Source organism: Aotus nancymaae, unplaced genomic scaffold (assembly GCF_030222135.1).
Source record: "Aotus nancymaae isolate 86718 unplaced genomic scaffold, 86718_ANA_hifiasm-v0.15.2.pri h1tg000010l, whole genome shotgun sequence".
NCBI classification, from domain to species: Eukaryota; Metazoa; Chordata; class Mammalia; order Primates; family Aotidae; genus Aotus; species Aotus nancymaae.
This window is the reverse complement of record NW_026988421.1, coordinates 26,764,561-27,793,304: the sequence shown is the minus strand read 5'-3', so window position 1 is coordinate 27,793,304 and position 1,028,744 is coordinate 26,764,561. Positions and strand designations below refer to the sequence as shown.

Genomic DNA, 1,028,744 nt, shown 5'->3' with positions numbered 1-1,028,744 from the left:
GCTGGGATTACAGGCACTCACCACCATGCCTGGCTAATTTTTGTATTTCTGGTAAAGATGGGGTTTCATAACGTTGGCCATGCTGGTCCTTTTTTTTTTTTTTTTTAATAAGACAGGGTTTCAACATGTTGGCCAGGCTGGTCTTGAACTCCTAACCTCAGGTGATCCACCCGCCTCGGCCTCCCAAAGTGCTGAGTTTACAGGTGTGAGCCATCACGCCCAGCCGGCCAGGCTAGTCTTAATCTCCTGAACTCAGATGATCCACCCACCTTGGCCTCCCAAAGTGCTGGGATTACAGGCCAGCCACCCTCATGCCTATAATCCCAGCACTTTGGGATGCCAAGGTGGGCAGATCCCTTGAGCTCAGGAGTTTGAGACCAGTCTGGGTAACATGGTAAAACCCCATCTGTACAAAAAAAAAAAAAATACAAAACTTAGCTGGGTGTGGTGCTGTGCACCTATGGTCCCAGCTACCTGGGAGGCTGAGGTAGGAGGACAGCTTGAGCCCAGGAGGTAGAGGCTGCAGTGAGCTGAGATCACACCACTACACTCCAGCCTGGGCAACAGAGCCAGACCCTATCTCAAAAAAAAAAAAGGATCTAACTATGTTTCCCAGGCTGGGCTCAAGTGATCCTACTGCCTTGGCCTCCCAAAATGCTGGGATTGTAGGTGTGAGCCACTGCGCCCAGCCAAAACATGGCATTTAAAAGAAAGCAAGCACTCTGAGAGATCTTTTTTGTTGATATGATAGACATGGGGGGGTGTGCTTGGCCTTGAAATTTAACACACATCATAAAGTTTTGAGTTGCACACTTTGTGCCCAGCGCTGTGCCAGAGACTCAGGATAATATCAAAGAGATACAAGATGAGGCCTCTGCCCTCTAGAACTTACAGCTGGAAGGACAAAACATACCTGTGTGAAATAGTTAATTAGCAATGTAAGTGAAGTTGAGATGAAGTGAGTGGCTCTCAGGGAATAGTGGGAGGTAGTCTGAGGCCTTGAATGCCAGGCAAGAGGTCTCAGAGCTGAGTTTAGGTAGTGAGGAAACCACCAGTTTGTCAGAATGTGCCATTGTGGGCCAATGACTCTTTCCCAAGACAAGGAGAGTGCCTTTGTTCATTTTACCATCTGCTTAAGACTGACCTCTTAGGTGTAAGTCCTTTTTTAAAAAAATTTATTTATTTATTTTTATTTTTTGAGATGGAATCTCACTCTGTCGCCCAGGCTGGAATGTAGTGGCGCAATCTTTGCTCACTGCAACCTCCACCTCCCGGGTTCAAGTGATTCTGCCTCAGCCTCCTGAGTAGCTGGGATTACAGGTACCTGCCACCACCTCCAGCTAATTTTTGTGTTTTTAGTAGAGACAGGGTTTCACCATGTTGGCCAGGCTTGAACTCCTGGCCTTAAGATATCCACCTGCCTCAGCCTCCCAAAGTGCAGGGATTACAGGCGTGAGCCACTGCACCCGGCCAGGTGTAAGTCCTTGCTTGAAGAACAGCTTGCTACCTCTGCCCAGGGAGGAGGACAGCCCTACCCAGCAAGACTGCAGGTAGGCAAAGCGAGGTAGTGCACATCCTAGGAACCCTCCCGGAAGGGGTTCCTGCCTCTAAGTGGAGTGCCCACTGGTGGGTCGGCACCCCGGGGGTGCTGGCAAGTGAGTGTTGTCCTCCTAGGCCCTGGCTTGCCGGGCAGTCAGCCCTGTTGTTTCCAAGAGGCCAGTTTTAGCCAGACGTGCCCCCACCCGTCTTTGACCCTCGGGCAGAGGACATTCTGGCCCCTCGGTGACACTAGGGGAGTGGTTGCTGACTCGTTCTTTCTAAACTGTTGGTTTCCTTTAGGCAACCCCAGTAGGGTCATACTAGCATCTAGAGACAGTTTTTTTTGTTTTGTTTTGTTTTTTGAGACAGAGTCTTGCTCTTAGTGCCCAGGCTGGAGTGCACTGGAGCGATTGTGGCTCACCGCAACCTCCACCTCCTGGTTTCAAGTGACTCTCCTGCCTCAGCTTCCTGAGTATCTGGGATTACAGGCATGAGCCACTACACCCAGCCAACAGTTCTGTTCTAAAACCACGGAAGAGAACTCTGGGAGTACATCATTCTTGCCTTCTTTAAACTAATGTCTGAGTGGCACAAAAAATGGTGTAACTCTGAGGGGATGGTTGCCAGAGGCTGTGCATGTGCCCTGGTTGCCCAGGTCTAGAGGGGACCCCCGTGCCATTGGACCCCAGGCTGCTGGGTCACTGAGTTCCTCATTTCTGTAATGAAGTATGGCGTTGCTTGTCTCTATTGCCCCATATGACCAAGTGCAGGTGGTGACAGTACCAGCGGCCAGAAGTGCAAACCAGGGTACTTTTGGTGAACAAGAATTTCAAGAAACTCCACATTCTTCAGTTTCCTGTTTTCAGCCAAAGGCAAAAACGAGGGTTTGACTCAGAAAAGGAGGGGGAAGTGGGTTTGGTTGGTAGCTTCTTGCTGAACCTGCTGAGAGAGGATTTGGGTTCTGGCCTGGGGGCAAGCGTAGCCTCACTGAAGAGCTGAGCCTTTATTGAGCACCTACAAGATGCCAGGGCATGAGAATGCAAAGATGCCTTAGGCCTGGCTGCTCCTCCTTTTTTTTTTTTTTTTTTTTTTTTTTTGAGACAGAGTCTCGCTCTGTCGCCCAGGCTGGAGTCAGTGGTGCAATCACAGCTCACTAAAACCTCCACCCACCAGGTTCAAGTGATTCTCCTGTCTTAGCCTCCCGAATAGCTGGGATTACAGATGTGCACCGCCATGCTCAGGTAATTTTTTTATTTTGGATAGAGACAGGTTTTACCATGTTGGCCAGGCTGGTCTCGAACTCCTGATCTCAAGTGATCTGCCTATATCAGCCTCCCAAAGTGCTGGGATTACAGGTGTGAGCCACCACACTGGGCCCTGGCTCCTCTTTAGAGGAGCTAATGGTGTTCTAGAGAGGAAGGAAGGCACATCAGCAATTTTAGTACCACGTGGAAAGTGCCACAAAGCATGTGTGCACAGAGGAGAGTTCAGCCCAACTAGGGGATCAAGGCAGGCTTCCTGGAGGAGATTCCTCTAAATTGAGCTTGTCAGATGAAGAAGGCTGCAAGGGAATTCTAAGCAAATGTTTTTTCTGCAGACTATTGAGTGCCTACTATGTGCCTGGTGCTGAAAAGCACAAAACAGCATGGGCGGCCTAGAATAGGAGACTATGTGTGGCATGTAGAAAGCTGCAAGCGATTTATCATTGCATTCTGGGAAGTAGCAAGAGATCAAGTTGGAGAGAGGAGCAAGTCATATATTTTAATTTTTTTTTGAGATGGAGTCTCGCTCTGTCGCCCAGGCTGGAGTGCAGTGGTGCAATCTTGGCTTACTGTAACCTCTGCCTCCTGTGTTCAAGTGATTCTCCTGCCTCAGCCTCCTGAGTAGCTGGGATTACAGGCGCCCACCACCACGCCCGGCTAATTTTTGTATTTATAGTAGAGATGGAGTTTTGCCATGTTGCCCAGGCTGGTCTCGAACTCCTGAGCTCAAATGATCCTTCCGCCTCAGCCTCCCAAAGTGCTGGGATTACAGGTGTGAGCCACTGCACCTAGTGAAATATTTTAATTTAATTTGCCTTTATTGCTTCGTTGGTTGACTGCTTCCACTATGTCAGTCTTGTGTGAGCATCTTAGCTACATTAAAAAAAAAATAGCCTCAAAACAGGTCTCTGAGGTATACAGGCTGCAATTATTCCTGCTTTCTTGATGGGATTGAGGCATCCAGAAGACTTAATGTTCCAAGATCACTTAGCTAATAAGTGGGAGAGCCAGGATTTAAAGCCAGGTCTGTTGGCTCCAAGGCCAGGGTAATAACCAGAAAGCTGGACAGTGAAGAGCTGTAATGTAGGTGATCACGTCACATGAAGAACTTGTGGCTTCTCTCTCTCTTCTTTTGGCCCAGGCTGGAGTGCAGTGGCACAATTGCAGCTCACTGCAGTCTCTCTTTCCCACGCTCAGTGATCCTCCCCCTTCATCCTCCCCAAGCAGCTGAGACTACAGGTGCACACCACCATGCCCGGCTAATTTTTGTATTTTTTGTAGAGACAGGATTTTGCCATGTTGCCTAGCCTGCTCTTGAACTCCTGGGCTCAAACGATCCACCTGCCTTGGCCTCCCCAAGTGGTGGGATTATAGACATGAGCCTTGTAATTTCTTTTCAAAAGTGAGAGAAAACTAGAGAACGATGTATTGAGCTAACAGTAAATGGTGAAAGATGAAACAGACACCATTTCCTCAGGAGCTGCCCAATCTCCTCTTGCTCCAGGGGGCAGACCGCCCACACCCAGCAAGGCTTCACCTCCAAGAGCCCCTCGGTGCTAAAATGGCGTCACCCCTGGGACAGGTGATGCTGCCTGCCACCAGTATCCCGACCAATGTCAACTTCCAGGGAGGGTATAACCCCTTGGAAACACTGTAAAATTCTCAGGAGTTACAGTTTGGGTCTTGTCTCTTTTCCTGGAAAGTGTTTTTGCTCTTCCTCCAAGGGGTTGAAAGTAGAGCTTTCTGTGTCTGTGAGGAGAGAAGAGGATTTTTGTTTGACCTGAAATTTCTCCTCACTCTGTTATAAGCCTGTTCCTCACCATAGCTTCAGATTCCCTTCATTTCATATTTTCTCACCAAGAAGTCTCAAGAAACCCAATCCCGGCCGGGCGCGGTGGCTCATACCTGTAATTCCAGAACTTTTGGAGGCCGAGGCGGGCAGATCAAGAGGTCAAATGATCAAGACCATCCTGGCCACATGGTGAAACCCCATCTCTGCTAAAAGTACAAAAATTAGCTGGGCATGGTGGCTAGCACCTGGGAGGCTGAGGCAGGAGAATCGCCCGAACCCAGGAGGTGGGGGTTGCAGTGAGCGGAGATTGCACCACTGCACTCCAGCCTTTCGACAGAGTGAGACTCTCTCAACAACAACAACAACAAAAAGAAACCCAATCTCGTGGAAAATGTCAGAATGCCTCCTGTGCTAGAGCCATGATGAGTCTGTGTCTGGGTTCTCCACCCGCTGCCAGCCCTTTCCCTGCAGGGATGGAGCAGGCAGGCAGCAGGCCAGGGGCTGTAAGTGGGCCCTTCGGGGACAGAGTGGGCAGGGTGGGTTCCCCAGGGTTCCATCCTGCAGAGGGACTCATCTGCACACATCCACTCCCCCTCCTGACCAAACTGGTGGCTTTTGGGGTGGTTTGTATAAAACTGAGAAAGACTCATTTCGTGGGTTTGGATATAGACAACGATGAGAAACCCAGTATTTATCAAGGCACTAAACGTATTTCATAGGTTCACATTTCATTCTCACGGTAACGCTATGACACAAACACCTGAGTTCCCCACCCCCCGCCCCCACCATATTACAGATGGGAAAACTGAGGCCACATAAGGTACCCATGGCCACTCAGGTTGCAAATGACAACACCAGGAGGGTTTGTCTCCACAACGTGACTCAGTCATTTGTATTCCCGTGTGTGGGACTCTCCTGCCCACACAGCCCTTTCTGATTCTCATCCTCACCTGAGCCTCAGAAGATGGGCAGCACAGGTGCTAAGTTCCCCTACGTCATCCATGGGGAAACTGAAGTTCAGGAAGTTAGCGATGGGCCTAAGAGCCAGGGCCAGGAAATAGGAGCTGGGGGTGAGCATCTGGGTGGTCTGGGTCCTCCTCATCCATTGTGCTTCCCACCCCACTGCATGGCCTCTGTGACTGGATCCTTACCCTCCAGAGAGGGGCGCTAACATCTGTGAGTGTGACTGCAGAGAGCGCTGCGTATTTGCTTCAGGTTTTGTGGCCATGAGAGGCTGATGGAACATTCACTCACTCTCACCCTCCCACACCAGGGAAGGACTTCCCTCCCCAGCAGCAGGGAGACTCAGGGGAACTGCTTTCTCCCTTCCTTCCTTCCTTCCTTCCTCCTTCCTTCCTTCCCTCCTTCCCTCCCTCCCTCCCTCCCTCCTATCCTCTCTTTCTCTCCTTCCTTCCTTCCTTCCTCAAGGTCTTGCTCTGTCAACCAGGCTGGAGTGCAGTGGCATGCTCACTACCAGCCTCAACCTCCTGGGTTCAGTGTGATCCTCCCACTTCAGCCTCCCAAGTAACTGGGACCAGCTGGGACCACAGGCACATGCCACCATACCTGGCTAATTTCTTGTATTGTTTTTGTAGCCATGGGGTTTCACCATGTTGCCCAGCTGGATTGGAACTCCTGAGCTCAAGAGATCTGCCCACCTTGACTTCCCAAAGTGCTGGAATTACAAAGCACTGGTGTGAGCCACCGCCCCCAGCCCAGGAACTGCTTTTCATTTTATTTGTTTGTTTGAGATGGAGTAGTCTCGTTCTGTTGCCCAGGCTGGAGTGCAGTGGCATGATCTCGGCTCACTGCAACCTCCACCTCCCGGGTTCTAGCAATTCTCCTGCCTCAACCTCCCAAGTAGCTGGAACTACAGGCGCACGCCACCACACCCAGCTAATTTTTGCATTTTTTAATAGAGATGGGGTTTCACCAAGTTGGCCAAGCTGGTCTAGAACTCCTGACCTCAAGTGATCTGCCCTCCTTGGCTTCCCAAAGTGCTGGGATTACAGATGTGAGCCACTGCCCAGCCAGGAACTGCTTTAAGACAAGAATGGCCCATTTCTGGGAGGATTGGCTCTTAATAGCTCACTAGAATGGATTATTACATTTTCAGGAATTTTATGAGCTGTTTATATGAAACAGCCAATTTAAAAAACTTAAGTAAACCTACAATTGGGTTATATTAAAAACAAAGGTAATAAATACTCAAAACTGATTATTTCCTAGTTATTTTACTACATGTTACTGTTATCTGTGCCTTTGAGGTTATTTACATGTACGTATCAGTATAGTAGAAATACTGCATAATGGCGTTTACGATGTAACAGAAAGAACACATAACGCTACTGTGTGTCTCTTCCCAACCCTGTATTTACTGGCATCACATTAGTAGCTTACCATTGGTCATGGTGGGAGTATTTACACCACAGTAATCAGCAAACACTACAAATCAAGGCTATTCCACACACCCCCACCCCTCCCAGACCTGCTGGTCAAACATTTATTTATCATCACACCACCAGTTAAGGACAGTCTGAGGCTCAAATGGTGACTGTGGAGTCTTGGCAAAGACTTCCAGTTCTGTCAAAGATCTGGGCTTTCTTCTGCATAACGAGATAGAATTTATTTACTTATCACTGGGCCAATTAACCAAGTGATTTAGAGCATTTGATTCAGTCCTCTTGAGATAGGAGGTAGGGTTCAGACATGGAACCAAATTAAGGACTAGCTAAAACGCGGGGTGGGCGAGGCGGCAGAAGCAGCTTTCCATAAGACATGCCTGCTAGGGTGCCATGTCAGTTTACTATTGCTGTGGCAAAACCCAGGAGTTACCATCCCTTTTCATGGCAATGACCTGATGACCTGGAAGTTATCACCCTCATCCTAGAAATCTCTGCATAATCCACCCGTTAATTTGCATATAATTAAAAGTGGATATCCATATGAGTGCAGCCCCGCCTCTGTGTTGCTGTTCTGGGCACAGTGCCCACGGGTAGCCCTGCTCTGCAAGGAGCAGACCCTTTGCTGCTGCCGTGCACTGCTGATTGCTGGCCACCACCGCCAGCTTGCCCTGGAATTCTTCCCTGGGTGAAGCCAAGAACCTTCCTGGGCTAAGCCCCAATGTTGGGGCTTGCCTGTCCTTCATCACTCTTGTGTGTCTAACCTTCTACTTGTCAGGTGCTGATATGCAGGATAAAGAACATGAGAAGGCTGTCTTGAATTCCAGAGGTACAGAGGTGGACAGTGTCCCTGGGTACTCCCACCCAGGCAGATGCTCAGATGCCAAGGTTCAATTTAGGTTCAGTACCAAGGAACAGAAGCTGAGTGCTGAAGAGGGATGCTCATGGTGGATTCATGAGTCATAAGAAATATGTCTGAGCCTCAAGGTGGTGAGTTTAGATCAGTGGTGAAAAGGCCTTCCAAACAGGGGAGAGCACAGTTTGGGCAGGAGTCAAAGTTCATAGTCATTTTCTGAAAGGTCACTCAGCTTTTCTGAAAGGTACTCTCCCGGTCAAACATACCAAGAGTCCTTCTGCGTGACCACAGGGGACAGATGGGAAAGCATGGCTGGCTCCTCACCATGCACCATTGAAATCTCGGGTTCTGGTCGCAGCCCTGCTGCTGAGTAGCTGTGTGATCTGGGGCAAGTCATACCCTACCTCTACCCCATGATGGCCCTCAATTTCCTTATCTTCAGAATGAAGGTTTAGACAGGACACAGTGGCTCACATCTGTAATCCCAGAATTTTGGGAGGCCAAGGCAGAAGGATCACTAGGGACCATGAGTTTGAGACTAGCCTGGGCAACATAGCTAGATCCCCATCTCTTCAAAAAACTTAAAAATTAGCGGGAGTGGTGGCGCACACCTGTAGTCCCAGCTACTCAGGAGGCTGAGGCAGGAAGATCTCTTGAGTCCAGGAGTTCCAGGCTGCAGTGAGCCATGATCGCACCACTGCACTCCAGCTTGGGGAACAGAGTGAGACCCTGTCTCAAAAAAATGAAGTTCATTGGAGAGTTTCCGGGCAGCTGTGGCTGACCCCATCCCCCATCACAAGCAGCCTGGGAGAGATGCTGACAGCACAGCGAGCTCAAGGGAAAAGGTGAACTGGAGGTGGTCCCCTTCCCTCTCCTGGTTCCTCTGCCCCCATCAGCTAGGGGATGGATTCAAGTCAAGCTATCCTCAGCTCAAAGCAGAGGGGAACAAGATTGGCTGGAGGAAAGTTAAGTATTTCAAATTTGCTCAGAATTTGAAAGGCTTTTTTTTTTTTTGAGATCCAGGCTGGAGTGCAGTGGCACAATCTCAGCTCACTGCAACCTCCACCTCCTGGGTTCAAGTGATTCTCCCACCTCAGCCTCCCGAGTAGCTGGAACTACAGGTGTGTGCCACCATGCCCAGCTAATTTTTGTATTTTTGGTAGAGACAGAGTTTCACCACATTGGCCAGGCTGGTCTCAAACTCCAGAGCTCAAGTGATCTGCCCACTTTGGCCTCCCATAGTGTTGGGATTACAGGTGTGAGCCACAGCACTTGGCCTAAAAGGCATTTTGTAGACTAATGGTGAACAGATAAGCATTTAGCAGAAGGCCTGTGTCCTCTGTAGAAGCAGTAGGTGAGTTTAACTGGGATGGAAAACATCCGTTCTCTAACTACTGAACCAGAACGTTGAATGGCAGAAAAATGAAAGACTAATCCTTCTTTTTTTCTTCTTTTTAGAGATGGGCTCTTGCTCCAGGCTAAAGTGCAGTGGTGCGATCTCAGATCACTGCAGCCTCGGCCTCCAGGGCTCCAGCAATCCTCCCACCTCAGCCCCCTGAGTAGCTGAGACTACAGTTGTGCCACCATGCCTGGCTAATTTTTTTTTTTTTTAATTTTTGTAGAAACAGGGTCTCACTCTGTTGCCCAGGCTGTTCTCAAACTCCTGGGCTTAAGGGATCCTCCTGCTTAGGCCCCCTCAAAGTGCTAGAATTCCAGGCATGAGCCACCATACCTGGCCTCCTGCAGGCTCTTTAGCAAAGTCCCAGGGTAACTGGCAGATGAAGGCCAAGACCAAGTTAGGGAATAGTAGGGAATGGTCCATTGCTCCTGATTAACAAAGCTTTTTTTTTTTTTTTGAAACGGAGTCTTGCTCTGTTGCTCAGGCTGGAGTGCAGTAGTGTGATCTCGGCTCACCACAACCTCCACCTTCCAGGTTCAAGTGATTCTGCTGCCTCAGGCTCCTAAGTAGCTGGAATTACAGGTGTGCGCCACCATGCCCAGCTAATTTTTGTATTTTTAGTAGAGATGGGTTTTCACCATGTTGGTCAGGCTGGTCTCGAACTCCTGACCTTCTGATCTGCCCGCCTTGGCCTCCTAAAGTGCTGGGATTACAGGTGTGAGCCACCGTGTCCAGCCAACAAAGCTCTTTTTAAGGAAGAGGGTAGTGCTGTAATTGAAAACCTTGTCTCACTCCCTAAAAGAAATCAGGGGACTCCCTTGATTTCTTTTCTCTGAGACTTGGCTAGGCAGGGTGTCAGCCATGCTCTGCTGAGGTCCTTCCAGAGCCTTCTGTCTAGTCAGAGGGGAAGGACTGGGTTGTTGATGATCTGACCTTTATCTGGCTGGCACCAGGCAGCTGGGGATGGGGCCTCTCTCTAGGCTAAAAGACAAGGGTCGGTTTCTTCCGGGATATCTCAGGACATTCATTTGCAAACTGCCCAATGACCAAGGTTTAAATATACTGGTTTCAAAATCTAAAGGAGTCAGGGCTCCATTTTCTAGTGAGGAAGCTTTTATAGACTTCCTGGGGTTTTTGAGGGGGGGAAAGGAGGCAGAAACCAAGCGCTGCTACAGAAGATGGCTGTAGAAGCCCTTACCTGGCAGTGTTTACCCCAGGGAAGGATGAGGAAAGGGGACACACAGTCTTGGTCTTTGCAGACCGAGACAGAGGGGTGGCAATGGCAGGTCCAGTCTGTGGGTCACGTACACTCCCCCAAGGTCAAACCTGTGAGGTAACATGCAGTGAAGCCTGTTTGGATCAAAACAAACTACACTTTGGCCCAGCTTTCAAAATATAAACTCAGGCCAGGCTCCGTGGCTCACACCCGTAATCCCAGCACTTTGGGAGGCCAAGGCAGGATCACTTGAGGGGTTCAAGACCAGCCTGGCCAACATGGTGAAACTCCATCTCTACTAAAAATGCAAAAATTAGCCGGGCATGGTGGCAGGCACCTGTAATCCCAGCTACTCAGGAGGCTGAGGTAGCAGAATCGCTTGAACCCAGGAGGTGGTTGTTGTACTGAGCTGAGATCCTGCCACTGCAGTCCAACTTGGGCGATAGAGTGAGAGTCTGTCTCCAAAACAAAAACAAAAATCAAAAAACAAACAACAAAAAAAACACACCTGAGGAGTTCGAGACCAGCCTGACCAACATTACAAAACCTCATCTCTACTAAAAATACAAATTAGCCAGGCTTGGTGGTGCACACCTGCAATCCCAGCTACTGAGCTGAGGCAGGAGAATCACTTGAATCTGGGAGGCAGAGATTGCAGTGAGCCAAGATCGCACCATTGCACCCCAGCCTGGGCAACAAGAGCGAAACTCCGTCTCAAAAAAAAAAAAAGCAAAACAACCACCAAGATTGTTCCACATACATACTCAAAACCCTCCAGTGACTTCCTGTCATAATTAGAATACGAAGCTAACCTCCCTCCTGTCCTCCTGTAATCCCAGCTACAGTGGGAACTGACCAACCACTGTGATCTCATCAGGGCCCACTCTCCCCTTCATTGGCCATGCTGACCTCTTCCACCTGGAGGCCTTTCACCTGCTTCTCTCTCGGCATGGGTCAAGAAAAGCCCGGCTGAGGCTGACCCTTTTCAAAGCAGCCACCAGCTGCCTCTACCATTTTCTCATCACATCACACAAATTGTGACTGACTTCAAAGCATTTATGAGTCTCTGAACTTCTTATTCACTTGTTAGCCCTCACTAGAATATAAGCTTCAGAGACCACGGAGCTCGAGTGTCCTGAGACAGTGAATGGCACATAGTAGGTGCTCAATAAAATCTGTGTTGAAAGAATGAGTGAGCAAATGAACATACTCAGGGACCTTATGAAAAAAGCTGTTTATGCACATCACTGACATTGCCACAGGCTGGAAAAGAAGGCAGAGTGGTCTGGGAGCGGGGAAGGACAGCGGAGAAGCTGGAGGGGGGGGTTGCACCTCTAAATCTGTGTTGTGGGACCACAGGGTGGACAGGGGCTGTGAGTTACAGCTTTTAGGTGGTACCCTCAGCCTGGGCTTCCCTCCAGGCTTGGCGCACCTTGATCTTCACTTTGAAAGAGTCGATCATAAAGACCACCTTGGGGTTGCCTTCCAGGGAGGGCATTTGCCCATCATCTGGCACCTCCAGGTCGAACCTCTGCAGCATCCAGGCCATGATGAGGAAGAGCTCCTGGCGGGCCAGGATCTCACCTATACAGGAGCGAGGTCCTGCTCCGAAGGGCAAGTAGCTTAATGTTGGTGAGATGAGCTGGGTCCCCGCTTGATTCAAGAAACGCTCTGCAGGCAAGGAGTGGCATCAGCCAGGGGCTAGGGCAGGAGCAAGTGGAGGCACTGTTCTGCCCTGGCTGAGGGGGAGACATGGCCCTGCCTGCCCAGGGAACCCCGATCTGAGGATGTAGCCTTATTGTGGGGGAACCCCAGCCTGAGGAGAGATACAGCCCTGCTCTCAGGTTACCCTTAAGGACACAGAGGAAATGAAATATTCAGGAAGGATGGAAAAGAGGTGGAATTAACCTATGAAAATACCACCATCCAAGGGGAGAAGCGAGAGACTTAATGGCAGACAGAGGCCTAGAGGGCTGCTTGGAGGGTTGGACGAAGAGTGTGGGAAACCCAGCTGTGAAGAGTTTGGGTAAGTCTATGGCAGGATGAGGGTGTCGACAGGTCCATGGAGTTGGAGCTGAGTTTTCTAGCAGCAAGCGTGGCAGAGGTGAAGGGGTGCTGGAGTGGCGGAGCAGAGTCCAGGCTGGCTGTGTGGCCCAGGGCACAGGACAGGACAGGGACTCACCAGGCATGAACTTATCCGGCTGGTGCCACTCTTCACTGTGATGCAGCGCCCACAGATTGATGACAACATGGGTGCCCTTGTCCACAGCAAACTCACCGATGCTGCTCCAGGGAGGAAGGGGAAAAGCAGCTCTGTGAGACGTTGATCAGTATTTGCAGAGGTCTGTTTTTGCAGACTTTGACTTAGCAACAGATGAATGAAATACACTGTTACATACTAGAATACAGCTTAAGAGTTGGGCTAGGGGGTCATTAGCTGCTTTCAGAGGGCGATTGCAGCTAACTGACGACTACTCTTTTTTATTCCTCGCATTTATTCAGTATAGATTTAATAACTATACTTATTAAATTTTATAGGTTTTAAGTCAATATGCATGTGCATAATTAACATGACTAAAAGAGTGGCTTTACGAATGAATGATAACAGGTCTTGGTTCTGGGGCCTAGAATAAACACCATTAACGGGTAATTCTTCTTTGACTTCTTCTTGAGAGGACTATTTAGCACAAAGTTTACATGCGTAAACAGAGACAAAGGAATGCGGGGTAAACAGACTTAACTGGGGAAGCTTGTATTATTTTAATCTTGACTTTATGACTTATTTTTCTAACGTAAGAACAGGCTGCTTTCAGCCTGTTCTATAAGTGAATAAAAACTTTTCGGTCTTCTAAAAGGGTTGAGACTATAATCTATAACTTCCCTAATCTTTCCCTTAATATTTTGCCAGCCACCCTGAGTGAATCTTAACACCTGGAACTTCGTCCTCCCTTCCCTGCTCAGCCTCACGCCCCCTCATTCCTCTACCGTGGGGGAAGCGCCCTTTACGCCGTCCTTCCCACTCAGTCGCCTTTTCCTCAGCTTCTGCCAGATCAGATCTAAATCCAGCCTTTCCCTCCTGAAGGCGCTTATGTCTGAACCCTTGTGTCTGTGGACCTTGGTGTCTGGCATGCATGGAGGTGTGCGTTGCCGCTGCGGCGCATGCTATGTGTGTGCTGCAGCTGGTTGGACTTGGTCGGAGCATGGAGCTCCCAGTCTTTCATCCCAGACCACATGTCTCCGAGGGCAGCAGGAAGCTTCTCCCGGAAGTCAGGCAGATCTGTGGATGAGTCAATGTCTGTCTGTGGGTGGTGGAGACATGGAGCCATAGGGCCGGGGGCAGGATGATTTTTTTTTTTTTTTTTGAGATGGAGTCTTGCTCTGTTGTCCAGGCTGGAGTGCAGTGGCACAATCTCGGCTCACTGCAAACTCCACCTCCCGGGTTCAAGCGATTCTCCTGCCTCAGCCTCTCAAGTAGCTGGGATTACAGGCACGTGCCACCACCACCATGCCTGGCTAATTTTTCATATTTTTAGTAGAGACTGTGTTAGCCAGGATGGTCTCGACCTCTTGACCTCATGATCCGCCCACCTTGGCCTCCCAAAGTGCTGGGATTACAGGCGTGAGCCACCATGCCTGACCTGGTAGGATGATTTTTAGTAGTCAATGGTTGACTGACGTTAGGTTGGCCAGCAGGCCGGGGCGAGGGGGAGCCAGGTGGGCTGGCAAGCAGTGTTAGATGCACCATGGGGCTAGAGGTTGCTGGGAAGGCAGGCGCACCTGGAGTCAACATTGGCCTTGTGGGGGATGAGCATAGGGGCCACGGGCCTGATGCGAAGCACCTCTCGGATGGTGGCCTCCAGCAGGAGCAGACAGTTACGGTCACTGATAGTTGGTGTGCGGCTGAAACCCACATTCTGGTCAATCTCCTCGTAGAGCTTCTTCTTCACCTGAAGACCAGAGTAGGTTGGAGGTGACCAGTTGTGTGTAAGCCCAGGAGAAGCATGGGCTTATAGAGGAATCCAACTGTGACATCCAGAAGAGCTCGTCCAGTCCCTTTCCAATAGCGGCTCTGAGGCCCAGGCCCGGCTTCCAGAAGATGGGGCAGTCAAAGCCAACCACAGCTTGGGTAAGGGGCAGGGCACGCCTAGTCTTCCTGCATAGAAAGCCTGAGGAATTGCCTCTCCCTCTCTCTGGAGCCCAGAGGTTGGGCTGGCAGGGGTCTAGGATTGATTAGGGGGATGCACACCTGAGGATAGTGCAGCAGGAAGGCCACGATCCACTTGATCACAGAGGTGGTGGTCTCCACGCCGGCCCCAAAGATGTCCCCTATGGTGGTGAGAATGTGGTTTTCTGAAAGCATCTCTGCATCTTGATCTGGGCTGGCATTGCCATTAACCGCGTTCATCTGCGCTTGCATCAGTACGTCCAGCATGCTGGTGATAGAGTCGCTGTGGAATTTCTCCTGGGTTGGGTGAGGTTGGGAGACAGTAATAAGGAAGGAGCCTCATCGGTGACACTCCTGCCATACTTCTGTCCCCGACTAGAGATAACAAAAGGCTCCTTCCACTTGGAAGTGGAGCGGGTCTGGGCAGGACCTACAAGCTTGTGGAGGTAGGAGGCAGCCCTGGGCCTTCTTTATATTTGGTGGAGAAGGTAGGTCTCTTCTAGGATCCTCTTCAATCCCTCACTTTTCCATCCCAACTCCTTAAGTCAGTTTTTTTTTTTTTTTTTTTGAGGAGTCTTGCTGCAATGCCCAGGCTGGAGTACAATGGCTCGATCCCGGCTCACTGCAACCTCTGCTTCCTAGGTTCAAGCGATTCTCCTACCCCAGCCCCCCAAGTAGCTGGGACTACAGGTGCCTGTCACCACATCCGACTAGTTTTTGTTTTGAGACGGAGTTTCACTCTTGTTGTTCAGGCTGGAGTGCAATGGTGCAATCTCGGCTCACCACAACCTCTGCCTCCCAGATTCAAGTGATTCTCATGCCTCAGCCTCCCGAGTAGCTGGGATTACAGGCATGCACCACCATGCCCGGCTAATTTTGTATTTTTAGTAGAGATGGGGTTTCTCCATGTTGGTCAGTCTGGTCTCAAACTCCTGACCTCAGGTGATCCACCCGCCTCCCCCTCCCAAAGTGCTGGGATTGCAGGTGTGAGCCACTTCACCCAGCCTAGTTTTTGTATTTTTAGTAGAGATGGAGTTTCACAATATTGCCCAGGCTGGTCTCAAACTACTGACCTCAAATGGTCCACCCGCCTTAGCCTCCCAAAGTGCTGGGATTACAGGCATGAGCCACCGTGCCTGGCCCTTAAGTCAGTTTTTATTGTACATCTACTATGTGCCAGGTTGTCTGCTAGGTTTTGAAGTGCCTACGTGTGTAGAATGGACCCCACCCTGCTTTCATGATTACTTTCAGCCTAACTCATATTCTCATCTGCTCTATCACCTACCTTGTAATTTCCAATTATTTTATTCAGCAGATCATTTCGTATCTTAACACAGGTCTTTAATTTTTCCAGGGTTTTGTTGGGGAAAACCTGGGAAGTAAAAAGAAATGTTAAATCCACCCCTCTTCCATTTTGCTTTTCCAGCTGGCAGGGTCTCTCCTGGAGGCAGATCTTAGCTTTGTGTCTCTGGAAGTTCTACTCCACCCCTGACCTTCAGCCAGAATGGAAGGGAAGATGGGGACACAGAATGGGTTCGGTTCATCATGACAGTTAAGACAATTTTTTTTTTAAAGTCAGAGTCTCACTTTATTGCCCAGGCTGGAGTGCAATGGTGCGATCTCAGCTCACTGCAACCTCTGCCTCCTGGGTTCAAGTGATTCTCCTGCCTCAGCCTCCTGAGTAGCTGGAATTACAGGCATGCACCACCATGCCTGGTTAATTTTGTATTTTTAGTAGAGACGGGGTTTCTCCATGCTGTCCAGGCTGGTCTCGAACTCCTGACCTCATGATCCACCTGCCTCACCTTCCCAAAGTGCTGGGATTACAGATGTGAGCCACTGTGCCTGGCCAACATTTTTTTTTTTTTTTAGATGGTCTCTTGCTCTGTTGCCCAGGCTGGAGTGCAGTGGAACAATCTTGCCTCACTGCAACCTCCACCTCCTGGGTTCAAGTGATTCTCCTGCCTCAGCCTCCCAAGTAGCTGGGACTACAGGCATATACCATGCCTGGCTAATCATTTGTATTTTTAGTAGAGATGGGGTTTCATTGTGTTAGCCAGGATGGTCTCGATCTCCTGACCGCATAATCAGCTCACCTAGTCCTCCCAAAGTGCTGGGATTACAAGCATGATCCACCGTGCCCGGCCTTTTATGAAGACAATTATAAACAAGGAAGGGGGGCATAGTCTCCACCTCTCCTTCCCCATTCAATCAAACATCAGCCGCTGACACTGCTGTGTGCCCAGCCCTTAGTGAGATAGATGTGAGCTTGAAGGTTCGGACAAACTCCTTAACCCTGATAAGCCTGTTTCTCATCTGCACGATGGAGGTAATAAAATCTACCACCAAAGGGAATTCAGTGATGAATGCTTATAGAATGCCTCATAATGGCACGTGGTCATCAGAAAAGAAATAAGGGCCATTATCTGAAGTATTAATGTGCATAATTAAAAGGCTAAATCTATCTCTGAAGAGAAATGGCAAAGGTTTTAAGAGGTAGAGGAGGTAGAGGTCACTGTGGCTGAGGCAGTCGGGAAAAAGATGGGTCACTGCGGCTGGAGGGAGCAGTTAAAGGAAGGAAGACTGGCAACACTGTCACGGTCTACTGGAACCTGAATGAGGGGTGTGGCGTCATGCTCACCTTCAACCAAGGGAACATGTCTACCAGGCTCTCCTTGCCCAGGGCGTCTACAATGCCTCCGTTGTAAGTCTCTACGATCTTCAACTCAGGGGCCCCATACTTGAAGGAGAAATTGAAGCAGATCAAGGAGATTACATTGGTTACCGCCGTGAAGACAGGAAAGGAGATGTCTATGCTCTGTCCATCGTGGGTGGCCAGCACATCACACAACATACTGATTTCCTGACAAACTGAAAGGAGAGAGGGGCATGAGGGTGAGAAATGGATCAGCACCCTCACCTCCTCTCTACTGGTTCCCTCTTAACAGGAGCAGGGGACAGACAGCAGATGGCCACTAGATGGCAGCAGTAGCCAAGAAAAGGCTGCATTGAGCTCTAGCGGTAACCCTCACCCCTCCTCAACCCTCTTTTCCCTCCCCAACCCTCCTCTCCCTCCAGCAGCTCCGGTGGCATCCAGCCCCAGCCCCAGGGGCCAGCCTGGCACTCACTGATCTTCTCCAGTTTCTGATCGCCTTCCTTGAACAGGGAAAAGGTGGCCATCGCAAGCTTTCGATGCAGCTGCCAGTGTGCGCTGTAGTCAGCGAAGGCGATGCCCTTGCCCTTGTTGGACAGGATGTCTATGGTTGCCTTTGGAGAGCAGGTAAGGCTGTAGGAATCATGCACCATCCACCCCACCCTGAGCCTTGCACCTTCTGTCCCTGCTTTCCCTCCTGGGGGAGAAGGCATGTGCATCGCATGCTGTCCACCACGTGGGCACAGCCCCATGGCACTCCACCATGACTGTGAGGTCTTGGCAGGACAGACCCTAAGGCCTCCTATTCCCAATTCCACCAGAAAGACAGTATATAGAGGAGAAAGAAAGAACCCTGGATTAGAATGCAGCAGTCCTGGGGCTCTGTTTGCTGATAGGGTGCCCTCTAGGCTTCTTCTTTTTATTTTTTTAGATGGAGTCCCACTCTGTTGCCCAGGCTGGAATGCAGTGGCACAATCTTGCCTCACTGCAACCTCTGCCTCCTGGGTTCAAGGAATTCTCCTGCCTCAGCTTCCTGAGTAGCTGGAATTAGAGGGGTGTGCCATCATGCCCAGCTAATTTTTGTATTTTTAGTAGACAGGGGGTTTCACCATGTCGACCAGGCTGGTCTTGAACTCCTGACCTCATGGTCCACCCGCCTCAAACTCCCAAAGTGCTGGGATTACAGGCATGAGCTACTGTGCCTGGCTTCTGGGCTTCTTTTTGCTTATCAGTTTCTGACCAGAGGAAGGCAGCTATGGATGAGATACTCTCTAAACTATGCCTGTCCAGAGGGTAGGGAGCAGGTGGGCTTATAGAGGCTGAGATCTCCACTTTTCCCTGAGCCCTTTAGGGAATGCTAAAGGCACAGCTCACCTCACTTGGGTTTACCCTTCCGTTGCAAGCCTGCATTCCCAACCACAAGCCCAGATCTGCAGAATGCAGATGTTTTGTTTACCCAGTCTGGACTTGGGCCAAGCTGTCTCCTCCTAGAGGCACCCCCAAAAGCGTAAGAGTCCAAAGCCTCCCTTTTCCATCTCCTGACTCTGAAACTCCACTCGACTAGCCTCCTCCACCTTCTCTGCCCTGGGGAGGAAACCAGCAGAGGTAGGAGCCAGGTAGTTGGCCAGCAGACCTGGCCGATTGGCCCAAGGCAAAACAAACCAACCCTTGGCTTGATCAAAGCTGAGAGGCTGAGGATGCTGCTGGGGTGTTCAGGGGAGTTCTCAGCAGCAGTGTTTCTGGATGATCAGTAGCCCTCCAGGCCTGGGAGCACAACAGCAAGCTCAGCAGGAGGCTCATCAGTATCCCCGAAATGTCATTGTAGATCACTGCCCCCTGTGAGCCAGAGCAGCTGGAAATGGCACCAGGAAAACAGCAATCCCAGTTTGCAACAGCCAGGCTACTTGTTCCCAGCAGCTTCCCACGGAGGACAGTAATCACTGCCCCCCGTTTTCCAAGAAGAGGAACACGACTCCTGGCTGTATGAGGAGCACTTACTGTGCTGGGCGCTAGGCTAAGTGCTGTACATGCACCTTCTCAGTCCATTAGAGAAGTCTAGGCCCAGAGAGATGAGCGGAGTGAGGGCTCCTTGACTCCTGGGACTACTGCGGTCCTCCCACCCTGCCTCCTGGGCAGCCTGGTAAAGGAGGCCTTCCCTTAATTCTTCCTGCCTCACTTAGAGCCCGGGTGGGGGTCTGAAGGTTCACTCCCCTCACATCGCCTCACTGGTCTGTTTTGGGAAGAATTACAGTTGGAACTGGAAGCCCCATTCTAGGCATGGTGTGAAGACCTGAATAACTCTGGGGGTGGGGAAGGGGACAGGGAGGAGACGGGCATCACTTACCACTTGAGGCCGACCAGAGAAGTCCTTGCCCTTCTTCATAAGTACCTCCTTGGCCAGCTGATGGTTGCCGACAATCACTGTAGTGTTCCTGCCCATACGAAGGGAATAGATAGGTCCATATTTTTTCTGCAGCTTGAATAAGTTCTGATGCATATGGCCACGTCTGGGGAGGAATGGCAGGCTGCCCACCACGGGCAGACACAGGAGGCTCTTGGGGTACTTGGCACCAGGGGACCTTCTCTTGGGCCAAAAGAAATAGGTAAGGGTGAACAGCAAGAGAGTCACAAGCTCCCACATGGTGGCTGGGTGCCGGCAGGCAAGAGGGACAGCGGTGGAGTGGGAGAGCTCCGGCAACTCTAGGACACAAAGGGGCTTTTAAAGGGCTACACTGATCTTCACCTTGACTTTGTGTTATCTCTTGCCTTGTGAAAGATTCTCCTGGAGCCCAGCCAGGCCTGAGCTCACTTCCAGAAGGGAGATTGGCGGTGGGAGTGAAGGCCTCCTCAAGGGCTGGCTCAACTCCAGGGCAAACCTCTGGAGGAGGAGCTAGGTAAGGGAGGTCAGTTGATCCCCTCTGAGGAGCTCTCCATGCTTGAATGACCCCAGAGTGCAAATGTCATCTGGGCTCAGGAATCAAGGCTTGGAACTTTCCATGTTGCAAAATCAAAATCACTGGACAGAAGACAGTCGGGAGGGTTACAAGTAGCAAGGACTGTCAAAGGTCTTTTATCTTACCATTTAAGAGCTGAAGAAAGTGAGGTCTTCAAAAGTCAGGCATGGGGCTGGGCACGGTGGCTCATGCCTCTGATCCTAGCACTTTGAGAGGCCGAGGCGGGTGGATCACTTGAGCTCAGGAGTTCAAGACCAGCCTGGCCAACATGGTGAAACCTTGTCTCTACTGAAAACACAAAAAATTAGCCAGGCATGGTGGTACATGCCTTTAATCCCAGCTTCTTGGGAAGCTGAGGCAGGAGAATCGCTTGAACCCGGGAGGCGGAGGTTGCAGGGAGCCAGTATCGCACCACTGCACTCCAGCCTGGGCAACAGAGCCAGACCCCGTTTCAACAAAAAAAGTCAGGCAGTGACTTCTGAGGACCCAGGTCAAGCCCGCTGCTGCTGCCCTCACCTGAGGGGAGCGAGAAGAGGCTGCGCCCGCGGAGGAACACAGAGTCTCGGAGTTGCCATGGGAGAGGAGCATCTTCTTCCTGGCAGCAGCCGCCACCAGACGCCAGCCCACCCGTTTCCCCATCCCACGCAACCTGCTTCTGCAACGCGATATGATAGAAGGGACTATATCTTCCTTGAATTTCGTGTTGAAGACAGTAAAGATGTTAATGTCAGTTTTGAGAAATCCAAACTTGCATTCAGTTGTCTTGGAGGAAATGATAATTTTTTTTAAGTAGAATCTTTTTTATTCAGAAAAAGAAAAACCCCCACACCAGAAAAGTTTTCCAACCACACACAGGAGGGGCATGGGTAGGGGGAGGTGACGTCCATCCAGCCCTGGCCCTCCAGCCCATGTGGTTTTGGCAGCAATAAAGGGTGTGGGGTAATGGCCCCCAAAATATGAATGGTGTATGTGTGTATGGGAAGGAAAGGGGTGCTAAGCTGTGGGGAGCAGTGGGGAAGGGACAAATGAGGTCAGTATTGGGAACGCTGGAGGTAGGAGGCCGTTTCATAACATTTCTTGTTGATCAAACCGCTTTAGACACTTTCTTTGCCAATCAGCAGGACTAGCGTCCTGACAATCATGGTGACAGTGATATTGAAGTTGGAGGCTCCACTGGTGCTCTTGGTATGAAGATCCATGCTCAGTTCCCCATCCTGCAGCAGTGGGTCCAGGATCACAGAACATTTCTGGCCCCCAAGTGTCAGCCCATTCACGAACAAACTTGACCAGTCTTTGCCAATCAGGACACCAACCTCAGCTGGCCTGATGTTGGTGAAGGTTTTCCCGGGGACGGCAGTCCAGATGGAGGGCGAGTCTTTGTGGTCCACGGCAGCCGTGTCCTGACAGGTCCCTTCCACCACCAGGTTGTCGATGTGGGTGTTCCACCCTGCCGTGGGCTGCTGGCACCGCTGCCACTTCCTGGAAGTGTTCATTTTAAGCATTTTGATCTTTTTCACCGTATTGAGCCAAATGATATCAAAAGTAAACGAACGGACAGATGGATTTTAGTTGCTTACAAAAAGGAAAATCTGGCCAGTCATGGCCAACGTTAACAAAAGAAAGGGCAAATCTTAACTGGCTTAGTGTGGACTTCAGTCATTGGAAAGATTGGGAAGATTATTCAGATGAAGCCATGTCTGATTTTGATCGTTTCTCTGAGAACAACATGGTGGTGAAGAGGATGTAGATTTATCAGATGGAGCAGATGATCATTCACAGGAGAGTGATGATGAAAAAATGCCAGATCTAGAGTAAGGAATATTGTCATTACCTGGATTTTGAGAAAGAAAAATAACTTCTCTGCAAGATTTTCTAATTGAGAGAATTCCTGGGTTGATAGCTCTAAAGATGGATGGAGCCTTTGCCTACTTAAACTTATTTTTCAACCTGTTTGGTTTTCAAAAGGCCTCACTGAGGGTTGATGTGCACCATTGTATGGGGCAATTTTGAGCCAGCTAAGGCAATAATCTTATGCATGAACATTTCCCAACTTCCATGAAACTTTTGAGGTTCTAGGCAATTGATGCAGCAGTTGTGATAAATACAAACATCTCACCTAAGTCTCCTTTTCTTCATAACATAGATACTGACATGTTAGGAAGCTCTCAGCTTGGGGGAAGAGAACTAAACGTTGGATTATAGAATATGGATTCAAAAGTGGCTGAAACTAATTGGCTGACACCTTACTGGTAACCTGCTATTCCTTTTGTGTTATTCCTCAAGATTGTTCTACTAAAGCTTATTTTTCAAAAGATTTACGTCTCCGACTGGGCACAGTGGCTCACGCCTGTAATCCCAGCACTTTGGGAGGCCAATGCAGGCAGATCATATAAGGCCAGGAGTTCGAGACCAGCCTGGCCACCCTGGCAAAACCCATCTCTACTAAAAATACATAAATTAGCCGGGCATAGTGGTGTGTGTCTGTAATCCCAGCTACTCAAGAGGCTGAGGCAGGAGAATTGTTTGAACCTGGGAGGTGGAGGTTCCAGTGAGCCAAGATCAAACCACTGCACTCCAGCCTGGGTGACAGAGTAAGACTCTGTCTCAAAAAAAAAAAAAAGAATTTGATATTACCAGATGAAATCACAGTCCCAAGGTAGTGGACATTCTTTTTTTTTTTTTTTTTTTTTGAGACAGAGTCTCGCTCTCTTGCCGGGCTCCAGGCTGGAGTGCAGTGATGCAATCTCGGCTCACTGCAACCTCTGCCTCCCAGGTTCAAGCAATTCTCCTGCCTCAGCCTCCCAAGTAGCTGGGGACTACAGACACGCGCCACCACGCCCAGCTCATTTTTGTATTTTTTAGTAGAGACGGGGTTTCACCATGTTGGCCAGGATGGTCTCGATCTCCTGACATCGTGATCCATCCACTTCGGCCTCCCAAAGTGCTGGGATTATAGGCGTGAGCCACCACTCCCGGCTGGTAGTGGACATTCTTGGTGTCAATTGTTAATCATTATAGAAGAGATGGGCCAACCAGGAGTTGTTAGTTGAGGCTCACAGAGTGGGAGATGGCATCTGTCCCCCTCTCCAGGAATTGTCTGTCAGCAGGTTCAGTGAGGACTGGAGTGAGGACTGCTGGAATTAGGCAGGAAGGCAGCAGGTACGGGACCTCAAGATGAAGAAGAGCCAGCCAGGCCTTATAAGCCAAACTGCCTGGTTGCCCATTACTCAGAATTTTCAAATGTTGTTCATATTTTTAAGGCCATTTTGCAGCCAGAGGTATGGGCTGGGGTATTCAAGCCCAGGAGAAGCCTTTCTGAAAGAAAGGGTAGGAGCTATTGAGAGGTAGGCCTTGAAGCAGAGCTAGGATTGATGCAGGACAGGAGGAAAGGCAAGCCTCTAGACTAGGGCTTAGCCCAGGAGGGTTCTTGGCTTCACCCAGGAAAGAATTCCAGAGTAAGCTGGTGGTGGCAGCGCACAGAGCAGCAGAGGTGCTGCTCCTCGTGGAGCAGGGCTACTGATGGACGATGTCCCCAAAGTCACAGTCCCCAAATATGAGGTAGAGCTGCACTCATATTTACACCCACTTTTAATTACATGCAAATTAAGGGGTGGTTTGTGTAGAAATTTCTAGGATGAGGGTAGTAATTTTCAGGCCATCAGGTTGTTGCCATGGAAAAGGGTATTAATATCTGGGTGTTGCCATGGCAATGGTAAACTGACATAGCACACTTGTGTGTGTCTTATGGAAAGCTGCTTCTCTGCTTCTGTGTCAGAACTGTTTTTTTTGTTGTTGTTTTGTTTTGTTTATTTGAGATGGAGCCTTGCTCTGTCATCCAGGCTGAAGGGCATTGGCGTAATCTTGGCTCGCTGCAACCTCTGCCTTCCAGGTTCAAGCTATTCTCATGCCTTAGCCTCCCAAGTAGCTGGGACTACAGGCACCCACCACCACACTCGGCTAATTTCTGTAATTTAGTAGAGACAGGGTTTCGCCATGTTGCCCAGGGTGGTCTTGAACTCCTGAGCTCAGGCAATCTGCCTGCATTGGCCTCCCAAAGTGTTAGGATTCCAGTTGCGAACCGCTGTGCCCGGCCTGCCCCTGACCTGTTTTGATTGGTCCTCAGTTTGGTCCACTGTCTGAGCCCTGCCTCCACAGTAGAGTTCACCTTCCTGAGTCCAGTCCCACCTCCCACCTCAGAACGTTAGGTGGAGATATGAAGGAGTAGGGAGAGAAGGGTGTTGGTGGAAGGGAGAGAAGCAGAGGCTGGAAGGAGCATGGCATGAGGGGAATGGTCATGCCCTTAGCTGAAGACACAAAGAGGTGTGTTGTGGGGAACCCTGAGAAAGATCCGAGGGGTACACTGAATCAGGCTCTGGAGCCCTGGAGTGGAAGGGTATAGGGAGGCTGTAGGAGCCATTGAGAGCACTGCAGCAGGGAACAGCAAGGTGACAGTGGTGTTTTAGGAGGGCGAAGCTGGTGCTGGTGCATGGGGTAGGCTGGATGAGGAGATCATGTGTAAAGCCTGAGAGCTGGACTGACAAGTGGAGAGGCCTGAGTCCAAGAGCCAGGCAGGGGCCTCGGTGGGGTCAACCAGCTGGTAGGGAAATATGAATGGCTACTTTCTTATTTTCTTTTCTTTGAGACGAGTCTCGCTCTGTCACCCAGGCTGGAGTACAGTGGTGTGATCTTGGCTTACTGCAGCCTCCGCCTCCTGGGTTCAAGTGATTCTCCTGCCTCAGCCTCCCGAGTAGATGGGATTACAGGTGCCTGCCACTGCCTGGCTAATTTTTATATTTTTAGTGCAGATGGGGTTTCATCATCTTGGCCAGGTTGGTCTCAAGCTCCTGACCTAAGGCAATCCACCCACCTCGGCCTCCCAAAGTGCTGGGATTGCAGGTGTAAGCCACCACGCTCAGCCTCTTTTGACAATGTTTTTCTATGTTGCCCAGGCAGGATTCAAACTCCTGAACGATTGATTTTCAGAAGTGAAGGGGCAGATCCTGATTAATTGGTTTGCAAAAGGGGGTTCACTAGGTGAGTCATCATAAATTGAACAATTTGTTTCTTTTATTTATTTCTATTTTTTTAGACAGGGTCTGGCTCTGTCACTTAGCCTGAGTACAGTGGTGCAATTACAGCTCATTGTAGCCTCGACCTCCTGGGTTCAGTTGATCCTCCCACCTCAGCCTCCCGAGTAGCTGGGACTACAGGTGCTCACCTTCATGCTCAGCTAAGTTTTGAATTTTTCGTAGAGGTGGGGTTTCACCATGATGCCCAGGCTGGTCTTGAATTCCTGAGCTCAAGTGATCCTTTCACCTCAGCCTCCCAAAGTGCTGGGATTACAGGTATGAGCCACTGCACCCGCCTGAACAGATTTCAAACGAGTTCTGGTGATATATTAGTTTTCTATTACCACATTACCATGAATACTACCACAAACTTCGTGGCTTAAAACAACACACATGTATTATCTTACAGTCTTGGTGGGTTAGGAACCTAAGTACAGCTTCTCTGGGCCATCTACTTAGTGTCCCACATGCTGCAGTCAAGGTATGGGCCAGCGTTGGGTTTCATCTGGAGGCTGTACTGGGGAAGAATTTGCTTCCTATGTGCCTGGTTGTTAGCAGGATTCAGTTCCTTTTGATTGCTGGATTGAGAGTTTCTCTTTCTTTCTTTTTTTTTTTTTTTTTTTTTTTTAAGACGGGGGTTTCACCATGTTGGTCAGGCTGGTCTTGAACTCCCGACCTCAGGTGATCCGCCCACCTCGGCCTCCAAAGTGCTTGGATTACAGGCGTGAGCCACCACGCCCGGCCGAGAGCTTCTCTCTTTTTTTTTTTTTTGCTGGCTGTGAGCTGGAGGTCCAGAGGTAGGTGACTAGATGGTGCTTACAGTTCCTTGTCACATGGAGTTCTCCAACATAGCCACTCACTTACTCACAGCCATCAAGAGAGAGAGCCTCTAGCAAGATAAGGGGAATGGTGAGGCAACATTATGTAATCTTATTCTCATGTGCTTCCCATTGCCTGTGTATATACTATTGATTGGAAGCAAATCAAAGATCATGACCACGTGCAAGAGAAGAGGATCACACAAGAGCAAGAACACCAGGAGCTGGGGCTCACGGAGGTTACCTGTCAGTGGCAAGTCTGTCCACCACAGGGAGCTACTTGTTACCACGGCTATGGAACATTCCATCTTTTCCTAAGTTTGTGGACGTGGAGCAACTGGAGTGGCCTACGCTGCTATTGGAAATGTGAAATGTTAAATCAGTTTGGAAAACGGTTTGCCAGTTTCTTGAAAACTGAAACGCTTACCATATGATCCAACTGTTCTACTACTAGATATTTACCCAAGAGAAATGAAAACAACCCACACAAAGACTTGTGTACAAATGTTCATAGCAGCTTTATTCATAATGGTCCAAAAGTAGAGGCCAGGTGTGATGGGCTCACGCCTGTAATCCCAGCACGTTGGGAGGCCAAGGCAGCAGGACCACTTGACCCCAGGTAACATAGGGAGACCCTGTCTTTACAGAAAAAAGTTGTAAAAATTAGCCAGTCATGGTGGCATGAGCCTGTAGTTCTAGCTCTTCTGGAGGCTGAGGTGGGAAGGTTGCTTGAGCCCAGGGGGTTGACCTGTGATCATGCCATGCACTCCAGCTTGGATGACAGAGTGACCCTGTCTCAACAGCAGCAACAACAAAACCAAAACCAAAAACAACACGACAAAAACCCAAAAGTGGAAACAAGCCAAGCGTCCATCAACAAGAGAGTGAATAAACACAGAACTGAGCATGCGGTGGAATATTTCTCAGCAGTAACAATGCACAGACTAATCATATGCACAATGACATAGATAACTGTCAAATCATCATGCAGCAAGAAAGAAGCCAGACAAAAAAGGATCCCCCCCCAAAATCCTGTATGATGCCATTTATTTGCCATTCTAGAAATGCAGATTAACCCATAGTTCCCCAAAGCAGTTCATTTGTCACCTGGGGTGAGACATAGAGGGAGAGATGGACTTTAAAGGGCACTTGGAAACTTCTGAGGGTGATAAAAATGTTTTGCATCTTTTTTTTTTTTTAATTGAGACAAAGGGCTGGGCACAGTGGCTCACACCTGTAATCCCAGCACTTTGAAAGGCTGAGGTGGGTGGATCACTTGAGGTCAAGTGCTTGAAACCAACCGTCCAACATAGTGAGACTCCATCTCTACTGAAAATCCAAAATTATTCTTCCTGAAATTCCTAGTCTTTCGTGGTAAAGAAGAAAAAAAAATCCAAAATTAGCCAGGTGTGGTGGCACACACTTGTAGTCAGAGGCAGAGGTTACAGTGAGTCAAGATTGTGCCACTGCACTCCAGCCTGGGCAACAGAGCAAGACTCTGTATCAAAAATAAATAAATAGCCGGGCACAGTGGCTTATGCCTGTAATCTCAGCACTTTGGGAGGCCGAGGTGGGTGGATCACAAGGTCAGGAGTTCGAGACCAGCCTGGCCAATATGGTCAAACCCATCTCTACTAAAAATATAACAACAACAAAAAATTAGCCGGGCATGGTGGTGGGCGCCTCTAGTCCCAGCTACTCAGGCGACTGAGGCAGGAGAATTGCTTGAACCTGGGAGGTGGAGGTTGCAGTGAGCCGAGATTGCACCACTGCACTCCAGCCTGGGTGATAGAGGAAGATCCATCTCTAAATAAATAAATAAATAAATAAGGTCTGGTGCAGTGGCTCACATCTGTAATCCCAGCACTTTGGGAGGCTGAGGCAGGTGGATCACCTGAGGTTGGGAATTTGCGACCAGTCTAACCAACTGGAGGAAACCCCGTCTCTACTAAAAATACAAAATTAGCCAGGGTGCTGGCACATGCCTGTAATCCCAGGTACTCGGTAGGCTGAGGCAGAAGAATCGCTTGAACTGGGGAGGCGGAGGTTGCGGTGAGCTGAGATCATGCCATTGCACTCCAGCGTGGATGATAGAACAAGACTCCATCTCAAAAAATAAAATAAAATAAAATAAATAAAATCCGACAAGTTGTTGCTATGTTGCTCAGGCTGCTGATACTGCATTCCTGGCCTCAAGCTATCCTTCTGCCCCAGCCTCCCAACGTGCTGGGACTACAGGCATGAGCCACTGTACCCATCTTGTTCTGTTTTGCTCTGTCTCCAGGCTGGAGTGCAGTGGCACGATCTTGGCTCACGGCAACCTCTGCCTCCTGGGTTCAATTGATTCTCCTGCCTCAGCCTCCCAAGTAGCTGGGACTACAGGTGCGCATCACCACACCTGGCTAAGTTTTGTATTTTTAGTAGAGAAGAGGTTTCACCATGTTCCACGTTAGGCAGGCTGGTCTCAAATTCCTGACCTCAAATGATCCATTAGCCTCAGCCTCCCAAAGTGATGAGATTACAAGCATGAGCCACTGCACCTGGCCTGATCTGTATCTTAATAGTGGTGGTGGTTCACAGGTGTATACATCTGTCACACTCATCAAACTATACATTTTAAAGAACGTAGTTATTGTACAGGCTGGGCGTGGTGGCTCACGCCTGTAATGCCAGCACTTTGGAAGGCCAAGGTGGGTGTATCAGCTGAATTCGCGACCAGCCTGGCCAACATGGTGAAAACCCATCTCTACTAAAAACACAAAAATTAGCCAGGCGTGGTGGTGGGTGCCTGTAATCCTAGCTACTCGGGAGGCTGAGGCAGTGGAATCGGTTGCTTGAACCCGGGAGGCAGCAGTTGCAGTGAGTCGAGATGGCGCCATTGTACTCCAGCCTGGGTGACAGAGTGAGACTCTGTCTCAAAAAAAAAAAAAGAATGTAGTTATTGTACATAAATTATAACATAAATTCATACACATAAACTCCATAAAGTTTATTAAGGACAAAAAGTCAACAGTAAATGAGATTCAGTAGAGACATACGAATCTAGACACTTGGAAGAGGAAGTAATGTTGATACTGAATACAGGTAATTTTGAACAAAATTTTCAATGTAATAACATTATCATCTCTTCTGTTAATTAACTAAAAAAGAAATGGAGCTACTTGAAATATTTTACATATCAATTCACTTACAAGGTGGTTACCATCAGTTTGGTGTTAATAAAGAGGTTATTTATCAATAAAAATTACTGGTGATGCTGAGCATTTTTCACATTTATCAGCCAGCTGATTTTTTTTTTTAATTGCTTGTTTGTGCCTTTTGCCAATTTTTCTATTAGGTTGTTCTTCCTTCTTTGTTAAAAGGCATGTCTGCCTCATCAGCCTGGAAGCTCCATGGAGACAAGCACTGTATCTCATTTCTTTTTCTATCCCCAGCCTAGTACCATGTCTGGTATTTATTTCATGAAATGTTTGTTAAAATTGAATGGAATGAGGTCAGGTGCAGTGGCTCACACCTGTAATCCCAGCATTTTGGGAGCCCAAGGCCGGTGGATCATTTGAGGTCGGGAATTCGAGACCAGCCTGGCCAACATGGTGAAACCCCATCTCTACTAAAAATACAAAAATTAGCCAGGCCTGGTGGTGGGCACCTGTAGTGCTAGTTATTCTGGAGGCTGAGGCAGGAGAATCACTTGAACTTGGAAGGCGGAGGTTGCAGTGAGCCGAGATGGAGCCACTGTACTCCAGCCTTGGCAACAGAGCAAGGCTGTCTCAAAAAATAATAATAAGAAAATAAAATAAAATGAGACAAGTTATTGCTATGTCACCCAGGCTGCTAATATTGAACTCCCGGCCTCAAGCAATCCTTCTGCCTCGGCCTCTCAAAATGCTGGAACTATAGGCGTGAGCCACCGTGCCCAGCCCCTGTTTCAATTAAAGAAAAAAAAAAAAAAAAAAAAAAAAAAAAGGCCTAGGCAACAGAGCAAGACTCTAAGAAAAAAAAAAAAAAGAATGGAATGATACTCTCATAAACCCCTGGAAACATTATTACTTCTGTTTAACAGATGAGGAATGTAAGACACAGAGGTTGAGTAATTTGCAGCCACACACTGCTAAATGGTAACATTGGGACTGTAGTCCAAGCCTTCTGATTCTTTCTATTAATTTTTTTTTTTAAGAGACGGGGTCTTACTACGTTGCCCAGGCTGGTCTGGAATTCCCAGGCTTAAGTGATCCTCCTTGCCTGGGTCTCCCAAAGTGCTGGGATTACAGGCGTGAGCCACCATGCCCTGCGGCAGGCTTTCTGATTCTAAACCATAGATTCAGTGAAATTGCTCTCCATCCCCTCCGGAGATGTTTGCCTGGACCCAGTTTTCCTCAGGATGTCAATGAATAGTTCATAAGAATTTAGTGAGCAAAGATCAATCTCCATCAGGCGCATGCGTCCCTTAATTTTCCCACGGACGAGGAGAGACACCTCCTCTTTTCCTTCCGCTTTGCTTGTGTTTTGGCCCCGGCGACTCGCCATCGCCGTGCGGAGGCGTTCGCTAGTTGCAGTGATGGCGACTGGAACGCCAGATTCTCAAGCGCGGTTCGGTCAGTCCGTGAAGGGGCTTCTCACAGAGAAGGTGACCACCTGTGGTACTGACGTAATCGCGCTCACCAAGCAGGTGCTGAAGGGCTCCCGGAGCTCTGAGGTGAGCTGGGAGTGGACTCTCCCGGCCTGATAGTCCGGGTAGTCGCAAGGTCTCGGTGCTGTGGGAAGGGTGTCATGTTGCATCCTGGGAGTTGTAGGCCATGAAGTACTTGCTAAGTGTAGGTCTTCTTCGCGGAGGCGTGTGTTCCATTACGGGGTGTATAGTCTCTTTGGTTAGAGATTGTGCGTGAGGGTGGGGGGAAGAAATGATGCCATGGGAATCTGTGCTTTTATACAGAGAGAGCTGCTGCACGGCCCACGAGCTAATGTTCCCAACCGGTTCCTCATTTGTTTCTCCTAGTTATCTGCAGTGAAGATTGGTTCCTTTCAGCCAATTCCGCATGGTTTGTCCCCAGCATCTCGGATTCCTTTCACACATTTGTGCATCACCTGTCTATGGATTTATTCTTTCTTGATTTGGCCAGAATGGCCACTTCTTGGTTTTCTGTTTCATAGATTAGCTTTCTCCTTTCCCCTGTTTTCTCCCTTCCATCCTCTGGCTGGTTCCATGAATGGAATTATTCGATGGCTTTTCTTAACCAGAAAGCTTTGTATATGTGCACCCTGTCTCTCTCCAAAAACAGACCTATCCATTGAACTCCTGGATATTCACCCAGAGAAATGAAAGTATATGCCCACACAAATATTTACACATCCTCGTAGCACATTTATTTTTGATAGCACCAAACTGGAAACAACCCCAATGCCCATTGACTGGTGAATAGATAAATGCAATAGTCAATGACGTAGCCGTTCCACTCCTAGATATTTACTCAAGAGAAATGAAAACATAGGTTCATCAATTTGTTAGATAAAGCAACTACCTACATAACGTATCATCTAAGACTGCCAGTTTGGGTTTCTTTCAACTCTAACATCTTGAATATCTGTAAAGCAATCTGAGCACAGCATCGTTTTACATTTCTGTAGTGGCTCACACCTGTAGTCCCAGCACTTTGGGAGGCTGAGGTGGGTGGATAATATGAAGTCAGGAGTTTGAGACCAGTCTGCCAATGTGGCAAAACCCTGTCTCTGCTAAAAATACAAAAATTAGCTGGGCATAGTGGTGTGTGCCTGTAGTCTTTGCTACTTGGGAGGCCGAGATAGGAGAAACGCTTGAACCCAGGAGGCAGAGGTTGCAGTGAGCTGAGGTTGTGCCACTGCACTCTAGCCTGGGTGGTGGAGCAAGATTCTGTCTCAAAAACAAACAAACAACTCAACACAAGTACTCATTGTTAGTGAGTGTTTCCTATTTTCAACTTAGTTTTATAGCAACTGTTTCTGTTTTTTAACTCATATTTCATCAGTTTCCATGTTATTTTATTAAGTTACATAGTTGTAGTAGCAAGCTTAGTATGTCCACAAGTCTTTGGATTGTATGCGAATGTTCATAGCAGCTTTACTTCTATTAGTTTGGAGCAGTAGACTTCTCGATACAGAATTGGCTTCAATGCATTGTCTAGCTTTTATTGATGGTGGCTACAAGAAACAACTGTATGAAGAAGGTGTTTGCATTTATCATAACACTATTGTTGAAATCGCCAACCTGATAATCCCAAATATGCTTTGTTTGAGGTCCCACATGTTACGCTCTTTTTAGGATTCAGTATCAAAGGAAAGTTTATGTTGAAAGATTATGTTGCCTTTTACCAAATAATAAGAATTATGCAACTCGTTGTGTTTCACTTTTTGCCTTGGTTGCACAGAAGTTCCTATGTCAGTTTTCGTTGTAGACATAGTTCCTTCTCTTTTTCTTTTCTTTTCTTTTTTTTTTGAGACGGAGTTTCGCTCCTGTTACCCAGGCTGGAGTGCAATGGCGCAATCTCGGCTCACTGCAACCTCCGCCTCCTGAGTTCAGGCAATACTCCTGCCCCAGCCTCCTGAGTAGCTGGGATTACAGGCACATGCCACTGTGCCCAGCTAATTTTTTGTATTTTTAGTAGAGATGGGGTTTCACCATGTTGACCAGGATGGTCTCGATCTCTTGACCTCGTGATCCACTCGCCTCGGCCTCCCAAAGTGCTGGGATTACAGGCGTGAGCCACCGCGCCCGGCTCTCTTTTTCATGATTTTAAATTCTGTTTCTGTTTTTCAAAATATATATGTGTATATGTGTACATACACATAGTTTGGTATAAATTGTCTTGAATCTGTGAGGAGGGAATGGTATAAATATATAGATTTTGGTTAGGTGCCGTGGCTCATGGCTGTAATCCCAGCACTTTGGGAGGCTGAGGTGGGTGGATATCTTGAGGTCCGGTGTTCAAGACCAGCCTGGTCAACATGGTGAAACTGTCTCTACTAAAAATATGAACATTAGCCAGGCATGGTGGTATGCGCCTGTAATCCCAGTTACTTGGGAGGCTGAGGCAGGAGAATTACTTGAACCCAGGAGGCGGAGGTTGCAGTGAGCCAAGATTGTGCCACTGCACTCCAGCTTGGGTGACAGAGAACAAGACCCTGTCTCAAAAAAAAAAAAAAAAAAAAAAAGTGTGTGTGTGTGGGGGGGGTGGCTAGATGGTGTTTATAGTTGACCACCTATAAATATTGAACCTATTCATCATCATAATAAACATTACATTTATTTAGCATTTTATATGTGCTGACACTGCTGTCTTTTTTGCCGTTTAATTCATGAAGGCTTTAGAATGACTAATAAAGGGAGTACTTTTCTTACATAGAGGATACAGAGAGGAATTTAGCTTGTTCACACCTAGCAGGGAAGGAGAACTAGGATTCGAACCTAGGCATACTGGTTCTCGGCTTGGATACTACCTCTTATGTGGTCCTAGCTGGATTAAAAGGCCAAAAAGCCAGTGTGCCACCAACGACCTCCCTGATTGCCTTGCTGCTTCCCATTCCTCTTCCTTGCATACTTTTCACCTGGGCTGCTTCTGAGTAAATTTAGATTGGATGCTCAGTAAGTGGTGTGGATTGAATTAAGCTGAAATCAATCCAGCTCTCTGGGACAGGGTTGACATATCATTTCTCACTTCTCTAGACTTTGTCTTGTCTTTTCTCTTATTCATTATTTTTATAGACATGGTCTTTTTATTGGATCTCCTACATGGCACTTATCGCATACCATACCATCTTTTTCTATAGTTGCTTATGTAATTTTGCTCTTTACTAGACTCAGGTTATTGGAGTATCTTACTGATTTTCAATTCCTCTTAGCCTGTAAAGCATTGCTTCTTGAGCAGTCTCCACACAGCTATTTTGTTTAAGAATTTTCATGTGTAAAACATTCATTCCACAGTATTCATTTAACAAATAGTAGGTGTCTGGTATGTGCCAGGAACAGTTTTCTAGGTACAAGGGATAAACAAAAGTAAATCCCTCTACTTAGGACATTTATATTTTAGTGAAGAGACAGGCAATAAACAAATGAAACAGAAAAAAATCAGGTGGTGGTAAATCCTATGAAGAAAAAAATAATCTGGGAATAGAGAGTGATGAAAGGGTTAATCTTTTTTGTTTGTTTGTTTTGAGATAGAGAAGTCTCTTTCCGGCTCTTCAGTTCTGTTGCCTCAGGCTAGAGTGCAGTAGTGTGATCTGGCTCACTGGAACCTCCACCTCCTGGATTCAGAGTTCAACTGATTCTCATGTCTCAGCCTCCCAAGTAGCTGGGATTATAGGTGCTTGCCACCATGCCCAGCTAAGTTTTGTGTGTTTAGTAGAGATGGGGTTTCATCATCTTGGCCAGGCTGGTCTCCAACTCCTGACCTCAAGTGATCCTCGTGCCTTGGCCCCCCAAAGTGCTGGGATTACAAATGTGAGCCACTGTGCCCAGCCAGAAGGGTTAATCTTAAATAGATGATCAGGGAAGGGCTCTGTGGGGAGAGAGGTTATGAGGAGAAACACACCATTTCCCCACAGCACAATGAGTGGTTATGACCAATAGGCTCTTGCATGCCTGTGCTTCTGCTCCTCCATTTGTGTTGTGTGCCTAGTGAGGGTCCATTGTGTTTTTTTCTCAACGTAATGTGTGAATGTGTGTGTGGGCTGAGCGCAGTGGCTCATGCCTGTAAGCTTAACACTTTGGGACGCCGAGGCAAGATTGCTTAAGCCCAGGAGTTGGAGACCAGCCTGGGCCACATAGGAATATCCTGTCTTTAAAGAAAGAAAAAAAAAAGAATGAAAAAAATGTTAAAGTGTATGTCTGGCACTTATGCTTACAGTTGCAACTACATAATTTAATGAAATAATATGAAAAAGATGATATATGAGTACCAAAAAAGAGGGTAGCTATTACTATGAAAACGAAGGTGAAAATCGGAAACACTTGCTGAAGATGAGTAGCTAAGACAAATTGTTCTTGAGTTAATTATGAACAAGTTAACGGTAAAAGCCTGGGAGAAAAATTTGTAGAACTCTAAAAAGATTCCGTAGTGAAGGTTGTTTTACAGATGTATTCAAGATGTTCTTCCTTTTTTTTTTTTTTGAAATAGAGTATCGCTCTGTTGCCCAGGCTGGAGTGCAGTGACACAATCTTGGCTCACTGCAACCTCGGCCTCCCAGGTTCAAGCGATTCTCCTGTCTCAGCCTCCTGAGTAGCTGGGACTACAGGCATCTGCCACCACATCTGGCTAATTTTTGTATTTTTAGTAGAGATGGGGTTTCACCATATTGGCCAAGCTGGTCTCGAACTCCAGACCTTGTGATCCTCCCACCTCAGCCTCCCAAAGTGCTAGGATTACAGGCATGAGCCACCGCGCCCAACCAATGTTCTTCCATTTTAAAGAAAGCAAAGCTAGAAATCCCAGATGGTGTGTTATGTGTCTGGTTGGCTTATGTAGGAAAGTGATGCCAATTGCCAATGAATATGTCAAGGAAAGGCCTTGGCTTTACACGACAACAGCCCCTGCATCAAGGCAACCACAACTCCCATTGAGACTGTTTTCTAAATGTCTCACAAATCCTGTTTGTATCTTTTTTTCTCCGCTGCTTCTATGTTTCAGGCCATCCTTGTTGCTTGCTTGGAGTCCTGCCGTGTCCTCCTGACCAATCTCTCTGCCGCATTCCCCACTCTAGTCCACCTGCTTACCGCATTTCTAAAACAGAAAAATAGATCATGCCATTTTCCTCTAAAATTATACACACAAGATGAATTCTAAACCCTAACTTTTTTTTTTCTCATGCAAACTGACTAAACCCTAACTTTTAAGTCTCAGATTAGAAGTCTCTTCTTTTAGGAACCCTTCCTGAACACCTACTCCTGTAATCAGTTAGCTACTCCTGCCCCACTCTGTGCTCCCAGAGCCGCCAGTGCTTCCCCATCAGCACTTACCATAAGGTGATTTAAGTGCCTGTGTTTCCTTTGTACCCCCTCCAGATTGTCAGCTCTATTATCACACTTAACTAGAGTATGGGCATATGTTAAACACTCAATAAATATTTGTTGAATAAATAAGTGAATGAAGTAGATTCTGTTAGAACCACCCCTTTTTATTTCCTGCCATTGGTTTGTAAGTCACCATCTCCCATCTATAGGAGTTTGAAGTTCTCCCTTAAAAGTAGCCATAGGAGGAACAGACACTTCATAATTGTTGGTGGGAATGCAAAGTGGTACAGCCTTAAAGGAGAGGAATTTGGCAATATGTAGCAAAATTCAAACCCCACAATCACAATCACAGTCCTGTGAGTCTATCCCAAACATATGCTGGCAAAAAGATGCAAAGTTATGGATATTTGTAACAGTAAAAGCTGTGACATAAGATACAAGATATGAGAATTTTTTGGATCACTACTTACTTTGGGAAAAGACTGGGAACAGCTCCCAAATCCCTCAGCACCCCCAGCAGAGAACTGATTGAATAGTCTTTTTTTTTTTTTTTTTCCCAGACTGAGTCTCACTCCACCCAGGCTGGAGTGCAATGGTGTGATCTTGGCTCACTGTAACTTCTACCTCCTGGGTTTAGGTGATTCTTCTGCCTCAGCCTCCCAAGTAGCTGGGACTACAGGTGCATGCCACCATGCCCGGCTAATTTTATTTTTATTTTTAGTAGAGACGGGGTTTCACCATCTTGGCCAAGCTGGTCTCAAATTCCTGACCTCATGATCTACCCGCCTTGGCCTCCCAAAGTGCTGGGATTACAGGCATGAGCCACCGCACGCAGCCTGATTGAATAATCTTATAGTCACCTGTAGAATGTGGTACTCTACAGTTGTAAAAGAGCAGTGGGTTCAATAAGAGATAGCAGTTGAATAGGAGATTCAATATGTATTGCTGGAGATAACCCTCAGGGATCTATTGCAGTGAAAATAGCAAGGTGTAGGCTGGGCGCTGTGGCTCATGCTTGTAATCCCAGCACTTTGGGAAGCCGAGGCGGGCAAATCACTTGAGTCCAGGAGATTAAGACCAGCTTGGGCAACATGTGAAACCTTGTCTCTACAAAAAATTATCTGGGCATGGTGGTGTGCACCTGTAGTCCCAGCTACTCTGGAGGCTGAGGTGGAAGGATCACCTGAGCCCGGGAGGTTGAGGCTTCAGTGAGCAGCGATGGTGCCACTGCACTTCAGCCTGGGTGATAAAGTGAGACAATATCTCAAAAAAAAAATATATATATATATATTATATATATATATATATATAGCGAGAGAGAGGGAGAGAGGGAGAGAGAGTATGTGCAAGGTGTGAACATGTACACATAGTATGTTACATTTTAAGTAGGAAGGTTGTATGGGGGAAAATAAATACATGTGTCCTTTGTTTAAAAAGGAACATTGGAAAGAAAACCCCAAAACTAATAAAAATAGTTATGTATGGGGCCCTGCATGGTGGCTCATGCCTATAGTCCCAGCACTTTGGGAGGCTGAGGCAGGTGGATCACCTGAGGTCGGGAGTTTGAGACCAGCCTGGACAACACCGTGAAACCTCGTCTCTACTGAAAATACAAACATTAGCTGGGCGTGGTGGTGTGTACCTATAATCCCAACTACTCTGGAGGCCGAGGCAGGAGAATCGCTTGAATCCAGGATGTGGAGGTTGCAGTGAGCCAAGATCACTTCACCGCACTCTAGCCTGGGTGACAGAGTGAGACCCTGTCTCAAAAAAATAAAAATAAAAAAATAGCTATGCATGTTGGGGAGAGAACAGGGAAAGAAAGGGATAGAGATGGAAAGTCCTGTTTTATTGTCTTGACTTTAGAAGCCCAGAAAGGTTTACTAACTTTAAAACTTAAAAATAAATAAAGTTGCCCTGGGTTGGGGAAGGAATCTGGCAACCCTAGTTACTCTGAAGTCACACCACCCTTTTCACCAGAGTCTCCCTGACCCAAGAGAACAGGGAAGGACTGGTAGGAGACACATAACAGTAGCTCCTTTTACTTGGTGGGATTTAGGTATGCCAGGAGCAGGGTGCGGTATTAGGCCAGAAATTTCTGCTGGTTTCTGCTTGCCTCTCAGTGCTAATGCAGTCAGCTCTGTCTTGACTGCAGGTTCAAGCGGTTCTCCTGCCTTAGCCTCCCAAGTAGCTGGGAATACAGGCGCGTGCCACCACGCCTGGCTAATTTTTGTATTTTTAGTAGAGGGGTTTTGCCATATTGGCCAGGCTGATCTTGAACTGACCTCAGGTGATCCACCCGCCATGGCCTCCGAAAGGGCTGGGATTACAGGCATGTGCCACCGCGCCTGGCCGTCTCCTTTCTCTTCTTTTTCCCAGCCCTGTCTGGCCATCTTTTATGGAGTAGTTTCCCATTTTAAGCCCTGAGCTTCTTCTCATGTCTTCCTCTGCACCCGCGACTGTTTCTCTTATTATTTTTCTTTCTTTTTTTTTGAGACAGGGTCTTGCTCTGTTGCCCAAGCTGCAGCGCAGTGGTGTGATCTTGGCTCACTGCAACATTCGCCTCCTAGGTTTAAGCAATTCTCCCACTTCAGCCTCCCAAGTAGCTGGGATTACAAGCACGCGCCACCACGCCCGGCTAACTTATATTTTTTTGGTAGAGATGGGGTTTCACCATGTTGCCCAGGCTGGTCTCGAACTCCTGACTTCAAGTGATCTGCCCACCTAGTATTCCCAAGGTGCTGGGATTACAGGCGTGAACCACTGCACCTGGCCTTCCCTTATTCCGTTTCTAAACAGCTATATTCCTCTGTCCTTTTCAGCCGCTTTCTAACTCTTGCTCCTTTATAACTCTCAAACCACCCCAAATCTCAAATCTGTCTTTAAAGATCAGGAGTCATGTTCTCTCACTGGACTTGTAGAGCCAAAGTTTTTCGCAGACTTCTCTTAGCACTTAATGAATACACTGTGCCAACAGCTCAGCAGTTAGGAAGCACTTGATTTCTCAGGCCTTTGGAACAGATGTCGAGTCCATGCCAGAACTGCCATAGTGCCAGTGAAATGAATTTTCAGCATGAACAAATAGAAAATTATTCTCCATTATATTTTTTGTGTTTGTGGTTGTATAGGGTGGAAGAGTGGAAGAATGGGAGAGGAGAGAGGGTTGTGGTGTAACAGCTGCAGAGAGAAGATTATAGGAAGTTTGGGAATTTTGATTATTACCATTTTATTTTTGTCTTCCAGCTGCTAGGTCAGGCAGCTCGAAACATGGTACTACAGGAAGATGCCATCTTGCACTCAGAAGATGTAAGAAACAGCTTTTTTTAAAAAAATGATTTGGGTTTTATGTGTATAGTTTGTAGGGCCACAGGGAAGTGGAATGTTCTATTTCTCTCTCTCTTTTTATGCAGAGTTTAAGGAAGATGGCAATCATAACAACACATCTTCAATACCAGTGAGTATGCCCCCTCCAGCAACTATTCGCTGCAAAATCATTGTCCCCAGTCTACTTTCATGGCCTTTGTGCTTTGGCGCTTTCCTATGGAGGCCGGAGTGGGAGTAAAGGCGGGGGTGGCCAAGGATGACTTTTCTCCATGGCAAAGATGCCTGAGACTACAGAAGAAGTGGGGATAAGGGATGAGAATCAGGAGCAGAGTCCACCTTTTATGAACCTCCACATGTTAAATTGAGGGCTCCTCACAGAGAGACTATAAACCCCCTAAAGGCAGGGCCCATGCCAGGACCATGCTAGCACTGTACTTGGCACCAATGAGGCAGTTCGTCAGTATTTGATGACTGACTGTACCCAAGGTCTCTCCTGGGAAGTCGGCTCCTCTACGAGGAAATCAAGTGTAACGTACCTGCATCTTACATAGTATGTAGCTAACTGTGGCACTTGCTACATATAAATCATGTAGGGAATTTTGAAATACAAGAGACCCCCTTCTCCATTAGAATTTGTTTTTCATCTTATTTCATGTTGTTTTACATTTTATGTACTTGATATTATATTTATGTACCTATTAGAAATATATGGTTAGGGTTGGGCGCGATGACTAACACCTGTAATCCCAGCACTTTGGGAGGCCAAGGAGGGCAGATCACCTGAGGTCAGGAGTTCAAGACCAGCCTAGCCAACATGGCAAAACCCCATGTCTACTAAAAATACAAAAAATTAACTGGGTGTGGTGACGGGCGCCTGTAATCCCTGCTACTCAGGAGGCTGAGGCATGAGAATTGCTTGAACTCAGGAGGTAGAGGTTGCAGTGAGTGGAGTGAAACTCCTTCTCCAAAAAAAAAAAAAAAAAAAAAAAAGAGGCTGAGCATGGTGGCTTATGCCTGTAATCCCAGCACTTTGGGAGACCAAGGTGGCCAGATCACCTGAGGTCAGGAATTTGAGACCAGCCTGGCCAACATGGTGAAACCCCGTCTCTACTAAAAATACAAGAATTAGCCGGGCATGGTGGGACACACCTGTAATCTCAGCTACTGCGGAGGCTGAGGCAGGAGAATTGCTTGAATCCAGGAGATGGAAGTTTCAGTGAGCCGAGATTGGTCACTACTGCCCCCCAGCCTGGCCGACAGAGCGAGACTCTGTCTCGAAAGAAAGAAAGAAAGAGAAAAAGAGAAAGAGGAATTTCACTCTTTGATATTTAAATAGCTAATGTTTGTCATAGTCATTCTTTGGGTATCTACATATTAGGTATGTGACCATTTGATTCCATATATGCAGACTAATTTTAAGCCATGCATGTAGTTTGTTGGACCACATTTCTCACTCTGAGAGAGTGTTACTATCTGTCTAGGTTTAGAATCCATCTTTTCAGCAGCTCTGCACTTAGATAGGGATCCCTGTTCAATAGCACAATCTTAGGATAGGATGGACAGAAATACGGAATGTGACATAAGCTGAAATTTCTTCTGCCTGTACTGCATGTATCTGGTCATAAATGAAACTTCTACTAGTTCACTAGATTTTCTTATGTCTATTTTCCTCTTTCCTTTTCTGATTTAGGCAAGAAGCTATTCAGAAGAAGTAAGTAACCCCAAAGGTAGAGGAGTAAGGAACCAACTGAAGCAGGCTGGGGGAAACTAGACTGCTGGGTCCAGGATCAATACAAAACTCTGGTTGACATATGCCCTTAAATTGAAATACTCTCTGGCATACTCACTTGGGATTTAAAGAATACAGCATATTTCAAAGGCATGCAGTAACTCAACTCACTGCTATTAATAGTAAAGCTTTCTAAAAGTTACAGGGTATAGAGACCAACCTTAAGGAACAGAAAACCTTTTACATTGGTAATATTCATTAAGCAGAGTAAATGTGCAAAAGCCATTAAACAGCCTTGTTTTTCAAAATGGATTAAATTTGTCCCTTGCAATATTGTTTACATTACTAATTGGTTTTGCAAACCTGCAAACCTTTCTTCAGACTTTAGACACTTCTGGGACCCAACTGGACCAATATAAATTTTGATTTACATGCAGCAATATTTATGCATTAAAGTACAGATAGCTTGTATAGGACAGGTGTAGTGGCTGGCTCATACCTGTAATCCTAGGACTCTGGAAGGCTGAGGCTGAAGGATTGCTTGAGCCCTGAGTTCAAGATTGCCTTATGCAGCATAGCGAGACCCTGTCTGTAATGAAAAAAACTTTTTTAAAAATAGTTTTTACAAAGATGTCTTTATTGCTCATTCCAATTAAAACCTGTCTGTATTCTAATTCCTAGTGTTGAACAGTCATCAGATCTACAGGACCAGTTGAATCATCTGTTGAAATAGAATGACCTGTAAGAGTGCTGTAGCACTCCTTTGCCTAATGCCGAGGAGTAAACACCTTCACAACCGTTGTGCTCTGGGTTTGGTTTTCTATTTTCTTCTCCAAAGTTAAGTTAGAAAAGTTTTGTGTTGATGTACGGTTTCTCCTAAAAAGAAGCAACGTAGTTGAATTTTGGAAGCACTTCTTGAATTAGACTAACCCATGCTCTTATTGAATTTTTTCAGCTGCTTTGTTTAGTTTGATATTAAAGCAAAATTAAAACAGTTTTCCCATAGAACTTTTAATATGTCAAAAGCTATATTGTCAGGCCAGGCACAGTGGCTCACGCCTCTAATCCCAGCGCTTTGGGAGGCCGAGGCGAGCAGATCACAAGGTCAGGAGTTCAAGATCAGCCTGACCATTATGGTGAAACTCCGTCTCAACTAAAAAAAAAAAAAAAAAAGGCTATATTGTCTACATTGCAGTACTTAAGGAAATATTGAGTAATGTTTTAAATTCAGAAATAGAGCTTCTATTATAAACATGAGAATGATTTTCTTGTTCATTAAGGATATATCTTAATTTCATGGTCATATAATGGTGATAAGTAATACCTGATTGTTTCCTTTTCTGTTCTAGTAACTCAGAGGAGATACGTGTTTTATTTGTGATAGCAAATTCCTAAATGAACATTAGGCAAATGGTATCATTGTCAGGCCAGCTGCCGCCTCTTGCCTTGACCTGCATTCCTAGGATTTCTTTGTTGCTGTAATTCTTGATTAAGTGACCTTGGCTTTCATTTTGTAATTTTTCTAATCATCAGCACATTCACTTGTATGACGTTACTGCCAAATATGAAGGTAGTTGAATTATTGTGAGTGATTGCAGCATAGGGTTGTGCCATGGTGAAGACTTTGATGTTTATCTGTGTTCATTGGATCTATCTTTTAAATGACATTACCATGAATCTGTTGTCAAACTTGAATATCTTTGTTTGAATTTAAAATGAGACTGTATATTGTTCTAGTTAGGTCTTCATTTACTGAGGGATTGAGAGAAATCTGACATCAGAAAATATTGTTTTCACTGCAAGAACAAAGAGGAAGTAACAGTGAATCCAATGTAGTTCATATTGTTATTGTCCAATCATCAAGTTGACTAAGCATATCAGATTACATTTAGTTCTCCTACATATGGATATTAACTTAAGGTTAAAAAGCTAGATATGAAGGATCTGAAAAGGCATTAATTTATGTATTAATTCTATGACCATGTATTAATAATTACAGTATTGTTAAACACAGATTGACTCAATTTACCTTTGAAAAGAAAGACCACTCATTTAGTAAACAAAGCTAAGTCCAGTCATTACAAGAAGCAAAGAAGTACTTAAGTTGAAAAAAAATTAAAATGAAGGGATGGTCTAAGTTTTCTTCATGCTGGAACAAACATTAAAGAAGCAGTGATTGCTTACATTGTATGTGATAAAATATTAATACCTTTCACAATCAAACTTTTAATAGTAAATATAAGATAAAATTTACATTAAATAATGAAAACATATTTGTACTGAATTTAATCAACTTTAGAGAACATCATAACAAAATACAAGAAAGAAAAGTAGCCAGAAATGTGAGAACAGGTGGAAATGTATACATAATCTGATGGTTTGTTTTTAATAGAAATAAACACCATACATAGAATTAAATGGTGATCAACAACATGGAAAAAATACTTCACTAAGTAACATCTACATTGCAGAGGATGTGCTGGAAGATAATATTTTAAAAATAACCAATGTTCAAATGCCATGCAAGAAAATGAATGTGATAATACCAAAGCAGTACTATAAGAAAATAATCATGCTTTAAATCTCTGTATCAGGGAAAGGGTGGAAATATTTTTGTTTTTTTAAAGGGATATATAGTTAGAATTTAGAAAGAAATCGAAATGGAAATAATAAAACTAAGCATGAATGACACAAATTAGAAAAAAAAATTAAGTAGTTCTTATAGATTAAATTGGTAAAGTGTCGCCATAAAAGTACAAATTAGTAAATTCATAATTGAATAGGCAATATTTAAAATCAATTAGATTTGAAAAAGAGTTCTCAGTTTGCTGCTAAAAGTTTGACTGATATATGCCCAGCTCCTTATAAAGATATAAAATTACAAAACTGACACTTAAAGGAGAATATTCCAGATTGGTTATGAGAAATAACCCACAAATTAAGAATAACCAGTAAAAATAGCATTTGCTTGTGAAAGCTTTCGTGAGACTTTTCTAAACTGTCGAAGAACATATACTCCCAAAATATAGAAAATGATCATAAGACACTAACTCATTTAATGAAGTAAACAGGATTTTCATTTTAAAAAATAAAATGATGTGAGAAAGATGATATAAGATAATATAGTTGATTTTTTATGAATATAGATGCAAAAATCTGAATAAAATCTCAGAAAACTGAAAAGAGAAATACTTTAAATAATTGCTCATGTAACTCCAGAATTATAGTTACAAAACACATTACACGAATAAGAAATAATAAAATCTTTTATCACTATAATATATACCAAAAAGGCATTTCAAATACACTTTCTATTTCAAAGAAACTAAACAATAATAATAAAGAATTTTTTTAAAGGATATGTTTTAGAACTCAACATAATATTTGATGAAGCAGAGTCATATGACCCCAGAATATTAGAGCTGTATGGGGCCTTAAAAGTTATTTAATTCTGGCCCCATCTTTTATAGATGAGAAAACACAGCCAGGAAGATGAAATGACTTACCCAAGGTCACTGAGCTTTATGGTACGTCTATTTGACTACTAGTCTAGTTGTCTATTACCTGTTAGTTTCCTTATGCATAGAAACAAGGGTGCCACCTGTCATTTCTAGTCTTTAACATAATACTGAAGAGCTCTTAGAAAAGGATCTTAGAAGTAACTGAATCCCATCCGTTTACCTCTGCTTCTGCATCTCAGGTTAGCCGTCATCCAGCCATTCATCTGGCTTCTGCTTCCAATATTTGGGGAACCCTTTACTTAGGGGTGCTGATTCTTTTGGAAATTTCTACTTCTTGAAAGATGGTTCTGTGTAGTGAACCAAAATCTGCCTTTCTGGACCATCCTGGAATTGTCACGCCAGTAGCTTCCAAGATAGAATGTGTGACAGTGTGCACAGCCTCCACTGAAGGATAGGGAGGAAAATTTCTATGTGTGTTAATTTTTTATCTTACAAAAAAAAAATTAGCTTTTGCTAATATTTAAAATACGGCTTGATATGAGAGTCCTAATTTGTTCTACCTGGTATACAGATATATAGCATTCCTGTCGTTCAGCAGGGGTGATAGTAAAACATAAAAACCCACAAAACTTGTGGTGAGCCACTGACCAATCAGAATGATTGATGGTCACAGTCTGTTCCAAAATTAGCTGGCACACCAGACACCATGAAGGAAAAGTGCGAATAACTCAATTTAAGTTGACAGTGGTTTGTTTTATTGCAGTTTATCTGTGTGTGGTTAGGTAGATTTAAAGATTGTCAGCCAGGCGTGGTGGCTCATGCTTGTAATCCCAGCACTTTGGGAGGCTGAGGCGGGCGAATCCTGAGGTCAGGAGTTGGAGACCAGCCTGGCCAGCGTGGTGAAACCCCATCTCTACAAAAAAATACAAAAACAATTAGGCAGGCATGGTGGTGCATGTCTGTAATCCCAGCTACTCAGAAGGCGGAGGCAGGAGAATTGCTTGAACCCAGGAGGCAGAGGTTGCAGTGAGCCGAGATCATGCCATTGCACTCCAGCCTGGGCAACAAGAGTGAAACTCCGTCTCAAAAAAAAAAAAAAAAAAGGATTGTCAAATGAGTCTTGTAGGTAAATCATACATTGAAGATAACAAAACGAGCACAAGAAAAAAATGATAGAGCCCTTTCCTTGACTTCTCACTAATCTGCCCTTTTAAGATGATACCATTTTAGCTATTAGAAGGTAACTGCCTTTCTAAAGGAACTCATTTTATGAAGAGAATATTTTGAAAACTAATATTTAGGAGCATTTGCACCATTCTATGATTGCCCAAAAACTAAGTGATACTTATAAAAACTCTAAATTTTATATACACATAATAGTTGGAAATATTCCAACCTGTAAAAATATTTCAACAAGGCTGGGCGTGGTGGCTCACGCCTGTAATCCCAGCACTTTGGGAGGCCAGGGCGGGCGGATCACGAGGTCAGGAGTTCCAGACCAGCCTGACCAACATGGTGAAACCCTGTCTCTTAAAAAAAAAAAATTTCAACAAGCATTGTTTTCATAGGTTTAATTTGTTAAAAATATAAAAGGCACCACCTTTCTGTTAATTTGTAACCACTAATTGACATCAGGGAAAATGAAAATTTACTAGCTGGATATCAACCAGATTGTTGTATTATTGGCAGTTGGGATTCAAAAATGAATAAAGGAGTCCACTTCTTCCATTTAGATATTCTTTCACTCGGATCTCCCTGTCTCCTTACTGTCCTAATGAATAGAAATGATTCTTACAAGCTGGGCATGGTGGATCGCACCTGTAGTCCCAGCTACTGGGGAGGCTGAGGCAGGAGGATGGCTTGAGGCCAGAGTTCAAGGATCCAGAGGTGATTGCTCAGTGATGCTAAGCCTGGGCCACAGAGTGAGACCTTGTTTCTAATTTTTTTTTTTTTTAATTTAAAGTAAAAAGAGAAATGCTTCTTATAACCACAAAAGGAAGTAAGATACACACATATAAGTAAAAATAAATAATTAAAAAATACTTTCCGCAGCACATATATTACAATTGGAATGATACAGAGAACATTTGCATGGTTCCTGCACAAGGATGACATGCAAATTCATGAAGCATTCCATATTAAAAACAAACAAACTTCCAGGCCTGGCGTGGTGGCTCATTCCTGTAATCCAAACACTTTGGGAGGCCGAGGTGGGTGGATCACTTGAGCCCAGGAGTTGGAGACCAGCCTGTGCAGCATGGTGAAATCTTTTTTCTACAGAAAGATACAAAAATTAGCCAAGTGCGGTGGTGCATGCCTGTAATCCAACGTACCTGGAAGGCTGAGCGGGGAGGATTACTTGAGCTGGGAGTTTAAGTCTGGGTGACAGAGACAGACCGTCTCAAAAAAAATTAAAAATAAAAAAATTTCTGGAAGATGAAGTGACAATACCTAGAAAATACATGTGAATTGACCAAAATTTACTGTAGGTAAAAATGAATTTAGCAAAGTTGCTTTCCTAAATACAACCCAAAATAGAGCTACATGCTATAATGGTTCCATCTACGTGACATTCTAGAAAAGACAGAACTATAGGGAGGGAAAACATCTGTGGTTGCGCAGGAGCTGAGAGTGGGAGGAGGGAATTTACTACAAAGAGGCACGAAGAAACTTGTGTGGGCAGGGCTATTTTGGTTTCTATTATGGTGATGTGTATACGTTTGTCAGAATTCACAGAATGGCACACTGAAGAAAGATGGGGCCGGGTGCGGTGGCTCACGCCTGTAATCTCAGCACTTCGGGAGGCAGAGGCGGGTGGATCACGAGGTCAGGAGATTGAGATTATCCTGGCCAACGTGGTGAAACCCGGACCAGGTTTCACCTGGTCCAGCATGATGGAACGTGCCTGTGATCTCAGGCTGTAATTGGCAGGCCGAGGCAGGAGAATGACTTATACCCAGAAGGCGGAGTAATGCCGTGATAGCTCGCAGCATTGCACTCCAGCCTAGCGACAGAGAGAGACTCCGTCTCAAAAAAAAAAAAAAAAAAAAAAAAAAAAAAGGAAAGATGAATTTTACGGAATGTGAATTATATCTCAATAAATGTGACTTTAAAAAACAGATCTGGAGGCAAGGCGCAGTGGTTCGCGCCTGTATCCCAGCACTTTGGGAGGTGGAGGCGGGTGGATCACCTGAGGTCGGGAGTTTGAGACCAGCCTGACCAACATGGCCAAACCCCGTCTCTACAAAAAATACAAAAATCCAAAAAAAAAAAAAAAAAAAAAAAAAAAAAAAGCCGGGTGTGGCAGTGCAAGCCTGTAATCCCAGCTACTCGGGAGGCTGAGGCAGGAGAATCGCTTGAACCCGGCTGGCGGAGGTTGCGGTGAGCCGAGATCGCGTCTTTGCACTCCAGCCTGGGCAACAAGAGTGAAGAGTGAAACTCTGTCTCAAAAAAACAAAAAACAAACAAAACCAGATCGAGAAAAGGTGATTCCATTCCCAAAAAGGGGGAAGGGTTCATTTAAGTCAGAGTACGAGATTTATCCCTGAAAATCACAGTGGAGGGGTCAAGCGGGGCGCTGGAGCGGGCCAGGCGGGTGGGAGCTGCCAGCCTGGGCGGGGCCTGGGCACTGGAGCTGGCTGCAGGAACCCGCCTTCTGGAGTCCCAGGCTGAGGAGACAGTAAGTGCAGGTCCCGCCCTGGCCCCACTGCAGGACCCCCTACAGGCCCCCAGCCCCTTCCCTGGGCCCCCGGCCAGGCGGGAGCTCGAGCGCGAGCGCTTCCCCAGAGGTGCTTCTCGAGACCTTGGTCCTCCCCGCACCCCTCGACCCGCTGCCTGCCCCTTGCTGGCCCCCTCTCACATGCCTGTCCCTCAGCACCCTCTTCCTTTCAACTACCGTTCCCTCTCCCGACAGTGGCTGCCCCTCGCGGGGACACTGAGATCCAGAAGGACGTGCAGGTGAGAGCTGTAAGGCCTGAGTTGTCCCAAGTGGAGCCTAGGCTGATGGAAGTCCGACCTGGCCCGCGCCCTGTCCCCCGGGACCCCTGGAGTCGGGACAGGGCAGGTTCTAGGCTTCTACTTTTGCAGGGAGCTGAGGTCCACCAAGTGGAGGTGGAGGCGGTGACGGAGCCCTCGCGCTGCAGTCACAGCTCTTCTCCCTCCCTGCTCCTGACTCCGCTGTCGACGCTGGGTCAGACCTACTACGGGCAGGTGCTGAAGAAATCAGCAGACCTCCAGACCAATGCCTGTGTCACCACAGCCAGGCTGGTCCCCAAGCACATCCGGGAAGCCTTGCAAAATGTACACGAAGTAGCCCTAAGGTAGAGTGCCCCTCGCTGTCCCCAGGAAGACCCCAAACTGCAGTTTGCCCAAAAGATAATGATGCAGGTCACTAGGGAATTAACCCGTAGCCACCAACCCATCCAGCTTGTCTTGTCTATTGTAAAAATCCTAAATCTCAGCACCCATCATCTTACTGCTCTAAGAACCTCCGATGAATCTGGGCGCGCTAGTGAGCCTGTAGTCCCAGGTCCTTGTGAGGAGGCAGAGGATCACGTGAGCCCAGAAGTTCCAGGCTGGAGTGTGCGATCCAGGATGTGAATAGCCACTGCACTCCATACCTACAGAACAGAAACCTTACATTTCTCCCTCAATAACTGGGCCTGAATTAGAAGCTCAGCTAATGCCTAAATGTATTTATTGAACACATTATTTTATTTTATTTATTTATTTTTTGAGATGAAGTCTCACTCTGTTGCTTAGGCTGTAGTGCAGTGGCGCTATCTCAGCTCACTGCAACCTCTGCCTCCTAGGTTCAAGCGATTCTCCTGCCTCAGCCTCCTGAGTAGCTGGGATTACAGGCACCTGCTACCACGCCTGGCTGATTTTTTTGTTTGTTTTTAGTAGAGACAGGGTTTCACCATATTGGCCAGGCTGGTCTCGAACTCCTTGCCTCAAGTGATCTGCCTGCCTCCACCTCCCAAAGTGCTCGGATTACAGGCATGAGCTACCACGCTCAGCCTGAAAACATTATTTTAGATGGCTTATGAAGTCTTAGTGCCTAGCACATGCTCAATAATAAAAGCAGATATAGTCCCAGCCTTCATGGATGTCAGTTTAGTGGAGACTAAACATCAAAACAGAAGTATGAGTGAGTGGAAGGAAGAAAGGAAGGAAGGAAAAGAGGGAGGGAGGAAGGAAGGAAGAAGGGAAGTATGTATAAGATTTAGTGGTTTCATGTCTTCTAGTCTCCAGGGAAAAAAATATGTGTTTTCCATTTCCCAGGTATTATGGCTGTGGTCTGGTGATCCCCGAGCATTTAGAAAACTGCTGGATTTTGGATCTGGGTAGTGGAAGTGGCAGAGATTGCTATGTACTTAGCCAGCTGGTTGGTGAAAAGGGACATGTGACTGGAATAGACATGACTAAAGGCCAGGTGAGGCAATGACTTGGAAGACAAGGAGGAAAAGATTCTCGAAAGCATTCTTTGAGAAATGAAGTTGTTTTCTTCATGGCTCTTCAAGAATAATTTAAGAAAGCCTCTAGTTAGCAATGCTCATTTGTGCCACTGTGCTTCCTGTCTTGGAAGCTGATAACTTAGACTATTAGAGGCTCTTCTGGGCAAACACAAGAGTCGGAGGTTTGCTCTGATATGAATATCCTGAGGACAGAGTGGACTTTGATCTTTCCCTTCTTGCTGCCATCTATCCCGAAAGATTTTGTTATTGAATGAGGAGTTTATTCAAGCAAAACTGCACGGGCAGCAGGGACTTCGTATCCCAGGCTATAGTATAGCCTACATATCCACAGGAATCTTGTATATTTATCCAAAATAATCTAGGAGAAGTATGTAATAGGAAAATTTTTAGGAAAAAGTATTTTTTTCAAAATGTTGTCAAAACTATATTTTTCTTCCTTTAGGTGGAAGTGGCTGAAGAATATCTTGACTATCACATGGAAAAATATGGCTTCCAGTCATCTAATGTGACTTTTATTCATGGCTACATTGAGAAGTTGGGACAGGCTGGAAACAAGAATGAGAGCTATGATATTGTTGTGTAGGTCTATATTCTTACTGTTATGAATATAGCCCATTTTTAAATTTTTAATTAAAAAATTTTTTTTGAGATGGACTCTTGCTCTGTTGCCCAGGCTGGAGTGCAGTGGCCCAGTCTCAGCTCACTGTAACCTCTGCCTCCCAGGTTCAAGTGATTCTCGTGCCTCAGCCTCCCAAGTTGCTGGGATTACAGGCATGTGCTACCACACCCAGGCAATATTTTAAATCTTTTTTCTTTTTCTTTTTTTTTTTTAGTAGAGATAAGATTTCACCATGTTGGCTAGGATGGTCTCAGACTCCTGACCTCAGGTGATCCACCAACTTCGGCCTCCTAAAGTGCGGGGATTACAGGTGTGAACCACCACACCCAGCCCTCATTTCCTTTTGAACACACAGATGTCACTACTACTATTTGCTGAATTGACTTTCATTTAGAGTGTTAGACTAAGCTCATGGCTTACTAATGGGTGAGAGCTGGTTTGAGCTGCTGGAGCCCACCAAACACAATAGACCAAGAGAGAACTTACTTGAAACTTAACCACAAACTAATGAACCCAAAAGACCAGCAGGACCACTAAGTTTGCTCCTACAATACATGGTGCCCTGTTACCTTTCATAATACTTCCATGGCAAATGATAAGAATTCTGTTTCCTTTTTTCCCTCAAGTTGTTATTGTCAAATTGTGCCCAAGTGACAGCTCTACAAAAGCTGCCTTTGAGGAATGCAGCCCGTTTACATGGGGCATCAGAAATGCCTTCTGCAGTAGGCATCTGGTCCGAGTCTTCATCTTGTTACATGGTGAACATCAGGACAGAAACAAATAAGAATCATGTCTGATATTTTTTTCTGCACATTCAGACTTGCTAATAATTTATTGAGATTTTAAACACTCTGTCTGTGATCTTGGGGAAAAGGTTAGTTGACGGCATCAGGAAGAGAGGAGGGAGGCAGGGAGAATGGGGTAGCTTTGAACAGAACGGTGGGAGCCACCTTTAGAGTCTAAAAGGACTTGCAGATTTTTGAGTATTGTGAAGATTTGCTCGACATTTCATTTGTTCTCTTTTAGATCAAACTGTGTTATTAACCTTGTGCCTGATAAACAACAAGTGCTGCAGGAGGCATGTCGGGTGCTGAAGGTGAGGAGAGTGAGATCAGTTACCTTTGAACATCAGTGAGAGCTGATGGGTTCAGTCTTGTTTGTTTCCCCCATGAACTGAAGGCTCAAACTCTCTTAATTTATCCATTAAATGAAAAAGGGATGGCAAAAGGGGGAAGGGACAGGAATACCCTGGATATGGATTACTTTCCCTCTCAGGTTGCAAGAGGTAGTAAATCCGAAGTGACAATTGTCACTGCATGTGTTAAGGTATTTGCTTTCTTGACTGTCTCTCTTCCTGTTTGCCGCTATACGTGATCCTAGAATAGCATCTGTGGAGCTGTAGGAACCTTTGCACTAACTACTAATGATTGCTTTGAATAAACTCTCTTCTAGCATGTACAGTGTTTCTCAGGGCTTCTTATTTCTTATCTGTCATGATTTCAGATCTTTGGGAAGTTACAGAAGATGGAACTCTTACATTAACTACTTTCTTTCTTTCTTTGAAACTGGGTCTTGCTCCGTCACCAAGGCTGGAGTGCAGTGGCATGATCTTGGTTCACCACAACCTCTGCCTCTCACAATTCTTCTGCCTCAGCCTCCTGAGTAGCTGGGATTACAGGCACGCACGACTACCTGGCTAATTTTTGTATTTTTAGTAGAGATGGGGTTTCACCATGTTGGTCAGGCTGTTCTCAAACTCCTGACTTTGTGATCTACCCGCCTTGGCCTCCCAAAGTGCTGGGATTACAGACATGAGCCATCACACCCAGCCCTACATTAACTACTTTCTAAAAGGAAAGCTTGCAGGAGCTCCACAGCCTTCACTGTATCATGAGATGTGTATCTTCATGATAGAAGATGAAAGATTCTGCTGGGCACAGTAGCTCACGCCTGTAATTCCAGCACTGTGGGAAGCCAAGGTGGGCGGATCACCTGAGGTCAGGAGTTTGAGCCTGGCCAACATGGTGAAACCGTCTCTACTAAAACTACAAAAATTAGCTGAGTGTGGTGGTGTGCACCTATAATCCCAGCTCCTCTGGAGGCTGTGGTAGGAGAATCACTTGAACCCAGGAGGCAGAGGTTGCAGTGAGCCGAGATCTCACCACTGCACTCCAGTCTGGGAGACAGAGCGAGATTCCATCCTAAAAAAAAAAAAAAGCCGGGCGTGGTGGCTCAAGCTTGTAATCCCAGCACTTTGGGAGGCTGAGGCGGGTGGATCACGAGGTCAAGAGATCGAGACCATCCTGGTCAACATGGTGAAACCCCGTCTTTACTAAAAATACAAAAAAATTAGCTGGGCATGGTGGCGCGTGCCTGTAATCCCAACTACTCAGGAGGCTGAGGCAGGAGAATTGCCTGAACCCAGGAGGTGGAGGTTGCGGTGAGCCGAGATCGCGCCATTGCACTCCAGCCTGGGTAATAAGAGCGAAACTCCGTCTCAAAAAAAAAAAAAAAAGATTCTAGCTGGGTGGGTGGTACATGCCTGTACTCCCAGCTACTTGGATGGAGTTTGTGTCCAGCCTGGGCAATATAGTGAGACGCCTATCTCTAAAAAAATTTTTTTAATTAAAAATATGTTTTTGAGATATTTGGTTTACAAAGCTGTCATAGAACTCAAATACAAATACCTATGTAGAAATGATTTAATGATTTAGTGATGTCTTTGTTAGTATGCCATTTTACAGACCAGTTCACTATCTCCACCAAAAAGGTACTTATAAAAGGTAGAGGCTGGGTTCGGTGGCTCAGGTCTATAATCCCAGCACTTTGGGAATCTGAGGCGGATGGATCATGAGCTCAGGAGGTCGAGACCATCCTGGCCAACATGATGAAACCCCATCTCTAATAAAAATACAAAAAAGAAAATTAGCCTGGTGAGGGGGTAAGCACCTGTAATCCCAGCTACTGGGGAGGCTGAGGCAGGAGAATCACTTGAACCAGGGAGTCAGAGGTTGCAGTGAGCCAAGATTGTGCCGCTGAACTCCAGCCTGGTGACAGAGTGAGACTCTGTCTCAAAAAAAAAAATTTTAAAAAAGGTAGAAACACTATTGTAGAATCTAGATCTCCAGGTTTCCAAATTTTTGAAATTAGCTAAATAAAATGTTAAGTTCCTGATCACTCATTTGCTTTACATTTTAAGGACAATATTTTAAAGATAAAATGTGTTGTTATAAAAGTAAGTAACATTACAAAAAGTTATATTTTTTAATAGCAATGGGGCGTTGCTGTCACCCAGGCTGCAGTGCCGTGTCCCTATAATAGCTCACTGCAACCTCCAACTCCTGGGCTCAAACGATCCTCTTGAGTAGCTAGGATTCCAGGTACATGCCACCATGCCCAGCTAATTTTTTTTTTTGAGAGAGGGTCTCACTCTGTCACCCAGGCTGGGGTGCAATGGCACAATCTTGGCTCACTGCAACCTGTGCCTCCCAGGTTCAAGCGATTCTCCTGCCTCAGCCTCCTGAGTAGCTGGGATTACAAGCGCTTGCCACCTCACCCAGCTAATTTTTTTTTGTATTTTTAGTAGAGACGGGGTTTCATCATGTTGGTCAGGCTGGTCTCGAACTCCTGACCTTGTGATCTGCCAGCTTCGGCCTCCCAAAGTGCTGGGATTACAGGCATGAGCTACTGTGCCTGGCCTGCCCAGCTAATTTTTAAATTTCTGTATTGGAGAGATGGTCTTGCTCTGTTACCAAGGCTAGTCTGAAACTGCTAACCTCCAGCAATCCTCCCACTTCAGTCTCCTGAGTCACTGGGATGAGAGGCATGAGCCATCATACCTGACAAAGTTATATTATTCTTAAGAGATAAAAGTTTATGAATACTGATTATATCTTCTGTTAGTTCTCCAGTGACCTGGGGCTGCTTTTGGTTCAGATTGGCTAAAAATTTAAGTAACCTGAATATCTTTATTTAGGAGACAGACACTCTTAGAATGTGATTTTGTTACCTGTTGGATAAGCCACTGGGAGGAAAAAAATCTTGGCACTTGACTATTGGTTATAACTGAAGAGGCAGCTGTTATTTGTTCACAAAGGGTCAGCTTAAACATTGCTATTGATTTTTAGATTTGACTTTGTTCCCTTATTCCTTTCTTTGTTATCTGGGATCAATGTAATCATTAATCTTATTTGGACTAATGTGGGTCTGTTTCAGTATGGTGGGGAGTTATATTTCAGTGACGTCTATGTGAGCCTTGAACTGCCAGAAGAAATCAGGACACACAAAGTTTTATGGGGTAGGTGATTTTGTTTTGATTAGTTTTAAGGCAGATGGTTGCTTGTGCAGAGCTCCTTTCTGCTAATAGCCAGGATGAGGCTATGTGATATGAGACCACGTGAGATTAGGCCTCATACGAGGCCAAGGTTCCATTCCTCCTCTGCCATTCAAAAGTGATAGGGCTTTGGATAGTTTAATTCATCTCTTTGAGTTATTGTTTTCCAAACTGTAAAATGTAAATAATAATACAATCTGCCTTATAGGGCTGTTATGAAGATTAAATGGGATAAAGAATGGGAAAAATACTTTGAAAACTCTAGTGCAGAATTGAGGACAGTTGTTCCAGAGCTGATGCCCTCTAAGTCCCTTTTTGTTCTCACCATTATTGTGTTGTTTATTCCTTTATTATCATTTTAATAGTCTCTGGAAGTTGAGGTAAATGCATGCTTTTCATCAGTCTGACTATGAAATCAAAAGTTCTCATTCTTTTTTTTTTTTTTGAGACAGTCTCACTCTATCACCAGGCTGGAGTGCAATGGCATGATCCCCGATCACTGCAACTTCCATTTTCCGGTTTCAAGCAATTCTCCTGCCTCAGCCTCCTGAGTATTTGGGACTACAGGCATGCACCACCACGCCCAGTTAAATGTTTTTGTATTTTTAGTAGAGATGGGATTTCACCATGGTGGCCAGGATGGACTTGATCTCTTGACCTTGTGATCCGCCTGCCTCAGCCTCCCAAAGTGCTGGGATTACAGGCGTGAGCCACCGTGCCTGGCCAAAAGTTCTTATTCTTAAAATAATATTAACTTTATTCTTATGTAATAATAAATAGATACTGTTAGTAAGTTGGAAAGTGCAAAAAAAAAAAAAGAGAAAAAATTACTAAGTTGGACACAGTGGTACATACCTGTAATCCCAGATATTTGGGAGGCTGAGGCAGGAGGATTGCTTGAGTCTAGAAGTTTGGGTACAGCCTGGGCTTCATAGTAAAGCCCTGTCTCTTAAAAAGAATTACTTATCATCATATAACCCAGTGATAACCTCTTTAACATTTTAGGAAATATTCATGTAGTTTGGTTTATTTTTGTGCATGTGTATAATAAAATTGGGGGCATGCCATATATAGAATGTAGTTTCTAATTTTGTGTCTTTGGCCTAAATTTTTAAAAAAATTTTTTAAAACTTTGTATTATACAATTGTATTGTACAGCTATACCGTACTGTAATCATTTTGCCACTGGTAATCATTTAGGTGGTTTCTTTTTTTTTTTTTTTTTTGTCATTGTTTGCTTGGTTTTTGTTTTTTAGGTGAGTGTCTGGGTGGTGCTTTGTACTGGAAGGAACTTGCTATCCTTGCTCAAAAAATTGGGTTCTGCCCTCCATGTTTGGTCACTGCCAATCTCATTTCAATTCAAAACAAGGAACTGGAAAGAGTTATCGGTAAGCTGTGACAGACAGCAGGGACTATTATAACTACAACTTGAATGATTGAAATTTGGTGATTAGTAAGTGGCTTCTGATACTTGAGGGATACTTTGTGTTATCTGGAAATAGCTATCTTGTCTCCTGTATAATGGTAACCCCCCCAATTTTGATATTTAATAAAGCACGTTGAAGTCATTCAGTAAGTAGAGTGAAGTGCCCAGAAGGATAACTGATGAGATGCAAAGAAGAAAGTCATCTTTATAACTTGTTTGCTCGTTGTCTGCTGAGGGAGTGCTGGAGTTGAATCGTGGATAAATTCTGTTTTTAGGTGACTGTCGTTTTGTTTCTGCAACATTTCGCCTCTTCAAATGCTCTAAGACAGGACCAACCAGGAGATGCCAAGTTATTTACAATGGAGGAATTACAGGACACGAAAAAGAACTCATGTTTGATGCAAATTTTACATTTAAGGTAAATAAAACAATTTCCATGACTTCCGGCATTCTTTCTGCTCTTGCCCTTGCTCCAGCTGTCTCTTCTTAACTTTGCAGTGCTTCCCACTTTTCGGTGTTGGTTTGTTTGTGTGTGTGTTTAAATGTATGTGTGTGTTTCAAGTGGAGTGAAAAGGCATTTTTTCCTCAATACTTATTTATTTATTGGCAGGGTCTCGCTCTGTTGCCCAGGCTAGAGTGCAATGGCACAATTATGGCTCACTGCAGTCTTGACCTTCTGGGCTCAAGTGATCCTCCCACCTCAGGCTCATGAGTAGCTGGGACTATAGGCATGCCACCACACTTGGCTAATTTTTATACTTTTTGTAGAGACAGGATTTCGCCGTGTTGTCCAGACTGGTCTGCCCACCTTGGACTCCCAGAGTGCTGGAATTACAGGCATGAACCACCGTGCCTAGCCCTTAATATTTATTGTAAAAATGTTTTTGAATACAGAAAAGTTAACAATAGTTCAATGAATACCACATACGCATTACCTATGTTTCAGCAGTTGAGAACATTTTTCCATATTTGCTTTGTGTGTTTATGTATATAGATATATTTATTTGCTGAGTCATTGAAAATAAGTTGCAGATATTATGCCATTTTCCCCTTAAATATTTCATCATGCATCCCGTAGGAATGTAATATTCTCCTGCACAATCACAATACCATTACACACTGAAGAAAACTTTTTTCTTCTTCTTTTTCTTTTTTTTCTTAGAGACGGGGTTTCACCATGTTGGCCAGGCTGGTCTTGAACTCCTGACCTCAAGTGATCCACCCTCCTCGGCCTCCCAAAGTGCTAGGATTACAGCTGTGAGCCACCACGCCCAGCCTGAAGAAAACTTTTTACAAGAAGCCTCATTCAGACATTGGATTAATAGAGCTATAGAGCTATAGAGCAATACTATGGAAAAGAGTAGGAGTATATATAATAGTATTTCAATTGTTTAATTGTGTCAAGGAATTAAGAAATTTTTGAATGTTTGATGATGGTACTAATTGGCATTTTTACTGTTCTGTGCATAGTAAGATTTGTTTTCTCAAAATAGAAAAATTCAGGCTTTGGAATCAGATACCTGGGTTCAAATTCTGGCTCTATTATGTATTACTTGGGTAAACTTGAACAAGTCACCAAAATTCGTTGGGTTGCAGTTTGTTCTACTATAAAAGTAGGGATAATAATACTTACTTTGCAGAATTTCAATAAGGATTAGCAAGAATGTAGCAAAACACAGGGTCTTGCTATGTTGAGCATACTGGGATACAGTGGCTATTCACAGGTGTAAGCATAGCCCACTATAGTCTTGAACTCCTAGCCTCACAAGATCCTTCCACTTCAGCCTTCCAAGTCTGAGATTACACCTGGCCAAGCATCTTCAAATTTCTTTTCTTTTTTTTTTTTTTTTTGAGATAGAGTCTCACTCTGTTACCCAGGCCAGAGTGCAGTGGCATGATCTCGGCTCACTGCAACCTCCACCGCCTGGGTTCAAACCGATTCTCCTGCCTCAGCCTCCCGAGTAGCTGGGGTTACAGAAGCATGCCCCCACACCCAACTGATTTTTGTATTTTTAGTAGAGATGGGGTTTCACAATGTTGGCCAGGCTGGTCGTGAACTCCTGACCTCAGGTGATCCACCTTCCTCGGCCTCTCAAAGTGCTGGGATTACAGGCATGAGCCATGGCACCTGGCCGCATCTTCAAATTTCTTTTCTTTTCTTTTCTCTCTCTCTCTTTTTTTTTTTTTTTTTGAGACGGAGTTTCGCTCTTGTTACCCAGGCTGGAGTGCAATGGCGCGATCTCGGCTCACCGCAACCTCCGCCTCCTGGGTTCAGGCAATTCTCCTGCCTCAGCCTCCTGAGTAGCTGGGATTACAGGCACGCGCCACCATGCCCAGCTAATTTTTTGTATTAGTAGAGACGGGGTTTCACCATGTTGACCAGGATGGTCTCGATCTCTTGAACTCGTGATCCACCCGCCTCGGCCTCCCAAAGTGCTGGGATTACAGGCTTGAGCCACCGTGCCCGGCCTCTTTTCTTTTTTTTTGAGACAGCATCTCCCTCTGTTGCCCAGGCTGGAGTACAGTGGCACAATCTCGGCTCACTGCAACCTCTGCTTCTTGGGTTCAAGCAATTCTCCTGCCTCAGCCTCCCAAGTAGCTGGGACTACAGACAGATGCTACACGCCCGGCTAATTTTTGTATTGTTAGTAGAGATGGGGTTTCACCATATTGGCCAGGTTGGTCTCGAACTCCTCACCTCAAGTGGTCTGCCCACCTCAGCCTCCCAAAGTGCTAGGATTATAGGCATCAGCCACCGTGCAAGGCCAAACATTTTTTAAATTAATGCATAATAGATGTGCATATTTTCAGGGTACATCTGATAATTTAATAGTTTTGTATAATTTGTACAGATCAATTAATGTAAATGGTATATCCATCACCTTGACTATTTGTCTTTATTCTAGGAACCCATTCGAATTATTCTCTTCTAGCTATTTTGAAATATACAATAGATTATTTTAAACTATAGTCACCCTACTGATCTGTTGAACACTGGGTCTTATTTCTTCTTATTAAACTGTATGTTTGTACTAATTAATCAACCTTTCTTCATCCTCCCCCCTCTGCCTGGCCTCTGGTAACCACCAGTCTACTCTCTATGATCATGAGATCCACTTTTTTAGCTCCCACATATCAGTGAGAACATGCAATATTCTCGTCTTTTTGTGCTTGGCTTACTTCTCTTAACATAATGACCTGCAGTTTCATGCATGTTGCTGCAAGTAACAGGATTTCCTTCTTTTTCATGTCTGAGTAGTGTTCGTGTATATATACACTGCATTTGCTTTATCCATCTGTTTGAGTCTTCTCTTTTTTTCTTAGTCTAGCTAAAGATTTGTCTATTTTGTCTTTTCAAAAAACTAACTTTTCATTTTGTTGATTTTCTGTATTTTTTGTCTCAATTTCATTTATTTCTGTTGTGATGTTTATTATTCTTTCCTTCTACTAATTTTGAGTTTGATTTTTTTCATGTTTTTATAGTTCCCTCATGGGCATCACTAGGTTGTTTATTTGAAGTCTGTCTGTCCTCCCTCCCTTCCTTTCCTTCTTCTTCTTTCTCAGGGTCTCACTCTGTCACCTGGACTGGAGTATAGTGGTGCAATCATGGCTTACAGCAGCTTTGACCTCCTGGGCTCAGGCAATCCTCCTACCTCAGCCTCCTAACTAGCTGGAACTACAGGCTACGATGCCTGGCTAAGTTTTGTATTTTCTGTAGAGATGGGCTTTCACCATGTTGCCCAGGCTGGTCTTGAACTTCTGGGGTCAACCAATCCACCTGCCTTGGCCTCCCAAGGTGCTGGAATTCCAGGCATGGGCCACCACACCTGGCCTTATTTGCAATCTTTCTACTTTTTCGATGTGGGCATTTATTGCTATAAACTTTCCTCTTAGTACTGCTTCTGCTGTATCCCATAGATTTTTGCATGTTGTATTTCCATTTTCGTTTGTTTCAAGAAATTTTAAATTTTTCTCTTATTCATGGACCCATTGGTTATTTGGGAGCATGTTGTTTAATTTCCATGTGTTTGTGAATTTGCCAACATTCTTGTTATTGATTTTCAGTTTTATTCCATTGTGGTAAGAAAGATACTTGTTATGATTTCTACTTTTTGAAATGTGTTAAGACTTGTTTTGTGGCCTAAGATATAGTCTATGCTGGAGAATGTTCCATGTGCTATTGAGCAGAATGTCTATTCTGCAGCTGTTGGGTAAAATGTTCTGTAAATGTCAGCTAGGCCTATTTGATCTAGTATGTTTGATCTAGTTTAATGTTTCTTTATTATTTTTTGTATGAATGCTCCATCTTACTGAGAGTAGTAGGTATGGTGTTAAAGACCCCTACTATTATTGCATTACAGTATATCTCTTCTAGATCTATTAAGGTTTGCTTTATATATTTTGGAGCTCCAATGTTGGGTGCACAGATACTTATATCCTGTTGCTGAATTGACCCCTTTATCATTATAGAGTGACCTTCTTTGTCTTTTTTGACAGCCTTGATTCATAGTCTATTTTATCTTATATAAGTACAGCTACTCCTGTTCTTTTCTGGTTTCCAATTGCATGGAATGTCTTTTTTCCACCCCTTCACTTTCAGTATTTTTGTAAGTAAAGTAGGTTTCTTGTAGGCAGCATATAATTGGGTCCCATTTTTTTTTTATCCATTCAGGCACTCTGTTCCTTTTTTTTTTTTTTTTTTTTTGGTAGGGGGTGCTTTACAAGTTTTATTTAAGAACTTATACAAAATATTATGGATAAATACATTTTAATCCTCACCTTCCTCCTCTTCTTCATCCAGGCTAATTTGGAAGTAACATCACTCGTAACTCTTTTTGCTGTTAGCAACTACACACAACCAATCCATAGATTATTCTTCAAATATTTTTTGGTGAGGTATGTCAGATACCTTTTGGAAAAAGGTACCTCAGAAGTCACAGTGTTCTTGCTCTTGCTCCTTTCGATGGTTATAATCCTCCACCAAGATTCCCAGCTTTTCCATTCACTTTGATCCTCTCTTGCCACTGCTCAAAATTGGCAGCACTTATAATTACATCCTCTAGAAGGTAGGCATAATCAAGAATGAACTTCAGAGCCTGCTTCTTTGTTTGCCCTCTTTGCCACAAGCTTTTCACAGCACTCTATGCCTCCTTTTTTTTTTTTTTTTTTTTTTTGAGACAGTCTCACTCTGTTACCAGACACCAGGCTGAAGTGCAGTGGCGTGATCTCGGCTCACTGCAACCTCTGCCTCCCGGGTTTAAGCAATTCTCCTGCCTCAGCCTCCCAAGTAGTTGGAACTACAGGCATGCACCACCATCCCCAGCTAATTTTTTGTATTTTTTATTTTATTTTTTATTTTTATTTTTTATTTTGAGACAGAGTCTCCCTCTCTCGCCAGGCACCAGGCTGGAGTGCAGTGGCGCGATCTCAGCTCACTGCAACCTCTGCCTCCCGGATTTAAGCAATTCTCCTGCCTCAGCCTCCCAAGTAGTTGGGACTACAGGCACACGCCACCATGCCCAGCTAATTTTTGTATTTTTTTAGTAGAGACGGAGTTTCACCATGTTGGCCTGGATGGTCTCGATCTCTTGACCTCATGATCTGCCCGTCTCAGCTTCCCAAAGTGCTGGGATTACAGGCGTGAGCCACCACGCCCGGCCTACTCTATGCCTCTTAATTGGAGAATTGAGTTCATTGACATTCAGTGTTATTATTGATACATAAAGACTTTACTTTTTTTAAATTGATGCATAATCAATGTACATATTTTATGGGGTTCATATGATAATTTAATACATTCATATAATTTGTAAAGATCAAAGTAGTATAATTGGGATACATATCACCTTAAATGTTTGTCTTTTCTTTATATTAGAAATATTAAAATTATCCTCTTCTAGCTATTTTGAAATATTCAATATATTATTGTAAACTATAGTAACTTTACTGATATTTCAAACACTAGGTCTTCTTTCTTTCATCAGACCCTATATTTGTAAGCATTAATCAACTTCTCTTTATCTCCCTCAACCTGTACCCTTTCTGGCCTTTGGTAACCACCAATGTACTCTATATCTTAATGAGATCCACTTTTTTAGCTTCCACGTGTCAGTGAGAACATATGATATTTGTCTTTCTGTGTTTGCCTTATTTCTCTTAACATAATGACCTGCAGTTCCATGCAGTTGCTGCAAATGACAGGGTTTCCTTCAAAGTTTGATTAGTATTCCATTGTGTATATATGCCACATTTTATTTTTATTTTACTTTAAGTTCTGGGGTATATGTGCAGATCTTGCAGGATTATTACATAGGCATATACATGTCATGGTGATTTGCTGCCTCCATCCCCCCATCACCCACATTAGGTATTTCTCCTAATGCTATCCCTCCCAACTTCCCCACCCACTGCTATCCCTCCCCTAGCCCCCCACCCCCCAACAGACCCCAGTGTGTGATGTTCCCCTCCCTGTGTCCATGTGTTCTCATTGTTCAACACCCACTTGAGTAAGAACATGCAGTGTTTGGTTTTCTGTTCTTGTGTCAGTTTGCTGAGAATGATGGTTTCCGGATTCATCCATGTTCATGCAAAGGACATGAACTCATCCTTTTTTATGGCTGCATAGTATTCCATGATGTATATGTGCCACGTTTTCTTTAACCAGTCTATCCTTGATGGGCATTTGGGTTGGTTCCAAGTCTTTGTTATTGCAAACACTGCCACAATGAACATATGTGTACATGTGTCTTTATAATAGAACGATTTATAATCCTTTGGGTATACCCAGTAATGGGATTGCTGGGACAAATGGTATTTCTATTTCTAGATCCTTGAGGAATCTCCACACTGTCTTCCACAATGGTTGAACTAATTTACACTCCCACCAACAGTGTGAAAGTGTTCCTGTTTCTCCACATCCTCTCCAGCATCTGTTGTCTCCAGATTTTTTAATGATCACCATTCTAACTGGTGTGAGATGGTATCTCAATGTGGTTTTGATTTGCATTTCTCTAATGACCAGTGATGATCATATGTTTGTTGGCCACATAAATGTCTTCTTTTGAAAAGTGTCTGTTCATATCCTTCACCCACTTTTTGATGGGGTTGTTTGTCTTTTTCTTGTATATTTGTTTTAGTTATTTGTAGATTCTGAATATTAGCCCTTTGTCAGATGGGTAGCTTGCAAAAATTTTTTCCCATTCCATTGGTTTGCTGGTTCACTCTAATGATTGTTTCTTTTGCTGTGCAGAAGCTCTTAAGTTTAATTAGATCCCATTTGTCTATTTTGGCTTTTGTTGCCATTGCTTTTGGTGATTTAGTCATGAAGTCCTTGCCTATGCCTATGTCCTGAGTGGTATTGCCTAGGTTTTCTTCTAGGGTTTTTATGGTGTTAGGTCTTATGTTTAAATCTTTAATCCATCTGGAGTTAATTTTTGTATAACCTGTAAGGAAGGGGTCCAGTTTCAGCTTTCTGCACATGGCTAGCCAGTTTTCCCAACACCATTTATTAAAGAGGGAATTCTTTCCCCATTGCTTGTATTTGTCAGGTTTGTCAAAGATCAGATAGTTGTAGGTATGTGGCATTACTTCCAAGGCCTCTGTTCTGTTCCATTGGTCTATATCTCTGTTTTGGTACCAGCACCATGCTGTTTTGATTACTGTAGCCTTGTAGTATAGTTTGAAGTCAGGTAGCGTGATGCCTCCAGCTTTGTTTTTTTTGCTTAGGATTTTCGTGGCTATGTGGGCTCTTTTTTGGTTCCATATGAAGTTTAAGGTGGTTTTTTCCAGTTCTGTGAAGAAGGTCAATGGTAGCTTGATGGGGATAGCATTGTATCTATAAATTAATTCAGGCAGTATGGCCATTTTCATGATATTGATTCTTCCTAACCCTGAGCATGGAATGTTTTTCCATCTGTGTCCTCTCTTATTTCCTTGAGCAGTTGTTTGTAGTTTTCCTTGAAGAGCTCCTTCACGTCCTTTGTTAATTGTATTCCTAGATATTTTATTCTCTTTGTAGCAATTGTGAATGGGAGTTTGCTCATGATTTGGCTCTCTGTTTGTGTTTGTTACTGGTGTATAGGAATGCTTGTGATTTTTGCACATTGATTTTGTATCCTAAGACTATATGCCACATTTTCTTCATCCATTTATCCATTGATGGAAGCTTGGGTTGATTCATATCTTGGTTATTGTGATTAATGCTGCAGTCAACATGGTGAGTGCAGATATTTCCTTGACACACTGATTTCATTTTTTTTTTTTTTTTTGAGGCGGAGTTTCGCTCATTACCCAGGCTGGAGTGCAATGGTGCGATCACGGCTCACCGCAACCTCCGCCTCCTGGGTTCAGGCAATTCTCCTGCCTCAGCCTCCTGAGTAGCTGGGATTATAGGCACGCGCCACCATGCCCAGCTAATTTTTTGTATTAGTAGAGACGGGGTTTCACCATGTTGACCAGGATGGTCTCGATCTCTTGACCTCGTGATCCACCCGCCTCGGCCTCCCAAAGTGCTGGGATTACAGGCTTGAGCCACCACGCCCGACCCTCATTTTCTTTAGATATATACCCAGTAGTGGGATTGCTGGGTCATATGGTAGTTCTATTTTTAATTTTTTGAGGAATCTCCATACTGTTTTCCTTAATGGTGTACTAATTTAAATTCCCACCAACAGTGTATAAAAATTACTACTGGTGAGGATGTAGAGAATAGGGTACTTCTGGGCATTTTTCTTCTATTGAGACTAAAGTTGCAACTCTTAGCATATGTTTTTTTATACTACCCTTTAGGAAGGTGAAATTGTTGAAGTGGATGAAGAAACGGCAGCCATCTTGAAGAATTCACGATTTGCTCAAGATTTTCTGATCAGACCAATTGGAGAGAAGTTGTCAACATATGGAGGCTGTTCTGCTTTAGAGATAAAGGTTTGTTTGGCTTTCACTACCTCAGAGAACTATTTTATTTTATTTTATTTGTTTTTGAGACAGAGTCTCTCTCTGTCACCCAGGCTGCAGTGCAGTGGTGTGATCTCGGCTCACTGCAACCTCCGCCTCCTGGGTTCAAGCAAGTCTCCCTGCCTCAGCCTCCCAAGTAGCTGGGATTACAGGTGTGGGCAACCACCCCCAGCTAATTTTTGTGTTTTTTAGTAGAGACAGGGTTTTGCCATGTTGGCCAGGCTGGCCTTGAACTCCTGACCTCAGGTGATCTGCCCGCCTCAGTCTCTCAAAGTGCCAGGATTACAGGCAAGAGCCACCATACCTGGCCAGTATGCATGCTATCTTGAGGCACACTTCTCTTACTGGTTAAATGTTGTTAGAAGATTATATACCAGTTAGGGCTGGGCACAGTGGCTCATGCCTGTAATCCCAGCACTTTGGGAGGCCGAGGCAGGTGGATCACAAGGTCAGGTGTACAAGACCAGCCTGGCCAACATGGTGAAACCCTGTCCAAAAAAAAAAAGAGGCAAAATGGTGGCATTTAACTGGTATATAATTTTTTTTTTTTTTTTTTTTTTTTTGAGACAGAGTCTCACTCTGTCACCTCGGCTGGAGTGCAGTGGTGTGATCTCAGCTCACTGCAATGTCCACCTCCTGGGTTCAAGTGATTCTCCTGCCTCAGTCTCCTAAGTAGCTGGAATAGAGACGCCTGCCATCACACCTGGCCAATTTATTGTACTTTTGTTAGAGATGGGGTTTCACTATGTTGGCCAGGCTGGTCTCGAACGCCTGACCTCATGATCCACCTGCCTCGGCTTCCTAAAGTGCTGATTACAGGTGTGAGCCACCACCCCCCAGGCCATTTTACCTCTTAATGCACATGCTTGAGCCCACTTGCCCAACTCTTGAGATCTTATCAGGAAGCTGCTGATCACCAGTTTCAGGTGTTTCTGTTTACTGAGAGACTTCCTTTCCCTGGTGCTGGCTGAGACCAACTGTGATTTTAGAGAGACAGTTAACAACCACCTGATCATCACCTAATGGTCGTCTGACATTACTGGTGGGGTCTGCCGGGGGAGCCTTCTCCTGCCCTGCTCACGCCTGACTAGCTATTATACCTACTTTAACAAATTCTCCAAAATTCAGGAAGCTTTTGTGAATATTCTGATTTTATGATAACATAGTTATTTGCATAATTTAGTAAGAGTCTTTTCTTTCGAAACAGGATAATTGGAGACACTGGTTATTTTGCCAAGGCTTTGACTGGAATAATATTTTTAGGTAAAGTTCTAGCAAAGCCAACTTGAAAAGAGCCTACATGGCCAATCACATTTTTGCTGGATTTTATGTGAATGATCAGGCAAAGTATAATTTGTCTTTAGTATGAAAGGAGGGGCTGGGCGCAGTAGTTCACATCCATAATCCCAGCACTTTGGGAGGCTGAGACAGGTGGGTTGCTTGAGCTCAGAAGTTTAAGACCAGCCTGGGCAACATGGTGAAACCCTGTCTCCACCAAAAATACAAAAGAAATTAGCTGGGCATGATGGCGCATGCCGGTAGTCTCAGCTACTCAGGAGGCTGAGATGGGAGGACTGCTTGAGCCTAGGGAGGTGGAGGGCAGTGAGCCAAGATTTCGCCACTGCACTCCAGCCTGGGCAATGGAGTGAGACTCTGTCAAAAAAAAAAAAAAAAAAAAAAGGCTAGAGGGAGAAATGTTTTCAAAGGAAAAATATATAACACCTGTTACTAGATTTCCAGCCTAGACTTTTGTTTTTTGAGTGTATATTGAATCATTAATTATTTCTTGGCTACAATAACCCTCTAAAAATAAACCAGGTTATAATTTTTCTTCATATTTTTAGTTTGTGTCCTAATGGAATAGGTTCCTTTCTCTGCTCTGACACACGAATACTCTTTTGACTGTCATATTATTAATGTTATTTATATCTCTTTGTTTTACTTCCAAAGAAACCAGAATTATGGTATTCCAAGGCTAGAGAATTCCTCATTTGGAATACCACTGGTCCTGATCTGCTTTTCACTGCAAATTCCCTGATGCTAAAATTATATAAGCACCCTTCTCTGGGGCCCAGGAACCTATCATAGAAGAGGTAAGTGTTTGAGATTGTAACGGCCAGTTTTGAGAGAATTAGTTCAGACCTTCCAAATCAAAAATGGGTACATTGATGCCTAAACAGCTGGCAAAATAAGGGACTCTGCCTCCTGGGTTATTACATGTGTGGCACCTTTTCATCCATCCAAACCATAAAGAATTTCCTGCTTCCTGAAGACTAAAAAGAAAATTATTACTGAGAGGATATAAAGGTACCTCATGTTAAAGTCTTCTAGGTATAATACTCCGAATTATGAGATTTATGGAAATAGACATATATTTTTTAAAATTTTTTAGAATAAATTACTGAAAGACCACAAAAAACATTGTAGCACAACAGAAGTCTCTAAATTCCTTAGCTTAAAAGGTTTTAACAATGCTTATGTTTTGTATAGCTAATTGCTGTAAGTCTGTAACTAAAACCAAGATTACAGTAGCTCAATGCATAGAAGTTAAAGATAAGTCAATTTTTAACCTCACCTTTGGCTTTTTGTTTGTTGGCTTTTTTTTTTTGAGACAAAGTCTCACTCTGTCACCCAGGGTGGACTGCAATGGCATGGTCTTGGCTCACTGCAACCTCTGCCTCCTGGGTTTAAGCAGTTCTCCTGCCTCAGCCTCCCAAGTAGCTGGGACTACAGGTGCATGCCACCATACCCGGTTAATTTTTGTATTTTTAGTAGAGACGGGGTTTCACTATGTTAGTCAGGCTGGTCTTGAACTCCTGCCCTCAGGTGATCTGCCCGCCTCAGCCTCCTAAAGTGCTGGGATTCCAGGTGTAAGCCACAGCGCCTGGCTACTCTGGCTATTTTTTTAAAAAAAGGCGTTAAATGAGTTTGCTTTTACAGAAGACCATTTTCTTTCAGCATAGCTGTCCTTGTTCTCCCTCCCAGTGTGCGTGCAGTGCATGTACGGGAGGTTCTTGACCTCAGATATAAATTGTAAAATTCCACATATTTGACCTGGTTTATCCCAACATAAGATCTCCTTTCTGTTTTAATTTATTTCAGCCTGCAGATGTGCCAATGTCTTTGGGTCAGTTTCAAGTGTTTGAAATGGGAATAAAGAACACCGAAGCAAGATTTTAATAAATGAAACAGCTGTGTGACCTAGGAATATAACCTTGTGCTCTTAAGGGAGGATATTCTTATCTTTCTTCTTTTTTTTTTTTTCAAACGGAAGACCTTTATGATAAACACTGGAGTACAGAGAGTACACGTAGGTGGCAGGAAGGGTATCATATATACTTAACATTTGAGACCTCTTCTGCTTTTTCTTTTTTTCATCATCTTTTTAATCCTGATAAGCAAAGTGTATTTTGCTATTAAAAGAATAACACTGTTAAAACCCTGCAGCATCTGGCTGGGCGCAGTGGCTCATACCTGTAATCCCAGCACTTTGGGAGACAGAAGCAGGTGGATCACTTGAGTTCAGGAGTTCAAGAGCAGCCTGTCCAACATGGTGAAACCCCCCTCTACTAAAACTACAAAAAATTAGCCAGGTGTGGTGGTTGGTGCCTGTAATTCCAGCTTTTCGGGAGGCTGAGGCAGGAGAATCGCTTGAACCTGGAGGTGGAGGTTGCAGTGAGCCAAGATCATGCCACTGCCCTCCAGCCTGGGCAACAAAGGGAGACTCCCTCTCAAAAACAAAAAACAACAAAACACTGCAGCATCTGAAATGATGCAGACAGGATTAGGGCTATGGACTGTCTTGTTTAATAGTAATAGTAGTAAGAGCATTAACAACCATAGCAATAATATAGAGGAATTAACTTTTATTGAATAGTTTTTGTTTGTTTGGTTTTTGAAATGGAGTCTTGCTCTGTCGCCCAGGCTGGAGTATAGTGGTGCAATCTCGGCTCACTGCAACCTCCACCTCCCAGGTTCAAGCGATTCTCCTGCATCAGCCTCCCGAGTAGCTGGGCCTACAGCTGTGTGCCACCACACCCGGCTAATTTTTTGTATTTTTTAGTAGAGACGGGGTTTCACCATGTTAGCCAGAATGGTCTCAAACTCCAGATCTCATGATCCGCCTGCCTCGGCCTCCCAAAGTGCTGGGATTACAGGTGTGAGCCACTGCGCCTGGCAAATAATATTGAATAGTTAATATGCTTAAGGCACTGTATCATTTAGTCCTCACGATAACCCTTATTACCTTCATTTGACAGATGGAGAGACTCAGGCTCTGAAAGATTCATTTACAAATCCAAAGTCATACAGCTAGAAAGTGGTGAATTTGAACCCACATCTGATTCTGAAGCTGACACTCTAAACCAGTGTGCTGCTCTGTCTCTCCATAGTTATACTTTTCATAGAGTCATAGGATGTTGGTGCAGGAAAGGATGCTTATCTGGGTACCCCACCTTTCATTTCCTTAAAGTCTTGAGATCTTTTTGAACTAGAAGAATGTGTTTGGAAGTGATATTGATATCATCACTTCTTATTGGTAGATAGAACATTGAGTGGGAAGAAGAAGGGTATGGAAAATCATTTTTCTGGGTGAAAAAGAGGAGGGGCAAACTCTTTCTTTTTCTTTTTTCTTTTTTGAGACAGTCTCGCTCTGTCACCACGCTGGAGTGCAGTGGTGTGATCTTGGCTCACTGCAACCTCTGCCTCCTGGGTTTAAATGATTCTCCTGCTTCAGCCTCCTAAGTAGCTGGGACTACAGGTGTGTGCCACCACGCCCAGCTAATTTTTGTATTTTTAGTAGAGACGGGGTTTCACCATGCTGGCCAGGATGGTCTCAATCTCTTGACCTCGTGATCCACCCCCCTCAGCCTCCCAAGGTGCTGGGATTATAGGCGTGATTTATTTATTTATTTATTTAGACAGAGTTTTACTTCATTGTTCAGGCTGGAGTGCAATGGTGCAATCTTCACTCACTGCAACCTTCACCTCCTGGGATCAAGCGATTCTCTTGTCTCAGCCTCCCAAGTAGCTCGGATCAGAGGTGTGTGCCACCACGCCCAGTTAATTTTTGTATTTTTGCTAGAGATGGGGTTTCACCATGTTGGCCAGGCTGGTCTTGAACTCCTGACCTCAAGTGATCCACTTCCCTTGGCCTCCCAGAGTGCTGGGATTACAAGCATGAGCCACTGTGGGAGGCCAGGGTGAACTCTTTCTGCTTGAAAGTGGAAATGCAATTGATATGAAGGCTGAGCTGTAGCAACCAGCAGAGCTGGCCTTCGTCCAGGCTTGGAGATCCCCTGCCAGACGCTCATCTCACCAGATGCAGGCAGACCTTTTCATTTTAGAAAGGTAAGCACTGAGGGACAGAGAGACCAAGGCCACCAGGAAGTCAGTCACTTCAGTAAAGGGAATGGTCCAATTGTCAGTTTCATGAATGTAGTCTGTGCCTGCCTTGTACACCCCTCTATTTGCAGTGACCAGCAATAAGTAGTAGGACTGTAAACTTACGTTTAATGAATTCATTACCAATATTTAAAGTGGCATGTTCATGCTTTTTTTTTTTTTTTTTTGAGATGGAGTCTTGTTCTGTCCCCTAAGCTGGAGTGCAGTAGTATGATCCCAGCTCACTGCAACCTCCACCTCCTAAGTTCAAGCGATCCTCCTGCCTCAGCCTCCCAAGTAGCTGAGACTACAGGCATGCACCACCATGCCTGGCTACTTTTTTGTATTTTTAGTAAAGATGGGGTTTTGCCATATTGCTCAGGCTGGTTTCAAACTCTTGGCCTCAGGTGATCCACCTGTCTCCACCTCCCCAAATGCCAGGATTACAGGTGTGAGCCACTGTGCCTGCCCCTAAGCTCTTGATTTTCTATCTTTGTGCCTGGCTTTTCTCTGGCCCCACTGATGCTATTGTTAGAGGTATCTCATTTGGAGATGAAAGGAGGGAAAATAAATACAGCAGTCTTACCTTTTAAAAACTCCACGTATTCTCCTCTGAGATCTGTGTGGCCATTGTTGGCAATTTCATCTGAGTATCAGCAATTGACAAATGACAGCCCTACTTCTGGGACTCACTTTCCTGTTTGGTATAAATGTTTCTGGAGATCAGAATAAAGTAAGAGAATAAGTTTTAGCATTTCAGTATCTCTGTTCCAAAGAGGTTTAAAAGGCATATGCAAATGATAATCCCACAAAACAAAATCAACTGAGCAAAAATCAATGCTTGGCCCAATAGGGGTCGTCTTTAAAAAGCTTTAAGTGAAGTTTACCTTGAAAGTTGTAATAATTTCATTAGAAGCTTCAGGAAGTAAGTGGCTTTATGGCAGAATGACTGATGTTACTCTCAGGACCCCATGGATTGTAAAATTTTATCTCTGTTCTATGTAAATTAACCTAAATCAAACAGAAACATTAGTGTTTGGGTACATCAAAACACCTTTAACTTGTCCTTTCATTTTGGTTTGCCTTTTGACAGGTTGTAATCACAGATCCATTTAAGCTTGCAGAAGAGTCTGACAGTATGAAGTCCAGATGTGTCCCTGATGCTGCTGGAGGCTGCTGTGGCACAAAGAAAAGCTGCTAAATCTACAGCCAACCAGGGGACCACGGTAGTGATTCGCATGTTTTTTAACCTGCTTTTCCCCATGGCAGAGATCATAAGAAACAATTAATGGGGCTGGGTGCAGTGGCTCATGCCTATAATCCTAGCACTTTGGGAGGCCAAGGCAGGCAGATCACCTGAGGTCAGGAGTTTGAGACCAGCCTAGCCAACATGGTCGAATCCCATCTCTACTAAAAATACAAAAAAATTAGCTGGGGATAGTGGCACACATCTGTAGTCCCAACTACTTGGGAGGCTGAGGCAGGAGAATCGCTTGAACCCAGGTAGTTGAGGCTGCAGTGAGTCAATATCACACCATTATACTCCAACCTGGTTGACAGAGCAAGACTGTCTCAAAAGAAAAGAAAAAAGAAAAAACAACAACAAATGGTAGAGAACCACCACATTCCAAATCAATTAAAACGAATTATTTTTAGGAGGTATTGATTAAAGGTTCACAGCAAATCATATGAAGACTAGTTAAGCAGACTTTTTTCTATTTCCTAATTCAAAGTTCTGGTGCCACGTAGTGGTCAAAAATGGAACAGAGAAGCTGTTTTAAGGCTTGTTCACGAAGCAGGAAAGGCATCAGGAGAATAACAGCTGGCAGAGGGTCTCAGGAAAAGCATCTTCCTTTTGATCTTTTGCATAGCACCTTTTGAACTTTTCACTATGTTTACTTATTAAACAAAGCTCCTACTGCAATCATACTAATCATGCCAAAAGGTTGCCAAATCATGTTTGGGAGGAGAACTGTTGAGGTAGTTTTCAAACAAATGCTTTTTTTTTTTTTGATATGGAGTCTCGCTGTGTCGCCCAGGCTAGAGTGCAGTGGCACGATCTTGGCTCACTGCAACCTCTGCCTCCCAGGTTCAAGCGATTCTCCTGCCTCAGCCTCCCGAGTAGCTGGGACTATAGGCACGTGCCACCATGCTGGGCTAGTTTTTTGTATTTTAGTAGAGATGGCTTTTCACCGTGTTCGCCAGGATGGTCTCGATCTCCTGACCTCATGATCCGCCCGCTCCAGCCTCCCAAAGTGCTGGGATTACAGGTGTGAACCACCGAACCTAAACAAATACTGTTCTTTTTCTTTTTTTGTAATTGAATTAAGAACATAAATGTATCATAGACATCTTTGAACCCAGTGTCTCAAGAAAACAAATGAATCATAAATATCTTTGAATCACAAATATCTCACCCTAATGACTGATGACATAGTGATTATCTATTGTAAATTATCCCAAATGGATGAGGAATAGAGTTTGTTTTTTAAAAAGAGAGCTAAGAGATGTAAAAATGACCAGGTATGGTGGTCTCAGGTGGTCCCAGACCTGTAGTCCCAGCTACTAGAGAGGCTGAGGTAAGAGGATCGCTTGAGTCCAGGAGTTCCAGGCTGCAGTGAGCTATAATCACCCCACTGCACTCCAGCTGGGTGACAGAGCAAGACCCTGTCTCTAAAAAATAATAAATAAATACGCTGGGCATGATGGCTTATGCCTATAATCCCAGCACTTTGGGAGGCCAAGGTGGGTGGATCACTTGAGGTCAGGAGTTCCAGACCAGCCTGGCCAACATGGTGAGACCCCATCTCTACTAAAAATTCAAAATGTAGCTGGGTATGATGGCGTGTGCATGTAATCCCAGCTACTTGGGAGGCTGAGGCATGAGAATTGCTTGAACCTGGGAGGCAGAGGTTGCAGTGAGCCAAGATTGTGCCACTGCACTCCAGGCTGGGCAACAGAGTGAGACTCTGTCACAGAAAGAGCAAAAGAGGGAGGGAGGAAGGGGAAAGAAAGAAAGAGAAGGAAGGAGAAAGGAAAGGAGGAAAGAGTAAAAATGGTAGGTTTTCTTTTTCTTTATAAGGTGTCCTGGTTAAACTTTTAGCAAAGTGATAGATTTAGTTTTTCCATAGTTAAATAATAATATTAAGAACAGTAAAGAAAGGTTCAAGGATGGTAAATAACTTGAATTCCATCTGTACTTGAAGACTTTATTGGAGGACACAGAAAGTTATAAATCATGGTCCTTATCATCAGGAGCTGGATAATTTAGTTTTTAAATAACAAGCTTCAGCATGGGCGTGGTGGCTCACGCCTGTAATCCCAGCACTTTGGGAGGCCAAGGCAGGCAGATTACTTGAGCTCAGGAGTTCAAGATCAGTCTGACCAATATGGTGAAAACTCATCTCTACTAAAAATACAAAAATTATCCAGGCGTGGTGATGGGCAACTTTAATCCCAGCTACTTGGGAGGCTGAGGCACAAGAATTGCTTGAACCTGGGGGGTGGAGGTTGCAGTGACCAGAGATCGCGCCACTGCACTCCAGGCTGGGCGATGGAGGGAGACTCCATCTCAAAAAAATAATAAAAAAAGAATAAATAAATAGCCTTCAGCCAATCAGCCAATCAAGGGTTTTGATAAGATATCAACCAGTTGCCTTGGACTCAGTACAAAAAGAACCAGGGGCATGGCATTGTCCATGGGATTTTGGACTAGGAGTTTGAGAATTTTAAGGCATGTAAAACATTGGAATGGATTCCATAGGATAGACTTCTGTTTTAAGAAATTTGTTTAAAATGGAGAAATTCTTAGATTTCTGAGTAGGTTCAGCTATAGAGCCTAACTTACTATTATAGACAGAGGAAAGAACTAGGTAGTTATTTTTTAAGCCCTATTCATCTCCGTGACCTTGATTTTAAACATGCTTGCTTGGTTCTAGAGTTCCATATCTACCTAGTCGTGACCTACTTTAATGTGAAAATGGTACATTATAGCATTACATGGTACATTACACAGCACTGTACAGCATTACATGTACATTAAATGGTACAGTTACAGTGGTACAGCTGAGATAAGCATACTTTGCTCTTCATAAGCACAAGATGGCCCTGCTCAAGGGGAACTGATTGAAAGGTGTTCTGTTGGCTGGGCGTGGTGGCTCATGCCTGTAATCCCAGCACTTTGGGAGGCCGAGGCAAGTAGATCACTTGAGGCAAGGAGTTTAAGACCGGCCTGGCCAACATGGCAGAACCCTGTCTCTAGTAAAAATGTAAAAATTAGCCAGGTGTGGTGGCCAAGGCCTATAATCTCAGCTACTTGGGTGGCTGAGGCACAAGAATCGCTTGAACCCAGGAAGTGGAGTGAGCCAAGATCACAACACTACACTCCAATCTGGGTGGCAGAGCAAGACTCTGTCTCAGAAAAAAGAAGGGGGGGTTGTTTATTTGGTTTATTAGGCTTTTCTGCATTTAGGAGAGGGTATTAACTTTTTACTTGTCATTCGAACTCTCAGTTCCCCAAAAAGATGTTGAGTAATGAGATTGGGCTGGGCAACTTAGCAAGACCCTATCTCTAAAAAACAAAATTTTTATTTATTCATTTTTTAAAGACGGAATCTTGCTCTGTCACCCAGCCTGGAGTACAGTGGCATGATCTCGGCTCACTGCAACCTCCACCTCCCAGGTTCAAGTGATTCTCCTGCCTCAGCCTCCTGAGTAGCTGAGATTACAGGCACGCACCACCATACTTGGGTAATTTTTGTATTTTTAATGGAGATGGGGCTTCACCATGTTGGCCAGGGTGGTCTCAAACTCCTGACCTCATGATCCACCTACCTTGGCCTCCCAAAGTTCTGGGATTACAGATGTGAGTCACTGTGCCCAGCCTAAAAAATAAAAATTAAAAAAAAAAAAGAATTATGGAAGCCTGCAGAAGCTTTTCAGCTTACCAACTCAGGGAGGCCCAGCAGTAGCCTCAACAGGCCCCCCACCCCCACATCCAGCCATGCATAGCTTAAAAATAGGGCTTAAAAAATAACTTTGTGCCAAGACAGCCCCAGAGCCTGCTCCTCCTATTGATTCCCAGCCTTTACTTGGATGGCTCCAAGGAAGCAGCTGAGGTAGTCACTCATTCTGCCATGTTAAGATGGAAATTATATTAAATGAGTCTGGCAAGGCATGGGAAGCTGTCTATCCTTGGTTTCATTCATTCACTAAATAGTTATTATCTCCTGTGTACCAGGCACTGTCCTAGACACTGGTTGCTAAAATGGAATATGATGAATCCCATGGGCCAAGGGGACAGACATTGCTGAGTGTGTTTTCTTAGCTTTGTTGGTACCTGTCCTGACTTCTGTGATTTGCCAAATTTCTTCAACCAGGCACCACAATTTGGGTCCAAACAAAGGCTCTTTTGTAGACCCTGCCCCAAGAGTCAGTAGAGGGAGATTGCACTAGGTTAAACATGAACTCTTTTTGAGGTCATAGTGAGCTATGATCATGCTACTGCACTCCAGCCTGAGTGACCTTTTCTCTCAAAAAAAAAAATTATTTTGCAAATATGAAGCTGGAATTATACAATAATTCCAAAATAATACAAAATAACCTACGATGAGCTTTACTGCTTCATTCTAGTTCAGCTGCTGACCTTGCAATTCCTGAAAGCATAACTCCCACTGAGGTTAATGGGAGTGTTAGGTGAATGTAAATTTTGGACTTAATTTCCTCCTGCTGCGTGAGCCTTGCTTGTCTTGGACACAGAACCGCAACAGTTCCCTTCCCCAGTGGGAACATGGTGGCCCCACCTTCCATGTAGCAGGGCCATGCTGCAATGCAGTGCTCCAGGTGAGGGGAAGATCAGGTTAGAACCAAAATGTTCTGCCCTAATACTACTTCATTGCCTCATATAGTAACACGATGCCTCATAATACATTGTCCAGAAGCCAGAGAAAGTAAAAATGTAGACTGGCCAGTCAATGATGTTCTAGACACACTGTAGGCCAGACTTGGGTCTGGTAACTTTTTCTTTTTTTTAGAAATGGGGTCTTGCTAGCTTGTCCAGGCTGGACTCAAACTTCTGGGCTCAAGTGATCTTCCCACCTCAGCCTCCCAGGTAGCTGGGGCTGCGGCTGCATGCCAGTGAGCTTATTACTAACTTTTAAACTAGGCCGAAAACCACTAACCTTTTTCTCATTGGTGGAGTGAAACTGATGCAGGACACAGCAAGCAGATATTCTTTCAGATCTGCCTTTTGCTGAACTAGTTATTTGGCCATAGGAACGTCATTTCTCCACTTTGGGATTCACTTTTCCCATCTGTCAAATGAAGGCATTGAACTTGGAAGACTCTCAAGTTCCCTTCCAGATGTAGAAACAGATTTATGGGTCCAGATTCTATAGAGGTCATAATCAGTTGCCTACATTTATAAATCAGAAAATTCTGTATAAAATGTGAATTTGGGCTGGGCATGGTGGCTCATGCCTGTAATCCCAGCACTTTGGGAGGCCGAGGTGGGCAGATCACCTGAGGTCAGGAGTTCGAAACCAGCCTGGCCAACGTGGTGAAATCCCGTCTCTACTAAAAATACAAAAATTAGCCAGGTGTGATGGCGCATACCTGTAGTCTCAGTTACTTTGGAGGCTAAGGCAGGAGAATCACTTGAACGCGGGAGGCATAGGTTGCAGTGAGCTGAGATCGTGCCACTGCATTCCAGCCTGGGTGACACAGCAAGACTCCATCTCAAAAAAAAAAAAAATGTATATATATGTATATATATGTAGAGAGAGGGGTGGAATGGAGTCTTGGAGTTATATTTTTGTATATATATATATAAATATATATATATATATAAAATACATATTTGGGGCTTCTTGAAAAATTGAAAATGCTGGCAACAGCAGCCCTACACATCTGCATAGTTGTGATGGCCATAGCTGAGTAATGGGTTCCCCTTCAGACATGCCGTGCCTGTTTAGACAGTTTGCCACCATCCCCACCTCAAGTCAACTTCACTTACCCCTGTAGGCCTTTGAGTTTATGGTCCTTTTCAAGGGATTAGCATTAGTACAGTTTCATTAATGTTACAAGTGAGGTTTTTTTTCCATCATAGCTCAGATGATGGAAGTCAGTGGCCTAATCTATGACACTAACATATATTTAATTCATTACAAGGAGTAGCCAAGAGGGGCACATGGAGCTCTGCAGGGATGCTCACAGGAGGACACCAGAGACTGCCAGAGCTGCTTATGGTAATGTGACCTACAACTCAGAGCCTAATTGTGTCAGGTGAAGTGGCCTGGACAGTTTACTCTCTGTTCTCAGAGTTAACAAGCTCCCATCACATAACTTGCTTTGTGAATATTAAATGAGCCTTCTCTGGAAAGCAAATGTCAGGTTGCCAGGGAGGAAAGGTTTGCACAGCAAGTGCAGAATGATTTGTGTGGCTTCTAGGCTTTGTAGTTAATCTTTTATTAACTGTCTTTATTTTCTTTTTAAAATTAACCTTATTATTCCTTTCAACTGCATCTAACTAAGGAAGTGCTGCAAGGAGGTATTTTTATTTTTGCTTTTAAATAATGTAGCAGGAGCTCAGGAAGCCAGTGCAGCCCTTTAAAGATGGTGACTTTTCATGGTTAGGAGGAGGATTCATTGCTTTGTGTGGGATAAAAACCAGCCAAATATCCCACATTGTTTCTTCATTAAACTCCTTTATGCCTCCCTCACAATGCTGATTTTTCTAATTTTACAGAAACCTGAGGCTGAGTATATTCAAATGGTTTAAATAATGGGATCACTTTTTTTTTTTTTTTTTTTGAGACACGGTCTTGCTCTGTCACCAAGCCTGGAGTGCAGTGGCGTGATCTGGGTTCACTGCCACCTCTGCCTCTTGGGCTCAAGTGATCCTCCCACTTCAGCCTTCAGAATAGCAAAGATTACAGGCATGCACCACCATCACAGAGCTAATTTTTGTATTTTTTGTAGAGATGTGGTCTTCCTATGTTGTCCAGGCTGGTCTTGAACTCCTGGGCTCAAGCGATCCACCTGCCTCGGCCTCCCAAAGTGCAGGAATTACAGGCACGAGCCACCATACCTGCCAGGATCACATTCTAATAAATGTTAGAACAAAGGCCAGAATTTGTTCTATACCATTGTATTAATGATTTGCCCTTGCTTCCTTTTAGAGAATTCCTAAATTTAAAAATATAGCAACTAAAAAGGAAAATAATTACTATAAAAGTAAGGATAGTGGCCAGGAGTGGTGGCTCACACCTATAAACCCAGCACTTTGGGAGACTGAGGCAGGCAGATCACTTGAGGTTAGGAGTTCGAGACCAGCCTGGCCAACATCGTGAAACCCCATTTCTACTTAAAATACAAAAATTAGCTGGGCGTGGTGGTGCACCTATAATTCCAGCTACTCAGGAGATTGAGGTGGGAGAATTGCTTGAACCTGGGAGGTAGAGGTTGCAGTGAGCTATCTCATCACTGCCCTCCAGCCTGGGCAACAGAGCAAGAATCTGTCTCAAAAATTTAAAATTAAAAAAACGTAAGGATAGTGGATACATCTGGAGTAGAGAGAGGGGGTGTAGTCTAGTGGTCTAGAAGGGATATATAGGGGTTTTCTTGACTAGCGGGTGGTCACTTTTGCCATTATAATTATCAAGTGAACATAGTCTTTGCTTGGGGCTGTCCCAGTTTAAGCCTTAAACCAGGTTAAAAAAATTTTTTTTTGATATGGAGTCTTGCTCTGTCACTGAGGCTGGAGTACAGTGGCGTGATCTTAGCTCACTGCAACCTCTGCCTCCTGGATTCCAGCGATTCTCCTGCCTCTGCCTCCCAAGTAGCTGGGATTACAGGTGCCTGCCACCATGGCCAGCTAATTTATATATATATATATATATATATATATATATATATATATTTGAGACGGAGTTTCGCTCTTGTTACCCAGGCTGGAGTGCAATGGCGCGATCTCGGCTCACCGCAACCTCCGCCTCCTGGGTTCAGGCAATTCTCCTGCCTCAGCCTCCTGAGTAGCTGAGATTACAGGCACGTGCCACCATGCCCAGCTAATTTTTTTGTATTTTTAGTAGAGACGGGGTTTCACCATGTTGACCAGGATGGTCTCGATCTCTTGACCTCGTGATCCACCCGCCTCGGCCTCCCAAAGTGCTGGGATTACAGGCGTGAGCCACCGCGCCCGGCCTAATTTTTATATTTTTAGTAGAGACAGGGTTTCGCCACGTTGGCCAGACTGGTCTTGAACTCCTGATCTCAGGTGATCCACCTGCCTTGGCCTCCCAAAGTGTTGGGATTATAGGCGTGAGCCACCGTGACCAGCCAGGTTAAATATTAATAGTAGCCTTTTTCATTTTCAAAGGAGTTCTGTTTTAGATGATATATGATCAGCAACTGTACATTTATGTCTTATGCACTTTTATGTATTTATTATATGTCAAAAATATTTTTAAGTTAAAAAAAAACATTGTCAGGAAGTCTGACCTATGATCAGGAGTCCAGTCCAAACTGGGAAACCATGCATTTGCTTTAAGAGTCAAGATTACTACAGAGTCCACAGCAGCGGTATCGCCAATCCAGGTGTGGACTTCCTGAACAGAGGCTGTGATGCCCCACCTCTGTTTTCTTCTGGCTCCTGTGACATGAGATAGTTATCTTTGCTTCTTTGTCCTATATATGGCTGGAGAAGTGGCATATCTCTTGGTTCTAATTGTGAAGGTCAATCCAAGATAATATATTAGAAAGTGTGTTGTAAACAGTTTAGGGTTTTTCTACTTTGAGTGGCAGGAGTTCCCTAAATTCCTCAATGGGCAGGACCTCAGTATCATTGCAGTGGTACCTGTCAGGTTAATCTTCCTGTAATACAGTCTTTCTACTTAAAACTTTCTATAACTCCTGGATATCTACAGAATGAAATCTAAACTCCTAAACTTGGCATTGGCATTCAACACACCACAAACTGACACCCAACTAACTTCCCACATTATTCCTGCTGTTCCTGTTCATTGGCTATTGAACCACGTTCAACCACGTGGTGTTCCAAAAATGCTGTTCCCTTTCCAACCTCACCTCATACTTTTCTCCCCAGTAGAATGCCTTCTTCTTCTTTCTTATCTATTTTTTTGAGATGACGTCTTGCTCTGTTGCCCAGGATGGAGTGCAGTGGCACGATCTTGGCTCACTGCAACCTGCTACCTCCTGGGATCAAGCGATTCTGCTGCCTCAGCCTCCTGAGTAGCTGGGATTACAGGCACCCGCCACTATGCCTGGTTAATTTTTGCATTTTTAGTAGAGATGGAGTTTCACCATGTTGGCCAGGCTGGTCTTGAACTCCTGACCTCGAGTGATCCACCCCCTTGGCCTCTAAAGGTGCTGGGATTGCAGGCGTGACCCACTGTGCCTGGTTTTTTTCTTATTTTTCAATCCCTTTGGTGGGGATGGAATGTCTGTGTCCCACCAAAATTCCTAAGTTGAAGCTCACAAGGTGACTATATTTGAAGATGGAACCTCTAAGGAAATACTTAAGGTTAAAGTAGGTCATCAGGGTGGGGCCCTGATCCAATCACCTAGTGTCCTTACAAGAAGAGACACCAGAGGGCTGGCTCTCTCTCCGTTCACACACAAGAAAGTCCATGTGAGGACAAAGTGGCTGTCTGCAAACCAGGAAGAGGCTTCCCTGGAAACTCACCCTGCTGGACCTTGATCTGGAACTTTTAGCCTCCAAAACAGTGAAAAAATAAATTTCCATTGTATAAGCTAACCCGTCTATTATGGTTTTTTAATTTTAATTTCATTTTTTATTTTTTAGAGACAGAATCTTGCTCTGTCACCCAGGCTGGAGTGCAGTGGCACAATCTCAACTCACTGCAACCTCCACCTCCTGGTTCTAGCAATTCTCCTGCTTCAGCCTCCCAAGTAGCTGGGACTACAGGCACATGCCACCATGCCCAGCTAATTTTTTGTATTTTAGTAGAGATGGGTTTTCAGAGTGTTGCACAGGCTGGTCTTGAACTCCTGAGCTCAGGCAATCCACCTGCCTTGGCCTCCCAACATGTTGGGATTACAGGCGTGAGCCACCATGCCCGGCCCTGTTATGGTTACTACTGTCAACTTGATTGAAGGATGCAAAGTATTGTTCTTGAGTGTGTCTGTGAGGGTGTTGCCAAAGGAGATTAACATTTGAGTCAATGGGCTGGGGAAGGCAGACCCACCCTTAATGTGGTAGGCACAATCTAATCAGTTGCCAGGGAATATAAAGCAGGCAGAAAAATGTAAAAAGATGAAACTGGCCTAGCCTCCCAGCCTACATCTTTCTCCCGTGCTGGATGCTTCCTACCCTCCAACACTGGACTCCAAGTTCTTCATTTTGGAGACTCGGACTGGCTCTCCTTGCTCCTCAATTTTGCAGACAGCCTATTGTGGGATCTTGTGATCACGTAAGTTAATATATTTAAAGTTCTGTCCCTCTAGGGAACCCTGACTGATACACCATCTATGGTATTTTATTATGGCAACCCGAGCACACTAAGACACACTTTTTAGAATAGCTCTGACACTGCATATATCTAAAACCTCTATTCCTCAAAGTTCCTCAATTCTTCCACTTTATTTGTACTTCTTTTTAAGACATTTGATGTTCAATCTTGTATTACGTAGTTATTCATGCAAACATTTGCTAACTTCCCTGCTAGTAAGTTTTTGGGGTAAATTGTAGCTCTGTAATGCCTAGTACCTGGTTTGGAAGTTATTAAATATACAATATATTAGTTGATAAATTATTTATTTATTTATTTATTTATTTATTTATTTAAGATGGAGTCTCACTCTTTCGCCCAGGCTAGAGTGCAGTGATGCAATCTCAGCTCACTGCAACCTCCACCCTCTGGGTTCAAGCAATTCTACTGCCTCAGCCTCCTGAGTAGCTGGGATCACAAGTGCCTACCATGGCACCCAGCTAATTTTTGTATTTTTAGTAGAGATGAGGTTTCACCATCTTGGCCAGGCTGGTCTTGAACTCCTGACCTCATGATCCACCTGCCTCAGCCTCCCAAAGTGTCAGGATTACAGGCGTGAGCCACTGTGCCCAGTCTAGTTGATAAATTTATAAATAAAAGAGGGGAAAAATAAATGAGGTGAGAAAACAAAACTTTTAATTTAAAATTTAAAGAGGACACAGAGAATTGGGGCCATGTATTAACAAATGAAAACAAATAAGTTAAATCTTCAGTTTACTCATATTTAAAATAAATAGGTTCCTGCCAGTGTGTTAAAAAATAAATAGGTATCTCAGAGGAACTAGAAATAGGAGCAGTTTTGTTTTTCCCACTCACATGTTGTTTTGTCTTTGCATGGACGGATTTGACTTATTGGAGTAGAATTTTAGCCCAGCTTCAGAGGATGTGGAGAAAAGACCATGGGAATGAACTCAGCTGGTATGGGAAAGCTGATATTTTATGACTAGAGTCATAAATGAAAGCGCTGGTGTCAGAGCCATGCAGGTCTGAGTCTTAAGGGAGGGCTCAGAATTGGACATTCAGGACCTTTTGCTTTCCTGGCATCTTATTCCTAGTTACCATCCTCCTGTAAGAGTCTTCTTTATTTCCCACCTGTTTCTCATTCCCCAAATGTAGTTTTAAATTAGTTTTTAAAATAGATAATATTCATATGGTTCAACATTTTAAAACTATGGAAGTGAACCATTTCCCTAAAAGCATGCCCTGGGTTGAGTGTTTTAGTTACAACGATAAGGATAACCAAGCTCAAAGCCTTGCTTACACCCCTGTCCATAGCTGAGCTGGAAGCTGAAAGAACAGGCATAAAGAACATTCTAGAAGATTCTAGAAAATCCCACAATGTCTGGGGTTGGCAGTGAGAGAGCAGGGGTGCTGGAGAAGGGCAAACAGTGGACTTTTTAGCAGCAGAACTGTCCTCTGAATACCCTAGAAGGTCAAGGGGGTAGTGGAGAAAGGGAGGGGGGTGACAGCTCAGAGCACAGAAGACCTCCCATGTGGGCACCTGACAGCCCCGATTCCCAGGAACAGCAGCACTCAAGGAGTGTGGGCCCTTCCCCAAGGACACTTTTCCTACAACTCCATCAAAAAGCCACACTTTTCTCTCCTTCTACCTAGTAACAATGTTCAGAAAATATTTAGAAAAAGGAGGAAAATGGGAAAGCCTTAAATAAGAGGTCTGAAAAGTCCTCTTGCGATGGTAAATGGTGTTGCAGATTTTATTTTACTTTTTTTCCTCTCAACTGTTGTGAAAAAATCTCAGCTAAAAGGGTTCTATGTATTTGAGCAAGTGGCTAGTGCTGCTTTGGAGAAATCCCTCTCAGGATGAACAGCTTTGTTACAGATTTGACTCTGTAGAAAGTATGGTTAACTCCAGCATTTTCCTAGTTCTTGTTTTTCCTCAGATCTTGTGGGTTGTTTGTTTCAGACAAAGTCTCACTGTCACCCAGGCTGCAGTGCAGTGGCGTGAACTTGTCTCCACCTCCGTGGTTCAAATGATTCTCCTGCCTCAGCCTCCCGAGTGGATGGGATTACAGGCGCCCACCACCACATCTGGCTAATTTTTGTATTTTTAGTAAAGATGGGGTTTCACTATGTTGGCCAGACTGGTCTCAAACTCCTGACCTTAGGTGATCTACCTGCCTCAGCCTCCTAAAGTGCTGGGATTACAGGTATGAACCATCACTGGTATGAACCCAGCCTGTTTTTTTTCGGGGGGCATAGGGTCTTGCTCTGTCACCCAGGCTGGAGTGCAGTGGTGTGATCATGGCTCACTGCAGCCTTGACCTCCTGGGCTCAAAGGATCCTCCCACTTCAGCCTCCTGAGTAGTTGGGACTACAGGAGCATGCCACCATGCCCAGTGAATTTTAAAATTTTTTTTGGTAGACTATGCTGCTGGGGCTGGTCTTGAACTTCTGGGCTCAAGTGATCCTCTGGGCTGAAGTGATCCTCCTGCCTCCCAAAGTAGTGGGATTACAGGCATGAGCCACCATGCCCGGCCAAGAGCTTGTGTTTTAGTGTGATTAAAATGTTGTTGCAGCCTGGTGCATTAGCTTGTGCCTATAGCCTCAGCTACTCGGGAAGCTGAGAAAGGAATATCGCTTGAATTTGAGCCCAGGAGTTTGAGGCTGCAGGGAGCTATGATTGCACCACTGCACTCCAGCCTGGGCAGCAGAGTGAGACCCTGTTCCCAAAAAAGAAAAAAGAAGGCCGCACATGGTGGCTCACACCTGTGGTCCCAGCACTTTGGGAGGCCAAGGCGGGCGGATCACGAGGTCAGGAGATCGAGACCATCCTGGCCAGCATGGTGAAACCCCATCTCTACTAAAAATACAAAAAATTAGTTGGGCATGGTGGCGTGTGCCTGTAGTCCCAGCTACTTGGGAGGCTGAGGCAGAGGTGGAGGTTGCAGTGAGCCAAGATTGCACCACTGCACTCCAGCCTGGATGACAGAGCAAGATTATATCTCAAAAAAAAAGATACCATTGAAGCAATAAATATGAATACTTTTTATAAGCAGGCAATTTTTGGAAAAAAAAAAAAGCTCTATAAAATCAGCTTTATGTTGAACAACCAAATGTGTAGAATGCCATTTACTGTTTTACTTGCCATCTTTAAGAAAGTCAAACTCATCAAACTTTAAAAGACTTTTAGGTTTGGATGCAATGCCTTCCAAATCCCTGAACCTGCAGACTTGGGAACGTACCTTTGCAGATGAGAAAACTGAAGTCACCCTTCCGCTTTAGTATCTAGTGAAGGACTCTGGAAAGAGGAGGTTAGTTAGGGAAGGTACTTGGTTCTGGCTTTATCTAAATGACTTGCCCAAGGTCAGACAGTCAGAACTTAAATAGGATTGGGCATCAGCAGCAACCATTTAGCAATCTTGGGCCTTTTGTCCCCCTTTATGGAGGTGAAATATCATAATGCAAGAGTCTCATTTTCGTTTTTCTTCCAGATATCAGAAGAGATCCCTTGAGGCAGGTGTTGATCTTGCCCTCCATTCAAACAGATGGACAGGCCAGGAAGCCCCCAGAAGTCACCATAAGACTGCTCTTTAGCAGGTCCTCACTAAAGAGAGGGTTAACTCCTGAAGCCAAAAAGCCTCCAAACTTGAAGACAGATCCCTCTTGCTAATGAGCAATTAGTTGGCTTAGGCATCTAGACGGCTCTGTGTGTCTTGGGTATACATGAAGAATATAACTCCGCACCAACCACTCAGGATCATTCAGCAACGCTTTATGTGAATTTGAGGTTTTTTTTTAATATTGTAAATTGTCTGTATGTCCTTTCTGATCTTTTTTCTTTGAAGTCCTGAATTTCTAATTTGCTTCTAAATTGCTGAATGTCACATTTTCCAGATTGTTCTAGCTTTCTCTGAAATGCACAGGAAATGTCTGTAGGGTTGGCAAGCTCCTCCTCCCCCTACTTCACTGCTATTCCAAACGTGTACTTTCAGCATTTGAGAGCCTGTCTTCTCTCTTAGTTCCCTTAAAAACATTTGTATTTCCACTTTTTATGAAGTTAAAATGGTTTCATTTCAATCCGCTGACTTAGAAGGATCATGTCTACCCTTAACCTTTGTCAAATACCCTTAAAAATCATTTTTTCCTTTGAAACTTCCATAATGCCACTCTTATAAATGCATGCCAAGCCTGTCGGTTGTTTTCTTCCTCTGAACTTACTTTTCAAATATAGTAGTATAAGACTTGGGGTAGGGGAAACAGCATCAGAAACGGAGGGCTGGAAACTAGATTCAGGAAATTGTTTAAAATAATCAGAATAAATACTTTCATTTATTTAACAGTCTACATATATTGTTTTGAATATCTATCATTGGCCAGCTGTGGTGGCTCATACATGTAATCCCCGCACTTTGGGAGGCCAAGGCAGAAGGATCTCTTAAGGCAAGAAGTTTGAGACCAGCCTGGGAACATGGCAAAACCCTGTCTCTACTAAAAATTTTAAAAAATTAGGCAGATGTAGTGGTATGTGCTGGTGGTCCCAGCTACTTGGGAAGCTGAGGTGGAAGGTTTGCTTGAGCCCAGGAAGTGGAGACTGCAGTGAGCCATGACTGTGCCACTGCACTCCAGCCTGGATGACAGAGCGAGACCCTGGTTTAAAAAAAAAAAAAAGAATAAAGAATATCTAGGGCTGGGCACAGTGGCTCATGCCTGTAATCCCAGCACTTTGGGAGGCCCACACCTGAGGTCAGGAGTTTGAGACCAGCCTGGCCAACATACAGTGAAACTCCGACTCTACTAAAAATACAAAAATTAGCTGGGCATGGTGGTGCCTGCCTGTAGTCCCAGCTACTTGGGAAGCTGAGGCAGGAGAATCCCTTGAACCCGGGAGTCAGAGGTTGCAGTGAGCCGAGATCGTGCCACTGCACTCCAGCCTGGGTGACAGAGTGAGACTCCATCTCTCAAAAAAATATATGTGTATGTAGGCCAGGTGCGGTGGCTCACACCTGTAATCCTAGCACTTTGGGAGGCCGAGGTGGGTGGATCATGAGGTCAGGAGATCAAGTCCATCCTGGCTAATGTGGTGAAACCCTGTCTCTACTAAAAATACCAAAAATTAGCCAGGTGTGGTGGCACCCACCTGTAGTCCCAGCTACTCAGGAGGCTAAGGCAGGAGTATTGTTTGAACCAGGAAGGCGGAGATTGCACTGAGCCAAGATCGTGCCACTGTACTCCAGCATGGGTGACAGAGCGAGACCCCAACCAAAAAAAAAAAAAAAATTAAAAAAATATACACACACACATATATCTATGTATCTATATCTTATATACATAGGTACTATTATTCTAGGCCCTTGTGATACAGCAGTGAACAGACACACTTTCTGCCCTCAGAGAGCTTAAGTTCTAGTGGAAGGAGACAGGTAGCAAACCAAATCAATAATTTACATAGTGCATTAGAAAGTGATCTTTGCTTTCAAGAAAAATAAAGCAGATGCGGCATAGAGGGAGTGTTTTCCACAATTTAAAATCTGATGGCTTTTGAGCAAAGCACTGAAGGAGGCGAACAACCAGGCTATGCTGACATCTGGGGAAAGAGAGTCCCAGGCCAGGAAACAAACAGCGAGTGCAAAGGCTCGTAGGGGAAAATCCCCAGAGTGATGGAGAAACAGCTTGGAGAAAAATTCGTTTGGTTTATTATCTGTCTCCTCCCACTAGGAGAGCAGCAGGTGATGAGGTCCAAGAAGTAACGGGAAGTAGCAGACCTCCGAGCCTTGTAGGATGTTGTAGGTACTTTGGCTTTTACTATGATGAGATGGGAAGCCAGTGGAGGCGTTTTAACCAAGGGAGCAACAGAATCTTACGGACAAGATCACTGGCTGCTGGGTTGAGAAGGGAAAAGAGCAGGTGTAGAAGAGGAAAGATCAGTTAGGAGGGCACTGCAATCATTTCATTCCAGAAATTACTCATACCAGAAACTAATCAGAGAAGTTTGATGCATTTACAAAAGGGGGAGAAAATGTGCTTGTAGAATACAAAAGAGGTAGAGAAACACTAAACATTTTGAATGTTTTAAGTTTCAAGGAAAAGACCGATTTGGCAGCTACGCTGCTATCTCGTCACCTCCAGGTGACGCTGGGAGTACTGGGGAGCTAGGTTTCCAGAACTTTTTGCTCTTGAGTGACCTATGATCCTAGCAGAGTTTGGTCAGTGTGATTAAGAATGAGCCTCTGTGTGTCTAGGATGTTTGCCCCCTCCCATTTCCTAAACTTGCCTGGGTGCCTGTTGGGAATACAGATTCGGGGCCCTTCCCATTCTGTAAATATGGGAAAGGGTCTAGGAAATGTATACTTTTAGCAAGAATATGTAGGGGTTCTATGACTAGGAAATTTGGGGAACTGTCCCTCTGACCGGCCCATCCGTAACTCCTGCACACTTTTTGGGGTATGTCCCTGACGGGGAAAGCGTTGCAGGGCGATCGTGCGGCCCGCAGGTGGCGCCACGTGACCGCAAACCGCAGAGGGCGCGCGTCCTCTAGAAGAGGCGCGAGGACTGCTGGTCCGCCCCTGTGCAGGGCCACCAACGCCGCTTACCCCTGCGGAGCGCAGCGCAGGTGGAGTTGGGGAGTGCGGCCGGTGCCCCGGCTTTTTAGGCTGTCTAGTTGGCTTCTCGGGCTCCCGGGGCAGCAGGGCGCCGAGGCTTTCTGCCTAGGAATTGAGAACTGGAGAGCTAGCAAGCTGATGCGGCGGCAACTTGCCACTTCGCGCCTCAAGGCTTTGGTCTAAACCCAGCCGGTCCAGGCGCCGGGATCTACTACAGAGCCTCCTGTGGAGCACCGGCCCTGCGGACAGCTCCTTCCTATTGGCAGCGGGACGGAGGCCCCGCCCCTTTTCCTACAGCGCTCATCTTTGACTGGCTCTCGAGTCCCAGCTTGCCACGCCCCCTCCCCTCGCACATACACAAGAGTCACGCGCCTTTCAGTTGGAAACTTGGCGTGCAGCTGGGGACGGTGGCTCTCATCGCCCCACCCACTTGCCTTGCCATTGGTCCGCGGAGCGGCACACGGCCACGCCCCCATTCCAGCCCCCTGGCGGGGAGGGCGGGCGCCCGTTCGTGATTGGCTGGTCGGTCTGCCTCTCGCGGGAGCAGTCGGCGCTCCTCTCCCTCCCTCTGTCCCCTCCTGCTAGCCTTGGGGTTCCTCAGCTGGCCGAGGTCGAGTCATTGTCAGTCAGGGAGGCGAACTGCTGAGCACTGGCCGCGGACGCTCCATTGCAGTCTCGCTCAGGGGCTGGTGCCTGCGCTCGCGCCGCCGGGTGGAAAAGATGAAGCCGCAGCTGGAGCAGCCACCCTATGATTGGCTGTGGCGCTTGTGAACCCAAAGTAAAGATGGCGGGCGGGCAGGCAGCCGCCGCACTGCCCACTTGGAAGATGGCGGCTCGCCGCAGCCTCAGCGGCCGCGGCCGGGGGGTTCTGCAAGCAGCGGCGGGGCGGCTGCTGCCGCTGCTCCTGCTGACCTGCTGCTGCGGCGCGGGCGGCTGCACAGCGGCGGGCGAGAACGAGGAGACGGTGATCATCGGGCTGCGGCTGGAGGACACGAACGACGTGTCGTTCATGGAAGGGGGGGCGCTGCGGGTGAGCGAACGGACCCGGGTCAAGCTGCGGGTGTACGGGCAGAATATCAACAACGAGACGTGGTCCCGCATCGCCTTCACCGAGCAGGAGCGGCGGCCCCACAGCCCGGGCGAGCGCGGACTGGGTGGTCCCGCGCCGCCGGAGCCGGACAGCGGCCCCCAGCGCTGCGGCATCCGCACCTCAGACATCATCATCTTGCCCCACATCATCCTCAACCGCCGCACCTCGGGCATCATCGAGATTGAGATCAAACCGCTACGCAAGATGGAGAAAAGCAAGTCTTATTACCTGTGCACGTCGCTCTCCACGCCTGCCCTGGGCGCCGGCGGCTCGGGGTCCGCGGGTGGCGCCGTCGGGGGCAAGGGCGGCTCGGGGGTGGCTGGGCTCCCGCCGCCCCCGTGGGCCGAGACCACCTGGATTTACCACGATGGCGAGGACACCAAGATGATCGTAGGCGAGGAGAAGAAGTTCCTGCTGCCCTTCTGGCTGCAGGTGATCTTCATTTCACTGCTGCTGTGCCTGTCGGGCATGTTCAGCGGCCTCAACCTGGGGCTTATGGCCCTGGACCCGATGGAGCTGCGCATCGTGCAGAACTGCGGCACGGAGAAGGAGAAGAATTACGCCAAGCGCATCGAGCCGGTGCGCAGGCAGGGCAACTACCTGCTGTGCTCACTGCTGCTGGGCAACGTGCTGGTCAACACCACGCTCACCATCCTACTTGACGACATCGCCGGCTCGGGCCTCGTGGCCGTGGTAGTCTCCACCATCGGCATCGTCATCTTCGGGGAGATTGTGCCTCAGGCCATCTGCTCCCGTCACGGCCTGGCTGTAGGGGCCAACACCATCTTCCTCACCAAGTTTTTCATGATGATGACCTTTCCCGCTTCCTACCCGGTCAGCAAGCTGCTGGACTGCGTCCTGGGCCAGGAGATAGGCACCGTCTATAACCGGGAAAAACTGCTGGAGATGCTCCGGGTCACCGACCCCTACAACGACCTCGTTAAGGAGGAGCTAAACATCATCCAAGGGGCGCTGGAGCTCCGCACCAAGACGGTGGAGGACGTGATGACCCCGCTCCGGGACTGCTTCATGATCACCGGCGAAGCCATCCTGGACTTCAACACCATGTCTGAGATCATGGAGAGCGGCTACACTCGCATTCCAGTGTTTGAGGGGGAGCGCTCCAACATCGTGGACCTGCTGTTTGTCAAAGATTTGGCCTTCGTGGATCCGGATGACTGTACTCCCTTGAAAACCATCACCAAATTTTATAACCATCCCTTGCACTTTGTTTTCAATGACACCAAGTTGGACGCTATGCTGGAAGAATTTAAGAAAGGTGGGAAATTTTGGTATCTTTCATTGGCTTGCTCTTTCTCTCTCCATCCTCCTCCCTTCTTGAGTCCCCTATCCTCAGACCAACCCCCCAAGGCGAGTTGACCGGGATTTCTCCTCTCTCTTAATTGCAAAGTTGAAAGGGTGGCGTGGATTTGGGGCTGGATTGAACTAGTAAGTGCTACTAGGTTCTTTAAAAGCACAAGACAGCCATCACTTACTTTTTCCCATTATGGCTGTGTAATTTCATTGCATGACACTTGTGTGTGTGTGTGTGTGTGTGTGTGTGTGTGTGTGTCCTTTGTGTGGGCCTCTGATCTTGAGGGGTCTGCTGCCTTTGTTGTCTGGGTTCTTAGTGGGTAGGTGAAGGTAGGGGCTGGCTGATGCCATGCCGTTTAGTTGACTTTAGTCACAGGCATTTGGAAAACATTTAAATAGCTTTTGTAAACCCACTGCAGTCCTTTTCCTCCTCCTCAAACGTCCACACTGGCCTTTCAAAGATTGGAAGTACATTTTCTATAGCTTCTGTTCCTTCTTGCCTGGCGACTTGTGGGGGAGATTGAGGTCTGCCTTTGAGGGTAAGGGGTGGGTGGGGTGAACTAAGTACCACCAAAAAATTTACCTGTTTTGGATGTGACTTCTCTTAGCTATTAAAGAGTTGTTTTTGTTGTTGTCTTTAAACTAAAGTTAGTTATTAATATGTAACTTTGAAAGACTAGAGGTGAGTTAGCCTTTTATGAGGCTGTATCTCCTGTAGCCTTCTTCACTATTTTACATTTATCTGACAACAGTTAACAGTTGCTCAGACCAAGTGTGATTTTGGCAGAAAGCTTGAACCTTTGACAGCAGAATGATTCCCTTTATTAGGGCTTATTTATTTCTTGACTCTTTCAGTTTAAAGTATTCTTTTTTTAACCTTGATCACCGATACATTAAATTGAGGTATGTCTCTAAGTCAACTCTCACTGTTCCAAGGTGCTTATACAGCACATCATTTCTTGCATTGTGGTATTTGTTTGTTTTACCATATAATAAACAGGTAAATAGCAACTCATACTATTATTATTGAAGTTCTGGATGTTTCCAGTCAATAGTGTTATTTGAAAACCAAGGGTTGCTGAGTTTTTGAATTATGATGTTAGTGCATGTGCTGGTATTGAACTGTGTATGTAAGCTTTCATGACCTGATAGTCCTCAAAACTAAGTTTTCCTTCTTCAAATAGAATTTTGATCACTGGTAGTTGTCTCTCCTCTGAAGAAGGTGGTATGTACCTGGTGACAGCTCACTGGATATGATGATCTGAACATACTTAAATAGCGTATGGTTGTCCTAATTCCATTTTTCTGGTTGAATGATGTCCTCTCTAGAACAGGATCACATTGTAGTAATTTTTATATAAAGGGATAGAGTAGAATGTGCTTTGAAGATTGGTATATTTGCATTTAAAAGCAGAAGGAGGTTCTTCTGGTTTCTTAAATAGTAAAAAGAAAATATCCAGTATCTCTTGGTGACATAGATTATTCTTGGGGTTTCATTCTTTCACAGCTAAGTTGTTAATTAGAGCATCTAACTTCTTTCATTTTGCAGTAATATCTGTAATACAGAAAGATACATTGGAATGTTTGGAAATGCCCCAAAAAGTCTTTCTATTGCTAAATTTCCCAATATTGATACAGATGATCTAGTACATGATATTTTTTATTACTCAGAATTTTGCACATTTACTGATGGATTGATGACACTAGTTTGTACTTCTTGCTGAAGTCTTTTCTTCACTTCTGTACCTTTTTACCTTGAGAATTTAGTTTTTTACATCACAGCTCCTTAATCCTGCCCCTACTCAAAATTTCAAAATTCATATTATTTTGAAATCTGTGTTTGATTGAACTTGAACAACTTTTCTATGATGGATTTATTTTCATGAGGAGCTCTTTTTCCTTCTAAATTACTTAGTATTTTTTTGAAATGTATTCTTTAAATGATGGAATTACTAATATTTTCCCATGAATTCTAGAAAAATAATAATGCACAAGATTTTATTTTTGTCTTTAACAAGAATGATGTATTTGGTAAGAAGATAGTCCAAGTTGGCTGGGTGAGGTAACTCACGCCTGTGATCCTAGCACTTAGGGAGGCTAAGGTGGGTGGATCACAAGGTCAGGAGATCGAGACCATCCCAACATGGTGAAACCTCTTCTCTACTAAAAATACAAAAAAATTAACTGAGTGTGGTGGCGTGCACCTGTAATCCCAGTTACTCAGGAGGCTGAGGCAAGAGAATAGCTTGAACCCGGTGGAGATTGCAGTGAGCGGAGATGATGCCACTGTACTTCAGCCTGGCAACAGAGTGAGAATCCGTCTCCAAAAAAAAAAAAAAAGAAGATAGTCCAAGTTAAAGGCATATATTCAAGCTAGTGGCATATTCGGAAGAGCAGACAAAGATAGTTGGTTGCAAATGGGAAATTTAAGCCATGATCTTAAAAGGACAGAATGAGTATTTGTTACTTCAACTATGGGAATAATTGAGTTTTTCACCTTCCCTTTCCTGGATTTTTTTTTTTTTTTTTTTTTTTGATGAGTTTGGTTACTTTAACCTTACTGTTAGTTGTATTGGTTCTTTTTTTATGGCTTTCAACTGATGTGTCGTTTTCTAAATCAATTATGACATAATCTTAACAATCAACCCTTTATTGTTTTACTCTACTGAATAATGGTGTATTGGATGGTTTGAAGACTTTTTCTTCCTCTACCTCTCTCCTAAATTCCCTATTTACAAAACAAAAACAGAAACAAAACATACACCTCAGCAATGCCAACTGTAACTCCACAAACTGGTTAGATCATAAATCCAGATCTCATTGAAAATTATTCTTTTTGCCAGGCATGGTGGCTTATGCCTGTAATCCCAGCATTTTGGGAGGCCAGGGTGGGCGGATGGCTTGAGCCCAAATAGAAGGTTCTGTAATGTGGGAAGAAAAGCCACCTTTATATTACTATATGTGAAGTCTTCTTTCATATTTTTTTTTTTCTTTTTCCCAAGAGACAAGGTCTCACTATGTTGCCCAGACTTTTTTTCTCTGGCTACCAGGAAACTCTTGGCTTTATTTGAGGTTGTAAGATAGTAATTATGCTACTTTTACAGTTTGATCATGATGATGGTGATGATTATTACTTACCTATGTATTCTGTGCCAGGCGCAGGGGCTAGGGCTTTATATGAATCACCTTGTTTAAATTTCACAATAGCTGAATGAAGTATTATCTCCGTTTTACAAATGAGGAAATTGACTCTTGGGTGAAACAATTTGTTCAAGGTCACTCGGTAATTTGTGCCTTGGGGTTTTAACTTAGGTCTTTGTGATACCAGGACCTGCTCTCTTAACCTCTCTATTATGCTGCTCTCCTTGATCCTGGTTTGATATTTCTATTTTACTGAGTGTGAGGTTTAGCCTTTTGTCTCAACACTGCCTCAGAGCCTATCGGGAAATAGAAAAAAAATGTGTTTAAACATATATGGCTTTAACCCAATGCTTCTGTGGTATTGTTCATAACAACTGGTGTCCCCTTTTTTGCCGTTAAAACAAATAAGTTTTCTGGCCTATGTGATCCTAAATCTAAAGAATTGTGTTGACAGTGTTTGCATGTCAAGCATCAGGATTCATTCTGGAAATGTTTTATACTAACACTGTGTTGCACTAGTGTGCTTCTTCCATGGGCTGCTCTACAACTGTTTTTCCCATAGCTAAATTATGTAATAATGTTTCACTGTTGGTTTCTTATCTGTTTCTGTTGCAAGGGTCACAGAGTAATTGGTCAAACTCAGTTTTATTGTGTTTTAATCTTGGTTTTTATTTATATATTTGAATCTATCTGTATAACTGGTCGCTAATGAGCATCCTTTGCACAACTCTGCTTTCTGTATTCCATATTCTGTATTCCATGCAAGGAGCCTTTCTCTTTTGTGTGTGTGTGTTAGTTTTGTAGTTACTTTCAAGTCTAAATAAGAGAATGAATTCAGTAAATACCACTAGAGGATTATGAGAATTTTAGAAAAACTAGAGCAATGTAGTGTAGGGGGAAGGAAAAGCAAAATGAAAGGCTGCCACCTTTGTGTGTGGAAAGCTTGTTAGAGGCTCTCCATTCACCTGACAAAACTGTCCTCACAAAAGATTGGGCCACCAGGTTGTCTCTGCTGAGGTGCATTTGAAGAATTAGTAACCAGTTACTGTTTCCTTTTTTTTCTTTTAGCTTTGTAACAGTTGCATTCCAGTATTGCAGAGCATGCTATTTACAGCTGGAAGGGACTCAGCCAGCCTCTTTTCTAGCTTTTTCTTAGTTGGGAACAGGTGGGATCACCAGATAATGTTGTTCTTCAGAGAAAGAATGCACTGTGCAGTTTTCACCTAAGATATTAGGTAATTTCTTTCTATAACTCAGCAAGTCTCTCTCCATATTAATATGCTGAGCACTTAAATACATTTTTTTCTCACCAAATTAAGTGTTCTATTTGCCTTGAGTCTAGGAATTTTTTAAAAATTTTATCAATATTTGTTAGGGTCTTGCTATGTTGCCCAGGCTGGTCTTGAACTCTTGGCCTCAAGCAATCCTGCCATCTCAGCCTCCCAAGTTGCTGGGATTACAGGTGCACCACCATGCCTGGCCAGAAGATGTTTTTACTTGTGTTTAAATATGTCACAGGGAGTGGATATATTTGTTTTCATGATCTTATACATTTATTTTTGTGCAGTATCATACATTAAATGATTGTAATTTTGTGTGTTTTCAGAACACTATTATGAAATACCCAGATAGTATAGAATCAGAGCTGGAAGGCAGGCAGCTTGAGGATTATCTTGTCCAGTGTTTGCCAGATTTACCTGATGATAAATAAGATTTACTTGGATCACTTAATAAGAATAAGGTCTTCGGCCTCACCCAGAGACCTCCTGAATTGGGAGAGGGCTTTGGAATCCATGTCGTTTACAGTTTCCCTGGGGTACTTCTTATGGTTAGGTGAGTTTAGGGAAAACTGGTCTAGTCAGCCTCTTGATTAAGGAAAGTAAACCTTGGGAAAGAGAAAAAACAAAGTAAGTGGTATTTAGGGCCATCTACCTAGCTAGTAGCAGCAACTGAACTAGAACCCATGTCCCTGACTTCTAGATTAGAGTTTTTTCTGCTCCAGCAGGCTGGTCTTCTGGTCCCAACTTGTTCAGAGATGAAGGTAGCAGCGTCACTGAAAAAGCAAATAGTGTTACCATTGGTTTTTATTTGTCTTGTGATTTTGCTGTCAATATTTTAGATGACCTGGATTTAAGCAATTTTTGACAAGCATTTTATTATATAGAAAATAAGTCCAAGTGTGTGAACTCAGTTTTATTTAATTTTATGTTTCATTTTTATCTTAGTTTAACTGAGTTTTTACTTTATTGTGGTTCGACTAAGAGGGTATTTTAGGAAATGAGCATTGATACCTAGATTATTTGAAGCCTCAGGTAATTAAATAAAAGATATTCCATTTGATCTAGTTTAGTTTGGATATCTCTTAATGATTTACTTTTTCATTGATTTTTTTTTTTTTGAGATGAAGTCTCACTCTTGCCCAGGCTGGAGTGCAGTGGCGTGATCTCGGCTTACTGCAACCTCCACCTCTCAGGTTCAAGCAATTCCCTGCCTCATCTTCCTCAGTAGCTGGGATTACAGGTGCCCGGCTAATTTTTGTATTTTTGTAGAGGCGGGGTTTCACCATTTTGGCCAGGCTGGTCTTGAACTCCTGACTTTGTGATCTATCCTCCTTGGCCTCCCAAAGTGTTGGGATTACCGGCATGAGCCACTGCGCCCAGCTGATAGTTTCTTCTATGAGAGTAATGATGATTGGATTTGGTTAGGACTATGGGGGTGAAACTTCCTTGACTCTTTTCATTTCTGTTCATAGTACATACAGATCTGTAAAATTTCCATGGAAATGTTCATCAAAGCATTTGAAATCTATGTACTATGCATCTATGTACCTTCTGTGCCACACCCCTCCCAAGTTTTAAAAAATGTAAGCTAAATTCTTACAGAGAATCATGCTGTGTTTTAGAAGTTATTATGTTACTGGGATCATTGAAGTCTGAGCATAAACATTTAGGTGAGGAGAGACCATAGTTAAATACCAGCTCTGACTGAATAGGAGCTGGATGGAGCAGGAAAAGACCTTGTTTGCGTTTTCTCTTGTTTTTTTTTTTCTGACCACGTTTTGGTTTTTATGGGATTACACACTGCCTTTCCTGCCTCACAAAAGGGCCTCTGAATTATTTAAGTTCTGAAGCATTCTTAACTATTGTGAGGGACTGGTTATTTTTAATTATTAGCAATTCTAAACACAATTTAAAATATCATTAACCAGGAAAACCCACAAAACAGACTGAACTGTTTTGTGGGTTTTCCTGCTTTTACTTATTTATTTTTGAAACAGGGTCTTGGTCTGTCACCCAGGCTGGAATGCAGTGGTGCTAGCTTAGCTCACTGCAGCCTCAACCTCCCAGGTTCAAGTGATCCTTCTATCTCAGCCTCCAGAGTAGCTGGGACCACAGGCATGAGCCACCACACCTGGCTATTTTTGTATTTTTAGTAGAGATGAGGTCATGCCATGTTGCCCAGGCTGATCTCGACTCCTGGGCTCAAGTGATCTACCTGCCTTTGCCTTCCAAAGTGTTGGGATTACAAGCATGAGTCACCATGCCTGACCCCTGCTTTCATTTTAAATATAAAATTTTATGTTTACAGGCGTGAGCCACCACACCTGGCCTTATATAAACTTTTAAGAGTGAACCTGTGGAGTGTAATTAGATGCATAGTTACTTATAAAGTAGCATATATTTTTCAAATGAGCCCTTTTCTCTAAATATATATATATGTATGTATATGTTATTGATAGTACACTTCCAATTCAGTAAGATTTGCTTGACATATAAAGAGTACTATTAAACTCAAACACATGGAAGTGGATCACTAGCACTGAATACAGTTTTTTTAAAGTATTGTCTTTTCATCTTTTTTTTTTTCTCAGAACACACAAACGAGAAACCCCAAATCATACCAACACTGAAGAGACAATAAGAAGCATTATTTCTTTCTACATCTCAGATATTGGCAACTCTAGGATGACTATGTAGGATAAAAAGAGGTAGCAATTGGCCAGGCATGGTGGCTCACGCCTGTAATCCCAGCATTTTGGGAGACCCAGGCAGGCGGATCACTTGAGGTCAGGAGTTCCAGACCAGCCTGGCCAACGTGGTAAAACCCCATCTTTACTAAAAATATGGAAAAATGAACTGTGTATGGTGGTGGCCACTTGTAATCTCAGCTACTTGGGAGGCTGAGTCAGGAGAATCACTCGAACTTGAGTGGCGACGGTTGTAGTGAGCCGAGATAATGCCACTGCACTCCAGTCTGGGCAATGGAGTGAGACTCTGTCTCAAAAAGAAGTAGGGGTGGTGGCAGGCTTCAGAAAGAGGAACTAGATGTTTGTAGTCTAGCTTAGCTGTCATCGGATAATGGGGATGCCAAACCCTCTCCCTGTGTTATATTAGTGCTATGATTGAACATAAACCCTGTTGTAATGACTGTGAGATCTTCATATCATCATATTTAGCCCTCCCTTGCTGTCATTCTGAGGTGGGAGTGCTTCTTTTTTGAATTCATATGCTATGGGGAGGATAGCATCTGTTAATGCAAAGGTTAAGAAAAATGCGCTCTTCCTTGATCTGTTTTGGACAAGTAACTTATCCTCTTTAAGCATAAGTCTTTTTCATAGTAAAATGGGGATATTTTCTAACTCACATGGTACTTAGTAAGAATTATTATGCTAATAAATGTAAAAATGTTTCTAACAGTACCTGGCACTTTGTGTTTAGTTAACCAGTATTTTTATTATAACAATTCTTTCTATAGGCTCTTGGTTGTTACCTTAGTCTGTTTGTGCTGCTATAACAAAATACCACGGATGGGGTAACTTAAAAATAATAGAAATTGGCGGGGCGTGGTGGCTCACGCCTATAATCCCTGTACTTTTTGGTAGGTTGAGGGGGGTTGATCACCTGGGGTCAGGAGTTTGAGACCAGCCTGGCCAACATGATGAAACCCCGTTTCTACTAAACAAACAAACAAACAAACAAACAAAACTAGCTGGGTATGGTGGTAGGTGCCTGTAATCCCAGCTACTCAGGAGGCTGATGCAGGAGAATTGCTTGAACCGGGGAGGTGGAGGTTGCAGTGAGCTGGGATTGTGCCACTGCACTCCAGCCTGGGCAACAAGAGTGAAACTCTGTCTCAAAAAAAAATATGTATTAGAAATTTATTTCTAAGTTCTAGAGTCTGGGAAGTCCAAGATCAAGACATTGGCACTGGTGTCTGATGAGAGCCTTCATGTGGCATCTTCACATAGCAGAGAAATGGAAAGTGAAAAGGGGCCTAAGCTAGTTCCCTCCAGCACTTTTAGGAGCCACTGGTTTAGAGCCCTCATTACTTTCCCCAAAGGCCCTATCTCTTCACCACTATGGGGATTAAGTTTCAACATGAATTTTTGAGAGGACACATTCAACCCATAACAATTGTTCTTGATCTTTCTCTTGACTAGAGCTTGATAGTCAAGGGAGACATTTTGGCATTTGTCCTTATAGTTATTGGTATTGAAATCTCAAAAGTGGCTAAGCTGGCTGGGCATGGCGGCTCATGCCTGTAATCCCAGCACTTTAGGAGGCCTAGGTGAGCGGATCACTTGAGGTCAGGAGTTCAAGACCATCATGGCCAACGCAGTAAAACCCTGTCTCCACTAAAAATACAAAAATTAGCTGAGTGTGGTGGCATGTGCCTATAGTCCCAGCTATGGGCTGAGGTGGGAGAATTGCTTGAACCCTAGGGGTGGAGTTTGCAGTGAGCTGAGGTCGTGCCACTGTACTCTAGCCTCCAGCCTGGGTGACAGCAAGACTCCGTCTCAAAAAAGAAAAAAAAAAGTGACTAGGCTGAGTGTAGTGGCTCATGTCTATAATCCCAGCACTTTAGGAAGCCTTTAAGAAAGCTGGGGCAGGAGGATCACCTGAATCTAGGAGTTTGAGGCTGCAATGAGCTGTGATTGCATTACTGTATTCTAGCCTGGGTGACAAAGCAAGACCATGTCTCTTAAAAAAAAAAAAAAAGTGGCTAATTATTATAGGTTTCTTCTTTTCCTTTTTATTGTGATTGAATCCTAAGCTTTGTTATTTTCCTAGCATTTGACAAAGTGACTACATGCATATATATTTTTAAGGAAAACAGAACAATTTATTACAGGTTTTACTTTCCTTACAGTAAGAATACTGAGTTTAAAATAATTATTCATTTCTCTTTAATCATAAGCAACTGAAAAAGACAACAAGTCTTTTGACTTGAGTTGTTTATCAACTCATCAGTTGATGGACATTTAGACAGTTTCTACTTTTTATTATGATTGGCCATGATGAATAATGCTGCTATGAATGTTAGTGTGCATTTTAAAAGCAAATGCTCATGGATTTTGGAAGCCCTTGAATAACCAAAGGCTTTTAAGACTAAAGGAAAACCAAAAAAGAAAATATTTTGATATTGATTGCATAAAAAGCATGAAAAATGGTAATGTCTGATATAGCAAGTTTGTATTGCTTATGGCAGTATAAATTTTTTTTTTTTTGAGATGGAGTCTCACTCTGTGGCCAGGCTGGAGTGCAGTGGCATGATCTTTGCAATCCCTGCCTCTTGGATTCAAGCCATTCTCCTGCCTCAGCCTCATGAGTAGCTGATATTACAGGTGCACGCCACCACACCCAGTTATTTTTTTTTCTTTTTTTTTTGAGATGGAGTCTCACTTTGTTATGCAGGCTGTAGTGCAGTGGCATGGTCTCGGCTCACTGCAACCTCTGCCTCCCAGGTTTAAGCAGTTCTCTGCCTCAGCCTCCCGATTAGCTGGGATTACAGGCACATGCCACCACACCCAGCTAATTTTTTGTATTTTTAGTAGAGATGGGGGTTTCACCATCTTGGCCAGGCTGATTTTAAACTCCTGACCTAGTGATCCACCCGCCTTGGCCTCCCAAAGTGCTGGGATTACAGGCATGAGCCACCTCTCCTGGCCGCTAATTTTTGTAATTTTAGTAGAGGCAGAGTTTCACCATGTTGGCCAGGATGGTCTCGATTTCCTGACCTCGTGATCTGCTTGCCTGGGCCTCCCAAAGTGCTGGGATTATAGGCATGAGCCACTGCTCCCAGCCAGCAGTGTAAATTTAGAATAATTTTGGAGGGCAACTAGGTGTCATAAAAATGATTTAGTAATTTTTTTCCCCTAGAAATATTAATTCAGGTATCCAAGAGAAGAAAAAAAAGTATAAAAAGCTATGTTAGCTTTTTATATTGTATGTGTATCGCAACATTATGTATAAACAGTGAAAAACTGGAAATAAATATCTAGCACTTCAAGGCAAGGCTTAGAGGAGAAAGAGTTAAGAAAAATTATAAATGTGAACTATTTCCAACCATTCAGTGATAATCTTGAAGGCCGTGTAGCAATAATGGGAAAACTTACACTGATTATTTGCATGGAATATAGACATGCAAAAATATGTCCATGTGTATACACTTGAAGGTAATGTGGTAAAAGTGAAAATAGCTGATGTATTAGGGTGGGGTGATCATAGCCAGTCTTTGTGAAAATCTCCTTGTTAACTTTGTACATGATATACCTGGAAAAAATTCAAATCTGCTAAGAACATTATGAATCCTGATCTTGTGAAAACTAACCATTGCTCGTATTAAGGAATTCATTCCATTTCTCTTGAGGAACATTTTACTGCTGAAACAATTGGTTCTTTTTTAAATTTTTTAAAATGGAGACATAATTCCCATACCGTAAAACTTACCCCTTTAAAGTGTATGATTTGATGCTTTTGGTATATTCACAAGGTTGTGCAATCATTACTATTGTCTACTTCCAGAGCATTTTTATCACCCCAAAAGAAACTCCATACCTGTTTGCAGTCACTTCTCATTTCCTGCTCCCGCTAGTCCCTGGCAACCACTAATTTACTGTCTGTATGGATTCGCTTATTCTGGACATTTCATATAGCATGGAAATGAAATGTGGCCTTTTGTGGCTGGCTTCTTTCGTTTAACATATGTTTTCAAGGTTCACATGTTGTAGCATGTATCAGTATTTCATTCCTTTTTATGGCCAAAATATTCAGTTTTATGGATATACCACATGTTATTTATCCACTCCTCAGTAGATGGACATTTCGATTGTTTCCATTTTTTTGGCTATTAATAATACTTCTATGAACATTGTTGTGCATGTCACATTCTTGAACAAATCCCAACCTAACCTGAAGGTAAGTCAGTGGTTTTATAGAATAGGACTGTGATTTAGTTTGGGCATGTTATTGGAGTGAGTTCTGAGCAACTTAGAAGTGTGTGAATCACAACTACCTTCCTTCCATTGGTCTGTACCGGGCTTCTGCCTCAGTGTCCCTGCTTGGTATGTCTTGATGAAGGATGCTTTAAATAATGAGGAATAGTAAAGGCACAGAAAACCAACCTGTTATAAAGCAAGCTGGCCATAGAGCTGGAGCAGGATCTCAGAAGCCCTTCTGTTAGGCCAGGTGTTCATCTTTTAGTTGTTAGATCGTGGACATGTATTTCTAATTCTCTTGGGTATATACATGGGAATAGAATTGCTGGATCATATGGTAACTCTATTGTTGACTTTTTGAGAAACTGCCAAACTATTTTTCAAAGTGGCTGCACCATTTGACATTCCCACCAACAATGTATAAGGGTTCTAATTTCTCCAGCATCCTCACCAGCACTTGTTATTGTTGAAGATAGCCATCCTAGTGAGTGAAGTGGTATCTCATTGTGGTTTTGATTTGCATTTCCTTAATGGCTTAATGAAGTTGGGCATCTCTTCATGTGCTTATTGAGCATTTCTATATCTTCTTTGGAGATATGTCAATGCAGTTCTTTTGCCCTTTTTAAACTTGGATTATTTGTCTTTTTATTGTTGAATTGTAAGAGTTCTTTTTATATTCTGGATACTAGTCACTTGTCAGATATATGATTTGCAAATATTTTTCTCCCATCCTATGTGTTGTCTTTTTACTTTCTTGGTAGTGACATTTCAAGCAGAAAAGGTTTTAATTTTGATGAAGTTCAATTTGCCTTTTGTTCCTTTTTTTTTTTTCCTCTTTTTTTGAGCAATAGAGTTTTGCTATGTGCCCAGGCTGGTCTTGAATTCCTGGCCTCAAGCGGTCATCCAGCATTGGCCTTCCAAAGTGCTGGGGTTACAGGTGTGAGCCACTGCAACCAGACCTGATTTTTTTCTTTTGTTGCTTATGCTTTTGGTGTCATAACTAAGAAACCATTGCCTAATCCAAGGTCACAAAGATTTATGCCTATGTTTTCTTCTAAGAGTTTTATAGTTTTAGCTCTTTCATTTAGGTCATTAATCCATTTTGAGTTTTTGTATATGATGTGAGGTATGGGTCCAACTTTTTTGTTTTGCACGTGGATATTCAGTTGTCCCAGTACTGTCTGTTGAAAATACTATTCTTTCTCCATTGAATTGTCTTGACCCACTTGCCAAAAATCAATTGGTGGCCAGGCATGGTGGCTCACACCTGTAATCCTGGCACTTTGGGAGGCTGAGGTAGGTGGATCACTTGAGGTCGGGAGTATAAGACCAGCTTGGCCAACATGATGAAACCCCATCTCTACTAAAAATAAAAAAATTAGCCAGCGTGGTGGCACACACCTATAGTCCCAGCTACTCAGGAGGTTGAGACAGGAGAATCACTTTAGCCCAAGAGGTCAAGGTTGGAGTGAGCTGCGGTCACACCACTGCACTCTAGTCTGGGTGACTAGACAGAGTGAGACTCTGTCTCCAAAAAAAAAAAAAAAAAATTGATTTAGAATTGTTCTAAGATCTCCCTTAAACACACAAAAGAAACAACAACAAAAAAAATTGACCGTACATTTGAGGGTTTACTTCTGAACCTTAGGTTCTGTTCCGCTGATCTTTAATCTTATGTCAGTACTACACTGTTTTGATTATTGCAGCTTTGTAGTAAGATTTGAAATTAGGAAGTTTGAATCCTCCAACTTCATTCTTTGTCATGATTGTTATGGCTGTCGGGATTCTTTGCATTGACATGTGAATTTTTCATGGATCAGCTTGCCCATTTCTGCAAAAAAAAGGCAGTTGGAATTTTTTTTTTTTTAAGACGGGGTTTCACCATGTTGGTCAGGCTGGTCTTGAACTCCCAACCTCAGGTGATCTGCCTGCCTTGGCCTCCAAAGTGCTTGGATTACAGGTGTGAGCCACCATGCCCGGCTCGGCAGTTGGAATTTTGATAGGGTCATTGCATCTGTAGATCAATTTGGGAATATTGCAATGTTAACAGTATGAAGTCTTCCATCCATGAACAGGGATGTCATCTCGTTTATTTAGGTCCTCTTTAATTTCCTTCAGCAATGTTTTGTAGTTTTCAGTGTGCTTGTAATCCTTTTATTATCTTTATTCCTAAGTATATTGTTTATTTTTTGATACCATTGTAAATGGAATTGTTTTATTAATGTTATTTTCAGATTGTTCATTGCTAGTATATAGATACACAAGTGATTTTTTTTTGTTGCTCTTGTATCCTGAAACCTTGTGGAATTTGTTAGGTGACAAATGGTTCTTAAAATAGAAAATGCCTTTAGAAAACATGAGTTTGTTGAGGTTATCTTACATTTACTTGTTTCACTTGCTTATAGTGGATTTTATTTTTTCTTTAAAAAGTAGGGATTTTTACTTGCCACTTGTATATGTAGAGATTGGAATACCCACAATTGATTATTGACAGTTATTTAGGAAATTTGATAGGAAAGAGTAAATTTTTTTTTTTGAGACAGTGTCTCATTAGCCTATAAATACATATTAATATCTGACACAAAATCAAGGATTAGTCCAGGAAGAAATGGATATGGAATTGGAAAGAAACACATCATCAGGCACTTCTCTGTTTTTATTTGTTTGTATTTGAGACAGGGTCTCCCTCCATTGCCCAGGCTGGAGTGCAGTGGTACAATCATAACTCATTGCAGCCTCAAACTCCTGGGTTCAAGCAATCTTTCCACCTCAGCTTCCCAAGTAGCTAGGACTATAGCTTCCTGCCACTGCGCCCAGCTTATTTTAAGTTATTTTTTTTGGAGAGACAGAGTCTGGCTATGTTGCCCAGACTGATCTTGAACTCCTGGCCTTAAGCAATCCTACTGCCTCAGCCTCCCAAAGCACCAGAATCATGGATGAGCCACCATGCCTGCCATAAAAGAGTAAAATTTCTATCTCATAGTAGATAAAGGAAAAGAAGAAATCAGTTGTAAAAAGTGTCAGTCAAGGCAAAAAATATGGCTCTCTAGAGTTTGGGAGTTTAAAAGCGAATCTACTTCTTTTCTGTTTCTTTCTTTTTCTTTTCTTTTTTTTTTTTAAGACGGAATCTTGCTCTGTTACCCAGGCTGGAATGCAGTGGTTCAATCTCTGCTCACTGCAACCTCTGCTTCCTGGGTTCAAGTGATTCTTCTGCCTCAGCCTCCCAAGTAGCTAGGACTACAGGTGCGTGCCACCATGCCCAGCTAATTTCTGTATTTTTAGTAGAGGCAGGGTTTCACCATGTTGGCCAGGCTGGTCTTGAACCTCTGATCTCAAATGATCCACCTGCCGTGGCCTCCCAAAGTGCTGGGATTATAGGCGTGAGCCACCTCGCCCAGCCTGAGCCACCATGCCTGACAGAATCTATTTCTTTCTGCTATTTACAGTGGCTTTGTATCAGTCTAGGCACTTGGGATTGGAGATGAGCACAGAAAGACTGGCTAATACCTAAATAGTTTTATAAACCAGGTGTTGTGGCACACACTATAGTCCTGGCTACTTGGGAGGCTGAGGTGGGAGGATCACTTGTGCCTGGGAGTTCAAGGCTGCAGTGAGCTATGATTGTGTTATTGCATACCAGTCAGGTGACAGAGTAAGACTCCTGCCTCTAAAAATAAAAAGTTTTAAAAATGATTTTTAAAAAATGCTTTAAAAAGTTTAAAAATGATTTTGGGCTGGGTGCGGTGGTTCACGCCTGTAGCACTTTGGGAGGCTGAGGCCGGAGGATCACTTGAGACGGGAGGATCACCTGACGTCAGGAGTTCGAGACCAGTTTGACCAAGATGGTGAAACCCTGTCTCTACTAAAAATAGAAAAATTAGCTGGGCGTGGTGGTGGGCACTTGTAATTCCAGCTACTTGGGAGGCTGAGGCAGGAGAATCACTTGAACCTGGGAGGTAGAGGTTGCAGTGAGCCAATATCACGCTATTGCACTCCAGCCTGGGTGACAGAGCGAGATTCCGTCTCAAGAAAAAAAAAAAAAGATTTTGGACTAGGCATGATGGCCTGTAATCTCAGCACTTTGGGAGGTGGGAGGATTGCTTGAGCCCAGGAGTTCATGACCAGCCTGGACACATAGGAAGACCCTGTCTCTACAAAAAATAAAAAGAAAATTACCTTGGTGTGGTGGTGCATAACTGTGGTCTCAGCTATTTGGGGGGCTGAGGTGGAAAGACCACTTGAGCTGGGAGGTGGAGGCTACAGTGAGTGGTGATCACACTCCTGCACTCCAGTCTGAGTGACACAGGAGACCTCATCTCAAAAAAAAAAGAAAAAGCTTTTGTAGTGCCTCTCTTCTCCACATCAGTTTATCAAGGGTTTTCTTTTATTTTATTTTCAAAGACTAGAAGAAACCCTGACTTTCAGTTACTCTGTATTTCATATGCTGTGAGCAGCATGGTTCTTTAAAAAAAAAAAAAAAATTTTTTTTTTTGAGACAGGGTCTTCCTTTATCACCCAGGCTGGAATGTAATGGTGCAATCAGAGCTCACTGCATCCCTGGTAGTCCTGCAGCCCCGGTTGACTACCGGGGCTGAAGTGATCCTCCCATCTCAGTCTGCCAAGTAGCTATGACCACAGGCACATACCATGGCACCTGGCTATTTTTTTTTTTTTTTTTTTAAGAAGACAAGCTCTCACTATGTTGCCCAGGCTGGTCTTGAACTCCTGGCCTCAAGTAGTCCTTCCACCTTGGCCTCCTAAAGTGTTGGGATTATGATATGAAACACCACACCTAGCCTAGCACTATAATCATTGAAGTTTTTGGGTTCCAGGTAACCAGAAGAGACAAAATGAAAGTCTGTGTGTATGTGTATGTGTGTGTGTGTCTGTGTGTGTGTTTGTGTGTATGTGTTTTCTTTTTGGTGCCGTGGGGGTGGGGGGCTGGTAATCTGAGAGGGAGAATGTTTTCCCATGCTAGCAAAGACAGACTGAGGGCATCATCTGATCTTTATGGGAGTGTGCAAAGCCTCAGTTTTTCCATTTGTCCATCTGCAATCATAGAAACAATGTGCTGACTCAACTCAGAGCCTCAGCAGAGTGGCATTTGGGTTTAGGCAGTCCTGAAAGTCATGCAAGAGATGGAAATATTTGAGCAGGTCTTAAGAGGTAAAATTAAAACTAAAAACAACTAGAACAAGATAGCAGCTCTCTTATCTCTTTCAAAATGATTTCCTTTAGTCACTAGTGTACCTCCTTGATGTAAGGTTTGGCAGGAATAATTTCATCTCTGTTGAGTTGATAACTGAGCAGAGAAAAAACCCTGCCTTTTAGTCACTGCATTTCATCCTGCCATCACCAGTCTGATCCTTGAGGGTTTTGGGGTTCCAGGTAAACAGAGGAGACAAAATGAAACTCTTTTCTGTTTTTTTTGGTGCAGTGGGAATGGGGGAGATTGGGTGTGGAGAGGGGTGAGATTCTGCCAGAAACAAGTCAGTTGGCTAAAATACTCTTTTAATGATATTGTGTGGACCATCTTCTGCTTAGGTTTGCTTTTTTACATTTTCATTGGCTTGTTTATATGTACATACAGTGACCTGCAACAACTAGAAGAACATTTATCAAAATGTTAACTAACAGTGACTATCTTTTGATATGGTGGGTTTAGGGGAGGAAGTATGCTTTTCTGTGTTGCTCCAAGGTTTTCTTTTTAAAGCATGTATTTTGTAATGTTTGGAGGAAACCAAATCCATCAAAATATTATTAAAGTACAAGTTTTATAACCTGAACCACTCATTGAGGTATGGAATTGAAATTCAGTGTATTAAGATAAAACTCATAGGTTTTTTTCCTTGGGGAATGTGGAATATGTTATCTTTTTTCTTAACCACTGTGTTGGATGAGTGTTTTTTTTTTCTAATAAAATGAGGTTTCACCATGTTAGTCAGGATGATCTCCTGACCTTGTGATCTACCTGCCTTGGCCTCCCAAAGCACTGGGATTACAGGCATGAGCCACCACACCTGGCCCCTCTAATATTTTATCTTTAATGCAGCTGTGCTGTCATTTGTGTCATTTTTTTCCTCCTCATTGGGATCCTTACTGTTTGGGGTGAAAGATGACTAGTATTTTAAAGCCCATAATGTGTGTGAGTGCATACTTGACAGCTTAGTAAGATTCATTTTGTGTGAGAAGTAAGAGAATTTAGGTTTTTGGATTGCATTTGTTTTCAAAACATGTTAATAGGTGACAAAATCCATTTTGTTTAGATTTGTATGTAGTCTGCCTGGAATGCAACCTTCTGATATTTACATGATAGCCCTGATTAAAATAAAAGTTTGGTGAAAGCCAGCAGGGTGGTGTGTGCCCCATGGTCCCAGCTATTCTGGAAGCTGGGGTGGAAAGATAGCAAGTTCAAGCCCAACCTGGGCAAAATATTGAGACTGCATCTCCAAAAAAAAAAAATTTGTTAAGTAGTTGAGTTCCAACTAGATCTGTATTTTTAACATAAAGCTATAATCCCAAGATACCTCTTATCTGGGGACAAGATAAGAGATAATGGTTCTGGAAACTGGTACTTCCTTTTGTCTAAATAAATTATCACTGTAAATCTAGTCTTGATTGTTAAAAGGAGACAAAAGATAAAAGGAGTGTTCTGGAATCATCCCTTCTTGAAGCTCAGTTAATAGTTTCCAGGCTCTAAGCCTACAAAATGTGTATCTTACACATTTTGTTAAAATAAAAAGACCTTTTAGCTTTGATCAGGATCAAATGTTTAGTTTGTTTATACTCCTAAAATGTACATATTCTCAGACAGATAAATAAACAGATGTGATTTTCTCTTTTTCTGGATACATGCAGAAACCTTTTTTTTTGAGATGGTGTTTCGCTCTTGCTGTCCAGGCTGGAGTACAATGGTGTGATCTCTGCTCACTGCAACCTCCGCGCCCTAGGTTCGAGCGATTCTCCTGTCTCAGCCTCCCAAGTAGCTGGGATTATAGGCATGTGCCACCACACTCAGCTAATTTTGTATTTTTTAGTAGAGACAGGATTTCACCATGTTGGTCAGGCTGGTCTTGAACTCCTGATCTCAGGTGATCCACCCACCTCAGCCTCCCAAAGTGCTGGAATTACTTTGCAGTGAGCCACCGCACCTGGCCTTTTTTTTTGTAGTGACAGGCTCTCCCTATGTTGCCCAGACTGGTCTCGAACTATTGGGCTCAAGTGATCCTCCCACCTTGGCTTCCCAAAGTGTTGGGATTATAGGTGTGAGCTACTGCACTCAGCCCCAGAAACTTTTTATTTAACTATAGGATAAGTAAGCTATCATTTAGGTGTCTTTACTATAAAGTCTGTGTTAAAATGACGTAAAATAATGACAATGGGTGGGGCACAGTGACTCATGCCTATAATCCCAGCACTCTGGAAGGCCCAGGTAGGAGGATTGCTTAAGCCCAGGAGTTTTTGAGACCAGCCTGGGCAACATGGTGAGACCTCATCTCTATAAAAAAAAAATTTTAAATTAGGCTAGGCGAAGTAGCTCCTACCTGTAATCCCAGCACTCTGGGAGGCCAAGGGAGGTGGATTGTTTGAGGTCAGGAGTTCGAGACCAGCCTGGCCAACATGGTGAAACCCTGTCACTTCTAAAAAAAAAAAAAAAAAAAAAAAAACTAGCCAGGCATTGTGTCGGGACCCCTGCCATCCCAGCTACTCAAGAGGCTGAAGCAGGGGAATTGCTTGAATCCAGGAGGTGGAGAGTGCACCACTGCACTTCAGCCTGAGTGACAGCAAGACTTCCTCTCAAAAAATAAAAATGAAAAAATTAGCTGAGCATGGTGGCACACGCCTGTCATGCCAACTACTCAGGACGCTGAAGCAGGGGGATTGCTTGAGCCTGGGAGGTAGAGGCTGTGGTTGGATGGGATCACGCCCCTGCACTCTAGCCTGGGTGACAGAGTGAGATCCTGTCTCAAAGAAAAAAAAAAGACAATACTTCTACTCTTTTAGCTAACTTTCTAAGAAAATTAAGCATTTTAGGAAGAGAAATTGATGTTGATGTTGACTTACAGATGACATTGCTCTTAAATAGTCCTCTGTATATTAGACAAATAAATTTATTTTTATTGAGTTCCTTGATATTAAAAATATATCAGCGTTTTGACCTGATTACTCTACATCGAAGCTTGTCAGTTGACACAGAGCTTCCAGCCAGCATTTTATTGCCTTCCTCTGAATATGAATGGACAGTGATAGATCTCTGAATAGTTGAAGAGAGCCTCTAATACGAGTTATGGAGACCAAAATAAACAAGCAGACAAAGGCCCTTAGTTGATTTAAGCCGATTTATCTCACATTACCTAAATATCCAAAAAGTCAGCAGTTACTACTTTATCTGTGACCTACCAAAGCCACTTACCGAACCAGGTATTAGCAAATTCAAAGACTTGCCTTTTTCAGACATGGTGTAGGTAGGATCTTTCCTGTATTCATTCAATCCACCTAGTTGTTTGAAGATCCCAGCCAGGTTGAAGGTTGTAAATATTTCCTTAAGGCTTACTTAGCTTCACTGCAGGATCAGAGGCTAATTTCTGGCAGAGTTCTGTGTCTTAGGGGATCATTTGTAGTCTGTTTTTCCTTTCTCTTTTTACTGCAAGATTTCTTCAAGAATAGCTGGTTACTTCCTTTTCCTTGTCATCTTTAATCCTCTACAATCTTTCTTCAAACAGTTAACAGCCAATGACTTCCTTTATTGCCACATCCACATCTTGGTTGTCACCTTTCCTCTCTTGCTTGGCCCCTTTACTGTTTTTAGCTGTGGATGAGGACCACTCTTCTCTCCAGGTTGGCTCCTGGAATCGAGATTGTCTGTAGCACAGTCTTGATTCTCCTGCTGTTTCTCTGACTGCTTCCTTTTTCTTTTTAGGTTCCAGATTTTCCCTTCCATTTCTAACTGAGCATTCTCCTAGATTTTGTCCTTATGTCTCTTTCCATAGTCTTTTTCCATCTTGAGAAAACTTTCTTTGATTCATCTTTAACCCATAAGCATGTGTTTAGCATCACAACAAAGAACTGTGGGAGACCAAAGAGGAATTAGATAGATTTCCTGCTCTCAGCTAACTTGAAGTACATATGAATTTATACTTTTTCCCCCTCTGTATCTTTTTTTTTTTTTTTTTGAGATGGATTCTAATTCTGTCACCCAGTCTGGATGCAGTGGCATGATCTCGGCTCACTGAAACCTCTGCCTCCTGGGTTCAAGCAATTCTTCTGCCTCAGCCTTCAGAGTAGCTGGAATTACAGGCACACACCACCATGTGCAGCTCATTTTTGTATTTTTGTAGAGACAGGGTTTCACCATGTTGTCCAGGCTGGTCTTGAACTCCTGACCTCAGGTGATCTGCCTGCCTCAGCCTCCCAAAGTGCTTGGATTACAGGCATGAGCCACCGTGCCCAGCCTTTTTTTAAAAAAAAATTTTTTTTAAATTTTTAGTTGTTATGGGGTTTCACCATGTTGGCCAGGCTGATCTTGAACTCCTGACCTCAAGTGATCCGCCTACCTTGACCTTCCAAAGTGTTGGGATTACAGGCATGAGCCACCACTCCTGGCCTCCCCTCTGTGTATTGTTATCAAACATAATTGATCTATTTTGAAAATGCGGCTTTTACTTTTTGTTTTCTCTCCATTTCCACTACTACAGTGCCAGCCCTTAGCCCCTCTTATTTATGCTTATTGTGTTTTGGGTGCCCCAGAAATACATTTTATTTTATTTTATTTTAATTTTGAGATGGAGTCTTGCTCTGTCATGAAGGCTGGAGTGCAGTGGTGCCATCTTAGCTCACTGCAACCTCCGCCTTCTGAGTTCAATTGATTCTCCTGCCTCAGCCTCCCAAGTAGCTGGGATTACAAGTGCCTGCCACCATGCCCAGCTAATTTTTTATTTTTACTAGAGACAGGGTATTACCATGTTCTCCAGGCTGGTCACAAACTCCTGACCTCAAGTGATCCACCTGCCTCGGCCTCCCAAAGTGTTGAATTGCAGGTGTGAGCCATTGTGCCCAGCCTAGAAATAGATTTTAAATGAATGAATGAATCAGTCTATTTTGATTATCATAATGCTTCTAAGATGGCTTTCTTTATTTTGTCTGTCTTATTAAGCATACCTCTGCCAGGCTGATCTTCCTTAAACATAGCTTTCATCTTACCAGTTTGTTAAAAACCTCCTATAATTACAATAATATGATACTGTCTTTTTTTTAATTTTATATAAAAATTATAATACAGAGTAGAGATGGGGGTCCTAATATATTGCCCAGGCTGGTCTTGAACAACTGGGCTCAAGCGATCCACCCACCTTGGCCTCCCAAAGTGCTGGGATTACAGGCATGAGCCACTGTGCCCAGTTGGTACTGTCTTTTAACAAATCAAAATAGCCAGGATAGAAAAAAATGATCATGTACAATTGGCAAGGCCCCATGAGATGTGGCCCCTTTTGCTGCATCTCTTACTCCTCCAACTTGCTTTGCCTCAGCCGCAGTGGCCTCTGGCTGTTTCCTGAGCCCCACAGGTACTCTAGGCATGCCCCCACCTTGGGGCCTGTGTTGTTGCTGTTCCTTCTCCCTGGAATGTCCTTTCCCCAGATAGCTTTGCAGCTTGTTCCCTCCTTCCTTCAGATCTGTACTCAGATATCCCCACTTCAGCCAGGCTGTCCATGGCAGTCCTTATGATTCCAGCCCCTCTCCTGCAACTCCTCTTATCTGCCTTCCCTTTTTTTTTTTCTTTTTCTTTTCTTTCTTTTTTTTTCTTAGCCCTCTACTGTACTATATCTTATTCATCTTTTTTCTTTTCTTTCATCTGCCTCTCCTACTAGAATGTAAGCTCCATGAGGGCAGGGACTTGCCTGTCTTGTTCACTGCTGCGTTCCCAGGGCCCACAGCAGGGCCTGGCCCATAGGTACTCAATAGATATTGTTGAATGATTGAAGTGAATATCATTGAGAGTGTGGTGTGAGACCAGTACTCTTTTATGCTACTGATGGTAATGTTAATTTGTATAATCTTCCTAGGAAATAATTTGGCTGTGTAAGAACCTGATACTTTTTGTATATCCTTTCACCTAGTAGCTTCACTTCCAGAATGTGATCTCAGAAGCTAATCAGAAATACACGTAAAACTTAAAACACAGAGGTGCTCATTTAAATTTTTATTTTTAAACATTTTGGTAAAATATAAAAATTACTATTTTAACCATCTTAAGTGTATGGTTCAGTAGTGTTAAGTACATTCACATGGTGTGCCACCATTCCAGAACTCTTTTCATCTTGCAAAACTGAAACTCTATACTCATTAAACGAAACTTCCCATTCCCCAATTCCCCAGCCTGTGGCAACCAGCATTGTACTTTCTGTCTCTATGATTGTGACTACTCCAGGTACCTCATATAAATGGAATTATAAGGTATTTGCCTTTTTGTGACTGACTTATTTTACTTTTTGTAATGTTCTCAAGGTTCATCCATGTGGTAGCATGTGTCAGAAATTCCTTCTTTCTTAAGGCTGAGTTATATTTTGTGTGTGTATGAACATAATTCTGTTTATCCATTAATCTGTTGATGGACATTTGAGTTGCTTCCTCCTTTTGACTATTGTGAATAATGCTGCTATGAACATGGGTGTAGAAACATCTGTTCGAGTCCCTGCTTTGAGTTTTTGGATATATACCCAGAAGTAGAATTGCTAGGTCATATAGTAATTCTATTCTTAATTTTTTGAGAAACTGTTTTTTTTTTTTTTTTTTTGAGACGGAGTTTCACTGTTGTTGACTAGGCTGGAGTGCAATGGAATGATCTCGGCTCACTGCAACCTCTGCCTCCTGGGCTCAAGTGATTCTCCTGCCTCAGCCTCCCAAGTAGCTGGAATTACAGGCATGCACCGCCACGCCTGGCTAATTTTGCATTTTTAGTAGAGACAGGGTTTCTACATGTTGCCCAAGCTGTTCTTGAACTCCTGACCTCAGGTGATTTGCCCACCTCGGCCTCCCAAAGTGCTGGGATTACAGGTGTGAGCCACTGTACCTAGCAAATATATTTTTTTAAATAGCAAAAAATTATAACAGTCTAAAAGTCCAGCATTGAAGAATGGTTAAGCAAGTCTAGGTATATGCATATGATGCAGCCAGTAGAGTTACATTTATAAAGTTTTTAATAACATGGGGGAGATTATTATTTTAAGTGAAAAGAGTGACATGGTCTCAATTGTGTTTTTAAAAATGCATTGCAGGCCAGGCGCGGTGGCTCAAGCCTGTAATCCCAGCACTTCGGGAAGCTGAGGTGGGTGGATCACATGAAGTCAGGAGTTCAAGACCAGCCTGACCAACATGGTGAAACCAAATCTCTACTAAAAATACAAAAATTAGCTAGGCATGGTGGCATGCTCCTGTAATTCCAGCTACTTGGGAGGCTGAGGCAGGAGAACTGCTTAAACCCGGGAGGTGGAGGTTGCAGTGAGCCGAGATTGTGCCACTGCACTCCAGATTGGGTGACAAAGCAAGACTCAGCCTCAAAAAAAAAACCAAACAAGCAAACAAACAAAAAAAAAGAAAACTTCATTGCTGGGCATGGTGACATCCACCTGTAGTCCCAGCTTCTTGGGAGGCTGAGGCAGGAGGGTGGCTTAATCCCAGGAGTTTAAGGCTGCATTATGGTCTCACCTGTGAATAGCCACTGCACTCCAGCCTCGGCAACATGGGAAAACCCCATTTCTGAAACAAAAAACAAACAAACATGAAAACCCTGCATGCAAAACTGGTGGGAGATACACTGAAATGTTAATAAAAATGAGATGGTATTTATATGCATCTAATACTTTTCTGTACTTTCTAAATTGAACAGGCATTACTTTTATTATTTAGGAAAAGAACACAAAAAAAGTCAAGAGTATTCATTACCAACTACTAATGTATAGAATCCAGAGCCTTCCAGAGTTCGTAGAGTTCTTTATACTCTGGCTCTAACCCTTGTTTTATTTTCTGTCTAAAATGGCTAATCACATAACAGCATGTCATATATGTGTATAATATATGTATATTCATATGTCTGTATGTCTATGTGTTGTATATATATGTGTTTATGTCTGTACACACTGTAGTTAACACACCTCTGCTCTTGTTCTCATCCTAAAGAATACTTAGTTCTGCCCTTCTAAAATTCTGCTCAGCCTTTAATACCTAGTTGTAATTCCTTTTTTTTTTCTTGAAAGCTCTGAACTCTCATACCGCTTATACATAAAGGATCCTTAAGTATACATATATGTAAGATCAGCAGAAAATTGACCTACAATTAAAACCTCACATTTCTTAATTCTCTTTAATCTTTAAGTTGCTACTTTCATAACTTTTTTTTTTTTTTTTTTTTTGAGACAGAGTCTCACTCTGTCACCCAGGCTAGAGTGCAGTGGTGCAGTACAATCTTGGCTCACTGCAACCTCCACCTCCCTGGTTCAAGCAATTTTCCTGCCTCAGCCTCCTGTGGCTGGGATTGTAGACGCTCACCACGATGCCTGGCTAATTTTTTTTTTTTGAGACAGAGGGCTGGAGTGCAGTGGTGTGATCTCAGCTCACTGCAGCCTCTGCCTTCCTGCAACCTCTGCCTCCCGGGTTCAAGCGATTCTCCTGCCTCAGCCTTCCGAGTAGCTGGGACTACAGATGTGTGACACTGCTTTTTGTATTTTTAGTAGAGATGGAATTTTACTGTGTTAGCCAGGATGGTCTCCATCTCCTGACCTCGTGATTCGCCTGCCTCGGCCTCCCAAAGTGCTGGGATTACAGGTATGAGCCACCGTGCCTGGCCTACTTTCTAATAGTACCTGCCTGGAAAATTCCCTGACTTTTCTCTGCTTGTCTAATTCTCATTTATCCTTCTCCCCTGCAACTTTTTAGTTTGAAAAATATTCCAGCACAGAAAAGTTTAAATATTACAATGAATTCCCTTATACCCTTCCCCTACGTTCGCCAGTTGTTAATATATTGCCGTATTTGTATCTTTTCATGGGCGCATGTGTGTGTGTGTGTGTGTGTGTGTAGACATCTTTTCTTCCTGGACCATTGGTCATTTGAAAGTAGGTTGCAGACATCATGATACTTCACTCCTAAAAACTTCACTGTGTATTCTTAAATATAAGGATGTTCTCCCAAATAAGCATACTACCATGAGATCACATTCATGAAACTTAATGTCAATACAAACATATCTAATATTCAATTCACATTCATTCAATTGGCATGTCTCTGATGTCCTTTTATCCAGAATAGCTCCTTTGCCTTTTTTTCTTTCATGACATTGACATTTTTGGAGTCAAGGCTAGTTGTAGAATGTTCTACAGTCTGGATTTGTCTTTTTTTCTCATAATTAGAAGCAGGGTTAAAAAAAATATATCTATATCTATCTATATTGTTTTTTGGCAAGAATATCACATAGTAAAGTACCTTCTTCCCTTAATAATTAATAAGTAATCTATGAGGTGATATTTTTAGATTGTGTACATATCCTGTATCCCCCACAAACTGTCACCCAAGGGTTTTGGCATCTCATTCCTCTCTTTAAAAGGATGACTCAGTAAAGCCGCCTTTGTCCATCCTTGTCTATAGTAATCTGTTTCTTTTCCCATTCAAGCATCAAAATAGGTATTTGAATAAGAAGGGAAAGTAGTGAATGTAGTTCAAAGCATCTTATTTTCCAGAGGAGCATTTAGTGTTTTGCCCAAGAGCAACTGTGTAGTTGGTAACAACTCTTTTAGGACTAGAACCTGGGTTTCCTGATTCTTATCTAGTGCTATTTCCAGCTGCCTCTTAGTGACCCCTAACCAATAAGACAAAACAAATTCAGTGTTACTTCAAATAGAGTATAACTTTTTTGCAAGTAGACAGCAAGCATATATTATATTTTCTTTTGTGTACATTCCTTTATTCATTTATTCAAAAGAGGAGGTCAACCTCCTCCCCTGCTCCCCCAGGCCCCACAATGTCCTTTACCCTCCAGCCACACTGAAACGGGAGCCCCAGGTTCTCTCCCCTCCCTGCCTGCTTCTGTGCTCCCCTTTGGCTTGTTCCATTCTTCCTTCCCTTGTTGTTTTCCCCTAAGCATGACATGAGTTTAGCTAGTTCCAAAGACGAGGCCTTTACCTACCTGCAGGCTATGTTAGGTGCCCTCTTCTGTGTGATTATAGGACCCTATGTATCCATGTGGATCTTTTCTTTTTTTTTCCCTTTGGGTAATTGTTGTTTACAACTTCTCACAGGATGGTGAGCTCATTGAGGTCAGGAATTTTGTTTAGTTTGCCTTGGGCCTGCCACTTGGAGGTGCTCAATCAGTGTTTGCTTTACCTGTAAAGCCACTTGAACTCTGTGGTCATTGACTGCTTTATCATAAAGTCAGGGTTGAGACTCAGACCTCCATGTCTCTCCAGTTTTGACAGCTTCCATAAATATTTGATCGATTATGTACAAGGCAGTGTAGAGAATGCAAAGCCATTTTACATGTTGTGCAAGTCCTTGAAGAACACTGGGGAAAAGTCCTGTCTGTAGTTGTAAAAAGACAGAATGAGTTCATTGGTGCTGCAGGGAGTATTACAAAGTGCTTTAGCGATGGGAGGATGAAGGTGTTCTTAGGGCAGTCTCAAAGGAGGCCAGAGGCTGGGGGAGGGTCAGAACATTTTAGTTGCAGGGTCCAATACTGGGAAAGGCGCAGAGGCAGAAAGGTTGTGTTTGGGAGAATTGTGAGCAGTTGATTTGACTGGCTCTTACATTTGATGTACATATTGATTATTCTTGTGATATATTGGTTGTTGTCCTAAGTATTTTCCATTTTGCTTTTAGGATTACCTAAAAGCATTTAGTGATAGTAATTGAACATGTGTATTGACAGAAAAGTCTCTCAAGTGGGCAATTTCTACCATGGAGGACTTTTTTAAAGCACTTGTGGTAGCTGTTGTTCTAACCAAAGTAATTGTTTTTTTAAAGATCCATTCTCCCTTGCTTGTGCAACTCCTTTGAGCCCAAATTCTTCACTCCCAGATTAAACAGGGTAAGTTTCAGGGGAAGTACATTAATAATTGAACACCCATGAGGCATTACTGCTTCCATTCTGCACTTTTAGTGTTTTTTGTAGCCTGAAAGAGTTACTCACTATTTTGATTTGCAACCAGGATAGAACTTGAAGCACTATTGAGAAAGGATTGGAGATCGTGTCATGGTACTTATTTTCCAGATATTTACTTTTTAAATAAGGTGAAAAACTCTGCAACATGCTAATATGAAGTACCAACTTGGAAAAACAATACTGTGTTCTGAGAAAGAACAAAACACATACCATACTTAATATTGTTAGCATCCATATTTTTCCCTTTCAAATACAATCCTGCATTTATCTGAGTAGTTCTTTGCCAAATGCCAGAACTTTTTACTCACAGTAAATGTTGGTGAGATAGGAGGTGTGAACCATTGAAGAACTGATTTTTTTTTTTTCACATAAATACTGACTTACTCTGAACTAGTTTATAGTTATTAACCCCACTGCCATGAATTCTCCAGTCATATGTTTGGTAATCCCTTCCCTGGCATACATTTTAATCATTTTCTTACTGCTTCATTGGTACTATAATCCTTTTATAGTTCCCTGGGTTTTAAAATAACCCTATAAAGGGTTCAGTTTTATATTTAATAGTCATGTTTCACAGTGTTCTAAAGCTGTGAATAAGTTCAGCAAGTAGAAGGTTCTAATTTGAAACGCCTTTGTTTCTATTTTAGAAAAATGTGTGTCTTCTAGTATTTTTCATTGTGATGGTTTTAAATATTGGCTAGGATTTTTAAAATATTTGGAAATACTTATAGAGTGAAGAAAAATGAAGGAAAAAGCCACTGACAGCCGGGCGCAGTGGCTCACACCTGCAATTCCAACACTTTGGGAGGCTGAGGCAGGTGGCTCACTTGAGGTCAGTAGTTTGAGATCAGTCTGGCCAACATGGTGAAACTCTGTCTCTACTAAAAATATAAAAATTAGCCAGGCATGGTGGTGCATGCTTGTAATCCCAGCTGCTCGGGAGGCTGAGGCAGGAGAATTGCTTGAAAATTAGTTAATGCCCCGAGAATATTGGCAGGTGGGACGGGAGGGAAGAAAGTGGCTTTTGGGTGACTTGAGATCTGACAGCTAAGTAGGAGTCAACTAGGGGAAATTTGGGCGTGGAAAAGAGACTTACAGGGAGACATGATAAAGTGGGAGGTAACATCGTACACTCAGGGAGCTGAAAGATGACTAGTGAGGTTGGAACACAAATAAGCTGTGTGTGTGCATGTTGAGGGGAGAAGTCAGCAGAAGCAAGCAGGGATTCCAGTGGGCAGCCCTTGCAGGCCACACCAAGGGTTCCAGCATTTCTTCTAACAGTAACAACATGTCCTTGAAATATTGTGGGTACATGAACATGACATTATTAGAGTTGCGTTTTCAAAAGGTCTTCTGGGTGGAAAATCTTTTGACGAGGAGGGATAAAAGATGTGGAAAGATACTGGAGGCCTTTGCAGAAGTCTGGTAAGAAATGATGACAGCTGGGTGGTTGGGATGGGGAGAGGGTGATTGATTTGTAGGTGCCAAAAAGGACAAGGCATTACCAAACCCCCTTTCAGTGATACTGAGAGAGAGGCAAAGTATAGATATTATCTTCAAAACTGAGGCCCAAAAAGTCAAAGATCATGCAGTTAGTAAGCTGAAGTAGACCTGGCACTGGAAGCTGCCTGACCTCACATCCGCTGCTCTCTTTTATGGCATGCTGCCTTGCTAGGAGCAAAACCTTCCATTTGGAGAACTTAGGTATTCTCTGACTGACACAGCACCAACTACAATGTCCAGCTCTTGTGCATTAAAGCTAAATTTAGGCAGCAACTCATGTCTGACAGTGAGTATTGCTTTGTCAGGTTCACTAGATACCATTTATTGATTTAAATTTTTTTTTTTTTTTGAGATGGAGTCTTGCTCTGTTGCCCAGGCTTGAATGCAGTGGTGTGATCTTGATTCACTGCAACCTCTGCCTCCTGGGTTCAAGCAAATCTTCTGCCTCAGCCTCCCGAGTAGCTGGGATTACAGGCGTGCATCACCATGCCCAGCTAATTTTTGTATTTTTAGTAGAGATGGGGTTTCACCATGTGGGCCAAGCTGGTCTCAAATTCCTGACCTTAAGTGATCTGCCTGCATCAGCCTCCCAAAGTGCTGGGATTATGGGCATGAGCCACTGTGCCTGGTTGAAAGTTTTTCTTTGAAGCCTGAGTCATTCTGTGGGCTTTGAGCATTGTTTGCATGCTTTTAAGGATAACTTGCCAAACTGAATCCACCTTTATTTTGCTATGTGTTTCATGGTTATCTAAAATTTTTAGAAACTTTTTTTTTTGGAGATAAGGTCTCACTTTGTTGCCCAGGTTGGGGTACAGTAGTGTGATTCTTGCTCACAACAACATTGACCTCCTGGCCTCAAGCAATCCTCCCACCTCAGCCTCTTAGGTAGCTGGCACTACAGGTGTGTGCCACCATGCCTGGCTAATTTTTAAAAATTTATTGGGAGAGTCAGAGTCTTGTTATAATGCCCAGGCTGGTCTTGAACTTGTGGGCTCAAACAATTCTCTTGCCTTCTTGGCCTCCCAAAGTGCTGGGATTACAGGCGTGAACCACCACACTGGCCAGAAACTGATTTTAATAATCTTTAAAAAATGTTAAATGATGACATAGTGAGACCCTGTCTCTACCAAAAAAAAAAAAAAGAAAAGAAAAAGAAAAGTTGAATGAGTACCCTTTCACATAAGCCTGTTTAAATTCATTAGTTGGGGCACTGGAGCACATTGGAGCTTGTTCTCCTGAGGAACTCCAGTGTTAAGGGCAACCTAGTATTCCACCGTGTCTGGTAGAAGCTCTATAGGCTGTGTTATATAGGTCTCTTAAATATATAAATGCAACTGTAACTAAAAAGTGGTTCTGCTTCAGTACTTGAATAGAAGTCCTTGATGGTTCCGGGGTGGAAACATACAGGATGTGCTAATAGGGTTGGTAAGAGCTCTGTATATTGATAATGTCATTGTGAAGTCAGTTGGTATATTTATTACAGGGAAACTTGGAATTATTTCCTACTGATGAGTGTAAAGGAGAAAATGTAATTTGGCATTTGTTGAACTACTTAACCATTGTCTTGAGCCAGTTTTACTGAGCTTTAAAATGTCAGTATTGTACCCCTTATATTATGGAACTTTATGGACATGACTTAAGATTTCTCAGTGAAGAACTAGGGGAAATAAAATTCTAAAATATAAAAAATGCTGGTTTCAGTTTTTATTTAGATTGTTATTTAAAACTTATAATCTAGCACAGTGGAGGAGTTTTCAGGCAATAATAATTGTAGCTCTATTTATTTATTTTTAAAGATGAGATCTCATTCTGTCATCCAGGCTGGAGTGCAGTGGCGTGATCTCAGCTCACTACAACCTCCACCTTCCGGGCTCAAGTGATCCTCCCACCTCAGCCTGCCGAGTAGCTGGGACCACAGGCATGCGCCACCATGCCTGGCTAATTTTTTGTATTTTTGGCAGAGACGGGGTTTTGTCATGTTGTCCAGGCTTGTCTCTAACTCCTGAGCTCAGGCGATCCACCTGCCTTGACCTCCAAAAGTGTCAGGATTACAGGCATGAGCCACTGTGCCCAGCCTAATTGTAGCTCTATTTATTATTGACTATATGCCAAGTACTGTGCCATTTAATTTTACCTGACAACAGTCCAATGAAGCCCAATGAGTAAATTATTAGTTCCAATTTATAAGTCAGGAAACTAAAGCTCAGAAAGGCCAAATCACTTGCTCAAGGTTACTTGGTGAGTAAGGGGTAGAGTAAGAATTGAACCCCAGCTGGGCACAGTGGCTCACACCTGTAATCCTCAGCACTTTGGGAGGCTGAGGCGGGTGGATCACCTGAGGTCAGGGGTTTGAGACCAGCCTAGCCAACATAGTGAAACCCTGTCTCTACTAAAAATACAAAAAATTAGTTGGGTGTGGTGGTGGGCACCTGTAATCCCAGCTACTAGGGAGGCTGAGGCAGGAGAATTGCTTGAACCTTGGAGGCGGAGGTTGCAGTGAGCAAAGATCATGCCATTGCACTCCAGCTTGGGCAACAAGAATAAAACTCCGTCTCGGAAAAAAAAAAAAAAGAATTGAACCCAAACTGCTCAAAGACACCAAACCACTGTGCTATTCTGTATGCAACATTACATTTTTCTTTTTCTTTTCTTTTTTGAGACAGGGTTTCCCTCTGTCATCAGGCTGGAGTGCAGTGGTGTGATTATAACTCACTTTAGCCTTGACCTCCTGGGCTCAGGCAATCCTCTTGCCTCAGCTTTCTGAGTCGCTGATACCACAGGAACACACCACCATGCCTGGCTAATTCTTTGTATTTTTGGGGGTCTCAATATGTGGCTCAGGCTGTCTTGAACTTCTGGACTCAAGTGATTCTCCCCGCTTGGCCTCCCAAAGTGCTGGGATTACATGTGTGAGCCAACATGCCTGGTCTATGTTTTTCAGTAGTCATATTTAATAAACTTGTTTTTTGTAAAGGTATGAATCAATTAATAAATATAAGATGGTGAGGGACCTGATATAGTTTAACCTTTCATGTTTCCTTTTACATCTCTTCAGAAGCATTTGTTGAGCCCATTGTGTGCAGTGCCCAATGCTGCTAGGCTTTTGTGGACGATGCAAAGATGACCACATCTTGGCCCCCTGTGTGATCCAGGAGTTTACAGCAATGCAATACAGGTCCAGGAATTTACAATCCAGGAATTTTCAAGGAGAAAGACATTACCAATAATTACTGGATAAGCTGGTTCTTCTGAATAGACAAAAGGACATTGTTAAGAACCACTTGCTGGGTGGAGGTGAGGATTTCAAGAAGTCAGCTTTTGAGGAGGACTTTAAAAGATGGTAAGATTGGCCAAGTGCGGTGGCTCACACCTGTAATCCTAGCACTTTGGGAGGCCAAGACAGGTGGATCACTTGAGGTCAGGAGTTCAAAACCAGCCTGGCCAACATGGTAAAACCCCGTCTGTACTAAAAGTACCAAAACATTAGCCAGGCCTGGTGGCAGGTGCCTGTAATTCCAGCTACTCAGGAGGCTGAGACAGGAGAATCACTTGTACCTGAGAGGCGGAGGTTGCAGTGAGCCAGGATTGTGGCTCTGCACTCAGCCTGGGCGACAGAGCAAGATTTCAAAAAAAATAAAAATAAAAAAGATGGTAAGATTTCGCTGGTAGAGATACGAATAGGAGAGGCCATTTCTCCTTGAGGGACAGGAGAACAAAGGTGAAGACAAGAGAACAGTGGGAGATGGGGCTGGAAAGGTTAAATAGTCTAGAAGGGAAAGATTTTGAGTGGTAGGATAAGTGATTTGAACTCTATGCACTAGGAAATTATATTTTCATTAACATTTATCAAGAAACTATTAAGCTGAGTTACTGTTTTTAATGTTAGGAAATCAAACAATTGTTTTTATAGTTGTCTGGCTTTTCTTTTTACCAAAGACAGCTCCTTTTTTTTTTGTTTTGTTTTTGTTTTTGTTTTTTTTGAGACCGAGTCTTGCTCTGTCACCCAGCTGGAGTGCAATGGCGCCATCTTGGCTCACTGCAACCTCCGCTGCCCAGTGGCGTGATCTCGGCTCACTGCAACCTCCACCACCCAGGTTCAAATGATTCCCTTGCCTCAGTCTCCCAAGTAGCTGGGACTACAGGTGCGCGCCACCATGCCTGGCTAATTTGCTTTGTATTTTAGTAGAGATGGGGTTTCACTATGTTGGCTAGGATGGTCTCAATCTCCTGACCTTGTGATCCACCCACCTTAGCTTCCCAAAGTGCTGGGATTACAGGTGTGAGCTACCACTCCCGGCTGACAGCTCCTTTCATAGCCTTCATGTCAGGACTCCTTCCATGTCCAAGGTCCTGACTTTTGTCCTTGGAATTAAGCCCTAACAGGAGAAAACCATCTTTTTAAGACATTGACTAATATCTCTGCTTAATTTTGATGCAGTTTAAGGCCATCTAGTAATTAATCTGCCACTTTGAGCTGTGTTAGGCGGGTAGACTGCTTACTTGTTTGCTTCTCTGGAATAAATCCCTGAAATGATCACACTCTAGAATACAGTACTAAAGAGCAGTTGCTCTGGGAGAGAAAGGTGGAAGTGCTAAGTTGTGGGATATTTCATAAGTTCTGCTTTTCCTTTTTTCTAACTATGTTGAATAAGTTAGGATTCTTCTCTACACTTAGTTTCAAAAGGCAATATTGTGCAGAAAGCAAGTGGAGTCAAGTGAATGTGATTTGAAGTTGGGTAGTTTTTGGTATGTCTTCATCTTAAAACTATCCTCTTTTCCAATATAAACTACTGAGTCTGAATTGACTTGTTCTGAACTCAAGCAACTTGTATTTGTTTGTTGTTGTTGTTGTTTTTTTTTTTTTTTTTTTTTTTTTTTTTTTAGATGAAGCCTCACTCTGTCACTCAGGCTGGAGTGCAGTGGTGCGATCTTGGCTTACTGCAACCTCCGCCTCCCAGGTTCAAGTGATTCTCCTGCCTCAGCCTCCCTAGTAGCTAGGATTACAGGTGTGTGCCACTACGCCCAGCTAATTTTTGAATTTTTAATAGAGACAGGGTTTCACTGTATTGGCCAGGCTGGTCTCAAACTCCTGACTTCAGGTAATCCACCCGCCTAGGCCCCCCAAAGTGCTGGGATCACAGGTATGAGCCACCATGCCTGGCCTTGTATTCGTTTTTAATCAGCTTGGACCTTGTGCTTTGGTTTGTGATAGCTATTTCAGTTTGGTGCTTTAAAAAATCCTCTTTTAGATAATAGCCAGAAGTTAGTGGGTGCTTTCGGATTGTGAGGCAGGATAGTTATCCAGGTTTTGGCAGTTTTGAGTGAGATCATTTTATTTTATTTATTATTCTTATTTTTTAAGACAGGGTCTCGCTCTATTGCCCAGGCTGGAGTTCAGTGGCACGGTCATGGCTCACTCACTGCAGCCTCAACCTCCTGGGCCCAGGTAGTCCTCCTGCCTCAGCCTCCCAAGTAGCTAGGACAACCACGCCCATCTAATTTTTGTAATTTTTATAGAGATGGGGTTTTACCATGTTGCCTAGACTGGTCTCGAACTCCTGGGCTCAAGTGATCACCAACCCCCTCCCCGCCCCCACCCTTAGCCTCTCAAAGTGCTGAATACAGTCATGAGCCACTGTGCCTGGCTCATTTTATTTATTATATGCCACATTTACCCATATAACTATACATGAAAAGTGAACCATATACTTCTGTTCAGGAGGGATTCGCAGGCTTTTTGTAGAAGAGTAAATGGTGTTTGCTTGTAACTCAGGAAGCTACAGTCTGTATCTGTGCTATATCTGGGATATTTGCTGTAGTTTACACTCTCAGTCTGGTTATTATTGAAGGCAGTGCAAATGTCCCATTCTCAGTAAAAATGTGAGTCTTGGTATCAGACATCTGACTTTGAATTCTGACTCCTTTGCTTAATAGCTGTATAACACCGGGGAAGTTACTTTAGCTTATCTGTAAGCCTCAGCTTCCTCATCTTTTTTGTTGTTGTTCTCTTTAGAGACAGGGTCTCGCTCTTTCACCCAGGCTGGAGTGCAGTGATGTGAATGTGGCTGACTGCAGCCTTGAACTTCTGAGCTCAAGCAATTCTTCTGCTTTGGCTTCCCTGTGTGCAAGGATTGTAGGCATGAGCCACTGAGCCTGGCCAGCTTCTTTATCTTTTTTTTTTTTTTTTGAGACAGAGTTTAACTCTTGTAGCCCAGGCTGGAGTGCAGTGGTACGATCTCGGCTCACTGCAACCTCTGCCTGCCGGCTTCAAGTGATTCTCCTGCCTCAGACTCCTAAGTAGCTGGGATTACAGGTGCCTGCCGCCACGCCTGACTAATGTTTTATATTTTTAGTAGAGACGGAGTTTCACCATGTTAGGCAGGTTGGTCTTGAACTCCTGACCTCAGGTAATCTGTCGGCCTCAGCCTCCCAAAGTGCTGGGATTACAGGCATGAGCCACCACACCCGGCCTCATCTTTAAAATGAGAATAGTAATAATATCTCCTAGGGTTGTGAGAGGGCTAAATGAAATAATCCATATGAAGAGCTCAGCACAGTGCCTGACACATGCTATGTGCCCAGGAAAAGTAGCTTTTGAAAAACACTGATCTTCTATTTGTACTTTATTTTAAAACTTGGTGGATGCTTTGAATATAGAGAATATCATTACTACTTTTTCGGTTGTAATGTGCATATTATTGTGCACTGGTACGTACTGTGCAGATCATGACTGACAGGTGTTTTAAAGGGCAATACATGAAATCTTTTGTTGTTGCCATTACATTAATGTTATTGCAATAAAATAACAAATTTTTAACTGTTAAAAGAATGCCATTTGTTTTTCTTCATCTGTGTTTTCACCACAAAGAGATAAAAGTACTGTTGACATTTTGACATATCTTTTTTCCTTTGGTGAATATTTATTTTTTTAAAATTTATTTTTAACATAATTGAGATTACACAGGGTTGTAATTTTTGTTATGCTTTAAATTCAACAGAATTTTATTATTTTACTGTGTTTTTTGATACAAGGCCTCACTTTGTTGCCCAGGCTGGAGTACAGTAGATGTACAGTGGCATGTGATCATAGCTTATGGTGGCCTTGACCTCCTAGGCTCAAGCTATCTTCCTGACTCAACCTCCCAAGACTATAGGCATGTGCCACCACACCTGGCTTTTTTTTTTTTTGGAGATAGGGTCTTGCTCTGTCACCCAGGTAGAGTACAGTGGCGCGGTCTTGGCTCACTATAACCTCCGCCTCCTGGATTCAAGCAATTCTCTTTCTTTCTTTCTTTCTTTTTTTGAGACAGAGTTTTGCTCTCATTGCCCAGGCTGGAGTGCAATGGTGCGATCTCGGCTCACTGCAACCTCTGGTTTCTCTTGCCTCAGCCTTCTGAGTAGCTGGGATTACAGGCATGCACCACCACACCTAGCTAATTTTTGTATTGTTAGTAGAGATGGGGTTTCATCATATTGGCCAGGCTGGTCTTAAACTCCTGACCTTAAGTGATCCACCTGCCTCAGCCTCCCAAAGTGCTGAGATCACAGGTATGAGCCACCATGCCCTGTCCTCTGCTGATTTTTTTAAACATATTTTTTGTAGAGACAAGATCTTGCCGTGTTGCCCAGGCTGGACTTGAACTTTTGGGCTCAAGTGATCCTCCTGCTTTGGCCTCCCAAAGTTCTGTGATTACAGGTGTGAACCACTGTGCCTGGTTCAACAGAATTTTAAATAAGGCTGCACAGAAACATCCCATCAGATGGATCAGATGGATCTTACCTCTGTGTTGTCGTTCTCCATCAAATAACATAACCTAAACCAAATAACACCATGCTCTGGTAGTGTATCATTGAGTAATTTGATTCTGCTGTCTTAACTGATGCTTAAACCTTCATCATGAGCCAAGAGATAGCTCCCATTTATAAGATGAAGCTGAGAATATGAAAAGAAAGAGGATTTACTTATGCTCAACAATTTATTTTTGGCAATACTGTGGCTCCTCTAGTAACTCACTTGAAGCACATGTCATATAGAAATAAATGTTTACCTTTTCACAAAGATAGAAATTAATGAAATGTTTTTCTTCCTGTAAAATTGGAAATTTTACATTATTTTATTTACACAAAATGTGCTTTCAGATTTTTCCAAAATTTCTTCAGTGAGCATTTATCCTATAATCAGAAAGAAGTGAATAAACGGTGTAAAATAATGATTTTAAATAAATGACCCTAGTAATTCACTACAAATGGCTGGAGTTTTGTTGTATGGATCACAACATGTTGTATTTAATGGAAAAACTATTACTAGGAGTCATTCCTTTTTAAAAATGACACATTTTATGTAGGTACAAAAACAGTGTACTAGATTTAATACAGTGTGACTAGCTTAGCATTTTAATTGTAAAATTTCAAAATTAGGTTAAATCACAAGACACTCTTGAAAATATTACTCTGTTTTTGCAGTAGTTAATCTGAGAATAGCCAAATGGATTTTATCATGGTGTAGGATAAGTTCACTTAGAACCAGCTGAAAATTTTTACAAAGTTTTAAGAAAGGAGGCCAAGTACGGTGGCTCACACTTGTAATCCCAGCACTTTGAGAGGCTGAAGCAGGAGGATCACATGAGCCCAGGAGTTTGAGACCAGCCTGGGCAACAAAGTGATACTCCCATCTCTTAAAAACATTAAAATAAATCTAAAAAAATAATAAATAAGAAAGTTTGTCTAAAGATGCTAATGAAAAACAGACTTCTGACATGAAATAAGGCACTTAAATTTTTTAAAGTGATGAAAAATTCCACCTTAGTAATAAGAGAAGTGCAAATTAAAACAGCAAGATACCAACTTTTGTGTAACTAATTAGCAAAAAAAAATTTTTAATGGTAAAATTCAGTGTTGAAATGAGGACACATGGACACAGGGAGGGAAGCAACACACACTGGGGCCTGTCGGGGGAGGGGCTGGGAGTAGGGAGAGCATCAGGATAAATAGCTAATGCATGTAAGGCTTAATACCTAGGAGATGGGTTGATCTGTGCAGCAAACCACCATGGCATGTGTTTACCTGTGTAACAAACCTGCACATCCTGCATATGTATCCTGGAACTTTAAATTAAATTTTAAAAAAATGATTAAAGAAACTTTCAGTGTTGACCTGAGTATGAGGAGGTGGGTGCTGTCACTGCGAGTGGGACTTGACACACTCTTTCTGGTAAATGCTTTTGTTTGGGATTCTTGTAATTACTCTATTAGTAGTCAGTCATTTTTCCTGAGGGCATGGTCTAACTCAGGCACAGAGACATTTATCAAAGTGTTATTCATATTAGAAAAGTATCAGAAACAATTCAAATGTTCAACAAAAGGAAAATAGTTAAGTCAATTTCAACATATCCAAATTATGAAATATTATATAGCTATTAAATAATGCTTTCAAAGCATAATTAACAACTTGGGAGAATTCTCCCAATATGATGTACACTGTGTGTGTGTGTGTGTGTGTGTGTGTATAGTAGTATAACAATTTTACCATCAATAGCTTTGCATAGAATAATTTTTAAAAGACTAGAGAGAAACAAAATGTGCTTTCAGATTTTTCTGAAATTTCTTCAGTGAGCATTTATCCTGTAATCAGAAGTGAATAAACGTTAGTGTAAAATAATGATTTTAAACAAATGACCCTAGTAGTTCAATTCAAATGGCTGAGGTTTTATTGTATGGATCACATACATATTGTACTTAATGGAAAACCTATTACTAGTTTTCATTAAGGAGCCATTCATTTTTAAAAACGACACATTTTATGTAGGTACATTTTCACATTTAGATGGGCAAAATGAAGTCCTGAGGGCTTGCGTCTGAAATCATATGGCCGACCAGTTTAAGCGAACTCTAAACTTCTCTGATGAGAACTTTGGCACAATTTCATCAATTCTAGGAAAACACTTCTGCAGTACTTAATAAATGATATGAGTAAGGAAAATGGGAAGAGGACTAAGTAAGTAGTTCCAAAAAGAGAAACCTTTTAAAAATGGAAAAAAGACGAACCTTCCTGTCCTTGAATTCTTCCCCTTCACCACCCCCTCCTTTCCTTGGCCTAACTGGAACGCACAGTCACATTAAGTGATGCCTTGCCCTTTGACTGACTCTCTCAGTGAAAGTTCACATAGCCATCTAGTGGAAAGAAGACTCTTTAAGAATGACTTTCCTCCAGACACCCAATATCATGTTTGTTCAGTTGGCTTGTCCAAACAATTTTTCTGTGTTTTCACCAGAGTAGTATCAACTTAGCATGAAGATTAAAGCTGTTCTCCATCTGCTTTATCTGCCGTTCTTAATTAGAACCTGATGACAGAAATCAACTTTGATTCAAGGCTGATTGTTCCCGGAGAATCTCATTATTATTGTAAAAAGTTTTCCTTTTTCGTTCTTTTTTTTATTAACCACGTTGATTCTGAGTATCTATATGGCAGCAGTGTAGGGTAAAAAGACAATAATTTTCTTCATTTAATCATGTATTCAGCATCTGCTCTGCTAGATGCTGTGGGGCGTATTGAAGTTGTATAAAGTCTGGTAGAGAAGATAAAGCATGCACAGAAATAGTTTTTAATACAAATTTGAGGTAATAAGTACTCAAAGGTACAGGAACAAAATATGTGGAAATTCAGAGGAGCAGTATTTCTGGTTAAGAAATTGTGTGTTTTGAGTTTTCTTTTAGAAATTAAACGTGCATTGTTCTGGTGGACTGAACATGCTTACATGCTTTATTTTACTTTATGAGAAATTAAGAGGCAAATGTTTGTATATCAGTCCTTTAGGCAAGTAATGGACTTCAGAGTGCCTTAATGGTTTTCAAAAAAGTCTATAAATATTTATTAAGCCTACACTGAAGGAGTCTGCAGTGTACCAACTGTAATGAAATGTAATTTTATACGTAACATAAAATAATTACTTGTAGAAATAGTTAATTAGTCCAATTAAATGTTATTGTTATTTTTTTCTTTGAGATGGAGTCTTGCTGGGTCGCCCAGGCTGGAGTGCATTGGCACCATCTTGACTCACTGCAGCCTCCACCTCCCAGATTCAAGTGATTCTCCTGTCTTAGGCTCCTGAGTAGCTGGGACTACAGGTGTGTGCCACCACATCTAGCTAATGTTTGTATTTTTAGTGGAGACAAGGTTTCACTATGTTGGCCAGGCTGATCTTAAACTCCTGATATCAAGTGATCCACTTGCTTCAGCCTCCCAAAGTGCTAGGATTATAGGAGTGAGCCACTGCGCCCGGCTAGATATTCTTAATGGAGAAATTAGGAGCCTAGTCTTGGTGTCAGGTGTCTTGTATTTAACCAGTTAGCAAAGCTAGTTACATGGACCACCTGCTCAGCCTTAGCAGTGCTGTGATACAGCAGGAAAAACATAAACTTGGGTTCTGCTACTTGCTAGCTTTGGGACTTGGTAAGTTTTACTTTGTCTTTCTATTCCTCGGTCTTCTCATCTTTAAAACATCTCCTAGGATTCTTGTTAGGATTAAATGAAATGCTGTATGTTGCTATGATTTGAATGGATCCCCTCAAAATTCAGATATTGAAACTTAATGGCTAACTTGATAGTATTAAGGGGGGGGTTGCCTTTAAGAGGAAATTAAGGCTGTGAGGGCTCCTCCCTCCTGAAAGCGATTGAAGCCCTCATAAAAGAGGCTTCACTCAGCACTCGGTCCTCCTGCTCTCTGCCATGTGAAGACGCCGCATTTCTCTCCTCCAGAGGATGTAAGGTGCCATCTTGGAGGCAAAGACCATGCTCCTCACCAGACACCCAGCCTGCCTATGCCTTGATCTTAGACTTCCCAGCCTCCAGAACTGTGAGAAATAAATTTCTGTTCTTTACAAATTACCCATTCTGTGGTATTCTGCTATAGCAGCACAAACTGACCAAGACATATATGAAGCACCTGACACAGCTCTCTATATATAATGCTTCTTCCCTGCCATGTCTTGACTTGTTTGAAGGATCAGCAGTTAACAATGAAGTTTAAAATGATCTCAGTATTCTTTCTTTTATCTCTTGAGGGTGAACGTTTTGAATTGGGGTGGCTTATATTAACTTCCTAAAATCACAGCTGTTTCATATAGATGAAGGATTATTTGAAAATCTGAGTCAGAAGATGAGAAGCAGGAAATCAGATTTTCCCTGGCTGTAGCTGTGTGCCTCCTTCTAGATCAGACTATCTCAATAGTTAATACTTGCTGTTTTACTCAAAATTGAGCTCACTAAAATCTCAGTGATTTCTTTGTTGAAGATTATCAGTAGATGGCTTTTAATTCCCTGGTGTGTCTGCTTTACTGTTTTCATGCTTGTTTTTCTAAAGTCTCGAGTCAGCGTCTTTATCCTTATCAGCGTTTGGCCTTTGTCTACTCTATCTCTGTAAATCATTTGTACGAGGGTTAAATTCCATCTGACGCAAATTGTGATTTTAAAAATAAATTGCATTGTCCTACCATCTCTGAAAATAAAAGCAGATAATTTTCATAAGTCACTTATTTAAGAAGTAGCACAAACTAAATGCCAACCACTCGAAGTTGTAAACTTGCTAGACATTTTTAAGCTTCAAGGTCTTTGTTTTCTGTTTCAGGTAAAAATGGTCAGGACTAAACACTTCTTCAGAAATTAAAAAAAAAAGTGTTTATCACAATCTGAGTCTTCATCTTAACTGGGATTTTTACCAGAAAGCGTTTCTTTCTCATTTTGGAATTTTATGCTGGTTGAAATTTGGCTTTAGTTGAAGTATAAGGAGGCATATTTCCTTGTGTCTGATTAAGTTCAATGTCTTTTCCTCTTGCAGATTTTATATTCAGTTGTCAAAAATTTGCTTATGCTCAGCATTGAAATATGGTTTGTGATTTCTGTACTTGTCTGATTAAACTGGAAAAATCTGAAATAAACTAGAACTGTTTTCTGAAATTGGAAGGGATTTAGATAATGGTTCGATGGAAGAGGAGTGGAAGATGGGGTAGTATGAATTTTAAGTTAGATTTTTGCCACTGTTCATGCTAATGTAAAAGACCTTGTTTAGATGGCGCCTATTCCTTGTAGATTTTTGTAGCTCAGTATTACAAATATCTATTTAGAGCCTGCTATATGTAGGGTGTAATATAAAATAGATTAATAACAAGATTCTTTCCTCAAGGAATTTGTCGGAGAATTAGGAGGTGGGAATAAAGGAGATGAAGATATATGTGCTGAGTGCAAAGCTCAGGGAAAATTGAAAAGATGCAGTCTCCTTGGAAGTGAGGTGGGATGGGAAGTAGGGCAGGATATAGATGGAGAAAAGTTTCTAGGAGGAGGTACTTAATTAAGGCTCAGAATCATGGAAGTGCTGGGAAGAATGCAGAGAGCTATGAGCAATCTGGTAGGTCCACGGGTCTACCTGGGGTCTGGTATGATCCAGCTCACTGCAGCCTAGAATTCCTGGGCTCATGGGATCCTCCCACATCAGCCTCTCCAGTGTCTGGGATTACGGGTGCACGCCAACATACTTGGTTAAGTTTTTTTAAACATTTCTTTTAGAGACTGGGTTCTTGCTTTTAGAGACGGGGTTCTTGCTATGTTGCCCAGGCTGGTCTTGAATTCCTGGCCTCTAGCAGTCCTCCCACCTCAACCTCCTGAGTAGCTGGGATTATAGGTGGGAGCCACTGTGCCTGGCCTCCTCCTCCTAAAACAATTTTATTGAGGTATAATTTACATACCATAAAACCCACCCATGGAAGCATACAATCCAGTGATTTTAAAAGTAAATTTATAGAGTTGGGCAGTTGCCACCTCAATCCAGTTTTAGAACAGTGCTTTGTCCCTAGAAGTTTCCTTTCTTCTGATTTACAGTCAATCCCTGCTTTCCTCTCCAGCCCCTGGCAAACACTGATCTGCTTTCTGTCTCTATAGATTTGCCTTTTCTAGAAATTTCCTATGAAAGGAATCATAGGTAGTCTTTTTTGTCTGGCTCCTTACACTTAGCAAAATGTTTCTGAGGCTCAGCCATGTTGTAACATTTATCAGTTGTTTGTTCTTTTATACTGACTAATTGTATTTGATTGCATGGATATACCATATTCTGTTAACCATTTGCTAGTTGATGGGCATTTGTATTGCTTCCAGGTTTAGGCTATTATGAATAATGCTTCAAGTCTGGGCACTGGGGCTCACACCTGTAATCCAGGCACTTTGGGAGGCCGAGGCATGCGGATCACCTGAGGTCAGAAATTTCAGACCAGCCTGGCCAAAATGGTGAAACTTTATCTCTACTAAAAATACAAAATTAGCCGCCCCCCCTGCCTCTACTAAAAATACAAAATTAGCTGGGCATGGTGGCAGGTGCCTGTAATCCCAGCTACTCAGGAGGCTGAGGCAGGAGAATAGCTTGAACCTGGGAGGTGGAGGTTGCAGTGACCTGAGATCATACTGCAGCCTGGATAACACAATGAGACTGTCTCAAAAAATAATAATAATGCTCCTGTGGACACTTGCATTGTCTTTGTGTGGACATGCTTTCATTTCTCTTGTGGAGATACTTAAGAGTGAAATTTCTGGATCATATAGTCAACTTTCAAGAAGCTGCCAAACTGTTCTCCAAAGTAGCTGTATGTACCATTTTACAACCAGCAGTGTCTGAGCGTTTTGGTTTTTCCACTTTTTTTTTTTTTTGAGACGGAGTCTTACTCTGTGGCCCAGGCTGGAGTGCAGTGGCACAATCTCAGCTCGCTGCAACCTCTGCCTCCCAGATTCAAGCAGTTCTGCTGCCTCAGCCTCCTAAGTAGCTGGGACTACAGGAACCCTCCACCACACCTGGCTAATTTTTGTATTTTTAGTAGATAAAGGGTTTCACCATATTGGCCGGGCTGGTCTCGAACTCCCTAACCTTGTGATCCACTCACCTTGGCCTCCCAGAGTGCTGGGATTACAGGCGTGAGCCACCCCACCCGGCTGTTTTTCCACATCTTTGTCAACACTTAGTATGTGAGTTATAACTCTGCTAGTGAGAGTGTAGTGCTTTTTGTTTTTATTTTTCTTTGAGACAGGGTCTTGCTCTGTTGCTCAGGCTGATCGGTGGTGTGATTATAGCTCATTGCAGCCTTGACCTCTGGGGCTCAAGTGATCCTTCTGCCTCATTGCACTGAGTAGCTGGGACTACATACAGGTGCATACCACCATGCCAAGCTAATTTTTTTGTAGAGATACCATCTGACTATATTGCCCAGGCTGGTCTCGAACTCCTGGGCTCAAGCAATTTTCTTGCCTTGGCTTCCCAAAGTGCTGAGATTACAGGCATGAGCCACTGTGCCCAGCCAGTAGTGCTGTCCTTTTTTTTTTTTTTTCTTTGAGACAGGGTCTCTCACTCTGTCACTCAGGCTGAAGTGCAGTGAAACAATCTCAGCTCACTGCAGTCTCTGCCTCCTGGGCGCAAGTGATCCTCCCATGTAAACTTCCCGAGTAGCTGGGACTATAGGCATGTGCCACCACACCTGGCTAATTTTATTTTTTGTAGATACAGGGATTTGCCATGTTGTCCAGGCTGGTTTTGAACTCCTGGGCTCAAGTGATCTGCCCACCTCGGCTTCCTAAAGTGCTGGGACTACAGGCGTGAGCCACTGCACTGGGCCCATTACTGCTAGCTTCATTGTAGTTTTGCTTTGTATTTCTCCAGTGACTGGCAATCTTAATATTGTAAATTATCTCAGCTATTTCAGAGAACACTCCTCACAATAGTGGCAATTGGGGTTGTGGTTCACTAACTGTGTGTGTGTGTGTGTGTGTGTGTGTTTAAGCTCTAAAGAAGGCCGGGTGTGGTGTCTCACACCTGTAATTCCAGCACTTTGGGAGGCCGAGGTGGGCGGATCACCTGAGGTCGGGAGTTTGAGATCAGCCTGACCAACATGGAGAAACCCCATCTCTTTAAAAAAAAAAAAAAAAAAAAAAAAAAAGGTTCTAAAGAATTTTTGTATGTGAGGAATCAGACAATATTTTATCAGAGACTTTGTTTACTTATTTTTACTCTTTTTGAGATTTGTAAAATTTTCTCTGATTCAAACTTCTGCCTGTGGCCTGCCACCTGCTTTTGTATGCCCCAGGAGTAAAGAATTTTTTATTTTTAAATGGTTGAAAGTAAAAGAATACTATTTTAGCCAGGTGTGATAGTGCACATGTATAGTCCCAGCTACTTGGGAGGCTGAGGTGGAAGGACTGCTTGAGCCCAGGAGTTCGAGGCTGCAGTAGCCATGGTTGTGCCACTGCACTCCAGTCTGGGCAACAGAGTGAGCAGGGTGAGCTGTCTTGAAAAAAATAATAACTTGTGATATGTTTATTACATGACATTCAAATTTCAGTGTCATAAATTTTTATTGGAATACAGCCATACCTGTTCATTTATGTTACCTATATCTGCTTTTGTGCTATAAGGGCAAGAGTAGAGTAGTTTCAGTAGAGACTGTATGGCCTGAATAATCTAAAATATTTACTACCTGGCCCTTTACAGAAAGTTTGCCCATGCTGGCTTTTAACCGTTCCAGATGGTGTCTATTCTCAGAAAGAATTTTGCTATTGACTCATCCTTTTGGTTCAGTTATTTTTTTAGAGATAGGGTCTCACATTGTTGCCCAGGCTGAAGTAGAGTGGCTGTTCACAGACACAATACCAGTACTGATCAGCATGGGAATTTTGACCTGCTCTGTTTCCTACCTGGGCCAGTTCACCCCGCTCCTTAGGCATTGGTTCTCCAGTTCGTTGTTAACTGAGAAACCCAAGTTCATTTGTAGAGTGTCACCCTGGAAGGGAAGAGACTTATCGAAAGATTCCAGTTTTGTAATGTGTTCTTTCCTGGCTTGGTGACTCTAGTTAAAGAGTTAAGAGTTAGTCTCTGGGGCTTGGCATGGTGGCTCATGCCTATAATCCCAAGACTTCGGGAGGCCGGGGTAGGATGATTTGAGCCCAGGAGTTTGAGACCAGCCTGGACAAGATGGTGAGACCCTGTATCTGCAAAAAAAAATTTTTTAATTAGCTGGACCTGGTGGCACTTGCCTCTAGTCCTGGCTACTCAGTAGGCTGAGATGGGAGGATCCCTGGAGCCTAGGAGTTCAAGGCTGCAGTGAGCTATGATTGTGCCACTTACACTCCAGCCTGGGTGACAGAGTGAGACTCCATCTCCCCTCCCCCCTCCCTCCCTTCCTTCCTTTCTTTTTTTCTGCAAACACTATGGTGACTTAGAGACCTTATCTCTTTAAAAAAAAAAAAAAAGTCTCTGGAACCTTTTAAGAAAGTCTCCCAGGAAACAAAGCGGAAAGAACGGGGCTTTCGCAGATGAAGGTATCATGTTAACTATTTGTGTTTGGAAAGTGATGCTGTGTAATGTAGATCATTATAATAATTTTTTTCTTTACTGCTCATGATAAAATTTAAGGTAATAGAGAGGTATAGAAAGTAAGAGTCCAGTCTCCACATCACCCATCTCCTCTTTCTACTCTTACTTGTCATCATTATTAGGAATTTAGTCTATTTCCTTTTAGACCTTTTTCTGTGCAGATATAAACATAGCCAGTTGGTTTTTGTGGCTGTTTTTTCAGAAATGAAATTACACTGTACATATTGTTTTAAAATGAAGGTTTTTCAGAACTTGGCTCAGTGTATGGTGGCTGTGCATACCTGTAGATGCATGACTCTACCATATCTACTTACCATAATCTACTTAACTGTTGATGAAGTTTAAGGTTTTTGCTTATATAAATACTGTTCATGTGTTTCAGTTAGCCTTACTAACACTAGTTATAGTCATCTTTAACTTTTTTTTTTTTTTTTTTTTACCTATTTGGTAAGTGAAAAATGGCTCATTGTCATAACTTGCACTTCCTCAGTGAGACTGAACATGTTCCTTATGTTAGCCATTTGTACTTCTATGAATTAGATATTACTTATTTTTCTTTGGGTTGTTTGTGTCTTTTAATTGGTTTGAGATCTTTATATATTATAAACATTAACTCTTAATTTGCAAATATTTCTCACAGTTGATCATTTCTTATTTATGACAGAGTTTTTCCTTACAGAAGTTTTATTTTTGTATGTTGTCAGATCTGTCATTTATAGCTCTTGAATTTGGAGGTATGCTTGCAATGTGTTGCTATGGTTTAATAGTCTAAGTGTAATGATCTTAATTCAGTGATTCCTAATAGTGCATCAGAATAGTTTAGGGGAATTTTTTCAATACGTAGGCTACGGTTTCCAACTAAGATATTCTTTCTTGGTGAAGTGTGGGGTCCAAACTTGTGGGGTTTGGTTTGTTTTGTTTTAGAGAGAAAGGAAGAAGCTCCCTGATTCTGATGTGAAACCCTAGTTAAAAAAAAATCACCGTATATAAAACAGATTTCATTGACTCCAATTGAGTTGTGATTTTTTTTCTTTGAGAATATGAAGGGAGTGGTGCTGCTTGGTTCCTTTTACCTGTTTTCATTGAGTTCCTATGACTCACTTGGAAAATTGATAAGGAGAGAATTCATGCAGCTGGTAAGGAGAGAAAGTGCTGTACATTGTACCCTTTGCTGTGCTTTGTAACCGTACAATCAGATTTCTTTATCTTGACCATTGTGTTAAACCGCAAGCTATTTATATTTCATTGGTTGAAAGATGCATTTTTTCACATCTTAACATCCATGAAATTGGGATAGCAGCATGACATAGTTTATTTGGCAACGTTTTAAATTTTGTAGTAGTATATGAAGTAATGGTTCATCTTAGTCAACTTGGAGAATTTGGATAATTTTTTATCTTTCGTTTTTGTATCTAAAGTACATCAGTACTCTTTTTTTCCTATATTGGCCTTCATGTTCCTGAGTGGTCTCTTCTCTGCTAGTGTTTCTTTCTTTCTACTTAAGTTTTATATACTGCTGCTGGATTGATCTTCCCAGACCATGATTCTGATTAAATTACTGCTTTATGCAGTAACTTTTTTTTTTTTTTTTTTTTTTTTTTTAAGCTAAGGTCTCACTTTGTTGCCCAGGCTGGAATGCAGTGTTGCAATCATGACTCACCGCAGCCTCAACCTCCCAGGCTCAAGTGATCTCCTACCTCTCAGCCTCCAGAGTAGCTGGGACTACTACAGGCACATGCCACCATACTCAGCTAATGTGTGTGTGTGTTTGCGGGGCGGGGGGGTTTCTTTAGAGACAGGGTCTTAGTATGTTGTCCAGGTTGGTGTTGAACTCCTGGGCTCAAGAGATCCACCCACCTTGGCTTTCCAGAGTACTGGGATTACAGGCATGAGCCACTGTGCCTGGCCTTATGCAGTAATTTTTAATAACAACTGTAACAGAAAGTTCAAACATTTTAGCATTTCATTTTCGACCCTTTGAATGAAATGTTAGTTTGCCTCTTCAGCCTTCTTTTATTCTTCTTCACAGACTCCAATTTTGCCTCAATAAGCAAACAGTATCTTTTCATATATTTGCCCCCGCTTTTTTAAACATCATCGTCTATTTACTTAGTGAATCCTTACCTGGGATTGCGCCCTACTCTCTCCCCAGACCTCTGACTGTTTGAAACTCACCTGTCCTTTGTACTCACCTTCTCTGTCATTCATCCATCTCTTTCATGCAATTGCTGCTGATAAGACAGAGGTGAAAGATAACTATTGAAAAAGAACTGGGAAGTTTTTTTGGAACTCTGGGGTTTTAAGAAAGACATTGAAGTCCTTGGGAACTAGGTAATAGTTTCCTCTCCTTTTCCTATTGCTGATTGTGGCTTTGGCTATGTATTTGAAATACTCTTTTTCACTTGAGATGGAGGGGTTTGAGGGGATGTGTAGGGTGTAACATGTGGCCCCACAGGTAGATCACCTGATCAGTCTTTTATCCTAAACGTAGGAGAGGGAAAAGCACAAAAAACACACACGCACAACAGATCTAAGATGGGGCATGTACATGTCCAAATTTCAACTCAGTCGTATTTTTGTCAAACTAAGATGATGGACTGGCTGTAAGATGAACTTTGACTAGATGAACGTCAGATCCTATTTTGACTGTAAAACTAGTTGTGGCTGGGCTTGGTGGCTCACACCTGTAATCCGGGCACTTTGGGAGGCCTAGGCAGGCGGATCATCTGAGGTCGGGAGTTAGAGACCAGCCTGACCAACATGGAGAAACCCCGTCTCTACTAAAAATACAAAATTAGCCGGGCGTTGTGGTGCATGCCTGTAATCCCTGCAACTAGGGAGGCTGAGGCAAGAGAATCGCTTGAACCCGGGAGGCAGAGGTCATGGTGAGCCGAGATTACACCATTGCACTCCAGCCTGGGCAACAAGAGCAAAACTCCATCTTAAAAAACAAACAAACAAAAAAAAGCAACTAGTTGCATAAATCAGCACAGGATGATGTTGAGGGGTTTGTGGCTTAGGAGTAGCACTTAGGGGCATCTGCCAAGAGCCAAATGTGAGTCCTTAGTGGATATGTCAACAACAAAAATAAAATCTTGGATGCATTATTGAAAGAAAAAAATACCTAGAATTGGGAATGAGAATTCTATTTATTTTTTTGAGACAGGGTCTTGCTCTGTAGCCCGGGCTGGAATGCAGTAGAACTATCATAGCTCATGCAGCCTTGACCTCCTAGGCTCAAGTGATCCTCTCACTTTAGCCCTGCCAGAAGCCGGGACTATGGGCATGCACACCATGCCTGTCTAATTTTAAAACTTTTTTCATACAGGCAGATTCTCACCATCTTGCCCAGGCTGGTCTTGAATTCCTGGGCTCAAGCAGTCCTCCCGTGCCTCCCAAAGTGCTGGGATTATAGGTATGAGCCAGCACGCCCATAAATCCTATTTTATTCTGTACTAGGGTGGACACAACTATCAAGTCTTGGTTAATTCTGGGACACAGATTCTGAAATTAGAAGCCATGTACAAGGCTGGGCACGGTGCCTCACACCTGTAATCCTAGCACTTTGGGAGGCCCAGGTGGGTAGATTACGAGGTCAGGAGTTAAAGACCAACCAGGCCAGCATGGTGAAACCCTGTCTCTACTAAAAATATAAAAATTAGCTGGGCATGGTAGCAGGAGCCTGTAATTCCAGCTACTCAGGAGGCTGAGGCAGGAGAACTGTTTGAACCCTGGAGGCAGAGGTTGCAGTGAGCCGAGATTGCATCATTGCACTCCAGCTTGGGCTTCGGTGCGAGACTCCATCTCGAAAAAAAAAAAAAAAAAAGCCATATACAGAAAAACGTTTGAAGAAAGATTTGCTTTGGAGACATGAGAACTTGGGGCATGGGAAGCCCACAATTAGCCATCCAGGATATGTAAAGGAAGAGGATTCATACCTTGTGGTTCTAGGGAATAGAACTAAGGCCAGTGGATGGAAGACATAGGTAGAAAGATGTGGCTCAATTTGAAGACTAATTGACAGAGCTGTTTAATGAGGGAGTAGAAGATGGTAAACTTATTGCTAGAGGTTGAACAGTCACTTGACAGCTGTTTTTTAGAGAATATAAAAATGTTGAATCAGTAACAAGTGTTCGCTTTTCCTCATTATAAATGGAAAAGGCAAGAAACACCCAAAATTTAAATTGGCACTCAAATTGTACTGTCATGACATGATATCAAATTTATTTTGCAACGGACAGTAATCACTTAGCATTAGCCAGCAGATGTACTTCAGCCTTAGCATTGAATTGAGCAGAGTGTGGTGACAATGAACTGGATGGTGAACTTGCTCAAGCAGGTTTACCTGAGTGGACTCTGTGGGGTGCATTTAGGGAAAAAAGAAAACCAGCCTTTTCTCATCAGTGACACAATGGTTAGAATCTGTAAATATATATATACACAAAGAGAGGGCAGGAGGAACTTTATACCAAGGTCGTCTTCATAAGCCCGAATTAACAAATTCCCAAGTATGTCAAAACTTGTGTGTGTGCTGGCAGGACCTGTGAAGCACTCCTCTGGAACACAGTCTGCAAACTACAGCACTAAGTGATTGATCTCTAAGACCTTCTTCCAATTGTAAAATTCTCTGGTAAATGACCTTGTAATATGTGTTCAGCAGTAGTTTAGGGTTATGGAGTAACAGAAACATAGCCAGTTAAAACTATGAGAAAACTTAGGTGTATTATAATTGGCCCCTCTGGAATTTGGCCACAGCTTTGAGGATCATAATTACAACGAAGTCAGCAGTTTGAAATATGTTTTCACCATAGGGGAGAAGAGAATCTCCTTGTGGTGAACATCTCCAGTGGCACTTGGGGTCGCTTTCAGTCTTAAGTGAAATTCTACTTCCTTGTCTTAAAAGAACCTCACTGGGTCCTTTGAATTTAGAAACCTTGATGATTTGAAAGAGATATTTGGAAGAGAGTGATTAATGAAAATAATACTGGTGTGTATAAAGTCATTGAGCAGCTGAAGGCCTTAGAAGCTGAGAAGATCTGAAAGCAATGTGAGCCTAAAATAGACGAAAACATGCATACTTGTGTGGCTAATTTTCTTTCAAATTTACAAAATCTTTGGAGGCAGAGTAGAATTTAGAAGAGAAAGCAAAGTGAATAACATGTTATGATTAATGAAAGAATTTAGTAGAGTAGTACAGAATTGAAGCCCTAGGCAGATTTCTGAATTATCCTTTGCTTCTGGGTTCCCTGAACCCTCAGAGCTGGATTAGGTGCCCACCCTGGTCCTATGTCACATGCCTGTTACAGCATCTGCTTCACTGCTTTTTTTTTTTTTTTTGAGATGGATTCTCATTCTGTCACCCAGGCTGGACTGCAGGGGTGTGATCACGACTTACTGCAGCCTCTGGCTCCCGGGTTCAAGCAATTCTCCTGCCTCAGCCTCCTGAGTAGCTGAAATTACAGGTGTGTGCCACCACACCCAGCTAGGTTTTTTTTGTGTTTTTTTTTTTTTTTTTTTTTGTATTTTTAGTGGAGATGGGGTTTCACCATGTTGACCAGGCTGGTCTTGAACTCCTGAGTTCAAGTGATCCACCCGCCTTGGCCTCCCAAAGTGCTGAGATTACAGGCATGAACCACCACACCTGCCCTTGTTCCACTGCTTTCTAATTGGTTGTTTTCAAACCCTCTACTGTAAGCTTCAGGAAGACAAGGACCGCGTTTGTGTCTTTGGACTCTCAGGTTTGGATGTACCTTAAGGGTTTAATAAATGTTTGTTGAATGAATAAACAGGAACCCCTTCACCTTTCTTTCATTATGCTACTTCCTCGTTTTGGCACTTCTGAATTGTTGCTGGTAACATCTTGCAACTTGGCTATTAACACTTTACCTTTATGTACTGATAATTGGTCAAGTTGGGTATTGGGTACAGGGAGTCTCCATTGTATTCTTTCCATAATAAGAAGGTTTTTAAACGAAGTCGTTATCATCTGTAAAACTGATTTTCTAAAGAGCTGTTCCCATCTGACTGCAGAGTGGAAAGCATGCTATGGCTAAATTGTGACAAGCTCTTATTATTTACTCTCTAATGGATGTTTGTATGGTTGCGTATCCCTTGTATGTATGTTTGGGAACAAGCATTTTGGATTTTCTTAAGATTTTGGTATATTTGCATTATGTTTAATGGTTGAGCATCTCAAATCCAAAAATCCAAAATCTGAAATGCTCCAGTGGATGTTTCCTTTGAGTATCATGTTTGTGCTCAAAAAGTTTTGGATTTGGGAGTATTTCAGATTTCGGATTTGGGATACTCAACTGGGAATCATTTGTTTCTCAAACTGTAGTTCCCTGATGATTTGAAGACTTACTCTAAGGATCCTTTAGTTTTCTTGTGAAAAAATGTTTGAAAATTGTGTTTATTGTCTGGGTGCAGTGGCTCACTCCTGTAATCCTAGCACTTTGGAGGTTGAGGCGGGTGGATCACCTGAGGTCAGGAGTTTGAGACCAGCCTGGCCAACGTAACGAAACCCAATCTTTACTAAAAATGTAAAAATTAGCCAGGTATGGTGGCACACACCTGTAGTCCTAGCTACTTGGTGGGGCTGAGGAAGGAGAATCACTTGAACCCGGAAGGCGGAGGTTGCAGTGAGCCGAGATCGCGCCACTGCACTCCACAGTATTTGCTTTTACCAACAATTCCCAAATTTATTTTTCAGCTCAGACTTTTCTGAACTCCAGATTTATATATCCAGCTATATGTTCAATAGCTCTACTTAGAGCCATCTCAAACATAAGATATTCAAAACTGGACATATCAATATTTTTCTTTTTTTTTCTTCTCCCCACTCTCTCCAAATCTATACTTACTGCCATCATCCTTATTTTAATTAATGGCAGTTCTGTTTTTTCAGTTGTCAGGTAAAATCTTAATGTTATCCTTTATGACTTTGATTCTCTTAACCTTAGGTGTAATCTGTTAGGAAATCTTACTGACTCTAGCTTCAGAATATTTCCAGAATGTGGCCACTCCATACCATCTCTACCTCTACCACCCGAGCCCCTGTCATTTTATAGCGGATTATAGCTGTACCATTAGCCTCCTCACTGTCTCCTTGCTGTTTTATCTTTGCCTCCTTATAATTATTTTCCACACAGCAGTCAGAGTGATCTTTCAAAAAAAAAAAATTCACTGATGTTTATAAACACACAGAAAAATGTACGTTATGAGTTTTCAGTGAATTTTTGCAAACTGGTTATACCTGTGTGTGACCAGCGCCCAGAGCAAGAAACGGAATGTGACCAGCAATTCCTCATGCTGCCTTCCAGTCCCAGTCCCAAGGGTAATCACTGCCTAGACTTGTAGAACATAGGTCAGTTTTGTCATTTTTGTACTTTATCTATAATAAATGGAATCATACAATATGTACTGTTTTGAGACTGGCTCTTATGCAGCCTTATATGTGTGAATTATCCATGATGTTACATGAAATTGTAAATGGTTTCTTCTCATTGCGGCATGCTATTCCCTTTTGTTACTATACTGCAATTTACCCATTCTTCCATTCTGCTGATGGGCATTCAGGTAGCTCCCGGCCTCAGGCTATTTTGAATCATGTTGCTTGAACATTGTATTATGAGTCTTTGGCAAATACGTGTATGTATTTATGTTGGGTATATGCCTAGGAGTAAGATCTCTAGTTCATGAGGTATGTGTGGGTTCAGCCTTAGTATGTATTACCAAATAATTTTCCAAAGTGGTCGTACCCCAGAAAGTGATCTTTTAAAATGTTTGTTAACTTCTATTACTCATTGTTTGAAAGCCTTTCAGTGGTTTATCGACTCACTCGGAATAGCTGAAATTATTAAAATGGCGTATCACTAGCCTTCCTACTTCTCTTTCAAGATGCCGAGTGCATGTATCTTCGGGCCTTTGTGCTAGCTGCCCCCTCTCCCTCATTTGTTGTACCACCTGGCTACATTGCCTGCTTAAATTTGGATGTCTGCTCACAGGTCACTAACATATGTAAAACAGTCCATTCTGTTCATCTCTGACCCTTGATTTTACATTATTTTTCCCCTTAGTACTTACTACTGAGCATATCTATGTTTAATATGGATAACATCTGTCTCCCTGGCCACCCACCAGGGACTTTGTTTTTTGTTAATCGTTGTATCTATTGTCATCAAAAACAGTAGACATTAGTAGTTGCCCAATAAATAGTTGAATGAGTAAATGAATACATAAAACAAATAGTTGTAATAGACATAAGGGATGAAAATAGAAATTTGGAGAGAATGGAAATAGGACAAATGAGGTTAAAAATGGATAAAAATTAATTTTAATTTTATTTAATACATAGCTGAAAAAGACACAGGGCTTAAAATAGCAACTGCTTATCACATTCTAATTCCTACTCTCCAAAGTTAACTGTTTTCTAATCTTCCATCTTTTTCTTACACCATTAAACTTGATAATTCTAAACTTTTAGTTAAATTGCTATTTATTTTATTTTAGTTTTAGGTTTTTTTTTTTCCCATAGCTCACTGTAGCCTCGACTTCCTGGGCTCAGATGATACTTCAACCTCTGCCTCCTGAGTAGCTGGACTACAGGCATGTACCACTACACTTGGCTAATTTTTGTATTTTTTGTAGAGACAGGGTTTCGTCATGTTACCCAGGCTAGTCTCAAACTCCTGGGCTCAACTAATCTGCCTACCTTGGCCTCCAAAGTGCTGGGATTAGAGGTGTGAGCTGCCATGCCCAACCCAGTTTTAGATCTTCTTTGTTGGCTCTTACACTGAAAGATAAGGACTTTCCTTTTCTGTATTTCCCCTCTCCCCACACCACACATTCATATTTATTTTCCCCTGTCCTATTGCTATAATTATCAAATTTAAAGATGTGCTTTAGATGTCACTTCCTTAGGGAAATGTTCCCTGACTTTTCTTCTTAAACTAATGTGTTCAACGTTTACATTATTATGACTATGTAAAGATTGTTCATATGGCCGGGCATGGTGGCTTATGCTTGTAATCCCAGCACTTTGGGAAGCCAAAGCGGGCGGATCACAAGGTCAGGAGTTTGAGACCAGCCTGACCAACATGGTGAAGCCTCATCTTTACTGAAAATACAAAAATTAGCCAAGTGTGGTGGTTCATGCCTGTAGTCCCAGCTACTCGGGAGGCTGAGGCAGAAGAATCACTTGAACCCGGGAGGCAGAGGTTGCAGTGAGCTGAGATCGTCCCCCTGCACTCCACCTTGTGCAACAGAGCAAGACTCCATCTCCAAAAAAAAAAAAAAAAATTGTTTATATGAAGCAAGCAACATATTGCAATCACATGCTTTTTTTTTTTCCTTCCCCTGGAATTCTTCATAAATCTTTTTTTCTTTACATACTTTTCTTCACATCACCAGCTTATCCAGATACGCTTTGCTGGAATTCTAAAGTAAATACATCAGGTTATGCACGAGTTCTTTAGGTGGTTTTGGGAGCATTTCTCCTAGAACTGACAACCTGTGCTAGCTTTGTGCTGCTGTTGCCCTGAATCTTAACTTCGAAAATTACCATCGCCAGGTGTGGTGGCTCACACCTGTAATCCCAGCACTTTGGGAGGCTGAAGCAGGTGGATCATTTGAGTCCAGGACTTTGAGACCAGCCTGGGCAACATGGCATAATCCTAGCTGTATAAAAAAATTTAAAAATTAGGTGTGGTGGTGCATGCCTGTGGTCCTAGCTACTTGAGAGGCTGAGATGGGAGGATCACCTGAGTCCAGGAGATTGACGCTGCAGTGAGCTGTGATCATGCCAGTGTAGTCCAGCCTGGATGACAGAGCAAGACCCAGTCTCAAAGAAAACCCCAAAAACAAATGAAAAAATTCCCTTCATCTTTTTTCCTATATTAAATTTTTTACCTCTGGATCCCCACATCAGGATCTTTGTTGGTTTATTCACTTATCTTGGGAGAACATATCCTCCAGTAGTTCCTGGAGAAAAGTGATCCTCCCACTTCAGCCTCCCAAGTAGCTGGGACCGCAGGTACATACCACCACTCCTGGCTAACTTTTGTATTGTTTTTTAGAGGCAGGGTTCACCATGTTGCCTAGGCTGGTTTTGAACTCCTGGGCTTAAGCGATCCACCTGCCTTGGTCTCCCAGAGTGCTGGGAATTCAGGGATACACCACCACACCTGGCAGGGATAGTAAATTTTTTTTTTTTTGTCTTGTATATCCATTATCTATTGCCATAATAATGCTATGTAACGGATCACTGAGAGACCTCAGTTGTACATAATAGTAAGTGTTTATTGGCCACACATCTGGGATAGTTGGCTGGGAGGCTCTGCTGATCTTGAGGGTTGGGCAGCTATTGGCAGATCTAGGATGGCCTTGGTTGGAATGACTAGGGTGATTACCTCCTCTTCATTCGTTTCATCTTTCTTGGAGGACCAGTGGTCTAGCCAAGGTGTGCTTTTCTCCTGGTAACAGTGTAGGGCAAACGGAAATGCATAAGTGCTTTTCTTACATTTGAAATATATCCACTACATGTTTAGAAACATCTGTTTTGGAACTATAGCCAAGTTATTTGGTGACTAGAAAAATTATCTGTGCAAATGTGCAGAGAAAAAATTTAAGATATTTACTATCCTTCAGATAACTGTTTAGATGTCACTTTCTCAGGGAGGTGTTCTTTGCCTTTTTATATTAGGTAAGATTGCCCTTTAAATCTCCCTATTAGCACTTGGTTATTCTTTCATAATATTGATCACACTGGCTGTATTATTTGGTTCATACTGGTCTGTCACCCTAGACCTTAACCTCCATTGAAGACAGCAACTCAATCCAGCATAGGGTTAGCTGGTGCCTGCAGTAGTGAGTACATAATAACTTTGTCAGATAAATGAATGAAATGATTAGATCTTAGGAATAGAAAGTATTTTTAGGGTTCTTTTTATTGGCTCTTTGTATGTGAAGTGTGTTCCTTCTTCAAGGATTTGGCAGAGAAGAGAGGAAAAACATAGACCATTACTAATTTGCAGGCGAGAGAAGCTGGCCCGCTCTGGGCTATTTGCTGGGCTTAGCTGCATTCCCCTGTGTAATCAAGACTGTAAAGCTTTGATGGGTACTTAGTTCTTTGTGGCTTTAGGGCTTTCAGATATAAGTAATTGTTTTCAGGAGTATATTAATTTGACTCTGGAACTTGTAAGCAACTGGAAACCAGACTGTTCTTACTTGTATATGTGAATGTCTGTTGTTGAGTTCTGAATTGGATGACAGTACTGATTGTTGTTTCAAAGGAGTGGTTGGAGAACACGTTTTCTTAAATGGATAGAGTTGCAATACAGTTTTGTGACTGGTACTGCATTCAGTAAACTTACATTGCAGTCTAAATCTTGGAATGTATGGAAAATTAAACTAAGTTATAAAAAGCTGACAAATGAACACAACTGAATATTAAAAACTATTCCTTAAACATGAGCTTACTTCATCCACTCTATGGTGTTTAGTTCTACTTAATAATTCCAGCCTTTTCATAATTTGAAAAGAGACCCATATTTTGTAGCCTGTTGTTCAACTTTGATACTGATTTTAATTGTTAGGACAGGAAATTGTGATGGAACTAGAAATTTCCTCCCAGGATTGAAAAAAGCCCTTGCTCAGGTGTGATCTAAATATTAAATTTCTTATTAATGACAAGTTTTTTGTTTTGCTTTTTTGATAATTTAATTAAGGAGTAAAATATATACTATGTATTACATAACTATGGAATTTTAGGTCTTAAATGGACCATATCAACTTAGCCTAGCTGTCTTAAAAATTTTTTTTTAGACAAGCCTATTTCCTAGGCTGGAGGGCAGTGGTGTGATCATGGCTTACTGCAGCCTTGACCACCCAGCCTCAAGTGATCCTGCCACCTCAGCCTCCCAAGTAGATGGGATCATAGGTGCACACCACCATGCTCGGCTAATTTTTTAAAATTTGGGGTAGAGATGGGGTCTTTCTGTGTTGCTCAGGCTGGTCTGGAACTCTTGGACTCAAGTGCTACTCCTGCCTTGGCCTCCCAAAGTGCTGGGATTACAGGCATGAACCACCTGGCCTAGTTCATTTCATTTGACATAGCACTTAGATTGTTAATTTTTTTTTTTTTCTGGACACAGAATCTTGCTCTGTCGCTGGAGTGCTGTGGCTCGATCTCGGCTCACTGCAACTTCCGCCTCCCAGATTCAAGCAGTCCTCCTGTCTCAGCCTCCCAAGTAACTGGGATTAAAGGTGCTGGTCACCACACCTGGCTAATATTTATATTTTTAGTAGAGATGAGGTTTCACCATATTGGTCAGACTGCTCTTGAACTCCTGACCTCAGGTGATCCACGTGCCTCAGCCTCCTGAAGTGCTGGGATTACAGGCATGAGCCACTGTGACCAGCCAGATTGTAAATTTTAGGAGGCTACTCTTGGTTGGCAGTAGTAGAAATGAATGCATGTAGTTATGGATGAAGATCATGTGGATAAAGACTGAAGCCTAGAGAGGTTAAAACTTCTGTGATTGGCTGGACGTGGTGACGCTTACAATCCTAGCACTTTGGGAGGCGGAGGCGGGGGTGGATCACGAGGTCAGGAGTTTGAGACCAGACTGACCAACATGGTGAAACCCCATTTCTACTAAAAATACAAAAAAAAAATTAGCTGGTTGTGGTGGTGTACACATGTAATCCCAGCTACTCAGGAGGCTGAGGCAGGAGAACCGTTTGAACCCGGGAGGCAGAGGTTGCAGTGAGCTGAGATCACGCCATTGCACTCCAGCCTGGGTGACAGAGCCAGACTTAGTCTCAAAAAAGAAAAAACTTACGTGATCATCCAAGACAATAAATAAAGCTATTTGAGAATGTTCTGTATTGTCCCCAGATGGATGTGTGGAATTATTTTACTAGGGATGAGGATTCAGCAGAAGCTGGATAAACAATTATAGGGTTTTTATGTGAGTGTTGACACGTAGAATAGCCAAAGTTAAATTGGCCAATTAAAGCTGGAATAAGATGACTTTAGGAAGTATTATATATTAATAGAATGAGAGAAATAGTAATAGAAATAATTTCTTTTATCATAGTTCCCAGTAGACATTAAATCGGGAAATTTTAATTTTTAAGTGATGTCTCCAGGTCTTTATGTGTACAGGGTTCTTGCAGGAAAGATTTTTGATGTTAATAGCAATTTTAAAGAAATATGTGTAAAAGGCTTAGGTAGTACTTGCTGTACAACTAGATATTTGACAATTTAAGCCTAGGTTATAACTAAAATATAGTTGTGTGATGATCTTGTCCTTTTATCTTTTTTTTTTCTTTCAATGGAGTCTTACTCTGTTACTCAGGCTAGAGTACAGTGGTGCGATCTTGGCTCACTACAACCTCTGCCTCCTGGGTTCAAATGATTCTCCTGCCTCAGCCTCCTGAGTAGCTGGGACTATAGGCACCTACCACTACGCCTGGCTGATTTTTGTATTTTTAGTAAAGGTGGGGTTTCACCATGTTGGCCAGGATGGTCTCGAACTCCTGACCTCAAATGATCCACTTCAGCCTCTCAAAGTGCTGGTATTATAGGTGTGACCACTGTGCCTGGCTTTTACTCTTATTTTGAACTTCAGTCTGTTAAGGACAGAAAAAGACTGAATTTTGCTAATATTTTCTAACATGAAAAGGAAATAAGGAAGGGAAAGTCTTTTTTTTTTTTTTTTTTAAACTTTCTGCAGGAGTTGGGCAAAATTCCTGCTTTGTGTAGGAAACCCTGGCAGACCTTGAGAATTCTAAATTGCTGCAGACTGTTTTATCTTTTTTTCCCCAGAACAATTTGAATAGCTGATTTCTTGCTGTCTGAAACATGTTTTTCCCCTTCTCACCCTCGTTTCATGTAATTAGCAGTCCTCCTCTGCATACTCCTATTTTGCCTGATATAGCCAAAATTCTTTAAACATTGATAGTGACAGGCAGCCACATGCCTAGGCAGATAGGGATAGGTCCACAGTGAAACCACACTTTGAAACCAAAAATCAGCCTGAAGGCTAAAAGACTGCACTGCTGGTCCTGGATGAAACCTGTTGCCCAGAGTGTGAATTTCTGTAACTGTTTGCCTTCCCTTTCCTGATTCTTTCTCAATAATGCCTTTTAACCAATTGAATGTTGCCTTTCCCAATACTACCCACAACCTGTCCCTCCCCTATTCTGAGCCCATAAAAGCCCCACATTGGGGCTCAGCCACACTGAGGGGACTTTCCTGCCTTTGGGTTGGAGGACCACCCTTTTGTCCCCTCTCTACAGAAAGCTGTTTCATCACTCAGTAAAACTCCCCGCCTTGCTCACTGTTTGATTGTCAACATATTATCATTCTTCTTGGATGCTGGACAAGAGCTCAGGACCCACTGAGTTGCAAGTACCCAGAAAGGCTGTCATACTGGCCTTTTGCTCTTGTTAGCAGAAGGCAGCTGCCCCATGCAATAGGACCAGGGGCCAACTGAGCTAACACACTGCTGTCCATCGGGCTGTAGACGGTGGAACTAAAGGCACACTAATTAGCACATGAACACCCACTCTGCGGTTTCAGGGTCACGGGCACCCTTGCCTGGGCACTACCATGTTCCCCTTGAGGTGACAGGCCTGGTCTGGCCATCTGGCCATGGGCCCTGCACAGAGGTTGCTCTTGTGTCGGCCCTGGAGTGTCCCGCACTTGCTCACTCACATGCTCCCTCCCCAAGGGGCTGCGACTGAGTAGAAGGGGTGCCCTGCTGTGAATCCAGCAAAGGGGCTGAGAGAATTCCTGTGTCAACATCGTTAAGAACTCTCAAAGCTTCTTTACATACCAAGCTCTTCCTCATCAAAGCTAGATACAGGAAGTTTTTATGGTCCACTCATTACAAGGGAGTGGCTCTAAACTAGCCAGCAGATCCAGTCTCACTATGTTCTCCTTCAGGGTCTTCCTTGGCTTTTTACTGGGTACTCTTAGTTGTGTTCTTTCTAGCCATCAACTCTCCCAACTGCATGGCCAAACACTTGAGTACAGGGAAGTTCCTAGGGGCTAGATAAGCACTTTATGCCTTATTCTACAGCAGAATGTTTCTGTTTTGTTTACATGACCAGCTCAGATTGATAGAATAACTGTCTTTTAGCAACAGTGTAATCAGTTAATGACCGCTGATAAAGAGTAGTAAAAGGATTGGGAGAGGGGGGCCTTCTAAACTCAGAGTGAACAGGCCCTGGCAACTGAGGAGCGATCTCCCAAATGGTTGACATGTTCAGACTTTGGAGTATTATCCATCAGCTTGAGACCCACACATTTTTAAAATATCTGGTGTTATCTGTTTACCTATTAGGTTGGTGCAAAAGTGATTGCAGTTTTTGCATTTATATAATTATATATCCTATCTAATAAATTGCACCGTACCCCAGACAACGTCTGTGCTTGCCCTGATGTACCTGTCATGTTCAGTATCTGTTTTGATATATAGGGCATGGACTAGCTCCGATGTTCACTTGCCCTATTGTACTTAAAGTCATCATGCCACTGAATTTCAAGGTTACAAAGATGATGCATCTGATTTCGACTTTAGTGTGGGAGATGATGGACCATTTGTAAAGCCTCAGAAGACAAACTGGAATCAATGTGGAAGTTATAAGAAAGTAGTTTCAGCTTAATAGAAGTAGAATTTCCAAAAAGTAGAGCCATTTGAAAATGTTCTGTATCTTCCAGATGTTTAGCAGAAGCTGGATAAGCAATCATAGGGATTTTGTGTGGGTGTTGACGTGTGAGTAGGGTGGGCTAGGTGATTTGCTAATAATAGTGAGATCTTTTGATTCAAACATAAATTTTGGTAGTTGCAGATGAACACAGAAGAAACAAGCACAGATTTCTGCTGTGGGTCAGTGAGTAAGATGACATTGCCACGGGAGGGTGTCCCTAGAACAGCAGAAAACTGAATATGAAAACTCATATTTAAAAGATGGAAGCAGGAAGTAAACTGCTGAAAGAGAATGTTCAAAGGAAGAAAACCAGAGGGTTTAGAGTACAAAGACTGAGGGTGGAGTGTTTGAAGGAAGAAGAAGAAATTAGAGAACCACAAAGAAAATTATATTTATTTTTATTTTTTGAGATAAGAGTCTCGCTCTGTTGCTAAGCTGGAGTGCAGTGGTACAATCTCAGCTCACTGCAACCTCCGCCTCCTGGGTTCCAGTGATTCTCTTGCCTTCAACTTCCCAAGTAGCTGGGACTACAGGCGTGTGCCACCATATCCAGCTAATTTTGTATTTTTAGCAGAGATGGGGTCTTATCATGTTGGCCAGGATGGTCTTGATCTCTTGACCTCATGATCTGCCTGCCTCGGCCTCCCAAAGTGCTGGTATTACAGGCATGAGCCACCATGCCTGGCTGAAAATTATATATTCTAAAGCGGTAGTCCTCAAGGTAAACTGCATGCAGCCATGTCCTGGGATGCAGCAGGACTTGTGCACACACACACACATATATATGTGTATGACTGAATATGCATATATATTCTTTGATGCATATATATGACTGAATATGCATATACTTAAATTTGCTTTTATATGCATTTCATGTATATATTTAGTAATATATATAATTAATAAGTAAATATAAATTAGGGGAGGTATGCTCAACGTTTTCATAGACTACGTAGTCAAAAATGGTTTGCAACCTCTGCTCCAACAAAAATAAGATACCCTACATCATCTTTGGTTCACGATTGTCACTCAACAATTGTGTGAAATGTGGGGCAGGTATTATCACTATTTTCCTTTGGAAACTAAGGTTCCAAAGAGAATGAGATAAGAGCCAAAGGTCAAAGTCTACTGTCTGTCTTCTCTCTGAGGCCTTAGTGTGAAGACCTGAACTCTGTCAGCAGATAATTCTGGAGACCTGTTAACCCACTGTATGCACCACGCTACTTAATTGATTTAGAAATAGTAAAAAGGTGTTGGACATAGATAGGGCCCCAAGACCTTTACTGTAGTCAGAGGTGTTAATATGTTTTGGACTGAAACCTGTGAATGCTCACAGGTGCAAATGAAAGTGACTGGCACACATACTATGAAAGTGCTTTTGTGTGACTGCAAAGAAATCCTATAGGTCTGTGATTCGTAAAGTTTTGTTTACATGTCACTTAAGAATCTTATACAAAGTACAGACCTTTTCCCCAGAAATATGCACACACACACGTACTTTGGCATACAATTTAAGGGAATGTCTAGTTCTGCAGCCGCCCTAGAGCGTCCAGGGAACTCAGCTCATCATTTGCTAACTTTACCAAATGATGGGTTAAAATTCTCTTCCTTGGTAAAATTCTACCCACCCCCTACCTTTTGGGCACTTAATTATAACTAAAAATAGGATTGAGAAAAGCAGCCATTCCATCCACAATTAGAGAAGATTCTTGAGTCCAGCATCAAAATCATTATGGTGCTTTGATCAATGAGTTTGTGTTCCACAGACGTGAGGCTTAATGACTTAGGTGACTGACTTTCTCCTCAGTTGCTCTAGCAGTCCCCTGTGAATGAGCCCTTTCAAAGGGAATGATTTTGACTTATAAAAACTTAAGCAGATTAGGGGCCTTGAGTATAGGATTTAGAATAAGAAGTACCCAGTAGTAACCCTGGTTGTCTAACTACATAGACTTATATGATTCGAACGGTTTTTTTGTTACTCTTCTGGTTTCCTTAAACACTAGACTGATCCAATTACAATTCTAAATATTGAGTTCTATGCAAACAGGAATAAGTTGAACAGTTCACCTTCACTGAGTAACATATGTCTATATAGATAAGCAAACTACTGCTGCTAAAACCCTGGCAAAATGTCAGGATGGGCAGGGGAAACTTTCACTATCTTTTCAGCGATCCGAACACTTCCCGAGGAATCGGGCAACATTTTTGAGCCTTAGCTAGTCAAGGTTAAATTACTCACTGTTCATTCAGTGAGTAACTTTTGTCTAAAGACTTATCGGGGGTCTTATTTATTTCATTCTTCTTGTTTTTTGGAGGTTACATCAGCAGATAAAGTTTTATTTTTATTTAGACTTTCCTTGTATTTTAGGGAAGTTATTGCTTTCTGTGTTCTTAATTAAAATGAGTTAAGAAATGGTACATTTAAAGATAGTTTGGGGCCAGTCACGGTGACTCATGCCTATAATTCCAGTACTTTGGGAGGGCAAGGTGGGCGCATCACCTGAGGTCAGGAGTTTGAGATAAGCTTGGCCAACATGGAGAAACCCCATCTCTACTAAAAATACAAAAATTAGCCAGGCGTGGTGGCACATGCCTATAGTCCCAGCTACTTGGGAGGCTGAGGCAGGAGAATCGTTGAACCTGGGAGGCAGAGGTTGCAGTGAGCTGAAATGGAACCACTGCACTTGAGCCTGGGTGACAGAGTGAAACTTCATCTCAAAAAAATATAGTTTGGGGGTCTTAACGCCTACACTCCTTTATTTAACTATAAGGCTTCTGGTTCTTTAAAGATGATTAGTGATTATACAAAAGGTATAAAAATTACAACAGCTTCTTGCCTTTCATATCCATTAAACTTTATTTTTTTTTTTGAGATGGAGTTTGGCTCTGTCACCAGGCTATAGTGCAGTAGTGCAATCTCATCTCACTGTACCCTCTGCCTCCCGGGTTCAAGTGAGTCTCGTGCCTCAGACTCCCAAGTAGCTGGGATTACAGGTGCGCACCACCATACCTGGCTTATGTTTTGTATTTTTAGTAGAGACAGGGTTTCACCATATTGGCCAGGCTGATCTTGAACTCCTGACCTCTGGTGATCCATCCACCTCAGCCTCCCAAAGGGCTGGTATTACAGGTGTGAGCCATCATGCCTGGCCTAAGGCACCGCACCTGGCCTTCAACTTTCAAGTAGATGGGACACACTGGCTACTTGTGTGCTCCCAGATGTATAGAATTATGCTACTAGGGATGGGGATGCAACAGAAGCTGGATAAGTGTGATTATAGGGGTTTTTCATGGGTATACAAGTGTGGAATAGCTAAAGTTAAATTGACCAGTTTAAGAAAACTGAAGAGCAAGATGGCTTTAGAAAGTAGTGTAGACAAATAGAATCAGAAACATTATTGTAGTTCCCAATAGGCATTAAGTGGGAGAATTCTAACTTTTAAGCTCTAGCAATGGCTGTAAGTCATTATGTGTAGAAGGTTCTTGGAACTAAAAGGGAAAGGGGTGGGCATAGAATAAGCCTTATCCCTAACCAGAACACTCATTTATCACTGACCATCTATACTGAGAGTTTTGTAACAGAGTGAAGCAATCTTTAATATAGTTTTGATATTCTTTCCATCTACTCCGTTTTGCTCTTTGAGGTGTGTGGGGAGAGTGTATCTGTCCCTTCCTTAATGTACAGTGCCTTGAATGGTTGAGGGTGTAGAACTTTAAAGATCTTTGTGTAAATTTACCTTCCGATTTCTTTTACCCCCGTTCCTCAGTCTACGTGGAGAACTTTCATTGTAATTGGAGGGTAGGAATAGAGTTATCTGTCTATACAAATGAGACCCAATTCTTAATTTTCCATTGGGCTGTAGGAAATTTTATTTTATTTTGAAACAGAGCCTTGCTCTGTCGCCCAGGCTGGAGTCCAGTGGAACAATCGTGGCTCACTGCAACCTCCGCCTCCAGTTTCAAGCAATTCTGCCTCAGCCTCCTGAGTAGCTGGAATTACAGGTGCGCACCACCGTGCCAGGCTAGTATTTTGTATTTTTAGTAGACAGGGTTTCACCATGTTGGCCAGGCTGGTCTCAAACTCCTGACCTCAAGTGATCCACCCGCCTTGGCCTCCCAAAGTGCTGGGATTACAGGTGTGAGCTACTGCACCCTGCCAGAAATTTTAAATTTTGTAATTGTGTACCCCTTTCTCTTGATCCTCCTCATAAAATTCTTCCAACTTCAAAAGGGATGGAAATAATTAATGGAAGAAAATAAGACATTGATTAAAATGGATATTTATTTTTAGTAATGTTTCTCTTGGATTACTTTCTTGCCTCATTTTAAGATTGTAATATCTTATCTCAGGATTTGAACTGTTCCATCTGCTTTCCTCCATGACACTGCTCTCCTGCTTTTTCATATTTGCTTAACTCTCAGAATTTTGATTCTTTTATTTCTTAAATTCCATAGTCCACAGTAAAGCTATACTAATTTGGAATATCTGAAGGAGTAGAGGGAAGGCCACACAGAACTAGCATAAGATCTTAAATACAGAGAATTTTTCAAGGAATGTTGTATTACCATTTGTACTTACACATTAAAGACTGGAACCACAATATATTATCTAGTATTGGTCCTTAAGGAATTTGCAATTGCCTGCATCTTGGTTTTGCCTGTACATAGATGCTTCTAAGTGTTTGAGGCTTCTTTGAAAGAGTTCTTAATAGTTTAACCAGTAACACTTAAGGTCTTGTTTATACTCTTATTTAGTAAACATTTTATTTTTTTCCTCCACAGATAGGGTAAAGGAAATTTAGCACAGCTGTATGAACTATTATGTTAATTTTTAAGAGCAAATACAGCTTTTCTCTCTATAAATACATTTACATGACTTGTAGCTACTATACATACAAATTGGTATGTACATGCTGATGTATTACAATCCCTGAGCAAGCTACATATTTGTGGACAATTTGACCAAATAATATTTTGAGTATAAACTTAAACTAAGCTTTCTGAGTGTAGGAATCACATACTTTCACATTCTACTTGATTCCAAAGTAAACATATTTGCCAGAGACTTTGCCCAGGTACACACGTTACTGGGAGCAGCCTTTTACTGGGAGCAAGCTCCAGTTCCTTTCATTTCTTTCCTTTTCCTTTTCTTAACAGTCTTGCTCTGTTGCCCAGGCTGGAGTGCAGTGCCGCCATCTCGGCTCACTGCAACCTCTGCCTCTTGGGTTCATTAGGTTCTCCTGCCTCAGCCTTCCGAATAGCTGGGACAACAGGCACCCACCCCCACGCCTGACTTATTTTTGTATTTTTAGTTAGTAGAGACGGGGTTTCACAATGTTGGCCAGGCTGGTCTCGAGCTCCTGACCTTAAGGTGATCTGCCTGCCTCGGCCTCTCAAAGTACTGGGATTACAGATGTGAGCCACCATGCCTGGCCTCTAGTTCCTTTCTGTTTGGTTTCTAAGTGAGTGAGAAAGGAGTGTGTGACAAAGGGGACTGGGTGACAGGGAGGTTGATCTTTGTGCAGTCTACCTACTTGTGAATGGGAATGTGATTCCATGCCTACCTGGGTCCCACAGCAGTTCACAGCAGGGGCTTTGGAGTCAGCCCTGGATTTGAACCTCAGCTCTGATTTTCCAGCTGTGGGATCTGTCTTGGGCAAATCAAGTTAATCTCTTCAAACTTTAATTTCCTCATCTAGAAAATGAAGGTCATAATTGCAGCTTCACTAGGGTGTCTGTGATCCAGGAGGGATTTTTGATAGTGGTAAACAGGAGATTCCTGGCCTACTAATGTGTAGGTCAGTTTATCATCTACCTAACACAATCAGTTTTTCCAAAAGTCTTTTCGATCAAGAGTATATACATATCTGTATTTTCTCACTGGATTGCAGGTTCTTGGTCCTTGTCTTACTTGTTTTTGTAACTGGCTTATAGAACTTGATACTGAGTACATGTTAATTGAATGACTAGATGATGCATGGTCTCCTCTGAGCCTACCATAGTATTTGGATTTACCATCATTATGTTTACTTATGTGCATTGAGAAACTTAAGTGATAAAAGGTTTGCTATAAGTATGAGGTCTTATATATTTCCCATGGCCAGAATGGATTATTGATCTAGTTTGGCTTGACATACTCCCTAACTTAGGATTGCCGTTAGACTTCCCAAAGCTGAATTTTTGTGGGAAGAAGGTTAAGACTTGTGTTACTACTTAGGTAAGTTTTCGTTAGTTGTACGCTAGCAGGGGGGTAATTTATCTGATTTCATCTTTTAATTAGTCAAAAGTTTTAGATTGCTGCAACTTCTGTATAACTTTTTCCAAAGAGAATTCTATTATCTGGTAATTTTGGATTTTTTTTTTTTGTCTATTGCTTTTTGCTTATAGTAGATTATTTCCCCCTATTGTTTGTGATTGTGGCTTGTGAGTAGATTTTTTGTTGTTTTTCTCTCCCAAGAAGAGCTTTAACTGTGGAATCTTGTATGGTTTTGGTTGAAGATGTATTCTTTGTTGTTAATTTCCTGACTTAAATGTTTCGGGACCACTAAGGTAGTAAAAATTTAAGCTTCAAACCTATGTAAGGTGTAGGTCTGTCATTAAAAATTTTGAGGGTATACTTCTCCCTCCCTCCTTCCCAGAGCCTCAGCAGAGGCAGGTAAATGTCCTTAGCAGCTCACCTGTCTTCATGGGCAGATTCTTTGTGGTCCACCCTTTTCCTAAAGGAGCATCCCTTTGGAGGTTCTGGCTTTATGTCAAGATCTTAACTCCTACTTCCTACTTTTGATATGAGTTGTGAAGCTGCAGACACGTAATTTACTCTAGTTAGTTTAAGCAGGAGAGGTTTACCATAAAGCATTAAACACCGACAAAGTCGCTGAAGGGCTGAAGAAATAGATTCCAGGTTTGCTCATTCAATCAAATATTTATTGAGCATCTACCATGTGTTAAGTACTACTTTTAGATTCTTGGGGAACACATTAGTGAACAAAACAGACAAAGCTCACTGTCCTTGAGGAACTTACATTCTAGAAGGGTTTTGTCTTTAGGAACAATTCTCAAAGCCACACGCTAAACTGGCCAACAAAAGAGCTGCCGGTTGGGGTTTTAAAAACCAACCCAGACTGGGCGTGGTGGCCCACGCCTGTAATCCAAGCACTTTGGAGGCCAAGGTGGGCGGATCACCTGAGGTCGGGAGTTCAAGACCAGCCTGACCAACATGGTGAAACCCCATCTTAAAACAACAACAACAAAAAAAAAACCCAGAACCATATGACCACTGCCATGGTTAGGAAGCCACAATGATCAGGAAGCCTCCACTAAAGCTGTCGGCTCCAGAATCATGTTCATCTGTTTTGATCCACACTAAATACCCATGCCCTGCCTCTGATACCCATAACACTAGTTACTAGACACTGTGCACTCAACTAATGGTGATGCAGAAAAATCAAATGTCTTGGCCTATGCCCATTTGCAAAGTAGCAGAACCAGGTCTTCAGTTTTCTTTCCAAGTCGATGTTAGTGCATGTGATTGATGGAACCTAATCACATCAGGAGCCGTAGCTGGAAGAGGCTCTTCAGCCTCCATGATAAAGAGCAGACAACCCTACGAGGAAAGGAGAATGTTTAATGCCAACCGACCAAATGTTCCTTTCTTATTCATGCTTGGTTTTCAATACCCTGTCCCCTATATGGATCTTTATCTTGCCATCCCAGCTCAGGAAAGGTGCAGTTCACATTCATCTGGTTTTTAGTTCTGGCTCCTACAGTTTTTCCCTTCATCTTTTTTTTTTTTTAATTTTAATTTTAATTTATTTTTTTAGACAGAGTCTTGCCCTGTTGCCTAGGCTGGAGTGCAGTGGCGTGATCATGGCTCACTGCAACCTCCACCTCCTGGGTTCGAGCCATTCTCTTGCCTCAGCCTCCCGAGCAGCTGGGACTACAGGCATGTGCCACTATGCCCAGCTAGTTTTTTTATTTTTAGTGGAGATGGAGTTTTGCCATGTTGGCCAGGCTGGTTTCGAACTCCTCACCTCAAGTGATCCACCTGCCTCGGCCTCCCAAAGTGCTGAGATTATTGGCGTGAGCCACCATACCTGGCCTTTCTCTTTCTTGCTAACTCAGCTTTGCATTTAAAATAATTGTTCTATTTTATGTAGAATTTTTTGAGGAAAGCTTTCTGGTTATGTAAATATAACAGAATTAGATGCCCCTAGCTTACAAGTACTAATTTAATAAACCATGTTAGCTTATTAAAAATGTGTTACATCTTGTTGGGGATGGAGGTTGGGGAAAGATGGTAAGCACTGCATTGATTTAAAGTTTTTAGAGCCCAATTCACTATATGAATCTCTTTAGGACAGCATAATTGAATAATGGCATATTGAAGAAGGAATGTAATTGGTGTTTTTATTAAGATGCAATAAAATTGACTTTATTTGGTATACTGGAATTTTTTTTTTCTTTTGAGACAGAACCTTACTCTGTTGCCTAGACTGGAATACAGTGGCCTGGTAACACTCACTGCAGCCTCAACCTCCTGGATTCAAGTGATCCTTCTGCTTCAGCCTCCTGAGTAGCTGGGACTACAGGCATGTACCACCATGCCCGGCTAATTTTTTTTTAATTTTTGGTGGAGAGAAGGGGTTGTTGGTCTGTTTTGCCTAGGCTAGTCTTAAACTCCTACACTCAAGCAATGTGTCTTGGCTTCCCAAAGTGCCAGGATTACAGGCATGAGCCACTGTGCTTGGCCACTATGAATTTTAACATAGGTGTAGGTTTGGTTAATCGTTATCATAGTCAGTACATAGAGGAGGTCTCTGACCCTGAGAAACTTCCTCATGCTCTCCCTTTGTTGTCACATGCTGCCATCACCAATTATTTCTTCTAGTTGTTTTGTTAATAGGGATTTTCATAAGACAATCGTGTTATGGACAGGGGTGGTTTTATTTTTCTCCTTTCCAATCTGTAAGCCTTTTGTTTCTTACTGAACTGATCAAGAGTTTTCAGTATGAGTGAATAGGAGTGAGCATCCTTGCCTGATTCTCAGTCTTAGAGGGAAAGCATTTAGTCTTGTCACCACTAAGTTTCATGTTGTAAGTTTGTTTTGGAGATGATCTTTATGAAATTGAGCAAGTTTTCTTATATTCAGTTTGCTGAGAGGTTTTACCAGGAATGTTTTGGATTTTGCCAAATGTTTTTTCTGCATCTATGATAGAACCATGTGGTTTTTCTTCAAATTATTAGTATGGTAGCTACATGATTTTCAAATATTGAATAAGCCCTACATTCCCAGGATAAATCCCTCTTGGTCAACATATGTTAATATTTTTATGTGTTACTGGATTTGATTTGCTAGTATTTTGTTGAAGAATTCTGCATGTATGTTTATGGAGCACTGGTCTACAGGTCTCTTGTTAGTAGTAGTTTTCGTCTGGCTGTGGAGTCTGGTTAATGATGGTCTCGTAAGTTGGGAAGTATATTTTCCTCGTCTGTTTTCTGTAAAGATTGTATATAATTGGTTCTTTTTTAAACATTTGGTGGAATTCCCCAGTGAAACCTTCTGAGTCTGGAGATTTTTTTTTTTCCCCTCAGAAGGCTTTCCCTTTTAACTACAATTTAGTTTCATTACTAGTTAAAGGAGTATTTATGTTATCTACTTTATTTTGGGTGAGTTTTGATAGTTTGGATTTTTTTTTTTTTTTTTAAGATGGAGTCTCACTCTGTCACCCAGGCTGGAGTGCAATGGTGCGATCTCAGCTCGCTGCAACCTCCACTTCCCCGGTTCAAGCAATTCTTCCTGCCTCAGCCTCTTGAATAGCTGGGATTACAGATTACCTTTCTTTCCTTGTATAGCATTTATTTTCTGATGGCCTTTCTTCCACGAGATACTTGCCTTTGTTATATCCTCAATTATTTTTGAATTCTCCATTGTATAATGTATTCTCTTGTTCTATTTCCTCCCATCTCCAACCTCCTCCTAGAGCTCATTGTTGGTCCAAACTGAACTGACTGCTTTCTAGACCTTTTCGTAGCTGACATCTTATGACTTCCCATTATTGCTTTCCTAGATTGTTTCCTGGATCCCTTATCCCCTCCTTTCTAGACATGCTCCCTGATTTTGATGAAACATATCTGTAAGGACCGACCTCTTTTAAAGAGGGTGTGGAGAAAGGACACTTTCTGAGTCCTTTTATTTTGCTCTACATTTGATGAGAGTTGGGATGAGAATGGAATTCTAGGTTGAGGAGAAGTTTCCCTGAGAATTTTGATGGATTGCTTCATTGTCTGCAAGCATCCAGTCTTAATGATCAGGAGGCCAGTTTTGTCCTCATTCTTGCTCCACTGCAGGTGACTGATTGCTCTGGAAGCTTTTCAGAATCTTGGTATTTTGAAAGATTGGAATGACATGTGTTGAAATAGGTCTTTTACAATTTGCTGTTTTGGCCATTGGTAGGCCATTTTAGTTTGAAGATGCATGTTCTTTCCAAATACTATTTTGATAGTTTTTCTCCTGTTTTCTTTCTAGATATTGAATATATATAAAAGTTTGTTTCAAATTCTGATGAATAACTTAAAAATAACGGGAAAGCAGATCTGAGGTCTAGATTCTTGGTTTTAATATTTATGTAGCATTTGTCTAAAATGTAAAAGTCACCTGCTGTAGACCAACTATATTTAAGTTTGTAAAATATTTGTAAAATATTTATAAAGTGTAATTTATATAAAAAGCAGTTAAGAAGAAGCCCAAATAGTATAAAGTTACTATTATAGGGTCCTATATGAAGTTGTCCTTCAATTAAGAACAAAAATTAATGTACGAGATAAAGCTACGATATAAGCAAGAAAGATACATTTTAATTTTGTTGGCAGTCCCATTAGATTTCTAATATGATTTTATAGCTCATGTCCTCTCCCTTTACAAATGGCTTTGTATCATAATGTGTAGCAACTCTAAACATTGCAAGAGTAAAAGAATAAAGTGACCTTTTCATGGTTTAGAACAAACACCTTGAGGATAAAAGTCATGTTTCACATGACTTGTACTAAACTGGATACGTGCCATATTTATAGCTTTATGTCAGTGTTCAAATGTTTTTTTTTTTTTTTCTGTTTCTTGATGGCTTTAAGTTATATAGAGTTAATAAAATCTCTTCTGATGACACATCAAATTTTACCCACTAACGAACGTAGAGGCTCTTGTAAAATTTTCGTGGGCATTCATTTTCTGGCTTGTAAAAGCAGGATTAGTCCCTTAGTTAGACTGAAGCCACACTAGTGTTTTTCTTACTCATAATGCAAATAACTACTTCAAGCAATGGGGGTGAGTGTTCAGCGAATGTATACTTGTATTTGCAGAGAAGTTTTACCTGCATCTAGAGCAGGGAAGCCCCTCTGGATTTTATTTAGTAGGTGACAAAGGAAATTAGAATGGCCTGGCTAAGGACATCAATATGCATAATTGACAGGCTATTCAATACTGTTAAAGATAAGTACTTTCCATTCTTTAACTCTCAAATGCAGCTCAAATGTATTCTAGATTGTATTATTTTGTGACTACTATTTTGTTACAGATCTTACTTGTATACATACTGATCTAAGGAACTTGAAAAACACAGGCTTGTCTCTGAGCAAGGTCTTTAAAATTACCAATGTGATTATAATGAATAAATAACATACAGCCCTTCGAAGGATAAGGTAAACACCCAGATTGGAAAGGCAGATGTACAACTTTATCTAGTCACAGATGACATGCTCTTCTATATAGAAAATGCTGAGGGCTCCACTACAAAAGCATTAGATTTAGGCTGGTGTGGTGGCTCATTCCCCTAATCCCAGCTCTTTGGGAGGCAAAGGCAGGCAGATCACTTGACGAGGAGTTTGAGACCAGCCTGGCCAACATGGTGAAACCCTGCCTCTACTAAATGACAAGCAATAAAAAGAAACCTATTAGAATTAATAAATGAGTTCAGCAGGGTTGCAGGGTACAAGAGCAATGTTAAAAAAAATCACTTACATTTTCTTTCTTTCTTTCTTTCCTTCTGTTCCTTCTGTTCATTCCTTTCTTTGTCTCATCTGTTGCCCTGGCTGGAGTGCAGTGGCACAATCTCGGCTCACTGGAACCTCTGTGTCCTAGTTTCAAGTGATTCTCATGCCTTAGCCTCCCCAGGTAGCTGGGATTACAGGTGAAAAAATCACTTATATTTCTATACACTTGAATCTGACAATGAAATTAAGAAAACAATTTTATTTGCAATAAAATACTTAGGAATAATTTAGTTTAAAATTGCAAAACTTAGCCAGGCGCGGTGGCTCATGCCTGTAATCCCAGCACTTTGGGAGGCTGAGGTGGCTGGATCACCTGAGGTCAGGAGTTTGAGACCAACCTGGTCAACATAGTGAAACCCCATCTCTACTAAAAATAAAAAAAAAATTAGCTGGGTGTGGTGGCAGGGGCCTGTAATCCCAGCTACTAGGGAGGCTGAAGCAGGAGAATCACTTGAACCCAGGAGGTGGAGGTTGCAGTGAGGCGAGATCACGCTGTTGCACTCCAGCCTGGGCAACAAGAGCAAAAACTCTGTCTCAGAAAAAGAAAAAAAAATTGCAAAACATGTGTTCTACAAACTACAAAACATGAAAAGAAATTAGACTCTAATGGAAAGCTGTGTTCGTGGATTCAAGGATTCATGAATTAGAGGATTCTTTTTAAAATGGCAATATTTATCAGATTGATCTACATATTTAATACAATCCCTATCAAAATCCAGTCTGCCTTCCCGCCCCCGCCCCCACCGCCAGAAGTTGGCGTATTGATCCCAAAATTCATGTGGAAACACAAGAGACACAGGATAGCTAATACAATCTTGAAAAAACTTTCAAAATTTACTATTTTTTTAATTAATTAATTTTTATTATTTATTTATAAGACTGGTTTCATCATCTTGGTCAGGCTGGTCTTGAACTCTCGACCTCAGGTGATCTGCCCACCTTGGCCTCCAAAGTGCTTGGATTACAGGCGTGAGCCACCACACCTGGCTAAAAAATTTACTATTGGCCAACAGGCACATGAAAAGATTCTCATCACTAATCACTAGAGAAATGCAAATTAAAACTTTCATAAGATGTTACCTCAGACCCATTCAGATGACTACTATCAAAAAAACAGAACATAACAAGTGTTAGCAAAGATATGAGGGACACTGGAACCCTTGTGCACTGTTAGTGGTAATTTAAAATGGAGTAGCTAGGTTGGGCATGGTGGCTCATGCCTGTAATCCCAGCACTTTGGGAGGCCAAGGCAGATGGATCATCTGAGGTCAGGAGTTTGAGACTGGCCAACGTGGTGAAACTCTGTCTCTACTAAAAATAAAAAATTAGCCGGGCGTGGTGGTGGGCGCCTATAATCCTAGCTACTCAAGAGGATGAGGCAGGAGAATTGCTTGAACCTGGGAGGTAGAGGATGTAGTGAGCCAAGATCATGCCGCACTCCAGCCCAGGCTACAAGAGCGAAACTTCGTCTCAAAAAAAATAAATAAAATGGAATAGCTGCTATAGAAACCTGTATAGTGTCTCCTCAAAAAGTTAAAAATAGAATTAACATATGATCCAGCAGTTCCAAGTCTGAGTATACACCAAAAATATAGCAGGGTCTTAAAGATTATACTTGTACATCCCTTTGTTATTTTTTATTCTTGTTATTTTTTGAGACAGTCTTGCTCTGTCACCCAAGCTGAAGTACAGTGTCGTGATCTCGGCTCACTGTAACCTCTGCCTCCTGGGTTCAATTGATTCTCATGCCTCAGCCTCCTGAGTAGGTGGGATTATACGGATGAGCCACCATGCCTGGCTAATTTTTGTAGTTTTAGTAGAGACAGGGTTTCACCATGTTGGCCGGGCTGGTCTCCAACTCCTGACCTCAGATGATCCGCCTGCCTCAGCCTTCCAAAGTGCTGAGATTACAGGCATGAGCCACCATGCCCAGCCCTCTTTCTAGTACTTTATAAATTAACTTTTAAATTATATACAGAAAAGTACACAAAAAGTTGTGAGTATACAGCTTGATGGGTTCTCCCATCCATGGAAAACTATGCATGGCAAATGTGGTGGCTCATGCCTATAATCCTAGCACTTTGGGTGGCCGAGGCAGGCAGATCTCTTGAGGTCAGGAGTTTGAGACCAGCCTAGCTAACATGGTGAAACCCTGTCTCTACTAAAAATATAAAAATTAGCTGAAATCACTTAAACCCGGGAGGCAGAGGTGGCATTGAGCCAAGATCGTGCCACTGTGCTCCAGCCTGGGCACCAGAGCAAACCTCCACCTTTCAAAAAAAAAAAAAAAAAAAGCACTATTCTTTCTTAGTTACAGTATCCCCCAAGGTAACCACTGTCCTGACATGAACATCAGTTAGTTTTTCCTGTTTTCATACTTTATATAAATGAAAACATACAAACCACATCAAAAGAATACATCTTGTATTTATATTGTGAAATACAATATTGTATTTGTGAATCATATTGTGGACTGTGCATTTTCATTACTGAGTAATACTCCATTGTGTGGTTTTGTTTTTTTTTTTTTTTTTTTTTTTTTGAGACAGTGGTGCAATCTTGGCTCGCTGAAACCTCTTGCCCCCTCCCCCGACCCCCTCTGTGCCCCTGACCCTCCACCCTTCAAGCGATTCTCCTGGTTTAGCCTCCCAAGTAGCTGGGATTACAGGCACTTGCCACCATCCTTGGCTAATTTTTTTTGTATTTTTAGTAGAGATGGGGTTTCACCATGTTGGCCAGGCTGGTTTCAAACTCCTGACCTCAGGTGATCCACCTGCCTTGGCCTCCCAGAGTGCTGGGATTACAGACGTGAGCCACCATGCCCAGCCCATTGTGTGATTATATCACAATTTATTTTTTCTGTTGTTGAGCATTTAGGTAGTTTTCTGGTTTTAGCCATTTTGAATAGTGTTGCTATAAATATTCTCAATCATGTCTTTTGGTGGACATCTGTGTTCATTTTTGATAGGTGCGTACCAGGAAGTGGAATCGCTGGATCATAGGGCAGGGCTTCTCAAACTGTACTGTGCACATCAGTTGCCTGGGGGTCTTGTTAAAATGCAGATTCTACTTTAGTAGTTCGAGGGTAGAGTCTTAGAGTCTGTATTTGTCAGGAGCCAGTTGGTCTGGCTGTAGACCACACTTTGAGTATAGCAAGGCCTTAGGATATGCTTGTGTTAGGTTTTAGAAAAGAATGCCAAACAGTTTTCCAAACTTACTGTGTCTGTTTACATCTCCAGCAGCAGTGCATGAGATTCCTTTGTTTAGGTGTATGTTAGTCTGTTTCTCTCAAACTATATATCTTCTTCAAGATTGTCTCAGCTTTTCTTTGGGCCTTCATGTTTTCACATAAATTTTATAATTGGCATCAATCAGTTTCCACATATAACCTGCTGGAGTTTTGATTTGGATTGTATGGAGTCTGTAGATCAACTTGAGAAAGAACTGGCATTATTGAGTGGTCTTTAATTGCTTTCTTTTTCTTTTTCTTTCTTTCTTTTTTTTTTTTTTAAGAGGGAGGCTCACTCTGTTGCCCATGCTGGAGTGCAGTGGCACGATCTTGGCTCACTGCAACCTCCAACTCCTGGGTTCAAGCGATTCTCCTTCCTCAGCCTCCTGAGTAGCTGGGGTTATAGGTATGCACCACCACAGCCAGCTAATTTTGTTGTATTTTTAGTGGAGATGGGTTTTTGCCCTGTTGGCCAGGCTGGTCTTGAACTCCTGATCACAGGGGATCCATCCGCCTTGGCCTTCCTAAGTGCTAGGATTACAAGCGTGAGCTACTGTGCCCGGCTTAATTTCTTTCAATAATACTTCTAGTTTTCTGTGTAGAGATTTTATTTTGCTAGTTTGTTCTTAAGTATTTGATTTGTTAATACTATTGTCAATGATTTCATTCTAAAATTTCTATGTAATGATTGTTGGCTGCTGGTATATAGAAATACAGTTGGCCGGATGCAGTGGCTCACACCTGTAATCCTAGCACTTTGAGAGGCCAAGATGGTTGGATCACCTGAGGTCAGGAGTTTGAGACCAGCCTGGCCAACATGGTGAAAACCCGTCTCTACTAATAATGCAGAAAATAGCCAGGCATGGTGGTGCATGCCTGTAATCACAGCTACACAGAAGGCTGAGGCGGGAGAATCTCTTGAACCTGGGAGGCGGAAGTTACAGTGAGCTGAGATTGTGCCACTGCACTCCAGCCAGTGCAACGAGAGCAAAACTTCATCCCCGCCCCCCCAAAATAGTTGATTTTCGTATGTTAACTTTTAATCTAATTGGTAAATACCAATCAAATTGGTAAATTAACTTACCAGTTTTCATTGTTTATATTACTTTATTTTTTTTTTGAAACAGGGTCTCACTCGGTCACCCAGGCTGGAGTGCAGTGGCATGGTTATAGCTCACTGCAGCCTTGATCTCCTAGGCTCAAGGAGTCCTCTCGCCTCAGCCTCCCAACTAAGTGGGACCACAGGCATTTATCACCATGCCCAGCTAATTTTTGTATGTTTTGTAGAGACAGGGTTTTACCATGTTGCCCAGGCTGGTCTGAAACTCCTGGGCTCAAGCTCATTGTATATATAGATTCTTTTGGAATGTATTTGTGAATGTAATCATGTCATATGCAAATCATGACAGTTTAATGTATTTCCTTTCCAAGATTATTTCTTTCTCTTGCTGGAATGTACCGTTTGGGACCTTTAGTTGAATAGTTGTGATAGTGATATCCTTGTCTTGTTTCCCATTGGAGGGGGAAAGCTTTCAGTATTTCACCATTAAGTATGATGTTTGCTTTAGATTTAGTTTTAGTTTGTTTGTTTTGAGACAGAGTCTGGGCTCTGTTACCTGGGTTCCTGCTTCAGCCTCCCAAGTAGATGGGATTATAGGCACCCGCTGCCACGCCCAGCTAATTTTTGTATTAGTAGAGACTGGATTTCACCATGTTGGTCAGGCTGGTCTTGAATCCTGACCTCAAGTGATCTACCCACCTCAGCCTCTCAAAGTGTTGGGATTACAGGCGTGAGTCACAGTAACCGGCCTGCTTTAGATTTTGTATAACTAACTCCCCTTCATCAGATTAAAAAAGGCCTTGTATTTCCAAATTTGCTAAAAGGTGGTTTCGGTTTTTTGCCTTTAAAGTCATGGCCAGATACTGAATTTTGTCAAATGCTGATTCTTCTTTTACTAAGGGTCTCACTCTGTCATCCAGGCTGGAGTGCAGTGGTGCGATCTTGGCTCACTGCAGCCTTGACCCCTCTGGCTCAAGCAATCCTCCCGCCTCAGCCTCCCCAGTAGCTGTTACTACAGGTGTGCACCACTACACCCAGATAATATATATATATTTTTGTAGTGATGGGGTCTCACTGTGTTGCCCAGGCTGGTCTGAAATTGCTGGCCTCAAGCAATTCTCAGCCTCAGCCTGCTGAAGCACTGGTATTACAGGTGTGAGCCTCTGCGCCTGGTCCATTTATATGATTTTAATTTTTGAAGCCTTAAGGTCTGATAACTCAATAAATTGCTTTTTACTAAAATAATCACATTTTTGCTCTATGTCTCTGAAATTGCTCCTAAATTCCACTGAGTAATGTGTTCTGGATCTCTTCAGTCACATATTTATGATTTCTTGTGTTAGAAGATTGCTGGAGGATTGTTTTTTTAAATCAGTTTCCATGTTTGATTCGAGAGAGAAACCTTATTTATCTTAGCTTCAAATTATTTTGGCGGGGGGGCACCTCACTGTCACTCAGGATCAACTGTGTAATTTGTAGGACCCAGGGCAAGATGAAAATGTGAAATACTCTCCTCAAAAATTAAGAATTTCAAAACAGCGGCAGAGCTTTATACCAAGTGCAGGCCCTTCCAAACATGAGGCTTGTGTGACAGCATGTGTCGTATACTTAAGAAGCCACTCTTGCTGTCACCACTGTGTATAGACTAGCTTTGGATTAGAAATACTCTGTAAGAAATTAAATGAGTTTCAAATGCTCATACTGTACTTTTGGCGGGGGTGGTGGCTTAAACCTGTAATCCTGGCCGGGCGCGGTGGCTCACACCTATAATCCCAGCACTTTGGGAGGCCGAGGCGGGCAGATCACGAGGTCAAGAGATCGAGACCATCCTGGTCAACATGGTGAAACCCCGTCTCTACTAAAAATACAAAAAAAAATTAGCTGGGTGTGGTGGCGCAGCCTGTAGTCCCAGCTACTCAGGAGGCTGAGGTAGGAGAATTGCTTGAACCCAGGAGGCGGAGGTTGCGGTGAGCCGAGATCGCGCCATTGCACTCCAGCCTGGGTAATAGCGAAACTCCATCTCAAAAAAAAAAAAACCCTGTAATCCCAGCACTTTGGGAGGTCAAGGTGGGAGAATCACTTGAGGTTAGGAATTCGAGACCAGCCTGGCCAACATGGCAAAACCCCATCTGCCAGGCATGGTGGCACACACCTGTAGTCCCAGCTACTAGGGAAACTGAAGCAGGAGAATCACTTGAACTGGGAGGCAGAGGTTGTTGTCAATCAAGATCATACCACTGCACTCCACCCTGAGCGACAGAGCGAGACCCTGTCTCAAAACAAACAAAAAAACTCAAATGCTCATACTGTACTTTTACAAATATGGACTCCAAAATGCACATTCCCAAGCATTTGAAAACCAGGTTTTTTGAGTTCCCATTTATAATTGTAATACGGTTTATAATATTGCTAAATGCCTGTCAGTTTAGACAACCTAATATACTCAACTGTGGGACATCTTGAGAGTTCTTAAAATTAAACTTATGAAATTCTGCTCACAGAGAATAATTTTTATGTTGATTTATGACATTTGAATTGACTAAAAAATTGGGATTGAACCAGAAAAATTTTGCTCAATAACTAGATTTTAGGCTGGGTACGATGGCTCACACCTTTAATCACAGCACTTTGAGAAGCCAAGATTGGAGGAGTATTGCTTGATCCTGGGAGTTTGAGAGCAGCCTGGGCAACACAGTGAGACACTTGTCTACGAAATTTTTAAAAATTAGCTGGGCATGGTGGTGTGTGCCTATAGTCCCAGCTCCTTAGGAGGCTGAGGCAGGAGGATCCCTTGAACCCAGGCATTGAGCCATGATCATACCACTGCATTCCAGCCTGGGCAACTGAGTAAAACCCTGTCTCAAAAAAAAAAAAAAAGTATATTGGGAGACTGGAGAACAAGAGATGGGAGATGTTGACAATGATCTGTAGTGAATTGAAGTCTGTAGACAGTGTCTAAATGAGATGAGATATATCAAGAAAAAGTAGTAGTCAAGAGCTGTTGACCATCTGGAAGATTACCATGTTTATTGCTGTTCCTCGTAAGATATTTATATTATCAATACAGCACACCTGTATCAGACTAGATTTGTGGCTGTCACATGCAAATTCAGGAAATTTAAGACTTTTTTTTGGTAGTTAGTAGAGACAAGAATTGTGAAAAACCCATTGAACTTCCCTAACAAAGATTATTTTATTAAAATATCATAAAATGTCAAATAATGGTAGAAACATTTAGAGAGATGGAAATAATTACAAAAGATTGCTAAAAAGAAGTTGGAACAAGTTAGGGGATGTTTAATTATGTATACATATTACTTTGATTTGGAACAATTTAAAACATTTCAGTAACATAATATAAAACATAATATCGAAAAATGTTTGGCTGGGCGCAGTGGCTTACACCTGTAATCCCAGCACTTTGGGAAGCCAAGGTGAGCAGGTCATGAGGTCAGGAGTTTGAGACCATGCTGGCCACATAGTGAAACCCTGTCTCTATTAATATACAAGAAAAAAAAAAAAAGGTGGAGGGGATTGGGGAGGGCTGACATTAGGAGAAATACCTAATGTAGATGACGGGGGTCAGGGGATGGATGCAGCAAACCACCATGGCAAGTGTATACCTATGTAACAAACCTGCGTGTTCTGCACGTGTACCCCAGAACTTTAAGTATAAAAAAAAAAAAAAGAAGCCAGGTATGGTGGCACGTGCCTGTAGTCCCAGCTACTCAGGAGGCTGAGGCAGGAGGATCCCTTGAACCTGGGAGATAGAGGTTGCAGTGAGCCAAGACTCAGCCACTGCACTCCAGCCTGGCGACAGAGCGAGACTCCATCTCAAAAAAAAAAAAAAGGAAAAAAAGAAATGTTAATATATATTCAGGAGGAAAATGCATATTGCAAAATAGTATATATAATGTGATCATCTTTTTTTTCTTTTTTTTTTTTCCCCCCAGAGACAGGGTTTTATTCTGTAGCCCAGGCTGGAGTGCAGTGGTGTAATCATGGCACACTGAAGCCTCGACCTCCTGGGCTCAAGTGATCCTCCCACCTCAGCCTCCCAGGTAGCTGGAACTACAGGCGTGTTCCACCATGCCCGGCTAATTTTTTGTAGAGACAAGAGTTTCACCATGTTGCTGGGGCTGATCTTGAACTTGTGAACACAAGCGATCCACCTTCCTTGGCTTCTCAAAGTGCTGGGATTACAGACATGAGTCACTGCACCTGGCCTCATTTTTGTTTCTAAAAAGATAACATGAAATGAAAAATTTCGGAAAGATAAACACTGAAATGTTAAAGAGTAGTGGGATTTAACATGATTTTTTTTTTTTTTTTTTTTTTTTTTTTTGAGACGGAGTTTCGCTCTTGTTACCCAGGCTGGAGTGCAATGGCGCGATCTCGGCTCACCGCAACCTCCGCCTCCTGGGTTCAGGCAATTCTCCTGCCTCAGCCTCCTGAGTAGCTGGGATTACAGGCACGCGCCACCGTGCCCAGCTAATTTTTTGTATTAGTAGAGACGGGGTTTCACCATGTTGACCAGGATGGTCTCGATCTCTTGACCTCGTGATCCACCCGCCTCGGCCTCCCAAAGTGCTGGGATTACAGGCGTGAGCCACCGCGCCCGGCCGATTTAACATGATTTTTATTTTATTTTTTATTTTTGGAGACAGAGTTTTGCTCTTGTTACCCAGGCTGGAGTGCAATGGCACGATCTCAGCTCACCGCAACCTCCGCCTCCTGGGTTCAGGCAATTCTCCTGCCTCAGCCTCCTGAGTAGCTGGGATTACAGGCATGCGCCACTATGCCCAGCTAATTTTTTGTATTTTTAGTAGAGACACGGTTTCACCATGTTGACCAGGATGGTCTCGATCTCTTGACCTCGTGATCCACCCGCCTCGGCCTCCCAAAGTGCTAAGATTACAGGCGTAAGCCACCACGCCCGGCCCCGATTTTTATTTTCTTTTTTTGAGACAGAGTCTCCCTCTGTTGCTCAGGCTGGAGTACACTGGTGCGATCTTGGTTCACTGCAATCTCCACCTCCTGGGTTCAAGCTATTCTCCTTCCTCAGTGTCCTGAGTAGCTGGGATTACAGGTGTGCACCACCATGCCCAGCTAATTTCTGTATTTTTCATAGAGACAGAGTTTTGCCATGTTGGCCAGCCTGGTCTTGAACTCCTCACCGCAGGTGATCCACCTGGCCTCCCAGAGTGCTGGGATTACAGGTGTAAGCCACCACACCCAGCCATGATTTTCATATTCTTATGTTTTATATTATTCTTTTCTTTTTTCAAAGCAATGACCCTATATTACTTTATTATAATCAGAGGAAAAAAATTTCATTTTGAAAAAAAATAGTAATTGTGACATAACTTAAAACAGGGACCGTATATCTTTTTTTTTTTGAGATGGAGTCTCACTCTTGTTGCCCAGGCTGGAGTGCAGTGGTGTGATCTCTGCTCACTGCAACCTCTGCCTCTCAGATTCAAGCCATTCTTCTGCCTCAGCCTCCTGAGTAGCTAGGATTACAGGCATGCGCCACCACTCCCAGAATCATTTTTTATTTTTAGTAGAGACGGGGTTTCTCCATGTTGATCAGGCTGGTCTGGAACTCCTAACCTCAGGTGATCTGCCAGTCTCTGCCTCCCAGAGTGCTGGGATTACAGGCATGAGCCATCGCGCCCAGCCTATATATCTTTTTATTTCAGACATCCACAATGCTTGGCATGTGGAAGATGTCTAGTAAATATCTGCACATACTGAGGAAAGGTGTGTGGTCATTGGCAAAGTAAAATAAGCTATTTAAGAAACAATATATTATAAAAAGTTCTTCAAGAATTAAAAGCTTAGGAAGTATGAAGTATGATTGTCAGGTAGAGATAAGTGAGAAAAGAAAATGCAAAAAGCAACTGGTAATGTTTATTATTTAGTTTTCTTTTGCATAGGTGTGTGTGTGTGTGTGTGTGTGTGTGTGTGTATGTGTGTGTGTATGTGTATGTGTATATATTTTTTGAGATGAAATTTCACTCTTGTTGCCCAGGCTGAAGTGCAATGGCACAATATCGGCTCACTGCAACCTCTATCTCCTGGGTTCAAGTGATTCTCCTGCCTCAGCCTCCTGAGTAGTTGGGACTGCAGGTACATGCCACCATGCCTGGCTAATTTTGCATTTTTAGTAGAGATGGGGTTTCACTAGGTTGGTTAGGCTGGTCTCAAACTCCTAACTTCAGATAATCCACCCGCCTCAGCCTCCCAAAGTGCTGGAATTACAGGTGTGAGCCACTGAGTCTGGCCAAATTTTAAAAAAATCTATGCAGTAAATCTAGTGTATATATACAGTTTTTAAAGCACAAAAAGGTATATAGTGAAAATTCTACCCCTTGCTATCAGATCAGCACTCTCTCTTCAGAGGCAATCATTGTTATTCTTGTATATCCTTCCAGAAATACAGGATTTTAACAGTACAAGAAAGAAGTTCATTGTTTATACATTTTATGCTTGTGTAAGGTTCCCTGTATGATAAATTCCTAGAAGTAGAATTGCTGAATCATTGCAAATATCTGCATTTGCAATTTTTGTAGATGTGGCCAATTTGCCCTCCAATCAAGTTATATTAATTAACACCCCCACCACCAATGTAGGAGAGATTTTGTGTAATTTCCTAGGTATCATTGATTAAGAATTTCTTATTGCCAGGCCAGGCATAGTGGCTCACACCTGTAATCCCAGCACTTTCGGAGGCCAAGGCAGGTGGATCACCTGAGGTCAGGAGTTCAAGACCAGCCTGGCCTACATGGTGAAACCCTGACTCTACTAAAAATACGAAAAAATTAGCTGGGCATGGTGGTGGGGCCTGTAATCCCAGCTACTTGGGAGACTAAGGCAGGAGAATTGCTTGAACCTGGGAAGTGGAGGTTGCAGTGAGCCAAGATTGCACCACTGCATTTCAGCTTGGGCAACAGAGCAAGACTGTCTCAACAACAACAACAAAAATCTTATTGCCTATGTGAGTGATCTAATCCTTGACAAATGAGATTCATTGTGGACAAGGATAAGGTATACATATTTTTGTCAGAGGAATAAGAGCTACAGTTTGTTGTAAACCATATTCTAAAAACAATGTTTCAGTATATAGTTTCGTGGATAAATTCTTCTCTACAACAACAGTCTATACCACACTGGCTGGAGTTACAGTGAAATATGGTTAAGTACTGAACCCTTTTTTGAAATCTATCAGATCCAAAGATACTGAACATTCTTCAGTACTATCAAATCTTTGGAGAGAAAGTTTACCATGGCTTTTTTTCCTTTTCTTAGCTTTTTTTGTTTCAAATTTTAATCAAAGCTTGTATATAAGATTATTTTATTCCTGCATCTTCTCAATTGTTTCTTCCTTGTATTTGCTCTTTTCCTTTCCTACTTGGCTAGATTTGGCTTTCCTTTCAAGGATCTCTTTGTGGTCTTTGTCCAGTTTTAGCCTAGTGATAACCACCTTGCTGAGGTGAATGCATACGTAGACAGTTGTGCCATTAGCCTTTTGCTGCTGCACCCGTTCAATGTAGATAATGTATTTCCTCCTGTAAACCTGGACTACTTTGCCAATTTGCTGACCTTTACAGAGTCCTCATACAACCTGAACTTTATCATCCTTTCGGATGGGCATGGATTGCATATTTGTATTTCTGTATCAGCTCTTTGGAAAGAGGGGAAGACCTAATCTTCCTGCGAATATGGGAAGGTGCGTTGAAATGCCTTCTGCGATTCTTGTTTTGGTTGGAAGTCACAAAGGGACTGAATTTCATTTTGGCTGCTCCCGCTTTGGTGATGGCTGCAAAAGGGAAGGGAACTGCATGCTGCTTCCGGTTCTGTATGTTTACTTCCTTTTCCTAATTTTCTTCAAACATAAAAAGAAGTACAATATGAAGTAAGTGAGGCTTTTTAGGCAGATTTTTCATTCCTTAGCTGAGAGTAGAAGAGTGTTCTGTGAAAGACCTTATAAAATTGAATAGGTAACATAGCAAAATAAGCTACAGTGTGGATCTTGGAATCAAACAGTTCTGTGTGCCTCTTAGCTTGTATAATCTTTGATCTTTAATATTTTATGAAATGAGGGTAATAGTTCAGAGTGCCCTATTCTACAAAAGGAAACTGTTTTTGGCATCCAGTCACCTTCAAAGGAAAGATAAAAACTCAGGGAATGTTCCTGTTTAAGTCTCAGTTTTGTGATTTATAAAATGGGATTAATAGCCTCTTCCTCACAAGTTCTTGGAATAATTTAGACATACAAACACATTGGCATGCAGAGCACCCTCAATAGTGGTGAATTATTTTTACTGCTACTACAGTCATTTGATGTCTGTTGAAGGAATTCTAGCCTGCATGGGCTTACTGTGCACTGGAAGGAAGGGTAAATCTGCTACTTGGTGGGTTAGATGTAGCATTTTGCTTTGAAAGGTCATTAGTAAAAGACAGGTGCTGGGTACACTCAGTGAGGTGTGACTGACTGCAGGACACCAAGAAGAATTGGGTTTGAAGTAACAGCTCCTTTATTCAAGCTGAAAACAGTGTGACGCAAGCAGTGCTTTCTAAATGGCTGTGAATGGAACAACCTATTAGGGAAAGTTTCCGTCTGGAGTACTGGTAATTAACTCAAATGAGAGTTAACTTCTGGAAAATTGCAAGAGCAATGGAAAATAAAAAGGGTGCCTGTACTGAATGAGTTAAGGTTGTATCATACTTTAGTTCAGAAACAAGTTTTGGTGACTGGAAAAAGTTAAATTAATTCTAGGTCAACTGTGTTAGATTAAATTTCTTGGGGGGGGCATCTCAAGTTCTACATTAAATCTGTGTAATTCTAGATCTAGGGTCAAGATTTAGATGAACTATTATCTAATCCCAATAAAATTCCCTTAAGACAATTAGGACCTGAGAAATTCCTACAGTAAATAAGAACCATTCCAAATTGTTTATTGGGCCAAGCCCAGGCTTGTCCTAGCCTGTACGTCTTTTTATATCTTGTGTTTACCCAATTTTTGACCACAATCTCTTACCAGCTGTAGAGGGGATGGAATTCTGCAGACCCTACCCAAACTGTGTCTTCCTGTTGATTTGCATTGATAGAACTGTGTCTAATACTTATGGAGTAATTTGGGTTGATTGATTTATAACACTTTTCACAAATATTAGAAACTCACGTATGTCATAATTCCATACCCAGGACCATCTCTATCCCAAATAGCACCTTTGTGTGAATTAACAGAAAGGCGGATGGCTGGGTGCGGTGGCCCACGCCTGTAATCCTAGCACTTTGGGAGGCCAAAGCTGGCAGATTGCTTGAGGTTGAGAGTTTGAGACCAGCCTGGCCAACATGGTGAAACTCCATCTCTACTAAAGATACAAAAATTAACCAGGTGTAGTGGTGTACATCTGTAATCTCAGCAACTCAGGAGGCTGAAGCAGGAGCATTGCTTGAACCCAGGAGGTGGAAGTTGCAGTGAGCTGTGATTGTGCCACTGCACTCCAGCCTGGGCAACAGAGCAAGACTCCATCTCAAAAAAAAAAAAAAAAAAAATCCCAGAAAGGTGCCCTTGTAGGTAGATGAATTTACAAAAGTTCAAAGTTCAGCTTACCCTTTGCCTGGCTGGATTTTAATCTCTACTTGCCCTCTTATAGCTTTTAAGATTTCTCCTCTTTTAAGTACCATTAAGACTCATGAGTCTTAACTGAATTGTCAGATTGCCATTTGACCCTTTAAACTGGCTCCTTTGTAGACTTCCTTAGAGAAACAAGATCTTCTAGTCCCATCTTGATTTTTTTTCCCCCTGCTTCCCTGAAAACTAGAAGCAGCTATTCTCCATGGAGCCAGTTACTTTTGTGGTAGAATAGAGTTAGATACATTAGTGATTTCATTGCATATCAAATTGTTCCATTGGGTTTCTGATACTGTTCTCTAGTGACAAAGCTCTAAAAGATCTCTTTTTAATGGGTTATGGTGTTTCCAGTTTAATTTTAATAAGTCCTTTAAAATTAATGAAAAGATTTTCCATTTATCCCCCACTTATTTTTGAGCCGCAAACTTGTTTCCTGTGTTATTTGCAACACTTATTTGCCAATTTTGATAAACGCTGCCTTGCCAAATGGTGTGATTAAATTACAGTATCATCTAAACTTTCTATGATGTAACTGAATGTGTACCCAATTCGATCCTGGTCTCGCAGCCAGGCTTCGTTTGTAATGATTCGATGCCTGCTTGATAATCCTTCTATAATCATGTGGTCAATAGGGAAGACAGGTGAATGGAGGCCAGTTCTTCACATTGGCTCACTCTTGCCCGCAGCCTCCTTTCCCAGGTATTATTCCGCAGACGATACGCCGGCTCCTGCTGCTTCCCTGCCCTGTTGTTTGTTTCTTGCTTTTGTTTCCTCCATCCAACAACCGCATCTCACTGTAACATAGGGCTTTTTTTTTTTTTTTTTTTTTTTGGTTGTTGGGGGGGTTACTTATAGTACTTTGTCATATAGTTTTGTTTCCCTTTTTTACTTTTTTTTTTAAAGAAGGTTTAAAAAAGGCGAATCAGGCTGGCTGTGGTGGCTCACGCCTGTAATCACAGCATTTTGGGAGGCCGAGATGGGCGGATCACAAGGTCAGGAGTTCGAGACCAGCCTGGCCAATGTGGTGAAACCCAGTATCTACAAAAAAAAAAAAAAAAAAAAAATTAGCCAGGTGTGGTGGCAGGCGCCTGTAATCCCAGCTATTCAGGAGGCTAAGGCAGGAGAATCGCTTGAACCTGGGAGGCAGAGGTTGCAATGAGCTGAGATTGCACCACTGCACTCCAGCCTGGGTGACAGAGTGAGACTCTGTCTCAGAAAAGAAAAAAGAAAAAAAGTGAATCAAACACATTTCTTTTTCAGGTTGTCTTGAAGCCTGATATTAAGTTGCCTCAGTGGGGTGGGTATTTGTGCAGCCCAACAATACCTGGAACGTTTTATTCTATTCCTTTAGCTTGGCAGTATGCACGTGGATGTTTTTCTTTTACACTGTTTGTCATGTCTGAAATCTTTTGTAATAAAACATTTTAATGTTCTTGTCTGATAACTTCTGGAGGAGTGGCGAAAGATGGATTCTTAACAGCATAAAGACATATGACGGAGGATGTCACTAGGTGCCTACTATGTGTCAGACAGCATTCTAGGCATGGAGGAGACAGCAGTGAATCGGGTCATGTCCCTGCCTTTGTGGATTCAGTATCTAAGTAGGGAGCAGACTAAGTAAATAAATATGAACCAATACATCAGATGCTGGCAGGTGGTATGTGTGGCAGAGGAAGGACATAGCGACTAGGCAGGTGAACTGTTTTAGATGGTGGTGAGCAAAGGCCTCGTGAGGAGGTGACACTTGAGCAGAGACCTGAATGAAGTGGGGGATAAGGAGCTTGAACATTTGGGTAAGAGCTGTCCAGAAGTGGGGATGGGAAGAGCAAAGACTCTTCTTGGATAGGACTGTGTTTGACAAAACAGCAAGAAGCACCTAGAGAAAGGCAAGCCAGGCTGGGGATGGTGGCTCACACCTGCAATCTCAGCACTTTGGGAGGCTGAGGCAGGTGGATCACCTGAAGTCAGGAGTTCAAGACCAACTTGGCCAACGTGGTGAAACCCCATTTCTACTAAAAATACAGATTAGCTGGTGATGAGGTGATGAACACCTTTAATCCCAGCTACTCGAGAGGCTGAGGCAGGAGAATCACTTGAACCCAGGAGGCGGAGGTTACAGTGAACCAAGTTTATGCCATTGCTCTCCAGCCTTGGCGACAAAGCAATAAGCTGTCTCAAAAAAAAAAAAGGCAAGCCACCAGGCTGAGAGTGGTGGGCTATGGTGCCATAAAGATCATCAGGTTGTGCTCTAGGTGTGATGGGAAGGTTTGGGGGAGTTTTCGGCAGGGGAGTGACATAATCTTAGTTACCCTTTAGGAAAGATCACTGGCTATTCTGCAAAGGACTTATTTTGTAGAGCAAGGGTGAGACAGAGATCAGTTAGTAAGCTGTTGTAATTCAAGAGAGAAAGAATAGTGACTTGGACCAAGATGGTGGAGGTGGGGGGTGGTGAGAAAAAAATTAAATTCTGGATAGAAAAAGAAAAGAGGTAAGAATGGGACCTACGTTTTTGGCTTGAAAGACTGGGTGGATGTTAATGAATCCTTTCCCTCCCTAAAGGAGGAACAGAGTTAGAGAAAGAATGGTAGACAGCCCAGTGCAGATAGTAAGTAGGCAATTTGATATATAAATCCAGAATTCAGAGAAATGATCTGGAGGGAGACATAAAAGATCACCAGCAGATAGATGATAATGAAAACTTTGAGACTAAATGAGATCGTTATTCAAATGAAGACGTGTAGACAGAAGAGAAGAGATCCAAAAGTGGAAATTCAAGAGTGCTCTGATTTTTAGAGGTCAGGAATGAGGAACTAACAAAGGGGATTGAGGTGGAATCTTCACTAAGGAGAAAAACCAGGAAAATGTCGTGGATGCAAAGTAAATATCCTTTTAAGAAAGGAGTAAACAGGCCAGGTACAGTGGCTCACACCTATAATCCCAGCACTTTGGGAGGGCGAGGCAGGAAGATCACTTGAGCCCAGGAGTTAGAGACCAGCCTGGGCAACATGGCGAGATCCCATCACTACTAAAAATACAAAAACTTATTCAGGCATGCTGTGTGCATCTGTAGTCCCAGTTACTTGGGAGGCTGAGGTGAGAGGATCATCTGAACCTGGGAGATAGAGACTGCAGTAAGCCATGATAGCACCACTGAACTCCAGCCTGGGTGACACAGTGAGACCCTGTCTCAAAAAACAAAAAAAGGAGTAATGTTGAAGAAGATGAGGGCTAAGAATCATTGTATCTAGAAAAATAATAGGTCATGGAGATCACAAGAGTGGTTCCATTGGACAGAACTAATTTGGAGTATGTGGAGAAGAAATGAAAGTTGAGCAATTAGGGACAGTGAATAGACAAGACAGTTCTTCTAAGGCTTTTGCTGTAAAGAAAAGTAAAGAAGTAGAGCGACAGCAGAAACAAGATAGGGGATGTGGAGAAGTTTTTCATTTTTAAAGATGGGAGGTTTTTCAGTCTCTAGGTGTGCTGATGCAGATTATCCGGGAGAGAGAGCCTGTGGTGATGGAGGCATCTCACCATGTAGCACTCTGTGGCCTCCTCCGAATCAGGCAGTTAAGGGAAGGAATAGTTTTACAAGAGCAAATTTCAAATATATGATAGAATGAATCATTGGAAACAATTGAAATATCTAACCCAGAGGAATTAAATATACTGTTGTACAGCCATAATTATTAGATATGCATAAATTGAACTATTTAGTCACCAAAAATTGTAATAAGGTTCTATATTGATATGAAAAGACTTTAAAGACTTAAGTGAAAGGTAATTTTGTGAAAAAATATGTAAGACACAGATGGTTTTGGAAAAAAATGTCTGAAAGGTAGCATTATGAATGAATTTTCAGTTTCTCCATTAGATTCTAATTGTTTTCCAAATTACTCCCCCATGGATTGTCTACAATGAACACGTATTACTCATGTGTTTTTAAAAAAGTTATAGGGGACCGGGCATGGTGGCTCACGCCTTTAATCCCAGCACTTTGGGAGGCCAAGGCACATGGATCACGAGGTCAGGAGATCAAAACCATCCTGGCCAATGTGGTGAAACCCTGTCTCTACTAAAAATACAAAAAAATTAGCTGGGCATGGTGATGCATGCCTGTAGTCCCAGCTACTCGGGCGGCTGAGGCAGGAGAATTGCTTGAACCCAGGAGACCGAGATTGCAGTGAGCCGAGATCGCACCATTGCACTACAGCCTGGGTGACAGTAGGAGACTCCGTCTCAAAAATAAATAAATAAAAAGTTATTAGTATGTCAGTTCAACTCTTTCATGGCAATTATAAAATATTTCTATATTTCTGCTTTCTTAACCATTTTATTTCAGGTTTTCAATCTTTTTTTTTTTTTAACATCCCCCCCTACCCCATTTTCAATCTTTTAATTTTTGCTCTCCCTCACCCAGGCTGGAGTGCAGTAGCTCAAGCTCAGCTCACTGTAACCTCTGCCTCCCGGGTTCAATCAATTCTCCTGCCTCAGCCTCCCAAGTAGCTGGGCGCCCGCCACCACACCTGGCTAACTTTTGTATTTTTAGTAGAGACAGGGTTTCACCATGTTGGCCAGGCCGGTCTCGAATTCCTGACCTCAGATGATCCACCTGCCTCAGCGGATCCCAAAGTGCTGGGATTACGAGCGTGAGCTCTTTTGAATTCTTGTTTTGAGCATTGGGTTATATTAATGAATCCATTCAACAAATATTTAATCAGTATCTTCCATGGGTTGAGAACTGTTTTCAGCTTTGAGAATACGACAATAAACAAAATGGATAAGAATCCCTGCTCTGGTAGAACTTCCCTTCTAGTACGATATAAAACAATAAACAAGAGAAAAATATAAAATTTGTACTCCTTCTTAGGTAGTGAGTTGGATTTAAGCCAGGTTGTGGTATAGCCAAGCAAATAAGATGAGGTGAGAGGGGGAAGGAAGTTGAGGGTCTGATTAGAATTATTGACAGCAGAATAAATGAAAGCTAGATTTCGGGAAGGGGCAAAGGGCATGAGGGTGTGGGAACAGTGGATTGAAAGCAAGGCAAAGGCTTGTTGGAATTGGGTACTAGCAGGAGTGTCTGTAAAGATAGGAGGTGGTGGCTGGAGAGGGATATTTGGAAGTGGGATAATGGATAGGTTGCAGTAATTGTGATTGACAAGGTCAATGGAGTGATCATGGAAGAGAGTGACTAAGTTAAGATTGAAAATATAAAACATGAGAAGAGAGACCTTTGCTTCTGGCTATAGTGGAGTAACAGGGCCCAGATTTTATGCTCTTTCCTTAAACAACAAGGAAACTATGCAGAATATCCTGAAACTGGTTTTCAGACACTAGACAACAGGCAACGCAGGAGAGAAGGCAGCGCTTGGGAGAAGAGTGAGCCCCGTGATTGTCCCAGCTGACTGCCTAGGGGTTGCAGGGCAAGGAGGGACAGCCTAAATGGAGCCCCACAGCCTCCCTGACAGAGCAGAGAATGGAAGAAGACCAAAGAGACTAGAATTCCCAGAACCTTGGAATAGTGCACTGCACACCTCCCAGAGAACTGTGGCAGGTTCCTGAGTCTTCAGCAGAGTCCCGTCGAAAGTGTGTGTGTGAGGAGACCACCAGGACTGCTGAAAAATAAGGGATGGCCTTGGAGTCCCTAGCTTCTTGTGGTGAATCGATGAAATTAGCCCTGATGTTGCCAAGACAGACAATAATGGGGAGGCTGTGAGTATGGAGGGACAGGGGGAGGAGTGGTCCTCCCAGAAATGGCAGAGTTCTGGTGCTCCCACTCAGTTTTTGACATTGAGACCTGTAGGGGATAGTCTTACTCCAGCAGTTCCCTCTTGACTTGACTCCTGCTGTAGGAAGCATAGAGTTCTGCGGACAGTTGGACTTCACTGTTAATCATCCAGATTAAAGGATCACATTGTCAGTATTCTCCTTTTTCTATGGCCTCTCTTTCCCCCAGAAGAATACAACTCTAATTTATGGTTTCAAAACAGGATACATGGAACAAAATGTTTTCTAGCAAATTCTTGAGAAAATACTGGTTCCTTTAGATAAGAATTACTTCTGCCATGTGTGGGTGAATATATATGTATATATGGGTGTATGTATATGTAGTAATCTCAGCCAAAGATAGTTGCCTGTGGTAACTTTTCATCCCTGGTAAAGAAGGTTTTGGAGGCCAGGCGCGGTGGCTCACACCTGTAATCCCAGCACTTTGGGAGGCCGAGGCAGGTGGATCACGAGGTCAAGAGATCGAGACCATCCTGGTCAACAAGGTGAAACTCCGTCTCTACTAAAAATAAAAAAATTAGCTGGGCATGGTGGCGCGCGCCTGTAGTCTCAGCTACTCAGGAGGCTGAGGCAGGAGAATTGCTTGAACCCAGGAGGCAGGGGTTGCAGTGAGCTGAGATCGCGCTGTTGTACTCCAGCCTGGGTAACAAGAGCGAAACTCCGTCTCAAAAAAAAAAGAAAAAAAAAAGGTTTTGAAGGCTAAGTTAGAATTCTTTAAGATCAGAGAGAGAGTTCTGTTTATCTTTGGTGAATGTGTTTAAGTGATACGTGGCATTCTTAGTCAGTGAAAGCCTCATAGGAATTTCATCATGGGACTGAAGCAGCCACGATTCTGACTTCTTATCTAAACAGACCTGTGAAACTGCAGCTTCTACCACGTCAGTTGGACATGTTGATTTGGAACTTTTCTTAGGGTTTGTAGTTGTTGAGATGATCTTTTACATTTTGGATCAGGTTAGGAAATGATAGTAATAGGAGGTTCTTAGTAAATTAGTCATTATTTTATATGCCAAGCATTGTGCTATTTTATATATAATTTATTTAATCTTCAAAGCAGCACTTTGAGGAAGATACTGTCATACTTTTTTTTCCTGTGTTTAGACTCTTTCTTCTTCATTCCCCATTGTCAGCTGGTGACCTTATAGATGAAGTATCCCCCTGCTGTGGTCTGGACCAAGTGATGTGTTGGAACTGGATCCTATACTGGCTTAAGAAACTGATTGTGCTTATCTCTTTTCAACTGGTTAGTGACACTGTGTTAATAACTTGGAATCAGCCATGGTAGGAATACTTACACCAAGGAAATTGGCAAATGCTACAAATCAGTTTTTTCCAGAGAGCTGGCTGTTAAACATTTAGCAGCATGCCACCATCTGGATCCTCCCCGTCTTACCCTTAGTTGTTTCATGTGTTAGTCCATTTGCATTGCTATAAAGGAATATCTGAGACTAGGTAATTTATTAAGAAAGAAGGTGTTATTTTGGCTTATGGTTCTCCAGGCTGTACAGGAAGCATGGCGCTGGCATCTGCTCCTGGTGAGAGTTTCAGGAAGCTTACAATCATGGTGAAAAGCAAAGAGGGAGCAGACATATCAGACGGTGAGAGGTAGAGCAAGAGAAAGGAGGAGGAGATCCAGACTCTTTTATTTATTTTTCTTTTTGACATAGGGTCTTACTGTGGTTGCCCAGGCTGGAGTGCAGTGGCATGATTTCAGTTAACTGCAGCCTTGACCTCCCGGGCTCAGGTGATTCTCCCACCTCAGCCTCTTGAGTAGCTGGGATTACAGGCACACGCTACCACACTCAGCGAATTTTTTGTATTTTTTAGTAGAGACGGAGTTTTGCCATGTTGCCCAGGCTGGTCTTGAACTCCTGGACTCGAGCAATTCGCCTGCCTTGGCCTCAGAGTGCTGGGATTACAGTCATGAGCCACCATGCCCAGCCATGCCCAGCCGAGGTCCCAGACTTTTTTGTTTGTTTTTGAGACAGAGTCTTGCTCTGTTGCCCAAGCTGAAGTACAGTGGTACGATCTTGGCTCACTGCAACCTCTGCCTCCTGGGTTCCAGCAATTCTTCTGCCTCAGCCTCCCGAGTAGCTGGGACTATAGGCGAATGCCACCACACCCAGCTAATTTCTGTATTTTTAGTAGAGACGGGGTTTCACCATGTTAGCCAGGATGGTCTCCATCTCTTGACCTCGTGATCTGCCCTCCTCGACCTCCCAAAGTGTTGGGATTACAGGCATGAACCACCACGCCTGGCCCAGACTCTTTTAAATTACCAGATCTTGGGTAAACTGAGCAAGAACTTGCCCAACACTGGGCCAGGAATGGTGGCCCATGTCTGTAATCCCAGCACTTTGGGTAGCTGAGGCAGGCGGATCACCTGAGGTCAGGAGTTCGAGACCAGCCTAACCAATATGGTGAAACCCCATCTCTACTAAAAATAGAGGGCATGATGGTGAGTGCCTGTAACCCCAGCTACTCAGGAGGCTGAGGCAGGAGAATCACTTGAACCTGGCAGGCGGAGGTTGCAGTGAGCCAAGAGTGTGCCATTGCACTCCAGCCTGGGTGACTAGTGAAACTCTGTCCCCTCACCCACAAAAAACTCAAACTCACCCAACACCAAGTGAATAGCACTAAGTCATTCATGAGGGATCCACCCCCATGATCCAGTACCTCCCACTAGGCCCCATCTTCAACACTGGGGATCACATTTCAACATGAGATTTGGAGGGGACACATATCCAATCCATATGACTTCGTTAAACAACAAAGCCAGCAAAAGGATGGAATCATTAAAAATTATACATATATACCCTAAACATTATTTCAAAATAAATTTGCAATCATTTGGCAAACTTAAGTTTTGATTATAAAAATGTGCAAAAATGTAAAAAAATGACACTAGTATAATTAATATACATATGTCTTCCAGATTTGATAATTTTTAATGTTTTTTGAGTCATTTCAAAGAAAGTTACAAACATTATACTTTATCCTGAGCTGTTTTCATACTTCTTCCACATAATCCTAAATCCATCATCACTCTTAAGAAAATTACTGTACCCTAAGATCATTGACTATTCTCCCAGTATTCACATTTTCCCAATTGTCCCACAAATGTCATTTATAGTTGGTTTTCTTCTAACAAGGGTGCAGTCAAGATTTTTGCATTGCATTGTGATATTATGCTTTTTTTGTCTCTTTAAAGCTAGAATAATTTCACCTCTCAGCTTTTTGACAGTTTTTTCATGACATTGACTGTTTTTTTTAATTTTAATAAGTTTAAAGTATATGCAAAAGTAGAGAAAATAGGCAATAAACCACAATATATCCATTACCAGTTCAATAAATATTAGTTTTGTTTTCATTTATCTTTTTTCTTTGCAAAAACATTTCAAAACAGATTCAAGACATGTTGTTTCATGCCCCATGATTCTAAGCAATGAAGACATTTTGTGATGTAACTAAATACAGTGCTGTAATAATACCAAGCAAAATTAATAATGATACTGGCTTTTTTCTTTTTCTTTTTGAGACGGAGTCTCACTCTGTCACCCAGGCTGGAGTGCAGTGGAGCAATCTCGGATCACTGTAACCTCCACCTCCTGGGCTTACTTAAGTGATTCTCCTGCCTCAGTCTCCTGAGTAGTTGGGGCTACAGGTGTGTGCCACCACACCTGGCTAATTTTTTGTATTTTTAGTAGAGATGGGGTTTCACCATGTTAGCCAGGATGGTCTTGATATCCTGACCTCGCGATCTGCCCGCCTTGGCCTCCCAGAGTGCTGGGATTACAGGCATGAGCCTACACGCCCAGCTGATATTGGCTTCTTAAAGAAACCAAGCTAATTGTTTTGTAGAGTGCCCTACATGTAGGGCTTGTATGATTATTTTGTCATGGTGTCATTTAACTCATTTCACTATCCCATGTATTTTCTGTACACTTGAAGCTAGATCCAAATTCTTGACTAAATTAAACACTTTTGTCAAGAATATAAAGAATGAAATGTATTTTAGTGTGCAGTACTTTAGGTGGCACATAAGGTCTGATTATCCACTGTTAATGATTTTAAATTTGATTAAAATCAAATTAAGGTGGCAACTGTAGTTGTCTCTGTTCTAAAGATAAGCTTTCTTTGGGATTAGTAGTGATCTGTGAAGTGATACTTTGGCACCACACAAATATTATCTTCTCCATCCACCTCTTCCCCTGATGGTTTTAGCATCTATTAATGTTCTTTGCCTGAATCAATTTCAACAGGCATTGGAAGATGGTATTACCATTCTTCTGAAGTAGAACCGAGGCGTTTTCTTTGAGTTGGGCTCACTGGTGTTTCATACAATCATGTATGAATCACATCCATAATATATCTTCTCTAAGTTCCCCAAATCTTCTCTAAATCTGAGTTTTCATTTAAAGGTGAAAAAGCAATGCAAAGCATTTTCAAAGCAATACAAGTACAGAATCTTTCTGGATTTTTTTTTTCTCTTACCCACTTCTAATTCAATAGCAGGGATTTTTTTGTTTAACAACCTGCTTTTACTGATTCTTTCCGAAGGATTCATCATAATGTTTTCTGTGGTTTGAATTTGACTCACAAACTTCATGTGGCAAAAACTTAATCTCTAGTGCAAGCATTGGGAGATGGGGTCTAATAAGAGGTGATTGAGTCATCAGGTTCCTCGTGAATGGATTGGTGTCATTATGGAGTTAGGTTAGTTGTTGTGAGAATGGGCTTGTTATAGAGTCAAGTTCAGTCCCCTCTTGTTCTCTTGCCCTTCTGCCATGGGATGACACAGCGTGAAGGCCCTTGCCAGACGTGGGCCCCTCAGTCTTCCACTTCTCAGCCTCCAAACTGTAAGAAATCTGTTCTTCATAAATTAACCAGTCTCAGATATTGTGATGTAGCAGCACAAAATTGACTAAGAGTCCATAGAAACAACTTTTCTATTCTTTTAAGTTTTTATAATACTTCAGTTACACAATTGTGGCATCAAGTACAAGTGTCATAAATAGTTTTGGAGGCTGGGAGTGGTAGCTCATGCCTGTAATCCCAGCACTTTGGGAGGCCAAGGCAGGTAGATCGCTTGAGTTCAGGAATTTGAGACCAGCCTGGGCAACGTGGCGAAACTGTGTCTCTACAAAAAATACAAAAATGTAGCTTGGCATGGTTGCACACACCTATAGTCTCAGCTACTCAAGAGGCTGAGGTGAGAGAATTGCTTAAGCCCGGGAGGTCCAGATTGCAGTGAGCCATGATTGTGCCACTGCACTCTAGCCTGAGAGAGTGAAACCTTGTCTCAAAAAATAAAAAAGGTTTGGAAACAGAAATAATCAATTCTTAGTGAAAATTCTGCTTAATCTAGGGGAGTTTAGAATGCAGGGTACTAGGTAGCAGTCTATTAGCCAAAAGCATTCGGTGTGCTGTGGGCCTCAGTCAGTATGTTTTACAGGGAGAATGGAGTGTGTTCATTAGTCAGCACATTGTTACATGGAGGTCAGTTAAGAGAGAGTCTACCATGTGACTTTCCTTGCCTGTCTTCCTTGGTTGACTTCCAGTTCCTTGACAGTAAGGAAATCAGTCTTGTATCTGTTTGTGTTTAATCCCTGGTGCATGGTACAATGCTTAGCATATAGTGAGTGCTCAATAAAACCATTTGTTGAATGAATTTATGACCAGCTATATTGACCTCAAGTGAATTCTAATCAGAAACATAGAAATCTTTGCAATATCTTTGAAAATGTCAAGGTTGGTATGGTCATTGCACATAATTTATTCTTTGATTGGCTTTTCCCCTTCTCATTCCCTCAGTCTTTGAGTCTTTCTCTGCTCTGTGCCAACTTCATTCAATTTATTGTGTATTGCAAGCTACCTGTGTTTATTATCATTCCAGTTTCCTGACAAAGACGCAAAAAGAATATGTAACAGTTTGGCTGCAATGGCCCTCTGCACAAAGAGAGATGAGATTCCTAGGAAAATACAAAGTAGTTCCTTAGTTCTCTATTCTAGAGCTTAACCAATCCCAGGAACTGAAGTCTTCTGTTTCTTCACAGAGGAAACATGACAAAGGCAGTGGCTGTACAAGCTTCCTTCATGGGCCGCCCTCCCCACTGCCTCATCCAGTAAGCGGGAGCAACTACTTCTAGAGGTGAGAGGGGAGGGAGGACAATCTCCATAACGCATTTGATCCACCCAGCTGCAAAATTTTGGTCTTGGGAAACAGAGTGAACAATTTGTAGAGTTGCTATATTGAAGAACTTTAAAGCAAAATAAGCATACATAGGATTGGATGCTCAGGTGATACAAATGATGGTCTTTGATAGAAGCCTGCAATCTGTGTTTTGAAAGAAGCTACTTGTAGCTGAATAATTCCAGTGATCCCAAGATCCTGTTTCTATAGATATTAAAAGGTACTATGCATGTACCTTTGAGATGATTTTTAGCTTCCAGACCCATGAAAAAGTTCATCAGTAATATTATCATTTATTGAGCACTTACTGTGTGCCAGGCACTATTTAAATTCTACTTTTTTCATTTGATTTTCAATTTTTGTTGCAAACGTAGGGTATATCTCCATTTACAGATGGTCAAAGTGAGAGGCCACGAGAAGGTAAATGACTTGCTCTGTCGCACAGGTAGTATGTAGCAGAGTCAAAGCATCCGCATCCATACTTGTCTAATTTTAGAGTTTAAGGTCTTAATCACTGATAGTAGGCCTAGGGTCCTGTCACATATTTGAGCTTTTAAAATCTGTGCCTTTTTTGATGAGGGGTCAGTGACCAAGGACAGCCTAGATCTTCTGAACATTGTATCAGGAACTGAGGTGATGTTCCATGAGGCAGTTGTAATGCTACTCACAGAAAGCTTTAGACAGGTTGTTATTTTTACCAAAGAGCGCGGAGCGCGTCCCTCAAAAGAATGGTCTGTTTCTAAAGTTCTTTACGTAAGCAAATGAATGTGGAGTTCTTTTGGCCATTCATTCACTCATGTATTCATCTAGTCATTCAGTAAACACTTACCTTTTTTTACTTGACAACTCATCATATTTGAATATCAAAGTCTTGGATTTGAGGCTAAATTCATGTTTTGTATTTGAGAAGATAGTGAAAATTCTTGAAGACATTCTCAAGCACAACAGGAAGGAGCACAGGGTTTGATTTCTACTTGTTTTTCAAGTGGGCTTCATCTGAGGACAAACTCTATTGTAACTTTTCTAGAATTTGGTGCCAATAGGAGTTAAAATAATAAAATCAGTACAATTAAATAGGAAATGAGTGTCTTTTATGTACAAGGCCTTAGATTAGGTAACAACAATTGGTCATTCTTCTGGGAAATGGTTGCTAAAATTATAATCAACTGGCAGTCACTGATTGGCCTTGTTTACTGCACTGTGTCCCAGGAAAAAAAGATAAGCTCCTCTTACGATAAGATCTTGGAGAGATAATACCATTTCCCCATAATCTTCACCCCCCACCATTTTCTTTTTTCTTCTTTTTTTGAGACAGTCTTACTCTGTCACCCAGACTAGAGTGCAGTGGTGCGATATTGGCTCACTGCAACTAAGGTTCAAGCGACTGTCGCATCTCAGCCTCCTGAGTAGCTGGGATTACAGGTGCCTGCCACCATATCCGGCTCATTTTTGTATTTTTAGTAGAGACGGGGTTTCACCATGTTGGCCAGGCTGGCTTCGAACTCCTGACCTCAAGTTATCCACCCACCTCAGCTTCCCAAAGTGCTGGGGTTACAGACCTGAGCCACTGTGCCTGGCCCTCCTCCTACTTTTTTAAGATTAATTTGAGCTATTTAGTTAACATTTATTAAAAGTATTGGCCGGGCATGGTGGCTCACATCTGTAATCTCAGCACTTTGGGAGGCTGAGGTTGGCAGATCACCTGAGGTCAGGAGTTCAAGACCAGCCTGGCCAACATAGCAAAACCTCATCTCTACTTAAAAAACATACAAAAATTAGCCAGGCATGGTGGTGGGTACCTGTAATCCCAACTACTCGGGAGGCTGAGGCAGGGAGAATTGCTTGAACCCAGGAGGCGGAGGTTGCAATGAGCTGACATGGCACCACTGCACTCCAGCCTGGGTGACAGAGTGAGACTCCATCTGGAAAAAAAAGTATTTATATACTAGATGTGCTAGTTTCTGAGGCTTTAGATATGAAACAGAACTTTTCCCTTCAAGAATCTCACAGAGGATTAAAAAAATCTCAGGAGAGAGACAGTTATAATACAGGATAATAAGTGCCCTAATGGAGCTAGTGAAGGATTTATGGGAACAGAGACAGGCACCAAATCCAGTTGGCCTTGGTGAGGTTAGGAAGACTTCCAAGATGAGATGATGCTTAAATTGAATCTTTGAGGGAGAATAAGAGCAAATGAGCCAAAAAGGGAGGGCAGTGTTTATGGCAAAGGGAACAGCGAAATAGCATATCTAGTTTGGGGAATCAGAAAATGTATGTTCTGGCACAGAATGAGCAAAGCTATGGGAGATGTGGCTAGAGAAGGCTCCCATCATGTTGGGCTTTGAAGGCCATCCCGAAGAGCTTAAATGTTCCTAAATGCAATGGGAAGTTATGGAAGAATTCTAAGCAGGGGAGTAACACGTTCAGATTGGTCTTTAATAAGATTACTATGGCATCAGTGAGGTGGCCTTGAGGAGAGTACATTAAAGTTAAATAATGTTAGAAGTAATGAGGATCTGGAATTTAGGTGAACTGGTGATGGGGATGGAGACTATGAAATAATAATTGGTTGGCCGTGGTGGCTAATGCCTGAAATGCTAGTACTTTGGGAGGCCAAGGCAGGTGGATCACTTGAAGTCAGGAGTTCTAGACCAGCCTGGCCAACACAGTGAAACCCCATCTGTACTAAAAATACAAAAATTAGCCAGGCATGGTAGGCCACGCCTGTAGTCCCAGCTACTCTGGAGGCTGAGGTGGGAGAATCGCTTGAGTCCTGGAGGTGGAGGATGCATGAGCTGAGATCATGCCACTGCATTCTAGCCTGAGCAATAAAGTGAAGCTCCCTCTTAAAAAAAAAAAGAAAGAAAGAAAGAAATAGGCCAGGCGTGGTGGCTCACGCCTGTAATCCCAGCAACTTGGGAGGCCGAGGCAGGTAGATCACAAGATCAGGAGATCAAGACCATCCTGGCCAACGTGGTGAAACCCTATCTCTACTAAAATACAAAAAACTAGCGGGGCATGGTGGTGCATGCCTGTAGTCCCAGCTGCTTGGGAGGCTGAGACAGGGGAACTGCTTGAACCCGGGAGGCGGAGGTTGCAGTGAGCCAAGATCGTGCCACTCCACTCCAGCCTGGCGATAGAGCAAGACTCCGTCTAAAAAAGAAAAAAAAAAAAAAGAAAATAATCGATATTTAGGAGGCAGTCTTAAATTTAGAACCTAACACAATATTGGGTACCAATGTGTCATAGCAGGGTGAAACCAGAGGGAAAGGTGGCATCTAAGTTGACTCCCACAGTTTCACATTTGACCTTTACAGATGTCATTAGTACGAAGATTAGAAGTGGGGAAACAGGTTTTGTGAAAAAGATGATGGGTTTCGTTTTGGACTTGTTGAACTTAAGATGCTTATTGGACAAGAGGAGGACCAGATGGGCAGATGGGATATTTTTAGGTCTGAGGTTTAGATGAGACTAGGATGGTGGAGTATGTCGATTTTAGGGTTTTCAGCCTGTGCTTTATGCCTCCCTTTGTTGTAGTTACTTGATTAGTACATCGTGAAAAGCCATATTACCATAAACCTAATGAAGCTAAAGCTGAAGTGCCTCTCACATGGATGGGTTGCTTCCAAGGCCCTGGGAAGACACCTAGCAAGTGTTTTACATGTTTGTGTTTTTGTAAATTTTGAAAAATTAGAAAGTTTACAGAGGGTCAAAACGACTCTTTCCACATTGAGTTACTCTCTTACTCTTGGGTGTGGCAATGTTGGAGTGGTCCCAAGCATTTCTGAGATTCAACTCAGGGAGTTAAGCTGAGGATATACACTTCGTTTGGATATACTGGGATGTATCTGTGTGGTTCCAGTCACTTGATGTATAGTTATTGGTGGCCATCCTACTGTGGGAATGCTAATCCAGTGATGTGGATATCATTCAAAGGTACAAGACCAGCATTATAGTGAGATACGAGTGTGTTCTAACACATCTGGCACTGGAATCTGCAAGTAGAAGAGCATGAAATGTGTGAAACCAAAAAGTGGCTAGCAGAAAAACTTTCCACTCATCTGATGTCTTAGCCTGAACACCAGCCTGGTAGAAAGACTTGCATGCAGGAAAGTTTATATGGAGTGTAGTCTCAGGAAGCAGGAGTTCAGGACAAGCAAAGTGAAATGAGAAGGAGGGAAAGAAAATTCAAGAATCTGATAGTACCTTGGCTACAGGCAACAGGCGTTCAATCCCATTAGGACCTTTCTAAGAATCTATGGAATGGAATGCTCTCAAAACTATCTGTTTAAAAGTACAAAATGGAGGAGTATTTTATCCCACTGATTTCTCCCTCTTTCTGGTTTGCATATGCGTAACTGCAGAGTAAGTTTCAAGAGAAATCCTAAGGCAGGAAGTGAAATATTGAGCATTAGCAATGAGGCAGTATCTGCTTACAATGATGCACGGGCGTGAAGCCACTGCAAGCCTGCATGAACTAGCCGCTGCAGCAATGGAGGGAGTGAGCAATTGGGGCCTAGAGGGTTGGAATTGGCCTTTTAGAGGTGTTCAACACTGACAGGGGACCCTATTCTCCTTGATCCCTAGTTGAAATAAACATTTTCTCTTGTTAGAAATATGTACAATAGGGGCCTGGTGCGATGGCTCATGCCTGAACTCCCAGCACTCTGGGAGGCTGAGGTGGGCAGATCACCTGAGGTCAGGAGTTCGAGACCAGCCTGGCCAACATGGTGAAACACAGTCTCTACTAAAAAATACAAAAAATAGCCAGGTGCAATGGTGCACATCTGTAGTATCTGTAATCCCAGCTACTTAGGAGACTGAGGCAGGAGAATTGCTTGAACCCTGGATGTGGAGGCTGGGGGACAGAGTGAGACTCTGTCTCAAAAGAAAAAAAAAAAATTACCTTGTAGAATGAAAACTTGTAACAGTACTACAGATTTCAGACAGAATGCCACCGTTAACATTTGTTTCTAGAGTTTCCTGTATAGTTATGATTAATGCAAGTAATTACAATGAATACAAATGGGATCATACTATATATAATATTCCACAGGGTTTTGCTTTAGAGTAACTTTTCATTACAATTTATGTAGCTCTAAATTTGTTTTTTTTAAATAGCTGCATAGCATTCTATTTTGGATAGAATCCTCCTACATTCATGCTAGCTACGTAGCATTCTAGTGTGGATGTAGTAGAATTTACTTAACAAGGCTTCTCTCATGGATGTTTAGGTGGTGACGTTTTTCTTATAGAAATATAAAAACTTAGCTGAGTGTGCTGGCTCATGTCTGTAATCCCAACACTTTAGGAGGCTGAAGTGGATGGATTGTTTGAGCCCAAGAGTTTGAGAGTGCTGGGGCAACATGGTGAAACTCCGTCTCTACAAAAGATAGCCAGATATGGTGACACGTGCCTGTAATCCCAGCTACTTGTGAGACTGAGGCAGGAGAATCTCTTGAACCTGGGAGGTGGAGGTTATAGTAAGCCATGATTGTGCCACTGTACTCTAGCCTGAGTGACAGAGTGAGACCCTGTCCAAAAAAAGAAAAATAGAAAAACTAATTTTTGTCTTCTACACTTTTTTTTTTTGAGACAGAGTCTTGCTCTCTCACCCAGGCTGGAGTACAGTGGTGCAATCCTGGCTCACTGCCTCCTGAGTAGCTGAGATTACAGATGCATGTCACTATGCCCGGTTGATTTTTGTATTTTTGGTAGAGATGAGGTCTCACCATGTTGGTCAGGCTGGTCTCAAACTCCTTCCTCACCTCGTGATCCACCCACCTTAGCCTCCGAAAGTGCTGGGATTATAGACCTGAGCCACCATACCCGGCTGTCTAATACACATTTTTAAGAGCTATTAGGGGAAGGTAGATAATGGGAATGGTGAGTAGGAATTGTGAAGGACTCTATAATAGAGAACATTCAGTTTTAAAAATTGTTTGTGCTGGGCATGGTGGCTTACCCCTATAATCCCAGCACTTTGGGAGGCTGAGGTGGGTGGATCACTAGGTCAGGAGATCAAGACCATCCTGGCTAACACTGTGAAACCCTGTCTCTGCTAAAAATACAAAATATTAGCCAGGTGTGGTGGCAGGCGCCTGTAGTCCTAGCTACTCTAGAGGCTGAGGCGGGAGAATCGCTTGAACCCAGGAGGCAGAGGTTGAAGTGAGATGATTTTGTGCCGGTGCACTCCAGACTTGGTAACAGAGCGAGACTTCGTCACAAAAAAATAAATAAATAAACAAAAAGTTGTTTGCATCTTTTTTCTCCTCTGTAATGAAGATGAAGTGCTTGAAGTTTCTGGGGACAGGAAACAAAAGAGTAGAATGCTAGGATTTTAGGACAGTGAGGAAGACCTTTAAATATTTTTACTATTTCATTTTTTTTAAGTTTATCATAAACACAAAATTTGCAGAAGATAATTAATACATTGGATAAGAATTTATCTAGATTAATTTTCCTTCTATTTCTAATATCCAGTGATTTTTTTTTGGGGGGGGGAGAGGATAATTTTGATAGCTTTTTTCCTTTATATCACATATTTATTAATTATGTAATATATATGTTTACTATTAACTGTATAATAATATATAATAGCAATTCTATCTCTTTCCAAATTGAGGTCATCAGGAAGGACTTCCTAAAAAGAGGAGACTTGAGTGAGAAAAGGGGTTAAGCATCTTTCTTGTTTAAAAAAAACCAGAAAACGTTAGTTTCCCCATCAAGCAGGTTTAAAAACCGACCTCATTCCTTTCCTTAAAATGCCTGTGACTGCAGTAAATGTGTACGGTGTGGTTTGATCTACAGTGTTATTTAGCACATTGTCTGGGCTTAGGTAACTTTTGTTCCGTGACTATGAAAACAGGACCACATTTTTATGTATCACTTTTGTATAATTACTGATCTTGTTTACTTGTGTTGTAGAAATCAGGCAAGAAATTAGTTGATATCAAGAAGTTTGGACCACAAAACAAAGTTCTAAATGATTATTGGTCTAAAAACTAAAACCTAATAATGGAACAGAAAAATAAATCATAAAACCAAAGCATTAATATTTGGTCTTAGCAGCAGAAGTATAGATCTCTTTTAAAAATCTCCTACTATTGACTGGGCATGGTGGCTCATGTCTATAATCCCAGCGCTTTGAGAGGCTAAGGTAGAAAGATCACTTGAGTCCAGGAATTCGAGACCAGACTGGGCAACATAGTGGGACCCTGTCTCAAAAAATAAAAAAAACTACTATTATTGGATATATTGGACTACTACTAAACGGAGTACTAAGTAGTCTAGTCAGTCCTCATTTATCATTCTTATAAAGGCTACAGGCCTAAAGGAAAGACAGAAATAGTCTCATTGGTTCTAAAATAAACGCCTTCGTTCTATAGAAGAACTACCTGTCTCTTGGGGAACATGAGAAGGTTCCCATCATCTCAGCCTGAAAGCCATCTTTTGTCTTAGCCATGTTTTCCATTGCCGATCGTTTACTAGGAAAACATTCCAGTGAGTGTACAGTGAGTGTTACAGACCACCAAAAAAGATGAAGTGGAGATGCCCGGCGTGCCTCACTATTTATAAGAAAATATTTCTCCAAAAGATGGGAAAATCCAAGTCTTTAAATACTCAGAGAAATAATGGAAAAAACTCTTCAGTCTCTGTTCTGTTGGTTCATGAGATTTTCTCACAAATCATTTGGATGAGCCATTAAGTAAGTCACATAATGACTGGAATTTTCTATTAATTGCCTCACTTTGGGTTTCTGGCTAAAGTATCTGGCAGCAAGACTGAAGAACAAGTGAAAGAGAAAAGAAGTGGGTGGTGGTGGGAATGTGAGCCCATCCATTGTTTATTGATAGGACCATGCACTTGGATGGATAGAAGTAAATGACTTAGCTTCTTGTCTTTTAAACAGTTGAGGTTATTTTTTTGTTTCAAAGGGTTGCTTTACTTGCTTTGTCTGCTATGTCACTAGGAAGTTCATGGAGCGGATTCTCTGACATAGTGCACACGTATTAGTTTGTCTTCCTATATAAATTAGTCATTCGTTGTATTGGGTTTGGGAAATGATAATTTAGTTTAATCCTAGGTGTCTTTTGGTATCTGTTTTCTATTAATCTCTTTGTAATATGGATCCGGAGTCTATCAGTCAGGGTCCAACCAAAGAAACACAACCAATAGGGGACACTCACATACTCACACACACAGTCTTTCATCAAGGGATTTATTATAAGGACATGGCTTATAATACTCACAATACTCCCAAGTATTGTGGAGGCTGTCCCTAAATTGATAGGACAGGTCATTAGGAAGAGAAGATAACAAGCAGGCTGGAACCCCACAGGCACAGTCTGAAGTTGTTTTCTATGGGAGGAATTTCTTCTTTACTTCAGAAAGTCTTTGCCCTGCTTTTAAGGCTTTCCAACTGATTAAGTCACGTCTACTAAGAGTAACCTCCGTGACTTAAAGTCGACCCCTAAAGTCCCATTAGGGACTTCATTTGCATCTGCAAAATCCCTTCACAACAGCACCCAGATTAGTGTTTAATTGAATTACCAGGGACTGTTAAATCTATCTACATATTAGTAGAAGACAAAGAGGAACTGCCTGGAAAATCATCCTGCCACAGATATGTCTCTGGAGGCATTTATTTTATTTTTATTTTTTTTGAGACGGAGTTTCACTCTTGTTACCCAGGCTGAAGTGCAATGGTGCTATCTGGGCTCACCGCAACCTCCACCTCCTGGGTTCAGGCAATTCTCCTGCCTCAGCCTCCTGAGTAGCTGGGATTACAGGCACACACCACCATGCCCAGCTAATTTTTTGTATTTTTAGTAGAGATGGGGTTTCACCATGTTGACCAGGATGGTCTCGATCTCTTGACCTCGTGATCCACCAGCCTCCACCTCCCAAAGTGCTGGGATTACAGGCGTGAGCCACCGCGCCCGGCCCCTTTGCAGGTATTTATTAAATCAAGGCTAGGGTCTCTGCTACTCTCTAAAAAACGTTTCTCTCTTAGTTATATAACTACCTGCTGTATACTTCACCCAGGGAAGCATGGTTGGCTAATCTTAGGATTAGACCAACTCTTGGGTTTTTAAACATTGCATGTAAAACAAGTTTTTGTTGATGAAAAATGTTTTTCTATTGATAGCCATTTTGTGAGCTTTTTAAATATTTGTTTAAACTTAAACACTAAAGCATAAGGTCCACTGTCAATAGAAAACTAAGCTCTTATTTTACCGAGGAAACTATTAAAATGATTAGCTTGGAGTTATGGCTATGAAAGGGCAATAGGGAGGTCATTGTGGAGGTAGATGTGTCCTGTGCCATGGCCTGTCAATGCTCATATCCTGGTTGTGACACTGTGCTGTAGTTTTGCAAGATGTTACCATCGGGGGAACCGGGTAATAGTACATGGGATCTTGGGCAAAATCCACAGGATCTTTCTCTTGTTTCTTATAACTGCATGTGAATATATAATCATTTCAAAATTAAAATGCTTCATTTTGTAATAGCAAAGGACTTTTCAAATAATTTCTAATTGATCTTTTAAATCATATTTTCTTAAAGAAGTAGACATTTAGGCCAGGCGCAGTGGCTCACGCCTGTAATCCTAGCACTTTGGGAGGCTGAGGCGGGAGGATCACGAGATCAGGAGATCGAGACCATCCTGGCCAACATGGTGAAACCCCATCTCTACTAAAATACAAAAAAACTAGCCGGGCATGGTGGTGCGTGCTTGTAGTCCCAGCTACTCAGGAGGCTGAGGCAAGGGAATCGCTTGAAGCCGGGAGACGGAGGTTGCAGTGAGCCAAGATTGTGCCATTGCACTCCAGCAAAAAAGTAGACATTTATATATATTTAGCCCTGTGCTGAGAATTATATATACTTATTATATGGTATTAGGTAATAAGTATATATATCTTATTTTAATATAATATATAATACATTTTTATAGAGGGGGGCCTCACTATGTTACCCAGGCCAAACTTGAACTCATAGGCTAAAGTGATCCTCTACCCTCAGCCTCCCAAATAGCTGGGACTACAGAGGCACACCACCATGTCTGGCTTCTCAGTATGTATTTGAGTGGAAGAAAGCATACGATGGGAAAATTGATGGTAACAGTTAAATATAGTGTTTAATATAAAAAGGTTTGTAAAAATCAGGTTCAAATTATTAGATGAAATATTGTACATAGTGTAAGAAGATGGAGTCTTCTCTCTGTAATAATGACTAAGATAGATAGCATAGCCTCAAAGGTAATGCCAGACATAAACATAAAGTATAAGTCCAAAGAAAACCTCTAGAAATATGGACAAGGCAGTTTTAGGGCAAATATAAAATATCTTTTTGGCTCAGAAAGTTGTATCTATTGAAAATAAAATACGTTCAAAATGTTGAGATAAATGTGATTTATAGATTCACTCACTTGGTAAATATCTGGGTCTGCATGCCTACAGTGTGTCAGGCAGGTATCTACAGCTTTTTTTTTCTTTTGTTATAACAGACCTTGGTTCTCTTGCCCAGGCTGGAGTGCAGTGGTGCAATCTCGGCTCACTACAACCTCCACCTCCTGGGTTCAAGTGATTCTACTGCCTCAGCCCTCCGAGTAGCTGAGATTACAGGCGTGTGCCACCATACCTGGCTGATTTTTGTATTTTTAGTAGAGACAGGCTTTCACCATGTTGGCCAGGCTGGTCTCAAAATCCTGACCTTAAGTGATCCGCCCACCTTGGCCTAGTGCTGGGATTACAGGCGTTGAGTCACCGCGCCCGGCCTACAGTTTTGTGAATTTCAGGAACTTTCCTAACATGTAAATGTTGATGTCCTTGAGGGTGTTCATACCTTTCCTAAATCTCCATTGATAAAACTGTAAAATCTGAGAACCACCTGGATTAGTTTTTTTCCAGTGTATAATATTCCTGGTCTTACTGCATGGAGATTTTTAAGGAGAAGTGAAATTTAACCAGTCAGTTTTAAAATAACACTCCTGGCTGCTGCATGAACTGTGCCCAAGACTGTTCAGCCACTAATGGAGGGGACTTGTCCACTTTGCTTCTGCTTGTTTTAAAAAATGTCTTTTAGAGGCTGATCACCTCAGAGTGGTACCCCCCTACTGTCAGGCAGCAGCAACACTGTCCCCTGACAGCTGCTGTCATTTACACTAGTAGATAAATTCAGGGTTCTGTCCAGGAGAGGGCCCTGTAGCAAATAAGCCTCTATCCTCACCAAAAACTGTTAGATTTTTTTAAAGAAACCATGATTCCATATTCCACCAATCAGCCTTACTGGCAGACACATTAGTTCAGGCCTAACCAGGAGTGAGGATATTCATGGCTGGACTGAAGGAGCTGTCCTGCTAGCAAGGTCTGGGCCAGCCACTTATGGGTCAGACTTTGGAATTTTTGGAAGTAGTAAAAGGAGGCTTTTGTCTCCCAGAATAGCAACAGTTATCATTTAAAACCAGTGGCTTCTATATACAGCAAGTGCTTCTATATATATATATATACTCATGTATTGTTTATATAGGACTATTTTAAGATCTGTGTCACATTTTTCTAGTGTATTTTATGGTGGGAAAATTCAACTGGAAAAAATGCACTTAGCTCTGGTGGGGATGGTAAGGTAAAATAAGTACTTTAAAAAAAGACACACCAAGTTTGTTTTTATTTTTATTTTAGCTTTCAACAGTACAGAAATAGCTAGGTGATAGTTTCCTAAATAAAATTGTATTGCTTTTCCTTAAGCAGGTTCGATTATAGCTCATGTTCTAATACTAGATTTTTTTTTTCTTGAGATGGATTCTCGCTCTGTCAACCAGACTGGAGTGCATGGCACGATCTTGGCTCATTGGAGCCTCTACCTCACAAGTTCAAGCGATTCTTCTGCCTCAGCCTCCCAAGTAGCTGGGACTACAGGAGTGCACCACCATGCCCTGCTAATTTTTGTATTTTTAGTGGAGATGGAGTTTTGCCCTGTTGGCCTGGTTGGTCTCGAACTCCTGACCTCAGGTGATCTGCCCGTCTCAGCCTCCCAAAGTGCTGGGATTACAGGTGTGAGCCACTGCACCCGGCCTCTAGTACTAGATTGATTGCCATAGTAGTCAGAAGACTTGGAAGGCACATATTAGTATTCATCCATGTATTCATTACGAAAATTTGTGAGAGAATGGCTTTACGTGTTTGTGTTATGTGGCTTGTAATTCAGGGTTTATTTTTCTTTGGGTTTTGCCACTTTTGAATTGAGAGGGAAATGTATAGGGAAAGCACCTATCTAAAATACTATTAAAAGTAATGTGGGTAGAGAGCCCCAGGCACTCCCAGAGCCCAGGTATGGTACAGCTGTGGCAGGGCAGCCCCGGTGGGTTGTGTTAGGGCAGTGAGTGAGGGCCTGGGATGCTGTGAGGGCCGACCCCTTCCCACCTGCTGTTTATAGAGGGTGGCATCAAGCTGGGTGCTCTGGGAGAAAGGTGAGAAACAAGGAGCTTCCAGTCTAGCATGGAAAACATCACAAACTTAGTATAAGAAAGAGATGCGGCCAGACGCGGTGGCTCACGCCTGTAATCCCAGCACTCTGGGAGGTCAAGGAGAGTCAATTACCTGAGGTCAGGAGTTTAAGACCACCCTGGCCAACATAGTGAAACACTGTTATCTACTAAAAATACAAAAATTAGCTAGGTGTGATGGTGCACGCCTGTAATCTCAGCTACTTGGGAGCCTGAGGCAGAAGAATCACTTGAACCTAGAAGGCAGAGGTTGCAGCCTGGTTAACAGAAGTAAGACTCCATCTAAAAAAAAAAAAAAAAAAAAGCCTTAAGAGAAACTCAGATGATGCTATAGGAGCTAAAAATTATGAAAGATAATTTCTACCTTTGGGAATAGAGCAGGCTTCCCGGTATGGGTGACATTATATGTGGACTTAAACGTTAAGAGCCACATTACAAAGGATTAAAAGGGCTCAAGCAGAGGAAGCGGAGTGCAGGGCCATGGAGGACCTGACTGGAAAAAGTCAAGTTGTGTGACTGGGTGGACAAAGCTTAAGAAGGGGAGAGTGGAAGTTGCAGCATGGTGATGCCTTTGAACCCTGCTCTAGGAACATTTTCTCCTTAATTCAGTTGCTGATAGGAAGTGAGCTCTGTGCGTGATGGAATGCTGTAGTTATGTTACAGTGAATAAATCTTCCTTTGTGAATGCAGGAGTAGAGAACAGGCTGGAGCATTAGCCGTTTTGCTAGACTTGGCAGGGGCTGAGGACTAACACAAAGGTGGATCCGGAGTTGATCCGGAGCTGATGGTCTAACCTTGAAGAACCCCTTTGTGGCACACTGAGCTACGGGTGTGCAGGTAACAAGCTGTGGGGTGAGGAGGCCTGGAGCTGACTCACTTCATTTCAGATATTTGAAGGCTGCTGTCAGTCTCATTCCTGCCCAGGTGTCTCTTCCAGCTAAACATCTCTGGCTTCTGTGATTGTTCCTCCTGTGACTAGTTTGTATATGGTATAGCATGTCTCCTCATTTTGCCTCTTGTAAAATACAAGACCCAGACCTGAACCAAGATTCCAGATATATCTAAATACAGAAGGAGAACTGCTTCCCTTATTCTGAAGTTGTGCTGCCACTCAGTTATCACAACATGCTCTGTTGCTGGATCAGCGTGTGATCTGTCTATCCTTCAGGGACCTGCTGTCAATAAAGGGAGGGGGCAGGAAAGGGAACCCTACAGAAGGGGCCACATGGAGGATGTTCCCATTGGAACCTGAAGTCTGCTGAACCTACTTAGCCCCTCCTCTTACCGATCCATTACCTATTCCCTGTCCCTCTTTCCAACCCCATCTCCTGCCTCACCACCCCTGTAGCCATTGTCAACACCCTGACTCCCACTTCCTGGTGGTAGTATTCCAGGTGTACACAAATGTCAAGTTTCACTGAACCGTGCATCTTAAGCAGCTGCCTATGTGTGTGTATGTATTCATTCATTCATTCATTCACTGAAAAGGAGGAAAAAGGAGAGAAAAGATACAGATGATTTCAGAGTTAAAGCCTAGTTGATTGGAAATCTGATGGTGGCATGTTCAGATCTAGGGACTTAAAGAGGGAGATGTTATTTTGGAGAGGACAAACTGTCCTAATGACAGGCCTTTTCTCTTTGATAAAAGCTATTTGGCATAAGCAGGCCAGTTTGGGCTTCCCTGTTAGAAGCCAGAAGGGCTCGCGTGGAAAGCACAATGGCCAGAGACTCTGGGGTCTTCAGCATGTCACTTACACTGTGGCCCTTCCTCCACCATAGTCTTTATCGACAGCATCTTCTGTCGTCAGAATCACCTTTCATGACCTTTTGGCTGCATTTGATATTTTTCACTGCTCTCTGCTCTTTGAAACAGTTTTTATTTTTTGTTTTTTAATTTGGCTTCCAAAATACCCATTTCCTTTATTCTCCCCTCCCCTTCCTGCTGGCCCTTCTTTCTCAGTCTCTCTTTGGTTCTATCTCAGCCTCCTTACCCAAGAAATGGGGGCATCCCACACTCAGTACTGGCCCTTCCCTCCATCCACAGCCTAGGTTATCTCGGTGGGTTTCTGGCTCTGCTACCATCTGTACTCACCCAGTTTTTATCTGTAGCTTACATGTCTCTCTCTCTTTCTCTCTTAAATTCTGGACTTATGTGTCTATCTATTTGACATTTCTACTAGGATGTCAAACTTACCCTGTCCAAAACTGAGCTGCATTCTGCCTTCTAGACTGATGCCACACACCGTCCTCCACCGGGATCAGCAGCTCCATTCCTCTCATTGCTCAAACTATAAAGTGGTAGAGTCAGCCCGACTCCTCTCACTCTCCTCCGCCCGCATCCGCTCCATAAGCAAATCCTGCTGGCTCTTTCTAAAACACAGTCTATCCAGAATGCAAGTATTTCTTGTTACCCACACCGTTGCCACCAGGCCCAAGCCACCGTTCACGCTCGCTTGGCTCACTGGTAACTTCCTAGTGGGTTTCCCCGCCTCAGCCCTGCCTCAGAGCCATTCTCCTCTCACCTGCTGCCAGGCCTTTCTCAACACTGCAGCCAGAGGGACTTTTAAAACAATGCAGATACGTCACTCTTCTGCCAGAGCCTTCCAGTGACCTGCTGTCTCAGAGTGAGAGCTAAAGCCTTTCCAATGGTTACATGGCCCACGCCCCACCCCATACAGCTCACCGTTGCCCTCACCCTCCTGCTCACTCGCTTCTAGCCCTTGGTGGCCTCCTGGCTCCCCACCCGCCACGGCACATCAAGCCCCTCCCTTTTCAGGGCCTCCCAACTGTTCTCTTACCTGAAAACACCCTGCCTCAGGTTGGCTTCCTGTGCTTCAGCTTTACTCAAGGGTCGCCTATTCAGGCTGCCTTTCCTGGGCCATCCTGTGTTAAATGTCATCCTGCCCTTACTGGTTTGTTCTCCACAGTACATTTAACACAGCCCGACGTGCCTTTTCACTTCAGGGTCTGTTCTTCTGTAAGTTTCCCCAGAGTCTGCTTCCCTAGTGCCCATCTCTCCTGCACGGATGCCTCTTGAGAGTCAGTGCTGTGTTTTGGTCTTTGTGGTATGTGCCTGGCACGTAGTAGGCGGTCAGCAGATATTTATGGAACAAACAAATGAATTTGTGCAACTGTAGTTCATTGTTCATTCATAGCCCGGATTTTATTTTATGTTCATAGACACTCTCTCACTTAATCAGTTTGTTCACTTTTTGTAAATCTGACTCAATCCAATTGTAATGATATTTAAAGTGTGTTGACTTCCTTGACTACCAATATGCAAATTGGCTTCCTCTGGAGATCTTAAGTATAGCCATTAAAATATGTCATTTTTTGTGACATGGGACCTAAATTCTGACTTGGAGAGCTTTTGCCTCGTGTTGCTAGTTCTATAGAACTCCCTCTTTGGAATTTTAATTCCCGTTTATTGAATTATTATAGTTTTATGCCAGTAGATCAGAAATTTAAAAACAAAAGCATATCAGGTGCTTCATTTGCCTTCTCCTTGGTTTAGTAAGGAGGCCACAGCATCCCACAACTTCAGGGAAACATGAAGCATTGCATTCTGTGCTAACAGTGCCCCCGGAGCTGTGCAACACAGATGTCATGGCGAATGTAAGACGTTTGGCTTGAGTTTCTCATGACTGGGTCTCTCTTTTCTTCCTGCTGTTTGAGTGGCATTTTAGGACCCCACAGGCTCGGTTGGCCTTATGCCTCCATTATTGGGTCTTCTTGACTACTATATGTCACTTTTTATTAGTACAACTCTATCAAGTTGTTCCTAACTCTGTTCTGCTATATCCACTCCGTCGACTTTCTTCCTTAGTTATTTCAGTTAGTCTGCCTAGTTCCATTTCACTTCATTGACATCAATGTTGTCTGAAAGCAAACAAGTCCATATTTCATCCAGCTGTTATAGGTGTCTTGTCGGCTTAATCATAATAGAAACAGTTAACTACCATCAAAATACAAACGGTATCTATCATTAAAAATTTGAGCCTAGAAGTGTGATAAGGTTAAAAAATGCAAATGTGGTAATCCACTACCATTCTGGGCTGGTTTACCAATTCAGAGAGAATATGCAAATAATAAACTTTAATTTGTGGAGTGGTGGAAGGAGGCAGAAGTAGAAATTTGATCCCAATTCTACCTTGTATAGATTATTTCAGTTGCTTAGTCAATCTCCCCGTGCAGACATGGTTTTTGTAATTTCACCTGTGCCAGTGGCCTGCCCTGAGCACATAGTGGTTATAGAAAGATGGACAATCGAGACTGTTACTTGTTAATAACTTGCTTATGATTCTGAATTTGAGGAGAGATGTATTTATAAAGCCCTGGACTCTGAAAACAGGCTTGTTGAGATTCCCTTAGGACCAGAAGAGGAGAAGGGCTAGGAATTTAAATATCAGGACAGTTCAAACTGCCTTGTGTACAGCAAGATCTCTTCCAGATTACCAGAAAGGGCCCTCTCCAAGCCTTGATCATGACAACAATTTATGCTTTATTTTATCTAATACACTTTATGAAGTTTATTTAGTCTGTGCATATTTAAAAGTCAGTGTTTTTTTGTCTGTAATTAAATAGTTTGCTGACAGCTATATTTTCACTTTTCTCATTGGACGTTAAGAATTATCAGTTTATCTTTTTTTGTTTTTGGTTTATTCCTCTATTTGTTTTCTCAGAGCTGCTCTTCTGCTTTCAATCTTGACTTAATTTTTCCAATGCTCAAGTTAAGAAAGGTCCTATTTGAGCTCAGTTTTGAAAATTTATGTATTGAAAAGTTATTTATTTGGGAGGCCCATGTGGATCACTTGAGGCCAAGAGTTCCAGACCAGACTGAGCAATATAGCAAGACATTGTCTCAACAAAAAATTTAAAAATTAGTTGGGCATGGTGGTGTGTGTCTGTAGTCCTAGCTACTCAGGAGGCTGAGGTGGGAGGATCACTTGAGACCAGGAGTTCAAGGCTGCAGTGAGCTGTGATCATGCCACTGCACTCCAGCCAGTGAGTGAGACCCTGTCCAAAAAAAAAAAAAAGTTGTTTACATTTTCCTTTTGATTGATGCCTTGACAAGAACTAAAGTTCCTGCAGTGAATGGTTAAGTGGAAAGGTGCATAGAATCACTGTTATCCAAAAGCCTGAGTAAAGGAGAGGGAAGTGTCGTTGTTTTTCCTTTGTGCTGTGCACAGGGAAGAAGTTTCAGAAAACAGGACTTCTCACCAGGAATTCCAAAGCTAAAAGAATGTGGCCCTGGGGCAAATGCAGAAGTTTCAGCCTTGAAACAAGTGAACTTGGAGGAAAACTTAATTTTCAGTCTAAGAAGCCTAATTCACAGAAATAATTTCTCCTAGAGTAAGGCCAATTCCAGCCAAATCTGTTGGTGCTATTGAGCTGGTATTTCAAGTATGTCCATCTGCATTTAAACGAGTTGCTCCAAGACAATCTGATTATACGGTAGTTACTTTGGTGAGAATAGCGCCTCAGTGGAATGGAAACTTCATTTTGAGTCTAATATTAGACCTTGCTTTGGAAAATTCCTTTTAAATGATCACAAGCTGGGAATAGCAAAAGAATTTAACTTTCGACAGACAGCATTCACCAAGAATTTTTAACTGCTTATGTTGGGTCCTTGGGAAAGCAGATGTGAGAAACCTACCAGACCAAGTGGACAAGATGAGAATTGACTTGACCTGATGCAGTGTTTATATCCATTGCTGATAAGTTTCCTTCCTCGTCTCCTCTGCCCAAAATATTTTCATTCTTTGAACGTGAGCATGCTAGGGTTGAAAATTGTAGGACGCCTAATTGTCTAACAATCTAAACTTCTAGGCTTGTAGACACAGCTGCCTAGAAGGGGCTCTGAGGCAGAGCAGAAGCTGACTTAGACTGCCAAGTTAATAAAGGGCCAACAGATCCACAGGGCCAAAATCAGTGTCTGCATAAGTGCTGGGAACTTGATCAGATGCTGCCCTCAGAGAAGAATGTGGTTGGTTGTGTCTGGGTGAACTCACCCAACTTAGTATTAACTAAACCTTATTTAAAGCTCTTACACACACACCCCCACCAAGAAAACACTCTTATTAAACATAAATTATACAGAAATTAGCTGATTATGAAGTTCCCAGATTATGCCTACTTTGGCTTCATTTATGGATATGTTTTAGGTACTCTGAACACTTTGGATTGGGAAAACCAACATTGTTTGAGACATGCTCTTACTTTTTTTTTTTGAGATGGAGTCTTGCTCTCACCCAGGCTGGAGTGCAATGGGACGATCTTGGCTCACTGCGACCTCCATCTCCCAGATTCAAGCGATTCTCCTGCCTTAGCCTCCTGAGTAGCTGGGATTACAGGCACCCGCCACCATGCCCAGCTAATTTTTGTATTTTTTAGTAGAGACGGGGTTTTACCATGTTGACCAGGTTGGTCTGGAACTCCTGACCTCGTGATCCACCCACCTTGGCCTCCCAAAGTGCTGGGATTACAGGCGTGAGTCTTCACGCCCAGCTGCTCTTAATATTTTAAAAGATCTTTCTGAGATTGAAATGCATCTTTTTTATTTTTTATAGAGATGAGTTTTCACTATGTTGCCCAGGCTGGCCCCAAATGCCTGGCCTTAAGCAATCCTCCTGCCATGGCCTCCCCAAATGCTGGGATTACAGACATGAGCTGCTGAGCCCTGCCTAAGGTGCATCTTCTAAGCACTATGTACATTTAATAATATTGTGGGGTTTTTTCCCTCTAAGCTGGTAATAAGTTGATGGTGCCTTAGAATTTAGGAAAAAACATTAATTTAAAAAACGAGCATTACCACTTAGTGATTACCCAGTGGATTCCAGGCAGTGTCTTTGCTGGGTACCAGCATTATCTCTGATCTTCACAACAACCTGTGCAGTAGCAATTATGAGGCTGACTTTAGAGATGAGACTGAAGCTCAGAAAAGTTACATTGTTTGCTCATGGTCTTCTGCTAGTAATAGCTAATGAGTGGCCTGCTGGCGTTCAAATCCAGAACTGTTCGACCTAGGAGTTCATGTTCTTTGCTTGCCATCCTGGTCTCAAGTGATCCATCCCCAAAAGCACCAGACCTTAACCTATGTATGCCTAGTGTTCCAGGATTGGAACGCTAAGCTTGTGGAAGTTATTTCTATTCTACTGCTCAAAGTCATTACTAAGGTCTGATTTTTCACACACAAAAAACTTGCAAACTTTGGCATAAATGGGTTAAACTTTTTTTTGGTCTTAGGATCCCTTGAAACTCTTAAAAATGATTGAGGATCCTTGAACTTTTATTTATATGGGTTATATCTTTTGATATTTACTGTATTTGAATTAAAACTGAGACATTCAAAACAGTTGACTTAAAGGACAATAATCCATTACATGCTAATATAGTGTTTTTAATGAAAATAATTATTTTCTAAAACAAAAATGGTAGAAGAGTGCCATTGTTTTACTTTTTGCATGTCTATCTAATGAAGCCAAATGGAAGGCAGCTCGTTCTGTCTTTTGCATTCAGGCTGTGCAGTATATTGTGTTAGTTGAAGTATATCAGGAGAATCTGGCCTCACACAGGCATGTATTTGGAAAAGCTAGGAGTATTTTAATAGCTTTTTTGGACAGTGATGGGTATTCTTCTCTGATACTACATCAAAACTCCATAAGTAGTAATTTCTTAAAGGGTAGTTACAATGTAGAATCTGAAACTGTACCAGCGGACTTTTTTCGACTCCATTACATTAACATCGTTTCGTCTGAAATCTTTAGAGAATAATACTGAATAAAATATGCAGGTACTCCTACTTCCAAATAATATATGTAGCTAACTCTCCTACTCCAGGACGTAGAGCTTAACTCCCACCCTTGTATGGGTGGACTAGACTTAGTGAATTGCTTTCAAAGAATAGAATTAAGGAAAGGGGAAAAATTAGTAACTTTCCAGTGGAGAAACCTGGGAAACACAACCTTAACCAAGTGATAAAGAAGGTGAACATCAGCAGTGATGTCATATAACCCCTGACGTGATGTAACTAGCCAACCTATAACCCAGTCTAATCATGGGCAAAACATCAGACAAGCCCAAAAAATCAGAGGACATTCTGCAGGATACCTGACCAGTACCCTTCAATATTGTCAATGTCATAAAAAGCAAAGACCAAAAAACTGTCACAGACCAGAGAAGACTAAAGAGGCATGACAACTAAAAGTGGTATGGTGCTCTGAACCAGATAACAAAACAAAGAGGACATCAATAGAAAGTCTGGAGTGTAATGATAATGTACCAATGTCAGTTTCTTAGTTTTGACAAATATATCATGGTAGTGTAAGATGTTAACAATGGGGGAAACTGGGTGACGGATATATAGGAACTCTCTGTACTCTCTTTGCAACTTTTCTGTAAATCTAAAATTATTCCAAAGGAGAATTTTTTAAAATCCATTGTGCTGTCTTGTACTCCGAATGGATTGTGTACCCATGCATGATTTTGTAATATCATTGCCATAGTCACTTGGAAAATAATTGGTTCACTGAGTTATATGGATTTTCAAAATGTTGACCGATTGCGACATTCAATATTTTCAAAAATCATTTAATATTGCCAGCAGTCTCATCAGAAAAGTCTTTGACTGTTGAGAGCTGTTACACTTGTGGGGGCTACAAGTCTCCCAAAATTTTAATTAACTTTTTTTTTTGTTTGTTTGAGATGGAGTCTGTCACCCAGGCTAGAGTGCAGTGGCATGATCTTGGCTCATTGCAACCTCCACTTCCCAGATTCAAGCAATTCTTCAGCCTCAGCCTCCTGAGTAGCTGGGACTAAAGGCACATGCCTCCATGTCCAGCTAAATTTTGTATTTTTAGTGGCGATGGGGTTTCACCATATTGGTCAGGCTGGTCTCGAACTCCTGATCTCGTGATCCACCCGCCTCGGCTTCCCAAAGTGCTGAGATTACAGGCATGAGCCACTGCGCCTGGCCTTAATTTTTTCTTTCTTTTTTTTTTTTTCTTTGAGACAGTCTCACTCGTTGCCCAGGCTGGAGTGCAATGGTGTGATCTTGGCTCCTGGGTTCAAGTGATTCTCCTGCCTCAGCCTCCTGAGTAGTTGGGATTATAGGTATGCACCATTATGCCCAGCTAACTTTTTTTTGTATTTTTAGTAGAGACGGGGTTTCACCATTTTGGCCAGGTTGGTCTTGAACTCCTGACCTCAAGTGATGGACCCACCTCGGCCTTCCAAAGTGCTGGGATTACAGATGTGAATCACTGTGCCAGGTCTTTTTCTTCTTCTTTTTGAGAGGAAGGCTTGCTCTGTGGCCCAGGCTGGAGTGCAGTGGTACAATCTCGGTTCACTGCAGTCTCCGCCTCCCAGGTTCAAGTGATTCTCCCACCTCAGCCTCCTGAGTAGCTAGGCTTATAGGCACATGCCACCACAAAATCCAGCTAATTTTTGTATTTTTAGTGGAGATGGGGTTTTGCCATGTCAGCCAGGCTGGTCAAGAACTCCTGACCTTAGGTAATCTGCCCACCTCAGCCTTTCAAAGTGCTGGGGTTATAGGCGTGAGCCACCACACCCAGCCAGTAGAAAATTATAATCTTCTATTGAAAGCTCAAATTTTATCATTGGTAGTACACACTGCCTATTGTTTTTCTTGATGTGACACGTTCATTTTTTGAGAAAATGCCTGACAAATACCCAAGTCTACATAACCATAGGTTGTCTAGTAGTCATTCTTTCAAGTAAAAACAACATTCAACAAAAAAGGGGCCAGTCCAGCTTGCAAGTCAATCACAAAAGTGCCTTTCCTCAGCACAGCTGCCATACTTCAGAATTTAACAGAAATGTTTCATGGCAATTCCCAGGCTACTGTCATATAGACTATCAAAAAACATAGACTCAGGTCAGGATTTAATGAAATTAATATTGACTGCTTCGGCAAGAACTTTTTTTTTTTTTTTTTGAGAGAGTGTCTTGCTCTGTTACCTAGGCTGGAGTGCAGCCGCTCCATCGTAGGTCACTGCAGCCTTGAACTCCTGGATCCTCCCACCTCAGCCTCCCAGGAAGCTGGGACTATAAGCATGTACCACCATTCCTAGCTAATTTTTCTGTTTTTAGTAGAGACAGGGTCTCACTGTGTTGCCTAGGCTGGTCTTGAATCCCTAGGCTCAAGCAGTCCTCCCACCTGGGCCTCCCAAAGCTCCGAGATTACAGGAGTGAGCCATGGCTCTCAGCCAAGTACATTCTTAAGAGAAGCTGACTTCCTTCCCTTTACTGCACATGTGTTGTGACAGAGAACAGTGATCACTAAGTGCAGCTTCCTCCCACTACCTCCATCTGTGCTAAGGTGCCTTTGCACTATTGGTTCAAATATCCACACAGTGAAAATGGTCAATAGCATCTTAGTATCCTTATGAAAATAGTTGAACCTCACAGACCACCTGTAAGGGTCTTGGGAATCCCTAGGGGACCACTGACCACACTTTAGAACCACTCTCTTAAAGTAGCAGTTGCTGAAAGGTTACGCAGCAAGAGACATTACCATTAGGAAGCAGAGAACAGTGGTGCAGTGCAATGTTTGTCGAGGGTGATGCTGTTCTGGCATAACTTTCTGGCTTTTATTTTTTTATTTATTTATTTTTTTTTTTTTGAGACAGAGTTTCGCTCGTTACCCAGGCTGGAGTGCAATGGCGCGATCACGGCTCACCGCAACCTCCGCCTCCTGGGTTCAGGCAATTCTCCTTCCTCAGCCTCCTGAGTAGCTGGGATTACAGGCACGCGCCACCGTGCCCAGCTAATTTTTTGTATTAGTAGAGACGGGGTTTCACCATGTTGACCAGAACGGTCTCGATCTCTTGACCTCGTGATCCACCCGTCTCGGCCTCCCAAAGTGCTGGGATTACAGGCTTGAGCCACCGCGCCCGGCCTCTGGCTTTTAATAGCTCATGAAGTTCTTCCATTTATTTGTGATATCTCAGTACCATTTTAAAATGCAGAAACAGATGTGGTAATTCTGCATCTGTGTTTGCTGGTGTTTTTACCATATAACATATAATATGTCATTCAGGAAATTCAGAAAGTCACTTCCTAAACTTTTTCTTTTCTCTAAAGGTAAATCTCACCTGGCTATCGTGCAGCGGGTAAACAATGAGGGAGAAGGGGATCCGTTTTATGAAGTTCTGGGAATTGTCACCTTAGAAGATGTGATTGAAGAAATCATCAAATCTGAGATTCTAGATGAAACAGATTTATACAGTAAGTAGCATTGTCTGAGTGTATTTCCTGAAACCTTTGTTTTTTTTTTTTTAATTGTGTTGTGAGTCATCTGACATTTCTCCAGTTCTGCCTCTGTTTATAATGATACACTATGTGTGTAGGCCATGCACAACCTGTCGGTGTATTCCAGTCTCGTGATCGGAAGGAGCAGACTGTGCAATGCGGTGCATTCTTCTGAAAAGGCAGCTGGCTTCTAACCACTGATGAGGGCATTACTTGCCTTAAACAGAAAACTGCTGTTGGTTTTAAATTTTATTTCATATATGTTTAGAAAAATAGTTCTCTACTGAAATTTCATTTTATACAACTAGGTAAATTGTTTTCAGATAAACTTGTGTTTGTACTTTTCATAATTCAAGTACTCTATAAAGTGAATGGAAGGCCAGGCACAGTGGCTCACACCGGTAATCCCAGCACTTTGGAAGGCTGAGGTGGGCAAATCACCTGAGGTCAGGAGTTCAAGACCAGCCTGGCCAACATGGTGAAAACTTGTCTCTACTAAAAATGCAAAATTAGCTGGGTGTAGTGGTTTGTGTCTGTAATTCCAGCAACTCAGGAGGCTGAGGCAGTAGAATCACTTGAACCTGGGAGACAGAGGTTACAGTGAGCCAAAATTGCGCCACTGCACTCCAGCCTTGGCACCAGAGTGAGACTCTGTTTCAAAAAAAAAAAAAACCAGTGAGTGGGATTTGTTAAACTGATGGATGACAATACTTTCTTGTTTCAGAACCCCTGGGTAAGGGGTGGAAGTGAGATTTGTAAGTTTAGTTTGCTGGGGCAGCAGGTTTGGGGTGTGGGAAGCAGGATAGGGCAGGGTACACAGTAAGGATGTGTCTTTCCTGTCTCTGCTTCTCTGCCTTCTCTTTTGGGGAAAGTGAGAGTGGGGAGTGGCTTGGATCAAGGCAGGGGGAGGTGAGTATGGATACCGTATTTGCCCAGGTGTAGACTTGATACTGAGCTGAGTGTTGAGCTAAATCCTGTCTCATTAAAGTATAAAACATGATTGCGGGACTGGGAAGCTTAAATCTTCCTTGGCTGCACCCTTAGCAATGCTCAAGGGTTCCATAAAGCCAGAGATGACCCAGGCCTGAGATGTTTGGGGGGATCCCAGGGGTGGGATAGAGAAAGAGCATCTGAGCCCTGTGTAACCTGCCTGGCATTAAAGCATGACTTGGTGGAAGGGAAGTGGACTGTCCCAGCTTCCCAACAAGCTGGTCATTCGGGACAAAGTCTGCCTTGCTCAAAGCAGGGGTGGTTTTATTCAGTCCCGCTAGAGGGAAACATCCCTCATTTTAAAAATGAGAAAGTCACTGGGCGTGGTGACTCACGCCTGTAATCTCAGCACTTTGGGAGGCCGAGATGGGTGGATCACATGAGGTCAAGAGTTGGAGACCAGCCTGACCAACATGGTGAAACACCATCTCTACAAAAATACAAAAATCAGCTGGGCATGATGGCATGCACCTGTAATCCCAGCTACTCAGGAGGCTGAGGCAGGAGAATTGCTTGAACCCAGGAGGTAGAGGTTGCAGTGAGCTAGGATCGTGCCACTGCACTGAAGCCTGGGCAACAGAATGAGAACCTCTCTCTCAAAAAAAAAAAAAAAAGGTAAATAAATCTGAGAAAGTCTTCCCCGAACCCACAAAAGAAAAAAAATTACATTTAATTAATGACTGTCTTCTGAAAGTGTATCCTGTTTCACCCTCACATCTGAATAGCATTCTTAAAAAAACACCCTTTCCCAAGTATGTTTTGTTCTTTCCTCACTTGGAGGGTCGTCAGAGGTCTCATAGTAGAAAATACTATTTGTGTCTTTATGTTCATCCTTCCTCACAAGTGACTATTTGAAAACTGAGTGTGGGCCAGGCGTGGTGGCTCACGCCTGTAATCCCAGAACTTTGGGAGCCCAAGGTGGATGGATCAGGAGTTTGAGACCAGCCTGATCAACATGGAGAAAACCCCATCTCTACTAAAATTACAAAATTAACCAGGCATGGTGGCACATTCCTGTCATCCCAGCTACTCAGGAGGCTGAGTCAGGAGACTCGTTTGAACCCAGGAGGCGGAGGTTGAGGTGAGCAGAGATCATGCCATTGCACTCCAGCCTGGGTAACAAGAGCGAAACTCTGTCTCCAAAAAAAAAAAAACTGAAGTGCAAACGTAGGAGCTCCTAAATGGCAAATCGCCTTTCTAATAATAAGTACTACCCCTGGGGAAACATACAGAAACACACTCTGTGTTTTTTTTTTTTTAGATGGAGTTTCGTTCTTATTGCCATGCTTGAATGCAATGGCGCGATCTCTGCTCACCTCAACCTCCGCCTCCTGGGTTCAGGCAATTCTCCTGCCTCAGCCTCCTGAGTAGCTGGGATTACAGGCACGTGCCACCATGCCCAGCTAATTTTTTGTATTTTTAGTAGAGACGGGGTTTCACCATATTGACCAGGATGGTCTCGATCTCTTGACCTCGTGATCCACCCACCTTGGCCTCCCAAAGTGCTGGGATTACAGGCGTGAGCCACCGCGCCCGGCGCACTTCAGTTTTATACAAATATTAGTTTAACTTCTTTTAACCCTTGATAGGACTGATTTCTTACGTAAGTATTGCCTAATATGACTTACTGGCTCAAGATGCTGGACTTGTGATTTCAGGTATATTCTGTTTTTTTGTTTTTTTTTTTTGAGACTGAGTCTCACTCTGTTGCCCAGGCTGGAGTGCAGTGGCTCGAACTCAGCTCACTGCAACCTCCACCTCCCAGGTTCAAGTGATTTTCCTGCCTCAGCCTCCCAAGTAGCGAGGATTACAAGCACCCAGCACTGTGCCCAGCTAATTTTTGTATTTTTAGTAGAGACAGGGTTTTACCATATTGACCTGATCTTGAACTCCTGACCTCAAGTGATCTATCTGCCTTGGCCTCCCAAAGTGCCAGGATTACAGGTGTGAGCCACTGTGGCCAGCCAATTTCAGGTATATTATTAAATCTAGATAGAGATTTTGAGTGACAGTTGTTGCCATTAGAAAATTATTTTTAAATTCTATATTGATTTTGCTGTCTGGGTCTCAAAAAAGTTGAGATAGATGAAAAGTGGAAGTTGCGATTGCCTTCTTGGGAAAAGCCTAGTAATTGATCTGTTTTGCTCTATGCAAGAAACAATAATGCAGTGACTCAGTTCTTGGGAAGGAGCAAGCGATTGGGGTCTTGTCTTTAAGCTAGTTTTTTTCTTGATCATTAGTTTGTCCTGAAAAATACTTGAAAGATGGTTTTGCAGGAGGTATCTTCCAGGTCAGGAGCTGGCAGACCACAGCCCGTGATTGCCTGCCCTCTTATTTTGTGTGACCTGCAAGCTAAGAATGTCTTTTCACATCTTAAAATGGTTGAAAAGTGGCCAAACAAGGTGGTTTATTTCTGCAATCCCAGCACTTTGGTAGGCAGAGGCGGGAGGATTGCTTGAGCCTAGGAGTTCCAATACTAGCCTGGGCAACATAGTGAGACCCTGTCTCTACAAAAAATTTAAAAGTTAGCTGGGCGTGGTGGCATGTACCTGCAGTCCCAGCTACTTAGGAGGCAGAGGTGAGAGGAACGCTTGAGCCTTGGAGTTGAGGCTGCAGCGAGCTGCGATTGTGCTGCTGCACTCCAGCCTGGGCAGTAGACGAAGAGCCTATCTCAAAAAAGAAAAAAGAAGAACAATTTCTTTGTGACATGCAAAAATTATATGCACTTGCAGTGTTCATAAAGAAAGTTTGATTTGAAAATAGCCATGGTCCTTCATTTTTCTAAACAGCAATGTGGAGACCGTGGAGACCCGAAGAACCTAAAATACTGACTCTCTGGCCCTTTTCAGATGAAGTTTGCTGACCCCTGTCCAGATCCCATTCGTATCTGCTTGACCATGAGGATCTCATGGTCTGGAGTAGCAGTGAAGCAAACAGATATTATTAAAACACTGCTCTGCAAAAGCATTCTTGTTTCTTAAGGGGATTTTGTTTGTGTGTTGTCTTTTGGCGGAGGCAAGGGGCCTCTTATAGGCAGGGGCACACCTCCCTGTGTGTACGTAGTGATGGTCCTTTGCTGGAGTATGCTGACATTGAGCAGCAGTAGACTGTGCACCCCAGCTGCGCACCCCGTTGTTGTGTGCGTCTGTGGGTCCTGTGAGAGGTTTTTTCTGCTTTTGCCTGATGCTGTGCTCACAAGGGCCCTCTATAGACCTTTCTCTAAAGCACGTTCACTCATCAGGCTGCCTGCAGTCACTCACTGCGGACTGCGCAGTGCCCAGGCTGCCGTGCTGATGTGATGAGGATCTGGCTCTCCCTCTCTCCTTTGCTGTGGCATCTGTACATAGAGCACCTGCATCTGGAAATATAGTCCAGCCTTTCCAATATATTTTGGCTTTTTAATTTGAAAGGGGCCCTGATCTCATGGTACACATTTTCTTATTTTTTTTCTCCCTTTTCATTCCTCTCTTAGCCGATAACAGAACGAAAAAGAAAGTGGCTCACCGGGAACGAAAGCAAGATTTTTCTGCCTTTAAGCAGACAGACAGCGAGATGAAGGTTAAAATATCACCACAGCTCCTCCTGGCCATGCACCGTTTCCTAGCAACAGGCAAGTGCAGCTTATCACAGTTTGCGATCTCTACCAACCCTGAAGCGTGTTTCTCACCCACCACTGACTGGGGTGGGCTGGGGGTGGACGCTGGGAAATGGGGTGATAAGTAATGCCACTTTTGTGTTTTGTTTTTTGTTTTTTTGTTTTTTTGTTTTGTTTTGTTTTGTTTCTTTTTAAATTCTCTCCTCTCCTGTGTTCAGTGTCGGCATGAACCCTCTGAGACATTTACCAGGGGTGGACCAGTAACTTAAAATTGGTCTGAAAGGTAAGGATGAATGTTAGTGCCACACTGCATGTGTACAGTAGGTCAGGCCATCTCCTTCCAGCTAGGTCTGTGGGAGAGCCAGCTGGCGGAGCAGGCTGATGGTGCCAGCCTGGCACTAGTTTGTTTGATGGACAGTTGAGTCCAATCTCTTTTCAGCTTGTCCTGGAAGCACAGTTGGACATCAATGGTAACATAGGGGCTGTGATTTGCAAAGAAGAAAACTAGGTTTTCACAATTAAATCTTTATCTTTTACGGTTTGAATAAAATCAGAAATTCTGAGAACTTTGATATGGATTTCTTGATGGCCTCCTCAGATTGGATTAACTTGAGCCCATTCCAGGAGGCAAGTGTTCATGTTATTTAAACCACCAACCCAGCCGGCACTGACTGCTCCAGAGAGGTCAAGGTTGAATGGACTTGAGAGACTGATCAACCCTTCTCCCATCCCCAAATGCTCTGCAGGGTTGAGCTCTGGTGGCCGGGGGAAGTGTGAGAAAGTCTGAAAGCACCCAGTGGCTTTAGAAGACATCAGTGTCCCTGCTAGGCAGCCAGTGCCTTTCATCTGCACACAGTAAACTTAAACCATGTTTAAAAGAAGGCTAACCGCAACCACGTGACGGAATGCTGTGTAACTTAAGGTCGCGTTCTTGGACACATGGAAATGCTCACAATGTAATATTCATCACATCAGAAAATTCTCGTAACTTAACCCAAAGTGGGGAAAAACAGGATCTAAAACTGTGTACTTTAAGATTAGAGTTGTGTTTTTTGTGTGTACACACATGTATACAGGAGCACACATACCTAGGCATGGCACTGGAAAGACATGCTCACTAAATTGCTCAGATGGTAATCTGAGTGGTTGGCTTACAGATAATTTTTATTTTCTCCTTTCTTTTTCTGTATTCTAAAGTTTCTGTAATGTACTATCTTATTACAAAAAAGTCACAGTAGGGAACTTACAGCTTTCATAAATAATTAGAAAATAAAAGACAATGTCTTTCACTTCTTACTGTTTTTCTAATTTTCATAATACTGTTCCTCATCATTTAAGAACTACAAATTAAAACTAAACATCTAGGCTGGGCATGGTGGCTCATACCTGTAGTCCCAGTTCTCTGGGAGGCCAAGGCATGCTGATTGCTTGAGACTAGGAGTTCAAGACCAGTCTAGCCAACATGATGAAACCCCGTCTTAACTAAAAATACAAAAATTAGCCAGATATAGTGGTGGATACCTGTAATCCCAGTTACCCTGGAGGCTGAGGCAGAAGAATCGCTTGAACCCGTGAGGCGGTTGTTGCAGTGAACCAAGATCATGCCACTGCTCTCCAGCCTGGGGAACAGAGTAAGATTCTGTCTCAAAAAAAAAAAAAGTCTAAAACTAAATTTCCTACTCTGCTTCTGCGATATCATGGAGCCCAGTTGCAGGATAGCGCCCTTCAATCGGTAATTTCTGTTTTTGTTACTTAAAATAAAATGCTATCTTTGTAAATACTTTTGAATATTACTTTTTTTAAAAATTAGCATGTTGATGTGTGCACATGCCCTGCTCTTATTCCCAGTCTCAACCCTCTTTGTTCCCCACATTCCTCGGGGTAGTTGAGTGGGAGAGGGAGACGTGGGGCACCTGTGTGTGTGCGCTGGCACTAACTGCACCCGATGTTCCTGACCTTGGCTTCTTCCTTTGGCTGTGGGTCGACAGTCAGACTGTTATGGCTTGTTGAGGGGCATCCCCGCACTCAAAGAGCCCGCTTGCGGTTGATTTTCATTTCTGTCAGTCAAATTAGGGTACTTTGATGAGGACTGAAGTCAATGATGGGTTGAAAGGAAAGAAGTAACAGGAACAAATGTGAGAATTCAGCACTTTCTAATTTCTCCCAGGTAATCTGTCCCCAGTGGATCACCAAACGGAAGCCTCGTCCATCCATATGCTATCACTTCGATTCCAAGTATTCTTATCTAAACACCTTAATTACTATTAATAGTATAATTTTTTCCCTCCGTTTGAAATGTAATATCAAGTTGTGTTTATATCTATAGAAGTAGAAGCATTTAGCCCATCCCAGATGTCAGAGAAGATCCTTCTAAGGCTGCTAAAGCACCCCAATGTCATCCAGGAACTGAAGTATGATGAGAAGAACAAGAAAGCCCCCGAGTACTACCTCTACCAGCGCAACAAGCCTGTAGACTACTTCGTTCTCATTCTGCAGGTCAGAAGAATTACTCAATAGTGCTTTGCTCTCACTGAGTACCCATCTTTTGGTTTGGTGTAAGTGAATGGGTGTCACCGTGTACATACTGAACCTTTTCTATATAAGGGGTAGGCTTAGACATGGGAGAATTGCATCTTCCTGTATTCATATCTGTACAGTAATTCTAATATAAAGCAATGCCAATAGTTACTTTAATGTTCAATACTAAAAGGTACTTAGTAGGCTGGGTGCAGTGGATCATGCCTGTAATCCCAGCACTTTGAAAAGCCAAGGTGGGAGGATTGCTTGAGGCCAGGAGTTCACACCAGCCTGGGCAACGTGGCAAGACCTCATCTCTACAAAAAAGTTAAAAATTAGCTGGATGTGGTGGCATGCACCTGTGGTCCCAGCTACTTGGGAGGCTGAGACAGAAGGATTGCTTGAGCCCAGGAGGTTGCCATATTCGTACCACTGCACTCCAGCCTGGGTGACAGAGCAAAACCCTGTCTCAAAAAAAAAAAAAAAGTTTGGGGGGATGTACTTAGTGATTGCTGAGTCAGATGAAAATGGTGAATTCAATTGTTAGTGTTTTTTGAAGAGTTTGGGAAAGTTTACCTGTACATGCCCCTATCTCTGGGTTTTTGAAATTTCAGTGTCACAGGTTCTTTGGTCCTCTTAATTTTCCTTTTTTCCATTCTTCAGTAGGACTTAAGCTTATACAGCTTCTTAGAGATATCTTAGCATCTCTTCCGTTAACACCATTAACATAATCCGTTTGTTACTGTCTTTATTCCTGGTTACTAACCAAACTGTTCTATAGAGGAAATGATAGGATAATTACAGCCTCTTACAGCAGGGTAACTGATTCCTTCTCACTATAACATAATTCAGTAGATGAGGTGGGAAGGTCAATTCATTCTGAACTTCCTTTGAGTGGCTTTGGTGCTTGGGTTGACAGGAGGCCTTGTTTTATCACAGTCTCACTTAATAGAGGTCTATCCTTGGCATGGAGGCCAAGGTGGATAAAATTATCATTTTATTGACTTCTTATACCTCTTTATTGAAGAATTGCTTTAACCAGAAATCTGAGTTTATTTCAGTACAGAAATATTATATTGAAATAATATTCTTGTAGTTTGACATTTACACATTTGATCAGATGTGATCAAATGTGTAGATTCAAACTCGGAAAAGTGTTGTGTTCATGTATGACCCCATGTATGGGCAGCATTGTGGTGTCTGGAAGCGGGAGTGAGGGGTAGGAAAATGCCAAGGGTTAGTGATTACCTGTCACTTTCTTACAGTGCTTCTTAGAAACTTCTGTTTGCATATTTACTAATTTAGTATCCTGATTCATCTCTACGTTTAGTTTTCCTCCATTGTTTTTTTTTTTTTCCTCTCTGGAGATATATATGCTTGAAACTCTGAGGGCACTGTTGGGAATTTAGTTTACTGTAGTGAGGGAATAAAACATGTTTCTCATAAGAGTGAGATGTGAGTATTCCTTAAGCCTGAAGAAACTCTGGATTACACTAAAGACTGTTACAGGAGGATTTAGAAGACTGACATTGTGAATTTCAGTGGTAATATTCAAAACTGTGGTTTTCAGTTGTCTACTTTTGTATGGTTAGGGCTTATGAAGTTGTGATTCAGAACTGCTTTATTGCTATATAAGAAAGCCATGGATCTAAAAATATTAGGGAAAAGGGACTTCATAATCTCTGCCCATTTACAAGTAAATCTTTTAAGATATTTTTGACAAGACATGTATGTATATTTACCTGTATTTGTATACCAATTTGTATTAAATATTTATATAAATGTGATGAGATTTTTGAACTGTTAGGCTGAAAATGCCATGGGGGTTTTGTAAGTAGTGTATGTGTTTGATGAACAGATGTGTGGTGAAAAACATGATCTTGCAGACTTAGCCAGTTACCTAAGGTACCCAGAGAAGAACAAAATGAAATGCTCTCACAGCCTCTGTCAATCTGGCATAGCTACCATCATTACAAAGCATATTCTACCTATTATGTCACTAAGCCAGCATTGGAAGATCATACCACCTTAGGGAGCATGTTCCACTGTGGGGTTGTTTTTATTTTGCTGTTTTTTGTTTGTTTGTTTTTCAGATGGAGTCTCACTCTGTTGCCCAGGCTGGAGTGCAGTGGCATGATCTCGTCTCATTGCAACCTCCACTTCCCAAGTTTAAGTGATTCTCTTGCCTCAGGCTCCCAAGTAGCTGGCATTACAGGCGCGCTCCACCACACCTGGCTAATTTTTGTAATTTTAGTCAAGATGGGGTTTCACGTTGTTAACCAGGGTGGTCTTGAACTGCTGACCTCAAGTGATCCACCTGCCTCAGCTTCCCAAAGCACTGGGATTACAGGTGTGAGCCACTATGCCCAGCATCTACTGCATTTCAAGGGCACTAAATGAGAAGGAAGCAGTGATATCTGCCTTCTCTTCCTGGCCTCGGTGTCAGTGAGGTGCTCTCCTTGCACTTGAGGGAAAAAACCCTTTGAATAATTGATGATAGGAATAAAATTGTAAATAGAAACACATCATTTTTTACTTTAAGCCCTAGATAAGATAAAATCTATTCAATGAAAATTACCTAAGTAAACAAGAGTATTTTGTAAGCTACCATGTACATACCTCCCACCACATACGCATAAAAAAGCCAAAACTTCAAGTTTTATCTGAAAAAGTAGATCTTTACACTAAAATGCATTTCCAAATCAATAAAGACAGTTATAAAAGCACAGTAAATCATGGAAAAAACTTTATTGGCTCTGCAGGCTTTAAATAACTTAACAAAATACATATAAAGTAGAAATAGGAGCGTAATTTTGGTAGAAGTGTTTTTCCACTATCATAAAAGATCAGGCATACTAAAAAAAAAAGTTATAGTTTTAAACTGAATAACTTGTAAAATAGAATTAACAAATTTGGAGAAAATTAAACATAATCAAGAGAAGTACACTTTTAAAAAAGCTTACATGGGCTGGGCGTGGTGGCTCATGCCTGTAATCCCAGCACTTTGGGAGGCCAAGGTGGGAGGATTGCTTGAGGCCAGAAGTTTGAGGTCAGCCTAGACTACAGAGCAAGAATCCCTTCTCTACAAAAAAATGTTTTAAAAATTAGTCGGGCTTGGTGGCCTGTGCTTACAGTCCCAGCTGTTCAGGAGAGACAGAGGCAGGACTGCTTAAACCCAGGAGTTCGAGGCTGCAGTGACCTATGATTGTGCTACTGTACTCCATCCTGGGCAACAGAATGAGAATGTCTCAATGAAAAAATCTATGTGACTCATAAAAATTGAGTACTTATGTTACAGTGTACATGCTAGTAAGTACAAAAAGATAGAAATTTCATAAAACTATCTGAATCTATCATCATGAAATAAAATTAGAAATAAAAAATACATAAAAGTTCTAGGCGTGGTGGCTCATAGCTATAATCCCAGAACTTTGAGAGGTGGAGGCAGGTGAATCACTTGAGTCCAGGAGTTCAAGACCATCCTAGGCAACACAGTGAAACCCTGTCTTTACAGAAATGCAAACATTAACCAGGAGTGGTGGCAGCTACTTGGGAGGCTGAGGTGGGAGAATCACTTGAGCCTGGGAGGCAGAGAGGTTGCAGTGAGCAGAGATCCTGCCACTGCACTCCAGCCTGAGTGACAGAGACTCGCTCTATATTCAAAAAAATTAGATAAATTTTTAAATAGAAAAGGCCATATATTTTAAAAAACTAAGCCATGTTAAAATTGTGATAAATTCTCTTATGTAGGTTTATATATTCAAGACACAGAACACAGTGTATAATATGCTCTCATTTTTTTGTAAAAGAAATAAACATGCATCTACATGAAATTCTTCAGAGAGTTACCCGAGAAACTGGTAACAGTGAGTCTAAGATGGCAACATGGAAGGCTGGAAAGAGAGTGGAAGGAAGACTGGCCTGTTCCTTGTGTAGTTTAAATTTCTCACCATGTGCATGTGCTGTTTAAATAAGTAATTTAAAAATAGAATTAACGGCAAAATAAAAATCCTAAATAGCAACTGAGTTAGAGAAAAACATATAGAATATAATAAAATATACATAGTATTACAGTAAGAGTCGATTATTAAATAATGTAAATACCATATAGACAAAAGTTTTAAGAAATCTTATTCCTCTAAGTATTGAAATAAGAAAAAAATTACTTTACGTAGAAAAAGAACAAAGCAACAGACTGAAAAACAACAAATTAGTAAAGATTGTTATATAAACTGGCTGGGCGTGGTGGCTTGTGCCTGTAATCCCAGCACTTTGGGAGGCTGAGGCCAGCAGATCACTTGAGGTCAGGAGTTTGAGACCAGCCTGGCCAACATGGCGAAACCCTGTCTCTACTAAAAATGCAAAAATTAGCCGGGCGTGTTGGTATACATCTGTGGTCCCAGCTACTTGGGAAGCTGAGGCTCAAGAATTGCTTGAACCCTGAAGGCAGAGGTTGCAATGAGCCGAGATTGTGCCACTGTGCTCCAGCCTGGCCAATGGAGTGAGACTCCGTCCCCAAAAAAACAAAACAAAAATAAATTGAAAATTGAAAATGCCTTATAACCCACAAATACAGTCAAGATTTGGTTATTTGAAAAGATGAACAAAGTTAGTGTTCTATTGGCATAATTGATATAAAAGAAAAAAAAAGTTTTCTCCTCCCCCATAAAAGCAGCTAGAATAAAAAGGATTTGCTAGAAAAAATATTCAGACTTCACAAAACTCATAATTTTATGTCATACAAATAGAACAAGATGGCATGATAGTCAATTGCATTCTTTAAGGCATATGAGCTTAATCCTAAAATCTGATATTATAGGTCAATCTCACTTGTCAATATTGATGTAGATTTTCTAAATAAAACCGGTAGCAGAGAGCAAGACATAGCCAAGGTTATTCACTGTGACTGTGACTCAATTGAGTTTATTTTAGGAATGCAGTGCTAGTTCAATATAAGAACAACAAAACCAAAATATGTCATGTTAATTGGGAAAGCAGTAAAAAAAATTCTGATATTTGTATCAACAGATGTCAGAAAGACAGTTGACAAAGTTAAGCATAGAGAAAATAGATACCCTGTCCCCTCAAATTTTTAACTATGAATGGTGGGAAAAAAAAGAAAAAGTACAATAAATAAATCATATCATAAACTAGCAGCCTCCCATCTAAATAAAATACTGTTTTACAAAGCTATCTATGCAAATATATTTACAGCAAATCCATTATAAAATAGTAGAAGCAGTGTACGTCTGGCTAATCAAAGTGAGGTGATAATATGAAGGGTCGCTATGTAATAAGGGAAGAAGTGGAAAGAACGTGCAAAAATGTCAAAAAAAAAACAGTATGTTCACAGTAATTATAACTGTTATGAACCATTTTCCTAATAAAAATAGAGTAATATGTCTGAGCACGGAGGCTAATGCCTGTAATCTGAGGACTTTGGGAGGCTGAAGCAGGCGGATCACTTGAGGTCAGAAGTTCGAGACCAGCCCGGCCAATGTGGTGAAACGCTGTCTCTACTAAAAATACAAGAAAAAAATCAGCCGGGCGTGGTCGTGCATGCCTGTAGTCCCAGCTACTTGGAATGCTGAAGCAGAAGGATCGCTTGAACCCAGGAGGTGGAGGTTGCAGTGAGCTGAGATCATGCCACTGCACTCCAGCCTGGGCGACAGAGTGAAACTTCATCTCAAAAAAAAAAAAAAAAGCAATAGATCATTGTATAATTTATACAGTTGGTGAGGACTTGGTCCTTTAGGAAGTAAAATGCCTAAATGATCTAATAAAAAATAGTATGATTGCTCTTCCACAGCACATAACCAGCTTATAATTTAGGAAACATAAAGAATAACTAAGAAATATATGAAAAAGTAAGGAAAACAAAAGGAATACCTGTTTTATTTGCCTTAAAGGAATACTTTTTTTCCCGCTTCTGGAGTTAAGTTTTTTTCGTTGGTTTCATGCCCCAAATTAATGTTCCTCCCTCACTCTTCCTCATTCTCTCTGCCTCCCAGTTCATCCACGCTTTTTTTTTTTTTTTCCCGAGACGGAGTGTAGCTCTGTTGCCAGGCTGGAGTACAGTGGCGTGATCTCAGCTCACTACAACCTTCAGCTCCCCACCTGGTTCTAGCGATTCTCCTGCCTCAGCCTCCTGAGTAGCTGGGATTACAGGCATGCACCATCATGCCCGGCTAATTTTTGTATTTTTAGTAGAGACGGGGTTTCACCATGTTGGCCATGATGGTCTCGATCTCCTGCCTTTGTGATCCAAAGTGTTGGGATTACAGGTGTGAGCCACCACACCCAGCCCATCCACACTCTTTTTTATAGTCTCTGACATGGATTCAAAAGGGACTTTTCCCTATAAATGGGGATTGTCTCCTTGTGGAGATGGCAGGTGGCATCTTCAAATTTCTGCAGCCCTTAACAATACTTAGTATGCTTCCACCTGATATTAGAAGGAGAACTTAAGCTCTCAATAGCAGCCTCCTCATGGGTTTTGAGTTGCATGGTCTGTGTACCCCAGTGTCATAATGGATCCTTAATTTTGAGGCAAGTACAGATAACACACCCATTTTACTTGGACATCCAGCATTGAACCTTTTGTTACACTAAAGTATATGTCCATGTAAAATTGGCTAGGTGTAAGCTCCTTTTGCTTAGAACTCTCGTATATAACTATAAACCAAAACAAACTATCAAGTGAATCCATTCTCAACGTGTAGATATTTGACTGATCCGGAAGCACCCCTGTCCCAGGGCTGTGGAGGCTGCTGCAATGCAAGCTCCCTTGCATTCAGCACAGCTGGGCCTCTGTGTGTCCAAGATGACTGCGCCCTCTAGCCCTTTGACAAATTTGAGCTACTTTGAATGTTTCTATAGTGTGTTATGCTACTGTTTGGCCTCCACTGGGTGTGACTGAATTACTTTCCTGTTAAATCCCACTGTGTTCCCTACTCATTAGCTCAGTGCTTGTCACACTTCAATGTGCAGAGGATTCACCCATGGATCTTGCTGGAATGCAGATCCTGCTTTAGTAGGTCTGGGATGGAGTCTGAGATGCTGCGTTATCAGTAAGCTCTCAGTTGACAGTAGCAAGGCTTAGCTGTGGTGCTCCAAGTGGTACCATGTGATGCCAGAGTGGCTAAGGCAGGTGCTGCCACTGACATCTGGTGGTAGTACTTGATTGGAAAATGATCAACCAGATGGTCCAAAATGTGTCTAAATTAATTTTGACTATCAACATTTTGAAAAGTAAATTTGGCAACCTTGCCGAGTTTGGCCACTCCATTGCACACTCCAGACTGAAAGCATTGCTAGAGAGTGTCGGGGCATAGGTCTCCCCAGGCTTTGAGTGGGCATCTTTGGGTGCCACCACTCACTCTTGGTGAATACAACCTGGTCTTTGTGCCCCTGGCATCTCATCATCATCTCCTTTTAGGCCCCCCTCCCCCGCCGAGTACTTTGTGATGGCGATTGAAAAAACAAAACTTGGGCCGGTCGTGGTGGCTCACGCCTATGATCCCAGCACTTTGGGGGCCGAGGCGGGTGGATCACAAGGTCAAGAGATCGAGACCATCCTGGTCAACATGGAGAAACCCCGTCTCTACTGAAAATACAGAAAATTAGCTGGGCATGGTGGCGCGTGCCTGTAATCCCAGCTACTCAGGAGGCTGAGGCAGGAGAATTGCCTGAACCCAGGAGGCGGAGGTTGCGGTGAGCCGAGATCGCGCCATTGCACTCCAGCCTGGGTAACAAGAGCGAAACTCCGTCTCAAAAAACAAAACAAAACAAAACAAAAAAACTCGACAGTGAGCAGGAGACCAGGTTCAGTATGTGGCGCATGGGGAAGTCCTGCCTTGGAGCTGCATGCACTGATCCTCGGGCTGGCGCTGTTTGCACCAGTATGTTTGTGCCCATGCTACCTAGGGGAGCTTAGGATTCCCCTTTGAAGCTGGGCATGGCACAGGCTGTTGAGTGGTTTGTGGACACTTAGAAACTTTGAGAAGAGGTTATCTGATACCTTTGTCCAAAGAAGGGCAGGATACTGTGATAGATGCTTTACTCAGGAAGCCAACTTCACTGGTCCAATGAGGCCTTCTTCCAAATTCGTCAGTTTATAAGCATGAAGCCCTACTTCCCTCTGGGAATTCGTGGAATTTGTCATGTCCTGTCCTGGTTTTTTTGGTGATATGCTCCACTAAACTTAAAAATATTTCAAAAGTAAAATCAATATGGAGCCTCCTTATATGGAAAAAGTTATCTGAAAAGACACCTAATGAATTTCCAGCTAGGTAAGCCATCTCCCCTGGACCCTGATTTGTATACTGGTAGGGTTATTTGAAAATGAATCGTTTTTGAAACCACTAACGCATAAATGAACAAAAGATATGTTTACCGGATATTTTTAAAACTTGCCTGCCAGAAAAGCTTAAATCCTATAGAGAGGGATGTAGAGGGTGGGCAGATCCTATAGAGACAGATGTAGGGGGGTGGACAGGTTTTAAAACTCTTGGAATGTAGAGTCATAGAATGCTATTATAGAACTGAAAGAACTGCAGGTACCCTTAAATCTTTTGCAATTTTATATGAAGTAAAATTATTCTAATGTGATGATTCTTCCTAAGTGCTAAGATATTTTAACAAATTTTTTGCCAGTTTGAGGCAAAATGAGAAAGACAGTTGCAATGAGCTTTTCATAAAGCGAGGTGTATTCAGTTTGAAGATCTGATATTCTGAAGTTATATTTTCTAAATTTGAGGGGATAAATGTCTGGTTGTTTATGAAATGATGCTAACAGTAGATAGCTGATTTTTGTTTTTGTTTTTTGAGATAGTATCTCAGTATTTCGCCCAGGCTGGTCTTGAGCTCCTGGCCTCAAGCAGTCCTCCTGCCTCAGCCTCCCCAGTAATTGGGATTACAGATGCGAGCCACTGCACCTGGCAATAGTTGTGTTTTTATTATTTTTGAGACGGAGTCTTGCTCTTTTGCCAGGCTGGAGTGCAGTGGCATGATCTTGGCTGACTGCAGCCTCCGCCTCCCAGGTTCAAGGGGTTCTCCTGCCTTAGCCTCCCAAGTAGCTGGGACTATAGTTGTGTGCCACCATGCCCAGCTAATTTTTGTATTTTTAGTAGTGACGAGGTTTCACCATGTTGGCCAGGATGGTCTCGATTTCGTAACCTTGTGATCCGCCCACCTCAGCCTCCCAAAATGCTGAGATTACAGGCGTTTTAAATAAATACATTTACTTTGCCCAGGCATGGTGGCTCATGCCTGTAATCCCAACACTTTAGGAGACTGAGGAGAGAGGATCAGCCAGGAGTTCAAGACCAGTCTGGGAAACATAGTGAGACCTCATCTTTACAGAAAAAAAATTAAAAAGAAAAATTAGCTGGGCGTGGTCGTGCATGCCTGTAGTGCCAGCTACTCAGGAGGCTGAGTGACAAGTGTTGCTGGAGCTTGGGGTTCAAGGCTGTAGGATTCTCACCACAGGTGTGGTGAGCCATGATCGTACCACTGCACTCCAGCCTGGGTGACAGAGCAAGACCTTGTCTCAAAAAAATAAATTTTAAAACTATGAAATAAAAATTTGCCACCCCCATATCTTTCCCTGTGTCTGTCTCTGTAGAGGTGTGTCTTACTGGCCATTAGGATGGAAATATCTAGGAATCGCTGAGCTAGCATATCCACCCCGCAGCAGTTGATCTCGACTAGATGGAGTCCAGAGGGAAGATGGCGGCTCCTCTCCTGCCTGGGATCCTGTCTTAAAGGGCAGAGGAAGCATCAGCTGGAATGGCTGTGGTCTGGAGTTTTGAGTCTTTCTGCAGCTGCCCTTGCTTAATCAGCCAACTCGGCTATACTGCCTTTGAGGGAGTCCCTTGAGAGGCCAGAGCACACATTTTCTAGGGCTGGGGCTGTTGTTCACTGACAGGGCCTTAAAGCAATGATTCCCAAAGTTTGTGGCTTGCTAGAATCACCTGGAGAGCTTCTTAAATAAAATCCTGATGCCCAGGTTCACCTATATTGTTAAATGAGATTGCCCGAGGGCGGGAGCCAAAGTCACTAATTTGGGAATCTCTGCTTTGAGTGTGCAAGACAGAGCTTCATGCGTCGGAGTGGAGCTACCACACACTTCCAAGAGATAGATGGTGTGAACCTGTGGATTAAATAGAGGGGGAAAAAGCCACACGGTTTTCTGTTTTACAGTCTTGTTTTGGTAGTCCCTGCTCTACTGGGCCTGACAGGCATGAGCCCCCACTCCCAACCCAGAGGTTGCGGTGAGCCAAGATCGTGCCATTGCACTCCAGCCTGGGCAACAAGTGCGAAACTCCATCTACAAAAAAAAGTGACCTAACACCTCTCTGCAGGGACATAACACGAAAGGCCCTGTAACTTGTACAACAAACGCTTCACATAACTGGGGGTCCCTAGAAACAGAAGTCATCGTGAGGCTCCATTGCATTTGACCCTTCCTCCTGATTTCCTGCATGGAGGGTCAGGTGTCCTGCAGCCACTCTTAAGCTTACAAACTACAAAGCAGACATTTGCAGCCAGCACCTAAGTGTCAGTTCAGGAAGAGATGGACACGGAATTGGGGAGACACGTACCACAGCCACTCTTCTGTTGCGGTCTCTGAACCTTGTTCCTCTCCCCCCCTTCTGAAGGGACACTACAGGGATTTTCCCTAGCATCTAGAGTCCTGAATCCTGAACAATCTTCCCGTGGCCCCACAGATGGGGATGCCCTGCTGCCCGACCCTCTCCTGCTGGGGCCACTGTCTCCCCACTGATTCCTCTGTGGGGTGGGAAGGTCTCCTGAAGCCCCCAGCAGCCTGTGGTCAGTGATGCTGCTCCCAGGTGACCTTGAGCACATGAGGCCCTGACCATCCTTGCCCCTGGAATTCTCCTTTCCCCTGGTCTTCGGCCGTGGTGCTGCTGTCTGCTGTGGTCCTGTTAGGGTTTCCATTTTCCCTCCTTACAGTCTCAGGCTGCGCTTTGGTCTTTTTCCTGTCTCAGGTCCCGTCTCCAGCCCTGACCTCTCTCCCACTCTTGGTGTCCCCATTCCTCAGCCCCTCCCAATGGGCCTCCTCTGGTTCCTATGCTCCTCTTTCCCTGATGGCTTCTCCAAATGCTGGTGCTTTATACATAGCTTCTGTACCACACTCCCTCCCAGGCGTCTGGCCGCCACCCTCACAGAAGCAGACTCTGTTCCACTGCCCAGGACCCCACCCTTCAGCCCATCGCCCAGGACCTGCTCACCCAGCTGCCTTCCAGACCTGCCCTAAGTCCTCCCTGCAAAACCAGAGCCTGGCAGGCCACTGCCACTGCCCTGGGCCTCCTTTGCGCTGTCCCTTTCTCTTGGTCATATGCCACTTTTCCTTCCTGTATGTGATTTGTCTTTAAACGAGAACAAGTAAATGTTGGGAGCTTCTATTCCCAACGTCGTCTTCCTCATGCTGAGCTCCTGTGTGCCACACAGGCCATTGCTACTCATGTGCTCAGCTGTCCCTGCTGCACATTCATCTGGGACTCCACAGTGTTACCTGTAGGGCCCTGCCTGCGTGGGGAGGGTTTTTAGCACCTGCCCATTTGCAGGCCGATTTTATATTATGGGTAGAGTTGTAAGTTCATACGGCAAGATAATTGGCTAGGAACTGGTGAACCACTATTTCTGTTAAGCAGAGGAAAACCTGAAAGAGACGCGGTCGTTCATCTTCTCAAGAAATGAGAGTTTTTGTAATTGGAAACTTAATATAAAATAATAGTTTGCATCAGCATGTGGCATAGTGCAGCATCTTTTTTGTTTGAAACAGGGTCTCATTCTGTGGCCCAGGCTGGAGTACAGCCCGCCCAGCATCTTCTTGGTGCTGGTCCTACTGATGGAGCGAGACCACCATCTTTCCATTGCTGGCAGGCTCCTGAAGATTCCAGGAACTACAGATGTTGGGAAGATACTAAGTGGACTTACAGAAAGTAAACATCACAGGCCACACACAGTGGTTCACGCCTTTAATCCCTTTGGGAGCACTTTGGGAGGCCGAGACAGTGAGACACGAGGATTATCGTGCTGGAGGCATGAGCACGGCTCACTGCCTCCCAGGTTCAAGTGATCTTCCTGAGTAGCTGAGACTACAAGGTGCACACCACCACGCCTAGCTAATTTTTGTATTTTTTGTAGAGATGGGGTCTTGCTGTGCTGTCCTGGCTGGTCTTGAACTCCCGGGCTCAAACAATCTGCCTGCCCTGGTCTCCCAAAGTGCCGAGATTATAGATAGGCGTGAGCCACTGCTCCCAGGCTTGTAGCATCCCAATGAAGAGCTTGTTCTTTACTAAATCGTGCTGATCCCCACTCCCCTGATTTGTAGGAGGGGAATGATTGTGTCTGCTGCATCAAATTGTGAGCATTAAATGAATTTGTAAAACACTGGTGTTAGCACAGTTCCTTTCAATACATGGCATCTTAATTTTTGTTCACCATTGTAAAGGATGGCTCACACAGTTACAGTAATGGGAACGAGCATTTCTGACCATTGGCCTGAGAATCTAGAAGTGAAACTGACATATGAGAACATTTCAGTCGCCCAGAAAACAGTGAGCACCTACCATGCAGGGATTTTATAGTGGTCCCTAGGGTTCCGGGGACAAATAAGACACTGTATCCCAAAAGAACTGATCAAGGTAAAGGAGAAGTTGTAGATAAGTTAGCGAAAGTGAAGGAAAGGGAAAATCTTGGGGAGGAGAGGGGAATTTTATTTTAATGGAAGGAGACTTTCTTCAAAGTGCTTTTCCAAGACAGTGAGGAGAAAAATCCCATGGGACTGAAATGTCTCCAGGAGTCTAGACAGCAAGTTACCAGCCTGCTCACTGGTCAGGACACCGTGCTCGTGAGACGAGAGTGGCTTCTACCCAGGTTATTCCTCTCTGTTCCACGGCCGCAAACCATGTCAGCCCTTGACCGTGGTTCCGCCCTGTTTCCGCCCCGGCCCTGGCTCCTCGGACAGGCTAGGCAGCCGTCGCCCAGCATCTTCTTGGTGCTGGTCCCACTGATGGAGCGAGACCACCATCTTTCCATTGCTGGCGGGCTCCTGAAGAATTCAGGAACTACACATGTTGGGAAGGTACTAAGTGGACTCACAGAAAGTAAACATCACAGCCCACGCACAGTGGTTCACACCTCTAATCCCTGTGAGAGGCCGAGACAGTGAGACAGGAGCTCAAGAGTTTGGAACCAGCCTAGGTAACATAACGAGATTGTAGCTCTACAAAGAAAATTTTATCGTAAGTTTTTAATGCAAAATTATTTTAAAAATATCACATTTATACTGTCACCTCTGCATAACCAGCCAAATCCAGTTTTCATATTTAAAGCAAATGAACCCCCTCCTCTCAATGGGAAAGATGAGCTGAAGCTTCACTTCCTTGATAGGGCTGGGAAAGGAAATCAGACAAAAATCTAAGGAAGGACCAAATATTGTACAGAGTGTGCAGATAGGCTCATGCAACTGAACTGAAAATACCTGCCTTTTCTCTCCGCAGGGGAAAGTGGAAGTTGAAGCTGGGAAAGAAGGTATGAAGTTTGAAGCGAGCGCCTTCTCATACTACGGCGTGATGGCCCTGACGGCCTCTCCAGGTGCGTTTGGTCCCCAGCCACGTAGGGCAGGGCTGCCTGTTAGGAAGTAAGGCTCCCTCTTGTCATCTTTCTCTCTGAATCTGCCAGCTGGCCTCATTCATTTCCTTTTTGAATTTTTTGTTGAAGTACATCATATAGGCAGAAAATCCACACAATCCTATGTGTACACCTCCACGAATTCTCACAAGCTGAACACGTTTTAAGTTGTACCCAGACTAAGAGACAGGACATCACCAGCCGCGCAGAACCCCCATCACGCTCCCTTTGAGTCACTGGTTCCCAGAGTAACTGCTGTCATGACTTCTTAGCTTAGTTTTGCCTGCTTTTGAACTTTGCATAAATGGAGACACGGTATATGTTACACAGGCTGGCTGCTTTCTCTCAGTGTCGGGCTTGTCACGTCACCTCTGTTGCTGTGTGTGATCATACGCTTTCCTCTTGCCATGTCTAGTATGTCACTGTGTGAATGCACAGCAACACACATGTGCTTTCATTGCTGGTAGACATTGGGGTAGTTTCCTGTCTGAGGTTACTATGAATATGTGGCTTTGAACATTCTTGAACATGTCTTTGGGTGAATGTGTGTGCCCGTTTCTGCTGGGTGTGCACCTGAGAGTGGCATTGCAGGTCGGAGGGTGTGTGCCTCTGGATTCAGCTCTGATGTACCTACTTACCCCCAGCCTGTGGTGTGTGAGTTCCAGTTGCTCTATCCAGCATTTGGCATTATTGAATCTTTTAAATGTTAGCAGTTTGGGAGGTCTTAATTTGCATGTTCCTGAGGACCAATGAGGTTGTTGCTATATACTGATTGTGGCCGGCTCTTCTTGTCTGGAGAGCTGGCCAGTTGAGTCAGCCATAAGGGTGGGTGGCCATGGGGGATTAACCAAATTCTCTGAGCACAAGATTCCAAGATGCCAGCCAGCCAGATGTGCTCTCAGATGTGAACACAGATAGATGCCTGTGTGGCTTGCTGGCCTCTGGGGATGGCGCTGCTTAGCGGAACACAAACCCTTGCTATTGATACCTTATGCAGGCCGAACAGGTCAGGCAGTTCGACAGAGGTTCTGGAGTGCCACCTTGTGGCAAAAATACCAAATGATATGCCGTGCTAGGAAACTTCATTTACAAACCTCAAACCTAATAATAGCCCATTTTAAAAGAATTCCTGAAAACCAGGCTTCAAAGGGGAGGAGATACCTCTAGACAAGACTGTTTTTGTGACATTGGTCTTCATCAACAATTCTACCAGTAGTAGTCTGAGGAACCCAAAGACGTTACAGTTAGAAAGTCACTGAGACGTCAAGATTTCCTCTGTCCCAAAAGTACCTTCTCACTATCCTGGTATAGGTGTTTGAGTTCTGGGGGCATGGTGTCCCCATTGTCAACTGCTCACCAACACCCGTTGTGAACATGGGCCTGTCTGACCCTACTTCATTAGTAGGTTTCTGTTGTGAACTTAAAGGTGACCATCGTTTTCACTGCTTAGTGAGAGACAGGGTAGCTCTTACCTAGGCATGAGAAGACCTCGGTTATAGCTTCAGCTCAAACACAGGCAGGTCGTGTGATATTGAGCGAGGCCCTTTGTCTCCTCCTTGTTAAGAGGATATAATGATACCGGCTCATGTGATTATTAGACTAGGATGCAGTGATCCTTGCACAGTGCCTCGCCCCCTTAAAGCACGAGAGGAAATGTGGGCATAGCAGAAAGGTGCTGTGACTGTGATGCATTTTGGCAGCCAACCTCAAATTAGCCCCAGGTGAGCAGAACCAGATTTATAAGATGACTCTGAAAAGGAACTAGAGGTGGCCAGGCGCAGTGGCTCATGCCTGTAATCCCAGCACTTGGGGAGTCTGAGATGGGTGGATCACAAGGTCAGGAGTTTGAGACCAGCCTGACCAACATGGTGAAACCCCATCTCTACTAAAAATACAAAAAATTAGCTGGGCATGGTGGCACACACCTGTAATCTCAGCTACTTGGGAGGCTGAGGCAGGAGAATTGCAGGAACCCGGGAGACAGAGGTTGCAGTAAGCTGAAATTGCACCACTGTACTCCAGCCTGGGTGACAAGAGTGAGACTCCATCTCAGAATAAAAGAAAAAAAAAAAGAAACTAGAAGAATGGGTTGTACATTTCTACCAGTTACTGGTTCCTGGAACACAAATGTCAGCCCAGTTCCTATTGAACTGTAATGGAAGCACAAGTCTCATTCAGAAGACATGGTGAGCAGCCTCCCGAGTCTGGAGCTGCTAAAAAAGAAGGGGAGTTCGAGTCCAGGCTGGCCAACATGGTGAAACTCCGTCTGTACAAAAATACAAAAATTAGCTGGGCATGGTGGCACATGCTTGTAGTCCCAGCTGATTTGGAGGCTAAGGCAAGAGATTGCTTGAACCTGGGAGGCAGAGGTTGCGGTGACCCCAAAGCACACCACTGTACTCCAGCACAGGCCACAGAGCGAGACTCCGTCTCAAAGTTTTAAAAAGTGGGGGAATTTCATTAATGGCATCTTATCTATTCCAAAACCTAGTATTTTACTTAACTTTACAACTAAGATTTGGGGTTTTGTATATTCATTGAGAGTCACAGTTAGTACAGGCATCTCAAGATGAAGTTTCTGTTTATTGATGTTCGCTGTCTGGGGAAAACCTACAATAATCAGTCCTTAAGACCTGCCTGCCCCTGAGGTGTGATTCCTGCTCAACATTACATGTTCTGAGACTTTTCGATCTGATGGGGGCTGCAGCCCCCGAGTAAGTAGTGATGAGGATGACTCTGGTCTGCATTCCCAGGAAATCTGTGTATGGTTCTTTACTTACTTTCCTCTTTTTTGAGATTTGAAAGCATTCCTAAGCAATTCAGAGCTTCAGGTCAAAATTATACTGAGCTGAATTGCCACAGATGGGGAGCTGTAAGCTGTGCAGTGAGCGAGTATTGGGGTGCAGGCACCAGCGGTTTGGGCCAGGCTTTTAAGGCAGTTGACTACTTGAGCTCCCCTTTTTGCCACTACTTGTGACTTAAACCCTTAAGAGTAGCACGATTCAAGCTATAAACCCCAATTGGTTATTAGTGGCTTAAGAGATTCCTTGGTTAGTAACAGGCTCATGGGTAGGATTTCGCCTGATCTTGGCCTCTGTGTGTTCCTCTTCCTGGAAAGCAGTGTGTGTTCTGTTTTGTTTCTAGAGTACTATACTGACTTATGCATTTCTGCAACTGAATGCTCATATTGTATTGGTAGAGTGAGTATCCCCTCCTGTCCCTTGATTATAGAGATCTCTTTTCTTGCCTTTTGATGCGATCTCACCCTGTTTTTCTCCATTTTTCAGTTCCTTTGTCCCTGTCTCGTACCTTTGTTGTCAGCAGAACAGAGTTGTTAGCAGCAGGTTCTCCAGGTAATTCTGCATGCTTCCTTTCCGTAATTCTCCCGGTTGCCTCCCCTGCCCCCCATCACGCCTGGCTGGCTAGGTCTGCTTCCTTTACCTGGACAAGCTGTTTTCATTGTCCCTTGGAATGCTAAAGCTCTAAGGTTCCATAACTTTATAGTGAGCTCTCCAGGAAAACATAAGCCACAGCAGGTGGAGAGTCCAGAACACTGCACAGTCACTGTGTACAGGAGACATGTGCCAGGAAACATGGAAGGGAGACGGTTCTCACACAGGTTGTTAGCGCTCCCTGCTCTTCCTACCCACACGGCTGACCTTGAATTTTCAGGTCAGCAGTAGGGGGCGCTGTTCTTGGTTCTTACTCTGACCTCAGCAAGTTATGGTGTGTGGAGTTTGCAGAGGCCCTCAAACCATGAGGCCACTTTTATAGAGCACATTTGCCAAAGTTCTGAGAACTGAACTCCTCTTAATATGCAGGAAAAATCCCCATCCACACAGGCGCACAGCATTCCTGTCTCCTGGCTTCTCGTTCCCACGTCCCTATGAGCGGAGCGCGAGCACTTCTGCTCCCCATCAGGCAGGTGGCCCGCTTCTCCCGCCGCCTGACTTTGTTTTGGAGTGAACACTGGGCACATTCCTACCCCGCTGCTGCTGACTGCCCTGCAGGAGAGGGCGGCCAGGCCTAGCTAACTCGTCCAGCCACTAGCAAGAAGGGAAAAGGCTTAATCCGTCTTTAATTAAAATTGCTGGGATTTCCTAGTTGGTAACACAACTTTCCTATATTTATCTTGGGAGTTTTTTCCATAATTACTGTCATAAAACTTTGGCACATAAATTTGGCCACAAAACCTGACCTGAACTGGGGGTCAGCCACTACGGTCTTCACTCTGCTTGGTGTGAGTCCTCGTCCGTCACAGCACAAGTCAATGTGTTTGTGGACTAGGGCTGCCCCAGAATTGACAGGTGGTGTCTGTAATGTGGATGTACGGACTGTATCACCTTCCAAATTTCAAACACCTCTGGCCCCCCAGGGCTTCAGATGAAGAATGTGGACCTTTATTATTATTATTATTATTATTATTATTATTATTTTTTTTTTTTTTTTTTGATGTAAGATGGCATTTGAGGCTCTGAGCAGTGAGCTGAAGCTCATGCCCTATGAGCTGTGGAAGGGGTCCTGGAAGGCAAGGCCTGCTCCTCCAGGGTATGGCCATGGGGCCAGGCAGCAGGCTCCTGGCAGAGGAGAGAGTCCACTCACACCAACAGAGGGCAGTGGGGTGAGAGGAAGCGGACTGAGTCACCCTAAAATCCTCCTGAGGAGAGAACAGGAGACTCAGAAGTACTGCAGGAAGCCTCAGACAGGCAGAAGTCTGATCTGTAGCAAAGTACCTTGAAATGTTTTTATGGCCTTCAAGTGTTAACACATAGACACTGTTTCAAAGGTGTCTGTAGAAATGGTGATAAGATTGGTGGCTGAAGCCCAGGGATGCAGTGGGATCCTTTGTTTCAAAAAACTGACTAATCTGTCACCTTGGGTGAAGTCATTGCACGTCCAAAGGCTGGGTCAGGGGTGGGCGCATGGTAGCACGGTCAGGGAGGAAGCTGACAAGAAAGAATAGAAAATGCTAACTAGGACCAGTGTGGTGGCTCACACCTGTAATCCTAGCACTTTGGGAGGCCGAGGCCAGTGGATCACCTGAGGTTGGGATTTTGAGACCAGCCGGACCAACATGGAGAAACCCCATCTCTACTAAAAAAATAGAAAATTAGTCAGGCATGGTGGCACATGCCAGTAATTCCAGCTACTAGGGAGGCTGAGGCTGAAGAATCGCTTGAACCCAGGAGGCGGAGATTGCAATGAGCTGAGATTGTGCCATTGCACTCCAGCCTGGGCAATGAGCGAAACTCCATCTCCAAAAAATAGCTAACTAGGTTAACTTATGGGGTACCTACTCATGTCAGGCAACCACTTTGTATGTTATCTTATTTTTAACCCTTGTCAGACCTTACAAGATTGGTACCAGGGCCAGGCACGGTGTCTCACGCCTGTAATCTCAGCACTTCGGGTGGCTGAGGTGGGTGGATCGCCTGAGGTCAGGAGTTCAAGACCAGCCTGGTCAACACAGCAAAACCCTATGTCTACTAAAAATACAAAAACTAGCTAAGTGTCGTGGTGCATGCCTATAATCCCAGCTACTTGGGAGGTTGAGACAGGAGCATTGCTTGAACCTGGGAGGCAGAGGTTGCAGTGAGGCGAGATTGCACAGCTGCACTCCAGCCTGGGTGACGAAAGCGAGACTCTGTCTCAAAAAAAAAAAAAAAAAAAAAAATGGGTACCAGGTAATCATCATCCACATTTTACAGATAAGGAATCTGAACCTTAGCAAAAGTGGGTCACCTATTTAAAGTTCCATTCTGCTAAATATAAAAGTCTGTTAAATTGTTAATTTGCCTTGCTCTCTTAGAAGTGGAAACAAGGGGAACTGCCACTCTGAATTTAATTTGTCTAACAATGGAAAATTAGTTCATGACTTCACAATTGGAGGGAGAGTTAAGATGTAAAAATTTTAGGAGAAAATGGCCGGGCACAGTGGCTCATGTCCGTAATCCCAGCACTTTGGGAGGCTGAGGCAACCTGAGCTCAGCAGTTCAAGACCAGCCTGGGCAACACGGCAAAAACCCATTTCTACCAAAAATACAAAAATTAGCCAGGTGTGATGGCACACACCTGTAGTCCCAGCTACTAAGGAGGCTGAGGCAGGTGGATCCCCTGAGCCCAGGAGGTTGAGGCTACGGTGAGCCAGGATCGAGTTACTGCATTCCAGTCTCAAGTGAGATCCTATCTCAAAAAGAAAAAAAAAATTAGGAGTAAGTGAACTTGTCACCGAAGATTCTTGGAATACTTATGTTTTGTTCTGGGTGTCCTGTTTTAAGACAGTGATGGGGTGAGATGAAGAACAGCTACAGGATTTATCCCAGAGAAGAGACTTAAGGGGACCATCACTCTCTTCACCTAGCTAAGGGCTGTTTTGAATAGCAGAGGAAGAAAAGGTACTCAGTAGAGCTCCACACAGAGGAAGTGAGGCTGTCATTTGAAGTTAGGGGAGGCACGTTTTGATGGGTATGATGATAAACTTTCCTGATAGCTGAAGGGCAGGTGCAGCCAAAAGCCAGCTCCTCTGGGGGACATCTGTCAGGGTCACATTGCAAAGAGGAGCCAAGCCTCAGATGGGAGAATTGGTCCCCTCCAATCCTGTGATACGATGCGATTCAAGACCTGGCCAGGGTAGGCACGCAGTTCCTATCTGTGCAATAGAGTTGGTTAGAAAAGCAAAAAGTGAAAGAAGCCTTGGTGAGGGGGCGTTTTTTATGACATTTATATGAACTCCCCAGAAGAGCAACAACACCGAGACTGGCATCCTTCCACTTTGTTTTAATGAAAGGATGCTACGAAACCTGTCTGGAGACTCCATAGCGCCCAAGATAACTTACTCAGACTCTACAGAGCTTTGGTGTCTTCCAGCATTCTTGAATTCCTGAGCCATCCTCGGGCTACCCGATGGGGGGTTTTACTGGGGTCAGAGACAAGGATAATAGGTTTGGCTGGAGGGTATGGTATGAGAAGACAAATATTTTGATCCCTTTACAACACATACTGAATTATGAATATTCTGAAGAGTCCCTTGTTTTTACTTCTGGCAAAATGATGAAGTGCAGTCCTCTTGTGGCCTGTGTTTGATATCAGGCAGCCTCTGCATATCAGACCTTGGCCTGCCCTCGTCTGAGCATCTCACAGCACCTGGGAATGCTCCTCACGCAGGCACACAGTGCAGGGTCTTTGCTGTTAGAGACTTGGGAGGATTGTGTCTGTCACATACACAGGCCCTGGCAGCTGAGATGGATATAGCCTGCTGGTACAGGGAAGCCAGTGAGTCCGCTGTGCATAGGAGACCCTCTGCGGCGCACTGTGTGGCTGAGACGTCTGGAAGAAGTTGGTTGGGCTTGTGTGGCATTGAGTCTTTTTTATTTTAGAAAATAAAGAGCTGTTTTTATTGGCTGTGTCTACTTAAATGGTTGGATTTTTCCCTCCTTTTTCAGGTGAAAATAAGTCCCCTCCTCGCCCATGTGGCTTGAATCACTCAGACTCTCTCAGTCGAAGCGACCGGATTGACGCTGTCACACCAACACTGGGGAGCAGCAATAACCAGCTCAATTCCTCGCTCCTCCAAGTCTACATCCCCGATTACTCGGTGCGAGCGCTCTCGGATCTGCAGTTCGTTAAGGTGAGAGATGTGAGTGCTGCGTGGCCGGGCCTGACAGTTAAATGTCAACTTCCCTGGAAAATTGTCTGTTTTGCTCCCGACACTCCTCGGAGCTCTCCCTTTGTCACTTTGTGGGTGCCCTGCCTTCCATTCTCAACTACAAACCCTGTTTTCCTCTGTTGTGCCCAAGCCTCAGGTTGAGAAAGACGTTGATCATCTTGGTTCTATCCAGTGAGCTGCCAAATCAAATATGGCTCTTTCAGGGAATGGGAGCTGGAGATCCTGGAAAAAAGAACAGCCCCTTTTCAAAGAGCTCTCCTGGGCGCGTGGCTCCGGTGGCTCCCTGCCTGGCCCTGGGAAGGCTGAGGTCAGGAGACTCCAGAGGATTGCAGGGAAGGCTCCACTTCTGTCTTCTGCTCGCTGTCAGGGTGCTCCTCTTGGTCTGAAATAAAGATGACTTTTGGAGAACAAGTCAGCTTTAGCTGGGGGAAAACAGTCTCCATTTTCTAGTCTCTAAAATTTTGAGATGATATTTGGAATTGGGTTCCATCAGTAAGAACTGACTTGTTCACCAAAGTCAATGTGAACTTTAAAAAGTGGCTCACTGCGCTCAAGTGTGATTTTCTCCTAGAGAGGCTGCCGTGGGCCTGTCAGGATTTAACGTGTGGTCTGATGTGGAGATAAAAGAACCTAAATAAGCATTATTTTGGTTTGTTTTCTGTGCGTCTTCTGGCCCCAGATCTCAAGACAGCAATACCAAAATGCCTTGATGGCATCCCGGATGGACAAAACCCCTCAGTCTTCAGATAGTGAAAACACTAAAATCGAATTGACTCTTACGGAGCTGCATGACGGGTTGCCAGACGAGACAGCCAACCTACTCAACGAACAGAACTGTGTGACACACAGTAAGGCCAACCACAGCCTGCACAGCGAAGGCGCCATCTAGGCTGCGCCGGCCTGCACCGCCCACTCCCGAGGGCCCAGCCCCGTCTGCCCATGACTTCCACTGGTGTGAGCTTGTCCGCCATGCTGCATCCCGCAACATCCTGAGACCAAAGACCTGGTGCCCTTCCCAGGAGCTGCGGAGGAGGACGGAGAGGGGAGGAATGGAAACAAGAGCGTGGAGTTGGCAGCCAGGGCATGGCATTCAAGATTTTGGAGATGAACTGATTCCGCCCAAATAGAATCATGTTTATTTTTTCAGCGCTCCCTTTTATCATTATTCATGCTCCTCTGCCCTCGATTTGCATGAAGTTGAAAATTGTTGCAATTTATTTTTTCAAGAGATCATGTTTTTAAAAAGTGTCTTCTGCAGAGTTTTAAGTTGTTCTGTCTGAACTCTGCTGCGATCCCATGATGTGACCCTCGTAGGCTGGACTTGCCCCTCCAATGGCCTTCCTTGGCCCTCCCAGGGAGAGGCACCCTTCCTCTGTGCCCCAGTGGGTACCACTGTTGAACTCGCTGGCTCAATGAAGAAGACTGTGTTACTGCAGAACCTGCCAAGTCTGTCATCACTGTGGGGCGTAGCCTGCCTCAGAGGGACCGCAGTCACCTCTCTGAGCTCAGTGGGGTTTTGAGAATTTAATGTTTAACTGCACCCCTTTCCCTCAGGAAGATTTAACATTTGCTTGGGAATGTGATTTTGCTCCCACCCTAAGGAATTTTTATCACCAAAATGAATGTTAATGAATTTAAAACCCATGGTGTATCATTGGCAAGAGGCAAGCTGACTTCACCCTGTCATTCCAGCCTGGGGTCTCCCGGCCAGCCCTCCCCTTACCCAGCACCCGAGCCCACAGAGTGTCGTCACCTACCAACCTGGTCCTTGCTCTTGTTAACCCAAGATGCTGCTACACAGATGCCAAATGGAAATCTTCCACAGGGCTTTTCAGTAAACATGTGATGTGGAGTGCAAGCTCCTCCCCGTCCCACTAGGACACACGTTATCAGAAAAGGAGTCGGACCTTCCAGCTGTACTCTGTACCGTGTGCCGAGAAGGCATTTTGAGACCCATGTTTTCAAAGGAGGGAACTTTGGGGATTGCCAGCCCCTGCTCCCAGGGAGTCAGCTGTCCCTCTTCCCCTGTCCCTGAGCCCATGGGGCCCAGCAGTGGCTGTGTCCCCTGCCTGAGGGCCTCTGTGCCTCCCGCCTCAGATGTGGCCGACGCCAGAGAGGCTGCCGCCTGTACAGCCAGGGTCAGTTTGGCCCCAAACAGGGATTCAGAAACCAAATGTGTGTTGTGGCCATTTTATGTGTGTCTCCGTCTTACTTTTAATACCAAATTCATGATGTAGTGAAGTGATGTCAGGAGGTATTTGAGTGACTGAATCCTGAACTAGAGCTTCTCTGTGTTCTGTTAGCCCGAGGGATGTGTGCGTGTTGTTGGCTATTCATACACTGAGATGAAACCATACTTGCCAGTGTTCACATAGGATTATCAGTGCCCACCTCATCCATCACTAGGAAAGGGGACAGCGTTTTCTGTTTGGGCTCACTGCGCGAAGCAAGGCCTTGGCTAAGCAGCAGTTTTCTCCCTCCTCCAGGTAGGAAGTCCATCCAGCCCAGCTGGGCTCTGTGCGGGGCAGGGGTGTGGCTGAGGAGCAGGTGGGTCTGTGCGGGGCAGGGGTGTGGCTGAGGGGCAGATGGCAGCAGGCGGGCTCTGTGCGGGGCAGGGGTGTGGCTGAGGGGCAGATGGCAGCAGGTGGGCTCTGTGCGGGGCAGGGGTGTGGCTGAGGAGCAGGCGGGCTCTGTGCGGGGCAGGGGTGTGGCTGAGGAGCATATGGCAGGCTGGCCGCCCGGTGAGCAGTTTGTGCCTCGGTGTCGTGCATGCTCAGCTCAGTATTTCCTCTGCGATGTCAGTCCTGGAGGGTCTTTCTCAGAAGGTGCCATGTCCACAGTGGGGGAAGTACTAGTTTCACTTGATGTAGAGGGTCATGGGGACCCCCGAGGGTGCTGAGTGGCCTGCTACTGGCACCCAACCTAAGCACACCACCAGTGTGGAGTATATAAAGATGAGCGGTCCTTGCAACACAGTGAAGCCTGGCCCCGGGCTGGGGGAAGGTGTCTATCCCCTGCTTTGGGCCTGCGCAGTGCTGGCTTTCCCTGAGCTGCGGGGAGCTGGGCCCCCGGCCTAGTCCAGCTTCTGTGGCCTCAGGAGCTCCGCCCTATCGACCTATCCAGGCTCGTGTCTGCTTCTCCACACACAGTTGTCTCAGGGATGCCTTGCTACTGGAAGGAGCCTCTGGAACCAGAGCTAGTGTGTTGGTGTTTTGAGAGCTCTGCCATTCCTTTATAAATCCTAAACAACTGAGTCTGGGGAGAGGAGGGGGGATGCCAGCGGCTGCCTCTGGGACTTCAGGGAGAAGCAGACTTCTTACTACTGTCTTACCTGCTCAGTGTGATGGCTTCTTGCAAATTATTCTCTTATAAAGAGCTTGGCAGGAGTGGCTCATCAGTGGGGCTCCCAAAGGATGACATTTTAGCCTGCCAAGTTTGTATTCATTTTCTGTTACTCTTTACCTTCTATTCTTCACACTGTTTTATAACAATAGGGAATCTAAAATAATTCCTGCCAGGTCCCTGAGAGAATGAAAGCCAACAACAGCTCCTTTAGGGAGAACTTAGACCCTTCAGACAGCACCCATGTCTGAGCGGCCAGATTCCTCTTCCAGGCCCCGCTTTCCCTCGGGAAACTGACCCCTCGGACAGTTGGAGGAAACACTGGGCTGTTGCTTCTTCGGGCAGCAGGAGAATGACTTTGGCTTGGAAGGCCTCTGCCATTCATCTCTACAGAGCCCGTGGGGTCCAGCAGAGAAAGACCATCCGATAGCTGCAGTCTCGATGTCCAGTGGCTGCTCTGTAGCTCCCTCTGCTGGACTGTCCTCCCACAGCTGCGACCTTTTCAAGTGTGGAAGGGTGTGGGTCGAGTGGACCAAATGCAGGCCTCTGAGTTCTGGATACTGATGGAGGCCTTGCCCTCCTATACAGGGCTTCTGTGGGTGGGACAGGGCCTCCCCGCCCCTGAGCAGCCACTGGCACCCCATGGCTCCATTGGAGCTAAATTCCTAGCATCCAGGTAGTCCTGGGACATTCGCCTTCGCTCTGTAAATGAGGAGGCCTTTTCTCTGCTGTCTTGGAGGTTCCTTCCCTTCACTGCTTTGACCTGTATTCATCAGGAAAATTCAAAATCATACATTTAAACTCTTAGGAAAACAAAATCTTACAACTGACAGATATCGGGGTGCTAATCAATTAACTTAAATCTTGGTTCTTACATAATTTGAACTTGAAAGGATACCACACTGAACTCTTTCTTTCCTCCCTCCTCACCTCACTCCCTGCAGGGAGCTCAATGCCCATGTGGAAGCGGTTGGCATCCCCGAGTGGGAGGGAGTGGGGCATCGTACCATCTTCTAATGTGACTTCAAGGGACAGTGCAAATGTTGAATGCAGAGCTTCACTCTAATATGGAACAGTAACTGTGAGTATATTACCCGTGCTGTCCTCAGCACTGTACACTAAAGGGCCAGCTTTTCCACGTCTAGGAAAATAATGGTAGATACAAATAGATACACGTTTTCCCTAGGAAATGGAGCAATAGGAATTGGAGCTAAGCAGGGACCATGAACTTCTGCCCTGAAATCCTCTTTCCAGGTTGAGGAACAGACCTGTGTAGGCCCTGGCTGATCAAGCCTGTGTCCTGGCTGGTGAAAACACAACCACCTCTGTCACCATCTGAAGGCCAGCAGGGATCCGTAGCCATCCCCACCTTGCCTAGGCCCAGGAAGGTGAGGTCTCCCGGGCAACCAGGTTGCCCCCATTGTTCCCCAGGGGTGACCCTAGGCAGATGACTCACCTGGGTGGCCCAGGAAGGCTCTTACCTTATTCTCTGGGACTCCAAGCAAGAGCAGGCCAGGGAGGGCTGGCTTTGCACACTACATTGCATGATCCAGGCCCCCTGGTGGCATGGGAAAAACTCCCCTCTGCTGTTGAGCCCAGGTAGGGGCTTTTCTTTGCAAAGGGTTGAGGAGATAAACAAGACTGAGCTGGCAGGTTAAGGTCCAGGAGGCCTCTGAGGTACCATTGCTTATTGCCTGAGGAAACTGGCTCTTGTCCTGGGCCATGTAGTTCCATTCTGGGCTCCAGGCTAGTGGTGCTTCTGTCTGTCAAGGGTATCTGGGTGAATTGTATGTTAACCTGGAATTGGTAGGGCTATAGGAGGTTGAATAGCAAAGTGATTTAGGGATTCAGAAAGTTTTCTGATATAATTTTATCAATGAGCAACTTCTCAGTGGATTTTTATACCTCAGGGCCGTTTGCAAATCTTTAGCTTTTCATATTTCTTAGGTGTTCAAGTTGGTTAATAGGAGAGAGACGTTCGCAGACTTCTAAGTTGAGGGTCATTTGCCTCCATTTGAGGGGTGAGTGGTGCACCAAGGCTGAGCTTGCTGCCGTTACTCAGCAAGGCTGTGACAGGTGAGCCTTCCTCCTCTAGCACTTGCAAGCTTTCCGTCTCAATCACGGTTTGCTTGTTTCCCTTTTGCTACCTTCTTTCCTATCTGAAGATTCATATTCCACAGTCCCTGGTCAACCCTAAGGACGCGAAGAGGAGATGGCAGTGCACAGCAGCTGCAGAGCAGGGAGCAGCTTTCCTCCCACCATCCTAGGCTGGGGGCCTTCTTTGCTTCTCAGACCACTGTGGTTGGCCCAGCTCAAGGAAGCTTTCTGTCTGTATGCTACAGCCACAGCCATCATCTCTACTAGAATTGTTTTAAATATCTTTTGATGGGAAATACCAGGTTGAACTTGAAGCAACATGGAAACAAAGGTTCTAGCTGCAAGAGAGTAAAGTTCTAGGTGTTTGTTTGCCAAGGTTTATATGTACACAGATCTAACACATACTGTAAGAAGAACTTGAGTACACAAGGTTTTCAGGTTTTCATACCCATTGGGACCATGAACAGATGAGAATGACTGGGAGTATTGTCTTGCCTTGCTTGGAAGCATACCTTCTGGCATGTGCCCACATCTGATCCACATGGATTCACTTTTAGGATGCAGTTCTTTGGGGGACAGATTCCTCTGCAGATTCACCCTGAAGAGAACTATCCAGTGGACCTGGTGGGGCTTGGGTGCCTGCCCTTTTTATTGGAGGCTCAGGCTTCCAGAGCAGAGCAAAGTTGGAAAGAATGAGGTCTTAGGATTCTTATTTCCCAGAGATCCCCAGCCTAGCTTCTGATTCATTACTTCCCAAGTCTGAAGTCTACCGTGAAGGTGAAGTTATCCATTTTTTCTTGTTTCTGGAGTCCTTTAAACCCACAAGCGTATATGCTTTATTTTATATTATTTATTATGTACATATGCCTGGTAGTACTTCATCTGTGACTAGGACAAAATCTATCTTGAAGCTTCCTCATCCATGGATCCTAGGGTTCTGCTATCCCTTAAAGCAGGTGAAAGGGTAGTGTTTTTTGTTTTTATAAAGAGGTTGCTGCTTTTATGTTGGCCCTAGCATCCCCAGCCCCTTTAGTTGGGCCCACCTGTATTCTTGAGGACCAGTGTTTTGGATGAGGATAGAGGCAGGTCTCCTACCTTGTGGCAAGGCCTCTCAGATACCTCCATGAGATAGTTCTGAGGTGGTTCTTGGTGACAGGCTCTCTTCCCTATGTAGGGCAGAGTCTAGCTGTGAGTCTGCAGCCTCCTTCCTCTCAAAGCAGGTCAGTTGCCTGGCCCGACAAGGATAATGGTTTCTTCTGCTTTTCTTGGACTGCGGAATCTATCTTTCTGGATAATAGAAGCTGCCTGCCCATCTGGGCTCTTAGTATGCCTTTTCTTGGTTTTAAGGCCCAGTGCCAACATTGCCTTGGCCCTCAAGACCCTGCTTTGTGTCTGACTTTCATCCTTCTCAGCCTTTATTCACTGTATCATAGTGTACAGTTCATGCATTTGAGCAGTGAAGTTTTCTGAACACAGTTCAGAGCTGTGTACATAAACCTAAATAAGCACAAATGACATGTATAGGATTAATGAGCTGATTGTCATAATGAATGCATTTTATAATTCAAATGATGTAGATGTACAATCTCTCCTATTTATTTTGTACCAATTTATTTGTAAATTTTGTGATTGTTTTACAAGGTTTTTGTTATTTCTATTCTATTTAGATAAAAGATATTCTGTTCACCCTTCTAGCAGACGTGTGTTCCCTCTTCCCTTTCATCTATGCAACACCAACCATGCCATTGTGTTCAGCCTGGCTGAACCAACTGCCCTGCCCACTTGCCTGGCTTTGCTGGTAGAAAAGCTGGGACTGGACCTCAGCAAGGCAATATAGAAGAGCATATTCTTTGGACAGTGTGAAGTCTTAAAAGAAGTGAGTACTAGTTCTGTGCCTCCAAGTCACAGCCTGGTACAGCCAGTCCTAGGGGGAAGGTGGTCTCCTTTGCAAGGGCTGTAATCTGTCCTCCATCAGTTACTCTCTACATAAGAACATTCAGAGTATCCAGTCGAATTGCCCCATACATTGGCTGCTCAGTCACTAATAACACACAGTGCAGCTGGGCTAAGCCAGTGGTGTTTCCTAGGTAAGACCAAACGCCTCATTCAGGCCTCTCAATTGGCTCTGGAAGATGAGGATGGCTTTATATTTCCTCCTTTGCTATGCTAAGCCTGGGAGGAAGGTCAGAGCATGCACGGATAGGTCACTCTCAAGTTAAAAACATCCGGCCTGAGTGTGGCAAGGCAGGTGCAGGTGCTCTTTGGGGTTCAGTGGACATCCTGCAGTCTCCAGTTAATTGGTGTGGATGATACACGTTCTCTTCCATCACCACTTTGTCTTCTGTTCCTTCTTACTCTCCTCACTCACGTGACTAGTCCCTGAAGAACTTAGGGTGGAGCTTCAGGGACCCTCTGTGATCCATTCCTAAGCCACATCTTTTTGGAAACTCTTTTCTCTCCATTCTTAGTCTCCATTGTACATTCCAAAAAGAATCGTGCTCTGAGAATTTAGCCTCTTGACTGGTCCATTTATAGTCACTACTGAATTTATTTAACCATGGCATTTGCAGTCTGTTTTACTTACACTTGTCCTGTGGATAGAGACATTTCAGGGAAGAGCTGCTGACAAGTTGGCTTTGAGACACTGCCTGACTTAACTACCACTCCCACCTCCCCAGTCATCACCCGACCTCCTGAAAGTAGAATAAGGTGTATCTATAGTCCAGTGAAATGCCATCTTGGGAGCCTGCTTTCCTTAGAAGCGGGGCAGAAGTGGCAGCAGAGCTGGGGAAAGAAATCACTGTAGCACATTCACTCCCAGCCTGCTGCCTTGGCTAGTTTTTTTCCTGTTTTACTCACTTGGTCTCGATGAGCCCTTAGCTCAAATCAGGAAATGCTCCAAGGAAAATGGAGGCAATTTTTCCTGCTGTCAAGATTAGATTTGCCTAAACTTCCCCACCCGCTGCATCCTCGGAGTGCAGACACATCTCATTTCTAAGCTTTATCCTGATGCACTCCGGGGTTTCTATTTCACAAAAATTGTGCTCCTTAGAGACGTTTTTCGACTCGGCACTTCTGAGGAAACAAATACTGATCAGAGGGTCTTGTAGACAAAGTGGTAAAAACTGACTTTCTTATAGCCTGGAGTTGATTTCTGGAAACTTATTTTATACTTTTTGAAGATAATTTAATAAAGACATGATTCCTTATTACAGCCAAAAAGTTAAATTCTATTAGATGGCTAATAAACTTTTGCTTTCTTTGCATGGTAGTTGCGTCATTTTCCCTCCAAGGGCCTCACATCTGTGCTCTTATTTGCAAGCAGTCCCAGGACAAAGGGATGGTTCTAGGGCTCTTTTCTCTCACTTTCTGCTGGCAGCCTTCTCCCCTAGTAGATGACTGTGAGGACTGAGGATGCACGTTTCTAGGAGGGGAATTAGTTGCCAGACTTCTCTGAAGTGCTTTTCCTGTCAGGGTATTAGTGACTGCAGCATTCAAACAGTAGGCCAACACATGACAGGAATTTTTAGATTGGGCCAGCTTTCCTACCACAATTCTCCTAAGTCACTGACTTGAGGTCAGTGGGTTCAAAAAATTCTTTGTTTCAAAATACACCCTCAAATCAAAGATTACCTCTGGTGAGAACACTCTCTTAAAGACTGGACACTGAATAAACATTTTTCAGTGTGGGGAAGGTTTGCTTGGCAAATCTTCTTTCCAAGTATCTCAAGAACTTGTGAGACGTGGAAGGACTATTGCTGTCTTTCCTGGGAAAAATGTGTGCTCAGCTGCTTGGGCTCCAGTTTGTGTGGGAAGGTTTATCTCAGTCCAGACTCTTCAGGCCTGGTTTATACCCCTGGCCAGACATGGCTTTGGGAAGAGCTCCATGGGAGACCAGAGCATTTAGAGACATATTTATACCTAGTTATTTTGTGTGAAGAAATAAAGGGAGCAGATGCAAAATTCATCATTTTGTTTTAAATTGGAAAACGGATTCCTCAGCCTTATGGTAAACAGAGTCGGCAAGTTTGAGATGTAATGTTCTGTGTTCAGTGGGGACTACTGTTTTGTGTTACAGCTCTACAGAGAAACTTTACTGTATATATTTTATTTTTGAGATCACCTACCTTTGTTGGAATCAGTCAGACTGTGTGGTCTTGAAATGAAGACACTGTGTCTGAGGACAGGGAAAAATGGTTAAGAAATCCAGGTTAAAGAACAGTAAAGCTTTTTACTCATTTTATAAACGAATGTGCTGCTGCCTGTTTAAAGGACTTGCTTTCTGCTGTCTAGATACCTAGCAGTGCGAGAACAGTGTGGCGTGCTGTGTTCCTATCGGGAGGTGTGTGCCGGGCAGTGTGGGTTTCTGCTTTCTGGCTGCCTGTGCCTGTGGTCATCCCTGCTCCTTAGCAGCAGTGCATGTTTTTCTTCCGTCATCCTCAAGGTTGCTCTGGTAGAGATTTCATTCTCAGGGCCTCCCAAAAGTTATGTATCATTTCAAATCGTTCTATTTGGGGAAAACCTTTAAGAAAAGCTGGATTCCCTGGTCACCAATAAAGATCATTATGAGAAACAAAAGTATTTGAGCCCTAAACTACGAAGCCAAGTGAGGAATTGGAGTGTTAACTGTATGGCAATAGCTAGATCATAGTTACCATTTTTCCCACCATCAAAGAGATTAAATAGTTTCCATAACATGGAATTTGGATAAGGTTCCTACCCTAATACAGACTTAAATATGCAGTTGTTTGTCTCAGGCTATTTGTGGTGAATAAGCAGAGTATTTATTTAAAAATGACCAGGCAGCCCTGGAAAAATTGCTGGGCTTTAAAGTTGTTGACAAAGTATTTCTTAAATAAATATGTCTGATTTAGAAATATCTAAACATGGACAACAAAATTTTTAAATCTGACATGCAATTGCATGTGGCTTTTATAAGTGGTTCCTTAAAAACAATGCTAATGTGACTTAAGGATTTGTAGTTCTATTAAAAACCACTTCTAAAAGTTTCTTAGGGTAGCTTGAAAAGTTTGCCTTATTATTTTAGGTCTCAGCAGAGCTATGCTTATGGCAAGAGAAAATATCTTAGGTCTAAATAGAACACTGAACTTTCTTGGCTGTGACCAACTTTTCTGAAGTATACCATGAGCTTTCACTGACCATCTTTGCAGAGATGATGTACTGAGCAATTCCTCTCCCCAAGGAAACCCAGCAGGGCCTGGGTCTGCTGTACCTCTGACCAGCTGCTGTAAGGTTGGGAGCTCCATCTAGCACCCAAGAAGGGGCTGCCTGGTGTTCTACAATGCCTGTAAATAGTGTTTTCAAAATGCCTAGGAAAAAATTCTGTAAAGAGATGGCAGACTGGTCGTCTCATGGTGTAAAACCCCTCAGAATTTTTTTTCAAAGGAAAAGTACACCTTTTAAGTTCAACTTCCTTAACTACTGGCAACAGAGAGAAGTTCCTAATTTATGTTTTAAAAAGCCCAATTATGGTTGCTCTTCCTACCCATGGACCATTGACTTCCCAGTACACTCTTAACAAGAATAATATACAGAGAGGCAACATTTTGCTCTGGGTTTTGTGGAATCCTAGAGCTCTTTAATAATACATTTTGGTGGTCCTACGGAGAGGAGTTGTGACTAGCAGTGGAGTTCTAATTCCAGCTGGTTGTGTGCTTTTCACTTTCCTATCTTTGGACCCAGAGAATCATTTGCCATGGAATCATCTGGCTAGTAAGAGACACTTATATGGATGTAATACAAAAAGTGGTAAATCAAAGCCATCATGTGGTCCCTAAAAGGAACAATATGTAAATGTACTTACTATAATAAGGTAGCTCTGTAGATGTAATATATTCATAAAGTATTTGGGTTTAAGAAAACTTAGGACTATTTTAAACTGGGACATCTCCATCTTGAATGATAATAATAATTAGTAATTGGGATGACCACACAGTCTCCTAACATGGGCAACAGTCTAATTGCTATTCCAATTGCATTTCTGACCTGATTCTTTTAAAGGGGCATATATTCCCAATAGATACCATTTAGAATGTATGTTTCTTGGATGACTTATTCTAAAGCCATATATATCCAAAGTAGTGAGGCAGTATATCCTTGACTAAGTAATCGGGCTATGTTCCCTGCTTATAAAATGAATTTTTTTTTTTAAAGCCTCACTTCACAGTCCTGTTCCAAAAAACTTTCTGGGGAAAAAACTGTGAGGCCTATGAAATACCATGAATATAATCATGTTACAATATATCAGTTCTTGAATATTTCTTTTTAACCAAAAAAGAGATCTGGGAACGTTTTCACATTCCTTGAAAATACGTATTTCCTTTAAGAGAATGTCAAACTGATGTTACTACACCAAATCTAAACCCACTTGAAGACCAATAGCTGTTACAGTTGTGCTACAGAATAGGTCAAAGTCAGCATTAGAAATATTACACTTTATTGAATTCTGGAGCAGCTAATCATCTACCCTCCCCTGTTGACCAATGACAAGAACGGAAGAAAATATATGATGGCTAAACTAAGAGTCTATAAATACACTGTTTAAGATGTTGGAACAACAACTTTCACTGTACTGGTGAAACAGTTTTAATACCCTAACATATACAGTAATGATTCATTCTTGTTTAAAACAAGAAGTGATTTCGACTTGGGATTTTTTTTCTTGAGGGGTTTCACTCTTGTTGCCCAGGCTGGAGTGCAATGGAGTGATCTTGGCTGACCGCAAACTCCACTTCCCGGGTTCAAGCAATTCTCCTGCCTCAGCCTCCCAAGTGGCTGGGATTACAGGCATGAGCCACCATGGCCAGCTAATTATTTTGTATTTTTAGTAGAGACGGGATTCCTCCATGTTGGTCAGGGTGGTGTCGAACCCCCGACCTCAGGTGATCCGCCAACTCGGCCTCCCAAAGTGTTGGAATTACAGGTGTGAGCCACCGTGCCTGACCTCGACTTGGGATTCTGAGTGAATTTATTCACACTGATTGATTGATTGTGCTCTCTGCTTTAGTAAGGTTCTGGCTTACACAGCCCTCTTCCCATCCTCTAATGTTCAACTTTAATATACAGCAGTCAACTCTAGAGGATAAAAAAATCTGGAATTGGGTAGCATGAGCCATAGCTATATAGCCCACACTAATGAATGTTCTACTGTAGTATAAGAAGGAAGTTCCTCCCTTTGTTCCTTTGTCCTCTTACAGCTAAATTCTTTCTATAGATTTATCACAGATAAGGAAAAGGTTGTTTTTAGATAGATAACAAATAATAAGCATTTGTGCTAATACAAACAAACAAACAAAAAAGTATAGTAAGAATACTGTCTTTTCCCTCAAAATAGAATCCTGCCCTAAAGCAAGTAGAGAATATATCTGTGCAAAGCCACTGATAGAGAGGCAGCCTTGCCAGAGTCACTGAGGATGATTTAACGGCTTATAAAAGGAAACTTGACCTTAACAGAGACTACCGTTGATCATGGAAATAATATATTTCTCCACCGATATACAATACCATGTAATGCACTGAAAAAGTTGGATCTTGGAGTTATAGCACAATTTGTAACATTACAGCATTTCAGATCACCTCTTCCCACTCTTTGTTCTACTCTGAGACCCTTCACCACCCCTTGTGTATCCAGATACACTATGACATACTGATGATTTAAAAAAAGTGTCACAAGCCACAATGGAGCCAGCATGCAGTTCAGCCTGGTTTTGCCCTTATTTTCTTCTAATACAGACTCCATTATTACAATTTTGGACTATCTGCAGAGAGTACAGATACACAAAACCAAAAGAAGCATCTCTCTATGATAACAATAGAATCTTCAGAAACTTTTCAGATGTACCTTTCATGTAGCCCCCCTCCCTCCCCCTCAGTAGAACCCTAACAGGGACATGATTTGTTCCTGTGAGTCCTGCCAGGACTTGTTTAATGGGTGCTCGGCATTTTGGTTTTCCTCCTTATTCTTCCTCTTCCTCATCATCATCTTCATCATGGCAGTGTGTAATTTCCTGGGGAGCCAGTGGGAAGAGGTTGGGAGGTTTAATCTCGCTAATTGACCGTGTCAACTGATGCCGCTTGTAGTCAGTGTCTTTGAAATCCACTGATGTGCGGTTCCGGGTGGCAAGAGGAGACTCCATCTCATTGATATCTACATGTGTGTGCTCCACCGTTGATTCATGAGGCATCTAGATAGAACAAAGCCAGAGGCTCAGAAAGCAGGCAGAGCAAAGTAGCTTCTTCCCAAATCCTAACCCCTCTCCTCTGTTAGGTGGCCATGCAGTTACACCAATAATGGACCACAGGACAAGTCAATTTAGACTTATCTTCACAGAACTACTTTTAGCTGCCTGTCTTCCTCTCTCCCTGCCCCTCAAAATCGTGCCCATGTTGTCTACTGCAGCCTGAAATTGGAAAAGATAGTTTATTTTCTATTTCACAGCAAAAACAAAATAGTCCCGAAACAGATCAGAATATAGGAATATAAAAACCACATTTTCTTTAAGACAGGGTCTCACTCTGTCACCCAGGCTGGCGTGCAGTAGAGCAAATCACAGCTCACTGCAGCCCTGACTTTCTGGGCTCAATCAATCCTCCCATGTCAGCCTCCAAAGTGCTGGGGTTACAGGCATGAGCCACCATGCCTGGCCCACATAAAACTTTTTAATAGAGTAGACTTCAGAGAGTAAAGTTATACCCTGTAACTTCCAATTTTGGTTCTACTTTCTCAAAGACCCCTTCTTAGGCAACCATACAACCTGCCCATGGGCTCTGTACATCAGAAAGAAATGTTCAAACTATCTCTTGTGCCATCTCACACAGCTGGTTCCTGATCCTGGGCTTAGAGTACATCTTGGCTATCAACTGTAACTTTAACTCACCAAGACATGGGCAGCCCTGAAGAGGTAGCTGAATGGGTAATACAGCAGGTTGATGAAAGACGCTGCATAGAGGTCAGCGTAACGCATCACTTGACTGGCAAAAAGGGTCTGCCGAGAGCCACTGCGAAACAGGCTTCCCATCATCCCATAGCACATGTCCATGTCATGAGTTACTTTCTAAAACAAAGAACAAGATTGATTCTCAGCTCATTCAACAAATATTTATTAAGCAGTAGTAGTTGAGTGCCAGTCTCTATAAAAATCAGAAATGTGAAAAAATCCTTTTTAAACTTTGTTTCCCAAGTTTCCTCCCAAATCTCATTTGGATACCTTAATACGTCTCTGGATGGAACTAATGTCTGGACGCTCATTGCTACTGCTGTCAAGGTGCCTAAAGATAAAAGAAAAACTCAGTGAACATCTCTGAGAAAGTTTTTTTTTTTTTAAAGTAACACTGTTATTCAGAGTGACAGTGGAGCAATCTCAGCTCCCTGCAACCTCAGCTACCCAAGTCAGCTGGGATTACAGGCATGCACCACCACACTCAGCTAATTTTTGTATTTCTGCTAGAGATAGGGTTTTGCCATGTTGGCTAGGCTGGTCTCAAACTCCTGGCCTGAAGAGATCTGCCTGTGTTGGCCTTCCAAAGTGCTGGGATTACAAGCATGAGCCACTGTGCCCAGCCTGGAAAGACCTTTTTTTTTTTGAGATGGAGTTTTGCTCCCATTGCTGAGGCTGGAGGGCAATGGCTCAATCTCGGCTCACTGCAACCTCCGTCTCCCAGGTTCAAGCAATTTTCCTGCCTCAGCCTCCCAGCACACCCAGCCTGGAAAGAACATTTCTTATATCTAAGTGATTCCTGAAGAAGTTTTTAGGAAAGAAATTTTTAGAAAACTTACTTGTAGAGTTCAGCCAAAAAAATATCCAAGCTCTGAAGCTCTTCGAAAAGTGCTAGTTAAGGTTTGGAAGGAAAAGGAAGATATTTTAAATAAATAAGCACCCAGTTCTCAACTGCTGCTAAAACTAAAAGGTTACAGATGTCACTGAAAAGTATAACCTGGGACTAACATGCTATAGTTGAGTATATAGTGACCTACTCCTTCCCTTCATCAAGATAACTCATTGATACGGGCTTGGAGTCTGACAATAGATGAACACCATCATTTTCTCTTTAATTGCCTTTCCTCCTGCTTAAACACAATGACTACAACTTTCCCTTCCAGCCCAGAATTTATACTGTCTCAGGTATAGTCAGCTAAGCAAGTGTTAACAGTCCCATTTTTAGATAAAAGATTGAGAATTAGGTGACTTGTCCTGAGTCACAGGTCCAGGGTCAAATCAACCAGATTTCTAAAACTTCACAGGCGGTAAGTTGAAAATGTGAATGAAAATGTGAATCCCACTGATAGTACTGACAATAATAACAGCAACAGTCAGCATCTATAGCATGCTTCCTGTGTGTTGCAGCCTATCTCAACCTGGGTTCCTCAGAATTAAGCCCCCCTCCATCTATTGTATATAACACATTTTCTTCTATCTACCTTCTTTAGGAGAATGAGAAAAGTCTTACTAAATTTTCTGTATTCAGCTCCGTTAGGTAAAATAACGATGATTTTCTGTGTTTCAGATGAGGAGCCTTGGTTGAGAGAGGCTGTCACGTCTATCTTCTTTATATACATATTACCTAAGTTTTTCATCAGCTTTAGGAGATAGGTATTATCCCCATTTTTACATTTGAGGAAACTAAGGCACACGGTGTCTCAATAACTTGCCTAAGGGCATGCATATTTCAAGTTAAGGAGCCAGGGCTCCTACCCCAGGCAGGTTGAGTTTCCAGAGTCACCTTCACCACACTGCAGGTAATGTGCACCAAGGCTGGCTGGAGAACTTGTATATCAAACAATGCTTTAAGACTATATCTGTAACTCAATTCAGCATAGTATATATACTGCATATACACAGTGTAGCTTAGTTCAGGAATACAATATGGCCTCATTCTCTATATCTCAGAACAGTAAATAAAAAATACCAGAGGTGATTAACATTCAGAGCCATCACTGCCCCAGAATCACAGATACAGGCTGTTAGCAGAGAGACTGGGACTACTAGGCATGGTTGGGCAAATATGGGTCCATGGAGGAAAAGCTGAGTTCCAGTTCACAACTCAGTGTGACTGTAACACAACTCAAGACACCAACATTCTATACTTGACTTCAAAGAGATTCAAGAAGGTTAAACAAGATAACCTCTCATGTTTATTCAAATTCTGGAGTTCTGTAAAATATCTAAATATTCTATGGGAAGGAGATATCCAAATATCGAGGCCCACCTTTTGACCACCTCTGAATTTCTGAATACAAAGGAATGGTTTATCAAAGATGTCATTTCAATATACACTGCATCAAAGGTTTATGAAATGGCTTACAGCTCTTGTCGGTCCAGACATGCAGCTCCTGCGCAAGTTCAGGAATCACCAAAAAAGTTCGCCACCCTTGTCGTTTCTTGGATTTTAAAATGTCCCCAAAAATGTGATCTCCAATATACAAAATGTCTTTTCCCTTGGCTCCCAACAGATCACAGATTGTATCAGAAGAACCTGAAACAACAGAGTGAACAATGAGAAAACTGTCTCTATATTAAAATCAGCATTCCAAGTATTATAACCATTAAATTCTATGATTCATTTTATTCTTATAGTTATGTCAGGAACAGATTAGAAAAAAATAAAGACTCACCATTCTCTTTTTACTGCCTTCAAAGACAAGGCCTTCAGCTCCACTGTGCTGATCAGAGCTCTTGATCAGCAAATCCAAGAGCAACAAAACTATATCCTCATATTAGTGAAAATAACCTTCAAAAGAGCCACTGCCACTTTCATCACAAATCTGCCATTAAGCTGGTTTTATTCAACTGTTTGTAACTACAACATACTATATACCTATGCCCATGGAGCTCCTTGAAAAACCCTTGAGAACATATTGAGAAGTACCCCCAAGTGATTCCAGGCACTGAAAAAAGCCTCCAATAGGATTAAAAAAAAAAAAAAAAAGATCATTTTAGTGAAAATCAGATTCATTAGGCTATACTAACAACTGCTTAAACCTAGACTCCTATTGCATTAAGAGGTGACTAAACAGTAAACTTCAGTAGATGACATCTTAGAATACTAAAGAGTACACATGGCACTTTGCTGAGAGATCACCAAAGCTTTCACAGTGAGAGGTCTGAGCAAAGACTTACATTAAATAAACGGAAGTCTGTGACTAACCTCCTGAGTAGACGATACCATGCTGTAGGGGGCCTGTGTAGGTACCAATTTTCAGCTTGCCAGTTTTCTGTGTGAAGAATATGGACTTTGTAATACTTTATCATCCTATCACAATCCTCCCCCTCACCCCACAACCCCCCCATTCTACCCCCACCGCCAGTGCTACCTGGCCAGACAGCCAAGTGAATGGCACTTACTCTTTTCAATTAGTGGGTTGGTTTGGCTGCTTCAGTTAAGACCAAAATTCTTAATTTCAAAGGAGAAACATGGCTAATAGAAAAAAAAAATTCCTATTTCCTTACAGAGAGTAAGAGTGGGGAAAGGAGAAACATTAAGGACAGTGTGCTAGCAGACAGATCATCCTCCTGACTTACGGTATCCACCTGACGCAGTACTGTGCCTTCTCCAAAAAAGAGTGGTTTCCGTGCATCCACCAAGATCAGGTCAAAGTAAGATTGCCATGGTCGATGGGAGCTACCAGGCTGGTGAAGGAGAAACAGCAAAAGCTGAAACATCACTCCTTACCTTAAGGCTTACTATTTAATCTCACTCAGATGCAAGGAATATAAAAATAAGTATAGACAGAAGATCCCACTATTTTATTTTTTAAAAAGGTATTATGTCTAATTATAAGCCATATCCTTTGGGAAGCACACAAGGTATAAATACTAAATGACTGTAATAATATTCTATACATTTTAAATCATTTCATCTAGTGAATTACAATAACTTATCTTATAGCACTTTAATATATGAAAGTGTACTCACTCTGAAACTTGCTAAAAGGAGCTTAAAAGACATAGGGAGAGATGCAAATCAATACCCAAGGGACAGATTAAGAGAGAGGTAGATCTGCATCAGAGCTATGTATACAAACTAACATGAAACTGTTACTAGGAAATTTTACTGGTTACCTTGTCAGAATGATAGCTCTAGGTACACACTGGCTTTTGGCTCACAGTGTAAGCTAATCACAATACTAATGAGCGAATTATGCCCATTAAAATCATGACTATCCTGAAATGAAACCCTGGCATTAACCCTTTAAGACCAACCCAAAGGGTACTGCACACTGTGATTTCAGGTATTCTCAAAACAGGGATTTGCTGGTGTTTATTCACAAAAGTCTAGGACTAAAATTCTAAGTTGCAAGAAGTATTCCTTAAACCTAAGTGCAGCCGCACTGCATGAATGAAGACTTGTCTGCTAAACATCAAGGTTAAGTGCCTTCTTGGCAAAAACTTAGCAACAACTAATGTAAAATGTAGAAGTTGCAAGAATATACACACATTTTCTTTTTCTGTTAATCCAATATCTTCCACAACCTGAAAATTCCTTTCATTGCCACACAAACTTATCAATTCTGCATAGAACTTCTTGGGCTTAAAATTGTTCTGATCCCATCCAACTAAATAGCACACGAATATCCCTTTATTTCTGTCTACTAAGTATTCAAGTTGTAGACTCTAAATTAGCAATTTGATTTTAAATTCTACTAGCTCCTAGATTACTTCTTATGTTAATAAAGATTAGACAATAGGCTTAAAAAGAGGAACTCTTCTGGGTGGGTTCTGAACAATTCCTTCCCCCTCAATATTCCAGAATGATTAAATGCATTCATTAGTTTCAAAGCAATGGTCTATTGAGTCACATATAGTACCTTGGGGCCATGTGGGAAATCAAACAGGTAAGTCATAATTTTCTGGAAAAAAAAAATTAGCGTAAGGTCCATATACTACTTTTGCAAAAGGCATATAACCTAAAGAAATTACGAGCTTTCCATAAAACATGTATTTTTCAACATAGGATTCACCACATTTTTGATTCCTCTAAACTTTATGAAATCATGGCAGTAGAAGCCAGAAATTAATGCTTTACCATACCAAAAAGAAAAGCTTCTGACATTTTCAGGGAGGATACATACTTCCTCTGGAAGATGTTTTTGAACACACATTTGGAGGTAAGGAGCATATGAGGTAGGGGTATAGAGAAAACTAATGACTCACACAGAAATAACGTATTACCTTGGCTTCGCTACTATCATCCCTAGCAACTAAGTCTACAAACCAATGGTTTATATAAAACTGTTTACTACATATCACTAGGTGTCTAAATCAAGTTTATATGTACAGCGAATTGAGGGAAATGGGACTTCTTGCTACTACTGTAAACTTCTAAGTGTCTCAGCAAAAGTAAGGTGAAACTAAGGAGTTAGATCAGTTTTTCCACATGCTTTAATCACGGGGAAAAACTGTTATTAAGAGGTAGTAGATTTTGATGACTAAGAGCCAAAACATCTTTGCACCATCTATTGCTGCAGGTTTTCCAGCAGCAGGGAAGTCACAGGCACACATCAGTAAAGGGTGCGACTGCTCAAGCTCATAGAAATGATGCTCCAAAGAGATAAAAGCCATTTTAATCTTTACAAATTTTTAAATAACCCCAAGATTAAAATTTTCAAGTAGCCAATTTATAATCAGTGAAAATAGTTAAATTTTTAGAAAAATTTGATAACCACTCTTATTCTGTATATTTTTGCCTATTTACTCTGCTTTGAAAATGAGATGGCAAGAAACTACTTTCACTGGATGAACTTCTATCCTCCTCATTGTCTTTGCAGTTCTTTAGGCCAAAATAATTTCTCTGCATAAATACACAAACATAAACATTAAGCACTTACATCTGTATATTTATAGTCACTGTTGGTAGCAAGAAATACTTTCCCTACTTCCTTCATCCGGCTCAGAAGCAAAGGCAGTTTTCCCTAAAATGTAATTGGATAATGAGTGAAACACAAAAACATTCTTATTTTTGAACTTTGGTTGTCATATACTGGATTTCTGTCCACCACAACAGGAATAGGGGAGGCTTTTAAGGGTTAGTTGTATTCAGAATTTTGCATTTAAAAGCCCACATTATCACTATAAATAAAGTATTAACATATGTAGTATATACAGTATATATAACAGATTTACTTGTAAAATGATATGCATATTTATAGGGGTTATATGGCTGCTAACATATCTCTACCTTCCTCATATGTCTGCCTCAGGAAAGAGTTGAAATTACCTTGAGATTTCTTCAAGTCTGTGAGGTGTGTTAGAGGTAGGGAGAGGCTGATTTAAACATCATCAGCAAATGTTCTACATAGAGATTATTAGATATGGCTTCAGTGTGTATACTATGGTTTTATAAAACACCTTGCAAAATGAAATGACATGTGCAGATGCTACCTAGAAATACCCACACCCATGGCACTTAAATAAGGAAATTCTAACTCCTCAGGTGCCTGGAAAGAAAAATATGTTTTCTTTCTGTCATAGCAAATAGATTCCTTCACTCAAATTCTCCTGGACCCTCCCCATTCAGTGTTCTTTCTTGAAACAATAAGGGAGGGAGGTGAAAATAGGAGGCACAAAAACTGAAAACAAGAAATCTTTACCACAGTACTTTGAGAAAATACTGTATTCTGCTACTTTTACTCTGTAGGAAAAGAAAGAAGTATGTCATCTTGGGGCACTATGTGTCTTTAATTTTTATTCTAAAACAGTTTTAGACTTATAGAAAAGTTGTGAAAATAGTAGAGTTCCCATATATTCTTCCAGTTTCCCTTAATATTAACATCTTACATAACCACAGTACAATTATCAAAAGTATGAAATTAACATTTGTACAATACTATTAACCACAGATTTTAAAAAAAATTTATCAGGTTTCCCACTACTGCCTTTTAACGTATTTTAAAGCTTTCCTCATTACTCTCTGTTGACAGGTTAAAGGATTTTAAATAACAGTAATATATATGCGCATTTTTGAGATGATCTAGTGCAGTAGTTAAGATTTGGGTGTGACTTAGCTTTACTACTTACTGTGTGACCTTTGACAAGTTATTTAATCCCTCTATTTCTCAGACTTTTTTCTCTATAAAACAGAGGTAACAATAATACCTAACTCAGGGTTATACAGCAGATTAAATGGCATAATGCATGTAATCACAGCATGGTGATGTGCATACAGTACACCTCTAGCTGCTATTACTGTAATTGAAGCTAAACAAACAAATGAAATACTGAGTCTTCTTGCCTATCAACAAACAGGAAAAACTCTACATAGACCTGTGCTCTAGCTGAAAATTCTTGGTGATTATACTATGCCAAGACAAAGAAATACCTTCCTTTGTCCATTTCATTATAAATCAGCTTGTTAATTATTTCCCTAACAGGTAAAATGAGCTATTGTGCAGATCTATTTTCCCCTGTATTACTTACATCTTTGACTACATACTTCTCAAGATTTTCAACTGTCTTTTCCTTAAGGGAGCCCTAGGGGAAGAAAACAAAGGAATTAACAAAATCAGTTTTTAACATGTAATTTATACAAAAAATTGTGTTTACTAATCAACCCAAATCTTTTTTTTTTTTTTTTGACACCAGGACACCCTATTGCCCATGCTAGAGTACAGTGGCGCGAGCACAACCCACTGTAGCCTCAACCTCCCCAGGCTCAGGTCATGCTCCCACTGCAGCCTCCCAACTAGCTGGGACCACAGGTGCACATCAACATGCCTGGCTAATTTTTTGAACTTTTTGTAGAGACAGATCTTGAGCTCAAGCAATCCACCTGCCTCAGCCTCACAAACTGCTGGGATTACAGGGATGAGCCACAGCCTCAAATGCATTTCTTAAGGATTTACCAAAATGGTAAAGTGGAAAAACTAGAAAAGGCCAGGAAAAAGTAGCAGGTATCGTTTGCTGCAACCTTGCCTGTAAAATTTGTCTTCAAAATATAAAACAGTTTCTATTTTAAGTTTGAAATTAAAAGGCATTTCATATTTTATTCAATACAGTTTATAATAAATGTAAATTTAATATTAATTAATGTTATTAGGTGGGAGGTATCTGGACCAAAAAATGGACCACTGCCATCCACAAAGGATATGTTAAGTATAATGAAGTATAATAAAACCTCTTCTAAGTTTGAGAAATGCAAACTAAAATAAAATCCAGAAGCCAAACACCATCACTGGGGAATGATCAACATTACCTCAGAGACCAAAGACAAGAACAAATGTATTCTAGAGAGCTATCACTAGGGGGCAAATCCATTTTTTCTTTTTTTAAACAAAGGAAATATTCCGCTCCTTTTGGAAAGTTAATGCCAGGCCATAAAATACATGCCAGAAAGCAAGCAGGTGAAGCAGCAGTTTCTTGGTACCTTGTAATGAACCCAGTCAACAGCATCTCTTACATCCTGGAACATACTCCGGTAGGACATGAAGAGGTCCCCATCTTTAAATCCTGTTTCACAACTACAGAAAGATAAAAAGAACATGACAGGGGATCCAAAACAGGGTAAATAAAATATATATCAAAAAACTCCCAGGGGACCCAAGGTTTCCATATCACATGGGTAAAGGCTGTGGCTAATTAGGAAATAATTACTCCCTAATGAAAGTCCATTCTCACCACCAGAAATAGCTATAGTGTTCAGTGGAATACAACAATTGTGAACAAATACAAAGTGATAGAAAAATATACTGGATGGAGGCTAAAAGGGCAAAATTCTAAAAATTCAGATTTTGTTTTTTATTTATCACTTTTTAGAAACAGGTTGAAGAAACATTTAAAACTTAAAATTGGTCATTTAGGTTCTTTCCACCGTGAGTTTTCTGATACTGTCCCTAAGTACAAAAGTACTGTCCATTTTTTATTTAGCTCAGCGACTCAGCTTTCCACCAAATTTAGTGAGTGTCTTGAAGTGGATAAAGCCCAAAGAGGGTATGAAGTTAGCCAACTCTGGCATATACGGCTAAACTTTCAGTATTGGCTATATAATTCTCTCTAAAGGGAGAGGATAACTTGTTTAAGACTTACGCAAAATTTTACCTCTGGTAAGATACACAGTATTTATTCCTAATCAAATCTTGCCGGGCCTGGGAATCAAATTACCATCCCTGAATGGCTCCTGGGTAGCTGCTGTGAAATGAGTTGGGGGGTTTTAGTGTAATTCTGCTCGGACAGATAATCATCACACAAACCTCCCACTCAGTTGTCACAATTAGCACCTCTGCTGGCCGTCTTCATTCCCAGGAGAAGCCAATCAGAAGTGGTGGCTGCAGCACACTGGCAAGGAGAGGGGCCGTGTGGGAGGTGAGAGCCTGCATGGAGCTGCTGGTGCTGTCCCATCTCTCAGGCTGGCAATGTGGCATCTCTCACTAGCACTAAATTCACTTTAGAAAAGCAGAAAAGACCTACAATGGCCAGTTCTCTAAAACCCTGTACATTAATTTTAAAAATCAATTGGAAAAAAAAATTATAATATATACATACCTGGTATATCTGGGGCAATTAGTAAAAAAATCTACTAGGCAGGCCAACAGGTAGGTCTCTGAAAAATGAAGAACAGATATTCATAAGCTATAATGAAATAATTCAAATGTATTTCATTATCTCCCTTGAACAGAGACTAATGGTCACAGAAGGGAAAGCATCAGTATAAATAAGCATAGAATGAATCTACCTGGTAGGTTGAATAGTGTGTTCAGAATGTAAAATCTTTCAGTATCATCTCGCTGGATAAATTTATTTGGATACTGTTCTCTAGTTTCTGGTCTGAAAGAAAAATTTAAAAATTAACTAATTTTTAAGATAACATTATAATGACTGGGAAATAGCATTATTAAAAGATTCATTCAATTATTTTGATGGCTATATGCAAGATAGGATTCCAAACATTAAGCATGGCCAGCTATGAAGATGAATGAATGAGTTCAGGTTCCAGCTCTTTATTTTTTTAAATTTTAAGTTTTTTAAAGACAGAGTCTTGCTATTTTGCCCAGACTGGACTCAAACTCCTGGGCTGAAGCAGTACTTCCCACCTCAGCCTCCCAAATTGCTGGGACTACAGGTGTGATGTTCAGCTTAGGATCCATCTCTTAAAAGAGTTGTCAGTGTGGTGGGGAGGTGGCTCACATACACATATAATTATAAGGTAAAAAAATCACAACTACTACAAGAGAGGTGCAAAAAGCTATAAGAAAACCAAAGAAGGGAACAACACTGAACTTAAGGGGTAGAAGCAAATGTGAGGACTAAGGAGAGGAAAATCTAGGAAAGATTCATGCACATGCTGGCATATGAGCTGCACCTTAAAGGCTAGATGGACCAGTTGTGAAACTAGTCTAATTTGGGTAGTGAAAGGGAAGCAGAGAAAAATTAAGCTAGAAAGATGGGTTAAGGCAGATTAAAAGCTACTGTCCTACACCATTTCGGGGTAAGAGGGCCCTACTGACAGTTTTAAAGCAGAGGGATAATCCCACGGGAGCTGAGTTGTAAAACAAAATTAAATTAGTGGCTGTCTTAGGATAAACTGGAGAAAGACAATGTGATGCACTGCAACAATGGCCACAAAGTCTTCCTGTCTCTTTGTGATGCAATTTTGTGGCTCCCACAATTAGAACACAGTCTATTTCTCTATCCTTGCATATAGGCTTGTATAGCAGCAAGTGGGATCCAAACAGAAACCTAGAAAAGCATTTCTGTACTGGGGCTTACTCTCCCTTGCAGCACTTGAAACCCCAAGACTACTATGTGCATGAAGAATGAGACAGTCTGCTGGAAGACAGAAGGCTACACATAGAAATGAAGCACTCGGCCAACAGCCTGCCAATGCCAGAATGTGTATAAGGCCATTCTAGATCAGCCGCCAGTTAACCAACAGCTAACCACAGACATGTGAAAAAGCCTAGAGACATCAGCTGTGCAACCCCAGAATCTCCAGTTGACTCTCAGAATTTTCTTTTTTCTTTCTTTCTTGAGACAGTCTTACTCTGTTGCCCAGGCTGGAGTGCAGTGGCGCGATCTCAGCTCACTGCAATCTCCATCTCCCGGGTTCAAGCGATTCTCCTGCCTCAGCCTCCTAAGTAGCTGGGATTACAGGCATGCACTACCATGCCCAGCTACTTTTTTTTTGTATTTTATTAGAGATGGAGTTTCACCATGTTGGCCAGGATAGTCTCAAACTCCTGACCTCAAATGATCCACCTGCCTTGGCCTCTGAAAGTACTGGGATTACAGGTGTGTGCCACCACATCCAGACACTCTCAGAATTTTGAGTTAAATAAAATGGTCACGGTTTTAAGCCACTAAATTGTTGTTGTTTTTTTAAATTTTTGTGAGTACAGAGTAAGTGTATATATATGTATAGGATATATCAGATGTTAAGGCACTAAATTATTTATTTATTTATTTGACACAGTCTTGCTTTGTCACCCAGGCTGGAGTGCAGTGGCACGATCTCGGCTCACTGCAACCTCTGCTTCTCAGGTTCAAGCAATTCTCCTGCCTCAGCCTCCTGAGTAGCTGGGATTACAGGCACGCACCACCATACCCAGGTAATTTTTGTATTTTTAGTAGAGATGGGGTTTCACCATGTTGGTCAAGGCTGGTCTCCAACTCCTGACATAGTGATTGATCCGCCCACCTCAGCCTCGCAAAGTGCTGGGATTACAGGCAGGAGCCACTGCGCCCAGCCTTTATTTTTAATTTACATACACACACACACACACACACATATATATATATATACACACACACACACACACACACACACACACACACACTTTGAGACAGCATCTCACTCTCATCACTTGACTTACTGCAGCCTCGACAGCCTGGGCTCAAAGCAATCCTTCCACCTCAGCTTCCTGAGTAGCTGTGACTACAGGTGCACGCCACAGTGCCTGGCTAATTTTTAAAAATTTTTTGTAGAAATGGGGTTTCGCCATGTTGCTAAATCTGGTCTCAAACTCCCGGGCTCAAGTAATCTGCCTACCTCGGCCTCCCAAACTGCTGGGATTACAGGAGTCAGTGCCCGACCTATTTTTTTAGCAAAAGCTAATTTGATACAGAGACAAAGTACTGGGATCAGTTAGGTGTTACTACGGTAGTCCAAATGAGAGCAGCAGGACCTGTTCTAGAGTAGTGACCCAGGAAATTAAAGGGAAGAATATATTTAAGAGAGATTACCAAGGTAAAATAAAACCCAGCAAACTGAGCAGATTTGGCAGGGGGGACATTAAGAGTCATAGATGATGTTCATGCTATGGTTTCTCTGAGAGGTGGTTGGTACTATGAACAGAAATATGAAAACTAGGTAAGAAGTGATGTCAGAGTAGTTCTATTTTGGCTATACTAAGCTTGAAGTAAACAGATTTTTATCAGGCAACTAGAAACAAAGGTCAAGAACTTAAAACAGAGATTCAGACTTGAGAGATAACTGAGATCATCTATGTACAAATACTAGATGGAATCATGAAAAGTATGAGGAGATGAAGTCACTTAATGTGCAAGGAAGGAAGAGAAGAGACAGAACAGAACCATGAAGAAAATTCAGGATTTAAAAGAAAAAAAGCCAGTGAAACAGAATTTGTTAAAAATCCAGAAACACTTCTAAAAGAAAACATTTCAGAGAAACTAAAAGGGAAAAATACTGAAATATAAAAATACACAATTATGACAGTGAATACATGGAGATTAACAATCTAAATAAAGGAAATCAAATTTAAAGTTCACACTCAGAGTAACCTGGATAAATTCCTGCTTGGGTTTGTTAACTACAAATGGCATAAACTCCAGTGAGACATATAAAATCACATTAGCTCCCTGTCTTAAGTCACTCTTCTGAAATGAGAGTTCCCAATAATGAATAACTTTGTAGAGTACCTCATTATCTAGCTTTCCAAGATTTTCTTTAATGAAAAGTAAGGTGGAAGGTAACAATAAAAATATACTTTCTTCAGTCAAGTTTAATAAGCTGACGCTATCTCCTTAGATATAATATACTTGCCTATTCCCTCCATCAGTAAAGAAAAATTCCTTTACATAAATATGGCTAACAGTTATTTATTAGGCAGTTAGAACCCAAATTGATTTATAAATATAGTTAGCAATTACATTGTAAACTCAGTGTCAAATCACACTAGTATATATTTAAAATAAAAATCAACATGGGGGAGGTAATGTATCATAAAAGAAGAAATGCTACACTTGGACTGGGAAGAAAACAGTTATCACACAGATTACTAACTTTCTGTGACCCACAGAATAAAGATTTGTTAAATAATAAGGTCCTAACTCATTAGCAAAGCCTGATGGAGTCCTTCTTTTCCAGCCTTGTCTACCACTGTAATAGCTTTGATAACTATTTCTTCCTTTTCCTCTATCTTCAGTCTCTTTTCATGGGCATTTTAATTTTATTAATTTATTTTTATTTTTTTGAGACAGGGTCTTGCTCTGTTGCCCAGGCTGTAGTACAGTGGTGTGAACATAGCTCACTGCAGCCTCAACCTCCTGGGCTCAAGCAATCCTCCTGCCTCAATCTCCCATGTACCTGGGACCACAGGCATGCACCACCATGCCCAGCTAATTTTTGATATTTGTAGAGATGGGGTTTCACTTTACTGCTGGTCTCGAACTCTTAGGCTCAAGCAGTCTTCTTGCCTTGCCCTCCCAAAGTGCTGAGATTATAGGCATGAGCCACTGTGCTAGGCCAGCTTTTCTTTTTAACTCTAAATACTCAACAGTGCTAAGTGCTGTTTGGATAATTCTGCATTTACTCATAAATGACTTATTTTTGAAACACTATTAAATGCATTAGGGAAAGGAGCTATGTAGAAATTTTACTGGCTTATTTAGGGTAAGAGAGGAAGTCTGTGGATCTTGAGTTAGTAAATGTGATCATAGTACTAATTTATCAAACTGCTTCTCTTTTCTTCTCTGCCTACCCCTCCCTCATAATGCAAAAATTCCTTTTTAGACATAATAGAACCCTGGTTCATCTTGAGATTCTGAATTATGATGACAATATCAGTGTATAAAATAGCTTAAGTTACTAGTACAACCTATGATCACTTCATATTCTAAATCCTGTTTCCTGATATTCACAGATCTGAACAAACCCCTCATGAAAGAAACAGTGAAGGAAAGGTAGATGTAACAATGGCCTGCCCAGATGTGTCAAGATGGGTGTTTACTTCACACTGTTCTTACTATGTATACATGGAGATCTCTGAGCCTGTGTATTGTCAGTAATGCCAACTGAAGAGTCTTATATCAAATGCTTCATTTCTAAGGGGCATCTTGTGACCTCAAATCCAAAGGAAGCTCTGGTACAATTTCAGCCGGTTTATGTGCTTCTTATCACAAAAAAAGACACTATATTTTTAAACATTTCAATATAGCCTCATGTTTTTCCTATTCTTCCATCAAGAATGAATAGTAAATGGAAAAGTTACATGAGAGACTGACACACATCCTATTCTGTTTAGGAGCTGCTGTTCTGACCCTAATACAATGTCAGTAGTAAATAAGGTAGCATAACCGTAGAGAAAATGTTTAACAGTAAAGCTACAGTTACAGAAGTTGTCAAAACTTCTGTAACATACATAAAAAAGTAGATACTAAATTTCATCTGCTGTTTACTAGGGTGAAAAGTTCAAATTAGTGACACTAGTGGAAATATTTTTATTTTGAAAATAAAGCTTATGCTTATCTTTTTATTTTTATTATTTTTGAGACAGAGTTTCGCTCTTGTTGCCCAGGCTGGAGTGCAATGGTGCAATCTCAGCTTACCACAACCTCCGCTTCCCAGGTTCAAGTGATTCTCCTGCCTCAGCCTCCTAAGTAGCTGGGATTACAGGCATACGCCATCACGCCCAGCTAATTTTGTATTTTTTTAGAGACGAGGTTTCTCCATGTTGGCCAGGCTGGTCTCAAACTCCTGACCTTAGGTGATCCACCCACCTCGGCCTCCCAAAGTGCTGGGATTACAGGCGTCAGCCACCACGCCCAGCCTCCTTGTTTTAAATATTATTACCACATATTCATTTTAACCTTATGTTTAAAATGTTTTTAATGACACAATCAAATGTCTGGAGATGTTCATTAGAATCTAAAAAATAATATATTAGCTATTAAAAATCTCTTAATCATTTAAATTGTTGTAGTTTAAAAATTTTCAAAGCATTTTTATATACATACCTCTTCTGAACAGCTACCTGAGAACTGTATTAGAAAGAAGAAAATAAAAATCTTAGAATTTCAAAGAAGTCAAAACTACTAAAGTTCTTCTGGGTAAATTTCAAGATTAGGTTTTTTGTTATTTTTTTATTTTTATGTTTTTGAGATGGAGTCTCGCTCTGTCTCCCAAACTGGAGTGCAGTGGCGTCATCTCTGCTCACTACAACCTCTGCCTCCCAGGTTCAAGCAATTCTCCTGCCTCATCCTCCCAAGTAGCTGGGACTACAGGCGTGAACCACCATGCCCAGCTAATTTTTGTATTTTTAGTAGAGACAGGGTTTCACCATATTGGCCAGGCTGGCCTCAAACTCCTGACCTTGTGATCCGCCCGCCTCAGCCTCCCAAAGTGCTGGGATTACAGGCATGAGCCACCATGCCCGGCCAAGATTAGTTTTATTGTATGCTGTATAATTGGAAGGCACTTAATTTAAACAAAATGTAATTGCTAACTATATGTCAGTTTGGGTTCTGACTGCCTAATAAATGTTAACTAATCTTATGTAAGGGAATTTGCTCTTTATGATGAAAAGGAATAGGGAAATATATCTGGGGAGACGATGTCATCTTCATACTGTTTGACTACAACATTAGAAAGAGGCTAAAGGTTCTTTGTACTCACCCCCTTATAAAGTTAAATCCATGTGCACAGACCAAGAGGTTTCCATAGGCATCGACTTTCAAAAGATTTCCATATAGTGTGTCAAAGACAAGTCCCCTATGTGAAAATGAAGAACATTGTTGATAATGCAAAGTAATACAGGCAATAATTTTATGTAGTACTATTTAATCATCATGAACCAACCTCATCTAATTCAAACTTTGTAGCAACCCAAATATGTCCTAAAACGATACAATTTCAGGGGCTAAAATGAGTAAAATCTTAAAAACTAATTCTAAAGCAACTAAAAAATACTGACTCTGTCCAGACAGATATCTTAATTGTTTTCTCTAAGAAATAAGAGCTTAATCAAACATATAAACAAAATTCCTCTTCCTACAGCTGATACCACTCTAAAACATAGGCTTTTTTCTTGGACAACTGAGAAGGCTTATATTTTCCTCCATTAGATGTTGTATGTGGGACACATACAACAGCATCTCAGATAAACATCATTTTCTTAATCCTAAATATTCCTTAGCAAATCCAGAAATGCAAAGTGCCAAGCTTCTATCATGTTAAGTGTATTAGAGAAACATGTACCTGTTTGCCAACCACCCCAAATAGGAACACCTGTGATTACTGCCCATCAGTTTTAGTAATCCCCCTTTTTACCCATAAGTGGGTCTTCCTCAGTTGCAATAAACTGAGCTTATTTCAGGAACACCCAGATATGGTGTATAAACTGAGTTTAATTCAGGAACACAAAGATATGGTGTATATGAAAAGTTCATAGTAATTTTAGAATCAACACCAACCAACCAAAAAAACAACAAAGAATTATTCAATGTGTTTCTGGGGTTTGTTGTTGTTGTTGTTTAAGGATGAATTTGGAATGTCTAATTTGGGGGGTAAGGAAAGTAGTCTTAATCCAAAAATATCTTGAAAAATTACCTGGTAGGGAATGTAGAATCATAAGCAAAGCTGAGCAACTCCTGGGGATAGCCAATAGAAACTAATCTCTCCACAGTAAGCTCAAAACCAAGGGACTCATACTCCGGGGACTTGTACACTGCACAAAGAGGAGGTTTTCATTAGTTAGCAGAAAGAACAGCCAATTAAAACAGAATGCAAATGAATGAATTTCTGCTCTTTCCCAATTCTTCCTCCCTTCTAATTCGAGAACTCAATTGTTAGTCTGTGGAAACAGGTCAGATTACATAGCAGGAGCCTAACAACAAGCTGAATTATGAAACCATTCAGTATAGTTCCTTCATTCTCAGGAAACCTATTCCAAACTTTTTCCTTTATTCTTTCATTTCCACAATTAAAAAAAAAATGAATATGCATAGCTATGATATTAATTGTGAGAATAAAAGTACACAGAAAACTAGGTAAGGGAGGTCTATATATGTTGAAGGCTTCGCTGTTGTGCATAATTGGTACAGAAATCCTTCAAAATGAACTTTTAAAATAATCTATTTTTGGAATTCCTTTCTGGCTTGGTAGTTGCTTTACACGCCTCCTCCAATCAATATGATTAACTGTTTTCTGTATCAGATCTAACAACATATGCCATCAAAACTATATTTTCCAAGCTATTACTGTAAACCAACCATAAAAAGACATGTTTGCGACAATTAGGGAAATCTATGAACTGGGAATTAGACACTGAAGAACTGGTCGGGCATTGTGGCTCATGCCTGTAATCCCAGCACTTTGGGAAGCTGAGGTGGGCAGATCACTTGAGGTGAGGAGTTCAAGACCAGCCTGGCCAACATGGTGAAACACCGTCTCTATTAAAATACAAAAAATTAGCTGGGAGTGGTGGCATGCGCCAGTTTTCCTAGCTACCCAGGAGGCTGAGGTGGGAGAATCATTTGAACTCGAGGCACGGAGGTTGCAGTAAGCTGAGATCACACCAGTGCACTCCAGCCTGGGCAACAGAGCGAGACTCTGTCTCAAAAAAAAAAAAAAGAAAAGAACGAAAGATATTGAAGAATTATCATTCATTTTATTAGAAGTATGGCAGGATGGGTATATGCAAGTGTGTATAAAACAAAATCTCTCCTTATCCACCAAAGGAGCACTGAGTTTGTTACAGGTCAAAGAACAGGGATTTCAGGCAATGGTGGGCGCGGGGGGAGGGGGGTGGTTCTCTCTATTACCGTATATATCTGAAATTTTCTATAACGAAGAAACTTTTTAGAGTTATTACTGAAATTCAAGCATAAAGAAAATATTGCTCCTTTAAATAAGTTTCTTCCAAATGAAATATTTAGGTAAGACTACATCAGTCTCTATAAGTGAGTAAGCCATATTAAAAATAACTAAAAAGATCTGCCAGCTTGCTAAATAGCAAATGAGGCAAAAATATCCATCCTATTCTTGTAATCTCATAATAACAACTATTTTTATATTATGATAGTTCTTCCATCTACTATTAACATCTTTAGCTTATGGCTCAAACAGATTTCTCACTGCAGTTAGTATACCTATCCAAGTTGGTGCTAATATTTTAATGAGTGCAATTCAATTTTCCCTTTCCAAAAACAATCCTGTAGAATGGTTCTGGAAATACAGAACAGTAATACTAGTCGCCTCCTAAGAAGGGAACAGAGTGGCCTTTAAGAGACAGGGAAGGAGACTGTCATGTATCTCCTGTAACCTTGAAAACTTATATCATGTATATCTATTTTTTAAATTGCAAGCTGTGCTTTCAAAATCCTTTAATAAATATTTGTCAGATTTTAAAACCAGAAGCCTAAAATTTTTAAGGTCTTTTAGGAGAGACTTGAGTCTCATCTCATCAGAACAATGCCAAAAAAGCCATCTTTATTTCTTTTGTTGTTGCAAGGGTATTAATAATTTAATGCTAATGCTAACCCTTGCTAACATTTTGTTTTTTTTTTTCCTGAGTTGGAGTCTCGCTCTGTTGCGGGGGCTGGAGTGCAGTGGCCATGATCTTAACTCACTGCAACCTCTGCCTACCAGATCCAAGCGATTCTCACGACTCAGCCTCCCAAGTAGCTGGGATTACAGGTGCCCGCCACCACACCCAGCTAATTTTTGTATTTTTAGTTGAGATGGGGGTTTCACCATGTTGGCCAGGCTGGTCTCAAACTCCTTACCTTAAGTGATCTGACCACTTCAGCCTCCCAAACTGCTGGGGATTACAGGCTGAGCCACCACACCCAGCCATGGCTAACATTTTCAAAACTGGCTATATTACCTTCTTCCCCTTAACTCCTGCTTCATCCTCTCCCCTTCCCCTAAAAAAAAACTTGTTCAAGACTTAAGTGTGGAATTCCTAAATCTATATGATGTACACTGTGGTTTAAAAAATAAAGTGCTATATACACTAATAAAGAGCTGGTGTACCATAAAACCATAAGGCATGGCACCTACTGTTATAAATTTGAGTTATGTTAAAAGTATAACCACTCTCACCTTACCCTCCTCAATGACCCATGTTCCTACTCCAGTTGCAAGTAAATCTCATTTTAATACAATCTCCATAAAACAAAAATTATTTCTCAATCCTAACCAAGGCACCATTTATTTCAAACAGTATTTAATGAAATAAGATTCCAGTATAGCTAAGTAATTTGGGTAATCTACTGACATTTATTCTTACAGGATTTGCTCCATATAAAATGTTTTCAACTGTTAATTTTTCAGAAGGACAATTTGCTGGATATGCCTTAAAGTGGGAGACAAAAAACAAATCTTAATTACTCCTACCCACATTCACCCCTAAATCAGCAATTTTCTCCAGTTAGAGAATCAGGTAACTACAGAGCAATGGAGTAACTAGTGAGTAAAACCTATGTCTATGAGACAATCTGGATTTGAAGTTCAAATCAATTTATTCAGAATTTTCAGTGAAAAACAATACAGGGAAGAGAAAGTCTCAAATCCCCATTTTGACAGCACAAATCCTAGAATAGCAGAAAATAAAAACACTACACTTGCTACATTATACTTTTTCGCAGGGCAGAATTTCCCAAGTGTTCAACTGAAGTGACTAGTTTCTAGAAATTCCACCTACAGAAATACTTCCTTTTTCTCATGAGCTCAGAGTACTTCTTAAAATATGATGTAGCTTCCTCATTTACCAACATGAAGTTCTGTAGCAAGTACAAATATCAGCTGAAGCCAAAATTTAGGTCTGAGTCTCATCCAAAAGCTCTTTGTAAGGCTGGGTGTGGTGGCTCACACCTTTAATCCCAGCACTTTGGTAGTCCTAGGTGGATCACTTGAGGTCATGAGTTTGAGACCACCCTGGCCAATATGGCGAAACCCCATCTCTACTAAAAATTACAATAATTAGCCAGGCATGGTGGCTCATGCCTGTAGTCTCAGCTAACTGGGAGGCTGAGGCAGGAGAAATGCTTGAACCCGGGAGGCGGAGATTACAGTGATCCAAGATTGCACCACTGGTTGACAGATCCAGGGTGACAGAAAGAGACTCCATCTCAAAAAACAAACAAAAGCTCTTTGTGGCACGGTATATATACTACCACTGCAAAAAAAAAATTTCTAGATTACATAAGCCATCAGAACTTAAGCTTGGGTGTTGAAACATACACCTCTCCCTCCAATTTTTTTCAACTAGTCCAAAATAAACTTCTCTACTCACAAGTGGGAATGGGTTTAGTAAAGACAGTCCAAGTTCTACCCTGACAACACTATTTCATCAAGCTCTATATTAATCAGTAAGACCTACAAGCTACTGACATTTTCTCATAAGCTTTCTGGATAATCATTTCAGCAACACTAACTCCCAGGTCATTAAATTATCTGCTACACAGTGCAACCACGGTTAGAGAAGCAGAACTGCAGCTGCACAGAGCATGAACATAGATGTTTTATTCTAAGTGTCCCTCAGGAATGTATTTGTTGTGACCTGGTGGCAAAAATTCCTAAATCTTACTAAGTACCACCATTCCTTTAAAAATGAAAACAAAATATAAAAAGTAAAATTCCTTTTTTAATCAACCAGGCCCTTCAAAGCCAGCCTCAGATATTTATGGAAAACCATATATATCACCTCAGACTTAGAGCTTTATGCCTCTCCACAGCTGCAAAGGCTCTAATTTCAATTTCTCTCCCACAACTGTGGCAAGTAAATGATGCACAGCTTCAAGCTCAACTCTCACAAATGACTTTCTGTGGTTCCAAAACCCAGGCAATAGTTTCACATTATCTGCTTATTTCTTCTCCCAGAAGGTACTCTGGCCTACCCCAAGTTACTCAATATCCAAAGACAAAGAAGAAGCTATTTTAAGGGCTAGAGTCCAAAAAAGAGGACTGCTTCAGCCACTAGGACAGCACACAGTGTTCTCAGGTTACATAATTAGACTATAAAGAAAACAACCAAAGATTTGAAAGTTCAAGTTACTGAGAGCATTTAAAGATATTCTTAGGCCTGGTGCAGTGGCTCATGCCTGTAATCCCAGCACTTTGGGAGGCTGAGGTGGGCGGATCACTAGGTCAAGAGATCAAGACCATCCTGGCCAACATGGTGAAACTCTATCTCTACTAAAAATACAAAAATTAGCTGGGCGTGGTGGCACGCACCTGTGGTCCCAGCTACTTGGAGGCTGAGGCAGAAGAATCACTCGAACCCAGGAGGTGGAAGCTGCAGTGAGCCGAGATTGCGCCACTGCACTCCAGCCTGGCAACAGAACAAGACTCCGTCTCAAAAAAAAAAAAAAAGAAAGAAAAGAAAAGAAAAAAGATATTCTTTACTCCATAATCTGCAGGGAAAAAACAGTTCTTCAAAAAATAACTATGTTTTCGGGATGAAAGTTGTGGGCTCTGTTTTGAGTAGATGCTGTTCATACAAGACAGAATATATGTTAAAGGACAAAGTCCCTTTGGAATGAGCAGAAAACTTTCTGCAGGAAGTTTGGAACTCTCATGCACTTTTTACCATTGCCACCAAGACACACTATGTAGTAATTTATAGATTTAGAAAAATAAAGGGCAAACCTCTACAGAGGTTCCAGCCTAGCAGAATGCTGCTGCCAAAATGAGAACTCACATGAGGCAGATGCAGATGCAGTGTGTGTCACTCCAGTCTTGAAGGAGTTACACTGGCTCTCCTGTTAAAAAACAAAACAAAGCAACAGAAGAAAACAAAAACAAAAACAAAAGCTGGTTTTAAAACTGTTGTGATGGGCTGGAACAGAGAGACACCATTTGGAAATTGGTATTTACAGGAGTTACTACTGCCCTCCAAATTAGAAGCCTCTGACCATTACTAAAATTAGCCTAATTGGCCATAACAGAACAAGGGTATTGAAGTTAAGTCTAAGTATTATTGTGTATTATTTACTTTTCTGGCACCCTGAGTCTGGAATACAAGCCAAGTCTGATCCTAAAATGTTAAGTCGAAAGACAAACAGAAATAAGTCTTAGTTTATTTTCTTTAGCACATTTCAAGCTAACATGATAGAAACTGAATGCAGCTGGCAAACTGTTTAAAATTGAACTATGAGTAGTGAAATAGACTGAATAAGGATACAAAAACAAGCAGAGCAGCTTCATCTTGCTTCCAAGTACCCATTTTAGCTAAGTCTACCTATACCTAACTACTAGATTAGTCATTATCAAGATTCTAGTTATCATTATCAAGATGACTAGAATCAACTGCACGCTACCAAAAATCTAACCAGATACCTAAATTTGGAAGGGAGGGAAATTTTTAAATTTTGATTCTGTCAGTGGAAATCTACCCTTTGTAAGCCAGTATAGTACTCCACAAAGGTTTTTTTGTTTTGTTTTGAGACGAAGTTTCACTCTTGTTGCCCAGGCTGGAGTGCAGTGGTGCGATCTTGGCTCACCGCAACCCCCACCTCCCAGGTTCAAGTGATTCTCCTGCCTCAGCCTCCCAAGTAGCTGGGATTACAGGCACGCACCACCAAGCCCGGCTAATTTTGTATTTTTAGTAGAGACGGGATTTCTCCATATTTGTCAGGCTGGTCTTGAACTCCCAACCTCAGGTGATCTGCCCACCTTGGCCTCCCAAAGAGCTGGGACTACAGGCATGAGCCACCACGCCCAACAGTACTCTATAAAGTTAAAAGAAACTACCTAGTTTAGTAAAATAACTGGGTTGAAGATACATAATCCATTAAATATACTGACACTTTAAAGACATGCATTATGTTTAACTTTATAGGGAGTCATTTTCCCTAGAGGTATTTAGGTTTTTGAAGACATGTCACTGGGTTCCTCCAATTCTTGGATTTTTGGGGTACTCAATCAAAGAGCAGAAATGACCAGATGTAATGTCTAAAAGCATTACAGCACTACAACAGTCACGATGAAAACCAAAAATGCAATCCAACCACCCAAGAATAATTATTTGTTTTTATGTTATAAGTATGATCAACATTGACATGCTCATCTATTTATTTGTAGGCTATGCAATGTTGGTTCTCTAGCCCTCTGACTAGAAAAGGTGATAGTGCACATTTTTCACTAAGAAAATTTTAAATAGGATCTTTCCAATTCTCATATAAACAAATGCCAGAGGAGGACTTTTTTCCATTTTCCAAAACTATATGAAAATCCTAAAACATTAAATAGAGCCGGGCAAAAAATTCTATCTCTAACCTAAGAGATCACAAATGACCTAAAAAAGATATTTTCATATCTTTCTAAATTTTCAAAGCAAATTTCATAAAATGATCTCAATTTTAATTTACTTAAAAGAAAAAAGCTAAATATCATGGCAATACTTTTAGTAATATAAAGTAAAACACACTCCCAAATGACAAGATGTATAAATTAGTAAAATAAGTGGAGTTTGAGACTGCCAATTTCAGCTGACCGCAAGCAAATGCAAAATTAAATGGTAATTATTTGTTTAAAAAATATTAAGAATATTGGAATATTTTTAAATGAAAAAATTACCTAATTCAAAAAATATTCCATCTGACAATCTGTATACTTATAAAGATCTTATATTTTCAGTACTGTTTTCAATTTAAGACAGAAAAACTGAAAATTATTGAGATAACTTTTAAAAATCATCTTTAACCAAAGGAGCTGCTTGTAATACAAAAACAGAAGTAGCTAATATATATATATATTTTTTTTTCAAAAAATAAAAACAGATCACAGCACTCAAATGTCTGTACTAAAGTTAGAGAAATTTAACAAACATTTGGATACCTACTATGTACCAGGTTCTAGAAGCTGAGAATAAAAAACAAAATAATGTACGATCCTGGGCCTTGAAGGAGCTCATAGTTCATGGTATACTACAGGGATATACATTTAGATATTTATTATAAGTTTTAGGAGATCAATAACACAGTGTGACCAGGAAAGTATAGAGGGACAAAATGGGGGTCAATCAATCCAGCCCAGGAAGTCTTCTTAAAAACTATGCATGACTGGCCAGGCACAGTGGCTCACGCCTGTAATCCCAGCACTTTGGAAGGCCGAGGCGGGCAGATCACGAGGTCAGGAGATTGAGACCATCCTGGTCAACATGGTGAAACGCCATCTCTACTAAAAACACAAAAAAATTAGCTGGACGTGGTGGCACGCACCTGTAGTCCCAGCTACTCAGGAGGCTGAGGCAGGGGAATTGCTTGAACTCAGGCGACAGAGGATGCCATGAGCCAAGATCGTGCCACTGCACTACAGCCTGGGCGACGGAGCAAAACTCCCTCTCAAAAAAGAAAAAAAACTATGCATGATTTATGTACAATTTATTCATATGTATACAGATAACTCATATTTATAACCAATTTCTCAAGGTACCATAAAGTTTACCTGACAACTCTCTGAAATTCAGATTCAGCTAATACGTTACAAACATCTATGTCAAGATTAGGCAAGTGAATTAATGTGTGAAGTGGGATATATGAGGGTGTACAATTTGTCTAGAGGAAGCAGTAGCTACTCAAGTATAGTTGACTTCCCTTTGGGATTGGGAGCCAAATGTTGCCAATTGTGTGATAACAGCCAACCTAGACTTTTACCTGTAATCTCTCAATTTTATAATACTGACCCAATTAAACAGACAGAAACTCTTTCAGCCAAACTATGGTCTGTGGTCTGAGTTGGGTTCATGGGACAACAGTGTGAACCTCTAGCCTATACTTTAGGTCATATACTTCCACATACATTATCTATTCCATTTAATTGAAATGTTTCACTATCTTCTTCAAAGAGTCTTAAGGAAATAAACAGAATTTAGATATTTAATGAGTTGGAAATCTATATGGAAATAAATTCATTCTTTAATAACAAAGTATTCTGAATAATGTTGTCAGTCTATTCATCCCAAGGAAAAACTGAGGAAGTGAATTAAAAATAGAAAATAAAAAACCTCTATGTGGTCACTTGATGTGGACCCCTACAATCGTCTGATTTTTTCACTTGATTATCAAAACCTAACATAGGTTCCCAATGACAGAATCACAATGTCTTCATGATCTGCTCAGGTAACCAACTACAGTATTAGTGTCTTATTCATAATGTTTAATCTAAATCTTTGCTACACAACTTGATTCCATTATCATTTATGCTTTCCTCACTGGCCAATATCCGCATGATAAAACATCCAAAGAATGTGTAAGCAGAAAAGAGATAATGAATCAAAGGTAGCTATTATGTTAGAACTATGTTGAAAACAAGTTTAGTCATGTTGAAAATAGCCTTTGGCCGGGCACAGTGGCTCACGCCTGTAACCCCAGCACTTTAGGAGGCTGAGGCAGGCTTTGGATCTCCTGGGCTCAGGAGTTCGAGACCAGCCTGGGCAACACCGTGAAACCCCATCTCTACTAAAACACAAAAAATCAGCTGGGCATGGTGGTGCATGTCAGTAGTTCCGGCCAGGAGAATTGCTTGAACCTGGGAGGCTGAGGTTGCAGTGAGTCGAGATTGTGCCACTGCACTCCAGCCTGGGTGACAGAGCAAGACTCTGTCTCCAAAGAAAAAAAAAAGAAAGAGGAAAAAAGAAAATACCCTGGATCCTGGGAGCGAAAAATTCATCTTAGTAACTTTACTGATGCAACTAATATTATCACATGACATTTATTCACACACACAAAATCTGGCTTACATTTGAATGTTTTTATAATTGTCAATGGAAAGTAAAGATCATAAACACTGGTAATTGATTCTTTATATCATTTACCATGTAATGGAGATGAAATGGGTTTTATTAAGCAATCTTTTAAATTTCCTAATCTAGAAACAAACCACGTATTATCACAATCAGAGCGATTAATTTAATATTAGTGAAAAGTGTAAATGGGATACAGATTTGACAACAAGGGAATCAAAGCTTGGAAACTAAGTGTAGACTCATATTAAAAAGTTCATAAAAAGTAATATAATATACACCTAAAATATGCCATATATTTTATATGTAATATATGTCTAAAAATAATAGTATTGAGGGTGTTTATCTCAATGAATACAAAGGACTTTCATCTACAAGTAAGATAATGCATTGGAGTATTATCTCTTTTATTTCCTAACATGGAGGGACCACCTCAAAAGCAATGCCTGACTGTACAAATAGTACTTCATTTCCTGAGGAAGGTAGTATAAAAAATTCTGAAGTTGGAAAAAAAAAAAGAATAGCAGCTAAAATAACAAGGACTATAATATCTCAAATGAAAATGAAAAGACTAAAGGACCTTACTATTTAAATGCTCTTTAAAAAAAAAAACACTTTACTGGTATTTTTTTAGTTTCTGCCACCTGATTTTTAAATTTAATATTATTAAGGATATTTTTACTCATACACATGGAAGTAGAGAAAATATGAAATGAGCTGCTTTAAACATATCACATAGCTTTAACAACTTTTGTTACTTTGGATTCTTGTTTCATCTGTCTTCCTTAATTTATTCTCACCCAACTTAATAAATTTTATCAAATCAGAAAGTTTTAAATTGATCTTTCATAAACTATTTTAAATGGCTGAAGTGTACACAGTATTATATATCATACAGAATTATTTTATTAACTAGCTAGTTGTTTCTTTAATTACTGCTTAAATTTCCTCCCTGTTTAGAGATTGATGCAATACTCAAAGTCTTTTATCAGCAATTATTAGAAGAAGAGCCTTCCAAATTAAGGGCTGCTTCAGATTTTTTATTATTTATTTTTTTGAGACAGGGTCTTGCTCTGCCATCCTGGCTGGAGTACCCTAGCATGATCATAGCTCACTGTAACCTCAAACTACTGGGCTCAAGCAATGCTCTTGCCCCAGCCTACCCAGTAGCTGAGGCTTACCAGCATCCACCACAACACATGGCTAATTTTTCTTTTAAGACGTGGGTCAGGCAAGGTGGCTCACACCTGTAATCCCAACACTTTGGGAGGCCGAGGCGGGTGGATTACCTGAAGTCAGGAGTTTGAGACCAGCCTGACCAACATGGTGAAACTCTGTCTCTACTAAAAATAACAGAATTAGCTGGGCAGGGTGGCAGGTGCCTGTAGTCCCAGCTACTCAGGAGGCTGAGGCAGGAGAATCACTTGAACCCAGGAGGCAGAGGCTACAGTGAGCTGATATCACGCCACTGCACTCCAGCCTGGGTGACAGAGTGACACTCCATCTCAAAATAAATAAATAAAAATGTGGTCTTCTTACCATATTGCCCAGGCTGGTCTAGAACTCCTGGCCTCAAGTGATCCTCTTGTCTTGGCCTCCCAAAGCATTGCAATTACAGGCATGAAACACAATGCCCAGCCCAGGAATATTTTAACTATACTATGTTGTCAATATTATAGTCTTAATAAGAAAACCAGTTCTACCAGCATACCAACAGCACTGATCTTTTGGTAAGACAGTACTGCTTATTATTTTCAGGTATTAATATTCTTAACAAATCAGAGCAACAGAGAGGTGACATATTGGGCCAAAGAAAATAAAACAGTGTAACCACTAAAAAAAATGTTAAATAAGGGATGACACCAAAAGTAGCTTAGTTTAAATAAGAGCTTAGTTCAGTTAAAGAAACAAACTACAAATGACAAGTATTTTTACCTAACAATCAATGGATTTGCTCCAAAATAAGTTGTCTCTAAAAGATGACTATCTCAAAATAACAGAAACAAAAATGGAATTCTGAAATGAAAATACACTGTATTATGAGATATGACTAATAAAATAATGTCTGTTAAAAACAAACATAATAGAACTTACACATCAAAATGAGCCTTCGCCCATTCGAAACAATCACTCCCAGGCTAAGCATGACGGCTCACACCTACAATCTCAGCACTTTGGAGTCTGGGGCAGGAGGACTGCTTAAGCCCAGTAGTTCAAGATCCAACTGGGCAACATAGCAAGGCCCTGTCTCTACAAAAATTTAAAAATTAGCCAGCCATGGTGGCATACACCCATAGTCCTTGCTATTCAGGAGTTTGAAGTAAGAGGATCACTTGAGCCCAGTAGTTCAAGGTTATAGTAAGCTACAATTGCACCACTGTACTGAAGCCTGGGTGACAGAGCAAGACCCTGTCTCAAAACAACAACAAACACTTCCAGAGGCACTATGTATTTATTCTAGTACTGCAACCACTACTCAAAACATTGAAAATTCTTATTTTAAAATTACCCTTAGAGTCTACAGCACATTATTCCAGATATCCTCCCTGGTGGCACATGTTTGTTCCTCAACAGGTGATGAATTTAATTGGAGGTGAGGGTTATTTGGAGCAACTAATGAATAAATGGGGAAATCGAGCTGGGTTTAAAAAAAAAAGTATGAGTATGTAAAACAATAAAGCAGGTTTTCTTTTGAGTTTGTAAGCTGGCTCTGAAAACAATTCCAAAAGAATTCCTAAACTGTCTAAGAAAGCAATATTGGAGTAATTTTTCCTTAATAACGTGACTATATGAAGGATAGTATCTATTTGGAAGCATATTTTCTTGTGTGCTTTCTTTTATTTAAAAAAAATTAGTCTTTTGACCCATTTTATATGTGTTTAATTTTGCAAGTCACCTCAAATCCCCTTTGGGAAAAAAGTAAAGGATAAATCCTACATAAGAGTAGTCTTTATAGTCAATTGTTTATTGCTTCATAGTTAAAACTATAAATAATGAACCTACCAGCTATGCAAATCCATTCACCATAGGCCTTGTCAAGTTGTTTATTCTAATCAGAACATTGATAATACAATTCAATTAATCTAGCATGAAATTATCACATTTCTTTTCTTTTCTTTTTTTTAATTTTTTTTGAGATAGGTCTCACTCTGTAGCCCAGGCTGGAGTGCAGTGGCACAATCTGGGCTCACTGCAACCTCCACTTCCCAGGTTCAAGCAATTCGCCCACATCAGCCTCCAGAGTAGCTGGGATTACAAATGTGCAACACCATGCTCAACTAATTATTGCATTTTTTGTAGAGATGGGGTTTCCATCATGTTGCTCAGGCTGGTCCTGGACTCCCAGGTGCAAGCAATCTACCTGCCTTGGCGTCCCAAAGTGCTGGCATTAATTACAGCCCTGAGCCACTGTGCCCAGACAAAATCATCACATTTCATCTTCAAAAATCTTGAGGGGTTGAGTTCTCATGATACATTCTGATTAGATTTTTACTTTGTTTAGTTTTATGAATGTTTTATTTATTTATTTTATTTTTATTTATTTACTTATTCTTGAGATGGAATCTCGCTCTGTTACCCAGGCTGGAGTGCAATGGCGCAATCTTGGCTCACTGCAACTTCTTCCTCCCAGGTTCAACCACTTCTTCTGTCTCAGCCTCCCGAGTAGCTGGGACTACAGGCGCATCCCACTACGCCTGGCTGATTTTTGTATTTTTAGTAGAGACGGGGTTTCACCATGTTGGCCAGGATGGTCTCAATCTCTTGACCTCGTGATCGGACTGCCTCGGCCTCCCAAAGTGCTGGGATTACAGGCGTGAGCCACTGCACCTGGCCCTAATTTATTCTTATTAATAATTTTATTAACCATAATATCTTTTTTTTTTTTTGAAAGAGATCATCTCTTTTTGGAGAGGGATTTTTTTTTTCTTTTTATCTGTTACCCTAGTTTCTCTGTTTACATACTCAGCTTATTCTCTTATTCTACCTTGTTTGTGGGAAAGGGCAAGAGTCCAAAAACTCTTAAGAAAAAAGATCACTAAGGGAGATCATAAATGCATTTTTAAGTCAAACTATACCTATTTTTATGTTCTTTAATCTTCAGTTGTGTGCTTTTGATCCATTCACAAACTGATAAATCTCTCAAGAGTAAGTCAGAGGAGATATATATATATTGATAGCTTTCACTGACTTGGAAGTGCTCATTCCCTCACACAAATATCTCTTGCACATAATCTGTTTGGAGGCCAGTGGGGTAAGGTAATGTGCAACTTCTACATTTTCCAAGTTGTGAGGAGGACACCCTGAGTATTATTTCATGACCTAGGACGATGAGAATTTCTTTGTTTTTTTTGATAAAGATTACCTTTCTTGGTTTGTACCAAAGACTTTTCAACAAATATATTCCTTTCAGAGACCTCTCATCACAGTAAGAACTTCAAATAGATGCAACCAGTTTCTATACTATCCATAGTAAGTTCAACTGAGCTAATCTCCATCTTAATTCATCACTATTACAAAGAGTTTCATCTTGCTAAAGCAAACACAGACCTTTACGTTGTCACTGGTTTCATTAAACAGAAAAAAAGCATGGCCATTTGCAACTGCTCATGCCTATAATCCCAGCACTTTGGGAGGCTAAGGCTGGTGGACTGCCCGAGTCCAGGAGTTAGAGACCAGCCTGGGCAACATGGTGAAACTCCATTTCTACAAAAAATAAAAAATTAGCCAGGCATGATGGCGCAACCAGATACTTGGGAGGCTGAGATGGGAAGATCACTTGAGCCTGGGAGGTGGAGGTTGCAGTGAGCTGAGATGACACCACTGCACTCCAGCCTAGGTGACAAAGTGAGATCTTGTCTCAAAAAAGAAAAAAGAAGAAAAAGTTAATTCAAAATGTATCAAAGACCTAAATGTAAGAGTTAAAACTATAAAACTCTTAGAAGAAAACATGGCAGAAAATCTTCCTTATATTGGATTTGGCAATGAAAGAAAACAACAGATAAACTGGACTTCAAAATTAAAAACTTTTGTGCCTCAAAAGGCATGATCAAGAGAGGGAAAAGGAAACTCACAGAATGAGAGCCAATATTTGCAAATCATGTATCTGGTGAAGGATTAATATCCAGAATGTATAAAGATTAATATGCAGAATATACAACTCCACAGTGATTTTAAAAACCTAATTTTAGGGCTGGGCATAGTGACTCACACCTGTAATCCCAGCACTTTGGGAGGCCAAGGTAGATGGATCATGAGATCAGGAGATCAAGACCACCCTGGCTAAACACAGTGAAACCCTGTCTCTACTAAAAAATACAAAAAATTAGCCAGGCATGGTGGCACGCGCCTGATGTCCCAGCTACTTGGGAGACTGAGGCAGAAGAATCACTTGAACCGAGATCACTCAGTGAGCCGAGATCACGCCACTGCACTCCAGCCTAGGCAACAGAGCAAGACTCCATCTCAAAACAAATGAACAAACAAACAAAACCCTAATTTTTAAAAACTGACATTTCTCCAAAGAAGTTATATAAATGACTAAGTAAGCATATGAAATGATGCTTAACATTACCAGCCATTAGAGAATCATTAAATCAAAACCATAATAAGATACCACTTCACGGCCAGGCACCGTGGCTCACACCTGTAATCTCAGCACTTTGGGAGGTCGAGGTGGGCGGGTCATGAGGTCAAGAGATCAAGACCATCCTGGCCAACATGGTGAAACCCTGTCTCTACTAAAAATATAAAAATTAGCCGGGCATGGTGGCACACCCCTGTAGGCCCAGCTACTCAGGAGGCTGAGGCAGGAGAACTGCTTGAACCTGGGAGGCAGAGGTTGCAGTGAGCCAAGATTTGTGCCAGTGCACTCCAGCCTGGCAACAGAGCAAGACTGTCTCAAAAAAAAAAAAAAAAATTTAAATAAATAAGATATCACTTCACACCCAGTAGGATGAGTATTATCAAACAACAACAACAAACCTGCAAATAAGTATTGCAAGATGTGAAGAAACTGAAATTCTCATTCATGTATTGCTGGTAGAGATGTAAGATGTTACAGCCACTGTGGAAAACAGTTTGGCAGTTCTTCAAAAAGCTAAACATAGATTTACATTATGATCCAGCAATTCCATTCCTGGGTATATACCCAAAATAACTGAAAGCAGGTAGCAGGAACTCCAACAGATACTTAAATACCAATGTTCACAGCAGCCTAGCCACAGTAGCCAAAAGGTGGAAACAATCCCTATGTCCCTCAGCAGATAAACAGATAAACAAAATGTGGTATATACCTACAACAGAATATTATTCAGTCTCAAAAGGAATACATGCTATAACATGGACAGACTTGAAAAATATTATGCTAAAAGAAGCCAGACGCAAAACCAACATTGTATAATTTCACTTTTATGAAATATCTAGAAAAGACAAATTTATAGAGACAGAAAATAGATTAGCAGTTACTAGTGACTGAGGGGCAGAGGGAATGGGGAGTTATTGCTTAATGGGTATGGAGTTTCTGTTTGGGATGATGAAAAAGTTCTGGAAATGAATAGTGGTGAGTATTATGCAACATTGTGAATGTGCTTAATGCCACTGAACTGTACACTTAAAAATGGTTTAAAATGGTAATTTTATGTTTTACCATAATTTTTCTTAAATGCTGGACTAGTTTGATATGTCTGTAGTGACAATACACCAATACTGCATAATATTTCTTATTTTAAATTGTTGTTCTCACACCTTTAAGCACCTCCAATGCCAGTAAGTTTGGTGAGGATATACAATTGCTGATAGAAACATGATGAGTGCCCTGGACTCTAGTCCAAGTAAACACACTATCCAAAAAATGTTCACTTAAATGTCAAGTGAGTTGAGTCCATTCCAGTAACAATAAAACAAGATCAGAGTGCATCTACTATGTCCGAGAGGACAGGGATCAAAGGTCCTGAGATGCCTCTGCTAGTAGCAAGATAATGCTCTGATTTACTGACATCGCAAGCTAGTTTCTCTTAATTTCTTTCCTGGTACTCTTAACAGCTTTATTCAGTCACCTTTCCCCTCACTTTAGGTTTGTTAATGCAAAGTGCTTAGGTTGCAGACAACTTATTTCATCCTCAGAGGCTAATGATATGGACTAGAAAAGAGAGGAGGCCACAAAAATTCGAGAGAGGGACCTAAAATATATTTCCACCCCCACTCCCCAGAGATTTTTTAATTGAGAAAAAAATGCACCATTTCAGAATTCTCGGCTGGGCGCAGTGGCTCATGCCTGTAATCCCAGCACTTTGGGAGGCCAAGGCGGGCAGATCATGTGAGGTCAGGAGTTCAAGATCAGCCTGGACCAGCCTGGCTAACCCCATCTCTATTAAAAATACAAAAATTAGCCAGGCATGGTGGCAGGTGCCCATAATCCCAGCTACTTGGGAGACTGAGGCATGAGAATCGCTTGAATCTGGGAGGTGGAGGTTGTAGTGGCCAAGATTACACCACTGCACTCCAGCCTCGGTGATAGAGGAAGACTGTCTCAAAAAAAAAAAAAAAAAATTCTAACATTCTAATAGAGCACTTTATATAATAGGTCCTGACTCTTAATGAAGCTTTAGGATTATTTCCAAAAATCAACCAAAAGAAAAACTATGTTGAACTATCTGTATTCTAAAGATGAAGATTATAATTCAATTGCAAAAGAAAGATGCAGTTTTGCCCTAGGCAGGGTTTTTGTTTGGGGGGAAAAATGAAGGATGCTCTTTTTTGTTTATAGGCTTTTGTCTCTTATTGATATCTCACCTAGAGGTTTCTGGATAATTTCTGTTCTTCTGAAAGCGGGGAGCAGCATGAGAAATGGAAACTGATCTGGGTTTAAATTCCAGCTATGAGTTTTAACAAATCAACTGCTAATTATTGACAGGGTTTAGAACATTTGAACCCAAAATATGGTACGTTGGCATTTGAGAAAATAGCCGAACCAGGAAAGTCACTCTCACTTCCCCACTTCTTCCCTGAAGCAAGTCATAAAATCAAGGAAGAGTCTTTCTTATCTTTCCCTAAAGCAGGTCATACTACTCTCATTTGAGAGTTGTCCTCCTTATACCAGGAGGAAAGAAACATCCTTACCTCTGAAGACCCAGGAACACAGCAAAGAATCTGAATGAACAGAGCTAAGTTCCTTCCAGTTTATTACCATTAGATCATACCCCTTTTTGTCCAATCATACTTCTCTACAACTATCCACTTCTTTTTCAATCCTGTCATAGAAAATACACAGGTTTACTCATTTCTTTAGGTCTTCATTTCCTTATGAAGGCTCCTGTGTCCCATAAAACTTACATTAAATAAGTTTATATGCTTTTCTCTCACTAATCTGTCTTTTGTTATAGGGACCACAACCATGAACTTAAGATGGGAAAGAAAGATATTTCTTTTCCCCTACACTATATATTCATTTTATCTGTTGACTTAGCAGCTTTTTTTTTTTTTTTTGACTTTTTGCTAGTTTGAGACAGGGTCTTGCTCTATACCCCAGGCTAGAGGCATAATCACAGCTCACCGAAACCTCAAACTCCTTGGCTAACACCATCCTCCTCCCTCTGCTTCCTGAGTAGCTGGGACTAGAGGCATGCACTACCACACACTGCTAATCTTTTTTTTTTCTAAGTTCCAGGGTACATGTGTTGGATGTGCAAGTTTGTTACATAGGTAAACCTGTGCCATGGTGGTTTGCTGCACCACACCCTGCTAATCTTTATTTTTTTGTCGAGATGAGGTCTCACTAGGCTGCACAGATGGATCTCCAACTCCTGGGCTCAAGGGATCCTACCGCCAGCCTCCCAAAGTACTGGGATTACCCCTGTAAGCAACCATATCTGGCCTTATTTTTATACAATGTTGCCAATAATCCCTACCTCAGTGGGCTGTGGTGAGGACTAAAAGGTACATTGTACATAAAGCAGATTTTCTAGTAAATGCTTAATAAATGTTCATTCTTATCCTCCTGAAAATTTCTCAGAGAAATGCAAAGGAGTGAACACTAGCCATGGTATTTACTGATTCTGTAATGATAACAGAAATAAGGAGCTTATTGCTAGATATACTGAAATGGCTCAGAACCCAAAGTGCTAGAGCTGGAAAAAAACTGGAATGTACCTGCTTCTGGATCTCTGAGCACAAAATTCACAAGAGATCCAAAAAACCCAAGGCTTCATAATTTGGGGGAAAAAAAATCAGGGCAGGCAAGGTGACTCACACCTGTAATCCCAGCACTTTGGGAGGCTGAGGTGGGGAGATCACAAGGTCAAGAGTTCAAGATCAGCCTGGTCAACATGGTAAAACCCCATCTCTACTAAGAATATTAAAATTAGCTGGGCATGGTGGCATGTGCCTGTAATCCCAGCTACTCGGGAGGCTGAGGCAGGAGAATTGCTTGAACCTAGGAGGCGAAGGTTGCAGTGAGCTGAGATCATGCTACTGCACACCAGCCTGGGAAACTGAGCAAGACTCCACCTCGGGGCGGGGGAAAAAAATCAAGATGATTTCCCAAATGAGCCAAGTTAGAAATACTACATTTTCATAATCCTAAATGAAGAGTCACTCTGTATTTGTGAAGGACTTAAATCAATATTAACAACTCATTCCCCACTCCCTACCAGTATGCTGCTCTCATCTTCCTTGGGGTTCAGACTTCTGGAAATTTAATAATTCTAATGTATAATTTTTGTGTTAACTCCATGGGATTTACCACATTTAGTCTTTCATGCAACTGCAAAAGTTAACTACTTCTTTCTACCTAAGAATTCTTATTGTTCCAAAAAGGCAAGTAACTCTCTTTGCACCTATTAGAAGCATATTAATGACAACTGCCATAAATAAATAAATAAATATATATATTTACATATATATGTATATATATTTGTATATATGTATATATATTTACAATATATACATATATATATTTTTTTTCCTTTTGAGATGGAGTTTCGCTAGTTACCCAGGCTGGAGTGCAATGGCACGATCTCGGCTCACCGCAACCTCCGCCTCCTGGGTTCAGGAAATTCTCTTGCCTCAGCCTCCTGAGTAGCTGGGATTACAGGCATGCGCCACCATGCCCAGCTAATTTTTTGTGTTAGTAGAGACGGGGTTTCACCATGTTGACCAGGATGGTCTCGATCTCTTGACCTCGTGATCCACCCGCCTCGGCCTCCCAAAGTGCTGGGATTACAGGCTTGAGCCATCGCGCCCAGCAATAAATATTTTTTTAATTTAAAGAAAGACATGTTGTCCAAAATCTTTCCTTCAGCATATTCGAAATATGCTTTGTTGCCAAAATACCTTGTCATTAAAAGCTGCTCAGAAAAGAACTTTAACTTTCTATTAAGTTCATGATCATTTGCAATACTTAAACACACACATAAGAGCATTAAACATTCTACTGCCATCTACCAAGCATGCCAGGTCTTTCCATAATATATAGAAGTGTAAATAAGGTCAATATTGGTATTTTTCTTATTCTTCAGATATTTTTCCCTTTCAGCTCAAGTTCATTTTATTAATGCCTTGGTATCACCAGTCAGACAAAGAGAGCTACTTTCACTGCACTAGTCATTTTATGTACTCTATTTCATTTAAACCTTACACCAAAAGTTTATCCCTACCACACCCTCCACCTTTTAAAAAGTTAAATGGAGAAACTGAGACACAGGTTAAGTAACATGCTGGTGATCAAAAGCTAGTACAAGGCAGAGCTGGGATCCAACCCAAGACTATCACACTCTGAGGTTTCTTCCTCCAACCACATAACCTCTACAGTAAGGATAAAAATAAGAGTAGGCCTAAAGTTGGAGTGTATGAGATTTATATGTAATATATAATTTAACAATATAATTAAATTTAATATAATTAATATAAATATTTAATATAATTTAACAGAAAGGGGATTATTCTGCTTTTAAAAAAATCCCTTCTTTTTTTCCATGAGGCATTTTATTTGTAAATATGTATTACATCTCTAGAAAATGAATCCCAGGATTTTCCCTACTGTGCGTTTTCATCTTGCTTCTTCATGGTCTATGATGTCAGCTAAGATCCTAAGTACAACAAAACCAAAATGGCGGCATGGAAGCAGATTATTCTGCCATTTTTCTAGATCTCTGTGTTGCACATCAAATCTGGGGCTGATCTCTCCACACTTGTTTAGTCTGCCTGTGAGGTTCAGAACAACTTTCCCAGCACTGTGATCATCAATCATTTCAAATTTGCCAGTGTAACCATGCTTCATCATCACAGTAAAAAAACAGTTAATGACTTTGGAGCACAGCCTAATGAGAACCTGGTGTTTGCCTCTCTTTTCAGCATTGCTGATGCTCTTGAGGGCATCAGCCAGGATATTCATGTGCACCACTGTGGTGGTGTGGAAAGATGACCGAAAGAAAAAAAAAATCACTTCTTACACTCAGATTACTCTCACTTAACAACTGCTGGCTAGCATCTGCTTCTTGAAGAAACACATTTTGCAGATTAGCAGTCTGTCAGATGCTGATCTGTAACCATGAGGAGGTAATGTTAAGGACTTTATGTCACTCATTTACTTGGAAAAGAATTTATCATTTGAAACTTCCGAACTAGATTTCTGGGTTTAATATTATAAAACTAAGTAACAATACTAATATTTCTGGGTCTTAATATTATAAAACTAAGTAACAATACTATGGAAACCACTAGTCTGTTTGTGCCTATTTGCCATTTGAAAATAAAAAACAAGCACTGAACAGCCTGAAAATACCAATTCTGTTTTCTATTTTCACTCTATTGTCCACTGTTGGTAACAACAAATTTAGCAAAATAACATTTTAGCAGTCATCTATGCAAATAAAACCAAAGAAACAAAATTCAGAACTAGTATAGATTAGTCCTTCATTTTGTGGAAAGGGCACAGTCTGATTAAAACAACTTACCTGCTCTCTCCCAAGTCCAAAGACCTAATCTTAGATTGGCTTTCAAGATCTTTTTCAGCTTGTTTTGTCCTGGGGTTAGCTGACCCATCTGTGTGCATCACAGAACCATAAAAAGGCTAAAAAGACTGTGTGCTCAGATAAGGACCACAAATGAAAAATCTGGGGTATACAAAGTACATACATGAGGGCAACTTAATAAAATACGAAACTAGAGCAGCACCCAATGGGTCTAATTAAGGGAGAAAGAGGCCTCAAAAAAAGAGAAAAGAAAAACACGTATCTGCAGAGGAAGTCAAAATGCAAAGGACCAGATCCTGATATATATCACGGGCAAAGAATGCTGCTAAAGTAATTTGGGGTGAAAGAGGAATTGTAAATAGGCTTGACAGGTACTTTTTATAGAAAATGTAGTCCACTCTTGACCAGTGGTAAAGTTAATACATATGTTTCGGTATTATCTAGAGTCTAAACATGACTTTCATATATAAACTTATCTGTACTTGGTAGACAAACTACAGTTGACTTAACAATGCAGGTTTGTGCGCAGAACCACTTACATGAGGATTTTTTATTTTTATTTTTTTGAGAGACAAGGTCTTGATGTGTCCAGCAAGGTGTGAGTGTAGTGGCATGATCATAGCTCATTGAAACCTCAAACTCCTGGGCTCAAGTGATCCTCCCACCTCAGTCTCCCAAGTAGCTAGAACTATAGACACACACCATCGTGTCTGGCTAATTTCTGAAAAGTTTTTGTAGAGACAGGGTCTCATTAGATTCCTCAGGCTGGTCTCAAACTCCTGGCTTCAAGCAATCCTCCTGCCTCGGCCTCCCAAAATGGTGGGATTACAGACATGAGCCACCATGCCCCGCCGTTCAGATGTTTTACAATGAAAGTGTACCTACCTCTCCTGCCTCCTTTCCTACATCCTCCACCCCTTTTGCCTATGCTACTCCTGAGACAGCAAAACCAATGCCTTCTCTTCTCCTTCCTCCTCAACCTACTCAACATGAAGATAATAATGAGGATGAAGACCTTTATGATAATCCACTTCCACTTAATAAATAGTAAATTTATTTTCTCATCCTTATGATTTTCTTAATAATAATTTTTGTGGTTTTGTAAAAATATAGTATATAATACATACAATATAAAAAATATGTGTCAACTGACTTTATGTTATCAATAAGGCTTTGGTCAACAATAAGCTATTAGTAGTTAAATTTCAGGAGAGTTAAGGGTTTTCAATTGCATGGGAGTCAGTGCCTCTAACTCATTATTCTAGGGGTTAGCCTTGAATAATATGCTTGTAGTTAAAGCATAATTAATGCACATAATCTCATTAGAGAAATAAAGTGTTAATCTACAGTAATACAAATGTAAGGAGCTAAATACAAATACTGGCATTCTATGGGCAATAGATTCAGGATTAATAGTGATTTAGATTCAAGACAATCAGGCAAAATTAGTTTTGTCAATAAACAAGTTTTTTTGGCATATTTTGTTTCTTTTCTATATACGAATGTTAGTCTTACATAGAAATCTTGCAAATAAACCAATACATAGCTGGCATCAATTACAGGGATAATTAGTGATAAAGGAATCTTCTCTGAAAAATGTCTGTGGTATTAGGCTGGCATTTAGATGAGATGGAGTTAATGAAGCTCCCATAAGAATGGATTATGTTACTGAACACTGTGTGACACACTTCACTGGAGGAATAAATTATTATCAAACTGTAAGCAAAATAAGAAACATTTTAATACAAGAAAGGCCATCAATTACAGGGATAATTAGTGATAAAGGAATCTTCTCTGAAAAATGTTTGTGGTATTAGGCTGGCATTTAGATGAGATGAAGTTAATGAAGCTCCCATCAGAATGGATTATGTTACTGAACACTGTGTGACATACTTCACTGGAAGAATAAATGATTATCAAACTGTAAGCAAAATAAGAAACATTTTAATACAAGAAAGGCCATCAATTTCTCTTTTAACAAACTACTCTCAACAAATTCCCAACAACCAATTCTCCCCAGTAATACCTTTACCAAAGGTTTATAAAATTAACTTTTGAAAAATTACAAGTTTAGAATTATTATATATACAGCTTAACATTCCTACAGTCCACCATATGTATTTTTGCTTTAGTTACCCTCTTCCTCATTCATCAGTGACATCAAAGTTTTAAATAATTATTTACCACTAATTCTATCAACTCCAGCATTTAACATTAAAAACAGGATTCTCAAAACATCAAGATTATCCAAAGTAAATTTTCTTATCTATTAATAGGAACCATTAAAAAGCTTACAAATTTAATGGTTTCATTAAAAGAAGGGCTTCTGTGGCCATTTTCAGGAAGACCAAAAACAGTTTCCTTATGAAAACAGCTCAATTTCCCAAGATTAAATCCTATCCCCATCCTATTTTCCTATTTCCCATATTTGAAAACAAGAAAAAAGAACTTTGAGGAAACCCTAGGTAGCTGTTTCCTCAAAACAAATTTAGGCAAATTTACAGTGTGTTAAGAATCACAAGTCAATAACCACCTCTCAATGAACATACTATTCCAAAACATGACTTTGAGATGTGTCATGTTTGACATGTGATGTCCTATGCAGACACTTTAGAAGCATCAATACTAGGATCACTGTATTCTATGAATTTCACTACATTCTAATTCTGAAAACTAGTAACCCATCTATGCTGTAAGGTAACTATATATCACTCAAAATACTGTTTGCCAGAATAGCCAATTCACAGATTATGCTAGATAGATAGTTTCATAGCTCATTCTATGGTCTCAATATTTGTGTCCTCTAAAATTCTTATGCTGAAATCTAATCAACAATGTGATGGTATTAGGAAGTGAGGCCTCTGGGAAGTGATTGATAACCTCTTTTATAAATGCAGAGCACTTGTGAATGGGATTAGTGCCCTTATAAAAGAGCCTAAAAGAGACCCCTTACCACTTCTACCATGTGAGGACACAGCTAGAAGGTGCTTTCTATGAACCACAAAGCAGACAAACCCACATTGTGAAACATTCTACAAAATACCTAGCCAGTACTCTTTAAAAATTTCAAAGCAAGGCCAGGTACAGTGGCTCACATCTATATTCCCAGCACTTGGGATGCTAAGACAGGTGTATCACTTGAGCCCAGGAGTTCCAGACCAGTCTGAGTGACATGGTGAAACCCTGTCACTACTAAAAATAAAAAAGTTAGTTGGGCATGGTGGCTTGCACCTGTATCTCCAGCTACCTGGGAGGCTGAGGTGGGAGGATCACCTGAGCCTGAGAGGTTAAGACTGCAGTGAACCATGACTGCACCACTGCACTCCAGCCTGGGCAACAGAGTAAAACACTGTCTCAAAAGAAAATATATGTATATATATAATTATTTATTTTTTTTTTTGAGATGGAGTTTTGCTCTTGTTGCCCAGGCTGGAATGTAATGGTGCGATCTTGGCTCACTGCAATCTCCGCCTCCCAGGTTCAAGCGATTCTCCTGCCTCAGCCTCCTGAGTAGCTGGGATTACAGGAATGTGCCACCACGCCCGGAGACGGGGTTTCCCCATGTTAGTCAGGCTGGTCTCGAACTCCTGACCTCAGGTGTTCCGCCCACCTTGGCCTCCCAAAGTGCTGGGATTACAGGCATGGGCCACCGTGCCTGGCCGAAAAAAAATTATTAAAAAAAAGTGTCAGCTGGCTGTAGTGGCTCATGCCTGTAATCCCAACACTTTGGGAGGCCAAGGTGGGTGGATCACCAGAGGTCAGGAATTTGAGACCAGCTTGACCAACATGGTGAAACCCCGTCTCTACTAAATACAAAAAATTAGCCAGGAGTGGTGGGATATGCCTGTAATCCCAGCTATTTGGGAGGCTGAGGCAGGAGAACTGTGCACCTGGGAGGTGGAGGTTGCAGTGAGCCAAGATTGCCCCATTGTACCCAGCCTGGGCAACAGTGAAACTCTGTCTCAAAAAAAAAAAAAAAGTGTCAAAGTAATAAAAGATAAGACTTAGGAACAATCACAGATTAGAAGAGACTAAGGAGAGAAGACAACTAAATGCAATATGCGACTCTGGACTGGATCCTGGAATAAAAAGATAACATTAGTGGAAAAACTGATAAAAGTCCAATAAAGTCTGCAGTTCAACTAATAATACCGTACTAGTGTTAATTTCTTGGTTTTTATAATTGTACTATGGTCAAGTAAGATGTTACCACAGAGGAGAGGAAAGGAGAAATTCTAAATTATTTTTGTAGCTCTTCTGTTGGTCTAAAATAATTTTAAAATAAAAAATTTTTTTATGTCAAGAGTTTAAGAAAGAATGAACTGAGGCCGGCACGGTGGCTGACACCTGTAATCTCAGCACTTTGGGAGGCTGAGGCGGGCAGATCACGAGGTGAAAAGATCGAGACCATCCTGGCCAACATGGCGAAACTCCGTCTCTACTAAAAATACAAAAATTAGCTGGGTGTGGTGGCGCACGCCTGTAGTCCAAGCTACTCAGGAAAGGCTGAGGCAGAATTGCTTGAACCTGGGAGGCAGAGGTTGCAGTGAGCCGAGCTTGTGCCACTGCACTCCAGTCTGGCACATGGCGACAGAGCGAGACTGTGTCACAAAAAAAAAAAAAAAAAAAAAAAAAAGAATGAACTGCTTACTGGTAGACACAACAATGTGAAATAATTACAAAAACATGCTGAGCGAAATAACCCAGACACAAAGGAGTACATACTATAGATACGGTTTGTCTACGTCCCCACCCAAATCTCATCTTGAATTCCCACATATTGTGGGAGGGACCCAGTGTGGGAAGTAACTGCATGGGGGCGGGAGGGGGAAACACGTTTTTCCTGTGCTGTTCTTGTGATAGTAAGTCTCATGAGATCTGATGGTGTTAAAATGAAGTTTCCCTGTACAAGCTCTCTTCTCTTGTCTGCTGCCATGTGAGACATGCCTTTCATCTTCCACCATGATTGTGGGGCCACCCCAGCCATGTGGAAATGTAAGTCCATTAAATTTTGGGGGGTGGGGAGGCGACAGTTTCACTTTTTTTGCCCAGGCTGGAGTGCAGTGGCACACTCTCAGCTCACTACAACCTCCACCTCCCGGGTTCAACTGATTCTCCTGCCTCAGCCTCCAGAGTAGCTGGGATTACAGGCGTGCACCACCACACCCAGCTGATTTTGTATTTTTAGTAGAGAAGGGGCTTCACCATGTTGGCCAGGCTGGTCTGGTCTCAAACTCCTGACCTGAGGTGATCCACCCACCTCGGCCTCCCAAAGTGCTGGGATTACAGGTGTGAGCCACCGTGCCTGGCCTAATCTTCTTTCTTTTTGTAAATTGCCCAGTCTCAGGTATATCTTTATCAGCAGCATGAAAACAAATACAGTAAATTGGTACCAGTAGAGTGGGGCATTGCTGAAAAAATACCCGAAAATGTGGAAGCAATTTTGTAACTGAGTAACAGGAAGAGGTTAGAACAGTTTGCAGGGCTCAAAAGAAGACAGGAAAATGTGGGAAAGTTTAGAATTTCCTAGAGACTTGTTGAATGGCTTTGACAAAAATGCTGATAGCGATATGGGCAATAAGTTCCAGTCTGAGGTGGTCTCAGATGGAAATGAGGAGCTTGGTGGGAACTGGAGCAAAAGTGATTCTTGTTATGTTTAAGAAAAGAAACTAGTGGCATTTTGCCCCTACCCTAGAGATTTGTAGAACTTTGAACTTGAGAGAGATGATTTAGGATATATGGTGGAAGAAATTTCTAAGCAGCAAAGCATTCAAGAGGTGACTTGTGTGCCATTAAAATCATTCAGTTTTAGACGGGAAGCAGACAGAGCATAAAAATTTTGAAAGGAAGATGGCCGATTAGGAGCAGCTCAGGATTGCAGCTCCCAGTGAAAGCGCAGAGTGTGAGTGGATGCCACATTTCCAGACAGACTTTTATTGCCCACAGACCAGGAGATTCCCAGGCGGAGGAGCCCCACGGGTCACCAGCACGGCTGTTTTGGTCGGTGCAGCTCTTTTGGCCGGCAAGACTGTTTTGGCCAGTCCCGCCAGTCTCTGCACAAAATACACAGGTCCGGGCGCTGTTTTAGTTGGTGATTGGAGCTCCTGGGAGACACAGTCACCCATTCAACTGATAAAAAAGGGGACTGAAACAGGGAGCCAGGCCAGGAGATTCCTGGGCAAAAAAAGCACCACGAATCTCAGCACGGCTGTTTCAGCCGGCACAGTGGGTCGCCACATGGGAAATCACCAAGATCCCGGCGCCTTTTCAACAGGCGACTGGAACACCTGGGAGGCAGAGTCATCCATTCAACTGAAAAAAAAAAGTGGGGGGGCTGTCTGAGGCAGGGAGCCAGGTGATCAAGCTCGGCTGGTCCCATCCTGACAAAAAAACAGCAATCTGAAACGCTCTGGATTGAGAGTTTCACAGCAAGCACAGCTGAACCCGGAACGGTCCAGCTCTGTGGGGGAGGGGCACCCGCCATTACTGAGGCAGTCCACCACTACAGAGGTAGTCTGCCATTGCTGAGGCAGCCGCCATTACAGAAAGAGTCCACCATTACAGAGGTGGGCTGCCACTGCAGAGGCAGTTCTAACTATACCCCTATAAATAGGACTACAGGGAAGTTCACATGGCAGCTGGGCAGAGCCCACAGCTACTTAGCAAAGCCTCTGCAGGCAGACTGTAACTAGGCTGCCTCCTCGCTGGGCAGGGCAGCCCCAAAAAAAGGCAGCAGCACAACAGAAACTCATAAATAAAGCCCTAACTCCCCAGGTCAGAACACCTGGGGTAAAAAAAAAAAAAAAAAGGCGTTTATGAGTTCTGCTGCAGCAGATTTAAACACACCTGCCCAGCAGCTCTGAATGAACAACAGAGCTCACAGCTCAGCACTTGAGCTCCTATAAAGGACAGACTGTCTCCTCAAGCAGCTCCCTGACCCCCATATATCCAAAGAGTCACCTCATAAAGGAGAGCTCAGACTGACACCTCGTGGTTATTCTTCTGGGACAAAGATAGCAGAAGAAGAAGCTGGCAGCAACCCTTACTGTTCTGCAGCTGCTGCAGGTAATCCCCAGGCAAGCAGGGCCTGGAGTGGACCTCAGCAGTACTACAGCAGAGGGGGCTGAATGTTAGAAGGAAAACTAAGAAACAGAAATAAATAACTTCATCATCAACAAACTGGACATCCACTCAGAGACCCAATCTGAAAGTCAACAACTGCAAAGACAATAGGTGGATAAATCCACAAAGATGGGAAGAAACCAGTGCAAAAAGGATGAAAACACATGAAACCAGAATGCCTATCCTCCTACAAGGGATCACAACTCCTCACCAGCAAGGGAACAAGACTGGATGGAGAATGAGTGTGATGAATTGACAGAAACAGGCTTCAGAAGGTGGGTAATAAGAAACTTCTGTGAGCTAAAAAAACATGTTCTAACCCAATGCAAAGAAACTAAGAACCTTGAAAAAAGATTTGATGAAATGGTAACAAGAATAAACAACTTAGAGAGGAATATAAGTCAATTGATGGAGCTGAAAAACACAACACAAGAACTTCGTGAAGCATACACAAGTTTCAACAGTTGAATTGACCAAGTAGAAGAAAGGATATCAGAGGTCAAAGATCAACTCAATGAAATATAACGAGAAGGCAAGGTTAGAGAAAAAAGGGTAAAAAGGAATGAACAAAGTCTCCAAGAAATATGGGACTACGTGAAAAGACCTAATCTACATTTGATAGGTGTACCTGAATGTGACGGAGAGAATGAATCCAAGCTGGAAAATACTCTTCAGGATATTATCCAGGAAAACTTCCCCAACCTAGCAAGGCAGGCCAATATTCAAGTCCAGGAAATACAGAGACAACCACAAAGATATTCCTCAAGAAGAGCAACCCTAAGGCACATAATCGTCAGATTCACCAGGGTTGAAATGAAGGAGAAAATGCTAAGGGCAGCCAGAGAGAAAGGTCGGGTTACCCACAAAGGGAAGCCCATCAGACTCACAGCAGATCTCTCAGAAGAAACCCTACAAGCCTGAAGAGAGTGGGGGCCAATATTCAACATCCCTAAAGAAAAGAACTTTCAACCCAGAATTTCATATCCAGCCAAACTAAGCTTCATAAGTGAAGGAGAAGTAAAATCCTTTACAAACAATCAAGTACTCAAGAGATTTCATCACCACCAGGCCTGCTTTACAAGAGCTCCTGAAAGAAGCACTAAACATAGAAAGGAACAACCAGCACCAGCCACTCCAAAAACATACCAAATGGTAAAGAGCATTGACACAATGAAGAAACTGCATCAACTAATGGGCAAAACAGCCGGCTAGCATCAAAATGGCAGGATCAAATTCACACATAACAATATTAACCCTAAATGTAAATGGGCTAAATGCCCCAATCAAAAGGCACAGACTGGCAAATTAGATAAAAAGCCAAAACCCATCGGTGTGCTGTATCCAGGAAACCCATCTCACATGCAAGGATACACAAAGACTCAAAATAAACGGATGGAGGATGATTTACCAAGGAAATGGAAAGCAAAAAAAAGCAGGAGTTGCAATTCTCGTCTCTGATAAAATAGACTTTAAATCAACAAAGATCAAAAGAGACAAAGAAGGAAATTGCATAATGGTAAAAGGATCAATGCAACAAGAAGAGCTAACAATCCTAAATATATATGCACTCAATACAGGAGCACCCAGATACATAAAGCAAGTTCTTAACGACTTACAAAGAGACTTAGACTCCCACACAATAACAGTGGTAGACTTTAACACCCCATTGTCAATATTAGACAGATCAACGAGACAGAAAATTTACAAGGATATCCAGGACCTGAACTCAGACCTGGACCAAGCAAACCTAATAGACATTTACAGAACTCTCCACCCCAAATCCACAGAATATACATTCTTCTCAGCACTCCATCGCACCTACTCTAAAATTGATGACATAATTGGAAGTAAATCACTCCTTGGGAAATGCAAAAGAATGAAAATCTTAACAAACAGTCTCTGAGACCACAGTGCAATCAAGTTAGAACTCAGAAACTAACTCAGAACCACACAGCTTCATGGAAACTGAACAACTGGCTCTTGAATGTTGACTGGATAAACAACGAAATGAAGGCAGAAATAAAGATGTTCTTCAAAACCAACGAGAACGAAGACACAACATACCAGAATCTCTGGGACACATTTAAAGCAGTGTCTAGAGGAAAATATATAGCAATAAATGCCCACATGAGAAGCAAGGAAAGATCTAAAATTGACACCCTATCATCAAAACTGAAAGAGCTAGAGGAGTAAGATCAAAAAAAAACCTCAAAACCTAGCAGAAGACAAGAAATAACTAAGATCAGAGCAGAACTGAAGGAGACAGAGATGCAAAAAACCCTTCAAAAAATCAATAAATCCAGGAGCTGGTTTTTCGAAAAGGTCAACAAAATAGACAGACCACTAGCCAGATTAATAAAAAAGAAAAGAGAGAAGAATCAAATAGATGCAATAAAAAATGATAAAGGGGATATCACCACAAATTCCACAGAAATACAAACCATCATCAGAGATTATTACAAACAACTCTATGCACATAAACTAGTAAACCTGGAAGAAATGGATAAATTCCTGGACACTTGCATCCTCCCAAGCCTAAACCAGGAAGAAGTCGAAAACCTGAATAGACGAATAACAAGGGCAGAAGTTGAGGCAGCAATTAAGAGCCTACCACCCAAAAAAAGCCCAGGTCCAGGTGTGTTCACAGCCGAATTCTACCAGACATACAAAGAGGAGTTGGTACCATTGCTTCTGAAACTATTCCAAACAATCCGAAAAGAGGGAATCCTTCCCAAATCATTTTATGAGACCAACATCATCCTGATACCAAAACCCAGCAAAGACTCAGCAAGAAAAGAAAACTTCAGGCCAATATCCATGATGAACATAGATGGAAAAAATCTTCAATAAAATACTGGCAAACTGATTGCAACAGCACATCAAAAAGCTTATTCACCATGATCAAGTAGGCTTCATCCTGGGGATGCAAGGCTGGTTCAATATATGCAAGTCTATAAACGTAATTCACCATATAAACAGAACCAAAGACAAAAACCACATGATTATCAGTTGATGCAGAGAAGGCCTTTGACAATATTCAACAGTCCTTTATGCTAAAAACCCTCAATAAACTAGGTATTGATGGAACGTATCTCAAAATAATAAAAGCTATTTATGACAGACCAACAGCCAATATCATACTGAATGGGCAAAAACTGGAAGCATTCCCTTTGAAATGTGGCACTAGACAAGGATGCCCTCTCTCACCACTCCTATTTAATATAGTATTGGAAGTTCTAGCCAGAGCAATCAGGCAAGAAAAAGAAATAAAGGGTACTGAAATAGGAAAGGAGGAAGTCAAATTGCCTCTATTTGCAGATGACATGATTGTATATTTACAAGACCCCATCGTCTCAGCCCAAAATCTCCTGAAACTGATAAGCAACTTCAGCAAAGTCTCAGGATACAAAATCAATGTGCAAAAATCACAAGCATTCCTATACACCAATAACAGACTTAAAGAGAGTCAAATCAAGAACGAACTGCCATTCACAATTGCTACAAAGAGAATAAAATACCTAGGAATACAACTAACAAGGAACGTAAAGGACCTCTTCAAGGAGAACTACAAACCACTGCTCAACGAAATAAAAGAGGACACAAACAGATGGAGAAACAGTCCATGCTCATGGTTAGGAAGAATCAATATCATGAAAATGGCCATACTGCACAAAGTAATTTACAGATTCAACGCTATCCCCATCAAGCTACCAATGACCTTCTTCAAAGAACTGGAAAAAACCACCTTAAACTTCATATGGAACCAAAAGAGAGCCCGCATAGCCAAGTCAATTCTAAGCAAAAAGAACAAAGTGGAGGCATCACACTACCGGACTTCAAACTATACTACAAGGCTACAGTAATCAAAACAGCATGGTACTGGTACCAAAACAGAGATATAGACCAATGGAACAGAACAGAGGCCTCGGAGGCAACACCACACATCTACAACCATCTGATCTTTGACAAACCTGACAAAAACAAGCAATGGTGAAAGGATTCCCTGTTTAATAAATGGTGCTGGGAAAACTGGCTAGCCATGTGCAGAAAGCAGAAACTGGACCCCTTCCTGACACCTTACACTAAAATTAACTCAAGATGGATTAAAGACTTAAACATAAGACCTAACACCATAAAAACCCTAGAAGAAAATCTAGGCAAAACCATTCAGGACACAGGTGTAGGCAAGGACTTCATGACCAAAACATCAAAAGCATTGGCAACAAAAGCCAAAATAGATAAATGGGACCTAATCAAACTCCACAGCTTCTGCACGGCAAAAGAAACAGTCATTAGAGTGAATCGGCAACCAATAGAATGGGAAAAAATTTTTGTAATCTACCCATTTCACAAAGGGCTGATATCCAGAATCTACAAAGAACTAAAACAGATTTACAAGAAAAAAACAAACAAGCCCATTCAAAAGTGGGCGAAGGATACGAACAGACACTTTACAAAAGAAGACATACATTTGGCCAACAAACATATGAAAAAATGCTCATCATCACTGGTCATTAGAGAAATGCAAATCAAAATTACACTGAGGGGCCGGGCGCGGTGGCTCAAGCCTGTAATCCCAGCACTTTGGGAGGCCGAGGCGGGTGGATCACGAGGTCAAGAGATCGAGACCATCCTGGTCAACATGGTGAAACCCCATCTCTACTAATACAAAAAATTAGCTGGGCACGGTGGCGCGTGCCTGTAATCCCAGCTACTCAGGAGGCTGAGGCAGGAGAATTACCTGAACCCAGGAGGCGGAGGTTGTGGTGAGCCGAGATCGCGCCATTGCACTCCAGCCTGGGTATCAAGAGCGAAACTCCGTCTCAAAAAAAAAAAAAAAAAACTACACTGAGATAACCATCTCATGCCAGTTAGAATGGCGATCATTAAAAAATCTGGCAACAACAGATGCTGGAGAGGATGTGGATAAATAGGAACACTTTTACACTGTTGGTGGGAGTGTAAATTAGTTCAACCATGTGGAAGACAGTGTGGCAATTCCTCAAGGACTAGAAATAGAAATTCCATTTGACCCAGCAATCCCATTACTGGGTATATATCCAAAGGATTATAAATCGTTCTATCGTAATGACACATGCACACGAATGTTCACTGTAGCACTGTTTACAATAGCAAAGACCTGGAACCAATCCAAATGCCCATCAATGATAGACTAGACAGGGAAAATGTGGCACATATACACCATGGAATACTATGCAGCCATAAAAAATGATGAGTTTGTGTCCTTTGTAGGGACATGGATTAACCTGGAAACCAACATTCTCAGCAAACTGACACAAGAACAGAAAATCAAACACCGCATGTTCTTGATCATAGATGGGTATTGAACTATGAGAATAGTTGGACACACGGAGGGGAGCATCACACACTGGGGTCTGTCAGGGGGGAAATACAGGAGGGACAGCAGGGGGTGGGGAGTTGGGGAGAGAGAGCATGGGGAGAAATGCCAGATATAGGTGATGAGGAGGAAGGCAGCAAATCACACTGCCATGTGTGTACCTATGCAACAGTCTTACATGTTATTCACATGTACCCCAAAACCTAAAATGCAATAAAAAAAAAATTCTGAAAATTTGCAGCCTGACAAAGCAATAGAAAAGAAAAACCCATTTTCTGAGGAGAAATTCAAGCTGGCTGCAGAAGTAAGGAGGAGCCTAATATTAATCACCAAGACAATGGGGAAAATGTCTCCAGGGCATGTCAGAGGTCTTCATGGCAGCCCTCCCACCACAGGCCCAGAGGCCTCGGAGGAATAAGTGGTTTCACCAGCCAAGCCCAGGGTCGCCATGCTCTATGCAGCCTAGGGACTTAGTCCCCTGAGTCCCAGCTGCCCCAGCCATAGCTGAAAGGGGCAACACAGTTTGGGTTGTGGCTTCAGAGGTACAAGCCTCAAGCCTTGGCACCTTCCATGTGGTGTTGAGCCTGCGAGTGCACAGAAGTCAAGAATTGGGGTTTGGGAACCTCCACCTAGATTTCAGAGGACATATGGAAACGCCTGGATCTACAGGCAGAAGTTTGCTGCAGGGGCGGGGCTCTCATGGAAAACCTCCTCCAGAGGGTCACTCTCCTCCAGACCCCAGAACGGTAGATCCACTGACAGCTTGCACTGTGCACCTGGAAAAGCTGCAGACGCTCAACATCAACCCGTGAAAGCAGCTGGGAGGGAGGCTGTACCCTGCAAAGCCACAGAGGTGGAGCTGCCCAAGACCATGGAAGCCTACCTCTTTTATCAATGTGACCTGGATATGAGACACAGGGTCAAAAGAGATCATTTTGGAGCTTTAAGATTTGGCTGCCCCACTGGATTTCAGACTTGCATGGGGCCTGTAGCCCCTCTGTTTTGGCCAATTTCTCCCACTTGAAATTGCTATATTTACTCAATGCCTGTAACCCCATTGTATCTAGAAAGTAAGTAACTTCCTTTTGATTTTAAAGGCTCATAGGCAGAAGGGACTTGCCTTGTCTCAGATGAGATAATGAACTCTGAACTTCTGAGTTAATGCTGAAATGAGTTAAGACTTTGGGGTACTGTTGGGAAGGCACAATTGGTTTTGAAATGTGAGGACAAGAGATTTGGTAGGGGCTAGAGGCAGAATGCTATGGTTTGGCTGTGTCCGCACCAAAATCTCATCTTGAATTCACACATGTTTTGGGAAGGACCCAGTGGGAGGTAACTGAATCATGCGGGTAGGTCTTTCCCATGTTCTTATAATAGTGAATAAGTCTGACGAGATCTGATGGTTTTTAAAGGGGAATTTCCCTGCACAAGCTCTCTTCTCTTGTCTACTGCTGCCATGTGAGACATGCTTTTCACATTCTGCCATGATTGTAGGGCCTCCTTGGCCACTTGGAACTATAAATCCATTAAACCTCTTTCTGGTTGGGCGCAGTGGCACACACTTGTAATCCCAGCACTTTGGGAAGCCAAGGTGGGCAGATCACCCAAGGTCAGGAGTTTGAGACCAGTCTGGCCAACATAGAGAAACTCTGTCTCTACCAAAAATGCAAAAATTAGCTGGGCACGGTGGCAGATGCCTGTGATCCCAGCTACTCAGGAGGCTGAGGCAGGAGTATTGCTTGAACCCAGGAGGTGGAGGTTGCAGTGAGCCAAGATCGCGCCATCGCACTCCAGCCTGGATGACAGAGCAAGACTCCATCTCAAACAAACAAAAAAAAACTCTTGTAAATTTCCCAGTCTCAAGTATGTCTTTATCAGCAGCGTGAAAACAGACTAAAAAACTATCTGTTTCTATTTATATGAAAATCTCAATAAACTTTCATTATCCAAAATGATAATTTAAACATTACATACCTATACATACATGCATGCTTAGGTTTGAATCTTGGTTCAGCTGCATCGTAACTAAATGTCCTTGGACAAAGTATATAATGTCGCAGTGTTATATGTAAAATGGAGATGATAGCAGTAAGTGATTCATAGGGTTTCTGTAAATATTAGGTAACAGATGTGAATGACAGAATCCAAGTATTAAATGAGATAATCTATGTAAAGCAATTGGAACAAGGCCTGGCATATAATAATTATTTAATAAATATTAACAGTTACTGTTAAATATACACAAAGTATATTTGTGTCTAGACTAGGAGAAAGCATTAAAATACGAAGTGGCATTGCAAAACACAAGAGTAAAAAGAAGAAATCTGCCAGGTGCAGTGGCTCAGGCCTGTAATCCCAGCACCTTAGGAGGCCAAGGTGGGTGGATCACAAGGTCAAGAGATTGAGACCATCCTGGCCAACATGGTGAAACCCCATCTCTACTAAAAATACAAAAATTAGCTGGGCGTGATGGCTCTCACCTGTAGTCCCAGCTACTCAGGAGGCTGAAGCAGGAGAAATGCTTGAACCCAAGAGGCAGAGGTTCCATGAGCCAAGATCACGCCACTGCACTACAGCCTAGTGACAGAGAAAGACTCTGTCTCAAAAGAACAAAACCAAAAGGAAGAAGAAAAAGAAATCATAAGGTACATTAAAGTTTAGAGACAGATTCAGTTAATTTTTTTTTTTGTGTGTGTGTGAGACAGTCGCACTCTGTTGCCCAGGCTGGAGTGCAGTGGCAGCAGGATCTCAGCTCACTGCAACCTCTGCCTCCCGGGTTCAAGCAATTCTCCCACCTCAGCCTCCTAAGCAGCTGAGACTACAGGCACACACCACCACCACGCCCAACTAATTTTTGTATTTTTTGGTAGAGATGGGGTTTCACTCTGTTGGGCAAGCTTGTCTCGAACTCCTGACCTCAAGTAATCCGCCTGCCTCAGCCTCCCAAAGTGCTGGGATTATAAGCATGAGCCACTGCACCCGGCTGATTCAGTGACTTTTTCAATACACAAAATAGTTTATTTTTTCATTATTCTATGGGAAAATGTATTACCTCAGTTTTCAGTAACAAAATGTGCCAGGCACATTGTAGATTCTCAATAAATACTCACTGAATTGAACTATTTCAATGTAATGAGATTGTCTTAATAACCAAGGGAAAAATGTTTGTCACTTTTTGACCCCATTAACTTCTATTTCTCCTTTAGACAGTCTCAGCGGCCACATTATCTCACCATTCCTTTCCCTAGAGAGTTAGAATTATTATTATTATTATTTTTTTAATTGAGATGGCGTCTCACTCTGTCACCCAGGCTGGAGCGCAGTGGCGCAATCTCAGCTCACTGCAACCTCCGCCTCCCAGGTTCAAGCGATTCTCCTGCCTCAGTCTCCTGAGTAGCTGGGACTACAGGCATGTGCCACCAGGCCCAGCTAATTTTTTATATCTTTAGTAGAGATGGGGTTTCGCCGTGTTAGCCGGGATGGTCTTGATTGCCTGACCTCGTGGTCCGCCCACCTCAGCCTCCCAAAGTGCTGGGATTACAGGCCTGAGCCACCACACCTGGCTGAAGGCTAGAATTCTTAAAAGAAGAGACTGTAGGATTTTCTCCCCATTTGAACATATCTACATTGAGAAAGTATAGTGCTCTCCACTACTTTCTAACAAGTGCTCCTAAAAGTGTCTGTGACAAATTAGGAAAATATTAAATGCTGCAAAAATAAACATAAGGCAATAGAAAAACAAATAAATGACTAAGAGTATGGAGAAGAAAAAAATTCAAATCAAGAACTGTGTATTTTTAATGTAGTACTTGTTTGGTAAAAAAAATCATGGCCATATCTATGTGGCAAATACTCCCATATTTTCATTTTTGAACACATATCATTCATTTAATTTGTAGCCTAAATTGAATGTCAAACTGCGATTTGTCTAATTTGAGGTGGAAACTGGTTTCCTAATACTGTTTTATAAATAGTTCCTGAAGAAGTCTCTTTATACATTTTAAGGTTTTTGTGTAAATAGAAAATTTTTTTTTTTTTTTGAGACGGAGTTTCGCTCTTGTTACCCAGGCTGGAGTGCAATGGCGCGATCTCGGCTCACCGCAACCTCCGCCTCCTGGGTTCAGGCAATTCTCCTGCCTCAGCCTCCTAAGTAGCTGGGATTACAGGCACGCGCCACCATGCCCAGCTAATTTTTTGTATTTTTAGTAGAGACGGGGTTTCACCATGTTGACCAGGACAGTCTCGATCTCTTGACCTCGTGATCCACCCACCTCGGCCTCCCAAAGTGCTGGGATTACAGGCGTGAGCCACCGCGCCTGGCCAATAGAAAATTTTTTAGAGATAATTTCTGAAAGATTCTGTCTGAAACTAGAGCCATTAGCTCTAGTTCACACACATGCTTGTGAAACTATACAAGCACATATGTGCAAGCACATATGCTCAACTTGACCTCTCAACCCTACTACTTCTTAAATATTTTCACCAGATTGAAAATATTTTACTAAGTTCTGAAAAGATGTTATAACTACTGATTAATACATTGACTCTTTCAAATATATCTTAGAGGAGGAAGGGAAAAATAGCACAGTGCTGGTTTTAAGGACTATGGGATAATGAATAAAGCTAATGGCTCTAGTTTTTTGTTTGTTTGGTTTTAAAAGCCATATAATGTATTTAATAAAAAAGGATGTGGAAACTTAAACACAAAGTTTACATAAATAAGAGACCATGAGATGGTATCCAATGTCCCACATCCTCATAAAGACAAAACATGCTGATGAAAACATCTATACAGACTATAAGATTCTACAAGTTAAAGAAGTTCATCTTTTCCATATTTGTCATGTAGTTTCAATGACTTCTTGCCCAGTCCTCCATATAATTGCAATTGACCATTGGGAAGACTGGCTAAATTCCTGCATATATGCTAGGTGCCGTAAAGCAACCCTAGTACATCTCTGAGTTTTTCATTTGTGTTTTTTTAAGTTCTGGGATACATGTGCAGAACATGCAGGTTACATAGGTATACATGTACCATGGTGGTTTGCTGCACCTATCAACCCGTCATCTAGGTTTTAAGCCGCACATGCATTAGGCATTTGTCCTAATGATCTCTTTCCCTTTGCTCCCCACCCCACAACAGGCCCCAATGTGTGATGTTCCCCTTCCTATGTTCATGTGTTCTCATTGTTCAACTCCCACTTATGAGTAAGAATATGTGGTGTTCAGTTTTCTGTTCCTGTGTTAGTTTGCTGAGAATGATGGCTTCCAGCTTCATCCATATCCCTGTCAAGGACATGAACTCATTTTTTTTTTACAACCACGGCTCTCGTTTTTAAAAAGCCTTATACGTATTATGTGTGCAATCATTCCAATGGAAAATAAACACCTTTCACATCTGTGTTAAGAACAGCATATTGGCTGGACATGGTGGTCATTGCACTCTAGCCTGGATGACAAAAGTGAAATTCTGTCTCAAAAAAAAAAAAAAAAGAATAACATATTAAAATTTTTAACTGATAAAAGTTCATCTGTGGCAGAGTAAGAGATACAAAATCTCATAGCTAAAGAATGGTTAAGAGTAAAAGTCAAAAATGCCCAAATATACATATCAATGTATGATTTTACCATATAATTTCTTACCAGGGTCTCTAAAATAGTAAAATTTACTACTTGTTCTATGTGTAAAAACTCATGAGCCATATCTCAAGGATATCTGATAATTTCAATATTCACAACTCTTAGTGGAAGCAGCCTGACAATGAAAGCTTCTGGCAGCCAAATACATGATTAAGTCAGCAAATGTTTATTGAACTGCCTACTGCAAATCCACTGTGTTATACCCAAAGCAGCAGTTCTTAAGCAATCAGAAATTGCTACTCACCAGCAAGGGTGTAATCCATATCAAAACCAAAACACTTTATCTTTTCCATGGCTAAGCTTCGATTCACAAACACCCTATAGAAAAGAATAAAAAATAATATCTCAATTAACACTGAAAAATAAATTCTCAAGTTTAATAAAGTTATTTGGCTATTGTTCTAGATTTTCTCATTTTTCCAACCAATTGTTTAAACTTTTTAAATTATATACTAAGATGTATAATACAACATGCTGTCTGATATACTTATCTTGATACACATATACACAGTGAAATGATTAATACAGTCAAACAAATTAACATACCCATTATCCCATATAGTTACCTTTCTTTCTTTGTGGTACAAGTACTTAAAATCTACTGTCTTGGCAAATTACCAGCATATAATACAGTATTATTAAATATAGTCCTCATGCTATACATTAGATCTCTTTTTTTTTTTTTTTTTGAGATGGAGTTTCGCTCTTGTTACCCAGGCTGGAGTGCAATGGCGTGATCTCGGCTCACCGCAACGTCCACCTCCTGGGTTCAAGCAATTCTCCTGCCTCAGCCTCCTGAGTAGCTGGGATTACAGGCATGCGCCACCATGCCCAGCTAATTTTTTGTATTTTTAGTAGAGACGGGGTTTCACCATGTTGATCAGGATGGTCTCGATACATTAGATCTCTTAGACTTACTCATCCAACATAACTGCAACTTCATACCCTTTGATCTACATCTTTCCATCCTTCCCCAACACTGTTTTGTTTTAGTTTTTTGAGACAGAGTCACTCTGTCACCCAGGCTAGAGTGCAGTGGTGCAATCACAACTCACTGCAGCCTCAGCCTTCTAGACTCAGGAGATCCTCTCACCTCAGCACCCCCGGTAGCAGGAACTATAGGCACATGTCACGAAGCCTGGCTAATTTTTTATTTTTGGTAGAGACAGAGTCTCACCTATATTGCTCAGGCTGGTCTTGAACTCCTGCTCTCAAGCAATCCTCCTACCACAGTCTCTCAAAGTCCTGGGATTACAGGCATGAGCCACCATGCCTGGCCTCCAATCACTGTTTTGCTCTTTGTTTGTATGGTTTCGTTTTTTGATTGCTTTTTAGATTCCACATGTGAACTCATGCAGTATTTTTTTGTGTGTCTGGCTTTTTTCACTTAGCATAATGTCTTCTAGGTTCATCCATGGTGTTGCAAATGGTAGAATCTCCTTTTTTAAGGCTAAATATTCCACTGTGTGTATATATACACCACAATTTCTTTATCCATTCATTCAGCCCATAGAGAGATATTTTGTTTTTTTTCCATCTCCTGGCTATTGTAAATAATGTTGCAATGAACATGGGAGTGCAGATCTCTTTACAAAGTAGTGATTTTATTTCCCGTAGACATACAACCAGAAGAATTGCTGGGTCATATGGCAGGTCTATTTTCAATTTCTTTAGGAAGCTCTACAGCACTTTCCACAGTGGCAGCATCAATATGCATTGCCATCAATAGTTTAAAAGGGGACCGGGCGTGGTGGCTCACACCTGTAATCCCAGCACTTTGGGAGGCCAAGGCGGGTGGATCACGAGGTCAAGAGATCAAGACCATCCTGGTCAACATGGTGAAACCCCGTCTCTACTAAAAATACAAAAAATTAGCTGGGCATGGTGGCGCGTGCCTGTAACCCCAGCTACTCAGGAAGCTGAGGCAGGAGAATTGCCTGAAACCAGGAGGCAGAGGTTGCGGTGAGCCGAGATCACGCCATTGCACTCCAGCCTGGGTAACAAGAGCGAAACTCCATCTCAAAAAAAAAAAAAAAAATAGTGTAAAAGGATTCCCTTTTCACTGCATCCTTGCCAACATTTATTTCCTATCTTTTTGATAAAAGGCATTCTAATAGGTATGAAATATCTCATTATGGTTTTGATTTGTACTTCCCTGATGATTAATGATGCTAAGCACCTTTCCAAATACCTGTTAGCCATTTGCATGTCTGCTTTGGAGAAATGTCTATTCAGGATCTTTGCCCATTTTTAGGTTATTTCTTTTTTTGCTATTGTTTGAGGTCCTTATGTGTTTTAGATATTAATCCCTTATCAGATACATGGTTCACAAACAGTTTCTCCAAATCCATAGGCTACCTTTTTTTTTTTTTTTTTCCTGAGATGGAGTCTCACTCTGTCGCCCAGGTTAGAGTGCAGTGGTGCAATCTCGGCTTACTGCAGCCTCCACCTCCCAGGTTCAAGCAATTCTCCTGCCTCAGCCTCCTGAGTAGCTGGGACTATAGGCACGTTCCGCCACACCCGACTAATTTTTGTATTTTTAGTAGAGATGGGGTTTCACCATGTTGGCCAGGATGGTCTTAATCTCTTGACCTTGTGATCCACCTGCCTCAGCCTCCCAAAGTGCCAGGATTACAGGCGTGAGCCACCACACCTGGCCTGCCTTTTTGTTTTATTGTTTCCTTTGCTGTGAAGAAGGTTTTTAGTTTGAGATAGTCCTACTTGTTTTTGCTTTTGTTGCCAGGTGCTTTTGGTGTCCTATCCAAAAAAAATCACTGGCAAGACCAATGTCATGAAGCTTTTCCTTTGTTCTCTTTTAGATCTTCTTTTTTTTTTTCTTTCTGAGACCAAGTCTTGCCCTGTTGCTCAACCTAGAGTGCAGTAGAGCAATCTCAGCTCACTGCAACCTCCACCTCATGGATTCAGGCGATTCTCCTGCCTTAGCCTCCTGAGGAGCTGGGATTATAGGTGCCTGCCACCATGTCCGGCTAATTTTTGTATTTTTAGTAGAGACGGGGTTTCACCATTTTGGCCAGGCTGGTCTCAAACTCCTGCTGGTGATCCACCTGCCTTGGCCTCCCAAAGTGCTGGGATTACAGGCGTGAGCCACCGTGCCCAGCCTCTTTTAGATCCTCTCATTTAAATATCAGTATTAAAATCCCTATTAATAATTATTCAAGGCCAGGCACAGTGGTTCACACTTGTAGCATTTTGGGAGGCCGAGGCAGGCAGATGGCTTGAACTCAAGAGTTCAAGACCAGCCTGGGTAACATGGGGAGACCCCCAACTCTACAAAAAATACAAAGATCAGCCGGGTATGATGGTGGTGTGTACCTGTGGTCACAGCTACTTGAGAGGCTGAGGTAGGAGGACTGCTTGTGTCTGGGAGATCAAAGCTGTAGTGAGCCGAGATCACACCACTGCACTCCAGCCAAGGTGGGAAAGTGAGACCTTGTTCCCCAAAAATGTAACAAATAAATTAAAAATTAAAAAATATTATTCAAGTCTTTCTTATACATACAGTAAATAAAATCAAATATTATACAAAAATATACAGATTTGTGTATCATGTCCTGGCATTAAAAATGCCATGCATTCAATATTTCAGGGAAGAGGCTCTCCTTTTCAAAGTTTGACCCCATAAAATAAGATTACTTTTGGGATTTTATAAGTTATTAACTTATTAATTTGTAATTTATTTAATAAACAAGAGTCATTTAAAGCCCATCAAAGACATAAATATAGATTCATTAAATAAATTGCTACTGTCTGTTATACCAGATACTTCGATTGAACAAAAGACTACCAGCCATCATTAAACTTATATTGTAATTTACTCTCTTTATCCCTGAGGAACTCGGCCTACTAGGAGAGAGACTTATAAGTGAGTAATTTCAGCAATTCAGTAAGTACTATAAAATAACATGGAGGAGAGTGTACCAGTTGTTTAGAGAGGTCAGGAAGAAATGTTTGAACTGAATCTTAATCAATCAGTCATTTTCCATTAGGAAAATGCAAAATAACCAAGCAAGGAAAAGGTTTACAGTAAACTACAAATCATTTATTGTGGCTGAAGTTGAGAAGCTTTCTTTGGTTTTGCTTCTGTTTTCACAGAAAGAGATTTTCTAAGGGGCAAGGATGGGGGAAGGAGCAATAAAAGCTATCAAAGGTTAGCAGGGGTCAAAATCACGATGATTTTGTATGCCACATTAGAGAATTTGGACTTTATGCTGCATTTAAGACCGAAATATCAGAATTTAAGTAAATGAAATAAGCAGAAAGATCACTATGGAGACATAGGAAAAACACATATAATAATATGGTAGATCATCACCATAATGGTCTTTCGAGGTAAGGTTTAAACATCTTTAAAAATAAGTACTGGGTGTAGTGGCTTACGCCTGTAATCCCAGTACTCTGGGAGGCCGAGGCGGGCAGAGCGCTTGAGCACAGGAGTTCAAGACCAGCCTAGGCAATATGGCAAAATCCCGTCTCTACAAAAAATACAAAAAAAAGCTGGGTGTGGTGGCACGTGCCTGTAAGTCCCAGCTACTTGGGAGGCTGAAGTGGGATCTCGTGAGCCTGAGAGGTTGCGATGAGCCAAGATTGTACCACTGCACTCCAGCCTGGGTGACAGAGTGAGTACCTGTCTCAAAAAGAAAAAGAAAAGGAAAGACTAGAAAAGAGAAAGAAAATAAGGTTATCCTTTCCACCTGATCCTCAGCTTGGTCGCGAAAGTTAAAACTGCATGGCTTCTCCTCTTATTACCAAACCTTTTATTTGCCTTCATTTCATAAGTAACTGTAAGAAGTTAAAAAGATATAGATCAGTGGATCCCAAAACTACAGTGTACATCAAAATCACAATCACCTAAATAACTCGTTAATATCAGATCTTTTATTGATATTTACCTCACCATTTTAAAATGTCTAATTTATATATGTTTCTTAATCATTTTCAAGACAGGTTCTTACTCTGTTGCCCAGGCTGGAGTGCAGTGGTATGATAATGGCTCACTTGTCATCTCAACCTCCCAGGCTCACGTTATCCTCCTACCTCAGCCTCAGCATCCCAAGTAGCTGGGACCACAGGTACACACCACCATACTCAGCTATTTTTCTTTTTATTTTTTTTTTCTTTGTAGAGACAGCCTTGGAGTCTTTTTTTAAATGGAGTTTGGGACCAGGAGTGGTGGCTCATGCCTGTAATCCCAGCACTTTGGGAGGCCAAGATGGGAGGACTGCTTGAGCCCAGGAGTCTAAGACCAGCCTGGGCAATATGGTGAGACCTTATCTCTACAAGAAATAAAAAATTAGCCAGGCATAGCCGCACATGCCTGTAGTTCAGCTACTCAGGAGCTTGAGGCAGGAAGATCACTTGAGCCCAGGAGGTCAAGGCTGCAGTGAACTGAAATCGTGCCACTGCACTCTAGCTTGGGCAACAGAGCAAGACCCTATCTCAAACAAACAAACAAAAACATCTTCCAACCTCCAATCCCCAAACATATCACCTTCTAATATTTCATCAAATATCACCCTGCTATGACTGATAAAAGCATCTACTTTGTTTTCCCAGTTACATAAATCTTTTTGAAAGTATAACAGGGATAAAAGACAAAACAATGGTTGTAACTTGAGAAACTAAATGTTACTACTGAAGACTTTTCAAACAGATTCTTAATTCAGGCTAGGGAGCCAACTGGATCAAATCCTTGATCAGGCCCTAACAGCTGACATGCCTAAAATATTCTATGGGAATACATGCAGGAATGGATCGAAGAAGATTGTTTTCCCTTGTGATACAATCCAGGAGAGAAATATATAGAACTACATAATAAAAGAAATGGCTTTGACTCTCATAGAAGAAAAATGCTAGCTGGCTTCAGGCACAGCTAACATCACAGGAAAAAAGAGATTTTCCTGCTAATGTCACTCAATCAGTGCTTAAGATGGAAAGAAACTATCAACAATCCCGAGCCAAGTACCAGCTTCTTTGTTAGAAAAGTGATTAAGTTTGTACTGTCATGAAAATCTATCACATATGTATATTTTTAAGGATATAAAGATTATAATGTACCTTTACTATCTATGTAAACTCTAGGAATAACAATATCAGGAATATGAAAATCTGGTTTTGCCAAAATTAATCACTGCTAAATTAGCCATCGAATTGCACTTCTCTCCTCTTTAACCTAATCACATTAACTATTCAATCAACACATTCATTGTCTACTACAAAGCAAATACCATTTTCTGACATATGTCATAGAAGCTGTTCTTTAGGAAGCAGAAAGAGCTAAGACAGACTTTATAAGAGTCTAATATTAGGAAATAAGATGTTTTCCTAATAAGTTCTACCAAATGTCCTTTATCTTTTCATTTTCATTCAAAGTAAATACTCATAACTACAAAAGCAATTCCTGAACTTAAAATCACTCCTGTCTCCCCCAATTCATTTCTATTATATTTATAAAAATGAAAAGCCTTATATATAGTCTCATCTTTCCTTTTCTTTCCCTAATTTAGGCTAGAAAACATGAGGGGAGGGGCAATATGGAATTAAATCTAATTTGTTGTATGAATATCTAAAGTGCATAAGCAAAGCTATAATGGTAAAATAGAATAGCTGTATTATAGAGAACTGCAATAAGCCAAATATAGTTATTTGGCTATATAGTCCATGGTTTACAAAAATAATAAACACCCAAATGCTTAAAGTATGCACTGACTTCAGCATAGAGGCAGACTTAAACATGAAATACCATGTCTCCAGGATATAGTCTTCAAGAGAAACTAATCTCTTGGCCTCAAACTAATGACTATTCTTCACTGGGGTTACAGCAAAACAAAGTGTTAGGTACTATATCAACTAAAAGGTACTGTATCAATTACAAGGCTGGCCCACTGCCCCATCGCACATTTCAAAACAAAAAGATTCATCTGCTTGAGGAATCCAAAAATTTCTGTTGGTCTCAGGACCTTAACTGTACCTTTGCCAATGCCAGTTTACGGTGTCACATTTCTAAATTATTAACAAGTGGAACATACTCCACCCGGTGTTCAAGAGCTTCAACATATCTGCGAAATTAATTTCCCAAAGTTTGCTTTTAAAAAAGCACAAACTTGCCACCCCAGAAAGCATGACTAAACTAAGCATCCAGTCTTAAAGCACAATTAACCAGCAATTCCAACATACTAAGTCATTTGTAAGTTGCAGATTTGAGCACTAACAAGAAAAACAATTTCTAGGTGACAGGAACACTAAAAAACCAAGCACAGATTTCGATAATAAAGACAAACATAACAGCTTTGAATATCATATCCCACAGCAGTTAAGACATGAAACCTGAATAAACTCTATCCAAGTAAATATAAATATTAACCATAAGAAATAAAGTCATTAATATAATGTGCTTTAGGAATAGGGATCTAATATTCTCACACTTGAGTAACATGAACATGCAATTTATTAAATTTTAATTTTGTAAATAGCAATCTTTGAGATTTAACTTGTAATTCAAAGCAGCATTACCTCATCTGTCACTGGTTGCCGTTTTGAAAAGTGTGAAACTATCTGAGTCAACTAGTTCTTGAAGTCACATAACAAAATTCTTCGTAAAGTCCCTAGTATAGTTTTTTTGTGACTTAACTTCAAGAAGCTTAGTCTGTAACAGGCCTTTCAAAATCATGTATCTTCCGAGACAGTGCTGGAGAAAACACCTCTGTGTCTAATTTAACTTGTCATTGGATATCACTGTTGCTCCACACAAATCCATTTGGAATAGAATTTCTTTGGCAATGGTGAACTTTATCTGTAACTCCTCCCATTGCCTAGGAGTCACAATTTCCTGGCCAAGTGCCCAATGACAGTTACTGCAACAACAAATGAGACTAAGGATTCAAGTATAAAATCTTCTTGGGCATCTGGTTTCCTTATGGGTTTGCATAATTACACATTCAAAATTTGCTACAATCAAGAAAAGAAAAAGTTACAAGTGCTTTTTGAGAGGACAAATTGAAATTATAAACTAAAAAGTATGTGTCTGTATATATGTATATTTTTACTTAATACAAAATGCTATAATGTGGATTTTTTGTTGAAAACCCTATCTCCAAACTAGTTCCTACTTCTGCTACTGGCACTCCCATTTTCCCATTCAAGCTTAAAATCTAGTTATTATCTTTTGATTCTTTCTTCGTCTTCTTCAAATCCACATCCAATCATCTCATGTGCCTTCATTTAAATTACCAAATGTCTCTGGAATCCAATCTTCCATTCAATTCACAGAGCTAACAACATGTCCAGGTCCTCATTAGTCCAGCAATCATCTCCCAATTGCTCTGCCCTCACACTAATGCCAAATTAATTGCTTTAAAGTAGTGCTACTAAAAGTGTGGTCCACAGACCAAGGCTAGCTTATGAACATTTGCTACTAACTCATGATATGACACATACAGAAATTTTAAGTCTTAAGAAACTTTTATAGTAATTTGACAGAGAAATTTTGTTTGTTGAATGTAGTAATAAAAAGGTAGGCTTACATTTTGTGTCTTCATTTTTCTTGTAATTCATTTTTATTTTCTAAACATGTCCATTTGAAACGGACTGGAAAAAAGTTGTTTATATACTGGTCCTCCCCTCACAGATCATTTGAGAAGCACTGTCCTAAAGCCTAGATCCAATCACATCACTCTCTTAAGAACCTTTAGTCATCGCTCACTACTCACCCAGTTAATAAATTGCAAATTCTTGGATCTTCAAGTTCAAAACCTTTCACCATTTTGTCAAAATCAGTTTGATATTATGTTGTGCCACATCATGCACCTTTAGCTCTAGTAATCAAAGCCAGCTACTTGCTATTTCCTAAATATGCCCTAAGGCTTTGTTTATATTGTTTTCCCTATACTTAAAAGGACCACTCAGTTACCTCTAATTATTCAAGACCCTGGATCTCAAGTAATTTTGTCAAGGAACTATTAATATTCTGGTTGTGCCACAGTACTATGTGACAGTAATGTCTCTGGGTCTATTACTTTTGCATCAACAACTAAAATTCTATAAAGCTGTGACCCAAGTGAGAGGTTTAAATATTCAAAATTCTCTATTTTGACACTTACTATATATTGTCTCATACATAAAATATGGTAGTTCTCTTATTCTTTACTTTATTATAAACTTTGAGACCAGGATTTATAATCTTCTCAATACCTAACATAGGGCGTTGTAATAGCAGACACAATATTTAACTGAACTAAAAATTAAGCTTAAACTAGAAATTTAATAGGAGTTTGTGGTTGCCAGAGGCTGTGGGGAGGAGGGAACCGAGGAGTTTCTGCTAATGGGTACAGGGTTTCTTGTGGGAGTAATGAAATGTTCTAAAATTAGATAGTGGTATTTGTTGCACAACTCTGCGAATATACTAAAACCACCAAATTGTATGCTTAAAAAAGGTGAATTGAATGGTATGTGAATTGCATCTCAATAAAGCTGTTATTACAAAAGAGTAATAGGAAGATCTCATCTTCCATTATGTCTCCATCCTTCATAAAAAGTATGTTTAATGATATAAAATATATTATAGGTAATAACTTTATGAAATGGATTCTTAAAAATTCAAAGTTCAAATATCATGGACATACATACACAACAAGAAATTTTGGGTTAGATTCTAAAAACAACAGACATCTAGTAGTATTAACTTTCTTTCATAAAATCAACCAATAACTTCTTACTAATTTGTTTTAACATTTTCTCTGAGAAACATCAAGAGGGATACATTTTGTTTACCAGATTGTGTCAAGAGAACAGCAGCCTGTGCATTAAAAATCTGAACAGTGCTTCGCTTCAGCAGCACAGACACTAAAAATCTGAACAAATGAGTTATGACTTATAAAATAAAACATGAATTAATTATAATACTCATTTTATTCACTCATGTACTCAATATTCAAAAGTTCCAAAGAAAAGTCAGTATGGAGAAATATATACAACAAAATTTAAGATGATTAATATTTAAAATGCCATCAATTGTAAAACGTACCCATATTATATACTAGTAAGAAAAGAGGAAAAATGGCCAGGTGTGGTGGCTCATGCCTGTAATCACAGCACTTTGCGATCACGAGGTCAAATGATTGAGACCATCCTGGCCAAAATGGTGAAACCCCATCTCTACTAAAAATACAAAAATTAGCTAGGCATGGTAGTGCACACCTTGGGAGGCTGAGGCAGGAGAATCACTTGAACCTGTGAGGCGAATTTCTGAGATCTCGCCACTACACTCCAGCCTGGAGACAGAGCAAGACTCTGTCTCAAAAAAAAGCGGGGAGGGGAGGGGGAATGCCAAGTCAGAGCCTAGTAGGAGATTCCACATAAAGCTAGGATATCAAAAGGGCTATACTCATAATACGAGGATATAGGAGAAATATATCTGGCAACATAGAAGGCTGCACAAAGAAATCTGTACATCTCAGCCTTAACTGTACATCTCTTTTCTATTTTGCACAGAGTCCAGGGTGGGAGAAAATCTCCCCCTGAGAATTTGAATAAGTCAGTCTTGTAGCTGTAGGTTGTGCTCTCAATTTATGCTACCAGGATGGCTGATATTTTCCCCAGGTTGCCAAAAGAAATGAAAGCAAATCCTCTCTGAAAGAACTCAACTTTAATTCTAGGTGGTGCACTGCTAGACAAAGCCCAGCTGCAGGGATGTTTAAATGTAAAAGAAAGTCTATCTTAAAAACGATAAAACAATAGGAGTACTAATGATAATGTAGACTCTCTTTCCACCAAAGATTTTAAAGCACACTTTAAGGAGATTCATCAAAAATATTTAAGGAAAAGACATTAAAATTCCCTTCACCTTCATTCTCAAATGAAGAAATTGTGATAATGGGAGAAGGATGGTGGAGAGGGCTGACCGCCAAATCAGAAAAATACACAAGTTATGGGAAAAACCAGGACAATACCAGTACTTCTGAAAATATATTTACTATTCTAAAACCTCAATCTAATTAAGTATAGGTTTTTCTAATCCCTTTTTTCCTATTTGCCTCTAAATTGGTTTTCACTTTTTCTGTACAATTTTTGAAAGACCAGTATATAAGAGGATCATTCATAAAATGTAGCAAAATTTCAGGGTTAAACTCTGTGAGATAGAAATTGAAAAGAAAATATGATTATCCATGTTAGCGTAAGGCCAAATTAACAAGGGTACTGTGCCTATATTGGAATAAAGGTCAAAACCCAGAATTTAAAATAAAAATAATAAATTTCATTTTGGCCTTTTAACTAAAAAAAACCCAGCAACTCTAGTAATTAAAAAAAAAAAAGGGCACTCTAACAACTCTAAAGGACAAATTCAATCATTACACTGCAAGAACAGTATATTTTTCCCTGCACTACACATCCTAGGAGCACCCACATTTTCTCAAAGATATCCCTTTGAAAATGAATAATCAACAACCACTTTATTTAGAAAATTTTAAATCAGCAGGTTGAGGAGCTTCTCCGGTCTCATTCCTCCGCCAACTTTATCAAGGTATCATTTACTTAAATTAAACATTCACCCACTTCAAATGATAAATTTGGTCTGTTCTGATAACTGTATACACTCATGCAACACTACTGCAATCAAGATGTAGAATATTTTCTTCAATCCAAAAAATTCCTTCATGTCCTTTTGCAATACCCTCCCCAGCCCCTGGCCTTGAGCTACCCCTAATCTGTACTTTCTGTCACTACGGTTTTCATATAAATGAAATCAAACATTATTTTGTCATGTGCCTGACTTCTTTTACTTAGTATAATACTTCTGAGATTCATCCATGTTGTTGCATATATGGAAACTAGTTCTTTTATTCCTGAGTATTTCATTGTATGGATATACCACAATTTGTTTATCCATTCAGTTAATGGGCATTTGGGTTGTTTCCAACTTTCGACTGTTATAAATAATGCCGCTACAAACAGTCATATACAAATTTATGTGGGCATCTTTTAATTTTTCCTGGGTAAATATCTAAAAGTGGAATTATTAGGTCATATGTTAAGCAGATGTTTAACTTAAAAAGACATTGCCAAAACTCTTTTCTATTTTGCACTCTTATTAGGAATCCATAAGTGTTACCATTGCTCCACACTGTCAAGTGTTTTTAATTGTAGCCATTTTAGTGTGTGTGCAGTGGTATCTCATTGTAGTTTTAATCTGTATTTCCCTAATCACCAATATCTTTTCAAATCCACTTTTGTAAAGCATCAATTCAAATCTTTTGCCCGTTTTTAAACTGGGTTGTCTTATCATTTAGTTACAAGAGTGCTTCATATATTTTGGATCCAAGTTCTTTATCGGATATAAATATATTCAGAATATCTTCTCCCAGTCTGTGGCTTGCCTTTAAATATTCTTAATGATGTCTTTCAAGAAGCAGAGATTTGGTTTTTTAAATCTTGATGAAGCCCAACTTACCAATTTTGTCTAATAATTTTTATTCAGTTTATCTAAGAAATCTGTACCTCATTTGGGATCACAAAGATTATATTTAGATCTATGATCCATTTTATGTTATTTTAATGTATGGTTTGAGGTAAAGGTCAAGGTTCATTTTTTACCTACATAAATATTCAGTTGTTCCAGTATACCTGTTAAAAACACCTCTCACCACTGAATTAGCTTAACTTCTTTGCTGAAAATCAACTGATTTTATATGTGTGGGTCTATGAACTCTCCCTTTTGGTTCCATGATCTATATCCCTATCTTTTTTTTTTTTTTTTTTTTTTTGAGACGGAGTCTCGCTCTGTCGCCAGGCTGGAGTGCAGTGGCTTGACCTCGGCTCACTGCAACCTCCACCTCCCGGGTTCAAGCAATTCTCCTGCCTCAGCCTCCCAAGTAGTTGGGACTACAGGCGCACACCGCCACGCCTGGCTAATTTTTGTATTTTTAGTAGAGACGGGGTTTCACCATGTTGGCCAGGATGGGCTCGATCTCTTAACCTCGTGATCCGCCCGCCTCGGCCTCCCAAAGTGCTGGGATTACAGGCGTGAGCCACCGCGCCCGGCCTATATCCCTATCTTAATGCTAATATCACACTGTCTTAATTATCATAGGTTTGCATAAAGCTCAAGTATAATTTTTGGTGATTTAACTCTATTACCAATCTGTGCCTATTACTATTAGGAAAATATTTCAGATATCAAATAACAGATGGTACTAAATGTCAATATCACACTTACTGAAACAGTGAATATAAGAATTCTTTTCTGCATTAGTTTGCTAGAAAAAAAAAGATTAAAAAAAATTCTTTTCATCCCAAAGCACAAAATGTATCCATTTATTTCTAAAGATAGCACAGAGAATAAAAGTTAATTGATTTCATTTGTATACTTCACATACTTCAAATGCACTTATTTTTCAGACAGTATAGACATTACCCCAGAGACTCCTAGAGATAAATCTAAAAGAATATCTCTGTCCTTATAGTGTCCCAGAGGGGTAATATAGGTCCCTCCAACTTTCTCTAACCAAGTCTAACATATACTTTACCATAGGGTAAAAATTAGTACTGACAACTTCCCAAGAACTTTAATCACATCTAGAAATATAATTCATTTTAAATCTACAAACTATAATAGCTTTATAAACAACCTTGAGTACAAGATTGACAAATATACCAGCACCTGTGATAGTCCTTATCATAAAAATGGTTTAACAACTACCTATCTATAGCCAGTGATAGAAGGAAAGAAAATGTACCAGCCTAAAAAGGCAGTCCTTCCATAATTTTCACACTTAAAAGAAACCTCAAATTTCTAGTGATGTCATAAAAGATCTAAAAATAATACAGAATTACTTATACCCCTGGTTGTTCTCATTATTCAATAATGAAGTTTAAAAATAGCAGTAAACTGGGCCAATTTTATTTTGCTCATAATCAATACATGATTAGATTAAAATGATTTTAAATGTGAGATTCTGGAACCACTTCAAATTTTCTTACAGATGAAAAAAAACTAGAAAAAGAATTAACAGATTCCAGAAAAAGAAAAACTAAACTTTTACTGTATTTTTAAAGATTTTTTTTGAGAGATTTATGTCCTATTTTATCAAAAGAAACATCTCTTTAAAATTAATCAGGTCTAGTTACGCCTGAAGGCTAGAAATGAAATAACCAACAGTATGCAGTTATTAACTTATCACTTATTACAGTGGTCACAAAAAAAGAATCAGTAATAATTTAGACTCTGAGACATAAGAGAAACTAATATAAAAACAATAAAAACCTAACACAGAACTATCTTATATTGCAAAGCAAATTAGAATAGGGAATTCTACTCTAAATTATTTTTGGCCTACACTGTTCAGAAACAAACAAAATCATAAGCTGCTTTTCACTAAATATTTCACACAATTTTCTAAAGGTACTATTTATTTTAAAACGCCTTTGAATTTTTAAGCTTCCCTTAATTCTTTGGTAAACCTCCACTGTTTGCTTCCAATCTTAACAAATACATTTTGCAGAAAAACCAAATGAATTTACCACAGAGTAAACAAAGTACTTATATCTTACAAAATTCCTTTTAAGATTACCCATACTCAATTCTGTCTTTCAAAACAACAATAGCAACTTTACAGTAGATTATACATGAAGCACTGTAAGATTTGGGCTGAATTTCTTTCAATCTCTACCTCTACCTCCATTCTTGGACTGGTAGCACTGCTTATTAATCTTTTAATTAACTCAGATGACACCTCTTCACTAAGAAAAATGAACAAAAAGAATAATAAACTCACCCTTCCTTAGACATTCTCAAAGATCTACTTCCTCTGGATGAGAATACAGGATCAACAAACAAGCTTCACTGATCTCTTGAGAACTGTGGCTCATTTGTTAAAGCACAGAGAACTCAGGCCCTGAGAGGCCCAACAAATTTGGGCACAATGCCCAACCCTAACTAGGCAATATCTCAGTGACCAATATCCTCAGCTTTAAATACTTGAAAACTTAAGAACAATTTCGAGACTAGGAAAAATAACTAATGGCCCAAACTGTTTAAGTAAGGTTGGCCAGTTAAGGAAGGAGACAGTCCAAATGGCAAGTTCCCATAAGAGACAGGAATCGTTACTGGCAAACACAGAAAAAGCAAATTTACCCCCTAATGAGGCCCTCCAACAGTACGCAAACAATGTGAGTTTCACAGAATCAGGCAGCCCTGGTCGGTCAAAATCATTTTTAGTTTACTCTGTGGGCAAGAAATACAGGATAAATAATTTTATGTTTTAATTATTAGTTTAGTTATTTCCTCTCTCAGAAAATGAACAATGTGAATTACAAGAGAAGGAAGTATGTGCCAATCATATTACAGGAGGAACCTAAAGTATTTCCACAGTGAGGTATTTTTTTTTCCTGATTTCATTAACTGCTTTTAAAGAAAACATCTGTGTTCACAAATACTTCACTTAATCGCCTGAAAATTTCAGCTCATGTGAAAATATATTTACAGATCTCTGGTATATGGGGGATAAATCCAGAACATTCTAAAAACATCTCAGAGCAAATTGAGCTTTGAAAAAAATTTTTCTAACATTCCTGCCTCCTGACCAATACAATGCATGGGGATTATGCAACAGGGGAAGAAATAAATAAGTCAGCTAAAGTCTAAGAACGTTGAGATGGCAAATAAATCCTCCTAGTGGTGATTCAAATTAAAAATAAAATACATATACCTTAAAGAACTACTACTTGAATTAAGGCTTAAAATTTTAAAAAGCTTTATCCTTTTAAATATTACCTAAATATCTTACCATAAAGGTTTCTATTAGTTATTAAAATGTTTAAGTGTTACTAAGTAATTAAAAGCACTACTAAATACTATAAATTCAAAATAAAATTTAGGGATAAAAAAGACTTTAAGGCAGAAAAAAATAAAAAAAAAACCACAAAATTGATTTCAGTTGATTTAGAAAAGCAGTATGGTGTAATAGAAAGAGAATGGGTACTAGAAGAACTAGGCTTAAATTTCAGCTCCTCCACTTTCTAGCTTTGAAAACTTGAATAAGTTACGTAACCTAAGCCTGAGCTTTTTTTTGAAACGAAGTCTCGCTCTGTCACCCAGGCTGGAGTGCAGTGGCACGATCTCGGCTCAGTGCAACCTCCGCCTCTCAGGTTCAAGCAATTCCCTGCCTCAGCCTCCCGAGTACTGGGATTACAGGGGCCCGCCACCACGTCTGGCTAATTTTTTTGTATTTTTAGTAGAGACAAATGTTCACCATCTTGGCCAGGCTGATTTTGAACTCCTAACCTCGTGATCTACCCACCTTGGCCTCCCAAAGTGCTGGAATTACAGGTATGAGCCACCACACCCAGCCAAGCCTGAGCTTTTTAATCTATAAAAGGGAAGATAACACCTAGTAGGGATGTTGTCTGTCATATGTAAACACTCCAAGAACTATTACTGCAGACAGGGTAATAGGAAAAGCAACTGGATTATCAGGCATTGCCTCATTAATATATCTCTTGGGAAATACTTTTTTAAAAAATCTAAATCTCAAGTTTTACACAAATACGAAGGATTTCCATTGACTATCCTCAAAGCAAATTCCGTAAATACAAGAATACAAACTGAATATGGAAAAATGATCTAATCCTTAAGGGTGCCAACTTCCCATGGATTCCCTAGATTTTCAGCTTGTGGTATCACAGCTTAGTGTGGTGGAAATAAATGTAATTACTATTTTAAGACTTCACTACTGGCAAAGAGAAAGGAAAACAAAAACTCTCACTTGAACCAAGGGTACACACTTACAGGAGCTTCCTGTGCAAAAGGTAAGGCATTGTCTAAAGGTGATTAACTCTTTCAAACTCCATACATATATTCAACAAATATTTACTGAATGTCTCTGTGCCAGGTACCAGCAATACAAAGATAAACTTGGCAGTCCTTGATTTTAAGAAGCTCAAAGTCTAGTGAGGTCTATTCAAAAGCAGTTATAAAGTAGTATGCTAATACTAGTATCAGAGATATGCACAACAGAGAGGGACATATATATCCCTTTTGGCTGAGTCTTATTGAAAGATAGGGGCCGGGCGCAGTGGCTCACGCCTGTAATCCCAGAACTTTGGGAGGCCGAGGCGGTGGATCACGAGGTCAGGAGATTGAGACCATCCTCACCAACATGGTAAAACCTCATCTCTACTAAAAATACAAAAATTAGTCAGGCATGGTGGTGCATGCCTGTAATCCCAGATACTCGGGAGGCTGAGGCAGGAGAATTGTTTGAACCAGAGAAGCTGAGATCTCACCACTGCACTCCAGCCTGGCAATAAAAAAAAAAAAAGGGTGAGATAGTTTCCTAAAGTTGACACTGTGCTAAGCTCTTTTATTGCCTCATCTAATCTTTGCAATAACTCTTGGAGGTAGAAGTTATTCCAGTTTCAAAGATGAAAAATTAAAATTTACAAAAATTAAATGCTGTGATTCTAAAGAAATAGAACAATCCAAAATGCTAACCCTAGGACCAAGCTCTTAATCACCAGGTTAATTGCATTAGCAGCAGGCTAAGAGGAAAAGAAGGGGTCTCCAACAGAAGAGGAACCATGAACACAAAGCAAAATGACATAAACATCATAATATGTGAATAAAAACAAAGCAATGAGCCTGGGACATCAAGGCTGCAGTGAGCCATGATCCCCCCCACTTCACTCCAGCCTGGGTGACAGAGCAAGACCCAGTCTCAATAAATAAATAAATAAATAAAACAGTTGAGTTGACAGAACACAGAATCTAAGGAAGGGAATTGCTCAACACAAAAGTGGGAAGAAAAAGATCAGGCTTAGAGAGGCTTACGGGGGTTAGATTTTATCCTGTTGCATGCTCGATGTGGTAACACTAAAAGTTCTAAGCAGGATTATAACATGATTTAAAAAATGAATTTGGCCAGGTGCTATTGTTCACACCTGTAGTCCCAGTGCCTCAGGAGGCTGAACAGGGAAGATTATTTGAGGCCAAGAGTTTGAGACCAGCATCGGCAACATACAAGATCCTCTCTCTATTAAAAAAAAAAAAAATTGTTTTTTTTGAGATGCACTCTCACTCTGTCTCCAGGCTGGAGTGCAGTGGCGTGATCTCAGCTCACTGTACCCTCCACCTCCCCGGTTCAAGCAATTCTCTTGCTTCAGCCTCCCAAGTAGCTGGGAGGATAGGTGCCCACCACTGCACCTAGCTAATTTTTGTATTTTTAGTAGAGACAGGGTTTCACCTTGTTGGCCAGGATGGTCTCTATCTCTTCACCTTGAAATCCACCTGCCTTGGCGTCTCAAAGTGCTGGGATTACAGGCATGAGCCACTGTGCCCAGTCAAAAACATTTTTTAATTAGCCAGGGATGGTGGCATGCACCTGTAGTCCCAGCTGCTTGGGAGGCTGAGGTGTGAGGATTACTTGAGCCCAAAGTGACCATAGTGAGTTATGATCATGTCACTATACTCCACCCTTAGCAACAGAGTGAGACTCCGTCTCTTGAAAAAAAAAATACAATCAAAGTCCTCAGCAAAAATAAAAATAAAAAAATAAAAAATTTGAGAAGGACAAGGCTGAAGGCAGGGAGACCTACAGGGGGATACTGCCGTAATCTAGGACAGTGATATCAAGGGCCTGGACTAAGGCAATACTACCACAAATAAAAAGGCCAGAATCTAGAATTAGATTCATTTTAAGGTATGCATGTGTGCTTAAATAAGATATTAAAATTTGGGCATAATGACTATATTATTCCTCACTTAATGGATCTATGGTAGTCATATTCAGAAATACTTCCTGGGAGGCCGAGGCGGATGGATCACGAGGTCAAGAGATTGAGACCATCCTGGTCAACATGGTGAAACCCCGTCTCTACTAAAAATACAAAAAATTAGCTGGGCATGGTGGCGCATGCCTGTAATCCCAGCTACTCAGGAGGCTGAGACAGGAGAATTGCCTGAACCCAGGAAGCGGAGGTTACGGTGAGTCGAGATCGCGCCATTGCACTCCAGCCTGGGTAACAAGAGCGAAACTCCGTCTCAAAAAAAAAACTTCGTAATAGATATGGTAACAATTAAAGTTCTCTTTTAAAAAGCTTTCAAAAGGAGGTGCTTGGAAATAGGAATATGTCAGTTCTTACAACTCTTACACCAAAGTTAACTAAGATTTAAATGTTTAACATATAACTGGAAACTGCAGAAAGTGACACAGCAGATTTGAAAAAAACATTCCAAAATGAAATGCTCAAACAAAAAAAAATTAGTAAATCAAAATTTTTGAATGTGATTAATAGATTTCACAACAGATAAGACCCAACGGAAAAGAGAATTAGTGAACTATAAGTCAGGAAAAACTTTCCAGAATGTGACATGGAGGAAAAAAAAGGATGGAAAATACAAAAGGATAAGACAAGAAAGGACACCACTCCTAATCTACCATATGCTTATTAGAATTCAGAAGGAAAGGAGAAATGGGGCAGGAACAATATATGAAAATATAATGACAGAAAATTTTACAAAACTGATTAAATTCAAGCACAAAATCAAGAGGTCCAATGAATCCCAAACAGGAAAAATAAAAAAGAAATGGAAAGTTCATTACCTACCAACTTTGGGAGGCATACAGGTGGGAGTGACACTTCTGATATGCCTTTTGCATAATTTTGACTTTTAAATGTTTATTACTCTTATATATAATATTATATATAATAATGCTAAAATAAGAAAAAAATAATGCTACAACATAGGATGTATTATTATTATGAAATAATGTTACATTATATTAAATTATTTTAAAAATTAAATTAATAAGAATGAAAAAGAAAAAACACTTAACTGAAAGCAAACACATGATCCTAATTATACTGCATACAAATACCCTAACCACACTGTAGAGAAAAAAAGCAAGAAAGAACTAACCCAAGTAACTAAAAAACACAATATTTGACTATAAGCCTTTAGTCTTTGGCAGGGTAAGGTAAGAAAGTAGAAGAATGGCAAACAAATCCTGAACTCTTTTTAGCTTTGTTTGTTATGGTATGAGTTAATCAACTGAAGCAATTTTAGATTAAGCAAGTGAAGTATGCTGATGATGTCAGGAGCCAGAGCTTTCACTGTGGAACAAGGGATATACAAAAATGGAATGGGAGTGAACAAGAAGGAACTTTAGTTGGATGGACTAGAGTTAGATGTAATGCTGTGAACTCATGATTTCTACAATACATTTAAAAATGTATACCCAGTGAAAATATGCTACACAAATAAAAGTAAAGACATCTTTAGAACATGCCACTCAACATCAGTAGAATACACATTCTTGTGAAAAGCATATAGATTATTGAAGATAGACCACAGAGTAGCCCATAAACCAAGCCAGAGTAAATTTAAAAGGACTAAAATCATGTTCTACAACCACAATGAAATGAAAGTACAAATCAATGACAAAAGAAAATCTGGGGCCGGGCACAGTGGCTCACACCTGTAATCCCAGCACTTGGGGAGGCCAAGGCGGGCAGATCACGAGATCATGAGTTCGAGACAAGCCTGCCTAACACGGTGAAACCCCGTCTCTACTAAAAATACAAAAATTAGCCAGGCGTGGTGGCAGGCGCCTGTAATCCCAGCTACTTGGGAGGCTGAGGCAGGAGAATCATTTGAACCAGGAGGTGAAGGTTGCAGTAAGCCGAGATCATGCCTTTGTACTCCAGCCTGGGTGACAGAGTGAGACTCCATCTCCAAAAAAAAAATGTGTTTTTATGCTATCTGTATATATCTTTCTTTGGTAGTGATGTTATATTAAATCTTTTAACCATTTTTTAACTGGATTATTTTCATATTGTTAAACTTTAAAAGTTCTTTTTATAGTCTAGATCTAAGTGCTTTATCAAATTTTTTTCAGTCTTATAGCTGCTTTATATACAATAACTAAAAACTTAAAAAAACTGAAATGTGCACTGGGTGCAGTGGCTCAAGCCTGTAATCCCAGCACTCTGTGAGGCCAAGGCAGGCAGATCACTTGAGGTCAGGAGTTCAAGACTAGCTTGGCCAACATAGTAAAACCTTGTCTCTACTAAAAATACAAAAAAATTAGCTGGGTATGGTGGCACGTGCCTGTAATCCCAGCTACTCAGGAGCCTGAGACACAAGAATCGCTTGAACCTGGGAGGTTGTAGTGAGCTGAGATTGCACCACTGTACTCCAGCCTGAGTGACAGAGTGACACTGTCTTAAAAAACTTTTTTAATCAAAAAAATAATTAAAAACTCACATTAGCCAGGCATGGTGGCTCTTGCTTAAATCCCAGCACTTTGGGAGTCCAAGACAGCAGAAATGTTTGAAGCCAGGGGTTCCAGACCAGCCTGGGCATCATAGTGAGACCCTATCTCTACAAAAAATTAAAAAAAAAAAAATAGCTACGTGTGGTGGTGTGCTCCTGTAGTTCTAGCTACTTGGAAGACTGAATTGGGAGGATCACTACAGCCCACGAGAAGACTGAGGCTGTAGTGACCTGTGATTGTGCGACTGTACTCCATCCTGGGCAACAGAGTGAGACCAGGTCCCTAAAAAACAATATTTTTAGTATTAAAAAGAACCTAAATGTCCACCAATAGAAAATGAATGATGGAATAAACTGCAGTATACTGATAAAATAGAATGACACACAGGAACTAAAAAGAACAAATTACAGCCGAGCGTGGTGGCTCATGCCTGTAATCCCAGCACTTTACACTTTAGGAGGTTGAGGCGGGCGATCACCCAAAGTTGGGACCAACCTGACAAACATGGAGAAACCTCGTCTCTACTAAAAATACAAAATTAGCCAGACATGGTGATGCATGCCTGTAATCCCAGCTACTCAGGAGGCTGAGGCAGGAGAATTGCTTGAACCTGGAAGGTGGAGGTTACAGTGAGCCAAGATCACGCCACTGCACTCCAGCCAGGACAACAAAAGCGAAACTCCGTCTCAAAAAAAAGAACAAATTACTGATACAAAAACATGAATGAATCTCGCTCTTAGAAATTACAATTAATAACAGAAGCTATACCCTTTAATGAGAAATATATATACTATTTAAAATGTAAATATAAATAATACTTCCTCAACCTAAGTTTCTTCTTATACTATTTCAATAAATCTTAGATCTGCTTTCCTTCTTTCTCTTCCATGCCACCAATACCACCATTTTTCTTCTTAATTTTACTGTCAGATATGCTGTTTTTGGAAGAAGTACAGAGGGAATGGTAGTAAAGGGAGCATGCTTTAGGATTCAATACATTATTTTGATCAATAAAGTTTAGAGACTCTGTACACCATAAAGTGGTATCACTGCACATTGTAAAGGAATTCATGTGTCGTAAGAAAAGGTGTCACTGTGAGAAATTTTATTTTGTTTTTGTTTGTTTTTTAAGAGACAGAGTCAGGCCAGGAGCAGTGGCTCACGCCTCTAATCCTAGCACTTTGGGAGGCCAAGGAAGGCGGATTGCCTGAGCTCAGGAGTTCGAGACCAGCCTGGGCAACACAGTGAAACCCTGTCTCTACTAAAATGCAAAAGAAATTAGCCAGGCATGGCAGCGCGCACCTGTAGTCCCAGCTATTTGGGAGGCTGAGGCAGGATAACTGCTTGAACCCAAGAGGCAGAGGTTGCAGTGAAATGAGATCATGCCACTGCACTCCAGCCTGGGTGACAGAGCGAGACTCCATCTCTTAAAAAAAAAAAAGAGAGACGGGGGGGGGTCTCGATCTATTTCCCAAGCTAGAGTGTGGTAGCATGGTACACAGCTAATTGTAACCTCAAACTCCTGGGCTCAAGAAATCCAACTGCCTCAGCCAGGTGCAGTGGCTCATGCCTGCAATCCCAGCACTTTGGGAGGCTGAGGCAGGGTGGATCACCTGAGGTCAGGAGTTCAAGACCAGCCTGGCCAAAATGGTGAAATCCCATCTCTACTAAGATTACAAAATTAGCCGGGCATGGTGGTACATGCCTGTAATCCCAGCCACTTGGGAGGCTGAGGCAGGAGAATCACTTGAACTTGGAAGGCGGAGGTTACAGTGAGCCGAGATCGTACCATTGCACTCCAGCCGAGAAAAAAAGAAAAAAGAAATCCACTGCCTCAGCATCCCCAGTGGCTGCGATTACAGGTATGTACTACCACTTGTGGCTTTTTATTATTTTTTTTTTTGTAGAAACAAGGTCTTACTATGTTGCCGAGGTGGTCAATCTCAAACTCTTGGCCTGAAGTGATCCTCCCACCTCAGCCTTCCAAGAGAATTTTTTTTTTTTTGAGACGAAGTTTCACTCTTGTTGCCCAGGCTGGAGTACAATGGCGTGATCTCAGCTCACCACAACCTCCACCTCCCAGGTTCAAGCGATTCTCCTGCCTCAGCTTCTCAAATAGCTGGGATTATAGGCATGTGCTACCACATCTGGCTAATTTTGTATTTTTAGTAGAGACAGGGTTTCTCTGTGTTGGTCAGGCTGGTCTCAAACTCCTGAACTCAAGTGATCCACATGCCTTGGCCTCCCAAAGTGCTGGGATTATAGGCATGAGCCACGGTGCCCTGCCTACCCAAGAGAATTTTAAGTTAAACTTTTAAATTTGGAGTAATTATAGATTCACATGCAGTTGAGTAAGAAATGATACAGAGATTCCATGAACCCTTCCCCCAGTGTCCTCCAACCTTGTGTATATAGCACAATATCACAACAAAGAAATTGACATTGATATAATTCACAACTTATAGACTTCATCAGTTTTACATGCACTCTGTATATGTGTAGATTAACATATCTATCACTAGAGCTGAGATACAAAACAGTTCCCTCATCAGGTATTCCTTGTGCTGCCCTTTTATAGGTACACCCACCTTCTCCCTCCACTCACACCAATCTCTATCCCCTAGCAACCATTAATTTGTTCTCAATCTCAATAATTGTCATTTCAAGAATGTTACAGAAATGGAACCACACAGAGTGTAACCTGTTCAGATTGGCTTTACTAACTCAGCATAATTTTCTTGAGATATATCAAAGCTGTTGCATGTATCAACAGTTCACTTTTTACTGCTGAATAGAATTCCATACAAATAATTTTGGGAGGAAAATAAATAAGCTGAAAAAAATCTTACCCATTCCTGAATTCTTACTTGTCATTGGTTAAGAATATGAAACACGAATAAAAGCATTAGAATGATTTTTAAAACCCCACAGTTTTTTTTGCTTTTTTCTTTAGTTTCTAGAGACAGGGTTTTGCTGTGTCACCAGGCTAGAGTGCAGTGGCACAAACAAAACTCACTGCAACCTCACACTCCTGAGTTCACGTGATCTTCCTGCCCCAGCCTGCCGAGTAGCTACGACAACAGGCGCACAGCAACATGGCGGGCTAATTTTTTTACTTTTTGTAGAGACAGGGTCTCCTTATGTTCCCTAAACTGGTCTGAAATTCCTGGCCTCAAGCCATCTTCCCATCTTGGTCTTCCAAAGTGCTAGTATTATAAGTGTAAGCTACACACTCAGCCACAGTTTTGATGCTCTACCTCACTCTTCTTATTCTGACAAGATATATTACACACACACACACATACACACACACACATTTTGAGACAAAGTCTCACTCTGTTGCCCACGGTCTTCTGGGTTCAAGTGATTCTCCTGCCTCAGCCTCCCGAGTAGCTGGGATTACAGGCACCCGTCACCATGCCCAGCTAATTTTTGTATTCTCAGTAGAGACGGGGTTTCACCATGTTGGCCAGGTTGGTCTCGAACTCCTGACCTCAGACGATCTGCCCGCCTCGGCCTCCCAAAATGCTAGGCTTACAGGCGTGAAACACCGTGCCTGGCCCCATATGTATATTACTTAAGGAACATGGCTCTTCAGCATTTCAGAGGACCTATATTTTCCTCATAATTTTCAATTTACAAAGTGGCTACTGAAATTTTAACAATTATCCACTTACGGATAGACGGAATTTTTTTTTTTTTGAGATGGAGTCTTGCTCTGTTGCCAGGCTGGAGTGCAGAGGCACGATCTCGGCTCACTGCAACCTCCACCTCCAGGGTTCAAGCGATTCTCCTGCCTCAGCCTCCCAAGCAGCTGAGACTACAGGTGTGCGCCACCACACCCAACTAAATTTTTTTATATTTTTAGTAGAGATGGGGTTTTACCATGTTGGCCAGGATGGTCTTGATCTCCTGACCTCGTGATCCACCCACCTCAGCCTCCCAAAGTGCTGGGATTACAGGTATGAGCCACCGCACCCAGACCAAGTATTTGAACCAATACTAAAATGACAGTTTACTCAGTTTGATTAATGACAAAATAAAAAGCTGAATCACATTCATATGATATCCATAGGTGATTAAAAGAGAAAGAAATTAAAATTGATCAACTTGGTAGTCTGTATCTGCATATAACCTGATGCCTGCTTTTAGTATGAGTTGTAAGAAAAAAAAATCATAAAGAGTTCCCTTTTTTTGTTTTTGTCTTTGAGACAGTTTCGCTCTGTTGCCCAGGCTGGAGTGCAGTGGAGCAATCACAGCTCACTGCAGCCTTGACCTCTAAGGTTCAAGCAATCCTCCCACCTTAGACTCCCGAGTAAACAGGACTAGAGGCACACACCAACATGCCCAGCTAATTTTTGTATTTTTGATAGAGATGGGGTTTTGCCATACTGCCCAGGCTGGTCTTGAACTTCTGTGCTGATCTGCCCGCCTGGGTCTCCCAAAGTGCTAGGATTACAGGCGTTAAACCACTGTGCCTGGCCCATCATAAACATTTCTAGATCCAAGCCATAAGTACTACAAAATTACATATATACAAATTCCTTTTCACCCCTTAAATATGTGTAAGAAATTTACCTTGGGCCAGGGGCGCGGTGGCTCAAGCCTGTAATCCCAGCACTTTGGGAGGACAAGGAGGGTGGATCACGAGGTCAAGAGATCGAGACCATCCTGGTCAACATGGTGAAACCCCGTCTCTACTAAAAATACAAAAAATTAGCTGGGCATGGTGGTGCGTGCCTGAAATCCCAGCTACTCAGGAGGCTGAGGCAGGAGAATTGCCTGAACCCAGGAGGCAGAGGTTGCAGTGAGCCGAGATTGTGCCATTGCACTGCAGCCTGGGTAACAAGAGCGAAACTCCATCTCAAAAAAAAAAAAAAAAAAAAAGAAAGAAAGAAATTTACCTTGATTTTAGAAGAAACTATTATTCAGCAGATTTAAATAAAGACTGATAAGGCTTTGGAAGCCTAAACGGCAACTAAAAAAAAAACTTCACATAGATAATTTAAGATAAATACGCAAAAGTCTTTAAAGAATTTTAAAGAGAGGACCGGGCACAGTGGCTCATGCCTGTAATCCCAGCACTTTGGGAGGCCGAGGCGGACGGATCACCTGAGTTTGGGAGTTTGAGACCAGCCTAACCAATATGGTGAAATTTAAAAAAAAAAAAATTTGTTTTAAAGAATTTTAAAGAGAAAATCATACCAAGCTCTTCTAAAATAATTTAAGATTAATATATAAAAGTCTTTAAAGAATTTTAAAGAGAAAATCATTCCAAGATCTTCTAAAATAACGTCAAAGACTGGTTAACAAATATTCACAAGCCTAATAACTTACCAAATTTCAGTTCAATATGATAAAACCACTGCTAAATCAATAAGCTGTGTTCATAAAGAAAAAAGCCAATTCATTGTCCTACAGAAATTCTGTTGTATTGTAATCATCAGAACTTTACAAACATAAAACTAAATACCTGGCTTCTGTATCCTGGGCACAGTCAACGTAGACAGCAGATGAAAAACCTAATTGTTCCATTCTTAGATTGGTAAATATAAATTCTGATCTGTAGTGGTCACTGAAAGACTACAGTATTAAACAAAAACTATTTAAGAGATAATTTTCCAAGCTGCCTCTTTCAGGTCACTATGACATCTGAGCAGCTCAGCTTGTCTTCTAACCATACAGCAAAACACATTCCACTGAAAGGTTTGGCCTGATGACTATCCTCAGCCCAGGAAACTAAACCACCATAAGGAAATGAAGGAGGAACAACAGTCATACATTCTGAAGGCCAGTTTCTTAATAATGACACACGACAATCATCTCTAAAATTCAGAAGACTGATATTAAGCAAGAGAAAAGCTGGAAGTTAGATATTTATTTACTTAACTAAGAATATTTAGCTTCTTCTAAAGCATCACATACAATGTACCTTTGTGATAATGATCAGTATAGCCTACCTTAACCAATGACAAATAACCAATTAAAATAAATGTCTTTAATGAAAAGCCCTGGAAACAGAATATACTACAAATTGACCTACCTAGAAAACTAAAATAAATTTCTTCTAAATGGTTTCTATTTAAAATTTTTAATTAATGAAAGCAAATACTGTCAGGAGATGTTAAGTTTGATGACTATATCATGATGAGTACAGATAATAATAATCTATTGTATACCTCAAAATTGCAAAGGGAGATTTTAAATGTTCTCATCACAAAAAAAATGATAAATCTTAAGAAGTAATGCATGTTAATTGGCCTGACTTACCCATTCCATATCATATTGTACACCATAAATATATATAATTTTGTCAATGTTTAAAGAGAGAGAGAGAGAGATATAATGTTTTTATTGTTCTAAAAGCACATACATATATACATAATTTTAAACACTGGGCATGGTGGCTCACACCTGTAATCCCAGCACTTTGGAAAGCCAAGGCAGGAGGATCACTTTAGAACAAGAGTTTGAGTCAGCCTGGGCAACATAGCAAGACCCTGTCTCTACAAAAAAAAATACAAAAATTAGCCAGGTGTGGTGGTACAGGCCTGCAGTCCCAGCTCTTCAGGAGGCTGAAGCAGGAGGATCACTTGACCCTAGGTGTTTAAGGCTATAGTGAACCATGATCACATCACTGCACTCCAGCCCAGGTGACAGAGGAAGACTCTGTCTCAGTAATAATTCTTATAATAATAATATTTTTTTTTTTGAGACAGAGTTTCACTCTTGTTATCCAGGCTGGAGTGCAATGGCATGATCTCAGCTTACCGCAACCTCCGCCTCCTGGGTTCAAGCAATTCTCCTACCTCAGCCTCCCAAGTAGCTGGGACTACAGGCATGCGCCACCATGCCCAGCTAATTTTTGTATTTTTAGTAGAGACAGGGTTTCACCATGTTGACCAGGATGGTCTTGATCTCTTGACCTCGTGATCCACCCACCTCTACCTCCCAAAGAGCTGGGATTATAGGCGTGAGCCACCGTGCCCGGCCTATTATAATAATTTTAAAGCAAATACTTGCAAGAGTCCAAGAACCCAAATTTTCTACATTAAAAATTTTTTTCAGGCTGGGAGTGATGGCTCACATCTGTAATCCCAGCACTTTTAGAGGCCGAGGCAGAAGGATTGCCTGCAGTCAGGAGTTCAAAACTAGCCTGGCAACAGAGTGAGATCCCATCTCTAGAAAAAATTTTTAAAAATTACCAAGCACTGTGGTACACACCTGTAGTCCCAGCTACTGGGGAGACTGTGACAGGAGGATTGCTTAAGCCCAGGAGTTTGAGGTTACCATGAGCTATGATCACACCACTGCACTCCAGCCTGGGCAACAGAATGAGACCTTGCCTCTTTAAATAAATAAACATAGGGCCGGGCACGGTGGCTCACACCTGTAATCCCAGCACTTTGGGAGGCTGAGGCGGGTGGATCACAAGGTCAAGAGATCGAGACCATCCTGGTCAACATGGTGAAACCCCATCTCTACTGAAAATACAAAAAATTAGCTGGGCATGGTGGCGCGTGCCTGTAATCCCAGCTACTCAGGAGGCTGAGGCAGGAGAATTGCCCGAACCTGGGAGGCGGAGGTTGCGGTGAGCTGAGATCGCGCCATTGCACTCCAGCCTGGGTAACAAGAGCGAAACTCCGTCTCAAAAAATAAATAAATAAATAGATAAATAAACATAGATAAAAAAATTTTTTTTCAATGACCTAAAACTTCAAGCCCTTGAAAATATTTTTTCTACTGTTTCCAGTGCATACACCTTACTATATGAAAGAATGTGCCAGGCACAGTGGCTCACGCCTATAATCCCAGCACTTTGGAAGGCCAAGGCAGGCAGATCACTTGAGGTCAGGAGTTCACGACCAGCCTGACCAACAATATGAAACTGCATCGCTACTAAAAATACAAAAATAAGCTGGGCATGGTGGTGGGCACCTATAATCCCAGCCACTTGGGAAGCTGAGGCAGGAGAATTGCTTGAGCCCAGGAGGCAGAGGTTGCAGCCGAGATCATGCCATTGCACTCCAGCCTGGGTGACAAGAGCAAAAACTCTGTCTCAAAAAAAAAAGAAAGAATGTAGGGCACAGAAACCATCTAAAATCTTCCAGTAAATACCATTCTAAGAGTCAGGAGTACATTCAGGTTATGATACACACACACACATACTTACACACTTTTTTTTTTTTCTAAGACGGTATCGTTCTGTCACCCAGGCTGGTCATGGCATGATCTCGGCTCACTACAGCGGCTGCCTCTCAGGCTCAAGTAATCATCCCACCTCAGCCTCCCAGGTAGCTGAGACCACAGATTGTAAGCCACCACACCCAGCTAATTTTTGTGGTTTTTTTGTAGAGATGGGGTTTCGCCATGTTGCCCAGGCTGGTCTCAAACTCCTAAGCTCAAGCAATCCACCTCCCTCAGTCTCCCAAAGTATTTGGATTACAGGCGTGAGCCACCATGCCCAGCCTATTATATATATAAAATACAATTTGGATGTTTACTAAATGATGTTTACTAGCCCTGATTTCCACTGCTAAAAACGTTACATCCTAACCTAATGTTAACAAATATAGCATAAATACTAAGCAAATAATTGAAGAGAAAGTATAGAACAATTCCATATAACAATCTTTTACAAATGTACGTTATATTACATAGACACACATAAAACGTTCTGTTTTATATTTTAACATGCCATATCTAGCAACATATCTCACACACAAAATAGAATCATTAATACCCACTTGACAGGAACCTTTAATGTTTTCATTTTTTCAGAGTCTAAGAAATAACAGCATCCTAACACCTAGAAATGCCACACAGTGACCTACCATGAGGCAAATATCACCAGCCTACTTAAAAAAACAACTACTGTTATAATAATGAACTTCTGATACACTCAATAACAAGTAACTATGTTTTTCAAAATATTAGTATTTATTGAAACAACAAAATGTTACCTAATTCTGACTTTCCTAGTGTACGAGGCAAAGATGGTTCTACTAGGGCCCAGATTTTTCTACCCCATAAATTCACTTTAGGTGTAAATTTCTAATTTCTGCTTAAAAATAAATAATTACTAAATACATTATCTATTTCCGAGTATCTAGCTACTTAAGATTTAGATAGAAGCAAATGTTTAATTGAATCTATAAAAATAGTAAGTAAGCCGGGCGTGGTGGCTCACGCCTGTAATCCCAGCACTTTGGGAGGCCGAGGCAGGTGGATCACGAGGTCAAGAGATCGAGACCATCCTGGTCAACATGGTGAAACCCCGTCTCTACTAAAAAAAAAATACAAAAAATTAGCTGGGCATGGTGGCGTGTGCCTGTAATCCCAGCTACTCAGGAGGCTGAGGCAGGAGAATTGCCTGAACCCAGGAGGCGGAGGTTGCGGTGAGCCAAGATCACGCCATTGCACTCCAGCCTGGGTAACAAGAGCGAAACTCCATCTCAAAAAAAAAATATATATATATATAGTAAGTAAAAAGAAAATACAATTTAGTTTGGGCTCAGCTCATGGCTGTAATCCCAGCACTTTGGGAGGCCAAGGCAGGTGGATCACTTGAGGCCAGGAGTTCAAGACCAGCCTGAGCAACATGGTGAAACCCCGTCACTACTAAAAATAAAAAAGTTAGCTGGGCATGGTGGTGTGCAACTGCAATCCTAGCTACTTAGGAGGCTGAGGCAGGAGAATCACTTAAACCTGGGAGGTAAAGGTTGCAGTGAGCCGAGATTGCCCCATTGTACTCCAGCCTGGGCAACAAGAGCAAATACTCTGTCTCAAAAAAGAAAAAAATAAATAAATACAATTTTAACTTTTAAAAAAATTTTATTTAAAAAAATCTGGGAACCGCACACAGTGGTTCATACCTGCAATCCCAGCACTTTGGGAGGCCGAGGCAGATGGATCACTTGAGACCAGGAGTTTAAGACCAGCCTGGCCAACATGGCGAAACTCCATCTCTACTAAAAGTACAAAAATTAGCTGGGTGTGGTGGCCATGTCTGTAATCCCAGCTACTCGGGAGGCTGAGGCATGAGAACTGCTTAAACCTGGGAGGCAGAGGTTGCAGTGAGCTGAGATTGCACTACTACGCTCCAGTCTGGTGACAGAGTGAGATTCTGTTTCAAAAAATATTAGTTGGGTACAGTGGCCCATGCCTGTACTCCCAGCTGCTCAGAAAGCTGAGGCAGAAGAATTGCTTGAACCCAGGAGGCAGAGGTTACAGTGAGCCGAGATCGAGCTATTGCACTCCAGACTTGACAACAAAACGAGACTCTGTCTCAAAAAAAAATTTGTAGAGATGAGGTCTCATCATATTTCCCAGGCTGGTCTTGAACTCCTGGGCTCAAGCAAACCTACTGCTTTGGTCTCCCAAAGTGCTGGGACTGCAGATGTGAGCCACTGTGCCTGGCCTACACTTTAAAAGAAAAAGTGATTAGAGAAAATATTACAGGCTAAAATCAAAAAAAGGAAACTCTGCTAATACCCAGAGTTACCTACATTCAATTTAACACACAGTAGCCTACAGACACAATTTTAAAATTCTGTTTAAAAATTATAGTCAGTTTGTGGTAAATACCAATTAAGAATTTCAAGCTGAGCACAGTGGCTCACCCCTGCAATCCCAGCACTTTGGGAGGCTGAGGTGGGCAGATCACCTGAGGTTAAGAGTTCGAGACCAGCCTGACCAATATGGAGAAATCCCATCTCTACTAAAAATACAAAATTAGCCAGGCGTGGTGGCACATGCTCAGCCTCCTGCTATTACAGCCTCCTGTAATGCCAGCTATTCAGGAGGCTGGGCAGGAGAATCACCTGAATCCGGGAGGCAGAGGTTGCAATGAGCCGAGATCACGCCATTGCATTCCAGCATGGGCAAGAAGAGCGAAACTCTGTCTCAAAAAAAAAAAAAATTCATTCTTGGGCCAGGTGCAGTGGCTCATACCTATAATCCTAGCACTCTGGGATGCCAGGGCAGGTGAATTACCTGAGGTCAGCCTGGCTAACATGGTAAAACTCTGTCTCTACTAAAAATACAAAAATTAGCCGGACATGATGGCAGGCGCCTGTAATTGCAGCTATTTGGGAGACTGAGGCAGGAGAATCACTTGAACCCAGGAGGTGGAGGTTGCAGTGAGCCGAGACTGCACCACCGGACTCTAGCCTAGGCAACAGAGCCAAACTCCATCTCAAAAAAAACAAAAACAAAATTTCATTCTTGGCATGGTATGGTGGTTCAACCCTATAATCCCAGCACTTTGGGAGGCTGAGGTGGGGAGATCACTTGAGGCCAGGAGTTCAAGACCAGCCTAGCCAACACAGCAAAACCCTGTCTCTACCAAAACTACAAAAATTAGTGAAGCATGGTGGCCATGTCTGTAATCCCAGCTACTGGGGAGGTTGAGGCATGAGAACTGCTTGAACCCAGGAGGCGGAGGTTGCAGTGAGCCAAGATTGCACCACTGCACTTCAGCCTGGGCGACAGAGTGAGACTCTGCCTCAAAAAAGAAAACAAAAGAATGCAAAAATTAGCTGGGTGCAGTGGCCTACACCTGTAGTCTCAGCCACCTGGGAGGCTGAGAGACAAGAATCGCTTGAGGCGAAGGTTGCAGTTAGCCGAGATAACGCCACTCAACAGAGCAAGACTCTGCCCAGCACCCCGACAAAAAAAGAAAAAAAAATTCTTATTAACTTAGGTGCAATTTTCTAGCAGCCAAAAACATTTTTCTCTTAAAAAGACTTTTATTAGTAGATATATGAAGCAGTATGTTGTACTAGTAGTGAAAAGTCTTTAAAAAAAAAAAAAAAGGAAAGTCTTGACTTAGAACTAGATTTGAACCATGAACTAGCCATATGACCTGGGGTACTTAACCTCTCTGTACATTAATTTCATCATCTGTAAAATAAAGTATCCACTTCATAGAGCTGTTTTGAGGATTAAATAGACAAAATACTTACCGATGATAGGCTTCTCGACGATACTTTTTCAGGGCATGCTTATCCATGTTAGCAGGCATATCTGCTGCATTCTGTAACCGATCACTCCAGGAGGTTGACATTTTATTTCAACTGTATTTTGTATTCTAGAAAAGAAAAGCAGTAATTTAGTAACTTAATATTGGCATCTGTATACTGACATCTGATTTTTTTAAATATCAGATAAATTCCAGCTTGCAAACTGCCTAATAACTGCTTATTAAAACATACTGAATACAGTAAATATGCTGAAAATTATACTGACACTTCTCAACAATGTAAAGTTACATAAATAATTTCAGAGCCTGGCGCAGTGACTCACACCTGTAATCCTAGCACTTTGGGGGGCCATGGCGGGTGGATCACCTGCGGTCAGGAGTTTAAGACAAGCCTGGCCAACACAGTGAAATCCCGTCTCTACTAAAAATACAAAAAATTAGTGGGGCGTGGTGGCAGGTGCCTGTAATCCCAGTTACTAGGGAGGCTGAGGCAGGATAGTCACTTGAACTCGGGAGGCGGAAGTTGCAGTGAGCCAAGGTTGCGCCATTGTACTCCAGACTGGGCAACAAGAGCAAAACTCTGTCTCAAAAAAAAAAAAGAAAAAAGAAAGAGAAAGAATTTCATATTAATTTCCATCAGGAAAGATAATATATACTTTCAAATAATTAAACATGACTGCCAGTAATTACTAACTCCAATCCTAGATTCTAGAAAAGGCACTAAAACCACAGCACAGCACCGTTTGTGAATACGTATAATTTTAAGTTGATGTATGTTTTTAAAACGTGTGTAGCATGCAAATTTTAAATTCTGATCAACAGATTCTGGTATGCAAAGAAGCAGCAACAGGTACAACTATTGGGTTGGCGTGGGGTACGGCTTGTTTCCTCATCCCCATGAGATGCCAGCCCCACCCCTCTCCCTGCCCAGCCAACTTCACTGTACTACCCCTAAAGTGCTAACCTGGGTTGGCTACTGGCTGCCCCCCAGCAGACCCCCATCATGGGCAGCCAGAACTCCAAGGCTGCTCGGGAAGTGCCAGGGCTGCAACAGGTACTTCCTGTGCAAAGGCCAACGGACAGGACAATGGCCATGTGAAAAGCAATGGAGATTTATCTCCCACAAGTGAAGGAGAGTTACCCTCCATGAACAGAACACATGAGACAGCCAGGGCCACAGGCAATGCCATCCTGCCAGCATCCCCTATCCAGGGTACAGAGGCAAAGGGATGGTCTCCACTAAGAAGTTCTGTCTCAAGAAGTCTTTCAAATTCAGCAGCCTGCCCTTCCACAAAAATTGGAAGGAGGATGCAACAATTCTTCTGCCTGTCAGCCACAGAGGAAGAGCAGGAGCAACGTGCCTGCAGTAACAAGGGCACTGCCCAGGAAGGGAAGAAACAAGTCTTCTCAGGGTGGCAACAGCCACCCCTGAGAGCCAGGAGCCCCAGGCCAAGGGGGCAGAGGGTAATGCGGCCTCAGAAGAGGCCCCAGGCTACAGAGCCATCCACTCCCTTGGGGCAGAGAGTGGACCTATACCAGGTAATTCTGAGCAGAATGAGTAGCTAGGTGGGGGCAGGTGGGTGATCTCTAAGCTGCCTTCCTGTGCCCAAAAAGGAAGGGGCTATTGCCTCCTGCCAGCCACATTTCATTTCCCCCCTCCCTCCTATTTTGATCAACATATTAAGTTCAGTCAATGGTGTCACAAATACAAGCAATAAATATTTGATTTCTATTTATTTCATGTTTTTATATTTTTCTGTAATTATTTTTCAGGTGGCGATAGAGACTATGAACAAAAAGAAGGAATAAACTAAAACATTTCATCTAGGCTGGGTGCGGTGGCTCACACCTGTAATCCCAGCACTTTGGGAGGTTGAAGCAGGTGGATCACCTGGGTCAGGATTTTGAGGCCAGCCTGGCCAAGATAGCAAAACCCTGTCTCTACTAAAAATACAAAAATTAGCTGGGCATGCTGGCACATGCCTGTAATCCCCAGCTACTAGCAGGGCTGAGGCAGGAGGGTCACGTGAACCTGTGAGGCAGAGGTCGCAGTGAGCCGAGATCATTGTGCCACTGCACTACAGCCTGGGCAACAGAGGGAGACTCTGTACAAAAAAAAAAGTTCATCTAATTAGGATAAACATCTAAAATGAGGTGGGCAGCTTAAGTATCTTTAACTACTTGACATTAGACTATTATTAGATTTCACTTCTGTTTTTGAAGTTTTCATCGGTAAGTAGTTTCAAATAAGAATGAAAAATATCCTAAGAGTTAAGAAGTGTATTAACATTTTATAAAAATAGCATTATGGCGACGCCCGGTGGCTCAAGCCTGTAATCCCGGCACTTTAGGAGGCCGAGGTGAGCAGATCACGAGGTCAGGAGATCAAGACCATCCTAGCCAACATGGCGAAACCCCATCTCCACTAAAAAATACAAAAAATTAGCCAGGCATGGTGGCGAACACCTGTAGACCCAGCTACTTGGCAAGGGGATCGCTTGAATCCAGGAAGTGGAGGCTGCAGTGGGCTGAGATCATGCCACTGCATTCCAGCCTGGCAACAGAGCCAGACTCCATCTCAAAAAATAAACAAAAAACAAACAAACAAAAAAACCAGCATTATTTGTGAAATCATTTGGAGTCTAGGTTACTTCCCATCTTGAAAATGCTAACATCATATATGACATATGACATGAAGTCAATATATACCTCCCGTCCTCTCTCCCTTCTTCTGAAACAGGGTCTCACTATTGCCCCCCAGGCTGGAGGGCAGTGACATCATCATAGCTCACTGTAACCCTGAACTCCCGGGCTCAAGTGATCCTTCCACCTCAGACTCCAGAACAGCTAAAACTACAGGTACTCACCACAATATCCAGCTAATTTCTTTTAAATTTGTGTACAGATAGGGTCTCACTATGTTGTCCGGGTTAAGTCTTTTTTATATCAACCATCTCTGTGGCTTTTAAAAAAATAATTTATTCAGGCCAGGCATGGTAGCTCACGCCTGTAATCCAAGCACTTTGGAGGCCAAGGCAGGCAGATCACCTGAGGTCGGGAGTTCAAGACCAGCCTGACCAACATGGTGAAACTGCATCTCGTTAAAATAAATAAATAAATAAATTTATTCAGGTGAAATTTCCATAATATTGACCGCTTTAAAGTGAACAAGTCAGTGGCATTTAATACATTCATAATGTTGTGCAACCACCAACTCCTTCTGGTGTCAAAACACTTCCATGACTCTGAAGTAAAACCCCTTATCCATTAAGCAGTTTCCACTATGCCTCCACTCAGCCCCTGGCAACAACCAATCTGGACGCTGTCTCTGGATTTAACTATTCTGAATATTTCATATAAATGGAATCATACAATATGTGACCTTTTGTGTCTGCCTCCTTTCACTAAGCATAATGGTTAAGGCTCATCCATGTAGTATCATGTATCACATTTCGTTCCTTCTAATGACTGAATAATAATGCATTGTGCAGGAACTGGCTCTCCTTTTGCAGAAAAAATGAACTTAATCCACACCTCTCATCATACAAAAAATTTAAGATGGATCATAGATCTAAATGTAAAATCTAAAACTATAAAACTTGTACACAGACCAGGTGCAGCGGTTCATGCCTATAATCTCAGCACTTTGGGAGGCTGAAGTGGGTGGATCGCTTGAACTCAGGAGTTTGAAGCCTGGGCAACATGGCAAAATCCCATCTCTACAAAAAATACAAAAATTAGTCATGATAACCCATGCCTGTAGTTCCAGCTACTTGGGAGACTGAGGCAGGAGTATCTCTTGAGCCCAGCGGAGGTTGCAGTGAGGCAGAGGTTGCAGTCAGCCGAGATTCTGCCACTGCACTCAAGCCTGGGTGACAGAAGATGACTCTGTCTCCAAAAAAAAAAAAAAAAAAAAAACCACTTGTGGACACAAGAGAAAATCTTTTTGAGTTCTGGGTTAGTCAAAATTTCCTAGATCTGACATCAAAAGCACAACTGATAAAAAAAATTGATAAATTACATTTATCAAAATTTTAAACTTCTTCTCTTCAAAGACACTAATAAGAAAATGAAGACGGGACGGGCGCAGTGGCTCACACATGTAATCCCAACACTTTAGGAGGCCAAGGAAGGCAAATCATGAGGTCAAGAGATCAAGACCATCCTGGCCAACATGGTGACACCCCGTCTCTACTAAAAATTCAAAAATTAGCTGGGTGTGATGGCATGTGCCTGTAATCCCAGCTACTCGGGAGGCTGAGGCAGGAGAATTGCTTGAACCCAGGAAGAGGAGGTTACAGTGAGCCGAGATGGTGCCACTGCACTCCAGCCTGGTGACAGAGCAAGACTCTGTCTCAAGAAAAAAAAAAAGAAAATGAAGACAAGCTACAACAAAAGAAACAATTATCAGCCTTGTGTTTTAGTGTAGGAGTCAAACAAATATATCCTATCAGGTAGTGATAAGTGGTATAAGTAAGCAAGAATATAAAGAATGACAATGGTCATAGTGTCAGAGGCATCTGAACCAGAGCAACTCCATCTTGAGTAGGGGCTAGGTAAAATAAGGCTGAGACCCATTGTGTTACACTCCAGATGGTCAGGGATTCTAAATCACAAGATGAGATACGAGGTCAGCGCAAGACACAGGTCATAAAGACCTTGCTGATAAAATATCTTACAATAAAGAAGCCGGCCAAAACCAAGATGCTGATAAGAGTGACCTCTGGTTGTCCTCACTACTATACTCCTACCAGCACAACCTTTTACCAATGCCAAGATAACATCAGGAAGTTACCTTATATGATCTAAAAAGGGGAGGCATGAATAATCCACCCTGGTTTAGCATATAATCAAGACATAACTATAAAAATGGACAAGCAGTGGCCAGGTGCAGTGGCTCATGCCTGTAATCCCAGCACTTTGAAAGGCCGAGGTGGGCAGATCACCTGAGGTCAGGAATTCAAGACCAGCCTGACCAACATGGTGAAACCCCATCTCTACTAAATACAAAATACAAAAAATTAACCAGGTGTGGTGGTATGCACCTGTAATCCCAGCTACTTGGGTGGCTGAGGCAGGAGAATCGCTTTAACCCAGGAGTCGGAGGTTGCAGTGAACCGAGATCGCGCCATTGCACTCCAGCCTGGGCAACAAGAGCGAAGCTCTGTCTCAAAAACAAACAAAAAAAAGACAAGTAGCAGCCCTTGGGACTGTTCTGTCTATGGAGTGGTCATTCTTTTATTCTTCTACTTTCTTAATATACTTGCTTTCACTTTATGGACTTGCCCCGAATTCTTTTTTACATCAGATCTAAGAACCCTCTCTTGGGGTCCGGATCGGGATCCCTTTCCAGTAACAATACTGTAGGTAGGAAAACCATGGAAAGCCTCTGTGAGGAGGTAATATGTGTTCAGAGACCCGAGTAAAGTGAGGGAGTGATATACAAAATAAAGCAAATAACAACTGCACACAGTGGCTCACATCTATACTCCCAGCTACTTGGGAGGCCGAGTTAGGAGGATCCCTTGAGCCCACGAGTTTGAGGCTGCAACGAGCTATAATCACACCACTGAACTTCAGCCTGGGTGACAGAGTGAGACACAATCTCTAAACAAAACAATAAAACAAACAATAAATCAACCTACCACAGGGTTGGCATATACAAGACATATTAATCTGTTTTACGTATTACAGTTTATATGCACATGCAAAAGATTTAGAATATTTTATTCTCTTAGGAGGTTAAAATATTGTCTCTCCAACCCTATTTGTGTACTTAACTTGTTCTAAGTCCCTCTTCATGGCTAACAGAGGACTTAAAAAACTAAAGCAAAATTCTATTTACATATTGTTTCCATTAGAATGTGTTCGCTCTCTCTCCTATTGGGAGGAAAAAGACAAGCTATGGTTTGGGACAAAATATCTGCAAACATATTTGACAAAAGGACTTGTATCCAGAATATATAAAGAGCTCTCAAAATGCAGTAGTAAGATAAATAATCCAATTAAAATACAGGCAAAAGATATGCACAGACATTTCATCAAAGAATATATACAAAGGGCATATAAGTACATGAAGGGATGTTCAACATCATTTGTCACTAGGGAAATGCAAATTAAAAACACAGTAAGATACCATTATATGCATATTTGAATATTTAAAATTAAAAAGACAGACAATATCAAATGTTGTTGAAAATGTAGAGCAGCCTGAATTCTACTACACTGCTGAAAAGAAAATAAAAATGGCACAAGCATGCTGGAAAAGTTTGCCATTTCTTTAAAACTTAGACATTTATCTATCATATGTCCCAGCCTTTTTAATTTTAAGTAATCGTCCAAGAAGCCAAGGCACAGTGGCTCACGCCTGTAATCTCAATACTTTGGGAGGCCAAGATGGCAGGACTGCTTAAACCCAGGAGTTCAAGAGCAGCCTGGGCAACATGGCAAAAAGTGGTCTTTACAAAAATTGAAAAATTAGCTGGGAATGGTGACACAAGCCTGTGGTTCCAGCTACTTAGGAGGCTGATATGGAGGATCACCTGGGCCCAAGAGGTTAAGGCTACAATGAGCCAAGATCATTTCGTGCCATTGCACTCCAGCCTGGGCAACAGAGATCCTGTCTCAAAAAAAAAAAAAAAAAAAAAACGAAAACTTACACACAAATGTTCATAGCAGCTTTGTAATGGCCAGAAAACTCATACACATACGTTAAAAGCACCTTTGTAACGGCCAGAAACTACAAACAACCCAAATGTTATCAACAAGTGAATGGATAAAAAAATTATGGTACATCTGTACAATGTAATACTACTATGCAATATAAAGAAATAAAGTATTTATATGCAAAACATTAAAAAATTTATAATAATTACACTGAGTGAAAGGAGACAAAAGGAGTACATACTGTATGATTCCACATATACAAAATCCTAGAAAACGCAGACTACTACGACAGAAAGCAGATCAGTGGTTCCCTGGGGTAGGGAGGTCAAGTAGAGAGAGAGAGGAGATATTATTACAAAGGAGCCCAGGAAAACTTTTGAGGAGAAGGGTTGATACGCTCAGTATCGTCCATTATGGTGAGGGTTTCATGGGGCATGTGTGAGTGTGTGTGTGTATGTGTATGTGTGTATATCTAACATATACATGTTAAATATATATAAAATATATATAACATATACATATATACGTGTTAAATACATATAACATATATATTTAACATATATATGACATACATATATTTAACACATATATATGTTAAAACTTATTATAGGCCAGGTGCAGTGGCTCACGCCTGTAATCCCAGCACTTTGGGAGACCTGAGGTCGGGAGCTCGAGACCAGCCAGACCAACGTGGAGAAACCCCATCTCTACTAAAAATACAAAATTAGCTGGTCGTGGTGGCGCATGCCTGTAATCCCAGCTACTCAGGAGGCTGAGGCAGGAGAATCGCTTAAACGCCGGGGACAGAGGTTGTGGTGAGCTGAGATCGCGCCATTACATTCCAGTCTGGGCAACAAAAGCGAAACTCTGTCTCAAAAAAAAAATTATATACTCTGTGCAACTTATGGTATACCAATTATGCCTCAATAAAACTGTTTTTCAGCCAGTGGCAGTGGCTTACACTTGTAATCCCAGAACTTTGGGAGGCCAAGGTGAGTGGATCACTTGATATCAGGAGATCACACCACTGTACTCCAGCCTAGGCAGCAGAGCAAGACTCTGTCTCAAAAAAAAATTTTTTTCACAGGCAAAACATGCAGTTCCCTTCACCACTACCATCACCCTCCCCCAAAGAAAGGAAAACAGCTGCTCCAACAGCTCTAGGCAACTGCTGAAAACAGGAAGCAAAGAGCAACTGAAACTGTAGGGTAACCCTGGTTAGCAGTCTGCCCTGAATATTCTTTCCCTCAAAATGATGTGCCAATAAAATGCTGATAGCCACATGTAATAAGACCACTATCTTTAAATTACAATGAAAGCAAATGTTATCCCTCTCATAATTACCCTCCCATTACTTAACATAATGTTAAGAAAAGTTCAAGAACTACGATGTAGTATAGTAATATTCTTCATGCCCAAATTGATAAAAGTATATAAATAGCAGTCAGGGCCAGGCGTGGTGGCTCACGCCTGTAATCTCATTATTTTGGGAGGCTGAGGCGGGCGGACTGATCAGAGGTCAAAAGATCCAGACCATCCTGGCCAACATGGTGAAACTCCACCTCTACTAAATATACAAAAATTTGCTGGGTGTCGTGGCGCATGCCTATAGTCCCAGCTACTTGGGAGGCTGAGGCTGGAGAATAGTGGAAGTTTCAGTGAGCCCAGATCACTGTACTCCAGCCTGGTGACAGAGCAAGTCCCCATCTCAAAAGAAAAAAAAATAGCAGTTGGCACTTATTTTCATGACAATTCCACATTAAGACAAAATGCCATGCTGCCAGAGTTATATGCTAGTAAATGCCCTTTAAAAAGTCATTTTAGTCTGGGTGCAATGGCTCATGCCTGTAATCTCAGCACTTTGGGAGTCAGAGGCAGGCAGATCACCTGAGGTCAGGAGTTCAAGACCAGCCTGGCCAACATGGTGAAATCCCATCTCTACTAAAAATACAAAAATTAGCCGGATGTGGTGGCAAGCCCCTGTAATCCCAGCTACTCGGGAGGCTGAGACAGGAGAATCGCTTGAACCCAGGAAGTGGAGGTTGCAGTGAGCCAAGATCGAACCACTGCACTCTAGCCTGGGCTACAGAGCAAGACTCCATCTCAAAATAATATACTTGGAATTTATAAGTTTTATAATCAACCATTCATTTTCATGCTAAGAACACTGCCCTAAAACTTAAATGGAAAGAATAATTTTGAATAATTTCTTCAAATTTTCTCACCAGCCTGAAGCTTATTTTGGTCTCTAAATACGACAACTTTTATTACATGTTACATATATTAAAGTAGTTTACAAAAAAAGAAAAGTTAAAGCTATATCCTCAATTTGTATACTTCATATTGTACTAAATAACCACATTTTATACCGTCTTTGATAACCCTGTTCCTTGAGAGATGAACAAGTAAAATCAATAAAGTATAGTAGTTAGCCACTGGTTTTATCATTATATTGTGGTGAAGGGTCCTCTCTGTAACACAGCCAGCCACAAATCAACTTATTTACAAATACATCCCCTTAAAAACACAGAGAGTCAGATTCAAGCTTAATTTATCCACCAGTACTGCTGAAAAACTAAACCCTCATATTTGTAGTTAACAGTGTCACCTATAACTCAAAGAACAGCACTGTAAAATAAACTATAGCTTTTTAAAGTATTTTTGTAACCTTTACTCATTCTCATCACAAAATACATGGAAGGATATATATATGTATATATATGTGTGTATGTATATATATATATGTGTGTGTATATATATATACACACACACACACATATATATACATATATATATAAAATACTTTAAGAGGGGGTGGGAGGAGGGTGAAGGATTAGAAATTACCTAATGAGTACAACGTACAGTATTCAAGTGATGGTTACACTAAAAAGTCAGACCACCACTATGCTATATATCCAAAACTATACCCCCTAAATCTAAAAAAATTAAAAAATAAAATGGTTTAAGATGAAGAAATGCCTATTTTTCCAAAAAAGACTTCTTAAAACTGTTGCATTTAAATTATGTTAAATGTTTCATTATCTCTCATCATCTTTTAGATAGTTCATGATAAATAAATTTTTTTTGTTTTTTTTTGAAACAGAGTTTCACTCTTGTTACCCAGGCTGGAGTGCAATGGCACAATCTCGGCTCACTACAACCTCCACCTCAAAGATTCAAGCGATTCTCCTGCCTCAGCCTCCCAAGTAACTAGGACTATAGGTGTGTGCCATCACACCCAGCTAATTTTGGATTTTTAGTAAAGACAAGGGTTCACCATGTTGGTCAGGCTGGTCTTGAACCCCTGACCTCAAGTGATCCACCTGCCTCCCAAAGTGCTGCGATTACAGGCGTGAGCCACTGTGCCTGGCCTCTAAACAAGTTTTTTTTTTTATTTTTCACTTAATTATTTTCATTCAGAGGTCTTTAAGTCATTCATCCCAAATTTTACTACACGTTCCTGTCAAAGGCCAACACTCATAGTTCACGCACCAAAATCATTCAGATGGTTAACAAACTCCAACTAATAAAATTGCACTTACCTACCCACATACATCACTCACTGTCCTCTTACCCTGTTTTACTTTTGTTTTTTGCACATAACACTTACATTTGACAGTTTGCATTCTGTCAATCTCTCCAAAATATAAGCTCCATAAGTGAGAGGAGTATTTTACTTGCTGCTCTACCCCCAGCATCTTGCACAGTAGACTTAACCAACAGAAATAAATAAACTATCAAACCCCTACACATGGGGCTCTTTGCTTTCCAGAAGCCTATTTTTGTGGAAGCCTGAAAATGTAAGAATAACTGCACAAGTCTCTTTTAACGCTCTAAATGAACCTTTGCGAAATCTTACTCTTGGTTCACAAATGCGTAAGATTCTTGGCTTGATTAACATAATATTTTGCTAACATTTCAACATCAGGCCTTGGAACAAAAGGTTCCTTGTTCTCTGAAGGAAAAATAATAAAGCTGAGAAGAGATCTTGTCCACTGAGAAATGCAGTACCTGTTGCCTTGACAATTTGTTTTTCTCCTTCAAGCAGCTACGTGCTCTTATCTGTAGTCTGAAATTGTAACTAGAAACTACAAATTTATTTCATCTGTTCCTAAAGTTTTGAAAATATACAAAAAAGACTGGAATTTTGCTATGTTCTCATCAACATTCTATTGCTACTACCCTGCCATATCATACAGAATGCTATATATTTGTTTTACATCAATAAATTAAGGTTGCTTCTAACGGAATGTTTTGAATACCAGACCTTCAACAATAGCAGTTATTGACACAAAGGAACAAGAGAACATGTAAGGAAAACATTTCAAAAGATTGAGCTATTTCTTCAAAACGTTGCCATAATTAACTGAGGTCTTCAAAAGCATAAAGGTATAAATGAAGCTGTACAATTCTTACATTCAGATGATATATAATACTTTGCACCTTTAGTAATGATTCCTGAATATTCCTTTAACAAACAAACAAAAAAAAAATAGCAGGGCAAGGCAGAGTAGCTCATGCCTATAATCTCACCACTCTCGGAGGCCAAGGCAGGCAGATCCATTGAGCTTAGAAGTTCGAGACTAGCCTAGGCAACATGGCAAAACCCCCATCTCTACAAACACATGCAAAAATTACACAGGCACAGTGATGGGTGCCTGTACACCCAGCTACTTGGGAGGCTGAGGTGGGAAGATCGCTTGAGCCAGGAAGACAGAGGTTGAGTGAGCCAAGATCATACCACTGCATTCCAGCCTGGGAAACAGACAAAAACCCTGTCTCAAAAAAAAAAAAAAAAAAAGGGCAGGTAAAAAACTGCTTTATTTCAAAAAGAACCCATTAGCTTACCAATAAACTCCTGCTCACCATTCAACTTGGTTTAGCTCTTGATTTTCCTCTTACAAAGTAATTTAAAAAGATAAAATTGGAAAGGCAGAAATAATCACCACAGTATTTCTACCTTGCAATATATAAATTCATGCTTAAGGTTTAGTCCACCTATTTGATTAAAATTCAGAGATATGCATGAGTTCACTGCCTTAATAATGTTAACGTAATAGCTGACATTTATTGAGTGCTTACTATTTTTCATCTATGATTCTAAGCAGTATAGCACATATTTTAACTCACTAACTTTTCACAACAACCCTGTATGTTAGGTACTATTATCCTCATTTTACGAAGAAGTAGACAGGAAAGAGAAGTTAGATAATTTGAAGTCATAGAATTATACTGTGGCTAAGAGTACAGATTCTGGAGCCACACTGCCTGGGTTCAAACTCTGGCTCTAAGCTGGGCGCAGTGGCTCACACCTATAATCCCAGCACTTTGAGAGGCCAAGATGGGTGGATCACGAGGTCAGGAGTTCAAGACCAGCCTGGCCAAGATGGTGAAACCCTGTCTTTACTAAAAAAAAAAAAAAAAAAAAATTAGCTGGATATGATGGTGGTCAGTGTAATCCCAGCTACTCGGAGGCTGAGGCAGAGAATTCCTTGAACCTGGGAGGCGGAGGTTGCAGTGAGCCAAGATTGCACCACTGCAGTATAGCCTGGGCGACAGAGTGAGACTAGGTCTCAAAAAAAAAAAAAAAAACCTGCCTGTACCACCAACTAGCTCTATGACTAAGTAAATTATAAGCACTATAGTTTCTTCTACTGCAAAATAGGCAGAGCTGGAACAAGAATGTAAGGTGCTAAGAACAGTGGCTGAGACATGGAAATTGGTCAATAAACTGTTTATAATGCTTGAGTGCAAGATGTCTGAATACTTGAGGCCTCAGCACAGTACAGTACTTTATGTTTGAAGGAACATGTAACAGGTTTCTACTTTTGGAGTCAAAACATCAGAGTATATATTATATGTCAGAGGCTGTAGCAATTACACACATTTATGGTGTCAATTAAAGTATCCTAAATCTAAGGACAGCTATAGCCAATTACACACATTTATGGTGTCAATTAAAGTATCCTAAATCTAAGGACAGCTATAGCCAATTACACACATTTATGGTGTCAATTAAAGTATCCTAAATCTAAGGATAGCTATAGCTATAGGTTTGTTTCTCTTCTTCCTGGAAGCTCTTAGACCTACAGAGAATTATTTCAAGATCTATTTCACCAAACCTACTTCAAAAGTAAATAAGTAATTCAAGGCATAATTCAAGGATTAAAAAATGGCATTTACTGACTTCAGATTTGTAAAAGATTCTAATGTCAGGCTGGGGGCGGTGGTTCATGCCTGTGATTCCAGCACTTTGGGAGGCCAAGGTGGACAGATCACCTGAGGTCAGGAATTCAAGACCAGCCTGGTCAACACGGCAAAACCCCGTTTCTACTAAAATACAAAAATTAGCCAGGCACAGTGGCACACACCTGTAATCCCAGCTACTAGGGAGGCTGAGGCAAGAGTATCGCTTGAACCCAGGAGGCAGAGGTTGCAGTGAGCTGAGATCACGCCACTGCACTCCTGCCTGGGCAACAGAGAGACTTCATCTTAAAAAAAAAAAAAAAAGGTTCTGATGTATACTCTCCAAGCCACAGCTTGGTCTTATTTACACAGCATGATACAGGTTAAGTGCTTATTAAAATAACTTAAAAATTCTTATAATTTTGATACAGAATGTTCGAGCTATGTCAGTCTACATACCATTATTCTAGCTGGTTTACTTAGCAGCTCTGAAACAAACTAGATAGAGATACACAAATGTCTCACTAGATTCTAATATGATTGCTTTAAAAAGTGCACAAAATGTTTTTCAAGGATAAATAGTCAAATACATGTACTACTCATCTTTAAAGGCAAATGAGACAAAATAGTGTGGAAAAGCAGAAATCTGTAAAATATTTATACTAAAATGAATCAAAAATGTCATTTTCTACAATATTCTGACCCAAAATTAGAGCATAACAAAAGCATGTCCTGTCCTTAAGAATTTAGAGGATAGCCGGGCAAGGGGGCTCACGCCTGTAATCCCAGCACTTTGGGAGGCCGAGAAGGAAGGATCACGAGGTCAGGAGTTTAAGACCAGCCTGGCCAACATGGTGAAACCCCATCTCTACTAAAAAAATACAAAAATTAGCTGGGCATGGTGGTGCATGCCTGTAATCCCAGCTACTCCAGAGGCTGAGGCAGAATTGCCTGAACTGGAACTCAAGAGGTGGAGGTTGCAGTGAGCTAAGATTGCACCACTGCACTCCAGCCTGGGCTACAAAGCAAGACTTCGTCTCAAAAAAAAAAAAAAAAAGAATTTAGAGGATAAGTTTATGGCAAACACAATGGTAGAAAAAGAATGTGTAACACAAACACTAAATGATCATATTAAAGATAAACTAAGCAGAAAAAATAAACACTGTCAATAAATCTAAATGTGAAAAAGCACAACCATTCAACTTACAGAATATAGAGATGAACAGCCTTATAGATTAAAGGTAGAGAAGGTTTTCTTGCATAAAAGACAAAAAATGCAAATCACAAAGAAAAAGATGGACAAATTTGACCATATTAAAATTTAAAGCTTACCCCTACCAAATACATTTAATCTGAATTGAATCTAAACATGAGGAAATGATCAGATAAAGCCATATTGAAGGACACTCTGCAATACCACTGGCCTGGACTCTTTGAATATATCCATATTAAGAAAACAAACAGGCCAGGCATGGTGGCTCACAACTATAATCCCAGCACTCTGGGATGCAGAGGCAGGAGGATCACAAGGTCAAGAGATGGTGACCATCCTGGAAATATGGTGAAACCCTGTCTCTACTAAAACTACAAAAATTAGCTGGGTGTGATGGTGCGCACCTGTAGTCTCAGCTACTCAGAAGGCTGAAGCAGAATTCCTTGAACCCGAGAGGCGGAGGTTGCGGTGAGCCAAGATCATGCCACTGCACTCCAGCCTGGGTGACAGAGCAAGACTCTGTCTCAAAAAAAAAAAAAAAAAAGAAAGAAAGAAAGAAAAGGAGGGAAGGAAAGAGAGAGAATGAAAACAAAAAGCTGGGAAGTTGTTGTAGATTAAAAGTAAACAAAGGAACATGACAACTAAATGCAATTCATGATCCTTGACTAGATCCTGGACCAGGAGTAGGGGTGGGGAATAGCTATAAAGGTCATTACTGAGACAACTAAGAAAATTTTAATATAAACTGAACATTATGGAATAATGCTGAAACCATGTTACATGTGATAACTGTACTATAGTTTTGTAGGACATCCTTGTTCTTAGAATACTGAAGTAGCACTTTTGAGAGATGAAGTGTCATGATGTCTGCAACTTTTGAATGGTTCTAGAAAAAATGTATATATAAAAGATAAAGTAATATGGCAAAATGTTAACAATTAAATCCAGATGAAAGATAACATAGTAATCATTGAACTATTATTGCACCTTTCTATAGAACCTTAAATTTTTCAAATAAAAAAGTTGAAATAAAAATGCAAAACTGGCTGGGTGTGGTGACTTATGTCTATAAATCCCAGCACTTTGGGAGGCCAAGGTGGGAGGATCACTTGAGTCCAGGAGTTTAAGACCAGCCTGGGCAAGAAAGACCCCATCTCTTAATTTAAAAAAAAAAAAAACAGGTAAAGCTGTTGGACAAAAAGTAATGAGAAAGCACACATTGCAGAAATATATGCAATATAAAATAACAATTAGTATAAACAGCTACAAACTAATGATACAAAAGCAAACAAGCCAATAGAAAAATGATGTCTATCAATACGAAATTTACAGAAAAGGAAACCTAAATGTACAAATAAATTGATGCAAAGAAGCTCAACCTCACTAATAACCAGGGAAGGACAAATTAAACCCAGCAGAGTGGCAAAAATGTAAAAGTCTGACAATATCGAATGTTTGCATGGATATGGCAAAATGGAAGCTCTCCCAACCTGCTAATGGGTATTTGTATTTAGTATTCTGGAAAGTAATTTGCCCTTATCTAATAAGGTTAAAGATGCTCAGCTGGGCGCGGTGGCTCATGCCTGTAATCCCAGCACTTTGGGAGGCTGAGGTGAGTGGATCATCTGAGGTTGGGAGTTTGAGACCAGCCTGACCAACATGGAGAAACCCCGTCTCTACTAAAAATACAAAAATAGCCAGGTGTGGTGGCCCATGACTATAATCCCAGCTACTTGGGAGGCTGAGGCAGGAGAATCACTTCAACCCTGGGGGACAGAGGTTGCAGTGAGCTGAGATCGCAACACTGTACTCTCCAGCCAGGGAAACAAGAGCAAAACACCATTTCAAAAAAAAAAAAAAAAAAAGGCGGGGCATGGTGGCTCACATCTGTAATCCCAGCAGTTTGGGAGGCTAAGGCTGGTGGATCACAAGGTCAAGAGATCGAGATCATCCTGGCCAACATGGAAACCCCGTCTCTACTAAAAAAAAAATACAAAAATTAGCTGGGCGTGGTGGTGAGCGCCTGTAGTCCCAGCTACTTGGGAGGCTGAGGCAGGAGCATTGCTTGAACCCAGGAGGCAGAGACTGCAGTGAGCCGAGCTTACACCACTGCACTCCTGCCTGGTGCCTGGTGACAGAGCAAGACTCTGTCTCAAAAAAAAAAAAAAGATGCTCTCTTTGGATCTACTACTAAGAAAAAAAAAAAAATGCTCATACCCTACAACCTAAGAATTTCCTAGCCTTAGAATTCTCTCTCAGAAGTAAACAACACCTCCATGAATGCCTATTACAGTGTGGCTAATAACAGCAAAGAGTCAGAAATAACTAAATATCCATAAACAAACCACAGTTTATTCATATAATGGAATATAGCAACCAAAATGAATAAACATTAACATGGATATATATCAAAAGCAATGTTGAACAAAAAAGCATGTTACAGAATCATGTTTATTGAACAAAGGTTTGTGTGCACTTTAATGGATACCTAAAGATTAATAAAAGTACAAAAATGTAACGGGAATAATAATTAATTGACAGTGGGAGGAGAGAAGGGAGGGAAAGACAAGGCAATAGGATCAGCAAGGATTCAAATCAGCTTTAACTTTATCTGCAATGTTTTATAAAGAAAAGCCAGGCTGAGTGAAGTGGCTCACGCTTGTAATCCCAGCACTTTGGGAGGCCAAGGCGGGTGGATCACAAGGTCAAGAGATTGAGACCATCTTGGCCAACATGGTGAAACCCCAAATACAAAAATTAGCTGGGCGTGGTGGCAAGTGCTTGTAGTCCCAGCTACTCGGGAGGCTGAGGCAGGAGAATTGCTTGAACCCAGGAGGCAGAGGTTGCAGTGAACCGAGATGGCACCACTGCACTCCAGCCTGGAAAAAAAAAAAAGAAAAGTCAGCCAGGTGCGGTGGCTCACGCCTACAATCCCAGCACTTTGGGAGGCCAAGGTGGGCAGATCACCTGAGGTCAGCAGTTTGAGACCAGCCTGACCAACATGGTGAAACTCTGCCTCTACTAAAAATATAAAAATTAGCAGGGTGTGGTGGTGCACGCCTGTAATCCCAGCTATTCAGGAGGCTAAGGCAGGAGAATTGCTTGAACCCAGGTTTCAGTGAGCCGAGATCATGCCACTGCACTCCAGCATGGGCAACAAAGTGAGACTCTGTCTCAAAAAAATGAAGAAAAAAAAAAAGAAACTCCATTAAACCAAGGAGCCTATAAAAATGTATGTTCCACTGGGCATCTGTAATGAAAACATGCTGATACTCAACAAGCTTACTGGTTTTTTTTTTTAAGTCATTAAATTTCAGGCAGCAGATTTCAGTCTTCTCTTTCCAAACAGATATTACAAGCAGGCTCTTTGATCTCACACTTTTTTTTTTTTTTTTGAGATGGAGTCTCACCCTGTCACCCAGGCTGGAGTGCAGTAGCACGATCTTGGCTCACTGCAACCTCCACCTTCTGGGTTCAAGCAATTCTCCTGTCTCAGCCTCCCAAGTAGCTGGGATTACAAGTGCCTGCCACCATGTCCAGCTATTTTTTTTTTTTTTTAATTTTTAGTAGAGACAGTTTCACCATGTTGGCCAGGCTGGGTGTGAACTCCTGACCCCAAGTGATCTGCCCACCTCAGCCTCCCAAAATGCTAGGATTACAGGCGTGAGCCACCGCACCCAGCCAGCCCATCTCACACTCTTGATAATGTTTCCCCATCAAGACAGACACACAGAAGGTAAGGACAAATAGTTCATCATTGTCCAAGTCAATTTAATCTTTCTGATTCTGTATTCCTCCTGAAAAGGGAGTAGTTCTGCTACCCTGTTGGCAATTTTGCTATTTTTATTGATCTGCTGACAAAGTTGTTTTCTACAAACACTGCAAACTTTGGCAACCAATCATTATAGAATGCAATCAAACTTCAATAGTAAACATCATAAAATTCTTACTGGGTCAATTGGCAAAGACCTTAACACTCCACGACAATTTGCTACCAACTTCCTTAAAGTAAGTAACTTTTGCCAGGCGTGGTGACTCATACCTGCAATCATAGTACTTTGGGAGGCTGAGGCAGGTGGATCACCAGGTCAGGAGATCAAGACCATCCTGGCCAACATGGTGAAACCCCCATCTCTATTAAAAAAATGAATAAATAATTTAAAAAAATTTTTAAAAACAAATAACTTCTGCAGTTCTAAACCTACAAAAAAAAAAAAAAAGAAAGAAAGAAAGAAAGAAAAACCAATTACTTACTGAAAAAAAAGAGGAGTACCTTACTTCATTCACTCTGCTTTAATTGCAAAGAATCCATGTAGCATACGTGTAAACTGCTTACCACAATCTCCTTCCAGCTTTACCTCAGACTATTACTCTACCAAACCCTTTCAGTGAGAACAGTCTATTAATCATACCCTCAATACATCGAATTATCTTTTCCCTACTTTGAAGTGTCACCTTCTGTTTTTCCTGATTCCCATCAAGCTGCACTAATATTCCTTCACTCTGAACAAAAAAATCTAACATTTATAGAGAACTAAATGTGTGCCAGTATCACTTCAACTGAATTATTCTATTTAATCCACATAACCCTGTAAAATTTGTTCTATTTTTCCCTTCTCAAGGTGAGAGAAACTGGGTGAGCCTGTCTAAGGTTAACTGAGTTCCCCAAGGTTGCATGATGTAGCAAGCCAGACTACAAAATCCAGGCCCTTAAATAAATGCAATGTCTCCTGGCTGAAAGTATGACTGCCTTTACTGCTCATATATCACTCAACGCATGCCTTGTGATAGTTTAACATTTTGTGTTAGATGTCTAAAGCTCAAAATATTACATTTATTCCACAAAAATTTACAAAGTGCCTGTGTGCCAGGCATTGTTAACTACTGGGGCACATTACAGAGCATCTACAAATGAAGAGTAGATGAATTCTCTAGATACATGGACATCCCAGAAATTTAGATAAGTGAAAAATCTCCAATAATACGTACACAACAACTGTAACTAGATAAAAACCCATGTCTATGTAAGTATTTTAAAAGAGCATAGTCACAACATGATAAAAGTTGTGGGTTTTGTTTTGGGGGTTGTTTTTGTTGTTTACTATTTCATTGAATTAAACTTTTGGTAAGATAATTAAGCAATAAAAATACTTTTTTAAAAAAACGAGTTTTATGTATTCCTCTTTCCCCATAAAACAGCAGAAATAGCCTAGAGACAGATTAATGAGCACCTCTCTGCCTAACATTCTACTGTAAGCTGGCTTTCCTTAGGAAGATATGATGTCTTCTGGTTAAGGCTAGCAGATACTAAAAGGGAATACTATCTATATAAATCTTACAATTACAAACTTCGGAAACTTGTAGCTGATTATAAATTTTCATACAATGGCATCAAACCTTAGAACTGAAAACAATCTTGCAGAACATCTTTTTCAGCCCCGTTTATTTTACAGTTGTTGGTTAATAAATCCTAAAACCTTAATTCTGGGTCAATGAGAGTGATGCAGCTACCTAGACTGCTGAAATGTAGTGGTTTATACTGCAATGAAAATGTACTTCAGAAATAAAGTCTGTGTATGCTAGTATCAACCCTGCATGTGGAGTTTTTAATTACTAACCAGATATGTTATCTTGAACTTAACCATTTTTGTTACTTTTTCACTCTCAGTTCACATCTTTCCTTTTTTCTTTTTTTCACTTTTCAAACTTAACACTTTTAGGCCTGTATGCCTTCATCTGGATAAATTCTAACCGTTGTTGAAAAGCGACGTGGTAAATATTTTTAAAACCTAAAGCCTTCTGTACGCAATAACATTACGTTTTCATGATAAATGACACAGTTTCAATACTCTCCTTTTCACATTCCAGTCAGCTGTTTGCATCCGTTGCTTTAAGAGGGAAAATGAACAGTCTACAGACACTGGGAACCAAGTTCAGCTCAATCCTGAAGAACCCATCCGCCCCCGGACGCGCGCGCGCACACACCCCCCTGTAATGGTTGACTAGTCATTTCGGGGCACTACTCCCGTCAGACATCAAGGCCCTAAAGCTGAAAGCCCAAGAAAACGTCGATTCTGACAGCAGTGTCTACCTACTGCTTTTAGAAGCTGTAGTCTGCCGGAGTCAAACCCCCAAAACGTTCTTACAACGTTCAGGCCTCAGATCGGCATCTCGCCCTCTCCGGTTTCAGGGACCCCGAAAAAAGGAAAGGACTAGGCCGCCACTGAACGGCTGAGCCCCCTGACCAGAGCTGTCTGGACGTTTTTTGTGGCGACTTGCAATTCGCTGTGACCTTTCCAGGAAGTGCTGCACACGGGCGTGTGGCAAGCGAGCTGGCCGTTTCTCGTGGTTCTGCTAAAACGCTGTCAACCTGGCGCCCCACCACAGAGGCCCGCCAGCTTCTCGGGGGGCGACCGAGGGAGCGCAGGGGGCGGGAAGGCCATTACAAGGGGCGAAAGGACGGCCTTAGGGGTGGCCGGGGACAGCCAGGAATGGGCTGGAGAACGAGAGCAGGACTGAGGAAAGGGGTACTACCCGCGTGAGGAAAGGGGGGTACCAGGCGGAAACCGGCGAACGGCCGCGCTCACAGGCTGAGGCGGGGTCTCAGAGAGCCGGCGGCTGGGAAACAATGGCGCGAGCGTGACGTGGGCCGGAGGCGTCGCCGCGGCGCGGAGGAAGGGGCTGCCATGGGGCGGGGACCGCACCCAGGGAGTGAGGAGGCGTGCGGTGTCCGCGGGCGCGCGGGCAGAGTCTCGGCCTAAGGAGAGGGGACTGGGGGCCACGGTGCCTGGGGGCCGGGGACGGAGGCAGGCGGCGGCCGCTGCCCTGAGGTCACGCGCTTGGCCGCGCACCTCCTCACCTCGCTCCCCGCTCGCCAGCTCCTTCCCCACCCGCCCGTGGGTCCCGCCGCACTCACCGGCCCGAACGCACAGCAACAATCCCAGCGCGCAACTGCCGCAACCGCTCCAGCGCACGCCCTCCCCGCCCCCGCCGCCCGGCGCCGCCCTGTGCCGCCCCCTGCGCGCGCCTGGCCAGGGACGGGCGCGCTGTTCCTTCCCCCAGTTCCGCCGCAGAGCTCGGAGACGCCGACGCTCCCTGACCGCGCTGCGTCTGTCCCTCCCGCGGGTCTGGAGATCTTCAAACAACGGAACACCGGCTTTCACCTTGTGGCGGTGACGCACATTGACAACCCTTCCATCTCCGTTAGGGCTCCTCCCTTGGCATTCTGTCTGCGCCCCTCAGCCGGGCTCCGGGCTACCCTCTCCACAGCATCTCATTCCGACGAGGCTTTCCCTTGGGAGGAGAGGGCATCCTTTTTCCCGTCACAGAATGTTCTAGTCTAATGGACCTCAAAGTCCCTCATGGGTCTACACCCCCATGGCACCCTCGAATCCCCTTGATGGCTAGAAGCACCAGCTTTGAAGTTTTTCAGGAGTTCGAGTTCCAGTACCACCACTTACTGTAACCTCAGGGAAGGTACTTGACCTCCTATACCCTGTGCCCACATCTATAACACCAGGATAGGAAACAACAGTGCCCACATCAAACGGTGTTGACAGGATGAAATCACACAATGTAGGTGAGGCCCTCAGCAGGGTCTGAGTACACAGTAAGCACTCAACAAGTGTTCACCCCACCACCAGCAACTCAGCAGGAAGACTCCTCAAAAGCAGCCCACTATTTCCAGAGCACCGAATTCCTTCGTCCAGGCCACTCTTACCAGTGAGAAAATGTGTCTAAACTTCCACTCTTAGGGCCCAAATTCAATGCCTTGGAGCCGCAGAGAACAAACATCTAATCTCTCTTGGACCTTTGACTTTCCAGGTATTTTACTTCTACCGCCTCTGCCCAAGGTCTTCTCATTCCACATCAGTGTCTCTCATTCCTTCCATTGTTCCTCCTCTGCCCTGGTTATAAGGGTCTTTACCCCTCTCAGGCAAATGGTTGATTTCACTGTGATTTCTTTAGAATATGTCACCCAAGCCTGAACCAAATGTTTGTGGTATCATCAAAGCAAAGCGGGACTATAGCTTCCTTCTTTGGGGAACCTATTGCTTTGCACTCCTGCAATAAAGTTCTTGGCATCCATACTGTTGACTCATATTGGGCTTGCAGTCAACCAAAACCTCCACGTCTTTTTAATAAGTGCTCCACTGGAGCATTTCTACCCCTTCTTAGCTTTTTAGTCAACTTCGCTTCAGGTCAGCTGAGGATAGGCCTTGGGCCTCTCACCTGGATTTCTCAGGATATATGGAAAAGAGAAATAGGGTTTGGAAGCTGGTATAACACAATCTTTAAACCAAGTACATCTGAAAAAAGGCCAGGGTGGTGGGGCCTGGTGGCTCAGCACTTTGGGAAGCTGAGGTGGGTGAATCATTTGAGGTCAGGAGTTCAAGACCAGCCTGACCAACATGGTGAAACCCCATCTCTACTAAAAATACAAAAATTAGCTGGGTATGGTGGTGCATGCCTGTACCACCCAGCTACTTGGGAGGCTGAGGCAGGAGAATTGCTTGAACCCAGGAGGCGGAGGTTGCAGTGAGCCAAGATCATGTCACTGCACTCCAGCTTGGGCAAAAGAGGGAGACTCCATCTCAAAAAAAGCAAAGAAAAGAAAAACGGCCAGGGTTTTTGTCTAAAGACCATGGTACTGAGAGAAAAACAAATATACTGACACACACAAATGAATGTGATCACAACTGTGAAAAAAAAATTGCACACAAAAAACTAGAGAGAAATAAGTAATTGGTTATGTTGTTTTCTCTCAGTGATAAGACGGGGTGGTTTCTTTGTACTGTTGTATTAATTTCTTACAGTGTTTGTATTACTTTTATAATCAATAACTTTGTTTTGAAAAATAAATCAGAAAAAAGAACTTAAAAAATCAAGAGAGATGCAATAACTTGAAAAAAACTGAAAACAAAGTTAAAAGATAAACAACAGTATAAAGTGAAAACTATTTGCAACATAGAAAAGACAAAGATTTGTCCAACAAATCAAAAAGAAAAAGGATGAATATATAATGTCAGCACTTTGAGAGACCGAGGCAGGCAGATCACAAGGTCAGGAGTTCGAGACTAGCCTGACCAATATGGTGAAACCCCATCTCTACTAAAAATACAAAAACTAGCTGGGCATGGTAGTGCATGCCTGTAATTCCAGCTACTCAGGAGACTGAGGCAGGAGAATCGCTTGAACCTGGGAGGCAGAGTATGCAGTGAGCCAAGACTGGGCCACTGCACTCTAGCCTGGGCAACAGAGCAAAACTCCATCTCGAAAAGAAAAAGAAAAAGGATGAATAATCCATTAGAAATATGGGCATTCTTCCAGTAGATAATAGCTATAAATAATAATAGAAAATAATAATAAAGAAAAATGGGGGCCGGGCGCGGTGGCTCACGCCTGTAATCCCAGCACTTTGGGAGGCCGAGGCAGGTGGATCACGAGGTCAAGAGATCGAGACCATCCCGGTCAACATGGTGAAACCCCATCTCTACTAAAAATACAAAAAATTAGCTGGGCACAGTGGCACGTGCCTGTAATCCCAGCTACTCAGGAGGCTGAGGCAGGAGAGTTGCCTGAACCCAGGAGGCGGAGGTTGCGGTGAGCCGAGATTGTGCCATTGCACTCCAGCCTGAGTAACAAGAGTGAAACTCCGTCTCAAAAAATAAAAATAAAAATAAAAAAGAAAAATGGGCAAAAATATAAGTAAGCAGTTCACAGAAAAGGAAATACAAACTGCCAATAAACATACAAAAAGATGCCCAAACTTACTAGTAATCAGATAAATGGAAATAAAACTGAGACTGGTATCAATTTTCAAGCTTCATAATATCAAAGAATGTAAACTGGCCCAGCCACTTTAGAGGGCAACTGGACAACATCTGTGAAGTCTGTCTCACCACTGCCACTCCTAGTTACCACCCATGACTCCATGTGTATATGGAGATATGTGCAAGGATAATCACTGAGGTCTGCCAGGGGCAGTGGCTCACTGTAATCCCAGCACTTTGGGAGGCCGAGGAGGTCAGATTGCTTTGAGCTCACAAGTTCAAGACCAGCCTGGACAACACGGAGAAACCCTGTCTCTACAAAAAAAAAAAAAAAAAAAAAATTAGCCAGGCTTGGTGATGCATGCCTGTAATCCCAGCTACATGACAGAATTGCTTGAGGCACAAGAATTGCGTGAACCCAGGAGACAGAGGTTGCGGTGAGCCGAGATCACACCACTGCACTCCAGCCTGGGTGATGGAATGAAACTCTGTCTTAAAAAAAAAACAAGAAAGGAAAATTTAGAATCACCTAAATGCCCACCAACAGGGAAATAGCTAACTAAAATGTAGAATGCTTATATAATAAAATTCTATAGATAATTTAAATGAAGCATGGGCTACATAGTGAGACTTCATTTCTACAAAAAGTTTTTAAAAGTCAGCCAGCCGGGCGTGGTGGCTCACACCTGTAATCCTAGCACTTTGGGAGGCCGAGGTGGGTGGATCACCTGAGGTCAGGAGTTGAAGACCGGCCTAGCCAACATGGTGAAATCCCATCTTAAAATAAAACAAATAATAAAAAAGTCAGCCGGGCATGGTGGCTCCACCATGTAGTTGCAGCTGCTACTCAGGAGGCTGAGGTGGGAGGATCACTTGAGCCTGGGAGGTCAAGGTTGCAGTGAGCTGTGATCGTGCCACTGCACTCAAGCCTGGGTGACAGAGCAAGACCCTGTCTCAAAAAATAAGAATAATAAATAAATGAAGTGACCTTGATCTGCATGTATCAACATGGGTATATCTCAAAGTCGTATTTTGAATGAAAATAGCAAGTTGCAGAATTATATATGTCTAGATAAATAGATAGTATTGATATTTTAAAAATTTTTCACTGATCCAAAACTTCAGTTAATCATGAAAAAATATCAAATAAACCCAAATTGAGGGAATATTCTACAAAATACTTGACCTGTAATCTAAAGTGTCAAGGTCATGAAAGTCAAGGAAAGACAGAAACTGTCAGAAACTGTCCTATTCACAGATAGGACACTAAAGAGATCTGACAACTAAATGCAGTGTGGTATCCCGGAACACAAAAAGGACACTAGTGAAAAAACTGGTGAAACTGGAATAAGGTCTGTAGTTTCGTTATTAGTATTGTACCAATGTTAATTTCTTAGTTTTGAAACAGGGTTATGTATTAAGAGAAGCTGGGTGAAGGGTATGTTGAAACTTTCTATACTATCTTTGTAACTCTTCTGTAAATCTAAAATTATTTCAAAATAAAAAGCTAAAACAGAACATACATAAATAATACCATTATTCCCTATTATCATACATTAGGTTTATGAAAGATTTTTAAAACAGATCTATAAAGCTACATGCCCAAAATATATCAGATGTTGTCTCTAAGATAGCAATAAAGGACCATTAATCCATCGAGAGAATGTTTGAAGGGAGTATTGGCTTTAGTTTTAATGGTTTGAAAGATAATTGTAATCATGTATTGCTTTTGTAACAAAAACTTAATTCTTTTAAATGCAAAAGGATAGAACAATTTGGCCTCATGACTTTCAAGGGTAAGACAACCCAGGCCAAGTTAAACAACCTTCTAACAGAGGGCTGGGAGCCTGAGGAAACATAAAGAGCTTGCCTGAGGTCTCTAACCTGACATTAGCTGAGGAGCCTGGGTACTGCTTGGCAAAAGAGGCCACCCCACTGTGGCCTTGGATGGCCTCTCATCAACTTCCTGCCCAGGCACCCACGTGGCTGTCCTATCCAATCTGATCTACACTCTTTTCCCCGGAATACCAGAAACTCTGAGTCACCCAGAATGTAAGCAGCATTCATCACTTATCAGTTTTTCTGCTTCTTGGTAGAAGCTTTCCTCAAAACTATTCATTGAGTGCCTACTATGTGCCTAACACTTGACAGATACAGTCATGAGTTTCTGTCCTCATGGAGACTACTGACTACTTGGAAGATGAACTCTAAATAAACAAAAAAAAATCACTTTACTAAAATTTTGTTAAGTGCTATGCAAGAAAAGTAAAAGATGCCATGAGGCAGAACAAAATAGAGTCTAGAGTTGGGATGGGGTGAGGGTCAACAAACAGTTCCCTTGAAATGACATCTCGGCTGAGACCTGAAGAATGAGTAGGATTCAGGTGAAACAGTGAGAGGAGGGCCTGGTGCAATCGCTTACACCTGTGGTCCCAGCACTTTGGGAGGCTGAGACGGGAGGATCGCTTGAGCCTAGGAGTTTAAGACCAGCCTGGACAACATAGCAAGACTCCATCTCTACCAAAAAAAAAAAATGTTTTTAAATTAGCCAGGCATGGTAGCACACACCTATAGTCCTAGCTACTTTGGAGGCTGAGGCAGGAGGATCACTTGAGCCCAGGAGTTTGAGGTTTCAGTGAGCTATGATCGGGCCACTGCAGTCCTGCCTGAGTGACAGAGCAACACCCTGAAAGAAGAAAGGAAGGAAAAGAAAGAAGGGAGAGAGGGAGGGAGGGAAGGAAGTAAGGAAGGAAAAGAAAGGAGGGAGGGAGAAAGGGAGGACTTGTTTGGAGGAGTGAAACAGAGAGCAGCTGATATTAGCCTTGTGCATCTGAGGAATAATCAGAAGCCTAAAGAGAAAGGGAGAAAATGGCAAAAATAGGCTGGCGCAGCGGCTCACGCCTGTAATCCCAGCACTTTGGGAGGCCGAAGCAGGCAGATCAGGAAGTCAGGAGTTCAAGACCAGCCTGATCAAAATGGAGAAACCTTGTCTCTATTAAAAATACAAAAATTAGCCAGGTATGGTGGCACATGCCTGTAATGCCAGCTACTCAGGTGACTGAGACAGGAGAATTGCTTGAACCCAGGAGGTGGAGGTTGCAGTGAGCTGAGATCGTGCCATTGCACTCCAGCATGGGCAACAAGAATGAAACTCCTTTAAAAAAAATAGTCCTGCCGGGCGCGGTGGCTCACGCCTATAATCCCAGCACTTTGGAAGGCCGAGGCGGGTGAATCACGAGGTCAAGAGATCGAGACCTTCCTGGTCAACAAGGTGAAACCCCGTCTCTACTAAAAATACAAACATTAGCTGGGCATGGTGGCGTGCACCTGTAGTCCCAGCTACTCGGGAGGCTGAGGCAGGAGAATTGCTTGAACCGAGGCGGAGGTTGCAGTGTGAGCCGAGATCGCGCCATTGCACTCCAGCCTGGGTAACAAGAGGGAAACTCCGGTCTCAAAAAAAAAGGTCCTGCCAGGCGCGGTGGTTCACGCCTGTAATCCCAGCACTTTGGGAGGCCGAGGCGGGCGGATCACGAGGTCAGAAGTTCAAAATCAGACTGGCCAACAAGTTGAAAACCCATCTCTACTAAAATATACAAAAAATTAGCTGGGCTATGAGCCACCGTGCCCGACTACTTGGGAGGCCGAGAGGGTGGAACTGCTTGACTGCGACCCAGGAGGCAGAGTTTGCAGTGAGCCGAGATCTCGTCACTGCACTCCAGCCTGGGCTACGCAGCGAGAGTCCATCTCAAAAAAAAAAAAAAGGTGGGGAAGGCAGGAGCAATAAAACAAACAAACAAAAGTCCTGGAGGGAGGCAAGGTCAGACCTGTCAAGGTACTGCAGACCACATTAGTGAATGAGAGCTCCAACCTTAAATGCAATGAAGAGTAACTGAAGGGCGTCAAGCAGAGTGGCAGGGATCAGATTCGCAGTTTAAATGTAACCAACAACTAACTGCCTCACATAGTCATGAAAATTAATTCGTTTGAATCAAGCAAAAATCTCTCAACTGCCTGTTGGAAACTTCCACTGGGTGTTTCTCATGCGAGAGAAGACAAGATCTGCAACCTTTACCCCAATCATTTTATTTGTTGAACATCTACCAGATGGCAGACACTGGAGATTCAAATTGATCCCCAACCCACACCTTGTTCCAGAGTTTGCTGAACATCTGTTAAGGAAATCAGACACTTGGGTAAAAAATGAAGGCGGGTCCTTGTAAGCCTCATGCCAGATTAGTGACCCCAAAGATCTTCAGAGTTTCAGGAGAGATGGATTCTCGAGGATATAGGAGAGTCAAAATCAAATACATATACTTCATACCCATGGATATAATTTTTTAATGGAAAATAACAAGTGTTGGGAGGGAAGGATATGGAGAAATTTGAACACTCGTGCATTGTTGGTCATTCCTCAAAAAAATTAAACAAATGACCCAGCAATTCTGCTGCTAGGTAGATACCCAAAATAATTAAAAATAGGGATTCAAAAAGATACTCGTACACAAATATTCATATCAGCATCTTCACAATAGCCAAAGTGTCCATCAACACATGAATGGATAAACAAGACATGATATATACATACAATGCAATATTATTCGGCCATGAAGAGGAATGAAGTTGGGTAGGATGCAACGCTCACACCTGTAATCCTAGCACTTTGGGAAGCTGAGACAGGTGGATCACGAGGTCAGGAGTTCCAGATCAGCCTGGCCAACATGGTGAAACCCTGTCTCTACTAAAAATACAAAAACTACCCAGGCGTGGTGGCGTGTGCCTGTAATCCCAGCTACTTGGAGGCTGAGGCAGGAGAATCTCTTGAAACCAGAAGGTGCAGGTTGCCGTGAGCCAAGATTTCGTCACTGCACTCCACTCCAGCCTGGGTGAAAGAGTGAAACTCAATCTCAAAAAAAAAAAGAGAGAGAGAGAGGAACGAAGTTTTGGCTGGGCATAGCAACTCATGCCTGTAATCACAGCACTTTGGGAGGCTGAGCCAGGCGGATCACTTGAGGCCAGGAGTTTGAGACAAGCCTGGCCAATATGGCAAAACCCATCTCTACTAAAAATACAAAAATTAGCTGGGCACACACTGTAATCCCAGCTACTAGGGAGGCTGAGGCACAAGAATAGATTAAACTCAGGAGGCAGAGGTGGCAGTGAGTTGACATCACGCCACTACACTCCTACCTGGGTGTCAAAGCAAGACTCTGTCTCAAAAATACATACATACATACATAGAATGATCTCAGAAATAAATAAAGGAATGAAGTTTTGATACGTGCTACAACTTGGATGAACGTTGAAAACATTATGCAGCCAGGCGTGGTGGCTCACACCTATAATCCCAGCATTTTGGGAGGCAGAGGCAGGTGGATCACTTGAGGTCAGAAGTTTGTGACGAGCCTGGCCAATATGGTGAAACCTCATCTCTACTAAAAATACAAAATTAGCTAGGCCTGGAGGTGTATGCTTACAAGCTGGGATTACAATCCCAGCTATTTGGGAGGCTGAGGTGGAAGGACTACTTGAAGCCGGGAGTCAGAGGTTGCAGTGAGCCGAGATTGCACCTCTGCACTCCTGGGGGACAGAGAGAGACTCCATCTCAAAAAAGAAAAAAAGAAACCGTTATGCTAAGAGAAATAAGTCAGACATAAATGGACAAATATTATATGATTCCACTTATATGGAATAGCTAAAATAAACAAATTCATAGAGGCAGAAAGCAGATTAGCAGTCACCAGGGATTCAGGGAAGAAAGGAATGGAGAATTATTGCTTAATGGTTATAGAGTTTCTGTTCGGAGTGATGAAAACATTTTGGACATAGACAGTGGTCAGGGTTGCACCACATCGTGAATGTAATTAACATCACTGAACAGTATACTTAAAAATGGTTAAAACGGCCTATTTTATGTTATATATATTTTACCACAGTAAAAAAAAAAAATTTAACTTTCCAAAAAAGGAATCAAATACACAAATAGCACCGTTTACTCCATGTTCACCTGACTTCGTCCAAATTTCCATTTTTCAGTTCATAGAACACCCCAGTTTCCTTGTCCCTGCATGTACTGTTTCTCTGCCTGAAAGGCTCTTTTTGGCCAGGTGCGGTGTCACATGCCTGTAATCCCAGCACTTTGGGAGGCCGAGGTGGGTGGATTGCGAGGTCAGAAGTTCAAGACTAGCCTGGCCAACATGGTGAAACCCTGTCTCTATTCTTTTTTTATAAAAAATAAAATAAAAAATAAAAAGAAAGGCTCTTTTCACCTTCCTGACTCATAATCATCCTGAAGGTCTTAACTCAAATGTTTCTCAGAGGCCTCCCTAATCCCCCACCCAATCTACCTGAAATCCTCTCCTGTCATTTTCTTTCATGCTGCCCTGTACCTTCCCTTCCCTTCTCTACCTTACCACAGTTGCAATTAAAGAAATATTTGTGTGATATGTTTTTAATATCTGCCTTCGCAGTATCACCTGTAAGCTCCAAGATGGCAGGGACAGTCTGTCTTGTTCACTGGGAGGGAGACAGCCCTTAGCCCAGGTTCTGACACATTGGGGATTTCCTATATATTTTTTAATAAATTAATTAGTAACTAAATGACTGTGTGATGGGATTGTGGGCAGAATTTATTTTAATGCCTTTTACGGTGCGGCAAATTGGATTAAATAATTTAAATAAAAGAAGAAAGCAAACCAGGTCTCTCATTCTTTCTTTCTTTCTTTCTTTCTTCTTTGAGATGGAGTCTCACTCTCTCCCAGGCTGGAGTGCAGTGGTGCCATCTCAGCAGCTCACTGCAACCTCTGCCTCCTGGGTTCAAGTGATTCTCCTGCCTCAGCCTCCCAAGTAGCTAGGACCACAGGCACACACTACCACACCAGGCGAATTTTTGTATTTTTAGTAGAGATGGGGTTTCACTATGTTGGCCAGATTGGTCTCAAACTCCTGACATCAAGTAATCCACCCGCCCCAGCCTCTCAAAGTACTGGGATTATAGCTATGAGCCACCGCACTCAGCCAGCTCTCTACCCTGTGAAGCTGCAGCCTTCTCTTATAGCAGGAACCTGAGCAAATCATTACTACAATTTGTTTCCAGGTAGATCTAAAATATCACCAAGGCCGGGCGCGGTGGCTCACGCCTGTAATCCCAGCACTTTGGGAGGCCGAGGCAGGTGGATCACGAGGTCAAGAGATCGAGACCATCCTGGTCAACATGGTGAAACCCCGTCTCTACTAAAAATACAAAAAATTAGCTGGGCATGGTGGCGCGTGCCTGTAATCCCAGCTACGCAGGAGGCTGAGGCAGGAGAGTTGCCTGAACCCAGGAGGCGGAGGTTGCGGTGAGCCGAGATCGCGCCATTGCACTCCAGCCTGGGTAACAAGAGCGAAACTCCATCTCAAAAAATAAAAAATAAAAAAATAAAATAAAATATCACCAACCATTCCAACCTTAGCCTCTAAATATCCATCTAAATAAGTGATAAGTTGCTGCACTTAAAATCAAACACCTCTTCCCTGTGCAACCAGAACCCATATCCCTTCTCCAGAGCAGTTCAGCCCAACTGAGCATTTCACACATTTGAGGTTAGCAGTACATATTAAAACTAAAGCCTCAGTCTGGGCATGGTGGCTCACACCTGTAATCCAGCACTTTGGGAGGCTGAGGTGGGTGGATCACTTAAGGTCAGGAGTTCAAGACCAGCCTGGCCAACATGGTGAAGCCCCAACTCTACTAAAAATACAAAAATTTGCCTGGTGTGGTAGCATGCACCTGTTGTCCCAGCTACTCAAGAGGCTGAGGCAGGAGAATCACTTCAACCCAGAGACAGAGGTTGCAGTAAGCTGAGATCATGAGATCATGCCATTGCACTCTAGCCTGGGCAACAGAGCAAGTGAGACTCCGTCTCAAAAAAAAAAAAGAACTAAAGCCTCAGGTGAACTTGTGTCAGAGTGAGAAAGCGCATTTACTTGTCTATTTGAAAAGCTAATTCTTTTGGTATGTACAAGTGAGTTTCTACTATTTGTCAGTGAGAACATTTCCTAATTGATTTAATTTTCTCATCTTGGTAGTCCACATCTACCTCAGTAAACACTTTTCTATGCTAACAAGAAGCTAAACAAACATAATTATTTTTGAGATAAGAAATGCAAATAAAAGCTGATTTAATGAGTTTGTTTTCTGGATGTGGACACTTGTGGAAACTGAAAAACGTGACGACTCAGAAGACACAGTTTGCTCACAACAGCTTTTACATAAACACATTTTAGCCCACATACAGTCGATTTTCTCAGCCCATAAGCCATAGTCTTCTCTCTGTTTTTACTTTTTTACATCTTACATATAAATTGCATGAACCAGAAAGTGCAAGGCAAACTGGTGACCACAGATGTTAGGAAACTTTTATTCACAAGTAACAGGAAACCCGGTTAAAATGACTTAAATGATAAGGAAGTTCAGAGGTATGGTACGCTCTGGCGTAAATATTCAGTAATCAACATCGCCATTTTTTTTTCCTTTTTTTTTATTTTAAAGACGGGGTTTCACCATATTGGTCAGACTGGTCTTGAACTCCCGACCTCAGGTGATCCACCCACCTTGGCCTCCAAAGTGCTGGGATTACAGGCGTGAGCCACCACGCCCGGCCAACATTGCCATTAAGGACCAAGTTTCGGCAGGGTGCGGTGGCTCACGCCTGTAATCCCAGCACTTTGGGAGGCCGAGGCAGGCTGATCACGAGGTCAAGAGATGGAGACCATCCTGGCCAACATAGTGAAACCCCATCTCTACTAAAAATACAAAAATTAGCTGGGCATGGTAGCACATGACTGTGGTCCCAGCTACTCAGGAGGCTGAGGCAGAAGAATCACTTAAACCCAGGAGGCAGAGGTTGCAGTGAGCCAAGATGGCGCCACTGCACTCCAGCCTGGTGACAGAGCAAGACTCCATCTCAAAAAAAAAAAAAAAAAAAAGGACCAAGTTTTAGCCAGGAGCGGTGGCTCATGCCTGTAATCTCAACACTTTGGGAGGCTGAGGTGGGCAGATGGCTGGAGCTCAGGAGTTTGAGACCAGCCTGGGCAACATGGTGAAACTCTGTTTCTACAAAAAATTTTAAAAACTAGGTGGGCATAGTCACGTGAGCCTGTAGTCCCAGCTACTCAGGAGGCTAAAATGGAAGGATCACTTGAGACTGGGAGATGGAGGCTGCAGTGAGAGGAGAACATGCCCAATGTATTCCAGCCTGGGTGGCAGAATGACACCGTCTCAAAAAAAAAAAAAAAAAGACCAAGTTTTGTCCCTCTGCCCTGTAGTCCTGCAAGTTTGCTTCATCTTACAATGTGTAGGATGGCTCCTAGTCTCTTCCCTCATGTCAACAAAGCAGACAACGCTCCTCCACAACTACTCTTTTTTTCAACCTAATTGGAATGAATTAGGACACACACAGATCCCTCAGACTAAAAAGTCATTGCCAAGGAAGGATCATACACCAACAAATTAGATATTGTCCCTAGGGCTGGGGGTGGAGAGGATATCTGAGCAAAACTGGTTTTCATGGGGGGAACGGGTAGAGAGTGGATACTAAGTAGACAGTCAAGAGTATCCACTACAACTAGCAAAACTGAATATGCCCAGGCCTCGGGTTACAAGTGGTACTAAAGAAATAGAAAAACAGGCCGGGCGCGGTGGCTCATGCCTGTAATCCCAGCAATTTGGGAGGCTGAGGCGGGTGGATCACGAGGTCAAGAGATCGAGACCATCCTGGTCAACATGGTGAAACCCCGTCTCTACTAAAAATACAAAAAATTAGCTGGGCACGGTGGTGCGTGCCTGTAATCGCAGCTACTCAGGTGGCTAAGGCAGGAGAATTGCCTGAACCCGGGAGGCGGAGGTTGCGGTGAGCCGAGATCGCGCCATTGCACTCCAGCCTGGGTAATAAGAGCGAAACTCCGTCTCAAAAAAAAAAAAAAAAAAGAAATAGAAAAACAACACATTGGATGTCACACATTCACTAATCTACTGGTTCTTAAACTGTTTTTTTTTTTTTTTGAGACAGGGTCTGGCTCTGTTGCCCAGGCTGGAGTGCAGTGGCGCAATCTCGACTCACTGCAACTTGTGCCTCCTGGGCTCAAGCCATCCTCCCTTCTCAGCCTCCCAAGTAGCTGGGACTACAGGCATACACCACCACAGTCAGCTAATTTTGGTATTTTTTTGTAGAGTTGGGGTTTTGCTATGTTGGCCAGCATGGTGTTTAACTCCTAACTGCTAAGCTCAAGTGATCTGCCCACCTTGGCCTCCCCAAGTGCTGGATTACAGGCATGAGCCACTGCACTAGGCCTAATCTACTGGTTCTTAACCCCCATGAGGGTTAACTCACCATTAGCGACTGGCTCATGACAGCAGTGATTCTCAGAAACATCAGGAAGCCTATATTCTTGGTGGTGGTCTTTATGTCCTGAGTCTCTCCTTGCAAGCGAAAGAATGGTTTGTCTCAGTGGTATCAAGAACCTAGGCCTGCACCTTAGCCATCCTCTCTAGTCCTGGTTCATGCTGTCCCCTTCTTAGATCCCACCCTAGTCCTTCACAGTGACCTTGAGCTGAATTTCCCAATTTGGGAAATCTACCTTGGGAGTCTCAGAGTATATTTTGGTATGACAGCTCTATGAGATATTAATAGATGTTACTTAGGAAAAAAGTTCCAGGCCGGGCACTGTGGCTCATACCTGTAAACCCAGCCCTTTGAGAGGCCAAGGCAGGAGTATTGCTTGAGCCCAGAAGTTCAAGACCAGCTTGGGCAACATAGGTAGACCACATATCCACACACAAAAAAAATGTTTTAAAGTTAGCTGGCTGTGATGGCTACCCAGCTACCCAGGAGGCTGAAAGTGAGAGGATCACTTGAGCCCAGGAGGTCAAGGCTACAGTGAGCCATGATTAAGCCACTGCACTCCTGCCTGGGTGACAGAGTGAGACCCTGTCTCAATTAAAAAAGAAAGAAAGAAATAAAAAAGTTCTATTCTTGCTGAAATCTTGAAAGACCTATTTAGCGGCCGGGCATGGTGGCTCACACCTGTGATCCCAGGACTTTGGGAGGCCGAGGCAGGTGGATCATGAGGTCAGGAATTCAAGACCAGCCTGACTAAAATGGTGAAACCCCATCTCCACTGAAAATACAAAAATTAGTTGGGTGTGGTGGTATGTGTCTGTAATCCCAGCTACTGGGGAGGCTGAGGCAGGAGGATCTCTTGAACCTGGGCGGCAGAGGTTGCGGTGAGCCGAAATCGCGCCACTGTGCTCCAACCTGGGTGACAGAGCAAGACTCCATCTCAAAAAAAAAAAGAAAGAAAGAAAGATCTATTTAGCACTCAAAAAACTTGGGCATTTGTCATTACAAATTCCTAGTTCAGCACATTCACTGTGTCTTTTAAAGACTGTAAGGCCTCTGTAAGCAAGAAAATGGCTCTGGTGAGACGGGTTTTTTTTTTTTTTTGAGACGGAGTTTCGCTCTTGATACCCAGGCTGGAGTGCAATGGCGCGATCTCGGCTTACCGCAACCTCCGCCTCCTGGGTTCAGGCAATTCTCCTGCCTCAGCCTCCTGAGTAGCTGGGATTACAGGCACGCGCCACCGTGCCCAGCTAATTTTTTGTATTAGTAGAGACGGGGTTTCACCATGTTGACCAGGATGGTCTCGATCTCTTGACCTCGTGATCCACCCGCCTCGGCCTCCCAAAGTGCTGGGATTACAGGCTTGAGCCACCGCGCCCGGCCCTAAGACGGGTTTATATAGGGATTTGTAATAGGGATGTACTGTATTTTTTAATCAGTGGTTCTCAAATTTCATCAGGCATGGTCGCCTGGGGAGCTTTCTAAAAGGCAGATTCCATACCCTATCTCAATCTTACCCATTGTGAATCTCTGGCCTTGTGTCCTAGGAATTCAAAATTTAAACAAACTCCTAAGTAATTCTGATGCAAGTAGTCCCTGTATTGTCTGAAAATGTTAACTATCTCCCTCATCCCTGCTTGTGACAGCAATCAATGTTGCCATGGTAGCAGCCAATCCGAGCCATCCCCTGCTGCCTGCTGCCCAGGCAACATTGACTTCATGGGTCTCTTCCTTGTTTGCTAGCCTAAAGGGCCACTTGGAAAAATAATCTTCTGAGTACTACAGAAACTATACAATTGACCCAAAGAAACTAACTCACTGTTGCAGGATCAGGGATTACAAATCCCTCTGTCACCTCACCTTCAGTGTATCAGCCTCTTCATCACCTTTTGTGGCTCCAATTCAGATGTCAGATGCTAGGCATCAATGTCTGTATTTCCCTGGCATGAATAGGGTGCAGTCCCTGAAGCTCAGTTTTCCAAGCCCACCATGATTAAGGGTCCTCCCTTACGTGACACCTACAGCACTCCTGTTGTAACAAGCGTCATCTTGGGTTCAGTGTAAATAAATCTCTCATTTGAGTGGCAAGTAGTCGAGTTTACTTTCACCAAACCCAAAACAGTTCATTTCAATTAATTCTTTGGTGAGATCTAGCCATCCATGCTTATAAGAAAAAGGATAGGTAAAGTACTAGGATCTACACCTAACCTTAGCAGTTATGGTAAGCAGAATAATGGCCTAATCCCCAGAACCTGTGATTATGTTACAGTTACATAGCAAAAGAGAATTAAGTTTGCAGATGGAATTAACTATGCTAATTAGATGATCTTAAATAGGAAGAGGAGTCTGAATTTTCCAGATGGGTCCAGGGATCCTTAAATGGGGAAGTGGGAAGGGGAGAGTCAGGGTTCAAGTGATGCACGTGAGAAAGATCTGACCTGCCATTGCAAGCTAGGAAGATGAGAGAAGACTGCAAGCCAAGGAATGCAGGAGGCCTCTAGAGGCTGGAAGACACAAGAAAACCGATTCCTCCCCAGAGTCTCTGGAAGGAACGCAGCCCTGCTGACACCCTGACTTCAGCTCATTGAAGCCCGCTTCAGACTTCTAACTTCCAGAATTGTAAAATAATACATTTGTATTATTTTAAGCCACTAAATCTATGATAATTTGTTACAGCAGCAGTAGGAAACTAATACACAGAGGATTAGGACAAAAGGCTAGAAAGAGACACAGAGCAGAGAGTCAAACAAATGTAGGCCTCCCTGTTCAGTGCATTACTACTCTCTCTGTAGTGGTGGTCCAGAAAAAAGCCCTTCGTTAATTCTATTAGTTTTCCAGGAGACTTGCCTTTCAACCATATAACCTAGTTCAGGAAACCTGCAGATTAAAAAAAAAAAAAGACTTAGATTATATCTTGATAAGCCAAATTCATGTACTGTTTTTGTTTCTTCGATATTGCCATTTTCTCTTTTCCTTAAAATGAAGAATAATATTGTTAATGAAAACAACTAAACTCAGGCCAGGGGTGGTAGCTCATGCCTGTAATCCCAGTACTTTGGGTGGCTGAGGCAGGTGGATCACTAGAGGTCAGGAGTTCAATATCATCCTGACCAATATGGTGAAACCCTGTCTCTACTAAAAATACAAAAATTAGCTGAGCATGGCGGTGCACACCTGTAATCCCAGCTACTCGGGAGTGCCATTGGACTCCAGACTGGGCAACAGAGAGAGACTCTGTTTCAAAGAAAAAATAAATAAATAAACTCTGTAAAATTTTTGAAGAGATTTATTCTGAGTCAAATGTGAGGACCATGACACACAGCCTCAGTGAAGCAGGAGCGGCCACGAGAAACAGACCTCTCGGACACTGAACTAGGAAGGAAGGGGTGATTTATTTCAGTCGGGAGCAAGGCGACATGGCTGTCTAACAGCCAAGCTTCCCTAACAGAGAAGCTCTGCTTTTATGTAGGCTTACAACTCTAGATATTACACATGAAACGGTCTTGGGTTTACAGTTTTAGAAATTACATGTGAAAGGGTCTTGGTCACATGTAATTTGAGTAGGAGTAGGAGTGGGGTATGGTTTTGATCTTGTTTAAGTAAAAACAATGCCTTCAGGAAAGATTCCCCCATACTATGCCTGCTATCTATAGGAAGGCGATTAAGGAGGCACCAGTCATCCAGCCTTTTCTTCTACTGAAATGCAGTGTGGAAGTCAAGGGGGAGGTGATCCTAGATGCTTGGGTCTCTTTGCTCATCAGGAGGTCCTGAGAGCATGTGTCCCAGGTGGGGTTATAGCTTGATTTTATGTATTTTAGGGGATCAGAAGTTACAGGTAGACATCAGTCAATACATTTAGATATACATTGGTCCAAAAAGGCAGGACAATTCAAAGTGAGGTGGGGTTGGGGGGGTTCCAGGTCATAGGTGGAGTCAAAGATTTTCCGACTGGCAAATTGCTTGAAAGAGTTAAGTTATTATTTAAAAGACCAGAATCAATAGAAAGAAGTGTCTGGGTTAAAATAAGCGGTTGTGGAAACCAAGGTTCTTATTTATTTATTTATTTATTTTGAGATGGAGTTTCGCTCTTGTTACCCAGGCTGGAGTGCAATGGCGCAATCTCAGCTCACCGCAACCTCCGCCTCCTGGGTTCAGGCAATTCTCCTGCCTCAGTCTCCTGAGTAGCTGGGATTACAGGCATGCGCCACCATGCCCAGCTAATTTTTTGTATTAGTAGAGACGGGGTTTCACCATGTTGACCAGGATGGTCTCGATCTCTTGACCTCGTGATCCACCCGCCTCGGCCTCCCAAAGTGCTGGGATTACAGGCTTGAGCCGCCGCGCCCGGCCCCAAGGTTCTTATTACATAGAAGAAGCCTCCAGGTAGCAGGCTTCAGAGAGACTAGAAGGTAAATGTCACTTATCTGACCTAAAAAGGTACCAGACTCTTAAATTCTCCTGGATCAGGAAAAGATTTGGAAAGGGAAAGGGATTCTCTATAGAATGTATATATTTTCCCCTAAAAGAGACAATTTTGCAGGGCCATTTCAAAATATGTCAAAGAAATATGTTTTGGGGTAAAATAATTTCTTTCGGGGTCTGCTATCTGTTATGCAGTGCTATACTAGAGCCAGGTTGGAATTTGGTATCTTAATGCTACAGAGTCTGTTTGGTCACTAATGATCTCGTTTTAATGTTAATGCTGGTCAATTGTGCCTGAATTCCAAAGTGAAGACAGTATAATGAGGCATGTTCAAACCCCTACTTCACATCATGGTCTGAACTAGCTTTTTAGGTCTACTTTAGAATCCCCTTGGCCAGGAGAAGGGATCCATTCAGTTGGCTGGGGCTTAGAATTTTATTTTTGGTTTACATATTTTAGAGGGACAGAAGTAACAGCCAGACATCAATCAATATATGTACAGTATACACTGGTTTGGTCTGGAAAGGCAGGACAACTTGAAACAAGAGCTCCCAGGTCATAGGCAGATCCAAAGATTTCCTAACTGGCAATTGGTTGAAAGAATTAAAAGTTATTGACCAGGCATGGTGGCTCACACCTGTAATCCTAACACTTAGGGAGGCCAAAGTGGGCAGATCACTTGAGGTCAGGAGTTTGATCACTTGAGGTCAGGAGTTTACCATGTGACCAGTCTGGCCACATGGTAAAATCCTGTCTCTACTAAAAATATAAAAATTTGCTGGGCATGGTGGCATAGGACTGTAATCCCAGCTACTTGGAAGGCTGAGGCAGGAGAATCGCTTGAACCGAGGAGGCAGAGGTTGCAGTGAGCCAAGATTATGCCATTGACCTCCAGCCTGAGCAACAGAGCAAGACTCTGTCTCAAAAAAACAAAAATAAAAAGTTGTTATCTAAAGACCTGGAATCAATAGAAAGAGACCAAGGTTCTTATTATGTAGATGAAGTCTCCTAGGTGGCTGCCTTAGAGGCAGTAGATGGCAAATGCTCCCTATTTAGACTTTTAAAAGGTGCTAGATTCTCAGCTAATCTCTCCTGGATCAGGAAAAAACCTGGAAAGGAAAGGAGATTCTGTACAGAATGTAGATTTTCTCCACTTGAGACAACTCTGCAGGGCCTTTTCAAAATATGTCAAATAAATATATTTTGGGGTAAAATAATTTCTTTCAGGGCCTGCTGTCTGTCATGTGATGCTATACTAGAGTCTGATTAGAATATGGCATCTTATTGCTACAAAGAGTCTGTCTTGTCATTCTTAAGATCTCTGTTTTAACGTTAATGCTGGTTAGTTGTGCCTGAATTCCAGGGGAAGGAGAGTATAATGAGGCATGTCTGAGCCTCCCCTTCCCATCAAGGCCTGAACTAGTTTTTCAGGTTTACTTTGGAATCCCCATGGCCAAGAGGAGGGGCCCACTCAGTCAGGTGAGAAGCTTAGAATTTTATTTTTGGTTTAGAATACACACACACACACACACACACACACAGAAAAATGTTACAAAACATCAGCCTGGTGTGGTGGTACAGGCCTACAGTCCCAACTACTTGGGAAGCTGAGCTGGGAGGATCCCTTGAGGCCCAGGAGGTTAAGATTGCAGTGAGCCGTGATCACACCACTGCATTTCCAACCTGGGCAACAGAGTGAGACTCTGTCAAACAGAAAGAAAAGAAAGAGAGAAAGAGAGAGAGAGAAAGAAAAAGAGAAAGAGGCCGGGCGCGGTGGCTCACGCCTGTAATGCCAGCACTTTGGGAGGCTGAGGCGGGTGGATCACGAGGTCAAGAGATCGAGACCATACTGGTCAACATGGTGAAACCCCGTCTCTACTAAAAATACAAAAAATTAGCTGGGCATAGTGGCGCGTGCCTGTAATCCCAGCTACTCAGGAGGCTGAGGCAGGAGAATTGCCTGAACCCAGGAGGTGGAGGTTGCTGTGAGCTGAGATCGCGCCATTGCACTCCAGCCTGGGTAACAAGAGCGAAACTCCATCTCAAAAAAAAAAAAAAAAAAAAGAGAAAGAAAGAAAGGGAAGGAAAGAGAAAGAAAGGAAAAAGAAAAATACATACATTATTTTCACAAAATAAATACATCTATGTTACCATCACCCAAATTAAGATATTTTTAAAAATCTGGCTAGATGTCATGGCTTATTCCTGTAATATCAGTACTTTGGGAGGCTGAGTGGAGAGGGTTGTTTGAACCCAGGAGTTCTCGACCAGCCTGGGCCACAGAGTGAGACCTTGTCTCTACAAAAAACATTTTTTTTTTTTAAGACAGGGTTTCACCATGTTGGTCAGGCTGGTCTTGAACTCCCGACCTCAGGTGATCCGCCTGCCTTGGCCTCCGAAGTGCTTGGACTACAGGCATGAGCCCACCATGCCCAGGCCAAAAAACAATTTTTTTTAAAACTTAGCCGGCTATGGTGGCTCATGCCTGTAGTCCCAGCTGCTCTGGAGGCTGAAGTAGGAGGATGGCTTGAGTCTGGGAGGTCGAGGCTGCAGTGAGTCAAAATTTGGCCACTGTTCTCCAGCCTGAACTACAGAGCAAGACCCTGCCTCAAAAAATAAACAAACCAAAATAAAATACAATCAGAAGCTTCAAAACCTACCACATGACCCTTCCGAGACAATGTTTCGCCTCTTACTACTAATCATTCAGACTAGTAATGAATAATCACTAGTCTGATTTCCAGTTCCAAAGATGTGGGTTTTTTGCCTGTTTTTGGACTTTATACAAATAGACTCATACAATATGCATACCTTTGTCTGGCTTATTTCATCATTCTTTTTATTTATTTATTTATTTATTTATTTATTTATTTATTTATTTATTTTTAAGGAGTTTCACTCTTGTTACCCAGGCTGGAGTGCAACGGCAGGATCTCAGCTCACTGCAACCTCCGCCTCCCAGGTTCTGTCTGGCTTCTTTCGCTTAACATTATATTTGTAAGATATGTAGCAATCATATATTTTCATTTATCTGTATTATTCCATTGTATGAATATAATATAATTCATTCATTTAAAAAAAAAAAAAACTATGGCTGGGCACAGTGGCTCATGCCTGTAATCCCAGCATTTTGGGAGGCCAGGGCAGGTGTATCACCTGAGATCAGGAATTGAAGACCAGCCCGGCCAACATAGGGAAATCCCATCTCTACTAAATATTCAAAAAATTAGCCAGGCCTGGTGGTGGATGCCTGTAATCCTAGCTACTCAGGAGGCTGAGGCAGGAGAATTACTTAACCTGGGAGGCAGAGGTTACAGTGAGTTGAGACCATGACATTGCACTCCAGCCTGGGCAACAAGAACAAAACTCCATCTCAAAAAAAAAAATTAGGTGGCCATGGTGGCATGTACCTGTAAAAGAGTTAATTAAACCTCTTTTCTTCAGAAATTACTCAGTCTCAGGTAGTTCTTAACAGCATTGTGAGAGAGGATTAATACAGCTACACACTTTTAAACAACCAGCTCTCATGAGAACAGCACTAAAGGTAGAAATCCACTCCCCTACTCCAATCACCTCCCACCAAGCCCTACCTCCAATACCGGGATTACAATTTGACGTGAGATTTGGGCAAAGACACAGATCCAAACCATATCATTTTGCCACTGGCCCCACTCAAATCTCATGTTCTCACATTTCAAAATACAATTATGCATTTCCAACAGGCTCCCAAAGTCTTAAGTCATTCCAGCATTAACTCAAAAGTCCACAGTCCCAAAAAAAAAGAGGAATGTTGCATGAAAAAGTTTATTATGTGGCCAGGTGCAGTGGCTCACGCCTGTAATCCCAACACTTTGGGAGGTAGAGGCAGGCGGATCACAAGGTCAAGAGATCCAGACCATCCTGGCCAACATGGTGAAACCTCATCTCTACTAAAAATACAAAAAAAATTAGCGGGGCGTGGTGGCACGTGCCTGTGGTCCCAGCTACTGAGATGGAAGAATTGCTTGAACCCAGGAGGCAGAGGTTGCAGTGAGCCGAGATTGCACCACTGTACTCCAGCCTGGTGACAGAGCAAGACTCCATCTCAAAAAAAAAAAAAAAAAAAAAAAGCTTATTACGCTGGATGCGATGGCTTTGGCTCGTGCCTGTAAACCCAGCACTCTGAGAGGCTGAGACAGGCAGATCACTTGAGGTCAGGAGTTCGAGACCAGCCTGGCCAACATGGTGAAACCCCGTCTCTACTAAAAATATAAAAATTAGCCGAGTGTGGTGGCACACACCTATAATCCCAGCTACTGAGGCGGCTGAGGCAGGAAAACTGCTGGAACCCGGGATGCAGAGGTTACAGTGAGCCAAGATCATGCCACAGCACTCCAGCCTGGATGACAGAGTGAGACTCAAGGAAGAGTCGGTCAATGTGTCAAACTTCATTGTTGTCTTGCTTTGATAAACTGGCCCAGCCACCCCAACCTTCACCAACCACCCCAATCTTCACCAACCACCAGTCTGATAAGTCAGCAGCCATCAACATGGAGCAAGACCCTCCACCAGCAAAATGATTAAAGGTTCAGATGATCATTAGCACTATTTAGCAACAAAGTTTGTTTTTTTTTTAGAGTCTCACCAGGCTAGAGTGCAGTGGCACAACCTCGGCTCACTGCAACCTCTGCCTTCTGGGTTCAAGTGATTCTTCTGACTCAGTCTCCTGAGTAGCTGGGACTACTGGCACATGCCACCACGCCCGGCTAATTTTTGTATTTTTAGTAGAGACAGGGTTTTGCCATGTTGGCCAGGATGGTCTTGATCTTGACCTCGTGATCCGCCAGCCTTGGCCTCCCAAAGTGCCAGGATTACAGGCGTGAGCCACCATGCCCGGCCACAACAAAGTATTTTTAAATAAAGGTATACTTTTAAAAGATATAATACTATTGCACACTTAAACTATCACACACTTAATAGACTATAGTACAACACAGCTTTAATATGGACTGAGAAAAATTACGACTCATTTTATTGCTTTATTATGATTGTCTGGAATAGAATCCGTGATATCTCTGAGGTATACCTGTAATTGCAAACCTCAAAACAAAGTTAGCACACCCAGGGTTTCCCAGATGTGTTTGAACATAAAATTGTTTTTTCTATTACACATCCTATAAGACTAATATTTTCCCTAAGAAAAGCTGGCCTGGAGCAATGGTCTTCAAACTGTTCCTCAAGGCTCTAGGGTCCCAGATAGTGGCTCAGTGTTACATGAGGGATGAGAATAAGGCCAACTGGATCCCTAGTTCTCCTTCCATACACCTCCACTTTAATCTGTTTTATGAAGGCGTTCCCCCAAGGATGTATGTGTATGTACATATGGACATATACATATATGTATCACATATGTTACTTATTTTCTATGTATACTATTAGCTGAAAATAGGTCTATATTGAAAAAAAGGGTTTGGTTGCTTTTAGAACTGTTTTTGGAAACTACCAGCCTAGGCTCTAGAGGACCTCTCAGGTTCCAAGCTACAAGGGCTTGCTAACCTTACCCAAAGTTCATTGCTTTTGCTGCTGATGTCTTTCCAGACGGTCAAAGGGCTGTCCACCTGTTCTGATTTTCCAAGTGGTGGTGTGGAAGGGGCTCAGAAAGGGATCACTGACAGTAGCTCAACACAGATCAGGCAGCTTAGTCCCCAGGCACTTTCCGTCTATGGAATCACAGGCTGAAAATAGACCATTACATGCTACAAAAGTCTTAAATTGCTTCTAACCAGGCAATGTAGTGAAGGGATTAAGAGCATGGATTCCACAGCCAAACTCCCTGGCTTCAATTCTTGGCTTTGCTGCTAACTAGCTGTGACCTTGGGCAAGTTTCTTAGTTTCCTCATTTTTAAAATGGAAGTGAAGATAATAATGTTTGCTAAATAAAACCAATGTGTCTGGGTGCGGTGGATCACACATGTAATCCCAGCACTTTGGGAGGCTGAGGCAGGCGGATCACTTGAGGTCAGGGGTTTGAGACTAGCCTCGCCAACATGGCGAAAACTCATCTCTACTAAAAATATAAAAGTTAGCCAGGAGTGGTTGCAGGCACCTGTAATCCCAGCTGTTCAGGAGGCTGAGACAGGATAATCAAACCTGAAAGCCAAGAGGCTACAGTGAGTTGAGATCGGGCCACTGCACTCCAGCCAGGGCAACAGAGTGGGATTCCGTCTCAAAAACAAACAAAAACCAGTGTGACAATGGCTTTCTTTCTATGTGAACTTATGAGTGGCAAGGCCCAGCTCTGGGCATTTTGATTTTTTTAGTGTGGAATATTCTATCACTGCTATCAATGCGAGGCCTCCCACAACCCTGAAGATCCTGGAGTCATAGGGCCTTACTCTTGGTCCTCCAAAATGGGGAACTGATTAGCAGAATTGAGATTCCTTGAATCAGTAACATTTCAAAAGCAATTTTGAAAATTTACATAGGATGATCATCTGTTAACTGTGCCATTCAGCACATCAAAATAAACTGCCATCTACTGTCAGCACTAATTCATGAAAAGTAATTATATTATTATTTTGAGATGGAGTCTCATTCTGTTGCCTGGGCCAGAGTGCAGTGGCACAATCTCAGCTCACTGCAACCTCCACCTCCTGGGTTCAAGTGATTCTCCTGCCTCAGCCTCCCAAGTACCTGGGATTATAGGTGCCTGCCACCACGCCCAGCTAATTTTTAGTTTGTTTATTTGAGACAGAGTCTTACTCTGTCGCCCAGGCTGGAGTGTAGTTGAGCAATCTTGGCTCACTGCAACCTCCGCCTCCCAGGTTCAAGTGATTCTCCTGCCCAAGCCTCCTAAGAAGCTGGGATTATAGGCACGTGCCACCATGCCCAGCTAACTTTTTTATTTTTAGTAGAGACGGGGTTTCATCATGTTGGTCAGGCTGGTCTTGAACTGCTGACCTCGTGATCCACCGCACCCAGCTGAAAGGTAATTTAACACCAAAAAAGCAGGAAGAACATAATCTCAGAATAAGATAGAACTTTATTTTTTTATTTTTTATTTTTACTTATTTATTTACTGTTGCCTGAGGGCCACAGCAGCAGGTGGCAGGGTGCCACACCTGAGTGGGGACAACCAGATTGTTCTCGTTCTCCAATTGCCAACCTCAGTGGTGCAACAGGAGACGGATATGGGAAGGCTATGATGGCACAGGCCCTGTGATGTCTTGGCAGGATTGGGGAAGGGAAGCAAAGCAAGGTGATGGGCGGCGGACCGTAGCAAAAACAAAACGCTTCATGAATTTGCGTGTCATCCTTGCTCGGGGGCCATGCTAATCTTCTCTGTATCGTTCCAATTTTAGTACATGTGCTGCTGACGCAAGCACAGGACTTTAATCACATTTAGCTTAGTTAAAAAATCATTTCTGAGTTTGTTTGTTTGTTTGTTTCTATTTCATCTTGAGCGAGTGGCCAAGGGCCAACTCCTATCTGTGACCCAGTAGTTGGCCAACACTACTGGGCCCTTCTGAGAATTCCTATACACACTGGGCATTATAACTAAACGCCTCCCTGAATGACCAGCTTGAAGCCTCAAAGCTGGTCTGAGCATGACACTTTGCAAAAGTAAAGGTTTTGCTAATGATCCCAGAGAGTGCCTCTGTGCTCAGAGGTGGCTGACCATAGGGAATCAGGAAGAGATTTTGTTTGTTTGTTTGTTTTTGAGACAGAGTTTTGCTCTTGTTGCCCAGGCTGGAGTGCAATGGCACGATCTCAGCTCACAGCAACCTCCACCTCCTGGGTTCAAGTGATTCTCCTGCCTCAGAGTAGGTAGGATTATAGGCATGCACCACCATGCCCAGCTAATTTTGTATTTTTAGTAGAGATGGGGTTTCTCTATGTTGGTCAGGCTGGTCTCAAACTCCCAACCTCAGGTAATCCGCCCCCCTCAGCCTCCCAAAGTGCTGGGATTACAGGTGTGAGCCATTGTGCCCGGCCAGGAAGAGGTATTTTAGTTGTTCCCTGTAGCACTTAATGGGGCCACTTAGAATGTTGACTCCAAGTCCAAGAAGCCGAGAAAGGCTCTGAGCTACCTGGGTGTGAAGAGTTTTTCTGCCCTGTACAGAGAGTCAGGACATAGGGACTCTATGCTGACCCTTCTGTTAACACAGAGTGACTTTTGGTAAGAACCTCAACCATTCAGACTAGGTTTGCTTATCTATAAAGTAGAGGTGGTAATATCTACTCTGTATTTTTCAAGATTATGCAGAGACTCAAGTAATGGCTATGAATGTGGTTTTAAAGAACAGTACAGTGAGTGATAAGGGAATGAGTATTTGTAACTCTCAGCCCCTACTCCCTTCTAGTCAGGGCCCCAGGTGCCCCCACCACGAATATACCAAAGGGCCAGGCACATTGGCTTACGCCTGTAATCCCAGCACTTTGAGAGGCCAACGTGGGAGGATCACTTGAGGCCAGGATTTCCAAACTGCCTGGGCAATAAGTGAGACCCCCATTGCTACAAACGTTAAAAAGAAAAAAGAAAAAAGATTAGCCAGGCACGGTAGCACACACATGTAGGTCTAGCTGCTCAGGAGGCTGAAGTAGGAATTCAAGGTTTCAATGAGCTATGATTGTACCACTGTATTCCAGCCTGGGTGACAGAGCAGGACTCTGTCTCTTAAAAAAAAAAATCATGCTGGTCAAGCCTGGAAAAAATAAATAAATAAAAATAAAAAGGATTATACCAAGTACCAAGGACTCTTTCCTCCTCCCTTTCCTTTATCCATAGTACAGCACTCCAGGGTATCTAGACTCCCAGGCCTTGGGTGAGGGCTGTAGAGTAGGGAAGAACCATTGTTTTCTCTTTCTCAGAGCACATGGTCCCCAAGCTTCTCCTGAATAAAGTGAGCTGCTAAATTTAAACACTCAGGAATCCAGAAATACTCTTGGAATTCCAGCTTGGTGAGCTTGTTCAATAATGCTTCCTGTTAAACTAACAAAGAGTGATAGCAGAAGAATGCCTGGAGACACTCCATTGACCTGGGTCCAGGGAATTCTGCAGCTCAACTTTCTAGTATGTTAGATTAGAAAGTAACTTTAGATTGGTGTTTCTCAATTCTGGCTGAACATTAGAATCACCAGGGGATCCTCTGCAAAATGCCCATGCCCAACTTGTACCTCACACCAAGTAAGTCAGAATTTTTAGGGGAGGGACCCAGATTTTTTTTTTTTTTTTGAGATGGAGTCTTGCTCTGTCACCAGGCTGGAAAGCAGTGGCATTGGGCTCACTACAACCTCCATATCCAGAATTCAAGCAATTCTCCTGCCTTAGCCTCCCGAGTAGCTGGGATTACAGGCACATACTACCACATCCGACTAATTTTTGTTTTAGTAGAGATGGGGTTTCACCACGTTGGCCAGGATGGTCTCGAACTCCTGACCTCGTGATCCACCCGCGTCAGTCTCCCAAAGTGCTGGGATTACAGGTGTGAGCCACCATGCCCTGCTGATATTAGCATTTTTAAAGCTCCCCAGATGATTACAAGGTGTAGCCTACTTTAGGAACCAAGACTCTAGGTGATCCAGGCAGAAGGAAAAACAACCCTCAGGAACTTAAGATTTTTGTCTAAAGTCATACAGCTGCTTAGAGTTTGAGATCTCAGTTCAACAAGCTGATGGGAACAATGGTTAATTTTCGCTGAGCATTTTACTCTGACGCAGAACAAGCACTAAGCACTTTGCAGACACAATCTTAATTAATCTTCACAATGATCCAACGAGAAAACTGAGGTCCAGAGAGTTTGACTACTTTGCTGAAGGTCAAAACAACTAAATAGTGGCAGAGATCCAGTTCAACTGTTCAACCATGGTTGGAGCAGCAGACAAGATAGGGATAGGAACCCTGCCCTTAAGGAATGTAGAATCTAGTGGGAGGGACAGGAAGCGGGTGAGCCAACAATCTGATAAGGGTTACCATAAAATTAAACAAAGGTTGTCAAGGAAGCCACTTGTGGAATAGTCAAAGCCTCCCAGCGGAGGAAGCTTTAAAGGATGAGTGGAAGTTCAGTGAAAAGCAAGGAAAGGAGGAAGTGGGCCTAGCAGGTGGAAAGGTGACATTGGAGAGCCAGGTGAATGCTTGCAGCTGTGCAGCAATTCAGAGTGACAACGGATTACCTTGTTAGTGAGAGATGAGACTGAGGAAGTATGAAAACCAGATCATTAAGGCTAAGGAGTTTAAAAGAAAGAAGCTTTCAAGAATTACAGAGAACAGTGAAAGGATCAGCTATATACGAGTGTGTATTTAAAAGATTATTGAAGGTTGGGCACAGTGGTTCATGCCTACTGTGCCCAGCACTTTGGAAGGTTGAGACAGGCAGATTGTTTGAGCTTGGGATTCAAAAAAAAAGGATGAAATCCCATCCCTACAAAAAGTACTAAAATTAGCTGGGTGTGGTGGCACACACCTGTAGTCCTAGCTACTAGGGAGGCTCACCTGAGCCTGGGGAGGTGGCGGCTGCACTGAGCCATGATTGTGCCACTGCACTCCAGCTGGGGTGACAGAATGGAAAAAAAAAAAAAGACCAGGCACAGTGGCTCACGCCTATAATTCCAGCACTTTGGGAGGCCGAGGCGGGTGGATCACAAGATCAGGTGTTCGAGACCAGCCTGACCAACATGGTGAAACCCTGTCTCTACTAAAAATACAAAAATTAGCCGGGCATGGTGGCACACGCCTGTAATCCCAGCTACTCAGAATGCTGAGGCAGGAGAATCACTTGAACCTGAGAGGTGGAGGCTGCAGTGAGTTGAGATCTCGCTACTGCACTCTAGCCTGGGCGACTGAGTGAGACTCTGTCTCAAAAACAAAAATTGATTACTGGAGGATATTACACCAAAAACATAGGTAACAAAAGAAAAAAAAAACAGGCAAACTGGGCTACATAAAAACTTAAGGACTTTTGGACATCAAAATATACTATACTATCAACAGAATAGGCTGGGCACAGTGGCTCACGCCTGTAATCCCAGCACTTTGGGAGGCCAAGGGGGCAGATCACCTGAGGTCAGGAGTTTGAGACCAGCCTGACCAACATGGTGAAACCCCGTCTCTACTAAAAATACAAAAATTAGCCAGGTGCAGTGGCTCACACCTATAATCCCAGCACTTTGGGAGGCTAGGGCAGGTGAATCACCTGAGGTCAGGAGTTCTAGACCAGCTTGGCCAACATGGTGAAACCCCATCTCTACTAAAAATACAAAAATTAGCCAGGCATGGTGGCGTGTGCCTGTAGTCCCAGCTACTTGGAGGTTGAGGCAGCAGAATGGCTTGAACATGGGAGGCAGAGGTTACAATGAGCTGAGATCGTGCCACTGCACTCTGGTCTCAGTGACAGAGCGAGACTCCATCTCAAAAAAAAAAAAAAAATGGCCAAAGTCCTTAAATTAGATATACAAGTGTCCAATAAGCACGAGAAATGATGTTCAGCATCAATAATCATTAGGGAAATGCAAATCAAAACCACAAGATACAGTGTCACCTCACACCCGGTATGATGGCTATTTTAAAAAGAAACAACAACAACAAAAAAGAGAAAATAACACGTGTTGGTAAGGATGGAGAGAAACTGGACCCCTGTGTAGTGCTGGTGGGAATGTAAAGCAGTGCAAACCACTGTGTATGATGGCTCCTCAAAAAATTAAAAGGAAAATTGCCATATGATTCAGCAATTCCACTTCTGGGCACACCCCAAAAAGAAAACAGGGTCTTGGCCAGGAGTGGTGGCTCATGTCTGTAATTCCAGCACTTTGGGAGGCCGAGGCGGGTGGATCACCTGAGGTCAGGAGTTCGAGACCAGCCTGGCCAACATAGTGAAACCCCATCTCTACTAAAAATACAAAAAACAAAAAATTAGCCGGGCCTGGTGGCGCATGCCTGTAGTACCAGCTACTTACTCAGGAGGCTGAGACAGAGACTCACTCGTACCTCTCAGGTCCAAGTGATTGCGCCACTGCACTCCAGCCTGGGTAACAGAGCAAGACTATCTCAAAAAAGAAAGGAAGGAAGGAAGAAAGAGAGAAAGAAAGAAAACAGGGTCTTGAAGAGACACATGTACTCTTATGTTCCTAACAGCATTATTCATGACACTTAAAAGGTAGAAGCAACTCCAGTGTCCACCAGCAGATGAATGGATAAACAAAATGTGACATATATGCATACACCCAAACCACTGGCTTATTCAGGCTTAAAAAGGAAGGATATTCTAACATATGCTATAATAGAGAAGAATCTTGTAGACATTATGCTAAGTGAAATAAGCCAGGCTGGTCCAAGTGCAGTGGTGTTTACAACTAATTGATCACAACCAGTTACAGATTTCTTGCCGGGCGCGGTGGCGCGTGCCTGTAGTCCCAGCTACTCGGGAGGCTGAGGTGGGAGGATCGCTTGAGCCCAGGAGTTCTGGGCTGCAGTGCGCTATGCCGATCGGGTGTCCGCACTAAGTTCGGCATCAATATGGTGACCTCCCGGGAGCGGGGGACCACCAGGTTGCCTAAGGAGGGGTGAACCGGCCCAGGTCGGAAACGGAGCAGGTCAAAACTCCCGTGCTGATCAGTAGTGGGATCGCGCCTGTGAATAGCCACTGCACTCCAGCCTGGGCAACATAGCGAGACCCCGTCTCTAAATTAAAAAAAAAATTAATAAAAAAAAAAAAAAAAGAAATAAGCCAGTCACAAAAGGATGCATCCTGTATAGTTCTGCTTACATGAGGTACCTAGACCAGTCATATGTATGGCGATAGAAAGCAAATGACTGGCCTGGGTGCAGTTGCTTATGCCTGACATCCCAGCACTTTGGGAGGCCAAGGCAGGCAGATTCACCTGAGGTCAGGAATTTGAGACTAGCCTGGCCAACATGGTGAAACCCCGTCTTTACTAAAAATTCAAAAAAATTAGCTGGGAGTGCTGGCAGGTACCTGTAATTCCAGCTACTTAGGAAGCTGAGGCAGGAGAATTGTTTGAACCAGGAAGGCGAAGGTTGCAGTGAGCTGAGATTGTGCCATTGCACTCCAGCCTGGGCAACAAGAACAAAACTCCATCTCAAAAAAAAGAAATAAAGAAAGCAGATGACAGCAGTTGCCAGGGGCTGGGGAAGGAGAAATGGAGACTTTCTGAAGCTCTCAGAGCTTCAGTTTGGGAAGATGAAACGGCTGTGTAGACAGATGGCGATGATGGTTGCCCAACAATGTGAACTGAACTGTATACTTTAAAATGATTAAATGGTAAATTTTGTTATGTCTATCTTACTGCAATAAAAAAAAAAACCAAAACGGTCAGCTGGGCATGGTGGCTCACACCTGCAATCCCAGCACTTTGAGAGACTGAGGCGGGAGGATCACTTGAGTCCAGGAATTAGAGACCAGCCTGGGCAACACAGCAAAACCCCATCTCTACAAAAAAGAAAAAAACATGAAACAATCATTGGAAAAAAATAATTGGCCAGAGTGTTAATAGATTTAGAGGGTAAAAGGCTCAATAGAGACACACCAGTTAGAGAGCTAACATCCTGGAGAGGCAGAGACCTGATAAGAGCCTGTATTGTTAGACACCAGCAGGAGAGCTGCAGCTGTAGTTTTTTGTTTGTTTGTTTTTGAGATGGAGTTATGCTCTTATTCCCCAGGGTGGAGTGCAATAACACGATCTCAGTTCACTGTAGCTTCAGCCTCCTGGCTTCAAGCAATTCTCCTGCCTCAACCTCTCAAGTAGCTGGGATTACAGGCTCCCGCCACCATGCCCCCCTAATTTTTTGTATTTTGTTTAGCAGAGATGGGGTTTCACCATGTTGGCCAGGCTGGTCTTGAGCTCCTGGCCTCAAGTGATCCACCTGCCTCGGCCTCCCAAAGTGCTGGGATTACAGGCATGAGCCACCGCGCACAGACACGAGTAGTTTTCAGTTGCTATTTTGCTTTCACTTTGTGTGGCATTTGACACTATTAACTACTCCTTTCTTGTGGACTCTTTGTCATTCTTCCTTGGTTTGCAAATCACTCTGTTAATTTTTTTTTTTTTTTTTTTTTTTTTGAGACGGAGTCTTGCTCTGTTGCCGGGGCTGGAGTGCACTGGCACCCTCAGCTCACTGCCACCTCCACCTCCCAGGTTCAAGCAATTCTCCTGCCTCAGCCTCCCGAGTAGCTGGAATTACATGTGTGTACCACCACTTCCGGCTAATATTTTGTATTTTTAGTAGAGATGGGGTTTCACCATGTTGGCCAGGGTGATCTGGAACTCCTGGCCTCAAGTGATCCGCCCACGTTGGCCTCCCAAAGTGCTAGGATTACAGGCACGAGCCACCGCGCCCAGCCATGGGCCCACTCTTTTGATAAGCTCTGCTGTGAAGTGAACTTGCAAGACTGGCTTATAGCTAGAGAGAGGTACCTTTCTGAGGTGAGAGAAGCTTGACTGTGTTCATGTGTGGTAGGAAAAGCCAGAAAGGAGAGAGTGAGGACAGAGGGAAGTGTGCTGCTGCTGATGGAGCCAAGTGCTGAGGGATTGGAAGGATGGAGTCCAGAACCCATGGGGGCAGCAGGCCTCAGACAGCAGGAGGAGCACCTCCCTGTGGACAAGAATGAGGAGAGGAGGCATTCATGGGCTGGGGTTTAGGACAGAGATGCAGGGAGCTGGAAGTAGGGGAAGGGAGTAAACTGGTGGCAAGGAAGTTCCGGCCAGAGACCAGTTTGTTCGCATTTCTGAGCTGGACAATCATGACAAGGTCAGGGCGTGCCTGACTGAGGTGGCAGTTCACTAGAGTTAGAAGGTCAAGAATTCCGAAACAGATAATCCTTGGGAACAGGTCTAGGGTGGAGAAAAAGTCTAGTAGGATCTATCCTCAGAGAGATCAAGAGGAAGCTGTTTCTTGGCCTCCCACACAAACACATGTTGGGATTTTTAAAAATATTTCTTAGGCCTAACTCATAACTTACCTAACTACCTTTGTCACAATGTAAACCCGTAGCTTCCTCAAGAAAATATCAAACATTTAAAACAAGTTAGACTGAAACCATGAAGCAGGAGTCTGAATGATAAATATGGCTTTGTCCACTACATAATGGGTTTAATGTACTTTTCCTTCTTTTTTTTTTTTTTTGAGACAGGGTCTTACTCTGTTGCTCAGGCTGGAGTGCAGTGGCAAGATCACAGCTAACCGCAACCTTGACCTCCTGGGTTCCAGCAATCCTCCCACCTCAGCCTCCTGAGTAGCCAGGACTACAGGCATGTGCCACCATCCCCATATAATTTTTTTTTTGTAGGGATGAGGTCTCACTATGTTGCCCAGGTTGGTCTCATACTTCTGGGCTCAAACCATCCTGTCTTGTCTCCCAAAGTGCTGAGATTATAGGCTTGAGCCACCATGCCCAGCCTTAATCTACTTTTCTGATTTAGACTATGATCTGGTCTTCATTCATTCATTCATTCATTCAGCAAACATGCATTAACATCAAATGCCCTCTTCTGCCAGGTATTTTGCTAGGCTCTGGGGATTCAAAAACACCCACGGTCGTTAGGGAGTTCACAAACAAGTGAAGGAGCCAAATAATCAGCTCTGACGTGGTAAGAAGATACTACAGAAGAGGTGGGTGGAAAGTGCAATGTATCATGTGAACACAGAGAAAGGAACCTGAATTTGGGGAAAGCAGCACAGAGGAGCTGATGTGTGAGAGGAAACTTAGAGGAGGAGCAGAGTGCACCAGGCTGCAAAATGCAGGAAGTGAGAAAGGTGTGACTACACAGATACAGTCAGGAAACTCAACAATCTGGTTTGGCAGAGCAGTAGTTCTTAAACTGTATTCTATACAAAAATCAGCCCCAGTATTGTTAAAATGCAGGTTCTGAGGTACCAGCAACATCTGGCTCAGTAGTTCTGGAGCACAGGAATCTGCATTTTCCATTCAGTAGGTCTGGAACCCAGGAATCATGTCTTCAATGATTCTGAAGAAGATGGTCCACAGACTACACTGAGAAACCCTGGGCTAGAATACAAGCTGCATGGCAGGAGAAAGGAGAGGGGGCTGGGATGAAGCAGAAATTTTTTTTTTTTTTTTTTTTTTGAAACAGAGTCTTGCTCTGTCGCCCAGGCTGGAGTGCAGTGGCACAATCTCAGTTCACTGCAACCTCTGCCTCCCCGTTCCAGTGATTCTCCCGCCTCAGCCTCCCAAGTAGCTGGGACTATAGGTGCGTGACACCACACCCGGCTAAGTTTTGTATTTTTAGTAGAGACGGGGTTTCACCGTGTTGGCCAAGCTGGTCTCGAACTCCTGGCCTCAAGTGATCTACCCTCCTTGGCCTCCCAAAGTGCTGGGATTACAGGTTTAAGCCACTGCACCCGGCCTGAAGCAGAAATTTTGGTCAGAACCACATTGTGCTAAGGAATTGGGAGCTGAGTTTATAGGCAGTGAGGCATCCTTCAGGAATGCCCTGATGAAATGCATTGAAAAGCCCAGTCTGGAGGCAGTATCAATGACAGTCTGGAGAAAACCAGGTCGCTGCATATAGGCAAGGCAATGAAGGGTCTCTGTAAGGGAAGTGATTCAGAGACCCAACCACAACAAGGACCCTGATGCTATTACCCACTCATGAGCTGGGGGCTGCAGGACATCCCCCAGCTCCTAGGAGACAAGTACCCCCTGAGCAGACAAATAGCCTGCACTTTTTAACAGCCAAAGGGGCTCACATGGTGCTCCTGGGCCTGTGCGGCATCCAGGCAGGGGACACTGCCTGGCATTCTAAAGGGCTGTGCTGAGTCATCTTTCACAGGAACCAGCTTCTCAAGTGCCTGGGATCCTGCCTCACAGGCTGTTACTGACTTTCCCTTGGCTTCCAGGTCGAGGAAGAAGAAAGAATAAATATTAACCAAAGGTACAGCTGCGGCAGTATGTCCAGGGCCCCTCCCCTTTCTTCTCTCCCCGTTCCCCCTGCCCTAGAGGCTACAATAAACTGCTGATCTCCTGGTTTCATGATCCTCTTGGCTGTTCCTGCAGAAAAAGGACAGAGGTGAGCACCTCTCAGAGCAGCCCTGAGGCTGGAGAGGACTTGATGGTAGCCTGCTGTTTTTCTGGAAGGGACCCTAGAGCTGGCTAAGGTGAACTCCCATCACTGCCTGGGCCTGACTTCCAGGGAGGGGCTCTCACCACCCCAGACTGTTTCTCAGGGTAACTTCCCAGCTGATTGGCACAAAGGGGTGACTCTGCATAACACTACTCCCTTTCTTGGGTTTTGGCTTCCTCTGTAAGATGAGGAAGTTGGACTCCAAGAGCCTCACCTTTTCCTATCATTCCATGAGCTCAGCTGATTGGGGATGGACATTCTCTGCTGGGTACTGCTTTCCTCCAACACCCCCAACCTCATGAGGGCCAGGAGGTATTTCAGGTACCCTCCGGATATATTCATCTATTTATTTATTGTTTTCTTTTTTTTTTTTGAGACAGAGTCTCACTCTGTCACCCAGGCTGGAGTGCAGTGGTACCATCTCAGCTCATTGCAACCTCTGCCTCCCAGGTTCAAGCAATTCTCCTGCCTCAGACTCCCAAGTAGCTGGGATTACAGGCGCCTACTACCGCGCCCGGCTAATTTTTGTATTTTTAGTTGAGACGAGGTTTCACCATGTTGGCCAGGCTGGTCTCGAACTCCTGACCTCAGGTGATCCGCCTGCCTTGGCCTCCCAAAGTGCTGAAATTACAGGCATGAGCCACCGCTCCTGTCCTGTTTACTTATTGTTTTCTGAGCACCCTACTGGGAGCAAATAATAAGAACAGCCAACATGTTTTAGTCCGTACAATGCGTCAGGTACTGTTAAGCATTTCACATTTATACATTATCTTATTTGCTCATCACAACAACCCTGTGAAGTAAATATTATTATTTCATAAATGAAATAATTGAGGCTCAGAGAGATTAAGTAACTTACCCACGAACATTCAGCCAGTAAAACAGCTGAGACCCCATCAGCTCTAGGTCAGTAAACTCCAAAGCCCATGGTCTTTCCATTCTATCACACTCCGCAGTACCGGTTAACCAAGGGTCAGTGAAGTGCATATCACAGCCTGTACCAGGGTTGTTGAGAGAGGGGGTTGGGGATGGGGCCTGGGGAGAGGAAGGGGAGTAAAGACAGACCCAGTGATGAATTTATTTATTAAATGAGAGTAAAAATGGTACCTACTTCAATTGATGATGGTGAGAATTAAGGAAATAATAAATTCATAAGTGCTTTTTTTTTTTTTTGAGACAGAGTCTTGTTCTGTCGCTAAGCGCCAGGCTAAAGTGCAGTGGCGTGATCTCGGCTCACTGCAACCTCTGCCTCCTGGGTTCAAGCAATTCTCCTGCCTCAGCCTCCCAAGTAACTGGGACTACAGGCACGTACCACCATGCCCAGCTAATTTTTGTATTTTAGTAGAGACGAGGTTTCACCATGTTGGCCAGGATGGTCTCCATCTCTTGACCTTGTGATCCACCCGCCTTGGCCTCCGAAAGTTCTGGGATTACAGGCGTGAGTCACCGCATCCGGCCCATAAGTGCTTTTAAAGGCAGCTACTGATATATAACAGTAATTATATTTATTAATAAATGCTATATAGTTAACCATTTATGTCGTAGTTTTTTTGTTGTTGTTTTTTTTTTTTTGAAATGGAGTCTCGTTCTGTCACCCAGGCCTGGAGTGCAGTGGCACAATCTCAGCTCACTGCAACCTCTGCCTCCCAAGTTCAGGTGATTCTCCTACCTCAGCCTCCTGAGTAGCTGGGATCATAGGCTCACACCACCATGCCCGGCTAATTTTTGTATTTTCTTTTTTTTTTAGTAGAGACAGGGTTTCACCGTGCTAGCCAGGCTGGTCTCAAACTCTTGACCTCATGATCCACCCGTCTCTGCCTCCCAAAGTGCTGGGATTACAGGCATGAGCCACTGTGCCCGGCCTAGTAGTTGTCATTTTTAAAGCTGTGTTAACATATACATAACATAAAATTTGCCATCTTAGGCTGGGTGCGATGGCTCATGCCTGTAATCCCAGCACTTCAGGAAGCTGAGGCAGGTGGATTGTTTGAGCTCAGGAGTTTTGAGACCAGTCTGGGCAACATGGCAAAATCCCCTCTCTCCAAAAAATTAGCTGGGTGTGGTGGCACACACCTGTGATCTGAGCTACTTGGGGGGCTGAGGTAGGAAGATCTCTTGAGCCCAAGAGGTTGAGGCTGCAGTGAGCTGAGATTGCACCACTGCACTCCAGTCTAGGGGACACGGTAAGACCCTGCCTAAAACAAAAACAAAAACATTGCCACTTTAACCACTTGTAAGTATACAGTTCGGCGGTATTAAATGTATTCATATTGTTGTGCGACCATTACCACCATCCATCTCCAGAACTTTTTCATCTTCTCAAACTGAAACTCTGCCACTGGTTCTTAAAAATTATTAATATAAGCTTTTATTGTTATGCTAAATATTTTTATGCTTCTATCTCCTTAACAAAGTGCAGTAAGTGGTAGTAGAGGGCACGAGGTAGAGATTATGATCCTTGGTTCAAATTCAGATTCCTGCACAGTCTAAATGAACTTGAATAATTCACTTAAATCCTCAACATCGGTTCCTCCAGGTAGATGAGACCAATACATAAAGACCACACAGGGTTGTAGTTAGTATTAGATCAGATCACTGAGGTTAAAGTACTTTGAAAACTCCATGAAAAGTGCTCCACAAACATTAGATTGGTGGACACTTTCATGCTCCCAGATCAGCTCTTGGCACAAATTAGGAACTGAATGAACTCTGATGCGCCAAGCTGTTGTGCCATACTGCACCCTGGTGGTAGTCATGAAACGAGCAGAGTCTCTGCTTCTTCGGGTGTTCCTGGGGTTGGTTGGGTAAGATCAGAACTGGCAGGGAACGAGAGGAAAACCCAAAGTACCCCGCCCAGAGGGGACTTATCCTTAGTCCCCGGCCCAGACCCTCGACAACGGAAGAGCCAGTCTCCTCTCTGTGCTCTCTTTTCTTTTACCACGTTTGCTCGTGCTGTTCTACCTTCCAACTGGCTCCAGCAATTCTCCTGCCTTAGCCTCCTGAGTAGCTGGGACCACAGGCATGTGCCATCACACTGGAAAATATTTTATTTTGTAAAGATGGGGTCCTACGACGTTGCCGAGGCTGGTCTCGAATGCCTGGGCTCAAGTGATCCTCCCGCATTGGCTTGCCAAAGTGCTGGGATTACAGGCAGGAGCCTCCATGTCTGGCCAAATTGTGGTTCTTTGATAGCATTTCCTGGTTTAAAAAAAGGTGTTCCAGCCAGGCATGGTGGCTCACTCCTGTAATCCCAGCACTTTGGGAGGCTGAGGTGGATGGATCATTAGGTCAGAGGTTCAAGACCAGCCTCACCAACATGGGGAAACCCCATCTCTACTAAAAATACAAAAATTAGCTGGGGGTGGGTGCATGCCTGTAATCCCAGCTACTCGGGAAGCTGAGCAGGAGAATCACTTGAACTGGGGAGGTGGAGGTTGAGGTGAGCTGAGACCATGCCACTGCACTCCAACCTGGGCAACAGAGACTCCATCTTAAAACAAAACAAAAATTAGGCCGGGCGCAGTGGCTCACGCCTGTAATCCCAGCACTTTGGGAGGCCGAGACGGGTGGATCACGAGGTCAAGAGATCGAGACCATCCTGGTCAACATGGTGAAACCCCGTCTCTACTAATACAAAAAAAAATTAGCTGGGCACGGTGGCGCGTGCCTGTAATCCCAGCTACTCAGGAGGCTGAGGCAGGAGAATTGCCTGAACCCAGGAGGCGGAGATTGCGGTGAGCCGAGATCGCGCCATTGCGCTCCAGCCTGGGTATCAAGAGCGAAACTCCGTCTCAAAAAAAAAAAAAACAAACAAACAAACAAAAAAAAAACACAAAAATTAGCTGAGTGTGATGGCACATACCTGTAATCCCAGCTACTCACGAGGATGAGGCAGGAGAATCACTTGAACCCAAGAGGTGGAGGTTGCAGTGAGCTGAGATCGTACCACTGCACTCCAGCCTGGGCTACAGAGCGAGACTCTGTCTCAAAAAAAAAAAAAAAAAAGTGTTCCCTACAGTCTCCAGAGAATTAGTTGAAGTGATTGATGGGCTCCTTAAAGGCTATACACTCTTCATGGCCTGGAATCTGCCAGATAACAGTGCTGGGTACTTTCAAATACATGTCATAAACTAATCCTCAGGATAATCCTAAGGCAACTCTGCTGCAAATGAGATATTATCCTAATTTACAGTTGACAAAAACAGCCTCGGAAAGTTTGCATGACCTGCTCAAGATCATATAGCTAGTAAGTGTACAGTACAGGTTTGAACCCACATGACTGATTACAAAGCCACAGAGTAGATTTCATCTCCCATGTCAACTCCTATCCATTGGTAACATCTGCCTGAAACAGTGAATTGAGAAAGAATTCCTGGGTTTCAAATTCTTAATTATTGAATTAAGCGGATAAAGTGCCACGTTTAATTAGTTGTGGCTGCCATGAGTGAGGAATGGTGAGTGGTGATGTACAAGCCTGATATCTGCCATCCTCCCATTACTCCATTCCAGATGGGTCTACGGGAAGCTATTCAACTTGATTCTGAACATGGTTTTAAGAAAGAATGATCCAGCCTGGGCAACAATGTGAAATCCTGTCTTTACAAACAATACAAAAATTTCCCAGGTGTGGTGGTGCATCCCTGTGGTCCCAGCTACTTGGGAGGCTGAGGTGGGAGGATCACTTGTGTCTGGAAGGTCGAGGCTGCAGTGAGCTGAGATCACACCACTGCACTCCAGCCTGGATGACAGAGTGAGACCTCGTCTCACAACAAAAACAACAACAAAAACAAACAAACAAACAAAAGGAATGATATGTTGAGTAGGCATGAGCTCTGATGTAAGACTGACCTGTATTAAAATCCAGCTCCATTTGTTTTTAGAACTTTGAGCAGTTACTTGGCTTGTTGAAGCCTTAGATTCCATTTGTGTTAAATGTGCATAATAATCTCTGGGTTGTTATGAGGGTTTAATGGGATAAATTCTGTAAACGCACTGGCATGGTGCCTGGCATAGAGTAAGTATTCAACTGGTGTTACTCCCCTGCCCCTCCCCGCTAACACAGAGCCCAATCCTCCCAGGCTTTCGGGTGGAGGGTATTATTCTTCCTAGGAAATAATCATCGTATGTCAAAACTATAACAAAAATAAAGTTTTAACATAATGAGACATCTGACATCATGTGCTTCCCAATGTGATACACAAGAAAGGACACAATATTGTCTACCTAACATTCCTGCCAAAAATGATTCACTTTAAACACGAGGAAAGATGACCGGGAGCGGTGGCTCACACCTGTAATCCCAGCACTTCAAGAGACCGAGGCAGGCAGATCACCTGAGGAGTTTGAAACCAGCCTGGCCGATATGGTGAAACCTCATTTCTACTAAAAATACAAAAATTAGCCAAGAGTGGTGGCGCCCGCCTGTAGTCCCAGCTACTTGGGAGGCTGAGGCAAGAGAATTGCTTGAACCTGGGAGGCAGAGGTTGCAGTGAGTCAAGATCGCACCACGGCACTCCAGCCTGGGTGACAGAGTGAGACTTGGATGGATGGATGGATGGATGGATAGATAGATAGATAGATAGATAGAAGATAGATAGATGGATAAGGAAAGAGTTAGACAAAACAATTAGCCTGGAAGCTTCAAAACTAGAAATGGGTGACAGAGATCATTTTGTTGGGGTTAATGTAAAAATTACCCCCAAAGACTGGAGAACTGTTCTAGATTGAAGGAGATAGAAGAGACCTATCAACCAAATGCAATGTATGATCCAAACACAAAAAGCAAAAACAAAAACAAAAATAAAGAAAAAACAGCTACAAGGAATAATTGAGGGAATTTGAATATGGGCATATGTTACATATAGCATTGTATTGATGCTAAAATTCCCAAGGATGATAATGATGCTGCAGCTATGCAGAACACCCGTGTTTTTAGGAGATACTTGCTCAAGTATTTAGTAGTAAAGAGTCATAATGTCTACAACTAACTCAAATGGTCAGGAAAGGTATACGTATGTATGTGTATCTTTTTTTTTTTTGAGACGGAGTCTCACTCTGTCACCCAGGCTGGAGTACAGTGGCACAATCTCTGCTCACTGCAACCTCCACCTCTCAGATTCAAGCGATTCTCTTGCCTCAGCCTCCCGAGTAGCTGGGATTACAGGCAACCACCACCATGCCCAGCTAATTTTTGTACTTTTAGTAGAGACAGGGTTTCACCATATTGGCCAGGCTGGTCTCGAGCTCCTGACCTTGTGATCCACCTGTCTCTGCCTCCCAAAGTGCTGGAATTACAGGCGTGAGACACTGCACCTGGCATGCATGTGTATCTTATAGAGAGTTAAAGCAAATGTGGCCAAGATCATGCCATTGCACTCCAGCCTGGGCAACAAGAGCAGAACTCCATCTCAAAAAAATAAAAATTAGTGGGAAAACCCTCAAATGTGTAGCTATTGAAGAATGACTAAATTATGTCAACTTGATAGAATATAATGCAGTTATTAAAAGTGAAAATTATGCACAATGTTTTTAATACTTTAGGATTGTATAACAACATGAAAAATAATAAAATCAAAGTTAAAATTCATTTTAAAAGAACGGAAAATTGCAGCAAAATAACTGGGAGAAAAAAATTTACCTCTGTTCTTTTGACAAGGCTGAATGGAAACTTAAGACTTAGTTCTTTAATTATAAAAGCTCTAATTCTGAGTGATTGAAAGGGTAGCTATAATCTCCCAATATTTTGATTTGAACCCAGTTGGCATGGCGTAGGGTTGGGGGAGGGCATTGTTCTTACTGAAGAAAAAGGAAAAGAAAAGCCTTTGAATTAGCCCCTGACACTGCCTGCATGTCCAGGAAATGCTTTAAAACCACCAAATCATTAATCCCAAGCTTTTAGATCAGGAATAAGCCATTTTAATTAATTTCTTTTTTTTTATTTTTATTTTTTGAGATGGAGTCTCGCTCTGTAGCCCAGGTTGAGTGGAGTGGCTTGATTTCAGCTCACTGCAACCTCCGCCTCCCAGGTCCTGGTTCAAGCAATTCTCCTGCCTCAGCCTCCCGAGGAGCTGGGATTACAGGAACGCACCACCGTACCCAGCTAATTTTTGTATTTTTAGTAGAGATGGAGTTGCACCATGTTGGCCACACTGGTCTTGAACTCCTGACCTCGTGATCCACCTGCCTCATCCTCCCAAAGTGCTGGGATTACAGGCGTGAGCTACCACACTTGGCTTCTAATTAATTTCTTAAAAATAAATTTATTTTTGGAGACAGGTCTCACTCTGTTGCCCAGGCTGGAGTGCAGTGACACGATCACAGCTCACTACAGCCTCTACCTCCAGGGCTCAAGTGATTCTCCCACCTCAGCCTCCAAAGTAGCTGGTTCTACAGGTGCATGCCACCAGGCCCAGGTAATTTTTGTGTTTGTTTTATTGTGTGGAGACGGAGTTTTGCCATGCTGCTTAGGCTAAAAATAAATTTATTTGAGTAATAGAAACTATGATCACTAAACGCTCATTACAGAACACTGAGCATTTATGAGTCCACTTCTGGGCTCTGAGAAGAGCAATGAGGAAGGAAAGGGTAGGAAGAAAATTGAATCAAATGATGAGAAAATCTCATATCCACGGTGGGTGGGAAAGGAGCATTCTGCTGTTCAACATAAAGATAGTACACATAGCAGCGGGGGCATATGGGGCAGTGGTTACCGAGCTGATGCTCTCTGAAGGACCAGGGCCCTTCTATCATGTTAGGATTCGTTTTCCTCCATGCTGGTTCTGATCCAAAAAAAAAAAAAAAGGGCCGGGCGCGGTGGCTCAAGCCTGTAATCCCAGACTTTGGGAGGCCGAGGCGGGTGGATCACGAGGTCAAGAGATCGAGACTATCCTGGTCAACATGGTGAAACCCCGTCTCTACTAAAAATACAAAAAATTAGCTGGGCACGGTGGCGTGTGCTTGTAATCCCAGCTACTCAGAAGGCTGAGGCAGGAGAGAATTGCCTGAACCCAGGAGGTGGAGGTTGCGGTGAGCCAAGATCGCGCCATTGCACTCCAGCCTGGGTAACAAGAGCGAAACTCTGTCTCAAAAAAAAAAAAAAAAAAAAAAGCAAAAGAAATTATGACAGAACATAGGATGCAGTGACCTTTCAGAAGCTCAGTCTTTAATTCATGGAGCCAGCGTGACCTGAAACAACCTGCATCACCAACCCTGGGGCACAAATCAGGTCACATCTCTTCACTGTTCTTTTCTTTTCTCTCTCTCTTTTTTGAGATGGGATCTCTTTTTATCACAGGCATCTGGAGCAGGAGGGACCCTGCAGCAGGGGAAGGAGCATGTCCAGCTTGCAAACAGGGTTTTCATCAGCCACACATGTGGCAGTGACAGCAGCAGTTCTACCAGATTCTCTGATGAGTGGAAATGCGTCTTCAATTCTCTGTCCTTGAAGCACTTGGAAACAAAGCTGGCCCCTTTGGATGGAGTAAACACCAGGGATGTTAGACAACTCAAGGGGAGGAGAAAGAGATATTGGACTTTCTGCTAACCTGGCACCTGGGTGGTCAAGCTGGTTTTATTTTGAAAACCAGCTTGAGCGCAGGAGGTCAAGGCTACAGTGAGCTGTGATCATGCCACTGCACTCCAGCCTCTGTCACCCATGCTGGAGTACAATGGCACAATCACAGTTCACTGCAGCCTCAAACTCTTGGGCTCAAGTGATCTTCCCACTTCAGCCTCCCAAGTAGCTAGAACTACAGGCATGTGCCACCACGGCCATCTAATTTTCTGTAGAAACAAGGTCTCAGTGTGTTAGCCCAGGCTGGTTTTGAACTCCTGGGCTCAAGTGATCTGCCCACTTCTGCCTCCCAATATGCTGGGATTATAGGCATGAGGCCTTTAATTTCTTTCAGTGAAATTTTATAGTTTTCAATTTATAGGTTCTTTCTACAGCTGCGTGCGTATGTATGTATGTATGTATGTATGTATGTATGTATGTATGTATTCTGAGATGGAGTCTCGCTCTGTCGCCCAGGCTAGAGTACAATGGTGGCTGGAGTGCAATGGCGTGATCTCGGCTCACTGCAACCTCCGCCTGCCAGGTTCAAGCAATTCTCCTACCGCAGACTCCTCAGGACCTGGGATTACAGGTGCCACACCCAGCTAATTTTTGTATTTTTAGTAGAGACCGAGTTTCACCATGTTGGTCAGGCTGGTCTCGAACTCCTGACCTCGTGATCCACCTGCCTCCACCTCCCAAGGTGCTAGAATTACAGGAGTAAGCAACCGTGCCTGGTCTTACAACTATTTATTTTCAAATAATTTTAGATTTACAGAAGAGTTGCCAAGAGAGTACGTGTACCTTCTCCTAGTGTTAAGTTCTCCTGGAACTTTTGTTCCAGGATTCAATCCAGAATACCACATTGTATTTAGTTACCATGTCTCCTCTGTCTCCTTCTGACTGTGACAGTCTCTGGGTCCTTCTTTGTCTTTCATTATCTTCATACTTTTCAAGAGTATTCGTGGGAGCTCAACAATGAGAACACATGGACACATAGAGGAGAAAGGGAAAGAGCATACATGGGGGCCTTTAAGAGGGTAGAGGGTGGGAGGAGGGAAAGGATGAGGAAAAATAACTAATGGGTACTAGGCTTAATACCTGGGGGATGAAATTATCAGTACACAAACTCCATGACACAAGTTTATCTTTATAACCTGCACTTGTACCCCTGAACTTAAATAAAGGTTTCAAAAATTGGGCCAAGAGCAGTGGCTCATGCCTGTAATCCCACTACTTTGGAAGACCAAGGGGGCAGATCACTTGAGGCCAGGAGTTCAAGACCAGCTTGGCCAACACGGTAAAAACCTGTCTCTACTAAAAATATAAAAATTAGCCAGACATGGTGATATGTGCCTATAATCCCAGCTACTAGGAAGGCTGAATCAATTGAACCTAGGAGACAGAGGTTGCAGTGAGCTGAGATCGTGCCACTGTACTCCAGCCTCGGCAACAGAGTGAGATACTGTCTCAAAAGAAAAAAAAAGTTTAGAAATTAAAAAAATTACAAAATAAATAAATAGGGTAGGGCATGGTGGTTCACGCCTGTAATCCCAGCCTTTGGGAGGCAGAGGCATGTGGATCACGAGGTCAGGAGTTCGAGAACAGCCTGGCCAATATGGTGAAACCCCGTCTCTATTAAAAATACAAAAATTAGTTGGGTGTGGTGGTGCACGTCTGTAGTCCCAGCTACCTGAGAGGCTGAGGCAGAAAAATTGTTTGAACTTGGAAGGCGGAGGTTGCAATGAGCTGAGATTGTTCCATTGCACTCCAGCCTGGATGACAGAGTGAGACTCTGTCTCAAAAAATAAATAAAATAATTAATTAATTAATTAAAATCTGGTTGCCTGATTAAACAAAAAAAGTTGGCCGGACGCAGTGGCTCGCGCCTGTAATCCCAACACTTTGGGAGGCCCAACACTTTGCGGGCAGATCACCTAAGGTCAGGAGTTCAAGACCAGCCTGGCCAAAATGGTGAAACACCGTCTCTACTAAAAATACAAAAATTAGCCAGGCGTGGTGGTGGGCACCTATAATCCCAGCTACTCGGGAGGCTGAAGCAGGAGAATGGCTTGAATCCAGGAGGCAGGGGTTGCAGTAAGCCTAGATAATGCCATTGCACTCCAGCCTGGGCAACAAGAGCGAAACTCCATCTCAAAAAAAAGGTTAAGTATTTTGTAGAATAGTCTTCAATTTTAGTTTATCTGACATTTTCTCATGATTAAATTAAAGTTATGCATATTGGGAAGAATACCTATATATATATATATATATATATATATTTTTTTTTTTTTTTTTTTGAGACAGATTCTTGTTCTGTCACCCAGGCTGGAGTGCAGTGGCGCAACCTCAGCTCATTGCAAACTTTGCCTCCTGGGTTCAAGAGACTCTCCTGCCTCAGCTTCCCAAGTAGCCAGCTACAGGCATGCACCATGATGTCTGGCTAATTTTTGTACTTTTGGTAAAGATGGGGTTTTGCCACATGCCAAGCTGGGTCTTGAATTCCCGCCTCAAGTTATCTGCCCGCTTCAGCCTCCTGAAGGGCTGGAATTACAGGCATGAGCCACCATGCCCAGCCTTTTTACTATATTTTTTGTTTTTGTTTTTTTGAGACCAAGTCTCACTCTGTTGCCCAGGCTGAAGTGCAATGGTGCAGTCTTGGCTCACTGCAACCTCTGCCTCCTGGGTTCAAGCGATTCTTCTGCCTCAGCCTCCCGAGTAGATGGGATTACAGATGGCTGCCACCACGCTGGGCCAACTTTTATATTTTTAGTAGAGATGAGGTTTCACCATGTTGTCCAGGCTGGTCTCAAACTCCTGACCTTGTGATCTGCCCGCCTTGGCCTCCCAAAGTGCTGGGATTACAGGCGTGAGCCACTGCACCTGGCCTTTACTATATTTTTGAGTTAATTTCTTAGTCATTGTCCTGGGAATTACAATTAACATCTTATTTAAAAACAATTTAGTTTAAATAAATGCCAACTTAATTTCATTATTATATAAAAAATTTGCTCCTATGTGGCTTTGGTTCCCTCTCCCCTTCTTTGTGCTATTACTGTCACACAAAATACATCTTAATACATTGTGTGCACATCAATGTAGGTTTATAATTATTCAATTATGTACTTATCTTTTAAATAGGATAGAAAAAAATTAAACAAAATTAAACAAAAATACATTTATGCTGCCTTTTTTTTTTAATTTTTAAATTTTTTTAAAGATGGGGTTTCACCTCGATGGCCAGGCTGGTCTTGAACTCCTGACCTCAGGTGATCCACCCACCTCGGCCTCCCAAAGTGCTAGGATTACAGGTGTGAGCCACAGCGCCCGGCCTATGCTGCCTTTTATATTTACCTATGGAGTTACCCTTAATGATTTACTTTATTTCTTCAGGTAGATTCAAATTACCATCTACTGTCATTTCAGTCTGAAGTACCTCCTCTAGGATTTCCTTTTTTTTTTTTTTTTGAGACAGAGTCTGGCTCTGTTGCCCAGGCTGTTGTGCAATGGCACAGTCTCAGCTCACTGTAACCTCTGCCTCTCAGGTTCAAGCAATTCTCATGCCTCAGCCTCCTGAGTAGCTGGGATTACAGGAACGCGCCATGACACCTGGCTAATATTTGTATTTTTGATAGAGATGGGGTTTCACCACGTTGGCCAGGCTGGTGTCGAAATCCTGACCTCAGGTGATCCACCCGCCTTGGCCTCCCAAAGTGCTGGGATTACAGGCATGAGCCAATGTGCCCAGCCTAGGATTTCTTATAGGTCAGGTTCACTAGTGATGAAACCTTTCAGTCTTCGTTTATCTAAGAATGACTTAATTTCTTTTTTTCCCTCCTTCCTTTTTGAAGAATAGTTATGTTAGATAGAGAAATCTGGGGTGATAGGGGGTGTCTTTTTCTTTCAGCACTCTTAATATATTTCATCCCATTGCCTTTTTGGTTTCTGATGAGAAATCAGTTGTTAATCTTATTGAGAATCCATTGTACATGATGAGTCCTTCCTCCCTCCTCCCTCCCTCCTTCCCTTTCTTCCCCCTTCCCTCATTCCCTCCTTCTCTTCTCTTCTTCCTCTTTCTCTCTCTCTTTCTCTCTCTCTCTCTCTCTTTGTTTTTTGTGAGACAGGGTCTCACCCCGTCACCCAGGCTGGAGTGAAGTGGTGCAGTCATGGCTCACTATAGCCTGACCTCCCGGGCTAGATCAGTTCTCCCACCTCAGCCTTTCGGGTAGGCATGCACCACCATGCCCAGCTAATTTTTACATTTTTTTGTAGAGACAGGGTCTCACCAGGTCTTGAACTGGTCTTGAATTCCTGGGCTGGTCTTGAACTCCTGGGCTCAAGCAATCTACCTGCCTCAGCCTCTCAAAGTGCTGGAATTACAGGCATGAATCATCACGCCCAGCCTACTTTTTTTTTTTTTAAGAGGCAAGCTCCCACTCTGCTACCCAGGCTTCAGTGTAATGGTGATCATGCCTTGATGCAGCCTCGAACTTGGGCTCCATCAATTCTTCTGCCTTAGCCTCCTAAGTATCTAGGACTACAGGCACATGCCACTGAGCCTGTTTTTTTGTTTTTTTTTTTTTCTTAGAGACAGGGTCTCGCTATGTATCTCAGGCTGATCTTGAACTCCTGGCCCCTCAGGTGATCCTCCTGCCTCAGCCTCCCTAACTGCTGCTGGGATTACAGGCCACCATGTCCAGCCTCTTTCTTTTTTAAAATTTGAGATGGGGTCTCACAATATTGCCCAAGCTAAACTCGAACTCCTGGGCCCAGACTATCCTCCCACCTCAGCCACTTAAGTAGCGGGGACTACAGGCATGCATACCACACCTAGCTTGTGATGAGTCACCACTGTCTTACTCTTTTCAAGATTCTCTTTCCTGCCTTTGGCTTTAACAATTTGACTACAACGTGTCCTGGTGTGAATCTCTTTGAGTTTATTCTACTTGGACTTTATTAAGCTTTTCCAACGTATAGATCAATGTTTTTGTTTTTTGTTTTTGTTTTTGAGACAGAGTCTCGCTGTGTTGCCAGACGCCAGGCTGGAGTGCAGTGGCACGATCTCGGCTCACTGCAACCTCCACCTCCCAGGTTCAAGCAATTCTCCTGCCTCAGCCTCCCAAGTAGCTGGGACTACAGGCGCACGCCACCACACCCAGCTAATTTTTTTACTTTTTAGTAGAGATGGGGTTTCACCATGGTCTCAATCTCTTAACCTCGTGATCTGCCCGCCTCGGCCTCACAAAGTGCTGGGATTACAGACGTGAGCCATCGCGCCCGGCCAGATCAATGTTTTAAATTAAATTTCAAAGTTTTCAAGTTTTCAGCCATTATTTCTTCAAATATTCTTTCCGCTCCTTTTTGTCTCTCTTTCTGGAACTGCAGAAGGTCTCTTATGTTCTCTTCATATATCTTCATTCTTTTGTTTTTCTATTCCTCAGACTTGATGATCTTAATTGATTTATTTTTAAATTCATTGATATTTTCTTCTGTCTGCTCAAATCTGCTGGTGAACATTTCTGGTAAATTTTTCATTTCAGTTATTATAATTTTCAAATCCAAGATTTCTATTTGGCTATTCTTACCTTTTTTTTTTTTTTTTTGAGATGGAGTCTAGCTCTGTCGCCCAGGCTGGCACACAATCTCGCAATTTCAGCTGACTGCAACCTCTGCCTCCCAGGTTCAAGCGATTCTCCAGCCTCAGCCTCCCAAATAGCTGTGATTACAGGCACCCACCACCATGCCTGGCTAATTTTTGTATTTTTAGTAGAGACAGGAATGTTGGTTAGGCTGGTCTCAAACTCCTGACCTCAAGTGATCCACCAGCCTCAGCCTCCCAAAGTGCTGGGATTACAGGCATGAGTCACGCACGGTACCCAGCCTGCTCTTGCTCTTATCATTTCTATCTTTTTTTTTTAAAGATGGAGTCTTACTCTGTTGCCCAGGCCGGAGTGCAGTGACACAATCTCAGCTCACTACCACTGCAATCTCCACCTCCTGGGTTCAACCAATTCTCCTGTCTCAGCCACCCAAGTAGCTGGAATTACAGGCACACCCCACAATGCCCAGCTAATTTTTTTATTTGTAGTAGAGACAGAGTTTTGCCATGTTGGCCAGCCTGGTTTCAAACTCCTGACCTCAGGTGATCTGCCTGCCTTGGCCTCCCAAAGTGCTGGGATTACAGGTGTGAGTCACCACGCCTGGCCTGCTCTTAACATTTCTGTCTTTTTATTGCTATTCTCTAGTGGTAAGACATCATTCTCATAGTTTCCATTAGTTCTTTGGACATGGCTTACTTTAATTCTCCAAACATATTTTAAATGTATTAAGATTTAGTCTTTGTCTAGTAAGTTCAGCATCTGGGCTTTCTCTGAGAAAGTTTTTTTCATTTGTTTGTTTTTTTGAGACAGGGTCTCACTCTGTCACCAAGGCTGGAGTGTAGTCCTGTGATCTTGGCTCACTGCAACCTCCACCTCCCGAGTTTAAACAATTTTCCTGCCTCAGACTGCTTCAGATTCCCTAGTAGCTGGGATTACAGGCACCTACCACCCCACCTGGCTAATTTTTGTATTTTTAGTAGAGACAGGGTTTCATCATGTTGGCCAGGCTAGTCACAAACTCATGACCTCAAGTGATCTGCCCACCTCAGCCTCCCAAAGTGCTGGGATTACAGGCATGAGCCACTGTGCCTGAACACTCAGAATAGTTTCTATTGATTGCTTTCTTCCCCCGTTTATGGGCCATACCTTCATCTTTATTTGCATGCCTTGTAATTTTTGTTGAAAACTGGACATTTTTATGATAATGTGGCAACTCTGGAAATCAGATTCTCCTCCCTCCCTGGAGTCTGTTGTTGCTGTTTGTTGTAGTTTTTGTTGTTTGCTTAGTGACTTTTCTTTTTCTTTTCTTTTTTCTTTTTTTTTTTGAGATAAGAGTCTTGCTCTGTCACCCAGGCTGGAGTGCAGTGGCGCAATCTCGGCTCACTGCAACCTCCGCCTCCTCGGTTCAAGCTATTCTCCTGCTTCGACCTCCCAAGTAGCTCGAAATACAGGCACCTGCCACCATGCCTGGCTAATTTTTTTCTGTGCTTTTAGTAGAAGCGGGTTTTACCACATTGGCCAGGCTGGTCTTGAACTTCTGATCTCAGGTGATCCACCCTCCTCAGCCTCCCAAAGTGCTGGGATTACAGGTGTGAGCCACCATGCTGGCCTGCTTAGTGACTTTTCTGAACTAATTAGTAATGTCAGTATTCTTTGTTGTGTGTGGCCACTGAAATACCTGTTCTGTTAGATAAGTGCTCAGCTAGTGATTGAATACAGATTTTGTTAAATGCTTTGAACCACAAAAATCTGCCAGTCTTTGCACCTGGGCTATATGCGTTCAAGGGCATGCCTTTAACTTAGCCAAGCAGTTTAAGCTTTGCCTTAGCCTTCACTTCATGCTTGTAAAGAGCCTGAAGATCAGCCAGAAAACTTAGGGCCTTCTCAGAGGTTTCCTGAACATGTGCACAGGCCTTTGCATGCATGTGGCTTTCTGGTTTCCCAGGGATATGTCAGTTTTTCAAAGTCCTTTATCTTCAAAGCATCTCAATATTCAGCCTTCTCTCCCATGCTTTAAATTAGTCTAACTGTTTGCTCCAACTGTTATCCATTGTCCCAGGCAGCAACAACCAAAACATTTGCCTGTAAATATCTTGAACAGACGCTCCTTCGGTAGCCACCCTCACCACTGGAGAGTTCCAAGTTAGACAAGATGGAGGTAAGCCCTTGAGAAGTCTTTCAGGGAGCCACCACGAAGGTCAAAACAAACAAAAACAGTTCTTTGTGAATTAGGTCCATTGTCTTCCCGCCAGTACTGGTACCTATACTGGGACTGTAGCTATTTTCTCCAAGTTCATGGCCAACCTGGAGATGGGACCAGGGTAAGTTAAAACACTACAACGCTTGCTATTCTTACTAAGATTCAGCTGTCTTTTACATGAAAACATTCCACTGGCTGCTGCAGGCCTTTTGGTTAGTGTCCAGAGTCTTAAAAAGTTTATTCTAACAGTTTGTGTGTGTGTGTGTGTGTGTGTGTGTGTGTGTTTTTTTTTGAGATGGAGTTTCGCTCTTGTTACCCAGGCTGGAGTGCAATGGCACAATCTCGGCTCACCGCAACCTCCGCCTCCTGGGTTCAGGCAATTCTCCTGCCTCAGCCTCCTGAGTAGCTGGGATTACAGGCACACACCACCGTGCCCAGCTAATTTTTTTGTATTTTTAGTAGAGACGGGGTTTCACCATGTTGACCAGGATGGTCTCGATCTCTTGACCTCGTGATCCACCCGCCTCGGCCTCCCAAAGTGCTGAGATTACAGGCGTGAGCCACCGCGCCCGGCCTTGTGTGTGTGTTTTAATCTTTAGATGGAGTCTCCCTCTGTCGCCCAGGCTGGAGTACAGTGGTGAGATCTCAGCTCACTGCAACCTCTGCCTCCCAGGTTCAAGTGATTCTCCAGCCTCAGCCTCCCAGTAGCTGGGACCACAGGCACCCACAACCAAGCCTGGCTAATTTTTGCATTTATAGTAGAGATAGGGATTCACCATGTTGGCCAGGATGGTCTCAATCTCCTGACCTCGTGATCTGCCCACCTCAACCTCCCGAAGTGCTGGGATTACAGGTGTGAGCCATCGGGCCCGGCTGATTCTAACAGTTTTAACCAACCTTTTGGTTGCATTTACGGAGGGATAAACTTTTGGAGTTTCTTACTCTGCCATTTTTCACTGATAACACTTCAGTATTACTTATTACTGGTAATGTTAACTTTGATCACATGGTTAAGGTGGTATCTGCCAGGTTTCTCCACTGCAAAGTTACTATTTTTTCTTTTTCATATACTATTCTAGAGGTCAGCAAACCATGGCCGGAGGCCCAAATCCAGCCCATTGCCTGTTTTTATAAACAAAGTTTTATTGGTGTACAGCCACACTCATTCATTCACATATTTTTTATGGCTGCTTTCATGCTACAACAGTAGGCGTGAGTTGTTGCAACAGGGACTATATGGCTTAAATAGCCTCATATATTTCCTATTTGGGTCTCTGCTAACCCCTGCATGACTTGTTAGAAGTGTACCACTAAATCAGCCCACACTTAAGGGAAGGCAAATCAAGGTTTCTATTGTGGAGGGAGGGGTATCAAAGCATCTGGGGACATATGTTAAAAACAAGATAATTAATGCAGATTTGGAGGTTGATACTTAGATGCTATGCAAATATCCTGGTTCTCCTTAGAGTTTTGCCCACTAATATTAGCTTTATCAGTGGACTTTATCTGCAGCGATTATTACCGTGGTGTTCTAATGATGATTTTGTTTCCTTCATTCCTTTTTTTTTTTGAGACAAAGTCTCACTCTGTCACCCAGGCTGGAGTGTAGTGGCACGATCTCAGCTCACCGCAACCTCCACTTCCTGGGTTCAAGTGATTCTCCTGCTTCAGTCTCTCAAGTAGGTGGGATTACAGGTGTCACAATGACACCCAGCTAATTTTTTTTTTTTTTTTTTTGAGATGGAGTTTTGCTCTTGTTGCCCAGGCTGGAGTGCAATGGTGCAATTCCGGCTCACCGGCAACGTCCGCCTCCCAGGTTCAAGCAATTCTCCTGCCTCACCCTCCCAAGTAGTTGGGACCACAGGCATGTGCCACCACAGCCAACTAATTTTTGTATTTTTAGTAGAGACAGGCTTTTACCATGTTGACCAGGACGGTCTCAATCTCTTGACCTTGTGATCCATCTGCCTCGGCCTCCCAAAGTGCTGGGATTACAGCCGTAAGCCACCGCGCCCGGCCAATTTTTTTTTTTTTAAGACAGAGTCTCACTCTGTCCCCCAGGTTGGACTGCAGTGGCACCATCTTGGCTCACTGCAACCTCCACCTTCCAGGTTTAAGCAATTCTCCTGCCTCAGCCTCCTGAGTAGCTGGGATTACAGGCACCCACCATCATGCTCAGCTAATATTTGTATTTTTAGTAGAGACGGGGTTTCACCATGTTGGCCAGATGGGTCTTCAACTCCTGACCTCAGGTGATCCACCTCCAGGGAATGTTTTTGTATTTTTAGTAGAGACAGGGTTTCGCCATGTTGACCAGGCTGAGGTTAGTCTTGAACTCCTGACCTCAAGTGATCCACCTGTCTCAGCCTCCCAAAGTGTTAGGATTACATGTGTGAGCCACCACGCTCAGCTTCCTTCATTCTTTTAACATGTCTTAATTGGAATTCTTCTGTAAGGGAGATTTGTTCCTTCTTTACAATTTATTTATTCAATCTTATATAGGTATGGGGCTAATAGATATTTATTTTATTGTTTGACTCATAATCTACTATCATAATTTATTTTGTCACTCAAATTGTTCTACCTTTGGTCATTGGAGGCCTTTCAGGCTGGCTCCTGTGTCCTTTTGACATGCCCAATTCTACTTACTTGCTTGTTATATATTTATTTTTGAACACTTTCCTTCTAGTACTACAAGATACTCTAGACTCATCTATTATTATCCCAGAATCAGCCCCCTTGGGCTTTATTATTTTTATTTATTTATTTAGAGACAGAGTCTCACTCTATATCCCAGGCTGGAGTGCAGTGGCGCAGTCTTGGCTCACTGCAACCTCCACCTCCCAGGTTCAGAAAATTCTCCAGCCTCAGTGTCCTGAGCAGCTGGAACTATAGGCATGCATCACGAGACCCAGATAATTTTTGTATTTTTAGTAGAGATGGGGTTTTACCATGTTGGCCAGTCTGGTCTTGAACTCTTGACCTCAAGTGATCTGCTGGCCTTGGCCTCCCAAAGTGCTGGGATTACAGGTGGGAGCCACCGCGCCCTGCCTATAATTTTAAAGAAGATTTTAAATAGCATTATAAACTGGTAAAAGAAACCCATAGTTCAGGAGTTGAGGTACTTTCTCTTGGTGGAGAGACAACTGGAGCAATGGAGAACACAGCACAAGGTCTTGAGTTAGAAACATAATTTACGACCTTGGGCAAGTCCCTTGACCTCTCTCTCTTTTTTACTTTTATCCACAGAATAAAAATACCAGTGGTCACCTCACAAGATTCTCGTGAAAATGCTGTTTGTACTAGGAAGCAGGATATAAATGCTAGATTCGTTGGTAATGTACATCTTTTACTCTCATTTTCTTTTTCATTTTCTTTTCTTCTCATTTTCCTTCTTTTTTTAGAGTCCTACCTTTTTCCTCCTCTGTCTGTGTTTTGGGCCTACCAGGGGCCCCCTGTGGCACTACAGGCAAAGCCAGTGAGGTCCAAGTCATAGCACTTCTTATAAACAAGGGTTGCACCAGCACCAGCCAACATAACCAAATTCCTTTCTCTGTTGTCCCCAGAAAGCCACTTTAAGGACTCCCTTGCTGTTCTAAGCAGACTGCTTCTTGCACACATTTCCTCCCACCACCCCCTGAAGGGCAGGGGCTGTGCTTCACATATTACGTGTTTGTAACCCCCTCACCTCCCTTACTGCACAATGCTTTCCAAATAGTCTTTGGAAGTCAACCTTGGAAGCAGACTTTAACACACACATATTCTGTATTTTAATACACATTCTACACGTTGCCAGTAGGTATTTGATAATGGTTTGGCTCTGTCCCTACTCAAATCTCATCCTGAATTCCCACGTGTTATGGGAGGAACCTGGTGGGAGGTGATTAAATCATGGGGGTGGGTCTTTCCTGTGCTGTTCTCATAATACTGAATAAATCTCACAAGATCTGATGGGTTTTTTTTTTTTAAGAGATGGGGTCTTGCTATGTTGTCCAGGCTGGAGTGCAGTGGCTATTCACAGGCACAATCCCACTACTGATCAGCACAGGAGTTTTGACCTGCTCCATTTCTGACCTGGGCCGGTTCACCCCTCCTTAGGCAACCTGGTGGTCCCCCACTCCCAGGAGGTCACCAAATTGATGCCGAACTTAGTATGAACACCTGATCGGCATAGTGCACTACAGCCCAGAACTCCTGGGCTCAAGCGATCCTCCTACCTCAGCCTCCCAAGTAGCTGGAACTACAGGCATGCACCACTGGCCTGATGGTTTTAAAAATGGGAGCTTCCCTGCACAAGCTCTCTTTTCTTGTCTGCTGCCATGTGAGACACGCCTTTCACCTTTTGCCATGATTGTGAGGGCTCCCCAGCCACAAGGAACTGCAAGTCCAATAAACCTCTTTCTTTTGTAAATTCTCCAGTCTCAGGTATGTCTTTTTTTTTTTTTTTTGAGATGGAGTCTCACTCTGTTGCTCGGGCTGAAGTACAGTGGGGTAATCTCAGCATCTCAGCTTACCACAACCTCCACCTCCCAGGTTCAAATGATTCTCCTGCTTCAGCTTCCCGAGTAGCTGGGACTACAGGTGTGCACCAACATGCCCAGCTAATTTTAGTATTTTTAGTAGAGACAGGGTTTCACTATGTTGGCCAGGCTGGTCTCGAACTCCTGACCTTGTGATCTGCCCACCTCAGCCTCCCAAAGTGTTGGGATTACAGGCATGAGCCACTGCGCCCAGCCTCGGGTATGTCTTTATCAGCAGCGTGAAAATGGACTAATATAGTAAATTGGTACCGAGAGTCGGGTGCTGCTGAAAAGATACCCAAAAATGTGGAAGTGACTTTGGAACTGAGTAATAGATAGAGACTGGAACAACTTGGAGAGCTCAGAAGAAGACAGGAAAATGTGGGAAAGTTTGGAACTCCCTAGAGACTTGTTGAATGGCTTTGACCAAGAGACTGATAATGATATGGACAATCAAATCCAGGCTGAGGTGGTCTCAGATGGAGATGAGGAAGTTAATGGGAACTAGAGCAAAGGTGACTCTTGTTACATTTCAGCAAAGAGACTGGTGGCATTTTACCCCGTCCTGGAGATTTTTGGAACTTTGAACTTGAGAGAGATGATTTAGGGTTTCTGGCAGAAGAAATTTCTAAGCATTCAAGAGGTGACTTGGGTGTTATTAAAAGCATTCAGTTTTAAAAGGGAAACAGAGCATAAAAGTTTGGAAAATCTGCAGTTTGATGATGCAATAGAAAAGAAAACTCCATTTTCTGAGGAGCAATTCAAGCCAGCTGCAAAAATTTGCATAAGTAATGAGGTACCTAATGTTAACCCCCAACAATGAGGAAAATGTCTCCAGGGCATGTCAGAGGTCCCCATAGCAGCTCTTCCCATCATAGGCCCGAAGGTTTAGGAGAAAAAAATGGTTTAGTGGACCAGGCCCAGGGTCCCCCTGCTGTGTGCAGTTTAGGGACTTGGTGCCCTGCATCTCACCTGCTGTAGCTGTGACTAAAAGGTACAGCTCAGTTTGTTGCTTCAGAGGGTGGAAACCCCAAGCCTTGGCAGCTTCCACATGGTGTTGAGCCTGCAGGTGCACAGAAGTCAAGAATTGAGGTTTGAGAATCTCTACCTAGATTTCAGAAGATGTAGGGAAATGCCTGAATGCCCAGGCAGAAGTTTGCTGCAGGGGCAGGGCTCTTATGAAGAACTTCTGCTACGGGAGTGCAGAAGGGAAATGTGTGGTCCGAGCCCCTACACAGAGTCCCTACTGGGGCACCGCCTAGCGAAGCTGTGAGAAGAGGGCCATCATCCTCCAGACCCCAGAATAGTAAATCCACTGACAGCTTGCACTTTGCACCTAGAAAAATCACAGACACTCAATACCAGCCCGTGAAAGTGGCAAGGAATCACAGGGGTATATCCTGCAAAGCCACAGAGGCAGAGCTGCCAAAGGCCATGGGAGCCTACCTCTTGCATCAGTGTGACCTGGATGTGAGTCATGGAGTCAAAGAAAATCATTCTGGAGCTTTAGGATATGACTGCCCCACTGCATTTCAAACTTGCATGGGGCCTGTAGCCCCTTTGTTTTGGCCAATTTCTCCAGTTTTGTACAACAGTGCCTGTACCCCCATTGTATGTAGGAAGTAACTAACTTGCTTTTGATTTTACAAGCTTATAGGCAGAAGGGACTTGCCTTGTCTCAGATGAAACTTCGGATTGTGGACTTTTGAGTTAATGCTGAAATGAGTTAAGACTTTGGGGGACTGTCGGAAAGGCACAATTGGTTCTGAAATGTGAGGACATGAGATTTGGGAGGGGCCAGGGGCGGAATGATATGGTTTGGCTATGTCCCCACCCAGATCTCATCTCGAATTCCCACTTGTTATACGAGGAACCTGGTGGGAGGTGATTGAATCATGGGGGTGGGTCTTTACTGTGCTGTTCTCATAACACTGAATAAGTCTCATGAGATCTGATGGTTTTAAAAATGGAAGTTTCCCTGTACAAGTTCTCTTCTCTTGTCTCATGCCATGTAAGATATGCCTTTTACCTTCCACAATGACTGTGAGGCCTCCTCAGCCATGTGGTGCTTTAAGCCTAATAAACCTTTCTTTTCTTTTTTTTTGAGACAGAGTCTCACTCTGTCACCTAGGCTGGAGTGCAGTGGCACGATCTCGGCTCACTGCAATCTCTGCCTCCCAGGTTCAAGCGATTTTCCTGCCTCAGCCTCCTGAGTAGCTGGGATTACAGGCACGTGTCACCGTGCCCAGCTAATTTTTGTATTTTTAGTAGAGACGGGGTTTCAACATTTTAGCCAGGCTGGTCTCGAACTCCTGACCTTGTGATCCACCTGCCTCGGCCTCCCAAAGTGCTGAGATTACAGGCATGAGCCACCACACCCAGCCTCTTCTTTTTTTTTTTTTTTGAGACAGAGTCTCATGCTCTGTCACCAGGCTGGAGTGCAGTGGTGCGATCTCTGCTCACTGCAACCTCCACTCCTGGTTCAAGTGACTCTCCTGCCTCAGCTTCCCAAGTAGCTGGGACTACAGGCACACACCACCATGCCCAGCTTTTTTTTTTTTTTTTTTTTTTTTTGTATTTTAATAGAGATAGGGTTTCAACTGTGTTGGCCAGGATGGTCTTGATCTCCTGACCTCGTGATCCACCCGCCTCGGCCTCCCAAAGTGCTGGGATTACAGGTGTGAGCCATGGCACCCGGCCAATAAACCTCTTTCTTTTGTAAATTGCCCAGTCTCCAGTATATCTTTATCTGTAGCATGAAAATGGACTAATACACTGTTCTACTGGCAGCGTTCATCATTGCAATTCATTTAGTAGTTTCTATCATTTTACTAGAGATTCATTCCTAGGTTGGAGATATTTGACTTTTCACTTCAATAGGCAGTAACTCTGGGAGGCTATTAACTGAATCAAATGTGATATTGGGCCTCAAGAAGCCTACAGTACAGTGGATGAGAGAGAACTCTGCACAAATAACCAAACACAAATTATTAAGGACCTCAAAGGCATGACATCGCACAGACTTTATTTATTTATGAGACAGGGTCTTGCTCTGTCACCCAGGCTGTAGTACAGTGACAAGATTATGGCTCACTGTAGCCTGGACCTCTTGAGCTTAAGGGATCTTCCTGCCTCAGCCTCCCAAGTAGCTGGGACTACAGGTGTGAGCCGCCATGCCTGGCTAATTTTTTTTTTTTGGTAGAGACAGGGTTCCTCCCTATTGCCCATACTGGTCTCATATGCCTGGGCTTAAGCAATCCACCCACCTCGGCCTCCTAAAGTGCTGGGATTATAGGTGTGATCCACCATGCCCAGCCCACATGGGCTTTTTTCAGCAGGCAGTGGGTAGCCAGTGAAGGCTTTTGAGTAAGAAGGGAACATGATCTATATAAGGAAGTGGAAAGACAGATGCATGAGCCTGGAGACATGGAAGCCAATTAGGAGGCTCAAGTGAGAAAGTATATACCTCAGTGGCAGTAAGAATGGAAAGAAGTGAACAGAAACTCCACCCAGGAAAAGCCAGCAGGACATGGTAAATTAGGAATCATGAAGGTAACCTTTGAGATTATCTGGGGCAATTCTCTTCTGTTTCAGAAGAGGCAGATGAGGACTGAAGACACTGTTACTCACCCAAGGTCACACTGCTGGTTACTGACTGTACTGATTAGACACAGGCTATACTCTAACAGTCAAACAACAAGGTCTCTAGCGCCTAACCTGTAGAGATTTATTTCCTACTCACAAAAGATCTGGAGGCTCCCTGGGGTAGGACTGTTTCAGACGATGACTCAGGGATCCAGTCTACTTCCACCTTGAGGGTTCTGTCAACCAAACTCGTGCCTTCCAAGAAGAGAAACTGTGGAGAACAGGCCGGGCACAGTGGCTTATGCCTGTAATTCAAGTACTTTGGGAGGCCAAGGTGGTGGATCACGAGGTTAGGAGATCAAGACCATCCTGGCTAACATGGTGAAACCCATCTCTTAAAAAAAAAAAGAGAGAGAGAGAGAGAGAGAGAAACTGTGGAGAACATGTATCACCTCCTCTCATAGACTGTTGGCCAAAATTAGTTACATGCTCCGATCTAACTACAAGGGAAGCTGTAAAACCTTGTGGAGGGAGAGGACAGGAGATGTTTGTGTGATGTGTGATCTGTGATGAGCATCACATTCTTTGTCATAGTCACAGAACTAGGAATGACCTGATTCCCACAATCCAGTCCTTTTACCAACAGCTTATTGGAAGGTGGGATCCATCTTATGGGTTTGCTAGCACCTCAGTGTGCCCTGTGTTCTGAAGATCTTCCTGTTACTGTAGATTTGGCACAGAAATTGAAAACAGATTTTCAGTGTTAAAGAAACAACCCCATTCACTGGCTGGGCATGGTGGCTCACACTGGTAATCCCAGAACTTTGGGAGGCTGAGGTGTGTGAATCATCTGAGGTCAGGAGTTTGAGACCAGCCTGGCCAACATGGTGAAACCCCGTTTCTACCAAAAATACAAAAATTAGCCAGGAATGGTGGTACACACCTATAATCCCAGTTTCTTGGGAGGCCGAGTTAGGCAGGAAAATCACTTGAACCCAGGAGGTGAAGGTTGCAGTGAGTCAAGATCATGTACTTTAGCCTGGGTGACAGAGCAAGACTCTGTCTCAAGAAAAGAAAAGAATAGAATAGAATTCCATTCAGAAACCACAAATAGGCAGCTTGACATAAGCTAAGCATATTTCAACCAATTCCAAACTCCATCTTACCATATAGCAATGATTGTATAACCTAAAAATATGACCAAAAATACCTGCATAGTATACATCAACTCAGCCAAATATACCTCTGCTCTGGGATTTGTAAAGTCACAGAAGTAAATCCATAGGGTTAAAGTACAATAAACAGCCTGATGAGAGAGTACCAGAGAGCTCATGCAGAGGGATGATGTCAATGCCTCTCTATGCATCCACCTGCCATGTGCCCAACTTCCTCCTAAGAGAGGCAGGTCTTTACCATTAGGAGGCACGTTCAATAGCATGTGACTTGTCACCCTGGCTATAACTGATCAGAGCTGGGGAAGATGCTCATCTCAAGGGCAGATAATTTCTAGGTAGGCAGGTGGCTTAGAGCCAGAGATTTTTGGAAAGTTTGTCAACTGGCAGTGGGAGCAGGAGATGAAAGCCACAAAGGCAGAAAATCCACAGGGTATGAAGTAGTTCAGTGGTGGTGCCAGACTACAAGGAGAATATCGCTACGTAGAGTATCACTATGTTGACATAATGGCTAAGTATCAGAAAACAACAACTTCCTGCCACTAAGAAATCAATGAGAAATCTTGGTCCCCAGGGCTGTGCTGATCAGATTCCAAACTATATTTAAGTTCTAATAACCCAGCCATATGGCTATTCCTAAACTTCAGCATGTGGCTAGATTTATGTCTTCCTGAATTCTGTTAAGGCTGCTTACAATAACACTTCATTCCTTCTGGTGGCCTGAGTGAATCTCTGTCCTCTGCAACCACAAGATTATATCAGGTCATAAAAAGAGATCAAGTTCTGGCCAGGCATGGTAGCTCAAGCCTGTAATCCCAGCACTTTGTGAGGCCAAGGTGGGTGGCTCACCTGAGGTCAGGAGTTCAAGGCCATCCTGGCCAACATGGCGAAACTCCATTTCTACTAAAAATATAAAATTTAACCAGGCATGGTGGTGTACACCTGTAATCCTAGCTACTCAGGAGGCTTAGAGATTAGAATCACTTGAACTTGGGAGGTGGAGGTTTCAGTGAGCCAAGATTGTGCCACTGCACTCCAGCTTGGGTGACAGAGTGAGACCCTGTCTCAAAAAAAAAAAAAAAAAAAAAAAGAAAGAAAGAAAGAAAGAAAAAAGAGATGAAGTTCTAACACACGATATAACATAGATAAATCTTGATGTTATAGTAAGTGAAATAAGCCAGACACAAAAGGACAAATATTATATGATTCCTCTTCTGTGAGGTACATAGAATGGTCAAATTCATAGAAACAGAAAATAAAGCAGGGGTTGCCAAAGACAAGGATGGGGGAATGTGGAGTTACTGCTTAATGAGTACAGAGTTTTGTTTGGGATGGTGAAAAGGTTTTAGAAATAATGGAGATGGCTGTACAACATTGTGAATGTAATGCCACTGAATTATACACTTAAAATGATTAAACCAGTAAACTTCATGTTATATGCATTTTATCACACACAAAAAGACCCAATCAGGGATAAAGTGTGATGAAAGGAAAACCAGCTTAGAGTCAGAGGAACTTGGTTCAAGACCCAGCTCTGCCATTTTCTAGCTATGTCACTTTGGGCAAGTTCCCTATCTCTCAGAGTCTCAGTTCATTCATTTGGAAAATGGGAATAATAAAATCCTAAGCTGGTCATGAAGAACAAAGAAGATAAAAATGCATCAAATCATTGCATAAATTATCTTTTGGAAATTAGTTGGCTGGGCATGGTGGCTCACACATGTAATCACAGCCCTTTGGGAGGCCGAAGTGGGTGGATGGCTTGAGGTTAGGAGTTTTAGACCAGCTTGGGTGACATAATAAAACCTCATCTCTACAAAAAAAGAAAAAAAAAAAAATTAGCTGGTCATGGTGGCATGTGCCTATAGTCCCAGCTACTTGAGAGGCTGAGGCAGAAGCATCGCTTTAGCCCAGGAGGTTGAGGCTGCAGTAAGCCAAGTTTGTGCCACTGCACTCCAGCCTGGTTGACAAAGTGAGACCCTGGCAAGAAAGAAAGAGAGAGAGAGAAATGAGTCTAGTGACTCTTTCTTTGTTTGGAAGAGGAGACAGTGGGAGGCCTCTGTATTCTCATTTTAGGAAAGTGTAAGGCATGTCTTTGACTGTGTGTTCAGGGCACATTGGTGTGAACTGTGTGGAGCTCACCAAGACCGACTTCAGAGCCCCCAAATGTCTCTGAATGCTCCTCTTCCATTCCATTCTGCCACTCCCTCTCCTGCCCTTTCAGCCCCCAATACTCTGGGCTCTCTCTTCTATTTCTCATAGAGAACAGCCTTTACGAGGGATTATTTTCTTATTAAACTAGAGTTCCTTTGTTCCCCCTCCAAGACAATATCTGTATTTAGGCCTTATCTGTCCAAGGAGGGAAAGGCTTGGTCCATACAAGTCTGAGGATTTTTCCAAGCATTAGCAGATGTGAGTGCAGGAAATCCTGAGTGAAGGCGCCCTCCAGGTCCTTTGTATTTACCCCTAGCCAGCAGTCAATAATCCTGGACTATTTGCCAACTAGGATCCTTTCTCTGGGAAACAGCAAAAGGTAGGAGGAGGTAAGCCAAATGGTTTCTCGGATTTGTTTCCATTCTCACGTTCAGTGAAGTCTGTAAAGCAAGCACCATTACTAGGACGGTCGGGGAGCTGTCCATGGTTGTGAAGTATAACTGAACCAGCAAGTCCCTGTTTCTTCTAATTCTGGGGTTCTGGAAACTTGGGTCAGCCTAGCCTCAGACTAAGAAGTAAGTGAATAAAGAGAACATTCTGGGAAGATGAAAGAAAGAGAGGGAGAGAGAAAAAGAGAGAGAAAGAAAGAGAACACAGAAATAGGCTTAAGCACTGAGAGACTGCTAAAGCCAAAACGTAGAAACCCCAAATTCCCTAAGCAAAAATATAAAAGGGGAACAAACGCTGCACATCAAACAATGAAATGCAAAACTGTGCAAACACAAATTTGTGAGCACAACTACAACCACATAGATTGAACTGTGACTATCAACTGATCCACCCAAAGGACTTATACTTGTGTTTTTTTGGTTTGATTGTGGGTTTTTTGTTTTGTTTTGAGACGGAGTCTTGCTTTGTCACCAGGCTAAAATGCAGTGATGCTGCGATCTTGGCGCACTCCATCCTACACCACCCGGGTTCAAGCGATTCTCCTGCCTCAGACTCCCAACAAGCTGGGAATACAGGCATGTGCCGCCATGCCCAGCTAAATTTTGTATTTTTAGTAGAAACAGGATTTCACCGTGTTGGCCAAGCTGGTCTCGATCCCCTGACCTTGTGACCCACCTGCCTTAGCCTCCCAAAGTGCTAGGATTACAGGCATGAGCCACCGCACCTGGCCAATTTTTTGTTTTTATCTTCTATATACGTAGAAACAGTTGAAGTTTTACAATGAAGAACAAACCAGAGTATGATTTAGTTTGATGTCATGTTCTTTCATGTTTGTTAAAAAACATTCTCCTTTCTTCTAGAAAGTTTGGGGCATGATTCTCCCCACTTTCCTTAATGATATGCTCATGCAATATCTTTTCATAGAAGCTAAAGAAATCCAGCTGAAAAAATAGCCTAAAATCAAACAGAGAAAGGGGGGGGGTTTTCCCTCTGAGTACTTAGTATATATGGTCTGTAATCAAGTGCATACTGTCTGGTAGTACTTAAGTTAAAATCTTAAGGTAGTCAAACCTCTTCAATTGATTGTAAGCTTTTTGGGAGTGTGATTATGTCTCATGTCTTCTCCCACATAGACACAGAAAGCACCAAGCATGCAGCTGGATACACAGCAGGTGTGTGTGTGTGATTATGGCAAATTAGAGATGAAGGCTGGATTTCACTCAGGAAATGTATTTTTCCTTTTTTTTTTTTTCTTTTTCTCAGAGTCTTACTCTGCCACCCAGATTGGAGTACAGTGGCGCAATCTTGGCTCACCGCAACCTCTGCTTCCTGGGCTCAATCAATTGTCTAGCCCCAGCCTCCTGAGTACCTGGGACTACAGGCACACCCCACCATGCCCGGCTAATTTTGTAGAGATGGGTTTTGCCATATTGCTCATGCTGGTCTCAAACTCCTGAGCTCAAAGCAATCTACCCACCTTGGCCTCCCAAAGTGTTGAGATTACAGGCATAAGCCATCATGCCCAGCATTTTTTTCTTTCTTTTTGTAAAAAAATCATATGCATTTGTGGTAAATAAGACAAAGAAAAAAAATGAGACTGGTGTTTTTATCAGAGAAAAACTAAAATTATGGCACATCTTTACAAGTAAATGCTATACTGAACTGTAAAAAGAAGTAAATAGATGTAAATAACTAATGTGGGAAAATGTGTATGATTTATGAAGTGAAAAAAGAAAGTTGTAGCACCTTACAAACTACATGTAATTCCATATTTATTTTAAAATTAATCTGAGAAAAGTGAAACCATTTGTCACTTCTAGCTATATTCATCTCTAGGATCCCAGCAGCTGGCATCTAGCCAGGGTTTGGTAAATGTGTGTGAAATGACTATGGCAATACCAAAGACTCAGAGTAGCACTTAAAATACTCCCAACAGAGTGTGAATTCTGACCTTTTTCTGTTACTTCAAAATAAGCAGGATTTTCCTATTGGTGGGCAAGAAGGAAAGGGGAGTGGTATTTACAATTAGCCCAAGATACGAGAATGTTAGACTGAAGGCCACTAGTTCAAGCCCAGATTTGGGTGATACTTTCCTATTTGCCTTCTCTCTCTCTCTCTCTCTCTCTCTCTCTCTCTCTCTCTATATATATATATATATATATATATATATATATATAATCTATGTATCTATTAATCAATTTTTCTAACTTCTTGGCCAGGAGCGGTGGCTCATGCCTGTAATCCCAGCACTTTGGGAGGCCAAGACAGGTGATCACCTGAGGTCAGGAGTTCGAGATCAGCCTGGCCAAAATGGCAAAACCCCGTATCTATTAAAAATACAAAAATTAGGCCAGGTGTGGTGGCTCATACCTGTAATTCCAGTACTTTGGGAGGCTGAGGTGGGTGGATCATGAGGTGAGGAGATGGAGACCATCCTGGCCGACATGGTGAAACCCCGTCTCTACTAAAATACAAAAAAATTAGCAGGGTGCGGTGAATAGCACCTGTAGTCCTAGCTACTCAGAAGGCTGAGGAAGGGGAATCACTTGAACCTGGGCAGTGGAGGATGCCATAAGCCGAGATCATGCCACTGCACTACAGCCTGGGTGACAGAGCAAGACTCTGTCTCATTAAAAAAAAAAAAAAAAAAAAAAAAAATTAGCTGGGCATGGTGGTGGGTGCCTGTAATCCCAGCTACTTGGAAAGCTGAGGCAGGAGAATTGCCTGAACCTGGGAGGCAGAGGTTGCAGTGAGTTGAGACCACACCATTGCACTCCAGCCTGGGACACAAGAGTGAAACTCTGTCTCAACAAAAGAAAAATACAAAATAAAAATTTTTCTGGCTTGGTGGTACATACCTGTAGTCCCAGCTGCTCAGGAGGCTGAGGCAGGTGAATTGCTTGAACTTGGGAGGCAGAGGCTGCAGTGAGCCAAGTTCATGCCACTGCACTCCAGCTTGGGCAACAGAGCAAGACTCTGACTCAAAAAAAAATTGTTTTCCTGACTTTTTATTTTGAAAATTTTAAATGTAGAAAAGTTGCAGGGCTAATACAATAAACATCTGTACATTTTTCGCCTAAATTCACCAAAGGTCAACTTTTTGACGCATTTGTTTTACCTCCCCATTCTGTGTCCCTTTGTGTGTGTAGATGGCATTTTGGCCAAACCATCTAAGAGTAAGTTACATAAATTATGATACTGCAACCCTAAAACTTCAGTATGTATCTCCTAAGAACATTTGCCTATTTTTATATATGTCTTACTTTGAAATAGTTTAAGATACAAAAAAATTGCAAAAATAGTATGGAAAGTTCCCATGTGCCACTTACCCAGCTCCCCCCATGATCACATCTTATGTAACCATAGTACATTATCAAAACCAGGAAAATGACATTAATACAACACCTTCATTCAGCTACAGACCTTATTTGGATTTCATTAGGTTTCTCTCTTCTCTCTCCCACCCTCTAAATTTTTATCATGTGTACAGATTTGAGTAGCAGAAATGTTCCATTACCCCAAAAATTCCCTCCTCTTAGCCCCTTTGTAGTCACATCCTCCCACACCCCTACAACCCTAATTCCTGTCAACCATTGATCTTTTCTCCAGCACTAATTTATTCACTTCAAGAATGTTTTATAAATGGAATCAGGTAATATGCATTTTTGAGATTAGCTTTTACTCAGCAAAATGCCCTTAGGATTCACCCAAGTTGTTTCTTTTTCTTTTTTTTTTTGAGACAGAGTTTCACTCTTGTTACCCAGGCTGGAATGCAATGGCATAACCTCAGCTAACCGCAACCTCTGCCTCCTGGGTTCAAGCAATTCTCCTGCCTCAGCCTCCCGAGTAGCTGGGACTACAGGCACGCACCACCATGCCCAGCTAATTTTTGTATTTTTAGTAGAGACGGGGATTCACCATGTTGGCCAGGATGGTCTCGAACTCTTGACCTCGTGATCCACCTGCCTCGGCCTCCCAAAGTGCTGGGATTATAGGCGTGAGCCACCGCACCTGGCCACCGAAGTTGTTTCATGTGTCAATGGGTCACTCTTTCTAATGGTGAACAGTATTCCACTGTATGAATGTATCTTGGTTTGTTTATCCATTCACCTGCTGAAAGACATTTGGGTTGCCTCCTATTTTACTATATCATACAGAAAGCTGCTATGAACATTCATGTACTCATTTTTGTGTGAGCATAGGTTTTCCTTTTTCTAGGCTAAATACTCAGAAGTGAGATTGCTGAGTCACATGGTAAATGTATATTAATTAATTAAATTAAGTTAATTTATTTATTTTGGAGGCAGAGTCTCAGTCTGCCACCTAGGCTGCAGTGCAGTGGATCCCAGCTAACTGCAACCTCCACCTCCTGGGTTCATGTGATTCTCCCACCTTAGCCTCCCAAGCAGTTGGGATTACAGGTGCACACCACCACACTCAGCTAATTTTTTGTATCTTTATTAGAGATGGAGTCTCACCATGTTGCCCAGGCTGGTCTTGAACTCCTGAGCTCATGCTATCTGCCCACCTTGGCCTCCTAAAATCCTAAGATTACAGTAATGGCTTGAGCCACAGTGCCCGACCAAATGTATATTAACTTTATAAGAAATTACTAAAGTGTTTTTCCAGAGTAGGTGTACCGTTTTACATCTCCACCAGCTTTTCTGGTGGGAATAAATGAAAGATCCAGCTGTTCTACATCCTTGTAAGCACTTGGTATTGTCAGTGTTTTGTGTTTAAGCCACTCTAGTAGGTATGTAGTGTCACATAATTGTGCTTTGAATTTGATTCCCTGATGGCTAGGTATGTTGAACATATTTTCATGTGCTTATTTGCCATCTGTATACTCCCTTTGGTAAAATGCCTATTCAAGTCATTTGCCCATTTTCTAATTGGAATGTTCTAATTGAAATGCTATGTTAAGTTCTCACAAATTCTGGATACATATTCTGGATATATTTGTTGTAATTTGTTGTAATTTGTAAATATTTTGGCTTGTCTTTTCATCATTGTTTTTTTTAGAGGAGTCTCACTCTGTTGCCTAGGCTGGAATACAATGGGGCGATCTCAGCTCACTGCAACCTCTGTCTGCCTCAAGCAATTCTCCTGCCTCCACCTCCCGAGAAGCTGGGACTACAGGTGTTCACCATCATGCCCGGCTAATTTTTTGTATTTTTAGTAGAGACAGGGTTTCACCATGCTGGCCAGGCTGGTCTCAAACTACTGACCTTATGATCCTCCCACCTGGGCCTCCCAAAGTGCTAGGACTACAGGCGTGAGCCACTGCGCCTGGCCTTTATCTTCTTAACAGGATCTTTTACAGAGCAAAAGATTTTAATTTTGATGAAGTTAAAAGTTTTTTTTTTTCTTTTATGAATCTCATGCTTGGTGTCATGCCAAAGACTTTTCCCAAGTGGTTGTAACAGAAAGCATTTTCAACCCCTTTTTTCACCTCACATGTGTTATTTGCAGGTGCAATCATAGTGCACTACAGTCTCAAACTCCTGGGCTCAAGAGATCCTCCTGCCTCAGTAGCTGGGCCTATAGGTGTGCACTACTGCACACAGCTCCCATTTCAATTCAGACAATCACACAAATAATTACAGTAGAAGACTGTAGTCATTATGAGCCATGTGAGTGCTGCAAAGGCTATGGGTAGGACAGTTCAAGAGAGGGATGGGTCGCCTTCCATTGGAGATACCAGGGAATGCTTTGTGGAGGGGAAGCATTGGAGCCTTAAGGATCTCAATAGTTGAAGTAAGGCCAGGGAGGAAATTCCAGGAAGAAGGAACTGTGTAAGCAGAGGAACAGGGCTGGGACAAGGTCAAGATCAAGAAGCAAGGGTGGAGGGAAGAGAAGAGGAAGATAATAAGATCACTTTCAGATCTATGGTATTTGAAGACCAGCAAGCATTCACGTGGAGATAGCCAACAGGTAGTCAGGTATGTGAATTTGGAGGTGGAAATTAGAAATAGGGGTTTGGGATTCATTGGCGTAGGTCAGGCCCTTAGTTGTATGCCCCACAGCAAGTTGTACTTTCCTTAAGAGCACTTCTCACGACTGTCATTAACAATTAATGGTGTAATTAGTTGCTTAATCTCTCTCTCCTAGTAGAATGCCAGTCCCATGGAGGCAGAGTCCACATCTGCCTTATTCCTATGGAGAAGGCACCTACTCTAGGGCCTTGGATATAAACATTCAGTAACTATTTGGTGAATGAATTAATTAAAGAAGTTGATACTTCTAACAGCTACCATTTACTGAACATGCACACAGCAGGTAATGTGATGCTTGCTTTGTATATATAATCTCATTTAAACCTCACACTCATTTCATGAGAGGTAGGTCTGGGGATCTCAATCCCCTAGATTCAGTGGGTTGTGGGTAAAGCCTGGGAATCTGAATTTAAGTCCTCAGGTAATTCTAATGATCAGCCAGGTTTGCAGAGCACTCTGGTGGATTGTTTTATGGAAATTTCACAGACAATTTCAAGAAATTAAGGCTCGGCAAATAATAGTAACGTGTTTGAGGTCATTTGGCTAGGAAAAACCATGATGCGAAACTAGATCTCTCAGGGAGAAAACTTTATAAGCCTCCCTGCTTCTGGGAGATCCAGTATCTTAAAAAGAGAGTTTGTTATTATTTTTTGATACAGGGTCTCACTCTGTCACTCAGGCTAGAGCACAGTGGTGCAATCTCAGCTCACTGCAACCTCCACCTCATGGGCTCAGGTGATCCTCCTACCTCAGCCTTCTGAGTAGCTGAGACCACAGGCATGTGCCACCACACCCAGCTAAGTTTTGTATTTTTGGTAGAGACAGGGTTTTGCTATGTTGCCCAGGCTGGTCTCAAACCCCTGGGTTCAAGCAATCCTCCCACCTGAGCCTCCCAAAGTGCTAAGATTACAGGCATGAGTCATGGTGCCTGGCCTAAATAAAGTGTCTACAAAGAAAGAGCAGAAGGCCAAGAACTGAGTCATTAAAACCACGAAGAGTGGTCAGCACTGCCAAATGCCACAGAAAGACTGGAGAATGTGGCATTAGGGAGAACTAGGAATGGCTGACAATGTGTCTGTGGTGTCCAAGTGTGCCATTAGAGGAAGATGAATTTACAGCCCTGGCACACACAGGGAACTCCCTCAGGAGGCCTAGCCAGCTGGAAGAAGTTATGGATTGAGGCTCAGCCAAGATCACTCGTTCACAAGACAGCTTTGTGCTAAAATTATTAAAGCCAAACATCTGGGCCTGTGAGGTGGGATACCAAGAGAGGGGAGGCGTAAGTCCCACAGGAGAATACCAGTTTGGAATCTCAGGTAAGCTGTTGAGAAAATGCAAAATGCAGCTTTGCCACGGCAACTGCCACTTTGTTGGAATATTTAGGCCTTTTGCCTCACTTTCTTCTGCTCTATGTGTGTTTTGCCTTTGGGGTACCGATTCCACTGGAGAATGGGAAGGGAAAGAAAGGCAAACTCCAACCAGGACATTTTGCTGCTGTCTTTCAGTAGTATTAGCCAGGAGATCTGTGCAAGGATGTGCTGGACACTTTCCTACAATCCCCTCCCTAAACCCAGCTGGTGGATGTGAAACCATTCCTTTCATTTGAAAGAGAATGATGATGACCATAACTCTTTATATCTATACAGCTTACAAAGCACCTTCACATGCATCAGCTCAAGCTTTCGTGACTCTTGGGAGGTAGGTGTTGTTATCCCCACATGCTTAGTAAATGGCAGAAGCCATAATTCAAACCCATTGCCTCTGACTCTGAGTCCAATGTTCTTTCAATTAAAAATCAATAACAAATCAGCAGCACATGATTTGTTGCTGGCCAAAACTCTACTGAAGCCCACTTAGTCCTATTCTGGCTCCATGAAAAAAAAATTTTTTTTTTGAGATGGAGTCTTGCTCTTGCTGCCCAGGCTAGAGTGTCATGGCACAATCTCGGCTCACTGCAACCTCCACCTCCGGAGTTCAAGCAATTCTCCTGTCTCAGCCTCCAGAGTAGCTGGGATTACAGGCATGCGCCACCACACCTGGCTAATTTTATATTTTTAGTAGAGACAGGGTTTCTCCATATTGATCATGCTGGTCTCAAACTCCTGACCTCAGGTGATCTCTCCACCTCGGCCTCCCAAAGTGTTGGGATTACAGGCTTGAGCCATCACGCCTGGCCGTGCTACATAGAAATTAATGTGACTTCAAGAGTCTCACTGCAGGCCAGGTGCAGTGGCTGACGTCTGTAATTCCTGCACTTTGGGAAGCCAAGGCAGGTGGATCACCTGAGGTCAGGAGTTCAAGACCACCCTGGCCAACATGATGAAACCTGTCTCTAGTAAAAATACAAAAGATTAGCCAGGCATGGTGGCGGGCACCTGTAATCCCAGCTATGCAGGAGGCTGAAGCAGAAGAATAGCTTGAACCCAGGAGGCAGAGGTTGTGGTGAGCCGAGATCATGCCACTGCCCTCCAGCCTGGGCAAGAAGAGCAAAACTCCATCGTTATTGTTGTGTGTTTGTTTTTTGTTTGTTTGTTTTGAGATGGAGTCTCGCTCTGTTGCCCAGGCTGGAGTAGAGTGGAACAATCTCGGCGCACTACAACCTCCGCCTCCGAGGTTCAAGCAATTCTCCCGCGTCAGCCTCCTGAGGAGGTGGGATTACAGGTGTGTGCCACCACTCTGGGCTAATTTTTGTATTTTTAATAGAGATGGGGTTTCACTATGTTGGTCAGGCTGACCTCAAGTAATCTGCCCATCTCGGCCTCCCAAAATGCTGGGATTACAGGCATGAGACACTGTGCCCAGCTCTGCCTCAAAAAAAAAAAAGGCTCACTGCAGGATTACATAGTAAAGAGAGAATGTATGTTTGTCTTTGCTTGCTGGTGACCTTGTGCACACCGGCACCTCAGTGTCTCATCTATAAGATGGAGGTGAGGGCCACCTTGAAGCACATTCAGAGGAGGTAAACCTATGCAAAAGTGCCAGCACAAGTACTGGCAGACAATCACTATTCAGCAGTGTTAGTAATCTTTTATTGTTCACCTGACCAGGTCTTTCTGAGTGCAAAGACCTCAGAATTGAGTCCCTCTACCTCAAGGCTTTGGTCTGTGATGAGGAACCAGAGGGACAGGCTGTGACAGGGCCTGACCATCTTCCATGACATTAAGCACAAAGCCAAGAGATATGCTCCAAAGTCCCATAAGATCCCTTTTCACCCTTCCTTTGATGGCCTGTCCCAAGCATATTTCCCTTTCCCCATGAAGTAAACTTATCCTAGGACTACATCCTTGAAGATTCCAAGATCAAAAAAAGGCCCTTAGTCTGGAATTCTGGAATATAGCTAAAAACGTCTTCCTACTCCCTCTCCAAAGCCATATCCACATCCTGAGTGACATTAGAAGTTTGAAAGTGGGTACATACTACAGACCTCACACTGACCTCTCCTAGCCTTCATCTTTTCAGATCCCATTCTTTGATTCCCACCCCCCTTCCCACCAACCCTACCATGTGCTAGAAGAGGCCAGCTCAGTCACCAGCACTCTCCCCCACTCTGGAAGTTTAATCTTTTTGCAGGGATCTCTTTTCTCCAAAAAGAGATCTCCAGAGGAAGTGGCTCTCCAAAGCCAGATGACGACCTGCCCTGCTGGATTTACACAGACTGAAATCTCAAATGCCCACATGATCAGAGAGGTAAAGTAAACGAATTAAGAAAGTGGGGGTAATTCAGTGGAGAATGGCAGGCACTGTAGTAAACAGGAAAGCACACTTCTTACACAAAGGCAAGGGCAACTCACCTCTGCCCACTGTGGGCATCCCACCTCTTCCCGTTTTCAGAAGAAGCCAGAAATCCAATTTCTTTTTAGGTGAAACCTCCTGGTTTGAAAACGCTCCTTTTGAAATGTTTTAAAATATAATGCTCTAAACACAAAAGTCTGCAGCCCCCTTTCCACCAGCCTGTGGTCCTGGCCTGCGCCATGCTTTAGTGCCCTATCGATAGCCCCAGCAACTCCCAGCGCCTCCTGCTTCTCCAAGTCTGGCCTCTTTTCCTTTCTCTACCTCTGCTTCTCCCCACTCTCCGCAGCTCGAGGTCACTTTCTTTACCGATCTCCCCTCTCTTCTGGGGGAGAGGCGCTTTCCAAGCATCTACCCGCCCGGAGCCTCCCAGGAGCTGCAGAGGGCTAGCTGGAGAGAGGCTCTCTGACCTTTCTCCTTGGGGACCCTGAGCCACCTGAGGGAGGAGCAAGGCCTCGCCCAGGGGGTTCCCACTGTAACTGGGAAAACACGGCCTCGCCCTCAGAACCCAAGATGAGGGTGGGTGTAGGGGACACCTCCCAGAAACCCCTAACCTCCCAGTGGGTTAAAGAAGAAAGAGGAGAGAGGGTCAAGGGATGCGACAGAGCTGTGTGGTTTCCGGATGGGAAACCTCAGTCGTTTAGGGCACCCCTCCGCTTGAGTCACTTCAAAAGCAGTGGATTCTTGGGGAGAGGCGCTGCGGACAGGAGCGACTCCAACGCAGATGGCCCTGACCCCGCGCCCCAGATCGTCGAGCGCGCAGCTGCAGTAGTCACTGCGCCTCCCCGCCCCCGCTCCTGGATGCCCGCCCTTCCCTCCCCGGGCCAGGCTCCGAGCAGGAGCTCCGCCCCCAACGCATCGCCCCAGCCCCCCGCGCCTTAAAAGCCAGCGCGCACCGCCCCGCCGCGCCCTGCCTGCCGCACCTCTCCTTTCTTCTGTATCTCCAGCCGAAGCCGCACGCCCGGCCCGGATCCCGACACCATGAGCTTCGGCTCGGAGCACTACCTGTGCTCCTCCTCCTCCTACCGCAAGGTGTTCGGGGACGGCTCCCGCTTGTCCGCGCGCCTCTCCGGGGCCGGCGGCGCGGGCGGCTTCCGCTCGCAGTCCCTGTCCCGCAGCAATGTGGCCTCCTCGACCGCCTGCTCCTCGGCCTCGTCGCTCGGCCTCGGCCTGGCCTATCGCCGGCCGCCGGCATCCGACGGGCTGGACCTGAGCCAGGCGGCGGCGCGCACCAACGAGTACAAGATCATCCGCACCAACGAGAAGGAGCAGCTGCAGGGACTCAACGACCGCTTCGCGGTGTTTATCGAGAAGGTGCATCAGCTGGAGACGCAGAACCGCGCGCTGGAGGCCGAGTTGGCCGCGCTGCGGCAGCGCCACGCCGAGCCGTCGCGCGTCGGCGAGCTCTTCCAACGCGAGCTGCGCGACCTGCGCGCGCAGCTGGAGGAGGCGAGCTCGGCGCGCGCGCAGGCCCTGCTGGAGCGCGACGGCCTGGCCGAGGAGGTGCAGCGGCTGCGGGCGCGCTGCGAGGAGGAGAGCCGCGGTCGCGAAGGTGCCGAGCGCGCCCTGAAGGCGCAGCAGCGCGACGTGGACGGCGCCACGCTGGCCCGCCTGGACCTGGAGAAGAAGGTGGAGTCGCTGCTGGACGAGCTGGCCTTCGTGCGCCAGGTGCACGACGAGGAGGTAGCCGAGCTGCTGGCCACGCTGCAGGCATCGTCGCAGGCCGCGGCCGAGGTGGACGTGGCTGTGGCTAAACCAGACCTGAGCTCTGCGCTGAGGGAGATCCGCGCCCAGTATGAGTCCCTGGCTGCCAAGAACCTGCAGTCCGCGGAGGAATGGTACAAGTCCAAGTTCGCCAACCTGAACGAGCAGGCGGCGCGCAGCACCGAGGCCATCCGAGCCAGCCGCGAGGAGATCCACGAGTACCGGCGCCAGCTGCAGGCGCGCACCATCGAGATCGAGGGCCTGCGCGGGGCCAACGAGTCCTTGGAGAGGCAGATCCTGGAACTGGAGGAGCGGCACAATGCCGAGGTGGCTGGCTACCAGGTAAGGGCTGGGGCTGGGCGTGGGAAGGCGTGCCCTCCCCTCTCCCGCGCGTTCCCGCTTCCTCTGGTAAAACTGGGCCCTAGGACTTAAGAAGAGGGCAAAAGAGAGAAGAGCCCCGGCTGGAGGCGCTGGTAAACAAAAAGCCCTGGAGTCTCTACTGTTAACTTTAGGGAACGCCCCTCATTTATGTTCCTGCCTCAGCCCTTCAAACAAAGAAGCCCTTAAACTTCTTTGAGGTTCGAAAACCTAACTATGCCTGTCTGTCAGCAAGCGGGCATACACACACCGGCGGTCCGGAGAACACTGCCCCACCCAAAGTAGGACTGACCTAAACGGGGCAGGTTACGTGGGCGGTGCTGTCTTGGCTATCTGGCTTGTTTGGTTGACTTTGAAAGGCTTTCTGTGCATTCTGGAAGGTATTCATGGAGTATGGTACGCTTCAGGGTTGAAGGAAGAATGCCGTCCTGAACTGGGAAGGGTCCTATCCCATTTTTTTGACTTTCGCGCTGCAAAAAGTAGATTGGAAGCGAACAAGCTGAGCAATGCTTGAGCTGTTAGCAACCGCCCTGCTCTACCCTAACACACACACACACACTCTTGAGCTAGTAGCAACCGCCTTGCTCTACATACACACACACACACACACACACGAGCTAGTAGCAGCCGCCCTGCTCTAACACACACACACACACACGATTCATTTTTTAAAGAAAGCGTTCGCTAGTTGGCAAAACGTGAAATGTCGGGGCGCTGTCCACGGTGCTGATCTCGAGTTCTTCCCATCTCGGAAATGATGTCTCTCCCGTCTCGTGTCCCAGTTATGAATCTCTAGACAGTTAAACTGCTTTGATTTTTTTTTTTTTTCCTGCAACACCAACATATCAGTCTTGGCTACCTGCAATCAAAGGTCACCTCGTAGATATCAATTTTGGCTTTCATAGATGGCTTAGCACTAAACAAAAACCACTTAATTTGCTCAGCAGCTGTGAGGTCCCACTTGAAAATTCCTGTTTTATTAATATTTTTTTCATCGTAAGTGTATGTGATAAGTCACAGAGATGGTTTTCCTTTGTTCTAGTGTATGTATTTTTTTTTTTCCATCTTTCTCTGTCCTCTAAGCTCCTGTGAAGGTATTGATTGGCTATTTCTTACCAACAAAGGCCACTGCATCTTGAATTTTACTATATAAGACATTCTGGGATTATGACCATAAAGGGCACAGAGGTAGGAGACAGGGTAAATGGAAAGTGTAGAAAAGAATTAAAATACTATGGTTCAGTTTCAAGGTGAACGCTCCTTTGAATAGAATGACAATTCAGAAACTTGCAGTAATTCTAGCTAGGATTAAAGCTTATATTTGGTGAAATTAATAGGGCTTGGGAACATTGGTAAAATAGAAGCAAGAAAGGAATGAAATCTCAAAAGTACCATTTTAATCAGAAGCTAAAGAATTCTTATTGATGTTCAGGTATTTGCTATTTTTTACAAATAACTTCCTTTGATGAAGGACGAAAGCCTGCTTGGACTGTTTAGGTTAGTTTGGTATTGCAGTATCATTCAAATAAGTACTTCCATTTCTGCTTCAAAATCTGGAACTTGAACTTTTCACTATGTACCCTTGCCCCTGGATGGCCTGAATTAATCACATTTGGCTAATTGAGACTTCATTTTTTTCTTCCAGAAGCTTCCAGGGATGAGCTAGGTGGTCTTCTGGAGTGCTAGCCCAGTATTTGTTTTTTTCTTTTTCTTTTCTTTTTTTTTTTTTTTTTTGTTTGAGACAGAGTCGTGCTCCATCGCCCAGGCTGGAGTGCAGTGGTGCAATCTAGGCTCACTGCAACCTCTGTCTCCTGGGTTCAAGTGATTCTCCTGCCTCAGCCTCCTGAGTAGCTGGGATTACAGGCATGTGCCACCACACCCAGCTAATTTTGTATTTTTAGTAGAGACGAGGTTTCTCCATCTTGGTCAGGCTGGTCTCGAACTCCTGATCTCAGGTGATCCTCCCTCCTTGGCTTCCCAAAGTGCTGGGATTACAGGTGTGAGCCACCGTGCCCAGCCTAGCCCAGTATTTCCACACAAAAAAAGGATAACTTACTTAGAGCTGCCAGCTGAATTGGGCTTTTCCATGTCCTCTGTTTGTTTGTTATAGCCCATACATTCTAAGAGGTAGTGACAGTTTGGCTTGGCTTGTTTGCAGTAAAAGGCTTTCATCTTTAGACAATAGTAGGGTCATCCAGACGTGGTCTACAGGAAACAAACAAAAAACAGCAAAGAAACTGCAGCTCTGCGGTGCTGCCCCTATCAGCTTGAGCCTTTAGAGCCACAGAGGACCTGCTGATGGGAGTGGAAGAGGAGGTCAGACAACAGAGTGCTGTTCCCTACTCCTTGAGGCCTAAGGCTGAAGTGGGGCTCAGCCTTACCTGCGGATCCTAAAGGCCTGATGCCACAAGGGTGTCTCTGACTGTTCTGACAATCTAAGCAGTGCTGACCGAAAAAAACTTCCCTTTCTACAGTGAGATTTAGCCATTGTTTTCTTGCCTTCTCACCCTGTCCTCATCTTTCACTGCACTAATGGGAGGATGTTCTCTTTCTTCTGCTAGAGATTAGCGATAGGGCCATTTTCCTTTTCAAGCTTGGCACCCTCTATGAAACAGGAAGGTCCCATTAAAGTTCCGTCTTCTCTGTCCCAGAGAGCTGATAGCCTATTTGAGGAGAGAAAGCTTCTTACACTTTTGAAAGGGCAAAAAAATGATTCAAGGTGACACAATAAGTATACAATAGTGTATGAGAGAGTCAATCAGGTGAGAGAAGAGCTGCATAAAAAGCTGAAGGGGTTTCCATTTCTGACACTGGGCAATTCCAGTGCCTACATAGCCACTTCAGCACCATTGGAGTCCCAGTTCTATTAAAGATGTCCAGAGACATTTCTTGGAGGGTACCTGGGGTCTCAGGCCTCTACTGTGGTCAGTCTTGAAAAGTTGAAGCTTTCCTTGAAAGACCTTGCTGAATGATCAAGATCACTGCAGGTTAATGCTCTCCAGGGAGAAAAGCCAAGTCTGCTGTTTTCTCTCCATTATGAGATTGGAGTACAGCCTAATTAAATAGCAGGAAGGGGCTGGCCCCCTGGAGATTGGAGGTGGCAGTGGCTGCACATAAATCCATAGCTTGATAGATCCATTTCTGAAATTAGGTGCATTCGGTCTTTTGTAAGCTCTTCCACCTGGTTTTTGTTTCATTGTTTTGTTTGCCCCTCCTTATCTTACTGTATTACTGTCACCTGGGCCACCATGATAGTATCTTTATAGAAATAAATTTAAACTCATGGATCCTAAACCCAGTGACACTCAGGTCAATCGGGGGCTTAAAAAAATAATCAGGCCCACTCCCAAAGATATGGATTCAGCAGTTCACAGGTAAATATGCATTTTTTTATTATTATTGTTTATTTATTTATTATTTTTTTAAAGACGGGGTTTTACCATGTTGGTCAGGCTGGTCTTGAACTCCCGACCTCAGGTGATCTGCCCACCTTGGCCTCCAAAGTGCTTGGATTATAGGCGTGAGCCACCACACCCGGCCAGGAATATGCATTTTTCAATAAAAGTGCTGCATCCTGTTGGTCTTCAGACTAATTTTGGAGTACACTGATCTAAACCACTTCTTCCAGTAAAGTAGTTTACAGAGATACGTATAATGCAGGGCTTTTGAGTGTGGTAGAGGAAAGAAAAAGATGAGGACAAAGGAAAGATAGGTGTGAGAATAAAGCACGCATGGTGAACCACAAATAAAAATCCTCTGTCCCCACCCAAGTTGATTATGCAGAGCAGTAATTCCAGATAGCCTCTTTCAATCAGACTATGGGGCACTCACTACTGCCCCCCTGACCGAGGGCCCCCCAAACGTGCTGAAATCCACAGCTCTATCTTTCTTCTTCAGCACTGCAAATGCTAGTGTGGCCAGTTTTTTTCTCTTACTCCACCCGGCATCCTTCCAGCCCTGGGCACGATGCTCAGCATTTGTCTTAGCTCCTCCAGGAGAGACCCCAGCTGGAGCTGGGCGTGCCGCTCTCTCGTTCCCTCAGGCTAAGCTGGCAGCAGCTGCGTGGTTGGGGGAGGGGACGGACTGCGGCGCTCTGCTCAGATCTCGAGCTGGAGGCCATCTTTGGCAGGGCTTTTGAAGGGCAATGCAAGACACAGCCTGATGTGGGGAGGAGAGCGCAAACAAAGAAACCGGACATTGAAGAGCAATCAATGGTCAGCACACAGCACAGTTGCTTCTGAAAGGAGCAAAGTCGTGCTTTTGTCTACAGTGATCTGTAAAATAGATATGTGAAATCTGTAACATAGAAGTTCAAGGAACTCTTGTCTAGAACTGAGCTCCACAACCACCTCTTTCTTATTCAAAAAAACAGCTATGAAACAAAAGTAATGTTTTAAGCAAGGACCTAATTAACCTGCCGATGAGACATATTATCTATCTCTAAGCCACATATTAGGAACTTGGCCTCTCTAATGCTCCCAGCCTATTCATAACATGATTTTAAAATGCTTTTTTATTTGATTTCAAGCCTGCAGCAAGATAGAGAATGGGGACCACTGGAGTCAGGCATTGTTAAGAATGAGTAGCAGCAGATCCGTTCATCTTTCAGAACAAAGAAAACCAATAAGCAGCAACGCTGATTCCAACATCCCTCAAGTCACTTTAGAAAGGCTTTTTATTCAAAATTGTTATGAAAAAATCTGGTGCTTTAAGGTATATGCCTCCAACTATCCAATATTAAAGTGTTATGATACATTAGTTTTCTTAGTTATCTAAGGGGTTGGTAATAGTGAAGGCTTGTGATAAATTTGTCCATATCATCAAAAGGATAGAGGGCTGCGTGGTGTGATATTAACAGTAAAAATCACTAACATTTATTGCGTTCTTCCTATTTGCCATGCTGTTTTAATGCTACTATCTAATTTAACAGATAATGGACTCATCATATACTAATGTATACGTGAGATATATTAAATTGGAATCCTAATTTGAGGATCTCAGAACACCTTAGAAAAAGAATAAACATTATAACTTTCTGTATGCAGAAATAGAAGATAGGAAGAAACTAAAATGTAGAAAACTGGCTGAGGTCCAATGGATGTTAGTGGCAGGGCAAAAACTACAACCCAAAGTCCCTAATGAAATCCTCCTCTTATCTTCATATAGCATTCCTCCTCCTTCTTTGCATAATCATATTTTCTTCTTTCTCCTTTTTCTCTCACCCTAGACTCTTTTCTCTCTTACCACACTAATATTGATTATCTTTCCCCTAATGTGTCAGTAGCAGAGTTGATTATAACCTCAAATAGGAACTGTCAGGTAAAATTTCTCAGTAAAAATTTCTTTAAGCCCTCATGATCTCTTAACACACTTTGAAATATATGCATCACTGTCCAGTATAATACGTATTTTTCCTACTGACTGTCATTCCTTGTTCTGTACCCATCAGTCAATTGAGACTCTTCTTTGCAGTATTCCTGTCAATATTTATAGAACAGGTAGGTGGCATGAATTTTAATTCCGCAAATTCTCTTGATTTGGAAGTTTGCACCCCCTGATGTCTCAGCCCTGCCTTTCACCATTGCTTCATCATTCTCACAGGGGAGTTGCACGGGCCTGTCAGCACTTACTTTCTTGAGGTTTCTGATATGTTTATCTGCATCACTGTTTCTTAAAAATAACCCCCAATCATTCATTGTGTCCTTTCTTTCTTTTTTTTTTTTTTTTTTTTTAAGACAAGCTCTCGCTCTGTCACCCAGGCTGGAGCACAGTGGTGCCATCATGGCTTACTGCAACCTCCGCCTTCCCAGATCAAGCAATTCTCTCAGCTCAGCCTCAAGTGATTCGCCCGCCTCAGCCACCCAAAATGCTGGGGTTACAGGTGTGAGCCACCACGCCATGCCCTGGAGACGTTTTCTCATTACCACAACTGGGAGAGGGAAGTATGTGCTTCTGCCATCTAGCCAGGGATGCTACTAAACATCCTTTATTTCACAAGACAGCTCCCAGTAACAAGTAATTATCCAGCCCAAAACATCAATACTGCCAAAGTTGTAAAACTCTGTTATAGAGGAAAGCAACAGAGAATAAATTAGAATAAACTAACAAATTGCCAGGGCTAGATGCAGTGGCTCATGCCTGTAATCCCAGCATTTCCAGAGACTGAGGCAGGTGGATCATGAGGTCAGGAATTCAAGACCAGCCTGGCCAACACGGTGAAACCTGTCTCTACTAAAAATACAAAAATTAGCCAGGCATAGTGGTGCCTGTAATCCCAGCTACTCAGGAGGCTGAAGCAGGAGAATTGCTTGAACCCAGGAGGAGGATGTTGCAGTGAGCTGAGATTGTGCCACTGCACTCCAGCCTGGGTAATAGAGCAAGAAGCTGTCTCAAAAAAAAAAAAACCTAATACATGAAGAAGATAATTTTATATAATGATAAGAGCTAAGAGCAGGGTGGCTGCATTCAACTGAATCCTTTTTTTCTAATTTGTCCTCCTATTGGGGGTATCTTTTTCTGATTTGCACAAGGTTCCTGCATGGGCTAGCAGCTGCTTGGGCTTCAGGTAAAATAAAGTACTGGGTTGGTGGAGGGAGGATACTTAAATTGAATGCAAAGGAAGACCTTTTTTTTCTTTTTTTGAGACGAGTTTCACTCTTGTTGCCCAGGTTGGAGTACTGTGGTGCAATCTCGGCTCACTGCAACCTCTGCCTCCTGTGTTCAAATTATTCTCCTACCTCAGCCTCCCGAGTACCTGGGATTATAGGCATGCACCACCACACCTGCTTAATTTTTTCTAATTATAGTAGAGACAGGGTTTCTCCATGTTGGTGAGGCTGGTCTCGAACTCCCTACATCGAGTGATCCACCTGCGTTGGCCTCTCAAAGTGCTAAGATTATAGGCATGAGCCACTGCACTTGTCAGGAGAGGACATTTGAACTGAATTTTTTTTTTTTTGAAATGGAGTTTTGCTCTTGTTGCTCAACCTGGAGTGCAATGGTAGCGATCTTGGCTCACTGCAACCTCCGGCTCCCAGGTTCAAGTGATTCTCTTGCTTCAGCCTCCCAAGTAACTGGAATTATAGGTGCACGCCACTGCACCCAGCTAATTTTTGTATTTTTATTAGAGACGGGGTTTCACCATGTTGGCAGTCTTGAACTCCTGACCTCAGGTGATCCACCTGCCTCAGCCTCCCTAAGTGGTAGAATTACAGCCATGAGCCATCGCGCCTGGCCTGAACTGAATCTTGTATGACAAGGAGTCAGCCATGTAAAGACTAGCATTTTAGGTAGAGGAAATAACAAGCCTAAAGGGCCTGGGACAGCAATGAACTTGATATAGTTAAGGAGCAAAAGAAAAGGCCAGGCTGGGCACAGTGGCTCACATATGTAATCTAAGGACTTTAGGAGGTAAAAGCAGGAGTATTATCTCTCTCTGTTTTTTTTTTTTAGAGATGGGGTTTCACCATGTTGGTCAGGATGGTCTCGATCTCTTGACCTTGTGATCCGCCCACCTTAGCCTCCCAAAGTGCTGGGATTACAGGTGTGAGCCACTGACCAGCCGGTAGGAGTGTCTCTTGAGGCCAGGAGTTTGAGACCAGCCTGGACAACACAATGAGACCTCATCTCTACAAAAAAAAATTTTTTTTTTTAAATTTGTTAGGCATGGTGGTGCACAGCTGTTAGTCCCAGCTGCTTGGGAGGCTGAGGCAGGAAGGTTGCTGGAGCCCAGGAGTTTCGAGGCTGCAGTGAACTATGATCACACCACTGTACTCCTACCTAGGCAACAGAGCAAAACCTTGTCTCAAAAAAATAAAATCCTTCTGGCTGCTCAAGGACTATAAATACAAAATGATTTCTCTTCCATACCTTAGTTTAAAAAAAAAATTCTGTGGAATATTTCTGCTTTCTCCTTACCTATAATGTAAAACATTCTCAGTAAAGTGACTGATTAGGAGGCTTCCAGGAAATCATCAAAAGGAATGGAGGCAAATCTTGCTGTCCTCTCTGTGCTTTCCACAGTAGGAATTTTCTGAATCTAAGCTCCTAACCTGAGGCTTTGGGTTTTGGAAAGGACATGCCACAACAGAGTTATTTAGCAGCAACACAACAAGCAAGGGAGGGATGCTAAGTAAGTGTAAAAAATAAATCATCTCCATGTTCAGTTGAGAACTATTTGCCATGTCGCTCTCCTGAAAAGGGCAGGTGTTCACTTGCCCTCTGGGTAAAAGTTCCCAGTTCTCACCATGAGTCCAAATCTCCTGGGGGCCTTTATGAAAAAAATGCAAACGCTGGGACCCCACCCCAGAATCAGTGAATCTGGATCTGGGCTCAGGGACAGGCCTGAATATAAGCAAGTTATTCATTAGGTGGGTTTAATGTGTAGTCAGGGTTGAGAATCCTTGCCTTCTGGAAATCTCAAGGAATTTCAGCTGGTTTGGCCTAACTGTTTTGGATATGTTGTTTTTCAGGATAGCATTGGGCAGCTAGAGAATGATCTGAGGAACACCAAGAGTGAGATGGCACGCCACCTTCGGGAATACCAGGACTTGCTCAATGTCAAAATGGCTCTTGACATTGAGATAGCAGCTTACAGGTACTGCAAAGAGCCCGCTCACCCAAGTAAATCCAGTCACCCGGGAGCAGTGCTACCCAGATAAGTGGGTCTAGTCTCTCTGGTTTCTGACTGGTGAGGGAGGGAGGAAGGGCATCACTGGCTCCTTTCAAGTGAACTGACCTCTCTGTCCCTCTACTTAGATATAAGCCAGCTCCACCTTACAAGTCCCGGAGTATTCTGTGTACCTCTGCAAGGATTTAAGGGGATAATGTGAGGACACAGAGGTTAAAATAAAAACCCATGAGACTTGTAACTTTAAAAATAGGGTTTGGGGCCAGGTGCAGTGCTCATTCCTGTAATCCCAGCACTTTGGGAGGCCAAGGCAGGTGGATCACTTGAGATCAGGAGTTGAGGACCAGCCTGGCCAACATGGTGAAACCCCGTCTCTACTAAAAATACAAAAATTAGCCAGGCGTGGTGGCGCACACCTGTAGTCCCAGCTACTTGGAAGGCTGAGGCAGGAGAATTGCTTGAACCTGGGAGGTGGAGGTTGCAGTGAGCTGCGATCATGCCACTGCACTCCAGCCTGGGAGACAGTGAGACTCCGTCTCAAAAAAAAAAAAAGCATGATAAAAACTATTAAGAATTATAAAAAACATGGTTTGGGGGCCACTCTTTTATAGGACTGTTTAGGTCACACTGAGAAAAATCTGGTATCTGAAATAGTGTCATTCACTGGCTTTTGTTATTGCTAGTTCTATTCCCTTTGTACCCTTACATACTGAAAAAGTACAAATCTCAAATCCAGGTTGAATTAGGCAATTCCTACCACCTTTGAGGACATCTCACCTCCTTATCCCTATTGCAGCTAAGGTGTTAATTAGGAAAATTACTTCTCCCTAGAGCTTTGTTGCTAATTGCCAAAAATGGGTGTGATGTGGCCAAGGGGAGTTGTAGGTTTTCCTTCTGGAATATATTTGTGAATAGGATAGGTTTCCCTTTGACAATGATTTAAACATAGCTGGTGCCAAAGGGGTGTATGTGTGTGTACACCCATGCACACGCTCCAACTCTTTGAGCTTTGAAATTAAATATGTATTAGTTTCAATCTCATGAAGAAACTCCAAAGTCCTTTGGAATCTCAATCAAATGAATCGGGACTAGAGGGTTGAGTTCTTGGGGGATGGGAAGTTACAAGTTGACTTCCTAAGAGTTTTTCTCTGTTGAATTTACAGGAAACTGCTGGAAGGCGAAGAGACACGTTTTAGCACCAGTGGGTTAAGCATTTCAGGGCTCAATCCACTTCCCAATCCAAGTTACCTGCTCCCATCTAGAATCCTCAGTTCTACAACCTCCAAAGTCTCATCCACTGGGCTATCACTTAAGAAAGAAGAAGAGGAGGAGGAGGCATCTAAGGTAGCCTCTAAGAAAACCTCCCAGATAGGGGAAAGTTTTGAAGAAATATTAGAGGAGACAGTAATATCTACTAAGAAAACCGAGAAATCAAATATAGAAGAAACCACCATTTCGAGCCAAAAAATATAATTCCATTGCTTTGAAAGAGTTAATGCTTAAGAGGGAATGATATGCATTATTTGACTTGATAAACAGCCTGTTCCTGAAACATAACACCTGCCACACCACTATGAAATGTCTTCAAGGCTTCAGTCTCATATTTAGTATTGAATAATTACATTCTCTAATAAGAAAACCACCCCTTAGATTGAAGTAAACTGCAGTCCTGGAGCAATCACAGATGAGTTATCTAAGAATACAGCTTTCTGACCTTCAGCTCACGCTTCACAGTGATTGATGATTCAGGTGCAGAGGAAGTACAAACTAAGGTGCTAAATCTGTGATCATCATCATTTGCTGTGAACTGAAATTATTCACACTACCCAGCCATTATCCAGCTAAATAATCTTACTCTAGATACCTAAAACATAAGATCACTGCCAAAGATAAACTAATGGTCCACACCCAATTCCACTCTGATAGAACTGTTTCACAAATAATAGGTGTTTGTTTAATGGACACTTTCCATCTCCCTCAATTCCATATATCCTTTTCTTCCATGCAGGAAAAAAAATAGTCTATGTAGTATTCTTCCCTTTTAAACACATTTTGGTTCTTCTCAAAAGAACTTACCCCTGTTAGCTCTCTTTGCTCAGTGGGTAAAATTAGATGCATGTTGACCATGTCTATGATTCGTGTAATGACTCATCCCTGCCCATTTCATATTCTTTCAATCCTGTAGGTTAAAAAAATGGCAGTGATGAATTTTAAGGGTTTCCCCCAACAAATAAAATAATGAAAAGAATCCCTAGACTTTAGGCTTTCAGCTTCCACAAATCCATTTAATTAGGAGAAAAAAAACTATTAAGGATGTAGCTTTTCACCTTTGCTCTAGAAGCTCAGTAAATACTTATTCCAAACTGCGATTAAGCTGAACTTAGATTTAGTAGTATAAGCTAGAAGTGAGTGTTTCTATGAGTGGAAAAAGCCAAGGTGTCATTTATGTGTCAGTTCATTTGTGGTGATATAGAATTAGCTTTTTCATGCCCTTACCCTTAGAATCCACTCATTCCCTTTCCCACTAGTCTAGGTCCTAAAGAGGCCTTGCTTTCACTCTCTTATGCCTTTTACGAGTACTAAGTATAGGATATTTTGTCACCAGAACACAATGCTATTGCCCCAAAGTAAAAGAAACCACTTCTGGTCAATCAACACCACCAGCAAATACAAAAAAGAAATCTTTCTCTTTTCTAAAAGACTTCCCCAACATTTACCCCATGGCTGCACAGTTGGTGGGGTCCTGCCGGAGAGGAAGAGACACTCAGACCAGAGGAGGGGTGTGCATGCGCCTACTCGCTTGCTAGAAGTAGATTCTGGACAGTCAGCTCTTCATCTGCCCAACTGTGTAGCATCTGCGTTGTCCAGTGTTTCACTTGTGCCAAGGCTGATGCAGGATTTGTTCTCTGTCCAGCAGTCACTTCTGCCAGAGCTGAAGAGTTGCCCTGTCTCTCTTCCGCGTCTCCTTAAAGAGCTCTGGTGATAAGGACATGATGCTTTTACTGAACTTTCTTATCCTAGCACATGCTTCAATAGTTCAAGGAACTTGAAAGATACTTTTCTCTTCCTTAACTTTACCCCATCCCTATCTTTACTCCTCACACTTACTGTAAGACATTAGTAAAATAAGAAATTAAAAGTCACACAAATCCCACCAACGTAATTCATGTTCTGTGGTTTCTACCCTTTTACTGAGAGAAGCACTGTTTGGGTTCAGAGTCAGTCTGGCTCTGACTGATTTGTGTCTGCTCTTTTTAGTGACCCTTAATTGCCATGAACTCATTTATAAAAGAAAGACATGGCCAAGTGTGGTGACTCACGCATGGAATCCCAGCATTTTGGGAGGCCAAGGTGGGCAGATGGCCTGAGCCCAGGAATTCAAGACTAGCCTGGGCAACACACGGATACCTCATCTCTCAAAAACATATAAAAATTAGCCAACTGTGGTGGCGTGCACCTGTAGTCCCAGCTACTCAGGACTGTAGTCTCACTTCAGTCCGGGAGGGGAATCACACCACTGCACTCCAGTCTGGGCGACAGAGTGAGACCCTGTCTCAACAAAATGAGTCCAAGAGATTGAGGGAAAGCCTGCCTGCAGTGTGTGCTAATGATATCCCGTATGACTTTCAGATTCATTCATCAATGTCATCCCCTGCATCCTGAGACATTAATAGCTAGACTTGCCAGGTGTGGTGGGTCATGCCTGTAATCCCAGCACTTTAGGAGGCCAAAGTGGGCAGATCACCTGAGGTCAGGAGTTTGAAACTAGCCTGGCCAACATGGCAAAACCCTGTCTCTACTAAAAATACAAAAATTAGCCAGGCGCGGTGGTGGGTGCCTGTAATCCCAGCTACTTGGGAGGCTGAGTCAGGAGAATCACTTGAATCTGGCAGGTGGATGTTGCAGGGAGCTGGGATTGCACTGTTGCACTCCAGCCTGGGTGACAGAGTGAGACTCCATCTCGAAAAAAAAAATTCAGTACCTGTTTTCTATGTGTCAGACGCTATATGAGGTAGTAAACATAGAATTATATAAACCTCACAACTACTCGTTAGGTATAGTATTTGTATACCTATTTTACAAATGAAGATGTAGAACCTGAGAATAACAAGGTTAAGACCCTGGTCTGGGCCGGGCGCAGTGACTCATGCCTGTTATGGCCGAGGTGGGTGGATCACGAGGTTAGGAGTTCGAGACCAGCCTGACCAATACGGTGAAATCCCATCTCTACTAAAAATACAAAAATTAGCTGTGCATGGTGGTGAGCACTTGTAATCCCAGCTACTCAGGAGGCTGAGGCAGGAGAATAGCTTGAACCCAGGAGGCAGAGGTTGCAGTGAGCCCAGATCGCATCATTGCACTTCAACCTGGGCGACAGAGCAAGACTCCATCTCAAAAAAAAAAAAAAAGACCCTGGTCTGATATCACACAGTAAGTGGCAGAACTGAGATTTGGACCCTGGTCTTCTGTCCGACTCTACAACCCTTGCTTTTCTTCTCTATGTTTTTTTGTTTGTTTTTATGAGATGGCGTCTCACCTGCTGTTCAGGCTGGAATGCAGTGGCATGATCTCACCTCACTACAACCTCTGCCTCCAGGTTCAAATGATTCTCCTGCCTCAGCCTCTGGTGTAGCTGGGATTACAGGTGCCCGCCACCACGTTCAGCTAATATTTTTATTTTCAGTATACATGGGGTTTCATCACATTGGCCAAGCTGGTCTCGAACTCCTGACCTCAAATGATCCACCTGCCGTGGCCTCTCAAAGTCCGGGGATTACAGGTGGGAGCCACCACACCTGGCCCTTATGTTTTCTCTCTGCATAAAAGAAAGTCTCCTTGCTGAAGGGAGTAGAAATCTTTCTTTTTATCTTCTGTTTCACCCCCTTCTCACTATGTTTTACTTAGTTTCTCTGTCCAAGAAACCTTTTGCAACACCAATTCCTGCAGGCAAGCTGCTACACTAGCAGACTTCCTCAGCCGACTGCCTTCCTCCATTGCCAGGCGGTAGCTCAAAACTGGAATCAGCCCAGCCAACCACAAACCACCTCTGCTTCTGCCAAAAATTATATAGAATTGGGTACTAGTTTTCCATTAAAAAAAAAAAAAAAAGGAGGTGGGGAGGCCTTTCTTATAATTTAGCAAAGGAATTCTGTAGCTTCCCATCAAGGGGCCAGGAAGTGAGGACATATTACAGAAGGGACAATTCTACAAGAGGTGATCAATCCAGGACACTGAGAATTCATTCTACTGCACTGGCTAACGAGGCAAAAGCTGAGCAAGTGTCTGGAAGCTACAGCCCAAAGTTTAGCTCCAGGGTTAATGTAAGTCACAAATAATTGTGGGGATAAACTTCTGGAACTTACCTGTGAACTCGAGCAGAGGACCAAGTGCCACCATAAATGGCTCTAGGGACAAATGTGAAATAGCATTTTTTTTTTTCCTGGTTCACATCCTCTCATGAGGTTGCATGAAATAGCTTTTAAAATGTATTTAAGGCCAACCACGGTGGCTCATATCTATAATTCTAGCACTTTGGGAGGTGGAGGCAGGTGGATCACCTGAGGTCAAGAGTTAGGGATCAGCCTGGCCAACATGTTGAAACCCCATCTTTACTAAAAGTACAAAAATTAGCCTGGAGTGGTGGCACGCACCCGTAATCCCAGCTACTTGGGAGGCTGAGGCAGGAGAATCACTTGAATGGGGGGATGGGGAGTTGGAGGCGGTTGTGGTGAGCCAAGATGGTGCTACTTCACTCCAACTTGGGCAAAAGAGCAAAACTACGTCTCAAAACAAAACAAAACAAAAAAGTATTTACAAACTGGGGCCAGGTATGGTGGATCACATCTGTAATCCCAGCACTTTGAGAGTCAGAGGTGGGTGGATCACATGACTCCAGGAGTTCAAGACCAGCCTGGGCAACATGGTGAACCCTGTCTCTACAAAAAATACAAGAATTACCTGGGCATGGTGGTGTGCACCTGTAGTTCCAGCTATTTGGGAGGCTGAGGTGGGAGGATTGCTTGAGCCCAGGAGGTTGAGGCTGCAGTGAGCCGAGGATGGCCACTGCACTCCAGCCTAGGTGACAGAGTAAGACCCTGTCTCAAAAAACAAAAACAAAACAAAATACAAATCTACTGCAACAGAAAGCAAATTGAAAGTTGCCAAGGCTTGGCTGGGCACGGTGGCTCACACCTGTAATCCCAGCCCTTTGGGAGGGCTAGGCGGGTGGATCACCTGAGGTTGGGAGTTCGAGCCCAGCCTGACCAATGTAGTGAAACCCCATCTCTGCTAAAAATACAAAATTAGCCAAGCGTGGTGGCAGGCACCTGTAATACCAGCTATTTGGGAGGCTGAGATGGGAGAATTGCTTGAACCTGGGAGGCAGAGGTTGTAGTGAGCTGAGATGGTGTTTTTTGCACTCCAGCCTGAGTAACAAGAGCAAAACTCCATCTCAAAAAAAAAAAAAAAAAATTGCCAGGGCTGGAGAGAGGGGTCAGTGGGGCATGACTATTCAATGGATACGGGGTTTTATTTTGGTGAAAATGTTTTGTAACTAGATAGAGGTGATGGCGGCACAACATTGTGAATCATTCACTTTAAAATGATTGATTCTATGTTATATAAATTTCACTTCAAATTTAAAAACACACTAGTAAGAAATTTATGGAATTATCAGAAAAATATAATCATGAACATCTCACACAATTTCTGCCCCGGCTGAGACCACTGTGTACAGCCACCCTGGGTCAATCCCAGTTAGAAGTAATCCCATTAGGAAAACAAACCAGATCTAATAAGAGTATTGATTTTGGCCAGGCACAGTGGCTCCTCCTGTAATCTCAGTACTTTGGGAGGCCAAGGCAGATGGATCACCTGAGGTCAGGAGTGTGAGACCAGCCTGGTCAACATGGTGAAACCATGTCTGTTGGTGAACAATGTCTGTTGGTGAAACCCTGTCTCTACTAAAAATACAAAACAATTAGCCAGGCATGGTGGTGGGCTCCTGTAATCCCAGCTATATCAGAGGCTGAGGTAGGAGAATCACTTGAACCTGGAGGCAGAGGTTGCAGTGAGCTGAGATCACACCATTGCACTCCAGCCTGGGTAATAACAGCAAAACTCTGTCTCAAAAAAAAAAAAAAAGAGTATTGATTTTAAAACAGAGCCCAGCGAAAAAGTCAGAAATCTCTCTGGACATAAATGGGTTTAAAAACACACACACACACACACACACACACACACACACACACACACACACATTCAGAGCTGGAAATGTTGCTTACTTATAACTGCCAACACTGACTTTCAACTAATATTATTTTTATTACTATATCATCAATCAGATGTCTCTAAGTTCCTGAAAAACATCTAAATTGTAAGAATACATTTATTTTTCTTAGAACAAAATAAGTTTATGTACCTAAAAGGTTTTCTTTTGTGGTTTTTTTTTTTTTTTTTTTTTTTGACAGAGTCTTGCTCTGTTGCCCAGGCTGGAGTGCAGTGGCACAATCTCGGCTCACTACAACCTCGGCCTCCTGGTTTCAAGTGATTCTCATGCCTCAGCCTCTGGAGTAGCTGAGAGTACAAGTATGTGCCACCACGCCCGGCTAATATTTGTATTTTTAGTAAAGACGGGGTTTTGCCATATTGGCCAGGCTGGTCTCGAACTCCTGGCCTTAAGTGATCTGCCTGCCTTGGCCTCCCGAAGTGCTGGGATTACAGGCATGAGCAACCCCACCCGGCCTGTACCTGAAAGTTAGCACAGTAATTTAAATGGAAATAACAGAAAGTGGGTTTCATGGGTGTTTAAAGCAGCACTCATATGTGACATTTTATTTTTATTTATAGAACACACAATACTGGCTTTGCAACATTTTCAAACTTAAGGTACAGGTTACATTGATGTCATCAAGCATTTTGCAATTTTCAAATATCTCACATGCCATTTTCAAAGAGGTAGGTGCTCCTGAATCTAGCCAAATAAAGGACTGTTTTGATTATATTACCATGCCCCGTTGCATATCCTTAAAAGATGAAGAGAGTGATTACTACACAGATCAAAGGGCTTCTCTCCTTTATTGATCTCCTAGAAGATGGTTTGATTTCCCCCATGTTTTATGCTGATATTTCACAAGCTTACTAGGTGGGGACGGAGACCAGCTAAGATTTATAAACCCTTTCTTACATTCCCTTTAAAACAACACACACACACACACACACACACACACACACACACAGAGCAGGATTATGATAAAATGGAGTGAGTCACACTGCAGATATTTAAAGACTTATTTTTCTTCAGGGTCTCAGGGATTCTGAACAAAACAAAACAAAGGAAGCTCAAGCTACGAAGAAAAATGAAGACAGATCTTAGAGGGGTCTCTAGGCTCGCTTCCTCACTGATTAATCCCTGTGGATCACCACATGGCTATTCTCTCTGATAATGAGGCAAATGGTCGCTGTTCTGAGTCTGAGATGTTTCATTCTAGCTCTATCACACACTCCTAAGGTTTTAGAATGCTCAGCAGAGTGTAACCAAGATCATATATATAAAACTAGAGTTTTGGAATATAACGAGTGGCAGCTTTTAGTCAATTACTGATTATTGCACATGACAAAAATTGCATCTTTTCTTAAAAGTGCTTATTAAAACAAATGTAACTCACAGGTTCATTTGCTATGCTACATGTATGAATAAGTGAGAGGTGTAATGTCAATCTTCCATGGTTTCCTGGCATAAGAATTCATACATGACATATAAAATTCCTAATATCCTTTAGGGCTAAATAATTCTTTATCTTAAACTAAGACTTTAGCTTAACAACAGGAACTCTTTCTGGCGACTGAAACTGTCTGTCTGTGGAATAATCTAGTCATAACGCAGAAGCAGAAGAGCTAAGATTGGAATTAGGATGAAAGCAGAATGCAGGTTCAACTTCCTAGCCTGAGATGTTAATCGCCAAGATGTATACTCATCCCTCTCCTGCTTATTGATAGAAGCAGGTAAAGTGATAAATATGTAAGAAAGAAGAAAGGAAAAAATAGATGGCTCAACAGCAATCTTGTAATATTAATAGACCCCCTTATTCATCAGAAAGGAACTAACTCGGCAAAGTAATCTGAGAAGTGACTATGTAAGGATCATATTTGAACTTGATAATAGATTGTGCCAGGTACTGTTCTCAGTGCTTTATATATTCACTTGATTCTCATGACAACCCCTTGAGTTAGGTACCACATTGTTCCCCCATTTTTTTTTTGAGACGGAGTCTCACTATGTTGCCCAGGCTGGAGTGCAATGGCACAATCTTGGCTCACTGCAACTTTCGTCTCCTAGGTTCAAGCAATTCTTCTGCCTCGGCCTCCTGAGTAGCTGGGATTACAGATGCATGCTACCATGCTTGGCTCATTTTTTATATTTGTAGTACAGACAGGTTTTCACCATGTTGGTCAGGTTGATCTCAAACTCCTGACCTTGTGATCTGCCTGCCTCGGCCTCCCAAAGTGCTGGGATTACAGATTTGAGCCACTGAGCCTGGCCTCTCCATTGTTCCCTTTTATAGAGAAGGAAAACTAAAGTTTACAGAAGTTAAATAATATGTCCAAGATCACACAATTTGCAAGCAGCAAAGCCAGGATTTTATGTTTTTGTGGGTTTTTTTTTTTGAGATGGAGTTTTGCTCTGTTGCTAGGCTGGAGTGTAGTGGCACAGTCTCGGCTCACTGCAGTCTCCACCTCCTGGATTCAAGCAATTCTCCCTCAGCCTCCTGAGTAGCTGGGATTACAGGTGTGTGCCACCACACCCAACTAATTTTTGTATTTTTAGTAGAGATGGGGTTTTACTATGTTGGCCTAGATCTCCTGACCTCATGATTCGCCTGCCTTGGCCTCCCAAAGTGCTGAGATTACAGGTGTGAGCCACCGTGCCTGGCCTTTTTTTTTTTTTTTTTTTTTTGAGATAGTCTCACTCTGTCACCCAGGGAGTTGCAGCAGCACAATCTTGGCTCACTGCAACCTCTGCCTCCTAGGTTCAAGTGATTCTCCTGCTTCAGACTCCTGAGGAGCTAGAACTACAGGCACTTGCCACCACGCCCAGCTAATTTTTGTATTTTTAGTAGAGATGGGGTTTCACCATGTTGGCCAGGCTGGTCTCGAACTCCTGACCTCAGGTGATCTGCCTGCCTTGGCCTCCCAAAGTGCTGGGATTACAGGCGTGAGCCACTGCGCCTGGCCTAAAGCGGGGATTTTAAGCTATGCAGTCTGGCTCCGTGATATATGTCTTTAATGACTATGCAATGCTGCCTTTATGTCTTTTTTTTTTTTTATCAGAGACAGGGTCTCATTCTGCTACCCAGGCTGGAGTGCAATGGTGCAATTATAGCTCATTGCAGCCTTGAACTCCTGGGCTCAAGTGATCCTCCGAAGTAGCTGGGATTATAGGCACGAGGAACCGTACCCACCTCCCTGCCTTTATTTCTATTTGGGAAAAAAAAATGTTCCTGGCAGCCTTTGTCTTCATCTTTTAATTTTAATTTAATTTAATTTAATTTTTAAAGATGGGGTTTCACCATGATGGCCAGGCTGGTCTGGAACTCCTGACCTCAGTTGATCCACCCACCTTGGCCTCCCAAAGTGCTAGGATTACAGGCGTGAACCACTGCGCCTGGCATTTCATCTTTTAATTTAAAATATTATTCCACTAGTTTTTCTCTTAGGGAAAATGTTTCTTGAGAAACATTAGAAGAAAAACATTGTTTCTCCTTTCAATGAAAATGGTGTCACAAGAAGAAGCTCTGTAAAACCACAGACACCAGCAGCACCAAATCAAAATGCAGTATTGATTAACCCATAATACCCATTCTGTGTAAGTAACTACTTGGCAGGCTTTTGGGAGATCAATATGTCATTTCATTTGTGAGAGGACTATTAATCTCTACAGGCAATAAAATTTAGATTTCACTAGTCCAGTTTTGAAGAGAAGCCAATCAAACTCATGTACACAACAACATAATGAAAAAGAATAAAAAATGAGGACCTCCTCTTAAGATATGGTCTACTAGAGAAAACAAAGATGAACATTCAGAATCAGCATGTGCTTGAATCTTCTCTGTTATCAGGGGTTTCCAAGAAAACAAAATACAGCATAGTAGTTGCAATCATGAGAGGTTTATTTATTTATTTTTTATTTTTTTTATTTTGAGGCAGAGTTTCACTCTGGCGCCCAGACTGGAGCGCAGTAGCGCAACCTTGCCTCACTGTAACCTCTGCCTCCTGGGTTCAAGCAATTCTCCTGCCTCAGCCTCCCAAATAATAGCTGGGATTACAGGCACGTGCCACCATGCCCAACTAACTTTTGTTTTTAGTAGAGATGCGGTTTCACCATGTTGGCCAGGTTGGTCTCAAAGTCCTGACCTTGTGATCTGCCCACCTCGGCCACCTAAAGTGTTGGGATTACAGGCGTGAGCCACTGCACCCAGCTGAGTTTTAAAGAAAAGAAAAACAGAATAAAAATTGTAACAATTAGTCACACATACATCTGATGAGCAATTACGACCTGGTGAAACTATAAGAACACTTATCTAGGAGTGGATAACAGGGTATGCACTTCAGGCAAGCTGAATTGAACAAATAAATCGGTCCAAGGTGTTACTTTCAGGAATCCTAAACCAAGTCTCTGCAGGAGAGGGGAAAGAGTATGTCACGGTCTGTGTTAGCTTGGAGTTCAAAGGAAGAACTGTTGGAAACTAGGTAAGAATGCATCTGACTCAAGCAGGAGAGAAAGGCAGTGCAGAGGAAGGAGAGTGAAGCCCAAGGTCAGCAGAAATGGCTGGGGTCTGTATTAGAGAGAAAACGTGATGGCATTTAAGGGAGGAACGAGAAACCTGCTAAGCACTCATACTGCCAGATTAAAATTACCACCAATGGCCAGGTGCAATGGCTCATGCTTGTAATCCCAGCATTTTGGAAAGCCAAGGAAAGCGGATCACCTGAGGTCAGGAGTTTGAGACCAGACTGGCCAACATAGTGACACCCCATCTCTACTAAAAATACAAAACTTAGCTGGGCGTGGTGGCAAGCACCTGTAGTCCCAGCTACTCGGGAGGCTGAGGCAGGAGAATTGCTTGAACCCGAGAGGCAGAGGCTGCAGTCAGCTGAGATCATGCCACTGCACTCCAGCCTGGGTGACAGAGTGATACTCTGTCTCAAAAACAAACAAAAAACTACTGGCCCGGTGTGGTGGCTCACGCTTGTAATCCCAGCACTTTGGGAGGCCGAGGCTGGCAGATCACAAGGTCAGGAGTTCGAGACCAGCCTGGCCAAGATGGTGAAACCTTGTCTCTATTAAAAATACAAAAATTAGCCGGGCGCAGTGGCACGAGCCTGTAATCCTAGCTACTCAGGAGGCTGAGGTGGGAGAATCGCTTGAACCTGAGAGGTGAAGGTTGCAGTGAGCCAAGATCATACCATTGCACTCCAGCCTGGGCAACAGAGTGAGACTTTGTCTCAAAAACAAACAAACAAACAAACAAACAAAAACACCATGAACTATTCCTCTGGCATCTTTGCTTAATATTACCTCAGTTAGGCAAAACAAAGGGACCCGGAATTGTCCCAGTCAAACAAATCTTTCTTTAGCCATTGAAGTTAGCCTCTAGAGTCTGTACTTCATATGCTCTACGGTAAACTTTTGGGCAGATTCGGGTATTTAGTTTTGTTCCTGTTTCTGTTTCTGTTCCTAGTAAAAACTCCTTTTGAAAAAGCTTTCAGCCAGGCATGGTGGCTCATGCCTGTAATCCCAGCACTTTTTGAGGTTAAGGCAGGCAGATCACTTGAGGTCAGGAGTTCAAAACTAGCCTGGCCAACATGGTGAAACCCCATCTTTACTAAAAACACAAAAAATTAGCAGGGCGTGGTGGCTCATGCTTGTAATTCCAGCTACCCGGCAGGTTGTGGCAGGAGAATCACTTGTAATCCCAGCTACCTGGGTGGCTGAGGCAGGAGAATCACTTGAACCCGGAAGACGGAGGTCTCCCTTTAAAAAAAAAATATATATATATATATTTTACATAAAATAAAAAGCTTTCATCTCAGCTAAATTAAATGCATGCTGCTGGTGGTGACAACAAGACTAACACATGTATCTGGGCCTTCTGCACCTTCTGCAGAGATAAAGTGAGAACAGGTAAGTCGGGCAATCTGACATGGTGGTTCATGACTGTAACCCCAGCACTTTGGGAGGCTGAGGTGGGCAGATCACTTGAGCCCAGGAGTTCAAGACCAGCCTGGATAACGGAGAAACCCCATCTCCGCTAAAAATACAAAAATTAGCCAGGCGTGGTAGCATGCACCTGTTGTCCCAGCTACTCAGGATGCTGAGGTGGGAGGATTGCTTGGCCCCAGGAGACAGAGCCTGAAGTGAGTCGAGATCATGCCATGGTACTCCAGCCTGGGAAACAGAGGGAGACCTTATCTAAAAAAAAAAAAAAAAGCTGGGAGCAGTGGTCGCAGTGGCTCACGCCTGTAAACCCAACACTTTGGGAGGCCAAAGCAGGCAGATCACGAGGTCAAAGTTCGACACCAGCCTGGGCAACTTGGTAAAACCTCGTCTCTACTAAAAATACAAAAATTAGCTGGGCGTGGCGGCGGGCACCTGTAATTCCAACTACTTGGGAGGCTGAGGCAGGATAATCGTTTGAACACAGGAAGTGGAGGTTTCAGTGAGCCGAGATTGTGCCACTGCACTCCAGCTTAGGTGACAGGTTGAGACTCCATCTAAAAAAAAGAAAAAAAAAAACAACCACAGGGCTTTTTTTTTTTTTTTTAAGAGACAAGAGTCTCACTTTGTTACCCGGCTGGAGTGCAGTGCAGTGGGGTGATTGTAACTCACCGGACCTTCTGGGCTTAATCTTCTTCCCTCATCCTCCCAAGTAGCTGGGATCAGAGGAGCACACAACAACTAGCTAATTTTTAATTTTTTTTTCTTTTGAGACAGGGTCTGCCTCTGTCACCCAGGCTATGTGCAGTGGTGCAGTCTCGGCTGACTGCAACTTCTGCCTCCTGGGCTCAAGTGATCCTCCCAACTCAGCCTCTCGTGTATTTGGGACTACAGACTTGTGCCCAGATACTTGAAAAAATTACCATGCCCAGGTAATTTTTGCATTTTTTATAGAGTCAGGGGTTCACCATGTTGCCCAGGCTGGTCTCAAACTGCTGGACTCAGGCGATCCTCCCATATTTGCCTCCTGAAATGCTGGAATTACAGACGTGAGCCATGGTGCCCAGCATCTGGCTTATTTTTGCTTGTGTTTTTTCCCTCATTTAAGTTTGTAACCTTCTGGTTATTTGAAGACAGCTACAATGTATTGCCTTTCCACCAACTGTATTTTCGCTTCTCCAAGTTAACCAGAGGCACTTGTTTAGCCCTTATTCTTTTTTTTTTTGAGACGGAGTTTTTTGCTCTTGTTACCTAGGCTGGAGTGCAATGGCGCGATCTCGGCTCACCGCAACCTCCGCCTCCTGGCTTCAAGCAATTCTCCTGCTTCAGCCTCCCGAGTAGCTGGAACTACAGGCGCGCGCCACCATGCCCAGCTAATTTTTGTATTTTTAGTAGAGACGGGGTTTCACCTTGTTGACCAGGATGGTCTCAATCTCTTGACCTCGTGATCCACCCACCTCGGCCTCCCAAAGTGCTGGGATTATAGGCGTGAGCCACTGCGCCCAGCCTAATTTTTGTATTTTTTAGTAGAGACAGGGTTTCACCTTGTTGACCAGGATGGTCTCGATCTCTTGACCTCGTGACCCACCTGCCTTGGCCTCCCAAAGTGCTGGGATTATAGGTGTGAGCCACCGCGCCCGGCCCTTAACAAATTGAGGCTTTTTTTTTTTTTTAAGAGACAGTGTTTCACCATGTTGGCCAGGCTGGGCTTGAACTCCTGACCTCATGATACAACCGCCTTGGCCTCCCAAAGTGCTGGGATTACAGACATGAGCCACCGCTCCCGGCTATTTTTTTTTTTTTTGAGACAGCGTCTCTGTTTGCCCAAGCTGGAGTGTGGTGGCATGATCTCGACTCAATGCAACCTCTGCCTCCTGGGTTCAAGCGATTCTCCTGCCTCAGCCTCCCAAGTAGCTGGGACTACAGGTGCCCGCCACCACACCTGGCTAATTTTTGTATTTTTAGTAGAGACGGGGTTTCACCATATTGGTCAGGCTGGTCTTGAACTCCTGACCTCAGGTGATCCACCTGCCTCAGCCTCCTAAAACGCTGGGATTACAGGCGTGAGCCACCGCGCCCGCCCCCAGCCCTTACTCTTGTTTAGCTTCTGGGTCTGTCCCCATCACCATCCTCTATTCTACTGTCTTCTACTGGAAAGCCTTCTATCAGTATCTTTGAAGTATGCTACCTAGAACAGGACAGAGATGCATTAGAAATTAGAACTATTTCCCCCGCCTTTTTTTTTTTCCTCTTTCCCCCCCGCCTTTTTTTCCTTTTAATTCCTGGCAGGGCGTGGTGGCTTACACCTGTAATCCCAGCACTTTGGGAGGCTGAGGTGGGCAGATCACTTAAGGCCCAGAGTTTGTCTCAAAAAAAAAAAATACAAAAATTAGGGGCCGGGCGCGGTGGCTCACGCCTGTAACCCCAGCACTCTGGGAGGCCGAGGCGGGTGCATCATGAGGTCAAGAGATCGAGATCATCCTGGTCAACATGGTGAAACCCCGTCTCTACTAAAAATACAAAAAATTAGCTGGGCATGGTGGCGCGTGCCTGTAATCCCAGCTACTCAGGAGGCTGAGGCAGGAGAATTGTCTGAACCCAGGAGGCGGAGGTTGCGGTGAGTCAAGATCGTGCCATTGCACTCCAGCCTGGGTAATGAGCGAAACTCCGTCTCCAAAAAAAAAAAAAAAAAAAAAAAAAAAGCTGGGCATGGTGGCGTGAGCCTGTAGTCCCAGCTACTTGCAAGGCTGAGGCAGGAGAATCGGTTGACTCTGGGAGGCAGAGGTTGCAGTGAGCTGAGATTGCGTCACTGCACTCCAGCCTAGGCAACAGAGCAAGACTCTGTCTCAAAAACAACAAATAACTTTTAACTCCTTGATGTGAAACTGTGTTTCTGTTACTGTAGCCCATGAACACATTGGTTTTGGGAATAGCTACAGATTTATACAGCAATCACTTGGCATTCTTACTTAATTTACAGGCCAAGCAGATTTAACCAGGTATCTACTTAGTTCTTTGCAATTTTTGGAGGTCAAGTCCAGGAAGGTGGAAAAAAGAAAAGGTAGGCTGGGCGCTGTGGCTCACGCCTGTAATCTCAGCACATCGAGAGGCTGAGGTGGGCAGATCACTTGAGGTCAGGAGTTTGAGATCAGCATGGCCAACATGGTGAAACGCTGTCTCTAATAAAAATACAAAAATTAGCTGGGGTTGGTGGTGCATGCTTGTAATCCCAGCTACTTGGGCGGCTGAGGCAGGAGAAACACTTGAACCTGGGAGGCAGAGGCTGCAGTGAGCTGAGACTGTGCCACTGCACTCCGACCTGGGTGACAGTAAGACTCCGTCTCAAAAAAAAAGAAAAAAGAAAAGGGAGAGCTTTTTGTGACTCACAGTACTTACCAATAACTGCTTTTCATTAGATTTTTAGAGATGTTGTAACCCATAGGCTGTGAGTTCCTTGAAGATAGATCACTCCTCTTTGAATCTTGTTTACACGTCTAACAAGTGATACTCTTGACTTGCTCATTATAGAAGTGTTTATCAAATAATTACATTTAATATTCTACTTTTAAGGAGATAAGTATTTTCCCATGTTACAGTCACGAATGGGTTGGTTACTTGAGGAAAACGGGGGGAAAGTAAATGCTTACTCCAAGTCTACATTTGAGTCTCTGTAGGGATAATCTCTTCCCTGAAATGGTAAAATCTGTAATGTGGCCAGCCACAGTGGCTCACACCTGTAATCCCAGCACTTTGGGAGACCAAGGCGGGAGGGTCACTTGAGGCCAGGAGTTTGAGACCAGCCTGGCCAACATGGCGAAACCCGTCTCTGCTAAAAAATACAAAAATTAGGCCAGGTGCAGTGGTTCACGCTTGTAATACCAGTGCTTTGGGAGGCTGAGGCAGGCAGACCACGAGATCAGGAGTTCGAGACCAGCCTGACCATCATGCTGAAACCCCGTCTGTACTAAAAATACAAAAATTAGCCGGGCATGGGTGTCACACGCCTATAATCTCAGCTACTCAGGAGGCTGAGGCAGGAGAATCACTTGAACCCAGGAGGCAGAGATTGCAGTGAGCTGAGATCATGCCACTGTACTCCAGCCTGGGTGACAAATTGAGACTGTCTCAAAAAAAAAAAAAAAAAAAAAAAAAAGAGATCAGGAGTTTGAGACCAGCCTGACCAACATGGTGAAACCCCATCTCTACTAAAAATAAAAAATTAGCCAGGCATGGGTGGTACATACCTGTAATCCCAGCTACTCAGGAGGCTGAGGCAGGAGAATTGCTTGAACTCGGGAGGCAGAGGTAACAGTGAGATCGTGCCATTGCACTACAGCCTGGGCAACAGAGCAAGGTTCCATCTCAAAAAAAAAAAAAAAAAAAAAAAAATTTAGCTGGGTGTGGTGGCACACGCCTATAATCCCAGCTACTAGGGAGGCTGAGGCACGAGAATTGCTTGAATCTGGGAGGCAGAGGTAACAGTGAGGTGAGATCGCATCACTGCACTCCAGCCTGGGTGATAGCCTTGAGACTCTGTCTCCAAAAAAAGAAAATCTATAATACTTGAAAACAACCAAATCTGGGTTCTAAAGATAATAATCTTTAAACATTAACATCTCTTCAACTCTTGGTCAGCTCTCTTGTTACAAATGGCACATTCTAAGCGGCTACTAAAGATCAGACTATTTTTTGAGACAGGGTCTTGCTGGAGTGCAATAGCAGGATCATAGCTCACAGCCTTGACCTCCTAGGCTCAATCGATTCTCCTGAGTAGATGGGACTACAGGCATGCACCACTATGCCCAGGTAATTTTTGTTTTTTGTATTTATTTTTTCCATAGAGATGGGATCTCGCTATGTTGCCTAGGCTGATCTCAAACTCCCGAGCTCATGATCCATCCACCGCGGGCTCCCAAAGTGCTGGGATTACAGGCGTGAGCCACTGTATTCAGCTCATTTTAAGTTTTTTTTGAGATGGAGTCTCACTCACTCTGTCACCCAGGCTGGAGTGCAGTGGCACGATCTCGGCTCACTGCAACCTCCGTCTCCTGGGCCCAAGCGATTCTCCTGCCTCAGCCTCCTAAGTAGCTGGGAATACAGGCACGTGCCACCATGTCTGTATTTTTGTAATTTTAGTAGGGATGGGGTTTTGCCACATTGGCCAGGCTGGTCTCGAACTCCTGACCTCAATTGATCTGCCCTTCTAGCCTCCCAAAGTGCTGAGTACAGGCATGAGCCACGATGCCTGACCTGGTTTTTTTTTTTTTGAGATGGAGTCTTGCTCTGTCTCCCAGGCTGGAATGCAACGGTGCAATCTTGGCTCACTGCAACATCTGCCTCCCAGGTTCAAGCAATTCTCCTGCCTCAGCTTCCCAAGTAGCTGGGATTACAGGTGCCTGCCACCATGCCCAGCTAATTTTTGTATTTTTAGTAGAGATGGGGCTTAACCATGTTTGCCAGGCTGGTCTCGAACTCCTGACCTGAGGTGATCCACCCACCTCAGCCTCCCAAAGTGCTGGGATTACAGGCATGAGCCACTGCACCCAGCTCTGGCTTGGTTATTAAAAAAAAAAAAAAAAAAAAAAAAAAAATCCACAGTAAACATTAACATTTCCAAATAGGTTAAAATAAACTTTTATTAAATGTTAGAAGAAATTTATATACAATTCACAAATTCTTTACAAAGAATTGCCAATCCTTCTCCAATTCTGTAGTAGTCTCTACACAGATTTGGAAATTCTGCTGTGGTTTATAAAATATTTCTTTTAGAAAGCATCACAATGCTAATTTCAGGCAAAATCATGCTTAAAACTGAAGTCTTTGCATGGAGGTGAGCTCAAACACCCTTATTCTTTATTCCAGTGACAAAATAATGAGAAAATAAACATTAAACTGACTTAATAAGAAAACAATCAATAAGTAATTCTGTAAACTTCTCAAATTCTCCTAAAATTTTTTATTACTTTCAGAAGCAATACTATTGCAAGGTATCAAGAACCACACTATGTACCCAAACAAAATGAATGTCAGAAATAAAAATATTGTCACAAAGAAGCATCCCTTGTTGGAAGATATATTAAAGAAGTCTTATTACACTGAAAGCTTATGGCACAGACCATAAACTCAGAGTCTCTTCACAGAGAATAACAATTCATCCATTTTGAAGTGAATAACATCTTCTTTGTAGTGTTGCTGGTATTAAAAAGATACAAGTTCAAAATATGCTGGCCACACACAAAAGTGGCCAATAGTTCTGGTCTTTGTCTGAGAGTACACCCTGCAGTTTAACAAAGACTGGCTTTGAATCTTCTATTCAAAAGCACACTTCTTTTCCAAAAGGATGACTGCCCAACTGATGCCATTCCAGGGAGCAGACATCCCAACTACCAACTTGAAATGGCTGAACAAAGAAAACTAACCAATTACCTCAAAGATGGGAAGCAAAAATCAATACAAAGTATTTAAAATCACAAGGAATTTTAAAATTCAAATTTTGAAAAATTTCCCCTGAGTTTTGGCTGCTTTTTATATACAGTCTCTAGTAACAGATGCATTCCATCGTTCCAAGTTGTACTTATAAATGCTATCGTTCTTGGTGCTAAAAATAGGTAAGTTATGTCTCAAACAGCAAAGTGGTAGCAATTATATTTCATTAAAATCTTTGGTGAGATACAGACCTATAGAAGCCTCCTTTGTTTCCCTCATAATATGCCTAGAGTCTTCAAGTTATCTTCAGAGGAGAAACCACAAGACCATAATGAAGGACAAGTAGACCATCCTGAAAAGGGGAGAAAAAAACAATTTTGCAGTTCTTTCAAATCAGTAATCCAAATGATTAAGTCAAAGCTGGCTTATTATTTTTTTTATAATCTAACACTAAGGTGAAATTACTTAATTTAAAGAAAATAAGTGGACTACAGAGTTTCTTATTCACCAAACACTCCTTGTGAATGTGCCTTTATTTTTTGAGACAGTGTCTCACTCTGTCGCCTGGGCTGGAGTGTAGGGGCGCAATGCTGGCTCACTGCAACCTCTGCCTCCTGGGATCAAGCAATTCTCCTGCCTCAGCCTCCCGAGTAGCTGTGATTACAGGCGCATACCACCACACCCAGCTAATTTTTTTATTTTTATTTTTGAGAAGGAATCTCACTCTCACCCAGGCTGGAGTACAATGGCATGGTCTCAGCTCTCTGCAACCTCTGCCTCCCAGGTTCTAGCGATTCTCCTGCCTCAGCCTCCCAAGTAGCTGGGACTACAGGTGTGCACCACCACACCCAGCTAATTTTTGTATTTTTAGTAGAGACAGGGTTTCACTATGTTGGCCAGGCTGGTCTTGAACTCCTGACCTCATGATCCACCCGCCTCAGCATCCCAAAGTGCTGGGATTACAGGCATAAGCCACTATGCCCGGCAATCTTTGTATTTCTACTAGAGAGAGGATTTTGCCATGTTGGCCAGGCTGGTCTCGAACTCCTAACCTCAGGTGATCTTCCTGCCTTGGCCTCCCAAAGTGCTGGGATTACAGGCGTGAGCCATCGCACCCACCTGTAGCCCCATTCTTTTGGCCAATGTCTCCCTTTTGAAATGGGAGTTATTTGCCCAATATCTTGTATCTTGGAAGTAACTAACTTGTATCTTGGAAGTAACTAATTTGTTTTTGATTTTACAGGCTCATAGGCAGTAGGGAGTAGCCTTGTCTCAGATGAGACTTCAGAATTTTCAGTTAATGCTGGAAATAAGTTAAGACTTTGGGGAACTATTGGGAAATCATGATTGTATTTTGAAATGTAAGGACATGAGATTGGGGGAGGCAGGGGTGTATTGATATGGTTTGGATCTGTGTCCCAAACAAACCTCATATTGAAATGTAATCCCCAGTGTTGGAGGTGGGGCCTGGTGGGAGGTGATTGCATCACGGGATTGGATTTCTCATGAATGGTTCAGCACCACTTCCCTTGGTACCGTCCTCACAAAAGAAAATAACGTCTCGTACGATCTGGTTGTTTAAAAGTGTATAACACTTCCCCCCTCATTCTCTCTTGCTCCTAGTTCCTGTCACGTCTTTGCCTTCTGCCATGATTGGAAACTAAGCCACTATGATTCCTGTACAGCCTGCAGAACTGTGAGACAATTTATAAATTACCCAGTCTCAGGTATTTCTTTAGAGCAATGTGAGAATGGACTAATACAGTATGCGAATTACATCTTAATAAAATTGTTATTTTAAAAAACAAAGGTCAGGCATGATGGTTCACACCTGTAATCCTAGCACTTTGGGAGGCTAAGGTGGGCAGATTGCTTGATCTCAGGAGTTCAAAACCAGTCTGAACAACATGGCAAAACCCCATCTCTACAAAAAATTTAAAAATTAGCCAGATGTGGTGGTACACGTCTATAGTCCCAGCTACTTGGGAGGCTAAGGTGGGAAGACCTATTGAGCCCCCCAGGTTGAGGCTACAGTGAGCCATGATTCTGCCACTGCATTCTACCCTGGGCAACAGAGTGAGATCTTGTCTTTTTTTTTTTTTTTTTTGAGACAAAATTTCACTCGTTTGCCCAGGCTGGAGTGCAATGGCACGATCTTGGCTCACTGTAAACTCTGACTCCTGGGTTCAAGCAATTCTCTGCCTCAGCCTCCCAAGTAGCTGAGATTACAGGTGCCTGCCAGCATGCCCAGCTGATTTTTTGTATTTTTAGTAAAGACAGGATTTGACCATGTTGGCCAGGCTGGTCTAAAACTCCTGACCTCAGGTGATCTGTTCACCTTGGCCTCCCAAAGTGCTGGGATTACAGGCATGAGCCACCACGCCCAGCCTGACTTTGTCTTAAAAAAAAAAAAAGAAAGAAAAGAAAAAAACTAATCTCTGGTGAAAAAAATCTGAACAATGGTTGCCTTGGTGGTAGGGAGAAGAATTAACTGAGAAGGAGTTGAAAGAACTCTCCAGGAGTGACAGAAATGTTCTGTATGTCAAGGAGGGGTTTGAGTTAAACAGCTAGGTATTTGTTGAAACTCATGCATTGCATTATGTCAATTAAAACATATCATATGTATGTATGCACATATAACTATGCATGTGTGTATATTTTCTGCTTCTTCCAAGGAACTGTATAATTTACATTAAGAAAATAATTCTTGGGACCAGATTGTGAGGAAAGGAAAAAAAAAGATAGTTCTTACAATATTCGCACTTCTTTTAAGCAGTTGTTCCATTGAGACAAATGAACATAGGCAATTATACAAAAAAAAAAAAAATTGTATTTCTTTCCTTTTCTTTTTTTTTTTTTTTTTTTTGAGACGGAGTTTCGCTCTTGTTACCCAGGCTGGAGTGCAATGGCACATCTCAGCTCACCGCAACCTCCGCCTCCTGGGTTCAGGCAATTCTCCTGCCTCAGCCTCCTGAGTAGCTGGGATAACAGGCACGTGCCACCATGCCCGGCTAATTTTTTTTTTTTTTGCATTTTTAGTAGAGACGGGGTTTCACCATGTTGACCAGGATGGTCTCAATCTCTTGACCTCGTGATCCACCCGCCTCGGCCTCCCAAAGTGCTGGGATTACAGGCATGAGCCACCGTGCCCAGCCCTTCTTTTTTTTTTTTTTGAAAAAAGGGTCTCACTCTGTCGCCCACGCTAGAGTGCAGAGGTGTGATCATGGATCACTGCAACCTTAACCTCCTGGGTCAATCAATCTCCCCCACATCAGCCTCCAAAGTAGTTGGAACTATAGGCATGTGCCACCACACCTGGCGAATTTTTGTATTTTTTATAGAGATGTGGTTTCGTCTAGTTGCTTAAGCTGGTCTTGAACTCTTGGGCTCAAACAATCCCCTTGCTTCAGCCTCCCCAGTAACTGGGACCACAAGTATGCACACACATGTCTGCTAATTTTTCTACCCTTTGTAGAGACTGGTGACTGGCTATATTGCCCAGGCTAGTCTTAAACTCCTGGGGCCAAATTATCCTCCCATTTCTGTCCCATAAAGTGTTGGAATTACAGGAGCAAGCCACCATGGCTGGCCAAGAATTACTTTTCTTTTCTTTTTGAAATGGAGTCTTGCTGTTCCAGGCTGGAGTGCAGTGGTGCAGTCTTGGCTCACTGTAAACTCTGCCTCCCAGGTTCAAGTGATTCTCCTGCCTCAGCCTACCAAGTTGCTGAAATTACAGGCACCCGCCACCACGCCCAGCTAATTTTTTTTTTTTTCCTGAGGTGGAGTCTCACTGTCACCCAGGTTGGAGTGCAATGGCACGGTCTCGGCTCACTGCAACCTCCACATCCTGGGTTCAAGCGATTCTCCTGCCTCAGCCTCCTGAGTAGCTGGGACTACAGGCGTGTGCTACCACACTGGGACAATTTGTGTATTTTTTTTTTTTTTTTGAGATGGAGTCTCACACTGTTGCCTGGGCTGGAGTCCAGTGGCACGATCTCAGCTCACTGCAACCTCTGCCTCCCAGGTTCAAGTGATTCTCCTGTCTCAGTCTCCCGAGTAGCTGGGATCGCAGGCGCCCACCACTGCGCCTAGCTAATTTTTTGTATTTTTTTGGTAGAGACAGGGTTTCACTATGTTGGCCAGGCTGGCCTCAAACTTCTGACCTCATGATCCGCCCACCTCGGCCTCCCAAAGTGTTGGGATTACAGGTGTGAGCCACCGTGCCTGGCCGTGTAGTTTTGGTAGAGATGGGGTTTCACTATGTTGGCCAGGCTGGTCTTGAACTCCTGACTTTGTGATCCACCCACCTTGGCCTCCCAAAGTGCTGGGATTACAGGTGTGAGCCACAGTGCCCAGCCCAAGCTATTTTTTCTATTTTTAGCAGAGATGGGGTTTCAGGATGTTGGCCAGGCTGGTCTCAAACTCCTGACCTCAAGTGATCTGCCCACCTCTGCCTCCCAAAGTGCTGGGATTACAGGCATGAGCCACCGTGCCCAGTCCAAGCTATTTTTTATATTTTCAGTAGAGATGGGACTTCAGGATGTTGACAGGCTGGTCTCTCTCGATCTCAAGTAATCTGCCCACTGCTGCCTCCTAAAGTGCTGGGATTACAGCATGAGCCACCACACCCGGCCTCTTTTTTCTTTTGACATGGTCCTGCTCTGTTGCCCAGGCTGGAGTACAGAGCCACTCATGGCTAATTGCAGCCAAGACCTCCCAGGCTTGAAGCGATTCTGCCACCTCACCTCCCAGAGTGCTGGGATTACAGACATGAGTCACTACCATCCCTAGCTGAATTTCTTGTCTTTTATAGAGATCTCTACCGTATGTTTTCTATACTTACATACACAAAATGTTTGTCCTTGTGTTATAATCACCCACAACATTTACTAAAACAAACCACATAATCACATAACCTATAAACAGTGCATCACACCACAGAGCCCTAAGAGGGAACAGAAACCTGGATTTACTCAGAAGGCCATAACTGTCAACCAGGTGTGGTGGCTCACACCTGTAATCCCAGCACTTTGGGAGGTTGAGGTGGGCGGACCACTTGAGGCCAGGAGGTCAAGACCAGCCTGGCCGACATGGCGAAACCCCATCTCTACTAAAAATACAAAAGTTAGCTGGGTGTGGTGGTACACCTACAGTCCCAGCTATTTGGGAGGCTGAGATACTAGAATCACTTGACCCCAGGAGGAGGAGGTGCAGTGAGCTGAGACCACGCTACTACACTCCAGCCTGGGTGACAGAACAAGACTTTGCCTCAAAAAAAAAAAAAAAAAAAGTCACAACTGTCTAACTTACACAACAAATAAGGGCTCCAGGACCAATGATCACCAGCTACCCAAATACCAAAAAATCATGCTTCTGAAATCTCTTGATGTTGACTCTCCACAAAGAGCAAACGATGCCCTATGTGTGCCACTCACAACAGAAGCCTCCCCAACTTTTTTTTGAGATGGTGTCTTGCTACGTCGCCCAGGATGGAGTGCAGTGGTGCAATCTCGGCTCCCTGCAACTTCCACCTCCCACGTTCAAGTTATTCTCCTGCCTCAGCCTCCCAAGTAGCTGGGACTACAGGCGTCCACCACCACACCCAGCTAATGTTTTTTGTATTTTTAGTAGAAATGAGGTTTCACCATGCTGGCCAGGCTGGTCTCAAACTCCTGACTTCAAGTGATCCGCCCACCTCAGCCTTCCAAAGTGCTGGGATTACAGATGTGAGCCACCACACCCTGCCATAGAAGCCCCTTTTTTCTTCCCAAGAATTGTATTTCTAGCAAACAAACATTTGTTTGAGAGTTCATCATATCTTCATTAGTACTTCATAAGCTTCTCAGAGTCATATAGTTCTCACAACAATTTTCCAGCTGGGCGCAGTGGGTCATGCCTGTATACCTAGCGCTTTGGGAGGCCGAGACGGGCGGATCACAAGGTCAAGAGATTGGGATCATCCTGGCCAACATGGTGAAATTCCATCTCTACTTAAACTACAAAAATTAGCTGGGCGTGGTGGTGCACACCTGTAGTCCCAGCTACTCAGGAGGCTGAGGCAGGAGAAATGCTTGAACCCGGGAGGAGGAATTTGCAGTTAGCTGAGATGGCGCCCCTGTACTCCAGCCTGGCAAACAAAACAAAAAACGATTTTCCACTATAGGTTCTGGAATACATTAGAATATATGGTCCTATTTTCTCTTCATTAAACTTGTAGATATCTTGCTTTTTATTATTTTGACTTGGAGGCTTCACATTATACTCCCACTCACATTATAGGTTAATTAAAACATCAAAATAGTCACCTTATCTACTGAATAAGAAAAGCTATGTGAAATCTCTAAAGCAGAGGTGTCCAATCTTTTGGCTTCCCTGGCCCACACTGGAAGAATTGTGTTGGGCCAACATAAAAGATGCTAACGCAGGCCAGGCGCAGTGTGGCTCATGCCTGTAATCCTGGCACTTTGGGAGGGCGAGGTGAGCGAATCACTTGAGGTCAGGAGTTCAAGACTAGCCTGGCCAACATGGTGAAACCCTGTCTCTACTAAAAATATAAAAATCAGCTGGGTGTGGTGGCACATGCCTGTAATCTCAGCTACTAGGGAGACTGAGGCAGGAGAGCTGTTTGAACCTGGTAGGCAGAGGCTGCAGTGAGCTGAGACAGTGCCACTGCATTCTAGCCTGGGCAACAGAGCAAGATTCCTGTTTTAAATAAACAAACAAATAAATAAATAAGCAAGTTAATATAAACAGTAGCTGATTGTAAAAAAAAAAAAAAAATCTCATCAATGTTTTAAGAAAGTTGCCGGGCGCGGTGGCTCAAGCCTGTAATCCTAGCACTTTGGGAGACCGAGGCGGGTGGATCACGAGGTCAAGAGATCGAGACCATCCCGGCAGGAGAATTGCCTGGACCCAGGAGGCGGAGGTTGCGGTGAGCTGAGATCGCGCCATTGCACTCCAGCCTGGGTAACAAGAGCAAAACTCCATCTCAAAAAAAAAAAAAAAAAAAAGGAAAGTTTACGAATTTCTGTTGGGCCCCATTCAAAGCTATCCTGGGTCACTGGTTGGACAAACGTGCTCTAAAGCTTGACGAGTACTTGCAAGTTTTTCTTGAAATGCCCTTCTTGATATACTGGCTTAATAATCTTCAAAATTTTATTATAGTACTGGATAGGGAAAAAAACCAAGGCTTCTAGAATCAAACTGCCTAGAGTCTGAGCCCTGTCTCACTCACTGACTATAGGAAGTTACATGTCCTTACTGTATCTTAGTTTCCTTTATCTTTAAAATGAAAAAGGAAAAAAAACCTGCCTGCTTTCTTAGAATAATTATGAAGAATAAATAAGCTAATCTATCTAAACTACTTAGAATAGCACCTGACATGCAGTAAGCATTTGATAAACATTAAATATAATGATTTATAGTCTAGGAAATTTTAAGATAATTGTAGAATATTTATGGAAACTTACTGATAACATGGAACTTTGTTCTTTCACTAAGTAACTTATCTGTTAGACATGGGAATGTCTAGAACCTACCTGCATGGCTGCATCACCTATTGCACGTCGGATTTCCCTTAGAGTTTGATACTGCTCCAACAGGTGATCACCACAGATGATATCTACCTATGGACATGAAGACAGTATTAGATTGCTTTCTTGCTTCAAAATACCATCTGAAGAAATGAAGATAAAAATCAACATAATTGTTTCCAAACTAGATTTTGCTATTTTATTTTAGACTGATTAAACACTCCTGAAAACAGAGTTTTAGAAACTCTTTATAGAAGTAAATAAGGTAACATGGGAAGAGCATTAGAGGATATGGCAGGACAACAGCACAGTATAATTGATATTCAAAATGATTTCCCTGAATCTCAAAGAAATTAAGTCATGTTGGATGTATTCAGCATCAGACGGCCCAGGAAAGTATGCATCTTTTTAAATATCTGTGATAAAAATCATTAAAAGGTATTAATGCTTTAAAAGGCAATCATTCATTATTTGAAAAATTCTCTTATGATGAGTATCTTTTTCAACGATGCCATATAAATCAAAGTACAACACTGACTTAAAGTAAGGAAACTGTTTTGTAGATGAACAATCTCAACAAGGTCTTTTCAGCCCTTTGGTAATTGCAAAGCTCTAAGATATATATCCAGACGAGGTGTCACTCTGTCACCCAGGCTGGAGTGCTGGGGCCCAATCATAGCTCAATGCAACCTCAAACTCCTAGACTGAAGCAATACTCCCACCTTGGCCACCCAAGTAGCTGGGACTAGAGGTGTGTGCCACATCTGGCTAATTGGTTTTTTTAAAAAAAATTTTGTAGAGACAGGGTCTTGCTATATTGCCCAGGTTGGTCTCAAACTCCTAGTCTTAAGTGATCCTCCTGCCTTGGCCTCCCAAAACACAGGTGTGAAACATTGTGCCCTGGCCAATATATTGACTTTTACACAGAATTCTCTTGAGAGAATATTGTTGTATATATACATTTTAATAAGACTCTACTATACTTACTTGCTAAGATAGAAATGCAAATCTTTAATCTTTCTCTTACTGAGTACTACTCCCTTCCCATTGGCTTAAAATGAGGTTAGATCCTCAACAGCTTTCTAATATATATATATCACTTAACTGGCTCCATCTCCTAACATTGCTATTTAGATTATGGTATGAAATTTCTCCTTGTCTTCCATACCAGAATATCATCATTGACTCCTCTTTCTCCTTTTTTATACACAAAATATTTGTCCTTGTGTTATAATCACCCACAACATTTAATGCAACAAACCACACAATCATATAACCTAGAAACAGTGCATCACACCACACAGCCCTAAGAGGGAGCAGAAACCTGGATTTACCCAATTGGTCGTGACTGCCAGCCAGATGTGGTGGCTCATGCCTGTAATCTCAGCACTTTGGGAGGCTGAGGTGAGTGGATTACTTGAGGCCAGGAGTTCGGGACAGGGTTTCACCATGTTGGCCAGGATGGTCTCAATCTCTTGACCTCGTGATCGGCCTGCCTCGGCCTCCCAAAGTGCTGAGATTATAAGACATGAATCACTGTGCCTGGCCAACCTAACTTTTAAGATGGAATTCATTATGGCAGGATTAACAAGAAAATCAAATATCACATCTTATAGAATAATTTTTAGTGATCAATGTGAGGTATATGTTCTAAATTTCATTTCATAAAAGCAAAATGAGGTCTGAATATAAAACAATGTACAAAGGAATATGAAACAATACTAATTATTTATAAAGCAAAATACAACAAAACATCAAAGAGTAAATACCACTAAATCAACCATGGTAACGCTGAAACACGGTAGTCTCTATGGGAAAGAAGCACATTTTTTTTTTTTTTTTTTAAAGACGGGGTTTCACCATGTTGGTCAGGCTGGTCTTGAACTCCCGACCTCAGGTGATCTGCCCGCCTTGGCCTCCAAAGTGCTTGGATTATAGGCGTGAGCCACCACGCCCGGCCAAGAAGCACATTTGAATAATTCTTGATATTTAAATTTTAAATCAACTTAAGTCTTTCTTAAGAACACATGATTTGTATTTTTTCAACTTCCAGAATTGTCTTCTTTTATTTTAATCTGCCACAAATAACTTTAAAGGTATTGTACCATTTAACAGTCCTGTGGGAATTATTCATTCCTGTTAGTAAATAACCACAAATGAAGGTCACATATCTGAAAACCATGCACATGTCTCCTACCTGGAACTGAGTGGTTTAAAGAAAGTCAGCATAGCAGGCTCAAGTGACTGCAGGACACCAAGAATTGTATTCTGATGAACAGTAAACCAGCTCAATGTTTTGTTCCTATTAGAAGTAACTCATTTACTCTATTTTTTTTCTTTTTTTTTTTTTTTTTTTAGACAGTCTCACTCCGTCACCAGGCGTCAGGCTGGAGTGCAGTGGCGTGACCTCGGCTCACTGCAACCTCCGCCTCCCGGGTTCAAGCAATTCTCCTGCCTCAGCCTCCGGAGTAGCTGGGGTTACAGGCGCACGCCACCACGTCCAGCTAATTTTTTTGTATTTTTAGTAGAGACGGGGTTTCACCATGTTGGCCAGGATGGTCTCGATCTCTTGACCTCGTGATTCGCCCGCCTTGGCCTCCCAAAGTGCTGGGATTACAGGCGTGAGCCACCGCGCCCGGCCTACTCTATCTTAAATTTAGGCTGCAACAGTTTTTGTCCCCAGTTAATGGGTCTGTATATTTGATAATTCTATTCCACTATTTTAACATTTTGGTTAAATAATAATGTATGAATATTACCAGCTATACAGTAATTGAGAATATTTATTTAGAGAACCAAGAACTAAAAAAGAAAATTAAAGGTTGAAACAAATTTTGTATCTTCTTCTTCTTTTTTTTCTTTTTCCTGAGACAGGGTCTCCGCCAGCACCACCTTGACCTCCCAAGCTTAGGTGATCCTCCTACCTCAGCCTCCACAGTAGCTTAGATTACAGGCGTGAGCCACCACACCCTTTATATAATTTTATTTCAAAATGCTAAAAGCCTTAAATTCCGGCTGGGTGAGGCGTCTCACGCCTGTAATCCCAGCAGTTTGGGAGGCCGAGGCGCATGGATCATGAGGTCAAGAGATAGAGATCATCCTGGCCAACATGGTGAAATCTCGTCTTTACTAAAAATACAAAAATTAGCTGGGTGTGGTGGCACGCACCTGTGGTCCCAGCTACTTCGGAGGCTGACGCAGAATAATTGCTTGAACCCAGGAGGCAGAGGTTGCAGTGAGCTGAGATTGTGCCACTGCACGCCAGCCTGGCGACAGAGCAAGACTCCGTTTCAAAAAAAAAAAAAAAGCCTTGAATTCCATGATGTAAGCAAAAAAGAAACCCACATTTTTAGTAACAAAATCAACTTAGAAGACATATATTGTACAACATGGTGACTATACTTAATAATATACTGGGCCGGGCGCAGTGGCTCACGCCTATAATCCCAGCACTTTGGGAGGCCGAGGCAGGTGGATCACGAGGTCAAGAGATCGAGACCATCCTGGTCAACATGGTGAAACCCCGTCTCTACTAAAAATACAAAAATTAGCTGGGCATGGTGGCACTCGCCTGTAGTCACAGATTCGGGAAGCTGAGGCAGGAGAATTGCTTGAACCCAGGAGGCGGAGGTTTCAGTAAGCCGAGATCGCGCCATTGCACTCCAGTCCGGGTAACAAGAGCGAATTTCCGTCTCAATAATAATAATAATAATAATAATAATAATAATAATATACTGTACTTATTGAATAGAAATTTTAAGTGTTTTCACCACAAAAAATATGTGTGGTAATGATGTGTTAATTAGCTCAATTTTGCCATCCCACAATGTATACATATTTTGAAAAATCATGTTGTACACAATAAATAGATATAATTTCTTTATTTCATTTCATTTCTTTTTCTTTTTTTTTTTTTTTCTTTTTTTTAGACAGAGTCTGACTCTGTCACCCAGGCTGGAGTGCAGTACCATGGTCTTGACTCACTGCAACTTCCGCTTCCTGGGATCAAGTGGTCCTCCCACCTCAGCCTCCCAAGTAGCTGGGACTATAGGCGTGTGCCACCACACCTGGCTAATTTTTGTATTTTTAGTAGGGCATGTATTTGGGCAGGGGAGTAATGGGAACATCTGTGTCCTCTCCACAGATCCACCATGGGCACTCTGCTGGCCTCTGAGCTGGGGTGGAAATTCTATGATGTTGATGACTATCACTCGGAGGAAAATCGAAGGAAGATGGGAAAAGGGATACCGCTCAATGACCAGAGATGTAGCCTCAGGACAGCATGTGGTTCTAGCCTGTTCAGCCCTGAAGAAAATGTACAGACATATTAACACAAGGAAAAGATGGTGCAGCTCCGAAGTGCAAGGAGTCGGGAAGGGAAGCAAAGTGGGCTAAGATACAGCTCCTGGTGGTCCATCTGAGTGGGTCATTTGAGGTCATCTCTGAACGCTTACTCAAAAGAAAGGGACATTTTATGCCCCCTGAATTATTGCAGTCCCAGTTCGAGACTCTAGAGCCCCAGGCAGCTCCAGAAAAGTTTATCCAAATAAGTGTGAACAAAAATGTTTCCGAGATAATTGCTACAATTATGGAAACCCTAAAAATGAAGTGAGAATGATTTTGTATCAGTGGTCCAGATAGAATTAATTATACATCCTTGTGCCATCCAAAACCTCATTCCAGCCTCCTTGCCCATATTATATTCTAAATTTTTCTTAAGGCAAACAAAACCCAATGCGTCAAGACAGATTTGTTTGGGTGTAATTTTAGGAATTATCCTGGTTCATTGGGAAGCAGAGGGGGAGTTTTAAAGGTCAAGCTTGAATTGAAGTTTAAGTTCATCTGTAACCCAATTGACTGATCAGAGGAAATTCTGTAATTGATGCTAAAAATCATTACATTGTTTAGCACATTAAAAAACAAACAAACAAACATGTATTTCATCATGTTGGCCAGGCTAGTCTTGAACTCCTGACCTCAGGGGATCCACCTGCCTTGGCCTCTGAAAGTGCTGGGATTACAGGTGTGAGCCCTTGGCCTTCATTTCACTTATTTTTACCTTTTTTTGAGACAGTGTATTGCTCTGTCACCCAGGCTCAGTGCAGTGGTGCAATCACGGATCACTGTAGCCTTTACCTCCCAGGCTCAGTTGATCCTCCCTAGGAGCTAGGACTACTAGGATTACAGGTGTGCACCACTACACCTGGCTCATTTTGGTATTTCTTGTAGAGATGGGGTTCCACCATGTTGCCCAAGCTAGTCTCCTCGGCTCAAGCTATCCACCCACTTTGTCCTCCCAAAGTGCTGGGAGTGCAGGCATAAGCCACCATGCCCAACCCAATACATATTATTTCTGTCAATTAAAAAAACAAGCTGGACACAGTGGTTCATACCTGTAATCCCTGTACTTTGGGAAGCTGAGGTAGGTGGATCGCCTGAGGCCAAGAGTTCAAGACCAGCCTGGGCAAAATGATGAAACCCCATCTCTACTAAAAAATACAAAAAAATTTAGCTGGGCATGGTGATGCACACCTATAATCCCAGCTACCTGGAGGCAGAGGCAGGAGAATTGCTGGAACCCAGGAGGTGGAGGCCACAGTGAGTCAAGATCTTGCCACTGCACTCCAGCATGTGCAACAGAGCGAGACTCTATATCAAAAAAAAAAAAAAAGTCCAGCCTGGGAAACAGTATCTTATCCTTGTCACCGAAAAAAGCCCTAAAACACACACACACACACACACACACACACATATACACGCACACACATATATAGTCATAGAGAAAATAATCTATATCCTAGATTACAGATTAAATTATAGTCCTCCTGGGTATCACTTCTTTTTTTTTTTTTTGAGACAGAGTCTCACTCTTACTTGAACCCAGGCTGGAGTGCAGTGACGCGATCTTGGCTCTCTGCAACCTCTGCCTCCTGGGTTCAAGTAATTCTCTGCCTCAGCCTCCCAAGTAGCTGGGATTACAGGTGCCCATCATCACACCTGGCTAATTTTTGTATTTTTAGTAGAGATGGGGTTTCATCATCTTGGCCAGGCTGGTCTTGAACTCCTGACCTTGTGATCCACCAGCCTCAGCCCCCCAAAGTGTTGGGATTACAGGCATGAGCCACCGGTGCCCAGCCTACTTCTGACTTCTGCTTTTAGAAATAATAGGCTGTTAAGGGATCACTCACAATTTTTTGTCCAGGAGTCACCAAACAGCTCTCTGTTTCTAACTAAAACCTAAGAATATCCTCAAGTGTGCTGTGGCTACAAGGTAAAATAGAAGTCATTTCTAGTTTTCAGCTGCCATAAGATATAACCAAGATACGTGAAGCTCAGTTAGAGACGTAATATTTCATTGGATTTGGTATATATTTACTACCAGTAAATACTGGCACTAAAAACACTAGCAAACCTTCAGCCGCCTCTTTTTTTTTTTTTTTTGAGATGGAGTCTCGCTCTTGTTGCCCAGGTTTGAATGCAGTGGCACAATCTTGACTCACTGCAACCTCTGCCTCCCACGTTCAAGTGATTCTCCTGCCCCAGCCTCCTGAGTAGCTGGGACTACAGGTGCGCACCACCACATCTGGCTAATTTTTGTATTTTTGGTTGAGATGGGGTGTTGCCATGTTGGCCAGGCTGGTCTTGAACTCCTGACTTAAGGTGATCCACCTGCCTTGGCCTCTCAAAGTGTTGGGATTACAGGCCTGAGCCACAACGCCTGGCTAGTCACTGTTTTAACATCTATTAATTAAACTAACAATATAGTATTTTATTATTTTATTTTACTTATTTTTTTTTGAGACAGAGCCTCACTCTGTCACCCAGGCTGAAGTGCAAAGGCACAATCTAGGCTCACTGCAACCTCCGTCTCCTAGGTTCAAGCAATTCTCCAGCCTCAGGCTCCTGAGTAGCTGGGATTACAGGTGTACGCCACCATGCCCAGCTATTTTTCGTTTTTTAGTAGAGAAAGGGTTTCACCATGTTGGCCAAGCTGGTCTCAAATTCCTGACCTCAAATGATCCACCTGCCTCAGCCTCCCAAAGTGCTGGGATTATAGGGGTGAGCTACTGTGCCCAGACACAATACAGTAGTTTAGATAAAAATTATTCTATAAAATTCTACACATGATGGCGAATAACAAAAATGCCATTTACATTTTACTAATGAAAAAGCAAAGCTATATAAAGGTGCATTTTTACTAACTGGACCATATAACTAGAACTATATTTTACTTTTATGTTCAACGATACATGAGGTTTGAGGTTTCCATCATATAAAAACAAGAAAATATTATATAACTAGAACAGGAGATCTCTTTTTATCCATAAAAAACTAACAGGGTCCATATTAGATAAATATTTAACTTCTCTATGTGTCCTGAGCTTGCTTGTTATACTTGAAGAACTAATAAATGCAAGTATGTCCTATGAAGAAAAGTGGATAATAAAGAATCTTTCTCTATTACCAAAATAGAAAGGGCTGGAACTGAGGCCTCTTTAATATTTCTCCTACCTTCAGCTTTTCTCTGACACTAATAGATTGCTATCAGTGGCAATAGGAAATGGATACTAGGCCTGGCACAGTGGCTGACTACTATAATCCTTGTGCTTTGGGGAAGCTGAGGCAGGAGGATCACTTGAGGCTGGGAGTTTGAGACCAGCTTGGACAACATAGCAAGACCACATCTCTTAAAAAAAAAAAAAAAAAAAAAAACCTGGGCATGGTGGCATGTCCCTCTAGTCCTAATTACTCAGGAGGCTAAGACAGGAGGGAGAACCACCTGAGCCCAGGAAAAGTTCAACGTTGCAGTGATCATGTCAATGTACTTTGGTTTGGGCAACAGAAAGAGACCCTATCTCTCAAAAAAAGAAAAAAAAAAAAGAAATGGACAATCAAATGTGATTAAAGCTGGAGGTGTGAATCACTGTGTATCAATATTCAATTAGCATTAACAATGTCTACAACATCATAAAATAAAAGTCATTGCATTAAATCCTAGAGACAGAGTTCTTTCTCCAGTGTGCTAAAGGTAATCCTGTTCTTTTAAATACATGTACTATACCTGACAAGCTGGATCAAGACCCATTTTTCTTCTGAGGAATTTTTCTACATGTCCAATAGTTGCTTCTCCAGAAACTCGAACAAACTTCTTTTCCAATGGCTACAAAAATAAATAGGTAGATAGATAAATCTACTTTTAGGTTAAATACACCTGTATATGGGTGAAGTGTATGTATATATATGTAATGTGCAAACCTTAAAGCAAATTTTATAGCAAAGACAATTCAATAGACTCTTCAAAAAACTTACTATGAAACAAGCTAATATACATATCAGAGAAGAAAAATGGAAATTCTGCTCAGTTTTCCCTTTCTGAAAAGTATGTCAACAATTTTTCTAAATAGCCTTGCTGGTTTATTTTGTTTCATTAAAAAACAAAACTCAGAGTAAAATTTATTCATTCAAGTACTGAACTTACACTTTAAAGACAAAGAGAAAACACCCAATACCAAATGTCTAAAACAACTTCGAGGCCAGGTGCGGTGGCTCATGCCTGTAATCCTAGTACTTTGGGAGGCTGAGGCGGACAGATTGTTTGAGGTCAGGAGTTGGAGACCAGCTTGGCCACCATAGTGAAACCCCGTCTCTACCAAAAAAATATAAAAAAAAAAAATTAGCCAAATGTGGTGGCATGCACCTGTAATCCCAGCTACTCAGGTGGCTGAGGCAGTTGAATCACTTGAACCCAAGAGGTGGAAAATTGCTTGAACCTGGGAGGTGGAAGCTGTAGTGAGCTGAGATCACACCACTGCACTCCAGGTTGGGCGACAGAACGAGACTCTGTCTCAAAAAATAAATAAATAAATAAATAAAAATTAAAAAATAAATAAATACATAAACCTTCGTTTCTTCAACATAAAAACTGCAGGGAGAAAAAACAAGATGGAGGAGGAATGGGCTGTAACATTAAGGGCTGTAAATGACAAACACATCAACCAATTACAATCTAGGGAACTTACTGAATCCTGATTGAAAAACTATCAAATGCTGGGCGAGGTGGTGCACACCTGTAATCCCAGAACTTTGGGAGGCTGAGGCGGGCGGATCACGAGGTCAAGAGATGGAGACCATCCTGGCCACCATGGTGAAAGGGCATCTCTACTAAAAACACAAAAATTAGCTGGGTGTGGTGGCGTGTGCCTGTAGTCTCAGCTACTTGGGAGGCTGAGGCAGGAGAACCGCTTGAACCAGGAGGTAGAAATTGAAGCAAGCCAAGAACATGCCACTGCACTCCAGCCTGACGACAGAGTGAGACTCCGTCTCAAACCAAAAAAAAAAAAAAAAGAGAGAGAGAAGAAAAAGAAAAAAAAGACTATCAAATAATTTTCATGGGACAATCTAGGAAATTTAAATAGTACATGGATATTTGATCAAGGGATTATCATTAATTTTAAAAAAATTGTAGTATCAGCCAGGCGTAGTGGCTCACACGTGCAGTTCCAGCACTTTGGGAGGCTGAGGTGGGCGGATCAGGAGGTCAGGAGTTCAAGACCAGCCTGGCCAACACGGTGAAACAACATCACTACTAAAAATACAAAAATTAAATGGGCGTGGTAGTGAGCGCCTATAATCCCAGCTACTCAGGAGACTGAAGTATGAGAATCACTTGAACCCAGGAGGCGGAGGTTGCAGTGAGCCGAGATCGTGCTACTGCACTCAGTCTGGGTGACAGAGCAAGACTCTGTCTCGGAAAAAAAAAAAAAAGAAAAAATTGTAGTATCATTATGTTGCCATAAAAGGATATTGAACATGAGTTTATAATGATTGGAGTGCTGTGTACATGGGAGTTCATTATACTATTCTGCTTATTTTTGTATAAGTTTAAAAATTTGCATAATAAAGAGTTTTCTTTTTTTTTTTTTTTTTTTTTTTTTTTTTTTTTTTTTTGAGGCGGAGTCTCGCTCTTGTTACCCAGGCTGGAGTGCAATGGCGCGATCTCGGCTCACCGCAACCTCCGCCTCCTGGGTTCAGGCAATTCTCCTGCCTCAGCCTCCTGAGTAGCTGGGATTACAGGCACGCACCACCGTGCCCAGCTAATTTTTTTGTATTAGTAGAGACGGGGTTTCACAATGTTGACCAGGATGGTCTCGATCTCTCGACCTCGTGATCCACCCGCCTCGGCCTCCCAAAGTGCTGGGATTACAGGCTTGAGCCACCGCGCCCGGCCAAGAGTTTTCTTTTTTAAGGGAAAAAAAGATTACTAAATAAACATATGTGCTGGAATGTGGGACCCAATAATTTGAAGTGTAGGAGGTGACAAGTAGATGACAGAGCTTGAAAGTAAAAACTAATGCTTACCCAGCTCCTATCTCTCTGAGACAATTAAGGATGCTATGACTTCATGCAAACGAAAAGCTGAAGTAATCAGAACTAAAAAGAGTCCCCTTCAGGAAACTCGCAAAGCATTTTTCTAGCACTTACAAAGTAGGAGCCTTGAATGGCTACCTAGGGGACCGAGGCACACATTTGTTCCATGTTACAGCACTCAGTTTTCTTTTTTTTTTTTTTTGAGACGGAGTTTAGCTCTTGTTACCCAGGCTGGAGTGCAATGGCGCGATCTTGGCTCACCGCAACCTCTGCCTCCTGGGTTCAGGCAATTCTCCTGCCTCAACCTCCTGAGTAGCTGGGATTACAGGCACGCACCATCATGCCCAGCTAATTTTTTGTGTTTAGTAGAGACGGGGTTTCACCATGTTGACCAGGATGGTCTCGATCTCTTGACCTCGTGATCCACCCGCCTCAGCCTCCCAAAGTGCTGGGATTACAGGCATGAGCCACCGTGCCCGGCAGCACTCAGTTTTCTTATCTGTAGTTTGTTCTTAAGAACTTTGCCTACTAAAATTCATAAGGTCTATATTAGCTAGGTATTTTATTTTTCTAGGTGTCTTGGGCTTGCTTGTGATACTTGAGCAACTGATAAATGGTCTACCTGTTGTTACCACAATATAGCATATAGCACAGGTGTTGAGTGCAGGCATTCCAGGGACAGACTTCCTGGGCTCAAACCCTGGTTCTGCCAGTTTCTTTTTTTTTTCCTTTCTTTTGTTTCTTTTTGAGACAGAGTCTTGCCCTGTTGCCCAGGCTGGAGTGCAATGGTGCAATCTCAGCTTACTGTAACCTTCCGCCTCCTAGTTCAAGCAATTCTCCTGCCTCAGCCTCCCGAATAGCTGGGATTACAGGTGCACACCACCATGCCTGGCTAATTTTTTAAATCTTTAGTAGAGATGGGGTTTCATCATGTTGGCCAGGCTGGTCTCGAACTCCTGACCTCATGATCTGCCCGCCTCAGCCTCCCAGAGTGCTGGGATTACAGGTGTGAGCCACTGTGCCCGGCCCTGCATTTTCTAACAGTGAGTCGTCGGGCAAGTTCCTGAACTTGTCTGTGTCTCTATTTGTAAAACAGATAAAAATAGCACCTGCTTTGTAGAATTATGAAAATAAGTTAATGCTCGTAAATAACTAATAAAAATACTAGACAAACAGTAAGCACTGAAGAGTTGTTAGTGTTGTGAGCCATTTGTCTCTTTTTTTTTCCCCCAAGCCAAACTGTATCCAGCTTTATTAAAGATACTTTCCATAAACAATCATGGTATTTCAGGCAGGACATGGGCAGACAATCGTTAGCAGTATACAACAACTTTCAAACTCCCTTCTTTGATGGACTACCAAAAATCAGAAAGCCACTATAAAACCCAATGAAGTCTTCATCTGATGCTCTGAACAGGGAAAGTTTAGAGTGAGGGTTGACATTTCACATTTAGCATGTTGTTTAACAACTTTTCACGACCCGACCCCGACTTTCAGGAAGTGAAATGAAAATGGCAGAATTTATCTGAAGATCCACAATCTAGAAATGGAATCACCGCTCTTTTGACAGGTGCCATCTCAGTGGCATCACTGGCAAGTCCAGATTGCCTGACACACTGGTAACCAACGACTGAGAGTCAGGTCCCAACAGATGTCTGGGCTTAAGGGAGTTAAGCCTATGCTGAAAGACGGAAAGAGAGAAGAGGACATAAAAACGAACTTGTTTTTCCATACCACAAGGCTTTTGTGTGCCAAGGTGGCCATGTGTGTCAAAGTCAGGGAATCCCTCCTCCTTGGAGCCAAGAGGAAATTTCTCAAAACTAGAAGGGAAAGGTGTTTCCCCACATCAATTCAGCTTTGGAGACATTCTATTAGTGACATATGCCCCTTCCCCTAAAACAACAATGAAGTGTTCTGTGTGCTAACAACACAGCTTAAAAAAAAAAAAAAAAGTAAAACAAAATTCTGCATTTTTGTAAAACTTGATAAAAAATAGTATTTCAAACTGTACAGTCACCAGAAGTACACAGTTATCAAAAATGCACACACTTCACTTGGCATCTCCAGCACCTTCGGCTTTCTGTGCCTGGTCTGTTTTGGCATCTCCATTTTCTGCAGGGTTATTCTCTTCCTTGCCAGCATCAGCTTTTCCCTTTTTCCCTTTGGGTACCTTCTCTCCCTTCTTTGCAGGGGCCTTTTTAGGCTTAGGCTCTGGCTTTGGTGGAGCAGGTTTAGCAGACAACCTCGCGGATCTTCTCTGTGGTTTGTCCTTCACCTTGGCTTTATCTCCTTTAGCATCCCCTTCAGCCTTTCTCTTGGGCACGGTGGCGACAGTGGCGGGACGTAGGCGCTGGGCGCGGGATGCAGTGGCACATGGGCTTTGGTCAGTCCGGTGGTTGTTTTCACCTCTTCTTCTTCACATTGCTCGGGCTCCGGGGGGTTTATCCATTTGTCTCTTTAAGATGATTTGTATCATTTTACTCTTTATGTGAAGGATTTTAACTTTTTTTTTTTTTTTGAGACAGAGTCTTACTCTTGTCACCCAGGTTGGAATGCAGTGGTGTGATCTTGGTTCACTGCAACCTCTGCCTCTTGGATTCCAACATTTCTCCTGTCTCGGCCTCCCAAGTAGCTGGGACTACTGGCACCCACCACCACGCCCACCTAATTTTGTGTATTTAGTAGAGACAGGGTTTCACCATATTGGTCAGGCTGGTCTCAAACTCCTGACCTCAGGTGATCCAACCCTCTCAGCCTCCCAAATTGCTGGGATTACAGGCATAAATCACTGCTCCCTGACAGATTTTAACTTTTTAGAAGGCCCAGTTGTCACCATAAGACATTGCTATAATCTAGAGAACAATGGCAAAGTTCTTGCATTCTTTTTTTTTTTGAGACAGAGTCTGGCTCTGTCACCCAGGTGCAGTGGCATGATCTTAGCTCACTGCAACCTCTGTCTCCTGGGCTCAAGCCATCATCCCATCCCACCCCAGCCTCCTGAGTAGCTGGGACTACAGGCATGCAACACCATGCAAGGCTAATTTTTATATTTTTTGTAGAAATGGGGTTTCGCCATGTTGCATAGGCTGGTCTAGAACTCCCAGACTCAACTGATCTGCCCATCCTGGCCTCCCATAATGCTAGGATTATTACCGTGAGCCACCACACTTGGCCAGTGCTTTCATTCTTTTAATGCAGGTATAGGAATGAATATTTCACAAAGTGAAGGCAATCTCACTAAGGAGGAGATAAAACAGTATCCTGGTTGGAGGCCCCAAGAGGGCACCTTATTGTATGTGGCAATGCCTGATTAGCATGACAATCCATCCCAGTAGGTGCCTTGAGAACCTGCTATTAAGGATAACCTAACTAGATGCCTGCCTGCCAACCAATGCATTTCTGAAGGTCAATTTCTAGAGCTTAGGTATATCAGCAGAGGAAAATCCAATTTCCCTCAATTCTAAATTATTGGTGGGTACATGACTTCAATGTTTGTTAAAATTAATCCAATTGGGACCAGGCGCGGTGGCTCACGCCTGTAATCCCAGCACTCTGGGAGGCCGAGGTGGGTGGATTACGAGGTCAAGAGATAGAGACCATCCTGGTCAACATGGTGAAACCCTGTCTCTACTAAAAATACAAAAAATTAGCTGGGCATGGTGGTGCGTGCCTGTAATCCCAGCTACTCAGAAGGCTGAGGCAGGAGAATTGCCTGAACCCAGGAGGCAATTAAAAAAAATAATAATAATCCAATTTAGCTAATGTTATGAATACTGTAATTCTTAGATCACCCAAATCAGAACTATGACATATGCCAATATCTGAAAGAAAAAAATAGGTCTTGGCATATATATATATGCATGCTTAAGGCTACAAAATCAGCTCTCAACTAGATAGACAATTTGTTATTTTTTCCACTATACCTAATACACTCCTGCGGCCTGCAAATAAGCAGAAAAAAGAATACTCAGATTCCAACTTCTTTGAAATTTTGTATGACAATCATTCCTGTCATCTATAACAAAAAGCTTAATTTGATAAGTTGAAATAAGCTAGTCTAAAATCTATAGGGAAATATATATATATATATTTGTTTTTTTCAGTAAAAAGATAGTAGTATTAACTCATGATATATTTGCCTTGAAAAATATTCCTACCTCTATCAACTGAAAAGGCCTAGAAACAAGAAACCAATCCAAGTAGCAAGGCAAACCAGCTTGTAATTCTGAAATACCAATGATCACAAAAAGGAACTAGGACCCCTTGGAAAAATGACTGATTCCATGTCTGGGGCAAGAGATATACAAAGTAAGCATGAAAACATGTTGTTATATCAGATAGCCAGGAAGCTATCATAGACTATGATATGATAGGGCAATTTAAACATCAATAAGAGTTATACCAAGGTGGGCGGATTGTCTGAGCTGAGTTCTAGACCAGCCTGGGCAACATGGTGAAACCCTGTCTCTATTAAAATACAAAAAAAATTAGCTGTGCATGGCAGTGTGCACCTGTAGTCCCAGCTACTCGGGTGGCTGAGGCAGGAGAATCGCCTGAACCTGGGAGGCGGAGGTTGCAGTGAGCTGAGATTGCACCACTGCACTCCAGCCTGGGCAACAGAGTGAGACTCCATCTCCAAAAAAAAAAAAGAAATATAACTGAAATGCTTTACACCATATTATGTTTAAACCCATAAGTTCATAACAAAGTAGAAACAAAACCAACAAAACCTAATTGACCATGACTGGAGTATGCTAGTGAACCAACTCATTATTTTGAATGTGGCAAGTAAAGGCAAAGAATCAAACATTTGTCCTGTCTTTTCTTTCCTTTTTTTTTTTTTGGAGATGGAGTCTAGCTCTATTGCCCAGGCTGGAGTGCAATGGCACGATCTCGGCTCACTGCAACCTCTGCCTCCTGGATTCAAGAGATTCTCCTGCCTCAGTCTCCTAAGTAGCTGGGATTACAGGCACCCACCACCATGCCCAGCTATTTTTTTGTGTATTTAGTAGAGACGGGGCTTCACTGTGTTGGCCAGGCTGATCTCAAACTCCTGACCTCGTGATCTACCCGCCTGGGCCTCCCAAAGTGCTGGGATTACAAGTGTGAGCTACCATGCCCTGCCTTCCTATCTTTTTTATATAAACTGTACCACTGGGTAACCAAGTAGACAAAGAGAAGTTTCTTTTTATAGAACTATTTCAACAAGTAAAAGGAATGGTGGCATCATTTTTCAACCCCTAGTAAATCTATGAACTTAGATAATGAGCATCAATGGCTGCTAACATTGCAAAGAAACACAGATATTATATACCTCCTAACAGATGAAAACATCATCGCCTATGATGTATTCTTCCTCCTCCCAATCAAACCTGTCTAATACTCACATTTAACTCCCAGTTTATGAGAAAGAGAGAAGACAGAAGAACATGTCAAATTATACAGAAATGCAACATCAAAACTTAATCTATACAAACGTTACAGGCCAAGTGATTCAGTTTTGTCAAAGATGAATTGCAAGAAAAAAGAAACGAGGCCGGGTGCGGTGGCTCACATCTGTAATCCCAGCACTTTGGGAGGCTGAGGCAGGCAGACTACGAGGTCAAGAGATTGAGACCATCCTGGCCAACATGGTGAAACCCCGTCTCTTCTAAAATACAAAAATTAGCTGGACGAGGTGACACACGCCTATAGTCCCAGCTACTCAGGAGGCTGAGGCAGGAGAATTGCTTGCACCTGGGAGGCAGAGGTTGCAGTGAGCCGAATTTGCGCCACTGCACTCCAGCCTGGTACCTGGTGACAAAGCAAGACTCTGTCTCAAAAAAAAAAAAAAAAAAAGAAAAGAAAAAAGAAATGAAAAACTTAGAGCTGGGTGCAGTGGCTCACGACTGCAATCCCAGCACTTTGGGAAGCCAAGGTAGGCAGCAGATCACTTGAGCTTGGGAGTTCGAGACCAGCCTGGCCAACATAGTGAAACCCTGTCTCTACTAAAATACAAAAATTAACCAGGTGTGGTGGCAGGCACCTGTAATCCCCGCTACTTGGGAGGCTGAGGCAAGATAATTGCTTGAACCCAGGTGGTGAAGGTTGCAGTGAGCCAAGCCACTGCACTCCAGTCTGGGTGACAGAAAGACTCTGTCTCATAAAAAAGAAGCTGGGCGTGGTGGCTCACGCCTGTAATCCCAGCACTTTGGGAGGCTGAGGCAGGCGGAACACAAGGTCAGGAGATTGAGACCATCCTGGCTAATATGGTGAAACCCTGTCTCCACTAAAAATACAAAAAAAATTAGCTGGGCGTGGTGGTGCACGCCTATAGTCCCAGCTACTTGGGACTATCCTGCTGAAGCAGGATAATTGTTTGAACCCAGGAGGCAGAGATGCAGTGAGCTGAGATCGTGCCACTGCACTATAGCCTGGGCAACAGTGCAAGGCTCCGTCTCAAAAAAAAAAAAAAAAAAAGACAAGACCGTGGCAGACTTATAGTTAAAGATCTATCAACCAATAACCATGTGTGAACTTTATTTGGATCCTGACTTAAGGCATTTTATTTTATTTTTTTTTGACATAAGAGTCTTGCTCTGCTGCCCAGGCTGGAATGCAGTGGCATGATCTCGGCTCATTGCAAACTCTGCCTCCAGGGTTCAAGCAATTCTTCTGCCTCAGCCTCCTGAGTAGCTGGGATTACAGGCGCCCACCACCATGCTCAGCTAATTTTTGTATTTTTAGTAGAGATGGGGTTTCACCATGTTGGCTGGGTTGGTCTCTAACTCTTCTGACTTCGGGATTGGCCTGCTTCGGCCTCCCAAAGTGCTGGGATTACAGGCATGAGCCACTGCACCTGGCCCAAGGCATTTTAAAAAATGCACTACAGGACAGACATGGTGGCTCACGCCTGTAATGCCAGCACTTTGGGAGGCCGAGGTGAGTGGATCACTTGAAGTCAGGAGTTCAAGATCAGCCCGGCCAACATGGTGAAACTCCATCTCTACTAAAAATACAAGAATTAGCCAGGTGGGTGGCACATGTCTGTAATCTCAGCTACTCGGAAGGCTGAGGCAGGAAAATCGCTTGAACCCTCGAGGTGGGGGTTGCAGTGAGCCAATATTGCACCACTGCACTCCAACCTGGGCAGCAGAGTGAGACTCTGTCCCCACCCCCCGCAAAAAAAAATGCATTACAGAGCTGAGCACGGTGGTTCACACCTGTAATCCCAGCGCTTTGGGAGGCCAAGACAAGCAGATCACTTGAAGTCAGGAGTTCGAGACCAGCCTGCCCAACATGGCAAAACCCCATCTCTACAAAAAAATACAAAAAATTTGGCTGTGTGTGGTGGTGCACACCTGTAGTCCCAGCTACTCAGGAGGCTGAGGTGGAAGGATCACTTAAGCCTGGGGAGATATACATTATTAATATATTTCTTTTTCTTTCTTTTTCTACTAGAGGTGTGTTCTCCCTACATTGCCCAAGCTGGTCTCAAACTCCTAGGTTCAAATAATCCTCCTGCCTCGACCACTCAAAGTGCTGGGACTACGGGTATGAACCACCAGGTCCAGTCTGTTAATATATTTCTATATTTGTTTTATCTCTTCCTATGTGTGTGTATATATGCATATATTTTTTTCTTGGATCACTTGACAGTTATTTGCAGACACTAAAATATTTTACCCTAAATATACCAGCAGTTATCTTCTTAGAATAAGGGATTTTCCTATATAACTATAACATGATTATCAGAAAACTTATGCAAGTATTCAGATTTTTTATTTTTTTTGAGACAGAGTTTTGCTCTTATTGCCCAGGCTGGAGTGCAATGGCGTGATCTCAGCTAACCGCAACCTCCAACTCCTAGGTTCAAGCAATTCTCCTGCCTCGGCCTCCCAAGTAGCTGGGATTACAAGCATGCACCACCATGCCTGACTAATTTTTTGTATTTTTAGTAGATACGGGGTTTTTCATGTTGGTCAGGCTAGTCTCAAATTCCCGACCTCAGGTGATCCGCTCACCTTGGCCTCCCAAAGTGCTGGGATTACAGGTGTGAGCCATTGTTCCCGGCCCCAATTTCTTTAACCTAGTAGAAAATGATTTTATTGCTTTATAGGGCTGTCATTACTAAAAGAGAAAACTAAAAGATTTCATGAAAAAAAGATAACCAGTGATGGGCTCAAACAAAAATTCTAATATAAGCATATACATATATTTTTTCAGACAAAGTTTCGTTCTTGTTGCCCAGGCTGGAGTGCAATGGTTCACTGTTACCTCTGCCTCTGGGATTCAAGTGATTCTTCTGCCTCAGCTTCCTGAGTAGCTGGGATTATAGGCACCCATCACTATGCCCAGCCAATTTTTTATATCTTTTATATTTTTAGTAGAGACAGGCTTTCACCATGTTGGCCGGCTTGTCTTGAACTCCCGACCTTAGGTGATCCGTCCAGCTTGGCCTCCCAAAATACTGGGATTATAGGCATGAGCCACCGTGAACTGCCAGTTTTTTTTCTTTTTTTTTTTTTTTGAGATGGAGTCTTGCTCTATCACCCAGGCTGGAGTGCAGTGGTGCAATCTCAGCTCACTGCAGCCTCTGCCTCCCGGGTGCAGCAATTACCCTGCCACAGCCTCCCAAGTGGCTGGTACTACAGGCATGCATCACCACACCTGGCTAATTTTTGTATTTTTAGTGGAGACAGGGTTTCATCATGTTGCCCAGGATGGTCTCGATTTTCTGACCTCCTGATCTGTCCACCTCGGCCTCCCAAAATGCTAGGATTACAGGCATGAGCCATAGTGCCTGGCCATACACACCAAATTAATATATATGTCCTTGAGTTACAATAGTTTTCATCTGTAGGTTTATTCTTCACCTCTTTCCTTTTTAATTTACTTGCTGAAGAAACAGAATTGGTTGCCATGTAATTTTCCACTATCTTGATTTGGCTTATTATATTCCTACAGTGTCATTTAATACATCTCTTTGTCCCCTGTAGTTCTTGTAAACTAGTAATTTAGAAGCATAATCGCCTTCTTGTATGTTTTGGCAAGAACACTTCAACGTGATGCTGCCATCATGGTTTTTGATGTGTGAGAATCACAACTATATAAATATTCTGGGTTGCACATGTGCTTTTGAGGAAGCAGTAGACAAAGACTTTTTCTTTCCTTTTTTTTTTTTTTTAAACAGTCTCATTCTGTCACCTAGGCTGGACTGTAGTGACACAATCACAGCTCACTGCAGCCTTAATCTCCTAGGCTCATGGGATCCTGCCACCTTAGCCTCCTGAGTAGCAGGGACTACAGGCCCATGCCTTGCAGGGCTAACGCTTTTATTTTTCATAAAGACAGGGTATTACTATGTTGCCCAGGTTGGTCTCGAACTCCTGGATCCAAGCAATCCTATGCTGGCCTCCCCAAGTGCTGGGATTACAGATGTGAGCCACCGAACCTGGCCTAATATTTCAATTTATTCTCTAGTTCTTTTGTCATGAGGTTTTAAAACTCTGTTGGTCTCACTACTATAGGTTATTAGACAGATGTCTTCAAGGAACACTAGTAGCATACATTCCTGTGCTTGAACCATATAAAAACATATCTACCACTATCCCACCCATGATATGGCTATGAGACAATTTCCTAAAGCTAAACACCACCAGTTTGATGTTTTACAACTAAGAAGAGGTTCAATGCTATCAAAAATCATAGGGATTTATATTCGGGTGCAGTGGCTCATGCCTGTAATCTCAGCACTTTGGGAGGCCCAGGTGGGCAGGTCACCTAAGGTCAGGAGTTTGAGACCAGCCTGGCCAACATGGTAAAACCCCATCTCTACTAAAAATACAAAATGAGCTGGGCATGGTAGTGCATGCCTGTAATCCCAGCTACTTGTGAGGCTAAGGCAGGAAATCCAGAAGGTGGAAGTTGCACTGAGCTGAGATTGTCACTGCACTCCAGCCTGGGCGACAGAGGGAGACTCTGGCTCAAAAAAAAAATTATGGGGACTTAAACTGTATTCTGCATTCCCTCTATCACATCAATCTCTGAGACACATGCATAATATGCTTCATCCAGAGAAGTACCTATCTATTCCTAGGCTTTAATTCATGTCTCTGAGCTAGTGTGCTCATAAAATAATACAGTATATCCAACCAGGTATATTTCACCAAACTTTCAGTACTGACTCTTGACAAAGTCACTGAAAATCTAAACAGATCAAAGTCACCTATTCCTTAAAAATTTACAGTCCCTGGCTGGGCAAGGTGGCTTACGTCTGTAATCCCAGCACTTTGGGAGGCTGAGGCAGTCGGATCACAAGATCAAGAGATTGAGACCATCCTGGTCAACATGATGATCCATCTCTACTAAAAACACAAATATCAGCAGGGCGTAGTGGTGCACACCTATAGTCCCAGCTACTCAGGAGACTGACGCAGAAGAATCCCTTGAACCCAGGAGGCGGAGGTTGCAGTGAGTCAAGATTATGCCACCGCACTTCAGCCCAGCCACAGACTGAGACTCTGTCTCAAAAAAAAAAAGAAAAAAAGAAAGAAAAAAAAAATTTACAGTCCCAAGTAATTATAAGGTCTGATTTACCCCTTCTAAAAGTTACCTTTTCCTGATGAGTCATACTATAGTAGCAACAAGGTATACACTGGTGCCTGTGATTCTGGAGTCTTTAAAACAACTCTGAACTTTTATATATGTTATAAAGGAGTACATTCTTACCTCTAAAATATCAGTCAATAATTGAAGTAACAAGTTAGGGCAAGTTAACTTGAGCAAAAAATGTTACATGCAAATAAAATTTAAAGCTCATATTTAACTCTAAATGCCAACTATGCAAAAAATGCTTTGAGACATTTTTTATCACCAAATTAACACAGCATTTGGTTTTAGTTTTAAAAAGTATTAACTTAATTTTTCTTAGACTACTGTTTTAAATGAACAAATCCCTACTTAATAACTCTTTTACTCATAAATCTATTAAAATATTACTAAATGTACTTCATATTTAAATAACTTATTTATACAGTCTCCATTTAGTTGCTAATCTGACTTAAAATTGTGTGCTACACAGTCCTCTTGTAAAATGAATGGAAAAAAAAGTAAAATACCTTAAAATGTCCCGTGCCTTCATTAGCACTGAAAAATGAGAGCAAAATTAATCAATATTTAATACTTTAACCTATATATTTAATCATAAAACAACATAAAATAACATACATAAATATCTGAGAAACATCAATTCATTGTAATTTTAAAAGTCACCTAAAATTTTATGAAATAAACAAATGTAATTGTCATTTCTGCCACCTAGTGGTTAAGGCAAAGGCAGTTTTATCCAGTATTTTACACTACTTTATACTTAATTTCAGAAGCTAAAAGTATATTATTTTTCTGATGGAAAACATGAGGATTTACTTATTTATTTCTTCCAGGTTTATTAAGAGATAATAGACAAATTAAAATTGTGTATATCTATAGGTTTTGATATATATATACATATATAAATATACTGTAAACTAATTAAATCAAGCAAATTAACATATCCATCAGCTGACATACTTACTTTGCTGTAGTGAGAACATTTAGGATCTACTCTTAAGAATTTTCAAGTATAAAAAAAAAAAAAAAAAAGAAAAAAAAAGAATTTTCAAGTATATTACATTATTAACTATAGTCACTATGCTGTACAATAGATCTTCAGGAAAAAGTATATTCTTATATATTAGATACCCCCCAACCCCTCATTTGGCATCCTAACAATTTACAGCTTAAAATCTAGTTTCATGTTTGTTTTTCTTTTAATTATAATTAATGTGATTTTTCTCTATATAGTAACCTTTAAAATATAAGATTTCTTACAAGAAGGCTGCTATGCTTCCTATTGCTTTTCTTGCAGCATAATTACCTGGCCATAATTTTCACTCAATTTGTCTTTTCACCTAGAAGTCTAGAGATTTCTTGGTTAAATCAATTACTTTTAAGCCATGAGGGAGACAAGGGGATCTAACTTTTTGTTGAGAATGTACTATGTACCAGGCATTGAATTAAGTTTTCATATATTATGCATGTTTTTCATTTAGTCCTTATAATAGCCTTGTAAATCAGGTACCCTTATTCTACAGATGAAAAAAAAAAACTAAGCTCAGAGAGGTTTAATAACTTGCTTTGGGTCACACACACATGGTAGGTAACAAAACTGAAATTCAAACTTAGGTGTGCCTAACATCAAAGCCAATGTTCTTTCTTCCTTATGTTGTGAAGAAGAATAGACAAGTTCACAATCACATCATCTCCAAAGTATTCTTTTTTTTCCTTCTTTTTCTTTAAGAGATAAGAGTCTTGCTCTATCACCCAGGCTGGAGTGTAGTGGCTCACTGCAGCCTCAACCTTCTGGGCTTAAGTGAACTTCTTGCCTTAGCCTACCTGAGTAGCTGAGAGTACAGATATGTGCCACCATGCATGGCTAATTTTTTAAAAAATGTTTTTTTCGAGATAGGGTCTCACTATGTTGGCCAGGCTGGTCTCAAATGCCTGGCCTCAAGCCATCCTCCTGCCTTAGCCTCCCAAAGTGCTGGAATTACCGGTGTGAGCCACCACACCCAGACTCTAAAGTACTCTTTATAAGAAAAAATATACATGATAGAGATACAGAAATATAATTTATATATTATAAATATATACCTATAAATATTATTTTATATAATATAAAATTATACCAATATATAAATATAAACTGTAAATCCATTAATGTACATACAAATATAAAATATATACATAAAATGTCAAATTATCATATAATTTTAAGAGTTATATCACATATGTGACAGGGCAAAAATTAAAAATTAAAAAAAGTCATAAAATATCCCATTCATTATAAGAATAATCTCTGTAGACTACATGGTACATGGGCATCGGCTTCTGCCTGAATATTTAAAGACAGTTTAACTGACAAGTCAGCAATTTCATTTGTGGGTGACTTTGTTAGAAATTACTTGCTTGCAGGCAGGTGCAGTGGGTCACGTCTGTAATTCCAGCACTCTGAGAAGCCGAGGTGGGTGGATCACTTGAGGTCAGGAGTTTTGAGATCAGCCTAGCCAACAAGGTGAAACCCTATCTTCACCAAAAATACAAAAATTAGCCAGGCATCAGCAATTTGGGAGGCCCAGGCGGGCGGATCCACCAGAGGTCGGGAGTTTGAGGCCAGCCTGACCAACACAGAGAAACCCCGTCCCTACTAAAAATACAAATTAGCCAGGTGTGGTGGTGTATGCCTGCAATCTGAGCTACTTGGCAGGCTGAGGCAGGAGAATCACTTGAACCCTGGAGGCAGAGGTTGTAGTGAGCAGAAATCGTGCCATCGCACTCCAGTTGGGACAAGAGCAAAACTCCATCTTAAAAAAAAAAAAAAAAATTCAGCAGAACATTTTCCTCAGTGATTAAAAAAACAAAAAAAAATTAGCCAGGCATGTTAGGGAATGCCTATAATCCTAGCTACTTGGGAGGATGAGGCAGGAGAGTCACTTGAAACTGGGAAGCAGAGGTTGCAGTAAGCCAAGATCATGCCACTGCACTCCAGCCTGGGTGACAGAGCCAGAACCCATCTCAAAAAAAAGTACTTGCTTCCACTTAATCAAACATACTATACCTAGTAGTCATAGTTTTGCTTTCTGGTATTGTGAATCAGACCAATTTTTCTTTTATTTGGTAACCCTTTAAAGATTTTAAACTAATTTGAGGGACTTATCATTTCTTTACTTCCAAATGAAATATTTTTGTTCCCTCCATTACCACATGACACATTTTCAAACTTTTACAAAAACATTGTGGTTATACCTCAGTTTAGAGCTGACTGAACACAATATAGGACTAGCATATAGTAGGATACTACCTCTCGGGTTTACTAAACATCATTGAGCTTAAAATTGCATTTAATTTTTGCTGTATCACACATCCTCTAAGAGTCCATTTTCTTTGGTGTGCATATATATGTATTATAGCACCATGGACCACTTTAACCTTTGTTTTTGAAGGACCCTGCATTACTTCAATACTCATATTAATAATAATTTAGATTTAAGAACATCGTATTTCATTCTTACAACAATCCTTTGAGTTGCTATTGTAACCTCCAGTTTAGAAATACAGAAACTGATGATCAGATCAGAGAAGTTACATCGCAAGGGTTATCTACCCTGAGTTAGTCTTTAAAACCTATACTCTTTCTACATACCATACTGCCTGTTTTAGGTTATTTCTTTTTATAATCTACTTTATACATAGACACTATAGAACAAAAAGGATAAGAGACTATCTTAAGATCATAAAACATGCATACCCGGCTGGGCGCGGTGGCTCAAACCTATAATCCCAGCAGGATTTGGGAGGCTGAGGCTGGCAGATTACCTGAGGTAAGGAGTTTGAAGGCCAGGCGCGGTGGCTCACGCCTGTAATCCTAGCACTTTGGGAGGCCGAGGTGGGTGGATCACCTGAGGTCAGGAGTTCAAGACCAGTCTGGCCATCATGGAGAAACCCCATCTTTAAAAATAAAAATAAAAATAAAAAAATAATTAAAAAAAAAGGAGTTTGAGACCAGCCTGGCCAACATGATGAAACCCCATCTCTACTGAAAATACAAAAATTTAGCCGGGCATGGTGGCATGTGCCTGTAATCCCAGCTACTCGGGAGGCTGAGGTTGTAGCGAGCCCAAGATCTCGCCACTAAACTCCAGCCTGGGCAACAAGAGCAAAATTCCGTCTCAAAAAAAAAAAAAAAAAAGGCATACCCAATTTAGGGGAGAAATCTAATTTCATATTCTAGTAACTGAAAGATTACTGTGCAGAAGCTGAACGCACCTCAGTTGTTTTCCTCCTCCAAGTCAAGCAGGGTCAACAGCTGAACCAAATTTGCCCTTGTGCTTTCATGAGACTAAAACTCCTCGTCCTGTCATGAAAACAGCTTCCTATGGGTTACCCCCAATAGCCTAATTTTGTGGTAACACAAATGATTTTTCCATGTAATAAAAACTTAGGGCCAGGTGCAGTGGCTCATGCCTGTATTCCCATTGCTTTGGGAAGCCAAGGCAGGTAGATTGTTTGAGCCAGGAGTTCGAGTCCACGGTAAAAAAAAATTAGCTGGGCGTGACGGTGTGTGCCTATACTCCCAACTGCTCAGAAGTCTGAGGTGAGAGGATTGCCTGAGTCTAGGAGGCAGAGGCTGCAGTAAACCAAGATTGTGCCACTGCAATCCAGCCTGGGCAGCAGAGCAAGACCTTGTCTCAAGGAAGAAGAAAAAAGATAAAAAACTATATTATGAGATACACTGAATACCCATCATCATCAAAAATTTCTAAGGTTCGATTTTTATTTACACAGCAGGCTTTATGAGGCAGGGCAACGTGGCTCATGCCTGTAATCCCAGCACTTTGGGAGCCGAGGCAGGCGGATCACGAGGTCAGGAGTTCAAGACCAGCCTGACCAAACAGGGCGAAACCCCGTCTCTACTAAAAACATGTAAAAAAAAAAAAAAAAATTAGCCGGGCGTGGCGGTACACGCCTGTAATCCCAGCTACTTGGGAGGCTGAGGGAAGAGAATTGCTTGAACCCGGGAGGCGGAGGTTGCAGTGAGCCAAGTTCATGCCACTGAACTCCAGCCTGGGCAAAAGAGCAAGACTCTCTCTCAGAAAAAAGAAAAAAAAAAAAATATATATATATATATATATATTTACATATATATATATACATACACATATATTATATACACACACATAAACCTTATGAATAAACAAAAAGCAATTTGTTCAAGGTTACAAAACAAAAAGCAATTTGTTCAAAGCTAGAAAACAGCAGAGCTAGGACTTAAATCCAGATCTCCTTATTCCGAGTCAGAGTTTTTTCCTCTACAGCAGGGAATGCGTTAATAATGCAACAACTTTGGTAATAGTAATGACTGCCTTGAGCACTGTGGTCAAGTCTCACTCAGGAAAGCCTGCTATGATTAATTGATTTCTGCTGCAAATAAAGAAAGAAAAAATGGTGGCATACCCATCACATGTTTACCATTGTTGTATTACAGTATCTGACTTTTCAAAAAAGGTATAAAAAGTGGATCCGAGTTCCTGCTGTGCATTAGTGAAAAATGTTACATTTCCCCCAAAAAAATTTTTTTTTGAAGGGGAGACAGGGTCTTGCTGTTGCCCAGGATGGAATACAGTGACGCAATCAAGGCTCACTGCAGCCTCAACCTCCCGGACTCAATCGATCCTCCCCCATTAGCCTTCCGAGTAGATGGGACTACAGGTGCATGCCACCATACTCAGTTAATTTTTCTTTTTATATTTTTTGTAGAGATAGAGTTTCACCATAGTGCCTAGGCTGGGGTCCAGCTCTTGGGTTCAAGCGGTCCTCCTACCTCTGCCTCCCCAAGTGCTAGGATTACAGGCATGAGCCACCATGCTTAGCTCTCAAAATAATTTTTTAGAAAGATAATTCTTTTTAATTTTCTTTTTCTTTTTTGATGGAGTTTTGCTCTTGTCAGCCAGGCTGGAGTGCAATGGCGCTATCTCGGCTCACTGCAACCTCCGTGTCCCAGGTTCAAGTGATTCTCCTGCCTCGGCCTCCCAAGTAGCTGGGGCTAAAGGCACACACCACCATGCCTGGCTAAGTTTTGTATTGTTTTATTTTGTTTTGTTTGAGATGGAGTTTTGCTCTTGTTGGCCAGGCTGGAGTGCACTGGCATGATCTCGGCTCACTGCAACCTCCGTCTCCTGGGCTCAAGCGAATCTCCTGTCTCAGCCTCCTGTGTAGCTGGGATTACAGGCACAGGCCACCACACCCAGCTAATTTTTTTGGGGAGGCCTGCCTTGGCCTTCCAAAGTGCTGGGATTACAGGCATGAGCCACCGCACCCAGCCAAATCCTTTTAATTTTCAAATGTTAATTAGCTAGTCATTAAAAGATACTACTCCAGCCTCTTTTAATTAGTATGAAAATAAAACAAGTCACATGTAAAAATTCAAACACAATGGCAAGTAAGACTTCTTCCCACCCTAGACTCACAGACTCCAGTGCCACTTCCTAGGGGCAACTGCTATTAATATGTTCTTTTTTTTTTTTTTGAGACAGAGGGTCTCACTCTGTTGCCCAGGCTGGGGTGCAGGTATGATCTCAGCACAATGCAACCTCCACCTCCCGGGTTCAAGCGATTCTCCTACCTCAACCTCCAGAGTAGCTGGGATTACAGGCGTCTGCAACAACGCCCAGCTAATTTTTCGTATTTTAGTAGAGATGGGGTTTCACTGCGTTGCCCAGGGTGGTCTTGAACTCCTGACCCCGTGATCCGCCTGCCTTGGCCTCCCAAACTGCTGGGATTACAGGTGTGAGCCACACCACGCCCAGCCTTTTTTTTCTTTTTTTGGACACAGAGTCTTGCTCTGTCGCTCAGGCTGAAGTGCAGTGGTATGATCTTGGCTCACTGCAACCTCCGCCTCCCAATTCAAGTGATTCTCCGGCCTCAGTCTCCCGAGTAGCTGGGATAACAGGCACACACCACCACACTCGGCTACTAATTTTTTATATTTTTGGTAGAGACAGTGTTTTACCATGTTGGCCAGGCTGGTCTCGAACTCCTGATCTCGAGTGATCCACCCACCTCGACCTCCCAAAGTGCTGAGATTACAGGCATGAGCCACTGTGCCTGACCTTTTTTGTTTTGAGACAGAGTTTCACTCTCATTACCCAGGCTGGCATGCGATAACATGATCTCGGATCACTGCAACTTCCACCTCCCAGGTTCAAGTGATTCTCCCGCCTCAGCCTCCCAAATAGCTGGAACTACAGGTGCCTGCCACCACACTGGACTAATTTTTTGTATTTTCAGTAGAGACAGGGTTTTATCATGTTGGCCAGGGTGGTCTTGAACTCCTGACCTCAGGTATCTGTCCGCCCACCTTGGCCTCCCAAAGTGCTGGGATTACAGGCATGAGCCACCATGCCCAGCCAATGTTCTTAAATGTGCTTTCAGGAATGGTCTGTGCACATAAAAAATATACGTGTATTATTTTCCACCATCCTCTTTTTAAAAAGCTTAAGTGAGCACATGGTTCAAATACCTGCCTTCTACACCTTGCTTTTCCCACTTAATACATCTTGGCACATATTCATGTATGGGTATACCATTATTTAACCTACTCCCTTACAGACATTTAAATTGCAACACTTTTTAATAACAAATTGCTGGATTAAAATCTGGAATTACATGATTTCTTCGAATTTTTTCCAAAGGCATCTTTATTTCATTATCATCAACCACTACTATGGGCTTCTTGGGGATATAAGAAATGTCTCTTGCCTTTTAGGGGTTCTTAATATCAGTTGAGAGCACAAAGTAAATATACAAGGAGATAAATACAACAAAACATATGCTAGATAATAAATGATACAAGTAGCTTAGAGTTATAAAGAGATGACTGAGAAGTAAAATAGTCATCAGTGATACCTGAGAAATCTAGATTTTTCCAAGAAAGGCATTTTAGTTTACTATGCCGACAGTTAAGCATTTGAAACTACAGTTTGATACATGCCAACTCTGTGACCATAACAGTCTGTTTATTTTTATTATTATTATTTTTTAAGACGGGGTTTCACCATGTTGGTCAGGCTGGTCTTGAACTCCTGACCTCAGGTGATCCGCCCGCCTTGGCCTCCAAAGTGCTTGGATCACAGGTGTGAGCCACCGCGCCTGGCCAACAGTGTGCTTAACATTGTTGCACTAAAATGGAGTATACCATATGCTACAGTGTATGAAAGAAACAATTTATTCTAATTAGAAAATTATCTAGCCAGGTACAGTGGCTCAAGTCTAATCCCAGCACTTTGGGAGGCTGAGGTGGGTGGATCACTTGAGGTCAGAAGTTTGAGACAAGCCTGACCAACATGGAGAAACCCCGTCTCTATGAAAAATACAAAATTAGCTGGGTGTGGTGGTGCATACCTGTAATCCCAGCTACTGGGGAGGTTGAGGGAGGCGAATCGCTTGAACCCAGGAGGCAGAGGTTGCTGTGAGCCAAGATCATGCCACTGCACTCCAGCCCGGGCAACAAAAGCGAAACCCCATCTCAAAAAAAAAAAAAAAAAAAAGAAAGGTATCTAACTACTTTGGGAAACAATTTGGCAAAATCAAGTACAGTTGAAGAGAAACATACCCTAAGAGTTACCACTCTCATATATACACAGGAGATATATATATGTTTATAGAAACATTGTTTATAATAGCAACAACCAAACAAATCAACAAACCTGGAAACAACCTAAATACTCAACAGAAGAGGAAAAGATGAAAAGATAAGTAATAATATATTTATTTTAATGGAATACCAGATAATGGTAAAAATGAATGAACTAGAGCTACATATTTCAACAGGGATGAATCACACAGTACTGAGTGAAAAGTATACCATTTTAAGTTTGGCAAAAACAATTCTACGTATTGCTTAGGAATAGATATACATGTGGCAACCATATGAAGAAAAAGCATGGAAAGGACAAACACTACTTTTAAGAGAGTGGTTATTAACCTCTGAAGGAAGAGTTAGCCAGAGACTTCAGCGATATTAGCAATGGTTTATTTCTTTTTTTTTTTTTTTTTTGAGACGGAGTTTCGCTCTTGTTACCCAGGCTGGAGTGCAATAGCGCGATCTCGGCTCACTGCAACCTCCGCCTCCTGGGTTCAAGCAATTCTCCTGCCTCAGCCTCCTGAGTAGCTGGGATTACAGGCACGGGCCACCATGCCCAGCTAATTTTTTGTATATTTAGTAGAGACGGGGTTTCACCATGTTGACCAGGATGGTCTCGATCTCTTGACCTCGTGATCCACCCGTCTCGGCCTCCCAAAGTGCTGGGATTACAGGCTTGAGCCACCGCGCCCGGCCAGCAATGGTTTATTTCTTAAGCCAGATGATTAGAATACTACTGGTTATATTTCTTTTTTATTGTAATTTTTTTTTGAGATGAAGTTTTGCTCTTGTCACCTAGGCTGGAGTACAATGGCATGATCTCTGCTCACTGCAGCCTCCACCTCCCAGGTTCAAGCGATTCTCCTGCCTCAGGCTCCCAAGTAGCTGGGATTACAGGCACCCGCCACTATGCCCAGCTAATTTTTTTTTTTTTTTTTTTGTATTTTTAGTAGAGATGGGGTTTAGCCATGTTAGCCAGGCTGGTCTCGAACTGCTGACCTCAGGTGATCCACCTTCCTCAGCCTCCCAAAGTGCTGGGATTACGGGCATAAGCCACTATGTCTGGCCCTTTATACCTTTTTCTAATTATTTCTAATATTCAATTCTTTCACAATTTTCGAAGGAGATGTCAGAAAAACTTGATTTTACCTGAGTTCAGAATGATTTCCTAACATTGGGACTTTTAACACTGTTTAAGGTTAAAAAGTACATTTTTAGGGTACTCACCCAATGAACTCCAGTAATAATGACATATCAAGTTCAGGTGGAATTCGAAACACTGATTCTAGGACTTTTTTAGATCTTCCTTTGCTTGAAGAGACTGGCTGTGGAATAGCTATTTGATAGCCAAACAAAAACGTTAATTTAGAATAAAAATGTCATAAATTGAGGTCTTTGGAAAAATAACTAGACAGATATTATAACTATGTTGAGTATTTAAAAGATCATAAAGCACTCAATCTCCCTGTCTAATGACATTGGCTAATCTGTCAAAACCAGTGAAATGAGAGGCAAGCCTGGGGACCACTCCATGAGGGAAGGCAGACATGTGTGGCTGGCTTACTGGGGCCACAGAGAGAGCTCATCAGAACAGCAACATGTGTAGACAACTCTGCATAAGCACTACTATGTGCCAGGGCTCATGCTTAGTACTTCACACTCATCATTTCATTTAATCCTTACTATAATCCCATGATATAGGTACCACTACTACTCCTTTTTCTTTTTTAACTGATAAAGAAACAGGCTTAGAGAGATTAAGCAATTTGTCTAAAGTCACCCAGGTAACTAAGTGAAAGAACCAGGATTTAAATTCAAATCTATTTGACATCCATTCCATGATATTACATCATTGTAAAAACTAATGCTTGAACAGTTACTCTGTGCCAGGCACTGTTTTAAGTGCTTATATTACTCAATATATATATATTTTAAATAAAGTGGTATTATTATCACTATTTTGTAGATGAGGAAACAGACATTTAAGTATGTAACTGGCTTGGCTTAAGTTATACACCTCATAAAGTAGAAGGGCCAGGAACAAACTCAGAGAATCTAGCTCCAGAGCCTACAATCTCTAATTTTGATAAATAATTAAATTGGATTACACACAGCACTACCTTCAAAATCTCTCAGATCATATAACAAGTTACCCCCAAAAGAACTTCAAAGGGCATATATTTTATTGTTAGTATTCTTTAATCTATAAGTACATTATGGTATACACCCAAACTTACCAGGTTTAGGTACTTCTAGACCTCTTTCTTTATAGAAATCATGCATTTGCTTTTTTTCTCCTAAAAAATGATAAAACACAGACTAAATTACACTTAAAATGTAACTAGTAGAGTCAGAGATTCTGGGATTCACAACTATGTAATAAAAGAAACTTACTTTCCTCTAGATTGATCACTAATTTGTACACTATGTCTTGTAACTGTCGGTCCAACCTAATAAAAGGAAAGGATGGAGAATACCTCAGAATTCAGAAAAATGCATTTTGGTACAGAGTGAGTTGATAGTGTTTTCTCTTGAGAGTGGATATCTTCTTTCACAGAGGTGAGTTACTTTTAAGTAGCATTTATAGTTCCTAAAATATAACTCACTCAAGAAAACCTTAAGTAATTACATGTAATCATAAAGTATTCATAGATTCTTGAATGACTCACTAAACTGTTTCATGTGCATTGATTGTGTTTGTGTCTTTGTGTGACAACAAGGTCTCACTTTTGTCACCCAGGCTGGAGTGCAGTGGCTCAATCATGGCTCACTGCAGCCTCTACTTCCCAGGCTTAGGTGATTTTCCCACCTCAGCCTCCCAGAGAGCTGGGACGAAAGGCACGTGCCACCATGCCTGGTTAGTTTGATTTTATTCCCTTCCTAAGAATATGAGTTGAGGGCAGAGACTGTATTTTGAACTTCTATCATCTGCAAAGCACTCCTGTGTGAAGGCAGTAAAAACTCAATAGTATTTGTTGAATAAATAACAGTAATCTGTTAGTATTTTTCCTCTCTTAAGAAACTGAGTACGAACTGGAATTTTGATTAATAAGCCACAATGAGCTATGACAAATGGGCTTTACTAAAGAGGCCAGTTGTTTCAGTTATTATTTCTAAAAAAAAAAAAAAAAAAAAAGAATTAATAAGCCTAAACTAGCCTCATTAACTTCAGTGAGTGATGGAATTAAAATTCTCAGGAAAGAGGCCTGTGCCTCTTTTAAGTTCTTAGCAGATATTACAGTGCCTGGTACATAGTAAGTGCTCTCTCTATATATTTCTTAAAAGAATATGTAGTTCCCTTTTAATTTTGAGAGAGGTCAAAAAAAAATTTTTTTTGAGACAGTCTCCTCCTTCTGTCACCCAAACTGGAGTACAGTGGCATGATCTCGGCTCCTGCAACCTCTGCCTCCCAGGTTCAAGCGATTCTCCTGCATCAGCTTCCTCAGTAGCTGGGATTATAGGGATGTGCTACCACACCTGGCTAATAGTGGAGGCGGGGTTTCACCATGTGGGCCAGGCTGGTCTTGAACTCCTGACCTCAAGTGATCTGCCCACCTCAGCCTCCCAAAGTGCTGGGATTATGGTGTGAGCCACTGAGTGCATCCTGAGAGGTCAAGAATTTATTCCAACCACATAACTTCAAGCTTTCAGAAAAAGTATATTTAAAATACAATTGTTGCTTATATATTCCTCTTACCTTATGTTATAAAGAGGTTGTGTCTGATGTACTACTATATTGCATTTTGGACATCTGTTGCTGTAGTAAAAATGTCTTACAATGCAGCTTTTACAAACTGTTGAAAAAGAAAATGTTAAAATTAGGATGCTTTCAAGACATTTCAAAAACTGAAAAATTATTCAGAAATGTGAACGTATGCTTACAGGTATGAAGACATTCTGTAATGGTAGTTGCATCTATTAAGTAACCTTTGCAAATGGAACACAAGATGTATGGGGTCAGCTCAGAGAGATTAATCAGGCGCTGCAAATACAATGGAAACAGTTTTAAAATACAAGTGCTTGCCTTCTTCAAATTCCTTTTTTTGTTGTTGAGACAGAGTCTCACTTTGTCACCTAGGCTGGAGTGTAGTGGCGTGATCTTGGCTCAATGAAACCTCTATTTCCTGGGTTAAAGTGATTCTCCTGCTTCAGCCTCCCAAGTAGCTGGGATTACAGGTGCACACCACTATAGCCTGACTAATTTTTGTATTTTTAGTAGAGATGAGGTTTCACCATGTTGGCCAGGCTGGTCATGAACCCCTGACCTCAGGTGATCCGTCCACCTCGGCTTCCCAAAGTGCTAGGATTATGAGTGTGAGCCACTGCGCTCAGCCCACCTTCATCAAATTCTTTTACAAGATTATCTCAAAATGTCACTGCAGGCTGGGTGCACTGCAGGCTGAGCACAGTGGCTCAGGCCTGTAATCCCAGCACTTTGGGAGACCAAGGCAGGCAGATCACCTGAGGTCACAAGTTCGAGACCAGCCTGGCCAATATGGTGGAACCATCTCTACTAAAAAGGCCCGTCTCTACAGCCTTCCTGTAATCCCAGCTACTCGGGAGGCTGAGGCAAGATAATCACTTGAAGCCAGGAAGTGGAGGTTGCAGTGAGCCAAAATTGTGCCACTGCACTCCAGCCTGGATGACAGAGTGAGGCTCTGTCTCAAAAAAAAAAAAAATGTCACTGCAACATGGAAACATATACCTCCAACCCATCAAAATACTGCGGAAAGTTACCATAATAACACAATATAAATTATTGTTTCTTTTCTTTTTCTTTTTAGACAGAGTCTCGCTCTGTCACCCACACTGGAGTGCAATGGCCCAATCTCGGCTCACTGCAACCTCCACCTCTCAGGTTCAAGCGATTCTCCTGCCTCAGCCTCCTGAGTATCTTGGATTGGTAGCCACTGCGTCCGGCCAAATTACTGTTTCAAAAGGATCTTTACTGCCTAGTAAGCAGCAGCTTCAATAATTATTTACAAGGCAGACTAGATGGCTCACGCCTGTAATCCTAACACTTTGGAAGACTGGAGAGGGAGGATCGCTTGAACTCAGGAGTTCGAGACCAGCCTGGGCAACACAAGGAGCCCTCCTCTCTACCAAAAAAAAATTTTTTTTAAATTAGCCCGGCATGGTGGCGCGTGCCTGTAGTCCCAGCTATTCCGGATCCTGAGGCGAGAGGATCGCTTGGGCTCACGAGTTGGAGGCTGTAGTGAGCCATGGTCGTGCCGCTGCACTCTAGCTTGCGCGACCCTGTCCCAAAATAACTATAAGTATTAACAAAACGAATGAGTCAGACCCGCAGAACCTAACTGACCTGCAGTAACTTCACAAAATAATCGGGTACGGACCGGGGCGGGGTTGGGCCGGAGGCCTGTTGCCGCCACAGGACTAGGGAGCAGGGGCCGGGGTTGCAGGAGGTCGGCTCCAGTGCCCCGGGGGGGCAGCGGCGCACTAGTTTCGGGCCCAGGCCTGGCCGATATACGCCAGCAACGTCCCTGACGCCGCTCGGGACGAGAGGGGTCGCACGGGGACTCTAAATACCTCCTCTTCGTCCTCCGAGTCCTGCCGGCCTCCCTCCAGCCTCAGCGAGAAGTGACTCATGTCCTCCTCCTCCTCCTCTTCTTCCTCCTCCAGCTCCTCTTCTTCTTCCAACTCCTCGTCCTCGTCCTCGAAGCGGCCTCTAAAGCGGCCTAGGCCACGTTCCGGCTCCAGCTCAGGGGGCCGGGAGCCGGAGCAGCAGGGAGCCCCGGTCTCGGACAGAGGCGCCGGTCCCTCCTCAACCGCTGCCGGTGCGGGCGTGAGGGCGGGCGGGGAGACGGGAGGCGGAGGCAGCAAGGCTGCAGTTCCCTCGGCTTTGGCAGCACCCACGCTGCCCGCCGTCACCACCGCGACCCCCTCCATGGCTCGGGGAGACACCAGGCGAGGCGAAGCGGCGGGAGAGCGCGGGAGTTCAGCCGGCCCCGGACGGCACTGCTGCGCAGGCGCGACAGCCTGAGGGGCCCACCGGGAAATGTAGTTTAGCTGCCTCACCTCCGCGGGGCGCAAACCCCGCAGCTCAGGGGCAGGCGGCGGGGCGCGCGGGGCGCACCTTAAAGGAGTCTCACCACATTTTCCCCTTAGAAGGGGACGCTCTCTTCGCCTCCTTTTACAAACGACAAAATTATTACCGTTCCAGGCAACAATATAATATTTGCATCACCTAATTCGCAGAGCACTGAAGCAGGTAGCATAAGATGTTGAATTACAAATAATGATCATTTCCAGTTGAGTACCAACTATTTATCTCTTCTGTGGCAAATCACCTCCAAGCAAGATTATTTCCCTTAGGAAATATGAAGTTCCTGCCAGGCGCGGTGGCTCACGCCTGTAATTCCAGCACTTTGGGAGGCTGAGGCGGGAGGATCACCTGAGGTCGGGAGTACGGCACCAGCCTGACCAACATGGAGAAACTGCGTTTCTACTAAAATACAGAATTAGCGGGCGTGGTGGCGCATGCCTGTAATCTCAGCTACTCGGAAGGCTGAGGCAGCAGAATCGCTTGAACCTGGGAGGCGGAGGTTACGGTGAGCCGAGATCGGGCCATTGCACTCCAGCCTGTACAACAAGAACGAGACTCTGACTCAAAAAATAATAATAATAATAATGAGTACATAAAAAAGCCGAATGTGGGCCGGGAGTGGTGGCTCACAGAGGCTGAGGCAGGAGAATCGCTTGAGCCCAGGAAGCAGTGGTTGCAGTGAGCAGAGATGGCGCCACTGCACTCCAGCCTGGGTGACGCAGCGACACCCTGTCTCAAAAAAAATAAAATAAAAAAATGCTGAATGTGTTCTTAATGAGCAATAGTAATGCTAATTTGGTTGGAAGCAGTGTAAGTACTTCCTAGGAAATTGATGATGAAATCAAGTCACAGTATTTGCTTGGGGTACAGTGAACCAGGTTATGTATTCCCATTGTTTCTGGACCAGAACCCCCTCTCCTTCTGTGGTCCCAAAGTCTGGTCAAGCTTGAGATACTGAAGTCTGCAAGACCCAAGAAAGAATGGAAGGAAGAAAATGTCTCCTAAAATGAGGAGGTATAGACTCCAGAGGGTTGGGAATGAAAACTACTACAGTATTGAAAGAGAATGTCTCAAGTAGATGTGGTGGAGCGCTACAGTAATTCCATATAGTCAAGAGTTCAAGATGAGCCTGGGCAACACAGTCACAGCTCATCTCAAAAACAAAAACAGGCTGGGCCTTGTGGCTCACGCCTATAATCCCAGCACTTTGGGAGGCCAAGGCGGGTGGATCACCTGAGGTCGGAGCTCGAGACCAGGCTTACCAACATGGAGAAACTCCATCTCTAATAAAAATACAAAATTAGTTGTGTGTGGTGGCACATGCCTGTAATCCCAGCTACTTGGTAGACTGAGACAGGAGAATCGCTTGAAACCGGGAGGTACAGGTTGTGGTGAACCAAGATCGCACCATTGCACTCCAGCCTCGGCAACAAGAGCACACACAACAAGAGCAAAACTCTGTCTCAAAAAAAAAAAAAAAAAAAAGAAAGAAAGAAAGAAAAGAAAAGATGGTCAACATCATAAGTCTTCAGAGAAATGCAAATCAAAATCACAATAATATGCCCCTATTAGTTTTTTTTTTTTTTTTGAGATAGTCTCACTCTGTTGCCCAGGCTGTAGTGCAGTGGCATGATCTCAGCTCACTGCAACCTCTGTCTCCCGGCTTCAAGCAATTCTCGTGCCTCGGCCTCCGAGTAGCTAGGACTATAGAAGTACACCACCACACCCAACCAGTTTTTGTAGAGATGTGGTTTTGCCATGTTAACCAAGCTGGTCTCGAACTCCTGAACTCAAGTGATCCATACGCCTCTGCCTCCCAAAGTGCTGGGATGACAGGTGTGAGCCACTGTGCCCAGCCCACTTCACCATATTAGGATGGCTATAATAATAAACAGATAATAAAAAGTTTTGTGGAGGATGTAGGGAAATTGGAACCCTCACACATTGTTGGTAGGACTGTCAAATGGTGCAGCAACTTTGAGAAACAGTCTGGCAGTTCTCAAAAGCTTGAACATAAAGTTGCCATGTGAGCCAACGTTTTCACTCCTAGGTATATGAAGAAAAATTAAAACATATGTTCATACAAAAACGCTTACATGAATGCTCATAGCAGCATTACTGATGAAAACAAACAGAATGAACTCCAATGTCCGTCAACTGAAAATGGATAAATAAAATGTCATTGATCCACTCAGTGGAATATTACTTAGTCACATTTTATTATTTCATAAAAATGAAGCAATGGGCCGGTGCAGTGGCTCACACCTGTAATCGCAGCACTTTGGGAGGCTGAGGTGGGTGGATCACTTGAGGTCAGGAGTTCGAGACCAGCTTGGCCAACATGGTAAAACCCCATCTCTACTAAAAATACAAAAATTAGCTGGGCACGGTGGTGGGCACCTGTAATCCCAGCTACTTGGGAGGCTGAGGCAGGAGAATCACTTGAACCTGGGAGGCAGAGGTTGCAGTGAGCAGAGATTGTGCTTCTGCACTCCCGCCTGGGCAATGGAGCGAGTGTTCAAAAATAAATAAATAAATAAATAAATAAATAAAGCTATGGCCATAAGCATATGAAAAACTGCTCAACGTCACTAATCATTAGAGAAATGCAAATGAAAACCACAAGGAATCCAGGTGCAGTGGCTAAGTCTGTAATCCTAGAACTTTGGGAAGTAGAGGTGGGCAGATCACTTGAGGTCAAGAGTTCAAGACCAGCCTGGCCAACATGGTGAAACCTTGTCTCTATCAAAAATATAAAAATCAGGGCCGGGCGCGGTGGCTCACGCCTGTAATCCCAGCACTTTGGGAGGCCGAGGCGAGTGGATCACGAGGTCAAGAGAGCGAGACCATCCTGATCAACATGGTGAAACCCCGTCTCTACTAAAAATACAAAAAATTAGCTGGGCATGGTTGTGCGTGCCTGTAATCCCAGCTACTCAGGAGGCTGAGGCAGGAGAATTGCCTGAACCCAGGAGGCGGAGGTTGCGGTGAGCTGAGATCGCGCCATTGCACTCCAGCCTGGGTAACAAAGAGCGAAACTCCGTCTCAAAAAAAAAAAAAAAAAAAAAATATATATATATATATATATGTGTATATAAAAATCAGCCAGGCATGTTGTATACACCCGTAATCCCAGCTACTCAAGAGACTGAGCCCAGATTGCACCACTGCACTTTAGCCTGGGTAACTAAACAACAACAACAAAAAAGTGAGACTCCATCTCAAAAAAAAAAAAAAAAGGCAAAAACCGTATATTTCCACTTATATGAATACCTAGGGTAGTTAAGGTCATAGCGACAGAGAGTAAAATGCTGGTGAGTTTCTGTTTAACGGGTTCAGAGTTTCGGTTTGGGAAGATAAAAATGATCTGGAGATGGAGGGTGGTTATGGCTGCACAACAATGTGAATGTACTTAATGACACTGAACTGTATATTAAATATCGTTAAAGGGGTAAATTCTATGTTTTATATATATTGTACCACAACACAAAGTAATACATACTATAAATAATTAAGGCTGGGCACAGTGACTCACATCTATAATCCCAGCACTTTGGGAGGTACAGATGGACAGATCACTTGAGGTCAGGAGTTTAAGACCAGCTTGGCCAACATGGTGGGTCACAAGGTGACAGAGGCAGACCCTGTCTCAAAAATAAAACAAAAATCTGTAAGATGTGTTAAAACTCATAAAAGTACATCAAAAAAGTTCAATTTTATTACATGTAAATTAAATGATGATAATGACAATAATAATAAACCACATTGAGATACCATTTCTCACCTATCAGAATGGCAAAAACTTAAGAAGTTAGCAACTCACTTTGTTGAATGAGGCCGTAAGGAAATAGTCACTCTCACACGTTGCGAAAAGGATTGCAAACTGACATAAACTTTATGGAGGGGAATTCCGTAATACCTGGGAAAACAAAATAATCCATTTATCTTTTCACCTAGTAATCACTCTTCTGGGAATTCATTCTGAAGATACAATCCAACAATACAAAAATACATACAGAAGGCTGGGCAAGGTGGCTCACACATCTAATCCCAGCACTTTGGGAGGCTAAGGCAGGTGGATCACCTGAGGTCGGGAGATCGAGACCAGCCTGACCAACATGAAGAAACTGTCTCTATCAAAAAAAAAAAAAATTAGCTGGGCATGGTGCTACATGCCTGTAATCCCAACTACTTGGGAGGCTGAGGCAGGAGAATCGCTTGAACCCGTGAGGCGGGAGTTGCAGTGAGCTGAGATCATGCCATTGCACTCCAGATTGGGCAACAAGAGTGAAACTCTGTCTCAAAAAAACAATAAAGTAAATTAGCCAGGCATCATACTGGCAGGTACCTGTAATACCAGCTATTTGGGAGGGTAAGGCAGGAGAATAGCTTGAACCCAGGAGGTGGAAGTTGCAGTGAGCTGACATTGTGCCATTGTACTCCAGCCTGGGTGACAAGAGTGAAACTCCTCAAAAAAAAAAAAAAAAATACATACACAAAAGGTTACTTAATGCAGGTTGGTAATTACACAATACTGGAAACTAAATGCCCATAAACATCAGAGTAACTGAATAAACTACTGAATAGCCACAAGATAGAGTACTGTGCAACTCTAAAAAAAGGAATGAGAAATTTCTCTAAAGACAGTTATGATTTCCAGAATGCATTGGTTTTCGTGTTTTTGTTTTGTTTTGTTTTTTGATACAGAGTTTTGCTCATGTTGCCCAGTCTGGAGCGCAATGGCACAATCTCAGCTCACTACAACCTCTGCCTCCCTGGGTTCAAGCGATTCTTCTGCCTCAGCCTCCTAAGTAGCTAGGATTAAGGCATGTGCCACCATGCCCGGCTAATTTTTTGTATTTAGTAGAGACGGGGTTTCACCATGTTGGTCGGGCTGGTCTGGAACTCCTGATCTCAGGTGCTACACCCACCTTGGCCTCCCAAAATGCTGGGATTACAGGCATGAACTACCACGCCTGGCCGATTTCTAGGATATATTGTTAAGTGAAAAACAGCAATTTAAAAAAGATAATCTATAGTATACCACCTTTTGCTTAAGAAAGAAAGAGAAAGAAAAAAATATACAGTACCTTATCTGCATATTTGAAAAATAAACAGAAAGGATAAACCTGAAACTAATGAGATAAGTTACCCTTTGGATGAGGTTGGAACAAAGGATTGAAGGAATGGATATGACACTTCCCTGAATATATCTTTTTGCATAGTCCTGGATTTCACATTAAAAAAAAAAAAGGGCCAGGCGTGTGGCTCACGCCTGTAATTCCAGCACTTTGGGAGGCTGAGGAGGGTGGATCATGAGGTCAGGAGATCAAGACCATACTGGCTAACACAGTGAAACCCCATCTCTACTAAAAACACAAAAAATTAGCTGGGTGTGGTGGCATGCACCTGTGGTCCCAGCTACTTGGGAGGCTGAGGCAAGAGAATCGCTTGAATCCGGGAGGTAGAGGTTGCAGCGAGCCAAGATCGTGCCACTGCACTCCAGCCTGGGCGACAGAGCGAGATGCTGACTCAAAAAAAAAAAAAAAAAAAAAAAGATGGGAAACCTTCTAAAATTGAATGCAAAAAGAAATAAATTAATCAAACTGTGTTTCAAATGATAAAGATAATCACTGTGAAGGATGGGCTGGGAAGAACTAACCCAAATTACTTTTCTGCAAAGGATTTGGATTATATATCCACAGGCTAAAGACAAAAAGAAGGTTCTTGCTTGGTTCAGTTCCGACATGTATGAATTTCAATTACTACAGTTTAATTAACACCAGTCCAACAATAACATAGTTCAAAGGTAGTTACTACAGTATATTAACTGTAATTGCATAAAGTATATAAACTTTGCTGTTAGCTCTTCAGTCCTCAAATCTCTAAGTAAACAACAGAGGCACCTGGTGATCAGTAACCGTCATCTCACTTCTTTCAAAGTTAGCTGGTGATTGGTCATTGTTCTTAACCTTATTCAGTTGTAGTTGTCTTGTCTCCTTGTCTGCCAGTGACTCACCTGACATTTTATAAAAATGAATAATCGGCTGACGCCCTTTCCAGCCTCAGCCCACCTGCACACGGTGAATTAAAAAAAAAAAAAAGAATAATCAGGCTGGCACAGTGGCTCATGCCTGTAATCCCAGCACTTTGGGAAGCTGAGGCAGGTGGATCACTTGAGCCCAGGAGGATCACTTGAGACCAACCTGGGCAACACAGTAAAACCCTGTCTCTCTCTTTTTTTTTTTTTGAGACAGAGTCTTGCTCTGTTGCCCAGGCTGGAGTGCAATGGCCCAATCTCTGTTCACTGCAAACTCCACCTCCTGGGTTCAAGTGATTCTCCTGCCTCAGCCTCCCGAGTAACTGAGATTACAGGCACCCACCACCACGCCCAGATAATTTTTGTATTTTTAGTAGAGACGGGTTTTCATCATATTGGCTAGGCTGATCTCGAACTGCTGACCTTGTGATCTGCCCGCCTCAGCCTCCTGAAGTGCTAAGATTACAGGTGTGAGCCACCACACCCAGCCTAAAACCCTGTCTCTATAAAAAATACAAAAATTAAGGGCCGGGTGCAGTGGCTCACGTTTGTAATCCCAGCACTTTGGCAGGCTGAGGTGGGTGGATCATGAGGTCAAGAGTTTGAGACCAGCCTGACCAACACGGTGAAACCCTGTCTCTACTAAAAATACAAAAATTGGTCAGCTGTGGTGGCGCATGCCTGTAATCCCAGCTACTCGGGAGGCTGAGGCAAGAAAATCACTTGAACCTGGAGGTGGAGGTTGCAGTGAGCTGAGATCATGCCACTGCACTCCAGCCTGGGCGACAGAACAAAACTACATCTCAGAAAAAAAAATTAGCCAGGCGTGGTGGCTCAAACCTGAAGTCCCAGCTACTTGGGAAGCTGAGGTAGGAGGATTACTCAAGCCTAGGAGGTTGAGGCTGTAGGAATTAATCAACAAATGTGAAAGTGTCATAAAGAAAGGAAAAGTGTTGGAAGTCAAATTTCAGTTACCCATAAATGACAAATTTGTTATCCTATGTGAGGAAATTGGTTGCGATTAAAAGGATGAAGATATCCCAGAGGAAGTGTTGCCAGCAAAAATCCTTTGCATTAAAGGAACTCTCAGAGACATTTCACAACATTGAAAGCACAAAAGAAAAAAAATGTTTGAAACTGATCCAAACTCAGAAAGGAATACAACAATTTGCTAAGGCATGAAAAATATGCTATCGGGGCCGGGTGAGGTGGCTTACGCCTGTAATCCAGCACTTTGGGAGGCTGAGGTGGGCAGATCACGAGGTCAGGAGATCAAGGCCATCCTGGCCAACATGGAAAAACCCGTCTCTACTGAAAATACAAAAATTAGCTGGGCATGGTGGCATGTGCCTATAGTCCCAGCTACTCTGGAGGCTGAGGCAGGAGAATCGTCCCAGCTACTCTGGAGGCTGAGGCAGGAGAATCGCTTGAACACAGGAGGAGATTGCAGTGAGTGGAGACTGCAGTGAGCTGAGATTGCGCCACTGCACTCCAGCCTGGCGACAGAGTGAGACTCCATCTCAAAAAAAAAAAAAAAAAAAGAAAAAGAAAAACGTGCTATTACTATACTTTAAATTATAAGAGAAGAAGGCAAGCAGTATTCAAACTATTCGTAATGAGTTTTTTTCCCAATAAGACTTTAGCACTTATTATTCTTGATGAGTTTTTAACAAAGAAATGAAGCACTTTAAGCCAGGCGTAGTGGCTCACGCCTGTAATCCAAGCACTTTGGAGGCCAAGGTGGGCGGATCACCTGAGGTCGGGAGCTCAAGACCAGCCTGACCAACATGGTGAAACCCTGTCTTAAAAAAAAAAAAAAGAAAATAAATGAACACTTTAGTCCTCAATGTTTCTAATGTTTTAAATTGCAGTGTACCAAATAAATATTTGTTTTACTATCTTAAAAATTGTTTTTTGAGATGGAGTTTCGCTCTTTGTTGCCCAGGCTGGAGTGCAATGGAGTGATCTCAGCTCACCGCAACCTCTGTCTCTCAGCTTCAAGCGATTTTCCTGCCTCAGCCTCCTGAGTAGCTGGGATTATAGGCATCTGCCACCATGCCCGGCTAATTTTGTATTTTTAATAGAGACAGGGTTTCTCCATGTTGGTCAGGCTGGTCTCGAACTCTCAACCTCAGGTGATTCACCCACCTTGGCCTCCAAAGTGCTGGGATTACAGGCGTGAACCACCGTGCCTGGCCCTGTTTTTAATTTTTTATGCATTTATAACCAACAGTAGGAGACTGTTTAATATTTTCACAACATTTTTTTGAAGGTCATAGAACAACGGCAACATTAACATTGATTACTAAGATCACTTTGCATGGTTTCAACTTACACACAAATTGTGTGTGTATGATGGAGTCTCACTCCATTGCCCAAGCTGGAGTGCAGTGGAGTGATCTTGTCTCACTGCAGCCTCTGCCTCCCAGATTCAAGTGATTCTCCTGCCTCAGTCTCCTAAGTAGCTGGGATTACAGGCACCCACCACCACCCCTGACTAATTTTTGTTGTTTTGTTTTGTTTTGTTTTATTTTGAGACAGAGTTTCGCTCTTGTTGCCCAAGCTGGAGTACAATGGTGTAGTCTTGGCTCACTGCAACCTCTGCCTCCTGGGTTCAAGCAATTCTCCTGCCTCAGCCTCCCAAGTAGCTAGGATTACAGGTGCCTGCCACCACGCTCAGCTCATTTTTTGTATTTTTAGTAGAAAAAGCATTTCACCATGTGATCCAGCCTGGTCTCGAACTCCTGACCTCAGGTGATCTGCCTCCTTCGGCCTCCCAAAGTGCTGGGATTACAGGCATGAGCCACTGCTCCTGGCCAGCACACTTATTTTTTATGGCCCCAGACTACTGTGCAGAGCTAGAACTGCCAGCATTCAAAAAATTATTGAATCTAATTAGTACACTTCTTTTTTAAAGAGACATAGGTTAGCAATTCTGAAGCCACTTTCTGTACATCCTAGGATTGAGCAAGTAAATAAATATGTGTGAACAATGACAGAATTCTCACTATTGGAAAAGGGTGTTAAAAATACAGAATAGGGAATGGATAGAATTCTGCTTTACTAGATTAGAATTGGAGACATTGAAGGTGAACTTAAGGATAGGAAGATAAATGGATACAGATAGCTATGTACATGTAGATGTATGTACATTTTTCAGCACTATCTGCTAAGAGGGCCTAGAAGCAATTACATTACCTCACACTCTGGTCTTGGTTTCTAATACCAATAAAAGGAACTAGCCAGGTATGGTGGCTCATACCTGTATTCCCAGCACTTTGGGAGGCCGAGGCAGGTGGATCACTTGAGCCCGGGCGTTGGAGACCAGTCTGGGCAACATGGCAAAACTCCACTTCTACAAAAAATACAAAAATTACCCAGGCATGGTGGCACATGCCTGTGGTCTCAGCTACTTGGGAGGCTGAGGTGGGAGGATCACCTGAGCCCAGGGAGGTCGAGGCTGCAGTGAGCCATGAACATGCCACTGCACCCTAGCCTGGGACAATATAAGGGGAGCCTAGAATGTCTCATTGTGCTAGAAAGTAAGAAGGAAGTGCTCAAACAATTATGCAGCCCTGTCAAAGAAATACAGGAGCCAGTTTGAAGGAGATCCTAATGATCATATTTGTGATAAACAATATCAAAATAAAAATGATGATAATAACAGGTAATGTCTAGTGAGAATATACATTAAATATAGTAAGAAACTGAGTCCACACTGATATAACTGCCTGAATAAATAAATAGGGAGACAGAAAATTCCTTTTTTTTTTTTTTTTGAGACAGAGTCTCCTCTGTCGCCCAGGGTGGAGTGCCGTGGCACGATCTTGGCTCACTACAACCTCACCTCCTTCGGTTCAAGTGAATCTCCTGCCTCAGCCTCCCAAGTAGCTGGGATTACTGGTGTGAGCCACCATGCCAGGCTTTTTTTTTTTAAATTTTTTTTTCAGTAAGGACTGTGTCACTATGTTGGCCAAGCTGGTCTAAAACTCCTGACCCTCCTGCCTCAGCCTCCCAAAGTGCAGGGATTACAGGCATGAGCCACTGTGCCTGGCCAAGAGATGGAAAATTTCTTCCATTAGAAAACCAAAAATAAGTGCAGAATAAATGAGAAATTAGAAAATCACCATATGGTAACCATAGTATTGATAACAGATGCAGAAAAAAATCAGCAATGGACGCTAAAACTAGTATGTGAAAGTGTGAGGGGTTACAGAATTATTACTATTATTATTATTACTTTTTGAGACGGAGTCTCACTTTGTCCCCCAGGCTGGAGTACAGTGGCGCCATCTTGGCTCACTGCAACCTCTGCCTCCCAAGTTCAAGCAATTCTCCTGCCTCAGGCTCCTGAGTAGCTGGGATTACAGGCGTGTGCGCTACCACGCCCAGCTAATTTTTTTATTTTTAGTAGAGATGTGGTTTCACCATGTTGGTCAGGCTGGTCTCGAACTCCTGACCTTGTGATCTGCCCGTCTTGGCCTCCCAAAGTGCTGGGATTACAGGCGTGAGCCGTCGCACCTGGCTATTACTATTATTTAAACACAGGGTTGGCCAGGTGTGGTGGCTCATTCCTGTAATACCAGCAGTTTGGGCGGCTGAGGTGGGAAAATCACTTAAGGTCAGGAGTTCAAGATCAGCCTGGCCAAATGGTGAAACCCCGTCTCTACTAAAAATGTAAAAATTAGTCGGGCATGGTGGTGTACGCCTGTAATCACAGCTACTTTGGAGGCTGAGGCAGGAGAATCACTTGAACCCAGGAGGTGGCACTTGCAGTGAGCCAAGATTGAATAAAAATTAATTCAATTAAGATCAGTTTAATGGGTCACACTCTTTATTTCATTTATTTATTTGTATTTTTTTGAGCCAGAGTCTCCCTTTGTGACCCAGGCTGGAGTGCATTGGCACAATCTCGGCTCACTGCAACCTCCATCTCAGCTCCCAAAGTGCTGGGATTTCTGGGAGGAGCTGCAACCTCTATCCCTAGATTAACTTTGCATGTCAGTCTTGAGATCACCTTTGAACATCATGCTTGCACTTTCTTAATCACACATTTACAGAACACCTTTTAAAATGAAGTAGAAATAACCAATGGCTATTATGTGCTAGGTATTGCATATGCATTATCTCATTTAATTCTCAAAACACTATGACGTAGGTATTATTATTATTTTTTGTTAGAAATTGAGCAACTGGGGTGTAGTAAATTAAGTAACTTGCTCCAGGTTATTCAGCCAGTAAGCAAGGTCAAGCCAGGTGGCCTATGCTGTAGTCTCAGCTACTTGGGAGGCTGCGGTGGGAGATTGCTTGAGCCCAGGAGTTCAAGCCCAACCTGGGCAATATAGTAAGGCTCCATCTCTAATAAATAAAATAAAATATTTTTAAAAAGTAAGCAGGGTCAAAGGACGCTAATAACACCTCAAAACCAATCATGTCAACGGTTGTGCTACATTTTCCCAATGTCTCAGGCTCACTTTACTCATCTGTACCTATTCCACAGAATTACAAGGTTCAAATGAGATAAAACATGCAGGAGTTTTTTACAACCTATGAAGCACATTGCAAAATGGCATATATGATGTTTTCCCCCCCTGAGATGGAGTTTCCTTCTTGCTGCCCAGGCTGGAGTGCAAAGGCGCAATCTCGGTACAATTCAACCTCCACCTCCCGGGTTCAGGTGATTCTTCTACCTCAGCCTCCCGAGTAGCTGGGATTACAGGTGCCCGCCACCCACGTCCAGCTAAATTTTTATATTTTTAGTAGAGATGGTGTTTCACCATGTTAGCCAGGATGGTCTGGAACTCCTTACCTCAGGTGATCCACCTGCCTCTGCCTCTCAAAGTTTTGGGATTACAGGCGTGAGCCACCGCAACAGGCCATGATTTTGTTTTTTTTTGTTTTTTTGGAGACGGAGTCTCGTACTGTCACCCAGGCTGTAGTGCAGTGGCGCGATCTCGGCTCACTGCAATCTCTGCCTCCCGGGTTCAAGCAATTATCCTGCCTCAGCCTCCGGAGTAGCTGGGACCACAGGCAAGCGCCACCATGCCCATCTAATGTTTTTGTATTTTTAGTAGAGATGGGGTTTCACCATGTTGGCCAGGATGGCCTCGATCTCCTGACCTCGTGATCCGCCCGCCTTGGCCTTCCAAAGTGCTGGTATTACAGACGTAAACCACTGCGCCTGGCCGATTTTTAAATATACAATTAAAATAGCTTATTTATAATAACAGATAATAGCATGAATACATAACGTACATATTTCACAACCACAAAATTCTGGTATTTAAAAACTTTTTATTGAAATTTAATGTATATGGCTGACGCCTGTAATCCGAGCACTTTGGGAGGCTGAGGCGGGTGGATCACCTGAGGTCAGGAGTTCGAGACCAGCCTAGTCAACATGGCGAAACGCTGCCTCTACTAAAAATACAAAAATTAGTGGGGCGTGGTGGGCCGCACCTGTAATCCCTGCTACTTGGGAGGCTGAGGCAGGAAAATTGCTTGAACCCGGGAGGCGGAGGTTGCAGTGAGCCAAGATTAGGCCACTGCACTCCAGCCTGGGCGACAGAGCGAGACTATATCTCAAAAAAAAAAAAAAAAAAAGTAATATATATGGTATAAAGTTCATAAAGCATGCAGCTCGATTAATTTTTACAAAAGTAAAAATGACCAAAAAAAAAAAAAAAAAAAATTAACCACTATCCAGATCATAGAAAACATTACCAGTATCTCGGAAGCCTCCCTCTGGCAAATGGTATATGCTTTTAAGTTAAAGACGTGGATTCGAATGCTGACATTTGGACTTCCTTCTTGTGTGACTCTGGTAAATTATTTAACCTCTCTTGGTTTCCGCGGGGCCATCTGTGCAGTGAAAATATTACCTCATAAGATTATTGAATTGAAGGAGATCGCATAATGTAAAACGTCTATCATAATGCCTGAATATAGCTAGCCTGCAATAAATTGCAATTATTATCAGGCAAATGTAACAGGCGGTCATCAACTCCCACTTCCTGCCTTTCTATCGCTCGTTTTTGAAAGTTACTCTTTCCTATTCCGTTTCGCCTTTTTTTCGCCCCTCCTACTGCCGTAAATGGTCTACTAGAGCTGTCGTGAAATGCTCCTCCCCGACCTCCATGCGGCGAAAATGCAATCACGCTTGACGGCGCGAGGTGGCTCAGCCGCAAGATGGCGGCGCTGGCGGAGGAGCAGACGGAGGTGGCGGTCAAGCTAGAGCCTGAGGGACCGCCAACGCTGCTACCTCCGCAGGCGGGGGACAGCGCAGGCGAGGGTAGCGGCGGCACTACCAACAACGGCCCCAACGGCGGAGGCGGGAACGTTGCGGCGTCGTCGTCCGCTGGCGGGGATGGCGGGACCCCCAAGTCCACGGTGGCTGTCTCTGCCTCTGCCCCGGCGGGGGCGGCCCCGGTGCCTGCCGCTGCTCCGGAGGCCGGCGCTCCTCACGACCGACAGACTCTACTGGCGGTGCTGCAGTTCCTACGGCAGAGCAATCTCCGCGAGGCCGAAGAGGCGCTGCGCCGTGAGGCCCGACTGCTGGAGGAGGCAGTGGCGGGCTCCGGAGCCCCGGGAGAGGTGGACAGCGCCGGCGCTGAGGCGGCCAGCGCGCTTCTCAGCCGAGTGACCGCCTCTGCCCCTGGCCCTGCGGCCCCCGACCCTCCGGGTACTGGCGCTTCGGGGGCCACGGCTGTCTCAGGTTCAGCCTCAGGTCCTGCGGCTCCGGGTAAAGGTGAGCCGTGGGGTCCCGGGCAGGCACGGCCACCGCGAAGGGGAGCATGCCGGTAAGGCAGGGGCTGGCGGGCCTGCACCTCTGCGGGCTTGTTTTGAATTTCCTGGGCCCGCCTCTAGGGCCACATGCCCGCCCCTTTCTCTAGTGCGCCGGCTGCGTAGTCAAACCCCCTTCTGAGCTGTCAGTTCCAGCGAGAGGCTGAGGAGAGCTGTTGAGCAGACGGATGTGTGGAGAAGGTGGGCGCGGAGAGGCGGGGACCTTCAGGCTTTTGGTTCCTTTCCTCTCATTTGAGCTTTTGAGCCTTAGGCAGGTCCGCATGACACTAACATAGTGTTTGTACAGTTTCGTATTAGCGTACTTTAAGTACTTTATTTTCTCTTTATTTCTTTACTTCCTCTTAAAAGATACGTTAGTAAATACTTTATAGTTTCTTTTTCTTTTTCTTTTTGAGATGGAGTTTTGCTCTCGTCCAGGCTGGAGTGCAGTGGCGCAATCTCAGCTCACTGCAACCTCCGCCTCCTGGGTTCAAGCGATTCTCCTGCCTCAGCCTCTCCAGTAGCTGGGACTACGGGCGCCTAGTACCACAGCTGGCGAATTTTTGTATTTTTAGTAGAGGCAGGCTTTCACCATGTTGGTCAGGCTGTTTCGCCATGTTGGCCAGGCTGGTCTCAACCTCCTGACCTCCAGTGACCCACCGGCCTTGACCTCCCAGAGTGCTGGGATTACAGGAGTGAGCCACCGTGCCTGGCCACCATGCAATATACCCTTGTACTAGTCCTGCACATCATATGCCCCCTGAATGTCAGCTAAAAGTTGAAATTTTAAAAATACATATGGGCCGAGTACCACCAGTGTTAAGTCTTTGGAGGATGCAGGCTCATGGGCATCACTTCAGACTTAGTGAATCACATCCTCTAGAGGTGGAATATGGGAATCTGCACTTTTGAATAAGTGCTTCTAAGGAGTATTGACATATGGCAGCTTTAGAATCATGTGTTAAGGCATCCCATTGCACGTAATTTTTATTTATTTATTTATTTTTTTGAGACGGAGTTTCGCTCTTGTTACCCAGGCTGGAGTGCAATGGCGCAATCTCGGCTCACCGCAACCTCCGCCTCCTGGGTTCAGGCAGTTCTCCTGCCTCAGCCTCCTGAGTAGCTGGGATTACAGGCACGCGCCACCACGCCCAGCTAATTTTTTGTATTTTTAGTAGAGACGGGGTTTCACCATGTTGACCAGGATGGTCTCGATCTCTTGACCTCGTGATCCACCCGCCTCGGCCTCCCAAAGTGCTGGGATTACAGGCGTGAGCCACCGCGCCCGGCAATTTTTAATTTTTTTTTTTTTTTTTTTTTTTAACCTTCGTATTAGCTGGGTGCGTGGCTCATGCCTGTAATCTCAACACTTCGGGAGGCCGACGCAGGCGGATCACCTGAGGTCCGGAGGTTGAGACCAGCCTGGCCAACATGGCGAAACCTCCTTTCTATATAGATATATATATATTTTTTTTTTTTGAGACGGAGACTTACTCTGTCACCAGGCTGGAATGCAGTGGCCAGATGTCGCCACTGCAACCTCCGCCTCTCGGGTTCAAGCGATTCTCCTGCCTCAGCCTCCTGAGTAGCTGGGACTACAGGCGCGCACCATCTCGCCCAGCTAATTTTTGTATTTTTAGTAGAGAAGGGGTTTCACCATGTTGGTCAGGATGGTCTCGATCTCTTGACCTCATTATCCACCCGCCTCGGCCTCTCAAAATGCTGAGATTACAAGTGTGAGTCACCGCGCCTGGCCTTTTTTTTTTTTTTTTTTTTTGAGGTGGAGTTTCAGTCTTCTTGCCCAGGCTGGAGTGCAATGGCGCGATCTCGGCTCACCGCAACCTCCGCGCCCCCAGGGTTCAAGCGATTCTTCTGCCTCAGCCTACCGAGTAGTTTGGGTTACAGGCATGCATTACCATGCCCCGCTAATTTTTGTATTTTTAGTAGATACGGGGTTTCTTCATGTTGGTCAGGCTGGTCTCGAACTCCCGACCTCAAGTGGCTTCCCGACCTCCCGAAGTGTTGGGATTACAGGCGTGAGCCACACCTCTCCTGGCCAACCCCCTTTCTACTAAAAATGCAAAAATTAGCCAGGTGTGGTCCCAGCTGCTCAGGAGGCTGAGGCAGGAGAATTTCTTGAACCTGGGAGGTGGAGGTTGCAGTGAGCCAAGATCGTGCCACTGTACTCCAGCCTGGGTGATAGAGTGAGATGGTCTCAAAAAAAAAAAAAAATTCTTTTTTTACATTAATATTGTCAGGAGGCTCTCATGTTGAATTTTCTCTATTAAATGAGTGGTTATGAGGCTCTTATAATACGTATATGTGAAACGTTTGGTATTGGTAAGTTTATGCCTCTCTATCTGTCCCTAATACCTTAGCCGCTGCTTTCTCCCGGCAAATGTTGTCACAAAGTCCATGCAGTAAAACTCATATACAATATAAGGTCTCACAGTTGGTCCTGAGCTAACAATAAATGTTTATTGAATTCCCCAGTGCAGAGCCTTTAGCTAAATTCATCTGTATGAGGCCTACTCTTTGCAGCATTGCCAGAAATGAAGTATGAATACATAGCATTGTGTTCATATTTCATTGTAATCCGTAAGTAGAAATGTGTGCGAGTATGGCTGGGCGCAGTGGTTCACGCCTGTAATCCCAGCACTTTGGGAGGCTGAGGCGGGCAGATCATGAGGTCAGGAGTTCCAGACTAGCCTGGCCAACATAGTGAAACATTGTCTCTACTAACAATACAAAAATTAGCCGGGTGTGGTGGCACACACCTGTAGTCCCAGCTTCTCGGGAGGCTGAGGCAGGAGAATTGCTTGAACCTGGGAGGGGGAGGTTTCAGTGAACCGAGATCGTGCCACTGCACTCCAGCCTGGGTGACAGAGTGAGACTGTGTCAAAAAAAAAAAAAAATGTGCAAAGGTGATCGAAGGCCGGGCATGGTGGTTCACGCCTATAGTCCCAGCAGTCTCGGAGGCCGAGGCGAGTGGATCACTTAAGTTCAGAAGTTCGAGACCAGCCTGGCCAACATGGTGAAACCCAATCTCTAGTAAAAATGCACAAATTGGCCGGGTATGGTGGCATGTGCCTGTTGTTGTCACAGCTACTCAGGAGGCTGAGGCAGGAGAATCACTTTAACCCAGGAGGTGGACATTGCAGTTAGCTGAGATCTCACCATGGCACTCTGGCATGGATGACAGAGCAAAACTTGGTCTCTTAAAAAAAAAAATTGTGTTTTAGAGGAATCTTATTTGAATATTGAATTTTGTGAATGAACTACAAGATGAATTATATTGTTGGTTATTTTGCTGTAATCTCATATCTTTTCAGAAACTTGACCTGATTTTAGATTATAAGTGAGAAATCAGTAAGGAAGAAAGAGGCCCTCAGAGTAACCAAAGAAATGATTACATTTGTGCAGTAAAGAGCAAAGTGTACTATAATTGCAACTTACAAGCATTTCTAACAACGAAATTCTGATTTAATTAACGATGTATTGTTTGGTATTGCTGTATTACAAATAAATATGTTTTCTGTTTTGAAATGGCAGTTATGGAAATTGTTTTAAGCATATAACTATCTTTTGAAGACAAATAAGGCATGGTCCTTCCTACTCTTAAAATGCTTACATTTTATAAGGGGTAAGAGATGTATATAAAGTAAAGGTAACACAGGATAGGATATATTACAGTTATATTATACAGTAGTTGGGTGGCTCAGAGAGCTGGGAATGTTACTGCAGTGCATGGGTTGGTGGTGGTGGGTGCCATTTGCACAGAGCATTGAGAGAAGGTTAATGTAATTGATTTGCACATACCATCTTTTCATACAATTTGTCTTTAACATAAGGTAGTTCCATGAGAAATATTGACTGTTATTTTTTTTTTTTTTTTTTTTTGAGACGGAGTTTCGCTCTTGTTACCCAGGCTGGAGTGCAATGGCGTGATCTCGGCTCACCGCAACCTCCGCCTCCTGGGTTCAGGAAATTCTCCTGCCTCAGCCTCCTGAGTAGCTGGGATTACAGGCATGCGCCACCATGCCCAGCTAATTTTTTGTCTTTTTTTTAGTAGAGACGGGGTTTCACCATGTTGACCAGGATGGTCTCGATCTCTTGACCTCGTGATCCACCTGCCTTGGCCTCCCAAAGTGCTGGGATTACAGGCGTGATCCACCGCGCCTGGCCGACTGTTATTGTTATCTTAAGATATGGATGTCCTGATAGGGTTTTGGTTTGGGTTACTGAAAGCAGTGGCTCATGCCTGTCATCCCAGCACTTTGGGAGGCCAAGGCAGGAGGATCACAAGGTCAAGAGATTGAGACTATCCTGGCCAACATGGTGAAACCCCTTCTCTACTAAAAATACAAAAATTAGCTGGGTGTGGTAGCATGCGCCTGTGGTCCCAGCTACTTGGGAGGCTGAGGCAGGAGAATTGCTTGAACCTGGGAGGCGGAGGTTTCAGTGAGCCGAGATTGCATGATTGCACTTCAGCCTGGCGACAGAGTGACAGAAGGAGACTCAGTCTCAAAACAACAACAACAACAAAAACGATTATCTGATTGTGTTTTAAGGAAGAAAGAGTGGGAGGAAAGGGACAACAATCTGAGAAACAACTCACCTCTGGGCCTTAACGAAACAGCCATAGTTACATGGTCATAATAGGTCATTTTCTTAAAAGTTGTTTTTCATTTTTTTAAAAACAGTTGGCAGTGTTGCTGTGGAAGACCAGCCAGATGTCAGTGCCGTGTTGTCGGCCTACAACCAACAAGGAGATCCCACAATGTATGAAGAATACTATAGTGGACTGAAACACTTTATTGAATGTTCCCTGGACTGCCATCGGGCAGAGTTATCCCAACTCTTTTATCCTCTGTTTGTGCACATGTACTTGGAGCTAGTCTACAATCAACATGAGACTGAAGCAAAATCATTCTTTGAGAAGTATGTAAATTTTTACCTATATATGTATCCATACATAGTGTGTCTGTGCATCTGTGTTCACATCTGTAACCACACAAATATAAGATTGCAGCTTAGAAAGTACTTTGTGAAGGAGAGGTACCTAAGGCTATGAGAACTTAAAATGGGAGAGTTTAATCTAGCTGGAGAGGTCAGGGAAGCCTTCCAGAGGAAATGATACTTGAGGTAAGATCTGAGATCTGAAGATTGGGTAGGAAGTTAACCCGACCAAGAGCAGAGGAAAAAGCATGTGTGAAAGTGCTCTGGCAGGAAGAGTCCTGGTAGGTACAGAGAGTGAAAGATGGTCAGGGTAGCTAGAGCAGAGAATGGGATGGGGGTGTGGTATACCATGAAGCTGGGAATTGGTTAGGGACTGGAACAGTAGCCAGGTTCTATTGTTAAAATGAGGGCATTGAAAAAAAAGAATAGGCAGGTTCTTGGGCCATTTTGAGGGTCTTTGTTTATCGTAAGAGCAGTAGGGAGTTTATTGGGTAGGATTAGATTTTGTTGAGAGTCACTGAAAACTCATCAACAATGGCAAAAATAAAAGTTTATTTTTGCTTTTATCTTAAGAACACTAGGAAGCTGTGTTAGGATTAGATTAGAATAAGAGTAACTGAGAACCCAAACAACAGAGGTTCAAATACAATAAGAGTTTATTTCTTTTTCTCATAAAGGTAGGACATTTGGGATTGGTGTGGTGTGTTTTTCATTATCAGGGCCCCAAGCTACCTCAGTCTTGTTGCTCTCCCATTCTTTTCATGCAGCTTCTACACCTCCCGTGGCATAAGATGGCTTTCCTGCTCTAAGCAGTCACATCAGTGTGCTAGTCAGAAGGGAGGGCATACATCCTTCCTGGAAACTGCACACACTTCTTCCTTTCATATCTTAACAATCAGTGGCCACACCTACCTACAAGGGAAATAGAAAATGTGGTCTTTACCTAAGTGTCTATGTGCGCAGCTGATATTCAGTTGTTCTTTTATGGAGGAAGACAGGAAAAATGGATATTTGGGGAGAGTGAAGCCTCTCTGCTACAGAGTCATTTCTGCTACAGAGTCATTAAAGGATCATGTCATTATTAGATACATACTTTGAAAGGACCTTTATGCGTGGGGAAAACAAATGGGGGACAGAATGAGTATAGGGACCAGTTTTGGAAGTTACTGCAGTGGTTCTCAACTGGGGATGGTATTGTTCCTTCCACTAGGCCATTTGAAAATGTGTAGAGTTGGCCAGGCATGGTGGCTCACGCTTGTAATCTCAGCACTTTGGGAGGCTGAGGCGGGCAGATTACTTTCAGCTCAGGAGTTCAAGACCAGCTGGTGAAACCCCATCTCTACAAAAAAACTGCAAAAATTAGCCGGGTGTGGTGGCTCCCGCCTGTAATCCCAGCTACTCGGGAGGCTGAGGCTGGAGAATTGCTTGAACCTGGGAGATGGAGGTTGCAGGGAGCTGAGATTGCACCACTGCACTCTAGCCTAGATAAGAGTGAGACCCTGTCAAAAAAAAAAAAAAAGAAAAGAAAAAATCTGTGGAGGTATTTTTTGTTGTCATAATGGCTGGGCGGAGGAGCAGGAACACTAAATTTCTAATATGTGTACCCAGATAGTTTCACTTTACAAAGAATTATCCTGCCCAAAATGCTGGTAGCACCATTGTTGGGAAACGCTGGACTAGGTTGTGGTGGAGGTGAAGAGAAGTAGACACATTTGTGAGACACTTGATAGATTGGCTAGGGAGGTGACGGAGATGGAGGTGTCATTGATATCTCCAGTTTTCTGGCCCCTCCAGCTGGATAGAGGTGCCATTTTTTGACACAGAAAACCCTACAAGAGGACTTGATTTGATAAGTCTTGGAATAATTTTGAGTTCTGATTTGAATATGCCTTTGACTCATTTAAGAAATGTCAGGTTGATAGGTAGATGATATATGTGAGCTCAGAGGAGAGGTAGGGACTACAACTGTTAATTAGAGTTGTGTGTAATATTGATAGATATGGATGAGGTCAACTAGGGGAGAGTATGAAATAAGTCAGTAAATGGGCTAGGCCCAAGGAGCTCCAAATTTAATGGCCAAGTAGAAGAGATATATAGGAAGAAAACCAAGGGAGTGTTGGTTTTAGAAGCCAAAGGAAAGTAGTATTTAAGAAGGAGGCAGACTGAACATGGTGGTTTTATGCCTGTAATCCCAGCACTTTGGCAGGCTGAGGCGGCGGATCACCTGAGGTCAGGAGTTCAAGACCAGCCCGGCCAACATGGCAAAACCCTGTCTCTACTAGAAATAAAAAATTAGCTGGGCGTGGTGGCAGATGCCTGTATTCCCAGCTACTTGGGAGACTGAGGCAGGAGAATCACTTGAACCTGAGAGGCGGAGATTGCAGTGAGCTGAGATTGCACCATTGCACTCCAGCCTTGGCAGTGAGCAAAACTCTGTCTCAAAAACAAAAAAACAAAAAAACAGGAGGCAGTGCTTAGCAGTTTGAATGAGAAATGTTTAATACAAGCAATAGAGCCTGAAGCTAAGATTTTTTATTTAACATAGGTAGTAGTAATAGAGGAACAGTAGAACTTAGCACCCTTGGCTTCTATGCCATTATGGTGATTCATTATAGTAGGATGCCTAATAGGAAATATATAAAACAAAATGTTCTGTAGCTCAGTGTTTTTGAAAAAAACAATTAAAGGCTGATGACAGAACTTCCTACTCTAGAAGCTAATTTCTCTTTAAAGTACTGTCATCTAAACACTCCATCCTTGGCAACATAGACACTGTCGCTTAAAAAAGCAAAAACAGGCTGGGAGCAGTGGCTGATGCCTGTAATAACAGCACTTTGGGAGGCTGAGGCAGGCAAATCACCTGAGATCGGGAGTTTGAGACCAGGCTTACCAACATGGAGAAACCCTGTCTCTACTAAAAATATAAAATTAGCCGGGTGTGTTGGTACATACCTGTAATCCCAGCTACTTGGGAGGTTGAGGCAGGAGAATTGCTTGAACCTGGAAGGTGGAGCTTGCAGTGAGCTGAGATAGCACCATTGTACTCCAGCCTGGGCAACAAGAGTGAAACTCTGTCTCAAAGCAAAACAAAACAAAGACAAAAATGTAGCCTGGGCAAAAGAGCCAAACCCTGCTTCTACAAAAAGTAGACAAAAATTGGGCTGGGTGTGGTGGCTCACGCTTGTAATCCCAGCACTTTGGGAGGCTGAGGCAGGCGGATTGCCTCAGCTCAGGAGTTTGAGACTATCCTGGCCAACGTAGCGAAAACTCCATCTCTACTAAAATACAAAGCATTAGTCAGCCATAGTGGCATGTGCCCGTAGTCCCAACTGCTCAGGAGGTTGAGGCACAAGAATTGCTTGAGCCCTGGAGTTGGAGGTTGCGGTGAGCCGAGATCACATAATAGCCGAGTATGGTGGCATAGCAGTCCTAGCTACTTGGGAGACTGAGGCAGGAGGGATCCCTGATCCCAGGAGTTTGAAGTTGCATTGAATCACTGCACTTCAGCTTGGGCTTCAGAGCAAGACCCTGTCTCTAAAGAAGAAACAAAAACCTTTTCGCTCTTCCAGTCTCATGGTATAGCTGTCTCCCCACATAGGAAGCCGGAATATCATAGGGGATTCTCTGTCTTCCTGTTATGGACAGTCTCGGTCCTTGCCAGGACACCATCACCATAGGAGGATAATGGGCAATTACTGATAGAAGAGGCTGAGATTTCTGATTTTATTCAAATCTTAGATGGAAATCCTTAGTTCATATATTGATGAGTTGTAATGGGGTAACACAGGTAACAGTTTAGAAATCTGTTGGCTATGTGTTTATGAGAGCTGGAGCCCTAATATGTTTAGTCAGTGTTTTTAAAATGTTTTTGGATTGATTGCTGTTTTTAGTGAGTGCCAAATATTTTGTCTTTAATTTTACTTTCTCAGGAAAATTAAGAGTTGTAAAAACAAAAGTACATTTTAAATTACTGGTTGTTATCAAGGCTGAAGGCTTTTTTTCATAGCCTTTGGTAATGGTAAGTGGAAATACTCATCGTTGATACCAAACAATGAGTACTTCCACTTACTATTACCAAAGACAATGAACAGTAAGAGGAAGTACTCATTGTTTGGTATCAACAATGAGTACTTCCTCTTACTTTGTTCTTTAGTGATCATATTAAAATATTGATATTTTGAAAATATGTCTGGTACATATTTCCAGTGAATATAGGAAATCATTAAAAATGATGGGTTTTATAACCATGTCACATATTGATTATTGTTGAGAGGCTAATATGTACATTGAGTTCATTATACTCTTTTCTATTGTATACCTTTGAAATTTTCATAATAAAACTTTAAAAAGTGAGTTTTGAGAAACCGTAACATTTAGTAAAGCAAGGGTTCTTACATTTTCTGATGTCTACCAGTTTCTTTTGAATGTCACCATTCTAAAGAAACTGTTTGCCAATGGTGGTTATCTTATTTTTCACTTAGGATATTTAAGTTCTTTTCTTAAAATGTTTGTGATACATTTCATTAGAGAATTACATTTGTTCATTTTTAGAATAAATTCAGAAACTGAATTATAATTTTGAAATGAGTTACTTCTTATCCTACAGCTTAGTTCAGGACTATTTAGACTACTACATTGACAATATTCTGGGATGTTTTATAAATATATGGGGGAGAGACAGATCCCTTAATGATTACATTGAAAAATGACTTTTTAAAATCACTGAAACAGGTTCCATGGAGATCAGGAATGTTATTACCAGGATGACCTACGAGTATTATCTAGTCTTACCAAAAAGGAACACATGAAAGGGAATGAGACCATGTTGGATTTTCGAACAAGTAAATTTGTTCTGCGTATTTCCCGTGACTCGTACCAACTCTTGAAGAGGCATCTTCAGGAGAAACAGAACAATCAGATATGGAACATAGTTCAGGAGCACCTCTACATTGACATCTTTGATGGGATGCCGCGTAGTAAGCAACAGATAGATGCGATGGTGGGAAGTTTGGCAGGAGAGGCTAAACGAGAGGCAAACAAATCAAAGGTATGGGAATGAACCTAAGAACTCTATAATGCAGATTATGAAAAATTGTAGCATTTCCATCTACATAATTTACACATTTTTCTTATAGCTAGCTTGGGAACAATTTTATACTATATATAAAATTTTGTGTTCTAAGGGTGATGTTTATATGTGATAATTTGGGTATGGTTGCATTTTATAGAACTCTGAATGCAGTGGCCAAAACAAAGAATTTTTCTCCCATAAAATGAATTTCAGAGGAAGGCCTTCCAGGGCTGGCATGAAAGCTCCACAATGCCATCAAGGTCCCTGGCTCCTTCTAGTTTCTGGTCTACCACCTTTAGAATGTGGCTTTCTTCTTTGTGCTCACCAGTCATTGTGGTTTCAGCATTGCAGCTCTGTTCCAAAAAGGAAGAAGGGGGAGGACAAAAAGCATAGCTCTGATGAAGCTTTCCATTTTTTATCAGGAAAACAATATTTTTTTGATACAACCGTACCCAATATACTTATATGGACATTCCTAGCTGCAAGGGAGCCTGGGAACAGAAATGACTTAACTGAGCACATTGCTACTCCAATAAAATCAGGGTTCTGTTAGTAAGGGAAAAGGGGAGAACGGCTATTGGGTAGACAAGTACAGAACCCTGCTTCAGAGTATAAATTACTATTTTGTAATTATGATTTATCCTATCAAGATGTGAATTGGGTATATTAACGAACAAATAATTAATTTTAAAAATGTTGGCTCTTTTGACTTGTAGGTATTTTTTGGTTTGTTAAAAGAGCCAGAAATTGAAGTACCTTTGGATGACGAGGATGAAGAGGGAGAAAATGAAGAAGGAAAACCTAAAAAGAAGAAGCCTAAAAAAGATAGTATTGGATCCAAAAGCAAAAAACAAGATCCCAATGCTCCACCTCAGAACAGGTGAGGAAAAAACTTCAGGAACTTGTGTGTGGAGGTGTAAGACAATATGTTATAGAGAGTTCAAGTTTGTTAATAGTCAAAAGGTAATTTTGAATCTGTTTTTCTTTCACAGAATCCCTCTTCCTGAGTTGAAAGATTCAGATAAGTTGGATAAGATAATGAATATGAAAGAAACCACCAAACGAGTGCGCCTTGGGCCAGACTGCTTACCCTCCATTTGTTTCTATACATTTCTCAATGCTTACCAGGTTGGTAAAATAATTGGACGATTTCTACCTGGAGAGTCATGTAGAATGGAGATTTACCATTAAGAGAAATAAATGTGTTAACTAAAATGAAGTTTTGTTATTTAAACTCTTGATATAATTTAAAGACAGCAGTCAGGAAAAGAGAATTGGATACTGCACAGAATAGATAGAAGCCAATGTTTAATGGCATTTGTTTCACTGATCAGAATTCTGCTTGCTTTCGAGGAGGAGGAAATTGTGGTTCATCTCTGTTGAGCTTGGTTTAAGTACTTATGTAAACTTATTTATCAATTTTTTTTGAGACAGAACCTCTGCCTCCTGGGTTCAAGTGATTCTCGTGCCTCAGCCTCAGCCTCTCAAATAGCTGGGATTACAGGTGCCTGCCACCATGCCCAGCTAAGTTTTGCATTTTGAGTAGAGACAGGATTTTGCCATGTTGCCCAGGCTGGTCTTGAACTTCTGACCTCAAGTGGTCTGCCCACCTGGACTTCCCAAAATGCTGTGATTACAGGCATGAGCCACTGTGCCCAGCGATGTAAACTTTATTTTATTATTTTAATTTAATTGTATTTTTTTAAGATGGCGTCTCCTCTGACACCCAGGCTGGAGTACACTGGCACGATCTTGGCTCACTGCAACCTCTGCCTCCCAGTTCAAGTGATTTTCCTGCCTCAGCCTCCTGAATAGCTGGGATTACAGGCATAAGCCACCACGTCCAGCTAGTTTTTGTATTTTTAGTAGAGATGGGGTTTCGCCATGTTGGCCAGGCTGGTCTAGAACTCCTGAGCTCAGGCAGTCCACCTGCCTCAGCCTCCCAAAGTGCTGGGATTACAGGCATGAGCCACTGTGCCTGGCCAAAGTTAATATTTTAAATCAAGAATTTTACAAATATATTCCTTAAAATGGGGGTTGAGGGTATATTTAGTAGAGTGTGAAAATGATTAACATTTGCTTCCTCTCCTGTACTCTAAATGCCCTAAAATAGTATTGTTTAGTCTAAAACTTTTATTGGCAGGGTCTCACTGCGGTGGATGTCACTGATGATTCTAGTCTGATTGCTGGAGGTTTTGCAGATTCAACTGTCAGAGTGTGGTCTGTAACACCCAAAAAGCTTCGTAGTGTCAAACAAGCATCAGGTACTGAGATGACCTTTTGGAATGTGAACTTGCCATTAGTCTATACTAATCCTGATTCCACGGAAAATACACAGGAGATTGTGATCTTTGCAGAAATTCACTTAATTTTACTTTAACTCAAGATTCTAACATTCCCAACAGTGAAAAAAGCTATGGAGTGGCTGGGGTACTAGACTGATTTAATTTCTTTGGGCCTCGTTTTCTCATCTGTAGAATGAGGGTATTGGACTAACAAAGTTAAAGTTAAAAATCTAACATTTTATGATTGTTTGCTTGTAAATCTTGTAAAATCTTTAAATAAGGGATGGCACTTCCTGTTTTAGCCATTAAAAATGGCTAAAGAACAAACAAGATCAGGATTTTATTTGGAAAAAAATATTTTTTTTTGAGACAGAGTCTCGCCCTGTCACCCATGCTAGAGTGCAGTGGTGCAGTCTTGGCTCACTGCAACCTCCACCTCCCAGGTTTGAGCAATTTTCCTGCCACAGCTTTCCCAGCTCCCCAGTAGCTGGGATTACAGGTGCCCACCACCATGCCCAGGTAATTTTTGTATTTTTAGTAGAGATGGGGTTTCACCATGTTGGCCAGGCTGAACTGAACTCCTGACCTCAAGTGATCCACCTGTCTCACCTCCCAAAGTGCTGGAATTATGGGTGGCTCACTGCAGCCTCCACCTCCCAGGTTCAAGCTATGTTCCTGCCTCAACACCCAGTCTGAAAGAAACCTTCTTACTAACTATATCATTTAAAGCAATACATTTTAAATTATTTTAATATTTCCATAAGTTTTTTTTTTTAAACTTTTTTGAGATGGAGTATCACTCTGTTGCCCAGGCTGGAATGCAGTGGTGTGATCATGGCCTGCTGCAGACTCCAATCCCTGGGCTCAAATGATCCTCCCACCTTAGCCTCCTGAGTAGCTAGGACTATAGGTGTGTGAAACGACACTGGCTAATTTTTTATTTTTTTGTAGAGACAGGGTTTCTCCATGTTGCTCAGGCTGGTCTCGAACTCCTGGGCTCAAGCAATCTGCCTGCCTCGGCCTCCCAAAGTTCTGGGACTACAGGTGTGAGCCACCTGCTTGGCCCATAGTCTTCATTTTTGTGAAACACTGTGGCATAGTGGACAAAACTGTTTCAATCCTGGTTCCCACAGTGAGTAGCAGTGTGCACTGTAGCAAATTATCTATTCTGAATCTCAGTTTCTTCCCTTAAACGTTGAGATGATACCGCCTAATTTAGAGGCATTAGCACAATGGTTGGTATATAGGAGGAAATATTCAAATGTTAATTCCTCTCCTGAACTGTGATATGATTGCCTAAAAGTTTCAATGAATGTACTTTTAAAACACCAATATTTCTGGATCATTTTAGATCTTAGTCTCATAGACAAAGAATCAGATGATGTCTTAGAAAGAATAATGGATGAGAAAACAGCAAGTGAGTTGAAGATTTTGTATGGTCACAGTGGGCCTGTCTATGGAGCCAGCTTCAGTCCAGATAGGTAAAATACAAACAATAAAAATTAAATGCTGCTGTGTTATATTGAGATTATATATAAGTTAACTACTGGAAACATTATGCAAATACTGTGAACATTCTTGATAAAAATCTCATGGTTGTTTGTCATTCATTATCTTTTAGAATCTTGCCATTTGCTAATTCATCTTTGAATACTGGTATGCATGGTAGCAATTTAATGTATACTTAAATTTATAGAATCAAAATGCACAATTTCAGGGCTTACCGGTTTTAAAAATTAGCTTTAGTATTTTCTTTTTTAAAATTTTTATTTGTCACCCAACAGTAAATAACCAACCAATCAAAGCTTTAGTTTTATATAACTCCAGTAGGGGTTGAATTGTTCCATTGGGTTGCTCCATTGTGTCTTCTGGCCACTTCATCAAATTTTAGATAAATTCCTGACACCAATGGCATATTAGCTATTAATTGAGGATTTATTGTTCTATAATTAAAAGTACCAAGAGTAAATGAAAAAGAAAAATTTGAAATTGGTTTTGTTTCCCTTTAGGTGTATGATTACAATGTCATCCTGTGTGTTTAGGTATTTACCTATTTTTCATGATCTCTGACACTCTGTAAAAATGGGGGGAGGGTATTTCGTATTCGTAATACCATCAATATCTTACTCGGATAGATAATAGCTTTCAGGCCAGGCACAGTGGCTCACGCCTATAATCCCAGAACTTTGGGAGGACAAGATGGGCGGATCATCTGAGGTCAGGAGTTCAAGACCAACCTGGCCAACATGGAGAAACCCACTCCCCACTAAAAATACAAAAATTAGCTGGGTGTGGTGGCATGTGCCTGTAATCTCCACTACTTGGGAGGCTGAGGCAGGAAAACCTTGAATCTGGGAGGTGGAGGTTGCAGTGAGCTGAGATTGCACCACTGCACTTCAGCCTGGGCAGCAAGAGCGAAACTACCTCAAAAAAAGAAGGAAAAGGCCAGGCTTGGTGGCTCACGCCTGTAATCCCAGCGCTTTGGGAGGCTGAGGCAGGCGGATCACGAGGTCAGAAGAACAAGACCATTCTGGTCAACATGGTGAAACTCTGTCTCTACTAAAAATAGAAAAATTAGCTGGGCGTGGTGGTGGGCACCTGTAGTCCCAGCTACTCAGGAAGCTGAGGCAGGAAAATTGCTTGAACCCAGGAGGTGGAGGTTGCAGTGAGCCGAGATTGCGCCATTGCACTCCAGCCTGGGCAACAAGAGTGAAACTCTGTCTCAAAAAAAAAAAGAAAAAAGGAGAAAAAGATAATAGCTTTCCATCATAGGTTTCATCATTATGAAACTTCGAGAATTAGGTTTTTTGTTGTTTGATAAGATTTTGTCAGATGATACTTTTTTTTTCTTTTTCTTTTTTTTGAGATGGAGTCTCCCTCTGTCATCCAGGCTGGAGTGCAGTGGCATAGTCTTGGCTCACTGTAACCTCCGCCTCCAGCGTTCAAGCGTTTCTCCTGCCTCAGCCTCCCGAGTAGCTGGGACTACAGGCGCATGCCACCATGCCCAGCTAATTTTTGTATTTTTAGTGGAGATGGGGTTTCACCATATTGACCAGGCTGGGCTGTAACTCCTGACCTTATCATCTGCCTGCCTCAGCCACCCAAAGTGCTGGGATTACAATCGTGAGCCACTGTGCCTGGCCCAGATGATATATTTTTACTTGAGGGAAACTGATTTCAGTGAAAATTATAATACTTTCTGACTATCAACCTTTTGTGTTTATCCTTGAAAAAGGTAGGGTATTATTAGCATGTCTATATAGTGCTTTTTTTCTTCAAAAGACATTTCCTTTTTAATTCTTACATAGCTTACACAGGATAGGAAAATAGCATCTTTATTTTAGGGTCAGAAATTGTTAATTTTTAAGTGACGTACCACATTTCTTAAACTTTTTCAATTGACCTTAATTGACTGTACTTTGTTTATTACCCCTGGTATTTTTTTCTTTTAAAGAACTGTGATTTTCCCTTTAATAGACTGTAAGTTTCTAAATAATCTTACCTCATTCAGTAGGTGCTTGGTATATGTAGTGTGTCAGGGATAACATTAGTTTGGTTAGTTCTTTCAGTTCTTGATAACTACTGTGAATTCTGTGTATGAATTAAAAGTGAGATGTAGCATGTTAGCTAGCTACATTTAATATATTCAAATGTATAATATATTCAAATGCAGGTGGCCAAAGATTACTCGGAGTCAAATATGTCACCTTTTCTTCTCTTAGGAACTATCTGCTTTCCTCTTCAGAAGATGGAACAGTTAGATTGTGGAGCCTTCAAACATTTACTTGTTTGGTGGGATATAAAGGACACAACTATCCAGTATGGGACACGCAATTTTCTCCATATGGATATTATTTTGTGTCAGGGGGCCATGACCGAGTAGCTCGGTAAGAACACTGTGATCTTATGACTGGGTCTATTCAATGATCAGAATGGTTTCTTGTTGGGAATTACAGCAGCCAGCCAAAATCATTTAAATTCCATTATTGAGGATCTGCTTTCTGAGAAGCTTTTGCATTTATAACTTATTTGAAAATCAATTTTGGGAAAGAGTATTATACTGCAATTACATTTATATGAATCCTGCTTTTTATGTATTTGTTTTATATATATATATATATATATATTTTTTTTTTTTTTTTCGAGAAGGGGTTTCACCATGTTGGTCAGGATGGTCTCGATCTCCTGACCTCATGATCCATCCTCCTCGGTCTCCCAAAGTGCTGGGATTATAGGCGTGAGCCACCGTGCCCAGCCAAATCCTCCTTTTTAAAAAAGACTTAATTAACAGTCCTCCCTCCCACCCCCGTCAGATGCTTAACCTTGTCTTCCACTACCACCGTGAGCACCTTTATGTTTCTCTGTAATCTCCTTAGAAGTTGAGGATAAGGTAGCTCAGGTTAGAAACTATTTGGCCAGGTGTGGTGGGTCACACCTGTAGTCCCAGCACTTTGGGAGGCCGAAGAGGGCAGATCACTTGAGGCCAGGAGTTCCAGACCAGCCTGGCCAACATGGCAAAACCCCATCTCTACTGAAAAAACAAAAAACAAAACGTAGCCAGGCGTGATGGCACGTGCCTGTAGTCCCAGCTACTCAGGAGATGGAGGCAGAATTGCTTCAACCCAGGAGGTGGAGGTTGTAGTGAGCTGAGATCACACCACTGCACTGGGTGACAGTGAGACTCTGTCTTAAAAAAACCAACTGTTTGGTGGCCAGAACTAGGGCAAAATACTTCCTTGTGGTTTAGACTAGGAATAGGGAAGGAAGAGGAATATACAGAGAATTGGAGTTCTATAACTTAAGTTTCGGCTGGGTACAGTGGTACATGCCTGTAGTCCCAGCTACTGGGGAGACTTAGGTGGGAAGATTGCTTGAACCCAGAATTTGAATCCAGCTTGGGCAACAGAGGAAGACCTCAGCTTAAAAAAAAAAAGGAAAAAGAAAAAAAAGACAAAACTGTACCAGATCAACTCTTAGGACTGTTAGTCTCATTCTTCTTCCCTCAGTTAACTAATAAGTGGGAGCCACTGGAACTAATATTTCATACAGATGTTTCTGTATTTATTTTGGATAGATTTTTGGCATTTCACAGCTAACTACTAATTGTTATCTTTTGCTTTCAATAACTTTATAAAAGGCTTTGGGCTACAGACCACTATCAGCCTTTAAGGATATTTGCTGGCCATCTTGCTGATGTGAATTGTACCAGATTCCATCCAAATTCTAATTATGTTGCTACGGGCTCTGCAGATAGAACTGTGCGGCTCTGGGATGTCCTGAATGGTAACTGTGTAAGGATCTTCACTGGACACAAGGTATTTTACACTCTTATTATTCCAGCATCTGAGGTTGCTTTCAACATAAAAATATTTTTTAAACAAGTAACATAAATTTTAAAGATACCATTCTTACTATAAAACTTTTAAAATTTTGTCTTATTTTCTTGGACATACATGACTTTGATCCTATAAATTTCTTTTCTAGGGACCAATTCATTCCTTGACATTTTCTCCCAATGGGAGATTCCTGGCTACAGGAGCAACAGATGGCAGAGTACTTCTTTGGGATATTGGACATGGTTTGATGGTTGGAGAATTAAAAGGCCACACTGATACAGTCTGTTCACTTAGGTTTAGTAGAGATGGTGAAATTTTGGCATCAGGTAAATGACTATTAATGGCTTTATGGTAAATTATGTTAAGAGGAAACAGTGTTGACAATTGCTAAATTAAGTCCTGATGTTTTAGGTTTTGCTTCCCTTTAGCTATGATTCCAGTGTCACCCTACATGAATGACTTCTCAGGTTAAAGTACCACCTGAAATGCTCCTTTAGAAGGAATAGTTGTTGGTCAAGTTTAGATTTTTCACCCAAAATGTACAGTAAATACATAAAATGCATTGGACAGTCTCAAAATCTAAATGTGATGGATGCAACTAATGGTTTCCTTTGACTTCCCTTTAGGTTCAATGGATAATACAGTTCGATTATGGGATGCTATCAAAGCCTTTGAAGACTTAGAGACCGATGACTTTACTACAGCCACTGGGCATATAAATTTACCTGAGAATTCACAGGAGTTACTGTTGGGAACATATATGACCAAATCAACACCTGTTGTACACCTTCATTTTACTCGAAGAAACCTGGTTCTAGCTGCAGGAGCTTATAGTCCGCAATAAACCATCGGTGTTAAAGACTTTTTGGAAGCTACTGTTTTTAAAAAGGGAGACTAAAAGCAAATACCTCAGTGATTAATATTTAAGCTACAAAGAATGTTTTTGTCTATATGGATCTGGAAGTATGCTGCTTGGAAAATCTGAACATGACGGTTCCACGTTTCTATAGCAACCACATTTGACTAATTTCCGTTAGTTGAATAAGAGGTATTATGTTCATGGAGGGGACATTTATGGTGCTTTGGATTGTGTGGAAACTATGCATTTTCTGTTCAAATGCTATTTTAATTTATTACATTTAGAAAAAAAGTTGATTTCAATAATTCATCCTGCTTCGAGATTCAAAATCAGAAATATAATATCATTTTGAATTTTAGCTGAAGAATCCTATGAGCATGTATGTTTCTGCTGTAAAAATGTAGTTACTATATGGCACTCAAGTACTATGTTAAATGATCTGCTAACATTTTTTTTCTTGGCCCAGATTAGTGGAATATATCTAACTATGTAGGGTGAACTACAGTTCCTTTCTTAGATCTAGATTTAATACAGCCCTCCAATGACATCTGAATTTATATACCTGTTGAGTTTTGAGTGCACCTAAACACTCGATAAACCAGGTGAGGAAATTTAGCTTCCATGTTCTACTTCAGCTAAAACAGCTACATACAACCTAGTACACTTGAAGTCAGACAGACATTTCCGTTGCTTACCTCCAGTACTGAGCCTTGCTTTGGGAAACTAAAAGATTTAGACCAAGTCACTGCCAGTTTTTGCCTTTGTTGCATTTTGTACAGTTTTTATATTTTTGATATCTATCTTGTAAATAAAGACAACCAGCTTTTCCAGGTTCATAATTTATTGTACAAATTGTATTATCATATGATGAGTTGGGATTAGCTTCTCCAGGCATGGAACTTAACAGATGAGGTTAAGAACCGGAGACAGTTTAAAATCCTATAAACAAAGCAAAAAGTTTAGATACAAATGTGGTCAACTTTAGAGACATTCAAGAATTACTAAGATAAATGAACCCACTGAAATTGAATGCAAATTTATTAGACTGTCAGAGGCGTAAAACCAACATTAAGGTGTAACTCAGATTAATACATTTTTTTTTGAGATGGAGTTTCCCTCTTCTTGCCCATGCTGGAGTGCAATGATGCAATCTTGGCTCACTGAAACCTCTGTCTCCCGTGTTGAAGCGATTCTCCTGCCTCAGCCTTCCAAGTCCTGGGATTATAGGCATGTGCCACCATGCCCGGCTAATTTTTTATTTTGAGAGATGATGGGGTTTCACCATGTTGGTCAGGCTGGTCTCAAACTCCTGACCTCAAGTGATCCACCCACCTTGGCCTCCCAAAGTGCTGGGATTGTAGGTGTGAGCCAAGAGTGCCTGGCCTTAGATTAATACATTTGTTTTTCTTTTTTGAGAGAGAGGAGTCTCACTCCAATGCCCGGCCTTAGATTAATACATTTGTTTTTCTTTTTTGAGAGGGAGTCTCACTCCGTTGCCCATGCTGGAATACTGTGGCAGGATCTTGGCTCAGTGCAACCTCTGCCTCCCGTGTTCAAGCAATCTCCTGCCTCAGATTGCCGAGTAGCTGGGACTACAGGAGCATGCCACCATGCACAGCTAATTTTTTGTATTTTTAGTAGAGACAGCGTTTCACCGTGTTAGCCAGGATAGTCTTGATCTCCTGACCTCATGATCCACCCGCCTCAGCCTCCCAAAGTGCCGAGATATTAATACATTTTAACCTAATATTCCACCTTTAATAAATAAGCTACCAACAATTTAGTATGATCGTAAAGGTATACTATTGGAAAAGTCTAGCATATAAAGTAACATCCTTTTTTTTGTTTATTTGGAGACAGAGTCTCACTCTATCCCCCAGTGTACTGGTTTGATCTTGGCTTACTGTAACCTCTGCCTCCTGGGTTCAAGTGATTCTCATGCCTCAGCCTCTTGAGTAGCTGGGATTACAGGTGCCTGCCGCCACACCCAGCTAATTTTTGTATTTTAGTAGAGATGGGGTTTTGCCATGTTGGCCAGGCTGATCTTTAACTGCTGACCTCAGGTGATCCACCCACCTCAGCCTCCCAAAGTGCTGGGATTACACGTGTGAGCCATCACACCATGCCCGGCTAAACTAACATCTTAAATAGCACAAAATAAATATGCATCAGAGACACAATTTCTCCATTTTTTTTTTTTGAGAGGGAGTCTTGCTCTGTCACCCAGGCTGGAGTGCAGGTGTGATCTCAGCTCGCTGCCATCTCCACCTCCTGGGTTCAAGGTATTCTCCTGCCTCAGCCTCCTGAGTAGCTGGGACTACAGGCATGCACCACCAGGCCCGGCTGATTTTTGTATTATTAGTAGAGACGGGGTTTCACCATATTGGCCAGGCTGGTTTTGAACTCCTGACTTCATGATCCGCCCACCTTGGCCAGGCACAGTGGCTCACACCTGTAATCCCAGCACTTTGAGAGGCAGGTGGATCACTTGAGCCCAGGAGTTCAAGACCAGCCTGGGGAACATCACAAAACCTTGTTTCTACCAAAAGAAAATACAAAAATTAGCTAGGCATGGTGGCATGCATGTACTTGAAATCCCAGCTATTCAGGAAGCTGAGGGGGAAGGGTCACTTGAGCCTGGGAGGCAGAGGTGACAGTGAACCGAGATTGTACCACTGCCCTCTAGTCTAGGCAACAGAGCTCGTGTCTCAAGAAAAATTTCCGGGCTGGGCGTGGTGGCTAATGCTTGTAATCCCAGCACTTTGGGGGGCTGAGGTGGATGGATCACCTGAGGTCAGGAGTTTGAGACCAGCCTGGCCAACATGGTGAAACCCCATCTAACTAAAAAAGAAAAAAAATAAAAAATAAAAAAGGTTGGTTAATAATTACATAAAGAGCTTCCATGTCACCCAATTGTTAAATAAAGACAAGAATAGGATGAATTGTATTTTTAAGAAAAATACAAATAGTAAACAAATAGAAAAATGTACTTCAAAAAGCAGGAGATGCAATTTTTTTTACTCATCAAGTTAGCAAAAATCAGAAACTTACATTTCACATTGGCTGGACAAAAGTCACACCCATTTACAAAGGTAAGTACCCCATATTTGTCTGGGAAAGCACTGGGGAAGATAATCCTAGATACAGACAAGGCTTCATGCTCAAAAGCATTCACTGTACCATTACTAATTCTAATGGGAGATTTCTTCTCTGAAATAATTTCTATATTTATGAACAGATATGCATTCAAATTATAAAGATATATTTGGTATAAGACAAAATTACAGAAATGATCATAGTCACTGGAAACCAAACAAAACACATTTAACAAAAATTGTTAGGGTCTTGGGACATGGGCAATATTTTTCTGTTTTTTTTTTTTTTTTGGAGACAGTCTTGCTCTTGCCACTAGCTGGAGTGCAGTGGTGCAGTATTGGCTCACTGCAACCTCCACCTCCCAGGTTCAAGTGATTCTCATGCCTCAGCCTCCTGAGTAGCTGGGATTACAGGTGCCCGTCACCACACTCAGCTAATTTTTGTATTTTTAGTAGAGACGGGGTTTCACCATGTTGACCAGGCTGGTCTTGAACTCCTGACCTCACGTGATCCACCTGCCTCAGCTTCCTAAAGTGCTGGGATTACAGGTGTGAGCCACTATACTGAGTCTCTTAATTTTTTTTCTTGTATGCAATAAATTTTGCAAAATGACAACAGTTTATTTTTATAGTAAATGTTAGGGAAAAATCCTAACATCAAAATGGCTAAGTTATAAAGGTTTAAATATCAACTTCTTACCATTTATGTTGCTTTCACAGCTGGAGTTTTTTTGGACCTTAACTTGAAATATAAGATAATCAAAGCAATGCCTCCGTATGTGGCCAGTACACACTGAGAAAGAAAGGAAAAAGTAAACAAGAGTTGTTGTCGCATCTATATTATTTTAAAATATAACTGCTTAAAGTTATCATTAATACTTACATTCCTTCTACCTGTGAGAGTATAAGAGTTGAAATATTTTTTAATACCAGTGAACTGAAATTGTTCATCAGCTTCTGGACCTGCCATGATCTCAATCTTTTAAAAAAAAGAAAGAAAGCAACAATAAATTGGTTTGGATGTAATTTAAAAGTAAATAAATTTTGTCTTGTTTTAGTTTAAAAACTCAAAGTCATTGCATATAAATATTGTAAATTTTTATCTATGTCTCACACAACACAGCAGTAGCAAAGATGGTGGAAAAAGCCTTGCTAATAAGAAAAGCTTTTGGAAGTAGGATTTTTACCTTGATTGCTATTTCATGAACACCTCAGAATATATCAACTCACTCAGGATAAGAGGAGAACACAACAGCCCCTGCTAAGTTCATTCTCTGACCCAATACAGCTTTATGTTTTCATTCTTGGCTCCATCACACCACAGTACACTGAATTTAGGACCTCCATGGGAGAGGGGAGAAGGGATCATTTACTAAATGGAGTTGATAATAGCTAGTGGTGGTGGTAAGGAAGCTGGAATCCTTGCACCACCACAAAATAGATAAAACATTTAAATGTAAATAGTGAAATTAAAAAGTCCTGGCAGAAAACGGGTAAATATTTAAGTCATCTCAGGGAAGGGAAAATATTAAGGAAAAAAAGCCAAAAACAAAAAGACAAAATATAAGTGGATAACCAACCTCACTATCAGTCAAAAAAAATGTAAAGTGAGACCAACATTTAATCATCAAACTAGCAAAGATAAAATTAAGGTAAGTAGCAGTATTAAGTATGTGAGAAAACAAGCATTCTCTCTCTGTTGCTTGTAGTGTAAACTGGTACAACTTTCAGAAAGTGCAATTTGGCAGTATCCAATTGTAAAATGAGTATACCCTTTCATCTAGCCGGTTTATTTTTTTCTCCAGGAATTTACCCTTATTGAAATATTACAAAAAGCACATTATATAGTTCAAAGAGGATCACTGAAATACTGTTTATGAAAATCTTAAAAGTCTATCTATAGAAGACTGATTAAAAAAATGATGGTTTCCATTGAAGGACACACAATATGCAGAGATCTTTGTGTACTGACATGGGACAATGTCCCAAGTAATGTTAAATTTTGTAAAAAAAAAAAAAAAAAAAATCCTATTTCTGGATTATTATTTATTTAAAAGACGGGGTTTCACCATGTTGGTCAGGCTGGTCTTGAACTCCCGACCTCAGGTGATCTGCCCGCCTTGGCCTCCAAAGTGCTTGGATTACAGGCGTGAGCCACCATGCCCGGCCTATTTCTGGATATTATAAAGCACATCAATGGTTCTCTCAGTCTAGTCCCTAGACCAGCAGCATTAGCATCACTGGAAACTTGTTAGTGCAAATTCTTAGGCCCTACCTATTGAATCAGAAACTCTGGGTCCAGGAATCTATTTTAATAAGGCTTCTGGATAATTCTGAAGCATGCTAAAGTTAGAAAAATACTGCAGTAATGGAAACAGAAAAATAAGTGTATTAAAAAAAACACTGGAAGAATATATAGCAAATTTTATGAGGGCTTAATCTATAGTACCTGTGTATTTTATAAAGGCATGATTTCTTTTATAATAAAAAACAGCAAAGACAAGACATATTCAAAAGGTCACCAGAACAAGAGCTGAAAATTCGTATGCATGACCGCCTATCTACCACGACCGACGCCACGCCGAGTCGATTGGCAACAGAGACGAGCCGGTCGAGGTCCGGTCGAGATTGGTAGGCAGTGACAGTGACTCAGCTGGCTCTTGATGAAATGGAAGAGGGAGACATCTATGAGGGAGTCATTTCTATGGAAACTGGAACTCCCCCATTCAAAGGCTTTCAGAGGCATTCTTGTGCAAAGAATTGGCAATGAAAATTTGAGAAAAATGACCTTAATTTTCAAGTTTCAAGAAGGTTCTTGGAGCAATGAAGGAAATCCAGACTTCCTTAGGTCAGTCTAGCCCAAATAGGAAAATCTCCATTAAAAGCAACTTTATAATGCAGCTCTTATATCAACTATTTTACTTTACTACTTACTAAAGACATACTTTCCCCCCGATTCATTTCATGATACATTTTTGGATTCATTTCTTATGGTATAAAGTAGGTTTTTAGGAGAAACTGCTACAGAAAACAAGGGTTTAATGCTGACCATTAACTGAAAACCTCCCCTATGTTACATCTAACGAAACTTTTTAGGAGGACATGCCCAACAATACTAAGGTGCTTTATATTTTCCTTTAATTTACACACAATATGGGAGGAAAGCTGATGTTTGTGATATCCCACAGAATACTAATTCTGACTGCAGGGAAGTGCATAGTTCAAGAATTGAAATTAATTACTCAAGTTAGTCTGGGTCTTAGAGGAGGAGGACTCTTGAGAGGCTCAGATGGAGGGGGAAATGGGGGAGGTTGTTGCTGATGAGATAATAATGGAGTAAGGTCGAAACATTTGGTTCTGCACTCTTCAGCACCCTGCAAGTTACAAAGTAGGGCAAAGATAAAGGAACCCTTGAGTTTACAGTGCCCTTTGTAAGACTCCTGGATGTGATTTAATGTTGTTAAATGGTGGTCTGTTTTAACTAAGCCACTAACTGCTCTCTCTCTCTTTAAAAACAACAACAACAACAACAACAACAACAACAAGGCCTCCCTCTGTCGCCCAGGTGGAGTGCAGTGGCGAGATCTCGGCTCACTGCAACTTCCGCCTCCTGGGCTCAAGCGATTCTCCTGCATCAGCCTCCCGAGTAGCTCGAACTACAGGTGCACGCCACCACGCCAGGCTAATTTTTGTATTGTTGGTAGAGACGGGGTTTCATCATGTTACCCAGGCTGGTCTCGAACTCCTGACCTCAGGTGATCTGCCCGCCTCGGCCTCCCAAAGTGCTGGGATTACCGGCGTGAGTCACCGCGTCCGGCCACTAACTGCTCGTAAATGTAACTAATCCTTCTGTGCCTCTCTCCACCCCTGAGATGGGCACTTTATTAAAGGTCCAGAGTGACCAGTAGCTCTTGCTACTCTGTTCCTCTATATTGCTATTTTCCTTTCCAACTGAACACTTAACCTGGAATGGTGAGATCACGAGGTAAGAAAGGCAAAGATGAGTGAGAACCACTCAGGTACCAGAAGCAGCCTCTTGCATTTCAAGTTTACAGCTCTCTATTCTGGCTACCTCCTAGGAAAGGCCTTCCCGCTGAGAGTCTAAAGACTGAAATCTAACCCGCTTTCAGCGGGCCTGGCGAACTGCAGGGGCCGCGCGACGCTCACTCGCTTTGACAAAGGCTGCAGAGCAGCTAAAGGAGGCCTGGCTGGACAACTTCCTAAGCACAGCTCGGTGGGAACAAAGAGCTATGGGCGTACAGAGGAAAAGAGGTTAATTCGGCCGGTGATGGGGTGAGAAGCCCTAGTCCTTGTCAATATTACGTCACTGGGTGACCTTGGGAGACTCCCTTTGCGGAGGGCCTCATTTTTCTCCACTGGCGAATGCAATCTAAGAGTCTTCGGGAACTGTGGGAGCACCTATCCGCCTCGCCTCGAAGCTTCTCACCCTCTGGCCGCCCCTGTGCGCCCCTCGTTTTTTCTAGCTCCTTTCCTATCCCCCACTGTTTCTCTCCTCCAAAGCTAAGATCTCGAGGTGTTCCTCGGCCAGAAACGGCGGCTGGCCCCGCCACGTGGAGGAGGCGGGAGATCCAAGCCCGGGCTCCCCTCTTCACCCACCTGCTAAAGCCACAAATTCGGCACCCAGGGTCCTTCAACGACCGTATCCACCGCTGGGCCCGGCCGGAAGAAGCCGCCTCAGCCGGCCACCGCGATTCGGCCTTCTGCGTCGATTGGCTACGGCTCGAAGTCCCGCCCTTCCGATTCCTGTCTTTCGTTGCCTCTGCCACACAGCAACGGAAGTAGGGTGTTGCGCCCGCCCATACTTCCGGAAGAGTTGCACTGAGCTCTCAGTGTCTTGATCTCCGCGTGTGTGATTACAGCGGCGCGAGCTACTGGTGAGTAAAAGAGACGACAAGGGAGGAAACCTCATGGCTGTCAGGTCTGTCCCAGGCCTGGGTCCCTGTTAGGCATCCGCTATATGAGTGTGGTTCGGCCACCTGAGCTCCGCTTGGAAGCCGGCTGTTCTAGCAGCCCGTGTAACCCCAGGCTTTGTGTTCAGAAAGTAGCTTAAGTCATTTCTGTGCCCCTGAATCGCCTTCCTTTTTGGAGCCTCAGTTTCCCCTTGTGCGAAATGATATTAAGGGTGAAATTCCCAGCAACCTAGACTCCCTGAACTTTCTTGTTTCTTTGAATCATACACCCATCCCTAATTCCATATCCTTGGCCCCATCAGGTCATCACTTCTCTAGTCTCAAGTCCTTCTAGATTCTTATTGCCAATTGTCTCTCAGAACCAACGTCTCCTGTCCTCTGTTTTCACTTATACCCAGTTCTGGTTCTCATGGTTTCTCTGTTGTACTGCATTTGAATCCTTTTTAACAATGCATTTGAATCCTTCTACTGAATTTCCTTGCTTTCAGTACTGCCTCTCTTCATGTCCAATCTATAGTCTGCCGTGTATTTTTCTTGCTTACTGTTCTGTCGCTTTCCCTGCTTAAGTCTCTGACTCTTGCCAAAGTAAACTAACCATATCTAATTCAAGGTCTTCCACAAAGAAGCCCAACTTCACCTTTAATTTTTTAAAACAGAGTCTCGCTCTGTCTCCCAGGTTGGAGTGCAGTGGCCGGATCTTGCTTCACTGCAACCTCTGCCTCCCAGCCTCAAGCAATTCTCCCGATTCAGCCTCCTGAGTAGCTGGTACTAGGCGCACACCTCCACACCCGGCTTATTTTTTGCATTTTTGGTAGAGACAGGGTTTCTCCATGTTGGTCAGGCTGGTCTCAAACTCCTGACCTCAGATGATCTGCCTGCTTCGGTTGCCTGAAGTGCTAGGATTACAGATGTGAGCTACTGTGCCCAGCTTCCTTTAAAATTTAACTTCAATTTTTATGCTTTAATCTCCTAGTGGTCTAGTTGAATAATTCTTCAGAGACAATAGCGAGCCTTTGAGCAGTTCTTTGATAGGGAAATTGCTGGTGTTTATTGAAATAATAGGCTCTTTGATAGGGAAATTGATGGTGTTTATTGAAATAATAGGCTTTTCCTATTCCACGCCTTTTCTCACATTCCCTTTCTACCTGTCAAGCTTCTGTTCATCTTTTACCCTTCAACTTAAAAGGATCTTTTTGAAGCTTGCCTCCTTTACTGAAGCCTTATCCCTTCCTATATCTTTGTGATGGTTTATTTGCATTTTAAATTACTTGCATAATTGTTTTGTCTTCTAAAAAGTGTGCATGTTCTTTGAAGGTAGAGGATTATATATTCCTCTATAGAGCTACAGTGTATCTCTGACTTAACTGTAGCTGCTTAGTGAGTGCTGCATTGAATCTATAACTTACTTTTCTGGAAGAAGGTGGGTGGACTTGTGGTTTTGAAGCAGAGACCATTGGAAAGAGGACCTATGGATTATCCCTGGCCTGACATCTAAATCATCTGTGTTGTAGTCCTGAATGTTGTGTAGCATATTGCTGGAACATTCTTTCTCTTGCTCATTGATCACACCTTTCTGAAATCTGCTACCAAGACAACATATCACCATTTTCCTTTGCATTGTTTTTAGGAGACCCAAACATGGCAACACTGGAAGAAAGTTTTCCCCGAGGGGGTACAAGAAAGATCCACAAACCAGAGAAAGCTTTCCAGCAGTCAGTTGAACAAGACAACTTATTTGATGTAAGTAGTATGCTTGTGTGGTGACACTCACTGGAAACTTTCACTCTAGTGTCTTGTGAAAAATGAGCCTTATTTGAGAATGTGTTATTTTCTAGACTTTTTTTTGCATTGAAGTCTACTTCTATAAATTTAACTCATTTAGAGAGGCCATGCCACCACAAGGCTACATCTTTTGAAGCTTGGCATTTAATAGTAGAGTTTAAAGTACTCTTGTTGGCTTGGCGTGGTAGCTCATGCCTGTAATCTAACAGTTTGGGAAACCAAGGCAGGCAGATCACTTGAGGCTGGGAGTCAAGACCAGCCTGGCCAACATGGTGAAACCCCATCCATACTAATACTAATACAAAAACTAGTTGGACTTTGTGGTGCAAGCCTGTAGTCCTAGTCCTAACTACTCGGGAGGCTGAGGCATGAGAAGTGCTTGAACTGACTAGGCAGAGATTTCAGTACTACACTCCAGCCTGGGCAAGTCTGTGTCTCAAAAAACAAAACAAACAAAATAAAGTGCTGTTGTTCCTTGTTCTTAGGGATTCTGTGCCATGTTTTTTTTTTTTGGAAACAGAGTCTTGCTCTGTCACCCAGGCTGGAGTGCAGTGGCTTCATCTCAGCTCACTGCAACCTCTGTCTCCTGTCTCCTGGGTTCAATCGATTCTTCTGCCTCAGCCTCCCAAATAGCTGGGACTACAGGCATGTGCCACCACGCCCAGCCAATTTTTGTATTTTTAATAGAGACGGGGGTTTTACCATCTTGGCCAGGAAGGTCTTGATCTCCTGATCTCAGGTGATCCACCCGGCTTGGCCTCCCAAAGTGTTGGGATTGCAGGCGTGAGCCACCACTCCCAGCCTGTGCCATGTTGATTAAGGATGGAGAGGAAGCTGTTTTTGTTTTTGTTTTTGTTTTTGAGGTGGAATCTCACTCTTGCCCATGCTGGAGTGCAGTGACAAGAGTGAGTAGCTGGGATTACAGGCGCTTGCTACGATGCCGGGCTAATTTTTGTATTTTTGTTAGAGGTGGGGTTTCACGTTGTTGGCCAGCCTGGTCTGAAACTCCTGACCTCATATAATCTGCCCACCTCAGCCTCCCAAAGAGCTGGGATTACAGGTGTGAGCCACTGTGCCCAGCCGATGTTGTTTTTTTTTCTTCCAGAGAGATGAGATGAGGAGAGACAATGTTTCACTGTGTTACCCAGGCTGGACTTAAACTCCTGGGCTCAGTCGATCCTCCCGCCTTAGCCTCCCAAGTAGCTGGAACAACAGGCATTTCCACTGTGCCCGACTGATCATTGCATTTCTTTTTCGAGACAGAGTCTCACTCTGGCCCAAGCTGGTGTGCAGTGGCGCGATCTTGGCTCACTGCAGCCGTTGCCCCTGGGGCTCAAGTGATTCTCTTGCCTCAGCCTCCCAAGTAGCTGGGACTACAGGTGCACATCACCACACCCGCTTAATTTTTTTTTGTATTTTTAGTAATGACGGGGTTTCACCATGTTGCCCTGGGTGATCTTGAACTCCTGAGCTCAGGTGATTCACCTGCTTCGGCCTCCCAAAGTGCTGGGATTACAGGCCTGAGCCACCATGCCCAGCCTGATCATTGCATTTTTACATGGGTTCTTTGCCACAAGTAATGGTCGGATTTTGCATTAGACTTCATAGTCTCACCTAGACTAGCCTGTGCTCCAAATGCTTGGGGAAAGGGACAACATTTGAGTGTGTGGCTTTAGGTTTATATTGTGTAATCTTTTCAACTGTACTATGAAGCAGTGATCACAATTCCATGATGAGGAACAGTGTCTTGCTCTGTTGCCCAGGCCAGAATGCAGTGTTGTGATCTCAGCTCACTGCAACCTCTGCCTTCTGAGTTCGAGTGATTCTCCTGCATCAGCCTCTTGAGTACCTGGGACTACAGGTGCACGCTGCCACAGCCAGCTAAATTTTTTTGTATTTTTAGTGGAAAAAAAATACAGCCTGTTGGCCAGGCTGATCTTGAACTCCTAATCTCAAGTAATCTGCCTGCTTCGGCCTCGCAAAATGCTGAGATTACGGGCATAAGCCACTGTGCCTGGCCTTTATATAATTTAGCAGAAACCACATAGCTTGTTATGGTGGAAAAGATGAGAGTTTTACTTGGGTCTGCGTGACTCCAGTGCCCATTTTCGTTCACTGTTCTGCAATGCTCCTCAAACTGGGGAACCCCAGTGTTCATCCCAGTCAAGAGAGGAAGAACACAAGAAAGAAGAGACTTTGGGAACATGAAGGAGGCTTTTCAGACCTTGGGCAGAGGGAGCATTGGCAACCCAATTTTTTTTTTTTTTTTCGAGACAGAGTCTCACTCTGTCGCCCAGGCTGGAGTGCAGTGGCGCGATCTCAGCTCACTGCAACCTCCACCTCCAAGGTTCAAGTCATTCTCCTGCCTCAATCTCCCAAGTAGCTGGGATTATAGGCGCCTGCCACCGCACCCAGCTAATTTTTGTGTTTTTAGTAGAGACGGGGTTTCACCATGTTGGCCAGGATAGTCTCGATAGCTCGACCTCGTGATTCACCCACCTCGGCCTCCCAAAGTGCTGGGATTGCAAGCGTGAGCCACCGTGCCTGGCCTTTTTTTCTTTTTTTTTAAAGCAAGGATTAAAGGAACAATTGGGAGTGGGATGGGGTAGGGTGGAGTGAAGGAGTAACAACCAAGGTGACAGATGACCTGAAATAGAAGGGAAAAGTCAGATTGCTTCTTATTCTTTTGGGTCTTTGTGGGTTCCCCCAACTCTTCTAGATTTCTACTGAAGAGGGCTTCACCAAAAGGAAAAAGAGCCAGAAGGTGCCAGCAAAAACAAAAAAGTTGAAAATCGAAAAGAGAGAAAGCAGCAAGTCTGCAAGAGAGAAGTTTGAAATCCTTAGTGTTGAGGTTTGTTAAAGTTTGGCTTTCCTTTAAACAAACGACCTTGTTGCTTAAGTTTGTGTGTGTTTTTTTTTCTTCTTCTTTTTTCTCTTAATTCCATTTTCCTCTTAATATATTATATTTCATGTGTGTACCTGTAGAGATTCTTGGAATTTTTGCTAAGGACTGAGCATGATTTCCTTCAGTGGCTAACCGATGCCAGGAATCTTTTTTTATTCCTTTTTATTTATTTATTATTTTCTAGACACAGACCTGATTCTGTTGCTCAGGCTGGAATGCAGTGGCATGATCATAGCTCACTTTAGCCTTCAGTTCCTGGGCTCAAGCAATCCTCCTGCTTCAGCCTCCCCTGAGCAGCTGGGACTACTACAGGTGTGTGTTGCCATGCCCAGCTAATTTTTAAATTTTTTTTTTTTGAGACGGAGTTTCGCTCTTGTTACCCAGGCTGACGTGCAATGGCGTGATCTCGGCTCACTGCAGCCTCCGCCTCCTGGGTTCAAGCGATTCTTCTGCCTCAGCCTCCCAAGCAGCTGGGACTACAGGTGCGCGCCACCATGCCCAGCTAATTTTTAAATCTTTTGTAAAGCTTGGATCTTGCTATTTTGCCCAGACTGGTCTAGAGCTCCTGTGCTCAAGCAATCCTCCTATCTTGGCCTCCCAAAGTGTTAGGATTATAGGTGTGACCCATTGTGCCTACCCCCTTTTTTTCTTTTAAAGCTGCCATGGGCTTGCTTGTGTCCTCACAGGACTTGTGTTTTGATATATTCAGAGGTTAGAACTGACAGTAACTTTAGCAGTCATTCTAATCCTACCCATTCATTTCATAGATGTGAAACCCATCTGCAAGAATTGGGAGTGGTCTTACTGTGTTCCATACATTTTTATTTAGATGGTAACACCAATATATGTTAGTTGTCAAAAAGAGAAGAAGTCAAATAATTTTGAAGGGGAACATGTAGATTTGGCCAGATTCTGATTCAATATTTTGTCCTATATACTTTAAAAAAAATTGTTAGACTTGGTGCTAACATTAGAAAACTAAAAATTTTACATGAAAATGTGATTTCTGGCTTCCTGTAAAAATTCGAAAGCACTAATAGCACAAGGCCCGTGTTCCCTCATGTTTATAAATGACAAGGAGCTGAGTAGTGGTTGTGCCCTTTAGATCTGGCATGGTCACTCCAGACTGCCATTATCTCCACTAGCTGGCTTCCTTCGTTGTGTTGTCTGTGAGGCATTTGAGTTTTTGAGTTGCTCAGAATAATGTAAAAGGCAAAGGTGTCCTCCAGTATCCCAGTGCTGTTTACACTGTTGTATAATCTAGACCTTTTACAATCCTTCGGTCAGATATTTGAGACGTGCACTGATATGAACACATGTGTATTTATTTTTATTTATTTATTTTTTTGAGACAGAGTTTCTCTCTTGTTGCCTAGGCTGGAGTGCAGTGGCATGATCTCAGCTCACTGCAACCTCTGCCTCCTGAGTTCGAGCAATCCCCCTGCCTCAGCCTCCTGAGAAGCTGGAATTACAGGCATGTGCCACCATGCCTGGCTAATTTTTGTATTTTTAGTAAAGACCGGGTTTTGCCGTGTTGGCCAGGCTGTTCTCGAACTCCTGACCTCCGGTAATCCACCTGCCTTGGCCTCCCAAAGTGCTGGGATTAAAGGCGTGAGCCACTGGGCCTGGCCTATTTTTAATTTTTATTTTTTGAGATAGGGTCTCACTTTGTTGCCAAGGATGGTGTACAGCAGTATGATCACGGCTCACTGCAGACTCAACCTCCTAGCTCAAGCGATCCAATCACCTCAGAATACCTGCAGCTATAGGCGTGCACCACTATGCCTGGCTAATTTTTTTTTTTTTTTTTGTAGAAACTGTGTTGTCCAGGCTAGTCTCGAATTCCTGAGCTCAAGCAGTCCTCCTGCCTTGACCACCCAAAGTACTGGAATTATAGGCGTAAGCCACTGTGCTCAGCCCTATAGCTTTTAAATTGAGACTAGAAGTCAGACCTTCCAACCTTCCCTATTGTTGTTCCCATCCTTATTGTACACACTTCACTTTTTCTCTTCTAGTCCCTGTGTGAGGGAATGCGGATTTTGGGTTGCGTGAAAGAGGTGAATGAACTGGAACTGGTGATTAGTCTCCCCAATGGCCTCCAGGGGTTTGTGCAAGTCACTGAAATCTCTGATGCCTATACCAAAAAGTTGAACGAGCAGGTGACACAAGATCAACCTCTGAAGGTAAGGGAAATCCGGATGAAGCTGTTACTGAAAATAAGTGGAACACAAATAGATTTAAAATTACAACTTTGCCAGGTGCTAAGAAGGAAAGGTACAAGGTGCCATGAGAATTTATCATAAAGAAATTTTCAACTAAGTCTGGGAGCCTGGAAGACTTTGTTGAGGAAGGAATGCTTAAACTGAGATCTAAAGAGTGAGGGTTCACTAGATAAAGAAGGAAAGGCGTTCAGGCAGAGCAATGTGATATATAACAAGAGAGGAGGCTAATATGACTAGGTAGGGAGAGCAAGGGATAGCATGATGTGAGATGGGCTGGAGAGCTGAATGGGGGCCAGGGCATATGCAGCCTTGCAGACCATCTTTAAGGATTGTTTTTAAATTCTATAATCAATGGGAAGTCCTTGAAATGTTCTTGTTGGGGTAGGTGACACATAGACAGCATAGTGTGTAGATTGAAGAGGCTTGAGAAGTTGCTTAGAGACAAGTTAGGAGGCTCTTATAGTCGTTCATGTCCTGAGATTGATGGTGACCTGAGTTCAGGATTTCCTGAGGACTGAGGAGACAAAGTCATTGCTTGGAGATAGATTCTATATGGGTGGTGGGGCAGATAGAGGTGTCAGGGCTGAGTTCTAGGTTTCTGTTGTGCATGATTTGATGCTTGGTCATGACATCCTGAGATAGGAAACCCTAAAGGGGACCTGGATTGGGAGAGGTGATAATGATTTTTCATTTTTTGAGACAGAGTCTCACTGTGTCACCCAGGCTGGAGTGCAGTGACACAATCTCAGCTCACTGCAACCTTCATCTCCCAGGTTCCAGCGATTCTCTTGCCTCAGCCTCTCAAGTAGCTGGGATTACAGGCTCAGGTCACCACACCCAGCTAATTTTTGTATTTTTGGTAGAGATAGGGTTTCATCATGTTGGCCAGGCTGGTCTCAAACTCCTGACCTCAGATGGTCTGCCCACCTCGGCCTCCCAAAGTGCTGTGATTACAGGCCTGAGCCACTGCGCCTGACCCTCAAGTACTTTTTAGTGGACTGCAAAACAGACCACTGGATTTAGCGATATGGAGCTCATTGGCGACTCTCTGGGGAGATAAAGTGGTGGAGTGAGGGGGTGGAAAGCAGACTGCAGTGAGCTGAAGAGTGAGTAAAAGATGAAGTAGAGGCAGTAAGTGTAGACAATTCTTTTGACAAGTCATTTTACATGCCGGTTATGTGGAAATATTTGAAGGCCTTATGCTAAATTCAAGACTGTGACTTGGCCACAGATCCATCTTCTTTTGTGGATGGGTGGTTATTCCTCACCCATCTTTTGGGTTCTTTGGGGTCTGAGGATGAGAAGTCCCTGAGCCAAGGCTGGGTGAGATTTTTGGTTCAGGAGAAGGGTGTGTATCAGATCTTTCTCATTTGTGTTATGCAGGACTTACTCCATTTGCCTGAACTTTTCTCACCTGGAATGCTGGTGAGATGTGTGGTGAGCAGTCTGGGCATCACAGAGAGGGGCAGGAAGAGTGTCAAGCTGTCTCTGAACCCCAAAAATGTCAACAGAGTACTGAGTGCTGAGGCCCTGAAGCCTGGCATGGTAGGTATCTAGGGTCAGGGAGAAAGAGTGGGCAATGTGCCTTCTCCCTGCCTCCTAGGGAGCATGGTCTAGGCCACCTTTTACTTTCAGCTTAACTGTTACACATAGGAGTGGGTCTTTTTCTGGAAGGAAGTTCTCTTGGGTTCATTGGGTATTTAATGGACCTCGAAGACTTGAACCTAATCATTACATTGGAGAAGAGAAAAGAGAAAGCAAGTCCAAATTTCACTGGTAGCAAGGAAAAATGCCTCTGGGAAGCCTTAGCGGTGGACTTGGTGTTGGTAAGAAGGAGTTGCTCATAGTGCCTTACTTACTGAAATTTCCTTGCAGATTTGGTCTTTTACAAAGGCTTCTGGCATTTATATATAATGCTTGAGAGCTGCTCTCTGAGAGCAAGAGACAGGGTAGTCAGCAAAGTTAGTCTATCCACCTGTATTACTGGATATCTCACTACTTTATGTTCAATCCTGTGGAGATTCGGGAGATGTTAGTCCTGGCTCAGAGCCTCCAAGTCTAGTAGGCACAAAAGGGTAAACTTACACTCATATAGATAATATAAGTACTCTTGTAATTAAGAGAATGGAGATCAGTATGATCTTGCAATGTGTTAGAAGCAGTATGATTTAGGAAAGACCTAGAAAGTTTGGTGGGATTTAGTTGGATAAAAAGGGAATAAAAGTAAGTTAAGTTGTAGGAAATTGACAAGTGTCAAGAGCCTACTATTCGGCAAGTGACGTTTTGGGCACTTTGATGTAATTTTCACAGCAACCCTGTATGGCAGGTAGATACTATTCCTTGTACATTTGAAAAAATGGACTCAGAAAGGTTTAAGTGACTTACCAAAGACCAAATAGTTAGCAAGTTTCAGAGCCACACTTCTTCCCATGTAATGTAAAGGAGGTTGGCAGTTTTGTTGTTTTTTTTTTTTTTTTTTGAGGCGGAATCTTGCTCTGTCATCCAGGCTGGAGTACAATGGTGTGATCTTGGCTCACTACAGTCTCCACCTCCTGGGTTCAAGCGATTCTCCTGCCTCAGTCTCCCTAGTAGCTGAGATTACTGGTGCGTGTCACCACACCCAGCTAATTTTTGTATTTTTAGTAGAGACAAGGTTTCCCCGTGTTTTCCAGGCTGATTTTTGAACTCCTGACCTTAGGTGCTTCACCTATCTTGGCTTTCTAAAGTGCTGAGGTTACAGGCATGAGCCACTGTGCCCGGCCAGCAGTACTTTTTTTAATATCTTGGAGGTGCTCAGAAGAGACATACTATAACAGCTAGAAGGGTAGTACTGGATTCTCTCAGTAGTCCTGGCTCTGGGAGTGCCCTTGCAGGGTCTTGCAGTTTCTCTCTCTTTGCATAATGTAAAAATCTGCTATATTCTTTTTTTTGTTTTTTGAGACGATCTCACTCTGTTACCTAGGCTGGAGTACAGTGGCATGATCTCAGTTCACTGCCACCTCCGCCTCCTGGGTTTAAGCAATTCTGCCTCAGCCTCCTGAGGCAGGGATTGCAGGTGCCATGCCCAGCTAATTTTTGTATTTTTAGTAGAGATGGGATTTCACCATGTTAGCCAGACTGGTCTCAAACTCATGACCTCAAGTGATCTGCCTGCCTTGGCCTTCCAAAATGCTGGGATTATAGATGTGAGCTACCGTATCTGGCCGAAAGTTTACTGTCTTTTGAAAGCAATGGAGGCAAGAGACTCTTCTCTATTGTTCCATCATTCAGCTGTGTTTAACTTTCCTCACTGCCTGGCAACCATCAGATCCTTCAAGCCTGGGAGTATTGAGTTTGATGTCTGCTGTCTGGTGGGATTGTGTTTTAAAGTTGAATGTGGGGTGGGATGATGATGGCAGAGTGTGAGCTTAGTGGCAGGAACATTCAAGTTTGGATGTTTGTTGTGTGTCCCATTACCTTTGACTTGGAACTTTTGGGACTATGTTCTCTTCCCCTAGCTACTTACAGGTACTGTGTCCAGCCTGGAAGATCATGGCTACCTAGTGGACATTGGTGTTGATGGGACCAGAGCTTTTCTGCCACTGCTGAAAGCCCAGGAGTACATCCGACAGAAGAACAAAGGTGAGGGCAACAAAAGGGGCCAGTACGTGATAGTGAGGTGGTGCATGTGGGGATTACATTTAAGTGCCACTTTGATGAGTAACATGACAGAATGGTGACCCTGAAGGTGCTGTGGCTTTGGTAAAATCAGCACTTAATCCTAGTAATAGGAAAGGGAAGATGGATGCAGGGCCAGTGAGTGGCAGGGTCTCATTAAGATCTGATGGAACAGTGTCAGTTTTTCTAACCTGGAAGATTCCACTGCAATTTGGGCCCCCATGGCTTCTGAACCAGCAATCTCCTGGCTTGTTGAGATTTTAATATTTTTGTGGGGTAATTGAATTCCACATCAATTATGGTAACTTCATTTCCTTTCTATAGTTGGCCCCTTAGAGATTGGGAATATGGGGAGTAATCAGTGCTAACTGGGCAGTTAGGACATGGGTCTTTTCAGGTATTTCTTGGGCCCATGTTGAAAGTCTTTTTCATGGAGACATTTTTCCTTTTGGGGTCTGGGGCTGGGCTTACAGGTGCTAAACTAAAGGTGGGTCAGTACCTGAACTGCATTATTGAAAAGGTGAAAGGCAACGGAGGAGTTGTGCATCTCTCTATTGGTCACTCGGAGGTTTCTACTGCCATTGCTACTGAAGAGCAGAGCTGGACCCTTAATAACTTGCTACCAGGACTGGTGGTCAAAGCTCAGGTACAGAAGGTAAGCTGTTCATTGCTGCTACTACTTTTTTTTTCTGCTGCTTTTTTTTTTTGAGACGGAGTCTTGCTCTGTCACCAGGCTGGAGTGTAGTGGCATGATCTCCGCTCACTGCAACCTCTGCCTCCTGAGTTCAAGCGATTCTCCTGCTTCAGCCTCCTGAGTAGCTGGGATTACAGGTGCCCGCCACCACACTCAGCTAATTTTTTGTATTTTGAATAAAGACGGAGTTTCTCTATGTTGGCCAGGCTGGTCTTGAACTCCTGACCTCGTGATCTGCCTGCCTCGGCCTCCCAAAGTGCTGGGATTACAGGCATGAGCCACTGTGCCCGGCCAAAAATAATTATTTTTAAAGTATTACATGTATATAGTCTAAAACTACTATCTGATAAGGGTAGCTACTAGTCACATATGCCCATTGAGCACTTCAGATGTGGCCAGTGCTACATATTGAGATAATATTTTGGATATATTATTAACCTAATGTATCCAAAAAACTATTACTAAAATGTCTGCTGTTTCTTTGTAGTTTCTAAAATGTGACTGCTAGAAAACTTAAAATTACATATATGGCTAGCATTGTATTTCTGTTGGACAGTGCTGATCTAAAAGGTCAAATGGTATTAAAAGGTTTTTTTTGAGACAAAGTTTTACTTTTGTCCAGGCTGGAGTGCAACGGTAGGATCTCAGCTCACTGCAACCTCCGCCCACCCGCCCCCCACCCCGCCCTGGGTTCAGCAATTTTCATGCCTCAGCCTCCTAAGTAACTGGGATTACAGGCATGTGCCACCACACCTGGCTGATTTTTGTATTTTTAGTAGAGATGGGGTTTCACCATGTTGACCAGGGTGGTGTTGAACTCCTGACCTCAAGTGATCTGCCTCCTGCCTTGGCCTCCCAAAGTGCTGGGATTATAGGTGTGAGCCACCATGCCCAGCCTACTATGACTTTCTTGAACAGCTTTTTTTCCCTGGAGTTGACAGTCAGGTTTGTTTTTGTCATTTGTGAAATTCTCTTCCTATCAGTATTTTTTCCTATACCGTCAACTTATTTTCCTCTCACTACAATTCTGCATGCTTTCAAATCCTTCAGGTAAACTATCAGTTGCTTTTTCCTCCCACCTAGAACCCCTTTTGATGTCTTCCTGCTCTAGGATGGACTAGTTGCTCTGTAGGGCTCCTGCATAGCTCGTGTCCTAGGACTTCACTTCTGCACTCTCTTCTGTCTGTACTGGAGCCTTCTTTGATCCCATCTATTCTTCTTTCTGGGTTTTCTCCCTCGTTTTATTGTGGCACATTATCCAGAAACATCCTGGGAGAGCTTTTCAACTTTAACTTCCAATTCTCTGTGAAGTTTTTGTTTAGATTGCCATATTGTGAGTGAGGTGCTAAAAAACTGTGAGCAAGTCTGTGTGCCTGTGTGAGATTGTTGACTGTTTTTTAAATTTTTATAATTAAAAAATTTTTTTTGAGACAGCGTCTTGCTCTGTCACCCAGGCTAGAGTGCAGTGGTGTGATCTTGGCTCACTGCAGCCTCCACTGTCTGGGTTCAAGCTATTCTCCTGCCTTAGCTTCTCGAGTAGCTAGGACTACAGATGCTGGCCACCACACCTGGCTGATTTTTGTATTTTTGTAGAGACAGGGTTTCATTGTGTTGGCCAGGGTGGTCTCAAACTCCTGACCTCAGGTGATCCACCCGCCTCAGCCTCCCAGAGTGCTAGGATTACAAGCATGAGCCACCATGCCTGGCCTCTTGTTGACTGTTTTGACTTTTCTGTCAGGAATAGGACTAGCAGGTTTAATTTGGGCAGCCTCCTAATGTGATCGGTACAGGTCTTCTCTGGCATATTAGATTTCTCTAGAAAGAATCTGGCAATCTTCACCCAAGAGGGTCTAAGCCTGGCTGCCTGAGAATGAGTAGGAGAAAGGGACTGGATATCTCTGTATTTACATGATATTTAGAATTTAATTGATGTTTTCAGAATTTGCAGTCTTCCTGTTTTTTTATTCTGGTAACAGTTTTCCTGGAGAATAGGTCTTGTATTTTGTGGGGAGATAGGAGAGAGGACTTAGTTTTCTGATTTCATTCATCTCCCTCACCACTGTCTTTTTGAGGGGGTTGTCACTTTTTGCTCTTTAGTGGCTCTGTAGGGTGACTTGGCTTGCTTGTGGTCTGTATCTCCCTTTTGCAAGCATTTGAGTTTTACCTTCCTATACTGGGCAGATATCTAAGTTAGTAACAATCTATTCCAATTGTCAGGCTGGCAGTTCCCCAAGGATGCACGTACAAAGCTCCTTCCATCCCATGGAAGACTCCCAGAGAGGGGGAGGATTGATGTCCTCTCTTAGGCTGGAAGGGGGAGGTGAGCAGAAACAGTCACTGCGGGAATTGTTCTGCCATTTAGTTTTATAGCAAGAAAAGATTGGTAAGAGTTGGCTGGGGGAGGAGTGATACGCAGGGACAATAAGGCATTGAGTGTTTACTGTGAGCAGTGTCTCTCATTCCTGGTTCTTTCAAATAAATGTTTTTTCACAACTTGTTCTGTTTGTTTCTAGGTGACTCCATTTGGTCTTACGCTAAACTTCCTCACATTCTTCACAGGCGTGGTTGACTTTATGCACCTGGATCCCAAGAAAGCTGGAACATACTTCTCAAATCAGGCAGTAAGAAATGTTGAGCCTATATTTTCTTGATTGCAGTTGTGGCCTATTTGCTGTCCAGGATCACAGCTAGCTATAGGAAGCTCCTGGGACTACATGTGTACACGTGTGCAGAGAGGAGATGAAAGGAATAATGAAAAGTGTTATGGAGGCCAGGCACAGTGGCTCACACTTGTAATCTCAACACTGTGGGAGGCGGAGCACTTGAGGTCAGGAATTTAAGACCAGCCTGGCCAACGTGGTGAAACCCTGTCTCTACTAAAAATACAAAAATTAGCTGGAGGTGGTGGCGTATGCCTGTATATAGTTCCAGCTATATACAGGTGAGGCAGGAGAATCCCTTGAACCCAGGAGGCGGAAGTTGCAGTGAGCTGAGATTGTGCCACTGCACTCTAGCCTAGGTGACAGAGAAAGACTCCATCTCAAAAAAAAAAAAAAAGCGTTATGGAAGGAAAGTAAGAAACTCCCAGTGGCTTAACTGAAATTAGAGAAGAAGCAGATTAGAGAAGAAGACAACTTTTAGTTTTATAGTCTTCCGTATAGTTTGATTTTTTTTTCCCCTTTGGTAGTATTAATCTTTTTTTTTTGTTTGTTTGTTTGTTTTTTCTGAGACGGAGTTTTGCTCTTGTTACCCAGGCTGGAGTGCAATGGCGCGATCTCGGCTCACTGCAACCTCCGCCTCCTGGGTTCAGGCAATTCTCCTGCCTCAGCCTCCTGAGTAGCTGGGATTACAGGCACGGACCACCATGCCCAGCTAATTTTTTGTATTTTTAGTAGAGACGGGGCCAGGATGGTCTCATCTCTTGACCTCATGATCCACCCTCCTCGGCCTCCCAAAGTGCTGGGATTACAGGCATGAGCCACCACGCCCGGCCCTAATCTTTTGTTTTTATGATTTAAAGTAGTTTAAAAGAATAATGTAGGAGAGTAAGATACTTTTAAATAGTGAAAGGTGATTTTAAAAGTTCTATGAGTGGTACAGATCCAATTTTGAAAAAAATGTTAAAGAGTACCTCTGGTTAAAATACTGGAAGATTATGTAATCAAGTGTTAATAGTGATGAACTCTGGGTGATTTTTGTGTTCTTTTCTTTTTTAGACAGGGTCTCACTCTGTCACCCATGTTGGAGTTCAGTGGCACAAACATGGCTCACTGCAGCTTCAACCTCCTGGCCTCAATTGATCCTCCCACCTCAGTCCTCAGAGTAGTTGGGACCACAGGTGCATGCTACGATGCCTGGCTAATCAAAAAAAAATTTGTAGAGGCAAGGTCTTGTCATGTTGCCCAGGTTGGTTTTGAACTCCTCGGCTTAAGCAGTTCTCCCACCTTGGCCTCCCAAAGTGCTGTGATTACAGGTATGAGCCACAACACCTGGCTCTGCTTGTATTTAAATATTCAAATTTCTACAATGAACGTGGATATTTCGGAAGAAAATCCTAATACATGTTATTCAGAATTTTTTAGAATTCTAAAATGATTTCTTACTTTTCTTTTTTTAAATAGTAATGTATGCTATAGAGAGTTTATTTACTTATTATTTTTTTGAGACGGAGTCTTGCTCTGTCACCTAGGCTGGAGTGCAGTGGTGTGATCTCATCTCACTGCAACTTCTGCCTCCTGGGTTCAAGCAATTCTCTGCCTAAGCCTCCTGGGTAGCTGGGATTACAGGTTCCCATCATCACGCCTGGCTAATTTTTTTTTGAATTTTTGGTAGAGATGGGGTTTCACCATCTTGGCCAGGCTGATCTTGAACTCCTGACCTCTTGATCCACCCGCCCTGGCCTCCGAAAGTGCTGGGATTACAGGTGTGAGCCACTGCGCCTGCCTGCTTATTTTTTTTGAAACAAGGTTACACACTATTGCCCAGAGTGGAGTACAATGGCAGGATCACAGTTAATTGCAACCTCAACCTCACGGATTCAGGCGATCCTCCCACCTCAGCCTCCTGAGTAGCTGGGACTACAGATGCATGCCACCATGCCTAGTTAATTTTTAAAAATTTTTTTAGAGATGGGGTTTTGCTGGGTTGCCCAGGCTATTCTTGAATACCTTGGCTCAAATGATCCTCCTGCCTTGGTCTCCTAAAGTGCTGGGATTACAGGCTTGAGCCACTGAACCCAGCTGATAATTTTTTTTTTAAGTGAAACCAGGATTTTTCTGCTACCTAGGGATAATACTGTTAATATTTTCCTAAACCTCTTTTTAGTAATTTTTTCTCCCTATAATCATTTGTGTAAGGAGTTGAAACATTTTACAAGTTTTAATCTTGTAATGAGATCAGGATTCCTGGCATGTTTCAGAGGAGCCTTGGATGCAGTGACACCAGTACATGGTTTCTGTTGTATTATGGATATATTAGCTCTGTGGTGTTGAGGGGACATCTGGTGTATAGTTTTCTGGCCTTGAGTAAACTTCCTGGCTAATATTTATTTATCTATTTTATTATTATTTCTTGAGATAGGGTCTCACTCTGTCCCCCAGGCTGGAGCGCAGGCGCGATCGTCACTCACTGCAGCCTTGACCTCCTGGGCTCACTCAGGTGATTCTCCTGCCTCAGCCCCCAAAGTGGCACATGCCACTATGCCTGGCTAATTTTGTTTTTTTCTTTTTTGAGACTGAGTCTCACTTCATCACTGAGGCTGGAGTGCAGTGGCACAATCTCGGCTCACTGCAACTTCTGCCTCCCCAGTTAAAGTGATTCTTGTGACTCAGCCTCCTGAATAGCTGGAATTATAGGCATGTGCTACCATGCCCAGCTAATTTTTATTTATTTATTTATTTATTTATTTATTTATTTTTTGTATTTTTGAGACAGAGTCTCGTTCTGTCACCCAGGCTGGAGTGCAGTGGCGTGATCTCGGCTCACTGCAACCCCTGCTTCCTATGTTCAAGCGATTCTCCTGCTTCAGCCTCCTGAGTAGCTGGGATTACAGGCACATGCCACCACGCCCAGCTAATTTTTTTTGTACTTTTAGTAGAGATGGGGTTTGAACGTGTTAGCCAGGATGGTCTCGATCTACTAACCTCATGATCTGCCCGCCTTGGCCTCCCAAGATGTTGGGATTACAGGTGTAAGCCATTGTGCCTGGCCTAATTTTTTTTTTTTTAATTAGAGAAGAAGTTTCGCCATGTTGACTGGGCTGTCTGAAACTCCTGATCTCAAGTGATCCGCCCGCCTCAGCCTCCTAAAGTGCTGGGATTACAGGTGTGAGCCATGGCCCCCAGCCTAATTTTTGTATTTTTTGTTGAGACCGGGTTTCACTATGTGCCAGGCTTGTCTCTTAATTCCTGAGCTCAAGTGTTCCACCAGCTTTGGTGTCCCAAAGTGCTGGAATTACCAGTGTGAGCCATCATACCCGGCTTGAGTAAGCTTTGATTTAGTCAGAAATACTTCTTATGGGACATTTTGGCTTTTCTGCATGCTGCTTGAAGCCAGTTTGAGTACTTACATACTAAGGATGTGAGTACTTACATAGCTGGTTAGCATGTGGAGAGGCTGATGCCTGGAAGGTCTGCTCTGTGGTGCTCCTGTGTGTCTCCTGCTCACTGTGCCCTTCCTTTGTCTAGGTGAAGGCCTGCATCCTCTGCATCCATCCTCGAACCAGAGTTGTGCGCCTGAGCCTGCGCCCCATCTTCCTACAGCCTGGACGTCCTCTCTCCCGACTCTCTTGCCAACACCTTGGAGCGGTGCTGAATGATGTTCCTGTCCAAGGCTTTTTCAAAAAGGCCGGGGCCACCTTTAGGCTGAAGGATGGGGTTCTGGCCTATGCCCGGGTAAGGAGGCCTCTTTGTTTAGTCAGGGATCTTACCACTGGATGGACTTTTGGATCACAGGGAGCCATTTCTGCTTCTTAAATCCCTTGATGCTAGTTTAAAATTTTTGGATATTGCAGTTCTAATTCCTGTTCATAGTGATTAGAACAATGTCTGTTCATTTTATTAGGATGCCTTAGAACCAGCTTGCCATATTTTGTTATCTGGTCAGTGGTTAAGTGTAAGGATGAGTTAGGATCCAGACCAGGGCCCGGCAGAGTTTTTCTTAAAGGGCTAGATCATAAATACTTTAGGCTGTGGGCCCTGTGGTCTCTGTACTAATTGTTCCACTCTGTTGTTACGGCATGAAAGTAGCCATAGAAAGTATGTAAATGGACAGGATGGCTGTATTCCAATACGGCCTCTATTTACAAAAACAGGCACTGGGCACAGTTGACTGACCTGTGATCTAGACTTTCTCTGACCTTACTGAGATTCTGTGACGGTAAAGAGGAATTTTTTAGTGTGAAGAATTAAGCAGGCTATCAAAGTACTGTTTTTATGGTACATGATAAGTGTTGTTGAGTCCTTTCTATGGGCTGTAAGGTCTCATTGGCTCAGACCTGTTCTCTCTGGCTTGTCCTCAATTACTTGGTACTTTGCAGCTCAGCCATCTCTCTGATTCTAAGAACGTCTTCAATCCTGAGGCCTTCAAGCCAGGGAACACTCACAAGTGTAGAATTATTGACTACAGCCAAATGGATGAGCTGGCTTTGCTCTCTCTACGAACGTAAGTCTGTCATTAACAACAGGTGGGAGTGTAGAGACGTACACCTGTACGTGTGCATATTCTGTTTTTCCTGTGCTTGGGGAGGGATTTCTTTCTTGCCAGCATGACTGTGGTAGCCCTGAATTTTAGGCAACCTCTGCCCTAGTTTATTTAATTCTGTGTTTTCTCCTTGTCCTAGGTCTATTATTGAAGCTCAGTACCTTAGGTATCATGACATCAAACCTGGGGCAGTGGTAAAGGTAAGATCTCAGCATGTAATTAGGTACTCCCTCACCTTCAGGCATTCTTTAGTTCACATTCGGGTGACTGTCAGCTCGTTAGTCCTCATGTGAACACATTGAAAGTCATGTTGCTTGCCTCTGCCTACTGACTAGAATTTCTTTCTCTTTCTTTGAGTAACTTGTAATTAATTTCAAGATAAGGTCTTACTAGCACCACCCAGCTACACAAAGGCAGTAGATCATAAATCCTGGGATTTGGGATTTGATGGTGATTATTAGACCAGGTCAAAAGTTAGTCCTGTGATAATTGAGCTACCTGGGGTATTAGTGACAAGCCAGTTTCAGTTACCTGTCCTCTCCAACCATTTGGCTCTAATTGAGCAGCTCCCTTTATATGTAGAGTTTGTTCCTTAGGAGATCTCAACATAGTCCCTTCCTTTGGGATATTTTAAGGCACACAGAAAGCACATGCTCACACAGAAAGATGCGAAGGCTCCCATAAATAAAGCTGATGACATAATCCAGCTTCACCCTGTGCCATCTGGAATAACAGGCACAGTTAACCCAGGAAGGTGGCTGCGAACAAGAGGTGTGGCATGCTTTGTTGTAAGAGGTAAGGGAAGGGCCATTCTTGAGACATCGTGGCAGCTTGTCTTTGGACTCTCTAGGGCACGGTGCTAACCATAAAGCCATATGGGATGCTGGTGAAAGTGGGCGAGCAGATGAGGGGCCTGGTACCTCCCATGCACCTGGCTGACATCCTGATGAAGAATCCAGAGAAGAAGTACCACATCGGGGATGAAGTCAAGTGCCGGGTGAGCCTCCTGAAGGGTCTCTTGGGGTTTTGGCTGGATGGGAAGAGAGCAGGTCTCAGCTGAAGTTTCTGCCTTTTTCCACAAAGTGAGTGTGTAATGTCTGCAGTGTGTCTAGTGCTGTACCTGGCATTGGGAAGAGTAAAGTGAGTCCCTGTTTTGTGTATATGATTGGGAGTTAAAATATTCATACATGAAGAGAGAGCAAGCCAGCATGTGACCTTTTGCCATGTGGCTTGGTGCAGGTTGTGTGCTCTGGTCACACCTGAGAAAGAGGAGACGAGGGTGGGTTGGAGCAGCCAGAATCATTGATGTTATCAATAGCGACTGCCACTAACAGGTATTCTGTGCCAGTTACTATGCTAGGCAAATAATCCATGTGACATGGATTATTTCATTTAATCCTTGAAACAGTACTAACAATTAAGTAATATTCATTTTGCAGGTGGGGAAATTAAAGCTTAGGAAAGCCAACTCTCTTGCCCAGAGTCACACAGCTAATAAGTGGCAGAATCAGTTTTCGAATTCAGCTCTGTATGACAATAAAGTTTTCTAGATTTCTGGCAGAGGTGGATCTTGCACCAGAAAGGATAGGTAGGATTTGGAAGACTGGGGAGAGCAAAGGGTATGTTCCAGGCACAGAAATAGCCCTGGCAAAGCTGCCAAAACATGGGGGATTTATGACAAAGACTTGAATCCCAAGGCAAGCTTCATAGGATTGTGAAGATTCAACACGATGAGGCACACAGAGTGCTTCACGGGGAGCCTGTGCTCTGTAGGACTCAGCATGTTAGATTTTCCTGTATGCATATTATCTCATCATTGTTGACTCAGCAGAGGTAATGATTGCCCATTGGTGCAAAATTTTACAGTAGTGAGGTCAAGGGTTAAAATAATGTTTTTCTGTCTTTAAAAAGATGACCTGAGGAGTGAAAGAGAGTTGCATCTTCGTCTTATTTCATAGCTAATAAACAGCAGTACTAAGGTGGTAAATTGGTTCATTGGTTCTGTTAGACTAGATACAAAGCCTACTAGGAAGGAGCTAAGATGGTGTAGAAGTTAGTGTAACCAGGACTATAGAGGTGCTGTAAGATAATGAGTGTTGCTTCGTGATCAGGAGTGGGTAGTTTGCAGTAATTTATGGGAGGAATTACATTTGAAATAGTAGCTTGTATGCTCCAAAAATTACATTTGAAATAGTGATTTGTATGCTTCCTCATACAGCAGGAAGCAGGAAGAATCTGCAGCTGAGATGATTAGAGGAAAAGCTATAGCAGGTTCTTGGGGAATGGCCCCATGGTCTTTGGGTTTAAGAGGTTGCCAAGACCAGCTCAGTGGCTCTCATAACAGATAACTTGATGATAGCCTATGTCTCTCCCCTAGGTTTTGCTTTGTGACCCTGAAGCCAAGAAGCTGATGATGACCCTGAAGAAAACCCTGGTTGAGTCCAAACTACCTGCCATTACCTGCTATGCCGATGCCAAGCCTGGTCTGCAGACACATGGCTTCATCATCAGGGTCAAGGACTATGGCTGCATTGTGAAGTTCTACAGTGATGTGCAGGGACTGGTGCCCAAGCATGAGCTCAGTACTGAGTATATCCCTGACCCAGAGAGAGTTTTTTACACTGGCCAGGTAACCCTTCCCCTAAACAGGTCCCCTCTACCCTTGGTGAACCCACAAACACAAATACGAAGAAGCAGTAAGTGGGGAGGGCTGTGTTTAAGAGGTTGAGGAGGAGAGCACATGGGGCAGTGGATGTAAGCCCGCTGAATGGAGGAGATGGGGAACAGAACAGAGAGAAAGTCTCAGGGGGGTTCAGCAGAAGCTGGCAAGCTGATAGATCTCAGGCATGCTTGGAAGAGGTCGGTCTTTACCTGTAATAAAGTCGTGCCTCTCATAACAGAAATTGTGAGATCACTGTCACCACACGGGGGCAGTGCTGTAAAACTAGTGAGTCGATATCATTAGGAAAAACACTTTTTTATTACTTTAAACGGATACACAATAATTGTACATATTTATGGGGTATACAGTGATATTTCTTTTTTTTTTTTTTTGAGACAGAGTTTTCCTCTGTCACTCAAGTGGCTGGAGTGCAATGGCCCTTTCTCATTCACTGCAAACTCTACCTCCCAGGTTCAAGTGATTCTCCTGCCTCAGCCTCCTAGTAGCTGGGAGTACAGGCACGCGCCATCATGCCCAGCTAATTTTTGTACTTTTAGTAGAGACAGGGTTTCACTATGTTGGCCAGGCTGGTCTTAAACTCCTGACCTCGTGATCTGCCTGCCTTGGCCTCCCAAAGTGCTAGAATTATAGGCATGAACCACCGTATCTGGCCTTTTTTAAATTTTTAAAAATTTTTTTGAGACATGCCGGGTGCGGTGGCTCACGCCTGTAATCCTAGCACTTTGGGAGGCTGAGGTGGGTGGATCACCTGAGGTCAGGAGTTCAAGACCAGCCTGGCCATCATGGTGAAACCCCATCTTTAAAAATAATAATAATAATAAAGAAAAAAATAGTGGCCGGGCGCGGTGGCTCAAGCCTGTAATCCCAGCACTTTGGGAGGCCGAGGCGGGTGGATCACGAGGTCAAGAGATCGAGACCATCCTGGTCAACATGGTGAAACCCCGTCTCTACTAATACAAAAAATTAGCTGGGCACGGTGGCGCGTGCCTGTAATCCCAGCTACTCAGGAGGCTGAGGCAGGAGAATTGCCTGAACCCAGGAGGCGGAGGTTGCGGTGAGCCGAGATCGCGCCATTGCACTCCAGCCTGGGTATCAAGAGCGAAACTCCGCCTCAAAAAAAAAAAAAAAAAAAAAAAAAAGAAAAAAATAAAGAGACAGAGTTTCCCTCTGTCTCCCAGGCTGAAGTACAATGGCATGATCTCAGCTCACTGCAACCTCCTCCTCCCAGGCTCAAGCAGTTCTCGTACTTCAGTCTCCTGAGTAGCTAGGATTATAGGCATGTGCCATCATGCCAGCTGATTTTTGCATTTTTAGTAGAGATGGGGTTTCACCATGTTGGCCAGGCTGGTCTCGAACTCCTGGCTTCAAGTGATCAGCCCACCTTGGTCTTTCAAACTGCTGGAATTACAGGCCTGAGCCACTGTACCCGGCCACCATATGACATTTCAACTCATGCTTACAATGTGTAATGATCAAATTAGGGTAATTAGCATATCCACACCTCAAACAGAAAAATAATTTTTAAGACTTGGGTTGTACAAAACAAGTTATTTATGTCTTCCTTTTATCCAAAAGGTTGCCCTGTGGGGATTGTGTAGCGCTCAGTGCATTTCTTCTTTTCACTGACTTCTGATCTGATCCAGGGGCTTGGTTGATCTCTCAAGGCCTCTGCAGCACTAGTGGAAGGCATGCTGCAGGGCCTGCAAGGCCTGCTGGGAGGAGTTGGCCAAGCCTGTGTGGTTTTTCACCAGGTGGTGAAGGTTGCCGTGTTGAACAGTGAGCCATCCAAAGAGAGGATGCTCTTATCCTTCAAGCTGTTGCGTGATCCAGAACCAAAGAAAGAGCCTGCAGGACACAATCAGAAGAAAGGAAAAGCCATTAATGTTGGGCAGGTACCTGGACTTTTCTGGACAAGCTGTTTTACATTACAGTGACAGAGAGCAGGGTACCACTAACACATGGTGTGTTGGAACCCATGAAGCGGAAAGACAGAGGCAGTGAGATAAGATTTTGGGGCTAGAGGGGTTCTTGAGAGAGGACGTCATATGCGTTCTTTCCTGTGTGCCAGAACAAATGGAAGCTGTCATGAAAGTCCTGTTACGGTAGGGCTTTTCAGCAGTGGGTTGCTGCCCTCTTTCCTCTCGGGTCTCTAGTGCCAGCCTGCAGTTCTGGCTTTCCTTGGTCTTCGTGGAGGGACTTGAGAGAAGAATTGCGATGGGCCCACATGAGTCCTGGTGCATGTGCACGTGCGTGCATGCTGGGTGGTTGGGGTGGTGGGTGGGGTTTGGAAGAAACAGCTTTCTTTCTCTTAGTGATCCCTGGTGTTAAGTTTGATGCCTTGGAGCCCTCCCTGATCCAGATCAGGTTGTTCTCTGTTCACAAGTGCTATTTTTGTGTTTCTCTTCTCTGGCTAGTTGGTAGATGTGAAGGTTTTAGAGAAGACCAAAGATGGGCTGGAGGTGGCTGTCCTGCCCCACAATACCTGTGCTTTCCTCCCCACGTCTCATCTGTCAGACCACGTTACCAACGGCCCACTGTTACATCATTGGCTCCAGGCAGGTGACACCCTTCACCGAGTCCTGTGTCTGAGCCAGAGTGAAGGGCATGTTGTATCCTTGACTGGTATCTGTGGAGCAGAGGAAGGTCGGGGGGCATGGGCGCTTGGATGGGAAATTCTAGGGAAATTAGTTAGAAACTCCATGGGGGAAAAGACAGCTATTTGACCTCAGAAATACCTCCACAAAACCAAACCAATGATGAAGCCTGTGCTATGGAAAGTAAGAGCAGGCCTGAGTAAGTGCTGCCAGCAGATGCTGGTGGTCAGGGTGGAGTAGCCGGAAAGGTCGCAGAGAAGGGGACTCTCGGGGGCTGGAGAGGAGGCCCAGTTGAGTGCTCAGGAGCACATCTAGTTTCCTTGAGGCATTTAGTGCTTGCCCCTTGGATTAGAACAATTACTAATGTAGCTTCTGTCCTCCCTTCCTCTTTTTTTCCCCTACGCCTTCTTCCCTTATGGCTATAGGCTCAGGAATATTCCCTTTGGTCTTAGCATGAGTGCTTTGAAGGAGCCTCTTCTCACAGAATGTAAAGTTCATTCTCCTTGGAGTAAAAATGGGCAGAGGAGGGAAAATGAGTTCATCAGTGTGAAGAGTGGGCAGTGGAGGATTGTGTAATGGTGGATCCAGCTGCCAGACCAGGGGGATAAGCTATCCCTTTTTTGTCCCCTCTCATAATGTATAGATGAGTGAATCGGGAATGGAGTAAAACTGTGATTCTCAGCTGTAGTGTGCAGTTGGGCCATGCAGATGGCTGGGACACACCAGTGTTTCTAATTCAATAGGTCTGAGTGGTGCTTGAGAACTTGCATTTATCCCATGTTTCAGGTGATGTCGATGCTGCTGGTCTGCACAGTTAGAGAATCGCTGTAGGAGCAGAGGGTCAGCCTGCAGTTCTGCCTTTCTCTGTAGAGAAAGGAGATGGGAGAGATGGACAGTTCATCTGCCCTTTCTGGAACATTCCTTGATGAAGTACCACTAGCTTCTTTGCAGGAAGCCGGCTTTGGTCTCCACAGTAGAAGGTGGTCAGGATCCCAAGAGCTTCTCAGAAATCCATCCTGGAATGTTGCTTGTTGGTTTTGTGAAGAGCATCAAGGACTATGGCGTGTTCATCCAGTTCCCCTCAGGTCTTAGTGGACTGGCCCCAAAAGCTGTAAGTTTAGCTCCATGTACAAGGGCTTGAGGAGAGACATGAGGTCACAGAACCTGAGGGTGGGTGGGTGGGGAGGAGTAGGATACTTTACTTTTTTTTTTTGAGACAGAGTCTTTCTCTGTCACCCAGGTTGGAGTGCAGTGGTACGATCTTGGCTCACTGCAACTTCGACCTCCCAGGTTTAAGCAATTCTCCTGCCTCAGCCTTCTGAGTAGCTGGGACTACAGGCGCGTGCCACCACGCCCAACGAGTTTTTATATTTTTACTAGAGACAAGGTTTCACCATGTTAGCCAGGATGGTCTCAATCTCCTGACCTCGTGATCCGCCCGCCTCAGCCTCCTGAAGTGCTGGAATTACAGGTGTGAGCCACCACACCTGGCGTTTTTGCCCAGGCTGGAATGCAGTGGTGTGATCTCTGTTGCCCAGGCTGGAGTGCAGTGGTGTGATCTCTGCTCACTTGAACCTCTGCTTCCTGGGTTCAAGTGATTCTCCTGCCTTCCAAGTAGCTGGGATTACAGGTGCCCACCACCATGACCAGCTTTTTTTTTGAACGGTAGAGACAGGATTTTACCGTGTTGCCCAGGCTGGTCTTGAACTCCTGGCCTCAAGTAATCCACCGGCCTTGGCCTCCCAAAGTGCTGGGATTATAGGTGTGAGCCACCACCCCCGGCCAAGGATACTTTACTCTTTTGAAAGATTTTCAGGGGTACCACTTAAAGTTTGTGTGACATAAAGGCATCTGGGAGGGGTGAGTGGAGCTGAGCTTTTGGTCCATGTTCCTCTTGCTTAGCTGTATGACCGTCAGGAGGAAGGGACACCTTTCCCACTCCCACTCCACACTCCACATTGGGCAGGCGGGCAGTGGCTCTGAAGACTTTAGTCTCCAGTGTGAAGATGACTGCACTTGTTTTTATTCTCTCAGCACATTTAGACAGGGAAGTTGATCATCCTGAGCTGCTGAGTATAGGTTTTGCAGACTTCTGAGGTTTTTGAGGTGTTAAGGGACCAGAATGTCCTTGAAATTACTGTTCCCCACCCCCACGCCATTGAGTCCTGCACTTGTCAGGTGGGAACAATCCCAGCAGTCCCCTAGCGGAGCCTCTTGGTGTGTGTGCGGCATCAGCTGAGGCCTGGAGTGGGGATGGGACTCACCAAAGTCATGGAAGGCAGCTGAGCAAATGGTGTGCAGCTGATTGCTGCCACAGATCATTCATCAGTATTTCTTCCCCTCTGTAGGCCTGTCTCCCTGGTGTTTTGCCTGGGAAAATCTCATTTGCATTCCCTGCCAGAAAAATTTTTTAAATGGGAGCAGAGGGGAGGGCCCCAGAAACAAGCCTAGTGAGGGGCAGAGGGTTGCTGTGGGGTGTTAGGGGTGAGGACTGCCCTGGTGTCTGCCTGGCTTGCCATGAATGTGCCATCTTGACTGGGTGTCCTCTCCCGGAGTCTCTGTTTTTATGGAAGGGGAGTAGAGCTGTCCTCAAAGACGGCTTGGGGGAGCCTCCTGGGTCCCATTTCCCCCACTCACATACCCCTTTCTAGGCACATCAAGTGGGTTGTCTTAATGAAGACTTTTCCACTCCTCATCTCTTGCCTGTTCTTCTCTTCAGATCATGAGTGACAAATTTGTGACCTCCACAAGTGACCACTTTGTTGAGGGTCAGACAGTGGTGGCAAAGGTGACCAATGTGGATGAGGAGAAGCAGCGGATGCTGCTGTCGCTGCGGCTGTCAGATTGTGGTCTGGGAGACTTAGCCACCACCAGCCTCCTCCTCCTCAGTCAGTGCCTGGAGGAGTTGCAGGGCGTGCGCAGCCTCATGAGCAACCGAGGTAGGGCATCTGTGGGGCAGGGGAGGCGGTCAGGGGTGGGAGTATGCATTGTAAATGACACCTGTCATTAGGTGAGTTGTTGGGCTTCTCAGAAGAACATAAGAAAAAAATTTTTGGTAAACTTTTTTTTAATGGAAGTATGACCTGCATAAAGTGCACATATTTTTAAAAATTATTTTTATTTATTTTTCTTGAGACGAAGTCTTCCTCTGTTGCCCAGGCTGGAGTGCAGTGGTGCCATCTTGGCTCACTGCAACTTCTGCCTCCCAGGTTCAAGCGATTGTCCTTTCTCAGCCTCCCAAGTAGCTGGAATTATAGGCACTTGCCACCATGCCTGGCTAATTTTTGCATTTTTGGTGGAGACAGGATTTTGCCATGTTGGCCAGGCTGGTCTCGAACTCCTGACCTCAAGTGATCCACCCGCCTCAGCCTCCCAAAATGCTGAGATTGTAGACGTCAGCCACTGTGCCCAGCCAAAGTGCACAGTTATTAATTGTGCAGCAGCTCAATAAATGTTTATATCACACCCCTTTAAGAGCATCCTAGATGTCCCCTTGTCCCCACTGTCAAAATTTCTCTTAGTTTTGTGGCTTCATGTTTGCATTTGTGTGAATTCACTTGCCTTTTCACCTTTCATTCCTTTATTCAGCAGATGAAATGGAACTGGGACCTGCTAGGCTTTGGGAGGGGTTATTATTCTGGCCCTCTTAAACTGAACCATTGTGTGGGGTTGTTGTAACTTTAGTGGACTTTCATAGAAGGAGGCTTGAGAGGGAACAGTGACTATCCAGAAACCAAAGGAAAGCCTGTCTCCCTGGTATTTGTGGGCTACTTCCATGAGTTATGGTCAGGTAGGATTAGCAAGGAGCTTAGGTCTGTCTGCCTGTGACAAGAGTTTTCATGGATACTGAACATTTTTGCAAAAAGCAATTTTACCTTGTAAGTGGTTCCAGTGTTACCCTGTCCTCTGTAGTGACAGCACACTGCCTGAGGAGAACAGTGAGACTGTTGTTTTATGGTACTAATCGTGTTTCCTTTGGGTCTCTGGCAGACTCTGTGTTGATCCAGACGCTGGCTGAGATGACCCCAGGAATGTTCCTTGACCTAGTTGTGCAGGAGGTGTTGGAAGATGGCTCCGTGGTATTCAGTGGGGGCCCAGTGCCCAACCTGGTCCTGAGAGCCAGCAGATACCATCGTGGGGGTGAGTGCTTCTGTCTTGCCCATTTTGGTTAGTGGGAGGACCCTTTGCCCATTGCCCCCTCTCCTGGATATAGAATTTCTAAATACATAGGGTAGATGAGTTGATTCAGAAGAGATTTTTGGCATGCCTATCTTGTGTGAATGCAAAGGCTTAGGTATGAATCCTTTAATTGTTGTAGTTGGGTAAATCTAGATTTTTATATATTAGGTTACATAAATTAAGGCCCATCTGAACTTGAACTATAGGAGATAGACCCTTGGTTTCCCTAATTATGGCCCATATGGACCCAGAACATATGTCCTCTTTGCTTTTCTGGATCTAAGGGGTATCGCCTGCACGTGAGAGGTACTGCTCTCTCTTCACCCTGCTCCAGAAGGATAATCACACTGTGTTTGGTTCTGCACTGCAGGACAGGAGGTGGAATCTGGGCAGAAAAAGAAGGTTGTAATCTTAAATGTTGATCTTTTGAAGTTGGAAGTGCACGTTTCCCTTCACCAGGACTTGGTGAATAGAAAAGCCAGAAAGGTAAGCTTGCTCCTGACTTCCATTTCCATGGTTTCACATGAGGCACCCTTTAACCCCACGCTTACAGTTGAAAGGTTCCAACTCAGATGCCTCTAGCGAGGGTAGCCCTGTGCCTGGATGGATCCAGGACACTCCTGCTTTAGACCTCTCGTCCTGGTGTGGTTCATAGTGCTGACTTCTATTCTATTTGAGTCAGTGCCTGGAGGAGCTGCAGGGCGTGCACAGCCTCATGAGCAACCGAGTTGGGGCACCTGTGGGGTAGGGGAGGCAGTCAGGTGTGGGAGTCTGCATTGTAAACGACACCTGTTGTTAGGTGAGTTGTTGGGCTTCCCAGAACATAAGAAAAAAAATTTTGGTAAACTTTTTTTTTTTTAATGAACGTATGTCCTGCATAAAGTGCACATTTGTTTTTAATAATATATATATTTTTTGAGTTCCGGTGATAAGTGGTGTCATAGGCACTCCATCTTTAGGGCCAGACAAGTAGTGTGCAGGCGTGGAGGGCTGTGTGGGTAGGGAGTGGCCAGCCTGGGACTCTAACAAGCTGGAGTGTGCATGCCCAGCCCACATGGGTCTGAGACTGTTCAGTCCTGTCCAGTGTTGCCAGGTGGGAATATCTGGGCTAGTGCTGCTAAGTCTTTGATTTTTAAGAGAAGGCAAAATTTGGATTTTTATTTGAAATAAAAGCTGAAAATGTTGGAAACTTTTTTTTTTTTTTTTTGAGACAATCTTACTCTGTCACTCAGGCTGGAGTGCAGTGTGCAGTGGCACCATCTTGGCTCACTGCAACCTCCGTCTCCCAGGTTCAAGCGATTCTCTGCCTCAGCCTCCCGAGTAGCTGGGATTACAGGCACCTGCTACCATGTCCAGTTAATTTTTGTATTTTTAGTAGAGACGGGGTTTCACCATCTTGGTCAGGCTGGTCTCAAACTCCTGACCTCGTGATTCACCTGCCTCAGTTTCCCAAAGTGCTGGGATTACAGGCGTGAGCCACCATGCCCAACCGGAAACTTACTTTTTTAAAAACATCATATGAGTCAAACCGCATGTCTGCGGGCAGTTCAGACCTCCAGGCTATGCATCCATACTCTGGCCTGCCTCGCCTTCTGGACGCTTGTGTGATGTAAGAATGGGTTTGAGGGAAATCTCAAAATTAGTATTTTCTCTGGGTGATGAATATATTTAGTTACTGTCTAAAGCACTTATTAGGCACCTAGTTGCATAGAGTACGGTAGAGTATAGATATAATCCTTAATTTCTAGTTGCTGACAATGTTAAGAGTTTAGGACAGACAGAGAATAGAAAGCAATACTAACCTCTCATTCAATTTTCTGGCAGGACCCTGTACCATTTTATCACTTAAATGAAGCTTGGGCATATAAGAGCATGAACACAATTTGGATTTTGAGGAAAGAGAGGCTAGGTGCCCTGCACACAATAAGCTCTCAGTAATGATCTATTCATTGCTTGGGTGGAAGAGTGATGAAATTCGGGGCGGGGGAGCTGCAGGACTGAGAGTTAGGAACTGCAGTGTCTCTAAGCTGGGAGAGCTGTTAGAGGTTGCAAGGCTGTGCATCAGAATTATCTCAATAACTTGGAAAATTCAGATTTACTAGATCTAACAAAAACCAAGCCAAGGTAATTCAGTTGTAGCCCCATGACTTTAGTGTACAGGAGAGGAAAGCTAGGTCCAGGGAGTGAAGGCCAGTCTGTTCCAGCTCAGACCAGCCTTGGGTTCCCTAGCCTTGGGACCCCAGAGGGTCTCCTCAGCCATACCTTGCCCAGTGGGGCCATGAATGAGTGACCATGCTGTGTAAGGAAAGCAGGGATGATGGCTTTTCTTTCTTGTAGCTGAGGAAAGGCAGCAAACACCAGGCAATTGTGCAGCACTTGGAGAAGTCCTTTGCCATTGCCTCCTTGGTAGAGACTGGCCACCTGGTAGCTTTCTCCCTGACCTCTCACCTCAACGACACCTTCCGCTTTGACTCAGAGAAATTGCAGGTGGGACAGGGTGTCTCCCTAACCCTCAAGACCACAGAGCCAGGAGTGACTGGCCTTCTTTTGGCCGTGGAGGGGCCTGCTGCCAAGAGGACCATGAGGCCGACCCGGAAGGACTCTGAGACAGTTGACGAGGATGAAGAAGTGGATCCAGCTCTGACTGAAGGGACCATAAAGAAGCACACCCTCTCCATTGGGGACATGGTCACAGGGACTGTGAAGTCCATTAAGCCCACCCATGTAGTTGTGACTCTGAAAGATGGCATCATTGGCTGTATACATGCCTCCCACATTCTAGATGATGTTCCAGAGGGCACCTCTCCTACTACCAAGCTGAAGGTTGGGAAGATGGTCACTGCCCGAGTGATTGGCGGGCGAGACATGAAGACATTCAAGTATGGTGGGCTGGGGGGTGGGCTGGCTTTGAGGGGAGATTGTTGTGGCTGTGGGAGGAGTGGGAAAGTAGGTGAGCTCCAAAAACTTGCATCTAAGTCATATTCTCTTTTAGTTAACAAAAGGCCTTCACCAAATAATTCTTTTGCATGATTTTTAAAAAAAATATGGAATATATGGTATGATTGTTAAGAACATGGATTTGGAGTCAGACCCAGGTTTGAATCCTAGATTAACTGTGACCACGTGGCAGTAGCTACTTAACTCCAAATTTTATTGTCTTGATTTGTAAAGTGAGAGTCATGGTAGTGAGTACCTTGTAGGGCTAGGGCCATTGTGAAGACTGAAAGAGAGAACGCGTAGTCTGTTCCGTGCCTAGTGGGTTGCCTGCCTCAGTTACTGCGCTGTATACATCTGCAGTTGTCATAATCCATTTCCACCTCCCACCCTAATTATACTCATTTACTTTAAATCTAGTCGCCACATGTTACTGTAGCAGAAATTCTTGCTGTAACAAGAACAGCAAAAAAATAATTCAAAGTCTGGCCAATAATTGGCATATTAATTTCAGTAGCTAACTGTGGGGTCTTCAGTAAATCATTTATCCTCTAACTAAATGAGACCTCAGTTTTCTTATATTTAGAACAAAAGAATTGGAGTATATAGACTGTAAGGAAAATTCTCTACTAAAAATACAAAAATTAGCCAGGCATGGTGGCATATACCTGTAGTCCCAGCTACTTGGGAGGCTGAGCTGGGAGGATTGCTTGAGCCCAGGAGGTTGAGGCTGCAGTGAGCCATGATTGCGCCACTGCATTTCAGCTTGGGTGACAGTGACACCTTGTCTGAGAAAAAAAAAAAAAGATTTGATGAGCCTGCTCCTTACCATTAACTGCAAAGGTTGGGAATGGAAACCCTCAGCCTGACACATCTCTCTTCAGTGGTGTGTGACAGTAGAACAGGGTGCTTTTGTAAGCTTGGTTTGGTGGAGAGTAGAGAGAGATTACTGTGTTACAGAGATGAAGAGAAATGATTCAGCTTATCTGTTTCTCTAGGTTTCTCCCAATAAGTCACCCCAGATTTGTTCGAACCGTCCCGGAGCTGAGTGTTCGGCCAAGGTGAGGGGGACGTTAGCAGCACTGTATTATGGAAAGAGCACTGGGCTTAGCAATTAGGAGTCCTGAGTTTGAATCTTGATTTTGCCAGTGTTAGTTTTTATTTTTCCCTTTCTCTATCCAAGTTTTCTTGTTTTTCTAGTGGGGATAATTGGTTCTCCTAGGACTAGAGGGATCATATGAAAATTAATGCAAAGGCTGTGTACCGGTTTTAAGTATCAATTTAAAGCCTGGTTGCAGTTCTCTTTGTCAGCATGTCACAAAAAGAAACATTTTTTACTCTCAGTCCAATTTTCTATAACTCAGTAATTCCCTAAATAAGTAACATGTATCCAAGAATACTTGTTATTTCAACCTGGACAGCTGCTTGGTGGGCTAGAGGCCGAGCTGGAATTTCAGGTCATGCTGTGGTAGATTCTGTAGAGAAGAGTGTTCCATGAGATACTCTGGGGAGGAGAATGAGGAAGAACCCAGCCTCTCAGATTGATAGACCCTTAGTGAATGAAGCTAGATGCTTATGACCCTAATTGAGAAAGGCTCTGCAGGGTCAATCCTGAGATCCATCCGGGTTGTAAGTCTTATGCACCTAGAGATTTATAAAACAGCCTCCAAAGTAACTTCCAGGGCCGGGCGAGGTGGCTCACACCTGTAATCCCAGCACTTTGAGAGGCTGAGGCAGGTGGATCACTTGAGGTCAGGAGTTCCACACCAGCCTGACCAACATGGTAAAACCTCATCTCTACTAAAATACAAAATCAGCTGGGTGTGATGGTGAACACCTGTAATCCCAGATACTTGGGAGGCTGAGGCAGGAGAATCGCTTGAACCTGGGAGACAGAGGTTGGAGTGAGACGACATCTCACTGTTGCACTCCAGCCTGAGCAACAAGAGCAAAACTCCATCTCAAAAGAAAAAAAAAAAAGGAAGTATTCCTGGCACATTGAGTTTCAGATGCTAATAACACTTTTGGAACCTCAAAGTAAGCCCTAAACTCAGGTTTCAGAATAATAAGATTTGGGGGATGAACTGCAGTCCTATTTGTTGACTCTGGTTTCCTTAGTTTTGTAGATTTTGACTGTGTTTACCCTCCAGTCTTTGTTGGGAAAATGAAGAAACCTCTTCATATTAATGGTTTCAGCCTGTAGTATCTTCACCTCTGACATGTGATGTCTTGCTTTAATTAAACCCTTAATTAGGGTTGAGGTCAAGTAGTTTATTCAAACTAAGGGTAGGTATCTTAAATTAACGAATACACAAGGGATGAGTCAGTAAACTCTGTGGGAACACTGAGATCTTAAATGGTTTTTATCCTAGGAGTACTAAGAACCTCTCAGTAACAGTGCTGGTGTTGGAAGACTGTGGTGTGAGTGGGGGTACTTGACTGTAGCAGAGTGAGCCACGTCAGGAATCAAGTGGATTTGTTAAGTGGGTGGGAGATGGAGAGTTATAATAACAGACAGACAGATGGCCAGACATACTCCCAGACAGATGGCCAGACATCTTTCACTTCCTCTATGGACCTTTGTTGTATTGTGACTTGTTTTATCTCAAGGCTCTTGAGAAACATAGTGGTATTTCTCTGATGCTTATGTTTTAAAATATTTTGAAGTCAGGATGAAAAACATTTAACTGATGGTTTTGACTTAACAGAGAAATTATAGCTGTATTTTTATTCCCCATTTTGTATGGGGATCTCATGCACAAAGAGAATGCTGTCTGTTCTTTTTTTTTTCTTTTGAGACAGAGTTTTGCTCTTGTTGCCCAGGCTGGAGTGCAATGGTACCATCTCAGCTCACCACAACCTCTGCCTCCTGGGTTCAAGCGATTCTCCTGCCTCAGCCTCCAGAGTAGCTGGGGTTACAGGCATGTTCCACCATGCCCAGTTAATTTTGTATTTTTAGTAGAGACGGGGTTTCTCCATGTTGGTCAGGCTGGTCTGAAACTCCCAACCTCAGATGATCCGCCAACCTCCACCTCCCAAAGTGTTGGGATTACAGATGTGAGCCACTACGCCCAGCTGAGAATGCTGTCTGTTCTAGAGCTGAGTTCAGAGGTGTTGAGGGGCACTCGAGGTTAAGATTCGTCTTACCTGGTTACTCTTCTGGAGTGGGAGGAAAGAGACAAGGCCGTTCAGGAGTTTAAAAGGTGTCTCTGGCATCCCTGTTAGCTGTGTGTTTTCTTATAGGCTCCCTATTCAGTACTGCCAACATTTCTTTTTTTGGAGGGTTGCTCTTTTTGGAGAGGAAGTTTAAAATCACTTCGGGAAAGGAACAAAGGATAACACATATCCATATATATTGTGTGTTTCGTTTGGTTTGGTTTAAATAACAGAAATTTATTTTCTCACAATTTTGGAAGCTAGAAGTCTGAGATCAAGGTGTCGATAGGTTTTGTTTCTTCTGGGGACTCTCTTCTTGGCTTACAGATGGGCATCTCCTGTGTATTCACATGGTATTTTATATGTATCTGTGTCCTCATCTCCTCTCATTTAAAAAAATTATAGTACCAACACATACATTTACCCTCTTCACAATTTTCAGGTGTACATTACAATATTGTTAACTAAATGCATGTTGTACAGCAAATCTCTATAAGTTTTTGTCTTACATGATTGAAACTCTATACCTCTTGAACAGCAACTGTTTCTGTCTCTTCTGCCCCTGGCAACCACCGTTCCACCTTCAGTCTCTGTGAATTTGACTATTCTAGGTACCTCACATAAGTGGAACACATATAGTATGTATCCTTTTGTGACTGGCTTATTTTACTTAGTATAATGTCTTCAAGGTTTATCCATTTTGCAGCATTTGTCAGAATGTCCTGTCTTTTTTTTTTCTTTTTTTTTTTTTTTTTTGACAGAGTCTTGCTCTGTCACTAGGCTGGAGTGCAAGTGGCACGATCTCGACTCACTGCAGCCTCCAACTCCCTGATTCTAGCGATTCTCCTGCCTCAGCCTCCCGAGCAGCTGGGACTACAGGCATGCGCCACCACACCTGACTAATTTTTGTATTTTTAGTAGAGACAGGGTTTCACGAAGATGGTCTCAATCTCCTGACCTCGTGATCCACCTGTCTTGGCCTCTCAGAGTGCTGGGATTACAGGCATAAGCCACTGCGCCTGGCCTTTTTTTTCTTTTGTTAGAGACAGGGTCTTGCTCTGTTGCCCAGGCTGGAGTGCAGTGGCATGATCATGGCTTACTGCAGCCTTGACCTTCTGGGCCCAAGTGATCCTCCCACCTCAGCCCTGCGAGTAGCTGGGGCTACACGCATGCACCAACATGCCTAGCTGATTTTTGTATTTTTTTTGTGAAGGCTAGGTTTTGCCTTGTTGCCCAGCTCAGGCATCTGCCTGCCTCAGCCTCCCAGAATGCTGGGATTACAGGCATAAGCCACTGTGTCCAGCATGTCCGGTCTTCTCAAGGCTGAATAATATTCCATTGTAGGTGTACACCACATTTTGTTTATCCACTCATTGGTCAATGGGCGTTTAGGTTCCTTGTGCCTCTTGACTATTGTGAATAGTGCTGTATTGAACATGAGTGTGCACATATCTCTTTGTGATCCTGATTTCAGTTCTTTTGAGTGTATACTTATAAATGGGATCGCTGGATCATATGGTAATTCTATTTTTAATTTTTTGAGAAACTTCCATGCTGTTTTCCCTAATGGCTGTACCATTTTACAGTCTTGTCAGCTGTTTCCGTTTCTCCACGTCCTTGCCAACACTCGTTATTTTCTGGGCTGTTTTTCTGAGACGAAGTTTCACTCTTGTTGCCCAGGCTGGAGTGCAATGGCACAATCTCGGCTCACTGCAACCTCCGCCTCCCAGGTTCAAGCCATTCTCCTGCCTCAGCCTCCCAAGCAGCTGGAATTATAGCCATGTGCCACCATGCCTGGCTAATTTTTGTGTGTGTGTGTGTTTTTTTTTAGTAGAGATGGGTTTTCTCCATGCTGGTCAGGCTAGTCTTGAACTCCCGACTTCAGGTGATCTGCCCACCTCAGCCCTCACAAAGTGCTGGGATTACAGATGTGAGCCACCATGCCCGGCCTATTTTTTTTTTTTTTTTTAACTAGTGGTCATCCTGATGGGTGTTAAGGTGGTATCTCATTGTGCCTTTAATTTGCCTTTTTGTGATAATTGGTGATGTTGAGCATCTTTTCATTTGCTTGTTGGCCATTGGTATATCTTCTTTGGAGAAATGTCTATTCAAGTCTTTTGCTCATTTTTCAATTTGGTTCTTTGGTTGGCTTTTCTTATTTGGTTTTCTTGAGACAGAGTCTTGCTCTGTCATCCAGGCTGAGAATAGTAGCAGGATTATAGCTTATGGCAGCCTTGTACTCCTGAGATCATGGGATCCTCCCACTTTATCTTCCCCAGTATCTGGGACTGCAGGTGTAAACCACCGTGCCTGGCTTGTTTTGTTTGTTACTAATTGGTAGCCTAACTTCTTATGAGGACAGCAGTCCTCGTTTTAACTTAATGGTCTCATTTTAACTTAATTACCTCTTTAAAGACCCTGTCTCCAAATACAGCCATATTCTGAGTTACTGGGGCTAGGACTTCAACATATGAATTTTGGCAGGACACAATTCAGCACATGAGAGGTATTCTTGTGTCAGCTATTGAGTGAATAAATGTTTTCAGCCCAACTCTGTATTAGAGATCTTGTAAGTGGCATGTTACAGTGCCAGGCACACAGATATTCTGTGTATTTTAAAAAGTAAAATTTGGCCAGGTGCAATGGCTCACACCTATAATCCCAACTGAGGCAGACAGATAGCTTGAGGCCAAGAGTTCGAGACCAGCCTGGGCAACATAGTGAAACCCTGTCTCTAGAAAAAGTACAAAAATTAGCTGGGTCTGGTGGCGCCTGCCTTTAGTCCCAGCTACTTGGGGGACTGAGGTGGGAGGATCACTTGAGCCCAGAGGGTGGAGATTACAGTGAGCCAAGATTGTGCCACTGCACTGCAGCCTGGGTGGCAAAGTGAGACCCTGTCTTTAAATTAACAAAAAAAAAAAAAAAAAAAAAAAGACCAGGTGCGGTGGCTCATGCCTGTAATCCCAGCACTTTGGGAGGCCGAGGTGAGTGGATCACCTGAGGCCAGGAGTCACGACCAGCCTGGGCAACTGGTGAAACCCTGTCTCTACTAAAAATACAAAAATTAGCTGGGTGTGTGGTGGTGAATGCCTGTAATCCCAGCTACTAAAGAGGCTGAGGCAGGAGAATTGCTTAGAGGTGGAGGTTGCAGTGAGCTGAGATCATACCATTGTACTCCAGACTGGGCAACAAGAGTGAAACTCTGTCTCAAAAAAGTTTTTTTTAATAATAAAAAAAGTAAAATTTTATGGATACGTTTTCTTCCCCAAGCATCTATTCGATCCCCAGAGAATGCATTCCCCATTATGATTTGATGTATATATCCAGCTCATGTTTTTCTACTTTAGTAATATGTGTAGTCAGCTCTCTGTATCCCTGGGTTCTGCGTCCGAGGATTCAACCACCACAGATTGGAAATATTTGGGGAGAGGAAGGACAATAAAATAAATAAATAAATAAATAAGTTAAACGCAAAAAATGCAACATAACTATTTACATAGCATATAGAGTATTAAGGTATTATAAGTAATATAAAAATGATTTAAAGTATACAAGAGAATATGCATAGGTTATATGCAAATATTACACCATTTCTTATATTTTATGTAGGGGAGCTAGGCACCTTCAGATTTTGGTATCTGTGGGGATTCCTGGAACCAATCTCTTGCAGATACCAGGGGGCAACTATACCCACATGTGTGTCTACAAATGGTTATTTTGTATAGTTTTAAAAATTTATGTACATGGTATGTTGTACCATAAAGTTAATGCAACTTGCTTTTACTGTTTTGCAACTTGCTTTTTTTCATTTGAAATTTTGTTATGTTTCTATTTCTTTTGAGTCTCTAGTTAAAATAGTAATCCATCCTGTGAATGTGCCAAACTCTCTCTGTTCTCAAGCTGATGGAGGACATTTGGCGTTGTTTCCAATTGTTTTCATTTTTTTTTTTTTTTTTTTGAGATAGAGTTTCGTTCTTGTTGCCCAGGCTGGAGTGAAATGGCACAATCTCAGCTCACTGAAACCTCTGCCTCCCAGGTTCAAGCGATTCTTCTGCCTCGGCCTCCCAAGTAGCTGGATTATAGGCAAGCACCACCACGCCCAGCTAATTTTTTGTATTTTTAGTAGACCCGGGGTTTCTTCTCCATGTTGGTCAGGCTGATCTTGAACTCCTGACCTCAGGTGATCTACCTGCCTTGGCCTCCCAAAGTGTTGGGATTAGGCGTGAGCCAACTGTGCCTGGCCCAGTTTTTCTCTTTTATACATAATGCCACAGTGAACAACCTTGAATTTGTTCCATTGTGCATACATGCAAGGATTTCTCATGGGTGAAAATACTGGGTCATAGGATATATGCAATTCTTATTTTACTAGATGGGAAAGTTCCCTTTTCTACATTTGAGAGCACTTGCTATTGTATTTTACAAATTTACTGTCATTACTTGTATCGTTTTATTGGTGAGTTTGGTTCATTTGGGCTTAGAAATCATTTGAATTGGTAAGTAGGGGTAGCAGTTCTGTGATTTCTTTGAGGTGATTGTGGAATGGTAAGTTTCTGAGAAGAAAAAAGAAAATCAAAGGCTGAGTGCTGTGGTTGACATCCTTATAATCCCAGTACTTTGGGAGGCCAAGGTGGGCGGATCACTTGAGGTTGGGAGTTCGAGACCAGCCTGGCCAACATGGTGAAACCCTGTCTGTACTAAAAATACAAAGAAATTGGCCAGGTATGGTGGCGGGTGCCTGTAATCCCAGTTACTTGGGAGGCTGAGACACAAGAATTGCTTGAACCTAGGGGGTGGAGATTATAGTGAGCTGAGATTGCACCACTGTACTCCAGCCTGGGTGACAAAGTAAGACTCTGTCTCAAAAAGAAGAAAAGAAAATTACTTGAATAAATGGATGCTCTTTTTATTTAAAAAAAAAATCAAGAAAATGCTAATGAAAGGGCAGCATAGGGCAGAGAGTGCTGGGTTTTGAGTCAGAAGCCTTGACTTTAACTCCTGTTTCAATAGCATAAAATGGGTTTAATATATCTTCCCTGCTGACCTCACACAGTTGTCAGATTTAGTGAGAGATAATTTTTGAAAGCAGTTCTGCAAACTAAAGCAATAGCCAAAGTATTATGAAAGAAGTAAAACAGTTTTGTTTCCTGAGTCTATAAAGACTATTGTGGGCCACCTGCTTTACAGCTTGTTCATAAGTAGGTGAATGAAATCGAAAAGATTAGCCTCGGGCCAGTATTGTGGACATTCTTCTTTGAAGAGAGAAATAGGGCCTTGGATGGTAGGTATGAGTAGGGGAGTCCCTTACAATCAGTCTGTGGCCACTTGGGGGAGATGGTTTCAAACTCGAAGTCTTATCCAAAGGTGGGTTTACTCTATTTCCTTTCTGCAAACAGTGAGCTGGAGGTTGGTGACACTGCTCTTAACACTCACTCTGTCAGCCCCATGGAGAAGATTAAAGAGTACCAAGCCGGCCAGACTGTTACTTGCTTTTTAAAGAAGGTAAGTAGTTTTGCCACCCTGCTATGATATGTCATTCTTCTTTCAGAAGAGAAGGGCGTGACAGTGGAAAGAAAGGCCATTAGCAGAGAAAGGCATTGAGTCTGTGCTACCATGCTGGGGTTGTGGGAGACAGTACATGGCCTCTGCCACAGAGAAATTCTGGTCTAATTAGGGAGCTAAAATATGGCTTACACACAATTAACAAGCAGCTCATCGTAATTTTTTTTTTTTTTTTTTTTTGAGATGAAGTCTCTCTCTGTAGCCCAGGCTGGAATGCAGTGGTGCAATCTCAGCTCACTGCATCCTCTGCTTCCCGGGTCCCAGTTCAAGCAGTTCTCTACTTCAGCCTCCCAAGTAGCTGGGATCACAGGCACAAGCCACCATGCCCAGATAATTTTTGTATTTTTTAGTAGAGACGGAGTTTCACCATGTTGGCCAGTCTGGTCTTGAACTCCTGGCCTCGTGATCCGCCCACCTCGGCCTCCCAAAGTGCTGGGACTACAGGCGTGAGCCACCGCGCCCAGCAACAGCTCATAATTTTTTAATATGTTGGTGGATTAGTTGTAGAAATGGAAAGCAACACATAGGGCAAGATTTAGAATATAAATATATATAATTTTGATTTTAGATTCATGCTTTTCATAAGGTTCAGGTGTACTATAAAACAACATGAAGTTGGGTGCCAGATGATGTGTTCTAAACCCAGCTAGAACAGGAGTTCAAAAAGGGAAGAAAGCAGTGCAGCCTGTACCGGTTGAAACATACAGGAGAGGCTGCTGGATCGGGTTTGACCTTGAAGAATAACACCTCTCTATTGTTGCCAGATTCCTCTTTGATGAGCATCTCTGACCATGATCGTCACTGATGCTTGATCCCTACAGTTACCTATTGTCTGTAGACACACATTCATAAGCCCCAGATGCCTTAGTGTGGCAGATAAGGCTCTTCATCATCTGACCCACAGTCATTCTGAAAACCTCTGTTTTTTTCCCTTCCTGTCTTTATTCATGCTGGTTTCTACATCTGGAATACCCTCTATTCATTCCTATTGCCTTCTGCCCTTCAAGGTTCAGCATATGTAACCTTCCGTCATCACTATTATGATGGAAGGTAACATGCTATTACCTGTAGCATGTTGTACTTCCTACATGTTGCTTGCTGCTGTAGTTATTTGCCCACTGATTTGACTTACTGCTTGTAGGCTGTAATCTCCTTGAAGGCAGGCCATGGCTTTTGTTTATCACTATGATGCTATGTTCATAGCAGCTGCTTGATAAATGATTTGTTAAATTGACTTGAAATTGGAGTATTATTTAGGGCAAGACATTGCATAAACAGTGAAGGATCCAAATCCGAATTGGTTTGGAAACAAAAAATTGGCCTCTCGAGATGGTTAACAATCACTGGGCACAGCTGAGCTTGGAGGTCTGTGGGATTGGTTCTCTGGCTTGAGGACATCTCTGAAATCTCTTTTGCCTCCTGGTCAGCTTAGACCCTAGGAGAGATCTGCATTCTGCTAGGCTGACAAAGGCTCTGAGCTGGAATCTGAGGGAAGCCAGCGAGAAGTGGAGGTTGGGCAGGAGCAGTGGGATGGAAGGGTGGATTCCTGTCCCTTGGAAAAGTGTTGTACCAGGGCCCTTTCCACCTTGTGGTTTTAGGAAAGTTTTAATGGCAGGAAACCTTGTATTATATTTGCCCTACTCTTGTTTCCTTTTTTCCCCTCAGTACAATGTGGTGAAGAAATGGCTTGAGGTGGAGATTGCCCCAGACATCCGGGGGAGAATTCCCTTATTGCTCACTTCTCTGAGCTTCAAGGTCAGTGTGCTTGAGATTCCTGCAGAGGGGACCCAAGCTCCCTAAGCTTGGTTCAGTGTCTGGTGTGTGGGTTCACAGTGGGCTTAAGGAACCCTATGCTTATTTAAGGATTGGTTTGAGAGATACTTGCTATGGAGACTTAAATGCTTTGGTTTTGGATGAATGACAGAGTTTCTTCAAGCATCACAGGAGTTTTCTTATCCTTCCAGGTGCTGAAGCATCCAGATAAGAAGTTCCGGATTGGCCAGGCCCTGAGGGCCACCGTTGTTGGCCCAGATTCCTCCAAGGCCTTCTTACGTCTCTCCCTCATAGGTGTGGGAATGAAACTCCGTGGTCGGGGAAGGGAAGCAGGCAGGAAGGGATGGGCTGGGTTTTCAGTTATTGCTCAAGTTGGAGGACCCCTTCAGTATTGGAATCCTCAGAAAGCCTGTTGTGGGACCTTCTTGGAACAGTTTTTCTCTTGGGCTTTGCTCTGGCCCAGTTACTTCACTACTTTTTGAATTACCTTTACCTACATAGGTGTTTTTTCAAGTCTCTCGGAAAGGACTGTCTACCTGGCCCTGGGTTCTTGGCTACATGGCAGGGTGATCTCAGTCTAGATGGTTCTGGATCACTCAGCCCAGATACCCCAAGTCTGGGCAGCCTCCACCTTCCCCAGCCTGTGTGTGGTCAGCATTCTCACTCCTCCCTTGGCTCATTTCCTCTTCTCTGAATCAAGTTGGTTTTTCCACCAGGTTCGCACAAGCTTGAGGAAGGGGAAGTGGCCATGGGCCGAGTGGTGAAGGTGACTCCCAATGAGGGGCTGACTATCTCTTTCCCCTTTGGGAAGATAGGAACAGTCAGTCTATTTCACATAAGTGACTCCTACTCCGAGACGCCCCTGGAAGACTTTATCCCCCAGAAGGTTGTCAGGTAAGTGAAGTGTTTTTCCTCTTTTCACCTTTCTGTGGAATTGGTGGATTTTTAAAAATTTGATGTAGTAATACATGACTTTTTATCAGAAAAATCAAGTCTATCAAATAGAAAATGAAAATTTGTCACCCGTTTCTCTACTACTTTTTGCCGTTATGTACTTTGACTTCTATCTTTCTACACTTAATACATTTAGTTTTTCTTTATATAAATAATAGAATATCATTTTATATACTTTTGTTCATAGCAGTTTATCATGGATTTTTTTTTCCTTTTCCATGCTAATTATCAAAATCTATTTTGTCCTTTTACCTTATTTTAAAATGTTTATTTTTATTTTATTTATTTTTTATTTTTAATATTTATTTCTTTTTTTTTAAAATTTTTTAATTTTTATTATTTTTATTTTTTTGAGACAGAGTCTCTCTCTGTCTCCAGGCTGGAGTGCAGTGTTGCAACCTCTGCCACCTGGGTTCAAGCGATTTTCTTGCCTTAGGCCTCCCAAGTAGCTAGGATTACAGGTTTGCACCACCACACCCAGCTAATTTTTGTATTTTTAGTAGAGATGGGGTTTCACCTTGTTGGCCAGGATGGTCTCGATCTCTTGACCTCATGATCTGGCCATGTCAGCCTCCGAAAGTGATGGCATTATAGGCATGAGCCACCGCGCCTGGCCGACAATACTTTTTTTGATAGACAGTAATATTGAAGTATCTTTGCGCGTGCACGCGCACACACACACACACACCCCACATTTTTTTTTTTAATTGAGACAGTCTTACTCTGTCACCCACGCTGGAGTGCAGTGGCGCAATCTCAGCTCACTGCAATCTCCGTCTCCCAGGTTCAAGTGATTCTCCTGTCTCAGGCTCCTGAGTAGCTGGGACTACAGGTGTGTGCCATCGCATCTAGCTAATTTTTGTATTTTTAGTGGAGACAGGGTTTCACTATGTTGGCCAGGCTGATCTTAAACTCTTTACCTCAAGTGATCCACCTGCCTCGGCCTCCCAAAGTGCTGGGATTATAGGCGTGTGCCACTGTGCCTGGCCCTTGCACATATATTTGAATATTAATACAGGTATGTTTGGTAAATAAATTCCTAGAAGTGAAATTGATGAGTTACATATCCTCCAAAAGGACTGTGCTAATTTATGTCCCCATTAACAGTAAATATGACTGTCCATTTCTCACACCACTATTGGCACTGGATATTTTAAATTTTTATCTTAGCCATTGGTTCAGCAAAAATTGGTCTCTTGTTGTTTTTTTTCTTTTTTGAGATGGAGTCTCACTCTGTCGCCCAGGCTGGAGTGCAGTGGCACAATCTTGGCTCACTGCAACCTCTGCCTCCTGGGTTTAAGAGATTCTCGTGCCTCAGCTACCCAAGTAGCTGGGATTACCGGTATTGTGCCACCATGCCTGGCTAATTTTTCTGTTATTTTTAGTATAGAGATGGGGTTTCGCCACGTTGGCCAGGCTGGTCTCAAACTCCTGGGCTCAAGTGATCTGCCTGCCTCAGCCTCTCAAAGTGCTGGGATTACAGACTTGAGCCATGGCACCCAGCCAGTTAGAGTTTTAAGACTATTTTATCACTGGGGAACCTGAAGGTCAAAACAAGACAAAATAATAATAATAATAATAAGACTATTTTAATAGCCTGAATAAACTAAACTTGAGTGGACAGATTTCAGCTGGAGCCAGTAGTCAACTGACAGTAGAGTAGATGCCTGTTGGAGGCAGAGACTAGAAAACAGTAATTGCCCTATCCTGTCTCAGCTGTCCCAGCCACCAGCACCTACCTGCCTACATTCTCAACCACTTACAACCACCGCACAGCATAAACAGGCCCAGGGGCTGGGAAAAGGCAAAGAATGAGTCCTAGAGAAAACCAGGATCATCTCTGGTTTCTCTTGAGGCTTAGATCATGAGGTTATGGTTTTAAATGTGTTTTATTGTGGTCAAACCTATGATAAATTTCTTGCCTAAAGGTAGATGGTCCCTTGAGGTCCTGTCCAGCTCTGATGGTCATAATGGCAAGTTATCAAAGGTAGACATCTGTTGTGGGAAAATTTTGGACTGTATTGTTACTGAGTTCCTATCTACCTCTAGGAATCTGTATATTATGGTTTTGGACTACTAATTGTCATTTTAGATGAAATGTTTAGAAATGCAACCGGGTGGCTGGGCGCAGTGGCTCACACCTATAATCCCAGCAATTTGGGAGGCTGAGATGGGTGGATCTCCTGAGGTTGGGAGTTTAAGACCAGACTGGTCAACGGGGTGAAACCCTGTCTCTACTAAAAATACAAAAATTAGCCGGGCGTGGTGGCTTGTGCCTATAATCCCAGCTACTCAGGAGGCTGAGGCAGGAGAATCGCTTGAACCTGGGAGGCAGAGGTTGCAGTGAGCCAAGATCACACCACTGCACTCCAGCCTGGGCAATGAGCAAAACTCCTTCTCAAAAAACAAAACAAAAACAAACAAAATAATGTGGCTGGGCACGGTGGTTCACACCTGTAATCTCAGTACTTTGGGAGGCCAATGCGAGGGCGGATCACCTGAGATCGGGAGTTTGAGGACAGCCTGACCAACATGGAGAAACCCCGTCTCTACTAAAAATACAAAATTAGCCAGGCGTGGTGGCGCATGCCTGTAATCCCAGCTACTCAGGAGGCTGAGGCAGGAGAATCGCTTGAACCTGGGAGGCGGAGGTTGCGGTAAGCTGATACCGCACCATTGCACTCTAGCCTGGACAACAAGAGCAAAACCCTGTCTCAAAAAAGAAAAGAAAAAAAGCAAGAAATGCAACCTGTTGTCCTCCTTGAAGCCTCGCTGACCCGCCTCCCCTGAACTGCTCTTGTGTGTCTACGGTATTAGTACCTAGCTGATCCCTTGGGCATGATCTCCTGGGGTTGGTCTGTCTCTCTGCTGAGATCAGATGTTCTCAGGACCTAACACAGAGCTGGTTCTTCTCTTAAGGACATACCGTATGGGTCTGTGAGACTTTCTTTTCTTCTTTCATCCCTCCCTCTCTCCCTTCCTCCCTTCCCTTCCCTTCCTTCCCTTGCTTCCTTCCCTTTCTTTCTTCCTTTCTTTTCTTTTTCAGGGTCTTAGTTGCCCAGGCAAGAGGGCAGGGGTGTGTAATCACAGCTCACTGCAACCTCAAATTCTTGGGCTCAAACAATCCTCTGTCCTCAGCCTCCTGAGTAGCTGGGACTACAGGTGTGTGACACGACACCTGGCTTTTAAAATTTTTATTTATTTATTTTTTAACACGGAGTCTTGCTTTGTTGCCTAGGCTGGAGTGCAATGGCGTGATCTTGGCTCACTGCAACCTCTGCCACCTGGGTTCAAGCGATTCTTCTGCCTTAGCCTCCTGAACAGCTGGGATTACAGGAGCAAGCCACCATGCCTGGCTAATTTTTGTATTTTTGTTAGAGATCGGGTTTCAGCATCTTGGCCAGGCTGGTCTTGAACTCCTGACCTCGTGATCCACCCGTCTCAGCCTCCCAAATTGCTGGGATTACAGGTGTGAGCCACTGCTCCTAGCCCACACCTGGCTCTTTAAAAAGAAATTTTTGTAGAGACAGGGTCTCACTTTGCTGCCCAGACTGGTCTTGAGCTCCTGGCTTCAAGCAGTCCTCCTGCCTCAGCCTCCCAAAGTGTTGGGATTACAGGTGTGAGCCACTACACCTAGCCTCAACACCTTTGTTAGGTAGGAAAAGTAAGTAGCGTTATTTCTATTTAATAACCAGTAAACTGAGGCCCACAGAGGTGACATGACTTGTCCAGAGTCCCTCAGCAGGTTTTCAACAGAATGAAGAAACATAACCAGTCTCCTGTCTCCTCACTCTTGCCTGGTGATCTGCCTGGAGGAGAGGAAGCTGAGACCCTCTGCTCCTCACAGACACTGAAAATTGAGCGTTTTCTTCTCTTTTGCCTTCATTCAGATGTTACATCCTGTCCACTGAAGACAGTGTACTGACTTTGTCGCTGCGATCATCCAGGTGGGTTTCTGTGTTGTTGGGACAAGAAAGGAGGAAGACCTACTCAGGACCAAGGGGAGGCCACATGTATCTGACACAGAATTCTGGGCTTCCCACCTTCTCTCCTCATCACTTTTTATCCTGAACCTTTTTGACCCAGAAAAGCTGAAGCTGTTCAGATTGCTGCAAGAATCCTGTCTGCTCAGGCTCTTGTTTCCCAGGGAAAGGGTCAGATATCCAAATGTGGGTGTCCAAGGTTGCAGATGGTAGTCCTGGTGAGGGGAGATGCTTTAGCCTCCAGGGTTCCATTGTGGGGGAGTGCGTGGCTTGAATGGGATTGGCTTGAGGTCAGCTTGCTCTGTGGTTAGACTTCGATGTCCATGAGGCCAAGGCTTTCGGTTTGACCTCTCTGGCCTGCTCCACCTGTCATCGTTTCTACATAGCTGGCTCACAGACCCCTGCCTCTGGCCTGACAAGATGTTAGGAGAGGGTAGAGTTGGGCTCTAAAGGTTATATCTTACCAACAGGTCCAGAGGCATATTCTTACTTACGAAGTATGATGATTGCAGGTATATTGGGGGTGGCATGGGACAGAGGAGGTTAAAGGTGTGTATATAACCTTTTATTCCTTTAGAACAAACCCGGAGACAAAAAGCAAAGTAGAAGATCCAGAAATTAACTCCATCCAGGACATTAAGGAAGGGCAGCTTCTGAGAGGCTACGTGAGGTCCATCCAGCCGCATGGTGTGTTCTTTGGGTGAGTGAGGTGGGTTTGGACCTGGACCCAAGTGCCTTCCCTTAGCCTGTCTTGGTCTGGGGTCCACTGCGTTCATCAGTCAACTTCTTTGATGGCAATATGAAGGGAGGAGAGTTTATAAGTCCCTACTAGTTTTTAAAATCCCAAGTTTTCTAATACTTTTAAAACAAGTCGTGTTTGGGCAAAAAATATGGCATTTCTCATTTCTATTCTAAATAAATCTGGGGCCAGGCACAGTGGCTTATGCCTGTAATCCTAGCACTTTGAGAGGCTGAGACGAGAATCACTTGGCCAGGAGTTCAAGACCAGACTGGGCAACAAAGCAAGACCCCTATCTCTCCAAAAAAATGTAAAAATTAGCCAGGTATGGTAGCATGAGCCTATAGTCCCAGCTACTTGGAAGGCTGAAGCGGGAGGATTTCTTGAGCTCAGATATAGGCTGGGTGCGGTGGCTCATAGCTGTAATCCCAGCACTTTGAGAGGCCAAGGCAGGTGGATCACAAGGTCAGGAGTTCGAGACGAGCCTAATCAACATGGTGAAACCCCATCTCTACTAAAAATATAAAAATTAGCTGGGCATGGTGGTGCGTGCCTGTAATCCCAGCTACTGGGGAGGCTGAGGCAGGAGAATGGCTTGAACCCAGGGGGCAGAGGTTGCAGTGAGCCAAGATTGTGCCACTGCACTCCAGCCTGGGTGACAGAGCAAGACTGACTCAAAAAAAATAATAAAATACATGCATACATACATACATACATGCATACATACATAAATGTGGACATTCTGATTTAGTGTTTGATGATGATTTGTAAGTGTTCATTCTGTGAAATCACCTAATGTTCACAAGCACCTGATACTGCATCCTTCCCTGCTGTGCTGTTTCTGTACTTTCTCCTCTTCTCCTAGCAGTTTGTGATTTATATATTGTGATACCATGATGTGGGGTAAAAAATACACTCAATCATCTCTTCATTATGCTTGATGATTTTTTTCTAGTTTACAAAGCCCACTTCATCCTGCTGAATGCCAGGAACTTATGTCTGTCACAAATCCTTGTCACGACTTGAGTCCCTGTGAGAGTGGAGTCCCTGTGAGAGTGAAATCCCTGGGCCTGGTTGGAATTCTGTTGTTGTGTAGCAGGAACAGCTGCGGGAAACAGATTTCCCAAACACCGAATAAAGGAGGAAAGAGTTTATTATTCGGCCGGGAGCCTGGGCATAATTTGTCCAAAGCCCAGCTTATCTAACAAAGGAAGGTTCTGCCTTTATATAGATTTATACTTTAGAAATCACATATGAAAGGGTTCTGGTTTAACAGTTTTAGGACTCACATGTGAAAAGGTCTCTGTTCACAGTTTTAGGAATCACATATGAAAGGGTTCCGGTTTACAGTTTTGGGACTCACATGTGAAAAGGTCTCTGGTTTGATCTTGTTTTAAGTAAAAATAGTGTCTTCCAGAGAGTTTGCCCAAAACCAAGCGTGTTATTTTTAGGAAGGAGATTCAGGAGGCGCCAGCTGGCCTGCTCTCTCTTCTATTGAGATGCACAGTGGATGAGAGAGGGGGAGGGAATCCCAGATGACTGGGTCTCTTTCCTCAGTTGCATTTGTGACCACAGGGTTCTTGGCTCTCTGCTTTCAGCCTTGGCCCCTCTGTTGTGGGTTTGGCCCGGTACCCACATGTCTCCCAGCACAGCCCATCCAAGAAAGCCCTTTATAACAAACACCTACCTGAAGGGAAGCTGCTTACAGCCAGGGTCCTACGGTAGGTGCCTTCCCATTCTCTCTCTGTGATATGAATCAAACCCCTTTCTCCGGAAGCCTGGGAGGAGATTTCAGGGTGGACTGTAAACATGATGGCTTATGTAGCAGTGTTAAATGAATAAAAGGCCTTTGTTTGGAGTCTTCTCCCCCAGTGCCTGTGAAAACAGGTGGTGACTCATCTCTGCACAGCCCCTGTTGTTGGGGATGGAGGAGGGGTCATCACATCTGCCCCCTGTATTTTTCTACTAAGCGAGATACATTGTGCAAATCATTCTTGAGAATATTGAATGGACTCCCAAGGCAGGTGGGGCAGGGCCCGGAATCATGGGCTGATCAGGAGGGAGAAGGCCTGGGCCACCTGCAGTTCCCTCTGCATTTTATGATATCTTCACCTTCCCTGTCTCGCTCTGTCATAGCCTGAACCACCAGAAGAACCTTGTAGAGCTGTCGTTCCTTCCTGGAGACACTGGGAAGCCGGATGTGCTTTCCGCTTCTCTGGAAGTGCCACTTTCACAGCAAGAGGAGAGGAAAACAGAGGCTGAGGAGAAAGATCAAAAAGGGGAAAAGAAAAATCAGAAAAGGAACAAGAACCAGAAGCGGCTGGAGGAGGTGGAGCTGCCCAGCAAGGAGAAGCAGCAGCCCCAGAAGCCACAGGCGCAGAAGCGGGGCAGGCAGGAGCACCAGGAGCCTGGGAGTGAGCAGGTGACCTGCTTGTCCTCCTCCTGGAGGGACAGCAGTGAGGGTGTGAGGACTGGGCACCCAGTGGGGCAGAGGGAAGGTGTCGCCTGGGGATGCTTCTAGGCATTCTCCCACCTGGCTTCTCAGGAAAGAGTGAGCAAGAAGCCAAAGAAAGCCGGCCCATCAGAGGAGGACGACAGCCTTCTGGACGTGTACTATCGGGAGGGAGAAGAGGAGGGGGAAGAGACAAATATGCTGTCCAAGGTGAGGGTGATGTTACAGGGAGGGGAAAGGCTTTGGGCGAGGGAAGAACTGGGCCATCCTCCGCCTCATCCTCTTTTACCTCATTTCCTGTAAAATATGAAAGCGGGGGCTGTCAGTTGCCTCTGTTGACCATCAGCTCCTTGAGGACAGGGACGCTTATTTTTTTTGAGACAGAGTCTCACTCTGTCACCTAGGCTGGAGTATAGTGACGCAATCTCGGCTCACTGCAACCTCTACTTCCTGGGTTCAAACAATTCTCATGTCCTCAGCCTCCTGATTAGCTGGTACTGCAGGCATGCACCACCATGCTTGGCTAATTGTATTTTTAGTAGAGACGGGGTTTCACCATGTTGGCCAGGCTCGTCTCGAACTCCTGACTTCAAGTGATCAGCCTGCCTCGGCTTCTTAAAGTGCTGGAGTTACAGGTGTAAGCCACCATGCCTGGCCTCTAATTGTCATTTTATATACCGGTATGCATATGTTTGTGTACGTGTTAAAATTTTGTTACCTAAATAAATGTATTTAGAAAGAAAACTTTTATGTCACTACTATAAAGTGTCCCCACTGAGCTAGGGCCTGGCATGGCCTGGTTGGAGAGGAGAGGAAGGGTCTCTGGTAGGAGTCCGTGCTCCTCTAGGTGGGCTGGGGCGGGGGATACAGGGAGCAGCCTGAGCCAGGTGCTTTCCTCAGCGCCACTGTGGTCCTCCAGGAGAAGCAAACCAAGCCAGCAGAAGTGCCCCGGCTGCAGCTGTCTTCAGCCTTCACTTGGAACGTGGGACTAGACTCTCTGACCCCGGCCTTGCCACCTCTAGCAGAGAGCTCAGATAGCGAAGAGGATGAGAAGCCACACCAAGCCACGGTACTCTATTTTCCAGGGCGTGTCCTTTTTGCAGGGACCCCTTGGTGTCAGTCTCCTGGGCTCTGTTCCTAGCCTGGGTGTCTTCCTGGGTAGGTCGGGAAGGGGGCAGCAGCCAGTCCCAGGCCAGGGGGTGTATATATAGAGCCCTGGGCTGCCCAGCCAGCCTGTGGCTTCCACCACAGACCACCTCTAGGCCTTGAGGACCCTATGACTTACTGTGTTTCTGCCTTCCATAGCAGAAAAAGAAAAGCAAGAAAGAAAGGGAGTTGGAGAAGCAGAAGGCAGAGAAGGAGCTGTCCCGCATTGAGGAGGCGCTGATGGATCCTGGGCGGCAGCCGGAGTCCGCAGATGATTTTGACCGACTGGTGCTCAGCTCCCCCAACAGCTCCATCCTGTGGCTGCAGTACATGGCTTTCCACCTGCAGGCCACGGAGATCGAGAAGGCCCGTGCTGTGGCCGAGAGGGCCCTTAAGACCATCTCCTTCAGGTCTCAGCTTTGCCCCAGGGAGCGCTGTGTCTCTGCACGTTCTGGGCTGGGAGGTTTTTCAACCTGTGGGGCATTTCTTCCTAGGAGGGCCAGCAGCAGTTTGGGTGGCTGTCACCAGGGGCCCATGGGTTCCTAGGCTTTCTGCCATAGATGTGGCCATCCGTGAAATAGATCCGCTCATTTATATTTTATAGTCGTCTTCTCCGAAACTGCTAAGGGTAACCTTTACAAGAGTCCCTGCACTTACATAAGGGAACCAGTTTGGAGCAGAAGTACAGTAAGAAAAAGAACTCACTACATACCTGGGTGAAAACCCTGTATGTGGCCATTTTCCAAACAGAGAGAGTGAGTTTTCTAAGGCCTAATGAAGAGGGAAGACAGTCCTTTGCTTTATCCTTTTAGTTTGAAGGGAGAATCAGACCCAAGACTCTGCTTCTAGCCCAAATCTCAGGCCCATTTGGGATCTGGCAGGCTTCCTTTCCAGGAATGGAGGTAGAATCCAGGGGAGACTGAGACCAAGCCATCAGAGTAGGGGCAGGGGTTCCTGATGCTGTGGGAGCTGTGGTGGGGACACAGCCTCTTAGGGTCTGCATTTGGGATCTGAGGACATGGGTAGAGCCTGGGAGGAGGACGTGGCTCCTGGGTCTGCCTGGCTGGGGTGGGAAGCTCACTGGGCTGAGCTGATGGAGCTCCTGTGCTGACTGCTCTCCCTCCAGAGAGGAGCAGGAGAAGCTGAACGTGTGGGTGGCTCTGCTGAACCTGGAGAACATGTATGGCTCTCAGGAGTCCCTGACCAAGGTCTTCGAGCGGGCTGTGCAGTACAATGAGCCTCTCAAAGTCTTCCTTCACCTGGCTGACATCTACGCCAAGTCAGAGAAATTCCAGGTAGGAGGGCCACAGACCAGCTCCTGGGAGTCCCAGCAGTTCTCAGGGAAGAGCCCCTGGGATTCTGGGTCCAGTCCTGCACTGGGCTTGCTACCCCACATCTGGGCCCCAACTTCCTCATCTTCAAGTAAGAGAAGTCATTTCCCTCACCTCTTCTTCAGGACCGTGGGGTCAAGGTGAGGGAAGCAGTGACTTTGGAAGTGAAGGGGCAGTGGAGCCCTGGTGTGTCTGTGCTGGGCTGCTGGCTGGGCGTCACAGACAGAGGGGACATCCCAGCCCGGCATCCACTTCAGCGGCATCTCTCCTGCTCCCCCTGTCATTCTCATGTTCTCCTAGTAGGACTGCCCTCTCTGTGAGCCTCCCTCCCCGCTCCTCTCGGGTCTCTAGCATTAGGCCCTGAGAGTGATTTGGTGTCTGGGAGCCCAAGTCTAACTTCTTGTGAGTGTTGCTGCTCGTCTGTCTGGTCCCATCTGTAGTACCACGCTCTCCTCCTGTCTTTTCCAACAGGAAGCCGGTGAACTCTACAACCGGATGCTGAAGCGTTTCCGGCAGGAGAAAGCTGTGTGGATCAAATACGGCGCCTTCCTTCTGCGGAGGAGCCAGGCGGGGGCCAGTCATCGTGTGCTGCAGCGAGCCCTTGAGTGCCTGCCTAGCAAGGAGCGTGAGTGCTCATTCCCAGCTCCCAAGCCCATGAGCGCTCCAGGATCGGGGAGTAGGGATTGGCCATGGCATTGCTTCTAAGTCAGGAGAGCCTTATGAGGGCTTTCCTCTCGCTGCCTGTCGATTCTGTGCCCGAGCGTAACAGTACATTACATTTCAAATGCCAAGCTCCAGGAGACGGAAGAACAAAACGCAGTTAGCACTAGTTCTGTTGCCCCTGGAGTCCCCCACCTCTTCTGTGCCCAGAGAGTGGTGTGTCTGCAGTGCCCGTCTGTGTATTTGGCCCCAAACCTACCCCACCTTCCTTTTGGGGCTTTGTCCCTCTTGTCACAACCTGTCTTGTGACCTGAGAGCAGCGAGTCAGGCCCATGCTGTCCCTGTGGAACACTGTTGTGGTGAGGGGGTCTGTCTGCTTGTTGGGTCTCTGAGCTGTCCTCTCCCTGCAGATGTGGATGTCATTGCCAAGTTTGCCCAGCTTGAGTTTCAGCTGGGGGACCCAGAGCGGGCCAAAGCCATTTTTGAGAACACGCTGACCACCTACCCAAAGCGCACAGATGTCTGGTCAGTCTACATTGACATGACCATCAAGCATGGCAGCCAGAAGGATGTTCGGTGAGTGGGGCTGCCGGCCAAGGCCGAGTTCCTCAGGGGAGGGCGTGGTAGGCATTGGCCCCACAGCAGAGCTCAGCATCCCAGTCCTCTTACTCAATCTAGAAAGCCAGCTCAATGTGATGCCCCAGGCCCAGTGACATTCACTTGTTCAGCTTCTCTTTCTGCTTCAAAGGCCAGCATCTGGTCTGTCTGAAACCATTGGTAGGAGGTAGCCTGGTCCCTGGCATGGGAATCAAGAGACCTGTCTTGGCTCTCACTGTAGACAACTTTCACAGGCAATCTCTTGCCTTTGTCCCCCAGCATCCCCACAAGACAGGGAGGGTTTAGAGATGAGTAGACTGAGGTCCACAAAGAACAGGTGCCTCATTCAAGCCCTTCAGCGAGCTGAGCTTTTCTCAGAGAAAAGTTCTCTATGTGTATTTCTTACTGTGTGATCCCCATCCCAGTAGCTTTGTCCTGATCACTGTAAGGCTTTAGGCAGAAGTCCCTTACCATCTCTGGGTGTCTGTTTGCTCATCTGGAAGATGAGGTGGTAGTGCCTCTCCCCAGGGCATCATGGGAGTTCATCATGGATTAATAAGGATAATGGTAGAAGTGGGAGTCCTGGATGGGAGGGGGTCCTGGTTCCAAGGCTGAGAACAAGTGGGTTAGTGCTAGCCAGGAAGCATGTGGCGTGGTACTGAGAGGAAAATGCCACCCTGCTGCTCCTCAACAGGGACATCTTTGAGCGGGTCATTCATCTGAGCTTGGCCCCCAAGAAAATGAAGTTCTTCTTCAAGCGCTACCTGGACTACGAGAAGCAGCATGGCACCGAGAAGGATGTGCAAGCAGTCAAGGCCAAGGCCCTGGAGTATGTGGAGGCCAAGAGCTCAGTGGAGGACTAGTGGCAGGCTGGCTCCACAGGTCACTGTTAGCAATGGGCCAGCCGGCCCTGCCTCGGGTGCCTGGGCACTGGGAAAACTGTTGGGTCCGGACTCTGTTTAAATGCTGCCTTTTCTGCAGCATCCTTAGGGGAATCCTGTCAGGATAAAAAGGAATTTGAGATTGTTTTTAACTCCTCTTTGCTCATTTTATTTTCAGTACCAATTTATGTCATCTTTTTCCTTATCTGAGGCTTCTTGGGGGTTGCGGACAGCAGGCCCCTGGACTCCTAGAAAAGCTGAAGGTCCCTGTTCCAGGGGAGTTCCTTGGGGAGCAAGAGTGGAGGGGGTACTCCTGAGGGTCTTGTGGTCAGGATCCCTCTTTGTGCCTAGCGGACTGTCAGTCCAGCCAGAGGGGGGTCAGTAGGCTCCCAGCAGTGGGCCCTTCCCTCTGATCTTGGAGTCTCTGGGTGTTCCTTCAGCCTCAGCCTAGCTGGTACCTTCTGCCCTTTACTGAAGGCTGTGAGTCTGGGACAGGAGGACAAATTCAGAGCCCAGAGGGGAAAATGGAGAAACCTGGGCTGCTGAGGAAAGCCACAGGGGTTGGCTTAAACTGATGATGTCTTATCCCAGGCCCACCGTGGCCAAATTACCTAGCCTTTCCATATCTGGTATATTCCACATCTTGGAGACCAGCACAGACTCAGCTAGTTGCTGAAGCCAGTTCTTTTTTGGCTTGGTCCTGAGGGAATTAGAAGTTTTCTCTGGCAGAGTTTTAAGTGTCCTGAGAGCTTTTCCGTGAGAAATAACTGAGTCATATGCCAGGAAGCAGGACAGGGCCAAGGGAGAGCATCCAGAGGTTTTAGAGGCGGTGGGGGTGGCGGGCAGGGATGGCAGGATGGAGAAGCTGGGGCTGGCCTGCTGCTTAAACATGAGAACTAGGTTACAAGAGCTAGTTCTGGGCCTGCCTACTGAGCACAGAATCTTCAGAATCGTGAAATTTCAAACTGCGTTTCCTTCTGAGAAAGGCCAGGCTTTGTTCCCCATACCAAATCAGATCTTAGAACCCAACTGCAAAGAGATCAGGGGCTTCCCCTGTGTTAAACACCTGGCACTCCCTGCACCGTCGCCATCCCTGTGGTCCATTTCAGTCCTGTCCCCTTCCCTAACACAGGGCGTGGGGTTTGGGCCTGGCCCCATAACCACCAGCCTCCTGTGGCATGGCCCATTCAATCACACAGACACCAGGCTAGTCCTTTTAGTAAGAAAAGCTTTATCAAAAATTTAAATATATAAAATAAGGCCAGAGGCATGCACTGGAAGCTGCTTCCCAGGGCCATATGCTGCACTGGGTGTCCCTATGCAGCTAGACACATTAACTACACACGGTACCATCAAGGAGCCTGCTGGTGAGCTTCACTGTCACCAGTCCTGCTGGCTGGGGCTTCCATTGTCTGCTGGGTCTCTCTGCACCCCCAGATTGCCTTGTGGTCCTTTCCTCCAGCCAAGAAGATATGGTTTTTTAAAAATCCTCTTCTGATACGGATGTGAGCAAGCAGTGGGGTTCAGTTTGGGACCAAGTCGTGCCATTTGGAAAGGGGGTGGGAAGCAGCTCCTTAGGAGGCAAGCAGGGCCATCTCCACGTTGTCTGGGGCCGCACCATTGCCTGCCAGACCCTGGGCCCACTTGTGCAGCCGGCTGTAGAGTGGGAGGCCCTGGTTCTCACGGTACAAGTAGACGCCGGTGATGGCATTCCACTGTGGCCGCGGCTGTGTGCCTTCCACTGGGAAGTTGGCCACCAGCTCCTCGTCATCCTTGTTGAGCGCCACAAAGCCAAAGAAGCGGCGCACGTTGTTGGCAGCGAGCACCCGAGAGTGCACCTCGGCCGTGCGCTGGAACAGCTGGTCCTCATTGGTGCGGTACTGTGCCCAGTAGGCCTCTTGGCGGTAGCTGAGTGGTGAGCAGTAATGCTTGAGGCACTTGGTCAGGAACACCAGGATGGCCACCACGCCAATGAGCAGCCACCCAAAGAGCTGGCCAGAGAACGGGCAGGGTTCAGGAGGGGCGAGGAACTGCCTGGCCCTACCTCTCAGAGCGAGTGGAGAAGGAGCAACTTCCATTGGTGTAAGGGAAGCAGGCCCCTCTGGCTGTGACTCCATTGCTTCCTTACCCCCTTTAACTCACGCTCTCCTTGCTCTTAGCCTGTATTTTCTGTTGCCACCCCTTCAACCTTAAGGTCACCTCCTTCCCCTGCCATCATCTCACCCCATCAAACACCAAGCAGGGTGTGGTGGCTCATGCCTGTAATCTCAGCACTTTGAGAGGTCAAGGTGGGCGGATCACCTGAGGTCAGTAGTTCGAGACCAGCCTGGCCAACATGATGAAACCCCATCTCTACTAAAAATAGAAAAAAATTAACCAGGTGTGGTGGTGCATGCATGTAGTCCCAGCTACTTGGGAGGCTGAGGCAGGAGAATCGCTTGAACCCTGGAGGTGGAGGTTGCAGTGAGCCAAGATTGTGCCACTGTACTCCAGTCTGGGTGACAGAGTGAGACTCCGTCAAAAAAAAAAAAACCCCAGCTCAACCTGCCAGGCTAAGCTTAGATACCACCTCTGGGAAGCCTTCAAAGGCCCCTCTGGGAGCATTTGTGCCTTCCCTGAATCCCCCATGGCCTGGTTCCTCTCATCATCACCATCTGCCATGTTTGGAGGTCATGCATGTGCTTGTCTGAAATGCTTGCCTGGAGGGCAAGGAAAAGCAAGGTCATCTTTGTTTTACCATTTGGTACAGAGATCTGGGGCATTTGATCAGCATCCAGTAAGTATCATTTTTTTTGTCTATCATCTTCCAGCTCTGGTGCTGTATCCACCCTTTTCTCTGTTTATGTTTCTTTTCTCTTCCTTGAGACGGAGTCTTGGTCTGTCACCCAGGCTGAAGTACAGTGGCGTGATCTCAGCTCACTGCAACCTCCACCTCCGGGGTTCAAGTGATTCTCCTGCCTCAGCTTCCCAAGTAGCTGGGATTACAGGTGCCCGCTACCACGCCTGGCTAATTTTTGTATTTTTAGTAAAGACAGGGTTCCACCATATTGGCCAGACTGGTCTCAAATTCCTGACCTCCAGTGATCCACCCACCTTAGCCTCCCAAAGTGCTAGGATTACAGGCATGAGCCACCATGCTCAGCCTCTGTTTACATTTCTTATTTACTCAGAGAAAAAACCTTTTAGAAAACCTGTGTTCCTCTGAGATCACGAGCCCAGCCTGGCCAACAGGGTGAAACCCCGTCTCTACTAAAAATAGAAAAATTAGCTGGGCATGGTGGCACACACCTGTAATGCCAGTTACTCAGGAGGCTGAGGCAGGAGAATCACTTCAACTGGAGGTGGAGGTTGCAGTGAGCGGAGATCGCATGACTGCACTCCAGCCTGGGTGACGAGAGAGACTCCATCTCAAAAAAAAACCTGTGCTCCTTCCTGTCTCTCCCTCACCCACTGCTTCTCTAAGTTAATGCTTTCTGCTGAGATTTTCTGCTACTGCCCAGTTCTCTTCCCTTGCCTTCTCTCCCTTGACCAACCTCCTCTCCTTCAGAGCCCAGCTTAGGCTCAGGACAGCAACTGCATCTTCCTGACTCAACACCCCATCCTGACCCAAGGGACTTCCCTTAAGTCAACACTTGAGGCTGACTCAGTATTTGGGCTGGGCCCTTCCTAAGATAGGAATGTGTTCATCCCGGAGCCAGCCACACTCCACTGTCAAGGCCCCATCACAGATGTTTCTGGCGTGGCTTGTGGGGGCCCACACTCAGTCTGGCTGGGGTAAGTGGCCTATCTGTGATTGGAATTGAGGACTAGTGTGAGCCAGAAGAATGTTCCTTTAATATTTAAAACTAATGTGGTCATATACAAGTGAGATTTACTGTAAAAAAAAAAAATTGCTAAGACTCTCTCTTATGTGTCTGGAATTGGCCCTTGCCCTACCGTGCACCAGTTAACCAGCTCTGATACCTAACGCCAGTGCTTTCCCACAGACCTCAGCCACCACTAGGGAAGAGGAGCTTCCCTTGCACAGCTCCTTACCTGGGACTCATACCTGAGCCTGCGGATGACCTCCTCCCGGAAGTCTGTCAGGTTGGGAGGGTTTTCCTTGCAGGGAAACCTGGCCAGGATTTCAGTGGTGTGGGCTGATGGGAAGTGCTCTTCCCTGGCCGTGAGTGAGGAGGGGTCCACGAACTCGCTGAGAGCACAGACATAAGCCTCGCCACGCAGCAGGGAGATGACAGACCAGGTGACGGGGGCCACAGCCGCTCGGCCCAGGATGGAGCTTAGAAGGAGGAAGGTGGGGGCGGCTGAACAGTTCTTGGTCCTCCGGTGCTGGCACTCGGCCACGAGGTTCCAGGTGTGGTTGTTGAGGATGATGCCGATGATGAAGAGCACCAGGGCGGGCACACCGATGGCCGCCAGCCCATACAGGTAGTTCCGGGCCGGTGAGCAGGGGCAGTGGAAGGCCACCACAGAGAAGAGTTCCTGGCTGCCCACTGTGCCCAGTGCCACCAGCCCGTTGAAAATCATCACATCCTTGCTTTTGAAGAAGAGTGACAGGAAGCGGAAGTTCTCTGCGATCAGGGCTGCCATGGTGACGGTCGTGGAGGGTGGATTGCAGGAGAGGAGGTGGGAGGAGATGGGATTGATGGTTGCTGGTGGGACTAGGAAGGGGCGTGAGCTGGGGAGCGCTGGACAGCAGGGCGTGGTTGTGCTATTTCATCCCCAACTGTGTGGTTGGCCTGGTGTTTCCTGTGGAGCAGATGACCCATAAGTGTTTCCATCTGAAAACCGGGAGTTGAGGAAGATGCTAGTGTGGCCAGGCTGAGGAGAAAGGAAGGAGTGCGGGGGCCTGGGGAAGTGACAGTTGCCACTGTTGATGGAGTTCTTCCAGGGCGCCAGGCGCTTTGCACTCCTCACTTCCCATCCTCACAGTCCCACACTGAGCTGTGTGCCCACCGTGCACTAGGGAAAGTGAAGGCTTCCTGAGGGTGAGGGACTTGCCAGGGTCACAGATGAGAGGCAGACTGAGATTCAGGCTTGGGTGACCTGCCTCAAATGCTCAGGATCTTTTTGCCACCACGAGCTTCTCCTGGGGTAGGGCTTGGGGATGGCCTGTGCTGCTAGGGAATGTGGGGTGCTGACCAGCTTCCCCCCTGGGATTCCAGGTGGCACACATTAGCTGAGGGGTCTGGGACTCCTTGAATCCAGGGCATGTCCTCAGGGCCTCAGCCTTGAGGGTGTAAAAGCTAGAGTAGGTGTCCTGGTGGCTAAGGGTCTCAGACTGGATCCTGTGGTGTGGGCTGGGGCGAGCACAGCAAGATGCCAGAACCTCTGGAGTTTGCAAGGACCTCAGGGTCTCATCACACTTCATGACTTTTCTCTGGGCCTCAGTTTCCTCCTCAGTGAAAAGAGGATAAATCATCCTGACTCTTGCTCTCTCCTAGGGATGTTGGAGGGAAAGAAAAGAATCAAAGATGCCTGATTGTGCTCTGTGTGAAACCCTCCATCTCTCCCACGCTGTCTTGTCTTCAGGGTGGGGACAATTCTCTTGCCTGCAAGGATTAGGGAACTGAGACCTGAAGAGGATGAAGTGCCTTGCTGAGGCCAAGCAAATACAGGGGTGCCCCAGCAGGACTTCTAACCTACGGAGACCTGGGAAGTGGACAAGGGTGAGTCTGCGCTGAGTGAACCCTTTTTTTTCTGTATGCTACTGACCTTGCGGAGTTCATCCACGAGTGTCCCGGAGCACCTCCTCTTCTGCAGCTGTGACCCCTCTCCTATCCAGCAGCCTCTCAGCAGCCCTGCTCCATCTCGACTGCCAGCAACCGGAAGCCTGGGTGAGAGCAAAAGCTGAGCAGTGCCACCAGCCCTTCCGGAGATTGAGATCGCTCTGCCTTGGTCTGGGCTGCAGCGGACCCTGGCAACCTGCCAGGAAGCGGCCATGGCCTCAGGCAACAGCAAAGTTTATCCCAACTCCCTTTCCAGCCTCCACCCACACAAGCCTGAGACAGGCCAGGGTGTGGCCCCATGTCCTCCCCATCTGGAGGGTGAAAAACAAAACTCCCTATGCCAGAGGAAGCAGTGGAGGGATGGGGTGAGTGGCAGACACCGAGAGACCTGTCCCTGTTCCCCTCCATGCTTCAGCTCTAGATCACCTCTTCCGTCCCTGCCAAGGAAGGTTGCCAGATGGGCTCAGGCAGAGCCATGTGGCCATGCGGACTCCAAGAAAAGAATCTGGGGGAGGAGGACCAGGAAGAACAGGAAGAGGAGAGGAGGAATCTGATTCTTCCCCTACTTCACAGCCAGGGGTTTCCAGTCTAACTTCCTGGGAAAGCCAGTTTGCATCACTGCTGGGGATGAATGGGTTAAAGTCAGTCCCCTCTCCCCCATCTTCTTCCCTTCTAGGCGTCTAGGCTCCTATTAGCTCCCTGTGCTCCTGGGTTCATAAACTGGCTCAAAGTAGGGTACCAGATACTTGCACAGGGTGGGTGGTGAGCAGAGGATGGGTCAGGCCCTCTTCTGAGACCACTGACCCCAGGCCAGGGACGGGTCACATCCAGACCCCCAGTGGGACCTCCTTCACCATCAGTCACGACTGGAGACCGGCGGCTGGGGGAGAGGCGGGACTGCTCCCTCTCCCACGGGGTGGGGGGAACCTCAGCTCGAGGCAGCGTGGAACCTCGAGGTCAGCGTGGAACCTCGAGGTCAGCGTGGGACCGGGCCTACCATGCTCCCCTGACACCTGGCGCACCCCAGGGAGGGCCCCTTCCTTACCTGGGGCCAGCTGTGGGCACTTGTGGCTGTGGCCTCCTGAGGCCGGACTCTCCAGGTGGCCTCCAGGAGGGCGTGCAGGGCAGCTGTCCTACTGTGCGCCGCCGCCAGGCCCTCCGCCACTCCCTCCCGCTTTTCTTCTGCAGGGGTCCTGGGGCTGGTGGCGGCTTCAGACTAGTCTAACTTCAGAAAAGAGAAACGAGAACGGCGGGATGGAGTCTGCGCGCCAGTGAGTGGAAAAACAGCCTCCCGGCGCCACCAGGCAGAGGAGGGCGGGCCCCGAGGGCGAGGGCGGCGCGAGAGGAGGGGAGCCGAGAGGAGGTTGAGTTGCCTGTTCGGCAGCTGCTGCATGTCCCACCGCACCGCCCCTTGCCGCCCCTGGGCCCTGCTGGCCCCGCCCTCAGCCCGGACCCGGACCCTGCCGAGCTCCACAACCTGAGGAGACTCGGGGGACCAGCCGGCCAGGAGGGCCACTTGGGGGTGTGGAAGCATTGGGGAGATCCGGCCTAGACCTGCCCCCCATGACAGTTTCAAGAGCACCCCACGCCAGGCAGAAGCTACCGAAGGAGACCCTGAGAAGGTCAGGGGAGGGGGCCGTCAGTCCCACGCTGAGCCCCGCGGGATGCTCTGGGCCAGGCCCGCACCCGCTTACGGCCCTTCTCCCTCAGAGCGGTCCTGTCACTGACTGGACAAACCATCCCCACGGCCAGCTCCTTGACCCATAGCTAACTCCCGGGACCTGCTTCGGATCCCTGAAGGGTTGACGATTGAATTCAGGAGCCTAGGGATTCCCCCGGGGCCTGCAGGCAGAACTCCAACTGGTGGGTGGAAATTTCAAGGAGGCAGGTTTCTGAAGGAAGCCCTTTGTAATAATCAGAGCTGCCCAGCCTGTTCCTAAAAATGGTCTTGAGCTCCCCAGCTGTGGGAGTGCACAAGATACGGGCTGAAGCGCACGGGTCAGGAACGCTGCAGAGGAGAGGCCTAGGGACAGGCTGGTTAACCTTAGCATGGAGGGAGATGACTCCCGACAGCTGCCAGCGCTGCAGTGCTCTTGGTTCCGTCATGGTGGAGCTGCCTTCCTGAGCTGGGCTTGACCACATGTAGGAAGGAAAGAAAACGTACCAGGGTTTGCTTGTTTATTTGTTTGTTTCAGATCCCAGCATGTGCCAAACACAGTCCCAGATCCTTCCCTAAAAGGTATTTCCCTTTATCCTCACCACAATCCTGAAAAGCAGGTCTTTTTTAAAAAATAATTTTTTCATTTAAAAAAATATTATAAATCTTCTTCTTCTTCTTATTTTAGAGACAGAGTCTTGCTATGTTGCCCAGGCTAGTCACCAACTCCTGGGCTCAAGTGATCCTCCCTTCTTGACCTCCCAAGTGCTGGGATTACAGGCATGAGCTACTACACCCGGCCAATCAGGTCTTCTAATATCCATGTTACAGACAGACACTCTGAGGCTTAGAGTAGCTAGGTGACTTGCCACAGGTCCTGCAGTGCTTGTATTTGAACCCAGGTGTGCCTGACCTAAAGCTTTGCTCTCCTTCACATCTGTACTTTCTGATACCTCCCAGCCTTCACTTCCCACTGGAAGCGCCCCCGCCCACCAACACACACCTTGTTTTTGCTCATCCGAATCCTCCTCCACTTCAGGGCGTAGACCAAGTCCCACCTCCTGGAAGAGCCCTCCCGGCCCACCTCGGCCCACAAGGATCTGAGCAGCTCCTCCCAAATAATTAAAAGGAGGGAAACTGGACCTCAGAAGTGGGAATAGAGGGAAGGATGGATAAGAAAGGATGGAATCATGGCCAAGATCAAAATGAATTCTTAGATGCTTGGGACTTAGGTCTCAGAACTGTCTGAGGGCGTGCTGAGAAAGCTACCTGGACCTCTGTTTCCTCCTCCCCAAAAAGATGGAAGCTCGAGTGTTTGTGTTGCTGTCTCTCATCCTTGGATTCAGAAATCAGCAAACACATGAGCTACCATGTGCTGGGTGCCTACCATGTGCCATGTACTTTTACACATAGCAACGCCATGACGGGAAGGCCCTCACCCCCATTGTATAGATGAAGAAACTAAGGCATAGGCAGTGATGCAGCTGGCCCAGGGACAGAGTTTGTGAGTGGTAGAGACAGCATTTGACCCAATTCTGTCCCACTCTGGAATCAGCTGCTTCCCGTTTACGCTGCTCTCCTCCACCCTCATACCACCTGGGCTAGAGCCTCGGAGCTCCTTTTAGCCTCTCAGAACTCCCTTCCCAAGGGGTGGGGTCTTTGAGAAAAATGGAGAGACTTCAGCTTCTGTGTCTAACTTCTCAAGGCTTGGGGGTGGTCTGATTTCCCCGAGGCCTGGATGTGAAGGGGGCATTAGGGTAGTCTTCAATGACCCCTCTACGAGGACTTTTGTGCTTGGTGCTAAATAAACAGACAGTCCACCTGGACAATTGTCATGTGACCCTGTAGTGACCACACACTCTGGCCTCTCCCATGTGAACCTAGCTTCTAACATCGCATCTCATCGCCTGTCACCCCAGGTGTGTCACGCCAGGTGGGCTGTGCGTCATGTCCCTATGGGCCTGCCCCAGCCCACTCAGTCTCACCTAGGACATGCTTGCCCAAATCAGAGGGCTCCCACTTCGTGAGATGCCTGGATGCTTCCCACTCCCCAAGCCCTGAGCAGAAAGGAAGAGAGGTCCTAAAAAGCCACAGATGAAAGTGGACCCTGGGGCAGGGATGTCTGTCGAACCTGGGAGGACACAGTGAACATCAGCCTGGGAAGGGCTGGGCAGAGTGGAGCCATCGGTCCCTATGTCCGCCATGATAGTTCTGACTCCTTTAGACTAATACTGCTCATGGACTCACTGCCCCAGGGCCATCCAGAGCAGTGTCATAGCTGAGGGTGTGAGATCCCCTTCCAGTTCCAGATATCCTGCCTGCTATGGGCAGGCGTGTGCCAGGGAGTGTGGGCTAGTGCCCAGCACTGAAAGCCTTCATTTTTCCCCCCGGTTTGGGGGTTGGAGGGGCCGTGGGCTCAGATCCCCATTCCTGCCTCTTCAGCCGGCTGCGCCTCACACTTTGCTGAAGTAGGTGGCCACCTCCTTGCGCAGAGGCTGGGGCCCACCCCCAGCCCAGCCATTGCCCATCAGCAGTGGCTCCTCCCGGCCCAGCCGCAGAGGCGGTTTGCATTTGTGCCAGCTTGTGAGCAGCCTGTTCATGGCGCCTTGGTCCGTGATGCCGCGCAGCTTCTCCCTTTCCTCCTCCCCACCGTCAGGGGGCATGGGGGCAGCCTTGGAAGCAGGGGCCATGGCCATTGCCCCGTGGGCGTGACCCAGCTCCAGGTCATTGTTCATGGCCTCGAAGAACTGCTGGATACAGACCTTGGCGAAGGCCTTGGCGTGCTCCGTGCATGTCTCATCAAAGAGCCTTCGCTCGATGTCAATGTAGTGGGACCAGTACTTGCTCTTGAGGAAGGCGGCCTGTGTGAAGCAGGGCCGCACGGAGCGCACCACGAATGCCAGCAGTGTGGTCAGCAGCACGAAGGACCAGCCCAGTGCCTGTGGGGAGACGACAGAAAGTCACTGGGCACTGGCCTCGGGCCTCAGAGCCTGTTCAGACTCCCAAAGCACTCTCTTTCTTTTTTGTTTGAGACGGAGTTTTGCTCTTGTTGCCCAGGCTGGAGTGCAAAGGCACATCTTGGCTTACCGCAACCTCTGCTTCCTGGATTGAAGCGATTCTTTTGCTAAGCCTCCTGAGTAGCTGGGATTACAGGCATGCACCACCACGCCCGGCTAATTTGTATTATTAGTAGAGACGGGGTTTCTCCGTGTTGATCAGGCTGGTCTTGAACTCCCGACCTCAGGTGATCCACCCACCTCGGCCTCCCAAAGTGCTGGGATTACAGGCATGAGCCACCGCACCCGGCCTGACTCCCAAAGCATTCTATGCCATCGCCTCTAGGGCAAAGAGCATAAACTGGGCAAGTGAGCTTGCCGCTTGGCCTTTATTTCCTCATCTGTAAAATGGGCATAGAAATTGAAATAATGGAAACAAGTGCACCTCATGGAAAGAAGATCACATGGGTAAAGCACCCACCATGCTGACGTGGCACCCCGGGAGCAGGAGTTAAGTGGCAGACCCTAGAGTTGGGCTGCTTGGGTTTGAATGCCGTCTCCACTAATTACTAGTTGCTCAGGAGCAAAGCACTCAAGTTCTCTGTGCCTCAGTTTCCACACCTATAAAACGCAGCTGGTGGTAGCAACTATCTCAGTGTTGTGAGGACTGAATGTGATAAGCCTAGCACAGTGCCTGGCACCCAGTCTTCAGTGACTATTAACCTTATGGTTGTGCCAGTAGGCCCTCACTTACTTACTGTGTCTCTTCTTTCAGGAAGCCTTCCTTGATCTCCCCAGGCCATAGTGGCCCTTTTTCCTCTGAGTCCTGAACCTCTCCTTTGGCTCCTGGTATTGTCACCAGTGCCAAGTGAGCGCCTCCTCTGTGTCAGTTCTGAGCTGAGGCTTCAGGGGTCATGGAGGTGAATCAGGCAAGAACTCAAGCTCTGCGGAAGAGCACCCTGCACCTGGTTCTAGCTCTGCTCTGTCAGCTCACTGTAGGGCACGGGGCAGGATGCTCCCCTGGCCCCCACGTCAGGGTTAGGCCCCAGCCACACAGAGATACATTTGGGCAGATCAAGACTGGGGCTGAGGGAAAACTCAGATGCTAATTATGGGGCCGGGCAGGTCATGACAGAGCAGATGGGGTGGGGAGCCGCTGAGCATGTGCACAGGCCATGGGCACCCCAGGCTGCTCTGGGAGTACACGTGGGCCTGGTGGGGCTGGACCTTCTGGATTTCCAGCTTGGAAATCTGATTTTTATGTGAAAAATTCCTATTTTTATTATTTACTTTTTTTTTTTTTTTTTTTGAGGCAGGTCTTGCTCTGTTACCCAGGCTGGAGTGCAGTGGTGTAATTACAGCTCACTGCAGCCTCAACCTCCCAGGCTCAAGCAATCCTCCCACTTCAGCTTCCTGAGTAGGTGGGACTACAGGCATGTGCCACCAAGCCCGGCTAATTTTTTTTTTTTTTTTTTTTTGGAGACAGGGTCTCACTATATTCCCCAGGCTGGTCTTGAACTCCTGGGCTCCAGCAATCTTCCTGCTTTGGCTTCCCAAAGTGCTGGGATTACAGACATGAGCCACACCTTACCCGGCCCATTCTGGTTTGTATAAGATGCCAACAAATTCTAAAGTTGAATCTAGAATTTAGTCTCTGAAGGCCAAATGAAACATGTATAGGCCTCTGGGGCCCACTCAGCTTATGATGTGGCAGCTTAAAGGTCAGGTGGAGGGACAGCTGGCCAAGCCCTGAGGCCGGGGATGATGGGATGAGTGTCCACAGGAGAGGAGGCACAGGTTGGGAGGAGAGGGAAGCAGAGTTCAGTCTGAATGTTCAGAGTGTGACATTCACCAGGGCTATCTGGGTGGTGATGGCGGCCTCCCAGGAGAGACGCCCCTGCTAGAGCGGGAAGCCAGGGGTGTCTGGACTTGCCAGGGCAGAGTATGCATGTTTCTCCAACCCTTGCAAGGTAGGCTGGCTCCAGCCCCTCTCCCTGACGGCACCTGGTCTGCCAGCTGCGAGGGCAGGCTGCCTGGGCGGTCCTCCCCACACAGCACTGATGGTGGTGGAGGAGGCCCAAGAGGCTTGGACGGGTGAGCGCCGAGGGGCAGAGGATGTGGGAGCAGGGCTGGGAGGACTCTCACTCTGGCTGCCCCGTCAGTGGGCCTTCCAACCTCCCTTTCCGTCACATCTCAACAGGGCATCTCTCTCACCCATGTGCCCTCTTCCAGGACACCCTGGTCCTCAGCTCCCACTCCCCACCAGGGAAGCACCAGATGGGGGCATTTGCCAGGGAAATGTACCCAAATGGCCTAGCCACCCACTGGCCTTACCACTGCAGAGGCCTGGAAGAGAGAAAGGATGCAAATTCCTCCAGGTTCCAAGCTCAGTGATCCGGATGGGGATGTGGGTCCACTCTGGAGACCTCAGGACAGGGGTCAGGCCCACTCACCAGAAGCCTCTGGATGGAGGGAGCCGAAGCACGTTCTCCAGATGGCCCTGGGCTGAGGGCAGATGCATGGCTCTGCCTTCAGCCTCAGTTGGGAAGATGCCCCCACCCCTCAGAGCTCCACTTGAGCGGAGGCCCCATTTTGAGAGGTGGGGGCATAGGGTCCTCCTAGAGAGACCTTGATCTGCCAGGGAGACCCAGCCTGAGGCCATGTGGCCCCCTCACCTGGGAGATGCAGCGCAGGTAGCGCACAGCCACCTCTCGGGCCAGCAGCCAGTCACCATCGTAGATCTCAGGGCAGGGCAGCCGGGCCAGCAGGCGGGCGAGCTCGGGGGCAGGCAGGTCAGGCACCAGGCTGCCATTGCCCAGTGCGGTCACAGGCACGGCAGTGCAGAAGGCACAGAGGAAGCATTTGCCATCGAGTAGTGTGACGGCCACCCAGACGACGGGTGCAATGAGGGCACGCTGGGCCATGGAGCAGAACATGTAGCGCAACACGGCGGGGTCCTTGGCCCGGTGGCCCGGTGGCCGCTTCCACTCTTCCGCCAGCATGGACACGTTGTTGTTCATGACCAGGCCCAGCAAGAAGAGCACCAGGGGTGGTGCCAGCAGGATGCCCATGCTGTAAGCCGCGTTGTAGCCTGGCAGGCAGGGGCAGTTGAAGTCGAAGGCCGAGTACATCTGGGCGCTGGCCAGGGCCATGATGCCACAGATGCCGTTCATGAAGGACTCCTGGTTGGACTGCAGGAACTGGAAGATCATCCGGAACTTGTCCATCGTGCCCCCTGCGAGGCCCGGCCGCCCCTTCCCAACTCACCGCTGCCTCCAAGAAGGCCCCTGTGGCCCACCCTGCCCACTGGGTGCCCACCTCATACTCGGGCTCTCCTGGCTGGGACCAGCAGAGCTCAGAGCAGAGGCTAAGGTCACTGTCGCTTTGAGGAATCTTTAGTGAGGTGCTGGCTGAGAGAGTGCAGATTGGCCAATCCTGTGGGTTCAGCCAGGGCTGTGCCCCTCCCTCCTAGGCTTCTGTCTCTGCAGCCGCCTCCACCTCCAGCACTAGCTCCTGCTAGGGACCAGCTTTCCGTGGGTGTGGGAGGGAGGGAGAGGCGGGAGAGGGCAGGCTCAGACACAGGCTGGGAAGACACTCTCCAGCAGGGCTGGAGTTTGGAGAGTCCATGGCTGCTGCAGAGGCCTGAGCTCCTGGACCTTGTCCTCTGGGCTCCTAGGAAGCTCGTCGCCCTCCTTCTGCCCCTCCCACTGGGGGTCTCCTCCATGCTGTATCAGAATCCCAGAGGGCTCCTCCATCAGTTCACCAATGGTGGTGTTTTGCGGTGGCAGTGGCTGCTGGTGGTCGTGGGGGTACTGGTCACAGAAGGGATGGCAGGGGTGGTGGTGGTGGGGATGGTGTTAATGTGGACATGGCAGAGAATGGAACATTCTGGATTTGCAGGCAGAGGTCTTGGATTTGACGGGTTGCCTGGGTGGGAGCTGTGGCCTGTGAGTGCTGCAGGGGCCTTGTGTCAGCCTGCCTGTGTCTCTGTGGGTGTGCCTGTGTGTTTGTGGGCTGTGGATGGCAATCCTTTCCTAGCTCCACCTCTACTCCCCCAGTCAAAAAATAAAGGTGTCTGCACACTGACAGCAAGGGGGTGAAATGAATTAAAGAGGTGGGATGATGGGGTTTCATACCTGGAATCTGGGCCTCCAGAGTGCCTGCAGGAACCTGGCTAGCCATCCTCCACAGACACATCGAAGAGGAGGAGCTGAACGTGCTCCCTCTGATACCCAAGGCTCTCCCAAGGGCAGGTCAGATCCAGCTCCAGCTGGATGGCTCCTGTCTGTGAAAAGGGGTGGGGTCTGGGACTGGGCTAGGGCATCTCCATGGGGCTGACGGAACTGTGCCTCCCATGTGTGTGCCCACATGTGAGCTCACTGTGGCTTTGGGCCTCTGTGTCTGTGTATCTGCATGTGTGTGACTATGTTAGTGGTCTTTGTGTCTGAGGGTCTCTGTATCACAGACCAGGACCAGCATTGACTCAGGCTTGCCCTGGGTGGAGCCCTGTGCCAGCCACTTACATGCATTGCCTGCATAACCTTCGTACAATCCCATGAGACAGGTACTACCGTCCCCATTTTACAGAGGTGGGGACTGGGGCTGGGAGAGGTTATCAAGGGAGAGTTACTCCACCTGTAGGTGGAGGAGTGGGATTGGAACCCAGGCTAGCCCTCTCACAGGGGTGGGCGTGGGGGGTGGAAGAGGGGTCAGGAAATGTTTTTTGGCCTTTTTCTTCTGGGTGAATCAGGCTCCTGTTCTGCTGGTCTGGGTGGAGATGCTGGATTGTCGCCAATAAGATATAGTGGGGAAGAATATTGCTCCCCTTGCTGTCAGGCTGGGCCTGGGGCGATTGGAGCCCCCAGGCTGGTAGCCTTTGGAAGACCTTGCAGAGATTCCCCAGGGAATGCCATAGGTGGCTGGCAGGATGAGGGAGGTCCAGTGATGGAGGTGACTTACCCTGCACATCTCCCACAGTGTTCTCGTGCATGGCCGACAGCAGGTATAAGCTGATTCTAGAGTTGGGGTGGGCCTGGGGTGGTCCAGGAAACCAGGAGGGATGGTTTCAGGGGGCCACCTGGAAATCTGTCTTGTATATTGCACATGGCTCCCTGTTTGTAGATAATGTGCCTTTCTAGGGGCACCCACGCTGCCTGGTCTAACCACATATACACATTCTGCAAATTCTAAGTGCAGTGTTATTTTAAAATACTTGAGGCGGGGCACAGTGGCTCACATCTGTAATCCCAGTGGTTTTCAGAGGCCAAGGTGGGAGGATCACTTGAAACCAGGAGTTTGAGGCTGCAGTGAGCCATGATCACAGCACTGCATTCCAGCAGGGCTGACAGAGCAAGACCCTGTCTCTAAATAACAATCATAATAAAAATAAAAATAAATACTCAATATAAGACAGTTTGATTAGATTCTCAATCAATTATTCTCACTATCATAAGAATTTTGGTTACAGGCTGGGGTCACACCTGTAATCCCAACACTTTGGGAGGCCGAGGAGGGAGGATCGCTTGAGCCCAGGAGTTTAAGACCAGCCTAGGCAACATAGAAAGACCCTGTCACTACGCCTGAAAAAAAAAAGTTACAGTTGTCATTGAGAGTAAATATTGAGGGTTAATTCTTTTCTTTGGGACAGGGTCTCACTCTGTCACCCAGCCTGCTGTGCAGTGGCATCATTTCAGCTCACTGCAACCTCTGCCTCCCAGAATCAAGCCATCCTCCCAGTTCAGGCTCCTGAGCAGCTGGGACTACAGGTATGCACCACAATACCCAGCTAATTTTTGTATTTTTTCCTTGTCTCAAAAAACAAAAACAAACAAACAAACCAAAACTATCACCTACTTGGGCTAAGTCTTTTTGTAGGTGTTGTTTATCCAATATTTGAAGAAATCATCATTAAAGAGCCTTCATGAGCTATGCACAGTGGCTCACGTCTGTAATCCTAGCACTTTGGCATGGTGAGATGGGCGGATCACTTGAGATCAGGAGGTCCAGACCACCCTGGCTAACATGGTAAAACCCTGTCTTTACTAAAAATACAAAAATGGCTGGGTGCAGTGACTCACACCTATAATCCCAGCACTTTGGGAGACTGAGGCAGGTGGATCACCTGAGGTCAGGAGTTTGAGATCAGCCTGGCCAACACGGCCAAACCCTGTCTCTATTACAAATACAAAAAATTAGCTGGGCATGGTGGCGCGTGCCTGTAATCCCAGCTACTCAGGAAGCTGAGGCGGGAGAATTGCCTGAACCCAGGAGGCGGAGGTTGTGGTGAGCCGAGATCACGCCATTGCACTACAGCCTGGGTAACAAGAGCGAAACTCCGTCTCCAAAAATAAAAAAAAATACAAAAATTAGCCAGGCGTGGCATTGGGTGCCTGTAATCCCAGCTACTCAAGAGGCTTTGGCAGGAGAATCACTTGAACCCGGGAGGTGGAGGTTGCAATGAATCAGCTCACCCAGGCTGGAGTGCAATGGTGCCATCCACTGCTGGTGCACAGAGGGAGCGTGACTGTGCTCAGTGGCTATGCTGCTGATGAAATCATTCATCGCATACAGCCTCAGGACGTCAAGGAGCACCGAGCAGTCATCGTCCTCAGGAAGACAAGATTAGATGCACTCTGGTTGGAAACAAAGTCCCTGAACAGCTCCGTGTTATCACCCAGCTATGCTTCAGATCGCCTGTCAGGAAACAACAGGGACCCTGCTCTGAAACCCAAGCAGTCCCACCGCAAGGCAGACCCTGATGCTGCCCACAGATCGCAGATCCTGGAGATGGGAGTGGCGCTATCCACCGCACTCCAGCCTGGGTGAAAGAGTGACACTCGGTCTCAAAAATATAAATGAAGAAATAAAATAAAGAGCCTTGAATAGGAATTGCTTGTGGTCATTTCATGCAAAAAAAAAAATCTGAAATTAAAAAGTTGTGCTCACCGAATCAAGCTCATTTCTCATTTTGAGTTTAGGAGGTTTCATTTGGATGTTTTACACAAATCTTTCCTAATACTTTATATTTCATTTTTTCTTATCATAATTATATAAGATAAATAAATTGTAATTTTTTTTTTTTTTCACCAGGCATCCTACGAACATCTCCTGGTTCCCTCCCTGTGGCCCAGTGTTGTATATCAATGCCATCGTCTCCATGACGGATGTGAGGAATGTTAGGAAGCTCTGCTTCTGAAGGATGGAGGGGCTGGGGCAGGTGCCCCCAAGCTTCACTGTCAGTGGCGCAGAAGCCACTCAAGATTACCTGGGGAGCTATGGACTGAATGTTCGTGTCCCCTCCCAAATTCATCTGTTGAAGTCCTAGCCCCAACACGATGGCATTAGGAGGTGGGGCTTTTGAGAGGTAATTAGTCCATGAGGGTGGAGCCCTCCTGAATGGGATTGGCGCCCTTATAGAAGGGACCCTGGACCCTGGACCTCCACCCCTCGAGGACACAGTGAGAAGGCAGAACTCAGCCTTGGGTACCCTCATCTCAGACTTCCAGCCTTCTGAACTGTGAGAAATAAATGTTTGTTGTCTGTGGTATGTTTCGTTAATGTGGCCCAAGCTGTTGGACACAGGGACACCCTTGGGCTCCCGGACACTGCCCTTCCCCCGTGCTGATGCTCTCCTGGAACATCGTTGTACCTCACTGCCCATCCAAAGCCACATCCGGGCCCTACCCGCTCACTCCTTGCTTCTTCCACTCAATGGTCAAGTTTTTCTCTTAGCAAGAAGCCAGCCAGGCATGGTGGTTCACGCCTGTAATCCCAGCACTTCAAGAGGCTGAGGCGGGCGGATCATTTGAGGTCAGGAGTTTGAGACCAGCCTGACCAACATGGTGAAACCCTGTTCCTACTAAAAAGACAAAAAAAAAAAAAAAAAAGAAGAAGAAAGAAAAAATTAGCTGGGTGTGGCTAATTTCTACTGTATTTGTGGCAAATGTCCACAAATACAGTGGCTTAAAGCAACATGAATTATTTATTCTCTTGTAGTTCTGAGGTCAGGAGTCTATAACGGATCTTGGCCAGCTAACATTAAATGGTGGGCAGGCTGTTTCTTCTGGAGGCTCTAAAAGATAATCCATGTCCTTGTCTTCTCTACTGTGTAGAGGACACCCACATGCCCTGGCTTGTAATATCGCATTCCTCCAACCTCTGCTTCCCTCGTCACAGCTCCTTCTCTGACTCTCACTCTCCTACCTCTCCCTCTCTGTTTTTTGGAGACGCAGTCACTCTGTTGCCCAGGTTGGAGTGCAGTGGTGCGATCTCTGCTCACTGCAACCTCCACCTCCTGGGTTCAAGTGATTCTCCTGCCTCAGCCTCCCAAGTAGCTGGGATTACAGGCATGCGCCGCCATGCCCAGCTAATTATTGATTTTTGGTAGAGACAGGGTTTCACCACGTTGGCCAGGCTGGTCTGGAACCCCTGACCTCATGTGATCCTCCCACCCCAGTGTCCCAAAGGGCTAGGATTACAGCCGTGAGCCACCGCAACTGGCTCTACCTGTCCCTTATAAGGACGTGTGGGGCCCATCTGACTAATCCAGGATATTTCCTCATCTCAAAATCCATAACTTAATCACATCTGCAAAGCCCCTTTTGCCATGGAAGGTAACATATTCGCAGGTTCTGAACATTAGGCGGTGGACTCCTGGGGGCCCATGGTTCTACTGAACTTCAGTAGGGGTCTTCGGTGGTCCATTTATCAGTACTTAGTGTCTTCTCCATCTCTCCCCTATAACTCCCAGGTCATGACTAAATAAATTAAAAAGCAGAATAGCGCACACATTTTGGAGTGTGGTGGCAAACTCGGCCATGGTCACCACTGTGGGATGTACACTTGCCTTGGGGCTGTAGTCCAGGTACCCAGAGGGCACAGCTGGTGAGTCCTCTCTGGCTTGGAGGAGTTAGGGGTGTCATGGAAAGCAGCATGCAAAGGAGGCTCCTGAGGAGAGCGGGTGCCGTGCTTTAGGAAAATGCCCCATTTGCATAGGAGAGTGTGAGTGTGGGTGCTCCAATGGGCGCCCTCTTCAACCAGCAGCTGTTGGAGCATCCAGAGACTGGGGCAGTGGAGGAGGCAGGAGCCAACAGCAAATGTGGTTTATATTTGGCCCAAGGCAACCTGGAGGTGCCCAGCTAGTGCCCCAGCTGGTGACAATCAGAGATTGGTGGAGACATGCCCCCTCCTCCTTCCTGGGGAGCGGTTACTGGTGTCATGCTCTCCCCAGCTCCCCGGTGGGATCGGGCTCTGGTTGCCCACGTGGGAACTGGCTGGCGGCTCTACTCTTGGCTGGCTTTCTTCCCTCTCCAGCATCACTTCTGTTCCTTGCAGGGTTACCCGGAAGCAACTTCTTATAAGCTATATGCACTCATTTCCTTTTCTCAGGACCGGCTTCTGGGGAATACCACGGGTCTTTTTTATTTTTAGTTGTTTATTTAGAGACAGGTTCTCCCTCTGTCTCCTAAACTAGAGTGCAGTGGCACAATCATAGCTTACTATAACCTTGAACACCTGGGCTCAAAAGATCGTTAAGTCTCAGCCTCCAAAGTAGCTAGGAATACAGGGGTGCATCGCCATGCCCAGCTAGGGTTTTTTTTTTTTTTTTGTAAATTTGTAGAGATAGGGTCATGCTGTGTTGCCCAGGCTGGCCTCAATTCCTGGCCTCAAAGGATCCTCCCTTGCCTCCGCCCCCCAAAGTGCTGGAGTTATAGGTGTGAGCCACTGTGCCAGCCATATCATGTGTCTTGATGGTGGCATCACAAGATGGTGGTGTCAGCTGGGTCCCCAAGTGACTGTGTGAGTCAGAACCCTCCTCTTCAACCTCCCTTCCCTGTTTAACTATATCAGGTTTTGCTTGAGTGAGAAACACATCTTTATTGTGTTAAGCCGCTGACACATTCTTTTTATTTTTACTGTATTTTATTTATTTATTTATTTATTTTGATTTAGGGACAGAGTTTTGATCTCTTGCTCAGGCAGGAGTGCAGTGGCACGATCTAGGCTCACTGCAACCTCCACCTCCCAGGTTCAAGCCATTCTCCTGCCTCAGCCTCCCAAGTAGCAGGGACTATAGGTGTGCACCACCACCCCCAGCTAATTTTTATAGTTTTAGTAGAGACAGTGTCTCTAACTCCTGACCTGACAGGTCTCAAACTCCTGACCTCAGGTGATCTGCCCACCTCAACCTCCCAAAATGCTAGAATTATAGGCGTGAGCCACCGCGCCCAGCCTACTGTATTTTATTTTTATGTTCCCAGCCAAGCCTAATATAATGTTTATGTGTGAGATTTTAAGCAAGACACCCAGAGTTCATTCTACCTCTGAAATACTCTAATCTATCGATTCTCGCCCTCTCCACCCTAATCCAAGCCTGCCTTCGGCAGTTCACACCGGCCCCTATCAAGACACTCCCAGGCTGTGGCCAGGAGAATCTTTTAAAAGCGAACGTCTGGCCAGGCGCAGTGGCTCACGCCTATAATCCCAGCACTTTGGGAGGCCAAGGCGGGTGGATCACGAAGTCAAGAGATCGAGACCATCCTGGTCAACATGGTGAAACCCCATCTCTACTAAAAATACAAAAAATTAGCTGGGCATGGTGGCGCATGCCTGTAATCCCAACTACTCAGGAGGCTGAGGCAGGAGAATTGCCTGAACCCAGGAGGTGGAGGTTGCAGTGAGCTGAGATCGTGCCATTGTACTCCAGCCTGGGTAACAAGAGCGAAACTCCATCTCAAAAAATAATAATAATAAATAAATAAATAAATAAAAGCGAACATCTGACTCAATTACTACTTAATTCCTTCCAATGGTTTAAGTCCAAAATCCTTAACCGGGTCTGCATGACCCTGTGAGAGCTGGTGCCCGGGGCCACTCTCCTCCCCATGCCTCCTCCCCAGTTGACCAGTTTGCTTTCAGTTTCTCAAACAGGGCAAGCCTCTTCCAGCTCAAAGGACAAGAACCTTTGCACAGGTTCTGCACATTCCTGCAATACTTCTCCCCCTGTTCTCACTAGAGAAATTCCTGTGAATCCTTAAGGTCTCAGTGTAATGATTGTGTAGGGGCTCACAGAAACAGTACCCTGAAATGAAGGTCTCAGAAGCAAAAGACTCTTTCTGACCTTCACCTGCGCCTGTCTCTGGCCCCTCATTCTCCCCCAAGGCTAGCCATAGAAACTAGAATCCCTCTTCCCCAGGGTGGGTCGTAGAAACCAGAACCCCTTTCTCCCTGAAGCCAGCCACAAAATCTAAAAATATTACTCTGGGCCCAGCGGGTAGTGGTTTATGCTTGTAATTCCAGTACTTTGGGAGGCCAAGGAGGGTGGATCGCTTGAGGTCAGGAGTTCAAGACCAGCCTGAAACCCTATTTCTCCTAAAAAATACAAAAATTAGCTGGGCATGATGGTGGGCTCCTGTAATCCCAGCTACCTGGGAGGCTGAGGCAGGAGAATTGCTTAAACCCAGGAGGTGGAAGTTGTAGTGAGCCGAGATCACGCCATTGCACTCCAGCCTGAGTGACAGAGTGAGACTCCGTCTCAAAAAAAGTCTTTTTTTCTAATTCCTACCCCCAATCTTTCAATGTAAAAACTGGACATAAGGAAATTATTTGACCTACGTTGTTAGATTGCAGGTCACCAGATCCCCTTCCCCCGTCCCATGGGAGAAAGGAGTGCTGCCCAGAGAGGCCCAGGAGAACCGAAACGGAAGCCTTGCTGGTTCCCACAGTCCGTAGCATCGACTCAGATCTTTTTTGTCCAATTGTATTTCTGCGTGGTTTTTTCCATAGTCTGTTGAACCCAAGTGTAAAAATGGACCATTTCCTCTGTATCTTTGGGTCTTCATCCTGAAGATGAAGACTCTGGCATCAAAATAAATATGTATGATTTTCTCCTGTTGATCTCTGCCTTTTGTCAGTGATTTTTCAGTGAACTTTCATTGGGTGAAGGGGAAGTTTCTCCCTCCCCTACAGTTTCTTCTTTAGAGAGGCCTTCCCGAACCTTCTGCTGAAATCAGTCCTGCAGATACAGGCTCTCAGAGCCCTCTGGATGTTCTTCCCCTTCCAGCACTGAATACAATCGTAATTACTTTCTGAGGTAGGTGGCTTATTTAATAGCTAGGGACTCCCATTGGATCATAAAGGCTAAAAGTCCTCATCTGTTTTATTCATTACCATATGCCTAACGCTTAGCACAATGCGCCTAGAACATAATGGATGCTCAGTTAATAAGTGTGAATGAAGGAATACAGGAACAAGCGAATGAAGAAAGGAAGCGAACCTTGGACCAAGATAAATGTGTAGGGAGGCAAGAATTCAGGCACAAAAGGGAGGCAGCACTCACCTGTACAGTTCCGTGAGAAGAGACAAGACAGGACACTTCTGAGGCGGCACAGATCTGTGAGATGAGTTGGGTGAAATGCCTGTTCGAAGCTCACTGCCATGGCAGCTGCCACCAAATCACCTCCCACTAGCCTCCTCTAGACCCTCAGGGACCTCTCCCCATCCCACACGCCTCAGCCTCCCCCATCAGAGCCAGTTAGCACAGGCAGATAAATCATTTCACGTGGCTGCAAAGAGCTGGACAGAGCTGAGCCCCAAACAGAGAACTCCTTCATTTTCTTCTTTTTTTTTTTATTATTTTTTGAGACAGAGTTTCATTCTTGCTGTCCAGGCTGGAGTGCAATGGTGCGATCTTGGCTCACTGCAATCTCTGCCTCCCGGGTTCAAGTGGTTCTCTTGCCACAGCCTCCTGAGTAGCTGGGATTACAGGTGTGTGCCACCATGCCTGGCTACTTTCGTATTTTTAGTAAAGATAGGGTTTTACTATATGTTGGCCAGGCTGGTCTTGAACTCCTGACCTCAGGTGATCCACCCATCTTGGCCTCTCAAAGTGCTGGGATTATAGGCGTGAGCCACTGTACCCAACCATCATCTTCTTTTTTTTTTTTAGTTTCGCCATGTTGCCCAGGTTGGTCTTGAACTCTGGGCTCTAGTGATCCCCCTTCCTTGGCCTCCCAATATACTGGGATTACAGGCATGAGCCACTGTGCCTGGCTGGACTCCCTCGTTTTCAATAAGAGCCTTGGAAGTGGGAGCATGGTAGTGTGGACACAATTTCTCTATTCCCATTGTAGAATTTCTCTACTCCCAGTGCCTTTCCGCGTACGGGAATACTGGAGGTCTCTCTTGTATCATCATCACAAATTGGGGTAGGTGCCCAGGGATTTATATGAGTTGTATAGAAACCTACCCATCTGCTTGGCCAGGACTACCTCCCCCGGGAAGTTGGCAATAACCGGTGACTTTCCCTCCGTTCTCCCCCTGCTCGGTTGCTCAGAAGCACCGCTGGATTTGTTGATCCTCCTTCCCCCATCTAGGAATTCTCTCCTCCCTGGCCTGCCTCTGGACTCTGCCTCTGTGATTACCCCTTTCTCTCCCTTGTTGCCTCCTCTATTCCCTCGAAAACTCTAAAAGTCTTAGTCCTGCCTCTTCTCACGCAAGTCCCTTTCTTGATGGCCCTATCCATTTCGGCAGCTTCAGCGTCCTCGCCACGTGGGTGAACCCCAAATATCATCCTACTTCCTGACCTTGCCGCCAAGCACTCGTCTCATCCCCAACTGCCAGCAGGATAAAGCCAAAGTCCTGAGCTAAATCCTCAAGTCTCCTGCCATCTTCCCTCCTCTTGCAAACCTAGCTGAGATGGGAACTGCAGCTGCCCAGGCTGCATGAGGGTGGGGACTGGAACAGCCAGTGGCCATGGTTCCAGTAAATTCCTGCCTTGTCTGGCTGGCCACTGTGTCTCCTGAAGAAGGTCCACATACAGGACACAGTTGGGTTTGCAACCATACATCTGGGGACAAAAGAGGGTGAAAGATACATTTGAAGGCTGTCAAGGACAGAGGATGGAGAGAATGTATTCCCAGGTACAGAGCTCAGGGAGTGTGGCTTGATGGGACTCCTGGGCCCTCTGGCCAAGATCTTTCCTTTTTGCCAGGCTGGACTGCACGCCCCTCCACTTCGCTCTTTGTTCACTTGTTATATCCCTGTCTCCCCTTCCAAACTTGAAGCTCCATTAAGATAGGAAGGACTATCTGTCTTGCTCTCTGGCCACTTCAGGCATTCGATGAGTATCTGCTGAATGAGTAAACAGAACATGCTCTGCCCCTTGCCCAACTTTTTGCCTTTGTTCTTTTTTTTTTTTTGAGATGGACTCTCGCTCTGTCACCAGGCTGGAGTGCAGTGGCATGATCTCAGCTCACTGTAACCTCCACCTCCTGGGTTCAAGTGATTCTCCCGCCTCAGCCTCTAGAGTAGCTGGGACTACAGGCACACACCACCACCACACCCAGCTAATATTTTTTTTTTTTTTTTTTTTTTTTGAGACGGAGTTTCGCTCTTGTTACCCAGGCTGGAGTGCAATGGCGCGATCTCGGCTCACCACAACCTCCTCCTCCTGGGTTCAGGCAATTCTCCTGGTTCAGCCTCCTGAGTAGCTGGGATTATAGGCACGCACTACCGTGCCCAGCTAATTTTTTGTATGTTTAGTAGAGACGGGGTTTCACCATGTTGACCAGGATGGTCTCGATCTCTTGATCTCATGATCAACCCGCCTTGGCCTCCCAAAGTGCTGGGATTACAGGCTTTTTTTTTTTTTTAGTAGAGACAGGGTTTCACCCTGTTGGCCAGGATGGTCTTGATCTCTTGACATTGTGATCTGCCCACCTCGGCCTCCCAAAGTGCTGGGATTACAGGCCTGAGCCACTGCGCCTGCCTGGCCTATGCCTTTGTTATTTCTTCCCTTGAGATGCTCTGCACCCTTCCTCCCTCTCTCTTTACACATATCAAAATCCTTCCCATCCTTCAGACCCATCCAAATGACTCTTCATCGTGAAGCCTTCCCTCACCCCTCGGCTTGGAGCCTCCTTCTCCCTGCTAACTCCCCATGGCACCCGACTTGCCTTTATTAGACTTTATTAGATCACTTACACCTCATGCTTTGGATTCTTATTATTTCTGTACCCACCTCTGTCCCACTAATAGAGGGCCAAGATTTAGCCTTTGCTCTCCTCTGGGCCTCTGCCCCTCGCTGATGACTCCCTCTCTCCCCCATCCCTGCCCCGCAGATGTCCTGCTATGGCCTCCAGCAGCACAGATGTTGGCCACAGACAGCAGACCCAGGATTGCCCCTTGCCTTTCTACTTCCTTGGCACGAGGAAGCACGGCTGCTTGAGGGCAGGGGCGGGGTCATCGGTGTATTCTCTCTTCCCTCTTCCCTGGCACAGCACTTTGTATGCAGTAGGTGCTCTATAAGTACTCAGTATAGGAAAGCAAGAGTATAGATTGTATTCGGCAACTTTTTACTCCAGATGCTGCTTCCTTGGAGCCCAAAGCAGCCTCCCTCGGCCTCCTTTTCCCAGGCTGGGCGCTCACTCATGCAGACTAGGCCGCCTCCAAGGTCTCCCTCCTTCCTCCCCACCCTATCACTGCTAAAGCTTTGCCTAAACCGGGGCCCAACCCAGCACCATTTCAGACATTTGCATGGCCTGACCACAGCCGGTAGGTGGGGGGAGGCTGAGCTGCAGGGATTTTTCTGGTCTCACAAGGTCTCTTGGCAAGAGCCCAGGAGAACGAAAGTTGCCTGATGAAGGGGGCAGGGCTCCAGAGTTGGGAGCATCACGGGGCGGGGGTGGGGGGGGCTGTATTTCCTGCAGTGCTGAGGAAGTAGAAAAGCATGGGGGTGAACCTGGGTCTGCTTCCTGTAGCCACCATCTGTGCTGATGGAGGCGACCACAGGGTGTCTGGGGGTGGGGGTAGAAAGTGGGGGCTAGATGAGTCATCAGGGAGGGGCAGAGACCCAGAGGAGAGCAAAGGCTAAATCTTCCCCAAACCCTTCCTGTTCAGGCTGCCAGAGATAGAGTGGCAGTTTTTTTGTTTTGTTTTGTTTTTGAGACAGTTTCACTCTTGCTGCCCAGGCTGGAGTGCAGAGGCACGATCTGGGCTCACTGCAACCTCTGCCTCCCGGGTTCAAGCTATTCTCCTGCTTCAGCCTCCTGAGTAGCTGGGATTATAGGTGCCCAACACCACGCCTGGCTAATTTTTATACTTTTAGTAGAGATGGGGTTTCACCATATTGGCCAGGCTGATCTCGAACTCGTGACCTCAGGTTGATCCACCTGCCTTGGCTTCCCAAAGTGCAGGGATTATAGGCGTGAGCCACCGTGCCCAGCCTGGAGTGGCAGTTTTTCCAGCAGATCTAACACCGGCATTTCAGGGGTTTTTGCCCCTGAGCTAGACCCCACAACCATACTTTGCTCTGAGGAAATCCTCACCAGGGTGCCAACCCTCTTGCTAAGGGCAGCAGTAGATACCCCTGGAATGTCTAGGGGAGGGGGTTGTCTTAGGAAGAAGCATTGCTGAGCTCAGGGCTCAGGCTAGCGGTGGGGCCAGGGGTGCCTGGAAGGTGAGGGAGAAGCCTCTGCCCCCGATGCAGGGGAGTGGAGCTGCTGAGAGGAGCTGCATCTTGAAGGAGGTGGGCCCAGGTGGGGCTGCTCGGGTTTGGTTGGCTAGAATTGGTGGGGCCTGGGAAGGCAGGAGGTGGGAGGGTCAGTCCCTTGACATTCAACACAGAAAAATCCCTCAATAGGAAACTATAAGATTCATCTGTAGTAGCCAGCAAGAGGCACTAACTAGTGGTTTCAAGAGGAACTCCACTAGCAGAGCTTGCTAGAACTTAGACTATGAGAAGAACCTTGGTGGAGCTGCTAGAAACCGCAGAGAATTAAAGACAATTACACAGGCTGGGCCAGTGGCTCACACCTGTAATCCCAGCACTTTGGGAGGCTGAGGTGGGTGGATCACCTGAGGTCAGGAGTTTGAGACCAGCCTGGCCAACACGGTGAAACCCTGTCTCTATTAAAAACACAAAAATGAGCTGGGCGTGGTGGTGTACGCCTGTAATCCCAGCTACTCAGGAGACTGAGGCAGAAGAATCACTTGAATCTGGGAGGTGGAGGTTGCCATTGCACTCCAGCCTGGGTGACAGATCAAAACTTCATCGCAAAAAAAAAAAAAAAAAGACAATTACACAAACAAATGAAACTATTTAACTATTTAGGCAGCAGACTAAGGTAGTAGCTCAGAGCGAGAGCCAGCCCTCCTGGGATGAAATTCCAGTTCTTACTCGGGTGACCCTGGGCACCTTAACCTCAATTTTCTCTTCCAAAAAAATGGGTTAATCATCATACCTATTTTATTAGGTTATTGTGAGGATTAAATGAGTTAATATAGGTAGAGAAATTAGAACAATGCCTGGCACCATAGCAAGCACAACATATGCATATACTGCTATTATTATCATTGTTATTATTTAGAATTGACATCTAGAGCCCAGACCCCTGGCAGATATGTATTTAGATTCTTGCTACTCAAAGTTTGGTCCACTGACCAAAAGCACATCAGTATCTCCTGGGAGCTTGTTTAAACGGAGGAATCTCAGACTCAGTCCTGGCTGCACCGAGTCTGAACCTGTATTTAACAAGGACCTCGGTGAACCGAGTCCACATTAAAGTCTGTGAAGCACCTGGAGGCCACACCAGGCAGAGATTGGGCTGCTTTAAAAAGGAGGCCAACAAGACTTAGGCTGCCTTGCTGTGGGTCCCCACGGCCTGGGAAGACCCCAGCGCGGCATTTCACCTGGGAACACTGCAGCTTCTAGCCTGGCCGGGAACCTACACGTCGGTGTGCTGGGAGAGCCTGGTGCCCAGTGCCAAGGTAGGGGCGCGGTGGCTAAGGCCACCCCCCCAGAGCCCAAGAGATGCAGCGAGGTCCAGCGGCGGCTTGCTGGAGTACCAGGTGCTCAGGAGGCGGTCCACCTGCTCCCGGCTGGAGATTGCACGCAGATGGGCCTTCCCGCTGCCACTGTCCAGGTCTTCTGGGGGCTCAGGCACTGCGCAGGGCTCAGGGCTCCTGCCTGCAGGGTGGCGGCGCAGCCCCCGCACCTGCAGCTCATTCTGCATGCTGGCGAAGAAGTGCAGCACGCAGCGGTGCGCGAAGTCCCGCGCATGCTCACAGCAGGTCTCGTCGAAGAGCTTCTGCTCCAGGTCGACGTAGTTGCTCCAGTATCTGCGCTGCAGGAAGACTGTCTGGTCGAAGAAGGGCCTCAGGCAGCGGGCCAGGAAGGCCACGATGATCAGCAGCAGGGTGACACTCCAGCCAATGGCCTGCAGGGTAGGGAGGCCCGAGGTTAGGTGTGGGTGGGGCCTAATCCTAAAAATATCTATTATGAATGAGCATATGAATGTTGCATGTTTGACCATGTCTACATAATAATATTCTGCATTTTCCAATGGATTCAAATACTCCTTAGAGAATTTGACTGCAGCATATCACTCCAAACATCATAGTTCATTAATCAGAGTATTGAATGAAATGGGAGCAAATAATGGGCACAAAGAAAATTAATGTGATCATCAGATTACATGTCCTCTTTTGTATCCCTGTAACCTTGTAAATTGAATCAACTCTTAGAGCATCTGCTACTTGAGGAATTGTCCTGTATAGTGTGGCAAAGGTATTCCAAAGTCCCTCCTTTTACATTTCCCATCCATCTTTCCTCAAATCTATCCACTTTCCTATTCAGTCATCATCCTGCCAACTATCCTCCATCCATCCATCTATCCTCCCTTCCATTCATTCTCTCATCCTTTCATCCATTCACCCATTCAATCATCTCTCCACCCATCCAATCATCTATCCTCTTGTCTGACTGTAAATCTGTCATCTTCCCATCCATTCAACCTCCTAACTATCCTTTCATCTGTCCATCATCCATCCTTCTCTTCTCCCATCCATTCATGCTGCCATATGCTCCTCCTTCCTTCCCTTGATCTATCTACGCATCCACCCCCTCATCCAACCATTCATCATCCATCTTCTCATAATTTTATTTATTTATTTTATTTTTTGAGATGGAATCTGGCTCTGTTGCCCAGGCTGGAGTGCAATGGTGCGATTCGGCTCACTGTAACCTCCGCCTCCCGGGTTCAAGCGATTCTCCTGCCTCAGCCTCCCGAGTAGCTGGGACTACAGGTGCATGCCACCATGCCCAACACATTTTTGTATTTTCAGTAAAGATGAGGTTTTACCATGTTGGCCAGGCTGGTCTTGAACTCCTGACCTCATGTGATTCACCCACCTCGGCCTCCCAAAGTGCTGGAATTATAGGCATGAGCCACCATGCTAGGTCCCTCTCATCTTTTTCATCCAGTCCCTTGTCATCCTTGTGGGTGCTTTTCTGTCTATCTTCTCATCTAGGCATCCACTGTGCTATATTTTATGGCAGGCCTTGTCCTAGGAACTGGGGGCTCAGTCTTTGCTGTCACAGAGCTCATACCTTAGTGGAGGAAATAGATAATTAAATAGGTGATGACTGGGTACGTGTCATAGAGAAGGAGTCCGGAGGAGGGACACCCAAGTTGACCTTGAGGGCCAAGACTGACGGATGAATGACAATGGCACACAGTATGAACAGAGGACAGTGTTCCAAGCCAGGAGTGAGAAAAACTGGAAGCAGTTCTCTAAAGCTGGAGCCCACACCCGGCAGACTCCTCTTCCTCCTCTTCACCTTCCAAAGCCATAGTCTCTTCAAGGCCTAGTTTGAGACCTGGGCACTTATGTGGACCTGGAGCAGGGAAGTCACGCCGCTAAACCACAGGGACATATCTGAATCCTTATCATTTACAGAAGTGATTTCCATGATTTATAAAGCTCTCTCATTTGGCATCTCACAGGACTCACCCCCATCAGCAAATTTAAGGTGAGTAAAACCAAACAACTTGCTAAACTTTACATGACTGATAACTTACAGCTGAGTCAGGATTCAAACCCTGGTCTCACTGCAAATCCCATGCTCTTTCCACTGAATTAGGGAAAGCCTAGAGTGTTGAAGTCTGCAGGGATTATCAAGATGGGGGAGATCAAGCTCCCCTGTATTTTGCATGAGAAACAGGTTCAGAGGGGTAGTCCTGTGGCCAAGGTTACAGTCTGAGCTGGAATCAAGAGCATCCTGCACCCTGGTCCTCCCTCCACCGCACCGTTGGCCAGTTCATGAGCCTGTCAGACTCCCCAAGGGGCAGGGGCTATGTCTTTATTATCTATAGCCCTGGTGGTGCTCCGTGTGTAGTGGGTTCACATACATACTTTTTGGTGGACACAGCCCAGTGCTGGGGCTCTGGGAGCAGTGATGGTGGAATCTGGAGTCTGGGCTGGGAGTAGAGCTGGGGTTTGTCCCCCAGGATAATAGAGTTGGTGCCTTCTGGGAAGACTGGCATCTGGAAAGGACCTACATTGTTGGAAGTTGGTTAAGAGGAATAATGAAATTCCGTCAGATCCCTGCTCTGCCTCCTATAAGCTGTGTGACTTTGGCCTTATGAACTAAATTCTCAGAGCCTGCTTCCTCACCTGGAGAATAGGATGATAATTTTTTTCCCAAATTAAATGAAATAGTACATATAAAATGCTCACTGCAATGCCTGGCACACAAATGCTCAACAAGTGGAGATTAGTATTATTTCTCACGGGTGGGAAGAAGGTGTGCAGTGCCTACTGGAGGTGGGCTGAGCCCATCATCTGTCATTCCTCATCACCCGCAACCCCACCCCAGAACCAATGCAGGGGATTGGTGAGGGTGCAAGGGCGAGGGGAGGATCACCCCAGTTACCTGTGACAGGCACCGCAGGTAACGAGACACCGCCTTCCGAGCAGGGCTATCCCTGACCAGCTCGTCCTCCTTGCAGGGAACCTTGGCCAGGAAGAGCTGTACCTGACTGGGGGTCATGTTGGCAAAGTCCAGAAACTTCTCAGGGTCCACAGAGCTGCTGAAGGCACACACAAAGCACTTCCCATCAAGGAGGGCCAGCAGGATCCAGACCAGGGGGGCGGCCAGCGCCCTCTGCAGCACAGAGGAGCACATGTACCTGGGAGCGGAGGAAGGAAGGTGTCACAGGGAGCAGCCCGAAGTCAGCTGCAGCAGGGCGGCTATAGGGGGAATGCAAGGATGGACTGTTGGGAAGTCCCAGGTGGGGTTACATCAGGCTGCAGCTCCCAGTGTAGAGTTCTCAGCAACTGAAGGCAGGGAGGAAGGAGGGCTGGGGGCCCTGGGATCCCCAGGGCTGTTGCACTGAGGAGTTGGTATTCCTCCTGTCCTAGGCCTTGCAGCAGACACTGCTGTTGCCCTGTCCATGCCTGAGGCATCTGTGGCTTTGGTGGCTTGTTCTATTCACCTCCTACCTCAAGCACCTGCATTGTTCTGCCCCCAGGGCTTTGGAGGATTTTTTGCTCCAGAGAGGGATAGGCTGAAAGCATTCAAAAGTTACCTCCCAAATCAATCTTCAACCCCAAACGGACAAAGCCTTGTGGATAAATATTCCAGTTTCTTAAATCCTCAGTGGGACAATTCTGAGGTGTGTTCTATGCATGCTCTGAGGGGGACCCCTGAGGGATTGAGCCCCAGTTGCCCACTCATTATCACATTCTTCCCAGAGCCTGCTTTTGGAGGAGAGCCTAAGCTAAGACAGCTCTGCCCGGTAACCCTCCAAAGGCAGCACCTCTAACACCTCTACCCACAAGGCATCCCAGGAGCCCACCCTCCGACTGGCCTCAGGCATATTTTTTGACCAACTCTGCCCCTGCCTGTAGAGTGACCTTGATGGGGTGTTGGCCACAGGACAGGAGCCCAGTGGAGCTGTGCCAACTGGACCTCTGAGGAAAAGCCAAGGACACACCCAGTGCCTGAGACCCACCCTGCACAGCTGAACTGCAGGAAGATGTGATCCCCAGAACACAGAACAGAGGCTCAGGCTGCACCGGGTGCAGATGTTGTTTCTGCCTTGGATTGTACACAAAACCTCTAATGGTGGCCAGGTGCCGTGCCTCACACCTGTAATCCCAGCACTTTGGGAGGCCAAGGCAGGTAGATCACCTGAGGTCATGAGTTTGAGATCATCCTGGCTAATATGGTGAAAACACTTGCTCTACTAAAAATACAAAAATTAGCCGGGCATGGTGGCAGGCACCTGCAATCCCAGCTACTCAGGAGGCTAAGGCAGGAGAATTGCTTGAACCCAGGAGGCGGAGGTTGCAGTGAGTTGAAATCACACCACCACACTCAAGTCTGGTTGACAGAGCAAGACTCTATCTCAAAAAACAAACAAACAAACAAAACAAACAAAACTCCAATGGTGTGTGCCAGGTGTGTGTGCATGACCTACCCACCAGTGTGAGCTATAAATATGTTCTAGGCAGTGGTGGCTTTAGCATTTTCTTTTCTCTTCCTTTTTTTTTTTTTTCCAGGGAGTCTTGCTCTGTCACCCAGGCTGGAGTGCAGTGGCACTATCTTGGCTCACTGTAACCTCCACCTCCTGGGTTCAATCGATTCTCTTTCCTCAGCCTCCTGAGAAGCTGGGACTACAGGTGCCCACCACCACGCCTGGCTAATTTTTTGTACTTCTTAGTAGAGATGGGGTTTCACCATCTTGGCCAGGCTGGTCTTGAACTCCTGACCTTAGGTGATCCACTCACCTCGGCCTCCCAAAGTGCTGGGATTACAGGCATGAACCACTGTGCCTGGCCTTGACTTTAGTATTTTCTATGGACGGCAACATGGTTAGAAGATGCACCTGGACACTCGTTATGAAGTTACATTAGATATATTTGAGAACACCTCTACTGTCCATATCAGAGAATGCGGGAGAGGAGGAGATGGTGTGTGAGCGGAAGCCCACCAAGCCCTCCTGTCACTGCCTGCAGATATAGAGCACTTAAAGATTTTTTCTAAAACAGGAAGGGCAGCTGTTCCATCTTGGCCTGTTCAGTCAGCCCGGGTTTGAATCTGAGCAATGACACTTCCTGGCTGTGGGAGCTTGGTCGAGTTACTTAAATTCTCTGTGACTCAAGTTCCTCATCCTTAAAAATGGGTCCAAGGTGCAGCTTGAGAACTCAGGTAAAATTCAGAGAGGCCGTGCACTCAAAGCTCTTAGCACCGAGCTTGGCCCTTCGTGAGTGTCCGATGAATTGTTCAATTCCAACTGACTCTGCTACAGAGCGCCATGCATGTGCTAGGCTCTGGGGACATAGCATGCAGTAGGTAAGGTCCTCTCCCTAGGGAGCTTACAAGAGGGATGCAGCCTTTTTTTTTGAGACGGAGTTTCGCTCTTGTTGCCCAGGCTGAAGTGCAGTGATCTCGGCTCACTGCAACTTCTGCCTCTAGGGTTCAAGCAATTCTCATGCCTCAGCTTCCCAAGTAGCTGGGATTACAGGCATATGCCACTATGCCTGGCTAATTTTTGTAATTTTAGTAGAGATGGGGTTTTGCCATGTTAGCCAGGATGTTCTTGAACTCCTGACCAGGTGATCTACCCGCCTCAGCCTCCCAAAGTGCTGGGATTACAGGCGTGAGCCACCATGTCCAGCCCCCTTTTCTCTTATTAATCTGCCTTTTGTCAGTTGATTTTCAGCAGAACTTCAGAGGGCAAAGAGGAAGTTTTCCCGCAGCCCCTCAGCGGCCTGGGTAATCGGGAATCCTGTGTCATGTCTATGTTTACAGCACTGGCCATGGAAAGGTGACAAATGATAGGAACAGAAATAAGTTTCCAGAATGAAAACTGGCAAGTGGGTCTCTGTGAGCCGATAATTCCTAGTTGTGGGAAGGAGGGGGCATACCTGGCAGTACCTGTAGGGAGAGTGAAGAATCCCCTGATAATGGGGATGGCTGGGGTTTGGGGGTGCATCTGGCAGTGCCTGTGGGGTGACTGGAGAACCCCTGACCATGTTCACATGGAATGATTGGGGTTTGGGGGTGCACTTGGCAGTGCCTGTGGGGTGGCTGGGGAGCCCCTGGCAAAGCCCATGGGTCACCGAGTGGTGTGGGAACGCACCTGATGATGCCCGGGTCCTTCCTCCGGTGCCCTGAGGGCCGGTGCCACTCCTCAACCATCACCACAGACTGCCGGTTGGCGAGGAGGCCACAGAGAAACAGGGCGAGTGGGGGTGTGAGCAGCAGGCCCAGGCCGTAGAGTGCATTGTAGCGTGCCAGGCAGGGACAGTTGAAGTCGAAGGAGGAGTACAGCTTGACAGTGACTGCAGCCAGCAGCAGGCAGATGCCATTCATCACCGACTCTGAGCTCGACTGGAAGTGCTGGAAGAGCATGCGGAATTTATCCATGGCTCCAGCCTGGGTGGGTGGGTGGCTGTCGGGCGGGCACAGTGAGGCTCTGGCCACCTTCCTGGTGTCTGCTGTGCTGGGATGAGCCTGGGATCTGCAAGCGGTTCTCTCTCTTCTTCCAAGGGCCTGAGGGGCCAAGGAGGAAGCAGTGCCCAGGCCCCAGCCCAGGCTCCGAGTCCAGCCGGGCACTTAAGGCAAGGACAGGCTCTCTCCACAAAGTCTCCCCTTCCCTGGTGCCACTCCCCTCCTCTTTGAGGGAATGAGTCACCCTCTGTGACCAGCAGCCCGAAGCACCTCTAGGCAAATGAGCTCTGCCCTGTAACTCCATTCCTCCTAGCCCATTTCTCTTTGCTTTAGGGTCTGGATGCTCAGGCCTGAAAGCTGCTGGGGCTTCCCTCAGGAGATGGGCAAATTCTGGGTGTGTTGAGGCAAAGATGCTGATGGAACCAAAGTCTATTTTCTGGTCTTGATCAAAAACATGACTTTGAACTTGTCTCGGAGGCATAATAAAACAACAACAGCAGCAACAAAAGAATATGACGACTCAGTCAGCCCAGGGAGATTTCATGTTGGCTTTCAGGCTGGGAGGAGCCAGAAGGGGCACCTATTCCTGCTGAAGGCTTCTTGGAAGAGGAGACCCTTGAGAAGAGTCTTCAACTATGTTTCAGGATTTGCCATGAAAGGGGTGGCGGAAGGGGATGGCCTCCCTGGGAGGCGTGCTAATCACTGTGCATTAACCACTGGGTGCCATGGGAGAGGCTGCTCAAGTGCCATGCCCCACCCGCTTGGGTTTCCCCCGCTTCTACCATGTGAGGGGTATGCATGTGAAACCACTGACTCTTCTCTTAACTCTCCTGACGTCACCAGGTCTCTTCTTGTGTCTCAGTTCCAGCCTCTCTGAAGGATGACAGCCTAGGTATTTGAGGGACCCCTGAAACCTGGAAAATGATTTTTTTTTTTTGAGACAGAGTCTTGCTCTGTCGCCCAGACTGGACTGCAGTGGCACTATCTTGGTTCACTACAACCTCTGCCTCCTGGATTCAAGTGATTCTCCTGCCTCGGCCTCCCGAGTAGCTGGGACTACAGGCGCGCACCACCATGCCCAGCTAATTTTTGTATTTTTAGTAGAGACGAGGTTTCACCATGTTGGCCAGGCTGATCTCTATCCCTTGCCCCCGTGATCTGCCCACCTCGATCTCCCAAAGTGCTGGGATTACAGATGTAAGCCACCATGCCCGGCCGCAAAATGAATTTTGTAAAGGTCACTTAGCCTGTAAGTCAGATCATCCCAAATAAGTCCTGCAAATTTCACGACCACCAGTGTGGTCTGTACTTCTGATGAAGACAGAAAGAAACCTGGGTCTTATTATTATTATTATTTGAGACTGAGCCTTGCTCTGTCATGCAGGTTAGAGTGCAGTGGCATGATCTTGGTTCACTGCAACCTCCACCTCCCGGGTTCAAGTGATTCTCCTGCCTCAGTCTCCCAAGAAGCTGGGATTATAGGTGCCCACCACCACATTCAGCTAATTTTTGTATTTTTAGTAGAGACGGGGGTTTTGCCATGTTGGTCAGGGTGGCCTTGAACTCCTGACCTCAGGTGATCCACCTGCCTTGGCTTTCCAAAGTGCTGGGATTACAGGCATGAGCCACTGAGCTTGGCCACTCATTATTTTTATTTTACATATTTATATGTTACTCTGGGTCCTCTGAGACAGATTTCCCTGTGTGAGGGAAATGAGGAGGGACAGGAGAAGACGGGGAGAGCCACCAGCAGCCCTGCGAGTCTGATTCTGAGCGGAGGAGAGGGCAGGACAGGGGTGAGAAACCCTTCAAGCCAGGAGGACAATCACCACCACATTTTTAGTTGGGTACAGTCCCAGAGGGGCTGTCTGAGGTCATATAGCCTAGTGGGAACAGAGCTAGGGAGGAAGCTGGGATCCTCTGTCTGTGCCTTTCAGCTTTAGTCACCCACTGGGCTGCTGACCAGAAAAGGGACTGTCCTGGCCCAAGGCCAGGCTTCTTGACCCTGAACCAGCAGGGCGGGTGTGGAGCAGGTGGGAAGCAAACTGGGCTTCCATTCTAGTCCCCTCAATCCCATTCTAGTCTCAGGGAGGGATAGAGTGCCCTGAGGGGCCCCAACCACTTTAACCTTGGGAGTCTCTGAAAAAGAGTAGACAATGCTGGCCTGGCGCAGTGGTTCATGCCTGTAATCTCAGCACTTTGGGAGGTGGAGGCGGGCAGATCACAAGGTCAAGAGATTGAGACCATCCCGGCCAACATGGTGAAACCCAGTCTCTACTAAAAATACAAAAATTAGCTGGGCGTGGTGGCGCATGCATGTAGTCCCAGCTACTCTGGAGGCTGAGGCAGGAGAATTCCTTGAACCTGGGAGTCGGAGGTTGCAGTGAGCCATGATCGCTCCATTGTACTTTAGCCTGGGCGACAGAGTAAGACTCAGTCTCAAAAGAGAAAAAAAAAAAAAAAGAATAGACAATGCTTCTGGGAGAAAACTGGGTCAAAGGCTCTCCAGGCCAACCTTTTCACAGCTCTTGCCTCTGAGAAGTAAGACAGAGTTCCCTGGTCAGCCTGGGTCCCTGGAGCCCTGCAGGGAAACGGGTGCTGAGTGACTGCAGCGGGGCTGAGTCACTGCAGTATTTACAGGAAATACTTCAGCAAAGAAACAGGCCAGAAAGAAGCCCACCACAAAAGGAATATTATCTCTCAAAGAGAGGGGATGCCTTTAAAAAAAAAAAAGTCTCTATTTTCTGAGTGGTCTACTTTTATAATAGTAGACATAATAAATCATTATTATAATCATGATAATGATTTTTAACAATTTCCAGTAAAAATCGTAAAATATTTTTTGTTTGTTTGTTTTTTGAGATGGAGTTTCACTCTTGTTGCCCAGGCTGGAGTGCAATGGCAGTGATCTTGGCTCACTGCAACCTTCACCTCCTGGGTTCAAGGGATTCTCCTGTCTCAGACTCCCAAAGTGCTGGGATTACAGGCATGAGCCACCACGCTCGGCCAAAATATTTGTATTGGAAAAACATAAAAAAATAAAGGACAAGGCAAAAAGGAGAATCCCATTTTGTTGCCTGGAGCCTGGCCCTGCTGAACTAGGAGAGGAAGAAATGGAGTAATAAATGGAGAAAGACTTATTTTATTCACACATATGGAAAGATATTAAATTGCAGATCTGGCCGGGTGTGGTGGCTCACACCTATAATCCCAGCACTTTGGGAGGCCAAGGCAGGCAGATTTCTGGAGCTCAGGAGTTCGAGACCAGCCTGACCAAAACATGACAAAACCCGGTATCTACTAAAAATACAAAAAATTGTACTAGCTTCTTGGGTGGCTGAGGCACGAGAATTACTTGAACCCAGGAGGCGGAGGCTGTGGTGAGCCCAGATCACTGCTCTCCAGCCTGGATAACAAAGAAAGACTTAAAAAATTTTCACATTTTTCTTTTCTTTCTTTTTCTTTTTTTTTTTGAGAGAGAGTTTTGCTCTTGTAGCCCAGGCTAGAGTGCAATGGTGCGATCTTGGCTCACTGCAACCTCCACCTCCCGGGTTCAAGCGATTCTCCTGCCTTGGCCTCTCAAGTAGCTGGGATTTCAGGCATGCACCACCACGCCTGGCTAATTTTATATATATATATATATATATATATATATATATATATATTTTTTTTTTTTTTTGAGACAGAGTTTTGCTCGTTACCCAGGCTGGAGTGCAATGGCGCGATCTCGGCTCACCGCAATCTCCGCCTCCTGGGTTCAAGCAATTCTCCCGCCTCAGCCTCCTGAGTAGCTGGAATTACAGGCATGCGCCACCATGCCCAGCTAATTTTTTGTATTTTTAGTAGAGATGGGGTTTCACCATGTTGACCAGGATGGTCTCGATCTCTTGACCTCGTGATCCACCTGCCTCGGCCTCCCAAAGTGCTGGGATTACAGGCGTGAGCCACCGTGCCCGGCCTTAATTTTATATTTTTAGTAGAGTCGGGGTTTCTGGATGTTGGTCAGGCGGGTCTCGAACTCCTGACCTCAGGTGATCCGCCTGCCTCGGCTTCCTAAAGTGCTGGGATTACAGGCATGAGCCACCGCATCTGGCCTACATTTTTCTTTTTAATAATGATGATTTAAATCTTTTTTTTAAAACCAGTTGTAAATATGTGTTAATTTGCAATTGGAAGATCTTTATAGAATAAATCTTTGGTTTCTTTCTTCGTGTTGTTTTCTTTTCAAATTGAAGTTTTGCAGATATATTCTTGGCAGTCTTCCAGATTTTTTTTTTATCTTTGCAAAGGAGTCTCGATATTATTTGAGAAACACTGGTTTCACCATTCTTGGCATTCCTGTTATCGAGAGGGTTTTTAGGACTAGATGCCCCCTACTGGAGAAACTCATTGTATGTGATGTGTGAGAGATGTGTCTATATACCTGTGTACACATGTGTGTACACTTGTATGTGTAGGTGTGTAGCGCATGTGTACATATTTGGTGTGTGTATGCATGTGTGTTTTCATAAATATGGGTATGGTCGTCTTCCTGCTTTGTATATGGTGAGCATGCTCTCCCCTGACAGTTCTTTCGCTCCTTTTTCCTCCACAGGGAAGGCATTGAATGTGTGTTCTGCTTCTCAGGACTGGGAGACTATGGTTCCGTGTGTCTAGCAGAGTGCAGTGCCCTTTCTGTCTCTTGGTGGCCTGATTCTCCGCTTCCCTGAGGACACAGGCCTTTGAGGGGTCCTGGCAGACCTGGGGAAAGCATTGTGGCACTTCTGTGGGCCCCACTCTGGTGACTCTACAGAGCCACGTAGCCCTAAGGGAAGACAGAGGCTGAAAATGAAATGAGGCCATCTAACAGATGGCGCTGGAACCACTGGAGAGCCATTAAGGAGCAATCTTTACTTCATGCCAAAATAAACTCCACAGGGTTCAAAGATTCAACATAAAAATTAAAGTCATACAAATTCTACAGGAAAACATATATGAATTTATTCATTATCGGAGGCTAAGGAAGGTCTTTTTGGACAGACCCCAGAATTTAGTAGCCGTGGAGAAGAAGATGGACAAAGTAGGAGTCATAAAAATTAGAAGCTTCTATGGGCAAAAATACCAATGAGCAAAATAAAAATAACAAACGGAAGGAAGGGTATTTGTCACACATAGGCCACACAAAGGCCTCTTTCCCTTAATTTGCAGAAGGCTCATATAAATCAACAAAAAAGATGAACAATCCTGTAGGAAAATGGGTAAAGGATTTGAACAGACTATTCAAAAAAAAAAAAAAAGAGAGAGCGCGAGACAAATGACCAAACATCCTGCAAAAATTCTTTTTTGCTCTTGTTGCGCAGGCTGGAGTGCATGGAGTGCAATGGCACAATCTCGGCTCACTGTAACCTCCACCTTCCAGGTTCAAGCGATTCTCCTGCCTCAGCCTCCTGAATAGCTGGGATTACAGGCATGTGTCACCACGCCCAGCTAATTTTGTATTTTTAGTAGCCATGGGGTTTCTCCCTGTTGGTCAGGCTCGTTTGAAACTCCCCATCTCAGGTGATCCACCCGCTTCAGTCTTCCAAAGTGCTGGGATTATAGGCGTGAGCTACCAAGCCCGGCCACATCCTGCAAAAATTCATTTTTTTTTTTTTTTGAGATGGAGTTTCGCTCTTGTTACCCAGGCTGGAATGCAATGGCGCGATCTCGGCTCACCGCAACCTCCGCCTCCTGGGTTCAGGCAATTCTCCTGCCTCAGCCTCCTGAGTAGCTGGGATTACAGGCACGCGCCACCATGTCCAGCTGCTTTTTTGTATTTTTAGTAGAGACGGGTTTTCACCATGTTGACCAGGATGGTCTTGATCTCTTGACCTCGTGATCCACCCAACTCGGCCTCCCGAAGTGCTGGGATTACAGGCGTGAGCCACCGCACCCGGCCCAAAAATTCGTAATTAAATAAGAAACGAAACCACCAGTTGTCTTTAAAAATTGCCAAGTCGTTAGCAACTGAAAGATTGCTGCATGTTGGTGAGGCTTAAGGAAATAGCTACTTTTGTACATCTATGGTTAGAGTAAGAATTGGTAGTTTTTTTTGTAGAACAGTTTGGCAATATATTTAAAGCAAAAATTTAAATACACATACCCTTTGACTTCGTAATTACAAAGTCTGAATTCATCCCATGGGTAGATTTGCAGAAGTATCCAAGATAAACAAACAAGAATGTTCATTATCGCTCTTTTAATGACAAGCAAACTGGAAAGAACCTAAATTTCATCAACAGGGGACTGTTCAAATAGAGTATGACACAGCCATAAAATGGGATCCATGCAGCCATTAAAAGAATGAAGCAGGCCGGGCGTGGTCTCCTCTGCTGCTGGAAACCCCACCTAGGATGAAAGGTGAAAAGTGGCCTCAGAGAAGTGCACGTGCTCAGAGGGAACATCTCAGTGATTGAAGAGGGGGCTAGTTTTCTCAGGAGCATATTTTCTTTACCATGAAGTAGCTAATGGAAACTATAAGGATATATGTTTCATCAGCAAAACTCTTTTCATTTTGAAAGAGGAAAAGGCTTGGCGCGGTGGCTCACGCCTCTAATCCCAGCACTTTGGGAGGCCGATGTGGGCGGATCATGAGGTCAGGAGATTGAGAACATCCTGGCTAACACAGTGAAACCCTGTCTCTATTAAAAATACAAAAAATTAGCCAAGTGTGGTGGCACGTGCCTGTAGTCCCAGCTACTCAGGAGGCTGGGGCAGGAGAACTGCTTGAACCCGGGAGGCAGAGGTTGCAGAGAGCCGAGATTGCACCACTGGGTGACAAAGTGAGACTTCATTTAAAAAAAAAAGAAAGAAAAGAGCAATCTGTAAACATTTATTTATTTTTTTAAATGTATGTTTGTTTGTTTTGAGACAGGGTCTCACTTGCCTAAGCTGGAGTGCCGTGGCACCATCCCTGCTTGATGCAGCCTCAACCTCCTCAGACTCAGGTGATCCTCCCACCTCAGCCTCCAAAATAGCTGGGACTACAGATGTGCACCACTACGCCTGGCTCATTTTTATATTTCTTTGGTAAAGATGAGGTCTCACTATGTTGCCCAGGCTGGTATTGAACTCCTGGGCTCGAGCGATTTGCCCACTTCAGCCTCCCAAAGTTCTGAGATTACAGGCGTGAGCCACCGCACCTGGCCTCGGCCTCATAAACATTTTTAAGGTGTTTTGATTGGCTTGAGGGCTCTCCAAAAACGTTTGTCAGTGACAAAGGGGATTCTAATGGAGTTCTAGTGTCGCCTAGTGGTAGCTGGAGGGAGGAACTGCGGGGAGAGGAAGGGAGAGGCGGGACACACAATAGGACTGCTCTTTCGGCAGAGGGAAAACCACCAGCTATGCTCCCTGGGAAGAGAGCCACCCTCCCCTGGGAGCACCCTTGGGTGTGCCTCTGGGACTGCTCTGGGGAAGGGTGCCTGGAAGGGAGATGTCACACTGCCAGCAGCAATTGGAGAAGTGTCTGCTGCCTGTCGTGGGTCTCACGCTGAAGGCATTTAGTGTGATTTAACACTGCTGGCTTCTTGGAGAGGTGCCTCCTGACTCCTATTTGTCTTTCAACTTTGGCCATGAAGGAGTGTTACATTTTTATGTGGTCATATTTATCATACTTTTCTTTTATGATTCTCTGGTCTTTGTAACATTCTTGGAAGGGCCTCCCTGCCAAGTAAAGGCCATTTAAAACATCTATGAGAGAAAAGAGGATGCTGGGCGTACTGCAGCCATTTCCAGCAGCTTTCTTCGATTTTATTGTTCTTTTACCCTGTTTTGTGTTAATCAGTAGCTGTGTGCTCCCTGGTTAACTTCAGAAAGCTGAGCGGAAGCCACCAGGCATCTTCGGTGTCCTCAAGCAGGAGGGGGCTGGTTCAGGAACTCAGTGAGGAGGCCTCCCCTACCACAGGGGTCTCCCTCAGGCTGGGGACGTGAAGGGATTCCAGCTTGGTGCGGCCACAGTATCATGGGAATCTGGACTCAGAGAGTCCTAGAGCTTTGCCTCCATGCCTCAACTGTCAGCTCCTAGGCAAGTGACTTAGCTTCCCCAAGTCTTGGCATTTTTATTTGTAAAATAGGAATAATACTAGTAATAATAACAAGAACAAAAACAGTACCTACCTCACAGGGTTGTTTTCAGACTTAAATGAACTAATGCATCGAAGTGCTTAGACCAGGGCCTGGGACATATGAGCAAATGCTTCATAAATGTCACCTGTCACAATTATCTGAGCAAGTGGCCCTGGGATAGAGCCATTGATGCTGGACTTTGAAGTCAGTACACAAATTTCTCAGATGGAGACACACTGTCCTGTTTCTAACATTGGCATTTTCTCTTTTTTTTTTTCTGAGATGGAGTCTCACTGTGTTGTCCAGGCTGGAGTGCAGTGGTGTGATCTCAGCCCACTGCAACCTCCGCCTCCCAGGTTCAAGTGATTCTCTTGCCTCACCCTCCCAAGTAGCTGGTACTACAGGCATGAGCTACTGCACCTAGCTAATTTTTCCTATTTTTAGTAGAGACAGGGTTTTGCCATGTTGACTAGGCTGGTCTCAAACTTCTGACCTTAGGTGATCTGCCAAAGCGCTGAGGTTACAAGCGTGAGTCACTGCGCCCTGCCAACATCGGGCATTTTCCTTTCTGCTTCATGGAGGAACCTCCTTCTGTCCTTCCAGATGCAAACTTCAGAATGCTTGGCCTCAGGTCTGGATTTTTTCTGTGGGTACTGTAGGTACTTAAGCCTATGAACTCTTAAAGCATCTGCTTGGGATCAGAAAAAAACATTACTGTCCTCAAGTTATGAAAGGAAAACTTCAAAACCAAAATTAATAAGTGTTCACTTAAATGCCTGTGTTGTATCAATGTCATTAATTACTAAATGTAGTACTCATAAACATTTCATTATATTTGAAGACAATCATAGTTTTTTTCTCACTTGGCAAGACATCCAACACATGCACGACTGTTTAGAAATAAAACCAGTTGTAAATTCAATGACTCCCTTGTCGTCCAGTGATTCCAAAAGCCAAATTTGTAAAAATCCTTTCAAAATGTTTACTGCAAGAAAATTATGTTTAACGTGGAATGTGGTATATTTTAGCACATTTGGCCTGATGGGGTTGGGCTCCAAAATAAGAGTTTGGGGGTCTATGAAGACCTCACAATTGATCCTGGATTCAGGGGCCACCTCCCAGGGGCAAGTTTGTCTGTGGAGCAGAGGAAGGATCTGGGATCCTCCCTTGCTACCTCCTTGCACAGTCACCTCTTCCAATAAGGTTAGCCCTGCTTGGGTGGCAGCCAGTACTGGCCTGGTCCCCATGGGGTGTCCAGCTTTCCCTGAGAAAGCCGGTAGGCCTTCTCGAAACACCATCCTCACAACTAGAACACGTGACCATGTGGAGCAGTTCCCTAGGTGTGATCAGTAAATGACCTGATCAGATTCTGCTCAATCTAAATCTCTTGGGGTGAGGTCTGGGAATTTGCATTTTAGTAACTTTCTCCCCCTCTCCCCAAGGCCTCATAGATGATTCTGATGCACATCTAAGTTTGAGAATTATTAGTCTAGAGCATGTGTGTACTCCAGGAGAAGGGCAAGATGATCCATTTTTCAATCTCATTAGTCTATTTGGTGTATGTTTTATAATATACACAATGTGAATGCAGTAGGGTATATATAGAAATTGTAAATAAAGAAATACACATAATTAGTGTACATGCTTTAAAAATTTATTATTGCTAAGGGTGCATGATCAAAAAGGTTTAAAGCTCAGAGCAACCTGCCCAGCCCAACTATGTGATCAGACCTACTGTATGTTCGGCTCTGAACCTGGGCCTGGGAGGTGGGGAACTGGAACTGGCATGCACAAAAGCAGAGGACAGGCTGCCCCATGGTGCCAGCAAGGAAACTGCACCTCGCTCGGTGCCAGGCACACAGGTAGTGCTCAATAAGTGGTCACTGGGCAATGAGTGAAGCTGAATCCCAAAAATACCTGGGAATAAGATGGCATAGGGCCCATTCCATGCTAGCATGGGCAGCACAGACTTCCATCCTTCAGAGGGAGGGCCTGACAGCTTAATCCATTCATTTTTTAATTCATTGATTCATTTGGTAACTAGTTATTGAGCATACACTAAGCATCAGGCACAGGCACTCAGGGATCTACCCCTCCAACTTGTCCCCCGACTCCTTGAAGTTCAGGCAGGACACCACCTCCTCCCCCCACAGCTTTTCTGATAGTGTGATTAACTATGGGCTGGTGGCTGGGTGGACATGGTGACACATGCCTATAATCCCAGTGCTTTGGGAGGCCTAGTTGAGATCTGAAGCCAGGAGTTCAAGACCAGCCTGAGCAACAAACTGAGACCTCATCTCTTAAAAAACATAAACAGGGTCAGGCGTGGTGGCTCATGCCTGTAATCCCAGCACTTTGGGAGGCTGAGGAGGGCGGATCACTTGAAGTCAGGAGTTCAAGACCAGCCTGGCCAACAATTAAAAATACAAAAATTGGCCAGACGTGGTGATGGTGTGTGCCTATAGTCTTATAGTCTCAAATACTCAGGAAGCTGAGGCTGAGGCTGGAAAACTGCTTGACCCCAGGAGGCAGAGGTTGTAAGATTGCAGTGAGCCAAGATCGTGCCACTGCACTCCCACTGGGCAAGACTCTGTCTTAAAAAAACAAAAGAAACCAGCCAGAAGAGAGCAACAGGGAAGGAAGGGAAGGTGGGAGCTGAGCTGCTGTTGAAGGAAGCTTCCCCAGATCCCTGCCCGGGGCCTCCCTGTCCTGCGTGCCTGTGTGTGCACTCACAACACTACGCATGCACATACAAGGACTCAGGTGTTCGCAGAAGTGAACATGTATGCACTGACACCCACTCTGTCAGGCACTGCTGGCAGAATCCACACTGCTGGGGGTGGGTGGGTGTTGCCACGGTGACTAGTGCTGGAACACCACCTTGTGGGTATTGATAGCTTCCCCCAGCCCAGTCTCCCTGGCAGGGTCCTTCTCCCTCTTCCCTTCTAGGATGGGGCTGGGAAGGGTCCTCTGGATCAGAGCCACCACCCAGCCTGCCCCCCACCTCATGTTTCCCAGCAGCTGCCTTGGGGAAGGATGGCAGGAAGGCCTCCGGGTTCTGCCCAAGGTCTGGGGGTATGGAGAGTGCTGGTCTTCTTTGACCCTCTGAGCTGGGTCTACCCCAAGTCCCTGTCAGGGAAGAGTTTCTGGGGCACAGGACTCCTCAGAAGGGTTGCACTCAGCTTCTCTGGGTCCTGTGCAGCCACATCAACCTCCTCTAGGTCCCTTCCTGGCCAGAGACCCAGTTGACACTACCAGTGGTGTCCTCTGTTCCAGTACAGAGCTCCCTGAAGGACTAGGGTGGAAGCTGGGGTCAGGGGGGTGCCTAGGGGGTGAAATGTAAGAGGCCCTCATTCCCAGGCTCATGCAAGTGCAAGGTTGGTATCTGCATGAACTTGGGAGTGAGCACCTCCTTCAGTTTTGCACCAGGGATGCCTTGGCTGCCTCATCCTATCTCAGCCCTGTTGATCCTCCCATCAGCTCCTCAACCCTCAGTTCCCTGCCTTTGTCCCTGATGCCTCTCACCTTCCTTTAGGACTCCCTGGAATCAGCCTGCTCTGAGCTGCAGAACCGGGGCTGCCTCTGGACTCAGGTGAGTGCCTACCTCTGGCCCTCACTTCCCTCCTTCCCTTTGACCTTCTTTTTCTCTCCCCTGCTTTGCCCATAGCCCCAGGTCTAGGCCATGTGGGGCCTGTAATATCCCCTCGCTGGGCAAGGTGGTTCATGCCTGTAATCCCAGCACTTTGGGAGGCCGAGGCGGGTGGATTACCTGAGGTCAGGAGTTTGAGAAATCCTGGCCGTGCTCTACCTTTGGGGCCTCATCCCCTCCCCCATTCCTTTGCCCACGCTGGGCTTCTCTGGAGCCACTGTCTGTAAATCCTAGCAAGGCCCTTGTACTTCACACACACTCCAGGGGAATGAGTCGCAACTATGGAGAGTCCTCATATTTGTTCTAACTTGTGAAAGGCCTGATCCTAGTGGCCACTGACAGTGACTTCATTGCAGGAGATTTCAGGGGCAATATAAGTGTGTGTGCTTATATAGGAGTGAGTGTGTGATAGTGTAGTAGTGTGTGTGCACATGTGTGTGTGTTGCCATTCAGAGCCCACGGATTTCTGACGCATGAGTCATTAGCTGGGAGTGAGCTTTGGGAAGATACTGCCCATAAATAAGACAACCATCCCCGACCTGCTGTGGCCATCTGCAGCTGCTTGCACACGTGATCCTGGGCATCCGGGAGGCTGGAGGCTGGGGTCGGGTCTGTCTTTCCCTCCAGATCCCAGAGAGAGGGCGGCTGTCACAGATATTTGTAGCTTGCTTGGAGTTCCAGACATTTAAGGGTGTGATGCCTGGAATGGGGATGGAGAGAGGAGAGCAGGAGAGGGAAATAAAGGGCGGTTCAGGAGGCTCTGCTCCCAAGGATCTCAGTGGAGTCTCCCGGCCCGCAGTGGGAAGCACGCATTCCACAATTATTTTCTGAGAATCTGTGATGTGCCAGGCACTCCCCCAGGGGGTAGGGACACCCTGGTGAACATGACTGACCTGTGCTCTCCCCTCACAGAGCTCATGCTCTAGCAGGGGAGGCAGGAGATAAACAAGGAGGAAAGGCTACTTGTAAACGAATTCCATATACAAGCTATGAAGAAAATAAAATGCAATATCATGGAAAGTGACTGAGAGTGGAGGGGGTTCTTTAGTTGGGACAGTCAGGGAAGGTCAGGACATGAATTCTGCCTAGATAACAAGGACCCGCCAAATGGAGACTCGGGGAAGAGACTTCTATTATAGAAAAGATAAATGTGACTCCCCCTGCTCACCCATGTCTTCACTGGACTCTGGACCACGGTTGCTGAAGGCAGATCAGGGAGCTAGAGATGACTTAGGGGAGCAGGAAGGCTGATTCCCTGGGGGAAAGCTTGGAATATCTTCCATCCCTGATAGACCAGGAGAGATGCCCCAGGTGCAGGCAGAAGAATGATTTCCCTTTCGCTTCCTGTAGGATTCTTGGTGCAGTGCTAAGCTACAGGAATGCGCTGGCCACATGAGCAGGGCACTTGCAGAAGCCCCCTTCCTCCAGGAAGCCTCCTTTGACTGCCATAGGCCGCAGAGGCTCCTCTCCCCCACCTTTTACAGCTGATAGAACCACTCATTTCAGAGCTGGTGGTCTTCTGATGATCTGTCCCGGAGATCTATTCCCTCAGCTTGGCCAGAGCCCCAGGCTTGTGGGTCTGGTCCGTGCGAATTCAAAGGCCCCCAGTGGCATCCGTGCAGCAGGGAGACTGCCCGGGGTTCCTGCTCTGAACCCTTGCCCTAACGCCCCTACTCAGGCTGACAGCCGGGGTCAGGTGCCGGGGTCCGAATCTCAATTTCCTTTATTCAAGCATCCGCTCCCTCGTTGACGTGTTTCCCTGAGCTCTCCACTGTGCGCCAGGTCGGGTACCTGGGGCTAGGGAAACCGAACGTTAGCGCTGGCTCGCCCGCCTCCGCATCCGGGAGCTTGGCGTTCTCGCGGCCCTGCTCCCCTTGTTTTCAAGTGCAAGTTCCACGGTTCCGTGCTGGGAAGAAGGCCAGCCCCGGGGGCCGCCATCCTCGCCTGAGGTCTTCGACCCGCGCCGCGTCCTGGCGCCTTCGCGCCGCCGATAACTTGCAGCTACGGGAACGCGGCGCGTCCCGGGGCCACATCTGGCCAAGCAGGCGCGCGCGTGTCACTAAGACGCTCATTCACAGGCGCAGCTGTCACCATAACAACCGGAGAGAGGGAATCCTGGCGACGGCCGGGGCGGGGGGCGGGGGCGGCGGTCGCGGGAGGGACCCGGCCCGGCCGGGAGCGCGGCGGTCGGGGGACACCAGCCGCGGTGGGAGCGTCCAGCACGCCCCGCGAGAACGCCGAGCCCCGCTCCATGCACACCCGCGGGCGGGAGGGCGCCACGCACGTCGCCGCCGCGGCCGTCCCTGCTGGGCGGTGACAGAGCTTGCCTCGGAGACGCCGAGAGCCCGCGTCGGGGGCCCTGACTCTATGGCCCGGGGGGAGCGCGCCGGACCCGCCGCGCCGCCCACCCTCAGCCGGAACCCGAGCGCCCCCGGGAGGAAGCCGGGAGCCTCGGGCGCCCCCGGCCCCGGCCCAGGGGCCTGCCAGTGGCCCCCGCTCCCGCCGCGGGGCATGGGAGGCAGGTAGCCCGCTCGCGCCAGGGCATTCACGGCGGGCGGGACCCGCCAAGGACCGCAAAGTCCTGAAGAGGAAGCAGAGGAGCGGCCTTCCCGCCCCCGGCCGCAGCCCCAGCAGGGCCCTCCCCCGGCGGCGCGCACCGGCGCGCGCACACTCGCACACCGCACCTCCGCTCCGGCCCGGCCTCGCCCCGACCTGTGAGCGCCGAACACCCTGGGGCCGGATGCCATGGGTAACAACTTCTCCAGTATCCCCTCGCTGCCCCGAGGAAACCAGAGCCGCGCGCCGCGAGGCCACCCCCAGAACCTCAAAGGTAGGCTCCCCGGCCGGCCGGGCGCAGCTGGAGGACTGAGGCGCAGGTGGAGGGCCAGGGAGGTGTGGTTGGGGAGCACTGACAGACGACACCTGTTGTGCGTGTCTGGAGGCCGGGGCTGCACGTCTGGCGGTGGAGAGGGCTGGGGGTGGGGGGCAGTCGGTGGCGATGATGATGGAGGATGGCGTCCCGCGGGGTCTGCGCAGTTCTGTCTGCTAGCGCTGGCAACGTCACTGGAGTCCCCTCAGGCCGTGGTGCTAGGCGAGCCTGAAGAGGTGGGGAAGGACGTTTGCCAGGTCGATAGGGGAGTGGGGAGTGAGGAGGGAAGCTCAGGTCGTCCGACTGAGCTTCTCCAGGGAGCCACCTCGGTCTCCTTTCCATCGATCTAGGGCTGGGGAGACCAGGCTGGGAGCACTAGTTGCATTTCCAATGGGAGGGTTTTCAGAATTCAGGATGGGCTTACAGCAGCCTGGAAAAAAGGGTCCGAGCTGCTGGTTCCTGGGGTCCTTGCAGCCGTTGGCTTTTTGCATCCATTGAATTAGTTTGATTTCTGGTTTTCCTAGAGACCAGATATCCAGTCAAGAGCCCTAGAAAAGAGGGGCTGGGAGCCTTGAAACAGAGGGACATTTATTTACCAGGAATGGCTTTGCTTTCTACCCTTGCCCCCCAGATCCACTCAGCACCTTCAGGGTGGCCCTAGGCCCAGTCTCCCAGTTCCCAGCCCGCCATTCTTGTCTTGGAGCTTCCTATGCTGCCTCTGACCTTTGGGAGACACTGCTGGGTCCTCCCGGGCCCTCAGACCCTACTAAATTCCCTCAAGAAGGTGCTTTTCTTTCACCCTCAGAACCAGCGGCAGTTGTCCTGGGCATGATGGCTGAAAGCCAGGAAGGGAAGCACTTGGGCTTTCACAAAGGACACCCTACTTCCTCAGCCCCTCAAGTTATGAGAAGGATAATAATAGGGCCCTTTAACACAAGGCATCGAACTTTCACAAACACATTTTCAGTGAGCATGAACACTGCCTGGGGTAGTCAGCAGAGCAGAGCTAATCATACTATACCCATTTTACAGATGAGGAGAACCAAGGCTCGCTTTAGGCTCCCAAAGCCAGCCAGACCTCGGTGCTGTGTGCTAGGCTGTAGACCCCTATCTTTTGAGTTGGAATTCTGTCTTTTTTAACTTTTAAGACCAGGGAAGAGGAGGAGAGACGGGAGCATTGTCCTGCATTGGAATACTCTAGCTCTTTCAGAACTTCAGCTCTCTCTTGGCTCAGGAAAATCAATGGATTTGTTGTGTCTTTTTGGAAATTAATATGGCAATACATGTCAAGATGCTTTAAAAATATCAATTTGTTGGCCGGGTGCGGGGGCTCACGCCTGTAATCCCAGTACCTTGGGAGGCTGAGGCAGGTGGATCACTTGAGGTCAGGAGTTCCAGTCCAGCCTGGCCAACATGGCAAAACTCTGTCTCTACTAAAAATACAAAAATTAGCCAGGGATGGTGGCGCGTGCCTATGATCCCAGCTACTTGGAAGGCAGAGGCAGGAGAATCCCTTGAACCTGGGAGGTGGAGGTTGCAGTGAGCCGAGATCGTGCCACTGCACTCCAGCCTGGGCAACAGAGTGAGACTCTGTCTCAAAAAAAAAAAAAAAAATCAATTTGTTGACCTTGTAATTCTACCTAGAGGAATTGATCCGAAATAAGTGGAAATGCAGGCATATATACTTACAGCACTAGGCTAGAATGTTCATGGCAGTGTTGTTTGTACGAGGTAGATGACCTAAATGCTCAGTAATCATGGCATATACTCTTGGTGGAGTACTATGCAGTCATTAAAATTATATTTGTGAAGAATATTTAATAACGGGAAAATGCTCACAGTATAATGACAGAATACAAAGTTGTGAAGACTGTATGATCTCAATTTTGTTTAAAAAGTGATACGAATGCAAAAAACTTTAACAAAAACAAAACAAGCAAAAATGCTTGTAAAGTTTCCAAAAGGCTAACAGTAATTTCCTCTGGGTATGGGATCATATGGAATTTTTTCTTTTTTATATTTTGCTCTTTTCTAAAACTTCGATAATAAGTATTATTTTTGTAATCAGAAATAAGCTATCAGTGTTAGCAAGTATGAAGACTGTTTCTGAGCATTGGAAACAGATTCCTAATGAATCAATGAATATCATTCAGCTCAACCTTCTCTGCAAGTGAGAATAATGAGGGAAAAGAATAATGATTTGCCCAAATTAACGTGGCAAAACTGGGCCCTGTCCTTCGGGGGCAGGGGTTAGCTGGGGGCCAGTGAGTTGACTTGGCCCTTAATATTTGCAGACTATCTTCCCAAGAAGGCCTTACTCCATCCTTGACTGTATGGAAACCTAGAGAGCCCCCCAGTAATTGTACCTTTTTAATCTAAAATTTCGAATCATGGGAATCTGAGCTCTCTGTGGCTAAGGTCTTTGGCAGAAGGCAGGAGTGGGGTCCCATCCACACACCTACTGTAGGTGGCCATGGGGATTCCGCTCCCGCTCCCACTAAGCCTGACATGAAGGACAGAATGTGCCCATGAAGGCCACCAGTTGTTGCCTCTGTCTTTCGTCCGGGGTCCACTGATCCTCCTTCTCAGCTTGACTTCTAGGGGCTTCTTCCCATCTTTCTACCCTAATAGAGCCATCACCTTTATTCTGTAATAGTTTAGTGTGTATTCCCAATTCCCTTCTAAAGTATCAGCATTGACCTACGAGTCTTCCCTGATGTATCAGTGGTCAGCCAGAAGTCCATTCTAATTGTGTTGGTGTTGACCTGATAGGCTGTGTTGCTAACCCAGAGTTCTGCTGGGATGACATCTGTACTCAGCCAGAATTCATCTCTAATTCTTATCAGTGCTCATCCAGAAATTTGCTGGGAGTAGGGGTAGAGTGACTGTCTTGATTTTCTTCTCACCTTACATAATTGCAATCTCTTGATTCCTCACCATTTTAATTAAAACAACTGGAAGGGACCTGGTATATAGGGACCTTGGGCCTGATTGGAGATCTAAGATTGGTCTGGCTGTCAGGTTGACATGACATGAGACTCCACCATCGCCTCGCAGGTGGTAGACTTTGGTCTTCTTGGGAACATGCTGACCCCACTCTGCTGCTGGCGATTCCCACCAGGTTCTGAACCGCGTTGGTCTAGGAGTGTTCGGGGAGAGGTCCCTAGTGTAGCTCTGGGCTTAGAACCAACAGGCAGTGCCCAAGGAGCTCCCATGTGCCCAGCTCAGGGCTAAGACATCTCTGGGCTTTCACAGGCTGGAGATCTACTCGAAAGGCAAAGATGAGGGAGTGAATGGAATCAAGTGTTTGCTTGGTTAGACTGTCAAAACCCAGATGTGCGGGCAGAGGTCAGAGAAGGGGCATCAGGGGAGGATCTGAGCTGGACATGGAGGTAACTGGAGGAATTGGAGAGATGGCAAGGGATGCAGCAGAATCCTAGGGTGTGGGAGAAGGGGGAAAGGCACAGACAGTAAAGGTGTGGAGGGGCCTGAGAGTATATGTGCATATGATATGTAATATAAAGCATATGTATATGGAAGTTATGTATATGTTTCCGGTGAAGGGCACAGAGTGACTGGGGTGGGGTGTGCAGGAGGTTCATATTTCGTGGAGAAAAATACAGAGAATAAAGGTTTTCCTCCTTCCCTGGTCTTTCTGAGTGCCTGCCTGCTCAGTGCTAAGTGTTGACGGACAGGCATCCTAGGAAAGCCCATGGGTAGAGCTATTCAGCCCCAGTGGTCACCCATAGATGGAGATTGGTTGGGCTACTTCCTGTTTTTTTTTTTAAATTTATTGTAAAATTTACATAACCTAAAATTAACCATTTTAAAGTGTATAATTCAGTGGCATTTAGTCCATTTATGTTATTGTGCAACTACTGCCTCTACCTAATTCCGGGATATTTTCATCATCCCAAAAGGAAACCCCATGTCCATTAAGCAGTCACTTCTGTTACCCTTTCCCCTGAGTCCCTGACAACCACGAATCTACCCTTTGTCTCTATGGACTCACCTATTCCAGACATGTCATATTCATGGAAGGATACAGTATTTGTCCTCTTGCGCCAAGCTTCTTTTACTTAGCATAATGTTTGTTTTCAAGGTTCATTTATGTTGTAGAGTGCATCTCTTTTCCTTTGTGGTTGAATAACCTTCCATTGTAAGAACATGCCACATTTCGCTTACCCATTCATCAGCTGGTGGACTTTAGGTTGTTTCTACCTTTTGGTTTTCATGAATAATGCTGCTACGAATATCTGCATCTAAGTCTTTGTTTGAACACCTGTTTTGAGTTCTTCTGGGTATACACCTAAGAGTACACCTCTCATCTTTCAAAAGGGGGTGTTTCTTGAACTGGATACTTCACAAAGTCACTGGTTGTGGCAGCTGTAGGGAGGCTGTGCCCCTCCAGCTCTGGCTGAGTGTGATGCCAGCCAGACACCTGTTGTTTCCAGTCTCTTTTCTATGATGACTGAGGCTCCTGGGGGCTGAAGGAGGCGCTTCCAAGATTGACTAAGGGTCTTGATTCTTGTGGTGGGCCAGAGTGAGCCATGAGAACTCATCTGTAGACCCTGAATTTCCTCACTACTCTCTGGGGATGAGGGTGAGGGCAGGGGAAGGCTCATTCTTGGACAAGGTCTTAGCTATTTGTCTCTTTCTTTCTTTCTCTTTCTTTCTTCTTTCTTTTTTTGTTCTTCCTCTTTCTTTCTTCTCTTTCTTCCATCTTCCTTCCTTTTCCTTCTTTCTTTATTCCTCTTTCTTTCTTTCTCCCCCCCTTCCTTCCTTCCTCCCTCCTTCCCTCCTTCCCTTCCTTCCTTCCCTCCTTCCTTCTTTCTTTCCTTTCCTTCCTTCTCTTTCTCTCTCTTTCTTTCTCCTTCCTGCCTTCCCTCCTTCCCTCCCTCCCTCCTTCTTTCCTTCCTTCCTTTCTGTCTCTCTCTCTCTCTCTCTCTCAGGGCTGGAGTGCAGGGGTGGGAGCTTGGCTTATTGCAGCCTTGACCTCCTGGGCTCAAGTGATCTTCCTGCCTCAGCCTCCCGAGTAGCTGAGACCACAGGCACGTGCCAGAACACCTGGCTTATTTTTGTAGGTTTTTGTAGAGATGACATCTTGCCATGTTGCCTGGGATGGTCTGGAACTCCTGAGCTCAGGCAGACCTCCTGCCTTGGCCTCCCAAAGTGCCAGGGCCACTGTGCTCAGCCCCTAGCCATTTTTCTGCCTTTGCATTCTCTCTGCTACTTCCCTGACCTGGGTCCTCATCCCAGATGTTGCCAAGCTGCCATGCTAACTGGGTACTCTGCCTCTGGTCCTTCCTTCGATGCTGCCAGAGTGATTCCCCCAAAGTACTATCTTTGCCATGCCCCTCCCCGCTTCAGTTGCCATAATGGGATATTCAAGGTCTCCATTTTTTGGTCAACCCACAGATCTTCCCTCAGCTCTTGTCTGGGCTCCTTCCTTGGTTGTCATGACGCTTGCAGATTAGGTGAGCTCATCCAGCTCTCCACCCCCGGGGAATGCAGCAGGCAGATCTGGGGGGTGCCTGGTGGCCTCCTCAGAGTGACTGGCTGCGCCAGCCCTGTGTTGAACCTGGAGCACAAATCCTGCGTGCCCTGTTGGTTTTCAGTTCAGTTTTACCTTTGAACCCTGTTATGTTAATTATCATAATAATATTTACAATAGCTACCATGTACTGGGTGGTTACTGTGTGGATTATTTCTATTAATACCCTCCCAGCAATCTGCAGAAAGAGGTAGCATTGTCACTGTTTTACAGATGGGGGAAAAGAGGCTCAGAGAGGTTAAGTAACTTATCCCAGTCCACACAGCTAGAAATTGATGGGGCTGGGAATCAAAGCCAGGGCTCTCTGACTTCAGTGTTTATTACTGTGATCACTGTGTTATTCTGCCCCTGCAGCATTCAGCCTTGAGTGGGCTCTGTCTTTCATTGTGGGAGAGAGTTGGGGGAGTAATTTGTGAGTCTCTGGACAGAGCCTCGGGCGGGGAAAGGGCACACCATGGGGTGCTTAACACTTTCTCCCTTGGCTAACCAGAGGATCAGGAGGGCTGTGCTAGTCTGGAATTCCCAGCCTTCTGCCCCTTACGCTTTCTTCAGGGTTTTAGACAGTAAATCCATCAGACACTTTGGAGGAAACTTGCAGTTCTTTGGGGCCAGTGTTTCTCAAAGTGAAACTCTGGCAAGCTTGGAGGAGGTGGGACCAGGTTTCTCAGAGGAGGAGAACCCGGGGTTGGATGGGGGAGATTTGGAGGGGAGGTAGAAGGGCTGGCAGCAAAGGCACAGAGGCAGAGAAACACAGGGTGTGTTCAGGGATGGTGAGCAGCTCTCTTGCCTGGATGTGGAGTCCCCAGTGTGCAGTTTAACAGGTTAGTCTTTGAAGGTGGGCTGGGGTCATATCTTGGAGAACCTATGATATTAGGATGAAGAGGTTAGATTTTATCCTGTAGGCATTGGGAGCCATGGACGGCTTTTGAGCAAGATGCATGTGGTGATTTTATTTCAACAGCACCAATGGTGGTGGAAGGCAGGCTGGGAGAGGAGGGAATGAGGCATCTTGAGCTGCTGAGAGATTCACAGAGGCCATCAGGCTTCTGTCTTAGGCCAAGATGAAAGGGCTGGGCATGACAGCCAAGCCGACCTGCTCATCTGGGTTCCCATGGGCAAGTCTGGAAGCATTTCCAGCCCACATCTATGGGCAGCAGGACCATTGCTCATAGGTGGAAAAAACAAAAAACAAAAAACCCAGCAATGAAAGGATTTTTTTTTTGACACGCCTCCTCCACCTAACTCGAAAGGATTTTTAAGAAGTCCAAGTTCTGATGCTTGACGTTATGTTAGGTGCATTCATGTAAACAAGTTCATTTAATCTCCCAATAAAAGAGAGGTAGGTATTATTTCCATTTTATTCATTATTAATTAATTAATTAATTAACTTTTTTGAGATGGAGTTTAGCTCTTGTTGCCCATGCTGGAGTGCAATGGTGTGATCTCGGCTCACTGCAACCTCTGCCTCCTGGGTTCAAGGGATTCTCCTGCCCCAGCCTCCCAAGAGGATGGGATTACAGGTGCCTGTCACCATGCCTAGCTAAGTTTTGTATTTTTAGTATAGACAGGGTTTCACCATGTTGGCCAGGCTGGTCTCAAACTCCTGACCTCAGGCGATCCACCCATCTCGACCTCCCAAAGTGCTGGGATTACAGGTGTGAGCCACTGTGCCCAGTCATTATTTATTTATTATAGAGACAGAGTCTCTCTATGTTACTCAGGCTAGATTCGAACTCCTGGGCTGAAGTGATCCTCCTGCTTCAGCCTCCTGAGTAGCTGGGACTGCAGTTGCATACCACTGTGCGAGACTCTTAGTATTCCCATTTTATACATGAGAAAGCTGAGCCTAATGAATGGGAAGAATGCTACCCAGAAATGCTGAGCTGGGAAAGGGCAGGGCTGGGATTTCTGCCCAGGACACCAAAACTGATCAGGGAGGAAAGTGATCTTGGGGGAGAATTTCTCCATATTAGGACTCTTTTCCTGGGCCCTCTGGGATGGTTGTCTTAGTCTGCTTGTTCTGCCATAACAAAGTAATACAGACTGTATGGCTTAAATAAATGGAAATGCATTTTCTCAGAGTCCTGGAGACTGGAAGTCTGAGATCAAGGTGCCTATATGATCAGATTCTAGGGAGGGGCCTCTTCCTGGCTTTCAGGTGGCTCCTTCTTGCTGTGACCTCACATAGCTTGTCCTTGGTGTGTGTGTATAGAGTGAGAGCCATCTTTCTCTCTTCCTCTTATATAAAGCCACTAATCCTAACAGATCAGGACCTTAGCCCTCTGACTGCATTTAACGTTAATTACCTCCTAAAAGCCCTATCTCCAAATATATTAGTCATATTGGGCATTAGGGTTTCAATATATGAATATTGAGAGGGGTGTAAAATTCAGTCCATAGCAGATGGCATGTTCTCATTTCCAAGGTGCGCATGGTGAGGTGCAGGCATTGGTTCTAAATCGCAGAGCTCAAGATGGAGGCAGGATGGGCAAAAGCAGTAACGAGGAGGAAGAGTGAGGGTAGGAAGGAGGGTGGGAGCTGGGCACTGCCCAGGGCATGCCAGAGCCTCCTGTTTCCTGTTAGTCTATGCCTGTCTCATTCCTGGACCTTCACACCCAAGGGCTAGAGCTAAGGGGCTGCTTCATGCTGAGCCGGTTGCTTTGGCAACCCTGGGCAGGATGCAAGTGATCTCCTTGGTAACGACTGGGAAACCTGCCTCAGGGATGGAGGGAAGTGAACTGGCCAGCATCAGGCTGGATGGCACAGGCAGAGCTGGCCCTGGCTGCTGAGACAGGCAGGCCCATGAGGAGGGCCAGCTTCCGGAATAGCCTGGGCCGCCTTTTGGCCATTTCTAGCAAGCCAGAGTCCAAAGGCCCTGTGGAGCCTGTGGGTCCCACCTGGCCAGACCAGAGGCACTAATGGGCCAGCCCAGGAAGTGGGAGGGAGTGGAGGGTGGTGGGAGGAGGGAGACTATAGCTTCTGGATGACAGATCCAGCTCCAGGGTTTATTAAAAGATGCTTATCAGGAGTCATTCCCTGCATGGCTTTGGGAAATGAGCAGGTGTTGACACTTGTCGGGGGTAAGAGGGCAGAGCTCAGAGAAAAAGGGCTAGTAGAGGAGGAGGAGGGAATAGGCAGGAGTCACTGGAAGGCAGGTGGGAGGCTTTGGCTTTTTCTCTGCTCTAGCGATAGTTTCAAGGGGAGGAGGGGCTCTGGCCCTGGGCTAGGGAACTGAGGTTCTCCGAGGATGAGAGTTGGGGTTCGTGGGATGAACTGATAGGGGAGGGTAGGAGGTGGGCGGGAGAGCTCATTTCATTGTTTAACAGACTTGTACTAAGCATCAGCTGAGGGCCAGCAGCCATGGGCCAGACACCCTCCTGGGCATGCGGATATGGTGGGAAACCTAATAGGTGAGGACTCACCACTTCCTACTTCCAGAATAGCCTTTACGGGGAAGACAGATGGAAACAAAAATGACAAATGCACAGAAATGAATCTGGAGATGACAATTGCTAACGTTTATGTGCTAGAGCCCATGCTGTGCTCCCCTCCCTTTTCTTTTCTTTTCGTTTTTTTTTTTTTTTTTTTGAGATAGGGTCTTCTGGTGCTGCTCAGCCTGGAGTGCAGTGGTGCGATCATGGCTCACTGCAGCCTCACCCGTTGGGCTCAATGGATCCTCCCTCCTCAGCCTCCTGAGTATCTGAGACTAGAGGTATGTACCATCATGCCCAACTAATATTTTATTTTTTATATTTATTTTATTTATTTATTTTTTTGGAGATGGAATTTCGCTCTGTTGTCCAGGCTGGAGTGCAGTGGCGCCATCTCAGCTCACTGCAATCAAGCGATTCTCCTGCCTCAGGCTCCTGAGTAGCAGGGATTACAGGTGCCCACTGCAACATCTGGTTAAATTTTTTTGTATTTTTAGTAGAGATAGGGTTTCGCCGTGTTGGCCAGGCTGGTCTTGTACTCCTGACCTTAGGTGATCCCCCGACCTTGGTCTCCCAAAGTGCTGGGATCACAGGTGTGAGCCACTGCACCCGGCCCTGGCTAGTTTTTTGTATTTTTAGTAGAGATGGTGTTTTGCCATGTTGCCCAGGCTGGTCTCAAATTCCTGGGCTTAAGTGATCTGCCTCCTTGGCCTCCCAAAGTCCTGGGATTACAGGTGTGAGCCACTGTGCCCAGCCCTGTGCTGTGCTCTTGACACCTTTTGTCTCATTTCATCTTACAACAACCATGTGAAGTGGGTACAATTATTAACCTACTTACAGATGGGTAAACTGAGGCTTAGAGATGTTAAGTAACTTACCCAAAATCACATGGCTGGTATGAGGTGGAGCTGGATGGGATTCTAACCAACATCTCTGACTTTGGAGGTACCACTCTTTTTTTTTTTTTTGAGACGGAGTTTCACTCTTGATACCCAGGCTGGAGCGCAATGGCGCGATCTCGGCTCACCGCAATCTCCGCCTCCTGGGTTCAGGCAATTCTCCTGCCTCAGCCTCCTGAGTAGCTGGGATTACAGGCACGCGCCACCGTGCCCAGCTAATTTTTTGTATTAGTAGAGACGGGGTTTCACCATGTTGACCAGGATGGTCTCGATCTCTTGACCTCGTGATCCACCCGCCTCGGCCTCCCAAAGTGCTGGGATTACAGGCTTGAGCCACCGCGCCTGGCCTTTTTTTTTTTTTTGAGACGGAGTTTCGCTCTTGTTACCCAGGCTGGAGTGCAATGGCACGATCTCGGCTCGCCGCAACCTCCGCCTCCTGGGTTCAGGCAATTCTCCTGCCTCAGCCTCCTGAGTAGCTGGGATTACAGGCACGCGCCGCCATGCCCAGCTAATTTTTTTTTGTATTTTTAGTAGAGACGGGTTTTCACCATGTTGACCGGGATGGTCTCGATCTCTTGACCTCGTGATCCACCAGCCTCGGCCTCCCAAAGTGCTGGGATTACAGGCTTGAGCCACCGCGCCCGGCCCACTCTTTTTTTTTTTTAATAATCTTTTAATTTTAGAATTCTATCAGATTTACAGAATAACTGCAAAAATAAGACACAGAGTTTCTATATATGCCAAACTCACTTTCCCTGTTACTAATATCTTCCATTAGTATGGAAGACTTATGACAGCAGTGATATATTGTTATTAATTAATGTCCACACTTAATTCAGATTGTCCCCATTTTTCCTAATGACCTTTTTCTGGATTAGGATCCCCATCTAGAGTGCCACATTATAGTTTTAATGGCCACATGATGTATTTCATTGTCATGTTTTCTTTTTTTTTTTTTTTTTTGAGTCGGAGTCTCACTCTGTCACCCAGGCTGCAATGGCGTGATCTTGGCTCACTGCAACCTCTGCCTCCTGAGTTCAAGTGATTCTTCTGCCTGAGCCTCCTGAGTAGCTGGGATTACAGGTGCATACCACCACACCCGGCTGATTTTTGTATTTTCAGTAGAGACGGGGTTTCACCATGTTGGTCAGGCTGGTCTCGAACTCCTGAACTTGTGATCCACCCACGTCAGCCTCCCAAAGTGCTGGGATTACAGGCGTGATCCACTGCGCCCGGCCCGTTGTCATGTTTTCTTGGCTCCTCTTGGTCGTGACAATTTCTCATACTTTCCTTGCTTTTGATGACCTTGACAGTTTTGAGGATGACTGGTTACGTATTTGTAGACTGTCCCTCTGTTGGGATTTTTGTGGTGTGCTTCTCATGATTAGATTGTGGTTTTAGGTTTTGGAGCGAAAGACCATAGAGGTAAAGTGCCATTTCGCATCGTATCAACGGCACATGCTGTCAACATGACTCATTGCTGTTGATGTCGACCTTGAGCGCTTGGCTGAGGGAGTGCAGGTCTCTCCATTGTGCAGTTAAAGTTACAGTTTCCTCCCTTTCCATTGCATTCTTTGGAAGGAAGTGACTGTGTGCAGCCCACACTTAAGGGGTCGGGGGATTATGCTCCACAAGGGATGGGGTGTTATGTTCCATCTCCTGGAGGCCAGAGGCCCCGCTACCTTTACCTGTTCTGCTTCACTGTTACTGTAATTTCTTACTCAAACAATTACCTTTGGGTAAAGGCTTTGAAGGAGAAACTAGGGAGCTGTAAGGGGGGAACTTGACCTGGCCTTGGGGGTCAGGGAAGGTTTCTCTAGGGAAGTGACCTGAAAATGAGGAGGGTTGGCTTCAGTTCCCAGAGGGGAAGCTGCTAGCATGTTAGGTGTGAACTATTCATTTCTCATCCTTGGCTCCTGCCGATTAAATGCCACTGGCCGCACCAAATGCCAATGTGCCATTAAAAATAATAGCTCTCTTGTATTTTTTCTTTTTCTTTTTCTTTCTTTTTTTTTTTTAAGAGAGAGAGACTTCTTGCTTTGTTGCCTAGGCTCTGGAGTGCAGTGGTGTGACCTTAGCTCACTGCAGCCTCAACCGCCTGGGCTCAGGTGATCCTCCCACCTCAGCCTCCTGAGTAGCTGGGTCTATAGGCACAGACTACCAGGCCAAGCTATTTTTTTTTTTTTTGAGACAGAGTCTTGCTCTGTTGCCCAGGTTGGAGTTCACTGGTGCCATCTCAGCTCACTGAGACCTCTGTGTCTGGGTTCAAGCAATTCTCCTTCCTCAGCCTCCTGAATAGCTGGGATTACAGGAACCCACCACCTTGCCTGGCTAATTTTTGTATTTTTTCATAGTAATGGAGTTTTGCCATGTTGCCCAGGCTGGTCTTGAACTCCTGACCTCAGGTGATCTGCCTGCCTCAGCCACCCAAAGTGTTGGGATTACAGGCATGAGCCATCACTCTTGGCCCTGGCTAGATTTTTAAATTTTTGAATAGACAGGATCGCACTATGTTGCCCAGGCTGGTCTCAAACTCCTGGCCTCAAGTGATCCTCCCACCTTAGCCTCCCAAAGAGTTGGGTTCACAGGCAGGAGCCACTGTGTCCAGACAGCTCTTTTGTATCTTAAAAAGCATCCCAGAGAGGGCAGTACTACCCCAGTTGAGCTGGGTATGGAGGCCACATGAATTCCGGGTGTTCTTAGGAGAAGGAGCTCAGGACTGGCTCAGAGCTGTTGCTAGGTACGGCGATGCTGAGCCCTGGCCAGAGCCACCCCAGCCCTCTTGGCCAAGGAGCTTTCAGCAGAAAATCATTAAGTAGCTGCTTCCTTGCCTCTCAGAGGTGTCCCACCCCCCTCTCACTCATTCTGTCCGTGGAAGTATATTGCTGGTCACAAAGACTGTCTGTGTGGGGACAGGGCAGGGGGAGGAGAGAGGACCCCTCTTGGGATGCAGGGAGAGAGATGGGAAGTATGTCTGCTGGCTTACCTGGATGGCTTTCTTTAGCTTGTTGCCCTAGAATGCTATCCTGGCTGCTCTGGCAGTTGGGGTGAGGATGGAAAAGGAAGAACGTTGACAGGGAGGTTGCTAGGATTAAGATGATGGCAGGTCCACATGCTCCTAGCTTTCACCTTTCTCCTTCCCACTTGGCTTGCCCCAGCCCCTGCCTGGTGTCTGCTGAGAGGCTGATGTTCCCCAGAGCATGGGGCAGTGTAGAGTATGTGCGTTCAAGTATGAATGTCCAGGTGCCCCTGAGAGGGAGGGGAGGAAGCATTCTTCCCTGATCAGGTTAGAATGAGGCTGCAAGGATATTCCAGCTGATTCATTTCATTTGTTGGTGCCTGCTCTGAGCCAGGCATGGTGCTGGGTATGGAGAATTGAGAGGTGAGTGCTAGGCATGGTCTCTGCCCTGACATACTCATGGTCCCGCCTTGTCCAATTCAATCGGTCTGTATTGGCAGTAGGGTCTGCCCTTCTTCCTCCTCCTCCTCCACATCTGCTTTCTTTGTTCTTTTTTGAGATGGAGTCTCACTCTATCGCTCAGTCTGGAGTGCAGTGGTGCAGTCTTGGCTCACTGCAACTTCCACCTCCCGGGTTCAAGCAATTCTCATGCCTCAGCCTCCTGAGTAGCTGGGACTGCAGATGTGCACCACCACACCCAGCTAATTTTTGTATTTTTAGTAGAGACAGGGTTTCACCATGTTGGCCAGGTTGGTCTTGAACTCCTGACCTCAAGTGATCTGCCCACCTCAGCCTCCCAAAGTACTGGGATTATAGGCGTGAGCCACTGTGCCCAGGCCACTTCTGCTTTCTTTTCCCTTTGTTGCCCTGCTTTTCCAGCTAATGTTCCTTTAAACGCATTCTCCCCGAGGGGAGAAGGTCTGGCAGCCTGTGCTTGGCGCCTGGTGGAAGGGCCGGTGGCCACTGATTCAAACATCAGAACCCACATGTATCATAGAGATTGTTTTGCCCTACCTGCTTTCTCATCTCAGGTCCCCTTGGCCCCAGAGTGGGAAAGTGACCTTCCCAATGTCATATAGCTGGATTGGACTGGGCAGTAAGAAAATCCTTAGGCTCTGACCTTGTAGGACGATGCTCTTAGGAGCTGCTGGAAGCTGACTCCAGAGGGATGGCTGAGGGGGAAAAACGCTGGTACCAAATGTGATGCAGATGCTGGTCTGCTTGGAGTGTGATGCCTGAGGGGAACCACTGAAGGGCTTTAAGCAGAAGAGTGACAGGATCACTTAGATGTCCTAGCAGGCTCTTGGGGCAAGAGATGGGGAGGGGAGGAGAGGGGCCAGGCAGGAGTCCACCGAAGTCCTCTGTGCAAGGAGAGAGGTGTGGCTTCTGCCAGAGTCGGTCAGGCAAGCAGAGTGACTCGGGAGATACTTTAGAAGGTCGACTTGAAGCTTCACAGGAGGGTCCAGGAGAGGGAGCTGCTGGGGAGCTGCTCCTGCCGTCTCTGAATCCTGACCCTGTGGCAGTGGTCAGCGTGCACCCGGGAGCTCTGTGGAAGGTCCGGATGTGCACACTTGGGACCTGTGCTCCTGCCACAGGTGTGAGGTTTTGGAGCCAGGAAGAGAGACAGGTGAGCAGGGCTGGGCAGGCCCTGAGCTGCTGGTTCTATCCCTACCCCTTAGGACACCATCAATTATTAATATGTCCTCTGCCTGTCACAGGCAGCTCCCAGAAGGGCAGAGGCAGCACCTGTGGTGTGATGTGCACCTAGCTTTTTCTCTGCCAGGGACCTGCAGCCCCGCCGTGGCCAGGCTTTCTCAGGTGGCTCTCCTCCCCTTGGGTGCCAGTTCCCAGCCACACACACACAAGCCATAAATCAGCTGGGACAGGCCAAGGTTGCTCTGGCTTTCCCAGAGTGGAGATCAAAGCCCCAGACCCCCACCCTGGGGCTCAGCACTTATTAAATTATAAAACTGTCAAAGGTGGGACAAGCAAGAGGGACTGGATGGATGGCCTGTAGTAAAACAGAATGCGGAAGAGTGGTTGAGAACCAAGCAGCAGCTGGTAAAGGAGGAGAGGAGGAAATGCCTGCTTGTCTCTGCCCTGGGCCTGGGGACTTCTCACAGGGCCAGGTCCCTCATATTTGAGTAGCACATAAACAACCCCCCTCCTCTCCCATGACAGGATTCACGACACACTCTACAGAGGAGACACTAAGTCCGAATCGCCACAGGACTGTGGAAGTCTGATCTTCCAAATCTTGTTCAGATTCTTCCTGGGCCTCTTCCTGGGGCCTCTCTGAATCCGCATTAGGGTGACATCCATTCTCCACTGTCAGCCTCAGGATACAGCCAGGACCTCTTTCTGCCTCTGAGCGCCCTGACCTCTCTTCCAGCTCCCAGGGACAAAGGCAGACCTTGGACTCAGTGGAGGGCCAGCCCTGTCTGGGTGGACAGACTTCATCACCCACCCCTCCGCAAGTCCCACACAGAAAACCCCCTCTTTTGAGGACTGAGAGGGCTTAGCCAGTGCCTGAGAGGGCAGAAGGGCTTTTCCCTTTCTGAGGCAGGCATTTGCAGATCTGTGGGGCTGAGGAGACCAGCCAGACGTGCAGACCCTGATGTGGGCATAGGGGATGGAGGCAGCGGTTGGGATAGGTCGTGAGGGACCAGAATGAAGGTTTCTGCCTCAGAGGGCAGCCCGTCAGGAAACTAGGGCTCTGCGTGCATGAGGGAGTCCTGCCTCCTTCACTGCACAATGTGAAGGAAGCTGTTTGAGGGATCTTGGGTTACCTCATCTGATCCCCCAAGTTGAGGTTGTGTTAAAGAAACCAAATACAGGGCCAGGCACCGTGGCTCATGCCTGTAATCCCAGCACTTTGGGTGGCTTTGGCTTAGCTTCACCTCCTTAGCATGAGGCCTTGGCGGGTGGATCACCTGAGGTCAGTGTAAGGTTTATTCTTGGGTTCTTGCCGAGTTTAAAAGGAAGAAACTGAGGCCAACACAAGAAGATCCAATATGAAGGAATTTATTCAGGCTCCTGGGCAAGGTTCTGCAGTCCAACAGGAGGGGCCGGAGAAGTCGCACAGACTCCTCTCAGACGTGGGTTTTTATAGGGAGTGAAGGAGCTTGATTGGTTGTGGGAAAGCAGGACTACTATTGGGTAAGGTTACAAACCTTTGTTTGCATACAGGACTTGGCTGCTATTGGTTAGAATTACTCGGCTGCTATTGGCTAGAAAGACTCGGCTGCTATTGGCTAGAAAGACAAGACCCCGCTTGCATACTGGGTTCTTTAAGGGAAAGCCAGGCTGTGCGAGAAGGGGAAAAGGGAACAACCCGAGCATGTCCGAGCTTTCGGACAAAAAGTGGGGGTGTGTGCGTCCAAGCTCCCAGCGAGGCAACCGGCCTTACAGTCAGGAGTTTGAGACCAGGCCGGCCAACATGGCGAAACCCCGTCTCTACTAAATATACAAAAAATTAGTCAGGTGTGGTGGCGGGCACCTGTAATCCCAGCTACTCGGGAGGCTGAGGCAGGAGAATTGCTTGAACCCAGGAGGTGGAGGTTGCAGTGAGCTGAGATCGTGCCACTGCACACTAGCCTGGGCGACAGAGCAAGACTCTGTCTCAAAAAAAAAATAAAGAAACCAAATACAGTTATGTGTGGCTTAACAACAGGGACACATTCTGAGAATTGTTGTGTTAGGCATTTTGTCAGCACAGAGTGCACTTACACAAACCTGGATGGTGTAGCCTCCTGCACACCTAGGCTGTATGGTGTGGCCTATTACTCCTCGGCTACAAACCTGTATAGCATTACTATGCTGGATACCTCAGGCAGTGGTAACGCAAGGGTACGTATGCATCTAACCATAGAAGGATAATGCAATGCATTGCACTATGATGTAATCATGGCTGCGACCTCAGTGGGTGATAGGAGTTTATAATCTTATGGGATCAATGTCTTATATGTGGTCTGTCATTGAATGAAATGTCACTGTGCGGCTCATTTCTGTATGAGAAGAGGCTGGCTTGGCTTTGGAAGGGGTAACCAAGATTCAGGACTTGTTCTGAAAGTGGAAGTTTTCTGGCTGGTGCTAAGATTCTCAATTCCTGAGGCATGAGATGGTATTTTGGGGTGAAAATGCTATTTCTGCAGGCAAGATTCTGGGTTGATCTTGAGGCTCCTGTCTGAGGGTATAGGTTCTAGGTTGAGGTGAGGGTTCCATTCCTGGAGGGCAGGTTTCCATCTCAGGGTCCAGGATTTGTGATTGCTTTTGAGTCTGTGGCCAAGTCCGTTTTGGAGCTCAGTATTCTAGGGTGGGGTTGAGGTTCCCTCCTCGGGCAGGGTTGGATGATCAGGGTGGAGGTCTTGTACCCTGGGAGGAAGGAAAGAGCTAGAACCTCCTTCCTCTTTTAGAATAGACTTCCTGGGGCCATCAGCAGATGAAGGGGCCAGTAGAGCAACCTCTGAACTGCCACCTGGGAGGCCAGGCTCCTGCCCTGGCCGGGATGTAAGAGTCTTTGTGGATAAGTCACTTCCAAGCTCTGGCTCTCTGCCTGCAAGCCTTGGCCAGACAGTGATGTTGACTCACAAAGCACCATCCGTGCTTGCTTGAGCTTCCCAAAATGACACTAATGGTGGGCTCCGCAGACACCCACGGCCATTGCTTGGTGAGTCAAATCCATGGTGACAGGACTCAGGCTGCCCTGGGCACTGCCAGCTTGGTCCAATTAGTGCCAATTGGATCTTAACGTGTGCTGAGTGGCCCCTGGGGAGAGTGAACACACATCGAGTGGGACATGATAAATCTGGGTCCCTGGGGCTTGGCGTGTGGCTCTGCAGGGCGGGAGATGGGCTGGGTTGGGCCAACAGCCCCCCTCCTAGTGGGCTAGCTCTTTTTTTTTTTTTTTTTGAGACGGAGTTTCGCTCTTGTTACCCAGGCTGGAGTGCAATGGCGTGATCTCGGCTCACCGCAACCTCTGTCTCCTGGGTTCAGGCAATTCTCCTGCCTCAGCCTCCCAAGTAGCTGGGACTACAGGCGTGCACCACCATGCCCAGCTAATTTTTGTATTTTTAGTAGAGATGGGGTTTCACCATGTTGACCAGGATGGTCTCGATCTCTTGACCTCTTGATCTACCCGTCTCGGCCTCTCAAAGTGCTAGGATTATAGGCGTGAGCCACCGCGCCCGGCCTTGGGCCAGCTCTTACCTAGGCCAGGCAGTGGGTGAAGACATGCGGCAGGCCGGGATCAGAAGGGGCCCGGCTGGCTCCCTTGTGCTCTGCTGAGTGGCTGGGATGCAGAGGGGCTGTCCTTCACCCCTGGCTGGGCTGACCCCTGCCTGAGAAACATCTGTGTCTATATAGGGCTGTTGCCTATGCCCCTCCTCTGTTTCTCTCTCTTCCTGCCCCCAAGGTAGATCCTTCTCTTGGAGAGCCAAAGTTGCTGGGAAAATAATTTCCATTCCATTTGTCCTTGGCTTTGAGCTCTGGGGAACTCTCTTCCCTCCGGGTGTTGCTCAAGACCCCCTAGAAGTTTCTGAGGCAGGTGGTCTTGGCCTTATTTCCTGGATGTTTCCAGGCACTCCCCCACCCCACACTGTTTCCCATGCCCACTGCCCTGGTCACACTGTTCCCAGTGGGCTTTGAATGGGGGGCTCCTGACTCAGCCTCTTAGCCCCATCCACCCTGCTGCAGGTGGACTCCCATCTCAGAGGTCCTCCTTTGTTTTACCAAAACAGGTGACAAGACAGGAATGAGTGGGGGAGATGCTTTCCAGCTCTAGGGCACTCCCTTCTGTGTTCCGCAAGAACATCTCCTTTGGGATAGAGTCCTTTCCCTACAGCCCAGGACACTCAGGCACTTAAGAAAAGGGGGAGTTTTCTCCACCATCAAGTCTGTCCCAGAGACACAGGGGTAGCTTTGTCTGGGTCTGCAGGGACCCCTAGGTCCCCTCTCTTGGCCTGGCCATGGAACCTGAGAGGCTGAGAGGCCTGGGAGTCCCACTGGGCTATGGAAACCCAACCCACATGCTGATGCTGGTGCAGCCCAGAGGCCTCTGGAATTCCCCAGCAGCATCTGGGGGAACCTGGGGTGCAAGGAGGGAAGAGGAAAGGCAGGCAGGATAGAATGCACTGTGGCTGGGGCATAAGCTCTGAAATTGGACTTTGTCTCTGCTCCCTGTGCCTCACAGCTTAACTTCTCCATGCCCTAATTCCTTATTTGAGGTAATGCTTGACTAGGAATAAAAGCATAATAAATATTAGCTATGGTTGCCATTGTTGGGCTCATCCTTCAGGTCTTGACTTAGCTTCGCCTACTCTAGGAAGCCTTCCTTGACCACCGGCTGGGTTAGATGGCTGCTGCTGCCCCCTCTGGCTGCCCTGGGCTCCACCATCCTTGCACTAATCACACCAGCTGCCAGGACCGTTTGCTTGTCTGTATCGTTTACTGTCTCTTTTGCTTACTGCCGTGTCACCACCAACAGTGCCTGTCGCACACAGTAGGCACTCAACTGTGTTTTGAAATGAAGGCAAGAATGGACTGATTCTGGGGAATTCAAACTTTTCTTCGATGGGCTCTTCAGGGCTGCCATAGCCACATCCAGTTAGTTCTCTGTTGAAATGACGTTTTCTGAATACCAGGCTCTGGGGCCCAGTTAAGAGCAAGATGGAACCATTGCTTCATTCATTCATTCATGGATGGCACAGATGTTCTTTGGGTGCTCTTCAGGTGTCAGGCCTTGTGCCAGGCTCTGGGGACAGACATAGTTCTGCCCTCATAGAACTTGTGCTGCTGATCACCGGGGCAGAGGGAGGTTGGAGGTAAGAGGAGAGAGTGGTCAGTTAGGCTGAATGGAATCAGGGAGAACTTGCAGGAGGAGGGGTTTGCTTTGAAGAATGGTGGAGAAGTTTGGATGGACAGACAGAGGATTTCTCTTGGGAGTGGGCAAGGGGCTGAGGGAGGAGATGGAGCCACCTGCGTGTGGCCATGAGGCAAGGCTGACCAGTGACAATGTGGCCTGAGGCTGTGGGGCCAACTTGCAGGACTCAGACGCTGTGGGGACCACTGGTCCTGGCTCTGCCAGCCACAGATGGGTGACCTTGGGCTGGGCACGTCCCTGTTCCTCCCAGTGTTAGTTTAGTCGTTTCTAATATGGGAACTGTGGCTGGGTGAGGTGGCTCATGCCTGCAATCCCAGCACTGTAGGAGGCTGCGGCTGGCGGATTGCTTGAGCCCAAGAGTTCAAGACCTACCTGGGTGACATGGGGAAACTTCATCTCTACCAAACAAACAAGCAGAGACAGGATGGGAACTGTGGTGCTTGGTAGTCCCCGCAACACCCGCAGGGTTGGGCAGGGCTTGAGGCGGGAGGCTTGTGTGGGAAAGCTGGAGGGCAGTCTTGCTTCTTGTCTCTTGTTTTGTAAATAATTAAATTCTTATCACAAGCTAGTTGTGTCCACACAGAGGGAGGCAGGAGCAGGGCTGGGAACCAGGTGCTATGTTGTCCAGGAAGTGGCTGGGTCCCTTCTCTCCCCTCTTCCCTCCTTCCTGGCCTCCCAGTCAAGGCAGGTGGTGGGGGCTTCTAGTGTCTTCTCATCGCTGGCTGCCTCACTCCTTCTCTGTGTCTCTTTCTCTCTCCCTCTACCTTTCCATTGTCTGGTTCCCTGTCACATTCCCACCTCTGTGACATAAAGGACCCCCTGCTCCTCTCCACCTATGTATGCCCCCTCCCCAGGCCACTGTGGCCACCATCACCCGGTGCCCACCCTGCTTTGTAGCTTGCTGAAGCCTCGCTCACTTCCCAGCGCCCTCCCCAGCAGCCCTCAGGTCTGCTGAGCCTCTCGGGAGGCCTCAGGGGAGCACCGACCTCTCCCTTGCCCCAGTGCTCCAAGGACAAGCAGGCACATTTTCATTTCTAGTGCTCACTACTGGGAATGTGAAGGTCTGTTTAGTCTTGTCCAGCTAACATAAACCAGCCGGAACTGGGCCATGGCAGACAACTTTGCTGTAGTTCCCTTATTTGGAATGAAATTCATTGTTTTTCACTGGGAGGCACTGGGGGCTTTGAGGAGGCCCCAGTGGGCCTTGACCCAGGGTGTGGCCTGAGTGGCCTCTCAAAGGGTCACCAAGGTGCCTGTGGCACAGAGGCTAGCCCTGGGATATCTCGGGCCCTGCTAGGTTCACCGACAGCCCAAAGCCACGCCTAGTGCCTCAGGGATGGAGAGTGTCTGGGGCCATGTCCAACTCTGTCAGTTCACAGAGGAGAAACAGGCTCAGAGAGGACCAGGGACCTATCCAGACTCACAGGGCAAGTTGAAGCAGTTGGAGGTCTAGAACTCAGGGCCCCTGGTTCCCTGGTTCTCAGACCTCTATACTGTGGGGCCAGGGCGCCTCTAGCCTAGGAACTGGTGAGGGTGGGGGTGGGAGCACAGGGGTGCCGATGAATCTGGCTGGAGTGGGCTGCAGCTTGGGAATCCCCCAAGGCCTTTGGGGCAGCCTAGTGTGAGGCCTGGATCAGGGAGGCCAGGGGAGGGCTGTGGGAGAGGAGGAAGGGGTGGTAAGAAGAGAGGTGGCCAGGTGGCTGGGAGAGGTGGGTCTGGCCCTGACCCCGCTGCTGTCAGTGTGATTTTGGCCTTGGTCTCCCCGATCTGTTCCAGAGACTCAGTTTTTTTTTCTTTTTCTTTTTGCACCTCTCCCAGGAGAACCCCTGGATGAACGGAGTCAGGGAGCGTTTCTTACCTGCCATGGACTGTGTCCCTGGGCTGGTTACTATCCCTCTCTGTGCCCGGGCTCCTCTTCCTTGTCAAACAGGGTGTGGACTCTCCATGAGGCTTCTGCTCTCTGACCCCTTCTGCCCCAGCCTGGACCATCTGCCCCTGGGCTTCTCTTCACTCCAGACTCCCGAGTCTTCAGGGTCTGGCCCCTCAGACCCAAAAGTTTCTCTAGGGAAGTCCTCCTGTTCAGACCCCCACCTCCCCAAAGAGGGCAGGGCTGGTGGGGAACAGAGGGAGTAGCACCCGGCACTGTGGCAAGGGAGTGAGCTTGAGAGGCAGATCTTGGGTTCAAACCTTGACTCCGACACTTATTAGCTGGGCTATTAATTTGGGGCAGCGACTTTAAAACCCAGGGACCCTAAGGACCCCATAAATAGGATAAGGAGTGGGGCAGGAATCATGCATGCCTGGGGCCACTGACCCAGGTGTGCTTAACCCAAGGTGCCTCAGGCCAGCCTTGGAGCTCACTCTGGACAGCACCCCCACCCCCACCACCTCGCCACCCGTGACCTTAGCTCTATCTCAGTCCTCTACTCAAGAAGCATCAGGCTGGGCACAGTGGCTCATGCCTGTAATCCCAGTAGTTTGGGAGGCCGAGGCTAGTGGGTCACCTGAGGTCGGGAGTTCCAGACCCGCCCGACCAACATGGTGAAACCCCGTCTCTACTAAAAATGCAAAAATTAGCCAGGTGTGGTGGCATGCACCTGTAATCCTAGCTACTTGGGAGGCTGAGGGGGGAGAATTTCTTGAGCCTGGGAGGTGGAGGTTGCAGTGAGCCAAGATCACACCATTACACTCCAGCCTGGGCAACAAAGCAAGACTCTGTCTCAAAAAAAAAAAAAAAAAAGAAACATCAAGTGTGTGTTTATATATTCTTTCCAGAGGAGGTTCCCCACTTCACATCCTTTAAAAGAACTTCTCACTTACTCACTTCTTTTCACAGGAAACACACACCTGGAGCATAGGAAGCTGTAACTGACCAGTAGGGACTGGAAAAGGAAAGAGAGATGTTAGAAAGTGTGGGCCTGGGAATCCTAACTAGAAGGCCCCTGGTGCTGGGGAAATTAGGGCAGGAGATCCTGCATTGTTTACTATGAAAATTCCAGTCCCTGCTCTTTTAGCAGTCATGCTAGTACATTAGCCAAGGCTGTTTATAAAGGTATAGTAAACTTTCGCTTCTGCAAGGTCAGTGAGACACTCATTTACCAAAGATCATCTTGTTGCCAAGAACAAACCACCACCCAGTGCAACATTTAGCTCAGCCATGAAAGTGAAAGCGGATGACGAATGAACTAGTGTTCACACAGACCCTAGGCGTCTCTGGCGGTGGGAGCTGTTGAAGTTTTAAATTTGCTTTTTGGAAAGATCATGCTGACTGCCCTGTGGAGGATGGAGTTAAGAGGGACAAGTTGGGAGACACTTATGAAAGGAGTGAAGTTGTCTAGGGGAGAGATGCTGAAGCCTGAACTACAGATGTGGTCCAAGAGAGGAAAGAACACGTTTGAAACACATTTAAGAGGTGTGCTTGGGCTGGGTGCAAGGGTTCATGCCTGTAATCCCAGCACTTTGGGAGGCCAAGGCGGGTGGATCACGAGGTCAAGAGATCGAGACCATCCTAGTCAACATGGTGAAACCCCGTCTCTACTAAAAATACGAAAACTAGCTGGGCGTGGTGGCGTGCGCCTGGTCCCAGCTACTTGGGAGGCTGAGGCAGGAGAATTGCTTGAACCCGGGAGGCGGAGGTTGCAATGAGCCGAGATTGTGCCACTGCACTCCAGCCTGGCGCCTGGCAACAGAGTGAGACTCTGTCTTAAAAAAAAAAAAAAAATACACCATCTCTACAAAAATATAAAAAAGTTAGCTAGGTACGGTGGTGTGCATCTGTGGTCCCAGTTACTTGGGAGGCTGAGGTAGGAGGATCATTTGAGGCCAGGAAGCGAAGGTTGCAGTGAGCCAAGATTGCACCACTGCACCACTCCAGTCTGGGTGACAGAGTGAGACCCCATCTCAGAAAAAAAAAAAAAAAAAGACCCCAGGCTGGTCTCAAACTCCTGGCCTCAATGATCCTCCTGCTTCGGCCTCCCAATGTGCTGGGATAACATACGCGAGCCACTGCTCATGGTCCAGATAGTTGCTTTAAAAACAGTTTATTGCTTAAATTTTTATACAGGTAATACATACTTTTAGGAAAATCCAAGAACATATGAAGGAAAAAATCAGAACTCACTTTTAAATGATTAACATCAAAATTTTGGTGTGTTTTTTTCTTGATCTTCATTTTTATGTTCTTAGAAGTCCTCTTGCCAGGGATGGTGGCTCATGCCTGTAATCCCAGCATTTTGAGAGGCTGAGGCAGGCAGATCACCTGAGGTTGGGAGTTCGAGACCAACCTGACCAACATGGAGAAACCCTGTCTCTACTAATAAAAAAAAAAAAATTAGCGAGGCGTAGTGGCATGTGCCTGTAATCCCAGCTACTTGGGAAGCTGAGGCATGAGAATCACTTGAACCTGGGAGGTGGAGGTTGCAGTGAGCCGAGACTGCACCATTGCACTCCAGCCTGGGCAACAAAAGCAAAACTTAATCTCAAAAAAAAAAAAAAAAAAGAAGTCCTCTTTGTCTCATGCAATTAGAAACCTTATTGGTTTGTTAGGTGAAACATTAATGTGAGGAATAGTATGAAATGATATATACAAAAATATTTTCACCAAAACATACGAATTTGCATTTACTAGTCGGTGTCTTGATGCAGAGCCACGATCCGCTGGTTGGAATTCTCTGACTGTCTCTTGTAGGAACTCTCCTAAAGCACTCTCTCCGGTTGTCAGTTTTGGCTGCTTTGAAGTGCAACAGGAGCCTAAAGATGGTTTTGAATTAATTTGGGGGCAAAATCCTTTGGTTTTTTTTTTTCCCTGAGGATTTTATAGTTGTCTTGCCTGTATATAATTTGACAGCATTTTTTGGCCTTTATTATTTTTAATTGTCACATAATAATTTTACATTTTATGGGGTACAGTGTGATATTTTGATACATGTATTCAATGTGTTATAATCAAATCAGGGTCATTAACACATGTATCAACTCAAACACTTATCATTTCTTTGTGTTGGGAACATTCAAATCCATTCTCTTAGCTATTTGAAAATATACAAGGCCAGGCGTGGTGGCTCAAGCTTGTAATCCCAACATGAAGATCACTTGAAGCTAGGGGTTTGAGACCAGCATGGGCAATGTAGTGAGACCGCCATCTCTACAAAAATTAAAAAAATTTGCCAGGCATGTTGGCACATGCCTGTAGTCCCAGTTACTCTGGAGGCCAATGTGGAAGGATCCCCTGAGTTCAAGAGTTCAAGGCTGCAGTGAGAGACAATGGCACCATTGCACTCCAGCCTGGGTGACACAACAAGACCTTGTCTCAAAAAAAAGAAAAAGAAAAAAAAATCATTGTTAGTTATAGTCACCCTACAGTGCTATAGAACACTAGCACTTATCACTCCTATCTAGCTATGCTTCTGAATCTGTTAACCAACCCTTAGTCATCCCTCTCCCCCTTCTTTTTCCCTGCCTCTGGTTACTATTCTATTCTCTACTTCTATGAGAACAACTTTTTTTGCTTCCACATATGAATGAGAACATTTGGTATTTATCTTTCCTTACCTGGCTTATTTTAATAACATAATGTCCTCCGAGCTCATTCATAGTGTCATGAATGACAGAATTCCATTTTTTAAATGGCTAAATAGTATTACATTATGTATATATATGCTACATTGTCTTTATCCATTCACTTGTTGATCGATACTTAGGCTGATTTCACATCTTGGCTGTTATGAAGAGTGCTCCAACAAACATGGGCGTGCAGCTCTTTGACATAGTGATTCCCTTTCCTTTGGATGTATACCTAGTAGCAGGATTGCTGGATCATGTGGTAGTTCTGTTTTTAGTTTTTCTGAGGAACCTTGATACTGTTTTCCATAATGGCTGTACTAATTTACATTCCCACCTGCAAAAAGAGTTCCCGTTTCTCTACCTCCTTGCCAGCATTTGTTACTTTTTGTTTTTTTGATAATGACCACTATAACTGGGATGCAATGATGTTTCATTTGATTTGCATATCCCTGATGATTAGTGATGCTGATCATTTAAAAAAATATATTTGTTGGTTTTTGTCTGCCTTCTTTTGAGAGATATCTATTCAACTCATTTGCCCATTTTTTTAATTGGAGGATTTTTGTTTGTTTGTTTTTTGCTGTTGAGCTGTTTGAGTTCATTGTATATTCTGGATATTAACCCCTCGTCAGATGAATAGCTTGCAAATATTTTCTCCCATTCTGCAGGTGATCTCGTCACTCTGTTGATTGTTTCCTTTGCTATGCAGAAACTTTTTTATTTGATACAATTCCATTTGTCTACTTCTGCTTTTGTTGCCTGTGCTTTTGAGGTTTTTGGTTTTTTTTTTTTGAGACGGAGTTTCACTCTTGCTGGAGTGCAATGGCGCGATCTCGGCTCACCGCAACCTCCGCCTCCTGGGTTCAGGCAATTCTCCTGCCTCAGCCTCCTGAGTAGCTGGGATTACAGTCACGCGCCACCATGCCCAGCTAATTTTTTGTATTTTTAGTAGAGACGGGGTTTCACCATGTTGACCAGGATGGTCTCGATCTCTTGACCTTGTGATCCACCCGCCTCGGCCTCCCAAAGTGCTGGGATTACAGGCGTGAGCCACCACGCCCGGCCAAGGTTTTCTTTATAAAATCTTTGCCCGGACCAATGTCCTGAAGCATTTCTTCTGTGTTTTCTTCTAGTAGTTTTATAGTTTTGGGTCTTACATTTAAGTCTTTAATCAATTTTGAGTTGATTTTTATATATGGTGAGAGATACGGGTGAAGTTTTCATTTTTCTGCATATGGATATCCAGTTTTCCTAGCACCGTTTATTGAAGACTGTCCCATCCCCAGTGAATGTTCTTGTCACCTTTATTGAAAATTAGTCTGCTGTAAATTCGTGGGTTTATTTCTGGATTTCCTATTCTGTTCTATTGGTTTGTGTGTCTGTTTCTATGCCAGTGCCATGCTGTTTTGGTCTTTTTAATATATTTTGAGGTCTGGTAGTGTGATATGTCCGGCTTTGTCCTTTTTGCTCAGGTTCGCTTTGACTATTTGGGAGGGGTCCGTACAATTTTTAGGATTTTTTTTTTTCTATTTCAGTGAAGAATGTCTTTGGTATTTTGATAGGAATTGCATTGAATCTGTAGATTGCTTTGGGTGGTATGGTCGTGTTCACAATATTAATTATTTTAATTTATAAACGTGGATGTCTTTCAATTTTTTTGTGTCCTCTTCAATTTTCTTCATCAGTGTTTTACAGTTCTTATTGTAGAGATCTTTCACTTCCTGGGATAAATTCATTCGTAGATATATATATTTTTGTAGCTATTGTAAATGAGATTGCTTTCTTGGTTTCTTTTTCCACTAGTTTGTTTTTGGTGTATAGAAATGCTGCTGATTTTTGTATGTTGATTTTGTATTCTGCAACTGTACTGAATTCATTTATTAGCTCTAAGAGTTTTTTGTGGAGTTTTTTGTTTTTCTCTTGTTTGTTTGCTTTTTTGAGACAGACTCTCACTCTGTTGTTCAGGCTGTAGTGCAGTGGCACTACCTTGGCTCACTGCAACCTCCTCCTCCCGGGTTCAAACCATTCTCCTGCCTCAGCCACCCGATTAGCTGGGGTTACAGGCGTGCACTATAATGCCGGGCAACTTTTTGTATTTTTAGTAGAGATGGGGTTTCACCATGTTGGCCAGGATGGTCTGAAACTCCTGACCTCAAGTGATCCTCCCGCCTTGTCCTCCTAAAGTACTGATATTACAGGTGTGGGCCACCATGCCTGGTGAGTCTTTTGTTTTTCTATGTATAAGATAGTTTATCTGCAAACAGGAATGAGTTGACTTCCTGTTGTCTAATGTGGATGCTCTTTGTTTTTCTCTTCCTTAATTGCTCTGGCTAGTACTTTCACTACTGTGGTGAATAAAAGTGGTAATAGTGGGCATTCTTGTCTTGTTTCAGATCTTGGAGAAAAAGCTTTCAGATTATCCCCTTTCAGTATAATGTTGGCTATAATTTTGTGCCATGTGGCCTTTATTGTGTTGACATATATTCTTTCTATATCCAACTTGTTGAGAGCTTTTTATCATGAAGGGATGCTGAATTTTGTCAAGTACTTTTTGTGCATCTGTTGAGATGATCATATGGTTTTTGTCCTTCATTCTGTTGATGTGCTGTATCGTGTTTATTGATTTGTGTATGTTGTATCCCTGAGATAAATTCTGCTTGATCATGGTGAATCATCTTTTTGATGTGCTGCTAAATTTGGTTGACCAGTATTTTGTTGAGGCTTTTTTGCTTCTGTATTTACTGGGGATATTGGTCTGTAGCTTTCTTTTTTTTTGTTGCGTACTTGTCTGGTTTTTGTATAGGGTAATGCTGGCCTCATTGAATGAGTTTGGAAGAATTTTTTCCTCTTTAATTTTCTGGAAGCATTTGAGAAGAATTGGCATCAGTATTTCTTCAGATGTTTGGTAAAATTCAGCAGTGAGGCCATCAGATCCTGTGCTTTTCTTTGATGGAAGACTTATTACAGATTCAATCTTGTTACTTGGAATTAGTCTGTTCTGGTTTTGTATTTTTTCTTGGTTCAATTTTAGTAGGTAAGTTTCATGTGTCCAGGAATTTCTCAATTTCTACTAGGTTTGTATTTCTGTGGTATCAGTGGTTTTTAATTTTTTATTTATTTTATTTCATTTTTTAGTAAAAGCAAGTTTATTAGAGAAGTAAAGAATAGGCAGAGACAGAGCATAGGCAGAGCAGCTCAGAGGGTGCCTAGTTGGCTATTTTTATAGTTATTTCTTATCATATACTAAACAAGGGAAGGATTATTTGAGTTTTCCAGGAAAGGGGCAGAGAATTTTTGGAACTGAGAGTTCCTCTTCCCTTTAGACTATATAGAATAACTTAGGGATGTTGCCATGGCATTTGTAAACTGTTATGGCACTGGTGGAAGTGTCTTTTTAGAATGCTATTGGCACGTTCATTGCTATCTTGGTTTTGGTGGGTTTTGATTGGCTGGCATCTTTTATTGCATCCTTTTTTTTTTTTTTGAGACAGAGTCTTACTCTGTTGCCCAGTCTGGAGTGCAGTGACACAATCTTGGCTCACTGCAAACCCCATTCCCACATTCAAGCAATTCTCTTGCCTTGGCCTTCCAAGTAGCTGGGATTACAGGCATGCACCACCATGCCTGGCTAATTTTTATATTTTTTGTAGAGATGGGGCTTCACCATGTTGGCCAGGCTGGTCTTGAACTCCTGACCTCAGGTGATCTGCCCATGTTGGCCTCCCAGAGTACTGGGATTACAGGCATGAGTCACTGCACCTGGCTTGTTGCATCTTGTTTTATCAGCAGGGTCTTTGTGACTTGTATCTTGTGATCCCCTATCTTATCCTGTGACAAGGAATGCCTAATCTCCTAGCATGCAGTCCATCATTTTACTTAGGCCCTGTTGAAGATGGAGTCACTCTGGTTTGAACACCTCTGACATATTTTCCCCTCCCTTTTACAAGGGAACTCTTAATTCTTTGGATTGTAGAGGGATGAATATCCATCTTCTCTAACTTCTCCAGGCTGAATAGGGTGATGATGTTTCTGTCTATAAGGGCCTCTTGTATTTAGAGTAGAGAGGAGCTCAGTCAGAAAATGTTAGTGTAAAGACCGGGTGCGGTAGCTCACGCCTGTAATCCAGCACTTTGGGTGGCTGAGGTGGACTGATCACCTGGGTCAGGAGTTTGAAATCAGCCTGGCCAACATGGTAAAATCCTGTCTCTACTAAAAATACAAAAATTAGGCTGGGCATGGTGGCTCATTCCTGTAATCCCAGTACTTTGGGAAGCCGAGGAGGGTGGATCACTTGAGATCAGGAGTTTGAGACCAGCCTGGCCAACCTGCTGTAATCCCGTCTCTACTAAAAATACAGAAATTAGCTGGGCGTGGTAGCAGGCGCCTGTAATTCCAGCTACTTGAGAGGCTGAGGCAGGAGAATCCCTTGAACTTGGAAGGTGGAGGATGTAGTGAGCCAAGATCGCACCATTGCACTCCAGTCTGGGTGACAGAGCAAGACTCTGTCTCAAAAAAAAAAAAAGAGAAAAAATACAAAAATTAGCCAATTGTGGTGGTGTATGCCTGTAGTCCTAGCTACTCAGGAGCCTGAGGCAGGAGAATTGCTTGAATCTGGGAGGTGGAGGTTGCAGTGAGCCGAGGTGGTCCAGTGCACTCCAGCCTGAGCATCAGAGCAAGACTCCGTCTAAAAAAAAAAAAAAAGAAGAAAGACAATGTTGGTATGGTGAGGGTCATTTATAACTCTGACTTCTGACAAAAGGTGATATCAGGAAGATTAATAAGTGTTCAATTTAAGAAAATGTTGAGTAAGCTTATTCTGCATTTCTACACAGAGTACAATAGCAATATGTTTCACAACAGTACATCAATGTAAGTAAAAGTATTCCAAATAAACTAAACGACAAGGCTTTCCAGGAACTGGGCAAGTGTTGGAACCAAGCTGATTTGGGGTTGCTAGTCGATTTCAATATATGCCCAGAATTAGAATACTGACCTGGATTTTTATATTACCTATTCCTCTTGTTTCTTCTGAGCAGCAGCCAGCAGTCACTGATTGGTTCACAGAAATAAGCAGAGTTAGTCTAAATTGCAACAGATAAGACTAGAATCTAATAACAGACAAGACTAGAATCTAATAACAGGTGTACCATAGTTTTTGAAACACAAATTTTCTCTCTCCAGTCTTCATTTTTATTAAAGCAAATCATAGTTTTGTTTTCAAAATAAGCTTTAGTCTTATTGTAATTGGCTTGATTATTTGTATCAAGTGTAGCAAGAATAATTATTTGCTATATAGGCACCTTTTAAAATTGGCTTTGGAGTCTCACTCGGTCACCCAGGCTACAGTGCAGTGGCATGATCTTGGCTCACTCCAACCTCCGCCTCCTGGGTTCAAGCAATTCTCCTTCCTCAGCCTTATGAGTAGCTGAGACTACAGGCACCTGCCACACCACTGGCTAATTTTTGTATTTTTAGTAGAGATGGGGTTTCACCATGTTGGTCAGGCTGGTCTTGAACTCTAACCTCTTGATCCACCCTCCTTGGCTTCCCAAAGTCCTGGGATTACAGGTGTGAGCCACTGCGCCTAGCTGGATTAGACTTTTTAAAGACTTGAGCCGAGCCATTGGTTTGTGACTTCAAATACCTGTATGAAATGGATATATTTCTCTCCTCTCAAGATCCCAAGGTAATTTGCGGGGGTGGGCGGGGCGCTCCTAAGCCTGTTAGAAAATGACATTCTATACTTACGACAGGTGAGGAACCCTGTACAGGGACTGTGTAGACAAGATATGAGGCTAGTTTTCCCAAGGAGCTTTTATTCCGTAAAGGAATCTGTTTATAACTGAAAGAATGCCATTCCAGTCATAGCCTTGGTAAAAGAACTAGTCTCCAACTGTGTTCTGTTACAAAAGAAAACAGTTGCTTATTCTACTTTTGTAAATAATTGTATTGCCATAAGTTAAGAATACTCACAAATAGTTTCCAAATTCTGGAGAAATCAAGTAGAGAGAAAGAAATATGCTCCAATTTTGCTTACAGGAGGATTCTTTACTCAATTGCTAAACGCTGTAAATAATTGAAAGGTTTTCTTCACTCTGAAGTTGATTGATTGATGCTGCGATCTATTTTCTTTGGGTCAGGGGGTCTCTTCAGTATCATCCCTTTGTGGTTCACCATGGAAGATGTTACTGGAAAGTGGTCCCAATTCAGACCCTAAGGGAGGGTTCTTGGATCTTATGCAAGAAAAAATTTGGGGTGAGTCCACAGAGTAAAGTGAAAGCAAGTTTATTAGAAAAGTAAAGAAACAAAAGAATGGCTTCTCCACAGACAGAACAGCCTCTGTGGTATCAGTTGTAATGTCTCTTTTTATTTCTGATTTTATGTATTTGGGTCTTTTATCTTTTTTCTTGGTTAGTCTAGCTAATACCTTGTCAATTATGTTTATCCTATCAAAACCCCCCAACTTTTTGTTGATCTTTTGTATTTTTTTTAGTCTCAATTTATTTTATTTCTACTCTGGTCTTTACTATTCCTTTTCTGCTACTGATTTTGCATTTTGTTTGTTTTTTCTTTTCTAATGCCTTGACATGCTTCACTAGATTATTTTTTACTGTATTCATTTATTCCTAGAAACTTTCCTCTTAATATTGTTTTTGCTGTATCTTATAGGTTTTGCTTTGTTGTGTTTCTATTTTATTTATTTATTTATTTATTTTAAGACAGAGTTTCGCTCTTGTTACCCAAGCTGATATGCAATGGTGTGATCTTGGCTCACTGCAACTTCTGCCTCCCAGGTTCAAGTGATTCTCCTGCCTCAGCCTCCCAAATAGCTGGGATTACAGGCATGTACCACCATGCCTGGCTAATTTTTTTTTTTCTATTTTTAGCGGAAACAGGGTTTCACCAGGTTAGCTAGGCTGGTCTTGAACTCCTGACCTCCAATGATCTGCCCACCTCGGCCTCCCAATGTGCTGGGATTACAGGCATGAGTCACCATGCCTGGCCATTTTTCTATTTTTATACTTTTCAAGACATTTTAAAATTTTCTTCCTAATTCCTGTATTGAACCATTGATTGTTCAGGAGCATGTTATTTAATTTCATGTATTTGTACAAATTCACAAGTTTTTGTTACTGATTTCTAGTTTTATTTCATTGTGATCAGAAATGATAGTTGATATGATATGATTTCAACTCTTTTTTTTTTTCTTTTTTTTTGAGATAGAGTCTTGCTCTGTCACCCAGGCTGGAGTGCTGTGGCACAATATGGGCTCACTGCAATCTCTGCCTCCCAGGTTCAAGCAATTCTCCTGCTTCAGCCTTCTGGGTAGCTGGGATTACAGGTGTGTGCCACCACACCCAAATAATTTTTGTATTATTAGTAGAGATGGGGTTTCATGTGTTGGCCAGGGTGGTGTCAAATTTCTGACCTCATGTAATCCACCTGCCTTGGCCTCCCAAAGTGCTGGGTTTACAGACATGAGCCACTATGCCTGGCCGTGATTTCAGTTCTTTTAGAATTGTTGAGACTTGTTTTGTGGACTGAAATGTGGTCTATCCTAGATAACGTTTCATGTGCTGATAAAAATAGTATGTATTCTGTAGCTGCTTGATGAAATGTTCTGTAAATGCCTATGCAGAGTGCAGTTTAAATTTAATGTTTCCTTGTTAATATCCTATCTAGATGATCTATCATATGCCAAGAGTAAGGTGTTGAAGTCCCCAACTATTATTGCATTGAGTTTTATCTCTACTTTTTTAAAAAAATATATATTTTTATTTATTAGAGGTGGAGTCTGGCTATGTTGCCCAGGCTGGTCTTGAACTCCTGGCCTCAAGCTACCCTCCTGCCTTGGCCTCCCAAAGTGCTGGGATTACAGATGTGAGCCACCATGCCTGGCCCCCACTTTTTTTTGAGACAGGGTCTCATTTTGTTGCCCAAAGTGAAGTGCAGTAGCATGATCATAGCTCATTGCAACCTTAAACTCCTGGGCTCAAGTGATCCTCCTGCCTCAGCCTCCTGAGGACATATACCATGCCTGGATTTTTTTTTTTTTTTTTTTTTAAGTAGAGATGAAGTCTCACTATGTTGCCCAGGCTGGTCTTGAACTTCTGGCCTCAAGTAACCTCTTGCCTCAGTCTCCCAAAGTGCTGGGATTACAGGCCTAAGCCACTGTAAGGGAGGCCGCTGGGAGGCATAGAGCCTGGTCTTTATCTCTCCCTTTAGATCTAATAATTTCTGCTTTATATATCTGGGTGCTCCATTATTTGGCACATATAATTTTTGATTGTTATATCTTCTTGCTGAATTGATCCCTTTATCATTATATAATGACCTTCTTTGTCTCTATTTAGCATTTTGACTTAAAGTCTGCTTTATCTGATATAAACATAGCTTTTTCTGCCAATTTTGGTTTCTGTTTGCATGGAATATCTTTATCCATCCCTTCATTTTCAGTCCATATATATCTTTACAGGTGAAGTGAGTTTCTTATAGGTAGCATATAGTTAAATCATTTATTTTCTTATCCATTCAGGCAGTGTATATCTTTTAAATGGAGGAGTTTAATTTGTTTACATTCAAGGTTATTGTTGATAGGTGAGGACTTACTCTTGCCAATTTGTTAATTGTTTTCTGATTATTTTGTGTATTCTTTCTCTCTTATTGTTTATCATTGTGGTTTGGGTTGTTTTTTTTTTTTTTGGTAGTGATAAGATTTGATTCTTTTTCTCCTTTGTGTATTTGCTCTATCAGTGAGTTTTACACTTTTACATGTTTTCATGATAGTGATGATTGTCTTTTTGCTTCCAGATGTAGGACTCCATTGAACATTTCTTGTAAGTCTAGTCTAGTGGTGATGAATTCTTTCAGTTTTTGCTTGTGTGGGAAGCAAATTTCCTTCAGAAATTAAGGATAGCTTTGCTGGATATGGTATTCTTGGCTGATGATTATTTTCTTTTAGCACTTTGACTGTATCATCCCATTCTCTACTGGCCTGTAAGGTTTCTGTGGAGAAATCTGCTCTTAGTCTAATAGATATAACCTTATATGTGACTCAATGCTTTTCTCTTGCTGTTTTTAGAATTCTCTGTTTTTTTATTTTCTTCTTTGTTTAGAGACTCGTTTTGTGACCTGAAATGTGGTCTATCCTGATAATGTTTCATGTGCTGATAAAATATGTATTCTGCAGCTGTTTGATGAAATGTTCTGTAAATGCCTGTACACAGTGCAGTTTAAGCTTAATGTTTTCTTGTTGATTTCCTGTCTAGATGATCTATCCAATGCCGAGAGTAAGGTGTTGAAGTCTCCAACTATTATTGCATTGGAATATCTTTATCCATCTCTTTTCTCTGTGAATTCTCTTTGTCCTTGACAATTTGACTATAATGGCCTCAGGGAAGGCCTTTTTTGGTTAAATCTTTTTGGGAATCTTTGAGTTTCCTTGATCTGGATGTCCATATCTTTCCCTAGACTTTTTTCTTTTTTTTTTTCTGAACATCTTTCTTGAATTAATTTTCCCTAGACTTAAGAAGTTTTCAGCTATTATTTCATTAAATAGGTTTCCTTCTTTTATCCTTTTAAAACTCCTATAATAACAAATATTTGATTGCTTAACAGTGTCTCATAAGTCTTGTAATTTTTATTGACTTTTTTGTTCTAATTCCTTTTTTTTCTCTGACTGGGTAATTTCATATGACCTATCTTTCAAGTTTAGAGAATCTTTCTTCCACTTGATCAAGGGCTGTTGAAGCTTTCTATTGCATTTTTTATTTCATTCATCAAACTTTTTGACTGCAGGACTTCTGTTTGGTTCTTTTAAAATTATTTCTATCTCTTTGTTGAATTTCTCTTTCACGCTGTGAATTGTTTTCCTGATTTTTGTCAGATTGTCTATCTGTATTTTTTTTGTGTGTGTCTTGTTGATTTCCTTAAGATCCCTTTTTGAATTCCTTTTCTTGAATTTGTGGATTTCCTTCCCATATGGGTCTCTTACTAGAGAGTTATTATGTTCCTTTGGTGGTGTCATTTTTTTTGATTTTTGAGTTTCTTGTGTCCCCACATCCCCACATTGATACCTATACATCTAGTGGATCAATCATCTCTTCCAAACTTTTTTGTATGGCTTTTGTAGAGAAAGGTTTTTATCTGCCGTTGGGTTGTAGTATGCCAGTTGGGAAGAGTGTGATGACTCTGTTTCCGGATTGGTCCAGTGGCATAGTCTCTGTGCAGCTTCTTCAGCTGCACTGAACATCAGCGATAACTGTGGGGACCCCCTTGGCCTCGGCTGTAGATGTTTGTGCAGTGGCATCATAGGTTGTTAATGTCACTTGAGGTCCTCCTATTCTCATTTAACCTATAAGGGGAAGACTTAGCTAAGGGGATCTCTCTTGGTATCAAGTTTGACATGGCCTACAAGCATATGCAGCAGCCCTGGGCTCTAGGTGCAGGTGCTTAGCTTTGCTGCAGGGCTGGGGTCCTAGGCTCAGGGTCTTGCAAGCCTATTGTGCCACCTGGATCATGGGGTACAGCTTTGCTCTCTGTGGCAGGGTTGGATGTATGTTGCCCACAGAGCCAGCATCTATGACTCCGAGGCACCCCCTACCAGCTCAGACCCATAGGCTGGGTTGTACCTGTGATTCTACTTCTGGGAGGGACAGGGCACAGTACTTGTCTGATTCCTGGGAAGAAGTGCTCTAAAGATTTGGGCCTGGGAAACAGGGTATGGCTGCAATTCAGGAACTTGAGCCAATAGGGTTCAACGGCAACTCACGTCCCAGGGGATGAGGCATTGTGTAGTGTGACTCTAGAACAAGGAATTGTGGGGCTTGGCAGTATTCCAGACTGTGTGATGCCAGGTGTAGCGGCAGCAAGTATCCCAGAAAGGTGGAGCACAGCTGTCGTTTGGGCACTGAGGGGGCAAGGAACAGCACAGTGATGACTTCACTCCCTAGGGAGAGGGGTATGTCAGCAGCTCAGGCTCTAGAGGGCTAGCCCAGCTCTGGGGAAATGGAGTACTAGGGTTGTTTGGCCTGCAGGGTGGGATGTCTCAGTTCAGCCACAGCTCTATTTCCCTGGGACATGGGGTACTAGGTCAGCTCAGTCCTGGGATGCACAGTTGCTCATGTTGGCCAGGGTGGTGTGCTGCTTCAGCTCATGCCTGGGGGTGATAGGGGACGTGACTGTCCTGGGCAACCAAGGAACTGTTTCCCTGGCACCACTTTAGCTTAGACACTGGGTGAGTGACTGCTCCAGGTGGCCAAGGTAGTGTTTTCTGGGATGTAAGGCACTCCTTCAACTAAGGCACCAGAGAGATGTGACTGTCCTGAGCGGCCAAGGTACTGTGTTTAGGAGGCAGGGTACCTAGGGAACTGGTTAGGCTCTGGCCCATGGGGGCCGGAGGAGGGGTAGGTGGAGTGGCTCTACCTCTGCTTGGTCCTGCAGGGAAGGGTGTAATAGCTGCTGGAAGCTTGGCTTGGGGATACTGGACTACTAGGCTGGGATGGCTTAGGGTGGCTTAGCTTTAGGGATGAAGGGGACCCATGGCGACTCACCCCGGCAGCAAGATGTGCTCCAGCTGTTGTTCCAGTTCCGAGATGGCATAGCAGAGTAGCCAGATGGGCCACAGCGGGGGCTGGCAAAGTGTTGGCACAGTGTTGGCTTCTTCTTTGGAGGAGCACTGCTCTGTGGACTCCAGGCAGCTTTGTCAGCTGAGCTTATGCCTGTAAGAATTGCAGAGGACCACAGTGGTGAGCTCTGTAGGTGGCAAAGGTGTTGATGGGGGTTGCTGGCACTCACTTGCTTACCTCCTCGTTCCCAGCTGATCCTGGTTGGGGAATGGAGTGGTAAAGTCCCAGCATTTTCTTCTGTTCTCTGTGTAGCCATCCCAAGTTTCTGTTACTCATCTGATGAACTCTGGCACTCTCCCTCAGTTATTTTTGTTGAAATATTGTTGATTGGGCCTGGTGGCTCATTCCCATAATCCCAGCAGTTTGGGAGGCTGAAGCAGGTGCATCTCCTGAGGTCAGGAGTTTGAGAGCAGCCTGGCCAACATGGCGAAACTCTGTCCCTACTAAAAATACAAAAATTAGCTGGGCGTGGTGGTGGGCACCTGTAATTCCAGCTACTCTGGAGGCTGAGGCAGGAGAAGCTCTTGAACTCAGGAGGTTGAGGTTGCAGTTAGCCAAAATTGCGCCGTTGTACTACAGCCTGGGTGATAAGAGTGAAACTTTGTCTAAAATATATATATATATATATATATGTGTGTATATATATATTTGTTTATTTATTGTTTTGGCTATCTTTGTGATGGGTAGGAGCATTAGAGGGTTCCAGTCTTGTTCTGCTCCTGAGTGTGATAGCTTTTTTTTTGAGATAGAATTTCGATCTGTTGGCCAGGCTGGAGTGCAGTGACATGATCTCGGCTCACTGCAACCTCTGTCTGCTGGGCTTAAGCAATCCTCCTGCTCAGGCTCCCAAGTAGCTGGGATTACAGGCGTGTGCCACCACACCCAGCTCGTTTTTTTGTATTTTCAGTAGAGACGGGGTTTCACTGTATTTGTCAGACTGGTCTCTAACTCTTGACCTCAGGTAATCTGCCTGCCTCGGCCTCAGTGCTGGGATTATAGCTGTGAGCTACTGCACCCCGCCTGTGATAGCATTTTTAATGGACCATCCTTTAGGGCATCTTTTTAAAGCTTTCAAGTTAGTTTTTGTACTTAAAAAAATAATTGGGGTAAAATACACATAACATAAAACTTAAATATTTAACTTTTTTTTTTTTAAGAGACAGGGTTTCACTATGTTGGCCAGGCTGGTCTCAAACTCCTGACCTCATGATCTGCCTGCCTCAGCCTCCCAAAGTGCTGGGATTACAGGCATGAGCCACCGCGCCCAGCCCTTAAACATTTAATTTAACCATCCTAACCATTTGTGAAGTGTACAGTTCAGTGGTATTAAGTACATGTGTTATTTTGCAAACATTGGCACCATCCATCTCCAGCACTTTGTTCATTTTTCCAAACTGGAACCCTTTACCCATTAAACAATAGCTTCCATTTCCCACTGCTCCCAACCCCAGGCAAGCGTCATACTACTTTCTGTCTCTGTGAATTTGAGTACTCTAGGTATCTCAGATAAGTGGAATTATACAGTATTTGGTTTTTTTGTGACTTGCTTATTTCACTTAGCATAATGTCCTCAAAATTCATTCTTGTTTTGGCATATATTAAAATCTCTTTCCTTTTTAAGGTTGAATGATATTCCATTGTTATCTGCGCCACATTTTGTTTATCCATTCATCAGTCAATGAACACTTGGGTTGCTTCCATGTTTTGGTTATTGTGAAAAATGCTACCATGAACACAGGTTTATGAATTATGTTCAAGTCCAAGTCCCTGCTTTCTGTTCTTTTGGGTATGCACCCAGAGTGGAATTGCTGGATCATATGGTAATTCTATTTTTAATTTTTTGAGGAACTGATTCATCTTAGCTTTTATAGAAGCAACACTTTTTCCCCCTACTGCCTCCTCTCACACTCTTACATAATATATTTTTTGAGACAGGGTCTCAGTGTGTCACCCAGGCTGGAGTGCAGTGGTGTGATCATGGCTCACTGCAACCTCCTGGGCTCAGGTGATCTTCCTACTTCAGCCTCTGGAGTAGCTGGGACCACAGGTGCACACCACCATGCCCGGCTAATTTTTGTATTTTTTGTAGAGATGAGGTTTCATTCACCATGTTGCCCAGGGTGGTCTTGAACTCCTGAGCTCAAGCGATCTGCCCATCTGAGCTCAAGCAATCTGCCCATATTGGCCTCCCAAAGTGCTGGGATTACAGGCGTGAATCACCGCGCCTAGCTCACACTCATATTTAATAGGTTTAAAAATATATCTTTATTAAACTATGACAAAAATATACTGCACATATTTAAAATGCACCGTTTGATGTGTTTTGACATATGCATGTACCTGTGAAATCATCAGCACCATGAAGTTAGTGGACATTTCCATCAACCTCACAAGTTCCCTTGTGCCTTAAGTAATCCTCCTCTCCTACTCCTCCCTGCTGCACCCCCTGCCCCTGCCATAATCAAGTAACCCTCCAGCTGCTTTCTGTCACTATAGATTAGTTTACAGTTTTTAGAGTTCTATATAATGGGAATGATAGAGTATGGACTCTTTCTCTAGCTTCTTTCACTCAGCATAATTACTTTGCGATTCATGCATGCTATGGTGTGTATCAATAATCTATTTATTTATTTATTTGAGACAGAGTCTCGCTCTGTCACCCAGACTGGAGTGCAGTGGTGCAATCTTGGCTCACTGCAACCTTCACTTCCTGGGTTCAAGTGATTGTCGTGCCTCAGCCTTCTGAGTAGTCCCAGCACTTTGGGAGGCCGAGGCGGGCAGATCACCTGAAGTCAGGAGTTCGTGATTAGCCTGACCAACATGATGAAACCCTGTTTCTACTAAAAATACAAAAATTAGCTGGGCGTGGTGGTGCACGCCTGTAATACTAGGTACTCAGGAGGCTGAGGCAGGAGAATCGCTTACGCCTGGGAGGCAGAGGTTGCAGTGAGCAGAGTTAGTGGCATTGCACTCCAGCCTGGGAGACAGAGTGAGACTCTGTCTCAAAACAAATGAACAAACCAACAAACCAAACTTTTTGGAGAATTTTTTCTTTTTTGTTCCTTTTTTTTTTGTGACAGGATCTTGCACTGTTACACAGGCTGGAGTGCAGTGGTAAAATCACAGCTCACTGTAGCCTTGACCTCCCAGGCTCAAGTAGTTCTCCCACCGCAGCCTCCTGAGTAGCTGGGACTACAGGCATACGCCACTACAGTTGGCTGATTTTGAACTTTTTGTAGAGACGGGGTTTTGCAATGTTGCCCAGGCTGGTCTTGAACTCTTTGACTCAAGCAATCCTCTTACCTCGGCCTCCCAAATTGCTGGGATTACAGGCATGAGCCACTGCACCCAGCCAATGAACATTTTTTCATGTGCTTATTTGCCATTTGTATATTTACTTCGGTGAAGTGTCTGTCTAAATTTTTGCCCATTATTTTTCATTAGGTCGTTTTCTTATTTTTGAGTTTTAATAATTGTTTATATATTCTGGATTCTCTATCAGATATGCGCTTTGCAATCAATTTCTCCCTGTCTATGGCTAATCTTTTCATTCTCTTAAGAGAGACTTTTAATACTTTTTATGTCCTATTTAAATAAATCACAGTTTCCTGGAATACCAACCTGTCATCAAGTTTAGGGACAACACAGCTTCTCATGTTGGGTGTGCAGTTTAGTTGGAGGGAGTAAAGGGGTGTGTAGGGACACCAGGGAAGACACCTCCAGCTTTGAAGATTCCATGTACTAAGAGCATCAATCAGAATGCTCTCCAGAGGAAATGGAGTTCATCTTACGGCCCAGGACTCTGTTTTTAACTTGAGGGGGCAAGGTGTCCAATGAAAAGATCACATATTTCAGCTTCTTGTCCAGCTTGGTATAGGCGTGTGACTACATTCTGGTCAATGAGCTGCAAATTGGAATTGGTGGGTGGACTTTGAATAAGGCTCTGTTGAAAAGCGAGCAGGCAGCTAATGTATGTCCTTTGGTTTTGGTTTTCTGTGTTCTGTTTCCTGACTGGAATGTGGGCAAGCTGGCTGGAGCTTCAGCAGTTATTTCAGATTATGAAGCAACCTTACAGTGTCATGTGGAAGATGAGGTCGAAAGATGAAAGAAGCCCAGGTCCCTGATAATTACAGAGCTGCTACACTAGCTATGTCTGTGTACCTGTAGACTTTTCCTTTGTTAGAGAAAACACTTAATATGTTTTAAAAGCGATGTTATTTCTGTTTTTTTTTTTATTACTAGCAACCAAATGCAATTCTTAACAGACACAGTTGGTTAACATAACTGCATCAGGAGGAAGTTAGCTGTACTGCATATATGCTTAGATCATTGAGATTACAATGTGAGAACATTTTAACCCCTGCTTTTCTGCTTTTCACGCTTTTAAAATTTTCTTTTACTTTCACGCTTTTTTTTTTTTTTTTGAGATGGAGTCTTGCTCTTTTGCCCAGGCTGGAGTGCAGTGGCCTGATCTCTGCTCACTGCAACCTCTACCTCCTGGGTTCAACCTCTGCCTCCTGGGTTCAACCACTGCCTCAGCCTCCCGAGTAGCTAGGACTACAAGCATGCACCACCACACCCGGCTAATTTTTGTATTTTTGTTTATATCATTTTGAGTCGGAGTCTTGCTCTTGTAGCCCAGGATGGAACGCAGTGGCGCAATCTGGGCTCATTGCAACCTCTGCCTCCCTGGTTTAAGCAATTCTCCTGCCTCAGCCTCCTGAGTAGCTGGGATTACAACGCCTGTCACCACAGCCGGCTAATTTTTGTAGTTTTGGTAGAGTTTCACCATGTTGGCCACTGTGGTCTCTAACTCCTGACCTCCCGCCTCGGCCTCCCAAAGTGCCGGGATTACAGTCATGAGCCACTGTGCCCAGCCATATTTTTGTATTTTTAGTAGAGACAGGGTTTTACCATGTTGGCCAGGCTGGTCTCGACCTCCTGTCCTCAAGTGATCTGTTCACCTAGGCTTCCCAAAGTGCTGGGATTACAGGCGTGAGCCACTGCACTCAGTCTCCACATTTATTTTTATCATGACTTTTTTCTCCAACACTACCACCATCTTTAACTTTATCATCTTCTGCTTAATATCATTATCATTATGAATAAATCATTTTCATTATCATAACCGTCTTTAGAGGATTCTCTTCTTGTTGATGGAAGGTGATTTGTGTATAAAATGTATTTCTCTTATTAAATATTCCATTGGGGATGAAGGGAGGGGAGGCTGAGGGAGGCTTTGTCATTGAGGAACATCTGTGGAAAGGGGTGGAATTGGTACTCAGACTTAGGACAGCTTCAATATTCACTGGGCATGGGCCATGTCAATCATTTCTGTGTTGCAAATGGCCAGGATTGCTCCCACATGGGGATGCCCTCTAGGCACATAAGTGAAACAACAGGGATGGATTTCGGTCTTCTGCCAGAGTTGGCTGGTAGGGCAGGTCAGGGTCAGTACTGCTTATGAAGAAAGGCAGAAGTAATGAACTTGATAGTATAAGAAGTAAGAAACTGTTGGAGTCTCTTGAGGTGGGGAGTAGCATGGTTTGTGTCGCAAGGATTAGGGATGGGTGGAGGGGACACACAGGTGGGTAGGCCACTTGGGAGGCTTTCATGGTAGTCCAGGCATGAGGTAATACAGGTCATGTGTTAGACAGGTCATGGGTTACGTAGACATCAAGAGAGGATTAAACATACATACATAGGTACCTACATACATACATAATCAGGGGAAATGCCTGTGTAAGGAAAAATAAGGAGGAAGCTGGGGGAGTCTGGGGGAGCCATCAGACCTCCGTGCAAGTGGGACCCTGAGCGAAGGAAAGGGGTAAGAAAGGAAGGAAGTTTGGTGGGAGCATATCAGACTATAACGCAATTCTAAGAAAAGTTCTGCAAAGCCTTGGGGTATCATCCAGCCAGAGCCACAGGCCCTGGCCAGTGGAGTCCCACATCTCCCTGGAATGGGCCTGCCTTAGTATCACTGCCACACTGCATCACCAGCTGGGGTCAGCTGTGGGAAGCGTTGCCTTGGAGCAAACATGGGGTTGAACTTCAGACCTCCACAGCTGGGGCCCTCAGTCAAGTGTGCACCTTGCAGTGGAAGATCCAGAGGCCCATTTTCCCAGATGACATGGGGATGACTGGGGTGAGGGACATGGGAATGTTACTGCTGTTGTCTCAGTCCTATCTGTTGCAAATAACAAATGCTGGCCTGGACTGGCTTAAGCAGTATGTAGCTGTACTATGCAAAAAATAGGATGTCCCAAGGTGGGTGGGTTTCAGGGCTGATTGAATCAAGGCTCTATTATGAGGTTCTTCCCATCTCTGTACTCTGCCATCCTTGGGTTGGCTTCCTTCTAGACCAGTAGTGACATGGCCATGGCAGTTCCAGGAATTGCAGCCGGACACAATGATATCTAGAGAAAGAAGAACGGCCCCTCTGTTCTGCTGCTCTTCTGTGGAGCAAGGATCCCTTCCTCAGAGGGGTCCCAGCAGATTTTCCATTGTGGGAAATCTATGCCTCATTGGCTAGAAGTGGGTCACGTGGCCATTCTTGACCCTGTCACTGGGAAGGGGACTGGAACCATCATGACTGGCTTATGCCAGGGGATGGCACCCTGGCTGCAAGTGAGAACTGCTTGGGGAGCTGGGCACCACACTTGGAATTTCTCTGTGAATTGGTCTAATGTAGATACTGGATGTCAGTAATTTTTTTGATATAGGGTCTTGCTCTTGCTCAGGCTGGAATACAGTGGTGTGATTTCTGCTCACTGCAGCTTTGACCTCCTGGGCTAAAGCAACCCTCCCACCTCAGCCTCCTGAGTAACTGGGACTACAGACACATACCACCATGCCCAGCTAATTTTAAACTTTTTTTGTAGGGACTGGGTCTTGCTATGTTGCCCAGACTGGTCTCAAACTCTTGGGCTCCAGTGATCCTCCCACTTCAGCCTCCCAAAGAGCTAGGATTATAGGCATGAGCTACCACAATTGACTGTACCAGTAATTTTATTACTTCCTTAGGTGATGCTGATGTGCAACCAGGGCTGAGGACTGCTGTTGTCTTGGGTGGTGTAGATCAATGTTGGGCATCAGCCACCATACAGTCACTTACTAGTTTTTTGTGGCTTAGACAAGTCATTTACCCTCTTTCAGCTTTGGTTTTCTCATCTGTAAAACGGGGTCTGGCAATAGCTACCTCCTGTGCTTCCTGGGAAGCCTGAAACAGTTCATGAGTGCTCACAGGCTTTGCAAATTTTAAGTCACTGACACCCAGGGGATGGCTGCTTATCATTCTCATTCAATTTGGAGGGAAAGCACAGCTCCCTCTGCTGCCAAGAACAGCCAGGGCAGAGATTTCTCTTGCGCACAGCTTCCTGTCATTACAACAAAAAACGAAAGAGGAGGGAAAACGACAGACTGGGAAGCCACAGGCAATTGCAGTGGGCTTTTTTCTTCTTGGAAGGCACGGGTTTGAAGACGCTGCTATAAATGGTTTATGCAAATGAGCTGGAGGCGCTCTGTCCCCCGCCGCTTTAATCCGGGAGAAGCTGGGAGGGAGCCAGGCACAAGGTTTTCCGCCCCTCCTCCCTGTAGTCCTGCAGTGGGGTGGCTGTGGGCAAGCAGATGCTCTTCTGCTGCCTCCAGGGAAGATGGTCAGATAAGACTCTGCACTCTGGCTCCCCCCGTTCCAGGACACACCTGGCTACGTGGCTTCTTGGCTCTTTCTGCTTGAGTGAGCACAGGCTGGTGCTGCCGAATAGTACTGCAGGAACAAGGAGGGCCCCGCTGGTGCTGCGAGGTCACGGCCAGGCAGTCTGTCACCTTTGGGTCCCACTGGGTCCACAGGGACCTGTGGCACTGTGGCTGGGAGGGTGACCTGAGAGCTGAGGCCTGGAGAGGAGCAGATGGGGGCAGAGAAAAGAGCCCGCACCATCGGCTCCAGGCTTTCATCTTCCCTCCCTTCTCCTCTCCCTCTTTTTTTCCTTTCTTCATGAAATCTGCTTTAGCACTAGGGAGCGATCACCTTATCAGACGGTAAGATCTAGAGAGAAAAAGATACCTGTCTGCCCTCAGGGTGCTCACAGTGTGGGAAGTGCCTCCTGCCACGGCTGCCAGGCTGGGGCTGCACAGAGGGCTGGCAGGACAGCCTTGGAGAGGGGAGGTCTATTCCACCCTGGGGTATTGGGATGATCTCAGAGGAAAGGCTCCTTTGAGCTGAGGGCTGAAGGGGAGGTGGGGATGTTTGTGGGACCAGTGTCGGGGAGGGGTACTCTAAGGAGAGGGGCAATGTTCAAAGAGCAATGGATATGTGATGTGCCACGTTCTAGAACACACCTGACTCGTGTGCACGGAGCATAGGTACATGGGGTGGGGGGTTATGGAAAGTGAGGCCAGATACAAGAACTGGGGCCAGTTCACAGAGGACCTTGAATAATCCCCAAAGTAGGGGTCAGGTTTATCCTGAGATGCTGAGGAGCCACAGGAGCTAAAGGGATGAGTCAGGCAGAGGCCAGCCTGGCAGCCCTACGGAGGGGGATGGAGGCTGGAATTATTGTCCAGAGTAGGATGATGCTGGCTGGGGGCCTGAACTGTGAGCAGAGCCAGGGGATGGAAGGAGGGGTTGGACTTGAGAAGGACACAGTGACCTCTTGGTTGGGGGAATCTGGGCTGACACCAGATTTCCCGCCTGGATAGCAGAATTCAAGGGGTAAGCTGGGCCTCAGAACCTGGGGGGTGCCCACGTTGGGTGGGGCAGGATTAGGACCGAGAAACAGTCACTTCCAGTGAAGAACGTGCTGCTGGCCCGTCCTGGGTTTCCCACCAGACCTTGGTGGAAGGGGGAATGGGAGAAGGAGCTGCTTCTTCAGGCAGTTTAGAAATTCTTGATTGTCTCCCCGCAAATGATCCCCATCCCACAGCCCTGATTCAGGGAACTCCTGGTTTGAAGATAAAGTGAACCAGTCTAATGCCTCCATTTCACAGGTGTGAAAAGTGTGTCCTGAGAGGGAATTGACTTGTCCAGGGTCACACAGTGAATTATGGCAGGCGGTGTCATGGTTAGTGAAAGTGGACCCCCAAACAAAGTCTGATGTAGCCCACCTCCCTCACTTGCCCTGAGACCAAAGAGCTCTCTTCTCCAGAGGGGAAGTGGGCTTGGCCAAGCAGGGTTGAGGTTGTGAGAGGTGCAGCATTTGTCCTAGAGAGGGGAGAGGCTCTCAGGGAAGAGACCTCCTGCCCTATTTGCCTGCTGATGGAGCCCAACCCAGGAGCTGCATTTGCTGCCTACCTTCTGGAGCCCTGACTGCCACCACCACCACCAGGAGGGAGAAGCCATGAAGACATTAAAAGGGACTGCCCTCTCTAAACCCCAGAGCCTAAGGACCTGCCTGGGACTCAGGAGTTCTGACTCCCAGGGAAGGCTTTGCTTTCTCAATGTTGACCCTGCGCTGTGCTGGGGTCTCTGGAGGAAGTCATCCCGAAGGGCGAGGTGTCTGGGGGGCAGGAGCCTGAGACAAGTTACTGGAGAGGGAGGAAAGGAAGGCAGCGGCAGTGAGCCATGGATGAATGTGTACGCTGCAAGATGGGGCAGCTGCAGGGAACAGCTAGGAGTGAGGGCGGTGGGTCTCTGTCATTGCCGTCACCCAGTGGTGGCTGTCCTTCTTGGGCTGTCCTCTGTGCAGGAATACCACAGTCCTGACAGCCACCTTTGGTGGCCACAGCTGAACTCTGGCTCAGGAGGGTGGGGCAGCCAGCCCTGAGCCAGCCACATGCCCACGGTCCGCAGGTCTTTAGGGACTAAAAGCCCCTGTTTGTGGGGCTGTGAGATGTGAAGTTGTCTGGGGTTCGGGTCAGGGACTCAGTCTGGGGCTAGGACCAGAGGCGTAGTAGTAGGGGACAGAGTTCCTTCCTGGACTCAGTGGGGATGAAAGCCACTGGCCTGGCCGGGCACGGTGGCTCACACCTGTAATCCTAGCACTTTGGGAGGCTGAGGTGGATGGATCACCTGAGGTCAGGAATTCAAGACCAGCCTAGCCAACATGGCAAAAATACAAAAGTACAAAAATCAGCCGGATGTGGTGGCTGGTGCCTGTAATCTCCACTGAGGAGGCCGGGGCAGGAGAATTGCTGGAACCCAGTAAGCGGAGGTTGCAGTGAGCCAAGATCACACCATTGCATTCCAGCCCAGGCGACAACAGCAAGACTCCACCTCAAAAAAAAAAAAAAAAGCAAAGCAGGCCTCTGGCTTTTCTTGAGAGGCACTATGTGGACCCCATTACTCACAGGTACCTCTGTGCCTGGGGATCTTGCCTGTGGTCCAGCAGCCGTCATGGCCAGCGTCCTGTGGGCTCCAGGTCATGGCCCGTAGTGGTGGGCACAGAGCTGGCATGGTGCAGTGGCTGTACCTCAGGTGGTCTCTCACCTTTGCTGTATGAGAGCAGAAGTTCCAGTCAGGCGCAGTGGCTCATGCCTGTAATCCCAGCACTTTGGGAGGCCAAGGTGGGCGGATCACAAGATCAGGAGTTCGAGACCAGCCTGACCAACTTGGTGAGACTCCTCGTCTCTAAAAAAAAAATAAAGTAAAAATAAAAAAAGAGAACAGAAGTTCCTGTTTTGGAGCCAAGCTAAGACCCCTGCTCCTGAAAAGGACCTGCCACTCCCTTTTTCTTTCCAGAGCATTTTCAGGTTTATGCCTTGGAGCCTGTGAGAACTGGCACCTCCTGCTTCAGTCCCTACTTTCTCTTTTGGAGACATGTGTGGTGCTGAAGCTCTGACCCCTAGTGTGGGAGTGGGCCCAGAGCCTGGGTGGGGCGAGGCCTGCAGGTGGGTGCCTGGATGTGTGGCAGGGACTCCAGCAGAGCAGGACAGTGACTGTGGCACACTACAGCCAAATTCCAGGGGAGTCCACATTGGGATCACACTTCACTTTGGTTTTTTTTGACACAAGGTCTCACTATGTCACCTACGCCAGGTGCAGGAGTGTAATCATAGCTCATTGTAACCTCAAACTCCTGGGCTCAAGTGATCCTCCTGCCTCGGCCTCCCAAAGCTCTGGCATGACAGACATTTGGCAACGTGCCCAGCTCAAATTTTACATTTGTGACTGCAGTGACCCTGGGCTCCTCTGACCGATGCTGTGTTGATTTAACTGAAGGGGGCTGCTCTCAGGGGCAGCATCTGCAGTTGACAAAGTCCTGGGGCCTGCACTCTTGAGTCTGAAATCTGGTTTCTGGTCCCAGCTCTGGCACTTTATAGCTTTAGCAATTCATTTCCATCTCCTTGAGCCTCTGTTTTTCTCTTTCTATGCAAAGGGATGAGCATCTGTCCTGTGGTACCTGATAGGGTACTTTTGCAGATCCAGTAAGATGTTGGTGACATTGCTTCATAGCTTTTAAGAGCTGGGTCATTATTCTGAGAGGCCACGTGGCAGAGGGGCAGGTGTTGGGCTCTGATGTCCAGTAGGTGTGTGTCTAAATCCCAGCTTAGCTGAGCATTAGCTGTGTGACCTGGGTAAAGTATTCAGTGTCCCCAAGCCTCAATGTCCCCATCTAGGGTACGGAGTTCCTCCACTTCTGGGGGCCTAGAGCAGATGTTTCAAGATGCTGGCAGCAGATGTAATTTTCTGAATTGATTTGGGTACTTATTTGTTGAGTTCCTGCCTAGTTTTTGCAGAGGAGGAGGTGCTAGGACCCCCCACTGATGGGCTAAAGGCCCTTCAAGGGAGCCAGGTTAGAGAGGGAGGTAGGGAGGCCAGGCCACTAGGCCTTTTGGGACTGAAGAGCTTTGAGGGGAAGAGGCCTCCAGATAGAACAGCTCTGGCAGACTGACTTGAGATCAAATTCTGACTCAGTTTCCTAGCTCTGTGTCCTGGCTTCCCCATCCGTATGGAAGGGTAAGGTCAGGGCCTTTGTATAGAGGTCAGGAGTAGCTTCTCTGTAGTGCTACCACCTACTAGCGCTTCTCATGCACCCCACACTGTTCTGTGCACACTACATATATGAGCTCATTTCATCTCCCCAGTAGCCCTAGGAGGTAGGCACTATTACTATCAACCCAATATTTCAGAAGAAGAAATGGACACTTAATAGATGTTAGAACCAAGGTTTGAACCCGGGAAGTCTGACTCTAGAGCCTACTCTTAACCACCACCTGTACTGTGAAGCCACTAGTGTAGACAACACTGGTGGCATTGAGTAGTATTTGCTGTGTCACAGCACTGGGATCCAGCTCCCAGTGGCCATCCTGGAGTACCCCAGCCAAGGGCCGAGCCCTGTGGGGTCCTGTACTGTCACTTTGTTGTAGCTACTAACACCCAGTATCTGAGCCCAAAGGTTGGAGTGAGAGGCCCCAGGAGGGGCAGCAGGCAGGTGCAGGGCCAGGGCACAGGAGCAGAAGTGGAGGCCACGTCACCTGGTCCTGAGCTTCACCATCCTTCTGTAAGCTGGATCTGGGAGGGGCAGGAAACCAGCAAGAGCCAGAGGAAGCAGAATCCCCAGAGGAAGGAGGGGGGCCTCCCAGCTTTGGGGTGACTTCAGCTAGCTGGGGGCCTGGCACAAGAAGGAGTGGGCACCAGGAGCCTAGGCTGAGCTGTGGGGCTGAAGGTGTGTGTGTGAGTGTGAGTGCGTACATGGGGTGGAGGTGAAGGGAGGGATGAATTGACGGGGGATCTCTGCCTGCCGAGGAGGGATTTAACCTCCCGTTATCAGCTGCCAGCTTTTCTCATAATCCAGGCAAGCCCAGCAGGGATCAGCAGAGTGTGTTTCCGCATCTCTGATGGACGAGGCCCGTGTCTTGTTCCAGCACATCCTGCGCTTGTCCTGTCTCCTGCCTCACCCTGGTCTCCTCCCCTCATAAAGTTTCATTGTCTGCCCTTCCTCACCTTCCCCATCCAGGTTCTGGTGTAGGGAGAAATCTTATGCATTCAGACCCTGCTAATTTACCACTTGTGATTGCTGGGACAAAGGCTAGCTTCCAGTTTCAAATTCATTCTATTCCTGAACAAAAGCAGCACTAACCAGGTGACAAGGGACTGTTTAATCTGCTTCCTTAGAAAAACGACTGCTACCCAGCACTCTGAAATGGCATTTGCATATGAGGCATGAATGCAATTATACATGCAAAGCTTAGAACGGTGCCTGGTGTAGGGTAAGTGGGTACTGAATAAATGGTTCTTACTTATTAAAGCAGGTCCTCTATTTCTCCTCCTTGGGTAACATGTATTCTTTTTTTTGAGATGAAGTTTTCACTCTTGTCACCCAGACTGGAGTGCAGTGGCACAATCTTTGCTCACTGCAACCTCTGCCTCCTGGGTTCAAGTGATTCTCCTATTCAGCCTCTGGAGCAGCTGGGATTATAGGTGTGTGCCACCACGCCTGGCTAATTTTTGTATTTTTAGTAGAGACAGGATTTCACCATGTTGGTCAGGCTGGTCTCGAACTCCTGACCTCGGGTGATCTGCCCGCCTTGGCTTCCCAAAGTGTTGGGATTACAGGTGTGAACCACCGCGCCCGGCCTTATTCTTAGTGCTGTATTCATATCCTGCATCCCAAGTTGCTCCTCTCCAAGGCTGGGGCAGAGACTTCAGTCCCTCCAGTTCTAAGTGGATTCGCGAGTTCTCCGAGTCTCAAGCATTGCTATTCTGGATGAAGCCAGGCGGTGGCCCTCACAGGTGTCATGTTATTCAGTTCTCACAAGTTTCTGGGCCATGTGGTCTCCACCATGGAGAAGAGATGGTGGAGGCTCAGAGAAGCTCAGTAGCTTGCCTGCCCGACCTGAAGACCAGAGCTCTCGCCCTCCACATGGGTGGGGTGGGCACATCCATCCACCCTTCCTGACCTGTGACACAGATCTTATCATAGGCAAATGTTTGCCTCCAGCTAGGGGCTCTGTGGGTGTGGGCTCTGTCTGGCACACTCTGTCCTGGGAATAGAAACCTGGTTTCTTCCTTGTTCCATCCTTTCTGCCTGGCATGGATGGTGACCCTCTTTCCAGTCCTGGCTGGCCAGGCTGGCCCTGAGGCCTGGAACTGGGGAGCACAAGCAGGTGTGTTTGTGTCTCAGAGAGGCCGAAAAAGGGCTGCTTGGCAGAGGGCCTGGGCCGGGAGGGGCCTCAACTCCAGGCTGTTTGCTCAGATTCCCTTTCAGTCTCCACCCTGCCTCTGCACCTGTTGTGTTCCCATCCTCCTGGGCGGCTGGCAGCTGTCATGGTTGGGGCACCTGTCCCAGCCCCCGAGGACGCCCTCTGGGCTCCCTGGCTGCAGCTTTTCTGTGGCGTGCGGCTTGCACTCTCTGTCTCTGGGTGCCTTTGTCCTCCTCTCCCTCCTCATCTCTCGATCTTCCAGACTCGAGGCAGCAGCTCTGGGCATAGGAGGAAGCTTTCAGCTAGGGTTCTCTGCTTCCTATTTTCCAGTGCCAGGCCCAGCCTAATGGGTAGAGAGGATGGGGCCCTGGCAGGATGGCCATAAGCCTCAAATGCTGATGAGGTGACTCATCAGCTCAATCAAATTATCCCTTGTTCTTGATGAAGGAAACACTATAGCAGCCAAGGGCTGCCTCCTAGGTCCTCCCCAGCACTGTCCTCTTCCTGACCTCCCCAGACCCTAGTCACTTCCCCCTACCCCATAAAAAGAAGTTTTCCCCCTCCCTTGTCCGGTATTGTCTTCTGTACCTCCTAAGCATGGCACCAGAAGACATCACTCCAGGGTTCCAGTCCTTCTTACCTTCTACCCACTGTGCCGCCTTGGGAAAGTCTGTATCATTTACTGGGCCTTCTTCGCTACACCTGGAAAATGGACCCAGAACTTCTTTGCCTTCCTGAAGATAGGGGCTGACCCCAGTGCTCTCTGGAGGCTCTTACCCCTCAGAGAGCTTGGTGACTGTGACTCTGTGGGTTTCTATTCCCCAGAGAATTTTTTCCATGTTTTATTCCTGAGTTGCTGGCTCTGCCTTAGACTTTGAGTTCTGAGAGGGCAGGTTTAGGCTGGGAAAGAAGTGCTAGGCCTTGGGGAACCTGGATGAGCGAGAACTTGGCGAGGAAAGCCTTGAGCTGGGTAGACCATCATGGAAACCAAGATGGCACCCAAGGGAAGAGGAGCTGGAGCTGTCTGAAAGGGGTCAGGGGACAGGAGGTGGGAGGGAAAGGAGGGACAGCTATAGGAGTGGGGAGGACCTTGGGAGCTGAATGGGTTCAGAGAGCCAAGGGCCTAAGGTTCCTTAGATGGCCCAAGAGGACAGATGCAACCGGGGATTCTGTCAGAGCAGGCCCCCGAGGGCACAGCCAGCTCTGCTACCTGCCTGCAGGCTTTGAGATATTAAGTCCCCACCAGGTCATATATAGGTCTGTTTTCTTCAAAATTTCCAGGATGACATCTCCAGTGTCTGTCTGGGTCACCTATCAGCAGATGAGAAGTGCAGCCTTACTGCCTGTCCTCTGCCTGCATTTAGGCTTCATCCCTGGAATGCCGCCTTCTGTCCACTGGAAAACATCTGGGCTCTACTGCCACATAGGACTCTTCTGCTTCCTTAAGGAGAAGGTCCACTGTCCCCTTGTCTTCTCTTTCCTCAGCAAGAGGGCCCTTGCCCTTTGCCCTTTCCTCGATAGAGCATGGGTTTTGATGTTAGGCTGGTCTGGATTTGAAGCCTACTTTGTCTTCCCTTCAGTATAACCTTTCTAAGCCTCAGTTTTATAGCCTGCAAAATGGGGATGATTATAACTCCTGAAGGAAGGTTTTGGGATTAGTTGATACATGAGATACTTAGCACAATGCCTGGCACATAGTAAGTGATCAATAAATGATAGCATTTATACCCTCTACCATATATTTGCTTCTATTCCCCTTTCACATCCTTGCCAAAGTGTGGCTATAGAACGGACCACAGATCATTTAGTCAGAGCCGAAAGAACTTCATTCCTCGATCCCAGCCTGCTCCTGCTGCTGGGATCAGGAACTCCCTGTTTCCCCATCCATGCCCCTGTTACACCCCTGGCTTCTGCAGCATGTGCATTGGGTCCTGCTCACCAGTTGGTGCATAGCGGGCACTCAGTGAATAGTTGATGGGTGAATAAGTGAATGAATGATGTATGTTAGTGATTTTCTCACCCCTTTTAGTAACAGAATCCTTTGGCCAAATGAATTTTGAGATGCAGTCTCACTCCGTCACACAGGCTGGAGTGCAGGGCCACTGCAACCTCCGCCTCCTAGGTTCAAGCAATTCTTCTGCTTCGGCCTACCCAGTAGCTGGGACTACAGGTGTGCACCACCACACCTGGCTAATTTTTTATATTTTTGGTAGAGACAGGGTTTCACCATGTTGGCCAGGCTGGTCTCAAACTCCTGACCTCAAGTGATCCACCTGCCTTGGCCTCCCAAAGTGCTGGGATTATAAGCGTGAGCCGCCGTGCCTGGCCCCAGATGAAATGTTATGGGACGCCCCATTGAATAAAACAGAGAAAGGGGGCAGCTCTTCTGCCATATCCCAGGTTTGCATCCCCGTCTAGAGGTCCTGGACACTGCCTGGGGAAGTGACAGGAGAGGGAAGCCTCAGACACAGGACATTGCCACATCCCATTTCTGGAAGCAATTGTGGGAAACAGGCCCATACGTCTGTGGGAAAAACCCTTCAGACTGTGGTGCTGAAGGCCTGGAGGCCACTCAGGCCGCCTCCTAGTTCTCTGTTCTGTTTCACTCAAGTGGCCAGAGTAGGGGCCGCTGCTCACCTGAAGGACTCGCAGCTCATGGAGCCCCCAACCTGCCCCCATCCCTGCCTGCTTACTACTTGGCTGCTTTCCCGCAGTCCTGTGTCTGAAAATGATTTCAGGTATGTTTGTGAGATGTTTTCTGAGTGCCTGCCCTGGGCTGGGGCAGGAGTGATGGAAGCCCGAGGGGAGTGAGGCTAGGTTAGGTGAGACCCAGCCCTGCCGGATGCGGGATGTGGGATGCCGCTGCTGCTCCCTCCCCTGGGGCCTCTGGCCTCCTCTCTCACCCTTCACAACCAGATAGGAGAGTGACTTTATGAAATGCTGTTCTGGCCAGTTGCCGCCCTGCTGCAGGACTTCCCTGTTGCTCTCAGGACGAAGGCCAGAGTCTTCACGCTGCTCCTCAAGGCCCTCCTGGCGTACCCCTGACCCATCCTGACTGGGCAACGGAGCATTTCCCGAGGTTCCCCCTGCTCACTCTGCTCCATACCAGCCTTGCTTCTGGAACGTGCTGGCTCCTTCCAGCCTCAGGGCCTTTGCCTGTGTTACACTCACTCCCCTAAGCCACCTCCATAGCACAGGGCCATTAGCCTTCAGATCTTGCCTTCACTTTCACTCAGGAAAGCCTGTCCTGAGCACCCCAGAGCCTTGCTCCTTTCTTTCCGACCCCTTTTCTTGGGTTGCTCCTTAGTGAGGCTACTTGATAAATATCTGTTTCGCTCTGGACTGGAAGTCCGTGAGAGCCAGAACCTGCCACTGAGGATCACCCTTGCATCCCCAGTGCATAGCTTAGTGTCTGACACAGAGTAGGGGATCAGTACATGCGGGGAGAGTTGAATTAAATGGTGGAGGTGCACCGAGGAGAAGCTGGGGCAAGCAGACAGGGCTCCAGCCAGGCCACGGCTCACTCTGTGTAGGACAGAGTAATTTAATGGCTAGAAGGTGCACTGCTCAGGGGCTCAGAGGAAAGATAAGTGCCAGGAACAGGGACGCACTCTTACCTGGGGGCCTAGGGAGGCTTCCCAGAAGAGGTGTTTCCAGTGCTGGGTGGTGGGAAGGGACTGGACCCAAGTGAGGAGAAGGCAGGAGCCAAGTTGAGAGGGAGGCTGGCGTCTGGGTGTGGGGCCATAGGAAGGCCAGGCTGGCCATATGCAAGGGATTGGTGGGCAAGGGCCCAGCCGGGTGTGTTAAAAGGCAGGCAGGGTGAGGAGGGTGACTCTGCTGCTACAGGAACAGACTCCAAAGCATCTTTTTTTGACCTCAATTTCCTCATCTGTAAAATGGGCATACACATACACCGATCTCTTAGGGTTCTCGTGAGGATTGAGCAAGTTAAATGTATAGCATGCTCAGGGCAGTGCGGAGCATGCAGTAAGGTCTCGTGCGCCGTTATTATGATCGTTTCTGACAAAAGGAATTTGGCTTAGTTTCTCCTTGTCAGACTGACTTAGCTTCCGTTCCCCATGGGAACTGGGTACGTGTGCCAGGAAGTGTGTGTGTGTGACTCTGCACAGCCATGAGCCGGCATGTGCCCCTGGAAAGTGGGCTGCCTTGTGTGGGTGTCATGGCTTCTCCCAGAAGTCTTGGGCATGCCTCTGGCTGGGAGGAGGATTGGCAGACTGAGCTTGCTCTCCCACCCAGGACATGCCCTGTCCTCTGCTGATGACTCTAGGTCAGGCCTGAATGTCCCTCGTTCTCCTAACCCCTTCCCCAGACCCGCTCAGAAGTGGGAGCCGCAGGGTCTTGAGCTGCGGGCTCAGAACCCAGTCCAGTCCCTTACACGGCCCAGGCCTCTGAGTTCCTCCTGCTGCAGGGCAGCCCCTACCTTTTCCATGGCGCCTTCCTCAGCCCCCACCCCTTTGTCCCCCCACCTGTCCACTGGCTTTCCCTTCCCACCCAGCCCTTTCCCTGGGGTCCAAGATCCCACACATTGAGGACAGGAGCTGGGGCCAGGCCAGGGTTAGGGAGGAGGGTGCTGTCCTGTTGTCCTAGCAGAGGCCCTTGAGCCTGTGTGGGATGATGACATTGTCCCACAGACACTGCCTGAGTCCTGGCCCTGCCTGTGACCTGCTGGGTAACCTCAGGCAAGCTCCTTAGCCTCTCAGAACCTCTACTTTCTTCTCCGTAAAACAGACGTAATCATAGCCGCTCCCACCCACACAGTTCCTGGTGCACAGTGCATGCTCAGTGCATGGCAGCTGCTCTCTTGATGTTGATCCGGGCTCCCGGCACGCCTGCCCAGGGCTGAAGGGCCCCGACCTCCTAGCCTCCCTCTTCCCCCTCTGTCTGCACCTTTCCCTCGGCCCTGAGTGTGGAGTGCCAGTGGCCACCTTAAGATTTCTCTAGAAACTTTGTGAGTCTGTGGAAGCAGGCGTGTGTTAGTGTGTACATTTTGAGGTGTGCACGTAACCATGTGAGTACATGTCTAGTGGGCAGTAGGTGGCTGAGTGTGCTCAATGGTGAATACTCCTGAGTGCTTATGAGCCCACATATGCGCACATCTGTGTGACTTGATGCAGACAAATAGTGCAGGTCTGTGTTGGGGTGTGTGGCATGTGTGTATGTGTATGCGTATGATTAAAAGGATAGGATGGTGTGTGTGGGGGAAGCCTGGATTCTGGTGCAGCACTACCTGGGTTTGCATCCCAGCCTTGCCCTCTTCTAGATGAGCAGCCTCTCTCTGTCTCAGTTTTCTCATCTGTAAGACCATCATCATCATCCTAGAGATGGTACCTGTTGGTAATGACTGTAATACTGACCTCATCATTCAGCCTGTGAGGACCGAAGGAGTTACTACTTGCAAAGGCCTTGGAACAGAGCTTGGAAGAAGACAGAAACGGTGTTAGTACTTGGTTAACAAGCTTCATCAGCTTGATTGTGAACCTCTTGAGGGCAGGGACAATGTTTGTTATGCTTCCCAGGGGGTCCCCTCTCACCTAGCTGGACCTCTGCATGGAGTAGGTGCATGAGGCTGGTGAATGAATGGCTGTCGGTTGGCCTGGGTGATTGGGGAGGGGTGTGTGTGTCACTACATCCTTGGGATGGGACTGTGTGTGATGGGGATGTGTGCGTGTGCGCGCCTCTGCTTGCTTTCTGGAGCTCGCTGCTATTTCAGGAAGCCTCTAGTCTCCTCCTCCTTATGTAAATAAACATGACAGATCCCATCGGCTGTACCAGCGCGGGAGGTGGGGAGGCTGGAGTGGGTGGGAGCGGGGAGGCGGCGGCCGGAGGGGTGTGCGTGCTGCGTGCGCGTGTGGCCGGCTGGCCGCGGGCGGGCGGCGTGCGCGTGTGCGGGAGGGGGCGCGTGGGGGCGCGGGAGGGGCCTGCCATGCCGGCCTCCGCCCGCGGGGGAGGAGACGGGGGAGGAGGCGGGGAGGTGCCGGCCAGGGCGACTTGGTGACCAGCCGGCTGGCCCAGCAGAGGTGGCTTCACTGCCTGTCGTCCGAGATGGGGGGACAGATCACCCGGAGCACTGTCCACGGTAAGGCCCCGCGGTTGCCTGCCGGCCCGCCCACCGCAGCCCGGGGACCGCCTGGGGAGGCCGGGCGGAGGGGCGCTGGGGCTGAGGGCTTGGTCATGCCCCTGCCTCTTCACTCCATGTGGGGCTCTGGGGCTGTGTCAGGGGCGCCTTTTGGTGGTGGGTTCTGGGGCGGGGAGCCTCAAGAGAGCTGGGGAGAGCGGGAAGAGGGGCGCCTTCCCTGACAGCCAGTGGGAGGTCAGGCAGCTGAGGCTCCCCACAAAATCTCCTTGTCCTCTTACCTCCATGTCCTCTTACCAAGGTGCTGACTAGCCCCCAAGTGGGATGCGAGGTCCTAGGTGTCTCTGCCTGCCTCTCCCGGGACAGAGGCAGCCACAGTTAGTTAGACTGCTGGGGGGACCTGTTTGTCCGTCCTGGGATGTGGGCCTTGGAGGTGGTACTGGGTTCCATGATGGAGCCCTGCAAAGACATGTGGGCACCCACATGTGTGCTGAGTGTGTGTGTGCCTGTGCTGGTGAGAAGGCACTGAAGGTGCCCATGGGTGTGCACCTGTGCCCGCTTGTGCCTAAGCACACGGGTGTGCAAGTGACAGCAACTCATATCGCCTGACCTCGCCTCTCCTAGTGTGTGCTCTGTGAGGGAGGCAGTGAACTTCTGACCCCTGCAATTCACTTCCACAGTCAGACAGACCCACAGCCTGGAGCTGGAGGGGTGGGAGGGAGGGGGGCCACTGGTTGGCTCCCCATTTGCAGAGCTCTTGCTTGCCCCAACCCCTGTCCTCTGTTCCCCTGGCTCTAGTAGTGTGGTCTTGGGAGCGCCATGGCCGATGTGGCAGCAGACCCGGAGAGGAGAAGGCTTCCTAGGGACTTGTGTGTCTTCTCTGGGCCCTGGGAACTGGGGTTCCTTTACAAACTGGCCAGAACAGCATGGGCTGACCTTGGGGAGTCCCTGACGCACTCCCCTGTGTCCCCCACTCCCTGCTCAGATGGGATATTAGGAGGTGGAGCAGTGTCCATCTGCTGAGTCCAGCGGGCACTGAGGAGCCTGGGAGAGGCTCAGGAAGGAAGGAGGGTGGCAGCAGGAGTGCGTGGGCAGCCGCGGCCGGAACTGATGACCAGGTGGCTTCTCCCTTCCAGCCTGTGGACTTTGGGAGAGTAATTTCTAATTAAAAAACAAAAAGACAGGGAAAGATGTAGGAAAAGCAAATCATTGGCTCTCCTACAAGGAAATGAATTCCGTCCTGGGCTTGGAGGGCTAAGTGACAGATGGAAGGCCCTGGAAGACACATAATCCGGAGCCAGGCCAGGGGCACTGCCAGTGGCCTGGGCCTTGGCCGGAGACTTGGATTGGGCTGACCTGGGACTGGCCTTGCCTGTCTGTGGGGTGGGGGCTGTCCTCGGGGCTTGCTGGCCCCAGCAGGGCCTGTTGGCAGAGGGTCTGGAGCCAACTGGCATTTTCCACTGGAGTCAGGCTTGGGCAAGCCTGTGATCTGGGAAGGACAGAGAGGCCCTCAGAGCAGGCTCAGGACACAGTACACTGTCCTCTAGCAGCTGCCTGGAGCACAAGCTCCCTAGAGTGTGGACCTGAGGCCACCCTAACTCCTGCTCTGGGAGTGGATAGATGTGTTTTGTAAGGAAGCAAATGTCTTCCTGAGCCTCGGTTTTCTCACCTGTCAATGAGGCTAGTGATAGCACCCTCCTACAATTGCCATGCAGGCTGGGCCTGGTGGTTCATGCCTACAATCCCAGACACTTTGGAGGCTGAGGTAGGAGGATTGCTTGGGCCCAGGATTTTGAGAGCAGCCTGGGCAACATAGCGAGATCTTGTTTCAAAAAAAAAGAAAGAAAGAAAAGAAAACAAGATTATATGAATCATGTGAGCAGAGAACTTAACATGGGGAAAAGCAAGAGGGCTTGGAAAGGCATCCTGGCTCAGGGTCATATTCCCTCTCTCTCATTTGTCATTTGTCCCATTTCCCTGGGGGCAGGAGGATCACTTGGGGTGCTCTGAGAACTCTAGGAATTGGGCGTCCGGGCTAGGTGGCCATCAGTGAGCGCTCATCAAGTGCCCCATCTGCCTTGGCCTCCACTGTTTTGCCAGGACCGTGCACCCTGGCGGGGCCTCCCCTAAGCTGGTCCTGGCCTTTGCCATTGCATGAATAGAGGGGACAGGAGCTGGAGAGTGTGGAGAGGGAGTGTTTGCCTGTGCCTACACAGCCACCCCCACTCTCACCAGAACCCCTGCATATGTGTCCTCACGCGTCCACACCCAGGTGTGCCCACACCTGTACACACACACTGACTGCTCTGGTGGCTCCGGTTTCACCTTCTTCTGGGAAATGAGCTGGGGCCAGCGGGAGACGCAGGGGTTTGCTCCTTCCTAGCGGTGCCGAAGCCTGTAGCTGGGCTCCTGAAGACACATTGAAATGGTCCTTGATTGTATTTTCTTTAAGGCCTTGGACTTTCGGCTTGTTTCAGGCCAAACATTTTGGATTGCTGCGTTAAGGTGGGTGAGAGGAGGGTGAGAGAGGAGGACCCAGGACTCTGTATGTGTGTTGGGGGTTATCTATTTGTGTGTTTTGTTTGTGGACGTGTTTTGGCTCTCTGAGCTTCTGATGTCAACAGATGCGTATCTGTGTTTTGGATCTCTGTGTACCTGTGTGATGTGTCTCTAACTGTGGATTGAAGTGATTGTGTGTGGCTGTGCCTGCGTTTCCATGCAGGGGCAGCCACATCTGTGGTGCTCTGTGCCTGTGCCATGCCTGTGTGTGTGTGTGTGTCTGTAGTGGGGCTGGTGGTGAAGAGTCAGGCTCCTCTGGGACCAGCCTGGCAGGAGACCCGTGGGGAAATGAATTCCCATTTGGAAAACGGTTTCAGCGGTTACACGCTTGATCTCTTCCATCGGCAGGTTTCCAGAGCTGCTCCCGGTCTTGAGGGCAGGCTGGCAGGGGTGGGGAGCGGGGTGAGAGGAGGAAGGCAGCAGTGGCACTGGGAGGCCCCCCTTCCTCTCGCCTCTGCCATCCTCTCCTTCCTTTTTCTGCCCTTCCTCCTTCCTCTCCCTTCAACGCTCCAGGGTAAGGGATAGACACCTTGCTGATGCTTGATGTGTGGGTGACACACGCACATGCATGCAGACATACGTGTCACCCCCAGGTCAGTCTCTGGATTTAACAACCCTGAGTGTCAGAGGATGCTAGGGTACAGGGACCTGAGACATTGGCTCCCACCCCCTCCTGTCACAGAGGGAGATGCTGCAGCCAGGAAAGGGAAATGGCTAACTGAGGTCACACAGCTGGTGCCTCAGCGGGGAAGCCAGGCCTTGTTCCTTCTGTGGCAGGTCCCCCACTTACCCTTCTTGGGTTCCTTAATCCTCAAGCAGGCAGCAGCAGAGAAGGCATCCAGTGGCCTTGTGAGACTCAAGATTAGCAGAGGGAGCCGCCCATCTCCCGGCAGCAGCTCTGGGGGCTTAGACCAAGGGGAGCTCTGTGGCTTGAAGGTGCACACCTGCACACCCCCACGTCCCGCTCGTGCCTGTAGGCTCCAGGAAGGTGGGCATCGGGTCACTACAACTCTGCATTCGCTTACCTCAGCCTGGCTCCTGGCATGCAGTGGTTCCCAGCACATGCTGGGTCAATGGTTAGAGGGGGAAAAGTGTGGAGTGGACAGAGGCCCTTGTTGCTGGAGGGCAGGGCAGTTGGAGCTGAAGGTGGCCTGAGGGGGTGGGTGGGGGAACCATCAGGGCGGTGAGGCCAGGGCTGGACACGGACGCCAGGCAGCATTTGAAGAGGAAGAGAAAGCGGAGCAGGTGTTCTCCCAGCGAGTTTGAATCCTGTTCCACTCTTGCTGGCTGTGTGACTTTGGATCAGTCCCTTCATGTCTCTGCGTCTCAGCGTCCACTTCTGTAAATTGGGAAGGGTAAGTTTTGCCTTGTAGAGTTATAGGAAGGATTAAGAGAGCTGGTGGACGCTAAGGGCAGTAGATCTGGAACATAGTAAGCACTCCACAGGTGGAGTGTGCTTTTATGAAGGCTTTTGTGGAGGCTCCTCTAGGCCTGTGTGTGCTTGCCAGTGCACACGCACACACACACGCACACACACATGCACGCACACACACACGTGTACACACACAGAGAATACACACGTGCATGCACACACATACACAATACACATGTGCACATGCCACACATGCACACATACACGTGTGTGCACATATACATACAGGTATGCACACGTGCATGCACAGATATACACACATGCACATGCACACATATACACAATGCATGTACACATAACATGCATGCCTATACACACATATGCACACACACCCACAAGTGCACACATATACACACATGCACATATACACACATGCACATATACACATGCACACACACATACACACATACACACTCACCTGCTATCTCTCTGTCCCCCAGCCCTGGTGGGCCTGCACAACTGTGCTTGTGTCTGCCATGGGGCATACCTGCCATCTGTGTGTGTCCACACATGTACACGTGCGTGACTGTGGATTTGATATGGGGAACTAGGGCTGCTGATGTTACTGAGCTATGCTTCCCCTTATTCTCCAGGCCTGACCTGGGAGGCTTTGGGGAGATGCTGGGAGGACAGGGACAGGGATTGGCAGCTGAGCCCTGAAGAGTTATGTTTGGAGTCCCCTTCTGGAATCTTGAGGTGAGACACAAGAGGGAGAGGAGGAGGACTGGTCCTCCTCCCAGCAGTGGGGAATTGGGAGGCACAGCTGTATACACCTCTGGCTGCTAGAAACATCAGGATGGGGAAAGTGAGTGAGAGAGCAAAAGGCTCAGTTGGGGATTAACTTGGCAATGAAGGTACCAGTCTTGCCCATTCCCTGCCACTTTCTTTCACTCACCCTGTCATGATGAGTTCATTCATCTTCCAGGGAGCAGCAGGACCTGCTGTTCGCATGCCAGGCGCTCTGTGGGAGGTGCTAGGGTGCTAACATGGTCCCCACCTGGGCATGCATGGGGCTACGGTGTTCATGGAGAAACTGACTTGGGAGGAGAGGGGGACTGAGCATGCCAGCCAGCTAGCTGTGACCCACAGAGGAACCTCTGCAGAGTGCGACAGATCTGAGTTCAGAGCCCAGCTCCGCCACTTACCAGCTGTGTAACCTTGGACAAGTTATTACCTCTCAGAGCCTCTGTTTCCTTATCTGTGAAATGGGACTATTGATACTGTTTTAGTCATCTATTGCTGCTTAACAAATCACCTCAACACTTAGCAGCTTAAAACAACAAACATTTAATGATCTCCCAGTTTCTGTGGCTCAGGAATCTCTGCATTGTTTAGCTAGGTGCCTCCGGCTTCATGTCTGTCGTGAGGTTGCAGTCACATTGTTGGCTGTGGCTGCATCAGAAGGCTTGCCAAGCTTACTCATGTGGCTATGGGCAGTCCTTGGTCCCTCGCCACATGGGCTTCTCTGCAGGGTGGCCCCTCGCCATGGTGGCTGGCTTTCCCCTGAGGGAGCAATTCAGGAGAGGCAAGAGAGTAACCAAGATGGGAGCCACAGTCTTTTTATAACCCAGTCTTGGGTGTGACGTTCCATTACTTCTTCCCTGTTCTATTCATTAGAAGCTACTTGTTAGGCCCAGCCTATGCTTAAGGGGAAAGGGGTCACACAAGGGCCTGAATGCCAAGAACTGGACACAGGGATGGTGGTTGTAGAGGCTGTTCCCATAGACACCTGCCTTGCAGGAATTGGAGGGTGTCATCAGGTTATGTATAAAGGAAAAATGCTGCAGCATCTGATACACAAGAAAGAATCAACCCTCAGGGCCTTCCTTATCTGCTTCTCTTCTACTGCTGGCAAGTGGGGAGCTAGTGAAGATTCTTGAGCAGGAATGGCTGTAGTCAGGCTTGCTAGGCAGGGAAGGGAGCTGCTCCCTTTATTCCTTTCTTTTTCTAATTTCTCCACTGGACACCAGAAAGGGCAAGGCACAAAGTGGATGCTGCCTGAACTCCTGCCAATTCATCAGTAGATAGAAGAATCAAACACTAGCAATTCATTCAGCAATTTTTATTGAGGACCTACTATGTGCTGTGAACTAGGCTATAGAAAAACAGTAATAAAAAAGACAATGGTCTCTGCCTTAGGGAGGCTCACAGTCCATGACAGACAGGCACAAATAACCCTGCAGCCTTTCCCAGCGCAGTGCTACTCTGCAGAACACAGTAACTGATGGGAGTGACTTCTCAACTCTCCCGAGGATGGCATATAACCAAAACCATTCTGGATGCAGAAGGGACAAGTCAATGCATAGCATACAGTAAGTGCCTTGGGACATCTGGGCTTAATCCCGTGTAAGAACCAGGGTTGGGAAAGGCTGCTTGGTGATGGGTGCTCTGTTAGGGGGCTATGGGGTCCTCAGAGGTCCATAGTAAGGCCCCCAATCTAGTCTAGGGGTCAGAGGGACATCTGGGAAAAATCTAGGTCTGAAGGATGCATGAGAAAGTCAGATACATAGGTGGGAAGGAGGAAGCAAAGGTTCCCAGCACAGAAATGGGCCTGGGCCAAGCCTGGAAGTCAGAGGCAGGTGTGGGTGGTAGAGGCCCCTTTAGGGAACCCAAAGAAGTTTAATTCTGCCCAGTTTTACAATCATCTCTGTCTCCCAGCCTCCATCCCCACCTGTCCTTCTCCCACCAGGAGTCAGGCCTCCCCAGCCTTCCAACCATACTCCTAAATCCTTTCCCCCAGAGGGAGCCCTGTTCTGTTAATGCCGATAAGCGAGTTCAAATCAGGACCATGCTGGCGATCTGAGATGAGAACGTTTGGGGTAAAATAAGACTGAAGTTCCTGGTTTCCCACTGGACTGAAATGAGCCGATCATTTCCTGCAGTGGTTGTGTTTACTTTAATTTTCTTAAAAAAGACCTTATGTTGGGATCAGATGATAAGTTTGCAAAATTCTTTCACATCGATAAACTTAACGGAGGCCTTACTACAGCCTAGAGAGGTGGGCAGGGCAGCTATGATGAGCTTCATTTTACAGAGAAACAAATAAGGTCCAGAGAGATGAAGCAACTTGTCCAAAGTCACACAAGTCTGTGGCCTGGTCAGGGTTGGAACCCAGGGCCTCTTGCCTCCAGTGCTCATTCTCTGTGCCTCGCTCCACTGCCCAGAAAGTGAGACAAGACTGTCTCTTGGATGAAGATGATGATGCCAGCACTGGTTTTCAGGACCGCAGGTTCAGAACAAGGTGATCTTGGATGCAGTGGGCTTCAGCATGGCCTTGACAGGTGGGTGGGGTTTGGAGAGGTGCAGGTGAGGCAGGCTTGAGCAAAGGTGTGGGGGCAGGAAGGCAGAGTGATATGAATAATAATAATAATGATAGCAACCACTTACTGAGTTTTACATACACCATCAATTTTAATCGTCACAAGAATCCCATGAGGGTCTGCCATGACCCCATTTTACAGATGTGGAAAGTGAGGCTCCCAGAGGTCTTACAGTTAGTGACAAAGCTGCTAGGTTTGGAGGCAGCTAGCCCTGGGTTCAGATCTGGGCTCCTCACTCAATGTGTAAACCTAACTTCAGAGGCTCTGTGCCAGAGTGGTGTTGGGGGGCATAAATCAAGACACTGTCCTTGAAGCTGTGAGAGACTGGGCACTGTTATCAGTATCAGGGCCTCTGCTCTCCACTGGGGTGGCGAGCTCCTCCCCATCTCTCCCTGGCAGCCCAGCTGAGCCCAGCCTGGGGCATCTGGGGCTCTGCCAGTGGTTCTGGGGCAGAGCTTGGTGGGGCCATGGGGAGGTCACTCTGGAGGCTATGTGTGTCCAGGCATCTGCCCTGGGACCCTGCTGAGAGGCAGGAATGTGGTCTGCCAGCTGAGGGTCACCCGGAGGGCCAGCCAGGCTTGTGTCTCGCAGCTCATAAATGCCCAGGAGGAATGGGGCTGTGGGGGGAGTTTCCACCCTGTCAGCAGCAGCCTTGCCCAAGGAGGGTGCCCCCACTGGGGCTCACAAGAAGCCTGTAAATCTGTCACTTGAGGGCCCTCCCTGGGAGCTCAGCTGAGAGCCAGGTGGCACAACTGGGGCTCTATCCAGTTGTGTGTGCCCCTGTGGAGCAGTTGTGCAGCCCACACGCCCTGCATTTTGAGGCCCTTTGCTGCAGCTGCTCCCTCAGCCCAGGCTGCCCAGCCTCTCCTGCATACAGCCTTCTCTGAAGCGCCTGCCGTCTTGGACAAATGGGGAAAAGGAGTGCCAGTACCAGATGCTGAGTAGGGTAAAGGACCCCAGACGTGGCCTCAGGTGCCAGTTCTGCCACATAACTGCTCTGTGACCACAAGTGACTGGCTTAACCATTCTGAATCCAACTCCTTCATTCGTAGAATAGGCACCTTAAGGGGTCATAGTCCCAGTGCTGGGAGGACCCTGTTGGATAGTGTAGGGAGGAAGCCCCACCCCAAGCTGCCCCCTCTGGACCCTTGGCATCAGAGCTATGCTTAGAGTTCATTCTCATTTTGCTTTCTGCTCTCCACCTCACCCTCCGCCCCCAAGATTTTAATGCCAGCCAGGATGGAGGAGAGGGTAGCAGGAGCAGGGATGCAGCAGTGGGGGAAGAGGGGTCATCCTGATGACGGCTGCCAGATTGGACACTCGTAGTCCATGAGAACAGCGCCCCCTGGAGGACTACTGGGCACAGTGCATCGCGGCCCCGGCCCTGGTTCAGAAGAGTGTCCGAGGCCTGAGTTAGGGCTGTAGCCGCAGGGTGGACAGGAGAGGACAGAACCAAGGGGTGCTTATTCCTGAGGCAGGATTGTTAGATTGGGTGAGGGGTGCTCAGGGGCTCCCCTGGAGCCAGGAGCAGAGAGCGACAGGTCAGGAGTGCAGCTGGGGCCTGCCACATGACGGGAGCCCACAGTCTGTGGCAGGAGACACCTGGCACACCAGAGAGGGTTTTCAAGTGGTCTCCCCAGAGTGGCTCGGTGGGCGATGATCACACAGGGAGCTGAGTATGGAGAGAAGGGGCTGAGGACACCTGCTCAGGGCGGGCCTGGCCTCCATGGCGGTCCTGCTGGCCTGCCCACACTGTGGGCAGGAGAAGACAGGCATGGTAGTCAGTGAGTGGGCTTTGCAGCTACCAAAGTGCTCTCTCTCCATACCTGGGCAGGGAACCCCTGTTCTGTTTCACAGATGTGGAAGAAACTTAAGGTTAGGGTGACAGGTCCAGCTAAGCATTGAGGGTCTCCTGGTAGAGGGCCACATCTTAGGCACTGCCCAGGGCGAGCTAATGGGGGTGCCATGGTGGTCAGAAAGTGCAGCCTCTCTTATCTCCATCTGAACGAAGATGTGACTTGTTAGTTGTATTATAGATTTTATTTTTTAATTTAGTTTTTTTTGAGACAGGGTCTTGCTCTATTGCCCAGGATAGAGTGCAGTGGTGCCATCATGGCTCACTGCAACCTTCCAGGATCAAGTGATCCTCCCACCTTAGCCACCTGAGTAGTTGGGACTGCAGGTGTGCACCACCATGCCTGGCTAATTTTTGTATTTTTTTTTTTTGTAGAGAAGGGGTTTTGCCATGTTGCCTAGGCTGGTCTTGAATTCCTGGGCTCATGTGACCAGCCTGCCTCTGCCCCGCAAAGTGCTGGGATTACAGACATGAGCCACTGCATCCAGCCAGTAATTCTTTAAATATAGTATATATTTTCTAAATATAGTTTATACCTCATAAACTAAGGTATAATGTGTATATAGTAAAACTCGTCCTTTTCAAGTGTATAGTTTTGTGAGTTTTGACAATGTGTACGTTGTGTAACCACTACCACAATCTCAAGATATGGAACATTCTTTCTTTCCCCCCCATTTTTTTTTAAAGAGATAGAATCATGCTGTGTCACCCAGGCTGAAGTGCAGTGGTGCTACCATAGCTCACTCAAATTCAAATTCACATTCCTCAATCAACCTCAAATTCCTGGGCTCAAGCCATCCTCCCGCTTCAGTCTCCCAAGTAGCTGGGATTACAGGTGTGAGACACCATGCCTGGCTAATTTTTTATTTTTATTTTTACTTGTACAATGAGATGCGGTCTCATGGTGTTGTCCAGGCTAGTTTTTATACTTCCTTTGTGCCCCTTTGTAGTCAAATCTCGCCCCTGCTTTCATTCTCTGATACCTGCTGGTCTCGTCTCTCTCCAGTTTGCCTTTTCCAGAATATCATACAGATGGAATCATACAGCGTACAGTCCTTTGCATCTGGCTTCTTTCATGTAGCATACTTTTGAGAGCCGTTTTTTGTGTGCGTCTATCAGTGGTTATGTTCCTTTTTATTGTGGAGTAGTGATTGCGTGGAGGTGTCACATTTTTAACTGTTCACCAGCTGAAGGGCATTCGAGTTGTTTCTAGTTTATATGAATAAAGCTGCTGTACATTTGTGTACAGGTTATTGTGTGGACATGTTTTCATTTCTCGTGGGGAAATGCCCGGAAGTGTGAGTGCTGGGACCTATGTTAGGTGTTTTTCACTTTATGAGAAACTGCCAAACCATTCTCAACATTGGCTTTCCAGGTTGTGTCATATCCCAACAGGAACGTAGAGGGGCTGAGGACATGGTTTACATTTCTGTGTTTTGGTGGTATACATACATGTATCATGGAGACAACATAATAGAATGCCATGTATTGCCTTGTGAGCCACATGAGATGGTTTTAGGTGGTACATAAAGTAACCTTTTTTCTTTCTTTTTTTTTTTTTTCAGGCGGAGTCTTGCTCTGTTGCCCAGGTAGAGTCCAGTGGTCCTATCGGCTCACTGCAATCTCTGCCTCCCGGGTTTAGGCAATTCTCGTGCCTCAGCCTCCCAAGTGGTTGGGATTATAGGCATGTGCCACCACGCCTGGCTAATTTTTATATTTTTAGTAGAGATGGGGTTTTACTGTATTGGACAGGCTGGTTTTGAACTCCTGACCTCAAGTGATCCACCTGCCTCAGCCTCTCAAAGTGCTGGGATTACGGGCATGAGCCACGCCACCCGGCCTGAAGGAACCTTTTTTTTCCATACTTTATAGGTTATAAGCATTCTTTAATTTGCATTTAAAAAATTTATCCAGCATACCAAATCCATGAATTCTTGGCTATTAATGCCTTTTTATTTTTTTGAGACAGAATCTCACTCTCACCCGGGCTGGAATGCAGTGGCATGATCATGGCTTACTGCAGCCTTCAACCCCTGGGCTCAAGGATCCTCCCCGCCTCAGCCTCCTGAGTAGCTGGGACTACTGGGATTCAGTACAGGCATGCATCACCACATTCAGCTAATTTTTAAATTTTTTCTAGAGATGAGGTCTTGCTTTGTTGCCCAAGTTGATCTCCAAGTCCTAGGTCTCAAGTGATCCTCCTGCCTTGACCTCTCAAAGTGCTGGGATTACAGGTGTGACCCACCTCGCCTGGCCTATTAATGGCCAATAACAAAGGCCCTGCAGTCAGATTGCTGGTTTGGCTCATAGGTCCCTTTCTTACTGGTTGTGTGATCCTGGGCAAGCCACTTAATCTCCCTGAGGCACAGATTTGTCATCTGTAAATGGGTTGATAATGTCCCTCCCTATTTTGTAAGTTTGTTGTAAGGGTGAAACAGTAAGTGTATGTAAAACTCCTAGTTCAGAGCTCGGCAAATGACTACCACTATTATTTGATGCATATGACCCATGTGTGATAGGCATGTGTTTTGTATGTATTGTTTTGCACATCCATGTGTACATGAATATGCATGTGTGTCATAGTACACATGTACATGTGCAGTTCCTGGTATCAGGGATGCGGGAGAGGATGAATGGCCTAGGGTTAGGATTACCTTCGCATGCTCACAAGTGTACCTGTGTGCCCAAGAGTGTGTCTTTTGGAGGCCACATGCCTGGGTGCACCTGGTGCCCCTGGACCAGAGTCCCCCTGACCCCACCTTTTCCATCTGTTCTGCTGCCAGCCAGGGTGCTGGGCCCATGCTGCCCCAGCCCCACCCTCCACCCCCTACCCACACTGGGATTGACAGGGGTCCTCTCTGGAAGGGAGGCCTTAGGGATTGTCCTTCCAGGGTCTGGGTCTCTGGCCCCTTGTGTCTCCACTGTATTTGCCCAGAGTCTGTGTTTTCTGGACATTTTCTCAGGGTCCCAGACCTCTAGTAGGATGGGTGGGAAAGAGAGGGAGCATTTTGAAGGGATTGCGGCCCTGCAGTTGCACCATGGATTCTGAGTGGAGGCTGGGGAGGGGGAACCCCAAAGGAAAGGCTCTCAGCAGCAGCTGGGCTCAGCAGGTTTTTAAAAACTGCTTCATGGAGGTGTGATTGACGTACAATAAACTGCATGTGTTTAAAGTGTCCAATTTGTTGAGTTTTAGCATATGTATACACCCATGAAATCATTATCACATCAAGATAAGGAACACATAGGCCATTGAAACCATCTATTAAAAATAAAAAGATAAGGAACACAGCCACACCGCCAGATGTCCCCTTGTGCTCCTTGATAATCCTGCCTCTCTACCCCACCATCAGAGGCATCCGCTTATCTGCTTTTTGTTTGTTTGTTTGCTGTTGTTGTTTGTTGTTGTTGTTGTTTCTTGCTCTGTTGCCCAGGTTGGAGTGCAGTGACATGATCTTGGCTCACTGCCTGGCCCACTCATCTGCTTTTGATTATTGAAGCTTCATTTGCACTTTCTAGAATTTGATAAAAGTGGAAGGAGAGGAAGCATTTTGAAGGGAAAGGAGGCCCTGCAGTTGCTCCATGGATCGTGTACTGCTTTTTTTTTTTCTTTTTCCTTGAGATGAAGTCTTGCTCTTGTTCCCCAGGCTGGAGTGCAATGGTGCAATCTCGGCTCACTGCAACCTCCGTCTCCTGGGTTCAAGCCATTCCCTTGCCTCAGCCTCCCGAGGAGCTGGGATTATAGACGCCTGCCAACAGACCCGGCTAATTTTTGCATTTTTAGTAGAGACGCGGTTTCTCCATTTTGGCCAGGCTAGTCTCGAACTCCTGACCTCAGGTGATCTGCCTGCCTCAGCCTCCCAAAGTGCTGGGATTTTAGGCTTGAGCCACCATGCTCGGCCTGCTTTGTTTTTAATGTGCTAATTTCACTCACATCATTACTGTGAAATTCACCCATGCTGTTACTCACTTCGGTAGTTCATTGCTCTTTACTGCTGAGTACTATTCCATTGTGTAGATGCACCACGGTGTGTTAACCACCCATACAGAAGGGGTTATTTTTCTCTTATGCTTCCATTTCTACCTGTGGATGTAAACTTCGACAATGTGTGATGTTGCCTTTCACCAGCACATATTCTATGAAACCAAGAGTCAAGCTGCGTCTGAGGCTGGCCTGAGTGCAGTGGGCATTTTTTCTAGGCAACCCTGCCTAGCCAGTGCCTCTCTCTGCCCTTCGCCCCAACTGTCCCCTTCCCTGAAATGGCCTACCCTCCTCTGCAGTATCCAGAGGCCATTCAGCTTCTTCCAGGCAGCCTTTCCAGACTGTCTGGGTCTCTTATGAGCATTTCCAGCCCTCACAACCTGACAGCTCCAAAGCCCTCGCACTGTTCAGTTGTTCCCGTCTTGTCTCCTTGGTGAGGACAAGATGAACTCCTCCTCGTGCCACTCCCTCCTAGTGAGCCTGGCAGGCAGGAAGCTGCTCCAGAGAGGACCGCAGGCTGATGCACAGGGTGTCTGGCTGGCCCAGGGCTGTGGAGACTGCTGTCTGGGGCCTCCGGGGAAGTGAGGAGCAGAGATGCAAAGTGGTACAGAGGGATGCAGACCAAAGCCAACACAGCAGGGACTGAGGGCCGGGCCTCGCCCTCTCCCTTCTCTCTGTCTTCCATCTCCTTCCTGGAAACCCCTCCTCCTCCTCTAGGGAGGCCCAATGCCGAGCTCTTTGCATCATTAAATTCCTGCCTTGGAGGACCAAAATTTGAAACATCCCAGAAGGCCTCTGTCACATTTTGTGGTTTTCTACGGCTCCACCCCCTTCTCTTCCATTCTTCAAGGTTCTCTTTCCCCATGATGACGGGATGGGCGGGCTCCACTTCCTGAAGGACAGGGCATGGATCTTGGGGGCTCCACCTGAGCCCCTAGACCCTCAGGCTGTGTTTTAATTAATGCTGCCTGTGCTGCTGAGACTTGTCCTGGAGCCACAGAGTAGAGGCCACCCATTGTGCCAGAGAGGGAAGCGTCTTCCCGAAGGTTACAGAGCCAGTTAGTGACAGCCCCGAGGACAGGATCCATGTATGTTTCATGTTTCAGTGCTCAGGACGGAGCTTGGCATTCAGCAGATATGTCATAAATATTTATTGAGTAAAATAAATGAACAAACCAAGGATGGTGGTGTGCCAGTGAGTGGTGGTGGAGGGCAGTGGTAAAGGTGATGTGCTACCATGGCAGGTGGTGAAAGGCAGAGGGTGGTGGTAAATACCAGTGGGGAGAGGAGGTGGGAGAGGGTGGAGGTGGGAGGTGATGGGAAAGGTAGAGGAGAGAGGTGGTGGATAGTGAACCAGTAGAGCATGGTGGGGATGGTGGAGCGGGAGATGGTGAGAGATGGTGGCAGAAGGATAGTGGTGAGGGGTGGCGGCAGTGGTGGAAGTACTGGGCTCCGGGTGACTTCTATTTATGCCCAGCCTCTGCCCTTCCCTAGGGGACCCTGGTCTGGCTCTTGGACCCGTCAAGTTCTCTGACACCGTGGCCTGTTCCTTTGCAGACTCCATCGGAGGCCCCTTCCCCGTCACCTCTCACCGATGCCACCACAAGCAGAAGCACTGTCCACCGGTGCTGCCAGGTGGGGGGCTCCCAGCCACGCCGCTGCTCTTCCACCCACACACCAAGGGCTCCCAGATTGTTATGGACCTCAGCCACAAGGCCGTCAAGAGGCAGGCCAGCTTCTGCAACGCCATCACCTTCAGCAACCGCCCGGTCCTCATCTACGAGCAAGTCAGGCTGAAGGTGGGCCTGCCTCCCCACTCCGCCCCTGTCCCTGCCCCCCACACCCACCCCCTCACACTTCCTGCTTCCCTCACTGCATCTCCCGGGCCTCTGGACTCTGTCCCTCAGCCACTGCCTGCTGCCACCCTCACCACCACACCCTTCCCTTGCCTTTCCTCTCTGTTGCCCCTCTTCCTTCTTTCTTATGCCTTTCTCAACCTCTCTCTGTGACAAGGAAGGAACCGGGAGGGTGGTGGCCACGGGAACCCCTTGCTGTCTTCCCAGCAGGGAGGGCTCTGGGGAGGGAATGGTGCTGGAATGCTGGGCAAGCTGCCGTGGGACACTCCAAGGAGCCCACCCAAGGGGGGTTGCCCTTGGTCCGAATGACCAAGTGGGAGAGGGTAGGCTGAGGCCACCCCCTGCCACCCAGATCACCAAGAAGCAGTGCTGCTGGAGCGGGGCGCTGCGGCTGGGCTTCACCAGCAAGGACCCGTCCCGCATCCACCCTGACTCGCTGCCCAAGTACGCCTGCCCTGACCTGGTGTCCCAGAGTGGCTTCTGGGCCAAGGCACTACCCGAGGAGTTTGCCGATGAGGGCAACATCATCGCATTCTGGGTGGACAAGAAGGGCCGTGTCTTCCACCGCATCAACGACTCAGCTGTCATGCTGTTCTTCAGCGGGGTCCGCACAGCTGACCCGCTCTGGGCCCTGGTAGACGTCTACGGCCTCACGCGGGGCGTCCAGCTGCTTGGTGAGTGCCTGCCCCTCTGGCCCCTTGGTGCAGGGGACACCCCTCAGCCTCTGGGCACTGCAGCCTGACACCGTTCTACCCCATCAGGCATAGGGAGCCCTCCCTGATGGTGCTAAGGGGAACAGGGGCAACCCTGGGAGCCTTGGTGTGAACTGTAGAGAGCGCCTTTCCTCCAGGCCCGGGCCTGGGTGTGATTTCTGCTCTCTGTAGCGTCTCAGGTGGTGCTCTGGGCAGTGTGCACCCTTCACAGTCATAAGTGGTGGCCTCAAAGACCATCACCCCAGAAGTAATTAAATTAATTGTTACAACACAACCACAGTTCACAGAGCACTTACTGTGTGCAAGGCACTTCATTCTTGCCTGTTCTTATAGAAACCCTGGGAGGGAGATCCCTCGACTGGGTAGAAACTCATGTCCAGGGAGGTTGCATCATGGTCTCAGGTGCCCCGGCCCCGGAGGGGTAGAGCCAGCCCTGAGTCTCCAGCTCCAAAGCCGGCTCTCAGCCCCTGGGCTCTGCAGCCTCCCAGGAGGCTGGGTTCCAAGCCCACCCTAGTGCTTTTTCCAGGGATGTTGGATGAAAGGGCGGGATTTGGTTGGCTGCTCCCGGGTCGCTAGTGTAAGTTAGACTCTTTCAGGAGAGTGAGAGAGCGAGGAGGAGGAGCCTCAGGAGGCAGCCTGGCACGCTCAGGAGCCAGCTTCCCTGCTACGGCACACATGCCGGGGCTGGAAGTGGACAGAATCTCCGACGTCCTAGGGTCACACAGTGAGTTAGTGGTTAAGGTGGGATTAGAACTCAGATCACCTGACTCCCAGACCAGGCTCCTTCCCACCTGGCTCTCCTTGTGCATGGGCACTCAGGTGCACATGGGCACACGTAGATTCTGGCTACAAATCAGGCCATCGGCAAACTGGTTTTGTCTCCAGGCAGAGGCGGCTCAAGCCTCAGCTTCCTTGTCTGTGAAATGGGTTGGTGGGAAGATTAAATTCCATCACGGAGGCTGTGAGTAAAGTGCCCAGCACAGTCCTCGGTACCAAGTATACGCTCAAGCGACACTTATTCCTTCCATCTCCCATCTCTACCTGCCTCTCCCTGCAGAGAAAGAGGCCATAAAGGTGGTTGAAAAACTATTTTTTTTTCTTTCTGACTTCAGAGTGTAGAAACAGTGAAGCTCTTCTTTCCACAACACCTTTATTTGAGCAAAAAGTCAGTGATGGTAAAAACAAAGAAATGAGTCAGAAGCCTTTCTGTTTGTTGCGTTCCGAACATCAGGAAGCTGTTTTTATTAGCTGGTAGTTTGGGAACTTTCTGTTTTTTGACTCAATAAAAGTGTTTCTACATTCACAATGACAAGTTAAGAGCCTGGAACTGGGCTGTTCCGAGTCTCAGCAACTGCGGAAGGGAGCCCAGGTGCTTTGCGTTTTCTCTGTGAAATGGGTGTGCCTGCAGCTGGCGGCAGAAAGGGCAGTGCTCTTGCCCCTGGGCTACAGCGACTGGCAGACCCTAGCCTTGTGCTGTACTAGGGGTGGGACCTCAGTTTCTTCATCTGTAAAGTGGGGCTGAATGCTTTCTCAGGGTTCTTTGGAGGCTCAAAAGCTGACTTGAGGAGCAGCTGATGCACAGTAGGGAGTCAGTGGCTGTCATTCGTTCCCACCCATGCTAGGGAGGGCAGTTCTTAACTCAGGCTGGAGCGAATGCCTCGGTGTTGCTCTCGTGTCCTCAGGGCCCCACACTTCAAGGCACGGGAGTCCCAGAGCTTGAGTTTAAGCTCTAACCTGACCACTTCTGCCTGAGCCTCAGTCTTCCCATCTGTATAATGGTTGTGAAGGCTCTGACTTAGCCCAGGACTCAACCACATGGTGGAAGACAAAGAATGTCTCTGCTCCTGAGGAAGCCACAGTCTTGTTGAGGGGTGGGCAGGTGAAGGCAGTGGGGCAACATTCTTGCTTTTCCCTAAGCAAAAAGTGCCCTTCCTTACAGTCCCCACTCTGGCTTCAAGGCCAGCCCCAAAGCCCCCTCCTCCCTGAAGCCCTCCGGCTTAGAATTCTCTTCTCCATCCTTGTGTGCCACTAAGTGGTGCTGGCGCTTCTCTCAGTTCTGAGCATTGGCAGAGCCTTGGTCCTCTTCCCTGCAACACGGGGAGGAATCCATGTCTCACCCAGTCAGGCAGCTCTCCAGGGTGGAGGCTTCTGCCTGACCTGCAGAGGATGCGGAGGTGGGTAGGGGAGAGTAGTGGGGGGAACGAATGGGAGGATGGATGCCTTGTTAGATGAAGAAAAGGGCGGGTAGGTGGGGGCCGAGGGAAACCCAGCCCTGCCCACAGACAGCTCAGGCTCAGGGGGAAGTTAGGGAGATGAAGCAAACACTCCAGACGATGCCAGCGCTCCAACCCAAGAGAAGCCAGTAAATTGCTAACCGCTGTGGTCATGGGAGCCCTATCTGCCGAGATGGTTTCTATCCAGTTATCTCATTTAACCCCTCCAAAGCAGGCCCCACAGGGAGTGTTTTCTATCCCCATCTGGCAAAGAGATAACTGAGGCCCACACAAGGCCTGGCTTGCCCATGTAGGGATGTGGCAGAGCTGGGACTTGAACTGGGTGTTCTGATGCCAAAAGCAATGCCTTTCCCATTACCCTCCAGCTGGTTTAAACATAAAAGGAGGCAGGAAGTCGGAGGAGGCTGAGGTCAGTGGGGGAGGATGGAGGCCAGGAGGGCTTCTTGGAAGAGAAGGCTTGGGCTGGGCCTGCAAGTTCCAGGAGGGTCCTGGCACATGGGAATGAAGCGGAACATGCCAGGTGGCATGGGGCTTCCCACCCTCAGGGGCTGAGGAGGGTGTGGAGAAAAATCTGAAAGGCCCACCCTGGGCCAGAGCCCAGGTGGCCTGACCTGGTCCAGCCCCATCCTCTGTGACTATAAATGGGTTTGCATGCAGTGTTTTCAGTTGCATTTGGAGGTCCCGACAGGCTCCTCTCTGCATACCCGATAAGGCTGAGGCCCAGTTGATTCTGTCCCAGCTGTAAATCACCATAATCCCTGGGTATTTTCAAACACTGATTATGGCCCCTAAATTCAATTGGCAGATTAAGATATCCCTTCGTTTTATTCTTCCTGATTTTTTTTTCCGGTAGAGAGAGACACACACAGAGATTCATCCAGAGATCTCCTGAGGTGGGCATGATCTCTTCACCTTTGTTCTGCGCCTGTCCTCTCAGACACTCCCCTCTACCCCAGGCAGCCTCAGCGTCAGCCTCCTTCCCTGCCTCCTCTTCCTCTCTGCCCCACTTCCCGCCCCTCCCTCTCTCCATTGTCTGCCCCTTCACTGCATCTGTATCTTTCTGGGCTGTTCTCACTCCCTCCACCCAGATCCTCTCACACTTCTTGCTTTCCCTGGTCTTGGTGTCCTTCTCCCTTCTGCTGTCTCTCCTCTGAAGAAGGTCGCTGTCTGTCTTGGTGGCTCTGAGGCTGGATCAGTCTTTCCTGGGGTGATTGTCCCCCAATGTCTGATCTTCGGGGATTTTCTGCCAGGCCTGTCCCTGTCTGCTCTGGAACCTGTGATCAAAGCCCTTCCAACCGCAACTGCTCTGTGTTTGTTCCTTAGACCAGAGGCTTCCCAGGGTAGCTGGCACAGAGTAGGTATGCAAGTCAGGCCATGGGTGGATGAGTTGTGTCCCCAGACAGAGTAGAGGCAGGGGCTGGTGTCTCCCCAACAGATGGTCCTCCCTGCCCTGACCAGAATCCAAGCCCACAATGGTGCCCATGCCACAGCCCCAGCAGGCCCTCCTCCCCATTACACTGGAGTTCAGCAGATCACCTCTCTCTTTGGGGCACCCTGGCCTAAGCCCAGGCTAGTATCTCCAAGAATAACAGCTTCCGACCTCCAGGGAGAAGGACTCGCCAGCAACTAAATAAACACAGGTTTTTATGGGGTGATTAATACATGGAGAAAGAAGCTGCTATCCCTGTGTTTCAAGGTCTCCTTCATCCTCTCAGAAATGTCAATTCAGGAAGAGCGCTGTGAGTCCCGGCAAGAGGCTGCTAGGCCAAGAGCCCACTTACAGGGTGCTCCAGAGCATCCCTCAGTGCCCACCACAGCCTAGGCACTATGTGGGGATAGGTGGGAGACAGAAGAATCGAAAACCCAGCTGCTCTCCTGGAATAGTGTTGTCCCTGGGGATCGTATAACTGATGCAAGGTGGTCCAAGTTCAGTTCTGCAATCAGGTGTGAGCTGAAGAGTAAAACTGTGTGTATATGTGGGAGGGGAGTGCAGCTGGAAAGTATTCCAGGAGGACTTCCTGTAGGAGACAAGTTTTAAGGAACCAAGCAAAGTGAAAAGAATGGATTGGTTGAGGAACAATTTAGCTCAGACGGAGGGGTGTCCACAGGCACAGAGGTGGGGAATTGGCAGTCAGTAGGGGAGCAGATCTGGCAGGGGAAGGAACGAAGTGGAAAGGTAGTGGATGACTTGTGGAGGTGAGGGGTGTGCACAGGTGTGAGTATATGTATGCATCACAGGGGAGAGAGCCATGAGAGTCCAAAGCTTCCAGCAGCTTCTGTGCTATCAGGATGTTCAGTAAGAGGGACTGGCTGGTTGACAGTGGAGAAGTACGAGACCCAGATATGGGGAGGGGCCTGCCCAAACTCTCCCAGCTAGTCATCAGCCAGGCCAGGCCTGGAACCCAGATCTCTCAGGCTGATCTGGGAGTAAGGTCAGAGGGAGGAGGCTATCAACACGTCTAAATGGTGGGGCTGGGCTCTGGAGGGTTCTAGGAGGGGATGAGGTGGTTGCTCCTGAGGGCTTATGGCATTTTGTTCCATCTCTCACCATGCACAGCTTCCCAGGTCTTGGTAAAAGACCCACGCCTGCCTACTGAGGAGAGACTCTCAGGGTGGATTTCCGAGGGTCATGGGCTGCTGGGTGGGTTATAGGGCCTGGGTCAAGTCCTCTATCTACGGTGTGCCTCAGCTAGCCGGCACTGAGAGTGAGTGATCCCCAGTCCAGGACCACACTGCCATCTGGGGCTTCCGCTTCCCAGGATAAACCAATATTTACCCTCAGCTCTCGCTGCCAGGGGCGAAGAGGCAAATATTAGTTTAAGGAGCCTGAGCTGGCTCTTGGGCTGGGGGAAATAGTTGAGGCTGCCGATCATGATTTCTTCTTCCTTGATGATTTTCATTTCTTTTTGATTAAGAAAAAGTCTTGCTTTTCCTTCTGATTCATGGGCTCTCTGGCACTTCCTTTATGCTCACCCCAAATTTTGCCAGTTATATCAGCGCCCCACACCAAACCCTCCCCTCCACCAGGAGGCTTTCCCAGACCTCCCCCATTCAAAATGACCCTTCTTCCTCCTGACCAGTGGAAGCGCATGGAGACCTAAGTGGTATAAGTAGCTTTCAGTCACATATTGTCCTGCTCTTTAAGGAGACAGCATGTATCCTCTTTGTATATAAAGGAAGGTATTATGGTGCCCATTTTGAAGACAAGGAAGAGAGACTCAGAGAGGTCTGATAACTTGCCTGAGGTCACACAGCTGGCAGTTGGTGGAGCTGGGATTTGACTCCAGGAGCTTGGGCTATATTACCTTTCAGCTTCTATAGATGTGAGTCCATCTGATTTCCCTATTAAGTCTGGATACCCGACAAGAGCAAGGACTGTGGTCCTTCTGTGCCTTCCAGAATCAAGCTTACGAGAGCTCAAGGCATCAAGAATCAGCTGCACATGTTGGGCACAGATAGGCCACTAGGGCCCAGCAGTGCTGGTACAAGGCAGATGGGCAGTGCGGTGCCCAGGATGCCGGCTTCAGTGGGGAAGGTGGGTCTGCCTGCCTTGTAGTTCCCCGGAGGCTCCCGAGGGCTTCGTCTGGTTTGGTTGTTCCTTGTGCACTCTAGTTTTCTACCACAATGAATATATATAAAGTTGAATCACATGTAATCGCCAGTATTGGATTATTTTTAACTTACAGAAATGGCAATCTCATCTTTGCCCCTAGCATCTCTTGGGCCTAAGAGATTGTACTGGGGGCCTTGGAGAGAGTGGTGGGGCTCAAGGTAGGCTGTATGTGGAGGGAGGAGCTGGGGCCTTGCAGTACTGGGGACAAAGCCTTCATTTCAGATGCAGGAAACTGACTGAATCAGGACTTGACCTGGCCACTCACTAGCTCTGGGCAGTTCTCAGCTTCTCTGTGCTTCAGCCTCCTCATCTATTATTTGGGCATAATTAAACACGCCCTGCTTACCTTACAGATGTGGAAACACGTTTACACAAATGTGAAGGGCTTTTGTCTTTAGGTTAAAAAGGAATACCTAATTTAAAAACACTGTCCTCTCCCGTCAAAAAAAGCCAACCCCTCAAATCAGCTCTCCAACTGGAAGAGGGAGCCTTGAACCCAAGTCTCTGTATTGGAAAACCATGCAGTCAAAATTGGAACAAGATCTGTGCTTCTCCAGCTGGGTTCCTCGGAACACTGGGGTTCCACAGAGGTGTCTTGGAGGCTGCAGAGAAGGGCAGAGAGAGGGTGAGGGGACAGGTGCTGTGCCCACCCCCTAGACTTCAGTCCAAGCTTTGGGTTCTGTTGGACAAAAGGATCCCATTGCTTTTTTAAAAAAGTTTGAGACCCACTAGACCAGATGATTCCATAAATCTATGAGATCCCATGGCTCGAAGATTCTCTGAATCTTAAAGTCTGTGACTGTGAGTGATTCTAGGATGTTCTGCCCTTCCCTCTGTGAGCCCCAGAAAGCGTGTTTGTTTCTCCTAAATTTCTCGTGGTTGAGTTTAAAGGGAGAGGGTGGAGGTGGGTGCTGGGAGGGGTGTAGAACCCCCTTGCCTGTCCAAGCCAGGCACCCGCCCTCCCCTCCTCCCTCCCATGCCCCGTGCCAGATGCAGACCAGCAGGAGGATGTTTATGGAGACAGTAAAGGGCTGGCAGCGCCTCCCAAACAGGGGCCAGCAGATACCCGCCAGCAGGCAGGGCGGCTGCAGCCTGACCTGCGGTTACAGATTAGCCCGTGCTCCGGATGTGAGAACATCAACAAATAAGACTCTCAGGCTGACAGCAAGCTCTGCCTCAACAGAGGCTTTCCCTGAGGTCCCCATGCCCAGGTCCTGCCTTGGTTACACTGCACTGCTGGCAGTGTATGGCAGGGCCGGTGGCTTTCTGGGCGACAGCTGGCCCTGGGGCCCTCCTCAGTCTGTCCCCTCTCCCTCCCACTCCTGCTCTTCACTAGGTGTTTGCTAACAGTTTTCTCACCTGGAAACCTCTCACTTCTGTCAACTGAAACTATCCTGTCCTTCAGCCCAGGTCAACTCCTGTGTCTTCCAGAATACCTTCCCTAGCCCACTCTGAAACAGGAAGGGGACTTCAGCCTTAGTTGGGGATCTTGATCCTAAAGGGGATACTTACTGTAAAGCAGAGAAGACTCAAAGAGAGCCCCAGGGAGGGTATCTGGGACACATATGGATTCCCACCAGGAGAGTTTTTCTAAGTCATAGTTATTCCAAGGTGGGGGATAGGTAGCCTTGGGAGGTGGTAAACTTCCTGACCCCAGGGGCATTCTAGCCTCTAGCCAGGCCGAGAAATTGACAGGGATAAATGGATTTCTTAGTTCCTTAGTTCCTCTAAGGTCCTGTCTAATCCTAGATGCTAAGAATCTGGTATCTAAATTGTATTCAAACATTTTCCTGGCTCTTCCGGGCAGGTGTAGTGGCTCATGTCTGTCATCTCAATACTTTGGGAGGCCAAGGCCAGCAGAGCACTTGAGCTGAGGAGTTCAAAACCAATCTGGGCAACATACTGAAACACTGTCTCTACAAAAAAATACAAAAATTAGCCAGGCGTGGTGATATGTCTCTGGTCCCAGCTACTTGGGAGGCTAAGGCATGAGACTCGCTTGAACCCAGGAGGCGGAGGATGCAGTGAGCCGAGATTGTGCCACTGCACTCCAGCCTGGGTGACAGAACGAGACTCTGTCTCAAAAAAAAAAAAAAAAAAATCCTGCCTTAAAGCCTTGCCCCTTTCACTGGCTCTTGGCTTCCAGGGCCCAGGTCCTGGCTCCTCTCTCTCCCAGATCCCCCGCCCAGGGCTGGGCACACAGTAGATCAGTGAGTAGGGCCCCCAGCACCACCTAGAGGAGAGGAAACACATGCCCGGTACCTCCCTGTCGTGGCAGGGCCTGCTTATTTCTGCTCTAGCCCAGGGTGTCTGTAGAGCCACTGCCGGGCACCAGAACAGGTGAGAGCTGAAGACTGACAAGTTCTTTCCTGAATGATGGGACATGCAAGGGGAGTCAGCTTAGTGGCTTCTCCTCATGGCCCGGTGCCGTCTCTGTCCTCCAAAGCGGGCGGTTGCGTGTCCCGGCACCGATTATGTAACTTGTTGCTTCTGAATGTGGGGCTACCCTACTGCTTGGGGTGACAGGTTGCCCATCTGGTTTTTCTAAGCCCTACCCATCAAGTGGTGCAGCCCTGGGCTGAGGTTGGTCCCATGGTGTTCTCCCATGGCTTGAGGGTCCCAGACAGTGCCCTGACTTGGAATCGGTTCACTCAACTGTGACCTTTGCAGTCCCTTCTGCGAGGGTACTCTGACCAGCTCCTGTGTCTCAGGTTTCATCTATTTCAGGGTCTCAACACAGCTGGGCTCACTGATGGGATGGTTATTTTGGAGCTGCTGGCTGCCTGCAGCTGCTCCTGACCCTGAGGGGTGGAGGGGGAGAGAAGACAGACTTGGGCTGGGCACTGTTCTGTTTTTAGCTGTTTCCCAGCAGCTTCCATCCCTCCCCTCCCAACTAGCAAGATTCCAAGCAAGGCTAAAGGGATCTTCTTCCTACCCTCTTCTTCTCTTTGTACATCCTCCACTGTTTCTCCTTCCTCTCTTCCTTATCCTCTCACCTCTGTGTTTTAGCTGCTGCTTCTTGGTCTTTAGTGATTTAATTCACTGACTATTTCCTGGGTGCCCATGATGACTCATGTGAAGTCCTGCACTCAGGTTCAAAAAGCCCATGGTCTGAGGACAGGTGGACCTGACTTTTAGTTGAGACTGTGCTCAACCCAAGCAAATATTAATATCTGAAGCTATCAGGTAGCTTCTGGGTGCTGGGAGTGGTCCCACTTTACCTCTGATCTTTCCAACAACAACTCAAGGCAGGTATTATTACCGCTGTTCTCTAGGTGAGCAATTTGAGGCTGGAATGAAGGTTGCTTACCCAACCAGCCAAGTGCAGGGTCAGACATTTAAACCCAGGCCTGATCCAGACCTGGATCACCCTAAAGCCCATGCACTTTCTTCTGAATCACGTGGCATTTCGCATGCCAGTAACAATGGCTCATATTAACCTAATGACTATGCCGGGTCTCCTATTAGGTGCCCTGTGTACCTGATTCCTTTTCATCCTCACAGCTTCTCTTTTAAGGGGAGTATTAGATACAGATTTTATGTAAATCAGTAGATGCTGATTTCACTGCCAAAGAGGCCCCAAGAAGTTCAGCTATTTTTCCAGTCATATAGCCTTGTCATACAAGAAATGGCAGAGCCAGGGTTTAACCCTAGGCTGACGACTTCAAATTCATTGCATTTAACTGTGCTCCTGTCCTGCCTACTAGTATATGAGTGTTGGTTACGGAAAAAAACCTAATGTACTTTTAGGTTACATTATTAGAAGTATAGCATACATACCAAGGGAGGTGATGGCCACACTGTGCCTTGAGCCAGTTGGTGCACATCTAGAGTACTTAGTTTGGTTCTGTTAATTGTCTAAGAGGTTGGAAGGTATGTGGGGAGTCTGAGTATTCCCTGAGAATTGTCTTCAGTACTGGGCTGATAGGCAGCCCAGGAGGTAGTGGGTTAGATACAGGGAGATATATTTTGGTTTGAGAGAAGGGAATACTCTTTTAAAGACAGATGAACTCCACAGTGGAAAAGGTTGGCTGGGAATTAGTGAGCACCTGGTAGTGTGCATGTGTAAGTAGATGGGGACTCCTGAAAGGGAAGAGAGACCAGGATAGCCTGCATCCAGCTCCATTCAGAGCTCTGTTCTGAGGGTCTGCCCAGTGCCAGGAGCTCTGGACTGATTGTGTGGGCCCTGTGACAGTTGTGTTCCTGGAGGCTCTGGCTAGGTATCTCTGAGTGACTTGATTCCTCTTCTCCCTACTGTTACTGCCCCTTCCCCTCTGTCTCCCACCCTCTGGAGTTCCCAAGGGCCAGTCCCTGGACTCCCAAAGGGGTGAGGGAGCAGGGACCATTCCCCAGGGTCCAGATCGGCCCACAGGCCTTCCCCAGCTCTGCACCATTTGTCTCTCCCACCTCCCCCCTGCACAGGCCCTCCTGGACTCTGCCTCTGCAGCCCCCCAGCCTCTCTGCACCATCACTGTCACAGAGTCAATTCCCTGGAATAATCACATTTTCTGGCCGGCTCCCTCCTCCTCTCTAACATGATTCCGGGAAACCCCAATCAGGCCACAGGAGGCTTCTCCAGAGCTTCTGGAGACTTGAGGAGAAGGGCCCACACCCAGAGCTTTCTGGGGGCCAGACAACACAGTTCCTGGAAGGGGCAGCGAAAGGGCAAAAGAAAAGAGGGAGGTTTAGTGACCATGTCTATGTTTAGCTGGAGCTGAATTCTGGCATCTGCTGTCCCTACCAGACCAATCCCCTAAGCTTTGCTGTCATACCTGAGAACCCCAGCCATCCTTAACCCAGTTCCTGAAGAGAAAGCACAGATTCTCCCTTGGAGAAGTTGAGAGAAGGCTGGAAGGCAGGGATAGTGTGGCTTACCATGGCACCAGCCAAATCTGGAGAGACTGACTCACACAGAAGGGCTTCAATAAACAAGGAGGGTCTGGAAGTGAGGAATGTGGCATTGGGAGTTGGACAGACCTTTTCTCAATCCTGGGTCTGCCATATGGCGGCTGTCGTAACACCTCTGAGCTTTATCTGTAAAACGGGAGCACTTCCACGGGCTGCTGTAAGGATGACTTGCAGGGGTAATTCATGAAACACAGTGATTACTTTTAGTGTAAGTTATACGACTCCATAAAGCAGAACATAACACAGCCATTAGAAGAATATGGTATTGGAAACAGTTATTGGCATGGAGAGGTGTTCAGGATATGGTAAGTGAAAAAAGCTACCACGTTCTTAGCCTGGAGTCCATGCCCATGGATGGCTTCATGTAGTTCATGAATGCTGAGAAATTCTCCACAGAATTTAGTGAGAATGTGCATTTTTTTGTGGAGATGGGTCAATGTCATCATTACATTTTCAAAGTGATGTATTACATATGAAAGGTTAAAAACAAGTGGTGTGTGATGTGTATATAGCATGACACAATTTTTGCATTAAAAAAGGAACCATCGGCCGGGCGTGGTGGCTCATGCCTGTAATCCAAGCACTTTGGAGGCCAAGGTGGGCGGATCACCTGAGGTTGGGAGTTCAAGACCAGCCTGACCAATATGGTGAAACCCCATCTTAAAAAAAAATAAAAATAAAAATAAAAAAGGAACCAACTGGGTGTGGTGGCTCACACCGCTAATCATAGCACTTTGGGAGGCTCAGGCAGGAGGATCGCTTGAGCCTAGGCATTGGAGATCAGCTGGGCAACATGGAGAAATCCCATCTCTACCAAAAAAAAAAAAAAATACAAAAATTACTTGTATTTTTTGTATTACTTGGGAGGCTGAGGTGAGAGGATGGCTTGAGCCTGGGAGGCGGAGGTTGCAGTGAGCTGAGATATCGCCACTGCACTCCAGCCTGGGCCACACAGCAAGACCTTGTCTCAAAAATACCCAAAAATACAGCCTTTAAAAAGGCTGAAAGGTCATACATCCAAATATTAAAAATGCTTTTCTCTCTGGGTGGTGGGCTTACAGGCGATTATTTTTTCTTTTTGCTGAACTGAATTTTCCACAAAATACCGTTTCGTATTTTCTATAACTTGTATGTTTTAAAAAAGAACGAGTTTGATTCCCTGTTAAGTCACTTTGAAAAGGATATCTTGGGTAGATGTACTTCTCTCAGCCTGTGTCCTAACGTGGCAATGGTAGCCTTAAAAGGTGACTGCTAAGGTTAGATGAGACAATGTACGCAAAGAGGGGGTGTGTGTGTGTGCGTGTGTGTGCGGAGGTGGGGTGTTAGGCCTTCATCAGTGCACTCGACAGACGGTTACTGTTTGTCAACGGAGTGCTCGGTGCTAGGCATAAGACGGAGGGAGCCCAGGAGTTAAATTTTTGAAAATTTTAAATTATAAGCAATACACGTTTACTGTAGAAGATGAGGAGGGTACACATATGCATAAAGCAAGTTGGAAGCACCCACATGGTTTAAGTTTCGGTGCTTCCTCCACCAATTCCTCTGTTTAAACAGTTAGATGTCCCGCATGAGCCGTTTCTTGACTGTGACTGCTAATGCAAGTCACAAGCACCGTGTACTCCATTAGCCATCCGAGATTGTAACGGTGCGCAGGTGCCCGCGGAGGGACGGGGCAGCGGGGCGCGCCGGCGCCACTGCCCAGGATCCCTGCGTGACGCCGCCCCGTGTCTCCCGTGCAGACAGCGAGCTGGTGCTCCCGGACTGCCTGCGGCCGCGCTCCTTCACCGCCCTGCGGCGGCCGTCGTTGCGGCGCGAGGCGGACGACGCGCGCCTTTCGGTGAGCCTGTGCGACCTCAACGTGCCGGTCGCCGACGGCGACGAGGCCGCGCCTGCCGCCGGCTGTCCCATCCCGCAGAACTCGCTCAACTCGCAACACAGCCGCGCGCTACCCGCGCAGCTCGACGGCGACCTGCGCTTCCACGCCCTGCGCGCCGGCGCGCACGTCCGCATCCTCGACGAGCAGACGGTTGCACGCGTGGAGCACGGGCGCGACGAGCGCGCGCTCGTCTTCACCAGCCGGCCCGTGCACGTGGCCGAGACCATCTTCGTCAAGGTCACGCGCTCGGGCGGCGCGCGGCCCGGCGCGCTGTCGTTCGGCGTCACCACGTGCGACCCCAGCACGCTGCGGCCGGCCGACCTACCCTTCAGCCCCGAGGCCCTGGTGGACCGCAAGGAGTTCTGGGCCGTGTGCCGCGTGCCCGGGCCCCTGCACAGCGGCGACATCCTGGGCCTGGTGGTCAACGCCGACGGCGAACTGCACCTCAGCCACAATGGCTCGGCCGCCGGCATGCAGCTGTGCGTGGACGCCTCGCAGCCGCTCTGGATGCTCTTCGGCCTGCACGGGGCCATCACGCAGATCCGCATCCTCGGTGAGTACCCGCAGCCGCACCTGGGAGTGTGCCTTTCTTGGATGGGGGGGGACGATCCGGGTAGGGGACAGAGGGTGAGCTCCCTTCCCCCCCAGGCTTATGATGGTGTTGCTAAGGAATCACAGACACCTAAGGTGAGTTCTGGGCGGGACTTGGTCATCAAGTCAGTAACCCTCAAATGTCACCTGGGAGACTCACCTTGGGCGGGGAGGTGAGGGAAAGCGCGGATTATTGAGTTTGATGCCCAGAATCGGATCGACCCACAGTCCACAGACACATAAACAGTCCAGAAGCACACAACCCAGTGACCGCTGAAAAATGAGAGGAAAAAAGGTTTCCCCCAGCAGTTAACTTTTTGAATCTCGGTTACCGTTTCTCCAAAATGGAAATAAAGGTCCCCACCTTTAAGGAAGTTTGTGAGTCCAGATGAGAAAAAGAGGTTAGAATGTCAGTAGTCAGGTGGTGCAGGGTCGCGTCTGGTTGGGGGACTCTGGGGAATCCCTGAGTTGGCAGCTTTGGGGGAAGTGGGGTTGCAGAGTTCTGGTCCTGCCTTTTCTGGAGGACACGGTTTGAAAGGCCTGGGGGTTGTGCATTGAATTAAGAAAAGAAGGAAGGAAGATTCTTTACTGCAAGACTTGTCAGAGCGTTTAATATGCAGTGTGATTAAGGAGAGGGTGATGGCAGTTTTGGTGTACGGTTTTTCCAATCTAATTTGACCAGAAATCTTTTCACAAAGTGTCTCTTGGTACTGTGTACCCCAGAGTGAGCAGGTGTTCATGCTTTCAAAGTGCTGGTCTTTGAAACAGCTCTGTGAGATTGAGATAGTTTCATTAGACTCACCTGGAGGACCTGTTAAAGTGCAGATTAGCTGGGTTTCATTAGACTCACCTGGAGGACTTATTAAAGTGCAGATTCGGCCTTGCGCCGTTGGCTCACGCCTGTAATACCAGCACTTTGGGAGGCCAAGGTGGGTGGATCACCTGAGGTCAGGAGTTTGAGACTGGTCTGGCCAACATGGTAAAACCCTGTCTCTGCTAAAAATACAAAAATTAGCTGGGCGTGGTGGTGCGTGCCTGTAATCCCAGTTACTTGGGAAGCTGAAGCAGGAGAATTGCTTGAACCCAAATGATGGAGGTTGCAAAGTGAGCCAAGATGATGCCAGTGCACTCCAGCCAGGGCAACAAGAGCTAAACTCCATCTCAAAAAAAAAAAAAAAGAGAAAAGAAAAAGTGCAGATTCATGGATCCCACCTTCAGAGATTTTAATTCTGTAGATCTTGGACAGGTTCTGGACATCTGAATTTTTTTCTTTAGCAAATATGCTTACCCAAGTTTGGAGACCCCTGGGCCTCACAGCCTCTAGCCTAGACCTCAGCCCAGGAAGCTTGATAGATAAGATAATGTGTGTAGATGAGTGAGCATGAGTTACTGTATGAGATTGGCATGCTGGGTATAGGCACATGTGAATAAATGCACATATGTTAATGTATGTAATGCTGTTAGTTTGTGAGAGCATGCAAAATCAGATAAAAAACACTGGGGACTTCCAGCTCTGGAAAGAGACCAAATAAAGATGGAGTGAAACATAAAAAAGGAATGAAAAAGACTAAGGGAGTCAAGGCAGCCCAGAGGAAGGATTCTGAGGACATGGTGGCTAATGTCTGTAATCCCAGCACTTTGGGAGGCTAAGGCAGATGAATTGCTTGAGGCCAGCAGTTCAAGACCAGCCTGGCCAACATGGCAAATCCCCATTTCTACTAAAATGCGGAAAAAAAAAGAAAAAAAAAAAAGCTGGGCGTGGTGGTGCATGCCTGTAAGCCCAGTTACTTGGGTGGCTGACACAGGAGGATCACTTGAACCTGACAGGCAGTGAGCTGAGATGGTGCCACTGCATTCCAGCCTGGGCAATAATGAGATTCCGTCTCAGAAAAAGAAAAAAGAGAGAGAGAAAACTAGCAAGGAGGCAGGCAGATGAACCAGGATTGGGTGAGGAATCAGGATTGGATGAGAATTCAGGATGGATAAAAAGAAATTGGGCTGGGATGAAAAAAAAAAAAAGTCAAGCTGATTTCACTGACCAGGAGATACTACTACTCAGAGAAAGGAAATTACATAAGAGTAAGGAGGTACTCTGTTCCCTCAGCACCATCTAATAATAGCTAAGCAGCTTTCCAGTAAGGTTTCTATTGCCCAAAGAGGCTTACTAGACTGGAGCAAAGGGGAGGCTTAAAAAAAATCCAGATTTATCTCTTTCAAGAGGGAGATAGGCCAGGGTGGGTTTTGAAGAAGAACCACCCAGAATTTAATATACATTCAACAGAGTGCTCCTGATCTGTTTGGAAAATTGGGCATCTGAAGCAGCAAATTGGTGTTTGAAGATCCTGACTGACTTCAAAGGAATAAGAAACCAGTGACAATGTATGAAGGGTCATTATTAACCTTACAGAGGAATGCTTGGCTTTGTGGCTAGCCTAAGTAAACTAAGAATAGAAGGTTATTTCCTTCACACGTGTATCACAAAACTTACAGCCAGCTCCATACTTATTGGTGAAACATTACAAATATTTCTCATGAAATCAGGAATATAATAGAGATGGTTTATAGACATTGTTCACGCTGGCCAATGCAACAAGGCAAGAAAAGTAAATAGGTGTGAATTCCTGAAAGAAGGAGATGATTAACTTGGAAAAATAACACAGAAAGAGATACCTGTGGGCATCTTTTGAATATTCTTAGACTTAATAACACCACTAAATGAATTAGAATTAATAACTACTGATAAAAAAGATCTCATTGGGCACTTAGGTTTCTGCAGGGCATTATGTTAGGGTTTATGAGAGAGTCACAGGTGAGTAAGATTTCCTGTTCTAAGCAAGCTCATGGTTTTACTGTAGAAACAAAGCTGGAGTCCTGGGCACAGAACAAATAATATCCCAGGCTTTGTAGTTGTGTGTCTGTAGTGTGTGTGTGTGTGTGTGTGTGTGTACACGTGTACTTAAGGGAGTAATGTGGTCTGGGGGGAGTCAAGGTGGCCCAGAGGAAGGAGTTTGAGGACAGCCCCCAAAGGCTCCCTGGATAGTCAGATCTTTGAAGGCAGGGGGCTGTCTCTAGCTTTCTGTCTGCACAGGGCCTGGTACCTCGTAGGCCCTTGGTAAGGATTTGTTGAAGGGAGGAGAGAAGGAAGGAGGGAAAGAGGAAGGAAAGAGGAAGGCGAGGATTGTTAAAAGGAGAGGAAGGCTGGGTGCAGTGGCTCACGCCTATAATCCCAGCACTTTCGGAGGCTGAGGTGGGTGGATCACGAGGTTAGGAGATCGAGACTATCCTGGCCAACATGGTGAAACCCTGTCTCTACTAAAGTACAAAAAAAATTAGCTGGGTGTGGTGGTGTGTGCCTGTAATCCCAGCTACTTGGGCGGCTGAGGCAGGAGAATCTCCTGAACCTGGGAGACAGAGATTGCAGTGAGCTAACATTGTACCATTGCACTCCAGCCTGGCGACAGAGCGAGACTCCCTCTCAAAAAAAAAAAAAAAAAATGGAGTGACGGAAGGAAGGCAGGGAGGAAAGAACCTAGGATCAGAACAAGGTGGGAGAGGGTGAAGGCATTTTGCAGAGCTGCCATGCAGAGAAGGTGGGTGATGTCTTGGGACAGTGGTGAAGAGCACAGGGCTCTGAACAGGAGGCTGAGGCTGTGGTGAGGGGAGATGGTAACTTATGCCTCGGAAGCTTTGCAGAAAGGATGCATGGGGAGGGGTGGAGGTACATGCCAGGCAGGGCCCTAGTTTGGAGCAGCTGGTATAACAAGAGGCAAGCAGGATGTGGCCCTCCAGTTTGTAGGTGAGAACAGAGGCCAGGCTGCAAAATCCTGCCTTCTGCCCTGTGGCCAGGCTATGTGGTCAGGCCTGGGAACCCACTGCGAGGGATGGAGCTTTCTCCAGTTTGACCCTGGCAGGTGGCTAGCATATCCTTCCCTCCCTCCCCTTTCACAGGCTCCACCATCCTGGCAGAGCGGGGTATCCCATCACTCCCCTGCTCCCCCGCCTCCACGCCAACCTCGCCCAGTGCCCTGGGCAGCCGCCTCTCTGACCCCTTGCTCAGCACGTGCAGCTCTGGCCCTCTGGGTAGCTCTGCTGGTGGTAAGTAGGCTGGCCCCTCTGTTCCATGGTGGACCATGTGGGACTGTGGCAAGGATGCAGCCTCTGTGTCTGGGCTGGGAGTGGAGAGTAGCTGGAGCTGGAGCTGGGCTCAGTGAACCCTTATTGGGGGTGATTTCTGGGGTCATCTCCTCCTGTCCCCTAGCTGGGTAGTGCCAAAGGGTAGCTCAGGAGGGACCTGCCTTAAAATATTTTGGATCCTTTTTTTCATCCGTCCTGCCGTCTTTTCTCTCACTGTCTGCTAGCCTCTCTGTCCACTTGTCTGGGGGTAGAGTGGGTCAGAAGTGGGGCTGCTCAGAGCTCAGCCTTTTCCATTGTGCCCTGGAAGTTGGGTTGTTAGGGTGAACAGGCAGATCCTGATAAGTGGAAGAGGACACCAGAGGCCGGGGACTCTTTTCCCATGAATCCAGCGCCGGGCTGGGCCATGTCTCCTCCTGACTGGTGCCCCCTTGTCCTCAGGGACAGCCCCCAACTCGCCAGTGAGCCTGCCTGAGTCACCAGTGACCCCAGGTCTGGGCCAGTGGAGCGATGAGTGCACCATTTGCTATGAACACGCGGTGGACACGGTCATCTACACATGTGGCCACATGTGCCTCTGCTATACCTGTGGCCTGCGCCTCAAGAAGGCTCTGCACGCCTGCTGCCCCATCTGCCGCCGCCCCATCAAGGACATCATCAAGACCTACCGCAGCTCCTAACCCATTGTGGTGGGCCACCCTGCACGCCCACCTCCTTGGGCTTCCGCCCAGCCCCAGCTGAGGAACAAGCCAGTGGGGCCCCTTCTCTTCCTCATTTTGGAAACTTTTCCTCCTCCATTAAACGTGGGAAACTGAGGCCCTTGAAAGTTTGGGGAGAGGAGGGTATCAGGCAGGGAGGGGCAGAGGCAAATCGCCGAGGGAGAGGGGAGGGGACAAGGCCGCACTCTCCCTGTCTCTCCTGTCTCTGCACCCAGCTCTTCTCTGCATGGTGAGGGCTGAATTGGGATCTCAGCCTGCCCAAATCCTTCCCCATCTGGGGCAGGTTTCTAGGAGGTCGCTGTAGTCCATGTGGCACCTTTGTGAAAATCAGAAAACAGGGACCTTCCTCTGGGCTGCTGCAGCCCTGAGCCGGGGCATGTGGCCTGGCTAGTGCAGTGTGGACTGGATTTTAGGCTCATTTGCTCCTTCAGCCAACTTGAGTGGTCTGCAACCTGCTCAACCTCCGGAGCTGCTGTCTCCCTCTGACCTCTGCCTACCTTCTCTTTCCTCATTCCCTGCCCACTGGGCGTGGCAGCTGGGGGTGAGAGGCTGGTGGGTGCCCCTCATCCTGGGCAGGCTGCAGCCATGTCTCTCCCACTAGTCGATGGGCACATGGACAGGCTGCAGAGGGCTCCAGGTTCTAGGCTCCTGGCTGAGAAGGGAGGACCCCAGCCCGGCCGTAACCTTCCTTGCCCCATTGTCTCGTTGGATGCCGTTGCCCAGGGGTAGCCCTTCGGTGTGGGCTGGGGAACAGGGTTGGTCTTCTGTCAGGGTCTCTAAGGACAGGTTTGCAGCTACCCTCTCTGACCTGTTCCCCGCAATTTGTGCTGTCCAGGGCCTGGGCTGATTGTCAGAGCCTGTGGCATTACCTGGGATGGGCCAGGGCCCTGGGTAGGGGTATGTGGTTTCCCTGGGCTAAGACCAGCCTTTTTCCTTATTTTTATTTATTTGGTTTGTGGGTTTGGGTTTTTGTTCGTTTGTTTCTAGGTGAGTTCCCATCCCCTGGGCCCCTAGAAAAGCTGCCCTTGTGTGTGGGCTACCTGGGAGAGGGTGCGGCTGAGGCAGTCATCACTCAATATATTCCTCCGACTCCAGCCACAAAGCTCATAGCCAGGCCTGCCCGCCAAGAATTGCAACTCCATAAGGAGGGGCCAAATTGGGAGACTTTTTGGCAAACAGTGTCCATTTACAGAGAGGCAGGCTGAGCCTCCTTAGTGCCCTGGGGCTGGTGGTCACCCAGAGCCACAGAGCGCCCTTCCTCCTGGGTCAGAGCTGGGTTATCATGGTTGGCTCAGGCACATCAGGTGGCCCAGGACGTCCCCCCTCTATAAGGACATCAAAATTCCAGGAGGGCCAGGGTTCCTAGTGTGGGCCAGGAACAGGAGAGGGGGACCTTGTCATGGCGGGGCAGGGAGCTTGTTCGTAGGGAAGGCTTCCACCCCTGGAGAAGATGAGCAGGCAGGGACTGCCTCTTGCACTTCCAGGTTCTCATTCTGAGTTCTGGGGAGGGAGCGCCCATCTGCTCTGAGCTTGGTCCTCTCAGCTCTGCCTGCCCTGGCCTCTCCCAGCCTCCCAGCCCTCTGCCCCCTCAGATGGCTTTTTGTTTTTGTTTTGCATCCATCAGAACCTGCTCCTCTGTGTGGCAGGCAGGGCATGCGTTTTAGTCGTGGCCACTGACCAGCTGTGTGGCCCTGGCCAAGTCATAGCTGCCTAAGCCACAGCTTCCACTTCTAGAAAATGGTTGTTTGGGGAGGGAGGAGCAGGCTTTCTGTGAGACACTCGGGAGTTCTTCAGTGAGGGCTGCCGTGGGGTGGTATACCAGGACCTCGGGCTGGGCCTTTGTGCTGGCCTTGCAGTGGGCTTATGGGGAAGCCACTGTTCCACTATGGGTCTCTACTCTCCAGTCACTGACAATGGGAGGCCTCTTCTGTGGGAGGAAGCAGGTGAGGGGCTGGCTAGCTGCTCCCCCAGCCAGGGATCTCAGAGGTCAAAGGTTTGGGAGAGGAAGCCATCATCCCATTACCTCTGTCAGTGCAGGGGTGGCTGCTGCTGCCCTTGTGCACTCAGGTCGCTGTGATTGTGAATAAAGGTGATTTCGTACCAGCCTGAGGGCTGTGCTGTGCGCGGAGCACGGGGGGTGGGGGAAGGAAGGCCATCGTGTGCGTGCACATATGGGGGCAGGCTGGGGTGTGGAGGGCTGGTGTCCTGGATACTAGGGAGTCAGCAAGAAGCGCGACCCTTCCCTCAGGGGTAATTGCAGGCCTCTGAGGCTTCAGGGTGGGCTGGGGCAATCAGGGAAGACTCCCTGGAGGGGGGACTGCAGCGTGATTTGGGACTAGAATGCCAAGTGAGTCTTGTAAATTGGGAGAGACCACTGCATCTGTGAGGAGCAGGGTGTGGTGGGGAAGACGCCCTGGGATTCCACGATGAAGCCTGGGTTCCCCTTAAGGCAAACCAGAGCCCAAATCTGCCGCTTGTGGGGTGTGCACTGCCACCTAGGGGTTAATGGGGGGATGACAAATGCTCCACTCAGGTCGTCAGGGCTGTGCTCTGAGCTCCCTGGGAACAAGGCTTCCACCCCTTTCCCAGGCTCAGACCCCAACATCTGGTGGGAGCTCAGCTGTGTTCCCACTGGTGGGTGCAGAGGCCTGTGTCAAATGGGTGGCGCCACTGAGGAGAAAAGGGAGGCCTCTGGATAGAGAACTTTGGAGAAGTGTTCTAGACGCGCTAAGTGATCTTTGTGGCGGGGAAAGCTGGGGGAGAGGGCTGATGGGGAGGAGGCAGCCAGACTGGCCCCAAGGTCTAGGCATAGTGTTGGAATTGAGCTTGTTTGGCAGCACCAGGCCTCAGAGGCATGTGGGACACCTGCCTGCCCATCCTGTCCCCTCGGAGGATGCTCAAGCTACCCAGCCTCTGCATGGCCTTGCACAGCCATGGGCTGTTCCCTGCATCAGAGCTATGCTGTCCTGCTTACTGGGGTCCAGCAAAAGCAGGAGAGGATCAGGGGGCCATGCTACGGGGCCAGCTAGGCCTGCTGGATGTGGGTCCTTGGCCTCAAGATCTGCGTCTTTCAAAGCCTTGGCCATTGCCCAGAAAGCCTCCCAAAAGTGGGAAGAGGCTGGAGGAGCTTGACTACGATTCTCACCAACAAGAATGAGAGCTGGCTGGGCATGGTGGCTCATGCCTGTAATCCCAGCCCTGGAGGCTGAGGCAGGAGGATTGCTTGAGCCTAGGAACTTGAGACCAGCCCTGGCAACATGGCAAGAATCTGTCTTTACAAATAATAAAAAAAATTAGCTGGTTATGGTGGTGCGCCTATAGTCTCAACTACTCAGGCGGCTGAGAGGATTGCTTGAGTCCAGGAGGTCGAGGTTGCAGTGACCTATGATCATGCCATTGCACCCCAGCCTCAGTGACAGGGTGAGACCTTATTTTTTTAAGCGAGAGCTTACCTACCTGCCCCTACCCTCCAGCATCTTTTCTTTCAGAGGGCCCTGGGATCCTGGAGTCCACCTTGCAATTTGGGATAATGGGACATTTGCTATTCAGCTGGATGGGTTTTCTGGTGACAGGGAGAATTAAAAGGTGATTCTGTTAGGTTAAAAAGGCCCAAAACTTTATTTAGTTTTCAGGGAAATATAAGATGCATGTAAACATAAAATACAAAACAAAACCCAAATTTTACAGTCTAGAAGCATGCCAAGACAGAGCATTTCTGCAGACCAAAGAGTCCTGTCAAAGTGATAGAGGACACCTGGGAAGTGGCAGGCCAGGGGGCTGGTCCCTTCCCCAGGGACACTGCATTTTTGTGATGAGATTAAAAAAAAAAACTCTACTATTAAAAATGTTAGAAACATGGAGATAGTTTAGCACCACCAGTGATTCTGGAAATAGTTCAGCACTCGGAGTGACTGCACTGAGTTTAATGTCCTTTTCTCCAGTTTCTCTGCTGATGAGGAAAGAAGGAAAACCTGGAGGAAGGGCTCCTCCTGACCCCACAGAGCCCACTAAGAGCTGGAAAGGGAATTCCATGAGGAATTCTCCAAGGTTCTGGAGCTCCAGAGATGTCCACCAATCCCCACCCAGCTATACATTCCACATGCCCACGCTTCAGGGATCACTCAAGTCTGCCGTGCCTGGGAGTCACTTTCCTGCAGACCTCTGAGTACCTGGCAGGGAAACTCCTTTCCCATCCTGTGTCCTGGATTTAAAGAAAACCTGTTGCAGATAACGAGTTGTAAATTCAAGAAGGGTGGCTGTTTTGCTGTTCTCTCTTCAGTAAACTCTTATGGGGAGTATGCCTTGGTTATAAGGCACTGCAAGATGGCAGGTATATCCTTGGATGACTGTTCATCACACCCATCTAATTCATACCAGATGGCAGGCCTAACCAACGGGACCACCATAGGTGTCAGAGATACTTAAAGATGACTGGTACCAACAGGATAAGAAAGGAGGTTGCCTTCCTCCCAGATGTGCCCAATGGAGTCTGAACTCTGATTCTAGTTTGTGCAGGTGGGGCCTACTGTATGACCCATTGTGGTCGTGGTCTCTGAGTCATACAACTTGAGCAGCTAGCTTTGGATTGGACAGTCAAAAGTGGGCAAACCCAGCTGAGAACCCAGGAGCTGGATGCATGTATTCTGGAATCAGGGCCTGCAAACTCAAAGATTGGTTTGTTGCTGGTGACTTCCCCTCTCTGATAAGTAAATCAGTGACCATTCATTGAGAACCAATGGGGACCCAGCTTGTGGCCCAATGAGTGGCAGTTTTTTTCCTACCCAGCTTCTATGGCCGAATTTGGAGGATTTTCCAACCTGCTGTGACTGGACCCTTGGGTGCTGAATCACTAAATTCCCTTCTACCTGCTCTCTCCTTCCTGAAACACGCAGAGCAGACTTCTTCCTTCTTTCTAATCAACAGACAAAACTCCAAACCCCTTTTCAGTCTTCACACACCTTTTCTTCCTAGAAGACATCCCCTTCTGGAAGCCTCCTTCCCTAGTGAAGGGACAGTAGGCCCCAGCTAAAAAACATGCACACGTTCTTCTCACCAACGTGCCTCTCACTTGCCTCTAACATGCTCGAGCCATCCTTTTGCTCTAAATAGTTCTTCCTTCCTCTCTCCTTCTCTTTCACCTCTTGAGGCTCAGCCTATTGGTCAGGATGGAACTGGGAGCAAGGCAGGGCCCTTCAGTACAGGGGACTCCATTCTCTAAGGCCACTGAGTTCTACGACTGGAGTAGGAGAGGGTGCCGATTGTCAAGTGCAAACTTAAGAAGACAGGATTGGGCCAGGTGCAGTGGCTCACATCTGTAGTCCCAGCACTTTGGGAGGCTGAGGCAGGCGGATCACGAGGTCAGGAGTTTGAGACTATCCTGGCTAACATGGCGAAACCCTATCTCTACTAAAAATACAAAAATAAACCGGGCATGGTGGTGGGCGCCTGTAATCTCAGCTACTCGGGAGGCTGAGGCAGGAGAATTGCTTGAACCCAGAAGGTGGAGGTTGCAGTGAGCTGAGATTCTGCCACCACACTCCAGCCTGGGTGGCGAGTGAGACTGTCTGAAAAAGGATTGGGGAAGGGGGATTGCATGCTAAGCCTAACCTTATAGGCAGGCTGGGATCAAGGCCTTGGAAGGTAGAGCCCTCCACCCAGTCTGTAAGCACCAGTGTGCCCACCTTATGGCCTGGGGACCCAGGTTTGCAGGAGGGAAGTTAGCAGTGGGACTGTTTTCCCCCAAAGCTATGGAACACTGATCCTGTCCTCTCACTGGCTCTGATCATGCAGCTTGGGAACCACAGAGACATGAGATGGCACCAAACAGGGATGATGATTTAGCCAGAAACTCAGTAAGGCCTAGCAGAGCCCTCTGCACACTTTCCGGGAAGTGCTGGGTCTGGCCCTGCAGTCAGGACTAGACGTATATGTACCTGCATGTCTTGGTGGGCACACCGTGAGCAAGTTCTCACCCCGACCACCTGACTCACCCTCCGAAACAAGGACAAAGGGGTGGGCAGCTCTTTTATTATAAGGGGCTGCTCATACTCATGGCATGGCTGAGGGGCAGAAGTCAGCCTGCCTGATGACACATCTGCAGGGGTGACCTAACTGAACCAACTCAGTGTTTCTACACCCAATGGCATCTCTTTTGCACATCTTCATTTTGGAGCCTGGGATAACTGCGTAGGCTGCTTCTGCTAGACCTGTTAATGCCAGTGTGAAGCTTCCAACTAAATACTACTTAAAAAAAGAAAAAAAAACACATTGCACTCTCCAGCCAGAATGATGTGTGTGAATGACGCACACACTTGCTGCCAGAATCTGTGAGTCCCTTGGGACCTGCCCATTGCCAAGGACTTGTTCAATGGAGACAGCTTGCCTGGTATTGTTTATTTTCTCTAACCCCATGTTACTTAGTTCAAGTGGGAAGTTACCAACACTAGTGTACACACGCGCATGTGCGTACACACACGTACACACACACACACACTCAACACATGGCCCTCAAAAAAGTGAGGGAATCTTATTTAGCAATATGGACAGTTCTCTTCCCAGAGAGCTTTGCATTGAGATTCTCAAAGACTGAATAGTTAGATGGAGATCTAGGGAGAGACTCACACAGGGCAGAGTCCCACTCTGGACACAGAGATCCATGTCTGCAGAAATTCACCAAATAGGGGGTTGGAGCAGCAAGCATACAGTACTGGAGGTGGGGGAAGAAGCCACAGGGATGTCCCTGTCACCTTGAGGGGCAGCGCTCTGGGGGCTTGAACCCAGAGGAAACCTCATTCTGCTGCTTTCTCTACTGGTCCTGAGGAAGGAGGCCAGATTGGTTACCTGTTGTGGGAAGCTCTGTCTGCAGAGAAACTTGAATAGACCCCCCGACTCTTCCGGGAGGAGAATTTGTACTATCTTGTCTGGGTGTGGAGCACAGACAGGGCTTACTCCTCAGGCTGAAGTCGCTGAGATGAATGGGCGGGACAGGCTCAGCCCCAGGCCCTGCTTGTGGGAATTGGTGTCTCACGGGTGTGCGCGGCTCAGGGTTCTCACATCCCGCCAAAAAGACTTGGTGACCTCTAGGCTTCCTGCCTAGAAATTGAACTGATGGCACCCAATTTTAGAAAGATTCATACATACACCAGAAGGATCACAGTCCAAACATCAGGCATGGGGGTGAGAGAGGGCTGCTGGAGTCATTTTTACAACAGGTCTCTCTGAGCAGCTGGCTGCACCACAACAGAAATCAAAACAAGGGACAGCTCCCAAGGACCTGACTCTGCTCCAGGGACTGGAGCCCCAGAGGTCAAGGGCCCCGTGCCTGAATCCCTTTCTTCTGGGTGGATCTGGCAGGGACCCCTATCATCTTCCTAAGGAAGGGGGAGAGGAGGAGGCTACAAGATGAAACTCCATCAACCCACCCACCTGTTCTACAGCTAGGGTTCTTTCAGCACCCCACCTGTTCTACAGCTAGGGTTCCTTCAGCACCCCACCTGTTCTACAGCTAGGGTTCCTTCAGCACCCCGCTCCTTGCATCTTGCTCTCCGAGCGCCACTGGTTTTCCCTCAATTGTCCCCAGTGAGCCCTGGCATCCATCTTAGTAATATTGCACTTTTCCTGTCTCTCAGATTGTTTCCATTTTTGATTGAGAATGCAAGGTATTTGGAGGGGAGAGAGGAAGTGAGTAACCTTAAAGAAATAATATATTAGTTAAATACAATAACAGGAAAAATAGGGGTTACTTTATCTTTTTTCCCCTTAAAAACAAAAACTACCAAACCAAGGCCTAAACTTAAATAGTTCTACACCTATTCTGCAAACACTAGTCATATGAAAATAATGCCTGACTGAAATTCCCTTGTCTTTTTTCCTTAGATAGAAGTAGTAACATGACTTGCTGAGGAAAGCAATGGATAAAATGCCAGTAAAATATGCTGCTCTAACATCTGAAAGTGATTAAAATGATTCTATATAATGCCTTCGTCAAGATGGAAAATCAAGGAGGAAGAAAGAGAAACCTTTGGGGCCAGGCTGGGAGTAGACAGGGCTGAGGCCTGGCAAGAGAGCCTGTCTAGTCTCTGGACATGGGGGAACCCACAGGGCGTGGGGCCCACCTGCTGCTCAGGGTTGCCCCTTTCCAGCGCGCTCTCACTGCCCCAAAAGTCCCATGGCCTGGTGAGAATAGCAAGGAGGAGAGGGGCAACATAGCCAGGCCTGTGTCACAAAGAGGGATGAGGTGGGTGGGAAATGAAGACATCTTTTTCCCCCTGAAATAAAAGAAAGAGGTCTTTAAATAGAAAGGAAAACGAAGCACCAATGCTGTATCTTCGGGCATTATATGAACCTCAATAATGACCTCAGAAGGGCTCATTATGGTTAAAGTTGCAGTATACAGCAATACAGTGTCATTTCACATTTTCAATCACAACTCATGGGAAACTAGGTTTGGACACTGGAGATTTTGTTTTTCTTTTTCCTTTTTTAGTCCGATCTGGTTTTCCTCCAGATGGGTCAGAGCCCTAGGCCCCCTCCCTCCTCTGCCTGCTGCCGGCAGTATCCTCCAACATCACAAAGCAGCTCAGTAGCTCTAGGGAAAGGCCCTCTTGCCCTGGCTAGGGCTGGGAGTCCAGGGGCACAAGGCCTGGTATCCCCTGGCCATTTCTGAGAAGGACTGGCATGCACCCTTCTTGCTTCAAGTATTAATCTCTTTGGGTTTGCAGGGTTTTGTGCTGTGAGTTAGGGAGGTGAGGGGGCGAGGTGGGAAGACTGGGGCATGCAATCCCTGTTTACTGCCCAAATCTACATGCTGTCACCAGGTGGCAGCATTCCCCACTTTTCCTGGATGCCTGAGCAACTCCCAGCCATCCTTGGGGCTGGATGTCACAATGTAAACATGACCACACAATAAACTATAATGGGGGTGAGGAGGAGCACAGGATTAATGCAGTGGGGAGATCTGCCATTAACTAGCTGTGAGATTTTGGAAAAGTCATTTCCTGTCCTTGGGCCGCAGTAACAGGAAGGGATGGGATGGTTTGACCTCTGACGTCTCTTCAGTCCTGCGTTTTAATGACTCTATCACTTAGAGCACGGGGGATGGAGGAGAGGGGGGGTCCTTGGGGGCTGGGAGAATGTGGGGGGCAGTGCAGGTGGTAAGGAAAGGCAGGCTCTGGGGAGCACTGTGGTCCAGTCTGACTGAGATGCTCTGTGCTTGGCAGACATGCTCTGCACTCCCTCCTTGCCTGGCTGGCGCACTAGTGACCGAACTGGCTCAGTGCAGACATTTGAGGAGCGAGGCTGCGGGGCCCTCCCCCTGGAAGATAGCTACATGGAAGGTTTTTTACCTGACAGTCACTCTACTTTTAAATTTTATTTTAAATAGTCATAAATTACTTTTTTCTCTTAATAAATATGTGCTGTTTAAAAATGAGAAAAGTATATACTGCATCTTTAAGTAATGCACTTTGCTCTCTGAGTTTTTTCCCTTCCACCTTATTTAAAGTGCATTAATTAAAAAATAATGAACCACTTCTTTATCATTATTGTTCAAATAAGTACAAATAATAATATGAAGACACTAAACCACTACCATTAGTACTGCAATCTAGCAGATTAACTCAATATCCTGCTCTATTTAATACTGTCCAGCAGAAGAAAATAACTAATTTCAATTATTTTAAACATACAAAACAAGGAAACAAAACAATCTCACCACAGGCCTTCGACAAAGAACACGAGCTGTTTGCTCTAGCTGCCAGGCATCAGTGTATGGCGAGGGACAGGGGCTTGGGGTTGCCCAGGCAAGGCCTCTGGGATGGGGTGTGGTAGGGGTGGGAGTGGGTCTCGAAGGCACTGAGATGCTGGGTCCCATCTGCCCTGCCTGGGTGGGGAGCAAGGTGAGGGAGGGCCTTTCCTCCTCTATAGAAAACACCACCCCCCAGTCCAGGGACTCTGGCAGCTGAATCGGCGGCTGTGAAGCCCGATCTGTCTGAAATCAAAGGCACGTGTGGAAATCCACTCCCCAGTGAAGGGGCAGTCCTTGGGGGAAGCCGGCTGGGCTTCTGGAGAGTCCCCTCTGAAATGTCAACCATTGAAAAACACAACCCAAAGGTGACTGAGGACCTACAGGGAACTTTATTCTATTGCTTCTGTCTTCACTGGGGCACTGCCCCTTGGAAGACCAGGTTGGCTCCTGGCACAGGGATCCTCCGTCTTCTTGGGCACCTGTGGTGTTGCCAACAGGCTAGAGGAGGCAACTGGCAGTGTTGGCTCCAGTCTGACCCCAAGGGGCCAGCCGGGTCCTTTCTTTCTGCCCATAGTGGAGGCGATGACTGCTTCTCCACACTTCATACATAAGGCTTCCAGCCCTGCCCGGCTGGGAACACATGCAGAATGGCGGTCACCCAGCAGACTGGGAGCTGCCTTCTCTCCAAAAGTCTGGCTCCTGAACATCCTCCTCCTTCCTGGGGAAGGTTTTTGCCCCTCTGAGGTTGTGCAGGAACCAGAAGGACAGTTTCTCTGCTTCACCATGTCTGCGACCTGGGGCTTGCCTAGCCCCAAATTTTTCTGGCAGGCAGCAAGCTCCAGCACAGTCCACACAGTGGAAACCAAATGAAACGACTTTGGCTTGTGGAGGGGAAGAATGTGAAATAAAAACAAAAGCAAAATCACCCACCCACAAGATACAACAGAAACCCCATCCACTAGCCATCCCCTTCCCATATGAGGCCGACCACCCAGGCCCCCAAACAACCCCTAAGATAAGACGCAAAGGCCTGACATATAAGCCCCTAATCAATAGACCTCTCCCGAAACATGCAAAGGAACTGCCCGCCCGGAAATACGCAAAATAGTCCGTGCAGATTATGAAGAGACTGGTGGCTTCGCCCACCCTCTCTGTAAACTCTGGTACTGTGTCCCCCAGGGGATGCCCTGAGGAGAGTGGGCTCTCTTCTCAAGGCCAGGACAGTGACAGCTACGAAAGATGGTCCTTGCTGGCACCTGGGAACTGCTTTTTCTTCAATTGACAGTGACAGTGGCCTGCCCAGGACAGGCTTGAGCTCATAAGATACCTCCAAGCCCCAAAGCCAGAGGTGGCTTCTAATGTACCCACCTGTCGCAATGCCCAGGAAACCAGCACAATTCACAAACACAGATAAGGACAATACCAGGGCTACCTGGGGTGGCAAGATGCCAGCAACCAAAACTAGGCCAAGCAGGGACAGGACACTGGAGGCCCCCCACGACCACATCTTTTCCAGATCTGTAGCAAAGGCACAACTGGGGTCTCCCACATGGCCTGTCCCAAATGTCATGTGATCCACTGGTGAAGTCCCCACAGTGCACAGAGGGTCAGCTTTCTTGGCCCTGGGTCCCAGGTCTGGGACTCCCTGGTCCATTCCCTTCCTCACTCAGTGTGGGCGCCCCCATCCATCCCCTACCTTCCAGCTGTAGAACAGCTTGGATGCAGGGCATCTCTGAGGTCATCCATTCTGCAGGGTTGAATGTTGTCCATCCCCCACCCCTCCCTTTTTTTCCTTTTCCTTTTGTTCATCTCACCGCTCATCCAGTGGGCGGCCAGAGAGGCACAGTGAGGCTGGAAGAGCCCAGGCCCTCTGCTAGTTCTTTTTCTCAAGGTAGTTGGAGGGCACCCAGCCTTTGAAGGGCTTCACACCATCCAGGATCTGGCAGTACCACCAGCCATTAGGGTTCCTCTCCAGAACCTCCATGGATACCCCCTCCTGGAAGCCTGCTGTCTCCTCATCCCCCTCGTAGTCTGCGATAGAGACGTACACGTCTTTGAGGTTATTGTGGATGAACTGAGACTTCTCAATGGGCTTGGGGCGCATGGGGGACATGGGGATGCCGTTGCGCTGGGCGGGCAGCAGGGGTGAGTCTGAACCCTGGCTGGCGGCCCGTTCGGCCAGGCGGCCCTTGGCCTCGGGGGTGGCAGCGGAGCGAGCAGTGCTAAAGGAGGAGTTCCGTCGGACACCTCGGAGGCCATCAGTGGCTGTGAGGGACTCATTCCTCCGCAGGGCGCAGGACAGGTTGTTGTCCTTGGGTGGTGGAGACACAAACACCGACTGGGGCCTGACTGCCACCTGCCGCACGCCATTCCTCATCTTCACTGCTGGGGTGCCTGAGGTCTTGCCGAAGCCCCCAGGGGGTTTCGAAGGGATGGGGGGTGTGGCCCTCTTGCTCTGGTTGACGGTGTTCAGCGCCTGGACCCGCCTCTCAATCTTCTCCAGGCTGTCTGACTTGCCTTCGTTCTGCCTGTCCTTGGCGGGCACTGCATCTGGCTCTTTGCCAGAAGGGTCAGGTTGCTCATTTTCATCCAGCACCAAATAGTGGGAAGGGGCCCAGCCCTCCAGCTCCCCAAACTTCACGTACCACCACCCGCTCTCCTGCTTCTCCAGCACCTGCACCTCTACGCCTGCGGGGAAGCTGATCTCCGAGTCCTGGACCTTCTGGTAGGCACTGCATGTCATGTATGAGGTGGCTGGCCCTTTCCATTCCTTCTTGGTGGGACATGGGGGAATGGTGGCTGGGAGGGTGATGAGGTCAGATGAGCCTCTCCTACACCCCTCACTGGGAGCCTCGGAGGCCGTCTGCGGGGGTAGCTCCGAATCCTCACTCTTGGAGCCCTTGAGACCCCCGCGGAGCTGGCCTGTGGGTCTCAGCTGGCGCCGTAAAGTGCTGATGTCCATCTTCTCTTGGCTCTGCGACTCTGCTCGGTTCAGGAACGGCTTGGGCCGGACTGATGGCTTGGCCCGGGCACAGGAGGTCAGCCCAGCTTTTGCATCAGCATCCTTCTTTGCCTTGACCTTAGGAGTGCCACGGATGCCTGCGTCTGAAGCAGAGCGGGGCTTCAGGTCGCCACTGGTTTTGGACAAGGAAGAAGAGGAGGAGGAAGAGGAGGAGCAGCAGGTGGTATTGATGGTGATGGAGGAGGAAAAGGAGGCTGAGGAGTGGTTCTTCCCCAGTTCTGCCTGGGCATTCTTCTCTGCCTTGAGCTTTAGGAGTGACGATGACTTGGGGGAGCCTGATTTGGGGGAGTTTTTCCTGACCAGGGACAGTGAGGAGCTGCCTGGGGAGTCACTGTCCCCAGAGGAGCCTCTGGCTGACAGGGTATCCTCTGCATATGGCTGGAAGCCCTCATTCTCATAGATGGTCTCCTCTTCCAGGGCCACGTCCTCTGAAGACTCACCCACTTTGAAGCGGGCCCGCTGCAGAGAAGAGGCCGGCGACGGCCGGCAGGGCTGGGCAGGCCGCCTGTCCCCTGAGGCTCTGTCCTCCACGGGCTCCTCACTCAGCTCGGGCTCTGAGTCAAAGCCAAATGCAGGGATGTCATACTCAGGCTCCTCATACTTGAGCTTCCGCGGGGAGTCCTGGCTGTCACTGGCCCCCGGCGGGCCCTCCTCGGCCTCCCTGGGCTTGCTGGGGGGTGCTGGCGGGGGCACCTTGGGCCGGGTCAGCGTGCTCGTACGGCGGCTCAGGTTGGGCTTCTTGCGCTTATCGATGTATGATGCGGGGGCCCAACCCTCCTTCTCACCGATCTGCACGTACCACCAGCCGCCTGAGTTCTTATCAATGACCTGGGGGATGAGTGCAGATGAGCCAGTGAGTTGGGAGGATCTGGGACCCTATGACATCCCAAAGTAGGAGTGTCATACTTTGGCTTGGAGATACATTATCTCCATTTTACAGATAATAAACTGAGCCACCGAGTAAGTGGCCCAAGACCCAACACAGTAAGTAATGCACCAGAATTCAAACCTAGGTCTCTAGTATCTCATGGTTGGTGGGTTCCCCTTGCCAAGTTACCTCCCTGGTCCTCCACATCTGTGTTAACACCCAGGTTGAGCTGGCCACTCCTTCCACTAAAATGCACTGTTCCCAGTCCTCATGATGCCAGTAGACTCACTAAGGACACATATGAATAAAACACTGCCCTTCTGCTGCCCTTCCCTCCTCGTACCCTCGATGTTGCTAGGTCCAGGCCCTTGGAAGGGTCTCTAGGGACAGAAGAGAATGGGAAGATGCAGATGAAGTGACTGGGAGGTAAGAGTTCCCAGGCCAGGGCCTCTCTGCAGAGCCTCTTCCCAGTGTCCACCGCCTGTGGCCATTTTACTGGAATCCCACTGAAATCCCGCTAGCTGAAGAGATTTCTATGGGTTGAGTGGTTTCCTGTAGGAAGTGTAGGGGACTTTCAGTAATTTCCATGTTAGTATAAACTGGTTTAAGGGGCTTCTTCCTTAACTTTTGAGATCAACCAATGGCCAAGAGTGTGGCTGCTGGTTGTGCTGGGGTCCATTTGGACTGGGGAACGTAAAGGGCAGGTAATTGGGGATTGTGGGACATTCCTGGAGGGAGAGATCCTGGGGTGGGGAGGGGTAGCGTGAAAACACTGGCACCATGGGAAGAGGCCAAGGAGGGAGGGAAGAATGGAGAACGCAAAGGCAAGAAGAGACCTGTCCTCTGTACCCCACCAAAAGAGAAAGATTTTCTCCTTCTTTGGGTCCTTCATTCTGTCCTTCACCCTGCCCCAGCCCTGAACCTACAGTTCAAGCACTCCTTGAACCTGACAGTTCCGCCACATTATGTTCTTTACAGACTCTCCTGGAAACCTCAGCACCGAGAGGATGATTTTTCTTGGAAATTTAGTTCCAAGTTCCAGACATGTGATTTAAAACATTCATACTGGGAATGTCACTGCTTTAGAGGTAGAGACTGCCCAGTGAATCTGACAGTACATCACTTGTACTAGTTGGAGTTAACTCAATTACTACACAAAGCCACTGAGAGAATTGACTGAGTTACAGCTCTTCTCTGCCGCTGGGAATACCAAGCCCAGCACCAGCCACAAAATACAGTGGCCTGAATGCTGGAAGACTGGCTGGGAGGGGGCGTCTCAGGATCTATCAATCACCTGGTTTGCAGAGAGAAATGCTTAAAGTTGGGGGCAGGGGTGGGAGAAGTGATTGCATCAAAGGCCAGGGGTCATGTGGTATGACTTGGCCAGAGCCCAGGTCCCCAGTATCTCATTCCACCTGCCTGGTCCACATCCTCCTGACCACATTTCCTGCTGGGGCTCTGCAGGATCCTGGCCCTGAGGTGTTCCTGGGAGAAAAACTTGTAGGGTAGTGCTGCCTATTCTAGTCCCCTTGTAGATGAAACTCCCAGTGACATCCTTGTATCGTAGGCTCTGGGAAGCCCTGCAATGTCCTGGAAGCTCATTTGACCACAGAAGCCCTTTGTTTCGAGGCCCGTATCACAAGCTCCCGCACATGCTCTGGGAAGTGTCGCTGTGCGACAAGCCCTGTGAGCTCAGGGTGGAGCATGAGAGCTGCGATCTAGTCCAGGCTGTGGCACTGGCCGGCGCCAGGCAGATGCTCATCCTTGTGGTGCTTGTTTCTGTACCTTTCCGGCTGCCCCTCAGGAGTCTTACTAGCAAGGCCTAAATGGGAAATGCAGTTCTGCCATGATGAGTTAAAACCCTGGGCCTCATGGCCCGAGGCTTACCTCTGCCTTCTGTCCACCCCGAAAGCTGATGCCATCAGAAATGCACGACTGGAATTCGGCAATGGTGTAGTACTCCACCTCAACAGAAGGGGGCTCTGGTGGCTTTGGCAGTTGGAACCCCTAAGGTTGAAGAAGACACAGTGGGCAAAACCCGCCCAAATCAGAAGAGTAACATGGCCAAGTGTTGGTCCCCTCCACTCAGTCCCCAGGAGGTGCGGATGGCCGTTTACACCAGCCGGACAGCAGCTAGCCTAAGTACAAATCTATCACTGGCGTCTCGGTATACCCCCAGGGGACTGCTCTGATGAGGCTTTCTCATACTCAGGATTCACGGGAGGCTTGTCTGAGCTATCAAAATGCTCACATTACTATTACTATCATTATCATCATCACTCTGAGACAGGATCCTGCTTTGGGACCCAGGCTAGAGTGCAGTGGAGTAATCAGAGCTCACTGCAGCCTCCATCTCCTGGGCTCGAGTGATTCTCCCACCTCAGCCTGCCCAGTAGCTGGGACTATAGGCACCTATTACCACACCAGGTTTTTATTATTATTATTATTTTTTTTTATTTGTTTTATTTTTGGTAGAGATGGCCTCTCTCACGATCTGGAGGAATTTGCTTAAAAAAAAAAAAAAAAAAAAGAAACAAAAGTAGAGATAGTGCTTTGCAATGTTGCTTAGGCTGGTCTCATACTCCTGGGCTCAAGCAGTCCTCCTGCCTCAGCCTCCCAAAGTGCTAGGATTGCATCATAAGCCACCGTGCCCAGCACAGAATGCTCATTTTTAAGACAGTAATTTTTAATCTTACATCTCTGGAGGTCAAGTTTTCAGATGCCTCAATAGCTGAGTCGCAAAACGAAAATTAAGAAGAGAAATCGCCTGTAATCCTAGTGCTTTTGGGAAGCCCAGGTGGGAGGACTGCTTGAGGCCAGGAGTCTGAGACCAGCCTGGGCAAACAGTGAGACCCATCTCTAAAAACAAAACAAAAAAATTAGGTGGGCATGGTGCTATGCATCTGTGGTCCTAGCTACTCGGGAGGCTGAGGCGGGAAGATAGGTTGAGCCCAGGAGCTCGAGGCTGCAGTGAGCCACGATCAGACCACTGCACTCCAGCCTGAGTGACAGTGTCTCTGAAATTTAAAAAAAAAAAAAAAAAGAGAAATCATTCTAAAAAAGCCCTTGCACACTGTGCTGTGGGAGAGGAAGGAAAGCCACTGTCCTGGAGTCTAGGGGCCAGGGCTGCAGCTGGGACTTTGGCAGCACAGGCAGGGTGATGGAGCACAGTGATCTCTAGTCTGGTGGGTGTGTAACGAGGCAGTTCAGTTGGCTGAGCAAAGTCTTAGCTGGTCATCATGACGAGGCCAGATAGGCAGGCACTAAATAAAACTCGCAGTATTCTGTGGGCAGGGCAGAACCCGCTGGAGATACTCGGTGCTTTTCAGACACTGGCACAGCAGCATCTAAGCATGACATTCAGGGACATTTAGAAGCTGGCCTTTGCCCATGGGTCGTGAGCCTCACCCATTCATTTAACAACTGTGTGTTGTGCATCTACTGGGTGCCAGACACTGGTCTAAGGCACTGAGCACCCACTAGGAAACCAAATGGACAACCCCTTGTCCTTGTGTATTGTACGTTTTTGCTTCAATGGTCTTGTCTCAGCTAAAATGGACTTTGTACCCTGCTATTTATGTCCTCCCTCATGCAAAGGGGTTCAAATAAAGCAATTGGAAAAAAAAAAAAGGTGGGAAGGATGAGGGGATGAGAAGAAACTTGGTGTAGCAGGAAGACTTGGAAAGACCTTAACCTTGTCTCTGGATTCCAATCCCAGCAATTCACCAGCTGCGTGGCCCTGGGCAAAGTCCCTGACCTCTCTGAACTTCAGTTCTCTCATCTGTGAAATGGAACTAATACCAGCATCATGAAGAGGATCCCTGAGATAATGTGCAACACTTTGGGCCTGGCCAGGGGTAGAGGGAGATCTCAATAAATGGAAGCAGGAGCTCAGCACTCCTCCTGAACTTCTCTTCTTCCCAGCCTTCCTCATCCTTCAAGGCTCTGCATGTCCTAACTCTGCCAGTTGAAACTGAGCTGGGTCAGAGTGAGTGAGGGGTGGGAGGAAGCTGGTTTGAGGGATCAGGTGAGAATCTGCCACCCTTCCCGGCCCCAGGGCCTGGCTGTGCAGTCGTGCATGTGAGCAGATACAGCGCAGACACAGCACAGGCCACATCTCTGGCCAGGTGGGATTCAGCTGGGCCTAACTGGAAACAGCAGCCCTGCCTCAGCAATCCCTGCATTTGGTAAGTGTGGAAGGAATTACCCCATTCTTGCCAAAATCAAGTCTGCCTGAAAATAATTAGCCGTGGCTAAAAGAGATGATAGGGAGGGAGAATACAGTGTTTGGGCATATAAAATGCAAGGGGAAAAGGAGAAACCCCAGAGGGCCCCATGGCCAGGGCAAGGAGGGTCTCATCTCCAGGGATGAAATCTTTAAAAACTGTATTTTTAAGGAGGGCCTACTCTTCCACAGACTAGTGCCCCCTAGCCAAGGCTGATGTCACTGACCACAGTAACTCTTGCTGCTCAGCCCAAATGTGACTTCAGAATCCTCCTTAACCCAGTGCACCAGGTAGTAGTACCAAGCAGGCCAGAGGGGACATAGGAAATGGAAGCCTGCTCGCTAGCCCTCCACAGACTTCGTCTCATTTCACGCTTACAACAGCCCGAGGAGATGGCTAGTACTGTCCCGCCTGATAAATAAGGGCACTGAAACTTGTGGAGGGCAAGTGACTTACCTACAGTCTCTCTGCCTCTAAGTGTCAGAAGTGGAATAGGAATCCACGCCTGGCACTCTTGAAGACCCACTCTTTCCACCACATCCCCCTGCGCCTACTAACAGTTCTTTGTTCCAGGGCTCTCGGCCTGCCACCAGCATTGCAGGCACCCAAGCCCCGGCCCTTGATTGCACATCTGCCTGCATGAGGGTCTGGACACCAGGAAACCCTACCCACGTGGGCCAGGGACCCTGGCAGTGTTAACCTCTTGAAGCTTGGACATGAGCCAGTCCTGGCCACTCACACTCTTCCCTGGAAGACGCTCACTGATTTGCCCTCTGCCCTCCCAGACTCTGACATCCACCACCTCCACTGGGCATTCCTGACCAGGGAAAGCTGAAAGGCGTCCAGGCTAGCATGGACAGCAGCCCCATTTCCAGCCCCTGGCAATACCCCTGGCTGGACACTTTTGCCGGGCAGTCTAAATGTTTATGTCTGCCAATGCAGTGGGAGGGATGGATTTATTTAGCTTTGGAGTGCAGCATGTTTCCGATTATAAACTGTCCAGCCAGGCCCCCAGGAAGGCTGGGATCTGCAGGCTTCCCTCCCTGCCCCCAGCTCCACAAAACTAGAAGCCCCAGCATGGCCCTGGAAAACCCCTGGATCAAGAGGCTCTGCAGCAAGATAGTCAGTTGATCAGGCGGCTACAGTGCATCCACAGAATAGGAAGGAAAGGGAGAAGAAATTCAGTACACATACCAGGCTGGATTCTCTGCGTGGTGGTGGTCTTGTCCGTAGGTTTGGAGAGCCTAGAAGAGACATGGCTTCAGTAATCCCAATCAGACGATAGGCAACAGTGCCTATACCTGCCTTCCTTAGGTGGAACTAACTCCTCATCCTTGCAAGTTCATGCTTTTGCTCAGCCATTATGAAGGACTTGACACTGTTACTACGGGCACTATAGTTGGGCTCCTTCAAGGGGAAACTGTAGATCTTTACCCTGACTGTGCTGCCAGGGGATCTATGAACCCTCTACAATTATGTGCACTTTTCAAAATGTGCAGATATGTGGGCATTTTTCAGGGTAAAGGGTGTATAGCTTTATCAGATTTTCAAAGGAGCACAGACCATGTCTATTTTTTGCTCACTATTAAATCCATAGAAGCTAGCACAGTGCCAGGCAAGAGGAGGTGCCCAATAACTGTTTCCCAGCTGGTTGCCTAAAAGACTGGGCATGAGAGCTAACTGAACCCAGTGGAGCAAAACTAAAGAAACAGCTTTCCTCCAGATTTTAAGAATGGCTGGACATAAACAAAAGCTAGGCTCCTATAACACAGAAGTTTTAAGACACGACAAAAGGCAATATTGTGCCAGAGATGGAGGGTGCCAGATTGCCCGGAATCTCCTGTAGGAGTGAAGGTGATTCTTGAAGAACGCCCTGTTGAAACTGCCTGTGCAGAGTGGTAAAGCCTTAGCTTCCGAGTCTTTTAGGTTTCCAGTAACCAGTGGAAAGTCATAGGGAAGGAGCTGCTAAGGCCCAGAAGGATGTTTCTCCACAGACTGTCACTCCACAGAGCAGCCGTGCATACAGCGCCCACATTCAATAGCCTAGGGAAATGTGTCTTTTTGATTTTTTTTTTTTTTTTTTTTTTTTTTTTTTTTGAGACGGAGTTTCGCTCTTGTTACCCAGGCTGGAGTGCAATGGCGCGATCTCGGCTCACCGCAACCTCCGCCTCCCGGGTTCAGGCAATTCTCCTGCCTCAGCCTCCTGAGTAGCTGGGATTACAGGCACGCACCACCATGCCCAGCTAATTTTTTGTATTAGTAGAGACAGGGTTTCACCATGTTGACCAGGATGGTCTCGATCTCTTGACCTCGTGATCCACCCGCCTCGGCCTCCCAAAGTGCTGGGATTACAGGCTTGAGCCACCGCGCCCGGCCCTTGATTTTTTTTTTAAAAAGCTACATATCATCTATCTTAACTTATAAAGCCTTTACTATAAGGAAAAGATATGTTTCTTGTTCTTGGAACACGTGTATCTGCAGAGTGACCACTGGTGGCTCTCCAGTACAGAAGGAACGAACGCTATCACCTACACCCTCATGTGATTTAGCTTCTGTGGAGCAGATGGGAGCCCCTGAGTCATCATACTCCTCTGCCTTCCCACTCCTGTGATGAGCATGACACATTTTGACAGAGCACGGGTCAAAGGCCAGTCTGTAGCCCAGGAGGAAAACTCCATGGGGGTCCTGCACCCTCCCCCCCACCACTTTCATGCATTTATGCTCATTCTCTAAGGAGCTTTACAGTGAGGACCCAGGTGAGAGAGTCTCTTACTGATCTGGGCCCGCTGAGGGGCAATCCTGGCCACAGCTGGAGAGCCCTGGGCCAACCTGGAGACAGTCCTGTCAGGGATGCCCACGGCGCTGCCATTGGAGGCATTGCAGAGGATGGGCAGGCTGATCTCCTTCTTGGTGATGGGGGCCTCGTGGCCTTCGCCTTCGGTTGGTGGGGTTTCCTTGTCCCCAGATGCTTTCTTGTTCAGCAGGTTGCTGATCTCCATGATGTTCCCAATGATCTCCACTGGGCCGGCCAGGTTCTTCTTCCGGGTTGGCAGGTCATCCTTGGCCTTCTTCAGGTAGGATGCTGGCGCCCAGCCCTCTTTGCCCAGGTATCTGTGGGAGGAGCAGGATGACCTCACACCCACTCCCAGACCCTAGGATCCATTTGGCCTTGCCCAGCGGAGCCTGCCTTACCATGTTCTGCAAGTCTTGGCAATCCCACTACTCTGGAGAGAAATGGCACCGAAGGTAGGTGGAAAAGACCCAGAACACCAGTTCCCACTGCCCCCCCACTGCGCTCCTTTTTCTTTGCCTGATCGCTCTTGGGGTGGGCTCTCACTCTCTGCAAAGTCAGGCAAACGTGGGAGCTTGGGATCAGATCTATTAACTTTTGAGTTGCCCCAAAGGAGGACTTCATAATGGCTTGCTACTTCCCAATCGGTTGAGGAGAACTGGAGAGATAAGAAATGAGAAGGTGTAGATGTGGTATGTAGAGTTAAATCCCCTGTAGGAAGGGGAGGGATTAGAGAGGAAATTTATTCCACAGGTGAGAGTCAGGCAGTCTGAGTTCTAGTCTATGGCACCTTGCACAAGTCCCTTCCCTGGAGCTCAGTTTGTGTCTCTTCTGTAAGATGTAGGGATAGAGTCACTGTTAAAAATGTATCCAGAAGGACAGACACATTGAGATCAACTAAGATGTCTCCAAAGAAGGCTGACTGAATGGGAGAGCTATGGTGCCACTGCAGGGACAGTAGGTGGATCCTCTATAGACTGTCACAGACCACGTTCATAAGCCAGGCTCAATTTAATGTAGTGGAACAAGGATGCATTATTCAATAAATGACTGGGGACTGGGCGAGGTGGCTCACACCTGTAATTCCAGCATTTTGGGAGGCTGGGGCAGGAGGCTCACTTACGGCCAGCCTGGGCAACATAGTGAGATCTCGTCTCTACCAAAAAAAATGTTTTTTAAAAATTAGCTGGGTGTGGTGGTGCATACCTGTAGTCCCAGGTACTCGGGAGGCTAAGGTGAGAGGACTGCCTGATGCCAGGAGTTTGAAGCTACAGTGAGCTATGATCGTGCCACTGCACTCCACTCTGGGCAACAGAGTTATCTCCAAAAACGTAGTAAGTGGTCTGGGGAAAACTGATGACCCAATTAGGAAAAACAAGACAGACACTGGCTTTACACCATATAGCAGAATAAAAAAAAGACTGACATAATGCTGGGGGTTGACAAAGTCTATGTGGGGCTCCAAAAGCAGAAACCATAAGTGAAAAGACAAAAGCACATGACTAAATAAAATGCAAACCAAAACAAAACAAAAACAAAAGGAAACAAGACCAAAAGCCTGTAAACAAAGGCAAAAGGCAGATCATAGGGCTGACTTAATTTCTGGTGATTCGATGACTTCTGAAAACAAGCTTTTCCTTTTTTCCCCATGGTGTTGAGTTTTCACCCAAACCCATGGGGACTTCACTTCCTGGTCCAGTAGTTGTTGGCCAATACCCTTAGGTCTGGGTTGCAATGTCCCCATCTGCTCTCTAGAACACATCTGGCTCTTTGGAATGGCTCCTCCATGCCAGATGTCTGAAAACCTCCCCATCTCCCTGATCTGACCTTGTTCTTGGACACTCATTAGGTGGGAGAACAGGAATATGAAAGCTGAAGTTCCTATCGACACGTCTGAGCTTTGCAGAAAAAGTGCAGGTAGGAGGTGGCTTCTTACGTTCATGTCACAGAAACATGCAGGCAGGCTGACCCAAGCTTGCCTTCTCAGGGATTGGGAGGCAGAGGAGAGTTAACACATGGGTGAGAGTCAGGGGCCTTCTTGGCTCCCTGATGCAATGAGTGCAAACAGAAGCACAGAATTTTAAGGGTGGATGGGAGCAACTAGTAAAAATACCTAATCTTCATGTGAGCCAACAGCCATGGCTCAGAAAAGCAAAGCAGGCAGCAGAGGGTCACACAGCGAGCTCTTAGCAGCATCTGGCCCACAGCCTGGTGCTCTTGCATCTTGGAGAAGAGACAAAGATGAGCCCACTGGCCCTCGCTGATGGTTCTTCTACATGGACACTGTAGAGCTATGGGGAGAGGGGGCTCATGGAGGTGACGGTCAGGCCTGCTTAGGGCCCCGAGTGCTCCTATTTGTGTTCCTTCAGTGCTACATGGGTAAAATCAGATTTCAGGAGAAGAAACGCGAGGGAATCAGGAGTGGCTGTGTGTGTCTGGGTCCAGCTCTGCTCACATCTGCTTTCCAGCTCTGGAGAATGAAATGACTCCAGAGGGAAGCAAGCTGGAAAGGGCGCGATGGAGAGCGAGAGCGAGAGTGAGAGAGAAAGAGAGAGAGAGTGTGTGTGTGTAGGGGTGGGGGGAGGAGAAGAAAGGAAATGAGGATCAACGCAGAGCCTGGAATGTTGGGAAATGGCATATTTAAGGGGGTGTCTGGCAGCCTTCTTAAGGTGGAATCCTTTCAGCAGGGTTTTCTCAATCCAAGCTCCTGCTGGCTGTAAGACTAGGCCATGGGGACAGGAATGGACTAGAAGCAGCTCAGAGTTACTTTGTTGGTTATTTTAGAAAACTAGAAAATAAAATAATGAAGCAGCCTTGTAGATAAGCTCTAGGCAAGTGAGCTAGGCCACCAGCCCGCCAGAATCTTTCCTGGCTTTCTCATGTGAGACTTGTGGCTGGCAGATTATCGGGTTGGCTCTTGTTTCCATTGCTTAGAGAACATAAAAGTCTAGGGGCAGTGGCTTTCAACAGCACACGTCCAGATGCACAGTCCCATCCCGCCCAATGGGACAGAAAGGGACGTCTCAGCTCTCCTGACTGATATGCACCAGGGCTCCGGGGTGAGGCAGGGTAGGGGCAGCGGGGGTGGCAAGTGTGATGGAGCCATGTTCCATCAGGTCACACTAAGGTGCTATCTCCATATGTCCAGTGACCTCAGCATGGACTAGGCTTTAAAGCCATCATGTTCCCTAATTTTGTATCATTCTGAGTAACTGTCCCATGAATACTCGCATTGCCTGGGGCATGGTGATGCCACTGCACAATCCCGTCCCCTCTGTGGGAAACCACCTAGAATGCACGTCCTGCCCATGGTGGGTCTGGGGTCCCCAGAGCCCATGGATATGAGACTATCTCTGTCAGCTGGGTAAGTGGCAGAGAAGACAGAAGGTGGGCAGTCATCACAGCTGAGCCAGTTCAAAGGATGCCAAAAGCATTTCCTGAGAGCAGGGGTCCTGGAAAGGCAGGTCTTGGCAGGGTAATGGTGAGTGAAATCCACCAGGTCAGGAAAGACCCCACTTCCCTACCCACACCCTTAAATAGGATTCTAGGCTGGGAACTGTGATTAGGCCTGGGAGAGGGAGGGGCAAGAGAAGGAAGAAGCCTCTGATGGCCTGAGCTAAGGCCTGACTTCTGCTCCAGCCCTGCAGTTTGGACGGCCAGTCCCTATTCACCAGGGACATGGCTGCAAGAGGCCTGCATCTGTGCCCGCCGCTGTCCCCGCAGCCCACCTCTCTGAGTGCTGAGCCTGGGCAGCAGAGGCTGCCTGCTGGAACCTCGGCAAGGCCTGTGGACGCCAGTGCTCCAGGCAGCCAAGGCCGGACACACAAAACCAAATTCAGATGTGCTGAACTCTTGGCAGATGCGTGGGAAGGGATTGCACCACAGCCTGCAAGCTGAGCCGGGGCCTCTGTGCCCCGCTGGCTGTGGCTCAAGCTCTGCTTTGTGTGTCCCGGGAGAAAATGTGCAAGATGAGCACTCTGGTTGAGCTGTTCAGCTGTGCAGAGGTGGAGCAGCCAGCCCTGTGCCATGAGCACAAAGCTGTCAGCATCTACCTGCCGTCAGGTGGCCACAGCCACCTGGCACTCTGTCCAGGGTCTGGGTGGGTGAGAGGCACCTCTTTCATCCATGTAAGTGTTCCCTACCTGATATACCACCAGCCTTCCAGATTCTTCCGGATCACCTCCACTGTGACGCCCTTCTCAAAGCCAATCTCGTCCTTGCTTTGGCTGGTGTAAGGCTGCACAGTGACATACTTCTCCTCTGGGGGTGGGAGCAAGAAAGCAAGTCAGGGTGGAGGTCCTGCTTCCTGTCCCCTCCTCCTGCCCTGGCCTGGCCTTTGCTCAGCAGCTTGCCAAGGTGCACTGGGTTGGCTCTGGCTTCTCCAGGGGAGGGAAGGACAAGGCCCCAGACGTGGCAGCAGGGAGACCACGGGAGCAGGGGTCACTGCTGCTCCCAATGTGTGCCAAAGCCAGCCAGGATCCAGGTTGCCAGGCAAGGCCCTGGGAGCAGGGAGTTGGCTCTCCTAGCCTGATAATGGCAGCAAGGCTACCAGGACCGTGCAGTCCACAGGGCTGCAGAAGCTTGCTGGGCTGAGGGCAGGATTAGGAGAAGCTGACCCCTCCTGAGGTGTCCTTGCATGCCTGTGGCCCCATGGCACACCACCTCTCCTTGAAATGTGCTGTTTCCATCTGTGTCCCAGACAGACTTTCCTAGCCCTGCCCCCAGCTCAACCTCTTGCTTGCATCCTTCCTCTGTCTGACCTGCAGAGGCTCTAGGGACACCTCCTTGGTGAAGCCTTCCCTGAGCACCCAGCTTATCCATTAACACCTGGTCATGTAATCTCCCAAGAGGACTCCATGGAACCCAAGTCTCACGGGAGCGGTTATATGTGTTTTGTTAAGACAAGGGTTCGATGGCCAAATAAGCGTGGGAACGCCCAGCACAGCACAATTAGGCAGCACCTCGGGGCCCTTACTGGTCCAGTGTGCCCAAGCAGCTTCTGCAGGACATGCTGTGCCAAGCACGCAGCCAAGGCACAGCTCCTCTGGAGGGCAGCCTGCTGTTATTTCCAAGGATGTCACTTCAGGGTCTTGCCCAAGGTCTTCCTTAGGCACTGGGGAAGAAGTGCCTTGCAGACTCTCAGGAAGGCTTGGGAGGGCAGGTGTGGGGAGAGTGGGGCACCACGCTGTGCCCCCTGGTTTCTCTTAGCCTCCCTCCTGGGTCCTTGATCAGGCTTCCAGGAGGGGGTTTCTTCCATGCCTGCTGGGATTCAGCTCTGCCTGTCCCAGGAAACCCCTCACAGGTAGACTCCAGAGCTGAGTACTCCCTGGCTCTGCTTCTAGCTGGCTGGCTCAAGAGTCCCTGCCTCCTGACACCCTCTGTAGGTCTGCTTGGGGTGGAACACTCCCCCATCTCACCCTCTGGGGGAACAAGGAGCTAAGACAGGAGGAGGAAGCAGCGGCAATCTGGCCATGCCCTTCTGGAGGGTCACCCTGAGCCTGTGTTGTCCTCTCTGGCCTGGGAGCTCCCCAGGGGTTGAGACTGCCTGGCAAACAGTGGGAGACTGTTGACTGCATCACAACCAGGCAAGACTGAGCAAGGGTACTGATGGGAAGTGCTGTGAGCTCAAAACAGCAGGATGCTGGTGCAGACTGCTGGCCTCTGGTCTCTGGGACACCCGCCCCTCCTGGCTCCCGGCTGTGACAGCCACCCCCTGGATTCTTCAGCTGGACGCCGCCGGGCAGCCTGCCTGAGACTGGCTGTCGTGGGGGTGGGAGGCAGCTGCCACCCCAACCCCCAGCTGCAGGAGGGCCATCTGTCCACTCTCCCCTGGATTATCGGGTCCTGTCTTCAGCCCTGTGTTGAGCTGAGATAGCAGTTCCCTTTGGGGTGGTTGTGGCTGCCTGGCCGGGCTGCAAGAATGGAACTGATGGGCCGCTAGCCAAATACAGATGGTTGCCCAAAAGCAGAAGGTGGGTGGTTGACCCATGGAGCCCGCAGGATTCTTCAGCACGCCCTTCTCTGCTGCAGAACTTGGTCAGCATCAACTCAGGGAGGGCCTTACTCTGGAGGCTTTCAGATTCCAACCCAGCCATGCTTCGGACTGCTGCCAAGGCAGCCTGAGAACCCTGCCCAGCCAGATTCTGACTCGGCCCTTTGAGAAGTTCAGGGCTCCACAGTCCAACTCTCCACTCTCCTGCCTGCTCCTGGTTCTGCTCCATTTTCCAGTGAGGCATGGCAAATCCTGGCCTAGTGGTGGCCAGAGGGGCAGTGCCACACTCTGGGAATCCAGGATTCTGAGGTTAGGATGAGGCGAGGCCTGGGCTCCACATTTTGCCTTTGTTCAGCTGGGCTATTTTTAAAGTCTGTGGTTGGAGCAGGAAGCCATCATTAAGGTTTTCCTAGGCAAGGTTGTATTTGCAGGGAGAAATGACAGCCCTTCTCATGGGAAGATCAGAGGAGCCCTGCCTACCTCATGGCAGAGAACAGGGTCTAGACCATCTCATGTGGGCTCAGCCTCCTAGGCTGCCAGGGCCCAGCCCCAGCCTTCGCAGCCTCCTGGGGTGCGTGGAAGACAGAATCCCATTGGCCATGTAAGCTCAGGCTTTCTCCTGACCTCTTGGGGGTGGGGGCAGAACCAGAGATATCAGTTCTGGCTGGTGAAGTTGAGCTGCTCCTGCAAAAGGTTCTTGGGGGCCCTGGGGCTGCAGCAGCCACAGATGTTCAGGAGTTCACGTGCTGCTGCTGAGAACTCCTGGCTGGGAGGCTTGTCCTGCCCCGGACACTGCACAGGTTCCAGGGATGAGAACTCAAGAGCCCTCTTCCCTGGCAGGGTGAGGCAGCCAGACCAGGTCTTCCCAGCTCCTGGGTTTCTACCCAGTTGGCTCAGATGGCAGAGGCATGGACTTTCCATGTGGACATGGGCCTTGTAGGTCTCAGGCCTTCCAACTCACAGGTGTCCTAAGGGAGAGGCACTTGCCTGGGCCATAAATGCCATCTGGGGGCACCAGACGAGAAGGCCCAGACAGATAGACATGGCCTCAGCGGGCAGCTGCGTGACTCAGGGTGGTCAGGGTCTCTGGAAGAGATGTCCCTTCGGAAATGGGGTTGAGGGAAGGGAGGCTGTGAGCTCTAGTGGGCTCTTCAGGGCTTCTGGGAAGCACTGGGGCTGTGGGCACTCTGACCACGCCACCAGGAGACAGTGGCAGCCTGCCCTGGGGAGGGCTGGCCAGGCGGTCAGCCGGGTGGGTGGGTGGGTGGGGGATGGGAACAGGCCTGCTTTGGCTTTGGAGGCAGGGGCTGGATGCTCTGCTGTTTCCAAACCACAGAAGCCTCCTCTCCCTGACACTTTCCCCTCTGTCAGCAGTCTCCCCACTCCCCTCCTGCCCCCACAACTTACCCAACCCCACTGAGAAAGCCCTTTTGGTTCCAAGGGGCTGGCTGGCTGAGGGAATGGGAACGGAGGCCATGGGGAAGCTCATCTTTTCTCTTGTCTAGCTCCTCCACGACCTGCAGCCTGCCTCCCCCACCAGCTCTGCTGTTTGCAGCAAGCATCTCCCAGCCAACTCTCTGCAAGTTTTTCTTGGCTGCCTGGTTTAACTTAGCCCATCGGGCTGAGGCTGGGAAATTATGTTGTTTAGGTCTCTTATTTAAGAGAGTGAAAGAGAGAACACAAGAGCTGGGAGCTTACATTTGCTTACAATTCCAAGGACCAAGAATTAGGCATTTCATTGCATATTTGTGTCTCCACGTGTCACTGTATGTCTGTGACTGGGATATATGTAGTGCAAGGCATTGTGTATGAAGCTGCATGTGTCCCTGTGAGTGCTGCTTCGGAGGTACATGTGGTGTGGCTGTGAGCAGTCAGTTCTGTGTACGATGCATTTGTGACTGTAAGCAGCAGACACACGGCACAGCGTATGTGCAGCTGCATAATTGTACCTTTGAGTGGCTGTGAGCCTAGGACTGTGGATGCACTGGTGTCGGGGAGGCTGGCTATGACAGGGCACGCAGTCATATCCGTGGCCATCAGGGCTGTGTGTGTGGTAGAGCTTCTCTGGCTGCGTGTGTCTGGGGGGTTGTAGAGATGGTCGTGTTTGGGGCCCAGTGTGCGAGGGTGTTTGGAGCAGGCCAGACCTTCATCCCTGCTGCGCACTTCCAGACCTACATCCCACTCTCCTTTGCCACCAAAGCTTGGGCTGCATCCCAGCTTTAGGGTGGCCTTTGCGGTATGTCTGGCCTGTTCTTGCTGCTTCTACAACTCGGCCCCCAGCCCTGTGTCAGCCCATAGGTTCAGCCCAGGCCCTGCCCTGAGGACAAGCTGGACTCCTCTTGGCCAGTGCTCTGTGCCTGATGCTGAGCCAGCTGGAGGATGGAGACACCCGAGTCCAGGCTTTCTTATGCCTTGGGCCTGGGGCAGACACCAAAACATGCTCTTATGGTCATTTAGAACCAAGCTGTGAGGGTGGGGGGCACGGGGTGTCCCTGCGTTCCAGAAAGGCCAGAGTATATGACACACCCCTCTCTGTGTCGTCACTGAGAGTGGCACACACACCCTGTTCTATGTGGGGCTGGCCAACCCCTGGCCCAGGGGGTCTGCAGATGTTTAGGGGTTTATTCAGTGGCCCAGCCCTGGGAGTTTGTTCTGCTCCCTTACCTCCCAAGTTCCTGAATGTTAGAAAGATCCTGGGTGAGAAAACGCTAAACCCCCAAACATCTGATCAGCCCATGTGCCAGGCCTGGAGCCCCCTTGGACTCCCCTGGATCAGGCCCTTCCTGAAGCCCCAGCAGTTACTGCCTCTGGCTGGACCTGACCCCTCAGCAGAGCCCACTGGACTGTACCCTGGTGCCAGGCTGGGTCTGGCTTTGCTCCCTTTCTAGTTTCTGTGGAGCTGGTGGGAGGAGCACGAGTATGAGCTGGTCCTTCTTTCTGCTTTATTCCCAAGCAACTGATAAGACAACTTTGGCCGAGGGAGCCTTTTCTCAGAGGATGGAGGCCATGAAGGATGAGGGAGTGGGATGGCCCAAGCAGAGGGCTAGACATGCTTAGCTCCTTTAATCTACAGCTTCCAGGGCCAGCATGCCCTTCCTGAATGACCCAAGACTCCCTTGTCCCCTTCAAGCCCCTGTACCTTTTCAGGGAACCCACAACTGTGTTTCATGACCCTCAAACCCAGGATGTTGACAAAAGCCAGAGCCACCCCCAGTGCCAGCCCAATTCCCAAGCAGGCCCGCCCCGCACCAGCTGCAGTAGATAAGAAAAAAGCCTGGACCATGAATCTGGGTGAATGAGGAGGCCAAAGGGCAGAGAGCAGAGCCCAGAAAGAAAGAGCAGTGTTAGCGAGAGACAGGCGGTCGCTGCGAGGGAGTAGAAGCCAGCTCCCGCAGTCACCTCGGCTGTGCTGCCTGTTGACCATCCCGCCCAGGGTCCACCGGCGATCCAGGCGCCGCAGATGGGCCTTGCGTCTCTTGGACACTGGTGTGGGAGATGGCGATGGAGCATGCGGCCAACAGCAACCGGCGGAGAGAATGGAGATGAGCATGAGATGGGATGGGGGCAGGAGGAAGGGGCACAGGGAGGGGAGGCCCAAACTTCCAGGTCACCATCACCTGGACTGAACCAGAGGGCATGCCCCTGTTGGATGGGGGCAGATATGACAGTTGATTGTAGGCACGTGGGGAAAAATTCAACCAAAGCCAAACTCCCCAGTGTGTGCCCCTGAGCCCAGGAGTGGGCTAAAGCCTTTATAATCCCAGCACCTTAGAGACAAAGACGTCCCTAGCTCCAGCCCAGTGCAAGGCAGCCCCTAGCTGCAGCCTCCGGGGATGATGAGATCAGTGTCCCTCACTGCTGGATGGTGCTGATTCCCAGGAGGACTAGGGGTCCTGCAACATCTGTGCTTATATCCACTCGCTGAGTACTGACTGTGAACATGCTACCCCAGACAGGCACCACGATGCATGGAAGAAGCAGTGCGCCCAAGAGAGACCTGGATCCCTTCCTTGCGGGGCTGAGAGCTCTCACCACTCTGGGTTGGTTTGCATCTTTGCTTTCTTGCCTGTCCCCACTGGATGAGTCTGTTGAGGGCAAGAGCTTTGCCCCATGTCTCGGCATTCCCAGGGTCTAGCACGTGGCCGGGCATGTGGCCAGGTCCCAGGAAGTGCCTGCTGAACGGAATGACACAAGTGTGGGTGTCACAGGCCCCAGCTCTGCTCCTCCTTTCAGGCTACCCACTGGGACATCTGATGACAGGGGCCTCCCTCCCCAGCTTCTCACTGCTCCTGACCCTGTGCCTTGGGCAGCATCCTGCACTGCTTCCCTGGTGGCTGCTGCTCGGCTCCAAGCCCCCTGCACCCTCTGCTCAGGCCCCAGCTACAGAGGCCTCTGTCTTCCTGTGGGACTCCCAGTAGAATGGACACTGGGCCAGGGCTCCAGGGTGCCAGCTGGCATCATTTCCTGGCATCACAGAAAGAGGGTACCAGGCTGCCCGGCCAGTGGCTGGAGTGAAAATAAAACTGCTCCAGACCCACCAAGGCCCTGGGAAAGCATTTGCTTTCCTGGAAGGAGAGGGACCTCTCTGACCTGCTCTTATGAGGAGGAGGGCTGGACAAAAGGCTAGGAGGTATGGATTCCAGTCCATGCCTGACTGCCAGCAACCTGTGTCACTCTGGGAGGGCGGCCATCCCTCTCTAAGCCTCTCCTCATCTGTCTTAGCATGACACTACCTGCTCTGGCATGAGCCTAGATGAGGGGCTGAAAGGGCTCTGGAGAACATTAATCAGGTCCTGTGCAAGGCCTCCTGGCGGGGTGGGGAGAGGGGGAACAGGTGTGTAGGGCTTCTCTGAGAGATGGAGGAGTTCGGTTAATGTCCAGATCAGGGGCTGCTTTCACAGTAAGTGGCATTTACTCTGTGTGCCAGGCTCAGTTTAAACCCAGTACAAGGATCATCTCACTTGGGTCTCACAAAAGCGCTATGTGGTTGGCATCTTACAAATGGGGAAACAGAGGCACAGGGCTTTAAGGAACACTCTGGGTCACATGTCTATGTATCCAGGCAGCATGTGAATCCAGGCAGCCTGGTTCCAAAGCCCAAACTCTTACCATAGACTCTACAACCCGAGCTATTGCTCTTCCCCTAACTCTGCTTCCCCTTGAGCTGTCAAGCCCTGGGAAGAGAGGGATGTGGGGAGGGGACAGGGTCTGGATGCTGGGGAATCTGCTCACTAGCGGGGCACACGCCCTTGGTGCAGCAGCACAGAAGACTGCGGTCTGTCCATGTCCCAGTATGAGCCCACCCTGGAGGAAGCAGGTCCGCACTGGTAGGTGTGGGACACAGGAGCAAAGGCAGAGACTTGGGTTCTGGTCTTGGCTCTGTCACAAATGAACCTGAGGGCTTGGCAGAGGTGACACACCTCTCCTGGTTCACTGAACCACCTTGTGAATGTCAGGCTTGGACCCGCACCTCTGTCGGTGGACGAGAGTCTCAATTCCCACCCTTAGTACTAATGTACTAAACTCCCACAGCACACCTGGCTTCAAGAGCAGCATGAACATGCACCAGAGGGTCTCATGGAAAGGACAAATGGGAACAGCTACTCATGTTTTCTTCCCAAAGTACTGAAGCATGAGCTATTAGGAAAGCTTTGGTAGGATGCAGGCTTCCAATTTCTATCCACAGGGCTCAGGACATCTACGATGGGATGGCCACAGTGCCAGGGTAGAGATGGTCAGAGAGGGAACTAGGGTTGCCAGTCTCTTGGCCATTGGTTGCAGGTGCAGAGAGACTGGTGGACAGACCACAGCAGCTGGGGCCTTAGGCCCAGGGGACCCATCCCCAAGCCCTTCTGTAGATCTCAGTGGGAAATACCCAAGACATGATGGTGGAATCCACAGCTATCCAGAAGAGCTGCCAGGAGTGCTGGCACATGGGCTGGGTCAGAGACAAGCAGAGGAACCTATTTTAGGAGAATCACCCTGGGCGTGCGTACACACACACACACACACACACACACACACACACACCCCCTCTGAACACAGAACCTGCTCTGCTGCCTGATTCTTCCTCCATCAAGGTAAAAATCCTGCACAACCCACTACTACGTGTTCTGCGCAAGGCACCTGCCCTCTGTTCCATCCAGGCTGGCATCTGTGCTCCCCACCTCTCGGATGCTTTCCTGCCCTGGACTGCTGGCCACTCAGTGCCTAGGTCCTCCATAATTGACCCAACAGCTCCACTCTGACCTTGCTGGTGCAGCCTTTTCAACTGGGGCTGTGATTCATACACGCACTGCCCTAGAGCTGCCTGTACTGTTACAAGCAAAATGCTCACAGGGAGGCATGTGGCACAGCGGTGAGGACCACGGGACAAAGGAAGCAGACTAGGGTCCGAACCTGATAAACATCTTGAAGCCTCAGTTCCCACAGCTGGAAGGATGGGGACAGTCAGCCACAGGGTCCTCCCAGGGTGGGGGCAAGGGCACTTCAGGACCTGGCCTAGCACCTGGTACCTTTGGTACTTTGTGAGCCCCTGCTGTTTGTGAGAGGCCCTGGCATGCCCTGTAGAATGTAGAACTAGGGGCTGGGCACCATGGCTCACACCTGTAATCCCAGCACTTTGGGAGGCTGAGGTGGGCAGATTGCTTGGGGTCAGGAGTTCAAGACCACCCTGACCAACATGGTGAGACCCCCATCTCTACTAAAAACAAAAATTAGCCAGGCATGGTGCTGGGTGCCTGTAATCCCAGCTACTCGGGAGGCTGAGGCATGAGAATTGCTTGAGCCCAGGAAGTGGAGGTTGCAGCGAGCTGACATTGTGCTACTGCACTTCAGCCTGGGTGACAGAGCAAGACTCTGTCTCAACAGCAGTAACAACAAAAAGAATGTGGAACTAGGTAGGAGGTGAGGCTGGGGACTGTAGGCATATGAGACCAGACCTAGCTCAGGGGCCAAGACCCTCCCCTGCTGCAGAGATGCAATGGAGCCAGAGGGGAGACGGGTTCAGGCTCGGCCCCAGGGCTCAGGGAGCAGCCCAGCCTGAACATGCGGGCCCTTCCCAATGGGGCCTCATCCCTGGAAACCTGCCACACAGTGGGTGCACAAGGCAGGGGCCAAGGCTCTGGTCAAGGGGCTGAAATAAAGCCTCAACATAGGAGGAAGGGCGAGGCCCCAACTGCCCGCCTAGTAACTGACATTTAGGGGAAGGATGAATAAGGAGCTGGCACTTGGTGGCTGCTTACTCTGGCCTGGCAGCAAGGAGCAGGCGTGGAGGTGGCCCGAGCGCTGGGTGGCAACCTCGATCCCTCTGGCTTTCAGACACATCCATCTGGACCATCCCCACCGACCATTAGGGAAAGATTTCCTGCAGCCAGGCCATGGGAGGTGTGGAAGCCATTAGGAGCAGGCAGCCAGGAGCTGGGGGTGGTGCAAACGGACTGGCTCAGGCAGCCTGCTCTGGGGAGCACAGAAGCTATAGACAGGCCTAGGCCAGTGCTGGCTCAGGGGGCGGGGGCAGGCTCTTTGAAATGCATGGGGAAAGACCCTGAAAAACCTCACAGAGAAGTTTTTAAGTGTTTAGAATTTAAAAAAAAAAAAAGAAGGGCTGAGTGCGGTGGCTCACACCTGTAATCCCAGCACTGTGGGAGGCCAAGGCATGTGGGTAGCTTAAGCCCAGAAGTTTGAGAGCAGCCTGGCCAACGTGATGAAAGTCTTGTCTCTAAAAACAAAAACAAAATCAAACAAACCTCACGGAGCTAAAGCTAATTAGAGAGGCCGACTGTGTGGGGGTCTGAGCCATCCCTCAGTTCTTGAGCCCCTGAGACAGAGCAGCAGGGGTTGGACTGGGATGGGAGGTGAGCTTCTGGGCCAGCCTCACTGAGATGGGATCCAAGGGAAGAGGCTAGGATGTGGCTCATCTCATTTTAGGGTTCTGCTGGTTCTAGGGGAAGAGTGGGAGAGCTGCCTCCAGAGGCCGCATTGTTCCCTGCCCCTTGGACCTGCAAGCCCTCACCTTCTCCAGTCTTGGAGGGGTTGATGTCGGAGTCATCCCGAGTACCATTCTGGGCCTCCAGGTAGGTGGCAGGGACCCAGCCCTGCTCCTCAGAGGTGCTCACGAACCACCAGCCTGCAGGGAGGAGAAGAGAGAACAGGGCTGTGAGAGACTGCAGGGTGGCAAGGGCGGCTCGGGGGCCAGGACGAGGAGGGAAGGAGAGGCACGAGAGGCAGAGCATGGAGCCAGACGGCCTGGGCACCCAGCAAATGCCTGGCCCAGCTCCAGCCTTGAGGAGCCTGAGTCTGTTCTAAGGCAGAAAAGACCAGTACACTCCCTAAGTGGGACCAATAAACTGTGACCCACACAAACAAATGCTGGATTGAAAATGAAATAGACATAATGTTATGTCCAATATGTGAAAATCCATCTTGCAGGAAAGGCCAAGGGAGTTTCGGCCATACAGAGAGACCATTTATGGTCTTTCAAACCCATTAGGACGACTGGTTTGCCTGGAGTTTGGCTGGCTTCTCAGCTTTCAAAGGCATCCAGGCCAAGTGCCTCACAGACACCCTTCAACAGTCAGCGCTGCCTTTTCCCATCACGGGGCAGTGGTACCTTTGCATTGGCGCTACTCACAGCTACCCCTTAAGTGTGTTGACATTTCAGTCGCAGTAAGTGGGCACTGCATCCTCACATGATCCTTGATGATCATGGCCACATGATAAAGGCCCATTCTTCTTATTTGTTCATTCATACAAAGTACTCTGAGCACCCAGGTCTTGCGACTCCACTAACTGCCTTTGGTCCCTTCCAAGAAGGTCCTCCTCACAGGGTCCTGTCTTCCTCCTCAGCCCTTCTTCTCTGACACTTCTTTGCCCCCAAAAGTAATTTGGTACTGATTCTCTTTTCTGCTCACAGCTCAGCTCGCCATTTCCTGTCTGGAGAACCCAGGGCTTCTCCCTGGGCAGCACCTGAGGCCCCATCACCGTGCACTGCAGTGAGTGAGGATGTAGGTGGAGGCGTGCTGGTGGGGGAGCCTCTCAGGCACGCCCAGGTGGGCTCAGCACTGGGAGGTGGAGGAGGCTCCTGAGAAGACAGTGGAGAGGAGGGGAACCGCCAGGTACCACGACACAGTCATGGGGAGACTCAGGGACTCAGAACTCCAGCTTATCTCCTAGGTCTTCACCTATGAGTGACAGGTCTGGGCTTGCAAACAGCCAGTAGTCTAGTCCTAAACGCCCTCTGTCCCCTGCCCTTTCTGGGGAGTTCCACAACCCTCTGCGTGTAGCTCTGCAAAGCCCGTGAAATGCCCTGGACCAGGAGTCTGGACTCTTGAGGTCGGTCCAGGCCTGTGTGGCTCAGGGGCCTTGGTTGGGTCATGGCCCTTTTAGGGTCTCGGTGTCCTCTTATCTGGAGAGGGGTTATCTCTGAGCTACTGGCTCAAGTACCATGATCCAGGGCCCTGCAGGCTGCCCGGCACAGACCGTAGACTCTGTCCCTCTCTGCCTGGGGTGAGAAGAGAGAGGTAACAGGATCACTTCTGGAGAATCCCTGGTCAGGCCCTCTGCTCCCCCTGCCCATCTCACTCCCCTAGGCTCTGCCAACCCTGGAGACCACAGCCTTTTCCTATGACACAATCCATCACACCTGGAAAAAGGCAGCCTGGGCCAGTGAGTCACAAACCATCAGTCAGGAAGAGCTGGGGATGTGCCCCCCAGTGCAGGTGAAGTGAAGCCACTGGCCCGATTCCTCTACCTTCTGCTTTTGCTCCAACCCCTGTGTCTCCCACATTGCTCATGTCTCAAGACTGTCCGTGCCCGGGCCACCTACTGCCGGGTTTATTTCATAAACCTGTACACAGGTGAATGAGACACTGGCATGAGGGACTGCAGAGCCTTGATTGGACCTAGGCAGGCTGGCCTCTAACCCGACATTCTGCTGCCTGTGCAGGACCAGGCTAGGCAGGCAATCTCCAGCCATAAGAAGCCCCCACCAATTCTCAGGTAAACTCTACCCCTGGGCCCTGAGACCTCCTGCGCTGGGGACATCGTTCTGAGGCTGGAAGAGGGCAGGTGGGCATCCTCGGCGTGCTGGATAGTTCTCTGGATCACAGAAAAAGGTAGACACCTCTTAGGAGAGAATAGCTGAAGTCACTGAGCAACCCGTGGTGACAGGCAAGTGCTGGAACCCACTGGTTGGGGACAGGGCAGCATCCACTGGCAGGTTAGAGACTAGCGGACACACCACTAGTACTCACTGTCATTCCCTGGCCTCCAGGACAGGAGGTGGTTATTAGAGCACCAGCCATCTGTACTCACTCAACTTCTGGGTGATGAGACTGCTTCCAGGTGGCTTGTAATTATGGGAACTCAGGAAGGGTCCAGACCATGCTTGGGGCATGAAGTAAGTGCCCTTGAGAGCTAGCTACAGTGGGCAATGGATGCCCACACTGGGGCCAAGGTCAGCCTGGAGGAGGTGGTCTTTGGCACCTAGGGAGCCCCCACCTGACCTCTATTTGCACCTTGGGTCTTCTGACATTTGGGTCAACAAGAGGTGGCATTCCTTCCACATTCAGCTATTGGGAGGAAAGCCAGTACAACCCATTCGCTGACATGGTGGAAGGGGTTTCACCGTCTACTTCCCCTAACCAAGGAGAAGCCCAACCTCCACTAGCTAGTCAGGGAGTCCCAGGGCTCTGTCTCCATGAGAATGCCCAACAAGCTTTCCCTGAGGGCCTAGGCCTGTCCATTTTGGGAGAGGAGGGGAGGAGCAGCCATGGATGCAGGGAGCTCTCAGCTGCCCCCTGGGCCTGGGCCTGGAGTGGATACCTGCCTTCGTTCTCTCTGCCCGATTCAGGTTGGGAAAATACTAGAGGCTTGCATGTCAATCCCCCTGCCTTGTGCCTGAAGGGGACTGGGGGCCACCTTCATCTTGCCCACAGCCACTTGCACATTCTGAACCCAGCGTGGGGCACTGAGAGGGCCGCCTAGAGCAGCACCACCATCCTCCCTGATGCCCAGGCCACCATGGTTTGCTTGCTCAGAAGCTGTGGCTGATGGAGGCCCCAAAGCAGCCAGATGGCATGGACTTTGCAAGGGGCTCTGCCTGGCATCTTTCCCCCTTGAGCCTTTGTGGGAGCACTCTTAGGAACCCCAGTAGCCTATGCCAGGAAGCACCAGTCCCAGCTGTTCTCCTACAGAACCTGGCTGGAGGTCACAGAGCAGGGCTTTCCCGTCTCACTGGGCTGCATGTCATGTGACCCTGCCTCCTCTACCACAGAAGCGGGCACTTCTGGCCACTCATCTCCTGATTAGTCTGTCCTCTCTCTGGACACTGTTGATGGTTCCAAGCAAAGCCACCCAGGGTTTTTTTAAGGAACAGATGTGGGTTTGATTATCTGAACCCTGAGTCCCACAAAACCCAGGAATTGCAGGGGCACATGGGCTGAGATGGCCTGAGAATTAATCTAATAAAGCAGCAGCAAAGTCAAGAGATGGAGAGCCAGAAGCACTGGCTTGTGCCCGTAATGTCAGCTGCTCAGGAGGCTAAGGTGGGAGGGTCACCTGAGGCTGGTTCAGCCTGGACAACATAGCAAGACCCCCCCCCACCCGCTTCTCTTTAAAAAAAAAGGAAAATGATTTGAAAAAAGAGATGGGTTCCAGGAACCCAAACGATGAGAATCCCATTAGACTTCCTAGCTGCAATGAGTCAACGAACTTCCTAGACTGTTTACCCTACGGTAATCCCCCCTTATCCACATGGGATATATTCCAAGACCCCCAGTGGATTCCTGAAACTGCAGACAGTGCCAAGCCCTCCTGTATACTACATTTGTTCCTATACATACATGCCTATGAAGAAGTTTAACTTATAAATTTAAGGGCAGGAGTTCAAGAGCAGCCTAGGCAACAAAGTGAGACCCTATCTCTACCAGAAATTTAAAATTAGCCAGGTGTGGTGGCACGCAACTGAGGTCCTAGCTACTTGGGAGGCTGAGGTGGGAGGATTGCTTGAGCCCAGGAGCTTGAGGCTGCAGTGGGCTATGATTGTGCCACTGCACTCCAGCCTCGGTCACAGAGCAAGACTGCCTCTAAGTAAATAAATAATTTACAAATTTAATAAATAGAAACTTAGAAATTAGGCACAGATTAATAATAAAACAGAATCATAACAATATGCTGTAATAAAAGTTAAGTGAATGTGATTTCTTTCTCTCAGAATACTATAATATTTTCTCACCATGGTTGACCTCAGGTAGCTGAATGTATAGAGCAGAACTGCAGGTGGGGGGCGCGGGGATAGTGTACCTGGGTTTCAATCATTTGAACAGAGGTAATTGTCGCTGATGCCACCCCTAACACTCACTAAGCATCGTGATTGAAGGTCCCCCATCACGAGCCAAGTCTAAGGAACTAAAGTTAACCAGGCACCTGCTGCCACAGCCCTCAGGAGGTAAGGACGGAGCTGACCAAGCCATCCTGGGCATGTGGTCACTCCCAAAATTTCTGCCCACCAGGATATAACTCCCAAGAATCCCAAAGAGCTGTCACCACAATTCCCAACTTGGAGTCACAGGAGAGGCTCTTGAAAGCTGAGGCTCTCACATGCCTTCGCCAGTCCAGGTTCTAATGTCAGTAGTAGCCAGTGGGGGCGGCTCATGCCTATAATCCCAGCATTTTGGGAGGCCAAGGCGGGAGGATTGCTTGAGCCCAGGAGTTGACCAGCCTGGGCACAGGAGATTAACAAGAGATCCCATCTCTTAAAGTGTTGATAGCACACAGTTCTGGTTCCCACATCTCCTCCTGACACTTCCCACACTCATCACCCAGGTAGTGGTATGTCTGTGGTCCCTGCTGCTTGTGAGACTAGGGTGAGAGGATGGCTTGGGCCCAGGAAGTTGAGGCTGCCGTGAGCCGTGATCACACCACTGCACTCCAGCTTAGGTGATAGATTGAGACCCCACCTAAAAAAAAAACCAACCACATACCCTTGTCTGCACCTCCCACAGCACACTTCCTCTCCACCACCGCACTCTCAGATCGGGCAGTGAGCTATGATCATGCCACTGCAGTTGGGAAAGAAAACGGTGCCTCTGCATGCACTGGAGGGGAGCCTGGAAGCCCCACAGGGCTCACTAGCCAATGCCTAAGCCTTGTGATGCCTGAGCTGGGCCACATCCAGGGCTTCAGGTTTTGTTTGCCCCTTGGTGGCACACCAGTGACTTTGGTCAGGAGCCCTGGTTGCCACAATTGACGTCTGAGCTGCTGGCACCTGGCAGAGGCCTGTCAGCAGCCATGGGTGGGGTTGACCCAGGGAGTCTTTCCAAGAGGTCCAACAGTGTGACTCATGCCACGGCTCCTGGAGGTCTGCATGGAGCCTGGGTGGGCGCCTCTGCCCATGTTAACTTGTGCCCACCTAGGCGGTATTTGAGCCTGTCTATCTTTGCTCAGTGGAGTGCCTGCAGCCAAGTTGGTGGCAGGCTCTTCTCCGCAGCTGTCATCTCCCCTAGCAACAGAGCCTGGGCCGGGCTCGGTGGCGCATGCTTGTAATCCTAGCACTTTGGGAGGCCGAGGCAGGTGGATCACGAGGTCAAGAGATCGAGACCATCCTGGCCAACATAGTGAAAACCCATCTCTACTAAAAATACAAAAATTAGCTGGGTGTGGTGGTGCGCACCTGTAATCTCAGCTACTTGGGAGGCTGAGGCAGGAGAATCACTTGAACCTGGGAGGTGGGGTTTGCAGTGAGCTGAGATTGTGCTATTGCACCACAGCCTGGAGGCAGAGGTAGGGGGCAGCTGTTCTCTGGCTGGCTGCCATACCTGGCTTCTTCCCTGAGAATCAACCCGTTTTCTAAGTACAAAGGAAGCAGGATCTTTTGGGAGGTGGGGCAGGGAACTTGGTGACAGCAAGAGATAGCAGGGACCCCCCGCCCCAAGGGACCTGTGGACCCCTCCAGCCCAGCCTGGCAGCTAGGCCCTCCGATGCCCACCAGGCCCTCGGATGCCCACCAGGGCCTTGCTTAGGCATATCTTCTCGCCTGGAGTACCTTGATGCTGAGATGACCCCTCCTGGACAGGGGCCGGGGGAGGGGCTACCATGCTCATTCCCTTGAATGGGAAACTGCAGCCTGTTATAGAGGAACCCTGGGAGAGGACCCTGTGTACACATGGCGTGTGGCAGAAACCTTTACTCTGGAGTCCTAGCCCTGTTCTTCAGTGCTTAACCCCAAGACTGGAGAAGTTGTCTAGGAGAATGCCAAACTGGACAATACCCCGAAGCTGCCTCACCCCGGCCTCTCCTCCCATTGGGCCATGTCTCTGCAGTACCAGAGGCCAGGGCCCAGCCCTTTCCAGGTGGCAGAGGCCCAGAAAAAATGACCATGTCCCCTGGCATTTACAGCCAGCCCTGCTCTGTGGGCCTTAAGTAACGACCCACTTTGCAATGACCCAGGGGCTGAGGAGAGGAGAAGGCAACATGGGGGATCTGGCCAGCACCTCCAGCTCAGGGCAGGGAAGATGTCCCAGCCCTGGGAGGGAGATGCTCAGGTCCAGGCACCAGGTCCTCCCTGTCTCTAGGTCGAGCATCTTCAGTGAACTAGCCTGGCCGAGTCCACCTGTTTGACCGATTGCAAAGCTTCTCAAATTGACAGATGCTGGCACAGGGGGAGCCGGAGAAAGAGTAGAGATGGAAACTGAGGCACAGATTGACACATACAGAGAGACTGAGGGAAATGAAAGAGGGAGGCAGACAGAGGGAGAGGCCAGGAGAGGGACTGGGGCCTTAGCCTCTCCAGGAATAAGGGAGCCTGGCTGAGGGCGGCAGGAAGTGATGGGCACTCCCAGGCCACTGCTGTCCCCAGGGTGATCAGGCCACAATGGCCTTCTTAAGGAAGGAGAATAATGAGCTCGTTAGGGCCAGAGTGAGGCCAGCTGCACACAATTAGGATGTTAATAAAGTCCTCTGAGGTCACAGCTAGGCCTAGGACGGAACAGCTGGTGGGGGGAGGGGAGACCCCCTCCTTCCTCTCCCTCTGAAATCCTCTCATCCTCCCAACTCCCCACCCTCCCAGCCCTGTTCAGCCCAGGATTTGGCCAAAAGATGCTTCTTAACCCCTTCTTCCTAGACAGACCTCGTTTGGATCCTGGCTTTACCACTCACTGGTGGCGTGACCTGGGGTGGGTCACTGGCCCTCTCTGAGCCTCACTGACACAACAGGGTAACATTAAGTACCTGGGGATGCCCAGTGGCATCAGGAACCTACGGTGTATTCAATACCCAGAGCTTCTCATCAGTATTTCCCGAGCACTGGCCATGGGCCAGGTCCTGTTCCAGGTACTGCAGTGAACAACACCCATCCGGGACTCAGGCTCCCTCCCCAGCCACCCAGGCATGGCACACACAGGGTTTGATTGCAGTCCGTGCCCTGGCCCTGAGGGCTGCCAGAGATGGCTGGACTTCAGGCTCTGGGCACACACCTGGAGGATTCCGAGGCAGGATGAGACACAGAGCATGGAGTTTGGAAGAACCCAGGAGGCTTTAGGCGATTTGCAGGCTTCATGTTTTCTTTCTTTGTGAGTTAGTCTTGGTCCTTCACATGTGGCCTAACACCAGGTAATTCAGAGCTCAGCATGTGGGCTGTGCTAATTCCACCCCCAGGCCTCTGTAAGGGTTTTGGTATCCAGGTGGGGAAGGGTACGTGGTGGAGCTAGAAAAAGAGGAAGACAGGCCCTGCCTCAAACTCCTCTGGTATGGGCTCGGGGTGGGGGTGGGGGAACAGAAGTAGCCCGCTTCCAGAATCCTCAACCAGCACCCTGGCCTGCTTCCCAAATGCCTCTATTGATGATTGACGTCTGAGCTCAGACCTTGACCCTTCGGAAGGGTGATCTTCCTAGGCATTCCAAGTCCTTTCCTTGGCGCAGGTTTGGAGAAGGGAATAGGGTATTTGCAAGCGTTAAGTGAGAGAAGGAAGGGACTGAGGGCAGCTGGCCAGGCACATGGTACCAGCGCTGCCCACCTACCCATACCACACCTGGCACAAGGCTGGGCCCAAGGGAGTGCTTCTGTCCTGGACCCAGCCTGACCCTTTTCACATGCTTCTGCCTTTGTGGGACCAGATAAGCTGGAAATGCAGGCTGTCTGTGGGTGCTGTGCCTTTAAGACCAGCGAAAGGCCGCCCACCCTCGGCCAGGCCTCCCCTGGTCAGAAAGCCCTGTCACTGCAGCTCTTGCCAAGACACGCGCTTCCATGGTCCAAAGCAAACAGGAGCGAATGAGAAACTCCCCCAGTCCCTCCTGTGTGCCCATGCAGCCCCTGCCTTTTTAATCCACTCAACTAGTACTACCTGGTGCCCACCTGCTCCGTGGCCCAGGGCCTTCCCTCCCCTAGATGGGCTCTGAGGCCACCAGGGACCCAGAACCTCCCCTGGGCGCCTGGGGCCTGGATTCCAAGACCATTAGCACAGGCTGCTATGTCACCATTTGGAAGGCTCCGTGGAGTCAGTGTCAAGACAGCCTGGGCTGCTGCCACCTCCCCACTCAGCTCTGCACACCTCACCAAACAGGCAAAGAAGCCAGTGCTAGGCTGGGTCCCTGCCAAGCCCACAGGGCTCTGGTGGGTCTGAGCAGACCAAGGTCATGGGTGAGGCACCCAGAAAAAAGCCTAATGCGTGTCGCAGGCAGAGAGGGACGCATGGTTAAATGACAGGTAGCAGAGAATGGTTTCCAGCGACGGCTCCAGAGCCAGGGTGCCTGGGATTGAGGCCCAGCTCTGCTGCTCGCCAGCTGCATGAATTTGGGCAATTGCCTCAATTTTCTCATCTGCAAAATCAACCCAAAGTACCCACATCTCAGTGTTGCTATGAGGATTAGAGGAGCTAATCCTTGAAAAGCCTTCAGAACAGTGCTGATTGGAATCAGAATAGCGCCTTCAGAGTGCAAGCCGCAAAGCGCTGACATGAAGTGGAATTCTAAAGAAGGAACCAAGACCTCGATGCCCCTGGGTGACTGGAGCCAGGGCTAGGCAGGGAAGCGGGTAGGTCTGAGGTGTCTGGAGTCGTGGGGGGAGAGACCCTCGTGGTGTCACTGTCATTTAGCCTTGACCTCAGAAGGTCTCCATTGAAAACGCGTGGGTCTGATTCTGTGCCTGGCACAGGTCAGGGTCAGGGGCAGGTGAAGGTGGACGTTACAAGATGGCCCAAGGCCCCTCCAGGAGCTGCAGGGCAATGGAAGGAGGAGGAGGGCGGCTGCTCATGGGGTCTCGGCACGAGACTGCTTGTGCTGAGTGCGGCAGGGTGACCCCGACGGCCCCGTGTGGTGGACATGGCAGTGGTTGCTGCAAAGCTTGTCAAGGAACTGGAGATATCCAGAGAATCACTAGGCAGGGAAGAATTCTTAGAGGAAAAGAGACTTGAATTGAACCTCAGAGCAACAGGGTGCATGGGCTCACTCTAATGGCTTCCTGGGGGATTATTCCAGATGAAAATGAGGTGCTCACCTCAAGCTGCTGCCCTCTCTCGGTCCCATTAGTAAGCAGAGCACAGAGGTGTGAGCCTGAGCCCAGATTCCTGAACATGAGGCACTCAGGAGAGATGGATGATGCAAAAAGGTAAATTGTAAAGTCACGATTATAAATGATGTGGATGGTGGGAGAGACCTGCTGTCAAAGGCAAGACGATGGAGGATGAGGGAAGAGCGGCGCTCAGGGAAGGAGAGTGGGCGGGAAGGGGCACTGCTAACAGTTTCCCCAGGACAGTCACATTCTCAGAGGTGCTCAGGGGAACAAAAAGCGTGTTTTCTCTGCCGTTCCAGCAAGAGAAAAAGTAAGAAAGGGCTAAGTTGGCCAGGCACAGTGGCTCACGCCTGTAATCCCAGCACTTTGGGAGGCCGAGGTGGGCGGATCACCTGAGGTCAGGAGTCTGAGACCAGTCTGGCCAACATGGTGAAACTCTGTATTAAAAATACAGAAATTAGCCAGGCGTGGTAGCACATGCCTATAATCCCAGCCACTTGGGAGGCCAAGGCAGGAGAATCACCTGTACCCAGGAGACGGAGGTTGCAGTGAGCCAAGATCACACCACTGCACTCTAGGCTGGGCAACAGAGCACGACTCCATCTCAAAAAGAAAAAAGAAATAGAGCTACATCTCTCTCCTGAGGAGGGTGCGGTGCGGGAAGGAGGGATCTCCTGGGCTCCTGTCCGTGGTTCAGTGTCTGCTCTCAGAAGGAAAGGTCTCAGCCTGGCACACTGACCTGTGGAGGGCAAGCGGACCCCAGGCAGAGGTGCGGACAGCATGGACAGGCTGCCTCGATGCAGTCTCGCTAGCTAGCCTCGCGGAAAGGTCCCAAGAGCACTTGACAAAGAGCCCGCAGTCATCCTCAGCAGTCTTGGGAGACGTGGAGATGGGATCAACACCCAAGGACACAAAATGGGCAACAGTCCCAGCTTTTAAAGAAGAAGGTGGTGCTGAATTCCAGAGTAGAGAACAGCAGCCTCATTGCTGGTCATGGTCAGGTAAAACATGGACCCCCCCGAGGAATGCTGGGAGAGCCTGGGAGGGGGCTCTGCACACTGGCCCAGGCAGTGTCAGACAGAAAGCTGCAACAGGATGAAAGGGGGCCTGGCGGTGAGTGAGCTGCTGGACTGGTGGCCCAGGATGTGTCACAGCTGAGACCTCCAGGCCCTTGTGTCTTTCATCCCCCAGGACCCTAGGGGGTGTAGAGCGGCACTGGCAGATCCACAGCTCGAGGGCTGGCACCACCCAACAGGGTGTGATGATTCCCTGGTACACCAGAGTGGCTCCAATGGGAACCTGTCCTGTTGGATGTTTTAATCAAGCTAGCATGAGGACAGAGCACAGTGCTGGCAGCACTGTCTCATTTAGCGAAAGCTGTGCCAGGATTAGGAGCCAAAAAAGAGGTCTGAACAGATGGTAATGACAGCTCAAATCTGACAAGATGCAAAGTCTTAAATGGAGAGACGAAAGGACATGGCTCAGTACAAGGATGTTAGAATCTACCGTTCAAACTTTTTGGAGCAAATGGAAGGGCAATATTAACAACCATGGCGCAAAAATCTTAGGTACAAGCTGGGAGTGTCCAGACAGCCTGAGTTGTAGGGTCACCCTACTGGCAGTGAGGATGAGAGGGGAATTCTGAGGACTGTGTGTTCAGTATGTTTTGGGGGAGAAGTCTGTCCCCAGGCCTGTGAAATCTTAGGCTGCCTTAGGAAACTCAGAATGAGGGACTTACCCAAGGTGTGTGGCTAAGAAGGGGAGGTACCAGGATTGGCGCTCAGGTCTGATACCCAGTACAACATTCATTCAGCGACCCTTAAAGCCACTCCAGCTCAGCTGCTCACTGCCTTGCAGGAGGAAAGCGGCAGTGCTTGCTCTGTCGTGCTCCAAATTTCCATCTGACAGATGAGCCAAGAAACCCAGTCCCTCATCTGCTTCTCCTCCACTCCACTGGTGTCTACCAAGCCCTGAGTCTTGGAAGAGTCGAGGGTGTGGCTTTTCCCACTCCTCTTGGAGAGGTGGTTTTCAGGCTTGCCTCCAGGTTGCCTCTACTCTGAGCCCACATGGTCGGGCAAGGAAGGGACTCCCAGGCTGAAAGAGCGTTCTGGCACAGGATCTCACCCAAGGGCTCTGCCAGGCAAGAGTGACTTTGAATCAGCTTTCCTCAAACCTCAGGTATTTCCGCACCACACACAACCTTTGCCATATCCTTGAATTACATCTATTGTGGTTCATCTAACATATACGCATGTGCCTCGACTTAACAATGGGGTTACGTTCCGATGAAGCCATCATTAAGTTGAAAATATCCCAAGTTCAAAATGTACTTAATACCCGCCTTGACCCATCATAAAGCTGAAAAATTCACACCATCATGTCTGGGAACTGACTGTATATTTAAAGCATTTTGCCTCTTTTTTGACTTTAAGGAAGAAATTTGCTAAGGAAGCTTCAGATCACCACCACGAATAAACGACGAAGACCACTGGCTCCAACCAGCAAAGCACACACGATGAAAACGAAGTGTGGCGGACGTCTGCCACAACTGAAGAGGCCGTGTCTGCGGCCCGCTCCCTCTTTGCTACAAAGATTTACTAGACAGGGGTTAAAGATCATTGCACATCAAACTGAGATAAGTCAGAAGGCTTGGAAGAGAACTGCAGTGAGACAAACTTTTCCCGCTGTGGGACGCAGAAGGATGGGACATTGCCTCTCTGCCACCTCAGATCCTCCCATCTACCAGGGTGTTGGGTGGAATACAGCTTTAGGGAGCCAACATCAGACTAGCATGGTGCCTGGTCCTTCAAACTGGCTGAAGAATGAGGCTTAAGCTCCCATTGGTGAGATGGGAATATGAAATAGCATGTATATACTACCAGTGTTGTGGCGAGAAAAAGAAAAGAATGCAAAGTATCCAGCAATGTGCCTGGTGCTTTATATATCTATTTGCAGCCTGGAGAAGAGAGCTGTGGCCGCTTGAAATATAAAGGTTATCCTTCTCCATTCAACTAGCTTACTCCAGTGCCTAAGATGCGTACATGTATGAGGTTGTGTATTTTTTCCCTTTCTCTTTTTGCTAAAAATGGAAGCTTCTTGGCCCCAGAATGCAATTGGTTTCAACTAAAAGCTATAGGCTGACAACCATCCCCTTCCTCCCAGCTGAGTTCAGCCCCTTTTCAATTGCACAAAAATAAAACGGGGACAATTTTGACTTTAAAGACCATCTCCATAAACAAAACAAATCCACTCCACAATTTGTCTAGGGCATTCCTCCCTCCAAAGCCTCCTTATTTAATTTCTGGGGAATTTTAAATAGAGGGCTTGTAAAAATCCTGTACCGACTGACGTCAGCAGCTCTCTGACAACGTGGATTCTTCTACTTGGTGTGGGGAGTAGCCACCACGAATGCTGATGCTTTTCCAGGCTCCTTTCCCAGTTGGGATTTGGGAGCCAGTGGTGTCACCCTAGGAGACTATGGGAGATGGAGGGTGCCCAAGAGACAGAGTCCCACTTGGGGTCCTTTAACTCTGCATTCCCCAAGCCCTCTGGCCAGGTGAACCAATGAACCTATCTGAGTAACACCTATACTAGTGTCATCTTAGTGTGTTTATTTAAATTGTCTGTATTCTTTAATGTTTTAATTTTTTTTTTTTTTTTTTTTTGAGACAGAGTCTCACTCTGTGGCCCAGGCTGGATGGAATGCAATAGTGTGGTCTCTGCTCACTGCAACCTCTGCCTCCCGGGTTCAAGCAATTCTCCTGCCTCAGCCTCCCAAGTAGCTGGGATTACAGGTGTCTGCCACCATGCCCGACTAATTTTTGTGTTTTTATAGAGACGGGGTTTCACCATGTTGGCCAGGCTGGTCTCAAACTCCTGACCGCATGATCCACACACCTCGACCTCCCAAAGTGCTGGGATTACAGGTGTGAGCCACCATGCCCGCCAAATTGACTTTATTTTTAAAAACTTAAACATGTATTTGAAAAAGATATTTTCCCATGCTACAATGGATGGAAAACTAGCATTCCTACGTATAGACAGGAGATTCTGGAAAAACACCTACAATGAAACAATAATGGCATGAAGTTCAACACAATATCAAGGCAAGTTCTAGCAACATTCTATGCCTGGGTCAGATTTACTCTTGGTCAAACAAACAAATGACATCAGCCAGTGTTTGACAGAGGCTAACAACACAGGAGCCCCAAATGGAGATTTTCCCCCTTGACTCAATGTGGAATGAAAGAGAAGCACCTTCTCATGATGGGCTTCAGTGCCATTTAATGCTGTGTCCACCCAGCACATGCTTGCAAGACTCACTCTCTGGGAACCACTGATCTTGCTTCAGGTGAAGCCTTGGGTTAAGAATCTGCAGACCCTTGTTCAAATCCAAGCCTGGCCACAAGCAAGCTCTGAGGTCTTAATTGTTTCTTTAGAAAAACGGAAACAAAGCCACCTTCCCTACTTACTCCTACAGAGTTACTCTGAGATAATGATGAGAAAAATGCTTTGGAAAGTGTACGTCAGGTACAGTGGCTCATGCCTGTAATCCCAGCACTTTAGGAAGCCGAGGTGAGCAAATCGTTTGAGTCCAGGTGTTCGAGACCAGCCTGGAAAACATGGTGAAACCTCATCTCTACTAAAAATATATTTAAAAAATTTAGCTGGGCATAGTGATGCGAACCTGTAGTCCCAGCTACTCAAGGGCTGAGGTGGGAGGATCATTTGAGCCTAGGAAGTCATGGCTGCAATGAGCCGTGAATGTGCCACTGCATTCCAGCCTGGGTGACAGATATGAAACCAAAAGAGAGCCCGCGTAGCCAAAACAATCCTAAGCAAAAAGAACAAAGCTGGAAGCATCATGCTGCCTGACTTCAAACTATACTATGAGGCCACAGTAATCAAAATAGCATGGTACTGGTACCAAAACAGAGACATAGACCAATGGAACAGAACAGAGGCCTCAGAAGCAACACCACATATCTACAATCATCTGATCTTTGGCAAACTTGAGAAAAACAAGCAATGGGGAAAGGATTCCCCGTTTAATAAATGGTGTTGGGAAAACCGGCTAGCCATGTGCAGAAAGCAGAAACTGGACCCCCTTCCTGACACCTTACACTAAAATTAACTCCAGATGGATTAAAGATCTAAACATAAGACCTAACACCATAAAAACCCTAGAAGAAAACCTACGCAAAACCATTCAGGACACAGGCATAGGCAAGGACTTCATGACTAAAACACCAAAAGCATTGGCAACAAAAGCCAAAATAGACAAATGGGATCTAATCAAACTCCAGAGCTTCTGCACAGCAAAAGAAACAATCATTAGAGTGAACCGGCAATCAACAGAATGGGAAAAAATTTTTGCAATCTACCCATCTTCTACCCATCTGACAAAGGGCTAATGTCCAGAATCTACAAAGAACTAAAACAGATTTACAAGAAAAAAACAAACAAACCTATCCAAAAGTGGGCAAAGGATATGAACAGACACTTTAAAAAAGAAGACATCTATGAGGCCAACAAACATAAGAAAAAATGCTCATCATCACTGGTCATTAGAGAAATGCAAATCAAAACTACATTGAGATACCATCTCACATCAGTTAGAATGGCGATCATTAAAAAAATCTAGAGACAACAGATGCTGGAGAGGATGTGGAGAAATAGGAACACTTTTACACTGTTGGTGGGAGTGCAAATTAGTGCAACCATTGTGGAAGACAGTGTGGCATTTCCTTAAGGACCTAGAAATAGAAATACCATTTGACCCAGCAATCTCATTACTGGGTATTATACCCAAAGAATTATTAATTGTTCTATTATAAAGACACATGCACACATATGTTCACTTTGGCACTGTTTATTTACAATAGCAAAGACCTGGAACCAACCCAAATGTCCATCAACGATGGACTGGATAATGAAAATGTGGCACATATACACCATGGAATACTACACAGCCATAAAAAATGATGAGTTCGTGTCCTTCATAAGGACATGGATGAATCTGGAAACCATCATTCTCAGCAAACTGACACAAGAACAGAAAACCAAATACCGCATGTTATCACTCATAGGCGGGGAGGGTAGGGAGGGATGACGAGGGGAAAAATACCAGATATAGGTGACGGGGGGATGAAGGCAGCAAACCACCTTGCCAAGTATGTACCTATGCAACAATCCTGCATGATCTGCACATGTACCCCAGAACCTAAAGTACACACACACACAAAATTACAGTACAATAAAGGAAAAGGGAATAGATTAGCACTTTTAAATTGTATCATTGTCTTTGTTTAATAAAAAGAAAAATATACCTGTTTAAAAAAAAAAAAATCTCGGCCGGGCGTGGTGGCTCACGCCTGTAATCCTAGCACTTTGGGAGGCCAAGGTGGGTGGATCACCTGAGGTCAGGAGTTCAAGACCAGCCTGGCCATCATGGTGAAACCCCATCTTTTTAAAAAAAAAAAAAAAAAAAAAAATCTTTAGGCTATAGGCTGGTGAGGGCAGAGGGGTTACTATTCCAACCAATTTCAGAAACCTGATGGACTCCTAACTTTTCCCTAATACAACTTACTGCCTAGACTGGATAGTAGCGCATCCCTATCTATCCGAGAAACAGAAAGGATGGTGAATATGCCACTTGACAATTTTCTTTCACAGTTAGCCCTTCCCAATAGCCACATGGGTTTCAAATATTATCCCCATGTTACAGATATGGAAACAGGAGCAGCATGGCCACATGCTGGCCACAGAGTGGCTATCCAGTGCAGAGCAGGATTTGAACACAAGCCTTTCTTGAGACCTGGGGGAAGTGCCCTCTATCTTGCTTTTTGAATGCATGTGCAGCAGGGCTCAGAAGCCCCCAGATGTGTTGATCTCTTTGATTCATTGCTGTACCCAGGCCCCATCCTTCGAAGCCACCCACTTTGTGATGTTCCCCTGACTCCCCTGCCAGCCAGCACTCTGCTCTCCTAATTCTGGGCTCCCCGATCACCCTGACCTGAGTTAGACCAAGCTAGACCAGATCCCCTAGCCAGACGAAGATCTTTCTAAGGACAAAGGCCGAATCTTGGCATCCTGTCAAGCTCAGAGTCTCTGAAGCCCAGCTCCTGGGGTTGATGTGGGATCAGCACCGTGCATCTTCTCTGCAGCTGTCTTCCTGCTGGCCCCCGGACCTTCTGCTCTGCTAGAAACCTGTGCGGTGACTCAGCCCCTGGGCAATGTTCCTTCCTCCAGTTCCCCAATTTGGGGAAATGCCTATGACTCACAGCAAGCACCTCTAGCTTTCCCAGGAGGATCTGTCTTCAAGGACTCAAGGCACAGAGGTTTTTGTCGCTTGTTGCATAATTTGCCCAGGATCATCCAGTGAGCTAACACTTCCAGTCCTGAGAGCTCATGTAGTCTGCTGGGTACCAGACCTGGCCATTTCCATCTGGGCCTCTCCCCTTACAGGAATGGAAGAGCAAAGCTCAGGGAGGCCCCACTGGCTAATCACCAGGGACAGCCCCCTGTTTCTAGAGCAATGCAGCAAGTGCCACTAGCAGCATCTCCCAAGCCCATTCAAGGCAGCCCCACAGGTCATCTGCAGCCTCTACTGGGAATCTTGGTGCCACTGCCTCTCATCCAGGGAGCACAAAGTCATCCTGGGTGCAACTTGGGGCGCTGGAATGGGCAGCCCCAGAGATCTGTTCTCCCTAACTCCCAGAGGACAGTGGGGAGAGAGCTATACCAAACATCGCTCCCAACCATGGCATGAACCTCCAGTGGATTCACCAAGGGGCAGCGGAATGTACAGGAAAGAGCTGGTGGATGTCCTGAACCCTCTGGCCCTTGGCCTTCTTCTCTGTAAAATAGGCATCATGATACCCATACTTTACAGGGCAGTGGTGATAATTATAGGAAAAGAGGTGTTTTGTTCCCTGCCTGACACGTAGGAGGTGCTTCAATAATCTCTTTCTTGCCTTTCTCATCGGTTTCATAGGTTTCTGTTATTAAGTCTCCAGAAAGCAGCAAATGGGTCTAACTTGAGCCCTAAATCCCCTTGTCCTGGGATAACTATCCTGGGGCCTCAGCTAGGTTTGTGGTGACCTAGGATTAGGTTCTCTCACTGAGTGGCTTCCTAGCCCATTCCCTTCCTGTCTCTTTTGCCTCTGGGCCCCATCTTGTCTTCCTGGTTCCCAGTAATTGGTCTAGTGCAGATCCCACCCCAATCCAAGGAGAAAAGGCCACACTTAAACCAGAAACTCCCTAGTCCAGATACCAGACTGCCCAGACCAGGTTTCTCATTCTAGAGACTTAACACAGTTACAGTGACTGCTCAGGCAGTGGTGACTGACACCCATGAATACCCGTAGTGATACAGCTCTTCCCACACATGACCTGTCAATCTCTGGTGCCTCCCACCCCAACACCTATAGGGGAGGGGCCTGCAGAGAGCCCATCACCTTGTCCCACAACCAACCAGCAACCACAGTCCCCTCAGCCGCGTCAGAGCAGGCAACTGGCTGCTTCCCCTGTAGACTGCCTGCTCCATAAAGATGGGGATCAAGTCTTTCCTGTTCACCTCTGTGCATCAGTGCCTGGCACACAGCAGGAGAGAAAAGCTGGGGAACAAGTGAACTGAATGAACAAATGTCTGATCTCTAGTTCCTGACTACACACTTACTTGTTTGCTTGGTTCTGGTTTTCTTTACTCTGAATAAGGCCTAGCCTTTGATCAATATCCTACCACTGTTTAACAGGAAGATCCCAGTACCTGAGGGCAGAGGAATGGGGTAGAAAGCTGGGGGAGCCACTGACCTGGCCTGCCCTCCACACTCCCATCTCCCAGCCTCCATGGGGTCCTCCCACCACCTCTGGGGAGCCCTTGGAGAGAGGCCTTCATGGGGAGGTCTGGACAGAGCCAGATAATAGAAATCAGGAGCGGGGGTATCGGGGTAGGGGAGGGCTGTATTTTGTCCCTTTAAATATACCCCAGCTGAGTCCCAGCTGTCAGCCATGAGGAGCCACAGCTTCACTCCCCAGGAAGTGGGTAATATTACAGTATCATGGCAGCAGCTCCAGCTCCCCAGCTCTGGCATGGCCTGGCCCTTAGATTGGATGTGGATGTCTCCATCCCCCACATCTCACTGTCCTGTCTCTGGGTCAGAGTTCCTGCCCAACCTGGCTATGATTCCACTCCTTAACCTGGAACCACTTCTAGAGTGGATTTTCTCCTTCAAGGGCCTCGAGGTGGTAGGAAGACCTCTTGGGGGTGGAGAGACCAGGGTGTGGAGGGCAGGTCAGGCCCCTGAGGTCCAAATCCCCCACTCAGCTGGCACTTCAGCACCAACATGCCCTAGCTCTACTGAATGTAGAGGCCCACTAAATCCAAGGAGGCAGGTTCGTGTCTGGTGTGTGGGGATGTGCAGTGAGGCCTGGGCCATGGACCCTCACTCGGTGCTGCACGTGGTGCTTGGAAACAGAAGAATGGGGTTAAATACTTCTAAGGGAGCCAGTGAGGCAGGAACCCCAGATGCTCATTCTCCCCATGCAAAGCCCAGATGATGAGGTAACTGTCCTCTCTCTTCTACAAGAAGCAGCCAGATAAAATCCCACCCTGTGGGCAGTGAGGGTCAAGCCACCCCTGGTTCTGCTGCGGTTATCAATGCCAGGGAAAGCACACCCCACACAATGCCAGTGCCCCCGAGCAGCATTGTTCATGCCCAAGCATCAAAGAGTCGATCAAACGCTTGCCCAGGAGGCACTGGTTAAGGCAGCGGGAGGGGAGGAGAAGAGGGTCCCCCAGGGTTGGGTGGGAGCCCGGGGGGGATGAGAATCTCCTATTCTGTTATCTTCTGGGGTTAAGGTCTGCTTGAATGTGCTGAGCCACTTCTTCTTTATCCCCACCTGATTCCTTCCCACCCACATATCCATGCAGGAAAGACGCATGGCAAGTACCCAGAGAATGCCAGGACACGGGCTGGTGGGCACGACACAGGTGAGCAGGTGAGAAGGTCCCACATAAACAAGAATGACTCTGGGAAAACAGGATTCTCCAGTGCACACAAGGAGAAACAGGGCAGCAAAAGGGTCGGGCAAATCTGCACCCCGATACCAGTGGGGGTCACTGGAGCCCTCCAATGTTCAGCCTTTGAGATCCCTGCACCAAGCCTCTCTTTAAGCCCCAGAGCTACTGCTTTCATGGATCTTGTTTAACTTGAGAAGGACGGGGGAGGAGGCCAAGGAAAATGGCATTCTTCCCCATCAAAGCCAAGAGTCTAAAATAATACTTCTGGTTGTAACTGATCCTGGCCTGTTCGCGATTACGGGCTCTTTGCTTGCTTTCTGGCAGGGCGGCCCTGGAACCCCGCAGCCTGGCCAACAGGGAGGGACACCCTCGCTCACTTGGATAATCTTGTCCTCATCTGACATAACCAAAAACATCCATTAGCCTCTCTGCTTTCAGCAGTTCTCCAGGGCAACTCTTCAAAACGTTACTTTATTTTAAAAAGTGGGGGCGGGGGGAAACTCCTATCATGAAATTCCAACTCCTATCATGAAATTCCATGACATTAATCATTTTCTTTCTGTTCCTAGCACTGTCCTAAAAACCACAAGAAGCACCAGCTGGGCCACTGGCTATTGCAAATTACAAGAGGGAGGGAGGCAGATCAGATTGTCTTTTTCTTCTGCCCTATCTCCCACCCTTTTGTTAGAGGAGAAAACACACATCCCACCTCGCATGCACATGCACCCTTTTGCTGCCATAGCACAGAAGTGGCTCAGGGAAGCTCAAGACTATTTCTCAGCTGTTCCTTCTCTGGAAATTTAATCTGTGATGCATTTGGCTTCACAAAGCCCATTCCAAAGGTGTTCAGTAGCCCACGATCCCTGTGATCATCATTACAAACCCAAGGACATTTGTAGTTAGTGACCCATTTGGCTGCGGGGGGGAGCTGGCTGAAGGGTTGCCAACATGGTCAAATTCCCCTTGCCTGCTCCCTGTGAGCTGAAACTGGCTTGTTTTCAGGTCCCTAGGGGTAAGAGGGAATCTTAGGAACTCCAGAACTACAGAGATAAAGTTGGCATCTTGCCCACCTTGGTAACAGCATAATGGTCAGGGGAATGGGGTAGCTTGGTATCTGGAAAGCAATCATGGCCACTGTCTCCACTCCTAATCACTCCTCTGTGCTGTGGATGAGCAAAGCTGGTGCTCAGAGAGGTGAAGTGGCTTGCCTGAGGTCACCTTATTGTTTGGTAGCTGAGCTTAGAGTCTGGGTTGACCGACCTCCTCTTACGCAAAGCCTGGCATCCCTCCCACGATGGCACGTCACTGCTCTGCCCATTAACACGACACTCTGAGCACCATGCCAAGTGGCTATTCCTTGACCCAATGCCTCGAGCAAGAAGTGAGTGTCTGGAACTGGCAGAAAGCCCCACCGGTGCACAGAAAGGTCATTTGGCCAAACCAGGCATGGGAGACTCAAGTAGCCAATGCTGGAGGTGCTGGTTTGTGGTCTCAAGTGCAAGACTCCAAGCCCTGTATCCTTTCCACACCTGCATGCTATGACTGCAGCAGCTCAAGATCCTGCTGTAATCAAAAGATGGTGAGCACACTGAGCAGAAAAGGCTGGGGCCTGCAAAAATGCTGCTTAAAGTACAGAAAACAAAAGAGAAAGACATCATGTTCAGAAACACCAGAACTGGACGCCTGGCCAACCTCAACAACGACTCATCCCCTTCCTGGGGGAAGGAAGGAACACAAGGGGCTGAGGAGGCAGAGCCTCTGGACCTGAGGAGGGACCACAGCCAGCTGTAGGGCAGCCTCACCTTCCCCGGAGCACACCATGCCTCCTTCCCAGCCTGACGCCAGCCCTGAGAAGCCTTACTAGCTGGGGGAGTCTGCATTCTCCAGTTGGGGCATATGAAGCTGATGTTGTGGGGAGAGGAGAGGGGAGTTAGAAAAACAAGGATCTTTAAATGCACAGGAGTGGGGAGGTGACTTTGCCTGGCTCCAGGCTCTAGCCCTAGTAACAGGCTGAAAGGCCCAGGCCAGGTGAGCAGCAGCTCAGCAGCGGCAGCAGCTGGAGAGCCCTGCTCCCCTTCCTCCCTCACCTGGCACCTGCCACATCACTCTCCAGGGCTCCTGGACCTCAGAGACAGCCCACCTCCACACCAGCAGCCTGCAGACATGCCACAGCCCTGCCTCAAACTCACTGTGATGCTGGGCACGTGGCTTCCCTTTTCCAGGCCTCCGCTCTCCCTCAGCCCCTCCATGCAGTGGAGAAGAACAGAGGGAAAGCTCTCTTCATCTATATTGAAGACCCTTCAAAGCCCTTGAGCAACTCCTCCAGCTTCTCTCAGGCAGCCCCTGGCACAGTGGCCGGATCACACCTGTCTACTTGTCCCTCCGCACTTCTACATGCATCATTCAGGTTCACTTTGCTTGGAGCACCTTCCTCCTTCAGCTTTGCAAGCTGCCTGGGGCCTGCCCCTTGTTCAAGGCCTACCTTCTCCACAAGTCTTCCCCCACCACCCAAGCCAGGCCCCGTCCCCATCTCTGAGCAAACCTGACAGTATTCATGAACACTCACAGTACCCAGAGCAGACAGGGCCATCCTTCTGAGTCCCGTCTCCTGTCCTCAGCCACACCTTGCTTTCTGCCTTGCACACTGTAGGTGCAGAGTGAAAATGACTCACTAAATCTGGGCTTTTACCTTACAGGTAAAGAGATAGCCCTCGGATGCCATCACCTGCAGCAATAGGAAGACAGGGACAGCTGCCTCTTGTCCACGGGTGCCCCAATGCTGGGCATACCACAGGGCACACAGTAGGTGCTCATGTTTGTTGACTGAATGAGCAAACCACATCTTGTGGAAGTAGCCTGTGCATGTAGGATTTCACTGAGGCCTGAGATGTGGTGTATGTTGGTGTAGGGGTGCGGGAGGAGGGAGGCTGGCAGGTGGTAGGTCTTCCTTCCGGGGCTGTGGTTGGGGGAGTGGCCAGGATGGGTCTTCGTAGTGGAAAGAAGGCAGTTCGGGCGGGGGCGCTGACCAGCACCACCCTCTCACCCTTGGTGCTGCCCGCCAGGTAAGTAGACCGATCCATCCACGTAGGCCAGTGACCTCCCCAAGGGCCCCTCCCCAAGGACCTGGTGAGCCAAAGTGGGAACGCTCATTCAACTCTCTTGCGGGAAAATGAGTCAACATGCTTCTCTTCCCTTTCAGATTCCCTCTGACTTGCTGCCCCTGGCCTTTCTCCTGCCTCAGTGGGGCTTTAGCACAATTGACCTCTGCTTTCCTGCGCTCTGTGGCCGGGGAACTCATGTGGTGAAGCACTCTGGACTTTGGCTTTCCAAAGAAGTGAAATCTACAATGCAGGCATCCAGATCTCCAAACCCCGGACAAACGGCAATGACTGAAGCTCACGCCCTACCTCCCAGCTGTGCAACCTTGGGGCAAGTCGCTTCACCTCTCTGGGCTTCAGCTTCCTCCTTGGAAAGACAGAATGCCAATATCCATCCTGCCTCTTGCCAAGATGTTTTGTAGACTGCATGGTTTTGTATATTGTAAAACATAAAATATTGTGATTCATTAAGAGATCACCTTTTAAAAAGAGTCCAAAATCCACCCCCCCGCCCCCCACCTTAGCTAGCACAAACAGGCATCTCTCCAGGTGGCCTTGACCTCCCCAATGAACCCTCCTAGCAGGAGTCTGGGAGAATAGAACATGCAGACTTCTGGCCACTGTCCTTAGAGCTTTCCAGAACATGGGGATCCCAGGGCAGCCTGAGGCACTGCCAGTGGGCCCCGTCACGAGAGGAGAGAGGGATCCGCTGTCGCACACCAGTCCCAAAACCCACCCACAGTTCACTTGCCTTACGGACAGTCCTTGGCAGACTTACTCTGAGTTTGGCCTTTGCTCATTTCCCATGGTGCTCCTGGGCCACTTCCCCACAATCCGATCCAATAAAAACTTAAGGGAGGCAAATGAACTTTAGCCTGAGCCTGAGAGATGCCCAGCTAGGAAGGGGACCGTGAAGCCGGGGCTGAGACAGTCAGATGAAACAAACCCAACAATAATTGTGCATGGCATATTCAAACAGGGAAACGAACTCGGGGGTTCTATGAGCCAGAAGCTTCCCTCGGTTTCCTGGGATTCCACAGCTCAGCTCCCAGGATGGGGAGCCCTGCTGAGCCCTGGCTCCCTCAGACTTTGTAGGCCATCTAGTTAACTGGGTCACCCCAGCTACACCCCTACAACGAGGCCAGGATTCTAGGTCAGCACTGGAAACCCAGAGGATGAGGTTATGGAATCTGAAAAGATGCTGAGAGGGACAAGGGCGGCCCTTCCCGCTCCCACCAGAACAATTATGGAAAACCCAATTGCTGAAGGGTATAATATCACATGGCCGCAGGGTAAGCTGGGGAGAGAATGAGGAAGGGGCAATTTTTCAACCCAAATTCCCCAAGGTCCTAACAAATTATACTCCCCAGAAAGTGTTTGCTTTACACTTTGCCGAAATCTGTTATGTAACGGGAGAAAATGTGTGTGGTGATCTTTTCCCTGCACTTCAGCTGGGGAGCGGGGTGAGACCTGTCATTTCTACTGGGGAAAAAGGCAGTGTCTGTGTGTTGGGGGCAGGCAGAGGGTCTCCAGGGCTGCCCACTCACAGGGCACCTGTGCAAAGGTACACCTGGGTCAGGGGAGGCAAGTCACCTCTGTCAGCTCTGCTGCAGGGCTCCGAATAGGTGTGCAGTGACAGTGATAGCTAGAATAACAGCCCTTGGCACAGCACCCGTCTCTGCCCTTGCTCACTCCTGCCCTCCCAGAATCACTGGGCCTTCTGCTGTTCCCTCCATTCACCAAGGCCCACCTGTCCCCAGCTTTAACAACACCTCGATGGCGTCTTTCATGACCACATCCCTGCCCCATCCCTGCTGACCTCTCCACAGTGCCTGCTTGTTTCCCGACTTGTACTTTTCAACACCTAGAATTACTTCCTTGGTTTGTTACATGTCTCTTCGCAATATTTGAGCCCCATGAGGGCTTTGTTGGCCTCTGTCACTTCTGGATTCCAGCCTGACACTTAGTCACTCACACAGACTTAGTGATGACCAACCAACCAGCCATCGGAAGACTGGCTTCACCGGCCCCTGGTGTTCAAACTTGGAAAAGTAACATTTTGGAGATGCTCACGGACGCAGTCAGTGGAAACCTGTTTGTCCCCCAAAGGGAAGGCAGCCAGGTGTTGCCCCGAGGCTACAACCGGGGTGAGCAGCGGCTGTCACTCTGGTACTTCTGCTGGATTTCCAGGGCTGCATGCCACACCGAGGACACCACTGACCCACATATTTTGCCGAGAAATAACTCTTCAAGAAAAATGGCCTTGGAGGAGTGTGGGACACGACAGTTCCACAGAGCCAATAGGTCCACAGAGTTAGGCCACAGCATCTGGCCACAAGGCCTGACCAACCTGGGCAGGGTGACAGTGTGGTGGAGGGAGCCCCCCGCCATGCTCACTGCCCCACCTGCCTGCCTGGCAGCTGGCTCCACACAGGTGGCTGGCAGCACTCGGCGTTGACCGCCCTTGGATGCATCCCGGACACAGGCCCTGCAGATCCAGCTGGAGGAGAAAGCACTATCTGCAGAGCCTCCCAGCCCCTGCCACACCTGTGCCTGCCACCCTCCTCCCCACGCAGGCTGGAGGGCTTGCCTCCAGGCCCGCTCTTCTCAGGGGGCTCTCCTGCTCACCAGCTTCCCGAGGCCCCACCCTCCCACCCCCTGCTGCCCAGCTCCCACTTTTCTTCTGCTCGGGCACCTAGATGCCTGCTTTGCGGTTGCAGCCCCACCACAGCCTGTACTTCTTGCTCTGCCTGTCTAATCCCTTCATTCTCCCAGCCCTGCTCAATGCCTCCGACTCCTCCGGGAAGCCTTCCTGACCATTCTTATCTTCACCCCTGACACTTCAGCTCTGCACCATGCAACAGGGCCACTGAGGGACCATCAGCGTGGGGTTGTCATGAAAGCCCCCTGATCCCATGAGGCCACCAATGGGACCCTGATTTCTGTCTCCAACCCTTCTTCCTGCTGGATTCTGTTGATTAGGCTGGGACAAGGATACCTGGGCAGCAAGAATGCCAGGGGAGTGATTCTGGCCCCAGAACGGGTCGTCCTGGCCTCACTGCCTGACAGTAAACCCCCTGCCTCCATAGCCACCTCACAGACCCTCAGGACTGAGGGTCCTCAGTCAGATACCACCAAGTCAGTTCTATGACCAGATGGGGAAATTGAGGCCCCAAGAGAGAAACTGGCACCCTGCAGACCCCAGGGTCGATCTGTGGTAGAGCTGTCCCAATCAGTGGTCTTATTAGTGATTATCACTTATCAAGCACCCACTGTGGGCCAGGCCCTGCGTGAAGCACTAAATTCCTTTTGTCTTTAAATTCTTTTTTTTTTTTCCTCTGTAGAGGTGGGGCCTCTCTATGTTGCCCAGGCTGAGCTTGAACTCCTAGCCTTAAGTACCCTCCCACCTCAATCTCCTAGTTTTGGGATTACAGGCATGAGCCACCATGCCTGGCCCTGAATTCCTTTTGAATTAGCATATACCAACCCTATAGCTATGGGTATGATTATCCCCATTTTACAGGTAAGGAAACTGATGCTGAGAGGACATGAGAAACTTTCCCAGGATCACCACAGGAAGTAACCAAATCAAGATGAAAAGCAGGTTTCTCTACCTCGAAGCCCACCTTCCTAACTGATGACCCTCCTAACTGCTAGGCTATCCTGCAATCTCAATCTCAAAAGAATCTTGATCCTGGAGTGAATAAAGCTGAGTGGAAGGGCACAAGGCTGGGCTAGCATGCCTGCTTTTGCTCCTGGCTTTAGGCTCCCGGGCCCCTTCCCCTCCAGCCAGCTCTGTGAAGTGGATAACAGCTGCACACTAGAGATCGTCTTGGGCCAGAAGGGATTCTGCTGATTAGACTGACATAGCAAGAACACACAGGCTGCACTCTGGAAGAGAAGAGCTGTCAGTGCACAAGGCTTTCTGATGGCTGGGACAGGACCTCGTGGGGTCAGTCACCACCTCTGTGGTACCATATCCAAATGGGGACTGGTTCACTGGAGCCAAACTCTTAAAAGGACTGTTGCAGAGATAAGCATGTTAGTTCAGTTAGCTGCACTGCAGACTACAATAAACCTGCCCTTCTAGAAACAGCCTATCCTATGTTTGTTGAGACACTTCTTTTCCAGGAGCAGGCTAATGTGGAAGTCTGAATTCTAATAGTAATCAGGTGGTTACATAGTAGGCACAGAATCTAAGCAAGATGTAGATAGAAGATATACAGAAAATCCATTTAAGACAATGCAGGCTGGGCATGGTGGCTCATTTGAGGCCGGAGTTCAAGACCAGCCTGACCAACATGGAGAAACCCCATCTCTACTGAAAACACAAAAAAATCAGGCAGGCATGGTGGTGCACACCTGTAATCCCAGTTACTTGGGAGGCTGAGGTGGGAGAATCACTTGAATCTGGGAGGCAGGGGTTGCAGTGAACCGAGATTGCACCACTGTACTCCAGCCTGGGTGACAGAGCAAGACCCTGTCTCCAAAAAAAAAAAAGAAAGAAAAAGACAATGCAAAGTGTGTGAGGCTATCCCAGGCTCACAACAGTCCACCAGAACGAGCACAGCAACTAGACTCTAAGCTCCATAAAGGCAGGAACCTCATGGATATATACATAATTAGCACAAAGTATTCAATTATTCAAGAACTGCGAAGTAAATGAGTGAATAAATGAACCACTCCTACACACAGTGTACTTCATCCTTACAGAAAGTCCACGTGGTATGTATCACAACCCCCTCTTACCCATCAGAAAACAAATTGATTTCTACTTACATCACACAGTATAGCCTTAGATCTTAAACCCCGTATTGGAATTCCGGATTCTTGACCCTCTCTACCACATGCACAGGTACTGAACAAATAAAATGATTGCAGCCACCATGTTTTGGGGTAACTTTTCTTTAAAGATCTACCTACCAACAGCCTCTGCCAAAGAGGTTGATTAGGTAACCATGTTTATACCCTGTGATGCTTCTCTGGGATACAGTCTATCGGCCCAGGGCTGGACACCCACAGTCTAAGGTTTGCCAATCCATTGACTAGCGAGGAAACAATCAGACTCAAACTTCGAATTTTGAACTCAAAGAACCAGAGGTCAAACTCAGTTACTGGGAGAGATCTCAACTGAAGTCATGCAAGTCTGGCCTTGAGAAACCAACACCACTCAAACAAGCTGCCATCATGGTCGGACGAGAGGGGAAGGCAGGCTGGTCTGCAGTTACAAGAGTACAGCTGTGCTTTAAATCCGCATGGTAGTTGGGTTCAGTGGCTCACGCCTGTAATCCCAGACCCTTGGGAGTCAGAGGCGGGCAGATTGCCCGAGTCAGGAGTTTGAGACCAGCCTGGCCAACACAGTAAAACTCTATTTCTACTAAAAATTCCAAAATTAGCCAGCCGTGGTAGCAGGCACCTGTAATCCCAACTACTTGGGAGGCTGAGGCAGGAGAATCACTTGACCCAGGAGGCGGAGGTTGCAGTGAGCTGACATCAGGCCACTGCACTCCAGCCTGGGCAACAAGAGTGAAACTCCGTTTTAAAAAAAATCCGCACAGTAAGTAAGAGAGACAGAGAAGCTGCTTTGGCTCGTGCTGACTTTTGGTTCCTAGTACCAGCCCCCTGAGGCTGATTTACCTCTCACCCCCGGGTTTGGTGAGATTTTCCTTTATTGCTTCAATAATTTCTTGAGAAAGTCTGAGTGAATTTCTGTCCGCCGCTCACAACTCAACTGGGACTAAAGCATTAACCCTGGAGGTAAGTAAAGATTCTCAGATTCTTCCCAGGGCTCGGTTTTCTCACTTGTTAAAAAAAAAAAAAAAAAAAAAAAAAAAAAATTGGACTAGGAGCTTAAAATTCCTTGCTTCCATGGAAGTATAAGAACTCCCAATGCATCATGCCGGTGCCAGGAAGTAAGCAAAGACTCAGAGAAGGAAAGGTAAGGCAGGAAAAATTTTGTTGACTCATCTCCCCACCTCCTCCCCTGGCCAGCAGTCCTGAGGAGGAGGAAACAATCCTAGGAAGTTGGAAGCAGCTTTGCTCAACACAGAAATCAGAGTGACCAGGACCATGATGTCACCACGCTGCCAGAAATTTTGCCTGCTGCAGAGGGAAGCCGATGCTGTCTTTGAGGCAAATGAATGTCTTACAGAGGAGGCATCTCAGGCACTGCTGCTTATGTTAACGGCAGAGGAGTTTCCAAAGACAAAGTAACAATGGTGGTTGCATGCCCTGGTATGACTTGCTGGGTGGCAAAGCTACCAAAGCTATGAATCTTTCCTCTATGTGTCCCTGTTGATCAATGGAGAAAGAGTCCTTTTCTGGTCTGGCCCTAGACCCACTGCTTGATCACAAATGCTTTCCACAAAGCTACTCAAGTCCCACTTTGGGTTTCTTTGACTCCTGTTCTCTGGGATAGGCTTGTCCTCAGTCCCAGGTACACATTACCTTCCTCAGATCCTTTCAGCTGTTTTCTGTTCCCAAGTTCAATGGATCAATGAACAACATGAATTCCTACTAACTGGAAGGAGGGATGCAGAGACAAGCTTCCCCATAGATGTTCCAGGGAGCTCTGCAGCCATCTTACCTCAACCTGAGGCATCGCCAACTTAGACTTCCACCCTTCCCACCGGGGATGGGCCCATTCTCAGCCTCCCTGCATGGCCTCTGTTGAGGGGAGAGATCTTAGCTCTTGGACTCTAAGGGAATTACTTAACCTCTTAGCCTATTACTTTAGCCACAAATTGGTTAAACTGCCTTCTATTGCGTGGCGTTGTTCCATGATATCCCAATAGAATGATGTGTGTGAAGCCTGTGGCCTGCCACCTGGGGTTTACAGACTCAAAATCACCTTCCATGCACATCTCTCTTTAGAACAATGAGACCACAGAGGGGCTCTGATGAGCAGGCAGAGCCAGAGGTGGCTGGGTACCCCTGTGGACACTCTGCTTGAGGCACTCCCAGCCAAGTGAGGGGGGACACAGGCAGAGTCCTGGCACCCTTTGGGCAAGGCCAGGCTCAGGGAGGCGGCAATGGTGCTGGCGGGCCACTGCCCAACAAATGGAAATGCCTCAACACACCCACTGTGTCCCAAGGTCAAAGGCATCACAATGGGGTCTTTGTTCCCGAGTTCAAAAACCTCACTCACTACTCCTTCCAAAGCCAGCTTGCAGGATGCACAAGATGCCTCCTCTGCCCCAGCATCAGGCCTCCAGCTCCTCTGAACTGGGAAACCACCCTCCCAGAGATGTGCAGTTTGGCCCTCTTCCTTTCTCCCTCCACCTACTTCGTTTCTCTGGTTAGGCTGGTTGTGTACTCCAGGCCTCCTGGTAGATAGCAACAGATGGGTTTGAATAGGCAGGCACAGCACTTCAGGTCCTGTGCAAACATCTGCAGCTGAGCAGCTGCCTCCATCAAGGGTAACGATACAAAACTCCCAGAAATAGAAAAGCCGTGTTCAGGGAAGCTTTCTACCAGACACTCGGGGTCCCACCAAGACTTTCAGCCTCGGAGTTCACCTGAGAGAGGCTCAGGGAGGTCACTTGCTCCAGCCCCTGCTTCCAACCAGCTACAAGGTTACTTCCATTTTATGGAAGGAATAACTGAAGCCCAGAGAAGCTAAGGGACCTGAAGCCCCCAGCAGGCAGTGGCAGCTACAATGTGGCTTCTAAGAACAGCAGCTCCCTTGCATAGTCTGTGTGCCAGACCAGCCTGCTCTGGCCACAGGTGGCCATGGGGAGCTGGGGTGCCTGGGCCACCTCTCACAGCCATCAGCAGCTCCTCAGGAGAGCACGCATCTCCCCCTTTGTCAGGGTTCCTTCACCCAATCCTAGGCAGGACTCCAGTGTCCCAGGGTCCTGGAGATGGGCCAGGAGGGGAGAGGGCACACATGCCCTGGGAATCCTGGGGTTTCCAGCAGGGTAACTTCCTCTCGTGTGCTGTCTCCTCTTCAGCCATCCTGGCCAGTGGCTGGCGGCCCCCAAAGACATGGGGGCTCACTACCTCCTGCCGCTCAAGGGTTAACAGCTATGGTGTGACAGGCAGGCATGGTGGAAAGACCATCTCTAACCAGAAGTTCTGAGAAGAACTAACCACTTTTCCTGATGCAAGCTCTGCAACAAACATCTCCTTCACCTGAGGTCTCCCATGCCACCATTAGAGATCCATTATTGGGTCTTCAGGTGCTGGGGGTTTCCAGAGCCAGACCCCCTGACATCACCAGCTTGCTTTGGAGGCAGGGAGGTGTCACCATGAGCATGAAAAAGGCTGGGGACAAAGCCGCGCAGGGAGAAGCCCAGTGTGGGCACCTGGGACGAAAGGCTGAGGCCTCACAGCAGGGACATGGCTCTGCGGGGTGCGGGGGGGACTGCTGCTGACCACCTTGGCGATGACATCAGGCACAAGGGCAGCCACAGCCTGACCTGAGAGGGGAGCAGGCGCTTCAAAGATCTCAGAGCAGGAGGGCCGCGAGTCAGGCCTATGCGTGTATCACAGCCCTGTTCTGCATCCACCTCCCCCAGGAGGCCCGCTGGGATTTCCTCAGCATTCCCACAGCTCCTGGCCATCTGGAGGCACAGGAGTTCTGCCTCGGCCCTCAGGAGACTCGCTTCCCCTCAGCCTCCCTGTGCCTCGGTTCCTGTCTCTACAGAGCGGGCACTGCCGTCCTTCACTTGGCCTTTCCTTTCCGGGTTTAAACACTGGAAAGGCACAGAGTGGGGCTAGGAGAGGAGAACAGGCCCCTCCCCTCTGGAAGCATCCACCATTCAGGAAGGCTCCAAACACAGGGGCCTTCCCCACAGCAAACCGAAACCGAAACAAAACACCCCAGAAACCAGTGCAAGCCCCGGGAGGCTGTGGGCGGATGGATGTCCTGGGCTCCAGTTCCATCTCGGGCTGTCAGGGGACCAAACGGGCTTGGACTGACGGGCTTGGCCGTCCTCTCTCCACCTGCCATGACTCCTGCTGCCAGGGACACAAAGGTACCTTGGCCCCTCCGTGGCACCCCGAGAACCAGCAGCCCAGGGCAGCTGTCAGCACGGCCCCTGTCAATGCAGGACCCTGCCTGGCCTGGGCGTAGCTGCAGCCCCCCTCACTGGGCTTGCTTCCCAGGTCCCAGGGCCTCCAGCTCGGCAGGGGGCAGTCAGCTCCCCAACCAGACCCCAGCCAACTCCCCCAGGCCTGGCCCTTCCTCAGATGACTCGCCAGGGACCCTGGACCTCACGGTGTGCCCTGCCCCTGCCTGGACCCTGGCTTGGAACATGGCCTGCGGGGGGTGCTGTTGTTGGGCATCCCTGAGCTGAGAGCTCCCACCCACGGTCTTCCGAGGGCACGGGACCCCATCAGGGCTGGCCGCTTATTCCCGTGCTGCGCCTGGCCCTGCATTAGCAAAGGCCGGTTAATTACCCCGAGCAGGGGAGACATTCTTCCACCACCAGGCAAACTGCTGGCCTGCCGCCCAAACCAACAGGGGGAAACTTCAGCCGCCTCGGCCCTCTCTCTGCCAGATGGAAATAACGTATAGCTGCAGCGGTGGGGGAGGAGGCAGGAACAAAACCCAGCCTGGCCCGGGGGCCAGACCGGAACCCCAGTGGACAGCCGGCGGCCAGGGCACTCACCGCTCTCGTTCTTCTCGATGACATCCACCACCTCCCCGGCCTGGAGGCTCAGCTCCGAGTTCTCCTGCTTCTTATAGTTGGACACCACCACGTACTGTTCCAGGATCATGGGCTCGGCGGTGGCGTCCGCACCTGGCGAGGGCAGAAAGCACGCGGTGAGCCAGCGGCCGGCCATGGCCCCGCGGCCGGGGCGCCCCCTGTCCATCGGCCTCCTCGGGGGAGGCTGCTCTGTCGCCAGTGCCGCTCGCAGGGGCAGCCCGCAGCCGGGGCTCGAAGCTCACAGGACGCCAAGGACAGGCCATATAGCAAGGCCCCACACCGGCCCGCTGCACCGCGGGGACCGGGGGACATGGGGAGCCAGGGGGCCGGGGAGGGGACGGGCAGGAGGAGGAGGGACGACAGAGGCAGAGGCGGAGGCGGAGACCGAGGAAGCTCAGGAAGAAGCCTTGTGCTGCGATGAGTTAGTCACAGCCCGGCATGAGGGAGCCTACGGGGAGGCCTGGGGCCAACGGGGTCTCTCCAGCCTCCCTCTCCGGCCCGCAGGGGCATTGGGGAGGGCAGTGAGCCAGCGAGTGGGCGGCCCATGAGGGCTGAGGCCAGAGGCCAGAGGCAAAGGAAAGGCAAGCAGGAGGCTCCAGCCTCTGCCCCCAACCCCTGCAAACCCGAGAGAAAAGGCAGCCCTGCTCCCTCGGGCGGGAGAGGGAGAGGAGAGAGCGGGAGAGAGCTTCTCCACGGCCCAGGCCCAGGCGAGGAGTCAAGAGGGTTTGAGGCCGCCAATCACTGGGGTTTACTCGCAACCCTTAAATAGAAACACATGAGACCCATCGAATGAGGAGCCGGGGGTGGAGGCAGGGGAGGGGGAGGAGGCCCAGACTGTTTACTTGAAACCCAAGAAGAAAGTCCCCGCGCGCCAGCGGCTGGCGAGCCCAGCCCGCCCCCCGCCAACTTTTCCTCAAGTTCGCTCGGTTCCTGCCCCCTGGGCTCACCCAGGCGTTGCCACTCAGCCCAGGCCAGGTGCACTCAGACCAGACTCAGGCCTGCCCCCAGCCCTGCTTCCAGAGAGGGCCCTCTGGCTGCAGAGACTGACTCAGTTTCCCCCTGCCTTTCAGTGCTGGGGCTTGTGCTCAGGCTCTTGGCAGTTTGAGGGGCCCGAGGGGTCAAAAGCTGGGTGTAGCAGAGGGAGACCCCTAGGAGCAAGCAGCTTCTCTGTCCTCCTCAGTCACTGGACCAGCGTGACATTCATTAAGCAGGCACCAGGCAGGAAGACAGACAGGCCCGGTGCTGTCTCAGCTTCCTAGCTGTGTGGCACTGGATGTTGCTTAAACTTCTGCACTTCAACTCTTCCATCATCATTATTAGGGTGGGGGTGGGGATAAGACACCTAAAACATGATGTGTTTTTAGCTAGGAGTGAAAAGGATCCACTAGCCAGAGATGGACTAGTCACCTCCTATAGGAAGCCTTCCGAGACCACCCCCAGCCCAAAGAGAATTCCTAGTACACTTTTTTTTTGAGATAGGGTCTCTCTTTGTTGCCCAGGCTAGAGTGCAATGGTACAATCATGGGTCACTGCAGCCTTGACCTCCAGGGTTCAAGCAATCCTCCCACCTCAGCCTCCCATGTAGCTGGGACCAAAGGCACATACCACTATACCTGGTTAGTTAGTTTTTTTTTTTTTTAATTTTTTTTAGAGATAAGGTCTCACTTTGTTGCGCAGGCTGGTCTTGAACTCCTGGGCTCAAGTGATCCTCCTGCCTTGGCCTCTCAAAGGGCTGTGATTACAGACACGAGCCACTACAACTGGCATACTTAAACTATATGTCTGCCAATCTCCTTGAAGGCTAGGGGGCTTCGTATCACTAGCCTGGCTACAAAAGTGGCTGAGCGTCTCCAAGCGCCACACATCCCCCTTGGCACCTCAGCCTACAGCCACATTCCCCACACACCTGAGTCTGACTTGGCAAATGTGATATAACAGGCACATTAACCACCCCACTTCATGCTCACAACACCCCCCTTATCTTCCCATTTCACAAAAGACCAATCAGAGGTCCAGAGCAGGCAAGAGACCACTCCAGCTCCCACAGCTGCGATGAAGAGCATCACATTCATTTGGAATGATTTTGTTCAGGCTCAAGCCCATCTCTTTCCACTGCAGAATAATTGCCTCTGATTTGTTTCTATCAGTCTGGTTCTTCTAGCACAATGATCCTCAACTTGGTAGCACAGAATCACCTGGGGAGCTTTTTAAACCTACTGGTGCTGGGCTCCAGAGGCAGGTTTCTTTGGTCTGGGACCCAGGCATGAGTAGTTTTTGGACATCCCCTCTGTCCCTATGGTGCTTGTGTGCAACCAGGAGCAAGAAACACTTCTTAGATATTTGGGTCTTTCTGTGGGGGAGGCTCCCTCCAACCTAGGGCAGATGGCAATGGCCACACAACTTTGCGAAATCCCAAGGGGAGGCCTCCTTCCAGGGAAACAAACCCCACTGCCCCCGGCCGTTTTCTCCCATGAGGTGTGGGCCCTGCAGGCCCGTGTCAGCCCTTTGGAGAAGCAGAAGGGACCCTGCTGCAGCTGAGGGTTCGCACGTGCACAGTCCCGGGCAGCCCCTCTAAAGTCAGGATTGAATTTCAGACAGAAATGCAACCAACAGCCGGGCAGCAGGGCCTGCTCCACCTCTGTACTCAGGCGTGCCAGCTTCTGTGCCTGCCCCTGCCAGCTGGGCAGAGGCAGCACCGGGGGCTGCGCTGACCAACTACCTCCCACTGTGCCCCCGGGAGGATGGCAGTGCCTGTTCTGTGCCTGGAGCCTCTGTGGCCAACAGCACTTCTTAACACACAGAAAGGGCCATCCCTGCCCTGCGAGAAACGGGGGTTCCTTTCCCAGTGTGGGGGCACTGGGTGAGAAGAGTGGGAAAGAAAGGCTCCAGCACCAAACAGAAGAAGAGAGAGTTCTGTGGCGGTTTAGAGAGCTTGCCAGCCCTGAGTGTGCCCAGATCACAGCAATGGTGACAACGAGCCTTCATCAGTGCTGACTCTGAGGCACCCCATAGAATCCAGCTGTCTCGTCCAGTAACCTGGGCAGCAGGTCCTGTGATGGCCCCATTTTACACACGGGCAAACCAAGCCTCACGAGGGTAAGTGACTTCCATAAGGTCACACAACGCCCACCTGACACCACTGCCTATGATCTTCCGAATTATATGTGGCCTACAACGGGCTGCAGGTGCCTGGTCCCCAGGGAAGGGCCCATTACATCCCAGATACCTGGGACACAGCTGCTGCTTAATAAAGACTAGAGTATGGGTTTCTTTTTTTCTTTTTTTTGAGATGGAGACTTGCTCTGTCACCCAGGCTGGAGTGCAATGGTGTAATCTCGACTCACTGTATCCTCCGCCCCGAGTTCAAGCTATTCTCCAGCCTCAGCCTCCCAAGTAGCCAGGATTACAGGCACCTGACACTGCGCCCAGCTAAATTTTTTTGTATTGTTAGTAGAGATGGAGTTTCACCATGTTGGCCAGGCTGGTCTTGAACTCCTGACTTCAAGTGATCCTCCTGCCTCAGCCTCCCAAAGTGCTGGGATTACAGGCATGAGCCACTGTGCCTGGCCTAGAGTATGGGTTTCTAGTTGACCCTTGCCACCTCTAGTGATCAGACCACAGTGCCTGTTAGGTGGCAGGCACTCAATAAGCGTGAAATGAACAGGTGAAACGCATGAACTGGCAGAGAGCTGAACAGAGGGACTTGCTGGTTTGTGGAGTCAATATGAATACCTCGACTCTGAAATATGGGAAAATGAGAAAGCCAAACTCAAAGGGAGAAAGGAGAGATGGGGAAACTGAGGTAAGGGGGAACAAGGAGCCCCAGCTTTGTGGTCAGATGTTTGGAGGATGAGCAGGAGGTGCTGAGGAGTGGACAGACATCAGCTCATTTTAGTTTAAGCCAAGAAAATCTGAGGCAAGGTTTAACCCCACACCCCCACACCCCTTCCCCCACCACCTTCCTGGAAAATTGGCCTGAGCTTCCTGAAGGCTGACTTTCTGGGACACAGGTAGAAAAGTTAAGGAAACATTCTCTAGGCATTGGAAGGCACAGACAGGCTACGACTCCTCTCAGGAGCTACTCCAAAAAGCTGTGGGATGGACACATGGACACTCTGTCTTTCTGGCTGCCCTCCCCTCCCCCCGTGCAGGCAGCTCTCAGCTCTTCCCTCTGGCAGCTGCCTCTTAGGGTGTTCCCTGGCCAGGGCAGCTGGGCGGGCAGGAGCTGCGAGCAGGTATCCAGATGAGAAACCACTTGCAGGCCAGGCAGGCGGTGGGCGGTGATGTCATCCCACATAGGCCACTCTGGATCCCCTCCCAGCCAAGGCCTGCAGAACTAGGGGCTGGAGGAGTTGGCCTGAGTGGGGAGGGAGCCTGGTGTCTTTAGATGAGGCTTGCTTGGCAGGAGCATGGAGAAGGGGTGTACCTCTTCTAAACAGCAGAGCCTCTCCTAGGTTGTAAGGGGTCTTTGCATGAGTCTCATCCAGGGGTAGACCCTTGTGCCTTTATTACAGAGCCCCTGGCTGGACTTGCTGGGGCCCTGGGAGTCCCCTGGACCCCTGCCCCACCTTGCCTCACATCTGCATTCCTCCAGCTACCACCTGGATGGGACCCTGGCTGCCAACTGAAATTCTCAACTAGGCTTTTGCCAAGTCAGTCCCATGCTCCAATGCCTTCCATGGCTCCCTGCTGCCTATAGAATAAAGGCCAAATCCAAGTTCAGTCTTTCTTGCCAATCTGAGCTCCCTGAGTTCCTTGATCCCCATCCCCCACGCCACCATTCCTTACAACATTTATGATTCAACACACATGTATCAAGCACCCACTAGGCGCCAACACCCAACACCACGGCTCCATGCAGCTTACTTTCCAAGCCTTTGCTCTCGCTGCTGCCCCCTGCTGGAATGCTTTCCCTTCTCTCTACCAATCCCAATTCTCCCCAAGCATCTCTGCCCTCCAGGAGGCTCCCGATCACTGTTCCCTCTCTTCTGTTCCCTCCTGGATTTCATGCTGGGCATTGCTCCCCAACCAAACCATGTGCCTTGAAAAAGAGTCTCTCAATGCCCCAGGACTGGTGCCACAGGACATGACGTGGGACATAGTAATTACCTGAAATTCACGATGGAAATGCTAAGAATTCTAACCTAAAGGTCTGAGGTCCAGTCCTGCTTTGCCCTTACTAGCTCTGAGACCCTGGGGAGGACATGTAACCTCTCTTGAGCTTCAGTTTCATCTGGAAACAGGAACAATAGCAGTTCCAACCTCATGGGAATTGTTCTGAGCATGGAATGGAGTGACAGGGCTTCAAGTCCTGTGGAAACCATAGATGGTCATTTTAAAGCAAACACAGGGAATGGGAGACCTGGGGAACAGCAAAGGTGTTGGTTCCTTCAGAACCAGGAGGCAGCTCGGTGCCAGGGCTACAGGTGCCAAGAGAAGGGTGGGGAATGCCTGGGGGGTGGGGAGTGCCAGGCTAAGCAACCTGAGGCTCCTGATCTACAAGGGTCTCGAGCATCAGCCCTTACTTCTGCGTTTCCTGCCTCATATCTCAAAGAACCCTCCAACACTCCAGATGGAGAAACCAAGGCCCAGAGAGACTCCAGCCCTGGACTCCCAGTCTGGCTGGGTTTCCCCCCAGCCCCTACTGCCTCCCCAGGCCTCTCGCTCCAAACAGCTGGGTTCATATTGAAACGTGGTTAAGTGTCCTCCCCAGGGACACAGAACTAGTAAGGCCCTGTGCTGGCTTCTATTCCAGGCTCCCCACAACTCCCCAACTCTGGGCATCCTACAAAAGTCCCTCTAGTCCCTTACAACTGGTTCCTCCCAGGCCGGACTGGGACTGCCGGCCCCTCAGCTATACGTTTGGTGAATAAAATGTATTGCTGTGGGCCAAGTGGGCTCTGGCTCACTGGCGTGTGGAGAGGGGAAAAAGGGACAGGAGCCCAGTGATTAGCTCAGGCCCAGGCCGACGTCACAGGAAACTCCAAAGGACCATTGCAACGCCCTCCGACCCACTGCCTTCTCTCCACCTCTGGACTCCTCCCAACACATTCACCTCCCATGCCCCGCCCACAGCTGCGGCAGGAGGGGCTGAGCTCTGGGCTCTAAACCCTGGGGCTGGCTCAGCCCCACTGCCCCCCTCAGCTCCCATCCTTCTGTTTTGTCCCCAGTTTTCCCAGCCTGAACCTCTGCTCTCAGGTTTGGAGCTGGAGGGTCAGAGTGTGTAACAGTCTCAGAAATGGAGGGGCTCCAAAGAAGACCCTTCTGGAAATTCCATCCCTCCTCTGACCATCTCCATTCAGGAGCTGAGAACCCAGCTATCTGGGTTTCTCTGCCATGGTCCCATAAGACCAAAGGCTGAAGGCAAGTCCCTGACCTCTGCCCAGCTCCTCCCAGACACAGGGCAAGGCCCTAGTCCCTGAGGGCCATCTTGGCCAGGCAGGCCCAGCTCTGGATTGCTGGGCATGGGGGCTGTGACCCACCCTCAGTCAGTCACAGAATTACCCCACCCCCTGCCCCAAACCTCCAGCTCCCCAGTGAGATCACTGGAAACCAAGCTTGGGTGTCAGGGCCCTCTGCTCTCTGCCTCAGTTTACCTGCCTAAAGTGAGATGAACCATCATTGGCTGGGCTCTCTTACTGGGAAGGCCAACTGAGATAAGGCTGAAGATGGCAAAAGCCCCACCAGTGCCTAAGCACTTTCTGTGTGCCAGGCTCCCCACGAGGTGGGATGGCTTTTCCTTAGGAGGTTACGCACCCCACCCAAGGCAGTACAGCCAGGACGTGGCAGAGCTGGGATTCAAACCCACACGCCCTTCATCCAGAGCACATGTGCTTACGTGCTGAGCTACGTGGTCATTGCTCAGCTGCTCAGCAAAGGGCCCCACATTTGAGGAGGCAGAGGGCAGAGCAAGTGGCAGACCCCCTGCCATGCTGGCAGACAGCTGCTGGACATCACAGGGAAGCATGCGGAGGGCCTGCAGGCACCGGCTCCCGTGCACACCGGCCTGGGACACATGCTCACACGCATGCACGCACGCTCGGCAGTACCTGTCACGTCCTTCTTGGGTGACTCAGCCCAGCTGGACAGCCACACTTCAGAGTCCCCGAGAGCAAGCGGCAGCAGGAGAGGAGAACCAGAGAGAGAACTGTTAGGCAGGCAGGAGATCCACGGTGAGTGGCTGCAGCCTCCGCAGCAGGCGGAAGGCGGAGGAGGGAGGGGAGTGATTTCCTGGCCCTGGGCTGGCTGTTGGGCGGGGGCCTGTGTGATTAGAGAGGCGCTGGGACACAGCCGGCTGGGACAGGGATAATGAGGTGTCTGCCGAAACGCAGGGCTCCTCTGGAGCACAGAGAATCCTACACAATCCTCCTTGGAACAGGGCCCGTGGTTATCACAAGGCAGCCTGACCCTTCCTCTCTGGCCATGTGGGTGGCTCGATCCCACAGGGCCTGGTGGTTCCAAGGATCCTTAAAGGCCAGCGGGCTCAGTGGCCTGGACCCAGAACCTCAAATGTCAGGGTTGGAGCACCCAGGGCCCATCTCTAGGCCTGGGGGCACCACACCCACTGGACCCTGATGTGTCATCCAGCCCTTACTGCAGCCCCACCCATCGAGGAAGACAGATCGGCCCCAGCAGAGCAGAAGGGAGCATCATTTTAGAGTCTCGTTCCCCAACCCCAACGAGGAAGGACAGGGACCTTGAGTGACCAGAAGAGATGAGGGTTCTACTCCAGGCTCACAGTGGTCTCCAATCTGGGCCTCAGTTTCCTCACCTGTGAAATGGGATTTAGAGTTGTCCTCCTGCTAAGAGGAAGGAGCAAACTCAAAGCAGCATAGAGAACATATGATTGAGATGTGATACCATTAACATCTGAATGAGGCAGAAAGCTCTCAGTCTAATCAATGGTTTGCGCATTTGTAGAATAGAAGAGAAGAGGGCCATCTTGTCAAGAGCATTGGTGCAGTTGAACTACAGTGACTCATTTCGCCCCCACGGCAATCCCGTCATGTGGGTAGGCATTTTTAGCCCCATTTTACAGGGGAGGACTCTCAGACATAGAAACAGGTCTGGTGGCATCCCCAGGCTGCTGCTTTCTCTGCTAGGCTGCTCGTCACCTCCAAAGGAACAGAGCACTGGCTGCAGTGGGGACAATTACAAGGCAACGCTGAACTGCAGGTCTGAGAGACAAAACCTCGCCCTGCCTACCAGGCGCTTGCCAGGAGAGCAGCCTGACCAATCCAGAGAGTACTGATAAATAGCAAACACTTAGACAGCATTTCCCCTCTGCCAAGCGTCCTGCTGAGCACTCTGCATATAGTAACTCATTATTTTTCCCAACAAACCTACAAGGATGGGTACTAGTATCCTCTCCATTTTGCAGATGAAGAAGCTGAACCAGAGAGGTTAAATAACTTGCCCAAGGTCACACAGCTAGTACAGCAGTGTCCCTCTCTTGCAGGGACACACACCTCAGCTGATCAGAACTTGATGCTGCTCCCTACTTTAAGCACCTGACTCTTTCCCTGTCTCAGCAAGCCACCTTCCAAATGCAGGTTGGCTCCCAGTGTAGAACCGGGAAGCCCAACCCCCTTCCAGTTCTCACTGTAAATTAGCAGAGTGCTAGCAAGGCCTCTGGGGTCTGACTGCCTGGGTTCAAATCTAGGCTCTGCTCCTTTGAAGAAGTGACTTACCCTCTCTGAGCCTGTTCCTGAACTTGTAAAAATCTGGATGATGTGATATAGTTACCTTCTGGGTTGCTGTGAGGATTAAATTAGATAAAATGTAATAGTGCCCAGTGCAGTGCCTACTACGTAGTCAGTGCTCAGTGATGGTTAGCTGCCACTGGCAGTAACTCCCATGAGCGTAGTTAGCATGAGCCTGCCTCCCTGGGTTTAATCAGCTCTGGGGACACTAAGAAAATCGTGCCCCGAGCTGCAAGGACAAGAACTAGACGGTGTTCGATACTGGATGCACCAAGAAAAAGCAGGCACCCTGTTAGACATACTGCCCCACAGTCACTCTCAGACCCCGGGCCATCTGGAATGGAAGGGAGAGGGACTCCTGGGGACCTCACCCAGAGACAAACAGGGCAAAATCGGAGGTGAGACCCCCCTCCCCAGGTTCAGCAGTCAGCAGCCGCCTTGGGGAGCAGGAGCAATGCTGGAGCAGCTTTCCAGCCCGGAGAGGGCTGAGACAAGGTAGACACGCCAAGGGCCATGAGGATTTCAGCTGGTGTGGCCAAGGAGGGCTGAGTTCAGAATGTGGGTGTTGCTGCCTGGTGCCCACATCTTGCTGAAGTTCCAACGCCCTGCTGCTGTACCCCAGAGACGTGACCAAGTGGGCTGCCCGCTGCAAGGCCCTGAGATGCCCCTGAGCGGGCCTAGCACCAGGCCCGCCCCAGCCCCATCTGGCCCTCTCTCCACTGCAGTTCGCTTGAGCACTGGTCTACTTTGGGTTCTTTTGGGTTCTTCATAAGGAAACCTGAGAAGCACTAACCTCTCTCAGTGACCCAAGGAAAGGTGTTTGGCTTGAGCCTGGAGAACCCAAGAAGACCTGTTCTGCTTGACGGTGCTTGCAAAGGGCCAGAGAATAAACACGGTAGGCTTTGGGGGCCATATGGTCTCTGTTGAGACTACTCAACTCTATTCTTATAATACAAAAGCAGCCACAGGCAATACATCAAACAATGAGTGGGCTGTGTTCCAATAAAACTTTATTTATAAAACCACAAGCCGGGGCAGGACGTGGCCTGTGGGCAGACAACCAGAGCTCATGCCTGTCCCCTTCACCCCCATAAGCAGCCCTTCCCATATCTCTCCCTAAAGGAAAATGGGAAGCAGACCAGAAGTAAGCCTGACTTTCTAAAAAGAAACCTCTCTGTAAAACATGATTTAGTTCCCAGTCCCCTGACCTGTGGAATTAATCCAGTTCTGCTGTTCCCACTCAAAGTCCCCCCTTCTGTCTAGCCCACCCTAGCAAGTTCTTGAGGGGTGGGAAGGATCCCTTCTCCCTCATTACAACGAACAGAGGAGAGAGCCCCTGGCTCACAGACCCTGGCCCTCCAGCCAGAAGGCAGACAAGGCTGTCGGCTAAGGGCTGGGAAGATGCAGAGTTGGAGAGACAGAGAGACGGGGTTGAAGGAGCAGAGGGGGGCAAAGCCAAGTGAGCAGCTGTGACTGACATGAACCAACTGCTTCCTGCCTTCCCCGTCTCTACTTCCCTCTCCTCTGGTGACCCAGAACCAAGGGCCCTACAGAGCAGGGTCCCGGGCCTGCCGGAAAGTGAAGGGTATCAGACTGGAAACCTGCACCATGGCTCTTCTGAGAACGCACTGTGTGGTCTTGGGCAAGTGGCTTAAATACTCTGGGCTTCGGCCGGGCGTGGTGGTTCACTCTGTAATCCCAGCACTTTGGGAGGCCAAGGTGGGCAGATCACTGGAGGTCAGGAGTTCAAGACCAGCCTGGCCAACATAGCGAAACCCCATCTCTACTAAAAACACAAAAATTGGCTGGGCATGGTGGTGAGCACCTGTAATCCCAGCTACTCAGAAGGCTGAGGCATGAGAATTACTTTAACCCAGGAGGCGGAGGTTGCAGTGAGCCAAGATCGTGCCACTGCACTCCAGCCTGGGCGACAGAGCAAGACTGTCTCAGTAACTAACTAAATAAATAGTCCAGGCCTCAACGCTCACATCTGTAGAGTTAAGCATTTAGGCCTACTGCCCCTGTCTGACAGCCTGCCCTGAGGCAGTTGTCTGATGTTCTAGACCTTCACAGCAGAAAACTGGTAGTCTCCTTAACACAAGTGCACCACAGCGGAAATGAATCTTTCCAGAGAAATAGCCTGCACTTCCTGGGAAAACCACTTGAATGCAGGCTCAATTGAGGCAACTCCAGTCCAGAATAGCAGATGATTCAGGAGGCACAGAGCACAGAGATCTGGAGCAAGAATAAAAGCAACCTTGGTTCTTGCGTTGGCTTTGCCACTTAGCTTGCTGACTCTGGGATAGCTGGCAAATCTCCAAACCTCTTTTCCTTCTTTTGTCAATGGGGAAAAAACACCTGCCTTGCCTTCTTTGCAGGGTTAAGACTGAAATGGCCTAATGTCTAGGAAAGGTTTTGTTTGGAGGGCTGGGAATTAGGCCTTTGGACACGAAGAGGAGTAAGTGGTAGGGGCAGAGCTGAAAGCAAAGCAGCAGGCTCCTGGGAAATGGCAGGCACGGGGCAAGGGTCCCTCCCTCATACAGCCCATAGCGTTCATGTCCCTGCCATGGCTGTACCTCCTGGCATTGCTCGCAATACCAGCAAGGAGCCAGGCCAGGGGAAAACCAGGGGCCTGAAGATTCCGGCCAAATACAGGCACCCAAGGGCACTCAGATGCTGAAGCTGATTCTTGACAGGCCCAGATGATACTGAGAAACCAAAGAACAATACTGCAGGTGCCCCTGACTTTAAGGACACACCCCACTGCCACCCAGCACACATACACCCAAGGACTTCATAGGAACACCTGAATAGGCCTAGGTTAGGAGAGGGTCCTTGGCTGCTCTGAAGATGGTATCTCAACTGTTCACCATCAGTTACAGGTCAAACTCCTGGTTCTACTATTTCTCCCCGTCTCACTACTGCATTCGACTGGTCTTAAAAATAATAATAATAATAAAGGTGGCTCACATATATAATCCTAGCACTTTGGGAGACCAAGGTGGGAGGACTGCTTGAGCCCAGGAGTTGGAGAACAGCCTGGGCAACATAGTGAGACCCCATCTCTACAAAAATAAAAATTTAGCCAGGTATGGTGGTGCATGCCTGTGGTCCCAGCTACTCTGGGGGCTGAAGTGGGAGGATTGCTTGAGCCCAGGGAGGTCGAGGCTGCAGTGAGGTATGATCATGCCACTACAATCCAGCCTGGGCAACAGAGTGAGACCCTGTTTCAAAATAAATAAAAGCATAAATTAATAAAGAAAGGGGCCTTATAGATTCATAGTAAGGCTTCTTTCAGCCTTGAGTAGTGAGAGCAGTGAGAATTGGGTTGAATTTATCCAAATCTAGTCTCAAACCATGTTTCCAGGAATGCTTCCCTGGTGTAAAGCAAGTTCCATCCATCCAAACTAATAAATCCAGAGTGGGCCACACGCCCAGGTGGGAGAGACCGGAATGAGTACAGCCAACAGCGCAAACTCCACGGAGAATGAAAGAGAACCACAGGCTCAGGGGGCCAGGGCAGGGTCACCAGCCTTGCCAGTTTCTTTCCACAGCCCCACCCTGGGCTCTGGGGAGGGGAGGGGCCCGATGGAACGAACACCTCCCCGTCTTCTCCATGCCCTTCCATCCTTCAGTAACTCTACACACTGGAGCACTCAAGCCCTCTCCCTCTCTGTGCGTCCTACTGTTCTTACTTCACTGCAGCTCTGAATTGGTTTCTAAATAGCTGCTACAGTCTAGCCTTTTCTCTCCAGTACCACTCAACTTTGCTCCGGGCTAGATTTCTTAGGTTTCCTGCAGACTCCACAGGAAATTCAGCCACCACTTTCAGGCCATCAGTTAATTAAGGCCTAAGAGCCGCCAGTCCTATTACTCAATAGTAACAGTAATTGTCATTGTTACAATTGTAATTACAACAGTAATTGTCATTGTTACAATGATGGGGCACCTCCTCGCTGCAGGCACTGTACCGTATAGGCACACAGCAACTCACATCTTGACGACAGCCCAACAGGGTGATCAGTCCTTTACAAAGGAGTTTGGCCTATGTGATACTCACTTTAGAGGACCTGGAGCAGGTGGTGGTCATGCTCAGAGCAGCAGAAACTGAGGTGCAACAGTGTCATCTGGGAAAAACACGGATGGCCAATTCGGAATTCTTAAAAAACATCAAACAGGCTGGGCGCGGTGGCTCACCCCTGTAATCCTAGCGCTTTGGGAGGCTGACACAGGCAGATCACAAGGGCAGGAGGTCGAGACCAGTCTGGCCAACATGGTGAAACCCCATCTCTACTAAAAATACAAAAATTAGCCAGGCGTGGTGGTGTGTGCCTGTAGTCCCAGCTACTTAGGAGGCTGAGGCAGGAAAATCGCTTGAACTCAGGAGGCAGAGGTTGCAGCGAGCCAAGATTGTGCCACTGCACTCCAGCCTGGGTGACAGAGCAAGACTCCGTCTTGAAAAGAACAAAACAAAAAAACATAACAAAAAAACATGGCACCAATTTTTGACAGAAACAAATCGTGCAAGTTTGACTTCCAATCCAACCACACCTGGGTGGAAGTCTGGACTGGAGGCAGTTGTTCGGTGTGTGAGCTGCTTCTGAAATGGGCAACTCTACAAAAGCTTGTTCCAGGGTAACCAGCAGCCAGCTAGTCAGAGATACTCATGGTATGAAAAAGAGTGCACTTGCACTGGAGAGCGAGGGGTGAATGCTGCCATTGCAGCAGCTTGGACCCCAGGCCTGCCCCTTACACTCAGAGCCTCCAAGGCAGAGCTGGTTTCATGGAGGTGTGATCTGGGCCGTGGCCTAGGGTCCCAGGTTTAGAAGGGTCCCTGCAGCTGATTCAATGCTCTTCTGTCAGGGGTTTCATCAATAATTTACGAATGAGAGAGTCTTCATTTTCATTTTGCAAATGGATCCTGCAAATTACGTAGCTGGCTGTGCCCAAGGCCTGAGGGTTTGGGGCCACTGAGCTAAATAAACAGAAGTACTCAAGAAGAAATCTAGTTCTTCCTATGTGAGGTTTTAGAGGTAAAAGAAGAAGAAGAAGGAGGAGAAGAAGGAGGAGGAGGAGGAGGAAGAAGAAGAAGAAGAAGAAGGGAGAAGAAGAAGAATAGGAAGAAGAAGAAGGCCGGGCGTGGTGGCTCACGCCTGTAATCCCAGCATTTTGGGAGGCCGAGGCGGGTGGATCACGAGGTCAAGAGATCGAGACCATCCTGGTCAACACGGTGAAACCCCGTCTCTACTAAAAAAAAAAAAAAAAATACAAAAAATTAGCTGGGCACGGTGGCGCGTGCCTGTAATCCCAGCTACTCAGGAGGCTGAGGCAGGAGAATTGCTTGAACCCAGGAGGCAGAGGTTGCGGTGAGCCGAGATCGCGCCATTGCACTCCAGCCTGGGTAACAAGAGCGAAACTCCGTCTCAAAAAAAGAAGAAGAAGAAGAAGAAGAAAAGGAAGAAGAAGAGGAAGAAGAAGAAGAAGGAGGAGGAGGAGGAGGAGGAGGAGAAGAAGAAGAAATGTAGTAGAGCTAAATTTCTGGTGGAAATCTTCTTAAAGGCAGAAAGCAAATCCCAATGGCCTGGAAAGCCAGGCCATTGTTTATCTCCAGGTCCGCTCTCTCTGCTACATCTTTGGCCTCTTGGTGGTGCCCACAGGCTGGAAGGACTATTGAGGGACTCAGAACCAGAGAGGAGAAGAGACTTGCCTAGGATCACACGGCAAATAAGTAGTAGGGCTGGAGCTAGAAGCATCATACCAGTGTTCACTCAACATTCGTGCTAGGTGCTTTGCTAAACGTTTATGAGCATTTTCGTGCTTAATCTTTCCAGCAGTCTGTAATTTACAGAGGAGGAAAGTGAGGCTCAGAAAAGTTAGGGTTCTTTCCCAAGTCCCCACAGCAAGAAGTGATGGCATCAGACTTAAGCCCAGGCAGGCTGGCCGGGAATGGGGAACAAAGGGTCCTCATGGGGGATGTCGTTTTCTGAATCCTCCCCGGCCACTGGCCAAGGCTTTGTTTATTTCTGCTGCTCTTTGTAAATGTAGCCATATTCCGACTCCTTTTGCTCTCAGCAAGAAAGGGCTTGCCTCGTTCCCTGGAATCCTGAACACATGTGGGGGCAGCCCAGCCCAGGGCAGGAATGCACTATCGACCCTCTGGCCCTGGGTTATGCAGTCAGGGAGCAGTTTCCCTGCTCAGGCAGGGGATGGGGTGGGATGGGGTGCAGTGGGGGCTGGGCCTGGAGACCCTCCACAGCCTCTTAGGGACTAAGTCCAAGGGTGCCTGCCTAGGCCAGGCCTGGCACCAGAAGGGTCAGCCCAGCCTAAGTGGGTAGGGATGGAGAAGCCAAGGACACACACCCCTGGGGGCACTGCAGCTGCCTAGAGGTGCTGCCCCGGCCGGGAGTAGCAGGTAGTCCTGCCACCTCCCTCCACCCTGCTGGGAAGACCCGAAGCTTCCCGGCTAAAGATAGGTGCTGGGTCAGTGAGAGGTGCCGTGGGTGGACAGAGGGGTGCTGGCCAGGGAGGCTGGCAGGTTCTGAGTCTCTCTGCTCCCAGCAGCTGCTGCCCAGCCCACGGCAGACCCTTGGGTTGCGGCCTCCCCCTCAGTTCCCAGGTTCTCACCTCTCCCCACCCCAGGGCATCTGTGTGCAGAGGAGAGGCAAATTCAAGTTTGTTCTGAGTTCCAGGATCCTAGCCATCCCCCTCCCAGGGGTGGCCTGCCTTGGTGGTCCTCCCCCACTTACTGGGAGATCCTCCCTCCCATTCCCCCACCCACCAGCTCCCCCAGAAGCCGGAGCCAAAGCCAGTATCTGCGTTCACACAGAGAAGGAGCAGAGAGCGGGCCGGCGGAGTGGGATGAAGTCAGCAGCCGCCCGTCTCCAGCCCCCAGTCTCTCAATCCGCCTCCTCCCTGGCTCAGCCTCCCTGAGAGCCGAGAGTGAGTGATGGAGTCAACAGCCATGGACTCAGGAAAGACATTCCTCTCCCAGGACAACAACACGTGGAATGTCTCCTTCCCTCCAGACTGGACTCTTGCTATCAGATTATCAATGAATCAACCGCCAACTATTTCGTGAGCATCAGCGGCCCCTGGTTGAGACCATCTGGCTCTCCACCCTCTGTCTTAAAGCATCAGACACACAACCACAGACACTCCCCCTCCCCCCGACCCCTGGTGTTCCTGTCTGCTTCAGGAGTCAAGTAGGTTTGGGGAGACAGGCTGGGTCCGGGAAGGCCTGAGGCAGGAGACAGCAGGACTGAGTCCTGGAGGCCTTGAAGGTGTAACTGGACCCACCTCTGGGGTAGGGCTCACTGAGCCTCAGGGACATCTGGCTGGACGCTGCCATCCACTGGTGTAAGATAAGGGTGGGGATGGGGGGTCAGGGGCAGGAGGAGAGAGTTCATTCCTAGACTGAGGTTGAGGACATCTACTTTTCAAGGTTTGCTGGTCTCCCTGATCAAGCCCTGGGCAGGATCTTTGTTCACTGAGTGTTTCCACTGGCTCCAAATGTCTGGTTAGGGCTGTAGTCCCAGCAAGCACATAGCACATAGTAGGTGCTTAATAAAGATTTGTTATGAGTCTCTTCAATCAGACCTTTAGTTCCTTCAAGGCCTTAGCCCTGCCAGCACCCCCACGACACCCTGAATGCAGGAGGTGATCAATTACCCCTCAGTGGCTGATGGAAAGATGAATACTCACTGCTCTCAAGCCCAATGGTTCATGGAAAGCCAAGGCCCAGCTCCCCCACTGCCCCAGGATCCTCTTGGCACCCAGAGCTCTGCTCTCTCTAGTCCAGGCTTGGCCTCCAGAACCACATACAGGCATACAGGCCTGGCTTGTGCCGGGCACAGTGGCTTCCATGTAGACCTCCAAGCCTGCAGAACACCCTGAAGGGCTGTAGGCTCCCAGCATCTGCTTCAACGCCCTTCAAAGAGATTTTTAGAAAAATTATCCCTAACCAGTATAGTCTTCTGGCAGGATGGACGCTACATTAATCAGGAGTCCAAGCAGGAACAACTCGCTCATTTGTAATACCTAGGGGTAGCAGGGCTCGCAGGGCTCGGGGGGCTCGGCGGGGCTTGGCACAGCCCCCACATGGTGTTTGCTGGGAGCCCCTGAGCCTCTTGTTACCCCATCCCTCCCCTGCTCTGCCTGGGTCTGGACCAATCCCGAGTGCTGAGATGCCACGTAAACAGAGCTGTGCATACACGCAGTGCGTGCGCACACACCACTGCTTGGGAAATCCCCACATCTGGCTCTCACGTGACCCAGCTATGCCCAGAAAGCCACAGCTGAGAGGGCCTGGAAGATGGGAGGGTTGGGAGTGTGTGGCTCTCTGGGGAGTCCCGAGTTAACCCTTCAGCGGCATAGCTCAGTGGCTCTGGCTAATGATAAGCTTCCAGAGAGGGAGAAGTCAGGAAGGAGACCTGGTGCTCGGATGCTCAGCCCTGGCCCTGGTCGCCTGTCCCAGCGTGGGAAGGCTTCTCTGGGCCTCACTGGTCTTGACCCGCGATGAGAAAGGGCTGCTCTCTCTCTGTCCTGTCAATCCCGGTCAATCATCAGCCTCTCAGGAGTTGCCACTGGAGGGATATTCCTTCCCTGATGGAGGATATTTAACGGGCATTTCCTAGTGTCGGGAACCTGGCTGCGGGACAGCGGTCCTGGAATCACAAGATTCAGGCCCTCCTCTGTCTCCCAGGTAACTGCAGGATTCTTCCTAACAATAAGGAAATGGTGGGAGGTAGCTCGGTGGGAGGTGGGGCACGTTCTTTCCAACTCAGGCACATGTATTAATTACAACTTTCTTTTTTTTTTTGAGATGGAGTTTCGCTCTTGTTACCCAGGCTGGAGTGCAATGGCACGATCTCGGCTCACCGCAACCTCCGCCTCCTGGGTTCAGGCAATTCTCCTGCCTCAGCCTCCTGAGTAGCTGGGATTACAGGCACGCGCCACCGTGCCCAGCTAATTTTTTGTATTTTTAGTAGAGACGGGGTTTCACCATGTTGACCAGGATGGTCTCAATCTCTTGACCTCGTGATCCACCCGCCTCGGCCTCCTAAAGTAATTACAACTTTTTAAACTTCAATAATTTTACTGAACAAGCAGCAATCTGCAATAGCGTCTCTGAAACAGAACCACACAGTAGGTGCTCCAGGCTTACGAAAGAGACACTTCACGTGGAAGATGTGGCTCATGGGGACAGTGGCTGCTGCCACTGAACAGATGTCCTCTGGACAGCTGCTGCCCTCTCCACCTGGCTGACCCATTGAGAAAGCTCAGCAAATGAGGCTTGGCAGCTGCGGCAGGTCTGTGTGCCTTGCTCAGAGACCCCTACGTGGTGTGGCCCCAGCCCCATGCAGCACTTGTGACACTGCTTTAAAACTGTGTTTCCTTGCCCACCTCCCCCATCTGGCCAGGAGTCCTCTGAGGACAAGCACCTCACTATATCCATTTTGGTATCATTGAGGGTCCACTGCAAGACCTGTCAGATGTATAGCAGACAAACACAGAAGGCAGCCAGAGCCAGAGCAGCCAGCTTTAGGTCTGACGGGAGCCATCTCATCCCAGAAGGAAGGTCTGGTACCAGCGTCCATTCAGAAACTTGCTTCCTATCTACTCAGCCTTCAAGGGTGCCTTCCCTGCACCCCAGGAGAGAGCTGCCTAGTGTCCACTGAGCCATAGGCTTAGAGCAGAAGAAACGAGCCAAGTCATGGAGGAAGGGTCGGGGAGAGGGGAGGTCCCCTGACCAGAGCCCTGTGGCCAAATGCAAATGAGCAACTAAGAGCCACCAGGCAACAGGACTGTGTATGGCAGGAGCTGACAGTTTAGAAGAACTTGTCCCACCCCTGACAGATCTGAAATGAAGGATGGTTAAAATCTGCATATCTACAAGATCCCCTGGAGGTGAGGGGCATTGCCGACACACAAATACAGTCTTAGTTTGGTCTGTTATCACCAGCCTGTCATCACTGCTTAGTGAAGCAAGGATCTGATCCTCCAGCTGGGAAGTTACGTACCCAGACCTGACCCCGTTCCAACACTCCAAGAGTCTAAGGTGCTCCAGGGCTGAGCTGAGGACAGCCTCAGTCACAGGTGGCCAGCTCTGCCTTCTTTTCTTATGTTTTAGTTTTTTATTTTGAGACCGGGTCTTGCTCTATTGCCCAGGCTGGAGTGCAGTGGTACAATCACGGCTCACTGCAGCTTTACCCTCCAGGGCTCAAGCAATCCTTCTGCTTTATCATCCTGAAGAGCTGGGACCATAGGCCTGTGCCACCACACTGGGCTAATTTTTTTTTTTTTTTTTTTTTTGAAGAAAGGGAGTCTCACTAGGTTGCCCAGGCTGGTTTCAAACTCCTGGGCTCAAGGGATCCTCTCACCTCTGATTCTCAAACTGGTGGGGTTAGAGCTGTGAGCCACCACACCCAGTGAACTCTTCCTTCTGAGCACAAGGAAGGAAAGGGACTTTCTGACGTGACCCAGTTGTCTTGGTGCAAAACTTCATTCTAACAATAACAAAATACATCTTCGGGTCTGCTGCTTGGGCCACACGTGGCAATGATGAAATCCAGGGGGCAAAGCAGGAAGAAGAGTCAGGGAAAAGCATGTTTTTCCTGTAAACTTCCAAGTTTTATGGAAACTCTGGAAAAAAATTTTTTTTTCCTTCACATTTCGAAATGAACCAATTCTAAAAATGCCACGTGCCAACTAAGTTACACACACCACTTTTCTGTCTCTAAACAAAGTAACTTTAGATTAGAAAAAGGTGCTAAAACAATAAGCGATGCACATTTCCTCCACGTCTTTGTTTTTCCACCGGCTTCGTCATCCCTGGAAAGGTTGCCTCTTCTATCACATGTCTATAAACCAAACGCTGAAGCGAGGAATCAGTGACTTTCTGGCCACGGGCCACGGTGGGAAACATTTCTTTACTGGACCACAATTTGGGTGTTTCCTCCCCCAGGAATAAAACCTTGTGGAAATGAAAGGGGGACCAGACTGCGTCTCTCTTCAGGTCAGGGCCGGGTAGGCCCCTCAGATAGTCATTCTCCAAGGCCCCGAATGCTGGACGGTGTTTCAAGGGTAAGAGGCTTGGAGTCCCGTCCTCTGACAGGTGTCCTATTCCTGCCCTGGTAGCCCACCCTTCCATCTCAGATCTCAGGAGACCACTGAATGTTCCTCGAAGAGCAGTTCCATCCAAGCACCATCCATCCTGGGGGTGCCAATCCTCTGCCATCTCGCTGCCTGTCTTCCCTGAACACGGCTATCAACCCACATGCGTGACCCATCCAAGACGCAATCCTGGCTTGATTTCAGAAGCCCTGGGAAGCCTGTCAAAACTGCAGATTGGCTGGGTGCAGTGGCTCATGCCTATAATCCCAGCACTTTGGGAAGCCAAGGCAGGAAGATCTGCCTGACTAACATGGTGAAACCCATGTCTACTAAAAATACAAAAATTAGCCAGTTGTCATGGTGTGCATCTGTAGTCCCAGCTACTTGGGAGGCTGAGGCAGGAGAATCACTTGAACCCTGGAGGTAGAGGTTGCAGTGAGCCGAGATTGCACTACCACACTCCAGCCTGGGTGACAGAGTGAGACTCTGACACACACACACACACACACACACACACACACACACAAATTCAGGTCAGTCAGGTGCGGTAGGCTCACACCTATAATCCAGCAGCAATCTGGGAGACTGAGGTGGGTGGACTGCTTGAGGAGTGCAGGAGTTCGAGACCAGCCTGGGCAACATGGCGAAACTCCATCTCTTTAATAAAATGGAAAAAAATGCAGATTCCTGGGCACCACCCCAGAATACTGATTCATTAGGTCTGGGCAGGCCCTGGGAATCTGTATTTCATTGAGCAGACTCAAGATTCTGCAGCTCACCTTTGCCTATGCAGTTCCCTTCTGGACCAGCTTCCTAGTTTCCCAGCAGGAGAAACTGGTGATAGGAGTGAGGGGACAGAGACAGCTGTGCAAGCAGGGCTGAGGGAATCGAGGCTTCTGACTAGCTTCCGACTAGCCGTCTCCTTCCGGGGATTCCAGGATCTGGGGAACGCTCGCCGCGCCCCGACCCCACCCCTGCCTCGCTCTGTGTGTCCAGGCCAATAGAGCAGTGGGGCTTAGCCACCTCGGGCCAGGGAGTGTGGCGCAGACACACACGTGAGCAGCACTCACTTTATCCATTGCAACACTGCCACGTGGGCTGGCCGCAGAGTTGCCAAATCAATCAGGCTCCTTTCATTTCCAATTAGATGGCTTTGAACTCCAAGGGTAAAATCAGGCTGAGGACCCAGAGCCATGAAAATAAAAACTGTTTAAAAACACCAGCCTGGAAGCCAGGCGTAGTGGCTCATGACTGTAATCCCAGCACTTTGGGAGGCCAAGGTGGGTGGATCACAAGGTCAGGAGTTCGAGACCAGCGTGGCCAACATGGTGAAACTCCATCTCGACTAAAAATAAAAAAAAATTATCCAGGCGTGGTGGTGTGCATTTGTAATCCCAGCTACTCAGGAGGCTGAGGCAAGAGAATCACTTGAACCTGGGAGGCAGAGGTTGCAGTGAGCCAAGATCGTGCCACTGCACTCCAGCCTGGGCGACAGAGCAAGACTCCATCTCAAAAACAAAACAAAATAAAACAAACAAACAAAAAAAAACCCACCAACCCGGGTAAGATGTGTCCGAAGCCAACACCTTCAAAAGATACACTCACTTTTGGAACGGGCTGTTGGAGGGTGGCAGGAAGATCTTGGCCATGTTCTCTGAGTGGCCAGGGCCTTTCTCACTGAGGATAGGTTGCTCAGGGGGACAATAAAGCCTTGGACATTGCTTTTAAAGGTCTTGCTGATGATACACTCTCCATGACTTCCTTTCCAGACTCGTCTCCTGCCCTACCCTCACTCCTGCCAGGATGATGGGCACCTCTCCTTCCCTTAGACTTCTCAAGCTCATGCCAGGCCAGGTGTGGTGGCTCGCTCCTGTAATCCCAACACTTCAGGAGGCTGAGGCAGGAGGATCACTTGAAGCCTGGAGTTCGAGTCCAGCCAGGGCAATAGGCTGTCTCTACCAAATAAATAAATAAATCAGTAATAAAAAATAAATTAAAGCTAGAAGCAGTGGCTCACACCTATAATCCTAGCATTTTGGGAGGCCAAGGTGGGTAGATTGCCTGAGTTAATGAGTTCGACACCACCCTGGATAACATGGAGAAACCCCGTCTCTACTAAAATACAAAAAAAAATTAGCTGGGCATGGTGGTGGGCACCTGTAGTCCCAGCTACTTGGGAGACTGAGGTATGAGAATTGAGAGTCGGAGGCTGTAGTAAATCAAGATCGTGTCACTGTACTCTAGCCTGGGTGACAGGGTGAGACTCTGTCTCATACATAAATAAATAAACTGGGGCCAGGCGTAGTGGCGCACGCCTATAATCCCAGCACTTTGGGAGGCCAAGGCGGGTGGATCACAAGGTCAAAAGATCAACACTAGCCTGGCCAACATGGTGAAACCCCATCTCTACTAAAAATACAAAAAATTAGCTGGGCGTGGTGGCAGGCGCCTGAAAGGACAGAAAGGGGTTCCTTCATGAAGCAGAAAGGAAAATGCCAATGTTGGCCGGACGTGGTGACTCACGCCTGTAACCTCAGCATTTTGGGAGGCTGAGGCGGGCAGATCACCTGAGGTCAGGAGTTCAAGACCAGCCTGGCCAACATGGCAAAACCCAGTCTCTACTAAAAATACAAATATTAGCTGGGTGTGGTAGCGGGTGCCTGTAATCCCCGCTACTTGGGAGGCTGAGGCAGGAGAATCACTTGAACCCGGGAGGTGGAGGTTGCAGTGAGCCAAGATTGTCTAAGGGAACAAGCTCCAGCCTGGGTAACAGAGCAAGACTCAGTCCAAAAAAAAATCAAAAAAAAAAAGAATCTTGTGTCTGGCTGACCTTGGGCAAGTTCCTTAACTTCCCTTTCCTGGTCTATAAAATGACCACCTACCCAGGTCGCTGCAGGGAGGCTCCTGGCAATGATGAGACAGTGCACAGCCCGCCTTCCCCTGTCTGATCGAGGAGTCACTCCTGAGAGAGGGCAAAAGCGGAAGCCAGTGCTCTCTCCTGTTTGAGCTGGGCCCCTCCTGTGCCGCCGCCTCTTTGTAGTAAAAACTGCTTCACCCCTAGTGTTTCCTCCGGGCCAGGGACAGTGCTGGAGTGAACACTTCATGAACTTTCATTCAATCCTCAACCCAATGAAAATGACCTATTACCCCCATTTTCCAGGTGAAGAAATGAGGCACAGAGAAGGGTTTGCCCACAATCACTCACGGTGGGCAGAGCCAGGTCGTGAAACCAGGCATTCTGGCCCCAGAGTCCGCACTTTTAACTCAACACAATACTCAGCAATGGCTGAGTGTACGCCCTGTCTCCTCCTGGGGCTCACAGAATGGAAATAAATGTCTCAACTCAAAGACCAACTTCTCCCCTTCTTTCTTAATTTATCCATAATGAAAATGGCAATAACAAATGGCAGAGCCTGGGGTTCAAACTCTGTCTGCCTGTTGACAAAACCCAAACTCTCAACCCCAAGCAACACTGCTTCTCTGCAATGAAACTATGTTAATGCTGATCTCATGAACTCAGCCAATAATACAGTTTTATGATCACTGAGACAGAGGTGGGGCTGAGCTCACCACTTTTCCGAGGAGAAGAATAAAGTAAACAGGATTTCATGAGGAACATCAACACTTGCCGAAGAGAACAAGCTTGCAACATTCTTGAGCAACCTCATCTGCATGCAAAGGAGCTGGAGCTTCCACCCGGCTCCTGCGTTGGGTGAAGCTTCAGCTTCTCCCGGCCACAGCTCCAGGGTCCCGACCATCCCGGAGGCTCCGCGGCCGCCTGCGCCTCCTAGTGGCGCAACTCGGAACTTCCCGGCTACATGCCTTGGTGAAATGCAGCTTCCTAGAGAACCGAGTGAGAGCGGTGAGATCTTTGCAGGTCTCACGAGAACTCCTTTTTCTAAGGAGTTGCTCCAGCCCTCCTGGGGCTCCTGGAGCAGTGTCGACCTTGGGCAAGCAACCATAGCTAACAACGACAGGTCCTTCCTACCGCCAGGCACAGCACAAAGCCCCTTTAAGGGCATCGCCTCACTGAACCCTGTGCACTTGGGGGCAAGCCAGGTCACTGTTACTATAACGACCAAATTTGACAGGTGTGATGGTCAGGTGGTACACATCGACCTGGCTAGCTACCATCCTCAGTTATGCAATCACACACGAATCTAGGTGTTGCTAGGAAACTTTTTTTTTTTCTATTTGGAGACAGAGTCTTGCTCTGTTGCCCAGGCTGGAGTGCAATAGCATGATCTCGGCTCACTGCAACCTCTGCCTCCCAGGTTCAAGTGATTCTCCCTGCTTCAGCCTCCCGAGTCGCTGGGATTACAAGGCACCTGCCACCATGCCCGGCTAATTTTTTGTATTTTTAGTAGAGATGGGGTTTTGCCATGTTGGCCAGGCTGGTCTCAAACTCCTGACCTCAGGTGATCCACCTGCCTTGGCCTTCCAAAGCTCTGGGATTACAGGAGTGAGCCACTGAGCCCCACCGGGAACATATTTTTATAGTTATTAAAGACCATGACCGGTTGACTTTAAGAGAAATTATCTAAAACACTCTGGGTGGGCCTGAGTCAACAGCTGAAAGGCCTTCAGCAGGGTGGTAGTTTCCCTGAAGACATTTCACCTGTGGACAGCAGCTCCGGCCTGGGCCTGGGGGTGCAGCCTGCCCTCTTTTATGGCCTGCCCTGTGGATTTCAGACTTACCTAGCCAGCCCCCACAATTGTGTAAGCTAGTTCCTTACACTACATCACTTAATATATACCTCCCACTCGTTCTGTTCCTCTAGTTGAACCCTGGCTGATAGAACAGAACAGGTGAGATAACCTGTTCTCAGAGGCAAAGGGATTTGCCCAAGGTCACATGACTGGCAAGTTCCGGGCCTGAGACTGGGGTGCCAGGCAACGTGATGCAGGTGCTTCCCAGCAGGTGCTTCCCAGCACCCACTCAAACTCTCCCTCGAGGCTCACGCCCAATCATCAGAGTCTGTCCAACACCCGCAGCGCCTTGCCCCCTCCACTGCTGCCCCCATCCTATCGCACTTGGCTAGTCGCCCCCGGCGATCTTGCACATCATATCCCATCCTGCCTAGTCAATCCCGATCATTCTATGATCGAAGCCAGATCATGGCCCTGCCTCCACTTAGAACCCTTCAGTGAATCTTTATCTCACTCAGTGAAAGTCAAAGTCCTTAGAATGTCCTGCAAGGCCCTACGTGGTGCTGCTTCACCCTACTCCCTCCTCACCCCCAGCTACATCTCTGCTCTCACCTCCTTCCACTTCACCCTCCACTATTCTTCACCTCAGCCACAGGCCTCCCTACTGCGCCCTGAGCAGCCAACACACACCCTCACCCCAGGGCCTTTGCACTTGCTGTGCCCTTGGCCGGGACTGCTCTCCCCCAGGTAACCACGTTGCTCCCTCACTTCCCTCCTAATAGTACATTCTCCTTTATAGCTCATCACCCATAGCAGACTGCAAACTTCTCTAGGGTAGAAAGACACCGCAGCCGGGAACATATTTTTATAGTTATTAAAGACCATGACCAATTGACTTTAAGGGAAATGATCTAAAAACACTCTGGGTGGGGCCGAGTCAACAGCTGAAAGGCCTTCGGCAGGGTGGAGGTTTCCCTGAAGACATTTCACCTGTGGACCTACAGCCACAGCACCTTGCACAGCCTAGCATACAGCTGATGCTCAGTGAGGTCAGTCTCCCAACAAGCCACACTTAGTCCTATCCCTCTACCTTTGTGCATGTGCCCTCTCTGGATTACCAAAAGCTCCCGCTCTCTGCTCCCAAACCAGAAAAATGTCTCCTCTTTCCAGATAATCTTCCCCAATTTGAAGCCACAGTGACCTTTCTTTCCTGACCCTGGACAAGTTTCGCTCCTTCATAGATGCTTTCTTCCACTCATCCACCCATTCGAAAAGTACCAGTGGCCCCCGATACTGATGCAAGCCCTGCAGCTGAGGTCTCTGCTCTCGGGGTGGTGGGAGACAGAAGAAGCAAACACATGGGATCACTGGAGTGTGGGAAGTGCTCAGGAGGGAAGAAGAGGGGCGATCTGCGGGGCGGCTGGACAGCGGAGGATCCGGCAGCTTTGCCGACAAGGTGACAGTTTTAAGCAGAAATCTTAAGATGGAGCTGGCCATGTGAAAGATCAGGGAAGAACATTCCAGGCAAGAGGGAAGAGCAAGTACAAAGGCCACAAAGAAGAATGTGTTTGATGCGTTTAAGGAGCAGAAGGTGACTGGTGTGGCTGAGCAGAGTGTGCTGGGTGGGGGCGAGAGGGGTAAAGCCCAGGTCAGGAAGGCAGCCAGGGGCCAAGTTACACAAGCTCTGTGAGCCAGGGTAGGGAATTAGTTCTGGGTGGGATAGAGAGTCCCTGGGGGGAATTTAGGCAGGAAACTATGTTATTTTCTTTCTTTCTTTATTTCTCTTCTTCCTTTCCTCCCTCCCTCCCTCATTCCTATTTAGAGATAGGGTCTCTCTCTGTTGCCCAGGCTGTAGTGCAGTGGCACGATCATGCCTCATTGCAACCTCAAACTTCTCACCTGGCTAGCCACCCCTGCTAGCGATTCTCCCACCTCAGCCGCTTGAGTAGCTGGGACTACAGGCATGTCCCACCACACTTGGCTAATTTTTTATTTTTGGTAGAGACAGGATCTTGCTTTGTTGCCCAGGCTGGTCTTGAACTCCTAGGTTCAAGTGATCCTCTTACCTTGGCCTCCTAAAGTGCTGGGATTACAGGCGTGAGCCACTGCACCCAGCTGATCCATATTTTTTAAGAGCTCACTCTGGCTGTGGTGTGGAGAATGCCAGATAGAGGGCTAATAGAGAAGCAGTGAGACCAGGTAGGAAGGTGGGGTCTTCCTGGAGAGATGAAGGGGGCTTCTAACATGTGATGGTGAAGGTGAGGAGACGCCGGCTCTGCAGCTCAAGCTGGCAGGTAAAAGAAAGGGAAGAGTCAAAAATGACTTCTCGGCCAGGCGCGGAGGCTCACATCTGTCATCCCAGCACTTTGGGAGGCCGAGACAGGTGGATCACTTGAGGTCAGGAGTTCGAGACCAGCCTGGCCAACATGGTGAAACCCTGTTTCTACTAAAACTGCAAAAATTAGCCCGTGTGGTGGCAGGTGCCTATAATCCCAGATACTTGGAGGCTGAGGCAGGAGAACCACTTGAACCTGGGAGGTGGAGGTTGCAGTGAGCTGAGGTTGCGCCACTGCACTCCAGTCCGGGCAAAAGAGAAGAATCTATCTCAAAAAAAAAAAAAAAAAAAAAAAAAAAAAAAAAGCGACTTCTAGATGTTGGGCTTGAGCAATACAGTAGATAGTGCCAGTTCCTGAGATAGGGGAAATACTGGAAGGAGTAGGTTCAATGGAGGGAAGAAAGATGAAGATAAATTTGAGGCCAAACTCTCCTTCAGTTTTCAAGTTCACCACCCCTGCTTCCTCCAGAAAGTTCCTGAGAACTTTCTTCTTCTGTTGACTCCACCTTCCCTAAGCCTTGTCTCAAGTCTAAGATCTGTGCTCAGAAAGAGATTTACAGTGACCCCCAGAATGGCATCCATTTCCTCTGTGCAAATGTCCCTGGCTGGAGTGACCCTGGGAAGCTTCGTGAGGTTTGTTATAGAGCAGGGCGGAGCCCTCAACACAGCCTCCAATCCTCACTTTGTCAAAGGCTGTGTGTGGGCAGTCACCCCATCTGAGCCTCGGGTTCTCATTTGCAAAATGGGAATCCTATTACCCCTCATGTACTGTGGCTCTGATCAGCCAATGTGGAAACGTGTAAATTTCCTAGCACATAGTAGATGCTCATTCAAAACAGCATCTAGCACTTCCAGGGGAGCTTTCTAGGTGGCAGGCAGTGTTCTAAGCATGCTTACAGATATTAGTTTATTTAATCTTTGTTGTAACCATATGAGGTGTGTATTAGTCAGGGTTCTCCAGAGAAATAGAATCAACAGGAGCTGCATAGAGAGCTTGAAGAGAGAGGGAGATTTATTTTAGGAATTGGCTCATATGATTGTGGAGGTTTGAGAGTCCAAAATGTGAGACTGGGGGAAGAGCTGCAGCTGAGTCCAAAGCCGGCTGCTGGCAGAACTCCTCCTTGCTGAGGGCGGGTGTGTGTGTCAGTCTTTGTTCTATTAAGAGGTCTTCAACCAATTGGATGAGGCCAGACTGCATTATGGAGGCTAATCTGCTTTACTGAAAATCCACTGATTTATTTAAATGTGAATCTCATCTAGAAAACACCGTTGCAGAAACATCTAGAATAATGCTTGACCAACTATCTGGGCACGGTGGCCCAGCCAAGTTGACACATAATAAAGTGGACACATAATAAACCATCACAAAGTGGGTAGGTATGAATGTTATCCCAAATGTACAGAAGAGGTAATGGGCACAGAGAGGCTAAGAAATCTACCCAAGGTCACAGAGGAGAGAAGCCAGACTCTCAACTCCTGCTGTCTGGCTCCAGAGCTGGCATTTTCAACCACGACACTAAGTGGCCATTATCATAAGCACACCAATGTAAATTAAATTTCTCCATCCATCCTTTTCCTGGCCTGAGAGTGGAAGGCAGAGAAACTGGGGGTTGGCTTTCTTTGGGGAAGGCAGCCTGGGTGTGGCCCTACACTGCTTAGGAGGCAGCTCAGAAGCTGAGCCTCAGAGACTGTGGCAGGTGACCCAAGAGGTTATTTGGTCCAGCTCTTGCCTTTATAGGGGGAAACTGAGGCCCAGCATAGAAAAGGAATTTGCCCAAGGTTACGTAGGGAGAAAAGTGGCAATGGAGCCAGGACTAGGTCCCAGGCCTTCAGAAAGTGCTACTGCTGCGGAGAACTGACGCATGTGTAGTTATTAGGTGCCAGGACTATTCCACACTAACATACTTAATCCTCTTGTGTGAGGTAGATACATTAGCATCTTTGCTTTAAAGAAAATGAGGAAACTGAGGCACAGAGAGGGTATGAAACTGGCCTAAGGTCACACAGAGCCAGAATTTGAGCCCAGGTTCAACCAGGACACCACGCCTCTGAGGCCCAAGGCACACTTCTCGCCTGGGTGGTGACAGAGCACAATCCCTGTTTTGCCCCTCCTTCCATTCTCCCACCTGAGGCCTGTGTGGAGTGAGAGTGGAGGAGCGCTGTTCCCCAGCCTTGCCCAGACGTTCACAGAAATGCCCTTCTGCAGCAGTGGGCAAGCATGCCTGAGACACCTCACACCCAGGTGACAGGCAAGTGCACACCCACAGTTTGGGACATGCACAGTTAGACATGACCCAAACAGGTACACAAATACACATGAACACAGACTCCAACCCATAACCAGATAGATCTCAACGACACACACACCCAACCTATGCACTCAAACAAGTAAACACCCCCTCATAGCACACAGCTATCATGACTCACACATGTACACAGAACCCCACAGGCACACACGCCCCCATCACATAAACCAAGACACAACTTTCCCAGTCCCAACAGGCACGTGAGCAAGCACTTGTACACACAGAAACATACATATCCTACAGTTACATATATGCCACTCCACATCCATCCACCACACAAGGGCACACCCCTCAACCTATCCACAGACCAATGTACCTGGGTACAGGAGCCATTCAAGGAGCCACGTGTTACTACCTACATCCCCAAGGGCCAGACCCCAGGATGGATGTCCAGGTACCACCACCCCATCAACGTGGCTAATCCATGTGGCGGCACCGATCACTGCAGCAGTCTGTCCCCACCCCCACTTCAGCATACACACAGCCCTAATTCCTAGGGACCACTTTCCCCCAGTTAACTACAGCCCACCCACATCCAGGCGTTTGCCATTTGGGGAGCCTAGCCTCCCCCTTCCAGAGAGAATCCTGTTCTACCCTCATCCCACAGCAGGCAGCTCCAAGGGTTGGCCTGCCTCTCTCCCTGCCTCCACCCGCTTCCAAACCGGGCGGGCCCTGTCACCTGTCAGGTCAGTGCGGGGGTGCTGGGGAGGGTCGGGTCTCAGCTGTCAAAACGCAGAGCCCCCACCTCCGCAGGGAGAACACGCTCAGAGTTGGGGGAGGGAGGAAGGTCCACGGTGCAGGCGCTAAAAACTCAAGTGACTCAAGGACGACCCCTTTTCAGTCCTGGATCTCAATCTCACCTTCTCGCAGGGAAGCCCCGCGTCGCTATTAACCCTTCCATCACCGCTGCACCGCGGGAGGGACTGGAGAAGTCACAGCACTGCGCAGCAGTGGCCGCCGCAGCCCGGGGGCCAAGGACCCAGCTGCCCACGGTGCGGGGGCTTAGGCCCTTCCCGAGCCACCCACGCAGTCCCCATGCACCCACCCCCACTCCCACTGGAAACAGCGAGGTAGCGGAAGCCCGAGCGACTCGGTCGGGGGAGAACGAGGGTTCTAGGACCACAGGTCTCAGGGGGCATGCACTGGGAGGGGCAAGTGAAGCGAGTACCCCCGGCCCCGCAGGACCCCTGGGCTGGCGCGAAAGGACAGCCCCCGCCACCCCGGGCCCCAGCCCCCAGGAAGTCCTCCGCAGGATCGGAGGGGCGCGTGCACGGAGCGGGAAGGCAGGCTGAAGGGAAAACGCCCGGAGGCTCCCTTACCTGATTTCCTCTTGGAACTGCCATAGTCCCTGAAAAAGAAGCAACAACAGATAGACATGGTTAGGAGCGGGCGCGGGCGCTGGGCTGCGGCTGCGGTCGGTCCCCGGTGCCGCTGCTCATGTGATGCCCACCGCCGGCGAGCCGTGCGCTCCGCAGCCGCACGCACTGCGCGCCGCGCCAGCCCGCCCGCCCGTCCGCGGGCCCCCTGCCAGCCCGGCCCCCGGGCGCGATTCGCCCGCCCCGCCCCGCCCCGCCCCAGCCCGCCCCGCTAACGGGGGCTCACCTTCCCTAAGCCTCGGCGGACCGGGGAGGGCGAGGCAGGTTCTCTGCACTTCCCAAACTGGGAAACTGAGGGTCCGGTAGGGCGCTCGCCGGAACCCGGGCCCTACCCGGCGCTGAGAGCCCGCTCACCCCGCCCCAGGAGCGTTTCACCTCCCTGTTCTTTGCATGGTTCGCCCTAGCGATGCAAAGAATTGGGAGGTGAACCCGGCCCACTCAGCCCGTTAAGTCACGACTGAAATGTGTCGTCCTCCATACCACCCTCCAAGTAACCACAGATTTGTGTGACCCTTTGATTAAAGTCTGCCCCTGTCCTAGACCCGAGACTCGCTGCGGGCCACTGTGGCTGCTTCCTCCCATTCCCCGACCCCAGACTGGCAGTGGCCATGGATAAGACCCTTCTCAGGCTACGGCTGGGGAGTCCCGATGGGGCGTGGGAAGTCGGGGACAGAGGATTCTGCAAAGTTAACTGGGAGGCCAGGAACGGTAGGAACGGAAGTTGAGCTTCCAAGGGAGTGAGCACTGGGTTCAAATACTGTCAGAGATAGTAACTGCTGTAACCTCAGGCACTGAACCCTCCCAGCCTCCGTTTACCTGCCCTGCCCTCCAGCAAAGAGTTAATCCAGACTTAAGGATGGGCAGATTTCGCAAATCAGGCCCTTGCTCCAGCCTTCCTTATCTCCACGACCCCTCCCACCTCACCCCCAAACCCTCCATTCACGATCCTTAGGGGACTGGGAAAGGTGAGCTGGCTCCCTTAACCTGAGCCTCACGTGCCCCTAAAGGCTGAAAGCTCTGTTCAGTGCTCGGGGAACAGCAGAGGGGCTGGCTGGGGCTCTCTCTGGAGTCTGAAGGAAATGCCTTCCATTTTCCCCAGGGGCCAAAGAAAATGCCAATTGCTGCCCATCTTTGGTCGAAGCCAACTAGCCTGCTGGTCTGCCACTGGAAAGGTGGGGGTGGGGGTGGGGGTGTGGTGGAGGGGGATTCTCTTGGAGGAAGAGGCAACAGGCTCCCCAGGGAAGGGAGGAGAGTCAGCCTCATGGAGGCTCCCCAAGATTCCGATCCAGGAGCTCTAGGGGTGGCCTCCAACATGGGGAGTGTTTATTCAGCTCCAAGGTGATCTGCCTGCATAGCAGAGAGTGGGGAGCTCCCCTGCTCCTAGGCATCTGCCTTTCCCAAAACTTGGTCTCAGAACCCACTTAATCAGAATCTGCCTTTCTGACATCTCCCCTTCCTTGTTTGAGAACCCCCTTGGTATTCCATGTCCCCTTCGATCCTCTCATCCACACTAAGAGGAAGGTCCTATCATCCCCATTTTATAGATTAGGAAACAGAGGTTCAGCCATTGTGCAAGGCTGCCCAATCTGGGGAAGGGCTGTAGTTTATAAGCCCACGGAAGGAATAAAAACTGCAGCGTGGATGGGGTGGAGGAGAATCTGTGGAAACTGTTGCCTTGTAAAGGAGCTACAGAAAGGTGGGAGAGTGGCTGGGCGCAGTGGCTCACGCCTGTAATCCCAGCACTTTGGGAGGCCAAGGCGGGTGGATCATGAGGTCAGGAGATTGAGCCTGGCCAACATGGTGAAACCCTGTCTCTACTAAAAATACAAAAATTAGCTGGGCATGGTGGCCCCTGCCTGTAATCCCAGCTACTTCGGAGGCTGAGGCACAAGAATGGCTTGAACCCAGGAGGCGGAGGTTGCAGTGAGCCGAGATCGCACCACTGCACTCCAGCCTGGGTGATAGAACGAGACTCGGTCTCAAAAAATAAAAAACCAAAAAACAAAGAAAGGTGGGAGAGTTTCCACCTGCCCCCTCCCTTGGCTCCCACCAGTCAGTCCAGGGAAGGCCTTAACAAGGGCACGCTTGCCTCCCTTCCAGAAGGGAGATTGGGTAGACTGTGTCCTGGAGTGCCTAGCTGTGCCCTCCAAAAGCTTAACTGTGCAGATAATTCCAGAGAGGAGGAAGAGAGTATTAGACGGTAGCTGTGCCCTGCCCAGAAGACTTTCCACTCCCAAGGAGGAAATTAGTTTTTAAGGACTTTTCACTGAGGGCTACTGGGGAAGAGCAGGGAGTGGAGGGCACTGAGGAGCTGCCCTCTGCTGTCCCACAATTTTCCTGCTGGTCCAGGCAGGAGAAGCCTGGGACCAATGGCCCACTGACCATTCTCCCAACCCGGCTGCCAGGCAGCACATGCCTTCCTCCCAGGGATGGAGACCTTCTCCTTCTCCAGCTCTGAGCAGCTTCAGGCTACCCAGGCTGTTCCCATGAGACAGGGGAGCACAGTGAGACTCAGGAGTGATGCAGGACACAGTGGCTCATGCCTGTAATCCCAGCACTTTGGGAGGCTGAGGCAGGAGGATCATTTGAGCCTAGGAGTTCAAGACCAGCCTAAGTAACATAGTGAGACCCTCATCTCTACCAAAAATAAAAAAAGTAGCTAGGCGTGGTAGCACGCACCTGTACTCCCAGCTACAAGGGAGGCTGAGGTGGGAAGACTGATTGAAGCCCTGGAGGTCAAGGCTGCAGTGGGCTCTGACGGCACCACTGCACTCCAGACTGGGTGACAGAGTGCGACGCTGTCCCCAAAAAAAAAAAAAAAAAAGAGTGGGAAAGAAACAAAACTTACATGCTTTGAGGGCCCTCTTTGCGCCAGGCCCTGCGTGGTGATTCTCAGCCTGCCACTTGATGGAATCATCTAGAAAGTGGTTAAAATTCAGATGGAAGGCCCCACCCCAACCTACTGCAAGATCTGCAACTCCAACAAGCTCCCCTGGGTATTCTGAGGCTGCCTCAGTGTTGCATCATCTCCATCAGGCTCTGGCCACCCCTGAGAAATCTCCTGGCCTGCCTGTCCTTCAGCCAGAGTACAGAGTCCTCCCCACCAAGGACTTCTGGGTCCCTCCCTGCAGCAGGAGTGGGCTCTCCTCTTGCAGGTGAGAAGCAAAGCTTAGAGAAGCCAGACAACTTGCTCAAGGCCACACAGTGAGTGGGTGAGGCCACGACTCGGGACCAGAAAACCCAGGCCTTGCTCTGGAGGCTCAAGACAAATGCCCAATCGCCACCCCCTCCTGGAGCAGTGGGCGCAGGAGTGGAAGCCAGAGCCCAGGGGCCTGATCAGCACACGGGGTTAATGGGGTGGAGGCTGAGGTCCTGGCAGTGGGGATCGCCAGGCTGTGACTGAATGGTGGGAATGAAGAGGAATCCTGACTCCTTCAGGGTGTCTGGCCTCCCGCTCCAGTAGGCGCTGCCCTAATAGGAAACCTTTTGGAAGCTTCCGGTTGGGCATCCTTTAGCAAAGCCATTTCATATTTTTAGCTGCTGAATAGGCTGATAAGCAGTTTAGGTATCCAGTGGCTGGGACTCCCCTATCCCTCACAAACGAGGGCAAGAGGCAAAGGCAGGATCTTCCTCCATGCCACGACCACCTCCCACTGCCCTACAACCAATCCCGGCCTGGCAGGACAGCAGCGGCCCTGCACTGGGGCTCAGTTCCCTAGCAACTCCAGAAGCCCTCTCCTTCCCATGAGAGTCCCCTTCTCCAATCCACGCCCCCTCCTTGCTCCAATTCTTGCCCTGAGCTGGTGCTGACAGCCCCCACCCTGCCGGTGACTCCACTCCTGGTAGGTCACAGTCTAGCCTGCTTCCGACTTGCTGCTGAATCACTATCCCAGGGAGCCACAGGAAGAAGGCGGGGGCGGAGGGGGGAGGGCGGGGCTAGCATCTCCCTCTAGCGTTGCCAAAGGCTAATGTAATTGAAAAGGCCTCCCAGGCTGTGTCCTGAAACAGCTCCCTAGCATCAGACCACTCAGCCATTCACTCTCTGCAGCTGGTCCAGGGGTGACTCAGACCACAGGTACAGTGACCCATAGTCCTAGGAAAACAGGGACATGGGACTTTCAGGGCTCAAACTGGACAAACTGGGATGAGTGATCTCCTGTGGTCCACAGGAATGGCCTGGCTGGGAAAGGTGTGGAGCTCCCTTATCCAGCACTCCATCCCTCCCCATCTAAACAAGGATTCCTGCTGCCTCCACTCCCACCCCACCCCATCCCCAGGTGGTGTGGTTCATCTCCCCATCCCAGGTGGTGCGGCCCCTCCCTGTAGGATAATGCAGTCTGCGTCTGGATGAGGCAGGTTCTGGAGATGGAGGCCTCCAGTTCAAATCCCTGCTGGCAGGGGCGGGGGGTGGGGGTGCCCTTGATCTACTTTCTTGGCCTCTTAAGTTTCTACTTCTCTAGCTGTAAAACAGGGACAATTGCAGCACCAAGCCCTCAGGGTCTGTGCAGAAGATGCAATGTACAGTATGCAGAATGGGCTTCACACAGAAACTGCTATAAATTGTCTTTGCCATTATTCTTTCACACCTGGGCCCATCAGACCCCACCTCAGTTGCTATGCAGGTGGCAAAGGCCTGTTTAAACCTGGGCCCTGCAGCGCCCCTGAAATGAAAGGAGCTTTTCCTCAAGGACCTCACCACGAGGCTGCAGGCAGTGCCAGGCAGGGGTGATTCCAGCCCCACTTTCAGAGTTTTGGGCTTTCGCAAATGTCAAAACCACCACTGGTCTCTGCCTCGTGCTGAGCACCAGGAAGTGCGTCCATCCCTGACCCACAGGAATGGACACATGCCTCTGGACCCATCTATTAGGACACATTTAACCTCCCAAGGAGTGACCAACTCTCAGAGCCCCAACCAAGAGAAGTAAAGGGCTTGCATTTTCATGCTAACGCAGACCCTAAAGGGTTTTTCTTTTTTCCTTTCATTGATCTTGGCCAGATACAATTCACAGGTGTTGCCCCGTTTTGACACAGGGCTCCCCACACTCTGCCTTCCCCTTGAAAACTCCCAGGATTTAGTCTCTGGTGTTCTGAAGTAGGCAGAGCAGGTGTTCACCCATTTCATGGATAAGGAGATTGAGGTCTGAGGCTTCAGTGGCTGGCCCAGACTCCTGAAGCTAAAGGGACAGTCTTGACCCACAGTGCTCCCGAGGGGCCGCGCTGAAGTCCACTAGGGATTGGGCCACAAGGAGAGGTCACACCAGTGGCAGGCAGCAGGCCCTCACTGGGGAAAGGAGGTGGCCATCCTGCCGCTCCGGGTTCCCAGAGTGAGAGGTGAAGCCAGGAAGAGCCACCGAGGCACGGGAGAGAGAGGAGAGGAAGCTGGGCCTGGTGGGGCCAGCTCTGTGGAAGGGTGCTGAGTGCCCACCAGGTGGAGTTCTGACGAATACTTCAGGGTCATGCCCTCCACTGCCCACCCCGCCCCCCACCACTCTCCCTCCAGTCAGCAAGTGCCTTGGCAGAGAAGGACACATGCCCGAACTTCCAGCCTGGTATTCTCCCCTCCTGTCTGGCTGACATTGGCTGCTGGGCCCAGGAGCTTGTCTGTGGGGCCTACAGTCACTGGGAAGTGCTCGAGAGGCTGGCTGGGCTGCCAGACAGCTGACTTGGGGGTGACCTTGAGAGCCCAGCTGTCACCGAGGACGTGGGCACTACCTGGAGTACGAGGGCTGGGGAAGACGAAACGTTGGCTAGGGAAGGGATGTGGGGCCCTCGAGACACATCATGATTTCAACTGCATTACCACCCTATAAGCACTTGTTAAGCTCCTGCTGTAGGCAATCTCGTTAAGGCCTGTGCAGGCAGGCAGAGGAGATATATGTGACGTAAGTTCAATGAAAAGGTAACATTCTCAGACCATCCATGCTGAGAATGACAGGAGGGGTGACACTCAGTGCAGAGAAAGGAGAGGTCAAGGGGGTCTCAGAACATCCCAGGTAGCTTCCTGGAGAAGGAGGCCTTGAAGGACAAGGGGGTTTGGATCCATGGAGGGGGAAAGGTCTAGAAGCAGGAACAAGCAGCTCTGAACAGTTGTGGACTGGGCAGTGAGGGGTTAGTGGGTGGACAGGCCATGAAAGGCCAGGCTGGGCAAGGCTCTGATATCTGGCTGTGAAATCTAGAAGTTTGCAGAATCGGGGAGTGATGTGGTCAGATCCTGGCTGGAGGAAAATTTTTGTTAAGAGGTGAGGTTGACAGCTGGGGGTTGGAGGATGTCAAAGTCCAGTGCTGAATGTCAGCAGGCTCGGGTTCTGGGCCCAGCTCTGTCCCTCAGGGGTTGGTGGCACTGGACAAGCCACTTCAAACATAGTGCTTTTCAAATGACAGGCAGTGACCCATTAGTGAGTTCTGGAATCAATGTACAGGTCCCAGTGAGCATTTTAAAAAGAACAGACTAGAAATGATCTACGAGTCACCCCGGGCAAGGCTGTTCTGTGGCACCTGCATCAGATGTCTGTCTGTCTGTGTATCAGGTTGCAGTGTGAAATTTCCTACTGTGGCAGGAAGGTTTGAAAAACACTGACAGATTCTCTGGGCCTCAGATTCCCCAGTCCTAACGGGAGGCTACTCCGAATGCCCTCACAGGGCTATTGTGAGAATTCGAATTCTCTGTGAAACCACCACAGTGAGAAGGAGCATGTTCCAGAAGCCAAGTGAGACAGGACTGAGCGAAGGGGCTGGGCGAAGGGGCTTTGGGTCACTGAGGGCTGGAGAGTTGGAGGATTTTTTTTCACCCCACTTAGCCCCTAGCTGGGTTTTTGTTCTTGCTTTTGAGAGCCTTTGCACAGAATGGTCTCCAGGGGCAGTGACCTCCAGGCAAGATAGACAGAGGGGCCTGCAGGCCATTCTCTGCCCCTGTTTGCTCCCTGATCTAAATCGTGGCACTGAGGGCCCTTGTGTTTAACAAGAATCCATCCTTTCTCCACAGGGCCTGTGTTTTCCAGGGTTCTGAGAATGGACCCCATTGTGACCATGTGGCTTGTCCAGAGAGGCTGGAATTCCTGTCCTGGGTGAAAAAGCTGAATTCCTGCGGAGAGAAGGGGTCTCAGGCTCCCCAGGCTATGTCCCAGAGAGGCCACATGCTACGGACATCACAGACCCCAGAACCCCCCGGCATTTTGCTTGTCTCCTGAACATCCCAGAGGGTCTCTGCTGCTGCTCTGTCCATAGCGAAAGAACAAAGCACTGTCTGTCTGTCTCCTCTGACTTGTTCCACTATTCTGGGCAAAGGCCCGAAGTGTGTCTTCAGCCTCAGGACAGGCTTTACCATGTCCAGGCCTCAGAGCAGGGAGTTAAATGGGTGGGTGGGTTAGAACTCTGGTTCAGCCACCTAGTGCTTTGTCATATAAACAAGTGATTTCACCTCTCTGTACCTTCGGTTGTAAAAGAGGGTTAAATAGTTGCTATCTTACAGAGCTGTTGTGGGGATTACATGGGATAATGTGCAAATCTCTTGAATGGCATCTGGCCCATGGAAAGGACCCCCAGCCCAAAAGCCTGGGTTCACAGGGGCTAGACTAAGAGTGTGGATGGTGTCTGGAATACGGGAGGTGCTGACTGTCACCTTCCCAGTATGGCCTGTGTGAGACCCTGGCTCTGTCACTCAGGGCACTGACGCAGGACCATGATGACAGACAGGCCTGAGTTCCCACCATGTGCATTCCAAGGAGTCCCACCTAGATGTGACACTGAGGAGCAGTCCATGGGAGTGGGAGGAGGCAGGGCTAGGGGAGGTGGGGAGGACGGCGGAAACACACAGCTGATTTCCTAGAGGGGGAAATGGAGCAGGGGATTGCCAGTTCAGCCCATTGCCATGGAGTGCCGGGAGCGCCTCCTCACGCCACCTGAGATCCTGCTCCCTGTGTTGCCAGACTACTCTTGGCTATAGGGGCTCCCTGGACTTCCATGGAAGGGGAAGTGACAAAATGGGGTGATAGGGTTTAACAATGAAGTCCCTGAGGCAAAGGTCAAGGAGGGTCTCCTATATTTAAAGACCTTCCCTGCCTCTCTCCAAGTCCATCCATCATCCATCTACCATCCATCCACCATCTACCATCCATCCATCCATCATCCATCATCCATTTACCTCTATCCATCCACCATCCATCCATCCATCATCTAGCCATCCACCATCCATCATCCATCCACCATCCATCCATCCATCCACCATCCATCCATCATCCATCCACCATCTATCCACATCTCAACTGAAGGGTTGCTTAGACCCAGTCTTCTGTGTGAAGCAGGAGAGTGGCAGAAGATACACTGTCCTGCCCTCAAAGAGCTTACCATCTAGCTGGAGAGAGAAGGCAAACACCTATGAAAATACAACATACAAGCTCCTTTGTGATCAGGTGGGCCAAAGTTGGTCAAAGGAAATATTGTGTAGGAACTCCCAGGACAGGGAGATCAGAGTGGTCTGGTGTGGTCAGGGAGGGCTACAGGTGGAAGACAGGGCACTGGAGCTAGCCCTTGAAAGATGAATATTTAGAAAGAGCAGAAGCAGGGAGGAGATTTGGGGTGGAAGGGATGGTGTGAGCAAAGGTAGAGGGGCAGGAACAGATGTGAGCCTGTGTGTGTGTGTGCACATGTGTGTGAGTGTGCATGCATGCGGCCATGCTGGGAGTGGAGGGTAAGAAGGCTGTATGTCTTGGGGGAGCAGGACAGGCATCTGGGGCTGGAGTGAGCCCAAAGGAAGCTGGCTCAGATTTTAGAGGAAGTTGCTGAGAGCAACCCAGCAGCAGTAGTCCTAAAGAGATTTTCCCTGAAGGTGGTGGCACCAGCTCTGAGCCTGAGGATCACATTCCTAGCTGCTTCTGGTTTTCCCTGTCCAGGCAGCGGTGTGGGGACTTGTTTCCGGGGAGCCAGAGGACTGCTTTGCCCCTCAAGCAACACCAGCCCCATCTGCAGAAGTGTGCCTGGTCTACGTGTCGGAGTGTGTGAGACACAGGCAGATACCAGGGTCCCACTGCAGAGCACAGACCTCTTGGGTCGCTCCCCAGCCCTGGTCTGGTTTCAACCTGAGACTGGGAGCTTAGGCCAAGGGCTCCCAACTTCCCATGGAGGCCAAGGAGCCCACCCAAGGCCAAGCTGTGCTTGTTCCTGATTTGCCTCTGTGGGAAAGAGGACTCGGAGGGCCCCACACTTCTCCCTGTACACACCTAGCCCACCTGCATGGCCCTGCGAGGCGGGGTAATCTCTCACAGTGAAGGAACCCGAACCTCGCAGACTTTCCTGGATGCCACGTGACAAACCCACAAGCACCAAGCACCCAGATGAACCCAGCCCGACGGAGGTGGCTGCATTAACCCCATTTTACAGATGCGGCTCAGTCAGCTTAAGTCACTTGCCTGGTGTCACGCAGCTTGCAATGGGAGGCAAGGCTGCAGACTGCGGCTGTCTGTGCTGCCACCACCACAGGCCCCCTCCTCTCCTGTCTAGTATTTCACAACTTTCAAGGCCTAGGGAGAGGGCACCTCCTCTAGAAAGTCCACTCTGATTTTAACCCCCAATGGCACCAAATGTTCTAATTCTGTCCCCAGCACCCAGTGGTGCCCTCAAAGGAGCTGTCCAGTGTAATTCTCTGGGGTGATGGAAATGGTCTCTATCTGCCCTGTCCAGTATGGCGGCCACTGGCCATGTTGGCGCTGAGCACTCAAACAGTGAATTGTGGCCAGTAGGACTCAAACACTGAATTTTCCATTTTGTTTAATTAAGATTTAAAGAGACACAGTGGCTACTGGGTACTTTATTGGACAGTACAGTCCAGACTCTGACATGGTATGACCAGAAGGTTTGGCTCCCATGGGGTGTGTGTGTGTGTGTGTGTGTGTGTGTGTGTGTGTGTGTGTGTAGCTGCCTAGGTTCAAATCCCTGCTCAGCCAGATTATTTAGGGTCTCTGTCTTCATTTATAAAGTGCAGAGACTGTAAGGATATACCTAATTGGATTGCTGGGGGATAAACAAGTTAATACACATAAAGTCCCCAGTGCACAGTCAGGCTCAGTCACAGGGAGCACATGTGCAGATCCTCCACCCACTGCTCCAGCTCCACCTGCCAGTCACGGGCCCTGCTGCCAGGGGTGGTTCACCCTGGAGAGGGGAGAGGCAGGGAAGAGCTGTGACCTGCAGGGGAAATGGCAGAACCACCTGGGACAGAGTGGGCTTGGCCAAAGGAGGGCACTGAGAGAGGGGGCCAGGAAGGTGGGGGTGGCGGCAGCGGGAGGAGGAACAGCGTGGGAAGAAGCCTGGCTGGCCTCAATGGGGTGGGCCAAGGCTTGGGGTGTCTGTGCAGAGATGAGAAAACCCAGACTCTGCAGGGTAAAGCCACTTTGTCGAGATGACACTGGTGGCTGGTGGCTGGCAGCACTGGGGTGGCAGAGCTGGGGAATTCAAGCTTGTCTGAATGACTGTTGCCACTTTCACATTTGCCAGAGTCCCTTGCTGCTGCCAGGCTGATGGGTCTCCCCAGAGGCGACAGGAATGACAGCTAAGCCTGGATCTCCCTCGCTGCTGCACCAAGAGGCTGACTTAATGAGGCTGTTCCACAGAGGGCAGTGGCTGCCATGCTCTGCACAGCAGGTGCTCAAAACGCAGGACAAAGGGACTCTTGGCCAAGGGCCTGTGTGCCCAGGGATGGCGTGGCTCCCAGGTCAACCTGGATGCAGGGTGGCCTGGGGGCTTCCCCAGGGTCTGCCAGAGCATACACATAAAGGACAGGGTCTAGGGAGGAGTTCTGCAAGATGCCAACCCGGGGCCAGCCCCGCCTGTGGGGCACAAGACCTAGGTTCCAGGCCTGGCTGACTGAGCAGACAGCATGACCTGGGTGATGGCAGCCCGCTCTGTGCCTTAGTTTCCCTGATTGGGCTTCTGCAAAGAGGCCTCCAGCTCCAGCCTCAGACAGGCCTGCATCCTGCTTGCAGCAGGAGGGCCATCCAGGAACCCTAGGTAATACCTAGGTAACACCTCCATGCCCCCAGCCTCCTGCGGCTGCCTTCCTGTCAACCTTGAACGCTCCTGGGCCAGCTCAGCAGCAACTACAGTGAGGCCCCTGCCTGCTGCTCACCAGCCTGCCCATTACAGGTCCCAGCAGGCCTGCCCTGGGCTACCACCTCCGTCCTCCACCAAGCAACCTCTCCTGAGCTTCTGTACCAAGGAGAAGCCCCCCCAAGGCCCTGGAGCAGGCCTGTGCCCTTAGACCCCAGAGTGTGATGGGAAACAGGGAGAGGGGAGGGTGGGTGTGGCCAGGCCTTGGTGAGAGTCACCACTGAGTAGCCCTTCCCACCCCGAGTGAGCTCTTCTTCCCCAAAGGTGGGAGTGGCAGTGCTGCTATTATTATTATTAACACTATTATTGACAAGAGTGCTACATTTGTCAAGCATTTACATTATGCCAGGTACCAAACCAGGCCCTTGACACACATCAGCTCATTTTATCCTCATTACATGCCTGTGTGGCAGAGTCCCTTATTATCCCCATTTTACAGAAGAGAAATGGAGGATCAGAGAGAGCATGTGACTTGCCCAAAGTCACACAGCTTGTGAGGGATAGAGATAACTAGAGGCCAAGCTGGCTCAGTCTCGTGCTCAAATCCTAACCACCACGCTGTTCATTTACCACCTTGTGGCTAAGGACACATAAAATCCAAACAGGAAAGCTAAATGCGGAGTAGGCGGGGAAGAGAAAGGTAAAATGAAGGCAAAGACTCGGAGTCAGAAATACCCAAACGACCAGTCTGGCCAACGTGGTGAAACGCCCTCTCCACTAAAAATACAAAAATTAGCTGGACATAATGGTGGGCACCTGTAATCCCAGCTACTTGGGAGGCTGAGGCAGGAGAATTGCTTGAGCCTGGGAGGCAGAGGTTGCAGTGAGCCGAGATTGCGCCACTGCACTCCAGCCTGGAGTGCAAGTCTCAGAGCAAGACTCTGCCCCAAAAAAGAAAAAACGACACACCCAAACACCACCACTGAGTTCTAGACTCTTCTTAGGGAGGTTACAGCTTCAGGTCTGGCACGAGAAAGGCCAATAGGAAGAAACCTGGCTGGTGACCCACACAGTGGGTCACAGTGTCACAGCGTCCATGACCACATGCTCAAGAGATGCACTGTGGTTTCTGATGGGAACGGAGCACCCCCTCTAGAGCGCCCGCAGCGGTCAAGCTTCCTGGGCTGCCTCCTGGTGTGGCTGCTCAGTGGGTGGGTGGCTGGCCGGCAGCCTGGGGATGGCCCAGCTTCACGAGGGCTGGTTTTACACCTCAGCAGAGGTGTTTTAAGTTCTGGGGACAGTGATGCCGGACCAATGCTGTCCTGAGCCCCAGCTCTCAGCCTAACGCCCTTCCTGGCCCCTGCCCCACAAGCCTTATCCTAGCACAGCACTCGGCTCTCTTCCTGTGTGGCTCCCACCACTCCCTGTATGCCTTTGCCATTGCCTCGTTTGTTGGCTACTTCCTTCCCCCAACAGGAGGCTCCCTGAGGGCAGGAACTGGGTGTGTCTTGCCAGGCCCAGCACAGGACAGGGCTGGTCATAATTATGTTTCCTGAATGAATGGATGCATTCCCTGACAACCGGTAACTAAGTTCAGGGCTGCTGGATGGTCTCGAGGGGCTGGTCAGAGGCTGCAACACCATCCTGAGCGTCTCAGTCCCTGCCTGGCAGGACACGCAGACCCTGCATCTTTGCTCTCTACTCCTTTCTCTCCCACCCAGTAGAGCTCAGTGGAAGTGCCGCTTCCTCCAGGAGGTCATCCCTGATTGTCACAGATGGGTCAGCAAGTACAGATGGTACATTTCCTGCCTATTTATGAGGACGGACTTTGCAGCAGCCACCTCCTGTGCTCTGTCCTCTGTGACATCACCTCAGGTTGTCATGGAAACCACCCTGGCATCACAGTGGAGCCCAGTGCTCTTGCTAACACCCTGCACTCTTGCTCACCTGTGTCTCTCTCCTCCTGCGGTTGGACTACAGTGACTGTGGCCTCCTTCACGCTTATCCCTGGCAGGGCTCAAGTCTGAGAACAGAGTCTTATGCTTACCTGGGTGCTTACCATGTGCTAGGCATGGCAGTATATATTTCAATTTTTTTAAATTAAAATTGTTTTTAGAGACAGGGTCTTGCTATGTTGCCCAGGCTCATCTTGAACTCCTGGCCTCAAGCAATTCTCTTGCCTCAGCCTCCCAAAGTGTTGGGATTACAGGTGTAGTGAACCACCTGGCCAGCTGCGCACCGTACTTCAAGCACGTTATTTCAGTTAATCCTTGGAGCCACCCACCAAGAGGAACATGCTATCATGACTCCCATGTCCCAGAAGAGGAAACTGAGGCATAGTCGGTTAAGTCACTATCCCAGTGGCGGAGCTGGGATCTGACCCCAGTGCCAGCTGACTCCTAACCATCAGGAGCTTTTGTGTCTCTCTACCTTCCCACCCTCCTGCCCTCCCCCGCTGGGAAATCTCCAAGCCTGCACTCGAGGCCACCCTGGCCCAGCCTCTCCCCCTCTCCTTTTGCCTCCAAACCCTCCCTCAGCACCCAAGTCCACTTGGAGGCCCAGCTCTCCCACAGCCTTCCCTGCACACCCACAGCCCCCACAGTCTCTCGCCCTCTCCAGTTCCTCCTGCGCTCCTGGCTTGAGCACCTCTGTGGGACCTGCTTGGCCTCCTCAAGCTCAATGACTGTCCGTGGTACCCTGGTCAGTCTGGCTCTTCTGGGACAAGGGACACACGAGCCTGGCCTCCTCCATACAGGCCTTCCTGACAACCTTAGCCAGCGTGGACCTCAGACCTTGAGTGAATCACAGCCCTGTCTCCACATTCTTATTACAGAAACTCAGCTGGTGACAAAGGGTCTCAGTTCGAGCCCCCAGGCTGGGGTGGGGGTGGTGGGGACTTCCTGACCTTTCCTGCGATTGCCAGGCTCTTTCCTTTACTTTGGTTCCTGCAGCGCCGACCAGTGGCTTCCTCAATGGGAGGTGGGAGCCCAGGCCTCCCCAGGCGAAGGCCACCAGGAAGCCCCGGGCAGTCACCTTAAGCACAGTGGGAAGCACAGGCTTTTAGGAAAGCTCCCTCCTGCTATTGTCTGGGGATAACCTGGAGGTAGGGAAAGGGGTGCATGAATGCCCCAGCACCCCGGCCCCAGGCCCCGGGAACAGCCTGCAGCCAGGTGCCGGTCCCTGCGAGATGAAGCTGGTTGGTAACACACCGCGCTTGGCAGCCTTGTCTTCCCTGCCCTCTGTCACCTTACTGATGCCTTCTGGTGTCACCTCCAAACTGCTTAAGTCCCAATCCTCAGCCTCAGATCTGCTTCTGGGAAATTCTAAACCAAGATGCCCGCCTTTCCTTGAATTATTTCCCTGGCTTGGGCAGCACGAAGTGTCCCCTGCTCCTGCCTGTTAAGATCCTCGTGGCTGCCAGGCCCTTCTTTCCACAGTGTCCAGCACATGAGGGGACCAGCACGGGGATAATGTGTGTCCCCCACCCTCCGGCTCCTGAGGTAGCGCTGCAGTTCTCCAGGGGTCTCTGACCAGGTGACAGGCTCATGGGTGCCCTCTCCAGTTTGGCGGGGGGCGGGGCCAGGAAGCGGTGCTCCCAGCAATTAACCTTGAATTCTCTGGTTTGCAGGCACAGCCTGGTCTAATCTGAAGCCTGCCTCTGCCAAATTAAATCGGACCTGGCCACAGCCAAGCTCCTGCTTCTGAGCCATTCAGAGGAGCCTTCTCCCTGTCCATCAGCCAGGCTCCTACTGGAATCTTCTCAAGAGCTCAACTCAGGCCTCCAGGCACCTTCCCATGCACTGCACCAGGGATGCTCCGGATGCTGCAAGCCTGGGGTTGTTCTTGAAATCGGCGGGAACGTTCTGAGAGCCAGAAAGAGCACTGGACTTGGAGCCAAAAAACCTGGTGCTAATCCAGTTTCTCTGACCCCAGGAAAATCATTTCCCTTCTCTGGACTGTACAACTGCAAAGGTTGGGCTGGATGATGTCTGGGGAACCGAGCTCTGAAGGCTGGGACTAGGGGCAAACCCTCCCACCCTGCCTCTCACTGGGACACAGCCAGGATGGAAGGAGAAGCTGGTCCTATGACTCCAGAAACTGCAAACCCATGCAGCTGCAAGTTGAGTGGTGTTTTGTGGGCACTGATGAGCCAGCCTCTGGCACAGCCCCTTCGACAACAGCAACAGTAACAACTGGTACCATTCATTAGGATTGCGTGCTGCGCAGCATGCTAAGCCCTTGCCAAGCTTCGCTGAGGGGCAGGATAGGTAAGAGGCTCTAGCCCATGTTTGCCACTTACTGGCATTGCAAGTTACACGATCTCTCTGTGCTTCAGTGGCTTAATCTGCAAACTGGAGTGAAATAACTATACCCACTTCATAGGATGGAAGCAAAAGTTAGAGAATTAAAACATGTAGCCTGGCAGGGCGCGGTGGCTCACACCTGTAATCCCAGCACTTTGGGAAGCCACAGTGGGCGGATCCTGAGGTCAGGAGTTCAAGACCAGCCTGGCTAACATGGCAAAACCTTGTCTCTACTAAAAATACAGGCATGGGAGTGGGCATGTGTAATCCCAGATCCCAGCTACCTGGGAGGCTGAGGCAGGAGACTCACTTGAACCTGGGAGGTAGAGATTGTAGTGAGCTGATATAGCGCCACTGCACTCCAGCCTGGGTGACAGAGCAAGACTCTAACTGAAAAAAAAAAAAATGTAGTCTGGGCACAGTAGCTCACACCTGTAATCCTAGAACTTTGGGAGGCTGAGGTGGGTGGATCACCTGAGCTCAGGAGTTCAAGACCAGCTTGGGCAACATAGCAAAACCCTGCCTTTAACAAAAATACAAAAAATCAGCTGGGAACGGTATATACCTGTAGTCAGGAGGCTGAGACAGGAGAATAGCTTGAGCCTGGGAGGTGGAGGGTGCAGTGAGCCAAGATCACATCACTGCACTCCAACCTGGGTGTCAGAGTGAGACCCCATCTCAAAAAATTAAAAACAATTAAAAAAAAGTAAACTGCTTAGAAGAATGTCATCACATGGTAAGATACAATAAATGAGCTCTTATTAGCTTTCTAGATCTCATAGTAACGCTATGCTGCCACCTCTAAGGTCCCTGTTTTACTCCTGGGGGAACATAAGGCCCCAGAGAGCCATCCTCTCCATTTACTGCACTTACTGTGTCCAGCCTTCAGCTAGCATGAGGGATACAGTGGATGCCCGGGGGCAGTGTTCTGGCCCTCAGGGCATGTGCAGCCTCTCAGGGAAGCCGGATGTTAGGGATCTAATCACCTCTGTGGTATACGCCACAAGTGAGATGTCCTGGTACTGGGGGAGAGGTGGGGACGGCAGGCCCAGGTGTGATGAGTAAGTGGGGTTAAAGATTGCCTGGGAGGCCGAGGCAGGACAGCTTGTGCCCAGGAGTTCAAGGCCAGCCTGAACAACATAGTAAGACCCCATCTCTACAAAAAAAAAAAAAAAAATTAAAGTTGTGGGGCATGGTGGCAGGTGCCAGTAGTTCCAGCTACTTAGGAGGCTGAGGCAGGAGGATGACTTGGGCCCAGCAGTTTGAAGCTGCAGTGAGCTGTGATGGCGCCCCTCACTCTAGGACTGGGCAACAGGAGAATAACAATAATAAAAGGTTGCCCTACCTGGCATGCAGCTGGTGAGGGGCAGAGCCAGGATCTGAAGTTACACCTGTGAGTCCAAGGCCACTTCCCTTAACAGCTCTGCCAAGAGGGGAAAAAAAAAGATAAAAAACGTCCCTCTGGTGGCAGGGCATTGTAGCTCACACCTTTAATCCTGGCATGTTGGGAGGCTGAGGCGGGAGGATCACTTGAAGCCAAGAATTTGCAACTAGCAGGGGCAACAGAGCAAGAACCCGTCTCTTCCCTTAAAAAACCAAGCTGCAGGCCAGGCGCGGTGGCTTACGCCTATAATCCCAGCACTTTGGGAGGCCGTGGTGGGTGGATCACGAGGTCAAGAGATTGAGACCATCCTGGTTAACATGGTGAAACCTTGTCTCTACTAAAAATACAAAAATTAGCTGGGCATGGTGGCACGCGCCTGTAGTCCCAGCTACTCGGGAGGCTGAGGCAGGAGAATTGCTTGAACCTGGGAGGCGGAGGTTGGGGTGAGCTGAGATCGCGCCATTGCACTCTAGCCTGGGTAACAAGAGCGAAACTCCGTCTCAAAAAACAAAACAAAACAAAAAAAACAAGCTGCAGCTGGGTGTGGTGGCTCACGCCTGTAATCCCAGCACTGTGGGAGGCAGAGGTGGGCGGATCACTTGAGGTAAGGAGTTGGAGACCAGCCTGGCCAACATGGTGAAATCCTGTCTCTACTAAAAATACAAAAATTAGCCAGGCGTGGTGGCATACACCTGTAGTCCCAGCTACTCGGGAGACTGAGGCGGGGGTTGAGGTGAGCCGAGATCGCGCCACTGCACTCCAGCCTGGGGGACAGAGTGACACTGTCTAAAAACAAAACAAAATGAAATGAAACAAAACAAAATGAAACCAGCTCCTCATGTACTTTCTTCTAAACAGCTGAACTGCCAGAACACCTGGGATTTCTCTGGGTAGAAAGCTGGGCATCTCTGTGGTGCAGCCTCTTGGCCTGTTGCCTGCAGCTACTGGCCTTCTAAGAAGTTTGGGGGGCAGTAAGCACTGTATTTGAGGTGGGCTTCCCACGGACCAGGGGCACCTAACTACCCGGGGTTGGGGATGAAGTTCAACGTGAACACCCAGCTGGGCCACTGGAATCAATAGGAAGGGAAGGTGCCCATGGAGATGACTACCCTCCCCCTTCACCCTGGGCACCAACTCAGTGGTTAGACCACCCCAGAGCTGCACCTGGAAGGCCGGGTGGGCCTCGGCCCTGGGCTACTGAGCAATCAGTGCGAGGCAGGGCAGCAGCTGGAATCACCAGAGGGCCCGGAAATCAGAGCAGCAGCAAGTAGGGCAGAGACTCTGTCCCTGGAAATGTGCATCTCCTCTCACACAGGAGCTGAGGGAAGGGATACTACCAGGCCTCCAAAACCTGCAGTCTGGAAAGAATAAAAAACGTCCCTGTGGTGGCCGGGCATGGTAGCTCATACCTCTAATCCTGGTACATTGGGAGGTGGAGGCAGGAGGATCGCTTAAAGCCAAGAATTTGCAATTAGCAGGGGCAACAAAGCAAGAGCCCATCTCTACAAAAAATGAAAATCAAAAAATTATCCTGCCATGGTGGCGCGTGCCTGCAGTCCCAGCTACTTGGGGGCTGAGGTTGCCTGGGACGCCAAGGCTACAGTGAGTCGCGACTGTGCCACTGCACACCAGCCTTGGCGATGGAGAGAAACCTTGTCTCAAAATTAAAAAAAAAAAAGGAAAGAAAAAAACCCCAAACCTCCCTCTGGGATCTTTTAAGGGAGATGGAAATATTCTAAAATTGGATTGTGGTGATGGTTGCACAACTGTAAAATATTAGTAATCGATGAATCAACTGTACATTAAAAACAAGCAAATTATACCTCAGTAAAGCTGTCTGGGGGAAATTCTCCTTCTGGCTCTGGCCACTGAGCCAGGCTCCAGGCTGTGCATCCTGGGTAGGGTTTTGCACAGAGCTATCTGTGTGCCCTCTGGACTCATGACTCCCCATGTGCCAAATGGGCCATGCATGAGAGAGGGTGTGGGGGGCTAAGGGCTCAGTCTGCGGTTTGAAGCAGGGAGCCTGGTTTTCTGAGTGCTTCTAGAACCAGCTTCCCTGTGTCTGTTCCATCAGAGGAGCCTGTACTAGCCAGGCAGCGCCCCTCCTCAGAGGCCTGAACCCTCCTGGGATGGGAAGCCCCTCCTGGGAGCTCCTGAAGCTGGGGGAAGGGTCTCAACAGGCTGCCCTAGGGGCCCTGGACCAGACCTGGTGGTCTCAGCCGACCTGGTACCTTCTCAGGGATGTGGTCCGGCAGGAAAACTGGGTTCCCCTTAAAAGAGATCCCAAATGTAGCACATGCCCTCAACTGTACCCTCAGCCCCTGTGGTTGCCATGGCAACCGTGGTGTCCTGATGCAGTTATTCTGCCCTTCTGTCTGATGAAGGGTCCCATCCTGAAATTTGGAGGTAGCTGCCCTGGCCAAGGCTCAGGTGCTTCTCATTTCATCCTCAGCTCACCCCTGTGTGGGGTGCAGACTTGGAGCTGGAAGGCGAGGGCATGAGTCCAGCCTCTGACACTTCCTAGCTGAGAGGTAAGTCAACCAGTCTCAGCCTAAGGTCCTGCATCTGCAGAAAGGAGCATGGGCCTCCCAGGATTCCATGGATGCTCAAACAAGATAAACCAAGCTCAAGGGTCCAGCACCGCTTTAGTACAGCACTCTGCCATACTACTCCCATACTACTGCTGGGAGCTGTAGTATCCAATGTGGCCATGTGGTGGAGCCAGATACACACGAATCTCATGAACTGAGGGACTCAAAGCGACCCAAAGTTACAGGCGTGCCCAAACTCCAATCACCCTCAAGACCCAATTTATAGGACCTGTGAAGGGGAAGGGGTCACACGGTCTCTGGATGCTTGTCCCTTTCATGTCGGACTATATCTATGAATAGCTCCCATTTCCACAGGCAGCGGCCCCACTTTAGACCCTGACTGCGGCATGCTTGGGTCACTGCAATAGCCAGCTGGTTCTGCTAGGACCTCAGAATGTCAGAGCCGGAGCAAAGCCCAGACACCCCCTAGGTTCTGCCCCTTTACCTGAGGCTGAAGTGTAGCAATTGTTAATGACTGCCTCGGGCCTATCTCTTCTTGGCCTGGCCCCAGCCAACACCCCTCACTCTCACGAAAGATGAAATTTCTTTCAATCCTCGAAACACAATCTCAGGGGGTCTCTCTGCTTGGGTGCCCTCCTCTGCCACTCTCCTTGAGTAGTGACCCCTTGCTTTAGTCTCAGCCTGAATGCCACCTCCTCAGGGAGGCCTCCCTGACCACCTGACCAGGCCGGCTTGTTGCTGGAAGGACATGCACCTATACAATCACTTGTTCTTTTTCTGCCTCCCCCATTATCAGCAGCTGTGATAAGCCTGTGTTATAGGCAAAGACCCTGAGGCTTTGGGAGTTTAAATAATTCCCAGGCCAAGGCCGGGCGCGGTGGCTCAAGCCTGTAATCCCAGCACTTTGGGAGGCCGAGGCGGGTGGATCACGAGGTCAAGAGATCGAGACCATCCTGGTCAACATGGTGAAACCCCGTCTCTACTAATACAAAAAATTAGCTGGGCACGGTGGCGCGTGCCTGTAATCCCAGCTACTCAGGAGGCTGAGGCAGGAGAATTGCCTGAACCCAGGAGGCGGAGATTGCGGTGAGCCGAGATCGCGCCATTGCGCTCCAGTCTGGGTATCAAGAGCGAAACTCCGTCTCAAAAAAAATAAATAAATAAAAAAAAATAATTCCCAGGCCACATGCAGGTTGGGGAGGAGCCAGGGTTGGCCAGGGCCAATAATGATCTGCTGCCTCCTATGGGAGCAAGCCAGGCCCCTGCCATGCTGTCCTGCCCTTAGACCACCAGGGCCCCGAGAGCAGGGCTGAGCTACTGCAGTCCTGGGCCTCACATGGAAATGACCTAGAAATGCTTGCATGAACACACGCTCCCCAGCAGGATGCAACAGAGGAAGCCTGGTCTCAGTGGCCGAGACCCAGGTTCTAGGTTTAGCTCTGTCTTGCACTCCCCACGGAGGGTAACTACCCAGGGAGTAGGTACATGGAGGGTAGTGATAAGCAGGTCGGGGAAGCAAGACCCGCCTCAATGCAACGTAACAGCAAAGCAGGCCCCGGCGCTCTTCGAGGGCTTGCCCCTTCCGCCAGAGGCTCCAAAGAGCTCTGTAGGCCCTCCTTGGGGGTGAGAGAGTGGGCACATGGGGACTTGAGGTTTCAGAGAACACACAATGCACAAGCCCAAGAAATTAATGGGGGACCCAGACTACCCCCACACACTCCTGCACCAGGATACCCTTCCCTGCCGCCTTCCTCTGCGCCCTGCAGAACATCCTGTGCCAGGCCTGAATCCAGAGTCATCCTCTCTCCCTGGACACAGCCCCCAGGGCCTGTGCTCTATGAGCTGGACTGGACTAAGGGGGTTTGAATCTGCTTCCCTCTAGCTCGCCGACCCAGCAGGACAGCCAAGCCCGCAGAAGTCCTTGTTCCCCACAGCCAATGCCCCTTTCAAGTGGGTTGGACACAGCTTCCTGTGGGTACTTTCCTGCCACCTGCCCACCCAGGTTGAAGGGGGCATGGCAGAGGATGGACAGGGCTTATTTATCTAATGTTCGGTGCCCTCCCTCAGCCTCCCACAGCTCCTAGGTCCAGCTGGCCCTCCTGCCCATCAACATAAAGAGGCTATTTGTGCAGCAGCCAGTGGCAGGGGGCTGCAAGGACAGTGTGGCCCATGTCCCTGGCCAGATGGGTGGTGGCAGGGCTTTACAGAGTGCACGGAGCCATCTTGATTATGGGCATCTGACCAGAATGCAGCCAGGCATGTGTGGGCGGGCTTTCCACCCCAATCCCCGAGGAGAGACAGACATGGGATGCCCTGGAGTTTCCAACAGCCTATAGGGTGGTGGGGGCAGCCTCACCCCACAGGCAGCACCAGCCCCGGCCAGGGCTCCCAGAGCGGAGAGGCACTCAGTGAGACGCTCCTCTCCCAGATGCCACCTTCAGCTCGGGCAAGCCAGTTCCATTCCCCTGGCCTTTTCGGAGTGGCTACTCTGCAGCCAGGACTGGGTTAATGGAGGTAAGGGGAAGAAAAACAGAAAATCCCATTTCCTGAGCTTCTGTGACGGGCCAAGTACCCTAGGGGCATTTTCTATGCATTTGCACTTGAACCTCACCACCATTTGCCATGTGTACCATGGGCGCCTTGCACAGATGGGGAAAAAGACCAGAAGAGGAGAAGTGAGCCATTCAAGCTCCCAAGCAGAGCTGGGTGTTGCGACAGTTGCTGCTGCCATTAATTTAACTCAATTCACAATTTCAGCTTTGAACCTTGAGGTGATTAGCCTACGTGGTCCCTGGCATACAGCTGGTGCTCAATAAATACCTGCTGAGTGAAGGAAGGCAGCCGTGGAGCCGCTCCACAACCTTCTGTTTGCCTCCCAGGAAGAGGAGGGGAGGAGGAGGGTGCGTGACTCAGTGCCCAGTTTGCGATCCACACACACCTTCCCCATTCATTCTCCCCAGTGCCGCGGCAGTGACTCTGGGTGACTTATGGAGAATGGAAGGCCACGCTGTCAACCCACAGCAGTGCCGCCGGTCAGCAGGGACGCCTGGACTCTAACTCAAGAGGTTGGCAGCCAGACACAGGCCGAGCAGTCACCCTGCCTTCCCAAACAGGCCAGACCTGGCACTCCACTGGGACTGGGGATGTGGGGGCTCCTGGAGATGTCCCACATTCTCAGCGTTATTCCGGCTGCACTGCCACACACACCACCTTGGCCCCCGTCTTCTTGCTGGGACCCCGAGGCAGGGCTGGCAGAATCCATCTGTCCTCCTGGGCTCTGCTTCTCCCAGGAGAATGGCAGCAGCAGCCTCTGTCCCCCTCACTGGACTCCCCACAGTTTGACCACACAGTCCAAGATGAAACCACCACCCCCAAAATATAAATGGGAGAGGAGGGTGAGAAAGCTGTGCAGAGGAAGGAGCGTGTTTTCTTGTCTGACCTCATCCCACCCCAGGTCCCCAGCAGCACCTGCCTCTGCGCTGACCCTCCTTCCCTGGCAGCCACCCTCAGTGTCCTAAGCCAGCCCCTCTGCTACCTTCACCAGCCCGGCTCTGTCCCCAAACCTGTGCTCTGGCTGGGGCAGGCCTCCCGCAGGCTGGCCTCCCCTTTGGCCTGGCCTGGGGTTCCCTGCAGGTGGCAGGACTTGTGGGGAGTGCTGGGGGCCCTGAGGGAGGCTGAGGCAGGGCTGGTTCTGGCCTGGGCCCCTCCACCTCTCACCCCAGGTCCCTCAGAACACTGGGGCATTGTTCTACTCTACAACAGAGGGTGGCTCTGGGGCTCTGGGGCCCTGGGGCTGAAGAACAGAAACCAGTTTTGCAGGGCTCTCTGCTCCACCCAGGCAATGTCAAGAATTTAACCAGGATCCTGGCTGGCTTCAACAGGAAGAAACAAGCTGTAGGGACAGGCCCAGGCCGAGAGCAGGAAGTAGGAGGAGACCCTCCACCCACTGTGTGGGCCCACTATGTGTCCCATAGTGGGTAAGAGGTAGTCCCCAAGTCAGTGGGCTGGTAGCAAACCAGAGAAGAAGTCAGTGACAAGAGCAGGGCAAATCAGCTCAGCCCTGGCCTCAGTCTTCCCCTCTGTGATATGGGTGCACCAAAGGCATGTGTGCCCATCCTTCCCACGACCTCGGGGCTGCAACCTCGGCCCTGAGGCTGCAAATAGCAGACTTGCATCTCCAGAAGTGGATAACGTGGTGTGGGTATGTAGGGGGAGGTGATATGGGGCCTGCTGCTTCTGTGCCCTCCCACCTGGGGCCACCGTGATGGGGACAGCAAACACTGGCCTTGGCAGTGCTGACACCGTGCCAGGTTTGCTCAGGCGCTTTATGTGTGCTAAAGCATCATCCTCACAACCACCTTTGGAGGAGCAATGATTCCCACTCTACAGATAAAGGAAACTGAGGCACACACGGGTCTTGCAACTTGCCTGAGGCAGGTGGCAGAACTGGTCTCTGACCCCAGCCTCTGAACTCCAGAGAGGTTGAGAATCCTCCTGGCTCTGCTCCCCTGAGGTGGGCAGTTCAATGTGTAACTGTTAAATGGTCTGGCTTTATTCTGGCACAGTTGGGCAATCAACCAACACTTACTAGGTGCCAGGTCCTGGGGGTCCAGAGATGTGGGCTCCTTGGTGGGGAGAGAGTCAAAAGCAGATCCCAAGGCTGCCAGGTGGGCAGCTCCAGGGAGGGCTTTCTGGAGGAGGGGCTCAAGCTGAGACTGGAGACAGAGTAGGATGCAGTCCCAGAGCGAGTGGGGAGGAGGGGATGAGGGGAGGGTGCTCCCAGTGGAGGGAACCATGGGGCAGGGCATGGAGGTTGGCCACAAGCTAAGAAAAGAATGGGGGCGTGGCCGCTGGGCCAGGAGGCTGCAGAGATGCAAAGGTGGGTCCCAGGGCCCTATGGCCAGATCTTTCTCCCACCAGAACTGTGTCCTCCTGGCATCTGCAGACAGAGCTCCTGGTGTTCCTTCTGAAGACTTTTAGATTCCTTATTTCCACTGCATGAGAATTTAAAATGGAACACGAAGAAGCATTTCTGGGTCATGCAGTTGACCATGTGGTGAGTCCTGCCGGGCCAGCTTGGGCCTGCCTGTAGCCCTCATTGACACCATATGGGAAGACTACATCTGGGGATGAGGGGGGCCTTGCCTGTGGAAGCAAGGGATTCTCAGGAGATCAGGCAGAGCAAAGTGAGGGGGAGCGAGTCAGTAAAGTGGCCTCAGGACAGTGGCAGGCCATGCTCACAGCGGGGTCATCTCAGCTGCTACAGAGGGTGCCTCTTGGTGTGGCTTCCATGTGTCTTTTTTTTTTTTTTTAATATAGGGTCTGTCTCTGTTGCCCAGACTGGAGGGCAGTGGCGCAATCATACTTCACTGTAACCTCAAACTCCTGGGCTGAAGTAATCCTCCTGCCTCAGCCTCCTGAGTAGCGGGGACCACACGCGTGTACCACCATGCCTGGTTCATTTTTTTTACTTTTTTTTATAGAGATGGGGGTCTCACTATGTTGCTGAGGCTGGTCTCAAACTCCTGGGCCCAAGCGATCCTCCCACCTTGGCCTCCTGAAGTGCTGGGATTACAGGCATGAGTCACTGCATGGCGGTGTGGGGTGGGGGTGGGGGACCAAGGGCATGTCTTTATTTGGTGACCAAGGCTCTCCTCACCCCAAGCTGTCACATGGCTCCCCAGAAACCCACACAGGAGAGAACAAGAAGCTACATCAGCTTCTCTTGCCCACCCCTGCCCACTGACCCGTCATGACTCCAGAGCAGAGGGCTGGGGGCTGGGGGAGCTGGAGGGGCCTACCAGGACTGCACCCAGACCCCAAGGCCTGCCTCTCCCACTCGGCTGCATGGCCTGGGGAAGCCAGGTAACTGCTAGCAACTTCACTTCCCCATCTGCTAAATGGGGATAACACCAACTTCATGGGTAGCCTAATACTTAAATGAATATTCAAATAAGCATTATGTAGAGTACAGAGGAGGTGACCAATAAGGCAAACACTCCTCCTTTCCCTTTCTGCTCCTCTCCCTCCCCACAATCAGGACACACACACACACACACACACACACACACACACACACCCCACAACACCCCCTATGCAACTTCTGGCTTTCCAAGAACACACTGCTATAGACCACGTTTGTGTCCCACCTAAATTCCTACGTTAAATCCTAATGCCCAAGGTGAGGCAGTAGGAAGTGATTAGGCCACGGTCATTAGCCCTCATGAATGAGATCAGTGCCTCACTCACAAGAGAACCCAGAGAGCTCATTTCCCCGTCCACCAGGGTAAAGACGACTATCTATGAACCAGGAAGCACGCCCGCGCCAGACACCGAATCTGCTGGTTCCTTGGTTTTGGACTTCCTAGCCTCCAGAACTGTAAGAAATTCATTTCTGTTGTTTATAAGCCACCCAGGCTATGGTATTCTGTTCCAGCAGCCTGAACAGACCAAGACACCTACCATCCTCAAAGGAACACATCAGAGGGGCTGAGGCTGGTCCCTCCCTGCTCTGGCTGGGGTGGAGATGGGGAGGGGTGCTGCCGAGGAGGTTGGGAAGGTGCAGTGGGCGTGAGCTGAGTGATGGGTTGGGTCAGGGCTGTGGTCAGAACCAAAGGCTGGAGCCAGCCTGCCTAGCTTGGATCTTGGCCCTGCACCTGCCAGTTGGGTGACTTTAGGTGAGCTGCTTCATGTCCCTGATGCTTCAGCTCCTTAGTAAAATCATGTCACAGTCGTTCCTACCATGTAAGACTGAATGAGTGAGGACTGAATGACAACAAGCATTCATCCAACAGAGACCCTCTGAGAACCTGCTCTGGGTCAGGCACTGTGCTAGGCGCTGGGATACAGCTATGAACAGAACAAAGGCAGGTTTGTACTCTCCTGGAGCCTGTGCTCTAGTGGGAGGGACCAACAGTAAACAAAGCAAGTGTCTTCGTCTGTTCAGGCTGTTATAACAAAGTACCTTATACTAACTAGGTCCTTCCTTCCCTCCCTTCCCTTCTTTCCCTCTCTTCCCTTCCTTCCCTCCCTTCCTTTCCTCCCTTCACTCGCTCTCTCTCTCTTTCTTTCCTTTTTTTTTCTTTTTTCTTTTTTTTTGAGACGGAGCCTTGTTCTGTCACCCAGGCTGGAGTGCAGTGGCGTGATCTCCGCTCACTGTAACCTCCACCTCCTGGGTTCAAGCAATTCTCCTGTCTCAGCCTCCCAAGCAGCTGGGATTACAGGCACATGCCACCACACCTAGCTAATTTTTGTATTTTTAGCAGAGACAGGGTTTTGCCATTTGGCCAAGCTGGTCTCAAAGTCCTGACCTCAGGTGACCTGCCTGCCTCAGCCTCCCCAAATGCTGGGATTACAGATGTGAGCCATCGCCTGTAATTATTAAATTACCACACTAGGTAATTTCTTAACAACAGAAATGTATTGCTCACAGTTCTGGAGGCTGGAAAGTCCAAGATCAAGCTGGTTCCCCATAGATGGCTCATTCTATCTGTGTCCTCCCAGGGCAGAAGGGGCAAATGCTGTGTCCTCACATGATGGATGGGGCAAGGGCCTTGCTGGAGCCTCTTTCATAAGGGCACAAATCCCATTACTCTTCCTGGGGTGGCCGCGTGAGAAGGCAAAACCATTACGGCTGCTCTGTGCCAAGCTCATCAAAGGTGTCTATGAAGAACCTCCTTCCTGTGCAGGGCCAGTGGTCTTGAAGAGCAACCGCTAGCAGACCGGAGATGGGCCTGGCTCTCCGCCTGCAGAAGCCAGCGAGCGGCCTGGGATCAAAGCCGAGGTGCACAGGCCGGCTGCCCACCTCCCCTACCGAGTCTGGCTGTCACAGATCTTGTCTTCTCTGGAAGATGAAAAGGGGAGATGGTCCCTCACCCCAGCCCACATGAATTCTCAATGGACTGTGTAGCAGCACACTTGAAAGAAGCCAGGGGTTATCTGCAAAATTCCAATTAAATCCACAGGCTTTGATAATTTGATAAGCCACTCCACAGTCGCCCCCGAGTCAAAATATACTGTTACTTGATCCTGTGTTTATGTTCTAGGCTGGAGGGAAGGGAGGCGCACAGTGGCCTGGGAAGGTCCCAGCAGCCTGAGGAGAAGAGGCGCCGGCACTAGGCTGACGTATCTGCAGCCTGTACAGCGGCCGAGGGTCACAGGCAAGGTCCGGCTCTTTGGTGGCGAGCACACGCTGCAGTGGAACATGGGTCTGTCTTGGTGGGTCCTGGAGGTGGGGCAGAGATAGGGTGGGGCCAGGGGAGGGGAAGCCCCTCAGAACTGCCTGGCCACAGCTGAGCCCACCTCCTGTGCCTCAGGCCTGCCTTAGGGCTGGAGGGATTCCTGTTCACAGGCCCATCTCTTGCCAGACCAGCAGTGAACTGGCCCACGTGACCAAGACCATCTCCAGAAAGAGGCACATAACCCCTGCTGCCCTGGTGACGGAGTGGCCAAATGCTTCACAGTCTGCAAAAGTCAAGCTGTGGTCTGCGGGCGGGGAGTGTGCACACATCCCATTCTGTTCCTAGCCTTCCATGAACCCAGGTGTGGAGCACTCCCTGTGTGCCAACAGCACCTGGTTGGGTTAGCCGAGTAACTGTTTTGACCAGCTCATGAGTTCTGCATTATCTCGTTTCAGGGATGAGGAAACAGAAATGCAGAGACGTTGAGCAAATGGCCAAAGATCACCCAGCCTTAAGTGGCAGGGCCTGACCCCAGAGCCTGGTCCCACAGAGCCATGGCCTGCGGCCTCGCTGACAGCCGAGCGTCCTGCTGAGCCTGGTTTCCACTGTTTCTCAGGGGCCTCCTAGAGGTGGGCAAAAGGCTAACAACGCCATATGAAGTGAGGCCAATTGATTCAGCTGAAAGGCAAAGAGCGGGCTCGGAGGCACGGGCCACGGCGGGTGGAGGGGGTCAGCTGCTTTTGTGGCGATGCACCTGCGGCCTCCACCATCAATGATCCTGATCCTTTTCCTCTGCTGCAGGGCATACGATCACGGGGGATTCCAACAGCCACCAACCTAGGAAGGAGCGTCTCCTCTCTCCCCAAGCAATGACAGAGAATGAGAGGCTTGCAGAGAACACCACAGTTGGGCATGGGCAGGGTCAGGCAAGGGCCCAGGGATACTGCTGCCAGGCTCAGAGCCTTCCCCTGCCCTGAGGCAAGGCCGGGATGAAGAGGGAAGAGGCAGGAGCACAGAGAGGCGGGGACAGGAAGGAGACACTGAGGAGCTTCAGGGCTACAGTCCCCAAACCAGCGAAGCAGGCAGGAGAAACAGAAGAGTGTGGGCTTCTGCTTGTAATCGGAAGTTCTGGGTTCAAATTCCCGCTCCAGCTGTGAGCACCTGTTTTCTAATCTGTTAATGTGGGGATAAGAATATATAAGCCCTGGCCGGGCACCGTGGCTGATGCCTGTAATCCCAGCACTTTGGGAGGCTGAGGTGGGTGGATCACTGGAACTCAGGAGTTCGAGACAAACCTGATCAACGTGATGAAATCTTGTCTCTACTAAACATACAAAAATTAGCCAGGTGTGGTGACACATGCCTATAATCCCAGCTACTAGGGAGGCTGAGGCACGAGAATTGCTTGAACCCGGGAGGTGAAGTTTTCAGTGAACCGAGATTGCTCCACTGCACTCCAGCTTGGGTGACAGAGCAAGACTCTGTCTCAAAATAATAATAATAATAATAATATACCAGCCCTGGTGCAAACCTCTCCTACCTCTCCTCATCTGAGTTTCATGGATAACCCTTGGAGGCTGCAAGAACAGGGCTTAATCACTATTTCCTTTTTACAGATGGTTTCCCATTTCTCTCTATTCTTTCTTTTTAAATTTAAATTTTTAATTTTTGTAGAGACAAGGTTTCACTATGTTGTCAGGGCTGGTCTTGAGCTCTTGGGCTTAAGAGATCCACCTGCCTTGGCCTCCCAAAGTGCTGGGATTACAGGTGTGAACTACTGTGCCTAGTCTTTTTTTTTAATCAGCTGAATTTAAGATTCATCCCCGTTTCTCTCTAAACTAGAAACTTCAGCCAGCACTAAGCCACTAGGGACCACAGGAAGGCTTGGGGAAGTACGTGAGGGATCTGCCTGGACACCACACTGCTAGTAGCAGCAGAACTGGGATGTGAACTCGAGACCTTGCATCTTATTCCCTGTGGCTTCCCACTACTTCACACTGTGAACCAAGTTGCTGATAAGTTCCTGATGGTTCACAGTGCTTGCTTCTTGCCTGAGGGAGCCATCAATGAAGATGACCTTTGCTAGGTCAGGTGGGCCTCTGAGCTGCTTTTTCCTTCCTCAAAATGCCCAGGCCATTTCAGGCTATTAGTCTTTTAGCATGCATGAAGCGAGAAGGGCCCCTTTAGGCTGGACTCCCATGTATGGTGTGCAGGCCACACATTCTACAACCTCAAGGCACATTCACAGAAAGTGCAGTGTGGATGGCACCTCCGGAGCCATGCAATGTGCACTCTGATCTTCAGGCTTTCTCCTCCCCATCGCCAGGTGCCCCCTGCCCCTCTCCACCTGTCTGAGAGAGTTCCTCTGTCCTACTCTCTCCTTTCCCTCCGTAGTAGCCACCCCATCTACCTCTCTGTCACCCATCTGGTACTTTAAGCTTCCAGGGGACAGTGATGGAGTGGGGTGATTCATCAGCATCCCCTTCATTCCTCTCCCGAACCCTATCTCCAATCCAACACCCCTCCCTGCCTTCTGCCCATCAGCTCCTGGGTGGGAACTGGATTTTTCTCTCCAATGAAAACCTACGCTGGGGACTATTGGTGAGCAGAACACTCTGAGCAAGAGAGGGTGGCCATCCGGATGGATTTGGGTCCTGTGTGGGAGAAACCAGCATGGCTGGGTGGGCCATCTTGATTACCAGCCCAGAGCATCCCAATTCCAGAGAGAACAAAGACCTGCATGGTTCCCTGTTTCTCTCCAAACACGGAAACGTTAGCCAGCACTGGGCCGCTAGGAACCACAGACTTAGGTTCAGGTCTTGGCCTGTCTCCTATCAAACCATCTGCGTGACTTTGGAGAAAAGCACTTAACCTCACTGAGCCATGGTTTCCTCCTCTGTAAATAGGACTATAGAATATCATAATGCCTATCATAAAATGCTATAGATAAAAGACATTGGGTACATCCATTATGACTGTTGATGATTATAAAATCTGTGGTAGTAGCCCAGGACTGCTGTTATTCAGCAGGTGAGTTTTCAGCCTGAGCAGCGCATGCTGGGAGCTTTGTAGCCATGACAGCAAAGGGCAAGGACTGTGCTAGCCGTGAGCCGTCTCAATGTCATGACCATTATATTTTCTGTTATCTCATCTGCTCCTTATAGCAATCCTGTGAGCCAGAAAGAGTTTGTAGGAAAACCTGCTCCACAAATGCAGAGACAACCCCACTTGCAGCCCTGGGTAACAGAAAATGAGGAGTGGTCTCTGGTACTAGGAGCCTGGGGAGCAATGTCCCCCATTCCTTTGGACCGCTGTTCTTTAGCCCAGCTGGCCCTGTTAGCTCTCCTCTGCACATGTTCCCACAGCCTTAGCCTCCCTGGGCTGGCCACCCCACTTTAGTCCATGCCTCCCAAGCACACAGGAGAGGCCTTGGCTAGTACTTACTCTTTTGGAGGGTTGACATCCTCAGGTCGAGCCTCAAAGAACCGGAAGACTTCATCGCACTGTGAGATGTGGGGTGGCAGCCGGACAAGTGCCTGCAGAAAGACAGAAAGAAAGGGCATTAGGTATGAAGCACCTGGGAACAGGAAAACCAAGACAGTGTCACCCTGCACCAACAGTGACAGAGAGGATCAAGAGCTGCCATGGAAGACATGGTCAACCAGCCACCCACTTGTCCACCCAGACAACTACCCAACAAATCAACCAATCAAAGAATGTATGAAGCAATCAACCTTCCTTCCTTTCCTCCTTTTTATCCATTTCTCTCAACTAACTAATCAGTCAACTAACTGACCAACTAACCAACCAGCCAATAATCAACAAGACAATAATAATAAAAAAAAACCTATCCAGTTATGAAATCAACCTACCTATAAACCATCCAGTCAAATGATCAACCAACCATCCAACCAGCCAGTCAACAAACTAAACAGACCACTGAACCCTGGAACCCTGGGGTCTCAGGGTCCTCAGGAGCTAGCCGTTCTGCAGGAACCTGAGGGAATTCCCTCCTGCACACAGAAAAAGTCCAAGATCCCTAACCCGACAGTCCAAGGTCACGTCCTCCCAGGCTTGTCTCCCACTAGCCACACTTCAGCTGCACCAGGCATTCACACTCTCTAAACACTGACCGCACAATTAATTATTTAATGACAAGTTGTTAAGTGCTGCCAAGGACGACGGAGTTCTATGATGGAGTTTGATAGGACCCAAGAAGATGCAGGAGATGGGGAGGCAGTGTTTCAGGAAGAGCTCTCTAAAGCTAAGTTCTGAAAGATGGGTAAGAACTAACTGGTCAAGGTAGAGGCAGGGTGATCAAGCATGTTGGTTCCAGGAGATGAATGAAGGCCAGTGTGGCCTGAGGGCCCACAGCAAGGGAGGGGGCCATGGGAGGCAGGCAGGGGCATGGCTAGCAGGGCCTGTTTTAGGCAAAGCTGAGGATATCTGGGGAAACAGTGCAAAGTGAAGGATGTGGAAAGGCTTCTGGGCATGAGCACGGCTAGTGGAGTTGGCAGGGTTTGGACAAGCAGAGAGGAGAAGTGATGACCACTCTTCCTATGGGAAGAGTGGTCATGGCAAGCGTGTGCACCAGCTGTGAGCTTGTCATCCAGGCAGGGGGCGAGTCTGCAGCTGGAAAGTGAGGCACTAGGTTAGGAGGTGGTCAGAGTCAGGCCGGGCGAGGTGGCTCACGCCTGTAATCCCAGCACTTTGGGAGACCGAGGCAGGTAGATCACTTGAGGTCAGCAGTTGGAGACCAGCCTGGCCAACATGGTGAAACCCCATCTCTACTAAAAATACAAAAATTAGCTGGGTACGGTGGCGGGCGCCTGTAATGGCAGCTACTCAGGAGGCTTAGGCAGGAGAATCACTTGAACCCGGGAGGCGGAGGTTGCAGTGAGCTGAGATTGCACCGCTGCACTCCAGCCTCGGTGACACAGCGAGACTCTGTCTCAAAAAACCAAACTAAACAAAACAACAAAACCAAAAAGCCCACAATAAATAAGTAAAACAAAATAAAATAAAAAGAAGGTAGCCAGAGTTCATGCTGCACACCGGCCACAGGACCCCGAGCTGGCCCAGTCCGACATGGAGGAGTTGGGGGTATAGGGTGAGGCCAGGTGTAGCCCTGCTTTCTGGGCCCCTCAATTTAGTATGGGGAGAAATGCTGGGGCAAGGAAGGATCCCTTGGTCCAAACCGACAGGAGAGGACACTGCCAAAGCAGGGTTGAGGGATGGGGGACAGGGAACCAAGGGCTAGAGCCAGGAGAAGACAGAACAACCCTGGACTGGAGGAGCCAACAAACAGCGTGTGAGAAACTGTGATGAGAAGCCTCCTGGTCTGTAAGACAGGACCCTGTCCCATGCCCCCACCTCCCGAAACCTCACACACATGACCAGCTTCAGACGCAAGGCCTGGATCCAGTGGCTCCCGGGCCAAGTACAGTGAGTCTGTGAGTATTGTTTCTGGAAATCCTTGCGAGGGTCCTCATGAGGGCCCGATTCTCATCCCCATACTACAGGTGAGGATCTGGAGGTGTGCGGAGACCATGTGGCCTGCCTACAGGAACCCACGGAGGGTGGGAAAGCCTCACTGGAAGGTAAGCTCCATGCAGGTAGGGATTTTAGTCTGTTCTGTTGACTCCTGTGTCCCCAGATCCTAGTAGAGTACCTGACATTGAGCAGGCACTCGATTCATATTTGTTTAAATAAATGAATGAATGAAAAATGGATAAAGTAGTAAAGATTTCCGTGTCTCTAAGCCCAATAGCCAGGAGCCATGGGACAAGACAGTGGGGCAAAAAACCCACAGATAATCTTAGGCTCGTCAATAGAATTATAATACTGAGGAAGAGGAAAGTGATGGTTTAGTCATTCTCTGAGCTGGCTAGATAACAACTCAAGTGTGCCATCTAGCAGCAGCCATCCTACCAAGATGGGCCCTTCTCAGTGCCAAACCCACACCCAGGCAAGATGAGACAGGAGCAGACCATAGCAGGTGAGAGGTCATGAAGCAACTCCCATCACTCCTTCAGGGGCTTGTGGCTTTCCGGGGGTCTCTAACATAGCACATCTCCATCAATAGGTAAGAAACGGGAAAGGAAAATGAACATTAAATGAGCAGCTATGCGTCAGGCCCTGCCCTTGGCCCCTCGACTCCTCCAGGCATCCACCAAACAGTGAGGGCTTGGCAGTGCGTGTCACACATGGGGCTGTGCCTGGTTTTACAGGGATGAGAGAGAGCAAATCTGATGACATGTCACCCCATTTTGTCCCGGAGGTAGACATCATTGTCTCCATGTACGATGGGGACACTGAGGCTGCTGGGGGTGAAGCCATAAGTGAGGAAAGGGGCAGAATCCAAGCCCCAGGCTGTGAAGGTCAGATGGGTGGAGGCTGCCCCCAAAGTGTTTAAGTCTAATTTGATGCACGCAGTTTATGCTGTGATCTCCTTGGGCAGGATAGAAGGAAAGAGAAATGAAAAACTGAGGAAAGAGAGAGACAGGGAGCGAGAGGGAGGGAGAGAAAGTCAGGCATGAGCATCAAGGCCTCTGGCAGGGAGGACGGGGGGGCCTCAGAGGGAGCGCTGATGGGGTCGGGAAGGGCAGGAGGAAACCATTACCAGGGATCCCAGCTGTGTGCAGACAGTCACTGCCGGGTGACCCCCCTGAAAGTGAGGGAGGGACGCAGGGCAGGAGAGGGCGGGTTTCAGCATCCTGGAGGGCTAGTGACCTCCCAGCTCAGCGCTGCCACCCACCCTAAGCACAGACCCTGGCCGGCCACAGCTCACCCAGCCCTGGCAGGGAACAGAGGGGCTCTTCATGCCGACAGAGACCGGCATTCCGGAGGCAGAGGATGCGAGGGCCTCAGACAAAGAGGCCTTTTGGTGGAACCACTGCGGCATCTTTATTTAACAGGGAGCCCTTGAGGGGAGTCGCGTGGAGGGCTTGTCCTGATTTCAGGCTGACAAGAGGCTCTCAGCCCAGAGCAGCTTCCATCAGAGCTGCTGCCAAAGCTCAGCTCTGGCCAAAATCATTTGGCAGGAGAGGGTGGTGCTGAGCAGTGACTCCCCACAGCCTGGGCTGGTGATGATGGCCAGGGCCAGGGAACCCCCAAGCCCAGCCATTCTGAGAAGAACAGGGTGGGGGGCCACATACATGAGTATACCAGAGTTAGCATCCCAGCTCAGGTCTAAATTTCTGCCATGAGACATTCATGATGTATGCCATGTGGTGGTGAAGTCAGGGCCTCAGAACCTCAGGATCTTAGGCTGCAGGCAAATGTGGGTTTGGGTCCTGGCTCTGCCATTTATGGGCTATGTGAGGCTGGATGCATTCCTCCCCTCTCTGAGCTCTGGGATGAGACGTGGCACCTACCTAGCTGTTAGGAGGTTAAGTGAGATGAATACGAGAAGCTTAGTGCAATACCAGGTGAAGGATAAGCACTCAGTAGATGAGAGCCGTGATAGCATTAGTGTCACTGCTGCCATCGTCATTCTTTAGGAGAAAGCAGTGATGCACACTCGAGAGAGCACTAGAATGAGAGACAGGAGAGTTGAACTCTAGTTCCAGTTCTGCAGTTATATACTTGCTGTGTGACCTTAGGCAGCTCACGTCACCTCTCTGGTTGTCATTTCTTCCAAGATAAAATGGAATCCTGAAGTATGTCTCATGGAAGAACTGCCTGATGAGGTGAAATGCACTCTGTAGGCACATGTGAAATCTGCTTTGACAGTCCCTGATCTTAGCCTTGGGGATTACCATGTTTATGACCATCACAAAGACTGAGAAGTCCTGCAGAAAAGAAACCTGTAGAGCTTAGCACAGGCCAGCATTTACTACTTACTACTAACAACATCCTGTGGGATGTGTCATTTAATCAGCACACCAACTCTAAGGGGACAGAGTGACTATGATTTCAGTTTTACAGAAGAAGAGACTACAGCAGGAAGAGGTTAAGTAATTCCCTGAGGCCTCACAGCTAGTAAGCAGCAAAGTTTTTTTTTTTTAGACGAAGTCTCACTCTGTCACCTAGGTTGGAGTGCAATGGCACGATCTCAACTCACTGCAACCTCCACCTCCTGGGTTCAAGTGATTCTCCTATCTCAGCCTCCTGAGTAGTTGGGATTACAGGCATGTGACACCACACCTAGCTAATTTGTGTATTTTTAGTAGAGACGGGTTTTTGCCAAGTTGGCCAGGCTGGTCTCGAACTCCTGACCTCAAGTGACCCACCTGCCTCGGCCTCCCAAAGTGCTGGCATTACAAGCATGACCCACCACATCCAACCATAAGTAGCAAAATTTTGAATCAGGCTGAGTCCAGAGCCTATGCCTTGATCGACTCCCCGCTGCCTCCAGCTTTACCCACGATGTTTGACTATGGTGCTGATTTTCCTAACAACTCCTCGTGACATACGGTGGAAAACAGCTGAGGCGAATCTAGATTTGAGACATTCTGAAATTTCTTCCAGGTCTAACTGTTAACAACTCTAACTGTAAACAGCACCATCACCAGTGGATTCATCTGTCTGATCTATCAATCAATATAATTGAGACTTTCTAATAGAGCTCAGGTGAGCTCAGAGGGTTCTGAAGGCCTCAGGTTGGAGAAGGGATGAAATGAGCATGACTTTATAGCCCTCCGGTTCTGGGGCGAGTGGCAGGAAGCACTGTCCTGTGGGGCTGCTGGAACCATGCAGGTCTCTGGAGGATGTCAGCTGAGCTGGCCTCAGTCCCCTCTAACCCTGTCATTCTGTGAACTGGGGGTCAGTGAGCTGGCTGAGAGCAGATCTGCAGAAATGGCATGCAGGAAGGGGCTGGGGTAGTGGGTACCTGGGTCGGGGGACTGGTAATGAGGTGCTGAAGAGCCATTCAGGTTTTGCCCTCAGCTAGTCCTGCAGTGTCCCCTTTTCCAGTCTTGGACTGTCCCGCAGTCTCCAGCTCCTGCCTCTGGGGACCATGACATGAGCCATCACTTAGCACTGAGTGTCATCATGGCCAATGGTTCAGGTGTAGACAAGGGAGAAGGAGGATGCATTGTGTGTCTCTGAGACCTCCACTCAGACATGGTGGCCACAAGTCTGGTCTTGGCACATGCAAGTGGCATAGGAGGGGGCCCAGGCAGACTGTGCTCAGGCCCTCTGCTTGGAAACAGTCATCCTCCACAGAGCCCACCAGTGTCAGGACAAAAAGTAAAGCTCTGCATTTGGCAAAACACCATGGGTGTCCACTCTTTACACAGGATCAACTGCTTCTCTCTCTCTCTCTCTCTCTCTTTTTTTTGTTCAGACCGAGTCTTGCTCTTGTTGCCCAGGCTGGAGTGCAATGGCGTGATCTCGACTCACTGCAACCTCTGCGTACAGGGTTCAAGTGATTCTCCTGCCTCAGCCTCCTGAGTAACTGGGATTACAGGTGTGCCCCACTATGCCCAGCTGATTTTTGTATTTTTAGTAGAGACGGGGTTTCATCATGTTGGTCAAGCTGGTCTCGAACTCCTAACCATGTGATCTGCCCACCTTGGCCTCCGAAAGTGCTGGGATTACATGTGTGAGTGACCGCACCCGGCAACTGCTCCTGTCTTTTCAGCAGCATCAGTTTCTTTTCTTTAATTTCTTTTTTTTTTTTAAGTGCTCCTTCCCGCACAATTTTTTTTTTTTTTTTAAACATCATTTTCTAGTCCCTGGAAATCTTATAGGTAAAAGCCTGGCCGCTCTGGGTGGGCTTGGAGGTGTGGCAATAGGGCGCTGGCATCCTGCGCCTCTGGCCTCCCACCTGTGTCCTTTCAGCCTCACCTCTGGGGCTGCCTCTAACTGCCCAGACTGTTCTTCCTAGGTCACCATCTAGAAAGCTGGGGTCTCACTGAATTTCTAAAATCAGAGTATTCAAAACACATGGGTTTTCTTTTTGAAGGATCTGAGCAGCGACTCCCCTTGAAATGTAAATGGTGTCTAATTCCTGGTAGCAGTTTAAGCCATTTCACGAGGGATCTTAGTACGTCAGGGCCTGGGGGACACGTCACCTTCTGAGGAAGTTTTGTCTACTTGTGATCTTTCCATCTTGTCATCAGACACAGGCTAGACACCCCCTTAGGGCTGGACTTCCTGTTTATTAGGGAAGACACAGAGATAACAGATGTGGCTCTTAAGGAGCTCAGATCTGGGAGAAGATGGACACACAGGAGTCACCCTCCTGCAGAGGAGAAATGTGCAGAGTCGAGGGTGGGCACAGTCCTCTGGGGGCAGAATGGCAGGCGTGATCAGCTGTTCCTGGGGAGTCGTGAGGCTTATGGAGGGGCCCACTGTGGAAGCTGAATGTGCCCCCAGGCAGGGGACCAGAACAGGCTCAGAGGCGGAGGACTGGCTGGTTGGGGAAGGCCTCCTGTCTGCTGATCTGAACTGTAGGATGTGGAAGAGAGAGGTAGGGGCTGAGGCTCCAGCAGCACTTGGAACCAGCCCACAGAGGGCCCGGCTGAGGTGCTCAGATGTTCTCGGGGGCAGTGGGACTCCTCTGAAAGAGTCCTGTGTTTTTTTGAAACAGGGTCTCACTCTGTCACCCAGGCTGGAGTGCCATGGTGCAATCATGGTTCACTGCAGCCTCTACCTCCCAGGCTCCAGTGACCCTCCTACCTCAGCCTCCTGAGTAGCTGGAACTATAGGCGTGCACTATCACACCCAGCTACTTTTTGTATTTTTTTGTTGAGATGGGGTTTCACCATGTTGCCCAGGATGGTCTCAAACCCCTGAGCTCAAGCAATCGGCTCACCTTGGCCTCCCAAAGTGCTGGGATTACAGGCATAAGCCACTGTGCCCGGCCCTCTGAAGGTCTTTAAGGAGAAAAGGGACAGGATCTGCTTTATCTCAGCCTAGAAACTCCTTCTCCTGGGTCTGTCAGGGAGATGGCGAGATTTCACTACTTGGGTTCCCCCAGAGCACCAGGCCACTCAGGAGGCCCCTCATGAACGGATCAGCCTTGGCCTCTGCGTAAGTCTCCCCACTGGCAAGGCCTTTCCTGGGCCAGGTCTGCTTTCAGAACAAGGACCACAGGAATGACGTTACTCTCCCCAGGGGGAGAGCCAGTGATTGGCTGTGGTGGAAAATCCCACAGAGGAAAGGAGAATACCTGGGACTAGGAACCACCGCCATGCAATAGCCTCAGTTTTCAAGTCTGGTAAGTGGGCATAAAAATGAATGAGTCAGGGTGGTGCAGATGGGAGGGTCAGGAGATCCTTACCCTTCAAGGCTGACCTCTTGTTGGGCTCAGACTTCCTGCGCCTAAGCCTGACCGCACCCAATCCCTCTTCCCTCCTGCAAAGAAAGCCATTGATCTCTGAAAGCAAATGTGTCACGGACAGACGAATACTAGAAACAAGCTCAGCTATCTGGGTAGCAAAAAAATTCTAGTCGTACCAACCAGGAAGTGGAGACTTGTATAATTGTCATTAACATGTCAAAGGCTGAGTTGATCATTCTCAAACACTCTCACATTCCTCTCTGAACTCCTCCCTAGAAGATTTATTTTATTCCCTGAACAAACACTGCAAACATGTATTTCACCCCTAGGAATGGGGTAAACAGAGTCACTTAAAAACGGTGAGTCCAAGCCTCTATGGTATAGCTGACTCTTGTTAGTCTGATGAAAGTCTTCAACTTGTGGAGTCCTGCCCATTAAATATTAACTGCATTATCATGTTGCCCTTTATGTTAATTTATGAAGTTAAAGAAATGCCTTTGGAACCCCTCTTCATACACACCTGACCCTCAAGTGCCACATAAAATGATTACTCAGTCGGCATGTGGTAAATTTTCGGTGATTCTTATCCAATCTGCTGCCTATATGTTAAAAATTAACGCTGAGATTGGGCTATGAAACCGCCATTAGGCAGTGGGACTGGCTGGCCAGCAAGGGCAGGGAGCTTGAAGTCTGGGGAGGTCCACTGCACGGTCAGACTTTCTATGCCCGAGTCCTCGTAGGGAGCTGGCTGCTCGGGGTGCAGAGCCAGCTGCACAATTTTGGGTGCATTTGAATTCCCTTCAAACCCCAGACTCTGAGCCCACATTGTCCAGCAGGTCCAAGGAAGATGGTCAGCTAAGCAGGTGGGCTATGCAGGGGACTGTGAGTAGAGACTCCAGAGGCACTAGGCAGTGCATAGACCAGGGCAGGGAGAGACAGGGGAAGGGCTGGCCGTGGAGCGGACTGCACACGGCACTGGCTGTGAAGCTGGCTGGGGTTGGCAGTGATGCTGAGTGGCCCGTATGGAGGCAGAGCTGTGAAATGCAAAGCTGGTGGCAGTGGCCATGGACTTGTCTCTAAAGACCATTCCAAGGTCAGTGGGTTTCTTAGACAATCAGACCACAGATCCCAGCCTCCTAGTTCAGCAGAATTAAAGGTCACTCTGAACTGTCTCACCCCCGGCCATTCTCACAGTAAATCACTGCCTGTGAGACAGATGGCTGTCTGCTTGGTGGACCCATGGCTCCGTTCCTTGTCTGGCTCTGGGCAGTTTCCATCTGTGCTAATCAGGTTAGGAGACCCCTCCTCTTGCAGACCCCACTTCAGTGGCTCCTCCAGCTACCCATGGCACACTGGAGCTCCAGAGCCCCTCTGAATCAGGAGTCCTGTTCAAAGCCTGATCCCAGGAGATAAGATGCTATCACTTCCTCCTCCGGATGATCCAGCAGACCACATTTCCATGGAGCCCAACTGCAGATGCCTTGGGCTGGCTAATCTGGCTATAAATCCCAGCTGGAAAAGCCTTCCTCCCACCCTTTGCCCCTTCCCCCATTAGTTTTGCCCATTTATTTAGCTTCTTGGGAAAGGATTAAAGAGAAATAAAAGCTCAGGCTGCAGCCATCAATTTAACCAGAAACAGTGAATGTCTGTTAAAGAGAAAAATGAATATTGGTCTGAAGAAGAGTTTCTAGCTTAAGGGAATCCAGCATTGGGGTATCCTTTTAAAATAAGGCAGAACATGTGACCCAAGTATAACGTGCACAGTCATGAAATTCAAGCTTCAGTTTAATGGAGAGTACATTGTCTTTTTTTCTCATAGGCTTGGGAACACCAGATAATAAACTTAGCAAGTTGGTTCTTATTTCAACATTTTTACTTACTTATTTTTTTTAGGGACAGGATCTTTCCCTGTTACCCAGGCTGGAGTGCGGTGGCGTGATCATAGCTCACTGCAGCCTTGATCTCCTGACTCAAGCAGTCCTCTCACCTCAACTACAGGTGTGTGCTACCACGCCTGGCTAATTTTAAACTTTTTTTGGAGAGACGAGGTCTCGCTATGCTGCTCAGGCTGGTCTTGAACTCCTGGCCTCAAGTGATCCTCCTGCAACAGCTCTGTATGAGGACACTGTGATATATATTCTTCCTACTCTGCCCCCATGTGAGATAGTGTTTTTATATTCATTTTACAGATGAGCAAACTAGGGCTCAGAGAGGCAAAGCAACTTGCCCAAGGTCATGTAGCTAGTAAGTGGGCACTGGGATTCGACTCCAGCTCTTCTCCCTCCGATACGCTAATACCAGCACCTGTGAAACCGTAGACTACATTTGCCACATTATAATACATTATACCACGTCTTCTCAAGATTTTTGAGTCAGGAACCACAGTGGGTTTCATTTAACTACGAAATTCTAGCTCCACTAAAGCCAATGGTGCCCAGTAGAAACATTAAATTATTTAGTGTTTGCTTTTTTATTTGCTTGTTTTTATTTTTTATTTGCCTTTTAACTTTTTATTTGCTTTTAATAAAGTCTTTCACCAGCCCGGGCAACAGAATGAGACCCTGTCTTGAAAACATGTTAAAAATATGGCCGGGGGCTGGGCACGGTGGCTCATGCCTGTAATCCCAGAACTTTGGGAGGCCAAGCGGGGTGGATCACGAGGTCAGGGGTTCTAGACCAGCCTGACCAACATGGTGAAACCCCGTCTCTACTAAAAATACAAAAATTGTCTGGGCATGGTGTGCGCACCTGTAATCAGCTACTCAGGAGGCTGAGGTAGGAGAATCTCTTGAAACTCGGAGGTGGAGGTTGCAGTGAGTCGAGATTGCACCACTGCACTCCAGCCTGGGTGACAAAGGGAGACTCCATCTCAAAAAAAAAAGAAAAAAAAAAAGGCCAGGTGCGGTGGCTTACATCTGTAATCTCAGCACTTTGGGAGGCTGAAACAGGCAGATCACTTGAGGCCAGGAGTTTGAGACCAGCCTAGCCAATATGGCAAAACCAGGTCTCTACTAAAAATACAAAAATTAGCGAGGCGTGGTGGCGCGTGCCTATAAGCCCAGTTACTCGGAAGGCTGAGGCACAAGAATTGCTTGAATCCAGGAAGTGGAGGTTACAGTGAGCCGAGATAGCGCCACTGCACTCCAGCCTGGGCCACAGAGCGAGACTTTGTCTCACCAAAATAAATAAATAAATAAAATAAAAAATAAAGCCTTTTCATTTGCTTGTTTTTAAAAAACAAATTGTTTGCCCTTTGTAAAAATAATCACAAAAGCATCTGCTGAATGCTTCCTCCGAGCCAGATGCTGTGCTGCGGCCTTACAATGTGCCAGCTCATCACATCCTCGTGACCACCCTGTGTGGAGGCACCCTGTGTGTTCACCTCCCTACTGGACAGATGTGGAAATTGAGGCTCAGGGAAGTTAAGCAACTTGCCCAAGTTCACAAAATTAGTCAAGGCTTTGAACCCGGGAAGTCTGGCCCTCCAGAGGCCACGTGCCAAGGAAACTGAGAGCCGCTAGTAGCCGCTCATGCTCACCGCAGGAGCGCTGGGCTCTAATCAAGCAGACAGACAGGTGGGCTCTGGCGCATGACACTGCTGTCCTTCTCCTGCCTGCTCTTTGGCACTGGCTATGTTAATGTGTGTGTGTGTGTGTGTGTGTGTGTGTGTGTGTACACCTGCATCTGTAAAAATGTGTATATGAACATTTGTAGTTACCAAGATTTAGGGAAATTAACAAATGTGCGCTGCTGATGCTACTGAACTGATTTCCACAACATCTCAACAGGAATTCAAAGAAACAGTCCTTCTATGTACAGCAAAATCCCACATAGAGAAGCAAGCAGGAAGGAGCACGAGGCTCCTTGACTTAGCTCCTGAGCTCAGTTCACTTCCCACAGGAAGTGACTTAAAGCCGTGTTTTGTAAACATGGATATGTCCTGACAGGCACAGAGGCTTAACTGTGAACCTGAGGTCTTTGTGTCCCAGAGAGTGGCCCAGCTACGGGGTGACCCCATGCCCACCCCTCTGGCCAGGAAACACCAGGCCTCTGGAGGGTTCTGTACAGCAGCCTTCTTTCACAGATGGACAGACTCAGGCGGATGGGCCCCTCCCCTCCCCGGAGCCCTCCCTGAGCCCCTCCCCCAGCCCCAGACACACTCTTACCCGGCAGTACTCATCGATAGGCTTCAGCCTCTTCACAGCTACGTCCCGGATGTGGCTTCTGCGGAAGAGGATCTTGCCTGGAAGAGAGATGCTCATGAGTGGGGAATTCTGGCTAAAACTGCCACGGGGACCCTCTCATTCCCCACTCCCCTGGCTTCTCAGCATCTTAGTCCAGCACTACATGCCACCACCCCTCTCCACCACCCCTGTCCATGGTTGAGGAAAAAAGAGAGGAGCGGTCACCTTTCCTGGAGGGCAGGAGGCACCCTAGGCTGAGAGCCCAGGACCTCTCTGGCAGGTGTGGAGCCCTGGAGGCTGCCATCTTGGGATTCAATAAGCGACTTGGCCAGGCCACCTTGCCTGGATCTAATGGCAGGATCGATGAATGCCTGGAGTGGGCGCGGCTCTCAAGTGACCTTGCAAATCAACACAAAGTAGAGCCCAGCCCACATGCTACGCTTTGTTTTCAGGCCCATCCCTCCTTGAGAAATCGGCATTCGTTCCTGCCAGCTGGGCAGGAATTCCTATTCTTAGTCTAGGTGGGTGGCTCCTTCCAGGGCGGGCACAAGGCAATACCAAGGGAAGCACGGCTGTCCCAGTCTGAGTGTTTCCTGGCCTCTTTGCGCGCACAGCCTCCAGCCATACGGGCTGCTGCCAGCTGGGCTGGGACACCCCTCTACAGGTATGGGCAAAGCTTATAGGAAATGCCAGCCCCTCAGCCCTTCCCAGCTGGCTCTCCCAAGCAAGCCACATTCAATCACAACAAATGCGTCAAGGCATAGTCCTTTTCTAGTCTGTGAAATTTAGAATCTGAACCCAGACGCATCCCCAGAAACAAGGATTTGACTGGCATTTGTTTATTTTGGAGGTGATCCCAAGAAATCTTAGGGGAGTGGGACGGTAAGGGCAGGAAGGGGAAGCAAGTGTTATCAGCCCAGTTAGTCATGGTAGGCAGTCGGAGCTCAGTTCTGCTGGGGGGCTCCAGGAGATGACAGAGAATGTACCTGGCACGCGGAGGCTGGGGATCTACCCACCAACTCCCTGTCTGTCACTGAGGGCTGTCTCCGAAGGCGTTAACTCCAGCACGTCTTCGAGTGTGCACCCATGGCTAGACAAAGCCCCAAGGTAGAGAGCCCCAGTGGCTCTGGTGAGCAGCCTTTGGCAGCCAGAGGTGAGACAGGGAACCCGGGGGCTATGAAAACCACAGCTGCAGCCATCCCTGACTTCCCTGCCACCACGAGCACTGGTCGCCAGCCCTGCTGAAGTCAGACAGTGGAACGTGTGAGCGTGTCCCATGGTATGTGACTTGCTTCCTGTGGGTCTCTCTCATCTGTCCGCGATGGCTCTGCAGCTCACCCCTCCTGTCTGCCCCCACACTCTGTGGAGCACTAGGATTAGCATTCAGCAGATGCTCAATGAGTGCTTGCTGGGTCATTCTTGTTCCTCTCCTGGACTCTTGCTCAAGCTCTCCTTCCTCCTCTCCTCTCTGAAGCCAGAGAGCGGGCCATCTCCCTGTCAGATGGACAACACTGTGCAGACAGACGACGTCATCAAGATGAAGCAGCTCTGCTTTGCGTTCCTCTTGAAAGGAGATAAAACATTTATCCAGACACTGGAGACGCTGCTGCTCCTTGGGGGAAGATGTTACAGATTCAGGATTCCTTTGCCTCTTTGCTTCCTACCCTTTTTTGGTTGGCTGTCACTTGATTGCTCGCATGCCACAGGCTACATGTGTGGGGCCAGGGGGATGCTGTGTAAAAGTGAAAACACGAGGAGACCTGTGCTCAGGACTGCCAAGAAGACGGGTGGTCCTGGGGCTGGAATTCTGGGCCTTTCTACCTCAGGCGGTTGTCTGTCAGGAGCTGAGGGATGCCTGGACTCAGTGACACCAGTGGTCCAGCCATACGAGCAGGGCCCTGTGACCATCTGAGATACAGAGGAAATCCGGGGGGACCACAGGAGGGCAGGGGCAGGGCCCACAAACCTGCATGGAGCAGGGCCTCAGCCTCCAAAAATGGCACTCCTGTCCTTTCTCCTCCTGTCAGGGGACAAAAAGGAAAGGAGGGAGATGGGGAGGTAAATGAGGTCCCTCTCCCAGTCCCCAACCTCAGCATTGGCCAAAGCTCTGGCTGGGTCTTAGATCATTCCTGACCTAGTTGCAGACAGAACTCATTTTAAAATCTAGTTAAGGAGCACTGAGGCCTCCCCGAAGGTGTACGAGGTCCAGAGGAGGGAGGGATAGGTTGGGATGGGGAGGTAGGAGAGAGGAGCCACCTGACTCCTCCCCACCCTGGCCCCAGGCACAGGACCCCATCCTGCCCCTCGAGCTGCACTCTGAGTGAGGCCACCGGGCCACTGAGCCTGGGGCTGCCCAGTCCTCCCCACCAGGCTCCTGGATCTGCTGCTCACTTGCAGGGTCAGAGGAGAATTTCTGCACAAGCCAATTCCCAGATGAGTTTTTGGAAGCCCAATGGGGCTTCCCTCTTTCCCGCTGAAATCCCGACAGGATCAGCGTTTTCTTTTCCCAGGGCTTTGGCACCGTCCGCCTGTAGGGGAGAGAGGGAGGGAGGGCCTGGAAGGGATTCTCCAGTCTTGACTTCTCTGTTAGGAATCCAAACCACACTCCGAAAGCCAAACCGGTGACCATATAAAAGGGGGAGAGAAAAAGGAGGAGGAGGAAAATCCCCATTAAGGAAGCCGAGACCACAGGGCATTAAAGGCCTCTTGTAAATGTAATGCAGCCTGTTGACGGGGAGGCTCAGCTTCTGCCAGAGGCTTCGAAGCCATGCAGATGCTGGCCCAGGAACCTGACGAGCATTGCAAGGAAGACTGCGCGGGGCATGAAACAGACCTAACTCATCAGATTAACTCAGTGCTGAAAGCGGAGAAAAAGCTGTGCAGCCGGCGGCATCCAAGCAGTAACTGCAGGTCCCTCCTCCTGCCACTCTGGGCTGGGAAGAGGTGAGACCAGAGAAGGAGTGCGGGCGTCTGGTGCGAGTCCTGGGTTCAAGTCCCACCCAAGCCACAGGCTGACTGTGTGACCCTGTAACAGGTCCCTTCTCCAAGGGGACTTCGATGTGCTCATCTGGGGCCTGGGATCTATGGATGCTCCCTCCAGAAGCCCTAAGATTGATTTATAGTGGGGACTTTAGCGGGCAGAGGAGGAGTGAGGACAGGGTTAATGGTAGCTAAGTGCTCGGTGCACACCAGGTGCACACTAAAAGCTTTTCACTGAATTCCCTCCCTTTATCCTCGCAACAACCTTGAAGCAAGTACTTTAACCAGGCCCATTTTATCCTAGAGGAGATAGCAGCTCAGAGAGGTTGAAGGACCTGTCCGAAGTCACACAGCTATCAAGTGGCTGAGCTGGGTTTCAACCTGAGGTTTTAAAGCTTAGAGAGTGGTGGGGAGCCATGACCTTTGGGTTTGGATCGTGTAAGGCCTTGAGAGCCACCATGAGGACCTTAGATTTTATTCTGTATGTGAAGGAGATGAGAACAGCTAAACCTCTAGACCAACCACAGCACAGCCTCCAGGGCTCTTCTTGGGAAAGTAGTATGTATGGGATGGGCTCTTATGAGAACCAGGGCCTGGGGCCCTCGACAAATAGAATCTCCAGACACAGTCCTGAAAGCGGCCAGTTCCACTGGCCAGGTCCCCACACCAGCCATGAAGAGTTTGACAGCAACCTCCAAGAACTAGGACCCAACTGCACTGATTATAGAAGTCGCCTGGGACCTCTTCTGGTCTGAGCGGGCTGATCCATTCCTGGCAGCCTCTCCTCTTCACACTCACAGTGTCTATGCATGCATGTACAACTCCCTCTTCCCTGCCTTTTCTGCCACCTGGAATGCCATTCATTCTTGGAAGGCTTCCCCCTGCCTTTCCTTCTTTCCTTCCATCCTTCCTTCCTTCCCTTGATCCACCCAGCACTGTCCTGATGGAGGCCTGTCCCAAGTCAGGTGCTGTTCCAGGTGCTGGGAGCATTGCAGTGAACCAGACAGATGGGGGCCTTGCTCTCAGGAGTTAACCTTCTAATGGGAAGGGGGTGGGCATGGGAAGAAGACAGTATACATTTTCACATCTAGTGAGTGGTTTGGTTACACTTCCATGTCTCCTCCCACCTATACAGAGATAATAACACAAAGTAATGTGAGGAGGGGTGCCAGGAGGGAGGGAGAATTCAGTGGTCAAGGAAGCTTCTCTGGGCTTCAGTGGAGATGTCAAGGAGAAGAAAGCAGTGGTGCAAAGGTCTGAAATGAGAGGGCTAGCCAGAGGGAACTATAACAGCCAAGGCCCTGGGACAGAAAGACCTGGGCTTGATGGAAGGTGGAAAAGAAAAGAGCCTGCAGCCACAGAAGAGACTTTGCTTTTATTCCAAGTGCCCTTGGGTCTGCCAATCAACCCTCAAGGAACTGTCCTTAAGGCACAGTTCCACACTGCCTCCCCCATGAAGCCTTCCTTGAATGCTTGTCTCCCGCTTCCTTGCCAACCTCCAGGGCCCTCTGGCAGTCGCCCCACTCTGGCCCTCTCTCCCCTGATGTCCTGCAGAATTTGTCAGAGAGCCACCCTCTTCAGGACCCCCTCTCACTTTCCCAAGGAGTCCTCTGATTTATAGAAACAGGGTCAGCAGCCCCCTGGGCTCAAGGAAAGCCAGCTCCTCCCAGCCACCCTGGCCTCCAAGGAGACAGATGCTCACAACCCCTCCCCTCAATGTAGCCCAGAGAGCCCGGACTGTCAAGGGAGACTTGCCGAAGAAACCGGGAGAGCACAGGAGGGCCTGGAGCCCACAGACCGCGCGGTGCAGAGGCTCATGCCCCAAGGACAGCCCTCCTGCTCTTCTAACTGGGCCTGAGAACAGAAAGGAAGGTGGGATGCAGTTGTCACCTAAGGCTGCTGGCACAAATGACCACAAACTCGGTGGCTTAAAATAACAGGAATCTGACAGACCATGGTGGCTCATGCCTGTAATCCCAGCTATTTGGGAGGCTGAGGATGGAGGATCGCTTGAGCTCAGGAGTTTAAGACCAGACTAGGCAACACAGTCTCTACAAAATGCTAAAAACATATCAGCTGGGCATGGTGGTGCACACCTGTGATGCCAGCTACTCAGGAGGCTGAAGTGGGAGGATTGCTTGAGGCTGGGAGGTTGAGGCTGCAGTGAGTTGTGATCGTGCCACTGTACTCCCGCCTGGGTGAAAGAGTGAGACTGTCTCAAAACAAACAACCACCCAAGAATGTATTCACTGCTGGTTCTGGAGGCCGGAAGTCTGAAATCACAGTGCCAGCAGTGTCACGCTCCTTCTGGAGGCACCAGGGGAGAGTCCTTCTGCACCTCTTCCAGCTTCTGGGGCTCCAGGCATCTCTTGGCCCGTGGCAGCATCACTCCAGTCTCCGCCTCGGTCTTTACATGGCCTTCCTGCCCCGTGCCTGTGTCTCACGTTTCTTCTGCCTTGTCTCATAAGAACACCTGTCATTGAGTTTATTTAGTGTCCACCCTAAATCCAGGATGATCTCATTTTGAAATCCTTAATTACATCTGCCAAGACCCTTTCTCCAAATGAGGCCAGCTTCACAGGTTTCAAGGGGTTAGGACTTGGACATACCTTTTTGGGAGCCGTTCTTCAACCTACCACAGGCAGTTATGGGAGAGTCACCAGGCAGACCAGTCACCTGACCGGGCCCTGTATCCCTAAGTGGATTGTAGTGACCCTGAGGACAGGGGTGGGTTCTCTACTCCCTGAGTCCCTGGACATGTCTGGCATGGTGCTAGGTGACATGGATGTGGGTGCAGCCTGAAGCTCTCGGCAGGGTGGGGACGGGGAGTGTCTGGACTGAGCAGCTCCGGGGTCTCTGAGCCTGAGGAAAGATGCAAGCTGAGCCTGAGGAGAGATGCAAGCTGACGTGGGGACCTGAAGGTGAGCGAATGGGGGGCGGGTCCTTCTCTGGCTCTGAGGGCTGATGTGACACCCAGAAGAGAAGAGATGAACAGATTTCCCAGATCAACTGGAGGAAGGAAGATGTGAGGATTCCCAGAGGGAACCTCCCTCCCCAACATGGGTGACATGCATGCTCTGGGGAGATAAGACACAGGCAGTGAGTGTGGGAGGAAGGAGGAGAGGTTAAGTCTCCCACTCCCACAGCTCTCTGCGGTCCTGAGACCTGACCAGGTCCCTGTGCAAAGTGGGCGGGGCCAGCCAAGGACCCCATGTCCAGTTGCCCTCATCAGACGCTTTCACCTGTGCTGTTTGCTGACAGATTGATGAAGACAGAAGCTCTTTATTTTATTTTATTTATTTATTTTTCAAGATGGGGTTTCACCATGATGGCCAGGCTGGTCTTGAACTCCTGACCTCAGGTGATCCACCCACCTCAGCCTCCCAAAGTGCTAGGATTACAGGCGTGAGCCACCGTGCCCAGCCTTTTTAAAATTTTTTTATTTTTTTGACAGAAGCTCTTAAATGAAGGGCCCTGGGCAGAGGAGAGCAGAGAGAATATAACCATGATTCCACTAATGGGGCTTCCTTCACCATGAAAATCAAAACACAGACCACCCCTCCTTCATTCTCAGTCTATTTGATTTTGAGAGGCTGTTACCAACCCTCAACTCCCGGAGTCACTGAGGCTTGGTGATCCAAGCTAGTCCAGGGAGAAGCAGCCTGGGACTCTTTTTTTGTTTTTGAGACAGGACCTCGTCTACCACCCAGGCTGGAGTCCACCCAGGCTATCATGGCTCACTGCAGCCTTGGACTCCTGGGCTTAAGCGATCCTCCCACCTCGGCCTCCCGAGTAGCTGGGACTGCAGGTGCGTACAACACCTGGCTACATTTTTGTAGAAATGGGGTCTTGTTATGTTGCCCAGGCTGGTCCCGAACTCCTGGCCTCAAGCGATCCTCTTGCCGCAGCCTTCCAAAGTGCTGGGATTGTAGGCCTGAGCCACTGCATCTGGCCCAGGCTGGGCCTTTTGATGGTTTAAAGCAAGCAGACACCAAGAGGGTATGCCCTGGGCCCTAAGAATACCCAACTAAACAAACAATCTCACAGCCTACTTCTTTGAGGCCTGAGATTGCAGAATCAGAATTAGTTTCTTTAAGATTTTGGTCAAGATGCCTGAACTCCTCCCTGGAGAATCATACAGTGAGCCTTATTAACCATTCACACCTAAGTATGAGCAGGCACCGGCTTCTCACTCAACAACAGGGTCTCGCTAGGGAAGAGAGCACAGAGCAGAGAGGCCTGGATGGAAGAGGATGTAGTGGGCAGGGGGAGAAGAATGGTGAAACAGCCTCTGCTGGCTCCCCAGCCTTCCTGAAAGCTGGCCCTGCCCTTGATGTTCAGCTGTTTTCTGACTGCCGGGCCACCCAGCCTTCAGCTGGGTTAGCCCTGCCTAGGCTAGGGTGGGAGTGGCTGATGGGCAGGCCCCTGCTTGTCTTTTTAAGTGCTGTCCCTGAAACTCACATGCCACCTCTGACCCTCTGCAGCCTGGGGACTGCAGGCCATCTGCTCCCCTGCTGGGTTGCCTCCAGCTTCTGGTGCAGCTGAGATGACATTCCCCAGAGTCTATAGCCTCGTACCTGGCTCAGATCACACCCTGACACCCAATCCTGCTTTTCACTTGCAACATCTGGCTTTGTTGCCATTCACTTGCTGGGGGAGGGCTGGAGTGAGGCCCAGCTGAGGCTGGAAGCAGTGGGCACATGCAGGTTCTGGAAAGACACAATCCCAATGGCAAAGGTCAGCAGCCCAGGCGTGCTGACTCCATGCCCTGAGATCTGGCTCCCATGAATCTCTAGACCCTGCCTCTGGCTTGTAGTCTAGCATGGGAGGCACTGGTAGGTTTGCTGCCAGCTTTTAATTATTACAGTGCCCTAATTTTCCTTTGGGAAACAATCCCTCCTTCATGCTCAGTCCATGGGATTTCAGTGGGGCTGATCCCATTCCAAACTCAGGGGCTGATCAGTCAGTACAGTCCAGCCATGGGCATGTGACCCAAGTTGGTCTGGTGGGAATCAGCCTGGGACTGTTGCTGGAACTACCAGAAAGAGACGTGTTCTCTCTCTACAGCTGCTGCTAACTCATAAGTGCCAAGCTTTAAGCTGCTAGGAAGCATCTTTATGTATCTCTGTTACCATTTGGGGGAAGTCTATCGGAGAATTAAGTCAACAGAAAAGAGAGCCAAACTGAGGGCTTAAGAGACACAGATTTGGTCCCCTAGATCCCGCTATGCCTGAAACCATTACTCTTGGTTTTCAGTTATGTGAACCAGTAAGTTTCCCCTTTTTCTTAAGCCAGAGTGAGATGGGTCTATTTCTCGTCACCAGGCGAGTCCTGACTGGTACATCTGGCTCTGCCACTTACTGTTATGTGACAGGGGACGAGACACAACCTATTCGAATCCCAGTTTCCTCAAACTGCAAAATGGGGGGCAGTAATACCTAAGGCAAAGGACTATTGTGAAGAGCCAATGAATGAGTGTGTAAAAGCATTTAACATGGAGCCCTGCCCATGGTAAATGGTGAACAAATTGGATCTCTTATGAGTTGACAATTCCAGTCAAGTGGGTGGGATGGGGTGGGGTGGGCCCTGCCTGTCTCCTTGCTGGCCACGTGGAATCCAAGCACCAGAAGCATTTCCCAGGCACCCAGTCCATCCACTTGGCTTCCCACCAAGGCCAAACATGAGCTCCTCTCAGCCTGCGGCCGCCCTTCCTGATTCACCCACCCCATAAACACATCCGTGTCTCCCACACGGCTCCCATTTCTCCGAGGCCCAGCAGCAGAGGACGTGACACAATGGCCAGGCAGCCGATTGGCCAATTGTTCGCTCCACCTGCCCCCTTGGGGCATTCTGGGGTGACTCACACAGGTGTGTCTTTCTGCTCTGGCACTCCCCACCCGCTCCCACACACCCAGGGAGACACACTTGCAAAAGCCCAGTGGGGTTCATGACAGAGCAAAGCCTTCACCCTCCAGCAGCCACGGTTCACCTGCAGAAAGCATCAGCGCACCTCGGAGGGAAGAACGATCTCGGAGGTTCCCACACCCAGCGAGCAGAGCCAGGCTGAAGGGAACAGTATCTTTCTCTCCCTCACCCCAGGTGGGTCAACTGGGATTTTATGGGTGTCTGCTAGTGATAAAGCACCTAGTCCCAGGCCCATGAACAGGCTGACACATCTTTGCTGAACCAAATGGAATGGAAGTCTTTTCTAGAGCACATTCTAGAGCCATGGGACCAGAACCATTTCTTTCTTTTTCATTTTTATTTATTGAGACACGGTCTTGCTCTGTCAGCCAGGCTGGAGTGCAGGGGAGTGATCTTGGCTCACTGCAACCTCTGCCTCTGGGCTTCAAGTGATTCTCCCACCTTGGCCTCCCAAGTAGCTGGGATTATGGTGGCATGTACCACCATACCAGGCTAATTTTTTGTTTTTTCTTTTTTTGTAGAAACTAGGTTTCACCATGTAGCCCAGGCTGGTCTTGAACTTCTGGGCTCAAGCGATCCTCCCAGAGTACTGGGATTACAGATAGTGTGCCACTGCACCTGGCCTCAGAATAACATTCTCAAACCATAACCCTTGCTTAACCCTTTCAGTAATTGCCCAGGGTGCTGAGGATAAAATCCAAATTTGCTTCTGCAGCCCTGGATGCTGGGCAGGCTACGTCTCCTGCCTCTCTCTCCACATGCCCGTCTCCCATCACTTCACCCACGCCACAGGCACATCCTGCTCTTCCCCACCTCAGGGCCTGCGTGCTCGCCACTGTCCCTTCCTAGAGCACTGTTTCCGCTGCCCTTTGCCCGGCTGTCATCTTGCACCCTCATCAGGAGGCCTTTGCTGGCCACGCAGCCTCTCTACCCGGCCTCCATTATTTCCCTCCCAGAATCTGCCACCATTGATAATGATCTTATGAATCTGCCTCTTTACAGGGTTCCCTCAGGACAGAATGCAAGCTTCCTGTGGTCAGTGAAGCCCACAAATGTATCCTCAGGGCCCAGCACAAGGACTGGCACACAGGGACCCTGACAGTGACTTGCTGAACGGTGAGTGTGAGTGTTCACACCGGCTTGCTCTAGGCTGTCTCTCATTTAAACACCCCCAGACCCCTGGGGGACTAGCAAATACAGCTCATCCCACATGTTAGGGACAGCAGCTTCAGCCAGGCCTGTGGAGAGGGGTGGACACCCCCTCCAGGACCCAGACAGAGTGGGGCCAGAGTGTGGTTAGCTCAGAAGCCCGCACCGGGGCCAAGCTGTCCCTCCTGTATGTGGGTGTGGGTGTGGCGGGCGTGGTGGGCAGTGGCTCTGCACCCTCCCTGTGGGAGCCGGGAATAAAGGGCCCCATTCAGCCTGTGTACCCTCGGCTCCCCCCTCCAGGGGAGGCTGCCCTCAGGAAAGACGGTGGGACGCTGGGCAGAGCTTCCCGTCAGCCTCTTCCTGTGGCATGGCCCACAGTGTGGGGACTGGGCGACGGGCACAAGGCCTCTGGGGCTCAGAGAGACACCGCACAAAGGCCCAGCCAGGTGAGGAGGCTGTGGGGCAGGGGGATGGAAGTCTTGGGTGGCAGCGATGATGCTGAAAGATGCCCGATCACTTCTGAGAAAGACGAAAAGCTGTAGGAAGCAGAGGCCCGTCGGCAAAGGGCCCAAAACCACAGGCCTGGCCAGGCCAGCCACAGGAAGTTTGCCTGGCTCTCCTGCAATGGACACTGTCCACCAAAGCCTGCTTTCATTGTATTTGTTTATTTATTATTTTTGTAGAGATGCAGTCTCACTATGTTGCCTAGGTTGGTCTTGAACTCCTGGGCTCAAGCAACCCACTAAGTTCAGGGATTACAGGCGTGAGCCACTGCGCCTGGCCCAAAGTCTGCTTTTCTTTTCTTTTTCTTTTTCTTTTCTTTTGAGATGGAGTCTCACTCTGTCATCCATGCTGGAGTGCAGCGGCATGATCTTGGATCACTGCAACGTCTGCCTCCCGGGTCAAGTGATTCTCCTGCCTCAGCCTCCCAAGTAGCTGGGACTACAGGCATGCACCACCACACCCGGCTAATTTTTACATTTTTTAGTAGAAATGGAGTTTCAACACATTGGACAGGCTGGTCTTGAACTCCTGACCTTGTGATCTGCCCGCCTCAGCCTCCCAAAATGCCGGGATTACAAGCGTGAGCCACCGCGCCCGGCCAAGTCTGCTTTTCTTGAGCTTTTGGTTCTGTTGGCAACGCTGAGCCCAGACAGTCCACTCTCTTCATCAACCTCCCAGCAGCATTTTCTGTGGTCCCACCCTCTCCCACAAGGATGGTGACAGTCACATAAGAGGATGTGACATTCATTGAGCACTTGGTATGTGCTAAGCCCTGTGCCATGTACCTGATATTTATTATGATAGTTGAGCCTCATGACAACCTCTGAGCTACGTACTGGGTGCTGTTGTTATTCTCACTTTACAGATGGGTAAACTGAAGGTAGGAGAAACTGAGTGCCCTGCCTAAGGCCACACAGTGAGTCAGTGGCGGAGCTGGGCTTGGATGTGCCGTGGTCTCTTTCTTCAGGCCGACTGAACGTGCCTAGGCTCTTCATGATTCTGCTGTCTTCCTTCCTTTCCCTGAACCCCAGGCTGTGCATCCTGTGGTCAGCTTTCCCGACGGGGTGCATCTCAACCCTACCCCATCCCTGAAAGAAGGGCTCACACACAGCACTCATTTGCTCCCTCTCAAATGCTGGCACCACGCTGGAGCTGGGGTGTGATGGTAACGGTCCCTGCCCTCGCAGAGGACACTGTGTGGGCACTGCGCTGTGATGTGTCAGCCGTGATGGGCACATGCAGGAGGGAGACAGGCCTGAGGAAGTGGTGAGAGTGAGCCAGGCAAAGGGGAGCAGGCAGAGTGTTCCAGGTAGAGGGAGAAGCCTGAGCAGAGGCCCGGAGACTGAAGGGACAGGCACATCCGAGAAGCTGAAGGGAGTCCAGTGGGGTATGTGCGTAGGACGCATGCTGGGAAGTCCCTGGGGTGGGGGTTATGAAAGGTGCCAAAGAGACTGAATGGCCACACAGAGCAGACTGAAGCTGCTATAGTTGCATATGCAGAAATACCTGAGTTCTTGGACCTCCAAGGCGAGGACCAGAATGTTCACGCTGAGAAGACACCAGCACCTTCAGACTTGCCCCAAGCCCTTCTTTCCGAAGTTTTTTTTTTTTTTTTTTTTTTTTTTTTCCAGACAGAGTCTTGCTCTGTCACCCAGGCTGGAGTGCAGTGGTACGATCTCGGCTCCCTGCAACCTCCACCTACTGGGTTCAAGCAATTGTCCTGCCTCTGCCTCCCAAGTAGCTGGGACTACAGGCACGTGCCACCGTGCCTGGCAAATTTTTGTATTTTTAGTAGAGATGGAGTTTTATTATGTTGGCCTGGCTGGTCTCGAACTTCTGACCTGAGGTGATCTGCCCGCCTCAGCCTCCCAAAATGCTGGGATTACATGAGCCACCACACCTGGCCTTCCTCAAGTCTTTTTTTTTTTTTTTTTTTAAAAGATGGGGTTTCACCATATTGGTCAGGCTGGTCTCAAACTCCTGACCTCAGGTGATCCGCCCGCCTCAGCCTCCCAAAGTGCTGGGATTACAGGTGTGAGCCACCTTGCCTGGCCTTCCTCAAGTCTTAACCCTACAGGTCAGGAGCTCGGAGAGCAGCCTGGGGCTGGTCACTGGCTGGGCACATACAATGTGAACTCACACCACAGTCCATGTGGCTCATGGGTGAAGACCAGGTGACACCAGAGGCCATCTCGTCCAGCCCCCTCACCTTCTGAAGTCAAAGCTAAGCTCTGAGAGCGTCATGCTCTGCCCACCTTCTCTTAGTAACTCAGTGGCCAGGCTGAATTCTAAGGGCACTTGAGCTGGCAGCCTGGTTCTGGCTTAAAGACATAGGCTGTAAGCTTCTGGGCTTCTGTGCTTACCGGCTGCGTTTGCTAGGGTCTCCAACATGACTGTCTTTCCTGCCTCCAATTTCTACAAATCCTAACCCAACAACAAGAGCTGCCATCCACTAACAGAGTTTCATAGAGCTGAGGGCTCAAAGGAGCCTGTGGAAGTCAGCCTCCAAGATGGCCCCGGGGGCTCTTGCCTCGTGGTCCCCTCCCACACTAACCAGGGCTGACCTGTGGAAGCAATTGGATATTGTGGGATAATCGTCTGACTTACAAGGCTAGATTCTAACAAGGCTGTAACTGCCTTCCTCATCTCTTTCTCGGATGCTCATGCTGAGGGAAGCCAGCTTCCACATTGTAAGGATGCTGAAGCAGCACTGTGGAGATCCATGTGGCAAGGAGCTGAGGCCTCCGCCAGCAGCCAGCGCCGGTCCGCCAGCCAGATGAACAAGCTATCTTGCAGGCGAGTCCTCTAACTATAGTCACGCCTTCAGCTGACATCTTGACTACAACCTCATGAGCGATTCTGACTCAGAACCATCCAGTTAAGCAGTTCCTGAATTCCTGGCCCATAGAGACTATGTCAAGATAATAAATTTTTATTATTGTTGTTGTTATTGCTGTTTTGAGACAGAGTCCTGCCATGTTGCCCAGGCTGGAGTACAGTGGTGCACTTTTGGCTCACTATAGCCTGGACCTCCAAGCTTAAGTGATCCTCCTACCTCAGCCTCCCAAGTAGCTGGGACCACAGATGTGTGTCACCATGCCTGGCTAATTTTTAAAAATTTCTTGTAGAGATAGGGGTCTCTATGTTGCCCAGGCTGGTCTTGAACTCCCAGGCTCAAGTGATCCTCCCACCTTGGCCTCCAAAAGTGCTGGGATTACAGGCATGAACCACCGTGCCTGGCCTTTTACTGTTGTTTTAAGATGCTAATTTTGGGGATGATTTGTTACCCAGGTAACTACGACAAGGCCTAGCACTGCTCTTGGGAGGTCAGAGTCCCTGAGTTACCTGAATCAGAGATATTTGGAGCATTGGTAATGAATGAAGTTCCTAAAATTTGCCCAGACACCCTGAATTGGAATGGAAGGGGATGGACAGGGTGAGAGTCTGCCTTTTTTATGAGCCCCCTGAGTGATTCTCACACACCTCTGAGGCTGAGAATTACCAAGAGAATCCAACACCTTCCAGACCTGGAGAGGCTCAGAGAGCTGATGGATGGTCCCTACCCTCCACATAAGCTGAGGCAGGCCTGAGCCTAGAACCCGGCACCTGACTCCTGGGTCAACGCTCTTTCTGCCGTGTCCATTCAGGTTGCTTTGTTGAAGGACATGGGCTTTTGTTGGTTTGTTTCTTTTATTTATATTTAAAATCTGCATATAGCAAAATGCTACGCAACCAACCGTTTGTCTGCTTAAGAGCTTGCTTTGCTTTGCTTTTCCTGGGAAAACTTTGTCAGCACCACCCACAACGAGGACCTAACGCTAAGAAGGGTAGGGCAGTGCTGGGCCATGCAGAGGGGCTGGCACTGCTGCGGAACGCTGCAGTGGGAAACAGACCTTTTCTATCACTGAGCTGTCTCATCTCCAGGCATTTCCCCAGACAAACAGAACGCAGAGTATGCAAGGCAGAGCAGATGAATAAGGATAATGAGGGAGTGTACCTTTAACCCTTGTCAAACTGGCATCCCAGTAGGTAAGAATAATATTCCCACTTTCACTTGTACAGAACTTTGTGGCCTGGAAAGAATTCATTCATGATCTTACTGAATGACTGCAAGATGGACAGGTCATTCAGTCATTCATGCTACACATTTATTGAGCAGCTACTACATACCAGGTACCACTGTAGGCACAGGGGATCTATAGATTTGTTTCTTTGCTTAGTAAATATTCATATAGGTCTACTATGTGCCAGACACCATTTTAAGCACTGTACAAATATTAACTGACTTATTCTTCCCAACAGCCCAACATATAGATACCATTATTCTTCCCATTTAATTAGGAAATTGAAGCACAGTTAAGTAACTTTTCCAAGGCCAAACAGCTAGTAAGGAACAGTATGGGGATATGAAACCAGGCTATCTGGCCTCAGGTTCCACCCTGTTAACCAAGATAAAATGAGATACGGTTCCTTTTCTTCAAAATCTCCAGCTTTTAAAATCCTCATGAGAACAGATAAAAAAACTAAAGCTCAGCGATATCTTCCGAGTTTCCCCAAGTCACATGCTGCTGGGATTAAGCACCAGATCTAATTCCAGGCGGTGTTAAGGAAGGTTTAGCTAGAGATGGGTGCAAGGGAGGCAACAAAGAGGACATTTCTAGAACCCAGAAAGAGAGAGGGTTTCTTCAAGCCCACCAGCAAGTTGGAAGCATCCCGAGAGACACCAAAGCAACTGAATAACCCGCACTCCCTGTCCAGGCCTTCGTGATTTGTGACGTCTGCTGCCCAGCCAGTATTCATGCCTCCTGATATTTTGGGGCACTGTTATTTATAGACCATGTTTCTATTTATATTTTCATTGAATTCCTACTAACCCTAGCTGATTCCCCGCCTCCCCAAACCTAGAGTGGGGAGGATAAGAACCCTTTTTCACCATGTCAGTGAGGGGCAAAGGTGAAGGTTCAAAGTCTTGCCTGTGTGTGCAGTCTTTCAGCAGGAGCCCTTTGCAGGGAAACATTCAGGACAAGGGGGCTTTCTCTGACTTCCAAAGGAAATGGGGGAGTGGAACAGGGGGTGGGAAGGGCACAAGGCTGGCCTTATACAGAGGCAGCCACATTCTGCCAGTACAGTAGGATTTGAGGCAGGCCTAGAGGACTCATGTTCTCCTAAAATCTTTTCCCCTTTGCATGATATTCCATTATCGGGTATTTATTCCTTTGGTCTTAATAGTTGTTAGATCACAAAATGTTGAGACTATGAGAAAACCTAGCAGCATCAAGTCCAATCCTTGTATTTCACAGATGGGGGAAAACTCAGGCTCAGAGAAGGGCTGTGACCCATCCTTATGGGGGATTCTGAACTAATAAATACAAATCTATTACAATGCACAGAAGAACATCCTAATGTTGGAGAAACTGCTGTCAGTGGCAGCAAAAGAAATGGGACAGCAAAGCAGACCTCAGGCCCAGAGTTCCTCCCTCACCAAGTTTTAGGGATGAGTAAGTAAAACCCGGTGACTTTTCCTAAGGTTCTATTTGGTGCCTCAAAGGAAAACTTCTCAGTTTTAGTGTCACATAGAAAGATAACAGTAAAGTGGGACATCTTTCTTCCTTGCTTTCAGTACTTTTGAATCATGGTTTAGAAAATAACATCTATGATGACTATCATTACATAGTTACTTCACAGGTTTGGGTTTCCAAAGCCAGCTTTCCAGAATGCAATTATTTCCGTCTGGACACTATGCCTGCAATTCCAGCATCTGCCACGAGGTGGGTGGTAGATGTTGACAGATTAAGTGAAAGGTAACTGAGAAAATATAATCTAGCTAAAACCTTTACCATAAGAATGTGATACTTTATTAAAAGGAAAACATTGATCAACCTCTAATGTGTGTGTGTGTGTGTGTGTGTGTGTGTGTGTGTGTGTATAAAGGAGATAAAACTTGAAACAATGTTTAAAGATATGCAAACACCCTGGTGTAGGCAAAATACCCACCATTTTATACCAAATCTTAACTGTCAATCTCCAGACAGTACATCTTGGGCAATCCCACTCTGTGGCAAGGACATAAAGAATACTGGTCAAAGGCCAGGTGCAGTGGCTCACGCCTATAATCTCAACACTTTGGGAGGTCGACGCAGGCAGATCACTTGAGGTCAAAAGTTTGAGACCAGCCTGGCCAACATGGTGAAACCCTGTCTTTACTAAGAATAAAAAAAAAAAAAAAAAAGCCCGGCGTGGTGGCAGGCACCTCTAATCCCAGCTACTCGGGAAGCTGAGGCAGGAGAATTGCTTTAACCCAGGAGGCAGAGGTTGCAGTGAGTCAAGATTGTGCCACTGCACTCCAGCCTGAGTGACAGAGTGAGACGCCATCTCAAAAACAAACAAACGAACAAACAAACAAAAAGAATAAAAAATAGTTATTAAGAGCTTGGGCTTGGAAGTTTGGAAGTGGAGGGAACCAGGTTTGAACCCCAGCTCTGCCTCTTACTAGCTGAGTGGCCTTGGCTAAGTCATGCACCCATTCTAGCCTGTGAGTCTTCATGTGTCAAGTAGAGTTGTCATTAAATGAGATAACATAAGCACATGAAACCCTTTGCACAGTATCTGGCAGAAGTATATGCTTAATAAATAGTAGCTATAATCCTTAAGTAGACATTCTCTCTCATTTATGATAGTTTAACTTGTTAAAGTTCCAGGCCTCACACAAAGTTCCTTAGAAAGCTGTTTGCAACTTCCTCCCTACAGTCAATTCAACATCTCTGGACCACTGGGCTCATATCGTGAACAGCTGTTCCACCCTCTTTCTTTCAGGAGCAAGTCTTTCTGGTAAGCAAGACCACATAGGTCTTACTTAAGCCAACTTCACCAACTACCAACTATTAAACTGTATAATTCATCTTTCAGATCAGAAACAAGAGGCCAAGTGTAAAAAATGTGCCAATCAGAGAAGAATCACCTGGCCACCAAATTACCAGTCACTCACTCATCTCACCTATGCCGCCCCCCATCCCCCGGCTCCTTTATTTTGAAGCTTAGGTCTGCAACGATTATTTTATAGAGAAGAGCAAAATAAGCTCCTTTCAAATTCACTTTGTTCTCTTGTTTTTCAAATTTCACTTTGTTTTTTTTTCTTTTTTAAAATTAAAACAAATTTTGTTTAAAGACAGGATTGCACTCTGTCACCCAGGATGGAGTGCAGTGGCATGATCATAGCTCACTGTAACCTCGAACTCCTGGGCTCAAGTGATCCTCCCACCTCAGCCTCCTGAGTAGCTGGGACCACAGGAGCATGCCACAATGCTTGGCTTCACTTTATTTTGTTGACTTCACTTTTTTCCAGAGACTCCATACAAGAGCCTGTTTTCCCTCCTAATAGTACAACATAACTCCAGACATAAGCTTTAGATGTTCTCATGCCATGGTGTCTTCAAAACCACAGAGCGTTCACGAGCCAGTCTTGCCCATCTCCAATCAGGGAACTTCTGAAATAAAAACCTTAGTGGGCTCCTTGGCCCAAAACTTCACCCCATCTTGGAAGGGAGGGGAGAGAGAATGTTCTGACCTACATCTGATGAGGGCATGTGGTTGGGGCCTGAGCATCCTCCTGGTTGGGCTAGTGATGGCGACAGGGGGCTGTTACTCATGACGCCCTCCCACTGAATAACAGAAACAGGTGGGCAGCTCAGGTGTGTGTAAGGATATGAGGGCAAGAAACCAGCCTTCACCAAGTTACCTCTGTAAAGCCTCATCTCCCCATGCGTCTCTACTTTGAGTCAGAAATGGATTCATTGCAGCATTGCAGGCTCAGTTGTTCATATTATGTGAATGAACTGAACCTAACCAAGCACCAAGACTGCCATAAAGATACAGTAGACCTCACCAGGCATGGTGGCTCACGCCTGTAATCCCAGCACTTTGGGAGGCTGAGGCGGGCGGATCACAAGACCAGGAGTTCGAGACCAGCCTGACCAACATGATGAAACCCCGTCTCTACTAAAAATACAAAAGAATTAGCCAGGCGTGGTGGCGCGTATTTGTAATCCCAGTTACTCAGGAGGCTGAGGTAGGACAATCACTTGAACCCAGGAGGCAGAAGTTGCAGTGAGCTGAGATCGCGCCACTGCACTCCAGCCTGGGCGACAGAGCAAGACTCCGTCTCAGGAAAAAAAAAGACACAGTAGACCTCTTATAGAACGGCTGTGATGGACCTTAAAACATTGCTTCTCCAACTTTACGGTGCATAAAAATCACCTGTGCATGTTAAAATGCAGATGGTGACTTACAGGTGTGGGGTGAGGCCAAGTATGCATTTCCAACAAGCTCCCAGATGATGCACCTGCTGCTGATCTGAGGACCACATTCTGAATAGCAATCCTTAAAACACACAAGGCTGTGAGACTGCACTCCTAGGAGACCTCACTCCTGGAAGGGATTCTAGGAGGCTGCATTCAAACCATCCCAGAGACAGCTCACCATTTTTTTAGGGACCTGATGCTAAAAAATCACCAAATCACAATTGTGTGTTGGGGGCTTACTGTGTGCTTTTCAGATGACATTTCATTTGATGCTCTCAACAACCTGAGAGGGATTTCGGAGGATTATGACAGAGGTTCAGAATTAAACTGATTAAAACTGGCCCAAAGTCACACAACTATGAAGAGGCTGAGTTGGGATTTCTTTTAATTTTAATTTTTTGAAACAGGGTCTTACTATGTTGCCCAGGCTGGTCTCAAACTCCTGGGCTTTAGCAATCCTCCTGCCTCAGCCTCCCAAGTAGCTGGGGCTACAGGTGTGAGACACTGTGCCCAGCCTGCTGAGTTGGGATTTGAACCCCAGGTTTGTCTGGCTCTAAGTCCTCCACTATGGAAGTACAATAGTTAATCATCTCAGCCACAGAAAACAGCAGAGTTTTGGTTCAGACAAGTAGCACCAAGTAAAAAGCCCAAGTGTGAACCCAGATCTGAAGGAGCCCAAAGCCAGGGCTCAGAACCCAGCCCCTGCCCGCTGGGAAGTTCTTCCCGTCCCTGGAAGTTCTCTATGAGATCCACCCAAATGTGTCCTCACCAAGGCGAAATCTGGCTTTGTGTGTTTGGGCCTGGGGAGAAACAGAAACCCAGCCCCTTTACTTCGCATGAGCTTTGATCTTAGTGGCTGAAGCCTGTATGGGGGTCACCAGGCCATGCTGTCCCTGACAGGTAGAGACAGGTGAGGTCACCAGCCAATCCCCACCCTCCGCATTTGCCTCCTCCCTTCCCTTCTGAAGGTACATTCAGGTGAACAGGCTCCATCTTCAGGCCTGCCAGTCCCCTGGGGCCGACTGTGGTCTGGAGGCCAGGCAGCCTGGCATCCTGGGGCCTCCTCAGTGGATACCAGTCCTGGGAACTGTGGAGGTGAAGGGAGAGGAGGTATTTTCAGGGCCCAGAATGATGGGACTGCTGGGTGCCAGGCAGCCCCTGGATGAATGACACATCAGTTTACACAGGCGATGCCTAGAGCCAGCTCAGTCCTTGCCAGGGAAGGGCTCTGGCTTGGGGCTTTGTCCTTGAGCCTGGGTCCAATTGACCCTGGAGGGCAGTGTGGGGGATTAGGCCAGGGACACTGTGGGGATTTACCTCCAATACCCGTCACCTCCTAAGAAGGTGTGGGGGGCTGGAGCTCCCCCTCAATGCGCCTCAGTGTTCCCCTCCACCACGGCCACCTGCTGCTGCCCCTCCCGACCCCCCAGTGAAACCTGGACCCGGAAACCAGAGTGCCCAGTGCCCGGAGGCTCCTGGGGAGGGAGGCTGCCCACCACAAAGCACCTTTCATATGCTCCAGAGGCCTCGGCCACCCCAGGGAGGAGGAAGGAGGCCCTTTCCCTTCACCCCCAAGGAGGCAGCCCACAGGCAGGAGTGGGGAGCGGTGGTGCTGTGAAAAGCTCCTTCTGCCATGTTGGCCAGGGCTGCCCAGAGCTGCAAGCATAATCATTCCCCTCCCCAGTACCTTCAATCCCTCAGCATGGCCTCTTGGCTATTCCTCTAAGACAGACCTGTCGACTTCCCTCTACCCAGGGCCCCGCCTAGGCCAAGCCACTGTTGCCCTCTCACCTGCCTCTCCAGGACCCCAGCTGGTCCTCTCCACTCCATGAAAGCTCCCAACAGCCCCTTCTCCGGATTCCATACAGGCCTTTGAGGCCCAGCACCTTCTTCCGTCTCCAGCCTCAGCTGCCTTCTGCCCTTTCACCTCTATCAACCCTCGTCCCAGTAACCATCCAGTCAGCCATCTACGCTAGAGTGTGAATTGGCTGGAAGCACCATCCGTGGAGACACCAGGGTGTAACTGTGCTCTCTTAGCATGGAGGGAAAGGATCTGACTTTGTCAAAGGACATTTGGGCATCGGGCAAGAAAACAATGTATTTCCAGGGGGAGAGCTTGGAGGGGAAAGGACAGGAGTGTCACCAAGGCCTGAAATCATGCCTGCCACTTTCTGGTGGCTTTGCCAACAAGCAAGGCGATCCCTGATTGCTCAAATTTAACTTCTTCAATTTTGTGCCATGCTGATTAGCATGGGGTACTAGAATTCAGGACACCGGAGACCCAGGCCCGGTGCATTTTCTGCACCTTAGATGACACGGACAGACTGGGATCATGAAACGAGACAGGCTTTTCTGCCCTGATCAGAAAGTTTCTGGGGAAGATACCTAGGATACAATCCATCCAGGACAGAGGGTCTGGGGTAGGTGTTCAGGAGCTGATTCCCTTCTAGAATGACTGGGAAGGCACACAGCAAGTTTAACAAGGTGGCCTGGCTCTTTTCCCGGTCTTGAAATGTGGGATGTCACACGGGAAGGGCTTGGGAGACAGATCTACATTTCAAAAGTGAAAAAAGCCCTTGCGTAGCTTACACCTGCAAAGCATGTTACTCCCTGCGAGAACTGGAGGCTCTGCAGCTGAGAGCCTGCAAAGCTAGTGACAGTGACACTGCCACATGATCAGAGGTCAGGCCCCCACCTTTCAGCCCAGATCAGCCATCTGGGTCGTCTGCTCTTTAGAAACAAGCTCCTTGCTGCTATGCAAGTTACCACAGGCCGGGAAAGAACCGCAGGAAGTGCGGCTGTGCCTGGGCTGCGGTGGGAAGAGCTGACTCAGCACAGAGCGAAGGGCAAGCCAAGGGCAGAGCAAAGGAAACCCCGTATCTGTGTCCTGCGGCAAAGCCGCCACGTGCACAGACAGGTTTGCAGCACCAGCCCTCTCCTGCTGCAGCCCACACAGCGCTTTCCATGCCTTAACTGCTCGTGACATCACCCCAGACTATACCATGATCAACCCATTTGACAGATGAGGCAACAGAGCCTGGAATCCGTGTGACTGAGCCAGGTGGCACAGCTCACAAACACACAGGTGGAGCTGTTCTGGAGTCTCTTGGCTCCACAAGTCCTATCTGCCCAGCTGTCTCTGGGTGACTCAGCCCTCATCACTGTTCCACACACTTCTTACTGTTCTTCAAACACACGCCGTTGTTCCCACCAAGGTTACCGTTGTTGCTGTCTCCCAAGCCTGGCACCCCTGGGCCCCGATGATCCCATGCCTACTCAGTGCAGATGTCACCTCTGCAAAGAAGCCCTTTACGACCACCTGATCTCAGATGTCTTGAGCTGCAGCACCTGCCACATGACCTGGTTATTTTTCCTTGTGGCACTCGTCACTCTTGCAAATTGGTCATCTATTTGTCTGCTTTCTGACTCCCACACTGGAAGGTAAACTTCCTGAGAACCACAGCCGGGCCTACTTTGTTCTCAGTCATATCACCAGTGGCCAGAGCTGGCACATAGTATGTGTTCAATAAATATCTGCGATAGAAATGAATGAATATATTTCTTCCACACTGTGTTCAGAGTCAGCTGCTGACAGCAGGCCCTGAGAACTGCCTGTCTAGATTACAGAGTGGGAGACTGATTTTGGGGGATGAGAAGCAGTAATTACAGCAAGAGAAGACAAGATACTTCCAGTGGAGGCTGGAGGCAAGCTGCGTCTAAGATGGCACACGGTGCCTCTCAGGCCTATCATCTTGCTGACCTTTTTAAACCCAAGAATTACGAACAGACCTTATTTTTCCTTCTCCATCACATAGTTTGGCTTTTCCTGACATCCCAGGTCACCTGTGGGGCCCAGAAACTTCTCAACCTGTCTCCTTTGGGGGTTGCAGTCTCTGGTGAAATCTCTGAGCCGTAGCGTTGAGGACCCTTCAGGAAGGGCTTTCTCAGCTGGTGCCTGGTGGAGACACACACAGACACCTACAGCCCAGGGAGGGAGCCATGGACCAGCTCTAGCTGAAGACATCCCTTTCCCCTGCTTCCTTCTACGCTGGAACAAATACCGGATCTGCTGCACAGGGCTCTGGGGGCTGGGAGAGGAAGGCCCCAGAGAGCATGCTTCCAATTCACCCAGCACCCTCTGCACTGTGGCTCCAAACTGCCTCTTCATTAAGGGGCCGTTATGTAAACTGGCGAGTCAGTACAAAAGAACCAAGCATGCCTGCCGACTAAAAATATACCTCTAAGCTCACAAGGTCACGAGGCTGTCTGCAGGCTGGCAGCGCCTACCTTGATTATGGTTCTAGGTTCACTTTTCTCCCTAAGCAATCTCGCTTCTCCATGACTCATCAGTCTGGGGATATGGATAGCTATGCATGGGACTAACTCAGCTATTAGGGCGAAGGGCTTTCTGGAAGCCCAGAGGCCCAGTGCCAGCCAGCACAGAGACACAGATGGCTTGCTAGTGAGAGAGGACCTCGCACAGCCTTTGCAGAGGGAGTGCAGCTCTTTCTGCCCCACTGCCTGGCTTCTGAAGTCCCTCAGTCCCTGGTCGCAGTTGTTGGCTTTTTGCATCAGCAGCTACACACTCTACTTCATGCTGTAACGACCATTTCCTCTTGGGGAGTCTCCTCGGGCCAGCAAACTCGGGATACACAGGAAATCTACTCCAATCCCAGGACAGGCAACAGGAGATGGATTTTCCACAATCGTCTTCTAAAACAAGGCAGAAAATTCTAAGTAAACAGTAGGCTGCCCTGAGAGGCTGGTGACCCCACGACGCTTGGCCTAATGTCCTAAGGAACTTGATTCTACAAACCCCTCCAAAACTCAAGAGACCTCAGAAAGCGCCAAGGCCCACGTGTGAGTCAATTCTCCCTGGGCCTGCTGCTGCTGTATATGTCTTGTAAACAAGGCAGTAACTGCTTTTTGCTTTGGATGATCTTTTCAAAGGTGCTTGCCTAGCAAACAGCCTTTGAAGACAGAGGTAGTCCCTTGCTCTGGAGCATACGGCAGGTTTGCACATAGTCTTGGACTAACGATAGTGTCTATCTTCAGAGCAAAAGGGCAGGTTTGCTAACTGTCCATTATAAAAAGATGTGGGCTCCCCTCCTATAACGTAACTCACTGCATGTGCAGGCATTCACCTGAGCCTGTCTTATTATACCTATGGAACTTGGAGGAACATGAGAAGTCCCAAAGTATAAAAATGTATATAAACCAGGCCAGGTGCAGTGGCTCACACCTGTAATTCCAGTACTTTGGGAGGCCAAGGCAGGTGGGTCACTTGAGTCCAGGAGTTTGAGACCAGCCTGAGCAACATGATGAAACCCCATCTCTACAAAAAGAACAAAAATTAGCCAGGTGTGGTGGCATGCACCTGTAGTCTCAGCTACTTGTCCGAGGTGGTAGGACAGATTCAACCTTGGAGGTGGAGGCTGCAGTGAGCTGTGATTGTACTACCATACCCCAGCCTGGGCAACAAAGCGAGACTCTGTCTCAAATATATATATGTATTTTATGTGTGTATATATATATATATATATATATATATATATATATATATATATTCATATGTATTAAATATGTATATGCATTTAAAAAAACAAGTGGACTGGGCGTAGTGGCTCATGCCTGTAATCCCAGCACTTTGGAAGGCTGAGGCAGGTGGATCACAAAGTCAGGAGTTCGAGACCAGCCTGACCAACATGGTGAAACCCCATCTTTACTAAAAAATGCAAAAATTAGCTGGGCATGGTGGCACACCCCTGTAGTCCCAGCTACTTGGGAGGCTGAGGCAGGAAAGTCACTTGAACCTGGGAGGTGGAGGTTGCAGTGAGCAGAGATTGTGCCATTGCACTCCAGCCTGGGTGACAGAGTAAGACTCTGTCTCAAAAAAAAAGTGTGTGTGTATATATATCTATCTATATATATATATACACACACACACACACACACACAATATTTAAAATAAACAATATGTATATATTAAAATATATATATATATATTTTGTAACCAGGGAAAGATGAATACTTTATTTTTAATCAAAAGAGAGCTGGAGTAAAAATACGTTTTTTGTTTGTTTGTTTTAGAGACAGTGTCTTGCTATGTTGCCCAGGCTGGTCTTGAACTCTTATCCTCAAGTGATCCTCCGGTTTCAGCCTACTGAGTTGCTGGGAATACAGGCGTGAGCCACTGTGCCCAGCCATGAATACTTAAAAGAAAATGAAAAAAAAAGTTCCTTGCTTTGCAACAGGATTTATTACATGCCTCTTTTAAATAGAATAACACTTTGGACACCTAAAAGATAATGTTATTTGTTTCAAAGAGCTGAAGCTGCACAGGTTTCTGGAATATGCCTTTTTGTGGAGGTTGGGAATGCCGAGAGGTTGGGCCTGGGAGTGGAGTTTCTTAGGGACTATTATCAAACCACTGCCTCCTTCCTAGATCCCAGCTGGCATGCTTGTTTAATAGCACTCTCCACCTCCATAAAATAAAAATCAATTACTCAGGCCTGTGGTCTAGTTCGTTGAGTTGTGCCAATATTAATTTCCTGGTTTTGATAACATATTGCGGTTACATAAGATGTTACCATTGCAGGGAAGTGATGTGATGGTGAAAAGTGATTTGACCTCTCCTTAAAATGGGAATCATGCCAGCCACCCTGCAGTATAGCAGTGGAACTGGAGCGGGGGATGTAGAGTGCCTAGTATTTTTGCAACCTCCTGTGAGTCTCTCATTATTTCAAAATAAAAAGTTTTTAAAAATGCTGTTAGGAAACCAAATAGCCAAACCTGTTAGATCATAATTAAATGAAGACAGTGCTCTGAAAGCCTTGGGCTATCTTATTCGTAATCATTAAAATAATAATAAGTTAATTGGTTTAACTGCAAGAAATATGTCAATTACTCTGTGCTGGTGAGTAATTACCTCGGCCACTCAATAGAATGAGAGAGCCCTTACAGGTCACCTGTGTCCCTGTGAGGTTCAAGCCACCTGCTTCCCCACACAGAACACTCCTGAAACACGAGATAGCAATGACAGCCTGAGGGCGGGACTGGACCGTCTGCTCTGTCTCAGGCAGAACCTCTCACGTCCCTAACCGGAGAGGTGTGGAGGCAGGAAGGGAGGGACAAAGACAGAGTCTAGCTGAAACACTTGTGGCAATTCCTTCTTGCCCAAGGAAAGATATACGGCCCCAGAATCACAGTATGGCTCAGTGACAGTGAAGAGTGATTTGACTTCTCTCTAAAATGGGGATAAAGCCACCTGCAGTGAGACTGGAGGGAAGAAGGTATGCACAGTGCTAGGACAAGGCTAGGCACACACCAGGAGCAATCAGTAAGGCTTTTTTTTTTTTTTTTTTTTTTTAAAGACAGAGTCTCGCTCTGTCGCCCAGGCTGGAGTGCAGTGGCACGATCTTGGCAAGCAACCTCTGCCTCCCAGGTCCAAGCAATTCTCCCACCTCAGTCTCCTGAGTAGCTGGGACTACAGCTACTACAGCACCACTATGCCTAGCCAATGTTTTTGCTGTATTTTTAATAGAGATGGGGGTTTCACCATGTTGGCTAGGCTGGTCTGGAACTCCTGGCCTCAAGTGACCCACCCATCTCGGTCTCCCAAAGTGCTGGGACTGCAGGCGTGAGCCATCGCGCCCAACATGTCTTAACAAAGCCCCCTCATCTAGCCTCATGATAGAAACATGACGGAAGCGGATAAGGGCCTTGTGAAAGGGAGGCTGCAAAGGCCAGCAAAAGAGAAGGGCGTGTCTCCCTCAGTCTCACATAAGATGGGGTTTGGAGGCATAGGCCTGGAGGGGCTCCTTTCCCTTCCCTCTACCCCTTGCCCCCACCACCACTCTTGAGGGTGTCTGGGCTCTGAAGTAACTCTCTGCCTCTTCCTGCCCATGAAGCTATTGGGTTTTCTTTCCCAGGATGCCTTGCTGGAGATTTGCCAGTCCTTCATGGGGTCCTCAGCTTCTCCTAGCCCTCCTAGGACTCTGCGGACTTCATAAAGGCTGGTGGTCCTAGGCACAGAGGAGTTTCACTTCTAGGGTCCAGAAAGCAGGTTCTATCCCTGGTGAAAACCATTTGGGGGCTCTCTCATGGGCAGTTACCCCATAAACTTTTACATAGGATTTGATGGATATGAAATGTGAGATCCCTGGGTCAGCAGCATACTGGCTCCCCACTCTACCACCTTGTTGGCCCTACTCACAGACCCCCAATCCTTAGCCCCAACTGCAGCACCACTGCACAACCCTCCATCTGTCCCCCAAGAGCCCATGGGCACTGCCTGAGTCAGCTTCTCCAGGGATGGAGCTTCTGCCTTTGACCACAGGAGCCTGGGGCACTCACCACTTTTTAAATCTACAGGCTGACCCTGAATTCTGGCCATTATACCACCCAGACACATCACAAGCCTGTGTCCTAGGTCCCAAGACTTATGGTCCATGTGTGAGATTTTCTGCCAGGATTTGACTGGCAGATGGGCAAGCATGTAACCAAGCCATGGGCTCCTTTCTTCTCTAATTCTGCTGCTTTCTCTGTCAGCTCCACCAGCCAGTCAAAATTCTATGAGCCCTCAGCCGTGAGCCTGCAGCCACGTGGGCCAAAGCAAATCAGCTGTCCTAACACTCCAAGCACATCCCCCAGCCCCCACACTTGGGCAGCAGAAATGCTCATCACGTTCCAGCATCTCTGGAGCTGAAATTGAGACCTTTCTGGAAATAATGGGTGCGCTCTGCTTCCACCCCTTGGGATTTCCTTGCTCTGACATTTCAGGTGAGGCAAAGGGCTGGGAAGGCTGTTCCCAAGGCTGCCTCCTAATCCTCTCTGGGTTGTGAGACTGTCAAGTTCTCTGGGGTTCTGCTGAGTCACTGCTGCTGAGGGTAAGCCTGGGGGAATTGGCAGGTGGCTTCAGACACCCTCCCTAGAGGCAGGGAAGCAGAAGCAGAGTCCCGAGCTGATGTTAGTGTGCAGAACAGATGCTGTCCAGAGCCCTTGTACCAGCGGAGGCTTCTCCCATCAGTGCTGTGAGTGTGGGCTGCTGCTAGGGGTCCCAGCTGCCCCTTCTTCAGATGCATGTCCCTGGCCATCAGAGCCCCCATGCTCATGCTCCACACCCTTTGGAGGAGGAGGCAACCCACAGACAATGGATGACTGATGTGTGGAGCAGGGGTATAAAAGCTGTCCTCTAAGATGGGAGAGTTCTGTGGTGCCATTCAACCTCCAGAGCTCCCCATGGGACCAGGTGGAGGCTAGACTTAGCTGAACCCACATTTCTGCCTCACTTCCTCCCCTGCCCCATCCTGCTTCCTTCCCTGCCACAAGAAATTCAAAGGAGAGTAGAACCTCAAAAGCCACATGCAGCTGAATCCTCGCCTCAGGCTCTGCATTTAAGGATCTTGACTCAAGACAGGCAATGTTCATCACTGCCCTTCTCTGACACCCTCTCCTCCTGGGACTCCTGTGCATCAGGGCAGTGGGGGTGGATGGGGAATCCTCACACCCACTCAGCTTGCCCTGGCTAGGTTCTGAGTGTGTTGGGTGATTTTTTCCTTAGTCTTTTCCCTTCATGAACGAGCTAAGGAGTGAGCAGAGCATGACAGGGTTAAGGCAGTTTTTAGTGAGCAGGAGGAAGGCCAGGGACAGGGCTTGGGAGCCTCAGGGTAGGATTCCAAATGGCCAGCAATGTCCAATCTGAAGTCCTGGAGACTGAGTGAGCCGAACAGAAGAGTCTCAGAGGGAACCCTGCTGGAGAAAGGCAAGGAAAAAAGCCAAGCCAGGAAAAGGAGGGCACAGGGTGGGGGCAAGTCAGCCTCATTCCTCCTGACAATATCACCTTCTACGCACAGGTCACATCTGCACGGGGGTTGAAAGGTGTCCCCACTCTTGACTTTGCCCAGTAGATGACGGTGGTGTGGGGGTGTGGGGGCAGGTGACTTTCTTAATTAACAGCTGCCATTTATTGAGTATTTACTGTAAGATAGACATGGTGCCCAGTGTTTTGCATAAATTCTTTGAATCCTCACTGCAATCCCATAAGAGGAAACTGAAGGTCAGAGAGGTCCTCAGTCCTGTGGCATCTGTTGTGTTCTTGGCTCCCGGGCAGCTGATGTGAAAGGGAGCCCTGACCCAGGGGTCAGGAATGACAGTTCTGGTGTTGGCTATATTTCCTGGGTGTGGAACCTTGAGATTGAGGATTCAATCTCTTTTGAGTAGCTGGGCTTATAGCATGAGCCACTATATGCCCAGCTAATTTTTGTACTTTTAGTAGAGACGGAGTTTCGCCATGTTGGCCACGCTGCTCTTGAACTCCTGAGCTCAGCTGATCTACCCTCCTCAGCCTCTCAAAGTGCTGGGATTACAGGCATGAGCCATCGCAACCGTCCAAGAAGCCCATTCTTCTGGAGCGAACAGACGACCTTTGTGCCCCAAGGCCAGGCTACCACGCTGTGGCCTCGGGTTGCCTCTAGGACGCGTGTGCCCACAGCGTCCCAGCTAGGCTACCAGACCCTGGCACCGAGCTTCTAGACACTACTGGAGCACCATCTAAGGTTGTCACCAACCTGGATGCTGGACATTCCATTCAAGACCCAGTGCAAAGCCAAGCAAGGCACGCAAGTCACCCCATACAAACTAGGCCAGGAATGGAGAAGCAATCCGGTGCCTCCATGGAGGGAGGCCAGGGGCTGAGACTCCCTACGCCCTCGCTGACTGGTTCCGGTCTTGCCCAAACTGTGGGATTTAGAAGTTCTTCCTTGTAGCTAAATTATCTCTAGCTATATATAGCATAAGACTCCGGGGACAGGCGGTGACAGGCACTCACATATTTCGCTGCTTTTGAGGATGGAGGAATGCAGGAGAAACGCCTTTCCGAGAGGAGCCACTCTCTGAGGGAGGTGCCCCTACATTTGTTTTCAAATCAGCAAGTAGGTACTGGCTGTGGGCTGGCAGCATGCCAGGGGTTAGCAAGATGCAGGCCCTGCTTCTTGCCAAGGTCAGACTGATCACTGTGGTCCTGAGGCTGACCTGCACAGGTCCAGGGCCAGCAGGAGCCCAAGGGGGAGCCCACTGTGAAGGGAGCTCTCCTAGAGAATGGCAGGGGTTCTGGAGAGCCAGGAGATAGTGTTGCTCGACACGAACCAGGAGGCCAGAGTTTACGCCTCAGCTCTGCCACTTTTATGGGCAGTTCCGTTTTTTTGTTTTTTTGAGACAGGGTTTCCCTCTGTCGCCAGGCTGGAGTGCAGTGGTGTGATCTTGACTCACTGCAACCTCTGCCTCCTGGGTTCAAGTAATTCTCCTGTCTCAGCCTCCCAAGTAGCTGGGACTACCACACCTAGCTAATTTTTTTGTATTTTTAGTAGAGACGGGGTTTCGCCATGTTGGCCAGGCTGGTCTCGAACTCCTGACCTCATGATCCACCCACCTCAGCCTCCCAAAGTGCTGAGATTACAGGCATGAGCCACTGCGCCTGGTTTATGGGTAGTTCTTTAACCTGTCTGAACCCAACATCTTCATCCACTGTGGGAGATTGTAGTACATGCCTCAGTATGGCAATGTGCATATAATAACAAAAAAGTACTCCGAAGCTATAAATCTCTATACACACTTAAGACATCATCAAAATAACAGGTTATGATACACCTGAGCTTTCCTCTAAATTACATAACATAATTGAATGCCTTAAACACACTCCAAAATGTTGTAAGCCGCCTCTTCTGTATAAGGCAACGTGAGGACCGAAGGAGATGAAGCCAGGGAGAGTGCTATCTGTGATTAGAATGGGAGTCAGTACAAAGAGCTCAGCCTGCGGCTCTGCATCCGCTCACAGGAGAACTTGGTCTCTCTGTGCTTTTTGTGAAAAGGAAACCCAAGTACAGGAGTCTGAGAAACTCCTCGGAAGCTACAGGCCAAGAGCCAGCAGATACGGTCTCGCAATGGTGGGAGAAGCCATTTGGAGGACGGAGGCTTTCACAATCCAGAGCTTCCAAATCCCCTGGGGGAATTGTTCACGTGCATATTCCCATGCATGCCTGGCCCAGAATTTGCTGCTTCGTAGCCTCTTCTCCCTCTAAGGGAAGGATCGATCCTTCCCCACTTATCCCCATCCCTGGGTGGAGCCACCCAATGCTTACCTGGGAGGAAGGGGATGATCCTTTGCTTGGGGTCCTTCTGGCCACCTTCAATGGGAAACTTATCCAAAAGCTGCATCTGAGAAGCCAGACAGACAGAGGGACAGGATTCAGAAGACCAGAACGTTCCTCATCATCCCTTCCCCACTCCACTCCACTGCTCCAGGGCCCCACTGTCCTCACATGGATGAGTGACGCCTGAGATCCCTCATTTCACAGATGATTAACAAACCACATGGGGCATGAGAGGGAGGAGGCCAAAGCTCTCTCTGCATCAAAGAGGTCAACTGACCAATCTCAGGAAGTGGGTAGGAGTGCAGGGGGAGGGGTCAGCAGATGACCCGAGGAAGGCTGGAGTGGGGACCAGGGGCTTTCAGGCCAGGCTTCCCATAGAGTTTCCAGAGGCTCCTCTGGGCCCAGTTTCTTTCCTACTTCATCTGTGGTGTGAATCCTTCAGCCACCGGCCATCCAAACCCTCTTGGGCCAGGATGGGGGAAGGTCCCACCTGATACTTTAGACAGACCACCCACCTTCCAGAACTGTGCTGTGGAAACAGACCCAGCTGTTATTTTAATTGCAAAACCAAATCCATCCCATTGCCCCCGCTGCCGGAAGACCACTCCTCTGCTTCCTACCTTCCCACCCTGAGATCGCTGCTGTTTTTCCAGGGACAGACCCACTGGAAGAGTTTCCAGGGTTCTGGAGAAACAACTGTTTTTTCTTTGCTATTCTGGGCTGAAATTCTATGTAAACTGGAAAAACGCACAGGACACAGGATGGATGAGGCCAGGGCCCCTTTGTGTGTGGCTGATCTCCTTTCCGAGGCACAGGCAGGAGCGGAGTCATGATCTAGTCCTGCTGCCCCAGCTGTGTGACCTCAGGCAAGGAATGGAGCCTCTCAAGATTGGGCCTCAGGCCCCTCCTTGGTAGAATGAGAAGGATCAATCACATGATCTTTGAAGTCTAATCAGTCCTTCAAATATATATTGAGCATGCACTTTACAGCATGGGGCACTAAGGAAAGGGCAGTAAAGAAAACAGACAAAATCCCTGCCCTCTGGGAGTTTACACTCTAGTGGAGGGAGACAAACAGTAAACAAATAAATACGTCATGTGCAAGGGAAGATCAGATCAGTGCTGCAGAGGAAAATCGAGTAGGATAAGGTACTAGAACAGAACACAAGTTGTCACTTTATATAGGGCGACAAGGAAGGCCTGACCCCGAGCTAGCAATTCTGCAGAGACCTGCAGGGGGCGAGGAGCAAGCTACACTGGAGAGGGAGAACCTTTCAGGCAGGGAAGCAGGACATGCAAAGAACCTGACAAGGGCAATGTGGCCGGAGCAGTATAAGCCAGGAGCAGAGGAGCAGCCAATGAGATCTGAGAGGCAGGATGGGCCAGGGCATGGAGGGCCCAGTGAGGCTGTGGTGAAGACTCGGGGCTTATCGTGAGGGAAGGGGAAGTCCTGAAGGGTTCTGTGCAGAGAGAGATGATCTGCTTCACACTTAGAAAAGACGGCTCTAGTTATGGTGTAGGGAATGGACCACAGGGTGGAAGCAGGGAGACCAGTTAGGATCCTGCTGAAGGCAACTTGGACCAAGATGTTAGCATTGGAGGTGGTGAAAGTCTGTTTAGTGTTGCTATAAAGGAATACCCAAGGCTGGGTAATTCATCAAAAAAAGAAGCTTATTTAACTTGGCTCACACAATTCTATTGCATCTGGTGAAGCCTCAGGCTGCTTCCACTCACCGCGGAAGGCGAAGGGGAGCCGGCATGTGCAGAGATCACAGGGCAAGACAGGAAGCAGAGGGCAAGGGGGAGGTGCCAGGCTCTTTTTAACAACCAGCTCTCGTGGGACTCACTCATTACCAGGAGGACAGCACCAACTATTTATGAGGGATCAGCCCCAGTGACCCAAACACCTCCCATTAGGCCCACCTCCAACACTAGGTATCAAATTTCAATATGAGGTTTGGGGGGAACAAATATCCAAGCTATAGCACGGTCCTAGGCTAGACTCTGCATGTGTGTGCGTGTGCATGTGTGTATGTGTGTGTGTGTGTATCTCCATCCATCCATCCATCCCTTCATCCAATCCATCCAGCTCTAATACACAATTTTAGAACTGTCTCTTGCACAATAATTACCCAACATACCCAGGCTATTTAGATCCCATATAATGAAGGGCAGGTCACTGGTGATTCCATTCAAAACAAGACAGAGACTGCAGCATGATTAACTTTCACTTCCCTGAATACAGATGGATATTTAGCAAAAGCTGGCTCATGAATTTTTCCTTTTCTTTCTTTCTTTTTTTTTTTTTTTGAGACAGAGTCTTGCTCTGTCACCCAGGCTGGAGTGCAGTGGCATGATCTCAGCTCACTGCAACCTCTGCCTCCCAGGATCAAGCGATTCTCATAACAGATTACAAGTGTGCGCCACCACGCCTGGCTAACATTTGTATTTTTAGTAGAGATGGGATTTCACCACGTTGGCCAGTCTGGTCTCGAACTCCTTGCTTCAAGTGATCCACCTGCCTCAGCCTCCCAAAGTGCTGGGATTACAGGTGTGAGCCACTGCGCCTGGCCACATGAGTTCTCAATGTTGAAGTCAAACTCTCAAACATTTAATAATTACCTGCTATGCATAAAAACAGCAACTGGGCCATCACACTATAAACAGGACTTTTTTTTTCCTACACCTTCATGTTCAGCAAAGGATTTTTAAAGTTAATTCATTTTCATATAAATTCTACACAGATTAGGATTTCTGTTTTCTCCTTTTCCCATTTTCCTCACCCATATTGTTTTTGTAAATTTCATTTCTATATTACATTATGACATAAGTAATTCATGTTCACTAAGGGAAAAAACTAGAAGTTCCAGAAGCAGTGGCTGGTCAAAAAGAGAGTAAGAATCGCTCATAATCTCTCCCCTGACATTAATATTTTGGGCCATCTATCCTTGCTAGGCATTCTCCCATGCATGCAAATAAAATGAACCCAACAATACTTTTACACTATATCATGAACATTTTTCCATGTCAATGAATATTTTCGTATCAGCATTCTTTTTTCTCGACAGACTGGGTCTCACTCTGTTGCTCAGGCTGGAGTACAGTGTGTAATCATAGCTTGCTGCAGCCTCAAACTCCTGGACTCAAGTGATCTTCCCACTTCATCCTCTGGTATAATTAGGACTAGGTGTGTGCCACAATGCCCAGCTAGTGTAAAAAATTATTTTGTAGGGATGGGATTTCACTGTGAGGCTGTTCTCAAGATCCTGGCTTCAAGCGATCCTCCTACCTTGGCCTCCCAAAACACTGAGATTACAGGCGTGAGCCACTGCATCCGGTCAGTGTTCTCAATCGGGACACAGAATTTCAGTGTCTGGATGAGCCATAGTGTATTTACCCACTCCCTACTGTTGGAGATTTAGATTGTTTCTGACGTTTCACTACTATACATAGCACTATAGTGAATACCCTCGTTCACGCATCTGTGCACGTTTCCTTAATACCAATGTATTCCTTTTTACTTTTTATCTTATTGTATTCTATGCATGTTTATAAATAAGTACCTTAAATCTTTTCGATAAGAAGAATGAGAATTAATAAACGGATAACTTACATGTTATTGGGACTCTGAGAAATGCTCCAATTTCTGATGAAGTAGTACCTGATGAAGAGGTACTGAGATGGTGGGCCCAACAACATGGGCCCAGGTGTGGAATGATTTGTTCTTCTCAACCACCTGTCTCCCAAAACAAGGTGACCAGCTGTGCCACACAAGTGGTGGTACCTCATCCAAGCTGCTGTATCTCTCCGGGGCTTGAGGGAGTTAGGCTACAAAAACTTTTCATTTTCTTCCCCCAGCTCTGACATGCCTATGTTCTGACTCCTCCATCTCTTTCAGACCTAAGAGCCTGCAATTCTCAGTCACAGTGCAGAGGGAATGTGGTGCCATGAGGAGTGGGCGGAGGCGGGCAGGCCTCATGCACTCATCATTCCTTTCCTCCAGGAACAGTTACTGTACGCCTTCTCCACGTCAGGCTCTGCCTTAGGTGCTAGAAATAAGTTAAACTGCAGCCTCGCAGCTGGGTGTGGTAGCTCATGCCTGTAATCCCAGCACTTTGGGAGGACAAGGCTGGAGGATTGCTTGAGGCCAGGAGTTTGCAGACCAGCCTGCGAAACCCCATCTCTACTAAAAAAATAAAAAAATTCGCTGGGCTTGGTGGTGCATATCTGTAGTCCCAGCTGAGGCAGGAGAATCGCTTCAACCTGAGAGGCAGAGGCTGCAGTGAGCCAAGATCGCACCACTGCACTCCAGCCTTACGGAGCGAGACTTTGTCAAAACACCACCACCACACACACTGCACACACACACATCCCCTGCAGCCTGCACACACACACACCCCCGCAGCCTTCACATGAAGGAGCTCAGGAGCTAGCTCTAGAGCCGGGCTTCACAACCTTCCACATGCATCCACGGCTCTTGGCAGGTTTTGATTCAGTGGGTCTGGGTGGGACCTCAGGTGCTGAGCCCAGCCACACCTGTCACCTAATCCTACCACCAGGCTAAGCCAGCAGAGTCCTGGGGCTGCTGTCCCTGTCAGTCATCCCTCACCCTCATGGACCACTGGCCACGGAAAACCGAAGCACAGCTAATTAGCTGCTAGGGACGGGACACCTTTTCGGCCCGCAAGACAACTTGGAACAAAAGCAAATCTCCAGGCTCAGACTCAAGAGCAAGCCAAACAACCGCGGCCAAGTTCACTCCGTGTGGCGCTTGCAGCTGGCGCAGCTGCCCAGTTCAGCATCTCGGCCCTCAATTCGGCAGAGTGGCGGGCGGTGAGAGAGAGTGCAGATGTCACCCTCCCAGGAGGCCGGGCAGCCCGCGAAGCGGACTCTGTAACCTGGTCAGTACCCAATTTGCAGGTCTGGTTTCCACAGATAAAACAATCCGGGCTGAGCCGGGGCTGTCTCCAGAACCGGCTGCCCCGCCCTCTGGGAGGAGGAAGCCCGGGCGCGGGGCGGTGAGGCAGGAAGGCCCCGCCCAGCAGAGAGTCCTGCGGGGCCACCTTTGCAGGCAGGAAGTGGATTCCCCCGTCACTCCCACACGGGCCCGACTCGGGCTGGAGGAAAAGCAGGGTCCATCGCCAGGGTCCTGGCTGGAGTGAGAGGCGTTTGGCTAATGGAGGCCCTCGCAACCACATCAGAACCTCGCAGTCTGTGGAGGAGGCCAGGCTGTTTATCTAAAGGGTGGATCGTGTGAGAGATAGGGGACAGCTGGGCTCCACGCGCTGGCTACAGCCAGAGAAAGCTGATTCGGCAGCTCTCCCTGGGCAGGGCTCCGCAGCAATCCACGCTGGGGAGAGGCGAGGGCGGGCGGGCCTAGCTGGGGCACATCTGTAAGCCAAGAGGCCGGCTCCTCGCCCCCCGCAGAGGGTGGAGCTCCCAGAGGGTGGCGCTCCCAGCGACTCCAGCTTTCGGACCTCAATCCTCAAACTTTCATCCATTGTGCCCATTTCTATCTAGCTCAAGAACAAAGAGTGCATTACTACAAAAAGCTGGTGGCTTTCCTGTTCCAGAAATTCTCCTTAAAAAGAGACAGGGACGGCCAGGCGCGGTGGTTCACGCCTCTAATCCCGGCACTTTGGGAGGCCATGGCGGGCGGATCACCTGAGGTCAGGGGTTCAAGACCAGCCTGACCACAGGGCGAAACCCGTCTCTACTAAAAATACAAAAATTAGCCGGGCGTGGTGGCGGGCGCCTGTAATCCCAGCTACTCGGGAGGCTGAGGCAGGAGAATCACTTGAGCCCGGGAGGCGGAGGTTACAGTGAGCCGAGATCTCCCCCACTGCACTCCTGCCTGTGCGGTAAGAGCGAAACTCTCTCTTAAAAAAAAAAAAAAAAAAAAAAGAAAAGAAAAAAAAAAGGTGAGACCACCCAGTCTCTGTGGGGACCACGAGAGATCGCGGGAAACCTCAGAATTCATTTGTTCATTCCACTTAGCTGAGGACTAAGCAGTCCCTGTGTTACATGACGGGGACACATTGGCAAACACCACAGAAAAAGAGAGGGACAATAATGATAAGTGTGGTTTTTCTCAAAGTGTGCACCCCTTGTGGCTTGAAATGTACTTCCCTTATCCCTTCTGTTCTTTGATGACTTTACAAGTGGTACCTCCCACAGGAAGCCTTCTTTGGCTATCTCAGCCAGAGGTCATGCCTCCTTTCTTTGAATTCTCACAGCACTTCCGGTTTGTATTCCCTATTTTAGCACTTCACACCGTGTTTTGTGATTTACACATCGACACAAGTGCATCTCACTGCCCAAGAGCAAGCACCCTTTGCCCTTGAATGTTCTTGGCACCCCTGTCGAGCCAATCTGACATGAAGATAGAAAAACAACAGATTTAGGAGGGACTTGGACTGCACCTTTAAAATAGTTATTAGCAAATCATTTTTTTAAGAGGAAGAAGACTTCAGCAGAATTCTGTTCAAATTAAATCTAACATCAAACCTCAATAAATAATATTTGGGTATAGATATACTATCGTTTCAGAACAATCTGCTGAAAAGACTATCCTTTCCCCATTTAATTACATTAACTCCTATGTCAAAATTCAACTATATATGTGTGGGTCTGTTTCTGGACTGTCTATGCTGTCCCATTGATATAACTGTATCTATACCTATATCTGTGTCTATATCTACCTGTCACCAACACCATCCTTTTTTGACTACTGTAGATTTTTAGTAAGTCTTGAAATCAAACTTTTTCTTCTTTTTCAAAATTATTTTGGTCATTCTAGATCCTATGCATCTTCAAACACATTTCAGAATAAATTGGTTAATTTCTATAACATCAAAATCCTTCCTGAGGATTTTTTTTTTAAATTAGGGTTGCACTGAACCTATATATATATTTAGCAAGAGTAGCTATCTTAACAATATTAAAAATTCCAGTCTATGAACATGGTAAATCTTTCCATGTATTTGGATTTTCTTTCAATTCATTCAGCAATGTATTATAGCTTTCAGTGTAAAGCTCTTGCACATCATTAAATTCATTACTAAGTGTTTTTATGTGTTTTTATATTATTCGTGTTTTAATTTCATTTTTTAATTGCTTGGTACTACTGTATAGAAATATAATTTATTTGTATATGTTGACCTTGTATCCTACAACTTTATTAAAATTACTTAACAAAATTAATTAAACTTAAGTCTCTCCTTTTTTTTTTTTTTGGAGATTTCTTAGTATTTTCCACATAGACAATCATGTTACTAATAAAAGAGAGTTTTACTTCTTCCTTTTTTCAATCTGTATGCCTTTTTCTTTTCTTGCCTTATTTCACTGGCTAGATTGTCCAGCACAATTTTGAATAAGAAAAGTAAGAGAGAAAATTCGTGCCTTATTCCATCTTAGGAGGAAAGCATTTGATCTTTCACCATTGAGTATGATGATAGTGATAGGTTTTTTTGTATATGCTCAGGTGAGGAAGTTTTCCTTAGATTTCTAGTTTGCTGAGATTTAAAAAATCAAAAATGCATGCTGAATTTTGTCAGATGCTTTATTGAAACTACTTGCTATGGTTTGGATATGACTGGTTTGTCCTAACCAAAATGCATTTTGAAATTTGGTCCCCAATGTGGCATGTTGGGAGGTGGGGCCTAGTGGGAGGTGATTCAGTCATGGGTAAGATCCCTCATGAATGGTTTGGTGCCAGTCTCGTGGTAGTGATTGAGTTCTCCCTCTGTCGAGACTGCATTAGTTCTCTTAGGAATGAATTAAGTGAATTAGTTCCTGTGAGAATGGACTGTCATAAAGCCAGGACACATCTTAGGTTTTACCTCTTTTTTTTTTTTTTTTTTTTTTTGAGATGGAGTCTTGCTCTGTCGCCCTGGCTGGAGTGCAGTGGTGCGATCTTGGCTCACTGCAACCTCTACCTGCCAGGTTCAAGCAATTCTCCTGCCTCAGCCTCCAGAGTAGTGTGACTACCGGTGCACGCCACCATGCCTGGCTAATTTTTTGTATTTTTAGTAGAGATGGGGTTTCACCATGCTGGCCAGGCTGGTCTCAAACTCCTAACCTCGTGATCTGCCAGCCTCTGCCTCCCAAAGTGCATAAGCCACTGTGCCCAGCCAGGTTTTGCCTCTTCTAACATATCTAGTCCCCTTTGACCTTCATTGCCATATTGTGACATGGCATTAAAGCCCTCACCAGAAGCCAGGACTATGCCCTTGAACTTCCCAGTCCACAGAAGTGTGAGCTAAATAAACCTCTTTTCTTTATAAATTACTCAGTCTCAGAATAAATTGGTTAATTTCTACATAGACAATCATGTTACCAATAAAAGATACAGTTTTACTTCTTCCTTTTTCCAGTCTCAGGTATTGTGTTATAACAACACAAAATGGTCTAAGACAAAGACACTATTGATATAATTCCCACCACCCCACCCCAGCTAGTCTGTTAATGTGGTGAACTACACTGATTCCTTTTGAATATTAAACCAAGTTGCAGTTTTTGAGATAAACTAGACTTGGTTATGAGGGGCTTTCCCTTCTAGATACTGCTGGATTTGACTTGCTAATATTTTGTTGAAGAATTTTTCAGTAGGGTGCAGTGGTTCATGCCTGTAATCCCAGGACTTTGGGAAGCTGAAGCAGGTGGATCACTTGAGTTCAGGAGTTCGAGCCAGCTTGGCCAACACGGTTGAACCCTGTCTCTACTAAAAATACAGAAATTAGCTGGGCAAGCCAGGTGTGGTGGCAAGGGCCTGTAGCCCCAGCTACTCAGGAGGCTGAGACAGGAGGGCTGCTTGAGATCAGGAGTTCGGGGTTACAGTAAGCCATGACTGTACCACCTGCACTCCAGCCTGGGCAACAGAGACAAGGGCAACCTTATCCCAAAAAAACCAAAAACAAATCAGCAAACAAGAACTGGAGTAAATTTTCTTAAACTAAAAATGTTTATTAACAAAAAGCAATGATAGAACAATGGAACAAAACAAGGACACTACCCATTATCACTACTTCTATCCATTATTGAACTAACGATCCTTGCCAAGGAATTCACACACACACACACACACACACACACACACACACACACAGAGAGAGAGAGAGAGAGAGAAAGAGAGAGAGGAGAGGCATAAAGACAGATGGAAGAAATAAAACTGTCAGTATTCACAACCAATATGAAGTTCCACACAAAATCAAAGAGAATCCCCAGGAGTTGCACACCTTTGGACCTTGAAGGATTCTCATACCCTCATTAAAAAGAAATTAACCTGTAGAAGGTATAAGACATGAGGCCTTGAAAGAGAAAACAGCATGAGAAAGCGCTGGAGAAGGATAGCATAATGGCCACGCAGCAGTGTGAATATACTTAATGCTACTGAAATGTACACTTAAAAATTTTAAATGATAAATTTTAAGTTTTGTATATTTTATCACAATAAAAAAATACAGAAATAAAAAGAAGAAAAAGAGGCTGAGTGTGGTGGTTCACACTTGTAAACCCAGCACTTCCAGAGGCTTATGTGGTAGGATCACTTGAGTCCAGGAGTTTGAGACCAGCCTGGGTAACATAGTGAGACCTTGTCTGTACAAAAACCAAAAAAATTAGCCAGGTGTGGTGGCATACACCTGTAGTCCCAGCTACTTGGGAGGCTGAGGTGGGAGGATTGCTTGAACCCAGGAGGCTGAGAATACAGTAAGTCATGATTGTACCACTGCACCCCAGCTTGGGCAACAGAGCGAGAGCTTGTCTTTAAAAAACAAAACAACACCCCTTCCCTCCCCCGCAAAAAAAAAAGAAAAAAAAAAAAAGAAAAAAGAAAAGCGAGAGAGAATGAGAACCTAAGATCTGCAGGTGGGCCAGGTGTAGTGGCTCGTGCCTGTAATCCCAGCACTTTGGGAGGCTCAGATGGAAGGATTACTTGAGTCCAGGAGTTTGGGAACAGCCTGGGCAACATAGTGAGACCCTGTCTCTAAAGAATAATAATTTGAGGTTGCAGTGAGCTGAGATCGCGCCACTGCACTCCAGCCTGGCACCTGGTGACAGAGTAAGACTCTGTCCCCAACCTCCCAAAAAATAAATAATAATAATGATAATCTAAAAAATTATCTGGGCACAGTGGCACGTGCCTGTAGTCCCAGTTATCAGGAGGCCAAGATGGAAATATTGCTTGAGCTCAGAAGTTCAAGGCTGCAGTCAGCTATGATCACACTACTGCACTCCAGCCTGGGTGACAGAGCAAGACCCTGTCTCAAGAAAAAAACAAAGACCCTAAGGTTTTATAGTATGGACAGCCAGGAGAGCAAGGACAAGGTCCAGGGAGTACAGAGGTACCAGGTGGGGTGGAGCTTGGACCAGGAGTGAGCTGAGGCCAACACTGGCCTCTCCCCAAGGAGTATTCGTGGAACTTCTCTCCTGCTCTTTGTCACCCTAGGAGCAGCCATGCACAGGGCACTGAGCAGAGCAAGTGAATCTGGAGCCCAGACTCTAAAAACCACACTTGCTGACCGAGTGACCCTTTCCAAGCCTCTGATCCCATCTATGCAATGGGGTTAGAAGATGTAACTCACAGGGTGTAGGAGATCGGTCAGGGTGGTGGGAAAAATTATAAAGATGCAAACCTTCTTGGAAGACTGGAAGATTTGGCAAAAGTTCTGGGAAAGGGGTTATGGCTGAAGCAGCCTAATCCTCTTACCTTGAGCTAATAGCAAAGAGCAGATAACAAGGGAATGTAAAGGAGCTTATCTAAATAGCTTGTTGTCCTAAGACCAACCTTTGATCATCCCTGGGCAGAACTGCTCTCTACTCCAGTTGGCAATGTTAATTACCCACTAATGGCGTTTACTTGAGACCTTTGTCATTAAATCTGTACTAAATAAATGCGGAGCCTCTCCAGCTGATCGGGATGGCACAGGAACACTCTTCGGAGGAGCCAAAGCAGTGCTAGCTCCCTGGCTGTGCCCTCTCAGGCAAAAACCTGTGTAAGTGTAATTTTTCATGCGTCGCTCAGCCAGTCTACCGGCCAGACTCGACAACAGGGAAGATGGGAGAACCCAGAGAATACACTGTCGTGGATGTGTTCCATAAACAGAAAAGAAGGCACGGCCATGATGCAGCGTGGCACTTGCTCAGAAAGTTCCCGGGACAGGGCCAGGTTGAAGATGGGTGAACAAGAGGGCCTGCAGGCGTTCCTGTCGAAATCACTACAGCACTTCATGGAGCAGACCTGGCACCCCAGGTGGGCCTGAAGGAACCCCCAGGGAGAGAGAGAGGAGGCAGAGAGGACCTGTCCACCCTGGGATGCATTTAACTGGGACATGGCCCATGCCTCACTAGACACACAGTGACAGAACACACCCCAACTTTGAGGAGGAGCCCAGTCCAGGTTCTACAGTTCCCTAACAAGTCAGAGAATTCTTTGGCCATTTTCTGGAAAACATGCAAGCCTTCACCACTTCATATCCCTTCCCAATCAGGCCTTTACCACAGCAGCGGGATCCAGGAGTGTCAGTCATGGTCCGTGATCTGAGTGGGAGCTGGGACACCCGCACGGGCACAAGGGACTTACCTAGCAGCATTAGGTGGGTGTCAACCGGCTGAGTGGTATGACAAGCCAGGCGATGGGAGTTTAGGAAGGGACAAGACCTGTGAGGCTGGAGTGAGCAAAGGGATGTCTCAGAAGAGACATCAGAGCCAGGCCTTGAATAAAGGAGAGTGGGGAAACAGGAAGAAGGCCTTCCAGAGGGAGGAATGGCAGGGTCTCACGCTCGGCAGTGGGCCTGTCAGGGTTGCTACAGGAAGCAGTGGGATGGGAGTGATTGCTTTGCTCATGGATTCCATGAAATACTGCTATGTGTCAGAGAAAGTGCTGGGATCCAGGGTGGAGGTCCCTGATCATTTATTCCAGCGACTTGAGGATGACCACACAGCTGGCACCAGGGCTGGCTGAGGGCAGATGCCTGATGTGCCACTCTCAGGGGGAATTAGAGTGCCCTAAAGCATCACCAGCTGTGTGACAAGATGGAGAAGTCATCTCCAGAACTCAGCTCAAGGATGGCACTGCATGTGGCTGGCGTCTCTGAAGTGGGGACTGGCAGGTGGGATGTCTCAGATGCCCGCTCAATGACACACGCTCACTAAGCGGCTGTCCATAATGTCTGGGTCGGGGAAAGCAGAGCCATTTCCATCCCTGGGCTCTCAAGATGCATCTGTTTCATTGCCTTTTTTAGCTTCTAGAGGCTGCCTATATTATTTGGCTCATGGCTCCTTTCTCTGTGTTCAAATCATAAGTGTATAGGTCGGACACCATGGCTCATACCTGTACTCCCAGCCCTTTGGGAGACCAAGGCAGAAGGATCGCTTGAGCCCAGGAGCTTCAGACCAGCCTGGGCAACATGGTGAGACTTCACCTCTACAAAATATATAGAAATTAGCTGGGTTTGGTGGTGTGCACCTGTGGTCTCAGCTACTTGGGAGGCTGAGGACGGAGGATCAATTGAGCCCAGGAGGTTAAGGCTGCAGTGAGCCATGATTGTGCCATTCCACTCCAGCCTGAGTGACAGAGCTAGACCCTGTCTCAAAAAAAAAAAAAGTGTATTGTGTACATGCATGTGTCTGTGTGTGTGTATGTATTCTAACTATATTTAGTTTGCTAGGGCCAGTCTAATAAAGTTCCACAAACTAGGTGTCTTAACAGAATTTGATTGTCTCACAGTCCTGGAGGCTAGAAGTCCGATATCCAGGTGTGGGCAGATTGGTTCCTTCTGAGGCCTGTGAGGGAGGCTCTGTGCCACACCTGTCCCCTAGCTTCAGGGATGTAAGTCATCTATGGCATTCCTTGGTTTGTAAAAGCATCACCTTGATCTCTGCCTTCATCTCCACATGATGACCTCCCTGTGTGTGTCTGCGTCTAAATTTCCCCCTTTCATAGGGACATCAGTCATATTAGATTAGGGAGCCACCCTACTCCCCATGATCTCAACTAATTACATCCTGATGACCCTACTATTCCCAAATAAGGTCACATTCTGAGGTACCAGAAGCTAGGGCTGCAATATATGAATTTTGGGAGGAACACATAAAAACTTCAACCTATACCATTAACACACATTAAAGCAAAACATAACCATTAAAAGAGAAATAGCTGCCAGTATACTATGAAGGGTCTCCTCCTGAATCCCAGTGGTGCTTGCAAAACATTTTAGAAAATGTGAAGAAGAAAAATAAATGGTGCATCACTAGCAGCTCTGCATTCAAATCAGTTTCCTCATCTGTGAAATGAGGACAGGGACAGAACCTGACCGGTTGAGTAGGTGAGAGGATTAAATGAGATAATGTGTGTAAAGCGCCTGGCACAGAACCTGGCACTGAATTAAGTACTCAGTACACACCAACTATTCTTATCACTGCTGTCACCATCACTCGTGTTATGACACCAGGATGCGTCCCTCATGCCAGGGAAAGTGCTTAGGAAACTACAACCTGAGGTCATGGAGGCGGCAGGGAGACCGTGAGAGGGGCAGACGGGTCTGGGAGGCATCTCGGCCCAGCCCAACTTGGCTCTGGGCATCTTGAGATCCCAGGGGAGCTGCCCAGCTGGCGTGCGTGGGCCAGGGTTGGGAAGGAGGCCTCTGGCTTTCCCAGCAGCTCATTCCGTGTGTGGGGGCTGGCCAGGATGTGACATCTCACATGCTGGGCCTGGGCGGATAGCCTGACACCTGCAGTGAGTATACGGGGTGAATTAAGCAAAGATGTGCCGGAGGATGCAATGCAATCCCAGGGGAAATCCTCAAGCCATAGAAAGCCTCTCTCTGATGCCCAAAAGGTGCCCAAGTAGGCTGGCTACCCAGGCCTGTCCCCAAACTTACCCCAGTGGGCTCATTCCATGCACCCCCCATGCTGATCCATGGCCTTTGTGCAGGAGAAAGAGCACTAGGTTGGAGTCAACAGAGGAGGATTCCAGTTCTGGTCTGCAAGAAATTGCTGGGCAACCAGGGCAAGTGGCTTGGCCTCTCTGGGCAACCACAGCCTCATCTGTGAAATGCTGGACCTGCCTGTCTCCGCAGGTGTTGTGAGGATCCAAAGCTAAGATGCAACAAGTGCTGCCAAATGCCAGGAGTCATTATTCCCACTTAATTTCTCTGAGCCTCAGTCTACTCATCTGTAAAATGGGGCCAAGCCTGTTTTCCCCCTCCCTGGAGGCTGAAATTGAAAAGAGAAAATGAATATGTAAAGCTCTTTAGCACAGGCCAGGCACAGAGGAAACCCCCGGAAGGAGGCACCTCTCTCAGCGCTGTTTTACCGTAATTAGTGTTCCAGTTAGTAGTGGAATGCTGGAGGGCTGAAGTCAGAACTCCAGCTTATTCTTTCCCAGCTACGTGACCTTGGCCAAGTCACTTAGCCTCTCTGTGACCCCGTTTTCTCATCTGTGAAGTGGGAGTAGAAACAGCGCCCCATGGCACCGTGCAGATGAAATGCAAAGTGCAGATAAAATGAGAATACAGGTGAGCAGGTGTGCTTGCCTTACTGTGAGTGCCAGATGAAAGGGGTCACCAGTTTTAAGGTAAAGAGACTCCAGTGGTGTTTCCCTGATCTCTGATGCCCTCCTCAGCCCTTTCTGCTTTCAGGGAGCTGCTCAGGGCCGTCTGCCAGGCCCATCTAACCCTCAGTGCCAATGGGTGTAAGGTCTTCCGGGTTTTTCACCTATAATTTCACACCCTTTCTCATCCTAAGGCTGTTGAACTTTGTCCCAACACGGATTGCTCAGGTGACTTCAGCTCCCCTTGGCCAGGAGGGAAGGGCGTGAGGCCAGGGCAGCAGAGCACCTGGTGAGCTAGTGATAAAAGGAGTCAGATCAGAGATTCTGCATGTGGCCAGCTCTGAGCCTGGCTGCTGGCAGAAGGACTGTCTCTTCAGGAGTCACAGAACCTGAGTCATGGCTTCTTACTAAATTATTTATTTTTTTTGAGACAGAGTCTTGCTCTGTCACCCAGGCTGGAGTGCAGTGGCACCATCCCGGCTCACTGCAACCTCTGCCTCCCAGGTTCAAGCAATTCTCCTGACTCAGCCTTCTGAGTAGCTGGGATTACAGGTACCTCGACCAGCTAAGTTTTGTATTTTAGAAGAGATGGGGTTTCATCACGTTGGCCAGGCTACTCTTGAACTCCTTACCTCAAGCGATCCACCCAACTCAACCTCCTAAAGTTCTGGGATTATAGCTGTGAGCCACCATGACTGGCTGGCTTCTTACTATGGACAGGAGCCACACACCAGCCTCCTCCTGATACCCCAGTGTGCCAGCCCCAGCTTGTGAACTTCCCTCCCTTTCATCCCTAGGAAGTGCTGGGAGTCTGGTGCTGGAGCAGGGAGTGTGTGCATGGGGCGGTGTGAAAGGCAGGGCTGCAGGGGTCATCTGAAACAGAGAACGAACTCAGACTTCCTCCTCCCGGCAATAGGGAGCCCCTGAGGATGAAGAGCAGAGGAGAAATACTGTGAAAGCAGAATTCTAGGAAGACACATCTGGCCAGTATAGACAACAGAGAATGGTTAAAGAAACATCTGTGCATGGGACAGCCAGCCAGAGGAATCCTGGCCCCAGCCCAGGGCGTCAGTGGTGCTCCGCGGAGAAGGAGGTCTGCCCAGACTCGAGGTGTTTTCTGGCAGGCTCCTGGCTGTGGTCACCCTGTTTCCTCCTGGGGGGCTCTAGTCATCCCTGAGCCTGGCCAGAGACCACTCCCAGGTTTTTTAAACTCTCCCTAAAGCTGTCTGACACTTTTTCTCTCTCACACAAACTCCAAGGATCATCCACACTAGGAGGAGGCCCCGAAGCAGGGGGGAGGGGAAGGCAGTTCAAGCGACAGGCTTGAACCTCTTCCTGGCTGAACCACACCCCCAGCCCCAGTTTTCCTTGATTCTTCTCATCCTCCAAATGGCCTAGAACTGTGGTAACCCCAAGCGCCCTGGCCACTACAGCATCAAATTCAGACCGAAATCTGGGACAAAGAGAGCACTTTTTTGGCAAAGATGAAGCCAAAACAAACTTTCAGTGGTCCTGGGCCCAGGCTGCGGCTCAGGGCAAGGAGATTCCAGAGCTGGTCCCCAGTGTGCAATCCTGATGGACTTCCTGGAAAGGGAAGCCAAGTTTTGGAACATTTCTAAATGGCAATCTAACATCCTTGCCTTTCTCCTGCCCTTCCCCAAGCATCTCCATTCTCCATTTTTTTTCTCTATTCCAAATGGGTCAAGGTACCCGTAGGTCTCAGAACCTTCTTCCCCCAAAGTCTTGTCAAAAGCAAAAGGCAAAGAATAGGCTACCACAGAAGGCTGGGGTCAAGCAGGCAGAGTTCAGCTCCTCCCTGCAGCCTTGCCCGGTTAATATGGAGCCATAGGACTGTGAACCAGTACCAGCCTCTTTGGTCTTTCCAGGAAACAACAGTGGCTGGGCCATCCTAGAACTCAGGAGAGGGCCCTGAAAGCGTCCTTGAAGACACTGGAAGCCACCGTCGAGGCCCTGTGCTGCTGGGTGGAACCCTTAAGGGTCAGGCAGGCCCAGCAGGCTCCAGCCAGAAGCACTGCCTGTACCAGGTGACTTGGAGAATCACCTCCCCACTGTCACCCCTTCTTCCTCTGTTAGAAACTTCATGGCGGGCCGGGTGTGGTGGCTCACGCCTGTAATCCCAGCACTTAGGGAGGCCAAGGCGGGTGGATCATGAGGCCAGGAGTTCAAGACCAGCCTGACCAACAAGGTGAAACTCCGTCTCTACTAAAAATACAAAAAAATTAGCCACACATGGTGGCACATGCCTGTAATCCCAGCTATTCAGGAAGCTGAGGCAGGAGAATCTCTTGAACCCAGGAGGCGGAGGTTGCAGTGAGAAACCAAGATACACGTGAAAACTCTCTGAAGGTCCTGGCAAGGAGAGTGCTGAGTTCGAACCAGTTTCTAACGTTGCTGCAACTTGCTCCCTGATCTGCACATTTCATCTCCGGCTTCACACCCTTTGTTGGCTCTCTGGTGCCTATGGGACACGAGCCTATTCATGACCTCTGCTCGACTGACCTCTCTAGTCACATGCTCTGCCACCCTTGCTTGTCCATCCCTCACACTGCCTGGCCCACCCGAGGTCTCCCAGGCGTAACGTGTGTTCCACAGCTCCCTCCTCTCCATCAATCCTGCAGATGGGTCGCACTTCTAGAACTACACTTACCATACTGGATTGAATTATTTGCTTATGAAGCTGTTTCCTTGCAAAAGCCTGTGAGCTTCTTGAAAGTCATGTCCATGTCTTGATATTCCCACTGTCCATCATGGTGTCCAAAACATACCTGGACCTATGACTAGGATACATTTCCCAGCCTCCCTTGCTGGGAGGTACGGTCATGGAACTAAATCCTGACCAGTGACACGTAAGCAGGGTAATGTACACCTCCCTCCGGCCTAACCCACAGAATCTCCCTGCATCCTCCACATTCTCTTCCTTTGCCTGCTGGTTAGATATAAAAATCCATGCAGGGTGGGGTCACCAGCTGGGAGAGTCTGAGTTCCTGAATGACTGCCTGGAGCAGAGCCCTCTAGTGACTTGTTTTGGTCTGGGACCTGAGCAGAAAATAACTATTTATTTATTTATTTATTTATTTATTATTTTTTTCCCCTCCCCATTCCCAAAAATAAATGTTTATTATGTCAAGCCACTGAGTTTGTTATACAGCAGTTAGCCTGCCCTGACTCATACAGAGGACCTCAATCAAGGTCTATCAAAACAATAAAAGAGGGAAGGCAGCAGAAAATGTAGATTATCCTGCAGGTTCTATCCGTAGATCCAACCAAGTCAGGTATCACATTCCCTACATGACTCAACTATTGCTGGAACTAAGTCATCACCCCCTCCCACAGCCCTAGCTACCAAACCCACATGCGCAGTGGTTAGAATGCCATGCTTTCCCCAGGAAGGGCTGAGAACTTACCAGATGGCCTCTGAGAGTCACTCTAGGTGAATGAACCCCACCTTAAGATCCTGGTTTCACAAGTTGGTAGAAAGCACACAGACACAAAGCTGAACTGCAGGGAAGGGCCTCCTCCTGGCCACAGGGGCATCAACACACCTGGCACATGACCCTCAAGCTCAGAGGAACCAATGATGGGAACCCACCACCTCTCTGAGGCAGCCCACGCCACTCCTGGGCAGCCTCTGAGAAGTGCTGCAACAGGGCTCCTCACAAAGCCCAAGTTCCCCAGGTCAGATCCCCGCCTGGTCACAGAGGGCTAGACCACACTGGAAAAGATCACACTGGGACCAAAAGAAGAATAAGAGAGGCATGGAGAAGCGGGACTGCAAATGCATGTACCCAGCGCTTCACGCCGGTGCTACTCAAGGCAGACTGTGGCACTGGCATCATCTCAGAGCTTGATGGAAAAGCAAAATCTCAAACCCCAGGTGGACCTGCTGAATCAGAATGTCTTTTAGCAAGATTGCTAAGTAATTCATGTGCACGTTAAAATTTAAGAAGCCCTCATCGTTCTCTGCTATAAAGATTTCATCTAATCCTTAACAAGTGAATCCCAATAGTAAATCTATAGCCCATAGGCAAAGATGGGCACACAGGAGGAGGAATGGGAGCCACAAAGAACTTGCCTTTAAAACAGAGGAGGAGGACGGCAGGCCTCTCTCCAATTCCTTCATACCCAGCGGCAGCTCACTATGCATTCATTTATTCACCCAACAACGATCTCCTGAGCACACACTATATGGCAGTCACTGTTCTAGGCATCAGGAAAACAGACGCTATAGAGCAGGACCTTGCCTTCTCCCCTAAAGCTCACATTCTGGGTGGAAGGGGAGAGAGGTGAGGAATGAGACAGTAAACAATAGTTAAGAAAATAAGGGGCTGGGCGTGGTGGCTCACGCCTGTAATCCCAGTACTTTGGGAGGCTGAGGTGGAAGGATTGCTTGAGCCCAGGAGTTCGAGACCAGCCTAGGCAACATAAGGAGACTCTCTCTCCTCAAAAATAATAATAATAAATAATAGATTGCAATAAGTGTTTTGAAGACAGTAGAATGTGACAAAGTGACCAAGAGTACATGAATGCATGGCTTGGGGGGGGCTCTCTGATTCCACGAGAAGCGCCATGTGAACTGAGGCCGAGTGCCTAGAAGGAGTCAGCTCCTTGGGGAACTGGGGGAAGGGAGTGCAGGCAGAGGGAACAGCAAGGACAAAGGCCCAGTGGCAGCACTGTGCTTGGCGCCCAAGGAACAGGTGAAGCAAGCGAGCTGGGGCACTGACAACAAGCAACAGGAGGGTGGCAGAGACCGGTCCGGAAGGGCAGGCAGCGCCCATCACCCAGGGCCTGGGAGCAGGGTAAGGAGTTTGAAGTTCATTACAAAAAGAAAGGGAGTCTTTCAGAAAGGTTCTAGGCCACGGTCTGCTAGGATAGGGTTTATGTTTTAGAAGGAGGACTCTGATTCTTGTGCAGACTGGGTTATGGAGGAGGTGAGAGTGAGAATGTAGACTCTGAGAGGCTCTTTCAGTTGCCCACATGAGAGGTTGATGGGGAGCTGGACCAGGGTGTAGGCAGAGTCGATGGAGAGGAAGAGGGCAGATCCGGGCTGTCTCTGGAGGGAGGTCTGAGAGGATGAGCTGAGGGCGAGCTGACTTGCTGCTGGGCTGGATATGGGACATGACTGGCCAGGGATGGGGTGGTCTCAACTGGGTTTGAATCCCTTGTGGCACCTCGGGTGCACATAGCAGCTGATGCAGGCAGCCCATGTGCCTGCGCAGGTCTGAAGGCTTCAAAGCTGGCACGTGCTGCTTGGCTGGCTTCCTCCCTGGTCACTGAGGTCAGGCATTTATTTTGCCCACAGACGTCTCCTGTAACTTTTTTGGAATCTCCTTACGCCAAGGACTTCCCAGTGTTTCTTCACAGTGGGAAAAGGGGAGAACAAGGTGGAGCCCAGATGGAAAAAGAGAGGAATCCCTAGAGCTAAAAATATACCTCGGGCAGTGTTGCCAGGGAAGGCTTATACAGCAGCCCCCGCAGCCAGGGGCAGTCTGTGCTTCCCAGGCTCTGCTGCCAGCCCGTCTAATGAGGCTGTCTCTAGGGGTGGGGGTGGAGGTGGGGGGACTGCCTCCTGCCAGAGACCTGGGAAATGCAACAGGAAAAGTCCCCCCCCAAAGCTTGGTGTCTTCCAGCCCACCCTGGTGCCCAGCTGCAGGGTACTTCTCCAGGTGGCAGCCCAGCTGCTGACCCAGGTGATGAGCTCCCTTCAAACAGGGGCAGCTGCCAACCTGGGATGAGGTGCAGGAGGAGGATGAAGTGCAGGGAGAGACGGTGCTTGCTGCTGGGGGACTGCCAGGGCACCTGTGTGCAGGCCTGCCTTTTTCCAGGTGCCTCCCTCCCCGGGCTCCAGACCCCAAGAGATCACAGAAGCAGAGTCAGCCTAGGTAACATAGTGAGAAGCCTCTGTGCATGCCCGAGGCAGTCCTGTCCCCCACCTTGCCCACCTGGATGCCCGTGCCTGGAGCGCCTTCCCAGCGTCCCTGAACTCCAGCCCTTCTCCTAGACCCACCTCCAGTTCCACTGCTACATGCAGACCCGAGGCAGGAGGAAGGGAATCTAGCATTGACCAGACACCTCTTCTCTCTGCACCATTTTATTTCTTTAAAAAAGACGTATCTGAAGCAAATGTGGCAAAATATTCACATGTTAAATCTGGGCAGTAGTGATATTAGTTTCTATAGGATTGAAAACATTCATAATTACAAATAAACACTGGAGAATAGCTGCAGCACAGAGAAGCCCTGGCAGCGGCTGGCTGGAGGGCAGGGAGTCCCAGTAAAAACTCGGGGGGTGCAAGTGAGGAGGCAGGAGGATGGGTCCACTGGGGTTGAGGACGGTGCTGGGGAGGGGAGGAGGAAGAGGAAGAGAAAGGGGAGGAGGTAGGGGAGGAGAAGAAGAGTGAGGAAGGAAGCGGGAGAAGAAGGAAAAGGAGAAGAAGGGAGTGGGGAGGTGTCCGGATAGCAGCCGGGTTTGGAGCACGCCAAGGTGGAGGCACACGTGTGGCTTACACGCAGAGACATTTGGGAGAGCGCCTCCTAGGTGTGTCCACTTGGACGGGTAACCAGTCTGCAGGTCAGCTCGGGCTGCATCTGTCTCCAGCCCCTCAGCCCCACTCTGAACACCATGACTTGCCCTTAGCAGGTGTTCAACAAATGCAATCAGGTGCTCACCCCCAAAGTTGATGGCAAAGGCTTGGACCAGAGAAAACTGCTGTCCACCGAGAGAAGATATTCAAGGGCGAGCAAAGCCCTGCCCCAAGCCTGTTCCTGACACCTACATGACCCGGATCGCTGACAGCTGGTAGAAGGTTTAGGGGCCAGCCTGACCCGACGAGAGCCACTCCCTTTCCTGGGCACATGCCACTGCTCAGCTATTCCTAGCAGGAACAGCAATGGGGCAGGTGTGGCCTTGAAGGAACAGCTAGCACAGAGGTGGCAGGGATTAGGCAATGGAACAGACAGATGAGACCCCGGGACCTCTGTTCAGTCACTGAAGGGGAAGAGCTGGCCCAAGACTCCTGCCCTTCATGCCCCAACCCCACCCACAGGGACTCCGAAACCCCACTTTCCAAGGCTAGCCTGAGTGAGGGCTGAGACCACTGCCAGCCCCTTGTACTCACAGGACCCCCAGGCACAGCATGGCCCAGGGAAGGGAGGAAATGATCACGGCTCTTCTGGGAGGGGGACAGAGCAATGACTCTGTCATCAGGTGCCAAGACTGCCACCTGATTCCAAAAGGTGCGCGTGTAGGTGAGCCACTCTCGGGAAAGCTGCCTCCCCTTCCCCACTGTCTCCTGAGGAGAGGAAGCAGCTTCCCACCCCTGCAAGGGTTTCTGCCTTCATTAATCCCAGCTGGAGACTCCCATGCAGACCAGAGCAGACTTCCATCTGCCCTTCTCCCAGAGTCGCACTTGGGATGTGACTGCATCCTGAGATGAGACATGCAGACGAGACTGGCAAAGACAGAATCAGGGCGAGAGAAAAACACTTCAGAGAGGCTGAAATGAGAGCGTAGATGGCGGCACAGGGAAAGGTCACAGGAACAAACTAAGCCACGGCCAGAGACGGGCTCAGAGACCTCAGACAGACACACAGAGAGAAATAGAGAAACCGAGGAAAGAGAGACAGAGAGAGAACACTACAGGGAGAATCCTGAGCAGAGAAAGGAAACGAACATACGGAAACTGACGATTTCCCTCTATGTCCAGCACCCATCTGCCCCTTCTGCTCTGTAACTGAAGTGAAGCCTTCTTGGCAAGGAAGTGAAAGGACCCCTCTCCTCTGTGAGGTGTGGGGCCTCCTGGGCTGGCTCTGCAGTGCATCAAAGTGGCAGCAGAGAGAAACGGTTTAGCGCACAGATTCCAGCACCACACTGCCCACTCTGAATCCTGGCTCCTCCACCTACCTGTGGTGAGACCTTGAGGTCCTATGTGACCTGAGTACCCTCATCTCTTTTTTTTTTTAAATAGGGAATGTTGGGGGACAGCGGCTTGCACCTGTAATCCCAGCTACTAAGGAGGCTGAGGCAGGAGGATCACTTGAGTCCAGGAGTTTGAGACCAGCCCAGGTAACATAGTGAGACCCCAACATCTCTACAAAAAATTTAAAAACTAGCCCAGCATGGTGGTGCACGCTTGTAGTCCCAGCCACTCAGGAAGCTGGGGTGGGAGGATTGCTTGAGCCCAGGAGTGAGGCTGCAATGAGCTATGATTGTACCACTGTACTCCAGCCTTGTGACAGAGTGAGACCTCTTAAACAAATAAATATAAAATAAAAATAAACGTTTAAGAATGGGGGAGAGTGGTGGTGCCTACATCCCACGGTGGGCTGTAAGCAGCACAGGGGTAATAATGGAAAGGACGAGGGACAAAGCCTGACACAAAGCACGTGCCAAAACTGGTTCTTACGGAGATTTCCCCCAGTTTGAGGGGCCCCCACTGCTCCCCAATCTCTCCTGCCTCAAGAGGAGCAAGCCAGGCTTATCCCTGGGCTCTTTCCTTTCTTCTTGCCCTTCCTGAGCTGAAGAGAAAGTGCAGAGGTTAGAGACGCCCTTGGCCACCAGGACTGAGGTTGCCTGCAGGCACCACCAGCGGCTGTGACAGGGAGCTTCTCAGGCCCCAGGGTCTCCTCATTCCAGCACTCCACAGTTCTCAGTCTGGCTTCATGTCAGATTCACTTATCAAAGCCTGTCTGAATTCCAGACACAGGGACCCAACAGTCAGATTCAGACTGTCTGACCCTAGACAGTCAGATGCAGGAGGCTAGCGGGAAGCGGGAATCTGGTTGCATTTTTAATCTGGCTTGCAGGTGAACCCAGATTGCAGGTGATTCTGACACCCAGCTGGGGCACAGGCCCATAGCTCCAGCCTGCACCCTGGTTCTTGACTACACAACCAAGAAACCCAGGTATTCCAAACTGTCCCAACTGCCAGACTCAGGCAGCAGCAGACTTTTCTCAGTATGCACCAAAAATATATATAAAGCGATGGCTAGAATCTCGCATTTTGGAGTCCTCCTACACAATTTTCTTGAAAGTCTGGCACTTTACCAGATTGCCTGGCCCAGTCTCTTCCGTCTTGGTCCCCACCCTGTTGCGCTGCTGGATGGAGTGGGGGCACCCACACACAGATGGGTTTCCCTCCACCCTCCCACTGGGGATTCTTCCTCAAAGGTTCCAAGATGAGCAGTGAAGCTCTGGGAAACCCAGAACAAAACAAGCCTGTCTCCCTGGGGAGCCACGAAGGCTGGCCTCCACCAGGGCTGCCTCGGGAGAGGCAGCGGGGACTGTCTCAGCAGGAAGAATGGTTGGCTTGTCACCCGCTCAAAGACCCTCTGCCAGCATCTCAGCTCCAGCCCAAACATCAGTCTTATGCTTCCTGTTTGGCTTAAAATAATAATAATAATAATAAAAATAATAAAACTTTTTTAAAAAGGTATATCTGAATGTGGTCCATGTAGCCCCAGAGACCTCCCTGGGACTACATGGACCACGTTCCTGGGTTCTTCCTGGGCTCCTCCCCAGCCCCCAAGCCAGTACTGGGTGGGGATGAACTGGCCACTTTGTTTACTGAGCACCAGACCAAGGCTCCATAATTAGCAGATAGAGCCAAACCCTGGTAGCTTTGGGGTCTGTCTCCTGGCCAGCCCCAGAGCATTGATTTGCTGCAGCTTGGAGGTACCTAGGACCCTTCTGTGGCTAGGAAAAATGTTCCCCTAATCCAGGCTGGGGACACACCGTGTCCACAGAGAGGATCGTGGAGTCCTTTCCCCTCTTCAAGGGTGCCAGAGGCCACACCAACAATCTCATGATAATAATGCTCACAGCTGCTCCAGGCATGATGGCAAGGCTTTCCTGGGGCTCATCTCCTTCACATCTCACAACACTATGGGACAGGTTCTGCAAGTACCGCCATTTTGCAGATGGGAAGGTGGGGACTCTTGGAGGGTAACCACCCAGGTTCACACGGCTGGTAAAGGGGTGGGCTGAGGCTGATTACACAGCCTGAGCCTTCCGTCGCTGAGAGATGCTGCTTTACTTGGAAAGTTGGGAATCTGGCACCAGGACTCCCACAAGTCGTTTGGAGAGCCTGATGTCATCCATCTGTGGAGGTTTCTGGGAGATCTAAAATATTTTTTCCTTGGCTCCAGCTAAATTGAGGTTATAAAGGAAAAAGCCCCAATGCCCCAGCTACTCCCACAATGTTCTAATCTAAACTAGTGTCCCTGAGGCCATGTGCGGTGGCTCAGGAGGCTGAGGTGGGCGGATCACCTGAGGTCAGGAGCGCGAGACCAGCCTGGCCAACACAGAGAAACCCCTTCTCTACTAAAAACACAAAAATTAGCTGGGCATGGTGGCAGATGCTTATAATTCCAGCTACTTGGGAGGCTGAGGCAGGAGAATCGCTTGAATCTGGGAGGAAGAGGTTGCAGTGAGTCGAGACTGCACCATTGCATTCCAGCCTGGGCGACAGAGCAAGATTCTGTCTCAGAAAATAAAATAAAACAATAAAATAAAAAACTAGAGTCCCTGAGACACAGGGATGGCAGCCCCTAAAATCATCAGGAAGCTGAGGTCCAGCCTGCGGCTGGGAGGGGGCGAGGAGTGCCAATGAGGGAATCAACACAGCTCACATCTCCCGGTCACCATGCTGGTGGCAGATTGCCTCCCAGAGGGACAAATAACTCTATCTTCCCTCAGAAAAGCCCATAGCTCAGGCTCCCACAGCTTACCTGACTGCCCCACGTGGCTTGTTCCATAAGAGTCAAAACCAAAACCAGCTGCTGCCATCATCAGTCGGGGAGGATGCGGGGGTGGGAGGAACAGGATGTCAAGCCCTCCAGGACCCAGATGGAAGCTGCCTCCACGAGCTGAAGGGAATGCTCACAGCATGCAGGCATGATGCAGGCAGTCTACACCCCAGGCTGCCCACTTAGTGTGGCTACACCCGTTCTGTGCATTCCACCCTCATGCTCTGCCAGCTGAGCGCTCTTTCACCCAGGATGACCCTGGATTTTCCCCTTGGGGTCCCCAGCACCATGCATGGAGTCAGGCACGTAGCTAGCGCTCCTCTGGAGGTGCCAAGAGACACTTGAAATTCCCTCTGGCAGGAAGAGAGTGACCTGGTCATGCCTGAAGCTTCACAGGGTGTATACACCTACACACACACACACACTCCACTCACCTAGCCACCACCAAAGATCCTCCTTCCCTTCATCTCCAGTTTGGAGGGGGGCACTGTCCCCCAACACACTTTCCAGCCAACTTGACTGTTGGCTCTCCAAAGAGGGGTAAGATGGGGGCCCCATAGGGGCAGAACTGACTTTTTCAGGTTGGACCTTTGGGCCTAGGACCAGAGGAGGAGGGAGGTGACAGAGGCAGCAACTGCATTCCAATGCCTCCCTGACATGACACCCAAACACACCCTGACATGACACCTTACACTGGAAAACAAGGCGTGCAGCTCTGAGCAGTCATGCAGGTGGTGTGAGCTGACTCCACCACTGCTCCTGGCAGAGCTGGGGTTTATTCAACAATGAGAGAGGCAGGTGACGGTGGGCAGGAGATGTGGGCTGAGCTCCAGGAAGCCGCTGAGCCTGGGTGGGAGCCTCCTGGGACCTTTCTGGGATCTAGAGAGAAGTCTTCAGCTCTTTGCAGAGGCAGCTTCTTTCTAGGGAGAGTGAGTGGTTCCCCAGGTGATCTCAGTGAGGCAACAGAAGCTTCCTGCCCTCCTCAGCCAAAAACAGCAAGAGGACTTCTTAGTGGAAGGCTAGGAACCCAGACTGGAGTGAGCCAGAAGCGAGAGCACCGGAGTTCTAGTCCTGCTATCACTTGCTGTGATCTTGGACAAATCACTCCCCGCTTGGGACCTCATTTCCTCATCTGCCGAATAAGGGAAATGGGCAAGATCAGAGGGCAGCCAATTAGTTTCACCTCAAGGTGCCATTGCCAACTGATAGGTAGTGACTTCCTAAAGATACTCGGTTTTGTTTTTTAGAAAGACTCTGAGACCATGTCTGGGCTTGTGATCAATTAACAGTGTCTGCCACGGGTACAGGATGAGAGAGTGCTATGATCAATTAGTGATGTCTGCTGTAGGCATGAGTGGGCGACGGCAACATGAGTGCCAGACACTTGTCATCCTGCTAGATGATCTCTAAGAGCTTCCTGACTGGAAAACTTACAATTCCACCACTGATTTCCCAGCGGACACAGTTAATATCAGTTAACAAACATATACCTCCCATATTGTACTATTTGCACACAGCTGATTTCTCTCCCAGAAAGGGACATTCTCAGCCCTGCTGGACAGCCACTGGGGGAGCAGTGATGGCCCCAAGGCTCCTAGTGTTCACACTCATAAGACGTCACCCAGAAGTTTAGAGCCAGTGAACAGTGCCAAGGTTTGATAGCCAGAGGATATTCTAGCTTCTTACAGTTTTCCTCAGTTTACAAAAGAGCTTCCCCCACTGTATGAAAATCCCACCTTGACCCCATGGAGAGGCTGGGGAGCTAGCCAAGGGCAGAGATGGCTTTTGATTTCCTAGTGCACAAATGGGGGTCTGATCTGACAGGGCCTTGAGTCCATTAGGAACGGGATATGGCTGAACACCCTGTGAACACTCTGTGAACACCTGGGCCTGGATCAAATGCACACAACCAACCAAAATGAGGCTCACAGAGCGAGTCCTCATCTGTATAGGAAAGGCGGGATTTCCCAAGCACACCTACAGCACGGTGCATATCTGACAACGGCCAGAGGCTTCAGTGTCACACGAGTTCCCCAGTTCTCTTGATATCCACAGGCTCTGGCTGGGTGGAAAGTTCTTCTGAGGGCAGGCCCAGTGTGGTGGTTCTCAGGGCCTGAGCTCAGCCCTCTGGGTCTTATTTCCCTTCATGCACAGATATGCAGAGGCCTCTCCTAGATGCTCTATCCCTGCTGCCACTGCCCTCCTTCCGTACCTTTCTCCATCTGTTTGGAACCAGGTCCTGAGTTGCTCTGGACCTGAGAGGCCCCCACAAGCACAAGGGTCTTTCTAAACCCACCAGCTTGGGAAACTGCACAAATTGCAAACTCCATCTGCTCACAGGGGAAAAAAGACCAACCCCAACTTTTCCCAACACTCTAGCTGGACACCAGGTAACCCCAGGATTCAAACTCAACGTTAAGTGGCTTTCCCATCCTGAGCCTGCCCCGAGGTGCCAGTTCACCCAAGTCTTCCCATCCCCTCACCTGCCAACAGGATCTGCCAAAGGGGAACTCGGGAGAGGCGGGAGGAAGCTGGAGTTCATACTCAGCCTTAGGTTGAAAGGGCGCTGGAGCCCAGCCAGCTCCCAGGCAGAGGGGAGCCAGCCAGGGAATTCCCTAAAGCCAATGGAAGCCCCACAAGGCTCCTGGAGCCCCTCTGTGTTCCTTCAGGAATCAAAGATGCCTCTTTCCAGGAGCAAGGAAAAGCTGTCAACTAATAATTACTTTTTTAAAAACAATGTTTTCCTAACAGCATTGTTGGAAGGGAAATAGGTTTGTAATTAAACTTTGGAGTTGAAAAGCATTTATCCAGAAAACCTTTAACACTGCCTTGTGCCTCTCCCGCCTGGAGGCAGACCAGGCTATTTGATGAAAGTGACGTTTATATTAATGGGGTACAGGAAGAAACCTCTGTCTCTAGAAGAGCGGGGCTTTCTGGCTTTTTGGAGTTTTAAGTTTCTGAGGGCCTCACTGGTGACATGTCAGCTTCCCTGTCTAAAGTCTGTGCAGTCCTATCCTAAAGGCTTTCTTTAGGGACTGTCTCATTTTATTTTTCCTGTCACCCAGTGAGGCAGGTATTACTCTACACCCCATTATACAGATGAGAAATCAAGCACAGAGAGGTTAAATCACTCATCAAAGCGTAGACAGTAAGTGCTGGGGCTGGTCTTGAAACCCAGCCTCCCTGGCCCCGGTGCGCATGCCCTGAGCCACTGTGCCCCAGCCCCGCACAGCTCTGAGTACAGTTTCGTCATGAGACAAGAACCCCCACCCAAGTGCTTCCTGCCCCAATATGTTGTTCGCAGATTTTAAGTAATATCTGAATACAAGATTCCAGTTGGACAAGATAATTTGGACAGGTCCCTGGGGTTGGTTGTACTAGGATCTAACCAGTTTACATTCCACAGGAATGATCTAGAATGATGGTCCAGGAAATATGAGGTAATGTGATCTTTATGAATTTCATGTTCTCCTTGTTAGATATGCTCTTATGTTTATTTTTTTCACCTGTGTTTTCTGTCCCATTATACCGTAATGACCAGGAAAGACATATTTTATTTTCGACTTCCCACCTACCCTAGCTCCCCTATAGGTGTGTCTTTAATTCTTCAATATTAATGTTGCAAGTAATATATGAATACATTCTCCTTTTCTAAAAAAGTAAAACATTAAGATAAGGCTAAGATTCCCCCTTGATCAGGCCCTTCCTCCCACTGATATCCCTAACCTCTCATCTGGAGATGACTCTGATACCAATCTGGAGTACAGCTTTCTAGGTGGAAAAAAAAATTACATTCATATGCTGTGTATGTACTTGCAAAATATATATATCTTGTTGGGTTGTTTTTTGAGGGGGGGTAAATTGTTACCATACTGTAAATACTGTTTTGAAACTTGCAGCCAGGTGCAGTGGCTCACACCTGTAATCCCAGCACTTTGGGAGGCCGTGGTGGGCAGATCACCTGAGGTCAGGAGTTCGAGACCAGCCTTGTCAACATAGTGAAACCCCATCTCTACTAAAAAAATACAAAAATTAGCCGGGTGTGGTGACAGGTGCCTGTAATTTCAGCGACTTGGGAGGCTGAGGCAGGAGAATCGCGTGAACCCAGGTGGCAGAGGTTGCAGTGAGCCAAGATGGCGCCACTGCACTCCAAAGTGGGCAACAGAGTGAGATTCTGTCCCAAAAAAATAAATAAATAAAAGAAACTTGCATTGTTTATGAATGTTTCCTGGAGATCCACCCATGGATGGACGAGATCATCTCATTTGCTTTGACTGTTGTACTAAGTGCTATGAGAATATTGTAGTTGACTTAGCAACTCTGTATAGATGGTCTTTTAGACTGTTTCCCATTTTCGCCATGGCAAACAACATGAGGCTCCCGGTGCCTGCCTGGGACCAGCACCCAACCTCAGTCAAGGCCGATGCTCTCCTCTGTCTAGGGCGTGTGAGCACTCACAATGACCCATGCTCACCACATTCTGGAGCTGGCACTGTGCCATGCTAGGTATGCTGGAACTCTCTGCAATCCTCGGTACAAGATCGTTCTTAGAACTTAGTAGGTTCCCTCCCCAGACTGTGGCCCCCTTGCTTTAGTCTAGGGTCAGTGATCTCAAACAATTCCCTAATGATTAAAAGGCACAGTGCCTGCAGAAGAGACATTTCCCCCTCTTTTCTGCTTTCAGGTTGGTTCTTGGCACACACCGGGATCACCCCAGGCTGATCTCAGCTGAGGCCTGCTCTGGACATTAAACCAAACGAAAGCTTATATAAATTTAATGAAGAGAAAAATTAACATAGTTTGCTACCTGCAAAGTGAGGCACTTGGAATAAGAACTCTAACTCTAAACATGCAATGATCCCATAAAGCTCCATAAGTGACATCATTACACACCCACACCCACATATGCATTCATTCCAAGGCTGGTTATTGGTAATTCAGGAATTATAATTTTTTCACCCATCATGAGGTGGGCTGTTGGAGCTCTGGAAAGTGAGTGTGACCGTGGGGTGGGGTGCAGTGGGGTGCACGGGTGGAGAGTCTAGAGAGATGAATAAGGAAGAGAGAGAAAAGCTTGTCAGAACAGGTTGGGTCCTTCAGAGCCAATGAGCAAACCTGAACAACCTTCTTAGCTCTATCTTCCAAGTGGTGCGGGGAAAGCTAAAGGGCTGCTCTCAGCTCTGATCAAATATTGACCCTGTGCACTCGCTGGCCAGAGTTCAGACTAAAGCACCAGCAGCACGGTAGGGTGGTGTTTGCAGAGCAATTACTGTCGCCCAGTGCCTTGTAGGTCAGGTTGTGAAACAACCGTCCACGGAGCCAGGGCTTCAGAGAGCCTTCCGGCCCCTCCTCAGTGGGACCAGGAAGGAGCTATGCAAGGAAATGGACAAAGGCTGGAAATCTGGTCCAGCCGCTGGTGAGAAAGCAACTGAAAAGCATCTGCAGCCCCTCCTCCCACCTGAACTGTACCTTCAAGCAACCCAGGCCCTTTCTCACCAAACGGACCTCGATATTAGGTCCTGTCCTGGTCAGCTTCCCCTGGGACAGGTCCTTTCCCTGGTCAGATAGGGCTGAGTGGTGAGTTATTTTTAGAAGAAATCAATTTCCATTTGGAGACTAACAGCCTCACCTCTTCCCTGTTCTTAACTTGACAACTGAAAGGCTCTTAGAAGCCCTCTGGGGAAACTGACCTGGTTTTCAGAAGAAGTGTTTGGAACAGCTGCTGAGCCGAAACGCTCTAAGGATGGGCAAACTGCAGGAGAATAATCTCCCTCTTCTTGCCAGGGCCCTAGAAGGTTTCAGGGGGCAACCTGGGAAGGGGCCGGGAGTTGGCAGATCACTGTAGGGTGGGCAGAGAGCTGGCTCAAGCCTGTTGTGTGTTCCTGGTTGTCCAAACTAGTCATCTAATAGAACTTCCTGTGATAATAGAAATGTTCTATATCTGCCCAACACACAACCACTAGCCACGGTGGCCACTGGGTACTTGTGATATAGCAAGTGCAACCAAGGAACTCTAAACATTTACTTTTGTTTCATTTCATTTTTAAAATCTAATTTCGAAAACTTTTAATTAACTTTAAATAGCCCCATGTTGCTAGTGGCCACCGCACTGCACAGTACAACTTTAAAGCCTCCGTATCTGGGGCTTCTGAGTGGGCAGGAAGAGCGGCTGGGTTCAGTGCGCAGCCCCTGTGTGTGTGTCTGGATCTGAAGGTTCATGGCAGACAATATGGGGAGAGAAGAAGGTCTGGGGAAGAGCAGAGGGCATTATCCTGGTGCTCTTGGATGGATTTCAGGGGCGTATGAATAACCAAAACGGTTATTAGAATTACAGATGCACATTCATGCACTTGTCTGGGGAGTCTTTGGCTTTCATTAGAAGCACAAAAGAATCTCTGATCTCAAAAGTAAAATAAGATACAATAACTCACTGATGTGTCAGATAAAACTCACTTCTTCAGGAAGCCTGCCCTGATCCCAGAGTACAAGGTTTCCCTATATGTCTATGGCACCTTCCTTTGTTACATCTGGAATGGCGTAGAACAATATTGTTTGTCTTTGTTTTTTAACTAAAATCTGTCTTCCCTCACTAAGCTGTGAGACCCATAAAGGCAAGAACCAGATCTGCTTTGGATCATCAATGTGTCCCAGAGCTGGCACACTGCCTGGATGTACAAGGTAGACACTTAATACTGGAAGGATGAGAGGAAGGAAAGAAGGAAGGAAAGGAGGGAAGGAGGAAGGGAGAGAGGAAGGAAGGAGAGAAGGAGGGAGAGAAGGAGGGAGGAAGGAAGGAGAGAAGGGGGGAGGGAGGAAGGAAGGAAGGAGAGGAGGGAGGGAAGGAGAGAGGGAGGGAAGGAGGGAGGGAAGGAGTGAGGAAAGGAGGGAAGGAAGAGAGGAAGGGAGGGCGGAAGGAAGGGAGGAAGGGAGAAGGAAGGAAGGAAGGAGGGATTTTTTTGTAGAGACAGGGTCTTGCCACGTTGCCCAGGCTGATCTTGAACTATTGAACTCAAGCAATCCTCCCAAGTTGGCCTCTCAAAGTGCTAGGATTATGGGCATGAGCTGCCACCGCACCTAGTACCCATACTTATTCTTAAAAAAGCATTTGCTGTTTACCTGGGATGTGAATTTAATTGGACATCTCATATTTATCTGGCAACCCTAATCCAAGGCCTCACAGGTAGCAGGGAAGCTGTGAGTGAAGAAGGTGGGTGGTGGGATGGGAAGGGGGCGCTAAGATCAATGCCTCTGCTCTGCAGGGTCCTACGGCTTCAGAAAGCACAGAACGAGCAGTCACCAGGTGATGGTGGGGGCAGTTCTCTCAGTGTCTCCTGACCCTCTGACTTCCCCCATTCCCTGTGAACAGCTCCCCAGTGCACCACCAGAGTTCTAAGTACCCTGTCCTGAATGCCATGAGTCACCCCAAAGGGACAGCGAACCGTCTCCAAGGACAAGCCTCAGCTCTTGGGTCCTCCTGCTTGCTGCTGCCTCAGGGCTGGCATGTGCCTGAGACTGTTCATTTCCAAGGATTTACTGAGAGCTTCACACGCAGGGCAGTTAGGTCCAGGCAGAAGCTTTGAAGATAATAACCAGAGAAAATGGTCTGCTTCAGGTCTTAGTATCCGGGAGGGGGTGGAAAGTGCAGGGGTGGGGGGTGCGGAAGAGCTGTGCTGATGTAGAAGCTGCCGTGGACAGAAATGGACAAACCGAAGAGTGTGGGGTTTCTGTTCAGATGACAGAGCACCCTTCGAGTGCTTCCTGGCCTCATGGCGACAGAGTGGGAGGGCAGGGTGCAGGTGTCCGTCTCCCTGTGTGCCCTCAGAGGGAGAAAGAGAGGGTCCGTGTGCTGTTCCAAATTAAACTGGATCTGCACAAACCCCTCATGGCCTTCAACTCACAGCCAGAGAGGGTCAGGGACCACTTGGGATCACTTTGCTTGTGGTTCCCGGGCTGTGTGACAGAAGTTGGAACCCAAGGCCGCCTCATGGGTACCTGGCCTTCGAGAACAAAGGAAAACATCTGAAGAGGGAGAGAGAAGAGAGGGAAGTACAGGGAGACCCACGTTGGGGTGCAGGCAACCCACTTGTGCAGGGGTGGGGGCGGGGAGAACTAGAGGTCTATAAAGGGGTGTCCAGGCCTCCTGTTGTTATGTGAATAGACCCCCAAAATGCTGCCCAAGTAGTACCGGACTGAATGTATGATTCATGATCTAAACTCATTGAGTTCGGCAGTTTTTGTTGTTGTTTTTGCTTTTCTGAGACAGGGCCTCACTCTGTCACCCATGCTGGAGTGCAGTGGTGCAGTCATAGCTCACTGCAGCCACAACCTCCCGGGCTCAATTGATCCTCCCACCTCAGCCTCCTGAGTAGCTGGAACTACATGCCCACCATCAACCCTGGCTAATCAACAGGTCCTCGCTGGGGGTCCACAAGGGGTCTGTGAACACTTGCCACCGTAAGTAAAATTGTATGTATCCGCTCTTTTTCTGGGGAGAGGGCTTCCATCAGATTCACAGGCGGGTCTGTGGCCCTCAGGAGGCTTAGAACCAGGAGTTGGTGAAGCCAGGAGAGCAGCTGGCTGGAGGCGGGCCTGGTGAGCCTGGGACTTCCAGGGTCAGACAAAAATGAAAGGAGCAAAACACGTCTGATAGCTGCCCCTGGGCCACACCCCAGCTCCCAACGAGCTCCCCATGCTGGTAGGGACCGGGCACAGAGAGCTCACCGCAGAGTGACGCCAAGTGAGGGAAGCCACAAGGCAACATCAGGGAGTGGGTCCCCAGCCCCTAGGCCCCCCCAGCCATGCACCCCAACATCCCTGCGACCTGGCAACACCAGGCAACTCACTAGGCAACTAAGTGTTGGGAGAAATCTGGATTCACTCATTCAGTTCTCCTAATAAGCCTACCGGGCAGGCACTATTCGAACCTTCACACCACAGCTGAGGAAAGCAAGCCTGTCCGGAGTTACACGATGACAGCCCGTAACCAGTCCCAGGCAATGTGCCCACAGCGCCTGAAGTCTAAGCCGCGCTCTTCACAACCTCTCAGAGACATGAATTCTGAGGTGCACCAATGACCAGAGATGGAGTTAGCAAATCCCTTCATTCTTCCTCTATATAATAATCTACCACACTAAAATCAGCGACCTGATAAATAAGCAAGGCTTTTCAAAATGAACCCCAGTGAAACGCATCATGGCAGGTAAAATGGGTTCATAAAGATGCTATGCTCGGCTCATAAGTATATTTCCAAAGAACTATTCCAGCCCCTTCCCAAACTGCATCTACAGGTCGGCAATGACCCACAGGGACAAGCCTGATCAAGCTCACGGCCACTGCCAAGCTATGGCCAGCACACTGCACTAGCTGCTCCCGGCCTGTGTATACCCTTTCCACACATAGGGAATGAGTTCTCCCGGCAAGGGAGGTGGTGGCGGGGAGCAGCATTCCTTTCTCCTGAGATTCTGCAATGTGGGAGGGGGTGGGGGGCCAGAACAGAAGAGGGGGAAGAAAAGTTCTGATTTGGAAGTTTCCACTGGCTTTCAGGCCCCCTCCAGCTCATCAATGAGTCCTTTCAGGGTTCCCTCTACCCAACTGAGTTATCACTTCCTGTCCAGCACACTGCACCCATTGATGGGGTATCAGCAAACCCCACCAGCTTATGCCGGACCCAAGGAGACTGGACATGCATTGAAGAGGGAAGAGGAAGAAGGCAGGAGAGTAAGGAGTGGCTTTCAATCCCATACTCAATGAGATATTCAATCCCATATGGTTGGATTAGAGAGGATTTGTCATACAGGAAGCTGGCTCACCCTTGGCTTGTCTCAAGGTAGGGCAATGAGGACAATGAGATAGAATCAGGTATCAGGGGGCAAGCACAGGGCGCCCAAGATGACCTCTTCAAGATGACTGACAACCAAAGGCCTGCCAAGAAAGGAGTGGACCCTGGCTGTGAGGGTAGAAGGGGGTGTCTCTCTGCGTTTTTATTGGCCTAAACCAGGCTCACAGCCCCAAGGAGGAATCTGGAACATCTTGGCTTGGCCTGGAAGGGTTGCTGCTCATCTCATACTGATTGTCTCTTCTCTGGTACTTGCCTGTGATCCACAGAGGCGAGCTCCCTAGCGGCCATGTCTGTGCTGAGAGGCCCTCGACCCCCGGCCATACTGATTGGTCCTGAGAGGGCACCTGACCCAAGCCGGACCAATCAGAATCTCCCTGGGATTTTTCAACTTGGAACTGGAAAAGAGTCAATCTCTCCTCTGTTGGGAGCCAAAAGCTGTAAAATTCTAGAGCTGTTGACAGCCATGTTCCTCGGGGTGTGAGGTAACAGAAGCCGAGGGCAGCACCAGAGGGAAGCAGAGACAAGACAGAGGGAGAGAAGATCCTGGTTTCAGGTTGTAAGGTCTGACCACACCGTGGATGGCATGGCGAACCCTGTGAACCGCACGTACACCTCTGGAGGGCCTTCTGAAATTAGAAAACCTGAAATGGCTGTAAGATCACGGAAAGAGGGAGAAATGATCAACCCCTGTGGCGCCTACTTAACTCTGAGACATTCTTGTTTCTTATTCCAGCCTCAAATGACAAGGCCATTGGACTTTGTAACTGACCTTGGCCAACCTGGTGACGCCCTACCCTACGACCCCCTCCCAGCTTGGCCAACTCTGTGACTCCACACCCTATAACGCCCTCCCAGCTTGCAAACCTACGACCCTCTCCCAGCTTGCAAAAAACCCTCCTAAACTGTAACTTTCCACTGCCCATCCCAAACCTATAAAACCAACTCCCATCCCACCGCCCTTCACTGATTCCATTTTCGGCCTCAGCCCGCCTGCACCCAGGTGAATAAACAGCCTTGTTGCTCATACAAAGTCTGTTTAGGGGTTCTCTTCATTCAGTGTGCGCGTTTTAACACAGGTATTCCTGTAGGCGTCTGCCTCACTGCCTTTCTCGCTATGTGGTCGGCTGCACAAGCTTCCCTGGTCCCTCCTCCAATCAAGTCTCCTTTGTGTCTAAGCCAGTGCGAGTGTAAAACTATCACTTGCAACCCAAAGAGGCCTAACTAAATTAGCTGGCACCAAGGGGGTGTCTACAGGGGTAGCTGTGGGACTCACACCACACTACCATCCCCCTTGTGAACGTGCCCATGTGTCTCAGAGACACACACCTACCATGTACATGTACAAACTGGGCGGCAAGTGCCTCATTCGGTCAGACAGACACCGTGATATATATGCCTAGTTTGTGCCTGTAGTTCCAAAAATTGCTTATTTTCTGTTTCAGTCTTCCCTGTGTGTTTGCTTTTCTTTGCCTGCAATGATGTGGTGGCTTCTGTCTCACCCTGGATGTTTACAGACACATGCCTACTCAGGCACCCAGCATCTTACCACCATCCTCCCGCCATCCTCCCATCATCCTCCCGCCTCTCCACCACTGTTTCCTACCCCGTAGGCAAGGGAGGGTGACAAAGTGTGACTGTTAAGACCATCAGAGGAGGCCAAGATTGAGACAAGCCCAGCTCTACCTTCGAGCCTCCCTCTTCTGTCCCTCTGCTCCCACCTGGACTCTGACCCTGATAGGTCTGTTGGGGGCTTCCTGGATAAGCGAGGGTAAGAGAGAGGCCAGCCCACCAGAGAGACTCGGGCCACTGTTGGAGCTCCAACCAACTCACCTGCAGGTCAAAGAACTTGCTGTACCTCCGGTAGATGGTCTGGGAGGTGGAGTCGGACCAGGTCACATTGATGATGTATACCTGTAGGAAAAAGGTAACAGCAGGTGAGCAAGGCTGGGTTTCAGGCTGTGCCAGGCATCATATAACATGACTGCAGGTGTTGCATATGGCCAGGACCACTCTTTTCTCATCTCATTTGTCCCTAGGGCCTAGCACAGTATCAGCTACCATGTGGATGCTACAGTATATGTACACACACACACACACACACACCCCTAGAGGGATATTTCATCAAATGCCAACAATGATTATCTTAGGAAGATAGGATCAGAGCAAGTGGTTTTAATTTCCTTCTTTTTATTTGTATATTTTTATACAATAAACATAAAATTTAGGTCATTACATTTTTGTTTGTATGTTTTTGAGACACAGTCTCATTCTGTCGCCCAGGCTGGAGTGCAGTGGCATGATCTTGGCTAACCACAACCTCCAGCTCCCTGGTTCAAGGGATTCTCCTGCCTCAGCCTCCCAAGTAGCTGGGATTACAGATGCCTGCCACCATGCCCGACTAGTTCTTGTATTTTTAGTAAAGACAGGGTTTCACCATGCTGGCCAGGCTGGTCTCAAACTCCTAACCTCAGGTGATCCACCTGCCTCAGCCTCCCAAAGTGCTGGGATTACAGGCATGAGCCACCACACCTGGCCTTTTTAGATAGCTAATTTTCACTGATTTGCAAACTTTAGAGTAAATGAGATTCTATGAGAGGCCTTCCAAAATTGCAGGTGGAATTTTGAAATTCTCTCTGAAATTCTGCAGACCTGGGTTTTGAGGGCTTGGACATTTATACTTTTAACAAATCCCGGGTTATTTTACTGCAGTGGAGCCTCAGAACTGACTCTGAAAAGCCCTTTGGGCGACCAGAAGCACTCAGAGATGTGTGGCTCATCTCAGCATCCCTGACTTTGCTCAGTGCCTGGCACAGAGCAGGTGCTCAGAAAACACTTTGCTATGTTGAACAAACACACTGGTCTTCTGGATGAGAAACAGATTTGAAGAAGAGGCGTTAGCACGTGGGAGATTGGAAAACTTTTCTCTTGGGAGCCTCACAATGAAGTCATTTTGGGGCCAGGCTGTCACCCTGGTTCCCAAGTCTCCATCAGGCTCTTCAGGAGCTCAGGCCACTCTGGAAGGCTGAACTGGGCCAGGAATCCCTGGAGGAGGGAAAGCCACCCCCCTGACCCCCACCCTCAGGAGAGAGGCAGTGGCTGGAGTTCCTCAATGGTGGTTCCCAGGCCAGGGCACCCTTTAGGATCAGCTGGAGGTAGGGGCGGCTTTCTAAAAATGCAGATTCCTGCGCCTCAGCCTAGTTGCTATGTCCAGTAGGTCCGCGGGGGTGGGGCTGGGGGACTCTACCAGTAAGAACAAAATAGCCAGTGATGCAGGGATCTGGGCCATGATGAGAAGAAGGAACGTCAGCAAGGAGAAGTGGCATTTAGACACCTTGCCATCAGACTGGCCGACTTCCCAGATGCCTGGAACAGGGTTTGCAGCCAGCACAGTGAAGCTTTATGCTTGGCTGCTCAGGTAATACACAAGAAAATGAGCTGAATCCAGTCTCTTCTCCCTGCCTAGCTCTATGACACAGAGGCAGCCTCAGGCCATAGCGAATTTTTTCTGAAACGTAACCAAGAAGAGGGCCATAAAGCCAAAGCAAACAGGCCTGAGTGCTGCCACTCAGAGATGGGGCATTTATGACATGTGACCCTGAGACAGAACACAGGTGAAAGGCCACCCCTATCTTCATCAGCTCAAAATAGACTGTTGGCTACTATTATAATAAATGGGGGTATGCTTTGCTATATATCATCTGTAAATAGATATCACATGATACATCATAAAACCATTTTGTAACTTAATGTTACCTAATGTTTCGGCAACTAAATGTTACTAGATGCCACATCTATGGGGCAGAGGTCATCCAAGAAAGATGCCGGTACAGCATAAAGCATTTATATGCATTAGCTTATTTAATCTTCAGCCCCATGAGGTAGCTACCACTGTTATTCTCATATTGTACAAGAAGAAAGTGAGGCTCAGAGAAGCTAAGTAACTTGCCTGAGGTTACACAGCTAGTAAGTTACAGAGCAAAAGACTTGAACCCAGGTCTAGCTGAGTTCTAATACATATGCTCTTAACTGCACTAGACTATTTCCCTGTGTGTAAATTTATCTAAATGGAACTACTTTGATCAGGACTGAATGGCATTATAAACCAAAAAGTATCTGGAACAAGCCTCAATCGACTTAGAAAGTGTATTTTGCCAAGGTGAAGGGCACACCTGTGATACAGCTTCAGGAGGTCCTGAGGACATGTGCCCAAGGGGGCCGGGGTACAGCCTGCTTTATACGTTTTAGGGAAATACAATTCATCAATAAATGCATATAAAATGTATATTCTTCCATCTGGAAGGGCGAGACAACTCAAAGTGGGGGACGAGGGCCTTCCAGGTCATAGGTGGATTTAAACATACTCTGATTGGTAATAGGTGAAAGAGTTACTATCACTAGAAAGGAGTGTCTGGGTTAAGATAAGGGTTTGTGGAGACCAAGGTTTTATCACGCAGGTGAAGCTTCCAGGCAGCAGGCTTTAGAGAGAACAGATTGTGTTTCTTATCAGACCTAAGGTCTGCATCGACATTGATGCTGGAGAGTATAATGAAGCATGTCTGATCCCCACATCCTGTCATCATGACCCCAATCAGTCTTTCACGTTCAATTTTAGGGGGCCCCGGGCCAAGGAGGAAGTGCATTTAAATAGTTGCAGGGGGCCTTCGAATTTTATTTTTGGTTGACACCATCTTTTTAAATAAAGCAGAGCCCTTGCTGAGGGAAGGCACCCAGAGGAGCATTCGGGAGCAAAGGTGACTCCAAGAGCCCGAGACCTAGAAGACACAGAACTGGGGGCCCAGACACAAGCAAACGATTAGGAATGCTACAAAATCAAACCGATGCCGAGGACCCCCTCAAACTCAATGCTGTGGGATTCTCCTGGGGTTATAACCTACCCCATCCCCCCTGCTGACTCCCAGCTCCATCCCCCCTCCCACATGCATCTCCCCTTCCTACAGGTCTGGGGCAGGAGCAGAGGCAGACCCCGCAGTGCGGTCTCCCTGACCTCTGCCCCAGCAGCTAAATGTAAGGAGGCCGAAAGTGGCCTATCTGGCCCTGGAGAGGGGGCTGCACTCACGTGCAGGACATTAGATATCAGCCTTTCTCCAGAACCAACCAAGCAGAGCGGAGAGGAAGGGCTTCGAGCAGAGGGGAAGGGCTTAATTGACACTTAACACACACCCCCCATCCCACTAGCAATTAGGCTTTCCTTCACCTCCCAGAGAGAATGAATCACAGGCTCACAGCCCCTGGCAGCTGGGAGGGTCCAGGGAGGCCTCTCCTTTAGCAAAGGAGAAATCCAGGGGCCAGGGTAGTGATTTGCCAAGGATGGTGCATGGCCAGGTAGGAAGCAGCAGACTCTGGAGTCAGCCACACGTGGGTGCAGCACCCTCCTTATCGGCTGCAAGACCCCAGCCCAGCCACTCAGGCCTTCAGACCCCTACTCTATACAAAGGACACAACTTTCAGGGCTGCCAGGACTGATGCAAACACGGTTCTCACTGGAGTGTGCTCACACCCATTGGTGACAGAGCTGGTACAGGAACCCAGATGTCCCACTTCCCAGCCTAGCCTGGGACTACTACACACGTGACCAGAGCATGCCCCCTCGGAAAAGTCCTTTGCCCTCTACTCTTGAGAAATGTTGAAAATTAGCAGGGCACGATGGCTCGTGCCCGTAATCCCAGTACTCCGGAAAGCCGAGGCAAGAGGATCGCTTGAGCCCGAGTTCGAGACCAGCATGGACAACATAGTGAGACTGTCTCTATTTTAAAAATAAAAGTTGAAAATTCACAGGAAGTCATCTCTGCTTAATCCTTGGCCTAAACCCACATTAAAGGTATACCTTGCTGGAGAACCAGCCAGAGGGAAGAGCTGACAGAGAGCTGTTCCTGTGGCCCTTGTCAGCCGCAGCCACCCGATGAGGATATAGCCATGCTGCCCCCCAAAAGCAGTTCTTTCCTTGTTTGGCAAAGGATTGTTCCTGCTAATATCTCACACCCCACTTTCTATGCCCTGAGCAGCCATGAATGTGACTCATGTGAAGGGTAGGGAAGCAAGCCCCCATTCCCAGGTTCTCCCAAACTTCGGGGATTTACCAGAGGCCCCCAGCCTACCCCCCTGGACAGAGTCTAAATCTTGGGTTGAAGAAATGGCAAGAGACCTCCCTGGAGATAAGCCCAGAGATATGAGGACAATCTCCAGAACGCTCTCTCTCTCTCATCTGCTTTCTTCCAAACCTCGGACATCTGAGATAATCACTCCAGACGGGTGATGGACACACAGAATCCCACCCTAGCCCATGCCTAGCTCCTTATCCCAACACGAGAGCTTCTTAAGTCTCCCTGAGCTGGCCTTGCCAGCACTGGAAACATCAGAGAGAAACTGCAGAGAAAGAACAGGTGACAGGGAAGGGGGACAGGGCAGAGGTCATCCAAGAAAGCTAGCTCAGCTTACAAGCCTATGTCAGGGGCCCATACAGACTCTCCTCCAGCCTCAGGAGCAGTCAAGATAACATTACCGGCAGCTGCGTCTCAAGAAAGGTTTGGCAATTAAACATCCTGCTTCCAAACCCTTTCCTTGGGGTTATGTTTCATGGGTGGAGTTTCTCTTTTTTCTGGATTTTAAAAACCCAAGGATTCTATTTCCCCTGTCTCCAGCCATTTCAGACAGATGGTCGGCATCTATGAAGGCTGGCTAGAGACTAACAACTGCTTCCAGCTCCCCTCTAGGTCAGCCCAGACTGAGGAGATGCAGGGGCTCAGGCCCTCCCACCATGCTCACCCTTGATGGAGGAGTGGAATCATCACCACGGCCACCGCGTGGGAACTCTCGCTGCACACCCTGCGCGACGCTCTAGCCCAACCAGCTCCACCCATCCGGAGGTCATCTTGGGCTGCCTTCTCTCTGCTTAGCTCACAAGGCCCAGCAATGTCTGAGGCTTCCAAAATCACCTTCCCAGTGGGTGCTTCTATCCTCTATTAGCCTTGCTCCTTTCAACAAGAAAATGACTTGATGCAAACCAGACTTTGAGTGCAGCTCCAGAGCACTGAGAATGAAGCCCAGCCCGGTTCCTCTGGAGGGATGGCCATGATCTGATCCCAGCTGGGACCAATTGGCAACTGCAAATGTACAGCCCAACCATTCCTAGAAGGCCTAGGCCCCGCCTTGTGTTTAATTAGAAAGTGCTGGCCGGGTGCGGTGGCTCACGCCTGTAATCCCAGCACTTTGGGAGGCCGAGGTGGGCAGATCACAAGGTCAAGAGATCAAGACATCCTGGCCAACATGGTGAAACCCCGTCTCTACTAAAAATACAAAAATTAGCTGGGCGTGGTGGTGCGTGCCTGTAATCCCAGCTACTCAGGAGGCTGAGGCAGGAGACTCGCTTGAACCTAGGAGGCGGAGGTTGCAGTGAGCTGAGATCACGCCACTGAACTCCAGCCTGGTGACAGAGTGAGACTCTGTCTCAAAAAAAAAAACAAAACAAGAAAGTGCTGGGAAGTACCTGGTGTCCCTTTGGCTACAAAATGTACAGTGAGAGCAAGGAGTTAGGACTATGGAGGGACTTGCATGTCTCCGTGGTACTGTGGTTCCATTTACTGAGGAAGGCTTACTTTCCCTGAACCCCTACCAGCTGCCCCTGGCCCCAGGCCCCAGGTCAAATAGAAACTCAATGACAATCTTCCTTCACCTGCTCACATGGCCATGGGGCTGGGACCAGCTGGCTGCCCTAGGGCCACTGCATACAGATGGGGAAGTTGCTCACTACCCAGTGGTTCCTTAGTCAAGTGGACAACTAGGTGTGAAATCTAACCTATACTTCATACCCCAAACTGTGCACCCTGGCTCAGGACTGTAGCCACGCCGAGAAAAGCGGGACTTATTCTAATGTACACACGCCTTATTCCCTTGGATGGGCCATCACTGCTCTCGAGGGTCCTTGCGATCATACGATCTCTTCAGGACCCCCAGCTCTTTAACTTATCCAAATCCTCAGAGTCTGGAGATGCAGGGATAGCTAACATTTGGGACTGACTGCTAAAGCATATGGTCCTGGAAATCAACATGAACATGACTGAACAGCCAGGAAAAGGGAGTTCACGTTTGGGGACATGATCACTGTTCTGGCTTCCTGGTGGAGTTCATCATGTCAGGCTCTTACCCAAGAAGATGATGCTAGCCCGTCTAAGGTACTAATAAGCTCTCACCTTCCATTCAAAGTGCCCCATGTACAAGGTTCTATCATGGGGGGTTGGTAAGAACAGGGCACATATGCTCCAAATTAGTCCAGGCTGGTCCCCTAGATGCAGAGCACCCAGCAGGGCAGAGGACTCCAGGGTTGCTGCTCCCTGTGTGAGTGGCCAGCACCCTATCTCCTCCCTGCTGTGGCCTACTACACCCCACAGGGAAGCAGTAAAGGCCCTGGTGTTTAAGACTCCTTTTTTTTTTTTTTTTTTTTTTTTGAGACAGGGTCTGGCTCTGTCATCCAGGCTGGAGTGCAGTGGTGTGATCTCAGCTCACTGCAACCTCCGCCTCCCAGATTCTAGTGATTCTCCTGCTAAGTAGCTGGGATTACAGGCGCGTGCCATCACACCTGGTTAAGTTTTGTATTTTTAATAGAGACAGGGTTTCACCATGTTGGCCAGGCTGGTTTGTAACTCCTTGCCTCAAGTGATCCACCTGCCTCAGCCTCCCAAAGTGCTGGCATTACAGGTGTGAGCCACCGCACCCAGCCTAAAGAGCCCTCTTGACATGGCTGCACCAAGATAAAAATCACCCCAGAGTTCCAACATCTGATCTGGGCCCCCACTAGCCTAGCCAGTCTGTGACCATCCCTTGTGGTGCTCATAGTATGCTTTCCATGATTAGTCAATTATTATATCTGCCTTCGTTTGCTAATTGTTAGCTCAGCACACGCAGCTTGACACAGGCTGTGTCGGTCTCTGTTTAACGCGAGTGAGTCTATCTCTCTCCCAGGTCTCCCTATCAGCAGAAACTAGCTTCCTCTTCTCCCCCGAGGCTCACTAGGCCTGCCAGTCTGCTGGACACACTGAGATAATGACTGGCTGATCTACTGCCAGTCAAATTCACTGGCTCTGAAATGCCAAAAAGGTGGCTAGTGGCAACACTTGGAGACTGCCCCCATTCCCAGAAGCAAATCCCTGGTGGCCTAGGAGCAGAATACAAACATATCTTTGCCAACCCAAAACCTGCCAGCAAAATCAAGTTCAACAGCCTGTGGCCACTTGGCTAAGGCTTCTGAGCTCAGCCTGCGAATTATGAGGACCCGCAGGGTAGGGCCCTATTAAAATTCCAACCCCTCCTCTAGAGTGGGTGTTCATTCTTAGGGTCGGGGGATGGGGGGGTGATGCTGCAGATTTGGGGAACAGCCACCACTTAGGAGCCTGGATGTGGCGGAGGGTGACCTCCATGGTAACACACACTCACAGGTTGACTGATGACCAGGCAGCAGGACTTTTCTAGTCCTCTGACCATCTGACACCAGGACTTTGTATTCAGAAGCAGTCACAGTAAATGCAGCAGAAGCAAACCCCAAAAGGGGTCTGGGAGTTGGAGGGGGTATAATGTGCTGGGACAAGGCGCCTCCCAGAACCACACATCCACCAGTCGCCTCCAAAACACAGAAGTTTCCCCTGTAGACCTGGGCCAGATGGACCTTCTCTGGGGAAAAGAGTTTCTAAAAGAGACTCAGAGGAGGGGACAACAGCAGATGCCTCTACAGTATGGAGCATCATTCGAGAGTGTGTAGCAGGTACCCATCACACCCAGTGCCTGTCTTTGTTTGCAGGAATCATGGGTCTCCTTCTTTCATTCATTCATTCGAGAGAAAGAGTCTCGCTCTGTCACCCAGGCTGGAGTCCAGTGGCGCCATCTCAGCTCACTGCAACCTCCACCTCCTGGGTTCAAGCGATTTTCCAGCCTCAGCCTCTGCAGTAGCTGGGATTACAGGCATGAGCCACCTCATCCGGCCCCACTATTTATTTAAATGGGAGGGTAATGAGTAGGTGAGAGGGTCTGGAAGAAGCCTCTCTACCGCTGGAGCATCTATTTATTACCTTGCAGAATGAAGATCACAGTAGTTATCTTTGGGAGGCTATTGTGAGGATTCAGGAAGCTGACCTTGTGTCTTCTTAGAATGGAAGCCTCCTGAAGGTGGATCTTGGCATCCTAGTGTCCAGCACTGCACTTGACACCTAAGAGATGCTCACTTGCTGTGCCTTTCATCAGTGAAAGAACAAAGCAACCAACAAATACCCAGAGAGTGCTGACCTCGCGCCTGGTTTAGTGCCAACTTAAAGAGAAGATGAGGCAAAGCATCCAACCTCCAGGCCCTTACAGCCTAGCAGGGGCAGCAGGTCTCACACTGACAAATCACGGCAGGAAAAGTGCGAGATGAGTAATGGAGTGCCACGAAGCGGGCCTCGGAAGGGACCAGGGGCCGTCTTGGCTTCACAGAGGAGGAAGATGACTTGAAATTCAAATCTATCCACTTGATGGATTTGAATTTTAATCCACACAGGTCCCTGCTGAGTGAGTGAGGGTTTCCTCAGCTGCGAAGCGTGGTTTATAATGGCAGCGTCCCGGTATATGTGATGATACGCATGGGGCACTCGGCACAGGGCCTGGCAATGTGGAAAGTGGCCCAATGACTGTGAGCTATTTAGACACCCAGGAAGTGAATGGAGTTCTTCCCATTTGCCGTGAAACTTGGATCATGACACTATGACTAGAAATAGGAGGGGAGCAGGAAGTAGGGCACAGGGACACGGACACACACACACACACACACACACACACACACACAGCAGTGGTGGAACCACTACTAATACCAAGGCCAGCCTGGGAGAGCAGAGGAGCAAAAAATAGCTCTGCTGCCCAGTGCTGGGAAAACAATGACGGTCCCCAGGAGCGCCCGCTGAAAGGATGAACGTGCTGTGGCTGGCCCCTCTGGGGCTGGACGCTTTTTCTTTTCTTCATGTTTCCTGGAGGGGAAGTGAGTGTATAAACTAGGAACTCCCAGGATTCACAATCCTACATGGACCTTTCAAAAGTTAGGCAGTTACAGCTCTGTCCTTACAGCCCCCAGAATGAGAAGAAAAACAGCCTGAAGAGTCAGCTCTGCCAAACCTTCTTCCACGCACAAACAACAGGATTGATGGATCGAGAATAACAGAAACACAAATGGCCATGCCAATGTATTAAGTACTGACTACATTCCAGGCATTGCTAAGCACTTTGTTCAAATTACCTCACTTACTCTTTACAATAATCCTACAAGAAAAGTCATGTTATTGTCTCCAGTTTATAAATGAAGAAGCCAGGGCTCAGAGAGGTACGTGGTCTACGAGAGGTCATCATATCTGTAGCAAGTAATGAAGCTCAGATTCAAATGCAGCCCTTCCCTCTACAGCCTGAACACCTGGTCCTCTTAAATAATGACAGCAGACTGCCTGGAACAAGACAGAGTCCCTGCCACAAGATTTGCCTTGGTGGTTCAGCTAGCTCTGTCAATTGGTGACAGCGACTATGCTCTATATGTCAACACTGAGGCAGGTGGCTAGGGATCCCTGTGTGGGGATCAGCACTCTATGTTGCATAGTTTAAAATCAATCAATTCAGTTTCATAAAAAGTTATTATTCTCTCTGAGCCTCTGTTCTCCATCCATAAAATGGTGTTAACAAAACCTGCCTCGAAGTGAAGATTAATGAGAACACAAAATGACCACAGTGCCCGCGACACTGTAGGTGCTTAGTAAATGTGACTTCCCTTCCCCTGCAAAGTGCCCGGCACAGTCTTTTGCACTCTATGAATTTTAGTCTCTTCCCCTAGAAGATTCTAGGGCACCAATAAGTGTTGGGCCTAGAAAGGAACCCACTTTGCAATCACAGAGTTCTGGGCATGTCCCCACTGGGACGTTCTCCAGAGTACCAGAGAGCATGTGCTAGGATCTTTGTATATTCCTCCTTCCAACCCTGCCACCACCCTCTGGTCCCAAGCCAGCTGGGCAGAGCAAACAATGGCTGACCACCTCGGGCCAGCAGGCACTCCAATGGAGAGGCCCAGCAGTGGGCAGTGGACATCTTGGGTAATGCCCAGGAGCCCAGAGAGAGTGATGGTGTGCCTAGGCCGAGGGGATGAGGCTCATCTTGCAATGGAAATTAGGGAGAAAAGCTCAATGCTCATGGACATTCAGGAGCTAGAGTCCTGGAAATTAAACAAATGTGTCCTCTCCTGAACCATCAAAAGAATTACACTCCTGGGCTTCCAAAGGGCTTGGAAACAACCCAGTGGGTCTAGGAAAGAGTCAGAAAAGGGGATCCTCGTTCCACACACTCCCAAATCAATGACGGACCCAGGCCTACTGATCCTGACACACACATCCTGCAAACGTGCCCCACTCCATTGTCACACCCTGGAGAGAATGGCAAAGGTTAACATACACAGCTTGGTTTCCTCTTCCTGGGAAACACAGCAGCCAGAGGCCAGCAGCCACCTCCACACACAGCCTGCAGGGGAAATGACCCCTGAGCTTCCTCCCCACCATCTGACATACTTACACCTTCCTCTCTGCTGTGCTCAGCAAAACTCAACTTTTGACACAGGCAAATCGCTGTCATTGGGAATTTCATTGCTTGAGAGAGACCGGAACAATCTTTTTGGAGAGCTTTGTGGCAATTTCTATGGTCAAACTTATATTGCCTTTGAGTTAGCAATTTGACCGCTAAGAATTTTTTCATGCAATTGTGTGTACACATGTGTGTGTATGTGTGTGTGTGTGTGTGTGTGTATGTATGTATATAAAGATAAGGAGTACTGAATGTCTATTGATTAAAAAAGGTCAAATAAATTATGGTTCATATACTTACTAAAGATAAGGTGGACTTTTCTATATCATTATGGGAAAAGGTCTATACTATATTGAGAAAAGAAAAAAAGATCACAAACTGTGTATACGGTATGACTACATCTATCTGGACTGTACGGGGGGAGGTTTGCATATGTGTATGTCTACGTACATTCAAAAGAAAAAATACAACAAACTGATAATCGTGGTTATCTGCAGAGAATGAAAGAGAAGAGAAATGGGAATGGTTTCGCTTTCTACTTTATAGATTTCTTTTTTTCTTTTTCTTTTTAGAGACAGAGTCTTGCTCTGTTGCCCAGGCTGAAGTGCAGTGACACGATCACAGCTCAATGCAGCCTTGACCTCCTGGGCTCAAGCAGTCCTCCTGCCTCAGCCTCCCCAGTAGCTGGGACTATTGGCATGTGCCACCATCCTTGGATAATCTATAAATTTTTTTGTAGAGATGGGGTCTTGTTATGTTGCCCAGGCTGATCTCAAACTCTGAGCCTCAAGCGATCCTCCTGCCTCAGCCTCCCAAAGTGCTGGGATTACAGGTGTGAGCCACCACGCCCGGCCAACATTTCTATATTATTTCATTTCTTTTGAACATGTATAGCTGTCATAATTCCATCTTAGAAAGTAACTGAGTCCTCTGAGACAGTCCTCTGGCTCGTGCCAGCTCCTGGATGTTGTACTGACATCCAGCATTTGCTCATTCTTGCGAGGCTATAGGGAATTTCAGGTTCAATGCTGAGCTCTTGAAGCCAAGGTCTACAACCCTGGCTGCACATTACAATCACCTGGGGTGCTTTAAAAAACACTACAGGACTTAAAACAGAACTTGGAAGGTAGGGTAGGCACTGATAGTTTTAAGAGCTCCCCAGGTGGATCTATGAGTTGTTCCAGGGTTGAGAACCACTAACCTAAACGAATATCAAAAAGACCACTGAACTAGTTAAAAAAAAGAAGCACCCTTTTAACAGAAAGCAATATTACAGAGTAATTTGTACTACTAAGAGTCAGCTCTGCCTTCAAGATATCCAGTTAGCTAGGGAGTTAGTACTGGGTGCTTTTTCTCGAAGTTCTACTTCCAGTTTTGGAATTAATCAGCTCAAAGTGGGGAAAGCAAACAAGGAGACTTGGGTTCCTTCGTTCTGAGCTGTGGCTGTGCCAGGGCTTTCTTTGGCAGCCTGTGCCCACCCGTGTCTGTGGGTCTACATCAGCGACTAAGGGGTCAGAGTCCAGCCCTTCTCGGCTCCAGGAAGAACAGCTGAAAGAACCAGAGGCACTCAGCCCAGAGGAGGTATTTAAGAGACATATGATAGCTGGTTTCAATTTTTTTTTTTTTTTTTTTTTTTGAGATGGAATCTTGCTCTGTCACCCAGGCTGGAGTGCAGTGGCACAATCTCAGCTCAATGCAATCCCCGCCTCCCGGGTTCACGTGATTCTCCTGCCTCAGCCTCCTGAGTAGCTGGAATTACAGGCACCCGCCACCAAGCCCAGCTAATTTTGTTTTTGTATTTTTAGTAGAGACGGGGTTTCACTGTGTTGGTCAGGCTGGTCTCGAACTCCTAACATCATGATCTGCCCGCCTTGGCCTCCCAAAGTGCTGGGATTACAGGCACGAGCCACCGTGCCTGGCTGGTTTTAAATATTTAAAGGACTATCAAAATGTGAAGTTCAACTCTTGTCCCTGAAGGAAGGCAGTGGATAACTAATGGATGTGATGGGGAAGCAGGTCTCTGCCTGATGTCAGCAAGAACTTTCCAATCATCAGAGTTGTCCAAGGATGGAAGGGGCTGACTTGTGAAGTCATTGGACTGCTGGCACAGGGGACGAGTGACCACCTGTGACTGTGATGCTGCTAGATCCCCTCCCACCCAACTTCCAACTCCACGACGCCAGAAAACCCTTATAAAGTTTTAAGCAAAATCCACTGGAAATGCAGCTCCTGTAACAAAAAGAAGCTTTCTGCTCTCAACAAATAATACTCTGAGCACCGGCTGAGTGCCAGGCACTGCGCTAGGTGCTAAAAATGAAGGCAGTAAGCTAGACAGGGTCTGTTGCCATGGAGCTTACATGGGAGGCAACAGACAACGCATAAGATCATTTCTGACAGCCCCAATAAAATGGGGTGCAGTGACTGAAACTGCAGGGAGGCAGCTGCTTTAGACTGATGGTCAGGGGAGGCCTCCCTGGAGTGAGGATGTTTCAGCTGAGACCCAAATACAAAAGGCAAAGTGCAGCAGGCCAACTGGGGAGGTGGGGGTGCGGGGCTCAGTTTGACTCCATACAGAATGAGAAGAACCTCATATCACACACAAAAATTAACTTGAAATAGATGTGAGAGATAAAACTATTAAAGTCTTGGAAACATAGCACAAATCTTCGTGACCTTGAATTAGTCGAGGGTTTCTAAGACACGACACCAAAACCACAGCTCAAAGACAAATAAACAAATTGGATTTCATCAAAACAAAAAACTTCTGTGTTTCAAAAGACATCAGTGAGAAAGTAAAAGGATAATTCCCCAGAATGGGGGAAAATATTTGCAAGTCATTTGCAAATATTCTAGACAAAGGACTTATATCTGGAATATATAAAGAACTCTTAGAAATTGTGGTATATGGGCAGAGCACGGTGGATCATGCCTGTAATCCCAGCACTTTGGGAGGCCGAGGTGGGTGGATCACCTGAGCTCAAGAGTTCGAGACCAGCCTGACCAACATGGTGAAACCCTGTCTCTACTAAAAATACAAAAATTAGCCGGACATGGTGGCAGATGCCTGTAATCCCAGCTACGAGGCAGGAGAATTACTTGAATCCAGGAGGCGGAGGTTGTGGTGAGCTGAGATCACACCACTGTACTCTAGCCTGGGCAACAGAGCAAGACTCTGTTAAAAAAAAAAAAAAGAAAGAAATTGTGGTACATATATGTATTATACACACACACACACACACGCACATACAGTGGAATATTATTCAACCTTAACAAAAGATATCCTGGCATTTGACAACATGAATGAACCTGGAGGACATTTTGCTAAGTGAAATAAGCCAGATACAGAAATAAAAATACCATGTGATCTCATATATGAAATCTAAAGCCAAATATATAGAAGCAGAGAATAGAAGGGTGGTTACAGGAGTGAGGAGGTGGGGAAAATGGCAGATGTTGGTCAAAGGATACAAAGTTGCGGTATATAGAATGAATATGTCTGGACATGTACAGCCTGAGGACTGCCATCACTAATACCGTATTGCATACGGGAGCTATGCCAAGAGAGTCCACTGTAGTGCTCTCACCACACACACACACAGAAAATAAGTAACTACGTAAAGGATTGCTTGACTGTAGTAATCATTTCATTATGTATTGTATATTAAAACATGTTGTACACCTGAAATATATACAACTTTTATTAAAAAAGAAGTCTTACAACTCAGTAATAAAAAGATATAATGCAATTTTAAAATGGGCAAAGGATCTGAATAGATTTTTTTCCAAAGAGGAGGTACAAATGGCCAATAAACACACGAAAAGATGCTCAAAGTCATTAGCAATTAGGAAAATGTAAATCAAACCACAGTGAAGTATCATTTCACATGCACCAGGACGACTAGAATCAAACACGCAGATAAGGGAGGGCTAGGATGTGGAGACATTCACATCTGCATACACTGCGGGTAGGAATGTAAAATAGTGCAGCTGCCTTGGAAAATAGTCTATCGGCTCCTCAGATGGTTAAACACAGAGTCACCAGATGACTCAGCAATTCCATTCTGAGGCAACTACCCAAGAGAAATGAAAACTTACATCCACACAAAAACTTGTATGCAAATATTTATAGCAGTATTATAAGATATTATATACATTATGTAATATTATACAATAACTAAAACATGAAAATAACTCAAATGTTTACTAATGAGGAATGGACAGATGTGGCATATCTACACAACAGAATATTATTCTTTTTTGTAACTTTTATTTTAGGTTCGGGACTGCGAAGGTTTGTTACACAGGTAAACCTGTGTCATGGGGGTTTGTTGTATAGATTATCTCATCACCCAGGTATAAAGTCCAGTACTCGATAGTTGTCTTTTCTGCTCCTCTTCCCCCTCCCACCCTCCCCGCTATAGTAGGCCCCAGTGTCTGTTGTTTCCTTCTTTGTGTTCAGAAGTCCTTGTGCTCTGTCCCCCAGGCTGAAGTACAGTGGCACCACCTTGGCTCACTGCAATCTCTGCCTCTCAGGGTCAAGCAATTCTCCTGCCTCAGCCTCCCAAGTAGCTGGGATCACAGATGTGTAGCACCACACCTGGCTAATTTTTGTATTTTTAGTAGAGATGTGGTTTTGCCATGTTGGCCAGGTTGGTCTTGAACCCTGGCCTCATGTGATCTGCCTATCTTGGCCTTCCAAAGTGCTGGGATTGCAGACATGAGCCACCATGTCCTACCTGTGTTCATAAGTTCTTATCATTTAGCTTCCACTTATAAGTGAGAACATATGGTATTTGGTTTTCAGTTCCTGTGTCAAGGAATATTATTCAGTTATGAAAAAGAATGAAGTTCTGATACATGCTACAATATGGATGAATCTTGAAAACATTATGCTAAGTGATATTATATGACTCCATTTATGCGGAATGTCCAGAACAGGCAAATATATAGAGACAGGAAGTAGATTAGTAGTTGCCGAGAGCTGGGGGTGGGTGGGTGGCTGTCAGGGGAAATAAGGAGGCAGCTAGTGGAGACTCCTTCTGGGATGATGAAAATGTTCAAAAATGACTGTGGTTGGTAGTTGCACTATCTATAAATGAACTAAAAGCCATCGAATTGTACACGTCAGATGGTTGCATTGTATGATATGAATTCCATTTCAACAAAGCTATTCTTTGAAAAGTTAGAAGGGAGACAATGTACCTCTTAGTTAAGGACTTCTTGTCAGAAAGAACTCTATTTCTCCATCTTCTCAGCCTGTCTAATTCCTGCAAGATCCAATCAAGACCACCACCTCCCAGAAACCTCCCTGGATTCCCTCAGCCCTGGTGTTCCCTCTGCTCCCTCCTCTGGTGCACAGCATGCTTGTGTGCGTAGAGATCATGCTATGCCCATGAATCTTGGGGCAATGTCTGCTGGACCTCTGCAATCATCTTTGCAATGATCACACTGCCCATCACCAACTCTGGCACACAGCAGCAGAGTTGTGCCTGGCTGGTTAAGGAGAAAGCCTGGCTTTAAGAGAATGCACCTGGCTCCCCAGGCTCAGCCAGAAAAAAACCGGCTCTCTAACACCGAGAATTGGAAAGAACTGATTCCTGAAATATCCTACTCTCTTTGCCTGGAGAGATCAGTGGCCCCGGCAGACCCTGGCATGCAGTAAAAACTTCCCAATCATGCGGCAAAACTGGGAACGCCATCAGCTCCTCTTTGGCCTCCAGGATGGAGAAACTGCACTTAAAACCCACTAACCCTGTTCTGACACTGGAAGAGCCTATGACTAGATGAAACTGGCTCACCTTCTCTAGAAACACGTTTCAACCCCAGTTCCCAGTTCTGACGGTGGGCTTGGCCCAGCCTTCTTCCATGTGATCTCACCCACCCTCCACGCCTTCTCCAGACCTCACTTGGTCCCCCTCGACCCACATTCTCCCCTTCTCTGAAACCCTTGCAGGGCACCTGTAACTACAGCGCCCACTTCAGCACTGGAGACTCAGACGCCAATTCCATGCCTGACCATTCCCCCAACCCGTTCCCAGAATCATTCTCGGCTGGATTACAAAGTCCTTGAAAGCGAATATTTGATCTGGGCTTCCTTTGTTTTCTCTACAGTGTCTAATGACATTGGTGGATCCTCAGTAAAGCCATGTTACTTGTCTGATAAAATCCAGTCCAGTCCAGTAAAGAAGGATTGGGTGCTTACCATGTGCTGGACTCTGTGCTAGTCACTGGCGACACAAAGTCAAATAAACTCCAGCTCCCGTCCCCGGGAGCTCTGGCGTGGTGAGAAAGAGCAGTGCTGAAAGGCTAGGTCGAGAGCTGTGCATGTTCCCAGGGAACCCCAGGAGAGGCACTACGCTGGAAGGCTTCCTAGCAGAGGTGATGCTGGAGTGACGATAAGGAAGGTAGGCTGGGTGAAGAGGGGAGGGTTGTAGCGGTGGAAGGGTGCCCTAGGCAAAAGAAACCGCACAAAGGCTGAAGGCTGGGGAGGGGCACAACACAGCCTGAGCTCACTGGGAGAGCCAGGGCCAGCTGGGGTGGCCAGAGCCTGGAGCCCAAGGCAGCAAGAGGCAGGAGGTAAACTGAGTCCCAGCTCTGAGGCTTGAGGGATTGATGAGGGCAGAAGACGGAGGAGGGTGAGGGGGCGGAGAAGCACAAGGTCAAAGCCAGGTAATGTGTTTCTCCAGTGAAAAAGTGGGCAGAGTTTGGGATTGGAGAGAGAGGAGAGAACAGGCGTCAGGGAGATCTAAGGGCTGAGGAGGGAAGAGATGATGATAAGGGAGCCCAGAAGGAGCCAAAGGGCCCTGGAGCAGCGGGCAGGCGGGACAATGAAGCCAGGCCTGGCAGTGAGAGCGTGGGCAGTGAAATGCGTGCGGTCCCTAGAGGAGGAAGGGAGATGGGATCCCAGGAGGGGCTATTTGGAGATTGAGAAATCCCACCCCGAAGGTTCTGGGCCCCAGGTGGAACATAGTCAGGATGCAATGGAGTGACTGGAATAGATCTCAGAGTGGGAGTGGGTTCCCAGGGAGACCCCAGTTCCTGGCAGGGCACAAAGTGCTTCTTCACCTGCTCACTTTTGGACAGTTCAGAGTGACTAAGACCTTGAGGCATTCAATGTAGGGAGCGTTAGAGACTTTTGCAAAATGAGAGAAACTAAGTGCCAGAAGTCAACGACTTTGCTTTCTGCTCAATTCGCTCCTAGGCACCGGATCTGAGAGCAAACCTTTTAAATCTCCCCTCCCTCTCCCAAACGTGGCTCGAAATGCAGAGCAATTGAAATGAGGGAAGGGGATTCTTTTGGACCCCCTACCCGCTTCTCCCTGCCCCTTCCTCACGTGTGGCCAGAGGGGACCCTCCTCTCTGCCACAGCCAACTCCAGGACGTCATTTGACCCCAGGTCCCCGAGGGAGGGGAAGAAGGAACCTGCCAAGCTGGCTGTAAAGAGCCCTGCTCAGCGGCCAGGGCAGCCTGCCAGGGGCTGCATCTGGTTAGGCTTCCCGCCCCAATTCCCCGGTTCCTCATCAGGCTGAGGTTGAGGTGAGAGGAGAAACACAGCCGGCCCTCCTCCCCCAGCACCCCCTCAAAGTCACGTCATCCAAGCATTCCCTGGGGAGGGCAGCCCCCTCCCTCTGACCTCAGCCTGTTTCGCTTGGCCAGAGCCCACCCCCAGGGAGCCTGCCCCCTCCCCAAACCCTTGCTCACACCCAGGCCCATGCAGGGAAAGGCGTGAGCTATAGATTCCAGCCCTCCCAGGCTGCACACCAAAGCCCCAAATAAAGGCGTGGGGGGTAGGCGCCCCTCTCAGTCATGTCTTCTGAGATGGCAGCTGGGCTACAGAGGGTGGCTGGGGGCTGGGGCACATGGCCAGAACCTCCTTCTTCCACCCTCTAAGTGGCATCTCCTTGCAGCTTTAACCAAGGGGTCAGGGCTAGGAGAAATGGGAAAGCCCAATGTGTACAGCCAAACCAATTCGGGGATTAAATCCTAGCTTTGCCTCTTAACTGGCGTAAGATCTTGGACAAATTAGCTAATTTCTCTGATCCTGCATTTTCTTGCCTACACAATGAGGGTGATAAGAGGGTATGCCTCGGATGGTTTGAGTGAGGATTAAATAGGATAATGCATCCAAAGCACTTAGCATGCCACAGAAAACACTTAGTGTATAGTAGTTCATTCCTTTTTGTTTTGTTTTGTTGTTTTTTTTTTTGAGACGGAGTTTCCCTCTTGTCACCCAGGCTGGAGTGCAATGGCGCGATCTCGGCTCATCGCAACCTCCGCCTCCTGGGTTCAGGCAATTCTCCTGCCTCAGCCTCCTGAGTAGCTGGGATTACAGGCACGCGCCACCACGCCCAGCTAATTTTTTGTATTTTTAGTAGAGATGGGGTTTCACCATGTTGACCAGGATGGTCTCGATCTCTTGACCTCGTGATCCACCTGCCTCGGCCTCCCAAAGTGCTGGGATTACAGGCGTGAGCCACCGCGCCCGGTCCTGTTTTGTTTTTTGAGACAGAGTCTTGCTCTATCAGCCAGGTTGGAGTGCAGTGATGTGGTCTTGGCTCACTGTAACCTCCACCTCCTGGATTCAAGTGATTCTCTTGCCTCAGCCTCCCAAGTAACTGGGATCACAGGCATGCACCACCATACCCAACTAATTTTCGTATTTTTAGTAGAGACATGGTTTTACCATGTTGGCCAGGCTGGTCTCGAACTCCTGACCTCAAGTGATCCACCCACCTCAGCCTCCCAAAGTGCTGGGATTAGAGGTGCGAGCCACCACACCTGGCGTTCATTCTTTTTATTTCCTAGATTTCCTGGGAATTCTAGCCCCAGTGGCAGTGCCAAGGGAGGCTTAATCCCCACCTTTGCAATTTCCCTCAGCCAGCTCCAGACACAAGTGGGGGACCTGTTGTTATTATTATTATTATTTGAGGCAGGGTCTCACTCTCTCACCCAGGCTGGAATGCAGTGGCATGATCTCAGCTCACTGCAGCCTCGACCTCCTGGGCCCAAGCCATCTTCCTGCCTCAGATCCCCTACCCCCCACCACCAGTAGCTGGGACTACAGGGGTGCACCAACATGCTGGATTAATTTTTTTTGTATTTCTTGTAGAGATGGGGTTTTATCCTGTTTCCCAGGCTGGTCTCAAATTCCTGGAGTCAAGCAATCCTCCTGCCTTGGCCTCCCAAAGAGCTAGGATTACAAGCGTAAACCACTCCACTCAGCCCTGTTGTTATTATTCTTTATTTCATCCTTCTTTTTTTTAAATTTTTTTATCTGAGACTAAGTCTTGCTCTGTCACCCAGGCTGGAGTGCAGTGGCATGATCTCGGCTCACTGCAACCTCCGCCTCCTGGGTTTAAGCGATTCTCCTGCCTCAGCCCCCTGAGTAGCTGGGATTACAGGCGTGCACCACTATGCCCGGCTAATTTTTGTGTTTTTGGTAGAGACGGGGTTTCACCATGTTGGCCAGGCTGGTCTCGAACTCCTGACCTTAGGTGATCCACCCACCTCGGCCTCCCAAAGTGCTGGGATTACAAGCGTGAGCCACTGCGCCTGGCCTTCTTTCATCCTTCTTATTTGACTTATTTGTATAATTATTTCTTTTGGGTAATAGGCCATTGAACTTTTCTGGATGTTATACATACTGTGCACAAAAGCAACTTTATTAAACTTGCTATTTTTTGTTATTTGGAATACGCACTGTAAGCAAAGACAGGGTGCTTCCTATGCAGATATAACCCCCGCCGTCCGAGTCCCCGCAGAAATTCTGGAGCTCTCACACAGCTGCACACATACACAGGTTCTTCCTGGCATCCTGCCAGGGCCCCCCACTCCCTAAATCTAACACCAAACTCCTCGTTCAGCCTCACACAAGCTCTGCCCTGATGCACTGCTCAGTCTTGGGAAAGTGGGGTGGGGAGCAGCACTTTCATGCCTGTTAACAAGGAGGAACCACAGGAAGCCTGGAGCAAGCTCAGGGCAGCCCCTCCTCAGGGAGGGTAAAGAAGCTTACTTCTGACTAACTCACAGCCCCAAAGGAAACTGATCTGAATACCACCACCCAGCCCCCTTAGAGAGCAACCCCCTCTCCAGGGAACAATCCTCTAAACCCAAAGTCATGAGCCGAACCACCCAAAAGAAGAATTTTAAATGAGCCAAGAATATAAATAAGCATTTACCAAAGAAGAAATACACATGGCCAACCCATATATGCAAAGACACTCCATCATTTCATGTGTAATTGAAAAAAGCCAAATCAGAATGACAAGATGTTATTTCTTTTCTATCTGACTGGCAAAAACAATCACGTTTGGTCGATCAGTGCTGCAGTTATGAGGAAATAGATAGGTCTCAGACTTCGTGGGAGGGAGCTGAATTCTTTTAGGAGGGCCATTTGCCAACATATATCAAAATGAGAAATGCAAACTGTTTGACCCACCAATTCCCCTGCTGAAAATTTATTTTGAGGAATACATTCACAAAAGTGGGTTATGTGTTCAAAGATGTTTTTGGCAGTATCCATCAAGTTGTCCTGAGAATCCTGAGAATAAATACTTTGCAAAGATCTCAAAAGCTAGGTAGCCTAGGTTTGCTGCCAGCAAGGGACAACGTGCCGTGGATGCAGTGAGAAGAGTGGGGTGGAGAAAAACCCGTCTCTTTTGTATGAGTCATCTGGAAGGCAATGCTGGCTTTGTGTAAGAAGGTAGCATTCCTGATTCAGGACAGAGTCGACCCGTAACTTCCACCTTGATTGAGCCTGGCTTTAACCACTGCTCTTACAGGGTTGGGGGCATCATTCTGGCTGGCCTCATCACAGAGCACCACCATTTCGAGGCAACCGAGGCATGGAGGGAGGCCACCCTCACAAGTTCCATGTGCTAGACTCTGCGCTGGAGGCAGCCATACAGCATGGAGCCCATGTAACCCATATACAAATCCTGGGGATGGCTACAAGCCCATCTAACAGAAGATGCGGGGGGTCCAAAAGGGTCAGTGACTTGCCCAAGGTCACACAGCTGGGATATATTAACAGTAGAGCTTGGATTCCAATCCCTGTGGGAATGATTCCAAACCCTGTGTTTTGTCCCTGCCTCACGGTGTGGGCTTACTACAACTCACTGACTTTGGAAAGTTGAGGGAGCTTGCAAGCCTGGGTAATGGGAGGCAGGGAGGTGCCTGCAGATGTGGCTGAGATGAGGGAAAGAAGGGCAGTGGGCAGGCTTCAGCTGGGACAGCCATGCCAGGCCAGTACTCCTGCAGAGCAATGAAAAGATACATCTCAGCACCCACACCCTAATGCCTCACCCACGAGTGTCCCCTGGGATGTGTCCCTCATGTTGTCCCCTGCCAGCTGACGGCCACTCCCTGACCCCTGGGAGGAACCATATTGGCCTGTGGGGCTATTTTGAAAACATGAAGCTCTGAGGAATGCGCCTGACCTGGCACTCCCCTGGGAAGCCCCTCATCCACTGACTGGCTCAGACCGGGCACCCTCCTTCTGCAGAAACCTCCAGGGGCCCCAAGGGGAGAGGGGGCAGGTGTGGAGTTTGGTTCTGTCGGTGGCCTGGGGCTTTGATTTCCTTGTCTTTAAAATGGGAAGGCAGGAGGAAGGGCAGGGTTGGGAAATGACTGCAGGCTCTCCCTTAGCTTCTAATATTCTCTGTTTTCTAGGCTTTACTGTGGACTGTGGCTGGGGGAGGTTTATTTGGAGGAATGCTGAAGCAGTTCCGAGCTCAGCCCTTGCTTGATCAAGTCCAGCTTCCAGCACAGAGGCTGCTGGGTCAACCTGGAGGGGAAGTCACACAGTGTCCACGGAGCCTCTGGGCATGTGCCCGTCAGAACATCTTCCTTATCCTGATCTGAATCTGCTTCCTGCTAATGCCCTCCCACACCCAGTAGTTCTGCCCCTGCGGCCACAGAGAATGGATCAAAATCCTCCCTTCAGAGAGGACATTCCACACAGCCCCTCTCCTGGTATCTCCTCTGCTTGAGGATAACCGGCCCCATTTTCTGTGGCTTCTGGTGACCGGTCCTGTGTCTCCACCACCCAGGCTGCCCTCCTACCCTGATCTCATAAAATAAATGTACACCAGGAGCTGAATCCAGCCTTCACCTGTGTGGACCAGGTGTAGACAGGCAGAGAGGGCCGAATGGAAGCAGATTTCACCACGTCGCTCTCTCTAAACTTTTTTCTTTGAGACACAGTCTCACTCTGTCACTCAGGCTGGAGTGCAGTGGCGTGATTTCTGTTCATGTCAACCTCCACCTCCTGGGTTCAAGCAATTCTCATGCCTCAGACCCCTGAGTAGCTGGGATTACAGGCGTGTACCACCACGCCCAGCTAATTTTTGTATTTTTGTAGAGATAGGGTTTTGCCAAGTTATCCTGGCTGGTCTTGAACTCCTGGGCTCAAGTAATTCACCTTCATTGGCCTCCCAAAGTGCTGAGCCGCTGTGCCCGGCCTCTCTCTAAACTTTCTAAATCCTAAACTTCTATGAATGCATTCCAAGAAATGTGAATTCTGTGAATGCATCCCCAGGATTTGGAGAGACATTCATACTGCTGGCTTCTGCCGGCTCGCAAACAACCCCAACCCTGACACCTCGCACACCTGCTACCATGAAAACCAAAGCTAGTGCTGCCTGCACTTAGGCACTGATTTCATCAGGGCCCATTATATTTTTTTTCCCCGGGACAGTATCATTTAGTGAGAATTTACTCAAGGTATGATGGCTGTTAATAGGCGTTGCAGGGAGAAAGGAAAGAGGAGTTATTAATTAATGGATACAGAGTTTCAATTTTGCAAGAAGTGGGTGTTTTGTTCTTTTTGATGCTAATAAAAATGGAATTGCTTTCGTAATTTCCTTTTTGGATTGTTCATTCAAAACCCATTACATTTATACCTATTCGGTTCTAAGCACTCTCTCTCCTTCCTCCCTGGTCACCTATAAATGTGAACAGGATGCCATCAAAACCTCATCCAAGTCATTGATCAACACTCCAGGTCAGAGACAGAGAGTAGAGTCCTGTGGCATGCCCCTAGAGACTCTCCTTCCAGACAGCACGGACACACTTGGCTTAGTTCCGTATGAAGCTGAGAATAGGGTGCTCACTCCTGGGTAAAACACAGCATCCATAACCAATTATTTTATTTTTCAAGCCATAAGAGGAGCTCCCCATATGAAAGTATTATCAGCTAGTTTTTTCCTAAAATAAGAACTCTTGTAAATTAAATCACAAATTGGCCTACTTTGCACACCGAGTTTCGTGACCTCTAGCTGATAAAGACGCCCATGTTTGCTCAGGTCACCCTGTGCTGGGCTCCTGGCTGGCCATTTCAGGTATTTCAGGCACATGGATACTATCATCATCCTTATTCTTCAAGCGAGGATACCTGGGCTCAGAGAGGTTCTGTGACTTGCCCAAGGTCACACAGATGTAAACCCAGATGCATGTCCACGTCTGTTGGTCTCCAAAACTGTTCTTTGCACTGTGTGGTGCTGCCTCTCAGGTTTCCTTAAGGAGGCTCCACCTGTTTACATATTCTCTCCAGACAGCCCAGAACTCCTTCCGAGGCCTCCAACACACTCCCCAGCTCCTGCAGGTGATCAGACAGCTGCAGACCTACTGGGAAACATGCAGACCCTGGGAGACAGAGGAGCCCAGGATTCTGATGGAACTGGCTCCCAATGCTAGAATTCTCCCCCTAGTGAGTGTAATTTCTTCCAGGTCCTCGAGCACGCTTTAGAGCCGGGCACTTCGTAACTCTGGCTAACATGTCATCCCAGCTACTCTGTAACCTCCCTTCTCTCCAGGCATGAAATTGTTTTGGTTCACCTGCAAATCTTCAGCACCTCATATGGTGCATGGCACACAGTAGGCACTTAAAAATGCTGGTTGGAAGAATGAAAGATGAGATGAGATAATGGACATGGCCATGCTTTTCCTAAGGCTGGCAAGGGGTAGCATGGTCACCATTAGATAATTAGGAACCCCTGCCTGGAGAGGGCTTCAGGGCTAATGGAGGAGTGATTTGTAGAATGAGGTAGGGAGACACAGAGGGTATGGAAGTGATCAAGGGATGAATCTAGTTCCTTCCACATGAGGATGTCCCAAGGTGAATCTGTCATCCTGACAGGTCCGCAACCATTGCAGATGACCACAATTAATAAATTGGCCAGGGAGCTCAGGGTGGACGAGAGGTGGGAGGGAGATGTCACCTTCTCCGAGCAATGGAAACTAGGCTCTCAGCAAGTTCGCGTACACCAAGGCGATGTATTTGGGATGGTTATAAAAACCGGGCCACTTGTGGGAAGGACTGGTGGAATTCCTGCTGCTCCCCGAGCCCGCTCCTCTTCCACTTCCCTTGGCCTAGCATGCCCACGCCCTCCTCTCTCCCTTCTCATCTTTTACCCAGACTTCAAGGCCTTCACTCCCTGGCAACTCTGCTGAAATGGAGTGTCTATCATGGTATCATGCAAAGGGAATGTGGTTTGGAGTTAGAAAAACATGTGGGTTCAGGCCCAGCTCACCACCCATGAGCTGTGTGGTGTTGGACAAGCTACATGACCTCTCTGAGCCTCAGTCCTGTATTTGTAAAATGAACCTCACAAGAGTGCTTTGAGAATTAAAGAGGTCATGGACACAAGGTACACAGCACAATGCCTGGCACACCGCATGCTCGGTGCACTGTGAGTTCCTTCCAGCTCCTTCCTAGACTTCCCATGTGGTTTGTGGTCCCCAGTTCTGCTGGGCCTGGTGGATTATTTGTCCATGCAAGGAGGTGTGCTCTCTACAACTAGACCCTGAGGTTCTGAAGGCGGGGCTATGACATCTCTGCACAGTCCTCAGGTAGAGCTGTACTGAAACGTCACAGGGCCTAGGCTTGAATTCCAGCTCTGCCACAAAGTCTACGTGACCATGGGCAGACATCCCAACACCTGCCAGAGCCACTGCTTCCTCAGCTGTAAAACGGGGATGAAAAGAGTGGAAGAGAACAGTTGTGTCCTGCAGAGGACCGCTGTGAGGCTCTAGAAAGGTGCACAGGGCCTGGCCTGGTTCCCTATGCAGAATTACAGCTCAGCAATGCTGGAGACCATGATCATCATCCCTGAAGGGCCTGGCATGACAGGCAGGGGAACTGGCACATCTTTGGGAGAGAGGGAAGTCTATGTAATAAGATGCTTCGGTTCTCTGCTTTTGCACTTTGGGTAATGGAGATGATGGGTACGTAGCCAGACTCCAGGCAGGAGGTGAATGCTTATGCTAGGGAGAGAAAGTTAGTAAGCGAGTGTGAGTGCCAGGTCCCAAATCAGCCGAAGGAACAAGAGTCCATTCTCCACACCTGGGAGTTCTTCCCGATGATTCATGAACAACATTCTCATGTTGCAAGTCCAGTGGGCGATTTTACCACCACTCCTCAAATGAGCTTCCCCACGCTCATTAAAGCGGGCAGCTCAGCAGCTCAGAACTTGGTCAGCTTTGGAAGCATCACCCTCCCTGGGGGAAGCCCTGAGATAACCCAAACAAACTTTTAAATTAAAACAAGATGATTCCTGGGTCTCTTTCCATGAAAGTCAGGCTGCCTGGCCCTACAGGCTTTTCAGGCTTCACAAGCTCTACCTGGTGCTGGGAAGTGGGTGGAAGAAGCCAAACACCTTATCACTTAGATATTCCACTTCCAGAGTCAGGGAGCCCTCCTGGCTGAGATGCTGCCTAGATCCCAAGGGCAGAGCCTCTGCTAGAGCCATCAGCCCTATCGCCAAGCATCTATCTTCATTTCAGACCAGGATGAGGAATCTTTCCCTGTGAATTTGCCTTTTGGGTCTTTAGAGAACAAAGAATGTTTGTGTCCTGTACTTCCTCCTCTCTCCTCCTAACCTCACCACCAGCTCCAGTCACAGCTGGACAATTGCATGATACATACATTGGTGCATTCATTTATTTCCCAGGTGAAAGGTGCTGTTGCGACTTCTGCAGCTGCATATGACATAGACACACACTTGCTTTTTTTTAATGGGGCAGTCACCCATTGCAGCTCATGCTGTCTTGATGGTTCTTCCACCCTTTTGAAGTCTCCACCACATCTTTTGCCTACTGAGTGGGAAGTTCCATGCTGCCGGGTTCTTATTTTCTTAACACAGTGGAAATATTTGGCCTTTTCCATAATATTTAGCTCTCCTGGTACAATACATAGACAGCACTTTTTAATGTTGTGATTTCAAGGGACTGTTTATTTAATGGTGATCTGTAGATACCACACACTGCTGTGGGAGGCCGGCCCTGCAGACAGGCAGGGGAGCAAACAAAGGAGCCATCTAGAATGCTGTGCTCCTAACCTACTCCTGGGAGACATGCAGGCATCCAATCTTCTCTTAAAGAGTGTAATTTATGATGCCTCTTTTAAGTTAAAGGGGCTCTCTGAGTTACTCCCTTAGGACCCCCAACCCAGAGAGCAATAAAGGAGACTAAAATGAACATTTGTGAGGGTAAGAAGGTAATGCCACTTTTAAAAGGAAAGATTTTGTTTGTTTTTTAAATAGGTCTGGTTCTAGCCTTTGAAGATGATGGATTAACATGTAATCCTGTGTCAACCACCCAGCAAGTATTTACTGAGCACCTGCTAAGTGCAAAGCTCCGTGAAGCAAGGCAGTGGAAGGACGGAGGGAGGGAGGCCCTGGAGGAAGGGGAAGAAAGACCGTGATGTTGCCTGTGCAGAGTTTATAATGTAATTGGAGAAATCAGACAAACACATAATACATGCATAACACAGGACCTAAAGCTACACTTAAGCCTTGCTGGAACAAGGCAAAGTAAAAGCAAGGACAAAAAAGGTAAGACTTCAGTTAATGGTCCACTCCAGCAATGCACGACCTCATAGAGCAGTTAGGACTAATTATCCATTGAATGGCTCAGGCCAAAAGTCGGGTAGCATTAGGTGGGATTCTTTTTCCTATAATTATCCCCAGCAGATAAGCCCAACTTATTTCCGTTTGCAAGCAAGGCTACAGGCCCCAATTTAAACAGAGCTAAATCCCAAAACTGGCTTCCGTGATTGGGTGACATCGGGGAAGGGCTGCAGCTCCACCCCCACCACGGGTAGACTCAGGTGAAGCAATACCTCTCAGGGGTCCATCCTGGAGCAATCCACAAGAATGGCCAGTGAGGCTTCCAGGCCCTCAGCAAAGACAGGAAAACAAGATAAGAGAGGTTTATTTCAGATTAAGTCAAAAAACAAAGGAGGCTTAGTTTTGAAAAGCTGGCTGAGTTCTTAAGATAATGGAGGAAGGTTTTAGGTTTCTAGTCCTATTAGTGAGAACTGGGTAGGAAAATATAAAAAGAACTTTCGTTCCAGACAAGGGAGACAGGCCAGGAAGGAATGATAGGAAGAGATTAAAATTCACCATGCCTTCCAATGTAGGCTGAATCGGTCCTTAGGGAGAAGTGCCAACAGCCTGGAAAGTTTTCTGGGTATTACCAAGTATTGATGAGGATGTAGGCGAGATGGGAACCCTCACGCATACACACACTTCATTTAAGTAAATACTGTCATATTGCTTTGCCACTCCTCCAGTAGCAATCCCACTCCTGGAGAAATCTTTGTGGAGGTTTTAAGGGCTGCAATATATAAGGATGTCTGCTGCTGCGATGCTTGCAGTAGCGGGTGTTGGAGGCAACTTCAGTGTCCATCAAGAGGGAGAACGAGTAAGTCAAGTGTGGTGGACGTGGGTACAGAATGCCATGCCGTAGTCAGAAGCAATATAGTAGAGGCATACAACCACTTAGATAGATCTTATAAATACAGTATTGAGTAAAAAGGCAAATTGGCCAGGCGTGGTGGCTCACACCTGTAATCCCAGCACTTTGGGAGGCCAAGGCCAGCAGATCATGAGGTCAAGAGATCGAGATCATCCTCGCCAACATGGTGAAACCCTGTCTCTACTAAAAATATAAAAATTAGCTGGGTGTGGTGGTGCACACCTGTAGTCCCAGCTACTCGGGAGGCTGAGGCAGGAGACTGGCTTGAACCCAGGAGGACGAGATTGCAGTGAGCCGAGATCACGCCACTGCACTCCAGCCTCGTGACAGAGCGAGACTGTGTCTCAAAAATAAATAAATTCAAAAAAATTTTTTAAAAAGGGAAGTTACCAAACAAAATAGCATGATACCATGTATATAGATTATAAATTACACCAACAGCACACTGAGGACACTCAGGCTTAGGTTACAAGTTAGAGAGAATGGCTAAGGGGAAAAGGGATAGGAGTAAGGATTAGGGCTAAAACAAAAAATAAAAATAAGTCAGGACAAGTGTTTGCAATGGTGAGAATATGCGATAAATTGAAAAATAGGATGAATTTCATCAGTTGGTCAGAAGAACCAGCACACCATCTACATTTTTAGGTGGGACAGCCATGACGCAAGGCAGGTGTGAAGCATCCTTCCAGTCTGTGTTTGCCTGCTTTTACTACAAACATATGCAACCATTCATTACACACTATTGTGTTGTGAATAATTTTAATTTACATAAATTTATATTTGCATAAATAATATTTACATAAATGGTATCAGAGATTATATTCCATTTCTTGCTTTTTCATTCAATATTGTTTTGGGGATCTTTCCATGTTGACACTTATAGATCTTATTCACATTAACTGTACAGAATTCCATCTGGGAATATCCCATACCTTATCTATCCATCCCTTTCTTGTGGGTATTTGTACTGTTCCAAGTGGTAGCCATTAGGGCTATTCACTGAATATTCCAATTCTTTTCCTTCCCGGACACATGATAGAATTGTGCTTCCTGACAACCTGAAGTTGTGTGTGGCCAGGTGACTTCTTTGGCCAATGAAATGTGTCACTTTTGGACAGAATCAGTTTTTAAAAATTGAGGCATAACTCATATACTATGAAAGTCACCATTTTAAAGTATGTAATTTGGCTGGGCAGGGTGGTTCATACCTGTAATCCCAGCATTTTGGAAAGCCAGTGTGGGAGGATTGCTTGAGCCCAGGAATTCAAGACCAGCCTGGGCAACATCATGAGACTCAGTCTCTACAAAAATAAATTAAATTAATTAACTAATTAAATAAAGTATGCAATTTGGTGGTTTTTAGTATACTCACAGAATTATGCAACTAATACATCACCACTATTTAATTCCAGAACATTTTCAACACCCCAAAAAGAAACCTTATGGCACTTAGTAGTTATTCCCCATTCCTCAATACTTCCAGACCCTGAAACAACTAACCTGTTTCTATGGATTTACCTGTTCTGGGTATTTCATATAAATAGAATCATACAACTGTGGCCTTTTGTGTCTGGCTTCTTTCACTTAGCCTAATGTTTTCAAAGTTCATCCAGGTTGCAGGCTCAATCAGCACTTCATTCCATTTTTATGGCAGAATTATATTCCATGGACAGAAGCATTTAATTGCCACTACCAGACACTGCTACACTCTCTCCCCATGCCCCAGGGACCATGGAAGCACTCTAAGCCTTTGCCAGTCTCAGTCTCCAAGTGTCTCCAATGAGCAGCAGCCCCTATGGACTCCAACGGACAGGGAGTATGAGCAAGAAATAGAATTTGGGGGCTGTTGTTCCTGTAACATAACCTACCCCATTCTGACTGATATACCAATTTTTTTCTCTTACAAATACATAGCACTAAAAATTACTGCACATGTCTTCTCATGTGCATTTGGGAGATTTTCTCCATACCCTAGAATCTAAGGTATACACTTAGAAGTAGAACTACCAGGTCTCAATTTGAAGGTGAAGCTCCCCACAAGTCATGCCCCCTGTGATCTTGAGGACAGGTCTGACTGTGGGGCCGTGGGCTGCTCTCTTACCTGAGGGATGTCCTCACGGACAGCAGAACCTGGCAGCCTCAGGGGCCTCCTGGGGGTGGCTCACTTTCAAATTACTAGATATTGCCAAATTGTTTTCCAAAGTGGTTAAACCACTTAAACCTCTACTTACGTACCAACAGTACATAAGTGTTTCCACTTCCCCATATTCTCACCAACACTTAGCATTATTAGACTTTTCATCTTGTACTTTCTGAGAGGGAATCACAAAATCTCTTGAACAAAATTGCTAACTATGGCACTCAAGGATATAGAATATTGCAAATATCTAGTGGTTAACCAGGAAGCCCTTTATGTTATATCTTTTCCATCTAAACATTATTTTAGCCTGCTGCCCAGCCATAAATGGGAAAAAATGCAAAATAATACAATGTTCCTGAAGTGATTCCATAGGTATGAGGGATCCACAATGGTCTTCACTGTAAACATCACTCCTCATTTGATGGATATAGATACAGATGGTATAGAAGAATGAATTAAATGTAAACTGACCTATCTGACATAAATTCTAACCTCTTTTATCTATTAAAGTCACTTCAATAATTTATCCTACAAAAACAGTAGCTCAAGTTCCCAAAGATAGATACATGCATATACATACATACATACATATATATATATATATGTATGTATGTATGTATATGCATGCTTAGAGCAGCATTGTTTGAAGTGGCAAAAAAAAAGTTAGTTCCCAAAGACAGATATATATATATACACACACACACCCACACATACACATGCACACACATATATATCTATATATGGATGTTTAGAGCAGCATTGTTTGAAGTGGAAAAAAAGACAGTCTAAATGTTCATTAATAGAGGAATTTTTTTAAAAAAATTACAATTCCTATCTACCTGAACTGCCTTAAAAGTGAGATGATAAATTTCCACATAGCTTGAGATCAATTCAGTTGGGATTTTGTTACTTGCAACTGAACGCCTCCTAATGATTCACTTGTTTTGCACTGGACCTGCTTTGCTAGAGGAAAAGCAAACACAGCCGGATTCTGTGTGTGGAACACTTAGCCACTTCCCTATCAGCCGCCGCTAAGACACAAGTTCTATGACCCTGTGGGTTTTTTAATTTTGTTTTTTTCTTGTTTTGTTTTGTTTTGAGACAAAGTCTTGCTCTGTCACAAGGCTGGAGTGCAGTGACGCAACCTCAGCTGGCTGCAACCTCCACCACCTCCCGGGTTCAAGCGATTCTCCTGCCTCAGACTCCCAAGTAGCTGGGACTACAGGTGCATACCACCATCCCCAGCTAATTTTTGTATTTTTAGTAGAGACAGGGTCTCACCATGTTGGCCAGGATGGTCTCGATCTCTTGATCTCGTGATCTTCCCGCCTTGGCCTCCCAAAGTCTTGGGATTACAGGCGTGAGCCACTGCCCCTGGCCATGACCCTGTGTTTTTAAGGAAGAACGTGACCAGGAACCCAGCAACTTTCACCAGAACTTGGTAAGGGGGTTGGGGGAGTTAGTCAACATTAAAAACAAATAAAGATGCTTTCTTGTCTCTCTCTTCCCACCCCCTCCCGGAAAGAGAGTCCCTAGGGGACAGATCAGTAAAGGCTCTGCCCAGTTTCCACCCCTCCTCCACATCTCTGACCAGGCCAGAGGAAGTAATGGGAATAATTGCAGGAGAGTCCAACACTTCCTGAAAGACCCAGCTCTGGCCAGCTCTAAGGGGCTGGGGCAGGGGAGAAAATCCACACACTCTGCAAGGTGGCAGGAGGAAGCGCTGTCATGGAACCTGAACTTAGGAGCAGAGGCCAGCCCTGCAAGGGCCAAGGGGAGTGGCTGTGTCCAGGACCCCTTGGCCACCACACGGAAGGAATCCAGCTCACCCTACAAGCCAAGGAAGGGGCTGACGGTAGATGAGAACGTTATGCTGGTGAAGGAAGCCAGTCACAAGAGACCACGTAGTGTATGACTCCATGATATGAAATGTCCAGAACAGGCCAGATCACAGGGACAGAAAGCAGGTTCACAGCTGCCTACGGTGGTGGTCACAGGGGACGGCTAAAGGGTACAGGGTTTCTTTGGGGGTCATGAAAATGTTCTAAAATTGACTGTGGTGGCTGTGCAACTCTGAATATACTAAAAACTCCTGAATCATACTCTTTAAGTGAGTTGGTTGTATGGTATGGAAATTGTATCTCAATAAAGCTGTTCCAAAAAGGGAGGGAAGCCAGCTGCATTGGATGGGCCACCACTCAGGGAGCAGAGTGGGGATGCCAAGTGCCTACTCTTTCTGGTGTTTTTACCATTAATATTGCGTTTATACCAGCCACCAACTCTAGGAGTTTGTGCTACTTCATTACCCTCATTTTAAAGACGAAGAAACTGAGGCCCAGGCAGGTTAAGCAGTTCGCTGAAAGTCACACGGCTGGTGGTGAACTCCTATTCTCTCCAGCAGCCCTGCAGCCCGTAACCACTACATAGCCACCACATCCTAACCTAAGTCAGTAGACGGCTGAATCAACATGCGAGTTGATGCTGTATTAGGCTGACACTTATCTTAATAGTTCTGGGCCTGGGAATTTATTGCAGGATAATTTTTCAACATTTGTGCTGCTCGGGCTGCCTTGAGTGAGTCTGCCTGCCTCCCAGAGTTCACCTTAGCTGACGTAGGGGCACAGAGGTGGGGCAGAGGTGGCCATTTAAGGTTCTTTGAGACACTGGCAGAAGCTGTCTGCTTTCAAGCAGTTGTTTGGAGTCACAAGCTGGCTAGGTACCAGGAAGCCCTCTCCCAGCAGCTCTGGGAACCAATATGAAAGTCCCAGGCCGGGAGTGAATCCCAAATGCCCCATGCAGAGTCTGGGATTGCAGCTTCCATGGGATTTCCCACTGTTCTGACGTGAGCTCGCAGGGGTGGGAGCAGCCAGGCAACCCCAGTGGCCCCAGTGCCTCTGTCTGCCAAGAACTCACACTGACGAAATGTTCACCCGCGATCCCTTCCAGGAATCCAGACTGGGAAGGTCTGTTTTTCTGCCATTCCCTTATCCGAAGTGAAATCGCTTAGCAGATAACGGGTGGATCTGCATCACCCCATCCTCACACACCTGGATATATAAGCTCCGCATAGTGGAGAAATCAGACCACGCAAACAAACAGGTTGACAGATGGTCGCAGGACACGAAAGCTAGACGTAAAATTCCTTACCCAGCTAGAATTTTCTACAGGCTCTTCTCCTGGAGGCCCAGGGGGGAGAACTCAAGGATGTCCTGGGCTTTTGCTCCTCCCCCATGCCTGCCCTGATTTTCCACGGTCTCCCTTGCAGCTCTGCCCTCCTCTGGGTCACAACAACTTTTCCCTGAAGCAGGTCCTCACAGCACGCCTGCACCGCTCTGTAGTCCATACAGCCGGGCCTCAGCGCCTTCTGCTCCCTACGCTTCCTCCTTGGCCTTCACTGAAGCCACAAGTCACGTTTGTAGAGCAAGTGCCCTGGGTGGAGAGGGAGGCCCCTTTCGGCATGGACAAAGGCTTGGCAGAATCTCACCAAGCTCCCCCTTCACTGGATGAGGAACCAGTAAAGGGTGGAGTAAAGGTTGGTCAAATCCCAGGTCCACCTCTTCCTAGTTGTGTTACCTTGAGTTAGTGACTCAGCCTTTCTGATTCTAAGTCCTCTTATCTATAAAGGAGAGAAATACAGTCTTTTTTGAGAGCATGAAATGAGGTCTATGGAAACCTGCCTGGCACCAAAGAGGCAGAGGAAAAGATCAAAGGTGGTTATTGTCAGTGAGGATTTATGAGACCCTTTTATACCAAAATCTAAGTATTCTTGGACCTCTTAGCCTGACCATAGGGAGCTCTCAAGGATAAAATATTGCCCCGGGAATATGCCTGCTGGACAGTGATCCAACAGCTTTTATTACACACACACATACTCCCCAGCACACACATGTACACACACTCTGCACTCACACCTACACACAGAAATGTCTATATACACGCAACACATCCCCAACACACACATTCCACACTCAGACCCACACACAGACACGCCCACACACACAACACATCCCCAACACACATTCCACACTCAGACCCACAGAGACACATCCACACACACACATCCCCAATACACACATTCCACACTCAAACCCACACACAGACACGTCCACACACACACAACACATCCCCAATACACACATTCCACACTCAAACCCACACACAGACACATCCACACACATACAACACATCCCCAACACACACATTCCACACTCAAACCCACACAGACACATCCACACACACACAACACATCCCCAACACACACGTTCCACACTCAAACCCACACAGACACATCCACACACACAACACGTTCCCAACACATACATTCCGCACTCACACCTACACACAGACATGTCTATATACACACAACACATCCCCAAAACACACATTCCACACTCAAACCCACACACAGACACGTCCACACACACACAACACATCCCAACACACACATTCCACACTCAAACCCACACAGACACATCCACACACACACAACACATCCCAACACACATTCCACACTCAAACCCACATAGACACATCCACACACACACAACACATCCCAACACACACATTCCACACTCAAACCCACACACAGACACATCCACACACACACAACACATCCCAACACACATTCCACACTCAAACCCACACACAGACACATCCACACACACACAACACATCCCAACACACATTGCACACTCAAACCCACACACAGACATTATCTATACACATACAACATTCCCCAACACACAGGGGCACACACACTTCACTCTCACAGAGATGTACACACACACACTCACACACACACACCCCTTCTTCTTTTCTCCCTTGTTTAAAGATGCTCTCCCCATCTCTAAGGACATGCTAGCATTGCCACAATTTCAAACACCGTCACAAGAAGCTTTCATGTTCATTTTGTCAGATTTTACTGACTAACTAGCCAGATTTTACCGAGGGAATTTTATTACAAACAAGCAGACTGTCCTGCTCATGTATGTCACCTAGCACCTGGGCACAGCAGCCGGCAGTCCCTCTCCGTTTCCTTACACACCTCCTGATGCTGCGCCTCCCAGCCTGACGAGGGATGGATGAAGATATTAGATTTCTATTATCCCTAAGTCTCTTGTTTGTTTCCTGAGGCAAGTCTACATAAGGCTAGGTTCCCTTGTTTACAAGGCCCGTCCGACACGTTGGTACCGACTGAGCCCTTTCCTGGTGGGCCCCCAGCAGCTATTGTACTTATCAAGTATTCTTCAGCCCTCTATTCTTTTACCCACTCTGGAAAGTGCCCTCTTACTAGCAAGAAGACCTCATCAAACACGTTTCTTGTCTGGCTCCTCTGTAACAAGAAACCCATAAACCTCCAGACAGGCAGCCTGGTGTGGGGACCTGGGAGTCCCAGACAGAGGTTTCCAGTCCTAGCTCAACCACTTGCTAGCAGGAGAAGTTTGCTATCCTAGGTGGGTTCCTCCTGAAGCCGACCCTAAGACAAGGCTTTGGATCCAGGCTGATAACTCCCATTCCCCACCACTTAAGGATGGGTTCCAGGGATGACAATTCGCCCCCTACCTTCCCCAAGTCTTTCTCAGGTTCACCCACTAGGGCAGAGCAAGCTTCCCTGGGGCCATGGCGAAGGAGGGAGCGCTCACACAGAGAGGTGGGGTGAGGAGCTGTGAGTGTGCTGAATGCCACAGCTGGGGCACTGCAGGTGGACCCAGGTGAGCCCAGGGGACATGGGGCGGGGCATCAACAGTGCCCGCCATACTTCCAGGAGTCACGGGCCCTCTCTGAGTCCTTCCTCGGCTGTGAAACAGGCAGGAGACCTGTAGCACTTCCCAGCAGCACCCCTCAGAGAAGGCACAGCTGTGAGGAGCTCTGCAAACTAGGACACAGACAGCACCTGCAGAAGACACTGTGGCCCTCCGCACCCACAGCCCCGCACAACTCAGGGCTGCTCTCGAGAGGAGAACGTGGGAAAGAGTGGGAGCCCACTGAGCTGCCTCCTGGCACCCTCACCAAACCTCACAGCTGTTTGAATGGCCACCATGAAGGAGAGTGACTCCCAGATGCTTCATGATGTCTCCGGTTCTGCAGCCAGTCGACAAGGGAGGCATGGACATGGTTAGCTGTGGAACCTGAGCCCCAGAATGACGGACTCGCTCACAGACACTCAGCTAGGAAATCCCCTGCTGGTCTGAATCTTTATACTAGCCCTTCCTCTAGAACATGCCACAGGCTCCATCCAAGACACCTCTGTCACAAACACCATGTAGCCCTTTCAAGGGCTCTAAATATATACCTGTCAGCCCCCAGAGGCTCTAGGCTGATGGGAAGCAGACTCACCTGCAGTGTGGGTGCAAATCACAGCAGGAACACGGAGCACTAACTCTGCACCGGGCACCTTAGCAGGGCTTTCACCATCAATGACATTTAATCCTCTTAACGACCCTATGGGGAAGGTACTATTATCCTCATATTCCGGAAGAGGAAATCCAAGCACTGAGGGGCAAGTGACTTGCCCAAGGACACACAGCAATAAATGGCACAGCTGAAATGTGAACTCAGGCAGCCTGGTTTCAGAACCCCCACTCTGAACTACTTTGCTGCTTTCCTCTCTAAGGTTCAGACCATTCTCTTCACTTATCAGAAGCAGCACCCCAAATGTTGGGAATGGAGCTACCACTGCCCTCTCTCCTTGGACAAGGATTGACAAAGGCCAGGGAGGCAAAACGGCATGGCCAGCCACCTCTCCTACAGGACCAGGCTCCTGGGGGACTGTGTAACAGTCAGTCCTAAGCGGGGGTATTTGCTAGGCATCAGTGTGCCCACGGTGGCACCCGGCACTGCGGCCCAACACAATCGGGGCCAAAGACTTTATTTTTTCTTTTTGAGAATGAAGATTTTTCCATTTGGCTGCTCTAATGGGGGTTCCCAGTACAATCTTTCCAAAATAGAGGGGGAAAGCCAAAGACAGAGTTTCCCAGAGTACAGAGCCAGGGAGAGGTGAGCTGGCCCCAGCTGCAGCCCACACGGAGGGTTCCAGAACGCCGACACACATACAGATCTAGAAGAACGTCTTGGGGCACGCACATCAGCACAGATAAATGGTCAGCCCCGCGTGGGATCTGCTCACCAGCTCGGAAGGTGGCCCTTGGCCGTGGACATAGTCTTCCTTCCATTTCTTACATTACATCGGCAGAACCACTACCAAGTAGAACAGAAATCCCAACTCTCTTTCTTCATGCCTCCATGCTCCTTCATCACCAGCTGCATCGCCACCCTAAACCCTGAAGCGCAAGTTCTAACCACAGGTTTGACTCGAGGCCGAGCAAATTAGCTCAGCAGTACTGACCCGAAAGTCAGGTTAGGAGAACAGCAATTGTGTCCGCTCTGGACAGGCACATGCAAAGGATTCTTTGGGGGATGCTCCGCTTTCTCTGACAGGAAGAGCATATGCCGTTCCAGTCACTGAGCTCTTGCTCTGCGCCTGGCAGTGTTTTGAGTGTTCTCTGTGTTTTACGTTAATTAACCCATGCCATCCTCATCACTACCCTGAGAGATGCTTTTATTATCAACGTTTTACAAATGAGAAAACTGAAGTACAGAGAGTCACAGCCCCTCCCCCAAGGCCATGCGGCCCCGCCCCCAAGGCCACACGGCCCCTCCCCCAAGGCCACGCTGCCCCTCCCCCAAGGTCACGCAGCCCCTGAGTGGCAAGGCTGGGATTCCCATCAGGCAGTCGAGGTAATCTTCACAACATCCTGTGATACAGATACTAATAGTTGCCCTAACAGAGAAGGAAATTGAGGCTCAGCATTAAACCACCTCCCCAAAGTCACCAGCTAAGCAGCAGAACCGGGGGGCAAACGGATGTCAGACTCTGGAGCCCGAGTTTGCAACCATCATGCACACATGCCTCACTACAGGGCCGGAGGGGACAGTGCCAGTGGGCAACCACCAGTCCTGGGAGAGGGCATGCCAGGGCACACCAGCTGGTCAGCAGGGCAGGCTCCGTAGGGCAAAGCTAAAGGGCCCCAATGCCCTGTGCCATCAAACCCAAAAGGGCAAGGCCAAGCAAGAGCCCGGGGCTGCTGACAGACTGGCAGAGGCAGAGATGATGGCACCAACAACAGCTGCTGTTTATTTTGGGGCCAGGGAAGAAGGGAGGACTGGTTAGGACTCATCTCCTTCCAACAATAAACTGAACAGGGCAGGGTGGAGAGGTTGCCCCTGCTTCCAGCTAAAGCAACAGCCTGGCCACCTGTTGGGTTTCACTGAGTGGAATGGTCTAGGTGTCAAAAGCATCTTGCCAGACACCCTAATCTAGCTTCCACCAACAAACACATCGCCACCCCTGGCCCAGCCCCCTTCCCAGGCCCTTGTGCTACCCTTGTAAATGGCCCAGGAAGGCACCCACAGGCACCGAGCCCACCCCCTGCAGTGTCAGGTTCCAGAAACAAATGGTGTTTCCTGTCTGGGAGAAGAAAGAGAAACTGCTCATACTGGCCACTCATGGCTTTTGTTCCCTTACTCCGATGCTTGTTAACACCTAATGACAAGTGTCCTGCACTTAAGGTCTAGAGGCAGCCACCCTGGGCTGCAGCAAGGCTGGCTGGTGGGATTCCTTGGAAGGCCAGGAATCAAGAGGTTTCCAGAAGGACTCTGGAGTCCCACCACCTGGCTCTGAACCCCGCTCTGCCCCTTCCTAGCTTGTGATGATTGGCAAATGCATCTCTCTCTGCCTCTGTTTTCTCTGAATAAAGGAAGGACCATAATAGTGTTTTCTCATAGTCTGTTGCAAGGATTAAATGAGTGAGGTGCTTAGCGGAGGGCATACCATTCGTGCTGCTGTTGTTATGGTTGTTATTGTTATGTAGCCTTGGAGTTTCCGTCTCAATGTGAACAACGGAAGACAGTTTCCCTGGACGCTACACACAGCGTTTAGGCTCCCAGGTTAGCGTACGCTGTAGGTGAACTAGAGATTTCTGGTTGTCAGGGATACAACTCTATCTACTCTGAGGATGAGAAAAGTTTCGGTGAGCTGACTTGAGAATCTGAACACCATTTACAATATAATACTGATAGGAACATGTGTTTTGAGTTTCCAACAATCACTTCAGCAACTGTAAGTTAGAAGCTTTGGTAAAAATAGGAGTGGGGCAGGGGAAGAAGGGGCTTTAGTAGAATGAAACCTTTGTCCAGGGATTTATCACACTGATTAAGGACACGCCATAATCCAGACCCTCTGCCAGCACGAGGAGGGGCGTTAAAGATGAAAGGATGTGGTGGTCGCTGGTTTTGCAAGGATTCACTCTCCAACCCCCCTCCCGGCTCCCAGCTGGAGGACTGCTTTCAACAGTGTCTTGCACACAGTAGGCACAAAACTAACGTTCAGCCGGTGAAACTTCCTGGTGTGTACCCTGCCTTTGGGGCCCTGGAGTTCCTACCCATGACACTGCTGATGGAGACTGCGTTTCCCCAGAAGGTCTCTTTTAGGGTGTCAGGGTCAAACCCCAAGCAGTCCTTGAAGCCACTTCTCTGGCAGTGTTTTGGCCAGTTTCAGTCCCCAGTAGGTCATCATGAGGCCTCACTGCTGAGCAGAGGGATACAAAGCTCGATGTGGCCCTATTCCCTACCTGACCCCATGGCCTGCTGTTGTCTCTTCTCACTCCATTCAGGACACACCGGCCACCCCAGCGCCATAGCGCCTGCTGTCCCCTCTCCCTCAACCACCTTCCCCCTGATAGCCTCAGGGCTCACTTCCTGGCCTCCCTCAAGTCTTACTCAAAAGCCACCTCTACGGTGGCGCTGTCCCTGGCCACCCTCTACAAAATAGCACAGCAACTCCCACCATCGCCAACACGCCTATCTCCCTCACCTGGCTTTAGTTTTCCCTATGCCATTCATCCCCGTCTCACACACTATGTATTGGACCTATTTTTGTTTATTTTATGGTATCCTTATTTTAAAATGATATATAATAGTTATACATATTTTGGGGGCACAGGTGATATTTTGATACCTGTATACAATGTGTAATAATCTTCAGGGTCACTGGAATCCCCATCACCTCACTTATCTTTTATTTGTATTTGGGAACATTCCAATTCTTCTCTTGCAGCTATTGTGAAATATTTTATTGTTAACCACAATTTCCTTACTATACTATCAAATACTAGAACATATTCTTTCCACCCAACTGTATTTTTGTACCATTCATCAGCCTCTCTTTACCCCTCCACCTGGCCTCTGGTGGCTGCCACTCTACTCCTGCCTACCTCCGTGAGGCTTACTTTTTTTAGCTCTCACCTATGAGTGAGGACAGCAGTATTTGTCTTTCCGTACCTGGCTTATTTCACTTAACGTAATGACCTCCAGTTCCTTCCATGTTGCTGCAAATGACAGGGCGCTGTTCATTTGTTTATTGTTTTCTTTCCCACGCCAGAATGTAAGCTCTAAAAGGGCAGGGATTTTTATCTGCCCTGCTGTGTTCCCAGCGCTTGACATATCTTAAGCCTTCAAATATTGACTGAATGAATCATTGATTGAATGAATATGAGTAAGTATCAGTTTGCCAAAGGCTGAACAATCCAAGATCATTCTTGGTAAGTGTTAAATGAGAGGTAAAACAATAAACATTATAAAAATTCAGGCCAGGCACAGTGGCTCATGCTTGTAATCCCAGCACTTTGGGAGGCAGAGGCAGGCGGATCATGAGGTCAAGAGTTTGAGACCAGCCTGGTCAACCTAGTGAAACCCCATCTCTATCAAAAATACAAAAATTGCCAGGCGCGGTGGCTCAAGCCTGTAATCCCAGCACTTTGGGAGGCCGAGGCGGGTGGATCACGAGGTCAAGAGATCGAGACCATCCTGGTCAACATGGTGAAACCCCGTCTCTACTAAAAATACAAAAAATCAGTTGGGCATGGTGGCGCGTGCCTGTAATCCCAGCTACTCAGGAGGCTGAGGCAGGAGAATTGCCTGAACCCAGGAGGCGGAGGTTGCGGTGAGCCGAGATCGTGCCATTGCACTCCAGCCTAGGTAACAAGACCAAAACTCCGTCTCAAAAAAAAAAAAAAAAAATTAGCTGGGCATGGTGGAGCACACCTGTAGTCTCAGCTACTTGGAAGGCTGAGGCAGGAGAATCGCTTGAACCTGGGAGGTGGAAGTTGAAGTGAGCCAAGATCATGCCACTGCACTCCAGCCTGGGCAACAGAGCGAAACTCTATCCCCCCGCTCCAAAAAAAACTCATAGACTGGAAATATCATTTTAAGATGAGAGGTCAGGTAAGCTTCCAGGAGATGGCAGAAACTGAGTGAAATCAAGAAGGATGATAACAATGGTGATGGTAATAGTGCCACTTATGGAACAGTTATCATATGAGTAACAACCATATAGGTTAGGTGTAGTAACAGTAGTATTATACCCATTTTACTGATTAGGAAACTGAGGCCCATGGAGGTGAAGGAACTTGGCGAAGTGCAACAAGCTAATGAGTGGCAGGGCTGTGATTCACAGCCAGCTTCAGAGCCAGAGCCCATGCAACGGAGGCTGCTGATGCTCTGCCCACATCCTCTTGCCCTCAACTTCCAACTGCTAGCACCCAAGTCCCTCTCTTGCTTCCAGAGCCTGGTTTTGCCTAAGCAATCATGGGGCTGAAAACACCAGGAAATTAAACTCCTCTGTGCTCCTGACCAATGCCATGCTGTCCACCATCCCCAAGAGGAGGATGTAGAGACCCTGGCAGCTGAACCCTCTGAAGGGCCAGGCCTTCAAAAGTGGCCCTGGGCAAGAGTTCAAGGGGAATAAAAATCTGAACCTGCAAATAGAGGTCAGAGCTTGCCACAGATCTGTTCTCGTAGCAAGCTTGTTATCATATCCTAACATCCGGTCCAACCACATCATGTATTTAGGGAGGGGCTCAGAGGGAAGGTCACATGGGCAGGTGACCTGGGGTTTAATCCAGCCCCTTGAAGTTTTGTCCAGGACCTATGTGATGAGCTCCCTAGCACCCCATCCCCTAGGGAAGCTGTCAGACAAAGGCACCTGCAGCCACGGGCTTTGTTCCTGCAGAGATCTGGGATGCAACCCTAGCTCCCACCATTGCTGCCAGTGATTGGGCAAGATGCTGCACCTCCCTGAGCCTCAGTTTCTTTCCCTATAAAACATAGATGATGACCAGGGTTTGCCGTGGGGATTTAATGAGACAAGTGCCTGCATCTAAAATGGACTCCACCCATACATTCTCCGACCTGACATCCCCACTTCCCCTGCCTGGGAGCTGCCATGTTCAGAAATAACTAAAAAAAAAAACGAGTCTGCCTTCTTCAAGTTGCCAATGAGTGATGACTAAAGTCAATAATTAATCCCAGCTTGAGAACAAAGTGCAGACATTGTTCTATTACAGACCTTAACTCTGCAAGAGAAGCATCAATTTGCCAGCCCACTGGGACTCCGACCAGCAGAAATCCCTGAGCTGCCACCTCTGGGAATCTCACATTCATCAAGAAGTGATTCTATCCCTTCTGGGTGCCAGGCACTGTGCTGAGGGCTCAATTAATCTGTTCCGGCCCAGGAGGCAGAATTCAGGACACCCTCTTGGAGTTCCACTGCCAGCCCCATGCCAGGCCGGCCAGGCCTCCTCCTCTGTTGTTACAGAGAGAAATTCTCCCACACAGGCAAGTCCCTTAAAATAGCCTTTTGGGTCTGGGCCATCAGGAAACGGGATAACGCTGGGTCAGAATCGGGCCTACCATGAAAGAGTTTACAAAACAGCCACTTCAAAGGACACGGACAATCCCTATATGCTCTGAACACTCAGATGGGCAAAAGCAACCAGGCCAGCTTCCCCACGAGAAGCACCTTCTCAAAGAAGCCCCTGTAGCCCTGGGTGCCTTGAAGAGGGACCAAGTGTATAAGGCACAGCAATGGTGTAAAAGCAGGTACAGGCTGGGGAAGGAGAGGGAGGTCACATCTGCCTGGGTTTGTGCTTTCTTAACAATGCTACCCGCACTCTCCAAACCTCGGGTTCCATATGAGGTTAAAAATGCATATCTTCATGGCCACATTGGGACCAGAGGTTATAAGTCAGAGGCCAGGCAATGCCTGGCACAAAATAGGAATTCAAATATGGTAGCTGTGTCAGAGGCATGTGAACCAGAGCAACTCCATCTTGAATAGGGGCTGGGTAAAATAAGGCTGAGACCTACTGGGCTGCATTCCCAGAGGTTTAGGCATTCTAAGTTACAGAATGAGATAGGAGATACAGGTCATAAAGACCTTGCTGATAAAACAGTATGCAGTAAGCTGGGCGTGGTGGCTCACACCTGTAATCCCAGCACTTTGGCCCAGGTGGGAAGATCACCTGAGGTCAGGAGGTCTCCACTAAAAAAAAAAAGAAAAAACTATCTGGGCATGGTGGTGCACACCTGTAATCCCAGCTACTCGGGAGGCTGAGGCACGAGAATCACTTAAACCTGGGAGGTGGAGGCTGCAGTCAGCCAAGATTGTGCCACTGCACTCTAGCCTGAGCAACAGAGCGAGACTCCATCTCAAAAAAACAAACAAACGCCGGGCGCGGTGGCTCAAGCCTGTAATCCCAGCACTTTGGGAGGCCGAGGCGGGTGGATCACGAGGTCAAGAGATCGAGACCATCCTGGTCAACATTGTGAAACCCCGTCTCTACTAATACAAAAAAATTAGCTGGGCATGGTGGCGCGTGCCTGTAATCCCAGCTACTCAGGAAGCTGAGGCAGGAGAATTGCCTGAACCCAGGAGGCAGAGGTTGCGGTGAGCCGAGATCGCGCCATTGCACTCCAGCCTGGGTAACGAGAGCGAAACTCCGTCTCAAAAAAAAAAAAAAAAAAACAAAAAAAACAAACAAACAACAACAACAAAAAAACACACAAAAAACAGCATGCAGTAAAAAAGATGGCTAAAACCCACCAAAACCAAGATGGCAACGAGAGTGACCTCTACACTCCCACCAGCGCCACCACAGCTTACAAATGCCATGGCAACATCAGGAAGTTACCTTACATGGTCTCACAAGGGGAGGCATGAATAATTCACCCTGGTTTAGCATATCATCAAGAAATAACCATAAAAATGGGCAACCAGCGGCTCTCCGGCTGCTCTGTCTATGGAGTAGTCATTCTTTCTTTTATTCATTTACTTTCTTTTTGCAGTGGCGCGATTTTGGCTCACTGCAACCTCTGCTTCCCTGGTTCAAGTGATTCTCCTGCCTCAGTCTTCTGAGTAGCTGGGACTACAGGTGCGCACCACCACATCCGGCTAATTTTTTGTATTTTTAGTAGAGATGGAGTTTCACTGTGTTGGCCAGGATGGTCTCAATCTGCTGACCTCGTGATCAACCCGCCTCGGCCTCCTAAAGCGCTGAGATTACAGGCATGAGCCACCGCAAGGGCCTATTCCTTTACTTTCTTAATAAACTTACTTTCACTTTACTCTATGGACTTGCCCTGAATTCTTTCTTGCTAGAGATCCAAGAGTCCTCTCTGGGGGTCTGGATGGGGACCCCTTTCCTGTAGCAGCGGTATGATGATGGTGGTGAGATAATACAGGCCAAGGTCTCCTTTAGTGAGAATACTCTCAAAAAAGGAAAATGACATGGGTTCTTTACCAGAGATCACGCAGGATGGGCAAGAGTGCAAACCAGCCTACACTCCATCACTCCCTACCCCACCTGCAAGTTCATTCTCAGCATGGAGCAGTAACTCCACCCCTTACTCCGTGGAGTTGTGGTCAGATCTGATAAGAGTCATCAGTTTCCACCAGGTCTGAAGTTCCTGCTCCACAATCCCAGAAACAGGTTAAATGGTCCCACATGGCCCACCGCATAATTTCTGCTGCACTGACACACACACAGAGTCTACCTACCCCCACCCAGTCATGGGCCTCCGCCAGGCTTGGGGAGGGCGGCTTCCTTGCTAGCCAAAGGGAAATGACAGCACAGGGCCAGAGAAAGCAGTCCAGTGGAGGGGCAGAAACCACAGCTGTTTCCCCTTTGCTAACTCAGCCACTTACATATCACTTCCTCCGCTCAGGTAACAGCAGGGAGAGATGGGACTGGAAATAACTCTGTCTCTTCCTGCTCACAAAAAAATGATTGGTTTGGATGGAAGGAAAATCAGAGGTGGTTTTCTAGAAGACATCTTCACTAAGAGCCTAAGTATTCCTGAGTCAACTCTGTCTACGAAGCTTCTCAGGAGAGGTGGCTGGGCAGGTGAACCTGGTTTAAAAATTCCCTGGGGGTCAGGAACAACTCTTTCTGTATAGCATCCCTGCCCTAGATAATTAAGAACCCAGATTGGGGGATCAAGGGACTCCCCTCACACAGCTGTCATCTCTGGGCTCAGAGCTTTCCAAAGCAGTTTTCATACCCACCCTCCCCTCTGCAAGGCAAGCCTGAAAAGAAGCGGTCGCCCCATTTTCTTGATGGGCGAATGTAGTTCTAGAAGGGGGAGGTGACATGTGGAAGATCTCACAGCTTGAGGAGCCAACCAACCAGGCCTCAGGTGGAACCTCCGTGGAGCCCAGGCACGCTGGGTGTGCAATGCATCATTAACGGGTCTCTGTGGGGACAGGGCAGGCTTTGGAGCCAGCAGGCCTGGGTTAGTGCAGGCCTCTCCACGTGCAGCTCATCAGCTGTGTGGCATCTAGCCATTCGTTTGAGCTCTCTGAGCCTTTGTGCTCTCACCTGTACAGTGTGGATGCTGCCAGGAGCTACATGCTGCGTGGGGCTGTTCTGAGAACATCCATATAAACCTCTTGGCACATAGCAAACATTTAGAAAGGTCAGCTGTTATTTTTATTATTACATTTTCCCTAAGAATCAGGCTTACTGGACTACATGGGAGTGTGGTAGAGGTCAAATAAACCAAGAGGTAGTTGGAAGCATTACATTTATTTGTTTTTAGAGACAGGGTCTTGCTGTCACATAGGCTGGAGTGCAATGGCATAATCATAGCTCACTGCAGCCTCCAACTCCTGGGCTCAAGTGATCCTTCCACTCCAGCCTCCTGAGTAGCTCGGACTACAGGTGCACACCACCATGCCTGGCTTTTTAGAATTTTTTTTGTGAGACGGGGTCTCGCTCTGTCACCCAGGCTGGAGTGCAGTGGTGTAATCATGGTTCACGGTAGGCTCAACCTCCTGGGCTCCAGCCATCCTCCCATCTCAGCCTGCTGAGTAGCTGAACTACAGGTGCATGCCACCACACCTGGCTTGTTTTGGCTTATTTTTAAACTTTTTTGTAGAGATGGGGTCTCACTCATTGTCCAGACTGGTCTTGAGCTCCTGGCCTCAAGCAATCCTCCCTTCCTTGGCATTCTGAAGCACTGGAATTATAGGCATGAGCCACCATGCCCAGCTGAAGCACTGCATTTAAAACTAAAACAAGTTCAGGCCGGGCGCAGTGGTTCACACCTGTAATCCCAGCACTTTGGAAGGCTGAGGCCGGTGGATTACCTGAGGTCAGGAGTTCGAGACCAGCCTGGCTCACATGGCAAAACCCCGTCTCTACTAAAAATACAAAAATTAGCCAGGTGTGGTGGCGCATGCCTGTAATTCCAGCTACTTGGGAGGCTGAGACATGAAAACTGCTTGAACCCGGGAGGCGGAGGTTGCAGTGAACCGAGATGGCACCACTGGGTGACAGGGCGAGACACCGTCTCCAAAAAAAAAGACTAAACTAAAACAAGTTCAGAGAGAGCCTGAAGTAGAAGGGAACATTAGTGTGGATGGTTCAGAAGACACAGACACGCTGGGCTCCCCTCAGGCTGTGTGGTGTTGACCCCCAGACCCTACGAGGCTAGGCCCGTTCTCTCTCTCACCATTGGGGAAGTGTGGCTGGAAATGACTCCTCCTGAACCACTGCTGCGTCAGGCCCTCCTATACAGAGCCCTGCACTAGTTTAAGACCCAAAGCAGCTGACACCTCACTTCCTGCTGCTCCCTCTTCTCCTCCTTCTCCTCCCCCTCCTCAACCCTTGCTCCCTAAGAGCCTGGGTGCAATCAACTTTTTATGGGGAAGCCAGACCCCTAGGAATGAGAGCTATAAACAGCAAGGGTGGGACCCAGCTGGCCAACTAAAGAGTCCCCCAAGCAGAGCTAGAAAAAGGTTCCAGTCCTTACCTAGCTCTGTCCCAGGCACAAAACAGCCCTGGAGCCCACCAGGAGGACCTCAAAGTGACTATTTAGCTCCCTCTCTCTGCCAGCCCTTGGGAAAAAAGGAAGGTACCAAGGTGTCTACAGGATAAATGGAATTCTGTCTGCTGCCACTGGAGGCTCTCAGAGCTGGCCCTGAGCTTCCCCGTCATCCTTCTCCTCCTCATCCACCTTCAGCTTTGCCCAGCTTTTCCTTGCACGCTCCACCTCCAGCACCTTGGCTTTTCCCTTTCTTGGAATGCCCTTTCCGTTTTCCCATCGAAGTCCTGCTCTTTCCCAGCCAAATCCTGATCACGCCTCGAGGCCCATCCTGAAGCCTGCCTTCCCCAGTTGGTCTTCCCTGAAAACTCCAGTTCACAGAGCGCTCTCTCTCCTCTGAACAGCTTAAGGACTCAGTGATTATGATACCAAATACTTATGCTGCGCTTCAAATGGTGCCACGTTCTGGTCTAAGCTCTTTACAATTACAAATTCATTTCATCTTCATCATAACCCTAAGAGATAGGTCCTATTTTCCCCACATATATATATGTATATATTTTACTTATGAGGAAACTGAGGCTGAGATACATTAACTTGCACTGGATCCATGGCAGTGAGTAGTGGGGCCAGGATATCCCAATGCTTAGTCAAGGGACACAGCACGCAGGTGCTCTGGGACAACACAGCCTCCCAGGTGCACCCCTCATCCTCAGTGGTGCTGCCTAGACTTGCTGGTTATTTTCTCTCTCACCAAGCCAGCTCTGATGGGGAAAGAAGTGGCACTCACAGACGTGGGTGTCAGAGACCAGGGTGAGAATCTCAGCCCTGCCACAGAATTACGCTGAGTGAGAGTGACACGAACCCTCCGAGCTTCAATCTCCCCATCTGTAAAATGGGGATAAAAACACCTACTGGCTAGGCACGGTGGCTCACGCCTGTAATCCCAGCACTTTGGGAGGCCGATGTGGGTGGATCATGAGGTCAGGAGTTCAAGACCAGCCTGGCCAAGATGGTGAAACCCCATCTCTACTAAAAATACAAAAACAAAATTAGCCGGGTGAGGTGGAAGTCACCTGTAATCCCAGCTTCTCTGGAGGCTGAGGCAGGAGAATCACTTGAACCCAAGGAGCAGAGGTTGCAGTGAGCCAAGATCACACCACTGCACTCCAGCCTGGGTGACAGAGTGAGACTGCGTCTCAAAAAAAGAAAAGAAAAAAAAAAACCCACCTACCTAATCACATGGAGTTATTACTAGGTTCAAGTAAAATCGCCTCCAAAGGCATCTTCTGCATTGCCTGGCACATAGTAGGTGCTTGTATGTTAGTTCTCCCGCTTCTCATGGTATCTTGACAGCCTTGCCAGACTCTGGCCAGCACCACGCACAAAGCAGGGGCTCAGTCTCTGTGGCTGATGTGGTGGCTTGCCTGGGGTTACCCAGAGGCACAAGGGGGATCCTCCTATGACCTCCATCCCCTTCACAGCTAGGCTCCTGACCTTTCCATTCACCTGCCTGCCTGTGACTGGCTGCACCACAGGCAGCAGAAGCCCAGGCCAGGCAGGAAGTAGCACGCTGCTCTGGGAATCCGCCTCTGGAAGCCCTGATCACTCTACTGGGCGCTTCCATTATTTTTGGCAATTGTCATGGCAGAGAACACCTCTGGCTCTCACTCAGAACCTACTTCCAAAGCCAGAATCTCCACCTCATTTCCCACACACACCCCTTGTCCTTCCTGTCCCCTGGGTCCCTATCCTAATCCACTATCCCTTTCCTGGATTCTCAGAACTCGAGATGAGTAAGTGGGACTACCGTGTGTATAACTCTATTATTTGTTTCGTTTTGTTTAATTAAGAGGTAAAAGAGAACAGAGTTGCCCGTTAGACTTTTTCTGGCCAAGAAATAGTCTGGTCAGTGACTCAGGTTGAGGAAATTAGAAGGCAATTCACAGGGAACTGCTGTGCAAACCCAAAGTCAGAAGTCCTAACAACACTTCTCTAATTCATAGCTCCCACGGTCAGTTAACTCCTGCGGGCCCTCGAATATCTCTTTGGAAAATGCAGCAGCTGAGGCTTGTATTTCTGGAGCTGGAGCCAGTCTCCTCTGACATCAAATAGGTTTATTTTTCCCTCCTCTTCCCCTCCCCCTGCCTGCCACCACTAACGGTGATTTCTACCCTGGTTTGCCCCCCAAAAGCCCTCGCTCAGCTCGACAGAGGGCTGTGATAAATGCCTGGCTGTGCTCCCTGTTCAACGGCCTTGAAGGATGTGGTCGGTTGTTCCGTGAGCAAGGACTTGTCAGACCCGTGAATCACCCCTCGATCACTTCCCTCCCTACAGAAGAAACCGTTCCTGTGCTTGTGCATGTGTAAGAGAGAGAGAGAGAGCAGGCAAGAGTGCTAACCCACGTGTGGTGCTGACCTTGGGGCTAGGATCCTGTTCGACCTTACCCTTACCCAGAGCAAACTTTCCTTCTCTCCTAACCTCTGTTCCTTCCCAGCTTACCAGGAAGGCGCCACCAGATCCCAATGCTTAGCTCCAGGAACCCCTCCAGGTTGGAACAGCTGCTCTGTGTTTATCTGTTCCTCTTGGAGGTTGGGTGTTTTCCATGGGGCGTGGAGCCCACTTCCCCAACAGACTGTAAACAGCTGGGCCGTCCTTTTTGCCTCAGTCTTTCCTTTTCTCTCAGATTCACCAATTGGGTCGGAAATCACCTGCAGTGCTTTGGTGATCAGGAACAGCAGATGGTAACGAGCATATGGTGCATACCCATGGTGGGGTCAGGCACTCAGTAGATGCTTTACCCAAAATTAACTCAGGCCAGGTTCCCAAAAGCCTTGTGAAGTTACAGGTGAGGAAACTGAGGCTCAGAGTGACAGCCCAAGGTCACACAGCTAGGAAGTGGCATAGGCAGGATTTGAGCATGATCTGCCCAGCACCACACTCATTCCATAATGGAACTGGCCCTGAAGAAGGCCCTTGTCAGGCTGTGGCTGCACATTCTAATTCCTATGGGGCTGGAGTCACAATCTCAGGGCTGAGAAAAAAAAGAAAGGCAGAGAAATGAATGAGTTTGGGGCCAATTCCTAAGCATGTAGCTCCCAGGACCAAGACTAAAATCTGAGATGATCTCAACAGAGGAAGAATGTATTATTTCCACCGGGTCAACCCTTAACTTATTACCTCAAGCACTACTGGAGACCAGATACCAGCCTGAAGTTGCTCAACTCCTCCTGCCTCACAGTGACCCGCCTGCGTTGCCCACCACAAACTCACCTGCATGGCACATGGTGGATGTCTACACAGCGAGGCAGTCCTAAATACCAGCCTGCACTGCTCTGTCACCATTGTACAGGGCTGAGCCTGGCCTTCCTGCCCAGATTCTAATTGAGCAGAAGGGCCCCACCTTATATCCGCATGCTCCTTGGAGCTAACCTGACTGCATTGTCCCAGATCTGCCCTGTGCTGTGAGACCCTAAGCAAGCTGATGAATTGCTCCAAGTCTCAGTTTATCTGTGAAATGGAATCCAAAAACCTACCCCACATTAGGGTACATTCAATGCTGCAGGAATCACAGGAAAACACCAGTGTTACTATTTGCATTCCCTAAAGAGTCCTGCAGAGAATCAGAACATTCATGATTGGTATTTGTCTGAAATAAACAAATCAGGAAACAAAAGAATCGTGAAAGTGCAATATTCCCAAATCCAAATAGATATAATTTCTTGTTTGTTTTAGATAAATGAGCTTTACTCCACCACCGTATGAATTGATATATACCTATACCTGCCTGTGAGCACAAAGAATCAGGTGAACCTGAACTCAAATCTTTACGGAAAACTTTCAAATGAAGGAATCTGCGTTCTACATCCAGCACCATCAGGACCATTTTTAAGACAAGTGTCAGAGGCCAAAGCCAGTTTACCTAGGATCTCCCTAGCACAGCTCAGAAAGCCAGGAAAGGAGCCTAGCTTCAGGCCAGGGAACCTGACCTAAGCAGCAGCTGCCTGCCCTTCTCAACCCCACCCCAAGCAGGGGCTGGGCAGAGAGGAAGGAAGCCAGGGCTGACAGTGCCATCCACATGATGGTGGCTACTTGCGTGCCTTTGTGAACGGACCGAAAGCCAGGATCCTCCGTGTCCAGGCAGCTCCCCCTCCCCATGGGGATGAGCAAACCCTTTGCAGGGTGTCCTGAGAGAACCTTTGCAGTGTGTTCCCAGCATTCTGGAGCCAGCTGAGCTCCTCCTGAATGGGCCCCAGGACTCTCATCAGCTAGCTCTGGCTAACACGCACATCCCGTAAAATCTCTCTGCTCTGCAATTTACCAAACCACAGACTCAGAATTCACCATCAGCGGAGAGAGGCTGAAGGAGACGTGCTCCTCCAGTGTAGAGGGTTTCCAGAACACAGGCAAAGGGGGCAGCATGTCCTGCCAGCTGACCACACCAGAGGCCTTACCCAGAACACTCGAGCTTCTGGTGTGTGGTATCCACCATGCACGGGCCAGGAGAGGAAGAGGCCACAGCCTCCCCCAACCTGCTCCTCCTGCCTCTGTCTGTCCCACCAGGCCCTTTGTATTGCTTTCTTTCCCCTTTCTATTATTGGAGATGCTTATGTTATATATTAACATATATACAATTCCCCAAATGGGTAGAAACTTTTCCACCACCAGATATTTGTCCTCTTAGCCAACCCCAACCAGACTTAGGATACATGCAATGAAAAAAACCCACAGAGAAGGCAAAAGGCCAGTTAGACTGAGGTGCTGTGAATAGCTGTGTTGCAAGTTACTTTACCCAATCTGGCTCTCCATTTCCTCATCTGTAAAATGAAGGAGTTGAGCCAGATGAGTCTTCGGGTCTCTGCCCATTCCACAGTTCCACAACATACAACACTTTCTCCTTTCAGTGTTTTCCAGAACCCTAGTTCAGAACTCTGTATGGCCCCATCTGTTCAGTGACATCACTCCCTGCCCCAAACATAATGTCATCAATTCTTACTCGGGAAGCGGAGATGGCCCGGGAAACACTTTGTCTGTAAAAAGGGAGGAAATGATCGTTTCGAGGAAACTGCACAGGACTTCTTTTGTGTTTTTCACATAGAACAAGTTATTATCAATCTTAAAACCCAAAATCTTTCTTCCTTTTTTGCCAGACCATTAATAGCTGCTTTTCAAAAATACTTTCTTAGTCAGTATCTCACCAATAAAAAGCTACCATTTAATAAGTGCTGTGTGCCAGGAACTGGGCTAAGTGCTTTACATAGATGATCTCATTTAATTCTCCCGACAGCCCTAGGAAGTACATACTATTATTATCCTTACTTGAAATTGAGTAAACTGAGGCCCAGGGAGGTTTAAATAACTTGCCCAAGGTTGCACAGCTAGTTAGTGGCCGCGCCAGGCTTTCAGGAAGACCATCTAACTTCAGAGCCCCAGCACGTAACCTTACCTTTCAAAACTGCAGTGGGTCCAGGTTCTAGTCTGTTACAGGTGTGTCCTGCATCTGCAACCTTGGACACCACTGGTGGGAACTGAGATGTGATGTTTCATCTAAAATCCAGAGTTGGAAACGCGCCTGCTTGGGTCTCAGGGCAGAGAGTGCCATCTGTTGAATGCAGTGCCAAGCTCAACCGAAGACTAAAACTGAGAATCCCTAAAACTTAGCCTGCAACATTTGAGAAATAGAAACCCCAGTACGTACAAACGGACATCTGTCCACAGAGCAGGTTGACCACCTGGTGACCCAAGCCCTCCAAAAAGAGCTTTCTTGTAACAGCAGCAGAAGATGCTTGCTTGACCAGATGACACAAAAGAAACAACTCTCTAAGGGTGTCACGGACTGTTCCCAACAGGCACCCACCTCCCTGCCTGGTCAGCAACCTGCCTCCACATTTACCTCCTCCCCATCTGAGCCCCGCCACATTTGCTCAGCTATAAAAAACCCAAAGTTCAGAGCTACTGGTGACAAAGGCAGAAGGAGTAGCCCGAGGCTGACGTTGCCACAGTCCCCAGTCCCTTTGCAACAGTGGAATAAAAGGCACTTAAGAGATCAATGGGCAATCCAGGGCAGCAACCAGCAGCCTGTTTTAATTGTTAACATTAATGCTTTGAGCATTGGAACTGCTCTTCTAAATACCTAATTTGCAAATAACATGCAGTCCTCTGTGCTTGGGTCTCTTCTCTTTCAAGTACAGGAGCACAGAGGCTCCGAGGGGTCAAGGACACCGTGTTTACTTCCTGAGGTGTGAGGGATGGGAAGGCAGGACCAGCTGAGATGAAGAGGGACTGTCACATAGGCTCTGGAGCTGGCCCAGTCAACCTTAACCCCTTCTCATTAAGTTTGAGGGAGGAAGGGGGAGGGGCAGTCGGCGGTTCCTCGGAGACCACAGCAAACATTTGCCTCCTCGTGTCTGGAGATGGAGCATCACTTAAGAGGAAATGAACCTGGTTAAGGGTCACATCCAGAGGAGGAATAAAAGGAAAAGCCACAGTTCTCCTCACACCGACGGACACAATGGCTTTAAGAGGGAAATCAAAGCTTAGCGCAGAGGGTGGAGGTTGGGCTGGGGGGCGTTGGCTTCCTTCTGCCCGCAGCCCCAGGCCTAGGAAGGCAGAAGCAGAGCTGGCGTGGGAGGCAGGGCGAGAGGCTTCCCTCCCCAGGGCGAGCTCTGAAAGCATCTCGGGCTGTGTGAGCGTGAGCGCCCAGGGCCCCCGGGGAGGGCCGAGGAGATGCGCTCTCCCGACGGGGCTGCTCCGCGAGGGGTTGACGGAAGCTCCCCCCACCATCCATCAAAGGCGGACAGATGACTTCACTGCTGTAACAGACAAGGGCAGCCACTTGCCAATTCCAATGCCAAAAAAAGAAACCGGGGAGGGGGAAGGAGGAAGCACAGAAGAGGCTTCACTGGAGATCACAGCCCTGCGAAGAAACTCCACGGCCGTGGGCTACCCCGCGGGCGCTTAGTTCCGGGACCTCATGGCGAGGAGGGGAGAGGGGCCTCCCGGGGCCCTCCCGGGACCTGGGGCCACCCCGCAGAGTCGGCGGAGACTATACTCACATAGTGCTTGGAGGGGTTCCTCCGCTTTTCCACGTCCACCACGGTGGCATCCTGCACGCAGTAGGCGAGCATCTTCCCCCACAAAGCGAGTGGCGCCCCCGGCGGCGTCACCTTCTCATCCCGGCCGGGCTCCGGCTCCTTCTCCAGCTGCCCGAGTCCCGGGGCCGCCCGCCACCCCGGCCCGGCGCGCTGCCCGCTGCCCTGACTCGCGGCGCCCACAGGTCCGGTTCCGGGGACGGGGGAGGGTCCCGGAGGGCGCGCGGGCTCCGTGCGCCCAGGGCAGCTCCCAGCCGGCCTGCCGCGCGCCCCTTCCCTCCCGCGCGGCCGCCGCGCTCCGCTCACCCGCTCGCTCTCTCCGCCGCCCGGTGGGTCCGGCGGGAACAGGCGGAGCAGAGGAGGGGCGGGGGTGTGTCCCGCCGGCGAGGGGACGGGGCGGGGGCCCGGAGCCTGCTGTCAGCGCGCTGGGGAGGGGCCGGCGGCGCCCCTTCGCCGCGCTCCGGCTCGGGTTCCGGGGGGATCGGCGCTGGCGGAGGCTGTGGGCGCAGGAGGCGGAGGCAGGGCCTGCCTGGCAGGGAAGGGAAGGGAGGGAGGCGAGCGAGGGGAAGCGCGCGGGGAGGGGCTCCGGGCCGGGGGAGGGGCTCGGGACGACGAGGAGGGGGCTGCAGCCCGGCCCGAGTGGCAGGGGCGGGCCAACGAGACCCCCACCGGAGCCCAGCGCGCAGCCAGCGGCCTGGCGCGGCGCTGGGCTACTTCGCCGGGCACAAAAACTCAGGATGGCTTCGGGGGGAGAAGGAACGGGGAAAGTGATCCCAGCTCGCCCCCATCCTGGCTTTCCGCCTTGGAGCGGATTTGTGCCTTTTTGTCCCCACCTTTATGTTCCCCTACCACTTCCACCCCCAGATCTCTTTAATGAGAAGTAGGTTATTACCCGGCTGTTACTGCCCAGGCCCCAGAGGAAGAGATGGGAATGGGGAATGGGCCAGCTTTAAATCCTTAAAGCCAGAGCCTGTTTGGACGAACCACCTGACCCCCTGGAGGTCATAAAGGGTGAACTCTCCCCGAAAATGTGATCGATTCGTTGCCTGAGTCGTCCATCGATCTGGGCTTGTGTAACAAACCTGTGACATCATTTACCAATGACAAAGTTACAAACTCTGCATAACACCACTGCCTTAAGCCTCGGGCTCCCCTGGGGACCCTCCCCAGGCTAGCGACAGGGAAGGCCGTATACAAAGGCAGGAAAACCCACCGGCTGGAGGCCAGCTCACCATGAGCCTCAGGCTATGGCATTCTCACCCCTCCCTCTAATCTGGAAAACCCACTTTCCAAGCCACTTGTCCGTGGTCCCTGGACTTGGAGCACAGCTACTAAATTCAATTTAGCTTCACCCCGTTCTAGTTCAACATTTCTTTTCCATTCTGCTTTCAAATATTTAAAGGGGTAGTGTTTTCACAACTAATCCAGTGGTTTCACAATCACAATAAAGCTTCGTGACTGTGGACCAATGTGAAACATCTGAAATGAGGACAAATAATTTTATGACCTAATTGCATTAATACTTTCCTCTGTGGGCTCTCTAGACTGTCAGAACCCAAGCACCATCTAAGGCCTTATTTATTCACACATTTGCTCCGTATAGAGCACCCCACTATTCCTCCAGCCTCCCTGGGGAAGGACGCTAGGACACCAAACCATGGCAGAGGACAAAGGAAAAAAAAAGAAAAAAAGATGGATGGGCCTGGAGTGGGGCAGACTGTGAGAGATCTTGGCACCAGGCACAGAGCTTCTTAGAGAGGATCGGAAACCGTTGTGAACATCGGAGCAGGAGTCCTGGGGGAAGGTGCACCTGGTAATGTTGCTCAGTTGATGGGAAAATCGGGGGACAGGGCACTACCTCCATGAGCAAGGCTTATTTCCCAAAAGGATGAGATGTAGACCCAGAACGGGCCCTCGGCTCTGAGCTGTAGAACCTGGGAGGGTGCCGGCCAGCTCCAGGTCCTCTCTGATAATGGATCAAGACAGCCCATGAGTTTGGGATGAAGAGATTCATCATCGCTCTCAGGTAACTCATCTTCTGTGGATGGCAAAGTCTTCTGGAAGAGCTAATAAAGACTGAGAAGCCACGGGTGAGGGGAGCTGGTGTTTAGCTGTTGTGGCAGGAAGAAGAGGAGGGAGTTTAGCTAGACTTGGGTCCCCTTGTGAAGCAAAGCAGTCAGCTCACCTAAAACAGCACTAGTGGTTTCCCTATTACCCTTCTTCTGGACCCAGATCCACAATGAACACACCAAGCACAATAAATTTGTAGGAGAGACGGCCCAATGCTTCCCCACTGTCCTAGCAGCCTACAAGGTGGTAGCCTTTTTACTGCCTAAAAAACTCCCTGCAACTTGACATCTTATAAATTCAAGCCTTTAAACTCAACTTGAGCATACTCTGAACTTCTCCCTTTGTTCCCGAATTACCTCAATTAGAGGGAGCAACTGAGTGTGCCCCCCAAATCCCATGGTGCCAAGATCTGGGCAGAAGTCATTTCTACCTGTGGTAGAAAATTTTCTTTTCTGTACTGGGGCTGTATGTCCAAGAGGCTTTAAGTATGAAATGGTGCAGGCTATCCCTTCTCTGGGTACATTTCAACCACATGCAGATTTATTTCCCACAGTGACTTGGGAATTCCTTTCTGTTCAATACACATTTATTGAATGCCTCACATGTGCCTGGCAATCCCCCCAAAATGACGGAGACTGGGGTGTGTTTCCTTGGAAACAGGGACTGTTCATAATTCATTAAATATCCTGACTATGTGTGGCACACAGTAGGTATATAGGATGGACTCTGCTGAAATCTGCTCAAAGAGCTAGTGCTAGAGAGAATTAGGTAAAGCCCTATTTTGCAACCTCCACCCATGAACTGGGGATCACTCCAACCCAAGGATATTGTGTGAGTTAAAAATGACAAAATATAATTGCAAAAAATTTTTTTATTTTTTATTGCACTTTAGATTCTGGGGCACATGTGCAGATCATGCAGGATTGTTACATAGGCAAAACACGGCAAGGTGGTTTGCTGCCTCCATCCCCCCCGTCACCTATATCTGACATTTCTCCCATGTTATCCCTCCCCAACCTTCTCACCCCCCCCCCACACACACAAATTTAAGTTTAAGATAAGCAAGAGAAAAAGAAGCCACATGAAATGCAAAATGATACCTGAAAATCTGATTTTTCAAAAACAGGTTAATTGTAGAATGCTTAGAATCAAAGAATTTTCCAACTAGAAGGGACAAGAGAAGTTATTTATTCCTCTTATTTTATAGAGGAACAAACCAAGGCCAAGAAAAATGAAGCAAGTTGCTTGATGCCACATAGCCAGTTAGTCCCAGACCAGCTGTCTTTCCCCTCTACCATGTTTATGTGCCTACACACGGGCAACAAGAGCTCATTTAGAGAGCACACTTAGCACACCTGCCGATCTGGAATGCTGCACTCACTCAGACCCTGGAGTCCCTGCTTCCAGTTGTCCATTCACACAAGCATCACACATTGCCTGAACTTCCCAATAAAAAGGACTGTACACTCCTCTAGAGCAGAGGCCATGTGTGTCTCCATGGTCCTCTGTGTACATGCAAATGACATCAGCTCCCCTAAAGCAGAGCCCACCCTACCTCCTCTCCCATGTAGGGTCTTTGTGACCACCCCAAAGAAGACAACATACAGGAAAGTACTGGAAACCAGTGTGCGCTATGAAGGCACAGTATAACCTTCTCTTCCTCTTCAGAAATTGAATGACAATTGTTAATCATACATTTGTTTCCCAATCATACATCACCCTACGAGAGCTCAGCCTTCACTGTATTGAAATTTATTGATATCTTTTATGTTATTTAACTTTCCTGTGCTTTAGGTGGTGCCTTCTAAATCAGTAAGAAGCCTCTAAAGGCCTTGAGGCCCATGAACTTGGACTTGAACACCACCCTTTCCCTCCCCATCCCCGCCATCCAGCACCTCCGCCGCCTGCCACACACACCTGCCCACCTAGCGCAGAGCTTTATGCATGCCAGGCCCTCAATATATAGTTGTCTTTTTAAATTACTGGGATCTCAGCAGATATTTGTAGTTACTGCTGGGGCTAAGTGATGCCTAAGAAGAACTGGAGGACAGAGTCTTGGAGCAGGACTTGCTCAACCACAAACCAGCCTGTGACCTCGAAGTTCTTTCCCATGTCTGTGTCTCTGGTGCTCTTTCTGGTCCTTTCCATGCTCTACGTTGGTGGATAATTTACATAAACTGAGGTCCAGCCAGACTCTTACCAGAGTTGTGTAAATTTGAGTGAAATTTGGGGCCCCCTTCTGGCCAAAGTGGTTTTAGCACTTCTACCTCCTGTCACTGGCCAAAGCTATCGCAGATCCTGGCTGACCTCTGGCAGGGAGAGGCAGGAGCTAACTGCCATTCTACAGAAGGTAAGCAGTCCAACGCTCAGCTTCTCTCTCTGCTTCTCCTCCTCCTCCTCCTCCTCCTCCTTTTTCTTCTTCCCCTGCCCCCTCTCTATTTCTCTCTCAAATCAGCCCTGATATATTTATCGACTTACATTTGGGGAGTGTCTTGAGGATGGTCCCTCCTGAATATGGAGCAGACAGCAAGGCCGACTGCCCAGGGAAGTAAATTGCTTGCCAGGCTTCTTCTCTCCTTGCTGGGGAACAGGACCAGGATATGGGCCCAGAATGGCCCCACTGCCCAGCCCCACTGTTCACAAATTCTAGCCATACTAACAGGCCCCTCCTGTTGCCAAACCACCAGATGGTGGAAGCCACCTCTGTCTGACACCCAGCATAGTAAGTTCATTAGCAAAATCTCAACATGCTTCTTTACACTCTCCCTTGAGAGTCTCAGTCTTCTGTCTTAGCCTGGATTCCGGTGAGTGTTCGTGTACAGCAGAAGGTTTTGATAGAACCACTTGAAATTCCAGCCTTAGTAAGTGATCATGCCCCTGGAATACCAACAGGGAAATCTGGGAACTTGCACAGCTGTAATTAGATTCACGGAGGAAAACAGTAGTATTCCATAACTCCAGGCTGCATCCCTAACCCTGACCAGACATCTGGCCCTCAAACTAGTGCATTGCGTTTTAAGACCCTCAGGAATGAGTGTGGATGGTTTCATACCATCTATCTCAACGACTGAACACACCTTGAAGTGTATTCCTGGCTGGGAGGGGGTTGCCGGCATCATCTGGGTATAAAAGATCATCCAGTATAGTTCCGTTTTAGTGATAAACCACCACAGATTCTCTTTTTCAAAATCCCCCTGGATTTTCCAGAAGCCAGCAAACCCTGAGTTGGCCTCTGGAAGACAAAAAGAACCGTAAAGAAAAGTCCCATGGGGAATTGAAAGGCAGTTTCTTTGAAAATAGCCTCAAGTCACAAATAACCAAAAATATGGTCTGGTTTTGGTTTTACCCCCTCTCTTTTTTTTTTCACTTCTTTATTCAGAAATGGCATAGAAATTACTTCCTGTTTGAATCCATACGTCTCTTTCAGGTGAAAGATGAAAGACTGTCAAGCCCCGTCCTATGTAAAGCAGAAGACATCCCCCTAGTTGGTTCTTTTCTTACTCAATAGGTGAAGACAAAAAGCCTTAGCAGGCTGGGTTTTGCCTACACGGGTAAATCTGGCTGGGATTTGGATGGTCATCAACAAGGTATTGCCCTAGGCAGATTGCGATGATCTTACCTCCTAATATATGAACAGTGCATGTCTTAGTTAAGACTCATTGGTTTACAAATACTAAACATTGAGCTAAGCTAGCTTGAAAAGGGGGAGGGGGGCTTATTTCCAATATATAGTAGTGTCTCATGGAATCCACACACATCCTGGCTTCTTGAAATAGTAGAACCAAGAAGTATGAAATCTTTAAGAACATGGGCAATAATAATTTTCTTCATCTCTTATCTCTGCTTAGCACTGTGTGTCTGATTTATTTTTTTGACTGCAAACTTTTTTTGTTTCTTCACTTATGTAGCAGGAGCCCCCCGCCACACGTAAGTGTCTACCAATCTCTCAATTCCAGACACACCTAAAGACTGCTTGGCTGCCTCTGGAGTCCAGTTTGTTGGGGAAATAATCTGTTGGCCCAGCTTGGGTCATGTGTCCACCCTGATCCAGTCAACTACCATGGGCTGGAGTCGTGTGAATTTGATCATAAACCAACATATTTGGTTAGGGAATCAATTCTAAGAATGGGGGCCACATTGGGGCCCTTCAAGTTACTAGTCTTTAAATATTTATTCAGCATTAATTTAATGAAGCCTGGGAGAAATAAACATTCTATTAAGTGTGTGCCTCTTCCTCTACACTTAAAGTAAGGCATTTATTTATTTGTTTTTGAAAGATAAAACAGTTTTACTGGATAATCTAAAGTGGATTACGTATTGCTACAAATTAATGTCAAGACCAGTTCTTATACAACAATAGTGATCTTTGTAGGTATCTGTGTACTTAAGAAATAACAGTAATTCTAAATTTGTGCTCAGATGTGAATAATAGCACACTTGCAAATTGGCTTAAAATTCTCAAATGATGCTTCATCAGACAGGGTTCCTGTATTAAAGAGAGTTTAACCTCAAGAGTTGTGAGCCTGGAAGGGAATAAATAAGGGACAGTGATGCAAAGATTAGCGGTGTTGGTGAGTCATTACCATCCTCCAGGCTGACCAGTTCAAAGAGAGTTGGAATCATGAAGAAGAGATTATCTGGAGGGAGCTATAGTTTTGGGGGATGCAAAGACTTAGGATGGGGTGGGTGGTGTGGTTAACATCCAAGAAGGAGTTCCTCCTTAAATTTCAATGTAAAATAAAGCACTTATATGGACTGCTGGCAATGTTTTCTGATTCGTTTTGTACTTGATGGTTTTTCACATCTGGATAACGTTACATGCTTACCATAGATAGATGTAACTTACATGAATATAGCTTCAACGCCTTTTAAAAGATATTTTAAGGGTTTCTATTTGTTTTTACTTTCATGGAGGTGAGATGTTTCCTGCATTTCTGGAGTTACTGTTTTTTATTTTTTATTTGTATTTTTTGCAGGGCGGGAAGAATCCGTTTTCTGAATAGTTAACTTCTTGAGACGCATATTAATAGGTTTGAACTTACTTAAAACAAATCATTCCTTCCAAGAAAGCAGCACTAGCCCATGCATTTTTGCACATTGGCCTTGCAGCTGAGGTGATGGCTGTTGAATGAAAGGGCTATCCGGGGCAGGGGTCAGAGCTGATGGTCCAGGTCAGTCTCCAAGTACAAAGCATCCTACACATGCACACTGTAAGAATACTCCCTGGACCTGGGCACAGTGACATACATCTGGACTCCCAGCTACTCCAAAGGCTGAGGCACAAGGATTGCTTGAGCCCAGGGAGTTGAAGCTGTAGTGTGCTATCATCGCGCCTGTGAATAGCCACTGCACTCTAGCCTGGGCAACACAGTGAGATCTCATCTTTAAAAATTAAAATAAATTTTAAAAAGGAAAGTCCCTGGAGATGAGAGGTCCTTGTGAGGAAAGATTTTGTATTTTCACTTGAGAGTGTTGTTTACTGTGGTAGAAACTGGACCATTTGTGCCAGGAGACCCTTGGAAAAATCCCTGTCTTTTGGGCCAAGACTCTTGGCCGTTTATCTGTCTTGTCTAACACATGAGGGGTGGCCACTCTCAGAAGTTTAGAATCAAAATAGAAAAATCTTGGCCGGGGCGTGGTGGCTCAAGCCTGTAATCCCAGCACTTTGGGAGGCTGAGGTGGGTGGATCACAAGGACAGGGGATGGAGATCACCCTGGCCAACATGGTGAAACCCCGTCTTGAAAAAAAAAAATAGAAAAATCTTGCCGATGGAGAGCCAAGAACCGACGCAGATAATGTCTGATTATTAATTAATGATTTTACTAAAATGTAAGAATGCAAACTCTATAAGCCCAGAGATGTTGGCCTGTTTGCTCATCATGGCACAGCCCCAAGTGCTGAGAACAATGTCTGACATATAGCCAGTTTTCACTCAATGTTAAATGAATGAATGACTTAAATAGGACACAAAGTTAATTATTGAAAAAGCTTTCAAATGATATCTGACTCTTAGAGTTCTGAATCTTTTGCTCATTGCCTTATAAAAAGCACCAATAAGCTGGGTGTGGTAGCTCACGCCTATAATCCCCGCCCTTTGGGAGGCCAAGGCAGGCAGATCACTTGAGGTCAGGAGTTCGAGACCAGCCTGGCCAACATAGTGAAACCCTGTCTCTACTAAAAACACAAAAATTAGCTGGGCATGGTGGTGGGTACCTGTAATTCCAGCTACTTGGGAGGCTGAGGCAGGAGAATTGCTTGAACACAGGAGGTGGAGGTTGCAGTGAGCTAAGATCACACCACTGCACTCCAGCCTGGGCGACAGAGTGAGACTCCGTCTCAAAAAACAAAAACAAATACAAAAAAAAGCCAATACTATACATAATATACATATTTTAGGGATACACACATCTGTGGTAAAAGTATTAAGATGGACAAGAAAAGCTGGCATGGCGGTGAGCACCTGTAATTCTGGCTACTCAGGATTGCTTAAAATCTGGAATTCTAGACCAGCCTGGACAATATAGTGAGATGCTATTTCAAAAAATGAAATAAAATAAAATGGACACGAAGGACACACACCTGCTTTAAAGTAGTGCTTACCCCTAGTGAGAAGGGGCAACAGGAGAATTCTGTAATTATAGTATTATATGTCCTTTTAAAAAAGGAATTGAATTTGGTTAAATGTTAATATTTACTGTTAAATATTAGCATTATCTAAAATTCTTAAAACTGGGTGGCTGGAACTTATTTTTTTATGTTGCTATCTGTACTATGAAATGTTTGAAATACTCATAATTTTAAATTTATTATTAATAGAAACATAAAATCAATCGGTTGGAACAATTTGATAAGTGTAGAAATCCAAAGTGGGTTGTTGTGGATGTCAGTTTTTTGTTAGTGTCAGCAGTCAATTTCCATATACTATTATAGGTTCACAGCATCAAGGAACTGGACTCCCACAAAAGTCCTTGTAAATAACAAGAGTCTTTAAGCAACTTGCTTTGCAGTCTTCTGACACTCTCCAATGAAACTTATACAGAAGCTTGAAAGAATAATAATATGAATTTTCTCTTTCAGAGTTATGGCAGTAATAATGTCTAACAACTGCTCACATTCTCACACTGATTCCATTTCAAGGGAGTCAATGAAGGGTTCCTCTGCTAGTTTTTACCTTCATTGTTTTATTTCATTGTTTAGGGAAAAATACCTTTCAACTGTACGTTGTTGCCTTATGAGACGTCCAATGATGCATTTTAAAAATTGGATATCTTAGTCATAATGTGTCAGATAGCTTGCAAAGTTTCAAATCAGAATTATTATTTTTTAATATGGAATCCAGTCGGTCACGGTGGCTCACGCCTGTAACCTCAGCACTTTGGGAGGCCAAGGGGGGTGGATTGCTTGAGTCCAGGAGTTCGAGACCACTCTGTGCAATGCCTCGAGGTCCCGTCTTTACAAAAAATACAAAAATTAGCTAGGTATGGTGGTGCGTGCCTGTAGTCCCAGCTACTAGGGGGCTGAGCTGGGAGGATCCTTTGAGCCCGGGAGGTCGAGGGTGCAGTGAGCCTGATTGTCCTACTGCAATCAAGCCTGAGTGACACAGCAAGACCGTCTCCAAAAAAAAAAAAAAAAAAAGTCAATGTCTGCAGAAGAAAATTTAGAAATAATAAAAATAAGATGGAGTCCAGACTTAGCTTTGATTTTGTCACCAACATTTTATCTTAAGTTGTTAACACAACAGAATTTCAATACTGCAACTTTGGCCAGCTTCAGTTTGTAAAAGTATCAGCTAAAGCATTCAAGTTAAACTTAACTCATTTAAATAGTAGAAAAATTCAGCTAATAAAAGTGTAATTTTTAAACCAGATAGAGTAATTTCTTTCCTCATTTGAAATGGCCATGTCAGCGTGTTGGTTTGGCCTGAAAGGTTAATTGTGGATCTCACTGCCCATATTATTACTATTACAATAACTCTAAAACACCTGACAGGTCTGCAATGTAAAGACTGCACCTCAGCATCATTGAAATGCCATGTCCAACACATTTTAAGATGCCATCTTCTTTCACAATGGCTAACGCTTAACGTGTGTATTATCCAATGTGCTTTAACCCTGCCTGGCAGAGGTACAACTAACTAGAGGTCACTGATCCCTTACTTCCCCCCTCCTTCTTCTTTTCTCACCATTTGGACATCACCACTACATTTCTGCCCACATTTCAGGGTGTGGTAAAAAAAGACCTTCTTCATAATAGCGTTTGTGAATGCACAGTGGCAGAAGAGTGCCATGGGGAAATGTGTGGGCTCTGGCTTCAGCCTGGCTGGGTTTGAATTTCTGCTAGACCATTATTTTTTGTGCTACCTTGGCAAGTTGTTTAAACTTTCTAAACTTCAGCCTCTTGTCTATAAAACCAAGATAATAAAGCTTCCCTTATGGGCTGACTGCCAGGTGAACATGAGGTAAACAGGTCAAATGGTCAACACAGTGTAGGCACTTGAGAAATCCTCAGTAGATGTTAGCCATTATTGTTATTATTATTCCTTACGAAAATAAGTACTGTTTGTTCTTTGCTTTTGCCGAATTGTAAAGACTGAACATAACTTTACTCTTCAATCATCAAGTTGGAATCATTCATTCATTCAACAACTATTAAATGCCTACTCTGTGAATAAGGTAGACCAGAACCCCACTCTCAGGGAACTTGCATTTCTAGTGAGATTCGTGCATTTGCATATTCGTCTCTGGGCTGAATGATCAGGCAGTGGTTCTTGTTGCTCTTTCACAACAGCATACTCATTCAATGCTCTTGTTGCCCTGAGACTATTAGGTCCTATTAATAATAGCTTGAAGCCTATGCAACACAGAGAGACCTCACCACTACAAAAAATAGAAAAACTGGCTGGGCATGGTGGTGCACACCTGTGGTCCAAGCTGCTCAGGAGGCTGAAGCAGGAGGATCACGGGCCCAGGAGTTCCAGGCTGCAGTGAGCTATGACTATGCCACTGCACTCCAGGATGGGTGACAGAGCAAGACCCTGTCTCTAAAAAAATTTACATATATAATAATAACAATAATAGTTTGAGGTTCCTAAGGTTTTTCTTAGTAGCATTTTCTTCTCCTTCACATGCAATGTGTTATTTATGCACGGCACTCTAAGTGCATTTTCATCACCAGGCTTCTTTGCATATATGTGTTTTAAATATTAAACTGTTCGTTTTCCATGGATAGAAACAGAAAGCCTTGTTTCCATGCTCCACTGTGTTTAGTCTAAAATGGCACTGCAACTTGGCAGCGTGTAGAAAACTAATTTGCTCATTTTACTATACAAAACATTGAGGACCTGGGTAATTTTTATTGCCATAAAAAGTGACCTACACAGAGGTTCACAGAGACCGGGAAATAAGGAAAAGAAAAGGTGAAACAACTCAGTATCATCATTCTCTTTGAGTGGCTTTGCACGAGCATTTCCGGAATATGCTTCATAAGCTATAGTCACTGAGACTGATATTTCAAAGAACTGGCCTGAGGCAGAGATATTTTCTATTTTGTTCTTGATCAAATTAATCATACCCATCATTACATTTTCTTCTTAAATGTCCCATTTTTCACCCAGAGAAAGCCGTTTTTAGTTTTCAGGGTAGTTGCTTAAGGCCACTTGAAGACAATATTATATTAATATACATTAACTACTCAGACACTCATGTCTAATGGCTATACAGCAGGACTTCAAATAACATCATTTCGTTCAATACCATTTGGTTACAACGTTGCTGAAGAAATGAATCAATTCCAGGCCAGGGCCACTGTCTGTGGGGTGTGCATCTTTTCCCCGTATCTGTGTGGGTTTTCTCCAGGTTCTCCTGTTTCCTCTCACATCCTACAGCTGTGCTCGCAAGGTGACTTGGCGTGTCCCATGGTCCCAGTCTGAGTGAGTGTGGGTGTGTGCATATGCCCTGCATGAGATGGTGTCCTGTCCAGGGTCGATTCCTGTTTGATGCCTTGAGCTGCCTGGACAGGCTCTGGCCACCCTTAACCCTGAACTGGAAAACTCAAGTAAATAATAATCTTACTTGTTTCTATTAATTTTTCTTAAATATAAGTATAGCTCACTTTTATTTCAATGTTTAATATTAGAAGTGTTTTGGTCTTCGTTTGGAAGTTTGGTGATGTTTTTGTGATCTGAAATATGTCATAAGAACTTTTTTTTTCTTTTTTTGAGACAGTTCTCACTCTGTCACCCAGACTGGAGTGCAGCGGCACAATCTCAGCTCACTGCAACTTCCGCCTCCTGGGTTCAAGGGATTCTCGTTCCTCAGCCTCTTAAGTAGCTGGGATTATAGGTGTGCACCACCATGCCTGGCTAATTTTTGTATTTTTGTGGAGAAGGGGTTTTGCCATGTTGGCCAAGCTGATCTTGAACTCCTGGCCTCTTGTAATCTGCCTGCCTCAGCCTTCCAAAATGCTGGGATTACAGGCATGAGCCACTGTACCCGGCCCTCGCCATAGGAACTAAACTCCTGTTTATATCAATTAGTCTTTAATAAAAATGGTTTTGTTATTTGTTCTTCTACTCGAAGTGGCAGTTTCCAAGAATCTGTTGATGACATTAAGTGAGGAATTACTGAAGTAAGATAGTGATCCAATGAGAAGTGTATCAAACACTCTAGTTCTTGTGGGACTTTAAACTGTGATGAGCGCGTTAGTCCTGTTGTGACTCATGTGTTCCCATTTGGAATTACAACACATTTAGGTGTGGGTAATGTTGTTTGAGGGTGTTTGTTTGTTTTTGTGATAGGGCCTTGCTCTGCAACCTGGGCTGGAGTGCAGTGGTACAATCACAGCTCACTGCAGCCTCGACCTCCTTGGGCTCAGGTCATCCTAACGCCTCAGCCTCCCAAATAGCTGGAACCACAGGCTCGTGCCACAATGTCTGGCAAATTTTTAAATTTTTTGTAGGAACAGGCTCTAACCATGTTGCCCAGTCTGCTTTAGAACCCCTGGGTTCAAGTGATCTGCCCATGTTGGCCTCCCAAAGTGCTGGGATTATAGGCATGAGCCACCATGCCTGGCCTTGAGTTTTACACATAGCATGTTTAAACAAACATGTTTAGTTTTGGAAAACTAATTTTGCTGGGAGTGGTGGCTCATACCTGTAATCCCAGCACTTTGGGAGGCCAAGGTGGGTGGATCACCTGAGGTTGGGAGTTCAAGACCAGCCTGACCAACATGGAGAAACTCCATCTCTACTAAAAATACAAAATTAGCCAGGTGTGGTTAGCACATGCCTATAATCCCAGTTACTCGGGAGGCTGAGGCAGGAGAATCACTTGAACCTGGGAAGCAGAGGTTGTGATGAGCTGAGACTGTGCCATTGCACTCCAGCCTGGACAACAAGAGCAAAACTCTGTCTCAAAAAAAAAAGAAAAATTAATTTTTACATAATAATATGTAACAGAATCCCATTTGTATAAAGAGATTTATGGACATGTATCAGGCAGTGTCCTGCCATTCCCCCTCAGCTCACCCCAGAGAACTGTGGCTTCAGAGGTGTCTCCTTACCCAGTGGGGGCCTCTGCCCTCAGGAACCCATGCCCCTGTCATGGTTTCCTCTGGCTGTAGGGGTATGTTCAGGAAGCTGTGTCTCAGGAGCAACTCACAACCATGAGGGACAAGTTGGTGCATATATTTCCCAACTTCTTTGTCCCTTTGCAGGACAATTCTGAGGTTTGTTCTCTACCATCTCTCAGAGGGTCGCCATGGGATTGAGCCCCCATTGCGTCGAGTGCTAACTTCACTGGCTCTCCCCTTTCCTGTCTCACTTCTCTATCCCTTACCATGCTTCTTTACATCACGGCCCCACAAAATTGCTTGCATCCAAATCATTGACATGGGATTGCTTTGAGGGGAGCCCACAGGTAGACACTATTTAATACATATATGGATAATATGGAAGATTCCCACTTACTGCTAATGGAGCAGCAGGCACACGTTTGGCTGTGGCTCTCCCATTTACCATGTATAGGCTACTCTCGCCTTTTGAATAATTGTTCCCCTACCAAATAGGAACTGTCTCCCTGACCATAGTAATTGGCTGGGGTTGGGCATTTGATCCAAGCCATTAATAATACCCCACCTCAGTCTGGACACAGTGGCTCATTTTGGGAGACTGAGGCAGGTGGATTGCTTGAACCCAAGAGTTCCAGACCAGCCTGGGCAACATGTTGAAACCCTGTCTACACACACACACACAATACAAAAATTATCTGGGTACAGTGGCAGGCACCTGTAGTCCCAGCTACTCGGGAGGCTGAAGTGGGAGGATCGCTTGAGCCCCAGGAGGTGGAGGTTGCAACAAGCCAAGGTCATGCCACCGCAGTCCAGCCTGGTGACAGAGTGAGACCCTGCCTCAAATAATAATAATTATAGTAATAATACTCTCACCCCTGGCAATTGTGATTGGTCCATAGAGAGAATATAACACATACTGGACTAATCAGACACACTCCTTGACACTTTTCTAACTGGTGCTGTGGGAAGAAAACCTCAGAGCTGTTAAGCTATGAGCCCAGAGCTGACCCCAGCTCTCTCTCTGACCACACAGAGGATAATGTTCACAGTGAGAGAGGGTACAGCCAAATCTTAGAGGCAGGCAAAGAGAGAAACAAGAGCATCTTCCCAGTATTAGGAGTCCTAGGGGCAATTTACCCTAAACCAGTGCCATGCTGTCCCTCTCCATGGTTTGTTAGGTATTCTCTCCTATACCTTACCACCTTGGCATAATCTAGAGTAAGATCTTTATCATTTAAAACCAAAGACTCTTACTACAGATGTTTAACTCTAGGGCAGAAGGTTGGATTGGGAGCGAGGATGTGCAGCAGGAGATTTACTTTTCAGATATTACTTTTTTCAGTTACAGGATTTCCACATAGTTCTTTTTTACAATTCCCCGATCTCTTCTGAATTTCCCATCTCTTTACCCGGTATATGCATCTTTTCCAAAGACTCTTTAATACATTTAATATATTTATTTTAAAGCCCTTCTCGCCGGGCATGGTGGCTCACACCTGTAATCCCAGCACTTTGGGAGTCCGAGGCAGGCAGATCACAAGGTCAAGAGACTGAGAGCATCCTGGCCAACATGGTGAAATCCCATCTCTACTAAAAAAATATAAAAATTAGCTGGTCATGGTGGCACGTGCCTGTAGCCCCAGCTACTCAGGAGGCTGAGGAAGAATTGCTTGAACCTGGGAGGCGGAGGGTGCAGTGAGCCAAGATTGTGCCACTGCACTCCAGCCTGGCACCTGGCAACAGAGCAAGACTCTATCTCAAAATAAATAAATAAATAATCAGGAGAGATCCAAGATGGCTGATCACTAGCAGCTCGGGCTCGTAGTTCCCAGTGAAAGCGCAGAGAACAAGAGGACGCCACACTTTCAGACGAATATTTGTTGCTCACGGACCAGGAGATTCCCAGCGGAGGAGCCCCACGGGTCACCAGGGCGACTCTTGTGGCCGGCGCGGCAGTTTTGCTGGTGCCTTAGCGCACCAGTTTTTGGTGCAGAGTCCGGAGATTCCCGGGCAGAAAAGCATCATCAATCTTAACACCGCTGTTTTGGCCGGCGCAGTGGATTGCTCAGATTTCGGCGCTGGGAACCAACAAGTTGGACGTCTGCTCAGAGACCTAGTTAGAAAGTCGGTAATTACAAAGACAACAGACGGATAAATATATAATGAAGGGAAGAAATCAGCATAAAAAGGCAGAGAATACTCAAAATCAGAATGCCTCTCCCTCTACAGGGGATTGCAATTCCTCATCAGTAACGGAACAAGGCTTAATAGATTACACGTGTGTTCCAATAACAGAAGCAGGTTTCAAAACGTGGGTGATAAGAAACTTCTGTGAATTAAAAGAACTTGTTCTAATCCAATGCAAAGAAACTAAGAACCTTGAAAAAAGGTTTGACGAAATGTTAATGAGAATGGACAATTTAGAGAGGAATATAAGTGAATTGATGGAGCTGAAAAACACAACACGAGAACTTCGCGAAGCATGCACAAGTTTAAACAGTCGAATTGATCAAGTAGAAGAAAGGATATCAGAAGTCGAGAACCAGCTCAGTGAAATGAAACGAGAAGACAAGATTGGAGAAAAAAGGATGAAAAGGAACAAGCAAAGTCTCCAGGAAATATGGGACTATGTGAAAAGACCTAATTTACGTTTGATAGGTGTACCTGAATGTGATGAAGAGAATGAATCCAAGTTGGAAAATATTCTTCAGGATATCATTCAGGAAAACTTTCCCAACCTGGCAAGGCAGGGTAATATTCAACTCCAGGTAATACAGAGAATACCACAAAGATATTCTTCAAGAAGACCA

The 1,028,744-nt window shown here is 46.3% G+C and overlaps 16 protein-coding genes, 3 long non-coding RNA genes, 3 other non-coding genes and 4 pseudogenes across 37 annotated transcripts; 11 read left to right on the top strand and 15 right to left on the bottom strand.

Annotated features, from left to right (window-relative positions):
• Positions 1 to 6,955: 6,955 nt before the first annotated feature.
• Positions 6,956 to 19,980, bottom strand: CYP17A1 (cytochrome P450 family 17 subfamily A member 1). Its single transcript, XM_012439582.3, has 8 exons — positions 19,629 to 19,980; positions 17,760 to 17,898; positions 17,273 to 17,502; positions 15,917 to 16,003; positions 14,713 to 14,928; positions 14,244 to 14,413; positions 12,649 to 12,749; positions 6,956 to 12,137 (listed from the first exon to the last, which is right to left on the bottom strand). The coding sequence occupies exons 1-8, from the start codon at positions 19,923 to 19,925 to the stop codon at positions 11,854 to 11,856; spliced, it is 1,524 nt and encodes a 507-aa protein (XP_012295005.1). The 5' UTR covers positions 19,926 to 19,980; the 3' UTR covers positions 6,956 to 11,853.
• An 831-nt stretch (positions 19,981 to 20,811) lies between these two features.
• LOC105708117 (prostaglandin E synthase 3-like) lies at positions 20,812 to 22,099 on the top strand (annotated as a pseudogene).
• LOC105708110 (profilin-1-like) lies at positions 21,168 to 21,719 on the bottom strand (annotated as a pseudogene).
• Positions 22,100 to 30,656: 8,557 nt separating the features above from the next.
• On the top strand, positions 30,657 to 47,683 carry BORCS7 (BLOC-1 related complex subunit 7). Of its 2 annotated transcripts, XM_064373921.1 has the most exons (5): positions 30,657 to 30,821; positions 39,348 to 39,410; positions 39,515 to 39,558; positions 41,119 to 41,139; positions 41,839 to 47,683. In XM_064373921.1, the coding sequence occupies exons 1-5, from the start codon at positions 30,684 to 30,686 to the stop codon at positions 41,888 to 41,890; spliced, it is 318 nt and encodes a 105-aa protein (XP_064229991.1). In that variant the 5' UTR covers positions 30,657 to 30,683; the 3' UTR covers positions 41,891 to 47,683. The 2 variants fall into 2 exon arrangements, with proteins under 2 accessions (XP_064229991.1, XP_012294915.1); XM_012439492.3 differs by lacking the exon at positions 41,119 to 41,139 and having other exon boundaries at positions 30,671 to 30,821.
• LOC135274047 (U6 spliceosomal RNA) lies at positions 46,658 to 46,761 on the top strand. Its single transcript, XR_010341863.1, has one exon. It is a non-coding gene; the product is annotated as a U6 spliceosomal RNA (small nuclear RNA).
• Positions 47,684 to 48,393: 710 nt separating the features above from the next.
• AS3MT (arsenite methyltransferase) lies at positions 48,394 to 215,067 on the top strand. Of its 4 annotated transcripts, XM_064373919.1 has the most exons (12): positions 48,394 to 48,937; positions 49,902 to 50,052; positions 50,538 to 50,674; positions 51,741 to 51,810; positions 54,930 to 55,011; positions 56,304 to 56,435; positions 56,749 to 56,891; positions 65,261 to 65,395; positions 67,376 to 67,518; positions 71,901 to 72,033; positions 77,975 to 78,051; positions 85,788 to 86,633. In XM_064373919.1, exons 1-9 carry the CDS (start codon positions 48,621 to 48,623, stop codon positions 67,511 to 67,513), a joined length of 1,305 nt encoding a protein of 434 aa, XP_064229989.1. In that variant the 5' UTR covers positions 48,394 to 48,620; the 3' UTR covers positions 67,514 to 67,518; positions 71,901 to 72,033; positions 77,975 to 78,051; positions 85,788 to 86,633. The 4 variants fall into 4 exon arrangements, with proteins under 4 accessions (XP_064229989.1, XP_064229987.1, XP_064229990.1 ...); XM_064373917.1 differs by lacking the exons at positions 77,975 to 78,051; positions 85,788 to 86,633 and adding an exon at positions 214,997 to 215,067 and having other exon boundaries at positions 48,559 to 48,937; XM_064373920.1 differs by lacking the exon at positions 67,376 to 67,518 and having other exon boundaries at positions 48,559 to 48,937.
• On the top strand, positions 89,489 to 250,727 carry CNNM2 (cyclin and CBS domain divalent metal cation transport mediator 2). Of its 2 annotated transcripts, XM_064373914.1 has the most exons (9): positions 89,489 to 91,264; positions 214,997 to 215,140; positions 219,627 to 219,764; positions 222,076 to 222,245; positions 235,799 to 235,892; positions 239,216 to 239,281; positions 243,371 to 243,555; positions 244,274 to 246,080; positions 247,881 to 250,727. In XM_064373914.1, exons 1-8 carry the CDS (start codon positions 89,644 to 89,646, stop codon positions 244,481 to 244,483), a joined length of 2,628 nt encoding a protein of 875 aa, XP_064229984.1. In that variant the 5' UTR covers positions 89,489 to 89,643; the 3' UTR covers positions 244,484 to 246,080; positions 247,881 to 250,727. The 2 variants fall into 2 exon arrangements, with proteins under 2 accessions (XP_064229984.1, XP_064229985.1); XM_064373915.1 differs by lacking the exon at positions 239,216 to 239,281 and having other exon boundaries at positions 89,490 to 91,264.
• Positions 177,119 to 177,557, bottom strand: LOC105708214 (large ribosomal subunit protein uL24-like; annotated as a pseudogene).
• A 5,788-nt stretch (positions 250,728 to 256,515) lies between the features above and the next one.
• Positions 256,516 to 368,377, bottom strand: NT5C2 (5'-nucleotidase, cytosolic II). Of its 2 annotated transcripts, XM_012439410.2 has the most exons (19): positions 368,305 to 368,377; positions 347,307 to 347,431; positions 314,301 to 314,374; positions 274,828 to 274,945; positions 273,895 to 273,990; positions 273,237 to 273,260; positions 267,718 to 267,809; positions 267,528 to 267,585; positions 266,413 to 266,506; positions 265,467 to 265,520; positions 263,879 to 263,962; positions 262,859 to 262,900; positions 261,573 to 261,680; positions 261,199 to 261,265; positions 260,356 to 260,526; positions 258,830 to 258,881; positions 258,261 to 258,321; positions 257,931 to 258,107; positions 256,516 to 257,237 (listed from the first exon to the last, which is right to left on the bottom strand). In XM_012439410.2, the coding sequence occupies exons 2-19, from the start codon at positions 347,405 to 347,407 to the stop codon at positions 257,010 to 257,012; spliced, it is 1,701 nt and encodes a 566-aa protein (XP_012294833.1). In that variant the 5' UTR covers positions 347,408 to 347,431; positions 368,305 to 368,377; the 3' UTR covers positions 256,516 to 257,009. The 2 variants fall into 2 exon arrangements, with proteins under 2 accessions (XP_012294833.1, XP_012294836.1); XM_012439413.3 differs by lacking the exon at positions 273,237 to 273,260.
• A 24,843-nt stretch (positions 368,378 to 393,220) lies between these two features.
• On the bottom strand, positions 393,221 to 393,327 carry LOC135274043 (U6 spliceosomal RNA). Its single transcript, XR_010341859.1, has one exon. It is a non-coding gene; the product is annotated as a U6 spliceosomal RNA (small nuclear RNA).
• A 48,655-nt stretch (positions 393,328 to 441,982) lies between these two features.
• Positions 441,983 to 454,930, top strand: INA (internexin neuronal intermediate filament protein alpha). The gene is made up of 3 exons (XM_012439417.3): positions 441,983 to 443,102; positions 451,610 to 451,734; positions 452,931 to 454,930. Exons 1-3 carry the CDS (start codon positions 442,038 to 442,040, stop codon positions 453,238 to 453,240), a joined length of 1,500 nt encoding a protein of 499 aa, XP_012294840.1. The 5' UTR covers positions 441,983 to 442,037; the 3' UTR covers positions 453,241 to 454,930.
• A 15,671-nt stretch (positions 454,931 to 470,601) lies between these two features.
• Positions 470,602 to 514,505, bottom strand: PCGF6 (polycomb group ring finger 6). Of its 2 annotated transcripts, none has more exons than XM_012439616.2 (10): positions 514,076 to 514,505; positions 512,411 to 512,510; positions 512,226 to 512,322; positions 510,923 to 510,978; positions 510,766 to 510,825; positions 509,756 to 509,864; positions 500,409 to 500,436; positions 487,004 to 487,102; positions 478,948 to 479,034; positions 470,602 to 471,761 (listed from the first exon to the last, which is right to left on the bottom strand). In XM_012439616.2, the coding sequence occupies exons 1-10, from the start codon at positions 514,433 to 514,435 to the stop codon at positions 471,705 to 471,707; spliced, it is 1,053 nt and encodes a 350-aa protein (XP_012295039.1). In that variant the 5' UTR covers positions 514,436 to 514,505; the 3' UTR covers positions 470,602 to 471,704. The 2 variants fall into 2 exon arrangements, with proteins under 2 accessions (XP_012295039.1, XP_012295040.1); XM_012439617.3 differs by having other exon boundaries at positions 478,948 to 479,030; positions 514,076 to 514,435.
• On the bottom strand, positions 476,729 to 476,867 carry LOC135274082 (U11 spliceosomal RNA). The gene has a single exon (XR_010341893.1). It is a non-coding gene; the product is annotated as a U11 spliceosomal RNA (small nuclear RNA).
• Positions 483,060 to 484,313, top strand: LOC135273964 (probable gluconokinase; annotated as a pseudogene).
• Positions 490,325 to 494,646, bottom strand: LOC110568728 (non-histone chromosomal protein HMG-17-like). Its single transcript, XM_064373719.1, has 2 exons — positions 494,624 to 494,646; positions 490,325 to 491,723 (listed from the first exon to the last, which is right to left on the bottom strand). Exons 1-2 carry the CDS (start codon positions 494,644 to 494,646, stop codon positions 491,360 to 491,362), a joined length of 387 nt encoding a protein of 128 aa, XP_064229789.1. The 3' UTR covers positions 490,325 to 491,359.
• Positions 514,506 to 517,822: 3,317 nt separating the features above from the next.
• On the bottom strand, positions 517,823 to 527,730 carry LOC110568721 (uncharacterized). The gene is made up of 3 exons (XR_002478927.2): positions 527,356 to 527,730; positions 518,416 to 518,511; positions 517,823 to 518,236 (listed from the first exon to the last, which is right to left on the bottom strand). It is a non-coding gene; the product is annotated as an uncharacterized LOC110568721 (long non-coding RNA).
• Positions 527,731 to 527,817: 87 nt separating this feature from the next.
• On the top strand, positions 527,818 to 548,641 carry TAF5 (TATA-box binding protein associated factor 5). Its single transcript, XM_012439537.2, has 11 exons — positions 527,818 to 528,379; positions 533,118 to 533,355; positions 538,105 to 538,420; positions 539,161 to 539,324; positions 539,437 to 539,572; positions 540,588 to 540,708; positions 542,081 to 542,210; positions 544,452 to 544,616; positions 545,867 to 546,044; positions 546,214 to 546,391; positions 546,692 to 548,641. The coding sequence occupies exons 1-11, from the start codon at positions 527,821 to 527,823 to the stop codon at positions 546,907 to 546,909; spliced, it is 2,403 nt and encodes an 800-aa protein (XP_012294960.2). The 5' UTR covers positions 527,818 to 527,820; the 3' UTR covers positions 546,910 to 548,641.
• On the bottom strand, positions 547,748 to 554,750 carry ATP5MK (ATP synthase membrane subunit k). Its single transcript, XM_012439540.3, has 4 exons — positions 554,637 to 554,750; positions 550,903 to 550,998; positions 550,720 to 550,812; positions 547,748 to 547,863 (listed from the first exon to the last, which is right to left on the bottom strand). The coding sequence occupies exons 2-3, from the start codon at positions 550,987 to 550,989 to the stop codon at positions 550,723 to 550,725; spliced, it is 177 nt and encodes a 58-aa protein (XP_012294963.1). The 5' UTR covers positions 550,990 to 550,998; positions 554,637 to 554,750; the 3' UTR covers positions 547,748 to 547,863; positions 550,720 to 550,722.
• Positions 554,751 to 554,834: 84 nt separating this feature from the next.
• PDCD11 (programmed cell death 11) lies at positions 554,835 to 609,186 on the top strand. Of its 4 annotated transcripts, none has more exons than XM_021673000.2 (36): positions 554,835 to 554,914; positions 556,578 to 556,690; positions 559,452 to 559,583; positions 561,653 to 561,820; positions 563,243 to 563,404; positions 565,357 to 565,480; positions 565,990 to 566,171; positions 568,724 to 568,831; positions 572,396 to 572,602; positions 573,247 to 573,371; positions 573,550 to 573,610; positions 574,261 to 574,407; positions 575,788 to 576,039; positions 577,845 to 577,985; positions 578,508 to 578,702; positions 579,628 to 579,798; positions 581,407 to 581,626; positions 582,678 to 582,827; positions 583,237 to 583,352; positions 585,204 to 585,745; positions 586,799 to 586,861; positions 594,353 to 594,458; positions 596,184 to 596,273; positions 596,483 to 596,585; positions 597,008 to 597,185; positions 601,136 to 601,192; positions 601,806 to 601,928; positions 603,566 to 603,688; positions 604,104 to 604,341; positions 604,513 to 604,629; positions 605,339 to 605,488; positions 605,725 to 605,975; positions 606,692 to 606,860; positions 607,368 to 607,521; positions 607,967 to 608,132; positions 608,848 to 609,186. In XM_021673000.2, exons 2-36 carry the CDS (start codon positions 556,589 to 556,591, stop codon positions 609,014 to 609,016), a joined length of 5,562 nt encoding a protein of 1,853 aa, XP_021528675.1. In that variant the 5' UTR covers positions 554,835 to 554,914; positions 556,578 to 556,588; the 3' UTR covers positions 609,017 to 609,186. The 4 variants fall into 4 exon arrangements, with proteins under 4 accessions (XP_021528675.1, XP_021528674.1, XP_021528673.1 ...); XM_021672999.2 differs by having other exon boundaries at positions 604,104 to 604,389; positions 605,728 to 605,975; XM_021672998.2 differs by having other exon boundaries at positions 604,104 to 604,389.
• Positions 609,187 to 610,244: 1,058 nt separating this feature from the next.
• CALHM2 (calcium homeostasis modulator family member 2) lies at positions 610,245 to 616,044 on the bottom strand. 2 transcript variants are annotated; one of them, XM_021673002.2, is made up of 4 exons: positions 615,809 to 616,044; positions 614,750 to 614,867; positions 613,070 to 613,815; positions 610,245 to 611,025 (listed from the first exon to the last, which is right to left on the bottom strand). In XM_021673002.2, exons 3-4 carry the CDS (start codon positions 613,622 to 613,624, stop codon positions 610,609 to 610,611), a joined length of 972 nt encoding a protein of 323 aa, XP_021528677.1. In that variant the 5' UTR covers positions 613,625 to 613,815; positions 614,750 to 614,867; positions 615,809 to 616,044; the 3' UTR covers positions 610,245 to 610,608. The 2 variants fall into 2 exon arrangements, with proteins under 2 accessions (XP_021528677.1, XP_021528676.1); XM_021673001.2 differs by having other exon boundaries at positions 613,070 to 613,783.
• A 1,058-nt stretch (positions 616,045 to 617,102) lies between these two features.
• On the bottom strand, positions 617,103 to 622,794 carry CALHM1 (calcium homeostasis modulator 1). The gene is made up of 2 exons (XM_012439536.2): positions 622,092 to 622,794; positions 617,103 to 619,359 (listed from the first exon to the last, which is right to left on the bottom strand). Exons 1-2 carry the CDS (start codon positions 622,641 to 622,643, stop codon positions 618,874 to 618,876), a joined length of 1,038 nt encoding a protein of 345 aa, XP_012294959.2. The 5' UTR covers positions 622,644 to 622,794; the 3' UTR covers positions 617,103 to 618,873.
• A 14,345-nt stretch (positions 622,795 to 637,139) lies between these two features.
• On the bottom strand, positions 637,140 to 643,630 carry CALHM3 (calcium homeostasis modulator 3). The gene is made up of 3 exons (XM_012439312.2): positions 643,344 to 643,630; positions 640,130 to 640,385; positions 637,140 to 637,631 (listed from the first exon to the last, which is right to left on the bottom strand). The coding sequence occupies exons 1-3, from the start codon at positions 643,628 to 643,630 to the stop codon at positions 637,140 to 637,142; spliced, it is 1,035 nt and encodes a 344-aa protein (XP_012294735.1).
• A 548-nt stretch (positions 643,631 to 644,178) lies between these two features.
• LOC110568726 (uncharacterized) lies at positions 644,179 to 680,859 on the bottom strand. Its single transcript, XR_002478935.2, has 3 exons — positions 680,794 to 680,859; positions 658,308 to 658,482; positions 644,179 to 644,568 (listed from the first exon to the last, which is right to left on the bottom strand). It is a non-coding gene; the product is annotated as an uncharacterized LOC110568726 (long non-coding RNA).
• NEURL1 (neuralized E3 ubiquitin protein ligase 1) lies at positions 657,448 to 758,113 on the top strand. The gene is made up of 6 exons (XM_012439468.3): positions 657,448 to 658,215; positions 730,042 to 730,283; positions 730,693 to 731,014; positions 743,548 to 744,237; positions 748,224 to 748,370; positions 748,848 to 758,113. The coding sequence occupies exons 1-6, from the start codon at positions 658,131 to 658,133 to the stop codon at positions 749,084 to 749,086; spliced, it is 1,725 nt and encodes a 574-aa protein (XP_012294891.2). The 5' UTR covers positions 657,448 to 658,130; the 3' UTR covers positions 749,087 to 758,113.
• Positions 754,681 to 1,012,377, bottom strand: SH3PXD2A (SH3 and PX domains 2A). Of its 5 annotated transcripts, XR_010341754.1 has the most exons (16): positions 1,012,260 to 1,012,377; positions 957,390 to 957,470; positions 920,396 to 920,471; positions 889,387 to 889,463; positions 877,435 to 877,526; positions 846,474 to 846,502; positions 823,099 to 823,143; positions 816,011 to 816,142; positions 783,784 to 783,897; positions 779,169 to 779,252; positions 773,920 to 774,037; positions 769,760 to 770,097; positions 768,181 to 768,230; positions 764,648 to 764,767; positions 756,585 to 762,720; positions 754,681 to 756,550 (listed from the first exon to the last, which is right to left on the bottom strand). XR_010341754.1 is itself a non-coding variant. In XM_012439465.3 (15 exons), the coding sequence occupies exons 1-15, from the start codon at positions 1,012,329 to 1,012,331 to the stop codon at positions 760,744 to 760,746; spliced, it is 3,405 nt and encodes a 1,134-aa protein (XP_012294888.1). In that variant the 5' UTR covers positions 1,012,332 to 1,012,377; the 3' UTR covers positions 754,681 to 760,743. The 5 variants fall into 5 exon arrangements, 4 of the variants coding, with proteins under 4 accessions (XP_012294888.1, XP_012294890.1, XP_012294889.1 ...); XM_012439465.3 differs by having other exon boundaries at positions 754,681 to 762,720; XM_012439467.3 differs by lacking the exon at positions 779,169 to 779,252 and having other exon boundaries at positions 754,681 to 762,720.
• Positions 974,362 to 981,205, top strand: LOC105708203 (uncharacterized). The gene is made up of 3 exons (XR_001105266.3): positions 974,362 to 974,551; positions 978,929 to 979,135; positions 979,818 to 981,205. It is a non-coding gene; the product is annotated as an uncharacterized LOC105708203 (long non-coding RNA).
• Positions 1,012,378 to 1,028,744: the final 16,367 nt, after the last annotated feature.

Excerpts from the sequence above, each read along its gene's own strand:
- CYP17A1 (XM_012439582.3), bottom strand. The coding sequence starts at position 19,925 with ATGTGGGAGCTTGTGACTCTCTTGCTGTTCACCCTTACCTATTTCTTT. Across the intron at positions 17,899-19,628 it reads TCTCTGGTCGGCCTCAAGTG|GCAACCATAGACATCCTGTC; the intron begins GTAAGTGATGCC and ends TGCTCTCCAAAG. Across the intron at positions 16,004-17,272 it reads ACATGTTCCCTTGGTTGAAG|GTTTTCCCCAACAAAACCCT; the intron begins GTGAGCATGACG and ends TTTACTTCCCAG.
- BORCS7 (XM_064373921.1), top strand. The coding sequence starts at position 30,684 with ATGGCGACTGGAACGCCAGATTCTCAAGCGCGGTTCGGTCAGTCCGTG. Across the intron at positions 39,559-41,118 it reads ACAACACATCTTCAATACCA|GCAAGAAGCTATTCAGAAGA; the intron begins GTGAGTATGCCC and ends TTTCTGATTTAG. Across the intron at positions 41,140-41,838 it reads CAAGAAGCTATTCAGAAGAA|TGTTGAACAGTCATCAGATC; the intron begins GTAAGTAACCCC and ends TCTAATTCCTAG.
- AS3MT (XM_064373917.1), top strand. The coding sequence starts at position 48,621 with ATGGAAGTCCGACCTGGCCCGCGCCCTGTCCCCCGGGACCCCTGGAGT. Across the intron at positions 50,053-50,537 it reads TAGACATGACTAAAGGCCAG|GTGGAAGTGGCTGAAGAATA; the intron begins GTGAGGCAATGA and ends TTCTTCCTTTAG. Across the intron at positions 50,675-51,740 it reads GAGAGCTATGATATTGTTGT|ATCAAACTGTGTTATTAACC; the intron begins GTAGGTCTATAT and ends GTTCTCTTTTAG.
- CNNM2 (XM_064373914.1), top strand. The coding sequence starts at position 89,644 with ATGATTGGCTGTGGCGCTTGTGAACCCAAAGTAAAGATGGCGGGCGGG. Across the intron at positions 219,765-222,075 it reads GCACCGTTTCCTAGCAACAG|AAGTAGAAGCATTTAGCCCA; the intron begins GCAAGTGCAGCT and ends TTATATCTATAG. Across the intron at positions 235,893-239,215 it reads GGCCCTGACGGCCTCTCCAG|TTCCTTTGTCCCTGTCTCGT; the intron begins GTGCGTTTGGTC and ends TCCATTTTTCAG.
- NT5C2 (XM_012439410.2), bottom strand. The coding sequence starts at position 347,407 with ATGTCAACCTCCTGGAGTGATCGGTTACAGAATGCAGCAGATATGCCT. Across the intron at positions 273,991-274,827 it reads GATTCTACATTCCCTACCAG|GGGACTTGTCTTTGACACAC; the intron begins GTAATTTTTCAA and ends ATTTTCACATAG. Across the intron at positions 261,681-262,858 it reads ATTTCCCACATGGCCCCAAG|CCTGGTAGCTCCCATCGACC; the intron begins GTACTATATGTG and ends CTCCTTCACCAG.
- INA (XM_012439417.3), top strand. The coding sequence starts at position 442,038 with ATGAGCTTCGGCTCGGAGCACTACCTGTGCTCCTCCTCCTCCTACCGC. Across the intron at positions 443,103-451,609 it reads CCGAGGTGGCTGGCTACCAG|GATAGCATTGGGCAGCTAGA; the intron begins GTAAGGGCTGGG and ends GTTGTTTTTCAG. Across the intron at positions 451,735-452,930 it reads ATTGAGATAGCAGCTTACAG|GAAACTGCTGGAAGGCGAAG; the intron begins GTACTGCAAAGA and ends TTGAATTTACAG.
- LOC110568728 (XM_064373719.1), bottom strand. The coding sequence starts at position 494,646 with ATGATGTTTTCATCTGTTAGGAG. Across the intron at positions 491,724-494,623 it reads ATGTTTTCATCTGTTAGGAG|AAGAAGAGGTGAAAACAACC; the intron begins GTATATAATATC and ends AGCAATGTGAAG.
- PCGF6 (XM_012439616.2), bottom strand. The coding sequence starts at position 514,435 with ATGGAGGGGGTCGCGGTGGTGACGGCGGGCAGCGTGGGTGCTGCCAAA. Across the intron at positions 510,979-512,225 it reads CAACCTCTTTATAACATAAG|GTTGGACCGACAGTTACAAG; the intron begins GTAAGAGGAATA and ends TCCTTTTATTAG. Across the intron at positions 500,437-509,755 it reads TTATTACTGGAGTTCATTGG|TGCTAATGAAGGCACGGGAC; the intron begins GTGAGTACCCTA and ends CTCATTTTTCAG.
- TAF5 (XM_012439537.2), top strand. The coding sequence starts at position 527,821 with ATGGCGGCGCTGGCGGAGGAGCAGACGGAGGTGGCGGTCAAGCTAGAG. Across the intron at positions 528,380-533,117 it reads TCCTGCGGCTCCGGGTAAAG|TTGGCAGTGTTGCTGTGGAA; the intron begins GTGAGCCGTGGG and ends TTTTAAAAACAG. Across the intron at positions 539,573-540,587 it reads CATTTCTCAATGCTTACCAG|GGTCTCACTGCGGTGGATGT; the intron begins GTTGGTAAAATA and ends TTTTATTGGCAG.
- ATP5MK (XM_012439540.3), bottom strand. The coding sequence starts at position 550,989 with ATGGCAGGTCCAGAAGCTGATGAACAATTTCAGTTCACTGGTATTAAA. Across the intron at positions 550,813-550,902 it reads CTCTCACAGGTAGAAGGAAT|TGTGTACTGGCCACATACGG; the intron begins GTAAGTATTAAT and ends TTTCTTTCTCAG.
- PDCD11 (XM_021672998.2), top strand. The coding sequence starts at position 556,589 with ATGGCAACACTGGAAGAAAGTTTTCCCCGAGGGGGTACAAGAAAGATC. Across the intron at positions 585,746-586,798 it reads CGAGACATGAAGACATTCAA|GTTTCTCCCAATAAGTCACC; the intron begins GTATGGTGGGCT and ends CTGTTTCTCTAG. Across the intron at positions 606,861-607,367 it reads CCAAGTCAGAGAAATTCCAG|GAAGCCGGTGAACTCTACAA; the intron begins GTAGGAGGGCCA and ends CTTTTCCAACAG.
- CALHM2 (XM_021673002.2), bottom strand. The coding sequence starts at position 613,624 with ATGGCAGCCCTGATCGCAGAGAACTTCCGCTTCCTGTCACTCTTCTTC. Across the intron at positions 611,026-613,069 it reads GGCTCAGGTATGAGTCCCAG|CTCTTTGGGTGGCTGCTCAT; the intron begins GTAAGGAGCTGT and ends TTCTCTGGCCAG.
- CALHM1 (XM_012439536.2), bottom strand. The coding sequence starts at position 622,643 with ATGGACAAGTTCCGGATGATCTTCCAGTTCCTGCAGTCCAACCAGGAG. Across the intron at positions 619,360-622,091 it reads ACCTGCGCTGCATCTCCCAG|GCACTGGGCTGGTCCTTCGT; the intron begins GTGAGGGGGCCA and ends GTCTCCCCACAG.
- CALHM3 (XM_012439312.2), bottom strand. The coding sequence starts at position 643,630 with ATGGATAAATTCCGCATGCTCTTCCAGCACTTCCAGTCGAGCTCAGAG. Across the intron at positions 640,386-643,343 it reads AAGGACCCGGGCATCATCAG|GTACATGTGCTCCTCTGTGC; the intron begins GTGCGTTCCCAC and ends CTCCGCTCCCAG. Across the intron at positions 637,632-640,129 it reads ACCTGCGGTGCCTGTCACAG|GCCATTGGCTGGAGTGTCAC; the intron begins GTAACTGGGGTG and ends CCTACCCTGCAG.
- NEURL1 (XM_012439468.3), top strand. The coding sequence starts at position 658,131 with ATGGGTAACAACTTCTCCAGTATCCCCTCGCTGCCCCGAGGAAACCAG. Across the intron at positions 658,216-730,041 it reads CCACCCCCAGAACCTCAAAG|ACTCCATCGGAGGCCCCTTC; the intron begins GTAGGCTCCCCG and ends GTTCCTTTGCAG. Across the intron at positions 730,284-730,692 it reads ACGAGCAAGTCAGGCTGAAG|ATCACCAAGAAGCAGTGCTG; the intron begins GTGGGCCTGCCT and ends CCTGCCACCCAG.
- SH3PXD2A (XM_012439465.3), bottom strand. The coding sequence starts at position 1,012,331 with ATGCTCGCCTACTGCGTGCAGGATGCCACCGTGGTGGACGTGGAAAAG. Across the intron at positions 920,472-957,389 it reads GCAAGTTCTTTGACCTGCAG|ATGCAGCTTTTGGATAAGTT; the intron begins GTGAGTTGGTTG and ends CTGGCTTCTCAG. Across the intron at positions 816,143-823,098 it reads ACCCAAGAAGGACGTGACAG|GTGCGGACGCCACCGCCGAG; the intron begins GTACTGCCGAGC and ends TGCCCTCGCCAG.